The sequence below is a fragment of the Diabrotica undecimpunctata genome, chromosome 4, assembly GCF_040954645.1.
Source record: "Diabrotica undecimpunctata isolate CICGRU chromosome 4, icDiaUnde3, whole genome shotgun sequence".
Classification (NCBI taxonomy): domain Eukaryota; kingdom Metazoa; phylum Arthropoda; class Insecta; order Coleoptera; family Chrysomelidae; genus Diabrotica; species Diabrotica undecimpunctata.
The window spans coordinates 69,246,934-70,300,917 of record NC_092806.1 but is presented as its reverse complement, the minus strand read 5'-3'; the positions used below and the strand labels follow the sequence as shown (position 1 = coordinate 70,300,917).

Here is a 1,053,984-nt window from a genome sequence, read left to right as displayed (position 1 = left end):
TTTATAGAGCACCGGTCAAAATTTGGGAGAACATTAAGACCCTGAAGAAACGGGAAATATAAAAATAAAATATTTTTTGTTGTGCTTCTGCTTACCGTACCGTGTAGAATTCTTTAACTATTTCTAATATTTTCTGTACATCTGTTATACAATAATAGCAGTTACCGATGGCTACTATTATCCGCTCGTCACATTTACACTTTATACCATTATCATGTATATATTTAAGCTCTCTTAATCAAAATGAAAGTTTGTTACTGAAATCAAAAATAAAAGCAACCGAAGGAAAGTGTATTAATGTAAATTTAGCGACTAGAAAAGATTAGTGTTCTTTTGTATAAATAATGACCAATTATGTAAAGCCTCCGAAGGCACATATTGAAGTGTACGTTTCAACACGGGACTTATCTGTAAGATACACATATAAATCAAAAGAAAAATATATTGGCTTATTTGCCATTTATCAGAAGCAGGTTATTGATATAAATCACACTTAAGCCCACTTGGATGTACTAACTGGTAAGATGGGCAACTGCCTACCAGTCAAAAATTGAAATTGTTCAATATTCGTTCAACATTACTCGTGTTCCTAGAGGTAAGTTTTATAGAGTTTAAATTAATAATTTTAAAGCTTTTTTTAAAAATACAATAAATAACTTATAAGCGTATCGCGAGTGTCATAAATAAGAAAAAAAAATGGTGAAAAATAAAAAGTGACACACAGTGACTACAAGTGACGTTATAATAAGCGTCTCTTTGTAACAATGAAGCAATGAATAGCAAAGCATTAGTTACAAGATATGAAAAGAGAATTCAAAGGTCCGAAAGAAAAACGAAAAGATGAAATTTCGTAAAACTAGATATTCTTTGAGACTGTAGCTCGTATGTTGTAAATTTCAAAGGAGTCTCTTGACCTCGTAGACCTTGCCACATTAGTCTGAAAAATATTATATTATGCAGGTATATCGTCATTCTATGTTTCAGTCCAAGAAGCCTAGGCTTCTAAGCAAGGGTATTATTAATTTCGAAAGTACGTTTGTATCTGATCAGGTTCTAAAGGGCCAGAGCTGTTCCAGATATTTATGGCGTAGGCGAACAATTCTGCAGTTGCAGGAAATAATTATTTCGCCTCTTTCTTCTGCATTTTCTCAGAATCTATATGTTATTTGGGCCACTTTGTCAATTTTACATCTGAGTAAGCAGTGTTCATTGAGAGCATCTGTCATTACGCTATGTTCAGTTTTTTGAAGCTCTAAGTTTATTTTCAGTGACGAGGTTTTTACAAGCTTGGCTTTTGCGTTGAATATTTTCCTAGCAGGCTCTACTTCATTATTCTTCTACAGTCATTATTCTTCTTCGATACCGATATAGAACTATTGCTTCTCTAAGTTTTCAAGAAAATGCTAATTATTCAATATTTTAATTAAAAGAAATTTAAAATACATAAATACACTAAAATTCATAATATTAAATTAATTTAGCAATAATTACTTCTAAGAAAAGAAAGTAAATTTCCCTTTTATCGTATTAATGTATGTGTTCACGTTTTACTTTCTAATTGCATATAAATACCTGACGCAAACATCTGGCAACGTTGTCCGCAAATGCATCATAATTCCGACGTCACAAGAGTCTGGTGGATTCGGAGCATCCCTCAGATCGGTGACCGTTATCTAGAAACTGAATGAAAATCGAGGGAGCAAATTCAGAATGAAAAGGACAAAGGGAACCTGGAAGATTAAAGGGAAACGCATTAATAAAATTAGATGTCGTTTATTTTGTGTCTCGGGCGAATGAATAGTAAAAGTGAAGTAATAATCAGATATACGTAAAAAATATATTTTGGGCATTCTTTTTTCAATCTATTATTTAAATATTAGATAAGGTACCTAAATATATGGAAGATTCAATATGCGGTGCAGAAAATGTGGATAATTTATAGATGTTAGGAAATAATGATAAAAATTAAAAAAGAAATAGTACAATATTAGTCTACCGACAGGACAGAGAAAGGAGAGAGGATAAAGAAGAGATAATGCAAATAAACTAAGTATTTGAAAACAAAAATATTAAGCCAAAAAAAGTTATAAATCAAATGAATACAAAAATAAAGTAGGTAGTGGGAAATACAATTATCGACATTTACTCAAAAAACATATATTAATTGCAAAAAAGTATTATCACAATTATATTTCAATATATGGCATACCTCTACATATTGTAATAAGTAGACTTCGGCAAATATGCAAATAAAAATGTAGAAAATATGCGCATAAATATGCACGTGTTTACCCGAAAATATGCAAATATTTTACAAAATATGCATACAAATAAATAAAAAAATCGTAAAATAGTAACAATTTTATTTAAAAAAAAAAGTGTACATAACTAAATATTTCCTACTATTCATTAAGATTTACATTTATTTTAAGTAACTACATCATTTTTAAGTATGAATAAACTTATTTAGAATTATGGTAACAATAAATGACCAAGTGGTGTTCAAAATTTTCTAACAAAAACTTGTGGCTTCTGTCTGAGTACATATATTTATATATGGAAAAACTTCGTTCAACATCAACTGATGTAACGGGAGCATTTTTCAAACTAACCAAAACATTTGGTTCTAAATTAATTGTTTCCGAAATATTTCCAGCTAGAACACTGACTACTTCAGAAAGAATATGGTAACCTTTATTTTTTTCCATAGTAGCTTCAAATTTTTTTAAAATATCTTTTCCAATATTACCTCTAACGTTCCGACAACATGACGCAAATTCTTTTATTAATGCTGTACTTTCGAACAATGACAGTTTTGGTGATTCTAACTGAGTAATTGTTTTTTGAACAAAACTAAAATTTGATTTTATAAATAAAAGTTCTTGTTGAAGCAAGTTACTCTGAAAAGTTTGTTTAGAATCCAAAAGAGATTGGGAACTTTCATCTGTTAACGTATCAATTATGTTCTTTATTTTAACAAAATGATCTGCATAAAAATTAGCTGCTTCTAACCATGTTCCCCATCGCGTTAAAATAGGTTGTGGTGGAAGAGGAATGTTAGGTAGCATTTCTTTATAAAGTTGAATTCTTATAGGAGATTTAAGAAATACTTTTTTGACACTGGATATCATGGTATTTACAAGAGGAAACTTTTTTCGTATTTCCTCTGAAACTCTGTTTAATCCATGCGCTACACAAGTAACATGTATTAAATCTGGGAAAAATATTTTTAAATTTTGTCCTGCTTTCACCATATAAGGAGCAGCATCCGATAAAATAAGCAGTAATTTATTAGAAGGAATAGTTGTCGGAAGAAAAAAAGTTGCTAATGTTTCTTGTATAAAACGCGAAATTGTTAAAGCATTTGTTTTCTCAAGTTGCTGGCATGAAATAAGATGAGATTTTGGTAAGGTATCTTCTTTAAGAACACCAATCAATAAATGAGCAATATACTTTCCTGAGGAATCAGTGGTTTCGTCTACAGATATGTAAAAATAATTATCTGCAATTTCTTCCTTAATATTAATTAACACCGACGAGTATAGCCCGTTCACATTATTTCTTCTTAGAGACCGATCACTTGGAACATTAAGTTTGCAATATTTTTTTAGAAATGAACTAAAATTTACATTTGCTAATTTTGAAAGCGGTATGTTTGCAGACACTAATGCGCGACACAAGTCTTCATTAAAAGTTTCTTGCTCATCTAATTTTTTTGAAGTAGATTGGAAACATTTAGCCATTGAAGTTTGATGTTTTCCTCCTATTTTTCCTTTTTTTTGCAATGTGTGAAGCAGTTCTCACATGTTGGTCTATCTGAAATTTCTTCTCACATGCTATCTATAAATAAAAATAAAAACCTTTATTTTAACCCAACCTTTAAAATATAAAAATATACAAGGTGTTTTTGGTTAATCAAATAACTGGTTTGGAAAAAAAAAACACTCGCTAAGTGTTTTAAATGCAGTATTAATCCACAAATTAGTTTTTGTTACTAACCATTAGTACATCATATAACTTATTTTAAAATTCAACAAAAGTGTTTTTTTTGTTAATTCAATTACAATAAAAATAATTGTGTTTTAGAATAGCTGACTTCATAAAAAAAGTAAAGGTGAAAAATTTTTCTAAATACACAACATTGTATTGTACCATGGACAATTTTTTCTCACTAAAGGAAGCTATTTTTCATTTAAAAACAACCTACGAGTACTAAATTTCAAGTAAATACGTTTATTGGTTTTAAAGTTATTGTTGTTATTAACTAAAAGAATTTAATTTTTTTTTAATTTTAACACCCTGTATCTCGAAAAGTAAATAAGTTTGACCCCTCATTAACTATATCGTTTTGTTCAATTTTTCGAGAAGTATCTACAGTCAAACGTTGTAAGTGTCATTTGGAAACACCCTGTATGTATGAAATATTAGATATTTAATAGAAAATATTAGATACTTACAATTTTGCCACAGACTGAACAGCAGATTTTTCCCATATCCATAGACAGCTCTTTATAAGGTTTAATCCAAGTTGAAGCACTGGTTGTTTTAGGCATTATAAAATCACAATCTTCCTTTTTGTTACGCACAACGAGTGTTTACGCTTTGAATATCAAAACAAAAATGATTTACAAATCTGAGCATCAAATTAGAAATGTTTAGGTACCTAATTCAATAAACTGGGAGATTTTGGAAAATCCCTAAATTAGGAACAAAACTATTAGCCGTTTACCTGCTGTTAAGATACAATAAATTGTAGATAGATTTGGGGATTAGATCATAAAATGCAAATGAGCGAACCCTTAGCGATTATCCAATAACTGAATGCCTCAGTGACCGAGACTTTCTAAGAATGTTGAGGGCTACTTAAATTGATCTTCTTTGAAATTGTAAATGTTTTGTACCTGTAGAGATTACGTACTTAGATCATTTCTTGATTAAAATGACTACAAAATTTTATACAAGAATTGAAATAAATTCGTATGTTTAAAAAATTTTCAAATACAGTATAAAAATCTGAACTTTTATGCACTTTATGCAAACTTTTATACAAATATGCCAAAATATGAAATATTTGCATAAAATATGCACAATATGCAAAATATGCAATATGCATATTTGCCGAAGTCTAGTAATAAGGAACCCAGATGTGTTAAAATTGAAATTTGAGCTGAGTTGAGAGTCAAGAAGGTTGCGCCTTATCATTGCTATTATTTAATCTGTATTCGAAATTTATATTCACAAAAGTATTAGACGTGGTTCAAGGTGGAATCAAGATTAACGGAACCAGCATAGACAACATCAGGTAGGGTGATGATACCGTCCTAATAGCAAGCAACGCACAAGAACTACAAAATATAATAAATGCGGTAATTCGTCATAGCGAAATGTTCGGTTTACATATAAATGTTTCTTCTTGTTCCTTTCTGTATGTAGGCTTTAAAGCGTGTTTCTTCTTCAATATTAGCCTCCTAAATTGTTTCAATTAACGCACCATCTTTTTCTTGGTATATCAATACTTCTTCGTCCATTTGGTGACTTATCTTCGGTGACGTATTCGTACTATCCTATCCTCTGCCATGCTACTAATGTGTTTGTTCGACTCCTGTTTCCGTTTTGTAGGAACCACTCTCTCTATCCGACAGACTTTTCCCTGATATTCGTCGAAGTATTTTCATCTCTGTCGTTTCTAGTCGTCGTCTCGTTTTAGATGTGTCAGGTCTTGTCTCCGCCGTGTATGTTAATATAGGTCTAATTGCTGCTTTATAGATTCTTGTTTTTGTGTCTTGTCGTAGGTGTTTGTTCTTCCAAATTGTGTCATTAAGAGATCCCGCCGCTTTACTTGCTTTTAAGCTTTGTTATCGTACTTCTTCTTCAACATCTCCGTAACTAGTTATATCTATTCCCAGATATCTAAACCTTTCTTCCTGCTTAATTATTTTCCCATCAATTTTAATTTTACATCGTAGTGAGTATTTAGATTTTGTTATACATTTGGTTTTTTTTCTGCTGATATTATCATATTGTATTTCTTGGCTCTTGTATTGAAGATGTGTGTTAATCTTTGGAGCTCGTCTTCTATCTGGCGATTAATGCAGCATCGTCTGCATAATATAATATTTGGATTCCTTTGTTCCCCATTCTGTAAACATGACCTTCACGTACTGCTTGTATTATTTCGTTCATTATTATATTAAAGAGAAGTGGGCTTAACGAGTCACAATGTCTGACTCCGCTTTGTACCGGTATACACTGTGTTAGTTTTCCATTTATCTTTACCTGTATTCGATTATGGAAGTAGATGTTTTCGATGGTTTGTATAATATAGATTGGTATGTTTCTTTTATACAGTAGGCGTAAGACGTCTTCGACTTGAATGATCGAAAGCCATTTTCAGGTCTATAAAACATAGATATGCTGGTTTATTGTACTCAATGGCCTTTTCTGTGATTTGTCTTAGTAGTTCAGGATCTTACGGTTTTGAATCCTTGTTGTTCATCTGATAAAGTTGTCAGTTTATTGATTTTGTTGGTTAGGAGTTATGTGGTAAGGTTAAGTGCGGTGTTCAGTAGATTTATACCTCTATAATTGTTGGGGTCTTGTTTATTAGTTTTTGTATAAGTATCTAAAAAAAATGTTTCCAAAACTAAAATTCCAGTATTTTCAAAGATATCAAAAAACATACATTTGTATGCCAAGGGACAAATAATAGAACAGGTAACTTCCATTAAATATTTGGGAGCAAATATCAACAGCAAGTGGAATAAAAAAAAAAGAAATCCTATCAAGAATCGAAAAAGCGAGGAAAACACTCATGAACATGAAAATATTTTTTACAAGATCAGACCTTAGTCTAGAGCTCAGAATTCGAATGATCAGATGTTACGTGTTCTCTGTATGGCTGTGAAAGTTGGACAATGGACTCTGAAACAGAAAAAGGATAGATGCCTTTGAAATGCATATATTCAGACGGATGCTAAGAATTCCATGGAAACAAAAAGTTACCAAGGGTGAGGTACTTCGGCGCATGAGTAAACAAAAAGAATTACTCAGCATATTCAAAGAGAAAAAAATACAATACTTGGGTCATGTATTGAGAGGTGAAAGATACGAATTACTCCAAATCATATTGGAAGGTAAAGTTTTGGGCAAAAGATCAGTTGAAAGGCGCTGAAACTCGTGGCTGAAAGACCTGAGGAGCTGGTTTGGCCTCTTATCCACAGAAATCTTTCGTGCAGCAGTTTCTTAAGCTACAATTGCCATTGGGATCACCAACCTTCGAAAGGAGACGGTGCAATAAGAACAAGAAGATGTGTTAAACGTATCGGTAAGCACCTTTTAAAATAATGTGAGAAACCACTAAAAGAGGAACCAAAATGCATTCATGGCAGTGAAAACCATCCCGCAAACTACCGAGGATGTTATGTAGCAAAAAAACACAAAAGTTGAAAAATCAGAGGTCAAGTAAAGTTAGTGTTCCAAAAGCCCCATAAAGGGTTAATGAGAAGGAAAAACCAAAAGCACAAAAAGTGACTGAAAATAGAAAATATTGTGATGTAGTAAATAATGCAAAACAATCGTAACAATAATTGGAAACCGAAAAAACATTGAAAATTATATAAGAAAAACTCATCAAGACAGATGATAAAACAATAAATATACGTAAGAGAGACCAGATTGAAACGTAGCGCTAAATGAGCTATAACAAAAATTAGAAATGACTAAGCAACTACGAATCATGGAATGGGATGCCAATGCACTGCTACAACATCAAGATTGGTTGCAAGCAATCCTAGATATATAAGAAGTTACTTTGTGTCTAATATATGAAACTCATTTCACTAAACAATCTTTGTCACCAAACAAAGTTTAGAGGATACAGGATATGCCACACTATACATACTGAAAATGCAGTAAAAGGAAGCAGCGCGATAATAATTAAATATAATATTCAACGGCACAAGGAGCTAAAATACGAAACAGAATACATACAAACATCTACAGTATGTGCCAAACTCAAAACTAATTGCGAAATCAATATAAGCTTAATGTATAGCTTCCTAACTGTGCCATTAAACAAGAAGATTATGTCGAATATATGAAAAGTTTGGAACAATATATATCATTGGAGGTGACTTAAATGCAAAGCACACCCAATGGGGATCAAGATTAACAACTAAATTAAAAGAGTTACTGACAGTGATAAAAGAACAGAAATGTGAAGCAATATCAATAGGTAGACCGACTTATTAGCCAACAGAAACAAAATACCGGACTTAACTGATTTCTTCGTTATTAAAAATATTTACTCCAATTATATATATTATTGATGGTTGCGATATGAATTCAGATCATTCACCTATAATACTCACTGTGAGTGACATGATCATTAGAAAGGAGTATAACCGAAGACTAACAAAAAATAAACTAACAGGCTGGGAAAGTTTTAGATCAATGCTAGAAGAATAGAATTACATTAGCACTACTATTAAAAAAACCTGAACAATTAGATGAGAAAGTAGAGTTGTTTGTTCAAAATATACAAAAATCAGCATGTTAAAGTACTCTTACTCTAAGATCAAAAGTAAAAGGAAACAACCCTCCGAAAGAAATTAAAAAGTTAATTAATGAGAACAGAAAACTAAGAAGAAAGTGGCAATAAACCAGAGCTCCTCAAAATAAATCAAATTTGAACAATGCTAGTCAAAGAAAAAAATTCAAAAGATAAAATGTTCTTACCTAAAAGAGTTGACAAATGTAGCGGTACTGAGTACTCTCTATGGAAAGCAATAAAAAGGCTAAAAAGACCAGTAATCCATTCTCCTCCCAATAATCGAGAAGGCAATAGCTGGGCTAGAAGCAATAAGCAGAAGGCAGAGATATTTGCCACATATTTAGAAAATACATTGAAACCGTATGAAGACCAAATTAATGATCAAATATCGCTGGAGTCCAATCAGAGAGAAGAGAGAATCAGGCCAACATCCTCGAAGGAAGTAGTTAATGAAATAAAAGAGTAATTTTAGAAGAAAGAAGAAAGCACTATTACTAAAAAAAGAAGAACTACTAAAAAACCTGTCTCGTAAAGCCATAGTTAAATTGACCAACATAATATATGCTGCATTTAGATTAAATGAGATTCAGTGTCTAAAATTTATGGAAAATAACTGAGGTTATAATGATATCAAAATCAAGGAAATCGCCAAATGAAGTCTTTTCATATAGGCCAATATCACTTTTACCAGTGATGTCGAATGTTTGTGCGAAACTCCTGCTAAAAAGAATGAAACCGATAATAGAAGAAAAAAAAAGTGATTCCAAACCACCAATTTGGCTTTAAAATAAACATTCTACGATTAATCAGGTACAAAGACTTACCAACATAATTGAAAAATCTGCTCTGCAATATTTTTAGACGCTGCTAAGGCCTTCGACAAAGTATGGCATGAAGGTTTAATCTACAGATTCAAAATTCTTATCCTAAACAATATTTAAAAATTTTGCAGTCATACATATCTGACAGATATTTCAGAATTAAGCAAAAATACGTGTACACAGATTTAGAAGAAATCAAAGCAGGAGTCCCTCAAGCAACCGTATTAGGTCCGATCCTCTAACCTTTGCAGATGATACTGCTAGCCTATCAGTAGGCGATACCAGCGAAAAAGCAGCAGAAAAATTACGCTTGTCAATAAATAAAATCCGTATTTGGACTAAAAAATGGAAAATCAAACTAAATGAATCTAAATCAATTCACGTTAATTTTATAAATAAAAAAAAATCCAAAACAATCCAATTACAATAAATTATGTCCAAATACCGTATGCATTACCAATCATACCGTATACAAGTCTATATTGCAAAGAAAAGGGAACAACTATACCCGGTTCACAATTTGTTGATAGCTCACTACAAGTTTAACCCTAATTAGAAAACTGAAATACAGAGAGGATAAGTAATAGATATAATAGTAAAAACCAACCTAAAACTGACGGTTTAAGACGTTTTCGACTAACCCACCTTATATCTGAAGGAATACAATACCTTATAATCCTATTACGGAGGTATTTTGAATGGTTAGATATGAACGACCAGTGTCGTAGAGTATATGATTGAAACATTTATTTGAACTAAATAAATATATTTTTTAAATTGTACTTATGTAAATTGTATTTTTTAATAAAACTTATTAATTTTATTCAAAAATAAAAAGTTTCTTCCCATTTGTAAAAGATACATTTATTTAATTAAGGAAAAAGGCGCTAAATGTCGCCTGGCAAAATTTCCAATGTGTTTTAAATGTATCCATTATTTTCGAATCTGGAGAAAACTAATAAATATTTTTGAAAAATTTAAACGCAGAATGAAAGATTACATTATTACTTAAGGCAGAAAGTCCCTGAAAACTTCTACAGTGTTTATTTTAATATGTTATGTAACAGAGGTGAAAATAAAAGAGAAAATATAGTATAATTTTTAATTGAAAATATTGCATGCAAAAGTAACTTTTTATTTATTCTAAAAAATATTTCATTCTGCTTTTAAATTTTTCAAAAATGCTTTTTAGTTTTCTCAGGATTTGAAAAAAAAATGGATACATTTAAAACACACTGAACATTTTGACAGGCGACATTTTGTGCCTTTCCCCTTTAATACCTTACGATTACAACTACTATTACTTACCTTATACATATAATTACGATTAGAAAACTATTCAAATTCAAAATAAATAGGAACAACTTCGGAATCGGAGTCGTCTTGAGGGTTAATAATTAGGTTAATAATCTCTACGGTCGCATCAATTATGTTATCAAGATCCCACATTTTTTGTTCTTCTACTATTACATGTCTTACTGCATCTTTCCAGTTTTGTTTTGTAATATGTTATAAAGACTCGTATAACAATTCACGTACAACTTGTATTTTATATGACGTATGTTTTCTAGCCACATAACTTTTCATTTGTGCTCAAATGAGTTCAATTGGATTTATTGCGCAGTGGTAGAGTGGAAGGATAAAGACTGTGATGTTTCGCCTTTCCGCCATTTTGTCAACTACGTATTTCTTGAACTTAGATTTGTGTTGCCGGGCAATTTTTAAAAGTTCTGCTTTTACCATTCCATCTTCGTAAGGCAGATACTTATTCCGCAGCCAGTTAAGAATATCCTGTTTCTTTCACGCATTCGTTAGAAGTCTTTCTACTAGTCGTGAATGATAAGGTGCATTATCTAATACTATAATTGAATTTGGTGGTATGTGTCCAAGCATTTGCTCAAAATACTCTTCGAAAACATCAGCTGTCATCTCCTCGTGATAGTCTTTTGTGCTTTTGGAATGAAATTCCAACAAACCATGCTTAACAAATCCTTTTTCACTGCCAATGTGAGAAATTATTAATCTACTGCCTTTACCAGAAGGTGGGGAGATACCAGTAGACCAACCTTCCATAAAGGCTTGCCTGGAGCTTAATATATTTTTATCTGACCAAATTTTTTTTAGAGTATGACCTGAGTTTACCCACGTTTCATTCTGGTAGAAGATGGGCCTTTCTTCAGCCCGGAATTTTCGTATAAATCTTAGATAATTTCTTCTCCAACATCATCTTCTCCTCCCGGTCAATTAAAAGTGATTTTCGGTCTGATTTCTCCCACCGGAAATTTAATTCTTTTAAAACTTGCCACAATTTAGTTCGTCTGATATGAGGCAAATCCGGGTCGTCTCTAACTTCTTGTAAAATTTTGTTTAGGTTTGGTATTTCTTTTTTGAAAAAAAATCCGTGAATTTTCCTTCGAATACCATTTTTGGCAAATTCATCAATTTCAATAGGCTTTTTCCCTCTCTTTAAGTGTTCGTTTGTGTTTAGGTTAGCTATACCGTGTTTTTCCTTTCTGATAGGAACCTATATAAAGTTGACTATCCTACGCCAGTCATGTTGGCACAACTTTCGACTATGTTGCGAACAGTGTTTGTGGGATTCTGAGAAACCAGAGCATCGTGAACATTCAGGACAATAGTCTTCTCTCTTGGTGAATAGACAGACTTACTGACTGTACGCAACAGTACCGGTGTAAAACTTGATGATGAAGCCATCACAAACAATCCAACAAAACGAGCACGAGCGAAAGGTACGTATATGTTCGTAGGTATATGGAATAAAAAATCACTTACGCACTGCATATAATTCGCAAAAGAAATATTCGAGACGCTAATTACTGCTGTAGACGCGGAAACACCGACGAGCCGTAAATTACATGCGATCAAAAACGTACTAAACAAAAAAATTGTTTTCGTTCGTAATAACTTCACCCTTTCAAGTTAAGTTTCGAATATAATTATATTATTAAAAATCTGGGGAATTCCATCTTAATTATCTTGCAACGAATAGTACCTTCGGATATGAATTCCAGGTTTTCTAGTAAAGTGATTAAACGCGAAGATTAGTATTGAAATATCCAAAGAGATAAGGTATTCTTATTTACAAAATTGTTAATGGTTAAATTCTTATTTTTATTAATATACTATAATAACCAACATTAGTAACCAACAGTATTAAAACATTATATTATTATTTAATGAATAAACACCTTAGGAACGCCTATGATTTACGACCGTTTTATGAGTTTGAGGCATATTTCGTACTCTCAACAATTTGTGAACAGAGTATAGGTATCCGTAACAAGAAAATGTATTGGCTGATGGAAAAAACATCAGCATTGTCCATATATAACCAACAACTGCTATAAAAACAAATACTGAGGACAGTATGGACGTATGGTAGCCAACTCTGGGGCTGTGTCAATTTAAGTAATATTCAGATCATCCAGAGATTTCAGAATAAAATATTAAGGAACGTCGTTGATGCTCATTGGTATATCAGAAATGTCAACCTAAACAAGAACCTTGAGATGGAAGATGTAACTAAAGTTATTAATAAGATGGCAAGTAGTCACGAACAACGGCTCCATAGTCATGTAAACATCGAGGTCATCCAGCTCCTCGATAATACTGGGTTAGAAAGAAGATTGCAATGAAGTCAACCATTTGAGTTAGTGTAAAGTGTTAACTAGTGTAAAAGCAGAACATAGTGCTGTGTTGTATGTTAGCTATAGTGCGTAGTTGTTAGATAAAATAAGAGGATACCATAGGGTAAATCTCTTAGAATCATTGTCAAAACTAATATTCACTTTTTTTTTTAAATCTCCTCCGTCCTTTCGTCCTACTTTCGTTTTTGTTCTAGTTTATAATGATATGTCTACAATAATACCTATACCCTTATCTATATAATCTCAAATCAATTTGAAAACCTAGGAGTAACAGTAAAAAATAAGACTAATGAAGATATAAATTAGGAGAAAAGGGTTTCAAAAGAAATTACAGTCTTGGGAACGGCATCTAAGCTATAACATCTAAGAATCTAAGAATAACAAAGATAAGAATATACAGTTATAGAATATAAGTTGACACAAAAATTCGAGCTAGAATCTCAAATACTAAGAAGGACAGAAGCAACAACAAACACCCTAACACAATACTAAACACTTGAAAAGTTTTAAAACTAGATTGAAACGAAAAACATAATTAAATGAGCATTTAACAACTAGTGAATAGTGGGAATCGTGCAAGAACAATATTAAAGACGCAGAAAATAATATTCTATGACTTTAAAGACAACCACCTTGCAATGACTGGTTCTATACTGGGTGCAAGGACATTACTCGAAGAAAAAACCATGAATATGGAAAAAAACAATAAAATTATGAAGACCATAGAAGAGAAGAGAAGTACTTACACAGAAGCAAAAAAGTGAGTTTTTGAGAATATTGGAAGAACTTGAAACGTTAAAAAGGCAAAACCAAACCAGAAAATTCTATTAATCTATGAAAAATATAATTGGCATATCTCGTAGAGTGATCTCGCATCGCAGTGACATAAAAACCAAAAAAATAAATGCATGTGCGCTGATAGAACATGCATTAACATTAAAACATTTAATTTCAAGGATTCTTGTATTTTGGCAAAGGAAAAAAAACCATTTAAAACGTATTTTCTTGGAAATGTGTTTCATAAAATCCAATACGTCTTGTATAAATAAAAAGTCTGACATAGATAAACTGAGTAACATTTCAGTAACATAAACCACAGAGGAAATATTTTTAACAAATCCTCGCAAATTATGACCTAGGCAGATAATCTAGAACTAATTGCTTGTACAACAGGCAAGTTACAAGACATGTACACCACTTTTTCAAATGCCTTAAAAATATTGGCCTGCAAATAATTAAAGAAAAAACCAAAATGATCGCATTAACTTCTAACAACAGAGCCAGAAACAGAGATCTCCAATCACTGTTACTAACTCTAACTTTGAAGTGGTGGACAAATTCACATACTTAAGCTCCCTGATGACCAGTGGTAACTTCATAACGGAAGAAATCAAACAGATTAATTCTGGCAAACAAGTGCTACTTTGAGATATGAAATGTGAACAGATATTTGTGCCCGTAAAAATCATTGTTTTGACGATGAAAAGAAAAAAATGAAGCCTACAGAAAGATGCTTACCCGACTCACTATAATAACTGTAGAGAATTACCAGACAAAGAGAAGATAAGAAAAGAGGAAACACAAAAGAAAAAAACGAAATCACTTAAATAAGCAACTTAAATATATAGAAAACCTCAACAGAGAGAAATAATTCAGAGCATTCTATAAGAAAGTTAACATTAACAGAAAAGAATTCAAGGCAACCAAAAGACAATGCAGATGTCAGAATGGCGACCTATTCACAACAAGGAAAGATGTATTGAATAGATGGGTGGAATACTTTAACCAGGCACTTAATATAGAGGAGGAAGAAGAAAACCTGGAAGACGAAAGATATAAGGTAAGGGGAACAGACGAGAGGGAAGAGGAACCATCAAGATTATTGAAGTTAAATATACAGTTAAAAAACTAGCCAGAAACAAATCACCCAGAATAGATAATCTCCCAGCTAAACTATATAAAGAAAGTGGCCACAATACCATAATAGCATTACAGGAGCTTATAAAAGAAATATGGACACAGAAATCCCTCCCCAATGATTGGAGTATTGGAATACTTTGCACCATACACAAAAAAGAAGATATCTTTGAATGCTCTCATCACAGAGGAATTACGCTTCTAAATGCAGCCAATTAAATATTTTCCACAGTACTATGTCACCGTATGACAGAACGGATGCAGAACGGATCGTAGGAAAATACGAAGGCTGGTTTCAGAGGTGGTAAATCGACAATTCATCAGATTGCAACCCTGAAACAAATTTTAGAAAAAACACTGGAATATGGCATTGATACTCATCACATATTTATAGACTACAAAGTAGCCTACAACTCTGTGAATAGAAGAGAAATGTTCAAAGCAATGAAAGAGCTAGGAATACCAAATCAGTTGGTAGATTTAATAAAACTAACTCTTGGAAAAAGTTGAATGTAGAGTACGAACTCAGGGAGAACTGTGTGAACCTTTTAAAACAAATAAGGGGCTTCGCCAGGGAGACCCTCTCTCCTGTATACTGCCAAACTGGCTCTGGAAAAGTAATACGTATGTCACAAATCACAACCACTGGTATAATATATAATAAATCAGTGCAAATCCTTGCCTATGCTGATGATATCAATATTGTTGGGAAAACGGAGAACGATATACGAGAGGCATATGTAGCATCAAAAGAATCAGCTACAAAAATGGGTTAAATAATAAACACCAACCAAACGAAGTATATGAAAATAAGCACGCAATTACAAATCCTACTATCCCTTGTTATAGAAAACGACGTCATCAAAGCAGTGAACGAATTTGTATACGTGGGAACGCCCCTTAACACTGAAAATAATACTACCGCAGAGATAAACCGCAGAATTTGCACGGCCAGCAGCTACAGTCCGTCAAACTATAAATCCAGTTTAAAAACATATTAAGATAGGACGTCTGAGGTGGATGGGGCATGCAATGCGGGTTGAACAAAATGAATATGAGTTATGAGCTAGAAAAATGCTCCTTGATAGACCCATTGGTCAGAGAAGAAGAGCAAGACCTAGAACAAGGTTCCTTGATAACATCGATGAAGACATGAAAAATATGGGAATATGTGCTTGACGGAGGAAGGCGATGGATAGGGACGACTGGAGAGAAATCGTTGAGGAGGCTAGGACTCACTCTGGGTTGTAAAGAAAGAATGATGATGATGAAATATAAAAAGTAGAAGCCAGAAAACAAAAATGACAATATACAAAATCCCTTATACTGATACATATTTATCATCCAATCATTCATCAAATTGTACCATACTTTATCGAATACCAAAACCACGCCTAAAAATATTGTACGACTGATTCATTTTGTTAGTGAGTTTTTAATTAAACGAGCTACTTTCTATGTATTAGTTGTTATACTCTAATATAGAGCATTCGTCTGAAGTCAATCTTGCCAAATGCTTTTAAATCTATTTGTTTAATAATTGGCATATGCCGTTTTTGTTTTAATAGTACTGACAAAGGCTATATAGACGTTCACGACGAAACTTTATTTTTTGCTGATTTATCATGTTTAGTCATCATTAGATAACTTCCACAATAGGAAAATATTATACTTTAATCTAAATCCTTAAATTTGTAGATCCTCAAAGGCTTGTTAATTTGTATAATTTTTCTGAAAAGCACTGCACCGCATTTCTTTAGTTATTGACGCCGGAGATTTTTGGTATTTTGTTTTTTTATGCCTTTTACTTTGTTCTTTCTTAAAAAAAATCTTTATAAATTTCTGATCACAGTCAAATACAATCATCAGATACCTATTGATTTTTCGTCTTATATGCAGTTTGTCAGAAAATATGATTTTTATGAAGGGTAAAATAGTTTGTCAAGTTTGTATCTGTCAAAGAATTATTGGCTTGCCAGTGTATCCTAGATTAAATAATTATCGATGTATAGACAAATTATAAATTAATAGGAAATTGAAAGAAAAAAAAAATAAAAATAATTAACATGTTATCAATAATATAATTTAATATCTAATATTACTCCATAATTACTCAAAAAATTTCAACATTCAATTTAAAATAAGAAAGCTTAAAGCGATTTTCACTCGAACTCAAAGTAATAATTAATTAAAAAATATTGAATTAGAAGGTGGAGCATCTTTCACCTCCCCCTCCTGGCCTAAATGTTCAGAAATATATGACAATAAAATATTGAAAACTTCTAATTGAATTGTTGCGTGAATGATCCTATATTGTATAGTATCTGAAACAATTTAAACCGGAGAAACTCAAAATAAATAGAAATTTTTAAACAATACACTGGACAGGAAAAGGTGCCACTTCTAGAAACTGAAGTAATTATTAAATTGGTCTAATAATATAATTTTGATGTTTAATTGTTAAGACAATTTGTAAAACAAAATATGCCCAGAAAAAATTTAAATATTAAATTTGTTTTTATACCATAATGGTATATAATAATAGTTATTATAAAAATATATTTACTTATTTAGAAAATATAATTTAAGTTAGTTTTGCGGCTCACAGAAGAGCCTGTCTCCGCATCACGCTGTCCCGCGTGAAACCCTAAATTTAGTCTTCTTGATGTCATACCCGATAACAGTATCTACACTTCTGTGAATCCTATTCACAATTTCCCGAAAAGAAAGTCCTGCTTCTCTTATGCCAACTATCCGCCCCCTATCAAACTCGCTCAGTTCATGCAGATTTGCGCAAATTTTATTAAAATAATAATTTATTTGGTCTATTTCGATATTATTTTTGGACTGGAAATATATTCCGGTGACACTATATATTAAAGTCTCATCTGACTGTTCACTTTAATATGTTCGTAGTGCAATTTATAACTAATTTGTTCATAAGGACTTACCCGTTTTACCCGTTTTAAAATTCCCATTTTGCTATGGTTAGCTTGAATTTAAGAATTTAGACAATATTAATAATTTTAAATTTAATAAACATCCTTTGAGGACCACTTGTTCTATTAAATAGTTCTCTACTAACTTTTTTCTAACTATTCTGTTTAGACCCACTAATCGGCAAAAATGTTGTGCAGAGAACAACTAATTTTATAGTGTAATTTAATCTACTGACCTATACGCCACCATACGAATTGTAACGCACCAATAATCTTCTTAGTCCTATCTATTTCTTCATAGTAGGTAGTCTCTTATTTAATAACTGTAATATATGATTCAGTTGGTGACCTAATAACTGTTCATTGAAATAAATCCTTCTTGTCTTTAGCAATACATAAGGTATAATTATAGTAAAGTGTATAAGACTTCCGAGGTATTGTATTCAAAATTAAACCATGGCAAATTATCTTGGCGAATCGTTTTATTGTATTAAAGTTAACGACTTTCAGTGCATTTAAACATTAAGGAATGAATTGTTCAAATTTTGTTTTACGTTGAATAATTTGGTTTTAAGAAAATCAATGTTTTGACGACGTTTCGGCAAGGTTGCACTTGCTATTGTCAAGTCAGGTAGTAATGCTTCTTGTTGGTGCTTGAAGTAAGTTGGGTCTCGCAATCGAAGCGGTTACTTAAATTGTCGATCTTGGCATGCTTCTCTCGACCGGTCTTCGGCCTTCTTGTGATTGGTCCTATACGTGTATAGGTAGGTTGGTTGTTGGTAGCCATGTTGAAAGTCTTTGGACATCATCTCTTTGGTTTAGATTGTTGTGATTTTTTAAATTTCTATTGCCTCCCTGATTTTACGTGTTTTTTTAATTTTAATGTATGTCATGTATTTGAGACATGTTGGGCAAGGGACAATGTTGTTTTTATCGTCTAACATGGATTTGGGAAGGCCCCTTTCGTCTCTCTTTTTGAGAGTGGTATTAGGATGCTTGATCCCCATTCTTAAGGAACTCTGTTTTGTTCTATTATTTTTTGGATTAGTTTTAGTAGTTGTTTGGTCAGATCTGGTCCTCTGTACTTTAGGAGTTCGTTCAGTATTCTGTCCTCTCTTGGTGATTTTCTATTTTTTAATTTTCTTAATGCTTCCTTTATCTCTGTTTCCACAATATTTATTTCTTCGTTTAACGTCACCTCTGATGTTTGTGGTTCATTATCGTCACCGTTAGCAAATAGGGATCGAAAGTAGTCTGCCCATTTTTCCTTCTGAATATGTTTCGTTTTTATTAGTTCGCTCATCTCTTTTCTTTGTTTTTTGATCATTCTTCATATTTCATTTTGTGTTCCATAGAAGTTGTGTTCCCCCATGTTTTGAGAAGATCTGCCAGTGTTCCCTTTTTATTTGTCTAACTAAAGTATTCGTTTCATTTCTGACTCGTTTATAGTGGTTATATGCCTGCTGTGTTTGTTGTATTCTGTATTGTAAAAAGGCTTCCTGCTTTTCTTCACATTTTGTCTTCACTTCCTCTCTAAACATGGGGTTTTCTTTTTTGACACTTTCCTTTTGTTTTGTTTATTACTTTCCTTTCTCCAAGTGATTCTGTTACTGCGTTAATTATGCTATTTATGAATTTTGTCCAGCTTTTCTCGATATTATCGTTTTCTAATATTTCATTCCCAGCAGTCTTCTCTGATATTCTTTTTCGGTATAAGTATTCCGTGGATTCCGTATTTAGTCCTTCGACTCTGATTTTTGTTTGTGTTGGCGCTTTTTTCTTAGGTGTAAAGTATTTTATGATGATTCTTATTTAACATAATACTAGGCTATGGTCGCTACCTACATCTGCTGAGTTGAGGCATCTTATGTCGATTATTTTTGATGGATGTATATATCTGTTGGCTATAACGTAATCTATCATAGATCTTTGTTCACAAGTAATATTGAATGTATATTTGTGTTAGTCTTTGTGGTCAAAAAATGTTTTGTTTATTCTTTGATCTTCTGACTTGATCTAGTACTTGTAAAGTATTTATCATAAAACGTTTCCCTTGTTGTTTGAGGCTTTTATTGTTTGAGGAGTTTCTTGTTGTCTTAGGATTTTCTGGACCGTATACTCCGATGATGTTTAGGTCTTCCTTCTACATTCTTTGCTGTTACAATCTTAACATGCATTTACACTCTTTGATAATATTTTGGTACCTTTGGTGTATTAGTAAGGCTACATCTTTTTTGGTCCTGTTTTCTTTTGCTGCTCCACTTTAGATTAGTATGTATTTACCTAATTTTGATTGTCCTCTTCCTTTATTTTGGAAACTGATTACTGGAATAAGCAGTCCCTCACTTACTGGCCAACAGCTTTATGTTGATGAGCTGGTAAACGGCAAGACACTCTTTTGTTATGGAGTCAAGAAATTAAAATGGAGTAAACCACCATTAAAGATCCCTAATGGATATTCCTAGTTAGTCATTATGGCTAGTACAAGATGGTTAAAAGAATCTACTGATGATAATTTTCGATCAAGATCCGACAGGGGTAAACGAACGAAAGACTGTCAGCCCCTGGTCGTTAACCTGTGAAAACTCTACAAAAAGAATATAGGTACAAAGATCGTTACCCGGGATATTAAAATTATTTATGAAGCCTGAAAAATACACAACGTCATTCAAGCAATGTAACGTATGTCCATCAAAATATTGGGACCAAGTGAAAACAGATGGTCAAATTCAGAATAATTACATATTCTTTCGTCTCTTCGACAACCATTTTCCATTCACTCCTGAATGTAGGTCTTTTCAAATTCTTTTCTTCCATATGTCTCTATTTTGCGCCAATCTATAACACTGTATGCATACCACTGCTCTTATGGCAGCTACCCATTTCTTTTAAGGTCTTCTCATGCTTTCTGTCGTCCCCCTTGGTCTCCATTTTATTCTCCGTACCCGTATCATCATATCTGGCTATGTAACTGCTCCAGCGCCATTTCATTTTTGTAATTTCTTTCATGATGATATCCCTGATCTTCGTTCTGTGCCTTATCTCGGTATTTCGAATCTTGTATCTTAGTGATACTCCAAGCTTTTTTCGTTCCATTGCTCTTTGCATTGTTTCTAGTTTTTTAGCAGATTTCCTGATAGGGCCTACGGTGTGCCACCTTTATTTATAAACATGTGTTCCTAAACATGTACAAGTATGCATGTTTAATACAAGTTTATTGCAATGGAGGTGTTTTTAAGATATATGCTAATTTACCGAAAGCGGCTCATGCCAGTTCGTTTCTTCTTTTAATTTCAGCATCTTGATTTGGTTTTTCCAGTTTAATGACATGGCCTAGGTATATATAATACACCTAGGTATTTTTAACATTTTAATTTTTAAATTTAAATTTTTAATATATAATTTAACATTTTCTATGGTATGATTTTATATTGTTATATTTGTCTGGTCCTGGCTCATTATTTTTGTTTTACTGTAGTAAGGCTATCGCTCCGGAAACTTCATTTAATTGTTGTAACATTTTATTTTTCTCTTTGATATTTCTGCTATTAAAACTAATTATTAAAATATACTATTCGGGAATAATAATCCAAATCATCGAAATGGAGTAGCGATCATTTTTAATAAGAGCTTATGTCAGTTTGTAATCTCTTTCAGTTTTTTTTAGTCGTAACTCAGATAGAGTGGTCATGCTTCAATTTCCAATAAGACGGAAGATGAAATATAACCTTTTTATAACGAAGTACAACAAGCCTTGGATAATAAAAATGAAAGAGACATCACGATTATTATGGACGATTTTAACTCAAAAGTAGGAAAAATATAAATAGAAGATATTGTTGGGACATATGGGCTCGGATTAAGAAATGAGAGAGGAAATAAATCGCATAGCTTATGTTTTAATAATAAAAAGGCCATTAGAACCAACAGAAAAGGCATACCAACAGAAAAGGCCAATTTAATGCCATCAAATCGGTAAAAGCATACTCTAGGGCTGATTCAGTAACAGACGATAATTCAGTGGTTGTAAAATTTGATTTCCGATTCAAAAAGATAACTTCAAGTTGTAATAACAATCAAAAATGACTTTCATTCTTGAAAGACCAGTAGTTGTAAGAGCTCAGCTGTCCAAAAAATGAACAAAGATATAAAGAAAAATATCATTCATTTTTAAGGAAGACTTAAACCGAAAATGGGAAACATTTAAAAAGATAATACTAAATTCAACGAAGCAGATCGTAAAGAGAAAAAAGCACTAATACTGCAAAATCGTGGATGACTGTGGAGTTACTAAAATTAATGGAAAAAAGGGGATTATATAAGAACATAGACATTAAAAAGTACCAAGGCATAATTAATGTAATTAGAAGTAAAAAAATAATACGCAAATAAGTGTGACATAAAAGTACTACTGGAAGGACATGATAACTTCAATTTACGTAGGAAGGTGAAAGAACTGCATCATGGCATGCATCAGAAAAACAAATCACAGTAGTATCCTATTGAATAAAAAAGGTAAAATTATCTTTCACAACAACGGGAAAATAGAAAGATGGAAACAATTCATACAGAAATTATTTAAAGATGTGAGGCAAATAGGAAACATATACAACAATAGAGCAGATGGGCCAAGTATAACAAAAGAAGATGTAATGCATGCAGTAAAATTGGTAAAATATAACACAGCTACAGATTCTGACGTGATACCAACAGAAATCATTAAACTAATCACAAAAAATCAAATAGAGATACTAAAAGACCTTTACAACATTATATATAATACAGGTGACATTACAAAAGAATCGTCTAAGTTAAGTCGACGTTTGTAATTTTATATAAAGAAGCTAACGCTAGAGAATGTAGTGACCATTGCACCAATAGCTTAATCAGCCACACTATAAAGATATTCTTAAAAATCATGTATCAGAGGATTTTCAGAAAATTTGAGCAAGATATTGGTAACACTCAGTTTGACCTCAGAAAAGAAAAGGAATGCCCTTAAAGTGTTAACACAAAGATATATGGATGTTAACTATTCTCTATATGTCTATTTTCTTGACTATAAGGCATTTGACAAAGTTCAACATAACCACCTCCTACAACTACTTCGAAATAAAAATCTGAATATGAAAGGCTAGAATAATATCGAGTTTGAATTTTAATCAATTTACTTCATAGATGTTGGTACCGAACTGTCAGATAAAATAGTGATACAACGAGGGATAAAGCAGGGGTACATACTTTCTCCACTGCTCTTTAACCTGTACTCAAAAGAGATAGTTCGAGAAACATTAAATTAAACATAAATTAAAATTAAAGTCAACGGAGAATCTATCAATAATATAAGCCTTGCAGATTCTTAATGGATAAGATTGTAAATAGTAGCGAAGAGGACGGACTAATGTTAAATTCGTCAAACATCAAACGTTAACTGTAACTTCAAAAAAATGAAATTTATGACCAACAAATTGCAAATTGCAAAGACACAAGCAAGGTTATGGATTAAGGGCGAAACCGTTCAAAAAGTGGACAGATATACTTACTTGGGAACACTCGTAACGGAAAACAATGATTATACACAAGAAATCAAATCAAGAATAGAAACAGCATAATCAACATGTACGAAAAGTACTTTGCAGCTATAATTAGAGCCTGCAATTCAAAGTACGAATACTCAAATCTTATGTATTTTTGCTGTTAATGCATAGAATGAAGAAATGGATGCTAAAAAAGAACATTAGCAACAGAATAGAAGCGGATAGTATTTTATTGGGAATAAGCCACAATTAAAGGTTAAAATAAGTTTATTGACGTTTCAATTTTCACTTCAGAAATCGTTTTCAAAATATAAACATTAATAAATTAAACAAATTTTGTTTTTCGTTTTAAACTTATTTTAACCTTAACCTTAGCTTCAACCTTTTAAGCTTCAATTGTGGCTTATTCATAATAAAATACTATCTACTTTAAAATGCCACAAGAAAATAAATTTAGAACAATAGAATAGAAGCGTTTAAAATGTGAACTTTTTTTTTTCTTTCTAGGCCCGTCTGACCAATGAGATATCCACTACAGCTGTAGCTTATTGTGTTTTCTGTCCATTGTTGTTTCCTACAACCAGTCTAGAATTTTTGTATCCTGTAGAGGTTTGTAGAGTTCTTTAACTTGGTGTGTCTCCATTTTGCCTTTGGGAATGGTATCACACATTCCCAATAACTCGGCTCATAGGGCACAGAGCCACCTTCTCTGTCGCTCATATGAGTAATTCCTGTCTGGCGCGTCCACGTCGCGGGGGTGGGCATCTCTTGCTTCAGTAGACCGGAGCTAGTAGATGGCTAAGTTCAGATAGGGACCCAGTTCCGTGGGGTATAGCACGGCCCCCTTGCCCAGGGATACGGGTGAAGACCACAACGATGATGAAGGTGGAGAATATAGTATTCGGTTCAGTGAATTCAACGGAAGTGGCAACCCTGTTTCTAGGGATAGTATAGAATCAACCTGGTGAAGGGCAGCAGCGATCACCAGTACTAGAATTAGGCGTAAAGGAAATGATCCTAAACAGGCTTCTTACTAGAATACCGTAGGTGAGACTGAAACAGTTAGAGGGCTACGGTACTGCGATGCGGAAGGCAAGTAGGAAACTACCGCATTATATTCCTCAGGACATCCGTCCGTAGATTTTTTCTTGTCATGTTGGAAGAAACAAAACAAACGGCCCCTAGTCCCGGGCAGACCTTAAATGGCCAAGGGGTGCGAAGAATCTCCCGGTTTCAACTTGATAAGACAATCAAAATTGCTACGTGGAATGTTAGAAGCTTATTTGCAGCAGGCAAACTACAAAATCTAATTCAGGAAATGAACAGAATTAACATCGATATTCTCGGCATAAGCGAATTGCGATGGGAAGGCACAGGCATGATCAATACTACTGGTAAAACCCTTTACTACTCATGCAGTGATAGCACAGACCCTCACCACAGACATGGGGTGGGAGTTCTGATAAGCGAAAATTTGCGCGCCTCCGTGAAGAACTTTGTCCCGATCTCCGAAAGAGTCATACTTATTCAGTTGCATGGAAAAGGTAACATAAATATTATACAAGTCTACGCCCCTACAGCAGACAAGCCAGAAGAAGAACTAGAGCGATTTTATCAACAGCTAGACGAAGCCTTAAAGGTGACTAAGAATCACGAAATTAACATCGTCTTAGGAGACTTCAACGCAAAAGTTGGGGAAGGAGCTGTAGATCACGTAGTTGGAAAATATCGTCTTGGTCAGAGAAACGACAGAGGGGACAGATTGATACAGTACTGTCAAGACAAAGATCTAGTCATAACGAATACTTGGTATAAGTGACCACCCAGGAGGCTTTACACATGGAAGTCGCCTTTAGACGGACATCAGGGCATTATAAGGAACCAAATAGATTATGTGACAATTAATAGAAGGTACAGGAATGCTATTACTAAGGTATCTGCATTACCTGGAGCAGACATAGGATCCGACCACAATCCCTTAGTAGCAAATATCAAACTGAGGCTCGCTACAGCTAAAAGAAAACACCAGAAGACATCAGTAAACATTAGAAAACTCAAAAACAATGAAACAAATGAAGCGTACACAGAGGAAATAAACAATAGGTTCTCTAATATGGCAACTGAGAATGATGTTGAAAAGTCATGGACCACCATAAAAGAATCATTTGATGAGTTGAACAACACTTTTCTACTCGAGAGTAAAACAACTACCAAGAATGAGTGGATGACAGAAGAAATATTAGAGATGATGGAACAACGCAGGCAGTGTAAGATCAGGCAGGACGAAGTAGGGTACCGAAATATACACAGTCAAATTCGTAAAGAAATTATAGCGGCGAAGGAGATCTGGATGACTACACTTTGCGCCGAGGCTGAAAGCCTATATAAACTCGGCGACAGCTTCAATCTTCACAAGAAAATTAAGGAAATTGCTGGTGTCTTCAAGAAAAAACAAGTCACTGGTATACATAATGACCAAAATGAATTAATAACGGACCCTAGCGATATACTTAATACTTGGAAAATGTACACAGCCAATTTGTTCAATGATGACAGAACACAAAAACCACCACAACTGGGAGACCATTTGTATGGCCCAAGTATTTTGAAAGCTGAAATTGTACACGCTATCAAACTATTAAAAAGTAACAAAACCCCAGGACCAGATGATATGTACGCAGAAACAATCAAGTTACTTAATGAAGAAAACCTAGACATTATTGTCAAGCTCTTTAACGACATCTACGATACGGGCCAGATTCCAAAAGATTGGCTTCGATCTACATTTATCGCCCTACCAAAAACACCACGTGCGAACTTCTGCAAGGACCACCGACTAATAAGCCTAATGAGTCACTTTTTGAAACTTTTCCTGAGAATACTTCACACTAGATTGTTTAAGAAATGTGAAGAGGTCAGTGGATGGAGTCAGTTTGGTTTCAAAAATGGACTTGGCACGAGAGAGGCGATCTTTAGTATGCAAACATTGATACAGAATTGTTTAGATCAAAGAAAGGATGTTTTTATCTGTTTCATCGATTACGAGAAAGCATTCGATAATGTAAAACATGAATTGATGATAAAATACCTACAAGAGTTGGGATTGGATGCAAAGGATATAAGAATCATTGCCAATCTGTATTGGAATCAGACAGCAACAGTACGTCTTCAAAATTCCAACGAAACAGAAGATTTCTCCATTAAAAAAGGAGTAAGGCAAGGTTGTATACTGTCTCCAATACTGTTCAATTTATACGTAGAAAAAGGCTTCGCAGAAGCAGTGGAAGACTCTAATAAGGGTATTAAAGTTAACGGCATATTTATTAATAACATCAGGTATGCCGATGATACAGCCATAGTGGCAGATAACATCGAAGATCTTCAGTGCCTTTTGAATGATCTAACTCTTGCAAGTGAAGCTCGTGGTTTGAAAATAAATATCAAGAAGACAAAATCAATGATTATAAGTAGAAATGATTACCCCAACGCAAAGATATATGTCTCTGGAGAAGAAATCGAACAAGTCAGGCAATTCAAATACTTGGGATGTTTGCTGAATGAGGGTTGGGACCCCGAGAATGAAATAAAGAGCAGAGTTGAACAAGCCAGAAATGCTTTTTTGAGGCTTCGTAAGTTTCTGACTGATCGCAAATTGGACTTCAACCTCCGATACAAGATGCTTAAGTGTTACGTGTGGCCTGTTCTCCTGTACGGAATGGAAGCATGGACGTTAAAGGCCAGTTCCATTAACAAACTTGAAGTGTTCGAAATGTGGTGCCTGCGTCGAATGCTCAGAATATCATGGACGGACAGGGTCAGAAATGAGGAAGTACTCAGAAGAGCGGGCTTACAGGATAGGGAACTTTTTAATTATGTAAAAAGTAAGAAGACTGCATACTTGGGGCACATTATACGAGGAGAACGATACACTTTTCAGCAACTGATGCTCGAAGGGAAAATAGAGGGTAGGAGAGGTCTCGGACGTAAAAAAATGTCATGGCTGCGCAATATTCGACAATGGACAGGAATCCACAGCTATGAAATGCTTCGCAATGCTGCTAAAAACAGAATTATTTAATCCAGAATATTTAACATCTCACCTGACAAGACGATGTACGGTGGACGCCTACGCAGAAATGCATAGCACCTTAAGAAGAAGAAGAAGAAGTCTCCATTTTAAACGCTATTTTATTCAGGAATTCATTTACTGGTCCATGGCCGGCTAACATTCCTGTTACTATTTTCAGTTTGTTCCTACCCATATGAAGTAGTTCCTCTGTTCTTTTTCTACATGATCCACGCAAGTTGATCTGCTTTTTGTTGCCTTCGATGCCATGATGTCCTGGTACCCAGACAAGCTCAACCTTGTTTCGGTCTCCCAGTTCATTCAGTTCTTCGATGCAGACCCACATCAACCTGGACGTCACATCCTGACACGACAGTCCTTCAGTGCCGCTTGACTGTCAGAAAATATATGGATCTGCTCTTTTTCAAGAGCTCTCTTATTATTTTCTTTTGCACATTGCTGTATTGCATAAATCTCGGCTTAAAAAACGGTGCAGTTCCTTCCAAAGACAAAGCTTTTGCTAATTCTTGGATTATTGAAGTACATTCTTGCCCCCGTACCCTCTGTAGTTTTGGATCCATCTATACACCAGATCTTACCCCCTGTTGTTTATGGTACTCCTTGTTTTTTCATATATTCCTGTCTCAAATAGACACTTTATATTAAGAATTCTTAAAATTGTATTTTTTTGTCATATGATCTGGTTTCTCATTAAAAATGTTTTTCGTCAAAGACCTTTAAACTTAACAGAAATTTATAGAAAAAAAAAACATTTTGTGGACACCAAGCATCCCAGATATTAAAAATAAGGTGAAAGAAAAATGTACTTGAACAGATATTGCGAAAGAAATGAGTGTCTTGGTATATGAATATAAAAAACTCGGTATTATTGTATAGCCGGGCACGATGATTTATTAAAGTAGTTGGTACATATTTAAGAACATATCTGTTTTTGGGACAAAAATAAAGTGCATTATACAAAAAACAGTCTATACGACGTAGGATGGGCGTAGACTATAGACGTAGGATAGACGCAGCTAGGTAGAAGGATAGCGCACATGTCACCTGCCGTTCCCGCGCCTCACTTCGTTGGTCTTACTTAGTACACTTTTTTACTACTACTGCTACTACGACTACTACTACTACTATTACTACTTACTACTACTACTACTACCACTACTACTATATACTACTACTAGTACTACTTTTTTTTTTTAATACTACTGTTAACTGAGAACCAAGATTTTCTTGGGTAAATAAGTGTGTCAAAGACATTAAAACGGGCTATGGTAAATGGTGTAAACATATATTTATTGTAGCTTATAACTTTGCAAGTGCATTAAACCACCAAGCTGCGTTAAAAAACACAAAGTAGGCCATTCTTTATAACAAAAGATAGAGAGCAAAATGAAAATGTTAGTATTGCAGAATTAACTGAGGTTTACCATAGTATCAACATTTGCATTTCTTATGTGGCACAAAAGTTTCCAAAAATTTTTTGCTTAAAAGTATTAAAGCAATTAATTAACATTTAGATATAAGATTCTTCTCTTTATTCTTCCCCTTTATAAGCAATTCTGATTGTTCAATGGCGGACTGATATCTCTATAGAAGGTTTTCATCCCAACTTTTGCGCGGTCGTTCGACTTCTTCCTTCTTCTACCGATTGGTGATTTATCTCTTGCTATTTTGACCACATGGGTCTCCCCCATTCTGTTTATGTGGTTACTCCATTCTTTTTTTCTATTTAGTGTCCATTCGTTTCCGTTGCATTTACATTATAAGTTACATTTAGTGTACGTTATATTTTCTACTAATGGCTTGACTTCCCTTTCGATCTCTCAGTGTACTTTTTAGAATTAGTCAGTACTTTTATTCCTGCCGTTTCCAGTAGCCTTTGTATTGTGGCTTTGTCGGGACTTGTTTTTGATGCATATGTCATTATTGGTCTTACACTGGCGTTAGAAATTCTTGACTTCATCTCAGTGTTAATATGTCGGTTTCGCCATATAGCGTTATTAAGGCATTCTGCCAGTCTATTTTCTTTTAGTCAGTCTAAAGGTATTTTATTTCCATTACTTGTTCAATACTGATACCATCGATTTCTATTTTACATCTGATTTGTTCTTTTCTGACTATAATTGTTGTAGTTTTTTGAGTTGAGATTGTATTAAACTCTTTTGCTTCTATGTTAAATCTGTGGACTAGTTTTTGTAGACAATCTTCATCTTGGGCTATCAATATTGCGTTGTCTGCTTAACAGAATATTTTTACTTCTTTGATCCCCATTCTGTATTCTCCTCATTTTTTGACACTTTTAATTATTTCATCCATGAATAAATTAAAGTGATTAGGGCCTTAAATAGGGATAATAATCACTTTTTCTGGACTTTTCTGGAAAACCTTAAAAAGAGACAAAAGAAAAATATTGACTTAAAAGTCATACTGGAATAGTGCAAAATTGGAGTAAATGGAGTAAAATGGTTGAAATAACCAAATACGGTGGAACTATAAAGACGTACTAGGCTCAATGGGATTCTCTGTATGTTCGTATGAGATTCTTGAGTATCTTGTGTATCGGAAGAGGAAAAGTCATAGAGTACCTACAGTTCAACAAGTGGTACTGTCAAAATTGCAACACATTAAAAGTGTGTTGCAATAACGCCGTAGCAGCCTTTTTGGCAGACAGTGGAAATAAACATGCTGATGATAATTATAATATATTTGAATGGCTTACAATGCTAGCATATTTGGTTGATGCAGATCGTCAGTGCCCTGAAGTCTGATAACGAGCCGAACTTAAGTCTACAAGCAAGATATAACAATATCTTCCAAGAGAAAATATAAATTATGATAAAAAATGTGACCTTTGGACTAATCGTGAAATTAAAAAAACTATAATCATTTCCCTACAGTAGTAACGTTTACGAACCCTCTGGTGGGAAAATGTTGCCAACGCAAGTAAAAGAAGAAATGATAAAATACTTCCGAGGTTTGCAGTCTACTTTTCGGTGTTATTCTCCAGAACCTGACAGAAATGAAAACGGGATAGCTGACTCTTTCAATGCAGCTGTTTCAGATTTCATCGGCTTGACAACGATACCTAGAGGAAAATATCGTCATATCATGTTATTTACCTTTAAAACGTCATTTAAAAGAATCTTACTTATCAAGTGTTTGGGTGAATATAAAAAGAGTTTATAAAGAAATATGAGAAGAAGTACTAAAATATTTACTGCTTTTCTCATCCATATACCTCTGCGAAAAGGGATTTTCTGCTCTTGTACCTATATCTTAAAAACAATTACAGTTACAAACTACAATTGCAATTCGATTTTTGAGATTACAACTAAGTAAAAACATCAACCCTAATATAATAAATTTAGTAGCCAAAAGCAGTATGGTGAAAATGGTGATTTTATATTCACTTAAAAAGTTAATTACGTTATTATATTTCTTTTCAACTATTATTTCGCCAAGATATTTTTGACTTGACATAATAAATTATCGAATAATTTCTGTAAAAATACCTATATAAATTTTTATATATTATTTTTCAAAACTTAAAAATTATATCTTGGCGAGTCCTCTATTGACCAGTAGACGAACAAAAATGTGTAAGGCTTGATTCATCTTATTTTAATCGAGTTTTCTGTTTAGTTCGGACTAAGTTAAATGTGTTGCCTAATCTTAGGAGAGAAAATATATAGGTAGTCTGAGTATTCACAATGAAGTTAGTTTATTTTATGTGTCAAAAACTTATTATTTTATATTTTATGTATATTATTTACCGAAAAAGAAGGTAAACCTTCCACCGGTTTGGCGGAAGAAAATATTAATATTTTTCAGAAATTTTTATTTTTTTATATACAGAAGCATACACATGCTTATTGGCTAATGGAATTTGTGATGCTTAAGTCGAGTTCTTGAATATCAAATCTCAGTGTTGTCAAAGGAACCCTGAATCTATACAAAGGCATCGTTTTTTTTTAATTTCATTATACCTGTATCATCTGAAACCTAAAGCATCTTTTTTGCTTAAAAAGTTTTGCTTTCTTAAACGAGAGAGTCCGGTCAAATATACCAGATCAAATAAAACACAAAGTTCCTTAGTTATAAAGGGTTGTAAAAATCTTTTACCCGATATTTATTTTCTTCTGAATACGATGCCGTTTTTTCCCGAATTTCCAACAGTCCAAGGAACTTTTCGCTCTGCACACTACTTAGTAAATGAACAATTGTATTTTCAGCACAAGTTTTTAAATTTTTTCTTTATATGGCTGGTATTCTAGATCATTTTATACGTTTGTCTTTTCAGAATAATTAGTTTTTCTGGAATCAATGTTATCTTCTTCTAGGTGTTCTTCTTCACTGGTTGAAATTTTCCTGCACTGAGTGATCATTTATTGAGTCTTCTTCTTCATGCTGTGAACCGGACCTTATATCGGTCTGTACCTTAACATAAAAGGCTATTAACTTAGCCTGCTCCATTTCAAAATGACCCATCTTATATCTGTAAATAAAATATAATATAATATACACTAAAAGTTACACAGTAATCTTTAAATTGCTAAAATGGCTCCACAAATATAAGAAAACAATATGCAAAGCACAAGAGATCTGTACAATTACAGGATATTATACAGTTCTATATACACTACATTTACATAAATTATTACAGAAGACTCAAAAAATCAACTTACCATCGATTTAAAAATATCACTAATTTAGCCGGCTGGTAGTCCAAAGTATTAAAAAGTAAAATAAACTAACCAACCGGTGCCAACCGGGTACTGAAAATCGGCAGGTACAAGGCTGTGCTGTGTGAGAATTACGCGCGATATGAAGGTATATTAGCTACGCCCAAACCGTCGATCACCATAGCTTCTATTCGATTAGATCCTGATCGAGATACTCCAGACTTCTGATGCAATACCACTACGCGACCTTCGATCAATGGTACCTATTCTTCTCGAATATCGGCTTTATATATAATAAGCTGCGGCGACGATGAGTACTATGACATCTTCGAAGCAACTCTTGTCAAATATCGCAGATAAAGCTAATTCAGAGCCATTTCTAGTATGGCTGGTAACACCAGAGGTACCTTTTGCTCATGGCTTGGTTGACTAGTCCAAATTCTCCCTCATACCGCTCCTTTTTTAGATCACAGCCATCTAAGCCCCTGCTCTATAGCTCCTGCATACCACTCAAAAAACACACACTAGCAACAAACGTTGCTCGCCCCCCTCAAAAAAGGGAGCAGCCCCTCCTTGAGGGAGCGTAAGTTAAAACAAGGCACTAACGTTCAAATTCGATTCGATAAAGCACTATGTCAGTTTTTATTAAGTTACGATAAGTAGAAGTTCTATGTAAAATAGCAATATTTAAAAGGCAAAACGAGTGCGATGAAAAAAAGTAAAACGTACTATTTTAGTAATGACTGGGGAAAAAAAATGTTTGTTTGTTATGTTCAAGGATACGTAAGTTTTCCTCGTTTGTCGATCTTCAGTGGCACTACCCAAACGCAGGGACTTAGAAAGGCATTTTTAAACCCTGTATAAAAAGTTTGAAAATAATTATCCGCCAAAAAGTGAGAAGATCCAAATTACTAGATTTTAACCTTTAAAATTTCCTACATATTGGCACAGCACACAGCACACAGCACTTAGGCCACTCTTTTTAATCCAGTGGTTTTTTCGGTCCCTACTATCTCAGAGGCACAAGACACAAGCATATTTTGTGTATCCGCTTTGCTGCCCAAGACGAAAGTTTACCATTTTCAAGTCTACACAAATCACCCAGCGATATTCCTGGTATTTTATCTTCTGTAAAACTAAAGCTATTGTAGCATATTCTTCTTTCATCACGGTTAAATAAGCAATTATTGGTATTGAGCCAAACTTGTTTCCATTGTGAAGCAGAACATATTTCAAACTGCGCTTGGAGTTATCAATAAACAAACGCCATTCATTTGCATCATAGTGTGAAAGTCCCATTTTTTCCAAGAGTCCCTTAACGTCCAAACAAAAAGTAAGGTTTTTCTTCTTGGTTAAAGAACGGTAGCAGTTCCTTTTCCCTTGTTCTATAAAAAATAATTTTTGAGCCTTGTTCTAGTAAACTTTTATCATTTAATTTTGAAGCCAGAACCAGAAGTTCCGAAGCTTCCTTCGATAAGGCTAAATCTATCACGAGATCACTTAGTTCTTCTTGACTAAATAGTTGTGGGTTTACTGTTGCCCCGTCGTAATCACTATCATTGTCTTTATTGGAGTCAGAAATATGTTCAAAAATGTCAGGTAACTTTTGGAATACTGGGATCGATAATTCCTCTGAGTGGGCCACTGGGCGTCTGGCTGAAGGCAAATCAGGATATGACCACTTTTGGCGATTGTTTCTATTGATCCCTGAAACATTGACCAGGCAAAAATATAGTCAGCCACGTGGTTTGTAGGTTCATTCCATACCATGCCCAATGGCGGATCCAGAAATTTTTGTTAGGGGGGGCCATGGGTCTTGAGGGTGATTTTGATACAGGATTTAGATTTTGATATAGGATTTAGATTTTTGCATCTTTACGATTGATATGATTTGTGCCTCATGTAAGGGAACCATTTTCTCAATAATTATTTTAAGCGATATATTAAACCAACGAGAAGTTATTAAAACCCAAATACCCTACGGGTGCAAAGAAGGATACAATATTAAGGGGTCTTAAACTTAAACAAAAAAAAATAATTTAAACCCACACACTCTATGACAGTAAAATCAAGTGTACAAGACTATTAAACCAAATGAAAGTTATTAAAATATAAATACTGAAAAATCAAGGACTGTCAATTTAAGCTAGGTATTTTAAAGACAATTAATTTAAACCCACCTATCCTATAACTACAAAATCAAGAACAAACCAAGGATAAATAAGTACAAACCAAAGTTAAGTAATTTAAATGCATTAACTCAATGTAAGTGTAAACATTAATTAATGTATTTAACATTCCTAATAAACTCTATCTTATCGTTATATCTGATATCAATTTGTAAAAACAATCATTTATTCCTTATTGCTATACGAAGTGAAAACATGGACTCTCGGAATTACAAATATGAAGCGTATAGAAGCCTTTGAAATCTGTTTTTCGAAGAATGCTGAAGATTTCGTGGACAGAGCACGTGACCAATAACGAGGTACTGAGAAGAATGAGGACTGAGAGAGAACTCCTAAATATTGTAAACAGCAGAAAAACGAGTTATCTAGGACATATTTACAGAGAAGAAAAAAAATATAACTTTCTACGACTCATACTGGAAGAGAAAGTAGAAGGAAAAAGAGGTCCAGGAAGAAAAAAAAAATACTCCTGGCTGAAGAATGTAAGAGACTGGATAGGCATGGACACACATTCGATATTAAGAACAGCTCAAGATAGAGATCAATTTGCTGTAGTTATAGCCACCCTTCCGTAATGAAGAAGAAACCTCAAGAATAAGTGTAAACAGCATTTTAATTAAATTAATTTATTCAACATAAAACATAATTAAGGAATGGTTATTTCTATAATTAGGCATATTAGGCTATAAGTAAATGAAATATTTTTTTACTCGGTATTGAAATTTTTCTCACGAATTGTCAGCAACTGCCGGCAACGAGTGGCAAATAAAAGTTCGGTGATTAAAAATACTATAAGAATAAGATAAGTAAATATTATATAATTTTATAAAAGGAAAGACAGTTAAGATTTGATTTCACGTATAGTACGTCTGTGTATCCGCTTATACGTATTTCACCCTAAAAGGGATCTTCGGAGCGGCTATTCACAAACGCTCTGAACGTGAAAACAATATTTTCTGTTATAATAGAAGCAACACTAAAATGGCTTCCATCTGGACGCAATAGCGACATCTGATAAATAAATCCGTAAACTAATTTTCGAAACCAAATTCAGATTTCTGCTTTAGAAGGCACATATTACATAACGTATCAGACAGAGCTAATGCAACAAAAATATTCACTTTGATATTTATTATAGATAAATTATAAAATGTAGCACACAGTCTCAACAATTATAATACATATTCAGATTACAAACAACCAATTCGTAGAAAAAACTGAAGATAAGAAATACCTAATACAAAATAAAAAGGTGATGATTTCGTGCGAAAAGTCATGTCATGTACATTGAATTAGCAATAATGTGTGGGCGGTAATTCTATCTAATCGATAATCGAACGATTATCTGGCACTCAAATGACGAATTGACAAAATTTGAAAATCGGGTAACTCTGAATTCGTGGGAGTCTTAGTTGAGATATTACTGTATTAAGAATTGTTGATTTTTTTAAAGAGCAATTTAAAAAGGCTTGCGTATAATTCTACACTTACCCCTAGAATAAATGAGTCTGAATAATTTCAACTCTTGACTTCTTGCTTATAGGGTTGATGGGTTTTAAATTATGTTTTTTAGGATTATTTGATAGATATTTAATTTTGTTTTGACCCCCCCCCCTTGGATGCGCAACTGACCATGCCACTGCCGTAAGTGTCCTTTGCATGTTTTACATACAATATTCGGTGCCCATGTTTTATCTTGATCACCAAGCCGAACACCAAAATATCCAAGATATGCACGTTTTACAAAGTCAGTAATACTTATTTTCTTGTAATGTATACTCGCCACAAACATAACAAAACACATCAGGATGATTAACACAACTTCTGCGACTTGCACTACTCATTTTTGAGTGTCAAACCAATATAAACTAGGAAGAGATTTGATACAACACTTTGAACAACTTACAAAAATTGGAAGTTATATACATTTGTTAAAAATATCTAAACAGAACCGACTACAACAAAGGCAACAATATCAACAGTAAACATGAATGAGTAGGTAGCGGATTGAAATAATCAGATAGCAGCACTAATAGTGATTTTGAAGCACCTAATATTTTATTAGGTGCAGGTTGAATGAGTTTACAAGTGGTAAATGTATCATTTTAAAAGTTTAAAAATACTTTCCATGCTGTTTTATTTTCTTATAAAATAGTAATGTAACGACATTAAAGTATTATTTCTTGCATAAATAAGGCATAATGCCGTGAGAACAACAAATAGACTGAGGAAGAAGTTTAATTAACAATGTATATTCTTTTGAATAGTATATTCTTCATTATCTCAAATATTAAAACTACCAATTTCGGAATGTGCCATATCCATAAAACTAGAGCTGATACAAAAAAACGGAATCCATATTTCGATTTATCGCCCCGAATATAGTAAAAATTAGATTAAAGATTCACGGCACCAGAATAATTTTTTTTTCTGTAGTCCTGTGAATCAAAATGAAGTAATTAAACATGAACACAAAATAATAATGAAAATGTAAATGATGAATAAATTCTATATTACATTTAACAAATTTTGAAAATTACTAAAACCATTAAATAAAATTTTTAAATAAAATATTTTTTAAATTTTAAAGCACTTAAATGTGTATAGCATTCTTCGAACATTCTTATCAAGCGAACGTAAATTAATGAGTACTTAAATAGCGATTAGCAGAAAGTGTTAGGTTTTTGTGTATAGACAAATAATATTAATACACTATTTATTTGTTTTTTTTATTTATTTATGCCTCAACCTCATAGGGTCATTGGCGTTGTACAATTTAAAGTTATAACTCAAAAATTATAGTTTGTTGTAAACGGCGTTTAAAGTTTTAGCGGAAATACAATATTTGATTGCTCGGTAGCTGACTAACTTATTGAAGTATTTTCGATTTCATTCATCAAGGTAAGCTGTCACTTCACAGAATTCAATTGTTAGCTGCTGAAATTGGTATTTTTAACTATTTTTTTTGTAAGTTACGTCGTTAATGCATTAAAGTATGAGTAGGTTTTACAATTTTGTGAAGCACTAGTGACGTATTAATTTAGTAATTTGGAAGTATTTTATTAAAACCATGCTAAAATAACTTTGGTTACACAAAAATTATTCAAGTTATGTCGAAAGTTATAAATAAATCCAAGACATTTCATCTAATTTTTATTTAAAAACTGTGAGGTATACAAATTCAAAGCTTAAAACCAAAAATATCCGATAAATTTGAAATGAAAGAGAATTTATTTGCCACTCGTTGCCGGCAGTTGCTGACAATTCGTGAGAAAAATTTCAATACCGAGTAAAAAAATATTTCATTTACTTATAGCCTAATATGCCTAATTATAGAAATAACCATTCCTTAATTATGTTTTTTGTTGAATAAATTAATTTAATTAAAATGCTGTTTACACTTATTCTTGAGGTTTCTTCTTCATTACGGAAGGGTGGCTATAATGTGTGGCTGTTGAATAAATTAATTTAATTAAAATGCTGTTTACACTTATTCTTGAGGTTTCTTCTTCATTACGGAAGGGTGGCTATAACTATAGCAAATTGATCTCTATCTTGAGCTGTTCTTAATATCGAATGTGTGTCCATGCCTATCCAGTCTCTTACATTCTTCAGCCAGGAGTATTTTTTTTTCTTCCTGGACCTCTTTTTCCTTCTACTTTCTCTTCCAGTATGAGTCGTAGAAAGTTATATTTTTTTTCTTCTCTGTAAATATGTCCTAGATAACTCGTTTTTCTGCTGTTTACAATATTTAGGAGTTCTCTCTCAGTCCTCATTCTTCTCAGTACCTCGTTATTGGTCACGTGCTCTGTCCACGAAATCTTCAGCATTCTTCGAAAAACAGATTTCAAAGGTTTCTATACGCTTCATATTTGTAATTCCGAGAGTCCATGTTTTCACTCCGTATAGCAATAAGGAATAAATGATTGTTTTTACAAATTGATATCAGATATAACGATAAGATAGAGTTTATTAGGAATGTTAAATACATTAATTAATGTTTACACTTACATTGAGTTAATGCATTTAAATTACTTAACTTTGGTTTGTACTTATTTATCCTTGGTTTGTTCTTGATTTTGTAGTTATAGGATAGGTGGGTTTAAATTAATTGTCTTTAAAATACCTAGCTTAAATTGACAGTCCTTGATTTTTCAGTATTTATATTTTAATAAATTTCATTTGGTTTAATAGTCTTGTACACTTGATTTTACTGTCATAGAGTGTGTGGGTTTAAATTATTTTTTTTGTTTAAGTTTAAGACCCCTTAATATTGTATCCTTCTTTGCACCCGTAGGGTATTTGGGTTTTAATAACTTCTCGTTGGTTTAATATATCGCTTAAAATAATTATTGAGAAAATGGTTTCCTTACATGAGGCACAAATCATATCAATCGTAAAGATGCAAAAATCTAAATCCTATATCAAAATCTAAATCCTGTATCAAAATCACCCTCAAGACCCATGGCCCCCCCTAACAAAAATTTCTGGATCCGCCACTGGGCATGGTATGGAAAGAACCTACAAACCACGTGGCTGACTATATTTTTGCCTGGTCAATGTTTCAGGGATCAATAGAAACAATCGCCAAAAGTGACCATATCCTGATTTGCCTTCAGCCAGACGCCCAGTGGCCCACTCAGAGGAATTATCGATCCCAGTATTCCAAAAATTACCTGACATTTTTGAACATATTTCTGACTCCAATAAAGACAATGATAGTGATTACGACGGGGCAACAGTAAACCCACAACTATTTAGTCAAGAAGAACTAAGTGATCTCGTGATAGATTTAGCCTTATCGAAGGAAGCTTCGGAACTTCTGGTTCTGGCTTCAAAATTAAATGATAAAAGTTTACTAGAACAAGGCACAAAAATTATTTTTTATAGAACAAGGGAAAAGGAACTGCTACCGTTCTTTAACCAAGAAGAAAAAGGAAGAACATCATCGCTTGAGAATCTTTCAAAACTATTAACTAGAATATTGGCTATGCGTAGAGAGAAAGTGTATATTTTTTGTTTTTCTTCTAAGAAGTTAATGTGGTTTGGGGTATTTTTCCCGGATATCTTTCGTACCATTTGCCACACTTTGTTAATTGGTGTAGATGAATTTAATTCTGAAACAAACTTTTTTCATGATTTACGTTTACTTCTTTTAATAATGAATCTAGCTCGTGTTTTTAGTAGTTTGAATGCTAATTTATTTTCAAGTGTATTATATTTCCTGAATCGATTTAATGCTGTTTTTGAAAGTTTAATAGCTTCTTGACGTTCAAAATTCCATCAAGGGACTGAAGAATTTAATTGTTTGGAATTCATTTTACCAACGCTTTTTCGGCGGCATTTAATAATAAATTGGAAAACTCTTGAATTTGACTATCAATATTATTATTTGATTGTAAAATTTCATATAATGCGTTCATTTCATTTAAAAGTAGATTATAATACTCTCGCCAATTTGCATTTTTGATATTTCATTTTTCAACATTACGAGAGTATTGTATACTGTCAGGATTTGTTATTACAATCGAAAAGTGGTCAATATCATTTAAATCAGAAAGTACATCCCAAGATAAGGTAGCTAATAATGCTGGATCATATATTGAAAGGTCTATGGCAGAGGATTTACCAGTAGAAATGTCAAAATGAGTATTTCTTCCATCGTTTAGTAGGTTTAACTGAAAATTGTCCAACATTATTTCGATTCTACGACCTAATGGAGTAATTTTTTTTGATCCCATATGTAATTTTGTGCATTAAAATCTCCAACTATTAGACGAGGTGAAGGTATTTGTTTAATTAAATCTGAGATTTCATTATTGCTTGGGTTTTGTGTAGTTGGAATGTATATATTACATAAGTTCATTTTTAATGGCCCTTTGATAGTAATTGCGACCGCTTCAAGTTGTGTATTGCTTTGAAGAATTTCTACATCGATTGATGAATGAGTGTAAATTGCTACGCCACCACTAATATGGTCTACCCTTTCTCTATTTTTATATGTGCATGTAAAGTGTTTTAAATTATGAACTTTAGTATTTTTAAAATGAGTTTTCTGTAAACAAAGTATGGATGGAGTAAGTTTTTTAATCATTTGTTATATTATCTCAAAGCGAGTGTAATACCCTCGTAGGTTCCACTTGATAATTGAGAAAGCCATTATAATATCATCATCATCATCAGTGGCGCTACAACTCTTCGTGAGTCTTTGCCGCGTTTACTATTGCCTTCCATGTGTGTCGGTCCTGTGCCAGTAATTCCCATTGTCGCACTCCCATTTTCTCTAGATCTTCTTTGACTGCATCTTTCCACCTTTTTCTAGGCCGCCCCACAGACCTTCTTCCCTCTGGCCTTTCCCAGAACACATTGTTTATAAGGCGATTGTCGTTACTGCGTATCACATATATATCTTTTACAATTTCATTATCGGATTCGGTGTTAGTTTCTGATTGTATGGATTTAAGTATTTTGTTTCGAAATCTAGTGCATCTACTTTTTGATTTCCTATTTGATAAATTTTCATGTAGTTGATTTAAAAGTTTCAATAGGTTTTTTAGATCATGTGTATAAGTTTTTATTAAGCTTACTGGATTAGGGATCTACTAATGTTTCATAAGATATTGAATGGTTTACTGAAGTATCTTCATATATTCGTCTAGCTGAATTTTTTATATCGTCAATTACTTTAATGGTTCTATGTCTGTGATTGAAAACTTTGGCTTTATAAATTTAGAGTCTGGAAAGGGGTTATTTACTGGAGTATTATTTGGTGGAGGGGTTATAATTTCAGAGCGATTTCGTTTGTTTGAGGAAGGATCGTGGGACATTTGTTGAAAATCAGTGCTTTCTGTAACATGAGTAGATGGTAAAATATGGATATCCGGTTTAGTCGATAGTGTAGGAGCTACTACACTACAGGTGTTTTGCGTTAGGGGAATGTATTCATTGTCTATTGGAACAGTTGAAGTAGTTGGAGCAGCATTCTGTGTTCGAAATGTTTGAGTTTCCTTATTAGTTGGGCAATATTCAGCCGAATGTCCCGCTTGCCTGCAATTAGTACATAAATCCTTCCCCATTACAAGAAATATACGATATGATGTCATTTCGTAATTCACAATTATTGAGTCGGGTATTGATGAGACTGGGGAGAAATAAAAATATGCCTTCTGAAACTGAAAATGTGTTTGTAATTAGGATTTGATATACCAATTTTTTAAAAATTTATTGGAGTTACCAAAGTTATCCCAAATTAGAAAGTGCATTTTCAATAATTGAATATGGGATTGAAGGACAAACATTTAATATCGATTATCTTTCATTTGGTGACATTAATTTACGAGCCTGAAATTTTTGGTGGTTTATAGTTATTATCCCTTTGTTAATTTGTAGAAAATTGTTAACTAAAGTTTTGCTTGTTAGATAAACGCAAATTTAATCATTTGGCATTCTAAAGGAAAATAGAATATTTTTTGGATATATTAAATCACCAACTGCAAATAGATAGTCTTCCAACTTTGTATTTTCCAGCGCAGGAAAAACTATTGCTTGTGTTTTTTGGATGGAAATTAGGTACATTTTGATTTGTTACAGTTGCAAAAAAATTGTTTCATATTTGTATTTGATGAACGTTGCTCCAGTTCTTGTTCAGGGGCCCCAAGAGGCGGAATATTATCCATTTTTAATTATTATCATCGATAGCTCTCAAAAACCTAGTCCGGTCCTGTCCCCTCGATATCAGAATAATTGGTAAACAGTAAAATAGCAGTAAACAGTTGTTGCTTTATAACCAAAAATTGATTCTTGTTTACGTGGATTTAACTTAAATGGTAATTATTTAGATTAAATAAATATTTGTACTCACAGATTTTATACTTGTGGTGAGAAAAAGGTCGATCTATTTATTTGTTACGACTAACAATATAAACAATATTTGGTGAAAATTGATTTTCAGTATGTTGGTAGTGGTAGTGGAAAAGTATGAGTGAAAACATTCCCTCCATTAAAGGGGGACCCAAGGCATGGACACAGAAGGCAATAAAACTAATCAACAAGAAAAACCAATCAAGAGGTTCAATCTACAGAAAGGTCATCTATATGCAGAAAAGGTACCCATATGTATTTATTGAAAAAGCAAATGAAGAAAATATTGGTAAACTGCACCCGATGAAGGTAGATCGTATTTTACATGAAAAATTAGCTGAGTAATAGTAAGAGTAAGTAGTGAGAGTTCAAGTACAAAACACTATTAATGCAAAAAATTTAGTAATGAACGAAAATCTTAAAAAAGAGCATATATTCCAAATAACTTACTTCAAAGGAAAGGCGTAATTAGAAATGTAGAGACTTCTAGTGACGAATACCTATATATTTGATAACATAATCTCAAATATTACAGTAACAGAAGTTTACGGACTCAAAAGGAAAATTGTTACAAATTACGAAAAAGTTTATGTCCCACGACAAATGGTGCTACTTACTTCTAAAGGAAATATGTTACCCAGATCTGTATACATAAATAGCGGTGCATGTGTTATAGAACCTTATGCACACAAAGTTATCCAGTGTTTAGAATATGGAAACATATTGAATAATTGTAACAGTACAAAAACTAGATATATTAACCGTGACTAGGGAAAAAAACGATAAACACAACTGTCGAGATCCTCAAGACAATTTTTGCATTTACTGTAAAAATTTTGAGCACAAATCTATCTCCAAACAGTGTCCAAAATTTAAAGAACAGAACGAAATTAAAAGACACATAAAAAAATTTAACTTTTCTTGAAGCCAAGCAAGCCTCAAAAACTCTTCTGTTGTTACTACAACAATTAGATTTGAATTATTAGATACACTAAATAATGAAGCCATTCTATATCTAATAGGACACAAACAAACCTGAGCTACATTTAAACCATCCACGTCTAATATTTAACAACAATCACAGAAAGCAGGTTTAAGTCAACTTTACGTTTCTACGCAATTAAAAAAAAACTCAATCTCCTTTACTTGAATCCATGTTTCCTTTTGAATTTGGACCATAAAGAGATTTTCCTCCGAATATTCCATACAGTGCTGAGTCAAGTTCCAACACAGATGAATTTATAAATATATTTTTAAATTTACTGAAGTGTTCTTAAAGATTTCAATTCTTTTAGCGATTTAAAAAAATTAGACAAAGCGTATTGTAACGAAATAGCCCATCTTCGATACGTCATAATTCTTAGAAGGATAAATCTAGAAAACGTAAGAATTGGCATTTCAATAGCGCCCGTCTTTCGATGCGGTTTCGATGAGACGAATTAGAGGTGGGACTACCCCAGAAAATTCTCGAACATAATAATTTTGGTATATATATGTAACGATGTTAGGAGTAGAGTTTAGTTGATAAGAGAGTACCGAACTGTAAACTTATAAATAAATATGTTTATATAAATTCGAACCGCTCGTTTTATTTAATCTCGCTGCAGTTGGTGTCCGGTGAGCAGTGACTTTTGAAAAAGACTTTTGAACTTTTGAAAAGTATTATTCGTCGGGAACATCCGCGTAGTTCGGTAGTGATCTTTGTATGAAAGAACATTTAAAAAGTACGTGTGTGCCTGACCAAAGATGCTGCTAGTAGAACTTTCAGTAAAAAAGTTGCATGAGCAACTAGAAGAACGCGATGAAAACTGCAGCGGGTCCAAGAAGATACTCCTAGAACGACTGAAGATTGTGCTTAGCAAGAATGGAGACGACCCAGAGACATTCAAGTTTCAATCAGCAGAAGAAGCCGTTTTAACTAAAATAATTGATGGAAAATTCGAGAATGTTTCCAAAAGATTCGATGAAACGTCTCAAATGATTGAAGAAACTTCTAACAAAATTGAAGAATCTTCTCGAGAGAATGATGAAAGATTCGATGAAACGTCTCAAATTATTAAAGAAATAGCTAGACAAAATGACGAGAAATTTGAAAATGTGTCTAGAAGATTCGAAGAGACTCAAATAATTAAAGAAGTTTGTATTCAGAACAATGAGAAATTTGAAGAAGTCTCTAAACCATTCGATAAAGTAGAAGAGAAGATCAAACAGTTAGAGAGCATGATAACCAATACAAAAGTGCTAACACCAGTTAATACAGTAGCCTTAGATCCGGTAGTGAAAGAAGAATCACCTAGAGACGAAACGACACATCATATGCGATTCAAATTGCCACCATTTGATGGAAAGTCTTCTTGGTCCATATACCTTAAACAATTTGAAGCTATTGCGATAACCAATCATTGGACAGAACAAAGAAAAAGCTGTTTCCTTGACTGCTGCTTTACGAGGTGATGCTGCGGATATCCTAAGATCAATTCCTAAGGGCCAAGAAAAATGTTACCAGACCTTGTTCACTCGACTAGACAAACGGTACAAAGATGCCCATCTACAACAAGTCTACAAAGTACAAATAAGAAGTAGAATCCAACGAGCAAGTGAGAGTTTGCAAGAATTTGAAGCAGATGTTGCTCGTATAGCGCTGTTGGCCTATTCAGAGGCACCAGACAACATTTTGGAAGAAATTGCTGTAGATGCCTTCGTCAATGGGTTGAGAGACAGTGAACTACAGAAAGCTTTACGACTAGCAAGACCGAAAGTTTTAGATGAAGCGCTCGCTATTGCCTTGGAACATGAAACAGCTAGTCAAGCTTCACGGAGCTATCGAGTACGAACCTCTGAAGAGAGCGACGAACAAAGCAATAAACGTCTAGAGGAAATTGTACGGAAAGTAGTTCGTAACATGATGCGGAAGAGACACGAAACCAGATGTTCAAATGATGGCGACGTAGGTCATATTCGCCGTAGATTGCATGAAAATAATACAACAGTCAGAAAGCTAGAACAGATCGAACACTGGGCTGGAAAAAGGCATTCAAATGCTGAGGTTCAGTCAAGACGGCCATACAGTTTAAATCGTAATCATTGTCTTGAATTAGAAGAACGACTTTGCCCCGTGAGACGAACCACTGTCATTAATGATCAATGGCAGCCTCAACAGCTACAAGACGCTCAAGCAGATGATCCATGTATAAAAAGAGTATTGGATTGGATGCGTCAAAGTGAAAGACCTTCTTGGCAAGACATTAGTGCATGTAGTCCAGAAGTCAAGTGTTACTGGAGCCAATGGAATTGCCTAGTGCTAAAAGATGATCTTCTGTATAGAACCTAAAAGTAAAGTGTCAGAAGTATTGCGTCAGCTGCATGAGGGTGCATCAGGTGGACACTTTGGTATTACGAAGACTCTGCAAAAGGTTCGAGAACGGTTCTATTGGGTGAACTGTAAAGATGATGTAAGAAGATGGTGCCGGAAATGTGAACTGTGTGCAACCAGTAATGGTCCAGTTGGTAAAAAGAGGGCAAAGAGGGCATGCAACAGTACAATGTTGGTAGTCCTATGGACAGAGTAGCAATTGACATTGCAGTTTCACTTCCAGAGACGAATGATCGTCGAGAGGATGAACCGAACGATGGGTAAACACCTGTCCAAAGTTGTATCAGAACATCAAAGAGATTGGGACCAGCACATTCATTTATTCCTAATGTTTTACCGCTCGGCCGTGAATGAAACTACAGGCCAGACTCCAGCCTGCCTAATGTTAGGTCGTGAAGTTCGTTTGCCCTGCGACCTAGAGTTTGGCTGCAGACCTTCCGAAGAACATGTTGCAAGCGAAGATTATGTCGACCGCCTGAAGTTAAGAATGAATAACATTCATGAACTTGCCCGACAACACATCCAGTTAGCCAGTGACAGAATGAAAGATCAATATGATTCTCGATGCAAGAGTGAAAGCTATGAAGTAGGTGATCTTGTTTGGCTTTATAATCCACAACGTCGTCGAGGCTTGTCTCCCAAACTGCAAAGACAATGGGAAGGTCCGTATGAAATTAAAAAGAGAATAAATGACGTAATATACCGAATTAAGAAGTTGCCGAAAGGTAAATCAAAAGTAGTTCACATAAATCGTCTTGCACCATATACTGGCTCAAATGAAACAGAAGAAGCACGAACCCTTTAACATGAGATCAAAGATGACCGGCGACCAAGCTTTAATGAATTTATGTCAAATTACGCAGACAGAAAGAGTGCTAGATTCGGCGTGACGACAGAAGTTCAGCAGGATCTTTTTAGTGTTCCGCATAACGTCTCTCTAGCCCACTGTATTGCCCAAGATCTTGAGAGGACTAAAGGAATCTCATCTGTACTCTATAGGAAGTTCGGTCGTTTGGACGAGTTAAAAAACCAGCAGCCCAAAGTTGGAAGAGTACTGAGATTAAAAGATGGTCCTCGATCGTTGCTGTATATGGTGACCAGGAAGTTGTATACAGACAGGGCAAGCTACGAGGATATATGGCGTGCTCTAACTAATTTGAAGAAAATCGTGTGCAATTATGACATCAAGAATTTGGCCTTACCCAAGATAGGTCATGCACTAGACAATCTGGACTGGAAGATTGTCAGAAGCATGCTTTAAGTGATCTTCCGAGAAACCGGCGTACAAATTACTGTGTGTTTTATTAACCCGAAGAGATCGTGTCCTTCAAAGTCGGTAGACTGTTATTTCTTCTTGAGGGGTTCATGCAGAGCTGGAGAGCTTTGTAGATTTCGCCATCCTGGGCCTACATCTCGGGTTGCTGATCGGGACGCTTAGATCTAAGAGGGGAGCAGTGTAACGAAATAGCCCATCTCCGATACGTCATAATTCTTAGAAGGATAAATCTAGAAAACGTAAGAATTGGCATTTCAATAGCGCCCGTCTTTCGATGCGGTTTCGATGAGACGAATTAGAGGTGGGACTACCCCAGAATATTCTCGAACATAATACTTTTGGTATATATATGTAACGATGTTAGGAGTAGAGTTTAGTTGATAAGAGTGTACCGAACTGTAAACTTATAAATAAATATGTTTATATAAATTCGAACCTCTCGTTTATTTAATCTCGCTACAGTATATTTATGATAAAATTAGTAATTTTAATAATATGTATTTCTAAATAATGGCAAATAAAATAAGGATTTTACAGTGGAATGCACAATCCGCTGTAGCTAATAAACTGAGTCTACGTAAATGTTTGGATGAATATATAATTAATATTGCTTTAATTTCAGAGACCTGATTTAAACCGGATAAATAATGTAAATTTAAAGGTTATCAAATTATGCGTAAAGACAGACATGACTGTTTCACAGGAGTAACAATTCATGTCAGAAATGTGTTTCAGGTAAAAGAAATTTCAACTATACCAAATTTTAACAACAATATTTTAATGTGCGGAACACAAATACTAAAAAACAATGATCTAGTTTTAACATGCTTCTCACTCCACTGCCAACAGATATACAAACATCAACCGCTGATTGGTAGAGAATTTTCAACTACACAAAGTCAGGTATTATTGGAGATGATTTCAATGCGCATAACCAAACATGGGGCTATTTATATAAAAAACCAGCAGATATATATATATATATATATATATATATATATATATATATATATATATATATATATATATATATATATATATTTCCCACACCATAAAAAGAGATAAATTAAGGGAATTACTACATCAGCTAACGCCTCAATACCTACATACAAACCTTTTAATATGAGTAGTAGAACGCTGCTTCCATCTTGGTGGGATCAAAGCTACCATAAGGGTATTCAAGAAAGAAAAAAAAATGCTTAACATCTCTAAGAATCAAAGCACATTACCTACTCTAGACTGCTGACTTGCCAACATCACCTGCCACAACAACAACTACATTTGTAGATGATACGGCGATCTTATCCAACAAGAATCCACATATTGCATCAGAACTCCTGCAAAATATTATACATGAAATCGAAAAATGGTTGAAAAAATGGAGAGTTAAACCGAATGAGCAAAAGTCGATACACGTAATACGATACGATACGATAACCCGTAGAGGAACATGTCCACCTGTGCTATTAACCCGCAAACAAATACCACAGAAAAATAACTTAAAGTACCTTGGGATTCATCTGGATAAAAAATGACCTGAAAAAAACACATATTTTCGAAAAGTAAACAACTGGATCATCTAGTGAGAGACATATACTGGCTAATAGGAAAACAATCCTAGTTAACAACTCAAAGTAAATTACTCCGATACAAAGCGGCGTTGAAGCCAGTATGGACCTAGGGGATAGAACTGTGGGTAACAGCGGCAAATTCTAATATAGAAATTATACAAAGGTTTCAATCCAAAATACTAACGATGATTTTAAATATACCGTGGTATATCACCAACAACGCCGTACATCGAGATGCAGAAATAACTTATGTAGAGGAAAAAATTACATATCGAATAAAAAAATACAGGAACCGATTGCGGGAACACAAAAATCACCTAGCAAGGAGTTTGATGCAGATGCGTACAGTGCATAAAAAAAATTAAAACGTAAAGTGGTTAGTGATCTAGTGTGAGCAAACAAAAAGTGTAGTGCTAATCATATTTTTCCAAGAACCAGTAATAGTTTAATAGACTAACATTAAGGACGGCATATCAATAGATATGTTCGCCACATGTCAATAGTTTAACCGATATAAATATTACTTAATGCTTACTTTGTAAAAAATGCAGATTGTAATAACTTGGGATGTCAATACAAAAATATTATTATAAGTAGGTACTAGGTTTTTAGTAGCAAATGTATAAGATATTTTTACTGCAATTTTAAACCATGAACAATTATTTGTCATACTAATAACTCTATGTCTTTCTAAATTTATTTTTAAAATAAAAGAAAATTATCTAATTTTGGGAATTTTAAAACCTATCAATAATTGTATATAGTTCAATTTTATTATAGGATATAATTTTTCTTCAGTGATTTCAGTGATGACGTATGTAATTCGTAATTCAAACAGAAACTGGTAATTTCAGCTATTTTAAAATTGTATATTTTTGCAACTTTAAAATTCTAGCTAAAATAGAAAAATAAACAGTGGAAAGTATGTCAGACGTGTATGATACCATAGTTTAAAAAGAATGCAATACGATTCTAAAAAATATGAATCGATGGAACATTTGACGTTTATTTTAAATGAGGTCATCAAGACAAAACCTAAAAATAATAATGTATGTGATTTTTTCTCAAATTACCATTTTTTTTGTATTAGAAAAAAAGTCGCATCCACCAAAAAGTTATTAGCGACGGAACAAAATATAAATAACAAAAGTGAATAACTACAGATTACAAAAAATGTTTATAGATCTTAGATATTTAACTCCGTCTTCGGACTTCGGATTTAATATCCGAGGAGAAAACATCCTTAAAATTAGTGCTTAGATTTTGAAGTATGGATTTAATTCTTTCGTAATATGGTTTTTTAGTATAGCGAATATCTTGGAATTTGTTTACATATTCATTTGTAAAAGTATTTTAATATATTGGTTTTGAAATATTACAAGCGACTGAGGCTGCATGTGATAGGGCGAGGAACATACGGCGGTGATGTAGCGGTGGTTCTCCTAAAAGAGCGTAAATGTTGGTTACCGGAGAAGTTGGAAAAGTCCCTGTGATTAATCTGATTTTTTTTATGTATAATATCTAACGATTTAAGAAGAGCTTGATTAGCAGTGGAATAGGCAACTGCTTCATAATATAGCTTAGAACGTATTAAAGGTTTATACAGAAGCAGTAGATTGGATTGTTCTGAGCCCCAGTTTTTGTTACAAAGAGATTAACTTAACACATTTAATCTTTTATTACAGGAAAGGATGAGTTGTGAGATGTGATCTTTTGATGTTAGCTTTGAATCTAAGATTAAACCCAAGAATTTGTGATGATATCTAAACTTTAGCTGTTTCACATAGATTCTTAGGGTTGGGGGTTGTGGCAAGGATCGTGAAGCGAATACAACTCCTATTGATTTTTCTATTGAAAATTAAAAACCTGAGGGACCAATTTTCAAGAGTATCTAAAAAGTTTTGAAGAATTGAGGACATTAAGTAGATATCTTTACCTTTAATAGATACCACTAAAGTTTGTTCGCCTAACAGAAAAGTAGAATATAAACACTAGGAACGCGTGATCAATTCATTCACAATTTCTAGAGATGCTGAAGAGGTATCTACTCACTTATACTGTAACTGATTACATACAAAAGCGTATCAAAAGTAACAAGTAGAAACTCACAAGTAACGACAATCTACACCTCTAAACAAAGACCCTTAATTTGCAGTTTTAACAGATATGGATTCAGTAATCCTTACGAATCACATTTATGTCTGTTGAATTTAATTATATAAATATATTTTTTACTTTTAATAGCTCTATGTATGTGTGTGTTGGTATAATTATTATAGTGTTGGTTTATAATTTTAGTGTTATTTAAATAAACTTAGAACTGTGAAAATTTTTAAAGTGTTTGCTGTTTTCTATCAACTTAAGTAAGTAAATTTAATATTATTTTGACTATATTATAATAATTATCTATTATGATGATGAAAGGGTTGCAAGTGTAAGTCCATAATTGAACACATATATTAAAAAGGTCAATACTCACAATCTAATATTTACTTTCAAAGTGTTACAGAAGCGATCGGTTTCGAGGCTTACAATATTTGCCTCATCCTCAGGCCCAGCAAAGAGTTTGTTTTGTTAAAAAACAATAATATAGATATCGCCAATAAGAAGTTTTCCGCTTACATCCAGGGTACTGTCTGTCTTCATCTTTTCCTTATGACACTATCATTGTAGTGAGGTGATATGTTGATCATTATATATGTATGTATATGATTCTGCCGATGAACTCGTAAACATACCTTTAACTTCCCCCAAAAAGAGATCGAAAAAAGGACATTTAAGCGTAGACGTTAAAGAAATAATTGTATAAGCACGAGTTATAAGAAAATCCGGCGTTAATATTGTCCGCTGTTGAGAAAAGAGCAGCTGATAAAGTTGGAGTATCCGATAGTTCTGTGTTTAAAGTTATTAGAGAATATAAAACTACCCACACATTAGTTGCACCAAAAAAATGTATCACTCGTAAAGGCAAACTCGAATTTGTAGATGATACAAGGTAGCGATAAGAAGAATAGTGCATCAATTCTTTTTTAGAAATGAAATTCCCACGATAGATAGAATTCTAAAACGAGTCAACGACGACCCCAATCTACCTGATTTCAAACGTACTACTTTTTACAAATTTTTGAAAAAACTTCAATTCAAATTTGAAAAACGTGGCAGGAACAGTATGCTTACGAACAGTGATGACCTTGTAATCTGGAGAAGAGAACTTTTAAGGCAGATAAAAGATCATAGGAATGACAATCGTAAAATATATTATTTAGATGAGACTTGGATTAACGCCTCATCATACTAAATCAAAAACATGGATTGAAGCCAGTCACCTCATCAAGACAAGCATTTTTGGATGGACTCTCGACAGGTCTGAAAAATCCATCAGGTAATATTTTTTGTTGAACATTGAAATGGATAAATAATATTTGAATTGTTAGGTAAAGGAAAGCGACTGATTATTTGTCACATAGGCAGTGAAGACGGATTTGTTTCTGACGTTCTATGGAGTTTTGAATCAAAGAAAAGTGGATATTACCATGAGGAAATGGATGGAAAAGGTTTTGAGAGTTGGTTTGAAAAAACGTTACCCAAATTGGAAGCAAATTCTGTGATTGTAATGGACAATGCGTGCAACTTTTAGCACAATCAACATAAATTGTTAATCAACATAAAAAACAGTATGATAAATACATCATCGACGAAATGGCGAAAAGTCAAAATAAAATTGTTTTAAGATTGCCACCATATCACACTGAGTTGAATACCATAGAACTGATATGGGCAGATATAAAAAATTATGTAGCAGCTAATAATACAACTTTTAAGTTTGCCGACATGAAAAATTTATTTGATGAAGCTCTATGTACCATAACTCCGCAAAAATGGAAAAATTGTGTAAAGTATGTTAGCCAAAAGGTAGAACCAAAAATGTGGAAGTTAGATAATTTAGTACAAGCCAGAGTAGATTCAATTATAATAAACCCTGACGATGATAGTACATCTAGTTCCTCAGAATAATATTTTGCACTGAGTTTAAGTATTTGTGGATTAGCCTACCGGGGAAACCACATAAAAAAAAGCACAATTATCACTCTACCTCTATGGTGGTGTGGAAATGAGTTCTCTTCTTCTTGATGTGCCTATCCGTAACGAATGTTGGCTATCATCATTTCAATCTTCACCTTATCTCCCACAGCGCGGAAAAGCTGCATAGATGTTGTGTTGAACCAGGTTCTGAGGTTCTTCAACTAGGATGTTCTTCTTCCTGGACACCGTTTTCCAAATATTTTTCCTAGCAGGGTGGCTTGTAGAAGGGCATATCTGGATTCATTTCGCATAATGTGTCCAAAGTACTGCAACTTTCTAGATTTGATGGTGGTCAGTACCACTCGGTTCTTCTTCATTCTTCTGAGGACCTCCTCATTAGTGACTCGGTCAGTCCACGGGATTTTAAGTATTCTCCGATATAGCCACATCTCAAATGCTTCCAATTTTCTGCACATATCTTCGTTTAAGGTTTACGATTCAATACCATAAAAAGAACAGAGAAGACGTAGCATCACAGCATTCTTACTTTTATACCAAGAGAGAGGTTGTGGCTCTTGAAGAAGGTCCCCATCCAGTTGAAGGTGGATCTAGCTTTTGAGGTGAAAATGAGTAGCAATGATAAATAAAAGATACCAAATTAATTACATAAACAAAATGGAATATTTTAAAAATGAAAAACTGTAACCTATTTTACTCATTGTACCTATGTAGTTTTCCATTACTTAGTTTTCGTAATTCGATATTACTTATATGTAATAGTGAAAAGTTTTTTTCATCATTTTCAAAGAAAACCTTTCGTTTTTACATTCGCAAAGTATGTTCGTTTGTGCGTTGTCGCCTATGCCGATCTATCGAGGGATTCATATATAGTTTTGTCTCCTGAATCAAAATCTGAAAACGGCATTTTGATATCTCGAACCATCTTCGACATAACCGGCATCAAAGTCAAAAATGTTGACGTCACAATCCTTCTAAATATACATTCGTTTCTACTGACACAAATAAATGTTAAATCGAAATCGAAACGTCAACTAAATAAATTTTATTTAATAATGTTAATGTAATGTTAAATGTATAAGTCTATCTACCCAATAATATATGTATAAGTATTTTCCCTAACTTTTAGACAAGAAGAGGTCTCTTTTTATATCATTAATGATAATATTATTACTTATTTCCAAATATTGGTCTTAAAGCGTAAAATGTATAAAAACAACTTTCTATTTTTTGCCTTTTGATTAATACCACAATTAACTAATGATGTGTGAATGACAGTTTTCAAAAACTAATATGTAAGTATACTTCTCTGGAAGATTAATCATTGATTACTATTATTTTAACAGTAATCCTAAATATTATAAATTATCTCAATACAATCCTGTACGATTATATAAACATCAGGTTTCGCGTGTTCTGTGAAACTTAGTATAGTTAAATTAAATTAAATTTAGTATAGGTCGTCCACGTATAAACGAGCTTTTAAGGGTGCTTGAATATTTTTGATTATATCATTAATTGCCACTAGAAATTCCTTGGGATGTACCATTTTCCAAACGATAAACATTTGAAAAAATATTATTTATTTTCACTGGAAAAGATCTGTTGTTTAAAAAGTTTTGGATGAAGACGAGGCAGTGACCTTGAATATTTCAGTTGTGAAGTTGTCTTAAAATTTTGTACTTCCAAGCTTTATTAAATGCACGTTCTAAATAAAAAAATATAGCAACACTTTTTTGGTTTGTAGCAAGAGCTTCATGTATCTCACTTTCCAAGTCTAAAATGTTGTCTGTGACTGACCGATCTTTTCTAAAGCCATTTTGATCGGAGATTAAGAAATTTGAATTTTCTAAAACCCATAATAGTGAAATATTTTTATAAATTTAATTTAATGACTTTATTTATTATAAAATGTTCTACACTTTACAACACTTCATGGGTTTATTTACATACGTTTATTTATTTAATCTACATAGAAAACACTTAAATAATAATTTATTTACTTTTATATAATTTGTTTAAAACATTCACACCAATGTATTGACCAATGTATGTGGTGAATAATTTATAAAGAGTTGAAAGAAAAGTTGGGCGGTTCTTGGTTGGATCTTGGGTGTTATTTTGATCTTTGGGAATTAAATAAGTTGTTCCCTGGGTTAGGAAAGATGGTATTTCCTGCGGATTAGAAATAGTGCGATTAATTATTACTGATAAGCACTCATGAATACTCCAGAACTTTCTAAGCCAGAAGTTCTGAACGCCATCTGGTCCAGGTTATTTACGGTTATGAATCTCTTTGATAATATTTGAAACTTCTTCAGTAGTGAAGGGTTCGTAGGCAGTTGTGCATCGTATTCTTCGATCTATCCAGCATTAGTGTTAAGAGCAGCTGGTGTGGAAAGTTGATTTCCCCAAAACTCATGGATTTCTTCTCGGCTTGCGTAAGATTTATTGGCACTTTCTGCAGTAGAATTGAGTTTCCGAGAGAACGCCTTCTCGGCATTTTCAAAAAACGTATTGTCGGATTTTCGTTTGTTACTAATTTTGTATCTCCTTAGTCGGCTTGAGTAAACGGAAAATTTTTGTTTTAATGTATCCAGGCACTGTTGTGCTGTGTTGTTGTCTGGATTATATTGTAAGTGTCTTGCGGTGGTTAGCATTATTTCTTCAGCTCCTCTGATTACTCTTCGACTTGTTGTTCCTCAAACATATTCCGTGATTTGACCAATGTCCCTACGTAATGCATAACATTAGCAATTGCTGTTGCTGCACAGTAAATCAGGATAATTGGACAGGACTTCAGTGTTCACAATTTGTAATAGCACACCTAGTTCTTACAAGAGTTTACTCTTGGTGGCGGTGTTTTGCTAAGTGGGTTTGTCCGATTAAAATCTTGTACGGCGCGTGCCATTTCGTTAACTAGGCTATCATTACATATGTAAGATATGAGTAAGAGAGAGACAGAAGATATATTCTCTCTCTTTCTCTCTCGAGAATAAAAATGTTCCTTTTGTATATATATATATATATATATATATATATATATATATATATATATATATATATATATATATATTGATACGATTGGGGTTTATAGAAAATAATTTATAAGTTATATACTACATAATATTAGATATTAAAAGTATTTGGCTATTTTAATAAGTTATATACTAGAAAATTTTATAAAAATATATTTATGTCAGGGCATTTTTAATAAATTAGCATATAATAATTGTAAAAAGTTGTATTTTAATGTTGTAAATATATTTAAGTGAGCCATGTGCATAGGCAACCAACAATACATGTGAGTGATAGACAGATATACATACTCTCCAAGTGACATTTTAAATAATTAGGAATATAAAGTGGGGTTATAATAATAATGTTAGTTTAAAATGTTTAATTTATATATATTTACTGATTTAAGTGTTTATTCTGATCTGAAAAGCCTAAATGTCAACAAAATTATTAATAGAAAAGTATGGAATTCTCTAGATCACCGGAGATGGCCTTGTTTGCGAAATGGTTTGTTCCAGAAAATTCAGACATGTATTTAATAGAACAAATGGAACATGATTTATTGCCAGATGATTCTAGAACAGAAAAAAAAGATATAAATACCCGGTGATTTGGATTAGAATCGATCAGTTATGAGTTACAGTTACTATGAGTCCAGTTTATTATGAAAGTTAGTAGACACATTTAGTGAGTGAAGTAAATTGTTCAGAATTTTCAAGACAGTCAATCAGTTACAAATAGTCCAATTGTTTAATATAGTGAGTTAAATGAAGATTAAAAATTATGCATAGATTTTAATGCACATTTATAATTATACACAAATAATTATTGAAGATTAAAAAAGTCTATTAGAAGAATATTGGATGGATATTGGAAGAAATTAAAATTATATTATGATTGGAGATCAGTATAAATCAACTTATAATAATTGGATATTGGTATATTGAAAAGAAGAATAAATAGAAATGCTGTTTTTGCTGGTTTGCTTGGTGGTTTATAAATGCTGGTGAAGAAAAATATATCTTAAATTGGTAGAAGCTGATAATTGGAAAAAGTAATTTCACAAAAACAAGGATAACCGAAGTACGGAGACATTTAGTGGTGATTAGAATCTATATAGTGGAAAACAGTTCATTTAGGCATTCAGTGAAAGAAAGGTACAAAATTTTGTTAATATAATTTAGTTAGTGTCATAACAATTTCAATTTTGAAGATAGTTTGTTTAAATTTTACATTGTCTATAGAATTTCATTAGTTGTATAAGAATATCAATTTAAAGATAGTTTATTTTAAATTTACATTGGCTAGGTTAGATATATATGTGTGTTTCATAATAGTTATAATAAAGATAATTTAAAAAAGTACTTACAAACTAATTCTTTGAGAACCGCGATAAAAACCCTATATATTATATTATTAAAAATACTCATTGCTCATCATTCAAACAGACAACATACATCATAACAATATATATATATATATATATATATATATATATATATATATAATAATACAAAACATATTATTATTTATGTGATATGTTTTGTATTATTTATTAAAATCACTGTATGACCAAGAACTGTCAATTTTGAAATACGTTAGTGTCATGTCTAATTGGCAAATTTTTTACGTGTTTGGTTCATACGCTGGTATATGTGAGTTCAAATCCCAATATGAATTTTCTTTTTTATCTTATTAAATATATGTAATATATGCAAAAATGCTAAATTTTAAAATAAAATGAAAATTTACAACATAATCGGAGTTGTTGGTTTTTTATTTTTATCTTCCATAAACATTTTTTGAAGTTATACTTCTACATGCGCGTTCGACGTTGGAAATTTTTACGGGAGTGAATCGGCAAAATCATTATGTATGTAAGATATAAGTAAGAGAGAGACAGAAGATATATTTTCCCTCTCTTTCTCTCTCGAAAATAAAAATATTCCTTTTGTAAATATATTTAATATTTATTATTATTATTATTTTTTATTAATATTATTATCATGGTAAATTAAACATATGCGTAAGTAAGTTATGTATATTGTCATTTGTAAATACTTATGAATATTTTTTTGTATTGTATTATTATATTGAATTATGTTGCAGTGTATTGTATTGTATTTTTATATTATTAACAAAATAAACAATGAATTATACTGCAAAATATGTGTAAAAAAATTTTTTGCATTCAACTCCTTTTACACGTATATGAAAATAAAAATATATATATTTTCATTAAAATATTGATTCAATCCTTCATTTACTATACTCCTATTACAGGTCAAATGTTTATATACAGCAGACGATGCACCATATACCTATATACCTAATTCTTTTTCTCTTTCTGCTCTCTCTTACCTATAGCATTACATATGTAATGATTGTGCAGATTGACTCCCATATAAATTTGTAACGGCAAACGCGTGTATAGAAGTATAAGTTCTACCGGCAGTCCCACTGGACTGCCACACCCGTTTTTTTCTGATTATTACCCAGTATTGATCTGCTACTTGTTGTTCAGATACTTTCATTTCTGGGTACAGATTTTGTCGATAGCCGATCGTTTCTTGACCGAGGTTTGTCACCTTATAATAAAAGCGCAAAATATTTTCATTCATGGACACAGTCCATTTCATGCGCTGCCTCGGTCGTCCCGCTTGAGTGAGCGCCGGCTTATGTTCCAGCGCAGCACCTTCAGAGAGTGGAGCTCTTGTTGTTGTTTGGCTCGCTTGAGGTTGTTGTTCTTGTTGGACTGTAGCTGATTGTATGACAGGGGCCCGCCTCCTCAACCGACTGGCACCGACGTCCTATATGCTGTCACGTCCAGCGCCGGCTCCAGACGTGCCCTGGCGATCCCCAGGCAGCCACCTTAAACATAAACTATTATACTCCATTATCATGGGTGTGCATTTTATACCTACTGCTAGGTGTCTGCGCTACGAATACCCAGAGGGCATCCCCCATTCGCAGGGGCCCGCGCCCGATACAAGAACTGACAAAAAACTCCCATAGGTTATTATTATTATTATTATTAAATGTTTCTCGGTCGGCAGCTAGATGAAACAATTCCTCGACAACTAGAGGTGGTCCTTTATTATGAGAGGTAAAAGTAAATGGGTCGAATTTTCCCGATTAATTTCGTAATCCACAATGTTTAATGACTTCTAGATTCTATGTTGTAGGTGCCTCATAAATAGGGATAGTCGCAGAGTTTTTTACTTAAAAGCTCGTTCCATATTCCACATTGTAGACTCAGTATTACATAGTTCTTGTAGAAACAGTAAAATCAAATTTTATGTAATCCTTAGAATATTTTATTTATGTATACAACGACTAATTTATATACAATGAGCAAGCAACTGATAGCCAATAACGAGTTGAAAATGCTCCTACTGAAAGATTGACGACAGTTGCGTATAAATTGAAAGGAAATACTATGCGCAAAGTTGTTTATTGCAATTGCAATAATAAAGAGCTAACAGACTGCCTAATTCTGTTTAAAAAATAATAATACATTTGAAAAGACTAATATTTTTCTGTAAACACTTTTCCAACTTTTGATTTAATAATAATAATACATTTGTCTGATTAGGTCGCCTCTGTGCTTCCCCTTGGATAACATTAAGCCCCATCACCAGGGTCGCCCACCTAACCAATATATTAAATTGAATAAGTAAAAACGTAAACATATACGCCAAATAGGTAATATATTTGTAATAATTCATTATTTTGAATCACAGTAAACTAGTTCTTTTTTATTTGTTCATACACAACAGAGGCGATGAAATGGGAAATCAATAACTCATTTTCAAAAATTTAATAAATTGTTTTCTTAATCTCAATTTGTAGTGTAAAATATCTAAAGAGATAAAAACGTGATATATACGTAGTAAAGTACTTTCATCTATTATAACATAAAAAATCGTCGGTAAGTTAATCTCTGACAGTAGTTGGATCTAAAAAAGATTAAGTATGAGTTAAATAAGAAACAAATATCTAGACAATGATATAGAAACCAGACATCTGCGGTAGGTAGATTTATATAAAACTCACTGTTTATGTTCTATATATTTATATTTTCTATGGACAACAAACAATATCATTATCAGGTACAAAAATATTATTAGCAGCTCGGTATATACATATTATGTCCTATGTTTGTTTTATGGAATATTATATATTGGCTATACGTTCTAGGCTAAAAGGGGATCTAGTAATAATTTTACATATTAACAACCCTGCTATATAATATATATATATATATATATATATATATATATATATATATATATATATATATATATATATATATATAAATTCAAAGGAGGGAAATAATTGGATAATTGGGTAAACAGCTGACAGACAAGGTATACTCTTTTTTCCGTAGTTTTCCAATATATTTCGACTATTTTCATAGGCATCAAAAATAATACATGACTCCAATCCCGTATTATCCAAGCCAAGTGTTCTCGGGCAAAATTCAATCTGGTAATTCGGTGTTCACGGGAAAGCTGAGGTCTAGTCACTCTAGTTCGAGAAGATAAACCAGCAGCATAAAGTCGTCTTCTAACTCATCCAGTCGCTATCTATTCACTTATGTTTACATTTTATACTTCTTGCAGATGATTTGAAAGGAAAACTGCGTGGTCGAAACAGGTCTTTGAATAAGCAGATTGGTCTGTTCGTACCGTCGCCATACTCATTGTGTACTGGAGAGACTTATACCAACATTTCTCGTAGTTTCGCTCTGATCGTGGCAATCTTCTAACGTTGCCACAATTATTGCCGTAGCGACAGAACTTATGCTCATTGCAGTACACTGATAGTGACAACTCTACACAAACAATTTATAATTGAGGTTAAAATCACATAAACAAAAACTATGCTGATAATGGTTTTTAGAAATTAGGGTTAGAGGCCCTTTTTAATTCAAACACTTATCGAAACAGCAACAACAACTATTACAGAAATTAATATTAAACTCAATAGTCTTCCGGGTTATACCGCCGAGCTTTCGACATCTTCTTCGATGATCAGCGCTTCCGAGCTCTCCCGAGTCTCCCGAGCTTTCAGACACTACTACACGGACCATTAATCAATGCATTACTGCTGCTGGGAATAGAAGACGGTGGCTTGAAGCATTGAGCAATGCTTTGAGTTGCCAGCGCATTCCGCACAGTATGTGAGGATGCAAAATAGTCAGGATGCTAACTATTGGAATGCTAGCTGAAAAAAAAAGACTCTTTATCAACAAAGGAAGTCAATTACATTTATATTGTGCCGAGATAAACTTAACAGAAGAGAATGGCAAAACAGCATTGATGTATGGCAATTTCAGTGGGATTCTGCAACAATGGCTAGGTAAACGCATTGTCTTATACCACAGGTGAATGTTTGGCTGAACCGCAAACATGGCGAGGTCAACTACTATCTGACTCAGATGCTCTCAGAACACGGCTGTTTTCAAGCATATCTTTATCGCTTTATACATGACGATTTTCCAGAGTGCCCATCCTACCTCGGGTCAGTGAAGATGTGGAACACTTGTTCTTCGTGTATCCTCGTTTTAACTTGCTGCGCAATACTCTAGAAGTAGTTATCAAATAAAAATTTTGACCAGAGACCATAGTAGAAGAAATGCTTTCATCGAAGACAACTTGGGATGCAATCAGCACATTCGCGATGGAAGGATCTTTGCCGCATTAAAAAGAGATACGCTGAAAATAAAAGCGTTAAGGACGAGAGAAGCTATGACTTTAACATCATAAAGGAAGAGCAATAGCTAGATATTCCCCCCGTGACGTAATTTCTTACGATAGTACCGGGAAGGAAACAGTGGCAGAGAAGGGAGACGGCTTTTAGTCGGTATTGTATTTTAATATACTAGTCCGACATACCAAGCAGTACATCTATCCTGATGATACGTAAAAGTATTTCCAGCCCAAAAAACACGCACACACACACACACTAAGGAGAAGGAATGATCTGGGTTAAAGGTGGCCTTGTACGCTAAATCCAAAGATTTGCAGTCAATGGTATTGTCTAGTGTTATATTTCTAAGACGATTATTATGAATTGAAGATTTACTGGACATCCGAATTATTACAGAACTTTTGGATTTCCGTGATCCGGCAAATACTTTTAAGCTTTATACAATTATACTTATCAACTATACCACTATGTCAGTTACAATACACCCGTACGTGACCAGAATAAAAATAAATACATCAAGACATTTGTAACTCATAGCTATGTTCCAAAGTAGGCTGTGAACATATAGAACCACCTCTTATCCCTAGTATACTCCGTGTTTGCTATTTATCATATATGTATGAATTTGGCTATTCAAAATCTACACTGTCTTTAAATCAGCAAATAGATAAAACTCTAGAATAGATAAAATCATAGAAATAGATGAATAATTGTTTCTAGGTAATTATTCACACTCATTATAAATAATACAGCTACCTTCTGCTTACTTTCTTTCGTTGCTCCTTAATTTTAGTATCACCAAACTAAGAAATATACGGATTTTTTGGGGTACACGCAGTCTCATTACCAATTAGCATAAATGTACCCGTAGATAGTACAAACTCCGCAATAGAGAGATTTGTAAACTGATTACTGGCCTACCTGCACCTTGTGGTAGAGATGTAAAGATCTAAATATGCTTGAACCCCGCTAAGGCTTGATAATTTAAAAGAATAATTTAAGACTGGATGTATTTAATGCAAATGATGGCTGGTATTTGATTGGGAATTCCACTAAACTACATTGATAGGTATAGTTTGTTTCACGAAAAATGGTTGAGTGCTTAATGGTTACCTGAGTTGATCCTATTGTGTATACAAGAGTCTCTCAATAAACTACCGAAGTACACAGGGTCGCACTTCAGAAAGTTTGTTATTTAATATATTTCATTGGTAGCTGTGTAATACACGATTATAAAAATTTATTAAATTATTTCATATGGTATGTTCAGGTTGTTCAAGTGAATATACTTGATAATTGAACAATTTTTAACATAAAGAAAGTAGATTTTTTGTTCTACGTGAATAATTGTAGTATATGGATCTTGTATGTAGTATGTAGTATCTTCAGAAAGATACTTTCCTTCACACTTTTTACAGGCTTAGGACTGTCAGCAAAAAACTGGCGTGTTTAAAAGTTTTTGCTCTTCCTAATCGGATATCGTTAAAAATGTACAGTAATAATAGTTCTATTTACAGTATATACATACAAACGAATACATAATGTACAAAAAATAGATGAATTGAAAAAAAATATAGAAAAATATATACAAGTTAATATTTACAAAAAAAAAATACCCAAAATAACCAAAATATATTTATGAATTCCTAAATACCTAATTCTGTTTCGCTATCGCTATCCTCTTTAAGATTAATAACAATTGGTTTAATTATGTGATTCAAAGTAACATATGAATTTTCTACGTTCATTACATGGCGTACTGAATTTTTCCAACTTTCTGGGGAGATATCATCAACACATTTCCTTATTAATTCGACTACACTACCACTTAAAGTCGGAGAAACATTTTGTGACCTAACATTTGACTTTAGTTGGTGCCACATATGCTCTATGGGATTAAATAAACAATAGTAGGGCGGAAGCCGTAACACTGTATGCCCCATGTCCTCGGCCAAAACGTCACAAACATATACTTTTTTAATAGAAAATGATTTTAACACTTCTAACAGTTCATTTTTTAAATAACTTTCTTCAAAATATATATCGTTTTCTAACAGGTAGATTTGAATTTCAATTTTCGTATTTGCAGTATTTGCACTTAGAGACTTATGTAATTGACGACTGTGGTAACTTGCATTGTCCATTACTATCACACTATTTTGAGGAAGGTTAGGTATAAAACAATTCTTAAACCATTGCTCAAAAAGCTCTGCCATTGCATCCTCATGGTAGTCCACGCAGGAGTCTTTAATGTTCTTTACAGAAAGCCATAAGGCATTTGGGACCCAACCATTTTGTGATCCTACATGTAAAATTGTTATTCTTTTCCCTTTGTTTGATGGAGCTTTTGTTTGACACCTGTTGGAAGAATCGGACCATCCTTTGGATGGTGTTTCATGAGTGTCAAACCATGTCTCGTCCAGATAAATTATTGGTCGATCTTCTGTACGGTACTTTCTTATAGAAGTTATATATTCAGTACGCCACTTTTGTAAACGATGGGACTCCATAAGCACTTGCCTTTTGTCAATTGTACGATATCTGAAGCCCATTTTAGACAAAATCCTCCAAAGACTAATACGGCTACAGTTTATTTGTGTATCATCATTAGTAAGCCGTTGTTTTAAAGCATCAAATGTAAGTATTCGTTGCTCTTCGTACATTGTGTAAATTTTTCGTCTTATTAAGTCCTTATCACTTTCGTCAATACATTTGGTAAAACCGGCATCCTTACGCTTCCTTCTTGACTTAGTGGGATTTGATGTGATTATTTTCAGTGTGGTTAGGGGTATTTTCGTTAAATCAGATATTTCACTGGCAGCAGCATTAGCAGTAAGTCCTTTGGTAAGTAAAGAACTATATATTGTTTTTACGATTTCTCTAGCGTCAGCAGATAAATGCTTTTTCTTTGCTGGAACACTGGAAGAAGTACCATCAATGTTTTTCCACGGACGCCACATAATGCTGTTTTATAGGTATAAATAGGTATAACACTGGTAACACTTCTAACACTTTCAACTAAATGACACAAAATGTATATTTACAAACTTCTCATCGGTTTTATATACTTTTAAAAATTATACAGAATAGAGGGAACCTGTATAATTATTCCAGGAAATACTTAACGATCAACAAATTTATTGTGGTCATTAAAAGATCAACCATTGATAGTGAAACTTACAGTTAAAATGTTTACAATTTTATGAAATAAAATGTATTCTAATCGTTTTTATAATTTTATACGATTTTTTAATCGTTTTTATGCCAAGGGTAAACTAATAAACTATAAGCAACATAGAGTATATATAGAATGTGATCTAACATTAAAAGAGATAGAGATACAAAGAAATCTTAGGAAGATAGCAGCAGATGAAAAGACTAATGGGAAAAGGACAAAAATTGGATATGGTTTCATAGTTATTGAAGGCATTAAGTGGAAATGGAATCAAAAAATAAGCCAGATAGAAAAAATAACATACAATACAGAACCAACTAGTTCAAAAAACTAGCTGAAGAAAACACAATAACGGACCGAGAAACAAAACAGGCACAGAACAGGGACATGAGCAGATCTAAAGATAATAACACAAACGGGAGTAAAAACAAATTGAAGTACAACTTAAACACAGAAAAGAACAAAACAATTTGGAAAATGGCATCATGGAATGTGAGAGGTATAAATTGGAAGGAAATAGAACTGGGGGAAGAAATTAGAGATAAGAACATTGAAATAGTAGCTATAACAGAGACAAAGAAAAAAGGAAAAGGATCAATAATATTAGAAAACGGAATGTTACTAATATACAGTGGAGTGGAAGAAACGAAGAGAGCTCAGGCAGGAGTAGCGTGCATGATAAAGAAGGAGAGTATCAACAAAATAAAAAATTGGATATATTACAACGAACGTATACTAAGAGTAGACATAGATATGGATACAGAGGAAACCAATGCAAACCTAATCATATGTTATGGACCAGATGAAGACGCAACAAAAAACGAAAAGAATGAATTCTGGGACAAATTACAAGAAGTGATAAATGATTGTACAGAGAAAATTGTGATCACAGGAGACATGAACAGTAGAGAGGGGAAAGAAACAGAAAAATGGAACAATGTCATCGGACTTTATGGGGAGGACAAACTAAACAAAAATGGAAAATTACTACTCGAATTCTGTCTAGACAATAACCTGGTGCTTATGAACACACACTTCCAACATAAAAGGATACACAAGATCACAAGAGAAGTCAAATCAAGAGACGAACAATCAATTATAGACTATATTATAGTGCAAAAAACAGAGAAGAACTGGATAAGAGACGTAAGGGTAAAAAGGAGTTATGAAATTGGTAGTGACCACTATCTACTAGAAACCACATTCAAAAGCAAAAGAAAAGAAATAAAAATAAATGAGAACATAAATAGAAAACACAAAGAAATAATAAAAATTTATAAACTAAGGGAAGAAACAACGAGAATAAGATACTCAGAAGGACTAGAGAAAGAGATGGATAATGAACATGAAATAACAGAAACAATAAAAGAAGAATGGGGAAAATTTAAAAATGCGATGATAAAAACAGCTAAATCAATATATGGAACCACAAGAAATAACAACAGAGGGAAACGAACATCTTGGTGGAACGATGAAGTGAAAAGAGAAATAAAAGAAAAGAAGAAATTATGGAAAGAATACATCCAAGACAAAACACAACAAAAATATGAAAATTATAAGAGACAAAGAACAAAAGTTAAAGAGATAGTTAAGAAAGAGAAAAAGAAAAGTTGGGAAAAATTCGGGGAAAAAATGGAAGAAAACAGCACAGAAAACGTAAAATTATTTTACAGAACACTGAAAAACCTAAGAAGCAACAAAGAAACGAAACTGAAACAAATAATGAACAAGGAAGGAACAATAATAAACGACAATAAGACAATATTGGAAAGATGGAGGGAACATTTTCAGCTGATACTAAATGGAAATCAAGCGAATACAATGGAGAAGGAAAGCCACAACAAGAGAGTATCAATGAGAAACACGGAAAATCCAGAAACTATAGAAAAAGAAGAACTGGAAGAAGCAATAAGAAAGATAAAGATTGGAAAAGCAGCAGGAAGCGATGAAGTAGCACCAGAAATGATGAAATATATAGGAGTAAAAGCAAAAGAAAAATTGTTATACATATAACCTAATATGGAAGAGAAAAGTAATACCCAGAGAATGGACAAATGCAGTAATTATACCTATATACAAGAAAGGAAACACAAGAGACTGTAGGAACTATAGAGGTATATCACTACTATGTGTAGCAGCAAAAGTATACGAAACCATAATAGAAAGGAAAATTAGAAAAGAAATAGAACATAAATTAGAGGATGTACAAAGTGGATTCAGGAAAGGACACAATACACAAGACCATATATTCACCATGCAACAAGTAATAGAAAAAGCCTTAAAGAAAAATAAAGAAATACATCTGAGCTTTATAGACATGGAAAAAGCATTCGACTCAGTCAAAAGAAAAGATATATGGGAAAGCCTAAAGAAGAAACAAGTAAGTGAAGAACTGATAGAAGCAACAAAGAGTATATACAGGAAAACAACAAATACAGTTAGAATGTTAAATATACAGTCAGAACCATTTGAAACAACCCAAGGAGTTAGACAAGGGGGAAGTCTCAGCCCAGTACTATTCATAAATGTAATAGATGAGATAGTGAAAGAATGTAAGAAAACATTCAAGAAATACTGCATCGGTTGGAACAGAATGCAAATGATAAATGCTGAGATGTATATATTTGCAGACGACATAGTATTAATTGCGGAAACTGCAGAAAAACTGAAATACAACTTAGAGAAATGAAACCTAGAAGCAAACAAATACAACTTAAACGTAAACAAAGAGAAGACTCAAATAATGAAAATATCAAGGAAACAAGGAACGGAAGATCAAATAGAAGTAATGATAGACCAACAAAAAATAATACAGACAAATTCATACAAATACTTAGGAACAGTAATCAACAACAAAGGAGACATCGAGGATGATCTTAACAACAGAATGGGAAACACAGGAAAACTATTTCAAGCACTAAATAGAGGATTTCTTAATAACAAAGAAATATCAACAAAGACCAAGATGACAATATACAAAACAATATATAGACCTACAGTGACATATGGAGCAGAAAATTGGATATTAAACAAAAGACATCAGAGTAGAATTCAGGCAGCAGAGATGAAATACCTCAGAAGAACGATAGAAGTAAAAAGAACTGATAGAATCAGAAATGAAGAAATAAGAGAAAGACTCAAAATCAAACCGATACTCGAGTCAATCAAAGAGAAAAAATTGGCATGGTTCGGACATCTAACCCGGATGGACAATAATAGACAAGTTAAAAGAGTGTGGGACGCCAAACCAATAGGGAAGAACAGAAGAGGAAGACCCATTAAAGAATGGAACAGTGACATCTCGCAGATACTGCAGAGTAAGGGTAAGTTTTGGCAGGAAGCAACACAGATGGCATCCAATAGGAAGGAATGGAGAAAGTTCGTTAAGAGCTAGGACACCTCAGAAGACTGTCAAATATTGTAATGTAATGAATTGTATTTTAAACGGCCCAACACCGAAAGGTACAAATGGGTCTACCGATTAAGTAAGTAAAAGTTAATCGTTTTTATATTACCAGGAATTTATTATACAAACAAGATAACGACACTCCACAGTAGCTTCAATTTTACCTGAATACTTACCTGCTCAACTAATGTTGACTAAGCTGGGGTACTTGCAGTCAGGTTTTATTGCAATCATTAAGCACTCAACCATTTTTCGTGAAATAAACTATACCCAAAACTATGCGAAAAAAATCGCTCTTCATTTGTTCTTGTTTCTTCAACATAGATAGTGAATTGCTCATTAATTACCTCTAATACGTCTAATAGGCCACTCATTGTGGGAGATCCGATATAAATAAATATATCCATTAAATTTTAAAGCAATCTACTTAAAATAATTTCTAAATTTCATAGATTACCACGTAAACAAGATGTGTAATGATACACCTGATACCTGAGACACCTGAATTACCTGATAATATCAGGTAATTTTTCCTATTAGAAACCAGCGTCTTGGGGCAAAAACATTGATGAGTACCTATCTGCGGTGATGAGTTTAAGGATTTATATAGGATGCAAGTTATCAGTTTGTTAAATTTGGGAGGATCTAATAATTTCATGGGGAGCTATGCAGTGATGATTTCGTACACGTCCATTTTTTGGGATAAACAACGTATTTTTGCAGGTATTGACTGGTTCTAATTCGGCATATTTTCAATACATAGAAGGCCAAGTCAGACGACTAGGTTACCCCACTCACAAAATTCTTATTTAATACAGAAGTAAGTTAAATAGACAAGCATGAAATTTTAAGAAAAATCTGTTTTCTTAAAACATGTTGAGTTGGTTGTTAACGTTGGCTTGACCCAAACGTGGTGCCATTTTAGAGTAATTTCTTAGTTACCTTTTAGTTAAAAATCCACAATCGTCGACAATATGTCATTTAATTTTAAGTTCATTTAAACTTTTTCTATGTTTTGTAAGTGGCTTTTTGCAAATGTTTCAAGTATCTGATAGAATTAAACGGACATTTGTTCAACAAATTAGGATGGCAATATTGCTACTATTTAGAGCGTACTAAGTCTTGTAAGTACTTCCAATCCGAAGGACCACCCACTGGCGTGGGAAATACGAACACAAGCAGTTCAAACAATACGTAATTTAATAATTGAATGTTACTACAACAAGTTAATATCTAGCCAAAGTTTTAGCGCAAGTTCTTTATTGAAATAGCCCCGATCACTATCTATACACTGGTCCACGACACACTACAAACACAAGCACTGATACAGATTAAATATTACTACTAACTATCACTTCAACTAAGGACGTTTTCTTACATATGAATAAACTTGATAACTAATGAGCGTTCAGCTTTTAACTCTAAGCTATGTAACAATAACTACAATGCGCGAGATAAAACTCTAAAAACAAGAAGCGACCAGCACAGCTGGGATACAATTTGATACTGATTACGCGATAGTCTAAAAACTTTTAAACCAAAAATGCGTCGATATCGAATTCGAAACTAAAAACTAACTAATATGCGAGCGACCAGCTAAGCTGGGGTACAATATTATACTGACTTAAAATTCCGATTTTCAATACCTGACTATTGCAAGGGATTTTCGAGCGGCGGGGGACAACTTCGATATTTCTATACAGAGGTAGGTAAAAACCGACCTTTTGAATTCTTGTCTAACAGAGAAATTTTTGGAATTGGTCGGAGAAAGTTAATCTACGGGTAAACATATCTTTTAAATACATTTTCGACTTTCATGAGAATTTACCTAGGTAGAAGTTAAGAATTGTAAGTTAATTGCTATCAGTGGCGTAGCAATACTTGGATACATTTCTTACAGAAATTTATCCATACTGGGGAGCGCCCGGCTAGGTGAAGTATAACTTCAGCTAGAAATATTCTAAACTTACTTCTTAAGTACAACTACAGTGCTACTGAAGGCTATCGGCTTCAGACAATGGAAGAGGAATCAGCTTAGTGATAGGGTGAATATATTCTCCATCAGCAGTACGGACACGAACAATTCTAACTTTTTCATCTTTACTGCTAATTGATTCTATCACTCTTGCTAGGGGACACCTTAACGGAGGTGTATTTTCACTTGTGATTAGAACTAGATCATTTACTTTCATATCTGTGGTGGGAAAGAACAATTTTGGGCGATGTTGTAGGTTATTTAAACAGTCAACAGGATTTTCAAAAGGATTGCTGTATTTTCGAAATTTGTTTCCAGATAGAATGTCTGTTAACAGGCGTATTTGTAACACCAATCTTGTGTCTCTCCACAATATATTTTGTAAATAGCGGTGTTTGGGCGAAATTTCAATTTCTCTATACATCATCTTTATATCTGCAGTCAAAATAAATTTAAATGTCCTAAACCGGCAAAATATATCAAACAAATTATCCTCTACTTGATAACCCTTTAGTGTAAGATCATTCAGCGAATATCCCGAAGTAGATTTGGCAGAAAAGTCATATACGACGCGAAGTTTCGTGGATTTTGCCTGTTCTCTAATCACTGCACGATGTGGTATAAAGTATTTTATTTTATTAGTTTTGCAGTAAAACAGGAACTGCCTAATTTTTTATTTTCCAAGTGTCGAAGAGGCATTTCAACTTAATACCGCCCGGAATACAAAATCTGCGTGGTGGTTTGGAAAAGTGTCACTGCAATTTTTTCTTCATCAATATGAGACTTCCCAAAATTTTTCTAATATTGTGTCGATTCTTGCGTTATGTTCCTCTTTTTTATCTTCAATATAATGCGTATTTTCTCGAGATAAAGAGGAAAATTTTTGTGTTACAAAGGATGCGTTGGTATGACTTAGATATTTCTTTGATGTGAGTGGACCCGCAATAACATATCCTAATTGAGTATTCATTAGCGTAGGGCGATTAGCCTCTAGCGAGATTATTTCTCCTATTAAAAGTTGAAAATACAAATTCCCAGATTCCCAGTTCCCAGAAATAGGGATCTGCTAAATCGCCTTTTAATTCTAATGGGATTTGAAAGGACTGCAAATTTAACGGAATTTGTGGCAAATTTTGTGTGATTTTGTCAATGATTGAGCAATAAACATTAAATATTTTGAACGGGTGTACTTGCGAATGTATTTCTATATCAGTCATTTCACTACTTTTTGTTACAATATTATTTCCTAGACCAGAAATATTTAATTTTTGAAATCTTATGTCGTATTGTAATTTTTGGGCCAAACTTTTTGTTACAAAACTTTGCATACTGCCTGAGTCCAACAAAGCCTTAATTTTTAAAGGTTGGTTGTCTCGCGTGTAAATTTTAACTAGTGCAGTAGGCAGAAAAACATGATTATTATTGCGATTCACAACAGACAATGATGTAGAACTGGTTGGGTCCATCTAAAGATTAATAGGGGAATTTTCATTTAGAGTAATATTATTAGCCACAATATTATAATTAGAGCTATTAGGATTAGAATTATGCCTATTTGAGTTTTCACTTTGTTGATGAGAACTACGTGAAAAATTAGAGGAAGCGTGCGTTCGACCTTGCGATTGATACCGTTGCTGACCGTTATTGTCTAAATGGAGTAAAGAGTGATGATTTTTCGTGCATAATTGACACCTGGACAAAGATTTACAGGAAGACACGATATGCAAATTACTTAAACAATTGAAACACAACGATTTGGCTTTAACAAATTTATGTCTTTCCTGTGAAACTAAATTTAAAAATTGTTGACATTTATATATCTGATGCGTGCGCTCTTTGCAAAAATTACTTGATTTACTATCAAAATGTGTGTCACGACGATATTCCGCTGCGTTTGTATGTAATGATACTAGATGCGTTCTTTTCAAAATTACTATTATTGTGACTTCTAGGTTTAGCGTTAGATTCAAATATATTTAAATTATCTAATACATTATACCGTTATTGCAAAAATTCAAAAAGCCCATTAGTAGATGGCAGTTCGTTTGGACTGCGTTCGTTTTCAAAAGCGCGTCTAGTCTGATAATCTAGTTGCTTTTTTAAGATAAATACTAACAATGTGTCTAAATTGATTTCAGCCGTTAAGTTTAAGTTTCTAATTAAATTTAATGTTTTTTTTACATGTGATATGAAACGTCCTTAGTTCAAGAGAATTACATTTAGTCATAGTTTTTTGATTGAATAATGTACAATACAAAGAATTTAAAAGCTTATTTTTGTCTTCGTAATTAGTTTTAAGCGTTGATATAGCAATTTCTAAATTTTAATTAATCACAGATAAAGATTCAATTAATTGCAGCGGTAGACCTCTCAGAAGCGTTTTTAAATAATAAAATTTTTCGCTATCAGATCTTAATTTGGCATTATTTAACACAAGTGCTTGAAACAAATAAAAAAATAACTGCCAATCTTGAGCACTGCCAGAAAAAGGTTTAATATTAATATCTGGGAGTTTTACATTAGAAAAATGATTTTGAGAAACGTTTGAAACTCTATGATCATCAGCGTGATCAATTAAATTTAATAATTTAACCAAAATGATCTCAAAACGGTCGATAGTTTCCATTCCTTATGATACAATTTCCTTATGTGATGATTCAGTAGCATTAGTCGTTGTACCATCAGAACTTAACTCTTCCGCTTGATCTAATAAATCTTGTAATTTTTTATAAGTTCCAAATAAACTATTATACTTTAATTGTATTAGCTGTTTATTATTCAAATCATCTGAATTAGTATTCAAAAAGCTTTCAATATTGCTGTCTTAGCTGTCAATTGAGATTTAAAACCCCCAATTTGCTAGGTTAAATTCTGAGAAGTCATTTCAACAACTTTTACAAAACAGTACAATTGACAACAATAAGATGATTGAATCTTTTGAGTATAAAATTTTCTATGAAATATTTTAAATAATAAATTTAACAATACCTATAGCTAACAATGTCTGGTGACCTTCTTGAGAATTTTCAAATGAACAATACCTCACCGCTTCTTGCCGACCCAAAGGTGATTAGCTGGAAACAAGTAATCTGCCAGGCACAATTCTTCGATGGCTTAACTTGATGGCTCACATATATCACTCACGACGCGATTTAAGTTTATACAACGAAAAGTTCTGACATTAAATATGTATTTATCGCCGATAAACAACTTTGACTAGATTGGACTTAAATTTTATTTTTTGCGAAAGTTTTCTAATAAAAGCGAGATATCACTTGCAGATAATTTGGTACAACTGGTTCCTTATCCGGCTTGAAGGACCAACAAAAATGGTAGAATTAAACGGACATTTGTTCAACAAATTATGATGGCGAGATTGCTACCATTTAGAGCGTACTAAGTCTTGTAATTACTTCCAATCCGAAGGACCACTCACTGGCGTGGGAAATAAGAACACAAGCAGTTCAAACAATACGTAATTTATTAATTGAATGTTACTACAACTAAGTTAATATCTAGCCAAAGTTTTAGCGCAAGTTCTTTATTGAAATAGCCCCGATCACTGTCTATACACTGGTCCACGATACACTACAAACACAAGCACTGATACAGATTAAATATTACTACTAACTATCACTTCAACTAAGGACGTTTTCTTATATATGATAAACTTGATAACTAATGAGCGTTCAGCTTTTAACTCTAAGCTATGTAACGATAACTACAATGCGCGAGATAAAACTTTAAAAACAAGAAGCGACCAGCTCAGCTGGGATACAATTTGATACTGATTATGCGATAGTCTAAAAACTCTTAAACCAAAAATGCGTCGAATTATATCGAATTCGAAACTAAAAACTAACTAATATACTAAGCTGGAGTACAATATTATACTGACTTAAAATTCCGATTTTCAATACCTGACTATTGCAAGGGATTTTCGAGCAGCGGGGGACAACTTCGATATTTCTATACAGAGGTAGGTAAAAACCGACCTTTTGAATTCTTGTCTAACAGAGAAATTTTTGGAATTGGTCGGAGAAAGTAAATCTACGGGTAAACATATCTTTTAAATACATTTTCGACTTTCATGAGAATTTACCTAGGTAGAAGTTAAGAATTGTAAGTTAATTGCTACCAGTGGCGTAGCAATACTTGGATACATTTCTTACAGATATACAGATATGCAGTAATACAGAAATTTATCCAAGTATTACTGATGATGTTCCGATAGGGCCGAAAACGTTTTGTAATCGTTATTGATATTTTCATAATTTTATAATTTAATACCTATATACCAATTAAACTAGAAGTTTTACACTACATTGTAACTTTTTAAAAAATCTGGTTATTAAAGTATTTTTGGGAATTAGCTAAAACATTGATTAGTAAAAAAAATCAATGAAATTGTGCTACAAAATAGAACTTTGGGAAATTTGATTAAGCGAGGGTTATTACCAAATGCGTTCTTCACTAGTTCCACTTGACTTAATTTTTTTATAAATAATGACTATATGCTAATATTAATATTCTGAGAACTCGCCTAAATAGCTTTTTTACTCAATTGTACATCTGCACTAAATTTCTCCAAAATATCCTCGTTTAAAAATTTTCATTGCTGCCGTAAGAGCAGCCAGAGAGCACAAGAACTTCTCTTTTCACATTCTACCCAACCAGGGTAACAGAAACAGTTTGAAAGAAGTATAGCGAAAGGTCTGAAATCTATAGGCGGTATTTACTAATCCATCAAAACTATAAAAGAGCTTAAGTGGGAGGGTACAGTAAGTTAACATAGAGAGAGTTTTGACTAAAATTCCTAATTTAAAATGTCAATTTCGCTTCACGATATGATAGTGAGTCAATTATAAAAATATAAATATGATACTAATATAAAAAACATTTATAGTAAACAAATAAAAAAAAACATCATTATCACTACTCCTTTCACGTTTTAACTATATTATATCTAATATCACAATATCTAATTTTTATTTGTTCTATAGCGTAATACTCGGCATCTATTATTAGGTACTCTTATTAATATTAAATATTATTTTATATGGGATCAAACCACAATTGACTCTAATGAGAATTATATTTTACGTTTGATTGGAGGTTTCGATGTCCAATCCTGAATTCGTTATTTAAACGTTCTAAAATAAAATTATGAATGGTCCTAACTTGTTAATGTTTTCAGTTTGAATTTAGATTTATATAAAATAATATTTAATTCAATTTCAGAACCTTTTTAAATTAAAATGACATCATTTGTAACGTATGGGACATCTTCTTCTTCTTCAGGTTCCGCTCCTTTCGGAGATTGGAAATCATTCTGGCAATTATAATTTTGTTGGTTACGCGTCTGAATACTTCATTGAACTGAATCCAAATCATTCACGGAGATTGAGTAGCCACGGGATTTTACGTCTACCTACGCTTCTTCTGCCTTTGATTTTACCCTGCATTATATTCCTTAGTAGTTCGTATTTTTCACCTCTCATGATGTGCCCCAAGTATTCCAATTTCCTGATTTTTATGAAATTTAAAACTTCGCATTGTTTTCCTAGTTGTTCGAGAACTTGTTCGTTTGTTTTGCGATCCATCCATGATATTTCCAAAATACATATGGGACATACGGTTTAAAAAAGGTTAATGTCAAGAAAAAAAAAAAATTGTTAGATATGCTGCCAATAGATAATCTTCTCCGTCGTCGTGCAGCGAGCAGTCGTGCTCTTGTACGGTCGCGGCCGGGATAGCCGGGCTTCTTGAGAGGCGATCGCGGTGGGAAAAAACAAGGACTTTTAAGAGAGATAAGCGTGGTTTGGAACCGGAGTTGACGCGCCATGTCCCCACTTGCGGTTATCTACCATCAGTGAGGCAGCCCATTCCGGCTGCTCTGCCTTACCCTCTTCCCTTCACCATTCACTAACTAGTTGTAACACCTACCTAGAGAAATACATAGAAGAAACTGTGGTTTCCACCGTCACATATTCAGTCTACGGCATTATTCATATCGCCAACAAATAGTCAACTCGAATATCTAATAGATATATCTATCCTACACTCTGAGTAAAACCAAGAAAAGGTTATCCATCCTTCATCCTCCCTCCCACTATACCTACATCCCCAGGAGATAACCTGAATTTACCAAAAATTGATGGAAAAAACCAGAGCGTACATTGTACTTAGGAAAGATACTAACCATATCTTACTTTCAGGTTTCTGCACAGAAGACATGATTGCAGCGCAAATCACTCTATGGGAGAAAACGGGAAGACGGGATATAGTCGTATACTCTACATACTTCCCAAATGATAGAGCAGTAACAGATCCCCCTCTTATGGCGATTCGAAATGTAATCGAACACTGTAGAACGTATGACTATGTAAGGTAAGAACACTGAATATCACATGGTATGGGGAAGCAAGAAAGCTGATGAACAAGGTAAGTACCTTTTTAACCATATTCTAGGAGAGGGGCTCATATTGAATAATAAAGCGAATAAACCTGCCATTATTAAAAACATCGATTTGGGTGGAAGTCAGGACGATCTTGATATAGCTTTATGAACTGACGAAATTAGTAACAAAATTATTAATTGGCATGTGTTAAAAGAGATGTTGAGTTCAGATCAGCGATACATTAACTTTACCTAAGGTATATACAGGTAAACCACCTTTAATTAGCTACAGGGGTCCGATATGCACAAATTCTGAGTGATATTGAACCGATTTGGAACCAAAGATAACAAATACAGTTAGTAATATCAAAATATGTTAAGATATTAAAGAGGCGAATGATCGAATCAGGCAAGCAATTCTCACATCATACCGGGAGAACTGTCCAATCAAAGCTAAGATGAATAACAGTCAAACTCCTTGGTGGAGTAGAAAGCTGGAAAATCTAAGAAAATAAGTAATAAAGCTATCGACTAAAGCCAAAGAAAAAACAGAAAAACTTTAACTGAATACAAAAAAGAGATAAGAAGACTGAAAGGGATATCTTAGAGGTTCTGCCAAATTATTTTCGTTCCTTCCTGTTAATTGTTTTGCATATATACTAAAACCTGTATATTTTATGATCAATATCTTTATCTTTCCAGAATCTTTTGTAACACCCTTGATAATTGCAATAACTTACTTGTTCAAGTGGATGATCCTCAGGTACTATTTTTATACCTACTTATGTAATTACTTTTAACTTCCATTCTTTTTAGCGACATTTTTTCATATTAAAAATGTTTGATTGCGGTATTTGTCATTTTCAGAATTTTGGATTATCAGCTGATCGTCAGAAAATAGTATTATTTTTATTTTTTTATGTTGATGAATTCGTTTATCGGTCTGTATTGTTTTACACCACTTTTTTATGATGCTGCCAATATTTGTTTAAAGCAGCAACAGTCTACCGAATGATAACAATACCACATAATTACGAAGTATAAAAGGCAAATGGGAAAGTAACGTTGGAACCTTGGAAGTTTAGTTAATTAGTTATATCTTTTTTTGACTTAAAGTGTTTTTTTTGAAAGTTTTTAGGTGCATTGCTGGAACGACTTTACTAAAGAAATCTCATTTAATTACTTACAATTAACTTCTCCGGATAAGAAAAGACAGATTGTTGCGGGTCTGTGATTATACTATTCGGCTACATCCAACAGGAAAACTTTTCAGTTACTTTATCCCTTGAGTATATTAATTATTTAATAATTTTTGTAAAGATTTTAAAATAAACTAATCAAATTTTCAAATTAAAGAAAACCGAATTAATTATATTTTTATGTATGAATATATATCGAATATTATAATTACATAAATTATCTAACAATTATGCTATTTAACTCCTACTTAAAATTTTCCCCACTACATATTATATTAGAAAGCACGATTTTCAACCCCTATACAACGTTACCTCTGGCAACCTCTACGATCCTAATAGAAATCCTGGGGTGACGCAACAGAGGGTTGGCGCAGAAGGGATGTTTCGGAGTCGCACTCCGCCTACTACTGTCCTTAAATTACAACCCCTAAAATTGACATAAGATTTATCGCGTCCCTCTGCTTTATCTCATGTTACTGAATAAAGTGTTTTCAGGTGCAGCCAATGAAATGAAAAGTATTCTATTAAATAGGGGATGAAAAGGAGACAATGAAGGAAAATTAATTATATTTATTTTAAGAATTAGTTTTAGAAAATCAAGTTATTAATAAAAATATATTTTTTGAATGGTCTAGGTTTGTCAGTTATATGAATTACCATAACTTCGGTCTAGATAAAGGAAATATATATTTATTTTCTTCCAGCGTCTGGTCGAATAAAAATCAAGAATTGTCAAATTATTTAGATACATACATTAGCCTAAATAATAATAATAATGTTTTTTATTGATCCTGAAAGATCATTTACATGATGTAAGATAAGTCGAGTAAAAAATATAAATATTGGTAAAACATCACAATTTTAGAATTAAAAAATAAAAAGTACATCGGATTACTCACCCAGATAATCACTATTGTAGAAAAAATTTGGCAATAGAAAATATTTTAATTTATCTCGAAATTTATTTAAATTTGTCTCAGATTTAATACTGTTGGGAAGATGATTAAAAAGTCTTATACCCATATAATACTGGGATTTTTCAAATCGTTCTGTATTATGTTATTATTAATTAAAAATTAACCGAATTATTCTTTTCGGAGAGACAAACACTCTTGTAGCATTCACAGCACTACCCCCAAAGATTTATATTGAAGGCCAAGTGAGAATAAACAATTGCATAATAAACATTCAATAACTGTTCCAGTTTAAGAAAACTTTTTAATTGCAATATTGTATTATAAAAGTTTAGTGGAAGTTGTAGAATGAACCGGACTATCATTTACTCTTATAGGAAACTGGTAATTTGATTTTGATTTATAGTAGAATTGCATGCTTGTGGTTTTTTTGCAATAATCAAAGCATTTTTTTCACACCACTCTGTAAAATCTTCTGATATAACATTCAGTTGAACAGTTAATTCCTCGGCACTTAAAGCAGATATAGCAATAGTTGTGTCATCTGCATACATAAATATGTTATTTGAACTGACAATATCTGGGCATATCATTAACATAGCATAGCAATATTAATGGCCCCACTATTGAACCCCGAGGAAACCCAATATCAATATCACCATAATCTGATCGTGAGTCATTAAGTTTAACGAGGATCTTCCTAGAATGTAAATAAGATGACAGCCATAATGAGAACTGACCCCTAAAAATAAGATTTTTTAACTTTGCTATAGCAACACTTACGTTTATGGTATCAAATGCTTTTGGGAGATCAAAGAAAAGTGCCCCCACAAAATCTCCCCGATCCAGTGCGATGTGGATGAAACTAAATAATTCAGTGGCAGCACCCTCTGTTGATCTTCCAGGTAGAAATCCGTGTTGGTTGGAACATAATATATTGTATTTACTAAGGAAACTGTACATTGTTTTGTATACACATTTTTCATAAATTTTGCCCAAAATAGTAGGGAACGTAACTGACCTGTAATTATCTAAAATTGAATTATCTCAACTCTTTAATATTGGAGTTACAACTCCCACTTTCAAACTATGTGGAAAAATGCCCTGTTCCAATGATAAATTTATCTGTAAGGGGTCGCGCTATATATTCACTAATATACTTTATTAATTTAGTTGATATGCAATCAATACCTACTGAGGTAACATTTTTCAAGGAGCTAATAACCTCTCTGACATCATACTCATCTACAGAAAAAAAAAGGATTTATCTACATATTGTGTGGTATAATGATCAAAATTGGTATTATTAAAAATATTTATGATTTTATTTTTAGGGCAAGTAGTAAAATGCTCTACAAAAGCGTTTGCCATCTTATATTTATTAGTAATAATTGTATCTTCTTCTTCTTCTTCCTATGCCGTCCCCATTAACGGAGGTTGGCGACAACATTTCTAAAAGTTTCTCTGTCTTTTGCAACGTGAAATAATTCGTCTACAGTCATGTTTGTCCAGTCTCGAATATTTCGCAGCCATGACTTTCTCTTTCTACCCATTCCCTTTTTGCCATCGACTCTATCCTGCATGATGACCTACAGAAGACTATATTTTTATAATTTTATTAGCAAGTTGGATTTCATCACAATTATTACGTTTTACCCTCTTACCTATTTTTTTTATTTACCGTACGCCATATAAACTTCTGCTTTTGTTGTACAGTATTCTTACATTCTAAACTATTTTGAAAGAAACTCTTTTTGTTTCGTCGATTAGTTTGACATATTGCTTCTTTTTTTTATATTTTAAATGCATGTCTATATTTTCAAAATTATTTGATAGCCAAAAAAGACTTCATTTCTCAAATCTCAAATCATTTCCCTCGTGTATTATATCATTTGTTACGCAACTATTTTTAGATTTATTGCAAATTCTTTTTGTACTCATTGGACAAGATATGTCAATATGGTACGTAAGTACCTTCAAAAATGTTTCAAAGGCCAAATGACTTATTTTACCTTGTACTTTTTTTGATTTATCAACGCGATTAAAATAGCGAAGAGCCGCGATGTGCGCAGATGATAGAAAGAAAGTACATGTCGGACATGCACGTCGTTAGCAAATTCAGTACATTGTTGCAAAGTCTTGTCCGATAGTGGCAACCGTGCATTCGAGAAAGAAAGTCTTGTCATTAGTGTTTATTATGGACTTCTAACCTTCAATTAACAAAGTACGTTGAAGAAAAGAATGGAATCAAAGACAATTGAAAGTTGAAAAAAATTCGGTTTTTTACCGAGTTATCTTTTATTCCAATATTTATTTTACCTTACTGCTTTTCTGATGTAAATATCGTTAAAATTCACATTAAACAAAGTACCTCGAAAGAGAGGCAAAAAACATGGATTTACCAATCATGTGTACGCCGTAGAAAAAAATATTTTAAATAAAAAATGTAGCTCAGATAATTTTGAACAAAAATGTTTATTAGCACTTTTTCTGTAGAATGAACAATTCTACCAGAACAAATGCTTGAAACCGAAATCAATTTTTTGAAATCTTTTGAGAACGATTTTCGGAGTGGAAATCGAAGCGTCAAACATTAGTTAAAAAATAATGAGGTGTGGATTTTTATAAGTCGAAGCTGTTTAAGGTTATGTTATTTCAAACTTGACGGGATACTTACGTTGGTCGTTACGAGTTACGTCTGCGTCGGTAACTAAACATTTTTTTACTTTCTCCCTGGCCTAATCAGTTGGCTGGTCTATTAGTTGGACAAAGTTGTTCCCCCTTCCGAGCAGGGAAGATGTATGTTCCTTTCATGTTAAATCTTCGACCTAGTGTCAATAAAATATTAATAGAAAACATGAGTTTCATATAAGATAAGGGTTTCTACATCTGTTTACGTAGCCAGTTTCAACAACTTTTAATGCAAATATTTTCCACATGTTTTGTATTTCAACAGTCAAGGTTTTATTTTATGTTTTTTGGCATTTTAAAGTGGAAATATACTTTCAGGTTTTTTCACTGATGATGGTCCGACTGGAGCGAAAACGTTTTGAAGATTTGTAATATTTTCGGATAAATATTTAAATTATTTTTTTTATTTAAAATATACTATTATACACAAGAAGTTCTTACTTCTATGTAAGTTTTTTTTATTCCTTTTGTGTTTAAGTTCCTAACAATAACTTAAATACAGATTTTAAGCTTTTATCAGGAAACTATACCTGTGCATACCGTAAAAACCTTTAACACCGATGTAAATAGCGATGCTGTTGTAATAAATACTGTGATAATGCAAAATCCCAGTGCTATTTTATGTAATTAGATACATAGTCAGAAAATAAAATGTTCACGTATAATAAAGACAGAGATAGGCAATGCCTTGGCACACAACACCTTAATGCTATCTATGGCTAAATAATACGAATTTATTTGAATAAATTGAACATAAAATAGGTGATCTTATTATTTTTTAGCCAAATCCTTTTCTCGTGAATAAATATGGAGTCTCTATTTTATTGGGTCAGTAGCGTGCAACAAGGAAGTTAAATGTATTTTTTGCTTGCAACTTGAATACTTAAAATGTACTTGATATGTGAACAATTTTTCATGCTTTATATAATTTGATGTATTCAATGTAAGCTACTAAAGACAAGCGGCATAAGTTGTAATTACATGTATAACCGGAGACAAAAATCAAATAAAAGATTATGTAAATAATGATCCAAGATAGTTAATCGCATATAAAACTTAAGATTTTGTTAGTTAGTGATCTTTTCTCTCGTCTGTTTCTCTTCAATTTTGGTAATTTCATCTCAGGTTCATCCTATATGTTGAAGTTTGTACGAGGTGTACATAAAAAGTTTTGCACACATAATAGAAGGAAAACATGTATTTCCCTTTAAGTTCAATACTATACTTTTACATTCGAACAAACTAATGGTCAAAGCATTTATGCCAGTCAGAATTAGGTATCTCAGAAGATTCTTGTTAGCTTCTTGCTTCTTGTCTGGCGTTTTAAAACGTTTACGACATAGACTGATTTTTATTCTCGGTAACACAAAGCAATCCCACTATGCCAAGTCAGGACTATATGCAAAATAACCCACCAAATCTGTTTTTCGTCTTCAAAGACTCGGATGGTATAGAAGTAGTGTAAGAACTAACATTGCAAGAGTTTGCAATGATTATGATTTTTTTTGGTGAGATAATCAATCACTTCTGACAAACAAATAGTTGTATTGTAGGCTTCTTATTGTTAAGACTTTTTTTTAATTTGAATTTGAGGCTCTGTCAAGGTGTAATGACAGCTGATAGAAGATAGACAGATAGACATGAAGTAGGAATAAAGTTATGTTAACGACATTGTGTATTATTTTTTATTTCTTATAAAAATTGAAGACATCCTTCTACAGAATCAGGTGTGGAGTTATACGTACATTCCCTGTATTATTAAGAAAGAAGTAAATTATTGTTTTTTTGTGTCGTTATGGATAACCTCGAAAATAACTGCCGGGTATACTACCACCTGTTCTTTCACCCCAAAGGAATAGCAATAATGTGAATACGAATGATGATAATATGGCAAACTTTGTTAATCCATTACTTCAACAGAATGCACTACAAAATGCAGATGCTTCAGATTTTGCAACTACAAAATAACATACTAAACACAATGAGTAATTTTGTACCAAATTTTAATATAATTCCAGATTTATCTGAAGCCATTGAAAAATTTAATGGTGAAGGTGACTCTAGCCAAGCGTTAGTATGGTTAAAACAAATTGAGTCTACAGCGGTACTACACAATTGGCCAGAGGCATTTATATACCAAACAGCCAAAAACAATCTTGAAGGCGCTGCAAAGTTCTGGTTTATAGGCCGAAATGAAGAAATCACAGATTGGTCCAAATTCAAAACAGCTTTCCGGAAAACGTTTCTGTTTCACAAAATAAAACAGACTTATGAAGAAAGATGGAGTGTAGTCAAAATCCAATTGAGAATGAATTCATTTTCATATAAAAGTTTCTCTATGCAAATCACTTGAACTTTGAAGAAATAAAAGAACAAATTGCCATTGGTTTGTGGAATAACGAATTAAGTAATTTTATTATGTCAAAAGAGCATCATGATAGAGACATCCTGTATCAAGACATCGTGAGTTATAAAAGAATTGTTAGTGCCTGAAAAGGTAGAATAACCGATAGAAGAGGGAAACCTAATGCAAAGGAAAACTATAAAACAAAACGTGAACGTTCAAAATAGGACTTGCCAAGACCAACTACTTTTAAAAATAATCCAGCTATCTGAATAAAAGCTATTAGATGTTACAACTACAATGTACTAAACCAACTAGACAGAATGGTTAATGTTATATGTGTGGAGTAATAGATCAACAAAGAAATAATTGCCCCAAGAATGAGTTCAGGAGAAATTCACTTACGGTAGAAAGTAACACTGCACTTTTTGTGGAACAACATAATGCAAGTGGGTATATGTTGCCAATTTGTCTTTGGAAGGACAACATTTCTATTTATATTGATTGTATTGTATATTCGGTTAGTGCTATATCCTTAATAACTTTATATACTGTAAAAACTTTCAATTTTGAATTTTCTGATCTTCCTGAGAAAACTTTCCAGGACCAAAGTAGATTTTGGGTTCTATGTTGTTTAAAATAAAAGTTAATGACATACTTATTGATTTGCTCATTCATATTGTAGCAAATAAAACCATACCATATAAATGTCTGTTAGGTAGGGAATAAAGTAGAAATTTCTTCTAAAGAAATTGAAAATACAAATATCGACAATGATATTTTACATATTGACTATGTAGATAAAAATGAAATTAATATTGATATCAATCCTAATTTAAATAGTTTAGATCGACAAAAGTCGATATTTTTATGACTGATTATGTAAGTCCAGAAAGAAGTAATGAACCTATGACTAAATGTGAAATGAAAATTGTTGTAGATCCAAATCATGTTCCTTTTTTATTATAAAGAACGTAGGTTATCATATGCTGAAAAAATGCTGTACAAGAAATAATTAATGACTTAGATAAAAATATTGTCCATAAAAGTAATTCAGAGTATAGTTCACCAATAGTTTTAATTAAAAAGAAAACTAATAACTTCAGACTATGTATGGACTATCTTTCATTACACAAAATCACTTTACGGGATAATTTTCCAATCCCACTAATTAAAGATCAACTTTGTCAATTTAAAGATAAACATTATTTTTCGACTTTGGATCTTAAAAGTGCTTTTTATCATGTTAATGTAGAAGAATCTTCATTTAAATATACATCATTTGGAACTCCCAGCGCTCAATATGAATGTTTGAAAATGCCATTTGCCAATTAACCATCTGTTCGGACTTAATCCAAACTTGCAACAGCGCTCCTACGTCTTACCCCTCGCTGCAACATTGCGATGTCCAAAATTTGACTCTGCGAAAGATTGCACAAAAAAAATCTCTCTCTTAAGTTTGAACTGCCGACCGAAGCAGCCACACCGGACGTGAATCATCCGATCACGTATTAACAATAATTATTGTGTTATAATATTTCTTATACAAAAGCAGAGAGCAAATAAATGGTTATCTATCAAACAATTTAAAAGTATACTGTTTATAATTGCAATACATTTTACTGAGTAAAAAGTACTTTATTTAAATCCATTTAGTACCACGAAATGTTGCGCAGTACAATCATACAGTTTCATAGGCCTTACTTCATATTTTAGAAAATTTGTTCCTAACTTTTCAATAATTGCTGGACCACTTTATAATCTATTATAAAATAATGCTTCATTTGAATTTGAAAAAGAACAAATGCAAAGTTTTCGTAGTTTAAAACAAATTTTAATGTCCAAACCTGTTTTAGCTCTCTAGTCTCCTACAGCTAAAATCCAAATCCATTGTGATGCAGGCTCTACTGGTTATGGGGGGATATTACTACAAAAATAAGCAGGCCAAAAATTTCATCCAGTATTCTTTTACAGTCAGAGAACTACTTAAACAGAATCCAAAGAGCATAGTTTTATTTTGGAACTAAAAGCCGTTATCAACACACTTAATCGATTTAGAGTATAATATGGAATTAAATTTAAGATACTGAGACTGTAATAGTGTAACAACAGCTTTACAGAAGAAGGATGTTGGCTCTAAAATTATAATACAATTCCTGATCATTTTAATTAAACTATAGAACACAAATGTGTTCAGTGACAGTATGTCCCACGTCCCATAAAAGTATGAAGTATGTTGATGCTTTAAGTAGGTGCTTTGAAAGTATTTTAATAATTGAGGAAAACACTTTTGAACATAATTTAGCTATTAAACAAGGGCAAGATCATATTATGTAAATTAAAGGAGACTTACAATCCAGTGAGCATAAGTTCTTTGAAACGAATATGACTTACTTTATAAAAAAAAAATAATAATTTACTACTATTTTATGTACCTGAATCAATGGAAAACAATGTGATTCGGAGTTGCCATGATGAATTAGGACATGTGGGCTTAGATAAATGTTGTGAAGCCATAAAAGAATCTTACTGGTTTCCTAATATGAGACAAAAAAATTGCGACGGCGCTCTTGTCGGGTTGGACGAGTTGTAGGCTTCTTACATTTACTTTTTTTTATTTGAGTTTGACGCTCTGTCAAGGTGTAATGACAGCTGACAGAGAATAGACAGATGGACATGACGTAGGAATAAAGTTATGTGAACGACATTGTATATTATTTTTTAGTTCTAAAAAAAATGAAGACATCCTGCTACAGTATACTGTTTAACATTGAAATTTCTACAATCATCTAATAAAATTGTCGCAACATGTCCACTTTTGCTAAAAAACTCGCGCCTATTTCTTACAACTTGTGAGCGCGGGACACGTTTGTTGGCTTTGGCTCGTCAGCTTTATGAAACACCCATATGACTAATTGGTTTTTCATTTCGCGCTTACAGCAACTATTTAAAGTTAGAGGCTTTAGAAATGTGTCTGTATCGACGCATACTGAAAATACCTTGTACAGACAGAGTAACCAAGACAGAGGTATTGAGACGAATGAGTAAAGAGATTGAATTATTAATAACTGTTAAAAGGAACAAAGCGTCATACCTGGGCGCAGTGTTCTGTAATGATAAATATAGTCTGCTACAGCTTATAGTGAAAAGCAGGATTGAAGGTGGATGAGATTTGGGTAGAAAGAAAAAATCTTGTTGAGAAACTAAGAGAGAATGGTTTCAAATACCAGAAGCTGCAAACATAATACATGCGCACAAAATAGAGAAACCCATCGCTTGATGATCGCAAGCAAACTCATCTCCTAGAAACATACCTCCTTCTGTCTTTCACAAACTTCCCTCGTATTTTTTATAAATTAGAAAGTTATAGAATCTCAAACAAATCTACCTTCTGAGAAATTGTGAGTACAGCTAGAACTGCCCTTTTATTTAACAATCAGGTTCCTAATTCCTCATCTGTTGGTAATATCATGTATTAACTACTTAAGCATAGCCAAAAGATACGATTACTAAATCAAAACCTACCTCGAAAACTTTTAAACCGTAAAAACAAAGTTTTATTATACGGTATATTTTCTTTTTTCTCAAAATCACGTATCGTGCCCGTTCGTATTGTACCCGTTCAAAAATCATGGGCACTCTTGTTCGTGATCACAAACTTTGTTGTCTGATGTGATGCCGAATTTTGACCATAATGAACGGCAGGTGGAATGCAATTTTTAGATTCCCTTGCCGAGTAATTTATCAAGCTGTTTGCTTTGCAAGTTTTAGAAGGTACAGTGGTAAAAATTTGAAATCGGTTTCGCCAGGTAGAAATCGTTTGATTTCTCTTTTTGTTATTAGATGGCGTAGTTACGTCCGTAAATAGTTATTTTGATAACTATTGGTTTAGGACTGGATAGATTTTGTTTCGATTCAGAGCAGTGGCATATATCGCTCTGAAGAGACCTAAAGAGGTCGAAATACGTATAAGCGGCTTGCCGCTGCCCTGTATCGAAACAAAAATCTAAAACCGTCATTATGTTTTATTTCTTTACTTCGTTTGGAGTACCAGAAACTGAATTCACTACGAATTTTGACCATGATGAACGGCATGTGGCAGATGGAATGCAATTTTTAGATTCTCTCGCCGAGTAATTTATCAAGCTGTTTGCCTTGCAAGTTTTAGAAGGCACAGTGGTAAAAATTTAAATTCGGTTTCTCGAAAAATTAAAATTCGGTTTCTCGAAAAATTAAGGATCTCGTCTACCACCACATCGACTTCTTACCTTTGGATGGCCATCAAGCACGGCCAAATAGTTTGTTTCTATTATTAGTGTTTTGAGACGTTTAAACCGGGCGTGAAAAACATTAAGATTAGTTTGAATAATTATGTCTTCTTCCTTTTCTTCTTTTTATGTAGATATGACTCTGTTTTTCATTGTGCCTCCAGTAAGTTGTCGTTCCAGTCTTCCTACTGATCGTCTTCCTATTGGGGAACCTTTTTTTGCCGTCTTTACTACTCTATTTGTTGTTATGCGACTTATATGATCGTTCCATTCTACTCTTCTATTTCTTACCCAGTTTTTGATGTTCTCCACCTTGCATTTACATCATATATCTGTACTTTTACCTCTGTCCCATAGTGTCTTGCCATCAATTATTCTAAGTGTTTTCATCTCTGTTGTTTCTAACATCCTTTTTGTCCTCTCTGTGTCAGGTCGTGTTTCTGCCACGTATGTCATTATTGGTCTAACGACTGATTTGTAAATTCTGCCTTTCATTTTTTTCCCGATATTTTTATTTCTCCATATTGTTTCATTCAGGCAGCATGCGGTTCTGTTTGCTTTATTCACTTGATCCTCCACTTTAGTTTCGAGCTTGCCGAAGCTAGATAATGTGATGCCTAGATATTTAAACTCCATCACTATTGCCTGACCTTCCAGCTCCATTTTACATCTTAGTTAATTTGCTGTTGTATCTACGCATTTTGTATTTTTTTTGGGAAATTAACATGTTAAATTTTCTAGCCGTTACATTAAGTTGATGCAGCATACGTTGTAAATCGTCTTCACTTTGAGGGAGTAGTATTGCGTTGTCTGCGAACAGATAATTTTAAGTTGTTTTTCTTCCATTTACTATACTTTTTTAGTTTTTACTTTTTTATTATTTCATCCATAATCATGTTAAATAATAAAGGACTCAGGGAATCTCCCTGTCTTATCCCACTGCCAGCTTCAATAGGGTCGGTTAGTGATCATATTTATGATCGTTTTGATTATTGCGTACAATAAGTTGATAACTTTCTTTAACTTGACCCGACCAAATGCCTTCTTAAGGTCTACCAAACATAGATATGCCGGTTTGCTGTATTCTAATAATTTCTCTTGCACTTGCCTCGTTATAAAACCTTGTTGTTCTTCTGCTAGTGTTATAATTTCATTCACTTTATTTGTTATCACTTTGGTTGTTAATTTTAGTGTTGTGTTTAATAAATTAATGCCTCTATAATTATCTGGGTCCGATTTGTCTTCCTTTTTGAAGAGGGGTATAAGGATGCTTGATCTCCATTCTTGAGGAATTCTGTTTTGTTCTATTATTTTTTAGATTAGTTTCAATAGTTGTTTGGTCAGATCTGGTCCTCCGTACTTTAGGAGTTCGTTCGGTATTCTCTCTTTTCTGGTGATTTTCTATTTTTTAATTTCCTTAATACTTCCTTTACCTCTTCTTGCTCAATATTTATTTCTTCGTTTGTCGTCAACTCTGTTGTTGGTGGTTCATGATCGTCACCTTTAGCAAATAGAGATCGAAAGTAGTCTACCCATGTTTCCTTCTAAATGTGTGTCGTTTTTTTTAGTTCGTTCATCTCTTTTCTTTGTCCTCTGATCATTCTCCCTATTTCTTTTTGTGTTCCGTAGAAGTCGTGTTCCATCTGTTTTGAGAAGCTCTGCCAGTGTTCTCTTTTTATTTGTCTAACTAAAGTATTCGTTTCATTTCTGATTCATTTATAGTGGTTATATGCCTGTTGTGTTTGTTGTGTTCTCTATTGTAAAAAGGCTTTCTTCTTTTCTTCATATTTTGTCTTCACTTCTTCTCTAAACCACGGTGTTTTCTTTTTTGATATGTTATCGTTCGTTACTTTCCTCTCTCCAAGTGATTCTGTTGCTGCGTTAATTATGGTATTTTTGAGTTTTTCCAGCTTTCCTCTATGTTCTCGTTTTCTAATATTTAATACCTAGCTATCTTCTCTGATATTCTTTTTCTGTATAAGTATTCCGTGGATTTCGTATTTAGTCCTTCGACTTTGATTTTTGTTTGTGTTGGCGCCGCTCTCTTGGGTGTGAATAATAATTATAGTTTTTTATGTTTACTGGTTTAAGTTGAAGTTTTAATATTGTGATTTGTTCTGTATTACATCGGTATTCCCTGTTAATAATATGTAAATAAAGAACGGTTACTTGAATGTACATGATGTTAAACAAATATAACACTAATGTATTGTTAAAATTTGATTTAATGTTCGGAGCTATTAAGTGGACTCTTTTTTCATCCAAATATTTCAAAATTGGAAAATTCTAAATTTATGCAACATGATTTAGTAATCTAACGTACTACACTGGATGCATAAGAGTTTTTAATAGACCGTTTTATATCGAATAGATACGTTGTAACGCACCCACTTACGGTCACTATAAACTATTCATTAAATGAAAATACATAAATATGTCGTTCTGATGATTTTTATTCCCTGTGTGTCTGTTATATTTTAGACATGTTTAACGTCATTCAATACAATACTACTACAAGAATTTTTTTATTTAAGAATGTAGTTTGTATTGAGTATTCTTTTTAATCGTATTCATCTAAAAATAGTAAATTTTAGATTTAAAATGGAACCATATTGGTTTTTAATAATAAAAGAATAATCAACAAGAAAGAATAACACGCATAAATAATATGATTTTTAATACTTAAAAATCATATCAGAAGTTTGTAGACAGGTACTTAAATACTAAATACGTATAATGTTCACAAAAGAGGCAATAATAATACAAAAGAGTATGAGTTAAATTTTAAAATATTTTTATAATTTTTTTTAATGAGTATAGAATTTTTCATATAAAAATGATTGCACTTCATTCAAGATTTACGACGTCAGAACCTCACAGTGTTGGCAAAACATCAGAATAGTTAGTAAGTGAGGAATTTTTAAAATGTCAACTATTTATCAAACTGTTATATTAACAGTAAATACACTTAGTTCTAAGACTACTGCAACACACTAAAATACATTAGAAAACATTTTAATACAAAATTATATATTCTAAATTTTAAACTTACCTCTTTTAGAGCATTAATAGTGAACTGCGTTTATTATTAGTCTAATTTATTAACTTTATTTATTATAAAATTGTTCTAACACTTAGTTTATTAAAGTCTTTATTTATACAAATTATACTAATTAATTTTACACTATAATTATATAATTTATTTACATTTATTGCAATTTATATTCCTGACAATACGCGCGTTACATTTCAAAACTCGATTCGATATTATTATTCAGACTAACTTCAAAATGAAAAGATGCTCTATATATATATATATATATATATATATATATATATATATATATATATATATATATATATATATATATATATATATATATATATATATATATATATATTGTGACGATTGGGGTTTATAGAAAATAATTTATAAGTTATATCCTACATAATATTAGATATAAAAAAGTATTTGGATATTTTAAGAAGTTATATACTAGAGAATTTAATAAAAATTATTTATGTGAGGGCATTTTTAATAAATTAGCATATAATAATTGTAAAAAGTTGTATTTTAATGTTGTACATATATTTAAGTGAGCCATGTGCATAGGCAACCAACTATACAGTGAGTGATAGACAGATATACTTACTCTCCAAGTGACATTTTAGGAAATAATTGGGAATATAAAGTGGGGTTATAATAATATATTGTTTGAATTGTGTATTTTATTAAATTAGAGTGTTAGTTACTAATTTAAATGTTTATTCTGATCTGAAAAGCCTAAATGTCAACAAAATTATCAATGGAACATTAACGAATTCTCCAGAGTGCAGAGTGTGACCATTGTTTACGGTCGAACATTCTGGAATAATGATTATGTCGGTGGATGGAACAGATATTTTTTTCGAGAACATCCATATCGAAGAAATAGAACGAAATCGAACATGATTTCTTACCAGATGATTCTAGAATATCCAAAAACATATAAATACCCGTGATTTGGATTCAAGATGGCAGTTTTTAGTCAGAAGTCAGGCCAGTTTATTATGAAAGTTAGTAGAAGATAGACTCATTTAGTTAGTGAAGTCAATTGTTCAGAATTTTCAAGACATTCAATCAGTTACAAATAGTCCAATTGTTTAATATAGTGAGTTAAATGAAGATTAAAAATTATGCACATTTATAATTATACACAAATAATTATTGAAGATTATAAAAGTATATTAGTAGAATATTGGATGGATATTGGAAGGAATTTAAATTATATTATGATTGGAAATTAGTATAAATCAACTTATAATAATTGGATATTGGTATATTGAAAAGAAGAATAAATATAAATGCTGTTTGCTGGTTTGCTTGGTGGTTTATAAATGCTGGTGAAGAAAAATATATCTTAAATTGGTAGAAGCTGATAATTGGAAAAAGTAATTTCACAAAAACAAGGATAACCGAGGTACAAAGACATTCAGTGGTGATTAGAATCTATATAGTGGAAAACAGTTCATTTAGGCATTCAGTGAAAGAAAGGTACAAAATTTTGTTAATATAATTTAGTTAATGTCATAACAATTTCAATTTTGAAGATAGTTTGTTTAAATTTTACATTGTCTATAGAATTTAATTAGTTTTATAAGAGTATCAATTTAAAGATAGTTTATTTTAAATTTACATTGGCTAGGTTAGATATATATGTGTGTTTCATAATAGTTATAATAAAGATAATTTAAAAAAGTACTTACAAACTAATTCTTTGAGAACCGCGATAAAAACCCTATATTATTAAAATACTCATTGCTCATCATTCAAACAAACAAATACATCATAACAATATATATATATATATATATATATATATATATATATATATATATATATATATATATATATATATATCAAATAGCCGTTATTCTGGAATCCCTCGGCGACCTGTGTTGACCTTTTTCGAACAGAGGGGAGCGCCAGACAGGTTTCTAGTGTGTCAGAGAATCTATGAGAAAATTGTTGTTTAGAATAATAACATGTTTACAGGTTATATATGAGTCATATTATTGTCGTAACAATAGTAAAAAAGTCCCGCCACTATTTATTGTTCAATATAATATATCTTATATGATCAGCTTTCTACAGACTATTTAGTTATTTTTGCATAGCACAATCACAATACACAACAATAATTAGTTTTTAAAGCTTCTTCTTCCTATGCCGTCTCCATTAACGGAGGTTAGCGACCACATTTCTAAAAGTTTCTCTGTCTTTTGCAACGTGGAATAATTCGTCTACAGTCATGTTTGTCCAGTCTCGAATAATTCGCAGCCATGACTTCCTCTTTCTACCTATTCCCTTTTTGCCATCGACTCTACCCTGCATGATGACCTGAAGAAGACTATATTTATCATTTCTCAGTATGTGTCCAAGGTATGCAGTCTTGCGTAGTTTTATTGTTCTCAACAATTTTTTGTCTCGACCCATCCTTCTCAGCACTTCCTTATTGGTGACCCTGGCAGTCCATGGAATTCTCAACATTCTCAGGTATATCCAAAGTTCAAAAGCTTCAAGCTTCTTACCTATTTGCACTTTTAACGTCAATGTTTCTACCCCGTACAATAGTTGGGACCAGACGTAACATTTAACAAACCTCAGTCTCAGCGCAGTATTCAGATTTTTGTCACAGAACAATTTCTAGAATTTTAAGAACGCTACCCTTGCCAGTTCTATTCGTACCCTGATCTTTTCGTCTGCATCTAATTCTGTGTTGATGTAAGTTCCCAGATATTTATATTTTGTCACTCTCTCTATTTGCTGTCCACCAAGGGTTAGTTGTTCATTATTTATTGGATTCCTTGATACTATCATAAATTTGATCTTATCTGTGTTGATGTCAAGTCCCATTTGAATACATTCACTATTTATTGCATCTAGTAAAGTTTGTAGTTCTTCTATACTCTCAGCCATAATTACCGTGTCATCTGCAAATCTCATGGTGTACGATTTCTCCACCAATTCTTATTCCCTTGTTTCTTTCCCATAAGGCTTTTCTGAATATGACCTGTGAGTACACGTTGAAAAGCATCGGAGACAAGACGCATCCTTGCCTGACCCCTCTCGCAATCGGTATATTATTTGTTTCTATATCGTTCACCGTTACTACTGCTTTCTGGTTCCAGTATATAGCCTTAATAAACTCCATGTCTTTCTAAATTGATGTTTTTTAATTCATCTATTAACTTCATATGCTGCACTCGGTCAAAGGCCTTCCTAAAGTCTATGAAGCATACATATGCACTCTTGTTATATTCCCGACATTTCTGCAAGAGTATCGTCAACGCAAATAATGCCTCTCTTGTATCCATGCCTCCTCTGAAGCCAAACTGCATTTCATCTATCTGCTCCTCACATTTCTTATAAATTCGGTTTTGAACAATTTTCAAGAGAATGTTTAAAGGGTGGCACATTAGGCTTATCAATCTATAGTCATTACATGATTTGGGATTGTTTTTTTTGGTAGAGGTAAAAATATCTATTTAAGCCATTCCTCCGTGATGTTGCCGTCTACATATATGTGGTTGAGAATTCAGGTGAGTCTCTTTATATTACCGTCATCTAAGGCTTTTAACAGTTCCACTGGAATTTTATCAGGACCCGGTGCTTTTCCTTGTTTTGCATTCTGTAGGACATTCTTTACTTCTGAGGGTAAAATTTGTAGGTATTGTTCTTCTTCACCTATATCTTGTTCATTTTCCCTCTCGTCATGGAACAGATGGATTATATATTGTTCCCATATTTCCTTTATTTTGCTCTCTTCAGAAAGTATTCCTCCATTATTATCTCTTGTTAAGAGTGTTCTTCTTTGTCTGGTGTTGCCTGTAAGTTCTTTCATTTTTTATGTAAGTTTAAGGTGTCATGTTTGTTGTAGAGTTCTTCTCTTCCAGTTCCTGGCATTCCTTGTTCATCCATTACTCCTGAGCCTTTCTGATTTCTAATTTAATTTTATTCTTGATTGTTTTATATTTATTTTTATCTTTATTCTTGTATTTTCTTTTTTCAATTATTAGCTCAACTATTTCCGGTGTCATCCAGTCTTTTTTAGTGGTGTTCTCTTCTTCGCCTATGACCTCTTTTCCCGCTTTTAGTATGGCTTTTTTCATATCTGCCCATTCCTTTAGTTAATTTGTTTATCTCTGCGTTTAGTTGCTGTTGGCAGTTGTCGTGTTTTAGGTTTTTGACGTTTATTTTGGTGGTTTCAAGTTTTCTCTCCGGAGTTTAATGTTGACGTTTGCTAGTAATAGATTATGGTCCGTATCTGCATCTGCGCTTGGATAGGTTCTCGCACATTACGAAACCTTTTGTTAATCGTTATAAAATCTATTTGGTTTCTGATTATATTGTTGGTGTTATCTTTTGGAAAAGTCCACGTGTATAATCTTCGTGAGGGTAAGTCGTAGTATATATGATGCCAACCCTACAATAACAAAAGTGGTGAAAAGCTTAGAAGAGAATGGCTCGGACATTTAGAGAGAATGCAAGGTAATAGACTAGACAAGAATATTGTTTGGAAAGTACCTGAGGGCAAAAAAGAGAGGAAGACCAAGAAAGAAATGGAGAGATGTAGTGATGGAAGATGTCAGAGAGATGAAAATCAGAGATTGAAAGTTAATAGCTAAGAACAGAAAACGATGGAAATTATCCATCCAGCAATGGGCCTAAAAGGCCTGTTAACGCCGTACATACATACATGTGTTCCAGTAGTATTATTATGAGATAAAATACAATACAATTATTCAGATGGTTTAGTGTTAAAGATTCACTAGGCGGAATCACAGGAACTCTGTTCACTTGGACACTCAACATGTAACTATTGAGATAGGAGGTTATTTTGGCTGTTTTCACATGCAATGAGATAGAAGGTATTGTTTAAAAAAAAATATTTACTGTTAAGACTTTTTTCGACTTAGGGGACATTGCTGGGACATGCGCAATTAAACTTTAGAGAGAATCCACCTAATAACTCATTTTCGTGCAAAAGTGTAGATATGAGGTATTGTCACATCACAGCCGATATGGGGTTTTTGGATGTGCCCAATTACTTTAACATATTTAGAGCCTCCCACTACCTCTGGTTATACTAGAAGTTGACTAAAACTTCCTTATTTTAAATACAATCTCCCGTATGTTATTACGGATTTCAATAGAATAGCTGTTCCGGATTTCCTCAATATAAGAGTAATGCTTCCTCATAGTGAGTGTTGTACGAGATAGGACCAATTTAATTTTCAAACAATGCCCGATTTAACACCATGTATCTTTATAAATAAAAAATATCATGCAATAGGTGGTATAGTAGACTAACGCGAAGCTTAATACTATATTTTCTGTATTTTTAAAATTTAAAAAATTTGGATCATAAACAAGAAAAACAGCAGTAAGATAGAAGCAACAGAGATGGAATACCTGCGAATATGCTGCAGAGTAACACGAATGAATAGGAGAAGTAATGACGAAATAAAACAAAGAATATCAATAGAAACAGACATACTAACATATATAAAACAAAAAAGACTAAAGTGGTATGGACATGTAAGAAGAACTAGCGACAGCAGATGGATAAAGAGAATAACCAAACGGAGCCCCAAAGGAAGGAGGAAAAGAGGACGACCCCGAAAATCCTGGAGGAACGAAGTAGACGACGCCTTGAGTGAGAGAGGCCTAAACGATGGAGAATGGGACAACAGAGAAAGATGGAAACGGTTAAGCGAGGGAAGGCAGTGAATACTGTAGAATCCCTGAATATATATATATAAATTTAAATTACAGAAAAATTACTTTACAAAGTAATTTTATTATTTATTAGTTATTTAAATTATAAACAAACTCAACATTCAATAAATTATTATGTTTGCTGCTAACGCCACCTTCCAACGTATTAACAAAGCATAGCTGTTTACTTTTGACAGATCTGTCAATTTCAGAAGAAATATTAAATTAATAACAATATATAAATAAATATCATTTGATAGTTAATGTAATTATTATAATCTTAATTAATTTAATTATATCTTACATTATATCTAACTAAATAAGATATTTAAAAATTATAATTATTGTATTTATATTAATTTATTGTAAAACGAGAAGTGTAATAAAAATTTAAAAATGTATTGGCATTATTATTGGCATATCGCACATCAGCAACAACACTGCCAGAAGTCGAAATTCAGTATTTTTTTATTTTTATTGCATTAAATCGGTATTTTGTTTACTTTCGTCAGCATTACTGTCGAAAAGATATTTTGTCATATAAGCGCTAGATGGCGACTTATGTCTATTATAGCCATAACTATTTTTGTAGAACTCTGTAACTGTGCAACAACCATCGAGCAAAAAGACAAAAGAGGGAATCTAATCTTTATGAAAAGGAGACCAAAAAAGTGGCCTCTGATGGCGGACATATCCGGAAATGCGAATGCGCCAAATTTAAATTTCATGGCACTTCACAATAATCATACAGTGGTGTAGGGGTTCTAATTTATCTATTTATTTGTTATATTACATTTTTATTACATAATATTAATATTATATAATATTCATACATAATACACTTAAAATACTTTTTTTAACACTAGAACACAATAAAGTTTTAATTAAATAGTAACAATAATAGTCTAAAATGTGAAACAATTGTTAAAAAACTTCAATAGAAAATACAAATAATCTTTCACGTGACAGTTGGGACAAGCAATAACATCAACAATAACATAACCCAACTAAATTTGATTTCTTAAACAAGGAAAGATTTTCTCTTTCCTTGTTTAATGTGGCCTCTCAAGATGGCACTTCCTGTCTAACAATATTATTGCCCCCACTACCTTTACATTCCCTCTTTTGTCTTTTTGCTCGATGGCAACAACTCACTTATGACAGTGTTGCAGTAATATTTAGATATTGTTTTTTTTGCAAATTAAGTGTGCTATACTACTATTATTTAATAATGGCGGTAGGTCTTGACAACAACACTGTTACATTATTCTGAAGCCCCATTGTGGTGTGTTGTCTGTTTGTTAAAAATGTGTTATTCGTTAATTTGTCGTAGAAAAAGACTAATCGGTCAAAATACATCTATAGAAATAGCTGCCAGTAAATAGCTGACATCTATAGAGATTATAAAACAATTTGTATGGAGTCACCATGTTCTCACGAATTTTTAGGAACGATTTTAATATCTCATTTTTCCATCCTAAGAAAGATCAGTACGGTACGTGTAAAGAGTATAAAAATGCGAAGAGTTAGGTCCATTTACAGGAAAATTATGATCTTCATTTAAAGAAAAAAGATATGTTACGCTTAAAAAAGGTAAAAATAAACAAAGAAGCAAAGTACGTGAGTGCATTACTGTCTGTTATGATTTACACGCAGTTCTCCAGATACTTTGTGGGGACATTAACTTCTTTTACTATAAATCAAAGTTAAGTACGTATAGCTTTACTATATTTGACTTAGGATTATTGAATGGTTTTTGCTACGTTTGGCACGAAGGAGAAGGTAACCGTGGATCTAATGAGATATGATCATGTTTACACTCATTTCTTAAATATATGTAAATGCTCTAAAATACTTGCTGTGTGTTATACTGCGACAATTGCTATGGTCAAAACAAAAACAAAGTTATAACCCCGTTACTTCTTTATACAGTAAGCAAACTCGATATCCCTTCGATCACTTTAAAGTTTTTGTTGTTGGTCATAATTGGTCATTGTTGGTCAAAACGGAATGTTACTAATATACAGTGGAGTGGAAGAAATGAAGAGAGCTCAGGCAGAAGTAGCGTGCATGATAAAGAAGGAGAGTATCAACAAAATAAAAAATTAAATATATTACAACGAACGTATACTAAGAGTAGACATAGATATGGATACAGAGGAAACCAATACAAACCTAATCATATGCTATGGACCAGATGAAGACGCTACAAATAACGAAAAGAATGAGTTCTGGGACAAATTACAAGAGGTGATAAATGATTGTACAGAGAAAATTGTGATCACAGGAGACATGCACAGTAGAGTGGGGAAAGAAACAGAAAAATGGAACAATGTTATCGGACCTTATGGGGAGGAAAAACTAAACAAAAATGAAAAATTACTACTCGAATTCTGTCTAGACAATAACCTGGTGATTATGAACACACACTTCCAACATAAAAGGATACACACGATCACAAAAGAAGTCAAATCAAGAGACGAACAATCAATTATAGACTATACTATAGTGCAAAAAACAGAGAAGAACGGGATAAGAGACGTAAGGGTAAAAAGGAGTTATGAAATTTTTAGTGACTACTATCTACTAGAAACCACATTCAAAAGCAAAAGAAAAGAAATAAAAAGAAATGAGAACACAAACAGAAAACACAAAGAAATAATAAAAATTTATAAACTAAGGGAAGAAACAACGAAAATAAGATACTCAGAAGGACTAGAGAAAGAGATGGACAATGAACATGAAATAACAGTAACAATAGAAGAAGAATGGGGAAAATTTAAAAATGCGATGATAAAAACAGCTAGATCAATATGTGGAACTACAAGATATAACAACAGAGGGAAACGAACATCTTGGTGGAACGATGAAGTGAAAAGAGGAATAAAAGAAAAGAAGAAATTATGGAAAGAATACATAAAAGACAAAACACAACAAAAATATGAAAATTGTAAGAGACAAAGAACAAAAGTTAAAGAGATAGTTAAGAAAGAGAAAAAAAAAGTTATGGAACAAAACAGCACAGAAAACGTAAAATTATTTTACAGAACACTGAAAAACCTAAGAAGCAACAAAGAAACGAAACTGAAACAAATAATTAACAAGGAAGGAACAATAATAAACGACGATAAGACAATATTGGAAAGATGGAGGGAACATTTTCAGCTGATACTGAATGGAAATCAAGCGAATACAATGGAGAAGGAAAGCCACAACAAGAGAGTATCAATGAGAAACACGGAAAATCCAGAAACTATAGAAAAGAAGAACTGGAAGAAGCAATAAGAAAGATAAAGATTGGAAAAGCACCAGGAAGCGATGAAGCCCCATTAGAAATAATGAAATATATAGGAGTAAAAGCAAAAGAAAAATTGGTATACATATAACCTAATATGGAAGAGAAAAGTAATACCCAGAGAATGGACAAATGCAGTAATTATACCTATATACAAGAAAGGAAACACAAGAGACTGTAGGAACTATAGAGGTATATCACTACTATGTGTAGCAGCAAAAGTATACGAAACCATAATAGAAAGGAAAATTAGAAAAGAAATAGAACATAAATTAGAGGACGTATAAAGTGGATTTAGGAAAGGACAAAACACACAAGACCATATATTCACCATGCAACAAGTAATAGAAAAAGCCTTAAAGAAAAATAAAGAAATATATCTGAGCTTTATAGACCTGGAAAAAGCATTCGACTCAGTCAAAAGAAAAAAAATATGGGAAAGCCCAAAGAAGAAACAAGTAAGTGAAGAACTGATAGAAGCAACAAAGAGTATATACATGAAAACAACAAATACAGTAAGAATGTTAAATATACAGTCAGAACCATTTGAAACAACTCAAGGAGTTAGACAAGGGGGAAGTCTCAGTCCAGTGCTATTCATAAATGTAATAAATGAGATAGTGAACGAATGTAAGAAAACATTCAAGAAATACTGCATTGGTTGGAACAGAATGTAAATGATAAATGCTGAGATGTGTATATTTGCAGACGACATAGTATTAATTGCGGAAACTGCAAAAAAAATACAACTTAGAGAAATGGAACCTAGAAGCAAGCAAATACAACTTAAACGTAAACAAAGAGAAGACTCAGACAATCAAAATATCAAGGAAACAAGGGACGGAAGATCAAATAGAAGTAATGATAGACCAACAAGAAGTAATACAGACAAATTCATACAAATACTTAGGAACAGTAATCAACAACAAAGGAGACATCAAGGACGATCTTAACAACAGAATGGAAAACACAGGAAAACTATTCCAAGCACTAAATAGAGGATTCCTTAATAACAAAGAAATATCAACAAAGACCAAGATGACAATGTACAAAACAATATATAGACCTACAGTGACATATGGAGCAGAAAATTGGATATTAAACAAAAGATATCAGAGCAGAATTCAGGCAGCAGAGACGAAATACCTCATAAGAACGATAGGAGTAAAAAGAACTGATAGAATCAGAAATGAAGAAATAAGAGAAAGACTCAAAATCAAACCGATACTCAAGTCAATCAAGGAGCAAAAATTGGCATGGTTCGGACATCTAACCCGGATGGACAATAATAGACAAGTAAAAAGAGTGTGGGACGCCAAACCAATAGGGAAGAACAGAAGAGGAAGACCCATTAAATAATGGAACAGTGACACCTTGCAGATACTGCGAGAGTAAGGGTAAGACTTGGCAGGAAGCAACACAGATGGCATCCAATAGGAAGGAATGGAGAAAGTTCGTTAAGAGCTAGGACACCTCAGAAGACTGTCAAATATTGTAATTTAATGAATTGTATTTTAAACGGCCCAACACCGAAAGGTACAAATGAATCTACTGATTAAGTAAGTAAGTTAGTTGTTGGTCATACGCAAAATGAAGGGGACAACATGCATTCACTGATTGAAAAACAGAAGAAACATGTTCTAAGATCTGGTCCAATTTACACTACTTTGCAGTGGATTCCTGTAATTTCCAATGCAAAAAACTGGTACTCTATTTGATATTATAGAAATGAACTTTACAGATTTTTTGATATAAAACATTTACAGGAGAAAATGGGAACGAATTTTGTTTTAAATTCCGGTAGAGAAAAAATGTTGTGGTTCGATATTGTAACATTAAAAGTATTTAAAGATGAACTGTTTACCGTTTATTATAAACCTTCTTACAGTGATAGCAACAAAAATTTAATTCGGAAAGCAAACAGCAGAAATTCCATTTGCTTAACTTATGATAATATTGAATTAAAACAGCTCTATAATGCACAACTGAAACTTGCCCAAAATAAATAAGATGCCTTAAGCTTTTTATGCAACAAAAATTACATCCTTTTAAAATATCATGGTTTTTATCAATCCTTTGGATACAAAATAGACCCTCCTCTCAGTTTGTACAAGAACAACATGCAACAGTCATATAAGAAAGGCATTGAAAACCAGTAGTTACTTTAAAATTAATGTTAAAAATCTAAATAGGTAGATGTTTCTATTATTTTGTCATAGGTAATATTGAAATTACTTTATGTTCTTATGATATTACATTTGTGTAGTATTTTTTAAAATAAATGAATTAAAATATCTTAACAATTACTGTAACTTTTCAGAATTTTCACAATGAACCGCAATTTTTGTGCAATTTTTAACCACTATGATCAGCAACAGTGGCACATTTTTACAATAAACATTTGGGTTTTCAGCAACACAGACATATTTGTTATTAATTAATTTGTTAGTTTCAAATTTCTATCATACATAATACTAATTGATAAAACAACCTAAATTAATCTTAATGAAGTAAAATAACAACATTATCGTTCAATTTATAGAAATAATCGAATGTTAAATAGTAAGGATAATCTTCATACCCGATATTCTTTTAGTTTTTACTTCTCATTAATTTTTGTATTTTGTTAGTTATTTTTCATGGTTTTTAATTAAAACTTGCTTAGAATAAATTATATGATGACTAGAAACGAATTGATTGAGAGTAGTGAATCGATGTGAAAAAACGCTACTTCGTGACGTGAAGCTTCGCTTTTAAAAATTGCAAATATTTTGTTTATTGCAAGTTTTGACATGCTTCCCAGTGTGTCGTGTATAAATTTATTACTTGACTACCTCGACAAAAAATATTAGAAATTAATACTAATCAAAACAATGACGAGGAAATCAATTAGACAAACCCTTTTATAGCAGCTATAAATCTTATTATTAAATATTACAATGAAACAAATTATCCCAAAGTAATCGATCCCTGCCACAAATTGGAAGCTTTCGATTTAACCTTGAAACTAAAAACAGAGACAAAACTCAGAGAATTATATAAAAAATATGAAAAAAGAGCCTCAACATGGAAGCAACAAGGAAGTTGAATCTTCTTCTGGGTTCTCTAGTGGCGAGGACTGTCTCAAAATTTCGTCACTGTACAAGGGAAGGGTGAAAGACAACTAGCATAAATTTCCAACTATGGCCCGTTTAGCCAGGGATAACCTATCAATTCCAGTTACTTTCGTCCCAGCAAAAAGGCTCTTCTCCAGAGCCGGCTTGACCATGAGGAAACAAAAAATTGGACTTTTTTTTATTTTTAGTTTTATGAAAAAAGTTATTCTTTATAAAGTTCTGCAGGTTCTAAACCTAAAATACAATGATCAGATATTAATTTTTTTAACAACGACGATTCGACAGAATCTAATTCTGATACCGGTACGTTCTGATACCTGTGTTAAAAAGTGTATACTGACAAATTTTTCATCACGACTTAAATCTTTACTTTTACGTACCATTACGAGATACATGTTCATGGCCCCTTCAGCCCCATGCGGTCGGAACTAGGACTCTCTTAGACAGTAAATTTCTCTTTGTTTCACCATACACGTTTTGACTGCAGACTTTGTGGGTTCTTTTAATATAAATTGACTGGAGGGACAGTTTTTCAGCAAACAAGTTGATGAATTACGGACACTGCTCCACCTCCACTTCCATAAGCGGGCAGGTAGAATTGTTAAGGAAACCATAATCGGTTCCTCAAAAATAAAATGACAAAGCTTATATTTTCACTCCCATTTCCCAAACCAAACTCCAATTTCAATCCCAAACTGATGGTACTGGGACAATCCCAGTACGTGCGAAAACGCCAGGTCCTCTACCTGTTTAAGATCTTAACCGGGTATCATCATGAAAAAATTCGCCGCTGCGATGTTAATTCTACTCCCTTTGGATCTCAATCCGTATTCCCGCTATTACTTCGGTCGTCAGAGACGAAAATACCACTGAACCTTTAAAAATCATACGAACAGGCAGAATTTTCCCAAAAATGTTAATTTTGGGACGTTAAAAAAAAGAAAAAAAGTTTACCACTTTTACCTCCGGGCTTTCCTCTAAAACCCTCCACGTAGAGGGGGGAAAACGGAAAAAAATCGATTTACCAAGAATCTGTACGATATGGAAAAAAATGTTTCAAATAAAAAAAATGTAGCTAAGACAATTTTGAACAAAAATGTCTATTTGCATTTTTTGTGTAGAATAAACCGTTTTCTCAAAGACAACGATTGAAGCCGTCGGCGATTTTAAATGTCAGTTACGCGTGTGAAATCAATGCTTAATAAAATTTGAATCAGCTCGATGGTAAAAATTCAATATCTTTTGATTCGAGTATCCTATCGCCAAAAATCAAGATGCGTTTGAAAAGTGCAGCTTTCGTATGAAATTTTTGTGTCTTCCGCAAATGAACTCAGTTTTTATAAAGGTGTTAAATAAATAAACGTGGCGCCATTTTGGCCATTTTTTATGATTCTCATAAGATCCATACAATGTATCCCTTTCATTGACCGGCCACTATTGAGTTTCCATAACTAAAACCTAATCTTCAAAACTTATAGCATGAAATTTTAGTTTTGAGTTTTGGCAACAAATGTGAGGCATTTGAAATATGCTTAAACAACTTTCTGAAACTGAATTTAAACTTTCACATTAAAAACAATCTAAAACGTTTAAATCTTTTATCTTTTTTTTTTAATTATACTAGTACGTTTTTTAAAAGTACTTAACTTCTGCTATAAATTACACCAAAAACCGTATTCTTAAAGGCACTTCCGGTGACGTGCGATGATTTGTAATATAAAAGTTTAAATTCTGCGTTTTTAGTCATATTTCAAATTGCCTCATATTTGTTGCCAAAAATCAAAATCGAATTTTCATGTTATAGGTTTTGAAGACTGGTCTCTATCAATCTAAATTTCACTACGACCCGTCAATAAAAGTAATAAATTTTATTGACCTCAAGAGAATTGTAAAAAATGGCAAAAATCGCGCAAAGTTTATTTATTGAACAGCTTTATAGAAACTTACTTTGTTTGCGGCAAAATACAAAAATTGCATATGAAAGCTGCACTCCTCACTTTTAAAACGCATTTATATTTCGACAGGACACTCTGTCGAAAAAACTTTTAAAAAACATTTTTGTTCAAAATTATCTCAGCTACATTTTTTATTTAAAACATTTTTTCTACGGCTTACCGATTTTTGGTAAATCAATTTTTTTGCGCTTTTACCCCCCTACGAGGGGTGTTTTGGAGGGAAGCCCTGGGGTAAAAGTGGTAAAAAAGTGGTAAAACTACAATAGAAATCTCCTTATTTCTATTGTAGTTTACAGTTTCTAATACAAATAAATGATTAGATTTTATTTATTACCATCGACGCTTTTGAGAAGCAAAACAGAGAAAGAGATTTATCCAAAGTCATTTAAAAATAAAAATTTAAATTTTGTTTATTCTCATTCGAAAAGAGAAAGAAAATAAAAGTGTTTTTCTTCGAAGATTTTTTAAATAGCCAATTAAAACATCGGGATGGGAATGGGATTTAAAATATGTGAATATGTGTGTTTTAGTCCATATTCCAGATGGAATATGGATTAAAACTTTATACATAATGGAACAAAAAATGCTACAATAGAACAGTAAAAATTGCGAGTAATGAATCACTTATTAAAATATAATCTACAGGAATCTACTAAGCCGATGGTCAGACAATCTTTGAAACCAAGAAATAACTCAAAGAATGAATAGGAATTTATGCTTATGTTTCCAAAAAATAGGAAAAAGAAGAAGACTAATCAAATGTTATATTTATGTTACAATTTCTACGATAACTTATTAAACGTATTCGTTTTGGTTTTAAACATAAATAAATTGCACGAAATAGAGATTATAAGGTTATTACATATAAAATATTTAGATAAAATATTTTCCCAATTAATCATTTTAATTTATAATTTACACTTCTTGAATTTTTTTGGAATTACCTAACGTTCCATGAGCTTAGATTAAATAATATTTATTTCTGTTATCTATTTTTTGTGTTATATGATAAGTGATTAATGATGTCATATATATATAATTTCATTTTTATTATCAGTTGAAAAAATATGATCGATAAATTTTAGATATTTACAAGATATTTAGTTTACGCGAATTTTTGGTTATTCGTATTTTGTAAAAAAAGTGGTTTTTATATTGATTATTATATTACGTTTTGATGCGTGCCAAATTTACGTCATTATTTTTGCCATGAATAATTAAAAATTTTATTAGGTACAATTTGTGAATTATTTGGAACGTTTATACATCACATTACTTATTATTTATTATGTTGTTAAATCTATAATCTTAATTATTTATTTTTATTTGTTTATAGTAGGGTTTAACACGGGACAGCAAGACGCGCGACAGGCCCTTGCCCCGTGCCGTGTCCCGTACTTTTACATCTGTCCCATCCCGCGTCCCTTCCTGCAGATATTTTCGCTGTCCCGTCCCGCTGTCCCGCAAAGTTAACTTAAATTATATTTTTTAATTAAGTAAATAAATTTTTATAATATTGTTGTAAAGACAAATGTAATATTTTTTTGTAAAATGTAAAAAATGTAAAATGTAAAAACAAAATATGGTTAATATTTTGTTGTTACAAGTTGTCTTAACAATCAACATCAAAATTATGTTACTAGAACAATTTAATAATTACTTCAGTTTCTACTAGTGGCTCCCTATCCAGTACAATGTATTGTGTAAAAATATCTATTTGTTTCGAGTTTCTCCCGTTTAAATTTTTTCAGAAGCTTACTATACAGGATTATTCACACAACAATTCGATTAGAATTTTTCAATGTTTTATTGTCGTAAATTTTTGAAAATTTAGAACAGGAGGGGGAGGTAAAACATGCTCTACCTTCTAATTTAATATTGTTTTTATTAATTATTACTTTTGGTTAAACTGAAAACTAGTGTAAGCTTTCTTAATCAAATTTTTAACGATTGTCATATTTTTTGACAAACTGCGACTGAAAAAAATTAATATCTGATGATTTCGTTTTAGGTTTTAGAACATGTAGAACTGTATAAAGAATACTAAAAAAAGTCCCATATATAAAGTATATATATCTATATAGTATATATATATATATATATATATATATATATATATATATATATATATATATATATATACAGGGTGATCTTTAAGTAATTGTACAAACAGAAACCGTAGACTCTTCACTTTAAAATATTACGATGTAAGCCAACTTGCTTTAATAAAATGTTGATATTAAGAAACATACAGGGTATTAAAGTGGAAATTTAAAATTTTATTTTTCGATATAACTTTTACGTTTGTAAAAATTGTTGGACAAAAATTTAAAGTTGGAGGCTTTTGAGTAGGATAAATTATAATTTTATACATACTTTAATGTAACTAATAGAGGGCGCCACATATACCACATGTGTGGCAATAATTTGCGCCTAACGTTTTTGCTCTAAGTTAGCTCTATTTGTGTTAAAAATATTAAAGATACATTACTTTTACAAAGAAAAGGTATACTTGTTAGTAACCTGAAAATTCAACCTTTTTCGAGATAATCGCATTTTATAAGTCAGCTGCATAATAATTCTTAGTTTGATATTTGTGCGGTAAAGCACTGAATACCTGTAGATAAGCATAATTTATAGTTTATTCTAATTAAAACAACTCAAAGATGATAATGTAAAAGATTCATCATCTTCTTCTTTAGGTTCGTGTTAGCCGTGTCCGTATTCAGACGTTGGCCATCATCATGTTTACAATTTCCTTTTTCTGTCGCTTCTTAAGTTTCTATAATGGCGTTGTATTACGTTTTCTCTATTGTAAAATGCTGAAACTTCAAAATATGTGGTTTATGCAAGATGGTACACCACCACATTCTAGAGAGAAGGCAGTTAGAACATACTTAAATACAACTTTTCTGAACTTGGATTGATCGTGGTAGTCATATTCCTTGGCAGGGTTGTGAGATATTCATATAATTATTTAATTCATAAAAAATCCGAATAGAATAATTATTATTCATTACGTAAATTGTTTACCCATTTTTATTAGGACAAATAGAAACTAGAGCACAGATATTGAATAACACATATGTGTCTTGTTTCATAATACTTTTGCTACAAATCTAACCTTAAAGACTAGGCATTTTTACAAAAACATCATCGTTGGCCTAATAACCAATATTGTTTTAAATATAGTAAGTACACAGGCAATTTAGTTCAGCATAATATTAGTTCGTTAGTAAATCATAATAGTCCATTTGTTCGAGATGAAATTATAGTTACTCGTAAGCTGTAACGTAATCGTATAAATAAGTAATGTCATCGATAGGTTATTCCGTGGGTATATAAGTAACCAATAAACGAGATACATCGCAGTTTAATACATTATTTAACCTTTGCGACAAATAAGATTTAGTTCTATAATATACCATAAGATTTGGATATATATCCAAAAGAATATATTTATCCATTATACATTATAGCCACCACGTAGCCCATAATTTAATCCGCTTAATTTTGGTGTATTGAGAGCATTAAAACAACGTGTCTATAAGAATCGTATAAACATTCGCACCCAACTATGGGAAGAAATAAATACTGTAGCAGTTTTATTTAGAACCTATGATGCTATTTATTATGAGACGATCTTTTATGGAATATATTGACAAATGAATTAAAGAAAATGGTGGACATATCGAACACTTACTTTGACAAAAAGTTATGTTATTTAGTTTAACTATTTCTTAATTTGTTTTGTAAACAAAATGTTTTGGTTATATTGAAGTTATTAACAGGTATATCTTTTTTTGTTAAAATATTGTATCTGTAATATTTTTTCTCCCAAATACAGGTAACTTAAAGAGCAACAAAGTTAGGTGCAAATTTATACCACATATGTGGCATATGTGGCGCCCTTTGATCAGTTACATCAAAGTGTGTATCAGATTATAATTTCTCATATTTAAAAGTACCCAGTTGTAAATTTTTATACATAAATGTTTACTAACATGAAAGTTATAGCAAAAAATAAAATATTAAATTTTCACTTTAACACCCTGTATCTTTCTTAATATCAACATTTTAGAAAAGCAATTTGGTTTAAATCGTAATATTTTAAAGTGTAGAATCTACTGTTTCTTTTTGTACAATTACTTAAGGACCACCCTGTATATAATATGTTTGTTTCCTCATGATGAAGCCGGCTCCGGAGAAGAGTCTTTTTGCTGGAACAGACGTAGCTGGAATTGATAGAATAATACTGGCCAAACGAGCCATGGTAGAAAATTTACCAAGATAAGATGTCAACGTTTTTGTGTTCACGTTCTTCTGCTAGATATCGATCCAGTTCGTCGTCAAGGCACACACTTTTCTTGTACAGTGAAAAAATTTTGAGATCGTCCTCGCCACTAGAGAACCCAGAAGAAGACTCTTTGTTTATTGCTTACAGGTTGAGGCTCTTTTTTCATATTTTTTATATAATTCTCTGAGTTTTGTCTCTGTTTCTTCTTTCAAGGAACGATCCGATTCCGATAAATTGAAAGTTCCCTATTTGTAGCTAGGATCAATTACTAGAGAATTACAGTACATCCAATTTGTTTTATTGTAGTATTTGATAATCTTATTTCTTGCTGCTATAAAAGACATTTTCAAATTGAATTCATCGTCATTGTTTTGGTTAGTAATAATTTCTAATATGTTTTTTTTTCGAGAAAGTCGAGTATTAAATTTCTATGGATGACTACACTGGGAAGCGTGTAGTTCCCATCCTAGTAAGTCTGTAACTTTTTTGCAGTTTTTTAAAAAACCTATTGATTTTAGTAAATGCCATTCTGCTTCTTGGATTCTGAACGGTATTAATTTTAGATTACTATCGTAATCTCAATTGTTAAGATCTTTTTATTTTTTTTAACGGCTCTGATACTGATAATTTCTATAAATATTTTTACGTTGAAAATAGGCTACAGACGCTTAATTATCAGTATACGTAGTAGATGTAACTTTAATTACCAAATCATTCCGATAAAAATAATAGTTAGGTTTTTGGGGGACATACGCGACGTACCGCAGAAATATCGCTGCCTTGTCCCGTGGGACATGATGTCCCGCGTTCATTCCTAATTTATAGATGTTCGTGGGTCTTCTAGATTATCTTATACTTCTGTTTCTAATTAATTCTAAAGATAAATTAGATAGGCACTGAGCTACACCGAAGTGTAAGGCTCCATATCTTACCCTACTACTCCTGAACTCATACTACCTCTGAAAAACTGCTAGGTGTAGTTCGACTTAGTAGCCACTAGAATTACTCAAAACGATATGAATCCACAAGTACTCTGAGAGATTGAGGTGATATCTATCCATTACTTAACTGTAGAGCTCAATTAGAGCCCTGGCACCTCTCATAAAACCTCTCCATCCATTACTGGCTGTAGCTATTCTCTTCTACAATCGATTTCCAAGGATATTTGTGGCGTCCTTATCCAAATCATCCTCGTATCGCTTTCTAGGTCTTTCAATAGGTCTAGTCTTCTGTTTTTAGAGAGCCTCTTTTCTTCTATCTTAAATACATTGCCTGCTCATTAAAGACGCTGTAGGCGGACATACTGAGATAAAGGTGATTATTTATAACCCCGGTAAGTGCTGGATGGATTGAGTAGCTCAGTAACTACCAGTGTCGGTCCCAAGCCCAAGTAAAGGGGGAGAGTTGGATGACAGGCTAGGTTAGTAAACTATCCCTGGCAAAAAATCATTACTATGAACCCCAAAAAGAAACAAAAATAAAATAGACTTGCCGTTAGTTCGCTTTGATGAACCCAAGAGGTAGAAATACGCATAACAGCGTATGGTGGTACGCTGTAACGAAATCAAATCTAAACCGTCAATTTTATTTTTATTATTATATTCTAGTATGGAGTATTAGGAAATCGTTTTAACGAAGGAATTTCTGTCTAGAAAAATTGGCATGATGTGGATAAAATTATAAATAAATCTCCATGCCAGTGTATTTGTCGTCTGCTTGTTTTGCAATGTTTAGAAAGCACAGATTTAGGCTGAATTCTAAATTCGATTTTCGATTTATATTCCCAAAAAGAAGCCTCGGAATGGACGGAAGAACGGACTTAGAACGTTAGAACTTTAAATATACCCGGAGCGTTAAGCGCTTTGTTCAGTGAATTAAAAAGATACAAGATTGGTGTGGCAGCAATTCAGTATACAAGATAGCTAGAAAAGGATATACCGGACAAAAAAACAAACACCATCTTGTTAAGTGGCTTGACAAGATGGTGTTTACCGGATATATATATATATATATATATATATATATATATATATATATATATACATATACATATACATATAGACAATATACCGGACACAAAAACAAATACCATCTTGTCAAGCGGCTTAGATACAGGAAAGAAGTAATTTGGGGTGGCATTAATAGTCGATAATAAACTAAAACACCTCATAATAGATTTTCAAACAGTTAATAAACGAATAAAGACTCGCTTCTTTAACTTATCCATAATAAACGGTTACTGTCAACGAATCAACAAGATGATAACACCAAAGTAGCTTTTTACCAATTAGTAGAGCAAACATAAATATGACCTTTAACCAAAAAACGACATCAAAATAGTAATGAGTGACACAAACGCAAAGTTACGAACTGAAAAAAAAAACACATCGAAATAATTGGGAAGCATATCCTACATTGAGACACGAATGAAAACGGCCAATACAAAAAGGCACCTGAATATCCACTGAAGGAGATGTTGTTATCCAAACAGACCACGTCTTGATAGAAAAGCGATCAGAAGCAAGCATTCTGAAAGTAAAAAGTAAACGAGGTGCATGCTGCGGCTCCTACTAGACTGACATCAGCCAATAAAGGAAATTCTTAGAATAAAGTGCGGCTATATTAACGCCGCACTGTATTCTAAGTAGGTCGAACCTAAATTATGTCTAGGCATGATGGTCATTTAAAACTACATGCTATAATTACAATATACTGAGTTTAGATCAATATGACAGAAACTTTTTAACTGTTGTGCTTGAGAGGTAAAATATAATATAAGTACAAAGTAAGCGGTTATAATTGCATAATAAGCGGCAAACTTGTAATTTAATTATGTTTGATAAAGTTTAGAAATGGTTGGAAATCGTAAATAAACAAATTTAAATATTTCCCACAATTATTTTATTTTTAGTACAAGTATTGTCATTCAGAAATAAAAAGTTAAATATATTTACCAAAACCCTAACTTTAACCCGTAACCGCAGACGTCTCAAAAACGGTACACTCTGACAGACATATGGTCAATCTAGCCACCATTATTTAAATTTACAAAATGCTCCAGTTTACTCCGAAGTATTTTTTAACAAAAATTAAAAGTGATATTTTAGTACTTGTTATATCTACTTTAATATATATATATATATATATATATATATATATATATATATATATATATATATATATATATATCCTTGGCAAAATTATTAAACAAATAGGCGAAAGAAATTTACGTTAAATATCATTATGCAAGAATATTATTTATTGAAAAAAATGTAACAAAATATGCAAAACTATGAACAACGGGTTAATAACACATATATTTATTTTATACCTAAAATTTAGCAAAGTGTTAAACATTATGGAGAACACCAGTGCAGTTTACCGTGCTTTTTACTACAACGAAAGGTTTTCTGCTAATTCCGTTAATCGTTTAGAGGTGTAAGTTGGTTGAATGAACTGTACTTAGAAGCTCTAAGGTGGACTCTAGATAATATCTTCGAGGCATCACTTAAAGAAAAACGCGTTATAATCGTTGGTGATGTAAAGGCTAAATCTATTCTATGGGGTTCACCAAAAAATGACAACAAGGGGGAAATATGAAATAAATGGATTTCATATTATATCTCAAACGGGAGTGTGCTTTTAATGCGGTAAAAGTAGCATAGTAATTTATGTAGTTTTTATCTTATTGAAAAATTCATTCTAACAATATTTTTTAGTTTCTGCGAATAAATATCTTTAAAAAATTAAACAAAAATTTTCACAAAATTTTAATCATAAAATTTTACTAGCATTTCAATATGTTATAAGTATGCTAGATAAAAGGATTAAGTTAATAATAGAACGTCTATTCCTCTATGCATATTCCGCCAGTAATTGCCATTAGTGCCACACAATCACTTATTATCGCTTAAAACCTCTAAGCATCCCTAAAGATCCACCCACGACTTCGCTACCGTCCTTCTGTTATCCTGATTCTCAAAGCTTTCGAAAACCGCAAATCTACCGTCGTCCTTCAAGGAAGGGGCGCCAATTCACAGCCTCCTAGTCTCGTGTCAAAAAGCACAAAAGTGCATCCTAATAGGCCATGGAGTGCCAGTATCATCGCATTCGTCGGCCTGAGATCTAGACGACCGCGTGAGAGAAATAGAAGACAGTCGTCTGCATGCTTTGCGATCGCCGGTTAGATTGTTTCGCGATTTCGTTGATTAGGATAGGGTATATCGGTTATTTATGAATTAGAAGTGATATTATTGTGATTGATTTTTGTTGGATATAGTTTTTTTGATTAATAGGGTAAGTCATTTACAAGAATTTGATAAATATTAAAATAACACAGGCGTTAATAATAAGATTTATATATATATATATATATATATATATATATATATATATATATATATATATATATATATATATATATATATATAATTGTAGTGAAATATCAGGTATGCTGCCTGCTATTTGGAAATAAATTTTTTTTTCTTTATTTATCAATATTTCAATAATTATGTATTAGCATCCTCAGGAGAAAACTACAATATAATCATAATTTTGAATACAAATAAAAGACTATATTACAAATTCATATGACTTACAGATTTAAAGTAAACATTTGCGGGTTCCTTTAAAACAGTACTGACAGTATCACTTAGGTAGATACATAATTAGTGATTAAAAACTCAAAAAGCAAACATAAAAACAAGTAACACACAATAAAATTAAACAGTTTTATATACGTTAAAAACATACAGCATGATTAAAATTTTATTGTTTTAACAGAAAAATTATTTTAAAATATTTAGAATATTACAATAAAAACAGCTTAACTGTCCCGTGTCTGCTTTGTGAATTATAATTATTATTATAATTGTGATTTTTTATAATTACTTAGTTGTTCTAAAACTCTAACATTTGAATAGTCAAAACAGTGCTTAATTTTTATACAGTCATTTTTATGATGTGTTATGCTTTGTTTGAGCCATCGTGAAGTTTGACCGACATTACAACTCTGACAATTCGAACAAGGCAACTTGTAGATAACATTGGTTTTATATAGAGTTGGAATCTTGTTTTTCTAATATATTAATATTTAACAATTTTGATATAAGTAAATTATTTAAGTAATCTAGTCACCGAAGGGGTTAAATGCTTTATTAATAGCAGTTTTTATATTGAATTGGTTGTATTGCTCCGATATTAGTGAGACCGTCAAAAAAGTCCGAGTTAAATATCAATTTCTTAAGGATATGTTTTGAGTATACATTATTTTCAAAGGTGTTTAATAGTAACTTTAAGTTTCCGTTCACGATTTTTTCATCACTAATCTGCCTTACCCTATTTTAAAGCAATTACTGTTGAAAAATAGTTTAAATATCTTTCAGATTGGTTTTTGATACCAATCTATCACTATTTTGTTTTGTTCAGTTCTTGTTGAGTCCAAAAGTATTAAAAATTTAAAAATTTTAAAGTATTTTAAATTTGTGCAAAAGGAACAGCACAAATAAGACAGTCTACACATTTTTTAATGAAGGGCAAAGAGAAAGGTAATTGTGGAATTACGGTGTGCAAAATTATGGTTGTTGCTATTATTGGGCCAAGTGAACTGTCCATAGGTGCTCCAAATATTTGACGATAGAATTTCACATTAAAGCTAAAATAGGTGTTCAAAAATATATATGTTAGAAGTAGTAAAAAGCTATCCTTACAGGTTGTTGTATAATTCTGAACCAAATTATATCTTGATTATATTATATTAATGACCAGATCTATTTGTATAGTAGTAAATAACGATATAACTAACAATATTAATACATAATTTTTTGATAGAACCAACTCTCTGACGTCATGAACAAATGAAAATTTATCTCTTTAATTATAGTTGTTCACTTTGTCAAAAGCGTCTTTAAAAATGTTAAGCAAGAAATTTCGATGTCATATGCTATCGAATTTATAGAGCTTACAATGGGTAAACCAAATTAATAAGAACTAAAAAAAAACAAAATTAAGATATATTGGTGTCAAAAGTCATCACAATCTGGAAGATTTAAACTATTTTTCAAATCAGTTCTACTCACCAAAAGTTTAATACAGTAATCGCAAAGAAAAATAGGCAAATTAGTGATGAAAAGCTCGTGAACAGATACTTAAAGTTGCTATTACACATATAATCATAGATACCCAAAACATATTCTAAGAAATTAATATTTAACTCAGACCTTTGTGACGGTCCTCCTTTTATTGGAACTGTACAACCAATACAATATAAAAAACTGCCATTAATAAAGCATTTAATTCCTGTGATAAGATTATTTAAACATTTTACCAATATAAAAATTGTTAAATATTATGTGTTAGAAAACGGACAATTGTTTTCAAAAGTAAAAGACAAGACTCCAACTCTATAAAAGCAATTTTATCTTCAAGTTGCCTTGTTCGAATTGCCTTGTCAGAGTTATGTCGGTCAAACTTTACAATGACTTAAACAGAGAATAGCACAGCATAAAAGTGAATGTACAAAAAAGAAAAATACATGTACGGTAGTTGACCATTATTTAAATACTGTGTACCATGTTGCCTATTCAAATATTAGGGTTTTACAAAAAGTAATTATAAAAAAGATTGTTTTTGGAAATACGTCACATTGGTAAACAAAACGATGCACTAAATTATAAAGCAAACATGGAACAGATAAGCAATATCTACTGTAATATTCTAAATATTTTAAATTAACTTTTCTGTTTAAACAATTAAAATTTTAACCATCCTATATATTTTTAACGTATATAAAACTGACAAATATTATTGTGTGTTTTTACGTTTTTACTTTTTTAACCATTAATTATTTACCTAAGAGATATTGTTAGGTACTGTTTTGAACGAACATGTAAATGTTTAAAGACTTTTTACTCTAAATCTGTAAGTCATATGAATTTGTAACAGTCTTTTTATTTTTATTCAAAATTTTAATTATATTACAATTACTTGTTTACGATTCGATCGATAATCCTACCAGTTTTGCTATATATATATATATATATATATATATATATATATATATATATATAAACTGAATTTTTATAAAATTATAATAACCAAAACAGTATAAACACAAATAACAATAGTTGAAACGAGAATTTTAAACTGTCATGTCCATATATTTTCGAAAATATACATGTTGTGTTTTATCATTTGACGAATTTTTTTCATAAGACGTATTTTTTCTATATTTTTTATAACTATGAAGTTGAAAAATTTATTTGATTCAACATCATCAATTCATTTTCTGTAAACCTAGCATCTGATGATGTTTATGACTAGGAGACGAAATATAATGCATTGTTTAAATGAGAGCAGTCCAATAGTCTTCTTTTTTCCTTATCAAACCCCAGACCCGATTAAATTAACGATTTAGTGCTTAAATGGCCAGTTATAATATATATATATATATATATATATATATATATATATATATATATATATATATATAGAGAGAGAGGGAAGATGGTAATTGGTCCGTCCCCTTTCTCGACATAAGGATGATCAGGGAAACCAACAACATCAAAATAGATTGGTATCAAAAACCGACCCATTCTGGTAGATACCTTAACTACAACTCATACCATAACAATTCTACCAAAGTCAACTTAATCAAACAGATGAAAAATAGAGTAACAAAACTATCAGATCCTTCATTTCATACAAAAAACCTACAAATCCTACAAAAACTTTTTATTTCAAACGCTTATCCAACACCATCAGTTAATAAGATTTTGTTTAATACTATCCATGACGAAGATATTACACCTTCCTTCGCGACTAACAATGCTGATCCTGATGTCTTAAGTGGGAACCCAGTCTCGAATACTCCTATAAACAAATATTTTTCACTACCATATTTCAGAGATATCACTCCGGGGTTAACAAGGATTCTGAAAAGTGTTGAAAATAGCTTTGGCAATAATAATAACAACATTAAACTTAATGTGGCTTGTAGATCAGCCCTAACAATTAATAATCTTTATTCTAAGATAAAAGATAAGACTCCCATAGATAGGCTTAGTAATATTGTCTACAACATTCCATGTCTCTCTTGCAACAATTCCTACATCGGTCAAACATCTCAATTATTGAAATCACGTATTACACTACACAAAAGTGATTCTCGACTTCACCCTGACCGTTGTGCATTAGCCAAACATGTCCATTCCACTGGTCATCTCATGGACTATACTAACACCACAATTCTCCACCGTGAGAACAATAAATCTAAAAGAGAGTTCATTGAAATGTCTTATATTTTCCTTAACGATTTCTCCATTAATGTTAAGAGTGACATCAAGAATCTAAGCGATATATACCACTTGTTACTTAAATCAGATACCAAGAACAATACTATATCACAGATAACTAACTCGACTGATATATCCATTAACAACTAACATACCTTTATAATTAATTTTCATTAACACAAAAAAATGTATAACATTCCCTTGCTTTTCTTAGATTCATCTCAATAAGATGCAATAATACATGAACAATATAATATAATTAAATAAAGTAAATCAAAATAATATTTCCCTATACTGGGATTTAAATTCATTCGTTTTTTACCAATGAACCTTAACGACATAAAGATTCATAAGAACAATGAAGTTGTCAGCGCTTGCGTTCTGGCTAAAACAGAACCTCACTTTTAAACTATCTAAAAATCAAAAATTTAGTTATTGCCGACAATTCAAAGAATTACCTCCTTTTAAATGTAGTTACATTGGGTTTTTCGATTAACCTTGGGTAAGCCTTTACGTGTCAAGTTCAAAGCTACCATACATTTCAAACCTTACAAAAAACTTTTTTTGCACATAGTAACAAAAAACACCACTATGTTACTAGCAAAGTTTTTTAATATTTTAACTCTACAATTCTAAGTTACGGTAAGATCAATAATGTTTTAATAGATAATATATGGTAGCTAATTATAATTTATTCTCTTTCAGCCCTGAAGAAGCCAAATTAATTCTCTTTGGCGAAAACGTTCGGCGAAACAATTGATACACATTAGAGTCTTTCTTGCAGATTTCCCCAATATTTAAGAGTTTACTATATATATATATATATATATATATATATATATATATATATATATATATATATATATACAGACTAATGTTACTGATATTCCTTTCTGCTGTTATCCAACCAAACTCCCTTCTCCTTTTTTATATGTATCTGTTAAAAGTACCGATAGAAAAACATGAAAATCTAATAAATCCAAGAGCAAATACATAAACTATAATATTTTATTGTATAACTTTACTGTCTAAACATTATTGTTTTTTACGCTGCTGTGTTATTTATGTATCTCCTATCAATAATTATTGCGAGACTAGTATTGAGTATTCACTGTCTCCATAAAGTATGAATTATAACTATAATTTACAAACTATAACATTTAGCAATGACAATAATTCATAGTATCTTAGCGATATAGTTTTCACGAATCGACGTTTCTACATCTACAACTATGTATTCTGTGTACCTACTAGATTTTTAATTTTATTGTTCAAACTTCTTATACTATCGATTTGTTGCGTCTTTGTCATATTTTAACCTACTAACATATTATACATAAAATATGTTTCTGTATGCTTGTATTTTTGGTAAATTCTTTTCATTTTTACTACTTCTTTGTAATTTTCTCCAGGACAATTTTATGTAGGTATATCGTTTGAGAAGATTTTCTAATAAATTATATTCTTTGTAAATATTTTACAATATTATTTTGTGGATTATTGGTGGTTAAATGTAAATTTTAAAGTAAAAAAAATTATTTATTTATGGTACTAATTATTCACCTAAATTGAAACGGTAAAATAGTACTTTTTGTCATTTTTACAAAAATTAATATTAAACTCACTTGGCTTCCGGATTAAACTGCGACGACTTTCACTACACCAAGCAGGAGTGCAGTGACTAGTGAACAGTGCAGTGAAAAGATCGGAGGGCTCAGGAAATTGGAGTCCCGTAAACCCGGAAGAAGACATCAGAGATAATGTCGAAAGCTCGGTGTAGTGAAAATCAACGCGGTTTAAACCGAAAGACATGTGAGTTTGATATTAATTTTTGTAATATTTGTTTTGATAAATATTTGGATACAACGCGTTTATATTGACCACGATAGGATCGTACATTTCACGCACTGACATTTGTTAGTTGCAAAATGGTTAAATTGCTTTTACTCTTAAATGCCGATCGGCATTTAAGAGTAAAATTTACAACCTACTTAATAATTATGATTTTTTCGACGGCTTGCTAGTAGTGCCTATAGTTGATAGGTCCGATATTTTTGATACATATGTTGTTTTGCGTCATATGTCATCTAGTAGAATTTTGCGGGTTATCAAAAGTTGATGTTTTCTTCTGTGTTTTTTCTAAAATTTTGATTTTATGGTAATTTTCACATTTGAAATTGTATATGTATTTATCATGTATATAGTTGTTGTTATCGATTACTTCAATTAAACAGTATAATTCCTTTTTTTTTTGATATTCATAATATAATTTACCAAACACAGTTTTAGGAGAGACAAAAACGTCGCTTAAGTATTTGTCTGCAATAATATATAATTCAATATATTTTTGTAGTCACTCCAATAATTTCTGCTGGAATCAAGTTTAACTTCTTTTCGGCAGGTAAGCCTAGGATTTCTTTAGAACCGTTTCCAAAAAAAATTGCCATTTTAATTAAGAATAAGAAATGTTATATTGTTTGTAAGTAAACATAAAATTGTTACGGCACAGTTGTAAAAATCTAGTCTTAATATTAAGAGTAAATTGTAGTAATATTTGACATTGACATAGCAATTATTTATAGATACGGTCTTACGTAAAGATCCAAATATGCTAATACATTCTATATACCTACTAAGATTATGACGGTTTAATAAACTTGTCATTTAAAAACTTATACATTTATAAATAGATCTTTCACTCGCTTTAGTCTAAAAAAAACATTTGAACCGATATTCTTGACTAGTCATTTGCAACATTTTTAAAATGAATTAATAAATATATTTATACAAATTTTTATCTAGAAGTATTTATCTTATCTAGGTAATCTGATAATAAATATGTGACAACATAGTAAAGGTATTGAAAATAAATTTTGAAATTTTGAATGAGTATAAGTACTGGTTATAGATATTTTGATATGATATTTGGTAATATTCATTGGATTTTGTGAAAATGCTGAAACAGGTCGATTTTTATTCTAAAGAAGTCATCTCTTAACGATATAGATATTTGTCAATTGTCAACCCCCTCCCTTCAATACCCCACCACTTAAATTTTAAATAGGGAATATACGACGTGTGGCACATTATTAGAAAGGTATTTCGCTAGAGACTTCAGATATTCATATTTTTTTTCCATATTAACTCTGTTCTTGTAAAAAAAATATCAGTTTATTGAAAGTATTACACCTCTTAAAAACTAAACGTAACGCCTGTTTGGTAGTGTCAATTTTAGGTCATGTCAAAAACTATATTAAAACGAAATTTGCAACATTAATAGGAAACTTTAATAAATGCACTGTAAATAAAATGAACTAAATTTTAAATTAATAAATTCATAATTCAAAACAGTTTACTCATCAGCTATGACTATTTACTTAAATGTTCAAAATAATATTCAACAACATCCATACAATGATAAAGACGCTGTTTAAAATAACGAAGAACATTTTACTAGACTACATTCATGCACTATCATTGTCTTAGTTATTCCAATGATATTATAAATGAAAGCTGGAATGATATTATAAATCTTGCTTTAAAATAACCCGATATGAAGAAGTCTAGAAGAGTTAAATCAGTGACCTTGCTGTCCATTCAATAAAACACCGATGACTGAACATTCAAAATTAGTGTCACAGAGATAGTTGGCATACTCCTCCTAAAAGGCTTGACTGAGTTTTTATGAAATTTTAGATGTGTATTTGGTAGGTCTGAGAATAGGCCGTTATATACTTTTTATACACCTAAGGGGTAAAGGTGGTCCATCCCAAACATCCTTTTATTTTTTGATTTTTTTTTATTTTTATTTTTGTTATGATGTGACTTTAAAATACATACAGCACTTAATTTTCACCCTTCTATAACCAACCCCTATTTTTAATATCCATATTACGAGTTAGTTGCCAAACTTTTCCGAAACGGTTTACCTGATTTTATATGTATATTTGGTAGGTCCCAGAATAGGTCGCAATATAATTTTCATACCCCTAAGTGATACGGGTGGTCCACCCTAAACTTTTTTTTAGATTTTTTGGATAAAATTTTTTATTTTTATTTTTTTTATGATGTGGCATTAAACAGTACTCACAACCCTTCTATCACGAGCCCGTATTTTTCAATAGCCATAACATACATGAACTTAGTTTCCATACTCCTTTGAAATGACTTGACCGATTTTTATAAAATTTTATATGTAAATTTACCACTCTAAATTTTCTTCCGGGAAAGTTGTTTTTGTTCAATTAAGTTAACACAGTTATAAATCAGGATGACCTAGTCAACTATCTTGCAGAATTTTTAAATTCATTTGCCTGGACTCCCATCTAACAATTTACAATTAAAAGTAGGATCAATTGTCATTATGTTGAGTAACATTAATTAACATCGACTGTGCAATGGAATGAGACTGATTGGGTAAAGGCTAATGAATAATACCGTTAAGGTAACGATCATAAAGGAAAAATTCAAAGGAGATGATGTCTTGATCCCGCGTATACTAACTGTTGGAAGTTTGCGGAATGAACTTAGCAAGTTTGCGCATGGACAATTATTCGCGTATCGGAAAACCGTCATCGTTCTATATTTATGCAACGCAAAACAAAAACTTAAATATTTGTTTATTTAAGTGTGACTTGAGTGTTTTTTTGAGGTATTATTTTCTGTTAATTTTTACAAAAACATTATTTAATTCTGTGGTGGTATGAAGTTCGCCGAGTCTTCTAGTTGTTTATATAAATATATAATAATAATAATTATAAATAAATAAAATACATTTAATTCTAGTATTCAATTTTATAGTTTTTTTAACAAAATAATTAATTTTATTAAAATTTCTGAAGATAAGTAGCTAATAAGTATTTTAAATATAAAATAATGTTTTGTAGTTTACCCCTCCACTTTTCCGTGACGGTATTTTACGAATACGATCACTTTAACTGGTTATAACTGTTTACTCCTTCTCGGTATATCTTCTTCTAATGACGCGGCTACAACTCTTTGTTGGTCTTGGCCTGCTTCACAACGTTCTTCCATTCTTCCTGTCGGATACTTAACTTCGCCACTGCCTAATGTTCATGGTTTTAAGATCTTGCTCTACATCGTCTATCCACCCTTAAAGGGGTCTTTTTTGTCTTCTTTGCTTGGGGTTTCCATCTCTGGATTACTTTTACAGCTCGATTATCTGCAATTCTTTTTAAGTGGCAAAGCCAGTTTAGTCTTTGTGACTGATAATCTAATGATATCTGTCCTCATATGTCCTCTGCAGTAATTCATCCAGCTCATCGTTCAATTTTATTCTCTACGAACGATCGCTACAATGGGTTGGTCCAAATATATTTTTTAATATTTTGCGCTCAAATATTCTCAATTGATTTTCATCAGTGGTTGAAAGGGTCCACGTTTCACATCTATATGTGACCATTGATCTAATTACTGTTTTGTAGATTCTAATGACTGACGCTGTTGCTTTCATTTATTATTGAGCAGACGTAGGTAAAGGTGGAGGCATATTCGTAAGTATAGTTGTCTACCTTCAGATTCTCAAGTTAATTCGACTTTGTGCACTTCATATATTTTATTTTTCTTTTATTTATATTTAGAGCAAATGCAGCGGCATTTAGCATCTACTGTTTATAACAAATATGTTTAATTTTCAGCTCTTAATGTTAATAAACAACGAAAATATGAATTTATAAAAACAAAATGCTATCTTGCTTCTTATTGGTCATAGAAGGTTTTGTTGTGTTTTGGAAAGGGCTTTTCACCAGCTTCTTATTCAGCCAACTTACAAGCGTGTGACATAGAAAATGTCAGAGTTATTTCAAATGTTCTAAAAATACAAAGATTTTCAAACTGTATTTAAATAAAAAAACGTTATAATAAAATGTTGTAGTTTTTTATGATACCTTAAAAATGAACCCTTCTATAATCGATTTCATTTTATAAAATACCTCTAGACTAACTTTTTGGTCAAGAACAGTTGTTTAAATAATCGCTCTCCGGGATAAAAAAATTAAATAACTTATAAACTATTTAATAGATCTTTTTGAAATTTAATACACTTTAATAATTCATTAACGACTATAATTTTGAGTAGTTATGTTACATGTAATTATGCAAAAAGAAAGTGATTAAGATTTATAAATTACTGAAAAAATAAGGGTTTTTGCAGCAATCTTGGTGAACTGTTATAATATATATTTTAATTTAAAAAACTCGCATATTGAAGAACTTATACATAAAAAATGATTTTTAACACAAAAACAAAGTAAAATCAGCTGTATGTCTTCACGGATTTTTCACCAGCTACCCTTATATACCTTTTAGAAACTTTAAATGTCTGTATAAGATTTTTACGTGAAATCAATGGTTTTTTCCAGACACCAGGAGTATATGTACCCACTTAGCTATCTCCTGCAAATTTAAATTTGAGTGAGCAAATTTAAATCCATGCTGTGTAACGTTTCTCATTTTGATAATTTCTTTAATCTATTCAAGTTTTTATTTTAGTAATTTCGGTAATACATTCCTTTTTTCTACATTTATGCTTTATATGCAACATTTGAATATATTAATATTTACTTTTGTAAGTACCTACACTCATTAATTAGAAGTGTGGACACTCATGATCATAACATGTAACACTTGAAAATTCTCGTTTTATACATGATTGGTATCTTTTGTTTTCCAAAATGTTACGGAATCGTGCCAAAGCCAATCTCATTCGCCTTTGTATGTGTGGTTGATTTTATTTGTTATACCAGGGTAATTCATATATATATATATATATATATATATATATATATATATATATAATGAACATATATATATATATATATATATGTATATATAATGAACCAGAAGTATTTGCTGACAACATAAGGAAGTAAACGTTAAATATTGGGTTTGCAGCAATAAAAAATGAAACGTGTACTCTTGTAAATTTTTAATCCAAGCTCTCGGACATTGGTTATGTGCTTCATCAGGGAGCTACAAATGTGATGAATAGTTTGTTAACGTTGGTATAATTAATTAAAAAATTCATTACTTACAAACTTAATGAGTTTTTAAACTCTGTTCTTGTAAAAAAAATATCAGTTTATTGAAAGTATTACACCTCTTAAAAACTAAACGTAACGCCTGTTTGGTAGTGTCAATTTTAGGTCATGTCAAAAACTATATTAAAACGAAATTTGCAACATTAATAGGAAACTTTAATAAATGCACTGTAAATAAAATGAACTAAATTTTAAATTAATAAATTCATAATTCAAAACAGTTTACTCATCAGCTATGACTATTTACTTAAATGTTCAAAATAATATTCAACAACATCCATACAATGATAAAGACGCTGTTTAAAATAACGAAGAACATTTTACTAGACTACATTCATGCACTATCATTGTCTTAGTTATTCCAATGATATTATAAATGAAAGCTGGAATGATATTATAAATCTTGCTTTAAAATAACCCGATATGAAGAAGTCCAGAAGAGTTAAATCAGTGATCTTGCTGTCCATTCAATAAAACACCGATGACTGAACATTTAAAATTAGTGTCACAGAGATAGTTGGCATACTCCTCCTAAAAGGCTTGACCGAGTTTTTATGAAATTTTAGATGTGTATTTGGTAGGTCTGAGAATAGGCCGTTATATACTTTTTATACATCTAAGGGGTAAAGGTGGTCCATCCCAAACATCCTTTTATTTTTTGATTTTTTTTTTATTTTTATTTTTGTTATGATGTGACTTTAAAATACATACAGCACTTAATTTTCACCCTTCTATAACCAACCCCTATTTTTAATATCCATATTACGAGCACAGAGTCAGTTGCCAAACTTTTCCGAAACGGTTTACCTGATTTTATATGTATATTTGGTATGTCTCAGAATAGGTCGCAATATAATTTTCATACCCCTAAGTGATACGGGTGGTCCACCCTAAACTTTTTTTTAGATTTTTTGGATAAAATTTTTTATTTTTATTTTTTTTATGATGTGGCATTAAACAGTACTCACAACCCTTCTATCACCAGCCCGTATTTTTCAATAGCCACAACATACATAGACTTAGTTTCCATACTCGTTTGAAATGACTTGACCGATTTTTATAAAATTTTATATGTAAATTTACCTCTCTAAATTTTCTTCCTTGAAAGTTGTTTTTGTTCAATTCAGTTAACACAGTTATAAATCAGGATGACCTAGTCAACTATCTTGCAGAATTTTTAAATTCATTTGCCTGGACTCCCACCTAACAATTTACAATTAAAAGTAGGATCAATTGTCATTATGTTGAGTAACATTAATTAACATCGACTGTGCAATGGAATGATACTGATTGGGTAAAGGCTAATGAATAATACCGTTAATGTAACGATCATAAAGGAAAAATTCAAAGGAGAGGATGTCTTTATCGTATACTAACTGTTGGAAGTTTGCGGAATGAACTTAGCAAGTTTGCGCATGGACAATTATTCGCGTATCGTAAAACCGTCATCGTTGTATATTTATGCAATGCAAAACAAAAACTTAAATATTGTTTATTTGAGTGTGACTTGAGTGTCTTTTTGAGGTATTATTTTCTGTTAATTTTTTACAAAAACATTATTTAATTCTGTGGTGGTATGAAGTTCAGTCACCTAGTTGTTTATATAAATATATAATAATAATAATTATAAATAAATAAAATACATTTAATTCTAGTATTCAATTTTATAGTTTTTTTAACAAAATAATTAATTTTATTAAAATTTCTGAAGATAAGTAGCTAATAAGTACTTTAAATATAAAATAATGTTTTGTAGTTTAACTGGTTACAACTGTTTACTCCTTCTCGATATATCTTCTTCTAATGACGCGGCTACAACTCTTTGTTGGTCTTGGCCTGCTTCACAACGTTCTTCCATTCTGCCCTGTCGGATACTTAACTTCGCCACTGCCTAATGGTCATGGTTTTAAGATCTTGCTCTACATCGTCTATCCACCCTTAACGGGGACTTTTTTGTCCTATTTGCTTGGGGTTTCCATCTCTGGATTACTTTTACAGCTCGATTATCTGCCACTCTTTTTAAGTGGCAAAGCCAGTTTAGTCTTTGTGACTGATAATCTAACGAAATCTGTCCTCATATGTCCTCTGCATTGATTCATCCAGCTCATCGTTCAGTTTTATTCTCTACGAACGATCGCTACAATGGGTTGGTCCAAATATATTTTTTAATATTTTGCGTTCAAATATTCTCAATTGATTTTCATCAGTGGTTGAAAGGGTCCACGTTTCACATCTATATGTGACCATTGGTCTAATTACTGTTTTGTAGATTTTAATGACTGACGTTGTTGCTTTCATTTATTATTGAGCAGACGTAGGGAAAGGTGGAGGCATATTCATAGGTATCGTTGTCTACCTTCAGATTCTCATGTTAATTCGACTTTGTGCACTTCATATATTTTGGTTTTCTTTTATTTATATTTAGAGCAAATGCAGCGGCATTTAGCATCTACTGTGTTTATAATAAATGTGTTTAATTTTCAGCTCTTAATGTTAATAAACAACGAAAATATGAATTTATAAAAACAAAATGCTATCTTGCTTCTTATTGGTTATAGAAGGTTTTGTTGTGTTTTGGAAAGGGCTTTTCACCAGCTTTTTATTGAGCCAACTTACAAGCGTGTGACATAAAAAATGTCAAAGTTATTTAAAATGTTTGAAAGCTAAAAATACAAAGATTTTCAAACTGTATTTAGATAAAAAAAAGTTATAATAAAATGTTGTAGTTTTTTATGATATCTTAAAAATGAACCCTTATAGAATCGATTTCAGTTTACAGAATACCTCTAGACTAACTTTTTGGCCAAGAACAGTTGTTTAAATAATCGCTCTCCGAGATAAATAAATTAAATAACTTATAAACTTAGTAGATCTTTTTGAAATTTAATACACTTTAATAACTCATTAACGGTTATAATTTTGAGTAGTTATGTTACATATAATTATGCAAAAAGAAAGTAATTTGAGAGAAAGATTTATAAATTACTGAAAAAATAAGGGTTTTTTGCAGCAATCTTGATGAATTGTTTATATGTTTTAATTTAAAAAACTCGCATATTGAAGAACTTATACGTAAAAAATGATTTTTTTACTTTTTAAGATTGTTTAACTCGAAAACAAAGCAAAATCAGCTGTACGTCTTCACGGATTTTTCACCAGCTACCCTTATATACCTTTTAGAAACCTCAAATGTCTGTATAAGATTTTTATGTGAAATTAATGTTTTTTTCCCAGACACACTGGAGTGTATGTACCTACTTAGCCATCTCCTGCAAATTTAAATTTGAGTGAGCAAATTTAAATCACCCGCTAATAATTTCTTTTTTCTATTCATTTTTCCTTATATAAGTTTTTGTTTTAGTAATTTCTTTAATATATTCCCATTTTATGCTTTATATGCAACATTTGTTTATATTAATATTTAATTTTATAAGTGCCTACACTTATGAATCAGAAGTATGGACACTCATGATGATAACATGTAACACGTGAAAATTCTCGTTTTAATAAATTATTGGCTATCAAAACGGGCAATAGAATATGCAGTCCATTTAAGACGACAAAGGGACTACTACAGGGTTGCTCCACATCCCCCACCCTGTTCAAAATATTCCTGGAAAAAACCCTGAAACCATGGAAAAGAAAGTGCGAAGGAATGGGTATACCAGTAAGGAACGAATATCTATATACGCTAAGTTTTGCCGACGACCAAATAGTGATCGCACAAGACGAGGATAACCTCAGTTTTATGATGAGAAAACTGGAGCAGGAATATACAAAGAATGGGATGGAAATAAACCTAAAGAAAACTGAATACCTAACAACGGAGAATACAGAAATAAAACAGCTGGAAATAGACGAAGGTAAACAAATCAAAGGAACAGACAAGTATAAGTATTTAGGTTTCATAATATCAAACAAAGGAACAACGGAGGAAGATTTAAAAAATAGACTAGGACAAACAAGAGACTGCATACGAAAATTGAACCCGGTACTATGGGATAAGAACATCAGCATGAAAACAAAGAAAAAAATATATAATACCATGACAAGAAATATCCTCACTTATGGGTGTGAAAATTGGACAATAAATAAGAAAACCAAAAACAAAATAAGAGCAACAGAGATGGAATTCCTAAGGAGAAGCTGCAGAGTAACAAGAAGAGATAGAATAAATAACATGGAGATTAAGAGGAGAATGGGAATGAACTCCGACATAATAGACTACATCATGACATGTCAGTCAATAGACATGTCAGAAGAGCAGACCAAAATCGGTGGATAAATAGAATAACAGAGTGGAGCCCGATAGGAAGAAGAAAGAGAGGCAGACCCCGAAGATCTTTCAGAGTAGAAGAAAGCTACAGGAAGGGGACTGGCTAAACAGGAAAAATTGGAGAAATCGGTTAAGTGAAGGAATACAGTGAAAACTGTGGAAATCCTTGTATATATATAAATTATTGGTATCTTTTGTTTTCCAAAATGTCTAAGTTACCGCATCGTGCCAAAGCCAATCTCATTCGCCTCTTTATTTGTGGTTAATTTTATTTGTTATACCAAGGTAATATACATATACATATATATATATATATATATATATATATATATATATATATATATATATATATATATATATATATGTATGTATATAGTAAACTCTTAAATATTGGGGAAATCTGCAAGAAAGACTCTAATGAGTATCAATTGTTTCGCCGAACGTTTTCGCTAAAGAGAATTAATTTGGCTTGCAGATTTCCCCAATATTTAAGAGTTTACTATTTAACTTATCTGCAAAGATTAAATTTCTTTTCTATATATATATATATATATATATATATATATATATATATATATATATATATATATATATATATCAACAACATCAACAGCTATTCCATCCATCGTCCAGCTGGCGTGACCAGCCATTCGTTTGATGTCATCAGTCCATCTGGTTTGAGGTCTGCCTCTACTTCTCTTGTTTGCTGTTGGTCGCCATTTATTAATTCGCTTTGTCCAACGGTTGTCTTTCATTCCTCCTATGTGATCTGCCCAGTTCCATTTTAACATGGCCATCTTTTGTATTACATCTGTAACTTTTGTGTTCGTCTTCATATTTCTTAATATTTTTCAATGTCTTTCAAATTAAAAATATTTTTGGTAAAGGGGAGCGAGGCAGGCTAAAATTGTCTTATTCTTTAATCACATAAAAAGTTAAAATATGAGAACATTGGTTCAGGTTGCATCGATCCCAAAAAATATGATTAACCCCCCAAAATCCATTAAAAGCATTGGTAAAAACATTTTTTGGGGGTTTAAAGGTATTTCGCCCATATTTTTAAATACCCTAAGGCCTCATTTAGTTCAAAATATATATAACCTATAAAAAATCGTGATTTGATCTATTTTGAAGTCTTTAAAATTACCTAAAACCCATAAAAAACAGAATTTTTGAAGATGGCACACCATACGAAAAAATCTGAAAAAAATCAAAATAAAATAAAAATTATAAAAAATTTGACTTGCAGCTAATTCCAAGAAAAAGTTATACGCTTTTTTCGACAAAAAATGCATTTTTAGGTTATGTAAACTTGTTTACTAATATATGGCTCTATAACAAATTGACAAGTTTTATAAAAGCATCAACTATGACTGTGAATTTTTTGAAATTTTTAAATGGATTCAATCCCATCTAAACAAAATAAAAACGAAAAAATTAAGTTTTTAGGGGATGAGGGTGAGGGAGGTAAAGGTGGCGGTCTACAATTGTGCTGAGCCTTATTTTTTATTCACAAAGAATGTAAAAAAATTAAAAAAATTGAATTATAAGAGTCGGGACATTATGTCTATTTTAACGGAGGGTACCTTTAATTCTCTGACCTATTTTTTTGACCACGTAGTTCAATGCTTTTTAAGCGCATCAATTTGACGGGCGGACGTAATTTCGGCCGGAAAAAGAGCAGGTACTAAAAGCCGGTAGGTAAATTCGGCCGGAGGTTTTAAGTTGCTTCCTTATCTCATAGGTATTTTCGGCCGCAAATCAAATAAAATAACAGAATGCTTTATATTAAAATATTTCTTTATTTCAATAAAATTATTACATCAACTTATTTCTATAAATTAAGTAAACTATAAATTTTTAAAAAACGTTTTGATGTGATACAGATTTAACGAAATTAATTCTAGAAATATTGTCAGATCGAAGCATATTTACCATGTTTTCGATAAATTTTAGTTTGTTTTTTACTTGTTTGTCTTTAATTTTTGCTGGAATATTTAAATTTTTTATTTTTAAATATGCATCGATCTGACAATCTTTTAATTTTTCTATAAAAATAAATATAGAAGGGTGACTTGAATAAAAACTAGAATTAAAGTGCGAATGGAATGATTCGCAGGCATTTGTGGTTCTTTTAATTGATGGGTTTTCATATGCCCATATATTTGGTGGAAAATGAGATTCTGGCGCTATGTAGTCTTCTAATAAATAGTCTGCGTATTTATCTATAAGTTTATGGTCCGGTTTGTATGACATGAGATCAAATATGAAACAATCTTCAACTTCAGAGGGGTCTAAATAAGTTAGCCCAAAAGTATGAGTAAGCCATTTGCTTTCCTCGCAGTTTTTATCTTTATACATTTGGGTTAACCCTAATGATTGTATTTTCCTATACCACGCCTGGTGCAAGTGGAATCTACAACCATTTAGTTTGGTTTTGGGAAAGACAACTTTTAATGCGTTATGAATTGCGATTTCAAAATCCACAAATACCTCCTTCGGTTCAAAAACAATATTATAAAGTTCAAAAATTTTAGATTTTACCAACAGAAAAAGTCTCATATATGTGTCACTGGTCTTATTGGGCAACAGACAATACAAAAGAGGAACATAATGCCCATTTTCCAGTCCATGGATGGTAAATAACTGATAAAAATATTTTGTACAATAAGAAATTGTGCCATCCATGTAAAAATCTTTCATTTTACATAAACTTATTATATTTGTATGGCAAGAAAAAACAATGATATTATCAGCTGTGCTGTTAATAAACAAAAAATTTTCACCTGTTGTGGTTTTCGGTCCATAACTATCGAGTACAGAATGTACATCGTGAATATCCTTAGGCAGGGCTGGTAAGAGCTTACGGCGGCTGTTGTACAAATTTCTTCTTATTAGACTGACATCTATCGATGACAAATTCTCTGGCAAATGATTTGAAAGAACGCTTTTAATAATTTTTGAAGGTTTCTCCGATATGTCTTCCTCAGCTTTGCGCTTGCATGAAGTCGTCACTATTTTTCTCTCCAACGTAGTTTCATCGGACTCGTGGTTGTGGATTAATTCACTTCTAGTAACTGTGTATTCCGCACCAACAGTGTACAGTTTGGCTAAACATCTTAAATTTTTCTTTATACACCTCCAACGTACTTCACCACTTTTTAATACGTCCTGTTTACAAAACTGAAACTTTTCTACAACTAGTAAGTCACAACCGCGTGAACTCTTAATTACTGAAACAGATGCCATCGTATACAAATAATATATTTTATGCTTTCTATCGACTAGTAGCTTCAAGATAAGTTATAATACTGACTAGCTATAATAATTTTATACCTGTTATTTGTGAATTTTATACATTTAAAGGAATAATCTTAAGTAGGTACAACATAGTTATTAGAATAAAGAGATAAGTAAATTAAAGGTATTTCCGACAGGTACACAGGATTAGGTATTTCCAAATAAATACACAATTAATATTTTACAGAAACTATGAAGCGTAATTACCAATATTTTAATCTCATCGTAAACATCAACCCCTCGGCCGAAATTACCCCTGTCATAAATGGTACCCCTTGATTTATGCAGGTAGGCCAAGGGATTACCGGCCGAAATTACGCCCGCCGCAAACCCAGAGGTTTGGGTAATTATTGAATAAAATCAGCTGACTTTCATTTTCTTAATACACATAGTTTTCCTAAATTTGCAAAGATGGGACAAACATGAGATATCTAGAGACTCCGAAAGTAAATGTCGACATAAAAAATTTTAATTAACTCTCTTTAAAATAATGTTTAACTTTTAGTTTTTAAAGAAATCATAGAGTTTTTGGAAACCACGTATTTACTACTTAAAATATTATGAACTATATCCTATTTGTGGTGTAACCAAAAATTTCCAATTCGCTTCAGCTTATTATTGTTTGAAAAAAATCAAGGCTTCCATGAACGCATGTATGTAAACTAAACAATTTATATTACATTTTCTGTGTTCCGGTTGCCCGTTTGAGATGACGCGGCTTATCAAAATCTTGTCGACGTGTTGACAGAACTGTTACGCGTAACAAAAACTTTTCCAGAGAAAATCAAATAAACGTGCAATAAAAAATAAGCGTGTAATAACAACGTTTATTTTTTAGTACATCATAGTAACTTCATTTGGGTTTACAATTTATACAAACGCTAAGCAAAGATTTATACATGCTGATGTTTATAAATGTAATAAAAGTTATGGCAGATCATTATAGTTATGTAAATTTATATTGTGGTTGTTTTTTATTATTTTTTTTGTAATTTTGTAAAAAGAAATTTATTATTTATTCGTATGTAAAAATGTTTTTTACTTAATGTTTATGATTCGCTATACACTAATAAATATATATGCCCACACTTCTCTGCAAAAATTGTCACTGTTGGTATACTGCAGAAATTTCACGATCAGGTAACTTTCGAATAAAATGAGTAAATGAGTGATAAAGATAAATTAGAAAGCGATGCAACTACAACCAGGAGAAACCATTACGCCCCACTAGCGCTAAGTTTAGCAACCCAATGAACGTTTATTTATCTGAGAGGGGCAGAAAATTTTTCGATTTTTTCATTATAACATTATCTATTCTAACAATACTTCAATGGGGAGCTACATAACTTTCTTGAAAACGATTGTCTTTTAAATAATTATTTTTAAATAATGTATTAACTAAAAATGCTTTTCTAATTGCTTGACGAAAGTACAGTCTTCACTAGATACTTCTAAATACTAAAGAAGTGTTTAGACTTTGTTTGCTTTTGATTTTGGAAACTAAATTCGCTAAGCATGAGAGTTAGTTTTGAGACATTCTGTATAAGGGTGTTTCCATCGCAGCGACGATGTGATGGGCTAAGACACTTCAAACAGATGCAAAAGCCAAACTCAGCAAGGTGCAAAAACGCAAAGTGTATGGGGATAACTTATAGAGGCTGTACTAGGCCTGTTTTACTAGACTTTACTAGACTTACTGGCACTGGCTTGTTAGAAAGTGACGTCCACGCTGGTGTGAGACTGCATCAAAGAACTGAATGAACTGAGAGACCGGAACAAGGTTGAGCTTATCTGGGTACCAGGGCATCGGGACATCGAAGGCAACGAAAAAGCAGACCAACTTGTAAAAAGAGGATCGAACTGGCTATGACTCTGGAACTACCAAAGGCTGCAGTACTTAGTGCTGTTGGATACATGGAATAATCCCCTTTTTTGGACCATGTAGAAAAAGAACAAACTGCTCCATATGGACAGAAACAAACTGAGAACAGTAAGAGGAATGTTGACGGGGCATGTACCTGTAAGAGAATTCTTGTATCAAATAGGCATTTACAAAGGAGTTCTTAACTGCAGACTTTGTGATAAGGAACTAGAAACTGTACAACATGTATTATGCGATTGCGAGGCGCTAGACCGCAAAAGATAAGAACTATATAGGCGACCAAGAGCAGACCTTGTATTGAGGTCTGGACACCAAGCAAAAGACCTGTACAAACTTCTACAGGGTACAAAAATTCCAGATGACTGTAGAAAACAACTATGAGCAGCAAACAGAATAAGTTTTAACTGTAGTGAAAATGGAGATCTTTTCTAACAGACATACCACCGAGAAAAAATAGTGTGTTTCCAAACTAATCATGCTTATATGAACATGTGTAGTAAGTTTTGCGTTAAAAGTTTAAAACCGAAATTAAAAAATTATTTTGTCATACCAGTTCATTATTGTGGTTTTATTGTTTAGTTACCAACTATATAATAGTATACTTTATGCCTGTGCGGATCCACTTTAAAGCTCGCACAGGCACAAATACAAAACTCGATAACTTCCTAATAACATTTATTATTAAAGTTACAAAATATGGAATTCAATTATTACAACTATTTTTTAGTGACCCTCACATAAAACTAAAAATTCTGGAAAGATCCAGGAATAGATAAATTGCCAGCAGCAAATGTTGATTAATGTTTAATTTTGTGCATATTAAGCTTATGTAAGTAGAAGCCAGCTCCTGAAACCTCATTTTTCGAAGATATACTACCATTTATGTTTCCTTAAGCAACTGACGTAATCTTCCATTCACCATGCTGCTTTAACGTTGTCATACTAGCTCCAGCATCTGCCAGAAGAGTTGCTGATGTTTGACGCAGACAGTGACCTATATACTTTTCAGGATCGCTCAAACCCAGATATTTTGCAATGATGAAGGGGATTTTTCCAAATGTATTTTTTAACTGGTTATATAGTATAGTAACCTTGTTTATTGGTCAGACAAAATCTTTTTTATGAACAATCACGTGGCCGTAAAACATGTAATCTCTTATTAGCTTCAAATTATTAATTTTGTCTTTATCAATATTAGTAAAAACGCGCCTTTTGTCGGTTTTTGCCTCTGGTATGTTTACCACAAACATTGATTTTCTATCTTATTCTTCTTCTTCTTCATGTGCCTTGTCCGTTCCGAACGTTGGCAATCAACATGGCTATTCTGACTTTGTTTACGGCAGATCTGAATAGTTCAGCAGATGATAATCCGAACCATTGCCGCAAGTTTTGGAGCCACGAGTGTCTTCTCCTCCCTGGACCCCTTCTGCTGTCTATTTTCCCTTAAACGATCAGTTGTAGTACTCTATATTTATTATGTCTCATAACGTGACCCAAGTATTCCAACTTTCTTTTCTTTATACTTATTCCTACCTCTCTCTCTTTACCTATCCGGCGTAGTACCTCTTCGTTGGTCACGTGTTCAGTCCAGGATATACGTAATATACGTCAGTAAGCCCACATTTCGAAGGCCTCTACTTTTTTCATCAATGTTGCGGTCATTGTCCACGCCTCCATTCCATATAACAAAACCGGGAATACATAACATTTCAGAAGTCGAATTTTGAGAGGTAGGGTGAGGCTTTTAGAGGTGAAAATTTGCTTCATGCTAGTGAACGATGCTCTTGCCTTTTCTACTCTTATACGTATTTCCTTCGCTTGATCCCAATTTGAGTTAACTGTTGTTCCCAAGTAGATGTACGAATCCACGTGTTCAATTCTTTCATTGTCTAATATCAGTTGCTGTGGTGGTTGTTGGGTTTTGCTTACTAACATCCATTTGGTTTTTGTGATATTTAGTCTGAGTCCGTATTGTGCACTTGTTTTTTGTATCTTACTCATTAGGCAACTCAGTTCCTCCATGCTACTTGCTAGAATCACAGTGTCATCAGCATACCTTATGTTATTAATTATTTCTCCATTTATCTTTATGCCTTCTGTGCTTTCCTCCAGCGCTGTCTTAAATACTTCTTCTGAGTATATATTAAAGACTTCTTATATCTATCTTATACGTGAGTAATTAGCATATTCACTAGTTCTTGTCATGGACATCCTCCAAATATACCAAATATTAATGCAACATTTTTCAAACCTCTCATTCGGTGCTTCATAGATAAATTTTAAAACATCTTCTCTCGACAGAACATTAGACTTTTTGGCTGGTATTATTTTGACCCTTGTTTCAAATATTCGTTTAACTTATGATGATTAGCGATGCTAATATTCTTATTTCTACTTTGAAACTAGCTTGTTTCCTTGGTTGAAATTCAAAAAATTTTTGCCGCTAATCTGGTGGTTATTTCTCTGAGTAACTCTTATATCGGGGCAGCAGCTTATCAGGCCTGATTTATCATCTTTTTTCTCCTGCGTTATTTATTCTTGTAGAGCATGAATACATTAAGTACATGAGTACATTTTCATTTTCAGTTCTTCTTTAATGACTACAAATTGAAGTAAGTTGTGGCTTGTGTAACAACTTATATGGTATGGTCATGTTCAAAGAACGCCAGAAACAAGACTACCAAAAATCGCCATGAAATGGATACCACCAAATCGTAAGAAACGAGGAAGACCAAAAAGAACATGGAAGGAGGGAATAACAAAGGCAATGAGCTTGACCGAAGAACAATGGAATGATAGAAATTCGTGGAAATTAGGCATCGGACAACGACGCAAGACGTTTTAAAACCGATATATATATATATATATATATATATATATATATATATATATATATATATATACAACTGTGTGTAACAACTGGCTCTACGTTGAAATATATGCTTAACACATCAGATGTTACTACGATTTTCAAAAAAAATCAGCAATCAGCAGATGGAAAGAGCAATGGAAACATTACTGTTCTACAAACCATAAAAGGTATACCTCTTTACAACCAACTCTACCTCAAACAACCTGGTTTCAGAATTTCAAAGCTCCTCGCAAATATATTACTACTATAAATCGAATACGCTTTGGACATACATGCTACCCATGCCATTTATTTAAAATTAAAGTCATCGATGATGATAGTTGCAAACATTGCGGCAAGCTAGGTGACCTCGATCACATCTTCTTTGAATGTCCTAAATTTATTCAGCATTCAAACTCCCTGTATACAAAATTAACTAAATGCAATACATACGCTCCATATAATATACAGTCTTTGTTAGCCATAGGTTCTGTAACAATATATAATTTAATTATAGAATTTTTGTCAGACACATGCATAGCTTTATAAATCTGGTACTCGTTCATGAAAATTTTCATGAGCGTGTATAGGATTAGACTTGTACCCTTTGTTTATCCTATATGTAACAATACCTTATCCGTGGTCCAGTATTGTTTGTCTGTTAAAATAAATGTCTTGACGGACCCCTAGACGAGAAGCGAGTGTCCTTGTATTTTCCTTCGACGTGTTCTTCTATTAATTATTCGTCTATTTCGTTTTAGGGATATCGCTGTGCATTTGTCTGAGAGAAATAATCTGTACTTATCTGTGTATACTTTTTTAAGGAATATATTATAACCTTTCGAGACTGGCTGAATAACGAAAGTCAATGCCACAAAAAAAAAAAAATATATATATATATATATATATATACATATATATATATATATATATATATATATATATATATATATATATATATATATATATATATATATATATATAAATTGAAGTAAGACAGGAATAAGTTTGTGTTTTCAGAAAAGTAATATTATTAAAATGAAAAAGTATTAAGTAATAAAATCAATAGTAGAATTTTGTATATAAAAAACTAAATAAGTAATGCAGTTATGGCAAAAGCAGAAAAAGTAGGATATAAAATAATAACAAACATCTAGACGTTGGCACCAAGGCAGACATAATATTTATTTCAAATACTCAAAGTCTTTACGCAGATACATTTAGATGCTTTACTCGTTTTATTAACAAACCATGAGCATAATAGTTATAAACTTAAAATAATAATTACTAAACTTACATTGTTTAAAATCAACAATTGTACTGTTTATCATTAATTGAAATTTATAAAGCTTTTTGACTAACTTAAATTATTTATGGAGCAACCAAAAGGCTACTTAAAACTATAAATAAATCCTACTGTTCAGTGTAATTACTTTAAGCGTAATGATGAAATCACCCAAGCATGCTCCACCGTGCATCTACTAATGATTGATTGAAGTAGTTAAAGCTAATCGAAGGTATGTGGAAAGAAGTAACTTACAATTATATTTTCACCCAAGATGATATTAAAAATTATATTATATGCTAAAGAGATGTTTTTAGATACTTAGGATGACTTTGGTTATTGTAATAAAAACTATTGTAAATTCCATCAAATTTCGATTGTTTTGTATTATCGCTAGCAAGTCAGCAAAAACAATCGCTGAGGTGCTACTACTAGAAGCATATACTATCTTTGGTAAAGGCAATGTCAATGCAATGTCAATATCTCCATAGTACGACAATTAATAGAGAATATGATCTAGAAACCCATATTGCATTTATTGATCACGAAAAAGCCTTTAAATGGGTAAACACTTTGTGGGGAAATATGACCAGAGAAATTTATCAAAGACATCTGATAGAAGTGATAAAAGGGTATATTATGTGTATGTGTTAAGAAAGAGGGGATGGCATTGGGTATATTTATTTTAGAGTCTTTAAGGCACGGTATAAAAATATCATTAATAGTTTTTTGTTGAAGCACAGTACGTGTGAACTAATATTTAGCGGTAAACTTACAGTCTCTAAACTCCGCCTGCGGTGACAAATGGGTGTCAGGAGTCACCACTGCCGGTCCTAAGCCCGAGTAAAGGAGAAAGTTTGGGCAGTGGGCTGACAACGCACTCCCGGAAAAAACACACTGTTGCGAAACCTGAATATTTGCCTCGGAATACAGGACGGAACTTTCAGAAAGACCCAAACTACGAAACATGGACTATATATTTGGAAACTGGAATGTGAGGTTACTAAATAAACCAGGAGCTCAAACCGCACTTCTGCAAGAGCTAAAAAGATATAAGCTCATAATTACTGCTCTTCGCGAGACAAGATGGCTGGGAAAAAGTGTCAGGGACACTAAAACGTACACAATTTTATATAATGGGAAGGAACAAGAAAGCAAAGAACGTGGAGTTGCATTTGTGGTGGATAATGATTATAAGTCAAACATCATAGACTTCCAGGCAGTCAGTGAAAGGAGATGCAAGTTAAGAATTTGAAACCCACTTGTTCAACCTAACAATGATGAACATTCACTATCCAACAGAAGAACAAGAACAACATACAAAGAAAAGCTTCTACCAACAGCTGTAGATATTATATGAATGCGCCCAAAAATGACATTAAGATTATAATGGGTGATATGAATGCTACAATAGGCAAGAAACCGCAGTTCTATGGCACAACAGGAAAACACCCACTGAGTCATAAAACAAGCGACAATAGGGAGTTTTTAATAAATTTTGCTACCAGTAAAACATGGTTATAAGTTCCACATGCTTCCCACATAAAGACATACACAAAATGACATGGATTTCACCAGATGGAATCACAACCAACCAAATCGACCATATGCTAATAGACAAAAGGGCAGCCAGTAGTATCTCAGATGTGAGAACACGAATAGGAGCATGCTGTAGATCAGAACATCTTTTATTCCAAACCAAATTTAGATGCAGAGTTAACAAAAAAAGAAACGAAACACAACAAAGAAGAAACAAACTGGACCTGGAAAAACTGAAGATTCAGGAATGTTAAGAGAAGTTCGAAGAAGAAGTCGCAAATGAGTTAAGGACGCTAGAACTGAACTCTATAGAGAACAAATGGAATAATATCAAAACAGTAGTACTGACAGCTGCAGCGTCTACCCTGGGAAACAGAGAAGAGGAGCATGGTTCGATGACGAATGCAGACAAGCAATAGAGGAACGAAATGAAGCACACAAAATGTATATAACAAGAAGAACACGGGAAAGACGAACATAATTCAAAGTTACAAAACAGAAAACAGACAAAATATGTAGAAATAAACATAGAGTCTATGTAAAATGGACAAATAGAAAAATGGAAGAAAATTTCAAAAACAACAACGAAATTAGAGGGGCTTACGAATACCTAAAAAAGATTAAAACTGGATATGAATCTCAAACAACTCTATGTAAAGATGAAAGTGGGCAAATAATCAGTGACCAACAGAAAGTCACAGAAACCTGGAAGCATTATTTTCAGACCCTACTTGGTACACAAGTAGACATGGAAGATGAAATGGGTAGGAACTACGTAGAAGAGAACGAAGTAAAGAATGGAGTAAAAGCTCCAACCATAGAGGAAGTTCTCGAAGCTATTAAGGCCCAGAAAAACAGTAAAGCCCCGGTAGAGGACGAAATACCAGCAGAATTGTACAAAGTAGGTAGCGATCACCTAGCAAATCACATCCACGCGCTCATCAAAGATATATCGCAAGAAAAGAAAATACCCGACCATTGGAAGAAAAGTATAGTATGCCCGATCTATAAAAAAGGAGTCAAACTTCAGTGCAAAAACTACCGTGGAATTTGTCTACTATATACAGCATATAAAATCCTCACGTATATTATAAACCAGCGGCTCCAACTACTAGCAGAAAATATTATTGGAGAGTATTAGACGGGCTCTGATGGAAAAGATCGACACTGGATCAAATATTTTCAGTCAAACAGATCTTGAGTAAATCATGGGAACATGACACTGATGTTCACAATGTGTATGTAGACTTCAAACAGGCATACGACTCAGTCAAAAGGAACAAATTCTACAATATATTGGCTGAATTGGCAATACCACACAAGCTAATTAGACTCACTAAAGCCAAAATTGATGAAACTCAGACATGTGCACGAAAACAAAACCACCGAACATACTTTTTCAAAAATTCGCAGGGACTAAAGCAGGGAGATGGGATAGCCCCAACTTTGTTTAACCTGGCACTGGAGTATGCGTTTAGGCAAATGCACACTGGATGAGGAAACCTAATGACCAACTGAACGGTACAACTGGCGCTTATGCTAATGTTATTAATATTATAAGTAGAATATCAACAGGAGCACAGGAAACATAAGCAGAGTTAAAAACGCAAAAAATGCTTGGTCTGGAACTTAACACAAAAAAAAACAAAAATAATGATACAGACGAGAAGAAATATAGTTCCACAAAACATTATACATAAGGATAACATTGAAACGGCTGGAAAGTTTACATACCTGGGAGTAGAAATATATGCCGACGCGACGGATCAGAAGATGGAGAAATACGGAAGAGAATACCGCAGGCAAACAGAGCTTATTCTACCCACTCCCATATATTTCGATCTAAAAATGTCCACCGAAATACAAAGATGAGAATCTATAAAACCTTAATTCGACCAATACCATGCTACGGCAGTGAAGCATGGGACCTGAAAGAAACATCCAAAAGCAAACTCGACACATTCGAAAGGAAAGTACTGAGGAGAATACTAGGACCTGTGAGCGGAAACGGAATCTTCAGAAGTCAATACAACAACGAGCTTTATCAACTTTATAAGGAAGCACCACTGTTAGAATTCATTAAAATAGAATGTTTGCAGTGGGCCGGGCATATAATAAGAATGGGAAAGGATAGGCTACCAAAAATAATACCTAATGCTAGAATGCAGGGAAAGAGACCGGTTGGAAAGCCAAGAAAGCGCTGGGAAGACACAGTAAACAGCGACGCACAAGCCCTTTTAGGAGCCCGTTTATGGAGAAGTCAGTCACAGACAAGCAAGGGCGGAGGCAAAAAATAAAGGAGACCAAGGCTCAATTTCGGCTGTAGTGCACGAGGTTGTCTGGTGATTTTCCAATCGAAAATGATCTAATAAGATTGTATATCATGTTCAATTAACAAATCTACAGTAATTGACATCGCTGCTACCCCTATGTCAGGTTCTCAGTTGATCCAAGGTTATTTATGAAATTATAGGATTATGTACTAAAACGTCCTTATCATAAGCAGTGTTCAAGTATTTTTGAACTGCGTAATATTAACGCGATCTAGAACACTATCATTGCAAAATATGAACATACCTAAGTTTATAATGATTTGCTACTAGTTGTAATTTTAAAGGCTGTGGTTTTGTGTCTAGGAAAAATTGCAGAGATCTGTTTTAGATCCAGATAAATTAAGATTTAATTTAGTCCAATATTGTACTGCTAATACCGAAAATAACTAAATAAATATGAGATCAACACTGAACCAACGAAACATAACTGGTCAGTTTTTAAAAAGACAAAAACTGAAAATATTGAAAAAAATTATGCAGAATACAAACCTTGCCTAAAATCAAAGATTCCAAAAGATTACAAATTTGAAACTCATTATGTATATTACGTATATGTAAAATATTTAAAAAGGAATATGAGAAAGAGATTTCGAGAATAGGTTTCTTAATGGTCATTAAACAGATACTGTATAAAATATTGGACGAAAAGTGAATTTTTGTTAAAAGTGAAACAAAACGAATTTGGCAGGACGGGAGTATCAAATCTATAAAGTATACATATTCTAATTGTACATAACATCTTCTTAAATAATCTATTTAAATCACTTAAAACCGTATTTTCGCTTCTATTTGACAATGCTCTCATTATTGAGAGAATTTACTATAACAGCTTTCATCACAGTCAGTGGTTCATTAAAGATACAATACAAAACAGTCATAAATTATTGGAAAATATATTCTAAACTTAAAAACAACGTATTAACATTCCACATTTTATTTAAAAACAACACATTATTATGAAATTTCTCCTGATTTCCACCAATAGATTTATTATAGTTTTTAGGATAGAATTATCTGGATTCAATAAGTGATTTTTATCATTAATCATTGTATTATACTAATAAAAATGTTTCTTTTTTAATTGATTGTATATAATTATTATCAGAATATATATACTGGGTGTTTCATTGATATGACTTCCGTTTTCTCAAGGTTTATCAATTTTTTTGTTAAGATTCACGACTAACAAAGTAATATAGTAATAGCCATTTATCTCAAGGTTAAACTATTCTTTTACGGATCATCATCATCAGTGAAATTACAGCTCGTTATGAGCCAAAGCCTTCTTCAGAACAATCTTCCATTCGCCCCTGTCTCTGGCAACTCTTTTCCATGCTTTACCTCCGATGGATTTTAGATCATCGTTCTGTGTAAGTGACCACGTTTGTGACCCCTATGTTAACATTGGCCTTATTAGTGTTTTATATATGGTAACTTTAATTTTTCTTGGTAGTTTTGGGGCCATCTGGTTCCTCAAGCCATAATAGCACTCTTTAAAGGATAGATTGTTCGAAAACGTAGATAAACTCAGGAAAGCTGCTTGTGGATTTCCTATATTTATTTGCTTTTGAGAGGTATTCTCTCAATTCATACTTCTGTAATCTGTCTCAGTTTCCTTGATACCATTTCTTCATTAATTCTTTCTAAATATTCTGGCCATCTTAATCTTGATGTTTTTGCTAGTTGGTCTATTGCAGGTTCCCCATATAAATCCACTATCTTGGTGTTAGTAAGGTCTTTGACTCCTCCTGGCATTCTTTTTAAAATTGTTTAATTTTTTCTCTTTTCTTGACAAGTTTAAGTCTTATTTGCTTATAGCAACGATAGTTTTAGCACTGTCTTGTATATATATTAATATATATATATATATATATATATATATATATATATATATATACATAAACATTAATTAATAAGAAATGGAAGGATAGGATAGTCGACATAGCAAGCACCTCAGACAGAGTAGCTAGTCTAAGTCTAAGACTATCCAGAAGATACACCATCCAAATTGTGCAAGTATATGCACCAACCATATCCCACTCCGATGAGGAAATAGAGGAATTCTACAATGAAATAACTGAGGTGCTTAACAAGAACAAAAGCCAATTTAAGTATCTAGTCGGGGACTTTAATGCCAAAGTGGGTAAACAATCAAATCAAGAACAATGTGTCGGCAACTTTGGCATTGGAGAAAGAAATGAAAGGGGAGAGAGACTGGTTCAATACGCATATTACCAGAACCTCTCAATCGCCAATACCTATTTCAAGAAGAACCCCAATAGGAAATGGACATGGGTAGCTCCCAATGCAACTACCAAGAACGAAATAGATTTCATCCTAACTAATAAGCTGAAAACCATAAAGGATGTAAGTGTGCTCAACAAATTCCGAACAGGTAGTGATCACAGACTAATTAGATCTCGGGTCGTTCTAAACACTAAACTAGAAAGAATGAAATTACTCCAGAAACCAACTGCAGGGGTAAATATAACTAACCTAAGCAACAACTCGGAACGCTATCAAAATTTAATTCAAGAAAAATTACAAGACCCAACGAATAGCACACACTTAATGGAAACAATCTTAAATTGCGCCAAAGAAGTTGGAGGATCACAAGCACACAACAGCAATAGAAAACTTTCAGATAAAACAACAGCTCTCCTGAAACTACGAAGAGAAATGAAAATCAACTCCAATATTAATAGAATTGAATATACCGAACTGTGCAAAGCAATACGGAAAAGATCGCAGAAGATATAAAAACCTACAATGAACGACTTGTACAAAATACAATCGATAACCGTAAAAGCTATAGGAAAACCAAGAGTAAGTTGGCAATCGGTAGAAAGCAAATAATAGCATTGGGAAACAACAACGAGAGGATCACAAATAGGGATGAAATAATAGAACATGTAACCGAATTCTACGAGGGTCTATATAAAGCTCCGGAAGTACAAGAAATAGGCGAAGAAGAAATTGCGGTTCAAGAAGATGTACCAGATGTTCTCGTGGATGAGGTAGAGGCAGCTCTTAAGAGCATGAAGAACGGCAAGGCAGCCGGTAATGACGGTGTTACAGCCGAACTTCTAAAGATTGCTGGTAAAACAACTTGGACAATCCTAGCAAAAATATACACAGACTGCCTAAAATCGAGACATATTCCGAAAAAGTGGAATTCAGCCAACATAATCCTCATTCACAAGAAAGGTAGCAAGGAAGACATTAGAAATTATAGACCGATCAGCTTGCTGCCTGTGATATACAAGGTATTGACCAAAATCATTAACAATCGAATACAGAACACACTTGACGCTGCACAACCCCGAGAGCAAGCAGGCTTTAGAAGTGGCTTCAGCACAATGGATCGTATTCAAACATTAAGAGAAGTAATGAACAGAACAAAAGAATATGATCTACCACTGGCGCTAGCATTCATAGACTTCGAGAAGGCATTTGACTCCGTATACCCAAGAGCAGTCATAGAAGCTCTTGTTGACCAAGGAGTAGATAAACCATATGTCGAAACGCTAGCAAATATATACAAAGAGGCCACAGCTAGAGTAAGCATATATGAAAATACCCCAGAATTTCCCACTCAGAAAGAAGTCCGACAAGGACACACCATATCCCCTAAGCTCTTCACTGTGGCCTTAGAAAATATCTTCCGGAAATTAGACTGGAACAACCAAGGTCTATGTATAGATGGAGAATACCTAAACCATCTTAGATTCGCTGATGACATCATTCTAATTGCTAGAAGTCTTGAAGAATTACAACTACAAATTAATGACCTTAATACAGCCAGCAATGAGGTAGGCCTAAAAATGAACCTAGCAAAGACTAAAATAATGTGCAATGATCTGATCGCCAACGTGAAAATAAAAATTAATGAAACCTCGCTAGAAGTAGTAGACGAATACATATACCTGGGACAGCTCATACACAAATCGGGATAACTACTTTCGGAAATCAACAGACGAATAAAACAAGCGTGGTCAGCATTCGAACGAAATTTCATAGTCTTCAAGTCCAAAATGCCACTATACCTCAAGAAGAGAGTATTTGATCAATGCATATTAAACCGTCATATGGATGTGAAACTTGGATATTAAAGAGAGAAATAACGTCGAAACTCCAAGTAACTCAAAGAGCAATGGAAAGATGTATGCTAGGGATAACAAAGAGGGATCGTAAAAGAATTGAATGGATACGGAGGCAAACCCAGGTGACTGATGTAATCCAAAGAATAAAATTCCTAAAATGGCAATGGGCAGGACATATAGCAAAAAGAACAGACAACAGATGGACCACTAGAACAACTATGTGGTACCCCAGGAACGCTAAGAGACCAAAGAGGCGCCCGAATCTCAGATGGGATTATGATATAAGAAAATTAACCGGAACAACGTGGTCTCGAATAGCACAAGATAGAAAAATATGGGCGCAAATGAACGCAAGTTATAAGAACAACGAATAACTAAGACATCGTCGAATAATAATAAGAACATAAAATAACATTGAAATAAGGGAGGCTGCACCGTAATTGGAAACGGTTGATAAAGCTGCACATGATGATACATATATATATATATATATATATATATATATATATATATATATATATATATATATATATATATATATATATATATATATATATATATATATGTGTGTGTGTGTGTGTGTGTGTGCATTTTTTCTTTTCTTGATGCATTCTTTGATAGAAGTATCTTATTTAATATTCCCATACTCAAATAGATAATTAAAACGCCTGATACGTTTATATTGCAGTGGAATACCAACAGATATATAAGCAAATCATATTATTATGGAGTACCTATTATAGTAAACAGAATATCAAACTTTCCTGTTTATAATCTAAAAAGGTATTTAATCTAAATAAAAACGAAATTCTCTGTAACACTAGTTGCTAGCACTTCATGGGGAGTTATTTTTCTAAATGAAAGAAAAATATTTTAAACCGTTTACATATTATGTAATAGGTTTAGCAATCACACTCACTCTCAACAATAAGCAGAGATACTTAGCCAAAATCTCTAGATGATTTACGACAAAGAATAGAGGAAAAATGTCGACATTTAAATGCAGACGTGTTAAGCAATGTCAAAGAAGAATTTCAAAATATATTGTATTATTGTATGGAAGTAAATGGCAGTCATTTTAAACAATTATTGTAAACATTTTTGGTAGTGAAATGTTTATTCTAAATGTTTGTAATAAAATTGTTAAAAAAATATTTTTTTTTAATTCAGTTTTCTTGCTTTTGTATTCATTGTTCTCATAAACCAATCACTTCAAGCATCATGTGCTATACATTTCTAAAATCGGTACAAAGAGAAGAATACAAATATTAAATAAAAAAGGGGGAAGTAATTAACAAAAAAGGGATGATACGGAAGGTGAGAGGGTGCATTTCCCAGCAACTTTAAATATGATATGTTGTCTCCCTCTTCAAATATTAATTGACGTGTTTTTGAGTTTTTCCTAAAAATTACAGAACTGTCTTACCACAAAGTTAAGTTCTCGTCAGTCTAGATGTGGTCTCCCTGCTCAGTAATGTTTACTTAAATGCCGTTCTCCGATCTATTCATAAACACTGGAATAAAATTTCTGCAGTCTGTAGCATTTATTATGATATATTTGTTGAGATGATAGAGTTCTTGTTTAATTCCATTTGTTTTTCTTTTAAGAACAAATATTATAAACAAATTTTTGGCACTCCTATGGAAGCCAGTATCTTTCCAATTCTGGCTACATATGTAATGGACGATCTGTTGGATATTGTTCTCTAGGTTGTTCCTTTTAACGCTCCCTTTATTAGAAAGTATGTTGATGACATTATTATGTCGTGTCCACTAGGTTTAAAGACTGAGCTTTTAGACATTTTCAATAGCTATGACCCCGACATTCAATTTACTCTTGAAAAAGAGGATCAAAACCATTCTGTTCCTTTTCTTGACAAAACTGGATAACTGGATCTCAACTACCATTTTTACCACAAGTCAAGCATGAAAGGTAATCTAGTGAAACAAATGACCACAAGAGTTTGTAAACTAGCTGACCCTATTTTTAGAAAGAAGAATCTCAACGTCCTTTTACAATTGATTCTAGATAATTCTTTACCCGAATCCTTACTCAGGAAAATCGTCTTTAACACATCCTTTGTTATACTCAACACACAAGTGAACCCTCCCCAAAATACAGGTGCTATGAAAGTTAGCTCTGAAACCCATTCACTGACTCACAATATTCCTAAAATATCTTTTGTATCACTTCCATATATTAAGGATGTCTCTCCCAAATTGACCAGAATTATTGCTCAATACTTACCAAATGTAAAAATTGTTTATAAAAGCACTCTAGTTGTGGAATCTTTGTATAAGTCATTGAAACACAAAGTACCCAACTCAGATAAAAGTGATGTTGTATACAAACTTAGTTGTTTAGGCTGCGAAGGTTCTTATAATAGTTCACACCAAAAAGTTTCCAGCCGTTTAACTCTTCACAAGAGTGACATTAGGTTACACCCTGATAGATGTTCCCTAGCCACACATGCTAACACAACAGGGCACTCTTTCAATTTTCAAAATGTGAAAATCCTATCCACGGAGAGCAATTATTCAAAAAGTTGTTTCTCGAGATGGCTTTCATTTTTCAAGAAAAAGAAACCATTAATAAAAAGAGAGATACCAACAATTTAAGCAACTTATACTCATTATTGTTAACGTTAGATAACCACAAATCTACCAATAAAGGCAATTCATCGTCAACAATATAAGTTTCATTATATATGAGATATATAATATCTCTTCCTCTTCAAAATAAGTCTTTTTGCCTCATTTTTTCAGAAAATTCAGCGTCTATTAGGTATACTATAACCTTTACATTGTTATCATTTTAACATCATGTTACGTTTTAACATCATGTTATCTAACGTGCTGTCGTTTTAAGTTGATAGTAATGAATACACACCCAATTCTTTTGTTTCTAATAAGAATATTTATAACCTAAATTTTACATTATGACTACATGTTCTGTAATTGTTTTGTAACATAATTTTATCTAAATGTTTATGTATGTGTTTTTAAGTATTTTTAAATATATGTTTTGTAAAAGAACGTTTTTGGGACAGTTTTCGCCATCATTTATAGGAGTCAGATGAGTTGTCCATTTTATTTTATAAACCCCACGACAACTAACCTCAATTAGTGTAAACCGCAAAATAATTTTTATTCTGTAATTTGTACTAATTTTGTTTATTTTAGCACCCTGATGATGCAAATAAAGATTTGCTTAAGCTTATTAGACTAAAAAGAGTACTTCTTTGTGCTATCTTCGGCTGCATACCCCCAAATAGTTGTGTTTGTATATATATATATATACATATATATATATATATATATATATATATATATATATATATACATATATATATATATACATATATATATATATATATATACATATATATATATATATATATATATATATATATATATATATATATATATATAATAAATAAATAACAAAAAATAAAAATAACATTACTAAAAAAAACAAATAACACAAAAAAAAATATAAAAAAATTAGTAAACAAATATTGAAAAAAAATATAACCACTTGATGCGAAACTGGATAATACAGAAAAAATATAGCCACTTGATACTAAATTGAATAATATTAGAATACTGTATATGAAGAGTAATGTGTGGTTTTTAAATTTACCAATTGTATAAAGTAGAATTTTTTACCTTATTTATATGGTTTAAATTAATTTAATCTTTTTGCCATAATAATTATCGTCAAATATGATTAGGCGAATGAAACCAATGATTTCGCAGTCAATTATCTAACCACACACATATAATAAAATCTTATCTTATTACGGTTCTGTGTGTATAAACATACTCTGAACATATTTTTTATTCCGCCCCTTAGTTATCAATAGTTATCAATTATTGATACAGTTATAGTTTCTATATGAATGATTACCACAATGCACGATCCATTTTTATTTTAATTGGGAGATGATTGAAATAATTGATATTTTGTTTTACTTGTACTTTTATATCAATTAAATCTGTCTTTACCGTTTAATGAATTAGGTCACATTTAAGAATGTATTTTTGTGTATATATTAATTATGTTCAGTTATCTAACTAGCAATCAAAATTGATAACTGATTTGTAGATTTATACAAAGAAAAGACTGCATTGAATAGTGAAAATTTTAAATGTATATCAAAACATACATATATAGACCACATGCAAATTTAAAGGTAAGAATCAAATATTAATGCAAAATTGTGAAAGTTGGCCATCAGTGATACCAGTGCAAGTTGACCGATAGAGACAGGACTTTTAAATAAGCGAGGACACATGAGCGAAATCATATTTTACCTACGCCATATTGTTTCAACCATTTTTCACTAATTTATTACCACCCTAATAATTTTTCATCCCTAAACCACCCTGAATGGGAGAAATTCTGCTGACCTAAAGTTCAATCTAGCATAATTTAAAAAAGCATGTTCGCCTATGGCATATTTTTTCACCCATTTTTCACTAATGTATTACCAACCCAATAATGTTTTACCCTCAAACCTACCCCTAATGGCAGCGATTCCGCTAGCTTAATAACCAAAATAGCAGAATTCAAAAAAAAAAAAAAATATTTTTGATATACCACAAACTGGAAGTATCTTGTTCAGGATAGAGATCGATGGAAGGAGTTGGGAGAGGCCTATGTCAAAAAATGAAAAGGCTAAGAATAAGAAGAATAAGAAGAAGGCAGTAGATTTTTAAGAATTTATTACCACCCTAGTAATTTTTCATCCCTCAACTACCCCTTGTCGGAAGTCAAGTAGGTTGAATTTTGAGCTGACAAAATAAAATTAAAAAAGGTATTTTTGATCAGTTTTCTTTATTGTAGTTTTACTTTTTACAACCTTTTACTATTTTTTCTATTTTCATATTTTTCACCTTAGCACACCGGGAGTAAAGTCGATATACGAATTACGAATGAACTACTAAAATATGGAGGAAGAGCATTAACAGAAAATATTACGAAACTATTCCAAAAGATCCTTGAAATGAAATGCATACCAAAGGAATGGAAATCAAGTATAACGATCCCTTTACACAAAAAGGGGACATAAATGACACATCTAACTATCGAACTAATACGTTGCTTAACACCAGTTTGAAATTATTGACTAAGATACTTGCTGAGAAAATAATTGAAAAGTATCAAATATGCGAAGAGCAACAGGGTTCGGTATAACAGATCAACTATCGACGCCATATTTATAATAAGACAAATATGAGAGAAAGCAGTAGAATTTAATACACCTACATTCATGTGTTTTATTGACCTCACTAAAGCCTTTGATTGTACAAGATGTACACGATGTGATTGAACTTTTACACAGAGATACTACTCGTATAACAGCCATTATAACGTAGATAATAAAGGATATTAACTCTGACCACAAAACAAGAATAACAATAGGAACCGAGATAACGGAGAAAGTCAACATTCAATCAGGTAAAAGACAGGGTGATAGCTTAAGCCCGTTATTGTTTAACTTAATAATGGAGAAACTAATAGAGGATCTAAAAAAGTCAGGAACAGGGTACAAAATGGGCAACAGAGTAATAAAGATTCTGTGATATGCAGATGACGCAGTAATAATATCAAATAATAAAGATGACCTACAACGAATGCTCCACGCTTTGGAAGCTAACGCAAAAAAGTATAACATGAAAATATCAGCACTAAAAACAAAGCCCCTCGTTATTGTTAGGGAGCCAGTGATATGCAAAATTGTAAACGAATAAATAACCAGTATCGAAATTTAACTATTTGAGAACGAAAATATTGTATTATGGAAACATCTCCGTAGGAACCCGCATACAAGCTAATAAAGCAGCGTATGTGTCAGGATGCCTACGAGACGTGATGTGGAGAAATAAGAACATGAGGATATAAGGAAAAACACGCTTATATAAGACTTGTGTATGACCGATACTAACCTATGCTACAGAAACAAGAGCAGAAACAACAATTACAGAGGAAATCTTAAGAACAAAAGAGATGATAACACTGAGGGCGAAAGCAGGTAAAACTTAAAGAGACAAAATCCCTAATACACAAATCAGGACATGTGTAAAGTGCATGATATCTTTAGATGGAGACGCCAAAGAAGACAAGAATGGAACCAACACATTAACCTAATGGGAAGAGAGACTTACCCGAATAGTAAGAGATGGAAAACTAGAAGATAAAATATCACAAGGCAGACCCCCTAAAAGATGGAGAAATAGCGGCAGTCAACATCGCAACTACTCCTAAATTAGACAGGAAATAACATGCCTTAAGGCCTAACATACGAAGAACAAGAAGAATATTTTTCACCCTAGCACACCGGGCTTAAAGTCCTTACTTTACTCCAATTTGGGGGCCGTAAAGTCGCAATATTCAGACTATGCTTGTAGGTTCTGGACATTGCGAAAGGATTTCTTAACTCTGGACATGAGATCTATATAGACTACTTTTATAAGTTTTATGTTAGTGAACATCTCCTAGCACGTAAAATCGCTACGTGCAGAATCGCTACATGCCAAAAGGTAGTTTTTAGACATCATAATTACAAATAACGGTCTGATCATATATTATTAGACATTACTGGGTAGATATTGCTGTGTCAATAATTCGGCTAAATGCTGCACTAAGGTGAGTCTAATGATAATATTCTGTCACACATATTTGAATCTAACATTGCAATTTTGTCTTCACAATTGGTATCCACATTCAATTACTACCGTATTTATTTTGTGGTAAATTGGTTCAGTTTCTTCTTGTAAATGCTCCTAGACGTACATTTCAAAATTTCATTGTTGGACTTTGAGATACAATCCACACTGTATTGGAAGTTATTTAAAAAAAATGTCTTAAAGGTATTCAGTGCTTTATTACAGTCACTGATCATTGTAAAATAAGTCATTAACGTATGTTACAAAAGTAACTAAAATGGCTGGTTAACCTAACAGGTTAAGATCTGGTATACAGATGGATCCAAAACTACAGAGGGTGCAGGAATATACTCCAATAATCCAAGAATTGCCGTGACCTTTGCCTTGGAGAGAAACCGCACCGTCTTTCAAGTAGAGATTTATGCGATATTGCAATGGGCAAAAGAAAATAATGAGAAAGCTCTTGAAAAGAGCAGATCCATATATTGTCTGACAGTCAAGCACTAAGGGAACTGGCGTGTCAGGAAGTGACATCTAAGTTAATGTGGATCTCCATCAAAGAATTTAATGAACTGGGAGACCGGAACAAGGTTAAGCTTGTCTGGGTACTAGGACATCAGGGCATCAAAGACAACGAAAAGGCTACAGTTCCTAGGACTATAGAGGACTGGATCAGAGAGAGTCATGAGTGGTATTTGGAGAGAATTCCAAAAACAAACACATGGAAAAATCTTCATTGTTGGTCTATGTAGAAAAAAAAAACAGAGGAATTGCTTCATTTGGACAGGATCAAACTGAAAACAGTAACAGGAATATTGACTGGGTATGTAACAGTAAGAGAATTTCTGAACAAAATAGGCATTTACAATGGAAACCTTAAATTCACACTTTGTAATAAGTAACTAGAAACTGTAAAACATGTATTATGCGATTGCGAGGCGCTGTACTGTAATAGAAAACCTAGAGGATAACCTGGTATATTTAAGACACAATAAGCAAAAGACCTGTACAAACTTCTACAAAGTACAAACATTTTAGACTGGGTGTAGAAAACAACAATGGGCAGCAAATACAATAAGATTCAGTTTCAGTGATATCGGAGATCTTTCGGATCAGATAGGGCCAGGAAGAAATTAAAAAAACTAAAAGTGCTAAAACATCTTTTAGGTTATTTTATTTAGTTTGTGCAGTTTATTTTAGCAGCGAATGAAGTCGAAATAATTACTATCACTGAACGGCTAAGCAAAATAAGCGAAGAATTTGGATTTCAGATCAACACCGGAAAAACAAAAATAATGATCGTAGACAAAGCAAATAATAGTCTAGCGCATATACACCAAGTGGCGAATTTCGAAGTGGTAGACAGATTTGTATACTTGGGCTCCCTGATAACCAACAATGGCTTTTGCTCCTTAGAAATCAAGCGTAGACTAGCAATGGCCCAAACCGCAACAGCTAAACTGATAAAATATGGAAAGACCGAACAATAACAAGGAATACTAAGCTCAGGTTAGTCTATGCCCTTATTTTTGCCTTTACTACATACGCGGCTAAAACATGGATGCTCAAAAAATCGATAAGATAGAAGCCTTCGAAATGTGGGTCTATATGAGCATTCTAGGCATGTCCTGGAAAGAACATAGATCCAACCTGTCAATTCTGGAAGAGCTTCATATCAAAGACAGGCTATTAAAAAAAGTAAAACGAACATACCTAATTTACTTCGGCTACATAGCTAGAAGAACGCATGCCATGAAACTATTGGTAGTAGAAGAAAAGGTAGAAAGCTGAAGACCCAGAGGAAGATCTTTAACATGACCAGCAGACCAAACGAAAACTCTGGTGGAAAAATCCCTACATGAGGCCGTCCAAATGGCACAGGATCGCAGTCAATGAAGGTAGCAAGACAATAATATTTAGAGTGTCACCACGCCCTGACAAGGGCTCAAGGAATGAGGAGGAAGATTTAGTTTGTGTCTTAATATTTGTGTTTTAAAGAAAACAGAAAAATATAAATAACAAGTTATGATATATTCTTGTGTTGGAAAAACTAACTCATCAACCGCCAAAAGTTTTATTTCATAGCTAACCCTAACTATTTTTTTGTGATATCGTGATAGTGATGCATTTATGCATTAATGCATAAAATAAGGCACCTATTGATTCATTTATAACTTAACACATTATTGACATTATCATAAAAACTGACAGCTTTCAGCCATTTTGTATGATGAGTTGAAATATAATCATGTACCAAGTAATATCTCATTTGGAAGCTCATTTTTTTCTTGTCAATGGGTCCTACACAAGTATTAGTTTCTATGCACAGTTGCTTTACCTAATTTTTTTAACAATAAAACTTACATAATTCTTTGGTAACCAAACTAAGGTACTAATAGAAATTGAAATGATTTTTTGGGTAAATAAACTAAGGTACTAATAAAAATTGAAATGATTTTACGAAAGTAAAATAAAAATTACGAATAAGTATGTGCAGCGTTTCTTATTTATTATGAATATTACTTTCCTTACAGGCTTTCATAATGATATAATTATTTATACACCAGTTTTCTAGCGACTCAATAAAAATATTGAATGTATGTTACCGGTCAGTAGGACCCTATTCTCACTTACAACTCATACTTTGGTCGAATTAATTAACTCGAAAAATTACAATTACTGTTTTGCCTAAAATATTTTTCTAGATTTTAGGTCTGAGGCTGAGGCTTGAGGCAAAACCCGCTAAACTACTCATATTTAACTATTAAAGTACGTTTTCTAGATTTTAGGTACGTTTTCTTCCTTCTAATCTTTCCCAAGCAACTTTTCTAGCATTTTTTAAATTTAGCACCATCTTTTTTAATAATATTTTTTAATCTATCCGTAAACCCTTTTATTTTTCGCCAAAATTTTTATTGTTTTTCTGAATGGTAGTTTTTCATTAGATGAACTTGTTTTTGGTCGGTTTCTCCAATTCTCTAACTGTCCTTACACCAGCTTTTCTTTCTCGTCTTTGGAGAATACATTTTTTGTCGGAGAGTATTATTGTATATTTTTCTTTTTCGACTAGATATATAACAAAGAGTTAACTATAAATATTTTTTCACAGTATTTTCAAATATAGTTTTTTCAAATAATAATTTTTATATAGTCTCTAAAGATAGCTTTAAATTTGGATTATACATATAAACAAGTAGAACCAATAATTATTTAATATCAACTAACGATTGGTTTACTCAAAATGAAGAATAACATATTGACCACAACATAATATTTAAAATTTTTTCAGATGGAACTTCACCAGCCAACTTAACGTTTAGTTCTAATTCCCTAAAATCTCTCCCAGTGAATGAGGTGCGTTAAAAAAGGACGCCCCAGGTGTATTGGCCACCTCCTGGTGGCGATCGTTTGTGGTTTAACTCTGACGGGGGTTACTTGTTCGGTAGACGAAACATCGTCTCAGGAAATCACCGATTTTGTGTCGACGAATGTACTACCAGATGGTGAAGTCGAGACAAGAGTCTATTATAAAGGACTTAGTGCCAAGGAAACTAGGGTCGCAAGAGGGTGAGTAATTATTTCATTCCAAAGTTTGTTACAGTCGCAATAATTGCTGCAATTTGTAGGAATTGTATATGAAATGAGGGAGAATGAATTCCTTAAGTTTTATCCCAATATTTTAAGTTACCTATTTATGTGCATTTTCAAGTTTAAAAGGCATATTAAAAAACCTTTCTTAGTACAATTACATTATACACAGATTTATAAAATAATATCGTAAACAACCTATAGCCTAAAGTTTTAAGTCATTTTGATTTGTATAGACACCTAAACATTTACAATAATGTATAATTTTCTACTCAAGCAAGTAGAGTAATTTTAAATGCTAAAAAATACATATTAAAATTATTACATGCTAATTTTTCTTTTTGTATAATTTAATATCATCCACATTCAATCACTTCTCTATTAGAAACAGTAAACATGAAACCTCCAGCCTTCTCATAAGACAACACTTCAAAGAAATCATAAGCAAGAACCAATTCCAAAAAGTTCTGTATACAGATGCCTCCAAAAGCGATGTAGGTGTTCGATGTGCCGTTACCACGTATGATGAAATAATAAAATCTTTTTTACCGAATTTATGCAGCGTATACACTGGAGAACTTTATGCGATACTAGAAGCTTTTAAAATACTAAAAACAGATGATAAAAACCAAGCAATATGCACAGACTCCCTGTCGTCACTACAATCGATAAAAAGTCTATACTCTCAGCATCCCTTAGTTCAAGAAATCCATAGGACTTACAGTGCACTCGCTTTTCAAGCTGTAAATGTCACGATCATCTGGCCACCATCCCATATCAGTATCCCCGATAATGAAAAAGCAGACCAAACAGCCAAGCAAGCTTCTTGTGTAAACAGTCAATCCTCAAAAGCCCAACATATTCAAATCCATAATAATCTAAAGCAAATTTTCAAGCAACAACAGTATCATACCTGGCAAACCCACTGGAACACAATCAAGAGTGCATTACATGAGATCCGGCAGACTGTTGAAAAATTTGAACTTTTATCTCTAGAAACTAAAAAGCTGTCATTCGAAGATTAAGAATAGGACATACCCGATTCACACATGAATACTTTATGAAGTCCGAGCCGACGCCCAATTGCCAAATTTGCTCGAGTGCATTAACTGTGAAACACATCCTGATCGAGTGTCCCCAGCACGCAAAATACAGAGTGCAACATAAACTTAAGTCTAATATCAAAGATGTTTTAAACTTACGCGATCAAGTCTTTAACCTAATTGGTTTCTTGAAAGATATTCGGTTGTTCAACAGAATATGACCCCTTGTTTTTCATGTACTTTACTTATATTATATTATTTAGTCATAGGTTCTAAGCTTATAGATTAACTGTAGCAATTAGTTACATGTGCTTATTGTAATTATTGTACACAATATTGTTTGTGCTAATGGTCATTGCAGCCGAGACACATTAATTTAAATAAAAAAAAAATAAATAAAAAAAAAGTATTTTAGGTAAAATACAATATTTAGATTTTTCTAATAATCTAACTTTATCGATCGATTTTTTTTCTTTTTCTATTGCTATGTGTAGTTCATTTATTTAATATTTTGGATTTCAATTATAGATTGTTAATGAAATAAAAAGATATATAATAAATAGAAATATCTCATTAGTCCAGTCCTCAGAGACAAAAATGGCTGAATCTCTAAAAACCATACGAACAAGCTGAATTTTGCTGAGAGTTTTAGGACACCAAAAAGAAAAAAAGTTTGTCACTCCTACCTCTGGGCTTCCCCATAAAACCCCCCTCGTAGGAGAGGGGGAAACATCAATTTACCAAGAATCTGTACGCCGCCGTAGAAAAAATGTTTTAAACAAGAAATTAAGCTGAAATAATTTTGAACAAAAATGTTTATTACCACTTATTGTGTAGAATGAACCGTTCTTTCAGAAACAACGCTTGAAGCGATTTTGAATGTCAGTTACACGGGCGAAAGCAATTTTTTAAATGGTAAATGATAAATATCAAAATGCGTTTTAGATATAAGGAGGGCAGCTTTCATATGCTTATTTCGGCATTTTGTCACAAATGAAGTCAGTTTCTATAAAGCTGTTAACTGAATAAACGTTGCACGATTTTTGCCATTTTTTTTATTTGCTAATTGAAATTTGCTAATGAAAATTTATTATTGCTAGAGCTCTTCAAAACCTATAACATGAAATGTCGATTTTATGTTTTGACAACAATAGTGCACCGTGATTGTAAAAGTTAGGAAGTCTCTATAAAGCCCCAGATAAAAATGATAAGAAAAAATAAGCCAAAAAACTAAGTTGTAAAGTTTTTTTTTTAATTTTATCCTTATTTTCACGGTTTTTTTGACATTTCACATTTAAATTTATTTATTTTAAAAATTACCCATTATTGTGTGATTTATATCGTTTTTTAGTTAATGTTGACAATATGTTATCTAAATTCATACTTCAATTGTGTAATTTATCTTTCCACCTTAAATACACAGCCGCATTTTTTTTATATATTTGCTTACTCCATTTATTAAGTAAAATCTTGGTGACATACATCGCTAGCTATATTAGCCATATTTCAGAAAATTAAATTAACTGATTCCTAGAAAAGACTATTTATCAAAATTTTTGACAAATATCTCGACGTTAAAAATGAATTAGAAACAATAGATGATGCATTTGCTGTTGACAGGGCAGACGTAGAAGACAGATTTTTAACCTTAGAATTAGCCCTAAATAATAAAATTGATAAAATATCAATAAACTCTGTTGTGAGCACCACAGCTCAACAAAATTTTACAAATTCAAATAACCGTCATATACGCCTACCGGAAATAAAAATTTCACATTTCGATGGAATATATAGTAAATTGGCCTAGTTTTATCGAGACGTTTACAAAGCTTATCGTAAATGATTCGCATCTTTCAGGTATTGAAAAACTAATTTACGTAAAATCATTTCTAAAGAACGAGCCTCTACAACTAAAGATTTTAATATGAAACGAATGTAAGATATTGGAAAATTTGATCTTTGAAGGAAAAACAGTTCATAAATCAAAACCGTCTCTTCATACTTCTGCAAATAACAGAGATACACTTTTTAAATGTTTCGTATGCAATTCTAACTCACACAAAGTATACTTTGTGTATACTACTATTTGTCCATATACAAAAACTAAAAAAACAAAGTCTACAGGGAAACTAACTTCCTGTAGCTTTTTTTTTAATTGCCGTATTGCCAGATTCCAGTAAGAGCTTAAGAAGGTATCCATTGAATTCTGACAGGCAACGGTGGGGGAAATCTTTTTTGGACATCTACGTCACGGAAAAAGACACCCTGGCATCTTTCGGACGAGTAGGATACTAGGCCAGAAGACCCCAAGGTAGTGCCGGATTAACCGTGTTCCGGCTGAAACCTTAACCACCGTTCCAGAGAGAAGGTCTTGCCACTCAATGAACAACTAAAATAAAAAACTAAAAATTTATAAATAACCATATTTGTTACCGTAAATCAGAAAATGTTTCAGGTGTTAGGCCATAAACTAATAAATAATATTAACCATAAATTTCAGATCCCTTACTCAATTTCCTCCTCTGTCCTCCTGCTCCTTTTTCTTTGTCACCCCAGAAATCAGACAGAGTACTTCTCTTCATGCTTTCTTTCCTCTTAACAATATGTTTACAATATTTCTTATATCCAGCCCAAAACCCATTCGCCTCTCGAAATCTTCCCTCTCATTTGCCCATCTCTGGCAGTTAAAAATGTGGGCGGGAGCTTCCGGTACCCCACAAACAGTACAGTCTGCCGAGGCAGACTTGCCTATTCTATTTGTGAAGGTGCCAAAACTACCAAATGTTCGGTCAGAAACTGCGTCAGGAAGTAGTCTAGTTTCCTGAACTTACATTCCCACCACGGTGTCAGATCAGGAATAAGCTCCTTCGTCCACCTTGCCTTTCCACTATCATTCGCCCATTCTCTCTGCCACTCTACTATCATTCTTTCTCTCTCATTCTCATCTATATTTACATCAATCCTCCTCGCATACATTCCAATGACATATAGAGCCTCATTTGAAACTGTCCTATATGCGCTTGATACCCTGAGGAGCATTCGTCTTTGCGAAGTCTCCATCAGCTTAGCGTATTTCACAGTGTTTAGTACGCTACACCATACGGGGGCAGCGTAGCTGCCACCGTTACTGCTTACCACCGACTGGAAAACTCCATTTAGCACCTTTCTTTTGGTGCTACCTGGACCTCCAATGTTTGCATCAGCCGTATTAACGCCTCCAGATTTCGGTTCACTTTCTCTACTGACTTGTCTTCGGATGTGTACTCCGAACCTTAGTCCTTTCGACAACCAGACTCCCAGAAGATACTTAATTGATTTAACCGGTGCAACCTCCACGCCTTCCACTATAAAGAGAAGAGAGGATTTTTCCCGGGTCCCTTTGAGAACTAACACCTCAGTTTTCTGAGGCGCTAGCTGTAGATCGTTCTCTCTGATCTACCTACTAATGCGACGCAGGGCTGTGTTAGCCATATTAGCCATATCCGTTTTCTGACTCGCCTTCACAACTAGTGCGAGATAATCGGCATAAGCTACAAGAGCGCATCCCCTTGGCATCTGTAGCCTCAACACCCTGGACCAACTACCTACAGGACATTCCACCGGATGGGACCTAGTACTGAACCCTGCAGAACACCTGCGACAAACTAATGCTAGTATCTTTTTCTCTTATGGACCTTTCAGTAAAGTATCTGTCAATTACATTGACCAGGTACTCACTAACGCCCAATTCTCTTAGCCTTTACATGATTTTTTCCCATTAAGACCATATTGGCAGTCGCTCAGCGCATGCTTTTCTTCTAGCTCTCGCTCAAGGCGGCCTTTTAGAAGCTGTTTGTACAATTTAGCTATTGAACTAAGAAGGCAAATTGGCCGAAATCGCACCTCTTCTTCTTCACCTCTAACTTTTGGGATAAGGACAACCTTAGCTTCTTTCAACATTGTTGGAAACTGCTGTTGTTCAAGCAGTTTGTTTAGCAGTCTCAAAAAAAATGCTGGTATTTTATTGCAGCGAGTCTTACTGTCTCCGGTATGACTCCATCTAAGCCAGTTGCTTTTCGAATCTTCATCCGTCCAACAGCCGTTCCAACTCGGTGAAAGGTTCCGCATCTACGAAACCTATAACCCTTTCACGCCTATCCTGCACCTGAGGAAAGAGTTCCCGTATTAAGCGGAGTTTCTCCTTCTCAGGCAAAGAGTAGGGTGTTTCCCCTTCAATTCAGTACAGACAATCTTGAAGCCCTGCCCCCAGATATCCCTTTCGAGATCCTGAAGCAGGTTACTCCACCTTTCTTTCTTATATCTTCTTATCTCATTGCTGTATTCATTCTGCATTCGCTTATTCGCTTATTCCAAGTCTCCTGCTTGTACTCTTCTTAACCTCTTATATTCTCTTCTTGCTCTCTTGCAGTTTGTCTTCAGATTTTCAAGCTGCTCGTTCCACCAGTATGGTTGTTTTCTTTCATACCACCCATTTGATCTTACACAAGCCAACTCCTGTGCATAAATTAAGTTACAATAGGAATATATCACATGGCAACGTAAGACTACACTGGAGGTTGCTAGTCCTTAGACAAAGTGTTTACGAGGACATGTTGATAGTAACTGATAAGTTGAAAATATAAATTATTATTTTTATGTTTTGATTTATATTAACATGACAGACAAACAAAGATAGCTCAAAGTAAATATTGTCGTTTCACCTCTATTCACAGAGTGGTCCATACTTCACCTATACTGTAAAAATGTTTGTAGCAGATTTACTCTTCCCGTAAAGAAATTACCTTTATATGAATACGGTAATTTTATTGTATATCAGCAAAAATATTGTTAGTACTTAAATAATAAGGTGAAATACATTGCTAGCAAATGACCTAGAAAAAATGTAATTAAATTATAGTGAAGTAGATTTTGAAGAAAATTATAAATTCATAAACTTAAGACATAGTTTAACATAACATCTTCATATGACAAAGACATTACGACGCGATCAAATAAATAACCTCAAAATAGATTTATGTAGCTATTCCACATTTTCATTATTATCAAACCCACCCATCAATTGTATGTTTAAATCTTGAACTATAATCTGTTATTAAGTATTTCATACCAATTAAAGTAACCATTTAAATGCATATGTCAAATATGCAATTGCATTCTTCAATCACTCAATTGCTTTTCATAATAATAATTTATTCAATATTATATAAGTGATTTTCCAGCACTCCCTCTAACTACATCAGAAATCGTGACTATATAAAGTCTTCTTCCAATAAGTAAATAATTATGTTTAAAAATAGAATGATTGAAAAAAATTGCCGCATGTTTTGTTCAGCAATATAATCGTTTTGTGTTAACTTACTAATAACAATTAAGTTTTATTAGTTTATAAATATATTCTATCTTATCCATAGCCTGCAATTAAAAGTAGTAAAGTAGTCCAAAAAATGTACTAAAGATCTGAAAACTGCACACATCTAGGAAGAAAGGAATTTAATTTAACCCAGCCTGTGAGATTTGTACACCCCTTAAGAATGACACTCGGGTGTTGGAATTCATTGGAGCGAGTTGTATTAATTCGTCTTATCAGGAACCACTCCACCACGCTCCAATGCTCCAGGCCATTCCTTTCCCCCCTATAGCACTTTGATGCGCGATAGGGGACAACTATCAGCAAAATGATTGTCGTGTGGAAGTCCAGAGTACCAGAACTTCAACACGATATCCTATCCCGATCAAAGCAGGTTAGCGTAAGGCGCTCTTTTCCTGCTATCTCTGGTGACGTATCGAATCTGAAGTTGCTTGCTCGGGCCCCAAGTCTCCGCTCCGGGCTACGCACAGTTCGGCGACTTGGCGCTCGAAGATGTGGGCCTCTCGTGGCCGTGTTTAGGGTTTTTGTTAATTTTTTTGGTGGCTTTCAACTGTTTGTTAGTAGTTCTATAATTTTTTTTGGTGGCCGAAGCCGTTTTTTATGTTCTTTGTATTTTTTTTTGAGAGATGTCTTAAAAGTTATATTATTAGTCATTATAAAAATTGCAAGTGCTAGCTAGGCTGTCTTCTGTTGATAGAGCTACGATTTTCTAGACTTTATATGTTGGCTAGGATTTGCTGGTTTTGTCTTTTGTTCTTCCATCGATGGAACGCATCATATCTTATTGTCTCTCACAGTATCGGGCTTGGGTGGTTCGCTAGCTCAGCAAACTTTGTTCTGGCTTTTTCTTCCATCGTGTCTGTCACCCTTACTTGTTTTAGTTCTCTGTTTTATATTTACCGCTTCCCTGAGGCTGTTATTATGTGCGTTTGTATCCTCTTTTTGTTTGATTTACTTATGTTTACCTGTGCAAGAGATTCATATGTTATTATTGGAAGTATGATGCTGTTAATAACTCTTATTTTCGTTTTTAGTCTTAATTTCCTTTTTCTACCTATAAGTCCTCTTATTGCTGCTCTGGCTGTGGTTGTTTTTTTGGATGGTTTGGTCCATATGTTGCGTGAAGGTTAGTGCTTGATCCGTTGTGACTCCTAGCTATTTTGCTTCTCTTTTTTATTCGACCGGATTGTTTTGTACTGTAAGCTGTTCGTCGTGGGTTTCTCTTCTATATTTAAACATGACTGCTTGAGTTTTTTCTGTGTTGATGGCCGAGAATGATTTGGGAAGCAGATTACCTCTAGTTCTTATTAACGGAACTCTGATAGCTTGACGATATACGGGTGAAGTACTGCAACCGGTTTTACATTTTCATCCCTACCTACAAACCACTCCAAATTCGATCTTTCAACAGGATAACGCAAAACCACATATTGCCCGTGAAACTTTGGAGCGTCTATTAAGATCAGCTGATTTGTCACCCATCGAATATGTGTGGGATATGGTAGGTCGAAACCTAAATCGTTTGCGTCGTCTAGCAAACTTAGAAGATCTGTGGCATTCCATAAGAAAAATTTAGGTGAGTATTCCGCAATATGTTATAGACCACTTAATTCAATCAATGCCCCATAGAGCAACTGAGTGTAGAGAAAATCAAGGGAGGAGCCACTCATTATTAATTTTTTGACGAAAATGGCGTTGCAAGCTCGTTTATATTGTAATCAAATAATATGAATCTTATAATGTATACTTAAATAAATATTTAAAAAATATTTGTCCTTTTAGGTGTTGCATTTTTTTGTACATCAGTCATATGTCTTCGATAATGTTTAAACACAAGATAGTTCAAATCAAATAGTTCATTATTTCAAGATATTTATTTCGATTAAAAATCGATCAAACAATTTTGCTATACCAGTAATGATACCAGAATGGTATTACCTGGGGAAACTCTAATATTGAAACTCTTTATGCAATTGTAACTTCTGATCTACTTAAAATAAAAACCTGGTCCGACTCTAATTTACTTTTTTTTAACGTAGATAAAACAGTAGCATTATCCTATAAAGGAGCTCTTCAACCCTTGCTTCTTAATATTATTCTAAAGCTATTTTCTTGTGGTATGTTAAAGTAATTACTATTTTTCAATTTCCATTTCGGAAATTAGAACCATTTCCGAAGTGGAAATTGAAACGTCAATAAACGTACTTTAACCTTTAATTGTTTCTTATTCCTTGCTTCTTAATAACAGTCAGATCAGTATCGTTGATTCTGTAAAAATTCTTAGTATTTATATAGACAGCAACCCTAAATGGTCCCTTCATATTGATTTGGTAAGTAAGAAACTAGCCTCAACCTGCTATGTAATAAGATCTGTTTTGAAGGAAATCAATTTAGCGTCTACCAAAATAACATATTTCTCTTTGTTTGATTTTTATCTTCGATATGGCCTTCCTTTTTGTGTTTCTAGTACAGCTGTCCAGTCTGATGTTATTTTTAAATTACAAAAAAGAGCAATACGGTATCTTTTTGGCCTCAGTAGAATAACATATTGCAGAAGCTACTTTAAAAATCACGAGATTTTAACTCTTGCCTCTTTATATATTCTGGAAACTGTTTGCTTAATTCGTAAATACCTACATGTGTTTCCAGCAAGAACTAATCATGACTACTCCACCAGAAATTCAAGCTTTGATGTGTATTTACCGATCCCGTCCATTGAGTTAGTATAGAAATCTATATTATATTTGGCAAAAAAATTATACAACTATCTCCCTTTGCAACTTAAATCTACTTCTTTCCATAAGTTCCGTAAATTGACAAAAGCCTATCTATCCGAAAGACCATATTATTCGGTGGAAGAATTTCTTAACGAATAACTAAGAAATGACAGTACGTTTAGGTACAAGCAACTAAAGTATTTATATATATATATATATATATATATATATATATATATATATATAAATATATATATATATATATATATATATATATATATATATATATATATATATATATATATATATATATATATACTTGGGTATCACATACAGCAACTTAAACTTTGTAAACTAGTTCGTAAGGTTTTATTATGCAATTTGCAGATTTGTTAAATTTTGTAATTGATTGTATATTTTATTATCTTTTATTTTGTGATTCCGTGATATTGACGATTTATGTAAGTTTATTAAATTTTAATGTGTACCTATTATTATTATTTTTGACCTTCTGTAAGCTTTGTCCATAACATTGTACAATTTTCAGTGACAATAAAGCATGTTTCTATTCTATTATATTCTATTTATTTAAGTTTAACCATAATATGATTTCAAAAATTGTTGCCAGATAGTAGCACATTACTGTTTTTGTGTAAATTATAACCTTTGTATACGTTTTGGTTTATAACTTTTTTAATTATAATTTTTCCAATGACGGTTTAATGTTGAATGTTTTGTTAGTAGTCTTTATCACTGATAACCACTGTTAGCCAGTGTATTAGTATCGATGATCGGATGATAACGGTATAATTTTTAAAACGAAAGGAACGATACTTATATCCAGAAGAAAGTATATTATACTGACTCTGTAATTAATGGGTTAATATACTGTCCTCTAGTATACGGAGGAAGTAACATAACAATGTGCAAACAACAGCAGAGGTGATACCGTGATTATTCTAACATATTACAATGATGATGAGTGAAACTAATCAATAAATTAAACATATAAAGTGTAGAATATAATTTCACAATGCGTTCCAGAATTATTGGAAATATTAAAAAATATATAAATTGTTTTATGTCAAGTCAAGGTCATTAAAAGTTAAATACCTTTAGTCAGTTTTAAATATTTGTCTTGTTTAATTTATGTTGTTAACGATCTAGATGGAGCCTTCCTGTATTGTTGGAAAATACAACAAAATTAAGATTCAAAAATAATTCTTTAACACCTTTGACGTATGGCTTCAAGCAATGAAATCCATACAAAAAATGATTGGATACTCATTGACTGATTAATTACTGTTTTCATCAACATGTAGACATCAAAATATGAAGTTAAGTGTCTGGGTACCAACACGCCCGACAGTTAAAATGTCACTAGTATTTCATTGCGCATTAAGAGTAATTCATTTTACCATGTTAGGTTGGCAATAAAAGTTTACTTTATAATCCAAAATGAATGATCTCTTCAGGTACACTTTTAAAAGAAAATTATGACAGTAATAAAAAATTTAGTAAGTGGTACTAACACGAGATTTTACTATTTGGTCCGTTGAGCTGTCGCTGCGAAAGTAATTCGAATGATAAAAAGTTATACAGTGGGATTAACTTTAGCACTAGTGCGCATTAGGTAAATTGGTAGAAGCACTCTCCGCTATTGGTAAACCACTACATCTGTGTTGGTTTTGTGGTGGTACCTCTACCACAGTATATTGCTTAAAAAGAATCAGTAGGTTCACTCTCATATTTTCACGGTTCCAATTTTGAATCCACTCCTAGGTCCGTGCCGGTTCGTGCGCAATAGATTTGGTGAAAAATGCTGCTGTTGCAAGATTTAAAATATTCCATTAGTTTCAAAGAACATTCCAAAATTATAATAAAAAAATTATTATTATAGAAGTTCTTTGGAAAGTGGAAAATAAATTTCATAAATGGTAAAATTAGTCACATACCCACTATACACACTTCTAAAGTTTGAAAAATCATATTACCTAATTGACTTAATCTATTTAAATAATTAATCATAAGTATCTATCGTGTTTGTCAAAGTGAAATAGATTTGTACTAAGTAGTACTTGTAAAGAATTTCTACGTCCTTGGGGATCAGTATATCACTGTTCCAGAAGTATAAACACATAATTGTAAAATTTTGAAAAATGACTTTATTATGTTGGAGGGGTTAAAACTGCATTTTCTATATATTTTTAAACCACCATAACTGTACTTACGGAATCACCGGTCATGGCGAAATTCGTAAGTAAAATTACGACGATTTACAAATATGTTGAAAATGCAGTTTTGATCCCTCCGATACAATAAAGTCAGTTTTAAAAATTTTAGAGTTATGTCATTATACTTCCGGAACAGCGATATATGCTATCACTTTTCCATAGTTTTCTGGAAGTGGAATCTGATTTTATCTTTCAAAATTATGATTTGACTGTTACTGTTCCTGTCTGTGAATATCTTAGCTGGGTGTAACATATGTTCTATTATTTTATATTCTGCAAGAATTTGAGTATTAACTTATTTGCAGTAACTATTTAACAGGCCTCCCAAAACCCAGCTTTGGTTTGATTCGTCATGCTTTAGTCTCAAAAAAAACCTAAGCTATGTAAAAACATAATTTTCTTGAACCTTTTAAAAAAGAATATTAAATAGCTGAGAAGATATATCGCATGTCAGGATTCGATCAATTAATTTTGTACTCAGCTTGAAGCCTTTTTTAAGTCAATAAATCAAAATTTGTCTTAAGTAAAATCTATTTTTATCCATAGTGCCCTATCATATCTTGTATGTCGCTATACGTTCATTAATATTGAAGACACTGTGTATCTTCCCTATCTACCCTTTTAGTAGTCGCCTTGTTTATTTTTTCTATCTGAATATATTCGTTATATCCTCCCCTTTAATTTGCTATGTCGCATGTTAGGATTCAATCAGTTGTTTATTTTGTACTCAGCCTGAGGCATTTTTAAGTCAAAAAATCAAAATTTGTGTTATGGTAAATCTATTTTTATCCGTAGTGCCCTATCCTATCTCGTATGTCGCTATACGTTTATTAATATTGAAAATACTGTGTAGTGCCGCCCTTTTATTTAACGTATTTTTTCTGTCTCAACAGCATTTTTACAGCTTTTACTTAATTATATTTAATTTTGGTAGATGTTGGTAGTTCAGATTTCTTTCCTAGGTGGCGTAGTTACCTTACTGGACAAACAGTGTGACATCCTAGCCTTTTAGATCGATAGATCCAATTGTAAATGTATGTAAAAATTTGAGTTTAACTAACTACGTTGTGAACGTAGTGATCCCTACAGTGGGATTTTTAGGCTATATGACATTTTTTCATTTCATTATTTTGTTATTCATAAGTTGTGATTGTGGAAATATATATATATATATATATATATATATATATATATATATATATTCTAACTTGTATTCATAGTTCGCTACTTGCGTTTTTTATAATCTTGTTTTTATTATAACTGCTATCGTAAAATTGAAATCCTCAAAATATAATTTATAATTCGAATGTATTATTATTTTTTCATCTATAGAAATTGGTTTCCTCATTAGCTCTTCGTTTTATGAGATTTCTCACCAGTAATACAGCGTGATTTCCTAATGAATACAAAAAATTAAATATTCGATTAATCCAAACTGATGGATTCAACATAATACATTTTGAATCATCATTTTGACAATCAGTAATCATTATTTGGGAAACTATCGATAATTGTCGAAAACTTCAAATTAAGGAAAGTATTCATTATTCCGAAAATCTCATTAAATTTTAGGTCGCCACAAGTCATACTTTTCCTATTTATTTTCGAGCAGTGTATTAAAAATTATATTGAACAGTGTAACAAAAACTGGAATTTATCTGCGCGTGGAACTCATGCTCGTGAAAAAAATGGAACATGAAGAACAAAGGACTGGCGGCAGAGTGAACCTACTGATTCTTTTTAAGCAATATACTGTGCCTCTACACACAATATATTTTGACATTACCAATACAGTACATTTATTAAAAGTAAAAATACATAATAAAAGTAAAAAAAAATATAACCCAAACCTTTGTATTAACACATTTGTTGAATATTCTAAATAGTGCGTTCTCATTTTGGAGTACCTTCTGGAATCACTATCGATTTTTATCTTTTCGTTTGTCATTTTACTTTACTTTTTAGGTCCAGTATAATGTTAACCCATAGAGTCTTTACTTCGTTTTCAGACTTAATTTGCTATTTCTTCACATAAGAGCTTCTTGATATTTGTTTCTTAGTGATAGCATTATTAATATGTGGCGTGAATGTCATTCTTCTGTTTATATATATATATATATATATATATATATATATATATATATATATATATATATATATAGTAAACTCTTAAATATTGGGGAAATCTGCAAGAAAGACTCTAATGAGTATCAATTGTTTCGCCGAACGTTTTCGCCAAAGAGAATTTGGCTTCTTCAGGACTGAAAGAGAATAAATTATAATTAACTACCATATATTATCTATTAAAAACATTATTGATCTTACCATAACTTAGAATTGTAGAGTTAGAATATTAAAAAACTTTGCTAGTAACAGCATAATGGTGTTTTTTGTTACTATGTGCAAAAAACAGTTTTTTTAACGATGGAAATGTATGGTAGCTTTGAACTTAAAACGTAAAGGTTTACCCAAGGTTAATCGAAAAACCCAATGTATGATGTAGATTTCTAGTTCTCTTTGCTCTTATTCACATTCTATTTTTTGTCACTTATAAGTTCATTTAAGTCGTTGTTTATCTCCTAAAATCTTTCTTTTACAGTTAGTTTTTCTTACTGTGCTCCTTTCTCTTGCATTTAGGATACTCATTTTCAATTCTGCTAATTTCTCGTGTAGTACGTTGGCAGATTTGAGTATTATAATTACGCGAATTTTTACACTAACTCTCCATTTAAACTTTTGCCAGATTGTTTTCTTCTTCTGGTATGTGTGGAGTGGATTGTGTCCCCATTCCTCTATAGTTAATATTATTGGGTTGTGGTTTCCCGACGCAAGTGGTATTTCATGCGCTTTAAATTTCTTGAGACTGAGAAACTATTTTCATAAAATATCATGTCGATATCTAAATTTTATTTAACTTAGTTTTAGAATTTTAGAAATTAAACAATCTTGTAAATATTTGATATTTTAAGAAGTTCCCAATATTTATGGGTCTTTCATTATTTTTGGTTGATTATTCCACAAAATACGAAGATACTTTAATGACATTTAAAAGTCCCTTTACTTGCCAATATATTAAACTTTGAATAATTGCTTCTGCAGATTAGTTTCTTAACAATTTGAATTCAGATTTAACTATGAATATAGTTAATATGATAATTTTTTAATTTAGATACGCCGTATATTTGCGTAATTTACATTATCTTTGGGTATCTTTATTTCATGAAATTATTTTGTTATTGTTTTTCCTTCACTCTGTAGAATTTATCTTCAGCAATATTTTATCGTGTTTATTAGAGGTAATTATTGCAGCAGGATACAGTAACACAAACGGGAGAAATATTTAAATATTTATCAGATTTTACCACCAGGGTTCCACTCTATTTTAAATGAAACGGCCTTTACATAAATGAATCACAATTACATATATAAACATACATGTACCCCATGTCATATGCCACCCATTAGATACATCTTAAAATGTTTTTATATTTCCCATAGTTTGTTTCTTTAGAAAAACTAATTACTAACAAAATTCCTTTCTTTTGTCATTAAAAAATAAACAAAATACTTCTTTAAATTAATTAAAAGAATACGGGACAGCTATCACTTCGCCCCAAAACAAGTTCTAAGCCTCTTATCTGATATTCCATCTAGACGGCAGTGATTCACTATCAATAAAAAAATAGAGAAGGTCCGAACAAAAAGTTGAAAAGATTAAAGGTATTATAATCAAATAAGCCGTTCCTCTTTATCCTTTATTTAATACCCGACTATCAAATCGTCAAATCTCAAAATGGAGTGATTGATTACTGAAAGTTTAACATCCTAAAAATTATTTTTAAATCTTAGTTTGTTTAAACTTGTTTAGTATTATTAAGTATTCTTGTAATGTACAGCAGACAACTCTGTTATTATAAGTGTAGGTTAGTACTAAAAAATTGCTATTAGTGGGTTAGTACCCACCAATATCGTAACTGTATACTATCCTCACTGTAAAAAATTTTAAACAGTGAAAAATAATCGTACAGAATTTGTTTATCTACCAGGGTCTCTGAAAATTAATATTATTTTAGTATATATTGCTAATTTGAATTGAGGCGATACGGCGTCTGACTTTTATGCAGAGGGGGATCAACCTCCTGAGTCAGCAAAAACATCTAGATATTTTTTAAAATCTAAAGGCTCCATATCTACCCAGTCTTATTATAATTAGGCAAAACTAAGGGTAACTTAAGTGTTGTCATTCCCGAAGGTACTTTTTAAAAATGTATAGAAGATATAAACAGCGCAGAGAGACAAAAAGAAATTATAGAGAACTACCACTAAAGAACGACTAACCACAGAGGAATTAACGAAACCAAAGTTCAAATAAAAAAACGGTACTACTGGCTTACGCTAAAGATATGCATCGAAGAAGTTATCAACCTTTGTGATACGTGTCAAGTATGATAGAAATTCAATTAAGCCAAAATTTATGGTAATACCAACTTCAACAAAACCATTATCCAAAATCAATCATATTGACAAATTACAAACTAACGGACAAAAATTTCTTACAATAATTGATGGATTCTCGAAATATGACCAAGCATATCCCATAAAAGGATTTAACGCAATAAATGTCCTTAATGCCTTCATGCTCTTCATATCCTAGCATAGACTGCCACACATGATAATCGCAGATAGTAAAACCGAATTCAAGAACGGTGTTTTATAGGAATTTGTCGATGCATTCATTACACAACACCAGATAATCCATAATCGAACGGAATGATAGAATGTTTTCAGTCTACAATTTTGGAACAACTACAATTACTTAAACAAAAAAGAAAGATACTGAGTATTAAAGAATATAATTATGTTATAATAACGCTATTTTGGGATATAACAACTTTATTAATTCATCAGCTAAGCAAAAGCTAATCGAAATCTTCAATGGTCATATCGATCCTCAAGATCCACCTGACATCGATATTAATAAAACCCCAATAAGTAACTATACACAGAACCACATATTAAAGGCAAAAGAAATCTACAGTGAAATAAACAAGAAGCTACAAAAAACCAAATAGAAAAACATCGAGAAAATAAATAGCTTATAAACCCAGTCAAAAGTTTACACTAGAAAAACAGTAAAAAGAAACAAACTTCTTTAGAGATTTTCTTCTTGCATTATGAAAGATAACAATCCGTTGACAAAAGACACTCAAAATACGTCGATCCACAAAAAGAACATCAAATGCCAGCCAAAGCCTAACGTTAAAACTGCTTTACAGATGTACCTTAGTAGCAGCCCAACAAGTTCAAATTCAAAACCTGAAGGACAACTCAGGAATCCTCCCAGATAATTTTGGATAAGCGAAAATACAGACCGGAATTTATAACTTCATCTACTATTTCCATCTGAAACCCATAGCAGAAGAGATTAAATGCATAGAATCTCAGTACATTACTACCAACCGAGCAATAGAAAATGGACTTAGTCAACTATATTTTAACAGCCAACAAAAATTTGATAAAACTATACAGTACCTCCTCCAAATACAAAAAGAGAAACTAGTCACAACATATTTAATATCTAGAAGCAAAAGAGGACTTATAAATGGATTAAGAAGTGTGATACAACGCTGCCATTAAATCACTTGAAAATAACTAACAGAATATTATTACCAATATCAATAGGTAACTTAGTCTTAATAACAGAATAATGACCAATTTTAATCAAATAATTTCATTACTTACCCACAATCAAGAAATCATAGCTGAACGGACGAATAAAATTTACTTAGAGATGAACCAATTTGTTTTCGATTATATTCATTACATATATGCAAGTTCGAAATATCTTTGACCAGATAAATCTACATTTGCAAGCAATTATACAAATACTGGATGATCTACAAACAACAATTACATTTGCAAGAATCAAAACTTAATAAACGGTCTCATCAAGCCTGAAGAAATAAAATGGACCGTGCAAAAGATGCTTGAACACCACACTGCATCACAAATTCCCTATGTTTAAGAAGAAGACTTAACTAAATATTTATGGTTACTACACGAATCACACCCTTGTTTTTAATTTACATTTTTCTATCCTTAATTCCAAGTCGTTGACGTACTTCTAGTTATACTCACTCCCAACTAATGATCTTATTCCACCTGGTCCGTCCATACTTAGTCTACAACTTAAATCTTTTTTAATAGATGGATCTACCATATAAAAGCAGCGAATATAAATCATTTACCTGTCCTGAGAAATTGTCACAAGAGAACGACCAAACTCATCACTGGGTCATCCAAATTCTCCAGTTAATTAATAATGCTGTCCAATGCCAGAGTGTTCCTGTCACTGTCACTACAACGATCGATCAAAAAGTATCAGATGAGTACTACATTGCTGTTATTCTAAAGGCTACGAAAGTTTCTACCTATTGCATCCCCACATAAATAGAAGTGCTTTAAGAGGCCTGTCTAATTGAGCTACCGCCAGGATGATGAATAATGAAGTTTACATGAATTCCAAAACAACAATTACAGAAAAACCACTAACATTATCAAAAGTCAAGACTACCACTATTCCAAAGGAACACCTATAGTCAAGCCCCTAAAATTGGACAGAATTCCTTTAGACAAACCACACAAGTTAACACAGGAAGAAGAAAGATTTCAGTCCATCCTACCAATAAAAATGGATTACAGTTACATATGGACACCACCGATATATATCCTGGTAGCAGTCCTTTTAATTTTTGGTTTTCTCAAGCTACGTAAACTGAAAAAAGAAAAAGATGAGCAGAATACAACCACAAAAGAAGACATCCCTGACCAAAGCCAAGAGTTCTCAGAAATCGTACACAGAGTTTTGTTAATCCCTTACAAAACTTCCTTAGGGGATGGAGAAATTACGATACATTAACACCGGATATCAGCGGTATTGCAGTCCAATAGTCCAGCCGATCAGCAGTTACGACACAAATTGTAGACAGGTCGTCAACAACTAATTTCTTATAAATACTGTAAATTTCTGTTTTAAAGTTAGTTGTAATTTAATGACATAAAGTGCTGTTACTCTATTAGTTATATCTTTAAAAGGACGTTTATAAACAGTACCTTCGGGAGTGATAGTAATAACCCTTAAGTGGCGTAGTCAGTAGGATACGAACCTACGCTCCCAAAGGAAATCTGATTGGAAATTAGATTCCCTCTGGGAGCGTAGGTTCGTATCCTACCGACTGAGCCACTTAAGGGTTGCCACACCCTAAGGTACGTTCTAAAAAGTAAAGTGACAACGCTTAAGTGGTAATAATAGGTGGTTGATGGGTAGAACTGGCTCTGTTATCTTCAATAACCCATGACGCATACCGTAGGTCCAAAAGAGAGCAGAGTACAAAGTCGCACTAGCGGTATAAAAGGATACCATTTCCAATTTGCACACTATTTAGTTAAAAACTCATTCACAATGTTTTCCGACTATACTTTTCTTTTACATCTATATAGAAGTAATATTTGTTAATAATTGATGTGTTGAATACCAATTTTAAGTTATGGAAACAGAACAAACTAAAAAAATCTATAACTGAAGAAAGAAGACCAAGAATCTGGAAAGATAAACATAAAACAAGTAGAAGATGCGTTCAAAATAATTAAAACAAGAAATGCCTCCAGTGCTAATGTGATAGCACCAAAATGGTAAAATGGCTGGGGAAATATGGAAAAGAAGGGATGGTGGAATTAATTAGTGTCAATATAAAAATGACAGTCATATATTTATCTGCGGTGACATTTTAGACTTATGCAGACGACAGAAAATAAAGAAAAATATTCTGCTTTTATGAAAGGAGAACAAACAAATAATAACACACACGGGAGAATTTAGAAACGGGAGAAGAACTTAATCTAAATTTCATAGATTTCATAGATTTAAGAGCGGCTTTTAATACAGTAGACAAAAAAAATGATAGATACATGCTTAATAAACAAAGTATCCCGAAACATGTCTGAATGATACTATTAAAAAAAAACACGGAGAATACAATAATCAAAATAAAAAAAAAATAATTCGAAATAGTGGAAACATATAATTACCCAGTGACCATACCAATATATACCAAAAAGACAAAGTAAGGCAACTAACATCGCCGCTGCCGTGAAAGTGTACAAGAGACTCCGAGAGAGTTGATTTCATAGACCCACAACTTAACGAATTTTGGATTTTGGATTTAGACTTGGGTATACAAAATTTAACTGACTCAGAAGCTAAAGGTAAACGACGTGCGTTCGCTGAAATGGCTTTTGAGTAGTTCGAAACTGACCTCATTTCAACAATTGACAATTACATCAAAAAATCATCTTCAGCAATGAGCCCCATTTTTGGATAAATGAGTACGTAAATAAAAAAAAATTGGGACGATTCCAATCTAGATCAGATCCAAGAGCGTTTAATGCATCACTCCCATCAATGCCGTCATCGTCAATGAAGGATGCTGTAGGTCGATGATTACCAACTTTTTGACCTAAATTGGATGATACGGATACCAACGACATACGCTTGTAACGGGACTACGATACGTGCCACAGAGCTCATGACATGTTGGACATTATGCGATTTGAGGTCATGGTTATCTCAGGTAGAGGTAATATGAACTGGTCTTGCGATTTGACCCGTAGGTAGACCCGGTAGACTCTTTCCTGTAAAGTTTTGTTTAGTCGAAGGTCTATGCGAATAATAAGTCACAAACCACAGCGGCCCTCAAAGCCAACATAACTGATGCCATCAGTCAAATTCAGCGCACCACACAACCAAGCCCAGGTGACATATAAACGATGTTATATTCAATACACAATGGCATCGAGAGGCCTCTTAAACGAATAAAAAATTTCGATGATATTTCACACATACTTTGTTTTATTTAAATTTAAAGATATGATGCGCTTAATTAAAGACATATGTAAGCAAAGAGAACAAAGAAACTAAATAAAGGCAAACCAACTGAAAAGGGATAAGGTTTGAAGAATAAACGAAATTGAAAAAAAGAGGAAAGACCATTGAAGAAAATACAGCAGTGAGTTTAGACATAAAAAACTGGAAGAAATGGGTAAGTAGAAAACATTAAAATAAACAATCCGATGTTGAAAATCATGAAGATTCACGTGAAAAAGAAGCATACTATTTTATTTTGTTAGTTTTCTCATAACAGTTTTTGCATAGACATAGAATACAAATAGACTGAGCGATGCAATACAGTCACGTTCCTTAAGTACGACAGAGAAAACTAACGCAAAGTAGTTCCTGCATCTATTTCTATTGGACCGCATTTATCGACCACGTGACCTTCCCATTGGTCATTTAGATCACGTAATCGATAAATCTGGAACATTAGGCAAGGCGCTCACCAACGTGGCAACCAAATGGCATGGCAATGGCGAACAAGTGTTGTGGTGTCCCAGTGGCAGGTAAAATGTATAAACATATGTAGTCGCACGTGCGACCTTTCGATACGTGCGACTACATTATGTTTATAAAGGTTTAACAATTCTATCTGCCACTGGGACACCACAGCACTCGCTCGCCATTGCCACGCCATTTGGTTGCCACGTTAGTGAGCGCCTTGCTTTAGAAAGAGATGCAGGGTCTCCTTTGCATCAGTTTTCTTTTTCGCACTGGAGAAATGGGACTGTATTGCAGCACTCAGTCTATTAGTATTATCTGTCTATGAGTTTTTCATAAAATTATAGGCCTAACCAAACTTTATATTGACAATTTCAATCCAATATTGTCACATCATTCACGATGGCGACTTACTAACGAGCCTTAAAAGTAAGTGATTTCAAGACCTTAAATTACAATTTTTTTCGATTGCTTTATATAAATGTTTAGAAGTGTATGCTGAACGTAAGAGAAAAAGGCACGTAAAAAAAGATTCATTAAAACGGGTAAGTAGCTGAGGTACGTAAGTGGAATGTATGTAAGTTTGACTAAAATATGAGACAGATCGAACTTACCGTTCAAAAGTTATGACAAATAGAAATTTCAGTCAAAATTTACAACTTACCGTGTATATTATTAAACAATGGAGCAGACCATTTTAATGGTAATTTGTTATTCCGTATAGGGGCTCCATACGAGGTAGGAGTATGTACAGCTCCTCATTACTCACCCTATGTAAATAATTAACTATCGTTAAATATATTTGAGAACACAAAATATTAAACAACAATGTAAAATATGACTTTAAAGAAAAATATAAAGGTTCAAAAATTTTTATTTTAAGTTGTGGGTCTAAATCAAATCGATCGTTTGTAGCAAGGTGCATCGTAAGGATTTCACATTAAAGAAAACGGTGAGTCTCGACGCTTTAGGACAAAGTATCATAGCAATTCGGACTTTAGAGACGGCTGCTCCGAAAAGTTCAATTGATGTACATCCATACCATTCTCTCAGGTTGCGAAGCCAAGATATTCTATCTGCCTATGTTTCTTTTTCCTTAGATCCTTCCCTACATCATCAGTTGGAACAAGTTGCATCTCTTTCCACGTGTAATATGTCTGAGATATTCCAATTTTATTGTTTTAATTGTATTTAAAATTTCTATTTGTTTATTCATCCTTCTCAGAACCTTTTTGTTTGTGACGTGTTCTGTCCACAATATTTTCAAAATTCTTTTGTACACCTAAAACTCGAACGATTCCAATTTTTCATTGATGTCGTATTCAAATAAAAGGGAAAAAGATAGAAAAGACCGTAGAAATCTATAATAAGTAACATTTATATAACCAGGTTTGATACTTGTACCCAAGATATAGAATATCTTCGATCTACTCTTTGTATAAGTTCATTTGGTTGACACTATTTAATATTGTAATTTAATAATAATCCTACAATACGATTATACAAATCAGTTTAGTAAGTGCTTATTCTACCCGTATTCTTCTGAATGGACACAGCAAGCCGTTTCTTCGACATAAAATCATCCAATACAGTGTAAGATAGATTTAAAGAACAAATTTTTTTAGATGTAATGACATAATGATATCTTGCTCCTTATACGGTGGGCGATCATTTTAATGCATAATATTAAATTCGGTTTTTTTGGGCGGAACTGGTTCTCGAAACGGTGTGACCTGACGAATTGACAGGTGTTAACAAAATTAACATTCCAATTTTTTTTTATTTATTAAAGTTTCTCTTTGATTGGCAGGTTATTAGATATAATATGCGTGGGTTGAGTTATAGGTGAGTGCCAAAATACTAGGAGAATTGACAATAGTACATTGAAAAACGAAACAATTGATTTGTGAACATTTGTTCTCACGTAGCAATTAAGAACTTTATTGAAATATAAGTCATCTATTTTTTTATGTTCAACGGTAAATTCGCAAAAAATCATATTCTTTTCAATCACTAAGAGGTTATTCATTCCATTAGTAATATTTTAGACCATTCAGTTGAAGTTGAATTTTTTGTAACAAATATGTTGTTAATAGTAAGTTTGCGATCATCAAACTTACTGGTTAAAATTAAATCATTAAGATAATAAATAGATGGTTATAGTGTAGGTATTTCTCTCTTTCATGTGTATTATAATACAATATTAAAAATATTAATAATAATTGGCATATATATATATATATATATATATATATATATATATATATATATATATATATATATATATATATATATATATATAGTCATTCTTTCATTTTCAGATTTTCAAATTTATGTATGTTATTTTGTTTTATGTTATGAAATATTTTGTTGTAAGCTATTTTTTGTCTACGAAAAAATTCAGTTATAATATGTTGTGGTAATATATGTGCTGCAATTTATCTTTAATTTCTGACATATTTTTTTTCTAAAAAGTTTATGTCTGAAAATGTAGCTTTTATCTCTAAATTAATAACTTTAGTTGTTGTTGTTTTCCTGTTCTTCCTCCTCGATGGTCTAGTAGGTTGTTGGTATTAGCAATGCCATGTACGATGCTTTGGTGTCTTTTCTAACCCATCTGAATGGTATACATCCTAGTATCCAGTTAACGATCGAGATGGAAACTGATTCATCCCTACCGTTTCTCAATGTTTGCATAAAAAAAAACAATCCCAACTTTTTGTCAAAGTAAGTGTTTGATATGTCCACCATTTTATTTAATTCATTTGTCGGTATATTCCATAAAAGATCCTCTCATATTAACTAGCATCATTGGTTCTAAAGAAACTGCTGCAGTATTTATTTCTTCCCATAGTTGGTTGCGAATATATGGGATTCTTATAGACACGTTGTTTTAATGCGCCTTATACACCCAAATCAAGCGGATTAAATTCTGGGCTACTTGGTGGCTATAATGTATAATGTATGAATATATTATTTTGGATACATATCCAAAAATTATGGTATATTATGGAACTACATCTTATTTGTCGCAGAGGTTAAATAATGTATTAAACTGTGATGTATCTCGTCCGTTGGTTACTTATATACACACGGAATAACCTATTGACGACATTACTTATTTATATGATTATGTTACAGCATACGAGTAACTATAATTACATCTCGAAAAAATGGACTATTATTATTTACTAACGAACTAATATTATGCTAAACTAAATTGCCAGTGTGTTTACTATATTTATAAAAATATCGGTTATTAGGCCAACGATGATGTTTTTGTAAAAATGCTGAGTCTTTAAGGCTAGATTTGTAGCAAAAGTATAACGAAACAAGACACATATGTGTTATTCATTACCTGTGTTCTAATTTCTATTATTTCTCCTAATGAATAATAAATATTCTTTTCGGATTTTTTATGAATTAAATAATTATATCAATATCTCACCACATTGCCCAGGAATATGACTGCCACGAACAATCCAACGTTCAGAAAAGTTGTATTTAAGTATGCTCTAACTACCTTTTCTCTAGAATGTGGTGGTGTACCATTTTGCATAAACCACATATTTTGGGTTTTTAGCGTTTTACAATAGAGAAAAAGTAATACAACGCCAGTATAGAAACTTAAGAAGCGATAGAAAAGGGAAATTGTAAACATGATGACGGCCAACGTCTGAATACGGACACGGCACCTAAAGAAGAAGATGTATAACAAAGCATTTTGTAATGTTACATTATCATCTTTAAGTTGTTTTAATAAGAATAATCTATGAATTATGCTTATCTAGTGGTATTCAGTGCTTTACCGCACAAATATCAAACTAAGAATTATTATGCAGCTGTCCTATAAAATGCGATTATCTCCAAAACGGTTGAATTTTGAGGTTACTAACAAGTATCCCTTTTCTTTGTAAAAATAATGTATCTTTAATATTTTTTAACACAAATAGAGCTATCTTAAAGAATAAAAAAGTTGTGACATGTGGCATATGTGGCGCCCTCTATCAGTTACATTAAAGTATGTATAAAATTATAATTTATCCTACACAAAAGCATCCAATTGTGAATTTTTGTCCAAAAATATTTACAAACGTAAAAGTTATAGCAAAAAATAAAATTTTGAATTTCCACTTTAACACCCTGTATCTTTCTTAATATCAACATTTTATTAAAGCAAGTTGGCTTAAATCGTAATATTTTAAAGTGCAGAATCTACGGTTTCTGTTTGTACAATTACTTAAGGATCACCCTGTATAAAAATTATGTAAAAAAGCTTACGTAAAAAACATTAATTTGCAGAGAACCAACAAGATCATAAGATGCACTTCCAACAGTATATTATTAGTTAAATTTAATTTTAACTTTAGGTAACATTAATAAATTGATTAAGATTGAAATATAGTAATATTTAAAAATATAATGAGGTTACCACTCTTAGCTTCTTAGCTGCTGCCGGTTAAATGGAAGCATCAAGTAGAATCCATGCCAAACAACGAGAAAAGACAGTGTCCTTGAGATCAAAATATGACAGAACAGCAAGGCGAATTACCAACCTCTAGTGCAATAGAGCGGTAAATTTAAAGAATATGATAAATTTGGGTGACAAACCTGTCAGTAAAAACCAAAGACTGAAAGAAAAAGGTGGTTAAGATCACCATTTTTCGCTCAGTGATTGGTTAAGAGAGACAATGAACAAACAAGTGAGGTCAATCCAAAATATATATTAAAATAGTCTACGTTGTGGCTGGATAGCCAGCCACAGGTGAAGATTGATTCAACTTAAAACAGTCCAAGGTTCACAACATTTGGAACTGAGATTAATAAATATTCTATGAATCAATTTTAATTATAAAATTTTATTAAACTATTTGATCAGAAACAATTATTTCACATATGTAAATGTAACATTGACAAAATAAGCAATAAAATGTAAGTTGAATGAATCTAAGTTAAATAAAGTAAGAAAATATTATTTTATTTTATTTTTATTTGAAAATATTTAATATGAAAATATGATAAAACATACACCTTAGGGGACAATTTTAAAGTAAACAACATAGTAACCCTAATTCTGCAATATTAATGCATGATAAATTTGGCTCAAGTTACTAATGTCTGTTTTCTTATTAAGAGCGTTAGGGTGTTTAAGTATTGAACACATTTCCAAAAACTGTCTTTTAACGAGATTGCGTTCATTGCCAAGAATATTAACTTCATTAAAGTCCACTTTGTGTTTAGTGTTAATAGCAAGCCATAGTTAATACCTCATCATTATGGCGTGCTATGTTAGGGGTCAAACTAAATAAGATTTTGGTGACTAGGTGTTGTGGGTATGAATTGTCGATGAAAAGGTTAAAAAGGATTTTCAGATTCTTCTGATGGAAAGAAGGATTACTGATTGCTATGATTCTTGCTTTCATTTGTTTTAGCAAATTGATTTTAATTGAATGTCTATGATATGACCAATAGTTGAGGAAGCGTCCAGAACTATGAGGTTTTCTATGCCAGTCGATAATCAGGGAGTTGTTATGGGTTCTGATAAACCGGGTATCAAGAAAGGGGACTGAGCATAGATCGTCCTCATGTTCGATTGTGAACTGTAATAGAGGGTCATAACTATTGAATACATTCAAGATTTCTGTGGATCCATTGCTGGGGATAGCTAGGATTAAGTCATCCACATACTTTTTTACAAAGGGAATATGAAAGGACAATTCTGGAATCACCATATCTAGTAAATGATCCATCACATAACAGGCCAAAATGGGAGAGATGGTACCTCCCATAGGGGTTCCTTGTGTTTGTCTGAACACAGTATTGTTGAATGTGAAATAGATGTTGTTGAATAAAAAAGAGATAAGTTTTTTGAAGTATACTAAGTTGATATTGCAATGAGAACTAATAAAATTTCAATTGTTTTCAATCGCTGTTAAAGCTGCCTCTAGATGTACATTAGTGAATAATGAAACTACATCCAGACTGACAATCACATAGTTTTCAGGCAACTGATAGTTATTAAAGTTGTTAAAAACATCAAAAGAATTTTTTATGTAATATTCATTAGAAACATAAGCATTGGTTAAGATCTCTGTTAAAAAAGATGCTAGCAAATTAGTGGGAGCACCAATACATGCAACAATGGGACGAACCGCAAGCTGTGGTTTATGAATCTTAGGTAAGGCGTAAAATTTGGGTATAACACCCTTATAGCTAGTTAGTTTTTTCGTTGTAGCTTCATCTATTTGTCTTACGCCACATAATTCCTTAATGAGATTGTTGCATTTGGTTTGAACAGTGTTAGTTGGATCTCTGTTCAATCTCTCATATACGTTATCAGAATTAAGTAATTCAAGACATAGATCTAAATATCTTTGTTTTTCCAGAACTACAGTTACATTACATTTGTCTGAAGGCATGACAATGATGTTAGTGTTTTCACTAAGAAACTTACGAGTTTTTTGTAACATAGCTCTGAAAAAATTAAAGCTATTTTTTCCGTTGTTTTTATGTAAATAATCAGTAATTATGTATGTAGATCTAGCTATAAGTACGTCCCTCTGATGCACATCAGTGACATAATGCATAATTGTTTCAACGTCAGCCAACATATCCTTGATAGGGATATCTTTCCCTAAAATAGGTTCTATGCTGAACTTAGGACCCAAAGATAAAAATCTAGAGATATCATCTGGTAAAGTTACACTAGAAAGGTTCTTAATCCAGCCCGGCTTTGTCTTTAGTTTTAAGTTCAGCTCAAGATTGAATAGCCTATTATATTTGTTAGTGTTACTTAATTTGGTTTTGTGAAAAGTTCTATTATATAGAGTTCTAAAGTTCTAAAGTTCTAAAGTTCTATTATATAAAAACGTATTTTATATATATAATAGAACGTAAAGTTCTATTATATATGTATTTTTCCAATTGTATTTTACTTATTATGCTTGTATATAACTTCTTTTTTAATAATGTTTAAAAAGCCGCTCACATTTAAAAATATTCTTATAGTGCTTAAATGACATGAATACCTGCCTCAGTCAAGTTGTAAACACGAACAAGTTCTTGCTCCCCTTCATACGAATGCAGTGATTAGAACTGCTCTTCAGGGATTGTCGCAAAGCTATTTAAATAAATTGTAGCAACTACCCTTTTGAATTCAAGTTAAGATTGTTGAGGTGGTGCAGTTACAACATAATTGTACACTTTAAAGGGGTGCGTTAAAAAGTACGCTCTCTATTACCCTGTTAGTTGATACCCTTGTGAGTTGATTGTTCAGGCAAGGGTAAAGTGATATTTACATTTATCAATTGTGTGTCTCGTTTGAAGCTAAAAACAAATAAAAATTCGTATGGGAGCTTTGGTCAACTTTAGTTTTAGTTTAATTAAAGACATTTACACTCAAAATGCCACATCAAAACTAGTTTTACTTGTTCGTACTATTATACTCGTTAGAGACAAAATTGCCACTGAACCTCTAAAAATTATACGAACAAGTTCAATTTTGATGATAATGTCAATTTTGGGGCCCCAAAAAAGATGCAGAAAGTTTGCCACACCTACCACCGGGTTTCCAACTAAAATCCCCCCCCCTCGTAGGGAGACAGGCGGAAAACATAGATTTAATAAGATTTTTGTAAGCCGTAGAAAAAATAGTTTTAAGCCAAATTCAACTTTACATAAAATTCATTCTAGACTAGACTAGACAAAAAATAGAAGAGTGCAGTTTTTGCATAAAATTTTTGATTTCGTATAAAATTTTTCTGCTAAACCCAGAGAAAAATATCAATTAAATACAATCAGAAACCGGACCGGAGCGAAGCAATAATGAGGCCGAAATAAACGAACCATCAGATGAGGAGATAGAGGAAATAATATAGCAGCAGAAGAATAACAAGAGTCTAAGAGAAAACGGTATAACAGCAGAAATATACAAGGAAGTTGGACAGTTATTGCTTAAAGGAATAACCAACCTAATAGAATGAATTTGGAAAAATGTGAAATTACAACAAGACTGGAAAAATGCATCCATATGTCCAATCCACAAAACGGGAGATAAAAGTCTATGCCAAAATTATAGAGGAATTGCTTTATTGAATGTAGCATATAAGATGTGCTTTATTAATAAAAAATCTACTAACAAAATATAAAATATTAGGTGAATATCAGGGAGGGTTTAGAAGAGGAAGGTCTACAATTGGTCAGATTTTTACGATGAACCAAATATTGCACAACAGCTACGAACAATCACAAAAACTAGATTTGCACATCCTATTTATAGACTTTAAGTAAGCATACGATTGAATCAATAGAGAAAAAATATACAAAGCGATGGAACTGTTAAAAATACCTACCAAACTTATTAAATTAGTGGAAATGACCTTAAAAGAAGCATTCAATAAAGTGATCCTGGAAGGACGGTTATCGGACACTTTCACGGCAAGGAAGGAATTAAGGAAGGAGACCCATTATACACAACGTTATTTTACCTTATGAGAGAGACAGATGATATAGTATAGTACAAGAGACAATAAGTTATCGCTGTTAAGGCGATATTGCATTGATTACGAGATCAAAATCAAAACTCATAGGAATGTTCAAAAAAATGGAAACAATATTGAAAAAGTTTAGACTATGTATAAACGAAAATAAAACAAAATACTTTGAAATGAGAGCAGAGAAAATAGAGCCCGGAGATAATTGAGGAATAAGTAGCGAAAGTAGAGAATATTGTTTTGAAAAACTAAATGAAATCGAATACCTTGGAGTAACGATTACAAATAGAGCCGAAGAAGATAATGAAATAGAAAAAAAAATCACTAAAGGAAGTTAAACTGCAGGAGCACTAAGCATAATAACCAAATCTAAGTTGATATCCAGAAATACGAAAGTTAGGATTTACAAAACGATTGCGCAACCTTTGGTTATGTATGGCCGCGAAACCTGGGTGTTAAGCCAGAAAAATACACGGAAATTGGAACGACGGGAAAGAAAGATATTACTCAAGATATATGGAGGGACAAAGGACAATGACGGTTTATGGAAAAGAAGAACAAATAAGGAAGTAATGGAGCTCTACAACCAACCAAGCATCATACAAAACGTAAAAGCACAAAGAGCACGCTGGATGGGACATCCAACGTTTACAGGATCTCCACAAACAGACATACAAAAAAGTATTAACAGGAGTAGCGGGTGAAAAGCGCAGAGAAGAAAGACCAGAAAAGCAGTGGTTAGAAGATGTTAAAACCGATGTAAGAAAATTAAGAATACCGGACTGGGAGAAAAAGACAAAAAACAGAGATAAGTGGAAAAAATAGTGAAGAAAATAGAAGCCATGGGCAAATGACCTCCAGGCCTGAAAAGCTGTAATATATATATATATATATATATATATATATATATATATATATATATATATATATATACATATATATATATATACATATATATATATACATATATATATATATATACATATATATATATTTATATATACATATATATATATATATATATATATATATATATATATATATATATATATATATATATATATATATATATATATATATATATATATATATATATATATAAACGTTAAATAGTGGGTTTGCAGCAATAAAAAATGAAACGAGTACTCTTTTAAATTTTTATTCCAAGCTTTCGGACATTGGTTATGTCCTTCATCAGGGAGCTACAAATGTGGAGCTACAATTGTTGGCGTTGGTATAATTAATTAAAAAATGTTTCTACTTCCAAACTTAATGAGGTTGTATCAAGTTTGTAAGTAGAAACATTTTTTAATTAATTATACCAACGCCAACAATTTATTCATCACATTTGTAGCTTCCTGATGAAGGACATAACCAATGTCCGAAAGCTTGGAATAAAAATTTAAAAGAGTACTCGTTTCATTTTTTATTGCAGCAAACCCACTATTTAACGTTTACTTATTTACGTTGTCAGCAAATACTTCTGGTTCGTTATATATATATATATATATATATATATATATATATATATATATATATATATATATATATATATATATATATATATATATATATATATATATATTTATTTAGTGGATTTTCTTGGGCTTAGGCTCATAAAAAAAATTTTGATTTAACACTCAGTATCCAAAATCTATTTTTTCCGTTACCTACTCCTACCGAGGGGTAGAGGTGGCAAACTTTTTTGCATTTTTTTTAGGGTGCAAACATTGACATTCCCAGAAAAAAAATCAGCTTGTTCGTCTCATTTTCTAAGATCAAATCTCTGACGACCGGACTATAATGTATCAAATAAGTACTACATTTTGTATATTTACAAATTATATTTATTTAAATATTTTGTTTTTACCTTATCTGAAAAATAAAAAAATACTTTTCAGTAATAAAATTGTATATTTCTTGTTTAATTTTTTCAAAATCTATTTCGACAAGTAGAAAATATACAATCCGTATAAAGACATTTGTTACTGCCTGCTCTTTTCGATAGGTAAGTGGTAAGGAAGGATGCAGGAAACTGTCTTCCGTTCTTTCTCGTTTCGAGTGATCGAAAAGAGCTTTAAAAAGCTCTTTTAAGAGACTTACGCTTCCCCAAATCCTCTTTCCCTATTGTTTTTCGGATTACACACTATACTTAAAACTTAAATGTGAGTATGAAAGGTTTGAAGGCTACAGTAAAATTAGACGGGATAATAGTTTCTTTTTTACATGTGAGTTATGTATTGGAGTTTAACTGTTCATGATTTACATTTATTACACTACAAAAAGTAAGAGTACCGGAATTCCCTTTTAAAATTAAAATTTTTTTCATATCATAAGTATAATATAATTATACAGTAGAATAAAAATACCTGTATTTTACTACTAGTAGGTATCCCAGTGTCATCAAAAAAATTTCAAAAAATGTAAAAAAAAAAAATTCTTTCAGTTGTTGACACCTATGCATCTCAAGAAACGTCGATGTCTTTCACTCCTTTCTGGTCAATTCTTTCATTTCACTCATGGTTTTTCGTCTTTTTCTACATATTTCAAGTATTTTTTGGTAATATGTTTTCCTTGGTCTTCCTTTCTGCTTTCTGTTCTTCTTGCTTCTTATACCCTTTTGACTATCTTTTATTCTGAAAATGTGTCCATACCAACTTTATGGTTATTCTTCATAGTATTTATTATGGGTTCCCATTTCTATCAAATTTTATTATTAATATATCTCTTCTAAGGGATTTCATTTCTGTTGGGTTTACCTTACTGTCCTGGTTGAGTTGTCTTAGTTATGTTTCACATGCATAATATTACTGGTTTGACTATTGCTTTATACTATACACATGTAATTTAGTATTTCTTCATATCTCATTTTCCCTTAGTATAGTTTCATTTATGACACAATATATTTTGTTTGCTTTCTTTGTTGTATTTGCTGTCTCAACATTCATTTTTTCATAATTTTTTATCATAACTCCTAGGTATTCGAGTGTTGTCACTTTCTCTAGTTCTTTTGAAGTAAATTTTATTATTCTTATTTCCTTATGTTATTTTTTCGTTTATTATCAGTTTTTTGGTCTTCTTTTTATTAATTAACATATGCTAAGAGTTTTCTATAGTTCCTCTGCTGCATCTTCCATGAATATGATATCCATCTAATACTATGTTGAACAATGGAGGCCTAAGGCTATCTCTTTGTTTTAATCAGTTTTACACATGTAATTCATTTATTTACATATGAATTTTTCTCCATTCATTTGTATCCGTCCTGTTACTGCTACATAGATACTCTTGATTATTTGTATTATATGCCTTGTTACTTGCAGTTGTTCTTGGCAATTCCATATACTCTTTTTGTAAGGAATCAAAGGTTTCATCAAAATTTACAAATTTCAGCTATAGTTGTTTTCCTATTTCTATTTGTTTTTCTACGTTTCTTGTTTAAAAAATATTATCTTTTGTCCCTCTATATTTTCTGAAAGCTGCTTGTCCCTCTTCTATTCTGTTTACTATGTTTCTTAGTCTAATCTGTAAAATTCTAATATGTAACTTAAAAATAACAGATGATAGTCAAATAGCTCTAAAATTTTTGCATTCGGTTTTATCACCTTTTTTAAGGTTCGGAAGGAACGTATTATCCTTTATCCCTTGCTTCTTGTAGGATATTTATTAAACATTTCTTTTCTTCTAATCCCATGTACCTTACTTGCTCCGGATCAATATTTTCACTTCCGCATTTTTTTTATCTTTAGCTTCTTTATTGCTCTTTCCCATTCTTCCAGACTGATTGTTTCAGTTGTGTACACAACAATCTTTATGTACTAGTTTAAATGCTTCTTGTATTTTTTACTCTAGATCTATAGCTAATAACTATTCTTCTCTGTGTCTTCGCCTTTGGCATCTTCCATTCACACTTATTTTTAAAATTTTCCTTGGTAGCCCATAAGTTTATTCCGTTATTTCTTTGTTAAATATCCTTCTACACAAATTATTTCTATATATTTTTGATTTAAGTGTTCCGGAAGTTTATTCTGTTAAGTTCCTGTTTTCGTCATAATTATTATTTATAGGAACTCCTAAGTAAATATTACTTAATTTTATGATTACAATTTCCCGATTACACAATCATCATCATCTAATGCTGTTAGACCTTCTGAACTATTTCAATCGTTTGGGTTATGGATTTGGCGTCGCGATTCACTTAACCCTAACTCTTGTAGAATGTTACCTTCGCGGTTGGTTAGGCTTAGGACCTAAATATTGATTTCAGTAAAAAAATGAAGAAAACCAAAATTGTACAAAAATATAATTTTCTTCATTTTTAGGTACATTTATGTCGTAAAGTTAATAATAAACAAGATAATTCGATAATTATATTCCCCCTCCCCTTCTACTATTTTTCCCGAAAGAACTCGAAAAATATTGACAGCAAGAAAAAAATTGTAAAAAATAAATTAGTAATAGCATTTGCAACAATTTCAGTCTGATTGTTTTTGTAATGTGATTGTAATTACTATTTAGTAATTAAAGCCGCGAACCAAAACGGACTAAGGTATGACAACCTTAACAGAAAAGTCCCTGGCCCTCCAAGTTGGGGGTTGGGCTAGAGGCTAACAACCTCTTCCTGTAAAAAAACATATATTACGGAACCTCAGGAACTATTAGCTGGACGGAACTCTGCAAACGAAAAATGGAAGTGAGATTAGGAACACGGAATACCGAACAAAGTAAATATTTTAGCGCCGAGGAAGTGCGGTGGACAGGATCTGGCACTCTTGACAAGAGAACCCATTCCATATATTATAGCTGCAATGAAAGCCAACACATAGATGGGGTGGGATTTATTGTAAATCGAAGAACAGAAGCCTAGTTATTAACTTTAAAGCCTACAGTCAAAGAATGTGCTATTTGCGCTTGAAAGGAAAATTCTTTAATTATGGTTTGATCAATGCACATGCCCCAACTTATGATAAACTAGAGTAAATAAAAGAACAGTTCTTTGAAGACCTAAAACAAGCCTACAGGAGATGTCCCAGAAATGACATTAAGATTGTATTAGGTGACATGAATGCAAGAATAAGACGAGAGCAAGTTTTTATGCCCACGATAGGAAAACATAGCCTACATAATATCAGTAACGATAATGGATTACAACTGATAAACTTAGCAGCAGCAGCACTCAATATGACAGTCGCTAGCACCTATTTTAAACACAAGATCATACACTGATGGAAGAACAACGAGTCAGATTGATCACATCTTAATAGATTCAAGGCATGGAACAGACGTAATAAACTGCAGGAGTTATAGAGGCGCAAACATAGACCCAGATCACTGCCTAGTGATCTTAACATTGAGGGCTAGAATTTCACACACCAGTAAAGAAAATAAAATGGATACAAAAAAATGGAATGTGCAAAAGCTGAGAGATGCGACAATTGCAGAACGATACTCGGAAAACATTACTAATAGGCTAAGAAATCAAAATGTAAATGAAAAAGGCCAGACAGATATAGACTCCTACTGGACCAGAATAAAGAAGACATTGAAGCATCAGCTAAAGATGCAATGGGAACAGAAATGTGTGCCCCTTTTCTCTTCGAACTTTTCCCAATTGTCCCTACTTGCTGCTGTTACCAATATGTTTACCTTTTTTGTTTTATTTTTATGTTTATGGTACTTCTCATTTGTTTTCTTTTTCAGATATTGTTTCCATGCATTTTTCTTCACTTTTACATGCTTTTTTATTTCTTCGGACCACTATGCTGTCTGTTTCTTTGTTGAGTTTTTTTTACTTGCTCCGCATACTTCCTTAGCTGCATCCAGTAGCGAGTCCTTGTTGTTTCATATGTTGTTTATATCACTATTGTCGTCTGTGAATTAATAGTCATCCAACATTAAGGGATTTAATTAGATTTTATTCATATACGTCTGGAGCTGGTCTTTTTCATAGCAACTTTCGTATTTCTCAGTTTTTTTATCCTAATTTCTTTATGAATATATGTAGCACCAATTTTGTGATATGTTTGGTTTTAAAAATAATAATGAACATTTTATATACATATATTATATATATTTATCTATTATAATTGACTAAACGAAAAGATTTAAATCAAAGTTTTACGGAATTTAACTGTTGTATTAATAACATTTAAATAAAAAGGTGAACATATGGCTTCCCAATTAAAATATCAAAAAACATTAATTTTTTTAAACGAAATCGATACCAAGTAGCGATACCTGTCAACCAAATTGTTTAATTGAAAGAAAAGTTGACGAATTGGCCTGAATATCTCTTTCACACAGAATCTACTAGTTACTACATTTAAAATCAAATATTCAAATTGCTCATTAACAAAACTCTTCTCCGGAGCCTGTGGATCCAGCTAATTACCACTATTCCAACTAATTCTGATTCTTGTTAACTTCTACTCGACCGTCCTCTATTTCATCGAAACGATCTCATTCTTTTCAAAAAGCTTCCTTTCAGCTGTTTAACACAAGAGAGGTGATGCCGATGCCGCATGAATTTTTAGATTATTAAATAGATTCCACAAGCCTTTAAGTCGTACATATGACATTTGAATAACAATATGCTGTTGTTATAAATGGTGCATGTCAAACAAGTAAAATCAACTTTAATTGATTTACTTTGTACGGTCTTGTATGATACCCACCTATAAGGACATATTTTACTTGTATATATTGCTATACTTGAACTAAACGCCCTACACTGGCGCTCCCATAACTTCTTCAATGGGGTCTAATAAAGAAAAAAAAATGTAGTTTTATAAATAATGTTAAGTAACGAATTATTGTATGTATATTATATGTTTATGAATACACCAATTATTGAATCAAATGAATTGCATATTTTATATTATTACGATTAAAATCGTATATAATGACAACCTTCTAAAAAGCATATTTCTGCATACGTTTATAAGTTTCCATTAGAATGTAGTTGCATAGAACAGTTAAAAAGAAGTAGCAAAAGTAAATAACGAGATGTGAAAGAAAAAATCTGAACGGATAAACAAATAGATGGGTTTTACCAAAGTAGCAGCCTATAAAGTTGTTTTAAGAAAAGACACGAGCGATAAAAAAAGTATTTAATTAAAACATTAGAAGACATTACTACGGATAAAGCCTAAGAACGTAAAAAAAAAAATGAAAAAACACCTGACTCTGTAAATATTCCTATTCAACTTAAAAAATATCTATGAAGAAAGTTGTGTATCGTGTTTATCAAGCTAATTAATAAATTATTTAATACATATCTCCCAAAAAAGGGATACACAGTGGAACTGATCACATATATCGCACGATACATAAAAAATGTAACGAGAAAAATTGCCAAAACTGCCGAAGAATATAAATTATTATACTATAAAGGAAGGTATTTAAATGAAGAATAAAAAATAGTATGGAAGAAATTGGTAAATAGGACGGTTTCTTAGTTTTAAGATCTTCTTCTGACAATATATTCTCATTCTTTAACACAAAGAATTAAAAAGAAACTGCAAGGAATCGAAATATACACCTCATTTTTGTTAAATTAAAGAAAGCTTATAATAATGCCCTTACAAAATTTATATGAGTTGCTTATACAGGGCGTTTCATTAATAATTGGAAATAGTTGAACTGTAGGTTTCTAAGCTCAAAATATTAAGATTTAACCCAAATAACTTAAATAAAATATGGCTTTTTACTGAGTTACAGGGTGTTTTATTTAAACATTTAAAAACCATATGTACCCAGTAAGTATACGTTGAATAATAATTAATCAAAAATAATGACTTTAAAAATTAAGAGTATATTATTTACATGGAAAGTATTGGAAAATCGAAAAATTGTGCTAAAATAACAATTTAGCCAGCGGCGTAGAATTTGGGAGGACTCAACCTTTCTATGGGTATTTTTCTAATTATGGTACGTATTGTACGCAAGAGAAAATACCTTTAGGAATAATCAAAACAACATAATAAAAGTAACAGTAGAAGAAGAACTAACTGAACATATTGAAGCTGGCAATGGAACAAGACAGGGAGATTCCCTGAGTCCTCTATTGTTTAACCTGATTATGGATGAAACAATAAAAAAGTAAGAACTAAAAAACGACGCATTTGAGAAAAATAACTTCAAATAATCTGCTATGCAGAAGACGCAATACTACTGCAATTTGATTAACCCAGTCTGAGAGATATGCACACCCCTTAGAATGACATTCGGGTGTTAGAATTCATTGGAGCGAGTTGTATTAATTCGTCTTATCAGGAACCACTCCACCACGCTCCAATGCTCCAGGCCATTCCTTTCCCCCGTATAGCACTCTGATGCGCGATAGGTGCTCACCATTAGCCAAATGCTTCCTGGGTACAAGAACTCCAACACGATATCCTAACCCGATCAATGCAGGCTAGCTAATGATGTAACATCGAACTGAAATTGCTTGCTTGAGTTTTCGCTCTGGCCTGCGCCCAGTTCGGCGACTCGGTGCCCGAGGATGTGGGCCCTTCGTGCCCAGGTTTTGAGATTTTATTAATTTTTTTAGATGGCTGTCGCCTTTTTAATAGTATTTTTTGTTTTTTTTGGTAGCCAAAGCCTTTATTTGTTTGTTATTGTGTTGCCCCTGAGAAGCCCCTGCGTGATGGGGCTTCTTCTGTTGGTAGAGCTACGATCTAGATTTTATGTGTTTGTCAGGATTTTCTGTTTAAGTCTTTTATGCTTCTATCGATAGAACGCATCGTATCTTAATATCTTTCGCAGGATCGGGCTTGAGTGATTCTCTAATTCTGCAAACCTAATTCTAGCTTTTTCTGCCATTTTATCTATCACGCTTACTTGTTGCAGTCCTCTAAATAGAAAGCGTTTAGCGACGTATCTGGGTACATTTGTCGCTTCTATGAGGATGTTATTGTTGGCTGCTTGTATTTTCTTTTTATTTGAATTGCTTATATCTCCCCATGCGAGAGATGCATATGTGATTATTGGAAGTATGATGCTGTTAATATGTCTTATTTTCGTCTTTATGTGCAGTTTGCTTTTTCTATCTGTGAGTCCTCTTATTGCTGCTCTGGCTGTTGATTTTTTTCTGGATGGTTGTATCCACGTGTTGCGTGAAGGTTATGCCTTGGTTCTAGGTATTTTGCTTCCCTTTTCCATTCAATGGAATTATCTTGCACTAACAGCTTTTCTCAAAGTGAATATGATTAACAACGTATGCTGCACCAATTTAATACAACCGCCAGAAAATTTACCACGTTAATTTCCCCAAAAAAGACAAAATGCATAGTTATAACAGAAACTTTACTAAGATGTAAATTTGAGCTGGAAGCCCAGATAATAAAACAAGTAATGGAGTTTAAATGTCTAGGCATCACATTATCTAGCTACGGAAAGCTCGAAACTTAAGTAAAAGATCAAGTGAATAGAGCAAACAGAGCCGCAGGTTGCCTGGATGAAACAAGATGTAGAAATAAAAATGTCGGGAAAGAAATAAAAGGCAGAATTTACAAAACAGTCATCAGAATAATAATGACATACGCAGCAAAAACACGACCTAACACAAAGAGGACAACAAGGATGTTAGAAACAGCAGAGATAAAAACACTTTGAATACTTTTAGATTGAACACACAAAAAATTGATCGTAAAACACTATGGGACAGAGCTAGAAGTACCGATATACGACGTAGATGCAAGGTGGTGAACATCGAAGACTGGGTAAGAAATAGAAGAGTAGAATGGAACGATCATATACGCTAAATGGCAACAAATAGATTAGTAAAGACGATAAGAGATGGTTCCCCAATAGGAAGACGATCAGTAGAAAGTCCACGAAAACGATGGAACGACAACTTACTGGAGACACATTGAAAAACAGACAGTTTTTATACAGGGAATGTAATCTAACAGCGACCAATACCAACTTTCTTACTTCAAATACAACACCCTTTATATTAATTAACTTTTGGATAATATACATCATATATATATATATATATATATATATATATATATATATATATATATATATATATATATATATATATATAATATACATATACTATCTCATGTACAATGTTCTATACCTATCTTATATGGCTTAGGATATATTAAGTGTTTTCAGATTTATTGCAAAAAGTAACATTAAAAAAACAGAAAATATATCTGAATACAGGTTAGTTAAGTCGAGAGGTTTAGTCTTGTATACAACATTTTTGACATATCCACATAAGAAAAAGTCTAATGGCGTCAGATCAGGAGATCGTACTGGCCATTTCACCAACCCTTGCCTCCCTGTTCACTGATTTGGAAATATTCGGCACTGCTGAACATTTATTTGGTAATGGGGTGGTGCTTCATCTTGCTAAAAGCATCTTATATTCAAATCTCGAATATGTTGCATGTGTGAGTCCATGTCTCATCTCATATTTCTTGGAACTTGTGGGTTTACTGGATCAATATATTTATTTTATTATATAAGTTTAGATAACAAAATATAATAATTATATAAGTTTGTCAAATATTCTATACCTATACGTTATAGTTATAGCTATATATGTTATCAATATTGCAACCAACTGTGATATATTAATATCATCGGTATTTTGGAAATAAAATACTGAATTTTAAATATTGTATAGCTAGTCTCACCGCTATTAAATAGACAAATCGCTCGTCTCTCTTAATAAAATTACACATTTTAGCGGTAGCCTTTTATTAAGACTAAGGTAATAACATATGAGAGAAAAACTTTAGATGCAGAAAAAATTAAAAAGATCGTATCATCTACTATGGCGTAATATTAGCAGTAAATAATTAGCTTAACATATCCAAACTACGAAAAAATTGTAGGAATCTCAGGTACCAAACTGGTACGAAACAATATGGAAAGGCCAAGGGTATGAACTAGCAGACGGTCTTGAAAAATGGGCTCGAAAAAAACCTTTGAAGGTACATAACCATTTTTTTTTCAATCATGAAATGTGCTGTGAGATGAAATGATGGATGAGGGATGATGATGTAGGGATGAAAAAATGGGTCAAACATAAAGGTGCAAACCCGTGTGATGAGAATTACTGAAAAAATCTAGTCTAATGATTCTTAACAGAAAAAAGATAAAATTAGTAACACTATAAAATGAGGAAACATCTCTTTTAAATAAATACGGTGAATAAACCATGGTGCAAGTAATGCAAAAAGGGAACGAAACTGGCATCCATGTAAGAAAGTTTTAAAAATGTAAAAGCTTAGCGACACAACTAAAATAAGTATTACACCAGGAGAAATTCTTGCACTGCATATAAGAAAATTTTGATCAAACGGATTTTATCAAAAGCGCAGGACATCTTGATAAAGTTTAAATTAACTGTAGTATTTGATACAAAAGTTATCCAACCAAGTAATAGATTCATGTAAAATCTTGCCTAAATTAGGAAGCAAAGAAATAAAAAAATAGGAAGGAACAGCGTCAAACAGGAAAAGTACAACGAAGATTACCTTCGGATGGATAACAAGCAATTAAACATTGAACAAAATTGGATTTTTTCTACAGTGACTAACAACGTGTTTTAAAATAGTAATGAAATAATAATACAAAGAAAACCGTTTAACCTCATATATTTAACATTTTGCCACTACTTCCGTTCAATAGAAATACGAGCTAACTGTATAGATCTAATTCCATGAAACGTAAGATTTAACTCTTTAATTGCGACGGCAACTGCGATAGTAATATAGCCATTGTGATTAATTAACGATCAAAAAGTCGTTTATTGGTACTATAGTATGAAATACAGCAATTAAATATAGTAGTTATAAAACAAAAAAATTGATAACGATAAGAACAGAAAATGTGTGAACATGAGTATATACTAAAATTACAATAAATTGCATCGACATTGTTATTAGTGTAAACAGAAATACTTTGTGGGAAATAAACTACAAATTACAACATTCTGTATTTGACGTTCCGGCTTTCATATCATTTGATTTATTCTAACATTCAATGGTCTTGACGTTTGACCCAAATAAAAGTTGTCTCATTCATAAGGACTTATCAACACATTCCTTTGTTCTTTCTCGTGCATTACTAGGTTAAAAGTTATATTAACTAGCTGCCCAGCCACGCTTTGCTGTTGCTTGGATATTATACAACTAGTAGGTATTATGTTCAAATTATTTAACACAGTTAAGTAAATATCCTCAATCCACTAAAAAAATTTCATTTTTAACTTTATATATAAAATTTGTTATGGTTTACTTTTATATGAATTCACTTTCATAAGAGAGGTATGAAAAATTTTACTAAAAAAGCATTGTTTTTTTATTTCAAAAAATCTGAATAACTATTTTAAAAGCTAATTTTTTAAATTGGACTGTTTTATACCCACAATTTTGCCACATTAAACATTATATTATAAATGGTTAAAAACCAGTAGCTCCGTGGACGGAGACAGGTTTTATTTAGGTTGTAATCTATTGCAGATAAAACTAGTTTTCAACTGTTGTTGTAATAAAACAGTTTCGTCTTGGGTGCCGGATCATGGAGGCAGGCCGTCAAGTTCTTTCCTGTTATATCGATGATCCAAGATAGTATGAATTCAGCGATCTAATTCTGTCCTTAGAAGACAGTTGAAGCTAGCTGCCGCAGCGGTGACACGTAAAGCCATGTTAATATGAGTACCGTGATACTCAGATGTAAAGGGGAACCAGCAAACCGACAGTTTTTAGACGAGGCTCCTTTCACTCTGTCAGTAATACCCCAACCTCTGATTGCAGTGCTCTTTAGTACTGATTAGAATAATCTTAAAGGTCACACTAGAAACACAAAGATTTCTTACTTAGCGAAACTAAAATTCAGATAATCGCCTACTGCGCTTTCTATAAAATACACAGCAGACAGCTGATGGATTAGCCCACAAGTGGAATCTACAATTTGCATTCCACTATGTGTTGATCTACCACGGCAAAATCCTCTGCGAATTAGTTTCTAGTACCCACGAACTTAATAGATAAATAAAGCAAAAAGATGTTTGAGATTTAAGTCCAATGTAAAGCTCCTGCCATCCGCTCCTGCATCGCATTCTGGGTCTTGCAAGAATCTCACAATTAAACTTCTCCTACTAAACTGTGGGAGATGTTTCTTGGTGGTCAATATGCTTACTGGCCTACAATTATTTGAAGTAATAACATAAAAATGCTTAATGCGGAAATCAAGTTAACATATTATCTATTTGGTCGGACATCTTGTCTAATATCTTATACCACAGAACTTAGAGGCCACGAAAATATGTACAATTAAAAAGAGCTGTTAAGAATTGAATTATAAATAGACATAAAAAAGATAACATAATAACGAAAAAAGAATAATAGCAAATATAATCTTAAAGCACTGAAGAGCTTGTGCAAGATTGCAAGAGGAGCAAGTACGGAACTACGGAATTAGGGATCTAAACTGAGTAATTCTCAGTTTAACTTACAAATAAGAATCAGGATCCTAAAACGTTATGTGTATCCTGTATATCACTATATGGATGTGAAACCTGGAATATTAACCTCATGAAAGTTAATATAATGCACAAATTAGAAGCCTCGAGATGTGATAATATCGTAGAATGTTCAAAATGTCGTAGGTTCGATTCATCTTAAACAAAGAAGTCTTAAACATAATAGGTCAAGGCGAAGATGACTTGACGAAGATGATAAAAAAGAAAAAACTTGAATATTTCTGGCATATAACCAGAGGTAGCAGATACTGGATACTGCAGTTAATACTCAACGGAAAGACCAAAAGAAAAAGAGGAATTGCTAGGAAGAAATATTCATGGCTCCGAAACCTTTGTAAATGGACTATGATGACAACAGATGAATTGTTACATGCCGCGTAAGATCGAGAACAATATCGGCAAATAGTCATGAAAGCTACCCACACCTAATTTGGGCACGATACTCCAAGAAGGAAGACGAGCTTCACAAATCTAGGAGCCGTCTTAAATACACAGGGAATACACAAGGAGTAACATTTAAAAACAAAAACTAAATAATCAAAGCTTATATCTCGCTGACTCAGATATATTACCCTAAAACTGTTGTAAAAAAAAGCAACCACTGTGCAACAATAAAGCTACCACCTAATTCATAGAGTGCCAATTAATTAACAAAAAAATGACACCTCAGTCGTTTAACTATCAAACCATACTTAAGATTCCAATTTTGAAATTTGGTATGGAGAAATAAAAGATTATACTAACTAATCATATTTATTAAATATAAAAAAAATTTATTTAATAATACCAACGAAAAGCAAATTTTGCCTAAGCTTTACAATAAAATGAAATGTAAAATTATAATTTAATATTTTTATTGGCTATATACTACAATTTTACCTTAAAATAAGTTTATTTTGACGTTTTCGTTTTTCACTCGGAAAGCATTCTCAAAATACAAAACATACAATACAAACATTCAATAAAAAACATAAATACAATACAAACAAATAATAAACAATTTATTAATGTTTTGCATTTTGAGAATGATTTCCAAAGTGGAAATCGAAAACGTCAGGATACACTAATTTTAAAGTTAAATTGTAGCTATTTGTTAATAAAAATAGTAAATAATATATATATATATATATATATAAATATATACATATATATATATATATATATATATATATATATATATATATATATATATATATATATATATATATATATATATATATATAGTATTAAAATAGTAAGTAATAAAGGGAAAAAGACCGTTAAGATTTGATTTCACGTAAAGTGCGTCTGTGTATCCGCTTATACGTATTTCACCCTAACAGGGATCATCAGAGACGGATATTCACAGTCTCTCTGAAAGTGAAAATAAATCTTTTCTGTCGTAGCTAGAACTAGAATAGCCGTCTCTGATGATCCCTATTAGGGTGAAATAAGTATAAGCGGATACACAAACGCACTGTAAGTGAAATCAAATCTTAACTGTCTTTTTCCTTTTATTCCGATATACTCTGTACGAGTACTAGAAACCAAATTCGCCAAGGATTTTTGCTTAGTTGAGGAGACATGTCGTAGAATGCAATTTTTAGATTCCTCGTGTCTCTATTAACATCTTTATCAACGTCTGTTTTGCCTTGCAATTCTTAGAAGGCACAGATTAAAGCAAAAATCTGAATTAGTTTCGAAAATTAGTTTACGGATTTTAAGTAATAAAGCTTTAGACCAATACGTAAGTGTAGTTTTCACTGTATACATTTAGGTAGGCTTGTATGTTTGTTTGGAACTGTATATAGGGTTCGCATGGAGATATTGGACAATTGGGGTAGCCTATATATTGTGATAGATTGCAAACTTGCTACATTACTTCAATGATGATTTCTATTAATAATAAAAGGGTGATGACATAATCAACACCCTTGTCCAAGATCGGTCCAAGATCTAAACAAGACATTGGACCGGTCAACAAACATAGGATAGGAGATCAAGGCATTACTATGAAGTTAATATTAAGCTGCTCTAAGAAACACTTACCTGATGATTTGCTAGGCTTTAGAGACGGCAATGGATATGTAATGGACCCGCATAATTGGAACTTACACGGAATTTTTTATAAGATTCCTGAATGTATGTTACTATCATACAAGACTAGTACAGTAAAACCATAGAAAGTTGGTGCAATGAAAATGTATAGGAATGTAATAAGCAAATCACTTCTTGTCTAAAATTGTTCTTATCTGTGAGGATAAAAATATAGTTTTGGTATTATATGTGTTTCTACAAAAAGTTGATTTTAAGTACGTATTGCATTATGTTATATTAAAATACCAACACATAGTTTTCAAATTTTTGTTTCCTAATTATTTTAAGATATCATTTTATTACATATTGGCTTAATATATACAATCATCATCATATAACGGGGGTCCTACGGTGATTGCCGCTTCCCGCATTTCAGCCTCCATCTTTTCCTATCTCTCCAATTTCCCTCTTCTAAGCCTCTAGATTGCATTGTTTTTGTAATTTCTCTTCTCCAGGAATTTGGTGGTCTTCCCCTTTTCCTTCTTTCTGGTGGAACATACATTAAGGCTTTCTTTGGCCACTGCTCCTCCTCCATTCTTATCACGTGACCATACCATTGTAATTGCCTTCCTTGTATTCTATCTGAAAGAGTATCTCTAATTCCTGTACGGTTTCGTATTTCCTCATTCATGATTCTTTCCATTCTCGATACCCGACATGACCTTCTAAGATAATCCATTTCCACAACGTCTACTTTATCTCGTTCATTCTTTGTCATCGTCCAACATTCGGCACCATATGTGGTAATTGGTTCTACAATTGCTCTGTATACGCGAAGTTTGGTATGCATCTTTATTTTATTAGACCACAGTAATAAATTCAGTATTCGGATGCATTTTTTCCTTGGGTTATTCGGTTTTGTACATCTATCTTAACTCTGCCATCTGCTGATATGATGCTTCCTAGATATTTATACTGGTTGCAGCCTTTTATGACTGCGTTTTCAAGCCTCAGATCTGTGGTATTTCCTCCAATTTTTAAATATTCTGTTTTGCTTATGTTTACAGTAAGCCCCCATTTGGCATATTCCTTAAATAATTTTCGATTCATATAATTTATATCTTCCTCATCGGTTGCAACCACCACCTGATCATCTGCAAACAACAATGTATACAGAGTTTCTTATCCCACTTCGATGCCCATAAATCTACATTTATTTCTCCAATTCCTCAATGCTTCTTGGACGTATATTTTAAAGAGTGTCGGTGACAAACAGCATCCTTGGTTTAGGCCTTTAGTGACTTTAAATTCATTTGAGGTTCTGGTTCCAATTTTTACACAGCTAACTGCATTTTCGTACAATTTATATATCGCTCGGATATACGTCGAATCCAATCCGGACCTTTCGAGGACCTCAAACATTTTCTTTAACGGAACACTATCCCGGGACACTTATATATACAATACAATATTTAAATTTTTTATATATCAACATTTATTTGAAATGGTTGTGCTTATTTATTATATTTGGCAAATATTCTCGCATCATACAAGTATAAGCTCTTACTTATATTACTAATGTAAATTGCATTGTGTACTTGGAGTCTAAAAAATTAAAGAGATGAAGAAGTAACGGCAACGGCAAAGAAAACCTATAAAAATTAATTTTAAATAAATATTCATGCACGTACGTTGTAGAAATTGGTGTGTTAAGCGATTATAATTATCTCTCACAGAAGAACGTGTTCTGCGCAAAGAAGTTTACTGCAATATAACACTTAAATTTATTACTATCAACTAAATGATTTATAATAGGATTATTAAGCCTACCGTCGTTGGAGTTGTAAAGCTCTCGGATCTGATTGATGTTTGATAGATTCAGGTGAATTATTTATAACTATGACGACACCTTGTTTTTCAGAAGATCAATAATTAGCTTTATAATCGTTTAAGATCTTAGGTTGTACTCAAAATTTTTTGTCAAGGTTAAATCAGTTTATTTTGTAATTTTATATGGAGAAAGTTTTTGAACTTTCTCTACATAGGAGCATTTTTTTTACTGTAACTGCTTAATTTTAATGATATTAAGAAATTTACGATTTTACGAGAAAAAACTTCAATATTTACTTTATTTTATCAAACTATGGTATTCCTTAAAATGGTAAACTAAAAACTTGGAAGTCGAAAAATTGTTGTCGAGATAAGATTTAACATGTTATTTAATGTTATGCTTTCAAATGGGACATACAATAAATTTTACATCGCTAAACAGATCTGGGTTCGTTTCTTGTTTATTTTTCTCCCACGTCCATCCCAGAAAAGGATGGACTTGAGGTATTCTATGGTCCATCTAAAACCATGCCGTGTATCAGAATCTTTCTTATTATTTACAATGTTACAGTAACGTCTATACCATTTTTAAGACAACTGCTCTAACTAAAATCATCCCTCCCCTCAATTTTCCTTTATAGTATACTTAATTTCCCTTATCTTATCTAAACATGTTTTTCTTAGGTTATGGTTTGGACCTCTAGAGATCTTAGTCTCTTATCCAGTCTTTTTCCGTCTCATAATAATAATCAAACATTACAAATTAGAACTGTAACCAAACAAAGTTACCCTTTACCCATCAATTTTGTCGGCTTTTCATATTTTGTTAACATACATTTATATTTAATTAACTCTCTCCATCTACCTAACATTCATGAACTTATAACTTAGACACCTTATATTTCTCAGGTACCAAATGTTGTTTTTAACATATAGGGCTCTTTTCTACTTAAGTTATAAGTTAAGTAATATACAAGCAGTACATTACACCAATTATTCTGTTCACCTTCTATATCAAATACACACTCACATACATTAATTAACATTTGACTCTGTAATAATAAATTTAAAAAATCGAACTTTCTACGCATATCTGCTTTCCGTATTCCAGATACCAAATCTTGAAAAAGTATATAGGGCCTTTTATAAAAATCTTAAGTTCTCCACCATTGAATTCAGATATCTATATACCTACAGATGTATGCCTACCTACATTCATAATTTTTATCAACCTACAATTACAACCTTATTCACCTACAATAATACCTAATTTACAATTTTTCCAACAAACTTTCAGGGCAAATCATATTCTAAATTCTAACATATTGATGGTTGCTACTGTTATAATTAATTAAATTTTAACATATTTAATTATACATATTGCTGGCTACTGTCACATTTAGACAAATACCTCCGGTTACATTGACCGCTTTGTTCAGACTTCCATACTAATATGTCATTTTAATCATTTACTGTCAACAACTCCTCTCAGACTCTACGTCTAAGGACTAGCAACCCCTGTGGAGTACGTTTATTGACGTTTCAATTTCCACTTCGGAAATCGTTCTCAAAATACAAACATTAGTAAATTAAACAAATTTTGTTAAAAAAAAATTTGTTTAATTTACTAATCTTTGTATTTTGAGAACGATTTCCGAAGTAAAAATTGAAATGTCAATAAATGTATTTTAACCTTTAATTAACCTTAAGTGAAAAAGAGACTATCTCCAACAGACAATACGGATTTAGAAAAGCTAAATCAGCAATAGACGCGGTAAAAAATTTAACTGATATTGTAAAGAACACAAAGAAAATATGGGCCATACTCTCTCAACTCTGCCAATTGGGCACATATCATAACTGGAATCAGCACAAATGTCAGGATATCTCATCAATATCATTAAAGGGTATCTTATTAATATATACGTTACAGTGGCCAACAATACAGATACAGAAGTTAACAGCCGGCGTACCGCAAGGTTCCGTATTAGGTCCAACACTCTGGAATACATTATATAACGGGGCACTAGAAATCGACTATGGAGAGACACTCTAGCTATCGCATACGCAGATGACCTGGCGATACTAGTCACGACAGACATGAACTGGAACATCGAAGATAAAGTCAACACATGCTGCAGAAAAGTCAACAGCTGGATGGCTTGAAACGATCTCGAACTGACAGGAAGCAAAACGGAAGTGATCATACTAAAAGGACCACGACGAAGACCCGAGATGACTTTTCAAATTGGTAATACTAATATAATGCATAAAAACTATGCAAAATACCTAGGCAAATATATCGACAAAGGCCTAAGGTTCACGAAACACCCGATAAATGTAATCCAGAGGGCGAAAGAAAGCACAGCAGCCCTACAAAGGATGATGCCGAATATAGGAGGCCCAAGCATCCAAAAAAGAAGAATGTACCTGCAAGTGATACAGTCGACCCTCCTATCTGGAACCCCCATTTGGGCAAATGTACTAAATAACAAAAAGTACAGAGACATGATAACCAGAGCCCAGCGAAAGCCCCTATTAAAAGTGACAAGTGCGTACCAGACTATCGGGAGGCAAAGATAGACACGGCACAATGGACCAAAAAATTATTACCCAATGTGATAGAGTGGTACAAATTAAGTTCAATCAAGTAAATTTTTATTTTATGCAGTTCCTGACCGGACATGGATCCAGGAAAAACAAAAGATGATAATTTTGTCATATGTAACGTAGAAGGTGATGCGGAGCCTTGTATCTTCAGGTTCAAGGTGTTTGCGTCGGAACAACATATAATGCGAACAAAGCTAGGAGAGATATCCTCTCACAACTTAATACGTGTTGCTATGGAAGCAGAGAGAACTTTGAATTTCTTATAGACCAAGTAACAAAAATTATGAATAGAAAGTCCATGATAGAGAAAGAAACTGAGACAGGATGAAAGTGATCTGGGGCAATACGCCTCCATTCAAAATTAGTTATCATTATATATTATGTTTGAATATATAGATATGTGTATATGTGTGTATATGTGCATATGTGTGTGTATGTAAATGTGTACATGTGTATGTATGTAGGTATGTACTACACTTGTTTACAATACTTACTTATTGTCATCTAGTATTACCTATTACCTAGTATTCCTATACCTTATTGTTACCTAGTATACCTATAGATTCCATATACTTTCTCTCTGGTTCCTTACCGCTCTTAGGTAATACCATCGGCAAGGCCATGTCTCTATAATTACTTACATTTTCTTCTGGTTCCTTACCGCTCCTAGCTTAGAACCGGCAACAAGTCTTCATCAATGTAGGCAACGCAAGACACGTCTAAGTTTCGTTCACTAACTGAACACGTACGGGGGTATCTTGACAAAAAATGTGTGGTTTTAGTTGGAAGGCAGGGTAACAGGAAGGCATCCGTTTGCAGGACCTCTTCTACATAGGGGGAAATAGGCTCGGATGTTTTCCTCTGCCCTGCATCCAAACACACACTGATCAATGGTATGGTGTTTAGAATATTTCCACCCTCATCCAAAATGATCTCATACAAAAAGATCTGCTACTTTGACGCTAGTAAATCAGATCGATCTATGAATGAGTAGTACGGCAAGAGATGTAGGTTTGCGACTTGGTGTTGCATATAGCTCTACTGGACGAGCGTGTACACTTAAAAACCAAAATGGAGATAGATTAAAATGATTTATTGTATATTCCCTAAAAAAAACAGATGGCAAAAAGAGAAAAACTAAAGAAGCAGCCCTTATTTTGCTAAAAGAAAGCCACTTGCGTCCCAAGCTCTTAAGTAGACTATATTAGACTTGCTTACAATATTAAAAGAAAAAATCACTAAAAATAAACCATATCAAGGATATATCATTTATGCTTTAAAGTCATATACATATAAAATATAATACGAAGTTATCATGTCGGGATAGTATCATAAGGTTTTTTGCTAATGATTTAAAATGGGAAAACAAACGAGAGAGAGTTACTAGCGTGGTTGGATGTGGTTGCCTTTTTAAAGACAAATCACATGCTATAGTCGGTTCGCTATTCCTAGTCGGAACTGTCTAGTGAATTAAGTAATTATTTTTTTGCGAAGTTAGTTATTTTTTGACAGACTAGAAGTGGCTGGAAATTACTATACAACCAAGCACACGTACTTATAGTCAATATTATTAGTAAACAGGCTAATTAGTATATAAAATAGTACTTTACGAATTACCGACAATCAATATTTATTTATTTGCACCATATAATAAATAGTTATGTTCAATTATAACAACTAAAATACATCTTTTAAATATATACTACCCAAAATTTTATGGGTTAAGTATACACTTCCACTATTTATAATAATTCTTCTTTTTTCAATGAAAGAAGTCTGTTGAAGATGTCTGTAATAAAAGTTTATCTAAGCTGTTAATACTCTGAGCTAAGAACTTTTGTGTTGTAGGTTTCCAGCAATGAATCTGTCAAAATAAGCCCGAGTTAAGCGAATGGACCTTTTGAGTGAATATTTTTCATTAAAAATAGTAGATAACACAAAAAATGTCACAAAAAATTAGTTTTATAACGATAAAATGTGACTGAACGAAGAATAAATAGCGCTGATTATTGCCAACTTTCGATAGAAGAGGGTGCGCTAAGAAAAAGAAAAACTGTTGATGTTGATATTAACCAATACTTGCTGTAAGTTCGTGTCGTAGTATGACGCAAAGTGTAATGTAAAGAGTATAATTATTTAGTTATCTTTTCCTTTAAGTGCCGTCTCCCAATTGTGAGGTTGTATATCATCATCAATATCTTTACTCTAACTATGGCTGCTCTGAAGAGTTCTATTCAGCTGCATCTAAACTACTTCCTTAAAATATTGAACCATAACACTCGCCTTCTTCCTATACTCCTTCCCCCTCTCATTTTTCCCTGTATTAGCAATCTTAGCATTTCATATCGTTGTATTATAGCAACTTTCTTATTTTTATTGTGTTTATTATTTCGTATTCGTAATACGTATGTATTTGGTGTTCTTCCCTGTCCATGCTATTCCAAGCATCCTTCTTTAACACCACATTTCAAATAACTGTAGCATAGTTAGGTGTTCTTAATTCAGGGTACTTGCAGCAGTAAACTCTAAGGGTAGTTCTCGCCTATTTTTGCGGATAGTGCCTACAGCTGTCACTTTTTTTAATAAAGTTGTCTAAATACTGGCACGCTAGTGAACAAATTATCCATTGTGATATTTCTACTGGTTTCTTAAATTTCCTATGAGAGTCTCATGACAACATCTTGACTTCTGTTTGATAGTCTATAAGGTCCTTCTGGTTGAAGACTGGTATATTTTAGCGTTACACATTGCTAAAACTTTTATATTGTATTTGCTTGGTTTCGACGAGGTGTATTGATGGAAATTACATTTCCCACGAAATCCTAAAAGCATTTAATTAATTGTGAGAAATGCCGAGTTATGATATCTTTTATAACATCGTTTTATAAACAAATAAAAAATATGTTGAATGACAGCCAGTTTATCTTGTTTTAATCGATCCTGACGAGAAGATTTATGCTCAAAACGTAAAACTGGCATCAAAAACCTTAATCACTAAACGAAAAATTTCTATTTCAGATCAGTCAGCTTGCCATAAATCATCTAAATTAAGATTATTCGCCTTGTACTTTCCAGCTAAATACAAGTGCATTAATTTAATTTGTTAAATTTGCTGTCACCTGTCAAAATTTGCTTGAATATTCTCAATCATTTCGTTAGTATGTAAAACAATATTATAGTATGTATTAACAATTTCTTCTGAAAAGAAGTATTTCCAAATTTCTATGGGAGTCTTCAAGTTTTTCGTGTATGTACTTGGTCCTGGTAAAACCTTTATGATATTCTTAGATCTTGTTTTATTTATTTTTCGGTAAAGGCGATTTTGTTTGAAATATACGAAATTAGTTTCTTAGTCTGAGTCATAAGCTTTTAAAGGCTCCTTAATGCAATCTTCTTAATCACAGTCCGACTCGGAATCCAAATATTCTTCATCTTTGTCCACAATTTGGTTGGAAGAATAATTTGCTAACAAATATTGAAGTCGCTGTTGTTCATTTTCATAAGTATTAATCTACAAATTCCAAAATTATGAGATAACGGCATATAATTATGGTTATAATTTAATTACCTTGCTTGCGTTTAGTGTTTACGATAGTGCGTAAATAGTCGCGTCGATGCCTGAGACCGATATTAACTACTGACCAAACAATATTTCACCATTACACTAACTAACGGTGCCGCCGCCAGTCTCCATGAAACGTCAAATGAAGTGGGGGAATTCCTAGAGCGGCGGACTTTTGCAAGCATATTTGGTTTTTTATGGATATTTACAGTGTTTGTCGGTCTGTGGGACCGTTCGCGACTATTGGAGGGTAAAGGCGTTTAGCAAAGTCTGCCCATATCAGAAATATCGAGTCTATTATAGAGATTTACAGATCTTTCTAATGGGTAACATTTTTCTACTGTCTGCAAATGGTTGTTAAAATTCCAACAATTTTTTGTTGTTATATACAGTCCTAATTATAACATTTATAAATTTATTACTATACGTGTCTCTTGTGTTTATTTTCGAAGCAGAGCCATTTCATAATATAAATTTTCTTTCTGGCATGAACAATTTACGCAGTAAATAACCCCCGCTGACTAAACTATGCAAATAAGTATATTTAATAAAAATAACAACACTAAATAAGATAAATCTTATATTTTCTCGTTTTGTAACTGGCGTACATAATATATGTATTCCAGTAAATATATATTAAGAAAATTCTAGAAACAAATTTTATAATTTTTTTCTTTTTTTATGTAATTTCGTATTATTATTGCAACCTTTTTCATAATAAGGATGAAATTATATATGTCCAGTAACGTGCTGTTTAGTATATGTTTACAAGTTAACAGGGAAGGAAATAATTAAAATAGAAATTAAGCAATTTAAGCAATACAGATTTAATTTGTTTTAATTGAAACTAGCAGTCAGGTAAAATATTGCAGCAGAAAAATACCACTCCGTTCGGATTGCCAAGAAGAGGCAGCTAAAAGTAGGCCCATCACAAGATATCCACTCTTATATCGAGGTATTTTACAAGAGCGAAAAACAGGAACCATAGAAGGGCTACAAAACCTAATATACAAAATAACGGAAACAAGTAGAACATATGGACTGGATATAATGACCAGCAAAACCAAGCTAATGATCATCAGCAAGGAAAACATAACTAGAGCAAATCTGTATGTGAACCAAATGAGAATTGAACTTGTCTCACAGTACAACTACTTGGGAACTATAATCAATGAGTCATGGGACAACACCCTAGAGTATAAATGTCGCATCGGAAAGGCAAAAAGTGCATTCTTGACTATGAGCTCTGTGTTCAAGAGCCATGAACCACCCTAGAAACAAAAATAAGGCTCCTTAAATGTAACGTGTACTCAGTGCTTCCCCAGCTTACCCAGAATAATCGCCAACGTTCGGAACGGACAGGCACCCTAAGAAGAAGAATAGGAGCAGAAAAAACCAAAAATTCATCATTATCACTGGCTCGACAACCTTTTTTGGGCCTTGGCCTGTTCCAGGATTATTTTTAATCATGATCTGTTTCGATGACTAATACTTCTTCATTCACTTTTTTATGATGTTTCTGCACTCTTCTCACTCCTTATTTTTTATGTTTCCATGTTTAATTTTTTTTCTAGTTTGATGTTAATATTCTCTATTTTTGTTCATATTTTTGTGTTCTTTTACATTGTATCGTTAATGACCTTCATCCTTTTTTATGTTTAAAATTCTGGCCCCTACCCTACTTTCGACCAGGTAACTATCAGAGTCCACGTTTGTTCCTCTCTGGGTGTGGACGTTTATTATACTCGATTGATGTCTTGATTGTTAAGTCCATCTGATAATTTCCAGGTGCCAGGTGTGTATATCCTTTCGAGCGAAGTATGTGCCGGCAGTCATTCTGTTAAGTGATGTTGCTAGGTTTGTTAATCTATTAACGTTGCTATTTGATTGCTCATGGAGACTGCGTACCCATTGTGAGTTTAAATTTATGTTCCCTTTCAACTTTTGCGTTTAGGTCTCCATAGATTATCTTTTTGGGCATGACTGGTATTCGGACTCATTATACATTTTGGAGCTAATGTCTTTGAAATTTCTTATTTGAGGTTTTACTCTGTTGTTTACTATGAATCTAGTGCCCAAGTTGTGATCTTTAGGATCGCATTTGTAGAAAATTGTATGGTTCCTTTTTTGCATTATATTGTTTCCTATCCACCATATTTCTTGTATGGCAGTTATATCTATTTTGTATCTATCTAGTTCGTTAAGGAGATTTTGGAGAGCTCCTAATCTATACAGGATTCGAATATTCAATGTCGCAACCCTCAAATCGTGTTCCTTTTTCTCGCACAGTCGTCGTCGTGTAATCGTTTAATAAGATTAATCAGTTTAATTAGTTTAATAAAGTTTAATCAGTCCGGCTTTTCTTTCTTGAATATTCACAACTCATAGTTTTTCTAGGAGGAGGTCGTTAACCTTCAGCCCAACCCCTATTCTTCGGAGGACCATTTTTCTCGTTAGCCCTAAACCTGTTTCTTACTGGGGTTCGTTACCACAATCTTCCACAGGGTTGCTCAGGTTTACGGGGTTTCACCAAGTGGAAGTTAGAGTCGGAATTGAGTAAAAGAGCCTAGTGTCGCTAACTGGATTCAGCGTCATATTTGCGCATCACTATTCCATTTGAACACCGCAGTAAAAATGATGGAATATCTAAATATAAGATATAGCGAAACAAATATAGTATCGAGATCAACTCAAAAGTCTACAAGACGGCTATAAGATCTCTTATAATATATAATGGACAAGCTAGACCAAAATTATCAAAAACCACAAGAGCTCTAGAAGAAACACCAATATTGGAGAGACACTGTGAACAAAAAAGATACGACAGAATAGGACAAACATGCAAGGTGAAAAAAATTATTTTTTCTAACATCCCATTTATTTACACTCTGTAATAATGATTACAATATGTAAATTGTTTATATTAAATTACAAGAGACTTGCAGAAAACTGTCCAGTGACAATAACATATTAAATCAGAATTTTAGTAACAAAATTATTTGTGACTCTCTAACAAATGTGTATAACAAAAATGCAAAATTTTTAATTTAAAATTTAAAATCTTGTTGGTAGATCACTTAGAGTGTGGCGCTTTAGCCTTCTGTTTGATTAGGGCCTCATTAGGTTCTTCGCTAGCCTGATGTGGTGGTTTTGCAGTCGTCTGTCGTATTTTTTGGAGTAATTGACAGTTTTTAGGAGTCTCTATTTAAAGATTGCGATTAATGTATTCATTAGGCATGCACCAAGATGCATTTTTAATAATGAGGATGGTCTTCAACTCAAATCTCTCTGGGATGTCGATATTGGATATCGACGCAGATCCCACAGTTAGATTCCATCTCCATATTGTTGGCTTTATCACTGATTTGTATACTAGAATTTTATTGTACAAATTCAGTTGTGACCTTTCTCCCATTAGCCAGTACATTTTATTGAGTTTCAGATTTAACTGTTTTCTTTTCGTGAATATGTGCTTAATCCACGGTATTTTACATCATCCTTTTGTTGTAGTACTTGGTTATTTAATGAGACGATTTGATATGCATCTATTCGATTAGTGAACGTTATATGTAGTGACTTTCTTTTGTTTACTTTAATTTGTCATGGTTATAACCAAGTCTTTATTTTATCGAGGTTGGTCTGGAGCAGTTGCAAGGCGATGGATTTGAGTAAGCCGCAAGGATTGCTGTGTCGTGTGCATATGTGGCTGTAATGATGTTTTGACTCGCAGGAAGATTTGCTGTGTAGTGTAGGTAGAAAACAGGTCCAAGGACACTGCTCTGAGGTACTCTAGCTTTAATTGGACATAAGTTAGTGCACTGCTCATTTACTTTTACAAGGAAATGGTGGTCGGAAAGATAAGACTTAAGAATTAGAAAAAAGTTGAGAGAAAGGACTTATCTTATTTTGTATAGCAGGCCAGTGAGCCAGACTTTATCAAAAGCCTGCTAGACATCCAAAAAGGCTGCAGAACAGTATTTCTTTTCTTGTAATTTGGTTCAAGTTCGATTTAAAATCGTAAATTACAAACTAGTTTAGTGAGCTTCATTTTAAAAGCAGTAATTAACTGTAATACAATTTTGCAATTTTTGGTACTTCGTAAAATGATGAATTATGTAAGTTTTGCTTGATCCTTGTAATGAATATTATTTTTGTATTAGAAAATGTATTGATGCTCTATATTGTATCTATGGATTTAGTCTATTCATATATTTGCGATGTTCATATTCAACTATGTGATATAAACCACATATATACCACAGTATATAAGTTGTAAAGTATTTTTTCCAGTGTATTTGTAACGCTATTTGTTTGTATATAACATCAAATATTATTCAAGCCTAATAAAATAAATTGTCAAAGTATCCATTATTTTTCCCAAAAATCGAATTAGTACCGTGCCATTGCACCTCACACGAGCGGATGCCGTCTTAAATATATGGATTCCAAAAGAGGGTAGGGGTGTCATAGTCGAAAGATCAAAACGCTAAACCGAAGTGAGTCATTTCTACTGATTATTTGATTATATCCTGAAATCCGATACGATTTATGTCATACTTGTAGCACTAACCGAACAGGATCATTAAAATTAATTTTCTTGTTACATACTGATGAATAATGGGTTTCGTTACGAAACGAGGGATAGATGAATTTTATTGGTAAGGGACGGCTTAAGCTTAATGGTAATATTGCGATTCATAAAGTGTACACATGATTAAACCACAATAAAATAACTGAAAAACGATTAATTGAAGTAAAACAAATTTTCCAACAAATCTGAAGGTTCCACTTACCACATACCTAATGCCACATTTGGTTCTTACTTTAAAATTTTTAAACAGATGATGAATATAATACGAGGGAAATATTAAAAATAGGCAAATGAAACAATACATTTAGCAGTCACCATCCCAACCACTCACACACGGTATTACAAAAAGAAAATATTGTGTAATAGTTATAAGCTCTTAAATACAATTACAACGCAGTGGAATCAATAAATCTAATAAATCAATAAAATCTATAAATATAAAAATCTATAAATATCTATAAATCAATAAATCTATTCTAAAAGATAGAAGGAAATTTGGATATCGATTCCAATTGAATAAAAGTAACAGGAGTAAGAGGACAAATCCTAATTAAAAGCAAATACACAACAGTGTAGAATTAACCAGAATATAACTACAAAGTAGATTTTAAGAGATTCAGGTAGTGCCATCTACAAGGAAAACGATAAATTTACCTTATTTAAAAATTTTATTTAGTCAGCATCACTTCTGGAATAATAGTTGAAATAACATGCCACGTTCTAAATAATGAAGGAAAAAGTAAGTTAACGTGTGTGATATACAATAAACTCACATAAAATGAGATACTAAAGTACGAATTAACTGCCGTACAAAAGTAGAAAGATCTTCAGTACAAAAGTTATTATAATGCTTAAGTAATAGTACAAAAAGAAACAGTAGATTCTACACTTTAAAATATTACGATTTAAGCCAACTTGCTTTATTAAAATGTTATTAAAAAAGACACAAGGTATTGAAGTTGAAATTTAAAATTTTCTTTTCCTCTATAACTTTCATTTGGGCATTTATATATAAAAATTTATAACTATGGGCTTTTGAGTATAAGAACCTATAATTTGATGCTGACTTTGACGAAGCTGATAGAGGATGCCACATATGTGGCATATATTTGAGCTTAACTTTTTTGCTCTTCAAGTAAGCGCTATTTTCGTCAAAGAAATATTAAAGATAGATTATTAAAAAAATATATTCCCGTTAATATCTTAAAAACTCAACAGTTTTCGAGATAATCGCATTTTACAAATCAGCTGAATAATCTGACTTAACTTTGATAAAATAAAGGCAGATATCGAGCACAGTTGCCCTCGTGCCAGTTTCTTGGCTTATTTCAGATGCCCTCAGGGGCATCTGAAATAAGCCAAGAAACGTTTTTTTAAATGAAAAAATTGATTCCCCTCGATAAAAACTCGAAGTTAATGGATGATCATCCATTAACTTCCTCATCCATCATCCAAAAAAAAAATAATAGACAAAAGCATTAATACTACTGAATTTTGATATGAAATACCTTTAACTAAAGTTAATAGTTTTCGAATTATCAAAGAAAAAATAGTATACGCTAATATTTTTTTATTGGGTACGGCGGATTGGGGTTGTCTAATGATGACATAAAATTGAATTCAAAAAAAAATATTTAGCAGCCGTAACAGAGTTTTTGTGGTGATACTAACCGTCTTTGACATGATTTTGTAGGAATAAACTATTAATTATGCTTATATAGAATATGCTAAGAATTATTATGCAGCTGATTTGTAAAATGTGATTTTCTCGAAAAATGTTGGGTTTTGAAGTTATTAATAGGTTTTTCTTCTTGTAATAATAATTTTTAATATTTTTTGACATAAATTGCGCTAACTTAAAGAGAAAAAAGTTAAGAGCAAATGTATGCCACATATGTGGTATCCTCTAGCAGATACATCAAAGTATGCGTTAAATTATAATTTATCATACTCAAAAGTCCCCAATTATAAATTTTTATACACATATAAATATAAATTTTAATTTTAACATCGTATAACTTTCTTAATATCAACATTTTATTAAAGCAATTTGGCTGAAATCGTAATATTTTAAAGTGTAGGATCTTCTTTTTGTACAATGACTTAAGGACTACTGTGTATATCAGGGATTCTATATAAAAGAGAAAACGTGTTACTTTCATTATTTGATTCCGTATTATCCAAACTATACCTTTTAATGAAACTTATCTTAATATCTAATAATTCGCAAATTATAGATAAGTTCCAAAGATGTAGGTAATAACTTAATTACCTCTATTATGCAGAACTGAAATTTCCAAATATCCTTTTATATCTACCGCCTTGCTATGCTAAAATTCACGAATACCATGCGAGCGGAATTTCACATAATGATAGATTAATAAAAAGCCATGACCAATAACCCATATAATATATTCAGCGATCTCCAATACTTTCCCTAAAGAATCTCTTCACAGAACTAAATTAAAATGCATTCTTACCTGTAATTTTTCATGCTTCTGGCGCCGTTAGTGACCCTGTACAAAAATTTATTTTGTGATTAATCATATATTTTTTATTAATCTAAATGAAGTAAATGACCAAATGACCATACTTTTGTTAGGTATAAAACATAAGTTTTGAAAAAAGAAGTTTGTCTTTAAATTCCCAATATATCTGATCTAATGATCATGACAAGTTGCACATGGTTTGTCTTTACTCAAAACTGTTTAAAATTTAATATTTATCATACATAGTAGTTTAAACTTATTCAACAAATAAATAAAAGTCAATATGGTTTTGAAACTAGTATAATTATCCAAATGAAATGGTAATTTTTCCTATTTTTGTCGCATCATTGACAGTCATAATATGTATGTTATCTGTCATTAAAAAACAAATAAAAATATCTGCTGATACATCCCTTTAAACTATATATACTCCCCTAAATGTAAAAATCTTTCTCTCGCATTACACATTACGTATACCGCATCATTTAATCAGGTATTTACACATTATTTAAAAAAAAATTCTTCAAATGATTCTATTATAAATACAGTCCTGCATTTAGAACCTTAATAGATAGCTAAAATGAAGTGAAGTGAACAATACATAATGTGAAATGAAATGGAGTTCAGTATCAATACCAAGAAGAAAGAAAAGAAGTCGGAAGTGTCTGATAATGTTTCATTTGTGATTCTTGTAGCTTTAATTATATTTTTTTTTTTTAGAAATATAGGTCGAAAATAATTGAAAATAAAAATATTGCTTATACGTATTACACAAATATTTAAGTTACAATTTAAAAAATGTATGAAAATCTAAGCTTTAAACATATCCTATTATTGTTCTATTACATCATATTTTAATTCATTCTACTTCCCTTTATTCAGTTTAATTTAACTATTAGATCAACACACCTTTAATAAATGTATCGAGCCATCTAAAAGATATATAATTATAGAAGTCTATAGGAAAGCTACGTTCGGCCTGTATCTGAGCACTATATAAGTCATCCTAAGTTTTGTTCAGTTTTTCATAGTCTACAGTATTTCATTCTGTCCTTCCCTTATAATGATATACAGAGGAGGAAGGTATAGTGGGGCCTTCATAGCTGCTGTAGTGGTATCTCTCACACCCTCTTTAATTCCAAGGAAAGCAAGTCCTTCCACCTAGTTTAAGGATAAAATTTTCTTTACGCTTTTTACCACACTGTTATAAATCCAATATATTTCTGGTTTTAAACCCCACATTTTGTCATGAGTGCGTGTGGCTACTATTACCGTAGTCACCGCTCTCTTGGTTATTCGTCATATCTGTTAAATCCAAGTAGTCTCGAATCCACTTTACAATATGTTAAGTTTACTTCACTGACCAGATTTAGATTTATGTTATTTAGCCTTACAGGATCTATCTATCTATACAGCCCTTGCTGTCCAATTTTGGACATAGGCCTCCTCTTCCTTCTTCCACGTCTCTCTATTGTAAGCAGTTTGTATCCACTTCGGGCCTGCGTGTTTCTTCAAGTCATCTGACCATCTCATTTGTGGCCTTCCTCTTTTTCGTTTGTAACTATATGGTCTCCAGTGTATAATCATCTTATTCCATCTGTCGTCTTTCTGTCTTATGATATGTCCAGCGAACTTCCACTTAAGTTTTGCTATCTGCGTTAATACATCGGTCACTTTTGTTTTGTTGCGGATCCAAGTATTTCTTTTTTTGTCTGATAGTCTGATGTTCAGCTTTTGCCTTTCCATGGTTCTTTGGGTCTTTGCTATTTTTTCCATGTTTTCCTTTGTAAACGTCCAAGTTTGAGAACCGTAGGTGAGAACAGGAAGTAAACTTTGGTTGAAGACTTTTGTTTTTAAATATTGGGGGTATTTTCTATTTTTTAGTATATAGGAAAGTTTTCCGAAGGATACCCAAGCCAACCGTATCCTTCTCTTTATTTCTCCGGTCTGATTTTCTTTATTTAATTTAACTAGTTGTCCCAAATATACATATTCTTTAACTTGTTCTATAGTTGTTTATGCAATTGTAATTGTTAATTCTTCTGGTTGGTTGGTCATAATTTTCGTTTTATTATAAGTCATTTGTAGACCTATTTTTGTTGATTCGCTATTTAATTCATCCATCATATTTTGTAATTACAGGACCTAATCCCTCTAAATCTCCCTTCTGGTGAATTTTACAATTTTGAACTTATTTTTTCCCAAAATTTAAAGTCCATTTTGTAACTATAGTCAGAACCTTTTGCATTATATCTCTGAGTGTGCCATTCAGATTTGTTGTGGTATAGGATGGTCAGGTCATCCATATAACGCAGAATATGTGGTCTGTCGTTGCTGACTCTAGCTATCAGCCCACCTAACCTGTTTGATATATCTATTTGTGAAGTAGTTTCTCATCAATATATAGAGATAGATATAGAGAGATATATAGATAGATAAAGAGAGATATACAGATAGATATATTAAAATTACGAGGAATACCTCTGTGAAGACCACGGCGGGAATGCCGTAGGGCTTCGTCCTGGAACCATTGCTTTGGAATGTTCTGTACAATGAGGTTTTGGGGACTGGCATTGGTATACAGACAATAGCATATGCGCATGACCTGGTAGTGCTGATGGATCACAACGGAAACTCTTAAATAGTGCATAGAAGGAACCCAGCCCCGGTAACAAAGTGAAGACATAGATGGAAAGCAGATACCTCATGCTGGCGATCAAGTAGATTAAAGCTATGATCCTAAAGAGCCCGAGAGCCAGCGACTATATCGTTTTTTCCTGGAGGGAGAAAGGTTCTTACCTCCCACAAAAAAAGTACTTAGGAGTAGTCCTAGATACAAGCAGAGGAATAAAAAATTTTGGTGAGCACTTTATAGCAGAAAAGGGCACTGCGGATCTGACAAGAATTATTCTCAATGTGGTAGGATCAGGGACTGCTAAAAGGAGAAATTTAATGGAAGTGGTCCACTTCATTGTACTCTAGGCAACATCGGTATGGCAAGAAGTGTTTACCATGATAGTAATATATGCATACAGAACATCATCAACGGTGAATATACGGTGAACATAAGTGAATAAAAGGGCAGAAACCAACAGAAAGTATGAGCAGTGTAGTACTACAAGGGAAACTTAAAGGGAAGGCAAACTAGATCATCCTGCAGATGCACACAAATAAGTAACGTATCTTCGGTTGCTCTGTTCGAAAAATGGGGGATTCTTTAGAAAATATATTGACCAGAGGATAGCATAACGGAATTTCCAGATAAAAGAGATAAGTATATTGTTACAGTCTAAATTATTTAAATCGAGATAAGAAATGTAATAAAATGATTAAATAGAAAGATGTGAAAGATAATGAAATGATCTAAAATAAAAATTTGAAAGATGATGAAATGATTTAAATTAAAAATGACAATAAAATGATTAATAAAAATTAAAAAGATGATTTGGCGGTACTTAAAACGTATTTTCCAAAATGCACGACAAACGACCTGTTGCTTTCACTTTCACAAAACAAGTGAAAGAAATTTTTGGGAGGTAATCGAACGAACTTGATCACTCTTCGTGTTTCGGGGGTTGGGGGTTGCGCTGTAGCAATCATCAAAGCTTGAATTTCTAGTAAAGTAGTCATGACTAGGTTTTGTTGGAAAAACATGTAGGTGTTTACGAATTAAGCAAACAGTTTCTAGAATATATAGAGAGGAAAGAGTTAAAATTCCGTGATTTTTGAAGTAGCTTTTGCAATGTGTTATTGTACTGAGGCCAAAAAGATACCATGTTGCTGTTTTTTGTAATTTAAAAATAACATCAGATTGGGCAGCTGTACTAGAACTCCAAAAAGGAAGGCCATATCGAAGATGAGACTCGAATAAAGAAAAGTATGTTATTTTGGAAGATGCAATAAATGCAATAAAGCATGAAAAAAATTAAAAAAGAAAAGATACACCTACAAAAACTGCTGCTGAATAGAAATTTGATTAAAAATATGTAATTGTAAAGAGAATAGTAAAAACAGCAAATTTTGTTAAATAATATAAAGCTTCGCGCTAGTCTACAGTACCGCCTACCAAACCCTTTTTTATTTTTCTGCACCTACACATATGCTATTGACAATGTGTACGATTAATATTTAAATATAACTTGCAACTTTTGACGGAAACAAAACAGCAGATCATTGTACGAAGCCGGCAATTCTAATAGTAGCTATTACTGTTATTAAGATATCATCTTGTATGTGGTATATCTCTGTAAAGTCTTATAAAAAATGGCAAACCACTTTTTAATCAGTAACAACTGGTATATAATATATCATGTCGCAAAGCTAGAAATAAATAGCAATATTATCGATATGTATTGGTTACACGAAGTAAACCGCTACATAGGATGCGAAGAAATCTCGCGTGAATGAAATATTTATAAATTTCTGAGAAAAGTATAGTTTTCTTTTAAATAACATATAATTTTGCTATGCGGTCAAATGTTTCATGTCTGTTATGATTAGAATTCTGGTGTATCTATTTTAAGAACCGTTTGTATATATTTTTTTTTCTATTAAACTAAATCCGAATCATAAATTATGTTCCGATTTAAATTTCTAAATAATGGTGTCAGAAATTTTGGCTGGTAGAATGATATCATGACAAATAAAATATAATTCGCATTATATTCGTAACTTTGAAGGTCATGCATTTCATAAAACTCGAAAATTGTGTAATTTATGACTTCAGAAATTCTTGCGATAATCTATATTATTTTTCTCGTTATATAAGTTATTAATACATTGTTTTCGTTTTGCTTATTTATGATTCGCGGTTAACATAGCCGACTAATAATGCATGGTAGATATATTTTTTATTAAACCTTTTAAAGTTACTTTTATTTTAAGATGCTTATTGTTTATTTAAAGTTAACAAATTTTAATTCAAATTTCTATGAATTATTTGCGTTTCGGTTTTGTACTTACCTTATTTTTATGGTCATCTTCTTTCTGTGGGTATTCATCTCGACGTTTCGCTATAATTAAATGTAACTTATCCAAGAAAGAATGAATACGGAAACAGGTTTGACAGTTGAAATGTGTAGTATGAGTTATTACAAAAAGACTCTCATCTAGGGATTCATCAATTTTTAGTGGAACTATTTCTAATTAAACATTCAAAACGTCAAAATCATTATTTTGCTCACAGCTTAAAAACTTGTTTATTTAGAGATTTGACGTCAAAAGACAATTATTTTAGAACAGAAAAAAATACACAAAGTGAGATCTTATCATCATTATAAGTGGCTCGACAATCCGTTGTAGATCTTGGCCTGCTCACAAAGAAGTCGCCACTCCTGTCGATTCCTGCCAACTTCCCTCCATCTTCTGACCCTTGGAATCTGTAGGTCTTGTTCCACATCATCAATCCATCTCCTTCGTGGTCGTCCTCTACTTCTTGTGGCCTCTGGTTTTAACAATGTTAATCTCTTCGTGTATTCGTGATCTGACATCCTATCAATGTTTCCCATATCTAAGTTTCTGCACTTTAACGAATTTTACAATGTCTGGATCGGTGTATAACTGATATAGTTCAAAGTTGTATCTTCGACGCTGCGAAACGATGAGGAAGTCTTTCATCATTTTGAGGTAAGGTCCACGTTTCAGCCCCATATATCAAAACCGGTGTTATTAAGGTCTTGTATATATTGAGCTTTACTTAATATTGTTCTGAAGCTATTTTCTTGTGGCATTTTAAATTAATTACTATTTAAATGGGAATAAGCCACAATTAAAGGTTAAAATACGTTTATTATTTATTAAAATAAATATTTATTTATTTATTGGAAATTGAAACGTCAATAAACGTATTTTAACCTTTAATTGTGGCTTCTTCCCATTTAAATAGTAATTAATTGAGCTTTACTGCACGATTTATATTTTTATTTTTTAATTGTTTCTGGAGACCGTGAACAGTTCTGTTTGCTATTGCTATTCGTCTTTTTATTTCGTCGCTTGTCGTGTTTGTTGCGTCCTCGGACGACGATACGCTTGCTTTAGCCGCTTTTGTTTTTGTGAAAAAAAGAAAATCCCGAATAAAAAATCCTGCGGTGTGGTGTAAACAATGGTTGATGACAAAGGGAAAAACCTATTTTCACATTAGTTTACTAGACTTAGACTAGACTTACCAACTGCATCCTTGTCGACATTAACGTCAATTCTAGATTTTTCTAATAATATTTTCTGTGCTACATCTCTCTTTGCTTTGTTATGATAAGATTTAACTTGCCAAAGACATGGCCGATTTTGGTATTCTTGAATAAACTCTTCCAATAATTCACGGTTAACCTTTTTGAGATCACTAGCCATGACGAAAATTACTCAAATGCTACCTCACAAAGCAACACAACGGACGCCAACTTATTCAAGATTAAAAATCTTGGGTACACACGTACCGTTTTGCTTGCGCAAGCGCGCTTAATTCAAGCATGCATAATTAAGATCCTTTCAATCGTCAAGCCGCTTGTACAATCACAAAGCTTGCACCACATTGCCCTACAGACACTCAAGCATGCTTGTACAAAAAGATTGAACAAGCATGCTGGACAAGCTTGCATGTGTGTCTCTAGCCGCCTTTAGATACTTCGGGGGTTTTTAGAAACCAACATATATTTGTTTTTTTTTTCTCTTTTACCACAAGTCCTAATTCACTTGCCGCATCCGCAAGCCTTGTAAAACACTGAACCATGTCTCTCATACTTCTGCCCACTATAACAAAGGGAGATGTGCTAAATTGAAATCGGACGATAAACAAAAATGTTATTGCAAAATTAACAACAGTATCGCTGTTTTTAATATTGTTAATAACTCTTTTATTAAGTGATTAAGGGAACTCTTTTATAATTTATTCAAATTTGTTTAAATGTACCTGAACCTGAGGGTCTTATAGTGTTTGAATTGTGTACAAAAGATTGGATAGGTTAGTTGAATAGTTTTTGCGAAATTTAATTTGTGTATAAGATTTTTTGAAAATGAGCTAAACCCGGATCCAGATAATTTGACTGAATGGATCTCAATAGTCCGGGTCTTATTTTCTTCTTTAAGACGTATAGGTACTAATAACCTATGGATAAAAAGTTTAAAAAAACCACATTTATGTACACAAAATTATTTATTAATAAATAGTACTTTTTAAGCTTATAAAGATTTACAATAACTCCGTAGAATTTAGCTCAAATTAAATGACTAAAAGATATTTTCCCATCGTTTTATTGGAGCAGGTGACTGTAATGAAAAGCGTATTAGATGTGGTTCCAGATTGATTGCAAAAAGCGGATGAGAGCTTATCAAAAGCATAAATGACAATAACTTGACTTCACTTTCCATTGGACAACCAACACATTCGCTTGCGGATAGGAATAAAATACCTGATTTCATCGATTTTGCTATTGTCAAACAAATTATTAATAAACTTTTAAATATGAAATGTTCTTATAATGCAAATAAATAACCTACACTTTTCAATATTCTTTCTCTTCTTTTTTATTTAAGGATTTAGCTATTTGTTGCTTGTTCCGACAATAAACTTTACTTCATCTTTTTGCAATTTAGAATTTGTTTAATTAGTTGATTCTTATCAATTCTGTATATGTTATTTATTTATTTTCTCATTTATCAAGAACATAGTAAGTTCTTGTCTTTATTCTTAAATTCTTTGTTTATAAAATCTGGTAATGCCTTTCTCTTGTAATATCTGTAATAAATGCAAATTCATGCTAAGAAAGAGTAGTATTTGTATGGTTTTGAAACAAATAATTATGTGTACATATCTTTTGCATACAAAATAAAAAAAAAGATATTTTATAAAAAATTAACAATTTCTTTGCTAAAAAAATTCTTCATACATTTTTAGATATTTAAGCAACTTATTTTACACTTCATTAATCTATGACAAATTTTTGACAAAAAGTGCACAAAAATTATAAATTTGACGCTTCTGTGTCTTAAACAAAATCAAAAATATTCACATAGTAAGATCATATGGTGTTTATTACACCAATATTAAGCTATCTCTAAAGTTTTTTAGATTCAATTTAAATTATGCAGCTATGGTCAAAAGAGTGAAATACCATGATTTAGGACCATATTTAATAAATATAATATTAACAAGAACAATTATAAGATAATTTAATATTTTATTATTAGGAATATATGATTTAGCGTTAAACTAAAACTATACAGAATATCAATTAACATTTAAAATTATACATTGTTTTAATAATCTAAACTATTCGGACACAAAGTTGCTTTATAAGTAAGTTTTGAATACACTTATATGTCACTATAACCACGAAATCTATTTTCATACTTTATATCCACATCCAAATATAAAATGTACAAATTCGTACTGGCGTTAATGTTTGATAAACAGTTACTAAATTTTTTATGGCGGGAGTTTTTTGAGTATACTATTTTAAGGGAGTTTTATAATTACTTGCCATTAACATTTGTTGAGCGTGTTCTTGTAAATGTTGCTATACACGTATTTTAAAATTTCATTTTATATTTAAGATTTAATTTGAATGACTGGAACTCTCGATTCTAAAGTATTGAAACTCTCAATCCTAAAGTTGTTATTTTCTTTAAAATTGTTGTTTTAAAGTAATCAAATAATTGTGTTTATGAGTTATATATATATATATATATATATATATATATATATATATAATATATGTTATATATATATATATATATATATATATATGCTATATATATATATATATATATATATATATATATATATATATATATATATATATATATATATATATATATATATATATTACAGGATCCAACTTGTAAATACAATACATTTTGGAGACGGCTATTGCCGTATTCCCGTTCTCCTCCGCCAATCCTCCCGGTCCGAGGCATGCTCCTCCTTCAAACCTCTCGATTTCATCGCCCTTCTAATTCCTTCATTCCATGAGCGTCGAGGTCTACCTGTTTTTATTCTTCCAGGGGGCTTTCATTTATGAAGTTTTTGGGGCCAACGTTCGCCAGGAATTCTCAATAGGTGTCCAAACCATTTTAAACCTCTTCTTTCTATTCTTTTAATGACCGTGTCTGTAGCATTCGCGTTATTTCTTATAGATTCGTTGGTCTTCTTTTCCAACTTTGATGTTCTAGCACTTTTTCTCAAATAATCCATTTCAACTGCCAACAATCTTCTCATTAATTGTCCATAATTCAGAGCAATAACAAAGAACTGATTCAACCATGGTTTGCCCTATTCTTTTTTTGTTCCTTTTGGAAATGTTGCGATCCTACCACAAGGAGACATCCTACAATTTTACGTCCCTGATTAATTCGGTGTTTAATTTCGATTTCTCCTAAGCCGTTATTATTAATGAGTGAAATAAATATTTAAATTTTTTAAACTTGTTTGATTTCCACGTCCTCGTCTATCAACTCTTCAAACCTTGCATCTGAATTGATAACTAAATATTTTGTTTTCTTCATGCTGACTTGTAACCCCCTTTTTACATATTCTCTGTACAGACGGTTTATCATAAATTCTAGATCATAAGAATTTTGATCTAGGACGACTAGGTCATCCGCAAAGCTCAGGGAGAACAGTACGTCATTTCCTATGGGAATTCTCATTCCCTGGTAGTGGTTTTTCCAATTTTGGAGGGCTGCCTCAATATATAAATTAAACAGTAAGGGTGAAAGACTGCATCCTTGTCTTAGTCCTTTAGTTACTTTTATTGGCTCTGATAGTCTATTTCCGATTTTTAGGTAAGTAGTGTAATCCCTGTATACTTCTGTGATTATTCCTAAAAGGTATGAACTAATGCCGACTTGTTGTAAAGCTTGCCACAATTTAAGTCTTGGAACTGTATCATACGCCTTTTCTAGTTCGATGAAGGCTAGATTTTCTTCGGTATCAACCGCTATTCTTTTTTCTATTAATTGTTGGAGTATAAACAAGTTGTCAGTGCAAGATTTATCAGGCGTAAATCCACTTTGGTCTTCGCTAATTAGATGTCCTACATCATCTTGTATTTTTCCATGTATTATCTTTCCAAACAATCTCCCGAGAGTAGGTAGGACACTTAACTCTCTGTATCAGTTAGGTCTTTTTAGATTACCCTTTTTAAAGATGGACACTTGGTGAGCGGTTTTCCATTCATGTGGTACTTTAATTTGTTGGCAGCAGAGATTCATTAGAAAACTTATTCGTTCTATTAGAGGGTTTTCAGACGAGGATACTGTATGCGATATACTGTATGCGAGATACAGAATTTTCGATGGCGGCTGTATCGGATTCACGGGCATGCTAGTCAGTATGAAAATAGTAGCAGTGCAGTGCGGTTATATTTTTGGATTATGGATGTAGAAGAGTGTGTTATGCTGTGGTACATATTAAATAAAAAGAAACTGAAAAGACGACGTAATTTGTGGGTTCATCCTATTGTAGAATTAAGATGAACCAAGGGAACGTATAGTTTGCTGTATCAAGATTTATTGCAAGATCCATCGAAATTTTTAAATTATTTTCGAATGTCTGTGAAGTCGTTTGAAGAACTTCATAAAATTTTGGAAATTCAATTGAGTAAAAAAGACACAACTATGCGTAGAATTATTTCATCAAAAGAACGGCTTTCTATGACTTTTTAAAGTTAAAGTCTATGAGTTAAATTTAAAATAAATATGTGTACTTATCTCCAATTTGTAAATTGTTTACCTCGCCCTAAATAAAAAATGACCGTATTCCTTTCACAATAATGTAGTTTGATATTCGTTAAATAATCAAAATTCCAATTAGAAAACTTTTAAAACTAAACTGTATACGTATGAAACAAAATATTAAACTATTCTACTATGTATTTATAATAAAAACATGCTTATTTCTTATCATATTCATTTTGCTGTACTGCAGTCATGGCCTCAAAATTGTCGCTTAGAATTTTCGACCCAGCACTGCTGCTTTTTATTTCTATTGCAGTAATCTGGCGATGCTGTATCCCATAGACAGGAATTTGATTGATAAATATGTCATTATCAAATACAGCACGCTCCAATATTTAACTATATTCAGAAAACACCTTCTTTCTTTCGTTGCTCATTCACAATTATTCGACAGAAAATCGCGCGTCTATGGAATGTGGTGCAAAAGTATTCGTGTCTGAAAGCGTTCATTTAACGTAATGGTTCTTCTGTATCTGGCATACGCATTCAGTCGTCGGCGACAGGAAGGTCCGAGATACTGAATTCGGTATCTCGCATACTGTATCCCTCGCGCGTCCCGTCTGAAAAGCTCCATTTGAGTCTATGTAATATCTGCGTCTCGGATACGCGTATCTCGGATACAGTATCCTCGTCTGAAAGGGGGCTTAGGAGTGGATCTCCTGCTTTAAGTAACTCTACGGCTATATTGCCAGGTCCTGAAGATCGCCCGTTTTTCATTTTAATTAACGTAGTACAGACCTCGTTGTTAGTAGTATTAATGTTACTATTTGTTTGTGTCTCCATACTCTATTTCTCTCCCATGTATTCCAATTTTGACTTTTGGAGTAAATTTTTATAGTGATTTTTCCACTTTTCTATAGGAATTAAGTTGCTTAAGTTGTTATGGGGGTTTTTCTTTAGATTAGTGATAGTTCTCAATGGTTCCGTAGTCTGAGAACCACCAATTAAATTTTCAACTTGGACACATTTTTATTCCTAGAAATTGTTTTTTGCTTCCTTTATTTGATTGCGACGTTCTCCGTTTTTTCTTTGATATGTTACTCTATTGCCAGATGTTTTATTTGTTAGCCATTTCTTAATATATTTTGTTTTTTTTTTTAAGTTATACTTGAAGTACACTTTTGAAGTTAGGATTGAGGTGCGTTAAGAAAGAACGAACTATTGAAATTAGAAACAAATAACGTTCAAGACTTGGGGACAAAGTTTCTTGTCACAATAAAAATATCAAAAAAACACACCAATAAAATATTTACCATAGTAGATAACGAAGCAAATACCAATCTCAATGCGATCAAAAACTATATTTCTTTAAGACCGGCACGCACACCACATAAACGATTTTTCATTTTTTATAAAAATAATAAATGTTCCACACAGCCAGTTGGCATAAATACGATTTTCAAAATTCCTTCCGTTACTGCTAAATTCTTAAAATTAGAGCACCCGCATCTCTACACTGGGCATTGTTTTAGATGTTCCTCTGGCTCAATACTGTGTGACAGTGGTGCAGACTTTTCAGCTATTAAAAGACTAGGTGGTTGGAAATCGACTGCTGTAGCAGAAGGTTATATAGATAATTCTATGCAGAATAAACTTGAGACGGCTGAAAAACTCTTGGGACAAAATACCACTAAACCTTGTCAAAGTACTTACTTCAGCACCACCGCTTTTTCTTCTATCACAGAATTTACAGAGGTCCAAGAAGACTTAAATATAAATTTGTCAAAATGCTATACAGCAGATAATCATTTATCAATACCTTCCTTTAATTTCAGTAATTGTACTATTTCGAATATTAATGTTTACAATAATAAAACTACCACTAAGGAAAATTAAACTTTGAATAAAGTTAATGAAAGCTGAAATATCTCAATTGTTAATCGCCCTTATTAATACACATGTTGGTTAAATAACTATTAAAATGTTACAAATTAAACTTATTAATCCATGACTAAGTTATGAAAGTAGATATTATAAATACTATTAAAACGGTGCATTAATAGAAAGAAGTGATTTTCTGTGAGCAATTTAACAATAATTTAACGAGAATATTATATGTGTCAGGACTTCTTCTCATTTTGGCTAAGTTCAATACTTGTTGGAATTCATTTCTCGTGATTTATAAACCTTTATTACAATTGATGTCATGGCCTGTACTTCTTTAATGATTAAAAAATAAGTGTGACTGTTCCACCTTTTTTTGTGATATGTTGTTAAACAATCAAGAGCACCATCTGTTTAAGATTTTACTACCTGTACCTCTTCATAAATCGTGCATTCTGTATAATGTTTTCATTGCGGTACATTGTGCTAATAACCACTTTCTTTTAGGTGGTAGTCGCTTGATTAAAATGTTTATTAGGAATTTTGCATTTGTAAAAAAGTTGAGACGGACATTCTCTAATATTCTAATATCACCAATCTTGTGCCACAATACTTTCTCTTTTCCAGTCATTTCGTAGTAAATATAGTTGCAAGAACTTACTAAATTGTCATTTATTTTCTGTTTTTATTGTATAAATACTTTTTTTATTAAAAACATATCTCTTCTCATTGCTTTTTATTTCAAATTCATAGCAGCTGAATATTCTGTAAATCTTACATTTTTCAGACTTTTTGCTTCTCCTAATTCATTCATATTCATATTTGTTGTTTGTGGTTTATTCATATTTGTTATTAGACCAGTAAGAATCTGTAAAAAAACAACTACATTTAAATGTGAGAAGTTTCATTCTGATTTTTGCAAGAAAAGTTCGGAAATATTTATAAAAAAAATTAAAATATGTAATTTAAAAATTATTTAAAACATCGTGTCTTTCCTACTTTGATTGCTTATAACTTTAAAACGATTCATTTTGGAGCAAAGTTGTAATAAAATAAAATAGCGTTAATGGATAAAACCGCTAAGAAGTTCAAATTGTCTTGGGAAATTGCATTTCTTAAGTAGGTCCTTTACCTTTTTTAGTGTCGAAAGAGAGCGTTCGCAACTTGCACTTGCCGCCATTATGGAGAAAAAATATGCAATCAAATATTAACGTTTGGAAATGAAGATATTAATTTATTTCCATATAAAACCTGTACCAATTCTAAAGGAGTGTCTATTTTTAATTGGGGAAAGAATTTAACAAATGCTTCAAATAAACACATTCTCGGGGAAAATACTCGACCAAATCCTCCTTGTATTTTTGTTCGGTTGCCGATCTGAAAATATCTTCATCTTCCGTAGTTTTTAGTTTAAACAAAAATTAAAATGCTGTTGAACAAGATTTATAACTATCAGATCGGCAAATAATTTTCGACTTAAGATTGTCTATTATCAAAACATAACATTGTGTTTGCATTTTTTCTTTTTGGCTTAAACTTACCACCAAATTCTTTTCTCCTAATTGCATTATTTTTGATAATCCTCTTCTCAGCATAATTTTCGTTCTCGGTTAACAACATTCCTAAGGCCTCGTATTGATCAAAACAATCACGTAAGAAATCAAAGTAATCTGCTAAAGATGATAATAGATGAGTGGTTGTACTTAAATCCATATTTTGTACTGCTTAATTAACCTCATTAACCATTTGTAAAACGTCAAGCCAGAATGATAAAATTATTCCGTTTTCCAACAAATCTAGTTTTTCCGATAGAGAAGTTGCTTCAATTCTTACTACATTTTTCTCATTTATATCCGTTGATATTTGCCACTCATATTACTGGCATTGTCATAAGATTGGTCTCTACAGTTCTTAATATCTAATTTCAAAGACTCTAACATCCCAATAACTACTTTCTCAAGTTCTTGTGAGCTATGCCCAGTATTTTTATAGAATCCCACAAATCTTTCCACAGGATTCCCTATACATTTTAAAGTAGACGACTTTAAAATGATATTGCCAATATTTTTGAGCTGCGCTCCTGGGACGGCTTTACTTATAAGATAGTTTATCATAATATAATCATATAATCATATTTAGAAATCAACTTTAAATTGAGAATATCCATCAGAAAAGATCATAGCATGTAATTCGTCTTTAAAAAGACAAATACATGCCATAATGACAGTAAAACTCCTGTTAGTGATTCCATAGTAAATTATGAGGGAAAAACCAGGAAAAAACCTCATAATACTCTCCCGACATGGTAAGTATTTGGTGGTGCAAATTTGGTGGTCCTCCTTGGACGACTTTACTTATATGATAGTTCATTCGATTACATGAAATCAACTTTAACTTGAGAATTTTCATCAGAAAAGGTTATAGCATGTAATTCGTCTTTAAAAAGACAAATATATGCCATGATGATAGTAAAATTCTCCTGTTAGTGATTTCATAGTAAATTATGAGGGAAAAACCAGGAAAAAAACCTCATAATACTATCCCGACATGGTATTTGGTAGTGTATATGTTTGTTATTTAAAAAACATAAATGATGTATGCTCTATATGTTACCGACTTACTAATAATGGTATTTTCCTTTTAATAACTTCCTCTTTCAATACGGGTAACCAGATCCTACTACATTCTGCCGAGGAATTTGCGACACAATTGGTCTCATTTAGCATAATTAGAGCCGCTTCTTTGATTTTTCTCTTTTTACCATCCATTTCTTTTAGGACTAAATTTGAATCATTCCCTTGAATCCTATATTCATTATTCCATGCGTGTTTACATATTTGAGATCTATCAAATTCTCTATTTTTAATATAAGATTGATGTTCACTTATTCTAACATTTAATGGCCTTGATGTTTTACCTAAATAAAACTGATCGCATTCACAAGGTATTTTATAAATGCAATTCTTTGTCCTTTCTTGTTCATTGTTTGGTTTGGTTTTAGACAAAATAGATCGCAACGTGTTTGTTGTTTTAAATGTTGAAATTATTTCCTATCCTTTTAAGTTTTTCTGATAATCCTTTTATGTATGGTATTGTTATTTTCCTCGTATTATTCCTTGTGTATGCTGTAGGACATCGTTTTAAGTTGTTCTGTTCTATTCAATCGATTGTTGAAAACTCCTTATTTATAAATAATAAAGGATCATAATTTTTTAATAAAACAGATGTTAACAAATGTTTTTCCTCCAAGAACGAATTTTTGTTAGAACAAGTAATTTTAGCTCTATCGTATAAGAATTGAATGATTCCCTTTTTAATATTAATGTTGTCATTTGATTTTAAATTTAAATATCTGTTGGTGTGTGTTGGTTTTATATACACCTGAGTCTCATATCCAGTATCGTTCTTAGAGATTAAAACATCCAGGAAAGGTAGTCTGTTATTATATTCCTTTTCCACGGTAAATGTTATTTTCTCTTCTTTATCGTTTATATCATTTAGGAATGTGTCCAACAACTCTGATCCATGAGGCCATACTGAGAATACAACATCTACATATCTCCACCATACTGTGGGTTTTAAATTTTGTTTAGAAATAATATTTGTTTCAAAATCTTCCATAAATATATCGGCTAATAATGGAGATAAACTAGAGCCCATTGCTAGACCAAAATTTTGTTTATAGAATTCATTCCTTAGTTGAAAATATGTATTGTCAGTACATAATGTTAATAAGTCCATTATAGCCGATATGTTTAGTCTTGTTCTAGTTGCCAATGTATCATCATTCTCTAATTTTGTCTTGACTATATTTAAAGTCTTATCTATTGGCACATTCGTAAATAAACTATTTATGTCAAAACTTACCAAAGTATTATTTGAATTAAATTCAATATTTGATAATTTATTTAAAAAATGTTGTGTATTTTTTATAAATGTGTCATTTTTATTTGCAAATGGTTTTAAAATATTTAATAAAAATTTTGATAGTTCACTACAAGGAGAATTCATGGTACTACAAATGGGTCTAAGTAGTATATTCGTTTATTATGTTTTTTAAATAACAAACACATAAAGTCACAAGTTAGTAAAAAGAGAAATCAAACGATTTCTACTTAGCGAAACCGAATTCAAATCTTAACCACTGTGTTTCCTAAAATTTGCGAAACAAACAGCTGGATGAATTACTCGGCAAGGGAATCTAAAATTGCATTCCACAAGCCGTTCATCCTAGTCAAAATTCGTAGTGAATTCAGTTTCTCGTACTTCCAACGAAGTAAATAACAAAACAGAATGACGGTATTAGATTTTTGTTTTGATACAGTGCAGCAACAACCGTTGATACGTATTTCGACCTCCTTAAGTCTCTTCAGAACAGTATAGTCAGAGCAGTGACTATACCGTTAAACCTGGTTAAACCGGCGCTGGCTATGGTGTCAAAGGTAACACCAAAAGCGGACAGTAAACTCTTAGTCTCATTCTAAGTAATCTTTCATTAACTATTCTTCTGCAGACTACCCTTTCGTATCTGTATCTAAATAATTTCTTATTGGATGTACACTGTCCCGTCTATTTCTGAGAGCAGGAAGTCTAAGATAAAAATAAATTACCTCTTTTTAATGTTCTAGGACGTCTAGATCCTTCACGATGCCGATAAGTCCAATTATTGGACCACCTCCTCTAAACTCATTAACACCGTTGATGGATTAGCTTCAACTCTTCATGAAATTTCCCGTAAACCAAAACCTGTCTATTTCATGCCTACCATGGCCTTTTTCAAAGTATCTTAAATGATGAAATTGCCGACGGCCGAAAACTGGATAAATTAAAAAAATCCAAATTGACTAAAAATTACAAAGAAACTTAAGTTAAATACACAGAAATAAACTTTCTTATCTTATTTGATTTTGCGAAAAAAAAAGAAAAAAATTTAGTTAAAGAAACGATAGAGAGGTAAAAACTTTATCACATATATATACATATATATTTAGATAAGACTTACAAAGAAATACTTTTGATCCAAATAAATAACCGTATATAAAGTGTTGCATTTTTTTTTTTGGCCATCAGTATATTATCATAAAGATTAAAGTGTATTAACGTGAACATATAAACCCAAGTGATCGATCATAGTTACATAATTGGTAATCACACCATTGTACGAATAAACAATCACCATCCCAGTTGCGTTATGTATTATTTATTTCTGTGACAATCACAAACAATCAGCACTTGTTATCAGAATTAGAATATTCCCTATGACTTAAAAACTCACGCATAATAAATTCCTTGTTTGAATAATCAAATTGTCATTAGTAATGAGTTAAATGGATCAAACATGAAATGATGAATTGTCGGAACGATAAATAAAGAACTATTACGATAATATTTATTACTGTTGATGTATTTTTGTGTACCTATTAATTTATGGAGCCACTGATTTGTATTTGGCTTTGTTGAAAAGCGTGAGTTAGAAAGTCGGTTAATTGGAAACATAACTTGTTTCGAGAGAACACACAGAATACCGCAGAACGGTTAAAAATATGAATTGTATGTTTCTTTAACGAAGTAGATATTTATTTATATTTTGGTTCTCGTATACCCAATATAAAGAACATAATAGAAAATAAATGTACAGCTGGAACAATATTTTTTTTTTTTTTTTTTTTTTATTTACAAACTCGCATCAGCCTGTAAGGCTATTAGCGAAAAAAAAAAGAAAAAGTAATAACAATAATTGAACAGTGTAACAATTAAATTTTGTATAAATAGTTTATTGCTTTAAGATATTGGATAATCACTTTGGCACCGCACTTTAAGAATAGTTCTCTCAAATTCTCCGGGATTCCGAATTTACACCTTTCCGCACTGTGTAACGGGCACTCCACTAGAAGGTGTTTTATTGTTAGCGGGGTCTCGCAAGCATAACACTCCGGTTGTGGATCCCTTGTCATCAGATGTCCATGTGTGAGGCGACTATAACCAAGCCGCAGTCGTGTGATGATAACCTGAGAAAAACGATTGGTGGAACTATCAGACCATGGTTGAAATATTGGTTTTATCTCAAGTAGTTTTGCCTGTTTTTTACACCATCTGCTATTCCATATGTTGACTATTTTGCTGTGGAAATATGATTTGAGATCTGTCGCTGGAGTTTTTGGATAGAATTCAATAGTTGTTTCCTCTAAGGCTTCTCGTGCATATTTATCCGCCAAATCGTTTCCCGTGATTCCAACATGAGATGGCACCCACAGGAAAGCAATGTTTCTGTGGTTTAGATTATGCAATTCTTGTCTAATGAGTTTGGCCACAGGATGAGAAGAATAGATTTTTGAGATGATTTCTAGAGAACTTAATGAGTCAGTAATTATTAAGAAATTAGTTTCAGGACATTTTGTAACATGACATATGGCTTTATATATTGCAAAGAGTTCTCCTGTTAAAATAGTATTCGTCTCCGCTAGTTTATATTTCTTTATTTCATCATTTGTTACAAAGGCAGATGCTACACAACGCTCTGTTTTAGATCCATCTGTGAATAACTTTTTGAAGGAAGAAAATTGAGAAATTAACGTTTGATATTTAGAATTAATTAGATGACAATTGCTTTCTTTTTTATTTTCTGATAATAGATCCAAATTTATGTAAGGAGAAGACATTAGCCAAGGAGGGGAAGTTGGCATCTTGCTAGGATAGATTTCGGGGACTTTAATGTTTAATTCATTTATGATTCGTCTGCATCTTTCGTAAAAGGGAATGTGGGTTTTTGCGCGCTGGATATTCGAGCAGCGATTGGTTTGGTGATATTGTAAAGAGTACCGCTTCGATGCATAAGAGAGCATTAATTCCTGTCTTCGTAAATCTAATGGTAGTTCACCCAGTTCGGCCTGAAGACTTAAGATAGGGGTTGTTCTAAATGCGCCGCTTATTATTCTAAGAGCGTTATTTTGAATGGTGTCTAAAACTGTTAGAGTTGTTGTTGAAGCACACGAGTAAGCGTGGCAACCATAATCGATCTTTGAGCGGATCAAATTTTTATATAGTATGAGTAGAGTTCTACCGTCTGCTCCCCAGTTCGTACCAGAAAGACATTTCAAGAGGTTTAGTCTTTTTTGACATATAGCTGATATATATTTGATGTGGTCCTTCCAGGTTAGAGCTTGATCAAATATTAGACCTAGATATTTAATTGTGTTTACATATTCAAGTGTTTGACCACCAAGTTTTAAAGTAGGTATTTCTTTTATCTGTTTTGGTCTCTTAGAGAATATGATGCAGCGAGTTTTAGATGAAGCAAATTGAAAACCACTCCTTTTAGACCATGCTATAAATTTATCGAGTTGATCTTGTAATAATTTGGCCATACTCTGTATATTGTTTCCATTTAAGAATATTATAAGATCATCCGCGTACAATCTCGCTTGAATGGGTTTGTTCATTGATTTGATTATATCATTGATAGCTATAAGGAAAAGCGTCGGGCTGATTACCGAGCCTTGGGGTGTACCATTTGTTTGATATTTCACATTAGATAGAAGTCCGTTTACTTTTACCTTGAAATTTCTATTTAGGAGAAAATTTTTAATAAAAGCAAGTATATTTCCTTGATAGCCCCATGATTCCAGTGTTGAAATTATTTTGTGATGCCAAGCCATATCAAATGCTTTGTGCAAATCAAAATAAATTGCAATACATTTTTGGTTGTTGTAGAATGCGTTAATAATATGTGATTCTATATCTACTAAATTGTCGGTAGTCGATCTTAAAGGACGAAATCCAGATTGTTCATTAATCAGTTGGTTATTTTCTTCCAGACACCACAATAAACGTTTATTTATAATTTTTTCTAAAAGCTTACACATGACACAAGTTAGAGACACTGGACGATAAGAATCTGCTTTGTTTTGTGGCTTATTAGATTTTAAGATGGGAATAGTTATGGCTGTTTTCCATAAATTGGGAAATTCATGTTTGGTCCATATACGATTATATATTTTTAATAATATTTCTACTGCTTCGTCAGGAAGGTGTTTCAAAAAAGAAGCTGGGATGTCATCGGGGCCAGGGGATGTGTCTTTTAAAGAAACTACCATCTCTCTTAGTTCTCTGATTGAGATAAGTGCATTTATAGGTTCATTGTTGTTTACTACGTTAATAGGGATGGTTTCTTTTTGTTCTTTGTATGTTATGAAATCTTTATCATAGTTAGAATTTGTGGATGTTAACTTGAATGTTTCCGCTATTTTTTCTACGATTTCTGCATGGTTTGTTATTAATGATTTATTTTCTACTTCTAATGAATCGATTCCTTGATATGAGCTAGTGCCTGTTATATTTTTTATTTTCCTCCATATGTTTGTTAAGGATGTGTAATTATTGATCGTTTCTACATATTTTATCCAGGATTGTCTTTTAGATCTCGTGGTAATCAGTTTGGCTTTAGCCCTACATTCTTTAAGATTAATTAAGTTTTCTAGGCTTTTGTACCTTTTGTACTTTTGAAGAGCTTTCTTACTTTCCTTAATAGCTTCTTTACAATCTTCATTCCACCAGGGAGTTATTTTATCTCTTTTTATAAACTTTGTTTTACCTATCGCTTCTAGAGCTGCTTCCGTTATGAGTTTATTGAACTGTAGAATTATTTCGTCTATTGAATTTTCTAAACAAATTTTTGATGATCCGTTACGGATAATTTCTTGATAACTGCGCCAATCAGCTTTATCGAGCCTCCATTTCGGTTCAGGTGTAACTGGCGTAGGTTTCATCGAGTGTTTTTCTATTAAAATTGGGAAGTGATCACTCCCATGTAAATCTTTTTCTACATACCAATTGTGATTTAATTGAAGAGTTGGCGTACAGAGTGAGATATCTATAGAAGAAAATGTCCCTGTCGATAAATTTAAGTGTGTGCTGCTACCATCATTTATTATTGCAAGGTTTAATGTGTTTATGATCTTTTCAATCTTTTTTCCAGTGTGTGTAGTTTTAAAGGAACCCCAGTTAGTATTGTGTCCATTTAGATCTCCCAAAATGAATTTCGGATTAGGAACCTGATTTATTAAGTTTACAAGATCTTATTCTTCTAGGTTATAATTTGGAGGTATATATATATTACATATGTTGATCTTTTGTGTAGTGCCAATTTCTACAGCTACGGCTTCGAGATTTGTGATTAATGGAATTTCTTTGGATATTATTTGTTCCTTTACATATATTGCAACTCCACCTGATGCGTGCTTTGCATTATCTCTGTTTTTAAAATATGAATTGAAGGACTTTAGATTCATGCACGTGGAATGTTTAAAATTAGTTTCTTGAAGACAAATAATTTGTGGTGTGTATTGATTGATTAATAGTTGCAACATAGGTAAACGAGTTTGAAAGCTATTTATATTCCACTGTAAAATTTTATTATACATAAATTATTATATATCGATTAAGTGAAAGAAAAAAAAAACTACAGTATTAACAAGTGGATGTATCACTTTCAGTATCCAAAATGGCTAAATCAAGTTGTACCTCCAATTTTTTCCTCAATTTTGTGCAGCGATATTTTGTTGTTCTGTCTTCTAAATGGGGACGTATTTCTTCCAACATATTAATAAGAGCTACGGTGTCTGAAGTATATTCATTCGCAATCGTTAGTACATCAGAGCATCCATAGCAATTTTCAAGTAGACTTTCAATTTGCTGACTGTTAAGACAAAAGGAAGGAGAGTGTTTGTCTATAAATGTTTTAATATTGTCTGAAAACTTTATGTTTTGTTCCGGTTTTTTTTCTGTTTTGCTCATTTTTTTCTGTTTTAAAGTTGGAATTGCAAATTGGGCATCCTCAGAAGTAGGTGATGAAACAGCAGAAGCAGTACGTTTATGTGAAATATTTTGTGTAAAAGAAAGATCAGACTTTGTATTGTCAACCAAGGCGTTTTCCATTATCTCAGAATTCACAGGGGTATTGATAGGTTGAGATAGGGGTGGATTTGACAGTTCTGGATTTTGGGTCGAAGATGACTGTGAGCTGTTGGAAGAAGTTGTAGTGATTCCAGCAATAGGAGTTTGTGAAGTTTGGGCAAGAGATATGCTACCTGATTGAGTATTGCTTACTGTAGGTATTGTATTCAAAGTTGGTGAAACAGAAACAGTACATTGTGAAGCATTATGTCCTGCTTGCTTGCATTTGAAACAATTATGGCTGTCTAATGTTAAAAATAACCTGCTTACTACTCCATCTTGTTCAATTTCAATAAATTCAGGAATGTTAGTATTTATAGGAGGAGAAATGTAGATTTGTCTTCTAAAACTTAATATGTGGCTGTAAGCTGGATCAGTAGCTCCAATTCTCAGTGGAGTCATTGGCGATAACAGTGTTAAACCTAAGTTTTGTAAATGTCGTGTAATATCTTCATTAGGAATTGTCGGGCTTACATTAGATACTAGCAATCTTTCTGATGGAGTAATTAGTCGCCGAGCAACTAGACGAGTGTTGTTAATTGTGATGGCTTCATTATTTTTAAGAAGATCGTCGACAATTTTTTTATCTCTCAAATATATGCAAACTCGATTGTTAGATATACGTGAACAATATATTATATTTTGTGGGTTAACTATTGGTCCAATCTGTAAGAGATAGTCTTGAATTTTGCCACCTTCTATCGATGGGAAAACTATCGCTTGATCTCTATTTGGTAATGGAGTGGAATTTTTAACTAACGCTGCTGAGTATGATTTAACCGTGCTGTGGAAATTATTTGAAGTAGTATTGACATTTGAAGACTTTTGAGTAAGATTATCCATTTTTTGCTTTCTTTCGGAGTTTCTTCCAAAGCATTTAAGCTAAGTCCGCCTCTGGCGATGAAAAACCACAGACAATAATTTGAGAAAAAAAAAAAACAACCAGTTGGTAGATAAGCACTCACAACAGGTGAATGGAAAGATATTGATTTTTTGTGGATGTTGATAATATTATGAAGTAAATTAAATACTCACAAATGATGTGTGATGTACTATTTTAACACTTCACCACTTTTTTCTCAAAAATTTGTTTTAATATGATAGTTAAAAACTCATTAATATTAAAAATCAATTACTACGAAATGATAACGACGTGTTTACTCTTCCCTGGAACAATATTGTTACATTATAACTGGGCCCAAAATTATATTTGTCTAGAGTCTATTATTCTACAGGACAATCAAACATGAACCAGAAGGCCTATTTTAAAATAAGTATTTTACGAATTATATATTATATTATATTATTCAGTATAAATATAATATATGGAATCAACTGAGAGCCACGAATACACAAAAATCACAGCAGAACAATGGGAATAGTATTTCAAGCATTTCTAGAGTGAAAAAAAAACAGCACGATACCACAGGACATATACCAAGAGGACGAGAACCCCATTCAACATGAAAATTGGACCATTCCCTTAGAGACAGTAAAGCAAATGAAGAGGAAATTAAAGAACAGAAAGGTACCAAGCATCGATGAATTACTGAATAAGATGCTAAGATATGGGGGTGATACATTAACAGAACTCAGTATCCTCTTTGACAAAATAATTAAGTGAAAAAAATACCATCTGAGTTAGCGTTGCACAAGCTTGACTTAAATGTTTAAAATTAATTTACGTTTGACTTGAAGTTAAACCAAACTCAAGTCCTTCTGACAAATAATTCAAGTCATATCAAACTGAAAAATGGGTACAGATTTAAAAATTCAAACTAGTTTTACTTACTTACTTACTTACTTAGTCCTAAGCCTTTCTACCGTTAGGTGTAAGGCTGGTGGGGTTAAGATTTGCACTGTTGTCTGTATGCTATCCGGTCTTGTGTTAGATTTCGTGCACTTTCCCATGTCAATCCTTTCTTCTCAACTTCTTTTCTGATTTCGTCTACCCACCTAACTCTTGGTCTTCCTCGTTTGTTTTTTCCTTGCATTCTCGTTTCAAACACTCGTTTTGTTAATCTTTCATTTGACATTCTACACACGTGCCCGAACCATCTTAGTTGCCCCTCTACTATTTTTTCGTTTATTGGTTCTAGTTTTAGGTTTTGTCTGATTGTTTCGTTTCGTATTTTGTCTGTCCTCTTTCTGTTTGCTATTTTCCTCAGGAACCTCATTTCCATAGCATTGACTCGAGATTTTTGTCTCCCAGTCAATGTCCATGACTCGCTATTATAGATGATTGTAGGTCTAACTACTGATTTAACGACTGCCGTTTTTACCTTCTCCGGTATTTCTTTTTTCCCCAAAAATGTTGTTTTCATAGTGTTAAATAAGCTTCCTGTTCGTCCCATTCTCTCATTTATTTCCATGTCTTGTTTACCGTTTGATTCAATTATTGCTCCTAGGTATTTAAAATGTTCCACTTGTTCTAGTTGTTTTCAGTTTAATTGTATTGCGTGTGTCTTTCTCTTATTTGAAATTATCATTGTTTTTGTTTTCTCTGTATTTATTTTCATATTTATGTTTGACAGTTCTTCTTCTAGGATTTCAAGGTTGTTCTGTAGGTCTTCTCTGTTTTCTGCTATCAAAACCATGTCGTCTGCAAATAGAAGCTCTGATAGTTGAGTCTGTTTCATTTGCCAGTGTCCTAATGTTAGTTTTCTCATTTTTCTCTTGGCTTTCTTTATTGCTTCATCCAGTACCACTGAGAACAGCAGTGGGCTCAACACGCATCCCTGTTTGACGCCTTGACTTGTAGCAAATTCTTCGGATTCCGCGTTGTTGGTTCTCACCGTATTTGTATTATTAATGTACAATAACAATAATAATACAACTAGTTTAAAAGAGTTTCAAAAATAATTTATTTAGTACATATGCCTAAAATGGGTAAAATATTTACGTTAAATATAGTAAGTAGGCACAAAAAATTGTTTAAACATTTTTCTCAATTGAATTTGACTTGTTACATCAAAATCCTTTACAAAAAGAAATTCTTACAAATTAAGTGAATACAAATAATACTGACCTGTTACCACGATCCTTGTGCGATCTCTGTTAGTGATTTTTGTTAAAGACACGAACTTAAACACATTAAAGAGGCTCTCGAAAAATAGCTACTATACAGGCTGATGTTAGCATCAGTGATGCAGCTACATTTTAGTCGATTTCGCATCTCTATAAATTTCCGTTTCTATTTGTTTTTAAAGATGATTGGATAAATTCAAGCAAATTTAGATCAAAATCGAAAGCTTTATTAGACACACTAAGTGTACATTTAGTTTATGTTTGAGTTGACTCTTTCTCTTTGTCGGTGTAAAATGAAGGAGAATAATAATTTTTTTTATAAATGTCTTCAAATTTCTTAATGGCTTCATCTTTTAAGGTTTGTTCCTATGTCGCTAAAGAAAATGTTTTAATTTTATGACAAGGATATAAAATTAAAACGATAGAATACATCTAGTCATCTAGCTAGTTAGCAATTATTGTTACATCAAGATCGTCTCTAATTCTGTATTATTTTATTCAAGCGCCCATCATTGTAGTTTGTCGAGTAGCACATGGATCCCATTAACTATTATAGGAAGGGTAGAATATTTCTCTACTTCTCAAATTTCAATAAGATTCCATTCTTCACTAGATACTCGAAAATTTAAAAGAGTATCTGTATTGTCCCAGAGAATATTAATCTTTATTTTCTTTTTATGTTGACATGATTGTCTGTTTTTCAATGTGCATCCAGTTAGTTTTCGTTCCATTGTTTTCGTGGTCTTCTCACTGATCGTCTTCCTATTGGGGAACCGTCTCGTACCGTCTTTACTAACGTATTTGTTGTCATTCGGCTTATATAATCGTTCTATTCTATTCTTCCATTTCTTACCCAGCGTTTGATGTTCTCTACCTTGCTTATACGTCGTATATCTGTACTAGCTCTATCCCATAGTGTTTACCTTCAATTTTTTTGTATGTTATCTTCTCTCTTTTGTCCTCTCTGTGTCAGATCGTGTTTCTGCCGCATATGTCATTATTAGTCTGATGACTGTTTTGTACTCACTGTTTGCTCTATTCACTTGATTTTCCACTTGTGTTTCGAGCTTTTCGTAGCTAGATAACGTGATGCCTAGATATTTAACCTCCATCACTTATTCTATTATCTGACCTTTCAGCACCACTTTACATCTTAGTAAATTTGCTCTTATAACCATGTATTTAGTCTTTTTTGAGGAAATTAATATGCCACATTTTCTGGCGATTATATTAAAATCGTGCAACATACGTCGTAGGTCTATTATTTTTTGGAATAGTTTTAATAGTAGTTTGGTCAGATTTGGTTATCCATTCTGGATGCTACACATTACCTATGTAAAAATATGTTCCACAGAGGAATCGATAGGCCTAACCATCATTGAATGAAGGGGCTTATGAACAGCAATAATAACACCACAACCACGAGTCTTTGAACTAGTTTGAATATCCCTGTCATGTCTATACACAATAAATACCTTGTCACTCAATCCCAATTGAGCATCTAGGATTCTAGATGTAAGCCATGTTTATAAAAGAAAATAAGGCGGTGGAAGAACTCTACTGTTAAATAAGACTGTATACCTAATGCAGCACAAGATGCCCTAGGGTATAAGGAAAATGTGCTTAATAAATGTTTCGGGGTGGTGGTCACAAAAAATAAGAGAGTTGGTAGATACCAAAAAGAAAGTCTATCGAATCTGGCTACAAACACAAAATCCAGTAGACTGGAGAACAAATACTTACTGAAATAGGACAGTTAAGAAAACTGTGACCAAAAAAAAACGAAGGGTGGCAAGAAAAATATCTTTTAATTATATCAATTATAATGCTGATCTGTGCTCATGTACTATAAAACTAAGGAAATATGTTTTACACAATATTCGACAACACAAATTAATTTTATGGTTTTTAAAGCGTTTACGCCAAGTTAACCTACGCGACCTACATGTGTGTAAAGAATGATATTAATCCACCTCCGATTTGTAATAAATGATTTGTATTCTGTGCCTTTTACGACCTACCTATAAATTAGCTCCGGAAGTAATTAGCTTCTTGTTATTTATCTCCTTTTATACTTTTTTGAAATCGTAATATTTTAAACAAAACCATAAATAATGTCTCGTTAGCAATTGTTCTCTGTCATAATTAAGAAATTATAAATGAAGTAGTTAAAATTAAAAACTATATTTTAGGCTTTAAGCCCAAAAAGACGTAACATTTCCATAAAATTCACATTCAAGACTAAGCATTATTGTCACTTCTTTTAAACAGAAGTATAATTTATGTAAAAATACAATTTAGATAATTTCAGAAGATAAATTTTTTGAAAATGAATTTCAGAAGATAAATTTTAAGGTTTCTAATCTCCATTATATTTTATAGTAATTAAATACATTTATCACTTGCTAAAAGAAAACTTTCTTTAAAAAAAAAAATTACAAAGAAGTAAAAGCACTTTGGTACATAATGGTATATTTTATTAAAAATATTTAAAATTTTTCCAAAAGCTTTACAATTCTTCTACAATAATCAGTGAAATATTTTAAAAGTGGTTAAAACAAGCTACGAAAAAAGGTGTAAAAACCTTTGAATTCATGACAATAATGGTTAAATGCAACAATATAATGACACGAGGTCGATCTTGTTTGATCTCACATGAACGGAACAAACATCTTCCCTATTCGACAGAAGGACGACTTGCCCAATGGTTAGTGCCAGTCAACTTATCATTATCTGACCAAGAACAATCGATATAACAAAACATTACGTCATTGAAGATGAAGATGGTGCAAAGAAAATTGAATCGAGTTGTCCGATTCTTCTGAAATAGTGTCACTGCCTTATCCCAGAACTTTGATCAGCCATATCTAAAGTTTTATGTGTAATATAAGATGTGCCTTTGAATAGCTCGCTTGCAAGTTTTTGTTGCAAAAATAATTTTCGTTTCAAAGAGAAAGAGATGTTTTAAAAAACATATAATAAAAAATAGATTTTATTATGAAGAATTGTATGAAATAAAGTCACAATCAGATGAGTGTACCATACAAATATCAGAACTATGCCATTTTTTAATTAGGTTAGCACGATATATAAATAATAATACAGTTTATTAGATTAGATGCCAAGATTGGCAAGATGTTTATCATGCAACTGATGTTGAGAGTAAATATAATGCCTTTCATGATAAATTACAGTTCTATTTCAATATTAGTTGTCCTATTAGAAAAACCAAACATTACCAACGTATATTACGTATATCCTGGACTGAGCACGTGACCAACGAAGAGGTACTACGCCGGATAGGTAAAGAGAGAGAGGTAGGAATAAGTATAAAGAAAAGAAAGTTGGAATACTTGGGTCACGTTATGAGACATAATAAATATAGAGTACTACAACTGATCGTTCAAGGGAAAATAGACAGCAGAAGGGGTCCAGGGAGGAGAAGACACTCGTGGCTCCAAAACTTGCGGCAATGGTTCGGATTATCATCTGCTGAACTATTCAGATCTGCCGTAAACAAAGTCAGAAGAGCCATGTTGATTGCCAACGTTCGGAACGGACAAGGCACATGAAGAAGAAGAAACATTACCAAAACCAAATAAAAAAAACATGGGTCACACAAGAAGTAAAATCTTCTTCAGAAAGTCTGAAGGATTTGAGTAAGGCATACCCTGACCTAAAAACTCTATACAGGCAAAAAAAATATCAGCACAAAGTTCTTGTTGAGGCCACAAAGGGTCAGTTTTATTTTAACAAAATCTCTGAATCCTCTAATAAAAACAAAACCACATGGGCTGTTATAAATGAACTTAATGGAAAACAAAAAAATCACAAAAATATCTGTCTAAACATAGATGATACTAGGATTACAGATTCAGATATAATATGTAACAAATTTAATGATTACTTTATAGATGCACCAATAGATATAATTAGTAAAATAATTCAATCAGATTTAAATTTTCAGCATTCTAACGATTTTAATCAAAATAGTTTGTTCATATCCTATGTAACAGAGGAAGATATCTTAGACATAATAAAACATAAAATTAAAAACAAACCATCGTGTGGTTTTGATGAAATATCAGGTATAGTTATTAAGAAAATTGCGTCTCAGATTTTGACACCACTTGCTCACATTATAAATGCTTCTTTTAATGCTGGTGTTTTTCCCAGTTTGCTGAAAACTTCTATCATTTCACCGGTATTAAAACAAGGTGACCCTGAATTAATGTCAAATTTTCGACCATTGTCTGTTCCATCTGTGATATCTCAGATTATTGAATATGCAATGCTAAAACAACTTTTATTATTTTTAGATATCAACCAAATTATTACAAAGCATCAACATGGATTTCGAAATAAATTTTCTACTTCCACAGCCATTAACAGTTTCTATGAGGAAGTCTTAATCTCTATTCAAAACAGTGAAAATCCAACTGCCATTTTTTGTGACCTCAGTCGTGCTTTTGATTGTGTGCAACACGATGTACTCCTCGATAGATTGTACAGATATGGTGTTAGGGGAGTTGCCCATAGTTGGTTTGGTTCCTATCTGAAAGACCGGCATCAAATAGTTAGAGTGAAAAATAACTTCAAGATTTAAATGTCTGATCCGATTGTTAATAAAAATGGGGTACCACAAGGCTCCATATTGGGCCCGATATTATTTATTTTGTATATTAATGAACTACCAAATGTAATGTCTGATGCATTTGTATCAGTTTATGCTGATGACTCAACAATGCTATATCGCGATAAAGACATAAATTTTTTACAAGATAAAATAACAAACTCACTGAAGACCTTCTCTGATTGGTCCAGTAATCAGTCGCTCCTGTTTAATGTTCACAAAACTAAATTTTTATCATTTACATCTCGGTCAAATTCTACTAAACCAAATTTAAGTATTTCCATCAATGGTGAGGGTATTTTGAGTTGTAGTGATGTGAAGTTTTTAGGAGTGACTTTCGACTCTCATTTATCTGTTAAGACTCATTGTTGGAATGTATGTAAAAAACTCAATTCTAAATGTTATCAATTGAGAAATTTGGGTAGAATACTTAGTCTGCAACACCTTCGTCTTTTTTATTTTGCTGAGGTACAATCGACAATGAGTTACGGTATAACTGTCTGGGGTGGCTCTTCTAGTATAAAGGACGTTTTTAAGGCCCAAAAGCGTATTGTCAGATGTATTGCAGGTGTTCCGTATGGTTGGTCTTGTAAAAACCTATTTAGAGATTTAAATATATTAACAGTGTATGGAATTTACATTTTGGAATTATTGATACTAATTCATAAAAATAAAAGAACTTTTTTATGTAACAGTGATATTCACTCACACAACACAAGAAATAAGAGACAGTTTGTAGTACCCTATCGACATTTAGAAATAAGTAAGAAGTCATCTACTGTCTCTGGTTTACTACTGTATAATCAACTTCCTCAAAAATTTAAAAACATTCATTCAACTACAGCTTTTAAAAACCAAGTCAAAGAGTACCTAGTGACCATGTGTCCTTATACATTAGGTGAATATTACCAGAGTGTATCTGTGAATGCCCAAGCTGCAACATAACCAAATTTAATATTATTTTTATTATATTATGATGTCCATATTGTACGTTTTATATGTATTTTAATGTTTTAAATATTTTTGTGTATTGTTTTCATTTTTTTGTAATGACTTTATAGTGATTTATATTATACTTTGTAATTATTTAAAATTTATATTTATAACTTTACTTTTGACTTGCTGTAAACCTTGTTGTAACTTACAGTCAAATAAACTATCTATCTATTATTGCTGTATTTTTGAGATGTGTTACATCCCACATCACGGATTTTTTATTATTGAATACGGCCTGTAATTATTTTTTTATTTCTTTAAAATATACGATGACTTTTCTTTCGTTCCTTTGGAAGTCCAGTATCAGAGGAGTAAACCTGGGAGAAAATAATCCGCAACCACACGGTGTCAGGTGATCCGTGCCAAAGTGGTGAGTGGCCAAATAATAGATGTCTCGAACGGAGACTCCTATAACCCTTCCCGAGAGGATTTAGTCTTAGCGAGGTAAAGACGCACTACCCCACTGGTATGCTAAGTATATCTTGAGTAGTCACTGAGAAGCTTTCTTCCTTTGGTTTATTTCTTACGACATCTTGATGATGGATCTAACGCCGGAAACTGGCACATCAAAGATTTAAATTGTCTTGGGAAAACTTTATTCAAGTTTATTTATCAAGGTGATAATTCGATTAGAGATGGCAATATATTTGTTTGTTGTTACTTTTTTACGAGAGTAACTTAATTTTTTTAGTTGAGTTTTGCTGTCTCGTCGATTGTTGATTCTGATATTCCTTGTCAAGTGGTGTCGTTGGGAGCAGTATTCTGTTGATTTGAGTTAACTGTAACGAATTCAAATGAAATATTAGTGTGTATATTTATTCGATTATACAGTTAATTCCATTGAGATTGATTACTTGGCCATATTGTAACTTTATTTGATTTAGTGTTTTTTGGCCACTATGTTTATTTTAGTACCTGACAAATCCTTCGTCTTGTCCAGAAAAAGTAAATCAGGTAACCTCATACCACTAGCTATGTCTAGTGTGTGCGTCTTATTTTTTTGCCTGGATTCCAAAAGATTCCGTGGCGTCCTGGGGTCCTTAAGACTCCGTGACATTGTTTATTTTATTTTCGAGAACTGTTTAAGATATTCCTCGAACAAATATTAAAACCATGGAAAAGGAAATGTGAAGGGATGGGAATACCAATCTGGGACAAATTCTTGTACACATTAAGCTTTGCAGATGATCAAATGGTAACGGCTCAGGATGAAGAAGATCTCTGCTATATGCTCCGAAAATTAGAAAAGGAATACACAAAAAATGGACTGGAAATAAATCTAGAAAAGACCGAATATTTAACAACAGAGCAAGAACCAGTGAGAAACTTGGAAATGGGCGATAATAGGGAAATTAACGGCACTGACAAATTCAAATATTTAGGATTCATACTCTCCAAAAATGGAACCACCGAGCAAGAGATAACCAGCAGATTAGCACATACAAGAACATGTATTAAACAAATAAACGAGGTACTGTGGGATAGACAGATTACCAGAAATACAAAGAAGAGAATAATTTATAATACCTTGGTACGCAGTATAATGACCCATGGAGCAGAAAATCGGGTAACAAATAAACGAAACAGGTCCAAAATCACAGCAACTAAAATGGAGTTCATGAGAAGAAGCTGCAGAGTGACAAAAATGGATCGCATCAGAAATGAGGAGATTAAAGGAAGAATGGCAGTAGAACAAGACATACTCAGCTACATCGAAGAAAAACGTTTAATTTGGTATGGAAATTTGAGAAGAATAGATCATACTAGGTGGATAGCAAAGATTTCGGACTGGAGCCCAATAGGAAGGAGGAAAAGAGGTAGACCCCGAAGATCATGGAGGGATGAAGTGGACGATGCCATGGAAAGACGAGACCTTAGAGATGGAGAATGGCAGAACAGAAAGGACTGGAGACGTTGGCTGAAAGAAGAAAGGCGGCGATAGCTGTAAAAATCCTTGTATAGATAGATAGATTTTCGAGAATTTGGTCTTTGTGATCCAGAAGTTTCCTTCTTGTGCTTCATTGCGTATTTTTAAAAACTATAACAATTTTTTTTATAAAGTTTTCTTTTGTTGACTTTACCTCTTGTTAAGAGTTTTGGATCCAGAGAATACAAAGGCATTCCTGCTCTTTCTGACCGAGACAATAATGTGCCATCCAGATAAGTACCTATTAGTGTTATTTTATTAAAAATCCTCAGCATCAGCATCAAAGGAGAAGTGAACAAAATTCAATTATATTATTTTTCTGTGGTCTTAACTTGATAATAATTATTTCAACATGTTAAATGATATTGATTTCTTAACTTTTGTTTAGTTTTTTTTAAGTTTGGGTACAAATTATATACTTTATGAGAAAATATGTGAAGATTACTCTTTAAGATGCTAGCTTCTTAAGAAGAATTTATTTAAATTAACTTAACTTATAACATTATATCTCAATTTATAAAAGTAGGTCAGAAAGTATATTGATGAATAAAAAAAATATTTGTATTAGTTGTTTGTTTTCATTTGATTGAGAGTAGATTTAAAGTATTTTCAAAATTTGTTATACAGAATGTCTTAAAATTTTTATACTCAATTTTAGTAATGTTGAACTTGTCGTAAGTATAAATAAAAATTTAATTATTATTATATGTATAACATCTATATTTACATTATGTATGTATGTGTGTGTATATATTATATACAATTTTTATAATTTCGTTAAAATTTTGTTTTCTTTTTATCTTGTCTTCTTTTTTCCAATTTCCTAGAAGGTATAAAAAAATCGGTGACGTGCTTTCGGCAATAAGATTCTCACCTGTTTCTTTGTTCTGTTCATATAATATTTTTGGTTTAGCTTTATTAGCTATTATCTTTTATTCTTTTCTTTTCTTTCTCCTCAATTTTAGTTTAGTTTGTGTAACAAACGAAATATCCAAAGAACCATGCCCACATCTCTCCGATTCTGAGCAACGCGGTCTTGTTAATTTTGTGTGCCCCAAACACCTCCAAAGTTTGTGGTGCTATAGATATTTGTCGCCCAACGTGTTGGCATGACCTTTGTGTGCTACAAAATGCTGTACCTGTAATCGACGAAAACTGCGATCAAGAAAGACTAAGAAGTATGATTATATTAACATTTATTTTTCTTAAATTGATTATTGTTTTTTATTGTTGTATCCTTCCCAAAAATGTCAAAATGACAAATCCTCATTTTATACAAAAACATTGTAAATATTAAATTTAAATAGCAAACTAAAATTGTCCTGAGTCTTATTTTCTATTCACATAAAACGTAAAAAAATGATAAAAAATTGAATTCTGAGAGTAAGAGCATTTCGCCAATCTTAACAGGGAGTACACTTTATATATATTTTTTTTTTGTAAATGAAAGTTTTACAACTTCTTTTAATTGTGTTTTTCACTTTAATTAACATCATTTGTATTCTATTATTATTTAAATTTTTTCATGTTTATTGTAAACTTTAGTATTAAAAATGAACTCGTTTATATATCTGGCATTATTAATTTATATTTATATTTCGTTCCTGTATCTTATCCAGTTTGTTATTTTAATCGAAAATGGTTTACAATAAATATGGATAGTGAATCTATACATCTATGAAGAAAGAGGAATGATTCGAGATGACATCAAATGATGAGTAACTTGTAGGTAGATACATGATATTCGGTTATACGTATTTGCATAGCATAATCATAAGATCGGGAATTTTTTGTCTGTCTGTAGGTCAGTACTTAGGCCCTACAATAGAAAAATAAGTTAAATGATTCTTAATAATACTTTTTAACAATTACCGCTCATGTGAGTTTATGATTCTCTAAAGCTCCATTTATGATTTTTTGCGTCATAACATCCATCAAAAATAAAAAGGTATCTGAATATCTTACATTATTCAGTAAAGTGATCAGCCTAAATAATTTTATTTGTTGGAAAATAGACATCAGTCCAAATAATCGGGCCTTGTGAATTTTATCCCGTCAGTTATGTACTTTAAGTGCTAAACCTGCTGATTTTATTTATTTCATGATGTTTGATATTAACAATTATATTTGTCGCCCATATAAATGTATCTATGTATAATGTACAAATATTTGTTGCATTTCTGGAACCATTACTGTCGAATAAGCTCCAAAAGAAAAATAGGTTTTGAGACGGTAAAAATCTAACTGTAATGTAAAATATTCAAAATATCCAAATACTATTATTTCTCACTTCCATAAAATGTCAATTCCTCCCACATGATTTACTGCAAAAGAACATTAAGTAATCAACGCAGGTCTATTTACTATTTTGTTTATTATTTCGATTAAAATTAACGAAAAAGAAAAATATCCTAAAACACAACTCCATAATTTAAACGACACATAAAAGTGTTCATAAACGTCTGTTCGGACAAAGTGTTTATAGTTGGGATAGAAAGTGTAATGTTTTGTAAACCTATTTCGTGTCATATGTTGAAAGGAAATACAATTACGGATTAAAAAGTGAGTGAATGATAACTCGAAGGTATAAGTATAGTTATACTATTAAGTGCTATTATATGTTAGAAATCGTGAATAGGTTTTCCTATAAAATTTTGTAGATATTGGAAGTAATATATTATTACTGTCAATTTTTTTTCAATGCTCATTTAAACATTACTTCTTGGGTCATGTTTTATATGTACAGAAGGAGCTATTTAATATCCGAAAGATTACAAACAAAACAGAGTAAGTACTTTTAATTTTTCGTTCAGTAATATTTCATATTATCCACTATGGAGAAAATGAAAGCAATCAATTAATTATGTTAAAAATTGGAGACCGTAGAAAAATACATAATCCGTCCATTCATAGAACGTCATTATTATTTTTGAAGCGAAACTTTTATACTCACATAGTATTATTTTTTTGTATGGTAAAATGCTGAGGCTAACATCACGGAACTAGCGCTATGAGAAGGCGTCACGGGTAGCGTCACGAAATAACGGTTTTTCACATCACTTCAATAAAGCAATTACTATTTTAACGGGAATAAGCCACAATTAAAGTTTAAATAAGTGTATTGACATTTGAATTTCCGCTTCGGAAATCGTTCTCAATATACAAACATTAATAAATTAAACAAAATTTGTTTTGATTGAAAAAGGTTTATAAGTTTTGATGTTGCTAACAAGGTTTATTATTTTATTATTTTTTTATTGGTATATTAGTCCAGTCGTCAGAGATTAGACTCCTACAAATCATACGAACAAGCTGTATTTTGCCGAGAATATCAATTTTGGGACCCCAAAAAAAAAACAACCTTCGTAGAGGGGTAAAAATGCAAAAAATTGGATTTATTAAGAATCTGTAGGCTGTAGAAAAAAATGTTTAAAATAAAAAGTGTAGCTGAGATAATTTTGAACAAAAATATTAATTAGCACATTTTGCGTAAGATGAATTGTTCTCTCAGAAACAACGTTTTAAGCGACCGGCGATTTATATGTCAGTTTCGCGCGCGAAATCAATGTTAAATAAAATGTGTATCAAGTTGATGGTAAAAATCTGTATCTGTAAAATGTGTATAAAGTCGATATCTAGATCAAAGTTAAAGGTGAAGAGTGCAGATTTCGTATGCAATTTTTTATTTTACCGCAAATAAAGTCAGTTTCTATATAGCTGTTCAATAAGAAAATTTTGCGCGAGTTTTGCCTTTTTTTATGATTCTCGTGAGATCAATAAATTTATTACTTTCATTGACCGGTCTTGTGAAATTTCCATTGTTGGAGATCAGTCTTCAAAACCTATTACATAAAAATTCGATTTTGATTTTTGGCAACAAATACGAGGCATTTGATATATGACTAAAAACACAGAATTTAAACTTTTACATTACTAATGATCGCACGTCACGGAAAATGCTTTCAAGAAGACGGTTTGGGGTGTAATTTATAGCAGAAGTTAAGTACGTTACTAGTTCAATTAAAAAGAGTAGTTTTAAACGTTTTAGATCGTTTGTAATGTGAAAGTTTAAATTTAGCGTTTTTTAAGCATATTTTAAATGCTTCACATTAGTTGCCAAAACTCAAAACTAAAATTTCATGCTATATATATGTATATAAATATATATATATACATATATATATATATATATATACATATATATATATATATATATATATATATATATATATATATATATATATATATATATATATATATATATATATTTTTATATGGCTTCGGCAGTTTGCCATACAGCCAGTTACATGATCTTTTAATCTCATTAGGTACAGTAAAAAGTTTTTGAGTTATTTGCAATCGAATAGACTAAAATAGAGAAAAATATATAACATACACAGGAGAACTAGGCCACGGTAAATAGGATTAAACATATAAAGGAGAGAAAACAAAGGTAAAAAGTACATTTGGTCAAAAAATCGATTATGCATTTTGAGTCGCTAGGGCAGATGAAACGTTAAACGGAGATTTACCGGTAATACGAACTATATTATTATATAATAAGGTGGATTCCAAATTATATTTGGCACAACCAAAAATTACATGATCTAGGTCACCTTCTACTCCACATTCCACACAGTTTTTACTCTCGATCACATGAATCCTTGCAAGATGAGCAGGAAAACAAGCATGTCCAAATTTAAGCCTAGATATGGTTGTTATATAACGCCTAGGGACATTATAAGTTATGTGCCAATGTGCAACAGGGACAGTTGTGTGTAAAGATGTGTATCTATTTGGGTTGGTAAAACAAAACTCAGACCATAGGTCACTCCATTTATATTTTAAAACTGCCTTGCGTGAAGCAACCAAATCAGAAATACTGGGTAGAAATTCTGTGGTATCCACTGAATAAATACTTAATTTGGCTAGTTGGTCCACATGTTCATTATGTTTAATTCCATTGTGTGCTTTGGCCCATATAAATATCACATTTTTTTTATTTTCCTTAAAGTGTTTAACTAATTTTTTTATTAATATTATGTAGGGATTGGAGTATGTGGTTGGAACAAAAGGTTGGTTAATGGCTGTGAGAACTGACATGGAATCTGAAACAATAATAACGGAGGAATCTCTGTTAGAAACAAAAAGTAGGGCTTGGTATATGGCAATTGCTTCCGCACTAAATATGGAAATATTTGCTTTTAATTTGAACATTTTTTCTACCTTCTCCATGGGGATGTAAAAGGCACATCCTGTACCGTCTTCTGATTTGGAGGCATCCGTGTAGATAGTACTGTAGTAATCCCAATTGGATAAGATGCTTGTTATAATGTTGTTATTTGCTCTTCCAGTGTTAACATAATTTGGTTTAATAAATTTAACGCTATAAAAAAGAGCTTCAAAATCATTTATATCTGTGTGTGATTTTAAATTAATAGCTTCATCAGCACAAACTGTGTTTTCTCTAAGAGCTTCACATAGGGTTGGAGAATTTTTCTTAATCCAATATTTATTCGTTAAATCATAATTGTTTAAATTTGTTATTTCGGTATAAAGGAAAGTGTTCTGGTGTTTAATTTTCAGTAAAAATTTTTCGGCTTCTAAAAAAGAAATGTCTTCTAAGAGAAATTGGAGGCTCACGTGCTTCAACATAAAGGGGCTCAATAGGAGTTGTCTTCATGGCACCAATACAGATACGCAAACACTGGTTTATAAATATGTTTAATTTGTTTAGTAAGTTCTTGCTGGCAGATCCATATAACCAACATCCATAATCTATGATAGAGCGAATGTAAGTTCTATAAAAAAGTAAGGAAGTCTGAACATCTGTTCCCCACCAAGTTTTAGTTGTCATTTTCAGGAAGTTTAGGCCTTTTTCACATCTATTTAACATATATTCTATGTGAAATTTCCATGTGAGCTTGTGATCCAGTATAATGCCCAAATATTTAATTACCTTTTTAAAAGGAATTTCTCGCTGTTTTACTATAAATGTTTCGATATTGGGAATATTATGTCTACTGAAAATGGTCACTGCTGATTTTGTGGCCGACAGCTGAAGGTGATTTTCTTCCAACCATATTTCTACAACGTTGCAGGTATCCATTAAAAATCCAAAAGCTTCATCACTCTTCTTTGTTTTACAGTAAATGCAGAAGTCATCTGCATATTGGATGATCTTAAAAGGATATTTTTCCAACTTTAATTTATGTAGGTCAGCTGTGTATAAATTGAAAAGAAAAGGACTTAAGACAGCTCCTTGTGGAATTCCTGTAAAAACATATCTTGGGCCTAATAAATGGTTGTTAAAATCCCTGACATAAATATGTCTTTCTGAATATAATCCGATAATAGCATACACTATTGCCTTAGGAATGTTAAAATCAATAATCATTTTTTTACTCAAAATATTTAAGTTTAAGGTGTCATATGCTTTCTCAATATCAATGAAAATTGTTGGAAGAAAGTTATTTCTAGAGAAATTATTTTGCATATTTGTTACTAAGGTTGTAAGTGCATCTAGCGTACCCACTCCTCTTTTGTATGCAAATTGACAGGGCGTAAGCAGGTCTTTTTTATGTAGCCACCATTCCAGCCTATGTTTTATCATACGTTCGAAAGTTTATTTGCACACATGATAGCCACGAAATTGGTCTATAAGAATGGGCCAAGTTAGGGTCTTTACCTTGTTTAGGAATCGGTGTGATTATAATTTTCCTAAAATCTTCAATGCACTCACCTGCAAGCATCTCATCAAAAATTTGTAGAAGAAAACTTTTTGCTATAATTGGTAGGTTCTCTAACATCGGATACGTTATTTGATCAAAACCCGGAGCAGTACTTTTTTTATTTCTTAAAGCATAATTTAGTTCATTAATGTGAAAATTATTTGCCAAAAAATGTTTTTTATCTAAGATCGTATGTTCGACATTTACAGTGAAAGGAACAGTCTGGGGAGCTACATGATTAAAAAACTCATCTATTAAATCATCATTATGTGGCTTACCAATGTTTATTGTTTTACAATTCATTTTTTTTTGCTTGTTTCCATATCATGCTAGTTGGAGTATTTTTGTTGAGATTGGAACACCATTCAATCCAACTTTTTTTAGCTTTTTCTTTTAATGTTCGTTTAGTAAGTGCCATGTATTTTTGGTATGCAAGAAAATTATCTTTTGTGGGGTTTTCTTTGTATACTTGCAGTACATGTTTCCTTTCAGAAATTATGTTGTCACATTCTGCATCCCACCAAGGTGAAGGTGTTCGATTTTTGCACTTAAACGGTCTGTATTCTTTTAAAGTTCTTTGTGCCACATTATTTATACAATTGATTAAGAATGCATTTTTTTCTTTGGTGGTTGGATATTCTGCATCAGTAAAGTTATAAAAGTAGTCTTCCACAAACTCTTTATATTGTTCCCAATTAGCTCCTTTTAGGTTCCATCTATATCGCGGAATTGTGATGTCCTGCGGAATTTGCTGCATTGCAAGAGTTATTTTTATCATAAAATGATTCGATCCAAGTGTTTCAGAGTAAACTGCCCAATCTATATCACTAGCTACGTCCGAGGAGCAAAAGGTAACATCTATCATAGAATCATTGCATCCTGGCCGGGTAATACACGTGGGTTCGCCAGTATTCATAACTACAAAATCACAATTATTGCTTGCTTTAATGAGTTGTTTACCAATAGAATCGTTTTTATGGGATCCCCAAGTAGCATGATGCGCGTTAAAATCCCCACCAATAATGCATGGAGTTGAAAACTGCGAAAAAATATTTACCCAATCAGTTGTGTTGGTTTTAATATCCGGTGACCTATAAACGGAAATTATACTTAAAGTTTTATTGTTGAATTTGATATTAATACCACAAACAAGAAGATCGACATTAAAATTGGAAACTATGCTTAATTCTAGGTGTGAAATCGACTTTTTGACCAAAATGCAAATTCCTGAAAACCCATCTTGTCTATCTTTACGAATTACATTATAACCTACGAAACTATATACTTTTTTGGGATTAAACCATGTTTCACTTATTATTGCTACATCAATATTATTATTTACAAGATAATGCATTAGACTATTTTTATTCGAAACAGCAGAACGTGCATTCCACTGACAAATATTTAATGTCTTTGGTAATGGAGTGAAGGTTACTTTTTACATGTGTCCTCCAACACTTTATTTATTCCTGTTTGAATTAAATCATTATTCAAATTTTTGATATCTTCAATGGTATGAATACCTTTTAAAAATTCAACTATAAAATCTGCAATTGACTTTACAATGTTTTTGTTATTTAAATTTTGATAATTTGGTGGATTATTATTTCGAGGCAGTGGTTGATTAGGGCCAAACTGAAACGGAAACATCGGTTGTGGAGGAGGAGTGTCATTAGAAATTCGACGTTTTTTATTGCTATGGCCGGTAGGACTTCGTGTAGGATGGGTGGGCAAAACGTAATTGCTATTATTCTTAAAATTTGAGTGTAAAAGGGAGTTAGAATTTCCAGACTCAGATTCAATCGCTGGTGAAGGCGGAAAATTGGAGTTGGATAAAATAGAAAAACTATTGTTTACAGATATACCAGAATAAGACATTTCACAATATTCTTTTGCCTCAATAAAGGAAATATTTTGTTCAACCATAACTTTCTTAATTTTACGTTGTTTTTCATAATGAGGACATTTTCTTGAAATAGAAACGTGGTCATTTGTTTTACAATATAAACAGCGAATTTCTGAATCGTGACAAACATGATTTTCAGCTTTTACATTACTACACTTAATACATAACTCTTCAATATTTTTACATTGCCTAGAAATGTGACCATAGCGTAGACATCTGAAGCACTGTGTAACACTATTTATTGAAATATAATATATTTCAATATTTCAATATAGTATATTTCAAATAATATAATATAATTAGGTAAAGTGTTCCCTTCAAAAGTTACAATAATGGTTTTTTTGGGGACATACTGTATATCACCATCCTTTTCTATTCTACGATGTGTACGTTTAACATCAACTACTGTTAAAGGAGATTTTATGTTATCTAAAATATATTTTGTATTGAGTATGATATATGATAATTGAGTATCGATATCTTTTATCAAACCCTTAATTTCTAATAAATGATTTGGTATAAACGCTACAAGATCATTTTCTGATAAAAGAGGATTCTATTTTTTCCAACAGATCTAATTTGGTTAATATTGTTAATATTTAGTTTTTTGTGTAAGATATCTCCCACAAATAAGGGATGAAGACGGCCGGCATTTTCAATATTTTTTCGTTCGATAAAAACACAAATATTACTCAAATTATACTTATCTCCATTTCTTAGATTAAAAACTTTAGGTGTTTTATTTTGTTTATAAATATCCTTTTCGTTATCACTAATGACCTGACGACTGGTTTCAGCTATTGTCTCAGAACTTAAAGTGGTATCCATGTCTTGTACGGGGACCGATAAATAATTTTCTGACTCCGCATCACTTTTATTAGAGTTATTTGCACTCATTGTCTGGTTAATAGTTACACCTAACGGCCTCTTTCTTTTTAAAGCTTCCCCCATTTAGGGGGGAGCTATTTACACTCCGTACACGTTAACCACCGTACCACTCCGGCTACCTGAATGGGATTCTTGAATACTTATTAATTGTAATATAACTATTAAATACTGTTTAATATACACACAATTATTAAAAACTAATAGGAGAACTTTTAATTATCAAGTTTAATTTGTTATATATATATATATATATATATATATATATATATATATATATATATATATATATATATATATATATGGAAAAAAAAGAAGTCTTCGCTGACTACGTTAGAAAACGGAGCTTTGAGGATTATTGGGATACACAGCTGTGAAATAAGTGTACTCTTTTAACTGAGTTTCAAGCTTTCGAAAATGTTTATTTTCATCGTCAGGCAAAAACTGAAATAAAGTTTTTATTAAAAGATGTAAAAGTTGTTTTTTTACTTACGTTATTGAGATTAGTATTTCTTGGATGTTACACTAACATGTGACAATTTTACGCACCACTCATAAAATGAGTTAAAAATTAATATACATTGTGTAAAAAAATTTTTAAATTGACAAATTATATAAACTGACACATAAAAAAAAGACAAAATTTAAAAACTGTTTTAAAGGAGATGTTTTCTTTTTGCAGAACCATTTTCTATTCCAATGATGTCATTGTAATTTTTCAAATTTCATTCTTCTATCTTAAAAAAACTTTTTAGTTTACAATTTTGGTTTCAATTAACTTTCTGGTAAATTTTGATTTATATTCTATTAATAGTAATACTTCATAAGAATAAGAAAAAATAATAAAAGAAGAAGTTGTGTCATTTGCAATCTCCAAAATGACATTTTTTCTTAATCACAATTCACAGTTGGCTGGCACACTTCTCCTTTAAAACAGTTTTTTAATTTTGTCTTTCTATTATGTGTTAGTTTATATAATTTGTCAATTTAAAAATTTTTTTACACCATGTATTTTTTAATTTTTAACTGTTCAAAGTGTTCAAAATATGCTTTAAGTGTTCAAAATATGCTCCATGTACTTCCTGATAGTAATACATCCTATTACTAAACTCTTGTACCAACTTGTTCAAATGTGTGGTGGTAAATTGCCCTACATTTTTTAACAATACGTTGTTTCAAAATATCAATACCGTATGTAGCGTATATCTTAGATTTCAAGTACCACCACAGAAAAAATCTAATGGTGTGAGATCCGATGACCGAGCTGGCCATTCTATCGAACCCCATTGTCCAATCTATCTACAACATATTCCATATCTAGGTAACGTCTTACTGCACCATAATTGTTTAAACGGTATTTCCTAATGCGTTTTATTACATCTCCGATTCACCGATTAAGTTAGTAGGTATTGAGAAAAACAGACCCAACTATGTGGTTTCCCAAAATACCTGTCCAAACGTTTACTTTTTCTGGAAATTGAGTATGTTTTTCTCTTGTTTCGCTGCATGGAAATTGTTTTTACATTTACCGATTATTAAGACAGCTTCTACAAAACAAAAAGCAACCAAAACAACTACAGAATTGAAAAACGTCAACTTTTTGACAAATAATCAGAGGCGGACGTTTGAATCTTTATTAATTAAATGGGAAACTATAATTTAAGTTTTGATTATTTATTCATCGAATTTATTCATCAAAATCAGCTTAAACCCAAACAAAATTAGTATGATTATTTTCAAACCAAATATCACTTGCCATAAGGCCCCATTTAAAATAATCGGTTACAGTGGCTCTGTAACGTCATATATCACTATTACGTCACCTGTTATGACTAGTCCTGAAACCTACGACCGTTTGCCAAATGTCACTATTATAAGTATAACCGTCCAAAAGATATGAGGGGGAGGGACTTTTGGCTGGTAATGTATATAATATTTATATAATAATAATAATTTAAAATAAATCTAGATATCAGTTCGAATACCACCGGAGTGAAAATTTATTTAATTACCAAAATGCCAAAATACAGTTACGTTTTAAACCGAAAAAATATTTACTTTTTTGTAAATGTATGTAATTACAAATTAAGACATGGCTATTAGTTCTGATCAACTTTTTGATCTTGATATTGACAAAAATAAACGGGCTTTACTCCTTAAAAAATGTATACACACTTCGTAAGCGATTGACAAAAAATATACTTGATATAGCATTTTCTTAAGTTTTATAGCAGACATACTATATATTTATCTGTTATATCTGTTTTTTTAATGGGTCTGAATTATAGCCGCAGGGTCCTATTAATTCTTAATCTGTGTGTTTATACATTAAATCTAAATTAAAATCGCCAAATTGTTAATTAGAACGTGCGTAAAAATTACTGTAGAAATTTAAATTAATTGATCTACACAGATTTCCTCTCATATCCTTATATTTATGACACACCTAAAGTTTTTTACACTGATGAGATTCATAAAAAATAACTGTATGTATTGTTGGATATTAAAGATTGTAACTAACAATTTATTGTTTCTAATGGTATTTTTTTTTATTATTGTGGCACTCCTTACATCCATCAAAATAGAATTAATTATATATAAAAGCAAACGTTTCAAAATAGTAGTTTTGTTTTTATCATCTCATTACTTTATAAAAAATGCTCGTAATTTATAAAGAAATATTTCGCGAAGTATAAAGTTTATTAGTATATAATATAAAGAAGATATTTTTAAATAAAAAGTATTATTTGGATTGGATTTAACATTAGTAATAATTAAAACCTAAAAGGATTATTGATTCATAAAGCATAGTTCTTCTTCTTCACCATCCATCTCCCATCTCCTCTAAGAAGGTTGGCAACCATCATGGCAATTCGCACTTTCGATACCGCTGCTCTAAAGAGGTCAGCAGAAGTGCCGTTAAACCAAGCTCTCAAATTGTTTAACCAGGAGATGCGTCTTCTTCCGCGACTCCTTCTACCCTGTATAAATAAAGCATAGTTCATTCAGGATCAAATATCCAATTTTAAAATGACAGATAGGGCCTTTCTTAAGTTATAAGTTGAGTAGTATACTTACAACATACTACAAAACCATGCTTCAGCCATCAAATTCTGTTTATTTTAGATAATAGTTTAATGAACACCTTAAGACCTTCATATCCATTAAGAATTAAAAACAAATCACACAACTTAATTACCATTAAAACTGACCCCATAATTTTTGCTTTACTTAATTCTAACAGAGCCAACCCACAACCATTCCATTTTCACATATTGGCCAATTATACACCTGCAAATCATACAACTTGTAACTTATCCTTTTATAGTTCCCATGTACCTAGTGTTGCTTATGACAGATAGGACCTCTCTTAAGTTATAAGTTGAGTACTATTCTATTAACTTATTAAAAAACCATGTCCCAACCATCAATTTCTATTCATTTCACATAATAGATAAGAAAATAAAACTTCCATACCACTTAGTCTGTTAACACCCTATCAGATATTTAATTTCATGTACTTACAACTTAATTAGTTTTACATTTACCAGGTACCAAATGTTGTTTTTTGACATACAGGGCCTTCTATAATCGAGTTATAAGTTAAATTTCACATGACCATTATACTACAAAAGTTTTATCTCATTCATGTAAGAACACTTTCATATTTTAAATATATTCATTCATTTTCCACCAATATCAAACAAAATTTTTATAACTCAACCTTCTACATGTGTCTATTTTCTATTTTCCAAGTACCAAATGTTGAATAAACATAAAGGGCCTAAATATAAAAATCTCTTTCTCATTACACTACCACACACATGCATAGTTGGTTGCCTAACTATAACCACATTATCTTCTCTCCACATTTCATCTCATACACATAAAAATCAATTTTTAAAAAACAACAACATTGATGGTTGATACTGTTATATTATTTAATATCAAAAAATCTATTACTTTAACAATTTAATTAACGTTGGCTTTTGTCTTAAGTAGACACATACAGTTGTATTGACTACTCTGTTACTTGTTCCGTCCTAACTTGTCAACATTGTCATTTCAATCAGTTGCTTCCATTAAGTCCTCGTAGACACACCGTCTCAGGACTTGCAACTTCAACGTGGAGTCATATGTCGCCATGTTACCTAATCCAACGGTAACTTTAGCATCCTAGCAATTTATATAATATAATGTAAAACAAATGTAACTAAATTTTTGTTAACGGGTTTTTACCCATGTATTTAGTGGCTACATTCATGTACACCTAGTAAGTATTAACCACACTTTACATTAACCTTAGTCAAAATTTTAACTTCACGTTCTCTTTAATTAAGTGGTTATATATTTTATAGGACACTGATGATGGAATAATGGATTCCGAAAACGTTTTGTCTATAACAGCCCGTTTGGGTTTTTAAAAATATATACCTTTTACAAAGGATTTTTAATAAATTTTTTTTAATATATGGTATACAGCCAAATACAGGAACGTAGATTCCTTGTGGATTTATACGTATCTTGTTATTCTTCCCATGAAACATGATGCCTTTCAACGTCATCGAATGTTTATTTTAACGTTTGTTACTGATCCGTTTCTTCCAGTTTCTGGTCTGGATTTATTGCTGTCGTTTCTCCAATCTATGTTCCCTTTTTATCAAATTTCGTTTATTCTATATATTCACTTTTTCCTTGGTGCTTTTTCAATTTCCTCCTTTTTAATTTCATCCTTTCCTAAGTTAACATGACGACCAATACTTAGAAATACGTATATATGGTTGCCTTTTATCTTATATACATATTTTATCTCATAACTCTTCATCAGGAACACTTATGGAAGTTCACTCGTTGTGAAACTATGGAACTCATGTTCCCGATGAGGAGATGAATAACTCGAAATACGTGTAGAACAATGGTGGAATTCGAATTGAAATGAAATGCAATATTTTACTCGTTTACTATACGAGGCGAAAGCATACCTCGGCGTTATATAACTTTTGTTATTTGAGCAATTTCTTATCAACTCACTAAATTACAAGTGAATCGGTTCAGTCCGACAAAATTGGGAGATGAATAGCCCGAATGGTTGGAGTAATAAGAATACAACTTACTCACAATTAATTTATTCTACCACCAACGACCGGTTTTGCGTACTATTATTTGCTATACACCTTCAGGTTAACGGTACATGGTAAACTAAAAGCTAAAAATAAAATGTGTGCAATATATGTAATGTGCATTCCATTTAATGAAATGTCTTAATGAGTGAAAACATAATTAAATGAAAATTGAAAATTAAATAATCTTACATGCCGATACAATGATTATTTTTAAATATTTGAGATAACATAGTTTTAAAATCCGTTATGGTAAACGGGTGAAAGGTGATCATCTGTTTTACTGTTGCTATGTAACGAGTAACGAAAAAGCTCTTGAAGGGAAGAGTAATATTAACAACTAGGATAGAAATATAGTTATTAATGTAAATTTTTTGTTAAAAATTGTGTTGTTATATTATTTATTGAAGACATATATTTTGAAATGTGTGTTGTTTATAAAAATTATTAACCTTAAAACAAACAGCATTGTGACAAGGTAGAATAAGATAGATGATAGTTTTGGTGTGCAAATAATACAAATTATTTTTTTAAAGTAAATAAAGATCCAATCTTGGTATTTTTAGGCGAAAAGAAATTATTGTAATGTCATAAATTAAATTAGAAATAAATTTCAAAAAATTTAAAATTAAAAAGTATTTAGGACAAACAGGACGCATTCAAAAGACAAAACAGGCATTTAATTTAAAAAAGATGGCTGTGCACTAAATTACTTTTGTGATGGAGGAACTGGTTAAAAGGAATTGTTTTTTGTTGTTTAAGAAATTTTGAAAGGTAAAAATAATATATAGTTGATGTAGTTGCAGGTTAAAGTATGACAGTTCTTCTTCTTTTTACTAGTATTGTAAATATTGTCAACAAACTCTATGATGTGAAGTAAACATAAATGAATTCGATGTGTATTTGTCTTCAAATATGCTACGATTTGTCTTACGGATATTCTTAAGTTAAAGTTCATTCCATTGCATAAAATCACTATGTTCCAATAAAGTCATCCCAGTAACGCAACTCATAATATTGACAATATCATTTTAAAGTCATATATTTTAAAATGTATAATGAAAATTGTTGCTTATTCCCAACAAAAATTGTAAATTATCTTTAAAATTATTTTTAGGAGTGGCTAAAACTGAACAACGATTTTTTGCAGTGTTTCTTTTTCTAACTATTATTCATATTAGTATACTATAATACTAAGCAATATTGAAAAAATCAATTAACCAAAACAAGTTCATCGAGTAGTACAGTTTATCTGAGGGCAATAGGACTTAAGTAAATATTATTTTGCTCGCATACCAGGTCCAAGTAGTATGTTTACTGATCCTGTTAACGAAATATTTTCTTCTACTTTCTTTTCCACGAAGTTAAAAATTAATAGAACTGAAAATTACTGCTATAGATATAATAACTAATGCAATTTATAAGATTTTTCAGTTCTTTTATCTTTGATTTTTTAAATAAAGTTACAATTTTCAATTGTTTTAGTGTTTAAATAGAGTTATAGAAGAAAAAACGGAATTAGGGTAGAAACCCGTAGAAACTTATAGAATAATTACCTACTTATATAGTTACTTATTATTTTTATCGGTTCTTAAACAAGGCATTGGAAGCCTAAATAAAGCATTTACCTTAGAATTGTCTGTACTTTGGATATATCAAATTATTTAGTCAAAACCACTAAAACAATAATCATTTTTAAAGACGGCCTGGTACAACAAAACATTAATAGAGCAATAATTACACTACCCGATCTGTAACAAAATGTTTTAAAAATGCAAACTTGTCTTATTCATTTATTTCATTCAAGGTCGTTATCTTATTCAAGGTCGTTTATAAAGTTTTCTAAATTCTTGTTTAGAAAACAAAACTTTACCAAACAAAGTTTTCTTCTAAAGTCCAGGTCTTTCAAAAATATCAGGCATTTAGTAATATAACACCAATACAGTATTCATTATGATACTAAGTGCAGGGATTTATCTTGGTCAAAATGAATAAGTACCTATACAATCTGATGTATAGTTTTTTGAAAATTTAAATTAATTTTCACACGCTTAAACCATGTAAAATGTCTTTTTTTTCAATAAAATTTATAACGGTTTCAGATGCCCTTCTTAATTTGAAATGTGTTTTTTAATTGACTCTATTTTCTTATTCTCTAGTTTCAACCCCTTGGCAGAAATGTTTTTTTAAATAAAAAATTTCATTCTAAAAGACAACATATTTTTTGCATTTAACCTAAAATCTTCTTTATTTAGCTTTTTTCTTGAAAGCATATTGAATGGGTGCAGTCTTTCTAAAAATAGTAGAAACACTTTCGTTTAACCCTCCACTATACGCGCGGATTACATACGTAATCCATTGAATTTTATAATATGTCTATTCGGACTATACTGTATATAAAGCTGCCTATCCCCTTATACCTTCAGGGCAGTATAAGGAACTGTTTTAGTATGAATTTGTATAATTGTAGTTTTTGTATTTGTAATTTGTAAGTTTTAGTATAATTTTGAAAAAATACTGATGGAATAAAATAACGAAATAGAGAACGAACAAGAGCCAAATATAGATGGTAGTAACAACGAGAGCTGCTCAGATGACTATAATGTTAAGCAATATGTATCTGATGATGTTCTAGAACAAGAATATACCATGTCTGAACGAGAATTGGAACAAGACTGTGATGAAGAGGTTAAAGGGGAAGAAGATAAAGAAAAAATAATTTCAAAATACTATCTTGGCAAAGAAAAAATACCCGAAATAACCAAGTGGAGTAAGATGTGTCCTGCGCCTACTTCAAGAACTCATGCAATAAATATTGTTTTGAAGTTACCAGGACCAATAAGAGAAGCTAGAAACGCAAAAACACACAAAACACGCAAAACAGTTTGAATGCTTCAAATGTATGCTAGATGATAATATCGTCAAAGAAATTACGCGTTGTACCAACATCTATATTGAGAAGGAAAGAGATGCTAAAATGACCAACGTCGAAGAGATTTGGGGACTTATTGGTATACTCTTTTTAGCAGGTAGAAGACTAAATGTTTTGCAAATGTGGGATAATAAGAAAGATACTGGTGTTAAAGCTATTTACTTGACAATGACTTTTAAATCATTTCCGATTTCTATTGAGATGTTTGAGGTTTGACGACTTTAATTCTAGACAACAAAGGAGAGAGCTGGATAAACTTGCTCTTATACGAGAAATTTTTGGACTTTTTATTTAAAATTTTCAAAAAATTTTACGCCTTCAGAAAATTTAACAGTTGACGAGCAATTACTTATTTTTAGGGGAGCATGTCTATTTCGTCAATACATCGCCAGTAAACCATCCAAATCTGGAATAAAAATATTTGCGTTAGTAGATAGCAAATATGCATATACCTATAATATGGAGGTTTACTGTGGAATACAACCAACTGGTCCTTTTGAAACTGATTGGACGGATTAGCGCAGAGGTTGTTAAAAGAATGGTTAAACCCATAGAAGGAACGGGCAGAAATGTAACCATGGATAACTGGTTACCAGTATATCTTTGGCCATGGACTTGCTTCAAAGGCGATTAACTATTCTTAGTAAAATTCGTAAAAATAAGAGGGAGCTACCACAAAAATTTATAACGTCTAAAAACAGAGACATACATTTTTCACTATTGGGATTCCTCAAAAAAAAAATATCCTTGTGTAACGTACGTTCCAAAAAAAAATTAAGTCGTATTAGCTGTTTCAACCATGCACCATAATGACAGTATTACAACAAAACAAAATTCGGTCTGGATCTGGTTGACCAGTTGTGTGCACAAACTCTCGGCGTTGGCCACTCATCGTGTTCTTTGATTTATTAAATATATCAGGAATTAATGCATTTTCCCTCTATAGGTAAAGGCTAATAATGTCACTGCATCACTCCCAAGAAGCACTTTTCTTCAGGACATTTCCTTTGAGTTGATAAAACCACTGATGTTAAGGTGACTAGACAACACTCACACATATACAGAAACAAAAGAAAAAATTAAATTTCTTTTAAAAATAAATAAGGAAACTCTTAAAGAAGTTCCGACTCGATCTTCGGTCCTTGGGAGTTGTCATATTTGTGGACGAGCAAGGAATAAGAGCACAAAAAATGGTGCAGCAGCTGTGATCAGTGGACTTGCCCAGTACATTTAAAGCAAATATGTGAACATTGTGCTGAGATAAAACAGAACATGCAGTCTGAATCAGATTAAGATCTTATAGTTAGGATATTATAGAACCTAGTTTGGTTGTAACGTTTAGTTGTAGGTAACTTTGATTTATAGTATTTTTTTTTAATTTTCATTGTTTTTTTTAATTTAATGTACACTTTACTTATAAAATAGAGCCAATTATGGATTTCAGTGGTACTATTAAAACCTCATTAAAACAATACCGTAAACTGAGGTAACTTTGCTCCACTTTTAGGAGTTATTAAAGGAATTGCGAAAAAAAGTGTATAAAATTTCTACTAGTATTATGTTTTTTTTAATAACTGATGAAGAAGGTATACAATGTAATTATTGTATGGTATTTTTTATTCTAAAAATAATTAATTACATATTTTTTTTTTTAATAAAAAGTGGAGCAAAGTTACCTATAGTGTGGGGTAACTTTGCTCCACCTCATAAAAGCATGAAATTTTGTATAGTAACATATAGTTGGAGCAAAGCTAATGGGTTGCTTATATTAACCTTGCTCCAAAAATATTATTTGTGCAAAAAAAACTAAAAAAGAAGGCAGCGTATTCGGCTGAGTACTTCCTCAACATTCAGGGGAAATATTCCGCATTTTCGAAACACTTCCTCTAAATTAGATTTGATTTGTGGACCAAGCAAGTCCATCACCTTTGACAACAATGGAGGAAAGTGTTGCTTCTGTATATTAGTGTCGCGGATGCCATCTTCAGTACTTTTCCAAACCGACAAAATTTTTCGTTGAGCTATTTTTAGGGGCCGAAAGAAAGCCACGTCTAGAGGTTGCGTCAAATGTGTACTGCTTGGAGGCAGACAAATTAAATGATTGTTGTTTTCACGACAGAGTTGAAGTGTATGTACTGTAATATGTGAAGAGAGTTTGTCGCATAGTAATACCTTTTTACCCTTCAGCTTCCTATACATAGGTACCAACTGGAATTCAAGCCAATCTGCAAAAATATTTGCATCGAACCATCGAGAACTGCTAGCGTTGTAACGGCATCCTTTTGGCCCATTCTCAGCCCAAGTAGTTCACATTTTAGCAGCCAGGTAAACAACATAGGGCGGTAAAAGTTCACCTTCGCCGTTTCCACTGAATATATTGGACACAGAGGTCTTTGAAGCGTTTCTAACTAATTCTAGATACTTGCAACCTCTCTTGACAATGACTTTCTTTTTGCCGAGATCATCAGTGAGATTAGTTTCATCACAATTCCATATATTTAATGGAGGAACGCCGTCTAATTCGACTGCCAGATTTTCGAAAAAGCTTCTCAATATGTTTTCATCAACTCCTGCTGGTACACGTTTAATATTTTCTGAAAAACGTGGGGAAATTTCAGGATGTCTCACCATAAATTCTTTGATCCAATCCTCTCTAGGGAAGTTATCCTTGAAAATTTTGACATCTCTTCCACAACGGTTTAAATAATTGTTGATAATGTTTCTCAGTTCCCTTGCGTTAATAGGGAACCCATACTCTCTCATATAAATCAGGCAATTGACAAATTGGTTTTCTTCGCCGGGAGTAAATACGTTTTGCCTCCCTGGCGTTTTGGAATGTTTCCCTTTCAGTTTATTTAAAATGGTCCTTCTTGGAATCTTAAAATTTTCTTCTGCCCTTCTGTGTAGAGATTTCACCTATTCTTATTTCATTTATAGTCAGCATAGCGCCGTGATCCTAGTACTGTTTTGGGTATTCTAGGCATATCTGTAACAAAAATATATATTAAACATAATATATATTTCGGGGTAACTTTGCGCCACTTTTTTGGTGATAATTTGTAAAATTAGGTTATAAAAAGAAAAGTTTATCTTTTGTTCATTTATAAGTCACAATTGAGTAAAAAAGTTGATAAACAGTATACACTTAACGCATACACAAATACTTACTTGTCAGATAAGAGCAAAACTTTCTACACACACCAAATTTTATACGTAGCTTTTACCGAAGTTTTTACACCACTACCTTCTCGACTCGCTGTAGGCATGTAAATGGAAGAGCAAGTCGATGCTGCACATGGGGAGACTTTGTCAATAGGCAACCAGTAAAACGGCGACGCGCATTTTGTGAAGACGGTTTTTAATTCATAGGTAAATTAAAATGAAACTTTTTTTAGTAATGGAGCAAAGTTACCCTGGCAGGGGCAAAGTTACCCCGGTTTACGGTAACACTATTTTCAAATAATATGGCTTTACCAGAGCTCCAGTACGTATGGATTACTAATTTAATCCACTCGTGTAGTCACGTAAGAAAATAGAGCGCGTGTAATTTTATTCATTTTTTTTTTACTTTTATATATTTCCGACTTATTTGAAAAAAGAAACTAAGTTCCTGTAGCTGGCTGTATACCATGTATCACAAAATTTTTTTAAAATCCTTTATAAAAGGTATATAATTAAAAACCCAATCGGACTATGTCATGAAGACAAAACGTTTTCGGAATCCATATTCCATCATCAGTGTCCTAAAAGGTATATAACCACTTTAATTAAAAAGAACGTGAAGTTTAAATTTTGATCAAGGTTAATACAAAATGTGGTTAATACTTACTAGGTGTACATGTTTTGAGACACTAAATATCTGGGTAAAACCCGCTTAAAAGTATAGGTTACAATTTAGTTTACATTATTTGATCTTATATATTAGGATGTTAAAGTTACCAGTGGATTTGATAACATGGCAACGTACGACTCTACATGAAATTGCTGGTACTGAGACAAAGTGTCTACGAGGACTTGATGACAGCAACTGATTGAAATGACAATATTGACATGTTAGGACGGAAGTCCGAACACTAAGAACAAAGCAATCAGTGTAACTTAATGTCTGTGTCTGAATATGACAGAAGCCAGCAATAAATTAAAATTAAAATAATATAACAGTAGCAACCATCAATGTTATAGTTTTAAATTGTGAATTTGTCCTGAATTTATGTTAAGAACATGGAGAAAAGTGTTTTATTGATTAATGTATGTGGAATGAATTGTGGTGAAGAATTGTGTGGGTACTGGTAGGCAACCAACTATACATAGGTCTAAATAAAGTGGTATGAAATAAGGATTCTAATAAAAGGCCCTTTATGTTTTGCAACATTTGGTACCTGGAAAATGCAAAATAGACATATGTGGGAAGTTGGATTCCTGAAACTTTATTGTTGATGGGTGAAATAGGAAATAATATTTTTAAAAGTGCTATTAAGTAAATACAATAAAATACTTTTGTAATATAGTGTTCATGTAGTATTTAACTTATAATTTAAGCATAGAAGGCCCTGTATGTTAAAAACAACATTTGGTACCTGGTAAATATAAAAAAAAAATTAAATTACAAGTTCATGAACATCAATAATTGATTATGTGTTAACGAATAAAGTTGGTTAGTTGTTTTTGTATGTTAACAACTATATGAGAGGAACAGAAAATTGATGGTAGAAACGTGGTTTTGTAATATGTTGATCATACATTACTCAGCTTATAACTTAAGAAGAAAAGGCCCTATCTGTTATAAAGCAACACTAGGTACATGAGAAATATAAAAAGGATAAGTTATAAGTTCATGAGCAGCTTAAGGTGGGTAGATAAAGTTAATAAAGTATTGTTGTATATTGACAAGATATGTAAGAACTGCAAAAGTAGAATGGTTGTAGGTGGCTCTGTTAAATTTAAGTAAAACAGAAAATGTGTAGTTTTAAAAAGTTGTGAGAAGAATAAAGACTCTACAGGAGGCTGGGGTCTCCAGAGATCCAAAACAAAATCCTGAGGGAGCTATGTGGATAAGTAAAATAAGGTGAGGGATGAAAGAAATGAAAAGGTGATGATCTTGTTTAAACAGATAGGTGGGTGGTTTTGTAATATGTAGATCATACTTATCGACTGTAATATGTAGATCAACTTATAATTTAAGGAGAAAAGGCCCTATCGTTATAAAGCAACACTAGGTACAAGAGAAACATAAAAAGGATAAGTTATAAGTTCAGGAGCTTAAGGTGGGTAGAAAAAGTTAATAGACTATTGGTGTATATTGACCAGATATGTAAGAACTATTATATATTTTTTCCATTAATAACCACTCTCGCTTCTAATTCACTAAAAGAAAACACTGAAATTTCCAGTTGTATAGAGGCAAAGCCCTTTGGAAATAGACCATTGTCTGCCTGTGGCCTAGAATATGTTCTCAATAGTCTATACTATGCTTTTTTCCCCATTTTCGGATCCATATCTTTCACGATGCGGTTTTTTGAGCTATTGCAGAATTGTTGTGCTTCGATAAAAGTAATACTAGGTCCCTCTTTAGCAAGACTGTCAGCAGTCTTGTTCCGAGTAATTCCAAGTGCAAGTACAGCTTCTTAATGGACTGCTTGCAGTTTTAAGTTATTAAGAAATTCCAAATTGTGAATTTCGGAGTCTTTAGTATAGCTTGGCTTTATCTTGCTATTAGTTAGCTTGATAAGTATTTCATAGGATTAATAATAGTAATAGGTTACGTTTTATTTCCTTTTCTTCTTAGTTATACATATTAACAAGTATACATCTATTCAGTATTTCCCTATTTTGATTAGTAAATCTTGCGGATTGCTATTTCATTGTAAATGCAAATACATAATCAATTATCAATAATCAATTATTATGGAATACTTTTTTGTAACGTCACTGGTACGAAAGGATGCGGAAAAAATTGTAACTGTAATTTTAGAACGTGATCGAACATGATTTTGTATCCTCAGTTTGCATTATAAATTATAATTTTCAGAAACATTATGCTAATTTGTATACTTAATGGTATATAATGATCGAAAATCTAAACCAGAATAATTGACGATTTAATCATAATCATAGATTAAAGAAAATTCTACTCGACAAAGAAAATACTGATAGATTTAATATTTATGTAGATGCAAATTTGACAAATTTGCACTAAAATTAGGACAACATTATAATAGGTGCTGAAACTGTTTTCTTATGGCATATCTAAGTTTAGATATTATGGTTAAATGGGTTTAAGCCACAATTGAACGTATAGAAAATTACATTTTATAATTTGTAGCAAAAAGAGAAATCAAACGATTTGTACCTGGCGAAACCGAATTCAAATTTTTACCACTGTGCTTCCTAAAACTTGCAAAGCAAACAGCTTGATAAATTACTCGGCAAGGAAATCTATAATTGCATTCCACATGCCGTTCATCATGGTCAAAATTCGTAGTGAATTCAGTTTCTGGTACTCCAACCGAAGTAAAGTAATAAAACATAATGACGGTATTAGATTTTTGTTTTGATACAGGGCAGCGACAGCCGCTTATACGTATTTCGATCTCTTTAGGTCTCCTCAGAGCGGTATAGCCACTACTCTGAACCAAAACAAAAATCTTTCCCGTCCTAGACAATAGTTATCAAAATAACTATATACGGACGTAACTACGCCATCTAAAAACAAAAAGAGAAATCAAACGATTTCTACCTGGCGAAACCGAATTCAAATTTTTACCACTGTGCTTCCTAAAACTTGCGAAGCAAACAGCTTGATAAATTACTCAGCAAGGGAATCTAAAATTCCATTCCACATGCCGTTCATCATGGTCAAAATTCGTAGTAAATTCAGTTTCTGGTACTCTAACCGAAATACGTATAAGCGGCTGTCGCTGCCCTGTATCAAAACAAAAATCTAATACCGTCATTATGTTTTATAATTTGTATTTGACGTTTCGATTTACATTCCAAGAATCGTTTATAAAAAGTATTATTTTAAAGTAGTGTAATCTTTTTATTTGCCAGTTGTTTGGCAGTTTGACAAAGTTGTAACTACCAAACAGCTTGGTATAGCGGTTACAACTATTTTACACTATTATCACACTATTTTAAAATAATCTTTTTTGAAAACGATTTGCGGAGTGGAAATCAAAACGTCAAATAAAAATTATAAAATGTAATTTTCATTACACTTAATGTGGTTTAATCCCATATAAACATATTATTTAAAATATAAAATTCTTAATTTTAGTATGCTTTCTAACTAACAATAACATACACTTTTAAACACATTGATTATATCAATGATTTTATAAACTCAGATTAATGTGTCTGTCGTATGATTAGCACCTCATAGAGAAAATTAATAGAACAATAATTACACTACCTAATATGCAACAAAATGTTTCAAAAATGTAAACTTGTCTTATTAATTATATACGGTTTTAAAGGTCGTTTAAACATCTTACCACTTCAACTTAATAAAAATAAAAAAGCAATTATTACCTCAGTTAAAATAAATTTTCAACAACGTAACACGCTTGTGTTACGTTGTTGAAGTTATATTATATTATAAATAATATAATCGTTATTATTTTACCTACAAATGACTAATATAAGAAAAGTTTGATTTTGTCACGCACTAACTAAATACTAAAGTGATACGAAAATGACCTTCATTAATTATTATTAAAAAATACTTATCAGTGACTAACTAATGGAAGGATTGGTCACCAGTTTCAGTTTTTGCCTATGCAGATGATATAATTGTTATATTGACAGTTTAAAATTAAAATAATATATTTAGTCTAATAATCTCACGAAACTCGAAGAAATCAGACGTTTTTTAATGTTTTTACCTTTTGACTCCAAATTTGATACACTGTATATTTATGACATAAAGGAATATACACCAAGTGTTAACACTCTACGGGGTGTATTCTGTAACACGTCCGTTAAATTTTAGAGGCCTCTAAAATTTGAGCGTTCGTTAAAATTATTTTTGTAACTTATGCATCCGTTAAAATTATAACCTAAACCGTTAAAACTCCCGCTAAAACAGAATATTTTGGAGGATTTCAAAACTTGTCCTCTTATTTTTAGCAGTCTGTTAAATATCATTTGATTATTTTTGTTTGGTTAGGTTTATATGATTATTAGTGTGTTACTTATATATTATAGTGCAGATAAACAATTAAAAAAGACAAATGGCTTTGTAGGATATATTTGGCGAAACTTTAGTTGATAAAATAATAAATAATAATGAAAGGTAAGTCTCAGTTTGCTTTATAACCCATATGTTACACCTATAACAAAATTCAAATTTTTTATTCTTTTTGTAGAGCTGAATTCAGATTACATCAAAGAATAATCCGAGATATAAGCAATCCTTTCCAGCTACCCACTTCAACATTTAGAAAACTTTTTAGATTTAATACAGCTGTTGCAAGGATCATCATTGATATGATTAGTCCATATATGCAAGAAGGGCAAAGAATATCTGCAATTCCTAAAGAACTGAAGATTTTAGCAACTTTAAATTTTTATGGTACTGGGAGCTACCAATTATCCTGTGAACAGGGATACAATTTTACTTTAATAAGTCAACCAAGCATGACTCGTTGCATTGGTGAAGTGACAGAAATAATTTATTTATTTGAGATTTTGTGGTTCGTGGAGTACAAAATAGAATTTTATTAAAACGAAAATACAAATACAACACGAACACAAAGAAACTGAAATGAAAATGAAATATATTTTCAATAATAATAAAATAATAAGTCAGGCAAACTATCAATTTCTTCTTCTTTCTTAAGTTTTTGGCTTCCGACACTTAGTTTTTGATCAATTTCTACCTTACAAGTAGTTTAAACACGATCAACGTGCGACGTTGCCGTATCTGATTGAAAACCTTTTAGAGGATTCCTCTAAAAAAATATATTTTAGCGGTCCTCTATAATGTTTCTTTACAGAATGTCGATGTTACCTAAAACTTAAAGAGGACCGTTAAAAGTTAAATTTTAGAGGCCTCTTAAATTTAACGGAAATGTTACAGAATACACCCCTACGTCCCCTCTACCCAGAGTAAGTTGTGACTTCGGTGATTTTTGACCTATTGACTATAAATTCAATGTTTGTTGTTCGGAGCAAGAGGTACCTATATACCAAGTTTCAAGATTCAAAACTGTTTATAAAAAATATTAGTTACAAGAGACTTATTTGTCCTAACATTTTTTTAAAGCTAAGTATTTTGAGAAAGAGGGATATTTTAAGAAAAGATTTTTCATGATACATATCTACGAAGTTATTTAATGGTTTAATAAGAAACACATAAATTAAAAGGACACAAATATTTTTAAGCTTACTATCTTTTTGTACAGCACGATGAATCATCAATCTGTTTCGGCAGTCGTTTCTGTTCATTGCCAACTAGTCTTGGTCTACCTTTAGACCTATTTTCTACTGTTGCCGCTAATAGGGTTCGTCTGGGTAAATTATTTTCATTCTATCTTGACACATATCTAGCCCATCTAAGCCTACCTATTTTTATGAAAGATATTACATTTCTACCATTAATTATTTCTTTATACTCGTATAATTCTAAATTATATCACCTTCTCCAAATACCATTCTCACAGATTGAGCCGATTATTCTACGTAGTATCTTCCTTTCGAAGACGAGCAGTCTTGGAGATGGTCCATGTTTCTGACCAATATGTCTGCACTGGTAGGATCAGGGTTCTGTATATTGTTAATTTGGTTTTTTAAATAGTACCCTTCGTTATACTTCTTCAGATGTGTCATTATCGCTTGTTATGAGAGAACCCAGATAGGTAAACTTATTTACTACCTCAAAATTATAGTGATCTATGCTAAAGTTCTGTTCGGCGTTTCTAGCTCTATCTCTGTTATTTGGCATCGAAACCAATATTTTGGTTTTTTCCTCGTTTATTTTAAGGCCCATATTTTGTGCGGTCGTCAAGTAGTTGAACACCATCTCTTTAACTACTTGTGTGGGGGTGCGATGAAATCGAAATCGTTAGCATAAGCCATAATCTGCGTTGACTTATTAAAGATTGTTCTCCTGTTGTGTAACGGCGTGTCCATGCATCGCCCTGCCGTAACCTCGTATATGTTAAAAATGCTTGTGAAAGATTGCCTTGTATTTGCACTCTGCAGATCACTTTTCTCATAGTTGTTTTTACAAGTCGTAATAACTTATGGGGAATGTTAAGGCTGTTTTAGCAGTTCAAGTACACTGCGATTTGAAATGGGCGTATCACTTACTTCTCTACACTGCTTACGCGAGACCATCTTTACTCAGTGCCGCCGGCCGACGGGTAGTTTAATGACAACAAATACATTATTCTCCATTCAAATTAGTTTTAACACGAACTAATTGACCGTACGTTCATGAGATTTGACGTCACGAAGGCGATAACGATGAAACTAAGCGCCGATAATGAGTAACACGTTTCACTATTAGATTTCAGTATTTTTTAGCAATTTTCTTTAAAGTTGGAACACGCTTTTCTCGATTATTACTGGACACAGAAAGGTGAAACAAAAATCAACGATTACAGAAAAAAAAACTCTTTCGAGTGATGGGCGTAAAAGTTTGGTTATAATAGAACGTTAAACAGTATATTCCAATTTTTCAACAGAAGTTTCAAAAAAATAAAAAAAGTAAAACCATCAGTTTAAAGGCAACATAATTTCTAATAACGTGTCCAAATTTCAATACATTTTGTCGGTAAATAACAGAGAAAACACTGTCCCTAGATTTTGGTGCACCGATAAAACAGCCTTAAGTTCATTCATTGCATCGTGTGGTATACATCTTAGGATGTTATCGTACGCTGACTTAAAGTCCAGAAAGAAATGAAACTTATCGATGTTAAATTCATTGGTTTCTTCCAAGATTTAACGTAGTACAAAAATTTGGTCAATTGTTGATCTACCTGTCCTAAAACCGTTTAATATTCACCAAGGAATTCTTCCACATACGTGCTTAAACTGCTGTACAGGTTGTTGGATCATATTTTTGTGTATTGTATTTAGAAGAGTTATACCTTTCTAATTTTTATATTCCAACAAATCTCCCTTTTTCTACAGTGGACATATCATTATATCATTCCTCTGGTATTTGTTCTTCTTATCAGACTTTGCCTATTATGCTGTGAATTTGGTGCATATTGCTGTTAACTCCATGTTTGATGAGCTCTGCAGGAATAAAATTCACTCGTAGGGAGTGTAGGGACCTCTTTTCGGGGTGTGTCATTACGTCCCTCAACTTCCAATATTAAATGAGGTTCTACGTGGTTGTTATTTTTTACATTTGGAGTAACGCATCATTTTCCGCACCGTTTTCGGTACCAAGTAGGTTTATAAAGTGTACATCTACTTTGTAGTCCGTCACTGATGCAGGACGGTGAATATCTTAACTTAATACCTTTTTTTTGGTGAGACGTTTAAAAATTTGTTTGGTTTGACCAATCTAATATTGGTGACAAAATAGTTTCCAAATGAGGTAATAAATTATCCATAGTTTTGATGTTTTATGCCTTTCGTGTAATTTTCAATCATTCTAAAAATAATGCAAGGAATAATGTAGAAGAAGTATAGTAAGGTGAGAGACATCGACTTAAATTGAATTTAAAATTTGTTATTGTTGTGAAAAGTTTTTGTTAAATAAAATAATGTTTGTTGAACAAGTATTTATTAAAAGTAAATATTTTGGAGATATATTCTTACTGTGATCTCAGTCTTATTCTTACTATGACATTAGAATTTACTTTACACTATAGCAGAATGGACACAGCGTGAACCAATATATTTCAAGAAAGAACAGCTTATTGATTTTTTGATTGACCGAAAATTTACATATTTTTTAATAACAATGAACATCTCGAAGAAGCACCTGATTACTAATTTCAGAAGAAAAATATCTCTATTGTTCGGAGACTTTACGAGACTATTCAATGAAATCTATATATACTAAAGGCAAATGGGTGTCGGGTGACGGGAAGAGGTTGTGAGTGGCCGATTGAGGTTCATGAGATTATGAGATTTTACAACCGATTTTTATGTATTTTAACCTGCTGAATCCGAATCTTCAACATGATAATTCGAACTTTTGAGCAGAAATTTGTTATTACATTTGTTGTTAATAAATTAATAAACATATACCCCTGTTTCAAATGATGTTTTGTTTCCTTAAAAAAACCAAATAATCTTTGAAAAATTAAAATCGGTCCATGAGAAGCCGAGATATTGCAAATTTATTATTAAAAAATATCAAATTATCGACAATATTTGACATTTTTTATTACAACATTGCTTCTGTTCAACGTCTAAAGATTTAAAGCACCTCATTTTAAAACTATGATTATAAGCTTTAAAACGAATTTAAAAAAAAATATTTTATCAATTTTTGGGGAACTAATAAAGTTTAAAATATACAATTTAGGTGTAAAAAACAATCGAATTTGTTTATAACCTCGGTGAACCTTCAGTGAAACTATTTACCTGTCCTAGTTTATCTCGGAAAAATATGACAATCAACGGAGATTGCGTATAGGACATGGCTATCTGATGACATCATCTCCACAACCAAAATGTCAGCACTGTAATACGACTCTCCGAATCAGATATATTCCGATCGAATGTCCTTTTTACGCCAAAATACGTCAACAACTCGGTATTAGTCCTCGGTATCTTCAAAGAGGTCCTAAACAGCACAGACCAAATCAACGTGGTGATCAAATTCCTCGACAAAAATCAACTATTAAACAAAATATAAATAAAATGTTTCTTTATATGTAAACTAAAATATTAACTATATTATTTGTAATTTATACTATATTTCTATGTAAACCGTAAACTGTAACTCCTGCTAATGAGTATAGATGTCACATGCACGTTAATTTAAATAAAAAATAAAAACATTGATAAAAGAAAAAATACTAAATATAATTCAGATAGTACCTACTATTTAAATTAATTTCATTTGCAGTAATATTTTGAAACAAGTGGTAATTCACGTATAAAAAACAAATGACATTATTAAATAATATGTGAATTAATATTCTAGAAACAATTAATGAACAATTTGAGAATTACTATGAGCGTTCCACGTTAAGGCTATGACTCCACGAGCGACAGATTGTCGCTAGCAGTAGCAGTAAAATTACGGCGGCAGTAAAGCAGTAAAATCATGGTTCCACGAGCGACAGTTTACAGCGCGCATATCGCCGCGTTTTGGTCTTGTAGTGGCTCCATGAGCGTTAATATGACGCAGCTACAATCAGTGGTATCTTATCCGTTTATATAATGTCCGTGTATATAGCAGATAAAATAAATAAATAAATAAGTAAACTAAATTCACACCGATAATACAATAATATAGTATGGATAATTTATCATTTCAACAAAAAGTTGCTTTAATATTGGCATTGTGCCGTTGACGTAGGGTTAAAAAACAACGGAAATGGTGGATTCACCCTGTTCTAGTGCCTAGACAGACAGAGGGAAAATGTTTTCTTTTACACAACAAATTAAAAGAATATTCTGACAAGTTTTTTGAATATTACAGGATGTCAGTGTCTTCTTTTAATTTTTTATTATGTGAAATAGAAGATGTCATACGAAAACAGGATACATCAATGCGTGATAGCCTAAGCCCAGAAGAAAAATTAGCAATTACCAACCTTAAAGTAAGATTTCAAATTACATATTTTATAATCCTATACATGTATCTACCTAAAAATAATAAAAAAAACAAAATATTTAACTATTTAACTTTTTTTGTATTTCTGTAATTAGCTACTGAATTATCAAGTAGATCGACGGCTCCCGTATGTCGGTTATATTCATTTATCATATTGGGTTGATGTAATGAATCTTCCTTTTCCAATATCTAACATGCTTTTTTATGTTACAATAATTTAAAAAATTCTGATGCGACATAAAATCTGCTTCGTTGCATTCTTTTATTTATGAATCACGCCAAGCTATCGAAAACGAAACATTAGTCCTGAAGGATAATAAAATTTTACTATAAATAATAATTATTAAAATTTTATGTAAATGACATGATTAGACAACCACTTATATAAAAATGAATCACCAGTTCGAAGAAGGAAATCCAAAAAATAGATTTTCGGGAAATCAATAAAAACTGTTTATTCTCTCTATTCAACTTTTTCTTGTTTAATAATGGCATCTCTTATAAAGTATAGTTTGATATGGTTAATTGGGATTGAAAAAAAAACCATCCATTGATTTTTGTTATCTATAATACGGATAAAGAAAATATTGGATTTATTTCTTTCTTAGAACTTATAATTTTTTGTTACGATTTGAGACACAAAATTGTATGAAAAAACTTTAAAGTAGCTTATAAAAACAAAGAAACAACTTAACAAACACAGAGAAATAAACAAACAAGAACAAAAATATCCGATTAAATGGCAATTACAGCTACAAGCGACAAATTACTGCTAGTGGAGCCACAAACGCGCTGCAAATTACTGCTAAAAACGCGTCTCGGTCTCGAAACGAAGCGACAATCTACAGCGCGTGGAGCCACTCAGTATCACTGCTGTTGTTTTCATTTATCAAGCTACATTTTACTGCTACTGCTAGCGACAATCTGTCGCTCGTGGAGCCATAGCCTTAGAAAATAACATTGCGGAGATAGAACCATGTATTTCTTATGGACGATAGAAACGCAGCGATGAGAGGATGAACACAAGCCCGATTCAGGGTTGTATTATTTGTATTTTGGTTTCCACAGACATGAATTAAAATTAATGTTTTTTAACGTAATTGACCAAAAATGCCCATTCAAAAAAAGAGATGAAAAGTAGGGAAAATGATTTTAATTAAATAAATAGTATTTACAAAAGATAATTTTATTTTATATTATATTAATTATAGTAACGACAGTTTATTTATTTTTCGGTGAGAATACCCTATGCAATTAATCATGGAAATCAGTAGAAAATATTTCTTAGCTAAATCATGCATTTTGCCGGCAATTGAAAGATAAACAATTAAACGGACCGCTTTGCATATATCTAATTACTAATTGCAACTTAAAATAATACGGTGTGCGTATGCCAGCGATTTTATGTCGTTCTCTGACTCCATAATGATAATAACGCTTTGCGGTTCTTTAGTAGTTATTATGAGTTTACAATTAAATGTTAATTGAAAATGGAAATTCAAAAATTAAACCCAGGGAATATCTTGGACATCCGTGCAAAACAAATTGTTTTAAATGTATTTAATTATCATCTAAATTTAAGAAGTGGTAAAAGTGTTAGAAGTTTAACCGATAAAGTAAGTGCTATGACGGGATTAAGTTTTAGTACTATTTCTAAAATACGCAAAGAAACTGCGAAAGGAGGACAGGCCCATAGAAAACGTACCAGAAGTAGAGTGAACAGCAGAAAGTTCACTTACGATGCAGTAGTTCGTACGCAGCTACGTGCCATCGTGCATAGTTTTTTCTTTAAAAATTTACCGCCGAGATTGAACAAAGTTTTTGCACTGGTTAAAAAAGACATAAGATTTAGCAAACATGCCACGCACAACAATGTGGAGAATACTCCATGAAATGAACTTTAAACGGCCCGATATTTTAAAATGGAGGCATCAGTATTTGCGTGGGATAAAAAAATTTCGTTCTCAAGGATACACCGTCGTTTATTTGGACGAAACTTGAGTGAATGTTGGACATAGTGTTTACAAAGAATGGAAGAACCTCTCAGTGACTTCAACCAGGGATGCGTTTGTTAAGGGGTTGTCCACAAGCCTAAAACAGCCGACACAACGAGGCCCCCGATTTGTTATAGTGCATGCGGGTAGCGAATTCGGCTTTGTAGAAAGTGCTGCTTTTTGGGTTTTAGCTAAAAAAACTCAGCGGACTATCATGATGAGATGGATGGTCCTATATTTGAACAATGGTTTAAGGAAAAGCTGCTTCCTAATCTTCCAGAGAAAACTGTTGTAGTGATGGACAACGATTCGTACCATTCGAGGAGAGAAGAAATGATTCCGGCACAAGCCTTCAATAAAGATCAAATTAAGACATGTTTGCCAGAGAAAGATATTTTTTTAAAGAAGATTATTTAAAATCAGAGCTCATGGAAGTTGTAAACACATACAAAGAAAAATACATAAAAAGACATATTGCCTCACACAACAAAGAGTTTAAGACCGCCGCTATGGAACAATTAATAAGAAATGCAAACTATTGTAAACTTTATATTAAGGAAGAGTAAAAATTTTGGGTTATTGACGGGTTGATGGACGATATTGATCCTGTGGTAATAAATGTGACGGATGACAGTGACAGTAATGAAAGTGATAGCGATGATAGAGAAGATGAGAATGATGTTAATCTGCAGTGAGTAAATTATATGATAGTGTGCAAACCGGCGGACACAAAGTGCGAAATCCGAAGAATTTTTCACTAAATAACAGAAAAACAAAAATTTGTTTAATTTACTAATGTTTGTATTTAGAACGGTATCCGAAGTGGAAATTGAAACGTCAATAGACGTAATTGTGGCTTATTATCATTTAAATAGTAATTACTTTAAAATGCCACAAGAAAATAGCTTCAGAATCATAATATTTACTTTGGAAATGTAGAAGGTACATTTGTAAGTAAGAGATCATATTAGCAAGTTGCTGATTCAGATATAAAAAAAATCTAGATTTTGTTTAAGTAGTTTCAGAATAATTAGGTCGATTTCATAAATGGAAGATGTTATTGGCTGCACTTATTGGAAGATCAGTGAGATCAAAAGATTTAAAATCAGTAAGGATATTTTCAATATCAGATAAAATATTCTAATATTGAATTTTCTATAACAGTTAAGGGATGTATATGCTACCAAATTATAAGCCTTTTTTAAGAAAAGCCTACAATATTTTGTATAGAGTTTAGTCACAAAGTTTAATATAAAGAAGACAATAAGTATTAAGAACAGGTACTTTTTATATTTAACTTAAGACGGTCGTTGTAAAATGTGCAAGTATTTTTATGTACAAAATAAATTGCATTTTTTTTTATTTTACCTTAAAGACATATCATTTTCTAAGTTTACTTTTGTTTACACATATTTTGCTCGTATAATAATAATTTCGAACATATTTTATATCCAGCCATTTCGTTTGAATAATAGTCTGTCGGTGAATATATAGCAGTGTGAAAATTATGTTTCTTATTAACAAGTAACAACATTATGCTTTAATGTCTTTTGTGTAAGACATAATTCAAATTATTATTGGTAGTTGGTACCATTAACACTAAAGAAGCTAATGGATAGAGTGTCATTACATTTATTATAGGTGTAACAGTACTTACTCTCTAAATTTTATTTTCTAGTTCCCTGCATTACTAGTTGTATTTTGTATACGATAATTTTTAAAATAATAATATGTTTATTAACTAGGCATATTTCTTTATTAATATTTTCTCTTCAGTAAATATTTATTACTACTGTGCATAATATAATGCAGTATACTACTTTTATGTTAGATATATTTTCATAGTATTCCAATTATTTTTCATTTATTAAATCAATCCAGACTTTAACATACTTTACTAGGGATATGGACATTATGCGTGGTTCTTCGTATTCTTAGGTATAGCAGGAAAACTGTTATTACAACAACTAATTACAAAAATAAGAACTTGGTGTCTTCAGTTTTTAATGATCTCTGGTTAGGTTAGGTAGATTGGGGTAGAAGGGGTAATACTTGGAAATTGGGAACATAGAATATTAGAAGTGTTAACGAAATAGAAAAGACTGAAAAGAATGGAAAAGACACATTCCTGAATGATATAAACGATAAAGAATAGACAATAACATTTACCATGGAAAAGAAATATAATAGCACACTACATTTCCTGGATGTGTGAAACTCTAAGGACGATACTGAATATGAGACTCCGGTGTATAGAAAACCAACATACAGCGACAGATATCTAAATTAGAAATCAAATCACATCAATATTAAAAAGGGAATCATAAAATCCTTATACGATAGAGCCAAAATTACTTGTTCTAACGAAAATTAGTTCTTAGAGGAGAAACATTTGTTAACATCTGTTTTAATAAAAAATAATTATCCTTTATCATTTATAAATAAGGAATTTTTAACAATCGACAATAGAACAAAACAATTTACAACGAGATTCTTCAGCATACACAAGGAATAATACGAGGATAATAACAATACCATACATAAAAGGATTATCATGGCATGTGGTTGTCTTTTTAAAGACGAATCACATGCTATGATTTTTCTGACGGATATTCTCAAGTTAACGTTGATTTCATGTAATCGAATAAACTCTTGCAATAAAGTTGTTTCAGGAACGCAACTCAGCAATATTGGCAATATCATTTTAAAATCGTCTACTTTAAAATGTATAATATAATGTCTGAATTGCCAATATAAATGACTCAGATAAAACTAAATTATTAGAAGAATTTTTTTACCAAGTAACAAAAAACAAAATTTGTTTAATTTATTAATGTTTGTATTTTGAGAATATTTTCCGAAGTGGAATTTGAAACATCAATAAACTTATTTTAAACTTCAAAAAATGCCTACTTAATAATGCAAAAACCACCAACACGGTGATAGTAAGAGGTGAGGAAGGTCTTCTTATTTTTTTTTATTTGGTTTTCTGTCTTAGTTGTCCAAAATGGTTTTTTGTTTTATAATTTATCTCGTCATTTTCCCATGTATTGCCTTCTTCTGCGAGGTGTGTTTGAATTTTCAGGTTTTCATATAGTTCTTTATTTATTATTCCTTGTATATCTTTTGTTTAATTTGACTCATCGTTTAGTTTTTGTGTAGGGAAGCTTCTTTATTGTATGTTTTCACTCCCATTTAGTTTAATTTTTATTAGATTGTTGTAATCGTTATTTTCTATGTATATTCTTGATCTAACCAAATAGTGGTCTGATCCATAGGTAGCTTCTTTATATACTTTCGTTTCTCAACCTTGATCATTGACAATAAATAAAATCATCAAACAAGTAAATCAATATAAATAAGTGGAAGTCCCGATAGACAAAAATGGAGATCAAGAAACTGAAATAAATATGAAAATTGGAAACACAATAAAACTACACATATTAATCAATATAGTGATATAAGATAATGAAAATAAACGTATAAAAAGCAATCCAACACCCAACAATCACTTACGGATGCGAGACATGGATATTGTCCCAGGGGGAGAAAATGTCAATGACATAAATGACGTATTTAAGGCAAATCCGAGGTCTGAAAAAGGAGACCGATTACGATGTTCCCAAATTAGAAAAGATCTTACAGTTTGATCTATCTTAGAATTCATCCAGAAGAGACATCTGAACTGGTGGGGAATATAGTGAGGATGGAGACCCAAAGACAAATCGAAATAATAAAGGAAGCAAAAACGACAGGAAAAAGAAAGAGAGGAAGGCCAAGAGCAACTTAAAAAAACTAAATAACTAGAATATTGAATAACATTTTGCTTGGTATATAGAAAAATCTGCTTCGATGTCAAAACATCTGCTGTGATGTAGCAGTACTAATTACAAAAATTTAAAAAAGAGTTTTTTCCAGTAATTAAAAATCCGTATATATCTGAACCTTTTGAATATGTGCGATAGGAAACAAGTGAGATGTTATTGTAATAGCAAAATCAATCACAGGAGTCTTACTTACATCATATGCAACATTTTTATATTTTATGTGACCTCCACTGATATGTTTATGACCAAATATTCGTGCTTCGGGAACAAAAAAATATACAGATGGCGATTCATACTGATTTATTGAGTACTCTGTTTTATTATAGGAACTAGTACCTACAAACACACATACGAATGTTATGTTTTATCGATATATTTATGTCATATTAGACTATTTTAATTTAATTAACATTCTTATTACATATCTCAAGCTGGGTATACACCACATGAGGTGTTAATACGAAGGTTCAAAGTGTCAGGTTTAATATCAACGTAGTTTTATGGATTCTTTATAGCATAAGATACTCTTCTTTGTTCTTACGAGAAGGTAACAATAGATTGTGAGTCAAAAAAGTAGAAAAAGATTTGTGTTGCAGATAATGTTACGGGTTTTTAACAAATTTAAGTTTAAAATATATCAACTTACAAAAAAAATGTTAACTGAAGTATGAATTTTTTATTCATGTTTTAAAATGTGATCGATACTAACTCAGGTGAAATTCTTTTTACGTGATTTAGTAGAAAAACATGTTTATATGGTAAATCCAGGAGAGATGGTTCACATTTTTTTATTGTCTGAATTTTAGCACAAAAAAGTCTACACTTTAAAACATTTATATATTTATATAATTAAAACACTTTTTAGAAAAAAGTGTTTAGAGTTGGCTAAGCCAAATATTTACAGACAAAAACAGTAAACATCAAAATACAAACAACTGTAAAAGACCAACTCACCCGATGCGCCAGGGTGAGATAACTCGGACAATAAGAGTGATATGGTTTTATTTGGCACGTTTTTTTGCCAATACTTTGCCGCATATATCACATAAATTAACATATTTTGAGCAATTTTCATGAAACCAAGAATTGCAATGCACGCACTGAAACCAATTTTCTTGTTTCAATGTGGTTGGATATATTTCCCCACAGCCAGCACACTAACAATTTGCTTCATTTTGTGGATTACCACTAGAGTCTTTAGGTCTCATCTTCTTGCTAAGGATACGCCTTCTTCTTATACTCAAGTCAGTGTTTCTTCTTAAGAATAATTGTAACCATTCAATACCTGTAAGTTTGTTTTCCTTGTTGAAAGCAGTTTTAATATTTAATTCTTCCGCTAATCTAAAAGCCCCTTCTATAACTCCAGCTCTTGTAGGTGCAAAACCAGCTTTCTGCAACTTTAGAATATGTTTCTTTATTTTATTTTCATTTTCTTTACCGAGAACATATTTTCATTCTACTTTTTAATGTAGGTGCTGGCACTTTAAAATTCCTGGCGGCAGCATTGACCACCATTTCTCCATTTCTTATGGCATGTATGGCTGATTCTAGTCGATTTTTAGTCCATAAACCACGTTGACAATTTCCTTTTCTTTTATATTTCGTTGGCATGGCTAAAAATAAATTTATTTATTAAAAATATCCTTATATAAGTAACTAAAGAGCTAGGCCGTCTCTCTCTAACATTTGCGAGCCAACTCACTCTAATTGTCAGGGTGAGATGGCCACTTAATTTCCATGTGTTGGGAAAGTTTGAAAGAAATTATTCATATATAATCTCAATGATACACACAACATGCCATTAAAACGCGATTTCAATAAAATACTGACAAAAATAAGTGCACAATATTTTTGACGATTACCGCAAAAAGTTTTAAGAAGTTGTAAATAAGAATGTCTAAATACTTTACCTTTCAACGTTAGGAAATTCACGAAAACAACACACTCTTGTTAATACTTTACGCGCGCATCAAATAACGCAATGCAACTGACGCCAAATAGGATAAACCTGTGATATATTTGACTAAGTCATATCACCCGACGACCCATCTCTTCCGAACTTACCCTAAAAAAGATACGAAAATAGAAATTTTCAAATTTCTAAAAATAAAGTAAAAACTACGAAATATGTGGGTTAAAAATGTTTTCATTATGTATGAAATAGAGACAAAATCCTAAGTAAGCTTGGAAAAGCAGATAAATAAAAATTGTAAAGAAAACACCATTGGATTGTAATTATCTTCAACAGCAAAGCTAACATTGATGCCCCTTACTAAATGTTACGTAAATACACGTAGGACTGAGTTCTGCAAGATATCTATTTTGTTTAAAATCTGTGAACTAGTACACCCGTACAAGATACATCCATAATCCAATATGAACCTGATATAGGCACGATAGAATAGTAAGGCGGTTTCAACCCCAGCTCCCCACCAAGCCCTAGTAACAATTTTTAAAAAATTTAAACCCTTTATACATTGGTCTAACATGTAATTAATATGCATTTTCCATGTCAATTTCCTATCAAGTACCATGCCAAGATATTTGACGGAGTCTTTAATGGAAAAATTATATGAACCTAGGACAATGTGATTTAATTTAGGTATGTTGTGTCTACTGAAAACATAAACTTCAGACTTGGAGTAGGAAATCTGAAAACCATTTTAAATGTTAACCATTCATGAACAACACCAAAGATGTCTTTGAGAGAAGTCATAGTGATATTAAATTTCTTATTTTCAGTATATATGCAGAGGTCATCTGCATACTGTATTATTTTAAACGGAATGTGATTAAAACTTAATTGATGTAAATCAGCAGTATACAAATTAAAGAGAAAAGGGCTTAAAACTGAGCCTTGTAGAAGTCCGTTGTTGTTATTTCTTGGACCTACAATTGTGTTATAAAAATTTCTTAACAATTTTTCTATTAGTATAGAATTTAATAATCATGTTGACTAACTGATTTGGAATATGAAATAATTTCAAGATCTTATCTCTTAAAATGGGGAGACATACATTATCATACGCACTTTCTACGTCTATAAAAAGCGCAGAAAGGTAATTGTTTCTGCCAAAATTATTGTTTATATCTACCACAAGAGTACTAAGAGCATCTAGAGAACCAACGTCTTTTTTAAAAGAGAATAGATTTTGACAAGCTAATTTATTGTAAGGTATTCACCATTCTAGCCTTACTTTGATAATTCTTTCCGAAGTCTTCAAAACACACGACATCAAAGAAATTGGCCTATATGATTGTACCAAGTTAGAATCTTTATTTGGTTTAAGTATTAGTATGACAATAAAAGTTCTTAATATATCAATTTCTGCATCTTTAAGAACAATATCATTAAAAGTATCAAGTAATACGTTTTTCGCTATATTTGGAAGTTTTTTAAGTATATGATATTTAATATCATCGTAGCCCGGAGCGGTGTCAGCAGGAGAAGAATTGGCTATCCTCTTTTGATTAGAAACTGAGTAATTGTTCGAGTTTTTGGCGAAAAGTTGGATTAAAATTAGTACTCTGTACTAGCTGCATTAAAAGTAGATTGCGCAGATGATAGGGACATTTTATTTTGTGTAATATTAGGAAAATGTTTATCGTAGTTGGATAAAATTGAAAACTTATTTTGGCGTAGAGCCTCTGAATACGAGTTTTCATTAATTTCCTTGGCCTCTATAAAAGAAATTTTATTTTTAATCATAATATTTTTAATTTTTTGTTGTTTTTGGTAAGAAGGACAATTTTTTGAAACCGAAACATGTTCAGTACTCTTACAGTGAATACAACTAATGTTTGAATTTTCGCAAGAGTGATTTTCATCTTTATTCTCTCCACATCGAATATAAAGATTTTGAGAACTTCTACACTGTTTTGAAATGTGACCATATCTCAAACACCTATAACACTAAGTAGCCCTACCTAAAAATTGTTAGACTGGACAAAAAACTCGATTTATAATAACATACTGAGGCAGTATATTACCTTCAAAAGCTACATTAACAGTTCGTTTTGCAACATACTCAATTGTACCATTTTTTTCAACTTTTCTATGCATTGTTTTAATACTTAAGATACGTGAAGGAGATTCAATATTTTCCTGTAAATATACAGCATCAAATTGAGTGTCAATATCCCGAATTAAACCCTTGCTTTCTAATAAGTGACCCGAAATAAAGGCTTTTAAATTGTCTTCCTTTATTTTACCATTATTTATAAGACTATTTGCATCATGTATAGAAGCTACTACTACCTTATTTCTGTTCCTATCAATTCCCCTTACTTGAAGGATATTAGAAATTCCTAGTATTTTGTACAAAATATAACCTATTGTAATTGGATGTAAGCGACCAAAATCGTTGTTATCTATCCTTTCAATATAAACAAAAATATTTTCAAGATTATACTTATCTGAATTTATGTTAAATCCTCTATTTTTTAACGATACCACGTTTTCTTCAGGCTCCATTACTTCAGATGACCTAATAATATTATTAGAGGCACTTAAAAGTGTTCGAGTCAATGCCCATAGGGGAAAGTAATAAATTTTTAAGCATTATGCGAGTATGTTTTTATTAAACACTGCAATTAAAAAAAACTAGCCTAATAAAATTAATTTTAAATTACGCGGTATTGCTTTAAATCCAATGAAATAAACTTTAAAATGCGGAGAGTATTTAAAAATGCGTATCCACACTTTGTCAGTTATTTGACAATTGAAGCACATACCTTAAATTTGTAAAAAGAGCAAGGAAACTGACAGGCCAAAATACTAAGGACCTAACTCCTTCACAGAAAAATCCTCGCCCTGGGCAATAAGTTCAAGATTCAACTCTCTTTATATTTCCTTATAAAAACTATTAGATCTTATAGACAACTGCCCAACCGATTACTTAAAAGATCACCTAAAAAAAAACTCTCTTATTTCATGATTTCCAATATAACCCACACGTATGTCATCAAGCAAAAGATTTAGTTAAGATCAGCCAAAAACAAAAACAAGGACCGTTTAATTTTCTTGTAACTGCCATAAAATTTATAATAGGAAGCAAAGACGACTCTGAATTACATCTAGTAATGTAGAGTTATCAGTCGTCACGTCGTCAGTGACGAAAATGCCACTGAAACTCTAAAAATTCTACGAACAAGCCGAATTTTGTTAAGAATGTCAATTTTGGGACCCCAAAAAGATACAAAAAAATTTACTACTTTTATCCCCCAGCTTCACCCTAAAACATCCCTCCACAGAGGAGAAAAAACATTTTACCAAGAATTTCTATGCCACAAAAAAAAATGTTTCACATAAAAAATGTAGCTTAGATCATTTTGAACAAGAATGTTCATTAGCACCTTTTTCTGTAGAATGAACCGTTCTCTTAGAAACAAGAGAACTTGAACCTTTTGAATGTTTTCTTTTAAAGAAAATTTATATCAACTTGACTATAAAATTCGATATCTATTGATCAAAGTGTCCTATCAACAAAAATTAAAATGCGTTTTAACCCTCTACTGCATGAATTATGTTTTAGATCGAGAAAAATTTTTTTGCTAAATTTAAGATTTTGTTGTTATAAAGAAGTATATTTACCAAAGAATTTACAACAATTTTCTACTAATTAAGAAATTAAAAAAATAAGCCATATATGGCTTCCTATGCAATAAACCTAAAATGTACAAAAATAGACAGGTCCAAATATGGCTTCTTATGAACTTAAAATAATTATTGTTTTTAGGAGTGAAATTCTACGAAACAATTTCTATCTTTGTTTAAACATAAAAATACGTTACATTTAGTAAATCTAACAAAAGATCTAAATTTACAGTCATTATAGCACAACAATCTTGTATCGTTCCACTGGAGTGGAAAGCGTCCAATGGCGTCTATAAGAACTTCATTGCTTGGATAATCTTGACGCAAATTAAGCCGCTTTATGGATTTGGGAGTTTCTGCTTCAGTTATGGCACTGCTTGGTGAATTAACATTTGATAATGGTCGACCCTTTTCTTTGGCAAAATATTCTTGCCCACCTTGCATAAATTTTCTGCAATATATTATTTGAAATTAAATAATGGCATATAATTTACACTCTTTTGGCGCCACAGGATCCATGCATTCGCAATGCAGATGTCCAACAGGTGAAAAAATATTTTCTTGTACCATTTTTTTGAACATAACTGAATCCTATAGAGCCCTAGCATGGAATCCAATAGATCAACTCCCCCCATATGCTTGTTATAAATATCTATTGAGTTAGGACAAGGAATTTCACGATGTTCTTTGGCTTCTCGAAAATAGCGCTCTCTGGAAGTAATTGAAGAACTACCTACGTATGTTAAGAGCATGGTAACTAGTTTGTTGTCATACCAACAAATACAAGAGACTTCTACTCCATCTATAACAGCAGTTTTCTCTACCATAGTACCTCGACCATGCTTTTTTAACTCTTTTGGTGAAGGCATTTGGCAGTTTGCTACTCTGTTAATTCTAGCTGTCCCTAAGGGCAGCAAACCATTTTGTAAAAGATAAACTTGTAGGTAAGGGCTGTTGAACCAATTATCAAAACATACTTTATGATTATTGTGCCATGGGATTGTACTAGTTAGTTTTGTAACTATATTTCCACTTGCTCCAAGATCTGGTGCACCATCAGGTATAACATTACTTTGCTTTCCAGCAAATATATCAAAATCGTAGCTGAATCCTGAAACTCAACTAAGTACCAAATTTTTGAATCCCCATTTCTTGGGTTTCTTAGGATTGTATTGTTTTAGATTGTGTCTTGTTTTAGTAGGTATGATTTGTTCATCAATAGAGAGATACTCTTCTTTAGGAACTAATAATAATTGTTCACGTATGTTTTCTACGAGAGATCTTATTTTAAAAAGTTTATCGTGACCGAGTAAACCAGCTGGTATAAACTTATTGTTGTCATTGAAATGTAAACATTTTTTAAAGGTGAAGAGAACAGCTTTCGTAAGCAACTTTTGGATTTTGCCGCAATTAAGTCCGTTTCTATATTGAGATGTTAAATAAAGAAATGTTTAGCGACTTTTACCATTTTTTACGATTCTCATGATATCAATAATATTTATCACTTCCAAAAAACGCTAAATTTAAATTTTCACATTACAAACGATCTAAAAGGTTTAACACTGCTTCTCTTCCATTTAAAATTGCACCTAATACCCTTCTCGTAGAAGCATTTCCCGCGACGTTCAATCGTTTGTGACGTAAATGTTTAAATTCAGCAGTTGTACATATTTCCAATGCCTCACATTTGTTGCCAAAACTCAAAATCAAAATATGTATTATGTTGAAAAATATTATATATGAAAACTCCATAGTGATCGGTCAATGGAACTAATAAATATTACTGATCTCATAAGAATCGTAAAAAATGGTAAAAATCGCTAAACGCTGATTTTTTTAACACCTTTGTCGAAATTTACTTCATTTACGACAATCCCCAAAAATTTTATTTTATTGATTATTGTTTATAGGACAATCTCATTAAAATATATCGAATTTTCACCGTCGAGTTGAAATAAATTTTATTTAAAATTGATTTCGCGCCCGTATATTAAAAATCACCGGTCGCTTCAAGCGTTGTTTCTGAGAGAACGATTAATTCTACACAAAAAGTGCTAACAAACATTGTTGTTTAAAAATATCCCAGCTACATTTTTTTATTTAAAACATTTCTTTTTCTATGACCTATAGATTCTTAGTAAATTGATTTTTTGCGTTTTTACCTCCTTCGAGGGGGGTTTTAAGGGAAGCTCAAGGGTAAAATTGTTAAACTTTTTTGTATCTTTTTTGGGGTCCCAAAATTAATATTCGCGGGAAAATTCTGCTTGTTCTTATGATTTTTAGGGGTCAACCCTCTGACGACTGGACTAATAATGTGGTTCTGAAACTGTTTTCATGTTGCATGTTTAAGTAAATATTGTCTTATATGGGATTAAATCACTTTTGATTGTAATGAGAATTAGATTTTACATTTGTTTTGACCTTCCAATTTCCAGTCTGGAAATTATCTTCAAAATTTTTTTTATAAATTATTTTTAAGAAATTATTAGATTTAACCTGTAAACCAATTGTCGTTAATAATTATGCTTCAAACATAAATACTTTAAAAAAAATTGAAAAGGATTTTCATATTGTAAATCTAAATGTCAAAAACAATCTTAAATATAATTCCCATTACAACCCATTGTTGTTTATATTCATATAAAATACAACATCATGCATTAAAACATTATTAACAAACATAGAGCACTGAGGAAATCTCATAAACTCAACCACTACGAAACAATAAATTATTCATATTCAGTTCTGAATAGTTGTTCCTCTTGAGGCTGAAATCGTTTGTTATATTTTATACCCTAAAAATGCAAGAGTATCTTAATTGCAAAATCTGTAATAGTCCACCGTCTCCTTATTCGTTGGCTCTAATTAATTACGTTACCTCAATACCGGGTAGGTCAGTACTTACGAAAGGCGCGGAATTACTTAAACAAACTGGTCTTTTAATAGTACTTCACGGTGTTGCTTACTCACATAAGTCTTTCGCCTACATGGAATATGTAGTGTCCACTAAGCGTCAACAACGAACGGTACATTCCACAGATATTTGTATGCACTACTGTCTTCTATGTTTATTGTTATTTATCTGTTGTTTATTTATAAGTCTTAGAGAAGTAGGTATTGTCGCTTAATAAAGATATTTATATTCATATATTTATGCGGAATCAATCGAGATGGGATAGGTGCATAAATATAGAACGTATTGTTTGCTGTATCGTATTTTTGTTTCTTATTGGTCCTTCATTTTATGGGTTTTTCTAATAATTATGATATATATGCAGTATATTAAATATTTCATGGGTGGAGAGAATCACGAAGGCCGAGATGTTCAAATGGCCTCACATGAAAGAAGAAAAGGAACTAGTATTAAATTATTAAATATATTAAAAATTAATAGTAAAACAGTTATATGGTCTGACAAAGCAAAGTTTAGGTAAAGTGAATTATTTAATCGACGAAATCGCCCTTTATTGGTCTAACGAAAATCCACATGTTAGTAGAGAACGTTATTTCCAAGATAGTTAAAGTTTTAAACGTTCTTGAAGCAAAACTTCTATCGCCATGTTATCATATCCACTGGTAACTCTAACATCTTAAAATATAATACCAAATAATGTAAACCAAATTGTAACAGATAAATTTTAACGGGTTTTTACCCTGATATTTAGTGGCTCAAAACATGTACACCTAGTAAGTATTAACCACATTTTGTATTAACCTTGGTCCAAATTTTAACTTCATGTTCTTTTTAATTAAAGTGGTTATATACTTTTTAGGACACTGATGATGGAACACGTTTTCCGAAAACGTTTTGTCTTCATGACATAGCCCGTTTGGGTTTTTTAATTTATATACCTTTTCTAAAGGATTTTTACTTAAACATTTACCTTTTTATGAGGGGTCGGTTAGAGAAGTAAGATCTGTCTTGGACACTTTTTCGATCATACCAGTTTCTAGAAATTTCTTTTCAATCTTACTGAATTTGATTGCGTTTCAGATCTTTCTGGATATTTATTATTAAACAAATTACACATTTTCATTTCGAAATATAACCATTGCTTATAAGTATTTGATTTTCAAAGATATCTAAATCAACCATATCTAAATACAACTGTGATATTGTTTACTTAAAACCTCTGCCAGTTAATTTAAGACAAAAATTAATAAAAATAAATCACTAGTGGACAATGACATAAACGAAATTAATGTTTTGGGTTATTCTACGGCCTCTCCAAGTACCTCTATTAGGGATTGTGAGGGAGATCTTACTTTGTCGATAAAAATAATTATCGTATTAAAAAAAAACAAATTGAAACCATGTTCATATCATTTGGTGCAACATTTGCAATTGTGTGATCATCCTCCAAGGATATAATTATGTGAATGGTTTTTAATGAAGACTCAAGAGGATGGAAACTTCATAAAAAAGTCGTATAGTCTGACGAAGCAAAGTTTAGGAAAAATGGATTATTTAATCGACGTAAATCTCATTTTTGGCCTAATGAAAATCCATATGTTGGTAGGGAATGTTATTTCCAAGATAGTTAAAAGTTAAAGTGTTAACTTTTAACTATCTTGGTCGAGCGTCACGAAACTAGCGCCACAAGATGGCGTCATCACGAGTAGCGTCAGAGAATAGCGGTTCTTGACATCGATTCGTTACTCTCGATCAATTCGTTTCTAGTCATCATTATATTTACTCTAAGCAGGTTTAATTAAAAACTGCATGAAAATAACTAACAAAATATAGACATTTAATGAGAAGTAAACAGGAAAAGACAGTTAAGATTTTATTTCACGTATAGGGAGCTTGCGCATCCGTTTATACGTATTTCAGCCCAATAGGCATCATCAGAACGGCTTTCGCAAACGCTCTGAACGTGAAATAAATCTTTTCTGTCTTAGGAAGCAACTCTAACATGGCTTCGTATAGACGCAATGTAGCGACATCTAATAATCAAATCGTAGACTAATTTTCGAAACGAAAGATTTATTTCACGTTCAGAGCGTTTGCGTAAGCCGTTCTGATATTGGGCTGAAATACGTATAAACGGATGCGCAAGCTCCCTATACGTGAAATAAAATCTTAACTGTCTTTTCCTTTTTATTTCGATATACTCTATACGAGTACTAGAAACCAATTCGCTAAGAATTTTGCTTAGTTGAGGAGATATGTTGTGGAATGCAATTTTTAGATTCCCCATATCTCTCTTAACATCTTTATCAACGTCTGTTTTGCCTTGCAATTCTTAGAAGGCACAGATTAAAGCGGAATTCTTGAATTTGGTTTCGAAAATTAGTCTATGATTTGAGAAGTAAACAATTTATTAAAAGAATATCTGTGACTTAAAGATTCGATTCGTAACGATTGTCAAAATTTAATAGAAGTCAAAAACAATTTTGAATCATCTGTTTAAATTTTTATATTTCTCGTTTTAAAATAATTTCATATAAATACAATTATAATTTGTAAACATAATATTTAGTTTATATAATAATTAAATTTTTTATCAAATGATATTTATTTTTTTATATTTTAATATTATTATTTGGTCTGAATTTGACAGGTTTATCATAAGTAAACACGTATGCTTTGTTAATGCGTTAACAGGTGGCGTTAGGAGAAAATATAAAAATTTATTGAATTTGTTTAAAATATAAAAAAAAATAATAAAATGCAGAAAACATAACATGAAGCTCCGCGCTAGTCTACAGTACCGCGTACCATTCCACTTTTTTGTGCAATAAAAGACGATAAAATTTTATGGTGAAAATTTAAATGGTGACAGATATTGTCAGCTTTTAGAACCAGCCGTACGACCGGCGTCGGCGTTACATACTTTAAAAAATCGGGAGGCGGCTTTAACTTAGTATTTTCAAGATGGAGCATCTCCTCATAACTTTGGGCCCGTTGCTCGGTATATTTACATGTTTAACGATATATGGATTGCTAATTAGGGTGCGTTTCTTTGTCCAGCTCGCTCCCATGACTAGGTTCCTCTAGATTTTGGCATTTGGAGATGTATGATGAAGAGAGTCTTAGAGGGTTTTCAGACGAGGATACTGTATGCGAGATACTGTATGCGAGATACAGAATTTTCGATGGCGGCTGTATCGGATTCACGGGCTTGCTCGTCAGTATGAAAATAGTAGCAGTGCAGTGCGGTTATATTTTTGGATTATGGATGTAGAAGAGTGTGTTATGCTGTGGTACATATTAAATAAAAAAAACTGAAAACACGACGTAATTTGTGGTTTCATCCTATTGTAGAATTAAGAGAAACCAAGGGAACGTATAGTTTGCTGTATCAAGATTTATTGCAAGATCCATCGAAGTTTTATAATTATTTTCGAATGTCTGTGAAGTCGTTTGAAGAACTTCATAAAATTTTGGAAATTCAATTGAGTAAAAAAGACACAACTATGCGTAGAATTATTTCATCAAAAGAACGGCTTTCTATGACTTTTTAAAGTTAAAGTCTATGACTTCAATTTAAAATAATAATGTGTACTTATCTCCAATTTGTAAATTGTTTACCTCGCCCTAAATAAAAAATGACCGTATTCCTTTCACAATAATGTAGTTTGATATTCGTTAAATAATCAAAATTCCAATTAGCAAACTTTTAAAACTAAACTGTATACGTATGAAACAAAATATTAAACTATTCTACTATGTATTTATAATAAAAACATGTTTATTTCTTACCATATTCATTTTGCTGTACTGCAGTCATGGCCTCAAAATTGTCGCTTAGAATTTTCGACCCAGCACTGCTGCTTTTTATTTCTATTGCAGTAATCTGGCGATGCTGTATCCCATAGAGAGGGATTTGATTGTACCAAACAAATAAATTTGTCATTATCAAATACAGCACGCTCTATTATTTAACTATATTCAGAAAACACCTTCTTTCTTTCGTTGCTCATTCACAATTATTCGACAGAAAATCGCGCGTCTATGGAATGTGGTGCAAAAGTATTCGTGTCTGAAAGCGTTCATTTAACGTAATGGTTCTTCTGTATCTGGCATACGCATTCAGTCGTCGGCGACAGGAAGGTCCGAGATACTGAATTCGGTATCTCGCATACTGTATCCCTCGCGCGTCCCCTCTGAAAAGCTCCATTTGAGTCTATGTAATATCTGCGTCTCGGATACGCGTATCTCGGATACAGTATCCTCGTCTGAAAGAGGACTTACTTGCTTTGAATTTTATAACACCCGACCATATCTCCAGAATTACAAGACATAACTTAATAAAAAGGATTTATAAATGTTTAGAAGTAGATATCTTATCTTATGTGTACCTTGGCACCAACGTAAATGCAAAATGGGAACAGACCACAGAAATTAAGGCGAGAATAGAACGAGCTAGAGCAGAATTTAGCAATATGAAAAAGCTCCTCATAAGCAGGGATTTGTCTCTTCCCCTAAAACTACGTTTAGTTAAATGCTACATTTTTCCGATCTTACTGTATGGTGTGGAGGCCTGGACGCTGACGGAGACGCTCACGAGAAAACTAGAAGCATTCGAAATGTGGGTGTACCGACGCATTCTTCGTATATCCTGGACCGAACATGTCACCAACATAGAGGTAATCCAAAGAATCGGAAAGGAGAAAAAAATCGTGAATACAATTAAACAAAGAAAGCTTGAATATCTAGGCCACATATTGAGACACGATAAGTACCGTCTACTGCAATTGATTGTCCAGGGAAAAATAGACAGTAAGCGAGGGCCAGGCAGGAGAAGACACTCGTGGCTCCAAAATCTGAGGAAGTGGTTCGGGCTCACATCGGTCGAACTATTCAGAAGCGCCGCAAATAAGATCAGAATTGCCATGTTAATAGCCAACGTTCGCAACGGACAGGGCACTTGAAGAAGAAGAAGTAGATAGTGCTAATTTTAAACACTTACTATAAAACTTTGTTTAGTCATTTTAATTTGTTATTTAATAATAATAATAATACGTAAGTTATTTAATTAAATTCATACAAAATACCTAGTCAACGTTTTAAACGATATACACAATTAATAATCCTTTCATGCTATTGATTACTTTTCAGAATGAATAACTTATGAAAAAATAATAACAAATATTACCTTCAATAATGGAAATCATGAAATACATGAGTTACTAATGTTGAAATAATTAAGTGTTGTTATGTTTTAATTTAGATAATGAAATATGTCAAGAGTGGTAGGATTTAGGTATAGGGAATAACTATACCAAATAAATTTTCTTAAAAAAATACAGCGGAAAATGTAACAAAATACAGGGTGTTCTATTTAAAGTAAGCAACTTATAAATAGTTCAAATTGTGCATGTTTGCTGCTAAGTTTTAAACACCCTGTATGAAATATCAATGATTTAGATACATGAAGTTAATGAACGAGCACTTGTTGTTTATTAATATAATTTAACGTCACTAGCGTTATTATTCTGGAGATATCCTTATTAAATGTGGACTAGGATTTTTTTAAAATTTTGAAAAAAATCGAAATACTTCACATTGTGCATAAATTTTATGTGAATATAAAAATAAAATAAACAATTTTAGGTTTTATTTAAAATAATAAAGTTGACGTCTACTTCCGGTATAACCGGAAGTGCCACATTCAGCAAAGCATTATATTTCAACTCAGTGTCATCCAAAACCTACAGCTTCGTAATTTCAGATTTTAACATTACTGTATCTGCCAGTACTTATGATCAAAACTTGTCGCATCACACCCTGTGTAATTAAATACAAGGTATTCTATTTAACAAAATGTAAGATGACGTCATTACATTAGTATACCCTGTATAATTCCATAGTAAAAAATAAAAATCTATTTCAGTGATATGTTTAAATTGTTTTTGATCGTCTATTACCAAGTTATTATACATTATTTTAGTTTTTTTATAACTGGTCTGATAGCATCTACTGCGTAAATCCTTGTCGTACTTTTAGATTTATGGTGTCTTGACTTCTTTATACTTTTGTAACTCTCTGATCAAGCGGCTCCTCCGATGTTACAGTTACGCAATACAAAGGTATCTGAAAGTATCCAAACTTTTTATCTGGTGGCTAGAACACACACGTAGAAAAGATTTTAAAAAATCAATAACTGTATTTCCTTATCAATTATCAGGCGTATGTCGTGTAAAATATCATCTCTCAAAAGGCAATCAAAAAACCGGATTTCATTTATAAACGTAAAAACGGATAAATTTTGTTCGAGAAATCAATCGCTAGATGTCACGGTCACTCAACGCACTGTGATAATAAAATCGATAATAATTTAATTGTATGTATATGTACGTTATTTTTTGGTAGAGTATAATATTACTTTTTAAAAGTTCATTTTATAATACTTTAAATTCAATTTACTTTTAAATTCTTATAAAATTTACTTGTATTATCAGGTTATATAGTATATTTCACGAATTTGTGTTTATTTTGGATTAGGGATAAAAGCTTTGACTTAAACGGTCCGTTGTGCTGAGAAAGTTAACAACAAATTAGCCCAATATTTTAAGCACTGCCGAAGGCAACAAAAATACGGACTTAGCTGATAATATATTATTTTACATTAATTTAGAGGAATATAAAGTATTAATGCAACAATAGAAGAAAATTACACATTATATTATTTCTTAATTGTAGGGGAAAGTATTTACTGATAAAATAGTAACAATAACAGAATAACATAATAAAATGGTAACAATAACAATAACATTTAATGAGAAAATAAAAAAATATTACCTTACAGTGTAATCAAGAATTAGATCCATCTCATAATCAATGTCGTCGGCATTCTTATTTGGATTGTAAATGATTACTTGGATAAGTTCGATGCGATTTTCACGCATTTAACATTCTTCTATTAACTTCTTATTTCCGCACACTTTTTCCCAAATTGCAGGAGTAGTAGTTTCAATGCCTCTAGCCAATTTTTCAAAACTGCTGCGTTATTGTAACAGTTACGTCCAATATAGTTATCGTGGTAAATTTTGAATATTCTCCAAATATGTTCGATGGGATTAAATTCACAATTGTAATAGGGCCAATATAGTTAAATATGTATATAATCTCGTCACTATAAATATTTTTGGTTCTTCATTCCTTTTGGTTAACTGTAGTAATTCCGGCTTGAAAGAATCTCCTGGCGAAATAAAATATTTTCATTCGTTAATCATTCTTTTATTTTATGTATGAAATTTGTTGGTTGCTGATTTAAAATTTCCGAATGGTATGGGACATTATTTAAAACTATAAGGGACGGACGGTTCATGTAAACTTGGAAGCAGTTTTTCTTTCAACCATTTCACAAACATCTCCGTATTCATGTTATCATGATCATCATCAGATTTTGATTTTGACGAAAACATAAGATCCACTCAATCAATAAAACCATGTTTTCCAAACACATCCAATATAATATTATGTCTTTTTTCCTCAGTATCGGTGTGTTTTATGGATTGCATACATACTCCTGTCCTGCCAAATCCGTTTTATTTCACCTTTAGCAAAAGTTCACGTTTCGTTTAAATAATCAAATGAAGCGTGTTTTTTTTTTAATTATCTCTTACAGATATTAATTAAATAGTCTCTTACAAACCTGATTCTTTTGTGGACGGCATTAGCTCTTTCATATATATATATATATATATATATATATATATATATATATATATATATATATATATATATATATAAATATATATATATATATATAAGAAAAAGTAGTCCAAAATTTTTTGACTAGTTTGGTAAAAATATGTAAATACTTTTTTCTTTTTGGGTGTGGTAGTCAATAAAAAATAGAGCTTCGCTAAGGCGTACTATTTATTCTGAATCCAAGCTTTCGGTGGTTTTTTGCCACCTTTATCAAGATCTACAAAGAAAATTACTATGTTGTAACAATTTGAATGATGCAATAAAAAAGCTATAAAAAAAACTTACCCGAATGTGAGATTCGTGGCATAAACAACAACGTTAAATAACATGATATGTACTGCAATTGCAACTAACTTTAAAAATGTTACTGTTTAAAAGATACTTTGACAATTAATACATACGTTAAAAATTTAAAACACAAAATGAAAGACGACATGTTAAAACAGTCGTCGTTGCAAACTTGATTTCACTCACATTTCACGAGCAGAAAGAGAGAAAGTCGGAGGACAATTATTGTTTAAATAGTTTGAAGAAAATACAAAAAACAACTTTCAAACTAATGTCTAACAAAATGCTGTTTATGAATTTTGAGTACTACCAACTGTATTACCAACTTGAAATTGAGCGGGAACTTACAAATATTATTTACAACAATAAAAAGAAAAAAATAGTATTTAGTAAATAGGTTTAGAAAAAACAACCAAACAAAACTGAATTAATAACTGAAGTTTGATCAAAAAAAAATTCAATTAATAAAGAAATTTTAATCAAATCAGAAATAGAGATTCTAAATAATAATAAGATCACTGTTGACTTCATGTTTGTTCCATCACATTCAGGTATACAAGGAAATGAAGAAGCAGATGAACTAGCCCGCTTAGCATCCTTCAGCCAGGACTCCATTCTTATTAATGAGGTTTCTTCAGATGACTTCAAGTCAGAAATAAAATATAAAGTGTTAAGTGCGTGGCAAAATAAGTGGAGTGCATCACAAAATAAACTTAAGGAAATCAAACAATTAGTGAAACCGTGGCTCCAACCCACAGCGAATAGACACGACCAAGTGAGAATAACACGTTTGCGACTAGGATACAGTAACTTTACACATAAACAGCTCTTTACGCGAACTGTGCCGCCAATGTGTGAAAATTGTCAAGTAACAATCTCCGTGAAGTATATACTAACTCAGTGCAAAACATATGAAGTAGCAAGAAAGAAGCACACTATCCCAAATAATATGAAGGAAGCCCTAGGAAAAAACATGAACATTAAAAACACAATAAGTTATCTTAAAGAGTAGGACTGTATCAATTATTGTAATTTTTGTTTTTCAACTTTACCTGTATTATATTTTTTAGGTCGCTAATAACCCTAGTGGTTACAGCGTAAATAAATAAAAAAAAAAGAAATTTTAAAAAAGAGAAAAGAAAACTCTGAGATGCAAAATAGCTCAGTCAAAAGTCAATATAAAATTGTAAATTTTGCTAAGATTCTGGATCTCAGATCTTTTATTCAGATTGTTATTATCACTCTTGCTGATATGTACCATCTCTAAGAAAGTTCTCTTAAATTTATTTTTCTCTCTCTCTAATATTTTTACATTGTTGAAATCTATCTTATGGTCTAGATCGAGAGTATGCTCTGCCAAAGCACAAGTAGGTTTGTTTAATCTACAGTCACTCTTATGAGAAATGATACGACTAGACAGATTCCTTCCAGTTTCACCAATGTACGTGGATGGACATTCAGTACATTGAATGCAATAAACAACATCTGCAGTCTCTAAAGTAGTTAGGGGATATAAAGTATCTATTGCTACATATGGGTTTTCTATATCCTCACATCTATGCAATCTCATGTCAAGGAAAGGCAAAGATCCCTCCCGCTCCTCCTCGCACGTGAATTGCAAGTGTGGATTTCGTTGGTTGAAAACATTTAACGTAGATTGTATAGAGTCTGCAGGTACTGCCAAGATTAAGTCATCTACGTATCTCTTTATGAACGGTATTTCAAAATTAATTTGTTGCAAACAGCCTTTAATCAAGTCGTCCAAGACATAATTGCAAAGTATTGGTGAAATAGTGGAACCCATTGGAGTACCAAAGACTTGTTTGTAGTAACAATCATTAAAAATAAAAACATTAGAGTCAAAAATAAAAGAAATGAGTTTTTTGATATTAGCTAAGTTAAGGGTTGTGTGCATTGATATGTCATCCCAGTGTTTCTCAACACTAACCAAGATTGTGTGTAATGGTAAATGGCTTTGTCGATTTTGTCAGTGACACCTTTGATGTAAGGAAGAAAAGCTTTCGTATAATGAGGGTCTGAGTCTTTGGGTTGAGATTGAGTGGGAGATTGATCTCTGTGGATGCTTCCATTGATGCGATTTTTGCAGTAACCGTTTCGGATGAGGGTTTGTTTTAAACTACAGAGCTCAGCGGGTCTACTTGCATCATCGCAAAGGCGTATTGATCTAGAGATAAGCGTATTAATGAATGAATTAATTCGAGAAGGGGGATGATGTGAGTTGGCATGCACGTAACGATTGGTATGGGTGGGTTTTCGATAAAGAGGGTAAAAAAAACCTTGGGATTCGTTTTTATCTATAATAACGTCTAGAAACGGTAGGGATAAATCAGTTTCCACCTTCATCGTGAACTGGATACTGGAATGTATACCATTCAAACGGGTTTGAAAAGACTCCAAAGCATCCTTACCATGGGGCCAAATTACGAATGTATCGTCAACATATCATAGCTATGGGGGTTTGAGCATTGATGTGGATAGTGCTAGGGGCTCAAAGTCTTCCATTAAGATATTAGCAATTACTGGAGATAGTGGGGAGCCCATTGGGACACCATTTATTTGTTTGTAGATTTTGTCTATGAAATAAGATGAAATAAGTGTTGGACATACAATGTTTAATGAGAAATAAGTGGTCTTGCTGGATACTGTATTTAGTTTTAAGAATATTTAAAGTTTCGTCTATAGGAATGTTTGTAAAGAGTGAACGATATCGAAACTTACTACAATATCTGCCGGTGAGATAGGGTATTGTTTAAGAAGTCCAATGAAATAAAAAGAATTTTTGACGAAGGATGAAGCATTTTCGGCGAAACGTTGTAGAGTTTTGGCCAAGTACTTGGCCAATGGTTGTGTAGGACAGTTGTATGCACTGACAATGGGACGTAGAGGAATATCAGGTTTGTGAATTTTGGGTAGGCCATATATTCGAGGTGCTCTGGAAGACTTTTCACGAGGAATTAGAGATTGTTTTATATCAACTGGAAGAAAAGTTTTATTGATAATGGCTTCTGTTATTTTCTCCAGATAGGTTGTTGGATTATTAGGAATTGGTCTGTAGTCTGGAGTATTAATGAGATTTGATTTAAGAGTTTGTTAATATAAATAGAAGTATTTAGGATGACGGTGGCATTGCCTTTATCGACAGGAAGAATGACTAGATTTGGATTTACTGAAGTTCTTTAAGGGCTTTTTTCTCGGATGGGCTGGTGTTCGGAGTAGGAAGCTTTGAGTATCTAAAAACACTAGCGGTGTCTTGTCTAGTTATTTCACCATTATTGGAAGGTAAACTGGAGATGGCTTCTTCAGTTTGACAGATGATTGTTTCAATTGGAATTTGACTTGAGGTAATGAAGTAATTGAAACCTTTTGCTAAAGCTTGATTAGCAATAGTTGAAATTGGAGTATATACTTAATTCACGCATACTTGAATAAATGTGATTTTTGCATGATGGTGCTCGTATTCACCAAAATGCATTGATTAAAGGAGAACTTGACGATCAATTTCCGATAAATGACGATAAATTGGAAGAAATAAACCAGTAGCATGGCCACCTCAATCACCAGAATTTAATAAAATGGATTCTATTTTTGCGGTTACTTAAAAAATAAAAGATTATAAAATACCTCTAACAACAAGGGAGGGGATGAAAGATAGATTACGAAATGTTTTTCGAAGTGTTAATGTACAAATGCTCCGTAATGTGAGTCATACAATAACCGTTTTTAGGTGTGCATAAATGTTTTAGGTCATTTTTAACACCTTATATAATCAAATGTTAAAAATATTTTAATAAAAGTAGTTTTTAATTTTTCCATAAATTTTGTATTTTGTGTTTTTTTTTGTAAAATTTATTAGGTAATAATAAATTATTTTTATTTCTTTATTTGTTACATTAAAACATTGATTACCTTATTAATAATCAGCAATAGTAAACTGTCAGTTTTAGATAATTCAGTCATAGCTTACTAAGATTTATAAAACTTAATTTTAGACAGTCTCTGATGAATTTCTTATTTCAATATGAATTTTAGTTCATTAATTTTTTGATAATTTAAATAATCTGTATGATACATATAACTGCCACCTTCTTTGAAGAATCATTTAAACGGCCGGTAGTCCATTCTGCTCATTGTGTTTGCCGTCCCAACTTCAACCAAATGGTCGGGTCCTTATACATGTACCAAAAACAAATTTTTAATGGGTTTTTTATAGAGTCCAATGTTCTGTATTTTACGTGTTTTTTTCAAATAAATAAAAACCTTTACAGAGGAAATTTGTGGATTTTTCTTCCAAAATGAAATCTCTTTTAAGTAGTGGTGCTGTTTAAAACTTGACGTAAGTGAAAAATTGTAAACTTTAAATTATTTACTTGTATTAATATTCTATTGTAGCATAGCTCTGAGGATGACTTTGTCAGCAGAAAGCGCTGAGCTAGGAAATATATTTTACACACTTCAAACATACTTTTATTTTCCATTCTTTGATGATTATTTTGTTTTATATTTATTTGTGATTTTATTTTATATTTGAGAAAACACTTTATATGCACAGTTCAAACCATGAAATATAATTCAGATATTATTAAATTAAAAGGAAAACAGCTATGATTCTTATTTTTATTTATTTTTTGTAACATGACGCCAAAAAAATTTCTAAACATAAAAAGAACGTGTGCGTGTGCGCCACACAAGCAGTCGTTTAATTTCCAAAGAGTTAAAATAGTTCCTCTTTTCTACTTCATCCCAACCCGGCAAATCATTTATAACACTAGAGCGTGTTCTTTTATGTAAACAGCTTTAGAATCTATAAGTAAGAAGATTTATGTAAGTGGATTTATCAGGAGGGCATTAGGATTACAAAACGTTTAGATTGGGAGTTTAAAACTACTATTGCGGTGCCGGTGTTGGCCCTTCAATGGGATTTTCGTGTCCACTTTCCATTCAACTTTGATACTTTATCTCGGAACAAAGTGCGACGGTCAAAGTAGAAGAAATAATAAAAAGGATTGACAGATGACAGTCGGTTTTACAAGTCATTTTAAATAAACGGTACCTTGGTATATAAAAATGTTTATCGATAGTAAATAATAAAATCGACAAGCTCTTCATATTCTTAAGGTATTGTCTAGCTTGATATTAAAAAAATAATATGCAATTTTAATAATATCTTACAAAAGTTCTTTTAAGTATCTATTTATTCCATATTTAAATATTTTCGTCCCAATATTTCGTAACATTTTCGATTGCTTATTATATATTATGTATCTTAGATATTATTTTTTATTTATTTTGATCATTTATATTTATTTTGTAATATTTACCAAGTGTCTTTTGTTTGCAAAATGATGCATAGATGAAATATTAAGTATCGTTATCTATATCCATAACTTATTCGACCTAATTTTGTTCAAATTCCGTTTTCTTTTAACGTCCAAGTATTATCGATATGCAGAGTACATACGATGGTGTATATGATAAGAGTCCTTATGGATTAGCAGATATTGCCAAATCTTTTTAAGATTTAATTTGTTATCCTTTTCAGTAGCTTCATTTGTGTGGAAACTGAGCCTTGCATTATTCTTGTATGTTTATTTTAGTAGTATGTGCATTTACGTGTTTTAGTATAGTTTTTTAAGTAAAAAGAATGTTCCGCTTAATCTATCACTATTCATTGGTTATATTTGTCGATTTTGTTTTGTTTTTAAAGTTCCTATATTTTACCATTTGACTACCGACAACGACGATCTGAAAAGCCATCTCAAAAACTCACAACAAATTTTATTTATTAATTTTAAGAATATTGTAAAATTCACATTTAATTATATTCGAAATAAGGCTATATCTCCCTAGTATTCATTTAAACGTTTAATTCTTATGACAATAATTTTCTTTCGTATTTCAATAAGGATATTCTGATCTTTATTTTTGTTCACAAATACCATACATGAGAAGTCCTTTCAGAATTTATTCTAAACTGACAGTGATGACACAAACTTAAACAAGAGTGTTACCTGACTGCTTACTAGTCTATGTCAATATTTTAATGACAAGTGGGTCGACTTATGCTTCTCTCAGAAAAATGAACAAAAAACTTATTTATCTTTTGTTCTCTTCAAAATTCGTCTATTTTACACCGGTCGTACTGCAGCCAATTAGTTTAGTCTATATCTTACATTACCTTATTATTATACAGCTTTTTGAGACTTGCTGTATACATATATACACATATATATATATATATATATATATATATATATATATATATATATATATATATATATATATATATATATTGTTATGAAATTAAAGCTCCTAAACAGTTTTTTTTATATGAATAGTATGAACATAAAACAAAATGACAATATTGAATATACCACATATATTTAACTCAAACAATTGTATTATTGTTGTTAATTTAATAGTTGAAACTAGATTCAACAATAAGAAAGAAACTAAAAGCAAAAATAAGCAGAATTCACAGACATGTAACAAACCAATAACGACTATATTGTATCACCAGATTTAATTAATGTTTTCAAAATAATTTTATTATTATTATAATTAAAACCAGTTGGTTTATTATAAACAAATTTAGCATAATAGAAATAAGATTCTTTTAATACGTGAGTTATTATAGCCACTGAGTTATAGTTGGTTGATAAACACTTTTCAATTAAAAAAAAAAATATATAAAAAAAAATTAAACCAAAAACAATTGTTGATCATGAAATTGATTATGATTTAAACTTAAGTTATTGTTCGTTATATATATATTATATTATTTATGTAAGAGATACTTACAGAATAAGCCAATATAGCCACAACATAAAGATACAAAAAGCAAATATCAAACCACTTCGGATCGAGTGGAAATAAAAACCATAAATTTGTATTTATTAATTAATTACAATTTTTATTATAATCCAAATTCTAATATATACAAGTCAATAGAATCTTCAACAGTCCTAAAACAGATAAAATATTTAAGTCATTTATTCACAAAGTAAGAAGTTTCAATTTGTTAGTAAACATACAGTTAACATGGATAGAGCTCGGAAAATAAAACGTGTTAGGAGGTGAAATAGGATATATCTCATAAATAAGAGTTCAGAATGATATAATCTTTAATGGACAGGTAATCTGAAGACAATTCTCAGTGATTCAATATCAAAAATGCTTTCAGATAGCTTTAAAATTAAATAAAAGCAAAATAAAAGCAACTAATTCATGTTAAAATTGGTGTATGTCAAATTTGTTAGTAAAAATTTTAATATTTAAATTATCATTTGTTGTAGAAATTATATGTCAAAAGAATGCTTAAATTCTCTAGTATTTGTTTCAATTCATTTCAAAAGTCAATATAGTTCTCAAGATTTAACAATTTATGAAAATTTAAAATATTTTTTATTTTAATCATAAATGTCAAAAATATACAAAAATCCTGTCAGATCTTAAAAAACATTGTCAAAATGCTTGGAGATCTGGTAAGCAATGAAAAATAAAAGATAGAAAAATCAATAGTTACGAAGGGGCAGAAAATTTTTGATTTTTTTCAGCAGTCACAATTTTTCAAAAGTATTTTAAAAAACCTTAAAAAAGTCCTGAATTATAACAAAGTATATTCAAATTACCTTGCCGATAAGAAACCATCGTTTCTGATTAAATTTTAGCAAAGCCTGCAGATTAACAGTATATTTTCCGATAAGGGAATTGTTAGCAGTCATCATAAAGAGGTCCACAGCTACCAGAAAGGTGAGTTTTTCCACTCATTTGAATTCTCGCTGAATAAAGAGACCGTTTGGTGTTTATTTTTGACTGAAGATCATTTAAAATTCATTTTGGGTACTTATAAATATTTCTCAACCATTGGAGAGATAATTCTGATAGTTTTGCGGCCCTAATCCATTAGAAGACGTCACTGAAAGATGCAATCTTTGTTATTGAAGATTTCCATAAAATTTTTAGAGAAGGGATTATCTGAAAGACGAAAGTGAACTTTAATAAAGTTAAACGCAAGTTTTGAAATTTCATTAGAAATAATCTTACCTTTTTTTTAAACAGCCTATATCATTCTAAATCATCTTTGTGTTAAAAAACAAAATAATTTGAAGTCAAGTTCACAAAAATTTTATTATCGCTTTTGTAATATTAACCAAATATAATTCACCGTTTCTTTTGCTTACTAAAATCATTAAACAAAACAGTTAAACTAAAAAAATTGAAGGATTATAAACCTTTGTTTTCGCTCTAAAAAGATAGTAAGTGAGGTTATAAATACTTTGACAAACAAACACGTATTAGATCTTAGATCAAGTATTTCTTGTTGCAACTTCACAGAACACTAATTTCATATACTTACTTCAATATTGTATTACGTCATAAATCTAAATCCATTCATATTAGTATTAAACGGTTAAGTATTGGCTTATTTATTGGAAGAATCTTAAATAATTTTTTTTATATATTATACAAGATATCGTTGTGTAATATTTAATTGATCACTTGTGAATAATTGCACAGTACATTAAAAATAAAACTTCTTGTGTGGTAATTTTTGCTTTATATAATTTTATATAGCTTTATCAAGCAGTACAGGTCACAGAACTCGCTTGAGTTAAGAGTCTGCATGTTCTAAGACAAATAAGTAAAAAAAATTTAAATTCAAAATACAGATTTAGAGAATACAAGGTGAGTAGAATAAATGTTTGTCAAATTTTTTTTATTTTCAGGCGTTCAATAATTTTTATTAAAAGCATTTCTAAATTTAACAATATTACAAATTAATCAACTTAAAAAAAAAAAAAATTATTTTTATCTTCATAAAGCTAGCCGGTAAATAAGAGCAACTTGTAGTTTTCTTGCATCGAATTCACATATCATAACAATTTGGCGAGCCCAACGTGTGGCTGTGTATTTGGACGGTGACAGGTAGTGCATTATAACAAAGTATTAACCAGTGGTGTACCTTAAACATTTAATAACATAATATACAGGGTGTTAAGAGTATAATTTGTGTAGATAATAAGTTTATTGAGTGAATTGAAATTAAATAAAAATAAACATGGACAAAAGAAAGACTAGATCACATAAGAACGTAGAAGAAGAACAGGAAGTGACAGACAGAACCGAAGAACAAATTAAAGAGACTGAAGAAGTACAGGAGACAATGGAGGAGAAAAGACAGCCAGAAGAAGCACAAATGGAAAGGCAAATGGCAAGTGGAGACCAAGCTCAGCCCGTAAAGAAGGATGAATTGGACTTTCACAAGATGATGGCAATTTTGTTACAGGAAATAAAAAAAAACTGAGCAAAATATAAACCAGAAAGCAGAAGAAAATAAACAACATATGACAAAAGAACTTGAAGATACAAAAAAAGAAATAAAACGGGAAATAACACAAAATTTTGATGACAAAATACAACAGATGGCACAACAGGTTGAGGATAAGTTGGGAAAGAAGATAGAAGAAGTAAAAGAAGAGTTAACCCTAGAAATGGCCAAGATGGAAGAGCAGTGCAAAGAACAAATGGAAGTGTTATCGGCACAGCTGGAAAAGAATAATGAAACTCAAAATAAAAAGATTGAATTAATGGAACAAAATTTGAAGCTAGAACAACAAAATAACCAAAAAAAGTTCGAAGATATTGACGAACAAATGGGAGTGTTGGCAGTACAGCTGGAGCATCATATTGAGCAGAAGGAAGAGATATTTCGACGAGACATTAATGAACAGTGGAAGAAAAAAGAAGATGAAATAGATGAAAATATGAATAAGACCAAAGAGATAATGGAGAAAGAAATTGGGAGAGTACAAGAGTCTCTTAAAGAAGTGACACAGAAGGAATTGGATGCAAGGCCGGTTGTACAAACGGTCGAAAGAGATTGTAAAATCTATTTTAGTGGAAGAATAAAACAGCAGCATCCAGTACCTTTCATGAAATTCCTTAGGCACAGATATGCATCTTACAGAAATTTCGAAGACTTTAAAGAATTCATCAGAAACCAGATGACGGATGAGGCGTTACTATGGTTTTCGAACAAAGAAAATGAGTTGGTGGATCTGGAAGACTTTGCGACCAAATTCAGTGAATATTTCTGGGGTCAAGCACAACAGCGTTCAATCAAAAACGAGCTGTTAAGTGGCAAATACAACCCAAATCGTAGCATGTCATACCACCGGTACGCCATGCAAATTTACAGCACAGCTCAATACTTAGACTGTGGTTTTAACGAAGAATACATTGTGGGTTGTATCGTGCAACACTTTGATCGGACATTGGAAGATATCATGATGTTATACAACTTTAAAGAAATAGACAAACTGTGCCAATTTTTGATGATGCATGAGCAACGAAACCCCATGTATCAAAACAATGACCAAGCAAATAATAATAATAATAACAACTTCAATGGGAGCAATAACTACAGCAGAAACAATAATCAGAACGGCAATAATTTCAATAATCATCGTAATTTTAACAATAACTATAGACAAAATAATGGTAACAACAACTATAATAACTCGAACTTTAGGAATAATAATAATAACTACCGCAACCAAAATAATCAGAACTTTAATCGCCAAAACTATAATCGTAACAATCAAACTAACAACAATAACTATGGAAATAATGGACGGTATCAAAACGGTAATTACAATAATCAAAACAACGGAAATTTTAACAGAAATAATTACAATAATAACAACAGAAACTTTAACTCCAATGGCAATATGAATCATGCATTTTCAAACAGTGCCATTCAACAGAATCAGACAAACAATTCACAACAACAGTCAAATCAAAACTACACAAACAATCGAAACCATAACACTAGAAGTCTAGAAGATATAAATAGAAATAACAAAAAAAGACAAGTGAATTTTCTAAGTCACCATCAATCATACACCGACGTCAGTCAACAAGAGTCACCAATTGAAACACTCAACACATCATCACCATCACAACCCTTTGACACACAATACACAACAGATTCACAATCACCAAATTTTCAATAAAGCACCTGCTAAATGCGGCCGTATGTCACTATGAGCATCCAAGGGAGTTCATAACATTTGGGGAAGAAAAGAAAAATCAAAATTTGCAAGGGTTAATTTTAATTCAGGGTAAATTCTTTCAAAAACAAGTTAAAATTTTAATAGACACGGGTTCTGAAGTTTCACTAATTGACAATAAAGTTATTAATGAATTAAATTTTCAAAAATATTGTTATTCAATTCCAAAGGTTAATCTAGTGGGTGCAAACAACAAAAAACTATATGAAGCAAAGAAGGGAATAGTGGGAAAAGTATTATTTGATACAACCGAATATAGTATGCAATTCATAATAGTAGAAAACATGAGACATGATATTTTGATTGGGACAGACGAAATGGACAGAAATGGAATGGTCATCGATTATGTAAACAAAACTTTACAAATTCAAGAAGAAGTACTGAAATTTGGAAATACAGAAGACGAGGAATCAAAACAAGAGGAATTAAAGATAAAGGAAATTAACAATATTCAAAATCATACAAACTACAATTTTATAAATAATGAACCAGAAGAAAGTAAAATGGAATTGGAAGAAAATTTAGTATGTGCAGAAGAATGGAAAGAAGATGTAGGAAGATTGTTGCAAAAATATGATGGTTTGATAAAATCCGAAAACCGAGTGGCTGAAAAGTACATGCATAAAATTGAGGTAAAAGGAATAGAAAATTTTAAATCGAAGACATATCCAATTCCTTATAAATACCGGAAAGAAGTTTCAAAGGAGATAGAGAAGATGTTACAAAATGGAATAATTAATATTTAAATGGGAATAAGCCACAATTAAAGGTTAAAATACATTTATTGACGTTTCAATTTCCACTTCGGAAATCGTTCTCAAAATACAAACATTAGTAAATTAAACAAATTTTGTTTTTGTTACTTAGTGAAAAATTCTTCTAATAATTTAATTTTATCTGACTCATCTATATTGACAATTCAGACATACATTATACATTTTAAAGTAGAGGACTTTAAAATGATATTGCCAATATTGTTGAGTTGCGTTCCTGGGACGACTTTACTTATAAGATAGTTCATTCGATTACATGAAATCAACTTTAACGTGAGAATATCCGTCAGAAAATATCATAACATGTAATTCGTCTTTAAAAAGACAAATACATGCCATGATGACAGTAAAATTCTCCCGTTAGTGATTCCATAGTAAATTATGAGGGAAAAACCAGGAAAAAACCTCATAATACTATCCCGACATGGTAAGTATTTGATGCATTTAGTTTACCTTCAATAAATACCAAATTCCGATTTTATGTTTGTTATTTAAAAAATATAAATGATGTATTCTCTATATGTTACTGACTTACCAATACTGGTATTTTCCTTTTAATAACTTCCTCTTTCAATATGGGTAACCAGATCCTACTACATTCTGCCGAGGAATTCGCGACGCAATTGGTCTCATTTAGCATAATTAGAGCCGCTTCTTTGATTTTTCTCTTTTTACCATCAGTTTCTTTTAGGACTATATTTGAATCATTCCTCGAATGATTCAAATATATTCAAAATAAATGCGAATTCCTCGGCAGAATGTAGTAGGATCTGGTTACCCATATTGAAAGAGGAAGTTATTAAAAGGAAAATACCAGTATTGGTAAGTCAGTAACATATAGAGAATACATCATTTATATTTTTTAAATAACAAACATAAAATCGGAATTTGGTATTTATTGAAGGTAAACTAAATGCATCAAATACTTACCATGTCGGGATAGTATTATGAGGTTTTTTCCTGGTTTTTCCCTCATAATTTACTATGGAATCACTAACGGGAGAATTTTACTGTCATCATGGCATGTATTTGTCTTTTTAAAGACGAAATACATGTTATGATTTTTTCTGACGGATATTCTCACGTTAAAGTTGATTTCATGTAATCGAATGAACTATCTTATAAGTAAAGTCGTCCCAGGAACGCAACTCAACAATATTGGCAATATCATTTTAAAGTCCTCTACTTTAAAATGTATAATGTATGTCTGAATTGTCAATATAGATGAGTCAGATAAAATTAAATTATTAGAAGAATTTTTCACTAAGTAACAAAAACAAAATTTGTTTAATTTACTAATGTTTGTATTTTGAGAACGATTTCCGAAGTGGAAATTGAAACGTCAATAAATGTATTTTAACCTTTAATTGTGGCTTATTCCCATTTAAATATTAATTAATTTAAAATGCCACAAGAAAATAGCTTCAGAACAATACAAAACGGAATAATTGAAAACAGCAATTCAAAGTACATAAACCCTATAGTGGTAGTGAAGAAGAGCAATGGTGAGTTAAGATTATGCCTCGATGCCAGGAACATTAACAAATATTCAACACCACAATATGAAGCACCACAAAGTGTAGATGCAATCTTTGGAAAAATAACTAAATCAAATTATTTTACAAAAATTGACCTGAAGCATAGCTTTTGGTTGATACCATTGCATAAAGATAGTAGGGATTTTACAGCCTTTTCGATAGATGGGGTAATATATAGATTTAAAGTAGTTCCATACGGTTTGCAAAGTGCATGTTCAGCTCTTGTACGTGCTTTACATCAAATTTTGGATCAATACGAAGACTTTATTATACACTACATTGACGATATTCTCATTTATTCTCACACATCACACGAACATTTAACACACATAAATATTTTGTTGAATGCATTGAATGAAGCAGGATTAAAAATTAACTTAAACAAATGCCAGTTTTATCAACAAGAGGTCACGTATTTAGGATATAAATTAGACAGAAGTGGTATTTCTATGGACGAAGAAAGAATTGAGAAAATAATGAACTATCCAGCACCGAAAAATTTGAAAAATTTACGAGGATTTATAGGCCTAATCAACTACTTTAAACGATTAATTCCAGACTTGAGTGAGAAAGAATTACCATTAATTCAACTATTGAAGAAGGATCAAAAATGGAAATGGAAAGAAGAACAAAACCAGGCCTTTCAAAATTTAAAGGACATATTTCGGACTAATCTAAGAATTTATCACCCCAGGTACGATTTGCCATTCATTCTACAGACAGATGCTTCCATGCACAAATTTGCAGGAGTGTTGTTACAAGTCCAGGACAATGAAGAAGTTCCTATTTCATTTGTGTCACGTGTAACCAGAAATTACGAGAAGAGGTATAGTGTCACCGAATTGGAATTTGCTAGCATACTATTTTGTGTAACAAAATTTCGGTATTATTTATTAGGATCAAAATTTTATATTGAAACTGACCATTTATCGTTAATAAATATCATGAATAACAAATTGCTTAATAATAGAATACATCGTGGGACTTTACTACTTCAAGAATATAACTTCGAAATTAGACATATAAAAGGAAGAGATAATGTCATTGCAGATGCCTTGACAAGGAACGAAGAGGAAGGAACAAGAGAAGAGAGAAAAATTCAAATCGGATTAAATATATTAAAAGAACAGGAGGGAATGTACTCAAAACAAGCCATTAGAGAAGATCAGCAAAATTTAACACAGAAAGAAAAGGAAAGATGTATACTGAAAGATCAAATTTACATTAAAAGAATTGGAGAGCAAGAGTTATATTACATCAGCAAAAATTTAGCCGAAGAAATACTGAAGGATTTACATGAAAAGAATGGACACGCGGGTAGTAAGAAAATATGGTTAATGTTTCGAGAAAACTATATCACCAAGAAGGATACAAGCATAATCAAAAACTTGACTAGAAAATGTCATACTTGTCAAAGACAAAAATCGAAGAATTTTTCAAATTGGAATACTCCCAAAAATATAATAGCACAAGAGCCCTTAGATATAATAGCTATAGATTTTTTGAGTGACTTGATACAAACGGAAGGAAATGGACATAAACATATCATGGTAATCGTAGATTTATTTTCAAAATTCATCAAACTTTATTCCAGTAAAAATACAAAAGTCAACACTATCATAAATAATTTAAACAATTATTTTGAAGAAATAGGAAAACCTAAACAATGCATACTGGATAATGCCACATATTTCCAAAATGACCGATTCAAAAATTTTATGACAAGAAATGGAACCAAATTAAGTTTTACAAGCATCAGACATCCTCAATCAAATCCTTCGGAAAGATATATTCAAGAAGTGATAAAATTTTTAAGAATATCAATAGAAAACAAACACACTGTATGGGATCAACATTTATTAAGGATAGAACAATACATAAATCAGTTACCAAACACTGTGACTAATGAGATACCACTATTTCTAATGAAAAGGATAAGACCAGAAAGACCTTGGATTATAGAAATAGAACCTGAATATGACCAAATTTGTCAAGATGTAAAACTAAGAATCATCAAGAATGGAGAGAAATATTTGAAAAGACAAAACAAAAGGAAGATGAGAACAAACCAAAAATTTCAAAAAGGAGAACTAGTATTAATTAGAGCACATAGGGTAAGCAATTATAGAGATAACATTTGTAACAAACTTTTACCACCATTGGAGGGACCTTATGAAGTTGAAACAGAAGATGGAGAAAATAGTTATTTATTGAAATATCCTGAGAGTGGGTATCTTAGAGGAGTTTTTAACATAAAAGACATTTACAAATATGAACAATAAGTGAAGAAATAAGAAGACATTATTAATTTTAAGTTATATTTATAAAATGAAACAATTTTTTTTTTAAGTAAAGGACATGAATGGGAAACAGAAGATGGAATAATAATAATAATAATGCTGCTATTTATGAAAAATGATGAAATATGAATTATTGTGGATATTATGATTATGAATATGATATATAATATAATATGAATTATGATGAATTATGAAAGATTATAATGATATAATTATGCAGTATAATAATAAAACTTGGAATGGAATTACAGAAGAAGGATTGGAGAGGAAAAATTTGAAACGAAGATGGCAGAACTCTAAGAAACCAAGGAAGAAAAACAACTATAAAATGGATTCAAAAGTAGAATATAAACTCAACCCTCAACGAAAACTTATTAAAAATAACCGAATGATAATAAAGTCACATTCAAACTAGCTTACACTCTAACCACAAAATGCAGCTCACACGTGCTTAAATAAAACTTAAACTCTATATTTTTTTTATATATTCAAAATAAAACATGCATTAATAAAACAAACTAAAGCAACTTAAGCTTACATATGCAAAATTAAAAGAACAAAACTAATTATTATTTTTTTTTAAAGAGAGCATTCAAACTATCTGCAGCATAATTGTATACCATATATATGCAACTGAATCAAAAATTTAATTGTTTTCAACCATCACACATTCATAAAATCACTGAAATATACACTTGTGTCGACGTTCAGAGAAACAATCACACAACTTGCAAAAACCAGTCAAAGAAAAATGAATATTTGATATTTGCCAAGAAACTTGTCAAATATGAAATATTAATTTTTGGAGAATTGTTATGAAATTAAAGCTCCTAAACAGTTTTTTTTATATGAATAGTATGAACATAAAACAAAATGACAATATTGAATATACCACATATATTTAACTCAAACAATTGTATTATTGTTGTTAATTTAATAGTTGAAACTAGATTCAACAATAAGAAAGAAACTAAAAGCAAAAATAAGCAGAATTCACAGACATGTAACAAACCAATAACGACTATATTGTATCACCAGATTTAATTAATGTTTTCAAAATAATTTTATTATTATTATAATTAAAACCAGTTGGTTTATTATAAACAAATTTAGCATAATAGAAATAAGATTCTTTTAATACGTGAGTTATTATAGCCACTGAGTTATAGTTGGTTGATAAACACTTTTCAATTAAAAAAAAAAATATATAAAAAAAAATTAAACCAAAAACAATTGTTGATCATGAAATTGATTATGATTTAAACTTAAGTTATTGTTCGTTATATATATATTATATTATTTATGTAAGAGATACTTACAGAATAAGCCAATATAGCCACAACATAAAGATACAAAAAGCAAATATCAAACCACTTCGGATCGAGTGGAAATAAAAACCATAAATTTGTATTTATTAATTAATTACAATTTTTATTATAATCCAAATTCTAATATATACAAGTCAATAGAATCTTCAACAGTCCTAAAACAGATAAAATATTTAAGTCATTTATTCACAAAGTAAGAAGTTTCAATTTGTTAGTAAACATACAGTTAACATGGATAGAGCTCGGAAAATAAAACGTGTTAGGAGGTGAAATAGGATATATCTCATAAATAAGAGTTCAGAATGATATAATCTTTAATGGACAGGTAATCTGAAGACAATTCTCAGTGATTCAATATCAAAAATGCTTTCAGATAGCTTTAAAATTAAATAAAAGCAAAATAAAAGCAACTAATTCATGTTAAAATTGGTGTATGTCAAATTTGTTAGTAAAAATTTTAATATTTAAATTATCATTTGTTGTAGAAATTATATGTCAAAAGAATGCTTAAATTCTCTAGTATTTGTTTCAATTCATTTCAAAAGTCAATATAGTTCTCAAGATTTAACAATTTATGAAAATTTAAAATATTTTTTATTTTAATCATAAATGTCAAAAATATACAAAAATCCTGTCAGATCTTAAAAAACATTGTCAAAATGCTTGGAGATCTGGTAAGCAATGAAAAATAAAAGATAGAAAAATCAATAGTTACGAAGGGGCAGAAAATTTTTGATTTTTTTCAGCAGTCACAATTTTTCAAAAGTATTTTAAAAAACCTTAAAAAAGTCCTGAATTATAACAAAGTATATTCAAATTACCTTGCCGATAAGAAACCATCGTTTCTGATTAAATTTTAGCAAAGCCTGCAGATTAACAGTATATTTTCCGATAAGGGAATTGTTAGCAGTCATCATAAAGAGGTCCACAGCTACCAGAAAGGTGAGTTTTTCCACTCATTTGAATTCTCGCTGAATAAAGAGACCGTTTGGTGTTTATTTTTGACTGAAGATCATTTAAAATTCATTTTGGGTACTTATAAATATTTCTCAACCATTGGAGAGATAATTCTGATAGTTTTGCGGCCCTAATCCATTAGAAGACGTCACTGAAAGATGCAATCTTTGTTATTGAAGATTTCCATAAAATTTTTAGAGAAGGGATTATCTGAAAGACGAAAGTGAACTTTAATAAAGTTAAACGCAAGTTTTGAAATTTCATTAGAAATAATCTTACCTTTTTTTTAAACAGCCTATATCATTCTAAATCATCTTTGTGTTAAAAAACAAAATAATTTGAAGTCAAGTTCACAAAAATTTTATTATCGCTTTTGTAATATTAACCAAATATAATTCACCGTTTCTTTTGCTTACTAAAATCATTAAACAAAACAGTTAAACTAAAAAAATTGAAGGATTATAAACCTTTGTTTTCGCTCTAAAAAGATAGTAAGTGAGGTTATAAATACTTTGACAAACAAACACGTATTAGATCTTAGATCAAGTATTTCTTGTTGCAACTTCACAGAACACTAATTTCATATACTTACTTCAATATTGTATTACGTCATAAATCTAAATCCATTCATATTAGTATTAAACGGTTAAGTATTGGCTTATTTATTGGAAGAATCTTAAATAATTTTTTTTATATATTATACAAGATATCGTTGTGTAATATTTAATTGATCACTTGTGAATAATTGCACAGTACATTAAAAATAAAACTTCTTGTGTGGTAATTTTTGCTTTATATAATTTTATATAGCTTTATCAAGCAGTACAGGTCACAGAACTCGCTTGAGTTAAGAGTCTGCATGTTCTAAGACAAATAAGTAAAAAAAATTTAAATTCAAAATACAGATTTAGAGAATACAAGGTGAGTAGAATAAATGTTTGTCAAATTTTTTTTATTTTCAGGCGTTCAATAATTTTTATTAAAAGCATTTCTAAATTTAACAATATTACAAATTAATCAACTTAAAAAAAAAAAAATTATTTTTATCTTCATAAAGCTAGCCGGTAAATAAGAGCAACTTGTAGTTTTCTTGCATCGAATTCACATATCATAACAATTTGGCGAGCCCAACGTGTGGCTGTGTATTTGGACGGTGACAGGTAGTGCATTATAACAAAGTATTAACCAGTGGTGTACCTTAAACATTTAATAACATAATATACAGGGTGTTAAGAGTATAATTTGTGTAGATAATAAGTTTATTGAGTGAATTGAAATTAAATAAAAATAAACATGGACAAAAGAAAGACTAGATCACATAAGAACGTAGAAGAAGAACAGGAAGTGACAGACAGAACCGAAGAACAAATTAAAGAGACTGAAGAAGTACAGGAGACAATGGAGGAGAAAAGACAGCCAGAAGAAGCACAAATGGAAAGGCAAATGGCAAGTGGAGACCAAGCTCAGCCCGTAAAGAAGGATGAATTGGACTTTCACAAGATGATGGCAATTTTGTTACAGGAAATAAAAAAAACTGAGCAAAATATAAACCAGAAAGCAGAAGAAAATAAACAACATATGACAAAAGAACTTGAAGATACAAAAAAAGAAATAAAACGGGAAATAACACAAAATTTTGATGACAAAATACAACAGATGGCACAACAGGTTGAGGATAAGTTGGGAAAGAAGATAGAAGAAGTAAAAGAAGAGTTAACCCTAGAAATGGCCAAGATGGAAGAGCAGTGCAAAGAACAAATGGAAGTGTTATCGGCACAGCTGGAAAAGAATAATGAAACTCAAAATAAAAAGATTGAATTAATGGAACAAAATTTGAAGCTAGAACAACAAAATAACCAAAAAAAGTTCGAAGATATTGACGAACAAATGGGAGTGTTGGCAGTACAGCTGGAGCATCATATTGAGCAGAAGGAAGAGATATTTCGACGAGACATTAATGAACAGTGGAAGAAAAAAGAAGATGAAATAGATGAAAATATGAATAAGACCAAAGAGATAATGGAGAAAGAAATTGGGAGAGTACAAGAGTCTCTTAAAGAAGTGACACAGAAGGAATTGGATGCAAGGCCGGTTGTACAAACGGTCGAAAGAGATTGTAAAATCTATTTTAGTGGAAGAATAAAACAGCAGCATCCAGTACCTTTCATGAAATTCCTTAGGCACAGATATGCATCTTACAGAAATTTCGAAGACTTTAAAGAATTCATCAGAAACCAGATGACGGATGAGGCGTTACTATGGTTTTCGAACAAAGAAAATGAGTTGGTGGATCTGGAAGACTTTGCGACCAAATTCAGTGAATATTTCTGGGGTCAAGCACAACAGCGTTCAATCAAAAACGAGCTGTTAAGTGGCAAATACAACCCAAATCGTAGCATGTCATACCACCGGTACGCCATGCAAATTTACAGCACAGCTCAATACTTAGACTGTGGTTTTAACGAAGAATACATTGTGGGTTGTATCGTGCAACACTTTGATCGGACATTGGAAGATATCATGATGTTATACAACTTTAAAGAAATAGACAAACTGTGCCAATTTTTGATGATGCATGAGCAACGAAACCCCATGTATCAAAACAATGACCAAGCAAATAATAATAATAATAACAACTTCAATGGGAGCAATAACTACAGCAGAAACAATAATCAGAACGGCAATAATTTCAATAATCATCGTAATTTTAACAATAACTATAGACAAAATAATGGTAACAACAACTATAATAACTCGAACTTTAGGAATAATAATAATAACTACCGCAACCAAAATAATCAGAACTTTAATCGCCAAAACTATAATCGTAACAATCAAACTAACAACAATAACTATGGAAATAATGGACGGTATCAAAACGGTAATTACAATAATCAAAACAACGGAAATTTTAACAGAAATAATTACAATAATAACAACAGAAACTTTAACTCCAATGGCAATATGAATCATGCATTTTCAAACAGTGCCATTCAACAGAATCAGACAAACAATTCACAACAACAGTCAAATCAAAACTACACAAACAATCGAAACCATAACACTAGAAGTCTAGAAGATATAAATAGAAATAACAAAAAAAGACAAGTGAATTTTCTAAGTCACCATCAATCATACACCGACGTCAGTCAACAAGAGTCACCAATTGAAACACTCAACACATCATCACCATCACAACCCTTTGACACACAATACACAACAGATTCACAATCACCAAATTTTCAATAAAGCACCTGCTAAATGCGGCCGTATGTCACTATGAGCATCCAAGGGAGTTCATAACATTTGGGGAAGAAAAGAAAAATCAAAATTTGCAAGGGTTAATTTTAATTCAGGGTAAATTCTTTCAAAAACAAGTTAAAATTTTAATAGACACGGGTTCTGAAGTTTCACTAATTGACAATAAAGTTATTAATGAATTAAATTTTCAAAAATATTGTTATTCAATTCCAAAGGTTAATCTAGTGGGTGCAAACAACAAAAAACTATATGAAGCAAAGAAGGGAATAGTGGGAAAAGTATTATTTGATACAACCGAATATAGTATGCAATTCATAATAGTAGAAAACATGAGACATGATATTTTGATTGGGACAGACGAAATGGACAGAAATGGAATGGTCATCGATTATGTAAACAAAACTTTACAAATTCAAGAAGAAGTACTGAAATTTGGAAATACAGAAGACGAGGAATCAAAACAAGAGGAATTAAAGATAAAGGAAATTAACAATATTCAAAATCATACAAACTACAATTTTATAAATAATGAACCAGAAGAAAGTAAAATGGAATTGGAAGAAAATTTAGTATGTGCAGAAGAATGGAAAGAAGATGTAGGAAGATTGTTGCAAAAATATGATGGTTTGATAAAATCCGAAAACCGAGTGGCTGAAAAGTACATGCATAAAATTGAGGTAAAAGGAATAGAAAATTTTAAATCGAAGACATATCCAATTCCTTATAAATACCGGAAAGAAGTTTCAAAGGAGATAGAGAAGATGTTACAAAACGGAATAATTGAAAACAGCAATTCAAAGTACATAAACCCTATAGTGGTAGTGAAGAAGAGCAATGGTGAGTTAAGATTATGCCTCGATGCCAGGAACATTAACAAATATTCAACACCACAATATGAAGCACCACAAAGTGTAGATGCAATCTTTGGAAAAATAACTAAATCAAATTATTTTACAAAAATTGACCTGAAGCATAGCTTTTGGTTGATACCATTGCATAAAGATAGTAGGGATTTTACAGCCTTTTCGATAGATGGGGTAATATATAGATTTAAAGTAGTTCCATACGGTTTGCAAAGTGCATGTTCAGCTCTTGTACGTGCTTTACATCAAATTTTGGATCAATACGAAGACTTTATTATACACTACATTGACGATATTCTCATTTATTCTCACACATCACACGAACATTTAACACACATAAATATTTTGTTGAATGCATTGAATGAAGCAGGATTAAAAATTAACTTAAACAAATGCCAGTTTTATCAACAAGAGGTCACGTATTTAGGATATAAATTAGACAGAAGTGGTATTTCTATGGACGAAGAAAGAATTGAGAAAATAATGAACTATCCAGCACCGAAAAATTTGAAAAATTTACGAGGATTTATAGGCCTAATCAACTACTTTAAACGATTAATTCCAGACTTGAGTGAGAAAGAATTACCATTAATTCAACTATTGAAGAAGGATCAAAAATGGAAATGGAAAGAAGAACAAAACCAGGCCTTTCAAAATTTAAAGGACATATTTCGGACTAATCTAAGAATTTATCACCCCAGGTACGATTTGCCATTCATTCTACAGACAGATGCTTCCATGCACAAATTTGCAGGAGTGTTGTTACAAGTCCAGGACAATGAAGAAGTTCCTATTTCATTTGTGTCACGTGTAACCAGAAATTACGAGAAGAGGTATAGTGTCACCGAATTGGAATTTGCTAGCATACTATTTTGTGTAACAAAATTTCGGTATTATTTATTAGGATCAAAATTTTATATTGAAACTGACCATTTATCGTTAATAAATATCATGAATAACAAATTGCTTAATAATAGAATACATCGTGGGACTTTACTACTTCAAGAATATAACTTCGAAATTAGACATATAAAAGGAAGAGATAATGTCATTGCAGATGCCTTGACAAGGAACGAAGAGGAAGGAACAAGAGAAGAGAGAAAAATTCAAATCGGATTAAATATATTAAAAGAACAGGAGGGAATGTACTCAAAACAAGCCATTAGAGAAGATCAGCAAAATTTAACACAGAAAGAAAAGGAAAGATGTATACTGAAAGATCAAATTTACATTAAAAGAATTGGAGAGCAAGAGTTATATTACATCAGCAAAAATTTAGCCGAAGAAATACTGAAGGATTTACATGAAAAGAATGGACACGCGGGTAGTAAGAAAATATGGTTAATGTTTCGAGAAAACTATATCACCAAGAAGGATACAAGCATAATCAAAAACTTGACTAGAAAATGTCATACTTGTCAAAGACAAAAATCGAAGAATTTTTCAAATTGGAATACTCCCAAAAATATAATAGCACAAGAGCCCTTAGATATAATAGCTATAGATTTTTTGAGTGACTTGATACAAACGGAAGGAAATGGACATAAACATATCATGGTAATCGTAGATTTATTTTCAAAATTCATCAAACTTTATTCCAGTAAAAATACAAAAGTCAACACTATCATAAATAATTTAAACAATTATTTTGAAGAAATAGGAAAACCTAAACAATGCATACTGGATAATGCCACATATTTCCAAAATGACCGATTCAAAAATTTTATGACAAGAAATGGAACCAAATTAAGTTTTACAAGCATCAGACATCCTCAATCAAATCCTTCGGAAAGATATATTCAAGAAGTGATAAAATTTTTAAGAATATCAATAGAAAACAAACACACTGTATGGGATCAACATTTATTAAGGATAGAACAATACATAAATCAGTTACCAAACACTGTGACTAATGAGATACCACTATTTCTAATGAAAAGGATAAGACCAGAAAGACCTTGGATTATAGAAATAGAACCTGAATATGACCAAATTTGTCAAGATGTAAAACTAAGAATCATCAAGAATGGAGAGAAATATTTGAAAAGACAAAACAAAAGGAAGATGAGAACAAACCAAAAATTTCAAAAAGGAGAACTAGTATTAATTAGAGCACATAGGGTAAGCAATTATAGAGATAACATTTGTAACAAACTTTTACCACCATTGGAGGGACCTTATGAAGTTGAAACAGAAGATGGAGAAAATAGTTATTTATTGAAATATCCTGAGAGTGGGTATCTTAGAGGAGTTTTTAACATAAAAGACATTTACAAATATGAACAATAAGTGAAGAAATAAGAAGACATTATTAATTTTAAGTTATATTTATAAAATGAAACAATTTTTTTTTTAAGTAAAGGACATGAATGGGAAACAGAAGATGGAATAATAATAATAATAATGCTGCTATTTATGAAAAATGATGAAATATGAATTATTGTGGATATTATGATTATGAATATGATATATAATATAATATGAATTATGATGAATTATGAAAGATTATAATGATATAATTATGCAGTATAATAATAAAACTTGGAATGGAATTACAGAAGAAGGATTGGAGAGGAAAAATTTGAAACGAAGATGGCAGAACTCTAAGAAACCAAGGAAGAAAAACAACTATAAAATGGATTCAAAAGTAGAATATAAACTCAACCCTCAACGAAAACTTATTAAAAATAACCGAATGATAATAAAGTCACATTCAAACTAGCTTACACTCTAACCACAAAATGCAGCTCACACGTGCTTAAATAAAACTTAAACTCTATATTTTTTTTATATATTCAAAATAAAACATGCATTAATAAAACAAACTAAAGCAACTTAAGCTTACATATGCAAAATTAAAAGAACAAAACTAATTATTATTTTTTTTTAAAGAGAGCATTCAAACTATCTGCAGCATAATTGTATACCATATATATGCAACTGAATCAAAAATTTAATTGTTTTCAACCATCACACATTCATAAAATCACTGAAATATACACTTGTGTCGACGTTCAGAGAAACAATCACACAACTTGCAAAAACCAGTCAAAGAAAAATGAATATTTGATATTTGCCAAGAAACTTGTCAAATATGAAATATTAATTTTTGGAGAATTGTTATGAAATTAAAGCTCCTAAACAGTTTTTTTTATATGAATAGTATGAACATAAAACAAAATGACAATATTGAATATACCACATATATTTAACTCAAACAATTGTATTATTGTTGTTAATTTAATAGTTGAAACTAGATTCAACAATAAGAAAGAAACTAAAAGCAAAAATAAGCAGAATTCACAGACATGTAACAAACCAATAACGACTATATTGTATCACCAGATTTAATTAATGTTTTCAAAATAATTTTATTATTATTATAATTAAAACCAGTTGGTTTATTATAAACAAATTTAGCATAATAGAAATAAGATTCTTTTAATACGTGAGTTATTATAGCCACTGAGTTATAGTTGGTTGATAAACACTTTTCAATTAAAAAAAAAAATATATAAAAAAAAATTAAACCAAAAACAATTGTTGATCATGAAATTGATTATGATTTAAACTTAAGTTATTGTTCGTTATATATATATTATATTATTTATGTAAGAGATACTTACAGAATAAGCCAATATAGCCACAACATAAAGATACAAAAAGCAAATATCAAACCACTTCGGATCGAGTGGAAATAAAAACCATAAATTTGTATTTATTAATTAATTACAATTTTTATTATAATCCAAATTCTAATATATACAAGTCAATAGAATCTTCAACAGTCCTAAAACAGATAAAATATTTAAGTCATTTATTCACAAAGTAAGAAGTTTCAATTTGTTAGTAAACATACAGTTAACATGGATAGAGCTCGGAAAATAAAACGTGTTAGGAGGTGAAATAGGATATATCTCATAAATAAGAGTTCAGAATGATATAATCTTTAATGGACAGGTAATCTGAAGACAATTCTCAGTGATTCAATATCAAAAATGCTTTCAGATAGCTTTAAAATTAAATAAAAGCAAAATAAAAGCAACTAATTCATGTTAAAATTGGTGTATGTCAAATTTGTTAGTAAAAATTTTAATATTTAAATTATCATTTGTTGTAGAAATTATATGTCAAAAGAATGCTTAAATTCTCTAGTATTTGTTTCAATTCATTTCAAAAGTCAATATAGTTCTCAAGATTTAACAATTTATGAAAATTTAAAATATTTTTTATTTTAATCATAAATGTCAAAAATATACAAAAATCCTGTCAGATCTTAAAAAACATTGTCAAAATGCTTGGAGATCTGGTAAGCAATGAAAAATAAAAGATAGAAAAATCAATAGTTACGAAGGGGCAGAAAATTTTTGATTTTTTTCAGCAGTCACAATTTTTCAAAAGTATTTTAAAAAACCTTAAAAAAGTCCTGAATTATAACAAAGTATATTCAAATTACCTTGCCGATAAGAAACCATCGTTTCTGATTAAATTTTAGCAAAGCCTGCAGATTAACAGTATATTTTCCGATAAGGGAATTGTTAGCAGTCATCATAAAGAGGTCCACAGCTACCAGAAAGGTGAGTTTTTCCACTCATTTGAATTCTCGCTGAATAAAGAGACCGTTTGGTGTTTATTTTTGACTGAAGATCATTTAAAATTCATTTTGGGTACTTATAAATATTTCTCAACCATTGGAGAGATAATTCTGATAGTTTTGCGGCCCTAATCCATTAGAAGACGTCACTGAAAGATGCAATCTTTGTTATTGAAGATTTCCATAAAATTTTTAGAGAAGGGATTATCTGAAAGACGAAAGTGAACTTTAATAAAGTTAAACGCAAGTTTTGAAATTTCATTAGAAATAATCTTACCTTTTTTTTAAACAGCCTATATCATTCTAAATCATCTTTGTGTTAAAAAACAAAATAATTTGAAGTCAAGTTCACAAAAATTTTATTATCGCTTTTGTAATATTAACCAAATATAATTCACCGTTTCTTTTGCTTACTAAAATCATTAAACAAAACAGTTAAACTAAAAAAATTGAAGGATTATAAACCTTTGTTTTCGCTCTAAAAAGATAGTAAGTGAGGTTATAAATACTTTGACAAACAAACACGTATTAGATCTTAGATCAAGTATTTCTTGTTGCAACTTCACAGAACACTAATTTCATATACTTACTTCAATATTGTATTACGTCATAAATCTAAATCCATTCATATTAGTATTAAACGGTTAAGTATTGGCTTATTTATTGGAAGAATCTTAAATAATTTTTTTTATATATTATACAAGATATCGTTGTGTAATATTTAATTGATCACTTGTGAATAATTGCACAGTACATTAAAAATAAAACTTCTTGTGTGGTAATTTTTGCTTTATATAATTTTATATAGCTTTATCAAGCAGTACAGGTCACAGAACTCGCTTGAGTTAAGAGTCTGCATGTTCTAAGACAAATAAGTAAAAAAAATTTAAATTCAAAATACAGATTTAGAGAATACAAGGTGAGTAGAATAAATGTTTGTCAAATTTTTTTTATTTTCAGGCGTTCAATAATTTTTATTAAAAGCATTTCTAAATTTAACAATATTACAAATTAATCAACTTAAAAAAAAAAAAATTATTTTTATCTTCATAAAGCTAGCCGGTAAATAAGAGCAACTTGTAGTTTTCTTGCATCGAATTCACATATCATAACAACATATATATATATATATATATATATATATATATATATATATATATATATATATATATATATATATATATATATATATTAGAAGTGATTATTTCGACCAAAAAATAATTTATAAATACGTTCAAATTATCGGGTAAAGTGGTCTATAATAAAAATCTTTCTTTTTTCTAAATTACTCAATATTTCGCTATTTATTTAAAAGCTTCCTCAGGAGTAAACTAAAAACAATTTGAACATTACAAAAAATGGCGTACAAATACATTTTAAAAAACACTTACAGAATTTAAAAGATTTCGCAAATAAAAACTGACATTGAAGTATTTGAAATATTGAATGTCAAGATTAAATTGTCTTAAGCACGTTCGTTACAGCTATACGATAAAAAATTAAAATTATTTCAAATGTAAAAATAAAAATAACAATAAAAGAAAAGTTAGAAGAATAATATTTATTTGATGAATTATTAAGGTTAGTTGTTATTAAGATGAATGTTGGCTATTTTTAATATTTATAAATTTTGTTCAATATGTTACAATATATGTTACTTAACTGTCCAGTGTCCGTTTTATAATTTAAAGTGTTTTTATTTTTATTAATGTAATACATTTCAAGAAATAATCTACTTTTGTAGTTATCAGTCTGTGCCAAAATGTGAGCTTTGTTATAGTCTAGCATATGACCAGTGTTTTCATAGTGCTCAACCACTGCGCAAGTATTTTTTCTCAAGCGGCAATCACTTTTATGTTGTGTGATGCGTTGTTTTAGCCATTGTGATGTTTGACCAATATAGCTATTTTGACATCCTAAACACGTTATTTCATAAACGACATTACTTTTATATAAGGTTGGTACTGGGTCTTTGATTTTTGAAAATAGTTGTTTGCTGTTCATGGTATTATATTTAGCTATACTAATATTAGGAACATTTTTGAATATGGATATGACAGAATGAGTTAGACCATTAATAAAGGGAAGTTTTTTATATTTGATTGATTTGTTATTAGAATCATGGACGGGACCGTCATAGAAATTAGTGCTGTAAATCAGTTTTTTTAAAATTTGTTTAGGATATCCGTTGTTACGGAAAATTTTGTATATTATGTTCAGATTTTTTTGTAAAAAGTTGTCGTCAACAACGGACATTATCCTGTTTTTCATACCTAGTACGGTATTATATTTTTGACGGGTGGTATGGTTTGAATAGTAATTTATATACCTGCCTGATGCTGTCGGTTTTTGGTACCAATCCAATGTCAAAATATTGTCATTTGTTCTTATTACTCTTGTGTCTAAAAATGGTATACTAAAATACTTGCAACTATTGTAACTGATCATCTCTTAGATAATGTGATTACGCAATTACCTTTTGAATTACCGTTTATATATAAATATGTCGATGACATCATATGTGCAGTTCCATCTTATCACATCAATACCACACTAAACATTTTTAATTCATTTAATAAACATCTTCAGTTTACAATTGAAACTGAGACAGATTTTAGTATACCATTTTTAGACACAAGAGTAATAAGAACAAATGACAATATTTTGACATTGGATTGGTACCAAAAAACCGACAGCATCAGGCAGGTATGTAAATTACTATTCAAACCATACCACCCGTCAAAAATATAATACCGTACTAGGTATGAAAAACAGGATAATGTCCATTGTTGATGACAACTTTTTACAAAAAAATCTGAACATGATATAAAAAATTTTTTCGTAACAACGGATATCCTAAACAAATTTAAATAAAACTGATTTACAGCACTAATTTCTATGACGGTCCCGTCCATGATTCTAATAACAAATCAATCAAATATAAAAAACTTCCCTTTATTAATGGTCTAACTCATTCTGTCATATCCATATTCAAAAATGTTCCTAATATTAGTATAGCTAAATATAATACCATGAACAGCAAACAACTATTTTCAAAAATCAAAGACCCAGTACCAACCTTATATAAAAGTAATGTCGTTTATGAAATAACGTGTTTAGGATGTCAAAATAGCTATATTGGTCAAACATCACAATGGCTAAAACAACGCATCACACAACATAAAAGTGATTGCCGCTTGAGAAAAAATACTTGCGCAGTGGTTGAGCACTATGAAAACACTGGTCATATGCTAGACTATAACAAAGCTCACATTTTGGCACAGACTGATAACTACAAAAGTAGATTATTTCTTGAAATGTATTACATTAATAAAAATAAAAACACTTTAAATTATAAAACGGACACTGGACAGTTAAGTAACATATATTGTAACATATTGAACAAAATTTATAAATATTAAAAATAGCCAACATTCATCTTAATAACAACTAACCTTAATAATTCATCAAATAAATATTATTCTTCTAACTTTTCTTTTATTGTTATTTTTATTTTTACATTTGAAATAATTTTAATTTTTTATCGTATAGCTGTAACGAACGTGCTTACGACAATTTAATCTTGACATTCAATATTTCAAATACTTCAATGTCAGTTTTTATTTGCGAAATCTTTTAAATTCTGTAAGTATTTTTTAAAATGTATTTGTACGCCATTTTTTGTAATGTTCAAATTGTTTTTAGTTTACTCCTGAGGAAGCTTTTAAATAAATAGCGAAATATTGAGTAATTTAGAAAAAAGAAAGATTTTTATTATAGACCACTTTACCCGATAATTTGAACGTATTTATATATATATATATATATATATATATATATATATATATATATATATATATATATATATATATATATATTAGAGAGAGAGAGAGAGGGTGGTCCTTAAGTAATTGTACAATAAGAAACTGTAGATTCTATACTTTAAAATATTACGATTTATGCCAACTTACTTTAAGTGGAAATTTAAAATTTTATTTTTCGCTATAACTTTCATGTTTGTGAACATTTATGTATAAAAATTTACATCTGGGTGTTTTTAAGTATAAAAAATTATAATTTGATGAATACTGTGATGTAGCTAATAGAGGACGCCACATAGGCCATATATGTGCGCTTAACGTTTTTGCGTTTTAAGTTAGCGCTATTTTGTTTTTACATATTAAAGACTAATTATTTTAACAAAAAAAGCTATACGTGTTAATAACTTCAAAACTCAACAGTTTTTGAGATAATCGCATTTTACAAATCAGCTGCATAATTATGATTTAACGCAATTACTTCAGGTAATGAAGGAAAAATAGACAAAAACATCAATACTTTTCAATTTTGATATAAAATACCTTTAACTAAAGTTAATAGTTAACCGAATTAAAGAAAAAAAATACCAGTGGGATAATTAATAATAGGATTTTACATCCAAAATTTTACCGCCACCTGCTAACGTATCAACAAAGAATACGTTGTTAACTTCTGACAGACCCGTCAAAGTCAGACTAAATGTTAAATTATTAATAAAATATAAATTTAATACTTGATCATTAATTTGGTAATAAATTTAATTGTTGTACAAAATGAATAAGATGTTTAAAAATAAAATTTGATTATAGTTTAAAAGGAATTAATTAATAACTAACGTTAAAAAATATATATGATGACTATAAGCGAATTGATGGAGAGTAGTAAATCGTTGTGAAGACTGTTATTTTGTGACGCTACTCGTGACGCCGTCTCGTGGCGCTTCTTCAGTGACGCTCACCCCAGCATTTTGCTATAGGAAAAAAGTAATACAACGCCCGAACGCCAGTATAGAAACTTATAGAAGCGATAGAGAAAGGTTTCAGAAAATTGTAAACATGATGACGGATACAACGTCTGAATACGGACACAGCACCTAAAGAAGAACATAGAAGCGAAGCTTCGTGTTCATTAGCAAAATGCATAAAAAATCGTTTTGTGATGTTACGTTACCATCTTTGAGTTGTTTTTATAAGAATAAACTAATAATTATTATTATTCACAGGTATTCAGTGCTTTACCGCACAAATATCACAACTAAGAATTATTATGCAGCTGATTATGTAGAAAGAGATTATCATTACCTAGAAAACTGTCGAGTTTTAAAGTTATTAACAGGTATACCCTTTTTTGTTAAAATAATGTGTCTTAAATTTTTTTTGACAAAAATTGGGCTAACTTGAAGGACAAAAAAGTTAAGCGCAAACTTATGACACATACGTGGCATATGTAGCGCCATGTATCAGCCACATCAAAATGGGCATTAAATTATAATTTTTCATACTCAAGAGCACGCACTTGTAAATTTTTATACATAAATGTTTAAAAACATAAAAGTTATAGCGAAAAATAAAATTTTAAATTTCTACTTTAACACCCTGTATCTTTCTAGTTATCTAAGTCTATCGAATATAACAGAACCCTTGCTCTTATCTTTGTCGACTTCCACAAAGCATTTGACACAGTCGAAACAGTTGCTATCTTAAAAGCACTATCAGAATGCAGAATAGATCACTAGTCTTCTTCTTCTTCTCGTGCCACTCCTAGCGGAGATTGGAAATCATCATGGCCACTGCGACTTTGTTAGCAGCGCGCCTAAAAAGTTCAATCGAACTACACCCGAACCATTCACGTAAATTACGAAGCCACGATATTTTTCTTCTTCCCACACTTCTTTTGCCCTTAATTTTGCCCTGCATGATATTTCTTAAAAGTTCGTACTTTTCACCTCTCACAATGTGCCCTAAGTATTTCATCTTTCTAGTTTTTATCTCATTTAGAATTTCGCATCTTTTGTCTAAAGTTTGGAGTACTTGCGTGTTAGTGACGCGGTCCATCCATGATATTCTGAGAATGCGCCTATAGCACCACATCTCGAAAGCTTCGATGTTTTTTGTGGTCAACTGTTTTAGTGTCCAAGCCTCTACTCCATACAACAGGGTAGAAAAGACATAACACCGCAGCCTTCATATTCGTAACTTTATATTGATATCACGATTGCAAAAGAGTTTGCGCATTCTATTAAAGACTGATCTAGCGATTTCTATTCTAGATCACAAGTATGCAAATATTATTCGAAATATATACGAAAATGCGACAACAACCGTTAACCTCCATTGCATGACTGAGAAGATAAAAATTGGCAGAGGGGTGAAGCAGGGATATACCTTGTCGCCAAAAAAAAAAAAAAAAATATGTCAAATATTTTTACAAAAAAATTCAGAAGTTCCAGTTCAATTGGGATTTAATAAAATGGATAATTATCCACTTATGTAAAATCAGGAATTATAATGATTTTTGACGTAACAAACAATGAAAAATAGCCTCTTTATTCTTCTTAAAGATAAATTGGCATGTAAGCTCAGGGAATACATAAGAAACTTTACTTGTTAGTTATCCTATTTTTATTGTGCAAACATTATTTTTTTAATTGAGATGGACTTGTCGCAGAACTATGGTTGAGTCTAGGAAGTCACCCGATTTAAATCCATTTTTTTTCTACGAGATTACAAAAAACACAAGTTTATAATAACAGATGTTATGTTGTTTTCATCTTGAGACAAAATATCTTATTGAGAAATATCCATTTCTTAAGAGGCTAATATCTTACTAATATTTTCTAAAAGGAAAAATTAAGCTCTCCTATAAAATACCACAAACTACCCATATTATCATCCAAAAGTTCTAAATAAAATTGTACTGCAAAATCAGGCAACCAAATTTTGTCCCAAGCATCTATTTGTTAAAATAGAAAGTTGCTTAGTTCAGAGAAAATGAATTCTCGCCTTTTTCGTAAACATTTCGCATTCCATTACTACACATTTTTTGTATGTTTGTAAAAAGCCCAATATGTCCTACATACTTTTAAATATCAAACTTTTAAACATCTTATATGACACATAAATCAACTAATGTTCTTCCCTTCCCTACCTATAGGTATTGATCAGTTTTTAAATCCAAAGTTAAACATCGCCTCACTTTCACCCTTCCTATTTTACACAATCTCGGCAACAAAAAATACTGAAGTGTGTATTCTTCTCCCGTGTCCACCGATCGCTGGTGCAGAATTGATAGACCCATCCGTTTTATTACCCCATTTGAAACAATGCTTCTCAAGTGGAGTCATCAAAAGGGGGCCACCGCACTTACAATGGCTTTTACTAACAGTCAAAAGGCCCACGAACTCACTTATGCTCTTCTCCTGTATTATGTACAACGTCTTCCTAACCTAAATTATCCCTACGAGATATCCTGATGCTAAAAGGCTAGTAAAACAATAAAATACGAAAGATACAGTGTGTTCAATAAAGAGCACGGGTGAAATTCTTGATATAAATTTGTAGTTGTAGCAGTAGTAGGTTTTATTTTTTTTGCTCTGCGGTGAATAATATTCACATGTGTGTTCTATATAGGTAAAGGCGGTATGGATGTTAAGTTTAATATTTTTATTATACTCTTAATATTTATTTTATGTAAATAATTTGTACATCATGAATATGATTGTGGTGTTTGGATGATATGTGTAAAAAGATATTAGAAAGTAAGGAATATGAATTATTTGGTATAACATTAAAAACACTGAAAACATTTGTTTTCAAAACTTCGACAAAATTTATTATAATATCTTATCACTACAGCTCTTTCGGCATAGTGCCTTTCTCAAGTGATCTATTTTTGGCATGTGTTTACACTTTATAATAGTATTTAACTGAATATGTTGAGGAGGGAAGAATAGTTTGTCTTAAGTTGGAATAGTCATTCAGGATTATATCTGTATTTTTTAATTTGTTAATTTTCATAGATGTTAATAAAGATAGCTTAATTTTGAATGTGAAGAATGAATGTGTAGGATGGGATAATAAATTGTGTATAGTAGTATCAGTATGGGTAGGTTTATGAAATACGAAGAACTCATATTTGTTTTTAAGTCTGATAATGTTTAAATCTAGAAAATTTATGGATTGATTCTGTTCTGTTTCTACTGTAAATTAAATATGACAATGGTGTGAACTAATATATGATGACCTGACCAATTTTTATCCCCATTTTTTATCCCCCATTAAAGTATAAACGGTGTAAAAGCAAAAAAAAACTAAATTTTTGTATACCGTGAAAGCAGAAAAGCTAAATTTTAGTGGGAGGATTTACGGTAAATAGCCCGTGATTTGTAATAGCTGTTGGTGAGGTTTAAACTACCCATTTTAGCAGTCTATTTGGCTGACATATTTTAACGTATCTTTTGGTAGGCTAAAAACTACTCGTTTTCTTTAAGCTTTTAAGAGAATTTTTAAACTGATTAGAATAGTTAAAAAAGACAAATTTTTTTTTTAATTAATTAGAAGCACCTTTACCAAAACATTCTTCAGAACAATTTCAACTAAAATTCGTCCACGCTTATTTCGGTACCGATAACTTTTGGATAAATTTCCGAATTAACATTTTTTACGTAAAGTTGATCATTTTGTCACATCTTGCCTGTAGTATTAGAATTATCTTAGCAGTTCACTTCTTATAATTTAAAAAAATCAGTCTGTCGAAAAAGATGTGGTCGAAAAAGAATTTTTAAAAAGATTCCATGCCTCCCAAATACGAAATAAATAAAATATAGGCGTATCATCCAAACTGATTACAATTAAATAGAGGCGTGTTCGAAAAAACACTCACACGTGTCGAAAGACACATTGATTCGTACTTTTAGTTGCGCATATTCTTTAATAAAAACTTTTGTACATACAGGGTGTGACATAACAGTGTTTGATAACAACTTTCTTATTTTAAATGCAGTTTATCGCATATAAATGCACAAAATAACGATTATATAGGTGATTGGTTATGGAAATATATACACTAATAGAAGTTGCTCACTAAGTTCATAAAAAATTTCTTTCATCTAGTGTAGTTTTATTCGTAAGTTGGTCCACTGATTTGTTTCGCTTGATTTCAGGTGATAATACCCATAAAAGACTTGTTTTTTTTTACACATATTTTTTGATGATAGTAGTATGAGTTCATTTTTTTCTGTTGTATGTATGTATGTATGTATTTTTCATAATTAGTTTCGGTAAGAGTACGCCCATTTAATGTTAACTTAATATTCTTTAAATTTTTTCGTTTGCTGAATATTATTTACTGTGTTTTTTCAGAAGAAAAGTTTCACTCTAATTTTAAGTGACCATTTTTCCAGCGTATGTGAAAATTTGTGAATGACTTCAACAGCACATTCCACTTCTGCTTTTGTGATAGATAATTAAATAATCTATAGAGTATCTAGATATCTAGAGAATATAGATTGGATTTAATCGGTAATCTCATAATAATGTTGGGCTTAAAATGCAGACTTCAAGACCCCTTGGACTAGAATTATAACTATTTGCATTTATTTTCCATTTTTTCATGAGTTAAGAAATGTTATATAAAAGCTAGTGTGTGACCCTCAATATCCCATTTTTCTAATGTTTTTAAAATATCATATTTCCATGCAGTGTCGAAAGGTAATTCGCAAATCCCTTAAATATTTGGGCAGGCATATTAGGTAATATACTGCTCGACCAATATTTATGAATGGTAATTTAAATTGTTAGAGAAATATACGAGCAATATAGCGAACCAACTCTAGCACAATACACTTAACTGCAGAGATTACGGTGGACAGGGCACGTGGTCCGCATGCATGAGAATAGAATCCCCAGTAAATTACTAAATGCAAGAATGCAGGGAAAAAGACCTGTTGGAAGACCTAAAAAGAGATGGAAAGACGAAGTCGATGAGGATGCCAGGAACTGCCTGGGAACGCGTTCATGGAAAAGAACAGCGGTAAATCGAGATGATTGGAGAAGCCTGTTGAAGGAGGCCAAGGCCCGATTTAGCCTGTAGTGCCATTGGATGGATGGATGGAATTTAAATTGTGCAAGTTATCGAAATATGTTAGACAGAGAAAAAACTGGTAGTTAATGATATAATAATAAACAATCTGCAAGAATTTCGTCAAAACAAGTCATGTTCTCATTGTAATATAGACTGGCCTACTATGTATTACAAGTGTTAATGCATACATCGTTCGCCATGGATAATAATGAAAACGATTAATAATAGATACACCACTAACCTGAAACTCTAGTAATGGAAGATCACTCAGGTGAGATTATTTGTCACACCTGCTATCTGATTGTAAAAGACGGAGCCAAATAGAAAATATTAAAGCGACTTGCTGCACTGCTGCAAAAGTATCACTCTTTTGTCTTACTTGGACCGACACAAATCCCACTAATGGAAGAAAAACAGACAGAAAGTACATCAGACACTCTCAGAATTCCCCAGAATTAAATTTGAATTTTAGTTTTATCATGATTAAACTGAGAAATGTAAAAATAATACTAAGTTAAATATTACGCAAATCTATTAAATATTATTAAAGTAATTAAGTCCATTCTCGTAGTCAGCAATTTGATTTATTTTCTATTAACTAAAATAAAAAAGGTAGAAAGTGGATAATTACACCATAAATATTACTCAGTCTCAAACTGACAGAAGTCCACAGCTAGTTTATCAGTTTTAATCGAATTAGGGTTGTCTAAGTATACAGACAGTGTCGAATCACTAGGGATTGCAGTTGTGCCGAAAAATATTGTGGGCGATGAAGATTGGCAAAATACCAGTCGTAACTAAGACCTTATAAGTAGAAAGAATAAGATATCTGACAGGCGAAGAAACGAGAATTACAAAAATATAAAAGAGATATTTATGGTAATTGTAACATATATTATTAATTAAAGCGGTCATTCGATAAACAGAGGTGATGACAACGAACGAACGTTACATCTTCTTTGGCGGCAGACGGAAAGATAACTGGATTAGAAAAAATAAAGGGGTGCTCTGTGCAAACAACAAACGACATCTTACAGAAATCATTATGTATTAATCAAAACCAGAAAATCAAAATTTAGGAATCAAAATTTGCAAAGTGGCTATAAAAAAATATGAAAATAGACGGCAGAGAAAAATACAAAGACGATAAAAAGATTGAAACGGTTGAAATTGATCGGTTAAAGATTTTGTACACGTTTTACCTTCGAATAAGTTTTAGGTTTCAATTATTCTGCAATTTGTTTAAATTTAAGTATTTAATACTAGTTTAGGTTATGTGAAATTTGTTACGTATCTTCAGTCAATAATTTTGTTTTAATAATTTCGCGTTTAATTAAGTTTTTTACTCATTTATTTATAACAAAATCTTCTCTGCATACCATCTAATAAATTGACTTAGACAAATAAAATCCATTAAATTGTTTTTTCAATGACCATTTCTTACATAAAATGTTTGGTATAATTTATAAATTTTCGATCCAAAGTATTATACATTTTTAAAATCAGTATGTCAAAGGCATTTAAATGGGGGTCAAATGATACATTTTTATTAAAAAAATCAAAATTATAATTTTCACTTAAAGAAGGATCATGTTAATTTCGTTACTTTAAGGATATAGTATACTATAATAATTATTTTAGAAATCTGCTTATCCTAGCCTTTTGCTTATGTGCTAAAAAAAATTATTCATACCCCTCGGTATTGATTTGTACTACTATAAATAATTATTGATACCCATTTGGTTATATTTACGGACTTATATGAATTAAACTCTTTTCTATAATTTTATATTTTTCTAATATTAAAGTTATGATACAATATATATTTTTTTTTAGAGCTATATTAGTACAGTATTGCCCAAAATAAACAGTACTGAAACTGAAACATAGATGTCTCTTTGTGCGCGCTGTCATATTCAAATTAACTAGTAGAGACCTGTCAAGTAATCCTTAAACAATTAATTATTAAGGCCTAATTGTTAAAAATGGTGTTAAGTACAGAGGAGAAAGTGTTTCTTGTTTATTATTTTTTTATTTTCGCTCATACGGAATAGGCCGACGTAATAGTGCAAGTCTGCAATACGTGTGTGATCAATTTACACAACGGTTTAATAAACGTTCTCCAAGTAATGCTATAATTTTGAAGGTTGTTGAAAAGTTTAAAAATACGGGTAATGTATTGTGTCAACGAAAAGGAAACTCAGGGCGTCCCAGGACTGTTAACAACAATAACCATGAACGTTTTTTTGAGCGAATCTTGGAAAATCCGAAAGCCAGCCAGACAAGAACACCGTTGCATCCTGGCTTAAAACGAACTTCCTTGTAAAGAATCCTGAAGGAGCTGGGTGCATTTTCGTATGTGATTCAGGTACATCAACAATTACATCCCAGGAATTATCACAGTGGAGTGGAATATTGTGCCAGAATTCTTGCATTACAGTATAAAAATCCTGAATTTTTGAAAAATGTATGGTTTTCAGACGAAGCACATTTTCATTTGTCAGGCCATGTAAATCGTTGCACAAATCGATTTCTGGACTTTGCCACACCAGATGAAGTTCAAGAAGTTCCTTTAAATAGCGCAAAAGTGAGTGTCTGGTGTGCAGTTTTGGGACACGGAATCATTGGTCCATACTTTATCGAAGAAAATGGTAAGCAAGTCACACTTAATCAACAGAGGTAGATACAAATTTTAACACGCTTTATCCCTGATCTACGTCAATTTTGTCGTGTACGTAATTTGGCATTTCGAGACTAATTTTTCCAGCAGGATGGGGCAACTTGCCATACTGCTATCGCAGTTCGTCAATTTCTTCAGGGACATTTTCCAAACAAATTCATTTCACAATTTACTGACTTCCTCTATCCTGCACATTCCCTAGACTTAACATCTCTAGACGCATACATTTGGGGCATGGCTAAAACTTCCGTTTTTAAACGGGCACCACAAACCATCAAGGAGTTAAAGGATGCCGTTAGAGCCTTCTTCGCGGACTTGAGACAACCTTTATTCCATAACATTACGAGAAATCTGGAATATCGGTATGAAGTCTGTCTTGAGAGAGGAGGAGCTTATTTAGAACATGTTATAAAGTGTCCATAATATGTATTTTTTTAAACAATAAAATAATTACAAGTTCAGTACTGTTTATTTTGGGCTATACTGATTACATTATTATCATCAAAAATCAGCAATGAATATATACAAGTAAAATAAAATTTAAAATATATAAAATATTTTATAGCTATACGAAAAATTATTAAAAATAGTGTGTTGGAAAACCGACCTATGTCAATCAAATTCAACCTGATTCACTTGATACCAAACATATGTAGAATACGTATCCACGAGTTTGAAAATAACTAATTCAAATAAACACTTTTAAAAAAGTTACTCCAGTTTACTTTTACCAGGAAACGCACAATATTACTCGGATACATATATACAAACACTGAAGACTTTTATTTGCTGCTAAAATGTATACGGACTATCAAGCTTTAATGTTTGTAATAAATAACACGTGATCATGAACTTGGCTTTATAAAATACCGTAATGGTAAATAAAAAATATAATAAAAATGTAAATCTGTTCTTTGGGTAATCTCAAGACCGTTTCAGGATGTATGAAGTAGTAACACATTGAGGTTTGCGTTGTTCACGCAGTGTTACGTAAACATTTTTCGTGACGCCTGTAACTAACAGTAATCTGAAATTTTATCTTGAGGAAGGTCACAACCATTTGTATGTTTTAGTAAGATAGTAGTTTTAAAAAAAATTCATACAAAATTTTGCATTTGAAAATTTATATTGGGATTTACACATGATATTCTTTGTTTTCTATGGTTTGGTGGAATACAATGCATATAGTCACTGTGGGTAGTCTGTTTTCGCCTATTTTTTAAAATCTCCGTAGAGCATAAACTATTGGTTTTCCGGATCTGTTACTATTGTACTCCTAGATGCTGTCTTACGCCATTTATATTTATAATTTTTCTTCGTTTCTGTTAATTGCGTCTTTATAATTCTGAATATTCTCTAAGATCATCTAAACAAAAGTAGATTACTTTTGACAAAGGTGTCATAGATGTTATATTATCTTTGTTTTCCAAAGTCAGACCATCAAATTTTGTTTCAGCAGTCTATTGTTTTTTAAGCTTGTGTTATTTACTTTTGTCTTTACTTGTGTCTTTCCCTTTTATTTCTTTTCATATAAAGTTAACTCCTAGGCAAGGGCGGATCCAGAGAGGGTGACATGCCCCCCACCCGCCGAGAATTTAAAAAAATATAAATTTAAATATTTGCAGTTCAAACTTTTATAGTTTTCTCTACATTTGAGGTACATACACAATAACAACATTCGTGAAGACTTTATCAAGCTCATTGAAGCTTACGAAAATATAAAAATAATTGGGGAAAATCAAGTAAGAGTGGAAGAATAGCGCCTGACAGGAGATGCCTTGGGAAAAATAGTATTAAACCTGTTGAAAGAACTGCACTTGGATTCGAAGAAATGTGTAGGAATCAGTACTGACAGTTGAAGAGTAATGAGCTCTGAAGCAGTTGGTGCAGTAACAGAAATAAAAAAGGTCGCAACAAATGCAGTTAGATGTAATTTAAATATTTTAAACAAATCCTTTTCAACTTTTATTAATGAATAGTCTATCACAGTAGGGTTGAGCACCATGAAAGCGTAATCCAGTTCAGATCTGTCATTTTACATGTAATTGAAGTACTAACATCTATCTCAACATGGAAGGATCCCAAGACTGCTACACTTGCATCAACTTTGCTTAATTCTTTACGCATATCTGAGTTTCTAATGTAAATGATGTCACCGATTCACATACTAAAATTAACATTGCCACTAAGCCGGCTTCTACAATCAAAATCTCTTGATGCTAACCTGGCGACTAAGGCTGTTTTGAATGTCATATCGACTTTGAAAGATAGAAGATCTAACTTTAAAGAAAGTTTTAATAAGGTTGCATTATTTAACCATATTTTGATCAGTATTAATTTCATTTTTTTGTCGAGGTAGTCAAATAATAAATTTATTTACCCGCAGAAAAATCGCTCTCACATCCCGCCCCGCAACAAAAATTGCTATTATGTCCCGCGTCCCGTCCCTTCCCGCGGGATAAAATGCTGGACAATCGGCGGGACAGGATATTTACGGGACGGGACGGAAATATTATTCGCCTTTTTTATGCTATTTTAATTTTATAAACTAATCTACGTTTCTTTCTTTGCACTTGTTGAACTTTATAGGGTTTTAGGTTAAAATTTGCTGATTTTTCGTGGCAATAAAAATACTTTAATAACGATAAGTTTTGAATGTCTTTATGGCACTTAAAAGTGTGTGTAAAGTGCCTTAAACTCATTATTTTAACCCTAATTTTTAAAAAATTTAACCCCAGACCTCCAAAAAAAGTTCATGCCCCCGCTCCGAAACTCCTTCCTGAATCCGCCCTTGCTCCTAGGTAAGTATACTTAGGCACTACATTTCCTTATTTTTTCTGTATACCTATACCAGGATATTTTGCTAAGGTTCTGAGTGATATGGGTATATAGTTTTAGAAGAGCAATCTAATTTATTTCGTTTTTATTGTTTGAAGTTAGGTAAGCCATCTTCGACTCTTCCGGTACTAGTATATCATTTACATCAAGGGCGATATACTAAGTAACTGTGTTTGAAAAGTTTTTCTGACTTGTTTGAATAAACTTTACTGGAATTCACTTTGGACCTGCTACACATCCAGTTTTGAGGTGTTTCACTGCTTTCTTGATTATGTCATTGCTGATGTTTCGCTCTCAATTGATATTTCGATGGGTGAGATTATAAGATATAAGTTAAATTTTAGCAAAATTCTTCTATACTTTTGTTCCTTCAGATTTCATTGCTTTCGTTTTAACACCAATTGCATCTTTAGCCATCCTGTTTAAGATTTTTATCAATCCAAAAGTTTTTCACGTAGATTATGTGATAAAGTCGTTGTATACTTTCGTGAATTAAACTGTCCAAATTTTATTATTTATACTCTATCTTTTTAGTTTTTGGTGTCCTTGAACTATAGCATTCTTTCTTTGTTTAAATGTATATGGAAAAATTAGTTTTACTTTTATGTTCCTCTATTCCTCTATTTTTTATTCTGACATCGTCTGGTTGCATTATTTTCATTTGTTTTACAATTAAGAAATAATAATAAATATCAGATTTCTAGTGTGTGGTACCGTATGTATGAATATAATTGGGTCTATAAAAACCGTTAACTACCGTATAGTTTTGACATATTTTAATTAGTCTTTCCCCCATGTTATTCACATTTACTTCCCCATACGGACACGCCATACACTATCATTGATTTTTAGGCTAACCTCACAACAAAAATATAATATTCTTATTTCTCTCGTTTTTCCTACTTTTGTGACTTCTTCGTTGAGGTGTCCAAAAAATTATTCTTTTATTGCTACATATTTATTACCAACTATTACATATAATCTTAGAAGAGTTACTGGCTTGTGATGCATACTGACCCGAATTTTATTCCTATTTATGTTTTTAAAGTCATTTTATTCGATTGTGGTACTTTTCGTTCATCATTACGGATAATTTTTTCTTTTTAATGTTGTGGGACTCCAGTATATCTTTGTACCTACATATTTATCTATTTTTGTTGTTTATCTCTTTATATTCCAAGTGCCAATTTTTATTTTTTTCGTAACCATTGTCGTTTAAAATGTGATTATTCCAACATACCGAAACATTGTTTACACCTTTTGGAATGTACTTTTCTTTAGTTTTAACTAGGTCAGATAGCCAAGTCGGGGATATCTATTTTCGGGTCAGAAAGCCACTAGAAAGGGCTAATGAATTTCCCCTGATGGGAATGTTTCTCAGCAATTCTTGATGCCCATGTTACATGTAGGTTTCCAAAAGTGTTCTTTCGTAGTAGTTTTGTAGAACATTTCCGAAACGTCAAATGTTAGGTATTTTAGTTATAATCGTGGATTCATTCTCCGAACTATAGTAGTTTTAAATTCCACAAAATATAGGTCAATTTAGTGTTTCCACTTCTTTTTTGTATTTTTTTTTATTTTTATTTAATAAAGCCTATATATGTATGTGCGTGCATAAGTGGAGAACACGATTTTTGTAAAGAATGCTTGTTTTAAATTAAATTAAACACAAAATCAAAAGAGTATCACAGTGAAATGAATTATGAAAATTATAAAAAATGGCTTCAGGAAATGCTCATCTTTAATCTTTTTTGTGCAGCTGAAAAATGTCCTAATATAAGTGCAACAAAAAATATAATAAAAGACTGGCAACAACGAAATCTGTTTTTTTTTTTAGAAGATATGTCGATCTTTACAGCGTTGTACAAAGCCAAAAACCCACATCCAAGGTGTATGCAATTCAGAGAGTATTGGGTAATAGTGGTCATTCGGTGTTAAGGCTGGCTCCTTATCATCCAGATCTATATCCCATAGTATTATATCCCATAGTATTAGTGTATTTCTTAACAAATACGTAGCTGAGACAAACGTTAACTTTAAGTTTAGTTCTGTAGATCGTTTTTGCGATGAGTTTTTTGAAACATTTTCAAATGAAGAGTGGAAAAACGATGTCAAAACGCAAAACGTTTTAAAGAGATTTTATGGAAATGTGACCTGTTTTAGATTTAGTTTTTGATCAAATAATAACTAATCTTCAGGAAGATAGTATAAGTGATTTAAATGACGATAAGTCTGGTAGTTGAGTTTCTGTAAACATTTTACTCTTCTTAATTGCTATTTCTTATTCTCTATGTCTTTTTTCATATATTATTTGGCTTTGAAATTCACCATTAAAACAATTATAAAAGTAGCCAAATTTTTGTTTATTAAACTTAATAAAATTTTTGGGTTATTATTACTTTATTTTGATTTATTTGTTTATATTGTGTAATAGAATAATTTTTATTATTCCATTTAATTATATTATTTAGTAAAAGCTCATAAATACAAAATAAAGATATGATGTAATTTTTAACAAATGCCTTCATTCCTGTATCACTTACGATTCAAAGTACATAGAGACATTAAATCCAACAAAATATTTCTTGCTAGTAGCTCAATACTATTTGTATATTCAAATAGCAAAATAGACTAAACTTTTTTTAGGTTTGTATTTAAAAAAATGGGCCACCAATCACCAAAGACGAAATTGAGAAAGCGCTAAAACGTATAAAAAATGAGAAGGCGATGGGACCAGATGAAATACCTACAGAAATCTTAAGAATATTAACAAAAAATCATATGGACACACTAATAGAATTATTTCATGACATTTATTATACGGGAGAGATTCCGAAAGAATGGTTAATATCAATATTTATTCCAATACCCAAAAAATCAAACACAATGAAGTGTGAAGAGAAGAGGATAATTAGCTTAATGAACCATATTCTAAAAGTTTTCTTACGAGTGATACACGAACGTATCTATAAAAAGCTGGATGATAGAATAGCTGAAAACTAATTGGGATTCAGAAAAGGCTTTGGCACCAGAGAAGCATTATTTACTGTACAAATACTAATCGAACGATGTCGAGTTGTCAATTGCGACGTATTCATATTGTTCAATTTTTTCACATGCGAAAAATCATGTCATTTTTTCGCTGTATTACTAGCTACCATTCTACCACAATTTTACAATTATTTCCCGTTCTCCAACCCTTCCTACTCACATTTTAACCCTACTCCATTAGAAATACAGACAGTTGTAAAATAGCAAAGAAGAAAGGAACTCTCTTGCCTGTTGTCTCTCGATGATAACGGACACTCTCTCTTGACTGCTGACTGTTGCTAGAAACAGTTATCCTCTCTTTCGTCTGCTGAGTCCTACTAGGCAGACGTATAATCTCTCTATCGCTACCTATCGCTTGGTACAGACTTACCAAGCTTTTTCTCCACTCTAATTATCTCTTTCGCTTATAGTTACGCGAAAAATACCGCAAGTACTATTTTAAATCGTGTACAGACGCAAATGTGCTCTACATCGTGATCTAAGTGTTAATACCGCGAAACACGTGTTCAGAAACCGGTAACCGGACAGTTTCCCCGTATGAAGAACAACCGCGACTGAAAGCCTCTAAATACCGCGAGTGTGTGTATGTGCAGCAGAAGAATTGGTAAGACTTTGTATAAACTTAATTTGCTATAATCTGTATAACCTTTTACCACATATCCTAATTTATTTGAACCAGCCCTATGTAATACAGTCCTCATCAACTGAAATTATATTCATAATTTCACATATGTACACCCTTTTTGTACACATATGTCTAGTCGACTTCGAAAAAGCTTTTGACAAAGTACAACACCGAAGAATGGCAAAATACTGCAGAACACAGAATTAGATGACGAAGACGTGAGAATCATTGCCAATCTATACCGATATCAGAAAGCCATAATACGAATAGACCAATAAAAATCGAAAGAAATACCTATAAATCGTGAAGTAAGACAAAGATGTGTCCTTTCCCCTTTACTTTTTAATATGTATTCAAAAGAATTGTTTAAAGAGGCATTAGAAGACGTAAATGGAGCATTATTATTAACGGAGCACTTCTGAATAATCTTAGATACGCAGATGACACAATACTCCTTACGGACAGCAGAGAAGGACTACAGATCTTGGTTGATCGCATTACCCAATACTGCGAAAGGTACGGAATGGCACTGAATACAAATAAAACAAAAATCATGATGGTAAGCAAGAACAAGATTGAGGAAGACAGTGTTTATGCTAAAGGAAAACTTTTAGGCAGGGTGCACAGATATCAGTACATAGGTTGCGAACTAAATGAAAAATGGGATAGAAGTACGGAAACAAAACGGCGTATTGAGATAGCTAGAAGTGCTTTTAATAAGACGAAAGCAATATTATGCAATGGAAAACTAAACATCGAAATTAAAACTGGAGTATTGAGATGCTACGTGTTCTCTGCCCTGTTGTATGGAGTTGAGGCCAGGACAACTACAGAGGCGATAGAGGAAAAACTCATTAACTTTGAAATGTAGTGTTATCGAAGAATGTGGAAAATATCTTGGACACAACACATAACAAATGCGGAAACGCTACGAACAATGAAAAAAGATAAAGAACTGCTCAACACTATAAAGAAAAGAAAAATGAGCTACTTTGGTCACATACTAAGAAACGAGAAATACGAATTGATGCAACTGGTCATACAAGGGAAGGTGGAAGGCAAAAGAGGACCGGAGAGAATACGCAGGTCCTGGCTGAAGAATCTGAGACAATGGAGTGGGAGAACGTCAATAGAACTTTTCAGAACGGCTGCAGTTAGAGTCAAATGGGCCATGACGATCGCCAATGTTCTTTTGGATGGGGCACGTTAAGAAGAATATTAAAAATCCATTAAATTGATGACCTTTCAAAACTGAATTAAGATGTTATAATAAATTAAAACAAATTAAACTTTTGAGGAAGATTGTGCCGTTACCAAAGTCGAGTATCTGCGTCTCTCCGGATCTTCTCTTCTCAAGATTTCTAAAGTCGTTCCTAGATTTGACGAGTAATGTCCTTGCTATTTCCACCGTGATTGCAATTTAACATTATTCATTTCAAATTCACTTTATTTAAGCATCAGTAATGGGAAAGTTTAAAAAATTTAAAATAAATAATTTTGAAAAAATTATGGATAAAGTCAACAAAATATTTTTCATATTTTTAAAAATACCATATTTTTTTGTTAAAATTGAATTCTTAAAATTTGCTATATAACAAGAAATGTTTCTGTAAAAAATATTAACTTTTTGTTATAGAGCAAATTTTACGTATATTCCATATTTTTGTAATTATTAAAAAAATAATAAAAAAGGTATTTTTAAAAAGGTCAAAAATATTTCTTTTACTAGAATGATTTATTTTAAATTGTTCAAATTTTTAGATCCCATTTAAATTCAACAAAATGTTTCATTTAAATTGTAAATTGTAAAAATAGCAAGGGTAATAATTTTCTCTTTTTCTGACGAATAGACATTGACCTTATTTTTATATGGACCCCTCCCAAAACAAAAGCACAATTCAATATAGAATTGAATTTTCTTGTTGAGGTATTTTCTAGTTACTATTAAAATTTAAGGAAGATCTATGCATGTTGACAAAATTCGGAGTTAAAAGTCCACTGCATAAAAATTTATAAAATAAGGCAGATTTGAAATATCAGTATTATTGAATTTAGTATAATATTACAGTACAAAATATTATTATATTATATAAAATTATTATATATTACACATACAGAGGTCTTAAGCACAGCCAGTGGCGCACCCAGAATTTGTTTTAGGGGCGGGTTTTGAATTTTTTTATGCTACCTCTATTTTGAGTCTCTAAATTTTGAGTTTTAGTTTAATTTAAAGTACTAAATATAGCGGTGCCAAAGATTCAGGTATCTATTATCCTGCCTACCAACTAAAACCACCCTCTCTTACTTGTGCGCAGTTGACTGTCGCACGTACCGTACTCCGAAAGTGAGGTGGCCACTGTAAGGCTGACGACATTTTTGGAACACTCCCTTCTCGTATCTAGATCTTAACTATTTTTCTAAAGCTATTTTCTTGTAGCATTTTAAAATAATCACTATTTTAATGGGAATAAGCCACAGTTAAAGGTTAAAATAAGGTTATTGACGTTTGACATTAATCCAACTTGTAAATACAATACATTTTGGAGACGGCTATCACCGTATTCCCGTTCTCCTCCGCCAATCCTCCCGGTCCAAGTAATGCTTCTTCTCCAAACCTGTCGATTCCATCGCTCTTCTAATTCTTTCATTCCATGAGCGTCGAGGTCTACCTCTTTTTCTTCTTCCAGGGGGCTTCCATTTGTGAAGTTTTTGGGGCCAACGTTCGTCAGGCATTCTCAATAGATGCCCAAACCATTTTGAACCTCTTCTTTCTATTCTGTCAATGACCGTTTCTGTAGCATTCATGTTATTTATTATAGATTCGTTGGTCTTCCTTTCCTGCCTTGATGTTCTAGCACTTCTTCTCAAATAATCCATTTCAACTGCCAACAATCTTCTCTTCAGGTCGGCATTAATTGTCCATACTTCAGAGCCATAACAAAGAACTGATTCAACCATGGTTTGCCTTTTCTTTTTTTTTCCTTTTGGAAATGTTGTGATCCCACCATAAGGAGTTCAGACATCCTACAATTTTACTTCCCTGATTAATTCGTGTTTAATTTCGGTTTCTTCCAAGCCGTTCTTAGCAATCAGTGGACCTAAATATTTAAAATTTTCCACTTGTTTGATTTCCACGTCCTCGTCTATCAACACTTTCAACCTTGCATCTGAATTGATAGCAATTTAAGTAAAGTAAATATTTTGTTTTCTGCATGCTGACTTGTAACCCCCATTTTAAATATTCTCTCTATAGACGCTTTATCATAAACTCTAGATCATAAGAATCTTGAGCGAGGATGACTTGGTCATACGCAAAGTTCAGGGAGAACAGCACGTCATTTTCTATGGGAATTCCCATTCCCTGGCAGGGGTTTTTCCAATTTTCGAGGGCTGCCTCAATACCTCAAGGTATGGACTAATGTCGAGTTGTTGTTAAGCTTGCCACAATTTAAGTCTTGGAACTGTATCATACGCCTTTTCTAGGTCGATAAAGGCTAGATGTACTTCGGTACCAACCGCTATTCTTTTTTCTATTAATTGTTGGAGTATAAACAAATTGTAAGTGAAAGATCAAAGATCAAAAATTCAAACGTCAATAAACTTATTTTAACCTTTAATTGCGACTTATTCCCATTAAAATAGTAATTAGATCTTATCTCTGTCGTTAGCTCGGTTGGTGTTTCTCTTCTCCTTCTTTCTTTTTAATGACTGCTCCGATGTAATTGTGAACACTATTCCATCCCTCCGTATGTCCGTCATCTTCACGATTATCTCTCTTATAGTCACAGGGTTCATACCTATTTCTTTATACATTCTGTTTCTCTCCACTGTACATCTATTACACTCCAGCATTGTATGAGTAACAATGTCGGAATATTCGCAGTATAGGCATTTATCTGTATCTGTCTTTCTGAACCTATGAAGATACGCCCTAAAACAGACAATCTACCCAGTTCCTTAGGCTCGGGAACAGCATCTTTGTCCACTGAGCAACATCTTCCTTGTTGTTCCACTCTTCTTGCCATCTTTTCATTGACCTTTCCCTTTCTTCTATTTTTATAGATGTTGTCAAATGCTTCCTTTTCCCAGAGATGTCTCTTTTCTACTGCCAACACATGCAGAGGAACACAACCCGTGATAATCCACAAGACCGCCGCAGATACAGTCCTGTAGGCGCATGCTACTCGCAACAGACTCGTTCTGTCTACTTTTTCATAAGCCTAATATTAGGTATTGATATCTAAATATAATGAAAAATATTATTAATTATTGTGTATTTATACAATAATACAATAATTATTGTGTTCTACATATTTAAAGTGGTAATTTTTGTATTATGTGTGAAATATAAGTTACATTTTCCTACTATTCTTTATATATTGTTTACTTTATATGCCCTGGGGAAGGGGGGGTTTTAACCACCAACCCCTCTGGGTGCGCCACAGGGCACAGCTTACACAGCGAAAGGTCCCATATTTAGGTCATAATTATGTAGAGACAACAAATTTAATATTTTAAAAGCCAAGAAATGAATACTGTGACTATCAGGATACCTTGGCTAAAAACCTCAGAAACATTGAGAACATGCATATAATAGATAATTTTTTTTATAGTCGTTTTTTAACTCTACTAGTATATTTTACGAGCTCTGACATGAAAAATGCAAATTAAAATAAAACAGTTGCATATATAAAGTATTACCTTTAGAAAGCAACACATAAGAGAAATCGGTACATATATTGACTTCTGTTTTTTTTTTAAATAATTTAAAAAAAATGTCAAACAAGACTGCAAGTGGAGCCGACACAGCTTGTTTGTAGAAAATCTACTAACCTCTACGCGTACTTTACACTCATTAAATAACCAACCGGTTGAATGGGTGTAGAACATGCCCTAGGTTTACTCTAATAAGTATAACAACACCCAGTACAGGATCAGATTGGCCAGTTGCAACCAATTATTCTATATTATGATAGGCTTTCCACACGTAATATATAATTTGTTAATTGTACAGTATGTAGTGTAACGTTTATCTTTATATAAGCAATTAATCAATGAAGTAAATGTTAGCTGATGGATTTAATCAGTAATTTGTTTTGTTTATTAAATATTAAAAACTAATGTGTTCTTAATTTTTATTAAGTATATTTGTTTCTCGTCCTAAATATTTTAAAGATATTTGATTCTATCCTTCTACTACTTTTATAGGTTTCACATTGCCATTCATCTTCTGAAAAGTAAGAGTATGGCTCATATTTTGTAGATGTAAAATTATAAAACATATTTATACAGTGCGAGCGTAAATTATGGAAACATAAAGATATCTGTGACACCATATAGTATCAAAATAATGGTTATTTTAGAAATTATTATTCTATTTAAACTATTTTCGGTTATAACATATTTGACTAACAGATTGCTTAAAGAAAAAAGGTTTTTTCCTCCAAAATTTATTGAGAGTAATGAACAATTTTCCTTTCATATTATAAAAAAGGGACAATTTTAATTTGATGTGTTTTTCGAGAAATAAAAGAAATTTTAAAAGTTTCATTAGCATTTCCTCCTCTGGCAGTGATATTAACTTGCAAGCGACGGGGCATGCTATGGATCAGATTCTACAAAAGATTGTTCCATTCTTGCACCAATTGTCGCAAAGCTGTCTTGAATTTCTAGGGCCGGCAAATGACTCTGCAAATATCTCTTCATATCATCCCAAACATGTCCTACGGGATTGATATATGGATTACAAGCAGGTCAAACAAATCGTGTGATTTGGACCTCGTCAAGATACTCATTAACTATCAGAGCAGTGTGGGGCCATGCATTATCATGCATACATGTTGCATCTTGTCCAAGAATAACCATAAACAGCAAAACATAATCTTTTAGAACCTGTGTTAGGTACCTATGTGCAGTCAATGTCCTATTCTCGATAAAGACTATCTCTGTGCGTGCATCGAACGATATGCCTCCCTATGCCCTAATTGACCTTTCACCAAAAAGTCTCTCGGCAACACATGCTTAAGCAGATCTCCCGCTTCGACGTTGCCCGTTTGACGCTTTTACACGTTTTTCTGAGCCCGTAAGACAGAATCTCGATTCATTGGAAAACAATGATGACTCCAATCCTGTATTCTTTAAGCCAAGTGTTCTCGTGCAAAATTCAACCTAGCAATTCGGTGTTCACGGAAAAGCGGTGGTCCAGTTACTCTAGTTTTAAAAGATAAATCAACAGCATGAAGTCGCCTTCTAACTATCCATTGACTTAGATTTACATTTCTCACTTCTTGCTGATGATTTCGAAGGGACACTGCCGTGACCGTTCGATTTCTCAAATACTAGAAACGACAAAGCCGTCATATCTAGCTGTTGTAATTCTGCCTTGAAGTGAACCAGGTCTTCGAGTACGTAGACCTTTCTCTTCGTACCGTTGCCAAACTTATTGCACACTCGAGAGACTTACACCATCCTTTCTCACAGTCCGCGCTGACCGTGGCCATCAACTAACATACAACTCTGCTTAGGCTAGGGCTACAGACTTCATAAGTACACAATTTTTTTGTGTTTTTGATAGGCTTTATTTTTGTCAATTTTTTTTTTTTTCGATGAATACTTAATAATTTGTGAGAAACCGTCTGAAAACGTGGTTTTTATTTTGAAAAATGGACATTTTCACTCGCAAATAACTCAAAAAGTATTAACTTGGTGAAAAAACTTTATAGAATAAAAGTTATTTAGAATTAGTTAATTTATTAATTTCCAGGCTTACTTTAAACGTATATTTTTTCTTCCCCGAGAAGTATTTGCTAGCTTAAGTATTTTGATGGCGTATTTTACTACATCTATTGTAAATAAAGGTACAGTTTCCTATACGTTGTCTATTGTGTTGTCGATGTCATATAAAAAGATCGTCAAAACTTCCTTAAACAAACTTAGTGCAAATATCCTTCATCTACTCTATTTACAACACTAATTTTCCTTGTTGGTTTAGGTACTAATTTAACCATTCTTCTATAGATTGGTTTCATTATATTTTCCTGTTTTTGACTCATAGGACTATTTTTTTATACCACATCTTGTTCTGATTTCCCCACTTCTAATTCCGTCTTCCAGATGATATCTTTATTAATGTTTTCATTTGTGTTTTGGTTAAATCATCCTTTATTTTCGCATTATATATAATTATGACCGTACTGTACTTATTTAAATTCTACTTTTACGTAAGACCAAAATATAACACCCACTGGACGTTATACATCCAAACATCCAGTTGTCGTCACCAAAATAAAGTGCAAATCGTTAGACGTATATCGGGCATCCGATTGAAGTCCAATCTTTGTCAGCTTCTTCTCAATTTGATTCAAATTCTTACATCCATTGGACTTCCATTCGGAGTATTAAATGACGTCTTTTGGACTAGTTACATAATATCTATGTGACAGTTTTAAGACCTTTTAACCTATCTGGGTTGTTTTTATATAAACTGCTGACTTGTTTGCATTTTCTACATTTGTGCATTTCTCCCACTTTTCTGGGGATAGATAAATTTATTTTTTTTTTTATTTATACTATCAATATCATTTCAGCTTTTTTCTGTTGCAATTACAATTTTATATTACTTTACTTACTGTATACTAGAATTTTTTATCTCTAAATGTGATTTTTATTTACCACAATAACGTACTAGATTACTAGAGTACTAGAGTACTAAAGCACTAGAGTAGCTGAGTTTACTTTTTTTTTAAATACGGTTAAAAAAATGGTACACTTCTACAGTTTGATTATTATTCTTAAAAAATAATAAACAAGAATTTGTTAATATTTTTTAATACTAATTATTCTTAAATTTTATTTACTCAGTTCACACCTGTCTTACAATATTGGAAGACCTTTACTACATTTACATTTTTACCAAAAGAATCACAGCATGTCTCAATGTCATTCAGATTTTCTATGCTTCTAACTAATAACCAAACATACATAACCCTTGTCTACTTCTCAACCGTGTCCATGTTTTAAGTTGTAAGCTCTTCTGGAAGCCTGTTTCTCAGCCGAGGCGCGAAAGATGGGGTGATATATTATTAAGTTGTACAAGTCGGTTTTAATAATAACGTTTTGTAAAGGGTGTTTCGGGACCACCCCTTCATTTTTAATCCTTTTGAATGTTCTGTTTATGGTGGTTAGCCGAAATGTGATCAATACTATGTGAATTTTTGTTCGATTGTACGATATTAGGTTAAGCCTATAATTAAAATGATTTACAGACACTTTTAGATTAATTATCAAGAAAGCTTTTATAAAATTATAATTCTAATTTACATTTCTGATACTAAAAGTATTTTAGTTATTATTATTAAACAAATAATAAAAAGATATATATATATATATATATAAATATATATATATATATATATATATATATATATATATATATATATATATATATACAGTATACTCCCTCTATAACGAACACGGTTATTACGAGGTTTCGCTTATAACGAGGTACATTAGATGTCCCGTGAAATTTCTATTGAACTATAACCCTCTATAGCGAGGTAAATTTGCTTATAACGAGAGAAAATAAGATTGAAAAACGTGTTTTTTACGTTTTGGCCCGGCCGTAGCTATAAATAAATACCCTTTTTAACTGCGGGCCGCCCGCAATAAACTTCTTACAATTTATGATTCTTAGTCGGAAATGTAAAATTTATGATTCACAAGTGTCATTGTATTGGGTTGACCATTCACACCTAATAATATGGGCCCTAATAGGCAAGATGTGGAAAGTGTTTTAAAGGTTGTCAGAAACTTTATCCAATGACAAAACGCAAATGAAGAAGCATAAAACTGTTTCACATCTGTAGAAAATATGATAGATAGAATACTGGACAATTTAAAGCAGTCAAAAATGACAAAATAACTTTATACGCTTTATACATATTTACAGAATACAGATTTTTTGTTTTAACGTATATCATTGACAGTAAAAGTAAACAACTCTTTTTTGTTTTAATGCATTTCATTGACAATAAAAGTAAACAACTTTGTTTTAAAAACGCCATTCAAACAATATTTATTAGCATCTTATATTGCTCCGAATGGCTTCACTATAGAAAGTTAATGTTTTAGAAAACTACATATTCATATGTATGCACAGTATTATTGTTGTTGGATATAACGAGATCCGCTTATAACGAGGTAATTAGTCTGCCATTTTAGTTCTCGTTATAGAGGGAGTCTACTGTATATATAAGTATATATATATATATATATATATATATATATATATATATATATATATATATATAATATATATATATATATATGTATATATATATATATATATATATATATATATATATATATATATATATATATATATATATATATATATATATATATATATATATATATATATATATATATATATATATATATATATATATATATATATATATATAAGTTCTATTCGTTTGTCGTCCATCATTCTATCTTTTATTCTGTAAATATGCCAATTTATTTTTACAAAAGACCCAGTTAGTTATGTTTTTGACTCCGTACATGGATTTAATTAAATATTTTATTTATTATTTCTTGGCGATATTCCATAATACCTTGTTCTCATCAAAACCGATGACATCTTTCTTGGCCGTACTTGGAGTGTTCAATTATTTTTGTACCATCTTCAATTTTCTTTTTTCATTTCGATTTTTATCTGGGTTTAAACAAGACGGTAATCGTTCATTCTCATTTAAATAAGTACAGTGATATCTTGTTTAGTGATCCATTTGTTAGTAATATCAATCATTACCATCATCATCATCATCATCCAGCCTACTGTGACCAAAATTGAACATATGCCTCCCCTAATTTCTTCCAGTTCTGTCGGTCTTGAGCTTCCTGCAGCTAATTCGCAGTGATTATTCTTCTTCTTATTTCTTCATTTCTAACCTTGTCTCTGAGATTCAATCCAAGTAGCGAGAGTTCCATTATTTTTTCGGCTGCTTTGAGTTAGTTTGGTAGTTGTAGCCTGGGTTACGGAAAGTGTATCGGTGCCATTAAGGTTCGGTGTTCATGACTGGAAGCACACATTGGTCAAAAGTTTTTTTGTTTAAATTATTTGGCATGTTGCTCTTGAAGGTGTCTGATAGAGCTGCATATGCGGCTCATGTTAAAGTGATTTTTCTTTGCAGTTCATCAGTATAGTTGTCCTTGGCAACTTGGATTTCATTACTTAAGTATTTATATTTATAAACTAATCCTATTTCGTTGTAGTCGATCTTTGGATTTTCACATAGTATCAGATTTGTCATGTATTGTGTCTTTCCAAAATTTATGTTCAAACCAACTTTCTTGCAAGCAGCATCTAACTCGGTAGAGAGAACATTTCGCCGTCGACATTGATTGCTTTGGAGTCCCCCTTCAGTTTTTTGAAAACATTTTTCAGAACTGCCGTAACGAGTTTGGAAGACGTGTCTCCTTGCCTAATTTCACTTTTGATGTTTATACAGTTTGTATTTTTATTTAGTCTTACGGTCATGAATGTTTTATTGTATATATTCGCGATAAGTTTGAAATACTGATAATCTATGCGACTTTTTACTAACGCTCTAATTACGCTATTAATTTCTATCGTGTAATTCTTTGCGACAGTCTACGAAAGTCAGGACCAATCGTCGGTTGTATTCGATGGTTTTTTTTATAATCCCTTTTATGCAGTGGAGGTGATCGTTAGTGCCAAAGTTTTTCTTAAAACCTGCCTGTTTCCTAGGTTGGTAAAAATCTACTTTTATTTCTAGTCAATTTGTTATTATTCTGGTGAATAACTTATAGAGGTAGTTTATCAGGCTTCTGGTCGGTAATTCCCCAGGTGCCATCTTGTAGGTGTTTTACTTTGATGCAGACAAAAGTTAAACAATATTGCTGTATTCTCGAAAATCCTTTTTCAGCAATTTTTGCGGCTTCTATAACAATATGATCTTCTCCCAGAGGTTTACTTCTTTTCATTTTTTTAGTGCGTTTATTATTTCGTCTGTTGATATTGCAGACATTAATTGCGATCCGTGATTACCTAACCTTTGTTCTGAATTTGCTGAAAACTTTTCTGTTAGTTGCTCATTATGGTTTTGTTGATCTCTGAGCTCTGACACGTCCATATCCGATGTTCTTTTTTAAAGAAGAAACTGTTCATTTGGAACAGATTTTTTTCCACCCGGAAATTAATAAAGTTTCTTTCTTATCATTCACCACATATTATTGTAAAGTGTGCTTTTGTATCATTTAGCGCTAAAGTATGTCATCGTAGAATTCTTATTTTTCATAATCTGCATGACCACTTTTTGGAGCATATACTTGTACGATTTTTAAACTATATTACTTACTTTTAAGCTTGAAGAAGCTACTCTAGTAGATAATTTTTTTACTGATATAATGCTGTTTTCATGTTTTCTGTTTACGAAAAACCAACCCCTCCCGTTGTTTTAATTTAACTACGGACCTCATAAAACAAGTGACCCGATTTCCGCTTCCTCCTCGTTGTTTTACCTCGCTAACGCCTATCACATTCTATTTAATTTTCGATATTTCTACTTCCATCTCTATGATTGTTTCTTCTGTTACTAGGACTCTAGCATATGTAGCGACAGTGATTTTTAAGATTCTTCTAAGTTTGGAATATTTACTTGTCAGAATTTCGTCCCACCTAGAATCCGTGAAACAGGCTAGCAGTTTAGTGTGAGATTTTGAAAATCCTTTCCTACTCACCTGGGATAATACATTTTCATTTTTTAGGGGGTGTTTGGCGTTATTTTAAAACCTCCCACACTTACCAGGACGTGTTGGCTGACTTAGGTCAAGAATGTAGGTGAGAGTAGTTTAAAAAATACAGCAATGGGTATCAGAACCTGACTATTCCATAATAGGAAAGGCGGACGTTAGCGGCTAGCATAAAACAGGGTTACCAACCACTGTAGCAGCCTATCCTCTACCGGGATCGTAGAGGAGTGCTATCTTTTACCTTTACAATATTAGTCTAATTCTTGATATTCTATATGGCGAATGCTACGAAACAAAGATAATGAATTTGACTTTAAATATTAGTGCGCAACCCGCATTAGCGAGTTTATCAACACAAAAGAGCACTGAGGCTGTTTCCAGCAGCTACCTTAAGCAAGTCAGTTTAAATTCTCGCTTGGACAAGTACATAAGTGGGGAGTGAAAGTGATAACAATGTGCGAGATTTGTTCTTGCCCTTATTACTAGTTATTGTGTTTAATTGAAATAATAGTCGATAATATTGCATATAAAAAATTGTAAAAGATAGCAATAATTGGCTAGTGTGGCTGATGTGGCCTATTTACAAGTTCCAAGGTCGTGGTATGCTGCAGCCCAAAATAATCCTGTATGGGTCAGGAATTCGCTTAACCAGGAGTGTATATTCGCCGGTAGTGTGTGGAAAAGTGTATATGTAGCTTTAAGCAATTTCAAAGGTTTTAAATCAATAAAATTTAAATCTATTTCGTGAGTTAGTCTATTTTTTATAAAAGTAGTAATTGGGGATCTTTACTTAATATGTAAATTAATTTTCTTTTTTTTTGTGTATATGTTAGTTTGACGAATATAAGGTCAATTCTTACTTTTAATTCTCATTTATTAAGCATAATTTAACCTTTATTTGATAACTCGTTCTTTATTATTCTAATCTTTTGTTCATTGGGACCTCATTATCATCATTATTCTCAATTATTAATAGTCCTTCGTGGATCCTGGCCTACTCTGAGATTCTGTTCAGTTTCTGGCGTCGTGTTGCCATCTTCTGATTTTTAGTATAGCTAAGTCAGTCCGAACTCCATCTAACCACCAAATTCGCAGTTGGTCTCTACTTCTTCTTCCTATAGATTTTCCTGTCGTTAGCCTCGTTAGTTATTTCCTGACGTTTAGCAATCGTATTATCTGGCATTCGTATTATATGTCCAGACCATCTAAGTCGATGTGCTTTAATGAACATTACGACATCTAGTTCATTAAAGAGTTGGTAGTATTCGAAATTATATCTTTTGCATCACTGCCCTTGGTCGTTAATAGCTCTAAATATTTTGTGAAGTATTTTACACTCGAATATTTTTCGAAGTATTTCATCCTTCTACGTTAGAGTCCATGTTTCCGCGACATTTGGACCTCTGTTTAACTAAATTAGGTATGTAGCTCCTAATTTCTCTAGCGAATATGGAATGGAGTTTTAATGTCTATTCCGTATTTGTCTATTGATTTTTCTTTGCCCTTTGTTATTCCAATTGCCGTTGAATTTCTCTATTGGTGTTGAAGTTTCCTATAATCAATGAAGGTAATTTGATTCGAGTATTACTTTAAAAGTTTATCATAAAATTGATATATATCTTCTTCCGGATGAAATAATTTTAAAGCTTTGATATTTTATTACGTATTACCCCCTTAATTTAAATTAACTATTATTCTAGATAATCCTATCTGACATCTTAAAAATTAGCTTCAACTATTTGGCTCATTTATTGTTTAGGAGCATTTTTATGCCATACTTTAATTCTCATCTCGTCCTTTGTAATAAAAAAATAACCACGTTTTCGTATTGATCAATTCTTCTCTTTTTCTGCGTAATTTTGCCAAACCTATACTGTAGCGTTTAATGTCCTTGATTTCCTCTTCTACATGGGGTAATCTATGTTCTAAAAGCAGATTTCTGATAGAAGTAAAAAAAGGAATTTCTAAAATCATGAGATCTAGGTTTGCCGTTAAAAAAACGATTTAAACGTTCTGTCAGTGTAGAACGTTGTAAACCGAGTCGATTTTTAAATAATGATTTTTAACATTTTTGAGTTTTTCAGGTGTAATGTTTAAGGGAGTCTGGCTAGACAAAGTCAGTAAACTTATCTCTACAATTATAGGAGAAAATTTATTGCTGGATTTACATTGGATTTTTATTTACAGAAAAAATGGCGATAATATGCGATAATGGCCATTAATAAACAACTTCTTATTTTATATTTTATAATAATCTTTTTGAAAACGAAATCCAGAGTGGAAATCGAAACGTCAAAAACAAACGTTAAATTTAATTTTCATTGCAATTAATTGTGGTTTAATCTCATATTAATACAATATTTAAGTTGAACCTGCCACAAGAAAATAGTTTCAGAACCTCTATTTTAATAAAAGAATTCCTCAAAACAGAATTCAGTCAGTTTTCAGCCTTAATTTGATTAATATGAAATATTAATCTTATAATACTAAAATACTAATTATATATTTATTGAATGATTGTAAAAATTCAACAAACTGCTCAACTATATGATGAGTTTCTATGCAGCGGCCTCAAATAATAGAATAGAAGTAATTTCAACCCCTTTCGAGAGTCGATATCTAAAGAAAAAACTGTTGAAACTATTAAAAGTAATGTTTTGTTGTCGACTCGTTGATCTTAAAATTTGGTTATTCATTAATTTGTGTAGATAAGCGATATTTAAGCGACGTGTTTATTTTTTGCGGTATACTGTTTTTGGTTAGACGGTAAATGTGACATTTTTAACATTTTTTATTTTATCTAACATAATATCCACAGATTCACGCCTTAATATTTAAAGATCTATTCAAACATACCTCTCCTTCAAGGGTTGCATTTTTACCACCCTCTTATAATCCCAACCACGAAGAACTGTCAAGTTATGTAAACAACTCACTACTTCATCCCTGTAGACTGGCGGTGACTCTCACTTTTTTTTAGTCTATTAACATACAATAATGTTCCACATTTAAATTCTCGACACATATAGAAATAACTTAAACAGTGGCTTTTAGATAAAATTATGGAAATAGGGTTGTAAAAGCAGGTAAATTTTCAAAACATCGTTCACTAAAAGATTCCACCAAATAGGAGTACATGTTAATAGATGAGTATTCATCAAGTAAAGGAAGGAGTGTTTGGTTTTTTTTTGTAAACAGCTATGTGTATTTTTTTATTTGAAATAATTTACAAATACATATTATTACTGATCTACATAGTATTTATATTTTTTCTTAATATGTTACTTGATTGTTTCAAACTTCTTTTCTCCCGATTTCAATATATAAAAAGACACTTTATCTGGTTCTGTACCTACATGGTTTTCTTTATTTTAGAAATAGGTATCCTTACTTCACAGGTTCATTGATCAGAAATTGTTTCTGCAAAATATTTGATTAAAATATCTTTAAATTAATCTTAATAACAATAACTTGTTAATTCCATAAAGTTTGTATTAATTTTTTTTTCTCATTTGATGCTCCGTGTATCCTCTTCACTACTAGGTTGGCCCCCATCATAGTAAGTTTAACTCTCAAGGCTGCTGCTCGGAACAATTTGACAAAAGTGAAAACGAGTCATATGTTTCGCATCTAACACGACCTTCGCTTCCCTATCCTGAGCTTTTGACGAATTTTTCTATAATATAAGATAAACTGTAATAATTAACAATTATTTCTACGTGCAAAATGTCCCAGATACTGTAGATTCCTCATGTTAATTTTTAGTGCTATCAATTATTGTACCTTCATTCGTTGATTAAAAATTTGAAAAAAAAAAGAAAAGAACAAAAAAAGCAAATGTTTTTTCATGCTATTCGGAGACTACATAAAAATAATAATTCAACAGATATATACGAATAGCTATCACAGATAATACTGCACTGATTCAGATACACGGTCCTATCTTGAAAAGATTCAATTCTTTAGAGAAGTAAAAAAAGTGATAAAAAATCAGTTCATAGACATAGAGGGTAGGTATATTTGATAACACTTCATTGGTTTTACAATCACTGCTACAACAGGAAAAGGTATACTGTCCTTCCATCAGCCGACCATTGTAAGAGTCGTAAAAGGTTGACCTCAAGATACTGTTATTACAATGTAGTCGACAATGATCGGCGATATTTTAATAAATCTTAAAAAATAAGTTTGAGGTACGCATGACAGAATTATTACTTACCAAGCAACCAGCAACAGAGAATAGCCATATATATTCCCAGGAAAATCAAAGCCTCCCCATGGTGCAGTTTTGCACCTCAGACGTAACTGCGATTAAAGTAAAATTCCCATGAGTAAAGAGCAAAAATAGAAGGCTGATAAAAGCATCGGTATACCTACTCTTAGATGCAGCCACCCTACCACCAACAAGGGAGATGTAAGATCTAATAGACCATTATCTCAGTCAGAAGGCAAAACTCATTATCGGATTTGATTTGAACTCTTACCATATAGGCTGGGGCAACAGCGATAACAATGCTCCAGGTAAGTCTTTTTATGAATGTATTATTAGAAAAGATTAATATATCTTAAGTAAAGGCATGGAACCTACTTTTACCCAAATTGTTGTTTGTACCCAAATATTTATATGTCACGCCAGCAACAGCTGAAATATCGAATAAAATTCAGAACTGACTGGTATCGGAGGACATCTCTATGTCTAAATACCGCTGGCTGACATTTACTGTCTGGAAAAAAAGCCTTATCAAATATCGCGACGTTAGGAGGACCGATGCCGAACTCTACAACCGACCCTTAGAATGCGGAATGAAATAATTTTAACTTCGGGAACTAATGCAGAATTCGTAAGGTATACGGTATCTATCCACAACAAAATAAGCTATGTTTATAACCTTTTTCTTATTGCCGTATTGCCAGATTCTAGTAAGAGCCTAAGAAGGTATCCTATGAATTCTGACAGGCAACGGTGGGGGAAATCCTTTTTGGACATCTACGTCACGGAACAAGACACCCTGGCATCTTTCAGCCGAGTAGAATACTAGGCCAGAAGACCCCAGGGCAGTGCCGGATTAACCGTGTTCAGGCTAAAACCTTAACCACCGTTCCAGAGAGGTGATCTTGCCATGCTTATAACCTAGATGGATGGATTATACCCTACCAAAGGCTTTTCCGATCAATTAACCTAACATCGTTTCTCTTGAAAACGATGAAAAGTCTATGCGATAGGTACATAAGGGATAAAGTTCTGGTTCAGAACCCAGTCCACCCAAATCAAGATGCCTATACTTCGGAAATATCTACCGACTCTGCACTGCGTCAGGTAGTGGGAAGAATTGAAAGATCGCTGGATAATAAATTATCCACTCTAGGTATATTCATAGACATTGAGGGATAAAACCACGTTTGATAAAACCACATTCCCAACCATCACTTAACAGCTTAATGTCAGGACTGTCGCCCTGGCCGTAAGTGAATGGATATTTAGTATGCTCTCCAATAAAGCAATAAGCGCACATGTGGAAGACGTTTCGGTTATAGGCATGGTTACGAAGGGGTGTCCACAGGGAGGGGTGCCACTTTACCACTTTTCTGGAATATAGTTCTAGATACCCTGGTTGAGCAACTCAGCAACAACGATTTCTACACAATGGTCTATGCTGACGACATAGCTCTCCTGCAAAGCGGTAAGTGTAAGAACACACTATATGAGATATACTAAGTTGCTCCCAGACTAATACAAACATGGTGTCAGGAACACTCACTATCTATAAATCCTAAGAAGACAGAGATTGTTATCTTTACCAGAAAAAAATATCACGGCTTAATACTTTCAACGATTCGTAACTCCAGTTTAAACTTTTCTGAAAAGGTAAAATTCCATAATATAAGGAACTTCCACTTAGGTGATAGAGCATAGAAAAAAGCAAATATTTCCTATGAGCAGTGTCGACGAACGATTAAACGCACCTGGGGCCTTTCACCTAAAGTGATTACCTAGATCTATACTACTATTATTAAGCCAATGCTAATTTACGGCGCTATTGATTGCATACCAAAAGTGCTACAGGTAACGGTTATCAACAAACCAAACCATATTCAGCGGATGGCTCGCCTAAATATAACTGGCGCCATGGATTTTCTCATTGGCATCACCCCTCTAGACATACATGTCAAAAGAGTTTCCACTGGTGACAATGTTGCGATTGCGCTTAGCGGGTGCAAGACTTGATGTTAGTCTAAAGAAAGTGCTTTTAGACCAACAAGAGCTTATAAGCATTTAAATTCTACGAGTTAACTGGATATCTACAGATTTTAAGATTTAAGAACTAATCCATAAATATACCCACACATAAAGTTATAAATTATATATCTGCAAAACACATTTTCTAATTCACACTAAATATTATTATAAACGAATAAACACAAAACAAAATCGCAAAAATCACAAGACGTGCACTCACCTTTTATACTGAGGGGTCAAAAAAAGAGAAACTAGGCATAAATATTGCTGGTCCTAATACCAAACTGACAATACCCCTCGGAAAAACTTCTACAATATTTTAAACAGAAGTGCTAGTAATCTACTTTTGTGCTTAAGAAATCCCGAAAAACGCCTGACAAAATATTTATTACTTCAGATAGCTAAGCTGCACGGAAGGCTGTGAAGTCTACAACATATGAGCCGATAACAGCTTCAAACTACCAATAGTCCGTCATGTAAAGTAGAGTGCATAACAAGGCTTTGTTGTTGGTGCTAGTCATTTAAAACTTATTAATAATGAAATTGCTGATAGTCTTGCCATAAAAGGTGGTATACCTTAAAGCCGCATAGTAAAGGATCACTGAAAATTGGAAAATTAATTTACTGCAACCTACGGGAAAACCATTCCAAGACAAAGACAAGAAAAAAGGTTCTTACAGCTGTCTTCCCACTACGTACAAATACTCTTAGATCTTCAGAGCATTGAACTCTGGGTAATCAAAGGTGTTCTCACTGAGTACTGCTTACTCAAATATTACTAATGTATAAAATGGAACTATAAATACCTGGAACACCTCTTTTTTAAACCTAACAAGGTAAAAAATATCTCTTAGAATCATAGCTCTGTAGGGCTTGGACTAAACATAAATGTAGTACAAAAGATCTTTCAGGTCGCAGTGTGAAAAGGTCTACGACCTCAACCGATCCAGTTAAAATGTTCTTCTTTTTAGACTTGAATTTAGGTATTTGCACCCTGTTCCAGCATTAAATCTTTTCAAAAGGCATCCGACGCATGTATATTTGTGGATTTTGTGTATTGGTAAAAACTATTTAACGTGTATTTTTCCTCTAATATCAATTTATAAATATACAGTGAAACTATTCTTAAAAATGAAAAACAATCAATTTTAATATAACCCATTTTTTCATTACAACATTTTGTTAAGGAATATTTGGTCCGATGGCCAAATTTTGGTCGAAATATCCTGATTATACTTTATGTTTCAATAGTTATGACTTCCTGTATAAACATATGTGTAAAACACACTAGTAGTTGTCAGTAAATGACAATAACCAAACGAATTGCAAGAGTTTCGAAGCCTAGGTAGAAAGCACTAGTTTGAAAATTAAACAAATTCCTGTCTTTAATCTGTTCATTTCTTTGGCCTTTCGTTTTGGTTTCAGAGAGCACTTTGATGTCCATTTTTTACTCCGTCATTTCAGTTAAAATTTTAATTGTCTTGTAAGTCATGCCTTGAGTGTTTCAAGTACCAATTTTCAAAGTCCTTTTCTTTGCCAGGTGTCGTCGTCGTAAGTTTCCATCCATATTCCGAGGCTCGGCGTTAGAATTTTTAGTCAAAAGAGTTTTTTCCAGATGATGAGGGACTGGCCGATCGCTCCAACCCCCAAGCTTAACTAAAGGACTAAGACAAGGATGCAGTATATCGTCCTTACTGTTTAATTTATATATTGAGGCAGCCCTCCAAAATTGGAAAAACCACTGCCAGGGAATAGAAATCCCCATAGGAAATGACGTACTGTTCTTCCTGGACTTTGCAGATAACCCAGTCGTCCTAGCTCAAAAATCTTATGATCTAGAATTTATGATAAATCGTCTATACAGAGAATATGTAAAATGGGGGTTATAAATCAGCATGAAGAAAACAGAATATTTAGTTATCAATTCAGATGCAAGGTTTGAAGTGTTGATAGACGAGGACGTGGAAATCAAACAAGTGGAAAATTTCAATATTTAGGTGCACTCATTGATGAGAACGGCTTGGGAGAAACCGAAATTAAACACCGAATTAATCAGGGACGTAAAATTGTACGGTGTCTGAACTCCTTATGGTGGGATCAAAACATTTTCAAAAGGAACAAAAAAGAATAGGGCAAACCATGGTTGTATCAGTTCTTTGTTATGGCTCTGAAATATGGACAATTAATGCAGACCTGAAGAGAAGATTGTTGGCAGTTGAAATGGATTCTTTGAGAAGTCCTAGAACATCAAGGATGGAAAGGAAGACCAACGAATCTATCAGAAATAACATAAATGCTACAGAAACGGTCATTGACAGAATAGAAAGAAGAGGTTTAAAATGGTTTGGACACCTATTGAGAATGCCTGACGAACGTTGTCCCCAAAAACTTCACAAATGGAAGCCTTCCTGGAAGAAGAAAAAGAGGTAAACCTCGACGCTCATGGAATGAAGGAATTAGAAGAGCGGTAGAAAGATGGAATCGAGAGGTTTGGAGGAGGAGCATGCCTTGGACCGGGAGGATTGGTGAAGGAGACCGGGAATACAGCAATAGCCGTCTCCAAAATGTATTGTATTTACAAGTTGGATCCTTTAATATATATATATATATATATATATATATATATATATATATATATATATATATATACACAATTTCTGGTACTAGCTGGAGAGCTGGAGAAAAAAGTGGTCTTATCGGTTAACCGATGAGCCAATAATGCTTACTGACCGGTTTGGAATTGTTGTCTAGCGTTTAATTTTTTAGGATATCTGGTCTACCGCTCTCAGATAACCGTTCAACAACGTAGGTGATTTCTAACCACGCATGTTCAGAGAAGCTACCGAAATCAAAATCCACCAAAAACATTATTATTAAAGAAGAGAGTCTGCATTGGTATCAGCGTTAGGAAATACAGCATATATCATCAGATGCACCAAAAATTCTGAAACCGATGTAGACCAACCGGCAGATTCCGGTAGTCAACAAGCGTTATAAATATTGCAGTTATTCGAGGAAGATCATTAATAAGAAATAACCGGTTTTGTTTTCGCAACTCGTCTACAGACGAAACTTCAGGAAGAAATAATTCCAAACAACCATCTTTTGTCCTTTTTCCATAAATAAGTATGTATTGAGTCAAGTTCGTAAGAAGGCAAGTATGTACTTCAGAGTCGTAAGATGCAAGACCTTCCTTTTTGTAGTGTGGAATCGCTCCCAGATCACTAACATATCCGATTTGTTGGTGGTGGAATAAATTACTCCTTCTTCAAAAACTTAAATATTATATTTCAGGATATACTCGTGTGTTCTTCTTAAGATTTACTTAAATATAATAAACCTCTGATAGTTATCAACTGCATATATTCTTCTAAACTTCTAGATCTTTATATAGATAAAAGTAATTTAAAAAGATTTCTGTAAAAATAAGGTCTCCAGATTTATAATGAATTTGAATTGAAATATTATCTTATTCTTGTTCTGAAGCTATTTTCTTGTGGCATGTTAAAGTAATTACTATTTAAATGGGAATAAGCCACAATTAAAGGTTAAAGTACGTTTATTCACGTTTCAATTTCCACTTCGGAAATCGTTCTCAAAATACAAACATTAGTAAATTAAACAAATTTTGTTTTTTTGTTACTTGGTAAAAAATTCTTCTAATAATTTAATTTTATCTGACTCATTTATTTTGACAATTCAGACATACATTATACATTTTAAAGTAGACGACTTTAAAATGATATTGAAAATATTGTTGAGTTGCGTTCCTGGGACGACTTTACTTGTAAGATAGTTCATTCGATTACATGAAATCAACTTTAACTTGAGAATATCCGTCAGAAAAAATCATAGCATGTAATTCGTCTTTAAAAAGACAAACACATGCCATGATGATAGTAAAAATCTCCTGTTGGTGATTCCATAATAAATTATGAGGAAAAAACCAGGAATACTATCCCGACCTCATAATATTATCCTGACATGGTAAGTATTTGGTCGTGCATTTAGTTTACTCCAAACAAACACTAAACTCTGATTTTATATGTTTGTTATTTAAAAAACATAAATGATGTATCCTCTATATATTACCGACTTACTAATACTGGTATTTTCCTTTTAATAACTTCCTGTTTTAATATGGGTAACCAGATCCTACTACATTTTTGCCGAGGAATTTGCGAGCATTTAGCAAAATTAGAGCCGCTTCTTTGATTTTTCCTCTTTTTACCATCCGTTTCTTTTAGGACTATATTTGAATCATTCCATTGAACTCTATGTTTATTATCCCATGCGTGTTTACATATTTATAATACAATCGTATATTAAAAATAGATAATTTGATAGATCTCAAATATGTAAAAACTCTTCATCCCCTAAGTAAATGCAAAAAGTAGTGATACTGGTAATGGCGTACTATGCAACAGCTCAATGCATTTTTTGTTTGGCAATCTTTATAGTGAGTAGCTCCTCAGTTGTTACAGTTTCAGTGACATCTTTTAGTGAGAAAAGAATATAAATTTCATTGCTTTTTTGTCTATTGCCTTATTTTTTATTAATCATTTTTTATTTTAAGTTCTTAGTAGTCTCTATTTTTCTCTAGATATTTTTTTGTCTAATGCTAGCAACGTTTCACCATTTCGTTTTTTATTTTCTTCTAATAATTTTGTTTCCATAAGTTTTTGGCATACTGGTCCTTAAAGTTCAAGAAACATTTTTTAATATATAAAATTTGATTTACTGGTTTATGTTCCCCTGTTTCTATATTGCTTTATACTTTTTTGTTTTGCGTCCACACGAAGCCATTTTAGAGTTGCTTCCCAAGACAGGAAAGATTTATTTTCACGTTCAGAGCGTCTGTGAATATCCGTCTCTGATGATCCTTATTACGGGTGAAAAACGTATAAGCGGATATACAGATGCACCATACGTGAAATCAAATCTTAACTGTCTTTTTCCTTTTATTTTTTTTACTCTTTATAAGTACTAGAAACCAATTCGCTTAAGATTTTTGCTTAGATAATGATGAGATATATTGTCTAATACAATTTTAGATTCCCCATGTCTTTAATAACATCTTTATCAACGTCTGTTTTGCCTTGCAATTTTTAGAAGGCACAGATTAAAGCATAAATCTGAATTTGGTTTCGAAAAATTAGTTTAAGGATTTATTATCAGATGTCGCTATTTGTGTCCATACGAAGCCATGTTAGAGTTGCTTCCTAAGACAGGAAAGATTTATTTTCACTTTCACAGCGTCTGTGAATATCTGTCTCTGATGATCCCTATTAGGGTGAAATACGAACAAGCGGATATACAGACGCACTATACGTGAAATCAAATCTTAACTGCCTGTTTGCTTTTTTTGTTTTAATTTGTAGAGAAAAAAGTTCGTGTAGCCTTCTGGCTAAGGTCTAGGTCTAGGTGAAGCAAGCGCTAACATGACTTAACGACCACTTAAGTATCCTGGAACGATGGCTATACGTGCCCTTCAAAGAACGATGGTGGCTCAGTTAAATTAGAAATAAAAAAAATTGTCAGTGCAGGGAATCGAGCCCTCTCCCTCTAGCTTGTTAAGCCAGTAACATAGTCACTACGCTACAGCCGCCACAGAGAAGATTTTTTTCCTTTCTCCTTTGTAGAGGAGAAATGCTGATACGCATACCTGATGGCACGTATACTACAGGATCCCACTACAGGATCACTACGTTCATAACGTAAGTCGTCACAAAAAGTGGCCGCAAATATTTTTAATCCAACTAATAGTAATTAGTTTTTGACAAATATTTTATTTTGTTCGTATATTTTTTAAATAAAATAGGCTGCTAATAACGTATATGCATGTTTTTCATATCAAATCAAATCTATTCTTTTTTTAATAATATAAAGTTGCCTGAGAAAAAATGGTTGCAAATTATGTCCAAATGGCCAGCTGTTTAAAACGCGAGGTATTAAAGATAAAGTAAAATAGACGAGAAATGTATGGAAGTTGAAACACTTGAAACAGTTGAAACAACGCAAACATGACGATTTCCATATGCACAAAAAATTAAAGAGGTACAGAATACCAAAAAACAACGCAATAAAGGCATAGTTGTAGACATTGAAGGCCAAATTTTGACTACCATTAAAGATAAATTACGAAGATGGAAAGAGTATATGCAAGAATTATTCGAAGATGCAGCACGAAGTCCAACTAAAATAAACAATCCCTACGGCCCAGAAATAAGAAACGAAGAAGTAACTATGGCCATTAAGCGGATTAAAGATGGGAAATCACCAGGACCTGGTAAGGTGCATGGTGAAATTTTAAAACTATTAGAGGCACACCAAATCACAGCTCTTACGAATCTATTCAACATCTACGAGACTGGTTACTTACCAAAAGACTGGCTACTATCAATATTCATTCCACTTCCTAAAAAAGCCTACGCTAGAAAATGTGAAGAACATAGATTAATTCGTTTGATGAGCCATGTACTTAAAGTACTTCTTACTATCATTCACTCTCGCATATACACCATATTAGAAGAACACCTGAGTGAAGTTCAATGTAGATTCAGAGCAGGACTCGGAACGAGGGAAGCACTTTTTATTTTGCAAGTTCTAATACAGAGAGGTATGTCAATTGCGATGTGTATGCATGTTTCATTGATTTCGAGAAGGCATTTGATAAAGTCCCACATAAAAAAACAAATCGATATTCTAAAAACATCAGGACTCGATGATAAGGATACAAGACTGATCTCAAACTTATATCTCCAACAAAAAGCCACAGTACGATTGGAAAATGAACTGTCAGAGATCTTCACATTCTAAAAAGGTGTTAGACAGGGTTGCATATTGACGCCGGCATTATTTAACATATACTCTGAAAACATCTTTAGAGAGACCTTGGACGAATCAGAAGATGGGATTGCTGTAAATGGCCAACTTATAAACAACATTAGATATGCAGACGATACAGTGTTGCTGACAGATAGTACGTAGGGGCTCCAAAGGATGATGGATAACGTTGTAGAAGCATGTAACAAATACGGCCTAAAACTAAATTGCAAGAAGACAAAAATAATGATCATTAGTAAGAACACTGGCCCAAATTACAATAAACGCCCAAATTACAATTAACGATACACCGTTAGAAAGAGTGGAAAAAATATGCTATTTGGGCTGCAATATTAAGGATACTTGGGAACACAGCTACGAAATAAAAACTCGTATTGAAAAAGCCAGAAGCTCTTTCAACAGCCTTAGGAAGATTCTCTGCAACTTATCTTTAAGTATCAATATACGCATAAGAATTCTTAGATGTTACGTCTTTAGTAACCTCTGTAGAGTAGAGAGCTGGAGCCTTGCAGAAGATGCCATAAAAAGATTGGAGGCATTTGAAATGTGGTGCTACAGACGTATGTTGAGGATCTGACACAAGTAACATAACTATTCTCCAGAGGCTAAGAAAAGACAAAGAAATTATTTTCTTTCTCAAAGAGAACACCATAAAAAACAGAAAATTGGCTCACTTCGGCCACATCATGCGTAATGATAAATTCCGACTTCTAGAGTTGATTTTACAGGGGAAGATTAAGGGTAAGAGAGGCCCTGGTCGTAGAGGTATATGCTGGCTGGCCAATCTTAGGAAATGGACTTGTCCAACGTCAGCTGATCTATTTCGAGCGATTGTGAATAGAATAAGATGGGTGAATGTGGTCGCCAACATTTCTAAAAGATAGGCACATTTAGAAGAAGAAAATAGAGGTAGGGCGCAATGAAACTCATTTGACAAGTGATAATATGTATATCATTATATATCTATCGACGCATGCTTTAAAAACTCACGCTTAAACTCAAACAACTGTCACTTAAAACGTTAGCGTTGTGCGCTAGCTGTCTTTTATTTTATTTTTGATACCTCGCGCTTTAAACAGCTGGCAACAGAAATTTTCGACCATTTTTTCTCCAACAAAGTTATAATATTAAGAAAAAAATTAGCTCTACTTCGATATAAAAAATATGCATATACGTCATAAATAGCTTATTTTATTTAAAAAATAAGTAAACGAAAATTTTGTATCAAAAATTTATTACAATTAATTGAATTAAAAATATTTGCGGCCCCTTTTTGACTGGCAACCTGTTATGTATTTTTCCAATTTTAAATATATGTACAAATGTGAGTTTCATTAACTACGGTATGAACGTAGTGATTCTAGTAAACGCAGTGGAATCTTAGGCTAGTACTTAGGCTCCAGGCTTTAGGCTTCTGGAGTTAGTTCCTCTTCCAAGAGAATGTTGGCCTTCACCATGTTGGCAGATGTACAAATTTACCTCTAAAATCTAATAAATAACATAAAAAACTCATTGTCTCCAAGTAAGAGATGTAGTGCTTTCAAATCATCCCCCTTTTTTAAATTTAATGTCTGTTTCGTCTCCCCTTTTTTAAGTGTTTTCCATGTGTTTTCTGTGTGTATTAAATTGTCCTTAATTTTTAATTTTTTAACTTTAAATACTTGACTTTAAAACCATTTGCCACATATTACAACAGAACTTTATCAAAGAAATTTGATAATTCCAAGTTCATAGAATTGCACCCCCACACGATTTGTACATCTAATCTTATTCATTGTCTCAGAACTGTCACCTTCAAAAATAAAATCTCAATAAATAACACACATTTCATAAATATATCTCTAGAATAAATATAAATAACTTTTAAATAACTCAATGGTATGGAACATTACTTTCATCAAACAAACAATTACATTACACCTATCTCTACTTCATTGGATAAAATCTGTCGCCTCACGAACTTCCCCGTTTACTGTCAAACAATTAAAATAGCAGACTTAAGTTCTCCAATCAACAATACAGGATAGTTTGAACCATGTTCTTTCAACCATCAATTAATAGAGTACCGGCATGTAAGTAACGTTTTATTTATTTGTTCATTTATTAATTTATTACAGTTTAATAGACTATTTTACCAATTTGTGGATCTTACCTTGTCTGCTTAAACATTTTATTCATTTTGAAAAACCACAGACATGTAATATTGGCATAACTACTGTAATTTATATAATTTATATCAGCTATCTTTGTTTATCTTTATTAGACAACACCCTAATATGGGTTTATTATTTCAGCATTTATTTAACTTTGTATCGAGACCTGAAGATGCTTTGCATATTGTAGAAAGCGAAACCGGTCGTCTGGATAGTTAAATTAAATTGATTGTGAGTAAGTCTAATTTATCATTTCTTTTACCTTTTGAAATGGACTCACAGAAGCGACACATTCATGATTTAAATATTTTTGTACAATCTCGCATTTTAGTGTTTCATAATATTTCAAGTCTAGTGCACTGTGTAGGTATATCACGTGGTAGTTCCCTAACTTTTCTTTAGACTCCGAATAGAGGGCAGTCTGTATAATAAAAATGTACAACGCCATGCTTGGAGTGTCACAAGCTTAATACTTACTCTTGGTATGTCTTAGTTTTTGTGATATGAGTTGGTGTAATTAATTTATTGATTTAATATTCGAATTTCTCGGTAGCTTGTCAGAAAATTTTCCCAAATATCTTTCCTGACGATGTAAATACATACTATTATTTGATATTCCAGAGGTAAATATTACGCTTCTGAGCTGGAGTAGGTTTCCTATTGCTATTACATATTTTGTATCTTTATTTCCTCTACAGATGGAAATACAACTGCTTATCTTTTGGTTACACACATAGATACTGGTTGTTTGTAAAATACTGATAAGTACTATGTTGGTGGATTGTTCGTTAAATTAGCCATTGTGGAGTCCCTGCAATCAGAAACTCCTTTATATATTACTTGTGGTATTATTTAAACAAAAGATGGGGGAATTTTATTTCAAAATTGAATTTCAATATGTCAAAATTAGTTCCATGTGGCCATGTTACAGTAACATAACCTCGTAAGGATTACTCCTTAATCATAGGCTTTGTTTTATCGTAAGTTAATATTAAAAAAAAATGTTACTATTACATTTTACCATTAAATACCTTCAAAATATGATGACAAATATACTTACGTAGATTGCTAAAGTACTAAAAATAACTACTATTCACTAGGACGCAAGGCACAATAATTATTTTGCAGTAATTTATCATAAATTTGCAGAAACTTGTGAAGGCACTTTAAGTCGACTGACGTGTCAAATTTTCAGGGCCGAACTCTCAAGTAGAGGACTTTAAAATTGTATTGTTAGTATTTTTCAGAACTGTTCATTCGATTACATAAATTAAACTTTACCTTCAGTGCATCTAGCAGAAAAAATAATGACAGCATGTGATTGCATGCTGTTGGAACACCATGTGAACTTTAGTTCCATGACCGTTATCAATCATTGGATGTTGGCTACCATATTCGCTATCGTGACTTTGTTCACAGCAGATTAAAGTAACGATATAGTCGATTTTCCATACCATGGTCTTAGATTTTTCAACCATGAAGTTCTTCTTCTACCACGACCTTTTTTACTTCTCTAAATGACCAGATGTAAAAGTTCATATTTTGTAGAGAGTCTCATAATGTGACCGAAATATTGCAGCTTGCGTCTCTTTATGGAAAATATTACCATACCTAATCATGGCATTAAAATTCTATTTTTAGTAATTAAATTGAAAATTATGAGAAATAATCAGAAAAAACTCTTGATACTATGATCGTGACTTTTTCTTTTACTACTGGTAACTAAATCTTATTAAATTCTACTACATCTTATTTATTAAAATGACGGTAGCTACATTAAATTTAAATTTTTCTTATTTTTTATTCGTTTTACATTTTTGTACATTTACTTACAAACGACATTTTATACCTGCCACAGGTGTGGTTGACGGAACTGCAAAAAATTGTAAAATATCATATACTATTTGTCTCCGAATAACAGTTATGGTAAATACCATACCAGCTAGATATATGACCAGAAGGCGTAGTTATTTGTAAGTAAAATGGTGGAGGTTTACTTTTAAAACTATAATTTATAAATCAGTATTCCTAATTACGTAACGAAGTAATTGTTAAACGAAACAAATAACATACATGAATTGTGAACAAGAGTTACAAAATATTATGTAGGTATTTTCTACAAGAGTATAAGTCATTATATTCTTTTTCTGAAACTTAAATGCTTTTGCAAGAAATACATATAAGTATTTATTGTTATAATAATATGTTGTTATGTACCAACCCACCCAATATATATATATATATATATATATATATATATATATATATATATATATATATATATATATATATATATATATATATATAGGTATATATATATATAATTATAAAGGTTAATTAATGCATGTCCTAGTATAAAACAAGATAAAGAATAGTTAATGCAAAACTCGCAGCGAGAATAAAACGGAAAATAAGTAAAATAAGGTCGAACGCTAACGTAATTACGTATTTCTGATTATTTGGTCGTCATCAGTACGGTAAAGCTAAGTTATAATGGGAGAAAATTAACGTGATCCCTTCCAAAGTTAATTTTCTCCTATTCTAACTTATCTGCACCATACTGATAACGACCAAATAATCAGAAATACCTATTTATGCGTGCCTTCCCCATTTTTTTACCTATTTTTCTTTGTATTCTCGTTACTGTATCTGTTGTTTATTCTATTTTCGAAGTAACATCCAACAATGTACAAGCTTTTTTTTTAACTGTAATAGCCAATCTCCATCCTCGCAACACGGAAAAACAGTGGTATATAAGACGGAAGGCAAACGCAAATACGTATTTCTGACTATTGGGTCGATATCAGTACTGTGCAGTTAAGTAAAAATAGGAGAACATTAACTTTAGAATGGATCACTATAGGAGCAAAGCAACCAATGTGTGGCAATTGACACAAATTCCGGTCCGGTTTGGTGATCAATACCTAGCCACTGAGCTATGGCCGCCAGTTCTAAACTAAATAGTTTTTTATTTATTTAACACGTTTTGTACAATTTGTATATGCTTCAAAACTTTTAAAAATACTTAAAACATACCAAACACAAACATATCATATATTATAACATATATTATAGATTGTTAGTTAAGTTTCTTTACATCTGTGTTTTAAAGAAATCTTGAAAAATTGTCTTATAACCTTAAGAAAAAGAAAAGTTTATTTCTTGGCCTGCTCTAGTTACGATTTTTGCGACGTGTGTACTAAAGACAAGATTTAGTTAAAGATGGGAAAACAATTAGATCGTCGAATGTGCTGCGACGAATTTCTTCCTTATGCCAGTCGATAGAGGAATTGATTCTATTTTTAAAAATTGTGGCATAAATGCTACTGGTGCCCCAAAGGTGTTAATTATTATGACTCTAAACGTGTAATGTTACCAGGTTAGTGTCCCTCATTTTCTCCTTCATGCCACTTCAAAGTTTGTTAGTTTTTACAATAAGGAACTTGCAAATAAAAAGCACCCGGCAGGTCGTGGAAAAAAAAATTGGAAACCTTGGAAAAGTTGTGGAAAATAAGGAAAATTCAATTTTCAGAAAATTTAGTTGGTTAAACTTAAATTGCTTTTTCTTTTTGCTTATCTCTCACGTTTATCACATTTTCAGTCCACAAAAAGGTATAAGGCTCTCAGCGGATCTTGTAAAAGAGATCTTGTAAAAGTTTTTAATAGACTAAAAAGCCTATAAACTAGTCTACAAAAAAGTAAATGAGTAACAAATACCAAAAAATTTAAAACCAGAAACCATAAAAAATGTTAGTGCAATAAAATAAACTATATTATAGATCTTAGTTTTAAGAAACCTACCCATAATCTTCTAAAATAGCATGTATAACATTTGATAATTATGTATTCTAATTTATATTAGCAAATATTTTCTTTCAAATATACTAAAAATATATTTTTTTGTTACAGATCAAAATTCGGCCTCAAATTTCGACAGCTGACCCGAACCAATCACTTTATTCAGTTGATCTACGACGACGACGATCAACTAATAGACTGTGAGTTTGGTCATGACCAAAACCAAACCAAAACGTTCCTATCTAGTTTTAAACGTGATTTAAGTAATTTAATAACTACCTCAAATTTAACTGTTGAATCTCTAGACGGTAAGGAGTTACCTCCGGCGTTTCTCTGGATGAATTATACACATCTCAGGGATGAATGTAAATACAGGCATAGGGAACTTAGGCAGAACATAAAAAAGCAGCGCGTGTTCCTGGATAATCAAAGGTAAGTTAAAATCAAAATATTGAAAAATATATTTAGGTTAGTTAAAAACTATATTTTTTCTACACCAAATGTTTATCTTATATAAGTTTTTTCTTTGAGGCAATTTTTAATACTAAATTTCAACATGAAAATTATATTTATTTACTACTAACTCTCTTTTTCAGATTCTTGCCAAAATTGTGATATCACATAAAGAAATCCATAGGAAAAAAGTTAGTTTCCTATAGTCGGCTGTACATCATATATCAAAATTTTTTTTATTAAAAAGTCCTTTATAAAAGTTATATTTATTTAAAAGAATCCTTTCGCGCTAAATCACAAAAGATTTTCAGAATCAACATTCCATCTTCAGTGCTGACCACAATCTCCTGGTCCGGAGATGTATTCTCTAAATGGACTTTAGTTAGGCAAGTTACTACATTTGTGTATATGTGTGTGTTTTTTTTTGGGTAGAAAATACATTTACATATCATCAGCACTAGATGTACTGCCTGGTATGTCGGACACGTAGGGTACAATACCGACTAAAGCTCATTCTTTTCCTCTGCCTCTGTTTCTTCCGCAAAACTACTGTAAGGCATTACTTCACAGGAGGATCTAGCTATTGGTCTTCCTTCATGTTTCGAAGTCAGTGCTTCTTTCCTTTTAATCGCATCTATTTGTAGCTCTCCTCCTTTCAATGCGGCGAAGATCCTGGAGGGCTTTCATCGCGAATGTGCGGATTGCATCTCAAGCTGCCTCCGATGAAAGGACCGGAGACAGACCGGTCACTCTAGAGAATTGTCATGTTAAAAGCGTTAAAAATATGCTCGAAAGCAGCCATGTCCTGAGAGCATATGCGTCAGATAGGAGTTGACCTCACCCTGTTTGCCGTTCAACCAAACATTCACCTGTAGTATAAGACTTGCGTCCACCTGCTTGTTATTGCGGAATCCCACTGTAATTGCCATCGACGCATACTGTTTTGCCGTTCTCTTCTTCTAAGTTTATCTAGGCACAATGTATTTGTAGTTAACTATCTTTGCCGGTAAGGGGTCTTCCTTTCTTTACCTAGCACACCAATGGGTAGCATCCCGGCTTTGACGCATATTGCGTCCTCAGATACTGTGCGGAATGTGCTGTCAACTCTTAATGCGCTTAGACGATATATTGATGTGACCTTTCTCGGTGATTCCTGGGTTCCGTGGGTGTCAGTCCAAATTTATATTCCGTATGTTAATGTTGATGTCTATGATGATTACTGACGATAATAACGTCCTCCTGCTTTGTTTTGGGCCACCTGTATTTGGTATTAGCCGTGACAAGGCTGCTCTTACTACTGACCCTTTAGCACTGACATAATGTGCTGAACTGAATATTGGGTAATTAAAATAAAAAAGAAACAAAAAATGTGTGTGGTGAAAATGAAGATGACTGGATGGATGAGTGGAGTGACAAAAAAGGATAAAATTAAGAATAAATATTTAAGGGAAAGTCTAGGGGTTGCACCAATTGATGCAAAAATGGGAGAGCACAGGTTAAGATAGTTCGGGTTTGTTTAACATCGAGACACTAACGACCTAATACAAGGGAGAGAAAACACAAGAGAATCTGGGGGGAGACGCTTAGACAAGACATGTCGGGGATTGATATTGGTATGACCTAAGATAGAAACTTAAGGAGAAATGTAATTAGGGAAGCTGACATCGCATATAGATAAAGGCAAAGATAATATGATGATGAAGTTTATTTGTTTGAGCTTGTTGTTTTCAAACCAATTACCTCATTTTTTAATTTGTCTCAATAATATTTAAATTAATTGTAATAATTAAATAGTTTCTGAGATTATAGACTGCAGTGTAAAATTATTTTTTTCTAATGCTATTGTCTGGTGTCCCAATATCGTTCGCTATTGGGACACCAGTAACAAAGGTGATGTAAATTCCGAATTTCTCTTCCGCGTCGCTCGTGTATTCGGTAAAATGCTTTTTAGTTGCTTTATTACGTCTTATAATAGTGTCTATTCTCGTAGGAAAAATAAATAAAAGTCATATATAAATTTTTCCAAAAGTCTGTAAGCACGAAAACTCCTCAAGTGACAGAGTACATTCATTCAAAAAATGTAATTGCCCTAGTTTCGTAAGTAAAAATCGTAGAAAAAGTATAGTGTTAATGAACTGAATATTTATCATTTAAATTTATAAACTGTACTATATATTTTTATTTATGTATGTCCTGTTCTGCTTTTTTGTGTCGTGCAAATAACTCGAAATTAAGAGTAATTTTATATCGATTTAAACACACTAATACATATATAATAATTAATTACATGTATTATTATATATAAATTTAATAGCTCTTTAGTAGTATGTATTATGCGCCAGGAAATTCACAACTACAAGGTTGACTTCAACATGAAAATGTTGACGAAATGAAAAAAATGTATCTTAGTTCAGGTACATACACGCTATGATGATTGTATGGGTACTGGAACTGTAAATGAATCGGATCATGGTATTTTTCTTTAAAGACTAAATTTTATTCATTTAACTTTGAAATCAGGTAATAGTGACATTAGAGTGACAGATAAAGGCGCTATAAACTTATTCAATAGACACATAAGTGAAGAAAGATGTTTATCTACTTTGCCAAAAAAGAAAACAAAACTTTGGTTTACAAAAGAAATAAAATCAGTTTCGATTTCCTATATGCTTTATAAGCATTTCCAAGATTTAAATAATTCATAACTTGTACATAAACCATCATTTATATTTTTTAACTAAAATGAAATACAAAACTGTAGATCGCCAATTCGCTTAGTAGCATAGACATATAATAGAAATAGACTGATCGCTGCAATACATTACGGTTCCCCCAGTGCGACAGAGAAAACTAAAGCAAAGTAATCTCTACATATTTTTGTAATGGGCTTGGTTTATCGATCACGTGACCTTCCCATTGGTCATTAAGGTCACGTGGTCAAAAAATCCGGCCCATTAGAAAGAGATGCAGGGACTGCATTGCGTCAGTTTTCTCTGTCGCATTGGGGGAACGACACTGTATTGCAACGCTTAGTCTATTTGTATTATATGTTTTTGTTTAGCAGACGTTTAACCCTTCGAAGCCCGATTTTTATTAAATTAAAAAAAAACAGCATTTTTGTAAAATTTATTTATTTTAGTGTATTCTTAAAACAAATTCAGTCGAAATAAACAATGCTGATCCTAAAGTATATCCTGCAGGATGTGATATTCTCAAGATACCAGAAGGAACATTAAATGAGAAATAAAAACCAGGTAGCACTTCTTTCTTCCTATTGTTTTGCATGGAACGTTGCAAAACAATTTTTGTCTTGTTTAAGACAAAGTCCGACATTGCAAGATGAACATTTCCACTGTGTTCTGCTAATATTTGCTGTCGTGCTGCAGTTGGCACATCTCAAACAAGTAGTTCTTTGGGGCATATGAGAAGACTTTGAATGGCGCAGTTCCAAGGGAATATACCTTTTGAATTTACTTACTAGTTTTTCTGCTGATGGTCTTCCCCTTATTAATTTTTCACTATCCTCATTCTGGCTTTACAACCCTGCGTGGGTCCTAGTCTCCTCAAAAATGTCTCTTCAGTTGTCCCTATTCATCGCCTTTCTCCGCCAAGCACGTATTCTCGTATTTCTCATATCTTTATCGATGTTATCAAGAAATCTTATTCTGGATCTTCCTTTCCTTCTCTAACCAATCGGTCTATCAAGGAGCGTTTTTCTAGCTGGGTCATTTTGTTTCATCCGTATTACATGTCCTATCCACCTCAGACGTCCTATCTTAATATATTTTACGATGTTAGATTCCTGGTATATTCTATAAAGTTCAAAGTTGTATCGTCTTCTCCACACTTTATTGTCATTCACTGCTCTATAGATTCGCCTTAGTACTTTTCTTTCAAAACATCTAACATATTTTCATTATTTTTTGTTAGAGTCCAGGTCTCTCAACCATATGTTAGGACTGGGCGTATTATTGTTTAGTAGAGTTTTGTTTTTGTATTTCTCGATATAATTGTGGATTTAAGGGGGATATTGAGCCCAAAGTAGAATCTGTTATCTCTGCGGTAGTATTATTTTCAGTGTTAAGGAGCGCTGCAAGGTATACAAATTCGTTCACTGCTTAAATGACGTGGTTTTTTATAACGAGTGGTCGTAGGATTTGTGGTTGCGTACTTATTTACATATACTTCATTTTGTTGGTGTTTATTATTAAACCCATTTTTGTAGCTGATTCTTTTAATGCTACGTACGCCTCTTGTACAGCGTTTTTCGTTCTCCCAACAATATTGATATCATCAGCATAGGCCAAGATTTTCACTGATTTATTATATATTGAACCAGTGGTTGTAATTTGTGACATACGTATTACTTTTTCCAGAGCCAGATTGAACAGTATTCATGAGAGAGGGTCTCTCTGGCGCAGCACATTATTTGTTTTAAAAGGTTCAGACAGTTCCCCCTGAATTCGTACTCTACAATCAACTTTTTCAAGATTTAGTTTTGTTAAATTTACCAACTGATTTGGTATTCCTAGCTCTTTCATTGCTTTGAACATTTCTCTTCTATTTACAGAGTCATAGGCTGCTTTATAGTCTATAAAAGTGTGATGAGTATCAATGCCATATTCCAGCGTTTTTTTCCAAATTTGTTTCAGGGTTGCAATCTGATGAATTGTCGATTTACCACATCTGAAACCAGCCTGGTATTTTCTTACTATGCGTTCTGCATATGGTGTCATACGGTGACATAATACTGTGGAAAATATTTTATACGCTGCATTTAGAAGCGTAATTCCTCTGTGGATAGAGCATTCAAAGATATCTCCTTTATTGTGTATGGTACAAAGTATTCCAATATTCTTTTAATATTTCATTTAATTGTTCTGGAGCTCCAATAAGGTCTTTAATCACAGGGAGCCGGAATTCTTTCTAAGACATACTTTTGGATTAGCTTCTAAGTTGAAATAGAATAATTGCGTTTACGACGCAAGCATCCACAAAATAAAAAAATAGTTTATACCACCACTTGTGTGATTTAACGATTCACGACATAAAGACTTTTCAGCATGTCAACATATCCCATATGTGAGTTGTAGAGCACTAACATTTATGGACATGAAACCTTATTCATAGTAGCGTCCTTTTGTCTTCTCTTTATAACTTCGTTTGTTGCTGGATTTTGGTGATTTGCTAAAAGAGTCATACTTCTGCGATCTATCCACTTCAACACAGATAGCCCATATATTGAAATACGGTAATCTGAATCTCCTCGATTTATTTGTTTGTCAGTTTTGAACTCTGGTAAATCCATTCTTTTTTTTTATCGGTTTCACTTGCATAAATTCCGCAAGTGCATAAATCCTGTGCGTGGATTCCTCTTGAATCTGCTCTAACCCATACTTTGTAGCCACGTTTTATAGGTTTATTGGGCAAGTACCCTCGGATACTGCTTCGACCTTTAAATCGAATCATAGACTCATCAATCACTTGAAACTCATGTGGATTCAGTGCTGTAAGAAAAATTTCCGTGGGTTTGGCCAGTAGAGGTCGCACTTTATAAAGTTTGTCAAATCCGGGATCAGTTTTTTTGGATGCACTATATTATCAACCAGATGTAAATTGCTTAGTAACCAAGCGAATCTGTTACGTGACAGCCGAACTGATGAAAGGGTCTCGTAATTCATCACGCGATGACCAATAATCTCTGTAACTGGGCATGGCCTTTACACCCATTAATAAATTTACTCCAAGAAATGTTTTGACTTCGTCTTCTATGCTAGGTGTAAGTCCACTTCCTTTTCTGTGTTTTTGAACGTAATATAGATTTGTTTGAAATACAATTAGGTGAATTAGATCCTCAGGAAATAGTTCCAAAAACACATCTGTGGGGTCTGTAGTTTCAATAAATTGATTTGTTTGTTTTATATAACTTTTATTTTGGGTTTAAAATATAGAGTTATCTGGCTTTGCTAGCCATACTGTTAGCGGTATATGGTCTTCACTATCCGATTCCAATTCTTGATTATTTGGAGTATTGGTTGTTTCATCTTGATTGTTAATTTGGTCTTCAAACACTTGGCTCTATTTGAAGATTTATATTTCTAATGAGCTGCCAGTTGCAAACAAATATACTTTAAAATATATAGTACGCGATAAGCTTGAAAGAAGCAAATTAAGTTTTATAGTCTCAGATATGAAATCTAGATGAAGCCTATTTTCCACACTAAATAGTTGACATCTCGTGAGATAAGAAAATAATTTTTTAATTAACACTTTATACAATTTCTTTCAATATATCAATTAGAATAATTAATCTACCACAGAGTTTATCGACAAGTCTAATTAAAAATTAGAAATTATTGCAATGCTGATAACAGGAACATTGCTACTGTTACTAATCACTACTGATATAAATTATGTGGATATATGGCACATTTAATAACATCGACATACAATTTTAAAAGATTGGTTATTTTTCTTAGTCGTTGAGCATATCATACACATATCATAATTAGTAAATCAGTCCGATGTTCTTCCATTGTTTGTTACATATTCGGAATAGTGCGTTGATGACTGTAATTAGGAGGATCTCCTATTGTACCTTTGATTTTTCACCGTATACTATTCAGTGTGTCCAAAAGTGCCCAATATAATTGTATTGTTTCTATTGCGAGTATCTTCTATTTTGTTTATTTTAGCTGTTTAAATATTGACGTATTTGTCCTAATCTTGGGGAATTCCTCACAATTTATATCAAAAAAAAAATATAGGTGTCTAAAAAGTATGAAGGTACACTTTATCAAAACTAGGAATGACTTGGAAAATCCTAAAATCGCTGATCTGCGCATCAAGTGGGCTTGCCAAATGCATTTATCAAGAAAAATCCCTTCTTAGTGAAACAATACAGTCAATACACATATTTATAAGCTTTTCACAAAAATTGTCAAAAAAAGACTCGAGGCTAAGTAGACTTCTATCAGTCTTTAGATCGGGATACAGCATAAACGACCACTTACTAGTGATAAAGAACCTGATTGAAAAGTCTGCAGAATACAACAAATCATTGGCACTTTTAATTATATCATATGTACCAAATATATGTACCAAAATGCCAAGGCTAACATAAGACTGTCTGGACAAGAAACAAATAACTTCTGTATACAGCGAGGGGTACAGCAAGGAGACACCGACTCTCCAAAGCTATTCACGAGTCTTTTATAACATACTTGTAAGAAGCAGATCTGAACGAGTATAATATCAAAATAAATGAAGAGGAGCTCAGTCATTTAAGATTCGCAGATTGCATCGTCCTTATAACCGATCGTATGGATGAGACAATTAACATGAACAAGACGCAAATAATAAATAATCTGTTGCTAAATCGTAATATTGCTATTAGTGGAAGGGATATTGGGCAGACTGCATCGTATAAGTACTTACGATATGAAATAATTTATTAGGGCAGAAATATTCAGACATCTAAGCTCCCACGTCGCATAGAATTAGCCTGGGCAGCGTGTGGTAAATTAAACTATTTATTTAAATTGGATTTATCCATATGCCTCAAAAGGAAAATCGGCGACCAGTATATGTTACCTGTACTCACTTACGGCGTGGAAATATAAGCTCTCACAAAAAAGGTAGAGAACAAGATTCGCGAGAGTCAGACGGCTATGGAGCACCAGATGTGGGATGTATCTCTGAAAGACCGAATCTCAAATGAAGAAATACGACTTAGAACAAAAACAGTAGACGCTATCGAAAAAAACGCATTGCTAAAATGAAATTGGACAGGACACGTCGCAAGACTGTCAAACAGTCGATGGACACAACGTATAGTCGAGTGGAGCCCAAGACGCACTATGGAGCAAAGGATACCCACCAACCAGATGTACTGACGACCTGAAGTATGTTGGCATTAACTGAATGAAAGCCGCACAAGACAGAGAGATGGAAAGAGCTGAGGGAGACCAGCAGGTAACGCATACAAGTTTATGATGATGATGGTGAGTCAGACATTACCAATTATTTATCTTCTGAAAATAGTCCCATTCTCTGTATACTAGTGCATCTTTCAAAACTGTGTACAGAACAATCCTACAAACTAACGTAATCTTTTTGCAGCCTATGTTAATTATAAAAAAATATTTGATTCAACACTGCATGAATGGCTTATTCAACTGAGACTGAGACAAAAATTCACCTTCAATTTTCATTAGTTTATTCTTAAATATATTTATTTTGTTGGCTGTTCTTCCAATAGACATTCATCTGTTGGATAATTATTAGGTAACCTTATGTAGATATCCAGCTTAACAACTAACTAATTAGATTAAACTAAATAATTTATGACAAATTCCTTAAAACCTATAAAGCAGTATAATCTCTTATCTTTATGACTTTATAAATCCAAAAAATTATTAAATAATTTACGATTTTTTAAACTTGCACCAGACAAAATGCAATTTATGATATTATATGTCATTTTGCTAAAGATAGCCAATAATCATCATCATAAGTGGCTCGACAATCCGTTGTGGATCTTGGCCTGCTCACAAAGAAGTCGCCACTCCTGTCGATTCCTGGCAACTTCCCTCCATCTTCTAACCCTTAGAATATGTAGGTCTTCTTCTACATCATCAATCCATCTCATTCGTGGTCGTCCTCTGATTCTTGTGCTCTCTGGCTTTGAAAATGTTAATCTCTTCGTGTATTCGTGATCTGACATCCTGGCAATGTGTTCAGCCCATCTAAGTCTCTGCACTTTAACGAATTTCACAATATCTGGATCGGTGTATAACTGATATAGTTCAAAGTTGTATCTTCGACGCCATGGCCCATTTTCATTTACGGCCCCAAAAATCTTTCTAAGAATTTTTCTATCAAAAATACCAAGAAGTCTTTTATCATTTTGAGATAAGATCCACGTTTTAGCCCCGTATATCAAAACCGGTCTTATTAAGGTCCTGTATATATTAAGCTTTACTGCACGTTTTATGTTTCTGGAGGCCGTGAACATTTCTGTTTGCTATTGCTATGCGTCTTTTTATTTCGTCGCTTGTCGTGTTTGTTGCGTTTACTAGCGATCCAAGATATGTAAATTCTTTGACTTGCTCAAAGGTATGGTTGTTAATTTGAATTCTCTGTTGGATATTTCGAGGGTTTTTAGAAACCGACATATATTTGGTTTTTTCCTCGTTTACCACAAGTCCTAATTCACTTGCTGCGTCAGCAAGCCTTGTAAAACACTGCACCATGTCTCTCATACTTCTGCCTACTATAACTATATCATTAGGGAATGCGAGAATTTGCGTCGATCTATTAAAAATAGTTCCATTCATTCTAATATTTAATTGTCTAATTGCCTTTTCCAAGGCAATATTAAAGAGCAGACACGCCAACGGGTCCCCCTGTCTTAGCCCATTATTAATGTCAAAGAACGTAGAGTTTTCTCCTTCAATTCTAAAAGATAGCCAATAATAAATGATCAAATTATGCTGAAAAAATATTAGTGCCATCAAACATCATATCGCCACTTTTAGTATCAATACAAAAATCTGCATAGAAATTTAATATTAATAGTTTTATACTACAAATTGATTTAAAAATCTTCTATATTAGATAATTTTTTATTTGATATTCTGTAATCAATTAAATAAGGATAAGTAGACCTGGTTCGTGACAATTTTACATTGAAAATACAGATTATATTATGTATGTCATGGATAGCTAACGAATCGCCTTATATGTATAATGTTGCCTGTTGTTTTTTTTGTGCAATATGTATTGTCTCTAAATATTTAGTTACTGTATTTTTGATTTAACGTTTTTTCTGGTGAAATATCAAGATTGATATCAATTTTTCTCATATTTGTCAGGTTTCCAAAAAGATCCAAAAGATCAATATTTATTTTGCCGGGTACTAATTGGTGTGGCGACCGAAATCGAGCTCGAAAATATACAGACGTTGGCAGCATGATGCTAACAGACCGATGCTGCAGAAGACACGATTTTTGTAGGATGGACATTCCAGGAATGACAAAGAAATATAACTATTTTAATTATAGGCCGTTTACTTTGTCGCATTGTCGATGTGACCGAAGGTAACTAGAATTTTCATTTATATGAATTATGATGAATCAAAAATAATGCCATTATTATAAAAAAATATTAAAAACAAATGTTATGCGAACTACAATCTGAAATATAGTTTCTATCTCACCAACATCAACTTAATTTTTAAATAACAGCGTAGATTTATCAGTTAGATTTTATAAATCGTTTTTACCCAGTTTCTGATATTTTCAGGAGTTTAATGGAAAATCTTAAGAATTTGACATATCCAAATACAAAATTTGTGGACACTTAGGGTAATTAATCAACATCATTAATTACTTCTAACCCTTCGTGGGTCTTTGCCGCTTTATTTTTGTCTAATATTCATATCAGTCCTGTGCCACTATCTCCGATTGTTTGACTTTTATTTTCTCCAGATCTTCTCTGACTTCTCCTTGCCAACTTTTTCTAAGACATACAGATATATTGTCAACACTCTGTATCACATGTTTTGTCGATCTTAGCCTATCCGTCTTCATGTACCATTCTAGAGTACCACTTAAAATTAATTTATCAATAAACTTCTGAGACATGAGATTCTAAAATTGTCAAAGATTTTTTTATTTAATATTTCTATTTAAAATCTACATTATTTACAGAGTATTAAGTTTTTTTTGTAAATAAGTTACATGTTTTTTGGGCGTGGAGGAGGACATCCAATGATATTTCACCTTATTCTACTTGGGTTATTCCTTAAGTATATCTTGGGACCAGGTTCTGTCTAATCTTCTTGTGGCTATACCATTTTTGTATAGTCTAGTTCATTCAGTTAAACTACCAAGAAACAAAACATCCCGTATTATTGGACTAAAATCACATAATTTTATACATCTAAATTCGACTTAAATCACACAAAATGTTTATTTATATTCCAGATCGGTAACTTTACGAAAAATATTTGCAAAGTTTGAATAAAAAACTGAATTGTTGCCTTTCACAAGTTTTGATTTACCTATTTATTTCTTGCTAAACTATTTAATGTACCAGCGAAAAAACCGGGATAAATTAGCCAGGGCATGAATAGGTTTTCCTTAACGATTTATATCGTATATTTAAACTGCAGTAACTAATGCCCTATCGTACTAACTGTACTCCTTAGACAATTATGGGTAAGTATAGTATAACATAAATAGTATTAAGAACAGCATATCAATACAATATCCGTTCATAATTAGATATTATTTCCATTAAGATACCAATTTTCGTAATTGATGTATGTAAGAAATATTACCACAGTATAAAGTTTCTCTGAAAACTAGCTAACATTTAAGGAATTTCGGCAAGAAAATATAAGATCATGAGTAAATTCTTAAAGTATATACCCTACAAATATTCTAGAACAGCCAATGATTTATAGATTTTTCGTTGACACTAATATGATTGGATGAAACAAATCGGAGCAGATGTAGATACTTAACGGAAATTTTCTACTTAATATGGTCAAATAACGGAAATATCAACTTAACATATGTAAATGCCTTAATTACTACGAAGTGGAAAGCCAACTTTGTAAAGTTTCTTCATTTCTTGACTTGTTAACAATTATTAGGTTTAGTTTTATCTGATTATCACTATAGTATATGCAAATACCACAAAAATGCCATAAACACTCATGTTTATGCTGACGCGATCGTCTCTACTACCGTATTATTTTTTCGATAGATGTAAACGAAAATGTCACGCGTTTGACGTTTCTCAGTAATGTAAGAAGTATAATTTGATTTTTTTTTTTTCGTATTCAGCATGTTTTTGCTAGTCGATTTATTCAGTTTAATTAAAATAGCAATAATTGCAGCCAGTTTGTTAAATTAGTGTATTAATTTACTTTTAATGACTGCCTAAACAAGTTATTTGTAAGATAATAAAATATGTATTTTTATACTATTAGTCAATATGATTTATATATATATATATATATATATATATATATATATATATATATATATATATATAATATACATCGGTTTAGAACGTCTTTCGACGTTGTCCGATACCTAAACACCATCTCTTCCTATCTTCGCAGTCGTTTGTTGTTAAATTTCTTTCGCTCATGGACTTGTTTACGCCGTGTTGCCATTCTAATCTGGGTCTTCCTCTTTTCCGTCGACCTATCGGTTGCCATTCTATTACTTTTTTGGGGAGTCTTGATGCTGGCATCCGTTGAACTGTTGAACATGCCCATACCACCTTAATTGTTTCTTCTCTATATCTTGAGTTATATTTCCTTCTATTCCCATACGTTGTTTTATTACATCATTTATGATTCGGTCTCGTCTGGAAATACCTAAAGATCTTCTCATTGCATCCATCTCTACTGCTTCTATTCGCTTTTTGTTCTTTTCACTAATTCTCCATGTTTTAGCGCCATAAAGAAGAGTAGTTTTAATCATGGTCTCATATATATTAAATTTCCTTCCTTTCGTTATCTCTTTACTTCACAGTATACTATTGAGACATCCACAGTATACTTTCTTTGCTTGAGTGATTCGTTTTTCTATTTCCCGTGTATCAGTTCCTGTATTGTCAAAGGCAACACCCAAGTAGTCATAGCTCTGAGAGCAGGAAATATGTTGTCCGTTGTCGAGGTCTATGTTATCTGACTCGTTTCCAATACAAAGATATTTGGTTTTTGTTGTATTGACATTCATTCCCCAGTCGTTATATTCTTCTATCAGTTTTCTTAGCATGTACTGCATGTCTTCCCTGTCGGTCGCTAGCACTACCTGGTCATCAGCAAACTGGAGTGTATATATACATTCATTGCTAAGCTCTATACCCGTCCTATGTACCTTTCTTTTCCATCTTTCCAATGCCGCTGCAACATATATCTTGAATAAGGTTGGTGAGATACAGCATCCCTGTCGCAAGCCTTTTGTAACCAGGAATTCTTCCGTTAGATATTTTCCTGTTTTTATCTGTGCCTTAGAGTCTCTATATAGTTCTTGTACAGTATTTATCAATGTGTGGTTGATGTTAGATCTTTTCAACGTTGTCCACAGTTTTGTTAAGGGGATGTTGTCATATGCTTTTTGCAGGTCATCGGTGGTTATCGGTGCACGATCTTCCTGCACGGAACCCGCTTTGTTCTTCCTCTTCATTGTGTTTATTTTCTTCCTCGATCATATTTCTCAAAATTCGTCCATACAGTCTGCTCAGGGTGCTGGTTACCGATATGCCTCTATAATTATTACAATTCCTTTTGTCCCCCTTTTTGTGTATTGAGGACATGTATGCCGTTCTCCATTGTTCTGGTACTGGGTGTCCATTTAGACACCGATTGATCACATAAGTTAATATTTCAAATAGTTTATGAGTTCCATTCTTAAGCATTTCAGCATAGATTCCCTCAGGTCCAGCGGATTTACCATTCTTTAGGGTCATTACAGCCTTCCTTACTGTTTCGATGTCTACCCTCGCTTCCTCTCCTTGTATATGTACTGACTGTGTTGGGGAGTTCGCTAGGTATTCTTGTCTTGTCTTTGTCAGCAAGCTTTCATAGTGATCTTTCCATTGTCTTGGTTTTATGGTGTGTATGTGTGCTTTGTCTTTTGCTGTATTTTTTACTGATTGTATAAAATTCCATACCTCTGTACATTGCTTCCCTCCGATGTATGTATTGATCTCTTGACATTTCTGATCCCATGTTTTATTCTTTTCTTGTTTTATCATTTTTCGTAGTTGTCTATCGGCTTCTTTGTAAGCTTGATGGTCTTCAGTATTTTTTGTATTTAGCCATTTTAGATGCTGTTCTTTTTTCTGTTTTACCATATATTCGATTTCTTCGTTCCACCATATTTTGTTACTAATTTTGTTTTGCTGTGTCCCGAGTGTCTCCTTAGAGGCCTGGTGTAAGTTAGCAATAATATTCTCGTAAATATCTGAAAATGTTTGTCTCTCTATTTCTCGTAGTTTTTCATCCAGTCGTCGTTGGTATAGCTGTTTAGTACTATCATTTATAAAACTATTGAAGTTGTACTTCGGAGTATCTACTGTCTGCAAGTCTTGCTTGTCTTCTAGGTTTTGGTCTCCGTGTATTATCTTAAGTGGAAACAAAATTTTCGCTCTTACTAAGTAGTGATCGGATCCACATGTTATTCCTCGGAGAACTATTACATCATTCCACTGTAATACAGATTTTTGTTTACTAATATTATAATCGATGACTGATGATGATTTTAAGGAGTACAATAATAGATATTTGTCCAGTAACTCGGGCGGAGAATAGGACCTTACCTTCTAATTCTGTCGGACTCCATGGATTTAGTTGAAAGTTTGGGATGTAAGCTTGTCTCGCCCCCTTTGCAAAAGTTATATGAGGACGAAGTGTGCTTTTCATTTTTAAGGATTTAAAACTACCCTAAGTGGAATAATAGGAAAGCACGTATTTAGGCGTTTTATGCATTAAAATCTGATTGAATTAAATAAAATAAAAATATTCCATGATAATTAGTAGTTTACTAAAAATTTTCAACCCTTAGAAATCACCGTTTATGACGTAAATAACGTTAAAAAATAATTTATTACGATGTGAAATGCTTAATTTATAAATTAAAATCCATAACAATTTATTCGTCGCTTGTGAAATAATGATGGTTTATTGTTTTCAAGGTTTTAACTTCTAAAAAGCATCCCTTTACCTCTATTTCCTCTATCAACCCCCAGAAAAAGATACTTAAAAGCCTATTTATAGTTTAAAATCTTTTAATTTTCCATTTAGATAACTAAAAATTTATTCCTTGCTTATGAAACGATATTTCTTTAGTTTAAACTCCTCAACCCCTAAAATCACCCCAAAAGACGACTACAACGTTAAAAATAGTTTTGTCGCACATTAAAATTCTAAACTTACGTATTTAAATCAATAAAAAAATTCCTTGCTTATAAAACGTTTTTAATTCTTAGAAACTATCCCCTATGCTAGTAACAGTACGAAACACTCAACCTTATTTGTTGATGCCAAGATATTCATCTACAAAGCTATTATGTGTACTTGAGATATGTGAGAGCTCCACAATACGTATATTTTTTACGCTCCAAAATTATCTCCCAAAATATCATTGTTTTTCTTACCAACAATTTGAAAATAAATTTCAATGGCTACAAGGCTAGGTTCATTAAAAACCAAACTTCTATTTTAAAAAATTAAAGTTTGAAGCCCTCGAAACAGGGGGCGTTCAAAACAAGAAATACATTTCAATCAATAATATCTCCATTGGTTTTTAAGGTACAGGAATTTATAGAAATGGAAAATATTTATTGAAAACAGAGCCTTTTATACTGCTTAATTTTTTCCGTATATGCTATAATTTTTAAGATATTTTGAAAAAAAAAATTTTTGAAATTTTGAAAATAGACGATACACATTAATATAACTTTTTTTTAAAACAATAACAATTTTTTTGAACGGTCTTTTTATAGACTATAAAAAAACTGCTATATTTTATAGACTATAAATATCATTACCCCCGAAAAATCAACCCTGTTCTTACAATTTAATGTTGAATACATTAATCCAAATATTCGTAAAAAAATGTCTTCTTTCACCGACCATATCTCACATTGTATTGTATTTAGAATATCTTTTAAAAAATGTATCTTAATATTCCTTTATTAGCTTTATTTTTGTTCACATACTTTTTCGATCGAAGGCATATTTCTTAAGTTATTTATGAAAAACCGATGAACATTTTTCAATGAAGATTAGCTGTTTTTAACCATAAATATCTCAATCTGTATCGACTTTATAAAACTTTATAAAACAAAGGTTGCTTAGAACTTAATTTTCTATCGATTCCCGTGATTATTTTGAGCAAAAAATTTCCAGCCCCTAGAAGGAGTGGTAGCCACCCATGGGGCACACATCAGAGTTATATATCTTTTGTGATTTTAGAACTTTTCCATCAACTTATCAAATTTCAAGTGAATCGGTTTTAGTCCTACAAAATTAGGAGGTGAATAGCTCGAGTGACTGGAGTATATAAGAATATCTGCTTTGATATAATAATTATATCTTCTCTTTCTTTAGTACACGTAAAACAGACCTTTTAGAAAGGTCTGTATCAGCTGCAATTTGCCTTGAATTATTTTGACGATTCTCTGCCACAATGAATATTACATCAAAACAGTTTTTCTAAATGTTTTCTTAATTTTACTAAAAATGGACTGTGTAATTAGTAGGCGTATTAGAATATTTTATATTAAATAAATTACATACTTCTCGTTGTGTTCTGGTTTTATCCCCATATCCAACTATTAACTAAAGCTATTTTCCCTTTCCAGTTTTCTTTCATGGTTCGTACAGACAAGGTTTTCGCCTACTTTTTCATATTTTTAAACTTACCGCTTTACTGCATTAGCGGTTGGTAACTCGCCTTGTTGTTTGTCATGTTTTGACATCAAGGACACTGTCTTTTCACGTGGATCAAGTGGATCTAAAATGGGCTTCCATTTGCCGGGGGTCTCCTGAAAGTATTGGAAGCTTTTTGTGGTAACTTCATTACATCTTTTATAATATTACTATAATAAACTTTTAATCATTTCAATAATGTTACCTAAAATAAAAATAAAATTAAATTAAAATCATACTGTTGGAAGTATGATTTTATGATCTTGTTAGTTCTCGACAAATACTTATTTTTTACATAAGTTTTTACATACTTTTTTTTAATTACATGTACAAAAACCACATGGTCTTTTGCTATTCTGTTTGTATCAACTTGTAAACTATATTTAGTTTCAATTAATTGTTTATACAACCTAACCATTTAATGTCCAATATCTTATGCTTCTTTACATATTATACCATTGACTGCTACATGTCTTTTTGAGGTAACACATTTATATTGACTTTTCTATGGATGTTGGTTTTTCATATTGTTCTTTTTAGATGAACTGATAATGCGTTCTGATTAGAGAGCGAAACGTCGTCAAATACATAGATGAAGTAGCCAACTTCTTTGTCTTTTTTCTCCATCTTTTGACCGAAAAACCCACTACCCACCATAATTTAGTATTCAAGAGTAAAAATTACAATTGACAACTGATGACAATTCACAAAATCAAAACATTTACAACAATAAATATTACAGTAACTATGCCACTATCACTTGCTTGAATTAGCATTTGACAAAAAGTTTCAGTGTTTATGAGATAACTTTTTGTGTCCATTGTTATTTTTACTTATTTTTGCTTTTTTAAGTATTTACTTCAGAAAGTCATGGCAGGAACCGATGGATGGCATTTCCAACATTTAATTTAAAATAATTGTAATGCATAATTTGGTTACTTTAAAGTAACTTATGAATTAAATCATTAGTTGTAATTTAGTTGAATTTAAATAAAAAAAATTGTTTTTGTACCCTTAAAAAAATATTTTAGTTAAAAATGTAATGTCGTTAAATAGAGAAGAGAATTAAATTCTCCTTCAAATGAGGTGTCGCATTATACCAATTTCTATTTAAAAAAATTAACGGTTATGTCACTACACCCACACCGGTGACGTCATCCCTACTCAATGTACGTTATAAGATAGGTATTTTATAACAAAAATCGACCTGTTTCGGGATTTCCCTCAAAAATCGATGATTCTCGAAATAATGATAATGTTCCAAAACTGAGCCGTTCACTGTATATGGTGTTTAGTAACAATATGTTACACAGATATATGAGATTGTTAAATAACTCAGATATAGACCTATTTAATCCCAGTTTGATTCAACTTAAGAGGCCTCTTGTACTTTCACAAGTCTATTATTTCTGTATTATTATATTTTACTGTTATTGGAGTAATTCAGTTAATAAATAAATAAATAAATAAATAAACATTTGTCCCGTTGCAGGATATATCTGCGCTACCCATGATATCCATTTAGGATGGTTATGATATACATGAAAAAAATTATTAAAAATGAATAAATTAAAGAAAATAAAAGAACTCTGGACTTAGCAGTGATAAAAGTCTGTATGTTGATGGTTAACAATTGACAAGATAAATAGCATATAATAGAAATTTTTCAGTTCTTGTTACACCTATAATTGATCATAGATTTCCCATATTAGCAAGATAGTGTATTATTTCAATATTATTGATACCCGCAACACTATAATTAAGGTTATCTTAAGATTTAATACGTGGAACTAATATATAAGGTTGCGTGTTTAGTATTTTGTTGAATAATAATGAATAAAAAGCCGCATATATCCTTAGCAATGTGTTAATTTGGATCATGAGGCTATTAAAATATATTTGCATGACATTTTAACGCATTACTTTAAAAATGAAAGATTAAAGGCACTAAAAGCAGAACAAGGTATACATATGCATATGTTGCATATGTCGAACATTTATTTTTATTTCTTTTAAATTAGGTCAAAACGTAATGTTGACGATATTTTCCGAGTACCAGGAACCAAATGGTGCGGCAAAGGATATTCCGCCGATAAGTATACACGTCTGGGAGGCTTCTCCAGGACGGATCGGTGCTGTCGTAAACATGACCTCAGGTGCCCGTTCTGGATTAACGGGTTCGAGACCAAGTACGGGCTATTTAATTGGAGGTTAAATACGCTTATGCACTGCAACTGTGACGAACGGTTTGTTAATTTTTCTTTTCTGTTTTCAGTTATAACCTATTTAATCAATAACGTGTGTCTTCGATATAAAGCTTAAAAATGAACTTTATATTTTTTATATTATAATTCACACTTATATACACTTTCATGTTTTGAGAAGAAGTATAAATTTGATTTTGAAAACATCAAAATTTTAAAAACAGAACAAAATAAAAAGAAGAGGGAGATATACGAATCAATAGAAATAAAAAGAAATACCAACGCAATAAATGACAATAAAGATACACAAAACTTAAATAAAATATATTTCAATCTGATTTAAATAATAATAAATATAACACCATAAAAATCTCTTAAAGTCATAACATATCTCCACTTTACCTTTTTTGAAACCATCGATGATACGCTCATATAAAAATAATTATATACTAATGACAGTAAACCATGAGATATCAGATTTCAACTTTTATTTATTGTGTCAGTTCATTAATGTCTGTGTCCCGTTTTACGTTTTGGTAAGTCATATATATATATATATATATATATATATATATATATATATATATATATATATATATATATATATATATATATATATATATATATATATATATATATATTACAATAACTGTTTGTCTTATACATGTACAATTTTAGAATCTTGACAAAGGCAAGGGTTTCCTGTCGAAACGTTGATTGCAATGGAAATTAAAATCTAGTTCCACATGTAATATGTATTTTATTGAACCTAAACCCAAGAAATACTAAATTTATATTAAATATAGTCCGGTTCAAGAAACTCAAATCTATATATATATATATATATATATATATATATATATATACATATATACAAACGTTTTTCTATGTCTTCCAATAACTCAATTGCCATTTTTCTCGATCCATTTATATGTTTTTCTCTATTTCTCTATCTCTCATTTCCCGATTTATGCCGTCTCTCCAACCGACGCGAGGTCTTCCTCTTTTGATTCTACCATGTGGTTGTCATGTTAGAATTTGTTCTAGAAGTCGACCTTCAGGCATTCTTTAAACATGTCCATACCATGTTCGTTGTTGGGTACCAATATCTTCTACTACTGTATAATTTAATTCAATCTTTCTCTTATGTTATTGTTAGTAACAATAACATAAGAGATCTAATCTCCAATCTAAATTTCCCTGCCGAACGTCTCCAGAAATCCATTTCTATTGCCTCATGTTTTCTCTTGTATTGTTCCTATATCTACCATACTTCACTGCTGTAGGTGATTATACTTTTAATAATTGTGTGATATTCCTACGTTGATTACTGTTTGTTATTGATTGGTCCCAAAATATATAGTCCGTCTAGAAAGTATCCGGAATTTTATATGTTTCCCAATTTTAATAGATTTCTCTTTTGTAATATTTTAAGACAAAAGTAATGCATCAAGTAGGTTGTGCCGATAGTAGGTTATGGACAAAATCGCATGACAACACTATCTGTCAAATATTGTTGTTTGTAAACAGACTTAAGATTTGTGAAATAATGTCGCAAGTAGAAAAAAGAAAAGTGGTGGAATATTTGTATAGAAAGGGTGTCCGAAACGTTAAAAAATTAGTGCAATTGACCGAACTTGGAAAAAGTGCAGTGTATGAGAAAATAAAGAGCATAAAAAATGGCATAGATATGAGACACAGACCAGTTTCGGGTAGACCGCGTAAGATTCACGGAAACAATTTAAATGCTTTAGTGGCTTTAGGACGACAAAATCCACGCCTAGGGTTTCGAAAATTAGCGAACAGATTTTAAAATGAACGAAAAATAAAAGTTTACCTAGAAACTGTCCGCATGTAACTGAAAAAGCAAGGTTACATATCAAGTAATCCAAAAAAAGTCCCTACAATGACACCTCTGCAAAGGCAACGAAGAATAGATTTTTGTCAACGTTTTCGAGAAAATAATTTTAATAATGTCTTTATATCTGATGAAAGTAGTTTCCAGCTTGATGAAAATGATCTAAAAGTTCTATCAAAAGAAAATGTTACCGTTCAAATTTACAAATTTCCCACTAAAATAATGGTTTGGGGAGCAATATCTCAGCGTGGTGCTACACCTCTCTGTATATTTGATGGTACTGTTGATAGTGCGAAATATTGTGACATCCTAAATGGTTTTCTTTTGTAAACGGCTCATGTTTTATATCCAGAGGGGTGTCATTTTCAGCATCTCCAGATCTTAGCCCCATTGAAAACATAGGAGGACTGATGAAGATTGAAGTGGAACGAGCGCGCCAGGAGATAAAGAAGGTTTGATTCGGTCAATTTTACAGGCCTGGAACACCATTAATGAAAATTATGGCCTTGACCTAGTTTCGGGTGTACCTGGACGTTTAGTTAAGTGTTTAGATTTAAGGAGGTTGTATAAGTAAATGACAAGAATTACTTGTTGAAATTTTATATTTCAAGTGATAGAAATAAATACCGTAAAATTATAATTCTGCTTTTCTTTTTCCGGATACTTTCTAGACGGACTATACTATCTAGAAGGGATACTGCTTTTCTTTCCTGGTTGTTTACTTCTTTTATTATGTCGTATACATTTCTTTCTTTTGTATTGATTATACTCAGGTCCTGCTATATCCCATCGACACCGTCTTCTCTAGTACCATTTTTTATATTCCTCGAATAATTTGCTTGTCATAAGCAGCCTTGTTTACGACTGCTGTTTTGGAATCCATTGAATAGGCTGTTTCCAATTTTTACCCTTTCCTTAGAATTATCATACATTTGTTTCGTTGCTTGTTAAACTCATGTTTATATTTGATTTATCTAATGCTTCCCATAGTTAATTTTGTGGGATACTGTCATATGCCTTCGACGGTCTATATACAGTAAATGCACTTCCTAGTTTACGGCAATTTTCTTTACAATAATCTGTGTAAGGCCAACAGTTGATATACCTGCCCTGAATTCAGCTTGTTCTTCGGCTTCTATATCTTTGTATTTATTTTTTATTCTACCTTTAATCACTTTGTCGTATATTTCTACTGACTGAATTTGTTACAGCGATGTCTCTATAGTTGTGACTGTAGTACAGGGAGCTATAGTGCGTACTTGCATATATATATATATATATATATATATATATATATATATATATATATATATATATATATAATGTACTAAATTTTTGTATATTTATACTGAATCTAACAATTGATGTAAACTGTGTCCTTGTCAATAAGCCCAACTTTTCGAGATATGTAAATTGCAAATAAAAAAAATTGTCTTAAATAGAACAGTTTTCGTCCTTTCCTCCCTGTGACTTTTCTTCTCATTATCTCTTTTATTTTTGCTTGTTTTTAGTCATCGTAGGTATTTTACGGTCTATATAGGCAACAAATAGCTTAAACAATAAATTCTACACATTATCTTGCTCTGCTAGAGTGTTGATTTGCAGATTAGAGATAAATACGAGTATATCGTTTGATCTCTTTATTTTTGTCTCCTGAAAGAAGATTTTATATATACAGTACTTATATATTTATTTATATTTGTGGCTTAAGAATAGGTTCTAACCGCTGCAGTCGAGCTCCTTTTACGATAAAGCTTTGTTTTAATAGTGGTCTACCTCTACTCGTACGCTAAAGAAACAACGAAATATTTAGGAATTAAAACAGGGTAATATTATCAAAAAATTGTTTAAAAAGATTATGGAGTAGATCTTTTATATATTGTAGGTTATAGATAATCATGTAAAATATGCATTTTATGTGAGATAGCTTATTTGTAAAATTCCGGTACAAACAAGAAACCTCTATTTCACAATAATTTTATTTGCACTTCGAAAAGTAGGAACTTTTGTAGTGATAATGAGGTGTTAAAAAGAAACGAAAAATAATGAAAACTTGTTTGCGTATCCATTTAGCTCATCCAAACTAACTACTAAACAACCAAGCGTGATTGCTTTTAATGGACTTGTGTTTTGAAGTATTTAACGAAGTACTTGATAATGATTATTACACCGAAGTCGTCAATGGAGAAACGCAGAAACGCATAAGTGCGTTATCGATCATTTCTGTTTGTAACAACACCTAAATCAATATTTTTCATGGTATATCTCCGTTGGTTTTTTTTTGTAGCTGTACCTTTGCTTACATAAATGAACTTTACACATATGTATACATGTGAAAGGATGTGAAAAAGAAAATTGACTTAATAATTTAGTATCACACCATAGAATATACATGTGAAAGAATGTGAAAAAGAAAATTGACTTAATATTTTAGTGAAACTTAAAATCAACCCAATATCTAATGTTGTTAAATATTCGAATACTTGGTGGAATAGTAACGTGTTAAAAATATGATTACTTCAATACGTATAAAAATATAAACGAAGTTAAAATTGCAGAGAATTTTTTTTTCTTTACAACTTTAATTTTTCCATTTATAAAAAAATATTTTATAATATCCAAATTGTAACAGGCTCACGTAACATACAGCCAATGTTGAATAAATGTGTCATAAGACGAACCAGAAATGAATCATAGTTAAAAGAAACAGTATTAGATATACCTAGTATCAACAGAAGTAAAAAATAGGGATTCAAAATGTTGCCAGGAAAACTTGCAGGACAAGAAAAATTTTACGCTAAAATGCTAAAATTAACGACTAAGGACTATCTTGAACTTTTAAAAATACATTTCATAGGTATTTATGACGAAAATTAGTTTTAAGTGAAAGAAAAGTAAAACCAATTAATGCTCAAAATTTAGATTAACCAGATCAACTCCAAACTATGTATGTATAAAAAATACTCACGAAACAAAAGTTATAATCAAATTGGAACTCAAAAAGCCTATTTGGTCTTTAAGGACTATTTCAACAATGTCATGACCAGCAAAAAGACATATATCTATGCCTTATCAATTATGAAAAATATTTTTCCGAAAAACCCAAAGCTATGTTAGAAACGCTTGTGAGTTATGAGATTCACTATAAATGTAAATATTGCACTGAGAAAAAATCAAACAGAAAAGTTTTTAAAAATTTTGATCAGTGAATATGAACCAATATCTCACAATACCGATAAAGGCTCTTAAATACCAACCTATTTTGACCATGGATTCTAACAGTAAATAGTATGAGATGACTGTAAATCTTCGAAATGTAGCTATACTAAACAGTGTTTAAGATTTTATGAAGAGAACGCCAAACAAATGAAGATGTGTTGAATTATTAGATTGTGTAGGACACATTTTCCAAGGAAAGAAATGTATCAATTATTAATAACTCATGACATATCTTAATTAACAGATTGACTGCCACAGCGGTCATTATGCCCGCTCATAGTACTAGTAACTCACGCCATGGCGGTCATATTGTCCGCCGTGCATTGTTTAACAAAAATGTCTGTAAAGGGTATATGACCGCCGATTTCGTTAAAAATGCATAGGCAACATGACCGCCTGGCCTGTATGGATATGTGAGTAAATATATTTACTTACAGTTTGAAATTAAAACAAGGCAGACAAAAATGAGGATACCCCTGGCAGTCTGTGCAATATGTAGTAACTTTTTTTACTTTGTTTTTAGATATTTCTCCTGTAGTTTTTTTCTTGTAGCAACCTCTGCAGTATTTCCTTACAGAAGTAGCAATTCCATCTCTTTTTAGCAATGTATGATTTCGTAAAGTCTTTCTTGTAGTTGCTGGTGGCAGTGGTTCATCTTCAGCTTGTTCGACTTGATCATAAACGGGCCCACCTTTGACTAAGTCAGATACAATTTCTTCTCTGAATTTAGTAATCGTCATGTTTGAATTAGAAAGTGTCTTGAATACTATATAAGCGTTTACAATAGTTGTACCTAGCAGAAGTTCGATCGCGATTTTACGATACCATTTTAATGATCGACGCAAAGCGGAATTATAGCTGGACATCTGGTCTGACAAATCGATTGATGATTTCCCAGCATTGTAATCAATTATAGCATCCGGTTTTCTTATGGGTCCTGAATGGCGTTCAATAAGTTGGCAACTATCAGTGTGCTTAGTAGACAAAATAAGAACATCGCGTTTATCATGCCACTTTATCACACATACATCTCTTTGCAAAATGTTTCGACCTTCTTCAATGTCTTATCCAAAACCTCCTTTGGGTTACCTCTACGATTTGATCTCAAAGTTCCAATTAAATGTGTACGGTTGTCTAGTAGACGATTAGCTAGTTCAAGGCTGGTGTAATAATTATCGGTAATGGCAGTTCGACCTGCATTCAGGAGGTTTCTTGACAAATTCATCACGACTTTGGTGGGAACTGAAGCTCCTCTGTCTCTTTCTTTGCCAGCATAAATTTGTAAATTCCAAGTATAGCCTTTACCACAGCATAACTTAAATACTTTAACACCATATTTATGAGTTTTTTGAGGCATGTATTGCTTCATCACTAATCTTCCTTGAAAGGGAACAATACTTTCATCTATACAAAATACTTCTCCTGGAGTATATGTGTCTTGATATTTTCTTAAAAGTAGGTCGACAAGTGATTGAATTTTGTGCAGTCTATCTCCCTCTTTGCGTTCTTCATTATTTGAAAAGTACCACATTCTGAGCAACAGCTCAAAGCGATTTCGACTCATAGCAGTTGAAGCAATATCATTACGAAATAAGGGTTTTCTGCTCCAGTAATGTGATAGTGAAGGCATTTGAACTAATCCCATGTAACCCAGAAGACCGATGAATTGATACATCTCCTTTTTATTCGTTGGTTGCCAGGCGTGTAACCTCGAATTCAGTGAAACATCATTTCCTAACACTTGCTGTGTTGCATATAAATTGGTTTGATTGACTATCATATCCACTATTTCATTATCTAGAAATGCGTAAAAACAGGTTGACGGTGAAACTTGTTCTAAAGAAATAGCTGCTGCATAAATTGGGTTGAGCCCCCATGTCTCAGTAAAATCGAATTGTTGGTGATTACTAACAGGATTTGTCCATTCTGTTGGAACTGGGCTACTAATTGGTTAATCAATCACAAAATCGTCTCTATCAACCATTGGATCATTTCCAATCTCATTATTTTCTGGTAGTAACTCATCGTCGGACATATTGGTGACATCTCTAAGCGGCTCGGTTGTCAGTAGATTGATATTTACCCCATTACCAATACCTGATGGACCTGCTTGAGCTTCACAAGTATCAGTGGTTTTGTTTATATCAAACCGCATTTTCTTTTTATTTGGACTAATATTTTCATCATCGTCTGAATTAGATGATATGTCCATTTCTTCCGAACTTGAGGGTACATATAAATCTGTAGAATTAAATGAACCAAAGTCGTCATCTGTTTCTGACTCTTCTGAAATAAAACAATCTAACCTATATTTACAGAAAAACAATAAAATAATGCAGGTATTACCATCTGTTTGAGGCATTTCTCCAGCTAATTTCAATAGACGTAAAGTACGCCGATTTGTAAACATAATGTAGTTTTGCAATACAAGTACACACACAATAAAAAACAACGAGCCACACCCTTGCAATAATAGTCTACACTAACTAACTAGCTAAAACGCGCGAACTATTACCTTAGCATAAAGATAGAGGTGGCCGCTACAGCTGACCGCTCTGGCGTAGATAGGATATTTTGTCCGCCTACGCCAGAGCGGTCATTTTAGCCGATTTTAAATTTTGGCCGTAATTTTTTTCTTTTAATTTATAACAAAATTTAGTTTGTGCCGAACTGTGTTTTAATACACCTTTCTAGTATAAATTACTTTGGCGCAACAGGAAAAATTAGAATTTTCAGCTTAACAGTCAACCTGTTAAGGGAAATATTGAGAAAAAAAGTAGTCTGAAGAAAATTATCTTGACTAAAAACTGTTACAGATTGGACAGGAATGGATACACGTTCATTGCTAAGAACCTCAATAGATAGCGATTAATTTTCCGACGATGACCAACCTTCAGGAATGGAAAGGTCAACTAAATCTCAGGATTTCTATAAGGCAATATCATAACACCGTGAAAACGGATTCGTTTTCACGGAGATACTATGTGTTTATCAGTATCCCTTAAAAGTATGTGTTTTTTTTTTAATAGAAACCTAATAAAGAGATAAAGAAAACCTAAATACAATGGATAAAAATCGGAAAGTAATAGTCATTTTATAAGGTTTTATAACGTATTGAATACGATATAATAAAAATTTAAGTTTAAATTTTAGAATATTAAAATAATTTTTACGACCTTGAACCATTTGTCCAGCTGTAATGAAACGTTCTAATGTCACTCTATTTTGCCTTAGTAGGTAATGTAACGATTGTATTATCTTTATGTACAGTATTTTATTTTGTTATTAAAATATTCTAATACGTAGTTTATTAGAGTTTTTATTTATTTAATTTATATACAGTCTTACAATAATTTATTTTATACTAACACTATTTTAATTTATATAGTTTATTTACAGCATTAATTAGAATTTAAATTGCTGACAATACGCGCGTTACAAATCCATCCCGACCCGACACAATTATTCTTTTTAGACTGAAAACTAAATCTAAATTCGCTTATTTATATCATATTAACTCGTTCTGGAACTTAATTGAAGCCGGCTCTTGCTTCCAGAACTTTCTTCAGACATGATAGCGCCAGGTAAAGAAGTCTCGAAGCCTCAGTGTAAACACTGGCCGTAGAAGCCGGTTCATTTGGATGGTCAGGGGCTGCGTTACATTTCCCCTTCCTTAAGAGATTATTCCTCCTGGAACCTTGTCGGGTACCTTGACAACAACATCTAGTTGTTGTGTCAACTAGATGCTGGTATCGGCAACTGGGCCCTCTTTTACTTCCAGTTGTATAAAAGTGGACGGTTTTTTCTCGGCACCAGTAACTATGCATATTGCAACAGACTTGTACCTGTACTTCGCTGAATAGTTATCTGAAAGTATAAGTAGATCTTGCTTTTCTTCAGTTGGAACATCGTGTCTTGCTTTATCGGTACCTCCATATGCCTCCATGAATTTCTTAAACGTGACTTCAGATATTTTTTGCACTTCGTTTACTTCCACTTCTTCATCTACGTGGATTCCTTTAAATGGCGCCAGTTATGGTGTGATCTCATTGATTTTCTCCTCCGAATCTTGCTTATTCGGTAGATGACATCGTTAGTCTTTTTCATAATGAGGTAAAGAACTTACTAGAACTACTCCAACTTGGGAGAACAATCCTTTCACTTCTTTGGATTATAGAGCTTTGTTGTTTTTTCTAAAAAATCACTTTCCGGCATGGGTATATCGTCCGTTCTTCTTTGCAATTCTTTCACGTAATATTCTTCAGCTACATCTTCTCCAGGTCGAAATCTAAATTCTAAATCACAAGATAATCGTATATCGCGTCCGCGTAGTACTTTTGCTGGTGTTTGACCCGTTGATTCATTACCAGCAGATCTGTAGGCCATTGCAAAGAACGAAAGGTATTAGTCCCAGTCTCGCTGATGATTAGATACCATTTTTGTCAACTACTTTTCAACTGTCTTATTCATTCGCTCTACCATTCCATCTGATTGCGAATAATAGGCTGTAGTTATTGTTTTCTTCATGTCTAGTCTTAAAAAAAGAAATCTTAGAAATCTTAAAAAAAATAGTACAAAAAAACATAAAATAAAATTAGTTTTACTAAACTCACTTTACTTATTTGTATTGTTTCGTACTTTTTAACATTTTTATTAAAACATGCTTACAAACTGTTACTGAACAATTTTTATTTATATCTCTTACACCTTCAAATTGAAATGGAATAAATCTTCCGTTTATAAGACATGCATAAAAGGAAAACTACCTTGACTACGATAAGATCAAAATAATACAATTACGTCGTACTGCGATATCCCTGGGAACCAAATAAAAACACAGAATAAAAATCCGATTTAAAAATTAAGGACTTTCGACATGATCGTCATGAATGGGATGATAATCAACAATGCGGCCGATTCGCAGCATGAGATCCCATCAAGAATTGAATATTAATAATTAATTATGCAGATGAAAGAGAATTTAGGTATTAAGATCAACATTAAGTTGCTATAATTATTATATGTTGAAGTCTACATGAAATATTTCCATCGTATTGTAACGGAAAGGAATAAAGAAAAGTTTTGTTTACTATTTTTAGTAGGAATTAAACACATTTTAGTTTAAAATATATTTACTTTGGCATTTTGATTTCCACTTCGAAAATCTTTCTCAAATACAAATTAAACAAATCTTTTTTGTTACTTGGTAATAAAGAATTCTTCTAATAATTTAATTTTATCGGACTTTATATTGACAATTCAAACATAAATTATACAATTTTAAAGTAGATGACTTTAAAATGATGTCAATATTTTGAGTTGCGTTCCTAGGATGACTTCAATGGATTACATGAAATCAACTTGAGAATATCTTTAGAAAAATCATAGCATGTGATTCGTCTGTAAAAAACAACCACATGCCATGATGACAGTAAAATTCTCCTTTTAGTGATTTCATAGTAAATCACGAGGAAAAAACCTCATAATATTATCCTGACGTGGTAAATATTTGGTCTTATGTTTACTATCCTAAGTTTTTCTGATAATCCCTTTATGTATGCTATTGTTATTTTTCTCGTATCGTGTCTTGAGAATGTTATGGAACCCCGTTCTAAGTTGTTCTGTTTCATTCTATTTATCCTTAAAAATTCCTTATTTATAAACGACAAGGGCGCATTTTCTAAAAAAAATGTTTCATTTTTTAACAAATTGTTCTTCTCAAAAACGAATTTTTGTTAGAACAAGTAATTTTAGCTCTATCATATAAGGATTAAATGATATGATATAAGGATTTCCTTTGTAATATTATTGATGTGATTTTATTGGTAATTTAGATATTTGTTGGTGTGTGTTGATTTTCTGTACACCTGAGTCTCATATCCAGTATCCTTCTTTGAGATTAAAACATTCGTGTGTTGTTTAATTCCTTTTCCATGGTCAAAAATGGTCATGAAACGTCAAAAAAAATTATAAAATGTAATTTTCATTAGAATCAATTGTGGCTTAAACCCTTATAAACGTACAAATTTATAATCCACTTATAGTTGTTGATTCGTTGACTAAACTACCCACTTCTGAAGTAATTATCTAGTAAGAACTTCTGGTAATTTTTTGCTAAATTTTTTTTCCTCTCTCTGATGGTTGAATAGTTTTTTCTTTTTTTTGGCCTTATTGGTTGAAGTGTAAAATCCTATTTTGCTACTTTTCAGTATTTAATTGAATTTTATCATTATTGCATATGATTTTTAAATCTTCATGTATTGTTAAGTTGGAGATGAATCAAGGTGCGTTTATTATGGTACGTAGGGTTTTGGACTTAAATGTTTGTAGTATATTGGTATTGGATAGCTTGACGTATCCTCAAATATCAATATCGTATTTTCAAATCGGCTTTAAAATTGCCTTATATACAGTTATTTTGGTAGCAATTGACAATATTGTGACTAGTATCTTCCGATAAGCCCATTCATTTTTCTAGTCTTTAGGACCACTTGCTGCATTTCGCGCGTGCTCTCAGTTTTTCATCTAAGTGAATTTTAAGATATTTTACTTCTGGTTTTATTGAAATTTGTATATTGTTAAAGTTAAATTAACTTAAGAAAATTTGTTTCGCCTTGTATTATAAGTAATTTGAGTAGACTTGCTGCTGTTAACCTTTATTCGCCATTTTTTGTTAAACTATTCTTGTAATCGATCGAGGTGTCTTCTTTACAAGTCATCAGATAACAGAAGTGGGTTTAGCTTAGATATTAGCTGAGAGTATAGTGGTGTCATATACGAATGTTGCTATCAAACTATGGTTGATTTCAGGTAAGTCTGCAATATAAAGAAGATATAAATAAAGGCCCATAGCGCTGTCCTGTGAAACTCCTGCTTTTATTATTTTTTCATTTATCTTTTTTTTTTAGTTTTTCATTTTTCTATTTTTCTTTTTTTTATTTTTCTTTTTTCTAATGATACACCAGTATTGCCCGGAGGAACTCTAATACTGTAACTCTTCATGCAATTATAACTTCTGATCTACTTAAAATAAAAACCTGGTGCGACTCTAATTTACTCTATTTTAACGTGGATAAGACAGTAGCATTATCCTATAAAGGAGCTCTTCAACCCAGGCTTCTTAATAAATAACAGCCAGATCAGTATTGTTGATTCTGTAAAATTTCTTGGTATTTTTGTAGACAGCAACCTTAAATGGTCTCTTCATATCGATTTGTTAAGTAAGAATATGCAATAAGATCTGTTTCGAAGGAAATACATTTAGCATCTTTCAAAATAACATATTTTTCTTTGTTCGAGTCTCATCTTCGATATGGCCTTACTTTTTGGGGTTCTAGTGCAGCTGCCCAATCTGATGTTATTTTTAAATTACAAAAATGAGCAATACTGTATATTTTTGGCCTCAGTAGAATAACACATTGCAGAAGCTACTTCAAAAATCACGGGATTTTAACTCTTTCCTCCTTATATATTTTAGACACTGTTTGCTTAATTCGTAAACACTTACATGTTTTTTCAGCAAGACCTAATTATAACTACTCCACCAGAAATTCAAACTTTGATGTGTATTTACCGACTTCTTTCCATAAGTTCCGTAAATTGACAAAAATCTATCTATCTGAAAGACCATATTATTCAGTGGAAGAGTTTCTTAACGAATAACTAGAAAATTACAGTACGTTTAGATACAAGAAACTAAAGTATTTTACTTATAACTTAAACTTATTCGTAAACTACCTAGTTCGTAAGGTTTTATTATGCAACTTGCAATTTAGTTATATTTTGCAATGGATTGTATATTTTATTATCTTTTATTTTGTGATATTGACGATTTATTTAATTTTAGTAAATTTTTATTGTTATTGATATTTTTTTTTGACTATTTGTAACCTTTGTCCATAAAATTGTAGAATTTTCAGTGACAATAAAGCATATTTCTATTCTATTCTATAATTAGTTGATAACTAAGGATGGTATTATTAGGTTTGACTTCAAAAGACCTGTGTATTTAATAAGATTTTAGTAATATATACAATTGGGCGCATAGTTTTTTCTCCTCCATGCATGTCATAATTTAGTATACCAGCCTATAGCATTGTTGTGTCGTTGAGTGTCTTTCCCTTAACTTGAACGGGTGATCTGGAAAGACTTCTGAAATGGTTAAAGTTTTTATTTTGTTTTTTTTTAAAGTAACTTTTCAAGTAGTTTAGACATTGTGGCTACCAAGCTTATTGGTCAATATAATGCTGCTCCTGTTTCCTGGTTTATGAATCACCCCTATTATCTGACCGAGCCCAGCTATTGTCAGGTTTTCTTAGAGGTGAGACAGCCACTACTGATCCAAACAGATTTGGTGACTTTCCAGATTGAGTGGTCATCTGGAGATAAATTTATAATATACTGTTGTAGATTTGTAATGCGTTGGTGATCTTGTAAGTTAATTTGTTTAATATTGTTTTATTTGATAAGTATCTTGTTCTTTACCATCTTGCATGAGTTCTTTTTTTCCTGTAAAAGGTATTTTATGTATAGTGGTATATTTAAAGACTTTGGTTTATTTAGTCCATCAGGAGCAATTTACTAAACTACCTCTTTAATTAATGTTTTTATATTCTGTACTGCTGCTACTAGGTCGATGTCGTATTCTTATTACTTTTTGAAATTCATCCCAGTGATACTTCGTACTTGTGTACTTCGTACACAATTTGAGCACAGTTTTCTTTTATGTAGGGCTGGAACTTAATATACTTATAATGAGGCTGTGACCTGACCACCAGAACCTAATGAAGTGCATGGTGAAATTTTAAAACTTTTAGAGGCACACCAAATCACAGCTCTGACGAAGCTATTGAATATATGAGACTGATCAGTTATCAAAAGTCAAATAATGGAAAAGAAAAGTATTTTTGAAGTGTGTTAACATTTATTTTCTAGCTGAACACTTTCGTCTTAAAAAGCCATCTTCAGAGCTATACTACAATATAACAATAATATAAGTAACTAATTTAAAGCTTACAATGTGTTACTTACGACAAGTTTTTAAAAGAATCACTACTAGGAGAGATCTCATTTGATCTTGATTTGAAAAATACAGAAATTTTTCTTTAAGCTGGTGTTATATTAGAATGTTTCATTGAAAAAAACATAAAAATTCAGTCAATTCGCTGCTTTAAATTCAAGTCTAAAAAATCAAGTATTTTGTTTGGGTGTGTTGGCCAGTAAATCGGTTCACCTGTTGAAAGATAATTCACACTATATTGTTGTATGACTTTAAGAAGATTTCGCCCTTTAGGCGTTGTAAGTCTCTAACTCCAAACTATGTTTATAGAATTCCAATGCACTACCACTATAAATTTTTAGTAACGGCTTACCAAAGATGTTATGTAATTGTAAATATATCATCTTCCGTGAGGTCATCATCGCTGGTTCGAGCGTACGCATTAGAAGAGTGGATTTAATCTTCTTCGTTGGTTATAGGTTTGTTTTCAGTTGATAAAATTTCATCATGACTGGTCGGTTCTGAATTATTTAAATGCTGTTGGGTTGTAATCCTTTGGTTATAGTATATCTGCGTTGCTGGACTTATTATTGGCATCGGAATGGTCATATTGTTCATAATTGGTTGATTTGAGTAAATAAATGCTTGGTTTGGTTAGGCTTAATACATTTGTTGCATGTTATTTTGTGGTTGTAAATCAAAGTTGTACATACCAATTGCTTCTGGACCATTTGCACTTTTAAGTTTCATCGAATAATTAAATGTAGATGGCTTATAAAAACAAGTATGTAAAAGACTAATTAACTTATCGTTTTCTATATACTTTTTTGCAGACTATCGAAAAACACGTTCGTATACTATGATACCTTAGCATCGAATCGATTATTTTCTGAATTATAAAAATACTATCTAGTATTGACCTAACATAATACCGACTGAAAAGGTATGTTTTAATATCCTCTGTTCACCATGTTCTTCAGGTGCCTTTAAAAAAATTAAAACTCTTTTACATCTATTTGATACAAACTCAACGTGTAGTTTCTCAGTAGAGTCAGTTCACGATCAATAGTGTTTCCTACATATTATATAGATGTAGAAGAACCAAAATGATAGTCGTGAGATTAAGTTTGAACTTATTTTGTTTTAAAATATTCAGACTAAAGTAGATTTGCTTTTTACCATTTTAAACCCGTTTTGTTAGAATCAGTTATTGAAGCAGTCATAAACTCTTTCGAGAGTTTAAATAGTTATCGTATATTTTGGTTGATTAGTTTATAAAAAAATCGTCATTACTGTACTGTATCATCTTAAAATTAGAAATGGTAGGCAAGTGGTCACTAATCAATAATATGCATCTTTTATATCGAAACATATTTATAAGTAAATAAGTAATAAATATCTCCTACTAAAATAAAAATTTTATTAATCACGAGACTATTTTTTTACTCCTACTTTTTACAGAAATTAGTGAATTATTACAAAAAAATCAGATAGAAATGTCGAAACAAATCTAATTAGAGCAGACTGTAAAAAAAATGAGATAGTTTGAAGTTTAGGCTGTTTTACAAAATACTATACATAATCTAATTTGTTTAGAATTCGCTTAAAAATAATTAGATTTTTCTTGTTTTTAATATTTATAATAATAATGTCTGCTATAAATGTTGTGTACTGATTTGTTAAATAGTTGAATTGCCGATTAATGTCATTTATATGAAAAATTCACATACTACTCCAGTTTTTTATAATAAAATGATTTTTTAAAATGAACTATCTAGAAAATTTAGAAATCAATAATATAAATATGTAGGTAATCTAGTTAATTAACAAAGGGATATCATTAAATCATTCACCACTATTAATTTTTTTATAGTAATGAATATTATGGGTAGGTATTTCCATATTTTTACTCATACTCCGTTTATTATACAATCATAAAAATTTAGTACATACTAGTACTGTCAGATTATTAGTTAGTATAAACATCTTTAGAAGCCACAGAATTTATATGCAAAATCCATGCCCTCAAACGTAACCCTTTACTGCCCCTCATCAACCCCCAGTTTTTTAGCAACCAACTTTGAAGGTAATTTTTAATTTAACTAATTTTTTGGTTGAATATCAGTAATAACAAGAAAAACATAACATTTCACCAAATTAGCTAATTAAATGTTCTTAGTTACCTCCAATACAATAATTTAATCAACCTGCAAATCGATATCAAGAATTTTTTTTAATAATGAGTCCTAATTATCTTTTTTAGTGTTTAACAAGTTACCTTTGATTTGAGATTTGTCAACAACTAATTAATCAGAGATATTATTGTAGAGTTGCGAAAATGGGATATTTTAGTGAATAAAGAATATAATTAGTTAAGCTATATTATGAAAATAATCAGTGTGCTAAGGCAAAGGCAAGCATCTTTAATACGAACCACCTAGAAAAAAACGTAAGTCACCAATACGTTAAGCATTTAACTGATAAGTTTGAAGGTACAGGTGATGTTGCTAACACAAAGCACGAAGTAAATTTCGGTATTTACTTTAGTATATAAGTGACGGTATTGGGCATTTCCAAATGGATAATCGACAGTCTATCAGACAACTATTTCGTGCATCTGGTATATCAGCATCTAGTATTTATCGAATTATAAAATTCCATAAATTTCACCCTTACAAAATACGATTACTTCATTAATTAAACGAAGATGATCCTTATCGTCAGCTTCAATTTTGTGAAGAATTTAGTGAAATCATAAATAGTAACCAATATCAATTGTACAATATGTGTTTTTCTGACGATTGTACTTTTATGTTAAATGGCGAAATAAATAGACATAATTGTCGTTATTGGAGTAACAGTAATCCTCATTTATTCATTCAGACACATACACAAACACCTGAAATTAAATTATGGGTTGGCATTTTAGGAAATCACGTTATTGGACCATTATTTCTTGAAAACAGTCTCAACATAACAACTTATTTAAATTTGATAAAAGTTATTGATCCGCTCATCACAGATATATTGGAATCTGATAATAGAGGCCACAGGAGGTCATTTCGAACATTTAATTGGTTAATTTGATGAAATTTTTTGTTTTTTTTTTCATTACTGATGTTCAATTAATAAATTAGTTAAATTCAAAATTATCTGAAAAGTTATTATGTAAATGAAAAAAAACATAGTGTCGTGTAGAGAAAACAAATACCTTTCAAATTATGTGCCACTCGACCATTTGCTTTTAAAAAAAACTCTGGGTTGATGCATGGCAGTAGGGGATTACATTTGAGGGCATAAATTTTGCATGAAAATTCGTCCCCCCCCAATTTAAATTGACGTGTTTTTTTAGATTTTGAATAAACTCTTGGTATTGAGTTTCTGAGGAGTCAAATTTTCGTTGGAACACACTGTATAACACCAAAAGCTTATGTTTCTTCCAGATTTAAACTAATTAATTTCTAAATTAGTTCAAAATTAGAAGTGATATACAAAAGTAGTGCTACTATAATATTTGCGTTTTTACCTACACCTATTAATTTCATCCACCAAAATGTTAAACGTAAATGTGAAGGTTAAAAGCTTCTATCAGCGTTTAATATCCCCATTGACCGCTAGCCACTGAGAAGACCCTTAACCTGTGAATTATTACCCAGAGACACGCTGAAATAAAGTGTCCGATGAAAAAACTAATCGCATATTCGCGCATTGTGCTCTTTTATCACACACTTCCGCTCGAGCAGACCATTCCTGCAACCCTGACGCGGTTCCTTGGGGGTGGAATCAACCGCACTTTTGCCTATTATGATCTATATACTTGACAGGGGTGGTTTTCGAAAGTATAACAAAGAAAATTTATTCTTTCATATAAATTTCCACAATCATAACAAAAATTGTATTATGTTTAACTTTACTTTCAAATGTATTTGCTATTATTTTTTGGATAAACTATGCGTTAATATGGATAACGCTATTTTCTGCTCTAAAACTTTAGGAACTCTTCTAGAGTTTTTTGAAAAGAGAATTCTTAGATTTGTATTCAATATTGATAATCGACAATCATGTCGTAAATAGTTTTATGAACACAGACTGTTGACTTTCCATGCTTTATATATTTATAAGTGTATTATTCACGTCAAAACTAAATTTCAAAATTTTCCCCTTAACTTCGACTTTCATAATTACCCGACAAGACACGGGAGGTTGATAAGCGTGTGTAAACACTTCACAACTCTTTTTGAAACTAGTCCTGATTTTGCAGAATCTAAATTTTACAATTGTTTTCCACTTAATATGAGAAATGAAAATAATATTCAAAAATTCAAAAATAAATTAAAATTAAAATGAGAAATGAAAATAATTTTCAAAAATTCAAAAATAAATTAAAATCATGCTTGGTCCAATTATTCGTTTACAACCTAAATGATTATTTTGACTTAATAAAAGACTACAGGGAATGAGGACCGACGGGGTTTAGAGACCCTCTATATTGCATATTTTTTTTATATTAATCTATGTTTTGTTGATTATGTTTTATGTAACTATATGACTTGTTCTATATCACAATGTGATCTCATTGGATTAATAAAGAATATTCTATTCTATTCTATTCTATACAGTCTCATATTTATTTCTATTACTTGTCTTGTTTTGAAATAATTTTCTCACTGTACAATTTGTTTTTTGTTGTTATTTCCTTCTGTTTCTACAAGTTTCTTTTTTTTCTGCTGCACATTATTTGTATCTAAGATGATAAAATACTAAAAACACAAGCAAGGGGTGATTGCTAAAAAAAATTACAGAGATGTAAGATATGTAAAAGAAGACTTTTTTATGACTTAACTTTAAAATATATGAAATATAATTGAAAAAGTTATCTTGCCTTGTTTTCATATGTATAATCAATAATAAGCAAGAGCGGTGATGATGGACAAAACTGTTTATCCATAACTAGTGATTTTGCCCGTCACCATGCGACGAGGGTCCAATCAATTGACATTTACTGTCATTGCACTCACTTTTTTCTGTTTTCCTATTTAACGCTATGACAACAAAATGATATTTTAATCTGTTATACAACTTTTATATCAAATAAGTCACTTTTGGAGAATTGCTGTACTTTTTCGTAAAGTCTAGTTTGTTAAATTATGTGTTGTGAAAGCTCGAGTTTTGTATTATACTTTTTACCTATCACCAAATTCGCAGCCAATTTTTTAGGAACAATAAACTTTCAATAGAATTAAAAATTAAATTTTTAAAATAATAAACTTCTTGCATAAAAGGCTGGTATTTTCACCCCCAGATAAAGATTGTCCTATCTGACAGATAGTTATCTGAAGGATTAACATTTATTTATACAATATAATGTGCCTGTCTTTTCATTGTCATTTTCTGTAAGTTTAATGTAAAATTTATTTCGGAACCCACCAGTATTTAATTATTAGTCAAAGAAATCACACTAATGTTTTAATATCTCTTTTGATTACACAATTTGTGGTGGCAGGAATAAATTGAATTATGTAAGAAAAATTTATTATTGAATAAAAAATAATACATGTATATTAATGGTCCTTCTGAGGTTTCTCCATAACACTAAAATATTATATTAGCTGAAAGGTTAGCTGAAAGATCTTTAACTTTAGAAAGTTCAATAATGTCTTAATTTAACAATTCATCTTCAAAATGTCTTTATTTTGATCTCTCGCTAGGTTATACTCGTATAATGTTGCTGTAGATTAGAATGGTTAAATCTTTTTATCGTTACAGCTACTTCCATTGGATGAAATAATACTTAAACCTTCTCTTCCATACATAAAAAGTTCTGTTACATATCTAGTTTTAATATGGAATTTATTATAGAAATTTTTTTCATGGATTGTTTAGTGGACTCCGTAAAAATGGTTTAATTGTATAATTAGAATCTCCAAGTAACAACTCTTTTTTATTATCTACATTTAAACTTCTTATCAAGAATACATAATTATTTATACCTACCTGGTAGAAAAATTTCGTGCTACACTCTAGACAGACTAGATAGTCTTTCTTAGATGATTTAATTTATTTTATAATTATTAAAAGAATCTGACAACCTAGGTACTATGTGCATATTTTTGATTTTTGAATCTTATGCTGCTTTTATTTAATCAATAGCGCCAATATCTTTTTAAAAACGTTCACTAATCCATTTTTTTAATTATCAAGATTATGAAAACATTAAACGTCTGAACTAAGTTAAGAAAAAAAAGTATACCTTACTTTTATAATCTTTTATTAACAACTATTTATAATATTTTCTCAGAATATAGATCATCGTCGGTGTACTTCATCTAAACCTCATAAAAAGTCATTATCATAAAATTAAAACGTTCGATTCTGCTTCAAATAATATATTCTCGCACTAAGTTTATAAACAATAAACATCATACTGATCACACTCTTCGATTTTAGTAAATCTTCTAATACCGAATCCATGTCTCTCACCCACAATAAACAACAATATTTAGGTTATATTTTTGATTTAATTTATTTTATCTGTTACATGGTAGTTCAGCTTTGTTTTCTAGGTGGCGCTAGGTATTTAAATCCAAACTAACATAAAGCTTTAAATACTTTTGTTTATTAAATCTTATATTTATTATCTTGTTATTAAATTATTTCTATTTCCCTAAAATATTAATTTCTTTCGTTTTTGTACGACTATTTTAATTCTAACAAACATATTCAATAAAATAAGCAAACTTGACATTTGCCAAGTAAAACCTACAACATTAGTTACTATTTACATTTTTTTTTACTTCTAATAAATACATGTTCCATTATATAAAAGTTCTCTGAATGCACATAAAGATTTTCCAGATATGCGGAGGAATTCGGATTCTTCCGCATCCTTATATTTAATTCCCAATTCTTTCAACAAGATATTTTGCTAATTTATATATATATATATATATATATATATATATATATATATATATATATATATATATACATATATATATATATATAAGATATTTTGCTAATTTATATATATATATATATATATATATATATATATATATATATATATATATATATATATATATATACAAACAACACAGTTTATTAGGGTTGCAGTCAGAAAATTGGCCGGGATGTTAATGAAACACTCTTATGACTTTTTGTCTAGCTTTCGGAATAGTTTTATTCCTTTTTCAAGACACTGTAATAAGAAAAAAAATGTAAATATTTATAAAATATCACAGATCTTCAGTGCAACTTACTAGTCGTTAAGATTATTTGTAAAAGCATAGACACTCAACATTAATAACACACATATAAAATATAAAATAGTGGACAAAATACATTTTAAAATTTAGGTACAGATAGTAAAAATTTTAACTCTGACACATAGAGAACAAAAAGAAAAAACCCTATGATTAAAAAGTAATTAGGTGTACTTAATATTATATTTCTTTTTAAGAAATACTAGAGGCCCATCTTAGGTGATTTTAATTTTTAAACCTGTCTTAATGGTATGCAACATGTTATGCATATAAGTGTACAATTTGTGTGGGTACAGGTAGATATTAATTTTATTTTGGATGTTTTTCCAGTAAGTAACAATAAATGTTGCTCAGTTTATCTATGTCTGACTTTTTTATTTATGCAAGATGTTAAATCTAAATCTAAAATCTAAATTGAACGAGCATGTTCCAATATGGCTGAAGCTGGTTACTGGTTACTGTGAAAACAAGAAACAATCAGTTCAAAGTCATAATAGGCTTCCTTACTACACATGCACCAATCAAGAGATATCTAAATACAACGTGACTGTTTTATGGAAACTTAAGACTTTGTAGCAAGGGAATTCAAACAGTCAACCAAATCTTGCATGACTACGAGCCATTAAATCTTAGAGGGGCAACAGTTATTTATAGTGTCAAAGTCAACTGGCAGGTGCAAATACCATGTAATAAATATATTTAATATAATTCCGTTGAATACAGTTATAGTCAAAATCGAATATTGAAATGGCAAATTAGATGTTAAAGTATAACTTCTCGTTATACCTAATAAAAATGTACATCCTCCAAGAAATCTAATACATAGATTCAAGTTAGTTGTTATAATCACTATTTAAAAAATAATAACTTCCAGATGGTTTTAAAATTTAAATAATTGCCAAGAAACCAGTGGATGGACTTATATAATATAAGTAATAAATAAAAAATAATCTTATATAATATAAGTTGGTAAAATCAGATATACGTTTTATTTTTATACTTCTTTTAAGGTTATCTTTGTATTTCTCATTAGTTTACAGATAAGCAATTTAGTTTTCCTTACATTTTCCCTATTGGCTTCATTCAAAGAACTGGTCTATAATCAGTGACATTTCTAAAATTCTTGCACAACTTTAAACACAATTAAAATTAAAAAGACGAGTATGTGTATATTTAAATACTGCATTACTTATTCTTCCCACAAGGTTTAATTGGTATTGACTTTAGAGATCTGCCCCACAAACTAAACGAGAAGAATCCGAAGAATTCAATATTTGTTTATAAATCTTTAGTAATTTAGTCACAGAATCGGTGTTAGTATTAATTGGATACATCCACGACAGCTAAAAAAGGTCTATAACAAGATTTATTTAATTAACGAGCAATTATTTGAGCAATATTGACAACATTCCTTATTAATCCTATCCTGTACATGTCAGAAATCGACTTCTAAATCACCAATATCGTCACAGCATCTAAAAGATGTATGGTGCGTGTGACTATAAAAGAAAGTGAATGAAAATGCGTAAACTAACGACTTGTGTGTATGTTTTTCTCCAGGAAACATGTGTATTCGTTTAGAAGAACATGTTTTATGGATTCGAAGTGGAATAAAGGAAAAATAATCATTGTTCACAATGTGTTTTTTATTATTTTATTATGAAATCGTTGAATGTAAGTGTAAAAATAATATAAAATTATTTAAAAAAAATATTCTTTCTTTTAATTGATGTCAAATTTGAAATGAATGTGAACTTCTCTAATAGGCTACAATTCATGGAATATTTTTAAGGGGTGATTTGACCCAGTATGAATCACATATAGATTAATACTACAATATGTAATAACAACTTTAGAAACTCTGCCGATAATGTTTATCAATACAGGTGACTATACTGGTAAGTTAAACTTACCACTCAAGAGCAGGGCATTTTGGCCAAACATATTTTTTGGACGGCATTCATAACTTAGGTAGGTACTACAAAAATAATGACACGCGACCTAATGCCGTACAAAAATATTGGTACGTTGCTAAAATATCAGCAAACAACAGCAACGTAACCTACTTAACAATACTTAGCAGAACAAATATATCGTCCGATCTTTACAGAAACATTGTAATAAAAAAACTAGCATTTCCTGAGTGAATAAAACGTATTAGTCTTAATTTAGAATAGTTCAGTCTTACTATGCCTATTCATGTAAATTTTCCTCGTTGGATGATTAAACCTCCAAAAATAGAGACTAAAAGAACTCTCGAAACATTCCACACATCCTTTCTTTATACAGCAAGCTTATAAAAATGTAATATCCAAATACCCAACAACCCATCAAATCTTCACTGATGCTTCCAAATGTGATGAAGGACATGCTGCAGCCTTCATCTACGAAAACGTCAAGTATACCATACGAATCCCAACAAATTGTTGTATATATACCGGAGAACTTATGACAATTCACCAGGCCATGAAAAAATGTGGTTCTATCAATGAAAGCAAATTTGTTATCATCACCGATTCAATGAGCGCATTACTTGGAATAAAACAGCTATATACAACTCACGCCATACTTCTTAAGATCAAAGAAGAGTTATCTTATCTACAGACTCAACAAAAAGATATTTCCTTCATCTGGGTACCTTCCCATATGGCAATAAGTGGTAATGAGGAAGTGCACTCTCTGGCAAGCAATGCAACAACCGACCAAAGTATTGCTATCATAAATCAAATGCCTTGGACTGATCACAAAGTAAATATCAAAGCCCACATGTACAGAGCGTGGCAAACTACTTGGGATCACACTGCCAACAAACTCAAGGAATGTCTAAGTCAAGTAGGAACCAAACTTATCTTACCAAGTTATAGAAAAGACCAAGTCATCATGAACCGACTCCAAATAGGACATACTTTCCTTACCCACAAGCATATCTTCAACCAGGAGGCTGCTCCAATGTATACCAAGTGCAACACTCAGTTGTCAGTGAAACATATAATTGTCAAGTGTCCAGTGTACCAGAACAGAAGAATCGGGTGTGCCTTTAGTGACAATTTAAAAAGTGTACTAACGTCAAACTTACAGTCTTTATTAAGTTGTCTTAAAATGACTAAACTATATAAGTACCAGATTGTAAAAAAAATATTTTTCTTTTATCTAACAATATGTATCTTACTGTTTGTGTATGTCTCCCCGCTAATAACCCTTAGTGATTGATGCGGGTATATTTGTTTAATTAAAAAAAAATATTCGTACCAGTAGCAGGGACAATCTTTGATTTTCGGAAAATTTTGACCCAATTTTTAGTAATTTGATACAGTACGGCATTCATACACATAGTTTCGGATCTTTATTTAGATTACTTGTTTTGGAGTTCCGTACATATCGGCTGGTACAGGGGTGAGAAATCTAGGGCGCAACCCCTTATTTTTAAGTATTTGATCTAATATAAAACTCACTGATTTAAATTTAGTTGCACAAAATAATATCATTTTTGGACATGCCGTACATTTTTACGGTAAATTAATCTCCCTCTGATATTACGATCAAATAGTTTTGTACTGCATTGATATATTTTATTAATATTGATATCAATAATCAACAAGAACAAAATACCGTACAAAAAAATGGTTCTAAATGGCTTTAAAAGTTTTAGTCCAGGTTATGCGGTCCCTCCCCTAGGAAAAATGTTTCTGATTCGGTTTCTTTACGAATTACTGGTCAAAAATGTACCCTTTAAACAAATCAGAAGAGTGATGGCAAAATTTTTGGGCAGAAACTGTTTAAAAAATTGTTTAAACAATGTTTTTAAATAAATTTTTATAAATCACCGGTTTTTGCTGCGAGAAATATTTTTTTTAGGTTTTTTGCGCCATTTTAAACAAAAAAAGTCTGTTGTCATTGTTGTCTAAAGTTAATAGTTTTCAAGTTATAAACAATTTAAAATCTCAAAAAAGCGAAAATACGCACTTTCGAGGCTGGAAAACTTATTATTTTTTAGGTTACCAAGTTCCTACATTAATGAGCAGTTATGAGAAGGTCTATTAAGTTTGTTTTGTTCTTTTCATTACAAAGAAATTCATCTTAAGATAATTAAGAATAATGTGATGGCGGAAAGGATCCATAAGAAATTAATAATATTATAGAAACATTGTTTCACGAAAATGATTCTTTTAAAAACCCTCTATAATATTACTCCAATGTCATTTGATCGTAAAATAGAATTAAAGGCCCAAAAGAAATTTTTTTCTAAATTTTTTAGTTATTTTTGTTAATTTAATAACTTTTTTATTTTCCATTTTACACTAAAAAGTAATGACAATTTAATTTGCAACAAATAATATTTCATATAATTTTCTGTAGGATTGCTAGTTTACAAGATACGGCGCGAAAACCCTTTGCACCCTGTTTTCGAAGATGGCGGCCGCTGGACAAGAGTGGCGACTCCACAAACTTAAACTTAGGCTTATATTTACCTTCCCAACACCTCAAAAGGATGAAATTGCGTCCTCTAACAAATGCCCTTTTTGTAATTTATATTATAAGCTTGTAGTCTATAACTATAATATGCTATTCAGGACTAGTCTTAAGTTTGTTACAATTTTCTATTAATAACAGTTTAAACGATTTAGTTTTTTCATTTTTAATAACTAAAATATCGTTTATTTATTCTTCTTTAGGATCCTATATTAAAAATTCCATCCATGTTTCTTTTTTTATGCTATATACTTTTGCTATATTATTAATACATATTACTTAAAGTTGTTCAACAGCGTATATATAAAAAATGTGAAGAACAATTAGACAACACACAGTTTGGATTTAGAGGTGGAATGGGAACAAGAGAGGCATTGTGCGCAATAACGGTACTATTACAAACATGCAGGAAATATAATAAAAAGGTATTCATATGTTATATAGATTTTCAAAAAGCTTTTGACAGAGTTCAACATGGTAAACTCATAGATGCATTGAAGGATATTAATTTAATCAAAAATCTATACTACAATCAAACAGCGGTCGTAAGGGTTAAAGATAGTGAAAGAAACCAACTAGTATTCGAAGAGGAGTTACACAGGGATGTGTGCTGTCGCCACAATTATTTAATGTGTACTCCCAAATAATATTTCAGGATGCACTATGGGAAAGAACTGAAGGTGTAAGAATTTGAGGGAGCATCATTAATAACATAAGATTTGCAGACGATACCGCAATTATGGCAGAAATATAGAAGATTTACGATATTCTTATAGAAATCATTAACAAAGAAAGCAAAAAGATGGGACTAATAATGAATATAGATAAAACCAAATACATGGTGATCTCGAAAAGCCCTGTTGACAACATACCTACATCTGACATTGAAGGGTAAACCGTTAGAGAGGATCGAGAAGTATAAATACCTCGAAGCAATTATAAACTCACAGTTAGATTAAGATGAAGAGATAAACGTCCGAATTAAACTACCTCGAAAAGGATTTATAAAATACAAGTCAATGTTTACAAATAAGAAATTGAGTATGGTTATCAGATCGAGGTTCGTCGAATGTGATGAATGTAACTGCGATATGGGATAGAAGCTTGGACTCTGAAAGCTCAATCCGTAGAAAACTTAGAGGCATTTGAAATGTGGCTATATAGGCGTATTCTAAAAATTCCTTGGGCTGCAAAAGTCTCAAACGAAGAAGTGTTAAGACGAGTTGGCAGAAAGTTTCTGCCAAAAACGTCGTATCTATGCCACATATTTCGAAAAAATAAATACTCTATTCTGCACGTCATCATGCAAGGAAGAGAATAATGAAGAAAAGGCTTGAAAAGAAAGAAGAAATCTTGGCTGAGGAATATCAGGAATTGCACTAACCTCACTGTTGGACAGATATTTCACTTTACAAAAGATTTAGGGAAGCATTTAGAGAAGTGATCGCCAACCTTTGTTAGAAGATGGCACAATAAGAAGAAAATTATGTTGCTACATTATTGTTAAAGGTAGTTCATAACATTTATCATTAAACAACATGTACGCTTTCGTCGAAGATGTAGAAGTTTTCACTAAAAAATTTTATGTCGTAAGATGAGCATAGTCTATTTTTTCGTTTAAACTGATTTATATTTCTTCCTTTGAATCTCGTATATCTCATAGCCATTTTTTTTATCTTGTTACATATCCTTTCCATCCCATCTTCGTTCTTCACATTGCCCTTTTGCTACATAATATCCAATGATTTATTGCTGTATAATGAATAATCTGTTTCCTCAAATTTTCTGCGCATACCATGTTAGGGATATTTCAAAACTTCATGAACCTTCGAAATACGCATGCCCGAAAAAAATAAATCCTAAAAGCATAAACTATTTTAATTTCATACTGAATTTAATATAAACTATTTAAAAAAACGACTGTTAAAAGGAAAACAATAAACTTTGTAAGGCCAATACCCTAAGTATGTTGAATCTCATATATTATCTGCATTTTTCTCCACCTATCCTTTCCACCCCATCTCCAGTCTGCCAATTGTTCTCTTACCAAGTAATATCCAATCATTTATTGCTGTTTAATGATTTTTTTGCCTCCTCTTATTTTGTTCGCAGACCATGTTACTCTATCTAGGCACGTTCATTACTCTGACTATATTCCAATTTTTAATCTGTGAGTATTCGTGGATTTATTTTTTACTCGATGGAGGAGATGCAGACGGTCGGTTCTGGATCGGTGATGCCACATATCAATAAATTTACCTATTCTTAGTAATTTGATAATTAAGGTTTTACTATACCTACTAATTTGGTAATAGTAATTGGGTAATTAAGGTTTTACTTTATTAATCGTATCTCCTTAATTACGTCAATATGTTACAAATGTTATACCTGTTTCTAAAAGAATAATAATAATCCAACTGAATATTCTTCTTATGGTGTCCTATATAATTAGTGGATGTTGGCGACAATTCTGGCATACTCCTCTCGGTCTTATGTGGCTCTAAAGAGTGCATCGGCATCGAGGTTTGTCCAATTCCTTATGTTTTTAAGCCACGAGTATTTCTTTCTTCCGATGCCCCGTTTTCCTTCTATCTTCCCTTCCATAATAAGCTTTAAGAACTGGTACTTGGAATTTAGAAATATATGACCCAGATAAGCACTGGGTCAAATTAAATGTTTTGCAAGTGTATGCCTCAACCAGCGATAAACCAGAAAAAGGGGAAAGCGGTGAATTAATTGATGATTTTGGTCTAGGGAAAAGAAATGAAAGGGGAGAAAGATTAAAACTATTTGTAGAGGAAGAAGAATTTACAATACTAAATGCGTTTTTCAAACTACCACCAAGACGTTTCTATACTTGGGTCTCTCCGCAAGATCAACCAGAAAACATAATAAGGAATCAAATTGATTACATAATGATGAACAAGAGATTCCGTAATGGATGCCTATCAGTTAAAAGTTACCCCGATGCTCACGTATTGTCATATATTATTCCTATTATTGGTAAATTTAGGTTTAGATTTGAAAAGGTTACAAAAAAGAATATATATTGATATGAGAAGACTAAAAGACAAGAAAACAAAGGAGACAGTCACACGGATTCTTTCAGAAAAGCTTAGTAATATGAAGCAAGCATATGATTTAGAAGATTCACTTCAGAATATATGTAAAACCTTAAACAAGATCAGAGAAGAACATCTAATAAAAAATAGAGGGAAGAGGAAAAGTTAGATGAATGGCAATATACTGCAACTTATAGAATAAAGAAGAAAATCAAAGAATAACAAAAGAATGTATAAATAAGAACCGATATACGAAAAGCCAAGGAAAATTAGTTAAAAACACAGTATGAAGAGATAGATTCGTTATAACAGAAACACGATACATTTAATATGCATAAGAAGGTAAAACAAGCTGCTGCTCTTTAAAAATCCAACAGAACTAGCAAACTGCAAGATCAACAGAGGAACATCATCACAGATAGAAATCAAGAAATATTCTTATGGACCTAATACATACAAGAACTCTTTGATGATAATAGGTCCCAACAACCTCCTTCCTACATAATATGTAATAACCACTTACCACACACATCGGATGAAGTGAAAAAAATAATATCACACTTAAAGATGGCAAAGCTCCTGGACCTGACACTGCATATGCTGAACTCTTAAAGCAATTTAACACCGACGGTACTCAACAATTAACAAAAATATTCAATGGTATATATTTAAACAGAGTAATATCAAGATGGTGGCTGAAGTCAACGTTTATTGCTCTACCAAAGAAAACAAAATCCGTGTCCTGCAATGATTTCCGGGCCACTAGCTTAATGAGCCACATTTTAAAGTTATTTCTAAAAATCATACGTTAAAAGATATACTAGACTATGCGAAGAAAAAATCAGACTTACACAGTTTGGTTTTCAGAACGCAGTGGGTACGAAAGAGGCTCTCTTTAGCATACAAGTGCTATTTCAACGATGTAAGGATATGAATTGCGATATTTATGGATGCTTCATTGATTACCATAAAGCGTTCGATATATTAAAACAGGACAAGCTGATGGAGATATTAACAAATATTAGAATAAACACCTGTGATCTAAGAATTATTAGCAACCTTAACTGAAATAAAACATCGTTTATCTGTACAGAGCCAGGAGAATCCGATGATATTAAAATCAAACCTAGGTTCCGACAGGGATGTATACTATCACCCTAGCTGTTCAACATATACTCTGACGAAATCCTCTAAAGAAGCGCAGTAGAAGATGTTGAAGCCGGAATTCGAATTAACGGAGAATGTATCAATAACATCAGATACGCGGATAACACGGTAGTATTCGCTGACAGTTACGAAGCCCTCCATGAGTTAATGAATAGAATCACAGAAGTGAGTCAGAGATATGGACTTTCTCTGAACATTAAGAAAACAAAATGTATGAAAATCTCTAAGAAGGAATAGCAAATTGAAAGAATCATTGTGAATGGTCAATCAATAGAAAGAGTAAAAACATACACCTACCTTGGTACGAACGTCAATAAAAATTAAGACCATTCCTTAGAAATAAAATATAGGATAGAGAAAGCAAGATTTGCATTTCAAAAATTGGCTAAGTTCTTAAAATGCCATGATTTATCAGTACCCATAAAAATCAGGCTACTACGATCTGTTCTATACTGTTGTACCGAGTTGAGTCATGGACTCTCACAGACGCTATCTGCAAGAAAATTTAGACTTTTGAAATGTGGCTTTATAGTCGAATCAAGAAGATATCCTATACCGACCACATTACTAACCTGGACATTTTATTAAAACCGCAAAAATGAAAAGAGTTGTTAAACATAATAAAAACAGACAAAATCGAATACCTTGGTCATATCATGAGGAACAGCAAAAGATATAGGTTGCTGCAATTAATTCTACAAGAAAAAGTAGAAGGAAAACAAGGACCAGGAAGGCGAAGGATTTCTTGGCTGAAAAATCTACGTGCGTGGTTCAACACAATAACCACAAATCTTTTCACAGCAGCAGCTTGACAAAATACAGATTGCCATGATGGTCACCAATATCCGAAACGGATAGGCACTACACGAAGAAGAAGGTTTTACTGTAAGTTTAGCGTCAAAATACCCAAGGAACATTTTTATTGGATACATATTATTATTGTACGAGAAGGTCCATAAAAATAATTATGAAAAATTGTGTCGCAAATGTTAAAATGTTGAGAAACGCTGAAATAAATACTAAATATTAAAACAGGGCCAGACTAGCTTCAAATCACCTTGTAATTGCTTTAAATGATCAGAAGAGATAAATATGAAATTTTACCAATTTCCAAGAATTTTTCTCCTTTTCATCTTCAGATACTTCTGATACTTAACCTTTTATAATTTGGGAATTGTTAGTATGCTCAGTTATCGTTCTCTATTTTTTGTTTCTCTAGTCCCACTCTTTCAATGTATATACACGTTTCATTTCAGTTTTTGCACTTTAAGAATTCATTTTATTCCTTTTTTTTCTTGTTATTTATTATACTTTTTCACGACATAGAAGAAAAATATCCCCTAAAGTGACATAAAACTATATTATCAATTTTCTAAACCCATTTGATTTTGAAATTTGTTGTAAATACAAATTTTGAGAAACTGGAAGAAGAATGTGTAGATAATGAAATTAACTATACTATTAACATTCCAGCGCCTACTTAGTATTGTATAAAAATCACGATTTTACCGAAATGATAAGCGGTCAGTTCGTAAGACTTCAGAGAATTACTTAACTGATTTATATCCTGCAACGAGGAAGTTTAAGAGCAGGAGTATTTGTCATTCGCCTATCCCATGTTAAACGCTTTCTTTTTCACTTGTCTTGTAAATTTAAACTAGTGGACTTGAGCATATTACTTAAAACAAAATGAGTTGAAACTTATTATGTACAGGGTGTCGTTAATAAAGTGATAATACCAGAAAATCATTGCTTTCTTCCGTTTGATAAGGTTTGATGGATATTGGGTTTGTTTACTTTACTTTAATGTATATTAATGAATTTAAATTGTGGTATATTATTACGTATGGTATGAGTAAAATTAAACTAGTGTAAATGTCACAAGTGTCACTGGATCTACTAACCAGCCAGTCAGTCTATCGCGAAAAGTACTAGCGAAATAATACTAAAAATTTAACTACCTTTTTAAAAAGCGTTATTATTTTTTATTTCTGAAAAATAAATTAATAGAAGACCCACCATAAATAGAAATTAGGTACCAGAAAAATTCAGAGATATTACATATTTCAAATACTAAACATATTTTGCATCATTCCTTCTTTACTGATTTTATGACCCAAATAATTGACGTTACCTTGAAATAGCTGGCACTTCTTGAGGTTCAACATCAATTGGACAGCCTTAAGTCGATTAAAAACGTTTTCTAAATTCTTCAGATGGTCTTCAAATGTCTCCCCCAAGACGATTATGTCATCTAGATAAACCAGGCATGTTTTCCAAGATAATCCTCCCAACACATTTTCCATAAGCCTCTCAAATGTCGCAGGAGCATTACAGAGTCCAAATGGCATAACGTTGAATTGCCACAATCCAGATCCTGTGGTGAAGGCTGTCTTCTCTTTATCTACTGGGTAAATTTCTACCTGCCAGTATCCAGACTTCAAATCCAAAGTAGAAAACAATTTACTTCCAGCCAATGTGTTCAATTTATCGTCGATTCGAGGCAAACGGTAATCAACACAGAACTTCGTCGTTCCGTCTTTCTTCTTAACTAGGACCACCGGAGAGACCCATGGGCTCGTCTTTCTTAATTTCCTGAACAATCGTTTCAGCTTCCTCTCTTTTCGCCTGTGGTAATGGTCGAGCTGTTTGACGAATTGGCTTAGCATTACCAGTATCAACTTTATGCTTAACAACGGTAGTTCTTCCCGTCTTTCCTCCTTTCGGTACGAAAATATCACGATACTGCCGAAGAAATTTCCTTAATTTTCTTTTTTCCATCTGATTTAGAGACTGTCCAGCAACTGCAACCATTTGGTCGAATTTGTCGTTGGAATTATCAAATGTTGTCGTCTAACGGATTATGAATATCACGGGTACACAAGTTCTTACTTTTGTCTCTTTCTTGATCGTCACTGGGTAGGCATTGACATTGATAAGTCTCACATGTATTTCTTTAGCCGAAGTCACCAATTCCTTTCCAATTATGATTCCTCGGCCAACCTCGTCGTCATGGTTCCAAGGCTCCATCATAACAGGTGTCCCTTCGTCCACAATTTCCTGTAACCGCGCTACTACGATCGTTTCACTTCTCGCAGGCACGACTGTATCTTCTTTAACGGCTGCTTGCACAGTGTTGTCATCATGTGGATGAAGAAATACCTCCTCGTTATTAACTTTGATTACTTTATTCTTAAAATCCAATTGGAATCCATGCATATTCATTACGTCCATTCCTAATATAACATTCTCTTCGATGTTAGCAACTATAACAGTATGGACGAACTTCTGTGCTCCAATTCCTAATTGTACCTGTATTTCTTCATGAATGTTGGCATTTTCACCTGCAGCGGTCCGAAGTCGCAACCTCGTTGGTAACAGTTTCTTACAGCTGTTTATAACTGTCGGCCGTATAATGGTTCTGGTCGCTCCGGTATCCACCAACAACGTATGCCTTTTACCATTTATTTCTTCGTCTTAATATACACTATCTTCACGACATTTCAAAGAAGCTGTTAGTATGAGAGGGTCTTTTTAAAAGTTCCGGGCCAAAGCTGTCCCCCTAAGGCCGACCTGTTTTCTATAGTCTTCGTTTTCTTTTATGTAATACTTTTTATCATTAATTACCATTTAAATGGGAATAAGCCACATATATATATATATATATATATATATATATATATATATATATATATATATATATATATATATATATATATAGCTTCTGAACAATACTTTTCATCATATTAACAAGCTGGTTAAGTTTATCTTCATCTCCTTCTTCTTTTGCAGTCCTAACTTTACTGTTCCCGCCAGAGGCCTGCGTAGCTGAATCGTATTCGAGGGCGGCGGATAAGACATTAACCAGCGTCTTGTGACCAGCCAATCGCAGTGTTCTCTGTATTTCATGATCACGAAGACCATCAATAAATGTTTGAACGGCCAACTTTTCCATCATGTCTTCGGGAGCTGTTGGATAAGCATATCGTACTAATCTGGCAATATCTACCTCATATTCTTAAAGAGCCTCATCTCTTGTCTTGGATTTTTAAGCTGCGACTGATATACATGCTCCAAATGTTCGTGGCCATATCGCACATTTAACCTCTTCTTCAATTGTTCGAAATCATCTGTCTCCTCTACGGCTATGGTCTGAAGCACATCTAAGGCATCTCCTCGAAGAGCGATAATTAGGTTTACAGCATTTTCTTTTTCATACAGACATTCGCTCTTGCAGCTAATTCGAACTGTTTCATATAGTTGTTCCATGACGATTTTCCGTCGAAAGTTGGGACTTTAACATGAACAGAACCTCCACTTCCTTCAAATTTCGGCCGTGTTTTTAACTTACATTTCGTCTCGGCTTCTTTTGTCTCTACTGTAATTGGATTGTTTTCTCTCTCTGCTGTCCCTGTTTCCTCCAAAGCGTTCTTTAGTCGTTGGACTAAATCAGCGTTTTTTCCGGTAGAAGCTAGTTCTCTGTCCTCGAAATGTCTTCTTAAATTCGTAAGTGTGTAATAATAATGTTCGTAATAATATAATTTATTTACAACATTTATTACAATTTATATTCCTCACATTACGCGCATTACATTTCAAAACTCGACTCGATATTATTATTCAGACTAACTAACACAATGAAAATTCCTCTATATATATTTCTTAACCGTTGTTCTGGGGTCCCTTCGAAGCGGACGGATGTTGACCTCTGCTGACCCCTGAACTCTCTCGAACGGCATGAAAAGACGACCGGTTTTATGGTAGGGGAAGCTACTAGAAAATTATTATTAGAATAATAACATGTTTACAGATTCAATATGAGTCATATTTATCGTAACACATTATACGCGTAAGAATTCGACGAAGATGTACCATGAACTAAAGCTAAATATCCAGAAAATGTACCGATTATACAACGCGTATTAAGAACAAAATATTATCACTACGGTTGCCACGTCACGCCAGTATTGAGATATTTTCAATGAAACTGCTGAAAATGCAAAATTGCTCGAAAAATACTATATGAAAAACAAAGAAGTTATCAGAAACTTAAAAGACATAGACAAATAGCTTGTACTAAATGATAAGAGCTTATGTGTGGCTTGCTTTGACCTTCAAAGGGTTTTAGCTATCCTTTGTCTAACGTAAGTGATTTTTACAAAAGCAAATACTCTACATCAGTTTATGTTGTAAAAACTCTACATCAGTTCTCTAGATCAGAATGGATAAAACTACAGGAATAGTTTATGATTTACAGAAATGTCTCAAGATAATTTTTTTAACTTTAAACAACTGACTGATACAGAGAATTGGAAAATTGACAACGAAAAAAATCAATAAAAGATAGAAAAATACGGAAAATAAAATTTTCGCATGAACACCAAAATTCGATAATGTTTAAATATAAAATTAAATCGAAATTGTAGACGACAGCCTTAGACTACCATCAAATTTCCACCAAAACTGTATGATGCACTATTACCAATTGAAGAAAAAAAGCTAAAAGTATTACTGTGGCTCTGTAATACTAGCAAAATACCCATTTACAATGTGCCATGCGTTTTATAAAAATCTTATTTCAAAGAGTTATGTAGGTACCTCCTAAAGTCGAACTCGAAGTCGATTCAGTTGAGAGCGAAGAAGAGTCAAGAGGAGGAAAATTGAATTAAAATACAAAACTGCAAAATAGATCAGTAACTTCTTGAAAATGTAGTATTTTATACAAATAAACTTAAGAAATAAATATTTCTGCTATTTATTACTTTCAAATATCTCCATCGAAAACTATTTATAGTAACTCATTCAAAAGTTACTTAAAACCATTTCTTTCTTAATTTTTTTTACTCTTGTAAGATCATTATTAAAACTATCACACAATGATAGAAAAGCATCCATTTTATAGATTAATAAATTTCGGTAACGATGTAGATATATTTTTATAATTATCTCAATTACATAAAAAAATGAGTTACTACAGGCTTCGTAGGACCAGTCGATATGTAAAAAATAACGTTTTGTAAAATTAATTATGGGAAATTGGAAAACTCTTTAAAATATCTCATAATTTAAAACAAATAATTGAAACATATATTCAAAATAATGATGTTAAGAAAAAAATTGATACTTATTGTCCGTTTTTGCATAAAAATTTGGAATTCTGCTTTCCCTGGAAAGTTTTTAATTGACAGCGTGAAAATTTTTATTTAATAAATCACTAATTTGTTTGGTATAAACGAAGCCAATAAGCATTCAAACCCGTTTAGAACAACAAAAATCGGTTAATTAGGTGAGCCTGGGAAACTTTTAAAGTACCTACAAAAGTCATATTTTTCTTTATTTAATTTATTCTTACGATTAACATATTCATAGTTAAATGCGTATAACTGTTTAAAAACGATAATTTAAATTATAATTTTTCTGATACAATTATTGTTTGAATATTTTATTAACTTTAAAATTTTCTTTTTTTACAGAAAAACTTTATTGTCATCATTTATGATGAATATTTTGATCGTACAAATTCGAATAAAGAAAAATTCTTTTACTAAAAAGACTTTTACAGCCCTTTAAAACATTTTCCAGCCTTAATTAACCGATTTTAATTTTTCAAAATGGAATTGAATATTTGTTTGCTCTTGTATACATGAAAAAATTATCATCATCATCATCATGTTATTATAGCTGATAGAAGGCCTCGATCTTCTCGAACGTTCTTGCGCCATTATAATCTTTTCATTGCTTCCGCTTTCCAGTTCCATTGATCTTCTCAAAATCTTGTGTTGCTCTTTTTTTTTAAACCCATAATATTACCTATTGAAAGCAACCATTGTCCCCAGATATATAAACTCTCTGACCGCTTCGAAGTTTTGGTCATTGGCGATAACATATGTGTCAATATTTTCAGCTTTTGTGTTTGTCTTAGTCGGAAAAAAATTGATTTTATTTTGATTTATACAGTGTGAAAACCACTTATGGAATAAAATTGTTTCTGTCCTTGTTTTAAGAAACTATAAACAACGCGAGGGCCGTCAACTTTTAAATATAAATTTGAGCTTTTAAATCAAAAATTTAAATGTACAGGGTGACTCACAAAAGCCTAGCATAGTCCACAAGCTTTATTTTTTATAAAACTCCCTGTATATTTTTATATTTTTAGAAACTACTTAACAACCTTACCTCAAAAAAGTATATTACATGAGCTCTATTATGTATAATAAAAGGTGATATTTTTAAATTATACAAGACATTAAATATGAAAATTTCGAAATTAATAATTTATTACACTTTGAATAACGGTATTATTTTTAATTAGGCAAATACAGACAGTAATTTTCTAAACTAAGTATCAATATATTGGGTTTTGTATTTAATTTCTTGACGAAAATTATACATCATTTCAAAATTCCACGTCGTATTAGATATTTATAATAGACTATATAATACAATTTGTTGAGATCAGGTTGTTGAGCTTTTAAAAACATAAAAATATACAGGATGTTTCATTAAAAATAAGGATGATGAACTACACTAGACTTGCGTGAATCACTCTGTACGTTTAAATTTATGTTAAAAAAAACGAACATTTAAATTTAAAGGTTAACACTTCCCAAAATTTTTTATAATTTTTTAAAATAAAGACACAAAAATTTTTATTCCATAAGTGGTTTTCACAATGTATAATTTTAAAATGTTACTCTATATTATTTATAACAGACTCTATATGATGGTTTAGATCAGGTTGTTAAGTAGCTTATTAAGCAGCAGTTAAACATAAAAATAAACGGGGTGTTCCATTAAAAATAAAGATTATGGACTATGCTAGAACCTGTACACTTAAATTGATGTCTAAAAAGCGCATATTTATATTTAAAAGAGTCTCAGAAATTATAATTTTTTAAACTAGGATTATTCTACAGAACACTATCTGTCGTCCTATTCGTTCTACTGGTGCTGCAGGTCGCTAAAGATTTCAGTAGACCCTGCTCTCTTGTTATAATGTCGTCAGCGTATTCTGAAATTTGAACTGATATACTAAATATATTTTCTCCACAGTCTAAATTAGCTTTAAAATAACTTTTTCTATAGTAATTTTTCAAATGCAGTCCTGAGCCATTAGCGCGACCCCCTCTACGAAACCTGTATATGTTTTAAAAGGGGTTAATGTATCGTTCAAATACACTGACGGCAAAAAAAGTGACCACCCTATAAATTTTCGAAAATAAAAATTCGTTGGAAGTTTTATGTACTGTTTTCATATTGCGTTTCAATTTAAATATTTATTGCGATGGTATCAACATCACAAATTTGATTAAACTACTGGTATATTCACTATCTAAAAGTAAACATTTTTTTTAAAACTACTCGTATATTCACTATCTAAAAGTAAGCAATATTTTTTTTTTAAATAACTGTTATAAAAATGAAAAAAGCTTCTTATACAACTAACGCCATAGGAACTTGAGTCTTGGTTTTTAGCTGGTATAAACTATTCTATTGCAGTTTTATAAAAGGTGTTAACATAACATAAGTAGCGGGTATTATATTTTTTTCAATTAGCTAGCTCTTCAATATCTTTTTTTTTATTTTCGCCTAAAGACGGCTTTTGAGGATATGCTTTAATCAACATTGGAGAAAAATCTTGGTCTATGGACCGCCTTGAACGATTTCGTAGACAGACTTTATTAAATTCGGTATCTTTATACGATGTTTTGTAGAAGAAAGCTAGAGAATGTTGCTATTCAACGCGTATCTGTTTAATGTCATGCCATTTGACTTGAATATTGCTCTTATCTGTATTGATATTATTGCCCCAAGATTCTTGAAGAACTTTAAGCTCGTAAAAATCTTCGAATGTTAACTCTTTTTCCAGATAAGGCGTTCCTGTTTTTTTGGCACTGCTAATTAATGTAGCATATTGCTGTGGGCAATAAATAAGGCCAGACCTTAGTTATCTTTTTATCTGTTTTTCTATGACACTGTGAATATTATCCCCTTCATTTTGTGAGTGTTCGCGAAAATTTATGGGTTATAGAATTAACTCTTAGAATATGGACTGCATAAGCATAGACAGATAATAAGTATTTATTTTTTTATTGCCCGCAGCAATTATCACTGTAGAATACAATATCTACGTCAGTATTAGGAACACTCTTTTCAAGTACCATTTGCATGTAATTAAGAATGCAACTACCTATCTCTACATAACGCAATTACAACTGTTGTATGTTGTATAACATACAACATTCTCTACGTTTAAATTACTTACTGTAAAGTTAAGACAGTTGATCCTAGATTTATAAAAGAAAAGAGAAACTTGGGCTTTGTGAACCTGCATGACTGCCTGCAGGTCGTATACAGCTACGATGACGTCATTTCTGTTTTTGTCATCTTCTTTTTCTAATCTGGACAATTCTTTTTCTTTGAGATGGCTATTATAACTGTCCCACAATTTTCCCTTACCCTCACCATTGGCATTTCTATAGCTTTCACATAGGTCGCACTGATCTTTCTTGGGAATGTGAAAGGAAATATTAATGAACAAAAAGGAAAAATTATTGAAATTGAACTTAATTTTTGAGAAGTTATACTTTGGTTTAATGTCTTCTCTATGCCTGACTATGTATTCTCCTTACCTCTCTAAATTACCTAGCTGCCAAAACTGTTTGAAAATACTCTGTCTTAACGTCTCGTCTATTTTCGTTTTGAAATTTAACTTACACTTTAGCGTAAATGACGCTCAGCGATCATTTTTTCGATTTGTTAACGAAACATACGCCTTACCTATGTTCCGCAAAGTTTTGGCAATCTTGGACTTCCAGCCAGAAGGGTTTCGTTTTCTTTTTCTACATAATTTGGGTTTGCTAATTGGTGAAGCAGTTTCACTAGCAGATGTTGAAGGTATGGCTGCGTGAGTAGAATGAAAATTATCTTGACTGTTTGCTGAAGAAGGACCTGGTCTAGCAGATGTATTATCAGGTGAACTACTTGAGTTACTGGAACTTGACGAAGATGAGCTGGAGTCTGACGACGAACTCGAAGAAGAAGATAATCTTCTAGGGATTACAAGGGGCCGAGAAATATGCTTGACGGGCACAACAAAAGTGGAATCTGCATCCGAATCATCTATAAACTCTTCTTCATCGCTAGTTTGTGGTAAATAAGACTGGGCTACCTATTTATCTGATGATCCATGAGATAATACGGCTTCTGTTGTTGTCTTGTCGGTTAACGCTTTAACCTAAAAGTTCCCGGTATCCTCTTGAAAGCTGTTTTGTTGAACAGAAGGTGTACTATCTTTTGTTTCTGCTTCTCTAGCCTTTTCCAGCAGTAGAAGACCACGGCCTCTCATCATCTGCAAAATAACAATTATTAACTTAATTTATTGAACAATAGGGTATTATCTCAAAAAATAATAATTTACCTGAATGTTAATAGAAATTAATACTAATTCAGACAATATTTCTCTTATTTTATATAATAAGTATCTATACAGTGTATAAAGATATAATTTATTATAATTTTTGATTTTAATTAGGATGTTATTAAAATCGACCATTAATTAATTTCAACTATGTTTACTTTTTAAGAACAATACTGAATTATTTTAAAATAATACAAAAAAAAATCTTACCTTTGCCAACAATACAGCACTATTTCAAAATAGTATCAAACAAGCCTATACGTGGTATCAGCCTACTCGTGCCGTCACCAAGAACAGAGACTATATGCCCCATCTGTTGGATATGTTATTATTAGATATAAATACACCGGTATTTGTGGTATATGCGGCATTTTTTTAACTTGGCTGTTATCTGAAAAAGTCGTTTTTGCGATTTTTCGACATAATTCAGTGTTGTTCTGTGTGTACGATATTATGACGTTAAGTTATGATAATTTAAACATCATACTTAGTTTTTAAATATCAAAGATGTAATTCAAAGTTAATCAAACTACATTCAAAGGGTTTTTACCCACATATTTAATGGGTTCAAACAAGTACATCTAGGTGGCACTGATGATGGAATAGTTATTCCGAAAACTTTTTGTGATGCAGCCCGATAGGGTTTTTTATCAATATACTTTTTATAAAGGAAAATTTTTAAATAAAAATTTTTGTGATACGTGGTATACAGCCAACTACAGGAAGTTTATTTGTGAATTGTAATTTTTTTATATTAATTTTTGTAATAAGATCATAACTGGCTGCTTTTTTGTTTGTTGTTTGTTTGTTATTGTTTCACACAATAACTTCTGTGATTTCACACATTTTTTTTTTGATCGGTGGACTCATCTAATGTGGAGCGTCCAGTATATCTAAAATTGCTTTCTTCTTTCTGATGAAGTTGAAATACAGAGATATTTCGCAAAAGTGCTTGCTTTATCTTCATGACTACGAGCCCAGCTACCATCGTCTTTTCCAATAGGATTCTTAGTTGGCTGTTGGGATTTCAGTTTCCTTGACCGTTTCCATAGTGAGTAGTCTTTATCTTGAGCTGTTACTAGATTTGTTTTATCTATGAGGGCTCGAGTACTTTGCCATTTTTTTCTTCGTTTCCTTGTTTCAAGAATAATATTGTTTATATAGTCCAAATATGAGCCTGGTTTTTCTTTGTAGGAGCTTTCTAAAGTAGCAGCCCAGGCATCTTTTTTGATTGACGTTGTTTGGTGTTGTATCATTGTAACATCTTTTTTGAATTTAAGTGGCAAGTTCAAGTGGATTGACTCAGAGACCAATTCATTGAATATGTTCCAGTTTATCATTATGTTGGTTAATGTCGGCGGTCTGTTGATATTTCATACCTCTGTCTTCACACTTATTAAAAAAGGAGAGCGATCAGAAGACAAATCAAATGATGGTTCTATATTTAAGTGATTAGAAGCGATGCTTTTTATAACACAGAAGTCAATGAGATCCGGTATTTTTTGTCTGTCGGTTGGCCAGTAGGAGAAAAGACTTTTAAATAGCTATATTTTGATGCTGTCTCTCACCTTCTTGCTAATATCCAATCCATTATGGGACACCCAGTATAATTACCATTAAACATATTCGTTTGCATATCAATGAACCAATACTCGTTCCTATTAATGGTATTACAGATCTATCCAACATACAGAATTAAAGATAAAAGTTAAATCAAGTGTAAATGATTAGTCAATTAGATACTATTAGATACTAATTGACTAATCTAATAATAACGGGTCTGTATGCAGCTTTACGGCAATTTAAGAAACTATTAAACTTAGCTTAACGTTAACAAGCAGTTTAAATTACTTTGTGTGTTTACGTGTTACAATTAAAATTGACAAGAATTTTCTCAAGGATTTTGTTATAAACTTAAATTTGTTTTCATTTTCATTCGTTTTTGTATATTATATATTTTTTTATTTATTGAAACACAAAATTGTAATAAAATACCAGTAATTTATAATAAAGATTGGAGATTGCTCTGAAAAAGAAAATATTTCTCTTTCGTATGATCAACTCTTCTTCCTTTTGTAATAAGATCTTTTGTGTTTTGACTCAAATGACTTACTATTTGATTCATAATTGCCTACAGATCTATAAGTTTTAAATTTGAACCCTGTTTTTCAAAAATTCAGTGTATTTAGATGCGTTTTCAAGGAATTTTCGCTTCCTAAGCTTCTTGCTTATTACAAGTTGGGTTTTTTTCTCTTATATACTTTTACTCTCACAGCTCGAAACTTATTCAACACACTCACCTCTAGGACTATTCGTTTTGGATTATAAAATATGTAAATACTTTATTTTTATTGGCACTCAATCCAGACTTGTTCACTTGGTCACTTTCCACTCGGAGCTTTTGTGAACAAAGTATTCATTATGTAAAGCCCATATTTCAATACTTGCGCAGCTGTCAACTATTTTCGGATTAAAATTATCAACTGTATGTCTGCTTCTAGTTGGAGATATGAGTTATTGTAATATTATACCCCTTGTTCAGTTTTATAATAACACTACTTATTACCTTTAGCTTCTTCATAGTAAATCAAATGTTCTGAATTTAATGTAGGTTATTCTTTGCCTGTTCTTAAAGATATTCTTGGAGTTCCATAATTTTTTCTTCCGATGACGCAGTCCTGTTGTTATAAGTTATTTTATGCAATGGTTGACGTATTATGAAGTAACATGCTAAATCCTCAAAATAGGTATATCTTCTATTCGAATCACAAATGAATACCTACCCGCCACCCTTTTCAGTAATCCAGTATTGCCAGTATAAGTTAAACTTTACCATTTTTTATAATTAAAAATAAATTTTTGATTCGTTCTGGAAACTGTAGTGACCTAAGCAGGACCAGTTCTAGGGTTTTGCCCAGAGCAAAACCAAATTTGGTGTCCTTTGGTACAAAAATGTACAAATTTACTGTAAATTAAGAAAAAGTGGTACAGTAGGCGGTGCTGTAGACTAACGCGAAGCTTTATACTATGTTTTCTGTATATTTAACATTTAAATAATATTTTTTAAATTGAATAAAGTAATTTTATTATTTATTTATTTTTTTATAGATTTTTTATGTTGTATAACGAACTCTCACGTCGCATAAATGGACTCTTCCAACTGTTTACAACTGTTTAAAAAAAGGAATGTATATATATGAAAATCTCACTTTATGCAAAAACTTACCCTGGAGTAGATGTCGGTTCATATCATAACTCCATGGTAGACAGTACGAACCAAATTGAAGCTGATTAAAACACCCACACAAAGTAGAATTGATGTTAAGAGATTAAGGGAACCACACACAAAGGAACAAACCGTAAAAAAAATTATTTAAAAATTCCTTTATAAAATGTATAATATTAAAAACCCTATCGGGTTATATCACAGAACGTTTTCGGATTAAATATTCCATCATCAGTGCCATCGGGATGTACATATTTTAAGCCAATAAGTATATGGGTAAAAACCCTATAAACATGTTAAATTAACTTTGAGTTACATTATTTAACTTTATAAACTAAGAAGTTACAACGAGGAATAGATAACATGAAAACGTTAGACTCCACTAAAGGTTGCTAGTCCTGAGACAAAGTGTCTACGAGGACGTTGATAGCGGCTTAAAATATGTACATGCAGATAGCACTGATAATGGAATAGTAATTCCGAAAACGTTCTGTGATGTAGTTTGATAGGGTTTTTTTTTAATATTACACCTTTTATAAAGAAATTTTTAAATAAATTTTTTGTTATACATGGTATGACGCCAGCTACAGGAATTTAGTTTTCTTGTGGAAACCGTAAAAACTTTTATTACAAATTTAATGGGCAATGTCAAGAACTGGAAGAAATTGAAAAAAATATGACTTTTTTTACGTGCATACAAGACTTAGAGAACTAACATTAATGAGAAAACACTTTAAACTAGGCAATTAAGCGATGAAAGTGGTGATCTTATAATAGATGTAAACCAGAAAATGCAGAAATGGACACACAGTTTAAAAAAAAAAGAGAGAACAGAAGCACCAAAATAATTTAAAGATGATACTGGACTTGACATTATACTAGAAAAAATCAAATATGCAATGAAGTAAGCTAAAAGTTGTAAATCTTCCGGACCTAATGAAGTTCCCATCGAATTACTTAAAATTGTGGATACTGAATATATGGACCTTCTTTCGGATCTGTCCAATATAGAACAGGTAATATACCTAAAAAATAGTTCCAATAATATTTATACTGCTGCCCAAAACAGCCAATGCGAAGGAGTGCAATCGCACCATAGCCTTAATGAGTTATCTCTTGAAATTAGAAGTAATTCACAATAAAATACATAAGAATTTAGTTGAAGGCAAAAGTAATATACAAATGAGATTCAGGAAAGGTCTGGGAACATGGGATGCACTGTTTGTAGTGAGTGTTCTTTCGCAGATATGCCTAGATATGAATCAGGAAGTATACGCTTGTTTCATTGATTTTGAGAAGGCATTTGACATGAGTGTTGCATAAATTTAGGGTTCAAAGAAATTTTGTTGAATAAAAATGTAGACAGTAGAGACATTAGAATTATATATGTAACCTCTATTGGAATCCAACAGCGAAAGTGAAAGTTGAGAGTGAACTGACTAAACAAATCAAGGTTTGCCTTGGGGTGGGCCAGGGATGTATTTCACTATTGTTGCCAAATGTAAAATCAGGAAGTTGGAATACTTGGGGTACATCATGAGAGGTGAAAAATACGAGCTATTAAGGAATATAATGCAGAGCAAAATCAAAGGCAGAAGAATTGTAGGAAAGCGTAAAATCTTGTGGTTACTTAATCTTTGTGAATGGTTTGGATACAGTTTAATTGAACTATTCAGCCAACCAACGAAATTATAATTGACAGAATGATTTCCAATGTCCAAGATGAGCAGAACTTGAAAAAGAAAAACTGTTTACTGTGACTGCGAACCACGAACCGGTATTTTGTTTCGTGGCGGTACTTCCGTGATGCTCGCCTCAGCATTTCACTATAGAGAAAAATAATACACAACACAATAACATAATATAGAAATTTCGCCCAAAAAATAGTAAAAATTGTAAAAAATTAAAATTATACAATAAAGAACTGTATAAAAATTATTAATTTAAAAAACAATACAACAGTTACCTATTTACTTATAAGTGAGGCAACATATTTTATGGAATAGCATAACGAGCGCATTGAAGTTCTAGCAACGAAGAAGCGAGAACTTTAAAAAGTAAGTTATGCTATTCCTGTTGTAACATAGTTAATTTAATTAATTTTAGTAAAATTATTTAAATTAATTTTAGTTAAATTATTACTGTTTGTAATAATTGTTTTCAGGTAACTAGGTCTCGGTTTTTTCTTAATTTAATCTTAATATCTCGATTTAAAGAACCCAGTAATTGTTTTTCTCTTCTTTTTGTTGTTATTTTCTTTTAAGATTAAATATCCTGACAGTTTTTTTTTGGAATCATTAGCACGTTTAGCCTAAAATTATATTAATATTATGATTTTTTACCATAAATTTAATTATTAAGTTATATTATTATATTATTATATTATTTATTACGTGAATACGTACTTACCAAAAGTTATATAACGTAAACATAATACAAATTAATTAATTTCACAATAAATACGTATCAAAACTTATTTCATATTTCACTTTAAAGCACTCGCGGCAAGTGTTGTTAATGCAGTTTACTGAAAGGCAAAATTATTTAACCATCAAGGCTTATGACAGGCGCAAGTATCTAGTATTACTGACTATTCATCATTTCATTGATATTTGTATTAAGTAGATTGTTGCGATACGTGATACTCATTACATATTATCTTTTCAAAACAAAATTTTTTTCTTCTTCTTCTTCCTCTTTATAATCAATTCTGCTTATTCATTGGCGGATTAATACCTCTATGGCAGGTTATCACTATAAATTCTTGACTGTGTTAATGTGTCTGTTTCGCCATATAAAGTTATTAAGGCATCCTGCCAGTCTATTTGCTTTTTGTACTTGATCTCCTACTTCTTTGTCCAAGTCTCCATGGCTAGACAGTGTAATCATTTTCAGGTATTTTATTTCCATTACTTGTTCAATACCGATGCCATTAATTTCTATTTTACATCTGGTTGGTTCTTTGCTGACTACTATTGTTTTAGTTTTCGGAGATGAAATTGTCATATTAAATTTTTTTGCTCTTATGTTAAATCTGTGGACCAGTCTTTGCAGACTATTTTCATCTTACTCTATTAATATTGCGTCGTCTGCGTAACAGAGTATTTTGATTTCTTTTTTTCCCATTCTGTATCCTCTTACTTTGTTAACGGTTTTGATGATTTCATCCATGATCAAATTGAAGAGCATGGGGGTCAATGAAACACCTTGTCTTATTCCGCTGCCTAGTTATATAAATTCTGTAAGTTGTCCATCTATTCTGACTTTCATTTTGTTGTTTTAGTAGATGTTTTCGATAGTTTTTATAATATTAAGGGGAACTTCTCTATTATACAGAAGATGGATTACATCTTTGAGTCTTACTCTGTCAAACGCTTTCTGTAGGTCAATCAGTCACAGAAATACTGATCTATTATACTCTAGTAATTTATCAGTAATTTGGTAATTTGCTTTATAACGAATATTGCAAAACCCTGTTGTTCGTCTGCTAAACTTATCCTCTGATTTATTAGCACTTGTAAAATTTTAGTTGTCAGTTTTAGCGTAGTATTTAACAAGTTTATACGTCTGTAGTTTTCTGGCTGTTTTGTATTTCCTTTTTTGAATAGTAGAATTAGTTTGCTCGTTCTCCATTCTTTCGGTATTTTATTGTGTTTTATAATTTTATTAATTAATGTCGTGAATTGTTCTGTCATTGCTGCTCCTTATGTTCTTTAGGTTTTCAAGCTTTTCTGAACTACCTGTACATTTATATTAAGTTCTTTATTTGTGGTAATTTCTTGTGTTTCCGGTTCTAGCGTCGTTTGTTCTTCCTCTGCATATAGCTTTTTTAGGTAGTCAATCCACGTAACCTTGTCTATGTATTTGTTTCGGTTCTATTAGTTTCTTTACCTCCGTTCTTTGACCTCATCTGAAGCGCCATATTTTCTTTTGCAGACCGTAAAAATCATGTTCCATTTATTTTGAAAAGCGTTCCCAGTGATCATTTTTTATTTTTCTTCCAAATGCATATATTTCGTTTATAATTGTCTTGTAATTATGGTATGCCTCTTGTGTTTTGGTTGCCATGTATTTTCGATAAGGTTTTTTCTTTTTTTTTACATTTTTCCTTCACTTACGACTCAGCTCTCTCAGCTTTCTTCGACGCCATCACTTTCTCTGATATATGTGTTTCTGCTTTTTTCGGTTATTCTATTTTGGAGTAGGTATCTTCTGGAGTCATCCTGTAGGCTTTCGACTTTTATCTTTGTGGTGTATTCTGGTGTTTTATTATCACATATATGTGTTTTCATTCGGATTTTGCACAATACCACTTTATGATCGCTTTTTATTTTTGCTGATGTTAGTGATCTTACATTCAAGATTTGAGAGGGCTGTAACTCTCTACTCGACAGAATATAGTCTATCATAGATCCTTGTCCTGTACTGTTTTCAAAAGTAAATTTATATTGTTCTTTGTGAGGGAAAATGTATTATTAATATGTATTTCGTTTATGGTGCAGAGGTCCGTCAGAAGATCTCCGTTTTCATTTCTGATATTTTCATTATATGGCTGTTTTATTCCTGGAACTGTATATAACTCTTTTGTAATTTCCTGCTCTCTTGTGTTTAGAGACTTTGCGTTCCAAGTACCGATGCGAAGTATATTTCTCGTTTTCCATAAATTCGTTGTCTTCTTTCTCGCATTAGTCGTCGTAATGAAATCATTCCTGTTTAGAGGCATAATCCTGTTTCATAAACAAAATTTTAGAGATTAAAAATTCATAAAAATTCTTAGGTTCCATTATTTTTATTATTAAATTTTTGTGTTTGTTGATTAATCTTTTTTAGTCTATCATTTTGAATTTTGACTATTCAAATAGTTTTTTTATCAATAATATTACAATTCTTCAATTTGTATCTCATGAAAAATGATAAATTTTACTTTATAAAATCTAAGAAAATAATGAATGTAAAAAAAATTATTTATTTTATATATTAGCTCCTCAAAATTTGCCACCCGGGCAGTCGCCCGGCTTGCCCTTTCTTTCATCAGGCGCTGAACATAAGTACGCAAAAATGACTAAAAAGTATTTATATAATAAATAATATATTATTCTCAAGTACAATGAAGTAGGTAGAAAATCTGAAGAAACATCTTTACCCTGATATACACGTGCTCAAATATTCATTAAATCTTTTTATTTTGTTCCCATTTCACTAACACACGGCCTTCTAGTAATAACTATAATAACGAATAACCTTTTACCTACTATTGCAAACATGTAATTTAAACTAACACTCTTCACCTTAAGGCATTTTTAGAAATAAATGATTGATTTGTCTGCAAATGTAACATTCTAATTATACATTACGTTAGACGATTTAAATGTTTTTTGAACATCTAGTTATTAAGTAGGAGTAAGTTCATCTACATTTCTCATTTTAAGTAGAAAATGTAAATAGGTTAAATTATGTTTTGTTTTCGTTGTTGCCCAGGTTTACGGCACTTATAAAGATAATAATCATGTAGTCCAGTTCCACTGCTCCTACCGTTTCTAATTAAATGAGTTTCCTGTTTCTATCCGTCATATTTTTTGTTTATAATTATATAATTCCTTTCATTTCTAATATTTCTCAAAATTTTTAAGTAAGATAATATTGCTAGTCTCATTGCAGATGAGTTTACAGACTTTACCTTTTAGTTTCATCAGATTTTTTCTGAAATTTAACATCAGATTTATACTAAATCTATCTTCAACATAAATATTCTTAACATTATATTTTGTACTACAAATTAAAATTTTTTTCTTTAAAAAGCTAGCTCCTATGTTTATATGCTTTGCTTTAATTTACTTTAATAATTCTCTACTAACACCACAAGAGTACACATTAAGCGCAAATTCATGTTTCGTTACAACTTCCATGTTGTAGTGTTCTATATTAATAGAATAAATTAAGAGTTGATATATGAAATTTATTAGTTCCTCTTGCAAATATTCTAACACAAGTTATTATTTCATTAAATACCCATCTCACAATTTGACATATCAGCAACTACTTTCTTATTCAGTGCCTACCACTGAACCTCTTGAGTTACTGTATAATATGCCCTCTACTGTACGAGGTTGATCATGTATTGTGTTTTGAAAAAGTTTATTTTAAGACCAACTCGTGTACAGGAGTTCTAAAGGTCTTAAAAAAGCTGGCAGGCATGATCTACCCGATCTGAAATAAGGACTATGCCATATTGTACCCTCTTTGATGACAGATTAGAGGTTACACAAAGAACGGTACTAGGCTCGGGCTTCAGTCTGGTAGAGGTATCTTGGTCGGGGCTCTTATTACAGCTTAAATATAAAGAATCAGTTAGAGAAGTACTGACAATACAGAGACGAGAAGTTAGAAAAAAAGAGAAGGGAATTATTTGGGCACCACCCTATTTTTAGAGGAACAGGGAAACCTTAAGACATAATGAAGAAGATAACAAGAAAGGTAAGATACAGTTAAAATAATCACGCGAGAATAAAGTAAACCGTGAGAGAAAAGGTATTATGATTGTGCGGTATACACTTAATATTTCGACACATATACACTAATTATACGATAAAACAAATAATATAAATCAGTAAAAATGCCTAAAAGAGATACACCATGCACAATAATATATATTCATATCATAACAATAAAAAGCAAAAAGTTCGTCAACAAAATTATATTGAGGTATATTAAAAAAAATACACTATAACAATCTTTACGGCACAGTTAGATGACACAAGATAAGTGATTGATTAATTTATAATCGAATAAAAACAAAAAATATCTTTTTTGGAAAATAATTCTGCATAATGTAGTATTCTCAAGAATAGAAAAAACAAGGAACATTATAATAGTCAATATTCGTCAAACAAATTATTATTATGCCTTGAGAACACTTAAAAATTTAGCAAAAATTTTTTTATTGAATATGATCACCTCAAATCTATATATGAAATTTAACATAAATATACCCTACATTAATATAAAAGAAATGGTCCGTAATTTATACATATATTATATCGTAGGTTCAAGCTCATAATAGTTCGTTCCGTTTAACCATAAACAGCAAGGTCACTAAACTGAACGTTATAAATCAAATTCTTACGGTTTAGGTATCAAAGTTGAGCTTTAGTCAATAAAATTTACTACTCACAATTAATATGCCACAGGTGGATACAGATAGTGGCGTTAGGCCTTCAATAAAGTCACTTGACACTTGGTCCTGGCAACAGGTAGGTACAGCAACAAATTACGGTTTTCAATCCGTAATCCCTCGGTTTGATTTCGGCAGACGAGAAGGTAAACAGCCAAACAGGAACAGCACAGGTAGTAATCGGTAGTAGAGATGAATGATGAATAATGCACCATGAATAGTGAATAGTGAATATTGAATAATGGCTGATGGCTAATCGTTAATGGCTAATGGCTAATGGTTAATCGGCAAACAGAAGTGACCTCGTTCCTTTGAATTGGAACACATCTGTTGGACAAAAGAGAAAATAGTTAATATAGGACTCACTGTGTAAAAATATTTTATATAGATAAGGGTGAATTGAAAATACACTTACCGCCGTGTGATAGAGACAAACCGCTTGCTACTGGAACCAACTCGAAAATGAAAATGAATTCTGAACTTGAGCGAGCTAAAGATAAAAACGGGGTGGGAGTATTGCTACTGGGTGCCACGCGAAATTGATATTCAATAACAGGGCTACTATGATCATTTTTGTAACATAATCACTCTCTCCCGACAGGGATTATACTTTCTCCGAAAAACAACTCTTCTGTTTTTCTGAGAAGGTAGAACGGAGATTTCACAATAGGCACTGATTCCTTTGTTACTAGAAAAGATTTCTATTTAGCAAAGACTAGATAAAGAAAACAGGGAACATTTGGCAAAGGTATTTCCTTGTTAAAAAAAAGCGTAACAAATTGCTCGTTGATGTTGAGTTATTTTTAAAGCTTTTAACAAAATATATAGGCATAGGCGGCGTGAAAGTAATTTTCTAAGGGGAATAATTTAAAGAAATTTTAAACATGCTTCAATATATGCATTTCCAAAGGATCTTTCGATGGTGTCATGTGTTTCGAAGAAAAATAAAATGATTCACATTTTATCAAGTCATCATAATGACAAAAGTGTGTAAAAAGATGGGGAGAACCAGCCTCTTATGATATTAGATTATAACATAACTATTAACCATATAACAGATATTTGTACTTTGATTTCATTTGTCATATGGAATGAAAAAAATCCTAGCTGGAAAAAACAAATTCGTTCACGTCGACGAATGTTCTTGTTACAACTGGGAGATAAACTTGCTAGGAATAATATGAACAAGCGTGCCACATACAGCAATCTTCATTCATATGATAAAACAGCTCTGAGTAACTGCAGACACTTGTAAACATGACGGAGAAGGGATGCCAATTATCCACTTTTACTAGAAAACAACCTAGATGTTACCAGTGTCCGAGAAATATTGACTAAAAAGAAAAACAATTTTTGATTTGTGAAAAATTTCTGTGGAAAAGCGGTCAGACCATCTCCTCAGGTCTTTCAGCTACAAGTTCTGGCGTCTTCCAAATGACCTTTTGCCCTGCACTTTACCTTTCAATATGGTTTGGAGTAATTCATATCTTTCACCTCTCGATACATGACCCAAGTGTATTTTTCTCTCTTTGCTTATGCTGAGTAATTCTTTTTGTTTACTCATGCGCCGAAGTACCTCACCATTGGTAACTTTTTGTATCTATGGAATTCTCAGCATACGTCTGTATATATTTATTTCAAAGGCATCTATACTTTTTTCTCTTTCAGAGTTCATACAGCAAAACAAAGAAAACATAAGATCTGATCATTCGAATTCTGAGCTCTAGACTAAGGTCTGAACTTGTTAAAAATGTTTTCATGTTCATGAGTATTTTCCTTGCTTGTTCGATTTTTGATAAAATTTTTTTTTTGTTTACATTGGCTGTTGACATTTGCTCCTATTATTTGTCCCTTGGCATAAAAATGTATGCTACATTTCGCTATAACGAACTATAACTTCTTAACTAAATAAAATACATATGCTCCATATAATATACAGTCCTTGTTAGCCATAGGTTCTGTAACAATATATAATTTAATTATAGAATTTTTGTCAGACACATGCATAGCTTTATAAATCTAGTACTCGTTCATGAAAACTTTCATGAGTTTCATGAGCGTGTGTAGGGTTAGACTTGTATCCTTTGTTTATCCTATATGTAGCAATACCTTATCCATGGTCCAGTATTGTTTGTCTCTTAAAATAAATGTCTTGATGGACCCTTGGACGAGAAGCGAGTGTCCTTGTATTTTCCTTCGACGTGTTCTTCTATTAATTATTCGTCTATTTCGTTTTAGGGATATCGCTGTGCATTTGTCTGAGAGAAATAATCTGTACTTATGTGTATATACTTTCTTAAGGAATATATTATAACCTTTCGAGACTGGCTGAATGACAAAAGTCTATGCCACAAAAAAAAGAAAAAAAAAACTATAACTTCTAATACAACTATTTGGCTATAACATTTAATTTTTTTGATAATGTTATGAATGTTGATTTTAGCCAGTCTGATGGTATTTTACCTGTGTCATATATCTTATTGAATAGTGCTGTTATTACAACAATGTACTAAAAAGTTGATGTTTTACATAAAAATTAGTTAGCATTTAAGTAACATAAAAAATATCAGTGTAAATATAAAAATTTACATAAAAATTAGTTACCCCGCTTAGGCATTTCCCTTAATTTTAGTTGCTTGTGCACTCAAGGATAAAATAAGTAAGAGTGGAAAAAAGCCTTGTGCCTGAGTAAGAGTGGAAGAAAAGTTTTCTAGGATCAATTAGCACATAATTAAACATAGGTACTCTATTACAGGAGAGAGTCATCGTCTCCTTTTTCTTGTGCCACTCCTACAAGAGATTGGATATCCATATAGCTATTATAAATAGTCTAATTTTATTAACTATTCTAAAAAGTTTACTTGGATTGTAACTACACAATTCACGCAAGTTCCGTAGCCAGGATATTTTTTTTGCCTACATTCTCTTTTTCCTTTATTTTTCCTTGCGTGATATTTCTTAGCCATTAGTACTTTTCCCTCATGTATATTCCAAACACTGAAATGTTCTTGTTGGTATTACTACTTAGTAGCATCATAAAAATATGGTAGACAGTAATTGATCAGTTTGGATTTATGCTAGTCAAATCAGAAACAGATGCAATTTTCAATATAAGGCAACTGATAGAAACATATATAGTCATAAAGAAACAAACGTTCATTTTAAAATCATTGAGCTAAAGAAAGCATATGATATAGAGGAGTCCACGAGAAGAGACCAGGGTGAGTATGTGAAGATTGTGACAAATATGTATGAGGAAATAATAGCTAGTGTTAGGACAGATATGGGAGAGACTGATAAAAATGTGAAATTATTGCAGCAATACTTAGTGCTTAGTCCTGATTTACTCTCATTAGTCCTTAACCACATAGTCAGGGAAACTATATGGTAACATATTCTGGCATTTAATATATACGGGTGATGAATTGTTACTTACAAATACTGAAAGGAAGTTAGAGCAAAAACTGACACAGTAGATACAATCTCTCCTAGAAAAAAGTTTGAAACTTAGTAGGACAAAAACATAGTATATAAAATGTTTATTTAAAGACTGAGTTACTAGTATAAAAGGAATTATATGTATGGAAGGTAAAATAATTTTGAAAGCTAATAATTTTAAGTACCTAGGATCCACATCACAAACGATTGGTGTGTGTGTGTGTGCGACACAGACAGAGCCAAATGAAACTAAAAATAAAATGTCATAAAACTGCTACAAGACCGACTATAATGTATAAAACAGAATTTTGGATAGTAAGAAACAAAGAAAAATAACGAATACATGTAGCAAAAATATTAATGCCCAACTGAAAGAGCAAAGTAACAAGAGAGGAAAAAATTAATTAATTATGTCAAAATGCAATCGCAATGATATTCGACAACATATACTCGTACAACTCTGGAGAAATACCAACAGAATGGCTAAAAACTGAGTTTATTGCACTTTCAAAAAAACCAGGAGCCGAAGAGTGCGAGTATTACCGTACTATAAGCCTCATGAGTCATCTCCTAGGGTTGTTCCTAAAGATAATTCATAAGACAATCTACAAAGTGTGTGAAAGTCACATTTACCCTAACCAGTTCGGGTTCACAAATGCTGTTGGTACTAGAGAGGCTTTGTTCTTAGTACAATTCTTATTCCAGAGATGCAGAGACGTCAACTGCGACGTATACGCATGTCTGGTTGATTACGAGAAAGCGTTTGATCGAGTACGGTACGCCAAGATGATGCAAATACTAAAAGAAACAGGAATTAACAACCAAGATCTGAAAATAATTAGAAATCTTCACTGGAATCAGACAGCAAATCTCAGAGTTGAAGGTGAACACACTGCCTATGTGAAAATCATGCGTGGAGTGAGGCAAGGCTGTATTTTGTCTCCTCTAATCTTCAATCTGTACTTTGAAAGAATATTTATCGAAGCTTTGCACGAAACTGAAAAAGGTATTCTACTAAATGGTTACCGGCTAAACAACATCAGATATGCAGATGACACCATAGTATTTGCGGACAACTTAGAAGACCTACAAGTTCTTATGAACAAAATCACGTATTACAGTCAACAATATGGACTCAATATAAACGTTAAGAAGACAAAGCTTATGATAATTAGCAAGAAAAGGATAACAGAGAGTCAACTCTACGTCAACCAATCCCCTGTAGAAAGAGTGACGCACTACAACTACCTTGGCACCATAATAAATGAAGAATGAACCAACAACCAGGTGATTAGAGCACGCATCGGAAAAGCTAAATCCACCTTCAATCGGATGGGGGCCTTCTTCAAGAGTCACAACCTCTCTCTTGATACAAAAATAAGAATGCTGTGATGTTACGTCTTCTCTGTCCTTGTTTTATGATGTTGAATCGTGTACCTTGAACAAAGATATGTGCGGAATACTGAAAGCATTTAAGATGTGCCTATATTGGAGAATGCTTACGATCCCGTGGACTGACCGAGTCACAAATGAAGAGATCCTCAGAAGAATTAATAAGAACTGAGAGGTACTGACCACCATCAAATCTCGAAAGTTATAGTTCTTCGGACATATTATGCGAAATGAATCCAGATATGCTCTCCTTCAAGCCATTCTGCAAGGAAAAATATTTGGAAAACGACGTCCAGGAAAAATAAGAACATCTTGGTTAAAGAACCTCAGAATCTGGTTCAATGCAACATCTGTGCAGCTTTTCCGCGCTGCTGCAGATAAGATAAAGATTGCCATGATGATCGCCAACATTCGTAACGGATAAACACATCAAGAAGAAGAAGAATAATATCAAAATGGGAGAGCATAGGTTAAAATGGTAACGTTAAGGCGTATTGAACGTCAAAATGATAATCATCCAGTAAGAAGAATTGATGGGTTGACACTTTCTAGAAGCAGTATGAGAGGAAGGCTAAATAAGACTTAGTGGGAGACGCTTAAAAGAGCATATCTGTGAAGTTGATTGATATTGGTATGCCCCAAGATAAAAATTGATGGTGAGGCCGACGCGATATAGGGATAAGGACGAAGAAAATGTTGATCTGCTATAAACCATATTATTTTCCTTGTCTACTTTTTATTTTTATTTATTGTTTGTATTTCTAGAGCTTCTTGGGTATCTTCCATAATATTTTTCTCAAGTTTTCTTCAGCACGTTTTTACGCTACTTTTATTTTCAAAGTTTGCTACTTCTGTAGTCTGTCTTTTTTGAAAAAGATATTTTCTTAGGTCATCTCCTTCATTTTATATCTTTATTCTTTCTTATGCCCTTGTTTATATATTCCTTGCTTACCATCTTTCATTAGATATAATTTAGTACAAATAGTGATCGCTCACTATATGAGATGACTCGATACGGTTCAGATACAGTGTATATTTATGGTGTATCGCTCTTTTTGTGACTATAAAATTTTTGATCGATTTTTATCTTCTAGTATTTTTGAATGTGTATATATTGTGAATCTTACGATTTAAGAATATGTTGTTTATTCTTATTTCGTTTCCTTTATAGAAACCCACCATTCCCCAATCTCGTTACTGATTTTTTCGTTCTATTTTGGTTTTATTTCAAATATTCTTCTTCTATTATGTCATTAAAAATCTCGAATAATGTAAGGTATTCGTTTTTCTCAACTTATTTTTTTACTAGAAATAATCGAGAAATGTAAAATGAAATATGTGTATGATCATATTATTGAACAACATTAAAAGTATAAAAAATATATGGTTGAGCTGTGATTATTTAAAATAAATAGGTCAAATTAAAAAAAAAAAACAAAATATATAAGACTACGTAGATTTAGGACCAGTGTCACGTAATTAAATAAAATGAATTACTTATTACGTTATCACGTTAATAAAGTAACCCTGAAAAGATTGCTCATTTTAAAGAAGCTGCCTTCTAGTTAACTCCATGCTGTATTTTTAATTATACCGAAGATAAAGTTCGTGATTATTTTAATGAAATCGCTCGCTTTTATTTAATCAATAGATAATATTTTACTGCTGGGGATAGTTAGTAATAGCCACATAATCTCAAGGTATAAATTTAGCTGTAAACAGCACCGCTCTTAATGTGTCACAAAGCTAAAAAATTGTATAAAGATTATTAATGCTGTGGGTATTCCCGTTACATTTATGGGTAAGTCGATATAGTTGTTACGGATGAAACAATTTGTAGATACATATGAATTTAGTTTTAATACAAAAACGATCTTTAGAAAGATGAATCGTTATCGTAGAACTAATTTTAGACGTTAAAACTGATAATTAAAATGTTTCTTCGATCTTCTGCTATTTAAAGTAGGCGTGTTTTAGGAATATATATATATATATATATATATATATATATATATATATATATATATATATATATATATATATATATATATATATATATATATATATATATATATATCTTTAAGGAATATAACCGTTTAATTTAATATAAAAAAAATGTGCACTCGTAAGTGAATGGGATGTTTTCGGTCAATTTGGAGATAAAAAAGACAAGAGTTGTGCTACTTTATCTATTTATTGAAGACGTTTCGCCCATTATTCAATAAGCATCATCAGTTCATCTAAAAGAGTGTTATTAGCGATACATCTAATATGAAAAAACAATTAAGTAAATGATCTTACCTTTAAAAGATCTGTAGCATTAAAATGTTATTATTGCAAAGAAACATCAAAAATTAATATACTAAATATATCAGCAAAAACACAGAAACACAGAACGCCGGAAGATTCCCAATTTAACTAATTTGTTTTAAATTTCACTTTTGAAAACATTGATTGATTAAATCTATCAAAAAATATAATTGTCAATTTTGAATTGGTATATTAACAACGGCGCGGCTAGGGTTCTTGAATGTTATGATCATATCATGAAAATGAAGTATTTGAAAGCTCGACTGTCAGAAATGACAGTCGAGACATAAAAGAAGTTGAAGAAGAAACCAATAATTAATATTAGACCAAATTAACCGAAAACATCCCATTCACTTACGAGTGCACATTTTATATATATATATATATATATATATATATATATATATATATATATATATATATATATATATACATATATATATATATATATATATATATATATATATATATACATATATAATAAAAAAGCTGAAGCAATAGACCAAGCGTACAAGAAAATTAGCATGAACAGAAGCAAGAAGAACCTCCTGTTAGAATGCAGAAGGGCCAAAATTAATTACTAATAGTACTAATAACCTTTCATTTTCCACCTTGGGATCAACGATCAACTAGTGAGAAACTCCAACGAAGAAGTTTGTTACTAAGCTTATTCCTGCATTTCCTAGAAAAAAAATGATAGTTATCTTGTGTGATGGTTTGTTCTGCAACGGCTGATCAATTATTGCAGTGATCACGTTGACGGTTTATTGCGTTCAGTAGAACGCAATATTTTACACATTTTAAATATTATGGTTTGATGTTTAAGTTTACATTGAATGATACCTAATTTTATAAGGTGAGAAAGCTGAATTCACGCGACACGTGAATCTATTCACTTTTGATCGAATATTCCACGCGAAAACAAGCCGGCGAGTCCCAAATGATGTTAAGTAAGAAGATAAAGTTTTTTTTCAAAAAGTTTAGTTCAGTTGGAAGTTATTTATGGGTTTTTGTGTTTGTAATTTTTATTGTTCTTTGTTGTTAATTTTGGATTCCACCTTAATTGGGCTCAGTAAGTGGATTTTAAAATAAATATATGCAGTTCTTTTGACATTATGTAATGATTTATTGTCACATTTACTTCGTTTTTTATTAAGTAATATTTTATATCTTATAAAGATATTGAGAATAAACTATTCTCTACCAATTTTATTTCGAGTTTTGATTCAGAAACTCATATAATTGTTCTAAATGGCGGAAGTTCATTCCCAAGGTTTTTCATTAAGTAATATTTTATATGTTAGAAAGATATTGAGAATAAACTATTCTCTAGCAATTATATTTCGATTTTTGATTCAGAAAATCATGTAATTGTTCCAAATGACCTAAGGTCGTAGCAAAATTTCAGATCAAGTTTTTGTGAGTGCTAAACCAATTTTTTTTATAAATAACAGACATTTTGCTAAATAATAGTAACCGATTACTAATTTTAATTACCAATTGTCGACTTAATGATGAGTTCATCCTCTCTTTCATATCTCGTTTTGTTACGTTTTTGTGTACAGAAATAGTGATGAGAGTCTTATATATTGTTATCTGAACAAAATTTAGAATATCTAATAATTTGTTAGATCGAACGCTGAATTTCATTCTTTTTTTCATTCTTTTAATCACTACCATTTAAAGTTAGGGTATTATTAATATTGAAATTAAGTAGCGAATTAATTGGATTGTGTATACTATCTGTCTAGTACCTTTTTTGCTTCAGACACTGAAAAACTTTTACAGCAGTGTAATATACTTTGAGAGGTATTGGTTGATACTTTCTTGACGCCCATACATTCGTTCGAGCAACTTCCTGACTACATTTTTTATATTCTCGTTAATTGATACATTTTTATATATTCTACACCTTTCTTTTCATTTAACTGTCTCTGAAGTCATGCACATTGGCCGAATCCTTCCTTGAGTTTCAAGTGGTCATCCGCAAACATAGCCTGCTAGTCAACCTTCAATTTTGTTACATTTTTATATTCCTATTGTGTTATATTACACCTTTTATTACTTGCTCCATTCTAGTACCTTCATATTTGTCACTTCTTGTTACATTGGCGCTCGTTCAGAGTGGCACACTCACCAAACTTTTTGATACAGTATGACATCCTGTATTTTTTCAGTAAAATGTGTACAATTTTTAACGAAGTTTCAGAATTCCCAATCAATAGTTTAAAACATTGTCGTTACATATTTTGTGCCAGTGTATTGTAATGATTTAAAAAATATTATATTATTTCTTTTAAATTCTATAGATTCAGAAAGCAGTAACTTTGTTTTTAATTTTACGTCTTCCACTTATACACATATATTTGAACGTTACTTTATTTTAAACATTTGAATTTCGAACAAAGGGACGTATTACGAGTGTTTGTTTATAGTCTTAATTACTCCGAAAAAATCGCTTTTCTGTATATCTCATACGTTTCTCTCTAATATTTTAAGAATTTTAATTTAGCACTTCAAATACGAAACATGCTTTAAGTATTTGTTTACAGTAGGAACCGTGTGACGGAATTTTTCTTCCAAAAGTCACTTTTTGTCTGGAAAACGTCACTTTTCGTCTGGACAAATCAGGGAGCTATCTGCTGGTCGTTACTTTTCGCCGCATTGACGATTATTTTGTTCGAGTGTTTGAAAACAACTTTATCTTTGGGAGATCAAGTAATCTTTGGCAGTACTGTTGTTTGGTCATAGTAAGGAGTAAATGTAATATACGTAATACGAGGCAGTTAAATATTTACCGGCAAGTTATTCTTTAGAAATCTGAGTTAAATTAACGCTGATAAACAGTGTTTTTGCAGTCTATGAAGTTTTTGGTAAAAGCAGGACAAACTGCAAGTTATGTTTTTTTTTGTTCCGTTTTTCTTTTTGCGGAAACAAATTAACCATCATCATCATCATCATCCAGCCCCAAAAGTCTACTGCTGAACATAGGCCTCTTCTTTGTGTTTCCAACCCCACCTATCTTGCGCCACTCTCATCCAGTTTTTCTTTATCCTTATTAAGTCGTCAGCCCATCATGTAGGTGGTCGACCAACGCTTCTCTTGTCTTTTCTTAGTCTCCATTTCAATAACCTTTTTGTATATCGCCCATCCGTCATTCTAATTATGTGTCCTGCCCATCTTCATTGTAGTCTGACTATCCTTTCGATGATGTAAGTCACCTTGGTTCTTCTCCTGACCTTTTCGTTTTTATTTTGTCTCGCAGAGTTATTCTTAACATGGATCGCTCCATTCTTCTCTGTGTGACTTATAGTTTGGTAGCTAAGGCTTTTGTCAAAGTATTTCTGCTTCGTATGTCAATACTGGGAGGACGCATTGATCCAAAATACTTTTTTCTTCAGGCATGTGGGTAGCTCACTTTTCCATATGCTGTCCAACCTGGACCGATTCTTCTCTTCAGTTCATGGGTCTGATTAAACTGAAACAAATCTGAAACAAATTAATAGAAGCTGAATATTTTCGTATGCTGGTCAATATATAAAAAAAAGATACCTGTCTTTATTTTTACATTTTTATCTACACGTACCCAGTGCAGTGCGGTGTTACAGTGTTTTTTGAATGGGGTGTATACCTTTAATTTTTTGCATCTTTTGATCACTAATGTTTTCTTATACAATATCAAAATTGTATGTTAAGATAGTAATTAGAGAGAAATTTTCTACATACATATGATATGACAATGACCAAGGTAAATTATAATTTTTCAATTGTTTTGAACATTCAATATTAAGATCATGTTCAACTATTGTTACTAGGTCATGGAGAGAAATCTATTTTAAACTTTTTATAAAGATTTAAGAAGGTATTAATTAGTAATGACATTCCTGTTGTAAGATCTAAATCAATATGTCCTTCTTTTCTCTTGGACCACAAAGAAATAATTGCAAACAGGTTTGCTAAACGAACATACGAAGTAGATGTGATTGTTACTATTTATTTGTCTATATATGTATACCGGTTATTGTTTATTGTTATTTGTTTATATATGTATTTGGGTTTTAAGTTTTCTTTATTGCTCACAAAAAAGACAAAGTGGTGCCCTTTTTGGCAAATTATTCATGATTCATCTTCTTTTATTTTATTTATCCCATATTTTTGATTTAACTTTAGAAGTTATCATCTCCCTATTTTTTTTTTATTTTTAACTTTTCTTTTATTTATATGCCAGTAATATGATCCAGAAAGGAACTAAGTACACATCTCTCTCAATTTTGAGCAACGCGGCCTTGTTCATTTTGTGTGTCTCAAATACTGTCCACCGTTTGATGTGTTACAGTATGTAGGCACTGGCAATCGGTCTTACTTTCTTTATGAATTTTGGAAAGACGGTACTTTTGTAATTATAGTGTTTCTATCGTTCATAGATTTTTATTAATTTGTGGGCAATAGACCTAGGTCTTACATGTTTATTATGTTTTTATAAGAACGAACATATATCTTTGAACATGTGTGTTTTAAAACCGTTAAATTGCAAAATCTCAAGTCTTGTATGAGATGATTGATATTTATAGGCCGTTTAATTTCTCATATATTAATAAGCTTAAATTTACATAATTTAAGTAGTCCTAAAGTACTTTTAAGTAAAAATACTTAAAATTCACTCTCGCTTCATAGGAAAACACTTACTAGTATCGAGTACTCGATAATAATACTTCACATATGTGGTATGTAGGTAAGAGAGAATGTTTTTTTTTTGAACACGCTTTTTTCTTCAATTTTCTCACAATAAAATTTGAGAATTTACATGTATATACATAATTTATATTTTGCAATATGATTATACTTGACAAGCAAACAAACTACTTAAGTCCCGGCGTATAAATAACGTATTGAAGATGGTCAGTTTGCTAATTGCTCGGCGTGTATAAGTTTATTTTCTATCTAGGAACTGTTACCGTACCGCATATGTTAAATTATATAATTAATCAAAGAGACAAGCATAATAAATAAGGAGTGATATTTGATTTTTTCTTTATGTTAGTGTCAATTGTATATTTTAAAATAGAACGTAACTACAAGCTTACGTGACAATTCGTATAGTAGATAGAGTAAAATATATCTAATTGACTTTAAATTCTTATAATTCTATTCCTCCTAAATAGTCACCACAATAAACATCTCTAATGAATTTTGCACCATTTGAACGGTTTTATTCCAGTCGTCAGAGATTTGACCTCTAAAAATCATACGAACAAGCTAGGTATTTGTTGAGAATCTCAATTTTGGGACGCAGAAAAGATACAGAAAAGTTTGCCACTGCTACCCCCGGGCTTTCCCCTAAGACTCCCTCGTATGGGGGAAACGGAAAAATCGATTTCTCAAGAATCTGTACGTCGTAGAAAAAAATGTTTCAAACAAGAACCGTAGCTGAGATAATTTAATTTAATTAATAAGAACAACAATGTTAATTAGTAATTTTGTGTAGATTGAAAGAATTCTTGAGATGACCAGCGACTTAAATGTTAGTTACGCGATTTACTATTTTCGTTGGGAATAAGCCACAATTTTAGTTTAAAATTAATTTTATTAACGTTTTGATTTCCACTTCCGATATCGATATCAAAATACAAAACATTAATAAATTTAACAAATTTTGATTCTCTTATTAAATTTTTTTGTTTTGATTATTTCCAACAAAAATTGTAAATTGCATTTAGATACCACAAGAAAATAGCTTCAGAACAATGTCAGTTATGCGCACGAAATCGATTATTTAAATAAAATTTGTAATAACTTACCTATTAATTAACTTTTACTGTATGGTAAAAATTCGGGATCTTTTGATCACTGTAATTTATCGACAAATACTAAAATGGGTTTTAAATGTGATGAGTGCAGCTTTCGTATGCAATTAGTGCTTTTTGACGGAAATGAAATCTGCTTCTATAAAGCTGTTAAGATAAATAAACGTTGCGCGATTTTTTTACGATTCTCATGTGATCAATAAAATTTATCAATTCCATTGATCGGTCGCTGTAGAATTTCCATTATTAAAGCCTAAAATTCAAAAATTGTATCATAAAATTTAGATTTTAGTTTTGGCAACAAATATTAGTCATTTTAATTATGCCTAAAAAACGCTGAATTTAAACTTTCACATGAAAATGATCTCAACGTCACGGGCAATGTTTTCACGAAGACGGCATTAGATGGAATTTGTAGCCAAAGTAGTGTACTATTGAAAGGCGCACTTGTAATCAGAAAGAAGAAGTTGTAAACGTTTTAGATTTTTGTAATGTAAAAATTTAAATTAAACGTTTTTTGGGTATCCTTAAGTATGTAATGCCTCATATTCATTGCAAAAATTCAAAATCGATATTTCATGTTATGAGTTTAGATTAGGATCTATCAATGGAAATTCCATAGTGTCCAGTCAATGGAAGTTATTTTATAACGTATATTTAGCAATCTATTAGTTATAAACATTCTAATAATAAGCGTCTTTGGAGTTCGAAATAAAAATTGACTTTAAAGAGATCAGTCCAAGGACTGGACCTCTGGTATGGAACAAACATGGCATTCCAATAATCTTCTATATACATATAATTCACATTTTCAAACAGTATATTATATTATATTTAAAATATGTAGACAATTACGGTCAGTTATAAGACTTATTTGTAAATCAGGTCTAATAGATTTTTAGGTTTTAATCTTTGAGTTTTTTTACTGTTATAAAGCAAGTTTATTCTCAGGGCATTTAAATGGTTTTCTAGACGTTGTAGGTACTATCATACAATAAATATCTTTGTTTGACACGAACCATGGGATGTCTGGTACAGAGCGTAACACTTTTGATTGAAATCTTTAGACTATGGATAAGTTGAATTTTGCTGCCATAGCCCATAGCTGGATCCCGTAGGTATCTAATATCCAGTATCTAATAATGTTTACAAAATTTTAAAGTTCAACTGTTGGCACTTTTTTCATATATGAGTTCTTCATGTCAAAATTTTGTCCAGGTACATTCCAGGGTTTTAACCTTTTTAGGGCGGATAAAGGCAGATATCGAGCACAGTTTATTTATTAAATCTTGCCAAAGTACTCTTCAGCATCTTCAGGGCATCTTCAGGGACATTTCGTAAAATTTGGCGTATCCAACAGTCTATTATTATGTTATGTTTATGCTTATTATGTTTATGACATCCTCAATAGATTGTTGGATAGGCCAAATTTGACGAAATGCCCCTGAAGATTCTCTAGGAGCGGAAGTAATTGGCCAATAAACAGTGCTCGATATCTGCCTTTCTTTTGAATAAAGTATATTTTGTAAAGATGATATATTGTGATTTAGATTCATTGATCTTACTGCACTATCTCTTTGTCCACTTTTCAATGTCCCTAATATGCCTTTAAACAGATTAGTTAGCTGCTGTAGTATTATTATCTGTTAGCTATATCTATCTATGGTGTACAGATTCTTGGTAAATCGATGTTTTCCGTTTCTCCCTACGAAGTATAGAAAGAGTTAAAAGTCTTGAAGATGTAGTCCTTTAGCGGAATACATTTGAAATGTAGAAATATTAAATATAATGTATCAAGGCGAAGGTGAGAGATAGAGATAGAGATACAGATATAGATAGAGATAGCGATAGAGAATAGAGATAGAGATAGAGATAGAGATAGAGATAGAGATAGAGATAGAGATAGAGATAGAGATAGAGATAGAGATAGAGATAGAGATAGAGATAGAGATAGAGATAAAGATAGAGATAGAGATAGAGATAGAGATAGAGATAAGGATAGAGATAGAGATAGAGATAGATATAGAGATAGAGATAGAGATAGAGATAGAGATAGAGATAGAGATAGAGTTAGAGATAGAGATAGAGATAGAGGTAGAGATAGAGATAGAGATAGAGATAGAGATAGAAATAGAAATAGAAATAGAGATAGAGATAGAGATAGAGATAGAGATAGAGATAGAAATATAAATAGAAATAGAGATAGAGATAGAGATAGAGATAGAGATAGAGATAGAGATAGAGAGAGAGATAGAGATAGAGATAGAGTTAGAGATAGCGAATATTTTAATTTAATAATTCAATAATAGTATCTTCGGTTGTGAAAAAGCAACAATAAAGGAAGATAACTTTGGTTGGATAAAGGTTTCTTTACAATATCGTACGTTAATATATTTAACAACCTAAAATATAACTTAAAACGACCTTGACGAAACAGGTTTTTCTATTTCTCTCCTCTTTCAAGTGAAATTATCAGAAAATATTCTGATAATTGGTTTTACATTTTTATACATGAGACTTTTTAATTCATTTAATTCATTGCTTATATTTTCAACCTATTATTTGCATGCTTATATTATTTAAGAAAATCGTACCCATATCTAGATTATACAAGAACATCTGGATTAATAAGTAAGTTTGTCGTAAGAAAGACCGACAAGCTGTTTAAAATATCTTAAGGTCTTAACCAACGTTTCTTTAAATAAAAAATAACTAATCAATTTATGTCACTTTTTAGATTAAAAATTATATATCTTTGTTTCTGATTCAGACGGTACCATATTTTCAAAATAGTATCATTTAAACGATCTACCTTTAAAAAATAGTCCTTTCAGTACCTGTGGTGAATGTCCCGGCTCATATTTCAAGCGCAAGGGCGGCACATGATATGAAAAATTGAGGATGCACTTCTGTCATAAACTGACCTCATTTTATTGTATATGGAGAACAGAATGAGGAAGACTGCTACAGTAAACATAGTCATAAATATGTAGTAGTATATCGTTCATTACATATTAACTAGGCTAATGAGGAAAGTTCGGTTGAAGTTATAAATATGATTTATACGTGCCTTTCTAGAACACACCTCCTATGTTTGTATACAATAGAAAGCATTAAAAAATTATATTGATGTATTTTTTTTATTTAAAAATTTTAAATCTAATTCAAAGATAAATATATACAGCATGCCAACTGGAACTACTGATATCTCGAAATGTACCAAGGTATTTATAAGTAAAACCAAATAGATATATTTATAATAACATAACAAATCCTAGTAATAAACCGCTTTCAAAAAACTGCGAAGTAACAAAAGATAAAGAAACCGTTTGTACCCATTTGTACAAATAAATTGTGGTGCAAATATCTCTGTAGAATATAATAGAATTTGGTAATACTTTCTTATTAGTCGTTTAACTCACGTGGTCGATAAACCTGGCAAATTAGACAAAGATGGTAATCAGTAAAGAACCACTGAGATGCAAACTTAGTTGAAGTCGATGGAAGTAGCATAGAACAAGTAATGGAAATAAAGTAGCTAGCGAATAAAGATTAAATATATTAGCAGGATGTCTCAATACACTATATGGCGTAACCGACACATTAACTTAGAGATAAAATCAAGAATCTATAAGGCCAGTATAAGACCAATAATGACGTATGCATGAGAAACAAGACCTTAAACAGCCAAAACAAAGAGAATGCTGAAAACTGCAGAAATGAGAATACTCAGAAGAATTATAGGGAACACACTGAGAGACCGAATAAGGAGTGACGGGATCAGAAAAAAATGTAATGTACAGAGTCGTTAAAATAGCAAGGGACAAATCACCACGTGGTAGAACAAGTATCGACCGACCTCGTAGAGTTTTTTCAACTGGGTGCCGCTCGAATTTCGAAAATATTGCACCTACATATGAAGATCAACCAAACCTTTAAATATCTCTTTATGATCGGAACTACAATCAAAAATATTAATTGTTATTTATAAAAGTTATAAACAATTAAAAGTGCAAAGAAAGTACATCCTGTAATAAACAAACAGGTGTATAGTATTGTTACAAACATGCTCTCGGCATGGCCCAGGTAACGGTTGCATTGCATCTCTAATACCCTTCCAGAAGCTTCTCCGTGTATCGAGTACGAGAGAGAATAACCGGTCACGTAGGCGAACTAGAGGTGGGACAACGCCAGAATATTCTCGAACGTACTAACTGTAGTATATATATAGGTAACAATGTTAGAAGTAAGTTAGTGGATAAGAGAGTACCGAACTGTAAACTTATAAATAAATATAGTTATATAAATTCGAACCGCTCGTTTTATTTAATCTCGCTACAGTTGGTGTCAGGTGTGGGGTTTGCAAATAAATTCAGCAGTGATTTTTGAAAAAGACTTTTAAACTTTTGAAAAGTATTGTTCGTCGGGAAAATTCGCGTAGTTCGGTAGTGACCTTTGTACGAAAGAACATTTAAAAAAGTACGTGTGTGCCTGACCAAAGATGCTGCTAGTAGAACTTTCGGTAAAACAGTTGCGTGAGCAACTGGAAGAACGCGATGAAGACTGCAGCGGGTCCAAGAAGATACTCCAAGAACGACTGAAGACTGTTCTCAACAAGAATGGAGAAGACCCAGAGACATTCCAGTTCCAGTCAGCAGACGAAGCCGTTTTAACTAAAATAATTGATGGAAAATTCGAGAATGTTTCCAAAAGATTCGATGAAACGTCGCAAATGATAGAAGAAACTTCTAAAAAAACTGATGATAAATTCGAGACTGTTTCCAAAAGATTCGATGAAACGTCTCAAATGATAGAAGAAACTTCTAAAAAAATTGAAGAAACTTCTAAAAAAAATGATGATAAATTAGAGAACGTTTCCAAAAGATTCGATGAGAAATTCGAAAATGTATCTCGAAGATTCGACGAGAAATTTGAAAATGTTTCTCAAATGATGGAAGAAACTTCTAAAAAGAACAATGAAAAATTTGAAGAAGTTTCTAAAACATTTGATAAAATACAGAAAAATGTAAACGACAAGATAGAAGACGTAGAAGAGAAGATCAAGCAATTAGAGACCATGATAACTAACACAAAAGTACTACCACCAGTTAATACAATAGCCTTAGATCCGGTAGTGAAAGAAGAATTACCCAGAGACGAAACGACACATAATATGAGATTCAAATTGCCACCATTTGATGGAAAGTCTTCTTGGTCCATATACCTTAGACAATTTGAAGCTATTGCGACAGCCAATCATTGGACAGAACAAGAAAAAGCTGTTTCCTTGACTGCTGCTTTACGAGGTGATGCTGCAGATATCCTAAGATCGATTCCTAAGGGTCAAGAAAAATGTTACCAGACCTTGTTCACTCGACTAGACAAACGTTACGGAGATGCCCATCTACAACAAGTCTACAAGGCGCAACTAAGAAGTAGAATTCAACGAGCAAGTGAAAATTTGCAAGAGTTTGAAGCAGATGTTGCTCGTATAGTGCGGTTGGCTTATCCAGAGGTACCAGACAACATTTTAGAAGAAATTGCTGTAGATACCTTCGTCAATGGGTTAAAAGAAAGTGAATTACAGAAAGCTTTACGACTAGCAAGACCAAAAGTTCTAGATGAAGCGCTCGCTATTGCCTTGGAACATGAAACAGCCAGTCAAACTTCACGGAGTCATCGAGTAAGAACCATTGAAGAAGGCGACGAACCAAACGATGAACGTCTGGAAGAAATGGTACGAAAAGTAGTTCGTAACACGATGCCGAAGAGACGCGAGCCCAGATGTTGGAATTGCGGTGACGTAGGTCATATTCGCCGTAATTGCAAGAAAATGATACAACAGTCGGAAAACTAGAACGGGTCGACAACAAGGGGCAACTGCCGACCTCGAGAAACACAGCCCCCATAGTAACTGTGAACATTACGTCCTCAGGTGGAATTCATAGCTTGTACATAGAGGGTCGTATCAATAATAAATGTAGATCGTTTTTGGTAGATACAGGTGCAACGAGAACTATTGCACGGCCAGAAGTAGTACGAGGCCATCTTAAATTATTGCCTGCAACAGTAAAGCTTAGAACAGCAACTGGTGAGATAATTAATACATATGGCGAGGCTAATATGTCAGTATCCATTGGCCAGACCACAGTGAAACATACAGTATTAATTGCAGAGATCTCCGATGAGTTCATATTGGGGATGGATTTACTAAGGAAAGTTGGGGCTGTATTGAATGTCAAAGATGGAGTTCTCGAGATCAGTGGTGAAGAGTTGCCGTTTCATGAAGACAAAGAAGACGTTATCAGCTTAATAACTACTTGTGACGTAACAATACCCGGTAATAGTGAGAAAATTTTGATGACCAGACCTGATGGTAACTGCCGAGAGGGAAGTTTAAGGATGGTCGAAGATGTGAATAATGCCGAGTTCCTAACGGCAAAAGCTTTGGTGAGAATTCGAGATGTCGTCCCTGTAAGAGTTATGAATTTAAAGGGAAATGCTATTAAGTTAAGTAAAAGAACTTTGATCGGACAGTGTGTTCCCGTGGCTTCGATTTGTTCCATGAATACTAATGAGAAACCGTCGAAATCTAAGTATCCAAAGGAGCTTGTTGAGACGATGATTAAAACGTGCCAAGACCTTGATGATGAACGAACAAAAAAAGTGAAGTCTATGCTGATAGAATTTCAAGATGTTTTTGCCATGGATAAGAAGGATAATGGCAAAACAAGCATAGTAAAGCATAAAATTAATACCGGAGACGCTCAGCCAATCAGACAACAACCTAGACGACTTCCATTTGCGAAAAGAGATGAAGCCGAAGACATCATCAAAGATATGAACAAACAAGGGGTAATTGAACCATCAAATAGTCCATGGACATCACCAGTAGTGCTAGTAAAGAAGAAAGATGGTTCAACACGTTTTTGTATTGACTACCGACAGCTCAATGCAGTAACTAAAAAAGATAGTTATCCTTTGCCCCGAATAGACGATACTTTGGATACACTTTCTGGTTCTCGTTGGTTCTCCACACTCGATTTGAAAAGTGGATATTGGCAAGTACACATGGAGCCAGCTGATCGTGAAAAAACCGCATTCTCGATAGGATCAGGGCTTTGGCAGTTTACAGTTATGCCCTTTGGTTTATGTAATGCCCCGGCCACATTTGAAAGATTAATGGAGGCAGTTTTAAGAGGTCTAACATGGAAAACATGCCTGGTTTATTTGGATGATGTAATTGTGGTTGGAAGATCCTTCGATGAACATGCCAATAATCTGACAGAAGTCTTTCAACGATTGAGGGCAGCGAATTTAAAGTTAAGTCCTAAGAAATGTCACTTGTTTCGACGAGAAGTGAAGTACTTGGGACATATTGTAGCAAGTAATGGTGTAACAGCTGATCCTGAAAAACTTTCAGCAATTAAGGATTGGCCTGTACCAAGAGATAAACACGAAATTAGAAGTTTTCTTGGCCTATGTACATATTACCGACGTTTTGTTAAAGGATTTGCCAACATCTCCAAGCCATTAACAAAGTTGACAGAAGAAGGCAAAGAATATACATGGAGCGAAGAGTGTCAAAGAGCTTTCGAAAACTTACAAATGGCTCTAACCAGCGCACCGATTTTAAGCTACCCTAGACAGGCAGGAAAATTTGTGTTGGACACCGATGCAAGCAACAGTGCAATAGGAGCTGTTCTCTCACAAATCCAAGATGGACAGGAGAAAGTCATCGCTTACTTTAGCAAAGTCTTGTCAAAACCAGAAAGAAACTATTGCGTTACTAGGAGAGAATTGCTAGGCGTAGTAAAGGCTTGCGAGCATTTCCATAAATACTTGTATGGCAGAAAGTTTCTTCTTCGCACGGATCACGCTGCTCTAAAATGGCTTCTACAATTCCGTAATCCAGAGGGCCAGATGGCAAGATGGTTAGAACGATTGCAAGAATATGAGTACGAGATCGAACACAGGGCTGGCAGAGTTCATTCAAATGCTGATGCCCTTTCGAGACGGCCGTGCAGTGCAAACTGTAATCACTGTCTTAAATTAGAAGAACGACTTTGCCCCGTGAGACGAACCACCGTCATTAATGATCAATGGCAGCCTCAACAGCTACAAGACGCTCAAGCAGATGATCCATGTATAAAAAGAGTATTGGATTGGATGCGTCGAAGTGAAAGACCTTCTTGGCAAGACATTAGTGCATGTAGTCCAGAAGTCAAGTGTTACTGGAGCCAATGGAATTGTCTAGTGCTGAAAGATGATCTTCTGTATAGAACCTTTGAGAACGATGATGGTACAGAAACTAAGCTTCAGTTGATTGTACCTAAAAGTAAAGTGTCAGAAGTATTGCGTCAGTTGCATGACGGTGCATCAGGTGGACACTTTGGTATCACGAAGACTCTGCAAAAGGTTCGAGAACGGTTCTATTGGGTGAACTGTAAAGATGATGTAAGAAGATGGCGCCGGAAATGTGAACTGTGTGCAACCAGTAATGGGCCAGCTGGTAAAAAGAGGGCACCCATGAGACAGTACAATGTTGGTAGTCCTATGGAAAGAGTAGCAATCGACATTGCAGGTCCACTTCCAGAGACAAATGATGGAAATAAATATATCCTGGTAGCCATGGATTATTTTACGAAATGGACTGAGGCCTATGCGATACCAAATCAAGAAGCTGCTACCGTTGCAGAGGTACTTGTTAAAGAATTCTTTAGCCGATTTGGTGTTCCTTTGAAGATCCACTCCGACCAAGGGCGAAACTTTGAGTCAACCCTATTCCAAAACGTTTGTAAATTGATTGGTGTCAATAAGACCAGAACGACACCCCTGCATCCTCAATCAGATGGAATGGTCGAGAGAATGAACCGAACAATGGGTAAACACCTGTCCAAAGTTGTATCAGAACATCAAAGAGATTGGGACCAGCACATTCATTTATTCCTAATGGCCTACCGCTCGGCCGTGAATGAAACTACAGGCCAGACTCCAACCTGTCTGATGTTAGGTCGTGAAGTTCGTTTACCCTGCGACCTAGAGTTTGGCTGCAGACCTTCCGAAGAACATGTTGCAAGCGAAGATTATGTCGACCGCCTGAAGTTAAGAATGAACAACATTCATGAACTTGCCCGACAACACATCCAGATAGCCAGTGACAGAATGAAAGATCAATATGATTCTCGATGCAAGAGTGAAAGCTATGAAGTAGGTGATCTTGTTTGGCTTTATAATCCACAACGTCGTCGAGGCTTGTCTCCCAAACTGCAAAGACAATGGGAAGGTCCATATGAAATTAAAAAGAAAATAAATGACGTAATATACCGAATTAAGAAGTTGCCGAAAGGTAAACCAAAAGTAGTTCACATAAATCGTCTTGCACCATATGCTGGCTCAAATGAAACAGAAGAAGCACGAACCCTTCAACATGAGAGCAAAGATGACCGGCGACCAAGCTTTAATGAATTTATGTCAAATTACGCAGAGAGAAAGAGTGCTAGATTTGGCGTGACCACAGAAGTTCAGCAGGATCTTTTTAGTGTTCCGCATAACGTCTCTCTAGCCCACTGTGTTGCCCAAGATCTTGAGATGACTAAAGGAATCTCATCCGTATTTTATAAGAAATTCGGTCGTTTGGACGAGTTAAAAAACCAGCAGCCTAAAGTTGGAAGAGTACTGAGATTAGAAGATGGTTCTCGATCTTTGTTGTATATGGTGACTAGGAGGTCGTATACAGACAGGGCAAGCTACGAGGATATATGGCGTGCTCTAACTAATTTGAAGAAAATTGTGTGCAATTACGACATCAAGAATTTGGCCTTACCCAAGATAGGCCATGCACTAGATAATCTGGATTGGAAGATTGTCAGAAGCATGCTTGAAGTAATCTTCCGAGAAACCGGCGTACGAATTACTGTGTGTTGCATTAACCCGATGAGATCGTATCCTTCAAAGTCAGTAGACTGTTATTTCTTTCTAAAGGGTTCATGCAGAGCTGGAGAGTCCTGTAGATTCCGCCATCCTGTGCCTACATATAGAGTTGCTGATCGGGACGATCAGATTTAAGAGGGGAGCAGTGTTACAAACATGCTCTCGGCATGGCCCAGGTAACGGTTGCATTGCATCTCTAATACCCTTCCAGAAGCTTCTCCGTGTATCGAGTACGAGAGAGAATAACCGGTCACGTAGGCGAACTAGAGGTGGGACAACGCCAGAATATTCTCGAACGTAGTAACTGTAGTATATATATAGGTAACAATGTTAGAAGTAAGTTAGTGGATAAGAGAGTACCGAACTGTAAACTTATAAATAAATATAGTTATATAAATTCGAACCGCTCGTTTTATTTAATCTCGCTACAGTATGTTTGGTACTAGTCAACTAAGTAAATTCTTTCGACTAGAAAGAAATTGGGTTCCTGTGAGATAGTGTGTGCGAGAGACCTTGACAAGCAGAGGAGATAGCAGGCCTGTGTAGAGCAACTGAGAGTACGAGCAAAAGTTGGGCAGATCACAGTCGTAAGAAGAAAAGGAGCCAGTAGAGAATTCTTGAAATAAAAGGTTAGTTTGCCATATAGCCAACAAAGACGTTCATCAAACACGATCATAACTAGATCATAATTAATTTGTTTTTTTATTTTATTAGGTGATTTCATTTCAAATATAATTTTTTAATTCAGATATAAAAAAAATTAAAGAAGTAATATTTCTTAAATGAAAATTTTTTGCTTGATTTAATAAAAAAAAACACAAAGAGATCTTTCATTTGAATACAAGTCCAAACAATTATTGATAATTTGTAACTATAGGAATTTTACTTTTACTTTTACTTAATCAGTAGACCCATTTTTACCTTTCGGTGTTGGGCCGTTTAAAATACACTTCATTACATTACAAAATTCGACAGTCTTCTGAGGTGTCCTAGCTCTTAACGAACTTTCTCCATTCCTTCCTATTGGATGCCATCTGTGTTGCTTCCTGCCAAGTCTTACCCTTACTCTGCAGTATCTGCGAGATGTCACTGTTCCATTCTTTAATGGGTCTTCCTCTTCTGTTCTTCCCTATTGGTTTGGCGTCCCACACTCTTTTAACTTGTCTATTATTGTCCATCCGGGTTAGATGTCCGAACCATGCCAATTTTTTCTCTTTGATTGACTCGAGTATCGGTTTGATTTTGAGTCTTTCTCTTATTTCTTCATTTCTGATTCTATCAGTTCTTTTTACTCCTATCGTTCTTCTGAGGTATTTCATCTCTGCTGCCTGAATTCTGCTCTGATGTCTTTTGCTTAATATCCAATTTTCTGCTCCATATGTCACTGTAGGTCTATATATTGTTTTGTATATTGTCATCTTGGTCTTTGTTGATATTTCTTTGTTATTAAGGAATCCTCTATTTAGTGCTTGGAATAGTTTTCCTGTGTTTTCCATTCTGTTGTTAAGATCATCCTCGATGTCTCCTTTGTTGTTGATTACTGTTCCTAAGTATTTGTATGAATTTGTCTGTATTATTTTTTGTTGGTCTATCATTACTTCTATTTGATCTTCCATCCCTTGTTTCCTTGATATTTTCATTATTTGAGTCTTCTCTTTGTTTACGTTTAAGTTGTATTTGCTTGCTTCTAGGTTCCATTTCTCTAAGTTGTATTTAAGTTTTTCTGCAGTTTCCGCAATTAATACTATGTCGTCTGCAAATATACACATCTCAGCATTTATCATTTGCATTCTGTTCCAACCGATGCAGTATTTCTTGAACATTTATAAATAGTACTGGGCTGAGACTTCCCCCTTGTCTAACTCCTTGGGTTGTTTCAAATGGTTCTGACTGTATATTTAACATTCTTACTGTATTTGTTGTTTTCATGTATATACTCTTTGTTGCTTCTATCAGTTCTTCACTTACTTGTTTCTTCTTTAGGCTTTCCCATATATCTTTTCTTTTGACTGAGTCGAATGCTTTTGTATTGTTGAATATGTTGAAAGCTCAGATGTATTTCTTTATTTTTTTTAAGGCTTTTTCTATTACTTGTTGCATGGTGAATATATGGTCTTGTGTGTTGTGTCCTTTTCTGAATCCACTTTGTACATCCTCTAATTTATGTTCTATTTCTTTTCTAATTTTCCTTTCTATTATGGTTTCGTTTACTTTTGCTGCTACACATAGTAGTGATATACCTCTATAGTTCCTACAGTCTCTTGTGTTTCCTTTCTTGTATATAGGTATAATTACTGCATTTGTCCATTCTCTGGGTATTACTTTTCTCTTCCATATTAGGTTATATATGTATAACAATTTTTCTTTTGCTTTTACTCCTATATATTTTATCATTTCTGGTGCTACTTCATCGCTTCCTGCTGCTTTTCCAATCTTTATCTTTCTTATTGCTTCTTCCAGTTCTTCTTTTTCTATAGTTTCTGGATTTTCCGTGTTTCTCATGGATACTCTCCTGTTGTGGCTTTCCTTCTCCATTGTATTCACTTGATTTCCATTCAGTATCAGCTTAAAATGTTCCCTCCATCTTTCCATTATTGTCTTATCGTCGTTTATTATTGTTCCTTCCTTGTTCATTATTTGTTTCAGTTTCGTTTCTTTGTTGCTTCTTAGGTTTTTCAGTGTTCTGTAAAATAATTTTACGTTTTCTGTGCTGTTTTCTTCCATTTTTTCCCTGAATTTTTCCCAACTTTTCTTTTTCTCTTTCTTAACTATCTCTTTAACTTTTGTTCTTTGTCTCTTATAATTTTCATATTTTTGTTGTGTTTTGTCTTGGATGTATTCTTTCCATAATTTCTTCTTTTCTTTTATTTCTCTTTTTATAATTTCTATAGGAATTTTAATGAATTTGTAATTTTAATTATGCGGATTAGCGCATATGATATATGATTTTGATTAATTGTAAAATGGACTTTAATATATTTTTTTATTTGGTTTAGTTTATTTTCCTTTTATTCATCCTTTACTCACAGGCAACTGCTTAAAGAATACTTTGAAGCCACTTATTATATATAAGTATATATAAATATATATATATATATAATATATATATATATATATATATATACATGTATAAAATATATTATAGTAAAGGCACTTAAAGCCAGGTTTTTCCAAAAAGCGTGTTTATTTTTAATAAATTTTATTTCTAGTCCAAAAGACATTTGAAAATTAATTTTTTTACAGGTGAAAGTACATTCATTAAACTACTTGAAAAATATTTTTTATTGTAAACTAACTCAAACTTTACATATTATTTAATTTATATCTCCTCTTTAATGTAACGCCACTGAGGAGATATAGGTTTTTTTGAATAGTATTAAATCGTTATTTAATTAAGTTACAGCAAACCATAATAATTAATTTGATGGGGTGGAAAATAGAACATGGCATATTTTTAAAGATTTCGGTAATATAAACCAAAATTAAATTAAAAAAAGAAACAAGGGATAAAAGTTTTACATGTTTTAAGAAGGAAAGTCTTAAAGGTGATTTCTAAGAAAGCGTATATGTATTGAAAAAACGATAAGAAAATATATAAAACAAACTTAGAAAACACTTTGAGAATACTTTTAAAGTAATCTGATAATGCTAGATATTTCTATATGTACATGAGATTCAAGCCCATCAGGTATCAAATGATATCTAATTTATTTAATGGAAATTAACCACAATTTTAATATTTCTTGTACATTATATTGTTAACTAGCTGAAGCGCTGAACTTCGACTGCCTTCGAAATAATAAATGTTCCGTTAAATTATTAGCTGAGTTCTATCAATGTTTTTTATATAATTATAATTATAATTTTTTATATAATATTGAATTAGTTATGTTCAATAAAAGTTCATAAAAGAGCCCATCCACATAACAACAAAGTAACCATTAGCTGAATGGGTTGCACTCGTGTCGATTATTATCATTGAAGGACCTTCTGATATACTATATTTTTCGTTGTGTTGCCAGCCGTGAAAATGAACAAAGTGGATGCGTGGACTATCACTATTGAGTACAACGTATAATTTGGACTTCGAGAGAAACAAGGATTGGCCTTGACATTTGTTTATCGTCATGGCGAATGTAAAACGAATCGGATATTAAGTTCATTTAAATTCGAATGGCATATCGATTAGTATCATTGGATTTCTCGGAATGAGAACTTCCTCGTCCTTAAATTGTCCGTAAGTATCGTCGCGTGTATTATATTATGGCCTATGCGTTTTCACACCACCAAATGCGTCCTATTACATAGTTTTAATTGGTTCAGATTTCTAATTATGATGACGACCTGGCCAACCTTTAGTTGTAAATTGTACAGTGGTGAGCCAATTACACGTCTTTGTTTGCTACAGCAGTCAATAAATTTGCAAGAATGAGTGGACTAACGATTCTTTGCTGCTAAAATTGTTCTTTCAGCCAACTACTTGTAATTTTTGTGTTTAGCGATGATGTTCGGCATTAAAAAGGAATCGGAATCAAACCATTTCATTCGGCGACATGAATATGGTCATTACCGCTAGCCAGGCAATTGCTTGTAGAACTCTTTGACTGAAAGATCGTTTCGCAATGCAATTATCTCGTTTTTCGTCAATTAGTTTCATTAGCTTATCATATACTTTCTTATATTCTGGATTCAACATTAGGTACATTCGTTCGAACTAAATGGTTCAATGCATCTCAATCTTATTCACTTTTACGTTTCAATTCTTGATTTAAACCGTCGCTTAATTTACGATTTGAAAATGACATTTCTAACTTGACTAACAAAAACTTTAATCAAAAGCAAAGCCTGGTTATGTATCTCTTCAGTCATCTCTAGATTGAGATTTTTTGATTTGACACGAATCTGATGTAAAATGTTATTTGAGATGTCATGCTTGTACTTGTTCTACATTTCACGTGGATTTGACGGGACACATGCCGAAATAATGATCGTAAATAATGAAAGTATCTGACTTAAAGATGAAGAAATAATTACTTCAGCAATTGCCAAATCCCAATTATTATGGTTTTCAAGCAAATTGAGCTGTTGACATGCAGCACTAAATGATTAAAACACTATATCTTTGTAAGTTTAAAATAATAAAAATTTTCATTATACGAACATTCACCACCAACAATTGCATTCGTCACTTATCGAATGAACTGTGTAAATAGAACCAAGAGCATTAGTTGAACGTACATCTGGATGATAAGGAACCGCTTTGACTTGCTTCCTACGTTGGAATTTTCTCGATGATTAAGTGTAATTCAATTCCAAATGGGATTTCAGAGTAGAGTAAAATTCGTGCAAATGGAAAACTTTGGCAATGATGGATTAAAATAAACTCTTCATGCAAAATACGTTTGCTATGTTGTATTATTAGGTACAAATCGTCTCATTGTAGCTCACATATCGACCAACTTAATACTGCGTAATTTCATCATTGGTATCGAGATTTGTAACGCCAAAACCGCCGTATATATTGTTATATATTTGCAGATTTAATGGATTTCACTTAATTGCAAAGTTTCACATTGCAATGAATCTGTTTTGGATAAATGTAGCGAATACAGAGCAGTCTATGTAATGTCAACCACACAATTATTTCTTTTTAATTTCGTTGTTATGTAATATCTACTGTTATCATCCGGTATCGACGCTGATACACGGGCACGGGTTAACCACGGTTGTCAGTGATAAATACTATTAATAAAACATTCACCAATAAACCGCCATTTGAAAAAAATTAATTGAGAAAGTTATAAACACAAAGGTAGACACAGGTAAGAATTTAAACAAAAACTATAATGTGCTGTTATCTAGTAACAATTTTTAAAACCTTATTATGGTTAAACTAAAGTAAACAAATATCTTGGGATAATAATTAACTATGTATTTAATTTTAAATATTTTGTTTAAATGATCGAAGACATATATTCATGAGTTTATTAATAAAATGTTTAAATTATAATATTAACAATTTTATTAAAAAAAACTAGATTTTAAATAAATATAACTGGACTGTCTTTTATCTTCTTCCTATGATGGTTATCCGTGACGGATGTTGGATCGCAAAACGGTTATTTTGACTTTGTTGACTGCTGCCCTAAAAACCATTGATCAAGTTAAACCATTTTCGTAGGTTATGAAGACAGAATATTATTCTTCTTCCTAGACCTCTTTTTCTATGCACCTTACCTATCGTAACATACGTAACAATATGTATGCCCATTAGTTTAATATCTAACCCTCTCTCTGGGAACAAATCCACAGAAAACCAAAAATCATGAAAATCGGTCCAGCCGTACTTGAGTTATCAATGGTGAAACTAATACAATTCACGACTTAGGTTAACGATATTTTTCAAAAGCAAAAGAAAACAAATGACCGGCAAATCACAGGCTGTAATTAGATGGGAAATTAGGATTAATATTAATTAGATGGGGAAGATATACACTGGTTACTTATTTAATTTTGATTAATTTTTTAATTAATTGTAAAGTTTAAAATAATAAAAGAAAAAAAGTGACCACAATACTGATTTGAATATACCAAGAATTAATATTAGCAACATAATATTATGTTTGACGGATTTGAAAAATACCTTTGAGATAAAGATTAATTTTTTTCGTGAATTTTTACGATATTTAAACAGTTGTTTATATATACATATATATATATATGTATATATATATATATATACATATATATATATACATATATATATATATATATATATATATATATATATATATGTATATATATATATATATATATATTATATATATATACATATGTATATATATATATATATTATATATATATGTATATATATATATATACATATATAGCTAGGTATATAAAGTTCAATAATCCAGCTGTGTTAACTAAATACACTCTAATAATTAACAGTTGAGGCGACCAGTTAAAAGTCCACTCGTTTATATAGATACTTTGTTAACAGTTTGATACTTCGTAAATACACAGCTACTTATCTTAACAAGTGTTGTTTACATTGTTATTTTGCCATAAAGAGCTCGATCGATTTCAACTTAAAACTAAAATGGCTACTATTATCTGCAGTTTAAACACTTATTATGGGCATGTCTTCGCTTTTAAGAGAAATGCAATGTTTTCACCATAAATGTTCGGTATAACAATGGTTTTTGTAGTTAAAAAATGTTTCTTGGTGTTATTCATTATGAACATTATTGAGTTTAAGAGTAATTATACAAAAGCCTATCTTGATTGATTTTGTATACTGACTATAAGTTCTGAATAATGTGAGTTTGATATAAATATCTTGAAATATGTAAGATAACTCGCAAAGTTTTAATAAAGACCATCGTAAAACTGAAGATAGTTTTCAGACATTTAATATAAACTGTCTTTATTTTTAAAAAATATATTACAAAATAAATTTGGCAAGCCAAAGAAATAAAAAGCTCACGAGCACTTAACGTTTCCATAATTTTTCATGTATTTAAAATTACATAATGCTGAAGCACTCGGAATAGAACAGGAACTGTAATCGCTTGCCAAAAATGACGTCTATTTTTTGGTGTCTTGTACAAAGCCATGTAGGCGTTTGGAAAAATGATACGAACTTTAGCATGAAATTAAAAGTACTTGAAATACATTTCAGATCTTAATGTTGCAGAGTTATGAAATGTGCTCACATTTTGAGACATCAAAAATTTATAATGTGTCGAAATTCGTTGGATTTCTGCAACCTAAATCATCCTAATAGTCCAGGCGGTATCTATCGAAAAGCAGAACATAATGAACATTTTCCATAGGAGTCGATTTTTTGCTGGAATCTCTTCAGGATGTACCTTGTATTAATAATCACGATATGCGCCAGTCGCAAACCTTGTGCTTAATTTGTTATTTAATAAAATATGAAAAAAATCGAAAATTTTTGCTTTGTGTGGCCATATTTTCGCCTATAACTCGAGAGATATTGCTGGTACAAAAAAAAACTTATTGGAGGTAAAAGTTTCGTTTTTAAACTTTACATAATATAAGACCAGCTAGAAGATGTAACTTTGATATTAAAGGCCGGTTGTTCGAAAGCTGATAAAAACTTGATTGTAATCAAATATTTAATTAAAATTAAGTACGTCACATTTTGAGGTTATGTTGACTGATTTATTTTATTCAATTTTATTATTTTGTGTTTTAATTTAAAATATGACTGTAATTTTGACAGCTGCTGTGACGTATTTGCTTGTAATTAAATATTTGATTACAATCAAGTTTTTATTAGCGTTCGAACAACCGGCCCTTAGTGTTTTTTTAGTAAATTTTTTTTCTAGTTTTTTCTATAAATTTTTTCGACCCCTTAGACTTAGACATAATTTAGAACCTTCATATTCTGCCTAAAAAATTTATAAAATTATTGAAACGTGTGCTAAATTTCGTTAGGATCGGTTAAATAGTTTTTGCATAATAATTTTGCAATCAAGGGTCCGCAAAAAAAATTGTAAGTTTTCAAAATTATGCTGGGCCCAAACTAAGCACTATATGGTCGAAATTTTTTATACATCTAAAGAAAGGTTCTAGCTTATAAAAGCACTTTGGAAAATTAAAATCAGTTAACTAGGCGGACTTAGGAAATTTTTTAAGTGTATATTTTTTTTTTTCAAATTATACGTCATTTTCAAATAAAAATACATTTTTACCTTTCGTTGGGCGTAGCCGTTCCAGCAGTTACAGCAGTATTTCCTTTGCGTTGTGTGCGGCAATCTTTATAGTTACAATCTTCCACCTCTAGATAGCCTACGATTTTAATACTGTAATAATACTATTATATTACTAATAATACTACTATTATAGTAATTGATACAACTTGATACGTCCGAGACAGTTTGTGGCAAATGGTCGAATAAGCAGGTGGCAGATATTTTGATCTTTTAGATACACTACGCCCGATTATGTAATATTCTAGCAATTGCAAATATTGTGTTTTGTAGAAATTGTAAGTATTAAAATGTAGTTATCATTATGCATATTTACATATAAATTTAATGTATCTAATGTATATTTGGCTATATCTAAGCAGTATATCTGTTGGATACACTTTAGCCGAACAAGTTACCAGATGGTTTATTTTTATTTCCAGGCAGAACTGTAGCAAGTGGAAGAAAAACTTACATTTTACAGAATCAAGAACAGGTAGATGAGCTACTCAGATATATGAGACGATGATGATTCCGAAATTGAAGAAAATTTCGACGAGGATAGTGATAGTAATAGAGAAGACTGTGTAAAAACCGAGCAGAAGATTCTGAAACTCAACAAGAGGATAAAATGGATTAACTGGAAATGGAACCTAATAAAAATAATTTTTTTCTTGGAAAAGATAAAATGACAAAATGGCGTTTTATTTCTAAATCAAATAGAATTCGGGCTAGACTTCATAATCTCATTAGGCATCTGCCAGGCACCATAAAGCAATATCTCTTGAATGTTGGCATTGTCTTTTTACCATTGAGATATTAGAAACGATAGAATCGTAGCAGATAATTTTGAACAAAAAATTGACGCAAGGTCCAGTGACTTGATTGAATTGAAAGCATTTATAGGGCTTTTATTTCTAGCAGGGGTCTATAAACGCAATATACTGGGTTTGGAAGAACTATCGATGCTATCGAAATTGTAAAACGCCCTAACAGATTAAACACGCGCGATGACGCTAAAAGACTGCCGCCAATAAGGCGACCGCTGGTTCAGCAACCCCCCTTCCCAACCAATCCTTTTCCGCGCATACGGTTCTCGACAATACTGACAGTCTAAATGCATACACAGGGTAAAACTGGTCGTCACTCTGACACTGAGGAGTAGGCAGATTAAGACCACAGTGCCGTTTGACGGTTCTTGTACCGAACAAGATACTGGTACTTCACGAAAAAGGGGAGTAGATAGATTGAGACTCCGAACTCGAACAGAACCATATCTTTACTGATAATGGCTCCAAAAAGGGTGCAGAAACGTCGAGTATTAAATTGACAACGCGGTTCTTCCCGAGAACTTAGTAATTTTCATTTATTTGACCACGGAAATTGATCTGGACATATATATATATATATATATATATATATATATATATATATATATATATATATACATATATATATATAAATATATATATACATATATACCTATATATATATATATATATATATATATATATATATATATATATATATATACATATATACCTATATCATAAATATCTGCCAATGGTGCATTAAAAAAAGCTCAATTTATTAAATTATGATACATATTGGAAAAATCTTTGATATCAGTCTTATTATTGATAGAATTTTATGTCAATCATCTCCAATATGCATCTTTTGTTGCAGTTTTGTTCTTTTTAAAAATCTTTTTATCTTCAAAATCAAAAGAATGGCTATTTTCTCGAGAATTCTTGCATAAGGCTGTAGTATTTAATTTGTTGGTTAGAATACTATGTTTGAAAACTATTTTCTGAACAAAACAACAAATTAAATACTACAGCCTTAGCCAAGTATTCTCTAGAAAATAGCTATTTTGTTGATTTTGAAAATGTACAGATTTTGGAAAAAGAACAAAACTACAACAAAAGATGCATATTGGAGATGATTCACATAAAAGAAGATCAAAATATATTAATAATAAGACTGTTATCAAAGATCTTTCCAATATGTATTAGAATTTAATAAATTGAGTTGTTTTTTAAATGCACTATGGCAGATATTTAAGATACGACTCTGAACCACTCGTAGTTTGAAGTGCCTGCGATTTTAGAGTCAGACACTATTTTTTGCATTTCATGAAAAACAACCAAATAGTGTAGACATAAAATATAATTATGTAATGGTATATGTATATTAATAAAGTATATAAAGTATGTTATATGTATAAAGCAATCATCCGGTCCATCTTGACATACGAAATTAAACTGTGTAGAACTGCAGTAGATAGCAGCATAGCAAAACTATAGCGATTTAAATCCAAGGTTTTTCGTGCCATCATTTTGCTGCAAATTGCAATTGCAATTTTTTTTGTTTATCTATATAAGATTATAAAGTATATAAATTATACAAAATTTAATAAATTATTGTCATACCTTAATATATAATTACACTTGACATTTTATGTATAGTTGAAAAATAACATCGCAATTTATACTAATGTCTTCGTTTACCTTCGCAGTAGAAGCCTTTGGCATAAAGAATTTGATTTTCAGATTTATTATTACGGTATTATGAATACAGTGTTAGCCTAATCGCTTTTTAATTATTTAACAGCCGCAACATCAGCTAATAGTGGTATATTAAACACGTTTCTTGAAGTTTAAGAATACCGAAGAATGCAGAAGAGCATGAAGTCATATTTGCAAATGAATTATATTCAGGAAGTCAGCTTCTATCACTTACTATGTAAATATAGAAACAAATATACACGAATATATTATGAGCAATGTTGTCTATGCTTTCATAAAATCTTTATTTTGTCGGCTCTTCGCAAGTCTGTGAAAAATTAAATCCTATTCATGTTTTTTATTAGAATTTCTTGTGTCTTTCCTTTTATTACATTCTTATCAAAGGACGTTTTTATTTGATGAAATATCTCTAAATAAGCGTTTGTGGAGAAAGTACTGAAAGTACACATCATGATCTATATAAGGTAATAATGTTTTGTAATTACAATTAATGAAAATAAAGTTAAACTGTATTAAGAACGAAAATCAATTTTGCAAGCAAAGTAAAAGCTTTTGAGCTTTTAATGAAAAGATAAAAAATAAACTGAAAGTTAACAAAAATTTTCACAGGAGGAAAAAAAATGTATGACCGGAAATAAACCAAAACGTAGACGTGTTTCTAGACGTATTTTTGCACTGGTGTAAGTTGTTGGTGTAGTGAAATATTTTTTTTAATATCAGTTTTGAAAATATTTGTTAATATTATTAAGGTGGATACTAAAATATACTTACTTTGATATGTTTATATTAATAAAGACCATATTATTTCTTACTTGACATTTTTATTACAAATTTAACCCAAATGTGATACATCAATAAAAAACAAATAATTCTTTAATAACAAAATTAAATTCAAACTTTATATAATACTGCAAACATTTTAAAACATTTTGTCCACTCATAATTAAATACGCGGTAGCTCTTCTTTACAACAACCAAAAAAACACTTTATGCAACATGTTTTAAACTTTTTATAAAGGTCCATACACAAACATTGCATATGCTTAAAACTAGTTGAAAATGGGATTTTAATGTTCTTATTTCATTATTTTGTCATCAAAAAATTAATTTTGCTTATATTGTAATTATCCATCGTAAAGTTAATTTATAAGTGAACTAATTATCCCATTGTGATAGTGTTCAATAATAAAAGTGCGAAAATTGGTACGATCACCTACGTGAAAAAACGTGTCCAAACGTTTTTACGTTTTATTCTTTGAGTGTGTTGATTGATCAAGTTGCCAGGTCATTTTGATGGTTTTCTAGACGTTGTAGGTACCGAGCACTGCACTAAACTATAACTTCACTGATCGTAGATATTTCTAGATCACAATAAATTACTTCGTTTGACATGAACCATGAGGCATCTGTTATAGAGCGTAACACTTTGGATTGAAATCTTTCCATTATGGATAAGTTGGATTTTGCTGCTGTACCACATTGCTGGATTCCATAGGTCTAAACTGGTTTGATTACTGTATTTTTTACTAAAAGTTTGTTACGAATGGACAACTTCGATGTTCTGCCCAGTATCCAATGTTCTGTCCATGTTTACAAAATTTTAAGTTCAGCTGTTGGTACTTTTTCTATATATGGGTTCTCCATGTCAAAGTTTTGTCTAGGTGCATTCCAAAGTATTTAATGACTTCAGCTTGTGGAAGTGCTTTGTTATTTATTTCTATACTGGGCGATATTTTGCGACTTTTGTAAAGAGGATGTGTTGTGATTTAGATTCATTGATCTTTATGCGCCATCTCTTTGTCCACTTTTTAATGTCCCTAATATGAATTTGAAAAGATTCGATAGCTGTTGCAGGATGACTGTAACTGTAACTAACATAGCAGTATCGTGTGCGAATGTTGTAGTCGTTACATTTTCGTTTGTTAAAATGTCGTGCGTAAATATCAAATATAATATATGACCCAGAATACTAACTTGAAGGACTTCAGATCGTATAGGGTAGATTTTTGATGTTTCTGATTCATTCCTTCTAAATATGATTTTGGTAAAGTAAACGTGGACTCTGAAACGTTAATTTTTATTTTAAAGAGCAATCCTTCATGCCAGACTTTATCAAAGGCCTAAGTGAAGTCAAGAAAGAGAGTATTTTTTTCTAAAAAGTTTTAGTCACTAGTTTTTTAAACTGACACACATGCACATAAATAAACACAAAAAATGGACATAAAAATCCGTTCCATGTGATTTTGATACTATTGAGATTTGAGAAAATTTAAAAACAAATTTTAAAGGTGTTTTTAAGAATTTTTTGGGAATTTTTTAAAAATTTTGAGAAAATCTTTAGAAAAGAATAAGAGAAACATGTCATGTTTGGATTTTTTCGTTTTATTATAACGCAATATGCAATAACGCATACACACATATTTATTCATTTAGTCTGCACGTCTGAAACATATTATAAAGGTTAACTCTTTAATTACAACATTAAGAGAAGACATGTAATCACCATTCCTTTAAGAGAAGTCACTTTGATCAACCATAGCATAGTATGGCGTGAGCATAGACATGTCTATGAACGGGAGAAATGATCACATAACCTCCAAAACATGACAAATTAATATTGTTCTGAACTATTTTCTTGTGGCATTTTAAAGTAATTACTATTTAAATGGGAATATGCCACAATTAAAGATCAAACCGTTCTAACGATTTCCGAAGAGGAAATTAAAACGTCAATAAACTTACTTTATCCTCAAAATATGTTTTACTAGTTATTTTATCCTTATGGCCATAATCTCACGTTTATAAGTTTTAATATTAATTATTGATTAACATATAACTCATTTAAAAGCTTTTTGCTATCACTAGCTATAACTTAGCTGTAGCTTCCTCCTTGGTTATTGATAGTTGTTGCTCTGGAAACCATCAGTGTCTTCTACCTTTATTGCCACAAATTGGTTGCATTGCTCCTGTAGTGATCCTTAGCTAAGTTAACATTCTCCTTTTACAACTTGTCTGCACTGTACTGATGACGACCAAATAGTCAGAAATGCGTATTTACGGTTGCCTTCCATCGATATACCTATTTTGTTTTTTTGTTTTCCTGTTTGCCATTAAATTTATTTACATTTATTATTCACTTTATTAGAAATTTCAAGTTTGTATATATATATATATATATAACTATATAACTGTTTTGGATGGGTTGGAGTCAATAATAGGGCTATTGGTTAACTATTTTTTTATTCTCGAGCTTTCAATTGTGTTTACAATTATTATCAAGAGCTAAAAAAGACAAAATACTTACAAGGTTGAACTAAAAAGAAAAAACAATTTTTGTTAACTTACCAAATAAAAATTAGTTTGGTAAGTAAAAATCACTGCTTACATCTTCAAAATATTTAATACAAAAACGTTTTTATCTAATAAATGTTTCTCTGAAAAATTTTTATAATTTTGAAAACATTTTTTTAATATAAGAATAATTGAATTTATAAATAAGTTCAAATAGCAACCAATTACAAATAGCCTCAATGTCATAAATGCCAACATAAAATTTTTATTTTTGACAATTATATTGCCAAAAGTAAAATTTCGTTTAAACATTCTTTTTTGTTTAGTAACAAAAAGAAGAAGATTTATTCACCGTTGACAGATGTCTGAAAGAATGTGACAGATATATGGAGAATTAAATATGACATTTTACAAGTTTTATATATAAATCATAAAGAAAGAATATAATTATAAATTTTGCTTAAATTTTGAATTTCAGATCTTTTGTTCAAACTCTTATCATTTTTGCTAATACAAACCATTTCCAAAAAAAGTCCTTTTAAATTTATTACTTTCACTACATAAAATTTTAATGTTATCAAAATCCATAATATGGTCTTTATCGATTACATGTTCTGCCAAAGCACAAGATGGTTTTTTAATTCTGCAATCACTTTTGTGAGAAATAATGCGATTTGAAAGATTTCTTCCGGTCTCACCAACATATTCAGCCTCACACTGAGTACAACTAATGCTGTATACTAAATTCGTTTTTTCAAATTTGTCTATAGGATATTTAGTTTTAGAATATAAAAATGAAATAGTTTTGATGTTCTTTGTTGCTATTTTTATATTGTCAATAACCTTTAGTGTTTGTATTAATTTAGGTGTTAATGATGGTATAAAAGGTAGTGAATGATAATAGATGTTCTGATTGTTAGATACAATGTTTTGAGATTGAGCAAAAAATGGTGTTAAATTATTTATATTACCAATATTAGAAAAAAGCATCCTATGTAGCATATCTGGAGGATAAGAGTTTTCAATTAGAATATTTTTTAATAACTGAAGATCTTCCTGTAGATAATCTGGATGAGAAAGTTTTAAAACACGTTCTTTTAATCCTGTTATAAGGTTAATTTTCATCTTATTTGGATGGTGAGAGTAATAGCTTATAAATCTATTACTACATATGGGTTTTCTGAACCATCTGGTTTTCAACATATTGTCTGTATTTCTTACAATTCTCATGTCAAGGAATGGTAGAGAATTATCTACCTCTTCCTCAATTGTGAATTGTATATGTTGATTATGACTGTTGAAAATGTTGACTGTTTCATGAATTTTGTGTTTAGGAAGTGCCAAAACTAAATCATCTACATATCTCTTAATAAAAGGAATGAAAAAAGTGCAATTACTGATACAATCACTGATAACATCATCCATGACATAGCTACTTAGAATGGGTGAAAGAGTTTAAACAAAAGATCTGAAATTCAAAATTTAAGCAAAATTTATAATTATATTCTTTCTTTATGATTTATATATAAAACTTGTAAAATGTCATATTTAATTCTCCATATATCTGTCACATTCTTTCAGACATCTGTCAACGGTGAATAAATCTTCTTCTTTTTGTTACTAAACAAAAAAGAATGTTTAAACGAAATTTTACTTTTGGCAATATAATTGTCAAAAATAAAAATTTTATGTTGGCATTTATGACATTGAGGCTATTTGTAATTGGTTGCTATTTGAACTTATTTATAAATTCAATTATTCTTATATTAAAAAAATGTTTTCAAAATTATAAAAATTTTTCAGAGAAACATTTATTAGATAAAAACATTTTTGTATTAAATATTTTGAAGATGTAAGCAGTGATTTTTACTTACCAAACTAATTTTGATTTGGTAAGTTAACAAAAATTGTTTTTTCTTTTTAGTTCAACCTTGTAAGTATTTTGTCTTTTTTAGCTCTTGATAATAATTGTAAACACAATTGAAAGCTCTAGAATAAAAAAATAGATAACCAATAGCCCTATTATTGACTCCAACCCATCCAAAACAGTTATATATTTGTTCCAAACGAGTCACAAGTACTTCTTTTTTCTTATATATATATATATATATATATATATATATATATATATATATATATATACATATATATATATACATATATATATATATATATATATATATATATATATATATATATATATATATATATATATATATATATATATATATATGTAAATAATTATATATCTAAAACATAATTCTTGCATGACTACTCTCAAGTCGATAGTAGTCAACGAATCAGTAGAATAAATTTTAGGTTAAGGTAAGTGTAAAATTTACATAATATACAAATTAAGTTGAATGCCTTGCAATTTTATGAACATGTACTGTAAGTTGTAAAAATTATGTTCTAGAAAATTAATACAGTAGAATTGTATATAGTAAATTGTAAATCTCATAATCATGAGAAAATTAAGCATCACTTGCTTTTTAAAAAATTCGGAAATGGTAATAGCTTTTAATGTAATTACCTGTCTTTGAAGCTGGTTCAGATTTAATTTAAACACTGGTGAAATTAGTGAAGGAAACCCTACAGTTTTCATCTCTGTTGGATGGATTTTAATGCTATTTGCTTTATTTTGGAAGTCGTCTGTTGTATTTGTATTGTATACCTTTCAGTTATACATAATATCATTTTCAGATTCGAGGACCCCCTGTACCAGCTTAAGTCTCCATAATTCAATCCCACTGTTTGCAGGCCTCCCTTGACTGACACATGTCAAGTAAGGACGCCTGTTATGACTCTAAGTTAACCCCTCCTTGTTTTCCGCAATGCTTTAGCCCTATAAGCATATGTCTCCCATATATATTTTCCCATATACTTGACTAGGTATATTTTCCCATTGAGTTACGTTGCCTTCGAATCTAGACTTCCCGGTCGCAGATGATGTTCTTGGCACTCCTATGGACTAAATTTTTTTGTATTTTAGAAAGTTTAACAGCTCTTATATATTCCACTAGTTTTTTGAGTTTGTCTCCGCATTCCCTTTAGACTGCAGTCCGCCTTAGGTCTTAGTAGCAGCTCCCATGGCTGTTTGGTTCTCTGTGCATATTCTAATAAGATTCATTTCTAAGCCATTATGTTCATTTCTGTTATTTCTGTTGAATAGTGTAATAATGCAAAAATATTTGCCTAAAATATAGAGGTATATTCTCCTAGTGAAATAGAAATATTTATATTTCTACAACTACTAAATATTCCTGGTATAATAATAGGTATAATCCTGCGGTCTAGGTCGAGTGTTTTCTCTGCCTCATTCCTCTCGTAAACGAATGTCCACTTGGAAAGATGTTTTAGGGCTGTATCTGTGTACCACATGGTTAAAAATGATCATCAATTCAGTATCTGATTTAATGTATGATGTTAATATGTCTTGATATATTTATTACTTTGTTTAAGTTTTCTCGCATTGTCGCTTTTAACTATATGTAAAGAAGAGACGTGCAGTAGGGCGCTTACACCTGCCATTGGTATGTCATTTATAGCCTCTGTGATTCCAAGGCAAGGAAGCAACTTTTCTAGATTGAGGATGTTACTTTTTTGTTGCACTTTTGGCCACCATAGCATTGATACATATATAATTGTTGGTTTTACCACCATGTTATAAATGCAACATAACATGTCTAATTTTAAAACCCACATTTTTCCATTAGTGCGTCTGGCTAACATTAACATAGTTACTGCTGCCATTAACGTAGTTACCGCTCTTTAATAAATTCCATCCCTAAATTTCTCCTTCTAGTAAATGTTTGATTTTAGGGCTGATGTCAAGCCCTACATTTGAAGTCCACTCTGTAACTACAATCAGAGCCTGCTGTATGTTACCTCTGAATGTACCATTAACAGTGAGTTAAAATGGCCAGGTAATACGCATAGTCCAGTCCATGATTCCCGCTAGTGCTGAATCTATCTATCATCCTATCTATGACCAGATTCCACAAGAGCGGAGATAAAACTTTCCCTGACAATAGCCTCAGGACTCCTGAGTACGCATTTTTTTTATTTGCAGCTTGTTTTAACTATATCTTTAAGACGAACCGCTTTTATGATATTTTGTAGGAGGTGTTGTCTAATTCTCCGTCTATATCTAGAAATTCATCCAGCATCATCTCTTGGTTTTCCAAAAAGTACTTCACCCTATGTACGAGATGGTACAGTGCCGTTTCCGTAGAGTTTGCTCGATACTCATTTTGTACATGATGTATCGGAATTGTAACCAACTCATCGTCCCTAATATGCCCATCGAGCAGTTTTCTACAGTTTTTAGTACGAATGACATCAGGCACTTACCGACCTCAGGGTCTTAGTTTTTTTCTGTTCGGTTTTGTCACGTTTGGATATAGAAGCTACCCATGGTTTTAAAATGTACTCCAGTTCTAAGCTTGTAGTGTTGTACATAATTTTTTGAACAGGTCATTTATCTTCTTTAAAAAGTTTTGGATAAATCCCGTCTGAACCCGGTGATTTATATGACTCAAATGAGTTTTTGCCTACTTGATTTTGTATTAGTTTACCATCTCTTTTAAATTTTTACTTGATTCCTTTCGGAGTAAGGGAATTTTAATCTAAGGGTCCTTTGAGCGAGCTTTATGGAGCCTTGGCATTTCTGCAATCTGTTATATCTCCTTGAAATGCTTTCTTTAGAATTCTTGTATTTTTTTTCTTAATTCCTTATTATATTTAGTCAGACCTTGGCGATAATACTACACTCACCTGATCTTTTGACAAAATAAAATTTTGGTATGACTTCTGTTCTTTTAGGCGAGCGGTTTACCCCTATAAGCAGAGCATCAACCGACTAAAATTCTTTTTGCATTTCTAATGCACCAAACCTTTTTTATTCGATTCTATATATTTTTCCAAGATGAAATGTATTTTTTTTAAATTTTTACAAGTGGGCCGGCAATTGTTATTAACAAATAACTTATACAAAAAAGCAATTTCACCGAATTGCTTCGGAATAAATTTTTTTAGGTGTATCTCATCAAAATAAACACTTTTTCTCTCTTGATAATTTTTCAAAAAATGCTTCCTTTTCGAGTTATTTGCATTTTTTTTGTTGAAAAAATGCCTTAATTAGTGATTTTTGGGATTTTTTTTCTAAAAAACTACTAAATGAATTGCAATTCTACAAATAGCTTTATAATCTTTAAATCGTCGAGTACAAGTTAGAATATTTTGACAAGGATAAATGGTTTCTATCTCGCTAAAAACGTGGACCCAAATTTCTGGTGCTTTCGAACCTCGAAGTAAAGCATATGTGATAGAAAATAATCAGTATTATGATTCAAATTTAGAATGTAATCACTTAGAAGCAGATACTAGGGTTATTTTTCACGCTTTTAAATTACAACAGCAGCATTTGGATAAAAAAATTCAAATTATTGTTAAATCTCCAGACACAGATATATTTATTTTACTTTTATCTCATTATCATGATTTCACAAGTGAACCACTTTTATGGTTTCACACAGGAAATATTGTAAAAAATATGGATCGTTCTCGATATATACCTGTACATCAAATTGCAAAAGAAATTGGAAAAATAATGTGCAACAGTATCCTAATAATGCATTCTATAACAGGTTGTGATACCACAAGTTAATTTTATGATATGGGAAAAAAGAAGGCTATAAAGCTTTGCAGAAATTAACTGATAGTCAATTGGAAAAATTAAGAAATTTGCCTACTTTACCTTTAGATGAAGGACTTACAGTTTTGACTCTATTTTTATCTAAACTGTATGACCCTCAAAATAAGTTTAAAAAATATCATGAATCCATAAATGAATTAAGATATAACATTGCATTAAAAAAAATGCATCTAATGAAAAATGACCACCTTCGAAACCAGCATTATTACAACATTACTTAAGAGCAAAGTGGCAAATAAATAAATGGATTCAAGCAAAAAACAATATTATTTCATCTCTTGATCCATTAACCCATAGTTGGACAATGGAAAATAATTGTTTCGATTTTAATTATTTTGAAGGCGAAAGTAGTTTAGATATGTTACAAAAGTATTTCTGCTCATGTACCGGAAAATGTTCTACGAAAAATTGTAATTGTATTTCCTATAATTTAGAATGCTGCGCAGTATGTGCATGTAGACCAGAGAATTGTAAAAATGTTAAAGACAACTCTATTGAAGACAATGAAATCAGCTTATTAGATGGAAATCCTGTTGCTGTTGACGAAAATTTTCAAATTATTGACAATGAAAACGATGTATAATTAATATTATATTTTAATTTTATTATATTTTTCAATAAAAATTAATTATATATTGCTTAACTTAACTATATATTTCACTGTAATAAAACATTCAATAATATAGTCACCACGTATATTAAAAGAAAAATTACATTATTATAGCATTGTAAAAAATTAATTTTAATTGTTTTAATTATAATATGTCTATATAAAAATAATTAGAAATATCTTTTTTTTTAATAAATTGTACGTAATATTTGTATTGAATTAATTTTTTAAATTTAAACAAATATTTCTACGCGCCGCACGCCTGTATCGCCGCAACCGCTGTACACACTTAGCGGTAGACTGCTCGAAAGGCATATTCGAAATATTTGGGTCCACGTTTTTAGCAAGATAGAAAAAAATTATCCTTGTCAAAATATTCTAACTTGTACTCGACGGTTTAAAAATTATAAAGCTATTTGTAGAATTGCAATTCATTTAGTAGTTTTTTAGAAAAAAATCCCAAAAATCACTAATTAAGGCATTTTTTCAACAAAAAAATGCAAATAACTCGAAAAGGAAGTATTTTTCGAAAAATTATCAAGAGAGAAAAAGTGTTTATTTTGATGAGATACACCTAAAAAAATTAATTCCGAAGCAATTTGGTGAAATTGCTTTTTTGTATAAGTTATTTGTTAATAACAATTGCCGGCCCACTTGTAAAAATTAAAAAAAAATACATTTCATCTTGGAAAAATATATAGAATCGAATAAAAAAGGTTTGGTGCATTAGAAATGCAAGAAGAATTTTAGTCGGTATATTCTGTTTCTAAGCGTCTTTTGAGGGGTAAACCGCTCGCCTATTTGATTTGCAAGGTTGTCATGATACTGGGGTACTTTCCTGTTGGAATTTCTCACTATTTTTAAACAATTAACTTCGGAACGCCGAAATTACACCCTCTTGGGACCGTTCGGCGGCCATGTCTACGTTCAATGTATGCTTTTTGCGCTTTTAACCTTGCCTAAACAATATTCCAAGTCTGCTTGCTGTGCTTCCCAGTTTATTTTATGAGAACTACGAGATAAGTTTCCTTGATATACTAAGTACCTGTTATTTCAAAACAGATGTGTCAATAGTATAAAAACTATTTTAACGCATTAATTTTTATAAGACATGGCTAGTCGATTCTACTGTTATATCAATAATTAACTCCTTTCGTTTTAATTTTGTTTTCTTATTTTACTTGTTTCTCTGCCTATTTTATTACTAATTACTTTATTAAGTTTTAAAAATTTTATTTAAATTTTAAAAATTTCAAAAAAAAAACTTATTATAAGCCTTTGCAATAGTCTACAGTACCGCCTGCTATACCACTTTTTTTTATTTTTTTTTTAACTTTTGTTTCAAACTTTTATTAATTTGCACCAAAAAACATTAACATTTGAGCTTTCCTTTACTTTTTCGATTAACCCTACAAAAAGTTGTTTATGTTTAAGGCTAAGCCTCTTGGTAAATAATTGCCCTTACAAAAATAAATTATTATAGAATAAAATGAATAAATGACTTTTAAGTCGAGATATTAAAAAAAAAGGTATAAGTTCAAATATATGTTTTCAGGATATAATTATTAATTGATGGATTTGACGGAATGTTACTTGATGGAAATTCATTTTATGTAACAATAAAACACTGAAAACTTTGTTTTTAAAACCAGAGAAACAACCCAGTACTTTCTGCTAGATTACATATACAGCCAAAATATCAACAAATATAGCCAAACACATTAAAAAAAAAGGAATAGGACCAGCTTTTAGAACAAACAATAACATAGGAAAATATATTAAAAACAACAAGAGCCAAAATAAAACGCACTTACACAGTGGTGTATAAAAACTTAAATGTGGCGACTGCCCAAAAACTTGCATCTGTCAAACTGGTAGAAATTTTAATAAATGAATAGCCGAACATAAAAGGGCTTTCAATAATAGAAAAACAGATTCTACATACGCACTTCAGCTTCAAGATCATAATCATTCTTTTAATGGCGAATTTCAAATTCTTCACATTTAAAATAAAGGCCTTAAGCTATCTTTGTTAGAATCTATGGAAATTAACAAATTAAAAAACACAGACATAATTCTGAATGACCAACCTGAGACAAACAGTTTTCTCTCCTCAACCTATTTCGTTAAAGACTATAAAGTGTAAATTCATATCAAAAATAGATCACTTGAGAAAGGCACCCTGCCGAAACAGCTGTAGTGATAAGATTTTATAATAAATTTTGTGAAAGTATTAAAAACTAAGTTTTCAGTGTTTTATTGTTACATATAATTATTACACATGTGCTGGACAATTTAAAGGGCGACTTTGACATTTTCGCTCACGGAATGACAATTTTTAATCCAAATATTCGTACGATTCGACTGGCTAGTTATATAAGCAATTAAAAATCTGTATACAAATATGTTTTCTGAATACATATATGAATATATTTTAATGATGCAAACTGTTAATTTTCTTTGAGAAAAAAACACGGATATACATTTTTTTATCGCCATCTAGTATACTTATTAAAAAGAAACGAGACATTGAAAAAGGATGTGAGAAACCCCCTAGCAACATGTCGCTGGCTAAGGCCATGTTTAATTAAAACACTAGAGCAGCATTTCTCGGAATTGTATACATTATACTAATACCAATGTTACCAATGTTCACCAATGAGGAAGTGCTGAGAAGGATGGGTCGAGACAAAAAATTGTTAAGAACAATAAAAGTACGCAAGACTGCATACCTTGGACACATACTGAGGAATGATAAATATAGTCTTCTACAGGTCATCACGCAGGGTAGAGTCGATGGCAAAAAGGGAATGGGTAGAAAGAGGAAGTCATGGCTGCGAAATATTCGAGACTGGACAAACATGACTGTAGACGAATTATTCCACGTTGCAAAAGACAGAGAAACTTTTATAAATGTGGTCGCCAACCTCCGTTAATGGGGACGGCATAGGAAGAAGAAGATACTATCAACTCTTACTGTGATCAAAATGTCGCACGCCTAATACTTTCAATCTGTGAAATGTTGTTTTACACTAGTGACAACTTCAACTTATTATGCTTTATTTGTTGACATAACGATGCCTAGATGTAAACCAAGATACCATGCCTGTATGTTTTATGAATTACAACATCGACAAAGTGAGACATGAGCAATTAATATAACTTCTTAAAGACAAAATCATAGGTTCCAAATAAGGTTCTGAAACTGTGCCTCAGGCAGTGAACATAGGATGCATCAATATTCATGAAAGATGCATCAATAATCATGAAAGAAACAAATATGAAATAGAGGAGAATCGAAGAAGCAATCGTCATCCTACTCATTGAAGAAAAATGTGTAGCAAACCCATCAGCAAAATGTAGCAGGCTTTGGTTTCCAATACTAAAAGAAGAAGTCAACAACAAGAATATACCAACAATAGCGAAATAAAAATATCGAGACACGTCATCTTCAATACATAGAAAATACACATGCCACACAAAAGCATAATACACGAACGCTCACCCTCACACATACGTTCAATCACATACAAGGATTGCAAAAACTCACAATCAGAAGTTTGAAGTTCCATAGAGCATAAAAAATCACACATGGCTAGTACATGGTGGCACTGTTCTGTGCAGCTGTATCTTAGATCCAAATAGCAATAATGATATTCAAACTTCGAAACGAAGACGACACATAAAGATTATTTTGATTGCTACACGTACACGTACATTGTACTATAGGTAAAATTCGTATTCCTGATCATTTCATGCTTATGATAAAGTAAAATGAAATATCTATTACACATTTATTGATATGACGTATAATTTTTAAATAATAATAAATTTTAAAATTATCCGAAAGTGGTCCGATTTCTCTCCACGTAAGTGTATTTACAGAATGTTTTTGTTTAATGAGGCGTTTTATGATATTATCATTATTAATTAAGATTACTGCTTATGCTGTTTATACTGAATTGTCTTGGTACCGTGAAGGATAAATGTTTTATTTGTATTTAAAATTTCTTTATAGTTTCATTAGTATTTTACGTTCTTTTACGTTCTACAATGTTTTATTTAAGTTTTTTAAAGTGACAAGATTTAGCGATTGTTTTATATTTTGTTTTGTTTTAAAATATTTGTTTAAATTTTAGTCGATCCTCAAAATGGTCTATGTTTTCTGTGATGTCTAAACTCTGCTTGATACTTTTTAAGCTGTGTAGACAATATCTTTGCAAGATCAATTTTCATTATTATTGTTCGCTACAATCCACACCGACAATATTTAGGAAAAAATACAAACTACAATAAGTGGTATTCGTATTTTATTATAAGCTCTTCTTTTCCATTTACAATCAATGTTCTTGTCATTTGTAGACCATCCCATCCGATGTCCAATTTAAGTCTTTCGTGTAACGAATGGTCGGCCGGTTGCAGCAAGAGAGCAGTTCGAAATATTTTTAATTGGAATGGAAATTGGATCCTATTTTAGACGATTTATGTGGGATAATGAATTTTAAAGAGAGCAACGCGTGTAATAAAGAATGTCAATTGATATGAGAGGAGAGAGTGAGCGAAATTAATATCAATTTATTTTTATTGCGGTTTATCACTTCTTAAGGTATGTCGTTTGGAAACATTTATATCGATATTAAGTAATTATCTAGCCAAAACATGTCGTTTTATTCATTTTAATTATTGTATTATACTAAAATATGCTTTGGAAATGGATACACTTTGATATCGAAGTAATTTATAACGTTCTTCTATCTTTTTATGAGTTTCCAAAAAATATTTTTATAGCTTAATCTGTTTTAACATGTAAGTAGTAGCACGTATTTTAGAATTTTTAGGATCTTTTAGGTTTCAGGTCATAAAATATCCATTCTATTTTATATTATCAGCATATATATTTATATATATATATATATATATATATATATATATATATATATATATATATATATATATATATATATATATATATATAATGAAATAATTCACACTCAAAAGTTTTCAATAAACAAATCTCATATAAGGATTCTCAAAATTTTGTTCTCCGTACGTGAACAATCAAAATTAATGGTACAAACAATATTAATTGAAAACTCAAAATCCCAAACTATTCTAACTCTCCTAATCAAAATATTTATATCCTTTCTAAATTACGTGTAAAAATTGTGTTATCAATAAAAGAAAAAAAAAACTGCAGAAAACAAAAATATCTCTCTCTGATGATGAGTGGTCCAAATCCTTGTTCCTTGTAGACTGTATTATCTCCTCTCAACCGCTCCCTATGTAATCAGCAATCTTACAACAGATTGTTGCAAGTATATCGTCCTTAATGATCTCCTTCAAAAGCAACAATCATTCAAATTATGATAGCCTTTCTCCTCTCGATAAACTGAATCTCTCGTTGGCCCGAGTGAAAAATGACTCTTGGAATATCTTCTCTTTACGATAAACTGAATCTCTCGTTGGCCTGAACAGTGACTCTTGGAATATAAGTAGGAAAATATGACTTACAATATTTTGCTGCTTCAGCTTCTGTCAGATACACTAACTCCACAAAAACTCACTAACATTCAACACTACTGCTTGCTACTTCTTGGGAACCACCAGAGAACAATCCCTGTTCGTCTTACAGACTTGGAAAACCAACTGATTATCTTTTCTCTCTCCTCAATCTCGCTAAACTTTTTCCTACATACTTATCCCACCTTTTTCAATCTCCGCCAATCAAAACTCGTCACAATTCCCCCATTTTTTCATTTCGATAACAAACAAATTTTTACCTATAATTATAAAATTTCCTAAAACTTATTTACAAATAATATTTTCTATAATTCTTAAAAACTAACAAAAACCTCTTTCTAAAATCTCTTCTATTTGTCTCTAATCACTGCATTAATGTATTTTGGAAAACCCCGTTCAATTGTCTTTGGATTTCACTTAAAATTATGCGGGTCACTCAAGTATAACAAAGAAATAATTTATGCAAAGCTTACATTTTGTTTAGTACAGGTAATCCAAGAATTTAATAACTTTCCTTCTTCGAAATGTTTGTTGGATATTATCCTACTTATCTGAATTATTTTAATGTTTTTTAACTTTGAAATATTTTTAAACAAACCAATATTTTTCTCGATTTTACATATCATAACAAATCCCCGCCATTTGATCTGACGAAAACTCTTTGTTAAATTTTAAAAATGACAAAAATTTTCTAGGATCAAATTATTTCACTATGTTATTAAAATCTACTTATGATACTGATAAATGTCGTGAATGTTAAAATACCCCGTATATTGCCTGTCTTTATACGGGATTGGATATATTTTCGTTTTACATTTTTCCAAGTATTTTCCCTTAACAGAAAGTTCATAATTTTTAGCCACTCGGTTTACTTCATTAATAAGATCTCCATGGTTTCCTAAAATCTTCTCTATTTTCTTTCCCCTGTTTTCTCCACAATTTATTTTTCTTTCATCCTCCTTTTGTTCACATGTGTTCACTGTCCATAATACTTCTTCACAAACTTCTGGATTCTCGTCCATCAGTGCCATTTTTTTTTTCTGTTTTCTATCCTCTAATTCCCTTTGGTATTCCGAGCACCATGTTTCTATTCCTTTCATTTCTCTGATGATACTTTCTTTTTGTTCCTGCTTCCATTCTGTTTTATCGTCGGTTGCCAACAATTCTTCTGTACCTTCTATTTCCTGTTTTTCTCTGGTCTCCATCTTATTTTCCTGCTTTCTTTTCGAACTCTTCTTCTTTTTCTTCCTTCTCTTTTTCTCTTCTGTTAGATCTTGTTTTTGTACTTTCGGTTTATCCTCTACAGTCATATCGATTTCTTTGCGTTTTTCCTGTGCATTGATCCTTCCAGAATTTGTTTTCCTATCTGTTTGCTTTTCTTTTCCTGTGTTGTCTGGTTCTGCTCTGATTTCCAGTTTATTTTCCGAAAAATTTATGGTGATATCTTTTTTCCTCAATTCATCAATTCCCGCTATCATATCATGATTTAAATCTTCAATCACCACACATTTCATAATATGGAATTTGTTTCCCACTCTTATCTGTACTCCCAAACCTTCGTTTACTGTCGTCAAATTTTTATTGTTTGCACCCACTAAATCAACCCTAGGAATCTTATACACAAATCTGTCCAAATTTAATTCTTTTACTAGTTTTTTATTGATTAGCGATATCTCCGAGCCAGAATCAATCACAATTTTATTCGCTTTATGTTTTATAAATGCGTCTAAAAATATTAGATTAGAATTAGAAATTTGTCTTTCGTTTCCTGTTGCTACATGATTCATCTCCCTTCTATTTTGTTGTTGGAAGCTCTGGTTATTTCTATCGTCCCTTTGTTCGTTAGTATTCCTATTCGGAGGATTTTGTGCATCTCTATTCCTGTTGTGATTTTCATTTGTTCTATTTTGTGTATCATTCCGGTTATCGTAATTTTGTTGTCTATTGTAATTATTGTAATTTCTCGGCCTATATTCGTTTGTTGATCTGGGATGTCGGTTTCTCTGGTCATAATTTGATGAATACCTTCTTTCCGGTCCATTATATTGGTCATGTTGTCTTCTATTTCTCATTTCTTTTCTTTTCGCTTCTTTTAATTGAAGGAATTGGCACAAACTATCAATATCTTGATAGTTTCTCAAAATCACGTGATCTTCCAACGTTTCCTCAAAATGTCTGCTGATCATTTCTACCAGCTGTTCGGTAGAATATTTGTATTCTAGATATTTTGAATTGTTATATATCTGCAAAGCATATCTTTCTTCAGATATTCCCATTTTTTCGTGATATTTTCCATTCTGTAGCTCTTGGTTGATTTCTCTCTGTTTATTTTTCCCCCAGAAATAGTTGAGAAATTTATTTTCAAAATCTGTCCAATTTTCAAACTCATCTTCCTTGCTTTCATACCATAACGCTGCTCCTTCTTTTAAATGGTTTCTAATTGTTTCTTTGCACTCGTCAAAATATCTAATATGTTGTAATTTGGTTTTCAAATTTTTAACAAACGGTACTGGGTGTGTTTTCCGAATATCCCCGCCAAATTGTATTTTCGACTCGCTTGTTCCATGGATGATAACTTCTTTTCTCTCTATCCCTCTTAGTTCAATTTCTGCCATTTGTTTTTCATTTTGCTTTAATCTTCTTTCTACTTCCTTCCTGTCTTCTTGTAGCGCCATTTCAAATTTTTCTTCTAACTGTTCTAATTCTTTTTTCTGTACAGTCTTAATATCTTTCATTTTAGTTTCTATTTCTTCTCTCTGCATCTCTAGTTTCCTCTCTGTTTCTTCTCTGACTTTTTCTAAACAGACTTTTACCTCATTTTCATATTTGTCCAAACGCTTTTCCATTTTTCTATCATTTTCTTCTAATTTTTGTTCTATTGCTAGCCTTGTTTCCCGTTGGTTTTCTTCCATTGTCTGTTTTGTTTCTTGTTGATTTCTATCAATTTTCTTTGATGTTTCAATTTGGTTTTTCTCTATTGTTTGTCTCTGTATTTGCATCATTGCTAATAATTTTTCCAGCATCCCTGTTTCTTTTCTTTCCTCCATTATTGTAGCATTTCCTTCATTATCCGATCCTTCATCAATAATTGTTTCCTCTTCTCTGTTATCCTCCTTCCTTTCTTGCATTTTGCTTTGACTCCTTGTGGTCGACATGTTGTTTCTTTTTGTTACTGTTTTTGTCCCCGCCAAATGTGAAATTTTACAACACTCTATATGTTTCAGAACACGACAATATTTCTCCCCAAATGTATTAAATTTTCACGACAAATATCAAATACGCAATCAGTAAAATTCAAATAATTCAAAATAAATATCAAATGTACGATTGGTAAAGAAAATAAAATCAAATAATTCAATAGCAGTAAATATCCACTAACTACGATCAATCAATAAATCAAATTTATATTCCCTGGAAAAATTGTCAAAATACTTTCAAATTCAAATTCCCTCAATGTTATATGTTTTTATCTCTGGATCACCTGTACTTATTCCAGATATCTTTCCCTTCCTTCAAATGTAAAGCTGCGATATTTTCAAGCCCCACGTTTTGGAAGCCAGTTATTGTGATATTTAAAGTCTTGGTGCGCCAAGCAATAATTAGCTAATTAATTTTTTTGATTAATTAAAATTATTTAAATGATATGATTATGACTCTATCACAATTTTTAATTCTTTTATCTCAGGGTTAAATTCGTGCTTCAATATCTATGCTATTACATGTGAAAGGTAAGGTCCAGAGAATACCGGAATAATAAAAAACACATATGATCTAACACTATATATTGAAATAAAAATAATGAAATAATTCACACTCAAAAGTTTTCAATAAACAAATCTCATATAAGGATTCTCAAAATTTTGTTCTCCGTACGTGAACAATCAAAATTAATGGTACAAACAATATTAATTGAAAACTCAAAATCCCAAACTATTCTAACTCTCCTAATCAAAATATTTATATCCTTTCTAAATTACGTGTAAAAATTGTGTTATCAATAAAAGAAAAAAAAACTGCAGAAAACAAAAATATCTCTCTCTGATGATGAGTGGTCCAAATCCTTGTTCCTTGTAGACTGTATTATCTCCTCTCAACCGCTCCCTATGTAATCAGCAATCTTACAACAGATTGTTGCAAGTATATCGTCCTTAATGATCTCCTTCAAAAGCAACAATCATTCAAATTATGATAGCCTTTCTCCTCTCGATAAACTGAATCTCTCGTTGGCCCGAGTGAAAAATGACTCTTGGAATATCTTCTCTTTACGATAAACTGAATCTCTCGTTGGCCTGAACAGTGACTCTTGGAATATAAGTAGGAAAATATGACTTACAATATTTTGCTGCTTCAGCTTCTGTCAGATACACTAACTCCACAAAAACTCACTAACATTCAACGCTACTGCCTGCTACTTCTTGGGAACCACCAGAGAACAATCCCTGTTCGTCTTACAGACTTGGAAAACCAACTGATTATCTTTTCTCTCTCCTCAATCTCGCTAAACTTTTTCCTACATACTTATCCCACCTTTTTCAATCTCCGCCAATCAAAACTTGTCACAATTCCCCCATTTTTTCATTTCGATAACAAACAAATTTTTACCTATAATTATAAAATTTCCTAAAACTTATTTACAAATAATATTTTTTATAATTCTTAAAAACTAACAAAAACCTCTTTCTAAAATCTCTTCTATTTGTCTCTAATCACTGCATTAATGTATTTTGGAAAACCCCGTTCAATTGTCTTTGGATTTCACTTAAAATTATGCGGGTCACTCAAGTATAACAAAGAAATAATTTATGCAAAGCTTACATTTTGTTTAGTACAGGTAATCCAAGAATTTAATAACTTTCCTTCTTCGAAATGTTTGTTGGATATTATCCTACTTATCTGAATTATTTTAATGTTTTTGAACTTTGAAATATTTTTAAACAAACCAATATTTTTCTCGATTTTTCATATCATAACAATATATTAAACTTAAAATTTCCGCGGGAGTTATATGTGCTTTCTGTAGTTTAAAACCATTATTTTGACGACGTTTCGGCAAGGTCGCACTTGCCATTGTCAAGTCAAGTAGTAGCGCTTCTCGCCGATGCTTGAAGTTAACTGGCTTTATAAACTCTTGACTTCATCTCAGTGTTTATGTGTCTGTTCATGTGTGCTCACTTCTTTGTCCAGGTCTCCATGGTAATTCCCAGGTATTTTATTTCCATTACTTGTTTAATACTAATGCCATCAATTTTTATTTTACATCTGGTTGGTTCTTTCCTGACTATTGTTGTTCTAGTTTTCTGAGATAAGATTGTCATATTAAATTCTATTGCTCTTATGTTAAATCTGTGACTAGTCTTTGCAGACTATCTTCATCTTGGGATATAAATATTGCGTTGTTTGCCTAACAGAGTATTTTTACTTCTGTTTCCCATTCTGTATCCCCTTTCTTTGTTAACGCTTTTGGTGATTTCATTTATGATTTGAAAATATGAACCAAAGCTGTATTATTAAGAATGGTAAACTCACAGACCACTAATAACTAGACATTTCACGCAGGTAGCTCAAGGTCAAACTAAACTAAATGTCATTTGTAGTACCGATACAAATCTTAAGATGTCGCTATACTCTGTCTATAGTCTATACTCTGCAGTTTAGGTTTAGAACCAAACTAAAAATTATAACTGTCAATCGCAAATTGTCAGTAGTTGATTAGCGTCAATATAATCAGATTTCGGATGGTTATTATTCGTCTAAATTGTTTGATTTAATGGTTATTATTGCAAAAAAATCAAACTAAACTTGGTTTAATATCTCTGGGTTATTGTTAGCATCAACCTCAAATTAGTTTGTGTTTTAAATGTTCCTGGACTTCAAATAGTATTTTGCAGATCAATAATAATTAGTTAAATATAGTTTTTCACAATAAATGTTGTATCCTACAATGTATCAATGCGTCAACAATTAGACATGCCTTTCCAAATTCTGCTAAAGAGATTATACGATTTAGGAAGTGGCTTAGTGTTTTATATAATCCTAATTTTGATATGATGAATCCCACAATTCCACTACAGTTTTTGAAACAAAACGAATATGCCACAGCCACTTTGAAGATAAGTTTGCTTTTACAAGGAGTCATAGCTTGTACCAAAATGCAATTCCCGAGAACAAATAGCTGATTGATTTTAGATTCCTGCTCTAATCTACATCCCAGAAGTATTTCAATGTTGTACGCGGAAGCAAATGTAACAGAAAGTAAGTAACCCTGTAATTAATAAAAAGTATGTAAAAAGTAATTAATAAAAATTATTTTATTTGAAGTGAATCATGGTATAAATTATTATATTAACTTTTTATTTTAGTTAAAAGTTCTTCAACAAGTAGAGATGCACAATCTACAATCTATGTACAAGTAACTAAAGTATTTGTATAAATATATATTTCAGTATCACTAAAATGCAGCAACTAAAACTATGCAATTTGCAATTTATTTAAATTTTGCAATTTGTGTATTTTATTATCTTTTATTTTGTGATATTTACGATTTAAATTTTGTTGTTATTTTTCTGACTTTTTGTAAGCTTTGTCCATAAAATTGTACAATTCTCAGTAGTAATAAAGCATATTTCTATTGTATTCTAAATTTATGTATGTACAAAGTTGTTTTATATGTATTAAATAAATAAATAAATTATTTTTTGCCTTATTTTTTCGTAAATGGTATCGTGTATATTTTAATTTAAAAATAATTTGCACATTTTAAAATTTTAAATGCAATTTTTTTTTAAATACCAAGTTATATTTAAATATTTTAAGCTTTATATAAATTTTCCCACCAAAATTAAATTTTGAAATTCCCGCGTAATTTCCTGCTTGAATTAGTTCCGATACAAATCTCTTGGAGCGCTGAATTTCATATCTAACTAAAGTATTGTCGTGAAGCATCTAGAGGTAGGTGATCTGTGGGTAAACTCCATTCGCTTAGCTCGGGCATATTTTGACAGATTCATTGTCGGAAACCTACAACACAACAATTCCTACTTATCAGTATTAATAGCTCAAGTATCCTACTATTGCAGACTTCTTTCTTTAAAAAAAGAAGAATTATTCTAAATAATGGAAGTGTATACTAAACCCATCAAATTTTGTGTAGTATATATTTAAATAATATATTTTAGTTGTTACAATTTAACATAACTATTTATTATATGGTGTAAATAAATAAATATTGATTGTCGGTAATTGGCAAACTTGTATTTTATTTACTATTTAGTTTGTTTACTATTAATATTGGCTATGAGTACGTGTGCTTGGTTGTATAGTAATTTCCAGCCACTTTTAGTCTGTCAAAAACTTCGCAAAAACATAATTACTAAATTCACTAGACAGTTCGGACTGGGAATAGCGAACCGAGTATATAGATAAGTATATTATTATATAAGTTTGTAAGGGAAAATAAAACTGCTTTTACTATTTTCCTTACAATTTCATCATATTTTCTCGATTTTAAGCGAAACAAAAAGTAAATAGACTTGAAGTTTGTTAAACGTCACTTTATATTCAAATGAACTACAACTGTAAAGGTCTTCTTCTCATGTCGCCGTCTCCTTTCGAAGGTTGGCGATCCAAATGGCAATTGTAGTTTTGGAAACTGGCGCGCGAAAGATTTCTGTGGATGAGCGGTCGAACCATCTCCTCAGGTCTTTCAGCCACGAGTTCTGGCGTCTTCCAGCTGATCTTTTGCCCTGTACTTTTCCTTCCAGTATAACTTGAAGTAATTCGTATCTTTCGCCTCTCAACACATGACCCAAGTATTATATTTTCCTCTCTTTGATTATTTTTAGTAATTCTTTTTGTTTACATATGCGACGAAGTACCTCAACATTAGTAACTCTTTGTACCCATGGAATTCTCAATATTCGTCTGTATATATATATATATATATATATATATATATATATATATATATATATATATATATATATATATTCACAATACATACAAAGGCGTCTATTCTTTTTTCTATTTCAGAGTCCATTGTCCATCTTTCACAGCCATACAGTAAGACAGAAAAAACGTAACATCTGATCATTCGGATTTTAAGCTGCAGACTAAGGTCTGATCTTGTAAAAAATGTTTTCATGCTCATGAATACTTTCCTTGCTTATTCCATTCTTGATAGGATTTCTTTCTTTGGATAACACTGACTATTGATATTTGCTCCCAAATATTTTTTGGAATTTACTTGTTCTATTATTTGACCCCTGGCATACACATATACGTTTATTGTAGTCTTTGAAAATACTAAAGTTTTATTTTTGGAAACGTTTAGATGTAAACCAAACATTTCGCTGTGGTGAACTACCGCATTTATTATATTTTGTAGTTCTTGTGCGTTGCTTGTTAATAAGACGGTATCATCAGCATATCTGATGTTGTCTATGCTGATTCCGTTAATCTTAATTCCGCCTTGGACCTCGTCTAATGCTTCTCTGAATATAGACTCCGAATACAAATTAAGCAGTAGCGGTGATAAGACGCAACCCTGTCTCACTCCTCGTCGGATTTGTATATCTTCGGATGTTGTGTGCTCTATTTCAATTGTTGCCGTTTGGTGCCAGTATAGTTCTGAGATAATTCGCAAGTCTTGTTCGTCAACTCCAGTTGTTCTCAGAATTTCGATCACCTTTGGATAGTTAACGCAGTCAAATGCTTTTCGATAGTCAATAAAACATGCATATATATCTACATATATGTCTCTGCGTCGTTGCGTTAGCACATTTAAAGCAAAAAGAGCCTCTCGTGTTCTCAATCCGTTTCGAAATCTGAATTGAGTGTCACTCATCTGAAACTCGCACTTCTTGTAAATTCGTGTATGGATAATTCTGAGAAAAGTTTTAAGGACATGAGACATCAAGCTTAATACTCAATAATCATCGCATTGTGAGGAATTCTATTTTTTTGGTAATGCTACGTATGTTGATTTTAGCCAGTCTGTTGGTATTTTACCTGTGTCATATATCTTATTGAATAGTGCTATTATTAAGTCTAGGCTTTTACTTTCGTTATCTGCAATTAGTTTTAGTATTTCGACATTGATATTGTCTGGACCGGTGGCTTTTCCATTTTTCTGAGATTTTATTGCGTAGATCACTTCTTCTTTGGTTATTTCTTGGCCGTTTTTATTTATTCGATTATCTGTGGATGGTGGAGAACAAGATCTATCGTCGTCAAAGAGAGTTTGTATGTATTCTTTCCATCTCTCTAGTTTGTTTTTTGTACCCATAATTATTTCGTTATTATCATTTTTTTAATATTGTTGCTTGTCACTTTTTGTGTCTACCTATCATTTCTTTTATTTTTTTATGAATATTAAAGATGTATTTTTCCTGCAGTTGTTCGATCTCTAGGCATTTTTTGACATCCAGTTTTCTTTCGCCTGCCTGCACTTTTTTCTAATGATTTTGTTGATTCGTTGATTCTTGTGAAGGTGGAGTCGTGTAAAACGTTTTGTATAAAAGTACAGTGCAACTTTTTGTATGGGAAATAAATCCGTTACTTCTACTAGGTATTTTCTCATTTATTAGACCTTCCTAGGAGTTCAAATAAATATTTCAAAACCAAAATTAGCCAAATAGATTTAGTCGTTCTCAATTTATTATAAAAAAAGTTATAAAAACATAAAAGGATGTTTGTTAAACGTTATTTTATGATATTTTATAACTACATGTATTAAATGAACTAAAACTGTACAGGTGAAGTCGTAGAAATCATGTTAAATTTACAATTAAAAAAAAATAAGGGTTATTCATCAAGATAAAAAATATCCTATCTCTTAAGTTGGACCAATTAATAAATTTTTAAAAAATTTTATTGCAATTGTTTTAGTGGTTTTTAAATATTAGCTTGGACAAACACCATGATACGACATTTTTATATATAAAAATAATTTTTTCGCATCCCTTTCACAACTAGTTTAACTCGTCGGTGATAATACTTTTAATTTTTTAAAATTTGGACTAACTGGATCGTTGTTAACCTGAGTTTACTCACAGGTTTTTTTTTCTGGGTTAAAGTGTGTCTCTTAAGGTTTCATTAAGACATTCACATTGGATATAAATATTTTGCTTGACGATATATAACCGAAACTTTTTACATGTTTTAGTTTTTCAAATGTTGTCCATGTCTGATGTTATCGTAAGTACATTTCATAATATGGTTGTCGTTTAGGTTGAGTTTATGTGCCAATTATTTGTAAGTGTGTAGTAAATTCAAAACGAATATCGGTGCCTATCACATTTCACTTGTCTTCTTATTTCGAATGTGGCAGCACAAGCCAGTATTAATTAGATTTTATTATTTCACGTTACATATTACATTTTATTGAATTGTAATGATATGACATTATTTGATGTTATAATTTAAGTAATAATTACTTTTCATCCATTAGAAAGTAAAAAATGTTTATTGTCTTGACTGTATGTAATCTTGACTGTTAGTTATAGAGCCAATTACGGTCCTTGAATACATGATATATAATTTTGTGTAAATAAGGCGATAAGGTCCTTAGAGGAACTCATCTGTAGCTTTCTAGTTAATTCAATTTTATTTTAAGTAACGCTTTAACATCTTTTAAAGTAAAATGTAAAGTAGTAAAGTGTAAACCTACCTAAATTCATAAATACAAGCCACACATGTTGAAAACCGTTTAGTTTTTTTAATAAATCAACTTTAGATTTAAAATTTTTAGTTTTTGCATATATATGCTCATTTGTATAATGACGTTTAAAGTGAACATGCCTTCGGTATTTGTCCATGTAAGCCTTGCAACGTGCTGAAGCATTTTAAAAAATTGTTTTGATTAAAATTTGGTTCATAAAGTACAGTAAACTTAATAAACCTAGAGGAGGGCAATAACTTATGACAGAAGGTCAGAAAGCTAAAATTTATTATCAGGATAATAAAGTTTTTCCATTCCTTGTTTTAAAAAGACTAAACATTGACTTATTTCCTACCTAGTCAACTAGATACTGTTTGTCGGTCTTGAATTTCGTGTTGCCCTTAGTGATAGCGCTATTGACATGTGGTGTTTATGTTATTCTTTTGTCCATTAGCACTCCTAATAAGTAGTTTTGCTTGATTAGACTATCCAATCTATGTATTAAACATCGCTATTTGGAGGTGTGGACTTCCAAATCTTTTTTGAAACATGACTGCCTGTACTGTAACTTCTCTGGGTTTGAGCATCTTTTTGCTAGTTTTCGTTCCAGACTCCTTCTATTGCTGTGTCATCGGCATATAGATTGAGGGATAAGGGCTATATCCAATTTGGCTCATTTTGTGAATAAGCCCTTCGTACCACTCTGTCAAATGTCTAACTGACGTCTTATTATCTTGTCTTCTATACCGTCTATAAACTTATCATTTGGTGTGTTTATTTACTGGAAGAAAATAATATTCTGAGCTTCAGTTTACAATTATACTTTCTCATATTTTTTCTCGGATGAATTGTTGTCTGCTGCAAGAGAAATTACCATAGGGTCTATTCTGCTGTCAATAGTATGATTAAGTTCCCACATGTTCTTTTTAATTTCCATAACGTGAATAATACATTTTTTTCCAATTTTCTGTCGTTATTTCCGATATTGCTCTATGAAAAAGATAAATCAGATACTAGAAATTAAAATTTGTTTTATTTCGAGCAATGTTACCTCTAACTAACCATTCTATCGGATTTGGCTCACAATGATGAGGTGGTAAGCGAAGTATTTTACAATGTCTCATTTTTTGACTATCTCCTAAATATAGTTTATAATTTATTAAGGATCTGGAGTGGTAACTCGCATCGTTTATGACAAAAATCGGATGTTTAGGTATGAATGCAATCATTTGTTCAAAATATTCTTCGTTCACCTCTTCGTGATAATCACAGGTTTTCTTTGATTCGAAGAAAAGTAAACCCTACGGTAGAAACCCATTTACACTACCAATATGACTAACTATGAGTCATTAAACCTGACCAGTTGGTTCCTTTTGGCCTATTGAATATCCTTTGTAGAAATGCTTCTTGAGCTGTTTTTATCTTTCCAAATTCTTCCTACAAAATGCTCTTTAATAATCCACGTTTTAAACCCTTTGTGCGAAATCCATTTAGACTACCAATGTGGGTAACTATGAGTCATCGACCCTTACCAGTTGGTTTCTTTAGACCAATTAAATATTCTTTGTAGAAATGCTTCTTGAGCTGTTTTTATTTTTCCAAACTCTTCCTACAGAATGCCCTTCATTATTTCACTTTTCATGTAATTAATAAATATTCTTTTTTTCTGTCCTATGTTTTTTTTAAATTTTTCGCAGATAATCTCGCCTTTAATATAAAATTTCTTTAGATTCGAGAAGCATTGACTGCCTGCCAGATTTTTAAGTTTAGTTCCACGTATCGTCGGCAAATCAGGATTATTGGTAATAGCTTGTAAAAGTTTATCCAAAGTTGGCATTTGCTTGTTAAAAAAAATGTACTATCTTACGAATGGCATTAAAAAAAAATCATTTAGTTCGACTTTGAATAATATTGTTTTCCCTGGTCTCGGTTTGAGTGAAGTTACACCAGCTGATTTTTTTTTGCACTTTATATATAGTTGATTTTCTATATCCATTGCTGTACGACATTTTAATAGAATAGAATAAGAGAGAATAGAATCTAATAGAACATAATGGAATAGAAAAATGCTTTATTGTCACTGAAAATTGTACAGGTTTATAGACAAAGTTTACAAAAAATCAAAAAAATAACAATAACAATTTAAAATTTACTAAAATTACATGAATCGTAAATATCGCAAAATTAAAGATAATCCATTGTAAAATTAAAATAAATTGCAAATTGCATAATAAAACCTTAGGAATTAATAAGTTTAAGTTTAAATCTTAATTACGAACTAATTAAGTTTTAAGCTGCAAAGGTAGATAATTGTTTAAATTTTTTGCCGGATATAATACAGATTTCTTTACTAACTCAGTGGACGGGATCGGCAAATACACATCAAATGTTGAATTTCTGGTGGAGTAGTCATAATTAGGTCTTGCTGAAAAAAACATGTAGGTGTGCTATTCTACTGAGGCCAAAAATATACCGTATTGCTCTTTTTTGCTATTTAAATTTATTGAATTTAAAAATAACATCAGATTGGGCAGCTGTACTAGAACCCCAAAATGAAAGGCCATATCGAAGATGAGACTCGAACAAAGAAAAATATGTTATTTTGGAAGATACTTAATTGATTTCCTTCGAAACAGATCTTATTGCATAGCAGACTGAGGCTAGTTGCTTACTTAACAAATCGATATGAAGTAACCATTTAAGGTTGCTGTTTATAAAAATACCAAGAAATTTTACAGAATCAACGATACTGTTCTAGCTGTTATTAGAAGCAAGGGTTGAAGAGCTCCTTTATAGGATAATGCTACTGTTTTATCCACGTTAAAAGAGAGTAAATTAGAGTCTTGTTTTTGTTTGTGCAATTATATATATATATATATATATATATATATATATATATATATATATATATATATATATATATATATATATATATAAATATATATATATATATATATATATATATATATATATATATATAAATATATATATATATATATATATATATATATATATATATATAAATATATATATATATATATATATATATATATATATATATATATATACCTGGTATTTAGGCGGCACACGCCCTTCCGGTAGGGATCTATGGAGGAGTATCACCGAGCCGCAAGCCCTTATCTCTTGCCGTACTGCTCCACCATAGGCCGATCAGATACCAGCATATTCCAGACTAAGCCGCAGATTCATTTAGAATTTTAAACTGCTGCGTTAGCCTTTTTGTTTTCTGTTCACCGAGCTGGGGATTGAACTGACATCTCTCGCATTGAAGCGAAGGAGAAGCCAGCCGCCCAGCCCGCTTGGCTATCCGGTTTGTGCAATCATAACTGAGACAATTGATTTTTACAATTAAATTAAATGTTCAACTTCACCACCGTTATTCACTTCTTAACAATAACCGAGGCTATTTTGGAATTCTCGTACAATATTTTGTATGACCTCGGGGGTTATTTTGTTAATTTCTTCCGCTATCCTAACTTTTAAATCAGCAATATTGCCTGGTCTATTAAAATATACTTTAGAAATAATCAGGTATTTTCGTATCTGTTCTGTTAGGGAAAAAACTTGAAGATAATAAAATTTTAGTCAAAAAGCCAAATAAACAATTGATATGAATCTAGTAGGCTGCTGTCATTTAGGTATTTAAAGTTACTAAAAGACGTCAGTATAACATCTGTACGTGTCGGACCAGGTTTTTATTTTAAGTAGATCTGAACTAATAGTTGCACGAATAATTGCAATATTAGAGTTCCTCCAGATGACATTGGTATTATCAGCAAAAAGAAAAATTGTTCGATCGATTTTTAAGTTAGTGATGTCATTTATAAAGGGAAGGAAAAGTATAGGACCCAATACTGAACCTTGTGGTACTCCACATACAATGCTTTTGTGACTAGAGTCAGTATCATTTGCTCCAACTAGTTGTTTCCTATTCCTCAAGTAAGATTGATTAAGAAATTTAGTTTTTTTATCAAAATGTCGTCATTTACACAATCAAAAACAGTGGCAGTGTAAACATTATTGTTTAATGCTTGATAGACCTCATGCGTACAGAAAATATAGCACCACTGGTACATCTATTAGATAAACAGCCGAACTGGCTATGTGATAAAATGTTGCTTTCAACGAGAAAGGACATAAGTCGGACTTTTATAAGTCTCTCAATAACTTTGTATAGGACCGGTAGTAAGGCAATAGGTCTATATTTGCAGACATTCGATTTTTCACCACCCTTATGAAGAGGAATAATAATGGCTGTCTTTAGGCACTCTGCAAATATACCTCCTTCAAAGAAATCATTAATTAGTGAGACTAGGACTTCCAACACATTTTTGGGAGATTTAAGAAAATTTTTATGGATAGTCCATCAGTACTACAGGAAGATTTTCGTTTGATACTATTAGTTGTTTGAATCAGTTCAGATTTATCAACTGGTTTTATAAAGAATGAATTCGTGGCCTTTTTTGAATTGGGGAGATAGGAAATACGATCTTGTTGTGGCAAAATAGTTGATGTTATATTTTTACTCAAATTACCGAAGTATTTCTTTAGATTTTCAGGGTTTGGAAGAGAAAATGTTTGAGCTGTGTTAGTTTTATTTCGAAGATCGTTTATTATGGACCAAGTTTCTCCAACATTTTTAAAGCTTCCTAGAAGATTTTGATAAAATATTTTTTTAGCTGTTTTGATAAGTTTTAGATAGGTTCCTTTGTACTTGGAGATATATTCAGTGACAAAGACGTTGGCAGTAAATTTCTTGATGTACACTAGTGAACGCATATTCTTGGCTGATATGCGGATACCTTTGTAGTCCAGGGTTTGTGATGTTTTGATTTAATTGTAATTAAAGGAACTGCTATACTGAAAATACAGACAAGCCTTTCTAAAAAATCACTGAAATTATAGTCCACAGAGGAAAAGTGCCGCCCAGAAGTCAAGCTCAAATTTTGGAATTTACGACAGTTCTGAGCGGAAAAAATCCTACCTAAACATTAAATTTTCGAGGATGGTTTGTTAATTGTGTTAAACTTGGTATATACAGCTTCATGATCAGATAGTCTTGCGTTAATAATTGTAGAGCTTACATCAAGTGGTGAGAAATCTGAGACAATATAATCAATTATGGTAGATGTTGTTTTAGTAATTCTTATAATGGAATTAACGTGCATTGTAAAACCATACGATTCGAATATATTGACCAGGTGATCTATAAATGCAAAGAATATATAGATTAAGATTCTTGTTTTAAACCGATGAAAATTTAAAAAACGCATCATTTAACAGAAAGTCATATTTTGTTATAGGAGCGAAATCATTATTTTGTAGAAAGAATTAGGGTATCACCATGAGCTGATTTTATTTTAACTATAATCTCAACGGTATTAGAAAGATTTTGTTTCCAAAAATAATTGTAGACATTTAGGATAACAATCTTTTCGTTAAGTGATTAACGGTCGATCTATCATTTTTTGACTGGTCTATAATCACAAGTTGACTCCATATTCAATAAAATAACTCACTATTAACTATTATAAAAATCACACTATAATATGAACCCTAGCAAATTAATGTAATTCCTGGATGTACATATACGATTGCTGTCCTACCTATGTACTTACTTATCTATGTATGTACTACCTATGTACTTATATCATAGTCCATTCTTCTAGCAATAGCAGGTATTTTTTTAAAAGAACACTTTTACGGTATACGGGTGTTATGCGCAAATATTTATCTGAATAGATGACAAAATAGTAGTCTAAAGCTGAAATATTGCCATTGTAGGGCAAGCACAGGTACTAAAATATCCATACCAAATGAGTTTCTTTTCTTAGAAATTACTATATGTTACTCTTGAAATATAGTATAGTAAGGTTAATAATTAATTAAAACCCAATGGAGATATGCTAAGTATAACCATACCATGCAGTCCATATGTATGGAATAAATTCATTTCCAGCGTTATTATGTACTATATTAAAAAAATCTGAAACAGGCCGATTTTTATTCTTAAATTGACAATTTACAGTGTGAAAATATTATCCCCCACCAACACCCCGTTTGAATTATAAGCACCCCCTCGAAAATTGTAAATAATAAAGGAGGTCGTGTGGCACCTTGTTAGAAAGGGATTTTAGTCGTCTGTTCAGCAATATAAAGTTTTTTGAGTTTGTGCAATCATAACTGAGACAATTGATTTTTACAATTAAATTAAATGTTCAACTTCACCACCGTTATTAACTTCTTGACAATAACCGAGGCTAGTTTGGAATTCTCGTATAACATTTTGTATGACCTCGGGGGTTATTTTGTTAATTTCTTCCGCTATCCTAACTTTTAAATCAGCAATATTGCCTGGTCTATTAAAATATACTTTTTTCATATACTCTTTTACATATACTATTTTCGTATCTGTTCTGTTAGGGAAAAAACTTGAAGATAATAAAATATGAGTCAAAAAGCCAAATAAACAATTGATATGAATCTAGTAGATTGCTGTCATTTAGGTATTTAAAGTTACTAAAAGACGTCAGTATAACATCTGTACGCGTATTAAATTTAATTATGGCTCATTTTTCCGAGACTTAAAGAATAGATATTTTAATTATGATTGGTTGTGGTAATAAAACAAGAACTCAAAAGGGGGTTTTTGAAATGTTTAATAATAAATACCCTGGTCAATAAGTTTCGCAGTCTACAGTTAGCAAAATTGAAAAGAAGTTTTGTTATACTGGACATGAACATAATATTGAAAAATCAGGTAAAAAGTTTAAATTTACTGATGAAAAAAGTTATATGTACTTCTAGAGATTGAGGAAATCCGCATAAGATAACTCGAGAACTTGCCGCCGTCAATTATGTAAGTAAATCATTTATTTTGAGAGTTTTGCATAAAGAAAAATACCATCCTTACAAAGTTCAGTTGGTTCAGGAGTTAAATGAAGATGATCCTGATAGAAGGCAAGAATTTTGTGAAATGATGGTAGACAAAATGAACGCAGATTTGCAGTTCATAAACGAAATAGTTTTTTCTGATAAAGCGACGTTTCATTTAAACGCAACGGTTAACAAACAGAGCTGTAGATATTGGAGCAGAGAAAATCCTCACTTAGTGTATGAGACTCACACGCAATATCATAAAAAAGTTAACGTTTGGGCTGGTATCATTAACAATAAAATGATTGGTCCTTATTTGTTTGAAGGCACAGTTGATGGTGAGGTTTATCTAGATTTTTTGAATAACTTTTTAGTGCCTACATTACGAAGATTTTTTCCTGATGTCAATCATCCAAATAAGACAGATCGATCTATTTACTACCAACAAGACATATTTTTTCCGCATTTTGCACGTATAATTAGAAATTATTTAAACACGGTTTTTCCCAGTAGGTGGTTTGAAAAACGTGGAACGGTTGAATGGCCGGCTAAATTCTCCGATTTGACTCCTGTCGATTACTTCTTATGGAGCTATTTAAAATCTAAAGTATATGTTAATAGACCAAACAGTATTGCTGATTTAAAAGTTAAGATAACGAAAGAAATTAATAAAATAACCCCCGAGGTCGTACAAAATGTCCAAAATCCAAAATCGCCTCGGTTATTGTCAAGAAGTGAATGGTGGTCATTTTGAACATTTAATTTAATTGTAAAGTACATTCAAAAATACATTCTAAATATTATGTGACATTATTATTTTCATTCAACCTAAAGTTTTGTGATAGAGGCATTATCAAAATTTTACATCCTAAAAATCAATTTTCTCAGTTATAATTGCACCAAACTTAAAAAACTTTATAGAATAGAATAGAATATTCTTTATTAATCCCATCAGATCACATTGTGATATAGGACAAGTCCTATAATACATAAAGCATGATCAACAAGTTATATAGGACAATTACATAAAACAAAATCAATAAAACATAGATTAATATAAAAAAAAGGTATGCGATATAGAGCGTCTCTGAAACCATCGGTCCTCATTCCCTGTAGTCTTTTATTAAGTCAAAATAATCATTTAGGTTGTAAACGCATAATTGGATCAAGCATGCTTTAAATTTATTTTTGAATATTATTTTCATTTCTTATATTAAGTGGCAAACAATTGTAAAATTTAGATCCTGCAAAATCAGGGCTAGTTTCAAAGAGAGTTGTGGAGTGTTTACACGCGCTTATCAACCTCCCGTGTCTTGTCGGGTAATTATGAAAGTCAGAGTTGAGGGTAAAATTTTGAAATTTAGTTTTGACGTGAATAATACACTTATAAATATATAAAGCATGAAAAGTCAAAAGTCTGTGTTCAATAAAATATTTACGACATGATTGTCTATTATCAACATTGAATATCAATCTAAGAATTCTCTTTTGAGTTATAAAAACTCTAGAAGAGTTTCTAGAGTTTCCCCACAAGACAACATTATAGGCCATATATGAATAAACCAATGCATAATACACACTTATCAATTGATTGGTGTTAAATAGAGTTTTCAACTGAAGGATCGCATAGTAACCCTTATTCATTGTTTTGCAGACTTTAGTGACATTTTCATCCCATGTCATATTACTTTCTAGAATGCTACCAAGAAATAGTGTTGTATCACTAAAGGGTATTTCCTCAGAACTAACTGTGATTTTATAACCATGGGATGGCTTACAGCACGAGTAGAACTGCATACAAATAGTTTTCTTTGCATTTACCATTAAAGAGTTCCTTTTACACCAGGTTGTAAATTCCTGTGCTACTAAGTTCATTTTTGAAATGAGTTCGACTTCAGTTGACTCATCAACTACAATTGTTGAATCATCTGCATAAAGAACTGTATGGTCTGCAGTTAAAAAATTTATCAAATCATTGACATATAAAAGAAATATTAAGGGTCCCAATACGGAGCCTTGCGGTACAGCTTGATCAAGATTAAAAACAGATGACTTCTTATTATCGACTTTTACTAGGAATTTACGATGTTGTAAGTATGACCTTAACCAGTTCAAGAAATGACCCGGAAAACCAAGGGCTTCTAATTTATGCAGTATAATTTCAATGTCAATAGAGTCAAAAGCTTTAGTTAAGTCAAAAAAGAGTGCACCCACATACCTTTTTCGATCCAAAGCAGCGTGGATATACTTAAATAATGAAATAGAAGCACTCTCTGTAGATTTATTAGAAAGAAACCCATGCTGGCATTTATTTAAGGAATCATATTTATTCAGAAAATTTAACATTTTACTGTAAATACACTTTTCGATAATCTTAGAGAGTACACTTGTTACAGTGATTGGCCTGTAATTATCAACCAAACATGGATCTCCCTTTTTGAAAATTGGTCACTTTATTGGTTTTAAGGTCACTTGGAAACTTGCCTTCCTTGACAGATAGGTTGATGATGTGAGACAGAACAGGAGATATATATGAAGAAATGTATTTAATTATTTTAGTGGGGATTTGATCAATACCTACTGAGCTGGTATAGCTTAAGGAAGATATATATGATCAGAGGACTAAAATACCTTTCTAACAAGGTGAAATACGACCCACTTTGTTATTTAAAATTTTCGAGGGGGTACTTATAATTCAAAGGGAGTGCTTAAGGGGTACAATATTTTCATACTGTAAATTGTCAATTTAAGAATAAAAATCAGGTTTTTTTCACATATTGGATAATAACGCTAAAAATGAATTTATTCCATATGGACAGCATGGTATAATAAACGACTAAAAGAGAAATTACAAGACAATATCAATAAAAAATATACTATATAACATTTTGTCTAACTTTCTTCTGAAAGTGATACCGTCATGCCATTAAAAATATTAATAAGCTGTCACCTCATAAACAGTATAATTTGTAGTTTTATAACCTTTATTCTATAATCGTTTAATCATATCTTAAAGCCAGTTCAATTAACGGCTGATTAAGTATTTATCAGTCGCCAATTTTTCAAGACAGCGAGCGGCAGACGCGTTCCACGATTAACTTCCAAGAATAAGTGAGGTATAATGTGGAAGTTGTACATCTATAGAATATTCATTACTGTATGTTCTGCATATGCATAAAACCACTTGAAGAATGTTGTAGTGTCATTTTATTTATTGCTTTTCGAAGTTAAATACTAAGTTAATGATGTGTAATTGAGTAGGAAAATATAATTGACATTTTACTAATGCACATTAAAATTAAGATTTGTTTTAAATATTCATTACAAATAAATAAGATAGTTTATTTCTGAAATCAATGTCATCCTTAATTTAATTTGAAAATTATGAAGTGAATATTGTACAATATTGTGAAATTATGGAAATCTAAGATTTTTGTTACGAGAAGGATATTTTGAATTTATTCCGTATACTCTTCGATATCATTTCAATATTTCAATGATGAAAGAACTGGACGTAGAAGCTGGAAAGGTAGGCCTTAATATGAATTACAGCAAGACCAAAATCATAACAAATACAGATGAAGACATCACAATGAGGATCGGATAAGACGAAATAGAACAAGTTCAAGATTATATATATCTGGGTCAAACTATAGAACTTAACAAAGAAAACCAAACAGCAGAGATAAAAAGACAAGTTAGACTGGCATGGGCGGCATTTGCAAACTAAGCTACATTCTTAAAAACAAAAGATATCCACAGCATCTTAAGACCAAAGTATACAATCAATGCGTACTCCCTGTTCTCACTTATGGTTCCCAAACGTGGACATTTACAAAAGCAAACATGGACAAAATCATAAAAACCCAAAGAGCAATGGAAAGACAAATGTTGCACATAAGACTAATGGATAAAAAGAACAACGAGTGGATAAGAGAGAAAACAAAAGTGAGGGATGTTAGACAGGAAGTTGCAAAATTGAAATGGAGATTCGCCGGACACAATATAAGACGAAAAGACCGATGGAACAAAATTCTTATAAGTTGGAGAGCGTGGGAATATAAACGAAGCAGAGGAAGGCCCCAAATGAGATGGGTAGATGATATCAAGAAGCACGTGGGCTCTAGGTGGATGACTATAGCGACAGACAGAGAAGAATGGAAAAGGATTGGGGAGGCCTATGTCCAAAGATGGACCAAAGAAGGCTAATTAGATAGATAGACTCTTCGATACTCCACAAATAGAAAATAAGAAAGATTTTATAATTGTTTTGTAAATGATAAAATATAGAAATATATAAGTTGTTAATAAATTTATTTATAACGACGACGTGACGAGAATATTAAAGGAAACTAAATTTTAAGAGAAGATAATTTAACTTAAATGATAAATAAGACAAACAGTTCTCAATTTTTATTTTTTTTATAGCTCAGCTTGTATCAAATACCTCATTGGTAACAAGCCACAATTGTTATTTAACTAGTAAAATATAGAGATTAATTCCCACGACTACTTTATTTGGGTATATTACATTTGATTACACGTGTTCAGAAGAGCAGTGGAAACATAAAAATAAATTCAAATATCTTTCAAAACATAATAAAATAAGTAAAACGACTGCGTCGATTTTAACTGATGTACGTTCAGTTAAGAGCACGATTGCGCCGAACCAACTTCAGAATGTCCCTAATCCCTTGGTATGATTGCGCCGCATCGCCGTTGCGACGTAATATCTTAAAGTACCGACGTTATATCTCTGCAACCGCACCATAATGCATTATTAGACTTAGACACTTAGACTTACGGACTTATATTTATTAAGTATAAAACTTTTTTTTACTATTGCTTGAGATATGTACACCTTATTAATTAAACTAAAGCTGTAAGTACCTAATAGTTATCGTGCTGTAAGGAATAAATATGCTGTTGGAGCAATCGTACCTATATCTTAAAAGACCCTTTATCGAGACCGGATTATATCATTTATTCAACATCTAAGCTGTGTTTATACCATTAAAATCTGGTCACAGTTGACCATCAATTCTTCTTTTTAACTTAAATTACTAAATCATACATAAATTTTAAGAGCTTAATACTGTGGTGTTCTCTTATTTTATCTATACTATAGATACTAACAAGTACGCACTTTAGCTAACACACAACCTAGTACTAAGCTCTACTTTTACACTACACTTAACACTAACTCAAATGGTTGTCTTCGTTTAAGTCTTCTTTTTAACTCAGTATTATCGAGGAGCTGGATGGCTTTTCCCAATAGGTGGTTTGAAAGACGTGGAACGGTTGAATGGCCGGCTAAATTCTCCGATTTGACTCCTGTCGATTACTTCTTATGGAGTTATTTAAAATCTAAAGTATATGTTAATATACCAAACAGTATTGCTGATTTAAAAGTTAAGACAACGAAAGAAATTAATAAAATAACCCCCGAGGTCGTACAAAATGTTGTACGAGAATTCCAAAATCGCCTCGGTTATTGCCAAGAAGTGAATGGTGGTCATTTTGAACATTTAATTTAATTGTAAAGTACATTGAAAAATACATTCTAAATATTATGTGACATTATTATTTTCATTCAACCTAAAGTTTTGTGATAGAGACATTATCAAAATTTTACATCCTAAAAATCAACTTTCTCAGTTATAATTGCACCAAACTTAAAAAACTTTATAGAATAGAATAGAATAGAATATTCTTTATTAATCCCATCAGATCACATTGTGATATAGGACAAGTCATATTATAGTACATAAAGCATGATCAACAAGTTATATAGGACAATTACATAAAACAAAATCAATAAAACATAGATTAATATAAAAAAAAAAGATATGCGATATAGAGCGTCTCTGAAATCGTCGGTCCTCATTCCCTGTAGTTTTTTATTAAGTCAAAATAATCATTTAGGAATTGGATCAAGCATGTTTTTAATTTATTTTTGAATTTTTGAATATTATTTTCATTTCTTATATTAAGTGGCAAACAATTGTAAAATTTAGATCCTGCAAAATCAGGGCTAGTTTCAAAGAGAGTTGTGGAGTGTTTACACACGCTTATTAAGTCATTAAATAGTACATTAAATTCTTCTTTTTAACTTAAATTACTAAATCATACATAAATCATAAGAGCTTAACACTGTGGTGTTCTCTTATTTTATCTATACTATAGATACTAACAAGTACGCACTTTAGCTAACACACAACCTAGTACTAAGCTCTACTTTTACACTACACTTTACACTAACTCAAATGGTTGTCTTCGTTTAAGTCTTCTTTTTAACTCAGTATTATCGAGGGGGTACACGTAAACTCATCACCAATTACCATAAATACCCTCGTACATAGTACAAACTCATCACCGCTATAAAAGTAGTGTTTTCAAAATAGACCCTAAGAGATTGGTAAACTGATCACTGGCCTACCTGCACCCCGGATCAGGTATAGACCATAAAATCCCAGCAAACGGCTAGTTTTTGGTAATTTCACAGAATAATCCAAATCAAAATGTCTTAAATGCAACTGCAATTTATTGGTTTTTATTTGGGAATTTCACAAAATTCTATTGATAGCTACCTAAAATCATGGGAAAAGAAAAATTTCTCTTCCGATATTACATTTTGAGATTTCTAATTAAATTGTTAAAGTCACATTCTTATATATATATATATATATATATATATATATATATATATATATATATATATATATATATATATATATATATATATATATATATATATATATATATACAGGGTATCCAATTAAGTCGGCACCATATGTGAAACCTTTTTATTTTTAATTTTATGAATTTTGTTATATACAATAATTATGTTACATAAAAAGTTTTGAATGATCTAAAACCTAGAATACAATGATCAGATATATTAAATTTTTTTTAGTTGTATACGCGGTTTGTCAAAAAAAAATGAATTGTGGATATTCTCAAGTCTCAATGAAATTCATGTTGTTAAACGAACCGCGTAAATGACTGAAGAATACTAATATCTGATTCTGATGATTGAAGTTCTAGATCATTCAGAACTAGAGAATAAATTTTTTTTCATAAAACTTAAAATTAAAAAAAAATTTCATATGGTACCGACTTCGACTACAAAACACAACTACATATTTGGGTGTGCAGCCGAAGATAGGACAAAGAAGTACTCTTTTTAGTCTACCAAGCTTTCGCAAATCTTTATATGCATCATCAGGGTGCTACAATAAACAAAATTAGTACAAATTACACAATAAAAATTATTTTGTATCTTACACTTATTGAGGTTAGTTGTCATGATGTTTATAAAATGAAATGAACAACTCATCTGACTCCTACAAATAATGGCGAAAACTAACCAAAAAATGTAAAAAAATTGTTTTTAAAAGCACTCTAATTGTGGGATCTTTGTACAAGTCATTGAAAAATAAAGTACAGGAAACTGTACTTAAGCATTTTTATGCATTCTGTCTCAATAAATGAATTGCTGATTACTTTAAATTTAAAAATTTCCGCCAATGATGCCATAAAATGTAAAGCTTTGCACGTGTAAAAAATTAAGTTTCCTTCGATTTCAATGCACTAATAGCACACTCAAGTTTTTAGCTTTTCCTATTTTTTAGGTATTTTATATTTACTAACTGTCCAAAATCGTCTATTATTTTCAAGATAGTCAAATAACGCCAAAACGGTAAGACTTAGACCGAATGTATGCTTAACAAATTATCTCGAGAATTCAATGATAAATATAAAAATGCAATGAAAATCAAATAACGAAGTTGAGACTACTTCCGATATAAACAAAAATAGCACATATTGACAAATATTTTCATTTTAAAGTTCACTATCGAAATCCTATGCAACTAAATTTTTAGATCTCAAAACCATTTAGATTGGCAGATACGTCTAATAGGACACACCGTGAGACATATTATTATCTCAGTTAAATTTTAAAGCAACTTACTTAAAATAATTTCTGAATTTATTAAATTATCACATAAACGAGAAGTATAACAGGTAAGAGGCAATCTTTCGCATTAGAAACCAGGCAAAAATCCCGGTGATGAGTTTACCTATCTGCGGTGATGAGTTTACCAATCTCCAAAGGATGCCGGTGATCAGTTTACTATATCTCTGAGGGCCTAATAATTTTATGGGGGGCTATATAGTGATGAGTTCGTACACGTCCTATCGAGGAGCTGGATGGCCTCGATGTTTACATGACTATGGAGCCGTTGTTCGTACCTGCCATTTTCTTGATAACTTTATCTACATCTTCCATCTGAGGGCCATATGGAGGTCGGCATTTTTGTATATACCAAGGAGCATCAACGATGCTCCTTAACACTTTATTCTGGAGTCTGCGGATGATCTAGATATTACTTGAATTGTCACAGCTCCAGTTGGCAGCCATACGTCCATACTGTTCTCAGTATTTGTTTGTATAGCAGTTGTTTGTTATTTATGGGCAATGCTGTTTCTTTTAATCAGCTAATACATTATTTTGTAACGGATACCTGGTTCTTTCCTTTTCTTTTTAATATGGACTTTCCAGCGAAGTCTTGCATCAAATGTGATACCTAAGTATTTTGCGAAAGATGCATATGGTATTTGGGCATGATTTATTCTGATTGAAATGTTTTGAATTTTTTTATTTGTAAAATTAATGACAATTGATTAAGATTCATTTAGTTTGATTTTCCATTTTTTAGTCCAATTATGAATTTTATTTATTAACAATTTTTCTAATTCTTTTTCGCTGGTATCACCTATTGCTAGGATAGCAGTATCATCTGCAATGTGGCTATAGTATTATTTTCTAGTTCAGGTATGTCGTATGTGTATAACAGGTAAAAGACCGGACCTAATACCCTTCGTTGAGGGACTCCTACTTTGATTTCTTTTAGTTCTGTATACACGTCTTCTTGCTTAATTCTAAAATATCTGTCAGGTATGTATGACTGCAAAATTTCTGAATATTGTTTAAGCGTAAGAATTTTGAGTTTGTATATTAAACCATTATATCATTAATTAATATGATTAATTCAGAGATTGAAGAATAGACTTTCTTTTCTTTTAACGAGTTTTCGATTATGTTGGTAATTCTGTGTAGGTACATGATCAATCGTAGAATGTTGATTTCTAAAGCCAAATTAGTGGTTTGGAATCATTTTTTTCTCTTCTACTACTGGTTTTATTCTTATTAGCAGAAGTTTCTCAAAAGGCTTCGACATCACTGGTAAAAGTGATATTGGTCTATATGAGGAGACTTTATTTGGTGATTATTTCCCTAGTTTTGGTATTATTACAACCTTAGCCATTTTCCATAAATTTGGAACTTATATCAATTTAAATATAGCATTAACAATGTTAGTCGATTTGAATATGGCTTTACGGGGTAGGTTTTTTAGTAATTTTTCAGTAATTACATCATATCCTGGTGCTTTCTTAGGATATATGTTTTTTAATGCTTCGGAAATATTGGTATGATACTCTCTTCTGTTTTATTAGGCTTTAACGATATTTAACAATTTAATTTGGTCACCACAGGGTTTCAATGTATTTTGCCTTAACTTTTTAATATCTTACACAGATGTTACATCAGTAATCACTTCTCATAAAAACCCAGCCAGAGCATCACACAGAGTCCAAGCTAACCTAAATGCAATACAAACTTTATTCAAATTGTGGCATTTACAAGAAAACGAACGGCAAATTACAAGAGACGGGCCATTAAACAGTCATCCTTTGTCACAGAAAGATGACATAAAATACTTAGGAATGTATTTAGATCGAATGAGGCTCATATGGAGAAAACAAATCTTTACCCAGCGAAAACGGCTAGGTCTTAAACTCAGTAAATCATACTGGTTAATGAGCTGGAAGTCAAAACTGTCAATCGGCAAACAAAATTTGCCATATAAAATTATTCTAAAAACCATTTGGAGTTATGGAATTTAATTGAGCTGCTGGGGCAGTAACTAGATCCAATATCGACGTTCTTGAAAGACTCCAATCGAAAGTTTTCCGAATGATAACTAATGTTAATATTTCAAACAAGACGATTGCACGAGACCTCAAAATGACAACTTTCAACGAAGAAACCACCAAACTCTGTCAAAGATATGAACAGATCGCCCTTATAATGACACAAACAATCGCACCAAGTTTTAAACGAAAGACCCTAGCCGACCTAACTGTATCCAACCTAACCTTAAGTAAAAACTAGTCCCAGAAACCCAATAGAATTTAGAAGCAAAAGCCCAACCAAACCCTAAGACATATATGACGCTATGCCATTGCCAAGAAAATATAGGAAATTATCTATGGGCATTTTCTACAAGATATTTTTTTTAATATTGTTAAATATTGTTCAGACAATTTACTTATTGTAATTATATTACAGATTGTAAATATATTCGGATGTTAAATAAAACAAAATTATCAAAATAACCGCGTCTTTTGCAATGATATGGGGTTGGTTAACGCGTGTGTTTAACATTCCTCGGCGTGTTTTATTTAAATGTGAAGATCAATACCAGAATGAATATTGACTTCTCGGTTCAACTAAGTTATTATATTTAAGATTATATCATATTATATATTATAAGATTTTAGATAATAATTAAAAGTCAAGAGTAATTAATTTCAACATAGCATTTGGTTACAAAAATCTGAGGGTGGTGTTTTAACCTCGGGATATCGAATTTCGATTGTTTTGTGTGTGATTTTTTTTGTATTTTTGTTTTTGTATTGTGTGTTTCATATGTATTTTGTATAAGCTATAAATGGCATGTCCCCGATTTTCCATTAATCCGCTAATGTTAATATATTCTTGTTACTGACTTCTCTATACATTTTTCTTGATTAAGTGGGAGGTTAGCAGCATATAAAATGTAAAATAAATAGGTAAATTTTACATTTTATATACTCTCATACGTTTACTACAAACTATTTTGTTTATTTAACCCTACAGATGTTTGAAACGCCATTAGTTACTATTGAACATCGGGATATATAAACGACATTACAGAACTGCTAAATGGACAGTAGATAATCAAATTTTACTAAATAAAGAAATATGGCAAAGCGAAGAGCTTCATTTACTGATGGCTTTCTATACCTCTTCTATTTACAATAATTGGGGGTACGGAATTTTCGCAAATAAAAACATGAATTTCGCATTTACTTTTTTAAAATTACAAAATTTCGCATTTATTAGGCATTTATTTTTAACTACGAGTACTTAAAACAACAAAAAACATTAATTAAAAGCTAACATCGTTGTAATTTCGACATTAGACTCTTTAAGAGCTGTTCTTCGAACTGTCACTACAATATTATATTTGTTGAAGAATCGTTCTGCGTCTACGCTGTTCGTTGGACTCCAGATGCTCTGTAATGCTGCTTTAGCAAATGAGAGAAAACTGCACTGTGCAGCAAGCAAAATATCCTTCACATTGTGGGGATACAAAGTGAGTATATCCATATATGTACTCAAATTGTGTCATTGTTCTAAAAAAGGAATTTTAAAAAAGCGGGTAAAAAAAAAACTCGGGTTCACAGTAAAACTTGCAGCTATACATGGGTTAAATAACTGTCCAATGTGCAAGAAAGCCTCGTTTGTGTCTTTTAAAGTCATATGGAGAGTTAGTTTATTAAAGGCTTTGTCGTTTGATTTCATAAGCATTTCCTTCAGTGTAGCGTCAATTTCTTCGTTTTCAGTGAGCAATCGAGATGTTTTAACATCAAAATAACCTTGGCGATTGTGTTTAAGTGACGAGTTTAAGTCCTCTAATTTGTTCCATAAAAGATGGGCGAATGGATAACTGGCTCCTTAAAAATCGTCTATTAAATTCATTAATTTTGAACAGAACTCGGTGGTGAAGGTCATTTGAATTTCTAGTTTACGTCTGAAAGTTTCATCGGCATAATTGTTGTTTGAGAAATTTAATACCGGAATTTTCATTCTTCCACACATCGATTGAGATATTCACTTAGATACGACACTGCTGTGAACCAAGAGTTTCATCTAGTTACAACTGGTGCTGGATAAAGTTTTGCTGGGAGATTGGACACGTTTTCTTTCAAATAATTCAAGTAAGAGTTCTTCATTTTTCGTGAAAGACAAAAGGCTGACTTGACTTTTGTTGTAAACATGTTTAACTCCTTGAACTCTCCTACAAAAACATCACCAACAAGATTAACTTTATGAGCCCAACACTGGTAATGTAAGATATGTGGCCCTATTAGAATTTTTAATAATTTAAAGCAAGCAGACATGTATCTTGCTGAATCTGATACCAGGCCTTAACTTGTGAATAATCAATTTCAAAGTCTTTTAATGTATCTATAATTGCCCGTGAACACGTTGATGCATTGGCAGTATCAAGGAAATTGACACTTCCTAAAAAACATTCTTGATGTAGTACAGAATCTATAGTTCTCAAGACAATAGCAAAAACACATCTGCCTTGTCCATCCGAGGTTTTGTCTGCTACTATTACAATGGGCTTGTCTTTCAGCTGTTGCTTTGTATTGGCGTTTTCAGACAGCCCTAACCGTGGTACTACCTTTCTACTTAAAGTGTCCGCACATGGAAGAGCACCCGACCCCGGCACATATTTAGCAATATATTCACGCACAGCTAGATGATCCAATTTATGAAGTGGAATGTTAGCTTTCAGACACATACTAACTGTATCCTCCACAAAAGTATCATTTTCTTCTTTTGTTCGTTTCTGTCTTATAAAGCCACTAGCAGTTGACATTTGTCGCTTAGCTCCTGAAATAGATGTTAATGTGGTTAGTCGATTTCACATGTTTCTGCAGTGTGTCCTTTTTATCACCCAAACGAGTATTACAATACTTACACATCACAATAATTGTGTCACACAGATATAGGCCATCTGTTGCAAATTCTTTTACTCGATCACTCAAAATTGTTTTAGGGCGTCCCATTTTAGGGGATACTTTATGTAACTTTATTTTACTATGAAAACTTTTTTGATAGACTATGTTCTCACTCATTAAAAATTGACGGAATGAGCACTGATTGTCCTGGTTGACTAATTTATATGTTTAGAATATAAGAATTAGCCGACTTTTATCCCTACTTAGATTTTTACCAATACAAAAGACCGAAATGCAGATAACAACATTCGGCTTATTTATACTTCCCAAAGAATCAACATTGAAAAATATCAATTCCTTATCTTTATCTATTTAATGATGAACAATAAAAGATCATTCTGGTTTAACACATGTTACAACAATAAACAGTCCTTTCAAAAATTACAATAGAAAACTTTCGATAAAATCTTTCCATACCTACTTATTTAGTTGAGCACCTGCAGATATTTCGCTGAAATAAACAAAACCTCCATATTTCGCATTTATGTTCAAAATTTCGCTGAAATTCGCATCTATTTCGTAAAAACGAAAATTCCGTACCCCTAACAATAATTGATTTCAATACTCACAATTTTATTTAATTTAGTGTGTTATATACCTTCTACGATGCCTTCACTCCATTATCTTTTGTTTTATTAAACACCATAGTTTGCTGCTTGTCAAGTTGTTAATTGCTTCTGTTATCCATAAAGTTTTAATTCTAGTCCATTTGTATATAATTCACAACAGTCGTCTACTTTAATTTTTCTAATCAATTTATGGAAATTAGTTCCGTTCATTTTATATTTCTGGAATAGTACTGCCCATTTCTTTTTTAAATTGCGATTTAAAAACGCCTTTTTGTTCTCACTTTTAATTTAGTTTAATATTCACTACGTTAATTGATTTTAGAATTGTATATTTTTATTTTTCTTCGTTATGATTCAGAAAGCTTCCTGATCGGCCAATTTATTTTGTTACAGTAAAAAAGCAAATTATATTTTTAGTTACATATCCAAACGAGCGACTCTTGTCATACCTTACAACGGAAACTCAAAAAGGGAGAATTTAAGAGAGAAGTAAAACTTCATGGGGTGGAGCCGCTCCCGCTCCGCCCGGGGGCTGCAGCGACGGCGGTGTTGACAATCGTCGAAGGAGGCGGCAAAGAAATGACCCGTATACGCATATTATCTGATTGTCGAGTATCTTTACACTTGGGCGCGCCCTTTCTGCGCCTGTCAATTGTTTTCTCTGTTCTCGCTACCGCCACGGCCTACTGTCTCAAATATACATCGGGCCTTTTATGCCACGACCTCGCCAGTCAAATATTTCTTTGTTTCTTTCAATCACAGTTCTCTCAAAGGATCGGTGGGACTTTTTGATTTTACCTACACACAATCCGGTATTGTTCGATTCGGTAATAATTATCGAGATAAACCTGCTACGGATGAGAAATTATTCAAAAGGTGATTGCTGTTTCATCTTTAGAAAAAATATAAATAGTCATCGCTTTTAACAAATTGTCATAACAGTATCAGGTGATTACTTTCATCTGTAATGACATATTAACACGTGAACTGCATTGTCAAACTAAAAGTCAACAAACACAACATATAAATAAAACTCAATATTTTGACTCATTCTATTTAACATTTTTATGGAGTTTATTTAAAAATATTAACTTCCAAACATAAAGGAAATGAGTAGTATGTAACGAAAACAATGCAGTTACTGAAAAAAAAATAAAACTTGACCGCCATTTAGAGATAGCATTGAAACTGTCAAGAAGTATGTTGAAGTGCCTGAAACTAAATGACTACAGTTGTATCTTATTTTTAACATTTATAATATTTAGAGTAAATATTAAAAAAAAATTAAACATTGAAATTTTTGGAATAATAAAAAATAGCTTGAACCTTGAAGTAAGTATTACTTAATTATATGTCATATTTAAATGTTTTGTTGCTTGTAACCGTATAGGAATGATCTGAATTAAATTTTGAATATATGCTTTAGACATTGCATTTAATTCTTTTTTGCTGCAATCTTTAGCTCTCTTAGTATCATAGTAACAGGATTTCTTTTCCGAATGCAACGTTTTAAAATGTCTCACAAATGCTCGATCGGATTTCAATCTTTAATCCGGGCTATATGGTGGCCAATATAATCTTTCAAATTAAACCTCATCAAGGTTAGCGTTCACTATTTTAGCGACATGACGACGTGCGTTATCGTGTATTAGCATGAATATGTCATATCTGTGGCAGACAAATGGCAAAACATGATCTTCTAAAGTGTTTTCTATGTACATGCCAACTGTCATTCGCCTCAATTACGTCCACAAGTTCCCAAGTAAGATCATAACATAGCATTATGCTGCCACTACAAAAACTCGATTCAGATTACAACTGGCATACCGTTCGCCAACTCTTCTGTAGACGAAGATTCGTCCATAAGGCTAAATCCGTAACTGAATTCTGGTCCTATATGTAAATAAAACATTTTTCCACTGCTCGATAGTCCTATTACCATGTGCTGTAGCAAATTCTAATCGACACCTTTTGTTGGATTAAGAGAATTGTATTTGAAGGAGTCTTGGTTTTAGGTTGGCTCTTTTAACCTTCTTCTGGCTGTTTTAGTACTAACTATAACCTGTTTTGAATTTAACAACTCATTTTTAATAAGCGTAGATTGATGTCAATGGGCGATTCCGTAAACTTTGAAGAATTAAAAAGCGGTCGTCTGCAGTACTTTAACACTGTTTCCTTTCTCTGATCCAGTATTTTGTAATTTCCTGTTTCGCGATACTTTCTTAAAACTTTTGACATATCAGATTGGGTTATATGGAGGCGCCTTGCAATATCTTTCTGTATATACCCCTCATTAGCTAGTGTTACAATTTGTTTTACTTCAACTTCATTGCAGTGTCTGACTGGTGGCATAATATTGTTTTACAAAATGAAAAAAATACAAACAGAATTCTTCAAGATTTATGTTTTGTCAGCGTCCCTCGAAACTACTGAATTGCCAACAAATCTTACAAATTTAAGAAAGTATCTTTCAACATGACACTCAACTTGAAATAAATGTTATTAAAACTAAATCTCAAAATAAATCAAATGTCAAAATATTTGCACTACCTACTAAATAAATGATATCGGTGTAAGTAACAAGTTTTGCCAGATATTTCGTAACTATTTTAAGTTATGGTGTCATAACGTAAATAGGTATTCCATATTTTTGTTCATGAGTGTATACGTAGTAATATAAACGAGAAATATTAAAAAGAACTTTATTTAAATGGGTATCAGACAAAATAAGTGATGATATAAATAAGTAAAAATAAAGACTTACAATAATATATTACATCGACGCTAAAATGTGTAATAGTACTTTTATATCTATATATGATATATGCACATATACATACCATGCGTTCCATATCTATGGAATAAATTCATTTTTGGCGTTATTATGGACTATCTGAAAAAAACCTAAAACACGTCGATTTTTATTCTTAAATTATCCGCTTCCAGCACCCCCTTTGAATTATAAGCACCCCCTCGAAAATTTTAAACAACAAATAACAGAAATATAAAGTTTTTTAAGTTTGATGCAATCATAACTGAGAAAATTGATTTTGAAGATGTAAAATTTTGATAATGCCTCTTTCACAAAACTTTAGGTTGAATAAAGATAATAACGTCACATAATATTTAGAATGTATTTTTCAATGTAATTTTCAACCACATCCACTTCTTGAAAATAGCCGAGGCGATTTTGGAATTCTCGCATAACATTTTGTACGACCTCAGGGGTTATTTTGTTAATTTCTTTCGTTATCCTAACTTTTAAACCAGCAATACTGTTTGGTCTATTGAAATATACTTTAAGATTTTAAATAACCTTATAAGAAGTGATCGAGAGGAGTCAAATCTGGGATCTAGCCGGCCGTTCGATCGTTCCACGTCTTCCAATCTACCTATTGGGAAAAACCTCGTTTAAATAATTTCTTACTATACGTGCAAAATGCGGAAGAGCTCTGTCTTGTTGGTAGTAAATAGATCTTATTTGGATCTTATCTTATCTGTCTTATTTGGATGATTGACATCAGGAAAAAATCTTCGTAATGTACTCACTAAAAAGTTAATCAAAAAATCTAGGTAAACCTCACCATCAACTGTGCCCTAAAAAAATAAGGACCAATAATTTTATTGTTAATGATACCAGCCCGAGTGTTAATTTTCGTAGGATATTGCGTGAGTCTCACACACTCTGATTTTCTCTGAGTTTGTTAACCGTTCCGTTTAAATGAAACGTCGCTTCATTAGAAAAAACTATTTTGTTTATGAACTGCAAATCTGCGTTCATTCTGTCCATCATTATTTTACAGAACTCTTGTCTTCTATCGGGATAATCTTCATTTAACTCCAGAACCAACTGAACTTTGTACGGGTAGTATTTTTCTTTATGCCAAACTCTCAAAATAGATTATTTACTTACATCATTGACAGCGGCCAGTTTTCGAGTTTTCTTGTGTGGATTTTCCTCAATCTCTAGAAGTACATCTACCTCTTTTTCATCGGTAAATTTAACATTTCTACCTGGTTTTTCAATATTTTTTACATGTCCAGTATAACGAAACTTCTTTTCAATTTTTCTTACAGTAAACTGCGAAACTTGTTGACCATGGTATTTATTATTAAACATTTCACAAACCTCCTTTTGAGTTCTTGTTTTATTACCAAAACCAATCAAAATTAAAATGTCTATTCTTTGAGTCTCGGACAAATGAGCCATAATTAAATTTAATATGCGCACAAATATTATACTGACGTCTTTTAGTAACTTTAAATACCTAAATGACAGCAGCCTACTAGATTCATATCAATTGTTTATTTGGCTTTTTGACTAATATTATTATCTTCAAAGTTTTTTCCCTAATGTTTAGCAGAACAGATACGAAAATACCTGATTATTTCTAAAGTATATTTTAATAGACCAGGCAATATTGCTGATTTAAAAGTTAGGATAACGGAAGAAACTAACAAAATGACCCCCGAGGTCATACAATATGTTGTACGAGAATTCCAACATCACCTCGGTTATTGTCAAGAAGTGAATAATGGTGCTCAAGTTAAACATTTAATTTAATTGTAAAAATCAATTTTCTCCGTTATGATTGCACTCAACTCAAAAAACTTTATATTACTGAACAGAGGACTAAAATCCCTTTCTAACAATGTGATACACGACCCCCTTTGTCATTTAAAATTTTCGAGGGGGTGCTTATAATTCAAAGGGGGTGCTGAAAGGGGATAATATTTTCATACTGTAAATTGTCAATTTAAGAATAAAAATCGACTTGTTTCAGGTTTTTTTCAGATAGTACATAATAACGCTAAAAATGAATTTATTCCATAAATTACGATTTAAATAAAATGTACCCAAAACGGAAACAAAAAATGGTTAAAGCTGTAGTTTTCTTGTGATTCATATATACAGAAAAACATGTAAGCTAGAAAGTATGCAACTTTAACAAGGCACCTGAGTTATCACAAAAAAAAAACAGAATTAGGTACTTCCTTAAGATTTGTAGATAAGTTTACTATATTTTCCTATATTGACTCTCATGTAACACCTTTTATATATTTACTCTTACAATTTTACAGTTGCAACAATGCTGTCATAGTACCTTGGTCCTGGATTCACTATAACTACCTTCTTATTCGCTAGGCTCTGGAATTTCTTCTTCTATGCTCTCTTCATCGAAATTTGGCTTCTTGTTGCAGTATGGTAGTTCTAAACAAGCACATGATTTTTCTATGTTGATTGTTTGATATCGGAGTTTAATATCAAGTTTTTTGAACGATGATGTGTTATACGTTGGTTGACGAAGGGGAGATCGGAGTTATATCCTTTTTGTCATCTGCTTCTACTAAAGGAGAAAAATAGCTTATTATGATGGATTAGCTTCAACTTGTTTATTTCAACCGAATCTATGACAGCTTTTAATTTTTTTTTTTCGCCTACAGGAAAGCCCTACAGGGTACTGTGATTATTAAAGTCTCTGATAATAAGATGTTAAAGTTAAAGTTAAAGTTGTTGGGAAATTTTTTGGTCATGCAATCATTCAGCTTTAGGGTTCTCGCTTTTGTGTTATCCACATTCTGTATATTTATGGACTGGATATGTAGATTTGGTTTGGGAAATATTGTCCTGCCATATTATGTATGTAGCATTTCTGCCACTAGTTTCATGCCATCAATCTTAAGTATTTTCTCCATACTATCTTTGTGTAAATCTTGTATCTACTACCTATATACTGCAGGTTTATTTCTGACACAGCTCTTGTAATAGGACTTATTTATTGGTGGATAAGCCGTCAATGTTAATAGAGATAATTTTTATTTTTGGACCTGAAAAGATAATTTGATTGGTTGCCATTTAACGAGGGTTAATGGATGATGATGATTTAAAGTGGAATAATTTGTCGATATACAGCAGACGCCCAAACGTGCTAATATTATGTAATTTGATACGTTCCATGAGAAGCTTTCTTCCATTTCCTTTAACAACTTCTGATGATCTTGATGTGACTTGCATAAATTTGAACTATTTTTTGATATTTCTTTTTCTTCACGTATCCGTCTATCAAATCGCTGCCTTAGAACAGAACTAGTCTATGTCCAAAATTGGCTGTTTGCTGTTTTTTGACCAAAACTTTCCTTGTTACAGTGGGTACTTACTGCTGAAATATTATCCTTAAGTCCAGGTTCAAAATAATTTAAGCATTTCAAATAATGCAAAAGTAGTCGATGTCCATTATCTTAATTTTGTTGGTGCAGAAGTAGTGTATGTCAACATTTATTAGTTCTCTTCTCATCTGAGTTGATTTAAATCAAATATACTGAGTGCAGAACTAGCCTATCTGGAGATAGACTAGAGACTTCTGCACTTGCCAGATCGTGACAGCGCTAGTATGGTTTTTGTAAATATATTGCCAACAACGGTTCTATAATTACCATTTCCAGACCACAAACTGTGGTTGAAACTGAATTTGTAGAAGGACATGTTCATAACTTTCCAACTACATCTAATTTTGAAATAATAAAGTCCAGAAAGAAAAGAAGGTCCGAAGAATAATGGCGCAGGAATGAGATTAAAAGTAAGAGGAATAGGGAAAAAGAGTATATGAACTGGAGAGGCAACAGAGTGCAAGCAAGAGCAAAGAAAGCCTCGTGCAATAATTGTAGGTTTAGTTGTGTTTCGAAATTTATAGAAGAAGAACATACTATGACATTGGATACTTTCTGGAACCTAGGCAACATTAACCGTCAGAGGGATTTTATTATAAATAATGTAAAGGAATAATAAAACTGATGACTGCACTAATGATGTTGACGATAAGGATGATAAAGAAACGTCGACAGGTAGTAGTAGAAAACAGTCACGTAGGTCTATGTCTTATTTCTATTATCTTTGTACTTCTGAAAAGAAGGAAAGAGTTTGTAAAATGTTTTTCCCGAATACATTGTGTCTTTCATATCAAATGGTAAAAACTGCATTTTCCAAAAGAGATAAAATACTGAATACATTTGGCGAAGATCAAAGAGGAAAAAATGTCTGTGCTACAAAATTATATGACAAAATAAAACAGTTGCATAGAGACAATATTTAGATTCAAATCTAAATATAAAAAAAATATTCAACAATTCGCTAAGTTTTCAGGTATAGATCTTTATTCAACACAAATTTTAACCTTGGATTCTTCTAACAAAAAAACGATTTGTGTGACCTACGCGAAAAACATAAAAACAGCAATGATGAAATGAAAGATCCAATTGAAAACCATTTAAAGAACAAGATTCTTGTAAAAAAAACAAAAGAAAAATCAAAGAAAGATGTGAAAATGATGATATCTATTTTGCAGCAGCTTTTGATATGCAACAAGTTCTTCAAACGCCACATTTAAATGTATCTCAGTTGTATTATCGTAGAATGCTTTCTGTTTACAGTCTGAGTATTTATGATCTTGATAAAAAAAAAGGTTATTGCTACATATGGGATAAGACAAAAGGACAGAGAGGATCCAATAAAGTAGCTTCCTGTGTTTAAAAATTAACAGAAGAAAAGGCTCTGAAAGGAAAACAATAAATGTGTTTTTTTCTGACAACTGTGGGGGACAAAATCTCAACAGAAATATTGTTGTAATGTATAAAGATCTAGCTTCTAAATATAAGATTAAAATTTCCCACTTTTCTTGTAAAACGGACATACCCAAAACGAAGGTGATAGTGTACATGGTAATATTGAGAGGGCTTCAAAAAATGTTGCTATATACGTGCCAAGTCAGTGGTACCTTATTGCACGAACAGCATGTAGAAAGATTCCATACAATGTAACCGAAATGAATGAATTTTACGATTTTGTTCAGAATTCAGAAAACATACTTGTACCGAAATGGATAAAAATGAAAATGGAGACAAGGTCAAGTGGCAGAAGGTATGTGTCATTTTTTTTTTTTGGCATAGACTTTTAGTCATTCAGCCAGACTCCACTTGGTATGAAAAAGATTGTCTGAGTTTATATTAAAATAAATATACAAAACAGTAAACAGGTAAACAGGGTCACTCTCTTGTCGCCTAGGGGCCCATCAAGGCATTTTTTTTACATATAACACTAGGCCACAGTAAGAAAGGAATTTAAACAATTGAGTTAGAGACAAAGGTTACGTTATTAACTAATGTATAATTATTTACATGGTTATGTTACTATCTTTTAAAAACATAACTAATAAATCATACACTGCTCTCGAGTCTAATGATAATAGGTACTGAAAGTTCCAAGGGGCTAATATATTGTGTTTATGTAAATTATTTATTAATCTGGATGAAATTATAGTATTTCTGGGGCAACTGAAAAATATATGATCTAGGTTTCCCTCTTCTGTACAAAATTCACATTGATCACTATCTAAAACCTTAAGTTTAAATAAATGTTTGGGGTAACAAGCGTGCCCAAATCTCAGTCTTATGATCGTGGTAACATATTTTCTAGGTACATTAAAAAACTTATACCAAGGAGTTTTAGGAATATCTGTTTGAAGAGAAGTGTATCTATTTGGGCTAACAATGGAATATTCCTTCCATATATTATCCCACCTTTGGTATAATCTTAATTTTAAGGAAGCCAGAAAGTCACAAGCCGTGATTTTATACGAAGTTTCTCTACCAGACATAATACTTTCTCTTGCTAATTGGTCTACATGTTCGTTATTTTCCAAACCTATATGTGCTTTAATCCAAACAAAAAGTACATTTTTGCCTTTTGTTACTAACTTTTGTTTCATATCCTTGTATGTGTCCTAATGGTTTTGGTGTGTGATGTGAATTTTATTAGAATTAATACTGAGCGTAGGACAAGAAGAAAAACTTTGTCAGTACATAATGACCTGCAATTGTTGAATGCTGAAAGTTTACCTATTAGTACAAAGAAATTAGAGGATTTGAAATATCTATGTAAATCATTGGTCATTTCGACCGTGTACTATGACTTCTATTTGAATTTAAAGTCCCAATGGAACTTAATTTAAGAAATTACTGTTTTTATAATTTATTTTGTAATCAGCGACATATTAATAAAATATTTGTACTTTTATGAATAGTAGTAATTTATTTAATTATTCTGTCATTCGGCTTCACTTAAATAGCAACTGCGTGTTTTTGTAAAAATGAAAAATATTGTTAGTGTAGAACTAGCATAAGTCCCGATAAACTACTTCTGCACTAATATTTCTGATGCAGCACTAGTCTACGTCCACCTATTTTTTTTATTAAAACAATGAAACAAAAAAAATAGTTTTATAGTACTGTAAAAGTTTCTGAATGAATTGAAAAGTATGCACAAAGAAAACGTTGAAAAACAAAATAATGGAAAATTAAACTTCTGAAAAACTTCAAATTGCTCTCCTGAAAAGTTGTGACTTCGGACATAGACTAGTTCTACTCTAAAGCAGCGAAATACTCTCTCCCATATTTTTATAGTCACTTCGTAAACGTCGCCTTTGTTTTTGTAAACAGCATAAAAAACTATAAAACTGCTAAAATAACATATGTTTTAGCGGTTATTTTGGTAGTAACGATAATGTCTTCTTCTTCTTAAAGTGCCCTCTCCTCAATGGAGGTTGGCTACTACAATTTTAAAATCTTCTCTATCTTCAGCTGTTCTTATTAGCTGTTCAAAATTTAGCCCTCTCCATTGTCGGATGTTTCTGAGCCACGATAGTCTTTTCCTTCCTAGGCCTCTCTTTCCCTCGATTGTTCCTTTCACTATAAGTTGGGCATATTGGTACTTATTATTTCTCAGTATGTGGCCTAGGTATGATGTTTTTCTAACTTTTACTGTGTTAAAAAGTTCTCTTTCCTTGCCTATTCTATGCAGCACTTCTTCGTTTGAGGTATGCGATGTCCATGAAATTTTGAGCATTCTTCGGTAGATCCACATTTCAAAGGCCTCCAATTTATTTACGGTTGATGTTTTTAGGGTCCACGTTTCAACTGCATATAGAAGAGTCGACCAGACGTAGCATTTTGATAAACGTAGTCGAATTTCGAGTTTTATTCGAGAATCACAAACGATAATGTAGCTTTCCTTATATTATCACATTGTTAATTTAGTTTATTTGTGTATAAATATCATCCTCGTAAACTATTCAGTATTATTAATTTTATTACTGCATATTAAACGAAAATATAAAGGTGCCATTTTAGCAGCTGTACCTTCAATTCACCGTTTAGTCAATTATTCAAGGATCATTTCGTAGAATCACTGACCAATTCATCTACTAATAAAATTAGGCCCATTGTCAACCCCCTTTAACGTTTGACCATGGGCGGTCCTCCCGAAAATTTACAGAAGAGCCTTAAAAGTGCCGCTAAGATTTATGTTCTTAGGGACAGATGATGTCACACGGTTTTGGAGTACTGTGTTTGTTACCTACTAAAAAATGTTATTCTAGGTATTTGGATTTGTAGATACATTGTCGATGTGGTGCGGTGCCAGGTCAGTGCGATAAATAAAATTATTCATGGGAGGGAGCAATATAATATGTAAAAAACATTGTAAATATATCCATATTGCAAATAAAATAGCTTATGAGCACAGTTTATCTGTGGGATCTGAGTTTTTTGGAGTTAATACATTAATACAGAATAAATAAATGAGAAAAATTAAAATTTTATTGCCATTTCAAGGAAAAAATCTCATAGTGCTCCACCCACAAGATTTTTTTTAGGTAACTATTTGAGATTTGTAACTTTATAGTATCCCCTTATAATAACTTATCTTCTCCAGTATTCCACTAACACAGAAACAACTTATGAAACTACACTTCACTATTAAAAATCGTACTTTATTGAATACGGGGATCTATAATAAAGAATTTTTTAGGAATCAATGTTGTGGTAAGATACAAGACTATACAAAGGTTTATATAATTCTTTTAAGAAGAATAATCAATGAAGTTGTTTTTCCTGCTCAGATCATAATTTTGTTTGTATTAATATGTATTAATCTGTATTCTTATTGGCTTTATTAATTTCACACCATGGACTATAAGCTCGAAAACAATTATATCTATATTAAAAAATACACTTCAAATAAAGTTAGAATGTATCTTGGAATCATAACATATCAGACTTCTTAAGCCTTAAGTCCGTGTCAGACGGTCAAATATTTGATCAAACTAGTTTGACCAAACCAAAAAATTGACAGCACATGACGTCACATCCTGAGTTTGATCAAATCCTCTAAAAATAGATGATCTTCTAGTTTTCAAGGTCAGTTTGATCAAACTTTAATTTTGATTGGTCAAAAAATATTTGATTTAAAAAGACAAATGACAATCAACAGTTAGACATAACTTAGATATAACGTGATGAAATTCATTTTCATATTTTTTTGGTTGACAGTGGGTGGTTTATTTGTCTTCCTATTTTGTTTAAAAATAAAAAAAGTTATTATTAAAAATGAAAGTTTAAAATATCTTGGAGTCAGGAACAAGTTTTTACATAATTAATTTATATCGAGAAATCAGCGGTTTATATAATGTGAAGGATCCATATTATTATGAAAAATCCTTTCAGCCTTTTTATTTTCATTGTGGATAAGAAAAATTTTAATCGTAAATAAAGCACATGCAACTGATAAATAAGCAAAAAAGACAATTAATTTCATTGACATATGTCAATTTGATCAAATTTGAATGATCATGTGGCAGGTAGATTTTTAAAATTTGAACAAACTGTAATTATGACATCATTGCGTCAGTTTGCTCAAACTAGTTTGATCAAATATGTGACCGTCTGGAACGGACTTTAAAATATAAAAAGCAACAAGGTGACTGCCATGCTTCAATATAATATTATTACCTGAAATTATTTAATTTATATAGGGTATATACAAATATAAAAATGTTATATACCTGACGCATACTACAGCCTTTCTAAAGAATGGTAATACCACATAAGTAAGGTTATTTGCAGAGGATATAGTTATTCTTGCTAGAGACTAAGAAGCTAAGAGACCTTAAGAATCCAAATCAAACTCTTTCACTAACACAAAAACTCTTCAAATTAATTGGACCCAGTAAAGAACAGTTCCTAATTGTGAATAAACAATACATTATTATTTCGATCTAACTAATCTTAGATAATTGAAAGAAATCAGTTCGTACTAGAAAATTATAAAAATTAAAGTACTAAAATAAATAAAAAAATAAAACTGCTTATAGCTCGTAATTACTATATTATGTGGATTAATAAAATTTTATGTCCGCTTATTATTGAATTGGTAATATTTTTTATAATAACTCCACACATTTAAGTTCTTTAAAATTTTTAAAATCCTAACTTTTTCTTTAAAAAACTTGTTTAATGATTTTAGTAATTTTCAAAATTTGTTACATATCGATACCTTTTTGCCATAACATCGTAAGTGACAAAATTAGGGAAAACAGTTTTATTGAAGAATCGTATCTATCAAGCCGCCAGGCACCTCCCAGCAAAATTATCGTAAGGTATAATAGCATAGTCTTGGAGAAAAAACCGAATTTGCTGTAACGTAAGTCACATAAAAATGTGAACAAATCTATTTTGTAGTTGTGAAAACATCGCATGGTCAATTAATACAAAAATTGCTACTTACGATGCGAATATTTTACGAAGTGCGTTACGATCTATAAGTGCACTGTGTATAGCCGCAGAATCAGAACGTAAGTACTACAAAATAATTTTTTCGGTAATTATTTATGGTTTTTACTTTTGCTTTAGGCATAAAAGATAATAAAACGTCGAAAACAAGAGGCTGGAAGAAGCAGAAGACAATGTTCGTACAAGTATATAATTAGGTGGAATGATGTGGAACACGAGGTGTGCCAACAATTTTTATTGAAAACCTCGGATATTTCACAAATGACTTTGAGATATACGAAAGAAAACTCTACGTCAGCCTCATTTTCCAAAATAGATCCGAGAGGTAAGCATGTTCCACATAACAAGACTGGGAAAGAGCAGAAGCAGAATGTTTTAGATTTTATCACGTTGCTACCCGCTGTTCCACCTCATTATTGCAGAAATAAAACATCGAGAAGACACTTACCCACTGAATTTCGTAATGTATCATTCTTATACGAACTTTTTAAGAAGAAACAGTTAGAAAATGGCATAACTAATAACGATATCGTTTCCCTGTAAGTGTTCTGAAAGATTTTTAAGGCAGAATTTAATATCGGATTTCACTTGCCGAAAAAAGATAAGTGCAAAGTATGTGAAGTGAGAAAAGACAAAGATTTTAAGGAAACAGAAGAAAGAAAGCAATTGTATGAAAAACATTTGGAAAACAAAAAAAAATGCAAAGACTCATTTCTAGCTGATCAAAAAAAAACTATCTTAGATTCAAAATTTTTATGAGCTAATTTCGACGTACAGAAGGTGTTAAACACACCACATGGAGACAATTTGCTCTTGTACTACACCAGAAAGTATGCTTATTACAATCTTATAGTTTACGAAAGTGGAACCCAAAATGGGTTTTGTTATTTGTGGGAGAATGTGACGGAGGACGTGGTAGTAACGAAATATCTACCATAATCTACAAATATTTGCAAGAAGTTGCATCTAATGATCCCGACTTTTCTTAGGGATTCTGTTAATATAACATCAATCAGTGTGCGATACTTACAACCAGGCCATACTTATATGCCTGTCGACTCAGTTCCGCAACAATTGAGCGGTTTATCAAAAAACGCGTATTATGGGCTCCATCAGAATGGTGTACATTGATATCCAACTCTCGTACCAAACCTAAACCATTTGAAACAATAAAAATTGATTTCAGCGACTTCTTAGAATGGAAAAAAAAATATCTGATGATGTACTAAAACCGAGTAAATTCAAATGTAAGAACGGAAAACCTATAAAAATCAGTGAAATTAAAAATGTAAAATTTGAAAAAGGTAACCCAGATATTATTATAGAGGTTGAATATTTAAATAATGGCCAGAACTGCATCAATTTCACGATGGAATTAAAAGGAAAAAAAAAACCAAAACGGCTTTAGTCTCAAAAATTGTCTATTTCCGTTGCAAAGAAAAAAGACTTAATTGATCTCTGCGACTACAATATAATTCCTCTCAGGTTTCAAAAGAATAAAGAATATAGGCTAATGAAAACGTCAGCTACGCCAGATAAGCTAGCAGAATCCGATGAGGAAGACGAAAGCGATGAAGGGCCCCAAGATTAGATTTCTGCTGACTAGCTATGATTCACATTTATTATATCACATGCAATAACATTAGATATTATGACTATTTGTAAGTTTATGAGTAAAGCGATTTGTTGTTCAATTAAATGCCTATTGTACTTTTTACTTTTCACAAATAAATTACCTTAAATAAATGATTTTTGGTATTCTTTTATATATATTTATGTTACTTTATGAGGCTGTGTCTAAACATACTTTTTATCGTAAGTGCTGAGCTTACGATAACAATCATAATGTGAAATTATTTCTGAATTTACCAAAATTATCGTAAGTGTTGGACTTGTATAAAACTACAGTAGCAAAATTATTTTTAATGCTTCCAAAGTAACGTAAGTCCAACTACAAAAAAACTGAAACTATTTTGAAGAAAAATCATTACTTTACTTCAAACACTCATCATAATACGTCCGGATGCCAATTTTCACTTCAATTGGACATTTCTAAACATGTTTATTGAAAAAACTGCCGTACTGTAAAATTTACTAAACGAGACTTACGATGTTATGGCAAAAAGGTATCGATATAAAAGAGAATTTATTCATTATTTGCATTTTCATTATTATCTTGTATTTATGCTTAATTACTTCATTTTGATTATCAATATATTTCACTATAATGAACTAAAAAAAAACAAAAAACATCTCCTCGGCTGGTAATCGAACAGTTATTCGAGTAAAAAAAGTAAAAAAAAGTAAATAGACGTGAAGACAGCCACGGTTTTAGTGATGGCAATCCAAAAGAGTATATTTAATATTTAACTATGTGTATGTGAAAATAAAATTGTTGTTTTTACTATTCTTCTTAATATTTCATCATATTTTTTTATCTTCTAAAACTTCCTTGGACTTTTACAAACAATTTTATTTTTATAATAAATGTAAGTACCCTCTACATCTAAGACGACATCTACTTAGTTTAAATTATGCAGCAAGAATATCTTCCAATAAAAAGCACACATTATATTCTGAGATTATTAACGCACCTATATCCAATTTGTATAGAAAAAAAACAATATAAAGACAAACCCTTTAGGGAAAGAATCAATCAAAAATGATTCAATTTTGCAATGAATTCAAATTATCCATAACCACAAAATTAGTATTCCCTCCATGGCTTACCCCCTTACCTATTACCGATTTAACTTTAACACAGTACCCAAAAAATACCACAAATCCTTACCTTATCATTAATGCATTTAAAGAAATTAAGGAGAAGTATCCAAGTCACCACATAATATACACAGATGCATCAAAAACTGAAAATGGCCATGCCGCAGCCTTCACACATAAATATTACAAATATGCCATTAGAATTCCACAGCAATGCAGCATTTACACCGGGGAAACCACAGCGATATTAGAAGCTATAAAAAACTCCACTTCAACGACTGAAAATATTATTTTAATCATCACAGATTCACTCAGCGCAATTCATGGAATTAATCAACTTTTCCCTAGTCATCCTATTGCACAAAATATAAGAAATAAACTTACTGCACTACACCATATAAATAAAAAGGTTACATTTATCTGGATACCTTCACACATTGGCATTAAAGGCAACGAGGAAGTTGATCAATAGGCATTAAAATCCATCAGAAATGAAAATGTTCCAGAAATTACTAAATACCCCCACACCGACCATAAACGACAGGCCATGAATCATATAATAAATTTATGGCAAGCAACCTGGGACGCAACAGACTCTAAATTGAAAACAATAAAGCCTCGAGTAGACGCCAGCCTACCACAACAAGGAAAAAGAAGAGATCAAGTAATCGTAAATCGTCTTCGAATCGGCCACATAATACTAACACACCAACACCTTCTAAATAAAGAACCAGCTCCGATTTGTACCCACTGCTCTACTCAACTCACCGTGAAGCATCTGATAATCGACTGTGCGCAGTTCCAACTTCAGAGAACATGCCGAGGAATTAGTGGAAACCTGAGAAGTGCGCTTACGACAAATATCTCGGATTTATTGCAGTTTCTAAAAGACATAAACATTTATAATAAACTTTAATTTATCAAACTGTACTACTCTGTATGTCCCCCCACTAATAACCCGTGGTGGTTGATGTGGCTTCTCTATGTTTAAATAAATAAAAAAAAATGTAAGTATATTATGTATGTATATTATGTCTATTATTGTATACCTCAAGGTTACTACACGCTTCTCAATATTTCGCGTCACGGTAAACATGATTTCGAGCCCGTGCAAAAACATCATTCCGAGCGATAAAAGTATTCACTTCGACAAGAAAAAAAAGTCCAAACTACTGAGAATAATATCTAATTCGCCCTGAGAAAACGCAACTGGAGAGAACAAAGTTAAAGAAATTATGGCTAAATAACCTATTTAATGGATGAAAATTGTATGTTTGGCCATTTCAGTTCTAAGCATTTTAGTGTATCCAACAAAATGTTATAATAACCTTAACCTTAAACCCTAAATAACCTTTGCTTTGACTTAGGATATTTTCGCTGTAAGGTAGTTGTAAACTATAGAATCTTCAATGTAGCTTCTATTCTGCAGCTTCTGAAAAATCTATTGCTTCCAATTCTGCTTAATATCCTAGAAGTATTTCCGAGTGCTATAGATAATCTTATCTTAATATCTATTCATACTCCTTCATTTGTTTTTGAGAGTTCAGTATAATAAGTGACACGCACCTCTCATGATTTAAACAATTTCGTTTTGTGGTAACTCACACATGTTTAATATAAATGGTTTTTCTTACATTAATTTATATAGGAGCAGGAGGAGAAAAAGTCTTACAGATCTATTACCCTGCTCCCTATTATGTCTAAAATATTGGAAAAACTGCTGTTATGCAGAACAGAACCAATTTTAATTGACAAAAAATAAAATCTCATCACCACTCTGGCTTTAGGCCACAGCACGCTACCACTGAACAAATTCAACGGGGTTACCAACAAATACGCTAATCACTGGAAAACAAAATATTGCTCCGGAATCTTCTTAGTCATCTCCCAGGGATTTGACAAAGTCTGGCATACTGGCCTTTTATACAAAATCAAAAAATCCCTTTCCAAAAATTACTTCCAAATCCCAAGGTCATATCTACAAGACCGCCATTACCTTGTTAAATATCACAATGAGTATACCAGACTTTACCTAATTATAACTGGAGTCCCTCAAGGCAGTGTTCTCGGACTAGTCCTGCTCCTGATATTCACAGCAGTAACCTCTTCTCATGAAGACCCAGCCGTAGCATCACACAGAGTACAGGGTAACCTAAATTTAATACAAACTTGTGGGTAAAAATGTCTACGAGCCAAACAGACAAAACTGCACAGGTAACATTTACAAACCGCGAGGGAAACGTCCCGAGCCAAAGAGACAAAACTGCACAGGTAACATTTACAAACCGTGAGGGAAACTTCTCTCCGGTATCGTTAAACGGTCAAGCTTGTAGCGGTTATTTTGCCTACCACATTGAGTATTACTTATAAGGGTTTTAAAATTGGGGACAGAAATTACTGCGCTAGGGATAGGGTAAGCAAAACAAACCGGAAAGTTTACGAACGGCTACTCTTTTTTTGATTGGAGAGCTGGGTCGTGAGTAAATGAATAAAAAAGGGGGACTGAAAAAAAGTAACTACAAAAAGAAAAATCAAAAAGTATTTACATGGATTTCCTGGACAACACAACACAAGGAGGTTCCTAAACTATTTAATTTTGGACGCCGTTTACAAGAATCTTCCTGCTGGATTGAAAGAAAGGCTTTTCTTTCCTAAAAAATACATCAAAAGGGTTAGAATCTTTTTAAAGAAAATAATACTACGCTTGGTTTAGAAGGTAACATTACATATTTATTATTATTTCAGCATGAACAGTTACAAATACAAATAATAATAACAAAATACAACGGTGCTTGTGGTTTACAACAAACTTTAGACCTTGGGGACACTACAAGAATTTAAATTATTAATAAATTGAAATCATCAAGTTCTTTCAATGGAGCTTACATTAAGATCAACCTTTTTAAAACAGAACAAAACAAATTCAAAATTTATGGTTAAGTATGTACTAAATTATTGAAGAAAATAATGCTAAGTGCCATATGTCAAAATTAAATATTAAAACTTTTAATTAAACTTTTAAAATTATTTGTATTTAAGAATATGACAGTAAGCGTCTACATAAAATTTATAATTTTATTTATTACAATTTTTCAACTTGTCATGAAAGCAATTATTAATGAAAAATGTCTATTTTTACTTTGAAAAATTTTAACAAAAAAAAGTACCTGATATCACTGACTAGTGTATGTGACCTTTAAAAGTGTTTGGAATTGGAACTGGATCCAAAACACTGCAAAATGACACAAATGCGCCTCACAAGCTACAAAATGGTCTGAACTGACCAGGGATAACAAATAGACGATGGAGGTTGGGCACTGGATTATCTTGTTGCAATCTTCAAAGCTTGGCTTTTCAAAAACTCAATTTCTTGCTTGAAACCATGTGACCATCTTTTAAATTGTTTGAAACGCCGTCTTACAAATTCCTCAGGTAAAACACAGCACGAACAAATCGGTGATTAACTCAGACAAAAACTGACACATTACATTTGAGTATAAAATTCACATTTCCACAAACAAGATCTGCCGGCTTTTTGAAGATTACACGCCGAGTTCTTTTCTCTTCAAGATCTTAATCCCACCTTCACTTCAACTGCTTTATGCTACCAAACTTCACTATTTTCGATAACAAAAAACCAATAACGAAAAAACATTACAAATTTGATGAAAATTCGGACTAAACACCGAAACCAACTGCCTTTGACAACGGTTCCACCGATAGTGATCTCATAATCATTATAAATCGTTCACCCAACTCGGTGTAAACAAAAGCATAAACGGAAAAATTCCTGTTTATTTGACGTGCAAAATATCCTAAATCGGCTCTCGATCAAAGAAATACCAAAGAAATACGCATCTGTGTAAAAATACATATTTGCCAAGCGAAAACAGCTGGACTCTAAACTCCGCACACTATATTGGTTAATGGGTCGGTCAAAAGTAAAAACTGTTAATCGACAAGAAAATTTAAACATAAAAAGTTATTTTAACTGGAGCTATGAAATCCAGCTGTTGGGAAACTTAACTAGATAGAGTAATGATATTCTTTAAAGATTCCAATGGAATGTCCTCCGAATCATAACTAATGCTCCATGGTACGTTCCAAACAAGGCGATCGCATGAGACGTCAAAATGATAACTGTCAAAGAAACAAAATTTAATGATACCAATAGTCGGACGAAAGCTCAAACGAAAGACTCCATCCGACATGTTAACTATAAACTAGTCGCACAAGCCCAATAGAATCTAGAAGCAGAAGCCCAAGCAAATCCTAAGACATGCGTGACACTACTCCAGAGTCAAGAATACATAGGAAATTATATTACAGATTGTAAATATATTGGGATGATAAATAAAAAAAATTGTAGAGGATAAAGGCCTATCTATCATTACCTTAGACTGCTGTGATTACCTATCTCGTTATACGCATGATTTTTACACAAGCGAATTTTAGTACTTTATGTAATTATATTACTGCATATTATTATATTTTTTGCTGCTTTTTTTTTGTATGGCCAGACCAGCGCAGTATAAGAAATTATGGATCTTATAACCGTTATACATAACAAATAGATTATTAAGATTTCATGTAGGTACTATGTTTTACACAAAACCTGCGACACGTGAATAGAGCTCACATTGCTTTAGTGGTAATATTTGCGACATGCGCATTCCATGTAAGTCTCCTATCAAGAGTACCTCCGAGATACTTAACATCTTCAAAGAATAATAGTATCGTTACATTCAAGATCGGAGAATTATTCATTTCCTCTTGTTAGTGAATAAAAGACTCTTGTTTTATTAGAAGTTACTTTAGTCCTTTTTTCATATCAAAACAATAATATAATAAAAATATAACCGTTACATTATAACTTACTGAATATTTAGCAAGTTTTACTGAATAATAGGAAGAAATTCTCAATAATGAAGAATAATAAAGTTCTTCTGTACAGGTTTGTATTAAAATCAATATGGATATCCGGGATCTAATTGTGGGGTACGTCCGGCAATTAAAATACCATTCCCTGGTATACATAAAATGTTACAAATAAACAGCTATGGAAGGATTTAGAAAGTGCTTAGAGCGAAAGAGGAATAAAGTATAATACATTCTTAAAAATCCAGGCTATACCTTAATCACCTGAACAGCAAGTCAATGGGTGAAACTACGTAACTAGAGCATTTAAATCATTTTAACCATGGACAAGGATTGTAGAAATCATATACAGTGTGGAAACCACTTATGGAATAAAATTGTTTGTATCCTTATTTTAGAAAATAGTAAAAACCGTTGAGACACCTTAACTTTTAAATTTAAATGTGCGCTTTTTAAACATAAAGTTGAATGTACAGGGTGATCCACGCAAGTCTAGTATAGTCCATAATCTGCATTTTAAATGAAACACCCTGTATACATATTTTTATGTTTTTAAAAGCTCCATAACAACCTAATATCAACGAACTATATCATGTAGGGTCTATTATGAATAATACAAGGTGAAATTTTAAAATTAAGTATAATTTTCTTCAAGACAATTAATTCAAATAATACCCGAGGGTAATTGATTGGATTACATTAAAATAAATGTTCAAAATTTTCTCCACCTTGTTCGTTGGCAATAACAGTCTCCTATAAAACTCGTCCCGAACTTTGTTTAAAGTTTGAGGTGAAATATTCCGTATTTCTGTAGTTATCCTTTCTTTGAGGTCTTCAATGCTAGTTGGTTGTGTTGCGTATACTTTGTTCTTGAGATAACTCCCCAGAAAAAAACCAAAGGTGTAAGATTTGGCGACTTAGCTGGCCACTCAATAGTACCCCTTCGTACAATCCATTTATTGAAGAAGATTTCATTCAAGTAATTTCTCACCATTAAAGCATAATGGGATGTTGCACCTTCCTGCTGGAACCAGACAGTTTCATGTGGAAGGGTCGGAGCTATTGGATAGGGATATAAGTTAGCCAACTGAGGAAGAACATCGTCTCTTAGCATGCTTAAAAATTTTTCCGCTGTCAAATTACCATCTACAAATATAGGACCAATAATATGATCTCCTATAATACCTGCCCAAACATTTAACTTTTGAGGATACTAAGTGTGTGTCTCACGCATACCATGAGGATTCTCCGCTGGCCAATATCTACAGTTTTGTTGGTTTACCTCTCCGTTCAATGTAAATGTTGATTCATCAGAAATAAGAATTGTGCCAAGAGCTATTTTATTTGTGTTAATTTTATCCATCATTATTTCGCAAAAATTCATTCTACGATCTGGATCGTCTTCTGTTAGCTCCTGCACAAAAGTCAATTTATATGGATGAAGTTTTTCTTCATGGAGACACCTTAGGACAGTTGTATGACTCACATTATTTTGACGTGCAATTTGACGTGAACTTGACGTTGGATTCTCTGCGACACTTAACAAAATATCCACTTTCACCTCATCTTCAATGAAGTTCGGTTTTCTTTTTAATGGTTTTACATGTCCAAGTTCTTTGAATTGTACATAAATTTTAGACACAGTACCTTGTGCAATATTTGCACATTTAAATTTATGTTTAAAAAGCGCACATTTAGATTTAACAGTTAACGTGTCGCAGAGTTTTTTATTATTTTCTATAATAAGAACACAAACAATTTTATTCCATAAGTGGTTTCCACACTGTATAATATTGAGTGTATAATAGGAAGATTGATAGTAATTGAATTGATAGTAATTGATAGTAATTGATTGAATAATAATTTAGTTAAAAATTTGGCGTAAAAAATTTTTACGCCAAATTTGTCTCTGGGCTTTTCTGCAGGTGTCACAAGCCATGACAAGAAATAATTGGTGCCTGAAAAAAAAATATCTGACTGAATGTTCCCTCTAATAGCTTACAAAACTTGTTAGGGTCATTTTGTTTAAATATTAAAAACTCTTCTAAGAATAGAGCTGCTATCCGTATAAACTGATATGTGTAATAATTCTCACCTTAAAGTCGTAAAACTAAGACCTAATCTTTCGAACAATAATTTATCAATATTTTATTACTCTCAAAGACGACCGAATATACTTACATCAAATTTTATTCATAATTGATTTATTGATGCAGGTTCGTTAAAGACTTTGTTGAATGCGATTTTATAGTTTATGGTTTTAATTTATTAGTGTCGACCTGATTTTATTATTTATTAAGAATCCGAATTAATCAACTGTTCGAGCTATATTGATTATCGAATTCCACGTATTACATCCGAAAACTTATTATGCAATCAAAATTTTAGAGCTCATAAATAAGAATATTGGGCCAAACATCTGCGTGATGAGTTAATGAGGAGCGCGAATAGATCGAATTATATTCGACATTCATATATATATTAAGATCGATGAGAAAATTCCAGAAGCCAAATGGATTTAAATCGACGCAGACATCATTAAAAAGCAATATCGCAACAGTTTTTTATTTTTTACATTACAAAAAGCAATTTTAAACTCATGAATATTTTGTTTTTATTAAAATAATTGCTTTCTTGGATACATTTAAAAAATATATTATTCCGAACCATAAACCAGTTCTTACATACAAACGTTGAAAAGAAGTAGGAACAATATCATTCGGATTCAGAAAGAATAGGAGCAACGGATCAATTGTATGTCATGAAAGAGTAACAGATATATTGCAATATACAAAATTATAGAGTATACGCTTATGTATTTACAGGTATAGAAAGGAAAAAAGGTCTAAGGGATCAAGGCGTTTTAGTCTTCCTCTCCTCGGTCGCTCAACATAATTGGGCACATACCACGGTGCATTGTAATATATTTTAAAACTTTAGATTGGAAACGCTGAAGTTTCAGTAAGTGAGAATTAGTATCTGTATATCGTAAGTCCAAACTGGCTTTATAATGCATTTATACATTAATAATGTATTATGTAGACTTAATTTGGATTTTTGGTTTATGAACCAATACATTTTTCTGTATATTAATCCTAGTTGCAGTCGCTTTGTCCAGATGTGCTTTCCCCAATTTAGTTGGCTATCAAAATGTACTGCCAAGTATTTAACAGTTTTTTTTTTGGTATTATGGTATTGTTTATATAGACAGATGGTATACTCTCCCTGCGTAAAGTAAATGATATGTGCTGATTTGCTACCATTTACCTTAACTCGCCACAGTTTTAACCATTTCTCTAGATTATTTAAATAAATTTGTAAATTTTGACAGGCTGTAACAGGAACTGAGGTGGAAGCCATTATTACAGTATCATCTGCATAGGTAGCAATTGTGTTGTTTACTCTTGTGGGAATATCTGCGTATAGAGTAAGTATAAAGTTAGTCCCAATATACTACTCTGAAGTACTCTTGATAGAATTGGAGATATGTTTGATACTACTTAATTTCATTTGACCTGGAAGTATCGATTGGTAAGATAGCAACTAAGAAGTGCATACAAAGAATAAGGAAAGGGAGTTTTAATTTTAGATAGCAGCTCCTCATGCCATACTTTAACAAATGCTTGTGAGACAGTATTCTTTCTGCTACAGTTGTGTGCAGTATTCTTTCTTTTTAATTGAATCTCTTACTACTTTGGCAACCCTACGTACCTGCTTAATCGTTCCATGTTGCCTAAATCCATACTGTTAATCCGGTATTAATTTTTTTCTTTCATCAGTCGTCTTAATCACCATCTTTATTTCTAATAAGACCATCATGCTTAATCGGATGTTTAAGTTTCTTAGAGAGTTTCTAAATAGAGTAATTTTTCGTTGATTAGGATTTTTATATGATGTGGATATGATGCACAGTTATTACTCTGATTTAGATCTGGAGTTGCTCTCCAAGCTGCCTGTTGAATAATTGTTGTAAGGTGAAGGACTGCTTCCTCAATATTTTCATTTGTTTCAAGAGGAAGATTTATATTAATTGCATTTTGAATATTAACTCTGAACAGACTATAATTTGTTTTAGGATTTGAAAACGTGGGATAGATATTTGTATTATATACATGTTTCATTACATCAATGAATGTGGGAGAGTAGTCCGACGAAATGTCAAAGGAAGGTTCAATATTTCAAAAATTTGTTACTAATTCCTTTTATGATTGCAAAATGGATGAGATCGGATATTTCATTTCTATCTGTAGGCCAGTAGGTTGTTTGTCCAGTAGTCCAAATTATATTCGTCTAAACTTTTAATAAGTTCTCTTCCGCGTGTTGTTATCAATCTTGAACCATATCTTGTATGTTTTGCATTAAAATCACCTACTGCAATAAAGTATGCCAGATTTCTGCACCTATGTCACACCACACCCAATGCTAAAAGATCATAGTGAAACTGCGTTAATTATTAGAAGTAACATAAAACATCACGAGGCTTGGTCATCACCAATTACGAAGAAGAATGGACGATGTACATGAGTTAGTCCGTTCCCACCTTCAGATCGCTAGCGACCGAATGAAGAAACGGTACGATACACAAGCCGAAAAGGGTTGCTTTAAGAAGAACGACAAAGTATGGCTGTATAATCCCAAGAAGCGAAAAGGTTGTTCTCCCAAATTGCAGCAGTTTTGGGAAGGTCCATACCTCATTATGGAGAAGATCAACGATGTCATCTACCGAATAAGCAAGATTCCGAAGGGAAAGCCGATGATAGTACACCATAACCGGCTGGCGTCTTTCGAAGGTGACCACGACGTAGATGAAGAAGTGGAAGTAAACCAAGTCCAAGACGTGTCTGACCTCACGTTTGAGGAATTCATGGGTGCCTATGGAGGTACCGGTAAAGCAAGACATGGTGTTACCACTGAAGAAAAGCAAGATCTACTCGCGCTCCCCGATGACTACTCGCTGGCCCTTACCATCCCGGCCAGTATCAAAGACGCACCAGGGTTGGCATCCGTCTTTCGAAGGAAGTTTGGTCGAGTTGCAGAACTTCAATGCCAAGTGCCAGCTCCCGGTAAAACCTTGAAACTCCAAGATGCATCACGTTACCTTTTCTACCTGGTAACAAAAGACACTGCCCGTGACCAACCTACCTACCGAGATGTATGGGAAGCCTTACTTCAATTGAGAGGGCACGTACTAGAGTCCGACGTGCAAAAGTTAGCCATGCCAAAGTTGGAGTGCCGCCAATTAGATTGGAGGGTTATCCGAAATATGGTGGAGGAGATCTTTAAAGACACCGAAGTCCAGGTGTTAGTCTGTTGCAATCCGCATAGTTACTGGTGCGGAGAGAAAACCGTCCCTTGTCATTTTTATACAACTGGAAGTTGTAAAAGAGGGTCCAGTTGCCGATACCAGCATACCGTTCCAGTTCTAGTCCCAACAAGGTTCCAGGAGGAACCATCTTTTGAGAGGGGGGCAATGTTACGTAAAAATATGAGTCATAGTTTTAACCTTTAAAACATGTTTTTATTCTAATATGTTGTAGAGTTTACGAGAGGTCTCGATTGACCTGAGCGACCTTCCAGAACCGATGCGAGGGAAATCCAGTTTGCCTTTACCGTTTCGCCATCGAAGGTTTTAGATTTTTCGAGATAACGGCACTGGTATATAATAACGGAACTTTATTTGGAAGGGACAGTTAATTCTGAACCCGCGCTCGCGAATTTGTTACGTACGGATATAATAAATTATTGTCAGATAAGTTAATATAAATAAAGAAATAAATTAAATCCGTAAGTGTTATAAATATTGAACCTTTTAATAAATTCACAACAGTATTATCGATATAGTCCTAACTGATTAACTGCTTTGATTGAGATTTCGCCCATGTATAGGTTTCTCCAACCATATGCGCATCTTTTCTTCCTTAGATAGACGATTTGAGGGCGTTTTTATTTTCTCAATTTAAGCGATATTGTGTCATCTACTGCGCAAATCTCGCTATGTAATGTAGATGTCTCAGACTACTTCTAAAAATGTTTTTAATTTAGCAACCTGTTTTTCTAATTTCTCACCTATATACAGACATGCTCTCCCTCCTAAATAGCGCGGTAATGTTCTTTTTACTAATTTACAAGGATGACATTTCTGTTCCTATAGGTGATCTTCCTTTTTGGTGAAAATTTTCTATATCCGTTATAGTATACTAACATAATATACTAAATATGGAGTCTATAAATATATCGTTTCTCTACTGATTTATAATATTATTTTTCTTCTATATAATGTGCTTTAAATATTTTTTCCCGAGTGGAAACATTAAAATAACATTAACAGAACCAACTTGTTTTATTACGACTTTATTTAAGTCGTCGTTAACGTTAACTCGTAAGAATTAAATTTATATTATACGATTTACACAAATCAAAATTTTTAAAAAATAAGCTGTAATTAACATCACGAAGTGAATAATACCTTATGTTTGAGAATTTGTCATCTCTAGACGGATTACAATTCTACAAATATTTGCGATTGCCATTACTATCAAGCAATCTTGAATGTGCCTTACCTACGTAATTTTCAATATTTTAATGTACATATGAGACTATAGCTAGTATATAAAATCTGAAGTACCGGGTACATAATTCACGGCTTATGATATATCGTACAACGCGGTGGTACTTAAATGTTCAACTCGACAACTGGTACTAATCTGAATTTGTCACGTGGAGAAATACAAACGATTTCTATGACTTGCCGCGCCTTCGCCATTATGTTAAGTACTTCTATGTATGTGGTTGAACTGACGAAGATTTAGTTTGCTATTATCTTCTAGAGATGTAATGTTGATATGCGGTGGATCTAGTTTGTTATTAAAGCTGTAAATAGTCGGGTGATATATTTAAAAGAGGAACTTTTATCGTGACGTAGGTACCAGAGATTAACCGAACATTTATTTTTTAAATTTTCTTTGAAGAACATTAGAATCAATTGTTTTTTAATAAACAAATGATAAAAGATCTACTATAATTGCAAACAATGAAAAAATTATTAAAAAGCTTTAAGTTACGTATCGATCTTATATCAAGAATATTTAACTTTATAAATGACTTAATCTCCTTACTATAGTTTATGAAGCCGTTTGCTTTCCAACATCCAATGTTAATTTTGTGGTTGAGCATTTGATAGCATCATTATGAGAAAGTCGAACATTTTATCCGTTCTCTCCATAAGTTTATATACCATTAATGCTAAATTGTTACTTGTTTATATTATTTTCAGTTTTTCCTGTGTAGTATTTGAGACAGATGCGGTGGTATGATTTTGTCCCTTCACAGCGTTTGCACATGTAACAGATGGGCGACTAGTATTTGAGGAACTTGGGGGGTAATGAGATTGTATTTTCTCCCTCAAGTTTGTAAATTGTTTCCTTTGGAGCTCTTGGTAGATCAAGCAGTCTCTGTAGTTGGCAGGATGATTATCTTGATAATTTGTACACTTCACATCTTTAATTCGTGTTGGTTTTGGACAATCGGATGACAAGTGATTGGCTGTACATTTTACGCATCGTGGCATTATGTTGCAATATTTGTGTGTGTCCGAAATGTTGACACCTGAGGCATTGCGGAATCGCTCTTTTGGGGTGTGGTGATTTAACTTCAACTATTGAATTAAGTAAATTCTTGGCTTTATATAAATGTCTTAATAATTTGTATTAGCAACCAATTCTACGTGGAAAAGTGGTAGTTGCTTTTTATTGTCTTTTCGTTTTATTTTTGAGATATTTTTGACTGAATGTCCTAGTTCTTCGATTGTCCTTTTAATATCATTAATTTCTGGTGAGGGGTGAATATTGCAGATAACCACTCGAAATCCATGGTCCTGTTTTATCTGATATGTGTGAAACTGCGTTTATTTTTTTCTGTTACACTTTTAACAATATCCGAATAGTTTTCAGGTGAATCCACTTGGAGTGTAATTTGGTTATCCCTAAAACATCAAATGGTATATAGATTTGGTATTTTTTCATCAAGCAGTTTGCGTAGCGGTGTCATATATTCGACATTTGGAGATTTTTTGGATTTGGATTTTTATTTTCTTTTTGTATATCATCAGTAGCTAAGATGCCATTTCTATTGGTCGTTGACGTAGGTTTCTACAATCAATAATCCTGAATAGTAGTCTGCTTTTTAATTCTATTCGGAAGGCTATCTTCTGATCGCAGAAAACATCTTAACAGTATTTGAAACTGGCCACAAAGCAAGGTCTTATATTCCTTAGATTGTACATTAAAATATTAAATGTAAAATTATGTGAGACGAGGTCGGCGTTAAAGAATTTTACTAAGGGATCTTACAGACCCCTTCTCGAAACAAGGACATTAGAGCTCTGCACTGATACCAGTTCAGTCAACTGAACTGGTATCAGTGTAATGTCTTTCATCCTTCTGAAAAATCTTATTAAGATTCTACTTTTATATCTTTGCGTGATTACCCATATTTCATATACATATAAGAGAGTAGATGTAGTAATTTCCCTATAAAGTCTTATCAGGGTATCATTTCTTGCCCTATTCTCTAATAAACCAAGGAAGATACTCTTTGGTACAGGTATCTAACAACTGCTTTAATCAATAATGTAATAGTTATTGCAAAATTGAAATTGCTTATCCCAGAAAGCTTTTATATACAACGTTGTTATGTGTAAACTATTGAGTTTTGGTTAATTCTGAAAGCACCAAATTAAAGAAATAGGCTTTGATTATCAAATTAAATCATTTACCGATTAAAAAGTTTATGTTAAATATTGTGAAATAGCTTAACAAAATTTGATTTTAAGAGTATAAATATTTAACAAATTGAGTATGGTTATCACATTAAGGTTCGTCGAAGGTTATGTATGGTGGCAATCGCTATATGGGGTAGAATATTGGACTCTGAAATCCCAATCCTTTAAAATTTGGAGTCATTCGAAATGTAGCTATAAAGGAGTAAAAGCCTCAAACGAAGAAGTGTTAAGACGAATTGGACATGGCAGAAAGCTTATGAACACTTATGTTCACTTATGTGCACAGCTTATGATAAAAGTAAAAGAAAAGAGTATCTGGGCCACATATTTCTAAACGATAAATACTCTCTTCTACACGTCATCATGCAATCTTGTCTAAAGAATATCAGAGATTGGACTAACCTTAGTGTTGAACAAATATTTCACGTTGCAAAGGATAGGAAAGCGTTTCAAAAAGTGATCGCCAACCTTCATTAGAAGACAGCACAATAAAAACAATAAGAAGAAATATTTAAAATAACACAGACGCATCAACATGTAAGGAGCTAATTTTTCTATTCGAAATGTTGGCATTTTTATACGAATTTAAAAAATGCAGTGTCCTACGACGCTCAGAACCCAAGTAAGGCCTTTTTTCAAAAATTCACCGGGGCTTTGTTTATAAACATTAAAAATTTAAAAAGTACCATTGTTTTACAAAAAAAAATTAAATTATATTTAATAAATATTTAAATATTATTTAAATTTAAAACGATTCCTTAAAAATGAGCCATCTATGATATGCCAAAGATAAAGGGTTTAAAAGTCAAGCGATTTTACTATTTCAAAAACTGAATTCATAACTTCAAATTCATATAAGTCAAAATATGTTTGGTTCTAATTAACAAAAATTAATGCTTTTTTTTTAATTTGGAGTAACTCGTTACATAGAACATAAAAATTTATCTAGTTAATTTGTAAATTGTTTATTTAACCGAGTAACTTGTTAAACATACAATAAAATATTTATTTTGCAAAATTTTGCATTTCTCTTCTCAAAAGTTTGCATTAGTACAAAAGATTATGAAATGATAAGCAACTTAAATATATATGTATTATAGTTATAAATAATACCTTTTAACAGTAAACTTTACAAAAAAACTATTTTTTTATTTCAGAATCAAATCTAGACGTGTTAATTTTTCTTGAATTATGCTTATTGTTTTTACAATTACTTTTTCTTAAAAACATAACAAATATATTTTAAACAAATTATTTGTTATTAACTTTGTATAATTATAAGTAAAAATTATGGAATTAATCTGTAAATTTAATTAACATATTAAAATTTAAATACCAAATATTACTATTTTTATTTATAATTATTCAAAGTTTATAACAATTAATGTGTTTAAAATTCATTTGTAATATTTTTCTGTAAATAAAAGTAATTGTAGAAATAATAAGCGTAATTCAATAAAAACGGGTGTGGCAGTCCAGTGGGATTGCCGGTAGAAGTTATACTTCTATACACGCGTTCGCCGTTACAAATTTATATGTGATTCAATCTGCACAATCATTACATATTTAATGCTATAGGTAAGAGAGAGCAGAAAGGGAAAAAGAATTAGGTATATAGGTATATGGTGCATCGTTTGCTGTATATAAACATTTGACCTGTAATAGGAGTATAGTAAATGAAGGATTGTATCAAGATTTTAATGAAAATATATATTTTTATTTTTATATATGTATAAAAGGAGTTGAATGCAAAAAAAATTTTACACATACTCTGCAGTAAAATTCATTGTTTATTTTGTTATTAATATAAAAATTACAATACAATACACTGCAACATAATTCAATATAATAATACAATACAAATTAAAATGCAATATTCATAAGTATTTAAAACTGCCAAAATACATAACTTACTTTACGAAGATAAAAATAAAAAACCAACAACTCGGATTATGTTGTAAATTTTCATTTTATTTTAAAATTTAGAATTTTTGCGTATATTACATATATTTAATAACATTAACGTGAGGTTTTTAAATATTTCAAAAATAAGAAAGGAAATTCATATTGGGATTCGAACTCACGTACACCAGCGTATGAACCAAACACGTAAAAGATTTGCCAATTAGACATGATACTAACGGATTTCAAAATTGACAGTTGTCTGTCATACAGTGATTATTTTGAAATACAAAAGTCTAAAATAATTATGAACATTTAATAAATAATACAAAACATATCACATAAATAATAATATTAATATATATTATATTATATAAGTATATAATATTATATATAATATAATATATTTATATTATTAAATATATATACAAAAGGAACATTTTTATTCTCGAGAGAGGAAGAGAGAGAAAATATATCTTATGTATCTCTTTTACTCATTATCTTACATATGTAATGGTTTCACAGATTCACTCCCGTGCAAATTTCCAACGCCGACCGTGCGTATAGAAGTATAACTTCAAAAATTTATTGTTGAAAGGTATGATTTATAACTATAATACATAAATGTATAAGTTACCTATTATTTTATAAACTTTTCTACTAATAATATTTAGACAAAAGTAAAATTTTGCAAAATAATATTTATTTTGCAAAATTTTGCATTTCTCTTCTCAAAATTTTGCATTAGTAGAAAAGATTATGAAATGATAAGCCACTTCAACAGATCCAGATGACATTAAAAAAGCGTTGCTAGCGCACGGACATACAGCACTGAACATCTCCAATATTAAGCAAAGAGGCACAAAGAAAGATCTGCCACTATTTAATATAGAACTGGCTATCCAAAGTAACAATATAGATATATATATATATATATATATATATATATATAAATATATATATATATATATATATAATATTACAAAATTACTAAACTCTATTGTCACAGTTGAGCCACCGCATCCGAAAAGGGAACTACCCCAATGCCAAAGATGTCAAAATTTTGGCCACACCCACAATTATTGCCACAGGAGTCCGCGCTGTGTAAAATGTGTGGGCGATCACCTATCATCTTAATGCCCAAAACCAAAAAATATAAAAGATGTTCAATATGTAAATTGTCTAGAAAATCATCCTGCCAGTTATAAGGGATGCTCAATATACAAAGAGCTACAGAAAAAAAAATTTCCAACACTTAGAGATAAAAACGCAAGTCAACCACCTCGTGCAGAATATCCTTCAAGAACTCAACCAACTACAAGCTATGCGAAAATTGTTGTAGGAAGAGATAATAGAAATACATCTACCATAGATGAGACTTCTCATATAATAGAAACAACAACTCCTCAACATATACAAAATAATCTAGAACTACTAGTACATAAGTTAATGGAAAAAATGGATAAGATGTTTGATCTCATAATGTCTCTGATATCTAAGCTTAACCTTCAACACTAAATTAAAGATGTGCTGTTGGAATGCCAATGGAATAACCACTCATTTAGTGGCTATAACAATTATTGTGTTTAAAACAAAAATTATTGTGAACAAAAATTTATTGTTGAAAGGTATTATTTATAACTATAATACATAAATGGTTAAGTTACCCATTATTTTATATCCTTTTCTACTATTAATATTAAGAGGAAAGTACAATTTTGCAAAATAATATATATTTTAAATTGTTTAAACAAATTACTTATAAACAATTCACTTCTTCTTCTTCCTTCTTGTATGTAGGCTTTAAAGCCTGTTTATTCTTCAATATTAGCCTCCTAAATTGTTTAAATTATCGCACCATCTTTTTCTTGGTCTGCCAATACTCCTTCGTCGATTTGGTGACTTATCTCGTGATATTTGTACTATCCTATCCTCTGCCATTCTACTAATGTGTTCGTTCCACTCCTGTTTCTGTTTTGTCACCCATCCATTTATGTCTTCTATATTGCATGCTCTTCTTATGTTTTATATTTTTGCTTCTCTCCCTATCCAACAGACTTTTCCCTGATATTTGTAGCAGTATTTTCATCTCTGTTGTTTCTAGTAGTCGTCTCGTTTTAGATGTACCAGGTCTTGTCTCCGCCGTGTATGTTAATATAGGTATGTCAATCCATAAATTAACCAATTAAATTTTTGTAATCTATACAAAGATATACCTCAAATTAAAAAAAACGCAATTTTCGTTGAAAAATGAAAAAAAAAACATTTCGATTAAAAAAAAATTAACCTACATGTTGATGCGTCCGAGTTATTTTAAATGTTTACAATTACAGTACTTTTGTTAACCTATTTTACAATATTTAACATAAATTTTTAATTGTTAAGTGCTTTAATTTGATAAAATAAGCCTTTCTCTTTAATTTGGTGCTTCTGGTGCTTTCATAATTCCTGTAGACCTAGTAGTTTACGCATAATAACGTTGTAGATAATGGCTTTCTGGGATAAACAGTTTCAATTTTGTAATAACTGTAAAGTGAGACATCTTGTAATTTTTATAGCTAGATTCATGATTATCTTTCTATTATTACGTGAAATTAAAATTTTTTGTGCAGTTTTAGAAAAGTTATTAATCATTTTCAAAAAATCGACTTTTGAAGCTATTTTTGCAATTTTGCCGCAAATTAACAAAAAATAACTTTACAAACTCTCATTTTAAATGATGTTCTATGCTTTTTCAGTAAAATTGTGTAACTTTTCCATATAATTTATCGGTCTTCACTTTCAGAATTTAAAATCACATAGCGATCTTACATTGCTTATATATTGTTTATAATGTAATAGTAAAAAATGACGTTTAATATTTTGCATATTTTGTTTTTTACATATCGTTATCACCAAATTTATCAAAAGCAGGTATTAGATACCTGTATCAAAGAGTGTCACAAAACATGTTTTTTATTTGCTAATTTTTCTTGTCTATAATGTTATTTACATTTTTCGTATATATACTGAGAGACCTGTCAGTTCTTTTATCAACGTCTCACCTTTTTTTCTTTTTGAAACATCTTCACCTGCTACATCTTCTCCAGGTCGACATCCAAACTCGAGATCACAAGGTAGTCGCATTTCGCGTCCGAATAGGACTTTGGCTGGTGTCTGGCCTGTTGATTCGTTAACAGCAGATCTGTAGGCCATTGTGAAGAACGGAAGGTATTGGTCCCAGTCTCGCTGATGATCGGACACCATCTTTGTCAAATACTTGCCAACTGTCCTATTCATTCGTTCTACCATACCATCCGATTGCGGATGATACGCGGTAGTTCTTGTTTTCTTCATGCCTAGTCTATCACATATTCCTTGGAATAGATCACTTTCGAAGTTCCTGCCTTGGTCACTATGTATCTCCAAAGGCACTCCAAATCGGCTGATATATTCTTGGATCAACTTATCTGCAACGGTGGCGGCCTTCTGGTCGGGAAGTGCGTAAATCTCGACCCACTTAGTAAAGTAATCCATTACTACCAGCATGTACTTGCCTCCATTTTCACTTTCTGGAAATGGCCCAGCGATGTCCAAAGCTATTCTTTCAAACGGGCTTCCAACATTATATTGTCTCATAGGAGCTCTCCTTTTTCGGTGAGGCCCGTTACTCGTAGCACAAATAGTACATTTCTTACACCAGTCTTTTACGTCGTCGGAACTGTTCATCCAATAAAACCGTTCCCGAATTCGCTGAAGGGTTTTCCTTACACCAAAATGCCCTCCCGATGGACTGTCGTGTAACTGACGAAGTACTTCGGCTATTCTGCTCTTTGGGATCACCAACTGTCTTCTCTTCTCTGAACCGTCATCATTTTCCAGGACTCGTTTAAGCAAGCCATCTTCGATGATAAATGAGTCCCACTGGGCCCAGTACGTCTTAACTACTGAGCATAGGTTTGATACTTCCTGCCAAGGTGGTCGACGGTTTTCCTCTTTCCATTTTCGGATTTTTTGTATAACTGGATCTCTCTCTTGTTCTTCCCTGATCTTAGTAGGCGTCCAGTCGTTGTTGACAATCGTCGTTCTTAGCACTGCTGCTTCCTTGGATTCCGTTTTGTTGCAGTGGGAACACTCTGCTGAGCATGGCCTTCTGGAAAGAGAATCAGCGTTTCTGTGGCTAACTCCGGCCCGGTGCTCAATCTTAAAATCGTATTCTTGGAGTCGTTCGATCCACCTGGCTATCTGACCCTCTGGATTCTTAAACTGCATCAACCACTTAAGGGCGGCATGGTCGGTTCGGATTAGAAACTTTCTGCCATAGATGTATTGATAGAAGTGCTCTACTGATTTAACTACTGCTAGAAGTTCTCTTCTCGTGACGCAATAATTCCGCTCAGGTTTTGAAAGAACTTTACTAAAATATCCGAGGACTCGTTCCTGTCCTCCTTGAATCTGAGACAGCACTCCTCCAATTCCCACATTACTTGCATCCGTATCTAAGATGAACTCTCCTTCTGGCAGTGGATACTTCAAAATTGGTGCTGTTATTAAATGCTTTTTCAGCGTTTCAAAGGCATTTTGGCAGTCTATATCCCAGCGGTATTCTCTTGCTTCCTCTGTAAGTCGCGTTAATGGCTTAGCGATATCTGCAAACTTCTTAATAAACCTCCGGTAGTAAGTACATAGTCCAAGAAAACTTCTCACTTGATGTTTGTCAGTTGGTTTTGGCCATTCCTTAATGGAATCGATTTTTCCCTTATCCACGGCCACTCCTTCTTTACTGACTATATGACCCAGATAATTGACTTTACCTTGAAATAGCTGGCACTTCTTGGGGTTTAGCATCAATTGGGCAGCTTTAAGTCGATTAAAAACGTTTTCTAAATTCCTCAAATGATCTTCGAATGTCTCCCCCAAGACGATTATGTCATCTAAATAAACCAGGCATGTTTTCCAAGATAACCCTCTCAACACATTTTCCATAAGCCTCTCAAATGTCGCAGGAGCATTACAAAGTCCAAATGGCATAACGTTGAATTGCCACAATCCAGATCCTGTGGTGAAGGCTGTCTTTTCTTTATCGACTGGGTCCATTTCTACCTGCCAGTATCCAGACTTCAAATCTAAAGTAGAAAACAATTTACTTCCAGCCAATGTGTCCAATGTGTCATCGATCCGAGGCAGAGGATAACTATCTTTCTTGGTAACGTTGTTCAGCAAACGGTAATCCACACAGAACCTCGTCGTTCCGTCTTTCTTCTTAACCAGGACCACCGGAGAGACCCATGGACTCGTAGAAGGTTCTATCACCCCGTCTTTCTTCATCTCCTGAACAATCGTTTCAGCTTCCTCTCTCTTCGCCTGTGGTAATCGTCGAGCTGTTTGACGAATTGGCTTAGCATTACCAGTATCAATTTTATGCTTAACAACGGTAATTCTTCCCGTCTTTCCTCCTTTCGGTACGAAAATATTATCACGATACTGCCGAAGAAATTCCCTTAATTTCCTTTTCTCCATCTGATTTAGAGACTGTCCTGCAACTGCAACCATTTGGTCGAATTTGTCGTTGGAATTATCAGATGTTGTCGCCTGACGAATTATGGATGTCACAGGTACACAAGTTCCTACTTTTGTCTCTTTCTTTATGGTCACTGGGTAGTCGTTGACATTGATAAGTCTCACAGGAATTTCTTTAGCCGAAGTCACCAATTCCTTTCCAATTATGATTCCACGGCCAACCTCATCGTCGTGGTTCCAAGGCTCCATCATAACAGGTCTCCCTTCGTCTACAATTCCCTGTAGTCGCGCTACTATGATCGTTTCGCTTCTCGCAGGCACGACTGTATCTTCTGTAATGGCTGCTTGCACAGTGTTGTCATTATGTGGATGGAGAAATACCTCCTCGTTGCCAACTTTGATTACCTTATTCTTAAAATCCAATTGGAATCCATGCATATTCATTACGTCCATTCCTAATATAACATCCTCTTCGATGTCAGCAACTATAACAGTATGGACAAACTTTTCTGCCCCAATTCCCAATTGTACCTGGATTTCTCCATGAATGTTGGCATTTTCACCTGTAGCGGTCCGAAGTCGTAACCTCGTTGGTAACAGTTTCTTTCGGCTGTTTATAACTGTCGGGCGTATAATGGTTCTGGTCGCTCCGGTATCCACCAACAACGTATGCTTTTTACCATTTATGTCTCCATCTACATATACACTATCTTCACGACATTTCAAAGAAGCTATTAGTATGAGAGGGTCTTTGGAAAAGTTCTGGGTCGAAGCTGCCCCCCTAAGGCTGACCCGTTCTAGTTTTCCTGATGGTGAGTTTCTTGATTTGCGTCGTACCTAGGGTGCTTAAAGGAGCTTCGTACGTGTCCTATTTCGCCACAATTCCAGCATCTGAAGGTCTTCGTTTTCTTGTATGTCATGCTTTTCATCATATTAACGAGCTGGTCAAGTTTATCTTCATCTCCTTCCTCTTTTACAGTCCTAACTTTACTGTACCCGCCAGAGGCCTGCGTAGCTGACTCGTATTCGAGGGCGGCGGATAGGACATCAACCAGCGTCTTGTGATGAGCTAATCGCAGTGTTCTCTGCATTTCATGATCACGAAGACCATCAATAAACGTTTGAACGGCCAATTTTTCCATCATGTCTTCGGGAGCTGTTGGATAAGCATATCGTACTAATCTGGCAATATCTACCTCATATTCTTGAAGAGCCTCATCTTTCTTCTGTCTACGATTTTTAAGCTGTGACTGATATACATGCTCCAAATGTTCGTGGCCATATCGCATATTTAACCTCTTCTTCAGTTGTTCGAAATCATCGGTCTCCTCTACGGCTATTGTCTGAAGCACATCTAAGGCATCTCCTCGAAGGGCGATAGTCAGGTTTACAGCCTTTTCTTTTTCAGACCATCCATTTGCTCTTGCGGCTGATTCGAACTGTTTCATGTAGTTGTTTCATGATGATTTTCCGTCGAAAGTTGGGACTTTAACATGAATAGAACCTCCACTTCCTTCAAATTTCGGCCGTGTCTCCAACTTAAATTTCGTCTCTTCTTCTTTTATCTCCACTGTAATCGGATTGTTACCTCTCTCTGCTGTCCCTGTTTCCTCCATCTTCTTTTCCATCTCTTTCCATATCTTTTCTTCGAAGGCTAACATATCGGCAGCAACTTGGTTTTTTAATGAAGATATTCTATCGTCCAGGGCAGACATCTCAGAAGTGACTTTAGAGATTTCCGAAGAGATGTTAGCAGAGACTTTGCTGTCCAGCGAAGAAATCTCGTTAGAAACTTTGTCTTCCAACGAAGCGATGTCGCCGGAAACTTTGGCTACATCACCAGAAACTTTGGCTACATCACCAGAAACTTTGGCTACATCAGAAGAAACTTTCGAAATATCGTCAGAAACTTTGTTCTCTAATGATGCGATGTCACCAGAAATTTTCGAAATCGACGAGAGGACAGCATCATGTTTGTCTTCAAATATATAAGTCTCTGGATCTAGTCCTTCTTCTAGCAAAGCGTTCTTTAGTCGTTGGACTAACTCAGCCTTTTTTCCGGTAGAAGCTAATTCTCTGTCTTCAAGATGTCTTCTTAAATTAGTCACTGTCAGCTCATAAATCGTAGCCATTTTCACAATTTATTTTATATTCACTTGTATTATTATTATAAGTCTAATTTATGTTCGATCTCACTCTGACACCATTTGTTGTGAATTTATTAAAAGGTTCAATATTTATAACACTTACGGATTTAATTTATTTCTTTATTTATATTAACTTATCTGACAATAATTTATTATATCCGTACGTAACAAATTCGCGAGCGCGGGTTCAGAATTAACTGTCCCTTCCCAATAAAGTTCCGTTATTATATACCAGTGCCGTTATCTCGAAAAATCTAAAACCTTCGATAGCGAAACGGTAAAGGCAAACTGGATTTCCCTCGCATCGGTTCTGGAAGGTCGCTCAGGTCAATCGAGGCCTCTCGTAAACTCTACAACATATTAGAATAAAAACATGTTTTAAAGGTTAAAACTATGACTCATATTTTTACGTAACAATACAGTGTCAAGCTATTAAAGGGTTTCCTGCTTTCCATTCATGATGAGGTAATTCCAACCAAAAACTACCTAAAACGTTTAAATGGAGAAATAAGTGGTGTAGATCAGTCATTTAAGGTGTCGGAAACGCATCAACACACAGCATGCAACTTAGTAGATTTATTCGAGATAGATAAGTCCGTTAGACTTACTGGTAAAGCGTGATCTGTAGACCGTGTTAAGTGTACCGATTATACTTAAGTCAGTAGCTTGTCCATCGGTAATCACAGGCTGTGGGATCGTTGTGCAGTACAAGGACTAAGAGGAAGGTCATCTGAAGTAGTAGCATAACTTCTGCCTAGAAATAATAGTCATGTTGGTACGAAAGTTTTAACATCCCACCGCCAGCCTTTGCCCTTATGGTTGGTTGTGAGGTAACTTACTACTGACACTTCCCACAAGTCTGCCAATATATTACCAGTAGTCGACAGGCACTTGTTAAAATTGATGATAAAGATCGACATAACTCAGTAGGAAAGATACTTCATCAAGAACTAATTAACAAACTGAGACTTCTCCCGCCATCCATCTATCTTATTATTGGTAAGTCTCTGATAAAATGCTAGAAAATTACACAACTTTAAACTATTTTGTCCTCACAGATACACCAATGACACATATTAGACCAGATATCATACTATTTAATGAATTAAATCTTTAAAAGAACATGCAAACCAGCAGTACCGCCCGCGATGTCCAGACGCGCACGAATTTTTTTTGGAGATACTAAAGATATTATTTAAGAACATATTACATACATTTTTACATATACATTTTTATCTTCTCAGTTTTACAGCACTTGTGTCACTAATTTTAGTAGCTTTGTGCCAAGTTCTTTCAATTATAAACACTGATTTTCTATTATTATTATTATTATATCGATACCTCAGTTCCATACGCGTTTGGGGTTAATTATAAGGAAGTGTTTATTAAGTCATTATCTATAAAATATAGAAAAAAGTCAAAAATATTTGAGTTTTCATTAAAATAATTGGATATTTCCTTATGATGAAATGTGAATTTCGGTACTTTACTAGATTCATACAGCAACAATTGTTATAGTTTCTTTATGAACGATAGAGTTGTAGTTAAAGACTACAATTTCATATAAAAACATTTTCAGTTGTTTCTGCATTATACTACACTATTCTAGACAGATGTCCCGGAAAACATTCCTGGGTCAGTGTTTAGGCATTCTAACGCACTGGCTATCGTAAGAATCACTATAAATTTTAACAATTCGCAGCAGTTTGCAGTTTAATATTATCTTGAAAAACGATTTCTCAAAAAATGTCTCGTTTTTATGTTCGTTTGAGGCGGTTAGTGTGTGGGGTATTTAAAAGTTTTTGTGAATTATCATTAATAGTAAGTAACATATTAGACTAAATACTTGGATCAATGATCAATATGGATTCACCTGCATCTTAGAAACGTGGTAAAAAAGGAGTCTATTTATGTAACGTTTAGCTTAAAATGAAGATAATGTATCTAAATGAGGTAAAGTTAAATTTAACAAAGATTTCAACATTGGATTTTTTACTAAAATAAAAGCAAATCGTATAAAGTCACACCACATCAAAAAAAAATTGTTAAAAGAAAATTAGTATCAGATGCACATCAAAGAAAAAGAAATGTACCGAGAAGAAAAACAGCTTGACATTCTTGATTTCAGATTAATTGCAGATTTTGAATTACAGAGTGTAATGTACCTTCATTATGGAGAGATAAGTGCATTCTTCTATAAAAGACGCTTGTCTAGTTACAATTTTACCAACCACACAATTTGCGAAAATGAAGGTTATTCTTATGTATGGCATGAAGGCCAAGCAAAAAGAGGAGTTAACAAAATCGGCAGCTATTTTTGCTACACTACCTTCAGCACCATGTAACTGCTAAAAGAATTACCTTTTACAGTAATTATTGTGAAGGACAAAATAAAAATAAGTTTGTCGTATTTTACGTGGCGTTTTATTAATTGAGGAAATTGAAGGAATAGCTCTTAAGTTGTTGGTTGTGGTTTACAGGCAAAATGAAAGTGATAAAATAAATGCTTTAATTGAAAAGGAAAGTAAGAGTTGCCTTAAAAGTAGGCCACTGTATATTCCTGCACAGTTAATTCAGTAACAAAACTAACTAAAAAAAGAGGAAACCCTAACAAAGTTCATAAACAACACTTGATAGTTTCTCTGATCTAAAAGTTTTACAAGTAGAGTTAGGCAAGAATTTTACAATAAACACAGACCATAATAAAGTATTTTAAAACTAAGCTTGTATAGTCAAAGTAACTAAAGCTGAACCGTCTACTGTTTTTCATAATATAACTCATACCCTGATAAAAGAATTTATGGAGATTCATATCAGGAACAAAACTAGAGGTCTTTACAATTGGTCGTCAAGTAAAAAAACATTCACCATCTGCTCAAAGATATCTAGTAAAAAAAGTTTGGTAGATTTATATGTCACTAATGCAATTCTTCAAAAATACTGGTCTTTTTTAATAACCTTGCATCAACAAGTACACACGACATATTGATTCTGAATGAAGTTTTAATAAATTTTAGTTTCCTTATGTTTCCTTTTAATATTAGTAAAATATTTGTAATAAATACATTTATATCCAACTAGTGAGACTTTAACACAGAATTAAATCAAAACATATGTAATACCTTACCATATTACAATATCCATAAACAACAACGGGAAATACGAGAGTTGTCTTTTTAGTTTTGCATAAAGCCATAAAGACAAAGAATATATAGACGTAAAGTACTTTATTGCTATTTAAAATATGTTTCATCAAGATCGATACACTTTTGCATACGTCCAAACCAATTGGGAAAACAGTTATTCCAGTCTTTAGTTTATTCCTGCAAAATCGCTGTTTTAAAGGCATCGGTGGTTTCTTCTGGCGACTGGAATCGCTGCCCACGCATTGAATTCTTAATCTTTGAAAACGTGAAGAAGTCGCTGGGACTTAGGTCGGGGCGATACGGTGGATGGTTTGACAATTCGATGTGTTAAAGTTCCAAAAACTCTATTATCTTTTGGGTAGTATGAGAACTTTCAATGTCCTGATGTAGGATGATTCGCCATTGTGTGTTGCTTTCTTGAAGTTTCGTGATAACTTTTGATAAACAAACGGTTGTATACCGATTAGAAGTAACCGTTCTTCGATCTTTTAAAGCAATGGTTGCCACATGACCAGATTTTGACGCTACCATTTTCTTTGACACACTTCGAGAACGAGAACATCACTTTTGTTGGTTTTCCCCATCGTGAAACACCCACACAGCGGATTGGTGTTTATTTTCCGGTTCCTAGCAGTAAATCCCATATTCATCGCCACTAACAATACTATAAAGATTCTTTAAGCTTCCTTTGTTGAACCGTTCCAATGTTTTTCGACACCCATTGACGGGAACCGTTTTTTGCTCTTCTGTACACAAATGAAGGATCCAACGAAAAACCAACTTCGTTACACCCAGTTCTTCATGTAGAATCTTTTAAATAAGGTCTTACAATGCCTAAAGATGCGTCTAACTCCCAATGTGTTACACGGCGATTATCCTTAATTAGCTGACGAACCGCATCAAAGTTTTGCTGTGTGACTGTTTTCTTTTGTGGACCTGGCCTGGATTCGTCGCTGAGGCTGAAGTGATCACGTTGAAATTCACAATACCAGCGGGAAATAGTTTACTGGTGTGATGCTTCATTCCCAAATACAGAAACCATTCCAGCGAGACATTTCTGTTGGGGTAATCCTCTCCGAAAATTGTAAAAAAATATTGCTCGAAATTGTTCTCGGCTAAAATCCATTTTCGACCGACTTGATAATTTTAAAAATTTACTGTATCTACATGACTTGTTGTATTGCAATGAAACTGTCGATTTATGTCAACAAAAGATTGAGAATATTTGTGTTGGAAGGTTTTATTGGTGGCGCCCTCTAAGCGGCTATATGTAAAACTAAAAAGTATGTTATTGCATAAATCTATAATGTATAATGTTACAATGGTATGGTAAAAAATAAAAATTTTGATTATTGAAATCTGATTTTTAACACGCATATGAAATCTTATATTGCGATTTTCTCAAAACTCTAAATTTTTGACTTATTTCCTTTGGAACTGATATTAAATAACCTCAAATTATATGCCTATTAATTCCATTTAGGTCGTATTAACTCGCGATTAAATCATAATATTTTTACGGTGATTTTCATGTTTGCACACTTTTGTATAATGCACAATTATATCTTTACCTCCATATTCCATTATTATTTTTGTCTTCAATATTTAAACTATTTGTCACACCAACCGACAAATTTTATATAATGCAAGCGATATATTTAACTGATAAAGTAGCTAAAATGGCACATTATAAAATGCTGAAGTGAAAACAATATTCCGTAAAATGTGATAACGATCTCTAGAAGATTTTCAAAGCCGTAAAGAGTGACCATGGGGCTCTTGAGACAATGGCCACTCGAAGATCTATGTTTTCGATGTATTTATTGTGGTGAGTTATGATCATCGAATGATGCGATGAGGCTATGGGAATAATAAAATCGAGGTAAAAAGGTCTTAAAATACTTTAAAGTATATTCAACTTTAAAGACTATTTAAAAGCTGTGCTCGCAAAAAGCTAGTTACTCTACACTTTATTTGATTTAAAAGTAATTAAACTGAAAAAATATTTTATATAATTATTACGAATTATAAAGAATTAAGAACAAATAAAAACTGTTTATAACTGATTCAATTATAGAAGGACAATATATTAAGAGTAATTATGAAAAACATATAAATTTTCTACGATAATCAAGATCAAGATGACTGCTTGTAATAAATTTTTTTGCCGTTTTATTAACATTGATTTATGTATTCATTAAAATATTTTAAATAATATCAAATATAGAGAAGTATTAAATATTTAGTACTTACAATTTTACAATACCACAAACCGAACAATAAACTTTGTCAATATCTATAGCTTTGTAGGGTTTAATACAAGTAGCGACAAGAGAGAGTTATTTTTGGCATTTTAAAATCAAAATAGTTAACAAATTAAACAAGCTCGACTGACGATACTTAAGTTTTCACTTTCACTTTTGAATACAAAATGATTTGCAAAAAGACAATTCTATTCATACCCCTCGCAATAAACTTTTGCAACAACCTTTTTTTATGGAAATGACGTAAAAGAACGTCATTGGTGGCGAAAGTGAGACTTACAAAATACTTATATCGGTGATAGTTTTACATTGTCATCGTCTTCCAATATTAAGCCTAATGCTGTTGAAATTATCATTGCGGAACTGTAAGCTATACTTACGAGTTATATTAAATTGTAAAGACATTCTGCACATATCAACTATATAATCCCAATCGTAGCATTGCAGCTGTAGTAAATCGAAGATAATATAAAGTAATCCTGGTTTACGCGACTTGTATTCACTGGTCTTTTATGGAGTGCAAGTTATAAAAGTTGATTGGATATCATTATTGAAAAAGGCGGTTTGTGATTTCATATAAAATTTCCAATATAAATAGCTGCTTTTGAAGTTTAGTAATCTCAGTAAAACTTTCTTGTGTCATAAATTATATTAAACAAGATATTCATATGCAGATACTAAGAAATATTTATATGTTTAAAATCGTATTCTCAAATTCATTAACTGTTCTACAGCTCTTGCTTATTCTTATCTTATGTTTTAATAAATTACTTTGTTTATTTTTACACATACACACATTTACTCTATATTATTATAAATCTAAATTTGTATTGTAGCAGCAGGTTGTTATGAGGATTGTTTGACTGTATGTCCTTATTGGTTTTTAGTAGGAATATTGTAAGAATATTAGGGTGATGGATTCGACCGTTACTTGATAATGGGTAATCCTCTAAGCCCAATACCTATCAGATATTTTTATGAATCATCTAGAAACAAAGATTTCAAAACATCTCGTATTCCAACAGATTTTGTATTGATGAAGATACGTCGATGATGTACTGGTATGTCTTACAGAAACTAACAAGCAACTTTAACAATTTTTATCGTATACTAATTCACTCCATAGTAATATTGAATTTACAATAGAAACAGAACAAAATCGATCCATAAATTTTCTAGATTTAAAAATTATCAGACTTAAAAACAAACAATATCTCAGTATGTATTTCATAAACCTATCCATACTGACACGACTATACACAATTCATCATCCCATCCTACACATTAATTGGCAGTCTACCATAGCATGTTACATAGATTAATAGAAGTTCCGATGTTAAAAAACAACTTTGACATAGAATTAGATATCATTAATTAAATAGCGGTAAACAATGGGTACGACGAACAAACACTAAATAAAATTTTAAATCAAAAACTACATAATAAAGCTCTGATATTAGTCTTTCCACCACCAAAGAAAATACCCAGTACCTTCTGCTCGATTATATATACAGGCAAGACATCAACGACAAAAATAGCTAAGCACTTACATAGTGGTGTATACAAACTTAAATGTGGCGACTGCTCAAAAACTTACATCGGTCAAACAGGTAGAACTTTTAACAAATCTCTATCAGCACATAAAAGGTATTTTAAGGACAATAATAATATATAAGAAGATTCTAAAAACGATGGCCAAGGTTTTTTACCATCAATATTAAATTCTATACAAACCATAAACAAAAATGCGTGTATTAATTAATATTAGTCCTAAATTTTTCTAAATCAAAGATGTAAAAGGTAACCATGACTGAGTACCGCATTACAGAAATCGTTATGATTGTGTGTTGAAACGGATAGATACATGCCTATACGTATAAAATACATACAATTATCTGACATTCGTAGCTCAGCTACCAAGATTCTGGCCTTCTAAGCCAAAACGTACGAGTTCGATTGTCGGCACCAAAGACAATTTCATTTCTGAAAATGATACGAGCAGTCACTGCGCTTCGGAGGGCACCTTAAGTGGTCGGTTCCCCTGATCTGGTATGCATTAATACCTGATTTACCTGAATGCTCCTGTACAAGCATTTAACAAGTTAATTATTGGATTTATGCTGTACTAGAAGTTATTTCCGTAAATTCATTTTCAAAGGTAGTCTCTGCTTTACCGCAGAAAGCAATGGAATGGCTGAATTTCTCGATTTTAAAGTAGTTAAATTCTTGTGTTAACATATTTTGCACGATTTTCATATGCTTTAAAAATTTTTATAGTGCTTATGAAAATACATAAAATAGACAACACGCTGGCAAGTAAGATTTAACTTTGAATGGCCTTAATTATGAGTTTTATTACATTCTTGACAAATATATTTCATGTATTATTTAAAAAAAATAACAAAACAGCTTTAACATGTCTTAGACTACCTTATTTTCTTTAAAATTGTATTTTAAAGAAATGAGACCCTTGTGTGCACAAGTTAGGCTATTCATATATATTTAGAGTTTTTTCTGTGGGAGTGACTAAGCATCAAAAAGAAGGAAGGCTTATTCCATGACATAAAAAAAATTTCGATGGCTCCTTACTAAGTACAATAAATTGTGCCAAAAATGAGACTGTTTATTTTAAACACTTTAACAAATAGTATGGTAAAGTACTCGTACAAATAAATAAGTTAAAATGTATGAGACTTTAAGAAGAAGGTAAACATCGCTATGTTAAAAGATTTAATTTATCAAATCATTCCTTGAATGGAAGGATATTGTCTTAATAAACTAAAAACATTTACTTTAAAAAAGAAGAAATACACTTAATTATTAGATAATCTAATCACTAATTTTCTGTGACATTTGTCAAAATGTTAGTGTCACTATTTTTATTAACGCTTTACTTACATGTTTTTTGCTTAAATTTAAAAGCGGCAATATTAGATCCTGCCGCAGATTTAAAACAAATTGTTTCTGAAGAAAAAATATACGAGGACAATTATGATCCCCTTAACGACGTTCTATATATTGATGACATTTCTCTAAAGAATTTAAGATCAAAGAAAGATGCTAAAGTTTGGGATCATTGGGGAAAATGGTCTGCTTGTAGTGTCACTTGCGGTGTAGGAAAAATAACAAGATGGCGGCATTGCATTTCAAAAGAATGTGCCCCTGGAGAGAAAGAAGCACAGATTAAAACATGTACCTTAAAACCTTGTTGATAAAATAATTTACATTTACATAGTGTACTTTACATATATTTAAATTAGCTTTATTAGTCAAATAAACGTGTTAAATTGATTAACATATTATTTATTATTAACCAGTTTGTTTTATAATGATGTCTACGTTTACTTCATGACTTTTCTAAATTTTGGTAAATTTAATCATTGCATGTTCTGTACCTGTATGTGTAGAATAGGGAGAGCGAGTCAAGTCCCACATTGTCCTTCCTGCCATTTTCAGGAAGGTGGACAAGACACCAGGGGACATCTCCCTTATGTGCGCAGGTGTAGGCCACGGCTCGCTGAATGCGTACTCTTATATTGACGATAACTCAGGCCATTCACATAAAACATGCTTGACAGTTTGATCTTCTCATTTACACTTCCTGCATAGAGATGTGTCTACTAGCTCCAGTGTGTGGATGTGTTTGCTTAAATAACAAGAACCAGTTAAAAAACCAATTGTTAAACATGTTTTTCCTGGTTGTATATAAGTACTTCTTCAACGCTGACTTTTCAAGGTTCCTTAGTGTTACCCTGGCAAGTTTATATCCTTGCCTTTCTTCCGATCTTTTTACGATTTGCGTGATAGAGTCACATTTGTCAATTTCCGCGATTGTTGTAATTAATCAACTATAAAATGTCACCAGGTCCTAAGAGTCGTAGGGCTGCCGACTTTCTAGCTAGTTGGTAAGCAATGCGATTGCCTTTATTCCCATTATGTCCTTTAAATCGCCTTAGGATGATGGTATTAGTATCCGAAGCTTGAGCACTCATACCACTCCATTGCGAATCCTGATGTATGATTTTCTCAGCGCTATCTTTTCGGGTTATCTCTTTTGCGGCTATGAAGATACCAGCTAGTTCTGTCTGAACTACGCTGGCATTTTTGCCCATACTTCAATTTATTCTTGGGTTCGGTAATCTAAGCCTTCTTCCATTTTGGAGCCATCGGCGTATAGTATATGCAATACACATTTGCCACGTTGCACCCGCTGAGCGTAATTGCATCATTGTCACCAGCGCCACCTATTTGACATATATGTCTGGAGGGGTGATGCCAATGAGCAACTTAATTGCAGAAGTTAGTGTTGTTTTCATGGCACCTGTTATATTTAGGCAAGCCATCCGCTGTATATGGTTTAGTTCGTTGATGTTGATGTTGATCGCTGTTGCCTGTTGCCATTTTGGAACCCAAGCAATAACTCCGTAAGTTAGCATTTTTAGTTAGCTCTGTTAGCTCTATTATCCAAGTGGGAGTTCCATGCTAACTCCCTGTCAAGAGTAATACCAAGGTATTTCACCTCTTCAAAAAAGTTTAGACTGCAGTTTAGAATCCTTAAGGGTATAAAGCCCGTTATTTTTTTTTTAGTGAAGAGGACCATCTCTGTCTTCTTAGGATTTATAGATAGTGAGTGTTCCTTACAACATGTTTTGATTAGTCTAAGAGCAACTTGTAATCTCTCACATAGTGTGTTGTCAAACTTACCGCTGCTACTGAGATGGTCAACCAGGGTATCTAGAACTATGTTCCAGAGAAGTAGTGATAGCATTCCTCCCTGAGGACACCACCTCGTATCCATGCCTCTAACCGAAACGTCTTCTACATGTATAAGTATTATACTATTGGAGAGCATACTGAATATCCATTCGCATACGGCCAGGTGAACATTCTTGACATTAAACTGTTGCTCCACCGTGGGATCGCTTAGTCAATGTCTATGAATATACCTAGGGTGGATTCTTTATTATCCAGCGATCTTTAAATTCTTCCCACTACTTGATGCAGTGCAGAATCGGTAAATATTCTCGAAGTATATGCACGTTGATTTGTGTGAAGTGGGTTGTGAACTAGAACTTCATCCCTTACGTACCTCTCATATAGTCTTTCCATCGATTTTAAGAGAAACGATGTTTGGATAATTGGTCAAAAAGCCTTTGGTAGGATGTAATACATCCTACCTGGTTTTCAGATTTTCACACGTACATCTTTTCACTTCTTCTTAAGAATATATTTTAGAGCCAAAGAGGCTCTGAATATTCCCAAAAAGTGCGGCAGAAGGACATTGAGTCCCCACCGTAGTAGGGCTGGATATAGGCCATCAGGCCCTGGTGACTTGAAAGGGTGAAGCACGATATAGCCCATCTTACCTTTTCCTCACTAATCATTCTGGCGAGATGCCAGTCATTCAGTGAGGGTATGATTGTTTTTTTCGACCAGTTAGGTGCTATTGAGGCGCTAGAACCGGGAAAGTGTGCTTTCATCAGGATTTTAGCAAGTTCGCAAAGGTTGGATGATTTGCTTCCATTTTCCTTTGTTAATATCTTGCAAATGTGCACGTGACCTGTATCTGGGCACTGTATGGTCAAAAATCATTCATCACTATGGAATCCCTGATTGAATTTATAATAATACTATGTCCTGATCTAATCATTACGTTGTTCAGGTTTTCTCGCATAATATCCCATTTTCGCTCTCCCCTCTAGTAGTAATTTGAAAAAGAGGCAGATTTAGTAAGGCCTTCATAGATGCTTTTAATATACCCCACAGAGCTCCTGTTATTCCAAGCAATACAAGAAAGTATTTAGACCTTTCTTAGTTTGAGCAACATTACTCACTACTTTTAATAATCTTCCTACTTCCAACATATCAAACATTGATATAATTGATAAATTGCGTTAGGCTTTCACGGCCATCGTCTAACTTATTAAACTGTTTATTCGGGCTGTTGGGCCGTTGTCTTCTGTTGAGATTTGTTCTCGACGTTTCGCCAACACTAGGGGTTGGCATCTTCTGGAGATGTTGATGCTTCGCTTGTAAGCAGAAACTGACGACGCGTTGTACTACGGAGGCAATATTTATAATTCCCACTCGCCTCCCCTCCACTGGTTTCGGCTTGAGGGGGCGTGTCGTTGTTTATAGTAGCTTTTCTATCTCCGTGTTTGGCGGGAAGGGCGTTTGTGGATTTTAATACTGGTATCCATGTTTTGTTGATTTTTTCAAAAATCAACAAAACAGGTCAAACAGATCAACAAAACAGGTCAAAAATCAACAAAACATGGATACCAGTATTAAAATCCACAAACGCCCTTCCCGCCAAAACACGGAGATAGAAAAGCTACTATAAACAACGACACGCCCCCTCAAGCCGAAACCAGTGGAGGGGAGGCGAGTGGGAATTATAAATATTGCCTCCGTAGTACAACGCGTCGTCAGTTTCTGCTTACAAGCGAAGCATCAACATCTCCAGAAGATGCCAACCCCTAGTGTTGGCGAAACGTCGAGAACAAATCTCAACAGAAGACAACGGCCCAACAGCCCGAATAAACAGTTTAATAAGATTGATATAATTATTGTAAACTGATGCTTATTTTATTAGTAAGACGCGTGGGCATCTAAAAGTTTAAACAAATTCTAAAATTAAAACTTCTTTGATTACAAAATATGAATTGTTATAACAAAATTGTATTTTCCAAATCGACGGATACGTGAGGAAACCGAAATGTCCTAAAATGGATTTGGATTTATAAAAACAATCCATCCATTTATACCAGATTTAATTTACTTTATAAGGCAGCTGATGGAAAAGTAAAGGATAAAGAAGCAAATGCTCATATGATAATTATTGCTCTTCAGAAAGTGTATTATAGGATATTTCGAGACGTTCCATGGTGAGTACTCAATAAGTAATGAGTTCCCGGTGAATATGTAAACAACGTGGTAGATTAGTATGATGATCTATCAACTAGTCTTAAAAAATATGTGGAAGAGACATAAATTTCGTGTAAAAATAGGATTACATAGTCCCTAGAATGTTTATTTAAAGAGGAAGTTACTACTCACTGCGAATAAGATGATCACTTTGGATTGTAAAATGATTGTCAAAAGTAATAGTTTTAGAGGAACACAAAATAAGTCGTGATTAGATACACACTTAGGCAAGATAATATATATGTGTAAAGAGGATTAATAGGGTTCATAATTAATAATTATTAACCGAAACAAAAACTTATGCAGATATGTAATCAGTAGTGGATTCCGCTTATGCATAAAGGCAAAGAGTTATATTTAACTAATATTATAATATTCCTTATACTTATTCAACTATCGAGGAACCAGTATTTCCATTTTTTCTTCTCCATTCCTTTTATTCCCATAAAAGAATGCGACTAAGAATCATTGATAGGATAGTACTCGTATATCATCAAGCGAAAGACAAAAAATTGATGACTGACTGTCGCCGTTAAAAAAGAAATGTATCTTTAATTTTAATAATGAAAAGACATTGTTGCGTCTAATTTACTTTTTATGTTTTTTTCTATTAAATTTTTATTGTACAGTATGTTTTCTAATTCACTAGATTTTCAATTTGTGATAGAAAATATTTAACGTTTTATGAACTACAAATTATTTAGGAGGTGACTTCTTTAAAAAAAGAAGTAAAAAATAAAAAGTTTAAAAACTGCTACCGTTATCCTGTCTCATTATCGCTGGCCACCGAATTTTCCAAGTAAAAAGAAAAAATCCCGTAAGCCACACATTCTACTAATGACTGTTCGGAACTTTTCTCAGAAATCCACGCTAATCGTTCTCTCAAACCGACACGAGACACGGGATTGAGCCAATCGAGAAAAAAACACACAAAAGCAATTGTTATAAGAAATAAAGTTGGTACTAATTGACAGTGATCGTGCTAAGTCGACCAGAAATGGTGTAACAAGGCTCACTGCGATACTACACCAATTTATTTGACAACGTACAAGAGGACTACTCGTTAATTAAACCGGTGGTCAGTAACTTTGAAGTCGTAGAAAAATTTTAAGAACTGGACCGACTTCTTACGATACCGAGCTTTCTAAAGATTCTATAGTGTGGAAGATTGTTTCTGTAAAGTTATTAAAATTTTTAATTTTTAATGTTTTAGTAGATACTAGCAGATAAAAATCAATTATTGTTTGTACTAGAACCTAAGTCTGTTTCTACCCTCTGATAACCAAAATTTATAAACGATAACACACATTCTAATTACTCTAGAATGAATAATAATATATTTATTAAACTGTGGCACAAACAAGCAGTAGGTTCCAGTAGTTTATCAATGGAACAATAAAACTCCATATCTCAGTATGATTTATAAAAGAGAAAAGAAAAATTAATGCAATAATTACAGACAAATTGCAACCCGTGATTAAATCTTAGGAGTATGCCTGATTTTTAAGTGAACAAAATTGTACCACTTCTTTGAGTACTCCAGAAAAGCATGTATAAAAACATGTATTAAAATAAACTTTGTACCCTTAATACCATTGGTCAAGAAGAACTAAATAATCTTGAATTATTAAATAAATTGTCTATTCAATTTATATAAAAAGGGGATTACAGGGTATGTCTCTAGAGTTAAGAATCTTAGTAAAACAGTATATCTCTCTTTTGGTTAAAAAGACATTGTAACTATTTCAAGGGTTTCAAGCAGGCTGGTATACCCACAAGCAGACGATCTTACAAAGTGCGATTTTCTGTCCTGAGGAAAGTCACTCGAAAGGATACATAATAGTAATAAAAAAAGGTGGTTACGAACGTTTATGTTATTGCAACCCCAATATACATTTAAAAAAATTTAAAAAATTTAAATTGATTTTAGTACTAAAAGACATTAATAAATAAATAAGACATTAATAAAAACAATACAACGTTTGCTACATAAAAGTCAAGAAAAGTCTATGGAAGAAAAATAAAGATGAAAATAATTAGTAAACTGGATGATTCAAAAACGTGCTGTCTGGAAACTTGATACGTAGACTGTGTCTGTAATTATGAGAATTAATATGGCAATGCGAATATTAAGCAGTACGCGAATTTTCTTTAATGTTTATTTTTCAGATTTTTTAATATATACAGGATGTCCCGGAAAATAGTGGGTTCCTTAAAGGTATGGGCTGAGTGTAGCATTTAAAACAAAAAAGTCTTACTTATAACATTTTTTTATAAATTCAACCGTTTTCAAAAAAATATATATTAAATTTAATCCATTTGATTAGTGTCCACAGAAAAGCAAATACATCCGGCAACGTTGTGCTCCAAAAGGTATGGGCAGAATGCGATAGTTTAATTTATTTTTATACAAAAAAGGTACATTATTTGTAAACAGTTGTAATTACCCGTAGCTCAAGAATAAATAGTATTGTCATGTTTTCGATTCGCGAGTATCACGATATGTTAATTACGTACGGTGAAGCCCACTGTGACAGTAATAGGGCTGTTAGACTTTATGTTGAACGCTATCCCGAATGACGACATCCTAATGCCCGAAGTTTTGTGATCGTGTCCCAAAGGTTATTAGAGACGGGTTGTGTGATACCTAAAAAAACTAGCGGTAGAACACGAAGTAACCGTAGACTAAATGCAGAAGATGTGATTTTGGATGTAGTCAGTAATAATCCAAGAGTAAGTACTCGATCTGTGGCTAGAATGGTTGGCATTTCAAAAAACATTGTTCACAAGACATTTACGGAACAATTGTTATCATTACCATTACCAACGAGTGCAAGATTTACACCAAGGCGATTTACCTCGAAGATTAAGATTTTGTAGATGGTTTCAAAACAAAATCGCCAGAGAACCCAAATTTTCGTGCAAAGTGTTGTGTGCAGATGAAGCTTGTTTTACGAGAAATGGTGTGTTTAATTTTCACAATTGTCACGTTTAGAGTGATGAAAACCCGTATGCTATACGTAGGACAAATTTTCGAAAACAATTTAGTAGAAATTTATGGGCTGGGATTATTGGTAATCGTCTGATTGGACCGTACGAACTTCCCAAAAGATTGAATTTCCCACTTTTCCTCGTCGTTGGAGCGGTAGAAATGGACACGTTCTGTGACCACCCAGAACACCAGAATGCAATGTTATGGACTTTTATTTTTGGGAACATCTAAAATCATTAGTATACGACAACCAGGATAAAATTAAAACAGATCCTCAATTGCGACAACGAATTTTTGATGCTGCTGAAATAATCAGACATAATTTACATACTTATAATAATAAGAATAATTGGATTCGTCGAATAAACGCGTGTATCTGTGCAAATGGTGGCCATTTCGAACATTTATTGTAATAATAATTTTCCGTGTAAGTAAAAACAGTATTCAAACTTTAATTATTAAATATTTAATAAAAACAAATACATGCTTTTTCTCTATCACTTTTATCAGTATCAATACATACTATGCCTAACGATCGACGATTCATGATAGCTGATTTACAGTAATTAACGAAGAATAACAAGGAACGCAACGTTGCCGGCTGTATTTCCTTTTCTGCGAATAATAATCAAATGGATTAAAATTAATAATTTTTTTTTGAAAACGGTTAACTTCATAAAAAATGTTATAAGACTTTTTTGTTTTAAATGCTGCAATCTGCACATATCGTTAAGGAACGCACTATTTTCCGGGACACCCTGTATATTAAGTATGAGATGGAAACGTACGAGATCGAAATTTTAGCCTTACAAGAAAATAGAAAGATCAAGAAGACATATTAAAAAAGAAAGAGGTACACAATGTTTTACTCTGGAGAAACCAAATAGGGTCATATTGGTAAAGCTTTTCTAATTAGCAGTAAACTAAGGTACAAGGTGATAAATTTTAAAGCTGTGGAAGACTATCTTATGTCAGAATAAAAAATAAGCAATGTAATTAAACTTTTCTTAATGCATATGTTCCGACTGGGAATCCGAAAGAGGAAGGTAAACACTATTTTTTTCATTTGAAAATATACCCAAGAATGACATACTAATTTCACTAGGCGATTTCAATGCATTAATAGAAAATAAAGACATAAACAAAAACGTAGTTGGAATGGAAACTGTCCACAAAATTACAAATAATAATGGAAGAATGCTTTGTAACCTAGCAGTAGCAACGTACACATTTATAACACACACTTCATAAATACAAATACACGTAATTAAATAGATCATATTTAAATTTCAAAAAAGTGGAGAAAAATAATTTAAGATGATAGGTCTTATAGGCGTGTAAATGCAGATTCTGTCAACTTCCTATTAATAGGAAATATGAAAATAAAAGTAATTTAAAGACACAAAGAAATACACAAAAAGTAAAAAATATAATTTAGGGAAACTAAAGTCGGATATTATTCAGAAAGATTATTCTAAAAAGTTGAAAGCAAATTTCTCAAACCCTAACAATATATAAAGAAATAAAGAGGAAAAACGAATGGTTGACGGAGACGACGAAACAGCAACCAGGGAAAAAATCTAGCACGAACGAAATATTTAAACCCAGGTAGAGAAGAAGACTTAAAAGAGTATAGGAGAAGAAAGACTCAGACAAATGCTGTACTAACAAAGAAAAAGAGATGGATTGATGAACTTATAGAAGAGTTGGAAGTAAATAGCAAGAATAATGTAAAGCTATATAAATATATAAAATCACAAAACAAGAAAAAACCAACAGTTAAGATTGATGCCAAAATATGGGAGAAACATTAAGAACAGTTATTTAAGGTCAGCGAAAGCACTCACGAATACACATAAGAAAGAAACATACATTAATTGTAAAAACAAAATTGAAAATGTGATGAGAAATCTAAAGCAAAAGAAAGCAGCAGACCCAGACGAAATCCCACACGAGCTAATAAAGCGAGGAGAAGAAGAACTGCAACGAAAAATATACGACCTAATAATAAGAAATTGGAAAGAAGAAAAAATGTCCGAAGAATAGAAAACAGGGTGGATATTTCCTATTCTAAAGGAACCTAAACAGTTTAAATGAAGAATTAGCGAAGGTGTACAAGAAGGCATCCAAGAAAGATTTAAATCAAAATAAAACAAAATACCTAAAATGCTCAAGAAATAATACAATTAATGTGACAAGGTTAAATATTGGCGAATATGAGTTTGAAAAGGTAAAACACTTTAATTATCTTGGGGTCTCAGTTAATGGAACTAATGAAGAACTAATCTCAGAAGCCTAGTAATCAATGAAATAATTCTGACAGAAAACAGAGCTTACTGTAAATACTTACAACAACTTTCTCAAAAATAATAAGCTTACTCCGAATACTAAACTGAAAATTTACACAGCAGCAATTAGACCTGTGATCACATATGGTCCTGACGTAATGAGGCTGAGAAAGAAAGATTGAGGATCCTAAAAAGAAAATACATTCGGAAAATAGCAGGCTCTAAATTTCGGTAATATTGAATTTATATAACTGATGAACTACGAAGTAAGGGATCTTTTGAAAAAGACATCGTTAGATTTATCTTGACACAGAGACTTAAATGGGTGGGACATCTAAAAAGAAGAAATCCAGAATCAGTTATCTAGAAAATCACCAAATGGAGAATTATAAAATGAGATGAAGAACTAGATAACTGGGGAGCTTAAGAAGATGTGAGTTACAGAATATAGACCCATAAGCAAAAACAGGAAAAAATAGAAAAATATTATAGAAGAGGTTGTCTCACAACCAATTGTAAAACCAAAATATTAATGGGGACTCTTCTAGGCGACAAATGAACCAGAAAAACTTAAAGAGAGCGGCAATCAATCCGCTGGTAGTGTAGATACCATGATGATGAGGACAGTGCCGATATTAATTGGCATATACTGCTGCTATTAATTGGTATGCACTGCGGATATTAATAGATAGGTATGTTTACAAATACTTACAAATCAGATCCTGATACACTTTTAATATCGTCCTCCACTGTGCATAAATATCTACTTGTATATAACGTTTATGTTTAAATAATGTTAAATATGTATTTACATAATACTTGATTTCATCTTTTGTATAAAATGTATAAAGTAATTTGCGTTGAGTATAAAATACACTTTATGCCAGCATGGGCGTAAACTACACTATTGTGTTGTTAGTAACTAAGCAATAAAAACAAAGCACTGAACTAGTATGACATAAAATAAATTATAGGAAGCCGTGTAAGTAGCAAATATTAGGGCTACATCTATTTTAACTACAAAAAAATTAAACTTTTTATGCGATGGGCGGTTACTTGTTTAAAATTCATGTTTAATAATGTTACATAATACAAAATACTGTTTTTTATTTCCACATTTCTATAAATTTTAAGGAATTCATTTTTCTTCTTCTTCTTCTTTATAAGCAATTCTGCTTGTTCATTGGCGGATTAATACCTCTACGGAAGGTTGTCACTCCATCTTTTGAGCGATCGTCCAATATTTCTTCTGCCAATTGGTATCTTATCTCTTGCTATTTTGACGGGTCTCCTCCATTCTGCTTATGTGGTTATTCCATTCTTTTTTTCTATTTAGTGTCCAATTGTTTATACACTGTACGCTACATTTTCTTCGAATGTCTTAACTTCTCTTTCGGTCTCTCAGCGTATTTTCTGTAAGTTTTCTCCGTACTCTCATCTCTGTTGTTTTCAGTAGCCTTCGTGTTGTGGCTGTGTCGGCTCTTGATTCTCAGGCATATGTCATTATTGGTTTTACAATGGTTTTTTAAATTCTTGACTTTTTCTGTTCTAAATTCTTGATTTGCTGTTTGTACTTGATCTCTCACTTCTTTATCCAGGTCTCCATAGCTGGACAGTGTAATTCCAAAGTATTTTATTTCCATTACTTGTTCAATACTAATGCCATCAGTTTCTATTTTACATCTTTGCTGATTACTATTGTTTTAGTTTTATGAGATAAGATTGACACATTAAATTCTTTTGCTCTTATGTTAAATACCTTCAGTACCGTACCGACAGTACGTCTTCAGTACCTATTATCATTAGACTCGAGAGCAGTGTATGATTTACTAGTTATGTTTTTAAAAGATAGTAAAATAACCATGTAAATAATTATACATTAGTTAATAATGTAACCTTTGTCTCTAACCCAATTGTTTAAATTCCTTTCTTACCGTGGCCTAGTGTTGTATGTTAAAAAAATGCCTTGATGGGCCCCTAGGCGAGAAGACAGTGACCCTGTTTACCTGTTAACTGTGTTGTATATTTATTTTAATATAAACTCAGACAACCTTTTCTACCATGTTGAGTCTGGTTGAAAGACTAAAAGTCTATGCCAAAAAAAAAATTTTAATCCGTGGATCAGTCTTTGCAGACTATCTTCGTCTTGGGCTATTAATATTACGTCGTTTGCGTAACACAGTGTTTTTACTTTTTGTTTCCCATTCCGTATCCGCTTGCTTTGTTAACGCTTTTAATAATATAATTTATGATTAAATTAAAGAGCAAAGGACTCAATAAGTCTTATTCCGATGCGTATTTTTATAGGTTCTGTATGTTGTCCATCTATTCTGACTTCCATTTTGTTGTTTTGGCAGATGTTTTCAATAGTTTTTATAACATTTAGGGTAACTTCTCTATTATACAGAAGATATATTACATTTTTAAGTCTTACTCTGTCAAATGCTTTCTTTAAGTCAATCAGACACAGAAATGATGGTCTATTATATTCTCATTAATTACGATCTTCCACTACGAAAACCCTGTTGTTCGTCTGCTGAACTTATCCTCTGATTCATTTTTCTTGTAAAATTTTACGTTGCTTTTAAGTTTTTAAGTTTTAGGGTAGTATTTAACAAAGTTATACCTCTGTAGATATCAGGCTGCTTGTTATCTCCTTTTTTTAATAGTAGAATTAGTTCGCTCGTCCTCCATCATTACGGTATTTTATTGTGTTTTATAATTTTATTAATTAATGTTTTTATGAATAAATTTTTGCTATATTGAAAACAGATTCTTAGTCATCGTCTTAAAGGTGTTGCAAAGTCCTGTTCAGTCACTATTTGTTCTTTAATGTGCGTCGGTATTCGTTGCTAGCTGGTTTCTATTCCTTCATGTCTTTGGCCTAATTTTTATTTATGATTTAGATACTCTTGGATAAATCGATGACAAGAACTATGGGAGAGAGCTAGAAGTACATATATATGACATAAATGCAAGATGAAAAGCATCAGGGACTGAGTAAGAAATAGAAGAGTATAATGGCACGATGATATAAGCCAAATGACAAAAAAGTATAGTAGTTAAGACGACAAGAGACTGTTGCCCAATAGGAAGACGATAATTTACTAGAGGCAATTTAAAAAACACACAAACTTATGTATATACAAAAAAAACAAGAAAATTTTGATTTTACTTACTATGTGAAGAATGTCTGCAACAGAAACAGAGTAATCAAATTGAATATACATTATAAAAATTGGAACAATATGAAAAAAAAAACTAAGTGATGTGATTGTAGATCTGTTATCCATGAGTACTATTTAAATACAAATAAATATTTTTTAATAGTTTAAATATCTACAGTACTTACTATATATTTTATAGTATAATTTGAGTTTCCCGTGATTAACAATGTTATTTCTAAGAAGAGAATTATGATATCGTCATTTTATTAATACTTGTCGAACAGAGGCTCGTGTGATGAAGTTTATTTTCTCTGTAAACAGTATCTTTTACACCAGTGATACCGCAGCCAACTATCTTATTAGACGGCTTCTATTAACTATAATATAAGTCCTCGAGGCTTCGACAGATGTTCTGTGTACAAGCTCTTAGCCTATATCAGTTAGACCTTTTCTTTGGACCTGGTATACCTGGAGGCCTTATATAAAGGTGACATTAAATCTTTTTATAGCAACAGTAAGCTTTACTAAAAGTGCCTTACTGTGCTGGAGGTTTATTCTGTAGGACCCTAATTGTGTCATTGAGACCTATTTGGGACAGAACCGGAGTCTGCGAACACGGTTAACTCTCTGCTCGTTTTATACTATATTTTTATTTGTAGACTTAATGGAGTTGGCAATGCTTAGGCAAAGCTTTTTTTCCTATACCGGGTCCCCCTCGGTATTGGAGAGTACTCGCTGCTCAAATCTCACCATATGATGAGCTAGTTGTGATGCGTCGTGTCCTACCACAAAAATACTGACAATATGATTTTAAGGATATATAGTGTACAGCACACATTGAAATATTTGTTTAAGGATAAAAGTAACAGATAAGGAAAAAAATAATAGTTATTTATGTACCAAGTTGGTAAAGTAAACTTATATAAAACTAGTCTTATATTACGACCGGAGCTAGACGAGTATCAAACGAGTTTGATAAAGAGTATTTACTGACTTGGTGCATACAAAATTGAATCATTAACCATAAAAAATATTAACAAACACAAGAAATTTTAATTTTAGACAAAATAAAAATTTTATGATCACAGATCACTTTTGTATGATGGCTGCTTTCGATTTTTAATCGATAGTTATCAATACTGAATAATTACTAAATAGGTAAATTAAATTTAAGTTTTGATTTATTTTATATGAATATAATTACAAAATACTATAGAATTTTAGTTTTAACATAAATTTAATTAATAATAACGTTATTGTTGTACAATGTTTTTAATAATTAGGATAAGATAAAATTTAAGTTTATTCAAATAAATAATAGATTACTGACATCGACCACTACTATTCAATTTTAATCAACTTGATTTATGTTTGCGGTTTTCTCTCAGTATAATAATATAGTTCGTCCCAAACCCTTCTTTCAGTGCGTCATATCGAATTCTCTCTAACACATTAAGCTAGAAGTAACAGAAAAAAACGTGAGTCTGTGATTATTATACATAGAACTTAGAAAATTATTTATCGTAAAGCTAATTCTACTTACGTATGTATAATTGGTTGGAGTTTAGAATAGGCTAAATAGATATCCAATCAATGATGCGCATAAATATAATTTGACGCAGATTGTCTCGATTGTGACAGTACTTTCACAATGTCAACTGATAAATGTCATTCCAGGTTAGTATTATCAGACATTTTACAGTGAAAATTTAATTTTGTATTTATTGTCATAAAAATATTTTAAATAAATTTGCCGAGATATATCGAGAAAGAACAAAGACTAATATTAAAATTATTAAATTATTTTTAATTATAAAAAAACAGATTACCATCCTGCAACTATCAAATTTAACTAAAATGTCATGCAATAATGCTCGACATTCTTAAAATCCTATATGACGTCAAAATTAGTGACGCACTGAAAGAAGGGTTTGGGACAGACTGTATGTTACTTTATTGCCGCAAATAAACACAATAATGAATGACTTTAATGACGGTTGGCGATAAATTGTTTTTATTTTCAAGCTAATGAAATAAGATTTAAATAACATTTTAAGGTTTTTTTAATTAAAAAATTGTAGTTTGAAAACCGCTTCCCATCCGGAATCCAAAATGCCAAAAAACAGTGTACTGTCAGTTTGACTTTCCAAACAAACCTTGTTTAGTGTGGATAATTTGTATTTTTCGTTGTTTTTTAATTTTTTACAGAATCTTTCTGCTTTTTGCAATATCTAAGTATTCTAATAGTTACTACAACGATTTTACAAAGTTGTGTAAATAATAAAGCATTGTTTTATCAAAATAGCAATAAAATGCATGTATCAATAAAGTAAGGTTAGAATGTCTTTAATTTAAACTTTTAAACTATATTTCATAGAAATAGAACACTGAATTATGATGGTATTATCGTAAAAAACACTATACTTTAAAGAAAAAGCAGCAGAGGAAGCAAAATGTTAGCTTTATAAAAATTAAAAAGTCTTGAGATTGGGCATTTCAACTTTTGTTTGGAAAGTAATAATAGCAATATGACAGCTGTGAGGTCACACTTCGGCTGTCCATTATAAAAAAAAAATCAACATATGTTGACATAAGTAAATGCATAGCCAGGATTTAGTGAATTTTTTAATGTTGAAAATAAATGAAAAACGATAACGGTAATGTTTTTAATAAATATTAATAAAAATACCATATTAATTAATTTGGGAACTTATAAAAACATGCAGAGTATTATTTGTTTATGTTAATCTACTTAAACTGCAAATTAAACAGGTGGGCCAGCTGATATGGGAAGGGGCTCTTAAATCCTTCTCGCAACATACTACAATTACAGAATATTTGGCATTTACTGTACGACTAGAAAACACGTTTTTTTATATAAATTATTCAAATTTTTACGATTTTATTACAATATTCTTCGCACTCTTTAAATTATGTTTTTTTCTGCTTATGATTTCTTATATACTTTATAATTAAGAATTTTTAGGAATAAAAAGGTCCTAAAATTGTTTTAATGTGGCATGTCTAAGTTAAATATAATGTTTATATGTGATTGAGCTACAATTAATTATAATGAAAATATCATTGTTAACTATTATTTGATGTTTCGATTTCAAATCCGGAAATCATTTTTAAAAAAGATTATTTAAAAATTATGCAAAAAAAAGCATAACCAACAAGTTGTTAAAAGGGTTGTTATCAAAACAAACAATACATTGAGATCTATCCTATCCAAAACCAAACTTAACAAGATACAAGAGAGATCAAAGAACTGCATATATAAAATATCTTGTGAATACAGTAATTTCTGTGTAGGTGAAACCGCCAGACAACTAAGTGTCAGAATAAACGAGCATGAAACGTACATCAAAAACAGAAAGTTTGACAAATCACAGACATGCAAACATGCCTGGGATAATGAGCACTGAGTACAATGGAAAGATGCATCAGTAGTCATGAAAAAAACAGACATGAAAAAGAGAAAAATAAAAGAAGCAGCTTCTATCCTAAAAAAAAACGTGTAGCAAACCTATCAGCAGAATGTAGCAGGCTTTGGTTGTCAACACTAAAAGAAGAAGTCAACAACAAGAATATACCAACAATAGCAGATTAAGAAAGTCGGAGACATATCATCTACAATTATACATAATATATATGCAACACACAATACGCAAACAAATAATGCAGAAACTCACAAAATAATCAGAATTTCATATCCTAAGGCACAAACTCCACCTTCAGATTTTTTCAACTAAAAGCATGATTATTGCCTACTAGATCGAGACCGAGTAGGTCAACAGACATAAACATAACCCTTAACAACTTGTTGGATATTCTGTTTTCGCACAATTTTTAAATAATCCTTTTTGAAAAAGATTTTCGGAGTGGAAATCGAAAAGTCAAATGTTAGTTAGAAATTTAATTTTCATTACAATCAAATTATTACTCAATCCCATATAAATGTAATGTTTCATTTTTAAGCTATTTACTTTTTATTTAAACCTCTTTTTTGTTTTACTGTTAGTTATTCTGCTTTATCAGATTAGATCTGGCGTATATTTTTTATGCGCCTTAAGTTAATCGTATTAAACGATCTATTATATTTATTTTACGATTCATATGAAACTTTTTCAACTAAAATTCTTATTTATTTCGATCTAGAACATATTATGAGCCAACAATCTGCAAATCATGGAGTCGATATATGACTACGAAGATTAAAATTGCATAAGCAAATGGTTAAAAGTTCGGTAGACCAACGAAATGACTAATAAACTATATACAACTAAGTATTTATAAACATACAGTTTGAGTATTTTTGTTTATTTGTCATAAAAAATCCGTCAGATAAATAAAAAATCACTCTTAATTGTAATGCATTTTTATATTTATTTAATTATAAAAAAGAAATTAAAATATTTGTTTTTTAGTTTCAGGGCCTGTCTTAAGAGAGTCAGAACAAGCGACGCTAACTTGGTAGGCAAACTGTTCTTCAATGTTGTCCAAACAAAATGCTTCGTCCTCAAACCCAAGAAAAATTGTGTCAAATACTCCTGGTGGGGGAAATGTGAAAAAATCAAAATAGTCAAACAAGCAATATTAAGAGATAATTTATCTTATTAACCTTAGACAAAATTATAGACTAATAATTAAACCATTGACAGCAGGTTTTGAAGTTTACAAAAGACGTTTTTATTGTGTAAAAATAAAATTCCACCCAATCAAAACTAATAAATTTTAAAAAGTTCAGGAACGATGTTGATTTTTTCTCCAGTACTTATTTATAATTTAAAAAACTGTGGATACTTCAAATATAAATCATGTGTAAATTTAATATTATTTCTATCTGAATATATTACATATGTTTTACCAGTAGATAGTATCACAAGAATAGTTAAGTACTATTTTAACTAGTAAAGAGTATTTACGCGGCAAATGTAGTTGCGTAAAAACTAAAAAATAGATATGCTTCAGAATAAAAAAAGAAGAATATGACATAAGTTATGTCAAAATTTTCAAACTGACTGTTGCCGAGAACTTTATAGACCAGAGAACTAACATGGAACTAACGACTCTTACATGACTCTCCCTGATACAGGTATCTAACAACTTAAAATACATGTGGTTTTACGATAGAAAGAAGTTTTGACACATCTATCTTTTAATATAGCAGTGGTGAAGACTGTAAAGGGTACTTAGCTTTGAAATAAGAAAACTATTTTCTATTATTTCTTTTCTAATCATGTCTTCCATGAAGTTCAAGACTCGGTGTGGATCTAGATTAAAATTATCCTTTTTTGCTCTAGACGTCTGATTCCTGACAGAACGTCATGACAGAATTCACGTAGATGCTAAATCGAGTAGAGTATTTTTGAATGATTTCACAATCCACAGTGCCGACTAATTATTTGTATTTTATGAACCAGTAGGCGGTTTAATTAAAAGATATTCACCTTTTCATGTTTTATTATAGCTTCTCTCAAGCGATTCTTGCTTTTGATACGTCTCTTGTACTAATTAACTATGAATTATGCTATTACCAATTTTCAAAAGTGTCCCAAATTAAAGATCGCTTTTTGCAGTTAACCTTGTAATTCATCTCATTCGTCTAAGCCTTGATCAAGAATACTATATTATGGCGTTGGAGAACAAATTAGTCAAACCTTTTGCGTTTGAATCGGTATCAATAAAACGATATAACTGTTATTTCGGTGTAGTTGCCACCTCCTCAGTCGACTCGGGCTGATGCAAGTTTAAACTCGGAATGTTCACCTTTAGGTCTCCAAAATACGCGAGTATTGTACGCAAGTGTTGTGCCGTCTAAACTGCTACTCGCTTCTCAACTCCCCTTATTTTTGGCCATGTCAGTCATCTTCACCAATACTTCTTTGACATCTTTTTCCGGCTTCCGGGTGGCCAATCTCTTTTTTTTTTTTTTTTTTTTTGCTGGGACCCAAATCAATATTTTTTTGCCATCTAGTGTCATGCATTTGTTCTAAATGGCCATACCACATTAGTCTTTTCTTTTTATTGTTTCTATTATAATACCATCTACATTTATAATTCTTCTAATGTCATCATTTCTGACATGGACTAGCCTTGAAATCATTGCGCTATATCTCCAGTACTTCATTTATAGGGAAACCAATCTGTCTGTATCTTTCTTTCAATCGTCCATTATTTCTGACCCATATGTATATATCCTTTCAACAATGGTTTATAAATAGACAATAGACATTTTTGTTTTATTTGTTACTTTATGGCTTCAGAGGATTAAATTGATTTGGCAAATAGTAGGTCTTCCTTGTTCAATTTTGTTTTAATATCTTACTAGCTCTTTCCTTTAGATGATAATATTACACCCAAGTATTTGGAGGATGAGCACTACTTAATTTTTCTGTAACGAGATCTTGCTTGCTTTTATCGATAATTATCATATTAATTTAAAGCCCAAAAATCAGTGTTATTAATATTTGATATGACACATTTTCTTTAGTAACCAAATAGTAACTAAAAAGTCAGTTTATGATTTTTTCATATGGCCTTTTAAATGTTGGATGCAAAATTCATCTATAAGATGCCAATTTCTTCTCATTATTTAGAGTCACATAACACTTCATGATGTCTTTTTTTAACATCGAGTTAGAATCTATGGAGAAGCTATGAGCATATTAACGTGTGTATTTAAAATGGCGTAGGTAGGCGTGGCTAACGATGATACCAATATGGCGGTGGGATCATGGCCGGACTCAATAATATTAAAACTACTTTAAAAATAACACAAATAAAAAAACACGATATATTATACATAAAGATCAATTAATACAGTCAAATACTATTAATTTATTCTCTGAAGTACGGGCCATTAATTTGTTTACATATTTGTATACTAACCTGTAGAACGTTATTCCTGAAGATGTTTTATTAACATTGCTTCTGCTACTGCAACTATGTTGAGAACAAAAAACCATTATTATGCACTATCAGAATATATTATTACAGTTTCTATAAAAGTATTATAAAACTAAAAATAGTCGAAAAACAACAAACGTAAAGAAACATATACGATCTGTCAAAAGTGTCAAAACAATCTTAACGATATGGCCGAAGTGAGGTCGTTTTAAGTCACGTGATGACCTCTCCATAGATTCTAACTCGATATTTTTTAACCTAACCTAACCACATTTTTTAATCAAATTGTTTGCACAAGTTACCTTGACAGATTTAAAAAATTGCTTTCTGGGATATTATGTCATTCACTTTCTGTTTATTATATTGGCAGTGTTTTTTTTTAACAAATACTGTTTAATTAAAATTTATAGAAGCTTAAATGCTGACTGGTCTTGTGATATGTAACTAAGTTAAAGATTATTTGAAGTATGCATTAGTTCCAAAAATTATATTTTTTAAATGAATCTGAGGAACACAAAAAGACTGTAATCAATTGAATTAAACAAATTACATCTTTATGCAAAACCTCTTATTTTATTTTGTAGTTATATTTTATTTGTTTTAGTCGAGCAGACAATTTAGAGAGTTTTACTCCGTTTTCATCAAAAACGTAAAACAATGAAAATCAATAGTTTTTATTATTATAAACAATGCACAAAACTAGGCAAGAATATATATATATATATATATATATATATATATATATATATATATATATATATATATATATATATATACACCTACTACTGACAATATTATTAAAACAATAATATGAAACTCGATGTCTGAGTTAATTTAAGATAATAATCAAAATATTAACAAATAAAATTAATTTCTTTGTGGCAAAAGAATAGGCAGGTTTCATATCAAGATACAGAACGAACCTTTCAGTAACAAAAAATCTGATCGGGAAATACATTGAATATAACAAACCTCTTATATTTCTAAAAAGGCACTCGGCTTAGTAAATCAACGAAAACTCTTAGATTCCTTAACCAAATGTAGACTAGGTCATAGATACTTAACAACAATCAAATATACTTACGAGAACGCAATATCAAACGTTAAAATGCCAAACAACCAATACACAAACAAATTCCACATAGACAGAGGGGCAAGATAGAATGATACACGCTCACTAAAAATATAAGAGTCAAAGAAGTATAGGTCTTACCTGCGCAGTATTTGGAATATTGTACATATTGTACTGTGATACTTCCACGTATCTGAAATGAAAAAGTTTCAATAAATGTGAACCTCCTGTTCCAACCTATGATACTCAAACACTCATTATGATAAAAAAGAATATACAAAAATACTTATAAAATGTAATTGAAAGAAAGATGGAAAAAACAATGCTGGGAATAAGTTAAAAGGATCGAGTTCCAAATCATCTGGTCAGGACTAAGACAGGGGTGCGGGAAACTGTTGAGGCAATTTTACATCTAAAATGGAATTTGATCTGACATGTTGGTAGAATGACGGATGAGCGGTGAACAAGAAAAATAGCGGAATGGCGCCCGGGATACGACGCGTATAGAAGTAGAGGCAGACCACAAAGCATATGTACCGAAAACATAAAGAGAATTATTAGAAATTAGATAAGGTGGACACAAGATTGAGAATAGTGGCAAAAATTTAGAGAGACCTACGTTCATAAGTGTACAATTTAGACTTTTTAGATAGATAGATATAGATGTGAAAGATGTGAAACGAATTCTAAATATTACGGAGTACCAGAAAAATACAATGATGAATGTTTAAAACCGAGAAAAAGGGAGCTTTCATAAAAAAAGGTGAAGAAAGCAATGGGCGGGAGCATGAAAAAAAGTCTAAGTATAATTTGGAGAAATATGGCTAGTAGTATTAGAAATGGTGTAATCTAAGTACTTGGAAACTGGTAAGAAAACAAATTTTAGAGTAATAAAACTTGATGGAATTCAAACCAAGTCCAAGAAAAAATAAAAAAACAGAAACAGAAACAGAAAAATAGAAGAAAACAGAAAACTGGTAAAAAATACCATGAAAATAAATCCAATATGGATCTTTAAAATTAGAATATGGACAAAAAGGAAGTCAAAGCAGCTATAGAGAAATCTTAGAATGTTAAGTTCATCTATACGATGAACAAATATTAAGCAAAGGAAATAAAATATCAGACTAAATTCAGATTAGATGTATCCAACACGAAACTAATAAAATACTTGTCCATGAAAAGAACAATGGAAAAAATACTTTGACAGTTTAATAAATGAACAGTTTGACATTTAAGTAAAATAAAAGGGAAGTAATAACAATGGTGGATGCACTAAAAAAACCAAAGGAAGATAAAGCAGTTAGATCTAGAAATATAAATATCGTTAGAATCAAAAAGAACAAGTCAACTAACATATTTGTAATATCATTATGGAAGTGGGACAAATGCCAGATAAATTAAGAAGTGTACATAACAAAATAAAGTATGAGACCTTCATGTAAAAGTAGGATTTCATCCAAGTTTATCAGTCCTTAGTTATTCTCATTAGTAATATTAGTGATGGATCACATAATATCACGATTTAAGTTAGGAATAATATAAATCTTCCAATAACGCTTTATTTTTAGTTGGTCTATATGAACATTACTTAGATCAATTACGTGTTATGATCGTTACAGTCTTTTTGCAATCTTCATACAATTTAGATTTGTTTAGCAATCAAATATGTAATTCTATAAACGAAATAAAAATAGACATAATGGTTATTTATTTATATTACAAAACAAATGTGATTTATGTTTAATCTAGTTATGTTTTTACTTTGTATAATTATATAGATAAATTTTATTTTTATATGTATATATGTACATTGTGGTATAAAATACTTAAAAGCAATAATTCATAGTACGAGAATTAAAAATATAACTTTTCTAAATATACAGGTGTTACAGAATGGAAATTTCTCTATTAGTCTACCTGCTTTTCTGCTGTATCCTTTTTCTATGTCTCTGACCTGAATTTCACAAAAAATTAACCTAGAATTATGCAGTGGCATCGAATAAAACACATTTATGAAATCTGATTCTTCCACTTAGAATAAGATAAAAAGGGAAAAAGATATTAATGATAAAACTGGTTAGATAGTATAGGAATTCTGCTGGTAAAATCTATATATTATATATATATATATATATATATATATATATATATATATATATATATATATATATAGATATATATTATCTATATATATATATATATATATATATATATATATATATATATATATATATATGTGTGTGTGTGTGTGTGTGTATAGTCCGTCTAGAAAGTATCCGGAATTTTATATTTTTCCTAATTTTAATAGATTCCCTTTTTGTAACATTTTAAGACAAAAGTAATACATCAAGTAGGTTGTGCTTAAAGTAGGTTATGGACAAAATCGCATGACAACACCATCTGTCAAATATTGTTGTTGGTAAACAGACTTTTATTTGTGAAATAATGTGAACTCGGAAAAAGTGCAGTGTATGAGACAATAAAGAGGATAAAAAATGGGATAGATATGAGACATAGACCAGTTTCGGGTAGACCGCGTAAGATTCGCGGAAACAATTTAAATGCTTTAGTGGCTTTAGGACGCCTAGGGTTTCGAAAAGTAGCGAACAGATTTGAAAATCAACGAAGAATAAAAGTGTGTCCAGAAACTGTCCCCATGTCACTGAAAAAACAAGGCTACATATCAAGGAATCCAAAAAAAAATCCCTACAATGACACCTGTGCAAAGGCAACGAACAATAGATTTTTGTCAACGTTTTCGAGAAGATAATTTTAATGATGTCTTTATATCTGATGAAAGTTGTTTCCAGCTTGGTGCAAATCATCTAAAAGTCCTATCAAGAGAAAATGTTACCGTTCAAGTTTCCAAATTTCCCACTAAAATAATGGTTTGGGGAGCAATATCTCAGCGTTGTGCTACACCTCTCTGTATAGTTAATGGTAGGCTGTTGATAGTGCGAAATATTGTGACATCCTAAATGGTTTTCTTCTTTAAACGGCTCATGTTTTATATCCAGAGGGGTGGCGTTTTCAGCAAGATAATGCAAGATGCCGTACTTCTGCTTATACTCAAGCTTGGATGAAGAACACGAATTGGCAACAATTCCGGGGCCAGCAGCATCTCCAGATCTTAGCCCCATTAAAAACATATTGGAACTGATGAAGATTGAAGTGGAATGAGAAGCGTCACGAGATAAAAAACTTTTGATTCAATCAGTTTTACAGGCCTGGAACACCATTACCGAAAATTATGGCCTTGACCTAGTTTCGGGTGTACCTGGACATTTAGTTAAGTGTTTAGATTTAAATGGAGGTTGTGTAAGTAAATGAGATGAATTATTTGTTGAAATTTTATATTTCAAGTGATAGATTCTGCTTTCTTTTTTCCGGATACTTTCTAGACGGACTATGTATATATATATATATATATATATATATATATATATATATATATATATATATATATATATATGATCTACCTATAATCTACATTTATTTTAATTAACTTCCTTTAACTTTCCTAATGAAATCAAATATCGAAAGTTTTAGGGCATACCTATAGTATATCTAACGAGGTTTTAAAATACGGATAAAATAACTAGCTGAAAAACTAACCATACTCTTCAACAAAATCTTAAAGTCGACCTAATCTCTGACAACTGGCATAAAAGTAATAAAACTGGATAAAAAACAAATTCCGAAAACTATAGAGCTAAAACTTATATACCATAGAGATTATGTTTACTTTTAAAACTGTTGAAAGTCTAAATGCAAAAATGAATTGCAAATATAAATTAACAATAGGGCTTCCGAAGAAATGGACCTACAACAGACACCATTTTTGTAATTAGATAACCTAAAGAGGAATTCAACAATAACAACAATATTTAATCTAATGCCCTTCTTACTCCAGTCACTACGGCTATTCACCTACCAATTTTGTCCTACTGAACCGAATTACTTGAAATTTGGTGAGTTGGTGGGTAAGTGGTCAAATAACAAAAGTTTTATAACGCTGATATGTGCTTACGGCCCGGGGTGGTTGCCACCCTTTCTCGGGGGTAGAAATTCGTTTGCTCTAAATTATCAAAGGAATCGTAAGAGCATTCAATTCTAAGCAACTTTTGTTTTATAGAGATTTAGAAATTCAATACTGTTTGAGCTATTAATGGACGAAAACTGCGAATTTTTATTAAAAAAATTCACGTTTTTTAACAGTTTTTCATGAATAACTCGAAAAATTTCTCAGTATGTAGGTACTTGTTCTTCTTTCCATGCCAAATTGAATAATTCCAGTAGTTTGTGTTTTCCTTAATCACCCATACTTTCAATTATTTTCGCCGCTATTTTATCATGTCCAGGTGCCTCTCCATTTTTTAGTATTCTTATTGCATTTATTAATTCCTCATATGTAATGTTTTCTGTAATTTCATTTTCTTCATTATTGCTTTTTTCTGTTTGCGGATCTGTAGTTTTTTGTTTCCGCCTGTAAAAGTTTTTGGAAATATTTTTCCATCTCTTCATTACTCTCTCTTCTTTTATCAATAGGTCCCTAGGTCCCCGTTCTTGTTCTATTTTGACATCACTTTTTTGTTTTTATTGCCTCTTAGACCGTTTATAACTTAAAAGAATGGTTTGTCGTCTTCTAATTCGTCTTCAAAATCTTTCCAGGATCGTTGTTTTGCTTTGAAAATTACATTTATTTTCTGTCAGTATATAGTCTATTATGGTCTTTTCTGCTTTACTATGCTATTAACTTGATACTTTTGTATATCTTTGTGCTCGTAGAAGGTATTGTTGACTCTCCGTGTTTTCCTATTACTGATGTAAACTGGTGATCTCTTTTTTCTACTCTGCCATTAAGATCTATTACAACATACATTGTCCGTTGCTAGCTTTAGTTACTTGTGATAATTCTTTTCAGAAACATTCATTTCGTTGTGCTTCTATGGTAAATGTACTGTATGATGAAAACCAATCTAGAAATGAATCTACAGAAGAGATGTGTTGACATAAAGACAATGGTTACATTATGGTTGCGTACATAGAATAAAAAGGGATTTAAAAATGAATTATTTCTTTAAAACCTGAGGAAATTTAAATAAAATACATAGTTGTCTAAAAGTATAGATATTCTGCATCACCTGTATATATTATTTTCTATCAGAATGACTGCTAACAAATAAATAGTTTTACATAGTCATCCCAACATATTTCTTAATGTTCTCAATTTATTATGATAACAATTGTTAAATGCATATTAGTTGACTTAGATAAATCCAGCAAATAATGATTTAAAAATTTAAAATCTGGATTTTAAAGTAATATTTTTTTCCTATCCAAAAATTATAATAATGAAATTTCTAAAATTGAAATATTTAAAAATTTTAAAATAAACACAGTTCAAATATTTTAAACAGCTTTTAATAAAATGAAAACGGAGACCTTCTATATTCTATATTCTGTCGAATAGACAGTTACACCCCTCTCAAATCAAAAGATAAAAGTCAAAAGCTTGTAGGATGACTCCCCAAGATATCCATTCCAAAAAAGGATAACCGAAAAAAGCAGAAACACATATATCACAGAAAGTGATGGAATCGAAGAAAGCTGGTCTTAGCCTCGACTAAGGAAGTTCTTGGTGAACGAAATATAAATAAAAATAAATCGTTCCCGAGGCGAACAACTCCATGGTTGTGTATAGAAGGGAAGGAAAAATGCGAAGAAAAAAAAGCTTTCCTTAAATACATGTCAACCAAAACACAAGAATACCATAATTACAAGACAATAAGAAACGAAACACATGCACTTGTGAGAAAAATAATAAATCATTACTGTGAACACTTTTCGAAATTAATGGAACATGATTTTGATGGTCTGCAATAGAAAATATGGCGCTTCATAATAGGTCAAAGAACGGAGGTCAATGAACTAATGGAACCAAAATACATAGAAAAGGATATATGGATTAACTAGCTAAAAAAGCTCTATGCAGAGGAAGAACGACACTAGAACCAAATTAACATAAATGAAGAACTTAATATAAATATATAAGAACGTGATTTTTATGGTCTGTAATAGAAAATATGGCGCTTTATAAGAGGTCAAAGAACGGAGGTCAATGAACTAATGGAACCAAAACACATAGAAAAGGATATATGGATTAACTAGCTAAAAAGCTCTATGCAGAGGAAGAACGACACTAGAACCAAATTACCACAAATTAAGAACTTAATATAAATATATAGGAAGTTCCTAAAATACTTGAAAAGCTGAAGAACAGAAAAGCAGTAGGTAAATACAGGATACCAAACGAATTACTGAAATATTGTGGAGCAGCAATGACAAAACAATTAACAACATTATTTAATAAAAATATAAAACACAATAATGGTGGTAAATCCTATGGTGGAGTACGGCAAGAGATAAGGGCTTGCGGCTCGGTGATACTCCTCCATTCCTCCATAGATCCCTACCGGAAGGGCGTGGCACCTAAATACCGGTGCATATATATATATATATATATATATATATATATATATATATATATATATATATATATATATATATATATATATATATATATATATATATATATACCAGAAGAATAGAGAACGGGCAAACTTGCGGCACTTGCTTGCGGCTCGGTGATACTCCTCCATTCCTCCATAGATCCCTACCGGAAGGGCGTGGCACCTAAATACCGGTGCATATATATATATATATATATATATATATATATATATATATATATATATATATATATACCAGAAGAATAGAGAACGGGCAAACTAATTCTACTCTTTATAAAAGAGATCAAGAACAGTCAGAAAACTACAGAGATGTAAACTTGTTAAATACTACCATAAAACTTAAATTAGTTCTTGTAAAACTAAAATTTTACAAGAACTAATGAATCAGATGATAAGTTTAGCAAATGAACAACAGGGTTTTCGCAGTAAAAGATCGTATACAGATGCAAAATTCGTCATAAAGTAAATTACTTAGAAATCACTAGAGTGTAATCGACCAGCATTTCTGTTTCTGATTGATTTAAAGAAAGCATTTGACAGAAGTAACACTCAAAGATGTAATCCATCTTCTGTATAATTGGAAAGTTCCCCTAAATATTATAAAAACTATCGAAAACAGCTACCAAAACAACAAAATGAAAGTCAAAATATATGGACAACTTACGGAACATATAGAAATAGGCAGCAAAATGAGACTCGTTAAGCCATATGCTATTCAATTTAATCATGAATGAAATCATCAAAAGCGTTAATAAAGGAAGAGGATACAGAATGGAAAACAGAGAAATAAAAATACTCTGTTATGCAGACGACGCAATATTGATAGCTCAAGACGACGATAGTCTGCAAAGAATGGTCCACAGTTTTAAGATAAGAGCAAAAAAATTTAATATGATATGTGAGAGATCAAGTACAAAAAGCAAATAGACTGGCAGGGTGCCTACATAACACTATATGGCGAAACAAACACATTAACACTGAGATGAAGTAAAGAATTTATAAAGCCAGTGTAAGACCAATAATGACATATACCTCAGAAACAAGACCCGACACAGCCACAACACAAACAAGGATACTGGAAACGGCAGAGATGAGAGTACTGAGAAGAATTACAGGAAATACGCTGAGAGATCGAAAGAGAAGTGAAGATATTAGAAGAAAATGTAACGTAAAGTGTATAAATGAATGGACACTAAATAGAAAAAAAGAATAGAATAACCACATAATCAGAATGGGGGAGAGAATAGCAAGACACTAATCGGCAGAAGAAGTATCGGACGACCGCGCAAAAGATGGAGTGACAACTTTCCATACAGTTATTAATCCGCCAATGAACAACCAGAATTACTTATAAAGAGGATGAAGAAGAATAAGTAAATTAAATAGATTAAGATTACTTATGTTTTTAAGTAAAAAACTACTTAAACCAACTATAAAGGGAAGGTCGTTGCTATAATAGAAAATTATCACCTCTCTTCTGCAATAGCTGTTGATTAGGTTTTAACAAATAGAACCAAAAGGTAAAGCTTTCTCTTGGTGTATATTAAAAATACGACAGATCGAATTAGCAAAACCTTAACAAAATATGATGTCAAGTTTATTTTCACAAACAAAACTCAACAAAATATGAAGATGCATTATCACACAAAACAATTGCCAAAATTTGTATGTATCAATAAAGAGGCAGATATAAGTGCTCGTGATGCAGCAACAAGTGATCTTTTTTTTTTAAACAAAAAGTGATTGTTTAGTGGCAGTACGAATGGTTTCTGTCGCAATCTAAACTAACATCGCTAAAACAAGATACACGACAGCGGAAAACTAGTGCTAGTATAATTCAAACGGTTCTAACGCGCCTACGTGTAGAACACACTAAAATCACTCGCTCATATCTACTTTCAAGCAGAGAACGCTGCTTGTGTAACCTATGTTCTATACCTCTTACCATCATCCATTTGTTATAAATAATTGAGTGTTCAAAATACCAAAGATAACTCTCAATAAACAATCTACCAAACACTCTACCAGCTCTATTAGGAGAAAACGGTCCAGTAAAAAACTTATTAAATTACTTAAGATTAATCAAAATTTTTTACCAAATCTAAACTTATTGTTAAGCTTGTTTACTGAGTAACGCCGCTAATACCTTATTTGTGGGTGCGGCAACTTTGCTTAAAAAAAGTACCAAGAAACTCCGGTGCTCAGACGAATAGTAGAATATCATATTAATAGTCACAGATACTCAGAGAGTCCATCATGATTTGTCAAGTCTGCTGCAGTTAGAAGCGAAACGTCAAGAAGAAATAATTTCACGCCAGAGTCTATAAAGAAATCGAAAACAATGTACCATTACAAGTATTTTTTAATAAATTTATAACTAAATCAACAATAGTGTAATTCGAATACTACACATAAAAATAAATGTAGTTTAAACAAGATTAGGTACATTATCATGTATTATATAAAAATCTAAAACGGGTCTACAATGAATGCAGTAATAATATCACCTGCGGTTTAAATAAATGGACATATTGAACGGAAACAGATTTATAGTCAAAATAATTTATGAAGTGATATTTAATACATGTAACAGGCAAACGAAAACAATAAAACATATGCATTGGATATACGGAAATTTGGTAATCACCTCGCAAGGAAAGCACAATGCAGTGATCAGAGATCGCATAACCGAGGCCCTAACACTAGTGAGACAATGGACTTATAGAGAGGGGCTAAATATAAGTCCCCACAAATCCACCATAGTCGCCTTCACACACAGACGTAAAATAGAGGGATTGGGTCCACTAAAACAGCAGTGACAAGTATTTCAGCCAAAAGAAGAGGTAAAGTATCTCGGGGTTATACTAGACTCAAAAGTAACAAGCAGTGCAGTTCACTTATGAGGGTCAGGCATATGTATCGGAAGAAATGGGGATTAAAACCGGACATGGTGCATTGGGTATACACCATGGTAATCAAATCCTCAATTACCTATGCAGAGACGATATGTTGGACTAAGACACTTCAAACAGCTGCAAAAGCCAAACTCAGCAAGGTGCAAAGACTTGCGTGTATGAGGATAACTGATGCCATGCGTACTACTTCAACAGCAGCTATGGAGGCTCTACTAGGCCTACCTCCCTTGCATTTTATAATACAAAAAGCAAGATTAAAAGCCTATAGAATAACACAATCACTGAAACTTTGCACTGAAGGGACAGGGCATATAAGTAACAAGTTTATGTAGGGTGTCTTTTCCAGACAGGAATTTATGAAGAAACAAGGAGTACCATAACCAACAGTGTAAGATCTGATATACAGATGGATTTAAAACTAAGAGGATGTGGGAGCAAGAATATACTCCAATATTCCAAGAATTAGCGATAGCTTTAGTTTGAAGAGGAACTGCACGGTTTTTTAAGCGGAGAGCCCTTGAAAAAGAGTAGATAAATATATTGTCTGACAGTTACGCGGCACTAGGGTGTCAAGAAGTTACGTCTAGGTTTATGTGGGAGTGCATCAAATAACTGAATGAACTGGGATACCGTAACAAGGTTGAGCTTGTCTGGGTACCAGGACATCAGGGCATCGAAGGCAACGAAAAACCAGATCAACTTGCGAAAAGAGAATCGAACGAATCAAACGAACCGGCTGTAACTCTGGAAATACCAGAGGCTGCAGTTCGTAGGGATGTCAAGGATTGGACTAGAAAAAGTCATGAGCGACATTGGGAGGGAATTCCAAAACAAGCACATGGAAAATCTTCATTGGTGGACCATGTCGAAAAAGAACAGGGGAACTGTTTTATATGAGCAGGAACAAACTATGAACAGTAAAAGGAATGTTGCACCAGTAAAATAATTCCTTAATAAAATGAAGACCTTAACTGCAGACTCTGTGATAAAAACACTATTCTAGATACAACAATGGACAGTAAACACAATAAGCTTTAGCTTCAGTGATAACGGATATCTTTTTGATCAGACCGGCCCAGGGAGAAAAAAGGAAACATATAAATTAAGAAAGAAGGTGTAACATGAAAAGTATGTAAAGGAAAATATTTACATACTTACCTAAAACGTGTATAAAGAATACGAAAGCACGTGGTCCAGTCACATCTTTAAGAATAAATAAAATTTAATATATATTCTATTCTATTATGATATACATATATTCTTAATTTTGACAGTATAATTAGAAGGTCATAATTATAAGCAACTAAGCTTGAACAGTTATAGTGTTCTGTATCCTTTAAATTACAATATTTTTTAGTAACAATAGATTTTTGACAAGTTTCTGTAAAAATTTGGTATAATAAACTTATATAGAACAGGATGAATTATAAGAAAGGAATAGTGCTGAAAGACTTATTGTGATATCTTGGTGAGTTTAAAATTTTTCAATACTTTATTTTTATTCAAGCAAAGCATTTTTTAATAAAAAAGGACAACAGTATTGCCTTGTTAAGATTAAAAATAGTTTATCATAAACTATTACCTATTGTAAACAGATTTATGATAAACAATTGCATATTGATGAAAATGTTTAAGTTAATGTGTCAACTCTACAACTAAAATGGGCATAATGTTGGTCTATTATATCTAAAATTATGGAAATATTTTAATATTTAGCAGTCATCCTTTATTTAAAAAGTATAGGTACTAATCTCAGTCTCTTATCTGTGCCAAATTACCAACTTTTGTACTTAAGACAATATCATTGTGACTGAAAATCTTTATTGATAGTCGACTGTTTAGGGAATATATACTGATAGAGTCTAAGACGTATGCATAAAATTGTATCTAAGTTACTATATTCTTGTGATCATAGAGTGTAAAAATTTTAGAAACCTATACAACTTTAACATTTGAATGACAAGTCCTTCCAGTATAATAACATTATAGATTATTAAAAATAAAATCCTGTTTATCACTTTTAGAATTTTCCACATTTACTGCCATCAGGTCTTACGAACTTACAGTAAATTATTTGCACATGTTAGTACATTTACAAATTGGTTAATAAAAAGAAAAGAAACTTTCTCAAAATCATTTTAATAGTAACTTGAGCGATCGGTTTCAAGCACTAGAGTTTTCTGCTCATCGTCAGGTCCCCGATAAGATTAATTAACCTATAGTAGTAAAAGAAATATGATCTTTGTTAAGTATACTATACTCTTAATTAGGCCAAGAAACATTTTCTTGGTCTAATACGTATATTATGCTTACATCGACCACATCCATTGTCAGTGCCGGATTTAGTTCATGGACAGTCGGGGGTTAAGTCATACTATACCGCCACTCTCCAGTAGATATAGATGCGTCTTAGGTTAACAATTCATTAAAACTATTTTAATATTATTAGGTAATTTATTACAAATATTTAAAAAAAAAACCACAAAGACACAAACTCACAACTTATAAAGTAAATTCACATAATTATTTACAAATAAATCTTCCTGGACTTCCTACTTGCAAACAGATCGATGATTTTATTAAAATCTAATTTTGTAAGCAGATCATTATTATTATTTAAAACAGCAAACGAATTTAATGTTTCTTCCGTCATCGTATTTCTCAAATAATTTTTGATCCGTTTTAAAGTGGAAAATGATCTTTCACCAGTTGCGTTAGTAACCATCAACGATAAGAAGGTTCTCAGTGCTATTTCTACGTTTGGGAAGGTTGCAATTACATTATTTTTATGCAAAAGCTCTATCAAAAAAGTAGCACTGTGAGTTGTTGAATTTTTATTCAATTTAAAGTATTCAACAATTAAAGTATTCATATTTTTTACAGTCTACATTTAATATTTCAAGAATGTCTTCCATTCGTTCATTACTTATTAACAGTAAATACATTTCATATAGTATTTTAACTGAAACTGAAGTAAACATCTATTTTTTTTTGTAATAAATTTTTTATTTCTCATTAATCTTGTAAATTTTATAATTATTTTGTAATTAGCAAAGGATATTTTTTTTGTTCTGTTTTTGTTTTAATATCGAAGTGATTATTTATAACTAATTTGTATTTGATGTGTAAGATGTCTTACGATTTTCTATTTCTTTCATAAATACAATGGTGGCAGAAAATGTTTTTTATATAGCTTGTTTATTAATAGTTAATAGGAGTAAATTATAAAATACCTAAGGTATTACTGAAAATTTCCACAGACCTTCTTTAATATTAGAATTATCTCACATTTACATATCGATGAGAAATATACATGCAAACAAATCAATTTATCGAAAATAATGACATTCTCATACTTGTAGACACTTTTTTCAAGAGTAGATTCTGTTCTACTTTTTATAGAAGCTACGCGGAATGATAAATGACAGTAACAGTAATTACCATTTAATAGGGAACTTGCACATTTTTGTTTTATTTTATAATAATGTTTAGTTTCGCTTAAAAATAAGATTTCTAAAATTTCACGCCTCAAAAACTCATAATAATTTAGAAATCTAAATTTAAAATCTTCTGTGTATTTAATCATTTCAAATAATCGAAAAAGCGCGCGAATACTTGTGACGTCATAAGGTATGTTTCTTAAATGATAGTTCTCCTGTCTCGTATAAAAGTATAAACCATTTTGTTTATACTGGTGTTTGATACAGTTTTTGAAGATATAGTATTGCATTGTGTATGTGTTTTATATATATATATATATATATATAAATATATATATATATATATATATATATATATATATATATATATATAAATAAATACTATTAGTATTCTTTAGTACCATTGTGTAAAACTACAACCATTAAAACCCCCAATAAAATATTTATTAGATAATCAGTGGATAAGGAACTGCGTTTAAAGTGGTTACGTGCATGTCGAAAGGACATTAAAAACGTTTTTGTTTATTCTCAAGCTCTTCATGTATCTGAAGATCATTTTAATCTATCTATCTATATAAAGATTTTTACAGCTGTCGCCGCCTTCCTTCTTTCAGTCAACGTCTCCAGTCCTTTCTGTTCTGTCATTCTCCATCTCTAAGGTCTCGTCTTTCCATGGCCTCGTCCACTTCATCCCTCCGTGATTTTTGGGGTCTACCTCTTTTCCTCCTTCCTATTGGGCTCCAATCCGAAATCCTTGCTATCCACCTGGTATGATCCATTCTTCTCACATGTCCATACCAAATTAAACGTTTTTCTTCGATGTATGTCTTGTTCTACTACCATTCTTCGTTTTATCTCCTCATTTCTGATGCGATCCATTTTTGTCACTCTGCAGCTTCTTCTCATGAACTCCATTTCAGTTGCTATGATTTTGGACCTGTTTCGTTTCATTTTGTCATCATTTTAATGTAAATATTTAATATCTTCTGTCTACTTAATAGCTTTTTTTTTATAAATCAAGTGTATTCTAAACAAAAAATAGAACTTTTGGTCTATTTGACAGATATACATTACAGAATGAGTGATATTTATCTATAGTATTTTTCATATAAAAATGCGTGCACGTCATTCAAGATTTACGACGTCAGAACCCCACAGCGTTGCCAAAACATCAGAATAGTTAGTAAGTGAGGAATTTTTAAAATGTCAACTATTTGTCAAACTACTATATTAACAGTAAATACACTTAGTTTTAAGATTACGGCAATACACTAAAATACATAAGAAAACATTTTAATACAAAATTATATATTCTAAATTTTAAACTTACCTCTTTCAGAGCATTAATAATAAAAACGTCCCACCATTATTTCTTGTTTAAAATAATCTATCTTATATGAGAGCTTATCAACTTTCTACAGACTATTTAGTTGTTTTGGCATAGCACCATCACAATACACAACAATAATTACTTTTTAAAGCTATTAATCTAAATTTAATATGTATTTATAAATACAATTTATTATGATCAAATTGTGTAAGAAACAAAATTATTGCTCTAAAAAAGCGTCAACACTTAAAACAATTTTGCCACACGCTGAACTGTCAAAAAATTTGAAGGATTACCTTTATCAGTTGCGTACAATTGTCTAATATATTTAATTAAAATTATTATTTTGTGGAATATTAGACTTAAACAGTTATTTCATAAAATTTATATTATCAATAATAACAAATGTTTTTGGTTATTTAATCAATATTATTCTAAAATTTCCACTATAGTATTTTTCATATAAAAATGCGTGCACGTCACAATTTATATAAACTGACGTCACTTATATTTAAAATTTCCAGAATGTCAACCTTAGAGTTTAAATTTTCCTAACACAGCTAATAATACGAAACCCATACTTAACTGCTCAATCTTCCATAGGCGTCAACATGGTGTAATAATCAGAAAAATGTAATCATCATTATATTGGAAATTTTAGAATTATATTGAATAAATAACCAAAAACGTTTGTTATTATTAATAATATAAATTTTATGAAATAACTCTGTAAGTCTAATATTCCACAAAATAATAATTTTAATTAAATAGATTAGACAATTGTACGCAACTGATAAGGAAATACTTCAAATTTTATTGACAGTTCAGCGTGTGGTAAAAGTGTATAAAGTGTTGCCGCTTTTTTAGAGTAAGAATTTTGTTTATATTTTGATTTCGATCATTATATATTATATATTAATAAATTGTATTTATAAATACATATTAAATTTAGATTAATAGCTTTAAAAACTAATTATTGTTGTGTATTGTAATTGTGTTATGCCAAAACAACTAAATAGTAAGTAGAAAGCTGACAAGCTTTCATATAAGCTAGATTATTTTGAACAAGAAATAATAGCGGGACGTTTTTACTATTATAGCTCTAAAAGAGGTAAGTTTAAAATTTAGAATATATAATTTTGTATTAAAATGTTTTCTTATGTATTTTAGTGTGTTGCAGTAATATTAAAAAATTCCTTACTTACTAACTATTCTGATGTTTTGGCAACGCTGTGGGGTTCTGACGTCGTAAATCTTGAATGACGTGCACGCATTTTTATATGAAAAATACTATATAATGATGATTACATTTTTCTGATTATTATACCATGTTGACGCCTATGAAAGATCGAGAAGTTCCGTATGGGTTTCGTATTATTAACTGTGTTAGGAAAATTTGAACTCTAAGGTTGACGTTCTGGAAATTTTAAATATAAGTGACGTCACTTTATATAAATTGTGACGTGCACGCATTTTTATATGAAAAATACTATATACAATATTTTTCTAGAACTATTTTTACTGTTAAATTAAAATAAACTAATCATAATAATAAAGTTTTATGTTACATAACCTAAAATAAATACCTAACGTATAAAAATAGGTATTTGAAAATCGAAAATCATATGAACCATTCAAATTCTTTCTCTCCTGTCATCTATCTTCTAATCTCCCAGATCTAAAAGAAAACGATAAATAAGTAAATTTGATTCAATTTCAGTAAAATAGCAAAAAAATATAATATTGACGCTAGGCTTAGTATAAAGTACTAAGTTTTATAAGAATAACAATGAGAATAAAATTAATATAATAGGAATATATTATGTACTTACTTATCTACTTCAACTCCCCGAACTTCTCCCAGGGAAAAATTTTCACCATTTTGAAAATATGTGACCACCATAAACAATGGAAATTGAAACGCCAATAAACTTATTTTAACCTTTAATTGTGGCTTATTCACATTAAAATAGTATCTACCATTCTACAGCATTCTGTAAATATCTTAAAATATATTTACAAAATGACTGTAATCCTTTTGGAATACGGAAAATTTGTAATCCTTTTGGATTAATTTTAATTATTTTTGAATAAAATAATATTCCATTATACAGCCAAATACTGGGATTTTCCCCCTTTACTTAGAAATGTTTAAATTTCCACCATTACTGAATATTCCTGCACCCGACGATTATGTCTTTTATTCCAGGATAACCCTGCAGACTAAGTCGAGTGTTTTATCTATCCCATCTATCTCGTGAACGTATAAATTCTGTATTCCTGATTTTATGATGTTACTATGCCCTGATCTAATTATTACGTTGCTCATGTTTTATTCTTGCAACCTATAATACTCCATTCTTGCATTACCATTTATAACGATATGCGAAGGAGGGAGGTACAGCAAATTATCCCGTAATGGCATTAGTAGTTGATGCTTACAATTAAAATAAAAAATGAAACTTAATTAAAATTAATACCTATATATACTATATTCGATAGTAACTTTTTTAAATATTATATCAAACCATTTTGTGCAATTTTGGATATTTACAGAAATAAACTCGGTGTAAATTTTATTGCTATTCTCAATTAATAAACAAGCCATATTCATAAATTACAACTTTACTTATATAATTTCAGTTGCAATGAACACATCTCAAATGAAAACGAAGTAGATATGTTCTAAATCTTCTATAAGTGGAAAATTATTTGTATGAACGTTTGTAAATGTTAGAAAATAAAAAGTCTATTGTATATGTAAGTTTTTAATTCATCTTGCAAATAAAATACACATGTTTATAAAAAATGGTAGATTAATAGTTTTAACACTGTAATTAAATCCTGGGTGATGATTCACCCTAAGCGTACAAGGAGATCCAGATTCGAATATCGCTAGCTGAAAATTTTAAAATTTAATTAATAAATAAGATTGCAAATGGACACAGTATGTGAAAGCAATAGTGTCTCATAAAACCAATATAATTGTGAATAAAAATCTCTAAATTCAAGTAAAAGCAATACTAGAGAAATGTCAAAATACTCAAAAATTAATTGCAGACAACTAAAGTAAAAGTCTCGACTTAATAATAGCACTATTCAATAAGATATATGACACAGGTAAGATACCATCAGACTGGCTAAAATCAACATTCGTAACATTAGAAAAAAAAATTCAATGCCTCATACTGCGATGACTATCGAATATTAAGCATGATGTCTCATGTCCTTAAAACTTTTCTCAGAATCATTCATACACGAATTTAAAAGAAGTGTGAGTTTCAGATGAGTGACATTCAATTCGGATTTGAAATGGATTGGGAACACCAGAAGCTCTTTTTCCTTAAATGTGTTAACAAAACGATGCAGAGACATGAATGTAGATGTATATGCATTGTTCTGAAGCTATTTTCTTGTGGCATTTTAAAGTAATTACTATTTAAATGGGAATAAGCCACAATTAAAGGTTAAATTACGTTTATTGACGTTTCAATTTCCACTTCGGAATTTGTTCTCAAAATAAAAACCTGTTTTTATTTTGAGAACGATTTCCGGAGTGGACATTGAAGCGTCAATAAACATAATTTAACCTTTAATTGTGGTGTATATGCATGTTTTATTAACTATTGATAAGCATTTGACTGCGTTAACTATCAAAAGAGGATCGAAATTTTGAGAACAACTGGAATTAAAGACCAAGACTTGCGAATTATCTTATTATTGAGAATACACAAGATCCGAAGATATACGAATCCGACGAGGAGTGCGACAAGGTTGCGTCTTATCATCACTATTATTTAATCTGTATTCGGAATCTAAATATAAACTAAATATAGTAAAGCATTAGACGCGGTTCAAGGTGGAATCAATATTAACGTCCTAATAGCAAGCCACGCACAAGAACTACAAAATAGATTAAATGCGGTAGTTCGTCATAGATAAATGTTTGGTTTACATCTAAATGTTTCCAAAACTAAAATTTTAGTATATTTAAAGATATCAACAAACGTATATTTGTACGCCAAAGGACAAACAATAGAACAGGTAACTTCCATAAAATATTTGGGAGCAAATATCAACAGCCAGTGTAACCCAAAAAAAGAAATACTGTCAAGAATCGAACAAGCGAGGAAAACACTTATGAACATGAAAACATTTTTTACAAAATCAGACCTTAGTCGAGAGCTCAAAATTCGAATGATCAGATGTTACGTTTTCTCTGTTTTGCTGTATGGCTGTGAAAGTTGGACTCTGAAACAGAAAAAAGAATAGATGCCTTTGAAATGTATATAAAGACGGATGCCAAGAATTCCATGGATACAAAAAGTTACCAATGGTGAGGTACTTCGGCGCATGAGTAAACAAAAGGAGTTACTCAGCATAATCAAAGAGAGAAATATACAATACTTTTGAGAGGTAAAAGATATGAATTACTCCAAATCACATTGAAAGGTAAAGTGCAGGGCAAAAGATCAGTTGGAAGGCGCCAGGAACTCGTGGCAGAAAGACCTGAGGAGATAGTTTGACTGCTTATCCACAGAAATCTTTCGTGCAGCAGTTTCCAAAGCTACAATTGCCATTTGGATCCCCAACCTTCGAAAGAAGACGGCGCAATAAGAAGAAGAAGAAGAGTTGAAAATGAAACTTATAGTAGAATTTATCTAGAACTAATATATAATGTAAATATTATACGTGTAGTTTTTGCAATATTGGTGCATTTTTATTTTCCATTTCGAATATCGTAAATGTTTTGAGAGTTTTTTATACTTATATCTTAGGATATAAGTTTTTTCATGATTCAATATAAGCCTCTCGTGAGCATTCGATTGTGATATGTTTTGAGTTGACATTTTTGTGGTCTTTTAATATAGTTCATTAAACCAAATATTCGGGTTATGCGGAAAAAGGAATGTAAAGGCGTAGATATATGTTTGAATTGCAGACTATCTACACGCATAAGTCTGGTGGAGAAGATATTACCACAATATTCAAGCGAAACCATTTGCAGTGGGCAAAACATGTAGCTTGGGCATCGGAATCGAACATGATAAAAAATATTCTAACCGTGCAACTGGTGGGAATGGAAGACCGGATAGACCAAAGATAAGGTAGATACACATGGTAGCATATGATTATTAGAAGATCGATGTTGCCAACTGGAAAATCCAAGCAAGGAATCGAGCATAATGCGCAGAAAGCTTAAGAAGGTCGAGGTCCTTTAACGGCTGTAGCACCGTGATTATGATGATTATGATGATTTGTGTTCATGATATGGTGTAAGTGAAAGTTAAAAGACCTGCCGCCATCTGTTGTAATTTATTTCCCTACTCTAGTTTTTAGGAACTGTGAAATTTTAGAAAATTATTTTATGTATATCGACTTTTAGGCCACGTTTTTTGAACAACTTCTGTTGTTTGTTCTGTTGACAGTTCTGGTACCGTTAAATGACCTAGTAAGGATTCAAAGTTATTCAAAGTTATTTTGACTCCTTTGGCGTGTTTCTAAAGAATAGTGAATATTTCTGTATGATTTCTATAACAACCATTTTAAATTCAATTATCGTCCGTAAAATGATGAGGTCAATTTCTTAATAGTACCTTATTTCCTTTTCAAAGTATGCTTTGATCTTATTAGTTGTCACGAGATGAATTATTAAGATTCGTCCGCCAGATGACCTGTTGAGTTTTTAAGGAAGCTTTTAATAAATATACATATTAGTTTTCTAGTTCTCCTCTTTTATATATTTTTTATGCTTGAGTATTGTATTGACTTAATTTGACTTACCAATTTTGTCTCTAAATTATTTTAGGAGCATGATACGCGTAGTTATCAAACCTTCAACAACTTAGCTAATCTATCACTCATTTTCGTCACTCTTCTTGCCATTAATATTGAGATTTGTTGTACCATATTGGATCGGTTACGTGTTAAAAAATATTTTACTGTTTAACTTCTACTGTTTCTACAGATGGAACACGACTTCTACGAAATACAAAGAGATATGGAGAATGATTAGAGGGCAAAGAAAAAAGATGAATGAACTAATAAAAACGAAACACATTCAGAAGGAAACTTATGCAGACTACTTTCAATCCCTATTTGCTAAAGTTGACGATAATGAACCAACAACACCAGAACAGACGACAAACGAAGAAATAAATATTAAGGAGGAAGAGGTAAAGGAAGCATTAAGGAAATTAAAAAACAGAAAATCACCAGGAGGACAGAATACTGTAACGAAATATTTTGCCTACCACATAGGGTATAATTATAGGGGTTTGAAAATTGGGACAGAAGTTACTGGGGTGGAGATAGGGTAAGCAAAATAAACGATACTGTGCGAATGGTACTCAGGGCTTATTTGGAGAGCTGGGTTGTAGATAAGTGAATGGCAAAGGGTCGGATTGGGGCAACTACAAAAAAAAATGAAACAAATGGATATTTACATAAATGTCCTGGACAAAAGGGCAAATAAAAACAACAAGAAAGATCTCTAGCTATTTGAAATAAGGACGCCGCTTCGAAGAATCCTAATCTTGCTGAATAAAGGAAAGAAGAGAAAATAAAGAACACAAACAGGGGTTAGGAGACTTTTCTAAAATAAATAAAATGGTTCAGAGAGATAAATTAAACATTTATTGTTGTGTCACCATAAACAGTTACAAAAATACAGATGGCACAAAAATTACTATATTAGTAGTTACAGAGATTTATACCAAAAATAACCAAAGACAACTTACATGTGTTCTATTCATTTACCAACTCGGGAGATGCTACAAAAACTTACAAATGTTACTGAGTTATAAACTATGGTAAATAAAAAAATTATTGCAAATAAAAAATTATCTTTTTAAATAATAAAAGCAATTATTATTATTTTTTTAAATGTCTATCTTGACTTTAAAATTTAACACAAAACGTTACTTAAATTTCACTAAATTTCACTCTGCATGTCTGGGGTCGGGAACTGGATCTATTAAAAACTTTGGGGGGCAGAAACGGGATTGGAAATCTCTGAACAGGAACAAATTCATCTCAAACTGCCAAAAAGCCTGGGATGACAACCAGGGAAAACTAAACGAGGATGGAAACAACGATTCTTGTTTCTCACCTTCTGGAACCTCACTTAAACTGCAACTATTGACTGCTCAATACTACACATTTAACTGCTACTGTCACTTTATACTATATTTTCATGACAAAAAAAATGAAAACGAAAAGATTACGAATTTGAAGGCTTCGATCAAAGAAGAGGCGACGTAAAAAAAACGAAATACTATTTGGGTTTTAACTCGTACGATAGGAACAGAGAAACATGACAAACATTATTCCATTTTTTTAATACATATATAAGGGGATTTCAATTTAATACATATACGACGGGATTTCAAAATATATATCCAGGAAAATGCAAATGCTACAATACCAAACGAACTTCTAAAAGTACTGAGATCCAGATCTGACTAAACAACTACTTAAACTAATCCAAAAAAATTATTGAACAAAACCAAATTCCTCAAGAGTAAAGATCAAGCATTCTAATACCACTCTTCAAAAAGGGAGACAAATCGGACCCGAAAAATTACAAAGGAATTAATTTAAGTTGTGACTTAATATGCTGCACCAATTCAATATAACCACCAGAAAATTTAACATGTTAATTTTTCCAAAAAAGACAAAATGCGTGGTTATAACAGCAAATTTACTAAGATGTAAATTGGAGGTGGAATATGTAGGATTCACATTTTTATCCACGGAAAGCTCAAAACAGAAGTGGAAGATGAAGTGAATAGAATAAACATAGCCGCAGGTTGCCTGAATGAAACAATATGGAGAAATAAAACTATCGGGAAAGAAATGAAAGGCAGAATATACAAAATAGTCATCAGAACAGTAATGACATATGCGGCAAAAACCCGACCTGACACAGAGACTAGAGACTTCGTCGAGCTAGAAGCACCCCTAATATTTTCTCTCCAGAAATTTCAACACTGGACTGTTTCACTTTTTGATTAGGCTAGAGTTATTTTTATAAAAATCTATTACGGGTCGTCATGACTATGAACCAACGAACCGTACCTAGTATTGACTCTTTAAGTCGATCATCCAGTTTAGCTTTGTGTTATGAATCACTTTCGTGTGTTTACTCTCATAGGTTTAAAGAACTAGAATATCAAAGTGTTTACAATTTGTAACAACATACCTAGTTTATTGGAAGAATTTATTTTTTGTAGCGTGGTTCCGCTAAGTGGGTTTGTTCAGTACAAACTCTTGTATGACACATGTCATTTCGTTTACTAGGCTATCTCGCAAGTAGTTGTTGTCCTGCTGTGTGTTATCACGTCGAGTTTCTTGTATGGCAAGCTCAGGAATCTGCTCAAGTATTTCGTTAGGAACTTAATTATAAATCTCCCGTTCGACTTTGCTTGCGCCTTGATGGTATCGCGTCTAGCCTCGGGAATAAGATTATTTCTTATAGTTATCAGGTATTGATCTGCTACTCTTTGTTCAGATACTTAAATATCTGGATACTTCCTGCAAAATTCGGCGTACAGCTGTTGTCGGTAGCCGGTAGTCGCTAGTAGTTATTATTATTATAATTTTTATTATTATTTTTTACCAGGTCATTGAGATATACATATAAAGTTAAAATGTTTTAAAAGTATCATTTTGTAGTGGACATTTCTGTTTGTGTAAAGTGTAATTGAATATGTCCAGTTAGTTACCATACTGATCCAGCAATAAACATAGCTAGTAGATACCCACTTTGCATTATTTTTATCTCCCTACTAATCTTACCTTCTTTTTTTAATAAGTTTTCTTATAACTATTCTAATAATTTTTAATAAAGTTCAAATAAGGTAAGTATGATTGTTCCTTTTTGTCTTGAACATATTAGGAAAATATTAAACTTAGGTATTTATTCTATTGTTTTTATATTTTTGTTATTTGTTTATGAATTCTCTGACATATAGAATTAAAAATTTTCCTTGGGAATTATAACTATCATTATTGCCTCGTGCTATAATTTACTATTATGATAAATTAAACATACCTACTTAATTGAAATAAAATTAAAGTAAATTACAATAAAAACTTACAAATTGTATATATACTAGCAGAGTATGCGAGACTTGGGCGTGGCAAAATTTTAACAGAGTGGGAAAATAAAAAAATATAATAAAAATGTGCATATCCGCTGAATAAAATTGATAATATTAAGCTTTATTTAGAACTTTGGATTAAATGCTGAAATTTATGTTACATAGCGAATAGCGAATTAGTGCATTACCCTTCGAACTAAATGCATGTTACAAGGTACACTTTAAAAGTTTAACCCTACACGTTATGTTTTCTATTGTTTTTACTTCTTTTTTTTTTCAAAATACATGCTTTCTCTCCAATAGAAAGAATCTTAGAATGGTATTGTTGGTTTCTTGTAATGATAGGCTCTGGATATAACCGAAGAATTTGAGTCTTGGTCGTATATCTTATCTGCGAAATCTCTCTCATCTGTACGTTTAATGTTCCTTTGACAATTCCAATATGTATAAGTTTTCTGTGATACCCTTCCACCTTTCTTTTGATGCCCCGTGAGTCTCAATTGGACCAATAGATGCGAAGATTTGGCAATGTTGTCATGTTAAATTTTTCTATGACCTTCCACCTTTTATTTGATTCTTCGGAAGTCTCGGGCCAAATAAAAATATGTCTCGTTGTCCAGTCTTGTCATAACCTACTTGTATACTTATAAATAATAATATTACCTAATCTCTACGCCGTTCTGTGTTTATGGCATATTGTCTTTATATTCTATACGTAACACTACGGTTGTTCCCGTTATGGGAGCGTGTGGGAGGATACGTAAGTGTGATGTCCATCATCTTGCGGAACACGAAAAAGAAGAAGTGTGAAAAGAAGAGGAATTGACGCAATTTTTACGTTTGAGAGATGACAGACGAAGAAGAAGAATTGACGTAATCTTCTCGTTTGAAAGTTGACAGGTGACATGACAGTTGACAGCTATCGACCGCCATCTTTTGACGTCACACGTCAAAATTTTCCCCCGCTGTCAAAATTTTCCCACGCCCAAGGCTCGCATACTCTGTTTATACTATTTTAGAAAAAAGTAGATAAAACGTTACCATTAACAAAATTACATTCCTAATAAGAAATGGGCATAAAAGCAATAATCAAAATTAGATGTTTAAAAAATCAGAAACCATAAGATTAATGAATCCAATGTGACGTTAGTACTTTGTGAGTTCTTTACTATAAATTATCTCATTCATAAGCACTGAGTATCTAGCATATTAGTTTTCAATAGTATTTTTCTTCAATTACTACCTCTTGAGGTAGTAATTGATGAAATCAATTACTACCTCAAGATGAATTACTAAATAAGATGAATTTATACACGTTGAATAGAGCTGAGATCAGAACTATAAGGTAGCCGTTACACGCAGAAAAAAAAATTAACAAAATAAAAATAGCCAATAGCTAATAGCCAACTTTGTGATGATCCGATTGCCCTAAACATATAAAAGATTCAGTCTAAAAATTGAACAAATAGCATAAGTTGCTCTAGTGCTAGGTTTTACAGGTAGTAATCTTTGAAATAATCTGGCAATAAATCTTTAAACTAAATCTGTACTCTGTAGCAAGTAAATCATTTTATTGGTTTTTTATACTTCTTTGGCTTAACTTAAACCCTTTTCTGATTTTCTAGATTATAATCTATTAGGAATCATTAATAATCGTGAACGGCTTACGATCATGCCTTTCAGTAGTATATCGTTTTCATTCTTGACGTGTTGTTCTAACGTGATATCCTATTGGAGAGAAGCTTCTATAATAGCGTTGTATTACTTTTTTCTCTACAGTAAAATGCTGAGGCGAGCGTCACGGAACTAGTGCCACGAAATGGCATCGTCACCGGGTAGCATCATATAATAGCGGTTCTTGACATCGATTCACTACTCTCGATCAATTTGTTTCTAGTCATCATATATTTACTCTAAGCAGGTTTAAATTAAAATCTGCATGAATATAACTAACAAAATATTGACATTTAATGAGAAGTAAAAAATTAAAGAAATATCTGTCACTAAAAGATTCGTAACAATTGTCAAAATTTAATACAAGTCATTAATAATTCTCGTTTTAATATACTTAATTTCATATAAATACAAATATTATTTTTAAACGTATTATTTAGTTTATATAATAATTAAATTTACTATCAATATGGTGCCAAATGAGGGCTTATAACGCAAATATGGTATTAAAAGTAAGAAACTTGACCTTAGACTTACGGTTACAGAATTGCAAGCAGAAGTATTTTTTAAAGTCGCATAAATAACACAAGAGATATATTATTTGATGCGCCTTAGCAAGACGAGAATAAATATATTCTTCCGGTTTTTATTTCACTCCCGCATAAACAAGCAACTGGAAATTTGGCAAAATGACTTAGAACTAGTGAAATTGTAATGAAAAGTAGTGACTAAATAGTCCAAACAAAAAAATTACAAAATATTTTATACTTATTATGACCGTTTTTTGTCGATTTATTTGTATTTTGCAATTTATTATGAATAAATTTATAATATGTACAATTAGGCATTTTAAAGTAATTGAAATATTTATCAACTTTTAATTTATTTATATTACAATATTTAGCTTTATTTCCTGCAAAAGAATATTAAAAGTCCCTTGTGACATTCTTTGCTTAAATATTTCACGAAATCAATATCAATATCTTTGCCGATTTGTACGGTTTGGATTTTTTTACGAAAGCAAGAAGAAGCAGACATAATAATAGCGTTTTATTAACCTCACGAACAACTTCGATGAAACTTCATGTTTCAATGAATTGAATGCACAGATGTTAAACTATTGAAATACAATGAGGTTACAAAACATCCGTTTTATCGGAAAAAAATTAAAATAATTTCGAAAGAGTAATTAAAAATTTCGGATGAGTAAATTCGGGGAGAAAATATTCTGATTGGATTCGAACCAATGAGAGTAGTATCGGATCATCGTATCGTCGGAAATCGGATACATGGGACTCCACCTTAATATTAAAACACCACACTAATATAGTTTATATTAGTAAGAGCTGTATTTTTTTATTGGGTTCTATTTATAAATTTGTAGATGGTGTCAGCCGTATTAATTTCCGATGATGTGAATCATGTGTAAGCTGAAAGAGCTCCACGTAATAAATATATTGATAGTGGATGAATACTCGCTAGTTCGCTGTCATTTGTAATATTGACATTTAATACACACGTTTGACATTTGACTGAATACAGTGTGGGAGAAGAAATAGAATAGATTGAAAATAAACAAATATAAAAAAATAACCAGTACAAAACTAAATGGCAAATATTACAATAGAAAAAACAAAATATGAATGTGCTCCAGTCTCAAAACGTTGCCAGAGAGATGATGTTTTACGTAAAACTGGTCTGACAGTTGGAAAAGTAGATTTATATTATGGAAGAGGCGTCCGAAATGATGGATCTCTTGTACCTCCGATTAGACAAACTGCCAGTATTTTTAAACAACCCGTAACTGTGTATAAACTGCAAGAGAGTAAAGTAAAAAATGATTATAAAAACGGAAATCAAGAGAAACCAAAGCAACTAATTTGGGAGAAAAGACTGGAAGGTTTAAGGGCTTGTGATATGGATGGTTTTGAGTTCGAAGCTATGGAACTGCCAAAAGGTTAGTGAAACTGGAATGCAGTAAATATTCACAATCATAATAATAATATATTTGAGGCTACTTACACTTTTTTGTATTTCTCGTCAATACAAATGTCTTTCTTTTCTTGTTCTATTGTAATAGGTTAATGTTCATCAATATTTGATGTTAGTTTCTTTAGTGTGTGAGCTATTGTTGATATTTTCATTTTGTACTTATAATTTCTCTAATAATTTGTACTAATAAGTATCTCCTTTTTAACAATGATTTTAAATAATTATCACTAATGATTATGTTAAACAAAAATATTCTGCAAGAGTTATACTCTTCTATAGTTAACTTCTGATTGTTGAACGTCATTTTGTGAATTACCTCCCAAGAAAATTTTTTGTACAATTTATATTTTGTGTAAATAAAGTAAATGAATTACTGCTTTCTTGAATTTTTTTTTCAATAATTGTCAATATGATGATTACTACAGTTCCTTCAAATTAAAAGCTTACACTATAGCAACTCTTGAATAAAATAGAAATATAGTGCACTATTCTAACATGCACATGCACAGAAGTACTATGTTCTGCTTTTAAGTATCACTCAAACTAGTTCTAAAGGCTTTGTTCTCTTCAATTGTCTAGGTTGTCCAGTAGTATTGAGGAGCTAGGTTGCCTGTATATTCTTGTGCATATGAAGTCATTGCTTGTGACTTCCCGTCATCTTTTTGATGATTACATCCACAGTTTCCATTCCATTCCTAGGTCCTTATAGAGGTCACTGTTTGCCAAGTACCAAGGAGCATGTTCAATGTTTCTCAGTATTTTGTTCTGGAATATTTGTATTATTGTTATATTGCATGGTCTAGCACACCTCCAGAGTGAGCATCCATAGGTCCATACAGGTCTTGATTTTTGTTGTAAAGTGGTTATTTATTATGGATCTACAGAGTGAAGTTTTGTTTAACTAGCCAATACACTTTTTTTACTTTATATTTAGTTCTTCCCTTTTTTTCTTGGCATGAGCCTTCCATTATAGTTTAGTATTTTTTTTTTGTTTCTTTATGGATATATATATATATATATATATATATATATATATATATATATATATATATATATATATATATATATATATGTATATATATTTTATATATAGCACCATATCCCAACATGCTGGAACATCTGCTCTAATTTCGTTTAAATCTGAAAAACAGTCTTCCTGCTTAATTCTAAAATGCCATTTATTTATGTACAACAGTAAAAATTGTGAGTACTGTTTGAACAAAAAAGTTTTTAATTTATGTATTATCATTGTTTAAATAGGACTAGTTAGACAATCCTTATGGAACAAACGTTTGACTTTTCTTCTGCCGTCATATGGCGGCCTCTAGTACTAAATTTAAAAAACTATTAACAGAAACTTAATTCTCAGCAGGATTCTATACGAGTATATTTCTACCAGTCTGGTAACTAATGCAAACCCGTACACGGGTGCCAGATTGTGAAGAAAATATAAGACTTTAATAAAATGCTTATTGTTATTATCGTTGTATGCGTCTTGTGAAAGATAACTTGACTATTTCGAGCGAATATTTCAAATTGTTTTTCTACTTTGAGACTTGATAAATCTAAACCGGTTAGTAATCTATTTAAATGAAGCAGTTAAATGCTGCCTTTTTTTTAAGTTTTATTAGTTTACCAGATATTTAATTTGGTTATATGATTTGTTAGAAAAGGATTAAATATTTAATTGAAATAGACTCGACTGCTATCGTCTTAGAACACTCATGCGGAGGTTTATTTTTTTAGTCAAGACTTGAGTTTTATCATTGTTTAAAAAAAATTCTTTTTAAACAATGGTTTTATGTATGTTTTGAGAAAATTAAATTTTCAATCTTTTAATATTTAAAATGACGTTTGAAAATATAGTAAATTTTTGGGTATGGTTTTTTGATAATGGTTTTGAAACAAATAAACAGATCGATATGCCACAACAAGAGGCACCACATATTTAGGGACAAATTAATCTATGTGTTGGGATAAAAGGAATAATAATTAACAAAACTTTAATAAATAGTACCCTTTATTTTATTTATTTATGTATTTTATAATATACACACCATGTTTGTATTTCTGTTTACATAAATGAAAATGTTTTTTTCAATCAACTCGCACGATCTGACTGTTTATGCAAAAATTAAATTCGCGTTATTTTAATAGTTAGATAACACTTATCAAAATTCTGATATCTACACCATAGACAATATTAACAAAATAATAATTCAAGGTAAAAAAACAAAACAAAATTGTTTACATTAAAACATTTACATTGTTTAAAGTGTGTGATAATTATGAAATCTTTTTGTCTTGGCCAATGGTGATAACGGCATATCTAAAAAGCTCATCAACAAAATCGTCAAGTTCAGAATTATCACTGTGCGAAACAGTATTGGCACTGGTTGATGGTTGTTTTTCTAATGAATACGTATGAAAAACGCGTGGTGTCGTTAACGAACCTTCCTCTTCTACCTCACTATATTTTTTTGGTATAGCAGTACTGGGTAAATATTTTGCATTGCGTCAAAATGCTTACTGCATAGATTTTTTTTTTAAATCGGGTAGCTCCAGACTTTCCAATGCAGCATTACCTACAACAATATTATTATTAACACAACTGAAAAAAAGCAACTTTCTGCACAATACATTAAATTAAATTATATATATATATATATATATATATATATATATATATATATATATATATATATATATATATTAATTATAATTAAATTAAATATATATATATATATATATATATATTATATAAGAGTAAGAAAAAAAATTTTTAGATAGGAAAAAAAAGAAATTAATTACTATTTAAATGGGAATAAGCCACAATTAAAGGTTAAAATACGTTTATTGACGTTTTAATTTCCACTTCGGAAATCGTTCTCAAACATGTTTGTTTTTTAGAACGATTTCCGAAGTGGAAATTGAAACGTCAATAAACGTATTTTAACCTTTAATTGTGGCTTATTCCCATTTAAATAGTAATTAATTTAAAATGAAACAAGAAAATAGCTTCAGAACAATATTAGGAAAAAAAAAAGATCCCATATCACTACCAAAAACAAATTTTTGATAGTCCTATAGAATCTAGTCATGGATGATGTTATCAGTGATTGTATCAACAATTACACTTTTTTCATTCCTTTTAGTAAAAGATATGTAGATGATTTAGTTTTGGCACTTCCTAAACATAAAATTAATGAAATAGTCAACATTTTCAACAATCATAATCAACATATACAATTTACAGTTGAGGAAGAGGTAGATGATTCTCTAGTTCCTTAGACAAGGTTTCAAGTCCAGTGCTTTATACAGGTTGGTGAATTGTTTGCAGTCGGTAAGTTTGGTATGGTTGATTCGTAGTCTTCTAATAGTCGATGCTTCTCTTCTAGTTATGAAGTCTAGGGAGAGATGACCAATAAAAGATTGAAGTTTATGAAAAGTTGTTTTGCTCTTTTGCTATAAGTTTTGTCAAGTATCCTCTACTGACTTTTTAAAAAAGAATTTCGAGATTCGTTAGCTAGTTGAATTGGGGTGACTTCAGTCACCCCATGGTTGGTAGCTTCTTTGGCAAAATTATCTGCTGTTTTATTACCAGTAGTTCCGGTGTGAGAAGGCAGCCATATGAGAGAGACTTATATCGTAAGCAAAGAGATGTTGGTATATGTTATGAATGTTTTGAACTAATAGGTGGTCAGTGAAAATTGTATTGACTAAACGGATATATGAAAGTTAATCTGAACAAATGGGCAATATGTCTGTTTTGATGGGAGATGCATTTAAAAGCCAACAGAATACTATATAGTTCACCTGTGCAAACGTTGCATATTACGGGTAACCGAGATGATCTTACAAGTTCATGTTTAGTGGTTACTGCGCAACCAATACCAGTGGTAGTTTTAGAAGCATCTGTATAGAGAATTAAATTCTAAAAATGCTTTCTTTATAAGAAGGTTACAAGATTCAAGTTTGTTAAAAATGGTGAGTGAGGTATATATTGAGGGGAGATCTTTAGCCCAGAGGGGAAGTAAAGTTAGAGGAAATGAACTAGTCTGAAAAAGGTCAATATTTTTAAGTAGTGGACAAATTAATTGAGGTATAGGTTTTATGATAAGGTGTTGGTTATTGTTAATGGAAGAAAACGCCATTGTGGCAATTAGGGAATGAACGGGATTAAATGGATTTGCGGATGTTGATGCAGCATACGAAAGTAGAAGTGATTATCGTCTTAGGGTAGGAGAAAGTTCATTAGATTCACGGTATACACTCTCAATAGGACTAAAGCGAAAAGCGCTCAGACCTAGAAGTATTTTTATCGGCACCCCATTAAAACTAAATACATGGTGACCAGTAAAGTGAATATCGACGCAACCCAACTGATATTAAACCAACAACCGCTGCAGAGAGTTCAGAGATTCAAATACCTTGGATGTTGGATTACCCAAAATCTAGATCTATCCTTCGAAATTCGATGTAGAATTGAACAGGCAAGAAACTCATTTCAAAAATTCAAGCCTCTATTATCCAATAACTCATTAAATTTGGAAATCCGTGAAAAGTTTACAAGATGCTACGTGTGGTCTGTACTTTTGTATGGATGTGAAACTTGGACTTTAAACGCCGATATCATGAATAAAATCGAGGCGTTTGAGATGTGGTTGTATCGAAGGATACTAAAAATTCCATGGACTAGCAGAACCAGAAACGAAGAAGTTCTTCGAAGAATGGGACATCAACGAACTCTATTAAATATTATTAAGAGGCGTAAACTAGAATATCTTGGACATATAATCAGAGGACCAAGATATGAGTTCCTTCGGCTAATTCTCAACGGTAAAATCGAAGGAAAGAAATGGATAGGACGGAAGAAACTCTCTTGGTTGAGGAATTTGCGGCAGTGGACAGGTTTGACAGCGGACCAATTGCTACACGTAGCGCAAGACCGAGATCAGTATAAAAATATTGTAGATAGATCTCTAAAAAGAAGAAGAAACAACAGAAAGTAGAGAATTGTTAATAAAATTTTGGTTAAGGGAGTGAAAATTCTTCTGGAAAATTTTACTAATTTGGTTTTGTTCTCAGTAAGTGATAATCCTAGTTCGTTAGATCTATCTTGAAGTAGATTTACTACACTTTGTATAAGTTTATATGAGGTTGGGACCTCACCAGGGTTGAGTTACCAGTGGATATGATAACATTTGCCATGTTATTATATCCACTGGTAGCTTTAACATCCTAATATATAAGACTAAATAATGTAAACTAAATTGTAACGTATAACTTTTAACGGGTTTTTACCCAGATATTTAGCGGCTTAAAACATGTTCACCTAGACACTGATGATGGAATATAGATTCCGAAAACCTTTATTCTTCATGACATAGCCCATTTGGGTTTTTTAATTTATATACCTTTTATAATGGATTTTAACAAAAATTTTTTTTTGTAATGATTTTTTTTTATATTAGTATAGATTAGGGCAAGATCTTTCATTAACGATTGTCAGCGGTATGTCAGTGATAAATTTACTGGCTTCATTTAGAGGGTCGTTGGTGCCTAAGGAATTTTCGAGAAATTTTTCAAGATAATTATAGAAAATCCTAATTTTTGTGTTTTTATAGGATTTGAGTGCAGCTTTTAGTCCGAAATAGTTTATAGAAGAGTTCGGATAATTGGTATCTTGTGAAACTAAGGATGAATAAGGAAAGGGTGAAGGAAGAAAAGAGTATATATGGTTAGGTCCAGATTTGTTCCAAAACTTTTATTTTATCAAGTATAACCTTTTGATTAAAAAAGGGATTGGATATTTTAAGGTTATTTTTTCTTCTTCTTCTTCAAGTGCCCTGTCCGTTGCGAACGTTGGCTATTAACATGGCAATTCTGATCTTATTTGCGGCGCTTCTGAATAGTTCGACCGATGTGAGCCCGAACCACTTCCTCAGATTTTGGAGCCACGAGTGTCTTCTCCTGCCTGGCCCTCGCTTACTGTCTATTTTTCCTGGTCCTGGTCTATTTTACTGGTTATTTTTTATTTTTTATTTTTTATTTTTTATTTTTAACTTTTTTTTTCAAACTAGACTTGGGCTAGTATCTGAAGTACATAAAGTTTTCTTACTTAATTAAATATTGTGTCTAAATTTGGCAAAAGATGAAGTAAAAATATACATATAGCAGGAAACTCATGATATATGCCTATTGATCATCTGATGTTCCGTATTTCTTAGGGACTGTTCGATTAGTGAATGCGGGATGGAAGGAGATACATTTGAAATAAGGATTCTTTTGGTCGCAGAAAGAAGCCTGCAGATCAAGATGACGGTGAAATTAATTATGACGTTCGGTGTATTAGTTGATCAACGATGTCGGTAGAAGTGAGGAAAATGTAGATTCGATTATTCGAAATGCGAGATTTAAAAGTAATATTTTTTGGATAAACTATTTTATCAATTTCTTTAATATATTCAAATAAAACAGTATTCAAAATGGAGTGCATGACAATAACTTGTCCCCTTTTAGAAAACGAACGGGAAGGAGGGCTAGAGACTGCGGCAACGACATATGATTTTGGGTTGAAACTGGAGTTGTTTTGTGTAAATGTAAATATTTAATTGCTGTTCATGATGTGTAGTTCTGGTTACCCAGACCGTAACACAATACCTAAACGTGAGTACCTAAAGGACCCTCTCCCAAACTGGAAAGAAAGAAACAAAGGATCTCACCTATTTCTTGGGATTTTCACTGGTTTTCTTTAATTAAACCAATATAGCCACAATTAAATTCGACTATTGAAATATAAAACCAAATTTGATACTCGTTTTCTTATCACATTGTGATTAAAGAACTTCGCTTCGTATTGTTAACTCGTCGATGAATTAATTTATCTGTTTAACACTGTTTAAATCTTTAAAATCCATTAGGAACTTTAAAAAGGGTGTTTAACCTTTGACAGTTATTTGATGTTTTTTGAATCGATTATTTGAAGCTTTATTTATAAACTTCAACATTTTATTAAACTTATTATAAAAAAAAACGGTTTGCAAAAGTGCTTTTTAGCTTCTAAACATTTATACTACTTTTAATATTTTTCATGTCATACGGCTGTACGTAGGCTCAATGAAAAGCTGGCGTAAAAGCACAATTAAAAAAAAAAAACAGAACTTTCTATAACCACTAACAAGAAACAAGCTGAGATATTGCAGCGGACAGATCTCCCTTGCATTTTTCTGTGGCGATATTTTACGAGTACCATTATTTTAATGTTTCAAAATAATTTACTTCTTCACTGTGTATGCTATTGATAAATCGAATTATAAAAATTAGATATTCTTTTACAATGTTCAATTTTCAGCTCTTTATGTTAATAAACAATGAAAATATTTGCAATTTCTTAAACAAGAAAAAAAATGCTATTTGATTTCCTCTGGGCCATAGAAGGTTTTGGTTTTTTTTAATGTTTTTTTTATTAGCTTTATATTGAGCCTACATACAAGTGTGACATAAAAAAGTCAAAGTTATTAAAAATTTTTATATGCTAAAAATTTGTTACTCTTCAAACTGATTTTTAAAAACAAATTTATTATATTCTTGATGTTTTTTTTTTAATAATTTAAAACGAAGCCATAAAAAATCGATTGCTATTTACAAAATATCCCTAGAGTGACTGTTTGGACAGGTACAGTTGTTTAAATAATCGGTCTCCTGGATAAACAAATTGAATAACTCATAAACTGTATGGTCGTTCTGTATGACATTTAGCACACTTTAAAAACTCATTAACTACCATAATTTTAAATAGTTGTATTACATATCGTTATGCAAAAAGAAAGTTATTAACATTTATAAATGATACTTTAAAAATAAGGGTTTTTAAATTATCTCGGTCAATTCTTTATGTATTTTAATTATAAAAATATCAATATTAGAGAACATTTTATGATCTATAACTTTTATTTTAACGTTTTATGCGCATAAACTTTTTTCACTTTTTACGATTGTTTAAAAAAAGCAAAGCAAAATTAGCTAAATTTTTCACATAATTGTCATCAGCTACCCCTCATATACCTTTTAGAGACTTTAAATATCTGTTTAAGATTTTTTCAGCTTTTTTTAGAGTTGTAGATCATAAAAAGTAATGTAACTTTTGAGAGTATCCAAATTAAAATACAAGAAACTATTAATCGAAATAGTTGCAAAAAACCTTGTTTTTGTAGTTATTTATAAATTAAAATAACTCTTTTTTGTGCAAAAACATATAACATAGCTCCTTGAAATTATGGAAATTAATAAGTTATTACAGTGCGCTAAATATCAATCAGAGCAAATAGTTTATAGGTTATTTAATCTGTTTATAAACATTTATATCTTTGATATCGTTTATGGCACAAACTTATATAGAGGCTAACGAAAAACTGATGAAAAACACACTTTCTAAAAAAAAAGAATCTTCTATGACCATTACGAGCCAAGAGAGCATTTTATATTTAAAACCAAAGCATTTTATTCTTAAAATCATACTTCCATTGTCTATTAACAGTAAGAGCTGAAAATTAAAGGGACTCTAAATGAAGATCTGAATTGTGCGATCCAGCTTACAGATGGCATATGCGGTAAAGAAGTAAAAATTTATAACCCGTTAAAATGATGGTATTCGTAAAATACCTCTTCGGAAAAGTAGAATGGAGAACCATCTGAGCTCCGTTTTTTTTTAGATTTGAAATTTTTTTAAATAAATCACGCTTGTAAAATTTGCAATATCTTGGCTTCTGTGGCATGTAAAACATAATTTTTTTTTAACTGGGGTAGCTCAACAAAAAGTTGTTTAAATAATCGCTTTCCATGATAAACAAATCGTCACTATTTTTATTAGTTACATTACGTACCATTATGCAAAAACAAAGTTATTAAAATTTATAAATTTCTGCAAAATCAAGGGTTTTTTGCAACTATTTTGGTGAATTCTTTATATATTTTAATTTAGAAACTCACAAAAGGAAGAACTTTTTGAGATCTACAATTTTTATTTTAACTATTTTTCTCTAAACTGGATAAAAAACGTTTTATAAGCAAAATAATGACCTCTCACTTTTTAAAATTGTTTAAACAAAAACAAACCAAAATACCTGTATGTCTTCACAGACTTATTATTAACTAACCCTCGTATATCTTTTAGAACCTTCAAATATCTTTATAAGATTTTTACGTGTAATCAATGATTTTTTTACAGATAGACTGGTGTATAAATTAGTTCTCCGATAAAGATGAACTTATTTCTACTTTTCAATACAATAACTAAAAATAGGTAGTTAAAGAAATACATATTTAAATATCTAATACTTTGTTTATGTTTATTCACTAATTTGTTTTTCCGAAGCTTATTATATCATAATTATAATACCAACGAAAACGTAAAATTCAAATGATGAATGAAAAAAAAAATAAACATTTTTTTAAGTTAATTACGTAACGGAAACGGTGTAAAATAAAAGAATATAAAAAAGTTTCTATTTACTTACCAGAGTGTAATATCCATGTTTGACAAGCCGAAAGATTTTTTGTCGGAAATCTGAACATTCTTAAACCATGAATTTTGTATGGTGATAAACCACATTGTAATAACAACAAATATTTCCAGCCATCTGTAAAAAACCATTTGTTTATTATGGAAGTAACATTATTTTAATTTAAAATCACTTTTTTCAAATATTATCGAATGTATGTATTATCCGCTAAAATTTATTTCTAAATACCTAATTTGTTCATTTCTCATACAAATGTTTTTTGTTTTAAACACATACAATTAAAATGTTTTACTTACCTCGGACCAAATTTTTGTAATACACTTCCAAATAAAATAAAATATTTAAATTCTTTAAACTTATTTAGATATAGGAAGATTTAGAAGCCACAGTACGTTTATGTACAATTTTAGTTGACACGATATTTACTAGTTGATAGTAATGACTCTATTTAAAACAAAATCTTAACTGATTCATGGTCTGTTTTTTGTAAAATTTTTATTTGTAAGCAAACCTGTTGCTACTATGTCAGTGAAATATTGCAACGCTGGTGAATTTAATTCAGGGGATCAAAAATGGACGTTTAGTTTAATCTTTAACTTTTTCACATAGCACCATCTAGTATAACGTATATCAAACAAACAATGGTATATTAAAATCTATTGAGACAGAAAGAGTGGTGACATCTAGTGACTGTCTCAATTAGAATCAAACAAATTTATACATTGCGTTGGCTAACTAGTTCTATTTAAACAATGGTATTATACCTTCCTGTCAAATTTGTGATTCTGTGCACCTGGTTGATTGCTGTAATCAGATTTCTTGCTTCAAGAACTGGTTTAATCTCTTGAAAATTTTCTCAAAATATTACAGGGAGCAGAGATGTCTATCTTTATGATACAACCACATGTACTGGTTTTCCTCGTTTAGAAATCAATTCAACACCTTACCAATCAACAACCTCAGCCATTTTCCATATGTTAATCTGAATGCAGCATTAATTAGGTTTGTTAGTTTTAAATCAGCTCTTTAAGAAGATTTTTCAGCAATTCTCCTGTAATTAAATCATAGCCTGGAACTTTCTTTGGGTTAATATTTTCCTTTATTTATGCAAGCACTTCTTTTAGGTAGTTAGTCGAATTTCTTCCTCTATAATTGAATTGAACAGGTTCCTCCCATCTTTCTTCATCATCTTGACATGAATTTGGTGTGAATGTATTTTCAAGATATGTCATAAATAGTTCTGCCTTTTGTGCACTAATTAATAGGCAGAGAGTGGTAATAGGTCTTTTTAGTCTTTTAGTAGCTTTCCATAAAGAATAATTAGTACTACTCTCATCTTTCAACTCATGTAAGTACGAATTAATTGAATCATTCTTTAGTTGTAGGATAGTGCTTTTGAGTTGTTCCTTTACACAATTTAGTTTAGTATTATCTTAAGGATATTGTTTGTTGCCAAATTCTTCACAGCTTTCTTTTCGCAATTATTATGTTACTTACTTCCTTTGGATAATTGTTTCCTTGCAACCTAGGTGTCAGTAGAGGAGTGTTTTTCCAAGCTGCTTGCTGGATTTTGTTCACCAACAATTCTACTTTTTTATCTAGTTGCTCTGCCCTTCGTAATGAAACCCTTAGATTTATTTTCTCTTCGAGGCTCAGCTTGAAACTTGCCCAATCTATCAATTTGTTTGTTAATGTAAGGTTACTTTCTTTTTTAATAATCTTGTCCCTCATGGTTAGTACTATGGGCGAATGATCAGATTTAAACCCCAACAGTCAGTCATCTATATGTAAGAAATTAGCCGAAAATTTCTTAATGATAAAGAAGTCTATTAGACTACTGTCATGTTCTTGTCTGTAGGCAAATAGGTTGATCTGTTAGTCAATAGTGATTTACATCTATGTTCTTTAATAGCTAATAAAGGCGCTTTAGCCTTAGTGGTAGTTATTCTAGAGCCCCAGTGTGTTCTTCGCATTAAAGGCTTTTCCAATAATAAACCTTTATGTTATTATATTATGTGGGCAATAGATTGAACTGAAATTATTTTCAAGTTTTATTTTCCTTTCTTGAATGATTCAATATGATGTAAAGAGCTACAAAAAAAGATAAGGTAAGGTTCATATGCTAAACAATAAATAAAAAAATGTTATATGGTTCATTGGATTGCTCTTGTTCAGACAACCATTTGCAACCGTTTTCAAGCTATCAAAACAGTAAGTAGTGATTTTATAAACATGGACAAAGTTTTTTGTTGATCTCTAAATAATTGTGTCAATTCTTTTCATAACTATTATTAAGTAAATTAAGTGAGTGATATCCAATACCAGAATACATGACTAATGTTCATGATACCAGAATACATGACTGATTTTGTGTTGTTATTTTGAGAGATTGATAGTGTCCATGCAATATTTTTTTCATGACTTTTTTCACTTAATTTATTATCTATTTATCTATTTCACTTATCTAAATATTTAATTTTAGACAATAACTACTGTAAATTTAAATTTAATTTAATGACCTTTTTTAAATTGTAGAGTTGAATGCAAATGAAATGTGGTTTTTGTTGTTGCAATATAATTTCAAAATGGTATAAACTTTTCTAGCGTTCTAGCTCCACAATTTATTTTGTGAAAGATATATTAGAATTAGAATAAGTGAGCTAATTATAAATAGTTATAGTAAAATTCCACTATTTGGAAGAGTGATTTCATGGTTTAAACGCCGAATGTCCTTAAATTTAAATGTACTTAGCGGCCACCGAAAACTAGCCGTTTAGTTTGCGTTTTCTCATCAGAAATCATAGAATGTATAATTAGTACATTTATTTGTGCTTCTCTATAGCAGACGTAACCACAAGATGCCGTACAGTGTAGCCGATTCTTGTTCACAAGTAACAGTTATGGTTATACAAACCTAAATTCTTCGACGCAGCGATTATTACTGACATAAAAATTCCAAAAAAATGAGTTTTTTCAATAGTAAAAATTGAGCACAAAATTGTATTGAAATAAATTTTATTTACATGTTCAGTTTTGTTACATATTTAAGTTTATAAAATAAAAATTGATATTTTACATTTCATTCCCATTCCGTTTCAAAAACTTGGCAACTTGGGAATTTGTAAAGCATCGTAGCGGTAATATCACCGCACCTGCCGAAGCAAGAAACGTTCATTTACATAGGCGGTGCTGGCGGGAGTGCTTCTGTTGCCTTTTGTGATTATATTTTTTGCGGTTAAAGTTTGTGGTGATAATCCTAGTGTTATTGGAGTTTGTCGTTTTATAGCAAATGTTTAATTATATTCTGTGATTATTAAAATATAATGCACGAACAACCGAGTTGTTCCAAGAGAAGACAGCAAAATGTTAACGTCAGAAAAGAAGGTAGTGATACGATATGAACGAATTGAATTGCATGATGCAGAAAAATGGCATCAAATATTAGCCAAGCGGTCAATATTTGTAGCAGTTTAACAAAAGTATCCATTAGCTGTATTTATCATGTGCCTAAAAATACATCGGAAAATAAAAAGCAAGTAAAACGTAAAACTAGAGGTAGAAAAAACATTGTTTTGGATGACGAGACAAGACATTTTATTTTCGGAGTAAAATTCCAACACTGAAAAAATTTCTCAAGGGCTCGAAAACAATTACTCTTTACCCAAGATATCTCGTAGAGTATTAATCAGAACTATGCGCAAAATGAACTTTCGATATGTAAAAACAGAAAAAGTGAGTTATTAAAAAAAAAAGAAATTATTGTGTGGAGAAGAAAATATTTTAGAGAAATACGCACACTTCGCAGCATTGAATGCAAAAAATTATTATTTGGATGAAACCTGGATTAACGAAGGTCATACAGTTGGAAAAGATTTGCAAGATTTTAATGTCAAAAGTAAACGCGAAACATTTATAGAAGGCTGCTTTACAGGATTAAAAGCTCCATCAGGAAAGGGACGACGTTTAATCATTATCCATATAGGAAGTGATACAGGGTTCCTTGATGATGGTTTGCTTCAATATGAGTCAAGAAAAAAAGGAGATTATCATGAAGAAATGACTTCCGAAGTATTTGAGCGTTTAAGAGAATCTTAACAAAATTAGAACCTGGTCAGGTCACGGCAATAGACGTTTTAGCGTAACTTCCGCGACAGCCGGGTAGCATCAATAAGCTTTCTGCAAATTTATGTGTTTTTTATAGCTTTTTGTAAGAATAAAACACTGAAAACTTTGTTTTCGAAACTTCCACAAAATTTATTATAAAATCTTATCACTACAGCTGTTTCGGCAGAGTACCTTTCTCAAGTGATCTATTTTTGGTATGCATTTACACATTATAGTCTTTAACCAAATAGGTTGAGGAGGGGAGAACTGTTTGTTTTAAGTTGGTTAAAGACTATAAAGTGGTTTCGTTAAAGACCATAAAGTGTAAATGCATACCAAAAATTGATCACTTGAGAAAGGCACCCTGCCGAAACAGCTGTAGTGATAAGATTTTATAATAAATTGTGTGGAAGTTTCGATAACAAAGTTTTCAGTGTTTTATTGTTACATAAAATGAATTTCCATCAAGTAACGGTCAAATCCATTAATTATAGCTTTTTGCTTATGGCATTCTGTATTTTTAAGGGAATGTAGGGAATAAGCCACAAAATATATTCAAATGTTTTATTTACTAACGTTACGATCTCTATAAAAAGATCGTTTTTAAATGTATAAATGATAGATATATTTATTTTTTATAGCTTTTTGCTTGTGGAATTCTGTATTTTTAGAGGGAATTTTGAAAATAAGCCACAATATATCTATTTACATGGTTAATTTACTGACGTTTCGATCTCTATTCTAGAGACCGTTTTTAAAGTTAGAAAAAAAAAAAGAAAATAAATAATATAACATTATATAAATAATATTATATAAATATATACAATATAATAATAAACAAATAAAATAAATGTAACTATCGTGTATATCTTTGAAAACGGTCTTTGGATATAGAGAGCGAAACGTCAGTAAAACCTGTAAATAAATTTATATTGTGGCCTATTTCGAACAAATAATATTTAAAAAATATAATATAATTAACGTTGAAATAAAAGTGAGTGTACGCCACTGGATTTTTATACATCTTTCCCAACTTCTCTGCCTTCAAACGATGAAATCACTCTTCCAAATAGTGGAATTATAGTATAGTGTTTTCCTGATTCTAAAGTACCTATCTATCAATAATATTGATAATATCAATCTAACTATTAATAATGTATTATAAAATGGTCTTGATATATTACATAACAGTTAGTGTAAAGATGAGTTTATGTATGTATAGACAAATAAAAAACAATTTAAAACATATAATATATTTAGATTTAAAATGACAAAAAACCTGTTTTAAGGCCTTTCCGTACAAAATTATCTTTTACACAAACCTTCCTCTGATAATAACAACAACACCAAAAAAAGAATTATCCAATTTGGTGCAGTCCTTCTGCTGATATATGAAGGAGTATCACTGACATGCAAGCTCTCATCCCTTGCTGTACTGCTCATCTATAGGTCAATTAAATACACCAGCATATTTCGGGCTAAGTAACAGATTTGTTTAGAATTTTAAACTACTACGTTAGCCTTTTTGTTTTTCTGTCCCAGGCCAGGGCCCAAAGCTAAAGCATTTAGACAGTGATGCGAATGCAACTCGGCGGCCTGCCATGCTTAGCTATTTGAGCGACAGTTTTTTTCTTACTCATATTGTTAGATATAATAAATAATTCTTATTTTCCAATAGCAGTTTTGTCCTCCGTAATTAGTACTTGACAATATCACATTTTCACCTACACGCCTATATATTGTTTTAATTACTTATCACTAATTTATCTTTTACTGAAAATTCCCAGCATCACACTACTCAGCCGCTTCAACTGCTCATAGATCGTAGCACTGCTTACTTGTGTTGGTTATTCTTATATCTTTTTGAAAAATTCTCGATCAAATTCACAATCTTTTATATATGTTGAATTAATTCTCACACTCAATAATTCGCCAGAGAGATAGTTTGTGGAAAAATCAACTTGATACTGCCGGAAACTTTGAAGTGAAAGATCGGATCAGTTTTACACCTTTATCATGTTAGCGTACCAGTGACAGAGTCCAATAAGCTTGTTAAACAATATCTTCTAGAGTTAAAGGGTGTGTTTGTAGCATCAAAATTTTTATTATTACAAATAGAAGTACTTAACAGACAGTTAAATCGTACGCTCTTTGTTTAACGACGAAAATGAAGATATAGAAATACATTATCTAAATAATCACGGACAAAGTGTGAAAAATGTGTTGTGGATCAATTATGCTCTAGTATGATTCGTCACTATATAACAGTAATTCGTTATGATTTAAGTATGACTCTCTAAGATAATATAAAAAATAAAGACTTCAATAACTTTATCGGTTAAAATGTCACACTGAACATATCTAAACTACATTCAAAGTGCAATGTTTTGTATTTAATAAAAATTTTCTATTAACCAATAAAAATTTCGTGTTAACCAATAATACATATTTTGCTAATTTGCTTTGTAGCCTATAGTACGTTGTTTAAAAAGTTTCACATATCCCTTAAAGCAATTACAATAATTGAATCTAAGATCGATCATCCGACAAAATTGAATCTGTTATTATTTTCATGGTATGCTTTATAATTTCTATAACATTAAAAATCATTGCTTCAAATTTATTGGATATATTTATTTGTAGAGTGATCTAAAAGCCCAAACAAAAAATTTCAGTATAATTTGGTAAAATAATAAATCTATCTTTAACACGGCCGAACAAGTAAGATTTATTATTACTAAGTAGGGAGTTATCTGCAAATATAAAAGGTAAAAACAAATTCGCATTTTGATTTTCGTCAGTTCGTTTCATAAGATTATTGACTAACATCTTAATTTTTAAAATAGATATAAACGAAACATCTGCTTTATTACTGTTGATATTATATGAGAGCTCAATTATTATTAAATGGAAATTTTTCTAATATCATCAAAACCAATACAGATTTCAATACACAGTTTTCACTGTCATTTTAAGCTATTTTATGTCTTCAAAAGTAATGATATAACCCTTTTTAATTTTTGGAAATGTACGCATTTATATTTAAATCTACAAAAAAAATGGAGAGAACTTCACTGATTTGATAAAAAATTTGAATAAATAGCAATTTTAACATTTTCCTCTACACTTCTTTGGAACTCCATAGTTTCTATAAAGTTTTTTAGTCGAGTTAGTTATGATTTTTTTCAGAACTCTAGATGTTGTAGTTCCAAAGGTATAGCTGATTGCCAACCTTTTTGGAACAACCTTTATACAGTATCTATTGACATTATGTTATTTAATTTTGTTTTTTAAATTGTAGGTTTAAAACCAGTTGGACCTAATGTAACTGAAGACACCATTATCCAGAGTGTTGCTACAGCACTCCATGTTTCTTCTCAACCTGTAACAGGCCAGACAAGTACAAAAACACTGCTTGAAAAAAATCCAGGAGTATTTCTCGATCCCAAACAACCATTAGTACATGCTGTTAATATATCAGAGGATGATATCAAACGGCAAGAGGAGAGAGTTGCATTAGCGAGGAAGAAATTACAAGAGGCGCTAAAGGGCAATTTATAAGATATAAGTATTTTGAGTAATTTTTATATGTACAGTTCATAATTGTATTGTAAGCTACAAATTAAATCGTTCCAATTCTGTAAATTATAACAAATTGGTAAATAGAATAAGTTTCTTCAGTCATATACAAAAATGATACTTTTTAATAATATGAATATCAAAGACTGTATATGTGTGAACATTTTATAATAAATTTATTTATTTGGATTATAAAATTATTTGTAAAAAAACTTTTCTCAAGGTTTTTTATCAATTTTTATTTTTTAAATCCTTATTTTCAGAAGCCATATATTATAAATCGGTTGTACTGCGACCAATTGGCTTATTGTAAATCTTCCATTCGTTCATGATACCCATTCTAGAATTCTGAAAACATTAGGGAAACCATTACTGTCCAGTAAGGAAACCTGTTATGACTCTGAGTTAATTCCTGCTTCTCAGCCATATTAGCACTTGTCCGTTCAATACACGTTGTGCCATGTGCTTCACCGGGTATATTTTCCCAGTAAGAATTATGTTGTGTTCGGATTTCGGCGTTTTTCTGGTCGTAGCCAGTGCTTTTCGACTGTGGGCCCTAAGTCTTATGTTTCGTCAGTGTGTCGAGTTCTAAGAATTTCCACACCAGCTTAGAGTCCATATTAGGGATTCTAAGAGTCTCTATAGCTGCTTAACTGCATATATTAATTCGAAAGGCCTTAAGTTAATTTCTTTTTTACAATGCAAAATTGCACAAATCTCTGCCTGGAATACAGAGGTATATTCTTATACTGAAATAGAAATGTTTTTCCATTTCCACCACCGCTGAATATTCCTACAGCCGACCCTTCCGTGTATCATGTATAACTTTGCAGCCTGGGTTATGTATTTCCTCTGCATTTCGCGTGCATGTGTCCAGTTGGAGAGGTACTTTATTCCTATAACTGGGTGTCATATGGTCAGAAGTTATCATCCATTCAGTATCCCTGATTTCATTTATGATGTTGCTGTGTCCTTGTCCCTTGTACCAGTAGGGCCTTCATAGCTGCTATTAGTATGCCCATCAAAGCCCTTGTGATTCCAAGGCAACATGTGTTCGCACCTTGCTTAATTTGAGGATGGTACATTTTTGCTGCACCTTTGGTCATCCCACTAATGCATAATATAATTGTTTGTTTTTATACCGTGTTATGTTATCCAATATAACATGTGTGGTTTTAAAACACAGATTTTTCTATTAATGCTGGCTACCATTAAAAAAAGCACCTCTTTCTTAGTTATTCATTCTAAGTATTGATTCTAAGTAAGCCTTACGTCTTATACTACTGTAAGGTATTTTACTTCACTAACCAGATTTACATTTGTATCAGTTAGGCTTAAAGGAACAAATTACTTCTTCTTCAAGTACCATGTTCACGACGAACGTTGACTATCATCAGCGCAATCTGTACTTTGTCAATAGCTTCTCTAAAGAGACTCGTGCTGACTCCATACCATTATCTAAGGTTCTTTAGCCAGGAAGTACGCCTACGACCAGGAGCTCTCTTTCCTTCTATTATTAGTTTTAGAAATTCGTATTTGTCATTTCTTAAAATATGTCCTAAATATTAGAACTTATGTTTTTTGTAATAAAAATAAAACTGCATGTTGCTTATCCAATCTTAGAATTATTTCTTCCTTATGCTCTTTATCGATCCATGATATTCCAAGCATCCTACGCTAGCATCTCAAAGGCTACCTGTTTTTTTACACATGAAGCTTCTAAGAGTCGAAGCTTCCACGTCATAATACAAAGCAACTAAGCACCCGAGTTAGTAGCGTAGTGCTAAGGTCGTGAGTATACAGAACTGGTTTCGTTTTAATAAATGATGCTCCAGTCTGTCTTATTTTTGCATGAACCTCTTGAATATTATCCCAGTTTTCGTTAACTGGCAGCCTCTACTTGTTTTTTGTTTTTGAGACCATCAACTACATAGTGTTTTGTACATTGAGGTTAAGTCCGAAATCAAAACTTTTGGCTGCAACTCGATCAAGCAACTCTTCTAAAACTTCCAGAGTATCTGCATTTACAACGATATCGTCGGCATACCTTTAGTAGTTTATTTTTATATCATTTATGGTCAGACCTTCTTCGCAGTAATTATAGAGTGATCTGGTCTCTGTTTAATTGTTGAACGTTGTAAACATTTAATAAATATTAACTGTAATAAAATAGGTAACCAGTACCTACACGGTGGATGTAATATTTACATAAATCACGATTGTTATATTAAGTACCTAGTGTCATCGAGTGCCATAGTCTGTGTACTAGTACGCACTCCGATGCGCATCGCCCTGCCTCGAATTTTCCCATTGGCTCTTGACCTGGAAATCCCTATTTATCACTCGAACAGCTCATATAAATATTGGCGATTTTCAGGTCAGCCAAGTCACCCTCACGGGCTCTCCGAGAGCTTAGTGCTCTTGGAGCGCTGCTTCCTGCATTTTTCCATACTATGTGGCTGAGAGTTATTTTTCAACTTTAACTTGGTGTTTTTATTTCGACGAAGAATTTGTCAAGTAAGAAATATCTTGCATTTTTCAAGGCAAGACACTGAAGACAGAAATATTTACGAGTCCATAACCTGGAAATGGACCTAAGTAGAGGAGCTCTCGACGTTTATTCCGAAGCCCTCTACAGAGCATCCGGGGATATCAGAATGTGTTTAGACCCTTATTTACCTCCCCGAGATGAGACTATTAACAAACTTTAAAGTCTATTATGACATTATTTATATTTAAATCAATTTAGCGCAATAAAATAAAATAGTAGTAGGTATTCTAAAAATCAACAAAATTACAAAGTATACTCTTTCAACAAGTAACCCATATAAGGGCTGCTGTATTAGCTAATGTACTGTTGCCCTAGTGGCGGGATACGGACAATAGTATCAGATATAAGACGGTGCGGGTAATTCTACATTTTGATTGCATTGGTGGTGTGCTGGCCAAATCGCAATTGATAATGCTTAGGTATATAAAAGTCATTTAGGCATCAAGTGTCAGAAACATTTTTTAGGCCATAATAATGAAAAGACCTCAAATATAACAAAAATTATACTGAAATAATGGCATCTCCTGAAGTAAAGTGTTTCGAAAGCAGATACTTAATTCGTTCTAACATAAGGTACCATCAGTATTATAACGTCTTGGAATCTTGAAAGTCTACAGGTAAGTAAGTATTCAAAGCAAGTATGAGGCGGTGAATTAAATACTAAAATTTTTATGTGTGTTTGCCGTGTTTAAAATTAGAGTTTGATATTAGTATTAGACACTCGAAATATAGGATCAATGTCAAACTTTTGTTAAAGCAATCAATAGAATAAAAGCGTTTTGTCCCCGACACAACGCGTGCCAAATAATAATTATTTATTGATTGAACATAAGACACACACAGATAAATACATGGGTGCACGAAAATACAAAATAAACTTTTACACCATGCTCAATCAGCACATAAGCAGACAACTGACTCACCCTTGGTCAGATTTATGCTGTGTATACTCAGCCCCCCAATTCCGATGTATAATACCATGGGTTGCATGCCCCAGAGAGCTGACGAACTCTGGGGAATTATACCATTGGCACAGTATGGACGCACTGCCCATACCATGTACCGACATGTGGGAATAAAATAGACACAAAACAAAAAGATGGTGAACAGAAGGGAACTCTGAAATGAGTGAGCTTTGCTCTGGGCTCATTTCTGACCCAATTAGGACTTACAGGAGAAGCAGGCAGCGAACTTGTTGGTATGGGAGTGTTTGATGTCGCCTTACATCGAACAAGAACCCTAATTGTATCAGGGCCAAATAATAGATCCATTGTGTACTGGTGCAGAGCTTATTATAAACAGATCTACCGAAGTTCCTATGATGTGTATAGTAGGTAATGAAAGATTAGGAGCACGATCGAAATATAACAGACGACTTCAAGAGAGGAAAAAAAATAAACCATCATAAAATTATCTTTTTAGTCTAAAAGATCTATAAATAGAAGAACTGACTCATACCATGATAAAACAAAGACATTTTGTAGTACAGGCTTATTAAGGATTAATAGTTCATTATTTAAATCATGTTGTACGTCGTCGGTTTCTATGCAATAATTTTTGAAGGAATGTCCTACAGTTTTCAAACTTTTGGTACATACCTACATAGGTTTTTCTTGATGCAAGAAAGAATCCTATCGAATTTGAGTCAATGGTTCAAAGGTCACCAAATTTACGTATAACTCCGGATAGTAAGGATGTAGCGTCTTGAACCTTAGTATATAGGTCCTTTAGAACATAAAAGCACGGTGTGTCAATTTTGTTTGATAAGACTGTCCCAACGTTCAAGAAATCTGTTGGGCTTTTCGATACTACATTGTATCGGTTTATTGAATATATAATCTGTTTCTGTATAACGAATATTTTGTGATCTTTATTGGAGCTTTTCAAATAATTTTTAAATCAACAGGATGATAAACATTGAAGTATTGAAATCAAGCTAAATTACTCAGATCAAAAGAAAACTGATAACACACTGCAAAGTACTGGTTTTATAGTGAAACATTTAAAATATATTACTTAAAAGGTATTAACAAAATAGTAATATAAATAATATCAAGGGTTGAAGTTCAATTAACTATTCATATAGGTTATTTTAATACATACCTAATCATATTAACAACAATTATTAAATGTAGTCAGATGGCGCTTGAAGGTTAAATAAAGAAACTGTGATGAACACGGGATATTAGGACAAATAAAATATATAATGAATATAAAAAAATATAAGCTAAAATATTAAGTTTAATTAAAAATTCATAAAGATATTAATATCTACATATCAAGTAAAGGTTTAATAGCAAAAACAGAATTTAGTAAATAAGAAGTTGAATTCGCCAAAATAAAGACTGAAATTAAACATTGATTTATTACAAAAAAAATTATTTAAAAATTCCTGTACAAAAGGTATATTATTAAAAACCCTATCGGGCTACATCACAGAACGTTTTCTGAATTAATATTCCATCACCAGTGCTATCTGGATATACATGTTTGAACCCACTAAATGCATGGGTAAAAACCCTTTAAATGTTATTAAATTAACTTTAAGTTACTTTATAAACTAGGATGTTTAAGTTACAACAGGATAGATAACATGGCAACGTAAAACTCCACTGGAGGTTACTAGTCCTGAGACAAAGTGTCTACGAGGACTTGATAGCAACTGAATGATACATTAGTTGTTATTAACAAGTCCTTTTGTTTGCAACGTTTAGTATTTGTCCAATTTGAATGCGATAAGGATAATAACCTAGAGATTTGAAAAGTCGACGTGAGGATGTTTCACTAATATTTAGTTTATATGCAGTATGTCGAAGGCTTCGTTTTGAAGACTGTAAGATCTGATCGAGAACGTGTCCTTGATTATTGTTGGTACGGCCGGAAAAGCCCTTGCACTGACACACACGCTACCAATGTCACGAAATTTCTTAACGATTGTCTAACATTACAGTTTTACTTGGGGTCGCCTTGTTAAACACATGTCGATATTTTTCACACTTGTTTCAAACTGGGACCATTATTCCGCCCCATGCGAGCGGAAATAATGCTCTACTATAAACACTTTCTTATTATTTAAGAGAACCATTTTCACGGCGGTTAATGGCATATAAGTCCAATTAAATAAATACGTATTGCATGTGCAATTTCACAGCGGTTTAAATTTCGGTACTATTTAGTTTGGCTAATACCCTATTACATTGTTTAAGAAGATATTCTAATATGATAATTCACAGGTTTAGTACACGACCTTCTTTGCAAATTCTTTGAACATTTTGCACATTTATTCTTTATCATAAAAAGTACTCCTGATCAATTAAGGACCTTGCCTTAGGTATACTTAATCCAAGTAATATTTTCACTATATCCAAAGTGCATTCACCTCAAAGTACATATTTGAACACTTTGAGTCTATAAAAACATTTACACTAGATAGCTCATCTTTATCCACAGCAATATAAAAACAATGTCTGCTGCCAATACTTTCCGCTTTTTGAAAAAGGTCACGTTCCTAACTTGGTATGTAATTAATGAATATTAACCGCCCACTGAACAAGTACTGATTAAAAATAATAAATGATATTTCTCGTTAAATTGTTTGTAATAGCAGAAACTATTAATCGCTGTCTTGGCCACTGTTTAATATATTACAGTCATTACACGTCCACGTCAAGGGTGTTAAGTGTAGATTTAATATAATTCAGATAATTCCCTTTAAGGAAGAATCATTTTGATCAAAAGCTTGTCAATCGATTGAATCAAGCGTGATTGACCGTTTACAAACCCGTTTGACGATTGAATCAATGACTGACAGTGATTGATAGAAAGTTTCAATGACTCAAGCGGTTGTAGAGCGCTTGATCGTCTAGAGCAATTTTCGTCAAGCATTGCGTGAATCGTCAGTCACTCGATTGAAACCATGGCGTCCACTACTACCAAGTTTCCCGAAAACTCGGAGAGAGAGTTTGTCAGTTTATTAATTGATTTATACCGCGATTGTCCGGAATTATGGAAAGTGGAGAGCAAAGAGTATTTCAATAGAAATAAAAAAAAGTGCGGGCGTTAAAGTAAATCGAGAAGGCGTTGAAAACTGATTTTACTGTGAAGCTATTGAAAGCAAAAATTAATGTTCTCGGAACAAACCTCAACAGCGAGTTCAAGGCCATCGAGAAAAAAAGTATCCGGGACGTCTACAGATGGCATCCCTGAACCTTCGCTGTGGTATTACAAGAACGAAACAGAAGCACAGAACCAATGTAACGTGTAAACTGTACGTCGATTACTGATGAGTGGGTTTTTATAAGAAGATTGAAGAGTTCATTATGGTTGATTAAAACGCGTGGCAATCGTTTGATCAAGCATATTGATCGTCTAGGGCATCCTTTAATCGACTGACAGATTAAACTACTAGTAAATGCAAAAGGTAATTCAATAAAATTCACTGACGTAGGCAGGCGATTCGGCTGTGATTCCCTTTAAGGGAATTCCCGTTAAGGGGAGATCCTGACAAACCAAACTATAAACAGTGGCACAATTTTGAAAGAGAAAATTTTGGCTATTCCCCAAATGATTGATAATATATGCCAATTTGTGTCAAGTGATGTTTGACTTGATCAATGAAAGAAGACACATTTCGCACATATAAATGGAGAAAAAATATCTGATGATACTTCTGGTGCAACAGACTTCAAGACCAAGTTTGGTGAAATGCCTAAAACAGAGGTTATCTCTTTACAATAAATTTATAATATAGACGAGACAGCGCTGATCATTAAAATGTTACCCAAAACAACTTTTCTATGCAATCACGAACAGATTGTTTGCCTCTTGCCTTAGAAAGAACAATTAATGTATTATAGAATTTGTTCCAAAAGTTACAAAACATTTAAAAAGTATAAACTTGCTGATCAAAGTAGTTCTAGTGTTAAATATAGACATAAACTTGTTTCTGAAATGTTGCAACATTCAGAGAATGAATATAAAGGTATTTTGGAAGTCATCAAAAACATCAATATAAAGGATGATATCTATATGTTAGCTACAGTGTTTCAAGTAGTTGTGATTCCGAATATCGCAATAACTGAAGAATAAAGCAAATCAAATCAAGAAAATGGGTGGATAAAGCATTCAGAACTTTGCTATAATAATATAAATATAATAAATTTATTAAAATTTGTATTTTGAGAACAATTTCCGAAGTGGAAATTGAAACATCAATAAACTTATTTTAAACTTCAATTGTGACTTATTCCCAATTAAAATAGTAAGTGTAAGTTACTACTGGAAAGTTAATATATTGATACCCAAACATCAAATTACAATTTAATATTCATATTTCTAATAACTCTTTAAATCCAATAGAAATTGCATATTTTCTAGTGCATTATCATACCAAATTCTTATGTATGACATAATTATGTTTAATATAATCTAATTATGCAATAATTTTTAAATATACTCTTACTTTTTAAAACATGTTACAGTAGAGTATTATGTTTGTGTACAAATAAAAATAATTTAAAAATAAAATGTTTGATTATTAAATAGGCTTTTAGTTAAAAATGCAAAACGTTTGCTATAATTTTAAGACATTATGAATGAATAGAAACGATCTGAGGATGATCATAGGTCTCCTAATAAGACACTGTCCCTTCAAGGGGCACATAAGTAAACAAAATCAGACTGACAGGTAGTGTGAATTGTAGATTCTATCAAACTGATAATAAAACCGTAGGGCTCATTCTGTCCATCTTCCCAGGGTTGGATAGGATAAGGCTTAATACATTTGAGCATTATCAACAAGTGCTACAACTAGAAGTATGGGCTGAAGCAACAATTTTAACCTAGGGATGAGCCACAATAGACCTCATAGGTCAAGTGAAGGGGTGGTTAAGTGTCCATTCATATTGAACTAAACTAAGACATTGTGAACACAAATATGTTTATTTTCAAACTATATTCATTGACTGGAAACTACTATGAATACTTTTTTTCTAAAAATTTTACTTACTTTCCTGCCTCAACACATATTTTAACTCAACAATAGCAAATACAAAGTGATACTATTTATTTTACTCACTATTGGTTTTTGAGACACTCTCATTTAGTTAAATAGATACACAATGAAAGTATCTGATTTTTTAACTTAATTTTCTTGAAATAAAAATGGACATTGTAGTACTGATATATCAATATATTATTTTACTTTCAGCAGCCACTGGATCAGTTACCAGAAACCTTATATACAAACTGACAGAATATATCTCCTTTTTTATAACCATTGTTATATAATATACAATTGTTTTATTTCATTCCAAACCAAAGTTAAATTATACATTAACCATTTTCAAGAAATATGTCTGACCAATCACAACTATCAGTGTTAGTTTTTGATGTAAAATACTGTCCAGCTGTGTTTTCTGAATTATATAAGCTAAATTCTTCATTTGTAGCCAAATTAGCTGGCTTTAAATCTTGATATAATAATTCCCTACCTGAATAATCTACATTAAAATTTGTGTATTGTAAATATTTGTCAAGTTCAAATAATCTAGGTTTTAAATGAAAATAATCATCTAAAAATTCTAAAGCACTTTTAAAAGTCTTTAAATTATTGAAGTATCTTTTCTGCTTCCTTGGCAATATCCTCTCCAACATAAACACTAAATGGTGATGAAAGCACTGATATATTAAATTATATGGCTTTTCTTGAATCATTTCACTAGGCTTGTTGCTTTCCTTAAGATATTGATCCATCGTCAAAGTACTATTATAACAAATATCTAACCAGTTTTGTATACAATCTAGAGTTGTTTCTAAGTTTCCAGCAAAGATTGTAGGATTAGTCAGGATACCATTTGCAACCATTACACCCTTACATCCTGTATAATCTTGTAATTTATAACAATCATCTAATGTTGTCACACCTCCATTAGCTATCACAGGTAAAGAACAAGTATCATTTATTAACTTTAAAGTGTCCTTATTAATATCTCCTACATTTTGGTAAGGAGTACGAGCATGAATAGTTAAAAAACTAATACCACACATTTCTAATTGTTTACAAATATTAACAGTTTGTTTTTCATCATATAGCAGTCGCATTTTTACACTTACAGTGAAAGGTTTCAAAATATGATTTCTGCATTGGCGAACCATATCATAAATTAATTCTGGATTCTTTAACATTTCACAGCCCAATTCCTGCTCTCTTGCCCATTTCTGTGGACAACCACAATTCAAATCTACTCCGTTACAATGTGGTGATGCTAAATATGCTGCACCTACAAAATCATACACAGTATTTGATGCAAATTGTATAACAACAGGAGTGTCTAAAGAATTTGTGGTAAATTCATTACGCCTGGCTTTTGCACTCTGACAAAAAGAATCTGCTAAAATCATAGGAGTAAATGTTAAATCACAGTTATACAGTTTAACAAGGTTTCTAAACTGTAATTTGCTGTATCGTACCATGGGCGCGCATATTTTCACTAACTTTTTATCTCGAAATAAATCGAGAATGTCTGTATGTATGTCATTCTTGCTGCCCATTGTATAGAATAGGATTTAATTCATATTATGTAAAACATAAACATGTAAATTATTAATAACGAATATAACCTAAAAATTTTTCACTTCTTCTTATTTTAAGACCTAAACATTCCCCTTACAGAGTACCTAAGTAGTTTAGGATACTCGGCCAATTAATTTTATATAAATTATTTTTTATCTTGTATACTACGCCTAATATTAACATTAAAAAAGATTTTTTTAATTGCAAAGATTTTGTGTGGATGATGTATCTCTGACTTGTAATGGATTAATAGAAGCTCAGAGACACATCATCAAGCTTACGAAGTCGATGGCCTGCGTTAACGACAACGAAAGGGCAGTTGCAGCTCTGCGCGGGTTGATATCGTAATCTTTCGAATTTCTTATAATTGTATTTTCACTTATTAAGGTGTTGTAATTACGAGAATTGAGTTGATTGTGCTGGCCCAGAGATGCATGGATATGAATCAGGACATGTACTTGTAGATATAAAAAAAAAGCAAAAGTGTAGATATATAAAAGCTTGTAGATTATATTAAAAAGCAAAAATATTGACAGTCGTGATATGAAAATTATATCTAATCTATATTGGAATCAAACTTCCAAAGTAAGAGTTATCAACCAGAACACCCGAGATATCAAAATACAGAGAGGAGTCCGCCAAGGTTGCGTAGTTTGCTTTGAATTTTGGTACCTATTACAGAAAGATTCTCGAATATCATGGACTCAAAGAATACCAAACGAAGAAGTTATTAGAAGAATAGCAAATGAAGCTGAAATAATATTGACTATCAAAAGAAGAAAACTTGAGTACTTAGGCCATGTCGTTATGACAGGGCAAAGATACTCATTATTGTAGCTTATCATGCAAGGCAAAAATTTAAGGAAAGCGAAATGTGGAAAGACGAAGAATATCGTGGCTTAAGAACTTGAGGGAATGGTTTAAATGCAGTAGTGCAGAACTATTTAGAGCGGCAGTCAACAAGGTCCGCATAGCCATGATTTCCAATCTTCTATAAAAGATGAAACTTAAAGAAGCAGAATTACGAGAAAACTCTTGTTGTAAGATAGTACTGGTAACAAAACTTGGAACTATGAATGCTTGGAGGTCTAAAAAGCTGTCTTCGCGGTCCGTGGTTATTCTTGTTCATTCCTTCCAGATGTCCTCTGATTACTGGCCGTTTTGCGAAACGTAGCTACCATTCTGGATATTGCGAATTTGTAACTCTAATGTGTTGTGCTACTTCAATTTAAGTCAACCATTACTCTATTAGAGTTATACCTAGCAGAAGCACGTTTCTCGGATGTAAGATGTCTTATTTATCTTCCCTGGTTGTTCATGTTGAAACAAGTGCAATTAATAAAATTTTTAAATGCATAGTATACAGCATAAAAAATAACAAATCTAAACATGCTCTTGCTATGCCAGTGCCCTCAAAACTGCCTCCATTAGTTTCTTCAATCTAGCGGTAGTTTTCCATAGATTAAAAGGCAGAAAATGTAAACTACCAAAGACCTAATTCTATCAAAAATGTGGTTTTCTCTCGATCAGCTACATCTATTTCTACTTTCTAGTATCCTCTTTTTGGGCCCAGCGTTGTAAGCAAATGAGATCCAAAGAAAGTATCCAATGTATCATGTATTCTTGGCAAGGAGTAACTATATTCTTTGCTACTGCATTGAGTTGGCGATAGTCAATAAAAAACATGTAGATTTATCATTCAGGTCCGCGATGGTTTAATGACCACTTGCTTGTTATCTCTAAGCCCCAGTATACGTGGGCGGAATGTTGCCGTTAGGCCGTCAAGAAAGTTTCCCTGTAATAGTTGTTGTGATGTTATGGCTGGAAGTTCTAATCGGGAGGTATACACATGAGACGGAAATTCTGCGACCGTGGAACGTTTCGTAATCCAGCCGCAGCGCGCATAGGAAACCGTCCTCCGTCGTATTGCTGCAAGGTCTTGTAATATCAACTGAGACCTCAAGATAAACATTCATAGTTCTATGAAACACTTTCCACTTGCTGAACAAAATACCAAAAGTACATTATATGTACTTCATAGCCCTAGGCAAACCGTAGTTGAAAATTTTCTTTTTAGAAGACAACATTTTAGCTCCATAAGATTGCAGTACATATTCTGATATACGGAAAGCTTCGTTACCTTCAAAAGCATAAGAGGCAATAATACCATGCGTACTGGGTAAAATTAAAGGCTCAGGTATATTGAGTGTGTTTTCATTTAGATACGTCCATAGCTGTGAATTTTGAAAAATAGTACTGTCAGAATCCAAATGAGCTAATATCAAAAAATCGAATACTGAATTGAAAAAAAGCTTTTATAGTTGTAATAGAAAGAGCCACTCATTTCTGGTTTCAACAACAGACGGATTGTTGTGAAACATTCTTCCAGAGTTTTTTTTTGTTGGAAGCGGCATACATGGGCCCTATATATATATATATATATATATATATATATATATATATATATATATATATATATATATATATATATATATATATATATAAGGTAAAAGAAATAATAAATTAGACTTACTCACAATCGATTTAATTTAACTATCCAGACGACCGGTTTCGCTTTCTACAATATGCAAAGCATCTTCAGGTCTCGATACAAAGTTAAATAAATGCTGAAATAATAAACCCATATTAGGGTGTTGTCTAATAAGATAAACAAAGATAGATGATACAAATTACAGTAATTATGCCAATATTACATGTCACGAATTGGTAAAATAGTCTATTAAATTGTAATAAATTAATAAATGAACAAATAAATAAAACATTACTTACATGCCGGTACTCTATTAATTGATGGTTGAAAGAACATGGTTCAAACTATCCTGTATTGTTGATTGGAGAACTTAAGTCTGCTATTGTAATTGTTACACAGTAAACGGGAAAGTTCTTGAGGAGACAGATTTTATCCAATTAAGTAGAGATAGGTGTAATGTGATTGTTTGTTTGATGAAAGTAATGTTCTATACCATTGAGTTATTTAAAAGTTATTTATATTTATTCTAGAGATATATTTATGAAATGTGTGATATTTATTGAGATTTTATTTTATGCAGGTGACAGTTGTAAGACAATGAATGAGATTAGATGTACAAATTGTGTGGGTGTGCAATTCTTTCAACTTGTAATTATCAAATTTCTTTGATAAAGTTCTATTGAAATATATGGCAAATGATTGTAAAGTCAAGTAATTTAAAGTTAAAAATTAAGGACAATTTAAGACACACAGAAAACACACAGAAAACACTTAAAAGGGGGACGAAACAAACATTAAATTTAAAAGGGGGAAGGAATTGAATGCACTACATCTCTTACTTGGAGACAATGAGTTTTTATGTTATCTATTAGATTTTAGAAGAAGAACTGTCACACTTTAACCTACATTTGTCAAATTTACCTCTAATCAAACAAGCAACACATTCATGAGATATATATATATATATATATATATATATATATATATATATATATATATATATATATATATATATATCTATATATATTTATATACATGTAATATATTTTTATATACATGTACTATTGCCACATGTCTTGAGCTAATTTGTAAACTGTATTCAGTTCAATTAATTGCCTATACAACATAATATTTAATGTCCATTATCATAAGCTTCTTTACACATTTTATATCTTTGACTGCTACATATCTTTTTAAGGTAACCCACTTATAATAACTTTTCCATAGATGTTTGGTTTTTCATATTGTTCTTTTTAGATGAACTGATGATGCTTCTTAATTAAGAAGCGAAACGTCTTCAATAAATAGATGAAGTAGCCACCTTCTTTGTCTTATATATATATATATATATATATATATATATATATATATATATATATATATATATATATATATATATATATATATATATATATATGTATATATATGCTTTCTGTAGTTTTCCGGGTTTGACTGAGCGGTGAATAATTTTGGTCTTGATAAAAAACCATTATTTTGACGACGTTTCGGCAAGGTCGCACTTGCCAATGTCAAGTCAGGTAGCAGCTCTTCTCGCTGATGTTTGAAGTTAACTGAGCAGTTATGTAATAGATGAGATAGTCAAAGAATGTAAGAAAGCCTTTAAAAAATACTGCATAGGATGGAATAGAATGCAACCGATAAATGCAGAGATATGCGTATTTGTAGATGACATAGTATTATTCGCCGAAACAGAAGGAAAACTGAAGCACAATTAAGAAAAATAGAACTCAAAAGAATGACCAAATCGAAATGGTGAGAGATCAATAAAAAATAAAGTAAACAAATATATACAAATACCTGATAACAGTAATAAATAAGAGATGAAGCATCTAGGACGATCTCACTACAGACTAGAGAAATTTTCCAACAACAAATAAATACCAAGGAAAACGAAGATGATAATATGAGACAATATAAAGGCCAATGCTGACATACGGAGTATAAAATTGGATTTTTAACAGGAGACATTAGAGTAGGATACAAGCAGCAGAGATGAAATACCTTAGAAGAACGATAGGGACAAGAAAAACAGACAGACTCAAAAATGAAGAAATTAGAAACAGACTCAAAATTAAACCGTTACTTAATAAAATAAAGGAAAAAAAATTAGCATGGTTCGGTCATATAACACGAATGGATAATACAAGACAAGTGAAAAGAGTATCGGAAGCTAAATAAACAGGGAAAAACGGAAGAGGCAGGCCAATAAAAGAGTGGAACAGCGACTTAGCAGAGATATTACAAAATAGAGCAAATTGTGACACAAATGGAAAAAAAACAGAAAAGAATACAGAAAATTCATCAAAAGCTAGAATCATCTCCCTCGACACTTAACGGTAGAAAAGGAAAGATTATGTATGTATGTATGTAATTACGGCATAAAAATCATTGTCCAGAGAACCGAGTATATGGCCTTAGTAAGAACACGACACAGCCAACGCAAATTAATATAAACGGCACTTAAATTGAGAAAGGATCAAATTACAAGTACTTCGGAACTTTAATAATTAAAACTGAAGACCAAAACAGTGAAATAAAAAAAAATTGCAAAGGTTACTTTCATCAAGATGAAAAAATTGTTCTGCAATAGGGATGTAAGTACTCGTATTCCTCTGCGGGAATAATTAAGAATGGTGAGAGTCTATGCTCTATACATTTAATATTTAATACTCTATTATACGGAGTAGCCGTCTGGACAACAGAAAAACATAAAAAATATTGACAGCTTCGAGATGTCGTACTACTGTCAAATACTACAGATAAAATAAGAAAAGAGTCAGAGATTATCTATCTATATAATAGGCTAGAACGATAAGACACACTGTTTGTCTGGTAGGATAACTCTTGGCACCACCTAGGAAAGAAATTTCAACTACCAACATCTGACGTTTTAATCTATTGAGTCAATCATATTTTGTTCTTGAAACGATACGCTTAATTAATAATATTAATTACATATTTGTGACACACTGTTTGTCTGGTAGGATAACTCTTGGCACCACCTAGGAAAGAAATTTCAACTACCAACATCTGACGTTTTAATCTATTGAGTCAATCATATTTTGTTCTTGAAACGATACGCTTAATTAATAATATTAATTACATATTAATATAATTAATAATACTATTAGTATTTTCGCAAAATTGCCCAAAATATTAGTTGCATAAGATAATATTTAATAACAAAATAATTTAAAGCTTTTTGTTAGTTTAGATTTAAACACCTAGCGCCACATAGGAAAGAAATCTGAATTATCAACTGACATATATAAACTTATTTGACAGATAAAATATAAAATATTTATTTGCCAAAGACCGAATAAGAAGTAATTTGGAAGATAAATTGTATCTATTCTTCTTCTTCCTCTTCTTCTTTTTATGTAGACACGACTGTTTGTTTTTCAATATGCCTCCAGTAAGTTGTCGTTCCATCGTTATCGTGGTCTTCCTACTGATCGTCTTCCTATTGGGAAACCGTGTCTTGCAGTCTTTACTACTCTATTTGTTGTCATTCGGCTTATATGATCGTTCCATTCTACTCTTCTAGTAGTGTTTTCATCTCTACTGTTTCTAACATCCTTTTGTCCTCTCTTTCAGGTCGTGTTTCTGCCGCATATGTCATTATTGGCCTGATTACTGTTTTGTAAATTCTGCCTTTCATTTCTTTCCCGATATTTTTATTTCTCCATATTGTTTCATTCAGGCAACCTGCGGCTCTGTTTGCTTTATTCGCTTGATCTTTCACTTCTGTTTCGAGCTTTCTGACCTTCCAGCTCAAATTTACATCTTAGTAAATTTTCTGTTATAACCATACATTTTGCCTTTTTTGGGGAAATTGACATATTAAATTTTCTGGCGGTTATATTAAATTGGTGCAGCATACGTTGTAAATCATCTTCACTTCGAGAGAGTAGTATTGCGTCGTCTGCATAGCAGATTATTTTATGTTGTTTTTTTCTCATTTGGTATCCTGTTTTAGTTCTTACTTTTAGTTGTGTTTATTGTAGTATGCTATTATCTTGTAGGTTATCGCGAAATCAAAAACATAACCTATATATTGTTATGAGAGACATTAATCCGGTACTAGAAGATTTAATAAAATCGAAGAGTTTGATGTTTAATGTTGATAAACTTGCGAGAATATAATATTTGAGACGAATCGACCATTTTAATGTTTGTAATGATAGAAACTTGTTAAGAGTTTTAGATTTAGTAAACCGACAGTGATCTAAATTCTGAGAATATATTGTAAATAGTTGTTAATAAAAGATTATAAAGGTAGGAATTCTACCTCTTTTTTTTTACTTAGTTTAGCCATTCAATGTTTTAATAATCATGATAATTAAAAAAAAGTTTAAATTTTAGTTGGTTGTTACTTGGATATTCTGATTATAAAGTGAAGCTATTTTTAAGGAGTCCACTAAAGAATCTAAACAATTCATGAAGATAATTTCTATAATGAATTCCATATTAAAACCAGATATGTAGCAGAACTTTTTATATTTAGGGTTTAGATACTATTTTATCCAATTGAAGTGGTTGTAAGGTTGAAAAGATTTAATCGTTCTAATCTACAGACATTCTATAACCTAGCGATTGATAAACATGAAGACAATTTTGAAGATAAATTGCTAAATAAAGACATTATTAAACTTTCTGAAGTTGAAGATATTTCAGCTAACCTTATATAATATTTTGGTGTTATTTTTAGAAATCTCAGAAGAATCATTAATATACATACATTGTTCTTTATCCGTTAATAAATTTTTCTTTACATAATTTAATTTATTCCTGCCAATTCATGTTGTATAATCAAAAGAGATATTAAAACATTAATGTGATTTCTTTGACAATTAATTAAATATTGGTGTGTTCCGAAATAAATTTTACGTTTATCTTACAGATAGGTAACCGCAACATAATTTGAAGTAAAAAGATGAGCACATTTTATTCTATGGATAAATGTCTATCCTCCAGATAACTATCAGTCAGATAGGGCAATATATATCTGGAGGTGAAAAGACAGGCCCTTTCATGCAATAAGTTTATTATTTTAAAAGTTTAATTTAAAATAAAAGTTTGTTGCTTCTAAAAAAATATTGGCTGCGAATTTGGAGATCGGTAAAAATATAATACAAAACTCGACAAATGAATTACCAAACTAGAATTACGCTGGCTTTTGTATGTAGATCGATTTCATAAGACGACTTTACGCAAAAGTTCAGCGATTCTCCAAAAGTGACTTATTTGTAATGAAAATTGTATAACACACCAAAATATCATTTTGTTTACGTCCTAGCCTTATATAGGAGGAAGTCACAAACAATGAGTAAAGTGACTGTTGATGGCTATTGATTGGATTCCCCGTCTCATGGTGACGTCAACATTACTAGTGTTAACTATAAAGCGAAAAAAACTTAATATTTGCCACATAATGCAAGGAAAAATATAAAGCAAAAAAAAAAATAAAAGGCAAAATTAATCCAGGTTTAGAAGAATGTAATGGTTGCGAAATTTGAAAGAGTGGTTTAGCTGCACCACGAATGAGATCTTTAGATCAGCTGCAAATAAGATCAGATTGGCCTTGATAATTTCCAGTCTTCGATTGATAGAAGTAGGACAAGAAGATATAAGCAAATGTATCTTTAATGTATAGAATACGAGATCATTAAGTATCAACGTTTTACTGATTAGATCGACATAGACATAGACATTATTAAATAGATATTTTGTGATAAAAATCAAATTATTGAGAATTTTATCAAAATAGTATAAAAGGATTGTATACAACTTTTATCACACATAAACTATTACAATATCAAGATGTACTTTTTGCTTGCAGTATTGCTTCTTGTAGTTTCTAGTTCCTTAGCATTTCCTGCAAAGGTAAATTAAAATATGTTTTATATTTTTTATTATTGAGTGTTTTCTGTTATTTATCACCCTTGAGTATAGTGCTCAAGAAAAAACTAGTTTAATGTAGTGAAAATGGCTGACATCATTTTGTATTTTTAAAGTTATTTTTTTTTATTTTGATACGTTGTTCGATAGCTGCTGTTATCAAATCTTTAAGAGTAGATATAAATGGCGTTCAGAGGAAACCATACCTCCCGGATATTAATATAGTTCGTGAGTGTGGTAATATATTTATGAGATACCTGATAATTATTTAATAAATAATAATAGTTTAATCTAATCAAACGGTTTATTATGTATCATTGAAAAAAACAAAAAAGTTGTTATTAATACTTAAAATACTGTTTTATAGTTCTTAAACGTCTTTGGGTAGGGATCAATTTGTGAGTGACCCCGAGTTGTTAATTACGATTTCTTACGGCAATTACTGATCCATCGGCTAACCCGAACCACTCGGTTATCTCAATCCGAAGTCGAGATGTTCAACAGGTTGTTATTGGTAATTATTGGTAATTATCCATTTTGTAAGTCAACCAATTGTTAATAACTCTCATAAACAGTGTGAATACTTGACTGAACAACGAAATAGGTCTATAATTCTTTAGGTTACATTTGTCCTCTTTTTTATGTAAGAGTATTTTAGACTCTCGTTCCAGTCTTAAGAGATTTCATATAGGGATTGTTACTGTCTTACTTATTTTCATATGCTCAACAATTATACCGTCATATCCTGGAGCTTCATTATTTTTAGCTCTCTCTATTTGGAATCCCTATATATTTGGTAGTATCTCTGATCCCACGTTTTTTATTTTTCTTTTGACGTTCTCCTTTGTTGACTCATTAGTCTGGCTTTACAAGTTCTATAAAGTTTTGTAGAATTCTTCGACTATCTATGTTATTTTATATTTGTCCTGCCCTTTCTTATTATTGGTGTGTTTAATTTTGATAATTTTTTGAACACCCTATGTTACTCTTAGACAGACAGTTGGGGCCTCTGTTGTTTTAAATTACTAGCTCTATTAAGTTCTCGTTTCATTTTTTATGTCGCGTTTTAGTTCTTTTCTAAATGCTTTATGAAGTTCTACGTATATTTGAGTATGGCGAGTGTTTCTCGCTAGTAGTTGTCTTCTTTACTTCATTAGTTGTTTAGTTTCAGTTTCAGCAACTTTTACAGTTGCTATCAACAAGTCCTCACAGACATTTCGTCTAAGGACTAGCAAACCTAGTGGAGTCTTACATTGCAATGTGGGTAATTCCTTTTGTAACTTAAACATCATAAAATTTAAGTATCAAAGATGTAACTCAAAGTTTAAAAAACTACACTTAAAAGGGTTTTTACCCACATATTTTGTGGCTTTAAATATGTACATCCAGATAGCACTGATGAAGGAAACGAAAACGTTCTGTGATGTATCCCGATAGGCTTTTTATTATTACACCTTTTATAAAGGAGTTTTTTAAATATATTTTTTAGAAAATAGTATATTTTATTTCTGGCAGTTCCATTAGCTGGTATCCATGTCCATTTTATGTTGTGTTTCTTTCGGTAAAACGTATTCATAGCATACATATTTTCTTATTCCAGGAATTCCATAAGCTTTTCTCCTTTTGTGTTTCTTGTACCGAATCCAAAATTTTCAATCTTGTTTTTAGCGTATTTAATCTTTCTTTCAATTTTTATGTTAAAATCCCCCATCATTATTATTTTATATTCTTTGTTGTTGTCTGAACAATTTTTTTGAGGTCATCGTAAAAAGTATTTCGTCATCATCAGTTGCTTTTTCAGTTGGAGCTTAAACCAGCACAATCTTTAATTTGGTTTGTGAATTTAGTTTTAAGATCATATATGTAACCCTGTCCGAGATGCTATGAATTATCTGAAGTTGTGTTTTTCTCTTCTTCTTCATTAAGAGACCATTCCACCGCATGTATAGTCTTCCTTGTTTTTGTAGTAGAGCCTGTTGCCTGAATATAAGTCCACATATCTTTCACCTCTTTTTTTATTTTCGTATAGTCCCATTATCCCAAAATAATGCTCCCCAATAATTCATCTTCTAGTTTGTAGAGTCTTTCATGTCTTATCATGGAATGTACGTTGCATGCTTGTATATTGCTATTTGGAGTTGTTTGTTTTTCTTCTTCTTCTTCAATATAAGTTATTTTTTATAAAAAGTTCTGCGTTTATAAAACCTAAAACATAATCATCAAATATGAAATTTTTCATTCCAAATTATCTACCTTTTTTTTAAGTATGTGCAGGTTGCTTTAAAGTATATAAAGCATCCATAATCTAAACTGATATAATAAATGACCTATATAATAACATTTGATTATTTGTAAAAAGTTACTACATATATTATTAAAAATATAATTATTTCACAAAAAAAAACACTAAACATGTATGTATGTATCTGTTAAAATTGGTACGATGACTAAAAGCTTAAATAACCTATTTTTCAATAGAATTATTTTGTAAATCTTTGTATATTTGAAATTATGTGGAAAATGTAGGTACCTATACAATATTTTAAATATGAATATGATATGACAATAATGTCATTATCCATACTATAATTAATTATAATTTAACTTTTAATTACTCGTACCGATGAAATACCAGCAGAATTCTTAAAATATGGGGGAAAATAACTGCATCGTCAAATATACCAGCTGACATGACAAGAAAAAAAAATACTAATAAGATGAGAGGAAAACACCATTGTGCCCATTCACAAAAAAGGGACAAAACAAAATGTGTTAAACAAAGAGAAATATCACTTAACAATTAACAACGCATATAAAATTCTCTCAGATATCCTGCTTAGTAGACTATTTGAATTAACTATTCATTAACAAACTATACAGCTTCTAGATGGAATTTTAAAAAACTCATACCTATTTATAGACTTTGAAAGTAGAACGAAATGAAGTATGAAATGAGATGACCGAGCTTCAAATAAAAAATAAACTTATTGTTGATGACCAAATAATGTATGGATGATGAAGTATATAAAATATGTGTGAACAATAAAGTATCCAGCAGTTTTAAAATAAACAGTAGTCTGAAGCAGGGTGACGCTTTATCACCACTTATTTTTAATATTGTATTAGAAAAGGTTGTGAAACCAGTCGAAATAAAAACCAATAGTTCTGTTATTACGGCTCAAAGTTCCAAACATCTGTTAGGATATTCATATGACATAGATCTGATATGAAACTCTATGTTATCGGTAAAAGACATTTTCAATAAGGTTGAGAGAGCAACGGAAAAAGTTAGACTCTCGGTCAATGAATAGAAAACCAAATGCATATGAATAAACAAAACATCCCAGTAAACACCTATAGTTTCGAAAGAGTTAAACATTTCAAATATTTTGGAGTAATAATTAGGGCCATAATTTTTAAATAATAATTTTGGAATAATAATTCCAAAGCAGATGAAAATCTCCTGCTTATATTTGAACGAAGGATCCTGAGAAGGATATTCGGTGGCATCTGTGAAAATGGTGTTTGGAGAAGGAGGTACAACTACGAGATATATCACAGGTATAAACATATATTTAGTGGTAAAGACGTAGTATCCTTTATAAAAATAGGAAGACTAAGATGGGCAGGACATCTGGCAAGATCACAGCAGAACAACCCTCCTAGAAGAATCCTTATGTCGCAACCTGTGGGAAGTAGAAGTAGGGGTAGGCCAAAACTCAGATGGAGGGATGGTGTAGATGAGGATGATAGACAAATAGGCGCAGCAAACTGGCAACAGTTGGCAATGGATAAAACTGACTGGCGTAGTAGACTTGGGAAGGTCGAAGCTCTTTTATAGGGCTGCAGCACCAATGATGATGATGAATAATTAGGGCCGGTAATGATGCCACAAGAAATAAAAAAGCAGAATCAAGGAATAAAATCAAAAAACCTGACACGGGGATCAAAAGTCAAGTTCTATAAGTCCATTGTCAGACCTCTACAAACATATGAATGCGAGGCATGTACAATGAACCAAAGCAAATGAAGAAAAATTCATTTTTAATTTTTTCATTTTGATTTAAAAGTAAAATAATAAAAGATGGCACTGCATTGATTTATTTGACAGTTCTATCAGTACGCGTTAGTCAGAAATGAATGTGAAACTGATAAAATGATTAACAATTCAACAAAGATCAACAAGTTCAATCAATTGAAGTAATTAAAAGAAGATATCTTTGAATGCTCTAACCACAGAGGAATTACGCTTCTAAATGCAGCGTATAAGATATTTTCCACAGTATTATGTCACCGTATGCCACCATATGCAGAAAGGATAGTAGGAGAACACCAGGCTGGTTTAAGGGGTGGTAAATCGATAATTCATCAGATTGCAACCCTGAAACAAACTTTGGAATAAACACTGGAATATGTCATTGATACTCATCATATATTTATAGACTACAAAGCAGCCTACGACTCTGTAAATAGAAGAGAAATGTTCAATGCAATGAAAGAGCTGGGAATACCAAATCAGTTGGCAAATTTGACAAAACTAATTCTTGAAAAAGTTGAATGTAGAGTACGAATTCAGAGGAAACTGTCTGAACCTTTTGAAACAAATAACGGGCTACGCCGGGGAGACCGTCTCTCCTGTATACTGTTCAATCTGGCTCTGGAAAAAGTAATACGTATGTCACAAATCACAACCAATGGTTCAATATATAATAAATTAGTGCAAATCCTGGCCTAGGCTGATAAAATCAATATTGTTGGGAGAACGAAAAACGCTGTACGAGAGGCGTATGTAGCATTAAAAGAATCAGCTACCAAAATGGGTTTAATAATAAGCACCAACAAAACGAAGTATATGAAAATAAGCACGCAACCACAAATCCTACGACTACTTGTTATAGAAAAGGACGTCATCGAAGCAGTAAACGAATTTGTATACCTGGGAGCGATCCTTAACATTGAAAATAATACTACCGCAGAGATAAACCGCAGAATTTGCACGGCCAACAGATGCTATTTTGAGCTTAATCTCCTCCTTAAATCCACAATTATATCGAGAAATACAAAAATAAAACTCTACAAAACAATAATATGCCCAGTCCTAACATATGGTTCAGAGACCTGGACACTAACAAAAAATAATGAAAACATGTTAGGATGTTTCAAAAGAGAAGTACTAAGGCAAATCTATGAAGCAGTGAATGACAATGGAGTGTGGAGAAGACGATACAACTTCGAACTTTATAGAATACACCAGGAACCTGATATTAAAATAGGACGTCTGAGGTGGATAGGGCATGTTATGCAGATGGAACAAAATGACCCAACTAGCAAAAACGCTCCTTGATAGATTCATTGGCCAGAGAAGAAGAGAAATACCCAGAACAAGGTTCTCTGATAACATCGATGAAGACATGAGAAATATGGGAACACGGGCTTAGCGGCCTCTGATAACGGTTCTCTGATAACATCGATGAAGACATGAGAAATATGGGAATAACATCGATGAAGGCATGAGAAATATGGGAATTGCCATGCTAGTAGGCAACATTCGTAACGGATAGGCACCACAAGAAGAAGAAAAAGTTCTTGGCGGAGGAAGGCGATGGATAGGGACGACTGAAGAGAAATTTTTGAGGAGGCTAGGACCCACGCATTTGCATTATAGTTTGTTCATATTTATAAGATTGTTTATGTAGACATTATAAATATGAGTGAATCCAAACGGAATCATTGGGCCATTGTGCGGGTCTCCAAATGGCATCATTGTGAAGTCGTGTGAATTTTGTTTCTGTAAATAAAATACAATAGTGCAATATATTTGTTTATTTCAGATGAATCGTGTGTTCAAAAATAAGAAAACCAAATTTTCTTTTCGAGAATTGGAGAATCTATTCCAGGAAGAGATTTTCTTGACGACACTGATCTTGAATGAAAAGACGATTTGATTGATGTAAACACAGAATACAGTGGTGATTTTTCGGTTGATTAAAATATTTATACGTCTTTCCAATACTTTAAAATTATTTGTGACAATGAGATCATTCAAAATTTTGCTGAGTAGATAAACTTGTAATCTATATAAAAAGACACTAAAAATATTGATACTAATGCAGAAGAGATATCGTAGTTCTTAGGCATACATGTATTGAGTGAAATTATTCACTCGAAGAAACACGATATAATACCATAGCTTACATCAGGTCACGCAATCGTTTTGATAAAATGCGAACATATTTGCACATCAACGATTCTTTGAAAGTCTCGTCTAGCAACCATGGCAAATTATATAAAGTAAAACTTGAATATGTTGCCCAAGTCTATTTCAAATGAGTAAAAAAAAATAAGAATAAGACCTACAACCAATTTATTTTACCACCAACGATCGGTTTCGCATACTATAATTTGCTATGCATCTTCAGGTTAACGGTACATGGTTAACTAAATGCTAAAAATATAATAACCCATATTAGGATACTGTCTGGTAAAGAATATATAGCAATTATGCCAATATTACATGTGTGTGATTATTAAATATGACTTTAAAATTGATTAAATTAACAAAATTAAACTTAAGTGAAAAAACAATCTAGTAAAATTGAAATTAAATAAATAAATAACTAATAAATATAAGTTAAATGCCGATATTAAGGATTATTATTGAATGTTTGAGAAACCATAGTTATGGTAAACTAGTGACAGGTGATCCTCGGTTTTACTGCAACTATTTAACAAATAAAGGGAAAGTTCTTGAGGGGAAAAGATTATACTAACAACTAGACTAGGAATGTAAGTATTTTGTAAATTGTTTGTTGAAATTGAATGTGGTGTGTTATATTATTTAAAAGTTATTCATATTTATTCTAGATGTGTATTTTGGAAATGCGTGTAAATTTATTGAAATTATTTATTAAGAACAGACAGCACTGTGTTAATATAGAAAAAGATAGATGTTCTATTTTTGATATAAGTTTGGGTGTGCAATAACTCCAACTTGTAATTATCGAATTATGATGAACCGATTTTGGTCTGTATTTGGGCAGAAATTATTGTGATGTCAATTAAATTAAAATTAAAAAACACTTAAGGACAAGAAGATGCATAGCAAATTATAGTATGCGAAACCGGTCGTTGGTGGTAGACTAAATTGATTGGGTGTAAGTCTTATTCTTTTTCTTTTTATCTATAAAGTAAAACCTTTCATTGAAAAAGTTCAGCAAAATTTGAATAAGATAGAACCTGAGAAATTCAAAAACGTCGATGAGTTCATTATAAAATTCAAACGATACAGGTAGCAGTCTAAAGCAATATATAAAAAATAAACCTCATAAAAGGAGTATAAAAGTTTTTTCAAGAGCAGGTCGCAGCGGTCTACTATACGATTTTGAGATATATGGGGGGAAAAGAACAGTGCAAGATGAATCAGGTCTTGGAATTAGTTGGAAAACTAGTCAGAAATCTGCCAAACCACACGAATTTCAAGATTTTCACGGATAATTGGTTCACATCTTATAATTTACTTGTTACTCTGAAAGAAAGAGGCTTCCCTGCTGCGGGACTATAAGAAGTAGGCGACTGGCAGGTTATCGTTTTTAGAAGACAAAGTTCTAATGGCAAAAGGCTGTGGATACTCTAATGTAAAAATAGACAGCAAAAAACTATTGCTGCTTTCAAATGGTATGACAATAAGTCCGTCACATTAGCATCGAACTATATAGAAAAATATCCTCTTGATAAATTGGAGAGATGGTACAACAAGTGAAAAACCTATGTAGAAATCACCTATGCCATCAATTGTCAAAGAATATTACATTTCGATGGAGAGTGTTGATTTGCATGGCATGCTTGTGGAATTATATAGTATCAAAATAAGCCAAAAAGATTCTGTATAATATTTCATCTTATTAATACATGTATTGTCAACTCCTGGCTGCTGTACCAAAGACCCTGCAAACAAAAACAAGTAAGACATAATTCAAATTTCAAGTTGGACATGCGTTACTTAAAGCTGGAAAGTCCGACACAAGTAAGAAACGAGGACGTCTTTCTCAAGAAAATACACCAAAGAAGAGACAAGTATTGCATCCTGCACCAATGCAAGATGTTCGATTTGATGGCGTACCTAGGACATAGGCATAGGTTTGTATGTATTTTATAAATAGTGTGTTTAGATAGTATGTTTTTTTATGCATAAACAATAGTAAAAATTGTTTTTATAGTTTCCATGTAAAAAATTAAATTGTTCATAAGATACGTGCAGTAAGATACGTGCTATAATAAACTTTTTTTCATCAATTTTTTTTTAGTTTTTTTTTTGAAAAACCTATCAACAATTATTTTACTCGTATCGTTTTCTATAACATAATTTTTTCAACAATATGTATTGAAAAAAATAATTCGGGCTTAAAATGGTAGGCAGGGTACGTATATATACTTGTAAAACTCGTTTGGTATTCGGTTCCTACAGGAAAAATGAATCTTATGCAAATAATTAGAACACAATGGAGAGACAACGTACAATCAGATCTCAAAAAATGAACATTTTACTGGATTACTGATTCATTGAAGACCAAGCCAATTGGAAAAAGTTGTACAGTCAGCCATAACCCGCCTAGGTGTGTAGCGCTACACAATGATGATAATGATGATACTAATTATCAAAATATTACAATCTATGTTTAATAAAAAAGCAGCCCTTCAAGAAATCTAGGTTTTTACGGCCGATGTTCAGTTATGATACGTTGTGTCTGGCGGCTTATATGCCGTGGTCTGAAATTGCATGTCACGAACGTTGTGTTCGGCAAGACTATCGAACACAATTTATAAGCAGACGTATTTTTTAAAATTAATTAAATAAAAGTCCAATTTAAAAGAAATTATTGCTGGAATGAAGCAAATTCATATTTTTTATGTGTTTTTATAGCATTATATTTTGTTTCAGGAAGAAGAACTTTCAACAAAATATAGGTACATAAATTACTTTTTTAAAGAAGTATTGTAAAAAAAAATTGTACTTTGTCCATTGGATTGCAAGAAATCAAGTTTAATATATTACTTAGATCCCATCACAAAATAATGACACGTATTGATGATAAGATGAGAATGAGATGATGAGAACATGATATCATTTTTAAGTTAAAATATTATATTCATTATCTATGATTAAGAGTATATTGTTGATAATAAACTTCATAAACTTGTTGACAGAATACTTAATATATCTTAAGCTTTAAGATAAATCATAATACGTGTGAATTGTCAGTATGAGTTAGGCAGATAAAATTAACCGTTAGAAGAATTTAATTTTCAAGTAACAAAAATAAAATAATTCATTTATTTTTCAAAATTTTATATTATGGAAACGATTTATAAATCTGAAGTCTAAATGTCAAATATAATATTATGTCTAGTTATACTTGTGGTTCCCAAACAATATACGATAGGAGAACCACCGTAAAAAGTCATCAAAAAACTAGAAATTAGAAAATAAATCTCAAACACAAATAAGTAAAAATAAATCAAGTAATTAAAGATACTTAAATCACAATGTACAAATAAAAACTTAGTTCTTACTGCTTTCTTATAAAATTAATTATATAAAAACCAAAGAATATTTCTATTTTATATCTTGTTATAATAGAAACTGTCTATTAAATTGCAAAACCTGTAATAACGAAAAGCTGAAGCAGGTAGTAAACGTTAATAAGCATATTTAATTATATCTGGACATTTTATATTATCAAACTTTTGAAATGGCATCAATTTTTGAAAATATCGATAATTTATATTATATATAAAAATAAAAACAAGTATGTCTTATGTTTCAGCAATATAAGATTTTATGAGGCAGCCAACAAGTCTCCTTTTTCGACAGACAACATTACGATCGATTACAGCACTAATGAAGAATTTGGCCTGAACATTACAGCTATTTCTCCAGTTAACAATTATGAGGATTTTCTGGTTCTTTTTAACAACCTAACACACAACGTTTCAATACTGAACCTTGGTGAAATTTCATTCGAACTTTCTAACAAGGATAAATTGAATCCATTTGAAAAGACAATTTATGGTTTCAAGCGAGGTATGGAAACTACCGGTATTTTTTACGCAGGTGATTTGGTTGTTAACTTAACTGTATTCACTTTTCAGTCTTTGAAACCTGAAATAGATTTTACAGATCTTTCAAAACGATCAAGAATTGAATATAACGTAACTGTTGTATCAGGAGTCAATTTAACTTGGATTACCGATTCTGGACCATTAACTAAAAAAGGAACCAATCTACCCTCATATAAAAATGATCCACAGCCTGATCCTACTCCAAATTTCACTGCTTTAGTTCCGTTAGTCAATGGAACATTCTATGATAAATCTTCATGTCGAAACGAAATATGCAAATCTACTTTGAAACCAAGCTACAATGTAGGATCGTACTACGTGTTTGATGATGTTACTGTAACATATGAAAGATACATTAGTAAAACAAATATAACCAATATTAGATTTGTAAGTGGAAGTAACACTACATACACAGTCATTTCTACGACCGATATTAAAACTGTGATTGTGATAGGCGAACACAGATGTTAAATGAAATAATATGTAAACAATAGCTTATAATATATACATGTGTAATACAATAAATAAAATATATTGAAATATTATTATATTATAGACCTTTTTTTTTACTTTATCATTATAGTTAAGTAGTTATCTTGACCCACGATTAGTTTACCGTGAGATATATTTGCTATAAAATATTATTTTATTAAATTAAAATAATATACGACGACAATTTTCATAGAAATATTTATTGCTTACTATACATGTTTACATAAAATTTACTTACAAAAAATACATTACAAAATGCCTAACAGAAACCCCTAGTAGAGGGTAGGGAGTTACTAAGAACCATATAATTTTACCTTGGGGTAAGAACGTAAATTACAAAGTCATTCATATTGTCCTTACTAGAACCATCTACAGACGCAGCAAATGCAACAACAATAACCAACGGATTTGCCGGGTACATACCTTTCTAAAGAGAGGGATTATAATGGACCCAGAAATATGTAAAACTAATAAATATTTTAATCTTTTAATAGATTTCTGGAAACTAAAATTTACTTAAAACTTTAAAAATTATAACTATGAATCTAAATAAAATAAAATCGAAAATAATATGAACTAAATTATAAGACGCAACATGCCGTCCGCCTTGAACTACTGAAGTTCAAAATGAAGTTGTCGGTTGACGTCGAAAATCTAGCTGATCGAAAGTGGACACAACTTCTCCACGCAGGGTTTATACTCTTCAAATTTGGTTTTCAGAGTTACCACTCTGACAATGCCGTCCTTTTCGGGGTGCACCGACGTGATGCGTCCAACTGCCCATTGTAATAGTGGCAAATTGTCTTCAAGAATTAACACCAAAGCATCGACCACTATTCCATTATCGGTAGCATTAACATTATTGCTGCTGATCAATTGATGAAAATATTCTTTATACCATCGTTTCCAGAAGTGTTGCTTCAATTGCTGAGCGTGCTGCCAAGCTGATAATTTATTGGAGGACATATCCAAAAAGTCAGTCTCCGGATAGCTCGTCATCGAACCACCAACTAAAAAATGTCCAGGGGTAAGGGGAAGAAGGTCATTTGGGTTAGACGACATAGGAGAAATAGGACGAGAATTTTATATTGCTTCTATTTCAATAATGTAAGTTTCTAATTGTTCATATGTTAACTAAGTATCACCTACAGTGCGAATTAAATGATTCTTAAAGGACTTTACCGCGGCTTCCCAAATTCCTTCAAAGTGTGAGCCTTTCAACATCCGAATATTTTTTAATGGCATTTTAATAATCTGACGAGTTTAATAATTCGAACAACTTGCGACTTGCTCCAACGAAATTGGTAGCGTTATCCGAATATATTTCTGCACATTTTCCTCTTCCAGCACAAAAACGGCGGAACCCAGCTAAAAAGGCTTCGGTAGTTAAGTCGCTTACCAGTTCTAAATAAACGGCCCGTGTAGATATGCATACATACACTGCGACGTATACCTTTAATAGTCTACGATTGCCGAACCTTTTCTCCTTGATAAACAAAGGACCGCAATACTCAACTCCAGTTTTAAGAAAAGGTCAAGAAGGAGATACCCGGTATTAGGGAAGAATACCCATTTTATGATTAGCCGGACGAGGTTTTACGCGAAAACAAAGGATGCATCAATGTAAAATTTTTCGAGTTACATTACGTCTGTCTAACGGCCAATAAATTTGGCGCACGGAGTACAAGGTGATTTGGGGACCAGCATGTTTTAATTTTATGTGTTCTTTACGTATAATTAATCGAGTAATGTAGTGATAATTTTGCTGGCAGCAAAATTGGATGTTTTTGCGATTCAGATAACGAGGATCGATTAAGCCTACCACCAACTCTAAGATCTATCCGTTGTTGTTGTTATCTAGGAATGGATTCAAAGGCACCAATTTACCTTTACCAATAACGAAATCCTTGTTTTTTAAAGAATTAATTTCTTTTGAAAATTCCGAGAATTGTGTCATCTTAATTATTAAAGATTGCGAATCAACCAACTCTTGAGCATTTAGCTCATTTAAATTGCGCTTATCTTTTCCCTTCAATTTGGCGTTAAAAATAAATCGACGAACATATCCAATACCGCGAATTAAATTATGCATCGAGCTATATTTTTCTAAAATATTATTATTATTCAACAAAACTTGCATACAATTTATTGATTGAGGCCTTACCATTTTTAATTCGGGAATTTCGATCAAATCCAAAATCCCGTTTGGCCATGAAGACTGGGTTCAAGATATCCAAGACGGACCAATTTGCCAATATTTTCTAAAAATTCTGAGGAAAGCTGACCGCGTGATAAAAAATCTGACGGGTTATCTAACGAGGAAACATGTTGCCAATGACACTGACTAGTCAATCTTTGTATTTCCCCAATGTGCGAAGAAGATACGGCTGGGTGTTTATCCAGTGAAGAGTGATTATCGAGTCCGGCCAAAAATAAGTACCGTTGATCTCCAGTAAAAGAAAATGCTGAAGCGTCGCATAGAGCCGAGCTAGAAGTAAAGCGTCGCATAACTCCAATCGCGGTAACGATATTGAGCTGATGGGGGCTACTCGAGATTTTGCACAAATCAATCGCACAAAAATATTTTCCTCAGCATCAACAGAACGACAATAAAGACAAGCGCCGTAATCCTTTTCGCTGGCATCGCAAAATCCATGAATTTGGATATCGACGGGATTTGGTATTATAATACAACGAGAAAATTTTAAATGTTTGATAAGTTTTAATTGAGCCTGAAATGACAACCATAAATCGCGAATTTCGAGTGGAAGTAATTCATCCCAGGTTACTCCTGATTTCCAGCAGATTTGCATAATTATTTTTGCGTATACGATAACTGAGCCCAACAATTTCAGTGGATCAAACAATTTTGCGATTTGCGACAACATAGAGCGTTTCGTTAGAGTGTCGATACTTGAAATGCCCGAGCTATAAAACAGAGTATTTTCGCGAGAATTTCATTGAATTTCTAATGCCTTGATGGTGGCATCAGGATCTAGAGACATGTGAGTACTCTCAGCGTGTTTATTTTGATTGACTATTAAAGAGCTATTATTTGATGCCCATTTTCGAAAAAGAAAACCGCCCTTTTTTAACAATGCGATAAGATCTTCTCGCAAGGCGGATGCTTCTGCGCGAGTCTTTGCACCAGTAAGAAAATCATCGACGTAAAAGTTTCTGTTTAATGCGATAGCTGCGAGAGGATGCAAAAACCATCTTGAGCTAATTGCTTAAAAGTCCGAGTTGACAAATATGATGCTGGAGCGGTACCGTACGTGACGGTATTAAGAATGTACGTTTTAATTGGCTCTTGTAGATTTTTACGAAACAAAATATTTTGATAAACTGGGTCATCGGGACGTACGAGAATTTGGCGATACATTTTTTCTGCGTCGCGTCGGCTGCCAATACGAATATATGTGGACGATAACGAAGAAGAATGACAAATAGGTCATCCTGCAGCTTGCGACCGACCATTAATGTATCATTGAGCGATAATCCCGTTGACGTTTTTGCCGAACCGTCAAAAACTACGCAAGTTTTAGTTGTGAGACTATCTTGTTTTAATACCGCTTCATGAGGAAGATACAATCCAATTTCTTGGTCATTTACGTCATTTGTATACGACATGAGAGTTAATTTCTCATACCCAATCAAAAAAGCAGAATCGTCCAATTGCAAAAGAGGATCTTTGCGAAAACGATTTTCTAGCGAATAAAAACGCTTTAACGCGCTATTGTATGAATCACCTAATTTCGATTTTTTGTCATTAAATGGCAACCTAACGATGTATCTACCATTAACATCCCGAGTAGTGTGACACTCGTAATGCTCTTCGCATGCTTTTTTCTCCGGTGACAAAAATTTAAAAATTTGATGCTTGGAATTTCTTCCATTTCCCAGAAGCGAGTTAAATTGAGGTCCGGCATTGGACTATTTAATGAAAGATGACACGAAATATTTTGCAATCGAGACTAATTATTTATTTTACCTGCAACAAATAAAACCCAGTTGAGTTTTTTGGAAAACAGCATTAGGCTGATGTTTCAACAATATTTGACCTACACTGAGAAGTTTGTAAAATAATTGTACTCCCAACTTTTGCGGGTTTGCAAAATTCAGGATCAGCTAACACGATCTTTTTTGGTATTTCGAGTTGAGTAGGATTTATTTGAATCGACGTCATTGTTTTGCTGATTTGTGGTAAAATTAAAAATTTAACAGTTTTTTGAAATTTGCTAAAAAGCGATTTGATTGTGGCATGCACAGAATTTGTTATTTTAGTCGATAAATCATCTACCCCAGAAACTGTGATATTAACGGGCTTTTGATCTAGATTCAAAAATTGAGCCATGGATTCGGTAATAAAATGTGCTTGAGAACCAGCATCCAAAAACACTCGACAAGTTTTGGCTTTTCCGCGACTGTGTACGATATCTACCACTGCGGTAGCTAATAGTATTTCCGTGGATACATGAGCATGCAAATTTAAGCTAGCACTAGGTGTATCCGTGTTTGTATTTTAATTGTTATTCGAAGCTTTTTTTGGTTTATCGAAATGTAACAGACTATTATGTTTTTGATGACAAGTGCGACAGTTAAACGCGGTGATTTTTGCGTAAGCAATTAATACACCATCCAACTTTTTTAGCAACTTCATAACTTTCAACAGGCGATAACGATGTGAATTCACGGCAGGAATTTACATAATGCTTACCCTCACAAAAAATATAACTATTTTGTAAAGCGGTTGCGGTATAAGTTAGTTGATTTCGCGAATGCAGAGCCATATTCGACGATTTTGATTTATTTGGTGGAGGATTTCTGATAATAGATCTCGTGTTTTCGAGTTAAGATTTTCTATTTAAAAACGACATCATTTGTTTCATTGTTGGATTACACGATTCGTTAGTACTATGTTCTCATCGTTCGCGGAGACTATAATTGAATTTGTCTTTGAATAAAATGACGAGAAAAGAATCCCACGAGTCGATGGGTTCACCAAGATTTTTTAACGCTCTTAAATATTTTTGAATATGATTCATGAATGCGCAAGTTGAAAATTCTTTTGACATGCACGGCGTGTCAATTAGCGCTTTGATATAACTATCTCGAATGAATTTTCGATCGTCATAGCGTTCTTGTAACAAATTCCACGGGACATAAAAGCCTAACTTAAAGCCTAAGCTTAAAAAATCTGTTTTTAAGCATAAGCTTAAAAAATCTGTTTCAGGATTGTATTTATTTAAAAAATTTTCATATGTTGTTAAAGATCGCCTGGCATTTACGCGTTTGACATTAAGGGCTTTAACTGCCTTTTATTTCAGTCATTTAAAATTTTTATAATATATATAAATAAAAAATAAAAATAAAACCCAACAAACAAAAAACCAAAATTTGTCCCGACAAAACGGTAATAAACAATTTAAATTATACGATCAGTTTATCAAATTCCTACTAATTAATTTTGAGTAAACTCGAAATAGAGAGCGTATTAATTTTTATGAGTGAAAGAATAGATCAATTGAGTGGTTCGAATAACTTACTTTGAACTGGTGATTTTCGATACTTCTGTTGTTGCCGACTACGATTTGATTTGATGCTAGACCGTTGTTGGTGATGGCATAGGAATATGACGACGATATGTGATGAATCCTTGAGAATTCAGACAAAAATGGCGATCAATTATTCTTGAGACACTTCACTCACGGTCACTTTACTTTGATTTAAAGCGATAAATCACAATACAATAAAAAGTTCTATTTTTTCGACAACAACTAAGCTCAGTTCTTCAAATATGACACGAAAATCACTAGTTATTTTCGGCTCGATGAAGGACCATGTGTTGACCCACGATTAGTTTACCGTAAGCTATATGTGCTATAAAATACTATTTTATTAAATTAACATAATTTATAATGTTAATTTAATATATATATATATATATATATATATAATATTATAATATTATATATTATATTATAATTATATTACATTATAATATATAATATTATAATTAATAATTAATTAATTATAATGCGATAAATGTGACTCATACCCTAAGCTGTAAACATATTTGTTTTTAACATGACATTAGACACTAGTTAGACATTTTTAACATTGTCAAAAACACGGTTATTGTTTGTAAAAACTGATAGATTTAATAAATAATTGTATGTAAATAAACTTAAAAAGTGTAGAACATTTTATAATAAATAAAGTCAATAAATTAGATTTATAAAAACAGTTCAGTGGTGTCAGAAGTGGGATATATTTTAAATAAATTGTAAAAACGACTACGATTTATGAGCTCACAGTTACGAATTTAAAAAGACATCTCGACGACAGAGAATAAGCTTCTACCGGAAAAAGGCTGATTTAGTTCAACGACTAAAGAACGCTTTGGAGGTTTTGGATACGGAAATTTATATATTTGAAAACAAACATGTTTTCTGCTGTCATCTCCTCAATTTCGAAAGTTTCTTCTGAGGTGGCCAAAATTTCTGGTGATGTGGCCAAAGTTCCTGGTGATGTGGCCAAAGTTTCTGGTGATGTGGCCAAAGTTTCTGGTGATGTGGACAATTCTGCTGACATCGCATCATTAGAAAACAAAGTTTCTGGCGATATTTTGAAAGTTTCCGGCGACATCGCTTCTTTAGAAAACAGTTTCGAACGAGATTTCTTCTCTGGAAAGTAAAGTTTCTGCTAACATCTCTTTGGAAATCTCTAAAGTCACTTCTGAGAGGTCTGCCCTAAACGATAGAATATCTTCGTTAAAAAACCAAGTTGCTGCTGATATGTTGGCTTTGAAGAAAAGATGAAAGAGATGGAAAGGAAGATGGAGGAAACAGGGACAGCAGAGAGAGGAAACAATCCAATTACAGTAGAGACAAAAGAAGACGAGACGAAATGTAAGTTGGAAACACGGCTGGAATTTTAAGGAAGTGGAGGTTCTGTTCATGTTAAACTCCCAACTTTCAACGGAAAATCGTCATGGAACAACAACATGAAACAGTTCGAATCAGCTGCAAGAGCGAATGGATGGTCTGAAAAAGAAAAGGCTGTAAACCTGGATCTTCGAAAAGATGCCTTAGATGTGCTTCAGACCATAGCCGTAGAGGAGACGGGTGATTTCGAACAACTTAAAGAAGAGGTTAAATATGCGATATGGCCACGAATATTTGGAGCATGTATATCAGTCGCAGCTTAAAAATCGAAGACAAAAGAGAGATGAGGTTCTTCAAGAATATAAAGTAGATATTGCCAGATTAGTACGATATGCTAATCCAACAGCTCCCGAAGACATGATGGAAAAGTTGGCCGTTCAAACATTTATTGATGGTCTTCCCGATCATGTAATGCAGAGAACACTGAGATTAGCTCGTCACAAGACGCCGTCGAAATAGGACACGTACGAAGTTTATGTAAGCACCCTAGGTACGACGCAAATCAAGAAACTCACCATCAGAAAAACTAGAACGGGTCGGCCTTAGGGAGGCAGCTTCGACCCGGAACTTTTTTAAAGACCCTCTCATACTAATAGCTTCTTTGAAATGTCGTGAAGATAGTGTATATGTAGATGGAGAAATAAATGGTAAAAGGCATACGTTGTTGGTGGATACCGAAGCGACCAGAACCATTATACGCCCGACAGTTATAAACAGCCGTAAGAAACTGTTACCAACGAGATTGCGACTTCGGACCACTACAGGTGAAAATGCCAACATTCATGGAGAAATCCAGGTACAATTAGGAATTGGAGCAGAAAAGTTCGTTCATACTGTTATAGTTACTGACATCGAAGAGGATGTTGTATTAAAAATGGACGTAATGAATATGCATGGATTCCAATTGGATTTTAAGAATAAGGTAATCAAATTTGGTAACTAGAAGGTATTTTTTCATCCACATGATGATAACACTGTACAAGCAGCTGTTAAAGAAGATACAGTCGTGCCTGCTAGAAGTAAAACGATCATAGTAGCGCGGTTACAGGGAATTGTGGACTAAGGGACACCTGTTATGATGGAGCCTTGGAACCATGACGACGAGGTTGGCCGAGGAATCATAATTGGAAAGGAATTGGTGACACTTATCAATGTCAATGACTACCCAGTGACCATCAAGAAAAAGACAAAAGTAGGAACTTGTGTACCTGTGACATCCATAATCCGTCAGACGACAACATCCGATAATTCCAACGACAAATTCGACCAAATGGTTGCAGTTGCTGGACAGTCTCTAAATGAGAAAAAAGTTGGAATGATAGAGTCACAAACGAATAATTTAAAGCTTTCTGTTAGTTTAGATTTAAACACCTAGCACTGCCTAGGAAAGAAGTCTGAATTAGACTTCATGACAGGAAGGAACTTATCTGACAGATAAAATATAAAATATTTATTTGCCAAAGTACCGAATAAGAAGTTATTTGGAAGATATATTGTGTTTATTCTTCTTTTTCTTCTTCTTTTTATGTAGACATGATTCTGTTTGTTTTTCAATGTGCCTCCAGTAAGTTGTCGTTCCATCGTTTTCATGGTATTTCTACTGATCGTCTTCCTATTGCGCAACCGTCTCTGGCAGTCTTTACTACTCTATTTGTTGTCATTCAACTTATATGATCGTTCCACTCTACTCTTCTAGTAGTGTGTTTTCATCTCTGTTGTTTCTAACATTCTTTTGTCCTCTCTGTCAGGTCGTGTTTCTGCCGCGTATGTCATTATTGGTCTGATGAATGTTTTGTAAATTCTGCCTTTCATTTCTTTCCCGATATTTTTATTTCTTCATATTGTTTCATTCAGGCAACCTGCGGCTCTGTTTGCTTTATTCACTTGATCTTTCACTTCTGTTTCGAGCTTTCTGGTCTTTCAGCTCCAATTTACATCTTAGTAAATTTGCTGTTATAAAAATGCTTTTGTCTTTTTTGGGGAAATGAACATGTTAAATTTTCTGTCGGTTATATTAAATTGGTGCAGCATACGTTGTAAATCATCTTCACTTTGAGAGAGTAGTATTGCGTCGTCTGCATAGCAGATTATTTTAAGTTGTTTTTCTCCCATTTGGTATTCTGTTTTAGTTCTTTCTTTTAGTTATGTTTATTGTAGTCTGTTATTATGTTGTAGGTTATCGCGAAATCAAAAACATAACCTATATATTGTTATGAGAGACATTAATCCGGTATTGGAAGCTTAGTGCGAGAATATAATATTTGAGAGAGAATCGACCATTTTAATTTTTGTAATGATAGAGACTTTTTTAAGAGGTTTAGATTAAGTAAACCGACAGTGATCTATATTCTGAGAATATATTGTAAATAGTTGATAACAAAAAATTATAACAGTAGGTATTCTACCTCTTTTTCTTCACTTAGTTTAGGCATTCAATGTCTTTATAATCTTGATAATTAAAAAAAGTTTAAATGGAGATAATAGAAATGGGTTGTTACTTGGAGATTCTGATTATAAAGTGAAGCGATTTTTAATGAGTACACTAAATAATCTAAACAATCCATGAAGATAATTTCTATAATGAATTCCATATTGAAACCAGATATGTAGCAGAACTTTTTATATTTAGGGTTTAGGTACTATTTTATCCAATTGAAGTGGTTGTAAGATTGAAAAGGTTCAATCGTTCTAATCTACAGTGACATTCTATACCCTAGTAAGAGATTAAAATGAAGACAATGTTGAAGATGAAATGCTAAATGAAGACATTATGGAACTTTCTGAGGTTGAAGATATTTGAGCTAACCTTGTATAATATTTTGGTGTTATTTTTAGAAACCCAGAAGAATCATTAATGTAGGTACATAATTTAATTTATTCCTGCCAATCAAATCGTATAATCAAAAGAGATATTAAAACATTAGTGTGATTTCTTTGACAATTAATTAAATATTGGTGTGTTCTGAAATAAATTTTAAGTTTATCTTATAGATAAGTAACCGCATCATAATTTGAAGTGAAAAGAAGAGCACATTCTTCTTCTTCATCTTTTTATATAGACATGACTCTGTCTGTTTTTCAATGTGCCTCCAGTAAGTTGTCGTTCCATCGTGTTCGTAGTCTTCCTACTGATCGTCTTCCTATTGTATATATATATATACATATATATATATATATATATATATATATATATATATATATATATATATATATATATATATATTAATATATATGTATATATATATATATATACATTTTATTCTATGAATAAATGTCTATCCTCCAGATAACCATCTGTCAGATAGGACAATATTTATCTGGAGGTGAAAAGACCGGGCCTTTCATGCAATAAGTTTATTATTTTAAAAATTTAATTCTTAACTCTTTTGAAAGTTTGTTGACTCTAAAAAAATTTGTCTGCGAATTTGATGGTCGGTAAAAAATATAATACAAAACTTGACAAATGAATTGCCAAACTAGAATTACTCTGGCTTTTGTATGTAGATCGATTTCATAAGACGACTTTACGCAAAAGTTCAGCGATTCTCCAAAAGTGACTTATTTGTAATGAAAGTTGTACAACAGATTAAAATATCATTTTGTTTACGTCCTAGCCTTAAATTGGAGGAAGTCACAAACAATGAGTAAAGTGACTGTAGGTGGCAATTGATTGGATCCCCCGTCTCATGGTGACGTCAACATCACTAGTGTTAACTATAAAGCGAAAAAAACTTAATATTTGCCACATAATGCAAGGACAAAAATTACTTCAAAATATAAAGCAAAAAAAATAGAAGGCCAAATCAATCCAGGTCTCAGAAGAATGTCATGGTTGCGAAATTTGAAAGAGTGGTTTAGCTGCACCACGAATGAGATCTTTGGATCAGCTGTAAATAAGATCAGATTAGCCTTGATAGTTTCCAATCTTCGATTGATAGAAGTAGGACAAGAAGATATAAGCAAATGTATTGTTGTGAATTTATTAAAAGGTTCAATATTTATAACACTTACGGATTTAATTTATTTCTTTATTTATATTAACTTATCTGACAATTTATTATATCCGTACGTAACAAATTCGCGAGCGCGGGTGTTGAGAATTAACTGTCCTTCCATATAAAAATGTTTTATTTTTATACATAAATCGCCGTTATCTCGAAAAGTCCAAATCATTCTTGAGTAGACGGCGAAACGGTAAAGGCAAACTGGATTTCCCTCGCATCGGTTCGACCTTTTTCTGAAAGGTCGTTCAGGTAAATAGATGCCTCTCGTAAACTCTACAACATATTAGAATAAAAACATGTTACAGGTTAAAACTATGACTCATATTTTTACGTAACATTGCCCCCCTCTCAAAAGATGGTTCCTCCTGGAACCTTGTCGGGGCTAGAACTGGAACGGTATGCTGGTATCGGCAACTGGACCCTCTTTTACAACTTCCAGTTGTATAAAAATGACAAGGGACGGTTTTCTCTCCGCACCAGTAACTATGCGGATTGCAACAGACTAACACCTGGACTTCGGTGTCTTTAAAGATCTCCTCCACCATATTTCGGATAACCCTCCAATCTAATTGGCGGCACTCCAACTTTGGCATGGCTAACTTTTGCACGTCGGACTCTAGTACGTGCTCTCTTAATTGAAGTAAGGCTTCCCATACATCTCGGTAGGTAGGTTGGTCACGGGCAGTGTCTTTTGTTACCAGGTAGAAAAGGTAACGTGATGCATCTTGGAGTTTCAAGGTTTTACCGGGAGCTGGCACTTGGCATTGAAGTTCTGCAACTCGACCAAACTTCCTTCGAAAGACGGATGCCAACCCTGGTGCGTCTTTGATACTGGCCGGGATGGTAAGGGCCAGCGAGTAGTCATCGGGGAGCGCGAGTAGATCTTGCTTTTCTTCAGTGGTAACACCATGTCTCGCTTTACCGGTACCTCCATAGGCACCCATGAATTCCTCAAACGTGAGGTCAAACACATCTTGGACTTGGTTTACTTCCACTTCTTCATCTACGTCGTGGTCACCTTCGAAAGATGCCAACCGGTTATGGTGTACTATCATCGGCTTTCCCCTCGGAATCTTGCTTATTCGGTAGATGACATCGTTGATCTTCTCCATAATGAGGTATGGACCTTCCCAAAACTGCTGCAATTTGGGAGAACAACCTTTTCGCTTCTTGGGATTATACAGCCATACTTTGTCGTTCTTCTTAAAGCAACCCTTTTCGGCTTGTGTATCGTACCGTTTCTTCATTCGGTCGCTAGCGATCTGAAGGTGGGAACGGACTAACTCATGTACATCGTCCATTCTTCTTCGTAATTCGATCACATAATCTTCACCTGCTACATCTTCTCCAGGTCGACATCCAAACTCGAGATCACAAGGTAGTCGCATTTCGCGTCCGAATAGGACTTTGGCTGGTGTCTGGCCTGTTGATTCGTTAACAGCAGATCTGTAGGCCATTGTGAAGAACGGAAGGTATTGGTCCCAGTCTCGCTGATGATCGGACACCATCTTTGTCAAATACTTGCCAACTGTCCTATTCATTCGTTCTACCATACCATCCGATTGCGGATGATACGCGGTAGTTCTTGTTTTCTTCATGCCTAGTCTATCACATATTCCTTGGAATAGATCGCTTTCGAAGTTCCTGCCTTGGTCACTATGGATCTCCAAAGGCACTCCAAATCGGCTGATATATTCTTGGATCAACTTATCTGCAACGGTGGCGGCCTTCTGGTCTGGAAGTACGTAAATCTCGACCCACTTAGTGAAGTAATCCATTACTACCAGCATGTACTTGCCCCCATTTTCACTTTCTGGAAATGGCCCTGCAATGTCCAAAGCTATTCTTTCAAACGGGCTTTCAACATTATATTGTCTCATAGGAGCTCTCCTTTTCCGGTGAGGCCCGTTACTCGTAGCACAAATAGTACATTTCTTACACCAGTCTTTTACGTCGTCGGAACTGTTCATCCAATAAAACCGTTCCCGAATTCGTTGAAGGGTTTTCCTTACACCAAAATGCCCTCCCGATGGACTGTCGTGTAACTGACGAAGTACTTCGGCTATTCTGCTCTTTGGGATCACCAACTGTCTTCTCTTCTCTGAACCGTCATCATTTTCCAGGACTCGTTTAAGCAAGCCATCTTCGATGATAAATGAGTCCCACTGGGCCCAATACGTCTTAACTACTAAGCATAGGTTTGATATTTCCTGCCAAGGTGGTCGACGGTTTTCCTCTTTCCATTTTCGGATTTTCTGTATAACTGGATCTCTCTCTTGTTCTTCCCTTATCTTAGTAGGCGTCCAGTCGTCGTTGACAATCGTCGTTCTTAGCACTGCTGCTTCCTTGGATTCCGTTTTGTTGCAGTGGGGACACTCTGCTGGGCATGGCCTTATGGAAAGAGAATCAGCGTTTCTGTGGCTAACTCCGGCTCGGTGCTCAATCTTAAAATCGTATTCTTGGAGTCGTTCGATCCACCTGGCTTTCTGACCCTCTGGATTCTTAAACTGCATCAACCACTTAAGGGCGGCATGGTCGGTTCGGATTAAAAACTTCCTTCCATAGAGGTATTGATAGAAGTGCTCTACTGATTTCACTACTGCCAGAAGTTCTCTTCTCGTGACGCAATAATTCCGTTCAGGTTTTGAAAGAACTTTACTAAAATATCCGAGGACTTGTTCCTGTCCTCCTTGAATCTGAGACAGCACTCCTCCAATTCCCACATTACTTGCATCCGTATCTAAGATGAACTCTCCTTCTGGCAGTGGATACCCTAAAATTGGTGCTGTTATTAAATGCTTTTTCAACGTTTCAAAGGCATTTTGGCAGTCTATATCCCAGCGGTATTCTCTTGCTTCCTCTGTAAGTCGCGTTAATGGCTTAGCGATATCTGCAAACTTCTTAATAAACCTCCGGTAGTAAGTACATAGTCCAAGAAAACTTCTCACTTGATGTTTGTCAGTTGGTTTTGGCCATTCCTTACTGGAATCGATTTTTCCCTTATCCACGGCCACTCCTTCTTTACTGACTATATGACCCAGATAATTGACTTTACCTTGAAATAGCTGGCACTTCTTGGGGTTTAGCATCAATTGGGCAGCTTTAAGTCGATTAAAAACGTTTTCTAAATTCCTCAAATGATCTTCGAATGTCTCCCCCAAGACGATTATGTCATCTAAATAAACCAGGCATGTTTTCCAAGATAACCCTCTCAACACATTTTCCATAAGCCTCTCAAATGTCGCAGGAGCATTACAAAGTCCAAATGGCATAACGTTGAATTGCCACAATCCAGATCCTGTGGTGAAGGCTGTCTTTTCTTTATCGACTGGGTCCATTTCTACCTGCCAGTATCCAGACTTCAAATCTAAAGTAGAAAACAATGTACTTCCAGCCAATGTGTCCAATGTGTCATCGATCCGAGGCAGAGGATAACTATCTTTCTTGGTAACGTTGTTCAGCAAACGGTAATCCACACAGAACCTCGTCGTTCCGTCTTTCTTCTTAACCAGGACCACCGGAGAGACCCATGGACTCGTAGAAGGTTCTATCACCCCGTCTTTCTTCATTTCCTGAACAATCGTTTCAGCTTCCTCTCTCTTCGCCTGTGGTAATCGTCGAGCTGTTTGACGAATTGGCTTAGCATTACCAGTATCAATTTTATGCTTAACAACCGTAGTTCTTCCCGTCTTTCCTCCTTTCGGTACGAAAATATCACGATACTGCCGAAGAAATTCCCTTAATTTCCTTTTCTCCATCTGATTTAGAGACTGTCCTGCAACTGCAACCATTTGGTCGAATTTATCGATGGAATTATCAGATGTTGTCGCCTGACGGATTATGGATGTCACAGGTACACAAGTTCCTACTTTTGTCTCTTTTTTTATGGTCACTGGGTAGTCGTTGACATTGATAAGTCTCACAGGAATTTCTTTAGCCGAAGTCACCAATTCCTTTCCAATTATGATTCCACGGCCAACCTCATCGTCGTGGTTCCAAGGCTCCATCATAACAGGTCTCCCTTCGTCTACAATTCCCTGTAGTCGCGCTACTATGATCGTTTCGCTTCTCGCAGGCACGACTGTATCTTCTGTAATGGCTGCTTGCACAGTGTTGTCATTATGTGGATGAAGAAATACCTCCTCGTTGCCAACTTTGATTACCTTATTCTTAAAATCCAATTGGAATCCATGCATATTCATTACGTCCATTCCTAATATAACATCCTCTTCGATGTCAGCAACTATAACAGTATGGACGAACTTTTCTGCTCCAATTCCCAATTGTACCTGGATTTCTCCATGAATGTTGGCATTTTCACCTGTAGCGGTCCAAAGTCGCAACCTCGTTGGTAACAGTTTCTTACGGCTGTTTATAACTGTTGGACGTATAATGGTTCTGGTCGCTCCGGTATCCACCAACAACGTATGTCTTTTACCATTTATTTCTCCATCTACATATACACTATCTTCACGACATTTCAAAGAAGCTATTAGTATGAGAGGGTCTTTGGAAAAGTTCTGGGTCGAAGCTGCCCCCCTAAGGCTGACCCGTTCTAGTTTTCCTGATGGTGAGTTTCTTGATTTGCGTCGTACCTAGGGTGCTTACAGGAGCTTCGTACGTGTCCTATTTCGCCACAATTCCAGCATCTGATGGTCTTCGTTTTCTTGTATGTCATGCTTTTTATCATATTAACGAGCTGGTCAAGTTTATCTTCATCTCCTTCCTCTTTTACAGTTCTAACTTTACTGTACCCGCCAGAGGCCTGCGTAGCTGACTCGTATTCGAGGGCGGCGGATAAGACATCAACCAGCGTTTTGTGACGAGCTAATCGCAGTGTTCTCTGCATTTCATGATCACGAAGACCATCAATAAACGTTTGAACGGCCAATTTTTCCATCATGTCTTCGGGAGCTGTTGGATAAGCATATCGTACTAATCTGGCAATATCTACCTCATATTCTTGAAGAGCCTCATCTTTCTTCTGTCTACGATTTTTAAGCTGTGACTGATATACATGCTCCAAATGTTCGTGGCCATATCGCATATTTAACCTCTTCTTTAAGTTGTTCGAAATCACCCGTCTCCTCTACGGCTATGGTCTGAAGCACATCTAAGGCATCTTTTCGAAGATCCAGGTTTACAGCCTTTTCTTTTTCAGACCATCCATTTGCTCTTGCGGCTGATTCGAACTGTTTCATGTAGTTGTTCCATGATGATTTTCCGTCGAAAGTTGGGACTTTCACATGGACAGTACCTCCACTTCCTTCAAATTTCGGTCGTGTTTCCAACTTACATTTCGTCTCGTCTTCTTTTGTCTCCACTGTAATTGGATTGTTTCCTCTCTCTGCTGTCCCGGTTTCCTCCATCTTCCTTTCTATCTCTTTAATCTTTTCTTCGAAGGCCGACATATCGGCAGCAACTTGGTTTTTTAGCGAAGACATTCTATTGTCGAGGGCAGACATCTCAGAAGTTACTTTAGAGATTTCCAAAGAGATATTAGCAGAGACTTTGCTTTCCAGCGAAGAAATCTCGTTAGAAACTTTGTCTTCCAAAGAAGCGATGTCGCCGGAAACTTTGTTCTCTAATGATGCGATGTCACCAGAAACTTTGTTCTCTAATTTCGAAATCGACGAGATGACAGCATCTTCAAATATATAAGTCTCTGGATCTAGTCCTTCTTCTAGCAAAGCGTTCTTTAGTCGTTGGACTAACTCAGCCTTTTTTCCGGTAGAAGCTAATTCTCTGTCTTCAAGATGTCTTCTTAAATTAGTCACTGTCAGCTCATAAATCGTCGTCATTTTCACAATTTACAAATATTCACTTGTATTATTATTATAAGTCTAATTTATGTTCGATCTCACTTCTGCCACCATTTGTTGTGAATTTATTAAAAGGTTCAATATTTATAACACTTACGGATTTAATTTATTTCTTTATTTATATTAACTTATCTGACAATTTATTATATCCGTACGTAACAAATTCGCGAGCGCGGGTGTTGAGAATTAACTGTCCTTCCATATAAAAATGTTTTATTTTTATACATAAATCGCCGTTATCTCGAAAAGTCCAAATCATTCTTGAGTAGACGGCGAAACGGTAAAGGCAAACTGGATTTCCCTCGCATCGGTTCGACCTTTTTCTGAAAGGTCGTTCAGGTAAATAGATGCCTCTCGTAAACTCTACAACATATTAGAATAAAAACATGTTACAGGTTAAAACTATGACTCATATTTTTACGTAACAGTATATTTAATGTATAGAATACGAGATCATTAAGTATCAACGTTTTACTAATTAGATCGAGACATTAATAAATATAGATCAGTTACTGAGGGTTTTTACCTCCGAATTCTTTATAACTGAATCGATTCGATTGAAATTTTGTGTGTTGGTAAATAATTACTCAAGGAACAAAAGTTATATCGTGTCGATGTGCGCTTCCGCCCTGGGGGCATTTGCCACCCCTTTTCGAGGGTGGAAATTTTTTCACTCAAAATAACCAAGCTATTCGATAGAAGGGCAAATTTCAAACAAAAAATGTAGTAAACATTTTCGCTAGATCAATACTTTTTGAGTTATTTGCTGTTGAAAAGTGTCATTTTTCGTTAAAAAAAACATGTTTTTCAAAGGTTTTTTAAGAATAGCTCTGAAATTAGGAGTTTTATCAAAAAAAATGTAATGACTAAAATTAAAGCTTATAAAAAAACAAAAAGATTGGCTTTTTAATGAATATTTTCAGTTCAATATTAACTGAGTTATGGCTGTTCAAAGAAGGTTTGTTTTTGTTTTTGTCTTTCAATACGAGTATTTAACGTTAAATAACGGAGAACAGGTACATTTTTCGACAAAAACTCATATATTTTTAAAAGAGCTTGAAAAGACCTTTAAAATGAGTGGTGGTAAAAGTCCTTTGCACCAACTGTACGTGAGATAAGATCAGAAAAACGATGGGTTTCTCAAATTTTTGTAAAAAAAACGCAATAAAACTAACGTCATGTTCACTACGATTGAAATAAATTGTTTTCCTTATAGAATTCACTTTATTTTAGTGTTTTTTGTATGATACAAAAGTTTAGCCACTTTAGAATACCCAGTTTTTGAAACAAGTATGATTACATTTTTTTTGTAAATATTAAAAAAAAATCTTTTTTTTATAATAACTTCAAAACTATAAAAGATACGTAAAAGATGACACAATACAAAAAAATAGGTTTTTTTTTTCAACAACAATTTTCATTTTTTTTGTAGCTTAAAAAATAACGGAGATATAGTTGGTTGAAGTTTGCTTTATAGCGCATGAACCACTGGTCTCCGACCCTTTGACCCTTCACCCTTTAAACATGAAGGACTTTAGAATGTTTTAACATTCCTATACTTATAGCCCGTTAAATTACCTGTAAAATCGTTTTTTATGCATGTTGTAGCATCAAAATTAACCGAGTTCTTGTAAAAAAACCAATAGTACTTTTTAGAATAAATTTTGGAGCATGGAAAAATTTTATAATTTGGAGCATTGGAGCATTTCGATGGAACTAATAGACGTTTAATATATATATATATATATATATATATATATATATATATATATATATATATATATATATATATATATATATATATATATATATATATACATATGATCAGCTTCCCAACCATATCCAGATATGGTTGGGAAATAACAGCTTAAATATTTTGGATTGGGGTTGGTCTAAAAGTGGAGATTCTTTGGGACCAATTAAAATGCAAAGTTTACCAGCTCCAGAAGAACTAATGAAAATGATTTTTTGCAATTGTACAAAAGGTTGCGGATCAGCGTGTGGCTGTCGGAGGCTGGGATTATTTTGCAATGCAACATGCGGAACATGCTGTGGTGACAATTGCCAAAATAGGCCAGGGAAATAAGCAAAAAAAGTACCCTGTTTTTGACACTCGTCCGGCCAGGCAAACGACAGTTGTTTTTAGTAGTATGGACCTCTGTAACAAAAACCTATATGTTTCCTGCAGTCGATTTTTTGGACTTAATTAGTTATTAACAAATTAAGGTCAAAAAACGGAAAAATTTTGCTTTTTTCGTCTATCGGCAAAAAGTGAAGCATTTTAAACAAATTTTACAAGACAAGAAACTTTTAAGTCATATAAAAACCTTCAAAATGGCGTTTACCAAATGTTTCTATCCTGATTTGTTGCTTAGGAAATTGCAAAATAGGTCAAAAATTTGGGTTTTTTATAAATGTTAATAACTTTTTTGAAAATAAACTTATAACATTTATATTTCATAGAATGCTGTGTCTATGAGTGCTTAAAATATGCACATCGGTCAAATAGTTTAAGAGTTATTTTATTTGTTTATCCCAAATTAATTTTTTTTGCAACAATAAAAGTCAGAAAATTATATAGTTTTAGTAATTGTAATGATAGTTTTTTGAAGAAGAAAACTAGTTCTATTATTAACATTAAAAAAAATTAAGAAAATTAATTTTAAATATTGCAAAATAATTTTGCAAAAACATGTCGATTTTTAGCTTATAAACAATTAGAATAACTTTTTAGCCATTGCCTGTAAGAACATTATTTTTTTATATTTAAAAAGCCTAAATATTTTTACAAATTTAAAAGAAAAAACATTTGGCCTAAAATAATTTGGGACAAAGTTAGCCTCTTTTTTTATTTAATTCATAGCAGCTTTGTTTATAACAATTAAGAAATCTCAGTAGATCTGTTATAGTAAGAATTACAAAAAAAAGTTGTTGACAAAAATTGTAGGCAGCTTTAAACTCCACATTTTAAAATTAGTTACAATCTTACAGGGTGTTCCATAAGATAATGGCAGACCAAACTTATGTTTTTTTAAATGAAACACCCTGTATTTTATTTTAAATTTGAAATCTGCTTTACTTCCACATCACAACTATGTAAAGTTTTATTATGTTATACCAGGTATTTAAAAAGTTATAACCAATATTATCTGAAAATCGTATCAAGTTTAACTCCCTGTATAATTACAAAGAAGTGTAGGAACATTAATCTATTCCAACCATAGTTTTTTAATAATTGTTAAAACTTATAAAACATATTCGTTTTCATAATATTCGTTAAATCAAATACAGGGTAAGTCAAAATGCAAGTACATTATTTTCTTGGTAATTTTAAATAGAACATCCTGTATTTTATATCACTATCGAAAAGTACTAATATCGTACTTCAAATTTTATGAAGTACTCCCTATACCTAAAGTTATCAGTTTTCTAGATATTTTTATTTTTCTATCAAAGTATTAGTTTGGTAGATATTTTAACGTTTACCAATAATAATTATCAAATATAATTATTAATTCAGTAACGAAATAGCGACACATAAAAGAAAACAATTTATTTGAAATAAAATTTAAAAAAATAACAGACGAAAAATTAAAAAAAACAATAACAACACATAGAAAAATAAAAAACAACAGTAATTTTAACTTATCTTACTTAATGTGTTCAAAATGACCTCCCAAAACATCTGTGCATACTTGAAAGCGGTCATTGAAAGAGTTGCTTACATTACCTACTAAGCATTTGGAAAGAAATATTTTAAAATGCAATTCGGATTCTATTTTTCATAATCCCTTCTTGTTGGTGGTATTTTATATACTTCTTTCTTAACGTAACCCCCGAAAAATGAGTCCATTTTATTGAATTCCGGTGACCTTGGGACCACCTTACCAGTGCGGTTAAATCGTTCTTTCAATTTATCAAATGTAGGTATCTTCTCTAGGTTGCTGCCTATCTAAAAACCATTCTTGATAAGTTCTAGCTGATAGTAATGAATTTTTATTGCATTCCCCCAATATCCAGATCATATCTACCATTTCATCAGTAATAAAATTCATTATTGCTAATTTAATTTGAATTAATTACTGAATTACTAAATAATAATTGTTATAAACAATAATGTCAAACTGTCAATTTCTGACAAATCAATCATGACCGACTCAAAATAATTATTGGTAAACGTTAAAATATCTAGCAAATTAATACTTTGATAGAAAAATAAAAATATCTAGAAAACTGATAACTTTACGTATAGGGAGTACTTTATAAAATTTTAAGTACGATATTAGTACTTTTTGATAGTGATATAAAATACAGGGTGTTCTATTTAAAATTACCAAGAAAATAATGTACTTGCATTTTGATTTACCCTGTATTTGATTTAACGAATATTATAAAAACGAATATGTTTTATAATTTTTATATTATAAAAATATAAAAACTATGGTTGCAATATATCAATGTTCCTATACTCCTTTTTAATTATACAGGGAGTTAAACTTGATACGATTTTCAGGTAATATTGGTTAGAACTTTTTAAATCCCCGGTATAATATAATAAAACTTTACATTGTTGTGATGTGGAAGTGAAGCAGAAAAAAACAAAAGTTTGGTCTGCCACCATCTTATGGAACAGCCTGTAAGATTGTAACTAATTTTAAAACTAATCCTTACACTAATCAATCACCCTGTATATATATATATATATATATATATATATATAACATATATTTTAAAGTAGATGACTTTAAAATTATATTGCCAATATTACTGAGTTGCATTCTTGGGACGACGACTTTATTGTAGGATAGTTCATTCGATAACATGAAATTAATTCTAACTTAAAAAGAATAATAATAAAATAATAAAGAATAGACATTAGAAAAATTATTAATTAATATTATTTATTAATCATTTTAATTAATATTTCCAAAGCAATACTATTTTTAGAAACAATTGAATAGGACAATTTGTTGTTTTCATAAAATCTATTATAAATAAATTATTTCCAATTTTATTAAAGAGGTATAAATTAATTATAAATATTTATGTTTTTAAATAAAAATTATCTCAAATATTATAATAAAAATTGAAGCAAATTAGATAGTTTATTTAACAATTTATTGAAATAATGCATATTCGTAATGTACGCAAACAGTACATACAATTTAAAAAAGGAACGTTGAAACCCATAAATAAGAACCAGAGATACAGCTAACAGCTCCTTCCCCCTCCCTTCGGCTTCCGTGAGTTTAGAAGCCAGCAGATTTTAAGGACCACATTTTGAAGCTTTGTGGACGATTTCGTTGAAGGGCAATCTTTTTAGAATTTGGTACGTTAAAACTATAAAGTATTTTTTTTTAAATAACGCTAATCAGATTTATTAATTAATATAAACAAAGCTACTATGAATAAAATAAAAAAAGGGGCTAACTTTGTCCCAAATTATTTTAGGACAATTTTTTTTCTTTTAAATTTGTAAAAAAATTCAGGCTTCTTAAATATAAAAAAATAATATTCTTGCAGGCAATGGTTAAAAAGTTATTCTAATTGTTTATAAGCCAAAAAGCGACATGTTTTTGCAAAATTATTTTGCAATATTTAAAATTAATTTTCTTAATTTTTTTTTAATGTTACTAATAGAACAAGTCTTCTTCTTCCAGAAACTACCCTTATAATTACTAAAACTATATAATTTTCTGACTTATATTGTTGCAAAAAAAATTTGGGATAAACAAATAAAATAACTTTTAAACTATTTGACTGATCACTTTGAAATTTTAACCATATTTTAACATGAAATATAAATGTTATAAGTTTATTTTCAAAAAAGTTATTAACATTTATAAAAAACCGAAATTTTTAACTTATTTTGCAACTTTCCAAGCAACAAATAAGGATAGAAACATTTAGAAAACGCCATTTTAAAGGTTTTTATATGACTTATAAGTTTCTTCTCTTCATATAGGTTTTTGTTACAGAGGACCATACTACTCAAAACAACTGTCGTTTGCCTGGCCGGACGAGTGTCATGAAAAAATGCTTATTTCCCTGGGCTAAAATTGTCCTCCTGTAAACGAAGACCAATTGAACGGTGAAAATTATGATTCCGATGATGAATAGATATTCATTTATTTTATACCTCGTTTTATATAAATAATATTTATTTTTAGTTTTTTAAGATATATATAATATATTTTTTAAATATATTATAAACTCAATTTTTTCCTTTTTATGTCCATGTCTAAGTTAAGGATTTAAGGATTTTATTTTCATCAAAAGGGGTGCTTGTAAGGGTTGAAAAAAGTAGGCTCATTTTATAAGTAAAAAATTAATTTTTATCTACAAACAATGCACTCTAAAAATGTTTCAAATCGTTAAAAATATTTTTTTATTGATTTTTGACAAAGGAGGTGGTTGTGAGGGTTGAAATGTTAAAATTATAATAAAATGTTATTATATAAGCAAGAAATTAATTTTTGTTTAATAAAATGCACTCAAGAAGTGTTTCAGACCAATAAAAATATATTAAATTAATTTTTTAAAAAAGGGGTTGGTTGTGAGGGTTGAAATGTTGAAATTATAATAAGTTATTTTATATGCAAAAAATTAATTTTCGTTAAATAAAATGCACTCAAGAAATGTTTCAAACCGATAAAAATATTTTTTAATTCATTTTTAATTCATTTTTGTCATAAGGGTGGTTGTAATAGATGAAAATTTTAAATAAATAAAATATTTTTGTATAGCTAGGGTATTAATTTTTATTTGTATTTAAATACATAATTGAAATGTCTCAAGCTGCTACGACTTACTTTTTATTAGCTTTTAAGGGTTTTTAAAGGGTTTTAAGGGTTGCAAATTGTGAATAATTAATTTTCATATTAGAGAACACATTACAATATTTACCTTATGCGAACAAACAAGATTTAAGTGCATAAAATAATTAAATCCGTGTTTTTCCCAGTTTCTTCAATAAGGGGTGGTTTTCACCCCTTAAAAACAAAAAGCGCACCTAGAGCGTATATAACTTTTGAAGTGGAGGGTAAGATAAGCTTAATTTGAAATTTTCAAAGAAATCGATGCAGTTATAAAAGATTCGGAGGTATTACCATATTTTAAGCCTCAGTAACTGGACTAATAGATATTTTGTGATAAAAATCAAATTATTGAGAATTTTATCAAAACGGTATAAAAGGATTATTTACGTCTTTTATCTTACATAAACTATTACTACATCAAGATGTATTATTTGCTTACAGTATTGCTTGTAGTTTCTAGTTCTTTAGCATTTCCTGCAAAGGTAAATTAAAATTTTTTATATATATTTTTTTATATTTTTATATATTTTTTGTTTGATTGATTAACTTCTTATCTGCGGGGAATTTTAGTCACATTGTTTGACTTAAATAATGAGATATGGTACGTAAAAATAAGCAGTATGGACAACCAATTGTGAATCATTGAAGAAAACAAAAAAGTTGTTATTTATACTTATATTACTGTTTTATAGTTTCTAAGCGTCTTCGGGTAGGGATCAATTGGTGAGTGACCCCGAGTTGTTAATTCAATTCCGATTTCTTACAGCAATTACTGATCCATCGGCTAACCTGAACCACTCGGCTATCTCAATTCGAAGTCGGGATGTTTAACAGGTTATTATTGGTAATTATTATTAATTATACATTTTGTAAGTTAACCGATTGTTAATAACTCTCATAAACAGTGTAAATACTTGACTGAACAACGATATAAGTCTACAATTCTTTAGGTTACATTTGTCCCCTTTTTTATGTAAGAGTATCTTAGACTCTCGTTCCAGTCTAAGGGATTTTATATAGGGATTGATACTGTCTTGCTTGTTTTCATAAGCTCAACAATTATACCGTCATATTCTGGAGCTTCATTATTTTTTAGCTCTTTCTATTTGGAATCCCTATATATTTGGTAGTATCTCTGATCCCACGTTTTTTATTTTTCTTTTGACGTTCTCCTTTGTTGGCTCATTAGTTTGGCTTTACAAGTTTTATAAAGTTTTGTAGAAGTCTTCGACTATCTATGGTATTTTATATTTGCCCTGCTCTTTCTTATTATTGGTGTCTTTAGTTTTGATAATTTTTTAAACACACTGTTTTAGTCTTCGATGTTATGTTTGAATATAGCGATTATTTCCCGCTAGTAGTTGTCTTCTTTCCTTCATTAGTTGTTTAGTTGCAGTTTCAGCAACTTTTACAGTTGCTATCAACAAGTCCTCATAGACATTTCGTCCAAGGACTAGCAAACCTAGTGAAGTCTTACATTGCAATGTGGGTAATTCTTTTTGTAACTTAATCATCATATAAATTAATTATCCAATATGTAACTCAAAGTTAATCAAACTATATTTAAAGGGTTTTTATCCACATATTTAGTGGCTTTAAATATGTACATCCAGATAGCACTGATGAAGGAATAGTTATTCCGAAAACGTTCTGTGATGTAGCCCGATAGGGTTTTTATTATTATACCTATTATAAAGGAGTTTTGTAAATATAATTTTTAGAAAATAGTATATTTTATTTGTGGTAGTTCCGTTAGCTGGTATCCATGTTCACTTTATACTGTGTTTCTTTCTGTAAAACGTTTTCATAGCATACACATTTTCTTGTTGCAGGAATTACATAAGTTTTTCTCCTCTTGTTTTTCTTCCCCCCCATTCCCCAAAATCCCCCATTATTATTATTTTAGATTCTTTGTTGTTGTCTATAGCTTTTTTTGAGGTCATTGTAAAACGTATTTTGTCATCATCAGTTGCTTTTTCAGTTGGAGCATAGACCTACACAATCTTTATTTTGGTTTGTGAATTTAGTTTTAATATCATATATGTAACCGTGTCTAAAATGGTATGAATTATCTGAAGTTGTGATTTTCTCTTCTTGTTCATTAAGAGAGCACTCCACCGTATGTGTAGTCTTCCTTGTCTTTGTAGTAAAGCCTGTTCCCTGAATATAAGTCCACATATCCACTGCCTACTCCCCACAGGTTTGTAGCGCTACACAATGATGATAATGATGATACTAATTACCAAACTATTACAATCTAAGTTTCATAAAAAGCACCCCTTCAAGAAATCTAGGCTTTTACGGCCGGTGTTTGGTTATGATACGTTGTTTCTGGCGGCATATTAGATACCGTGGTCTACAATTGAATGTTACGAACGTTTTATTCGCAAGTGTGGCAAGACTATCGGAGGCGATTCATTAGCAGACGTATTTTTTAAACTTTCTTAAATAAAAGTCTAATTTAAAAAAAATTATTGCTGGAATGAAGCAAATTAATAGTTTTTATGTGTTTTTATAGCATTATATTTTGTTTCAGGAAGAAGAACTTTCAACAAAAAATAGGTACGTAAATCACTTTTTTGAAGAAGTATTGTAAATAAAAAACTGTAAATTGCAAGAAATCAAGTTTAATATATTACTACTTTGTTCCCATCAGAAAATAATGACACGTATTGATGATAAGATGAGAATGAGATGATTAGAACATGATATCATTTTTAAGTTAAAATATTATATTCATCATCTTATTGAGAGTATATTGTTGATATTAAACTACATAAATGTGTTAATAGAATATTTAGTATGTCTTGTGCTTTAAGATATATGATAATACGTGTGAATTGTAAGTATGAGTTAGGCAGATAAAATTAACTCGTTAGAAGAATTTAATTTTCAAGTAACAAAAATAAAATAATTTATTTTTCAAAAGATTATATTTTGGAAACGGTTTATAAATTTGAAGTCTAAATGTCAAATAGAATATATCTAGTTATACTTGTGGTTCCCAAACAATATACGATAGGAGAACTACCGTAAAAAGTCGTCAAAAAACTAGAAATTAGAAAATGAATCTCAAACACAAATAAGTAAAAACAAGTCAAATAATTAAAGATAAATCACAATGTACACATAAAAATATAATTCCTACTGCTTTCTTATAAAATATAACTATAAAAATCAAAGAATATTTCTATTTTATGATATCTTGTTATAATAGAAACTGTCTATTAAATTGCAAAACCTGTAATAACGAAAAGCTGAAGCAGGTAGTAGACGTTAATAAGCATATTTAATTACATCTGGACATTTTATATTATCAAACTATTGAAATGGCATCAGTTTTTGAAAATATCGATAAATTATTTGTCTTTAAAATCACTTAAATAATTTGAAGCTTTCATTATCATACTAGATAATTTATAATATAAAAATAAAACAACTATGTCTTATGTTTCAGCAACATAAGATTTTATGAGGCAGCCAACAAGTCTCCTTTTTCGACAGACAACATTACGATCGATTATAGCACCATTGAAGAATTTGGTCTGAACATTACAGCTATTTCTCCAGTTAACAATCATGAGGATTTTCTGGTTCTTTTTAACAACCTAACACACAACGTTTCAATACTGAACCTTGGTCAATTTGAATTTGAATTTTCTTCAAAGGATAAAGTGAATCCATTTAAAAAAACGATTTATGGTTTCGAGCGAATTATCGAATATAACGGTACTTTTTACGCAGGTGATTTGTTTTTTAACTTAACTGCATCCTGTGTTCAGTCTTTGAAACCTGAAATCGATTTTTCAGATCTTTCAAAACGATCAAGAATTGAATATAACGTAACTGTTGTATCAGGAGTCAATTTAACTTGGATTACCGATTCTGGACCATTAACTAAAAAATTAACTAATATACCATCATATATAAGTGATCCACAGCCCTATCATACTATGAATTTCACTGCTTTGGTTCCGTTAGTCAATGGAACATTCTATGATGAATCTTCATGTCGAAACGAAATATGCAAATCTACTTTGAAACCAAGCTACAATGTAGGATCGTACTACGTATTTGATGATATTACTGTAACATATGAAACATACATTAGTAAAACAAATATAACCAGTACTAGATTTGTAAGTGGAAGTAACACTACATATGAAGTAATTTCTACTACCGATATTAAAAATGTGATTGTGATAGGCGAGCACAGATGTTAAATGCAATAATGTATAAGCAATAGCTTATAATATATTATACATGTGTAATATAATGAATAAAATATATTGAAATATTATTATTTTATGAACCTTTTTTTATTTTATTTTTTTATTACATTTTTTTTTTAATTTGTAATCTTTGTAATATTTTTATCTGGAAATACAGCTTCGTGATTATATTTCTAACTATAATATTTAAACTGATTTTCAGTCCGGGTTTAAGCTATTTCACAAGTGTGAAACAGCACTTCTTAAAATAAGTGATGGCATTTTGGGAGATAGATATGTGGGAAGGTTACTATTTTAGTTTTGATCGATTTCTCTAAGGCGTTCAACGCTCTCAATAATTCTCTACTCTGCGCAATTTTGAAGTCGGTCGGCTTTTATAGGGATACATTGAAAATTGTTGAGTCTTACTTGCGCCATAGAAAACAGAGCGCCAAAGTAGACGAAAGGAGCTCTGATTTTCTAAACATTTTGTCAGTGCTGCCTCAGGGCTCAATGTTAGGTCCAATCGTATTTACTTTATACTCAAACAATATTGGTACTTCCTTAAATATGTCAATTAAGATATTAAATTATTAGTTGATTAGACAAGAAATTATGCATTAAATACAAACTCTAAAAAACTAATCTGCTGTTTTTGGTCCAAACGGGGTGTGTTTGGAAATGAGTAACACCATTGAATTAGCTGTTGATAATACAAAACATATTTACACCTGTGTGAGTAAAACATTTCTTAGTTTAAGAAAAAATTATCATAATTGCCGCTGTATGTCATACAAAGTAAAAAGAATACTGTGCGAAAACTTGGTCTTATCAAAATTTAACTGTAGTAATATTATGTATGGACTTTGTATTAGTTCAGATGATAGGAGAAGAATTCAGGTGGTTCAAAATTTTTGTCATGTAAAATGGTTGAGCGTGGAAAAGAAAAGATTTCTACATGTTGCTTGTTTGTTCCACAAAATTATCAAAAACTCATTACCAGCATATTATCTAATACTCTAATAGATGTGCTGGTAATGAGTTATATTATATAGAACGAACATACATAATGTCAATAAAAGATACAAAAATACAATTATTACAGTTCCGCTACAGCGTACAGAACAATTAAAAACTCATTTACATGTGAAGTATCAGAAGTATATAATGGATTTGATAAAGAATTAAAATTAAAATCGATTGTATCTTTTAAGAAATCTCTTAAATTTTAATTTCTAACTGAGTAACACATGTGCTGGTTAATCACCTGTTATGAAGCATGTATAAATTATGTGATAGTTTTTTGACATTTAATTACAAAATGTATGCAAAACAGAATATACAAAAATATATTTTTTTCTCTTGCTAAAGATGAAAAGCAGAGGTACTGATTTCTTAAAATCAGTATCAAATGATACTGGAGTATATCAAAAAATTTTCGTACACATCTGGACGTTGAGAGTAGTACACCTTCCTGCATGGTCTTGTAGAAATGTTCGTTCAGACCTAGCTTTTTTATGTTTTCTAGGAGGTTCTTCGGAATGACTCCATTAGTAGAGAGGATAGTAGGTATTGTCTGGGTACTTTCCAGTCTCCAATGTCTTCTGATTTGAATTTCCAGTTCCCTGTACTTGGCGATCTTTTCGTTCTCTTTAACACGAAGATTATTGTTGTTGAGTATCGTTACATTAATTCGTGTTGTTTGTCTCTTTAGTTTATTAACTAGTATGAGATCTGGTCTATTACGTACCACTGTTTGGTGTGAGAGCACAGTGCGGTCCCAGTATAGCTTGTAGTTGTCATTCTCAAGTATACTCTCAGGAACGTATTGATAATATGGGAGATGGTTTGTTTGGAGAAGTCTTAGTTTGATGGCTATCTCTTGATGAAATATCATTCCTACTCCTTATATTCAGTTGCAGCAAATGCCTGGCAGCCTCCGGTAAGATGTTGGATGGTTTCTTGAGCTTGACATCCATATCGGCATTTGTCATTTTGGACATGAGGGTCTTTAACAATATATTTCAGGTAATTTTTGGTTGTTATGATCCTGATCCTGATCCTGAATGGTAAGTAATGAATCTTCTGTTTCAGGAAACATCTGTCCTGATGTCAGCTAATAGTTTGACGCTATATTGTCGACATGGTCTTGGCAGACCTCATTGAGATATCGCCCGTGTAAAGATTTACCCATTCAGGTGCGCATTTTTTCGTCTCTAGAAAGGTGGTTTATTTTCATTTCTGGTTCCCTCAGTTTAAACGGTGTTGTGTCATCTACTGTGAAAATCGCGCATCTTAGTTATCTGTTTATTAGTTAAATGTACAATTAGGTATCTGTTTTTCTAATTGCTCACTTACATCCATAAGTCCTTTTGCTCTTAAATACCGCGGTAATGTCGTTCTTTCTATAGCACTACGAGGATGGTGTTTTTGTGCCTTTGTGAGGTGTGTTCGTACTTTTCGTTGAAGATTTTCTATATCCGTCCACTTAATAATACCAAATGAATAGCTAAGCGCAGAACATTCTTCTTCTGCTCGTGCCACTCCTAGCGGAGATTGGAAATCATCATGGCCACTGCGACTTTGTTAGCAGCGCGCCTAAAAAGTTCAATCGAACTACACCCGAACCATTCACGTAGATTACGAAGCCACGATATTTTTCTTCTTCCCACACTTCTTTTGCCCTTAATTTTGCCCTGCATGATATTTCTTAAAAGTTCGTACTTTTCACCTCTCACAATGTGCCCCAAGTATTCCGTCTTTCTAGTTTTTATCTCATTTAGAATTTCGCATCTTTTGTCTAAAGTTTGGAGTACTTGCGTGTTAGTGACGCGGTCCATCCATGATATTCTGAGAATGCGCCTATAGCACCACATCTCGAAAGCTTCGATGTTTTTTGTGGTCAACTGTTTTAGTGTCCAAGCCTCTACTCCATACAACAGGGTAGAAAAGACATAACACCGCAGCATTCGTATTCGTAACTTTATATTGATATCACGATTGCAAAAGAGTTTGCGCATTCTATTAAAGACTGATCTAGCGATTTCTATTCTACATCTAATCTCTTTTGTTTGATCAGTATCGTCTGTGATCCAAGCACCTAGATATTTATAACAGGACACACGCTCAATCGTTGTATTGTCTATTACAAGATTAGCTCTGATGTTCTTTGATTTTGTGATTACCATAAATTTAGTTTTTTTCAAATTAATTTTCAAGCCGTAACTGTTACAGTATATATTGAGACTTTGAACGAGATGTTGTAGTTCTACTAGCGTTCCCGTTAGGAGATCCGTATCGTCAGCATACCTTATATTGTTGATCGTCTCACCATTTATTATCAGACCAAGATCTTCTTCCTCGAGTGCTTGTTCACAAATAGCTTCACTATACAGATTAAATAAAAGTGGCGACAAGATGCATCCCTGCCGGACTCCTCGACGGATTTGAATTTCTTCTGCAGAACATGCGTAGGTATTTAATGCCTTAAACAAATTTTTACTGTTAAAATGTATGAACTCTGAAGTTAATTCGATTTTCATTTGTTTATGGTCAATTTTCCGCGCTAGGTTTACTCCGAGATATTTATACAGTCATTTTCATCCATAGCCCCGATATTTAGGCCATTTTGCATACTAAATCCTCCAGAATGTCCCTTTCTTCGGACTATATTCAAAACACGTCGCTTATCTAGACCAAAGTGCATACTAACATCATCACAGAAAGTTTCTACAGTTTTTAGCATCTGATCTAGTTGGTTACAAGTAGAAGCCATTAGTTTCAAATCATCCATATACAACGATGATTTAGCTTGTTTTTGATGCTAAAACCTGAGTCAGTGGAGTTCAATAACTGGGATAGGGGGTTTATCGCTAGATGGAACAACAATGGACTCAACGAGTCTCCTTGCAACAGACCGTGATTGATTGCGATATTTTTCGTTTGGATAGTGTTTTCACCAGGTATTTGTAGGTAAAGTTTAGTCTTCTAAATAAAGACCTTTATTAATATTAATATTTAAAATAAACAAGGTGAAAATCTCGTCTTCGTTGGAAAAATTATTTCAGAGGTTTTTTAGCTTAATAAAATTATTGAGGCTTCCTAGACCTAAGAGCTTATCTATATATAATAATACCAAATCGTTTTGTTATTATTAGAGATACTGCTATTGAAATACTTGGAAAAACGTCAGAAAACAAGTTTGAGAATAAGAAGACCTGGTGGTGGTTTAACGAAGTTCAAGAAAAAACAAGAGAGAAGCGAGAAGAGAGAAGATTATATAAACAGTCGCAAGAAAATAGGTCAGACACAGATCTTCATAACTGTACGGTCACCAAAAAGGAAGCAAAAGTGGCAGTAGCAAAAGCTCCATTCAAGGAAATGTAGAATTAAAAGCTTCATCAAGAAGATCCTCAACAAGATGAATCGACCAAATTACAGGAATATGCAAAAGATCCATGCACGAGTTAAAAGAAATAACTAGAGACAGAGATCTTTGGAAACGGACCGTACATGACATCACGATGACCATACACTCCCTCCGAGGTGTCAGGACTGAAGAGAGAGTGAGAAACCAAATTAATAAATAGTTATTTAATTAAAAATCTGTAATATTAAAATTAGAGAAGGTGTCAAGGTGATAAGTGTAACCAATCTCAGCTTTGTTTAAAAATCATTCCAGAGACTTTTTGGCATAATCACGTTCGTGGCGCGCCCCAGACTAGCAATCAAATTTTCGTCACGGAAAAAGTAGTAACTTTTTTTATATAAATTGCAAAAATCAACTTTGTTTTCCCGAACAAGATCCCAGAAAGTGAGAAAAGAATTTTTTTATTTCAATAATATCTCAAGGGTAGAAAAGTTAGACTATACCAAACTGGGATCTGACCAATAGTACTGGGTGATATTAAATGTTAGGTGATGAACAAAAAAGGTGAAAATGCTTAAAATGTCTTGGAGCGAGGTGTACTGAGAAATATATACAGTAGGTATTAATAATTGAACAACTTAAAGTGAAAGAAATCAAGTGAAGAAGACGAACGAACATCGAAAGTAAGGAGTTGTATAGAAAGCCAGAAATAAGTAAGATTGCTCAAACAAAAAGACTCCAATGATTGACAAAAGTAATAGATAGAATATAGACAACAACTAAGTTTCTCATAGTTAAAGGAATAAACAGATCAGAACGACTTAATTATATATATATATATATATATATATATATATATATATATATATATATATATAAATATATATATATATATATATATATATAAATATATATATATATATATATATATATATATGTAGATATATATATGTATATATATATATATATATATATATATATATATATATATATATATATACAGGGTGGTCCTTAAGTAATTGTACAAAAAGAAACAGTAGATTCTACACTTTAAAATATTACGATTTAAGCCAAATTGCTTTAATAAAATGTTGATATTAAGAAAGATACAGGGTGTTAAAGTGCAAATTTCAAATTTTATTTTTCGTCATAACTTTTATGTTTGCAAACATTTATGTATAAAAATTTACAACTGGGTACTTTTAAATGTGAGAAATTATAATTTGATGCATACTTTGATGTAACTGATAGAGGGCGCCACGTATGCCACATATGTGGTATAAATTTGCACCTAACTTTTTTGCTCTGTAAGTTACCTGTATTTGGGACAAAAAATATTAAAGATACATTATTTTAACAAAAAAAAAAAGATATACCTGTTAATAACTTCAAAACTCAACAGTTTTCAAGATAATCGCATTGTACAAATCAGCTACATAATTCTGATTTAAGGCAATTACTCCAGGCAACGAAGAAAAAATAGATAAAAACATTAATACTTCTGAATTTTGGTCTAAAATACCTTTAACTAAAGTTAATAGTTAACGAAATATTAAATAAAATAAATATATCAGCAGAATAATTAATAATAGGATTTGACAAAATAATAGAATCGAAGGATTTTACATCAAACATTTTATGTTTTATGTTAAATTAAAGTCATAATCAAAACATTTTGTTTACAAACCAAATTAAGAAATAGTTAAACTAAATAACATAACTTTTTGTCAAAGTAAGTGTTCGATATGTCCACCATTTTCTTTAATTCATTTGTCAATATATTACATAAAAGATCCTCCCATATTAAATAGCATCATAGGTTCTAAAGAAACTGCTGCAGTGTTTATTTCTTCCCATAGTTGGTTGCGAATGTTTATGGAATTCTTATAGACACGTTATTTTGTTGCTCCCTATATATACTGTATTCTGTAGGTCTGAAAATAGTTCGTTATCTATTTTTTATACCCGCAAGGGTTAAGAGTGGTTCACCCCAAACATTTTTTTTATTTTGTTGAACAAATTTTTTATTTTTACTTTTTATTGATGTGGCATTAAGAGATATAATAAATAGACTTTAATTTTCACCCTTCTATTATTAACCCTTATTTTTTAATAGCTATATTATTGTTACAGAGTTAGTTGCCATACTCCTCTGAAACCTCTTCACCGATTTTGATGAAATTTTATATTTATGTTCGGTAGTTATAGAAATCGGTCGTGATCCATTTTTCATACCCCTAAGGGTGGTTCATCACAAACACTTTTTTTTTATTTTTTAGACAACATTTTTATTTTTATTTTTTATGACGTGGCATTAAACGTTACATATAACCCTTAATTTTCACCTTTCTATTACTAACAGTAAAAAAAAAACCCTATTTTTTAATAGCGAAATTAGTGTCACAGAGTTAGTTGCCACACTCCTTCGAAACGGCTTAACCGATTTTTATAAAATTTTATATGTATATTTTATTGAATACACTACTCCGAAGATTTTTCCAGGAAAATTGTTTTCATTCTAATCAGTTGACACAGTTATAAATACCGTAATCAACTATTATAGAGAGTTTTTGAATGCATTGGAATTGCCTGGAATTGGAATTGCCCACTCAACAACTTACAATTAAAAGTAGGATTAGTTGTCATTGTGCTGAGTAACATTAATTAACCTCGACTGTGCAATGAAATGAGACTGACTGTAAAAAGTCTAATGAATAACGTCATTGGAACAACGATCAGCAAGGAAAAATACAAAGGAGAGAATGTCTTGATCCTGCGTATATTGATGATTTCAACGAAATTACCATTTAGTTGTAAACGTTTACAATTTCTCGTACTTTTGGCTTCTGCAATGACAATAAACAAATCAAAAAGCTAACCGTTGGAAGTTTACGGAATTAACTTAGAGTTTTCATGTTTCGCACATGGGCAATTATTCGCTTGTCGGAAAACCTTCATCGTTGTATATTTATTTAACGCAATAAAATACTAATATTTTTATCAGAAAGCATTAAATTATTTCAACTTTGTTCCTGCATAATATGTTTGAGAGTTATTATTTGGTTTTATTTTCTGTTAGAGGGAATAATTTGGGGGCACGACGCTCACGCTTCTCATAATCCTTTTTCTTGATTTAAGACTGTTGGTTCCTGGCAGTTTCTCGTACTCGTATAATTGTTGGCTTTCATCAAAAGTTTGCCTGAAGTTCTCCACATATTGAGAGGCACGTTTACGGTTTTCTCGTAATACGAAACCAGCTGCCCCGCACAGTAGGGTTAGATGGGTAAGTTGATATAACTGATAGTTACTTTACATGTTTCGTCTAGTGCAGTGGTGACTTATAGGGCGTGCCTAGATTTACTCCACACGGCCTCGGCTGTTGACTTTAGGATCTAAGAATTTGCACCCCATTTGTTTCCTACAAGTTTCGGAGAAGGTTGTTTCTCATAGTAACCTTTTATCTTCTACTTTGACAGTTGTATTTACCTATATCTTAGTGAAAAGTATAATAAGACTTTAAGTTATCTGGGTCTGTTAGTATATTTAAAGTGTTGTCCCTCCCAGAATACGTGGGTAAAGGTTTTACATACGCCAGATGAGTTTTGAGATAGAATGCACATGCACACACTTGGCTTTTATCGCGGTTTATTTTTAGTGAGTTTTGTTTGTAATAGGTTGACATCATGTTTAAAGCCTTTTCCACTGTGGACTCTATCTGTGCGACGGTTTTCCCTTTTACAGCGATACCAAGATCGTCGGTGCAAACAAATTTATTAGATTGGGGGTATACTGAACTTTATTTTAACTTAAATAGTCTTAAAAATCTGTAAACCGTATCGACATCTTGGAAAATAAGGTACTGAGACGAATAATAGGCCGTATAAATGAGAACAACAGGTGATGAGTCAGATGAAGTTATGAATATATATATATATATATATATATATATATATATATATATATATATATATATATATATATATATATTATATATATATATAATATATATATATATACATAGGTATATATATATATATATACCTATATATATATATATATATATATATATATATATATATATATATATATATATATATATATATATACAGTCCATCTAATTTACTTACCGTTGCACGTCATTATGATTGACAGAGATCGAAGTTGACATAGTTGCCAAAGTATAAAAAAAATCCTGAATCCATTTTAAATCAAATAGGTCACATAATTATTGCAAAAGTGGATTATACAACAAAACAAATTAATATATAATGTAAATAAATAGAAACAAAACAAAAGTAAAAAAATAATCTGGTTAAAAACAATTTGAGCCGCTTGTATGCGTCGTATAAAAATGTAAAATGGAATACTAAAACAATAACAACACTTTTTTCATTACTTATTAACATTATTCAACACCGCAACTGTCAAATAAGTGTAACCAATTTATGCCAAAATATCACCTTCGTTCGATTACAGTTACAGTGTGTTCCGAACAAATGTTCGTTTCTGCATAAAAACGCTTTATAATGCATTTACGCAAATTAAATGAAACATATTATGGTGTATTTCTTTAAGTTAACATTAATAGAAATCTTTAAATATTATTTCTACGCATATATAATAAAATGTAGTGTACAAATAGATTTAAAAACACTCACAGAAATTAAAAGATTTCACAAATAAAAACTGACATTGAAGTATGAATATTGACATTGAAGTATGAAGTATGTATTTGAATGTCAAGATTAAACCAAAGAATATAGACGCATAAACTGTCTTAAGCATTACAATATATGTTACTTAACTGTCCAGTGTCCGTTTTATAATTTAAAGTGTTTTTATTTTTGTTAATGTGATACATCTCAAGAAATAATCTACTTTTGTAGTTATCAGTCTGTGCCAAAATGTGAGTTTTGTTATAGTCTAGCATATGACCGGTGTTTTCATAGTGCTCAAATACTGCACATATATTTTTTTCAAGCGGGAATCACTTTTATGTTGTGTGATGCGTTGTTTTAACCATTGTAATGTTTGGCCAATGTAGCTATTTTATAAACAACATTACTTTTATATAAAAGTTGTTTTATATAATCTCGTCTATCAACACTTCAAACCTTGCATCTGAATTGATAACTAAATATTCTGTTTTCTTCATGCTGACTTGTAACTCACATTTTACATATTCTCTGTATAGACGCTTTATCATAAATTCCAAATCATAAGAATCTTGAGCTAGGACGACTTGGTCATCCGCAAAGTTCGAGAAGAACAGTTTTTTTATTTCCTATGGGGATTCCCATTCCCTGGCAGTGGTTTTTCGGGCTGCTTCAATATATAAATTAATCAGTAAGGGTGACATACTGCATCCTTGTCTTAGTCCTTGAGATACTTTTATTGGCTCTGATAGTCTATTTCCGATTTTTAGGTAAGTAGTGTATATCCTGTATACTTCTGTATACTTCTTATCCCTGTATACTTCTGTGATTATTCCTAAAAGGTATGGACTAATGCCGAGTTGTTGTATTGCCACAATTTAAGTCTTGGAATTGTACCATACGCCTTTTCTAGGGCGATGAAGGCTAGATGTACTTCGGTCCCAACCGCTATTCTTTTACCATTAATTGTTGGAGTATAAACAAGTTATCAGTGCAAGATCTACCAGGCGTAAATCCACTCTGGTCTTGGCTAATTAGATGTCCTACATCATCGTGTATTTTTCTATTTATTATCTTTCCAAACAATCTCCCGAAAGTAAGTAGGACACTTAATCCTTTGTAGCAGTTAGGATCTTTTCGATTAGCCTTTTTAAAGATCGACACTTGGTGAGCGGTTTTCCACTCAGATGGTACTTTAATTTGTTGGCAATATTGATTCATTAGAAAAGTTATTCGTTCTATTAGGAGTTGACCTCCTGCGTTAAGTAACTCTACGGCTATATTGCCAGGTCCTGGAGATCGCCCGTTTTTTATTTTAATTAACGCAGTACGGACCTCGTTGTTAGTAGTATTAATGTTAATATTTGTTTGTCTCTTCATACTGTATTCCTCTCCTATATATTCCAATCTGGATTCTTGGAGTAAATTTTTATAGTGATTTTCCCACTTTTCTATAGGAATTAAGTTGCTTAAGGAGTTATGTGTGTTTTTCTTTAGATTAGTGATAGTTCTCCATGCTTCCGTAGTCTGAGAATCACAAATTAAATTTTCAACTTGGACAAATTTTTGTTCTCAGAAATTGTTTTTTGCTTCGTTTATTTGTTAGTCATTTCTGATATATTGATATCTGATATCTGATAAAAAATGTCCAGGGGTAAGGGGAAGAAGGTCATTTGGGTTAGACGACATAGGAGAAATAGGACGAGAATTTTATATTGCTTCTATTTCAATAATGTAAGTTTCTAATTGTTCATATGTTAACTAAGTATCACCTACAGTGCGAATTAAATGATTCTTAAAGGACTTTACCGCGGCTTCCCAAATTCCTTCAAAGTGCGAGCCTTTCAACATCCGAATATTTTTTAATGGCATTTTAATAATCTGACGAGTTTAATAATTCGTACAACTTGCGACTTGCTCCAACGAAATTGGTAGCGTTATCCGAATATATTTCTGCACATTTTCCTCTTCCACCACAAAAACGGCGGAACCCAGCTAAAAAGGCTTCGGTAGTTAAGTCGCTTACCAGTTCTAAATAAACGGCCCGTGTAGATATGCATACATACACTGCGACGTATACCTTTAATAGTCTACGATTGCCGAACCTTTTCTCCTTGATAAACAAAGGACCGCAATACTCAACTCCAGTTTTAAGAAAAGGTCAAGAAGGAGATACCCGGTATTAGGGAAGAATACCCATTTTATGATTAGCCGGACGAGGTTTTACGCGAAAACAAGGGATGCATCAATGTAAAATTTTTCGAGTTACATTACGTCCGTCTAACGGCCAATGAATTTGGCGCACGGAGTACAAGGTGATTTGGGGACCAGCATGTTTTAATTTTATGTGTTCTTTACGTATAATTAATCGAGTAATGTAGTGATAATTTTGCTGGCAGCAAAATTGGGTGTTTTTGCGACTCAGATAACGAGGATCGATTAAGCCTACCACCAACTCTAAGATCTATCCGTTGTTGTTGTTATCTAGGAATGGATTCAAAGGCACCAATTTACCTTTACCAATAACGAAATCCTTGTTTTTTAAAGAATTAATTTCTTTTGAAAATTTCGAGAATTGTGTCATCTTAAGTAATTAAGTATCTTAAGTAAGTATTAAAGATTGCGAATCAACCAACTCTTGAGCATTTAGCTCATTTAAATTGCGCTTATCTTTTCCCTTCAATTTGGCGTTAAAAATAAATCGACGAACATATCCAATACCGCGAATTAAATTATGCATCGAGCTATATTTTTCTAAAATATTATTATTATTCAACCAAACTTGCATACAATTTATTGATTGAGGCCTTACCATTTTTAATTCGGGAATTTCGATCAAATCCAAAATCCCGTTTGGCCATGAAGACTGGGTTTAAGATATCCAAGACGGACCAATTTGCCAATATTTTCTAAAAATTCTGAGGGAAGCTGACCGCGTGATAAAAAATCTGACGGGTTATCTAACGAGGAAACATGTTGCCAATGACACTGACTAGTCAATCTTTGTATTTCCCCAACCCGGTTGACGACAAATGTGCGAAGAAGATACGGCTGGGTGTTTATCCAGTGAAGAGTGATTATCGAGTCCGGCCAAAAATAAGTACCGTTGATCTCCAGTAAAAGAAAATGCTGAAGCGTCGCATAGAGCCGAGCTAGAAGTAAAGCGTCGCATAACTCCAATCGCGGTAACGATATTGAGCTGATGGGGGCTACTCGAGATTTTGCACAAATCAATCGCACAAAAATATTTTCCTCAGCATCAACAGAACGACAATAAAGACAAGCGCCGTAATCCTTTTCGCTGGCATCGCAAAATCCATGAATTTGGATATCGACGGGATTTGGTATTATAATACAACGAGAAAATTTTAAATGTTTGATAAGTTTTAATTGAGCCTGAAATGACAACCATAAATCGCGAATTTCGAGTGGAAGTAATTCATCCCAGGTTACTCCTGATTTCCAGCAGATTTGCATAATTATTTTTGCGTATACGATAACTGAGCCCAACAATTTCAGTGGATCAAACAATTTTGTGATTTGCGACAACATAGAGCGATTCGTTAGAGTGTCGATACTTGAAATGCCCGAGCTATAAAACAGAGTATTTTCGCGAGAATTCCATTGAATTCCTAATGCCTTGATGGTGGCATCAGGATCTAGAGACATGTGAGTACTCTCAGCGTGTTTATTTTGATTGACTATTAAAGAGCTATTATTTGATGCCCATTTTCGAAAAACAAAACCGCCCTTTTTTAACAATGCGATAAGATCTTCTCGCAAGGCGGATGCTTCTGCGCGAGTCTTTGCACCAGTAAGAAGATCATCGACGTAAAAGTTTCTGTTTAATGCGATAGCTGCGAGAGGATGCAAAAACCATCTTGAGCTAATTGCTTAAAAGTCCGAGTTGACAAATATGATGTTGGAGCGGTACCGTAGGTGACGGTATTAAGAATGTACGTTTTAATTGGCTCTTGTAGATTTTTACGAAACAAAATATTTTGATAAACTGGGTCATCGGGACGTACGAGAATTTGGCGATACATTTTTTCTGCGTCGCGTCTGCTGCCAATACGAATATATGTGGACGATAACGAAGAAGAATGACAAATAGGTCATCCTGCAGCTTGGGACCGACCATTAAGGTATCATTGAGCGATAATCCCGTTGACGTTTTTGCCGAGCCGTCAAAAACTACGCGAGTTTTAGTTGTGAAACTATCTTGTTTTAATACCGCTTCATGAGGAAGATACAATCCAATTTCTTGGTCATTTACGTCATTTGTATACGACATGAGAGTTAATTTCTCATACCCAATGAAAAAAGCAGAATCGTCCAGTTGCAAAAGAGGATCTTTGCGAAAACGATTTTCTAGCGAATAAAAACGCTTTAACGCGCTATTGTATGAATCACCTAATTTCGATTTTTTTGTCATTAAATGGCAACCTAACGATGTATCTACCATTAACATCCCGAGTAGTGTGACACTCGTAATGCTCTTCGCATGCTTTTTTCTCCGGTGACAAAAATTTAATGCTTGGAATTTCTTCCATTTCACAGAAGCGAGTTAAATTGAGGTCCGGCATTGGACTATTTAATGAAAGATGACACGAAATATTTTGCAATCGAGACTAATTATTTATTTTACCTGCAACAAATAAAACCCAGTTGAGTTTTTTGGAAAAAAGCATTAGGCTGATGTTTCAACAATATTTGACCTACACTGAGAAGTTTGTAAAATAATTGTACTCCCAAAAGAGCATCTACTTTTGCGGGTTTGCAAAATTCAGGATCAGCTAACACGATCTTTTTTGGTATTTCGAGTTGAGTAGGATTTATTTGAATCGACGGCATTGTTTTGCTGATTTGTGGTAAAATCAAAAATTTAACAGTTTTTTGAAATTTGCTAAAAAGCGATTTGATTGTGGCATGCACAGAATTTGTTATTTTAGTCGATAAATCATCTACCCCAGAAACTGTAATATTAACGGGCTTTTGATCTAGATTCAAAAATTGAGCCATGGATTCGGTAATAAAATGTGCTTGAGAACCAGCATCCAAAAACACTCGACAAGTTTTGGCTTTTCCGCGACTGTTTACGATATCTACCACTGCGGTAGCTAATAGTATTTCCGTGGATACATGAGCATGCAAATTTAAGCTAGCACTAGCACGAGAAAAGAATCCCACGAGTCGATGGGTTCACCAAGATTTTTTAACGCTCTTAAATATTTTTGAATATGATCCATGAATGCACAAGTTGAAAATTCTTTTGACATGCACGGCGTGTCAATTAGCGCTTTGATATAACTATCTCGAATGAATTTTCGATCGTCATAGCGTTCTTGTAACAAATTCCACGGGACATAAAAGCCTAACTTAAAGCCTAAGCTTAAAAAATCTGTTTTTAAGCATAAGCTTAAAAAATCTGTTTCAGGATTGTATTTATTTAAAAAATTTTCATATGTTGTTAAAGATCGCCTGGCATTACCGCGTTTGACATTAAGGGCTTTAACTGCCTTTTATTTCAGTCATTTAAAATTTTTATAATATATATAAATGAAAAATAAAAATAAAACCAAACAAACAAAAAACCAAAATTTGTCCCGACAAAACGGTAATAAACAATTTAAATTATACGATCAGTTTATCAAATTCCTACTAATTAATTTTGAGTAAACTCGAAATAGAGAGCGTATTAATTTTTATGAGTGAAAGAATGGATCAATTGAGTGGTTCGAATAACTTACTTTGAACTGGTGATTTTCGATACTTCTGTTGTTGCCGACTACGATTTGATTTGATGCTAGACCGTTGTTGGTGATGGCATAGGAATATGACGACGATATGTGATAAATCCTTGAGAATTCAGACAAAAATGGCGATCAATTATTCTTGAGACACTTCACTCACGGTCACTTTACTTTGATTTAAAGCGATAAATCACAATACAATAAAAAGTTCTATTTTTTCGACAACAACTAAGCTCAGTTCTTCAAATATGACACGAAAATCACTAGTTATTTTCGGCTGGATGAAGGACCATGTGTTGACCCACGATTAGTTTACCGTGAGCTATATGTGCTATAAAATACTATTTTATTAAATTAACATAATTTATAATGTTATTTTAATATATCTATATATATATATAATATTATAATATTATATATTATATTATAATTATATTACATTATAATATATAATATTATAATTAATAATTAATTAATTATAATGCGATAAATGTGACTCATACCCTAAGCTGTAAACATATTTGTTTTTAACATGACATTAGACACTAGTTAGACATTTTTAACATTGTCAAAAACACGGTTATTGTTTGTAAAAACTGATAGATTTAATAAATAAATGTATGTAAATAAACTTAAAAAGTGTAGAACATTTTATAATAAATAAAGTCAATAAATTAGATTTATAAAAACAGTTCAGTGGTGTCAGAAGTGGGATATATTTTAAATAAATTGTAAAAACGACTACGATTTATGAGCTCACAGTTACGAATTTAAAAAGACATCTCGACGACAGAGAATAAGCTTCTACCGGAAAAAGGCTGATTTAGTTCAACGACTAAAGAACGCTTTGGAGGTTTTGGATACGGAAATTTATATATTTGAAAACAAACATGTTTTCTGCTGTCATCTCCTCAATTTCGAAAGTTTCTTCTGAGGTGGCCAAAATTTCTGGTGATGTGGCCAAAGTTCCTGGTGATGTGGCCAAAGTTTCTGGTGATGTGGCCAACGTTTCTGGTGATGTGGCCAAAGTTTCTGCTGACATCGCATCATTAGAAAACAAAGTTTCTGGCGATATTTTGAAAGTTTCCGGCGACATCGCTTCTTTAGAAAACAGTTTCTAACGAGATTTCTTCTCTAGAAAGTAAAGTTTCTGCTAACATCTCTTTGGAAATCTCTAAAGTCACTTCTGAGAGGTCTGCCCTAAACGATAGAATATCTTCGTTAAAAAATCAAGTTGCTGCTGATATGTTGGCTTTGAAGAAAAGATGAAAGAGATGGAAAGGAAGATGGAGGAAACAGGGACAGCAGAGAGAGGAAACAATCCAATTACAGTAGAGACAAAAGAAGACGAGACGAAATGTAAGTTGGAAACACGGCTGGAATTTTAAGGAAGTGGATGTTCTGTTCATGTTAAACTCCCAACTTTCAACGGAAAATCGTCATGGAACAACAACATGAAACAGTTCGAATCAGCTGCAAGAGCGAATGGATGGTCTGAAAAAGAAAATCTGGATCTTCGAAAAGATGCCTTAGATGTGCTTCAGACCATAGTCGTAGAGGAGACGGGTGATTTCGAACAACTTAAGGTTAAGTTAAGATTTCGAAGAGGTTAAATATGCGATATGGCCACGAATATTTGGAGCATGTATATCAGTCGCAGCTTAAAAATCGAAGACAAAAGAGAGATGGGGCTCTTCAAGAATATAAAGTAGATATTGCCAGATTAGTACGATATGCTTATCCAACAGCTCCCGAAGACATGATGGAAAAGTTGGCCGTTCAAACATTTATTGATGGTCTTCCCCATCATGTAATGCAGAGAACACTGAGATTAGCTCGTCACAAGACGCCGTCGAAATAGGACAGGTACGAAGTTTATGTAAGCACCCTAGGTACGACGCAAATCAAGAAACTCACCATCAGAAAAACTAGAACGGGTCGGCCTTAGGGAGGCAGCTTCGACCCGGAACTTTTCCAAAGACCCTCTCATACTAATAGCTTCTTTGAAATGTCGTGAAGATAGTGTATATGTAGATGGAGAAATAAATGGTAAAAGGCATACGTTGTTGGTGGATACCGAAGCGACCAGAACCATTATACGCCCGACAGTTATAAACAGCCGTAAGAAACTGTTACCAACAAGATTGCGACTTCGGACCACTACAGGTGAAAATGCCAACATTCATGGAGAAATCCAGGAACAATTAGGAATTGGAGCAGAAAAGTTCGTTCATACTGTTATAGTTATACAGTCGTGCCTGCTAGAAGTAAAACGATTATAGTAGCGCGGTTACAGGGAATTGTGGACGAAGGGACACCTGTTATGATGGAGCCTTGGAACCATGACGACGAGGTTGGCCGAGGAATCATAATTGGAAAGGAATTGGTGACACTTATCAATGTCAATGACTACCCAATGACCATCAAGAAAAAGACAAAAGTAGGAACTTGTGTACCTGTGACATCCATAATCCGTCAGACGACAACATCCGATAATTCCAACGACAAATTCGACCAAATGGTTGCAGTTGCTTAACAGTCTCTAAATGAGAAAAAAGTTGGAATGATAGAGTCACAAACGAATAATTTAAAGCTTTCTGTTAGTTTAGATTTAAACACCTAGCACTGCCTAGGAAAGAAGTCTGATTTAGACTTCATGACAGGAAGGAACTTATCTGACAGATAAAATATAAAATATTTATTTGCCAAAGTACCGAATAAGAAGTTATTTGGAAGATATATTGTGTTTATTCTTCTTTTTCTTCTTCTTTTTATGTAGACATGATTCTGTTTGTTTTTCAATGTGCCTCCAGTAAGTTGTCGTTCCATCGTTTTCATGGTATTTCTACTGATCGTCTTCCTATTGCGCAACCGTCTCTGGCAGTCTTTACTACACTATTTGTTGTCATTCAACTTATATGATCGTTCCATTCTACTCTTCTAGTAGTGTGTTTTCATCTCTGTTGTTTCTAACATTCTTTTGTCCTCTCTGTCAGGTCGTGTTTCTGCCGCGTATGTCATTATTGGTCTGATGAATGTTTTGTAAATTCTGCCTTTCATTTCTTTCCCGATATTTTTATTTCTTCATATTGTTTCATTCAGGCAACCTGCGGCTCTGTTTGCTTTATTCACTTGATCTTTCACTTCTGTTTCGAGCTTTCTGGTCTTTCAGCTCCAATTTACATCTTAGTAAATTTGCTGTTATAAAAATGCTTTTGTCTTTTATGGGGAAATGAACATGTTAAATTTTCTGTCGGTTATATTAAATTGGTGCAGCATACGTTGTAAATCATCTTCACTTTGAGAGAGTAGTATTGCGTCGTCTGCATAGCAGATTATTTTAAGTTGTTTTTCTCCCATTTGGTATTCTGTTTTAGTTCTTTCTTTTAGTTATGTTTATTGTAGTCTGTTATTATGTTGTAGGTTATCGCGAAATCAAAAACATAACCTATATATTGTTATGAGAGACATTAATCCGGTATTGGAAGCTTAGTGCGAGAATATAATATTTGAGAGAGAATCGACCATTTTAATTTTTGTAATGATAGAGACTTTTTTAAGAGGTTTCGATTAAGTAAACCGACAGTGATCTATATTCTGAGAATATATTGTAAATAGTTGATAACAAAAAATTATAACAGTAGGTATTCTACCTCTTTTTCTTCACTTAGTTTAGGCATTCAATGTCTTTATAATCTTGATAATTAAAAAAAGTTTAAATGGAGATAATAGAAATGGGTTGTTACTTGGAGATTCTGATTATAAAGTGAAGCGATTTTTAAGGAGTACACTAAATAATCTAAACAATCCATGAAGATAATTTCTATAATGAATTCCATATTGAAACCAGATATGTAGCAGAACTTTTTATATTTAGGGTTTAGGTACTATTTTATCCAATTGAAGTGGTTGTAAGATTGAAAAGGTTCAATCGTTCTAATCTACAGTGACATTCTATATCCTAGTAAGAGATTAAAATGAAGACAATTTTGAAGATGAATTGCTAAATGAAGACATTATGGAACTTTCTGAGGTTGAAGATATTTGAGCTAACCTTATATAATATTTTGGCTTTCAGGTTTGTTTTTAGAAACCCAGAAGAATCATTAATGTAGGTATATAATTTAATTTATTCCTGCCAATCAAATTGTATAATCAAAAGAGATATTAAAACATTAGTGTGATTTCTTTGACAATTAATTAAATATTGGTATGTTCTGAAATAAATTTTAAGTTTATCTTATAGATAAGTAACCGCATCATAATTTGAAGTGAAAAGAAGAGCACATTCTTCTTCTTCATCTTTTTATATAGACATGACTCTGTCTGTTTTTCAATGTGCCTCCAGTAAGTTGTCGTTCCATCGTGTTCGTAGTCTTCCTACTGATCGTCTTCCTATTGTATGTATATATATATATATATATATATATATATATATATATATATATATATATATATATATATATATATATATATTAATATATATATATATATATATATATATATATATATATACATTTTATTCTATGAATAAATGTCTATCCTCCAGATAACCATCTGTCAGATAGGACAATATTTATCTGGAGGTGAAAAGACCGGGCCTTTCATGCAATAAGTTTATTATTTTAAAAATTTAATTCTTAACTCTTTTGAAAGTTTGTTGACTCTAAAAAAATTTGTCTGCGAATTTGATGGTCGGTAAAAAATATAATACAAAACTTGACAAATGAATTGCCAAACTAGAATTACTCTGGCTTTTGTATGTAGATCGATTTCATAAGAAGACTTTACGCAAAAGTTTAGCGATTCTCCAAAAGTAACTTATTTGTAATGAAAGTTGTACAACAGACTAAAATATCATTTTGTTTACGTCCTAGCCTTAAATTGGAGGAAGTCACAAACAATGAGTAAAGTGACTGTAGGTGGCAATTGATTGGATCCCCCGTCTCATGGTGACGTCAACATCACTAGTGTTAACTATAAAGCAAAAAAAACTTAATATTTGCCACATAATGCAAGGACAAAAATTACTTCAAAATATAAAGCAAAAAAAATAGAAGGCCAAATCAATCCAGGTCTCAGAAGAATGTCATGGTTGCGAAATTTGAAAGAGTGGTTTAGCTGCACCACGAATGAGATCTTTGGATCAGCTGTAAATAAGATCAGATTAGCCTTGATAGTTTCCAATCTTCGATTGATAGAAGTAGGACAAGAAGATATAAGCAAATGTATATTTAATGTATAGAATACGAGATCATTAAGTATCAACGTTTTACTAATTAGATCGAGACATTAATAAATATAGATCAGTTACTGAGGGTTTTTACCTCCGAATTCTTTATAACTGAATCGATTCGATTGAAATTTTGTGTGTTGGTAAATAATTACTCAAGGAACAAAAGTTATATCGTGCCGATGTGCGCTTCCGCCCTGGGGGCATTTGCCACCCCTTTTCGAGGGTGGAAATTTTTTCACTCAAAATAACCAAGCTATTCGATAGAAGGGCAAATTTCAAACAAAAAATGTAGTAAACATTTTCGCTAGATCAATACTTTTTGAGTTATTCGCTGTTGAAAAGTGTCATTTTTCGTTAAAAAAAACATGTTTTTCAAAGGTTTTTTAAGAATAGCTCTGAAATTAAGAGTTTTATCAAAAAAAATGTAATGACTAAAATTAAAGCTTATAAAAAACAAAAAGATTGGCTTTTTAATGAATATTTTCAGTTCAATATTAACTGAGTTATGGCTGTTCAAAGAAGGTTTGTTTTTGTTTTTGTCTTTCAATACGAGTATTTAACGTTAAATAACGGAGAACAGGTACATTTTTCGACAAAAACTCATATATTTTTAAAAGAGCTTGAAAAGACCTTTAAAATGAGTGGTGGTAAAAGTCCTTTGCACCAACTGTACGTGAGATAAGATCAGAAAAACGATGGGTTTCTCAAATTTTTGTAAAAAAAAACGCAATAAAACTAACGTCATGTTCACTACGATTGAAATAAATTGTTTTCCTTATAGAATTCACTGTATTTTAGTGTTTTTTGTATGATACAAAAGTTTAGCCACTTTAGAATACAAGTATGATTACATTTTTTTTGTAAATATTAAAAAAAAATCTTTTTTTTATAATAACTTCAAAACTATAAAAGATACGTAAAAGATGACACAATACAAAAAAATAGGTTTTTTTTTTCAACAACAATTTTCATTTTTTTTGTAGCTTAAAAAATAACGGAGATATAGTTGGTTGAAGTTTGCTTTATAGCGCATGAACCACTGGTCTCCGACCCTTTGACCCTTCACCCTTTAAACATGAAGGACTTTAGAATGTTTTAACATTCCTATACTTATAGCCCGTTAAATTACCTGTAAAATCGTTTTTTATGCATGTTGTAGCATCAAAATTAACCGAGTTCTTGTAAAAAAACCAATAGTACTTTTTAGAATAAATTTTGGAGCATGGAAAAATTTTATAATTTGGAGCATTGGAGCATTTCGATGGAACTAATAGACATTAATATATATATATATATATATATATATATATATATATATATATATATATATATATATATATATATATACATATGATCAGCTTCCCAACCATATCCAGATATGGTTGGGAAATAACAGCTTAAATATTTTGGATTGGGGTTGGTCTAAAAGTGGAGATTCTTTGGGACCAATTAAAATGCAAAGTTTACCAGCTCCAGAAGAACTACTGAAAATGATTTTTTGCAATTGTACAAAAGGTTGCGGAGCAGCGTGTGGCTGTCGGAGGCTGGGATTATTTTGCAATGCAACATGCGGAACATGCTGTGGTGACAATTGCCAAAATAGGCCAGGGAAATAGCAAAAAAAGTACCCTGTTTTTGACACTCGTCCGGCCAGGCAAACGACAGTTGTTTTTAGTAGTATGGACCTCTGTAACAAAAACCTATATGTTTCCTGCAGTCGATTTTTTGGACTTAATTAGTTATTAACAAATTAAGGTCAAAAAACGGAAAAATTTTGCTTTTTTCGTCTATCGGCAAAAAGTGAAGCATTTTAAACAAATTTTACAAGACAAGAAACTTTTAAGTCATATAAAAACCTTCAAAATGGCGTTTACTAAATGTTTATATCCTGATTTGTTGCTTAGGAAATTGCAAAATAGGTCAAAAATTTGGGTTTTTTATAAATGTTAATAACTTTTTTGAAAATAAACTTATAACATTTATATTTCATAGAATGCTGTGTCTATGAGTGCTTAAAATATTCACATCGGTCAAATAGTTTAAGAGTTATTTTATTTGTTTATCCCAAATTATTTTTTTTTTGCAACAATATAAGTCAGAAAATTATATAGTTTTAGTAATTGTAATGATAGTTTCTTGAAGAAGAAAACTAGTTCTATTATTAACATTAAAAAAAATTAAGAAAATTAATTTTAAATATTGCAAAATAATTTTGCAAAAACATGTCGATTTTTAGCTTATAAACAATTAGAATAACTTTTTAGCCATTGCCTGTAAGAACATTATTTTTTTATATTTAAAAAGCCTAAATATTTTTACAAATTTAAAAGAAAAAACATTTGGCCTAAAATAATTTGGGAGAAAGTTAGCCTCTTTTTTTATTTAATTCATAGCAGCTTTGTTTATAACAATTAAGAAATCTCAGTAGATCTGTTATAGTAAGAATTACAAAAAAAAGTTGTTGACAAAAATTGTAGGCAGCTTTAAACTCCACATTTTAAAATTAGTTACAATCTTACAGGGTGTTCCATAAGATGGTGGCAGACCAAAATTATGTTTTTTTAAATGAAACACCCTGTATTTTATTTTAAATTTGAAATCTGCTTTACTTCCACATCACAACTATGTAAAGTTTTATTATGTTATACCAGGTATTTAAAAAGTTATAACCAATATTATCTGAAAATCGTATCAAGTTTAACTCCCTGTATAATTACAAAGAAGTGTAGGAACATTAATCTATTCCAACCATAGTTTTTTAATAATTGTTAAAACTTATAAAACATATTCGTTTTTATAATATTCGTTAAATCAAATACAGGGTAAGTCAAAATGCAAGTACATTATTTTCTTGGTAATTTTAAATAGAACATCCTGTATTTTATATCACTATCGAAAAGCACTAATATCGTACTTCAAATTTTATGAAGTACTCCCTATACCTAAAGTTATCAGTTTTCTAGATATTTTTATTTTTCTATCAAAGTATTAGTTTGGTAGATATTTTAACGTTTACCAATAATAATTATCAAATATAATTATTAATTCAGTAACGAAATAGCGACACATAAAAGAAAACAATTTATTTGAAATAAAATTTAAAAAAATAACAGACGGAAAATTAAAAAAAAAAACAATAACAACACATAGAAAAATAAAAAACAACAGTAATTTTAACTTATCTTACTTAATGTGTTCAAAATGACCTCCCAAAACATCTGTGCATACTTGAAAGCGGTCATTGAAAGAGTTGCTTACATTACCTACTAAGCATTTGTAAAGAAATATTTTAAAATGCAATTCGGATTCTATTTTTCATAATCCCTTCTTGTTGGTGGTATTTTATATACTTCGTTCTTAACGTAACCCCCGAAAAATGAGTCCATTTTATTGAATTTCGGTAACCTTGGGACCACCTTACCAGTGCGGTTAAATCGATCTTTCAATTTTTCGTATTTTCTCTAGGTTGCTGCCTATCTAAAAACCATTCTTGATAAGTTCTAGCTGATAGTAATGAATTTTTATTGCATTCCTCCAATATCCAGATCATATCTACCATTTCATCAGTAATAAAATTCATTATTGCTAATTTAATTTGAATTAATTACTGAATTACTAAATAATAATTGTTGCTAATTTACGGGGTATCCCAATACTGAATTAATAAACAATAATGTCAAACTGTCAATTTCTGACAAATCAATCATGGCCGACTCAAAATAATTATTGGTAAACGTTAAAATATCTAGCAAATTAATACTTTGATAGAAAAATAAAAATATCTAGAAAACTGATAACTTTAGGTATAGGGAGTACTTTATAAAATTTTAAGTACGATATTAGTACTTTTTGATAGTGATATAAAATACAGGGTGTTCTATTTAAAATTACCAAGAAAATAATGTACTTGCATTTTGACTTACCCTGTATTTGATTTAACGAATATTATAAAAACGAATATGTTTTATAATTTTTAACAATTATTAAAAAACTATGGTTGCAATATATCAATGTTCCTATACTCCTTTTTAATTATACAGGGAGTTAAACTTGATACGATTTTCAGGTAATATTGGTTAGAACTTTTTAAATCCCCGGTATAATATAATAAAACTTTACATTGTTGTGATGTGGAAGTGAAGCAGAAAAAAACAAAAGTTTGGTCTGCCACCATTTTATGGAATAGCCTGTAAGATTGTAACTAATTTTAAAACTAATCCTTACACTAATCAATCACCCTGTATATATATATATATATATATATATATATATATATATATATATATATATAACATATATTTTAAAGTAGATGACTTTAAAATTATATTGCCAATATTACTGAGTTGCATTCTTAGGACGACTTTATTGTAGGATAGTTCATTCGATAACATGAAATTAATTCTAACTTAAAAAGAATAATAATAAAATAATAAAGAATAGACATTAGAAAAATTATTAATTAATATTATTTATTAATCATTTTAATTAATATTTCCAAAGCAATACTATTTTTAGAAACGATTGAATAGGACAATTTGTTGTTTTCATAAAATCTATTATAAATAAATTATTTCCAATTTTATTAAAGAGGTATAAATTAATTATAAATATTTATGTTTTTAAATAAAAATTATCTCAAATATTATAATAAAAATTGAAGCAAATTAGTTAGTTTATTTAACAATTTATTGAAATAATGCATATTCGTAATGTACGCAAACAGTACATACAATTTAAAAAAGGAACGTTGAAACCCATAAATAACAACCAGAGATACAGCTAACAGCTCTTTCCCCCTCCCTTCGGCTTCCGTGAGTTTCGAAGCCAGCCGATTTTAAGGACCACATTTTGAAGCTTTGTGGACGATTTCGTTGAAGGGAAATCTTTTTAGAATTTGTTACGTTAAAACTATAAAGTATTTTTTTTAAATAACGCTAATCAGATTTATTAATTATTATAAACAAAGCTACTATGAATAAAATAAAAAAAAGAGGCTAACTTTGTCCCAAATTATTTTAGGACAAATTTTTTTTCTTTTAAATTTGTGAAAAAATTCAGGCTTCTTAAATATAAAAAAAAATATTCTTGCAGGCAATGGTTAAAAAGTTATTCTAATTGTTTATAAGCCAAAAAGCGACATGTTTTTGCAAAATTATTTTGCAATATTTAAAATTAATTTTCTTAATTTTTTTTTAATGTTAATAATAGAACAAGTCTTCTTCATCCAGAAACTACCCTTATAATTACTAAAACTATATAATTTTCTGTCTTATATTGTTGCAAAAAAAATTAATTTGGGATAAACAAATAAAATAACTTTTAAACTATTTGACTGATCACTTTGAAATTTTAACCATATTTTAATCACTACAAGGCACAGCATTCCATGAAATATAAATGTTATAAGTTTATTTTCAAAAAAGTTATTAACATTTATAAAAAACCGAAATTTTTAACTTATTTTGCAACTTTCCAAGCAACAAATAAGGATAGAAACATTTAGAAAACGCCATTTTAAAGGTTTTTATATGACTTATAAGTTTCTTCTCTTCATATAGGTTTTTGTTACAGAGGACCATACTACTCAAAACAACTGTCGTTTGCCTGGCCGGACGAGTGTCATGAAAAAATGCTTATTTCCCTGGGCTAAAATTGTCCTCCTGTAAACAAAGACCAATTGAACGGTAAAAATTATGATTCCGATGATGAATAGATATTCATTTATTTTATACCTCGTTTTATATAAATATTATTTATTTTTAGTTTTTTAAGATATATATAATATATTTTTTAAATATATTAAAAACTTAATTTTTTCCTTTTTATGTCCATGTCTAAGTTAAGGATTTAAGGATTTTATTTTCATCAAAGGGGGTGGTTGTGAGGGTTGAAATGTTAAAATTATAATAAAATGTTATTTTATAAGCAAGAAATTAATTTTTGTTTAATAAAATGCACTCAAGAAGTGTTTCAGACCAATAAAAATATATTAAATTAATTTTTTAAAAAAAGGGTTGGTTGTGAGGGTTGAAATGTTGAAATTATAATACGTTATTTTATATGCAAAAAATTAATTTTCGTTAAATAAAATGCACTCAAGAAATGTTTCAAACCGATAAAAATATTTTTTAATTCATTTTTAATTCATTTTTGTCATAAGGGTGGTTGTAAGGGTTGAAAATTTTAAATAAATAAAATATTATTGTATAGCTAGGTTATTAATTTTTATTTGTATTTAAATACATAATTGAAATGTCTCAAGCTGCTACGACTTACTTTTTATTAGCTTTTAAGGGTTTTTAAAGGGTTTTAAGGGTTGCAAATTGTGAATAATTAATTTTCATATTAGAAAACACATTACAATATTTACCTTATGCGAACAAACAAGATTTAAGTGCATAAAATAATTAAATCAGTGTTTTTCCCAGTTTGTTCAATAAGGGGTAGTTTTCATCCCTTAAAAACAAAAAGCGCACCTAGAGCGTATATAACTTTTGAAGTGGAGGGTAAGATAAGCTTAATTTGAAATTTTCAAAGAAATCGATGCAGTTATAAAAAATTCGAAGGTATTACCATATTTTAAGCCTCAGTAACTGGACTAATAGATATTTTGTGATAAAAATCAAATTATTGAAAATTTTATCAAAAAGATATAAAAGGATTATTTACGTCTTTTATCTTACATAAACTATTAGTACATCAAGATGTATTATTTGCTTACAGTATTGCTTGTAGTTTCTAGTTCTTTAGCATTTCCTGCAAAGGTAAATTAAAAATTTTTATATATTTTTTTTATAACTTTTATATATTTTTTGTTTGATTGATTAACTTCTTATCTGCGGGGAATTTTAGTCACATTGTTTGACTTAAATAATGAGATATGGTACGTAAAAATAAACAGTATGGACAACCAATTGTGAATCATTGAAGAAAACAAAAAAGTTGTTATTTATACTTATATTACTGTTTTATAGTTTCTAAGCGTCTTCTGGTATGGATCAATTTGTGAGTGACCCCGAGTTGTTAATTCAATTCCGATTTCTTACGGCAATTACTGATCCATCGGCTAACCTGAACCACTCGGCTATCTCAATTCGAAGTCGGGATGTTTAACAGGTTATTATTGGTAATTATTATTAATTATACATTTTGTAAGTTAACCGATTGTTAATAACTCTCATAAACAGTGTGAATACTTGACTGAACAACGATATAAGTCTACAATTCTTTAGGTTACATTTCCCCTTACATGTCTCCTTTTTTATGTAAGAGTATCTTAGACTCTCGTTCCAGTCTAAGGGATTTTATATAGGGATTCATACTGTCTTGCTTGTTTTCATAAGCTCAACAATTATACTGTCATATTCTGGAGCTTCATTATTTTTTAGCTCTTTCTATTTGGAATCCCTATATATTTGGTAGTATCTCTGATCCAATATTTTTTATTTTTCTTTTGACGTTCTCCTTTGTTGGCTCATTAGTTTGGCTTTACAAGTTTTATAAAGTTTTGTAGAAGTCTTCGACTATCTATGTTATTTTATATTTGCCCTGCTCTTTCTTATTATTGGTGTCTTTAATTTTGATAATTTTTTAAACACCCTGTTTTAGTCTTAGATAGACAGTTTTGGGCCCCTGTTGTTCTAAATTACTGGCTCGATTAAGTTCTCGTTTCATTTTTTATGTCGCGTTTTAGATCTTTTCAAATTTTTTTATGAAGTTCTACGTATGTTTGACTATGGCGATTATTTCCCGCTAGTAGTTGTCTTCTTTCCTTCATTACTTGTTTAGTTGCAGTTTCAGCAACTTTTACAGTTGCTATCAACAAGTCCTCACAGACATTTCGTCCAAGGACTAGCAAACCTAGTGAAGTCTTACATTGCAATGTGGGTAATTCTTTTTGTAACTTAATCATCATAAAATTTAATTATCCAAGATGTAACTCAAAGTTAATCAAACTACATTTAAAGGGTTTTTATCCACATATTTAGTGGCTTTAAATATGTACATCCAGATAGCACTGAAAATCGACTATTAATTCCGAAAACGTTCTGTGATGTAGCCCGATAGGGTTTTTATTATTATACCTATTATAAAGGAGTTTTGTAAATATAATTTTTAGAAAATAGTATATTTTATTTGTGGTAGTTCCGTTAGCTGGTATCCATGTTCACTTTATACTGTGTTTCTTTCTGTAAAACGTTTTCATAGCATACACATTTTCTTGTTGCAGGAATTACATAAGTTTTTCTCCGCTTGTTTTTCTTCCCCCCCCCCATCCCCCAAAATCGCCCATTATTATTATTTTAGATTCTTTGTTGTTGCCTATAGCTTTTTTTTTGAGGTTATCGTAAAACGTATTTCGTCATCATCAGTTGCTTTTTCAGTTGGAGCATAAACCTACACAATCTTTATTTTGGTTTGTAAATTTAGTTTTAATATCATATATGTAACCGTGTCTAAAATGCTATGAATTATCTGAAGTTGTGATTTTCTCTTCTTGCTCATTAAGAGAGCACTCCACCGTATGTGTAGTCTTCCTTGTCTTTGTAGTAAAGCCTGTTGCCTGAATATAAGTCCACATATCCTTCATCTCTTCTTTTATTTTCTTATAGTCCCATTATATCCCAAAATAATGCTCCCCAATAATTCCTCTTCTAGTTTATAGAGTTTTTCATGTCTTATCATGGAATGTACGTTGCATGCTTGTATGTTGCTATTCGGAGTTGTTTGTTATTCATCTTCTTCTTCAATATAAAAAAGTTATTTTTTATAAAAAGTTCTGCATGTTATAAAACCTAAAATATAATCATAAAATATTAAATTTTTGATTTCAAATTATCTACCTTTTTTTAAGTATGTGCAGGTTGCTCTATAGTATATAAAGCATCCATAATCTAAACTGATATAATAAATCACCTATATAATAACATTAATGATTATTTATTAAAGGTTAATATTATAGGCCATTTAATGAAAAATATAATTATTTCACAAAAAAAAACACTAAACATTATAAAAATAATATTAAGTATGTATCTATGTGATAATTGGTACGATGACTAAAAGCTCAAGTAACCTATTTTTCAATAGAATTATTTTGTAAATTTTTGTATATTTGAAATTATGTGGAAAATGTAGGTACCTACACATTATTTTAAATATGAATATGATATGACAATAATGTCATTATCCATACTATAATTAATTATAATTTAACTTTTAATTACTCGTACCGATGAAATACCAGCAGAATTCTTAAAATATGGGGGAAAATAACTGCATCGTCAAATATACCAGCTGACATGACAAGAAGCAAAAATACTAATAAGATGAGAGGAAAACACCATTGTGCCCATTCACAAAAAAGGGACAAAACAAAATGTGTTAAACAAAGAGAAATATCACTTAACAATTAACAGCGCATATAAAATTCCATTTTAAATTTTTTAATTCCAAAAATTAATAAACCCATACATAACCTATTTATAGAGTTTAAAAGTAGAAAGAAATGAAGTGTAAAATGAGATGTCAGAGATTCAAATAAAAAATAAACTTATTCCGGTAACCAAAAATAATGTACGGATGATGAAGTATATAAAATATTCAAATCTTAAATATGTTGCCTGTGTGAGTCCATTTCAAATGGGTAAAAAGAAATAAGAATAAGACTTACTCACAAACTATTTATTCTACCACTAACGACTAGTTTCGCATATTATAATTTGCTATGCATCTTCAGGTTAACGGTACATGGTTAACTAAATATCCTCTTGATAAAGTGAAGAGATGGTAGAACAAGAGAAAACCTTTAACTAAATATCCTCTTAATAAAGTGAAGAGATGGTAGAACAAGAGAAAACCTATGTACTCGTAGAAATCGAAAGGCTAGCGATTGTTAAAGAATATAATATTTCGATGGGGGGTGTTGATTTGTATGGCTTGCTTGTAGAACTATATAGTTTCAAAATCAAGCTAAAAAGATTATATTTAAAAATAATATTTCATCTTATTAAAACATATATTGTCAACTCCTGGTTGGTATACGGAAGACACTGCAAACAAAAACAAGTAGGACACATCACTCTTCTCCAATTCAAATCTCACAAATCTGTATACAAGCTGTATACAATAATTTAATGTATCTATAGACAAATTAGATAAAACAAATGTAGTACCTATACAGCTTTAGTTGTACTCAGTGTGAAGCTGAGTATGTTGGTGAGACCGGAAGAAATCTTTCAAATCGCATTATTTCTCACAAAAGTGATTGCAGAATTAAAAAACCATCTTGTGCTTTGGCAGAGCATGTAATCGATAAAGACCATATTATGGATTTTGATAACATTAAAATTTTGTGTAGTGAAAGTAATAAATACAAAAGGACTTTTTTGGAAATGGTTTGTATTAGCAAAAGTGATAATAATTTAAACAAAAGATCAGAAATTCAAAATCTAAGTAAAATTTATAATTACATTATTTCTTTGTAGTTTATATATGAAACCAGTAAAATATCACATTTTGATTTAATTTTCCATATATTTATTACATTTTTTCAGACATATATCAATGGTGAATAAATCTTCTTCTTTTTTGTTACAAAACAAAAAAAACTTTTAAACAAAATTTTATTTTTGGCAATATAATTGTCAAAAATAAAAATTTTAAGTTGGCATTTATGACATTGAGGCTTAATTGTAATTGGTCGCTATTCTAACTTATTTATAAATTCAATTGTTTTTGTATTAAGAAACTTTTTCAAAATTATATTAAAATTTCAGAGGAACGTTTATTAGATAAGAACATTTTTATATTAATTCTTTTTGAAATATGTAAGCAGCAATTTTATTAACTAAACTAATTTTATTTGGTAAGTTAACAAAAAAAATTTTTTTTTCTAGTTCCTCTTTGTAAGATATTTTGTATTTTTTGCAGCTCTTGATAATAATTGTAAACACAATTGAAAGCTCGAGATAAAAAATAGTTAACCAATAGCCCTTTTATTGACTCCAACCCATCCAAAACATTTATATATATCTATATATATATATATATATATATATATATATATATATATATATATATATTAATGCGATATTAAAAGTCAGAGGTGCGCCAAGCAATTAATTAGCTAATAAATTAATTAATTAAACTTATTTAAATGATGCAAGTATGATTTTATCACACTATTTAATTCTCTTATCTCAGGATTATATTCGTGCTTCAATATCTATGCTTTACATATGATAGGTAAGGTCTAAGGAATACCGGAATAATAGTCATATATGATACAAAATTATATATTGAAATAAAATTCACACTCAAATATCTTAAACAAAAAATATCTCATACAATGATTATCAAAATTTTGTTCTACGTACGTGAACCTTCAAAAATTAATGTTATATACTATATAAATTAAAATTTCAAATCAAAATTGTTGTTCTATATCTCCTGATAAATATTTCTACCTTTTCTAAAGCAATTAAAAGAAAAAAAACTTTGTTGATAAAAAAAAACTGACGAATGGTAACAAAAAAAACTATCTCTCTGAAGATGAGTTGTCCAAATCCTTGTTCCTTGTAGTCTACACTATCTATTCTTAGCAGTTCCCTAGGTAATCAGCAATCTTACAACAAATTATTGCGAGCCTTTTGTCTTCAATGATCTCCTTCAGATGCACGTATCGTTCAAAAGATGCTATGCAAATTATGCTCGTCCATAATTGCCATTTCTTCTTTGTCCTCATCCTTTATTTCTTCTTCTGGTTTTTCTCTATCTTCAATTTCCATTTGGTATTCCGAGCACCACGTTTCTACTCCTTTCGTTTCTCTTATGATCACTTCCTTTTCTTCCTGCTTCCTTTCTGTTTTATCGTCGGTTGCCACCAATTCTTCTGTACCCTCTATTTCCTGTTTTTCTCTTGTCTCCACCTTGTTTTCCTGCCTTCTTTTCGAACTCTTCTTCTTTTTCTTCCTTCTCTTTTTCTCTTCTGATTAATTTTTTTCTTGTCCTTTCGGTTTATCCTCTACGGTCATATTGATTTCTTTATGTTTTTCCTGTTCGTTTATTCTTTCAAAAATGTTTGTCCTATCTGTTCCCTTTTCTTCTTCTGTGTTGTCTGGTTCTGCTCTGATTTCCAGTTTATTTTCCGAAAAATTAATGGTGATATGTTTTTCACTTAATTCATCAATTCCGGCAATCATATCATGATTTAAATCTTTGATCACCACACATTGCATAATATGGAATTGGTCTCCCACTCTAATCCGTACTTCCAAACCTTCGTTTACTGACGTCAATTTTTTATTGTTTGCACCCACTAAAACAGCCCTAGGAATCTTATACACAAATCTCTCCAAATTTAATTCTTTTACTAGTTTTTTATAACGATATCTCCGATCCAGAATCAATCAAAATTTTAATCGCTTTATGTTTTATAAATGCATTTAAAAATATTAGATTGGAATTAGAATTTTGTTTTGCGTTTCCCGCCAACTGTATAAACTCTCTCGGGCGACAAAATATACCAGAGAGTTTTTTACTTTTGTTTAGTGGATCCTGTCTGGATTCGTTGCATACATCTTCTTCCTCGTTTTTTATTGCTACATGATTTATCTCCCTTCTATTTTGTCGTTGAAAGCTCTGATTATTTCTACCGTCCCTTTGTTCGTTCGTATTCCTATTCGGAGGATTTTGTGCAGCTCTGTTCCTTTTGTGAGTTTCATATGTTCTATTTTGTGTGTCATTCCTATTATCATAATTTTGTTGTCTAGTGTAATTGTGGTATTCTCTTGGCCTATATTCATTTGTTGACCGGGGATGTCGGTTTCTCTGGTCATAATTTGATTGATACCTTCTTTCCGGTCCATTATATTGGTCATGTTGTCTTCTGTTTCTCATTTTTCTTCTTTTCGCTTCTTTTAATTGAAGGAATTGGCACAAACTATCAATATCTTGATAGTTTCTCAAAATCACGTGATCCTCCAACGTTTCTTCGAAATGTCTGCTTATCATTTCTACCAGTTGTTCGGTAGAGTATTTGTAATCTAGATATTTTGAATTGTTATATATCTGCAAAGCATATCTTTCTTCAGATATTCCCATTTTCTCGTGATATTTTCCATTCTGTAGCTCTTGGTTGATTTCCCTTTGTTTATTTTTCCCCCAGAAATAATTGAGAAATTTATTTTCGAAATCTGTCCAATTTTCAAACTCATCTTCTTTGCTTTCATACCATAACGCTGCTTCTTCTTTCAGATGGTTTCTAATTGTTTTTTTACAATCGTCAAAATATCTAACATGTTGCAATTTAGTTTTTAAATTTTTAACAAACGGTACTGGGTGTGTTTTTCTATTATCCCCGCCAAATTGTATTTTCGCCTCGCTTGTTCCATGGATAACCATTTCCCTTCTTTCCCCGGAATTTTGTTCCTTCTTGTTTTCCTCCATTTTTCTTTCTATTTCTCGCATATCTTCTTGTAACGCGTTTTCAAATTTTGTTTCTAATTTCTCTAGTTCCTTTTTCTGGAAATTTCGTATCTCCTTCATTGTATTTTGGATATCTTTAATCTCTGTCTCTTGTTTTGCATTCTTTAGGGTTATTTCTTCTATCTGTTGTACCAGTTCTTTCTTTATCCCCTCAACATCCTTTAATTTCCTGTTCATAGTTTTCCAGACGCTGCTCTATATTCCTGTTGTTTAGTTCTATTGCTTGCCTTGTTTCCCGTTTGGTTTTCTTCCATTGTTTGTTTTGTATCTTGTTGATTTCTATCCATTTTATCCATTTTCTTTGATGTTTCATTTATTGTTTGTGTCTGTATTTGCATCATTGCTAATAATTTTTCTAACATCCCTGTTTCTTTTCTTTCCTCCATTATTGTAGCATTTCCTTCATTATCCGATCCTTCTTCAACAATTGTTTCCTCTTCTCTGTTATCCTCCTTCCTTTCTTGCATTTTGCTTTGACTCCTTGTGGTCGACATATTATTTCTTTTCGTTACTGTTTTTGTCCCCGCCAAAAGTGAAATTTTGCCACACTCTATATGTTGCAGGACACGACAAATATTTCTCCCTAAATTTAATAAATTTTCTCAACAAATATCAAATACGCAATCAGTAAAATTCAAATAATTCAAAATAAATTTCAAATGTACGATTAGAAAAGAAAATAAAAAACAAATAATTCAATTGCAGTAAATATCAACTAATTCAACTAACTACGATCAATCAATAATTAAAATTTTTATCCACTGGAAAAATTGTCAAAATACTTTCAAATTCGAATTCCCTCAATGTTATTTTTTTATCTCTGGATTTCCTGTACTTATTCCGGATCTCTCTCCCTATCATCATACGTAAAGCTGCGATATTTTCAAGCCTCACAGTTTGGAAGCCAGTTAATGCGATATTAAAAGTCAGAGGTGCGCCAAGCAATTAATTAGCTAATAAATTAATTAATTAAACTTATTTAAATAATGCAATTATGATTTTATCACACTATTTAATTCTCTTATCTCAGGGTTATATTCGTGCTTCAAAATCTATGCTTTACATATGATAGGTAAGGTCTAAGGAATACCGGAATAATAGTCATATATGATACAAAATTATATATTGAAATAAAATTCACACTCAAATATCTTAAACAAAAAATATCTTATACAATGATTATCAAAATTTTGTTCTACGTACGTGAATCTTCAAAAATTATTGTTATATACTATATAAATTAAAATTTCAAATCAAAATTGTTGTTCTATATCTTCTGATAAATATTTCTACCTTTTCTAAAGCAATTAAAAGAAAAAAACTTTGTTGATAAAAAAAAAACTGACGAATGGTAACAAAAAAAACTATCTCTCTGAAGATGAGTTGTCCAAATCCTTGTTCCTTGTAGTCTACACTATCTATTCTTAGCAGTTCCCTAGGTAATCAGCAATCTTACAACAAATTATTGCGAGCCTTTCGTCTTCAATGATCTCCTTCAGATGCACGTATCGTTCAAAAGATGCTAGCCTCTTCTCCTCTCGATAAACTGAATCTCTCGTTCCGGCCTGAACAGTGACTCTTGGAATATATAAGTAGAAAAGTATGACTTACAATATTTTACTGGATCAGCTTCCGTCAGGATACACTTAGTCCACGAAAACTCACAAACATTCACTTCTAATGCTTACTATCACTTGGGAACCGCCAAAGAACAACGACTGTTCGCCTTGCACCCTTGGAAAAAACCTCATGATCTTTCTTCCCTCTAAAATCTAGCTAAACTCTCCTTCCTACATAAATCTCCCACTTTTTCCACTCTTTGCCAATCAAAGTTCGTCATACGTATTCCCATCTACCATTTAGATAACAAACAAAAAATTTTACCTACAATTATAAATTTCCTAAAAATATTAACATGCTAATCGGTTCTACAACTTCTTAAAAACTAACGGAGAATTATACATTTTAAATATTTCGATTCTATTGTCTTATTCACCGTATCGGCGTACAAGTCTATTTGGAAAATCCACTTTCATTGTTCCATTATTTTACTTAAGCTACCTCACGTCACTCGAATATATATTTTACAAAGAAAATAATTTATGCATATCTTAAAATTTGTTTACTACAGGTAATCCAAAGATAATGGACTTTCATTTCTTCGAAATATCTTTTATAGTTTATTAGGTGAATTATTTGACTTATAATATTGTATACTTTGAAATATTAAGAGCAAACCAATATTGTTTTGTATTTTTACATAGCATAACAACTCTCCAGGATATCTTGAAAATTTATTTAGATGGTCTATTTAGTAATTTTAATTTTATCTTTGGCGGATAAAATGAATCATAACAATATATATATATATATATATATATATATATATATATATATATATATATATATATATATATATATATATATATATATATATATATATATATATATATATATATATATATATATATATTATATATGATCAAAAACCCACAAGGTGCAAATTATGTATAATGTTTTACTCTATTTTGGATGTATTATATATACATTATATATACTCTATATATATATATATATATATATATATATATATATATATATATATATATATATATATAATATATATGATCAAAAACCCACAAGGTGCAAATTATGTATAATGTTTTACTCTATTTTGGATGTATTTTATATATAGTACATATACCATATATAGTATGTTTTTTATGTATAAACAATAATAAAAATTGTTTTTATAGTTTCCATGTACAAAATAAATTGTTAATAAAACTAGTGCAATTTTTAAAAAAATGTATATTGAAAAAAAAATATTTTGGGCTGGAAATGGTAGGCAGGGTACGTTTATAGACTACATAACGAGAAACATAGTTTGGTATTCGGTTCCTGCAGGAAAATGCCTCTTATGCAGATTCCCAGAATACAATAGAAAGACAACATACAATCAGATCTTAAAAAATGAACATTCCACTGGATTACTGAGTCATTGAGGACCAAGCCAATTGTAAAAAGTTGTACAGTCAGCCATAACCCGCCTAGGTGTGTAGCACTACACAATGATGATAATGATGATACTAATTACCAAACTATTACAATCTAAGTTTCATAAAAAGCACCCCTTCAAGAAATCTAGGCTTTTACGGCCGGTGTTTGGTTATGATACGTTGTTTCTGGCGGCATATTAGATACCGTGGTCTACAATTGAATGTTACGAACGTTTTATTCGCAAGTGTGGCAAGACTATCGAAGGCGATTCATTAGCAGACGTATTTTTTAAACTTTCTTAAATAAAAGTCTAATTTAAAAAAAATTATTGCTGGAATGAAGCAAATTAATAGTTTTTATGTGTTTTTATATCATTATATTTTGTTTCAGGAAGAAGAACTTTCAACAAAAAATAGGTACGTAAATCACTTTTTTGAAGAAGTATTGTAAATAAAAAACTGTAAATTGCAAGAAATCAAGTTTAATATATTACTACTTTGTTCCCATCACAAAATAATGACACGTATTGATGATAAGATGAGAATGAGATGATTAGAACATGATATCATTTTTAAGTTAAAATATTATATTCATCATCTTATTGAGAGTATATTGTTGATATTAAACTACATAAATGTGTTAATAGAATATTTAGTATGTCTTGTGTTTTAAGATATATGATAATACGTGTGAATTGTAAGTATGAGTTAGGCAGATAAAATTAACTCGTTAAAAGAATTTAATTTTCAAGTAACAAAAATAAAATAATTTATTTTTCAAAAGATTATATTTTGGAAACGATTTATAAATTTGAAGTCTAAATGTCAAATAGAATATGTCTAGTTATACTTGTAGTTCCCAAACAATATACGATAGGAGAACCACCGTAAAAAGTCATCAAAAAACTAGAAATTAGAAAATGAATCTCAAACACAAATAAGTAAAAACAAGTCAAATAATTAAAGATAAATCACAATGTACACATAAAAATATAATTCCTACTGCTTTCTTATAAAATATAACTATAAAAATCAAAGAATATTTCTATTTTATGATATCTTGTTATAATAGAAACTGTCTATTAAATTGCAAAACCTGTAATAACTAAAAGCTGTAACAGGTAGTAAACGTAATAACCATATTAAATTATATCTGGACATTTTATATTATCAAACTATTGAAATGGCATCAGTTTTTGAAAATATCGATAAATTATTTGTCTTTAAAATCACTTAAATAATTTGAAGCTTTCATTATCATACTAGATAATTTATAATATAAAAATAAAAAAACTATGTCTTATGTTTCAGCAACATAAGATTTTATGAGGCAGCCAACAAGTCTCCTTTTCCGACAGACAACATTACGATCGATTATAGCACCAATGAAGAATTTGGTCTGAACATTACAGCTATTTCTCCAGTTAACAATAATGAGGATTTTCTGGCTCTTTTTAACAACCTAACACACAACGTTTCAATACTGAACCTTGGTCAATTTGAATTTGAATTTTATTCAAAGGGTAAAGTGAATCCATTTAAAAAAACGATTTATGGTTTCGAGCAAACTACCGAATATAACGGTACTTTTTACGCAGGTGATTTGTTTGTTAACTTAACTGCATCCTGTGTTCAGTCTTTGAAACCTGAAATCGATTTTTCAGATCTTTCAAAACGATCAAGAATTGAATATAACGTAACTTTTGTATCAGGAGTCAATTTAACTTGGATTACCGATTCTGGACCATTAACTAAAAAATTAACTAATATACCATCATTTATAAGTGATCCACAGCCCTATCATACTATGAATTTCACTGCTTTGGTTCCGTTAGTCAATGGAACATTCTATGATGAATCTTCATGTCGAAACGAAATATGCAAATCTACTTTGAAACCAAGCTACAATGTAGGATCGTACTACGTATTTGATGATATTACTGTAACATATGAAACATACATTAGTAAAACAAATATAACCAGTACTAGATTTGTAAGTGGAAGTAACACTACATATGCAGTAATTTCTACTACCGATATTAAAAATGTGATTGTGATAGGCGAGCACAGATGTTAAATGCAATAATGTATAAGCAATAGCTTATAATATATTATACATGTGTAATATAATGAATAAAATATATTGAAATATTATTATTTTATGAACCTTTTTTTATTTTATTTTTTTATTACATTTTTTTTTAATTTGTAATCTTTGTAATATTTTTATCTGGAAATACAGCTTCGTGATTATATTTCTAACTATAATATTTAAACTGATTTTCAGTCCGGGTTTAAGCTATTTCACAACTGTGAAACAGCACTTCTTAAAATAAGTGATGGCATTTTGGGAGATAGATATGTGGGAAGGTTACTATTTTAGTTTTGATCGATTTCTCTAAGGCGTTCAACGCTCTCAATAATTCTCTACTCTGCGCAATTTTGAAGTCAGTCGGCTTTTATAGGGATACATTGAAAATTGTTGAGTCTTGTGTAGGAGAAGAATTCAGGTGGTTCAAAATTTTTGTCATGTAAAATGGTTGAGCGTGGAAAAGAAAAGATTTCTACATGTTGCTTGTCTGTTCCACAAAATTATCAAAAACTCATTACCAGCATATTATCTAATACTCTAATAGATGTGCTGGTAATGAGTTATATTATATAGAACGAACATACATAATGTCAATAAAAGATACAAAAATACAATTATTACAGTTCCGCTACAGCGTACAGAACAATTAAAAACTCATTTACATGTGAAGTATCAGAAGTATATAATGGATTTGATAAAGAATTAAAATTAAAATCGATTGTATCTTTTAAGAAATCTCTTAAATTTTAATTTCTAACTGAGTAACACATGTGCTGGTTAATCACCTGTTATGAAGCATGTATAAATTATGTGATAGTTTTTTGACATTTAATTACAAAATGTATGCAAAACAGAACATGCAAAAAAATATATTTTTTTCTCTTGCTAAAGATGAAAAGCAGAGGTACTGATTTCTTAAAATCAGTATCAAATGATACTGGAGTATATCCCAAAAATTTTCGTACACATCTGGACGTTGAGAGTAGTACACCTTCCTGCATGGTCTTGTAGAAATGTTCGTTCAGACCTAGCTTTTTTATGTTTTCTAGGAGGTTCTTCGGAACGACTCCATTAGTAGAGAGGATAGTAGGTATTGTCTGGGTACTTTCCAGTCTCCAATGTCTTCTAATTTGAATTTCCAGTTCCCTGTACTTGGCGATCTTGTCGTTCTCTTTAACACGAAGATTATTGTTGTTGAGTATCGTTACATTAATTCGTGTTGTTTGTCTCTTTAGTTTATTAACTAGTATGAGATCTGGTCTATTACGTACCACTGTTTGGTGTGAGAGCACAGTGCGGTCCCAGTATAGCTTGTAGTTGTCATTCTCAAGTATACTCTCAGGAACGTATTGATAATATGGGAGATGGTTTGTTTGGAGAAGTCTTAGTTTGATGGCTATATCTTGATGAAATATCATTCCTACTCCTTATATTCAGTTGCAGCAAATGCCTGGCAGCCTCCGGTAAGATGTTGGATGGTTTCTTGAGCTTGACATCCATATCGGCATTTGTCATTTTGGACATGAGGGTCTTTAACAATATATTTCAGGTAATTTTTGGTTGTTATAATCCTGATCCTGATCCTGAATGGTAAGTAATGAATCTTCTGTTTCAGGAAACATCTGTCCTGATGTCAGCTAATAGTTTGACGCTATATTGTCGACATGGTCTTGGCAGACCTCATTGAGATATCGCCCGTGTAAAGATTTACCCATTCAGGTGCGCATTTTTTCGTCTCTAGAAAGGTGGTTTATTTTCATTTCTGGTTCCCTCAGTTTAAACGGTGTTGTGTCATCTACTGTGAAAATCGCGCATCTTAGTTATCTGTTTATTAGTTAAATGTAAAATTAGTTATCCGTTTTTCTAATTGCTCACTTACATCCATAAGTCCTTTTGCTCTTAAATACCGCGGTAATGTCGTTCTTTCTATAGCACTACGAGGATGGTGTTTTTGTGCCTTTGTGAGGTGTGTTCGTACTTTTCGTTGAAGATTTTCTATATCCGTCCACTTAATAATACCAAATGAATAGCTAAGCGCAGAACATTCTTCTTCTTCTCGTGCCACTCCTAGCGGAGATTGGAAATCATCATGGCCACTGCGACTTTGTTAGCAGCGCGCCTAAAAAGTTCAATCGAACTACACCCGAACCATTCACGTAGATTACGAAGCCACGATATTTTTCTTCTTCCCACACTTCTTTTGCCCTTAATTTTGCCCTGCATGATATTTCTTAAAAGTTCGTACTTTTCACCTCTCACAATGTGCCCCAAGTATTCCATCTTTCTAGTTTTTATCTCATTTAGAATTTCGCATCTTTTGTCTAAAGTTTGGAGTACTTGCGTGTTAGTGACGCGGTCCATCCATGATATTCTGAGAATGCGCCTATAGCACCACATCTCGAAAGCTTCGATGTTTTTTGTGGTCAACTGTTTTAGTGTCCAAGCCTCTACTCCATACAACAGGGTAGAAAAGACATAACACCGCAGCATTCGTATTCGTAACTTTATATTGATATCACGATTGCAAAAGAGTTTGCGCATTCTATTAAAGACTGATCTAGCGATTTCTATTCTACATCTAATCTCTTTTGTTTGATCAGTATCGTCTGTGATCCAAGCACCTAGATATTTATAACAGGACACACGCTCAATCGTTGTATTATCTATTACAAGATTAGCTCTGATGTTCTTTGATTTTGTGATTACCATAAATTTAGTTTTTTTCAAATTAATTTTCAAGCCGTAACTGTTACAGTATATATTGAGACTTTGAACGAGATGTTGTAGTTCTACTAGCGTTCCCGTTAGGAGATCCGTATCGTCAGCATACCTTATATTGTTGATCGTCTCACCATTTATTATCAGACCAAGATCTTCTTCCTCGAGTGCTTGTTCACAAATAGCTTCACTATACAGATTAAATAAAAGTGGCGACAAGATGCATCCCTGCCGGACTCCTCGACGGATTTGAATTTCTTCTGCAGAACATGCGTAGGTATTTAATGCCTTAAACAAATTTTTACTGTTAAAATGTATGAACTCTGAAGTTAATTCGATTTTCATTTGTTTATGGTCAATTTTCCGCGCTAGGTTTACTCCGAGATATTTATACAGTCATTTTCATCCATAGCCCCGATATTTAGGCCATTTTGCATACTAAATCCTTCGGAATGTCCCTTTCTTCGGACTATATTCAAAACACGGCGCTTATCTAGACCAAAGTGCATACTAATATCATCACAGAAAGTTTCTACAGTTTTTAGCATCTGATCTAGTTGGTTACACGTAGAAGCCATTAGTTTCAAATCATCCATATACAACGATGATTTAGCTTGTTTTTAATGCTAAAACCTGAGTCAGTGGAGTTCAATAACTGGGATAGGGGGTTTATCGCTAGATGGAACAACATTGGACTCAACGAGTCTCCTTGCAACAGACCGCGATTGATTGCGATATTTTTCACCAGGTATTTGTAGGTGAAGTTTAGTCTTCTAAATAAAGATCTTTATTAATATTAATATTTAAAATAAACAAGGTGAAAATCTCGTCTTCGTTGGAAAAATTATTTCAGAGGTTTTTTAGCTTAATAAAATTATTGAGGCTTCCTAGACCTAAGAGCTTATCTATATATAATAATACCAAATCGTTTTGTTATTATTAGAGATACTGCTATTGAAATACTTGGAAAAACGTCAGAAAACAAGTTTGAGAATAAGAAGACCTGGTGGTGGTTTAACGAAGTTCAAGAAAAAACAAGAGAGAAGCGAGAAGAGAGAAGATTATATAAATAGTCGCAAGAAAATAGGTCAGACACAGATCTTCATAACTGTACGGTCACCAAAAAGGAAGCAAAAGTGGCAGTAGCAAAAGCTCCATTCAAGGAAATGTAGAATTAAAAGCTTCATCAAGAAGATCCTCAACAAGATGAATCGACCAAATTACAGGAATATGCAAAAGATCCATGCACGAGTTAAAAGAAATAACTAGAGACAGAGATCTTTGGAAACGGACCGTACATGACATCACGATGACCATACACTCCCTCCGAGGTGTCAGGACTGAAGAGAGAGTGAGAAACCAAATTAATAAATAGTTATTTAATTAAAAATCTGTAATATTAAAATTAGAGAAGGTGTCAAGGTGATAAGTGTAACCAATCTCAGCTTTGTTTAAAAATCATTCCAGAGACTTTTTGGCATAATCACGTTCGTGGCGCGCCCCAGACTAGCAATCAAATTTTCGTCACGGAAAAAGTAGTAACTTTTTTTATATAAATTGCAAAAATCAACTATGTTTTCCCGAACAAGATCCCAGAAAGTGAGAAAAGATTTTTTTTATTTCAATAATATCTCAAGGGTAGAAAAGTTAGACTATACCAAACTGGGATCTGACCAATAGTACTGGGTGATATTAAATGTTAGGTGATGAACAAAAAAGGTGAAAATGCTTAAAATGTCTTGGAGCGAGGTGTACTGAGAAATATATACAGTAGGTATTAATAATTGAACAACTTAAAGTGAAAGAAATCAAGTGAAGAAGACGAACGAACATCGAAAGTAAGGAGTTGTATAGAAAGCCAGAAATAAGTAAGATTGCTCAAACAAAAAGACTCCAATGATTGACAAAAGTAATAGATAGAATATAGACAACAACTAAGTTTCTCATAGTTAAAGGAATAAACAGATGAGAACGACCATAAAAAAGTCTGGTTATTGGCATGTAAAATGATCTATAAAGAGCAGGTATTGCAAATTGGAGAACGACTGCTGTAAATAGCCAAAAAGCGGAAAACTAGTGATCAACTGCATGAGCCCTGAGAACTGCAATATAAATAATATAATTATATATATATATATATATATATATATATATATATATATATTTATATAATATATATATTTATATATATATATATATATATATATATATATATATATATATATATATATATATATATATATATATATATATATATATATATATATATATAAATAAATATATATATATATATATATATATGTATATATATATATATATATATGTATATATATATATATTTATATATATATATATCTATATATATATATATATATATATATATATATATATATATATATATATATATATATATATATACAGGGTGGTCCTTAAGTAATTGTACAAAAAGAAACAGTAGATTCTACACTTTAAAATATTACGATTTAAGCCAAATTGCTTTAATAAAATGTTGATATTAAGAAAGATACAGGGTGTTAAAGTGCAAATTTCAAATTTTATTTTTCGTCATAACTTTTATGTTTGCAAACATTTATGTATAAAAATTTACAACTGGGTACTTTTAAATGTGAGAAATTATAATTTGATGCATACTTTGATGTAACTGATAGAGGGCGCCACGTATGCCACATATGTGGTATAAATTTGCACCTAACTTTTTTGCTCTGTAAGTTACCTGTATTTGGGACAAAAAATATTAAAGATACATTATTTTAACAAAAAAAAAAAGATATACCTGTTAATAACTTCAAAACTCAACAGTTTTCAAGATAATCGCATTGTACAAATCAGCTACATAATTCTGATTTAAGGCAATTACTCCAGGCAACGAAGAAAAAATAGATAAAAACATTAATACTTCTGAATTTTGGTCTAAAATACCTTTAACTAAAGTTAATAGTTAACGAAATATTAAATAAAATAAATATATCAGCAGAATAATTAATAATAGGATTTGACAAAATAATAGAATCGAAGGATTTTACATCAAACATTTTATGTTTTATGTTAAATTAAAGTCATAATCAAAACATTTTGTTTACAAACCAAATTAAGAAATAGTTAAACTAAATAACATAACTTTTTGTCAAAGTAAGTGTTCGATATGTCCACCATTTTCTTTAATTCATTTGTCAATATATTACATAAAAGATCCTCCCATATTAAATAGCATCATAGGTTCTAAAGAAACTGCTGCAGTGTTTATTTCTTCCCATAGTTGGTTGCGAATGTTTATGGAATTCTTATAGACACGTTATTTTGTTGCTCCCTATATATACTGTATTCTGTAGGTCTGAAAATAGTTCGTTATCTATTTTTTATACCCGCAAGGGGTAAGAGTGGTTCACCCCAAACATTTTTTTTATTTTGTTTAACAAATTTTTTATTTTTACTTTTTATTGATGTGGCATTAAGAGATATAATAAATAGCCTTTAATTTTCACCCTTCTATTATTAACCCTTATTTTTTAATAGCTATATTATTGTTACAGAGTTAGTTGCCATACTCCTCTGAAACCTCTTCACCGATTTTGATGAAATTTTATATTTATGTTCGGTAGTTATAGAAATCGGTCGTGATCCATTTTTCATACCCCTAAGGGTGGTTCATCACAAACACTTTTTTTTTATTTTTTGGACAAAATTTTTATTTTTATTTTTTATGACGTGGCACTAAACGTTACATATAACCCTTAATTTTCACCTTTCTATTACTAACAGTAAAAAAAACCCTATTTTTTAATAGCGAAATTAGTGTCACAGAGTTAGTTGCCACACTCCTTCGAAACGGCTTAACCGATTTTTATAAAATTTTATATGTATATTTTATTGAATACACTACTCCGAAGATTTTTCCAGGAAAATTGTTTTCATTCTAATCAGTTGACACAGTTATAAATACCGTAATCAACTATTATAGAGAGTTTTTGAATGCATTGGAATTGCCCGGAATTGGAATTGCCCACTCAACAACTTACAATTAAAAGTAGGATTAGTTGTCATTGTGCTGAGTAACATTAATTAACCTCGACTGTGCAATGAAATGAGACTGACTGTGAAAAGTCTAATGAATAACGTCATTGGAACAACGATCAGCAAGGAAAAATACAAAGGAGAGAATGTCTTGATCCTGCGTATATTGATGATTTCAACGAAATTACCATTTAGTTGTAAACGTTTACAATTTCTCGTACTTTTGGCTTCTGCAATGACAATAAACAAATCAAAAAGCCAACCGTTGGAAGTTTACGGAATTAACTTAGAGTTTTCATGTTTCGCACATGGGCAATTATTCGCTTGTCGGAAAACCTTCATCGTTGTATATTTATTTAACGCAATAAAATACTAATATTTTTATCAGAAAGCATTAAATTATTTCAACTTTGTTACTGCATAATATGTTTGAGAGTTATTATTTGGTTTTATTTTCTGTTAGAGGGAATAATTTGGGGGCACGACGCTCACGCTTCTCATAATCCTTTTTCTTGATTTAAGACTGTTGGTTCCTGGCAGTTTCTCGTACTCGTATAATTGTTGGCTTTCATCAAAAGTTTGCCTGAAGTTCTCCACATATTGAGAGGCACGTTTACGGTTTTCTCGTAATACGAAACCAGCTGCCCCGCACAGTAGGGTTAGATGGATAAGTTGATATAACTGATAGTTACTTGGATGGATAAGTTGATATAACTGATAGTTACTTTACATGTTTCGTCTAGTGCAGTGGTGACCTATAGGGCGTGCCTAGATTTACTCCACACGGCCTCGGCTGTTGACTTTAGGATCTAAGAATTTGCACCCCATTTGTTTCCTACAAGTTTCGGAGAAGGTTGTTTCTCATAGTAACCTTTTATCTTCTACTTTGACAGTTGTATTTACCTATATCTTAGTGAAAAGTATAATAAGACTTTAAGTTATCTGGGTCTGTTAGTATATTTAAAGTGTTGTCCCTCCCAGAATACGTGGGTAAAGGTTTTACATACGCCAGATGAGTTTTGAGATTGAATACACATGCACACACTTGGCTTTTATCGCGGTTTATTTTTAGTGAGTTTTGTTTGTAATAGGTTGACATCATGTTTAAAGCCTTTTCCACTGTGGACTCTATCTGTGCGACGGTTTTCCCTTTTACAGCGATACCAAGATCGTCGGTGCAAACAAATTTATTAGATTGGGGGTATACTGAACTTTATTTTAACTTAAATAGACTTAAAAATCTGTAAACCGTATCGACATCTTGGAAAATAAGGTACTGAGACGAATAATAGGCCGTTTAAATGAGAACAACAGGTGATGAGTCAGATGAAGTTATGAAATAAATATATATATATATATATATATGTAGGAATATTTCTTAGAATAAGTATTTAGCATAGTTTTATTCATTAGTTACGCCACTGCAAGAAACCACTTAAATAATATGCTTAAGTCGCTATAAGACAGACGGAATTTAGGGGTGAAGGGGACAGGAGATATGTAGACGAGATAACACATTCCTCCTGAGCCAAAACGGGCATTCGATTTTTGTCGCTCGAACTGAGTATACTTAAATTATCGTGCACGCCGAAAAAGACGAAAGACGAAACCAATTAACGACGGGGGTGTTCGATATTTTAATTCGCAGGTCGCAGACAATGAAATTATCTTGTGTATTGTGTACATGTAAATAACATCATTACAGTGTATTCTATTATAATAAAGACTTCTCGCATAGATCGCGGACTTTTAATATAACGTTAACCTCTTCAAATAATAAAAGAACTTTAATTAGACCTACATTTTGGGGGCTCAACCGAGATTATTTCGAAAGAGACAATAACGTTTATTTGTGCCGCTAATTATGGAAGCAAGATTATAAAAGATGCAGTTTGTGAAAATCGAATCAACGACGAAGTGACTGTTGTAACATAATATGCCAAGTGTAAATAAGAGGCTGAAGTGGCGAGGCGATTGACGACGAAGCAGACGACAAGTGCCTGTTTGCAGACGACGATAAGATTAATTTATGGTTTATGGATGTTTGGTTTGGACCCACTGGATGATGACAAATGATCAGGTGACTTTGTTCCTTTAATAGATCGTGCGAAGATTATTTTTTTTATCATGAACTGTGAACATTAAGAAAAGAACTTTTAAACAAACAAAAGTATTTGTAATTATTTGTTGATTTAACTTTACTCTGTTGATGTGAGGACTTATATTTGGATAATGATAGTTGATACTTGACTATAATAATATTTTAAATTGAATGTTAAAATCAAAATCTTTTGATATTGTTGTAATATAAAGAGATAAGATTTGCGAATTAAAAGCGACCACAACCTCGTTCACAGTAATACTAATTTAGACTACACTCAGGAAAATAATCTATAAGTTTTTAAATTTTTAATTCTTTTTATAAATTTTTAAATTTTTTATTTTTTTTTTAAATAACTTTGATATCAATTTTTAAAATGCAGTCTAAACAAACGACTTACCGATTTTCAAAAAATTAGTTATAATATTAAAAATTCGGCATATAAAGCTGTTAAGGCGTTGCATATTATAGCATATGGTGATGAAGGGGTGCCGCGACAAACAAGAAGAAACTTGCGAAATTTTTCAGGCTTTGCGTGGGATAAAAATGCCAGCGAATATGCTGATAAGATAAACGACGTAAAACAGAAATTAGATATGCCAGACTTAGTTGCAGTCTGTAACGTATTGGATCTGGATTATTCGGGTGCAAATGACGACGTAATTGAACGTATTTGTTCGTTTTTGAATGAATTAAATGTAGATGACAAGAATGACGAAGATGACGATGACGACAACGACGCGGACGACGATAAAGAAGCTTATGACGAAGATAAAGACGTTTATGACGATAAAGACGATTTCGACGATGAAGACGATAATGAATACGAGGACGAAATTGAAAGTAGGCCAACGATGGCTTTAAAGACGAAGAAAAAAACAAAATCAGGTAGAATGACGGCCGGTAAAGTAAATGATTCTTTTGCTTTGACTTTTAAAGACGTAGAAGACAGCATAAGACCCTTCGACGGAAAAGACGATTATCCGGTGAGAAAATGGATTACTGACTTCGAAGAAATTTCTGAATTAATGGGATGGAATGATTTGCAAATGCTAATTTTTGCAAAACGATCCCTAAAAGGAATTGCGAAACTGTATATTCAGTCAGAAAAAGGAATTAATAGCTGGAAACTATTGAAGAAAAAGCTTATTTCGGAATTCGAAAATAAAATAAGTAGTGCTGAAATACATAAAATGCTGATGCGTAGAAAGAAGAAACATGATGAAAGTGTACAGGAGTATGTACTGACGATGAGGGAAATTGGTAGCAGAGGTAACATAGAAGACGAGGTTACAATACAATATACAATAGAAGGCATTCAAGACGACCCTGTTAACAAAGTTGTACTTTATGGCGCAAACAACTTCAGAGACTTCAAGGAAAAAATTAAATTGTATGAACTCATTAAAAAACAGACGGCACACAAATCCTCTACAACTGAAACGCATAGAAAGAAGTGGACAAACAATGAAGCACGACGAGATGGCAGAAACAATGAAATACGACGAGATTATAGAAACAACGAAGCTAGAGGAGATGACAGAAGAATGTCGGAAAACAGAATTAAGAAAGAAGAACAATGTTATAATTGTTGAAATCGAGGGCACAGATCGAGAGATTGTCCTGATAAAGCCAAGGGAACGAAATGCTTCAAATGCAACCAATTTGGACACGTTTCTTCTCGATGCAATGTTAAAGAAGATAGACCTTCGACTTCTGGTCAGGTAAATGTCATTGACGTAGTATATAAAAACTCAGTGACCTTAAAATTTGGAAAAATATCGTTACGTGCATTGTTTGATACAGGAAGTGACATAAGTGCAATGAGACAAGATATTTTTGAAAAGCACTTTGATGACGTCATTCTTATGAAGAATATAGTAGAGTTAAATGGATTAGGAGGTATTAAGGTTAAGACTTTAGGTTCTTTTAACATAATAGTGGAAATTCAAGGCGAAGATTTCCATATTTTATTTCATGTAATCCCAAAAGGAGCATTAGACGTCGAAGTTATTCTTGGAAACAATATACTAAAACAAGCCGAGGTTACCATAACCGATGATGGAATTATTGTATGCAAAAAAGAAATAGACAATATGATAATGAGGATTGCAGTTGACGAGGCAACACACGATGATAATCTACAACTGGAACATATAAAAGACCCAAATATTAAGATGGAGATAAAAGAATTAGTGGAAAATTATGAACCGCGACAGACCAAGACTACAGATATAAAAATGAAAATAATTCTAAGTAGCGAAGAACCGATACACCAAAACCCAAGAAGGCTATCAATACCAGAAAAGCAAGAAGTAGGTAAGCAAATTGAGGAATGGATAGAGAAAAAAATAATTCGACCTAGTACATCCGATTTTGCAAGTCCAATTGTACTCGTCAAAAAGAAAGACGGACAGATCAGAGTTTGCGGTGATTACCGAAAACTTAATCGAAACACAATAAAAGATAGGTTTCCATTACCTCTAATAGAAGATGTATTGGATCGGTTACAAGGTGCAGAATATTTTAGAACAATAGACCTCAAGAATGGATTCTTCCATGTACCAATAGAGGAAGATAGCATTAAATACACGGGATTCGTCACCCCAGACGGACAATACGAATTTTTAAGGTGTCCGTTCGGATTGTGTAATAGACCTGCAGTGTTTCAAAGATTTATTAGCCACATATTTAGAGAGCTGACATCCAAAAACATAGCAATTTACTATATGGATGACATAATAGTTTTAAGTAAATATGACGAAGGTAAGGAATTGTTAGTCATTCCGAAACGAATGCAAACAGAAGTAATTAAACTGTTACACGACGTAGGACACTTTGCTGTAACAAAAACACAGGAGTTAATTCAAAGGGAATGTTATATTCCTAATCTTAGAGAAAAAGTCGAGCATTGTGTAAGAAATTGTATTAAGTGTATACTTGGAAGTAGAAAAGAAGGCAAAAAAGAGGGTTGGTTACATCCGATACTAAAAATCGATGGACCGTTACAAACATTTCATGTTGATCATTTAGGACCGTTAGCTACAACCAACAAGAACTATAATCACATTTTGGTGATCATCGACGATTTTTCTAAATTTGCATGGTTTTATCCTACAAAATCAACGGCGGCAAAAGAAGTCATAGAGTGTATGAAGAGGCAACAGAAGGATTTCGGAAATCCTCTCCGAATAATATCCGATAGAGGTACCGCATTTACAGCGAACGAGTTCGAAGAGTATTGCCAAAGTGAAGAAATTAAGCACATTAAGATTACGACAGGTGTACCAAGAGGCAATGGACAAGTAGAACGTGTCAATAGAACGTTAATCCCAGTATTAACCAAATTGAGTATAGAGGAACCGACGAAGTGGTATAAGCATATTTATAAGTTGCAACAGTTTTTTAATTGCACTTATCAAAGAAGCATTGATGCTACGCCATTCGAAGTACTTTTTGGGACAAAGATGAAGAATAAGGAGGATCTAAGGATGAAAGAAATAATAGAGCAGGAAATGATCAAACAATATGATGAAGGTAGAGACATGTTAAGAAACGAGAGTAGACGTCAGTTAATTAAGGTCCAGGAGGACAATAAGCGCAGGTATGACTTACGAAGGAAGAAGCCGAGAATGTATAGAAAAGGGGACCTAGTGGCAATTAAGAGAACGCAGTTTGGTGGTGGAGTCAAACTGAGGAAGAAATATCTTGGACCATATGTGGTAGTAGATGTTAAGCCCAATGATAGATATGATGTGAAAAAGTCAGGATATCATGAAGGCCCCCTGAGCACATCAACGTGCGCTGAATATATGAAGGCATGGGTAGAGAACCAATCAGAATCCGAGTCGGATTCCTAGCAGGATGGCCGAATGTAGGAATATTTCTTAGAATAAGTATTTAGCATAGTTTTATTCATTAGTTACGCCACTGCAAGAAACCACTTAAATAATATGCTTAAGTCGCTATAAGACAGACGGGATTTAGGGGTGAAGGGGCAGGAGATATGTAGACGAGATAACACATTCCTCCTGAGCCAAAACGGGCATTCGATTTTTGTCGCTCGAACTGAGTATACTTAAATTATCGTGCACGCCGAAAAAGACGAAAGACGAAACCAATTAACGACGGGGGTGTTCGATATTTTAATTCGCAGGTCGCAGACAATGAAATTATCTTGTGTATTGTGTACATGTAAATAACATCATTACAGTGTATTCTATTATAATAAAGACTTCTCGCATAGATCGCGGACTTTTAATATAACGTTAACCTCTTCAAATAATAAAAGAACTTTAATTAGACCTACATATATATATATATATATATATATATATATATATATATATATATATATATATATATATATATTATATATATATATATAATATATATATATATACCTATATATATATATATATATATATATATATATATATAGGTATATATATATATATATATATATATATATATATATATATATATACAGTCCATCTAATTTACTTACCGTTGCACGTCATTATGATTGACAGAGATCGAAGTTGACATAGTTGCCAAAGTATAAAAAAAATCCTGAATCCATTTTAAATCAAATAGGTCACATAATTATTGCAAAAGTGGATTATACAACAAAACAAATTAATATATAATGTAAATAAATAGAAACAAAACAAAAGTAAAAAAATAATCTGGTTAAAAACAATTTGAGCCGCTTGTATGCGTCGTATAAAAATGTAAAATGGAATACTAAAACAATAACAACACTTTTTTCATTACTTATTAACATTATTCAACACCGCAACTGTCAAATAAGTGTAACCAATTTATGCCAAAATATCACCTTCGTTCGATTACAGTTACAGTGTGTTCCGAACAAATGTTCGTTTCTGCATAAAAACGCTTTATAATGCATTTACGCAAATTAAATGAAACATATTATGGTGCATTTCTTTAAGTGAACATTAATAGAAATCTTTAAATATTATTTCTACGCATATATAATAAAATGTAGTGTACAAATAGATTTAAAAACACTCACAGAAATTAAAAGATTTCACAAATAAAAACTGACATTGAAGTATGAATATTGACATTGAAGTATGAAGTATGTATTTGAATGTCAAGATTAAACCAAAGAATATAGACGCATAAACTGTCTTAAGCATTACAATATATGTTACTTAACTGTCCAGTGTCCGTTTTATAATTTAAAGTGTTTTTATTTTTGTTAATGTGATACATCTCAAGAAATAATCTACTTTTGTAGTTATCAGTCTGTGCCAAAATGTGAGTTTTGTTATAGTCTAGCATATGACCGGTGTTTTCATAGTGCTTAACTACTGCACATATATTTTTTTCAAGCGGCAATCACTTTTATGTTGTGTGATGCGTTGTTTTAACCATTGTAATGTTTGGCCAATGTAGCTATTTTATAAACAACATTACTTTTATATAAAAGTTGTTTTATATAATCTCGTCTATCAACACTTCAAACCTTGCATCTGAATTGATAAATAAATATTCTGTTTTCTTCATGCTGACTTGTAACTCACATTTTACATATTCTCTGTATAGACGCTTTATCATAAATTCCAAATCATAAGAATCTTGAGCTAGGACGACTTGGTCATCCGCAAAGTTCGAGAAGAACAGTTTTTTTATTTCCTATGGGGATTCCCATTCCCTGGCCGTGGTTTTTCGGGCTGCTTCAATATATAAATTAAACAGTAAGGGTGACATACTGCATCCTTGTCTTAGTCCTTTAGATACTTTTATTGGCTCTGATAGTCTATTTCCGAGTTTTAGGTAAGTAGTGTATATCCTGTATACTTCTGTATACTTCTTATCCCTGTATACTTCTGTGATTATTCCTAAAAGGTATGGACTAATGCCGAGTTGTTGTATTGCCACAATTTAAGTCTTGGAACTGTACCATACGCCTTTTCTAGGGCGATGAAGGCTAGATGTACTTCGGTCCCAACCGCTATTCTTTTACCATTAATTGTTGGAGTATAAACAAGTTATCAGTGCAAGATCTACCAGGCGTAAATCCACTCTGGTCTTGGCTAATTAGATGTCCTACATCATCGTGTATTTTTCTATTTATTATCTTTCCAAACAATCTCCCGAAAGTAAGTAGGACACTTAATCCTTTGTAGCAGTTAGGATCTTTTCGATTAGCCTTTTTAAAGATCGACACTTGGTGAGCGGTTTTCCATTCAGATGGTACTTTAATTTGTTGGCAGTATTGATTCATTAGAAAAGTTATTCGTTCTATTAGGAGTTGACCTCCTGCGTTAAGTAACTCTACAGCTATATTGCCAGGTCCTGGAGATCGCCCGTTTTTTATTTTAATTAACGCAGTACGGACCTCGTTGTTAGTAGTATTAATGTTAATATTTGTTTGTCTCTCCATACTGTATTCCTCTCCTATATATTCCAATCTGGATTCTTGGAGTAAATTTTTATAGTGATTTTCCCACTTTTCTATAGGAATTAAGTTGCTTAAGGAGTTATGTGTGTTTTTCTTTAGATTAGTGATAGTTCTTCATGCTTCCGTAGTCTGAGAATCACCAATTAAATTTTCAACTTGGACAAATTTTTGTTATCAAAAATTGTTTTTTGCTTCTTTTATTTGTTTGCCATTTCTGATATATTTATTTTGTTTTTTTTTCTTGTATCATTTCTTTTACGTTTTCTGTCATCCATAGTGGTTCGTAGTGTTTTTTGTTTTGTTCCCTGTTTCTAACATTTTATAAGCAAGTTTTTTTTATTATCGTTTTGGGGTTGTTGTATTCTTGTTCTACATCCATATTTCTTTCAATCTCAGTTAGTTCCTTTTCTAATCTAGATTGAAAAAGATGTTTAATCTTCGATGGAATAAAAGGTGCAATTTATATCTCCCCGTTTTGTATTTTTACAAATAAAACAAAATTTATAAATATTCAAAATAGCCAACATTCACCTTAATAACAACTAACCTTAATAATTCATCAAAGATATATCATTCTTCTAACGTTTCTTTTATTGTTATGTTTATTTTTACATTTGATATGTAATTTTAATTTTTTTATCGTATTGTTGTTTGTAACGAACGTTTAATCTTGACATTCAATATTCATACATCAATGTGAGTTTTTATTTGTGAAATATTTTAATTTCTGTGCGTGTTTTTTAATTTACTTGTACATCAGTATTTTTGTAATGTTCAAATTGTTTTACATTGTTCTCCTGATGAAACTATCAAATAAATAACGAAATATTGAGTTTAGAAAAAAAAAAAAAAAGTTTTTTATTAGAGACCGCTGTACCTCTTGATAATTCCTATATATATATATATATATATATATATATATATATATATATATATATATATATATATATATATATATATATATATATATATATATATATATATATTTATATACGTATATATAATCAAAATTATATATACGTATAATACCTTAATATTTGTAAACCTACCTTAACATGAGTGACAGGTGAAGGAGATGGACAGCGGACAGGAGGGAAAAAGATGGCTCGTTAGATATAATCATGTATTAAGTCTAGTTGGTCTTTAATAAAAGATATTAAAAAGAAACTGGTCGTCAATATTATTAAAAGCCCACAGAGACAACGTAACATGGTGTCAGAAGTAAAAATTCAGGTCAGATTATAGCAACGAGTAATATAATAGTCATACAAATGTCGAAACATGGTCTAACAGCACGTGGTGGTCTGGTTGGTTTTAAAAGAAATTTATTTAAAAACGGTCAAAAGATAAAGTTCAACCATTGTCAATGCAAGGAAATTTGGCACACAACTGGGGAGAGTGGAGCATAAATTTCAAAATATTTTTGAGGGCCACAGGTTTAGAGGAAGAAAACGATGCGAGAAAAGTAGCTTTATTATTGCATTATATTGGTACAGATGCAAGAAATATTTACAAGTCATTTGAGGTTAACATGGATACTGTAACATTTAAAGAAGTTGTAGGGAAATTTGAAAAATACTGTAACCCGAAGAAAAATTTAACAGTAGAAAGACATTATTTTCTTACTAGAGTACAGAAAGATGGTGAAACCATTGAAGATTTCATGACTAGTCTAAAGAATTTGAGTTTAACATGTGAATTAAGAATTTTAAAAGAAAGTTTGGTGTGTGACATGTTCATTATTGGTTTAAATCCTAAATACCATTCAATTAAGCAAAAACTATTGCAAGAGTAGATCTGAAGACAGAAAAGGTATGACAAACTGCTCAAAATATAATTACAACTCAAATGCAAGCACAACAGTTAAATAAAAATTCAGAAGCAGTGGTATACAAAGTAGAGAAGAATAAAGATGTTCCAGGTCCGAATTTTTACCAAAATAGTAGTTACAAGAGTCACAATTCAAATCATTCAAGGTATAGAAATGAAGTCCCAGGTCCAAATTGGAGAAATGATGATAGTCAAAGGTACAACATAGATGGTACGAACACAAACAGTCAAAGTCAGTTAACGAGTCAGAATTTTAAATCAAGATATAATGGATATGCAAATCAGAGTAAGAATAGTGAAAATAATCAAGTGGTAAGAAAAGTTTGTCAAAGATGTGGTGAAAACCATAGAAATAAATGTCCAGCATTAGTAGCTATTTGTCATTATTGTAAAAAACAAGGTCATTATGCAAAATGTTGTCAAACTAAAAGAGTAAATAAAATAAATTTAAGAGAAAGTACAGTACAATCATCTAATAATAGAAATGATCCATGTTTTGTTATTAAAACTATTAGTCAGAATAGTATTAATCAGAATTGGTCAATTGTAGTCAGAATCAATAAAATAAATGTAGTATGTTATTTAGATACAGGTGCACAAGCTAATGTGATGTCAATAAAAATTTTTAATGGGTTAATGTATAAAAGTTAGAATTGGTACCTACCTGTATAAATTTAAAGTCTTTTTCAAATGATGTCATACCTATAGTAGGAAAAGTAAATTTGTTATGTGAAATTGAGAATAGGTTAGAAAGTATTGAGTTCATTATTGTGAATTTGGAGTGTCAAACAATTTTGGGTCTAGATACTTGTCATAAATTTAAATTAATTAAAAGAGTTGGTCTAGTAAGTCATGAGTCTATAATAGAAAAAAATTAACAAGTTTTTACTGGTCTAGGTTGTCTACCTAATGTATGTCACTTAGAAATTGATAGAAATATTAAACCTATAATAGAACCGCCAAGAAGAATACCTTTTTCTTTACATGATAAATTAAAAGAAGAATTAAACAGAATGTTGTCTACGGGAGTAATTGAAAAAGTCAATGAAGCAAGTGAATGGGTAAATTCAATAGTCTTAGTCGAAAAAAGTAATAACAGTTTGAGAGTTTGTCTGGATCCCCGTAATTTAAACAAAGCTATAAAAAGATGTCATTATCCTATACGAACATTTAATGAGATTAGGTCAAAATTAGCAAAAGCAAAATATTTTTCAATACTAGATGCACAGTCAGGGTTTTGGATGATACCATTAGATTTAGAGAGTTCTAAGCTATACACATTTAATACACCCTTTGGAAGGTTTAGATTTACAAGATTACCTTACGGTATAAGCTGCGCTCCTGAGATTTTTCATAAAGTAATGAATGAAATAGTAGGAGACATAGAAGGAGTTTGTTTATATATAGATGATATTTTAATTTATAGTGAAACTTTGGAAGGTCACAATAAAATACTAGAACTAGTACTAGAAAGGGCAAAACAATTCAATTTAAAATTCAATATGGACAAATGCAAATTTCTATTATCAGATATAAAATATTTGGGTCATATTTTTAGTGCAGAAGGCATATGTCCAGATTCTAGTAAAGTAAGTGCAATTTGTCAAATGTCTATTCCTAACAGTGTAGCTGATATTAGAAGATTTTTGGGAATGATTAATTATTTAGGTGAGTACATAGATAGAAAAAATTTAAGGTTGTTATTGAAAAAAAATATTAGTTTTCATTGGACAGAAGAGCATGGAAGAGAATTTAAGTCGCTTAAAGAAATGATTAGTCAAACGCCAGTACTAGCATATTTTGATAACAATTTACCTTTAACATTATCAGTTGATAGTTCACAATTTGCAGTTGGTGCAGTGATTTTACAAAACAAAAAACCTATAGCATATGCATCTAAGTCTTTGTCACAGGCTCAGTCAAATTATGCACAAATAGAGAAAGAGTTATATGCAATCCAGTTCGGATGTACTAGATTTAAACAATACATTTATGGTAGAAAAGTTCAAGTTGAAACAGATCATAAACCATTAGTCAGTCTTTTTAAAAAACCATTATCTGAGGTTCCAGCACGTTTGCAAAGGATGATGCTAAACTTACAGCTTTATGATTTAGAAGTTAGCTATACTCCAGGAAAATTTCTTTTCATCGCAGATACATTAAGTAGGGTACCAGTAGAAGGTCCAGATAATACTGATAGTGATGAAGAGTTACGTATACATGAAAGTTTATTAGTTAACAATTTAGCTGTGTCTTCAAAGAAATTAATGGAAATACAGGCAGCAACCAAAACTGATAGAGTTTTACAGTCAATAATAAGATATTATAATGAAGGTTGGCCAAGTTCGAAAAATAAATTGGAAACGGAGGTTAAACCGTATTACAATTTAAATCATGAAATACATGTTGTGGATGGATTAGTCTTTAGAGGAAATCAAATAATAATTCCTGAGTCATTGCGTCAAGTTATATTAGAAATAATTCATGAAGGTCATTTAGGATATGAAAAATGTATTCGACAAGCACGTACAGTAGTTTTTTGGTCAGGCATGACAGTAGATATAAAGAATAAAGTTGAACAGTGTCCAGTATGTATTAAATATCGTAGATCAAATAGTCCAGAACAACTATTGCCACATGAAATACCAACTTTGCCTTGGCAGAAAATTGGTGTTGATTTTTTTTATTATAGTAAAGTCACATAATATATATATATTATTAGTAGATTATTATTCTAAATACTTTGAAATAGCGCCTTTAAATAATACTTCAGCAAAAGAGGTAATTAGTACAATGAAGTCTATATTTGCGAGACATGGAATACCATTGATCTTAATGTCTGATAATGGTCCCCCATTCTCATCAAAAGAGTTTCAGTCATTTTTAGTAGATTGGGACATTACTTATCAAAGTTCTAGTCCTTATTATCCAAAAAGTAATGGTTTGGTAGAGAGGATAGTTCAAACTGTAAATAATATTTTTAATAAGTGTATAGAGTCAGGCTCTGATCCATATCAGGGAATGTTGCAATACAGAAATACAACGTTAGAATGTGGTTATTCTCCAGCTCAGTTATTAATGTCACGTAATTTAAGAATGAAATTACCTGTTAGTGAAAAAATACTCATACCAAAAACAATTGATAGGGACGAATATAACAAATTTATTAAGGAAAAAGAACAGAAAGTAAAATAATATCATGATAGGTCAGCTAGAAACTTACCGAATCTGTTTGTTGGAGAAAATGTATTTTATAAAAAGGTTCCATCATCACCGTGGTTACCAGCTACTGTGATAGGAATAGGTCCTTTTCCAAGATCATATGTCGTCAGAACACCTAAAGGTGTACATTATCGAAGGAACAGACAACACATATTAAAGCCTGCCAGTACAATTAATAGACAAAATAGTGAGGTGATAGTTAAGCATGAAAATAGTACAGCATCTAGTTCCAATTTGTATGAGGCTCCAAATATGAACAACGATACATCAATTTCAAATCAAAGTTATGACAATTTAAATGTTAGCTTAAATAGGTCACATAGACTAAATGTAAGTAATTAATTTTGTACCAGGAGTGGTCGAATTGTAAATAGACCAAAAAGGTTTTCATTTTCAGAAGAGTAATGCGGCAGTGTAGTGTTGCTGGTAGATTTAGGTTGTTGGGATAGTTTAGTTTTTTTTTTGTAAAAAAAAGGGGCATGAATATGTTATGAGAACCTACCTTAATATTTGTAAACCTACCTTAACATGAGTGACAGGTGAAGGAGATGGACAGCGGACAGGAGGGAAAAAGATGGCTCGTTAGATATAATCATGTATTAAGTTTAGTTGGTCATTAATAAAAGATATTAAAAAGAAACTGGTCGTCAATATTATTAAAAGCCCACAGAGGCAACGTAACAATCCCGGAGAGAATAGTTACAGACCGTAACGAATACAGAGGTTTGCTGAGGAAGGCCAGTGCTCAAATTGGGCTGTAGAGTCATAGGATGGATGAATGATGGAATTGGTGAAGATTTACACTGGGTGATGGTGATGATAATAGATAGTTAAATTTGTTGTATGTATCTCTAATCTTTTTGTTGATCTTCATATCATTATTATAATTCTTCTCTCTATCGAAATTAAATTATCCCCTAAACAAAAGAACACGAGTCCAAGTTTTGTCGAAATCAAATAGTCTAAGCTCCTATGTCCTCCGAAAATGACTAAATATCTCTTGTTTAATATTTTCATTGATGTACTCACCAACATACAAATTCAAATAGGCTATTCTTATTCTTATTTTAAAAGCTGGCAAAGATCCAGATTTGTACAGTTTATTATTAGGAATATATTATGATAAAATACAGACTTAAAAAGTAGTTACAGAAAAACAATTTACTTTTGAATTCGTAATTTGGATACAGAAAACCCGATTTAATATATCGACAGGTGAATCATCAGTTCTTGAACTTTCTTTATGTGATAGTAACTTAACCATAGTTTTAGACCGGGAGTATTGTCTTATACCTATGAAAGTGATCATTTACCCATAGTTATTACGAATCTCAACTATACGCAGAAACATTCAAGATTTAACTCTAAAATAGAAAGCAAACAACGCAGATTGTTATTAATTTTCTCAATATATCGATAATCGCATATCTAGCATTAAAGCACTAAATGAAATAATTTTAGAAAGTGCTATAGGGGAGAGTAACATAAGATGGGACACTTTTTTTGTTCCAACGAATTTTAAACAATCATTAAGGCAAATGAAAAAACAAAATATGGAAACAGAAACTTTATAACATTGACAAGAAACATTTTCATAGATAATATGTAAAAAAACAAAACTTTTTTTTCTAATTTAAAATGCAAAAAACTTTGCAAATGTCCCATTTTAGGCAACCTATATCCTAAAATGGGACATGGGGTTACTCAAAAAGGGACACTAAGTACAACAGTTGATACATGTGAAATAAAGTTCATCTAAAATTCCACAAGTTTCATTTGCCCAAAGGCAACAGTTTTTGCACTGATACCAGTCCTCTTTGCTAGATGCGTAAATACATTTACACACTGCACACAACTCCTTTTCTTCGCGCTCTTTTTTTTGTTCTGAGTCTAGCTTTCTTTTGCCTTTTCCACTTTTATTTTTTGTATTTTCATTCGCTTCAAGTTCATTTTTATACGGAGACTCAGTAAGAATGGTTGATGGTAGGGACCTATTAGAATTCATTTTCTTTTTTCTGCTCCGGGCTACTGGAACAGGACTTATCTGCAATATGCTGATATGCTTTTTCTGAGATTTTTCACTTTCGTCCTGGATTTTTGATGTTGAAGGTTGTGGATTATTTAAGATTCCGGCGTTTTCCTTTGATTTTTTCTTATTCGGGATATTTAGTGACTGATCTTTACCCAGAATGGACACTTCATTGGTGTTACTTTCAATAACTAGAGGGGGAGGGGCTTCAGTTCTGTCGTTTTCTTCCAAAGGTAATTCTGTCGTTTTACTTGGGGCAAATTCGTATTCCTGAAATATGTCGGGGTTGTATGGCCATATGCCAGCTGCTCTAAAACCATTCATAGCAGTTTTAACAGAGGCTGCCTGTGAAAAAGCATCAGTTACCGCTGCAGCAACCTGATATATGCCAAAAGTACGTCCAGGGTGGTTTTTCATCCATCTATTTAGCCCAGCGTCGTAGAATGTCATAAAAGGTTTAAAAAATGACACATCTAATGGCTGCATTTTGTGCGTGCAATGAGGAGGCAAGCTTAAAAGGATAAGATGGTTTTCTCTTGCAAAATTGATTACGTCTAAGCTTTTGGTGTGCGAGACATGACCGTCTAATATTAATAGGACTGGTTTTTCGGCAGTAGGTCTTACATTATCCACAAAATATTTCAAATATTTCAAAAAAACGTCGCGGTCCATTTAGCCCTTATCTTGAGCAAATGCTACACTTCCATTGGGAGCATTATCCATAAGCTCAGGTTTTATCCTCTTACGAGCAAAAATAAATGCTGGTGCTAGAAAATTTCCCGTCGCACTCATTGCACAGACGAGTGTGGTGTTCACTCCTCGTTCGGCACTTGTTAGCCCTCCTACCTGTCGTTTACCTTTCTGAGCTAGTACTTTAGACAGCTTTTGTACTGTTGTTACTCCTGTCTCATCCACATTCCATATTCGATCAGGAGACAAATCATACTTGGCAAAGATGGCTTCTAAATTTTTGAAAAATGTCGAGACAGCATTTTTGTTGAAGCCCGTCGCCCTTGCGTAGGACGTTGCTTCTGGTTTTCTAAGAGAAATGTTCGAATGACGGGACAGGAAACAATAGAGCCATTTTTTGGAAGCCATTCTTGTCACTTGGTTGAAGTTGTTGGGGATGCCGTTAATTGCAGCGAAATCGAAGGCTAATCGACGAAGTTCTTTATAGGAAACTCCAAAGAATCTTGATTCCATTTCCAAAACGTATGCTATAATTTCCTGTTCTTGCTGTTCATTGAAAACGCTACGAAATCTGCCCAGATGTTTTTCGCTGTTCTGTACCGTTTTATTTTTATTTCCCGTTCTTCTTGCGAGGGTACTTTTTGGCACATTGTAACGTTCTGCCGCGTCTCTGATGGAAAGCTCTCCTTTATGGACCTTGACAATCGCCTGCGACATATCTGTTTGAGACCACTTGCCGCGATTGGTTTTTCTAACATATTTGTATTTTTCTAAGTTGGGCATCTAGAAACAAGAAAAAATGCTGTTTACTATTCACATAGTAACTCTTTAAATAACCCTACTAACCGATAACACTTTATAAAAATATGTTTTATTTTTATTGTAATGCATACCAAATATAAGAGAAGAAAATAGAATAAGTTACCTAAGATGGGACGTCTCGACTTAGGAAACTTCTTTCTGTCCCATCTTAGGAATAATGAATATACAAAAAAATTTCATAACCCTACTTATCAGCAGTCGAAAATAAAATCATGCAACCATAGCAATATGTACAGTATAAAGTACCTAATGTTATGCCAAATAAAGAAATAAAACGCACTTACATTTTCCGAGTAAAAACACGCCTCGAATAAACCAGAATATTTTAAGGTTGATCTGCACCCCCCAAAAGACAAACTCCAAATTCAAAAAATTTGAAAAAATTTGAGAAGGTATATGTGATGACTAGAAGTATTTTGACAACTTTTAAGCAAACTTCATGTTTCCGTTTTTGAAAAAACTCAAAAAAACTACTTTTTTCCAAGTATAAAGCGGGAAAACCAAACATAGGTTTTTGTTAATTTTTTTACAGCATCAAGATATAATTATAAGAAATACTTATGAATTTTTTGAAAATTTTTGAATTTACAGTTTTGTCCCAATAGGAAAAAATAATATGTTTCGGCTTATAATAAAGTTACCGGTAAGAAACCGAAAATTTTTTTAATAAAAACATATATAAAACTGTAAAAGTGGAAAATATTTGCAATAACACGTTAAATATTTTTTCCTAAACATATGAAAAATCTCGTTAAACAAGAATTATGTCTTGAACTGCCGCCTTCAAATTGTAATGTAGGGAGATGGCTCCATCTGAAACAATGGTAGTATTTATCATCGATAGATAGCACTACGTTCGGCTTCGAAACGCTTCAAACGAAACGTCATACTAACAGGGTTGCCATATCAATTACTTTGTACAACAGTTTGGCAGATTATAACAAAATTTAATATAAATGTTATCGGTTTGAATTTTGAACCGGTCATGCTGAAACTTACAGAGTTACACAATAGTAGATACTGCAACTTTTATTTTGATAGTACGATATTATAAAATTTACACTCTATAAGTAATATATCTATAAAAAACCTATTTAGTTTTACAAAACTATTTAGGCGTTTTTAGTTAATTATTTTAGTATTTATAAACAATAGTGCTCCTTGCATAACCAGTGGCGTACTCACAATTTTTCTGGGGGTTGGGTTTTGAAATTTTTTTATGCTACCTCCATTGTGAGTACCTAAAATTTGGGTTTTAGTTTAATTTAAAGTACTAAAGATAGCAGTGCCAAAGATTCAGGTATTTATTATCCTGCCTACCAACTAAAACCACCCTCTCTTACTTGTGTGCATTTGACTGTCGCACGTACCGTAAAGGGGTGTGGAGGCACGTACCGTACTCCGAATGAGGTGGGGAGGTCACTGTAAGACTGACGACACTCACTTTTTGGAACACTCCCTTTTCTTATCTAAATCTTATCTATTGTTCTGAAGCTATTTTCTTGTGGCATTTTAAAATAATTACTATTTTAATGGGAATAAGCCACAATTGAAGGTTAAAATAAGTTTATTAACGTTTGACATTAATCCATCTTTTAAATACAATACATTTTGGAGACGGCTATCGCCGTATTCCCGTTCTTCTCCGCCAATCCTGCCGGTTTAAGACATGCTCCTCCTCCAAACCTTTTGATTCCATCGTTCTTCTAATTCCTTCATTCCATGAGCGTCAAGTTCTATCTCTTTTTCTTCTTCCAGGGGGCTTTAATTTGTGAAGTTTTTGGGGCCAACGTTCGTTAGGCCTTCTCAATAGGTGTCAAAACCATTTTGAACCTCTTTTTTCTATCCTGTCAATGACCGTTTCTGTAGCATTCATCTTATTTCTTATATATTCGTTGGTCTTCCTTTCCTGCCTTGATGTTCTAGCACTTCTTCTCAAATAATCCATTTCAACTGCTAACAATCAATTCTCTTCAGGTCTGCATTAATTGTCCATACTTCAGAGCCATAACAAAGAACTGATTCAACCATGGTTTGCCCTATTTTTTTTTGTTCCTTTTCTAAATGTTGCGATCCCACCATAAGGAGTTCAGACATCCTACAATTTTACGTCCCTGATAAATTCGGTGTTTAATTTCGGTTTGTCCCAAGCCGTTCTTAGCAATGAGTGCACTTAAATATTTAAATTTTTCCACTTGTTTGATTTCCACGTCCTCGTCGATCAATACTTCAAACCTTGCATCCGAATTGATAACTATATTCTTTTTTCTTTATGCTGACTTGTAACTCCCATTTTACATATTCTCTGTATAGACGCTTCATCATAAATTCTAGATCATAAGAATCTTGAGCTAGGACGACTTGGTCATCCGCAAAGTTCAGGGAGAACACTACGTCATTATTGTCCATAAATTATCCATTTATTGTTATGGAATCTAGGTATATCTTTAAAATACAAAATCTTATTTTAATAGTAATAAGTGACATAAATATCTGTAGAGCAAAAATAAGTTCGGGTAATGGATTAGTCCACAGTCAGGAAATTCAATGACACACACACACACACAACACTACGTCATTTCCTATGTGGATTCCCATTCTCTGGCAGTGGTTTTTCCAATTTTGGAGGACTGCCTCAATATATAAATTAAACAGTAATGGTGACATACTTCATCCTTGTTTTAGTCCTTTAGTTACTTTTATTGGCTCTGATAGTCTATTTCCGATTTTTAGGTAAGTAGTGTTATCCCTGTATACTTCTGTGGTTATTCCTAAAAGGTATGGACTAATGTCCAGTTGTTGTAAAGCTTGCCACAATTTAAGTCTTGGAACTGTATTATACGCCTTTTCTAGGTCGATGAAGGCTAGATGTACTTTGGTACCAACTACTATTCTTTTTTCTATTAATTGTTGGAGTATAAACAAGTTACCAGTGCAACATCAAAGATCAAAGATTTAAACGTCAATAAACTTATTTTAACCTTCAATTGCGGCTTATTTCCATTAACATAGTAATCAGATCTTATCTATGTCGTTGGCCCGGTTGGTGTTTCCTTTCTTTTTAAAGACTGCTCGGATGTAATTGTGAACACTGTACATTTACACTGTTTACACTGTTTATCTCCACTGTACATCTAATATACTCCAGCATTGTGTGAGTAACAATGTCGGAATATTCGCAGTATAGGCATTTATCTGTATCTGTCTTTCTGAACCTGTGAAGATATGCCCTAAAACAGACAATCTAACCAGTCTCCTTAGGCTCGGGATCAGCATCTTGGTCCACTGGGCAACATCTGCCTTGTTGTTCTCCTCTTCTTGCCATCTTTCCATTGATCTTTCCCTTTCTTCTTTTTTTTGTAGCTGTTGTCAAATGCTTTCTTTTCTCATAGAGATTTGTCTTTTCTACTGCTAGCACATGCAGAGAAACACAACCCGTGATAGTCCACAATGTCTACCACCTGTCTACTTTTGTATATATATTTAGGGATTCTACAGTATTCACTGACTTCCCTCGCTCAACCGTTTCCATCTCTCTCTGTTGTTCCATTCTCCATCGTTTATTCCTCTCTTACTCATGGCGTCGTCTACTTCGTTCCTCCAGGATTTTCGGGGTCGTCCTCTTTTCCTCCTTCCTATGGGGCTCCATTCGGTTATTCTTTTTATCCATCTGCTGTCGCTAGCTCTTCTTACATGTCCATACCACTTTAGTCTTTTTTGTTCTATATATGTTAGTATGTCTGTTTCTATTGATGTTCTTTGCTTTATTTCGTCATTACTTCTCCTATCCATTCTTGTTACTCTGCAGCATCTTCGCAGGCATTCCATCTCTGTTGCTATTATCTTACTGCTGTTTTTCTTGTTTATGATCCAATTTTCTGCCTCATATGTCATAATACTTCGCACTAATGTTTTATAAATCTGCGTTTTTGTCTTCATATTTAGGTGTCTATCCCACCATACTGAGTTAAGTTGTCGGATTGCTGTTCTTGTTTGTCCTAATCTTTGTGTAATTTCTTCCTCTGTTGTTGCCTTTTTCGTGATTATAAACCCCAGGTATTTGAATTTATCCTTTCCTTTGATTGTTACGTTGTCATCAATCTGTAGATCTTCTATGTCTTCTTCACTTGTAGATAGGTACTCTGTTTTCGCGAGGTTAATATCTAGGCCAGCCTTGGTATATTCTTCTTGTAGTTTCTTCATCATGTAGCTGAGGTCGTCTTGGTCTTGTGCAATCACTACTTGATCGTCTGCAAAACTTAACGTATATAGGTATTCGTTCCGTACCGGTACTCCCATGCCTTCGCATTTTCTTTTCCATGTAGTCAAGGCTTTCTCTAAGTATATTTTGAATAGGGTTGGAGATGTGGAACAACCCTGCAGGAGCCCTTTTGTTGTGGTGAAGTCTCCTATGATTCTTGTTCCCATTTTAATGGACACTTTATTTTCTTTATACAGAGCTTTTGTAGCTTCTATGAGTTCCATCTGTATTTCTAATTTGTACATTGCCTCCCATAGTTCTGACCTTGGTACAGAGTCATACGCCTTTCTCAGATCCACAAATGCCAAGTGTATATCTCTATTTTTTGCTTTTTTCTTTTCCAACAGTTGTTACAGTGTGTATATGTGGTCTATGCATGATCTTCCTGCCGTGAAGCCTGCCTGATCCTCCCCGATTTTGCCTTTTATCGCTTGCTCTATCTTTTCTCGCAGTATCTTCCCATATAATCTTTTTATTGATGATATTACGCTTATTCCTCTGTAGTTTTCGCATCGTTTTCTATCTCCTTTCTTAAATATAGATGTCATATATGCCGCCGTCCATTCCTTTGGGAGCTGTTCTCCATTTATGGCTTTCTGAAATATCCATTGTATCATCCGGTGTAATTTTTTTGATCCGTATTTTATAAGCTCAGGTGACTACTTTTGTCATAAGCCTAATATTAGGTATCTATATCTAAATATAACGAATAATATTATTAATTATTGTGTATTTATACAATAATTATTATGTTCTACATATTGAACGTGGTAATTTAATTATTCAATTAGCGTTTTGGATTTTTTGTATTATGTGTGAAAGACAAGTTACATTTTCCTACTTTTACTTTACTTTTTACTTTATATACCATGGGGAAGGGGGGTGTAACCCCCAAAACCCCCTGGGTACGCCACAGTGCATAACGTATTAGTGGTAATTTTTATATTAGTATTAGAATTAGGCTTAGTATTCGGACAACATGTCTTTTAAAAAGAATAGTAGGAGAGGATTACATTTAGTTAAACGGTAAGTAAATCTATTAATCTTTTGTTTATTCCTGACCGACCGTCTAATAGTTGATCTACCACGTAAAACCAAAATCTTGAAAATTTAAAACTTGATATTTTGTATATTTTGTATTGTGTTGTATGTATTGTATATTACAATATACTCGCTATATATCGCTACTTCAATACAAAAGAGCCACAAACCGGTAATTGTAAAATTAAGTACATTTACTTTCTAAATATAATAAACACTAGAGACCTCGCCCTGTGCAGAAGGCATTACAGCCTGTAAGTCATATACTGCAACTATAAATATCTCAGTAACTTTTTGTTTGTCTTTTTCTTTTTCTGATCTTGAAAGAATTTTCTCTTTCATCTGGTTTTTGTTTCGCTTGTAAACTTGGTTTATCGTCAGCATTATTAGAGAATGTACATTCTTCACACTGGTCTTTCTTGGGCTAACAGGAGATATTAAAGTCTATCACAAAAATGTGATCATGCGTTTGGTGTGGAATATATTGTTTATTCTCAGAAACACATTTATTAACATAATTTCGGTGTAAAGCAGCAATGTTAAGACCGCCTTCTATATATTCGCGTTTAGAACGAGATCTACAATAATGGCTCTCGATTCTCGGAATGGAGTTAATATGATTCCTGACGTCATCGTAGAGATGGATTAATCTGGTGACGATTATTGTGTCTTCCTGTAAGATCTTCATCCTGAATGCCTTTGACAGTACAGTTGTTGTTCTTTTTCACAACAGTTCTGATGGTTTTCTCGGAAATATCTAGGGTATTCATGAAGAATATTTTGCATACTCTCTTACGTTCAGTACCTAAAGGCAAATGTATGCGTTGTTAAAATTTTTGCGTGTACTGTCATCGCGTATAATATAACGATACTTTGGTACAATATAGACTTTTTATTAGATATCAGAGCTGGGAACAAATTAATTACAACTAAAAATTGAGTATGCACTTTACTCAAAAGTAAATGTAATTAATTTCCCTCTGTAGCTGTCATGTGATCGTTATATTTTCTTTTTCGAGATAAAAATGTGATAACTTTTCACTATGGTATTAAGAAACCTAAACAAAATTAAAATAAAAATACAATCAGTCCCATTAAAAATAACTGATACGAAAAGCGAATCAAAAAGGATTTTTTGTTTACGGACTGTAAATTCAAGTAAATAATTCATTGTAAAATTCAAGTAAAATTGCTTGCTATTTCTATTATGAACTAATTTGATGAAGAGGAAGACATAGTAAAATGTATTAATCCATAAAGACTGAGATAGTATAAATATTACATAATACCGGATCATTTAATTTTTAACTATCAACAAAAATGTAATATAATATGATGTACCAATTTAATGGTAATATGATATTCACAGAGATAGCCGCAATAATTTCTTTGTCGATAAAATTGTTTAGATAATTATTATATTCCAACTGACACAGCAGAGCAGTAAAGTATTATACATAAAGATGGTGTTAAAGATATCTTTGCTTACTTGGTCTACTAGTATTATAAGTTATAGCGTTGGTATTTGATAAAATTACTGTTTACACAACTTGGCAACTCAGCCAATTGATATAATGATAGAAAACTGCAATTTATGTTAGGGTTTGAAAATATTACAGAGTCGTCATGTAGAAATCTACGATTAAGTTAAAAAAATTACCACAGTAGTATGCCGCAGTAGAGCCATCTCTATGATCAGAAACAAATTAATCGAGGGTGAAGATCAACCTTAACGAATGGCACGATAACAAGCAACGGCTTCTCACAGGACACTGCGAGATCGATGATGGCCGATATTCGTAAAACTTGTTCATACTGAAGGAAGGTTTCCGCACGGGACGGTAGATGTCAGTAGCCTCACAGAATAGACGGGCAAATTACGTGTCTCATCTTAGGTTACCGTCCCGTTTTAGGTTACTCTCCCCTATTATACATTGGTAAAACAAATCAAAAACAGGAACGTACACCAATACCGTGGTAGTTTAAAGAATACGAAGACGTCATAAAAAACAGTAAATCTGCCTTTAATAATTATAAAAAGTTTGTATCGGAAATAAACAACACAAGTAACTCCAAGAAAGTCTGGCAAAAAATCAGAAAAATTTTTGGTACTTCACACAGAACTTTTATCAAACACGTAAAAGAACAAAATAAAATAATATTTACAAATGAAGATATTGCAAATGCTCTACTCAGAGTCTTCACACTTATTGTCTGAAACCTATACTCTTCTTAATAAAAATAAAAAATAAAAATCCTAATGTAGCAATTAATAGTCGCCATAAATTTCAAGAACTTAATACAGCACTTTCAAACCTTAAAGATTCTTTTTCTTAACACGATGATATCTCAACCATATTTCTAAAACATCTTCCGGAATCAAACAAATATAATGATAATTGTTATATTTTATTTCATATGGATGTAACAGGCTTTCCTTTAATATGGACTAATTTCTACGAGTGATTTGTTGTCATTTAAAAACGATATACTGTAAAAGAATACAGGTCAATCTCAGTTACTTGTTCCATGTGCAGACTTATTAAAAAAATCATTAATAATAGATTGATGTAGACTTTGGTGGACGAGTGGGGTGAGGCAAGGGTGTATTTTATTGCCTCTAGTTTTTAATTTCTAGTTCGAATTTATCTTCAAAGAAGTCTTAGATGAAGAGGCAGGTATTTAAATCAACAGAATTAATGTTAACAATCTCATATATGCAGGCGACACGGTACTGATTGCTTTCAACGAAAAAGAGGTGCAACGACTTATAAAGAGGGCGACCGAAACAGTGATGAAACTTGGTTTCATCACAAAAAATCATTGTTAGCAAAACGGAATTAGAACCAATGAACATCAGAGCGTATGGAGTAAAGTTAGAAAGAGAACAATATCACCTATTTTGAGGGCCAACGTTAACAACTGGGGTTTAAACAAAGAAATAAGAAGACGCGTTACAAAGCCTAAGCCGCCTTCTATAAATTAAAGAAAATTCTCATTAATAGATATGCTGCTACATGTTTTCCACATTGCTGTATGGCATGGAGTGCTGGACGCTTACAGACACACTAATGAAAAAATTAGAGGCCTTTTAGATGTGGATCTACCGATGAATATTACGGATAACTTGGGTTGATCGAATGAGAAATAAAATAGTAAAAAGTAAAAAAAAATTACCGCTATATTTTTTGTCTTAAAAAATGGCTACCAGAAAGTACATCATTCTAAAAAGTATGAGTGGAATATCCGGGGAAACTGATTATTGTTCATCAACGATTTTTTAACCAATAGAACTTTTCGGGTAGGAATTTCGAATTATTGTTCGAAAAATGACTACTTAACAAATGGAGTAGCTCAATGGTCTGTTATTAGCTTAACACTCTTCCTCGTAGCGTATGTTTTCAAAATATCATAAACGGTATTTTGAAAAACCTTTAAAAGCACGGATTTATGCTGACGAATTAGTGGTATTTACAAAGGGAAATAATATAGATGATATGACAAAACGTTTACACAGCTTTATAAACAAACTGGAAACACAGTCTCGGAATACTGGCTTTGAATTTTCAACTACAAAAACATCCATAGAAAACTTCCGGATTCCGAAAACGGATTTCTGGAGTGGAAATGGAAACGTCAAACATTAGTTAGATAAAAATGTAATTTCCATTACAATCAATTGTGGCTTAATCCTATATAAACATATGTTTATCTTAGATATAGGTATATTAAATTTTTTTATTTCAGCTTCAAATTTTGTGCCCTAAATTCTGTGATGTTTTATTATCATCTAAGTATATAAATCTGTAAGATGTATTTTGTTTCTGATGTTTTAAATTATCAAAAACCTTACGAAAGTAATCTCTAGGTATTATACGTAGGTACCCACTTAAGAAACTACATAGGTTATTTATTTTTTAATATTAAAAAAAAAATAGGGAATAAAATAGGTATAATAATTTAAATAAAATGGTCATTGATGCCATATCTACCAATATACTAATATATAGCTATTTTACCTGCTTATTTTAATATTTTTTATGCACACAAATGTAACTTTATATTATTAATAGTCTATTTATGGTTTGTTTTGGGAATGAGTAAGTAGTTTTCGTGAATAAACAATAACAACAAGACTATTGTAAGGAACTAAAATAAATTCAAAGCAAACTTAACGTTCACAAGAATGAATACCATTTATATCTTCCCTACCTTTGTCAAGGAATAATCGTTAAAATTGAATGCTAGTAATTGATCGATGCCATAATTCAAAGACGTAACTAATAACAAGATCTTAAAGAAAACAATAAACAACAAGTAATATTACAGTTAAAAATCATAATTTTTTACACCGTTGTAGAATTAAATTTACATTTGTATATATCTTACTTAACACATTAGAGAGAGTAATTAAAATAAAACTTTACTTTTACATTGTAAATTAAAAATAAAACCTCATCTAAAATGTAAGTGTATTGATGGTGGTATAGCTCAAGGCTGCGTATTAAATCTAAATTCTATTTATTTGGTATTGTAATATTTTGTATACAAGATAGGTCTAATAATTTTCGATTATGTTTTAGTTCAGGTATGTAAAGAAGTAAAAACTATAAACAAGTAAAAAGTTCAGATTACATAATAATATTATAATAATTTTAAATATTGTCTGCACATGTGCTCGCTAAAACAATATTGGCTGACTTTCAACGACAATTAGGCGATTCGTTTTTGTTTTTAAATTTGATCCCGCCATAATCATTACGTTAGCGAATTTAGTAAATGTACAGCAGTTAATTTCTACGTTTTCGTTTTTAGCTACATAACAAATTATTAGTAAATTCTTCGTTGAATAGTGAATGTGTCAGTAATATCTAGTGATTAATCATGTTTTACGATATTATATTATTAAATTCTCAACACAAGGCCCAGTTTTCTAAAGCTTGGATTGCCGGAACGAGAGGAATAAAATTTATTAAAGAAACCGAAATTAAAGCGATGGACATTCGTAAACTGTGGTAAGTTTTAAGCAATATTTTTCAACATACATTCAATTGTTTAACAATTTAACATGTTTGGTAAATTGTTTTTTATTTGGAACTATTCATATTAGTTGGCTGGCATGTCCATCCCGTACATTTTTTATCCATCAGCACTGGCTTTTATCTAAAACAAATAACTGAGCTCGTACAATTAGTTTTATAAAGATATACACATAAAAATATTTTGTATGTTTTTGTTTTCTTGGCTATTATGATCAATTTACACATCACAAGTTTTTCTGTTCCATTCTACAGACACACCTCAGATAGGTACCTACTTAAATCTACTTGTGACTTACCTATATTGTATATTGCAAGGTGCCAAGCTTTCATTAAGTACAATAAAATATAAAAATATAAATTTTGTTAAACCAATAGCCCGAGAAAAACTTCATATTTTCATTTTTCTACTTTACTTATGATGCATTGATGTATGAATATTTTTTAGTTATTTACTTTGATTGGGTACTTTTAAAAATTTAGTTGACATGATTTCCATACATAAACATATTTTTAAAAAGGCTATTTACTTGCTGTAACCTGAGAAATTATTTATGAAAATTGATAAATTTAATGGATCTTGCTAACTATTGCTTATACTGTTTGGGTTCTTTAATTAAAGACGATAGGAGACAGTACCTACCATTAATGATTTTTGATAAATAGGTTAGAAAAACTATCTCTTCTTATTTTGTTTAAATTAATATTGGATTAAAAAAATAACTCTACCTTTGAAATAAATCCATACAAACAGAAGAATTATTAGTCAAGAGACTACAAAAAAATTTATTCTTTTTTCTATATTTTTGTTAGTGTCAACCATATTTTTTATAATTTTGATGAATGATGTGCCTTTTGAGAATGCATAAAAAAATGCACTTTACTGTGATCCAGCCCAGGGCAACCAGAATTGGACATTTATATGTTAATAATTTAGTGAAGTAAGTATATTTGAGAAATATTATATATATATATATATAAACTCCTGGACAAAATTAACGCACCACTCATGTTTTTCTCAATAATCTTTATTTATTGATAATTTACTGTACGACAAGTTGCCTATGGACCTTGTTTGACAGTAACAGTTGTTATGTAAGCTAATAATAGTCTTGTTTTAACAATAATTTGTATTAAACTTCGTTTTAGACTAAAAGTGAGGTAAACTTTTCATAAAAAGTGCCAATTAAATCAAAGTGCTTGTGAGAAACAAGCTTTTTATTGAGATATTTTCATCACATACATGTTTGCAAGTTCATTTACATAGAAATCAAATAAAAAAATGAACCACCAAAGAAATTTGTCAATGGAGGAGGCAGTGCGAGCATCGACCCTCCTAGAAGAAAGATATTCAATGCGATACGTTGCAGGTTTGTTAGGAAGACACCCTTCCAGCATCAGTCGGAAGGTAAGGCTATATAATGAAACAGGGTCGTACCATCGAAGACCAGGGCAAGGGAAAAACGTTGCACTAATCAAATTGATGATCGTTTTTGAGACAACGTGCTCTCAGAGATAGGAGAGTCACCCGAAATTTTCTAAAAAATGAACTAGCAGATGTTCAAAATGTCGCAATATCGTCTCGAATAGTTAGAAGACGTTTACATGAAACAGAATTGAGCAACAGGAAACCGGCCAAAAGAACCTTGCTGACCAGAGAACACAGGGTTCAGAGATTTAATTTTGCAAGATTGCATCAAAATTGGACCATCGATGATTGGAAACGAGTTCTTTTCTCCGATGAGACTAGAGTAAGCCTAAAAGCTCTAGATGGTCGTGAGCGTGTCTGGCGAAGGCAAGGAGAAAGGTTTGGCAGCTGCAATATCTCTCCTAAAGTACCTTTTGGTGGTGGCTCTAAAATGTTTTGGGGAGGAGTTTGTTTTGAAGTTCGTACGGAGTTGGTCCCCATACATACGAGGTCTATGAATGCCCATTATTACTTAGACAACATTATTGTCGAACATGTAATACCTTTTGCTCCGTTTCTTGGACCTAATTTTTTATTCATGCAAGACAACGCTCGTGCTCATGTAGCTCGACATGTTATTGGCTACCTAAATGATGTTGACATTCCATTATTAGAGTGGCCACCTAACAGTCCGGACATGAATTCTATAGAACATCTATGGGACTATCTCAAAAAAAAAAGATTCGAAGTCGTAGACCCCCTATTGCTAATCACAACCAACTCATTGACGCCGTTATTGAAGAATGGGAGATTATTCCGCAAGCTTTTGTTGAACATTTGATATCAAGCATGCCTCGACGCATAAATGCAGTCATAAGAAGTAGAGGAGGTCCTACACGGTATTAGTGTTGACCCAGATGCATGTTATTGTGTTATTTTACTGATTTTTTTCTTTTTGCAATTTGGAGTTATGCTAGCTTATTTACGCATTTCCGGCAAAAACAGATTTTTAAAGAAACAATAAGGCAAATTAAGGTCATGATAAAGTCATGCTGGACTTATTTGTAGGTGTTTATTATTATTTCAATGTAACTTAGTTTTATTTTGTGTTCATATTGTAAATATTTAGATTAATTAAAGTGGTGCGTTAATTTTGTCCAGGAGTTTATATATATATATATATATATATATATATATATATATATATATGTATATATATATATTATATATATATATATATATATATATATATATATATATATATTATATATATATATATGTATATATATATTATATATATATATATATATATATTATATATATATATATATATATATATATATATATATATATATATATTATATATATATATATATATATATATATATATATTATATATATATATATATATATATATTATATATATATATATATATATATATATATATATATATATATATATATATATGTAATATGAGAAATATTTATTCTTTTCGACCACTTTTGAGGGGGGAGGGGAGATTTTTACCAAATTTTAGTGTAGTATCACTGCACTTTAAAAAGATAGCCTGTAGCTATTTTTTAAATTTTTTAGCCCTCTAGGTGCCTCTGGACCTGAGATATACCCCTCGAAAAAGTCAAAACAACCCTTTTTACCCTATATTTGAAAAGCCGTATCTCTGAGCCCAGTGGACTGATTTTAACTCACAATATTTCAATTTTTTTATTATAGTGTCAACTTTTTGATGAGATAATTTACAAAACCGCGTAAGAAAAATTTTATTTTATATGACAGGAACAATGAAAAGAAAACATAAAAAAATTTAATGATTTTCAATTAATTGTCTAAGTTTAACTAAACGAAGAAAAAATTCTATAAACAGCTATATTAAAGGATTTTTAAATACCTGTCAAACCAGCATTGGTACATTAGAATCCATTTAGTAGATTTGAAGATACAATCTATTAAAAATAGCAAGTTGTTTTTTTCTAAAATTGCATTTTTTATCATATTTTATGTAAACTCATAGTACTTTTTCCTGACAATCCCAAATTGCATAAAAATGTAGGTGAAAGTAGTTTGATACTTATGCAATAATGTCTATTTATACTCTATTCCACGAATATACGACTGTTTTAAATTCGCTTTAAGGTATCGATTTAAATGGTCCAATGTGCTGAATTGTACAATAGTAAATTCTCCCCATTTTTAAAATACTGTTATGACAAATTTAAACCTTAGATTTAAATATGAAGTTATGATATAAATATAGAGTTAATGGTTTATAGAACAGTAATTCAGATTTTGAAGTATATAATTACTATCATTGAGTTTAGTATTGTAAACAAGTTGGTTTTTGAATTAAGTTATTTAAACGAAGTGTAACAATACTTAAGTGATCAAATAGTGTAATTTATTTAGTCGAATATTCAATTAGTATTAAAAAAAACAAAAAAACTTACTTATTCTCTTAATCTCCTAATCTAAAACTATCATCAACGATCAGATTCACAGCCATAATCAGTCGGCGATATAAATATGAAACTGTATATATATTTTCGTTACTTTTTAATATCTGTAACGACTTGTTACTTTAACTATCAACAGCCGGTATGTTATACCCGTTACTTTCGGAACATTTAAAAGTACATCCACTGAAAGCAAAAAAATATTTAAAACTAACAAAGTGAAATATTAGATTCTTTTTCTGGTTTCTGAACCATTGATCTGCCAATTTCTTTTCATTTATATTAAAAAAGTATATTTCTTTTTATTACAGTTGTAGTAGTTGTAGTACCTAATAAAGTAATAAAATAGTGTAATATCAAAGAAACTCGGCACGCCTATTTGGTGTTTACATTTCACGGAAAGCTTACCCAAATGTCTGTCATATTTATTTATGGTAGCGTTTGTGTAAAAATTTTTGTTATTTTCGGATTAAATTTCACAATAAATTTTGCGTCTATCTGAATATATATTAACTGAAATAATTTTAGTTTAGATGTCATACTAGTAGATCCTTTTTATTGGAATAATGATAAGACCAATTTACCTTCATACTTCTACTTGCACAGTAAAATATTCGTTGTCGAAGTAATCCAAAACAGCCGTATATTCGTGGAATAACCTATACCAAATTTCTTAGCTTGGGATTTGAAGAGCTATATACCTATCTGAGAGCAGTGGACCGATTTTAACTCACAGGTTTCATTTTTTAATCGAAGCTATGATGGCGTTGTATTACTTTTTTTCTTTACAGTAAAATGCTGAGGCGAGCGTCACGGAACATGCGCCATGAACAGGCGTTGTCACTGGTAACGTCATAGAATAGCAGATCTTGACATTGATTCACTACTCTTGATCAATTAGTTTCTAGTCATCATATATTTACTCTAAGCAGATATTGTTGAAATGTTGAATTTATTTCCTATTGTTATGAGTTTTTTTGATAATCCTTTGTATCGTATTGTTATTGTCTTGTTATTTTCCTTGTATTATTTCTTGTGGAAGCTGTACGATCTCGTTCTAAGCTGTTTTGTTCTTTCTAAAGGGGAAATCGAAACGTCAAAAATAAACTTATTTTAACTTATATTGTCGCTTATTCCCAACGAAAATAGTAATTAGATTTAAAATCGTTTTGATGTTGTACCTACTATTTTATTATATATGTCATTTTGTCGTAGGTATAAATTTATTTTCTAAATCGATTTTTATATTGTTCTGTTGTTCTTCTAATTTATATATTCTATTGGTAATTTGACTTACCTTTAACTTAAAATTTTCGTGAATCTGAATAAACTATTAATGATTTTTATTTCTACCTCGACTTTTCTAGGCTTCTCCTTTTCCTCTTTTTCTTCTTGCCTACGCTTCCCTTCCTGTTTTGTCTGTGCTTCTTCTTCACCTCCCTACGCTTTTCCTGATCCTATTTCTCTTCTTGTCTAAGTTTCTCTTCATATTCCTTTATTTTTAAAAACCATGCGGGGAGTTCAGGCATATCCATTTCTTTATTAAATTCCGTAGATCCTGTATTAACCATTAACAACAATTGTTTAAATATCTCTTCAATCCCACCGCTGTCACCAATTGTACATTTCTTTAAAATAACCTTATTCAAACACCAACAATATTACAATAAAAAGGAAAAGACAGTTAAGATTTTATTTCACTTACAGGGAGCTTGCGCATCCTCATAACGGCCTCATCAGAACGGCTTTCGCAAACGCTCTGAACGTGAAATAAATCTATTCTGTCTTAGGAAGCAACTCTAACATGGCTTCGTATAGACGCAATGTAGCGACATCTGATAATAAAATCGTAGACTAATTTTCGAAACCAAAACTTGTTTACAACTTTTACAAAATGACAACTATTCAAAATACTCAATTACTACTGTTATTTAAACTGTCAAGTTCCTGTGATTATATACATTTTTGACGTTCCAGCAAAGTTCCAGACTTGCTAGATATTTCGGTATTTTTCGTTGACATCTTGAATATTCTAGAATTTGAATACTTCTTCTTTTTCGTCAAGGGACTTTTTCTATATGGAATAAATCTCACGGAACTGTCGTAACGATATTATTTTAAGATATGTATCTTTGCAATAAAGAATAGTATAATTTTTTTTTCGATCTGAATAGTTATTTTCTTTTATAAACCATCCTTCATGCACATTTTCTATATAAAATTGATTCGAAGATACATATTTTTTTGAATTGAGCCTTCTGAATTATTATTTGAAAGTTATAAAAACGTTTTTTGTATAATGCATAAAAACATTATTATTTTATTTAACTTTCTAGAATGTAGAAAAGAGTTTAAAGCTAATATTGTATTAAAAAGTTTAAACAATTTTTTGAATTACATATTTAAGTATTTGCACCAAAACGCTTAATTCATCAAATTGTATAATTAATAATTTAGCCTACACTGATACTGAATGATAGATATTTGAATTCCTATACTCTGTAATCTATCTACGGGCGAAGATATCAAAAGATTTCCCAAATTTAATAACTAAGATTTCTTAAATGCTTTAACTATTACGCGCGCTCACACACACACACACACACACACACACACACACACACACACACACACACACACAAACACACACGCATATGCACACCCGCACGCACACCCTCACGACACCCACACGCGCACAACAAAGTAAATCTCTTCTATACCTCCACCCCTACCCCATCGCAGACGTAAGCGCCTTTCTCCTTGATTTACCTTTCTCTATATGAAACCTCTAAAATTGCCTCTTCTGCAAATGTGTGCCCATCCAGCAAGTGAGTGATCTTTGTTTTTTGGCCTTGGTCACTGGCTCTCCAGACTGGAGTTTTGTGTGTGAAGGACGGTTGGGTGCCAGTCGGCAAACGGTGTTTGCTTAGCTAGCCAGCCGACCATCCGGAGGGTCTGGATACTAAGCTCGTGACTAACAGTGCGCAACCTGTGCAATACAGTGCATATCAAAAAATCGCAACAGACCCAACAACATATCTGGAGAAAACAACGAAAGCTAAAATACAAGCGTCAAACATCAAGAAAGAACAACAGTTCCAGCTGATTCCACGAGAAAAGTCGTCAAGATGTCCAAAACTGTACGGTTTACCTAAAGTACATAAGGCAGAGCTACCATTACGACCAATAGTCAGCTCTATCGGATCACCGTTACAATCACTGGCAAAATTTCTGGCTGACCAGCTACAACAATATGCGGAGGAAGCGGATTCTTACGTCAAGAACGCAAGCCACTTTATCGACCGTATCAAGGACGTTATTCTGGAACCTGAACACTTATTAGTGAGCTTTGATGTAATCTCATTATTCACCAATGTCCCAGTAGAAAAATCATTAGAAATTATAAGTAGAAAATATCCAATACCACAGGATACACTAAACTTGACGAGGCATTGCTTAAACAACACCTACTTCATCTACAAGGACCAGAGGTACAAACAAGTCGAAGGAGCACCGATGGGTTCACCACTGTCACCTGTAATTTTCAACCTTTTTATGCAAGATATGGAATCAAAAGCAATAGAAACAGCAGAGCATAAACCCAAACTGTGGCTTAGGTATGTTGACGACACATTTATTATCTGGACACATGGAGAAGAGAAACTTAATGAATTTCTACAACACATTAATAATATCCATCCAAAAATACAGTTTACCATGGAACGGGAGAATAACCAACAACTTCCATTCCTAGATGTGTTAGATATTAAGAAAGAAGACGGAAGCATAGGACATAGAGTATACCGAAAACCAACCCATACTGACAGGTACTTACACGCAGACTCACGCCATCATCCTGCACAATTAAATTTGGTAATAAAAACCTTAATAACAAGATCTGAGAAACTGGCAGATGAGGACCATAAGAACGAAGAAATGCACAAAGTCAAAACAGCTCTAAGAAAAAATGGTTTCTCCATGTCCACGATTGAAAAAGCACAGAAATCCCGAATCAACAGCAAAGATCCAGAAAAAGAAGAAAAACCAGTCGGAAAAACTATCCTGCCCTATATAAAGGATACGACAGACAAAATCAGCAGAGTTCAAAGAAAAAACAAAATAAAAACTATTTTTAACACCTACAGAAAAATCGCAACCATATTACCATCACCAAAAACAAAAGTTGCATTGGAAAATTAAGGCGTCTACAGAATACCGTGTGAAGACTGAGATAAATCGTACATCGGACAAACAAATCGAAGGATACAGGTTAGACGCGAAGAACATCGAAACGCCATATATATGAAGAAGTAATTGAAATACCAAAAAAAAATTGAAGAAGAAAAAACCTAGAAATTCATGGAATACAGGAAGAATTTTAGAAACATTAATGCAAAAAATAAGAATTCATACAAACCCAGAAGAAGAAATACTACTGACAGAAATAAAGAGTGGGAGTAACAGAACAGACATTACTCTTTACTTTACAGACTTTACTCCTTACGAATAGAAAACATGTCGCATTCCTTAATCCTGTTAAAATCTAGTTACCCTTTTCCTATCCCTTTCTGATGAAGGGTAACAGCAATCATCAATATAATCTCAAGGCCAAGAGGAAGTGATCCTGGATCGGCTTGAAACTGGACTACCTCAAGCATGACTGAAGCAGTTTAAAATGTTGTGGTACTGCCTTAGGAAAGGCAACAGGAAACCACCCCATTATTATTCTCTAATTCATTCATAATGGCACTGACATATGATAAAAAAAAGGTATACTGATCATGGTCCTCGGACACCAAAGTACGGCAGGAGAAAAGAAGGCTTCCCAGGCCGTTATCCAGCGAAATCCATGTGACAATAAAAAAGAAATAATAAGGATACAATCAGACATGAGAACTTTATTTATTCCGTTTTATATATTTATATTTACTTTCTTCCGCTCCGCTCTTATCTCTGTCCTTTTCCATTTCATTCCGTTTCGCGATATTGTGGGGATTTATGTAATCATGAGGAAGACATACTAGTGATCTGGCTTATCGGGTGAGTTTTGGAGTAATAATTGATCCAAATTAGAAAAATAGATAATAATAAATAAATAAAATAGAAAATAATAAAGATAGGAACAAACTTATGAACGATTCAGGTTTGGAATATAAATATTATCCGTTTTGAAGATATTCAATAAAATTTTAATTTATTGGGCCTCCAGGCACGCAATTGTCGGAATAATAATTAATTCACTCTTATAAAAAATCTTATTCAATTAGCACAGACAAATTAATGCTATTTAGGAAGTTTTATTACTTATACTTTTTTTTTTCAGTGATAATATAATACAGTATGTTATAACTACTTCCACTGCACCGAAAAAGAGATTTTCGCTTAGACTTTCCACAATCTTGACATATGGAGCTATTAAAATTTACAGAGAACAAGTCATTATACTTCAAGGTATGTTCATTTGAATTTTTTTATTTTATGAAAAGGTCTTTTTTCTGTATTAATAATTAAATATTTTTTATTGTATTAATTATTTGTTACATGTAGATTGTAGGTTATAGATTTTTAAAGAGGTTGTTTGTACTTATACATAAATCTTTTGACACTGAGACCTAAAAGATCTTTTGTAGAGACTGCATATTGGAGTTACATGTTTTTATTTGATTCTAAAAAGATCTGTTCCATCTATTCATAGGGTTGGCGAACGACTACACAGGCCGACATGATTTTTGGTGTTTTGAATTTGATAAGTATCCTTAGTTAATAGGGATACGTGATGGATTGGACCGTTACTTGATAAAAGTTTATTTTATCAAGTAATAAAACACTGAAAACTTTTGTTTTCAACACTTCCATAAATTTTATCACAATTTATTATCACGACAGCAGTTTCGGCAGAGCGTCAAACATTTTATAGTATTTTACCCATTAATGCCCAAAATTAATTTTTTATCAAAACAAAATCAAAACTTGAGAATTATATATTCGTTCATTCATTATATATTTTAAAATTTTTACAACGTGTGATATTTAACAAAACATTGCTCGGGATGAAGTCCTACATTACATTTAATGCATTGATATTTGGTACATTTGCCACATTTGCCGCACCTTCGTTGTTTTTCAAAATTTTCCACCAAATGACCTACATTATCCAAACGAATTTCGTCAGCAACATGTTTTGAAAATTTTGGACGTACTTCACGTGGCGTTGGAATATCTGGAGCTGTCAGCAGGGCCTTCACAATTCGGCTGTAAAATTCTAATAAAGAAATTGCCTCAATGTTGCAGTAAAGAAAACACATGTTGACTATTGCCCCATTCAAGCAAAATCTAAACATTGCTCAATACCATTTTTTTAGATCAAATTCTAATCCTTTATATTTCTTAGCTTATCGAATAAGTCTACATCACCCATTCCCTTGTTACACATTTGCACAATGTTTTTTAAGGGACAGCTATAATTTTTTTGACTTTTCTGGACCATATGTTACAATTTCCTATAGTAAATATTTCTGGGCTTGAAATATTAGTTGCTATAATGACTTCATTATTGTCAGTTGAACTTCGTTGAACTTCGTTATTCTAGCGAACAAGAGTGAGCTGATGTTCTTCGCTATGTAGAACGTGGAAAGTTCCACGAATTTATTTTTTTTATTTTTTTGAGCTCTGGGTACTTTCAATCCTGTCTTTTCTAATTGTGCCAATACAGTGTATCTTTTGATCTCTCAACCTTGTCAGTAAAGGTAAAGATACAAAAAAAATTATCAATATAGATAACATATTCTTGTGGTAAAAATCCTGTACACAGCTTTTCGGTTACAGAACTTCCTAACGAGTTACCTTGTAATTTATCTTCACTTTCAGCATAGGGATATAATTTTGAAAGGTAACCTTTATTGGTCGCAACGTACCAGAATTTATATTCGTAACGGATGGGTTTTCCTCAATTAAACTGCTTCATTGAATGATGCCCATAATACGACTCCATGGCTTCGTCCACTGAGAAACTTCCGTTCACTGGCTGAAGGTAATGATGAAAACGTTTATTTAGACGGTCAATTGGGGATTAAACTGTGAACGCTATATTGGTTGTACAACGTATTATCGTTAAAGTGTAAAAATCAATGAATCCGTTCAAATCTGTTACGACTCATGATATTACTAATTACATGAGAGTGAGAGTCTCCTCGACATTCCAAATACATACTCCTAGAAGGCAATGGGTGGTATCCAGAGAGAATAAGTATGCCAAAGTATTTATATAAATAATCAACGGACAAAGGGAAAGGGCAGGATTTTTGTAAAACGTACTTTACCGTTTCTTTACAAAGATAGTCCATGAATTTTTCATCAAAAAATAATTTAAACACATCGATTGGCTTCAAATTTTGTTGTTTCCATTCATTAAGTATCTGGGGTTCCATATTGTTTTTGAAAATATTATTTACGGCTCTTTTTTCCACTTAAGATCGATTCTTTTCATAGATTTTATTCTGTTTTCAGAATCTTGTGAAATTTCTGTAACCTCCCTTTTTCTTTTGTTATCTGATTCGTGAGTTTCAGTCCCAGTTGTATTTGACAGCACTGTTTTCTGAATTGCTGTGTTTTTTCGAGAAACAGCTGTAATATCCATGCTTTGAGATAGTGTACCTTGGCCAATACTTTGAAAAGTGTAATTAAACTGGTCTTCCTCATTACTTCCAGCATCATCTCTGTCCAGAATCATTTCCGTCATTTGGATAATGCAACGTGAGTTGAACTTCGTTACACTGGTCAATTTCCTGAGTCAAAGTTTCGTCATCTTCTAAACTCTGATATATTTTTAACAATTCCTCTGCATCTTTGGGATTATTAGGATTACATTTTTTCTTCATTTTTTCTAAAACAGGAAGAATATTGATTAGTTACCACAATTGCCCAGCGTATTATATATCATACACAAGAATCAAAGACCTTCAAAATACTCACTATTTATAGTATAAATTTCAATATTATTTATATCACTATTTGATATTTAGAAGCCTTACTAGTAGAACACTACAAAAGATTCTTCAAAATAAGTCAAACAAATCCTACAAACTCTCCTAAAATGCAACCGGCGAACTATCATATAACCTAAGAAAACTTTACCGCCAAGCGCTTATAAATTTCTAATGTGATGATAAACAGTTACCTTCTAACATCTACTATGTAACCTATAATGGAAAAAACTCAGTACTTTCTGCTCGATTACATATACAGGCAAGATATCATCAAAAATAGCCAAACACAGAAAAAAGAAAGGAATAACGGCAGCTTTCAGAACAAACAAAAACTTAAGCAAATATATTAAGAACAACAAGAACAAAAAGAAAAAGCACTTACACAATGGTGTATACAAACTTACATGTGACGACTGCCCAAAAACTACATCGGTCAAACTGGTAGAATCTTCACCAAACGGATAGCAGAACACAAAAGGCTTTCAATAATAGTAAAACAGATTCTACGTACGCACTTCACCTTCTAGATCATAATCATTATTTTAATAACCAATTTCAAACCCTTCCTATTCAAAATAAAGGCCTTAAGCTATCATTATTCAATACCCTTTGTACTTACCTTTGGTCTGGAATAATTTCCTAGTAAGCTATACAAAGTTTTTTATGCATTTTTGGATAGCGGAGAATAGTTGCCGTTCAATAAAAGGAGTACTATAGCTTCTTCTTTAGTAAAACTATCAACAAATCCGTTACCAATAATTAATTTATACCCGGAAATCCATAATAAAGTTATGTGTTTGTACTTCGACGGTTACTTAAGGGATTGTTTGCAGTTCCAGCCACTAATGACTTGCAAGTTGTTGTGTAGTCTTAGAAGTATTTACTGCAACTTGGTTATCGAATGCAATAAATACTTGAAAAATTATTATATAACACTTTTTCGAGGACTCTGGATTGAAAAAATATTGCCAGTATTTAAGCTAAAGAAATTACTTGTTAGTACTTACCCAGGGAGGGGGGATTGAGTATGCACTTTTTTGTCTCCTCGGTACCTCGACGTTTTTTATGTTTTTGTTGCATAGATTCGCTTTTCCAGGGTGCCAGGCTGAGAACCCGGGAGATAATTTGTTATTACCAATTAAATTGTTTAAATTATTGTATCTTCTAAACTATTAGAGATATTTAATTTTACCACAATGAAAGTAGTTCATTTAAAAAAAAATTAACAAAATGGCGTTTCGTAAACTTTGATTAGATTGTTAGAACCGGAGGTATAACACATTTTGTGAAAAACAATTGCAAAGTTGGCATTCGATGGGGTTTTTCCAAGTATAACTTAGCTTTCATAAGTGCGATTACCTTTCAAAACACCCTCATTTTAAAGGTAATTATTTCAGCTTTAAAAAAACTTTGCAAAGTTAGTTTATCTGTATTAAACAAAAGTTATAACACTTAAACATTAAAAATTTCACTAAAAAGTTGCGAAATTATATGTTTATTAGAGATTTAAACAAAATGAAGGGATAAACTTTGAAAATCTGGCTAATGGAAGTTATAGAACAACTCAAAACGAACATTTTAATCTTTAGTAAATGTTTCTATGTTAATTTTAGACCAAGGTATGGAACTTTTAATAATGCTCTCTGAGGCGAGCGTCTGCGATAGGAACATTTACCAAAGCTTAAAATGTTCATCAATCAATCTTTTAAATTAAATTAAATTATTTTAAATTAACCAAACTGCCAACACTTACGGCTCAATTTTGTTTAAAACTCTTATAAACAAATTAATTCACCACTTTTTAAAGAAAATTTTAACTATAAACTGCTATAACTTTTTTTAAGCTTTCGTAAATGTTAATTTTTTGCGGAGATATAAAAAAAAAATAGTTTACGCGCATGGTTTATGCACGCCCGCAGTCGCTGCGAGAAACATTTACCAAAAATTAAAATGTTAGTTTTGTGTTGTTCTATAACTTTGATTAGCCAGATTGTCAAAGTTTATATAATAATTTTGTTTAAATCTCTTGTAAACAAATTAATTCACAACTTTTTAGTGAAATTTTTTAAGTTTAACTTTTTTATTAATAAAGATATGGAAAGTGTAAGGATGCAATCCTCAAGTGGAGAAAGAAGTCCTCTTCTTATTGCCATTGAACGACGCTTACTTAACCCTTTAATCGGCAAAATAGAAATCGGGGGTTTAACTTTCTGAAAATTTTGGTTTCGGGGTAATTTTGGTACGCGAAATACGAATGAAAAGTCAATTTCTCGATATCTTTATTGAGTTAGCCACAAAGTGAAAAAGAAGAATGCCGCCCATATGGCCGGTATATCGTTCTAAACATTTAAATTTTTATTGATATAAACTTGGTAAAAAAATTAATAGATAATAACTAATAAATGAAATACACATTAACGACGGACGTGGTAGTCTTTCCAACAATTTTTGGCACCGGAATAACATAAATGCAGTTGATATTTCGGGCAGAAAGTGTGTATCTCCGACTTCTTGCAGTATTTGCAGGACTTTTTAAGGCCTGGAATCCATTCAGAAACATGATCTACTCCATCGTGCCGTACGTCTTCAACAGGATGCGCCGCCTTTGTACCAGCATTAGTAATATTAGTAGGGAACGGTGAGTTTGAAGGTGGACCAATATGTCTTTTCTGAACATAAGAGCACAGACCTTTAGCAATTTTCACACGAAATTGGAATAGTCTCATATTTTTTTCTTGTGAAGCTTCTTCTTCTTCTCTGAAATCTGTTTTCATGGCATCTTCATTATATGATCTGCGATACAAAATGAACGCATTTGTGACAGCCATATCCAGAAGATGGTAAAAGATGCGTGTCATTGCATCCATTGTTTTAATGCGCAGTCCACTTCGTCCCATATGAGAGTCCATGAGGTCAACTCCACCCATATGCGAATTGTACTTACGAATTATTTGGGGGTAGTCAACATTAATGTATTCTTTCTTTTTTTTTGTCGTAACGAGTCGTTTTTGCTATCTGTTTGTCTGAATTCAATTTCCGAAACGGTTTGACCCCAACGTAAGTTGAACAAAATTTTACGTTCTTGGTGTCTTTCCAGAGGACAGTGGTAAGATCCACACCATATGCACAACCCATATACTCCACTGGATAACCTCGTTCCGCGTCTTTGATTTCTCTATCTGTATCAAGCGGAAGTTTACAATTGCGAATTCGATTTGCACGTATTGTCCCCAAACCAATAATTCCACGAGCTCGTAAATAAACTAGAAGAGGCAAGGATGTGTAAAAATTGTCACAATATACAATATGGTTTTTGAAATTTGGAATTGTTTGTGACAACCGAATAACAACGTTGCTGGTAGCTCCGAGGTCTGGTGTTCCTGGCACGATGATGTTATCTCCAGCACCATTATATATCTCAAATTGGTACGAATATCCTGTGGTATCGCACAGTACAAACAACTTAATTTACCATTTATGGGGTTTGTTCGGCATGTACTGGCGTAAATGGTGCGCAATTTTTGTCGAACACATTTGCTCGTCAACACATAACCGCGCATTCTTTGGAACTGAATTGAAGCGTGCATTTAAAATATTAACAACTTTCCTGATTCTAAAAAGCGAATCATATCCAGGTTGTCCTTTTTGGATACGTTCTGCTTCATTAGCAAAACAAACATATTTTTTTATCCGCTCAAACTTCTTCAGTGGCATACACCAGGAATTGCATAAATCCGAATTGTCCTCAGTGTGACTCCATATTGGGATACCGAAAAATGGACATGTACAATAGAATTCCGACGTCTCGTCGAATCTGCACTGCATCAACGTTGAATTGTGTGTTTATGTCTTTCAAACGTGCGTTCCGATTGGTTTCACAAACAACCAGGTCGATCAGTTTATCCGTAAAAAAAATAACAAAAATACTCCATTGGTGTCTTTAGCTTTTTTACAGTAAAGGGCAATGTAGTGTTTCCTCGAAATGCGACTTCATTGACATGCAATTGCATTGACTTTTTTCGCCATACAATTTTCGTAAACTCAGCTGAATTTTTGTCGATCGCATCCAAGCCTGAAAACAGAAAGAGAAAAAATTAGTATTGCATTGACTTTCCGTGTTTTATTAGCATACCTGTGCCAGTAAAGCCACCCGCTGATGGTACTATTTGCGGTCCCGTAGCTTCTACAGTTGGTAACGGGGATCTGGGTCTTTTCTTTGGTTTAAACTTAGTGGTTGTTGCTAGTTGTGTGGAAGTTGGTGCAATTGGTTCTTTTGATATTAACGGTACGGGAGATACTGAAACGTCTATTTGATTATCCGGATCAGTTGTTGAAACTTCTGGTGTTGTAGTTTCTGGTGTTATAAGTTTCGGAAAAGTTAATGTTGCTATTTCAGAAGTAGATATATTTACATGTGGTTCTGAAACGCCCACTAAACATTCACTAACATTAGTGAGATTACTTAGTTTCAACGAAAGGTTCATGGAGAGATCCAAATCCATGATATTTTCACGTAAACAAGGAGCAATCATCTCATCGTTCTCGGCTGTGAGCACATCCGCCTTGTAGTCATAATCCGGATCGGCTATGCTATCATCATCATCTTCGTAAACTGACTCGTCATCTGAAGCAAGATTAGAGTTCAAGATCTCGTCGATTTGTTCATCGGTTAATGTGGAAAGATCGTATTTTGTTCTTTTTTCCGCTTCTGTCAGCTCGTGATACCTTTTCGCACCATACTTTCTTCGTGTTTGAGATCTATTCTTTTCCATGGTTTACGATAGAAAGAAAAAAATGTATAAATAATACAAATATGTAGTTTTATTCAAATACGCGAAGCAATTATTTTTACCGTACACCGACAAGCCGGCCAAAAGGCGGGTATCACTCAACACTCCAAAAGTAGCACTAATTTTGCATTTCTCATCAAACACGCTAGTAAACTATCAAACAAATACTATAAGTACTTACCAAAAAAAATATAAAATCAATTGGACAACTAGAACTATTTTATTTTACGGTTCGATTCCACGTGTTCCAGAGCAATAATTTGTATGTACGATTTACTTGTTTGTTTCTACGTAACTGGCTATATCCTTATCTATGGCTATATCTCTCAAGTAACTGAACCTACAACTTTTAAACCGTTACCGTTGGTCGACTCTATTCTTGCCCAAAAGCGGTGTAGTCGATGTGAGAGCAAATAAATCTTACATTTTAAAATAATTCGGTTATTTTACTTTACTTTACTTTACTTAATCAGTAGACCCATTTGTCCTTTCGGTGTTGGGCCGTTTAAAATACAATTCATTACATTACACTATTTGACGGTCTTCTGAGGTGTCCTAGCTCTTAACGAACTTTCTCCATTCCTTCCTATTGGATGCCATCTGTGTTGCTTCCTGCCAAGTCTTACCCTTACTCTGTAGTATCTGCGAGATGTCACTGTTCCATTCTTTAATGGGTCTTCCTCTTCTGTTCTTCCCTATTGGTTTGGCGTCCCACACTCTTTTAACTTGTCTATTATTGTCCATCCGGGTTAGATGTCCGAACCATGCCAATTTTTTCTCTTTGATTGACTCGAGTATCGGTTTGATTTTGAGTCTTTCTCTTATTTCTTCATTTCTGATTCTATCAGTTCTTTTTACTCCTATCGTTCTTCTGAGGTATTTCATCTCTGCTGCCTGAATTCTGCTCTGATGTCTTTTGTTTAATATCCAATTTTCTGCTCCATATGTCACTGTAGGTCTATATATTGTTTTGTATATTGTCATCTTGGTCTTTGTTGATATTTCTTTGTTATTAAGGAATCCTCTATTTAGTGCTTGGAATAGTTTTCCTGTGTTTTCCATTCTGTTGTTAAGGTCATCCTCGATGTCTCCTTTGTTGTTGATTACTGTTCCTAAGTATTTGTATAAATTTGTCTGTATTATTTTTTGTTGGTCTATCATTACTTCTATTTGATCTTCCGTCCCTTGTTTCCTTGATATTTTCATTATTTGAGTCTTCTCTTTGTTTACGTTTAGGTTGTATTTGCTTGCTTCTAGGTTCCATTTCTCTAAGTTGTATTTCAGTTTTTCTGCAGTTTCCGCAATTAATACTATGTCGTCTGCAAATATACACATCTCAGCATTTATCATTTGCATTCTGTTCCAACCGACGCAGTATTTCTTGAATGTTTTCTTACATTCTTTCACTATCTCATCTATTACATTTATGAATAGTACTGGGCTGAGACTTCCCCCTTGTCTAACTCCTTGGGTTGTTTCAAATGGTTCTGACTGTATATTTAACATTCTTACTGTATTTGTTGTTTTCATGTATATACTCTTTGTTGCTTCTATCAGTTCTTCACTTACTTGTTTCTTTCGGTTATTTTAATGCCGGCCTTATGACGGGATTACCGATTAAAGAGTTAACTGCCCATCATCGAGCCATGTACTTGTTACTAGAGGAAAGTAAGGGAATTCCTGACTGCATTATGTTGTGCTTTTATTGTAATATATATTTCTATATTGTGGTGTAATCTTACACCATAGGTACGCTAAATAAAACGAATAAATAATAGATGTTCTGATGGTATTATATAGAAAAAATGAAATAGGAACAAGAATAAAAAATATTCAGCTACCCTACTATACTCCCAAAGCCGCGAAGCGGTATAAAACGGGAGACTATTATTATATAAAAAATATTTAAATTGTTACGATTAAAATCTACACATTATGTTGTTTCAGGCCAGTGCTCAAAAGCAATTCAATTTGTTAACATCCCTATAGGAATTAGGTAAGTGTAAATAGTTTATATGTGCCACACAGTTTTCTCATTTACTCATCTCATCTTAAAAACTACTAAACAGTTTTAAACAAAAATTGAAAATCTTAATAATCTTATTTCAAATTCAACGGTATACTACAGAGAGAGTAATCATAGAAAGAAAAAAATTAATAAACATAAAAATTAATAAACACAAACATAAAAGAAGTTAAAAAGACGAGATGACAAGACAAGACAAGATTTAGGGAGTGAATTATTTTATATCGACAAACGAAAGTCACATTTGTACTATCAAGTTATTAATTAAACCTAAATTATATACCGATTTTTAATTCGTATTTAGAAAGTGCAGGATATTATTTAATTTAAGTCAATTAACAGCTTAACACCTTGACTGCGTCAAGTATCCCCAGGGGCATGTGCGTAATTTTTCAAGTGTGCTGAAGTAAAATTGGTCAAACCGTCGCATCTTGAGGTAGCGATAAAAATGGTATTTGTACGTCGTTTTAAGTGTAACGCCGTTTCAACTTGTTGGTGCTTGTCGCTGTATATATTCAATTTCAGTTTATTGTAGTTCATTGAAGTGTGAGCAGTACTTGTTAAAATGTCGAAAAGGGTAAGATATATGATTGCTATAGTGAAACAAAAGTTGATAGAAGTTGCAAATGAGCAAACAATCAGTGATAATAAAAACTTTGGAGAGAGTTCTGAAGCAAATACTATTTTAAATGAATTACATGATAATACAGGATTGATTGAAAGTCATGAAAATTTTAATAATTAAAACGAACAACAGTTTATACGAACAGAAGTAGAACACGAAATGGATAACGAACAGGCTGATGAACTCGATATGGAGAATGAGCGGACAGCAACTCAATCTTCATCTGATCCGACACTATCGAAGATCCCTTTGACAGTGACAATTCATTGCTAGATAAAATTTATTTTCCTTTATCTTCTTCATCCCCCGATTTAGATTCTTCTATTGATAGTGATGACGAAATTATTACTACACCATATCAGCAAGTTCCATCAGATCATAATGAACAGAATGCTGAGAATAGTGATAGTGATGAATGGTGTGATTTAGAAGAAGATGTAGATGGTGACGATTTTGTACTAAGAAAGAATACATTAGTTGGTATTGAACCACATGCGGTACAGAAACCAATAGACTTTTTTAGTCATTTCGTATTTGATGAAATATTGGATATTATTGTTAATGAAACTAACATTTCTGCTGTTCAACAATTAAATATGCGACACTCAAGAAAATCCAGGTTAAATTTATGGACAGACACAAACAAAACTGGAATAAGAGCCTTCCTAGGGGTAATAATTGCAATGGATCTCACTCAGGTACCACAGTTTATATTGGTTTATATTGGTCTAAAGCTGATATATTTTATAATAAATTTGTCGCAAAAGGTTTAACTCGAGACCGCTTTTTGCTTTTATTGAAACTTCTTCATTTTGAAAATAATGAGACATCTAATACCACTAATAGATTATGCAAAATAGAAAATTTAGTTACGAAGTTGATTCAAAATTTTCAAAGAATAATGGAGCCTGGCAACATTCTCGTTATAGATTAATCTATGGTACCTTTCAGAGGGAGACTCCATTTTCGTCAGTACATCCCCAACAAGACTCATAAATATGGAGTAAAACTATACAAACTTTGTTCTCCTGAAGGCTATACTTTCAATGTAAGTATTTAAACAGGAAAAAATGAACAACAACCAGTTAATGTAGCACATTCTGAAGCAGTTGTTCTAAAATTACTTTGGTGTATCACAGATAAAGCTGGCAAAATATTATTAGCTGATAACTTTTATTCAGGAATACCTCTCATTCAAAGATTGTTAGCAGAAAATATGACGTACTGTGGGACTCTAAGAGGAAACAGAAAGGGAATACCACCTATTTTTAACTAGTCCAAGAAGATAAAGCCAACAGAGGTCATTAGAAAAAAAAAGATGGACTAAGAATTATTAAGTGGATGGATAGGAGACCTGTGTTAATGATTTCAAGTGTCCCAGCCCATACTAAATAGTTGATTCCAACAGGAATGCAGAATAGGTAAAAAGAGGATATTGTGAAACCGAAATGTATAATTGATTACAACTCTGCAAAGAAAGGCGCAGACTATTCTGACCAGATACCTCATCTTACCATACAGTGCTACGTCGAAGCTTGAACTGGTACCGGTAAGAAAAAAAATAAGTTAAAAAAAAATAATTTTAATATCTCTTTCTTATTAACTTTATTTTTAGGAAAGTAGTATTTGAGATGATACTCGAAACAGCTATTGTTAATAGTTTAATTATATTCAATATGTGCTCTGAAACAAAAATGAGCATTACCGAATTTAGACGTCAGTTAGCTTATAATTTAATACAATCACCTGAAGAAAAACCACTTCCAAAAAAAAGAGTGCATACTTTTACCAAACCTGAAGGACCTGAAAGGAAACGACGAAAGATATGTAGAGGCTGTCGTCAGGTATTAAAATCTTCAGGTTTAAGTTACCGTGAAGTGGATAAAAAAAGTTCGTAGGATTATAACTTTTTGTTCCGATTGCTCTGCTCAACCTGGATACTGTTTCCCTTGTTTTAATAAGGCACATAATTAATAAGAAGAAGCGGAAATTACCAATCAATTTTAAAATGCGTTTGTTCTGCTTATTTTAATATAAAGTATTTTGTTTTTTAAACATCTTTAATTTTATCTGTAGCTGTAGCTGTTTGTGCTACACCGGATGTTGGCGGCATGTCCTGTTTGAAAGGAAAGTAGATTAATACTTCCAAAATAGTTTTCTGTATGTAACATATGCAAACGTTATACTTCTGTGTACTATAGGGCATGAAGTACTTAGGCCATAGGGGGTATGCCTTATATTAAGTATTTAACCGCCGCAGTCAAGATGTTAATCTCTAGATTTATAAAAATTTTTGACTTTCCTCTTTTAAATTTTAAACACATGCATGTTCTGTTTGTGAAAATTTTTACTACTGAATATCATTAACGTTTCCATCGAAATTTACCTGTGACCGAACATGTCCGAGAGTTCAAATAGAAAACTCGACTAAATTGTCAATGACTGAATGCAGATGAGAAAGTAATCTTTAGTGCCTAATTTTCAAAAGATATATCCATGTCCAAAAAAACAAATACTTTTAAAAACATAGTTTATATATTTTATTTTTCTCTTTCAGCATCCGTTTCGATGAAATTGGTGGTGAGTGATCTTTGAAATTTTTTATTTGGAATATTTACATCTTTTGTATCATAAACCGTCATTTTATATATCTATATTAATTAGTTACAGATGTTATTAGCTCTTTATCGCCTGTTGCAAAAGTAGTACGTAAAAAGCGGACCAAAAAGAGCAAAATAATAGAAACGCCTGATGTCTTACAAGCAATGGAGCAAGCTCTATTGGACGAGCAGACTCCAATTCATCTAGAACCTGCAGCCGAAGCAGGTTTTTCAAATAAAATTATCTCAATTATAGAAGAGGTGAAGGAAACAGCAGTAAGTATTGTTAATATTGTTACTTTGTATACTTTAATTTTCAGTCATATCAAGGTGTTTGTTTTTCTCTATTATGTCACTTAAGAAACCTGCAACTTTATTAATTTTTGTAGCCTGGCTACTTACTTTATTTTTCGTATTTCTTGAGTTGGATATCTATTCGTATATTCTCAGATAATTAAAATTCATTGTTTATTATATTACTTTACCGTCAGCTTCTAATTTGCATCATATCGGTTTTTTGAAGTTGTCATACATTTTATTTTTTCAGTTGCTATCACCGTAACTGTTACTTATTCAAAATAATAATATTTAGTTAATTTAGAAAACGTATATTTGAGACAGCTTAAGATTTTGGACGGATCCCGGAACATACAAAGAAATTTCGAAATAAAAGAGGAGCACGCCAAGTAGAAACTATCTCCCCTAAATTATTTACCACAATACTCGAATATACATATATGCCAACAGAAAAGTTGGAATTACTTATAATGACTTATTGGTATAAATGTCTATGGCAAAATGCTAAGGAATTTGAGATTCGCCAATGACATCATTCTTCTAATAGCAGACTATACGATAATCTCAAGAAAATGCTGGAGAACGAAACTTCGCGACAAACAGGCCTAAAAATAAATTTCTCAAAAACACAACTAATGAAAAACTTGGTTCTCAGCCAAAGTATTGACATTGATGGATAATGAGGACTGCTGCGTCTAAATGTAATATGTCGCAGGCAATAGGTGTAACACGTCATTCCGTGAAAAGCCTAGTCATTACACGTATTGCCGGCAAACGCTGTATTACTTTCATTATTACTTTGTTTAACTGAAATTATGTGCCATTTCAGGGACTGCCGTCCCTGGCAGACGGCAAACGGTGATACCGGCCGAATGATTGAACGTTACAGCCTCTGACGGTTGTATGTTTAGTCAATTCAGTCGTCGAATTAAGATTTTACCACATATCTCGTTGCAAGTGTTTATTACTATATAAATATGGATATCCACAAGGGTGCATTTTATGAAAAAGTAAACCAATACTATCAAGTGAAGAAAGACGCCAAAAAGCCGTGGAATTATGATGAAATTAATGATTTAAAAACAACTTAAACCTAACCTTAAATCATTCGGACTGTAACACCGTTCACCTAAAGCGTAGACAGCAGTTCGCAGTCAAACAAAGTAATAATGATTGTAATAAAGCGTTTGCCGGCAATACCTGTAATGACTAGGCTTTTCACGGAGTGACGTGTTACACAGATTGCCTACGACATATACATTACACGGACTGACATAGGCTGCCTTTGGTCATCTGCGAGACACATTAAAATCATTGAAATGTCTTAAAGGAAATGCTTAATTTATTAATATATTCTTTCTATCCTCACTTACAATAAAAAAACCCTAACTTTGACAAAAAGAACATTTAATAAAATACGAACCACACAATATGCAATGGAACGATCAATGTTCGGAGATCGGATCAACTTATTTCCCAGAGACCGGATTTCAAACATACTCGTAGAAATCCGAAGAAGAACCAGAATACAAGATGTTTTAGAAAAAATAACAACCCTAAAATGGAATTGGGAAGGACATGTCACGAAAATGGACGATAATAGGTGGATTAGAAAAAGGATCAGAAAATCACAGAAACCTGAAAGCATTATTTTCAGATCCTACTTGGTACACAAGTAGACATGGAAGATGAAACGGGTACGAACTACGTAGAAGAGAATAAAGTAGAGAATGGAGTAGAAGCTCCAATCATAGAGGAAGTTCTCGAAGCTATTAAGGCCCAGAAAAACAATAAAGCCCCGGGATTTGACGAAATACCAGCAGAATGATATAAGGTAGGTGGTGACCACCTATCAAGTCACATCCATGCACTTATCAGGGATATACGGCAAGAGGAGAAAATACCCGACGACTGGAAGAAGCGTATAGTATGCCCGATCTATAAAAGAGGAGACAAACTCCAGTACAAAAACTACCATGGAATTTCTCTACTATGTACAGCATATAAAGTCCTCGCGTATATTATAAACCAGTGGCTCCAACCAATAGCAGAAAATATTATTGGAGAGTATCAGACAGGCTTCCGACGGGGAAGATCGACACTGGATCAAATATTTACAGTCAAACAGATCTTGAGTAAATCATGGGAACATGACATTGATGTTCACAACGTGTTTGTAGACTTCAAACAAACAGGCATACGATTCAGTCAAAAGGAATAAACTCTACAATATATTGGCTGAATTGGCAATACCACACAAGCTTATTAGACTCATTAAAGCTACAATGGATGAAACTCAGGCATGCGTATGAATACAAAACCACCGGACAGACTTTTTCAAAATTTGACAGGGACTAAAGCAGGGAGATGGGCTGGCCCCAACTTTGTTTAACCTGGCACTGGAGTATACGGTTAGGCAAATGCAAACTGGACGAGGAAATCTACTGATCAACCGAACGGTTCAATTGGCCGCTTATACCGATGATATTAATAATATGAGTAGAACATCAACAGGAGCACAGGAAACATATGCAGAGTTAAAAACGTAAACAAAAAGGCTAGGTCTGAAAATTAACACAGAAAAAAACAAAAATAATGATACAGACGAGAAGAAATATAGTCCCACAAAATATTATACATGAAGATGACATTAAAACGGTTGGAAAATTTACATACCTGGGAGTAGAAATATATGCCGACGGATCAGAAGATAGAAAAATACGGAAGAGAATAACGCAGGCAAAAACAGAGCTTATTTTGCCCTCTCCCATATATTTCGGTCTAAAAATGTCCACCGAAATACAAAGATTAGAATCTATAAAACCTTAATTCGACCAATGGCAGTGGCCACAAAGTACTGAGGAGAATACTAGGACCTGTGAGGGAAAACGGAATCTTCAGAAGTCGATACAACAACGAGCTTTATCAACTTTATAAGCACCACGTGCTGGGAAGACACAGTAAACAACTGATCAGTTGTTATCAACAGGTCCTCGAAGACACTTTGTCTCAGGACCAAGTAACCGATGTAGAGCCATACGTTGCCATGTTACCAATTCCAACGGTAACTTAAACATCCTAATTTTTAATAACATATAATGTAACATATTTATAAATTTTTAACATTTAAAGGGTTTTCACCCATATATTTTAGTGGCTCATAGCATGTACACTTTGTTACACTGATGATGGAATTTATATTCCGAAAACGTTCTGTATTTGTGATATAGCCCGTTTGGGTATTTTATTTATACCTTTTACTAATAATTTTTTTTTTTTAATATTTTCACCTATATTTTTTAAAATTGTCTATTAGCTCTCGATCTATAACCTGTAATTGATATTTAGAGTATTCAACATTTGCTACGTCGCAAGAAACGTATTTGCTCTAAACGCATCTCTTGGACTTTCAAGCGTATATATTTAACATACAACTTAACATAGGAAGAACCTGTTCTCATTTAATTATTTCTTTATGTGTTTTTAGAGACAACAACCCGATGAAGAATTTTTATCTTTAGGACCTGCGTTAAATGTAGATGACATATTATTAGAAACTGGATAGTAAGTGTTATTTTTTAAAATAAGTATAATATTCTGATGTAGCTGAATTTTGGTTACGGTATAATAGATTTTTTAATTTTCTGAGTTCTGAAAGAATAGTAACTTTTATGAAATTAAGCTTTATATAATCAGATAGCCATTCTTATTGGGATGAACATTGTATTGGTTTTTTTATGCATTATTTTAGTTACTTATTCTATCTTAGGGTGAGGTTTACACTTTTGATCCATTAATTTCTCAATTTTGCGATCTTCTAGTTTCTTGTTCTGTCTCAGAATATTCGCATCTATTTCTAATAATAATAGTCTCGTTTTATGCCGCTAACGCGGCTTTGGGATTATAGCGGGATAGTCTGCTATCTCTCGAGCCTACAGTATACAAGGAAGGTAACAGGGCCACTGCTACGCTTTAACCGCCTATTATTAGCCCAGATTCTTCTTCTTAGGGTGCCTGTCCGTTCCGAACGTTGGCGATCATTCTGGCTATGATAACTTTGTTGGTTGCTATACGGAATAGCTGTGTTGAGGTCTTTCTATACCATGCCCTCAGGTTAGCAAGCCAGGATATTCTTCGTCCTGGGGCCCTTTTTCCTTCAATTTTACCTAAAATGCATTGGAGTAGCTCGTATCTGCCTTGATTTCTCATTATATGTGCCAAGTACTGCAGCTTACGGCCCTTCGCGATGTTGACCAAATCCGCGGTTGTGTTCATCCTTCGCAGTACTTCTTCATTGGTGACTTTGTCTGTAAATGGTATCTTCAGGATCCTTCTGTTTAACCATATACAGCCCATATATAGCCCAGATACTCATTTTATTCGGGCTGAATCGACCTAGTGCCTGTAGATATTTGAAAAATATCTAGATGTTTTCGCCGGCGCTGAGAATCAATCTCCTCCTTCTACGTGAAAGTCAGACACTATATCGCCTGAGCTATGGGTCGCCTCTATTTCTAATTGTACCTAATAAATAACTAAAAAGTCACCCCACTTTAAGCATATCGCCTTTTTTTTTTGGAGCCTTATGAATCTTTAGTGTATCATCACTGAATCTGAAACCATCGTTTAAACTAAAAAACTCTAATTACTACAAGTAAATAAAAAAAAAGTTATCTGTTATGAACTATAGCCCGGATAGTTACTTGACCAGTTACTAGTTTAGGAGTAACCTAGACTTTTCCTGTAGTAAATTCTTCTTCCTTAGTTGCCGTTCCTAATCGAGGCTGGCGATGACTTCTACAAATTCATCTCTATACTGTGATTTTACTATTAGGGTTTGGATATCTAATCCTGTCCAATCATTGATTTTATGCAGCCAGGTCTTTTGCCATCTGCTAGGACCGTGCTTTCCTTTTACTTTACCTTCCATTCTTAGTTGAAGGAAGTTATATGTAGTGAATTAGACAGATAATTTTCTTCTTTTTGATGTGCCTATTGGTGACGAATGTTGGAGATTACCATGGTAATCTTTATCTTGTCTGCAGCAATGCAGAAAAGCTGCACAGATGTTGTGTTGAACTAGGATGTTCTTACTGGACCTCGCGTTTCAAATATGTTGCCTTGTAGGAGGGCATATCTGAATTCATTTCGCATAATGTGTCCGCATACTGTAGCTTTCGAGATTTGATAGTGGTCAGTAACTCTCTAAAATAGAATATCAGCATTCTTACTTTTAAACTAAGTGAGAAATTGTGGCTTTTGAAGTAGTCCTTAGTTGTTACTCCATTCTTTATTTATTATGCTGCCAAGATAGTTGTAGTACTTCACTCTTTCTACTGGGTTTTGGTTGACAGAGTTGACTTTCTGTTATCTTTTTCTTGGTAATTAGCACGAGCTTTGTCTTCTTTACATGTATATTGAGTACATATTGATGACTGTAATACGTGATTTTGTTTAAAAGGACGTGTAGGTCTTCTAGGTTGTCCACAATACAATGGTGTTATCTGCATATCTGATGTTGTTCAACTGGTACCCATTTAGTAGAATGCTTTTTACAATTTCATGTAAAGGTACGCTAAATATTCCTTTAGAGTATTCGGTGTGTCCATTTTCAATTCTGAGATTTGCGGTTTGATTCCAGTAGAGGTTACCAATTATTCTACGAACTTTGTTGTCAATTCATGTTTCTTTTAAAATTTATAGTATCACTTGATTAAACGCTTTCTCGTAATCAACCAGACATGCGTACCTATACGTCGCAGTTGAGGCATCTTTGGAATTAAACGGGAAAAAATTATTCACGGGAAATTTAACTCTCACACAGCTTGTAAATTCTCTTACAGATTGTCTTTAGTAACAGTTTTAGGAGATGACTCATAAGGTTGATAGTACGGTATTCTTCGCATTTGTTGGCTTTTTTCGGAAGTGCAACAAACTTGGACTTCAGCCATTCTGTTGCTATTTCTTCAGAGTTGTATATGTCGTTGAGTTTCTTTGTGATTATTTAGAGACTTCATCAGGAACTCACTACAAAATTAAGTAAAAATTAAACATAAAGCGGCCACTACACTACTCGTGAAGTTGATCGAACTACAGCGGGTACAAGAGTGTAGACAGGTACTTCATGCGACTTCGCTTCGCCTCGTTCTATTTCCGTTCTGTTCGCATCCAAGTCAAAGGGACGGAAGTTCGAATACGAAGTGTCACACTACATTACTCGACTTCACGAGTATGTAGAGTCACCTCGCCTCGATTCACTTCACTTCGACACTTCGTCCGAAGAACTTCGATCGAGAGTGTAGACGACGTTTAACATCCACAATATTTTAACTTACGAAATGTTGTACGTATTTTATTTTATGAAACAAATTACATTAGGGTGACAGATGGTTTTTTACAAACGAGCAGAAAGGAACTGATTTAGGTTTTTTTTCACATGAACTGATTTAGGTGTTATTGAGTCCAACGAGTTTTATTATCGAACCCGATATATATATATATATATATATATATATATATATATATATATATATATATATATATATATATATATATATATATATATATATATATATATACACTCGCGATCATAAAATCCGGGTCACCTTGAAAATCACCTATATTTCATTTTTAACGAGCTTTATCGTAAATAATAATAACACAAATACAAACTAATGCATGTTTCTGAGAATTGTTGCGGTTTCCTTTGTAACAAAGAATTCCAATAGTGCCGATTTCGCGGTAAAGTGCACACTTCCCAAAATGAACGCTACCTGTAACTCCGCTTGTTTTAAATGTCTCGTTTGTACTTCGACTTTCTGTTCAAACGCAACGGACAAACGTTTATTATTGCCACGATTAGTATTTATTAGTGCCATTATTAGTGTTTATTTTTTGACAAAAATGCCTTTGACTGTTGTTAAAACGGCACAAATTGTTGCACTTGAGGAAGACGGTCACACTCAACGGCAAGTCGCAAGAACTGTTGGCGTAAGCCTTTCTACGGTTCAACGAGTGCTTCAACGCTTTCAGGTTTGCTAACCAGGCGACCTGGCTCTGGACGAAGAAGAACGACCAAGGCACTAGATGACCGTTTCTTTGTGTTTCAGGCTTTACGAAACCGGACCTCAACTGCGGTTATGCATCAAAATCGTCTAGAGGAAGTACGAAATCGCAATTATAGTGTTGCAACAGTCAGAAGAAGACTTCGTTCTTCTTGACTATCTTCTCGGGTAATGGCTAGAGGACCGCCACTTCGCCGGGTGCCTCGAGTTGCACGACTAGCGTTTACTCGACAATACGCGCATTGGGGAATTAACGATTGTAGCAAAGTGTTATTCTCAGATGAATCCCGTTTCTACCTAACTGGATCCAATGGACGTGTAAGAGTTTGGAGGAGAACCGGTGAACGATTTTCACAAGCTTGCATTGCTCCAAGAATGCCATTTGGTGGAGGCTCGGTCATGGCTTGGGGAGGTATATCTTCCGACTTCCACACAGAATTACCCTTCATCGAAAATGGGTCCCTAACTGCACGAAGGTACATTACGGAGATTCCGGAAGAACATGTTATGCCCAAAATGGCAGGCCTTGCAGAAAACACCGTTTTTATGCAGGACAACGTGCGACCGCACGTTGCCAGGATCAGTATGTAATACTTGGACGAAGTTGGAATTACGAGGGTACCCTGGCTAGCTGGGTCTCCGGACCTGAATCCCATCGAACATCTCTAGGACGATTTGAAAAAACGTATTCAAACCCATACACTTTATCCTAACAACGCACAGGAGCTTAAGGATCTGTTAGTGAGAAAGTGGAATAACATACCACAACATGTAATCCGGAGAAAAATTGAGAGTATGCCCCGTCGTCTGCAAGAGGTTATTAGAGCAAGGGGAGGCAATACACGAAATTGGTCATTGAAATTTCACTGATTTTTTACCACGTTTTGTATTTTTCAATTTTTTTCGTATGTCTGTTTTATCAACAATTTGATTTGTTTTCTGTTTTTTTTCAATAAAAGCAATAAAAAACCATTTTTTTTTCAAAACAAACATTGATGACAAATGAAAAATACATTAGCCAAAAAAAAAAAGGTTATTACTGCACCAGAGGCAAAAATATTTAAAAAACTTGAAATTTTCAAGATGACCCGGATTTTATGATCGCGAGTGTATATATATTATTGTGATATTTAAAGTCTTGGTGCGCCAAGCAATAATTAGCTAATTAATTTTTTTGATTAATTAAAATTATTTAAATGATATGATTATGACTCTATCACAATTTTTAATTCTTTTATCTCAGGGTTAAATTCGTGCTTCAATATATATGCTATTACATGTGAAAGGTAAGGTCCAGAGAATACCGGAATAATAAAAAACACATATGATCTAACACTATATATTGAAATAAAAATAATGAAATAATTCACACTCAAAAGTTTTCAATAAACAAATCTCATATAAGGATTCTCAAAATTTTGTTCTCCGTACGTGAACAATCAAAATTTATGGTACAAACAATATTAATTGAAAACTCAAAATCCCAAACTATTCTAACTCTCCTAATCAAAATATTTATATCCTTTCTCAATTACGTGTAAAATTTTGTTATCAATAAAAGAAAAAAACTGCAGAAACAAAAATATCTCTCTCTGATGATGAGTGGTCCAAATCCTTGTTCCTTGTAGACTATATTATCTCCTCTCAACCGCTCCCTATGTAAACAGCAATCTTACACAGATTGTTGCAAGTATATCGTCCTTAATGATCTCCTTCAAAAGGACAAATCATTCAAATTATGATAGCCTTTCTCCTCTCGATAAACTGAATCTCTCGTTGGCTCGAGTGAAAAATGACTCTTGGAATATCTTCTCTTTACGATAAACTGAATCTCTCGTTGGCCTGAACAGTGACTCTTGGAATATAAGTAGAGAAATATGACTTACAATATTTTGCTGCTTCAGCTTCTGTCAGATACACTAACTCCACAAAAACTCACTAACATTCCACTACTGCTTGCTACATTTCAGGAACCGCCAGAGAACAATCACCGTTCCTCTCCCAGACTTGGAAACCAACTGATCTCTTCCCTCTCCTCAATCTCGCTAAACTTTTTCCTACATACTTATCCCACCTTTTTCAATCTCCGCCAATCCAAAACTCGTCACAATTCCCCCATTTTTTCATTTCGATAACAAACAAATTTTTATCTATAATTATAAAATTTCCTAAAACTTATTTACAAATAATATTTTCTATAATTCTTAAAAACTAACAAAAACCTCTTTCTAAAATCTCTTCTATTTGTCTCTAATCACTGCATTAATGTATTTTGGAAAACCCCGTTCAATTGTCTTTTTGTTTTCACTTAAAATTATGCGGGTCACTCAAGTATAACAAAGAAATAATTTATGCAAAGCTTACCTTTTGTTTAGTACAGGTAATTCAAGAAATTAATAACTCTCCTTCTTCGAAATGTTTGTTGGATATTATCCTACTTATCTGAATTATTTTAATGTTATTGAATTTTGAAATATTTTAACCAAACCAATATTTTTCTCGATTTTACATATCATAACAATATATATATATATATATATATATATATATATATATATATATATATACATATATAATAAAATGAAAAATAATTGACAAAATTAATAATTAGAAAAAAAAAACATCAACAATAATGGATTTGGGTGTTTCGTTTAAATGCCTGACCGACAATATTTTACTAATGCGTTTTAAGTATAAACGCATTAGTAAACCCTAATGTCCAATCAATTATAGTACATAGTATATTATGTAGTATTAGTAGCACTATAATAATCTAGGTATTGAATATTTTGTTATTAGAATTAAGCATTTCTTAAAATTTTTATCCTTTCTTTTCCAGTCCTAAACCACGAGCTGGATCATCGTCGTCAATTCCGATCGGTACAGTTGGTCCTCAAATTACAGTTGTTGCTGACGTTCATGTGAGCCGAGGTAATGTTAATCGAATCCTGTATAATTATTACTTTAGTTTAGTAATTAACAAAATTACAATATAAAAATAAGTGCAAATATAAATACATAAGCGTGTATGACTAACGGCATTTATATATAAATAGCGGTTTACAACGTTCTATGTTTTCCAATTCCCAGTCTCCACTGTCTTCTACCACTAATGCAGCATCTACATTTGAAAAGTTGAAGTTTGTAATGTACTAGAAGAAACCTTCGTCTTTATAAAGGACAGTAGGTACAAATGGGTTAAAAAGTGTTCAAAGTGACCTCCACCTTCCTGTATACAGGCTCAGCAATGCATACCACCTATTTTGAAAAATCAAATATCTGTCGAAATACACTAGCAGCTTCTAAAATTCAGTTTATTGTTAAATTAAAATTGTTATGCTGCCAGTTTAGAAAAACTATAATTGTTAATTTTAATTTAAACAAAACTTTTATCCACAATAACAGTCAAATCACTATCAAGATAGAGAACACAACAACAATTTGCCTACTCGAATAATAAACTTGATATCTGTATAATAAATATAGCTTGACAGTTAAAAAAGTGGCTGTATCTTCTAAATTATTGATTTTACAAACAAATGCCAAAGGACAAAAAAGTTGTAAAAATAGATATTTCCTTCTATTGACGTCCCGTTTTTAATCCAATATTATACTCCAGAAAATTTGGTGGGAGGAAAGGTTTCGAGACCCCCTAAAACCTAGAAAAATTGGGAAAAACAATTTTGGCTACTTCGGTTTTATTAGCTATGGCATGCTAGATTAGATTAGATTAGATTATGTGAGGTCATTAAGGCCATGCGGCCTCACCGCACTTCGACCTATAGAGATCTTTTGTGCATACCTTAATCTAGTTAAACTCTAGAATGCCAATACTTCTGATGAAGTTGATTAGCTTCCTAGGTGACTTGTTTCCTATGTCAGAGGACGCCAGACTGACCTCTCCTAGGAATTTTAGTCTTTTGTAGAACGGTGCTACGCAGTTGCATAGTATATGTTCTGCCGTTTCTTTTTCATTGTGACAGAAACGACAGTTCTCACTATCTGATTTGCCCATCTTCTTGAGATGATATCTCAGAGGGCAGTGACCAGTAAGAAGGCCAGTGACCATTTTGATATCTTTTTCACTCATTTCGAGAAGGCGGTTTGTTGCAGTAGGCAACGCTTTTATGAGCCTTTTTGCTTGCCTTTGTCCTGGTGTGTTAGACCAATATGATCTTAGTTGATTGAGTTCCCAGGTACGGAGTTCCTCTCTGATGTGGCTTTTCGATAGTCCACAGAAGGGTTCCGGACCCTGGAATGGGGTATTAGCTCCTTCTTTTGCGAGGCTGTCAGCTTCCTTATTTCCTGCAATTCCCTTGTGACCTGGCACCCACATCACAGTTACATTGTTGCGTTCCGCCAGCTTCTTGAGAGATTGTTTACAGTCCCAAACCAACTTTGACTCACATGTAAATGACTTTAGAGCCTTTAAGGCGGCTTGGCTGTCTGATAAAATAAAGACTTTTGCCCTACGGGTGTCTCGGTTGAGACATTCTTGGGCACTTATGTCTATAGCATGTATTTCTGCCTGGAAGATAGTTGGGGCGTTTCCAAGAGATTTAGATGGGCCTGAAATTGGGCCCAGTAACTCCCACTCATGCCCTTTCATCTATCTTAGATCCATCCGTATACCATACGAGTGAATCTTCTTCCACTTTTGGTTCAATTTCTTCACCCATTTGGTGGTTTTTTATGACCACTTCAAAGGGTGTTTCAAAGTCAAATTTGACTGGCATAGCATCTGTCGGCATGTCCTTAGAATCCAATGGAATTTCTTCTAAGATTTTCAGGTGGTCAACTAGATCTCCAGGTTTCATTATTTGTGTCTGTCGCAGTTTTAAGGCGGTAGTTACTGCCTCCCTCCTTATGCAGAACTGCAAGGGAGGAAGGTTCAGCATCGCCTCTAGAGCTGCAGTGGGACATGTTGACATTGCCCCTGTGATTCCCAGACAAGCTAGCCGCTACACTTTTTGCAGCTTGGCGTTAGCTGTTGTTTGTTGTGTTTTTGGCCGCCATACGAATGATGCGTATGTGACCATGGGCCTAATTATTGTTTTCTATGACCAGAGAGTCATTTTCGGTTGTAGGCCCCAAGTCTTTCCAAACGTCTTGCGGCAGGTCCAACTTGGCACCAAAGCTCTGGATATAATTTTTTCAATATGACTATTCCAGGTGAGTTTTTGATCTAGGGTTACCCCCAGATATTTTACTTCCTTGGAATAGTCTAATGTGATGCCATTCATAGTTGGAGCCTGTAAATTGTATTTACGTCTCCTTGTGAAAGGTATCAAAGTCGTTTTACTGGGGTTGACATTTAAGCCCTCTTTCGAGCACCAACTTTTAATTTCGTTAAGAGCAGTTTGCATGAGACTAGATATAGTCTGGTCATGCTTGCCTCTAATTGTAACAACTAGGTTATCAGCGTAACCTTGGGTTATAAAACCAGAATCATGCAACTTAGTGAGAAGGTCATCCACAACCAAAGACCACAGCAGAGGCGATAATACTTCCCCTTGAGGGCACAGTCACAGATTCTCCTCCAATACTAGCAGTGATGATTCTCGGCATGGCATGCTAACATATAATTGAAATATTCATCAAACAATTTTAAACCGTTTTGGAGCAATATTAAAGAATTCGGTTTTATTTTATAAATTTAACTTTAGGCCAAATCGAGCTATTTTCATCCACAAAAATCGTGGTATAATTTATGACCAATCTTTTTGTGACGACACACTGTATATAATATATATATATATATATATATATATATATATATATATATATATATATATATATATATATAGGTATAGAATTCTTATAATCAGTATCGTACAGTTTTAAATTAATTTACATATTATTTAATACTATAATATTTAACTACCATTTTTATTACTATTTAAATACTAGTCATTTTTATTTCAACCTACTAGTAAGTCCAGTACCCGATACTACCCCATCTACTAAGGTAGATCATGTCGAAAAAAGACACACAGTAATCGAAGATATTATTACGGAAGCTGAAATGCCTCTTGCTACTGAGATCCCCCCAATAGCAGCTAGTACACCAAATGGAGAAACAGCTGCAGCTGCTAAAAGGGCTGTTCCTCCTGGTGTGTTAAAGGAAATTCAAGTGGTGGAACAAATCCAGGAAGATAGAGCTGAAAAAAGGACTGAGTTTAAAAAACCTGTTGAAGAACGGCGAGTTGTTTCAAAAAAGGTAAGATAGTGTCGATGCACTAAATAAAAATATCTATATATTTTTATTATTTATTTATTATATATTTTCAGAAAGGACTTCCGATAGAGGAACAAAAGAGGATATTTTTAACAACGTCATCAGCTCGTTTTATTCGTATTAATCGTTGTATTGATGTAAGTATAAATATGTAGTTAGGAAATGTTTTTAAAGAGTTAGTTTTAGGAAATATTTTTATTATATTAGTAAGTTTTGAAAATGCTCTGAAAAAATTACAAATATTAATTTGATAAAACAGAAAAAAAACAACAGCGCAAAATAAATGCACAATAAAACGTTACCCGAACTGAGAAACGAAGTTCAATGAGATTGAAATATTTGAATTAAATATTTTATACCTCATGATCAATGTTTCCTAAAACTTTCTGAAGACGATGCTTGTTCCTGCTAATCATAACTACATCCTGCATATTGAACTGGATTTATAAATTTAATTTATTGACTTTATTTATTATAAAATGTTCTACACTTTACAACACTTTATGAGTTTATTTACATACATTTATTTATTGAATCTACATAGAAAACACTTAAATATTAATTAATTTACACTTATATAATTTATTTTAAACATTCACACTGGTTACAATTTAAATAGCCGCGCGAACAATATATTAATCGACACTTGTTTTCGACGATCTTTTCAAATCTCAAATCGTCCATTTTATACCCGATTTGTTTGTCCCTGAATTTCTGCCGGCTTCGATCGGATCGCTGGTGTACCTATTATTCGATCTTCATCTCGAAAGTTCCAATAGCAGGTATAAGCGACGACCCGGTATGACTCACATTTATCGTAACAATATTATACTGTAATTTGTTTAATACAATGGCTTTTCATATGTTCGTATTCTGAGAACTAGTTTGAACAACATAGTTAACAGTGCACTTTCCTGTTTCACTCTCACGTTAATTTGAAATGCGTTTATTGGTTCAATGTCATATTCGAAGGCTTTTTCTTGAATCTGTCTTGATATGTCTACCTAGATTATATTTATAAAATGTGTCTAAATGTTTAGTTCTCCGTAATTAAGGTCTTCGTTGGCTTTGATAACTATTATATATTTGTAGTCAATACCAATTTAAAATATGTTTTAATAGAATTTCTGAAATTTTCAGCTAAATGAAGAGATATTTGTTATGGAATACACTCCTTCCCCCATAGAATGTTCCAAAAAAGATCTTATATATTTATACCAGCCTGAAGAAGGACATAGCCAAACAGATTTGGAACAAGCCCTACTAACAGTGTAAGTTATTACATATATGAATGTTTGATGATTCTTTTACATAAAGTGATTATAATTTCTTGCCTAGACTTACCCGGCTCATTCATGTGTAGTCATGTCCCATATTTACTTCTCAAGACTAACATATCGCAAGTTGCTTCCTTCCGGCCAGGATCTACTCCAGTTTCGTATGTTTTTTATTGATAATCTTTTAGGTCTACCTAGTCTATATGCCTATTTAGGCCAACTTTATTTGTCTTAAGCACAAATTAATGTAACGAGAAAAGTGGATTTATATCCACTATAATAAAGCAGAAGTAAGTAACAATCCAAATTATGCATTCTTACGCTTGATTTCGTAATAAGTTTGAAGTGAACATTAAATTAAAGTTAACTTTAAGTGTAAATTTCAATATTATAAAGTTCACTTTAAAATGTAAATTTCAATAATAATCATGTTGGTTTAAGTTTGTTCAATTTAGTCTAAAATGAACATTAGTTAAAGTGTACTTTAGGTTGTCATTATGAAATCGGGCGTTAATGTTGCTCCAAACTATTGATATGATATGCAATTATTAATTGTATTTTACAGTGGATTATGATAGTTGGCTGAAAAGGTATTTTATGATTTATTTTCCGGAACCCAGTTTTTATTATTGCATCCATATTAATACTAATACTGCAATTTAATAATTAATTTTATTTACTACATACAATGTTTACCTTTTAATAACCTCATAACCAGAATCTTCTATGTCAAATAATAAAATTTAAACGTAAAAAATATACTTACGAATTTTTACAGGTAAAAATCAATTCAAAATTTTTTAAAAAGTTAATTCTTGATATATGTATATTACAATAATTATTGTATTAAATAAACAAGTCTAAGTAACTTTATTTGCAGCTAATATAAGACCAAAGAATATAGATACAACTAAAATATTATTAGTGCTAACACCTTCGCTGATTTATGCCACTAGATGTCGCTCTTCGAAACTTGCACATAGCGAATACGTCTTAGTGCGATCCTCCTGTTTTTGTTGGAACTGTTCCTATTTTTTGCTTTTTCCGAAGATTTTATCTTCTTTTCTTTCGTCTTTTCCTTTTCGCTTCCTCATCTGTGCTGTAACCGTCAATATAAATTTATTTGTGTCTTTCCCTAGTAAGTTATTTTATAACATTTTCGGATGGCGTAAGGAGTAAAGCCCACCTCAAGAATTCAAAAGCTTTAAACCCTTATTTGTCCTATAATAAACAGATTTTTAAATTGACAACTGTTTAGTACTTTATAGATTATTTTAAAAAATATTTCGTACTTACAGTTAAGTTGGTTTGTTATTTTATATTCTTCTCTTAAATTGTATTAGACCCATCACTTTTATGCTACCTTTAGTCTGAAAAAAAGTTCGTGTAGAAGTCCAATATTAGAAAATTCCACGGAACGTTTTCAAACGCGTTTTACTACCCGCATCCATAGAGGTGTATGATCTCTAAGTTATATTTAAGCAATTTGTTCTCCAAATTACTGTTGAAGAAGAATTTAAAGTCTCAATCACACATTCCTGATTTTATTATTTATAATAAATTTATGTTTACTTGTACCGAACAATTATGTGTCCTTCTTCGTTCTTTTTCAATTTTCACACATTTCTTTTATTTATTGCTTGTTTACATTCTTCATCAAACCAAAGCTCTTTTCTGTTTTATGTTTTTTTTTAATTTATATCATTCTTTTAGCCGCTTCCCAAGTTAACGTCTTACTCTTATTCCATTCTTGTTGTATTGTTTTCTTCCTATGTTCTAAGAGTTCTCTTTTCAATTCTTCTCCTAATTGCTTTTCTATTTCTGAATTTTTCAGATTGTCCAGGTTTATTATATTTTGATTATATAAATATTTATTTATATATTATTTATATAATAAAGCTGCCTATTTATATTCCGGTTTATGACTTGAACTCTACTTTATTATAAAATATATTTTTTTTTTTCAGAAGCTCATCACTTGAAAGAACAGACAGAGCAAGAGGAACCTTATCTCTGCCAAGTATAACTGAAGAACTAATTGTACCAAGGTAAGGAGAGTTTTAATTTTTATTGGAATTATTTTTTATATATAATATATAAATTTACATATTTTATATATAATAATTTTATTCCCAGAACAACTTTAGAAGAGCAACCTAAACTCAGCGTCACCTCATCACCCAAAGGCAAAGATCGGTAAGTACCTATCAATTTGTAATAATACAATACGTATCATTTTGGAACAGCAAAATAGAAATAAAAAAGTCAATTATGTATTTTTGTGCGGTCCGTCTGTCCGACCGGAGACTAGTGAAACTAAAACTGTATCAGATACAAATAACTTCACTTTCAGTAATTGACGGAAATGTCCGAGGATCTGGTACATTCGTTCAGCAAATTCCCAACAATAAACAAACGCGCGTGTTGATATTTGCCTTCTCATTCGTCAAGAGGCTATTAAATATAATTGATTGCCTAAGCCAGACGGATTCTCATTTTACAGGTCCAAACTTGCCATTTGTTTAAATTCAAATTGTATTTTTAGTGTTGATTTTTAGGTTAATATATCGTTTGTTATATTTTATAGTTATTGTTAAGTTATTTACTGGTCGTATTATTTTTTAGAGTTTAGTTTAAGTGTTTAGTATTAAGTTTTATAGTGTGTAGTGAACTTTTAGTATCCAAAAACAAAGTATTTGTTAATCATAAGTAAAAATAGCTTGCAGTAATCACTTTAATAAAGGTAAGAGAAACCAATATTTTAATTTATTAATGTTTCGAAAAGTTTTATTCCCTTTTTAGTCCATTTATTCATGGCTTTTGCTATAAATATTAAAAACCGCTTGGATTGACATGAAATTTGGCATATACATAGCTAAATTATCCTGCAGGTAAATGTTTATGTGCTTTTTCACTTTAAGAAAATTTTAAAATAATAAATTTTTCAGGAAAAGGAAAAAGACTAATAATCTGTCACATTCGCAGTGAAGAGTGGGTTCGCAGTGGGTGTTTGAATAAAAAAAAAGTGGGGACTACCATGAAGAGATGGACGGGAAATCTTTCGAAAATTGGTTCAAAAATATACTGCCCCGATTAGAAGACAACTCCATCATCGTATTGGACAACGCGTCTTATCATTATAGAAAATTGGAAAAAATTCCAACTACTTCTTCTAGAAAAGCTGACATCCAAGCGTGGCTGAAATAAAAAAATATACGGTTTGTGGACTCCATGTTAAAAGTGCAACTGCTGGCTATCGTTAAGGAACATAAGGGACAATATAATAAATATATCATTGATGAGATGGCAAAAAGTCAAAACAAAGTAATGTTAAGGCTGCCCCCATACCATTGTGAGCTCAATCAGATTGAGCTCATCTGGACAGAAGTAAAAAATTATGTAGCAGCCAAAAACACTACTTTTAAATTTACAGATATGAAAAATATTTTTTATGATACAATACATAATATTAGTCCAACTACGTGGCAGAAATGTGTGCAACACGTTCAACAAAAAGTCGAGTCCAAAATGTGGAAGTTGGACAATATAATAGAGAACTATATCGAACCCATAATAATAAATCCAGACGAAGAAAGCAGCACATGTAGCTCCTCAGACTTTAAATGGTATATTTTTATGCTTTGATAAACTTATGACAATACATGACAATACTGCTTTATTCAAAATGTTCACCTTGCTATGTATCTCTCAGTTAATGAATATTTTATTTCAGCACATTTTTCATTAATGGAACATTAAATTTGGCTCACAATGATTAAATTTTAAGAAATTCTTACACTAATAGTTTCAAAAGTAAATATTTTTAAAAATCATATACACCTCAATACGACCCTGTTTGGCTTTCACGTGCGTTTGTTGACAGTTGGGAATTTGTAAAATGAATGTAGTTTAGTTATATATATATATATATATATATATATATATATATATATATATATATATATATATATATATACATATATATGTCATCTAGTATCAAAATCGTCAATACGCTACTTTTTCATGTTTTGAGTTATGTACATCTCTAGATTCGTCTCATTAATACCTATTGACTGGAAGTAACGTTCGGTAATAAAAGAGCCAAAATTTTCCTAAAAAAACATCAAAAATTATTCTTCAGGTTTTAAAGTAACCTGTGCATTAGACATGTTCCGTATCAAAACATCCAATTTTTAAAATAGCCAATCAGAAGACTTTCTTTCATTAATGTGATCTTATCATTGTAAACAAGCAACATGGCTGACTCATTTTGATCAGTGTTTGGTTATATATACATTTTTAGTATTTAATAGCACTTTAATCAAAATTTAACCATTTTATAAATAACTTTTTTTTAACTAGTTAATTAATACATAATGAATATTTAATCTATATAAGTAAGACCGACTAAAAGCCAAGAAAGAATCAGATTAAGCAGCAAGAATTGCAAGAAGAATGAGATGAGCAAAAACGACGTACATATGTCTTATTAATTTAACTGATAATAAGGTTATAAATGTCTGTCTAAAGGCATATTTGAACATATTTCGCATTACGCGGTAAGATTTAGAAGAATCATTGAAATGTAGCATTTTTTGTCCACTTTATATCATGAAAATTTCATAGGTTTTTTGCTTAACACTTAGAACTGCGTTTTATTTTAGAACTAGAATAAGCATAATCTAAATGATTATTTTCACTACCAAATTGCAGTGTAAATTGCAAATCTTTTTTTATTTCAATTTTCTCTCTCTCTTAATCCCACATGAATTTTAAAATATCTGAATTAAACAACCAGAAAAGGCAAAAAGAAAGATCCAGACTCCAAGTCTTTGTGCTTTAGATAAATAGCTGTCAGGTTTCATAGAAAAATATTGAACGTTAAGATAATTTGCTTTGCAGCTAGAGAAAAAATGTCTTTATTTTCGTTTTGATCCTCGCGAAAGAAATAAAAGAAGTGGAGAAACCATATTATTGCTTTCTTAGTTTCTGGATTATCTCTTGTTATCAAGATGATGAAACATGTCCAGCTGTTTCCTTACAGGAGTAGAGCTAACACAATGTACCTCGGTTCAATGGTTTTCTATGGCAACTTGAGTCCAGGCTTGGTAGCATGGTTATTCACTGAAAGTCGTTTTTATTATTTTTGTTTTTCTGCTAAAAAAAATTAATAAAAGCTGAAATGTATTTGTCAAAATAACCACTGTAGAAGTGAAGTGATAAAAAGATCATCAGTCTATTTAGGACGGGGCATATTGTTTTTATTTTCTTGTACGTCTAGCCATTTGATAATCAAAGCATAACCATAAGTCATCTAGAAAAATAATAATTATTTTTTTATAAAATATATGTTTTAAAAATGTAATTTTTTATATGGACATTTTTATTTCTAGTCAAGTCGTTAGAGATTTGACCTCTTAAGGCCAAAAAAATGAAAAAACCGGGGGAAACATAAAACATTGACTTACAAAGAATCTGTCCGCCATAGAAAAAAATGTCTCAAACACAAAATGTAGCTGAGATAATTTTGACCAAAAATGTTAATAAGCATGTCAGTTACGCGCGCGAAATCAATTTTTTAAATAAAATTTGTAACAACTCGACGGTAAAAATTCGATATCTTTTGATTAGAATATCCTATCAACAAAAATTAAAATGGGTTTTAAAGGCGAAGAGTGCACCTTTTGTATGCAATTTTTGCATTTTGTTGCAAATGAAATCAGTTTCTATAAAGCTGTTAAATAAATAGACGTTGCGTGATTTTTGCCATTTTTTACGATTCTCATGAGATCAAAATAAAAGATAAAATTTCTCACTTTCATTGATCGCTGTGGAATGTCTAATATTTAAAACTTATAACATACAATTTCGATTTTAAGTTTTGGCAACAAATATGAGGCAATTGAAATATGTCTAAAAAACGCTAAGTTTAAACTTTCACTTTACAAACAATTTCACGTCACGGGAAATGCTTTCAAGAAGACGGCAATAAATGGAATTTGAAGGTGAAGATGTGTAGGTTTTAAAAACATACTTGTGCAATTGAAAAGGAGTTTATCGTTGTTAATGTGAAAGTTAAAATTCAGTGTTTTTAGGCATATTTGAAATGCCTTCTATTTCTTCCCAAAACCTAAAATCGAATTTTTATGTTATAAGTTTTGATTTTTAGGCTCTAACAATGGAAATTCCATAGTGCAACGTTTATTTATTTATTAGCTTTATAGAAACTTACTTTATTTGCTGCAAAATTCAAAAATTTAGTACGAAAGCTGCACTCATTACTAGGGATGGGAAAAACCTACCGGTTTTAACCGAAAACCGGTTTTTTACTTCGCAATAACCGGTTTTATCGGTTGTTTTTTTGTCCCGGTTATAACCGGTTTTTATTTTTAAAGTAAAAACCGGTTATTAGGTTTTTACGGTGATTGGGATTAGGTTAGGTATTATCTTGGAGAAGTATCGCAAACTAAAGTGCATTGTAAATGTAATTTTGTAACCTACTGGATTAAAAGAACCGAAAACCGGTTTTTGGAAAAACCGGTTTTTTTGGACGGTTATAACCGCCAGGTTAAACCGTAAGCAAAAAAAACCGGTATAACCGAAAACAGGTGTTTTGTCAAAAACCGCCATCCCTACTCATTACAGACCAGGGTCGATAATTTTTGGAACCAAAAAAAATTATAGTAGAATTAAAAATATTGGAAAAGAAAAAAAATATGCTAAAAATGGAAGAAAAAATAAATTCCACTCCATCCGAGGTCGGGAAGTGGAAGGGGGTGAGTTTTTAAGGGTAAAAATCGGTTTATCGCGATTTTTGGTGAAACTATAAGTTCTGTGGAAAAAAGTTAAATAGCAAAGTTGTAGGTAATAAAAAGGATCTACAACTTTTGTATTAACACTTTTTTCACATAACCTCAAAATTTTTGTGAAAAATTCAAAAAACTAAGTTTTTGGTTTTTTATTTTTATCTTTTACAAAAATTTTTTTTTTTACCAAATTTGGTGAAAACTTGTCTTAGTATATACCAAATACACTGAATTTTTTTGGAATTGAAAAATTTATTTTTTTACCTGATATTGATTTAATATCGAAAAAGCACCCTAATTTTCAATCGAAAATTCACGCGTCAAAATATCAGCTTTTTTAAAAAAGTCGGTGGTCTTTTTGTTTGTTGAAATCTCTACTTTCCGATAGTGTAATAAAAATATACATTACTATGGCAAATGTTTTCAAAAAACGCAAAAAACAAAAAAAACTTAAATCGAAAAAAAATTTTTTTCATTATGTACAATTTTGAGATATTTCTTATAATTAATACTGTAATTAGTCATGTAGCTTAAGATTTCATGATACATTGATAAACAAAAAAATTATAAATCCTCAATACATTAAGATTGCAAAAAAACATGTGGAACTAACTGTTAAAAATATTCAAGATAGGATTTAAAGGGAATTTCATCAAAAAAATGTGACTGCTATACGATTTTTTTTACAATTAAAAAGCTGGTTTTTTTAATTACATTTTTGTCATGGGCAATCTTACAATATATATATTTATGATGTATATATTTATCATAATATTTTTTAGGGCAAGACCATCACCGTCTTCATCTCCAATATTGTTTCCTGTCTGCGTTACTTCTTCATCCACAATTTCATCAGAATCATTATCATTAATTTCTTGTGCATTTGTGCATTTCAAACCATGTTTTCGGCAACCACATTTTAAATTGTTACATCCAGTTTCACAGCTGCAGCAAATAGTTTTGAGCAGTATTTCCGGGATCAATTCCTTTTCTGTAAATTTGGGCATAATGCCTCGTTGATGTTGTTTCCAGCCCCAATCTGTTGCTGTCAGTTCTTTGCCCAGACATGTTTGAAGCTGATAATATGCCCTGTAATAATGTTGTTCTGCTGCACCATTCAGCGTTAGCTAATCTTTTTTGCACGTATAAATAGATTTGATTAAGTGTAATCCATTTTTTGCGATATCTTGTTTATTTGCATCTTTTTCATAAAAAATGTTAGCCAAACTTGACAAATTTTTAGCGTCTAATAATGAATTTAGGATAGTTTTCTTTCCTTTCCCGGCAAATCCAGATGTTGTATCGCAACCTGAAAAACAATGCAGAAATGCAATGATATTTTTGCAAGATGCATATTTGAAACTATTCGAAATGAAAAATTGATCTTTTACAGTTCCAGAACCTGGTTTAAGAAAATAAATGTCATTATTATTTTCATTTAATTGAATCAAAAGGACGAAAAGATCAATATCTTGACCCACAACAATGACAGTTTTATTTGTAACTCTGGCAATTTCTATTGAAGGCTTAGTTATATCAGCATCAGCATCTTCTTCTGCTTGTTTACAGAAAAACCCTTGTGACTATAATATTCTTCGTTTTTTGCGTTTTTTTGAGAACATTTCCCATAGTAATGTATATATTTATTTACACTATCGGAAAGTAGAGATTTCAACGAACAAAAAGCCCACCGACTTTTTTAAAAAAGCTGATATTTTGACGCGTGAATTTTCGATTGAAAATGATAGTGCTTTTTTGATAATAAATCAATATCAGGTAAAAAAATAAATTTTTCACATCAAATTTCGTAAAAAAAATTTTTTTTGTAAAAGATAAAAATAAAAAATCAAAAACTTAGTTTTTTGAATTTTCCACAAAAATTTTGAGGTTATGTGAAAAAAGTGTAAATACAAAAGTTGTAGATCTTTTCGTTACCTACAACTTTGCCATTAAACTTTTTTCCATAGCACTTGTAGTTTCGCCGAAAATCGCGATAAACCGATTTTTACCCTTAAAAACTCACCCCCTCCCACTTCCCGATCTCGGATGGAGTGGAATTTATTTTTTCTTCCATTTTTAGCATATTCTCTTCCTTTTCTAATAGGTTACATTCTACTATAATTTTTTTTTTACTTTTTACCTTTTTTAAAGGCTTTGACACTGGTCTATTAGCTTTAAAACACATTTTGATTTTGTCGATAGGACACTCCGATCAAAAGATATCGAATTTTTACCGTAAGTTGATACAAATTTTATTTAAAAATTTGATTTTACACGCCTAAGTGACATTCAATGACATTCGCACGTCGCTTTTGTGCTCATGAAAATGTGCGGAAAATAAACATCTTTGTTCAAAATTTTATCAGCTACATGTCTTGTTTGAAACATTTTTTACTACGACATACAATTCTTGTTAAATCGATGTTTTCCGTTTTCCCCCCTACTGGCGGGGTTTTAGGAGAAATCCTGGACTTAGGAGTAGCAAACTTTTTGCATCTTTTTTGGGGTTCCAAAATTGAAATTCTCAGCAAAATTCAGCTCGTTCGTATGATATTTAGAGGTTTAGTGGCATTTTCGTCTCTGGTGACTGGAGTATTCTGTAAAATGTAATTTAAGATCTGTAAAATTTGTTATTAAACGGATAGTACAAGATCCCACTGCAGGATCACTACGTTCCTATCATAGCTAATCAAACTCACATTTTTACGTACATTTCAAATTAGGAGAACACATTGTAGTGATCCTGCAGTGGGATCTACCCCAGTTACTGAAGAAAAAAAAACCGTACACAAATATATGAAGGTTCTAAAAGGTATATGAGGCTTAGCTGATGAAAAATCCGTGAAGTCGTACAGCTAATTTTGTTTTGTTTTCTTTAAACAATCTTAAAAAGGGGAAAACATAGTTTTTGCCAATAAAAAGATTATTATACATTCTAGAGAAAAATGTTTCAAATACAAGTTGTAGATCATAAAAAGTTCTTTATTGTAAGAGTCTTTAAAGTAACATACATAAACAGTTGGCCGAGATATTTATAAAAAACACTTATTTTTGTAGTTATTTATAAATGATAATAACTTTGTTTTTTGCATAAACACATATAATATAACTACCTTAAATTGTGGTAGTTAATAAATTATTAAATTAATAAAAATTTCAAACAGATCGGCCAAATAGTTTATAAGTTATTTAATTTGTTTATCCCGGAGAGTGATTATTTAAACAACTGTGCTTGCCCAAACAGTCACTCTAGAGGTATTTTATAAATCGCAATCAATTCTTGATATGTTTTTGTCATACGGTTGTAAATTGGCTTAAAGAAAAGATGGTGAAAAAGTACACTTTCCAAAAGAAAACAGAACCTTCTATGACCAATAACAAGAAACAAGCTGAGATATTGCATCGTACAGTTCTCCTCTCCACTTATCGGGTTATAACTTTTTACTTCTTCACTGTGTATGCCTAAAACTTAAGTCCAGAAATGGACTAAGACGTGGAAGATAAAACACAATGAATCTAAATCAAGTCACGTAGTATTTACTAAATGCCATAGCGATTCACCTCAAATATTACTCAACAATGCTCCCCTTCCAACGGTAGATACTGTAAAGTACTTAGGCTTACATATGGGCAAGAGACCTGGAAAACTCATATATGGAAAAAAGAAAACATCTTGATAACACATATAGAAAATATTATTGGTTACTCGGAAGAGAGTTCCAGTTGACGTTGCGAAACAAACTACTAGCGTACAATGCCATACTGAAGCCAATTTAAACGTACGGAATAGAGGTGAGGTGTGGTGCACTGCTTCAAAATCCATCCTAGCAATCATGGACCAATTTCAAAACAAGGCATTACGAGCAATAACTAATGCGCCTTGTGTGAGCGAAGTGCCAACTGTAAGTAAAGTGATAATGTAACAGAGTCATAAATATTTACAACAATTAAAGAACCACCTAAATATGTTAGCGTCAAACTTATTGGATTATAGCCAACAAACGAGACGCCTGAAGCAAAAATTACCATTAGATTTACCATTCTTGAGTTAAGAATCGATAGTTGTAATATTAACTCTTGTAGTGTAAATATTTATTGAAATATTTTTCTTCCCGCCAATGATGTAAAGTCAACAAATGTGTTTATGGTTTCTTTTTGACTGATTGCACAGTAAACGAACAAAAAAACTGTGTATGGCATCTATCATTTGTATCAGAAAATTCAGATCTTCTTTTACAATGTGTTTAAGTTTCAGCTCTTAATGTTAATAAACAATGGAAATATGGTATTAAGAAAAAAAATGCTATCTGGTTTCAGGTCATTAATACCTTTGTTTTTTGCCTAGCGACATGTAATATAGCTACTTGAAATTATAGCAATTAATGACTTATTAGAGTGTGCTAAGTATCACCCAGATAGAGCAAATATTTTATAAGTTATTTAATTTGTTTATCCCGGAGAGCGCTTATTTAAAGAACTGTATTTACCCAAACAGTGACTCTACAGCTATTTTCAACATTATATCAACATTTTATTAAATTTTTTATTAAAAAACAGTTTGAAAAAATGCTGACTTTTTAGCTTATAAACATTTATAATAACTTTGCTATTGTTTATGCTACACGCTTATGTCTGCTCAATCAAAAGCTGGTGAAAAAACACACTTTCCAAAAAAACAGAACCTTCTATGACCAATAGGAACCAAGATAGCATTTTATTCTTAAAATCATAGCGTTTTATTCTTACATAAAATCATACTTCCATTGTTTATTAACATTAAGAGCTAAAAATTGAAACGATTCTAAATGACGATCTAAATTTTGTGATCCAACTTATTGATGGCATATACAGTGAAAGAGTGAAAAGTTATAACCCGTTAAAATGGTGGTACTAGCAAAATACCACTACGGAAAAGTGGAGGGGAGAACTGTCCAGCTTGGTTTTTTATATTGGAACTTCAAATTGAAGTAAAACCTTTATATTTTTTTCTGGGGTAGCTCAATAAAATAATAAGAAATGTGCTATTTTCACCTGTCGGAAAATCCCGGAAAAATAAATTAATTAAATTCGTTGATAAAAAAGTTATTGAATTTTACCATTATTTTGTAAGAAATATTTAATTTTGATTGATAAATGTATATTATGTATATAAATATATAATAATAATAATTATAATTATTTATTAAAATACATTTATTTCTTTTATTTAATTTGAGGTTTTTCTTTCAGCAACATATTTCATTTTATTATAATTGCATTTAACGAAGATAAGTATTTAATAAGTATAATATTTTTGTAGTTTACCATTTCATTTTTCCGTGGCGGTATTTTACGAGTATCGTCATTTTAACTTGTTATAACTTTTTACTTCTTCTCGTTATATACCATCTATACCTAAAATGGATAATAAAATTTATGACTTTTATAATGGCGCTCAAATGTATTGAGTCACATTGTTGTAGCAAATCCGAACGGAAATATTTCTCTGAAGACTTAAACATTACTAAGTTCTGCCGTTTTTACCCAAGTGATCCGTTGAATAAACTTATTGGGAATGAAATTTAGGATTGAGATATCACTACAGATTACAGATATATGTTCTACATGTTAATCACACGAGGAAAAATGTAGGTATGTGAAGGAGGTGATAAAGTTAATTTAATGTATCAAAAATAATCTACAAGCTCCGACCCAGGACATTCTATAATGGAAGGAACGGTAGGCAGAAAATACCAACATGATCACTTTCTCCTTCTACCTTCAGAAAAATCTGCCTGTTAAAACGGGCAGCTTTGTTTACATAATCTTAAGGTCGTACTTATGGGTACTTAAAGGCTGCGCTTATTATGTGCTTGCTATGGTTATCACAGTGAGTTCCAATGAATATAAAGACAATGGAGTTATTATTCCCTGTTGAAGAGCACTTATTTATACCCAAGCTGATATATTCATTAAAGGAACAAGACGGTGGCAGTTTGAACGTACTAAATGTAAATGACTTTGGTGAAGGGTGATCCAAATTTTAACGTTTTAGCTGGAGTGTTTCGAATCTATATATAGTATCGGTCGGGAAAAAATAAAAGACGTCAAAAATTTGCTTGAAATTTATTTTGAAGATCCTTAGCACCAACGCTCAAAGTTGGAATACTACAGAGCACCTTTACAGAACATGGATCTACTTAACGTACTACTAATAAAGCGTACCTAACCACGAACACTGTCAGTTTAATTTCATTAAAATAAAATTAATTTTTACAAGAATGACTTTTGATTTAACTAGGCCCATTTTAAATGACTTGGAGGTAGCGAAATTTTTATCGAATTAACCGAAGCTACAATATTAGTATCATAATCGCGAATGTTCATTAGTCTTTTTAAATTTTCTCAGTAGAATTTTGACAGATTATTCAAAAGTGTGTGTTAAACAAAAGCTCATTACGTATTTACAACAAATTATAAAAATTAGACAAATCGTAACCGAAATAAAGGTATATCACAAATTATCGCGATTCCTGTAAAATTGATCAAGGTGGCGATTGACGACTCATATACAGACGATATAAAATTAATATGTACAAATAATGGGATTTTCCTGTGATACATATCATACAATATTCAGAATTCAACATCTTATTTTGTTTTGCTGTGACTTCATATATTTGAAATTTTATATATTTTATAAAATATAAAATGTAATTTAATTATATATTTGAATTATCTCTAGACCCACTTCTTTGGAACCAGAATATAAGCAAAGTATTACCACAACACCTAAGGGCAGACATCGGTAAGTACCAGTTTGATCTAATAAAATACGTATAATTTTTAATCTTCTTCTTGCATAGTTATTCTAACTTTATAGATTGCTGGCCTCAAAAGTTCTGTAGTCGTTAAGTTGTACGCCTTCCTGGGCCTCCCTTGCCTTGGACCTTACGCTACAGAATATTTTAGAGCAGGTGATATCGATGTTCGTTACGTATTGTATGGGCAATACATTCTAGTTTGCGTTGTTTTCTAACTTTGCTTATTTTGAGGTTCTTCCTCATTCTTTGTAAGTATTATTAGTAACTCTCCATCCAAAGCGATTTTCAGTATGCGCCTATAGCACCACATTTCAAATGCTTCAAGGCGCTTCACAGATGTCTCGGATAAAATCCTTCTTTCCACTTCGTACAAAAGAACGAAGAAAACATAGTATCTCAGCAAGCAGACCATTTCTATTGGTTGTTGGTTGACTAACAGTTGTATAGGTGTATTTTTGTTTTTAACCGATGACCACATACTTGTTCTTTTTAATCTTCCACTTTACTCTGCTATTCTTGTAAAAAAAATAGCAAGAAAAATACGATTGGTAAAAATAAAACAATTATCTGTAATATAGATCTAAAATTAGAATTGAGAACCTCTGAGATGTTATGTCTTTTGTACACTACAATCAATGATGAAATTGAAAACTAGACAAAAGGATGCTTAGAATAGCATGGACGCAGAAGACAACAAACAAGTATTGCGAGAACTGGGCAAAAAATATTAAATAACATAATAAAAATAAGAAAGTCACAATATCTGGGACACGTAATGAGGAGACAGCGATATGAAAGGTTTAGATTGATAATACAGGAAAAGATAAAAGAAAGAAGGAGAGTGTTATGTTTTAAAAATATAAGGGAATGGTTTAAAGGTGGTTCAATAGAACTTTTCCGAGCAGCGGTAGATAGAGTTAAAATAGTGAAGCTGATATCCAAACTCAAAATTAGCTCTTTTTTCCAATAAAGAAAAAATAGTACTGGATAGCTAAAACGATAGAACTTTAGACCTAAGATATTTTGCTGACACCGGTAAAATATCGACATATTTATAAAAATATCCAAAAGTTCCAGCTCGACTAGGCCTAAATAAAATATTATTATGTATCTTGGGTAACCAGAGGTATTAACAGCCAATTGAAGCATATCACTGCTCTTTTTTAAAGATTATTAAAAAATATGTTTATATTGGAAAAAAATTATTGCCTGGTGACTTATTATTATTAACAAAATATTTAACAAAAATATAAATTTAAATATTAATATTTAACAAAATTAATTATTCTTTTTTAGAGGCCCTTCTGAAGAACTCATGATGATTGATGCTTCTCCAAGAAAGAAAGCAAGGTCAGTACTATCATATTTTATAAATAATGTCAGTATATTATGTCAGCGAGAGATGGAAATTAAATATCACGAATAAAATAGTCAGACGCACAAAACCAAGGTCTTTAACAAGATTGTAGTATGTCATCATCATCATCATCATCATCATCATCATCATCATCATCATCATCATATATATATATATATATATATATATATATATATATATATATATATATATATATATATATATATATAATAGTTTTGAGTTTCTTGAACCGTATATATATATATATATATATATATATATATATATATATATATACTCATGGACAAAAATATCGAATATTTTGGAATTTTCTAATTTTTGTTTTTTCAAAAGATATTCTGGTCAATCAAGTCGTTTATTTTAAAATACAGTTTATTTTAACAATGTTTAATGAACAATTTTAAGTTTTTATGCAGAGAAAATTGCGAAAAAAATAAATGTTTAATATTAGGTTAGGTTAAAATTAAGGTTATTTTACTCTAAACTTAAATGATAATTTAAATTGCTTAAACAAGTCGTTTTAACTGAAAGAAGTGCATGATCAGTAACAAGTATTTCCCCCTCTAGCTCTTATTACTGCTTGCATTTTTCTCAGCATGCTTGCAAGTAAATTTTGGACATATCCTTGGGAAATTGCATTCCATTCATCCTGTGCAGCAAGCCGAAGCTGCTCTATCGTATTTGGAACGGGATTTCTTTGTCGTATGCTGCGTATTTAGGTGATCCCACATGTGCTCTATTGGATTTAAATCCGGACTAAACGGTGGCCAATCCAATCTTTGAATTTGAAACTCATCAAGATAATTACTCGAGCATTATCGTGCATTAACGTGAATCTTTCATATCCAATGTAACCAACATATGACAAAATATGATCTTGCAGGATGTTTTAAACGTAAGAATCACCAGTCATCCGTCCAATAACTTTCACAAGTGCGGTACGTACCTCCCAACTAATACCTTCCCAAAGAATTCTGCCATCAACTCCAAAACTATGAAAATAATGTTTTTCCAGTTGTCGATATTCCACTAAATATGTGTTCTTGCAAATTCCAAACGACGAGCTTTATGATTTTGAAGGAGACGTGGAACTTTGGCGGGCCGTCTGGGCTATAAGTTTGCTTCTTTTGATCTTCGCCTAACAGTTTGTGAACTCACATTAACTTGTCTAACATTTAATAGCTCATTTCTGAGGTGCATCGATGTCAATGAACGATTTCGTGTAGAATTAAGAACCAAAAAACGGTCATGAATTGCGGTTGTGCACCTTGGGCGTCCTTGACCAGGCCTTCGTACAAAATTTCCTGTTTCGCGCTTCGCGGTACCTTTTTAGAGTATTCGAAACTATAGATTCAGTTCTGCTGAGACGTCGTGCGAGACCTTTTTGTGCATATCCTTCCTCGTACAAAATTAAAATATGTGCTACTTGGGCTTCATCGCAGTGTCGAATTGATGCGATACTTGTTTTAAACTTAGTTAAATCAAGACAATATTTAATTAAACTTAATAAATTAAACTAAAAATAACCGAATTAGTATGATTTTTCCTTTACGTGAAGAAGGTTTTTTTTTATGATGAAATGTACGAATGACACTAACCACTGAATAAACGTCAAAATAAACATCAAAGTATCTCAAACCAGTTGAGTACATCAGCCTACTATATGAGTATTATCAGTAATCTAAAATTATTTTGAAATAATAGTGACTACAAAAAAAATTGGAAAATTCCAAAATATTCGATATTTTTGTCCATGAGTGTATAATATATATATATATATATATATATATATATATATATATATATATATAATGTATTACTATTGTAACTGATCATCTCTTAGATAATGTGATGACGCAATTACCTTTTGAATTACCGTTTATATATAAATATCTCGATGACATCATATGTGCAGTTCCATCGTATCACATCAATACCACACTAAACATTTTTAATTCATTTAATAAACATCTTCAGTTTATAATTGAAACTGAGTCAGATTTTAGTATACCATTTTTAGACACAAGGGTAATAAGAACAAATGACAATTTTTTGAAATTGGATTCGTACCAAAAGCCGACAGCATCAGGCAGGTATATAATCACTATTCGAATCATACCACCCGTCAAAAATATAATACCGTACTAGGTATGAAAAACAGGATAATGTCCATTGTTGATGACAACTTTTTACAAAAAAATCTGGACATATACAAAATTTTTCGTAACAACGGATATCCTAAACAAATTTAAAAAAAAAAACTGATTTACAGCAGTAATTTCTATGACGGCCCCGTCCATGATTCAACAAATCAATCAAATATCAAAAAATTCCCCTTTATTAATGGTTAAACTCATTCTTTCGTATTCATATTTAAAAATATTCCTAATATTAGTATAGCTAAACCAGTCGTAATAAACTTGTTGGCATGTATATCACATTTGTAAACAAATTGTGGGTTACACCATTGTTGCAGAACAGGGTCCATATAATACCATGAACAGCAAACAACTATTTTCAAAAATCCAAGAACCAGTACCAAGCTTATGTAAAAGTAATGTTTTTTATGAAATACCGGGTCTATGATGTCAAAATAGCTACATTTGCCAAACATCACAATGGCTAAAACAACGCTTCACACAAGATAAAAGTGATTGCCGCTTGGGAAAAAATACTTGCGCAGTAGTTGAGCACTATGAAAACACCGGTTATATGCTAGACTATAACAAAGCTCACATTTTGCCACAGACTGATAACTACAAAAGTAGATTATTTCTTCAGATGTATCACGTTAACAAAAATAAAAACACTTAAAATTATAAAACGGATACTGAACACTTTGACAGTTAAGTAACATAATATATTGTAATATATTGAACAAAATTTATAAATATTTAAAATAGCCAACATTCACCTTAATAACAACTAACCTTAATAATTCATCAAAGGAATATTCTTCTAACGTTTCTTTTATTGTTATTTTTATTCTTACATTTGAAGTAATTGTAATTTTTTTATCATATTGCTGTAACGAACGTGTTTAAGACAATTTAATCTTGACATTCAATATTTTACATACTTCAATGTCAGTTTTTATTTGTGAAATCTTTTAATTTCTGTGAGTGTTTTTAAATGTATTTGTACGCCATTTTTTGTAATGTTCAAATTGTTTTACAGTGTACTCCTGATGAACCTGTCAAATAAATAGCGAAATATTGAGTTTCTTAGAAAAAACAAAGATTTTTATTAGAGACAACTTTACTTGATAATGCCTACGTATTTATAAATTATTTTTTGGTCGAAATAATCATTTTTAATATATATATATATATATATATATATATATATATATATATATATATATATATATATATATATATATATATATATGTACATATATAAATCTCGTATCCGAAACCAATGAATCGATTCCAATGAAATTAATTGGATATTTTTATCTCGACGAATGGCCCTTATTTTTAATTGTAAATTCAAAAATTTGTATAAAACTTCACCTTTACAGTTACAGGTAATTTAATCTATACATAAAAATTAAATGTTGCTTAACAAACATTATTTTATTTTTTTAAAACTTTTTTAAAACATCTCGTGGATGACTGTAGTCATCTACGATTTGTCTATCTATCTAATTTTGATTTTGAAATATTTGTAGAAGTCCAAGGTTCAAAAATTGAGAAATGATGAAATTGTAATGAAAATAGTAAAAACAATAATTTTATTTTCCTTACAAACTGCTACATATTTTCCTTTGGATTAAGGTCACTAAACCGTGGTTATATTCACTTCTATTTACTTTTTTTTACACGCTAAGCACCTTGGGTTCCGAGGCCCGGGGTACCAATAGTTCCCCGTCGAAGAGAAACTGTTTGTTTGTTTTAATTCGTTAACTTTATCTTGTATTAAAGTGAATACTTCTAATCGCTCGGTATGCCTTTATGTTTGATACGGATGTAATGTACATACATATATACATATTACTCTGGTAATCGACTTTTATAGGCGTGTTACCAACAGTGAGACGTTATTTTTTGGAACTGGCATTACTTTTTTTCTATGTTTTAAAAGCGACTAGTTTTTAGGCATATTGAACCTATAACTTCTGTTCTGTTGTTGAACTATTGTTCTAGTGTGTCCACAGAGAATTGAAGGGAGCATCATAAATTTAATATCTTTTATAGAAACAACAGCTTAGTCAGGTATTTCGGGGAATATAAATTTGTTCGAGCCCTGTTTTTGATGTTTTAAAAATGTAACTTCACATTCGATATTTAATTCGTTTTTTTAGACTTTTTCAACGAAATAAATCTTTCTTTTCTCCTTTTTACCAGTGAATTCTACTAAGACAAAATCTCCTTCAGTCGGGTTCCTATGCCAATTCAAAAAAACACTTGGTTTCATTTTAATAAACGACTCATCCCCTGATGATGAATCTAGTAGTGGTACTTCTTCGGAGGTTTCAGCAAATACTTTCTTCTCAATTTTTTGTACTTCCTGTATCTTAGATCTCCCCTTGTCCTTTTTGCATTTGCCTTATACCTTTCTTCTATTGGCTATTTCTCTGTAGTGTCTGTAGCAATTATACTCTTTTCCTTTCTTTTATATTTTTGGCTTTCCGTGGTTCTTCTTTTGGAAATCCTCGAAAGTCTTCAGAACTTTTAAAGGCGCATATTTTTTACTTGGCATATATTTTGGTTTCCGTTTCCTGATTGTGTTATATTGGAGTTTTCGTCATTTGCTGTGCTAAGATTGTCATTACTTCTTGGTTGTGTTGAGTTAGAAGAATTTAACTCAACACAACCAAGAATTTATAAGAAACAATTTATTATTTGCAGCACTTGGTAAGAAATCTATATCGCTAAATACACTTACATCATATGAATAAATTCTACACTTCCTGAATGCCTTTATTATATCACTTGATGTAAGTGCATTTTCATGAGATATGCCAACGCAGACTGCCACTTTATATATGGATAGCGGTTTACGTGGGTGACGCAGCATCCAGCTATCCACCGAAGCAGTATATGCTGTCGAAAATGCCTTATAAACCCCTACATCAATGGATTCTAATGTATTCAAAGAATATGGTGGAATCGTTAAAATTTTTACCCCATTCTCTTTTGCTAGGTTAAGAACAGCAATGTTAAGATGACTTTTGTAGTTATCCTACAATAAAAGGGTCCGGTTTTCTTTGGAGCTATTCGAATATTTAATAAAATGCGCCATTAATTCACAAAGTAAATCTGCATTCATCCATCCACTAGGTGCAGCAAGGTCCAAGTTACCAGGTGGGGCATATGTTCCTTAAAATGGGTTTTGGGAAACATCATTGCTGGAGGAGAATACTGGTCTGTAGCACTGCAGGCCAGTATTACAACCTGCTTAACTCCCTTAACAGCAACAACTTTTTGTGGTTTCTGTAGTGTCATAGTCTTTCGGCTAGATTTAATATTTTTCGTTTGTTGGCAAATGCCGAAGTTCTTGAATAAATGGACTGTAGATTTACAAAGAAAAATCTCCAATATGTCTATTAAGAGAGGTAGCGATAGACAAGCTACAGCCTCCTGATGTTCTTAATTAGAATTGTTTATGCCAGTTGCGAAATCCCCGAAATCATTTGAATCCTGCCTTCTCTTGGTTGTGCCATTTTTCGGGTAATTTCTTTTTATTGTGAACAGCCATTTCGTAAGTTTAAGATAATCGGTCACAGACAACCCATAAAACATTCAGGAACCATCTATTATATATTTTTCTAGGGAATCTTCCGCTTTTGTTGTAAAAACCTTGTTTACGGAGTAGTTAGGTGACATATGAATATTTCTAAGATTATCAACTTATTTAGCTTTCTTTGTGTATCTTGCCAAAGTTTGAAAAACAATACATTTTGTAGCAGCAACTTTACTGATACTTCCACCATTCAGCACAAGATTCAGTGTGCTTATTTGCCTATTTTTTTTTGGTTCCATATTTGATCTGAAACGCAAATCAATAAAATACCTATTCATAATTATTGTCAAAGTCCAACAGTGAGATAGTGTCAGTATTGGACCTAATTTTATGTCTCAGGGATAGGTGTGGATCGACCGCTGCTGCAGAGATACTTACAATACTTTACGAATCTTCTTGCCACGTATAAAGGGATGTTTGTTGTTTATCGTAGTATTGCGTTGTCTTTACCTTAGATCTTTTTTCTATTCTTCTTTTTAGAAACCCAATCGTGAAATTATCCTGCCCATCTGCAGTAGAATGATTAAATTATGGCCTTATATTTTGTGTAATCTTCGAGAAGCATATCCGTACGAAAACCAATTTTTAACACGCTATAATATGTTATAAACTGCTTATTTTCGATAATTTTGTACAGCATGTTCACATAAATGTCCTGCTCGAAGTCATTTTGTATACATCGTTGTTTTGTTGGGCTTGCAGAATTATTTACGAATTTTAGGTTAAATAATAATTTTAATACAATTACTCATAAGCATTTTTTATTGTTATAGAAAACAATTAATACCCGATGAATCACGTCCTAGCGATAAAACACAGGAGGCTCCCAGGTATGGTATAAATTTATTAATAATATTAACCAGAATAATAGGGTAGGTACGTTTATTTAACTTAAAAAATGTAACTTTGCAGTATTGTTTTACCAACCCGATTTAACCCCAATTTATTACGTTAGGTACCATGCTAATAATCAGCTTATCTTTCAATGTCTTAGTTATTGGTTGTTTTTTTAGTTAATGGTTCTCCTAATTTCGTATTGGATTATTTTACTCATTGTTTTACTCACTTTTTCTAATACTTCTATTTTCAATTTTACTAATTTTATTTTTAAGTCGTACATAGATATTTTTTACGCCTACCTATATATTACTAGTGGTACTGTTACAGCATTGTTTTCTTTCTATTTAGTAGTTTGTCTGTTTTTTTCTTTCCTTGTTACTGAGCAAGAAGTTCGTAATGCAAATGTCAATTCCACTTTCATACTGAACTATTAGACACAAATGAACATAACTACATAAAAGTGATTTCAAATTATTGTTTAGTGATATGTGTGCTGATTATATTCATATACTAGGCAATTATGTTCACTTAATTGAACATTTATAGGCCACCAACTGGCCTTCTGCCATGGGGTCTTTCCGAAAATGTTGTATCGAGGAGTCTTTTATCATTTGATCTTAATGCATGTTCCGCCCCTTCTAATCGGATTGCCTTAATGTAGCGTACTATGTTTTCATCTCCGTAGAGTATCTGAAGTTCCTGATTATGTCTTCTTTTCTATTCCCTGTTGTCCCGTTCCTATAATCCCCAAAGATAGTCAGTATCAGTGGTTCAGCTTCCATGTCTCGCTTCAGTACGTTATTTTGAGGCGAATTATGGTTGTATATTCTTTTATTTTTGCTGCTTTTGAGAGTATTCTTGATTTTTGTTAGGAAATAATATAATTTATTTTTTGAAATGACTCTAGTTTCCATGTTATTTTTCTAGCTGTTTTCGGGTGATGTGATCCCTCCCAGGTATTTGAGTTCTTTAACGGCTTTGAAGTTGTATTCATTTTTAAATACATTTTGCCTAACTCTTCTTCTTGGGTTCTTTGTAACCATCATGGCCTTGGTCTAATCCGCGTTGACCTTAAAACGTTGATCTATTCGTTGTTCTGTTCAGATCGGGTGAAGGCTTCTTTTGTGGCTCTGGTGGATTGTGCAATTGTATCCACATCGTCAGCAACAGCCAGTAGTATGTAATTATTTTTTATTCAAATTATTTAATCAAATCTTACTAAATCCTCCAAGATGAAGTTAAAATTAACCAAGATCATTTACTCAAGCCCAATGTCATTAAGAAATTCTTGTGATAAGGTCCAATCCTGATCCATGATGATGAGTTCTACCGTGCACCTGTGCTAATCGTGCCAGCTTCTAGAGACTCTTATTTGTACCATAGCTTTCCACAATACATTACTGCTGACAGAATCGTAAGCTTGTTTAAAATCTATAAATATTTGATGTGCTTCTCGGTTGTATTCCCAGTTTTTTAATCTGGCGTAGGATAAAGACCTGGTCTATGATTAATTTTCCAGGTCTAAAACAACACTGGCAATCGCCTATTTTATTTTCTGCGTAGGAAATTAATATTTTTAGTAGTTATTATGGAGATTATTTTTTATATGTTATATTAACTAAAGAAATTTATATAAAATTCCACATGTGTATTAATCTTCCCTTCTGTAGATAAGTACTATATGGCTTTCATGCCACTGGTTCGGTATTTTCTCTCTACGCCAGACCTCTTTTGTGAGACGATATATTTATAAATTTGTAATTTGTCTACACGTTTTTGATGTAATTCCGCCTGAATGCCGTCGAGATCAGAATCTTTATGATTTTTTGAAGACAACTTTGCTGTATTTGCTTCGTTTAATTCACTGGTAGTATTTTCGTTTACATGTCATTGTTTGCATCTCGGTTTTTAATAGATGTTTGAAGTATTCTATCTATTGATGACTTATCTCTCATTATCCGTAAGCAGTTGTCCTGTCTCATCTTTTACAAATACCGCGACTAATCTTACCGAAGATGAAATTTTAGACGTAAAATGTATATTTGAAATTTAGCACTTCTTCTTGCATTCAGAGCTGATAACGGCCGATATCGCAAAATTACCCACTTTGTATCCTGATGGCTAGCGTACGCCAGCAGACGAGATATGGACTTTTTGAATAATGTAGTAATAAGAATAAATAATTGACACGGACGACTAAACAGTGGCAGATGGCAGACACTAAGAAAAATTGGCAGACTAAAAGAAGACCACTAAGAAGTGACGGACAACAGACAATAAAGAAGAAGATAACGACACGTAAAAACGATTTGATGAACGCAAAATGACAAAAGACATTACAAAAGAAAAGGTGACGATTTGACTGTTGTAAGAAGTGACGGGGCATTTCATAGGTAGCGCCATTTTTAATCTACAAAAATTAAAGAAATCAACGAAAATAGAATAATACGGTCGCCATTTTTAGTCCCAAATTACAATATTATAGTAGCTACTACGCATAAGGAGGGGCGTGGCTTACAATGCTCACGAGATAGAACATTTTCCCAGGCTCAACCCACGCAACCTTTGCTTTACTCTGCTCTGATTTACTGTATAAATGATTATGGCGTTTTCAGATATCTGTGTCTCAGTATAAAAAAACATATTGCCCAATTTTACTTTAGGTTTCGCTTAGACAAGGAAAGAGAGCGGACGCGTAATCGTATGAGATTGCCTGAAGCCAAATCAACACCATAAAGGTTGCCAGGCCATATTTTATTTCTTCAGCAGATTGAGAATAATGGATTTATATCAATGAATAGATTTTTTCAAAATTTATAATTGAACACTGACATAAATGGATCACTTTCTGAATATGATTTTATGATTACATATTTTTTAGTAAATCAATATAGTGTTTCAGTAAATCAATAAGTTGAAGTTGAAACCAGTAGATCTACTGAAAAATCAGTAGACCTGGTAACCCCGCGAGAGGTAGTAATTGGCAACGTACAGGCACCAAAGCATGGCGGTCACATCGAAACTGGCTTCACTTTTCGAAGGTTTATTAATTGAGAGTTACATGTCCTCTTTCTTTCCTTGTCTAAGAGGTTTCGACTACACTGCATTTACATTTGTTTTATGCTTATTCTTTTTTTTTATTGCGTTACTAGTTCTTGTTCAAACTTTTTGTAGTTGAGTAGGTTGATATACTTAATTTATTTCTTTATAATTTCCATTAACTTTGTTTTCTATGTATTCAGTGACACTATTGTTTTCTTATTTGTTTCTATTACTTTACGTCGTCAACCTGGAACTCATGAACTCTATGACCCTCATACTTGTATATGATGTGATAATATTTTTTAGCGCTATGGAAATTGAGTTACCCGAAGTTATTCCAAGTCAAAGATCTGAGTTTTTGACTCCTATCCTTGAAGAAAGAGAAGTGCTTCCTTCTTCGCCGTTCAAATCGTTAAAATTATCTCCCCAAACGACTGCTGATTACAAGAAACGGTAAGTAGAAAAACCATAGTTATCATTTCTAATGAATTAATGAATAATTGAAGAACTAAATGGCGTTTGAAGCATAAAAATTTTAAAAATTGACAAATGCCGATATACAAAGTAACAAAGTTGAAAACTTACGACTTTAAGGGCTCAGATATACAAACGCTAATGTCGTCGCGTTAGCAGCGCCGCGTTAACGTCGGTATAACTGAACAATTATACGAACGACAATGTCCGGTTGGGCCAACGCTAGCGCAGTGCTGCTAACGCGACGACATTATCGCTCATATAACTAAAGCCCTAAAGAAGTCGTTATTGGCAAAATATATTAAGTAATAGCTTAGAAATAATATACTTATAATATAAATAAACTGCTCTTATTATGTAAAGAAAGTGTATATTTATTAAAAAAGCAATAATTTAATATTGATTTCAAGATAATAAACATTATTATCTTTCATTAGCACTCTTTCTTACTATATTTCATCTTTGTTTTGAGTATGTGCGATTAGTATTGTTTAACTGGAAAAATAATAAACGATATACTTTAAATACTTCAAACCAGTGATGTATTTTATTTTTTAGTCAACAAAGAATTGTGGACCTTGTTACAAAATTTAATTTTGACGAAGGTTTTCCAACTATTGAAGACTTAAGTGAAAAACCTCTTAATAAATTCCATGTTGCTCGTTGCTTTCATGATTTGTTGGGTAAGTTTACATTAATTTCATTTAGCTAATATGCCGCATTTCTAAATATATTGCACTAGAAAATAATTTAAATTAAAAAACATAAAAAACACGTTATTAATATGTAATTGCAAAAACAAATAATATATTTAGGACTTTGGTGCTAATTATTACGGCTGACACTCCCTCTAAGGGGAAATTTACTCATTCCAGATACTTACGGTATCAAAAGGATTGAGCTCTGGTGAGACTCTTTCCACGTTATCAAGCCCTAGGTGACTTGACATGCTGGGGTATCTCCCAAAAATTTTCGTACACGTCTAGACGTCGTGAGGAGTACAGCTTTCTGCATGGTCTTATAGAGATGTTCATTAAAACCCAGCTGTTTTGATGTTCTCTGGGAGGTTTTTTCGGAATACCAGATAGAATAATACGTACTGCTTAGGTACTTTCCATTAAGATGTCTCCCAAGCAGAGGTTTACTCATCCAGGTGCACATTTTTTCTTGCTTAGTCAGGTGGTTTATGCGCATTTCTTATTCCCTCAGTTTAAGCGGCGTTATATCATCTACTGCGTAAATTGCTCAATGTAAAGTAGACGTCTTAGCCTGCGCCTGAAAATAGGTTCTTAAATTAGCAACCTATTTATCCAGTTGCTTATCTATGTCCATAAGTCTTCTTCCCCTTTAATATCGCTGTAATGTTCTTTCTACTGTAGTGCGTGGATGGTATTTTGAACCTTTGTGAGAAGTGTTCTTACTTTCCGCTGAAAACTTTCTATATCTGTTTTTGACCACTTTATAATATCAAATTAGTAGCTAAGCGTAGAAGGGCGTACTTATTTAATGCCTTGAACAGCTTTTACTATTAATGTATGGCTTATTAAGCTGTCTTACTCTTCGCATAAACTTAGAAGTTCGGTTTTCATTTGTTTATGGTCAATTTTCCTCGCTAGCTTTATTCCGAGATGTTTATACATATTATTTTCACCCATTGCCTCGATGTTTTGACCATCTTGCATATCGAAACCTCCGGGCTGAACCTTTTCTCTGATTTTATTTAGAACACAGCACTTGTTCAATCCAAAGTGCATACTGATGTCATTTGAGAATGTTTTCACAGTTTTTAGCATCTGGTTCAAGTGATTTCGAGTGGAAGCCATTAATTTGATTAAGCTTCGCCACAACAGTATTGTTATTTTTGATGCTAAAACCTGAGTCAGTGAAGTTCAGTAGCTGAGATAGTGGGTTCATCGCTAGGCAGAACCAAAATGGACTCAACGAATCCACCTGGAAAAGGCCCCGATTAATTGGGATATCTTCAGTTTCGATGTTGTTTTCACCAGGTATTTGAAGGTGAATTTTAGTCTTCTACTCCGTCATTATATGCTTTAAAAAGGTTTCTTTATATTATCCTCAACTTTATTTTCAATATATCTATAAGCCATTCATGCGATAGTGAATAAAATGCCTTCTTATAGTCAATTAAGGTAGTAGAATGGGTCGATTATAAGTTGTTTTTTGGAAGCCTTAGCGCATTGTTTCTGTTGAGGCTCTATGATATTGTTTTGAGAACAGTGTTCATAGATACTCTGGGCTACACAGGATGTGACCAATTTGTACAAAGTCGGAAGACAAGTAATTTGCGCTGTACTTGACTGGATCTTGGTGTTATTTTGATCCTTCGGTATTAGATAAGTGGTTCTCTGAGTAAGAAATGGTGGTATTTCCTGAGGATTAGAAATAACATGATTAATTAATATTGTTAAAAGCTCATGAACACTCCAAAACTTCTTTAGCCAGAAGTTTTGAACTTCAGTCCAGGAGATTTCAAGTTATGAAGCTCTTTGATAATGTTCAAGACTTCTTCAGTGGTGAAATTTTCATATAAGGAATATTACTGTAGTGTTGACAGTTAATCGTAGTTGCTTCAATCCATCCAGCATTGTTGTTATTAGTAGCTGGTGTCGAAAGTTAGTTTCCACAGAACTCATGAATTTCTTCTTAGCTCGGATAGGATTTATTTTCATTACCTACAGTAGAATTCAGTTTCCCATAGAAAGCCTTTTCTGCGTGCTTAAAAAATATATTGTCGCATTTCCGGTTGTTACTAACTTTTTATCTCCTTAGGTGACCTGAATATACGGAAAGTTTTTGTTTTAATGTGTCCAGGCAGTGTTGAGCTGTGTTGTTTTCTGGATCATATTTTGAGTGTCTTGGAGTGTTCAGAATTATTTCTTCAGCTCTTTTAATTACTTTTCTACTTCTTGCTTCTCGGATGTATTCCGTAATTTGTCCAATATTCCTACGTAATAATTAAATTTTCCTCAGCAGTCGTTTTTCCTAGGGTGCAATTTTGTTTTCACTTCTTCCGATATTATTACCTCGTCGTGATCTGATCTTAATGCCTATTACATTAGCAATTGCTGTTGCTGCACAGTAAATCAGCATATGCAAATATTCTAATAAGTGAGCTTTTACGATATAATTGGGTAGGACTTCAGTGTTCACAATTTGTAACAGCGCACCTAGTTTCTTACAAGAGTTTATTTTTGATAGCGTTGGTCTGCTAAATAGGTTTGTCCCATTAAGCCCTCGTAGGGCACGTGCCATTTCACTTACCAGGCTATCGTGCAACTCGTTGTTCTGCTGTGTGTTAACAGGTTGAGTTTCTTGTATGAAAAGCTCAGGAATCTGCCCATTAGGGACTTTATCTACAACTAACTCTTGTTTATGCATCTCCCGCTCGACTTCGCTTCTGATAGTATCGCGTCTAGTCTCTGGGATAAGATTATTTGTTACAATTACACAATATTGATCTGCTATTCGCTGTTCAGATACTTAATCTATGGGTACTCCCTGCAAAATTCGGCACACAGATGTTGTCGATAGCCGATAGTTTATCACCGAGGGTTGTCATCTTGTAATAGAAGCGCAAAGTGTGTTCGTTCATAAATATAGTCCATTTCGTGCACTGTCTCAGTCGTTCCGTTTGAGCAAGCGCCGGCTGATGTTCCAGCGCAGCACCTACAGCGAGTGGATTATTACAGTTGTTTGCTAGGATTATTCTTCGCTTAATTTCTTCCGTCATGACGTTCTCCTTGGTGATCAGGGAGCCTAAATATGTGAATTTGTCCACCACTTCAAAGGTAGAATTATCAACCGTGAATTGGTGGCCGATGTTTCTGGCTCTATTGTTGGGTGTTGATGCCATTATCTTAGTTTTATCTTCATTTACTTGCAGGCCCACATTTTTTGAGGCGTTTGACAAGGTGGTATACATTTCTTCTAGCTTGCGTGTTGTGCGGGCAACTAGGTCGACATCATCTGCATATGCCAAAATGTGGGATGAGTTATTAAAAATGTTTCCTCTGTTGTCTATTTGGGCATCCCTGATCGCCTTTTCCAGAGCTATGTTGAAAAGGAGACACGCCAGCGCATCTCCCTGTCGCAGCCCAACATGCGTTTCAAATGCCTGTGATTGTTCGCCCTGTATTTCGACTTTGCAAACAACTTTACGCATTGTAGCCTTAACCAATCTTATCAGTTTATCGGGGATGTGGAATTCATCCATGGCTTCATACAATTTATTTCTTAGGACACTATCATAGGCCGATTTGAAGTCTACGAAAAGATGGTATGCGTCGATATTAAATTGCGACCATGTAAAACACTCGAAAATATTTTGTATGCTGTATTAAGGAGGGTTATTCCCCTATGGTTTATGCATTCTAATTCATCTCCCTTTTTGGGTAGCGGGCAAACGATCCCAATGCACTACTCTTCTGGGATTTGTTCCTCATTTCAGGCTCTTAGTATGATTTTATATATATGATTAGTCAGAGTAGCACCTCCACATTTAATAAGTTCCGCGGGTATACCATCACTTCCTGGAGATTTATTATTTTTTAGGTGTTTTATTTCATCCCATACTTCCTGAATTGATGGAGGCTCCAATGGTGTATTGTTGTTTGCTTCTGGAGGTGGTTGATTTGGATCTTCTACTTCGATAGTAAGTAGTTCTTTATAGTGTTTCACCCACCTTTTCAATACTTCTTCTTTTGTATTGAGTATATGCCCCTCCTTATCCTTACATAGTCCGATCCTTGGTTTAAATTCTTTTTTTTTTGCTTTATTTAGATTTTTATAGAATTTTCTTGTTTGATTTTCCTTTTTTAATGCCTCAAGTTCTTCCAATATTCTATTTTCATAAGTTCGCTTTTTTCTTCGATGGATGTACTTCTCTTCTCTTCTGAGATCTTTATATTTTTGTTCTTTTTCTCGGGTTCTTCTTTGCTGCATCAGTTTATATACATTGTTCTTTCTTCTTGTAATGTCCTCGGCACTCAGCATCGAACCACTCGTGGTGGTGGTCTTTGCGGCCCTAGAATGTTATTTGCTGCGTCTTTAATGTTTTTTTATACACTTTCCATTGTTAACTAATTGTTAGATTCTCTTTAGTTATGTATTTAGTTTCGATATAGTTTTGAAACCTTTCTACCATTTGCGGGTTTTTGAGGAGTTCAATATTAAGGCGCCTTGTTTTGGTACTTCTCTCCTTCTTCGCATTTGAGATTCTAGCCCGAATTCTTGTGCCAACTAGAAAATGATCTGAATCAATATTGGCGCCTCGATAGGTGCGGACATCTATAAGGTTAGAGAAGTGTCTAGCATCTATGATCACATGATCAATTTGGTTGTTCGTTAATTCATCAGGCGAGGTCCAAGTTCCCATATGTATTTTTTTGTGTAGAAAACATGTGCTTCCTACGATCATGTTCTTTGAGGCTGCGAAGGTGACTGCTCGGTGTCTATTCGAATTAGTATTATTATTATGGAGACTATATTTACCAATGTGCGGTAGATATATTTCATTATGTATGTATGTATACACATGGCATGTACATTAATAAGGCTAATATTAAAAAACTTGCCCCTGCTCCTTAAGCAGCTCATTCGACTTCTTATTCGCACTTATCGACTTAAAATCTATAATCAAGTGCTTGACTTTATTATTGACTATAAAGGCTGTCCCAAATTCATGTCTGGTTCTATGGCAACTATAGTATATATTGTAGTTTGCTTTTTGGATTATGCCATGGCCTGTGCATTGTACTTCTTGTATTGCAGTAATATCAGCATTATATTGTGCTAATATGTCACACAGTTTGCAGATGTTTCCAGGTTCGTTAAGTGTGCGAACGTTCCAGGTAAATACATTAAGATCATTATTTCCATTATTCATGTCCTTATTTCGTTGCATAGGTCGTCGTCGAGATTTCCGTCCGGCATTTTTGACTTTCGATTTCGTAACTATGGGGTTTTACCGGGTTGGGTAGTTAACCCAATGCAAAAGCCCCTTTTCGAAGGGCCATTTCACCGGCTCTCGTCAGTTCCTGACCCAACTTTCCACCCGGGTTGGATACCAGATCTCCAGCTGGGTTGCTCGGTTAACAGGGGACACCAGCGTGAAGGTGAGAGTCGGATTTGAGTAGAAGAGGCTAGTTGGAGTAAACTGGAATCAACTTCATGTATTCGCATTCTACCCCTTTATCCCCCAATTTAAGCTTATAAACATTTAAAATAACTCAGACCTTAGATTAGTCCTATGATTCTTAGAGCCCGAGTTAGCCGTTTTTTTTTCAAAAATTCACCGTTTTGTTTATAAACATTAAGAAAAAAACACCATTTAAGGTCAAGTTTTAACAAAACAATTCCTTTAAAATAAGCCCTCCATAATACGCCAAAGATAAAGAGTTTAAAAGCGAATCGATTTTACTATTTTAAAAACTGAATTCATAAATTCAAATTTATAAAATTCGCAATATCTCTGGTTCTAATCAACGAAAATTAATGCTTTCTTTAATTTGGGGTACCTACCTCGTGGCATAGATCGTAAAAATGTATTTAGGTAATTTGTAAATTGTTTATTTAACCGAGTAATTTCTTCAAACAGTTTAACATAAATATTTATTTGGAAAATTTCACTTTTCTATTATTATTAGTCGAAAAGGTTATGGAATAATAAGCTTAAATATTTATGTATTATAGTTATAAATAATACCTTTTAACAATATTTATTTTACAATAATTAATTTTCTATTTGAGAATCAAATCTATACTTATTATTTTTAAAATTACTTTTCTTCAAAAAAATTACAAAAATATATTATAAACAAATTAATTGTTATAAACTTTTTATAATTATAAATAAAAATTATGGAATTAATCTGTTTATATAATATATAACTAATAAATTTCAATTTAAATACTTAATTTTACTATTTTTATTTAGAATTATACAAAAAACACAGTACTTTTATCACATTATCACAGTACTTTTGAAAATCTATTTTACAATATGTAACATAAACTTTTTAACTATTAAACAATTTAATTTGATAATAAGTAAACGTTACTTGCTCTTCAATTTCGTGCTTTCAGAATTTGTGTAGACCTAATATTTTACGCATAATAACGTTGTAGATAAAAGCTTCCTGGGATAAAAAATTTCAATTTTGCAATAACTACTAAGTGAAACTTCTTGAAGCTGAATAGACGTGATATTATCACGCGAAATTAAAGTTTTTGTCATTTTTAGGAAAAGTTATTAACTATTTTTGAAAAATCGACTTTTGAAGCTATTTCTGTAACAATTCAGTAAAAACATAAGAAAATAACTTTTCAAATTCTCACTTTAAAGGATTTCCTATGAATTTTCCAAAAAATTGTGTCACTTTTCCATATAATTTACCGGTCTTCACCTTGAGTATTTGAAACGAAATACAGATCTTACATTGTTTACATGTTATTTATAAGTATAAAATGACGCTTAATCTTGCATATTTTGTTTATTATATATTGTTATCACCAAATTTATTAAAAACAGTTGTTAGATACTTTCTTTTTTTAGCTTTTAGCTTATTATTGATGTAGAATATTCAAGTACCAGTAATTTAGTATTATTTTCTTCTTTTTTAGTCTTGTGTGCTACCAAGTATCTAATCTTAGTTCCTGAGGATGATTGCATCGAACTTAAATATATTAAGAAAGGTCCAAAATTTATAAATTAAATAGATTTATGTAGTTCAATATATAAGTTTAAAGTGTTGTTTTTGTTAAAAAATATATTTATGTACTAAAAATATTTCAACCAATGAACAATTGAATACAATTGAAAAAAATTACATAAAAATTATTTATTGAGTCCATTATCAAAATATGCTTCCATAAGGATACAATATCAAATTTTTCCTTGTATCTAGTCATAAAATTAAAACGAAGTAGATACTTATAGCCTATTTTATTTTATTTATAACGCAATTCCATTATTAATTGACTATGTAAGTCTGACTTCACACGAATGATATTCATAAGAGATATTTTATAGACATTAATTTTTATAAACCGGAATCCATTTTTGTATAAAAGGGAACATAATGAAGCAGTTACCTAAACTTCCAACTTATTAGTGCAAAGATAAATCCAAATTTATTGTTTTTCTTCCTCACTATTATTTATGTTAGGACTATTGCCTATTTTATCTGCATAAAGCTGCCTCCTCCGTGCTTGTTCCACTGATGATTTATTTAGATGATTCATTACACTCTTTTTTTACAGTCATTTCTAAATTTCTTATATTAATACTCCTCTGTTGTGTCTTTAGATTTCGCTTCTTTCTCTCTTTAGGAATGTCTACACCTTTTCACAGAATATCTTGATTTTGTTGTTTCTAGTAGACTTTCGGTTTCTAATTGTTTTGGTTTGGTTGCATTATATCATAGTAGGCCTTATCTTCCTCTTTTTGATTTGCTATATCTCATTTTCATTTTCCAATTTCTCATTTGTCATAATCTAATTTGTGTCCTAGATTTAGGTTTTACTTTAATTCTTAAGATTTAAAATGGTTTATTTCGATTTTGGTGTGATAAAAGCTTTTAATAGCTTGTCTTGAAACTTCCTTGGATCACCAAATTTCTTGATAATAATCCGTCAACTCAAACAGTCAATAATTGCCTTATACTTATTAAAATGTTAAGATAACTAATAACAATTTATTTTTATCCCTTTTAAATTTCACAAAAAATACTTAATACAGACCCTTATATATATATACATATATATGTATATACATAAGGATGATTCTTTGGAAGTTCTAATTAGACCTTCTATAGAAACTTAACACAATTAGTATCATATAGGATGATCCATTTTGATCCATTTAAGATAGTTAAAAAATTTGTAAGTAGGTACGCGTTTTGAATCACCTTGCTCCTGAAATGCTCAAGAGGCGTTTTATCGAAGTGCGTAATAACATACAGGATAACATATTTAAAAGAAGGAAATTTTAGTCAGTTTGCTGTGTAACCAGAAGTAGTAGTAGGCATTAAATATTTTATCTAAAGCGTCTGATTGAAACTTTCAAATAATATATATATATATATATATATATATATATATATATATATATATATATATATATATATATATATAATTATTGATATATTTAAAAATAGTCGTTAACTTCATTCATCTCGTGTGACGTCAGGACTTCTAAACTAGTATAAGTGTTCTTTTGTTATAGTAAATAAGATTATTTATTAAATAAATTATATGTAATATGAAATATATATATTTACGTTAAAGCATCAGAGTCTAAAAGGCTTGTTATAGTCTAGCAAACAAAAAATGAAATTAGTCATCCAAAATCATTCGTCGTAAGTGGTCAATATTAGCCGAAATCACGTATCAATTATATATTCTCGAAAATTTTCAATCCGATCATTGGCGGCCAGTAAGAAAATATGTTTCCTTTAGATCTAGTGTATAAAATAAGTTTTCAATCACGTTAATAATGTGTCGACTAAGTGGGAGTCGGCCTAAAGATGTAAAATACTTCAATTCTTTTTTTTATTTGAGAAGGATATTTAATTATCTAGTCTATCAATAGAAAAAGAAGTAGCAACCGCAGGTGCTTTTTTGGTCTGTATATACATAATGTCTTCTAAAAACATGCCAAAACGTGTTACTTAGACGAAGTTATACATCGGGTCATGCATTTCATTAATTACATTGTTATAAATACAATCTTCTCCGCAATTGATTATACGTTTTCGGCAGTAAACAGAACAAAACACGATTATCAAGATTCGAAGTTTATTTCTGAGAAAAATTTAATTCTCTTGAGTGTCAAAATAACCGAGTTAGTATATTTAATAGCGGAATTATGCAATGCCCTAACATTAGGTCAAAATTTGTTTACAAGTAAAATAAATATACCAGAGATGAATCAACAGCTGAATCAGCAGCTAAATCAACGATTGCTGCAACGAAGCGTCAATAAAAAACTGAAAATTACGCCAAACTGGAATACAAAGTAAACGTTCGTTTAATTTGCATGGTATGGAACAAAAATGATAATACAGCCCAACAAAATAAAAAAAATTGGTGCTTGAGACATACCGAATTTTAAATCGATTCTGATTACCACCGGGTCGAAAGTAGGTTAAGGACAAGAATTTTAAACATAAAAATGGTAATATGTTCTAAATATGAACGGTAGAATGTAGAAGGATTCAAAGATACGAACAAAAATAGAGAATATAAACAAAATATAAACATCAAACTAGAAAACAGACTAAAACATGACAACCTCTGCAGAAGAGGGGGAAGGGTACAGAAACATCCTGAAAAAATGCAGTTAAAGATTTACTAGACATGAAAGGTAAACAAAGAACAAGGACGAATAAACTGGTTTGACGAAGAGATTTTCAAATTATAACGGAAAGAAAGAGCACAGAATCCGACAAGCGGAGAAGGAAAATAAATAACTAAGTCAAGGAGAAAAAAGATCCACCTCAGAAAGTGAGCCAACAGAAGCAAGAAATTTTTTCCAGAAATTAAACAAAAGCAGAAAATAATTTAAACGTAAGATGTGAAGAGATAAGAAGCGTAATATATTGACAAAACAAAAAGAAAAACTACGAAGATTAACAAAACAAAACAATTAAGGAAAACATCGAGGAAGGCAAACCCTGATATGAGACACTATGCTTTTAGCTTCAAGTTCTGACTGTTTACGAGACCTTTTCACATTTATACTCTTCCTGCTTGTACTAGCTTCTTCCATTTTTATTGAATTAAACAATATTTAACAAGAGCAATATATCGTTAAATACAAAGGCACCTGTATACTTTTAACACACAATGTACTTATAACTCTGAGAAAACTAAATATATACTGATCATAAACGCATCCTTTCTCGGCTACTGACATGGTTCTTGGTAAAACTCATAGCGACAGCTAAACGATACGATAAGCCTAAGTGATCACGCGCATGACTAATTTCATTTTTTATTTGCTGAACTATAATTTATTAATATTAATTTCTAATTTATTTTTAAGATGCATATTGGTTATGAAAAATGATTTTGAACGCACACATCAGTAGCACTATGTTGTTAACAATTTCTGGTCACTACAAACTACCAAGAAGATTTAACAATCGAATCAATCCAGAAACAAATCGAATAATTTTAATTATATTTAATATACGATTCCTAAATATTCACAAATGTGTGTGGAATATCCAACAGTCAAGTGTAAGATTAGACTGAGACAGTTTTAAAACAAAAATATCATTTTTAACCGATTTTATTTCTAGTTTAGTAAACACGACAAATATAATCTCTTCTTTTTCATTTTTATATTATTATTTATATTTTACAAATAATTCCCTTTTTCAATAAATTCAATCGTATTCGTCAGGAATAAAATAATCAAACAAAGAATGCCAAGTAATCGTGCACACTATCGATATAAATCTGAACTCTTTTCGGTAAAATATTTTTGATATGTACACACATCCAAGTAGAATTAGAGCGAGGACATTTATTGTGACTAGATCATAGATAAGAAAGTTTGGTTAGGTTAGGTCTAGATTCATTTGTTTCTCATGTAAAAATACTTAACTGGAGCGAGGGTACATCGAGAGCAGAGGATATTAGGAATAGACCCTACTACAGCTGTAGTATTTGTATGTCTATTTCCTATCAATATATGACTCAAAAGGGACATTTTCTTTTTGTGTTTAAAATACTCAACGCTAAAATACGAATAAATCATTACAATAATAATTAAATAATTACATATTACGTAAGACGTTTGACCATTTAAGTGTTCCTAGTTAATCTTTACCTCTTTGAAGAAATTGATGCGTTAAAATCCTACACTGTCTTCTATCCATTGATTTTGCTCTCAAGTTCCTGATTCCTGTAGATTCTATATCTTCCTGTTACTTCTCATCTTGATCTTATTCGTCACCTTTTTCCAACTGACCTCCTTTGTAGTACTTTCTTTGGCATATTTTCCATATCCATTCGTTTAACAATCCTACTCACCTTAATCTTTGTGCTGTCGCAAATCTTGTTAGATTTGGCTCCTTGTTAAGCGTCTTTAATTCGTAATTAGTTTTGCTTTGCTAGCATCTGCCAAAACCATAGATTCTGGTTTTGGTTTTTTTTTTTTCAACACATAATTTGATTTTAATAAGTTTCTTAAACTGTCCCCCTTTTAATTCCCTTTTGCTATTCTAAATTTTAGTTCACTTTGCTCGTGCCCTTTCTATTACATCACCATCACCAGATATGTAAAATTCACAACTCTTTTATATTCATATTTATATGAATGTATTCATATTCATATTCATACTCATCTAACGCTGGTAACCTTAGTGTCTGTTCCGGTTCGCTTTCTGTGTTTCCTAGTACCGTATATTTGGCATTCTTCTAATTTATTTCTATGCCGAATTTCTTGCCTCTCTTTCTACTGATTTTGTAATTTTTCTCAATTATTGTTTTGTTTCTGCTAGTAGCGTCAGACGGCGAAAGCAATGCAGTAATGTTCGTTGCTATAGTTTTTATTCTGCTGTTTCTTATAATTGTTTCCAAGTCGAGACTATGCAATACTGTCGATAATTTTTATGTAACTGGTTTTATTTCGGTATCCTTTTTCTAGGTGTTTAACCTCCTGGCAGAATAATCTGACTTTTTTGTTTTTGAATTTTTCTTCTATTCCTTCAATCTTTGTTTATTCGGCTCTCTGTTTTTTCTGTAAAATTTCTTCCTTCTCTGTTTTTATTATTAGTATATGTCATTATACGTATTCTTACGTTGCACTTACCATTGTTATTATTTTTTTCATTGCAAATCATATTACTCTCTTTCCATTATCATTTTGTTATCATGCTGTAGATATCCACTTTTCCCACTTTTGCATTTAAATCTCCCATCAGAATTTTAACGTCGTGTTTAAGTATTCTTTCTCTTCAAGTACAAGCTATATCTCTTTTTCCTTTTAGCCTTATATAACACATCCTATTAGATGTGGGATTAAAACTCATAACCTTTTTTTTTATTTATTTTCTTATAATAACGCCAGTTCCCAGCATCATATCTACTCCACTGTTTTTGAAGAAAACCACATTTTCACAGTTTATTTATTTCTATCTCTTTTATTAACTCCTTTATAGCTCCTGCCTAAAAAGTATCTTGAACTTTCCATTTATGTCTGCTGCTTCATTACCTGCTATTCCAACATGTAATGGGACCCAGAGAAACTTAATGATTCAGTATCTTTAGTATAGAATTTATTTAGTTCTTCCTTTATTAGTAAAGCTAATGGATGCTGGGTGTATAATTTCTTGATTATGTGTAGTGATGACTAGAATCGTTTCATCTTATTTGAATTTGTGTGCAGTATTGCTTGGTAAATTGCATAGAGTTCTCCTGTTAATATAGTTGCAGTATCTGGAATTCTATGTTTGAGAATCTCTGTCTTGTTAATTATTGCCACTACCACTCCATTTTTAGTTTTAAACGCGTTTGTTTTACTATACTGTGTACTAGGAATAGGGGTTAATTAGATCTCTGAAGTGTTGTATGATAAGATTATGATTGGTGCTATTTTTTTGGAATTGCATTTCCTCAACGGTAAGATTTACTTTGTGTAACTTCTCCTTTCATGAAGAAAATCACATTACCTGTTACTTCCCTCGTTTGATTGGACCATCCTTTGCCAATTAATTTTGATTTAAACTCCGTTACCGTTATACATACTTAACACTTTTTCTCTACATAGAACGTACTAATGCCGTCCGGTTGCCAAATCGAAATTGTCAAACTTATTCCTATATTTGACAAACTGTATAATTAAATTGATACATTCCTGATAATATAACTGAAATTTTTTTGTATAATATATTTACCAGCTACAAAAATATATTTAAAATATAATTTATAAATACTCGGATTAAAACATTCCAGTGATAGGCTTGTTTAATAGAATGTGAAAACACTGGTTTGTCTTTACTTCTTCGCTGGTTCACTGGTAAATAGAATTGAATTGAAACGCTGTGGACTGTAATTACGTTTAATTGTAAATAGAATAGATATTACACGTCTATATTTACTCTTACTTCTTACTTAATTCTAAAATGGAATGAATGCGCATAACCAAACGCGTTGTTGACATGGTTGCCATTTAAAAAATATCAAAAAATCCGAACAAGGCTATCGTACTGCCTCTTACCGACTGTAGATTTCTAAAAACCATTTTTGACTTTTAATTTTAGTTAATCTTTTAATTATCAGTTGCATTAATTTTACATTACATAATTTGCAATGTTATGTTTTATAACATAGAATGAAAGTGACTAGCACGATAAATAAGACTTAATAATTTTTTTGTAACCAATTTGCATTTTCTATTTCGAAATAGTTTAAGGATTCAATACTAATAAAGTATTAATTGTAGGATTTTTAAGTACCAAAAATCTGTTTTTAAATTTGTACCTGTTCTTATCTTACTCGTCAGTACTTTTATTAAATAAACGTTAATGTAAAATTATTTATTTTTAATGAATATTTCATTTAACCAAAGCTGAAGAAAAAAATATAAACTCTACGCATCATTTGAGTTTATATTAAACCAAATAATTAACAACGATAAATTTACAATTGGCATAGGAATATATCTGTGTGAAATTAAGTTATAATAAACATAACATGTAAAAAATATCTCATATTAAAGTACGTGCCTTCTAGTGTACGTTTCCTGTAGGGCAGTCCTTACAAGAACGTAGGGATCCTGGCCTGTGCAGAATAATATAAGCAGGTGTGGGGTAATACTGCACTTTGGTTGCATTGGTGGTGTGTTGGCTAAATCGTGTAGGAAGATTTTGATGTAATAGTTAGTGAATCTGTGAGCCAACCACATAAGTTGCGTGCGCTGGACATCGAAGCAAAAAGCGAAATGAAACTAAAATGTCAGAGGTCTATTCAGGGCAAAAGAAAAGAAATAGTATCCTAATATAATTTGTAGGATTATGTCGGCCAGTTATTAGAGATACTGCTATTAAAATTATTTAAATTCAAATATGGTTGTGTAAATTAATCGATGCAATTTTTCCTACCCGTTTGACGCATCTTATAGAATCGGTAAAAAAACTGGATTTTTGAGATCGAGAGCAAGAAAGTCGTTAAAATGCACCAGACTTGAGTACAAATTCGATCATTGGTTGTTGTAAAATAGTGCTAAAACAGCATTGTCCAGTAAGTCCAGGTAAGTCTAATACAATTTTTATCTTTAACCTACACAATGCTTTGATTCTTTATTGCAACTATTTATGATTTGATTATTGTTTGCACCTATAAAGGAAAGTTCATTTATCTCACCAGGGTTATCGAAGGAAATATAGTCGATATTAATTTAATTATTATTAATTATCTTGTAATACACCATTGCTTGTTTAATTCGCTACATTGATCCTTCGGGCCGGATGTGAACTCATTTGCTGAAAAAATATTGTATTTAAATTTAAATGGTTGGTTATAGTCGTAAAAATAGTTTCTCGTTTTTATTGTTTGTGTAAAGATTAATAAAACCGGTTTATTTTTTCCTTTACATTTAGTTTCTTTTTCACTATTTTTTATTCAAAAAGTAGTTGGCGCCCTCTGTCTTTCTTTTCTTTCTCTTTCTCTCCGGTAGAATAAATATTTGGCTTCTCTCTCTCTGTCTGGTAGACTAAGTATTGTGTTCTATGTTGACAGAAAAGCTAATTCCATCATATAGGAACATCCTATGACATCTGTAACTTCAGTTTAGTCTCCCTACTTTCTGTCAATCAACTTTTCTAACGTAGTGGGAATATAATTTTTTGCCTGTTTTTTAAATTTATAAAAGAATGCAAAAATTATTATAAGCTTCATTTTATGGTCTGTAACATTCTCTTGGCGTGAGTACTTTTACTGTAATCTTTATTCTATAATTCCGACAGCATTTTCAATATTCGTAACCTCACTTCTTTTGAACGCACGTTTTTTCAATTATATGCATGTAGGACTCGTTAACAGAATTTAACTAAGTAATGATAATTATATTTCATTTTATCCTTGCCATCCGCTATTTGTTTAATTGTAATTTTGTAAAATGGCAAGGAAATTAAACCCTTTATGATGTATTTTTAATACGAGCTGTTTCTTGTATTGTAGTTTATTGGCTGAATTAATTAACCATATTCACGGTTTATTGGCTCTATTCCAGACTTTATTGGCCGTATTATAAAAATTTATTGACCATTGGAGGATCTAACCACTTAATTGGGAGTCACTCACATGGTATAACTGCAGCTCATAGGAGGACCTAACCGTCTAATTAGGAGGACACACAAGCAGCCCATTGATGCCATCGTTGCCTTAAGTATAACCCTCACTTATCTATTGTTAAGCATTGGCAGGATTGATTGTTTCCTGTTTTTAATAAATATGATAAGTTAAAATTTGTTTTATTTGCTATCAGCTAAGGGTTCATGTTTAGTTCCTAGTTTAAGACAAGACGAACTCACACTTGAGATACTGAGCTAGGCGAAGCATTGACGATAAGCTCCCATGGTTGATTGAGGTATTATTTTTATAATAGTATTTTAATTCTCTTTGGTAGTCTTATCGTTACACGATATACCTAACACGTTTTTGTGCATTAGGGGGAGTCGTCATTTTGACAAAGTATCAAATATCACTTTTGTTTGCGTTAAAATCCAACTTGTTGATTTTGCTGTTATAAGCACATTTCTTGTACATTTTGTGGGTGTAATGGGGAATTTGTTCCAAATCCAAATTTGTTCCACAAAAACTTAAAGTTTTGAAAAAGACAGGTATGAATTCATATATACGAGGTTTATTTAAAATTAGAGTACAAGAATTAGATGTAATGCAGAAAGAACTTTAAAAACATCACACAAATATTATTAGTAATATTCTATCAGTACCTAACGCGGATAAGAGTGCTGAAGAAAATGTTACGGAATTATTTGTTGAACAATTTTTTTAAATAAAATTGTTTAGTGCGGAATTATTTAAGTCGCAATTTGAAACTCCAGGATCGTCGTGAAGTTAGATGCTAGTTCAACAACGTTCGCTTGCCTGAAATAGAGCTGCCTAAATTTAAAGGTGATTTTAAGGAGTTTGTTTCATTTTAGACTTTTAGACTTTAGCTCGGTACCATTTTGGTTCATGTGATTGATAGTAAGGAATGTAAACAGCCCTTGAGATGTCTTCTAGATTCGTGTTCGATAAGTTCGTTTAGTAGTCAAAAAGCTGCCAGTAGAACTCCTTGTTCATTTGAAGTTAACGGACTTAATTGGATACAAACGAAACTTAATCAAGGTGAAATAAGTTTTTCTATCTAACCTTGTCATCAGGAGTTACCAGGTGTTACCACCATCAGGTGTTTCATTTGGAGGCTATTATCACAGATCAAGTTTGCTCGAATTTAATTATCACTAAAATTAACATATCGAATTATATTACAAATTTGAAGTTAGCTGATCTCGAATTTAACTGTAGTCAATCTATAGATTTGTTAATTGGTTGTAGTTAATTTTCGAAGGTGTTGAAGGTAAAGCGGAACAACCAGATGCCCTAAATACCGTTTTTTGATATATTTTGTTAGGACCAACTAGCACACCTAACCGTTCGTCGACTTCGCTTGTTTGTGTTTCAAATATTGAAAACAAACTAGATTTTTCGTTCACGAAATTTTGGGAACTGGAAAACATGCCGGAAGAGCCAGTTTTAGAACTGAAAGACGCTCTGTGCGAGACCATTAATCGGGAAACGCATAATCGAGACGACCCGGGTAACTATGTTGTGCTTTTGCCTTTTCTTGAAGAATCACCGCCTTGTTTGCAAGATAGTTATGATATTGCTTTAAACATATTGCTTTCATTAGAACGGCGCTCATTTCGTCAACCTAGCTTGCAAAGGGAATATTCTTTACATACATATACAGGATTATCTTGATTTAAGTCATATGCAGTTAGTCCCTAATGCCGAAAAGAAAAAGGAAAATTATTATATTCCACACCATTGCGTTGTGAAATTAGATAATGTTTTAAGAAAAATTCGAGTTGTGTATAATGCGCCATAGAAAAGTCCCACTCTTGGCAAATCTTTGAACGACTATTTACTGCTCGGTCCTAAGCTACAACAGAACATAGTCTCGCTTTTGTTGAATTTTCGACTTAATCGTTTTGCGCTGTGTGCGGACATTCGTGAGATTATCGTAATATATTAGTAGCGTCTGAGCAAAAAGATTATCAACGTGTGTTATGGAGATTTTCTAGCCTTGAGAAAATTCAGGAATATCGTTTGTTAATTGTTACGTTTGGAATAGTATCCTCGCCATATCTCGCTTTAAGAACCCTTGAACAATTAGTATTACGAAGGCTCTCGTTTTCCTGATGTCTTGCTTCTTCATAATGCTTCATGTATTGATAATTTTTTTTTGTTGCTCCGACTCTAGAAGAAGCACAAACTTTAGTTGCAGAAATAATCGTTTTGTTAAAGTTATTGTAAATTTAAGCAAATTTGACCAAGAATCAAATGGCCCTTCATTAAAAATCCTTGGTTTGAACTGGATTGTACAGTCCATGTCTTTCAATTTTCAGTCAAATTTCAGGACGTCCCTTGTACCCAAAGACCATATTTATTTGAATTAGCTCGAATTTATGACCCTTGTGGTTACTTAACACCTATTACCTTTTTCATTAAACATTTAATCTAACAACTTTGGGTAACAGGTCTTAAATGGGATGATCGCCCTCCATCGGAAATAATCCTCGTTTTATAATCCAGTTTAAAATTCCTCGTTTTTTGAATATTTCTTCATGTCCCATCTTAGAGAGTGTCGTTTATATTCGTTGTATTGATACTCATAACATAGTTGAAGTTAACTTACTTTGTGCCAAATCAAAAATAGCTCCTATAAAATAGATTACTATCCCTCGATTGAAATTGTTAGCTGCTGTTCATTTGGTAAAACTTATGTCGTTTTATGTTACAGTCGTGGAAGCACATAATCTTTCAAAATGTGTATGTGTATGCTTGGTTGAACTCTTAAATCGTATTGCACTGGATTAAAAGTTCACCTTCCAGGTTCAAAACTTTCGTCTCAGATCGTATTTCGTATATCCAGACCCATAGTCAAAATTATTCTTGGACTTATTGAATATCCGCTATTGAAAGCTACCGGCCGCTTTTGTATTAAAATTAGACTGATTAACAGATCCTTCGTTTTTGCATAATATTCCATTAATTTTTCCACAGGTTCCTCCTTCATTGCAAGAAAAATCGTCTTTGGAATGGGTAAAAAAAACTTTGGTGTTTGTTTCCACTCGTTTCCGCAACTCTCGTTATTAGTCGAAATAATCAGGACCCTTAGCTTCGGTAGAATTGGAAGGCTCCTTGATTATTCTTGTCAGATTTACACAGGAAAAGTATTTTGAGGAACATTTTCAGTCAAACTCGTTTCCAAAACCATTTCGTAAGTTGGGAGTATTTTTAGATGATAATACTCAGTATCTAAGAGTAGGTGGTCGTCTATCTCAGTCTTCCCTGTCGTATAAAGCAAAACATCATTTTGTGTTACCAAAAAAATCTCCTTAATACTTTCCTAGTTCGTCATTATCACGATGTATTTACATGTTGGATTTAAGAGTACTCAGTTTTTGGTTAGTCAATTTTTTTGACTAATACTGGTTTTGAATACTGTCTTTTAAACAAGCCGTTAATTAAGTACTGTCCAAATGTATTAGATGTTGGAAACAATCTTCCAAAACCTTAACCTCATATAGATAATTTTCCTAAGTTTCGTTTGGGTGCCATTAAATCTTTTCTATTTGTGGGTTAAATTATGGTGGACCATTTTCGATAACTATGTCTCGCTATAGATCAGTTAAAACTCAACAGGCATATTTGTGTCCATTTGTATGTTGCGCCACAAAGTCTTTACATCTCGAATTAGCTAGTGATTGCCGGCTTTATAACATTTTATCGCTTGGAGAGGTCGAGTATCTCAAGTATTTTGTGATAATGGTACTTACTTTCATAGCGCTTATCGACAATTAAGTAGCTTTATGGAGAATGCTCTCGATAAAGAAAATATTAAATTTTCATTTTCTCCTCCTGCTGCTCTACATTTCGGCGGTATTTATGAACGCGGAATTCGTTCTGTATATTCTGTAATATTCATAGTCGGTACTCAACCTTGTCTTCCATATCTTTTGCAATGTGAAATATTTGTCCAAAACTAAGGTTAGTCCAATTTCTGATATTCCTCAACCACGATTTCTTCTTTCTACCCAAGCCTTTTCTTCCCTCTACTCCTGCTTCCTTGCATGATGACTTGTAGAGGAGAGTGTTTATCGTTTCGAAGTATGTGGCCCAGATACAATGTTTTTCTTATTTTAATGGACAGAAAGAGCACACACACCTTATTACACCACTATAAACAAATCTATTTTACTGTCAAAACAATATTTTTGAACTCTACAAAGTTATTATAAAAGTTAATTATCTCTTAGAACGTAATATAAATAGAATATGTTCAAACTGTGCCGAGGAAAAATTATTTAAACAATTGAACTAGTAAAAATTTATGCTTCGATAATGCCAGCAAGATAACAAAAATTGTGTACTTTGGTTAATCATATTGATATCTTTAAGATGAAATTTGAAAACAAAAATTCATAGAGTACATATAATTAAGTACATACAAATTGAGATAGTGCAGACCAAATTATTTTCGTATCACAAAGTGTAGAAAACTTTTAATGACAAATATTTAATTTAATAATCAGAGAGAGCTCTTACCGCAAACTTTGGGAAAGATCTAAAATCAACCGTATTGGCGGTCTCAAGTAAGCCGGATTATTTCAAGGTGTTTTCTAATGATCTAAAGTTTTAATACTTTGGATACTGATTAACAAATTTTTTATTTGTAATATATAAAAAGTATGTATGCATTGGTTTTAAAAAGGTTTTTGTCGCCTATTTATACCAAATTGCCACTATCGTCTATTTATCTACCAGTATTCCCCCTTTCATAAACATTTTTCTTGATCGTCACCATCAACTGTATAAATTGACCTTACTTAGTTCCAAGCAGCATGTTCAGTCGCAACATTGGACGGTAACACACTGTCTCTTCCAGCTGGTTCAAACTTCTCTTAAGGTGTAAAGTCAGTTAGAAGGCGAATAGGCGTGGCCTACAGAATAGTTGGCAGCCGACTATAAGATACACACAAGAACGAACGTTCGAGTACAGAACTGTTCCAACGATGGTATATTGTAAAACTACATAATAACTTGATATAGGTCGTACCGCTATGAATGAACGGCGCAGGATACCACAAAATCAACCACGCGTAGGGCACCCACTCCAGTTAGCAGTTCTTTCGACACATGTAGTATATTTTAAGAGCACTAAAGGTGTAGATAGTATGTCAATGCTTGGCACTGAACAGGGCTTCCCCTATCTTAAGAAACCTATATCAAGAGTAGTAAAAAGGAATCACCGAAACACCGCGTAGGACATCAAGTCCGATTATTATTTCTTTTGAGGTCTGAACTGTATTTTAAGAGCAGCGAAGGTGTACAAAATCTGTCAACACTTGGTGTTGTCAACACCGAAAACCTCGAAAAGACACCCAACTGGAGAGGTCCCCAGACAACTCACGAGTCATTAAATTAGCAGAAGACAGCTAGTTAAGAGGCTCGTTAGAGCAATCCAATCCATTGAATATGCCTCGTACGTTGTCTCGCCGCTTTGATGAGGTTTGATAATGCAAACAACCCGAAAACTTACACACAGATTTCCAGCTACTCAGTTCATGTGAAGACATCATCTCAAACAACCCCCAACCGCACAGCTCCCCTTTTTAACTATCCCTATACAGACACTACGTATCTACCTTATTAGCCTCAGTCAAATTCCGACACTGAAACTTCAGTCAAACTCAGCTATTTCCAATAGCACCACGTTGCTCATGATACCGACAGCCACGCCACATATTCACGCTCCTCTCGTGTGTCCATCATCATCGACAGCCGCGAGGTCCAAACCTCCATGAATCTCAAGGAAGTAATGGGGAATATAAAGGATAACTATGGACATCTCGTAGACTTAGACGAACTGAACAGCATCTAGAAATACGAAAATTCCAAATACATCATTAACCACATCTCCAAAATATTTTGTCTCGAAGACCCACTTATGGTAGATATAAATATGGTTGCATTCGCCTACACCAACCAAACTGAGAAAATCACTTGTTCATAAATTTAGTTGTAAGGCAACAACTAAATAAACAGTAATTTTTTTTTGTATTACCAAGTAGCAAAACAAAATAATTTATTTAATTTGTAGTTTCAGAACTATTTCCGATGTAGAAATCGAACCGTCAAATGAAACGTTTTTTTGAATGAAACTGTAGTTTATTCCCATTAAAAATAGTAATCATCATCATCATCCAGTCTTAATTTATCACGTCCACTGCTGGACATAGGCCTCCCTTAAACTCCTCCATTTTTTGCGATTTTGTGCTGTTTGTTGCCAATTTTTGGTGATACGCCTGATGTCGTCAGCCGAACGTATAGGTGGTCTTCCTCCACTACGTTTGTCTGCTCTTGGTCTTCAATGTGTAATTTGCCATAATTGTCAATGTGTAATTTGCAATAATGCAGGCCATGTAGCGAGAAAGATACTAAACAGGTATTTATTTTTTTTTTTAATAATTATATTTATAATAATTTATTTTTAATTAGGATTTTCGTTGTGACTAAACATTGAATTTTTCAATATAATTGTTAAATATTGTAATCTAATTTGTATCAAGTAAGTAAATTTATTAACATTAAAATATGCTTATTTGCCATATTTTGAAAATTTTTGACTTGTTAGTGACAATTTTTGTCCAAAATGGGCTATTTATTTCGTAATGTTTAGAAAAGTTAATATTTCGCCTCTTTTAATTTGAATAGGTCTGCTTGACTATATGTTTTAAATAAAAAATAAAACACTTATCTATAAAAAAACAGACAGATTAGACAAACGGTGAACGATAAGGATTTGTATTAATAAATAAATCTACGATATTCGTCTAAATAATATGTCAATCTACTCTTTAGAAACAAAAATGGTTACTCTGAGAAATATTATTCTATTTTTGTGTTTTGTAGGGCTACTTGCTAAGGTAAGTTTTTGGTTGTTTTTCTTTTTTTTACAAATAAAAGACAGAATAATATGTACGAATATTGTTTAGTGCTAGCGTTACTGCTGAAACAAAACATTTGGTTTTTTTATTAGACACTCATTTGTCTAAACTACCGTTTTTATACTGCATGTCGATTACAAATAGACATCGTTGATCAAAAACCTGTTCAAAAAATACGTATTCGCTTTTTGGTTAGAACGTATAATCGGCGAATAAAAATTTACCTATTTTCTTCTTATATCCTATCTACTCTTATGTGCGATACGGCTTCAAATCATCCGAAAACCTTGATTTTTACTCCATTACTTATAATAACTTCTTTGCTTCCGAATGTTTCCCAAAATCGCCTCAGACTTTTTGCGTCAGTTTTTTCGGCTCCTATGTTATACAAATATTAAACTTTGTACGTTAAATTCTTTCCGTCATTCTTATAACACAGTAGTGAAAATTTTCTACTGTAAATAAATCACATCCGAATACAAAGTCGACCGATTTCTTATCTAGAAAATTTCTAGTTAAAATCGAGCGATTATCTAAAAACAATAGAAAGAAAAAATCATATCGTTTTGAAGCATGTTTTGAGACAAAATTGCAAAAAAATTTCTTGTAAGCCATGGATAACGCCTCTGTTCTATTTAGGTTTTAATTTTATTTTAATATCACGATGTAGCCTACAGAAAAGTGTTGTTATTAATAGTAGGGGATATGAAAAAATCCACAACTAAAAAACAGCATATCGGAGAAAACACAAAGAAAATTTCTTGGGGAAATATCTTGAGACTTGTTGATTCGCATTCTTCGCTGTCGCATCGTGAGAAATACTGATAAGCGCCTTTATTAATTTATTAAGATAAAAGTATAATTATTTATATACCTACACCCAAGAATGAAAGAAATTACAAGACATGATAGACAGAGAAGTGTAGGATGCCCCATGAAAAGATGTAGCGAAGTGTGATGCTGAAAGAAGCAACGAATGTCCAGTCCTTAGAATAAAGAATAAAAAGGATAAGCTGAAGGATTGGGATTAACTAAAAACACTATACAAAGGTTTTTGAATCAACACAAGTAATATCCTTTTGAATTAGATTTCGAATTATGAAAACCAATAATGTTAGAGTCATAAAAGTCCCTTGTATAATAACAGCATAGTGAATACAAACAATACTCGAGTGGTTGAAAATCCACAGTTAGTTTAACAAATTAATTTTTAAACAGTCTGATATATCAACATGTGATCTGGGATATTCAGTGTTTATTTGATTGGCCCGTACTTCTACATATGAAGATATACTGATTGGATTTATGTACTTAAATTTTCTAAAGAATATTTTATTAGATCTTTTGGAAGACCATTTGGAAGATAATAATCAATAATGTGGCAAGATCGTGCTCCACCTTACATACAATGCACGCACTACTGATGAATATGTAAATCACGTGTTTCCAAACAGATAGATTATAGGACTTGATTTCTTTTCGTCAGATACGTAAAGAAATTATTATTTAAATGGGAATAAGCCACAATTAAAGGTTAAAGTAAGTTTATTGACGGTTCAATTTCCACTCGTTCTCAAAATATGTACAAACATTGGTAAATTTATAAAATGTATTTTAAGAACGATTTCCGAAGTGGAAATTGAAATGTCAATAAACTTACTTTAAACTTTAATTGTGACTTATTCCCATTTAAATAGTAATTACTTTAACATGCCACAAGAAAATATCTTCAGAACAATATTAAGATACGTAAAGAATTGTAAACAGTCTTAACCTGCAGATTTAAAAAGCCAATTAGATATATGTACTGTACATGTCGATTCATGCAGTTCATACAACCGCAAGAATCTATAGGAAATACTATTGGACACATTTTTATTCACATTAATAAATAAGGACGTTATATATTTTTAATAATTTAATAATTAATCTTTTCTACTATTTAAGAAGGTATTTCCTATTAAAAAACAAACCTTTTTTTATATTATCTAATAGTTAATATATATATATATATATATATATATATATATATATATATATATATATATATATATATATATAGAGAGAGAGAGAGAGAGAGAGAAAAGAAATTTATTCTTTGCAGATAAGTTAAATAGTAAACTCTTATTATCTAATAGTTAATATATATATATATATATATATATATATATATATATATATATATATATATATATATAGAGAGAGAGAGAGAGAGAGAGAGAGAAAAGAAATTTATTCTTTGCAGATAAGTTAAATAGTAAACTCTTAAATATTGGGAAAATCTGCAAAAAAAGACTCTAATGAGTATCAATTGTTTCGCCGAACGTTTTCGTCAAAGAGAATTAATTTGGCTTCTTCGGGGCTGAAAGAGAATAAATTATAATTAGCTACCATATATTATCTATTAAAAGCATTATTGATCTTACCGTAACTTAGAATTGTAGAGTTAGAATATTAAAAAACTTTGCTAGTAACAACATAATGGTGTTTTTTGTTACTATGTGCAAAAAACAGTTTTTTTAACGTTGGAAATGTATGGTAGCCTTGAACTTAAAACGTAAAGGTTTACCCAAGGTTAATCGAAAAACCCAATGTAACTACATTTAAAAGGAGGTAATTATTTGAATTGTCGGCAATAACTAAATTTTTGATTGTTAGAAAGTTTAAATGTGAGGTTCTGTTTATGTGTACAAATTGAATTTGTCAGCAAAGCACAAAGAACTAATTGAATTTGTCAGCACATGCGTTCTCTCTAAAACAGAACCTCACATTTAAACTTTCTAACAATCAAAAATTTAGTTATTGCCGACAATTCAAATAATTACCTCCTTTTAAATGTAGTTATATTGGGTTTTTCGATTAACCTTGGGTAAACCTTTACGTTTTAAGTTCAAAGCTACCATACATTTCCAACGTTAAAAAAAACTGTTTTTTGCACATAGTAACAAAAAACACCATTATGTTGTTACTAGCAAAGTTTTTTAACAATTCTAAGTTACGGTAAGATCAATAATGTTTTTAATAGATAATATATGGTAGCTAATTATAATTTATTCTCTTTCAGCCCTGAAGAAGCCAAATTAATTATCTTTGGCGAAAACGTTCGGCGAAACAATTGATACTCTATTAGAGTCTTTTTTGCAGATTTCCCCAATATTTAAGAGTTTACTATATATATATATATATATATATATATATATATATATATATATATATATATATATATATATATATATATATAGTAAACTCTTAAATATATATATATATATATATATATATATATATATATATATATATATATATATATATATATATATTTCTAAAACTTATTTATATTTTCAGGAGGGTCCAGAAAATTATAGTCCATCGAAATGGGGGTAAGTTGCTAAACACGATGTGGATATTTAGCTCTTCAATTAACTAAAAGCTGTCACTTCAATTAACTAATTAAATATAAAGCAATATTTAATAATTTAAATTATTAAATCTTCATTTAGATTTTATTAGATAATTAAAGTGACGGCTTGTACGAATAATATACCTAAAAAAATTTCATTAAAAAATTTTTATACGTTCATGCAAAAACCAAAATGAATTTATTTAAAATGAAAACATAATTAAAATACATAATCGGTTAACTAAAATGTAAAAATTGGTCTGAGTAGCAAATACCAGAGAAATAGAGCCTAGGCTTAATATGGATGTATCGAATAGAGTGAAACCAACTCATCATCATCATCATCACTGGCTCGACAACCCTTTTTGGGTCTTGGCCTGTTTTAGGATTCTTCTCCATTCCGATCTGTTTCGTGCTTTTTTTCTCCAGTTTTTTATTTTTAAGGTTGTTATATCATTTTCTAAGTGTCTCAGTTTCGGTCTTCCTCTTGTTCTTTTTCCTACTGGCATCTGTTTGAATATTTTGTTTGGTATTTCGCCTTCTTCCATTCTTTCTACATGTCCTATCCAACGCAGCCGTCCTATTTTGATGAATGTTATAATATCCGGACCCTGGTATATTTTGTATAGTTCAGAGTTGTATCGTCTTCGCCATATTCCGTTTTCTTTTGTGCCCTTATATATGTGTCGCAAGATTTTTCTTTCGAAGGTGGCTAACAACTTTTCCTCTCTTTTAGTAAGTGTCCAGGTTTCTGAGCCATATGTGAGTACCGGTCTTATTAGGGTTTTATATATTTGGCATTTTGTCTTTCTTGCGACGTTATCTGATCTTAGGTGTCTAATTAAGCCATGGTAACATTTATTTGCAATAAATATTCGCCTCTTCACTTCCTCCGTAACGTTATTATCAGACGTGACTAGGGATCCCAAGTATATAAAGTTTTTTACCTCCTCTATGTTGTATTCTCCTATTGTTATATTTTGTGGCTGCCTTATTTCTGCGTTTTTTCTTACCTGCATATATTTTGTTTTGGTCTGATTGATTTTAAGACCACTATTTTGTGCAGCTCGTTCTATTTGGTCGTATGCCTCTATCATTTCTCTTCTTGATCTTGCGATTATGTCAACATCATCTGCAAATGCTAGTATTTGCACGCTTTTATTAATGATTGTTCCTCGTGTATTGACTGTTGTTGTGTCCCTCAGTATTTTCTCGAGCACGATGTTGAACAAGATGCATGATAGAGCGTCTCCCTGGCGTAGTCCCTTTTTCACATCTATTGTTTCCGTTAATTCATTTTGTATCCGGATTCTACTTTCTACTTTTAGAGATTCTTTTATCAGTTCTATTAGTTGTGTTGGTATATTAAATTCTTTCATTGCTTTTATTAAGAATTCTCGGTTTATATTGTCATATGCGCTTTCAAAGTCTATGAAGAGATGATGGGTGTCGATGTTATATTCACTTGTTTTTTCGAGGATCTGTCGTAGAACAAATATCTGGTCTATTGTTGACTTCTGTCTACAGAAGCCACTTTGGTATTTGCCAACTATTTTTTCAGCGTGTGGTCTAAGTCTTTCATAAATGACATTGGACATTATTTTGTATGCTGCATTCAGCAGCGTGATTCCACGGTAGTTTCCACATTCTAACTGATTTCCTTTTTTATGTAGTGGTACAATAATACCGCTATTCCACTCCGTTGGTATCTGTTTATTCGACCATATCTTTGTTATCAATTCATGTATTGTTTTTTGTAGTGCGTCTCCTCCTTCCTTTAGTAACTCCGATGCTATTTGATCCGATCCCGGTGCTTTATTGTTCTTTAATTTTTCTACTGCTGCTCTAATCTCGGCTATTGTTGGTGGAGTCTTTTCCCTGTTGTCTGCTTGGTCTAATGGTATGTCAGGGGTCGTCTCTCTCCGATCTCCTTCAAACTTTTCCGTAAAATGTTCTGTCCATCTACTTAGTATCTCTTGCTATTCTGTCAATATATTACCTTCCTTATCTCTACACATCGTTGTTCTCGGTTTGAAGTCTTTTCTGCTTTTGTTTAGTCTCTGATAAAATTTTCTTGTCTCTGTTGATTTACTTAGTTCTTGTAGTTCTTGAAGTTCTTTGTTCATATATTCTCTCTTTTTTCTTCGGTGAGTTTTCTTTTCTTCTTTGCGTAGTCGTTTATATTCTTCCTCTGCTTGTCGGGTTCTGTGCCCCTGTTGCATCAGTAAATATGCTCTGTTTTTTTTGTCTGTGATGATCTGACATTCTTCGTCAAACCAGTCATTCGTTCTTGTTTTTCTTTCTCTACCTTTTATGCCTAGTACTTCTTTAGCTGCCTCTTTTATGATGTCTCTGCATTCTTCCCACTCTTTATTTAGGTTTTCATGTGTTATTCTGTTTTCTAGTTTGTTGTTTATCTTTTCTTTATACTCTTTATTTTTGTTTGTTTCTTTGAGTCTTTCTACCTTGTATCGTTCATGTATCGTCTTTCCTTTTTGATGTTTGAAATTCTAGCCCTTACCCTACTTTCGACCAGGTAGTGATCAGTTATTATATTCGATTGGTGTCTCGAGTCTACAATAACATGATCTATCATATTTACTGTAAGTCCATCCGGGGATTTCCAGGTACCTTTGTGTATATCTTTGCGAGCGAAGTATGTGCTGGCAATCACCATGTTAAGTGATCTTGCTAGGTTTATTAACCTATTGCCATTGTCATTTGATTGCTCATGGAGACTGTGCCTACCTATTGTGGGTTGGAATTGCTGTTCTTTTCCAACTTTGGCGTTTAGGTCTCCATAGATTATTTTTATATCATTTTTTGGGCATAACTGATATGCGGACTCTAATTCGTCATAAAATTCTTCTTTAATTTCCTCTTCTTTTTCTTCTGTCGGGGCATGCGCATTAATTAGACTGTAGTTAAAGAAACGACCTTTAACTCTTAAAATGCACAGTCTTGGACTAATGGCTCTGAAATCTCTTATAGTATGCTTTACTCTCTTGTTTACTATGAATCCTGTGCCCAAGACGTGATCTTTAGGATCGCAGCTGTAGAAAATCGTATGGCTTCTTTTTTCCATTATATTGTTTCCAATCCACCTCATTTCTTGTATGGCAGTTATGTCTATTTTGTATCTGTCTAGTTCATTTAGGAGATTTTGGAGAGCTCCCAATCTATATAAGGTACGAATATTCCATGTCGCAACCCTCAAATCGTGTTCCTTTTTCTCGCACAGTCGTCGTCGTTTGATCAGTCCGGCTTTTCTTCCTTGAACGTTCATAACTCATGGTTTTTCTAGGAGAAGGTAGTTAACCTTCCGTCCAACCCCCTATTCGTCGGAGGACCAAGACTCCCTTTTTCGTCAGTCCTGACCCTACCTTCCACTGGGGGTTGGTTACCCAATCTCCAGTGGGGTTGCTCAGGTTACCGGCGTGTACCGCCTTGGAGGTAAAGATAGGAATTGAGAGTGAAACCAACTAGAATTCAATAATTCCCTCGGAAGGAGTTGACATTGAAAAGGTGGTAAGCGACAAATTTTCAAAACGTCTTTTTTGCTTCTCCTGTAAAATTTAGTTTTTGGCACTTACCTCCTTTTCATTGCCAATGCCTTATTTCTGGTAAATATCGCATACAATATTATATTGTCAAATATATTGCATAAGAAGAATATCAGACAGGTTTCAGGCTTGGATATTAAACTCTTAACAATATCTTCACAGTACATATAATTTTCGAAAAAGCCAAACGTTTAATATAGATATCTACCATCTACATATGTGTCAATGTTAAAGCGGTATATGACAGTGCCATAAATCTGTACAACGCTATGAATGAATTAGGGATTCCAAAAAAACTGATATGCATGATAAATTTGATGATGACCAATGTGTTGTCAGCAGTAAAAAGTCAGAACGACACTTCAACTCCTTTTGTCGTTTGGCGTGTCAGCTTTTTAACATAGCCTTAGAAAAACTAACTCGAGAGGCTAATTTGGACAGCAGGTGAACTGACCACGTGGACATTATAACAATGGCGAGAACCATGGAAATTCTAACCAGCCTAGTACCATCAGCAGAACGAATGGGATTAAATCAAAATAAAACCAAAGTTATGCCGACTAACGCAAACACGAGAGTTGGAAATGTTGAAGCAGATCTAATTGCCAGTGACCAAAACTTCAAAGCGGTCAAAGAGTTCATATATCTAGGGACATCGGTTGAGTCAAATAATAACATATCAGTGAAAATAAAAAGGCAAAGGATTATAATTTCAAATAGGTATTATCAGAGTCTATCACAGTATTTAGCTAACAAAGGTGTCTCAAAAACTCGTATAAGGCTGTATAGACCGCTGATAGTGTCCGTGCTCACTTAGATTGGCCATCATCGATCCCAGATCATCTCAATGGATCAGAGGCATTGACCCTCACCAAAACCGACGACTCCACTCTACATTGAAGGAAAGGTATTACTCAAAATAAACGAAGCGGTCTGTGAAAGCTGAATAGGGATTGGTAGATATAACCTTGAACTATAGAATATCTACGAGCAAACGAAGTTTGGTTAAAAAGATATTACCACCATAATCAAGTGAAACCGTCAGCAATGGGTAGGACATTTAGTCCGGCCGCAGAATCGAACATAATACAAAACATTTTAAAAGCGTAGCCGGTAGGAATAAAACACAGGGCAGATCAAAGCTAAGGTGGATAAATGGCGTAACAAAAGATGCTGAGAAGATCTCAGCAAGGGAAAAGTGCTATTAATTGAGAAACCCAAGCAAGGGATAGAGCAGAATAGCATAGAAAGCTTAAGAAGGTCCGGGCCATTAAGTGTTGTACCACCGTATGATGATGATGAAGATGATCAGTTTACTAAAAAATTGTTTAAAATATAAAAGCATTGGATATAAAAGAATTTGATTTCATTAGTTAACGAAGATAATAAGATAGATAATATTTTCTTCACTAGACATGTAGATGTAGATTATGTGAGGTCGTTAAGGCCACGTAGCCTCACGCACTTCGACCTTTAGAGATCTTTGGATTTTTTGTGCATACCTTAATGTAGTTGAACTCTAGAATGCCAATACTTCCGATGAAGTGGATTGGCTTCCTAGGTGACATGTTTCCTATGTCATAAGGCTCTACACTGACCTCTTCTAGGAATTTTAGTCGTTTGCAGAATATTTCTACGCAGTTGTATAGTGTACGTTCTGCCGTTTCTTTTTTGTTGTCACAGAAACGACAGTTCTCAATATCTGATTTGCCCATTTTTTTAAGATGACATCTTAGAGGACAGTGACTAGTGAGAAAACCAGTGGCCATTTTGATTTTTTTTACTCATTTTAGCCCTATTAGCCCCTTCTTTTGCGAGGCTGTCAGCTTCTTCATTTCCTGCAATTTCCTTGTGACCTGGCAGCCACATCAAAGTTACTTTGTTGCGTTCTGCCAACTTCTTGAGGGATTGTTTACAGTTCCAAACCAACTTTGACTCACAAGTAGATGATTTTAAACCCTTTAAGGTGGCTTGGCCATCTACTAAAATAAAGGCTTACCCTATGAGTGTCTCGGTTAAGACAGTATTGGGCACCAATGTATATAGCATGTATTTTTGTCAAAGATAATTGGATGGTTTGTAAGAGATTTAAATAGCCTGAAATTGGGCATTGTAACTCCCACTCCTGCTTTTTCGTCTATCTTAGATCCATTCATATACCATACGGGTAAACCTTCTTCCAGAATCGGTTCAACTTTTTCACCCATTTGGTGGTTTTTATGACTACTTCAAAGGGTGTTTAGAAGTCGAATTTGACTAGATATAGTCTGGTAATGTTTACCTCTAATTTTAATAACTAGGTCATCAGCGTAATCTTGGGTTGTGAAATTAGAATCATACAACTTGTTAAGGATGTCATCCACGACCAGAGATCACAGCAGGGGCGATAGTACTTCCCTTTAGGGTACCCTTTTACTGCTGTCACAGTCACAGATTCTCCCCCAATACTAGCGGTGGTGATTCTAGTTTTTAGCATTGGAGTAGCTTTTTGGAGTAATGCATGAAAAATTCCGTCCTTACTAGGGGATTTAAAAGGTGTGAAGCTTTTAACGGCCCATTCGATTTTGTTTTTTGTAAAAATGTTTCCGTAAGTTTCCTGCTGGATCTCTTTAAGCCTCTTGGAGCATCTGCCAGCTGGATGCTTTGAGGTTGATCTTTTAGTATTTGTTGAGAGCAAGGCAAATGAGTCTTTAAAAGCTTTTTAATAGTTTCCGTTAGGCTTTTAGTATAGTCACTATTCGGCTTTGATCAGTCCGATTTAATGTATGTAATATTTTGAGAGAACCTTTTAGAGTCGTTGTGCAGGGGCTAATTCTGTTATCACTTTGCACCGTTTCCTCCAAGAGTTCCTCTCTGATTTTCTGAGTTGTTCTGATGTTCTAAGTGAAAAATGTTCCCAGCTACCTACCTGTACATTTTGCCCCATTAAAGTGTTCTCTAACCTTTTTCCTTTTAGTTTAGAAGAAGTTTAGCCAATCCTTTGTCCTACTAGGGAACATCCCTAGTGGTTGTTTTACGTTTCAATGAACAACTTTATTGATATGCCTTTATTATGTTATTTGGAAATTGTCATGAGGCTCTATCTAGATTTTCCTCTGTGTTGAGTTCCTCCATTTCGCTTCCGAGACACTCTGGTTTTTCTTCAGAGCTAATAAATCTTTCGTTAGACATGTAACTCTATCTTGAAATAAGAACTGGCAAAATAGTTTGTACAGGTTGCTGATAATCTTTGACTAATTACAAATAAATTTTGATCGAATGATATCGAGTACAGTTTTATTAATTAAATCTTGCCCAAGTACTTTCGCTTCCTAGAGTATCTTCAGGGGCATTTCGTCAATTTTGGCCTATCCAACAATCACAGAATGTCATAAACATAAAATTGTACATTACACTACACTACACAAGGACAAACAGTTTAAAATTATTTAAAATAAACGAAGCTACATTATGGTCGGCAACAAGAGAGAGAATGATTCTCCAATCTCCATGCCGACCGTAATGTAGCTTCGCCTACTTCAAATAATTTTAAACTGTTTATCCTTGTGTAGTGTAGTGTTATGTACAATTTTATGTTTAGACATTCTGTGATTGTACTGGGGCAGGATTTAATTAATAAAACTGTGCTCGATATCTGCCTTTCATTTGATCAAAGTTCATTTATTCGAGCATTCAACCTTATTTCAATTACAAATAAGACAACATATTAAGGATCATGCATTTATAAATTAATTTAATGAGGTAAAAATTTTTTTGAATTTACGTAGGTAAACTTAATTTTACTTATATTTATTTTTGTATATTTCAGGAACATAATTAATGATGAATTTAATCCAGATAATATATCAGTTTCCGTATCAACCGATTATGTTAGTGATATAGATCTCAGTGCCATCTCATACACCAACAGCCCAGATGAATATCTTCAACTGTATTTTAAAATAGCACAAAATGTTAATATTGCCGGTTTACCAACACCGGAAGGTTTGAACCTAGAAATTACGAAAAGAGAAAATCCCTACGATCAGACACCTTTTACTAATAGAAATTTTACCAGTGTTCAGTCTACCGGATCTGAATCAGTAAGCATAACTCTAAACGTTTATGAATCATTGAACAGAAACGTAGATTTTTCGGATCTTAGTATTAGTTCAACAATTGAATACAACGTAACTATTTTAACAGAGACAGTAATCTCCTGGAATGAGGATTTCCATTTTAAGAATGCAACTCTAGTAAATGAAGACTTCAGAATTCCTTTACAAAATGAAGCTATGATAAACTTAGCATCTCATGAAGGTCAAGATACCAGTCAGTGCGACAATGAACGTTGTTCCTCTAACACTTTCGATAGTAAAGTTATGGACGGTTTTGATTTAAACGATGGTATTGAAGTGTTTAGGATTACAGCAGTATCTCCGAAAATATTTAGTGAAAGGAAAACCATAGATAAAAATAACACTTATCACATGGTAAATTCTGTATTAATTTCTTATTTTATACAAATTGGCAAAGTATTTTAATGAACATGATTTTATATTAACAATGAAAATGTTTTTAGAATAAATAATTATATTTTTGTATCAAAGTTTTTTATTGTAAAACTTAATTTTGTTACACAAAGAACCGAGCCCTTGATCCAACACTCACCCACCTTCAATAAATTGGCAAATACCTCATGTTCATTTTTCAACATAATCTATATTAAGATTAATAGATTTTTTCCATATATTTTCTATCATTTGTAATACTTTTCGAGAGAAAGGTTGTTCGACCTCCAAAGCACTGGTTTACTGCACTGAAGAAAATCGTTTATCACACAAATGTTTTTTAACTATTGAAAATAGTCGATAATTGCTACGGGAAAATTACGGATGACGAACCGAAGCCTGCTTCAGCAGTTCAGGAAAACACTTGTCCAATTTCTTGCGTCACTAATCTTACAAAAAAAAATATTTGTCTTGTTTATACAACGTTAAAAGACAGCTGTATTTATTTGAATCTTATTTGAATCTTTTAACATTCATGGTAGATATTTTGCAGATAATTTTTCTTATTAATTTGAGTAGTAAATGTATATTATATACTCCTTGATATAAGTTCAATTATGTGATTATCTTCAACATTAATGGAATAATGGTGATCACCTTTAATTACCCCGTAGTAATGGCTACTATAACCTCAACAAACGCATCGCGTTAAAATAATATAGGTACTCTCATGTTTGGTGTGGCTTATGCCTATGCTTATGCTGTCATGTTTTGTGATGACCCCGCATACCACCATTCCATAGGTTAACCTTACCTAACTAAATACAATATAATCGAATGCTAAGGGAAAATGTAGAGAAACCATAAATAAACAGTGTGGAAGCATCTAATAGTAATGAATATTCAGACAAATAAGCATAATAAATTTAAAAAACCAAAAGGAAATATTGTGTGTGTGTGTGTTTTATTGGCACTGGTTTTGACAACCAACTGGCCAGTCAATTTGTTTTGAGTTCTCTCTTTACACAAGATATTGTTAGTATTTAAATTTAAAACTATTGTATTGAGAGTTAAGACATGGAATGTTAGAAACTTACTTACTAGTTTACTCTGTTTTTGCTGTTTTATTTTTTGTATCTTTTTTTTTTATTTGTTTTTTACTTTTTTTTACTTTTTTTTTATTTTTTTCTCCATTTTTTTTATTCTTTATTTTTTTTTATTGTTTTTTTTTGTCAGAGCTTTAATTTTAAGCAATTAATATGGCCATATAAAATTTTATATACATCTAGATTCTTTGACTCTAAAAGATGTGTTAGATTAGAAGGTAATTGAACATTAAGTTGAACTAGCTTGGTAAAAAAATTTGATATTTCAATAAAATGTAAAGGACATTCTAACAGCATATGTTGTAGATCAGCTAGCTCCTCACATATACATTCATTATTATTTGTCAGTCCTATTTTTCTTTTGTATACTGGAGTCATACAATAATTGCTTCTTATTCTACAAATAGTTTTGATGAAGCCTCTGTTGGAAACTTGTTTAAACCATGTCTTGACGGAAATTGTGAGTTGGATTCTTTTATAAAATTTGCCTTTGTCTGAATTGTTGTAGTGTCCCTGCCATTTTGTGCGTTTAAGAGATCTGATTACAGATATTAAATCACCCATAGTTGGCTGAAAAAAAATTAGTACGTTTATTAAACGTGAAGCATAACTAAAATAAATAAATAATTACTGTGATAAATGATGATAACGGTGCTTAAAAGTGGATAAAAAGCGATTACTGCTGCCCATGCCGTAATAAAACCTCGAATAATGTCTATATTTCAATAAATAATTCAGAGTTTCTAGAAATAGCTCAGCTCTGCCAGCAGATCCTACTCTTACGAAGTCTTTATGTCATAACCACTGAATACATGGTGAAGTGTGGCTGTATGTTATGTAACAAAGAAGAGATGATGAAAGAAGTTATAACAAAACGTAGCCCCAGCACTTCTGCTTTCCGAAAAAGCTATTAATAATACTAAAGTACCTAGTAAGGGGTTGAAACCGATCATAAATAACAAATAACTTGGCAAACGAAAAATTATTACAAATTTTGGTACCTGAGCTGTCAAAAGCCTACATAGAAAAGAAGAGGAGATTCTAGATGAATGAAACATTTTTAAATTGACATAAGTAGTGGTTCTGGTTGAAATAAAAAAAAGGGTAATGAAAGCTAACAGAAAAATAAATATATAAATTTATATAGGAAACTATAATATAAAAATTATTATAAAAGCAAGTTAAAACCCGCGAAAGTATTAAATTTAGATAAACTTAGCTTAAATGAAATCAATGAAGTCATAACAAAAGAACTATTAAATGCAAGCTCAGAAGTGGCAACCGCTAACAGAAATCGAAAATCCAAAATAAGTGTAGAATCACAAAACATGCTGAAACAAAGAAAATAATAAATAAATAAATAATTTAAAGAACTTAATCGAGTAAACAGAAAACAGATAAAAGAAGACATTAAAAACATTAAGAAGACCGTATAGAACAAGTCATATAGAAAAACCGAAGTCTCAAATGTACCAAACCGAAACTAGGAAAGAAAAATATAATAACCATTAAAAATGAACAAGGACAACTAGAAAAAAGTAAATCTGATATAGCAAACTCAATTGAAAAGTTCTACGCCGATCTGTATCGTTCCAAAAACGATCTCCCTAACCCCTCAAAGCAGAACTTAAAAAGGCAGATAACAAATGTCAACTCAAAAGTGATGCCCGAAATAAGCCACGAAGAAATAGAGCAGTAAAAGAAATAAAAAGGAATAAAGCTCCTGGAAGCGATGGAATCCTAGCAGAAATGCTAAAGGAAGGCGGAGAAGAAGCCATCACATATCTAAAAATACTATTTAATAAATGTCTATTCGAGGGCAACATACCCGAACAATGGAATACTGCTAAAACAATATTAATACACAAAAAGGGAGACACCACAGACCTGAAAAATTATCAACCAATTTCACTTTTTTCACAACTTTACAAAACCTTTACAAAGATTATTACAAACAGATTAACAATTAAATTTGACCGATATCAACCAGTAGAACAAGCCGGATTTAGAAAAGAGTACAGTACCTGTGACCATCTGGAGACTTTGAAAATATTAATAGAAAAGACTAACGAATACAATCTCCCATTATGTCTGGCTTTTATAGATTATGAAAAAGCTTTTGATAGCGTAGAACTTTGGGCAATAGAAGAAGCATTAGTCAACAACTGGATCGACCCCAGGTACAGAATATTAATACATAATATTTACGAACAAGCTGAAATGATAGTGACGTTGGACAATGGAATCGAAAAAGACCAGTAAAAATCAATAGACTGGGAAAATAGGGGAATCCCTATTAACGGAAGATACTTGAACCATCTTAGATACGCAGATGATGTAGTACTAATAGCCGACACATGGAATGCACTGAATACGATAATTGGGGAGTTACACACAGAATCCCTAAAAAAAGGACTGAAAATGAATTTCAGCAAAACTAAACTAATGTCAAAGAGGTTTGACAAAACAGAAGAAACAACAAGTAAAAGATGTTGTCGAACAGGCAGCTAAACTGAAGTGGAAATGGGCTGGACATAACGAACGTCTTAAGGATGGCCGATAGAATAAAGAAATCGGAAATTGGCGGCCATATAAAGCCAAAAGACCACGAGGAAAACCGCAAATGCATTGGAGCGACGATATTAAAAGAACTGCAGGGCCAATATGGAAACGTCTTACAAACAACAGAGACGAATAGAGAGAAGGGTTATAATATATATATATATATATATATATATATATATATATATATATATATATATATATATATATATATATATATATATATATATATATATATATATATAGTACCTATTATCGTATATAAATTCGTGACGTATAAAGAGAAAATTGCCAAAAGTATCAAATATTGTGATTCAGTTAATAAACGTATAATCCAAGTCGAACTGAAAATAAAAGGCTATAGAATGGAAATAATAAAAGTGTATGCTCAATACAACGACGATATGGATGTTGCTAAAGATAACCATGATGGAAAATTGAGTAATCTGTTGGATACGATCAACATTAGAAAGGAGATAATTCTACAAGGATATTTCAATGAGCACATAAGATCTTAAATTCCAGATCTTAAGAATTTCCATATTTCCAACAGTGTATGTTTCCTTTATTAATTAATAGTTTTTTAGATTTACAGCAATTAACAGTTCCTTTCTGGGAAACTTGATATGACGTTGCTTTTTATATTTTTTCAATAAAACTAACTTGTGTACTATTATTTTCATTTTGAAGACTTTTCTGGGTAGATATTTGATTTTTACACTCTATGATAAATCCTATATGCTGTTCTTTATATTCTTTAGATTGTGATATTCTATGCTTTACACATACTCTACCTAGATTTGCAGCTTCTCTATTGGTTTTCTGCTTTATGATTCTGTTCCACACGGCGACTATACGTCTATTTTGAAATATATTTGAATCATTTATTTAATAGTCTACTAATATTTGTAATTCATTTATTTGTTCCAACTGCTGCATTTTCTATCAAAGTATTTTTTTCTTCTGATTGAGAACCATTTAAAAATTGAATCTAAAGAACATAAAGAAGCATACTTTCCAAAGAAAATCAGTTATTGATTATATTATAACGAGACAGGCTTTATTTAGTTAAGTCAAAACTAGTATGTGTTGTAATTGTAATTGTGACAACAATATTTTTGCCAATTAACATTGTAGATCATTAAGCATAAATAATCTAGAAACGCGCTTTTTTAAATATAACCTAGGTAGTCTCAAAGTTGAGTAGTTAACATAATCTCTACAAAACAAACTTAGTAATATTCATACATATTACACTCGTACCCAAATAAAATAGATACAATTATAATAGAAGCGACAATACAAACCTTATGAAAAAAGAACTCGGGGCAAAAAAATGAAATATGGAATAGTCAATGCAAACAAATATCATCAAAATATAGATACTTTAGAACAAGTAGAAGAGATAGGGGAAATGGGAAACACCTTAGAAAATATTTTTTTTAAACCTACTATTAGCCATTAAACAAATTTAAATATTAATATAGGAAGGATTTATTGCATATTTTTGTTACATGTGACATTTATTAAATAAAACTATTTATAATAGAATTTATTAATAAAAAAAGAATTTGACTTCCATTAGCCCACCATACGTTTAATGGGAGCCACCAGTTGTAATATGAGTGTTATGAGTGGTAATGTTTATATCTGCGTAACTAGTTACTGAACCTATTCTTTTTTGTCCTTTTTTGCTAAAATAGTTCCCTGTTCTAGAAGGATTGCTGTTATGCCGATCTCATCCATATGATATATATATATATATATATATATATATATATATATATATATATATATATATATATATATATATATATATATATATCATATGGATGAGATCGGCATAACCTCTACAATATATATATATATATATATATATATATATATATATATATATATATATATATATATATATATGAATTATCAGGTAGTGGTCTCTAAAAAAATTTTTGATTTTTTTAAGAACTCAATATTTTACTATTTATAGCTTTTCATGTATAGCTTCCTCAAGTGTACATTGTAATACAATTTTAGCCTTACAAACAAATGACGTACAAATAGATTTAAAACCAGAGATTTCACAAATAAAAACTAACATTAAAGTATGTAAAATATTGCATGTTAAGATTAAACTGTCTTGGGCACGTTCGTTACAGTAATAAGATAAAACAAGTAAAATCACTCCAAATGTAAAAAATAACAATAAAAGAAACGTTAGAAAAATTATATTTCTTTGATTAATTTTATTAACGTTAGTTGTTATTAATGTGAGTGTTAGCTATTTTTAATATTAGTAAATTGCGTTCAATATATTATAATATATGCTACTTAACTGTATATATATATATATATATATATATATATATATATATATATATATATATATATATATATATTAGAAGTAATTATTTCGACCAAAAAATAATTTATAAATCTGTAGGAAATATCAGGTATAGTGGTCTATAATAAAAATCTTTGTTTTTCCTAAGACTCAATATTTCGCCATTTTTTTATAGCTTCATCAGGAGCAGGAGTAAACTGTAAAACAATTAGAACATTACAAACAAATAATGTACAAATAGATTTAAAAAACACTCACAGAAATTAAAAGATTTCACAAATAAAACTAACATTGAAATATGTAAACTTTTGAATATCAAGATTAAACTGTGCTAAGCACATCCCCCACAGCAATAAGATAAAAAAATTAAAATTACTTCAAATGTACAAATAAAAACAACAATAAAATAAAAGGGAAATGTTAGAAGAATGATATTTCGTTGATGAATTATTAAGGTGAATGTTAGCTATTTTGAATATTTATAAATTTTGTTCAATACATTACAATATATGTTACTTAACTGTCCAGTGTCTGTTTTATGATTTAAAGTGTTTTTATTTTTGTTTATTTGATACATCTCAAAAAATAATCTACTTTTGTAGTTATCAGTCTGTGCCAAAATGTGAGCTTTGTTATAGTCATGCATATGACCGGTATTTTCATAGTGCTCACCTTCTGCACAAGTATTTTTTCCCTAGCGGCAATCATTTTTATGTTGTGTGATGAGTTGTTTTAGCCATTGCGATGTTTGGCCAAGGTAGCTATTTTGACATCCTAGACAAGGTATTTCATAAACAACATTACTTTTACATAGGGTTGGTACTGGGTCTTTGATTTTTGAAAATAGTTGTTTGCTGTTCATGGTATTATATTTAGCTATACTAATATTAGGAACATTTTTGAATATGGATATGACAGAATGAGTTAGACCATTAATAAAGGGGAGTTTTTTATATTTGATTGATTTGTTGTTAGAATCATGGATGGGACCATCATAGAAATTACTGCTGTAAATCAGTTTTTTTTAATTTGCTTAGGATAGCCGTTATTACGAAAAATTTTGTATAATATGTCCAGATTTTTTTGTAAAAAGTTGTCATCAACAATGGACAGTATCCTGTTTTTCATAACTAGTACGGTATTATATTTTTGACGGGTGATATGATTTGAATAGTAATTTATATACCTGCCTGATGTTGTCGACTTTTGGTACCAATCCAATGTCAAAATATTGTCATTTCTTCTTATTACCTTTGTGTATAAAAATGGTATACCTACTAAGATTTGTCTCAGTTTTAATTGTAAACTGAAGATGTTTATTAAATGAACAAAATGTTCAGTGTATTATTGATGTGATACGATGGAACTGCACATATGATGTCATCGATATATTTATATAGATGGTAATTCAAAAGGTAATTGTGTAATCACATTATCTAAGAGATGATCAGTTACACTAGTTGCAAGGATTGGACTAATCGGGTAACCCATCGGTGTTACAAAAATTTGAGAGTAAAATTTACCATTGAAACTAAAGTGTTTTTAAAAATGAACCTAGAGATTTGAAGAAAATTGTCTTTTGATAATGTCGTGTAGTCTTTTATAAGGTTCCAATTTGATTCTATAATGTCCGTGACCATATTTAGTGGAATGTTTGTAAATAACGACACCACATCTAAAGAAATTAAAACATAATCATTTGGTAACTGCATTCCCCTAACAGCATTGACAAAAGTAAATGTGTCCTTAGAATTATAATTATTGTGATATTCAAAGGCATCATTTAATGTATCAGCAAGAAATTTAGAAATGTTGTAAGTATTGGATTTTAAAAACTTACAATAGGCCTGAGAGGAATGTCTAATTTATGGATTTTAGGCAAACAATAAAGTTTAGGGAAACATGAGTCATGTCATAAATAATTATCAACTTTTTTGCAACTAGTTCAGTAAGTTGATGTTGGGTTTTTAAGATTTTTATTAAGTCATTATTGGAACGGGCTGGGTTCCTCTGCACCGTCCAAGTGGGCCGAATAAATACTTCGGCTGGGTACAAGTAACTAATTATAAAATATAATTACTTCGGATTAGCCTTCGATTTGGTATATTTCCATTAAGCGGTGGTTCTTTTTGTTACATGGATTTAATTAAAACTACTCTTGCTCAGTAGAAATGTATTTTGATTATCAATAGTATACCCTTAATTGTTTGATGAACAATATACTAATTACTATTTATTTGCTCATTGCTTGTGTAATGAATATTAACACTTACGGTTATTATTGTTAACACGTGATCGGATGGTTCAGAGCGATGTGTCTTCTCGGAGAGTTGAACGTACAAGAGAGAGAATTGTGTGCAATCTTTCGTATCGTCAAATTTTTGGTCTGTAACAAAGGGTGGTTGGGGGTAGGACGCGAGGGCGCTGTTGCCAGTTTGGATCAAATCCGAACAATTATAGTTTTTTTGTATTACTGACGTAGGATCTTTGTCCAAAGCCCTATATGTCGATTTGTCGTTTAATAACGTTAAGGTTTTGTCGATATACTTCTGTTTGTTCATAGCTAGTAATTAAAAATATATTCAAATAGAACATTTTCAATCGTTTGTTGTAAATTGTCAAAGTATTTTTTAATCAGGTTCGGAGATACTTCTGCTCGGCTTTTTTTTAATATTAGTTGCTAATCGTTTACCAGCAATACCTCCGTGTCTCTTTAACAAGCTATTTACCCAGTCAATTCTAGGAATATTCTTCTTAAATCCAGATACACTTCTACCAGTTTTGTCCAAAAAACTTTTCACGATCATTCTCAAATCCATTGCATTTAGAGGATATCCCCAATCTACACACGTTAAAATGCTATTTATAATGGCTATATACTTCTTCCTCATATATGAATACAGATTATACACATGTTTTCTTAATCTTTCTTCCATGGTATTTGTTATTTAAAGTTCCGTAGGACAATTTGAATTTTTTTCGGCTTTTCTTAGCGATAATCCATTTTCCAATACATCGTGCAACCCCTGATTAACTTGTTCTTCATTAAAGTTGCCATACGTTCTACTGCCTAATTGCTCTTTGTACGTTCTTCCCATTTTGATTGATATTCTTAAATCTGTAACAAAAATTATAAATTAATTTCTGGAACGTACGTAACGTGGGGTTAGATTGATCACTTGATCAATGTCACCCCATTCAATATTATCCGTCATCTTAAAAAAGCTGGCGTTAGTTAAAATGCTAGATACTTAACATTATTATTACAGAACCATACAAAATAATTTTATAACACTAGAAATAGCAAACTTACCTCTGTTCTTTATCTACCATCAAAAGTACACAAACTATAAAAATAGGCCAAAAATTATGGTTAATTTCAAAGCCACATAACTTCTTCCCAATGCCAATTGCAAACTAACAACGACGTGAACTGATCATAATCAAGATCCAAGAAATGAATAGTGCCACGTCCTGAAACAATTTTACATTGTTGCCGGTTGTATCTACATATATGTGATACAACGACAAATGATCAATGTCACCCCGAGAGATCAATCTCACCCCATTTTACGGTATTGAAAAGGGTATTATCATTATTTGTTTTCTGAAGATCGACTAAAATTTCTTTTAGACAATGTTGAGGACATATTTAATTGAAACATAACTTTTATAGAAGAAAATTCTATAAAACCTACAAAAGTAATTAAAATTATTGTTCCAGCTATTTGCGTTTGTTTTTAATTGTATCCTGAGGGACGAAGAATCACCATCTAAATCAAAAACAAAATTTTATTTGTGTATGAAGATCATATTTTGATAGCCTCTTCTACTTGAAAGAGCTAATAACAGCAAGAAATCTGAAAGCGTATCTATTTATTAACCTGAAAAAAGCTCATAAAAGCACACAAAAAATAATAGATCGATAATAGAATTCTATTCGTAACGATTGTCGAACGGGCAAAATTTAAAAGTCGTCAATGTCAATATATTAATAACAATATTGAATCATGTGTTTAAATTTCTGGGTTAATTAAATTAAAATAATTAAAAGATTGGTTAATCTTTGGGTTTATGGTTTAGAATAATTGTATAAAGATGGTTCGATCATGCAGTGCTGCAATCAATCATTGGGTTTTTTTTTCTACTAATAAATTTCTACTAATAATTTTAAATAAAACAATAATATAAAAAAATACGTTAGTACGACCCTGTAAGAACAATTTCATCAGAATGACAGGCACCAAACGTACAATCTTTTGCTTGGAACTAGTTAAAACTCATTCTCTCTCTTTTTTTCTAATTAAAAGTATACTCGTATTCTTTCTAAACACCTAATCCGAATTGAACCAATATGTGAATACCTTTAATATGTCAAAAATTAACCTAGTTGTTATTTGCATTTTTAATCTTTTAGGGCAGTTTTAAATAACGGCCTTATTTTGGTGCACAATGTACCAAAATGCTTGTGGAGCCGCAGCTGCCAGTGCCGGGGGTTGTGTAGAAACTGATAGAGAATGCCATAGCTTAATATCCAAGGAACCTACAATACCAGCAGTGGAACATGACTATAGTGGTTTTGATATTGTTAAAGCTACACAGGTATTTATTCAAATACATAAAATTAAATCTACATATCTTTGAGTCTATATAGGCTAACCGCCTCCCCGTCTTTGTATCTAGCTTTGTCTTTCCAGTTATTTATTCTGATTATAATGTTTACTTGTTACCATTTCTAAATCAATTATTCTTAGACTTCTTCCTATTAGATTCGCTTTTCTAATCAATTGAATATGTTTTATCAGATTTTTTAATTTTTATAAATTTCTGCAGTACTTTTATTTCTTTGTTGTTCTTCAACTTAATTCTTTGATATTTTTCTTTAACTTGTTTAAGCCTTTCCTACTATCTACAGAAAATTTTACTATTGATCTGATTTTTAGTATGGAGCTCTTGCCAGGGTAAAAGAGCTGATAGAAGCTGGATATGATGTCAATGAAAGAGACCCAGAAAATGTTACATTATTACATTGGGCTTCAATTAACAACAGAAAAGAGATTATGTCTTTATTTATTGATAAAGGGGCTGAAGTAGATGCTATTGGTGGTGAATTACAAGCTACACCTTTACATTGGGCTACACGCCAAGGCCATCTAGATGCTGCTGTCTTATTAATGAATGCTGGAGCAGATCCGACGTTAAGAGATGCAGAAGGATGTTCTTGTATACATTTAGCGGCACAATTTGGACATACAGCATTGGTAAGTTTGAAACCAAAGAACAGGTATGCAATTTAGGTTTATTGTATCAACTTTTTTCCCAACAATTGATATGTCAAATATTTATGTTTAATATTAGACATATCAACTGAACAAAGGTTTCTGATGTAACAGTTCAAAACTTCCATAAAAAATGTATTTTTTAAAAGAAATTGAAAAACTGAAGTGACACTAATAAACAACTTTTGAACAATATTTCAAAAATATTTAGTATTAATCCTCAAAGACATTTCTATATTCCTCAAGTAATAAAACAAGTAGTATATCATAATATCAGCTTAAGAGAAATATTATTTTGTCTTTAGCAATCCCTCTTAACCATTTAGCATGCAAGTTGAACATTATTCAAGAAAATTTAATTAGCAATACAACATGACGCTAAGATAGGTTCAGTAATCATTATTTTTGGGAAACACTTGCATCAATAAAGTGTTTCTTGGCAGCATAAAACTTGCAATAAATTAGCAATTAATTCATAGAGGTTCACTTTTCTGGTTTCAACATTTTTGGGCGATATCTCGATTTTTCCAAGGATTAGTTTTGCGCTAGGGGGATGATGGGGTAGTTTTTGGGGGATTGGTCAATGTACCAATCAATAGCAATAAAATATGCCACCAAGATGGGCCTTGTAACCCTTTTCATTGTCAAAATATAGCTATGGTAGGCTAGCTTTACTGTAAAGTTAGTATAGCCATTGTTTCTCGAAAACAGTTGCAGCAATAAATTATTTCTTGGCATAAAACTGCGGAAATAAAATAGCAATCAGTTACTTGCGGTTCACTTTTTGGCTGATATCTTGGTTTTCTGGGGATGAGTTCACTGTTTCTCGTAAAAAGCTAGAGTAATAAATTTTTTCTTTCTGTAATCAATTAGCAATAAATTATAGTGTTGGTCTGAATTCTGCCAATATTTACTGCAGATATCCCACAAACTGACTATTATAATGGATACATTTGCAGACGATACTGAAATACTAGATGTGAATCCAAGTAGAACATATCTAAAACAGTAATACCATCTGTATATATTTGTTAGAACAGAAATGGAAGATAATACCTCTATAAAAATTAAGATAAATGTTAATACTAATAAATCAGTCCAAATAACATTTACCACAAAAAGTAGCAGAATCTATCAGGTTACCATAAATAAAAACTCAACGATGTAATGTACTAAGGATGGAACCTATGAATAAATATTTGTTTACAAAGTAGCTGAGAACAATGGCTGACTCTTGTTTTCATAATGTCAGTGGTTTACGAAAAAAATTCTTTTGGTATATATATATATATATATATATATATATATATATATATATATATATATATATATATATATATATATATATGTACAATAATTATTTATTTTCGTTTTTATTTATATTTGAATAAAAGATATAATGATGTGTAACATTGTAAAATTAAAAAAAAATATTATTTTTATAACATAAAAATATATATATTTTACAGATACATAGGTGCGCATCGCATGACACGGATTTGAGTGGGTCCAAAATATTAAGAATTTAACAAATTTATTGATTTACCAAAAAGAATACATTAAATTATTGACTTAACATATAATGTTACCTGTTTTACAGTAAAATATCGGGGATAACTGTATTCAAATGAATCACCTGTCAAATTCACATCGGACAGTGCAGCCGATAATGTGACATAAGTTCTGTCGTTGATCAGCTACATGTAAAAATATCAACATGTTCCATCCTTAATATATTATATCGTTGTAAAAACCCTATTAGTGCAAGATCCCACTGCAGGATCACTATGTTCATAACTTAATTCATCAAACTCACATTTTTATATACATATATAATTAGGAGAATAGATTGATAATATATTGCCAGTAAAAAGTGGCCGCAAATATTTTTAATTCAATTAAGTCATAGTAATTAGTTTTAGTCAAATATTTTATTTATATTTTTTTATTTATATCAAATTAAAGCTAATTTTTTTCTTAATATAATGATATAAGGTTCCTGAGAAAGAATGGTCGCAAATTAAGGTTGTCAACTGTTAAAAACGCGAGATATCAAAGATAAAGTAGAGTTAAAGCGCAATGACACAGGTTTGACAGGTGATACTATGTATATTATTATATATCTATCGACGCATGCTTTAAAAATACACGCAAGTGACACTTCAAACTAGTAGTGTTGCGCGCTAGCTGTCTTTTATTTTATCTTTGATACCTCACGTTTTTAATAGGTGGCAACCCTAATTTTCGACAATTTTTTCTCATGCAAACTTATATCATCATATTAACAAAAAACTTAGCTTTAATTTGATATAAAAAACATGCACATATGTCATGAACAGTGTATTTTATTAAAAAGATAAATGAATGAAATAAAATTTTTATCAAAAATTAATTAGTATTAATTGAATTAAAAATATTTGTGGCCTCTTTTTAACTGGCAACCTATTATCAATGTATTCTACTAATTTTAAATTTATGGTAAAATGAGAGTTTGATTAACTACATTATGAACATAGTGATCCTGCAGTGGGATCTTAGGCTACATACTTATCTGAAAACTGAGGTTAAATATCTTGGACTTTACTTTTACTAAAAAATATGTACTGGTTATTGAATAAAAAGGCCAAATTATATTTTGAAAACAAACTGATCACCTGTAAATATATACTGAATTTTGACATATTATGATATATTACTTATCATATTTTGGAACTATGGTAAGCTATCCAATACCAAAACACTGGAGTCATTTCGTTCCTAAGACACAACATATAATATCTAGAACACCTTGGTATGTAACAAACCAAACCTTACATGAGGATATGAAAATCTCATTAATAAAAGATGTAATAACTCCTAGACCAAATAAATACAAAGACTGACAAAACAACAAGAAAACCTATTCTTACAAGACCTATTCATTCAATCTTTGAAGGAGGAAGACTGAGATGATTTTGACCAGAAGAGCTTATTGATAATGAGTGACTGCATGAAAAACTATTTACTTATTACTCTTATATTGATTAACTTTAAATTTTGTTTAATTAAAAATAAAAAAAATTATTGTTATAAAGATGAAATGATATTTTTTTGTGAATAAAAGATAATTTAATGACTTTGGTTTCTTCTATTTTATCTACAAATAACCAAACATTTTTCATGAACAATGTTTCACATAAATACTAGCAATATCCTAAGCTTTTGATGAGTAATTTATTCATATTTCAGGTTGCATATTTTGTCGCCAGAGGAGTTAGCCCTGATCTAGTGGACAGAGTTGGTATGACACCTTTAATGTGGGCAGTTTGGAAAATCTGTAGTTTAGATCCCACAAGGTTGTTATTGACATTAGGAGCTTCAACTAATTTAACTGATCAACAAGGCAATACTGCACTACATTGGGCAATTTTAGCTAGAAATACAACAGCAATATCTACATTAATTCTACAGGTAAATAATATTATTTCTTTCTTCTAAGTTATCTAATAAAACAATTTATAGTTCTTTTATTGTTCATTTGTTGGTGTTATTCATTGCAACCTATCATGATATGTGTTTCTGAATTCATGCACGACATGATAGGTTGTAACAATGAATAGATTAATAATAGTACTTCTATACTCATCTAGGAGAAATTTAAGTAATATACAGGTGGCTTCTAAACAACAAAATAAATTGGAAGTATTTAGATTTAAAATGGAAATCTTAAGCAATAAGACCATAACACTGTGGCTCTTATTAAAAACCTCGATTGGGATCAAATGGTGTTGATCAAAATAGAAGACAGCCTGACAACAAAAATGTCACTGGGGAAGGAGATACTTTAGGGCTGAAAATAAACACAAATAAAACAAAAGTAATGGTTGTTACACATACACCAAATGCCGATATTAATATTCATAGAACATAGAACCCATAAGATTTCATAACCAAGAGGTTACTGAATAACAAATGATCTTGACCACAAGATCGAAATATGAGCTCACGTAGAGTATGGTAGGTCCGCTTTTCAAAGAAAGAAAAAAGTTCTAATAAACTCTACCTTATCGTTGGATATCCGATACTGATTTGTAAAGATATTTATTTATTCCATAAATAAGCCTTTGAGATCTAGGTTTTTTGAAGGATGCTGAAGATCTTTTGGACAGAGCTTGTGCTGTAATTATTAATTATATTACAGCAAATAGAGAGCAATTTGCTGTAATTATCGATAACCTTCAGTAATGGAGAATGTACCTTAAAAGAAGAAGTAACAATAAGGAAATTAATTTGGGGAAATTACCAAATACTTTAAAATGAAAATGTACACTATACTTAATTTGTTACTTCTGCGAATAAGTAATTAAATAACTTTGTAGGAGGTGACTTCTCAGTTTTAAAAACCGTGTTAAAAACTGAGAGAGAGAGAGAGAGAGAGAGAGAGAGAGAGAACCATACTTCATTGATACTATGTACCTAAAGGCCTTTGATCGAAGTCTTTCAGCCAACTAAGAATTGATTTTTCATTTTGTGACTATAAGAAGGATTAGGATGATATGATATAATTTATTCACTGTCGACTTACCTCTATAGAAGTGGTTCCTTCCATATTAGTGCATGTTACTAATTTTGGCTTGTAAAATTTAGGGCTGTTTTTATCTCCTTTTTTGAATAGTAGAGTAGTTCGCTCGTTCTCCATTCTTCCGGTATTTTATTGTGTTTTATAATTTTATTAATTAATGTTGTTAATAATTGTTCTGTCATTGCTGCTCCACAATATTTCAGTAACTCGTTTGATATCCCTTTTTCACCTGCTGCTTTACTGTTCTTCAGGTTTTCAAGTATTTTCCGAACTTCCTGTACATTTATATTAAGTTCCTCATTTGTGGTAATTTCTGGTGTTTTCGGTTTTAGCGTCGTTTGTTCTTCCTCTGCATATAGCTTTTTTAGGTAGTCATTCTATGTATCCTTTTGTATGTGTTTTGGTTCTATTACATAGTTCCTTTACCTCCGTTCTTTGACCTCTTATGAAGCGCCATATTTCCTTATGTAGACCATAAAAATCATGTTCCATTTCTTTCGAAAAGCGTTTCCAGTGATCATTTTTTATTTTTCTTACAAGTGCATGTGTTTCGTTTCTAATTGTCTTGTAATGATGTTATGGCTATTTTGTTTTGGTTGACATGTATTTCAGGTAAGCTTTTTTCTTTTCTTTACATTTTTCCTTCACTTCTGTACAAAACCATGGAGTTCTTCGCCTTGGAAACGATTTATTTTTATTCATATTTCTTTCATCAAGAACTTCCTTGGCCGAGGCTAAGATATTAGACTTAATTTTTGCCCAGGTTTTTTCGACTCGCATCACTTTTTGTAATATATATATTTCTGCATTTTTCGGTTATTCTTTTTTGGAATAGATATCTTGTGGAGTCATCCTGTAAGCTAACAGGGTTTTCGTAGTGGAAGATCGTGTACAGATGCAATATTCGTTATAAAGCAAATTACTGAGAAATCACTAGAGTATAATAGACCAGCATTTCTGTGTCTGATCTGATAATGAAAGCGTTTGACAGAGTAAGACTCAAAGATGTAATCCATCTTTGTATAATAGAGAAGCTCCCCTAAATATTATAAAAACTATCCAAAAACATCTACCAAAACAACAAAATGGAAGTCAGAATATATGGACAACTTACAGAACTTATTCCGCTGCCTATAGAAATAGGCAGCGGAATAAGACAAGGGGATTCATTGAGCCCCATGCTCTTCAATTTGATCATGGATGAAACCATCAAAAGCGTTAACAAAGGAAGAGGATACAGAATGGGAAACAAAGAAATCAAATACTGTTACGCAGACGACGCAATATTGATAGTCCAAGATGAAGATAGTCTGCAAAGACTGGTCCACAGATTTAACATAAGAGCAAAAGAATTTAATATGACATTCTCAGAAAACTAAAACAATAGTAGTCAGCAAAGAACCAACCGGGTGTAAAATAGAAATTGATGGCATCAGTATTGAACAAGTAATTCAAATAAAATACCTGGGAATTACACTGTCTGGCTTTGGAGACCTGGACAAAGAAGTGAGAAATCAAGTACAAAAAGCAAATCGACTGGCAGGAATGCCTTAATAACACTATATGGCGAAACAGACACATTAACACTGAGATGAAGTCAAGAATTTATAAAGCCAGTAAGACCAATAATGACATATGACTCAGAAACAAGACCCGACACAGCTACAACGCAAAGGCTACTGGAAACGGCTGAGAGGATAGTACTGAGAAGAATTACAGGAAATACGCTGAGGGATCGAAAGAGAAGTGAAGACATTAGAAGAAAATGTAACGTACAGTGTATAAATGAATGGATACAAAATAGAAAAAAATAATGGAATAACCACATAAGCAGAATGGAGGAGACCCTTGTCGTCAAAATAGCAAGAGATGTCACCAATCGGCAGAAGAAGTATCGGACGATCGTGCAAAAGATGGAGTGACAACTTTCCATAGAGGTATTAATCCGCCAATGAACAAGCAGAATTGCTTATAAAGAGGAAGAAGAAGACTAATTTTGGCTAAAAACCAATTTAACAATTATTCACCAAAGCAACAGAATAATTGTTCTTGTCACAAGATATCAGGTATATGGATTATTAAACTCAACTCCAGATCGCCCATCGAAACTGTAGTATCTCTTTTTAGTGATAATTTAATTTTTTTCGGACTAAAGGAGGCACTTGTTTGAAATTAATAATATCGGCATATATATTTGAAGTCGAATATATAATATCAAGTCAAGAAGTAATCATTGCACTGAATTTACTAATAATGAATATAGAAATAAAAGATTATGAATTTTTTTTTGGTAACTGTCTAATAATTAAATAATATAAACTATATAATTAAACTGTTAATAATTTTCCAAGCTTTGAATCTGTGCGGATTATAATTGAACAAAATCAGCTAAATTAATTGAAATTTAAGGTATCCGATCAATTTTGTAAGTAATCAACAATGATAAGATGTTCAAATGAAAAAAAAAAAATATCAACAAAATTATGTTTTAATATCTATGTTTTTTTTGTAGGGTCATGCCAGCTTGTATACACCCAATAATAGAGGAGAGACCCCTCTGTCAATGCTACAGTCGCAAGTTGGCAGTATTTGGGTCAGTCCAAAAGTCACAGAGGTCATTAAAGAACATTCACATATTTCTAAGTCACCAAACTTTTTGTATAAAATTACGAAAGATAAAGTAAGTACATATCCACAAACATTATATGTGTTTAATTTGTTTAAATATAAGCAATGCATGATAAAGATCATGCATTGTTTAAAATTATGATGATAGTTGTATAATATTGAATCTTTGTTGGGACACCCCGTATATGGACACCCCTTTGTAGGTGATTATCCATATCTTAATACAGTGATAAAACCGGACTGTTAGAGTGATGGAAAAAAATTTCATAACTAAGTCAACAGAGAAAAATTTATACAAAAATTTTTAAGTTCAAAATATGACTGTTAGGGGGCGTGGTGTCAAGGTAAACAATATAAATAAATTTTTTGTAAATATATATGGAAATTACGTATTTTAAAAGCTTAATGTTATTGATGCACAGATTTATATTGTGATGGATCTATGTACTGCTGCTTCAGCTTCTATAATTCGTAAGCTAGATGTAGCTCTTTTAATTCGTTTAACATCTTCAGTTAGAAGACGTATTTGAAACATCAAATTTTTTATTCTTACATACAAATAGAAATTTAGTACAGTTAAATCTAGGTGTCTGCTTCACAATGGAAGTAAATATCCTCTTCTGGTCCATCGTAAGGAAACACATTATCTAAGATTAGGTGATAGCGGCAATATATGAAAAATAGGGCATCCATTATGCTGGGATCTCATTTTTTGTTTCCAACAAAAAACTTTTTTAAAAGTATTGGTAATTCGTTGCTTAAGAAATTGAAGTATGAGTCTCCATTTAAAGTGATACCAGAAATAAACGGTCCAATAACTTCCACTGCTCATATTTCCACACCAAAAATCATGTATTTTGATGATCGACGTTTCGTATCTAGTGAGAGTTTTCTGTTGACGAATAATACAATGTGTACATTTTCTTACCCTTTGCTGAAAAATGTAGCTTCGTCCGTCCATAGTATGTTTTTGAGAAAGTTACGGTTTTTACGGCACATGTCCCTTAATCAATTAGAAGAAAATATAAGATCGTCTAACAAAATTTGATCTTTTATTGTTTTAATGGCACGCTTAATTAACAATAAGTTCTATAACGTTAAAAATCACTGCTTAAAAAGAATTGTAGAAATAATGTATTTGCAGAATGATCGAAACAAAATAAATAGAAAAACAAAAGAAGACTATTAGTCTTTAGTAAAACAAGTAATATTTATTATTAAGGGGCTAATTTACCACGTGTCTCGAAATCAACATTTTCTCTTGTCTCTCTTCTGAGGATGGGTAGGCGGAACCACAAAATATAACAAGAAATGAGGTAGGTACACATGACTATTTTTATAAGCAGTACCTAGAATCCACTGGTTGTTATATCATTCTATAGAGTATGGCGATGAATCGTATTTTCAAAAAAGACTTGTTTGTTTTAATATGGTGCAAATTTTTGTAATATAAAATATATCTGGAATTATCCCAAAAATTTGCTTGATGTTATCAAATCTTTCTGAAAGCCCAAATAACAATTTTATTTCTAAAAGTTTTTATTGTATATTTTTATATAACATAGTATATAGTAATTAAATTATAGTAAGTATTAACATATTTACCCAAAAATTCATCTATATTGTTTACCCTGTACGCTGCGACTCCTAAAGCTGATATTTGGAAGTACAAAAGTTTTTCCTATCACTATCTGTTGCAGTTTACAATTTTAATTTGACATTTAAAGTAATGATAGCGAAAAGAGAGAAAGGCTGACAAATCACAGATAAAAACAATAGGAACATACCAGTATCACTTTAGACAAGAAATTCGACTATTTAACGCCTCGACAACTATATATCTCGCTATCCCCGGTATTACATTCTCATTTGGGATCCCGCATGCTCTGTCTCTCCTCTGGCGTGGCTCATGTCCTTTGATGATATGTCTCTTGGTTTAGCAATGCTGTATAACCTTTTCATCCCCTCGGGTGTTTCCAACTCTTTATACAGCTATGCAGACCATCTTTCCTTATCGTTCCATCACCAAGTTTATTTGTCTCTAGGAGGACCTTTACCAGATGTTTTTCCTAACACTTCCTCTTCCACTGGCACCTCAACTTTACTGTTGGCTTCCCACTAGTCATTTACCATATCTTTTTCCTCAAGCTCTTCCAGCACTCTTAAAGACCACTGCCAAATACTTATCCTTTAACTTATAACACTTTACTTTCTAGTGTCCTACTTGCTTTTCTTTCCGCGTCACCTTTACCTCCATATACACTATCACCGATCGGTGTTGAGTAACTACACATTAACTCTTTATCACTTTACAGGCGGTAACTTCTTTTAGCTAACTTCGTCTACGCAGCACAAAATCCATCGTGACTTTCCCTTCCCCCGCTACTATAGGTAGCATACTGGTCTTCAATCTTCATAAAGAATGTATTAATGACAGCTAAATCCAAAAATACCAATATGTCCATTCAAATCACCTTCAATGAAACACTTTTCGTCTACAGGAATCTCGCAATCAAGGGTCCTGCAAAATTCTTACTTTTCCTGTTCTTCACAACTTACTGTGGGGCAAAGACACATATGATGTTCACGTTGGTATTGCCTGTATTCAGTTGGACACTCATGCTTGATTGCATTACTGTATCAAATAGTAAATAAAATTGTCTATGTCAGAAAAGATCTATAAGAATGTCATAAAAATAATAAAGTTGGTATAATAAGTAAATACAATTTTATAGCAGTAGTAAATAAATAGCAATAGCAAATTATAAGCAAATATATATAATATAATGTTGTAATGTATGCTTTAATGACTCACTATGCCTACAATAAATGAGAAGTTATTGTAATTATATAGTCAAAGTCATTAGTACATAGTCAGAGTACTGGAAGCATAAAGAATAAGAGAGCATAAGCACGGTTTGGCAAAAGAAAAGACAAAATCCTTAAGAATAATGACGAACCGGATGCCATCACAAAAAGATATAAGAATATTAGAGATAAACGTTAGAAATAGTAAAAGATTAGAATGGGCTGATTTCCTATATAAACGGTATCATCAAGTGAAAACAACTACAGCTCTCACGAGAAACAGAAGCACTCATTGGATCATATTTTTGTTGCTATTATTATCATTTATAAATTTAATATCGTACATAATTACTTATTCTGAATAATTGTGCAAATAACAACCTGATATTTATTTGGGGTTGGATTTGAACAATCTGAATTAAAAAAATATTGTACATCAGTCGAACTTCAAAAAAATGATAACGTCATAATTTTTTCAGAGAATGAAATGGTGGTGTATGGTGGGGACTCCTTTTATGGCATTCTACATTGCCGGTGCCATTTTGGGGACAAACTTAATTATCTTAATAAAAGTATTTCTTTTAGTGTGTTTGTATATAGTGATACACTATGTTGCGCAAGTGTTGTACGACGATAGACTTATGGCATTACTACCTCTCAGTATTTATCTATCAACGAAAGCTTGGTTTTATTTCACTTGGTTGATATATATTACTCCAGTGACGCACATTTTACTGACGGTCGTCTTCCTGTCCAGTTCGGGCCTGCTCTGGTATTGTTTTTTGAAGTCTTGGCTTGGAGATGCTGGAGTTGTCAATACTTCGCAACAGTTACAGTTCAGAGTAAGTTTGAATTAATATAAATTACAAATTTTGACTGTTGTTACCCATGTGTATCTAAATGTTCTTTAAAATAGTAAAACAAATATTAATAAGCAAATTGTACAGCCATATGTATCTTATTGTTAGAAAGTGGTCAGTAAGCTATTAGTTGAATATCTATACCTCTTATTGTAAATGAAATTACTATCTCTAACATATATTTTTATTAATTTTCTCTATCTATGTAGTTATTTATATTTTACTTTAAACATTATGTGTTTTTTATTTCATGTGCTTATTTTCTATGTTTACTCTTTCTTTTTATCTATTACTAGTTAGATTACATCTTTTAATTCCGTAAAGTTATTTTAAATATTACTATGAAAATATTCCTTTCATAAAATTAAAAGTGTACTACTCCGGGATTTGAATCTGGAACCTCTTGTACTCAAAGCGAGAATCATGGCCCTTGAGCGGCCATACTTAGTAAAGAAAAAGTTGTATATTTAATTTTTTTTAGGCCAGTGAACTCAGAGATTTTTGCCAATTATGTCGGAAACCGCTCACTATCAAAATTTTTAGACACAAAGAAATGAATCCTCTAATTGAGGGCTTTTATTTGACACATACCTTGACATTGATGATGTTTATTTTAGTACTAATTTATTTTATTTTAATTTGATATAAGGTTGAATGCTCGAATGAATGAACTTTGAAAATTAAAGGCAAATATCGAGCACAATTTTAATAATCAAATCTTGCCCAAGTACTTTCGCTTTCTACAGTATCATCAGGGGCATTTCGTCAAATTTGGGCTATCTAGTGTCATCAGGTGCCACCAATCACGCACCTCGATGTGCATCGCCCTTCCTTCTGGAACTTATAATTAAATTTAATTTGTTGAGAAATGAAAAGGTTTCATATAAAAGTTAATTTATCTTTAAATATGGGACCTTTTCGGATCTCAAGTCAGTAGTGTCTAGTACATGGTTTACCCGTGTAGGGTAGCTCCCTAGAGCACTTTGCTCGAAGGGCTCTGCAAACTTTCTAAGACTCTGAAGCTGAGTTTTTTTCTTCTTAGAAAGACTGTGTTTTATTTCCACCACCAATAAAATCATAAAGGCATTGGCTCTTCAAGACAATGCCACAATAAGAGCGTACCAGCTAACTACGCAATATTACACCATATTGCGCAATAGTTAGAACAATTAATAAACATGGAAACTTGCACCAAGTTGCCACTTGGCCGTATGAAAACACATTTTCATACGTTTATTAATTACACCGGAGACGACATGGCGCCCAACCTTTTAACGAACTCTACCACGACTCCGAGATGTCAGAGTTCTCATGCTCCGCGATCGAAAATCGCAAAAGTTCCAACACGACGCCTGCATCAAAACCACTCAAGAAAACAGCGGGGAGAAGCATCGGATGTTAGTACACCAAACTAACAGGCCGATATCCACCTTCTGCAGCCCTGAAACCGTCGATGTGCCATATCTCCGACGAGCCAGCCTACTTGATGCTAAGTACCTGATGCGATGGATGTCTTTGAAACTTTGAAAAAAACATCTATCAACAAACTTGAAGCATTTGAAATGTGGTAATTAAGAAGAATGATGCGCATACCTTGGGTGGATAGAGTTCGAAACGATGACGTCCTTAAGAGAGCCGGCGTGGAAAGAGAACTCTTTAAATTAATTAAAAAACGCAAGATTGGTTACCTTGGGTACATATTGAGAGGAGCAAAATATGAAATACCACAGTTAATCCTACAAGGGAAGATCGAAGGTAGGAGAGGAGCCGGCCGCAAACAATTATCCTGGTTAAGGAATATTAAAGAATGGACAGGAATACACAATACAGGCGAGCTGTGTCACGCCGCCAAAAACAGAATTCTACTAATGAGATAGTCGCCTACGCACTTTGGTGTATGGCATGTTAAGAAGAAGTGAAAGTTTAGATCTGCATCATTCGTTTATCCTAAATGTTTTAAGACCTTATCCGTGGTTCAGTTTTGCTGTCTACTATAAAATGTCTATATATAAATGTCTACTATAAATGTCTTATAAAAATGTCTTGATGCCCCCTAGACGAGAAGCAAGTGACCCCGTATGCTTCCTAATCATATCTTCTTCTATTAATTATTCGTTAATTTTTTATTAGGGATAGGATTGTGTATTTGTCTAATTTTTTGTATTCAGATTCAAGATTTTTTACAATCTGTTTCACCATAAAAACAATAGGTAAAATTGTTTGTCTTTACAATGTCAGAGAGATGTAAGGTACAGTGACCAAAGCATCAGAACACAAATATTCGCTTGTTTGCCGGTGGGATGCGCACCTACACAGATACGCGAACACGAATACTAAAAGCGGCACAGATCACAACTGCCAGACGCTGTTTTCACTGAACTTATTTAACTCGTGATGTTTGATATTTGATTTGATAATGATAGCTGTGCCACTGTATATTTGTCTGATTAGAGAATCTCTTGCAACTTGGCGAATGACTAATGTCTATGCCAATTAAAAAATTAATTTTATTTCATTTTTTTTTTTAGTTTATATAGTTTTTAAATATTATTAAGAAACACACATGGGACTGCTCCACGTATTGTGTGGTCGCGCGGAAAACTGTGCTTCTAAAGAGGCATAGGGCAAATGGTAGCCCTCAATTAGTGGATCAGTGTAGGTGAATCATTCAATTTTAGTCGAGAGCAGTCTCCAAGATAATAAAAAAAAAACACTTATGTACTAACTTAAAAAAATAATATGCGTATACGTTTGCAGCCACTTAATATTTATTTGCCAATTCGTTATAGTCCAGTCGTCAGAGAGTTGACCTCTAAAAATCATACGAACAAGCTGAATTTTGCCGAGGATATACATTTTGGGACCCCAAAAAAGATGTAAAAAACTTTACCACTTTTACCCCCGGGCTTCCCCTAAAACCGCTCTCGTAGGGGGGTAAAAGCACAAAAAAATCGATTTTCCAAGAATCTGTACGCCGTAGAAAAAAATGTTTCAAATAAAAAATGAAGCTGAGAAAATGTTAAACAAAAATGGTTATTAGCACCTTTTGTGTAGAATGAACCGTTCTCTCAGAAACAACACTTGAAGCGACCGTTGATTTTGAATGTCTCAACGCGCGCGAAATCAATGTTCAATACAATTTATGTCAGTTTTACGGTAAAAATTCGATATATTCTGATCCAAGTATCCAATCGACAAAAATCAAGATGCCTTTTAAAGGTAAAGAATGCAGCTTTCGTCTGCAGTTTTTGTATTTTGTCGCAAATAAACTCAGATTTTATAAAGGTGTTAAATAAATAAACATGGCGCGATTTTTGCCATTTTTTACGATTCTCGTGAGATAAATAAAATTGATCACTTTCATTGACCAATCGTAGTAAAACTTTCATTTTTAGTGATCAATCTTTAAAACCTATGACATGAAATTTCAATTTTAAGTTGTGGCGCAACAAATATGAGGCATTTGAAATATGAATAAAAAACGCAGAATTTTATGTTTTACATTACAAACGATCGCACGTCACGGGAAATGCTTCCAAGAAGACGGTTTTTGGATGTAGTTTATAGCAGAAATTTGGTTCTTTTGAAAAACATACTAGTATGATTGGAAAAAAAAAGTTTTAAACGTTTTAGATCGTTTGTTATGTGAAAGTTTAAATCCAGCGCTTTTTAAGCATAGTTGGCAATCAATGAAAGGTATAGATTGTATTGACCTTAAAAAAGTCATAAAAAAATTGCATACGAAAGCTGAACTCTTTACCTTTAAAACGAATCTTAATTTTTGTCGTTAGGACACTTGAATCAAAAGATATCGAATTTTTATCGTCGAGTTGATACAAATTTTATTGAACATTGATTTCGCGCGCGTAACTGACATTCAAAATTGACGGTCGCTTCATGCGTTGTTTCTGAGAGAACGGTTTATTCTACACAAAAAGTGCTAATAACCATTTTTGTTTAAAATTTTCTCAGCTACATTTTTTATTTGAAACATTTTTTTCTACGCCGTTCAAATTCTTGGTAAATCAATTTTTTTGCGTTTTTAACCCACTACGAGGAGGGTTTTAGGGGGAAGTCCGGGGGTAAAAGTATTAAACTTTGTTTGGGTCCCAAAATTAATATTCTCGGCAAAATTCAGCTTGTTTGTATGATTTTTAGAGGTTCAGTTGCATTTTCGTCTCTGACGACTGGGGTATTGATGAGGATGTTCTATTCGAACCAATGTTATCTAAGTTTTAGTAAAAACGATACGGCAAAGGTCGGAGTGTAGTTTTGAATGGATCGTTGTTAAGTAACGAATCATTTATAACTCATTATAATTTCGGACCACGCCTATCAGTCCCAAAACCAATTCTATTTTTGTTTTTTATGTTTACATTTGCTCTCTTTTATTAAGTTCCACTTACTTAATTGGCCATCATTGTACGTATTTTTTGTTGGTTGTAATCATTTTGCTATTCATATTAAGTTTGAAATAATGAAAGTTTTTGTATTATAATGTAAGACATGTTGAATGATTACTTACAAATACTTGGTGTTGTGGAAACTGCTTTAATAATAGCTCAGATTTTTATTTATTGTGTTCTTAAATATCTTCCTTGCTTTTTTTGTATGCTTAATAATTTAAATTATTTTGATAATTTTTAGACAATAATTGAGTTAGCTGAACGAGGGCCTGGAGGTTTTGAACCATCCTCATTTTGTTCAGCGTGCCTAGTAAGAAGGCCTTTAAGATCAAAACATTGTGCTGTATGTAACCATTGCGTTGCCAGATTCGATCACCATTGTCCGTGGGTAGCCAACTGCATAGGTAATATTTTTAATTATCAGTAATGTATTTTGCAGGTTTTAAAATAAACCACTGTTTATTAAATAAAATAAAGTCCACTATTTTATACATTTTAATCATTTTTGGTCAAAAAAATTTTATTTACAAAGAATTTTATTTCCTGCCTTTCCCAAGCCTTCACTCGAGAAAGGCACTTTTGTCGAAACAGCTATAATGATAATAAATTTATAATACATTTTGTGGAAGTGTTGAAAACAAAAGTTTTCAGTGTTTTATTGCTTGATAAAATGAACTTTCCTCAAGTAACGGTCGAATCGATCACTAATATACATAAATTTTATTTTTTTAAATAAATATTACATTATGCGATAGTTTTTTGAATTCCTCTTTTATTAGTACGCGCTAAAATTATATTTTTATTAAAATCTTTTATACGAAAGTAATATGCGACCGAAAAAATACTTCCTTAGCATGTTGAGGACAATCAATATTAACACTTGCGGGTAACAGACTTGAAATATATTGTTTGCCAGTAAATATGGTATCTCCAAGAAAAATTTATTTAGTTTTTCCAAATCAGCCATAAATTCTTTAGAAGGTTTACATATTCCATCTTATGTCAAATGATTGGTTCAGATGTAAAAAAGAGAATCTTAGTGCAGGAATACCACCCGACACTACGGCAGAAGTGATTAAGAAAGCAGTAGAGGAAGCTGCAGGCAAACAGCAGGCCTGTGACGTAGTCAAAGTCTGGACAGAAGGACGAGGCGACGCGGAAAGTATGGAGAGCGCTATAATAGATGTTGACGAAGACGCTGTTGAAAAAGTTCTTAATATGAAAACAATACGAGTGGACTTTACATCTTGTCGGGTGGTGGAAGCAAGGGCAGAGATACCCAGATGCAGGAGATGCCTTGCCTTCGGACACAGACAATGGAACTGCAAGGGACAAAACAGAAGAGGGTGCTGCTTCCGATGTGACAACGAAGGTCATTTGGCTGCTGAATGCAAGAAAGAAACAATATGTTGTCATAGGTTCAACCGTTTGGTTGAGGATAGGCAGAGTAGACTAATATATAAAAACCGAAAAACAGTCGAGTCCAAGGTCCGAGGTAAAAAGATGGGAAACACAAGTCGGGAGTTGAGGATACTCCAAATTAATATGGGAACGGCTAGATTGTCCCATCATCTGGCCGAGGCTGCTGCAACGGAAAAGAACATAAACATACTGGTTACGGTTGAGCCAAACCCTACAGCGGTTAAGAGGAGAGGCTGGTTTGTGGATGCGACTGGAAGAGTCGATGTATAAATCTGTAACAGGAAGCTGCGAGTATTTGAAATAAAAGCAAATTAAGGGTATATGATTGTCCGGATGGAGGAATTGCAGCTGGTGTGCTGCTATCTCTCTCCTAATATAACGGTGGGTGATTATGAGAGGAAGAAATAGGATAAGATCATGGAGGAGGTGATGAGTGTGAGAGGAGAATTCGTAGTGCTAGGAGATTTCAACGCAAAAGCGGCGGAGTGGAGGTCCCCCATCACTGATACTCACGGTAGAATATTTTCTGATTGGGTGGGTACTTTGGATTTGGTGGTACTGAACACTGGTCTGGAACCCACATTCGCGAGTAGAGGTACAGGTATGTACATCGATGTTACCATGGCTATACAGGGAGTAGCAGCAAAAACAAAAGATTGGTCAGTCTTGCCAGATTGTACTGGAACGGAAAATCGATACATCGGATTCTTGATAACCGGAGCAGGAACTGAGGATGTCCAGAGTCGGATGCGGCGATGGGTACGACTAGAAGACATACGAGGAACTCATTAAATTGAGAGTAAGTATGATACAGGGTCAAATGCCAACGTTGGAAAACCTGAAACGAGTCATGAAAGAAGCTGTAGAAGGCAGTAGAATAGGTGGTCGAGGGGTTAGCAGGATGCCATACTGGTGGAGTGCGGACATCGAAGAGCTCAGAGATGATTGCATAGCTGAGGAGAAGGATAACAAGGGCAAGAGGCAGAGCAGGGATAAACTCTGTTGTCGTCGAGCAAATCCAGCTAATCGAAATAGAATACCGCGCACGAAAAAGAGAACTCTACAGAAACATTCGTGCAGAAAAACGAAGGCATTGGAGAGAACTGTGTGACAAGTTGGATGAGGACATCTTTGGTCAGGGATATAAGATCGCAATGAAAAAGTTCCATGCGTATCCCTCATACGAAATGCCACTAGACAAAAAGCTTAAGGTAATACGAGAGCTGTTTCCGTGCGGCAGATGGCATAGTGTATGGAGGAACTAGGGAGCTGAGCGGGCCACACCCTTTACCATAGATGAATTGGTCGAGACATTGTATGCACTCAATACACGTAAGTCCCCCGGACTTACGTGTATTGTAAGGGTCTAGGATACGCGGAACCTGGGTGGCTTTTGGAGCACATGAATGCATTGCTTGAAGCACAGTCATTTTCTGAAGCTTGAAGGAATCAATGTTGGTACTGCTTCCCAAAACTGGGGAGAAATATCGCCCCATATGCCTCCTCCCATGCATTGGAAAGTTGTATGAGAGGATGCTGCGAGGATGGATCGACGACAAGATTGAGAGATCAGGATTTCCGAGACAATTCGGATTTTGTAAAGGGAAGAGCACAGTTGACGCAATTTTGAGTATAATCGAGGCATTGCACGACATTGAGGACGAACAGTGCTGGGCGGCTCTGCTGCTCTTCTATGTTAGAAATGCATTCAAAACTCTGCAGTGGAAAGAGGTGATGCGGGCATTGGAAGAGAGGGAGTGTCCTAACTGTCTGATGAATGTGATGGCGGATTATCTTTCTGAGAGAAAGATCATGGTTGAGGGCACGCTCGTTGACATAACGGCTGGAGTCCCACAGGGATCGGTCTTGGGTCCGACGCTATGGAACCTGGCATATGACGGTGTCATGAACTGCGAATATAGAGAAGGTATAACCCCCTTCGCTTTTGCAGATAATTTCGCTGTGCTGGTAGTAGCGCGGGGCGAGCCGGATCTCCGATTTAGGGTAAGACATACGGGCAACGTCGTGAAAGACTGGATGACAGATCACGGACTAGAACTCGCAGCAGAGAAGACCGAAGCCATTATCATAAAAGGGAAACGGAAAAGACAAGGGATGGAACTCCAATGTGTAGGGGTACAACTAACACCAAAGAAAAGCGTCAAATATCTGGGAGTGATACTACACCAATATGGCTGATGGGGGGAACATACACGGGTGGTACCTCGGAAGGCAGCTAAGAGTGCGGCTGCGATGGGGAGAGTGATGCCTAACATTGAAGGACCCAAATCAGAAAGGAGGAGGGCCTTATACGGTGTTGTGCAATCAATCATCTTTTAAGCGGCACCAGTCTTCAGTGAGGCGATAGAGATACCGACCTACAAAGAGCTGATGATACGAGTAGACAGAACAAGTCTGTTGCGAGTAGCATCCGCCTACAGGACTGTATCTGCGGCGGCCCTGTGGACTATCACGGGTTGTGTTCCTCTGCATGTGTTAGCAGTAGAAAAGAGACATCTATATGAGAGAAGAGAATATTTGACAGCAGCCATAAAAAAAGAAGAAAGAGAAAGATCAATAGAAATATGGCAAGAAGAGTGGAACAACACGGAAGATGTTGCTCAGTGGACCAAGATGCTGATACCGAGCCTAAGGGAGTGGTTGGACTGTGGTCACAGGTTAGTGGATTACTTGTTGACGCAAGTACTCACAGGGCATGGGTGTTTTAGGACATATCTTCATAAATTCAGAAAGACAGATACAGATAAATGCCTATACTGTGAATATTCTGACACTGTTACACAATGTTGGAGTGTAATAGATGGACAGTGGAGAGAAACAGAATGTGTAGAGGAATAGGTATGAACCCTGTAACTGTGAGAGAGATGATCGTGAAGATAACGGGAAGTAAGGAGGGATAGAATATTGTACATAATTACATTCGAACAGTAATTAAAAAGAGAGAAGAAGAAGAGAAACACCAACCGGACCAACGACAGAGATAAGATATAGATAAGAGAAGGTAGTGCTCCGAAAGTGTCGTCAGCCTTACAGCGGCCAACCCACTTTCGAAGTACGGTACGCGCGACATTAAACTGCGCACAAGTAGGAGAAGGTGGTTTTAGTTGGTAGTCAGGATAACAGGAAGGCATATGTTTGCAGGATCTCCTTCTTCTAACGGGAAATGGGCTCGGATGTACTCTTCTACTCTCCTCTAGAGATAGAGAGAAAAAACGCCGAACTTTGGTTAGTAAGTCAATTGTAGTTTTTGAAAAAAGCTTTTCTACCATACTACCGCTCATAGTTAATGTAGGAGTACCATCGTCTTCTACGTTATAGTAACCAGAAAAAGAAAGTAGCAGCAAAGAAGTTGGATGATCGTTTAAATCACCTTTCGTTCTTATGACCCCAAAAAATTATCCAAGGGATCTTGGTTTTTTGCGCCTCGTCAAAAGGTAGTTCATATTAAATCGATTGTCTGCATCTTCAAGCAGCCATTGCAGATCCTTATGTGATACAAGAATACTTACGATATTTTGTAATATATTATAAGTGTGTTTTTACTTTGATTCTTTACTTTACTATACTTTACTTTGATGAACATCTTACTGAAACTTTGATGAAACAAGTACGGTTTATATGTATCTGGGTATACTGTTTTATTATGTCAAATATTTTTTGCTATTTTAGGAGCCAAAAACCATAAACACTTTATCGGGTTTTTGGCAAGTTTGGTTATAATGTGTCTTCAATTATTATATGGATCAGTTAAATATTGGCAGAATGCTCCAGATTGCAATATAACTTCAACCAGTGATAGTTTTTGGAAATCAGTAGTAACAATAGGACAATGCAATACTTGGGTTGCATGGGTGGCTGTAAACGCCTTGTTCCACTCCATCTGGGTTTTTATGTTATTTGTTTGTCAGATGTATCAGGTAAGAGTACGAGTGAATTTAATTATTGTTCCTGTTAAGAGTTAATTGTACAGACGAAATATAAGTAAAAGTTAAACTAAAAACGAAACGGAAATATTTATATGTAGATTTTCTATACTGTATATTAGTATCATACAGTGTAGATATTACTTATGGCATAAAATTATTTTTGGTGATATTTTAGAAACTTATTTAATAAAGTTCGGATTTTCCGAAGATAGTAAAATTTTTGATCATTTGATGTAAATGATATAAAATACTTACACTTACTTAATTAATAAAAATAATGTGCTAATCTTGTCTTGGACATTCGATCATAAAACGTTTCAAACATACCAAACCCTGTTGTTCCCGCCCTACAGTCCGGGCCTAGCACTAAGTGTTTATCACTTATTCCCAAAATTAAAGGAACACTTGGGTGGGTTACGCTTCAGTTCAGTGATGAAGTCAAGGAAGAGGTTACTCGATTCCTCAAAGGATTGGCGGTAGAATTCTATAACATGGGAATAGAAAAGTTAGAGCATTGTCTGCAAGTGTTTGGACAGAAATATATTTTTGTCAACAAAAATTATTTTTTTATTAAGGTAAAAGTTCGATAGGAAATTTAATTTTGAACAACTCTCGAAACAAAATGCCCGAGCTACTTCTTCTTTAAGTTCCATCTTCTATCGAAGGTTGGAAATCATCATGGCTATGCGGACTCTGTTGGCTGTCGCTCTAAAAAGTTCTGCACTACTGCATTCAAACCATTCCCTTAAGTTCTTAAGCCAGGATATTCTTCGTCTTCCCACATTTCGCTTTCCTCGGATTTTGCCTTGCATAAGTTGTAATAATGCGTATTTTTTGCTCTCTCATCACATGTCCTAAGTACTCAAGTTTTCGTCTTTTGATAGGTAATATTATTTCCGCCTCATTTCCTAACCTTCTAGTTACTTCCACGTTTGACATTCTTTGAATCCATGATATTCGTAGGATTCTTCTGTAACACCAAAATTCAAAGGCGACAACTAAGGCGCCCGAGCTACAGCTATCCGTTTCTATAGACCAAGAATTATCCAACCCCAAAATATCACTAATTCTTTGTGGTTCACACATAGGTCAAAATTTGATTTCTCACTAAAAATTACTCGGAGCTAATCTTCTAGCGACCAAGAAAATTTAGATTGTGCCCAAATGAGCCTGGTTTGCTTTTGTTTTGCTGTTAACAGTGATTTTTTCTTTGGTTAGAAGAAAATATGTTAAAATATATTACACTACGAGTACACTTTTAAGTTGTTACCTGTAATTCAACCTTCTTCTTCAGCCTTCATTAATCCAACTTTGAACATAGGCCTCCCCCAAATCAATCCAGTGTATTCTATTTTGCGCCACTTGCTTCCAGTTGTGTCCAGTTGTGTCCTCCGATCTTCTTAATATCATCAATCAAATTCAACCTTATAAAACTTTAATCCAGATTTGTTTCCACTTGCGACAGCATTACCTTCACAGATCTAATCCAGTTTCTTGATTTCATTCAGCTGTAACTTTCCTTAACGTACGGACTTACCGAAGATACATGGATGTGCGCGGTGGAGATCGCGGTCGAGGTTTACATCGATGACATACCGAAGATACCTTCCTTTCAGTGTTCTTTGCTGTTACTGAGGTGACTAACATGTGTTCCGCGAAAGTTAGCTTTTTTACATTATAAAATTATGCACATGAGCAACAGTAGTGACGACAGTGAATGCCTGTCTTATGTGAAAAGTAGTGAATCATTTGTAATTCTTTGAATCGTCAGCTTTGGGCCCATTCTATACATAAAAAAAGGCAGTATCTAGGAGAATATCATCACCTATTTAAAGAGCTCAACACCACTCAGACAGATTTTATGCTTATATGAGAATGAGTCTGGATACATTTCAGTATACCATACCATCCGTATCTCCGGCGAATGTCACGTGGTTTGAAAACCACCAATAAACTTGTAATTTATCACGCGATCAACAGCTCGATCGCGATGTAAAACGAACTATTTTGTTTTGTCATGGACATCGCTGCAAACCGCGATAATAGGTCGCGAGGGTGAACAGGTGAAACTACCTGGGTATATGCGATCTCATAAGAAAATGAAGGTTTGTTTTCACATCGATGTATCGAGCGCGATCGCGTCCTCTATCCGCGACCACATCCATGTATCTTCGGTATGCCCGTACCCTTAGAGTATTTCTTCGATCTTCTTTGCAAACTTTTACTAACATTCTCCTATTCCTATCAGAAACTAGTTTTGGACGACCTGGGCTTTTACCTTTTTTATTTAAGATACTTCATGTTTCCTTAATTCTTAATTATATTCCAGACTGTAGTTTGGAAGGATTGGTTTATTGTGGCAATAATTTTTAATCATCAACTCACGAATTTTTGAAATTATAGAGATACTAGGCATCATTTTATTGAAATAATACAGCGATTCACTCAATTTAACAAGAAATTAATGGTAGAATCTAGTTTGACATTTGTTAGAGTATCCAGCTGTTCTGTTTTCGTAGCCTAATTGTGTCATCTTTTATGGTTGTTAGCAATTACTTCATACTATCTCATTATTTAGTTTTCACTAATTTTTACATATTTTGATGATCCTTATGACATTAATATGTTATGTGGATTGTATAAAACAGTATTAATTACTTTTTGTGATTAGTTATCATTTAAAATATTACTTATTTAGCATTATTATCATAGCTATTAAGAAAAATAATAAATTACTAGTCAAACGTCTGAATTTGTCATACATATATTTTAATTTGCCCCATTATTTAGTTGTTGGGGCTCGTACGTATTATATAGGATGTCAGTAATGATAGTAATATATGTTTTAGATAACATGTCTCGGTATGACTACAAACGAGAGAATGAACCGAGGACGATACGCACATTTCATATCAAACGGAGGAAAAAGTCCTTTTACGAAGGGACCCCTCATGAATCTTATTGAGTTTTTCGAATGTTCTTGTTTTGGCATTGCGAAACCAGAACAGAAAGATTGGCTGACGAGTTTCAGTTTGGATAAAAACATAGAACAACAACCTCTTCTTAGACATAAAGACACTTTTCAATATGTATAATACATGTGATTTTACTTTATTCCAAAGAATCGACTGAGTTAGGAAAACGACAGGTTAAGTGTAAGTAATGTTTCATTTATGTAATTTTAAATGATCATACGTAAGGTAAGCACGTTTAATACATTTTCACTGTTTACTTACTTTTGTACCTTTTTTAATATATGGTAGACTAACCAAAGTATTTATTATTTTTTTTATTATAATTTGTATTTATATGCAATTTGCAAACTCATAAGCTTCATCTAGATAGAGTTTCAAGGTCCTACTCAGAGAACAAACACATACGAGTGTAAAATAAGCTCATTACGTCAATTTACAAAATATAGGAGGAAGAAAAATAAGAACAAACACAAACGTACTCGGGCAATATTATATCCAATCATTATCCTAATGTGCAGATGACAGAAAGGAAAGAATATCATGTGAAACATATGTAATAAGTAAACGTGATAATATCAGTCGTTCTACAGAGCCTGAGGAAATGTACAGTAAAGAAAAATGGTTATTATCATCGGTTTTTACAAAGGATGTGATCCACAACCATTAGAAAAAAGATATTAACGAGTAATCGTAATAAGACGTACGTCCTAAAACTGTCCACAGTTCGTTCATAACTTTGAAATGCGTTATTCTTCATCATCCACCTCGTGATATTTTTCAAAGTAATTCCTAACACCTTCCCGCTGGTGCTTTAAGTCATTAAATTTTAAATGTTTTAAAATTCGGTTTTGTACTGGCTTTTAGGGTCATCATCGCATTCGTTTGAATCATTTCCATGTCCTTTATAGAAACAATTAGGCCGCATATTCAGTTCTACAACACGAAAAAGTCTCACTGCGTCGCGCAATCTGAGAGTTTGAACGTAAAATTGATTGTTGAGTTTCTGACATCCTAGACCTTATTCATATTGGATGGTGGTGAAAGCTTTTATTGTGAAGACTGTTGTTTTATTTTGGTTTCATCCGTAAACTCACTATCACCGATAATGATCTCTTTAGGCATATTTTAATTGTTACTGAACCCATTTTTTAGGTTATCCAGAGCGACTTCTAAGCGGATTTTTTTCTGCTATACCGTAAACAGGCTAGAACAGGAAATCTAACTGTGTTAGAATTATCGAAACACAAGTTTTCGGAATTCTAAGATAACTTTCTAGTTCGCTGGCAGTCAAACAACTGTGCTTTTCAATCTGTTGTTATCCCTGAAGGTCAACTTGTTCTCACTATCAACAGACGTGATTTTTAAACCGATCGAATCATTCTTTTAACTGTGTTGTTCTGATACATTTATCTCCATACGACTTTTGCATCATTCGAATAGTTTCCTCACATTCGTCAAATTTAACCCTTTCAGTGAATTTGTCCCCCAGAGTGAAATTACGATAGTACCCCTAAAGTATACATCCGTCATTTTTTGACAAAAAAATGTGTTATTTATTTTACTTACTTGTCACAATTCTAAGATTATTATTCGTAAAAGTACCATTTTCATAATCTTCAGTAGTTTTCTGAAGGGACATTGTGTCTTGGTGAATAAAAATAATACAAAACTTTATTCACGCTAGAAATATTTATTCACATAAAAATAATAAAACAAACATTATTTTGATTGAAATTTTGAGAAACAGTTCCTTCCCTTCATAAGACACAGATGAACTATACATTTGGAACAAAATATATGAGTCCTATTTTTGCACCCCTCCAATTTGTATCTAGAATTATCTTTTTTTTCGTCCATATTGGGAGTATGATTGTAGGCGTCATATCTCATTTCTACAAAAGCTCTTGCTTCACACTTTTTTTGCTTGAACTTGCGAATCTGTGTCACTTGGTCTTCCTCTCTTAGGAGGATTTTTAAATAGTATTAGATGCTCGTCTACACTTTCGCGAAATGTCAGATCAATTATCTTATTTTTGTTGATTGCTAATGCAAGAGTTTGGTGTTTGTATTCTAGCCACGAATTCACTTGAGCCAGATCAATTGCGTGAAATATCATCCTAATAGTCCATGAAAAAAAAAAACAATAGGAGGAGGTATTTCATAAACAGGATCTGGAATATATTTATACCACTTAATATGTCTTGTTTCATATGTAACATTATTCATCCATTTAATTTTAGATTTTTCAGTTCAGTGAGGCCATATGTTTTGTGAAAGTGTTCTATTTCCTGTTTTAGATCATCATTTTCTTCTAGTTCCGTTTCGTTTTTATTTGGTCCTTCTGAGCACGTTTTGTCTAGTTCTCTATTTTCTGCATAATTTGCAACCAACTATTAAGAAATGTTATCTTTGACAGTTGTGTCTTCTTCATGGTCAGACTCTTCGTCAGACAACAACGGAACATCCGAGTCGTCATCATTTTCTAAATAGTACAAAAGTTCCTGTTTAGTAGGGGTCTTTTTGTTTTTCCACATTTTCTGAAATAAAAAAGATACTATAACTAGTAACGAGTATCTAAGTCAAAAGGTCTAAATCATAAAAATGCATACAATTTTTATTAACTTAATAAAAAGTATATCACTGATGCATTATTTATTTAAGCATAAAGTTCGTCTGTCCCTGCACAGCGACATAACAAAAATACCCCCTCTATAAACACCATACTATCTTTCAATGCAAAACTGTTGACAAGTTTAGCAAAGCTAACTCTTATACTTACCAACTTGACGATATTACAGTTTTTATTTATCAAAAAACCAGACTTCTACGTAATTATTTATACACAAGTTTCACAGAATAGCAAATATATACAAAACAGCTGACTTATGTCAATCGGAAATCGTTTGAACTACATCCATAGGCGTACGCGGTCGTTTAATGGCTTTAGAAAGGTTGTCTGTTGCAAGGTACAATGTGTTTTCAGCGCTCAAAAAAACACAATCCGTTCATTTAATATTATAGAAAAAGTTGTCCCTGTGGAGAGACAAATATACTACGTGGGTTCTTTTTTTTTAATATAAGTGAAACTGAAAGGGTTAATGCAAAATTGTTGAACGCATTGTCATTTTCAGCTACAATAAAATGCAACGAAATAAAAAGAGGGTACTATTACGAACTAGACCATTCCCGTTGGTAATTGCATTGGTATGGTTGGTATGGCAGGTTACTGATTACGTTCCGTAGAAGTTGGTGGTCCAGTGGTAGAGCTCGGTGAAATGTTTTGGCTCGAAGTTATGAAGGAGATCCGAATATTTTTCGACAGAAATATATAAAAATGAATAATACTTATGTTAACGTTACTGAAATGTATATCTTTAGACAATCTTCGAAGCCAATAGATCGAAGCTACTTAAATTCATGAAGGAAACATGAAACCAGTTCATTTTTTACATCATTATTTCAAATTATTTGTATGCTTGATATTATTAGTCATTTTTAAACAAAATAGTTTGGTAATATCTTAAAAACATGTATTCTTTGGATAGTCTACTTATATTTAGTATATACGTTATTAGTATTTACTAGACATAGTTGTGAAAGACATTTAAAAAAGCAGGATACGGCAATTATATATTAATTTGCAAAATTGGCTATTTGATACTTTATTTTGAAGTAGACATTTTAACTTTTTTATTTTGGTCAATGCTGCTACATGTGACTTAATATATTAATTTATAAAACTATCTTCATTTCTATGGGGTACATTCTTCTTAGTTTCTATCTCTAAATTCATCTACTTTGACAGAAAATTTGCGTTGAAAATTGTATTAGACTATAAATCCAATAATTAAGTATTGTAACTTACATAATTTTATTGTTGTCGTCATTCAAATATATTTACTTTTTTTTTTGAACAAGCAATAAAGGATAAAGTTTATTATTTAAAAATGTTCAAAAATTGGCGTCTCCTGTTTTTAAAAGAACAACCGGTCTTACTCTGTATTTATGCAAATTAATTTATACTTAAATTTAATATAGTAGGTACACAGTTGAAATCACTAAGTAAAAACAATATCGTATATTGATCTTATGACAAAATCTTTTTTACAAGATGATTTTTCTCCACCTAGAGTTACTAGATATACGATCGATTCTTAAATATTTGAAGTAGATCTTGTTAATAGAATATGGTTTTCCAAACATGGTATTTCAGAATTACAGAGTTACAGAGTCCAATCGTAACTTTCGGCATATTGCAAGAGCTCTGCTCAATTTGATTCACTAGTCCAGTCTACACACAACCAAACTTATATCGAATCATCTGATATTTACAAAGTAAAAGGGGAACATCCCAGTGGTTGGCTGTATACCATAGTTTAAAAAACTTACATAGAAGTAAGAACTTGTTGTGTATAATGGTATGTTATTTATTAAAAATAATTTTTAAAATTTTTATCAAAATGGATTACAAATCTTTAAAACGTTTTCGGTCCAGTCAGACCATCATCAGTGAAAAAAACCTGAAAGTATATTTCCACTTTAAAATGACAAAAAACGTAAGGTAAAATGTTGACTGATAAGTTACAAAACATGTGGAAAATCTTCTTCTTCGTCACAACCCTTTGTGACTCTTGGCCTGCTTTACAATGTTCTTCCATTCTGCCCTGTTGGATACTTTCCTTCGCCACTGCCTGATGTTCATGGTTTTAAGATCCCTCTCTACGTCGCCTTTCCATCTTTTACGGGGCCTTCCTCTTGTTCTGTTTCCTTGGTGCTTCCATCTCTGGACTACTTTTACAGCTCGGCATTTATTCTAGGTGACCAAGCCAATGACATGTGGAAAATACTTACATTAAAATTATTTGAAACTACCTACCTACGTAAACAGATGTAGAAACCGTTTTCTTACATGAAAATCATTGTGAATTATAACATAATATTGGCACTATGTCGATGTTATAAGATTTAATATGAAGGGAACATACATCTTCCCTGCTCGAAAGGGTGGACAACTTAGTCCAACTAATGGTAACAGCCGACTGATTAGGCCTGGTAGTAAGTAAATCTGGTATTCCTTATTATAAGTGAATTAAAAAAAAACAACATATGAAGTCAAAGAATATTTATTTTAAAACAATTTAATCACCAATACACAAAAATTAAAGAAAATAGTAAACTTTTGAAATAATAAATTGAAACCACTTGTTATAAAGTCAATAACATAAAAAATTTTAATGTAGAACGACTCATGTTTAAACTGTTTTTATTTTTTTGTTTTTTTAGTAGTCAGTGTAACCAGCCCTAGCCCTTATGCAAGTTTCAATTCGCATGGGCATGCTCCTAAACAAATTGTCAATATTTTGTTGTGGCAAGTTGTTCCATTTCCAAGCAGCAAGAGCTGCTTGTACTAGCTGTCTAGTGTATTATGGATTCTCCCGGCGAGCTCTAATTCTTCTTTTAAGCATATCCCACAATTGCTTTATAGGGTTAAGGTCGGGTGAGCAAGCAGGCCACTCGAGAACAGTGATATCTTCTGCTTCAAGGAAGTCTGCTGGTATGTGGAGGCGTATTATCATGCATGAAAATTAAATTGTCTTCAATTGCACCTCTCCAGAGCCTTACTACAGGTTCTAGAACCAAATCAAAACACCTATGAGCTGTTAAAGTTGAATGGATAAAAATTAAAGGAGTTTTTTACCGCTTATAATGCCTTCTTAGAACGTGACATTTCTTCCTTTATATTTGTAAACAGATCTGGCAATTTCCGTTTTTGCTTGTCTTCATCACTCTCTAAATACACGAATTCGTCTCTCATCTGGTTTTTCACAAATCCTGGTTTCGTCTGAAAATAGCACATTTTGCAAATTTCCAATATTCCAGTTTTGGTGTGAAGACACCCAATTTAGGCGATCAATATTGAACTGCTTGAATAACTCGGGAAATCGTAACTTTCTACTGATATATAGTCTTTGGGTACGAAATCTTGTTCTTATCGTTTCAACTGAAATACTTAAACTTGCAGCTTCCAAAAATTGTCTGTGGTGAGAAATTGTTGGGTCTCTTCTAGATATTTGGAGAATGAAACGATCGTGGCGAGCCATTGTTACTTTTTGGCGACTTTGTCTCAGTCTATTCTTAAGCGTTTCTAATTCCTGATGCCTAGTATAAGTTTTTGACAGAATCGCCCTGTGTTTACATACAGTATCCTGCATTAAGGGTATGCAGAATAAGTAAGTAGCAATCTGGAGCTAATATAAGATTATAAATAATAATAATAATAATAATAAAAGAACATCAACTACATCGCGCGATTTGTGCAGTAGATGATACAACACCGATCAAACTGAGGGAGCCAGAAATGCGCATAAACCATCTTACTAAGGACGAAAAAATGCGCACCTGGATGGGTAAACCTCTGCACGGGCGACATCCCAATGAGATCAGTCAAGACCATGTCGACAATATAGCGTCGAACTATTGGCTGGCATCAGGAAAGATGTTCCCTGAAACAGAAGGTTCACTACTGGCCATTCAGGATCAGGTTATAACAACCAAAAATTACCTGAAATATATCGTCAAAGACCCTCAGGTCCTAAATGACAAATGCCGATATGGATGTCAAGCTCAGGAAACCATCCAACATCTTACCGGGGGCTGTCAGGCATTTGCTGCAACTGAATATAAGGAACGGCACGACTCAGTAGGAAAGATCATTCATCAAGAGATAGCTATCAAACTGGGACTTCTTCAAACAAACCATCTTCCATATTATCAATACGTTCCTGAGAGTATACTTGAGAATGACAACTACAAGCTATACTGGAACCGCACTGTGCTTACAGATCAAACAGTGGCACATAATAGACCAGATCTCATACTTGTTAATAAACTAAAGAGACAAACAACATTAATTGATGTGGCGATACCCAACAACAATAATCTTCGTGTTAAACAGAACGAAAAAATCGCCAAATACAGGGATCTGGAAATTCAAATACGAAGACAGTGGAGAATGGAAAGTACCCAGACAATACCTATTATTCTCTCTACTACTGGAGTCATTCCAAAGAACCTAATAGAAAACATACTAGGTCTGAATGAACATCTCTACAAGACCACGCAGAAAGCTGTACTACTCTCAACGTCCAGATGTGTACGAAAATTTCTGGGAGATACTCCAGCATACCAAATCACCTAGGGCTCGATAACACGGAAAGAGTCCCACCAGAGCTCAATCCTTTTGATACCGTAGGTATCTGGGATGAGTGAATTTTTCCCTGAGAGGGAGTGTGAGCCGTATGGCTCAATTTGGTTAAAAGAAAAAGATTAGTCGTTGTTTATTATTGATTTCTTGAATTAAGTGAGGTAGAAAGAAAAACTGGTTAACTTTTATACCAAACATAAGGAAAATTTGAACTCTTCTAGTTGTTTATGACAACAAAAACCATTTTTCTTTGATTAATTTCAAGTTCCGTTGTCGATCAACCATGTTACCAAACAAAATATACGCACCGGAAAGTGATAATGATTTATAATTTTTCTAAAACTGTTTCTTTGTGGCATCTTATTAATAGGGATAATTATAATAGGCATTAATAGGGAGATCGGCTGCTGCACTGACTCTTATGTAGAATTTAGTTAAGTGCTGTGTATCCATAGTTCTGGTAAATGCGACTATTTGCACTTTTGGAATTTCAAATAAATTCCAAATAACTTCATTCCAATTTCCCTGTTCCTAACATATGGGTCTTGTTCTCAAAAAGTCCAGAATCAATCACCCTCTAAGTCTAAGTATTGCCAAAGAAAGACGTGTTTTGGTGTGAAACTTGTATCCCTCTCTCTCGTTCTGTCTTTCTCTATTTTGCTCATTCACTGGCTGTATTTCTCACTTATATACACTAGAACTATTTAACAAAATTCCTACAATATTGTCATTTTGATAATTGGCAATCTCGTCCATTGCAAGTCCATTGTATTATATGCTACGTATGGTAGGTATCAGAATAGATGGTATTGTTATGGTATTGTAAATGATGGTATGTACAGATTTGTGTTGAACAATTTGTTTCCCATTATTAAATGTGTAGGTTGATCGTGTGGATAATATTTGGTCGATCCTGTTCTTATTTGTTTAAGTACTCCTCTTTAGATAAGATAGGTTCCCATTGAAGATAGAACATAACTACAGTCCACTGCGAACCCCACTAATGTTAATAAGATCCATTTTGTAAAATAATTTTACAGGGGATCGTATGACAAGTAATACCTTATTTGAAAGCTTTCAAATTCTTCTCAACGAAACCCATATAATTATGAGTTCCAACCTCAAAATTCATTCTTTTAACGGGTACGCATTCAAAGTCTCCCCTTTTAACCGACAGGAGCTATTTTGTAAGACAGTGTTAAATGGGATCAAACATTTTTAATTGTGTAGGTCTCGTTAAACAGAACTGGAAATGGGATTACGTCACTGGAACTTTACAAGAAAAAATTTTACAAAATGGCGCCCGTTTATAATTTTTAATATTTCACTGAAAGAGACATTGACGATAATACGAAAACATAGTGTGGAAAAGAAAGTAAAAAATTACATTTTATCCGATATTTAGTAGTAGATATTAATAATCTTTTGTGTCTTGAATTTTAAATTTTTTTTTTTCATTATTTTTTGTAATACATATATAGTGATTTTTGTGTCATTTATGATTTAAGAAAACAGAGTATGGTCGATTGTTTTTTTACTCATATTTAACAAATATGTTAAAAATCAAAGACATCATATCACCATTTAATGTTCTTATTTGCTTCATAGCCAATTTCTTGTCACTACAATTTATTTCACTAAAAACGGCTTATCATAATGACATACAATTTTGGCTTCACACTGTACCATAAATATGTTAGATGCAATTAAAACCCAATAAAGGTAATATCAAGTGTATAGGTAAATCAATCGCCTTTGTCAATGTTACATGGATGTTAAAATTATATTTGTGTATAGAATTTTAATGGCTGGTCTCATAAACCTCCGTTAATTTTATCCATATTCAACCTATTGTTTACGATAAATAATAATCAACTAATAAATAACGTCGACAGATATTGGTTTAACCGGCGATTTGCTTTTTTAAGATTTAATTTATATAATCCTTTAACTCAGCTTGGGAACATTTTGACAAATTCATTAACGGAAACACAACACAAAAATGTCTACCTTCCACTATTAATAACTCAAATAAACTTATTGTTGCAGACTTGTTCTATTGCAAAAAGAAGAATAATCGGGAACAGTGGGAGTGTATATTCATTAATTTTCATTAAACGTTTTCATTTATTAATATTAATCTACACTAGAGTGCAAAATTAACCGGACACTCAGATTCTATTCTATAACAGTTCTACACAAACTTTTTGTTATTAATGTGAAATAGTGTCTTAAATTAAACAGCATTATTTTAAGTTTATTTTGGTATTTTAATTGTTTACAAGTTTGGCTTTAGCGTTTTTTTATTTTTTTCTTTTCAAAAATTGAAATAACAAAATGATGACACCAGAAAAAAATAGCACAAGTTGCTGCTTTACAGGATGATGGGCGAGCATTCGTTACATCGCAAATGCTTTAGGAATTTTTCGAAGTATAGTATTTGATGCAATACAAAGATTTCGGATACACCGGGAAGCCAGATCAAAGTACACAAACAACCACAAGTCAAGTTGAAGATCGCTTTATTAGATTGCAAGCGTTCGCACTATCGCACATTATCAGCACCAGTACTTGTTTAACGATTAAATGACTGATGTCCATAGAAACACAGTTACCGTTCGAAGATGCTTAAATGAATATGGTCCAAAATATCTGTCAAGGGCCCTCTATGAACAATGGATCATCGGAATGAACAGTAGATCATCGGAGCCAACGTTTACACTTTGCTCGCATATCTCTTAATTGGGGTGTTAAAGAAGGGACTGCGGTACTCTTTCATCATCCACCAATCAAGAACATTCATCAGATGGGCGGCCTAGGATTTGGAGGAGAGCTGGTGAACGTTATGGGCAATGTTATTTTACTCCCAGAGTTCAATTTGGTGAAGGTGGTATGTTGTGAGCAGTTATTTCCATAGAACCTCATACGGGACTCGTTACAATTCAACGGGATAATTTAAGTGCTGAAAGGTTTAAACAATATTTGGAAGATCATGTAGTGCCATTTGCCCCATTTGTTAAAGAAAACTTTCCTCTTATGCAAGATAATGCTCGTTCCCACATTGCAAGTATAAGATGGGATTACTTGGATGAAATTTGGATTCTTTTATTACCATTTCCCTCAAGGATTTCTGACTTAAATCCAATTAATCCCAGAATATCCCATGAATGGGATATTCTGAAACGACGTATTTGACGTAAACATGTTGAGTTTCAAATCAATAAGAACTTGCAGCATGGAGTTCGTGACGAAGTGGAAAAAATCCCTAAGAAAGAATTTACTGCATTAATCCGAAGTATCCCTGACCGAATGAGAGGTGAATTAGGACTTGTGAGGGTAATACACCCTAATAAATATCGTTTTTATTAAAAAATGATTAAAATTAAAAAAATGAATTTTTGTTTCTTTGCAACTTTGAATTTTTTTCTTTGTTTAATTCTTGATTTGTCATAAATTTTACTTACAAATTTTGTTTATTGTTAAATACTCATTTGGGAATATCTTAAACTTTTTAAACATCAGTTTTTAGGAAAATTCTGAGTGTCCGGTTAATTTTGCACTCCAGTGTAGAAACGAGTATAAAATTTCAAAAATAAACATTTACACCTTTGTTTTAATTCCTGCAGTTTTCTTTCTATAATAAACGGTACGACAATAATTTGTTATTTTTAAGTTAAAATTAATATTGGCTACGTAGCAAAAAAATAATTATTAAATTTGCTAGACAATTGAGACTGGGATCAGCGCATCGAGTATATGTATGTTTTTCTATACGAAATATGTATGTTTGGTTGCACATATTTCGACGGTCGACAGTAAAATACCTAGAATTACCAATATCGAGCCATTAGTTGAATATGGAATTAACGGAATTTTCTGAAAATAGCTATCAATATCTAAACATTTTATATTTTATAAGCTTTATATTTCTGTAGTACTGCGATACTTTTGTCGGTTTGTATTGTTATACTTTTTCTGATTTATTTTTAACCTGCTTTACTCTTACGGACAAAACGTAGTAATATATTATTTATAAGTATATTTTTAAATTTTATTGCTTTTTTATTGCCGTACATAACAAATTTCTATAGAACAAGAATTTTTCAACAAAGAAATTCTTATTAATTCTAATCCAACCTATGAGTTAAGCAAGGAAGCTAGATAAAACACATTGAAATAATATATACAAAAACTTCTTTACAATATTGCAAGCAATTTAGTAATTATTAATTTGGAAACATACTGCAACCAATATTCATTTTTAGGTGTTCTTAATAGGATAAAAAATCTTTCAATAAAACTATATTCAATACAACTCTGGATAAAATACCCAAAAAATTAAGTAATAAATATTCCAAAACTGATGGAAATCATAAAAATGACGTAATGTAAAAGACTTAATAATTTTAGAAATTATATATATATATTCATTTTTAGGTGTTCTTAATAGGATAAAAAATCTTTCAATAAAACTATATTCAATACAACTCTGGATAAAATACCCAAAAAATTAAGTAATAAATATTCCAAAACTGATGGAAATCATAAAAATGACGTAATGTAAAAGACTTAATAATTTTAGAAATTATATATATATATATATATATATATATATATAGGTATATTAGCCGTCACGCCCTTCCGGTGGGGATCTATGGAGGAGTATCACCGAGCCGCAAGCTCTTATCCCTTGCGATACTTCTCTACCATAGGCTGATCAGACACCAGCTTATTATAGTCTAAGCAGCAGATTCGTTTTAAAATTTTAAACTATTGCGTTAGCCTTTTAATTTTCTAGGCAATTAGTTAGGCATGCAATAACACTCCTAAAAGACTGAAATTGGAAGATAGATAAGTTAAGAAGGAACGAAGCACGTTCCCGTGCTATACGATCTACTTCTTACTTAACTTTCCGTGTGCGGATCACTTCTTTTAATTTCATACTGCCAATGTTTCATCATTTGGCCAAATTGAGGGTATGCCTGGGCCAAGTCTGTAAAAACCAATATATTTTCAGGTTTTTGCATTTCGCCACAATCACACTTGTCATCTTCTGTATAGTTGACCTACACCGTGACGTGCCTGGTCTAGTCTGTTTAGAGACCTCCATTCCATCGCCTATTTAGAGACCACTGACGCTTATCTCCAAAACTGTAGGCGACGTCATTCAACAGTGGTTTGGATTGGTGCCGTAGTACCTATGAAGCTCCTACGGGATTTCAACCTTGAACACAAAAGGAGCGTCTCCGTAGATTGGTTTAGAGTTCTTCCCTTAAAGTAACCGGGACCTGTAAACGATGTAACTGGGCTAATCCCTTAACCACTTTTTTTACATCTTTAAAGAGAAGAAGAAAAATCTGCATACAGACACCTGTGACCCACACAGGTAGTGTTGGGTTCCTAATACCCTAGCGAAGCCGTGCCAGGCGAGATGCCCAAGGAATTTAGACCTTTGACAGCTCGTCCCCTCACCACTCCGAGACGGTCGGCGTTCAACTAAAAACCTCTCCTCTGTCACACCAGACATCGGGATGGAAGGGTCGGTTAAGGCAAACATCTCTCCTGATGCCCTGCTATCGCCCGATTCCCATTTTTTCTCCTACACATTCATCGAGAAAACTACACCCACACTAACCACCAAGGACTTTCAATCCTCTGCCTTAGCGAGGCTGTCATCTCTTTCGCGTCGTCTCTCTCACATTTACTCTTATTTCGGCCTGCGACAGCCCGAACCCCACCATGGTGCTACTCGCTTGTTTTAAAATTCTGTTTCGAGTGCCCTCTCCTCTCGTTCTTTTGAAGAGAGCAGCTCCCTGGTAAATTTGTGGATCCGTGACCACCACCACTCATCCCTCATCATTTTCTCCACCAGTTCTCTCACGGAATCAAACATTCTGCAGTTACACTCTCTTACAAACTTCTCTCGTTCATCCGCCCAACGCTCACACTCCAACATCGTGTGTGTAATCCTTTAACCACTGGATCACTACAGAACGATCTACTATGGATCAAATATGCACCATTAGAATTATCTTAGGCAATATAACGAATGGTAGCAAGATATAACTGTGACTATTACCAACCTTAAAAATCGTTCTCTCGGATCAATAGGGAACAAATGTTGAAAGTTTAGGGACAATATGGGCTACAGGACTGGAACACGTAGCAGAGATCACAGAAGTATAACGATAGAAACCGGAACAAAACAGGATTCTCTCCTGTCTCCTACACAGGTCCAATCTCGAATTTGCTTACTTATGTCTTCTAAATTAATACCGAATACTCTGACATGATTGGTGATGTCGAAATTGCCCCGAATTTGTAATCTTCAAAACCTACAAACGATGCAAAAGATCGATGACGAATAGAGGAAACTTCAACAATACCGGAATATTCCAATAGAAAACGAAAGTATGGATGGATTGTATTTTAAAATGGGTTAAAAGTTTTTTTTATTTGCTAATTTGAGTGGCTTTTAAATTCAAATGTAAGTTGTGAAAAACAATTTTCAAAAGTAAATTTAATAAAGACGAAATTCCGGAACCTCCTGGTAACAGACATTTTATATGGCGTTATTCATTCATGCGAATCAGTTCATCTTCGCAATGGTTGTGTCAACTTTAAACCGTCAGAAATACTGGTTAAAACTATAAATACAAATAATTTATACTAAAAAGATGATGATAAACTGCAAGACTTTGAGTTCACATTAACTGGGTAGTGATGAACATTGTTTACTTTAAATTTTTTTCTTTTAAATAATTTGCTTGTTTGTCTTCGTTTGTTTCTTAAAAAAAAATAAATATATTTTTTTGTATACTTTGTTAATGTCTTGTTCAATAGAATATAAGTAGGTACGATAATCCGTACTATACGATAATTTGAACAACGGCATACGATTTTCTGACTTCAATGACCTGGCAACGGTGCTTCTTACAGAAAGCACCAGAAAGTTCACGTACAGGGCGCTTGCGCATCCGTGCATTGCGTGAAATCAAATCTTAACTGTCTTTTCCTTTTTATTTCGATATACTCTGTACGAGTACTAGAAACCTATTCGCTAAGAATTTTGCTTAGTTGAGGAGATATGTTGTGGAATGCAATTTTTAGATTCCCCATGTCTCTCATAACATCTTTATCAACGTCTGTTTTGCCTTGCAAATCTTAGAGGGCACAGATTAAAGCGAAATTCTGAATTTGGTTTCGAAAATTAGTTTACGATATACGCTCCACCCGCCAATCAAAATCATACTGTCAGAAATGTTCGCGCTAATCCCCACGTTAATCTCCACCCAAACCACGTCACCATCGATGATATAAATGAACCGTCTTCTGTTCCCAGTAGTAGTAATGCATTGGTTAGTTATCAGTGTAGTGTCTGGGGGTGCGGCAAATTGAGACCTCGGAAGCCCTGAAGAAGACATCAAAAAGAATGTCGAAAGCTCGTCGCAATAATAATCGACGCTCCTCAACCCGGAAGACTGTTGAGTTTGATATTAATTCTTGTAATAGTATTAATCTTAACTCTAGGTTTAATTGTACTAATCGAGGAATCTTTCGGAACATATATATATATATATATATATATATATATATATATATATATATATATATATATATATATATATATATATATATATATATATATATATATATATCTGTACCGTAGAGGTAAATGGTAGTATGTCCATCTACTGAAGTTTTGAGATAATGAGTAAATAAGATGAATTCCAGAAAATTATTGCAATCATTCTAAATATGAAATTATGTATTTATATAATTGTAAAATTGTATATTAATTAAGCAATCCTAGCGTAACACAAAATACAACCAATAATAATTCCTATACCATCTTTTGATACAAATAAAATTTGAAGATGGTAAGCTTAGCAAAAGTATTAAGTCCAAATTAAAAAAAAAAAATGGAGTTGCTAACTGTTACCTCTAAAGTATTTTATATATAAAATATAAAAAAAAAACAACACTCTTTTCGCTTTTCTTTAATTTAAGTAATTTAGATTTTAACAGTGGTTACGCCACTGTCAAATTTTTTTAAAAAACTTTTTTCTTTTTTTTTATTACATAATATCTTTAGCATAGCCAATTAGACAGCCAAAACTGTCAACAAATCTCTCTGAGATAGAATTAAATGAAACCCAAAAAACTATACGACCATTAATAAAAATAAAGTTAATATTAAATGACACGTTAGAAATCGATGGAATATATGACTCGGGAGCAAATGTGTCATTGGTCAATGCAAAACTATTACAGATAAAAGACCAGAAAAAGATGACCTTCAAATAGTAAACCTGAAGGACAATTATTAATGATGTGAAGAAAAAAAAACAAATGATATAGTAACGCTGAAGATAAAAATCTATGAGATTGAAAATAAATGGATGTATTTATTTACAAAATAATTCCTGTAATTTGCAGTGTCATACGCGAATACCAGTTATGGACACCTCGTATTTTATAAAATTTAAAAGTATTATTATTATTATTTTAATAACGTAATTTATAGACCACTGGTGATTTTGGTTTGTTATGTAATTCAAAAATAAATACACTACTTCACTAGTTTTGTCCGGAAAGAAAATAATATTGTGGAATTATTTCTATGTGTGTAGAAACTTGTAAATAAATAACTATATTTTTGATGGCATTTTGTGATATTGTTTAGGCGCCATCAGTTTTATGTAATTCGATTGATTTTAAAGAAGCAATTTAATAACGAAATTTTATTTCATACATAAAGTGTGTGTGAACTGTTTTGGGAAATCAGTCTCAACACATTGATAAAATTTAATCAATAGAATGATAGTTCATCATTTAAGGCTATATGAAATTAATAATAAAATCTAAGAGTAAAATAGAAATTTCATTCATTGAAAATATTATAAATTTTATTATAATGATTATAAATTTTATTTGATTCAATTTTAAAAGCTATATGTATATGTCATTGTGTATTTCTAAATTCCTTTAATATACGAAAAGCTTACGTCAGATCATGTGTACTATCGAAATGTTACCTTTCATAACTTTCATAACATATCATTGTTATTTTAAAACCGAACATTGGAACAGACATTAAAAAGTTGTCAGACATGAATACCTACATGAAACTGAAACACAACTGTACTGTTTCACAATATCTACCACAACCACTGACGAAACGTCAGAAAAAAATAATTTCAGACCACGCCTCACAAGCCCAACTGCGATTTCTCTAAGATTGTATAAGGACATAATTATATCAAAAATAAAACTTTGGATATAACAGACTAGTATATATATATATATATATATATATATATATATATATATATATATATATATATATATTTAAGCCAATAATAATAGTATAAGTAATACTGTCTTAGTATTAATAATACTAAGACAGTATTTTTAGGATACAAATTGGGAATTTTATTTATTTGCTTACGATAGCGCTATTGTACTGTACATAAAAAATATATTTGCAATAAGAAAACAGTAGAACTATGTATAGGCAAAATTATAACACGAAATAACATCGACACATTGTTGCAAAATGTAGTAGGTCAGATTGACTTAATTTGAAATTCCTCCAAACTATTTAAAAAATTCCTGTAATAATTTTATCAGCTTAATTCATTCTGCCATAATATGCATTTGAAAAGTTTTTGTTAAGGTGCTCTCGATAAAGTAAATTTACTTATAAAGTTTTTTTAATTTAATTGTATTCCTTTTTGGTGTATTGTTGGCTGCTTTTTCGGCAAAGAAAAGTGTTTGCAATAACAAAGAATATATAGGTAATTATTAGGGAAAAGACAGTCCGAAACACACGAATTAGAGACGGCGGTACTATTTAAAATAGATTGATACAAATCTTAGCATAGGTCTCGCGTAGCAAAACGAAGACAAAATCAAGTACATGTTGGTTACTAAGGATCCTATAGCAAACGTGGAACGGGAAAAAATTTTTGGAAGTCACGTCTTTGAACGTGTTGACAGCTTCACATACCTTGGCTCGCTGGTGACTACTACCAACAAAACAAGCGAAGAAATTAAAGTACGAATAAACCGTACAAATAGGGCATACTATGGACTCCAAAAACACTCAAGAAATATCCAAAGAAAACCCAAACTTATTATATACAAAACACTGCTGAGGCCGGTTCTCACATATGGGGCGGAAACATGGACTCTAAAGCAGAAGAATGAAATACTTCTGAGAATATTCGTGCGTAAGATACTCCGCAAAATATTTGGAGCTATAAACGATCAAGGGCATTGGCGCAAAAGATATAATTTCGAGTTATACTCGTACCAACTCTTTAATGAACTTTAATAAGATGTCGTAACGTCATTAAAAAACAGCGACTGAGATGGGCTGGACACATAATACAAATGCCTGACAATATGTTTGCAAAAAAGCTAACGACAGGAACACCTATAGGACGAAGCAGAGGCCAACCGCGAACTAGATGGTTAGATGAAGTTGAGACCGACTAAGGGATACTAGAGATCAGAAGATGGCAACACGTTGTCAGAAACCGAACAGAATGGCAACGAATCTTAGAGCAGGCCAGGATCCACAGAGGATTGTCGAGCCAAAGATGATGATGAGTATATAATGAGGCCAGATCAAGTAGCGCAAGCCGTTGGTCTGCTTAATAATGGGCGTTCCAATCGGTATATCGAAGAAATGCTTGGCGTTCCGCGAAGTACAATATCTGATGCTTTACCAAGATTTCATGAAGCTGCTTCTTAATCAAGAAGACCTGGTCACGGAAGATTAAGTGCAACAAACGCCGTGGAAGATCGGTTTCTTAGACTGCAAGTGCTTCTAGAGCGGACACTTTATGCTACAACTTTGATTAGGAGACTGGCAGATGTTTATGGTATCATAGTTTAGAAGTATTTCTTGAAAAACATCCGCAAATACAATACCTACACGAAAGACAGTTTAATACACAAACAATTGATGAAGTGACGATCGTGATAGATGGCGAAGAATTCGAATCGCGCGACATTATTCTTTATCGCAGGAGTGGTAACATTCAGCGAGTCTCCGAAACTCATCGCTCATACGACGGATTGCAGTATCTGATTCTGTTTTAGCGAGGAGAAGATGGATATCATTTAAACATAAAAATGAGAAATTAAAAAAAAAAGAGGAAACTAATTAGAAAGTCAGTACTATGAACGCTGAGCATCTAGTTGCTGAGAAACACATTCTGAAATGCCAACCATTGTTCCATTAATACATCGTCGACATGTACGCGAAGATCGAAACCGAACGACTCCTATATATTCGATTGAATTCAACTAAGTTGGGTTCTAAATCGTACATCAATTTATGAGACACAATCGTTAATGATGGTAAGGTGAATCCAAACGAATTCGGGTAGTCCACGGCACATGCATGAATACGCACAAAATGCATGAAATACGTTCGTGCATATGGTCGTCCAGATATATTCATCACATTTACATGCAATCCAACATTGGATGAAATTAAAGAACTTCTGGTAGCTTTACAATCATTTTCGGACCGCCATGACATTACCGCACGCGTATTTAAACAAAAACTGAAATCTTTGTTGGATTTTATTCTCAAGCATCACGTTTTTGAAGAGACAAGCTGTTTTATGTGTTCCATTGAATGGCAGAAGATAGCATTGCCACGTGCACACATTTTGGTTTGGTTAATCAACAAAATTACGGCAGATCAAATTAACCAAATCATCTGAGCAGAAATGTTTAGAAATGAATAAAATTATTAAAATGAATTGAATATTTTTGTAATGTCTTTCCTTTAAAATTATTTTAGTTGGTGGTGTAGCAGCACGCACAGGGTACAGCTAGTAGACATTTAATACCTAGACTGCAATCTAAACCTGTTCCCCAAGTGCGACAGGGAAAAAATATACGAGAAGTTCTTGCATCTCTTTCTAATGGCCGAGGTTTATCGACCACGTGTTCTTCCCATTAGCAAATAATCTCCAGTGGGAAGGTCACGTGGTCGATAATTCCGGTCCATTGAAAAAGATGCAAATACTGCTGGCACCTTTTTTTTCTCTGTCTCACTTAGGGAACGTATTTAGATGGCAGCGCGCAGTCTAGGTATTATATGTCTATGTATTTTCATAACCATAATTCTTTTGACAATGTGCTTCATAATTCATTCATTTAACAAATTTGTCTACAATTATTCTTCACTTTGCGTCCATATTTGAAATTTTAACTCTATCTCTATATCTCCTCCTTTCTAGTAATTTACATTTTCTCATTATGGTTTTTAGCTTATGGTTTTAGCCTATTCAATTGTTTTTGTATTTGTGTCTGTTCATTCCACTGATTAGTAGAATATTTTCTTTAGGTATGTTATTAACTTATAACGATATCGATTATTTCTAATTACGTGGACGAAGCATATTTCTTTCCTTTATTGATCGCGTTTTAAAGTTTTTAGTTAAAAAGGGAAGGCAATTGTTTTTTATAAATAAGTAATTATATAAGTAGTAGTACATTATTAAACAAAATTGACATTATTACAAAAAACATTAAGGCAAAATTGGAAAACTTTCTTCTTCTAAATGTGCCTATCTTATAGAGATGTTGGCGACCACATTGACCCATCTTATTCTATTCACAGCAGCTCGAAATAGATCAGTTGACGTTAGACCAGTCCACTTCCTAAGATTGGCCAGCCAGGATATACGTCTACGTCCAGGGCCCTCAATCTTGACTTGTAGAATCAACTGTCTGATCATTATTTTTGTCTTCTTACAATTTAGTTTTAAGCCGTATTTGTTACATGCTTCTACAATATTATCAATCATCCTTTGGAGCCCCTGCGCACTATCTGCCAGCAACACTGTATCGTCTGCGTATTTAATATTGTTTATAAGATGGCCATTTACAGCAATCCCATCTTATGTTTCGTCCAAGGCCTCTCTAAAGGTGTTGTCAGAGTATATGTTAAATAATGCCGGTGACAATATGCAACCCTGTCTAACTCATTTTTCAACTGTGAAGATCTCGGATAGTAGTTCATTTTCTAATCGTACTGTTGCTTTTTAAAAGTTAAAACTTTCTTACAATATTTGAAAAGAACAAAGATGTTTATGCTGATGGTTGTGCAAATTTAAAATCAAAATTTTAAAAATAACCATAATATATAAAAGGATAGTCAGCGCAGTAATGAGATTAAATTTCAAAAGTTTATATTTTATCTAATATGGGATTTTTTGATATCTAGCCTAATCTTCGACATCATATAAAAATGGAAAAAACATATTGAAAGACTCAAAAAAATGTATTTACATTAGCACCTAGACATACAGGGTGCTTAAGTGTAATAAATTTAATAAAAATGTAATAAATTTTTTCTTGTACATTGCCAGAAATACGTAGATTTTTATTTAAAGTTTGACACAGTTGAGTCAACTTTTTTATGCCAAACTTTTACTTTGATTCATTTAAATGATTTAGTTGGCTCTACTTTGATGGAAAATTGTAATCCACTATATTTCAACACAATGCTTTGGCGATGACTTTTCACAAGTGATTGATATATTGAAATTATTATAATCAACATAAATAATAACGAAAGCAATAAGTCATATCAGAATATTTAACGGTTAAGTAACTAAAGAGGGCGATGGTCATATGGAACGTATTCTTTGCGGGCAGATATATCACAGGCTTGAAGTTCTTTACACAATGAATTAATAATTATTCATGTAAGACAAAATAAGTTATCTGCTGTCTCCTACAAATGACCGGAAAATATGTATATTATTAATTTATATAATTGGCTCTAAAAAAGGATAGAATAGTGATATTTTAAAATTGTTGTGGCCTATGTATTATAACATTTAAGCTATCAATGTTAAAAATTCATTTTGATTGTTTCTTTAAAATCGACAGATTACTATAAACATTATGCCGTACAGTTAAGTTGTTCCATTTTTTCTTGATTATGTTTTAGATTAAGTTTTGTTTTATTTTTGTATATGATACGTATGCTTTTCCAAGTAATGTGGTTTTTATAATATAAATAAAAGTTGCTTTACATTGATGAATCTAGTCAAATAAAATAATAAAAATTGTCATTACTTTTATTGATCTGGAACAAATCCCCATATTTTGAACGACACGCGACGGCAACATCACAACTACAAAATTGCCAATATTTTTTTGTCCGTTTGATATGCTGTCTAATGTCTTGGGTTACAAAAAATGATCTTACCAATATGTTACGCAATAATAATGGGATTGACTGTGAATAGGGAAGTTACTAAGTAAGCTGTTTTAGAATTAAACTACACAAAAAAAATAACACTCAACCTTCTTCTAAAGGTGCCTATCTTCTAGTGATTTTGGCGACCACATTGACCCATCTTATTATAATCACAGCAGCTCGAAATAGATCAGTGGGCGTTAGACCTGTTCATTTCCTAAGATTGATTAGCCAGGATATACGTTTGCGCCCCGGGCTTGCCTTGTAGATTTACTATTTTTGTTGGGAATAGGTCACAATTTTACTTTAAAATACTCGTTATTTGGGGGGTTTGGGGGTCCCGGAATACTAATAGTATGTTGGCTATGGTCTTTGAGGTACCTGGTGCACACGACAGGCCTCTTCTTTAGTTTTATGGAAATTCGATATAAAATTCAGTGCACCTTCGTTACTCGGGGGGTTTGGGAATATCATGACGGTGATGGTCTCCAATGCCCCTGGTGCTCAGGACGGGCTTTATCTCCTGGAGTTTTGTGGAAATTTGATACAAAATCAGTGCAAACTCGTTACTTGGGGGGTTATTGGGATCGTTGAACACTAATATCATATCAGCGATGATATGCGAGGCACCTGGTGCCAGGACAGGCCTCGTTTAATAGAGTTATGTGGAAATTGGTGTTCTGCAACCCCAAAAATCCCTGAGTAATGATAATAAGACGCCAGAAAGCAGGTCAAAAGGATACACCCAGAGTTGGAAATGGTACCAGATCACTCTATTATCTTCCAAGCTGAAATCTATAAAAATTATATCTGATAGCCAGGCGGCATTAAAAGTACTGGAATCGAATCGGACTCGTAAGTTAGTTTGAAACTATCTTCAGAAACCGAGAATTGCAGATTCTGTCAGGCTGATGACGAGACGCCGGAACACCTTCGGTGCAAGAGCATTATTAACTAGAGTCCTACGACTTCTAAGGCCATAATAGACTTTGTCAAAAAGGTTGGGCTAAAGGGATAACTAAAGCCTAGGAATGAGTCACAATAGACCTCTTACGTCAACTAGAAGGGTGGTTAAGCGTCCAATCATTTGAATCAATTGAACCTACCATATATAACCGAAATTTGGGTATACAGAAGAATTCTACGCGTTCTGGACAGAACACAGAACCACCTGCCAATTCTGGAAGAGCTTCATATAAAAAACAGGCTATTAAAAAAGTAATCCGAGCCTTATAGCCAAAAGAACGGAATGAATAATGGAACAATTGGTAGTAGAAGGCCGAGGAACAAGATGTCCAACACGACAGGCAGACCAAATCAAGACTCTGGTGTGAAAACCCTACATGAAGCCGTCCATCTGGCACAGGATCGCAGCCAATGGAGACAGCAAACTAACAATAGAGTGATATGACAATATATATATATATATATATATATATATATATATATATATATATATATATATATATATATATATATAATTCCGAAGTGGAAATTGAAACGTCAATAAATATAAATATATATATATAATATATATATATATATATATATATATATATATATATATATATATATATATATATATATATATAGAACTTAAATATTTTGACAGACGTGCCACGGTTATACCGGAAGTGAACATAAACTTAAAGTTGTAAGATATTTTAAATGGAACAACCTGTATATTATTGCATTTTTAGATTCTGCGTAAAATTCTAGATACAATTTGTAATAGGTACCATAGGTCAAAACTTCATATTTTTGAGTTTTCGTCTTTTTTCAAAAATTTTGACAGATAGAGACAAACTTTTCAAAGTTAATAGTTCATCCGTTTATAAACATATTGTCTTGAAACCTTTTGCACACCAAGAATAGATAACGTTCTTTCAGTAATTTACTTCTAAATCGAATTTCATTTCTTTAAACTTTAAACTACAATAAGTCAATAATTTTAAATGAAACCCCCCTGTATTTTATAATTTTAATGAAAAAAGAAATCAGTTGTCTTTCAAATAGTATTTGGGTACTCTATACCAGAAGTTAATATTTTTGGAGATAATTGTGGTTTAATTTTAAATATGAAAATTTATTGTTTTATTCTAGTAGGCCGTGCATGAATATGTCATAATTGTTATTATTTGTAGTCATTGGCTCTTTTGCAAGATTTAAATAATGAGGAGTGCGTAAATTTTCTTTTAGTGCATGGAAAATGTGACAGTATTATTACTAGAACATATGCTTTATTTGCTAAAGATATCCAGACCGACCACGAACTACCTGTGACACTGTGAAGAAATTACTTAAAACTTAACACATTTTGGTTGTTTTTAACAAAAAGTTAACAAAGCGAAGCCTATTGTTGGTAATAATAATAATACAATTATTAATGTCCTTGGTTATAATACTGCTTATCCATAAGCGTCATTACGTTGTTCAGCGAATTAAAAAAAAAAACAAAAATTTCATCCATATTCTGTTCAAAGTTTACAGGAAATAGACTATAATAAACAAATAGAATCTGTAACGATAACATGTCAAGAAGATAATGAACTTTTGAAGAATATTATATGGTATGACGAATCAAAATTTACAAAAAACGGAATGTTTAATAGGCGCAATTCGCATTACTGGAGTGAAGTAAATAAACATTTAACAAAGGTACGTGATTTTCAGGAGCGATGGGAGTTTAATGTCTTTTGTGCGATCAGAGACAACCAGGTTGTAGCTCTCCACTTTTATGATAGTCATTTATACTACTTTTTTAAAAGAGCCATTTCTATCACTTTGGAAAAGTGCCAATAATCCTAAATAATAACAATTATGACATCTTGATACACAGCCTGCTAAAATAAAACAATAAATATCGTATCTTTAACATTAAATCACAATTATTTCCAAAAGTATTTACTTAAGGTATAGGGAACACTAATACTATTTAAAAGACAATTTATCTGTTTTTTATTAAAATAATAAAATACATGGTGTTTCATTTAAAAATATTGATTTACTGTAGTTTGAAGTTTAAAGAAATGGCGTATCATTTGTACCCTGTATTGAGAAATTAGGGGAGACGATAGTTATAATAGGAGTATATGCTCCTAGTGACGACTCTGATACAAAAGTTAAGGACGAATTCTATGACAAATTGCTTGACGTGTTGACCCATGTAAACCGATCCAAAGAAATATGCCTATTAGGAGATTTCAATGCTCGGGTAGGCAAAAAATTACAAGACAATGTGGTAGGAAGATATGGTGAAGACAAAATAAACAACAACGGAGAGCGACTCATTGATCTTTGTGAAACATTACAGCTTAAAATAATGAATGGATTTTATCAGCACAAAGATATACATAAATTTACCTGGGAACAACCAAAGAAAAAGATAAAATCTATAATCGACTATCTCATCCAACCAGAAAACAAAAGGCTCCAAACAAATGACGTAAGGGTGTATCGTGGTGCCGAATGCGGATCTGACCACTATATGGTGGTCGCAAAAATTACCATACACTACAGGAAAGTAAACAAGAACAAAATTGAACAGGAGAAGGTAGCAACTTCCACAAAGATAAGATATAATATTGATAGCCTCAAACAAGAATCAGTACAATTCCTCTACAAACTTAGACTAGCCTCAAAACTAACTCACTTAACTCGAAGAGAAACAGCCGAAAAAGAATATCAAGATATAAAAAATTGCATTCATCAGGCGGCCAAAGAGGCATTGGGGTACGAAGAAGCTGACAAAAGAAAAAATCCTGAGTGGTGGAACGAAGAAGTAGGAAAATTAATTAAAGACAAAAAAAAAGCTTATCAAACATGGCTATCCACGAAAGACTCAGAAGACCGCAGGATTTACAGCAGACTCAACAGGGAAGCAAAGAAGGAAGTCACTAAAAGAAAAAACGAAATGTGGGAAGAGAAATGCGAAGAGATGGACCGATGCTTAGGAGGAACCAAAGTGACACAAGCTTGGAAATTCATAAAAAGTATTAGAAAAGAAAGAAAAGATGAGGGAAATATAAACCTGATTCAAAATAAAAAGTGGGAAAAATATTACGAAACGCTATTAACAGAAAGTAGGCACGAATTTATGGAAAGACCTGACCATATTTCAATGACAGAAAACTCAGAGGTGCATAAGATAAACAAAGAAGAACTGAGAAAAGAATTGAAACAAATGAAAAATGGAAAAGCACCCGGGCCTGGAGACATTCCCATCGAGTTGGTGAAACATGGACCGGATGCTCTTTTGGAAAGCATAGTGAATATTTTTAATAAATGCTTAATTGAAGGCCAAACGATTCCAGACGACTGGAATTTGGCCCACATTAGCCCCATTTATAAAAAGGGAGACAGAAAAGAATGCGGAAATTATAGAGGCATTAGCGTAACTAGCTCGCTGGGAAGGTTATATGGTCGTATATTGAAAAGAAGAATAGAAGAGGAGTATAAAGAAATTGAAGAACAAAGCGGCTTCAGAGCAGGAAGATCGTGCGTGGACAACACATTTACCCTTCAACAAGTAATTGAAAAACGAACAGCTCGAAACCTCCCTACGCATCTGGTATTTATAGATCTGGAGAAGGCTTATGATACAGTCCCTTTAAAACTCTTATTTAGTGTCTTGACGAAAACGGACCTTAGTAAAACATATCTAAAAGCAATACTGAACATCTATAAATGTCCTCAAAGCACTGTAAAAACAGGAAATACTTTCTCAAGGGTATTTACAGTAACGAAAGGCTTGAGACAAGGGTGTTGTCTTTCCCCCACCCTATTCAAAATATATATCCAAGAAGCACTGCACCAGTGGAGACAAAAATGTGCGGGAATGGGGTTGAAGCTTAACAACCATTATCTGACAACGCTGTTCTTTGCAGATGATCAAGTACTAATTGCAAGCTGTGAAGAAGATGCAGATTATATGCTTAGAAAGCTGAAAGATGAATACGAAAAATGGGGGATGAGTATGAATATGTCTAAAACAGAATATATGCGAATAGGCAGTGAAGACGAAGACCCGGATTTGGAAATTAGACAAATGAAAAGGTGCTACGAATACAAATATTTGGGAAGTATTATCTGCAGTAAAGGAACAACGGAACGAGATATAGACTATAGAGTGCAACAAGGCAGGAAGAGTGTTCAAATTCTGAATTCGATACTTTGGTCCAACAAAGCTACTATGAGAACTAAAATGACTATCTACAAAGTAATTGTAGAGCCCATTCTTACATATGGAGCAGAATGTTGGCAAATGACAGTAAAAGGAAAGAAAAAAGTTGACACGGTTGAAATGGACTACCTAAGAAGAGCTTGCCGTATATCAAGAGTAGAACGTATACCTAATTCTGAAATTAGAAGAAAAACAGATAGAGTACATACAACTTCTGAAAGAATAGAAACTAGACAGTTAATATGGTATGGACACGTACAGAGGATGGACGACAACAGATGGCCAAAAAGAGCTATGGAATACAATCCAAGTAATAGAAGGAAACGAGGAAGACCAGCCAAGTCTTGGATACAAGGTGTTATGGAAACCATGAAAGATAGAGCTATTGATGAAGACACCTGGAGAGATAGAAAAAGATGGCGATCGAAATGCGGGAAGCGGCAGAAGCTGTAGGATCCCCGCTTATATATATATATATTGAGAAATTAGATTTCGATGTAAATTCCTGAAAGAACGTTACCTACTCTTTGTATGCAAAGGTTTTCAAGACGTGGTTGTAAATGGATGAGATGTTAACTTGAAAAGTTTGTCTCTATTTGTCAAAATTTTTGAAAAAAGATATGAAGTTTAGACCTATGGTATCTAATACAAATTGTATCTAGAATCTTACAGTTTGTCAAAATATATTCTTTAAGTTCATCATAACTCCATAATCCGTAATCCCCATAAACCAATTTACATATAACCTACATAGATTAGGTGAGGACAAATTTGTAATGGTATAAAATAAAGGTCACCCCACATTTTTAACATTTATTTTCAAGCAAAAACCTTTTTAGTGTGTGCTAAAAGTGCACCGAATGGACAAATACAATGTTAGATAATATTATTTTGATTTTCAGATATCTTTTTTAATTCTAAAATCAGATTTTAATTATATATCAGTATAAATACTACTCCTGTTAAATATAATGATTAAAGCACAAAATAAAAGCAAATTCAAAGGTAACAACATTAACTTTTACAAAACTTTATGGATCAAAGTAAGTAGCTTGTCTAACAGAGACTCTTAATAAAGAATCTTAATAACTTTCATCTTATGAAGTAAAATATTACATATCATTAAATGCTTTTTTCATTTAATGAGAATCTCTTATCAAAATTGTTGTAATTATCATAGTTTATTTAAGTTTATATAAAAATAAAAAGAAAAAAAATATTACGTATTGAATTGATTGACTGAATTACGCTATGGAAAGGATTCGAACCGGTGTGTGCAAGGTCCAACTGATTTTAAGGTCACTTTTTCACCATTTTCAAATTCTTTTTTCTAATTTTCTCGGAACCGTAAGTAAAAACTTTCTGTGAATAATGTTGTCTGAATCAAAATTCCTAATAAGTTTTTCTGTATCTGTTGTCTTGGACGCACTAACCATCGGACGGACAAACGGGTCACAAAAACTACATCAAATATTTAATTCGATATGATAGATCAGGGTTTCTTAATCTTTTTGATAAATGGAACCCTTTTTAGTAGTCACTTTTATTGTGGAACCCCTGGTTTGTCTCGATCTCTCTTCAATCCAATCCTGACCCACCGGAGGGAGTGTAGTGGTTGACGTGATGTTGTGTATTGTCCTTCTCCAAAGATCTCTGTATCTGGTCATTTCTTTTAACTCATGCATAGTGCCTTTTGAATATCCTTGTAATTTGATCGATCCATCTTGTTGGGGTCTTTCTAGCTATTTGGGCGTTCCATCTTTCCTTGCATAATGAGTCTTTCCATATTTTCTGTGTTTGCTCTCAAACATGTCCAAAGTACTTTACTGGAAAGTCGTTGGCTAACTTATAGCTCTCTTAAAATTGAGTTCTACGGTCGGTCCACTCCAAGAAATTCGTAATATTCGTCTCCCTCGGAACATTTCAGTAGCGTCTATCTTTCTTCTTTACGATTGTCTCAGGGTCCAGGATTCACATCTGTAGGTCAGTATTGGGAATATTAACCTCAACCTCACCTGTAGATTAATTATATGCAGCAAAAATGACAATTATTTAAAAAAATATTCATTTTCTTAAAAAAGTAATTAATTAACATAAAATTTCTTAAAAGAACTTAAATTTACATTTACAGGGCTTTTAAATTTAATTTTAATGTGATAAGTGATATTGCTTTTTATTACCACAAATATACTTAATATTAGGCTTAATTGATGAAAGTTGAATTCTCATGTCAGGTTCGGCATCAAGTCTGTTCCGGTATTTAGTTTTTGTCAACAAATAAGCTGAGAACCCCGTATGAATCAGAAATCAGTCATTTCAATAAAAGTTTCGTATTCTCCCGTTGACATGGTGAAAGGTCGTGCATTAAAAATAAATGGGTTGCTTATCCACAATTCAGTTTAATGTTTAATCTGCTGTTCTTTTGGAAAATACTTATTAAAAGCTTCACTCAATCCTTTCAGATGTTGAATAATTTCTTCAATAAATGCCCCCGACATTGCAACCCCCTCTTCTTCTAAAAAGTGTTGGGAAACAATCGAACTCGTTGGAGCGTATACATATTGTCCAAAAGTAAATTTTTTCGTGGGCAATAAATAAATTTACTTGTTTGCCCTGGATGGTTAAATTAAGTTTGGTATTGATGGTGCCGTACAATTCGCGACGTCAGACTATCGCATTTGCACCAAATGAGAATATCCAGAATAGTAAGTGAAATTTAGTTGTGTCGTTAAATTTTTATTACTTTTTTATGGTATATACTTCCTTGAATGTTATTAAAAAAGCACGTAACTCGTAGCGGAATCCCTGAATTATCCCCAAGGAACCCTGGGGTTCCGCGGAACACAGTTTAAGAAACGCTGCGATAGATAAAGGGAGTATAATGTTTTATGTCAAAGTTGTATTTTAACAGAATATTTGCTTTTACTTTGTGTCAACTCACATGTGGTTTACGGTAACAATAACAGTGGCATCAATGTTCCTCAATAATTATTTTAAAATAGTGTATCATCAATTATCGAATAACAATAGTCAAATCTACTCAATTTGGTACACGAAAGTAACTTAACTGGCGTTAAGCCAAAAACAAAATTATGGATTTGGTTCTCTAGATTTAGCGATTATTTAAACTATCCACTGAACAACAAATTGAACGTATCCAAAATTTAATTTAATAACAAAGCATTTGCGAACAATCGTGATAATCTATTCAACAATAGCATACGCTGCCGACAGATTTTTGAACACTGGGGAAATTATGACTTCACATTTTTTGAAATTAATAAATATTTGTAAAAAAATAATAACGTTGTCAATAGGCTATAAAATTAAGTATTACAAAAAAAACAAGTAAATTAACAAAATGTATCAACTTATGAGATTCTAAACTAACACTAGTAACACAGAAATGCTAAAATAATAATTAAAATGTAAAACTGTTGTAGCAACATGTAAATTTCAATAGTAGATTTATTAGCTCAAACCATATTAGGATAATTAAATTGGTTAACATTTCAGCCGGCAATTTAAACGGTGTATGACTAAATATTGTCAAGTTTCAATACGGGTTACCTTTGTAGAAAATTTTATTTTAAATAAAAATAATTTAGGTTATACTTGCCGCTTTTTGTACATAATATTCGAAAGTCTGAATGAGCAATGGCTTATGGAAAGAGGTACTGTGTAGAATAACTCATGGCTAACCGTTTGCCAGAAGAAATTATTAGACAAAAAAATTGGATCAGACAAAAATATTTCTGGTCTTCCCTGTAGCTCCGTAAGAAAGAAATCTTAAACCTTAAGAAAGTTTTGGATGCTGTGTATGAGTACGTAAACGAGAAGACAAATTTTATGGTTATAATTAATACATTTAAAAAGTTAACGCAACTTATGAAAGGTTCTGACTGTTACCCGATAACATTCATGGAATAGGTAAATAAGATTATTACGTTCTCATTTTAAATATAAAGATAACAAATAGAAAAAGTACAATAACCGCCAATTATGATGAGGTTGCAACCGTTTGCGCCAATGGCGTATTTTTGCCTTACGTCACCTGACTCATACCACCGTCGAAACGATTAGATACTCGACATTCATTCAGTAGCGCTTCTGCGAAGTTAGTGCATTCTCATATTCTGACAGATTTTGCAACTGTTTCATTACCAAGATTTACTTAACCGATGTCTCCACATGGATCTTATTAAAACTTGCGTGACTAATTTTCACCATAATTGTCTTCTCTGTAACACCTCTCTTCTCATAATAATCAACAAGAGAATCTCAACTTGGGCTTCATAAAAACAGCAACCTTAAAATGTGAACAAATTTTGATCTTATTAAATAACTTTTTTGTTTACAGCCTAATTCGGATAGTTTTTCTACAAGTAAAGGGAAAATTATCCCAGATTAATGCATATCATTCAGGTTTTCTGATACCATTGATTCATACATAGCATACGAGGAATCAAAAAATCTAGGCTTCAGCCTGTGGAAAAATACAGCTTTTGGGTGTCACTGCAAACTTGGTTCATTCCCCTATATGTATATTATTTTTTATGTATTTTAATATCTCTACTTGTCTTAAACCTTATGAATTATTGAATAAAGCTTGTTCGTTAATTTTATCAAATGCAACTATCAATATTGCCATACATATTGCTTTAATTTATTCGTTTGACAGTTGTCTTTTTGTCATCACGTCCGTTTAAGAAAATTTTTATTCATTTTCCAAATGGTTTTGAATAATTAAGACTTAGCTCTTATAGAAAAGGAACGAAATTATCAATATGTCGCGAAAATATTAACAACAGATCTTAATTATTTAAATGATGGCCAGTGGCAAAACACTATATTTTGTACTTTAGGTTTTCAGCGTCATCACATTGTGTTTTTAGATATCGATTAGGAATATAGGATGGAAGAAATAATTCCTAATATGGAGGTTTTACAGAGAAAATTATTTAAGCCTTTCAAAAAGGAAAGTCACGGCAATTTGGCTATGGCAAGATTAGATGTGTGTCTTTGTGTGATTTTGATTTTATTAAATAACTTTTTTGTTTACAGCCTAATTCGGATAGTTTTTCTACAAGTAAAAGGAAAATTATCCCAGATTAATTCACATCATTCAGGTTTTCTGATACCATTGATTCATACATAGCATACGAGGAATCAAAAAATCTAGGCTTCAGCCTGTGGAAAAATACAGCTTTTCGGTGCCACTGCAAACTTGGTTCATTCCTCTATATGTATATTATTTTTTATGTATTTTGATATCTCTACTTGTCTTAAACCTTATGAATTATTGAATAAAGCTTGTTCGTTAATTTTATCAAATGCAACTATCAATATTGCCAAACATATTACTTTAATTTATTCGTTTGACAGTTGTCTTATTGTCATCACGTCCGTTTAAGAAAATTTTTATTCATTTTCCAAATGGTTTTGAATAATTAAGACTTAGCTCTTATAGAAAAGGAACGAAATTATCAATATGTCGCGAAAATATTAACAACAGTCGTTCTATTAGAATCTGTTAGAATTAGAAGGTCTGGAAGTGGTCGAAAGATAAATGCATAGTAGTGGTCCAAAAGTGCTTATCCGTCATCGGGTGGCAAGATTGGCGTTTGCTGGTCAATATATTAATTATTTAAATGATGGCCAGTGGCAAAACACTATATTTTGTACTTTAGGTTTTCAGCGTCATCACATTGTGTTTTTAGAGATCGATTAGGAATACAGGATGGAAGAAATAATTCCTAATATGGAGGTTTTACAGAGAAAATTATTTAAAGCCTTTCAAAAAAGAAAGTCACGGCAATTTGGCTATGACAAGACTAGATGTGTGTCACAAAAAAGAATTTCTTTAAGGATGAATTCCAAGGAGGTATAAAAATAATATAGATAGAACCTCCCTTACTATAAAAATTACAAGCGATTTCATGCAATGAACTGTCTATCCTCAAATAAAATCAGCCCAGAATTGTACCCCAAAAATACTGAAAATACGTTTTTTAAGTTTTTTTCTTTAAAATATTTAAGTGAAGCATATAAAATTAAATTATAAGAAAAATTTTGATTCAAACTTAACAAAACAAGATAAGTTTGTTCAGTATTTTAAATTATATTTTGAAAACAGCTTTCAATTTGCAGAGCGAAATTTCAAAATAGTTCAACCTTATATTATTTGTAATTAATTCTCATTCTATAGTAGTTAGAAAACAGGTTTCTTGGTTAAAAAACACTTGTGAATGGACTCAGATATCCAATGTAGGACAATTATTCCTTGTGGCAGAAGATCGAGAAGCCTTCGCATTGGTGATCTCCAACGTTGGATAATTCTGATATGGCATGCGAAGAAGTAGTTAGAAAATTAAGCTTGTATCAAGTTATCTCGAAGGACCGTTCTTTGATTTTTGAACGTATGCTGTAATATGCAATAATATACCTATAATATACAACACCTATACAAAATAGGTAAGGTGAATGAACCATGGTGCAGAAAATGCGAAATGGAAGTAGAGACTGCCATACACACCGTATGCCATTGCAATGTGTTAAGTGATATGAGCCAGAAATTCACTGGTCAATGGAGAATTAAACGGAAGAGATCCTAAAACTACTAACGAGGAAACTGTTGGCCTTCGTTGAGGCCACAGGACTTATTGGAGTTTAATGGAAAAAAACATTAAACAGAGATAAACGTGTCTCCCTAGAGTTAAGAAGATCCAATAATATCGATTGTATTAAAAATACAATACAATTTAAAACAATATAATTTGAGCTAATTATGTACTATAAAATGGTTCACCTTGTATATTTTATATTATATAGAGACACACAACTCTAGATTCAAATTATTTACAATTTTAGAAATCAATTTAAAATATTAAAGAGTAATTGTATAAATCAAAACGATAGTATCTTTGTACATGATATAAAAGCCTCAAATTGCAGATCAACTTAACAGTTTGCTAGCAGTCAAACTAAATACTATATTTTGTGAATAGGACTATATGAAAACTAGTAATTCTAAAAGGTGTATTTTGTGCCACTCGTTTGTGTTGTGATAACATATGTAATGTTTAAAGATAATTCTTAAACTGAAGAAAGCTTATATGATATTTTTATATAATTCATTTACGCAGTTTGTTTTGGTCAGAATTATATATCATGGTATTAGTCAGTACCACAGTAATGTAACAGTTCACTTCAATTTGAGGTTAAATTGTTATACTAATAAATATAGAATATGAGGAGGGTCCATTCCATGCCCTTGAGCTAGAGCACAGGTGAAAAAGTATGTAGAAATTTCTGATATATTTGATTTAAAAGTAACTAGACGCAGAACTTTCCAAAAAGTAATGATGGGTAGTTTCTTATTTTTCAATGGCAGTGTTTACAATTCTGCACGTCTATTACATTATGGAAGATCTTTTATAAAAACCAAACTGATATGTAGGTATTACAGTACATAAATTGATAACTACTTTTTACTTTTAGTCTAGTCGCGATGTCACTAATGAGCTACCCTAAATTTTATTGTCATAACATTTAGGAGTGATCAATAGTAGTGTAAATGTAAAATCGCAACGGAATCCAACCGTTGCGTTGGCCGCTATTGAATTTAAAAAAGAACCGTTTTTTCTCAATATCTCCGCATTTTCAACTTTTCGACAAAAATGTAATAAACTGAAATTATTGCAAATGCGATTTCCTAAAATTTCTTTTTTGCAAATTTTTTCGTGCGGTCAATATGTTCTGAGTTAAGGGGAAAAATAGTGCAAGGGGAAGGGAAGTATAATTATTGAATTATCTAGTTCATTATTAAACAATAAGGTCGTCCCAAGAACGCAACTCAACAATATTGGCAATATCATTTTAAGGCCATCTACTTTAAAATGTATAATATATGTCTGAATTGTCAATATGAATGAGTCAGGTAAAATTAAATTATTAGAAGAATTTTTCACCAAGTAACAAAAAACAAAATTTGTTTAATAATTTATTAATGCTTTGTATTTTGAGACCGATTTCCGAAGTGGAAATCGAAACGTCAAAATAAACTTATTTTAAACTTAAATGTGGCTTATTCCCAACAAAAACAGTAATTGCATGAATGTACGTAAACAAAAATGAAGAGAATTATATTGTATACAATATTGATCTCTTTAATTTTTTATCCTAAAATCAATATTTAACGTTTTAGGTTCATTTCTGTTTATAGCTTGATGGTGATGACGACAAGGGTTCGTTAATCGCTTGTGTCTCGTTAGGATTGTCATAGGCGTAAGACCTTAAATGTCGATTGTAGCACAAAAAATCAAAGGAATCAAAATTATATAAAATATAATTCTCTCCATTTTTGTTAATGAACATTTATGACGTTAAGATAATAATAAACGAGATAATAATAATAATAATCATTATGCTTCTCCCTCCTCTCCCACTATTCCAAAAATTGTAAAAAGAAATTATAGGAAATCGCAAAAGTTGAAAATAGCGGCGATATTGAGCAAAAATAGTTCTCTTTAAATTCAAGATGGCAGCTAACGTATCGGTGAAATTCAGTGGCTATTTTAAATTTACACTACTATTGACCCCCTCCTCATAAAGGTTATCGAATAATAAAATTTAGGGTAGCTCGCCATGTAAGGTTTTTTTCGTCTAACCCTACTGGACTATTGATGAAATAGTTACTTTTCTAATATTTTATACATTATGCAAAGGCTTCTTGGGCTACATTATCATTTATGCAAACTTTTATATTTAACATAATTCAATCAATCTCTAGGTTGACATACAGATGGAATCACTAATAATATACTTAAAAAAAAGTCAGAATATAACGTATTTTTAATTAAAATTGTTGTTTATTCCCATTAAATAAAGGAGAAAATTATTAACGACTACTTTTGGTATCGTCCTTCAATACCGTGGGGCAAATGTGTTTACAAATTCCAGTCTTATGCAGGATTTCTAAGTTGCTGCGGTTTGAGTACTCTGTGCTGGTCGCGTTCTAGAAGGTGCTTTGGACGCAGAGCTCTATAGATAACAATACTTCCGAAATTGCATAATTATATAAAACCTATTATCAACACACCGATATGTTTGAGATGTCTCAAAGATCTTTCCAGTGGACGATTTTAGTAATTTCTGATATTAATGATAACAGATGGAAGACCTAAATGAACAATGACACAACTAAATGTCATTTTTAGATATATTCGGAAAACAATTGTTTAACGGAAGATGAGATAAACCTTAATCAAATTAGTTTTTACGTTGCGAAAGGGATTCTGAGTGGCGATAATTCCATCGGGCAATCTTATCTTCAAGTTTAAATTGGACATTTACATGGAGTGGTGTCAATGGTAAGTTCGATGATAGGTTCATCCAACTCAGGATGCTTCGTCAGTCAGTGCCCTTAGTATTATTAGGTTTCTAATAAAATTTTATTATTTATTTGATGAAGATTTTATTATTTATTTCGAAAATGTTTTTTTTTTGCTCTGAGAGGACACTAAAAAATAAAAAACAGTATGTACTTTGTTCAGTAGTACTCTAATATAGATAATTGGAAAAACATTTAACAATTGGTTGTGTGTATTTAACTGTTACATACCAATGTCACTGACATACATACTCGTGAAGTGGCTAGCGTGAAAAATTGGATGTTACCCAAAGAGATAAATGGTAAGCATAGATAAAATAAAATATATTGGCAACTATCTAACAGAACGACATTGAGATTTGGGGAATATTATTTAAATGCAGACAAAAACATTGTACAGATTTCCAAAAGTTATAATGATTCGTATGGTATTATTGGTTGCTTATTGTGACAACGTTATTTACTTCAAACATAATATAAATTTAGTCTTCAGCTACTTCAATTTAAGAATATCTTTTTAACTAGTTGGGTGTTTCAGGTTCGATAAACAAAATATTGTTTAACATAAATAGGTTTGACTTATAAACCAAAATACTGCACCATTCCTAAAATATGAAACTGCAATTTCAATCATGGTACATTAGTGCTTGTCTATAAATTATTTCAAATAGGTTTAATTAACTACTGAGTATATTGCTCGATATTCTCACTATTACCAACGACTATAAATTTACATTATACGACCGGGCGACCAATCTATAAATGAACTTACACATAAAAATATTCCTCATAACTGTGATTATCGATATTCTCAAATATTGCTAGACTACATATGATTTTATATCACTATAAATATTCTAACACATTAATACCAAACAAAATAATCGTAAAGATTCAAAATGGATTCAAAAACGATCAAATGTTAATCACAAAATAGGAATTATTTTACGGATATTAAGAAATTAAAATTGCACTAGAATCTAATATGTATTATTTAATTTAAAAAGTGACCATAGAAATATCAGAGCAACAAGATTTAAGATAATGCCATCAAATCGTATGATAAATAAAAATACAAGGTGCCAAACATACTATAATCCCGAGACTACTTTGAAAAGTTTTAATGGACATATCTCAAAGTTAGAATAATTGGAAGTATTTTTCTGAGAAGTGGTTTTTGGCTTGATCTCAGATTGTGAGTAATGTTCACATTTATTTGCCCATTACTAAATATAAAGATGGAAGATCTAATACTACGAGGAAGATCCCCAACAAGATAAAGACCACTACATTCAAGTGATCGGGATCAAGACTGAAGAGAGACATATATAGGTATACTCAGCCTCTCTATGAACCTGTTCACTACACCTATATATATATATATATATATATATATATATATATATATATATATATATATATATATATATATATGTATATATATATATATATATATATATATATATATATATATATATATATATATATATATATATATATAATCGGCAATATTAAATTGACGGAACAGGAAATGAACGAAATTAAAACTAAAAGAACAATGCGTATACACCAGACATAGGTAAAGTACCGCCCGCGGGCCAAGTGCTGCCCTTTCGGCTATTCAATCAGGCCCGCGACACATGATTTTCATGTGTTGCCTCTTCGACCGCTTGCGTTCCCGCACCGCCACAGTACCCTTACCACGCACCTCATGGTAACAGACGATGTTGAGTTTAATGTGTGTGTTGTTCAGCTAAGTTCGGAACGTATCGGGCGCTACCCCTATAGTTTCGCCTTTTTTTCAAGGTCAGTTCTGTTTATTTGATCAGTCAAACAGTCATGTAGACATGACATCCATTTCGGAGGCTGTGCTCTTGCATAATTTTCTGTGAAAACTGTTTCTATAGTTTTGCTTTGTTTGTAGTGTTTTGTGACATTTTTATTGTTAAAATGATAACTAAAAAAGTAAAGTCGAATCAGAATGCCGTGTTTTTAAAGATGACTGGATTTGTAAATACTTTTTCACGGATATTAAGGATAAATTTGTGTGCCTACCAACATCTCTTAACACTTCTGGACAAAACATAACAATACCACCTATGAAGCTAAGACCGAAGAAGAACGAAAGCAAAAAAGCAGGAGCTCTACTTAAAAAACTATCAGGTCAGCAAAATATTTTTAAAACACCTGCCAATTGCGTTGTAGCATATAATATTCCAAAACGTAAAAAAGTATCGTGTGATGGTGAATTTGCAAAAACTTGTATGCTCCAAGTATGTGAAGTATTGTGTCCTGACAAAAGAATGAATTTGAGGCAGTAAGTTTGTCCCGAAAAACAATTACTTCTAGAATTGAAGTAATCGATAGGCAGCTTGTCTCATAACTGGAGTCAAAAGATAAAAGAGTTTAAATTCTGTTCTTTTGCGTTGGATGAACGTACAGGCATAACTCAAACGGCTCAATTACTGATATTTTAAGAGGTATTTTTTGTGTTACGGAAGAATTAGCTTGTATGCGTCAAATGAAGGGAACGACAAAAGAATCAGATATTTTTCATGAATTGAAATAAACTATCACATCTTTGAAAGTACTTGTGAGCAATATTTGTAACATTACTACTGATGGAGCACCAAATATGACAGGGGCAAAATCTGGTTTCCTTGGCATGTTTAAGGAATCATTTCCTGGGATCGAAGTAGTATTTCTTCATTGTGTCATTGTAACGAGTCCGTTACTTAAAGAACCATTTACCTTTTTGTCACTGGAATCCTTTAATTTAATTATAAATTAAATTCATTTTTGAAATATTCTTAAACCAAATATTTAAATAACTCCCAGTGAATATTATTTTCTGAGGTTGGCATTAAACTGCGCCCTCAGCGGTGAAATTCTGAAAATACATTCAACCGACAGCTTGTGAAATCACTTGTTGCTGGGGTCTCGTGGAGTGAACATCGTTTGTTCAAGGCGGCTGTAGGTGCCATTTTCATGAATTGGGTTTAAGTTTATTTTTTATTTTTTTTTGTGGAAAAGCTGTTGTGTTGGAAGAAGCCATTTGTTATTTAGTTTTTTTGGGAAAGTACTTTAATTTTGGACCACCTCAGCCGGTAAGTTTAAAGTTATAAATAAATTATGTGTAAAAACATGTCATATCATCCGCCATTGTTAGTGAAATTCAAATCTATTTTAATCCGCTCTCGATATATATTCTTAGCTATCTAGCTATCTATTCTATCTTATATATGTCCTATTTCACTTATTTCATTAATACCTAAATATATTACAAGTATTAGATTTTATCATTATCTCAAACTTTAGTTCTTTCCAAAGATGAAAACCAACAATTATCTATTTCAATTCCATACCGTTAAACCGGCTAATATTTCCTTTTTTTTCTATTCTATAATATATATAGACCATGCTTTCTGAAAACCTATCTATTTAATATATCCTATAAAACATTGTCATACCATCCCAAGGTTATTTTTTACAGAAAAACAATATAGTTTTTATTTTAATTTAAAGCAACCTGTTGACCTTCTTGGTTTTTCTTTACTTTCTTGTATGAACAAAGGACTTGGAGTAACACAACTGTTTTTTTAGCCTACTTACGGATTCCAGTGCAAGTCAGGGAAGAATAATTATTTTTTTGTATGGAAAATTTATTAAGATAAGGGGAAGAAGAATTTTAAGTTTATGGTTTTTTTTTTTAAGAAGAATTTAATGGACTTGGTTTAAAGTACCTCCTTTTTTTATATGGAACCCAGGTTTGGAGTAAATTTACCCACCTGCAGCTAGTTCTTCACCAGAGGACCTTCCAGGGAAACCTACGGAAACTGGCCGGAAGAACTTAGTTTTATCTTTTTGTTTCTTATTTAAATATCTTTAATAACATTACGTCCTCTTCAAGGTTTTAACTTTTACATCATTAATAATAATTACATTCAATTTTCCTAAAACAATAGTACAATTTAATTAAATTATTTATTGTCTACCAAGGGATGAGATTTTGACTCTCCCTTGAATCTCTCTTCATCAGGTTATCGTGTGCACACTTATCCTGAGAGGTTCATTTCATTTCAAACTTAAACATTTATTAAACGAAAACTAAACTATTATATTAGTGAGTAGTATTTTATATTTATATTATCTTATATTTTATTTTATATTATTTATACATTATTATTGGATCTAACTTTTGTCACAATTTGAAATTTTTAAGGGGTATATCAGGGGTAAATTGTTTTATAATTATTCAGGGATTTTACTGTAAATATAGCTAAGTTAATTGTACATAAGAGGTGGTGGTTTAGAATAAGCATTTAAAATAGTTTGTACCTAAGTTTGGTAATTATTAAAGGTGTGGTTAAAATTTAATATTTCAATTAGTACCTACCTTTCTTATTTTCAGCAATACAAGATATCTCGGAAGAAAACATTTAACTTCCTGGCGCCCAAGCATTCATTAGAGCAACTTTTATGTTTCATCTGTTTATTTCTTGGTGGTTTTCTTGTCATTAGTTCTTATATCTTACGGTCTCTGTAGGGCATGCAAATTGGCCGAATCCTTCTTTGAGTGTCAAGTGGTCATTCTCCTGCATAGTCGCTAGCCAACACTTAATTCTGTTATATTTTAAAATTCATATTTACTTCATAAAATTCATATTTATTTCTTTTACATAATTTATTTCTATCTAATCCCTTCCATCTTCCGTTATTCCCCATATTAGTTCGTTGGTGTATCAAGGTGCATTTTAGAGTTCACCCTTTTGCTACACTGCACATTTTTGCCCCACATTCCTCAATTTTGTTACATCATACATCAAGAAGCATTCGTTCACGAGCTCTCAATCATAGACAATTTCAAGAGTTTCTTGATTCATTGCAGTCTGAATGTTCCGATGTACTTACTATACTAAAGTAAAATGAGTAAGTGCAGGTCGGGTTTTTGATCTTTTGAATCTTAAAGACGAAATAATCTCTTTTATAGAAGAAAAAGGAATGGATGAGGGTGAACATTTGAGAGATATTTTATGGCTTTCGGACTTTGCATTTTTTGAGAGAAAAAGCGTGAAATGTCATAATTACGAGTTTAAGCGAAGTTTTCAGCATGCCGTTTAACGTGGACTGTGAATCAGTACAACAGCTCGAACTTATTGAGTTACAATGTAACACTGAATTGAAGCAATTATTTCTCAATGTTTCTAAAACTGAGTGCTACAAGGCTCTGTCAACATTAAGTTTCCCAAACCTGAAATTTCATGCTCAGATAATTGCGATGTTTGAATCTTCCTGCATCTGTGAACAGGTGTTTTCTACTATGAAGCTTCGCAAAAAAAGTATTAGAAACAGCTGGACTGACCAGCACTTAGCTTCACTAATGCGTATCAGCTCATCCCAGTGAACAAATTTTAGAAGCTGTTTCATATGTCACATACACTTTCATACTCTGCTAAAAAATAATCTATTTATGTAACTTTTTCAACGTTTTTTACCATTTATGCACCATGTTATGTGACACTCCGCTTAAATAGTTTGCCCATGTCTGGTGTACACCATGTATTTAATATAAGAAAATACTCATTTGGAAGGAGAAAACTATGATGGATGGCTTATCAATGAGGTCAGCCAAAACTTTGTCGACAATACAACGTCTGTCTTTCATCAGGAGGTTTCCCGTAACAGGAGGTTTCCTTGCCATTCAGAAGCAGGTAATCCCAATAAAACATATTAATATCTCCTATCGAAGGCTGGAAATCATCACGAATATGTGTATTTCTTGACCGTCACTGCAACCGCTGTTTTCTTCTTTTGACGGTAAATATTCAATATTACTTATGGTTCATTTTCTATCCACCTTATTACTTCCCTGCTGGACACTTTCTCCATACACGTAATTCGTGTACCACCAAAATGCAAAGACTATCAATGTATTTAGATGTATTTGTTTAGTGTCCACTACTTAACTCCACAAAGAAGAGTAGATAATAGGTAGCACAAGTATCTAGAATGAGTGAATTGTCCTGTTCAAGGAAGCGGGAGCAGCCTGGCTTAATTCTAGATAATGATATTAATAAATTTTTTCACTTCTGCATTATTGACGTTTCTAAAACATTCAACGAAGTACAATAATCCAGTAACTGCATTGGGCGCCAGTACATAAAACCAAAATGTCAGTATGCTAGTCAACACGATAGTCGTTAGTGTAGAAGAACGAGCGAAAAAAATAATAAGATGAATATCAACAGAACAGTTGAGCCTGAAGTTTCTTAAGAAAAATGCGAAAAAATACGAGAGTATTTTAAAATGTATTGCTATGGATAAGAGAATGAACAATATAATAACGTTTTAGATAAGACCTTGATGTCATGTATTTCTGCTCGAACAAACTAGTTTCTGAACAGTCACGCTACTGCTTATTATTAGATTTTCAATAACTAGAATGTAATATAAAATATCTATTTTAAATTTTGTTAGCAGATAATATTCATAGACAACATATATGGTGAAACTGCAGTTTCATTTTAAATTGTTTTAAACAGTTTATAACGTCCATGCACAATTTTGCTAATTAAAAGCAAGCCTCACATATGTGCATGTTTTAATATGCACTAATAATGAAATTCTTATTTACATAGTATGAGCTTGAAAAGTTTAAATCACAGCAGATTGCAAATACAGTCTTTGGTAACGTCTTACAATTGTTGATAATAATTGAACAAGGCTTTATAACCACGGGAGCTTTAATAACATGTATATTTATATATATTAAATTTACGGTTAGATTCATGGTCAATTCCAACTTTAAATTAAAACATAAATTTCTTCAACAAAATATACATTTTATAGTACCTTGAAATCTAAACTCCTGACACAAATTTTTTATCTTGTACAAAATCGACTTTAGGTAAAAGATAACCTATTTTTTGATTCCAATTAGTAAAAAGGGATTTATAGATTGTTTATTAAATTATAACTTTATTACCACTTTGTGGAATTGAGTCGATGTCGCGTTTGGTCCATTACATTTCAATTTATCTAGTTATGACGAGACATTTTTTATCAAAAGAGAACTGATTTTAAAATTTCAACTTAAATAGACCAAACAAAATTTTCAAGTTTTCTATTACCCTCGATAAAGTTTGATGGAAGTTAGATCTAAAACAAACGTTAATACTTTATACACTAAACTGAACGATAATGAAAATAATTTAGTTTAAGAATCATGAAAAGAATATAATTTAGCATTGTGTAACACAGGTATTATTTTAAAATATTATATGCGAGACGTATCTAAGAGATTAAAATTGAAACTAACAAGAGAGTACGAATTTAAAACGTAGGTCATATTAAAATTTTAAGTGATACGCAACATATTTCCAGCTGCACTGTTCTAATAACTTTATAATTAGAAAATTTCTATAGACCTTCCACAAGGACAAGTAAATAAATTCTTTTGGCTATTGGATTCACCTTTGTTATAGGTAGGTCAATCAAATAAAGGTAGGTAGGTAAAACCGTTTACCGATGAAGCATGAATCTTTACGTAACTGGACGGTGTTCGTCAAATTTTACATTATAACTGACATAGGTACTAGAAGTTACGCCTCTTTACCCATTAATCATTTCTATAATAGTTCCATTACATCGATATTTTCGCGGTATATTGGTATTTTCAAGATATACAGCAAACGTCATTTAGGATGAAGTGAGCGAAATAACGTATTTATTCTTAGCTCGAAATACCGGACTCCTTTGCAAGATACAGCTAAATGTTATTTGTCAGATTTGAGCCTATTATTGTTTCATATCCACGATTTATTTAACTAATACAGTTAAAATGGATCCTTTTAAAATCTACGGGCCAAAAGTTACACCATAAGTGGCGTTTGCTGTATATATACTGACCGTATTAACTGGATTTATACAGAACAACATGGCTCTAGTATATGGTAATATTTAAGTAACGATAATACTGATGAAGGTATAAAGGTATAAATGAAAGTATAAAAAAGATTATCCGTAAGAGTATAAGAGAGATAATGTACTACCGAGAAAATTATCAGAAGTTACTTAAGTAATTTGATGACGAAAGGGAAAATTTAAATAAAAAATAGGCACAACAGTGAATTAACATTTGGACATATATATATATATATATATATATATATATATATATATATATATATATATATATATATATATATATATATATAATGTAGGCATTAGTTGGACAATCCAGTCTAGATTTCTCGTAGTTTTATTTACTAGAAATACTTAGAAAACGAGGTACGTTCAATAAATATATTTATAATTGAAACAAATTATTTTAAGATAATTTATCAATAGTTTGTAATTAGATATTATAATTAAAAAAAAACAGATCAAATTAAAGCTTATACTAATGTTTTCATATGAGATTATCTGAAAATTTTAAAACATCCTTTCTTTAATCTAATATATTACCACCAGATCGCCCGTTTTTGCCTATCAAAAGACAACAGCTTCCAACAACCAAATAATCTGTTCGCAATCTTTATTTCAAGCTCACTATATGTTCAATTTCCTTACATTAAATATCTTCTTCGCGATTATCGTCCATGTAATCGCCGATTTTTTCAGTATCGGTAACTGTAATTTCTGTATTAGAACCCAGACTATCAGCATTACTTTCCGAAACGGTTCTTATAACGCCATCTACAAGAGTTCTTGCATATTGCGTTAATTCTGATGGAACTCCCGAGGAGTTGTTGCTATTACCATTATTTTGATGTACTTCTTTTTTCCTTTGATAAACCGGAAGTGGCAGAGAAGAAGGTCTGGACTGATTGGAATGCTTTTGAAAAGGAAACGACTTAGCTGCATCGCCCTAAAAATAATACAAAAACATTAAATAGAAAATCACGACAATATTAACTTTTATAAAAGCTTATCGATCGAAATAAGTAGCACGCTGAACATAGAGCTATTTCTTAAGGATTTATTTTTATCTTCTGAAGTAAAATATTAGTTTTGTTCATTTCTTTATGTAGATGATGAATCCGTTTTCAAAATGGATCTAGATGTTATATTTTTGTTAAGTTAATTTTATACAGGGTGTCCAGAAATTCTCCTCACAAACGAAGATCAGAGATTCCTCAGATAATTTTAAGACAATTTAACCCAATTCACCTAGTCCGAAAAGGCTTACTAAGGCAACTCGTTTTCATCTTTCTTGGCGTGTGCCTGAAATAAGCTACTACGGAATTTTTAATATTCGTCTCTCTCTGATACACAGATGCGTAATTCAATTGTGCGAGTCACGTTCGTCATGGTAAAGTGCGATGAGAAGGGAATGAAGAGACCACTCACGTCTCCCAGTATTGTAGCAATAACACCGATGCGTTTGACCGATACGGTGTCGGTGATAAGTTCGGCCTCATTACGAATACAGATAGCTGGCAGTTACGTGTTTTTTTTTTAACATGTTACCCTGATCTGTGCAGGTTTGAAGTAGCTGATGAAATAGTTTTTATAAGTAAACAGTTTTTAATTAATTAATAGTTTGAGCTCTTACTGTGTGGAATTCCATTACATAAAATAATACTCTCGACACCTTAAAAATTCCAGTTTATTATAAATTAACTCTCTCTCTTCCGATACCCATTGCAATAATGACTTGTGGCATTGTTCTTGAATGAGCTGGCTAATAGGTTTTTAATTGTAGCAATTACCATTGATATTTTATGTTGTTTTAGTCGATTTTAGTCAGTCATTGTTGGAATTTGTTCCGAACAGTTTTACTTATTATTTTTTGTTGTGGATAACTAACTGTTCTATTTAATAAAAAAAATGCCGGGAAAAACGATAACAGGAGAAATGCGACAATGTGTAGTTCATTTATTGGAGTATTTTAAAAAAGGAAAAGAAAACAACGGACCTTTGCTTTCGTTATCATCGGTACATGAACGAGTAGCGGACGCTTTGAAAATCAGTCTTCGCACAGTGGCAAGAGTAAAGAGTGAATACAAGACAGGGGCAGGCAGCTCTTACTACACCAGGAGAGTCACGTAATGTACAAAAAAAAGACTAATGATGTCAGCGATACTATAAAAGGAGAGATTAGAAATGTACTGTATGGCATGAAAGCAAAAGGAGAGCACGTTACAATTAAAGTTCTAAATACACAATTAAGAAACAAGCATCTCTATGAAGGTTCTGATACAAGTTTGTGGCGTCTTATGAAAAATTGTGGGTTTTCATACAAACTAGAAAATAGTAGACGAGTGCTATGTGAGAAACCATGTATTGTCTCCAAACGACTGTATTTTTTGAGGCATTATATGAGAAATTTTTTAAGTCCAAGCCCACTTCAGTTCGTTTTTTTAGATGAAACATGGATATTCCTAAAAGGGGCATATAAACGTACTTGGCAAGATGAATGTGTGAAAAGCATCAGAAAAGGACACGAAAATACAGGTAAACGCTTTGTTGTTTTACATGCCGGAAGTAGGCAAGGATTTGTTAAAGATGCCGGATTACTGTTTTCTACGAAATCGAAGAGTGCAGACTATCATGATTCTATGGATAAAGAGTCTTTTAAAAAGTGGGTCTCCGAAAAGCTGATACCAATGTTGGAGGAACCATCTCTAATTATTATGGATAATGCCTCATACCATAGCCCTTTAATAGAAAAGTTACCGAATGCCAGTTGGAAAAAATCGGACTTACAAGAATGGTTACGAGCGAAAAAAATAATTTTTGACGACGATTCGGGCAATACAGAACTATTGAGTCTTTGTCGCCAGAATAAACCACAAAATACCAGGTACGTTATAGACGAGCTACTCCAAGAACATGGGCATCAGGTTTTGAGATTGCCTCCATATCACTGTCAATATAATCCGATTGAGTTGGTCTGGGGCATTTCTAAACAATACTATGATCGTCATATTGGAGAACATGGACGTGGAGATGAAACAGTGAAAAAAGTTTGGGGCGATGCATTAGCTGAGGCAACACCTGCAGTGTGGAAGAGTTGTGTTAACCATACTGAAAAATTAATTCACGACGACTGGGCAAAAATGGTCACATATGATGAAAATGAAAGTAGGATTATCATCGATTTGGCGGAAGATTCCAATGATGAAGACAGTTCCAGTGAAGACGCTGACTGATTAGCTAATTAATCAAGGTCAGTACGCTGTAACAGTTCAGAATTCGCTACAGTGCTTAAAACTTAAAAAATCTGTATCATTTTTTAATTAAAGTGGGTTAAATAATTAACACTTTTTTGGGTATATTTCAAAATCCTTTTAAAATGTACTTTTCGTTATATCCTGTCCTATTGTACTGCAAGCTAGAAAAATACTTCTTCGCAATTTATACGTATATTCCGTTATTAGAAATTTAATGAAAAATAATTTATAATTTTCTTTTATAACTATTATTTCGTTTGACATGCTACATTTTGCTCCGCCACTGGAGATAAACGAATCGAGCTTAGACAAGAAAAGACAGATGAAACAACTTATTGCAAGTGTTTTTACACGCACACGTCAAGAACGATGAAAACGATTATAGAGCTCTTTGAAGATGGCGCCTTGTAATTAGTTTTTGTTAAATACCTCTAGAACGCCTTCATTTAGAAAAACGAAAACTGGTACGATTATTTATCCTCCAGAGTTGAATCGATTTCATTAATTGCAAATTTCTAGTACCGACCATAGGTGTCCGTTTTGGGTAGGTCAACGGTTATTTTAACGCATATCCTTTTTGTCTTTACCTTTTAAGCATTCGTAATACTAGATTATTAAATTTTCAGGTATTTTAGTACTAAAAGGTATTCTTGCTCTAAGTCAATAGGATACCCCGTTTTCTAGAAAAATTGATTTGAAAATTGTTCGTTTTTTTGTCATGAAAGTTAAATTAATATTTTTTGCACTAGTTGGCTGTGGACCTGCCAACAGAAGTATAACCTATGTTTTTCATTGTCAAATTGTGTTCAGTTCGCGAAGTTTATCTTTTAGTTTGTTACTTTGTAGCATTCAAATATTACAATTTCAATTCAAAAAAAATTTGCTTGGCCAGCAAGGTCGCCGGATTTTATTCCTTGCGATTATTGTGTTTATTCAGTTCCGATACAAAATCGTGCACAACTCTGGCTAAGGATCCAAGATGCTTGTAACAAATTTAGAAATAACTTTGGAATTTTTGCAAGAATTCCGCGTTCTCTAAGCAGGAGGGCAAATTTATGCATAGAGACTAATGGTCATCAACATCAAGCATCTTTTGTAACTATCTACTTTTGATACTTGTTCTTTTGTATTAGTTTCGTTTCATCGTAAGAAATACTTTGTTTTTAAAACCCTTTGATTAAAGTTTTTTTTTATTTGATTTTCTTCCTTTACCCAAACTTTTTTTACGAATTGTCTACTGCACTTATTGAAACAAAAGATAATTTAATAAATTAATTAAGGCACCTATTAATTTAACTTTCATGACGAAAAAACGAAAAATTTTCAAATCGATTTTTCTAGAAAACGGTGTATCTTATCGACTTAGAGTAAGAATACCTTTTAGTACTAAAATACCTAAAAATTTAATAATCTAGTATCATGTATGCTTAAAAGGCAAAGACAAAAAAGTTATGCGTTAAAATAACCGTTGACCTACCCAAAACGGACGCCTATGATCGGTACTAGAAATTCGCAATTTATGAAATCGATTCAACTCTGGAGGATAAATAATCGTACCAGTTTTCGTTTTTCTAAATAGAAGCGTTCTGGAGGTATTAAACAAAAACTAATTACAAAGCGCCATCTTGAAAGAGCTCTAGCTCCTTTAGGAAGCATTTTCGGACTAAGTGAATTGGGTTAAATTGTCATAAATTATCTGAGGAATGTCTGGTCTTCGTTTGTCAGGAGAGTTTCTGGACACCCTGTACAAAAACAACAAATATTCCACCATGAACGCGATTCGAACCAGTGAAGGCAGAGTCCAATTGATTTCAAGTAATTCTCCTAACTCACTTGGATACTGCAACTTGAAGTAAGATAGTTTATAACACACAATACTCAGATATCACAGTTTAACATTTAGTAAATGTGTTTTTTCTAATTTTTTAAAACTTTTTTCGTAATTTTCCTCATATTCGGATGTACTAAACATCGGCCTCAAAAAACTAATCCATTGATTTAAAAAATATACATATTTCGATCCAACTAAAAACAGATACGCATTCTTAATATTGTTTAGAAGCTATTCTCTTGTGAAATTTTTCTTTTATTAACTGTATGTTATGACCCAGAAGTCAAAACTGTCTGTTTCATAATTTTCCGCACATAACTTTTAACGATGGATCTGAATCCCTATTGGTTTATGGATAGATGCTAGTAAAGGATAGACTTTTTTTTTAATTTTTAGTTCGATCCTTGCAACAAATTTCTTATCTATGCTCATTAAAGCTTTAAAAAAATATCTGTATTTTAAAAATTGTTAGAGCACCCATAGATAATTAGACCACGGAACTAACGATTTTCCTATGACACTCGTTGATACAGGTATCTAACAACTGTTGTTGATACATTTTGTGATAACAATATGTAATAAATAAAATATGCAAAAGATGAACGTCATTTTTTACTTATAAACAATATAAGCTCACTATTTGATTTTAAATCATTCCATTCACTAATGGTGAAGACCGGTAAATTATATGGAAAAGTGACACAATTTTACTGAAAAAATATAAAAAATCCTTTAAAATGAGAGTTCGTAAAGTTATTTTTGTTAATTGGATCCTCAATTATTTTAAAAATAGCTTCAAAAATGGATTTTTTGAAAATTATTAAAAACTTTTCTGCACAAATGCACAAAAAAACCTTGATTTCGCATGAGAATAAGGACAATATCACAAATATTTAACTTTAAAAATTTCAAGAAGTTTCATTTAATATTCGCAAATAATAATCGCAAAATTAAAATTGTTTATCCCGAAACGCTTTTATCTTCAACGTTATTCTGCGTAAAGTATTGGGTCTACATGAATTCTGAAAGCACCAAATTGTAGAAAAAGGCTTATTTTATCAAATTAAATTATATAACGATTAAAAAGTTTACGTTAAATATTGTAAAATATGTTTGCAAAAGTACTGTGATTTTAAGCTTCCAAACAATTAAAATAGCTCGGATGCAATAACATGTTATAGGAAGTCAATTGTTTTTATTCGCCATGTTGGCATTTTTACACGAATTTTTTGTTATTAGTCATTTATATTTAGTCTCTGGTGACCCTAGCGCTACGCGCATTTTGAAGTGACGTAATAACTTGGCGACAAAATTTATTTGAATCCATGAAGCTTTTTCTCCCGCATTCAAAATTAAATAATATAAAATGCTATACCACTTACTCACTCTACTACAGCAATGTACAAACATAAACTTTAAACATTACAAAATCATAGTGGTCAAAAATGTTTGTTTATAAATTAGAGAAAACTTTTCTAAAGATATTTGTGTATAGCATTTTTCATATAAAAATGCTTGCACGTCACAATTTATATAAAGTGACGTCACTTATATTTAAAATTTCCAGAACGTCAACTTTAGAGTTCAAATTTTCCTAACACAGCTAATAATACGAAACCCCTACGGAACTGCCCGAACTTTCATAGGCGTCAACATGGTGTAATAATCAGAAAAATGTAATCATCATTATATTAGAAATTTTAGAATTATATTGATTAAATAACCAAAAACATTTGTTATTATTAATAATATAAATTTTATGAAATTTAGTCTGTAAGTCTAATATTCCACAAAATAATAATTTTAATTAAATATATTAGACAATTGTACGTAACTGATACGGGAATACTTTGACAGTTGAATTTTATTGACAGTTCAGTGGCAATTCAGTGCAAACAATGTGGCAAAATTGTTTGAAGTGTTGCCGCTTTTTTAGAGTAAGAATTTTGTTTATGTTTTGATTTATTACACAATTTGATCATAATATAATATATATATTAATAAATTGTATTTATAAATACATATTAAATTTAGATTCTTCTTCTTTCAGTGCCTATTCGTTCCGAATATTGGCAATCATTCTGGCTATAATTATTTTATTGACTGATGCTTTAAATAGATTCGTTGTTGTTGTGGAGAACCATTTCCTCCGGTTCTTCAACCATGATATTCTCCTTCTCCCAATTCCTCGTTTTCCGAATACTTTACCCTGTAGGATTTAGATTAATAGCTTTAAAAACTGATTATTGTTGTGTATTGTGATTGTGCTATGCCAAAACAAATAAATAGTCTGTAGAAAGCTGATAAGCTTTCATATAAGATAGATTATTTTGAACAAGAAATAATGGCGGGACTTTTTTACTATTAAAGCCTTAAAAAGGGTAAGTTTAAAATTTAGAATATATAATTTTGTATTAAAATGTTTTCTTATGTATTTTAGTGTGTTGCAGTAGTCTTAAAACTAAGTGTATTTACTGTTAATATAATATCTCGACAAATAGTTGACATTTTAAAAATTCCACACTTACTAACTATTCTGATGTTTTGGCAACGCTGTGGGGTTCTGACGTCGTAAATCTTGAATGACGTGCAACCTAAAGGTTAAATGAAATTATTTAAATACCTGTGGTGTATGAACAGCAATGATTTCCGTTTGAGTAGCAATACCATCTTTTAGCTGTTGATTTATACCTGCAGTCTGACTAAAAGCTGTCATAACTTTCACGATATCTTGCATTGATGTCTGTAACTGTTGAATCTACAAAATTAAATAACACATGCAAAAATTCGATTTATTTTATTTTAGTTTATTTTATTAAAAAACACGCATGGGACTACGTTTGCTACTCGTTAGCTTGGGGTCTATCTGTTTTGTTTTTATTTTTTCAAATCTTTGCGCGATTCATTGCATCAAAGCTATGCTTCAAATAATTCAAGACTACGGCCTATAAATCCCGAAAACTTACAAAATACCGAACGCGAAAACCTAAAACGTTAATATATTTTCGAGTAACTCATATTCGACAGGACAACTAAACTGAAAAAGTACACAACGCCTTAAAAAATACAATATATGGATACAAAAATACTAACTGACCCAACAGTAAAAAAAAAACTGAAGTACAAGTAGAATTAAATTCAAGATTGAACAAGCATTAAGAAAATAATAACTGAAAAAAGAATTGAAGATACGTGGAGACAGATCAAAAGTCCGTTGTGGAGAATAGTTAAAAGAGATAAGACCACACACAAAGGCTGGAAAACCGACGACACCTTAAAATTAATGGATCTTTGTAGATTCTATAAAAATATCAGGAAAATCTTATTCTAAAGTTATTTTCTTGTGGTATCGTAATAGAATTTTTTTGTAGGCAACAAGGGTACCTCAGATAACATGACTGCATGAGACGGCACGGATATCACCAAGGAAGAACTTGATAACGCCATAGCAAGTATTAAAGATGAAAAGGTTTCGTGTCTAAGTGTTGATTAGTTACTTCCTTCTCCTTGCCGGACCGAGTGTTGATCGATCCGTCCACCTCTAACCTGTCCTTCCTTTTTTTTAACGTGTGTGTACTAACACACCGTATTTGTGATTTCAATTTTATGACATTAATCATATTTTATTTTTTGCAGGTATTAAACAGTGGATCATCGAGCCGATAAAATGGGATTTACATTCAAATTCTGTACCTATTATCTCGGATATAATCTCATTTTGTTTTTTATTTGTTTAAAATATATTTTTATTTTAATTAAACCTTAGTTTTACTGATTCTGATACAAAAATAAAAATGCCGCAAGAAATGTCAATTATCATAACACAATTACAAGACCTAACAATACCGAGACAAATGTTGCAAGCAGAGTTATTAAACCAAGTACGGAAGTGGAACTCGTACTTCCTTATAAAAACATTCGAACGCAATAAACTTTATAGAAAGGATACACGAATTAAACCTAGCCTACGAGATCGATAAACAAGATCTTCTATAAGAGCGTTGGAGACCATGCGATGCTTTGGTACCGAAAAAACAGCAAAAATTGGAAATCGTGGACAGACTTCACCGATTTCACAGACTTCACTTCAGACGATTTTAAGAAAGGTTTCTATCCCAGAGATTAATTGTTGAAACTGGAGGATCAGAAATATAAAGTAAAGGCAAAACGAGTCAGTTCAAAACAGACATTCAAACATTAATTAGGCGAGAAGCATTTTTCCAAAAATCAAGAACTGGAACGAATATATAGGAATATGCTACAGGAATATATGCTTTATATTAGCAGCCGAGACTTTTTTTAACTGAATTACAAGACTTAGCCCATAAACATGAAACCATAGAAGACGAAAATATCCGAGCAAATCAAAATCTTTGAACACACCATGAATGTACAACCCCAAGAGAATACGATGCCAAAGGCACGTGATTTATATGCAAGATGCCAGATCATATGCGTAAAAATTGCAAAAACCCATAGAGAAAATTCGGTTCACGTTGCGACAAAGACGAAGTTTACAGCTGCGACTGCTGTATCAGGCGGCAGGCAAACGAATAACAGACTGAAGAAATAAGGAGTCGTCCTAGTCTGTGGAACAAGATTCCATTCGTTCTCACCGTTACACAATCAGCAAACAACGACTTTCGACTTTTTGCATCATTAACAATAGGTATAAAACATATAAAACGCTAATTGATACACGAACTATTAAAAATTATGCCTGAGACAAAATTGCATAGGCATACAAGGACTCTCTAAAACTTGCGAACGGTTCATCGAAGGAACTAAATAAGAAATTATATATTTTACAGACAAGATAATTTACAGACCTGAGAAACACTCATAATAATGCCCGAATGCTATACTCGGAGTCAAATTTCTTAACAAAAATTATATGTTCGATTGAGATATGACTACAAAACATACACATTCTAGAAGAAACCTGTAACACTTTGAAGGGCATTACCAAAAGTACAGAGTTAGAAAGATTGTTAAGAAAAGAACTAAGGGAATTCGAGAAAGTAACAGAACCCATCAACTTAATAAAACATGAGATAAAGTTGAAAAAGAGATGCGACCCCATCAAGCAGCCGTATAGACAGCACAACCCCGCAATGTTACAAATCATGAACCAAGAAGTGGACAAGATGTTAAAAGAAGGAACTATCTAACTAACTAAGGTAGGAGTTCACTGATTGTACTAGTTAGAAAAAAAGACAACTCGTGCAGATCTTGTATCGACTTTCGAAAAGTCAACGAGTTATCAGGTAAGGACGCATATCCATTACCCATAATATCGGAACTTCTGGATAGACTAAAAGAGGCAAATTTTATTTCAACCCTCGATTTAAAACAAGGTTATTTCCAAATACTTCTGGAAGAGACAAACCGCCCAATAACAAGCATTTAACGTACCCGTAAACAGTCACTTTCAATTTTGAACTACTCCATTTGGCCTGCACTCAGCTGAAGCAATGTTCCAACGCCTACTGGATAAAGTAATATCTCCCGATATAGAGTTCGCATTCGCGTACTTAGATATCGTGGTAATATAGAAGATACTCCAAGATCATTTAAATCGCCTACAAGAAGTCTTTTGAAGACTGAGAGAAGCTGGATTACTTATTAGAGGTTACCATTAAAAGAAGAACATTGGAGTACTTTACCCACGTGATGAGAAATCCGAAATATGAACTACTTCATGTAATTGTTCAGGGGAAAATAGAAAGGAAACATGCTACTCGACGACGAAGTACAATCTCCGCCAACGGTATAGGGTCAGCAGAACGACACTATTTAGGTCCGCTGAGAAAAAAGTAAAGATATTCGAATATCTTGCCAATGTTGTTGGAGGACACGGCACTTAAATAAGAAGAAAAGTTAAAGCTGACTTTGCTCTGTCTATGCGTTGTCTTATCTAAACTTAGTCATCGTGTACATTATTCAGTTAAAATAATTACAAATAATTAAACTGTTAATTTAATTCTAATTTATACAAATAACAGCTGTTAATTAAACTTACCTGCGATTGTAACATCGTACATGTTTGTGCTAATTCTTTCACCACCTCTGAATTATTTAACGATAAATTTGTCATGTTGAGATTTACATTAGATGTTCCCTCGCCATCTGCTGTAGGTTGCAAGTTCGATATTTTCTTCCACAAAGCACTAATAGCTTCTGTCTGTAACATTTGGATTTTACGTTCACTTTCCAACGCTGCTTTGGTAGTTTCCATATCAGTAGCTAGTTTTCTAAAATTAATTTAACCCAGTTGTAAATCACCGGTGATTCTTGTAGTTTTTAATATACTTGATACGTAAAACAACTTACTGAATATACTGATTAGCCCTCTGATTCTGCAATTCCTTAAACATTTCTTGAACTTCCTTATTTTTGTTTCTAGTGTAGTATCCTCTCCATATCCGCTGAATACACACGGCCGCTTGTTCCACCTTATCTTCACTACTGCAATTACTATTTACTTCTTCTTTTTGCAACCTCCGTTCTTCTGCTTTCATTTGAATTGTCTGTAACTTAGAATCGCAAATTTCTGATTCCTCGTCACTACTGGCCGATCTGTTCACAAGGATTGATGCTTTCTTATTGGACTCTGTCTTACTAAAAATCATTTAAAAAATAAAAATCTGAACAAAAATATTAACAAACATAAAAACCTAATAACAAATAACCAAATACAGAAATGATTTCAATATTCTTCGCTATCATGATTCTATTAATATTCCAACTATAACGTTAAAACGTTCAATCTAACTTCTCATACGTTACCGCATATTTTCTCTTCATCCTCAATTATCCATTCCTTTTTGTATTTATAACCGAAGGCTTTTATAACTTTTAACTTGCCAATTATTCCCTTATTTTCGTTTTAAGTGAATTCTCCTGGCCAATTTTAACAATTTCTGGCCAACACAGGCCTACCATAATTTAAGCCAAAAATACATTGATCTGGATCGTTTTCAATTCACTACTTTAACATCAAAATGTAGCAGCTACCAATGGCCTGGCAATTCCGATACCGGAGCGGTGAATGACAAAGTTGAGGAGTTTTAGGAGGTAGGCATTCGGCGTAGACTCGGCGACGAGAGGGCGTTTTAAAGTACTTCTGGAATTATCACCGCAACTACGAAAACCGAATCCTGTACTAGGATTAGTCATAGGATAGGTCAGTCAGGCAGCTACCAATAGCCTTCATTCAATCGCGAGCCTGCATTGTCCGCCTCTAAATCCATGTTCAAATTCCTGGTAGTTTTTTTTGATTTTTAATTTTTACATTTAGTTTATTTTATCTATCTTTATATTTTATGGTCAAAAAACAGTTAACAATTATATTTAATAAATACATAAGATTAGGAGGAATGGAGAACCGGTATTATGATCACACTGTCTAAGACAGGCAAAAAACCCGACTCCAGCAATCATAGAGCAATAAACCCTTTTAGCTCCATTCTGAAACTCCTAAAATAATAGGCGTGTCGACGACATTGGAAAACATATTAAAGAAAGCTCGGAATTTGAAAACCGATTTCAAGGTTTTAAAAAGATTCGTGTGCTTTTTGCTGCATTTGCAACACGTTAACACTCCGTAGACGTCAATTCATTGCCAGGGATTTTACAGATGAAACATTGTGAAATGTGCTGTGATACCTAGTTAAAGGAGAAAATTAATCAGGTTGGTTTGAAAGAGTTTTATAAAACATATTTGGACACGGAGAAATATCCTGCATTTTAAAAACTTGGTTTGTCGATGATTTTGCTATTTTTAGCATTGGCAAAACTGTTTGCGAGTAGTAAAATACGTCGTTTCGCTAAAATTTATCATATTTTTTATTATTATTTTTTGTATGCAACTCTAATCTAATAAATATGTTTGATACTCATTTTGTCATATCTTATGTTTGGTTTGAATAATCAAAAAAATTGTACGGCCCGCTAGCAAATCTCATCTCTAATATTTGGCCACCTGCTGAAAATGTTGGTCATCCACGATCTAGTCGAAGCTAAGAACTGCTTAACTCCGGGTATTAGGCGATCACTCCCTAGTTTCTCCTGGCACAAGAATGAGCCAGAAATACACAAAATAAACAAGGAAGATGCCGCCCTTATCGCAGCCACTGTCATCCGGAGAGTAGGGAACTGATGCCGTTACAGGCTCCACTTTCGAAATGAAAAGTATATACTAAAAAGTAGTGAGAAAAACCGTGATGATGCTCAGCAACGACCAAGAAAAGGGTTAAGCAGTCATTGCAGCAAGGGCTCAACAGCAGACGCTAAAGCCTATCAACAAAACAGAAACATAATATAGGGTATATACAAAAGATCTTTCACGTCGCAGTGCAGAAAAGTTTAAGAGATCAAACGACCCCTTTATCTACAATCTACCACGTAGTGCTCCTCCCTACACACATATGAATAAAAACACAAAACATTTATCTTTTTAGGAAATAAAAAACATCTTACTTCGATGTCGGTGTCTTTGTATTCATCCTATTTTGCCTTACTGGAGAAGGAGAACCAACTTTTCTTAAATTGTCTGTTCTGGCTCTATTTGGAATAGCCCTATTAAATTTAGGTGATTTAGAAGTATGCGTAGTTTGAGCTGAATGAACTCTGGCTACGTTATTGGGTTGCGGTGATATATTTTGAGCGTTCTTCGTACCCATTAACGATGACGGATGATAATCGGGACTCATCAAAGATTCTGGAACCGGTACATTTTTCGACAAAGCCTGCAGTGGGCTATTGATTGGTTCCGAATCTAGAAAGTAACAGTAAAAAATTATAAGCGTTATTCGAACATAACTATATACCAGCTAACTATAACAATTTAAGTCTTATGTCTAAATAGTTGGACATTCTTCTTCTCAGGGTGCCTATCTAGATTCTGTATGTTGAAGAACATGATAGCGTTTGAAATACTATTTTAATATTGTATGGAGTAGGATCACGGGTATCCTATAATATAAAGTACGTGTCTCCTAGTGACGGGATATGGGCAACAAAACAATAGCTGACAGGGCAGTCCTTGTAGTACGGATCCTGGCCTTTAAGCGAAAATGTCGGCAGGTGTAGGGTAGTAATGCACTCTGGTTGCATTGGTAGTATGTTAGTCAAATCGAACATCGAAAAGACATTCAGACATGAAATATAGAATATCTTTTCTAGCCATAATAACGAAAAAATATTATCCGACACAACAAAAATTCTGGCGTATCTCGAGATAAAACGCCCCGTAAGTAAACTGACTACTAATTCTGGTTTTGGAAGTCTTATCGGTAAGAGTATGGAGGTAATAGATGCGTTTAAAAAAAAAGGAGAGTAAACATTGTTTGCTTTCAAGAGTAGAGTAGGAAAGTGGAGAAATGCGAAATAATAGTAGGAATGGTGTTGGTATACTAAAAGTTGTAATAACGAGCAATGGAATAATGCTAACATATTTTTCCCAAACAAAGAAAGTCAAGATATCACATACAAAAGTTTACAAAATCATTCTCAAATAGATTATTTATTGACAAGAAAAGAAGATATACGTGAATCTAAGGACTGTAAGGTGATAGTAAAGGTAAAAGATAAGTCAATGAGACTTTAAGCCAACAAAATAACTTGCTTATGCTGGATATTTGAGTAAGAAGCGAAACGAAACCAAGATATCGAATAAGACCACAAAAACTCAAATCATGGTTGTTAAAAGATTAGAAAGAAGGTTTAATCGGGGTACTAAAAAATGAGCTGGAACATAAAAGAAAGTCATATTACCATTTAAATGGGAATAAGCCACAATTAAAGGTTAAAATAAGTTTATTGACGTTTCAATTTTCACTTCGGAAATCGTTCTCAAAATTGTGGCTTATTCCTATTTAAATAGTAATACTATAAAATGCCACAAGAAAATAGCTACAAAGTCATATTGTTGTGAAGCTATTTTTTTGTGGCGCCTTAATAAAATTTACTATTTTATTGGGTACAAGCCAGAATTTTACTTTAAAATAAGTTCATATTGACTTTTATTCTTAACAAAAATTAACAATAAGATCACGCGGCAGGTATCTTCTTCTTTCGGTGTTTCCCCATGGTCCTCGGCTAACCGAATTGTTTGTTCGGCACTGCGTATTCCTATGAAATCGCGAATGTTTTGAGCCATGTCATCTTCCTTTCAATTCATACGAAACTTGATTTTACCTTTAATGACAAGCTGAAGAATTATATACCGGTCTTCTCGAATAACATGCCCTAGGAATGAAATATTTCTAATTATAATACTTTCTAATAAGTTACGAGCGGTATTTGTTCTATTTAAGATAGCTTCGTTGATCTGCATCGCTGTCTAATGTATTCGGGGCATTCTTCTATGAAATGACATCCTAATCGCCTGTAGGCGATTGATCGTATCAGCCTTCGATGATATGTAACAACGCTGACCAAATATAGCATTTGACCATTCTTTGACGTAATTTTATGTTGTGGTGAGAAAAAAATAATTATATTTTTCGAAACGTTGTACGAGCTACTTTAATTCTACACTTGATCTCTCTACTTAGATCTAGTTGGTCTGTAATGTAGCATTATAAATATTTAAAGTGAGTAACTCTCTCAATGTTTTGTTATTATATCTGTAGGGAAACATTTTTAGACCCATTTCTCTTCCTGTCGTGTTTACGCAATGCCCTGGAGACTATCGCATAAGATAACAGTATGGTCTGCGTATATAAGATTATTAATCAGTTCACCACTGATTTTCACTCCCAATTATATTCGAATAGATATTAAATAACAGAGGTGATATAATGGATTCCTATCTGACCCTTTTTTAATGTAATATTTGTTGGTTAATCTCCCATCGACTGGTACGATTGCTTCCAATATATAAGTTTTCTATGATATTGCTTTACCCTATCGGAATCCGTTTGGACACTAACATGGCTATTCTGACTTTGTTGGCTGCTCCATGAAAAGTCCGGTAGTGGTTAAGTTAAACCCATTTTCGCAGGTTATGCAGCCAAGATATTCTTCTTCGTCCTTGACCTTTTTTCCCATGCACTTTACCTTGAAGTATGGTCCGAAGTAGGTCATATCGTTGTTCATTGCGCATTATATGGCCCAGGTATTCTAGTTTGCGACGTTTTATGGTTACGACTAGTTCGCGCTCTTTACCCATTCTATGTAGTACTTCTTCGTTGGTAACTCTGTCTATCCAGAAAATCCTCAACATGCGTCTATAGCACCACATCTCAAATGCTTAGAGTCTTTTCAGTGATGCGTCAGTTAAGGTCCATGATTCCAGGCCATATAAAAGAACGGAGAATACGGAGCATTGTAGTAAACGAACTTTTATTTCCAACTTTATATCGTGGCTGTTAAAGATTTTTTTCATTTTGACGAAAGCTGATCTTGCCTTCTCGATCCTTATCTTAATTTCCGTCGATTGGTCCCACTGTTCCGTGCCGGTCTTAGCTTCTGTAGAGGAGGGACGCTGAACTGAGTAGGGGTCCTTCAGTACTTTGTGCAAGACAGACTGGGCGGGGAAGTCCTCAACCCCGACACGGCGCGTCCCAATGTAGATATGCAGGACAGGTATGAATAAGGCTTCGCCAAATAAGTACCCGCGGATCAACGGAGGACATGACACAGGTCAGCAGCTGTGGCATTAGTGGCCCGTGGCTAAGGAATATAATTCCTGACAGGTGCGGTACCACAAAGTCGCAGGCGAAAATCAAATACTGATTTAACCGGCTGTGATACTGCGAACACTCACCAACCCGTCCGCCAAGCGTGGTGTTTTAATGCCATTATACCCCTCAAAACACAACATGTTGAACTTGAAACAAAATGGGACGATACCCCAGGTGGGTAGAGCTAGCAGCTCAGAATCCCACACCGAAAAACCGGTCAGCCTCACGGATTCTGGGGGAGGCACAAGCTCAACAAAACGCGCCAAAATAGATACGAACAAACAAAAACAGTTACTACTAGCCACATACAACAGCCAATCTATGGCTAAAGATGAAAAGGTCTACGAATTAGAAGAAGAACTATCCAAGATAAAGTGGGATATTGTAGGACTGTCAGAAGTGAAAAGAAGAGGCGAACAATGCATCCATTTAAACTCTGGAAATCGCTTACATTATACAGAGAAAATAGACGAAACATATGGTGGAGTAGGATTACTTGTCAAAAAGTATCTCACACCATACATTTCTACATATATAAGTGTTTCTGATAGAGTAGCTTATATTATAATAGACCTAGATAATAACACCAAGATCAAGGTTATACAAGTGTATGCTCCCACAACAACACATCAGGAAGAGGCAGTTGAAATGTTCTACGAAGATTTGATAACTGCATTAGAAGAAAATGATACAAAATATAGCATCATTATGGGAGATTTCAACGCAAAATTAGGTAAAAAAGAAGAAAATACTGAAACCAAAATAGGGATGCATGGTTATGGCACACAAAATGAAAGAGGAGAAAAATTATATAACTTCTTAGAACAACAAAATTTATATGCCATGAATACACACTTCAAGAAACCAGAAAACCGAAAATGGACGTGGATATCTCCCGATAAAAAGACAAAAAACGAGATCGATTACTTTTTGTGTGGGAACAAAGACATTTTTGAAGATATAACTGGTCTTAATCGATTTACAACTGGCAGCGATCATCGCCTTTTGAGAGCAAGGATTCTTATTAAACAGACGAAAACCAGTAGAAACAGGCCACATAATTATTGTAATGAGATAGATCAAACTAAAATACGACAGAAGGGAGATGAGTACAGAGAAGTCTTAAGAAAAGAATTTGTAGAACATTATCAACAAGAATATTCCGACATGAACACAATTAATAAAGAAATTCAACGAAAGCTCTTGAAAGCAGGACTGACTATTGCAAAGAAAACGAAAAATAAAGAAGACCGAATAAGTGAAGGAACAAAACGGTTGATGGAAAAGAGACACATTTCTAAGCGAAGGAAAGCGAAACACCGATGGTTTCAAAGAATTGAATAAACAAATAAAGAAGGGAGTAAAGGAAGATGTATAGATGCATGTAGATATAATGAAAACAAGGTAGAAAAAATAATAGAAAAGAACCGAGGCATGAAATGCTTAAGATCAAACTTAGGAAAGCATATAATAATCTCATTGAAGGATAAAGATGGAAAAGAAATAAGAGAAAAGAACGAAATCCTAAAAGTTACTCAGACATTTTACCGTGATTTATATTCCTCAATCAACTCATATAACACTGCAAAGAAAGACCTTAAGAGAAAGATAACGAATGTCAACTTAGAAATACTCCCTAACATAGAATCCTTCTAAATAAAACAAGCTATAGCACAACTAAAGAACAATAAGGCTTCGGATCCAGATGAAATACTTGTAGAAATGTTGAAGGAGAGGAATGGAATTATTCTCGAAGAATTGAAAAAACTTTTCAACGAATGTCTTCACAGAGGAGAAGTCCCAGATGATTGGAATGAAAGTTTGACAATACTTCTCTTCAAAACGGGAGACAGGGGAGATCTCAAGAACTATAGACCAATTTCCCTGCTGTCCCAAATGTACAAATTGTTTATGAGAGTAATAACTAACACGTTAACGTCGAAACTCGATAGCTATCAACCGGTAGAGCGGGCAGGATTCCGAAAAGGTTACAGTACAGCGGATCATCTTCTTACAGTCAGAACTCTAATAGAGAAAGCCAATGAATATCACTTGAACTTATATATTGGCTTCGTTGATTATGAAAAGGCATGCGACTCCATAGAACTTTGGGCAATAGAGAGAGCTATGAACAACTGCAGGATAGACTCCCGATACAGAATGCTCATACACAATATTTACAAGAAAGCTACAATGAAAATACAAATTGATGCTAAAACCAAAGCTATACCAATCAACAGAGGACTTGGCCAGGGAGATGTTATCTCACCAAAGCTATTCACACTTGGACTTGAAGACGTGTTCAAAGACATTAACTGGGCAGATAAGGGAGTAAATGTTAATGGAAGAAAACTGAGTCATTTAAGATACGCTAATGACATTGTAATATTCGCTACAAGTTTCGAAGAACTACAGACCATAATGACGCAACTATTTCAAGCTTCGGCAAAAGTAGGTCTTTCAAAGTAGATGAACTTGGAAAAAACAAAAATAATGACAAATACACCGAACATTCCAGAAATAATATTGAACGACATAAATTTAGAAACAGTAAGCGAATACATCTACCTGGGACAGATAATGAAAATTAACAAAGAAAATCAAACTGCTGAAATTACCAGAAGAATAAGGTTAGCGTGGGCAGGATTTGGAAAACTGAGTTAAATCTTGAAAAGCACTAAAATAGAACAGTATTTGAAAACCAGAATTTACGATCAGTGTATCCTCCCTATACTCACGTATGGTTCACAGGCGTGGACACCCACCAAGTCCAATATGGATAAAATAGTAAAAACACAAAGAGCGATGGAAAAATCAATGCTCGGGGTAAGACTTATAGACAAAAAAACAAACAAATGGATTAGAAGCAAAACCAAAGTAAAAGACGCAGGAGAACATGCTGCCAAATTAAAATGGAGCTTCGCAGGACACAATGCCCGACTGAAGGATAAGAGATGGAACCACGAAATACAACAGTGGAGGCCATGGTTAGGAAAGAGAAGCAGAGGAAGACCACAAATGAGATGGGCTGATGACATTAAGAAGATCGGAGGACACAACTGGAAGCAAGTGGCGCAAAATAGAAGAAACTGGATTGATTTGGGGGAGGCCTATGTCCAAAGTTGTATTACTTAAGGCTGAAGAAGAAGGAGAGTCCCACTGTTCATTTAAGGCTCCGTTCGGCTCGCGGAGATAAGAATACGGCCGAGGTCAGAAGGCCCTGCCTGTCGTAAGAGGCGACTAATGGGTAGGAATCGAGAGGTGGAGAGCCGTCGCTTGAGGTGTCGGGTTTGTAGAAACGCACACGGTCGCTTAGGTGACACGGTCACCGGTCTACACTCCTAGTATCCGAGACGAGACTCTCGTGGGACGACTCTACTCTCATTCCAAGAGAACCTGACGAGATTGAACGAGCTGGGCCCGTACACACCTCTCTTGGCCTTGTGTCAAGCGTGGTATTGATGCCCCGTACCCGTCAGGAGATTCAAGAGTGGTAGAGGAGAGATCCTCGGCGGCGACCTGTATACGTGCGAGGTGGAAATTCCTCTGCCTGCTTCGCCTATTCGTCCGTGGGTGGGATAACGGGTAGGTGCGGTAATCGCAACACAGGTACTACAGGGAAGGTGAAGCCCCATGAAACGTTTCTGGTATACGTGGCGTGGCACCTTCATTTTGGTGTCATACTCGTCGGGCAGTGGATTCGTTAACGGTTGTAAAGCCGAAAGGCCAGGTAGACCAGGGTCCTGCCAGTTTCTTAAATTGGAAGGCACACACGCTTTGCAATGTTCATTTAAGGTTGCACCCAGATAACAAAAGTTGGTGATTTGTGTTATAGGTTGTTGGTTAACTAGTAATTGACCAGGTGGTATCCTATTTTTGCTTATAACCATGTATTTGGTTTTTTGATGTGAAAATCAAGCCCAAACCTGCTATTTACTTCTGCCACCCTGGAGACAAGTGTAGGCAGACCTTCAAGACTGTCTGCAAAAATGACAGTATCATCAGCGTATCTTATGTTGTTCAATCGTTCTCCGTTTATAAGTATTCCCTCGTCTATGTCCGTTAACGCTAGGTTCATAATATGCTCTGAATATGTATTGAACAATAATGGGGACAATATACATCCCTGTCGCACACCTCTTTTTATCTTTATCGTCTGTTAACTGATCCCCAACTATAACAGCTGCAGTTTGTTCGTAATATATATTGTTTATTATACGGCGATCTCTGCTGTCTAGACCAATTGAATTTAATATTTTCATCAGTTCATGTTTTATTCTATCGAACGCTTTCTGGTAATCAACAAAACACACATATATATTACAATTCATATCTCTACATCTTTGAAAGAGAACTTGTATTGCAAAAAGTGCCTCTAGAGTACCCAATGCATCCCTGAAACAGAATTGTGTATTTGTCATGTGTTCTTCACATTTTTTATATATTCTTTTATGTATAATTTTTAAAAAAGTTTTCAGGAGATGGCTCATAAGACTTATTATTCGATAATCTTCACATTTTTTTGGCATTGGGTTTTTTAGGGATTGTTATAAAAGTTGATCTATCTTTACTTTGGTTGCGGTATTTTTGGAGAATTACCTTAAGTTTTCAATGTGTGACTCATCGGACTAATTAATTTGTATTCGTCGTATCTTTTTGCCCGCTGTTTTTTTCGGAATTGCTATAAAAACAGACTTCAGTCATTCCTCAGGTATTTCACCAGTAGTATATACATCATTAAAAAGCTAAGCTAGAGCACTGATGTGACCTCTTGTATCATGTTTAAGAGTTCATCAGGGATAGCAAGGTTGTGAAACTACTTTCTTGTATTCTGATTATTTTGTGTTTTTTTTGTGTTATTTGTCTGTAGATATTGTCTGGTTTAATATATTATTATTCCTGAACAAGCAGGGTTTAGACCCGGAAAATGCTGCTGCAGTCAAACTCCTAATCTCACCCAACATATTGAAGATGGGTTTGAATGGAAAGAAATAACAGGAGTAGCGTTCATAGACCCGACTACAGCTTATGACAAAGTTAACCATCAACGGCTGCTGGTAAAACTCTACGAAATTACAAAGGATTTACGACTAATAAGGTTAATGAAATGCCTTCTCCAGAATAGACGCTGCTACGTAACGCTCCAGTCCAAGAACAGTCGGTGGAGGGATCAAAAAAATGGACTCCCACAGGGAAGTGTGGGAGCGTCCTCGCGCCATTACTATACAACATTTACACCAACGACCAACCCAAAAACCAACAAACAAGACAGTTTATTTACGCGGATAATACAGCTGTGGCAGCTCAGGGAAGTACCTTCAATGAAGTCCAAGTAAAACTGACAGATGCCCTAGAAGACTTCTTACAAAAACCCAGGTGTGTGCTTTCCACCTTAGAAACAAGCTTGCCCGAAGGACACTGGAGATAAAATGGCATGGTCAGATGCTGGAACACAATGAGACGCCTAAATACCTCGGTGTACGTCTGAATAGAACTCTTTCTTATCGATATCACTGTCAAGATATCAAGAAAAAAGTAAGCGTCAGAAATAATATCATCCGCACACTAACAAACACAAAATGGGGAGCACAACCACACACTCTCCGTACTTCTGCCTTAGCATTATGTTTTTCTGCTACCGAGTTTGGAGCACCAGTGTGGGAAAACTCTGTCTATCACACAGAAAACACCTATCAAAGAGGTTTACCCTATAGTTGGAATCACTCCACCTGCTATCAGAAGACAGGGCACATCAAAGATAGAACGAAAGAAGCAGGAGACGGATCGAAGACACCCCTTGTAATGACCAAGTTCAGCCAAGTAGATTAAGATCTCGGAAAAGCTTTCTGAAAAAATCACGATCCCTTCCCGAAGAGCCAAAGACGCGCCGAGTACACGTATGGCAAGCGTCAGCTACAACACATTTTGTTCCATCAGAGGAAATGGCCGCTGGACACAATTTGCCGTATCCCACATGGAAAGTGCTAAACAGACTAAGAACTGGCGTTTCACGTTGTACTAGTAACCTGAAGAAATGGGGATACCAGGAGGACGATACATGCGACTGTGGCGCGGTTCAAAATAGTCACCATTTACTATCATGCACAGAGATGAGAGAGACCTGCACAAAATAATACCTATTCTTAGCGAATGACAGGGCCATCTATGTGGCCAACCATTGAAAACACAAAATTTAAAGCGTTGGTGTTCCGGACACGGAAAGTGAGTAAGTAAGTCTGGTTCAGCTGCTTTCTTGGTTTTGGCTAATTTTATTACATTAAGAACTTCATATTTTAACACTTCAGGGCGTTATCATGCCATCTTGAAATCATTCAGTTACATAGTTACTTTCTGTTTGAAATATTTCTCGTTCATCAATGATAATTTTTCCTGCATTATCTACTAGAGTATTAGTGTTTTTCTTATTATACAGGCCAACCACTTCACGAACTTTCTTGTGCTGTAAATTAAATATGTCATGCTTCTTTTCTAATTTTTCAATTTCTGAACATCTATCCGCTATCCAGTTTTCTTTAGCTGCTATGTGCAGGTATGTAAAAAACAATTCAATTGGAGTTACTACTGCTCTGTCCATGGGTTCATCAGCCACTCAGATTCTTTCAATACTTCTTTAGGGCGTCCGGCAACATTTCGTTAAGCTGTTTAATATTGGCTTCATCTTGCACGTCTTTCTGTAGGTTGATCCCTATTTCTTCCTGGTATGCCTTCGTGTTAGTAATCGCAGTGAATGTGACATTTTTAGTCCTTGTTACCATATTACTTCTCTCCTTCTTTACGTTCAAGACTATCTTCGCTCTAACCATTCTATGGTCACTTCTAGTTGTAAATTGATTTAATATAAATACGTCTTGAACAGTGTCTTTTTTGTTAGTAAATATAAAGTCTTCGTTCTTGTTTAAGCCCATTTGGTGATTGTTAAGTCCACTTTCTTTGTGGGCTTTTTTTTAAATAAGTAAATAAAATATTTATGGCACATAGCCTGTGTTGCATATGCAATTCTATAAGAGTTTGGCCCCGTTTGACTGCTTGTGGCCTATTTTGACGTTTAGGTCTTCCATCAGTATAATACAGTTGGTGTTAACGTCATCGTAGAACCAAAATATTGATTAAAAATTCCAACAAAATGTATTATTTACAAAATTTAATAATCAAATAATCGTTTACCACAAAGGAATGTCAAATTCCATTAAACTATCGATCTTTACCTAAGAAAATCAAATGAAATTATCTAGGTTAACTACTAATTGGAAGCACTCTCAATTACTCGTACGTTTGAACCAGATTTGTATATGGACCTAGCAACGTACCGGTCCACATGTGCGTTTTTAAATTATACTTCTTCTTCTAATGGCGCTACAACCCTTTGTGAGTCTTGGCCTGCTTAACAATGTTCTTCCATTCTGCCCTGTCGGGTACTTTCCTTCGCCACTGCCTGATGTTCGTGGTTTTATGATCCCTCTTTACGTCGTCTATCCATCTTTTACGGGGCCTTCCTCTTGTTCTGTTAAATTATACTAACATTACAAAATAAAACTAGCCACCAAAACTAGGAATTCATCTACAAAATATACAAGCAAACCTAAATCTGAGACTGAAGGTCAAAAATCTAGAAGTTAATCAAAGATAATCAAAATGTGTCATCATCAAACAACCTTAACAATGAAACTTGACAGCATAAATTTACTTATAACTAGTAAAATTCTAAAAAAAAACTTTTGCCTCATGTGTCAAAATGTAAATTTTAAGTTTACTTCCACATTTACAAAGGGCTTCCACGAAGCAGTAAAAATGTCTTGAAGAATCCAAGCCTGAGCTATCCATAAAACACTTATGGCAGTAACCACTATAACCACAAGATTCAGCTTATTCAAGCCCCCCATAAACCACAACTACTCATTCGGCTCATTCAGAAATGCAAAATAAAAATGCAACTGATCATTCAATGCAACTTTGCAAATTTTAGAAAACAATGAAATTGTGTCGTGGGAAAATGTGAGACGTTTTCCAAATTTCCGAATAACTAAAACCATTATTTTTTTGACTGCCAATTATACGAAGATATCAAGGAGTGCACGCGACCAACCTCCTGGGAGGGAGGGAAGTGGATTTAAACTATATAGGTTATGCGCAATTCCCCAAAATTATTTGGGGAATCAAATAAACCTATAACTCGCAAAAATCAATCATATATTCGATAATAAGTGTCGAAATTATACCACCAGTATTATACACCAATTAACATTAAAACTTTATTTTACTTTACAATTAAGTAAAACAAAAATAATTAAAACAACGTAAAATTATAACGTATCAAGTAGTCGTTAAAAAAAAAGAAAAGGAAATTTTGTTTATACCATCTTCTGGCTATAAAAATTGTTTTGACAATTGGTTTAGTCATATATGCAAAAGTGTATAAAATGTAACTTTAAATATTTTGTTTTCTTCTATCCCGAAATTAAAGTCGCAACCCTACAATAGTAATAATCAATTAAGATATTAAACAGCATCTTAAAAATAGCAATATTTACCTAAACACATTTCGGGTATAATACTGTTTGAATCGTTCGATACTGGACGTGATACTACGCTCATTCGTAACAGCAATGGGTCTAAACTTTGAGTCATTATATTCGAATTATTGGAATCGTTAAAAGGGCTGTAACAACTGGAGGTCATTCTGTCAGGTGATTTACTTCTATTGTTAGTTCCTTTTGAACCTGAAATCATGGAAAAAATAGGCATGTAATGAATTGGCACGGTATCCTTTTTTTAAAATTATATTGTTATCTCATCAAAAGTTTCAATGTATATCAATGTATGTGTAACAAACGCCAATTATGGCGACGTTCCGAAAAACGACATATTTTCGCCTGTAATACCGTAATCTGCCGACTTGCAAACCGATCGGAAGGTCAGAATTTGGCTCGGCATCGCAAGAAGTGTATATGCGAGCTGTTAATTATAATAATAGTTTAACATCGAATCTGACACAATTTAGAACAGGTGTACCTTCTTGAAGCTTTTTTTATGCGTCACCGATGGCTGGTGAATTTCTCGTCTCGTTGCTATATCCATAAGACAACTTGGAGATAACAGAATGGGAACAACGCAAACCAAATAGATCATGTTCTAATAGACCGAAGACACTTTATAAAGTTAAAGGCACAAAAACCGATTCAGACCACTTCATGGTAGGTGTTAAGTTTTGACACAGATTTTTTTAGGCCAAAAAAGAAGGGGCCACTAGGCAACTAAAATATAAACTATATTTGTTAAAAAACGAAAATAAAGAGAAACAGTCCGGTCACACATAAGAGAAACTCTAGAACAAACCTAGACCGTTGGACAGTTGAGTACGAAACTGTGGAACAACTGCAAAGAGGTTATGAAATCCGCAGGCAAAAACACATTGGGTATGTCAATAAGCCAATCGAGAAACTATTGTCTTGATCATATGAGTGTAAGAAAATAACAGATCAGAAGAACAAGGCATGCAACCATGCAACATTGAAGAACTATGGCAACAATAGATAAATACAAAAATTAGCTAGAGAGGAGAAAAGCCTATACCGAAAAAAGACAGGAGAATCAGAAAATGACACATTACAACGGTCCAAAAGACATATGAGTGAGAGAAAAACAAAAAAGTTATATAGCCAGATAAACATTATAAAAATGAATTTAAACAAGAACCAACAAATTATGTAATGATAAGGATAGCAACTTACTTGTATATGACTGTATAGTTATATAGTTACTACTTTTCTAGACTAGTTGGACTGGTATCAGTGATCCGCGTATATTAAGATATGCTCCATTCTTCTGAAATTGGTCCCACTTCCATAATTACTTTAACCAAACCTGTTAGCCAACTTGTTCCTTTCTCTCTCTCACTACCTCTATCTCTCTTTCTCCCTCCCTCTCTCTCTCTATGTCTAGTAACACTGTCCACATTTCTCCAAAAAATCTGGTTTAACTGCTTTACTTTTTTTTAATTTCTTTTTGTATTGCTTGATCAGCTTCCTCGTATGCTCTTTTGGTCACCATTGCTATTACCGTATTCGTCAGTTCTACTGCTTTTCTGTTAAATTCCTTGTTAAATAAATTTTTAAATATTTTTTTGGTCGCCAAAAGAACAAAATATTTTTCTCTTTTTCACACTTAAGAAATCAAAAAGCGGATTTAGAAAAGGTAGAAGCTTTTCCCATGATCATATATTTACCGTCAAACAAATAATATAAAATATCAGCAACAGGAAAAAATATGTATCTAGCGTATATAGACCTTGAAAAGGCTTTTGACACGGTCTATCTATCTATCTAATTAGCCTTCTTCGGTCCATCTTTGGACATAGGCCTTCCCAATCCTTTTCCATTCTTCTCTGTCTGTCGCTATAGTCATCCACTTAGAGCCCACGTGCTTCTTGATATCATCTGCCCATCTCATTTGGGGCCTTCCTCTGCTTCGTTTATATTCCCACGGTCTCCAACTTGAATGTTCCATATGTTCCATCGGTCTTCTTTTTGTCTTATATTGTGTCCTGCAAATCTCCATTTCAATTTTGCAACTTCTTGTCTAACATCCCCCACTTTTGTTTTCTCTCTTATCCACTCGTTTCTATTTTTATCCATTAGTCTTATGTGCAACATTTGTCTTTCCATTGCTCTTTGGGATTTTATGATTTTGTCCATGTTTGCTTTTGTAAATGTCCACGTTTGGGAACCATAAGTGAGAACAGGGAGTACGCATTGATTGTATACTTTGGTCTTAAGATGCTGTGGATATCTTTTGTTTTTAAGAATGTAGCTTAGTTTGCCAAATACCGCCCATGCCAGTCTAACTCGTCTTTTTATCTCTGCTGTTAGGTTTTCTTTGTTAAATTTTATAGTTTGGCCCAGATATATATAATCCTGAACTTGTTCTATTTCATCTTGTCCGATCCTCATTGTGATGTCTTCATCTGTATTTGTTATGATTTTGATCTTGCTGTAATTCATATTAAGGCCTATCTTTCCAGCTTCTACGTCCAGTTCTTTCATCATTTCAAATAATTCTTCTTTTTTATCGGTTATCAATGCGATGTCATCAGCGTACCTTAGATGGATCAAGCGTTGTCCACAAATTTTTATACCTTTTTCTTCTCATTCTAATCTTTTAAAAATATCTTCCAGAGCCTGATTGAAAAGTTTCGGTGATATTGTGTCACCCTGTCTCACGCCTCTATTTATTTGTATTGATTTTGTTCCTTCATATACTTTAATTGTTGTTTTGGCTTCCTTATATATATTGGCTATTAGTTCCGTATATCTGTGGTCAATTCTGCTGTTAATCAAAGATCTTTTCACTGCCCAATGTTCGACACTGTCGAAAGCCTTTTCGAAATCTATGAACGCTATATATAGAGGAATGTGGTATTCATTTGTTCGTTCTATAAGTATTTTCATACTTAGTAAATTTTCACTTGTGCTGAATCCTTTTCTAAAACCAGCTTGTTCTTTCGACTGGTATCCGTCGAATTTTGTCGTCAATCTATTGGTTAAAATTTTTGTTAGGAGTTTATACATTACATTGAGGAGTGTTATAGGACGGTAGTTTTATCTGCTTTATCCCCTTTCTTGTGTAGGATAATGGTTACGGATTCCTTCCAGTTGTTTGGGATTCTTTTTTCTTTTAATATCTTGTTAAAAAGGGAATGTAGAGTATTAATTACCACTTTTCCACCATATTTCAGCATCTCTGCAGTTATTCCATCGTACGTTTGACACGGTACGAAGGCAAAAATTATGGGAAATATTAGAGAAGGGAGGTATTAGTAACAAAATGATAAGGGTAATTAATAGACTTCGGCAAATATGCATATTGCATATTTTGCATATTGTGCATATTTTATGCAAATATTTCATATTTTGGCATATTTGTATAAAAGTTTGCATAAAGTGCATAAAAGTTCAGATTTTTATACTGTATTTGAAAATTTTTAAACATACCAATTATTTATTTCAATTCTTGTATAAAATTTTGTAGTCATTTTAATCAAGAAATGATCTAAGTACGTAATCTCTACAGGTACAAAACATTTACAATTTCAAAGAAGATCAATTTAAGTAGCCCTCAACATTCTTAGAAAATCTCGGTCACTGAGGCACTGAGTTATTGGTTAATCGCTAAGGGTTCGCTCATTTGCATTTTATGATCTAATCCCCAAATCTATCTACAATTTATTGTATCTTAACAGCAGGTAAACGGCTAATAGTTTTGTTCCTAATTTAGGGATTTTCCAAAATCTCCCAGTTTAATGAATTAGGTACCTAAACATTTCTAATTTGATGCTCAGATTTGTAAATCATTTTTGTTTTGATATTCAAAGCGTAAACACTCGTTGTGCGTAACAAAAAGGAAGATTGTGATTTTATAATGCTTAAAACAACCAGTGCTTCAACTTGGATTAAACCTTATAAAGAGCTGTCTATGGATATGGGAAAAATCTACTGTTCAGTCTGTGGCAAAATTGTAAGTATCTAATATTTTTTATTAAATATCTAATATTTCATACATACAGGGTGTTTCCAAATGACACTTACAACGTTTGACTGTAGATACTTCTCGAAAAATTGAACAAAACGATATAGTTAATGAGGGGTCAAACTTATTTACTTTTCGAGATACAGGGTGTTAAAATTAAAAAAAATTAAATTCTTTTAGTTAATAACAACAATAACTTTAAAACCAATAAACGTATTTACTTGAAATTTAGTACTCGTAGGTTGTTTTTAAATGAAAAATAGCTTCCTTTAGTGAGAAAAAATTGTCCATGGTACAATACAATGGTGTGTATTTAGAAAAATTTTTCACCTTTACTTTTTTTTATGAAGTCAGCTATTCTAAAACACAATTATTTTTATTGTAATTGAATTAACAAAAAAAAAACTTTTGTTGAATTTTAAAATAAGTTATATGATGTACTAATGGTTAGTAACAAAAACTAATTTGTGGATTAATACTGCATTTAAAACACTTAGCGAGTGTTTTTTTTTCCAAACCAGTTATTTGATTAACCAAAAACACCTTGTATATTTTTATATTTTAAAGGTTGGGTTAAAATAAAGGTTTTTATTTTTATTTATAGATAGCATGTGAGAAGAAATTTCAGATAGACCAACATGTGAGAACTGCTTCACACATTGCAAAAAAAGGAAAAATAGGAGGAAAACATCAAACTTCAATGGCTAAATGTTTCCAATCTACTTCAAAAAAATTAGATGAGCAAGAAACTTTTAATGAAGACTTGTGTCGCGCATTAGTGTCTGCAAACATACCGCTTTCAAAATTAGCAAATGTAAATTTTAGTTCGTTTCTAAAAAAATATTGCAAACTTAATGTTCCAAGTGATCGGTCTCTAAGAAGAAATAATGTGAACGGGCTATACTCGTCGGTGTTAATTAATATTAAGGAAGAAATTGCAGATAATTATTTTTACATATCTGTAGACGAAACCACTGATTCCTCAGGAAAGAATATTGCTCATTTATTGATTGGTGTTCTTAAAGAAGATACCTTACCAAAATCTCATCTTATTTCATGCCAGCAACTTGAGAAAACAAATGCTTTAACAATTTCGCGTTTTATACAAGAAACATTAGCAACTTTTTTTCTTCCGACAACTATTCCTTCTAATAAATTACTGCTTATTTTATCGGATGCTGCTCCTTATATGGTGAAAGCAGGACAAAATTTAAAAATATTTTTCCCAGATTTAATACATGTTACTTGTGTAGCGCATGGATTAAACAGAGTTGCAGAGGAAATACGAAAAAAGTTTCCTCTTGTAAATACCATGATATCCAGTGTCAAAAAAGTATTTCTTATATCTCCTATAAGAATTCAACTTTATAAAGAAATGCTACCTAACATTCCTCTTCCACCACAACCTATTTTAACGCGATGGGGAACATGGTTAGAAGCAGCTAATTTTTATGCACATCATTTTGTTAAAATAAAGAACATAATTGATACGTTAACAGATGAAAGTTCCCAATCTCTTTTGGATTCTAAACAAACTTTTCAGAGTAACTTGCTTCAACAAGAACTTTCATTTATAAAATCAAATTTTAGTTTTGTTCAAAAAACAATTACTCAGTTAGAATCACCAAAACTGTCATTGTTCGAAAGTACAGCATTAATAAAAGAATTTGCGTCATGTTGTCGGAACGTTAGAGGTAATATTGGAAAAGATATTTTAAAAAAATTTGAAGCTACTATGGAAAAAAATAAAGGTTACCATATTCTTTCTGAAGTAGTCAGTGTTCTAGCTGGAAATATTTCGGAAACAATTAATTTAGAACCAAATGTTTTGGTTAGTTTGAAAAATGCTCCCGTTACATCAGTTGATGTTGAACGAAGTTTTTCCATATATAAATATATGTACTCAGACAGAAGCCACAAGTTTTTGTTAGAAAATTTTGAACACCACTTGGTCATTTATTGTTACCATAATTCTAAATAAGTTTATTCATACTTAAAAATGATGTAGTTACTTAAAATAAATGTAAATCTTAATGAATAGTAGGAAATATTTAGTTATGTACACTTTTTTTTTAAATAAAATTGTTACTATTTTACGATTTTTTTATTTATTTGTATGCATATTTTGTAAAATATTTGCATATTTTCGGGTAAACACGTGCATATTTATGCGCATATTTTCTACATTTTTATTTGCATATTTGCCGAAGTCTAGTAATTAAGAACATTTACAACAGCAATATGAATTATGTCATTAGTCAAAAAATAACATTAAAATTGTTTACTACAAACGAGGGTCCGAGACAAGGAGGAGGAGGATTAAGTCGTTATTTATAATATAAATAGATGAGATAATTAAAGAATGTAACGTAAAAGTAAAAAAATGCATGTAGGTTAATTTTAAATGCACAGAAATTTAAGGAGAGCAGAAGGGGCGTTCGCCGACAACGTCACCATATTGGCCGAAAATGAGAAACAACTACAAAGAAATATAGAAACATGGAACGAAGTACCTACTAAAAAATATGGAATGACAATTAATAAAATTAAAACAAAAGTTATATTCATAATTAATAATAATTGAAGAATTCAAATAATTAGTATCAATGCACATCAATTAAATTGTTAAGAGCAGTGAGTTCAAAAATAAACATAACCATTATGATTGCCAACCTCCGTAGGGTGACGGCATTAGAGAAAGAAGAAATAAAAGCGGAATAGGAACTGAAAACAAATTTTAAAAAAGAATTGGGGCAAAATACAGAAGCCCACGCTGTTTTACTTTTTGCTGAATGACTTAAACGGTCGCGGTGGCGCTTATTTTTGGTATGAAATTATACATAAAACTTTTTGTTCACTTACCACCTGAAAATCTTGGAGATTGCCTGTTTGCCCCCATTAATTTTTTTCTCGTCATAGGACTTGGATTTGGTGTAACTAAAAATATTGACATGATCTCAAAATAGGTATATAAACAGATAAAATATTTATCAGAAAAATGAGACTAAGAAATAGGATAATAAAGTTGGTAACATACGAAAATTTAAATGAACCGATAAACTAAAACATGTCCAATTAGCAAATTATGAAGTATTTATAGAATAACACTTAGCTTATAACCCATATATTACAGAAAATATATACATATATATATATATATATATATATATATATATATATATATATATATATATATATATATATATATATATATATATATATATATATATATATGTATATATATAATCGGGCGCAATGGAAATCAACGCTTCAACCCGGAAGACTGGTGAGTTTAATATTAATTTTTATAATAGTATTAATCTTAGCTCTAGGTTTAATACATATATATATATATATATATATATATATATATATATACATATATATATATATATATATATATATATATATATACATATATATATATATATATATATATATATATATATATATATATATATATATATTTATGTAATATATAGAGGTGTTTCCACATTTCGACCGATATCGCTTTATACACAGAGTTCTCTCTAATTGATGAATTTTGATTTAGGAAGATGAACTTTTAAAGAACTTAGTTGTTAAGGGATTACGGGTTTAAAGTTTAAAATTAAAATAAATTTGTTATAATCAAAGACGCTAATGAATATTTTCTCGAAATTTGGCGAACAATATATGCTCTTTAAGAAAGTAATTCTTTGAAATCAACAAAATTTAAGAAAATTTAACCAGTTGCATGCTATGCTATCAGAGTTAGTGACAATGACCCCCTCCCTATTTTTTACTGCACTGAAGCATTTTTTATATTTTGTAAATTATCTGTTAATTTTTGAATAAAGAAGTAAATCTACAAGTTATTAGGTAATTTTTGACTAATCAATTTTTCTACATTCTAATCTAATGTGGACGTATACGTTTTTAATAGGTAGTTCCTGTATTCGGGATGACTTACTTAATTAAAAAAGATAGTTCCAAACTAGTTCCTAAATCCATTTTGTTATCAAAAATAAATTTTTATCTTGTTGGATTTACCTACATGTTAATTAATACCAACAGTAATTCCACAATTGACGTATTCTACATCATTATATTTTTGCAAATATTGCAGAATTATTGACGTAAACCTATTAATGTGAGAAAAATCATGAAATTTTTTTATATATTTGAACTCTGGGCGTTATTCAAAAGAGGGCTATTCTACTCTTTGGAAAGTTTGAAAACAACAAATATTCCATTCTTATAAAATAGTATGTGTTCAAGTATTACAACTCAGGTATTTTAAAGTATGTATGAAATTTTTGAATGTATGTACAAAAGTGTCACGAAAAAAGATTTTTTTGAAATATGTATTGTGTACAGGCCAAATTTACTGGAGAACTATATTTTAATTGCCAGAAACGGTCATGGTTGCGATGAGGAAAATCTGTGCTCTGTTCGTGAACTTGAATTTCATCAAAAAGTTCACTGAATATGTAGGTAGTTGCTGTTGTAGGTTATTTAATTAAATTGAATGTTTATTATATAAGAAATTGTCCTATCAAATATTATGATAACACGTACCGTTGAAGCACGATGGGACATCTGTGCATTATGCTGCAGAGGACAGAGATTTCATTTGGCAGACATTTTAGAAAAAAACGAATGGGTCGACTTGGACGCCAATTTAATGATTGGCAATTAGTAATATACAAGCTAATTAATAGTACAGATCAGCGTAAAGGCTTTTTTAGCAAAAGTCCAACGGGCAAAAAACATTACGAAATATAATTTTTAAATTATCTGAGTATGTGCTGACTTTTGTTTAGCAGCAAATTTCTACAACACTCTTCATTTTAGCTCTATAAAAGGTTTTTTTTTGATCAAGAAATGAGCGAAGCGTTTAGAAAATATTAAAAAAAATTTGCACCATTAGCGTAAAATTGCCACCAACCTTAGTAGACCACCTATTATATCTTACAGAAGTTCATTAATTTCAAAGAATTACTTTCTTAAAGAGGATATTGTTTACCAAATAAAAAGATATCCACAACCATTTTTGATCTCGAATAAATTTTTAATTTTTATATTAAACTTTTAATCAACAACTAAGTTCTTTTTCCCATACACAAATTTATCAAATACCGAGAACTATCTACGGTGGTGTATTGTCGGGCGAATATAGACACACCCTGTATAAGCAGTAGTATACTCACCATTATTTGATGATTGCTCTCTTAGTTGTTGTTGATGATGCTGTGCCTTACTTAATATAAGTCGTAATTTCCTATCTTCTTCAGTTTCCAATGTTTCTCCAGTAAGAGGACAAACAGTCGCAAGGTATTGAACAAGTTCTTTTTGATCGCCCACTCTATAATGTCTTCCTCTACCTTGAGAATATAACCATTCCGCTCTTAAACTATAATGAAACAAAAAGAATATTATACATATATATATATATATATATATATATATATATATATATATATATATATATATATATATATATATATAATATAAAATTAGTTTTTCTTGGGTTTAGGTTCAAATAAATTATATTACATGTGGAACTAGATTTTATTTTCCATAGAAATCAACGTTTCGCCAGGAAACCCTTGCCTTTGTCAAGTGCGAATTGTTGTTTATTCAGAATTCTAAGTACTTAGAATGGTTAACTTTTAAAATGGGCTCATTGCTGAAATTAGTTGTATAGGACCAACATATTGTTGGAAGCACATATTTCATATCGCGGGCTACAGACAGCAGTGGATCGCGTAGAGGTATGACAAAATAATAGTAATTAGAGCGTTGGAGGAAAGTCACATAAGACTTCACAAAGATACAAACTGTATAAAAATCAAAAGAGGAATCAGACAAGGAGACACGTTATCTCCCAAACTATTTACGGCACAGTTCTGGAACGTCGACTGCAACGAAAGATTAGTTCATAAATATAAAGACCTAGGTCATGAAATTCAAATTGACAGACAGAACCAAACTACTGAACTGCAAAGAAGAATCACTTTAGACCAATCCGTGCTTCCATGACTTACGGCGCCGAAACACTTTCCTTAACCCAGACCACAGCAACCAAACTCAGAGGAGCCCAAAGAAGAATGAAACGCTCGCTACTTGGACTGACTCTCAGAGACAGAGTTAGAAACGAAGAAATAAAAAGTACAGGTGTCATATATGTCATACAGCGCATTGGATGGCTGAAGTGGAACTGGGCGAACCATGTGGCCAGAATGAATGAGGGCGGTGGACCCAAACAATTACAGTGTGGAGATCACGATCAGACAGAAGAAGTAGAGATAGACCACCTACACGATCGACAGACGACATCAAAAGAATCACTGGGAATTGGCTGCAGGAAGCTAAAGACAGACAGAAATAGAAACAATTAGGGGAGGCCTATGTTAAACTTTGGGTGCAGAAGGCTGGATGATGATGATGAGCTATTGTTAGCATGGCGGAAATTGCAATATCCAGTTTTTTTGCTTGTTCAGATCTTTCCAGTTATTTTTTAAGCTCATAATTTACCTTACTTCCAAAAACATTTGCTATTACGGAGTTTTTAGTAGACTATTATTAGGTTTCTTCTGATGGTCAGACATTTAATTTTTTTAGTTTGAATTACAGTATAAAGTAAATATCATTAAATCTCACATTATTTATTGAAACTGAATCTAACCATAAATATTTATCTCAATATTTAAACTAACCAGGAGGATGTTCAGAAGAATATGTATTTCTTGCAGACACTTATATTCCAAAGATATATTGTTATTTTTGTGCTAGACTAGGTATATCTATTACCCAATTTTAGTATTCATCTATTGTATAAGTATTCAGTGAACTAAAGTGTTTCGGTTTTTACAGTATGGAAATATTTATCTTGTGATATTACTCAAAATCCAGGAAGTAATTAAAAATGTATGTGAATGAATAATTTGGAAGATATTTTCTTCTTTTTGGAAAATTGTGTTTGCAAAAAGCACAAAACGTGTGATTTGCACAATTCTACATTAATAATTTATACATATAACTGGTAATTTGTACACTACTTACGTGAACAATAATAATTTTTGAATGCCCAATTAAACGAAAAAAATATTTCATAAACTGAATACAATTTGATTGAATTGATAACCGCAAGATAACTGCTTACAAATTATAATTACCTTTCAATAGCGTCAACAACATAATCATCGATGACGTTGACATTTAAACACCAGTTTACAATAAAAGGACGGTAATCAAAACCTCTGTGTATGAAATAAGGAAATATTAAACATTATTAGCTTGTCTAAACAGAAATTGTATGAGTACAGTACAGAATTCAAAATAATTATCAAAACCTTATCTTTCCAGTTCATCTTTTTTCTTCCTTATATTAATTAGGAGTATCCGAAACAGCATATGTCATTATAAAAGAATAAATTTTCTTGAAAACACTCTGAAAGGTCCCTAAATTGACAGAATCCGTATGCAAAATTGTTTAATCGGCAAGAAGGTTGCTTTTTTATCTATATAAAATCTGAATTGTTCTATAACTACTCGGCCTAATAGAGATAAAACAAATTCAGAGGAACATTCTTAACCATTCTGTAATAATCGTCTTACTCAATAGGTCAGTATGAATTTCTTCTAAATGTGCCTATCCTTTTATGATGACGACCACATTGATCCATCTTATTTTATTCACTGCAGCTCGAAATAGATCAGTTGACGTTAGGCTAATTCATTTCCAACTAGTCCATTAAGAGACCCCCAATCTTGCCTTGTAGAATTGACTGTACTACTCCATATTTATTATTACGCATAATGTGGCCGAAGTAAGCTCATTTTCTGTTCTTTGACATAGGTCGGTAGGACCACATTTCGAATGACTAACCGTTTTATGGCATTTTCTGTGAGACTCCAGCTTTCTACTTCGTAGAAAAGTGCACCAAAGACGTATCAGTATGACAGAACAGAATGATATCTCAATAAATTTGTATTTAACGATATGAAAAAAAAGTGAACGTTTTGTGTGATCTTGAAATAATTAAAGACATTAACTTGAAGACAGCGATAATATACTTCCATTTGTAGGGCTTAACGCTACAAGAAATCAAAGTTAGATTCACCATTATTGAAATGCTCTACGTCGTTTTTAATTCAATTCAATTAAAAACTGAATTAGTGGACGTTTAAAAACTGCTGTTGTTCCGGATGTGATTGGAAAACCAACGTAACAAATCTAGATGAACGTGGAATAAAAGTACGCGAGATAGAAGATATAGTTGACATCTCAAATGACAGTGTGCACTCGATTTTAACAGAAATGGAAATAAAAAAGTACTTGATGCGTCGCGTACTACTATTGTTCACGTTAGAGTAAAAATTCTATGAAGACATTGTGGAACCTTTTCGACACAATCCGAAGGATTTTCGCCGTTTCATAACCATGGACAGGCTGGACGGAAGAAAGCCAAAAACTATATGACGAATTTTTGAAATCAGAAGATCCAGAAATTGGTGACAACTTACTGAAGTCACTGGACTCAACAAGACTTAATAAATGGAAGTCTACCGTAGAACATATTGATTTCTCACGTTTCAGTCGAAAGGCATGGGGACTGATCCGCAAACTGGGCGAAGCAAGCAGAGCGCAACACTTAAAAAAATCAACAATTGAGCCAAACAAAATAGCCAATAGAATAATTGAGAACTCCCGAGCTCCATCTGAGAAAACTCATACATCTACCGTAAAAAGAGCTCTTAAACAACTTAAAGCAAATACTCCCGCAACATCAGAATACTCACGTGCCTTCTCATTGAATGAAATAAACGAAGCGCTTAACCAAACTAAAACAGGAAAAGCAGCAGGCTTCGATGGAATGTATCCTGAGTTTATAGTCCACACTGGTACAAAAACACGACAGTGGCTCAAAAAATTCTTTAGCGACATTGTGAATACAGCTGTGCTACCCCCAGAATTCAAAAGAACAAAAATTATCGCAATCCAGAAGCCTGGCAAAGACAACAAGCTGCCTGAAAGTTACCGGCCTAATGCCTTAGTTGCTGTTATAAATTACTAGAACGACTTTTATATAACCGAATATGTAACACCATTGAGGATGCTGTACCAATTGAACAAGCTGGATTTAGAAGAGGACGAAGTTGCTGTGATCAAGTGCTGTCCTTAACTACATTTATTGAAGCTGGCTTTGAAAGACGCGAAAAGTCTGCCATAACATTTATAGATCTCACGGCTGCCTATGACACTGTGTGTCATAGGCAGCCGTGTGTGTAAAGAAGCAGGAGAACGAGCTCTAAACGAGGACTTAACTACACTAAGTAAATATTTTAAGAACTGGCGCTTACGTCCTAACACAAGCAAAACTGAAACCTGTCTCTTTCACCTGTCGAATCAACTTGCGGGCGATACTCTCAATGTAACTCTAAATGATACAGCTATCAAACATAACAACAGCCCCAAATATCTAGGCGTCACACTTGATAGAACACTCACCTTCAAAAGTCATCTTACAAACGCAGCCGGTAAACTAAGAACAAGAAATAACTTAATATCAAAACTTGCTGGAACAACTTGGGGTGCTTCTGCAGATACTCTTCGGACCTCTGCTCTAGCTTTGGTTTTTTCAGTGGCAGAATATTGTGCACCAGTATGGCTAAATAGTGCACATACAAGCAAAATCGATTTCCAACTTAACCAAACCATGAGAATAATCACTGGAACAATAAAACCAACGCCAGTGAGATGGCTGCCTACTCTGATCAATATTGCTTCAACAGATCTACGCCGTACAGCAGCATTAGTGAGAGAGTACCAGAAAATTGTAGCCAACGTACAATTACCAATACATCAAGATATCCCAGACATCTCAAAAGAGCACCAGCGACTGAGATCTAGAAATCCTCCAATACGATCTGCCCGAAAAATTGGTAATTCCTATGATATACATAGGCAATGGACAACAAGATGGATGCCAACAGTAGAATCGGACTATATTAAGATATCCACCCCAACTCAGGGATTCATCGGATCAAATCTGCCCAGGTCCACTTTGACAAGACTTAATCGTATACGTACCGGATATGGTAAATGTGCTGATTCGCTGTTCAGGTGGGGTCGTGCAGAAAGTCCACAGTGCGATTGCGGACAATCTAGACAGACCATAAGCCATTGTGTTTCAGACTGCTTGAATCGTGCCTACCGTGGAAACCTCCAGGACTTTGCGGAATGTTCCCCAGAAGCAATTGAATGGCTATGTAAATTGGACATTAATATTTAGTGTCATTCATTCTATCTTTAGTGTTTAAATAATATATTTAATATATATGTATATATTATTGTATTTGTATATTTATCGTACTGTGAAAGTCCATACGCTAAATAAATAAACCATGGATAAAACAAGGATCTACCACTATACCATTTGAACTAAAGAACAGTTCAAAGATTCTCCAACTGGTTCAAGTGTTCCAATGGACACACAAAGATTCTCCAGCACAAAACAAGACAAAAACGAGTATTAATTGCAATTTGTTGCAACACCGTTGCGACAGAATCAAAGAGATCTTATATGCTAAAGAAAGAAGGATGACGAACGAAATCTCCAACTGAAATGGTTAACGGTGCTTCCTTCGACATTTTCGTTAGATTTGGTTATTAGGAATTAGACTGCCGTCTAATTTCTACGTATTCATTGCTATATTTCGAAAACTTGGATGCATCAACCTCCAATAAACGCATTACTAATTAATATCATGTTAATAAGACTTATTAAAAACACTTTTTTATTTTTAGCGAAAAGGCAATAAATTAAAAAATAAAATGTTTTTGTCGAAAAAACTTCTCAAATAGTTGTTATCCAACAATAAAAACTTCAGTAAACGTTTGAGGTGCGCGAAATAAAGTATTTTCACCTCGAGTTACCAGATTCCTCTGACAGGCGATATTGGAAGGGACCGTTTAGCCAGTACTCACTCACTTGCGTATCTACGGGGTACTAGATACTGCTAAAGTGTTAGTGTTATCTGCCTTTCAGATAGATAAGGCATGCCTCTGTTTGACTGCGGCTATAATGGATGATTTTAAAATCTTTGACTACCATCTTATCTAACGCTCGTTATCAACGATATCAAGAAGACCAAAAAGAAAATTGTACTTTTAAAACATATTCCTATATATTAGTTACATGTGAAAGAAAAATCCATATTTATAATAAATTATTTACATTCAAAGTCAAAGTGTTTCCAGTAACAAAATATTGTTGCTTTAATTTGTTTAATAAGCCATAATTTATATAAATTAGACATCTAGTAAAGTCTACATGCGTTAATTATGTAACATTTTATTGTATTTTTTATTCTAACAACATTTGAACATACGAGCCCTTTCCCATATCAGTTGGCCCATCTATGAAATTTGCTGTTTAAGTCGATTACCATAAACAAATTATACTCTGCATGTTTTTATAAGTTCCCATATTAATTAATATGACATTTTTATTAATATTTATTCAAAACATTACCCTTATGGTATTTTTATTTGTTTTCAACAATAAAAAAAAAATTCACTAAGCCCTGGCTATGCATTCACTTATGTCAACATACGTTGATTTTTTCATAATTACGTTAAATCCAGAGGTAGCTATGGAAAAATGACATCAAAACAATAATATTGTCAGTTAATGTCAAATGCATTTTGTAGTATTGCCGTTTGTGGATTGTACAATGGGTCGAGGTAAAGTTATCGATGAGAAAATTTGTTCAATCATTATTAGATTTTTTAATTCTGGAAAATCCAATTAGGAAATCGCAAATATGTTGCAATTGTCACGGTATAGTGTAAGAAATATAGTCAGAAGGTACAAAACTACAGGTTCGGTCATCACAAAACCTAGAAATTTACGAAAAAGTAAAATAACCGAAGCAAATCGAAGGGCATTATGATGCATCATAGTGAAAAATCGACGAGCAAATTATATGGAGTTAAGCGTTTTATGGAGTGAAGTTATAAGAAGACACGTTTCTAGATCAACATGTCACCGAGAGGTCCACAAATTAGGATTTGGTACTTACAAATTAAGTTTTATAGTTGAAAAACTTAGTACAAATTGTTTTTAATAAATTAACAAACAGGACGGCGCAGGTTGCCTTACCTCAAAAAAGAGTTTAAAATGGATTGAAGACCATGACATAGCACTTCTGGAATGGGTTTCTAACAGTCCCGACTTGTCACGGATAGAGACGTTGTGGCGCGAAATGAAAAGAGCTTTGAGAAAACATCCTGCCAGGTCCGTCAACGAATTGAAGGAAAAATTGCAAGAAATATGGGATTCGTTTACATTAGAGTTTTGTCAGAACTTGATAAAAACTATGCCTGGAAGAATGGTGGTTGTCATTAAAAATAAAGGGGTTGTAACTCAGTGGTAAACTTTCACATTTTTTGTTAATATTACATATTCTATGCGTTTTTTAAAATTTATTATTATTCTGTTTAATCAATAGTTTTCATTACGTTATAAAATATTTTCTATAATTAGGAAACTCAAAAATGTTGTTTGATGCATTAAAACTTTGTTGTTGTTTGATGCGCTTTTATTTCTGTTCTCTAAAATTTAATTTTCTTATCAATATATATGGGCCAACTGATATGTTAAGGGGCTCGTATTTGTTTCTTATAAGGGACCGAAAGAGCGATGAATAATTCATTAGAAGGCGTGAATACTCTGTCGTTTTTTTCTACAGTTATGTACTTCGGCCGCACTATGAAATATATCGCCCTGTACTGGGACTTATCAGATAGTACATAGTAGGTCGATGACAAACTCGGGAAAGGCAGGACTTTTAACCAAATTTGCCACTACGAAGTGGACACGATTACTTAAGATTACCTTAGATAGCAAAAAAAGAAAGACGCAGCTGTGAATCTACGAACTACATAGCAACCGCTAACATGTTTGAAATACCTCTACCAGCAACAAAAGACTGTAATTCGTTATATAGTAAGCGGCGTATTATGAACTAGAAGGCATGATTGTTCTGTTCTTTCTCTCAACAATTTTGTACTCCCGCCACACTGTTTTTGTGACATCAAACATGTCATAGTCAGTCAGCTTTCATTCGTCGTGGTAGTTAGACGTGCGTAAGAAAGAAGCTTGTTTTTAAAACCGGTGTTTATAAATTAGCTATATAAATAAATATTTCGTGAACTTTAAAAGTAAATTAATTACACCAAATAAAAAAGCGAAATTCGGAAAGACATTAAAAACTTATGAGTGCAGTTAGCGGAGGCGATGCCTCCGATAACAATGTTTTAGAAACCCAAATGGATACAGAACATGCATCATCTTCAAACGAGGAGCTGTTAGGATTTCAAAATCTGGTTCCGGTTATACAGATAAGTACCACAAAACTTGTTAATAATAAACCCATTATCGATAATGACTTTGCTAATGTACACACTTCAATAACAAATACCATAAACAAAGAAGTAGGAACAAAAAGGGAGGAATTTCTTTACCGACAAAACGACTTGGGACCTCATTACGTGTATTTGGAAAATAATTCACCCGATTTTAAAGGCAGGTTAAACGCTTTAAGGATGGGTGACATTATTATCACGAATTTTAAAGAAATTGATGAAAAAATTGTGAGCATTGACGCAGTAGGGAGAAATAAAATACGTATAAAATTTAAAGATTATAAATCGGCCAACTATATCATATCTAAAAAAAATGAAGCAATATTTACAAAAAATAATTTAGACATATACATTCCTAAGTTTCTTGTAGTTAGACAGGGCGTAATAAGAGATATTTCCACAGAATTTTCAGTAGAGTATGTTAAAGACAGAATCAAAATGTACGATTTACACTGTAAATTTGAAGTCATTCAAGTCAAAAGATTAAATAGGAGGCAAGTAGATGAAAAAGGTACCCAATATATTCCAACAAAAACATGTGTAGTTAGTTTTAGGTCACAGGTACTACCAAAATATGTAACAATCAACAAGGTACTAAAGGAAGTCGAGCCATATAAACAGAAGGTGCTATTATGCTTTAATTGTCTAAGATTTGGACATACAGGGGGACAATGTAAGAGCAGGGCTAGGTGCGAAAAATGTCAGGAATCACACAACACAAAAGAGTGTAAAACGACTGATATAACTCCAAAATGTTTTAGTTGTTCGGGGAATCATTTTACTACAAATTTGAGCGCGTGTCAGGAATTTCAACGTCAAAAACTTGTAAAAGACGCTATGTCTTCCAGTAATATTAGTTATCAAGACGCCAACAGACAGTTTCCCAGGAACTCCTATGCAAAAGCAACAACCATTAATACGGAACAAACTACAAACATTTCCTGCCCCAAAACTTTCCCTCCATTAAATCCCAATAATTATACACCCACCCAGCTCCCATCAAATTCAACTAACCAAATGTCAACAAATAACATATTTTACAATAATTCAAATAATACAAATTCTAGAACATTTAAAAGACAGAGACCAAATAGTCCAGATCCAACATTAATTTTGCATAATGAAATTATAGCTTCCCCTAGATCTCAATTACCTAAGGGAGGAATATTAGACAGTATTAACTATAAAGGAAATATTAATAATAATTCAGTTGCATCTCCTTCAGACCTAAGCATGATAAATTCAATATTAGAATTAGTTATAGAAATTGTCACAAAAGTTTTAGTAACAAAAAGTATAAATATAAATAAGGAAGAACTCGAAAACTTAGTCAAATTAACTATAAATGGAAACACGTCATCACATTCTCAGACCTCAACCATTCAATAAATATTCTTCAATGGAACTGCCGTTCAGCAGTTTCTAATAAAACTAACCTAGAATATCTACTAGATAGGGGCAACTACTCCGTTGCACTTCTATCGGAAACATGGTTTAAAGCAGGAAAATATTATAATTTTAAAGGCCTCAACAATATTCGCTGTGACCGGGACGACGGGTACGGCGGCTCAGCCATTTTATTAAAATCAGACTTAATATACCAAGAAGTCTCAATTCCAACTACAATAAACTTTGAGCATACTTGTATCTCGGTTAATTTTCCATTTATACAAAAAAAAATTTACTTCGTTTCAGTATACTTTAAACCGAGAACTAGAATATCATTACAACAGTGGATCAACTTTTTGGAACAAATTCCAAAACCATTCATAATTGGGGGCGACTTTAACGCACATAGTTTGGCTTGGAATGATGGATATGACGATATCTATGGCAAGACTCTTTTGGAAGCTATCGAACAATGCAACCTAGTAATTTTGAACGACGGATCACCTACATTAGCAAACAATAAGAAGTCAGCTGTAGACTTGACCCTCTGTACACAGGATCTGACGCACCTAATTACGTGGTCTACTTTAGAAGAACCTTATGGCTCTAACCACTTACCAATACACATACAATTTGGAAGGAATAGCCCGCTTGCGCAAATTAAACAGACAAAACATAACATATGGAGACTCAAGGCTGCTAATTGGGATGTATACAACGCTACACTTGAAGCTACAGAACCAAAATCATCACTAATGGGCATTATCGACAATATTAACAAAGCTGCCAACAAAGCAATTCCCTTACAAAAATCAAACACACAAAATAGAAATCATTGTTCGAAGGACTGGTGGAATGAAACCTGTAACATAGCTGCTAAAGCAAGAAAACAAGCTTACTTAACCTACACACATGCTCCAAATCTTAATAATCTAACAGAATATAAAAGACTTGATGCAGTAGCTAAAAAAACTTTCAAAGAAACTAAGAAAAAAAGCTGGATTAATTATTGCCAAAATCTAAATCAAAATACACCAATTAAAGAAGTGTGGAACAAAGTAAACCGATATAAAAACCGAAAACAAGTAAATAAACCCCCAATAAACCCCAAAGAAGACTGGATAAATGAATTCCACACAAAAATCTCACCCCCATGGGTTGAAAACAACATTACTCAACAAATAGCTACTGTAAATAGAAACACTTCTTTTCTACAATCACTATTTCAATTATGGGAACTCGAACAATGCATTAAATCAACAAATAATAAATCTCCCGGGGCGGATAACATTTCATACAATATGTTGCATAAAATGCCCTTAGGCCATAAGAAAGCCCTGTTAGAATTGTTCAATTCGATTTGGATAAAAAAGATTCCTTTTCCACCAATGTGGAAAGAATACATCGTAGTACCTATCAAAAAACCTGGAAAACAGAACGGAAATGCAGATTCATATAGACCCATAGCTTTATCATGGTGTATATTTAAAACCATGGAAAGAATGATAAAGAACAGGCTTGAATATTGGCTAGAAAATGAAAAAATATTACCTGACTCACAATATGCTTTTAGAAAGGGAAGATCTTCCTTAGAACCCCTAACGATACTAGTAAATGACATCTATCTAGGATTCACACACAAATACAACACTTTGGCTACATTTTTGGATATCACTTCAGCATATGATAATGTTCAAATAAATATACTAGAAGAGAAACTTATCAATATTGGTCTACCAACCTCCTTTGCCAACTTCATAAAATCAGCTTACTCTAGTCGATCAGTTTCCTTAAAGATAAATAAAGAAGTTTCGGAATCAAGAATATGTAGATCTGGATTACCACAAGGTAGTATCTTGAGCCCAATCCTCTACAGCCTGTACACAATGGACATAGAAAATGTTATATCACGTAAGTCCAAAATTATTCAATACGCCGATGATGTTGTTATTTACACCAGTAACAAATCAGAGGACAAATGTATAGAAAATATCAACACTGAATTTATAGAAATCCAAAAATGCCTAGACAACATGGGACTTTCCATATCCGAGTCCAAAACCAATATATGTATTTTCTCTAGAAATAGAAACAACTATCAAAGACCATTAACAATAGGAAAATATAAACTCCGTATTAGCAACTCTGTAAAATATCTTGGCCTACATCTAGATAGAAAACTATTATGGAAGGACTGTATCCACCAAATCATCAAAAAAACAAGTAATTCTATAAATATTTTAAGAGCGTTTTGTAGGGCAAAGTGGGGAGCAGATCCAAATACGGCTTTACTTTTCTACAAAACAATGGTACGATCAATAATGGATTATGGAAGTCAACTCTATGGAACAGCAGCAGATACACATCTAAATAAAATCGAGATACAACAAAATAAATGCTTAAGAGTTTGCCTGGGATATCTTAAGTCAACACCCATAAATATTATGCAAGCTGAAGCTGTGGAACCTCCTCTTAAACTAAGAAGACAACTATTGAGCAGAAAATTTGTGATAAAAACCATTTCCAAAAAAACTTCTTACCTCAATAGTATACAATCACTAACAGTTCAAGTTTTGACCCATAGATACTGGCACTTCAAGAAAACCCCCCTCATAGTAGAAACTTTCTCAGAAATACTTGACATTACAGATATACTTTATTCCAACCAACTCCCCCCGGTTCTAATTTACTCGCCAGAACAAATTTTTTCACGGGAAATTAGAACCTACTATTTTGAAAGTCAAGAAGTAGCAAGTTTCAATCAATCAAAGTTTAACGAAACAAAAAACAAATACTGGCCAAACTATGATTCTATATTCACTGATGGATCAAAGTCAAAAGAATATACCAGCTGTGCCTTTTACCATATGGAAGAAAATACTGACAAAAAATTTATTCTGCCAAAGGAAGCTTCCATATACACTGCAGAATTAACAGCAATTGTGCAAGCTATGAAATACATACTCGGCTCTAACCACGACAAATTCATAATATGTACGGACAGCAAAAGTGCAGTAGATAAACTTAAAAAAGTAAACATAAATAGATCAGTTAATCATATTGAAGCAAATATCCTGTATTTACATAATGAGATACACATCCAGAATAAAGTCGTCATATATCTATGGGTAAAGGGACACGCAGGTATAACAGGTAATGAAATAGTAGATACCTTAGCAAAAACAGCCCCAACATCAGGAGAAGAACTAAATCTTAAACTACCCCCGTCCGACCTATTCTTAAACCAAAGAAACAAAATAAATGAGATGTGGCAAAACCTACACAACGCTTCAACAACCGGAACAAACTTTTGTAAACACCAGCAAAGAATTCCCAGAAAACCATGGTTTCACAAAATACCAAACAGAAACTTTGTTGCCACAATAAATCGAGTACGTGCTAATCATGCACTAACACCTTATTATAAGCACAAAATGAAAATTACAGACGATCCACTGTGTAGTTGTGGTAAAATGGGTACATTAGTACATGTTTTACTTGAATGTCCAATAAATAATGTAAACATTAATCAACTATACAAAAACTTAATTTACTACAAGATAAACCTTCCAATAGACCTAAATTGTATTATTTTTTCAGGAAATAATGATATCCTTTATGTACTTCATCAACACATCATAAACTGTAAACTAAAACTGTAAAATTACTAACCAATTTTGTATACAATTCTGCGAAAGAAACTAAACGTAAAGCACACAAAGAGGGCTGAAACCTCCGAGGGGATGAACCGGGTTGACGCCCTAGCGCGGAAAAAAAAATAAAAAAAAAAATTAAAAAAAAAATAAAAAAAAATAAAAAAAAAAATAAAATAAAAAAAAAAAATAAAAAAAAATTAAAAAAAATTAAAAAAAAAAAAAATAATAATAAAAAAAAATATATATATATATATAAACACCTTACACATTTTATATATTACTAACAAAACAAATGAATACATCATGCTCAGGTCTGATACTATGAAACATTTTACACAAATGAATGATTCAATCTAACATAGTCTGGCTAATTGGTTCTCGCCAAAGCCATAAATTCCACGGAAAAAAAAAAAAAAAAAAACATGTCATAGTATGAACGGGACACCAACATTTAGAGAGGAAGGAGGGAACTGAAGCCTGCTAGTGTGTAATCCTACTCGTAAGAAAGTTAAGAATTAAACTAAAGAAGCTTGCAGCTAAAACTAATTTAGACAAAATATAAGTATCTTGTTTTATAGACCCAACAACAAAAAAGCATGTCACACAGACAATTGCAAAAAAACAAGAAATGGTACATGTTAAAAGATGCTCTTATGGGCACATGTGAGATAACACTAATATCGAAGCAAACTAGAAGTAAAAATGAATGGATGAACGAGGAGATTCTGGACATTATGAAATAAAGGAGATTTTCTAAAATTATAGACACAAACATGTATAACATTAAACATACAGTAATAAGAAGAAAGACCAGAGAGGCAAAGGAAAGATGGATTTAGATTTTGAAATGCACTGGGAATGAGAGAAGCCCTGTTCGCCGTAAATTTACTTGCGCAGAGGTGCATGGATATTAATCAGTCAGTGTACGTATGTTATTTTGATTAAAACAAAACCTTCGATAAGATCGCCTTACCAAATTACTTAAAAAGAAAAATTTAAACATGAGAGACATCAGGATCATTAGCGCTCTCTATTGTAATCAGATAGCTGTGGTAAAAGAAAACAACCTTTTTTTCAGAAGAAAAACAGATGTCAGGCAGTGATGTCTCTTGTCTCCTACTCTGTTCAATTTATACTCGGAGGAAATAATTCAGAAAGCACTAGAAGAACTAACTACGGGAATAAAAGTAAATGATCGACCAATCAATAACATACGGTTCGCAAAACAAATGGCGCCATGAAAGCCTAACAATACATGCGATAGAAATTAAAAAAAGTTCAAAAATATAAATATCTTGGAAAAATAATTCTTCTTTTAGTATCCTGTCCGATTATTGAACGTTGGCGATCGTATTGGCAATAATATCTTTGTTTACGGCAACTCGAAACAGCTTAGCGGATGTCTATTAATACCACTCTCGAAGATTTCGGAGCCAGGATGTTCTTCTTCGACCTGGGCCTCTTCTTCCACAGATCTTGCCCTGTATTAAGAGGTGTAAAAGGTAATACCTCCCTGGATGTTTCATCACATGGCCGAAATATTGTAACTTTCAAATTTTTATTGTTGTTATTTCTGTGCTCTTTTTCATTCAGTGCAAAACTATTTCATTTGTTATTCGATCAATCCAACTTATCCGCAATATTCTCTAAATCCACATCTCAAAGTGGATAATTAAATGATCAATTAATAATAAAAACATTTGATGAAAATAATGAGTAAACAGAAGTGATTAAAGCAATAATAGGAAAGGTAAGAAATGTTTTCAACAGACTGAAAAAAGTATTACGTATTAGAGACATTAAAATTCCTTTAAAGACAAGAATTCTAAAATACTACATGTTCTCCGTATCATTTTATGAGTTGTAGGCCTATACATTAAAGAAAGACGTTTTAGACAGATTGGAAGCCTTCGAATTATGGACCTAGAAAAGAATATTACGAATAAGTTGGGTGGATAGAGTCAAGAATGTCGGAGATGTTGAGAAGAATGAGAAAATATAGAGGTTTTAAATACTACTCAAATTAGAAAATTGTAAACAATGACTGGGATACGTCATGAATGGTGAGAGTTATAACTTGCTGCAATTAATAACACAAGGAAGAATACATGGTAGACGGAGTCGTGCAAGAAGAAGCATCTCCCGATTAAACAAATTTGAGAGCTTGGTTTAACTTCATTTCTGCTGATCTTTTTAGAGCAACGGTATCTAGAAGTGCGAACTGATGATTGACCACCTTCTTAGAGGATATGGCACGTGAAGAGCAGCCATGCAGTTGTCTCTATACTCTGACATTCAAGGTAGACATCTCTTACGTAATGTGTCCACTCCGTAGCAGAAAATTTGGTTAACATCTTGCCTTCCCTTTCTGAGTTTGTCTTTACAAATTCCTAATGAGTCCAAGTATATGGCGACACTTGTCATAGTACGGAAGAAGCAAAAAGGAGAGGATCTTCTGTCTTCTAGCACATAATTCGCCGCCCTCTATAAAAGAAATGCATGTTAAAATATTGTTGGAAAGAAAAGTTCAAGAAAATGTTTGTCTCTTTTAAAGAGAAACATCCATACCTTCTAGTACACGTAATACACTGACCTATATAAAATTAATTGAAGAAACTCATTTGTAGAAGATGTATTTCACATCCTATTCAATATGAAACAAAACTCAAAATATCTTTTTTAAATAAAATACATTTTTTACTTATTGTACTATGTTCATACTTTGAAAATGGTACAGCATACATATACCAAATATTATATTGTTATGGCTGTTATTAAACAAATTGTTTCACAACGATTAAAGCAGTACCTACACCAACAAAAAATATTACAAAAGCATAATTGTTACATTTACTTTAATTATAAGTGGAATAAAATGCTGATTATCATCGCTTATTAAACAGCTTAAAAATAGTGATGCTTATATAACGTATATCAATTTAGTAGGATGATCAATTCACTCAATTATAAAACACCTCTACAACATAGGTAGGATGAATAAACAATGGTATAGAAAATAAGATATGGAGGAAAAAAACTGTCACACAGATTGTTTGTAAATGTGAAATGCTTATAGCTACACTGGCAAAGCAAGCTTTGAGCCAGAAGAAAATTGCTAGCTGTTATCTCAAGAATACAGGACTTCTTGATGGAATTTAATGATACGACAGTGTTTGTTACAAAGGTCCTATGACCACGTGCCAAAGACAAGAAGTATCCCCCCTGATTTTAGAAGTCACTAAATTCAAACCCCTATAGATTAGACTAGAGATCTAAACTAGAAAATTGACTTGCTTAGTCACAAGCAAAAATTATATACAACAAAAAAACATGAATTATTAATAGGATAATTGTTATTATTACAATTGGCTTGAAAAATATCAGAAGGTTGTAAAAAAGGCAAAGAACTAGGTAGAAGTGGTAATAGAAAGTAATAAAAGATCTACGACTAGATAAATTAAAAGTAAGAGCAAAAGACAAAAACTATGGCGGGTATCACAAACATGAGCCTAAAAGCCTAATAAAACTTTGATCCTTTATTTGGTATAATGGGTATCTTTATTATTCCACTTATAATAGAACCAGTCTCATGAGAATAAGAATAACAAAATAATTATTGTTGTTAAAAAAGGATACACGTTATTGCCTGTCATATTTACACACGGATTGTTAACCATGGATATTTTAGTCAAATTCACCAAATTGACAAGCCTAGACACTTCATTTAGGTCTTGTATATTGTTATTAGCAAGTGTTAGTACTGTTAAGCTTGTTGGTAAAAACCTATCACACTGACTTAAGTGATTAATCTTATTTTTATGTAAAAACAATTCCTGCAAAAAAATTTACTTAGCAAAAAGGTAAAACTTTAGTCCTATTGATAATGTCAATCACTATGATGATTGTGATAAACAATAAATTTCTGTCTAGTTTACAAATGGTTTTTATGAAAACTTAAAAAGAGATTAAGCTAAACTAGATTTCTAGCAGCCCAAGAAATGGGCAGTTCAAAAAGGGATGTTCACCAAAGTATAATGATAAGTTATAGATTCCTAGAATTAATCTAAAAAGACTAAAAGAAGCTGATCTGTGCCACAAGATCAAAGAACAAATACACAAGGAAGTCCAAGAAGTAAAAAGTCAAGAAAAATTTAAGGCTACAGAAAAATGGAGAGAGTTAGAGAAGATCCTGAGAAACATCATACAACAACTGAAAGGCGATAATTTCCTAAAAGTAAACTATGGACAACACAAGAAATGAAGTCATTGATATAGGAAAGGAGAAAATACAAGAATAAAAACGAACAACAATAGAAAAACCTAAATAAAAGAATCAAACAAAAAATCAAAGAAGGGAAAAAAATATGCAGAAATAGAAAGATTAGAAAAACAACATGACAGCTTTAACATTTACAGAAAAATTAAAGAAACAGCTGGCATATACAAAAAAACGAGGTATTGGAAACATAATGGACAAAACAATAATTGAAAGTGCAGAGAAAATAAATAGATGGAAAGAATATATAAAAGAGCTATTTGAAGACGACGAAAGAATGGAGACAATAGAACTAAGAGGTAAAAATGGACCTACAATTACCAAAGAAGAAACTGAAAAAGCACTTAAACGTATAAAAAATGATAAATACCCCGGATGAAATACCTACAGAAATCTTGAGACTACTAACAGAGAATCATATTGATATACTAGTAGAATTATTTAATGAAATTTACTATACCGGAGAAATTCCGAAAGAATGGCTAATATCTGGGTTCATCCCAATACCCAAAAAAACCAACGCAACCCAATGAAATGTGAAGAATATAGAGCAATCAGCTTGATAAACCATGTTTTAAAAGTCTTCTTGCGAGTGATACATGAACGTGTCTACAAAAAACTAGATGATATAATATCCAACTGGGATTTAGAAAAGGCTCTGGCACTAGAGAGGCATTATTTACTATACAAACACTTATAGAACGGTGTCGAGATGTCAACTGTGACGTATTCATACGTCTAGTTGAGTTTGAGAAAGTCTTTGACAAAATACAACACATAAGGCTGACAAACATATTATGGAACACAGAAATAGATGATCAGGATGTGAGAATCATTACAAATTCGACCAACAAAAGTAGACCAACAAAAATCTAAATAGATATCGATAGGAAGACGAGTACAACAAGGATGTGTACTATCCTCTCTACTTTTTAATATGTGCTCAGAAGATACGTTTAAAGAGACACTAGAACACATCAATGAAGGCATATCAATTAACGGAACACTAGTGAATAATTTCAGTTATGCAGACGATACAATACTCCTTGCGGACAGCAGAGAAGGGCTGCAAATTTTGGTTGATCCCACTACGCAGTACTGTAAGAGGTATGGAATGGCACCGAACACAAAAAAATAAAACCCATGATTGCCAGTAAGAACAAGATTGAAGACGAAACAATCTACGTTAAATGAAAAGCTTTAGAGAAAGTGCCCAGATACAATTACTTGTGATGTGAGCTAAACGAACAATGGAACCGCAGGTTTGAAATAAAACGACGCATTGAGATAGCTAGAAGCGCTTTCAATAAGATGAAAGCAGTATTATGCAATGGAAAACTGGGGAATAGAAATTAGAACTAGATTCTGTGGACACAGAACATGATAGGGACAGAGAAGACTTTGTGACTTCAGACAACATTCAGACTGGCGCTATCACATTAACCATATAAAAAGAGTGTACAAGAATATATTTGCATGGTTAGTATTTAAAGCTAAACTCCCGACTATTAGAAGCAGTCCCAATACGTTGGCAATCTATGTCACAATCCTAACAAACGACATTATAGCATCACCCATTTTAAAAAAGTTATCCCGCTATACTGAAACGCCATACTACACTCTCGTCATTACTTGAATTTAACGTCAAGGAAAAACAACAAATAGAATCACAAGAAACTGTGTTAATGAACTAATAGATAATTCGAATAGTCAATCAAGTTACAGTTGTATGTAAATGCTTCTCTGCTAGAAGCTAATATGCTTAGGTTAACTTCATAAATAATTTTAAATTTATAAGGTAGATGAAAAGTGAACAATAAGAACTTCTTTTTTTCATGTAACTATTATTATTATATCTATTATTGTGGTATCTATTATATCTATTATATTTTGGTCTTACCAGACAATCATTAGTGATACTTACACATTTGCAAAAAGCCACTTACAATTGGGTTTAAAAACCTTTAGTTTACATGCAAAATGTTATTTAAACTTTAATGACATAATGTCGATGATTATTCTGTTAAAAAAACACCGAATTGTAAGTGACTTTTTGCAAATATTCAAGTATCACTGATGATAATGGTCATAAGACCTAAAACGTTTTAAAATTTTTGTATAATCCTTTTGGATAATTTTATTATAAATTAAACATACCAATTACACGAAAAGTGTTATACTTATAATCTATACAGCCAACCATTGGAAATTTTCCCTTTTTAAGTAAAATGAAAATATGATAAATTGCGTTAGGCTTTCACGGCCATCGTCTAACTTATTAAACTGTTTATTCGGGCTGTTGGGCCGTTGTCTTCTGTTGAGATTTGTTCTCGACGTTTCGCCAACACTAGGGGTTGGCATCTTCTGGAGATGTTGATGCTTCGCTTGTAAGCAGAAACTGACGACGCGTTGTACTACGGAGGCAATATTTATAATTCCCACTCGCCTCCCCTCCACTGGTTTCGGCTTGAGGGGGCGTGTCGTTGTTTATAGTAGCTTTTCTATCTCCGTGTTTGGCGGGAAGGGCGTTTGTGGATTTTAATACTGGTATCCATGTTTTGTTGATTTTTAGTCCTTCTTCTATCCTATTGAAATTGTTTGGGTGCTTGTATATTTCCACCGCTTCCCGATATAACCGTGGGTAGTACTGTGAAGTTTTGTCCAGCATCTGTGTTTCTTCAAATAGTATTCGATGTTCTCCGCTTCCCAAAGCGTGTTCGGCAACGGCAGATTTGTCGATATGTCCTAAACGACAATGGCTTTTATGTTCATTTATCCTGGTGTTGGTGTGTCTTTTTGTGGTTCCCACATATACCATTCCACATGTGCATGGTATTCGGTATACTCCGGCCGTTGCTAATGGGTCGCGTTTGTCTTTTACCGATCTTAAACAATCCTTGATCTTCTTTGTAGGTCTGACCATAAAGACCATCTTCAGACCTACAAAGAAGATCAAGGATTGTTTAAGATCGGTAAAAGACAAACGCGACCCATTAGCAACGGCCGGAGTATACCGAATACCATGCACATGTGGAATGGTATATGTGGGAACCACAAAAAGACACACCAACACCAGGATAAATGAACATAAAAGCCATTGTCGTTTAGGACATATCGACAAATCTGCCGTTGCCGAACACGCTTTGGGAAGCGGAGAACATCGAATACTATTTGAAGAAACACAGATGCTGGACAAAACTTCACAGTACTACCCACGGTTATATCGGGAAGCGGTGGAAATATACAAGCACCCAAACAATTTCAATAGGATAGAAGAAGGACTAAAAATCAACAAAACATGGATACCAGTATTAAAATCCACAAACGCCCTTCCCGCCAAACACGGAGATAGAAAAGCTACTATAAACAACGACACGCCCCCTCAAGCCGAAACCAGTGGAGGGGAGGCGAGTGGGAATTATAAATATTGCCTCCGTAGTACAACGCGTCGTCAGTTTCTGCTTACAAGCGAAGCATCAACATCTCCAGAAGATGCCAACCCCTAGTGTTGGCGAAACGTCGAGAACAAATCTCAACAGAAGACAACGGCCCAACAGCCCGAATAAACAGTTTAATAAGTTAAAATGAAAATATGTTTAGTAATTAAAAATTGATGTAGAAATGGACAGACAGAACTTTACTGTAAATCAAATATGAGTATAATAAAACTAATTGTTTCACCTTAAGATTTTTTAAAAAAGATAAATCTGTTATATGTGTTATACTATTTTCTGATAAATCCAAATATTCTAAATTAACATTTGTTTGAAGATGTTCGATGGTCTAAAATATAAAATTTTATTAGTTATTAACAACATAAACAATATGTCATATAGTAGCTATATTTAAAAAAGTAACATTAGAAGTAAACCAACATAACTAAGTGTAAAATATTATAATATTTCCAGGAACAAAACCACAGTAATAAAAAAAATAAATATTGATATATTATTTCGACTTTTAAATAGAATATCATTTGAAATATTAAAAATGTAAAGTCCAACAGAAAATGTTAAACAAAAATTATATTTTGGCAATGGCTTGTAATCTTGGAAAAACCAACCAATTTAAAGAAATCATATGGATTAGATGCATAAAATATTGAACAAATTAGAAATCCTAGATGAAAATTAATTTAATGGATTTTGTAAAAACTATTCTTATATTTTTCTGTGTGCATACACAACCACAAGATCTACATTTTAACTCATGATATTGTTTTCAGTATCAATGTATCTTTTCCAAAAAAAAAAGTGTATAACACTTTTCTGAACCCATTTTATTGTGGCATCTTAAAGCAATTACTATTTAAATTGAAAATAAGCCACAATTTACGTTTAAAATAAGTTTATTGACATTTCAATTTCCACTTCGGAAATCTTTCTCAAAATACAAAACGTTAATAAATTAAACAAATTTTGTTTTTTGTTAGTTGGTGAAAAATTCTTCTAATAATTTAATTTCATCTGACTCATTCATATTGACAATTCAGACATATATTATACATTTTAAAGTAGATGACTTTAAAATGATATTGCCAATATTGCCCAGTAGCGTTCCTGAGACGACTTTATTGTAAGATAGTTCATTAGATTATATGAAATTAACTTTAACTTGAGAATGTCTGTCAGAAAAATCATAGCATATGATTCGTCTTAAAAAAAACAACCACCTGCCATGATGACAGTAAAATTCTTCTGTTAGTAATTCCATGGTAAATCATGAGGAAAAAAAAGAGTAAAAAACCTCATAATGCTATCCTGACATGGTAAGTATTTGATCTTCCATATAGTTTACTCTCAATAAACACCAATCTCTGATTTTATATGTATGTCATTTAAAAACATAAATGATGTATACTCGATATGTTACTGACTTACTAATAGTGGTATTTTCCTTTTATTAACTTCATCTTTTAATATGGGTAACCAGATCCTACTGCATTCTGCCGAGCAATTTTCGATACAATTGGTCTCATTTAGCATAATTAGAGCCGCCTTTGATTTATCTCCTTTTACCATCTGTTTCTTTCAGGACTATACTTAAATCGTTCCATTGAACTCTATGTTCATTTTCACATGCGTGTTTACATATTTGAGATCCATCAAATTCTCTATTTTTAATATAAGGTTGATGTTCACTTATTCTAACATTTAATGGTCTTGGTGTCACACCTAAATAAAAATGATCGCATTCACAAGGTATTTTATAAATAGAATTCTTTGTTCTTTCTTATTCATTGTTAGGTTTAGTTTTAGATAAAATATATCTCAATGTTCTTGTTGTTCTAAAGGTTGTTGACATTTTGAATTTATTTCCTATCTTTTAAGTTTTTCTGATAATCCTTTTATTGATGGTATTGTTATTTTCCTCGTATTATTCCTTGTGTATGCTGTAGGATCTCGTTTTAAGTTGTTCTGTTTCATTTGGTCGATTGTTGAAAATTTCTTATTTAAAAACGATAAAGATAAACGATAAAACGATTTAATAAAACATATTATGTTAACAAATGTTTCTCCTCTAAGAACGAATTTTCGTTAGAACAAGTAATTTTGGCTGTATCATATAAGGATTTAATGATTATCTTTTTAATATTGATGTGATTTTGATTTGAAATTTAGATATTTGTGGGTTTTCTATACACCTGAGTCTCCTATCCAGTATCATTCTTAGAGAATAAAACATCCTGGAAAGGTAGTGTATTATTATATTCCTTTTCCATGATAAATGTTATTGTCTCTTATATCATTCAGGAATGTGTCCAACATTTAGAAATAATATTTGTTTCAAAATCCATATTCCATAAATATATCAGCTACTAATGGATAATTTATTTAAAAAATGTTATGTATTTTCTATAAATGCGTAATTTTTATTTGACATTTCACTACAAGGAGAATTCATGGTACTACACAAAGTCTAAGTGGTGTATTCTTAAATAAAATGTATAATATATGAAAGAGTCAGATAAAATTATTAAAAGAATTTTTACCAACAAAAAAAAATAAAAATTTGTTTAAAAAAATAGTAATTGCATTAAAATGTCACAAGTAATATGTTTATGTATATGTTTATGTATATGTTATATATATATATATATATATATATATATATATATATATATATATATATATATATATATATATATATATAGTTTCACTATTTTTTAGATACCTAATTCATTTGGTTTAGTTATAATATATCTTAGGCTCTATAATACAGTCTGCTTCTAATGGGCAAGAAATTGCTAATTTGTTCTCAAGGACTTTTTTCAAACTGTCTATACCCCTTAGGTTAATAACCTTCAGATTCCCAATATCTCTGATCACTCTCATTGATATTGTTGATTGCATCAGTTCTCTTCCAAATAAGATGACCTCTGGACCTTACATACTTTATTCAATAACCTATTACAGTCATCTTTATTTCCTGATGTTTGGAAGGAGTTTTGTTGTACCGATATTCAAATGTGGTCAGAAAGAAAACATTGAAAATTATTAAAGTACATGCATTCAGTCTGCAATATCTAAATTATTTGTTAGTTTGATAGCTAAACAACCATCTTGGATGTGCAGTGGACTCATCTCAGAGTCTCAGCATGGTTTTTGTACAAAAAATTTACAGCTACTAATTTATCAGTCTGAGCTTATGAAGCAAATCGAGGGACGAAAACAGGTGATTTCATGTTCAGTTTGTTGAATGGATCAAAAATTCGTTGTCTGGTCGTAGTCAAAGAGTTGTTGCTGGTAATATTTCAGAGTCAATAATGGCCACTTCAGGTGTTCGGCAGGGAGGACACACATCACCTATTTTTTTGAACATATTTGTTAATGATATTGTGAGCTTTTTTTTAACAGTCATTGTTTAATGTTTGCTGGTGACTTGATGTTCTGCAGGGTTATAGAAGATTTTAGAGATCATTTGTCTTTACAAAGCTGAGTTTGATCATTTATAAAATTTGAATAGTAGGAATGGTCTTCACTTAAATGTTAATAAGTGTTGTTTTATCAGTTTCACCCGAAAGGTGAACAGGATTGGTATAACTTATTTCATTGATGGGCAACCTCTTAAGTATGTCTCTACCATTAAAGACTTAGGAGATACTTTAGATGAAAGGCTTTCCTTGGTGAAGCATATCAACTTATTATTCATAAAGGCTTCTAAGTTACTTTGATTTGTCATAAGAAATTATAAGGATTTTTCTATAAATGCAACTAGGTTAGTTTATTGTTGCCTTGTAACATCTATCTTGAAATATTGTTGTTTAGTTTGGTCACCCTACTTTCAATGTCATATTGACACATTAGCAGCTGTTCAAAATAGGTTCTTCGGATACTGCATTCAGAACTGATAATACTGTTGTTAATTATGATTATACTAATATCGAGCAACTACTAGGATTACTACCATTTAGTATTAGGTGGGATATTTCATGAGCTGCTTTTATTTTTTCAAATTATAGTCATATTGATTGCCCTTACCTGCTGAATGAAATCAGACTTAATGCTCCATATTTAGGTTTGCGCCATTTAACTACATACTTTTAATATCCCCCTTCATTGAACATTATATGGATTAACAATATGTTACACAAATATGTGAGATTGTTGAATAATTCAGATGTAGACCTATTTAACACCAGTTTGAGTCAACTTAAGAGGTCCTTTGTACTTTCATAAGTTTATTATTTCTGTATTATTGTATTTTTACTGTTATTGGGGTTATCCCGTTAATAAATAAATAAATAAATTATATCATACCAATCTAGCCAACAGCAGAAGACATTTAAAAAATGAAAAAAATTAAACTTTGTTACATGATATCATGTAATATTAATAATAACAGTAAAACAGAGAGAAAAAACAAAGCATACCAAAATAGACCACGAAGTGATAGGGACTTCCAGAAAGAAGCATTTGCAGACATACATTTATATAGCAAACTGTTATTATTTTTTCATGCAGAATCACTCCTTAAAGTTTGTTGTACTTATTTACTAAAAACCCTATATATTATACAAATATGTATTATTCAAATGGGCTAAAAACAGACACTTTGAACCTCTGTAGCTCAAAAAAATTGATTTCTGAGTCTTGGGGCAATGAGAACTTGTGATCAGCATGACCAAAGCTATCTCCCTCTAATTTAACTGAAACCGCTTTTACATAAGAAAAGTACAAGAGTCCTTTATATTTAAAGTATGTGATAACAGATTACCTCAAAAAGTGTTCTACCAATAGCAATTTTGTTATTCATGGCAGTAGAAGTACCATATTTAAACCAAATAAATGCTGATGACACAAAAATTAAAGTTCAATACTTTTGATTAAAAACTTTTCCATGTGTATACACTAATCTATAAGCAACTATAAAATTTCAAAAATAAACATTTAAGTATAGCTTTGTTTTATTATTAATTTCAGCTTTATTTTACTAATAAACTGCATCTGAATATGCTTTTACTCTTAAGTTACAATTAATATTGGCTATGATCATGCACACTTGGCCTGACAGTAACTTCCAGTCAATGTCCAAATTTGATCAAATTAAAAATTTACTAGTCAATTAGGATACAGTTCAGTGAATAGAGTATACGTTTTTATGATTTATAGTGTTTTGAGTTTAAAAAAATAATCTGTTTTAGAAAGTTTTACTTCAATGTTACTTTTTTATATATAAATGTAAATGTAATTATTGCTCCCACCTTAATACTGTTCCCAGCTAAACACAACCTCGTTAAGCTTGTAAGCTCCTTTAGCCCCTCAATAGTAAGTATACCATTATAAGATAAGTTTAGAGTATGAAGAAAATGAAGGCGACAAACACCATACATTCGCAATAGTTGATTACGGGTAGCAGAAAGCTAAAATAAACTTATTCTATTATACTATTATTTACTTTTATTGCCTCTAAACAATGGCCCATCATCAATAAAATCATGGATGGCTTTTTATTACCACCAAAAAAATTAACAAAACTGCAACCTTTTGGGATCTATGAACAAGAACTGAGAGAACAAAGTATAATAAATTGATTTTCCGTCTTTGACCAAACATAGAGTGCCGCTACTGATAAAGGAGCTATCCTAATGACCAATATAGTGGGCTATTGTAAAGAGGAGCTATTACACTAATTATACCTTCTGTAATTTAGTAAATGAATCTATATTATCTAACCGTTGTAATTCATTATCATCTAGAATAAGGGTTGTGACTTGCGACTCTGTAGCAGTAGGCTTATTTAGCTTCTTCAATTTCTTATTTGATAAATCTAAAATTTCTTGTGTGCCCTCTAAAAAAGTTTCATTATTAAAAGGAATAATAACATGTTGAATTGAGCTTTACCCATTTGACATTAATAATACATTTTTATATGTTAATAAATCCTTATTTACTAATAGAAAATATTTGTAAAATTCATAAAATTTGAAAGAAAGAAATGTTGATTTAATTTTAATAACTGTGTTTATTAACTATGTTCGTTTGTACAAATGTCAAATATTATTTTGACGTTTGACGAACTTATGTCAAATATTCATAGAATTGACAATTGTGTTGGGTAACCCCAGGCGTTTATTTTTATTTTAGTTCATGTCCTGTGATTTGTTTGCTACATATTTTTTGGATTTAGAATTTAGAATATAAATATATTATTTTTTAAAGATATCGCTACACATGATTCGATTTGAAATATTTAAATCATATTTACTTAGGGAGTGTCCCACAAATTTATGTTTTGGCATATATTTAATACGAAAATAATATTTCTCATTACATAAATTCGTTAATTTATAACTTTTATATGTTACTAAATAAAATAAATATTCACATTGTACATTGTCACAGAATAAACAAAAATTGATTTATTATTCTGTGACAATGTTAGGATCACAGAATGTGGATGATCTGTACTTGCCAAAAATGAACTTGACAGTATAGCGGTGTTGCCATATAAATTTATGTTCATGTAATTAATCTTGCTATCGATGATTTATTCAACATAAAAATTAAATATTGATTGTATAAATATTTTAAAATAGTATATTACTTTGTATATTTTGACTTTAATTAAATTAATTAAATAAATCACAACAATAACACAGAAGTCAAAGGTTAGCGATGACAACAGTGCTATTATTAATAAATATGGAGTTTACTTGCAAAATCGTGATTTCAGTTTGTTAAATTAGGAATAAATATCTAAATAATGAAGAATTAGAACTTGCATTCAAGTGTGATAGTGTATTTATAGTAATTCTAAGTGTTTTTAGAAGTCATTTTTAAATTTGTTGTGCAATATACATCAATTCTGTGCTTGGCGATTTTGAAGTTTTGGACATCAGCTGAGAGACATTTCATAATTTGTAGACAGCAATTTCTTATTTGTAAAAACTTAAAAACTACAACAAACTGGAGCGACTACCAGAGTACCTCCGCGACACCGTGGATTGGTTTATAGGGTATGTGATTTTATCTACCCTTTGTTTCTTTTAAAAACACATGTATTTTATTAAGACTGAATATTTCCCAATATTCAATTTATAAAATATTTTAAACTAAACGGAACACTTTACTTATAGATCTAGGTAGTAAACGTCCTATAACTACTATGAAATATTCTACACTCAGCAGTTCTTTTATTTATCCAGTGATTTCCATCTTCTCAGTAACTTCCCTATATTTCTTTCACTAAATCCCTCATCTCTCCATGATAATTTTTTCTCTCCGATCTTTTTTCTCTTTGACCCCCTATGAATTAATATTATATTTCCATATATTTCTACTCTTTTAGAATATCTTTAAGTAAGTACTACATGTATCACCTATTTATCCTGTGTTCTCTTATATCTGACAAATATTAATTATTGTTCTGATATCTTTTTTTAGTCCCAATTTTTTTCATTATATACCACTCTCCTTAATTTTTTTTTGGTATTTTTCTTTTGTTCTATTGTTTTGTTGTATTTATCAGCAATAATCTTGGATTGAGACTTTGTACTATAAAATGGATTACCATTTGCTTTGTTTTAATTATGAAGTTATTGTTATAAATTATAGAGTATTCCTCATTTACTCCCCACTGCTAACATAAACTGTAAATGCTGTTCAGAGCCATTTTTTCATAAAAGACTAATTTTTAAATATATTTTTCTGTCTTATGTGCTCTGCAGTTCCTTAGAGCACAGCAATTTTGAGAGTATAATATGTGTAAAAGTTTCATCCTCAATCTTACAGTATCTGCCACTTGTTAATGTTTTCATGTGCCTCTTAGTCAATGGCCTATACATATTCCTGTTGAAATATGTAGTTTTTTATTTAAACTAATGCAATCTTTATATCTCCTATGGTTACAATTCACTAGAAGTATTTTTGATTATATTATTTCTTATAATTCTTTCCAATTTCCACTCTATTAAGATATATATTCCAAAATATATATCTTTCAATTTTTTCCAGCATTAAACTGTTACTAATTCCCCAAAAGGGTTTTAGGTCCATTTGTTTTTTCACCTATTTTTGGCTAATTTGTGGTCAGCTCATTTCCCTCTATTCTGACACTTCCTGGAATCAATACTGTTCTGTGTCAGTAGAAGGGTAACTAAATTCTCCTTTTTTTAGAAGTTATCTGTTATGAATTGGTTGTACTGCAGCTAATTGGCTTATTGTTTATCTTCATTATATTCATCCATGATACCCATTCCAGAATTCTGAAACCCTGTACCAAGTTATACAGGTCTAGTGGATAGGTACCATATCTTTTTAAAATCATTTGGTACTCTCCAAAAAGTGTTAGTACCTGAGATCTAATGACTTCGATGAGTCATGCAAGATGTGGTTTATTGTTTCAGGTTCTTTGTTATAGAGTCTGTAGCTTAGGTCTTCATGAAACAGCCCCATTGTATAAAAGTGTCCCTTGACTGGTGCATGTCCAGTAAGGAAGCCTCTTAAAACTCTGAGCTGGTTCCTACTTGATTTCCACAGTACTTCAGCCCTATTACCACATGTCTGTTTACTGTACCTTTTGCCATATGCTTGACTGAGTACTTTTTCACTAAAAGTTATGTTGTGTTTGGATCTATTTTTTTTTCTGGTCAAGGATGGTGCTTTCTTCTTCTTTACGTGCCATCTCCGCGACGGAGGTTGGCAATCATCATGGCTATTCTGATTTTAGATGCTGCTGCTCTGAATAGTTCAATTGATGTGCATCCGTACCATTCCCTCAAGTTACGCAACCATGAGATTCTTCTTCTTCCTACACTTCTCTTGCCCTGGATTTTCCCTTGTATAATCAATTGAAGTAGGTTGTATCTCTCATTACGCATAACATGCCCCAGGTATTGCAGCTTTCGTGTCTTGATGGTTTCCAAGACTTCCATTCTTTTGTTGATTCTTCTCATGACTTCGTTGTTTGTTACATGCTTGGTCCATGATATCTTCAGGATTCTTCTATACACCCACAGTTCAAATGCTTCCAACTTTTTAGCAGTCGACGCGTTAAGTGTCCATGCTTCTATCCCATAAAGCATAAAGCAGAGTCAAGAAAATATAGCACCTTGCCAGCCTAACTCTCAAGTCCAATTTTAGTTCTCTTGGTGCTTTATGGCACTCCTATGACCAGCTCTGGATCAATGTAGTTTTGTAGCTGATCATCTTCTAATAAGTTCATCAGCTCTGTTATGTTCTTCTAGTCTGTGTTATATATATATATATATATATATATATATATATATATATATATATATATATATATATATATATATATATATATATATATAACACAGACTAGAAGAACATAATTATTTATAAACATAATCTCAGATGGGATTATGATATTAGAAAATTAACAGGAACAACGTGGTCTCGAATAGCACAAGATAGAAAAATATGGGCGCAAATGAGCGCAAATTATTAGAACAACGTATAACTAAGACATCGTCGAATATAGAATAACATTGAAATAAGGGAGGCTGCACCGTAATTGGAAACGGTTGATAAAGCTGCACATGATGATGATGATATATATATTCATATATATATATATATATATATATATATATATATATATATATATATATATATATATTTTGTTAATACACTAGTCATATCCTCATAACACTAAGTAGGTTTACTTAATTCAGAATGTTCATACTTAATTGTTTTTGGTAGTTCAATTCTTAAATCTTAACCCAATTAAGTACCTTATCTTCTAAAACTAAGTATGATTGTTTAATCCACATTCATATAAATCCGCTGAGTGAATGAGATATGACAGACTAGAAAAAAAGTGAAATTTCACATAATATGCAAGAGGGAATAGAGCTTTATCAAACAGCAAAGTTACCCATTATATTTAATATTTTTTTAGTCTTTAAAGTAATGTTTTAGTATGATCTTGGAAAAGAAAAAAACTGTTTGACATAATATATTGTTTTATTTTATTCTTTTGTCATTACTTAAATAATATTAATTAAATGTTCAAAAAAATATAATCTCTAAAAAGTTATAATTTTATAAATAAATATGCATATCAAAATTCTTACAAAATATTTCCAGATATTGCTAATGTGTGTATTTATTAAACTTAATAAAAATTCTCAAATTACAGATCTAGATAATAACATATACCCAATTAATTAATTAATTCTGAGGACTGGGTATTTTTTAATTACTTAATAACCTTTTTAGTTAATTTAGACTCTGATCTGTCCTAGAGAATATAATTTCCTAACACATTTAACCACACTAACTTAATTAAGAGGGACTGAATTTATTAGGTTTTAAATGATAAAAATCTAATAAAGGTTGACTTTTATTAGCTCTTACAGGTTTCAAACCTTAATTAACATTGATCCTGTTAGTTGTGTCAGAATTAGAACCATTAAATGATGTGATTGATACAGTAGACAATTCATTATGTGGTTGAGTAGAACTATTTCTAAGGTTAAAATAGATAATAGTGCCAAAATTATTGTTTTTGATGAACAAAGTATTACTAACTGTTTCTGTAGGTAATATATATATTTTATAGTAGCCATAAAAAGTTCAAATCAATTTTAAAAGTCTCAAACTTGGTTGATATTTTTAATATAGATAATATTGTATTGGTGTAATAAGTATGTAACTAAAAGATGAAAAATATAAACAGAATTTCACAAATTGATGTCATTTCCTATTATTTGGAAGCAATTACCTAAGAGGTTAATATTTAATTTTTGTTGTACTTAATTGCATCACTCATTAACCAGTCAATTAAATAAAACAATAAGTTCTTAATAAACATAATACTAAAATATGCCGTTTTGCAATGTTATATAAACTGAATAATCTATTTTAATTATCCTAAATGAACTATTTAACATAGGTATTGTAATTTTTGATAAGATTATATACAAAGGAACAACAAATGAAGTGGAACCAGAAATTACTATAAATCAAGAAGGTTACATAAGCAAGCATGAAGTATAAAAACACTTGAAAAACTAAAGAACAGAAAAGGAAAAAACTCAAACAGAAAACTAGAGCAATACTTAATCAGCAAAGAACCAATAAGTAAATTGGAAGTTAATGGAGTTAGCATTGAACAAGTAATGGAAATAAACTACCTAGGGATTACACTGTCCTGTTATGGGGACATTGAAAAACAAGGTAAGAGATCAAATACAAAGAGCAAATAGATTAGCAGGATGCCTTACTATATGGTGTAGATGACACATAACTGTGAGATAACATCAAGAATCTATAAGGACAGTATAAGACCAATAATGACATATGTATCAGAAACAGGAGTTTCTGAATACTGCCAAAACACAGAGAATGCTGGAAATATTAGAAATGAGAATACTCAGAGAATTACAGGCAACATGCTGAGATACCAAATAAAGAATGAAAAAATCAGAACAAAATGTAATGTATAGAGTATAAATGAGTGGACACTAAATAGAAAAAAAATGGAACAATCACATCAGTAGAATGAGGGACACTAGAATTGTTAGAATAGCAAGGGACAAATCACAATGTGGTAGAAGAAGTATTGGCCATATGTGCAATATGTAATAATATTGTGCAATGTATAATATAAATATAATATTTGGGTCACTATTGATGAGACAGTTGTTACAGCAGTAGGGTAAAAAAATTGGTCTATTCAGTGATATGTTCGTTAATAAAGAAAATATTTTAAAGTACAGGGTTACTCAAAAAAGGGTGGAATATCAAAACTTCTTTTTTCTTAAGGAACACCCTGTATTAGGCATTCTAACATGACTCTTCTGACTTTAGCTCTATTTATGCAAGACAAATTAATGTGACAGCTTTTGAACTTAAGTGGATAAATATATACACAGATAGTTAAGGTAGTCTCTAGCTAATGTCGGAAGGCTGAGAACTTAATAGATTGGAGGAAGCTAATAGTGTCAAAATGGTGTGGGTACTATATCATCAGAGAATAAACAACCATGAAAGATCTGTTGACTTGCTAAAAGAGAATAAACTACAAAATACTTCAATCTGGAGCCAGCCTTGGGGGTTCCTAACAGCACTGCCAGGTTCCTGGAGAAAGCTTGTAACCAAAAACAAGATTTCTCCCCCATTAGGAGAGTATAATAAGTCAAGTACATGGGAAAATGTATATTGGGCAGACATGCCCTATAGAAACCAAGCAGAGATCAAGTAAGAATTATAGCAGGTTTCCTTACTGTACATGCTTTAGTCAAGGAACTCCTGCGTATAGTGGGACTGCTTCATGGAGACTTAAGCTGCAGACTCTGTGGCATCTGAAACAATCAACCATATGTTGCATGACTGTAAGGAGCAAAATTACACAGCAAATACTTTTTAGAGACTACTTAGTGATTATAAAAACATATAATACACATTAAATAGACATGCACAAGCTGATACAAGGTTCCATAATTCTGAAATGGGTATCATGAATAAATGGAAGATGTACAATAAGCCAATTGACTTCAGTAACCAGGATATTCTTCTTTCTAGACCTCTTCCATAAAACTTGTCCTATAGTAGTTTGATTTGAAGCAGTTTATATATTTGTTCATTGTATATTATATGGTCTAGTTATTCCAGTTTGCATTGTTTTATGGTTTTTATGTTCTTGCAATCATCCCTATTCTTTCTAGAACCTGTTCATTTATAACGCTGTTCTTTCAAAAGATCCTTAATATGCTTCTATAGCAGCACTTCGCAAATGCTTCAGGTTTTTTCATTGATATCTCAGTTAGATTCCAATCCATATTTAAGAAGAGTGGAGCAGTACCTCAGCAAGTCAATTTTAATTTTCAGTTCTATGTTGTGACTTCCAGATTTTTTTCATTTTGGTGACTGCTCCTAGCTTCTTAATCTTTATTTCAGTTTAATATTCCCAATGATCATTTAATTCATACTGAAATGGCAATAGTGGGTGGTCTGTGCTATTGATTGTTGTTTGACTAATAGTTAGTTTCTAGATGTTGTCTTGTTTTTACTTATAACCATAACCATATATTTTGTTTTTTTTTTGTATTAAATTGCAAGCACATGTAGTGTATCTTTTGTTATATAGTTGTTCTCTATTTACAAGTATTCCTTCATCAATATTTCTTACAGCTAGATTCATAGTGTGCTCTGAACATACGCCTCTTTTTATTTGTATATTTTCTGTTCATTGATCCCCCATCTACAGTTGCAATTTGTTCTTAATAAATATTGTTTATTATATGGCAGTCTCTACTACCTAGACCCAGTGACTAATATTTAATTAGTTCATCGTGGTTTATTATATCAAACATCTTTTAAGAATGAACTAAGCACACTTATATATGGCAGTTAATCTCTCAATTATCTTATCTCTCAATAGTCTAATCAACCCTGTTTGTCGTTCTTCCTTAGTCTCCAGATCTAGATGTTGACAAAGCTACACCAAGTTACCCTTCCTTTTACTGGTGGCTTCGTCTGGAGATTCTTGACATTGGCGTACCTGCAAAAGTACTGTACCATATAATGAGACTGGTTACTTACCAAAAGACTGGCTACTATCAATATTCATTCCACTTCCCAAAAAAGCAACGCTAAGAAATGTGAATAGATGAATTAGTTTGATGAGCCATGTACTTAAAGTACTTCTTACTATCATTCATTCGTGCATATACACTAAATTAGAAGAACACCTTAGAAGATTAGAAGAAGTGAAGTTCAATTTGGATTCAGTGCAGGACTCTGAGTGAGGGAAGCACTTTTCAGTTTCCAAGTTGTAATACAGAGAGCCAGGAATGTCAACTGTGATGAGTATGCATGTTTTATCGATTTCGAGAAGGCATTTGACAAAGTACCACATGGGAAATTAATTGATATTCTAAAAACATCAGGACTCGATGGTAAGGATATAACACTAATCTCAGACTTATATCTCCAACAAAAAGCAACAGTAAGATTCGAAAATGAACTGTCAAGAGCATTATTTAACATATACTCTAAAAAAATCTTTGTGTTCCATCTGAAACTGTCTGAAGATGGTAGTACAGTAAAGGGCTAACTTATAAACAATATTATATATGCAGACTATACTGTGTTTCTGGCAGATCGTGTGCAGAGGCTCCAAAGGATGATGGATACTGTTGTAGAAATATATTACAAATACAGTCTAAAATTGTAAGAAAACAAAAAAATAATTATTAATAAGAACACCAACATAAACGCCAAAATTACAATAAACGTTAGAAAGAGTGGAGAAAATATGCTATCTGGGCTGCAATATTAATACCTGGAATCATAGCCACGAAATAAAAACTTGCATTAAAAAAGCCAGAGCTTGTTTATCGGTCTTAGGAAGATCATCTGCAACTTATCTTTAAGTATCAATATACACATAAGAATTCTTAGATGTGACATACTCAGTGTCCTCTACAGAGTAGAAAGGAGTCTTACGGAAGAAGCCATAAAACGGTTAGAGGCATTTGAAATGTTGTGCTTCCGAATGTTAAGGGTCTAATTATATACACAACACAACTAACATAACTATTCTCCAGAGGCTAAGAAAAGACAAAGAAATTATTTACACCGTAAAGAACAAAATTCGGGGCTTACTACAGCCACATTATGTGTAATAATAAATACCGACTTTTACAGTTGATTTTACAAGGCAATACTGAGGGCAAGAGGGGCCCTGGATGCAGACATATATCCTGACTGGTCGATCATAGGAAATGGACTAGTCTAAAGTCAACTGACTTATTTCGAGCTGCTGTGAATAGAATAAGATGGGTCAATGTGGTCGCTAGCATCACTAGACGATAGACACCGATAGACGCATGGACGATAGACGATTTAGGAGAAGATTCAAATTCACCACAGTATATAAAGCTGTAACACACAAAATAAAAATAATTTTTTTCAGATTTATGATTAAATTATATATGTATAATTATAGTATGTATAATAAGATCTAGAATATAATTTTTTAATGTTGGTATATTAAAAAAGTTGTTTGTTCACAGAAAAGCACGACGTAAAGAGAAGGAAGGAAGTGAATCAACATCATCAAATGACTCAAAATTGTATTTAGAGGCCACTGTTTTAGAACGAAAATTACCAGAAATGGATATGCGACTATTAGTAGATTTACCACCTGGTCTTGACTATAATGAATGGCTAGCATCACATAGTAAGTAGAAACATTTTTCTTAACGTCCACAAGTAATCTAAGTTCCTGTAGTTGGCTGTATACCATATATCACAAAAAAATTTATACCTTTAAAACCTTTATAAAAGGTATATAAGTTAAAAACCCAATCGGCTATATCACAAAACGTTTTCAGAATCCATAGTCCATCATCAGTGTCTAGGTATACATGTATTGAGCCACTAAATATGTGGGTAAAAACCTGTTAAAAATTGTTTAAATTTAGTTTACATTATATGGTATTAAATATTATGGTAACTTTATTATCATAATATTTAATACCATATAATGTAAACTAAATTTAAACAAACAATTTTTAACGGGTTTTTACCCACATATTTAGTGGCTCAATACTTGTATACCTAGACACTGATGATGGAATATGGATTCCGAAAACGTTTTGTGATATAGCCCGATTGGATTTTTAAATTATATATCTTTTATAAAGGATTTTTAATAAAAAATTTTCTTAACGGTGAAGGTTATTATCAACATTGTAAGTTACAGTAAAAAGTGATTTCAGTATATATCATCTTCTCATTTTATCTCCTTGTAGGTGGACCTGTGCTTCTTTTTCAGCTGCCCTACTCCTAGTTTCCACATACCTTGATACTTTGGTTAACATATCCACTTGATGACTGTATGAAGGGATTGCTTATATGTACTTGATGACTGTATAAATCATTTTTTATGTAGTGTGTGTATAAATCATTTGTTCTTCGTTCCGGATTTTAGTATTTGTTTTGCAGATTTGATTTATAAGAATTTTACCTGTTCTTAAAGAGCTCTACGGTAATGTCTTCGTTTTTTGGTGACATGTTCTTGAGATGTTTACCTGCTTTCCTAACCTCAAACATTAAAGGAGGTATGGGGGTGTTGTGTATCACATTCCACTTCAGTGGAGAGTAATTATTTGAAGTACTCAACCCATCTGTTTACTTACTTACTTACTCTTACCCTTTAGCGGTAAAAGTTCTTCCATAATCCGATTTTAATCCGTTTTTTCTCTATATGTACTTGTTTATCTTCTCTCCTTATTTCCTTACAGGCTTGGTCCGTAGCCCAAGAGTTCTACTTCGCTGCAAAGTTTATATGCATTATTTTTTTGTGATATTATCGCTTTCATTATTGAAGAATCCGTTGTGTGGTGTGGGATATTCTGTTTCGAGCAAATGATCTGTAGCTTGCTTAATAATTGTTGTTTTACGTATGCCCCATTGCTCACTGGATGTTAAGGTCCGTGTTATCATTTTCGATATAATTTTGTTATTTTTCTATTATCATTATTTTATTATATTTTATTTTTCTAGGGTCAAGTGGGGCAATTATTAAACATTATTTAAAAGCGTAAAACATTTTTATGTGCAGAAATATATACAGAACCTTCTCATATGGTCAATTTGCCAATAAATTATCAACTTTTTTAAAAATATGAGATTTATATGTCTCATTTTTCACCCCTCATAATGTACAATTATGAGGCAACCTCTGGGCAAATTTGAGACATATTTAAAAACTGTGTTTAAGTCAGTAAAATTGGGTTTGGAAGAAAGTGAAATGGCATGGTACAAAAATGATACACAAGCTATATTAGAAAATACTTTTTTTATATAAAAGAAAGAAATTAAAAGGTAGATATAGTAAATGAAACATTATTCTAATGGAGATGTAGATTAACAAAAATTTAAGGTTTATTGAACATTGTAAGAAGAAAAATCTAATTTAAATATTAGTGACTTCTTCATGCGTTCTGTCCCACTATGGGAAGTCGGATTAGGAAGCTTTATTATTACGTCTATACGATCGATCTCGTACGTTTCTGGATTGGAAGGATATATAAATGAATTGCCCTTACGCCGTAGGTAAGATAATATATGGGAACCATTATCTACCGATTCAGCACGAGTAACGTAATATACAATCTTTTTTTTCGTATGAAATTGTACGAGTATGTAGCCATACTCTTTCATCGGATATATATCGAGATCTTGATTGCCATAGCCATACTCTTCGCTGTCACTTAATACTGCATTCTTCTTATTGTTTGTTTTTTTATGTGTCTTTCCTATTTCAGTTTTAGAAATAATTTCTTGCATGTATTCGAAACTAGTCAATACTAGAAGATCCATCTATTAAGCGCCTTTTTGCGGATTTGGAGTCGTTCTTTTAACCTTCGCGAGTAGAAGTGACTCGAAAGAGATAAGAATTTTATTATTGTCGACTCTACCATCACTTGTGCTGGGAACGGCTGGAGAAACACTGGATGTATATTCTGACGCAGAGAATGAATTGTTTTTTAGAGTGTTACTAAGAACACTTCGAGTTTGAAATAAAGTAGATTTAGTAATATTTGTACAATTAAGGGACTGCTGGTCAAAAACTTGTTCCCCAGAAATTTCTAATTGGTCGACTGTACTTTCTGCATTATAGTACTTATTCAGTTTGTCATGATCCAAACGGTCTATGGGTTACTTTGTTCTGTCACAGGGAAAGACTCCAATAATAGAGAAGGAAGAAATGATTGTTTCCTTATGTATTCCTTCATTCCATAATTCATATAAGTCCGAAAATTCAGATTTCGATAACTTTGATTTTCACGTTGCTAGTTAATTAATTTTTCATTCCAACGGAGCTTTAGTGGTCCAAAGCAGCATTTGTCCAAAGGTTTTAAAAGGTCCGTGGTGTGTGCTGGAAGTTTCAGTAAAGTTATATTTTCTGCGATTGTCGGTTCAATTAGACTTTTGTCGAAATGGGTAATGTGACCATCGAGAATTATAATTAATGGTCTTTTAATTATAATTAATGGCACTATTGCACAAAATTTTATAAACTACTGCTGGAAAATATTGGTAGTCATCCAACCTTTTTCCGAGCATACATACAAAGTGTTTAATATGTCATGTTATCCCTTCCAGCTAGACCATAAGTTGGCTCCTTGAAAAATAATTAGGGGTGGTAGTAATCTGTCGGAAGCTGAAATATATGCTATGACAGAGGTATTTTATTTTCCTGACCCCGGTATATTCCTATAAACTTTCCAGCCATACCCTTAATATGAGAAGGATCGGAATAAAAACTGGTTTCATCTATGTTCCAAATAAGCTTACGTGAGTTACTTACTGGTGAGTGAGGTTTAATTTATTGATTTGATGGTTTCCTGTACGCGGTCGTGAAATCCATAAACTAGAAATGGATCGCTGGTTGCCGTAGGTATACGTAATTCTAATTGCTTCATCTTCTTCTGGCTTAACTTTTGTTGCCTTTTACAAAAAGCACGAAACCAGTCGTGCCCAGGTTTGTTGTTTTTAAATTGAGTTGTAATGTTATTCTCATCTACACAGGATTGGACCGTTTCTAAGATTTCTTGTTTTGTCATGGTCCCATTTGGCCAAAATTCTAATTTTTTCCACCAGGTTATGCTCCATTTCGGGTCTAAGATCGGTTTTTCGACCTTGTATTTTGTTGTGTTTTTCATGAACCCGTCTACTTAACGTGGATTTATCTATTTTAAAGCGTTTGGATGCCATTCTTAAACTAATCTTAACTTTTTTGATATGATTTAGTGCTGCATGAACTGAAGGTCTTCATCGTTTTATGATGATTTTAGCTTTTTATATATTTTCTTGGAATTGTGCTAAAAAATATATAATTAGCCTCGTTTTTTACCTAACCTTGTCTCATATTTACCCTAGAAAATGTCCCACTTTTGCACCTACTAAACAATTCGACGTAACTTAATTATGATTCAAGATAGACTGCCGCGACTATGGAAGTATTCTCGGTATATCGACGGGTTTACCGTTTTAAACCGAGTCAAATAGTTGGGAAACGAAATTTAATTTTTTTTTTTTCATTTGTAAATGCATAAATTAATTTTGCGCTTAATGAATATTAAGTTTATATTTTAATTGCCCACTAAGGTATTTTAAAGTTTTGGCTCTCGTTGACCATATATTAGTACCAAAATTCTGTTTTTTTTTTCTTTAAAAATATTAACTGTCACATTTTTGCATCACTTTTTTCAGTGTATAACATTTCTACCACATGACCTTACCCCTTTTCTTTTTCGCATTTGGAATTCTGGCTTTTTTCTGTTTACAATATTTTTTTACTTTTTATTTATGGATTTATTTTATCCATATAAGGTGTATATTTTATTTATTTTATCCGTATAAGGTGTATATACTGGTAAATTTGTCTATAAACCACTGCACTGATATAATCTTTCAGGTAAAACCAAATTGTAGTATAAAGTAAGACATCACAACTCAAACATTTTTAATTTATTTGGTTAACCCTGTTACAAGGGAATTGTGTCACAGTTATTTTATTATAAATGGTTCATATTCGCCTATATAGCGAAGAAACATTCACAAAATTGATTGAAACCTATTTGGTTTTCATTCGAGGTTAGTATTTACATTATCTATATTACATTGCAGCGTGATGTCATGGGTTTATTATAGAATAGCAGTCCAATAAGCGACAATAATCGTGAAAGATTTTTCTATTTATGGAATATGCAGTTACTTGAGGGAAATTCATATTCAGAAACATTACATAAAATATAAAATACAACACTGTTTTTAATTTTTACAGAATAAAGTGAACTTAACAAATTTCGCTGAAACATCAGCTTCTTCCGAAGAATTATAATTTAAAACTAAATTTACAACAATAATGTTGCCCATTGCTCTTCGTAACCTGTTTCTGTCTTGGGTCATTAGAAAATCTTTTTTAAATCCATCGATAACGATTACTTTAATTTGTCCAGTGTATATGGAATCTAAATTATTTGTCTTAATATTTGTTTTTACAAAAAGTTTAGCTTGGATTTGAATGGTTTATCTTCGTCGGAAGTCTTATATTTTCTGTAATTAATTCGCCAGCAACGTCTTGATATTTTAGAAAAAGTATATCAAAAGTTTTTTTAGTTATTTAATGCAGTGGTAAATACAAATATAAATAATAGTTGTACTTTTTCTTACTTGTACCGATTAAAAGTAATATCCACAGATCGACAAAAATATGGTGTATCAACTTAAAACAATATTATACACTCGTTTTCTTATCGCAGGGGAGCACTACTCGTCTCTGGCACTTGGTCGTAAGAATACTTCTCTCCAAGAAGTCTGGTGCTGTAGGTAAAAACCGTCAACTACATAGGTCATATAACCAATATATACAGTGCCTAATTTTAGTATCTTGTATAGGAACCCATAATTAACTCACTTGCTCTAAAATTGAGTCCCTAAATCTTCTGAATGTTAAGGTTATTGTGGCTATAACGTTTCTTTTATCTGCATGTATTCGACCCTGAGACTTGCGTGTAGTCCTCCATTGGTTTGGAGCTTTGTATTGCCTAGAGTCGTTTATTATTTTATTTTCAAAGAGTGGTTAATATTACTTTCAGATCTAAACTTTTGGTTTCTGAACGGTTGCCAGAACACGTTTGGATTTAGGGAGTTAGTTAACCCTAATAACTTGCCACCATGTTTTTCTTTCAAGAAGGTTCTTTGTGATATAAAAGAACTCTTCCTCGACACTTATATAAATTTTAAATTACCCGGCCCTGAAACGATTTCCATCACATGGAAGTTCATCCATGCTTTATTAAGGCATCCGATTTGGATCGTATTTCATGCTCGGGCACTATCTTGTCCGAGAAAGTCTTAAGGATCACTTCTGTCTAGGTATACAATAAAGCAGTTTTTTAATCCCCACCACCACAATCTTTTTTTGAAGAAGGTTGCGGCTTTGTTCATTTTAATATTTTTCGTTGAAAGTACTTCCAGTTGATGCAGTCCGCTTAGCAGAATGTGTTACATCAGTTCTCCCTCAAGAAATAGTTGCAGGTTTCCTTGGTAATATGACGGACGTCTTTAGTGTCAGCACCTTGATCTCTCATGTTCTTGACTTTCTTTTTGGAGGTCCTTTTGTTAGTTTTTGGGCCCTTCTTAGTCTCCTAGTCTCCTTAGTCCTCTAAAGTCTTAAGGTCCTCTGTTTTTTACTGTTATTAATTTAGTATATTCTGGCCATATAGGACCAAATATGAGAGGATATGTAGATTGTTTTTAGACAGGCAACTGCCACGCAGGTTTTTCCACGATACCATTTCTATCCTTTATCTTGCACGTTGCTATTCTCTTGAATTATTTAATGCTGTTGCTTTTAAGTTCATATTCTAAATTATTAATCTTAAAAGATTATTCTAAAATATTTTGATGTACTCGTCTACTGACATAGACAGTAGAATTTAGTGTTAAGATTTAATGTGCCGTTTTTCCAGGATCCTAAGTGTTTTTTGAAATGGTTAACTTTTTAATGGACTCATTGTTGAAAATTAGTTGCATAGGGTCAACGTCTTATTTATTTACTATAAGTAGCTTGGTATTTGATGTATTTATGCCAAGTCCATTCTTGGAGAATTTTCTGGTGGCTCGGTGTATAAGGAATTAAAAATCTTCGATACTTTCAGCCATGATCGATATGTCATACCGCATATCTGATGTTGTTAACAGCCCCCCCCCCCCCAATTAGAACTCCACATTCTCTTTCTAAGGCTTTTTTTTTTTAAATATTATTTCCGAGTATACGTCAAACGAAGTTAGGATAAAACCTTGTCTGAGTCCTCTTTCAGTGAAAATTTTTTCTGTCTCGTTATCGCCTACCAGAATAGAGGTTTTTTGTTTCAAATATAAATTGTGTACAAGCCTTAGACCTCTATCATATATTCCCATCATCTCTAGATATTCAAACAGCCTATCGTGTTGGACTCTATCATCAAACGCCTTTTCAAAAAGCAGGCGTAAATTGGTTTCTGCATTTCCCATGATCTTTGGAGTAATGTTAACATTGAAAACAATGCCTCTCTTGTTCCTAATTCTACTCTGAAATCGACTTGTTTGTTTCCCATTGTTTTTCCAATTACTGTTTAATTCTATTGAGACTTATTGTGACAAGCAGTTTAACAGAGTGACTCATGAGACTAAAGTCTTAAGTCATGACGATGTATTAGGTTTCTTTGGAAGTGGGACAAGGTATGATATTGCGCATGACATTTGACAGCTGACCTAGGCGTGTGACGTAGTCAAGAACGCTCGAACCCATGGTACAACGAACACAATGAATACAACAAGAGAACCAGTTCCATTAATTGAATATTCTGAAGATAGTATTGATGAAAGATGTCATTTAAAACATTGTGCAATATTGTGTGACCTCACTACACTCATATTCGATGGCCAGCTAGCTCATCCGATCTAAATAAAGTTGACTTAAACATTATTTATTTTGATTTTGTGTTTAGTTCAGTATATACGTACAAATTTTGTGTACCTACATTACAAAGCGATCATTAACAAATTAAGAAGTGGGAATACCTTGTATATTTGAAAATAATTTTAAAATTTTTAGCTGTACTCGACCCATTTTTATGTAGATACCACATATTATTTCTGATTAAATATTATAATAACACAATTTTATCATCTCTTTATAATTACTATAATTAAATGAGCCAAATTATATAAAAAACTTAAAATTAAAAGTCTTTCCTATACAATTACATTCAAATGTTGCGTGAAGAAGCGTTCTTAACTACGTCATGCGCGAAGCGAACCGATTTTGCAACATTATGTATCATACCTTGTGTTTATTGTACCATGGGGATAAATATACAAGCCATGTCTGTGGAATTATTCCAGTTGCACAAATGTAGTTATTTCTTACCTCTGAGATATTCTCGTCATTTACAAGTTTGAGTCAGTCTGATGGTATTTGGTCATGGCTTTTCTACGTCTGCTTTTAAAATCTTAGGACCGGTATATAGCTTTTGCTCTATAAATTCTCAAGAATATTTTGACGCACTCCCACATGCTTAAAGCTTTTTATTATATTCATTACTAACAATCTTCTACTGTATTTGTAGGTTTGTGTAATCAACAGGAGCAAATCTGTATGATATTACTTTTGAAAATATAGACTACCTTATCTGTATTTTTAGTTTCTTTTTAAGACACGTTAGTGGACCCTCATCCATTTAGCATGATATTTGATAACATCAAAAGATAAATAAAATTTATATTTAAGCACCATCAGAGAAGATCGATTTTTCATAAACATTTAGGTGTGAGAAAAATATGTTCCAGATAGATTTCGTATAATTTGATCGTAGTGCAAAAAAGATTCATGTTGATGTTTATCAACGACTGCTAAAAAAATTCTACCGAAGACGTACAAAATCCATATACAACATTGTTGTAGGAGACGAAACATGAATATGGTCGTATGAACTTGAAGGCGAACAACAGTCTACTGTTTAAGTATTTGACAATGAACCGAGTCCCACTAAAGTTGTTCGTTCACGAAGCACTTCTGTTTCACCACTGTCACTGTCACCACTGTTTTCAGAATGGGATTGATGCAAACGTATGCAAAAATGTATAAATTTTAAATACGAACATTTAGAAAACCAATAAAACACTTTGGTTTCGAAGTTTTTCATTTCTTTTTCACCTTTTATATAAACGTACCAGATAACTCTCGCTTTAGTATTTGAATGTAGCCTAAATATACGAAGCTTTAATAAGAAACTTTATTTGTAGCTATGGCCCTATTTGACCATGTAAATCTAGTATATGGTGCAATTAGTGAATTTTGTACTCCATCTGGTTGCCCAGACATGACAGGTCCAGGTCAAAGGTAAGTTAAAACTATTTGTATAATATTACAGCATTCTTAGATTTTTATTCAATATTTTGTCAATTTAAAGACAATATGTCAAATTCTGTTTTTGGAAAATTCGAAAAAATTATATACAACAACTTTTATCTCTAAATTATATTATACTTAGCAATTTAAATGTATTATAATATATAAGTATCGCTACCACAACGTAGATATATTTATCAACAATAATAAAAAGTATGAATAATACATATATTTCAGAAATAATTTTTAAATCAGTTGAGGTTTTTACAAGCATATATTATTGGACATTTTTAACACATTATGCCAATAGTACTTTATTGTCATGTAACATTATGTTTTGTGTACTTTCCTTTCTCCTATTGTTGACGTTGTTTTGATATTCCAAGCGGCTGTTTTCTTTTGCTAATTTTTTTGTTTTACTATTTCTTTGTTTATTTCTGATTTATTTCTTTCGGTTTCCCTTTGCGACTTTGCCTTATTGTGATCTGTTTTTCCTACTTTTCCGCTCCAACCGCTGCCATTTTCATTTGCTAGGTCGTTATTTATGTACTGCTTCCTTCCTTATATTGTTTTTTGCTGTCTATTTTTCCTTTTCTATTTTAGCAAATTTCCTAACTTGTTTTTGAATTTTTCCTTCTTGTTCCATTCAATCATTATTTAAAAATATTCTCTCGTTTGTAATATATTTTGATTTGTTTTTCCTTTTCAAGATTTTCTTGCTTTCCTCTCTATTTTTCCTCATGATTCGATAATACACTCGATGTATGTATGTTGGTACGTGTATTGTTATAAAATAATATACGCTTGTAAAATACACACAAATACACGCAAAATGTAAAACATTTGGGGAAGCATACACTCAACAATTTAGAATTTTCTATTTCGGTTTGTATGGTGCTGATGACGGTTCACCACGCATATCATTACAGTTACAGGAGCTAGTTCAAATAAAAGTCCTAAGACTCAGTCGAGTCCATTTTTTTAATCCGTACGAATCTGTCAAACTGAAAGGTTTTTAGTGTAATGTGTAAACTAATTGTTGTTTTGCATATGGGTAATACGAAACAATAATATAGACAAATAGAGGCAAAGTTAGGCCGAACTAACATAAGTCCGCCTTATCTTCCTGATAGTCTGATCAACACATCATTCAAGATTCTTGAAGACACAGAATGATGGCCTCGATACTCAAAATGGCAGAACTTTAAAACGAGTCGACAAAGGTCCTACGATAGAATTTACCTCCTTATCTAGAGAGTTTTTAAGGAAATATCTATTTCTATCTATTTAAAATGACAAAAACCACCAGAAAAGAAACATTTGTGTCAATTTTTACAGTTACTGCTTGCCATTTTCCCCGCCAGAGAAAGTTTACCACCTTATCAGCTGGTGCAAGAGAAAGAACAGAACTTACTATTGAACGTGACTCAAATTGTCGCAATACTGTATTGAGTAGTACAGACACAAAAAAATAAGGTGAGCACCCATTAAAACCTTTTTGTAAAATAGACATTAAGAAAGGTAACAAACCTATATTTATCACTGCAACTAGGAAAGAGCTACTGGATATCACTCTAACTACAATAGTTGTTTACTCCAAACATAATTCAGAACTGGCATGTCTATGATGAGGACTCAAAGTAGTCACAGAAATCCTGCGTTTCGACGTTAATTCGGAGCGTGAGCAAGTCCTGTCCTGTGGTATACCGAAACAGACTGGTGTTTATACAAGAATAAACTAAAGCCCGCCACTCACGTTCCAACGCCGCAGTACGATTTTGTCGAATGCTACAAAATTGAATGTAATTTGATCGTGTATTTGCATCATTCGACCAAATCGGCGCGATTTGACGCAGACAAACAAGTCAGTCTGCAGCAGTTGGTTGCGTCGTAAATTTGATCGTGTATATTGTGACAACGACAATATTGTACGACTGCAAAAAAAATCATTTGTTGGTAAATTTTGAAAACGGCTTATAGCTAGAGGTTTTTAAGAGATTTCTTTGACATATTCACAAAGATATTCACAAAGAATAGAATCGGAAGGAGATAAGTCTTATGGAGAGGGCGGTTTCTTTCTAGCTCTGCTATAGCAGGGAATGGATATCCAATTGCCGCACCTACTAAAAATATTCAAGATGAGTTTCATATTAGGCTATATTCGTAAAGGATGGGGCCAGGTTAGGGTCTGCTTCTTTCCTAATCGAGCCTTGGCCTCCTCCAAACGCTCATAGTTCTGTTTGATATCTTGTTATCTTAATATTTGTATATCTAGTTGTTCTGTTGTTTGTTCCTGCCTGTCCCTACTGTTTCTCTGAATTCTACATCTGTATTTTATCTATATTAGGAGATGGTCAGCAGCATGTTCCTCTTCGGCTCTTCACATGTTTACTCGTTGCGGCCCTTTTGTCTATAAAGACATGAACAATTTGGTTAGCGGTTGACATAATCCATGCCGCTTTATGTATGTTGCGGTGTGCGAAAAAAGTCGAGCTTATGATATGTTTTTTCTACTGGCGAAGTATAAGTAAATCTCTATTTTCATTGGTGTTTTGATGGAGTGAATGTTTACCAATGGTTCCTAAGAAAAGTTCTTCTTTGTCTATTTGAGAATTCATATCTCCTAGTACGATCTTGATGTCAATGAATGATGTAAAGAATTTTGTTTTTATTTTTAGTTGAAGTACATATTAGTTTTACATAGTTTATATTACCCCTCAGTGGAGTCTATTACCATTGCCGCAGCGGAAAAGGTATATTACAACCTAAAAGGTTAAGTATCTCGGAGTTATCCTAGATAGAAACCGTACGTGAAATACTCACCTCGCAAATATTTTGCCACCAACAAGAGCTGTTTGGACGTGTCGTAGAGTTTGTGGCAAAACATTGGGTCTAAAATAATGGACTCTCAAAAAGTGCAAATACTCGCTTGTGTAGGAATCACGGTTGCATGGCTATCTGGCCACACTGCAATCTTAGAGGTAATGCAGGGCCTTCCTCCTCTGCACTTACATCTAAGGAGAATCGCTCTAGAAAGTTCATTTATGCTAACACTGCCTCGGGATCTAAAACCCGGCGACCTGACTAGGCACCTAGAGATGCTAAAGATTGAAACAAAGCAATCCGCGAAGTTGCACAACGACATTATGTCTGCAAAACAAGATTTCAAACTCAATCAAATGTTAAGCATTAGTGCTTAACAAACAAAATTGGAACCAATGAAGAATAATTTCATTATATCTATTTTCCCTGAACAGTCACTTAAAAATAAATTTACTTCTTGTTTGTAGGACTTACTTATGGTTTGACGAAAAGGGGAAAAAGACAAAGGTTGCAGCACCCCAATATATAGACTATGTGATGACATTTATCCAGAAAACTATTAGTGATGAGACTATTTTTCCTACAAAATATGGTAAGTTATCGTTTAAACAGGTAGAGCTTTCCGAATGTTTCAATTGCACATATGAAAATATTTCGGTATATGTAATATAGGGAATATGGGGAAAATCTTCGGAGCATTGAAAATTATAAACACCCAGGTTGGTAAGTGGATGTGATAGCAGACGAAAAAAGTATCTTTCATAATGTCGCGTGGTTTTTTGTATTGTTAAACAAGGTAATTATTTCAATTGATTGAAGATTTTTGGTCAATTTCAAAAGAGATATTGTAACTGTTACTATTTTAAAAGTAATGATGTACTGATGATTTGTCGATTTTTCTTTAATAATCATATCAAACATATTTGGGAGTAAATATGAGTTTAAGTATTTAACCTTTCTAGAAAATAACGTTTTTGCCATTTCACCGTAGTAAGGCGGAATTTGGCTTCTACAGAGAACCTCATTATATGTTACCGTACTTAGATCGCTTTCTACCAAAGGTAGATTTTTAAGGTAGAGTTCTCTATTACCTATCAGTGAGCTCTAAAACTGATAGCTTATGAAGATCTTGAAAGTATTTACAATTTTTGGACATAATTCGGGTTGTAAATTTGTCGCTAAGGAATTGGCGGCGTAAATGCAATATAGGTTCCACCGCTTCATTTTCCATTATTTGGACTGTAGTGGATTGTAAATAACCTAGGCATAATCTCAGACATTTATTTTTTTGAACTTCAAGTTTATTTAGATGTGTATTGGCCGCTGATCCAATTTGTTTTACAGAAAGCTCTTAAAATGTTTATTGAGTTTTCTGATTTTTTAACAATTTAATGAATGTGATCTTTCCATAACAATTTTCTGTCTAGATAGGTGCCAAGATACTTAACACAGTTTTTAATAGGGAAATTGAATTTTCCCACATTAAGGTTGCCTTGTGGAACTCTATGTTTTTGTAAAAAGTTTTTGTGTCAGCTATTTCTTCATACCACTGATTTACGATTTCTAATGCGACTTTGAAATTATCCTCACAGGTACTTAACAATTTTCCTGCTGTATATAAAACAACATCATTAGCATATTGAAGAATTTTTGTATGGTTAAGTATACTAACTTATGTTGATACTAAGATCTATTTTGTACAGGATATATAAAATCGGGCTTAAAATACTCCCCTGTGTCAATCCAATATTAGTTAGTCGGGGGTATGAAAATTCTTCATTATTAGAATTAAATTAAAATATAAAGATTTTAAAAAGCGAGCAAATGAACTAGGTATTCCAATATACAACTTTTTTTTGAAATGTCTTAATTGACATTATCGAAAATTTAATATTATAGAAAAGCAATATACCAATTCCTTTGCATTTATGTGTATTTTTAATAATATTTCAAAGTTTTTGTGTAAGATGAAGAAACCTAAAATATTGTGAATATGCAATTATCTATTGAATTTCTATAAACAAAATGCAAACTCTTGAGTTGAATTAAAAACAACTCAATAAGTATCATGTACCTCTGACCAGATAAATTAATAATAAAAAGCTTAACCTTACATTGTCATGTTCCTTTGACAAAATGATAATGTCAAAATTGGATAACGTACAATAGATTTATGAGCAGATATCTAATAGATATATATCCGCAGTAAGAATCTGTATCTACTACTAGTTTCATTTTAAATTATATTTCTATTTTATTTATTTATTTACATATTTTTATTTTAAACGTAATGATTTTTAATTGATGTACTTAACTTGAGATTTCACCTTTAACATTTTTTTATAATTTTAGCAAATGAATTTCCTTCATCCTTTGAGTCAATAGTGAGAAAGATAGTTAGGCTGTTGTTCCACGTGATGGCGCATCTGTACGCCGCTCATTTTAAAGAAGTGGTAATGTTGGGTCTTCACGCCCACCTTAATCTGACTTTCGCCCATCTGACGGCCCTCCACCATCGGTTCTCTTTGATTGAATTGAAAGAAACAGAAATTTTAAGAGATCTTGAAGTTGCTCTCAGGCTGACAGAGGATAGTACGCAAGAGGGCGGTAATAATAATGACAAGTCCGAATCGTCGGACGTAGACTCGAAATCTAATTTAACTGAAGGAAGCTGTAAGTATAAGTAATTCTTTTATTCCCAAATATGAATAGAATTAATGATAGTTTATTTATTTTTTACATATGGATCTGTATTGTTTGTTCTTTTACTTTATTTTAACTCTTCTTCTCATGACGCCCTCTCCTTTCGAAGGTTGGAGATTCAAATGGCAATTGTAGTTTTGGAAACTGCTGCGCGAAAGATTTCTGCGGATGAGCGGTCGAACCATCTCCTCATGTCTTTCAGCCACGAGTTCTGGCGTCTTCCTACTGATCTTTTGCTCTGTACTTTTCCTTCCAGTATAACTTGAAGTAATTCATATCTTTCGCCTCTCAACACATGACCCAAGTATTGCATTTTCCTCTCTTTGATTGTTCTTAATAATTCTTTTTGTTTACACATGCGACGAAGTACCTCAACATTAGTAACTCTTTGTACCCATGGAATTCTCAGCATTCGTCTGTATATATATACATCTCAAAGGCATCTATTCTTTTTTCTATTTCAGAGTCCATTGTCCAACTTTCACAGCCATACAGTAAGACAGAAAAAACGTAACATCTGATCATTCGGATTCGAAGCTGCAAACTAAGGTCTGATCTTGTAAAAAATGTTTTCATACTCATGAATGCGTTCCTTGCTTGTTCGATTCTTGATAGAATTTCTTTTTTTGGATTACACTGACTATTGATAGTTGCTCCCAAATATTTTATCGAATTTACTTGTTCTATTATTTGACCCTTGGCATACACATGTACGTTTATTGGTGTCTTTGAAAATACTAAAGTTTTAGTTTTGGAAACGTTTAGATGTAAACCGAACATTTCGCTGTGGTGAACTACCGCATTTATTATATTTTGTAGTTCTTGTGTGTTGCTTGCTATTAAGACGGTATCATAAGCATATCTGATTTTGTCTATGCTGATTCCGTTAATCTTAATTCCGCCTTGGACTCTTAAGACTTAAGACGCAACCCTGTCTCACTCCTCGTCGGATTTGCATATCTTCGGATGTTGTATGCTCTATTTCAATTATTGCCGTTTGGTGCCAGTATAGTTCTGAGATAATTCGCAAGTCTTGTCCGTCAACTCTAGTTGTTCTCAGAATTTCATTATTTTTTTTTCATTTCATTATTTTTTTCATTATACTCAGAATATTTTAACATCGTGAACATATTTTCAAGGGTACTTTTACTTTCTACATCGGGAAAAAGACAATTTTTAAATATTAAAAACAAAAAAAAATCGATTACATTTATTGTTAAAAATTTTTCTATTCATTCTCAAGAGGGTTTTGAGGTATATAAATTTCTTTTACACCTTTAGTTATTTTTCACAACTGCAGAGGGCGTCTTCCAAAAGATGCATTTTAATTTGGGAGATATTTTTCGAAAGTTTGAAGAAACTTCTGTTTTTGGAGTGAATTTACCCATGTATTAAAAATGTGGGGTTGTTTTTTTAACTTTTTAGAGGTTTATTTAGTAGTCGTATATATACTGGGGTGCAAAATTAACCGGACACTCAATTTTTTTTGTTTTTTGTTGGTGTTTAGATCGAAACTTGTTTAATTTCTTGAAATTATATTTTATGCCTTATTAGCGACAAGTTTTTTTCTTGTTTGAACCTGTTTAGATTTTTTTTGCGAACAAAAACACTTTTACACATACGTCTTGTTATTAATGTGAAATATTGGCTTAGTATTAATTTAAGTTTATTGTGGTATTGTACCTGATTATAAGTTCGGCTGTAGGTTTTTGATTGTCTCCTGTTTAAAACTTGCATTAAAAAAATTATGACACCAGAAGAAGTAGCACAAGCTATTGCTTTACAGGATGATGGGCGGAGCATTCGTTACATCGCAAATGCTTTAGGAATTTCTCGAAGTACAGTGTTTGATGCAATACAAAGATTTCGGGAAACAGGACAATACACAAGGAGAACAGGTCAAGGTAGACAAAGAACCACAAGTCAAGTTGAAGATCGCTTTCGTAGGTTACAAGCATTACGCCATCGTACATTATCAGCACCAGTACTTGTTCAACGATTAAATGATGTCTATAGAAACACAGTTTCCGTTTATACCGTTCGAAGACGCTTAAACGAATATGGATTAAGGTCCAGAATACCTGTCACGGGACCTCTATTAACAGCAGATCATCGGAGGCAACGCTTACACTTCTCTCGCGAACATCTTAATTGGAGTGTTGACGATTGGAGTGCTGGGCTTTTCACGGATAAATCAAGATTTAACAGATACTCATCGGATGGACGGCATAGAATATGGAGAAGAACTGGTGAACGTTATCAGCACTGTTGTTTTGCTCCGAGAGTTCAATTTGGTGGAGGTGGTATAATGGTGTGGGCAGGCATTTCCCTAGAGGCTCATACAGAACTTGTTACAATTCAGGGGGGCAGTTTGGACGCTCAACGGTATATTCAGCAATGTTTGGAAGATCATGTAGTGCCATTTGCCCCATTTATTGGAGAAAACTTTCGTCTAATGCAAGATAATGTTCGTCCGCACATCGCAAGAATAACACGGGATTACTTGGATGAAGTTGGAATTCGTTTATTACCATGGCCGCCAAGAAGTGCAAACTTAAATCCAATAGCGCGTGCATGGGATATTCTGGAACGACGTATTCGACGTAACCATGGTGAGTTTGAAACCATGAATGATTTGGAGCAATCACTTCGTGACGAATGGGAGCAAATCCCTCAAGCAGACTTTGCTACCTTGATCCGAAGTATGCCTGATCGAATAAGAGCCGTAATTAGGGCTCGTGGAGGTAATACACTCTTTTAATCATTGTTTTCCATAAAAATTGTTTATATTAAAATAAAAAATAATATTTTTTTCTTTGCGGATTTTAAAATTTTTTGAATTGTTTATTGTTTTTTCTGAGTAACATTCTTGAGTTGTAATAAATTTGACTTTTAAATTTTGTCTATTATTAAATACTTAATTGGGAACATCTTAAACTCTTTTAAACTCCAGTTTTTAGGAAAAATCATAAGTGTCCGGTTAATTTTGCACCCCAGTGTATATAAAGTATCAAAAAAAAATGGTTTACTGAAATTGATGTAGTAAATTTTGAGAAAAAGGTCTCCCAGTTTTGAAAAACGTGTTTAAATTTTTACTCTAATTTTATAGATTAATATAGCCATATTCATTTTTTACTTCTAATCAGCGATTCCTGGTGCATATTGAGTGAACAAACTGTCCATAGCTTTTTTTTGCCCTCTGCCCTCTTTTGATATCCCGTTGCACTTTCTATTGGCTTGAACAATACGAGCTTGGACGATATTTTCCGGACAACTCATTGCTATCTCTCCAATTTTTATCCCCAATTTTGCCGAGGAACTAAGTAATTCAGAATTGTTCTCTGTAGTAAACTGATACCTTTGAATATCTTTTCTTATTTTCTTTTCTTTTCATATTGTGCTTATTTCAATGCGTCCCCTTACTTGGGCGTAAATGACCACCAGATTCAGTGATTTTTCCGATTTTCGAAATAATAATTTTCGATAAATGTCAATAATGTAAAACACGTGCTCGCTTTATAAGTTTTCGAAAGAAACTGTCGAGTTGCAGGTGTAGCTCAGGTTCGTACCGTTATAAATACAGCTATAACTTCGTTTCTATTTCGAATTTCTTAATAAAATCTTAACAAAAGTCGATTTTGTGAAAATTTAGAAAGTAAAAGTCCCCTTAATATATTTTTTGTTTCTTATTTAGTGACATCAGTCGTTTCTAAAACATGTTTTCCTATGGTTTTTAAGGCAAAGGCGATTTTTATAATAATTATTAGGTATTATAAAAATGTACTTTGTGATTTTTTGTTTTATACAATATTCTTTATATTGAATATAACACTAAAAAAATAAATTAAAACTGCGCCGGAGAAAATTTTTCAGAGTTTGTTGAGCGGCGAATTGGACCGAGAACCAGTATAGACTATAATGACGTTCAATTAACAGACGAGAGAGTTGCACATACTCTACCCAAAAAAAGTTCATCATTAGGACCAAAAATCATTGAAAATCTATTTAGAGTATTGTGAGGAATAAAAATAGAGCTTTATCAATGAGTGTAGGCTTGCACAAGTGTTTTGTAAAGGTGTTATTATCGGAGTTTGTATGCCGTGTTCGTTCCGATTGCAACTGCTGCAGATATTATCAAAGATGACTCGGACATCCTTCGTAGACGTGACCTTGTATTGTTCCTTTCAGCCACTGATGATCTTACTGTACTATCTGCGCTGTATCCAACTTCCGTGTACCTGGGGAGAATTTGACTGTAAAATATTATGTTTAAAGCCAGACATATTGGATTTATAACATAGTGGTAAAACCAACAATAACATATTTATCAATGGTATGGTGGCCAAAGATGCAACAGAAAAGTGACATAATCAAATTTAGCAAGGAGCAAAAACTTGCTAAACTCCATTCGCTTAGCTCGGACACATTTTGACAGATTCATTGTCGGAAACCTACAACACAACAATTCCTACTTCTCATTATTAATAGCTCAAGTATGCTACTATTGCAGACTTCTTTCTTAAAAAAAAAAGAAGAATTATTCTTAATAGTGGAAGTGTATACTAAACCCATCATATTTTGGGTAGTATATATTTAAAAAATATATTTTAGTTGTTATAATTTAACACAACTATTTATTATATGGTGCAGATAAATAAATATTGATTGTCGGTAATTACCAAAGTTCTATTTTATTTACTATTTAGTTTGTTTACTATTAATATTGGCTATGAGTACGTGTGCTTGGTTGTATAGTAATTTCCAGCCACTTTTAGTCTGTCAAAAAGTAACTAACTTCGCAAAAAAATAATTACTAAATTCACTAGACAGTTCGGACTTGGAATAGCGAACCGAGTTTAGCGTTGGAATTAACGGACTCTGGCGGGCACACTAAAAGCAGACGTGGAAGCCTTATTGGACCTCCCTTATCTGCACAGCATGATAAGGTTAAGGTAAGAATAGAAAACTGAAAAATAGACTGAGTGAAAACCTGAGTATCATAATGTTTAGATCAGGACATTGCAATACCACAAACGTAATTAGGGATTACTCTATGGGTGAGAACTTTTGACAATACGGTACCCAAATATAGTCCCAAAGTACCTTTCTAAGTGGACGTCCACCCACGATAGGGATGGGATGAAGGGAGAAGACAACTCAGGCTGCATAGTAACACCGATACACGATACTAAAACTGCAGTAAGGTCAGGTGCAAGAATTTTTAGTAGTGGTGGAAATAGAGCGCTGGAAATATTTTATTCATATTCTGCTATTCCAATCGTATAATATGAATAGTAATTTTGTATTGTGAAAGAGAAATTAACATGAGAGAGATTTTGAAGTTAAGTGGTCCAATATATGAACCACTAAGTCAGTCTCTAGGCAAGTGTGAAAATGTCGAAAACAACTCAATAAAACGGCGGAACATAATAGTGTCACACTGGTATGAGTATCAAATCATCGGGTAAGTCACGGCATAGAAAGAGCTGAGGAGCTTGTTAAAAGAGTATCAACAGCAAAATACTTTAATCAAGTCCGGAAACAACATAGCTTTCACTGAGAAAGTATACACGGTCATGCCAAAGTGTATATTGAACGTATATGTTTTAATGTACGAAGTACTAAGTACTAGTTAAATCAGCTCAGAGTCATAACATGGTTCCTTACTGGACATGTACCGTTCAAGGGACGGCTGCACACAATGAGATTGTTTCATAGAGACTTAAGCTGCAGGCTCTGTGGTATAGAACCTGAAACAGTCACCTATATTTCACATGTCTGCGAGGAACTAGATTTTAGGCGGCAAACAGTAGGAGACTACCAAGTGACTTCATAAGCTTATTGACCCATTCACGATACCTGTACAAGCTGGTACAGGGTTGCAGAATTCTGTATTGTCTATCGTAAATAAATAGAAGTTTTCATACTATTTACTATGTTCGATGTAATTCAGTGTATTTTGAAACAACAAAACGTGGTGTAAATACTAATTTTATTGAAGAAGGAACTGTTTACTTGTTCACTGCGAAAATCAGCAGTTTTCAATAGGTTTAAAATTAATTAATGTGGCTTTCAACACTAGGAAATACAAAAATTCCCCCCAGGCGCTTTAAAGATTTCAATGTCAATTTAGATCAACAGACAGACACCAGGAGATACACGGCGACTATACACGGTGTATACTCTTGAACAAGATATTCGGTAGTTCAATGGAACGAGGTCCACGTCTGCTTCTGCACCTTTGATAATGTATGCCGAAATTTCAGATAAAATGTCAGGAACAAGCAATTCTGGAACAGGGCTTAGACACCCTGATAACTGTGTATGCCTTTACAAATAGCACTTTGTTTAATAAAATGGCACCTACGTACTTATTTACTTATCCCGAGAAAAGTATAGATGTAGTATAATTAAATGATTTCGTATAATCTCATATAATAGACACAATTAAGATTGTAAAAAAAATAAGAATTTAATTGTGGCACCTATAGATGTCAAAATAAGAGAGCGTATGGCATCGTACGAATTTATATGAATTTCTTCATATTGGGTGATTTATGTAATACTTTCTCATAAAATGTATCACTTTCTCCTACAGCTTTGCTAAATATAGTTATATTCATCATGTACAACGTGTTTCACGTAAACTGCACATTAGACTTATCTAAATATTATCGGATTTGTAGTCTGAAAATTTCATTCATTTCCGCATAACGCCTCGTTCACAGCACAGCGTATTTTATTGTATCGAATCTTAATAAATAATGGTGAATTATAAAAAAAACCATTCTCACAAGTTCTTACTACAAAACAGACGAACTCAGTAATTTCAGTGTTGACTGTTGAATACAAATGTACTGATTCGATTTTTTTTTTCTCTCGAGATTTTAGATCTAATTACATTTTATGGGACATTTTGGTAAATTGGATGCTTTTCAAAATAGTGAATGTAGCTATATTTAAACGTTTTAAAGCTGTATATTGTATATTTTTTTAAATTTTATTTTTTACTTCTGAAAGATTCATTCGTTAGCTTCAACAAAAATTAGATGTACTTTATTTAGTATTTAATTTATTTAGTTTATTTTCATTTATTACTATAGAACATTAAAATATACATACTCGTAATACATGTGAGAGAAAACTAAAAAATAAGTTTATGGCAGAATTGTGTAACCTACCCTCTAGTTAATTTTAACCCAAAATTTATAGAGGACAACTTTATCTAAAAAGACATAAGGAATACAAATATATACAGATAAGGAGTTAGAAGATATTTACATAGAAGGTGTACAAAAAAGCATGTACAAAATTGTGAAATTATTAATATAATTTCAGAGTGTGAGAACTGTCTTAAATAGGGCTGGCTTAAAATAGTTAGGAGAGAGTAATTAAAGACAATAGCCAAATCAAGTTTATAAAAAAGCTTACCAATATCAGTGTTACACACATTCGCTGTACTCAGATAAGCAGGTTTCCATTCGCGGTATTCATACGCGGTATTCATACGCGGTTGTTTCTCGTACGCGGGGAGCTGTGTTTAAGTGGATTAGCGGGTTTTAGCTCGTGCCACGTGGTATTTTATCGCGTAGTAATTAGTGGTTATCAATAAGAAAGAAAAACCCGTCTTTTGTGTTTTCGGAACCAATATCACAGAGAAGTGTCACGTCCGTTGTAGATGAACACAAATAGGGAAGATACGGTTTATTTTTCATTTTCTAAGGTCTGTCATTTTCATGTCTGTATTTGTTGAGGATGGGGTTAGAGTGGAAGTAGGAATTATTATTAAGGCTTATATTAAGGTAATGATTTTTATTATTCTTCTTCTTCCTCCTCTTTATAAGCAATTCTGCTTCTTCATTGGCGGAATAATACCTCTGTGGAAGGTTGTTACTCCATCTTTTGCGCGGTCGTCCGATACTTCTTTTGCGGATTGGTGACTTATCTCTTGCTATTTTGACGCTCCGTTCGGCTCGCTGAGATAAGAATACGGCCGAGGTCAGAAGGCCCTGCCTGTCGTAAGAGGCGACTAATGGGTAGGAATTGAGAGGTGGAGAGCCGTCGCTTGAGGTGTCGGGTTTGTAGAAACGCACACGAACGCTTAGGCGTCACGGTCACCGGTCTACACTCGTAGTATCCGAGACGAGACTCTCGTGGGACCACTCTACTCTCATTCTAAGAGAACCAGGCGAGGTTGAACGAGCTGGGCCCGTACACACCTCTCTTGGCCTTGCGTCAAGCGTGATGTTGGTGCCCCGGCACGTACCCGCCAGGAGATTTAAGAGTGGTAGAGAAGAGATCCGGCGGCGACCCGTCTACGTGCGAGGTGGAAATTCCTCTGCCTGCGTCACCTATCCGTCTGTGGGAGGGGATAACGGGTAGGTGAGGTAATCGCAACACAGGTACTACGGGGAAGGTGGAGCCCCACGAAACGTGCCTGGCGTACGTGGCGTGGCACCTTCATTTTGGTGTCGGACTCGTAGGGGCAGTGGATTCGTTAACGGTCGTATAGCCGAAAGGCCAGGTAGACCAGGGTCCTGCACTAATGTCTAGAGCCTGACCCACTACTCTGAGCCGCGTAATGTGGGTTGTCTATTATGAATTTGAATCGGGGAAATTATTGACAGACTTGCGCATGACGTCCGACATCGGATAATCATTTTTTACTAAAATAGATGTTATAATAATTATTTTTCTTCCAAAAACGAATTGTTATTAGAACAGGCAATTTTAGTTCTATCATATAATGATTTAATGACTCCCTTTTTAACATTTATGTTGTGATTTGATTTATAATTTAGATATATGTTGATAAATAATTTTTATATGACTGTGCTGAATAATGTATTTCGAAACGGGGAAATTATTCATTTATAGATATTACAAAGAAAAGGTCTCTACAACGTTTTTGAGCAAGCCAAAAAAATCACATTATAAGGCATGACTGAATCAAATATGTAGCACTTTTTTGTAGATGTATTATTCAAAAACAAACTGAAAAGTTATTACTATAAACAGGGATCTGTATAGCTGTGGCTATGCTTGACTTAAATAAAACAACGATTAGATAAAAAAAATCAAAAATTTCATTAAAATTATCTATATGTTTTAAATGTTAATATAATTTGGTACATTGATTTGTATATGTAATATTTTCCAAGTAAGTTTTTATATAAATAAATAGTCTATATATAAATGTACCATTAGATAAAACTTTGAAAACAATTAGGACCAAATTACAAAATGATAGATTAACAACTAGAACCAAATTAAATGTATCAGCTATAACGGAACTGTTGACATTATCTACTGACAACACTTATTTTCATCTAAACAAAGATTTCTATAAACAAAATTTTTGGGCTGTGCTTTAAATCCATTATTAGCTAATATATCGATGGAAGACTTCAAAACAAATATTCCTAATCAAAATTTAAAGCCCACAATACGTTGGAAATATGTAGATGATCTGTTGGACACACTTCTTATTAATATAAATAAAAGATAAAAAGGAGGAGTCAATAAAACTTACAATGGAAAAGAAATAAAATAAATCGTTGCCTTTTCTGGATGTTTTAATCTCAAAGGAAAATAGTGAATATGGGACTATGTATACAAAAAACCAACACATATATGAACATATATCCAAATTATAAATCAAATCACAACATAAATGTTAAAAAGGGAGTCATTAAATCATTGTATAATAGAACTAAAATTGCTTGTTCTAATGACAATTCGTTTTGGAAGAAAAATAATTATTAACATCTATTTTAGTCAAAAATGATTATCCGATGTCGGACGTCATGCGCAAGTCTGTCAGTAATTTCCACGATTTAAATTCATAATTGGCAACCTACATTACGCGGCTCAGAGTAGTGGGTCAGGCTCTAGACATTAGTGGGTCCTGCCAGTTTTTCAAAATTGGAGGGCACAAAGCTTTGCAATGCTATTTTGACGACACGGGTCTCCTCCATTCTGCTTATGTGGTTATTCTATTTTTTTCTATTTCTATTCCATTTTTAATATTGAAGTTGTGAATTATATTAATTGATACAGCGAAAAATGTAATTGAACAGCAGGATTAGAAGATTTTTCAAAAAGTATAAGCAAAAGCGATTCAATTAACATTTATTGAGTATTTGTAAAACAAAATAACCTTTTTTTATAGGACCAAGGACATTAAGATAATTTTAAAAACTTAAAATACACATAAAATCCACACGTTATTACACAAACACAGTATAAAGTTTCCTTGTCCTTTAACGTTCACTGTGTAACTAAAGAGAACCCCATTTTACGTATTTTAATTACTGGCAAATCTTTAAATCGAGAAAAATGTTTTAACATCGTGTACGGGGATTTTACGGACGGATTAGACAGCCTTTAAGGGGGTGAATTGCCCGTTATGTGCCTATAGTGCACCAAGTTCCTCCGACTTAATGTCCCTCGATTATATTAGATATGTTGAAAATTAAATTTTCAGATTTCAAATCCGATTTTCCGATTTTCCAGAGCTAAGTCTAGTGTGAGAACCCTGTATTATAATTTCAAATATATTATAATTTTAGCACACTTACCGGAAACTTCTTTCTTATTCAGTGCCCATCACCGAAACTCGAAATGTCTCTGTCAAATGCTTTCTTAAGATCAATGAATACTATAGGAATGTTTGTTTTTTTAGTTTTATATTTTCCGCTAGCAGTCTTATAAACGAAAATTGCATCTGTTGATTTGCAGTGCATGTATTGAAACTAATTTTTTAATATATCTTTGTTTAGTATTTGTCCTTCAATTATTAATATCTTCCATATTTCCATGACGTGGCTAAGAAGTTTTATGGTCCAAAACTATTGCATTTTTGTATATTCCTTTGTACATTAATCTAGTATTTTTTGTCTTTTTCAATAATTCTATTAAACGAGACTGCTAAGCATTTTTTTGTTTCTCAAAATGCTGACTATACATCTTTTCCGTGGATTTTATCTGGTCTAACAGTTTTGTTTTTTTTTTTTCTTCTTTATTTTATGAAGTGCTTGAGTAACGTCATTTGTTATTTTCTACTGATTTTCTGTTAAACTCTTTGTTATATATGCTATCAAAGTATTTCTTCCAGCGCAGTTTACCATTCTTTTTCTGCAGTAACATTTTGTTATTTTGTTCTCAGATACTTCTAACATAGAAGTGGAAACCGAAACATGAAAATAAACGTATTTTCAACTGAAATTGTGATTAATTCCCATTAGAGATAGTAAATACATCTAACTTGATTAAAAAATCTTGATTTCTTTGTTCTGAACGAAACTCTGTTCTGATTTGAACAAAAATGAACTGATATTTTTTTCTATATTATACCTTATGTTTTTAGGTTCCATTTTATAACAGCTACCACTTCCAATGATAGATTTAACGAGAGATTAAAATTCCACAGAGAACTGATCTCTTTTTTATTTGAATTTTTTATTTTTACTCTAAACTAAAGTCTCTGTGGGTAGGTAAAATTTACATACGTAAAATTCTCTCATAACAATATTTCTTTGTCCTTGAACATCTTCATCTGTATGTAGTCACTTTCAGTCTTTAAAATTAATTTTTTGTCTAGGAAATTCTAAAAACTACTTTTTTCAAAATTTAATACACGAATTCGCGAGTTATTTAAAATGGGCATGTTGTTAGTCAACCGAGGTTAAATTTGGTTAGTAAGAATTATGATAAGGATTTGTGCACTTGATTTCGGAATGTCTGGATCACCCCTATATTCAAGAAGACAATGAACTGGTATTTTAAACTGATATTAGCAAAAAGAACTGTATTAGGAGTTTATAAAGGGGACTTCCAATGGTATAAACCGCAAATTGATACCAATGGAACTAGAGCGCAGTTAGATGAATACAAATTTTACAAAAACTCTAACGAAATAAACGCCGCTGAATTGAGTAACAATGAAAATAGCTACCACGGTTGGGCTGGGGAGAACTGTGTCTAATGGAAGATAGAAAATGCTCTGATCATTGGCAACACGGCTACACAAATAAGGATACTGCGGTCCGGGCTTAAGTCTGGTAGAGTTGTTTGGTCGGGTTTCGACAGAACTAGACTGCAAAGAGATTCGCGAGTGAGGTAAACAAGGAAATACGCAAGAGAAGAAAATCTTGGGTATCAATCTATTTATGAAGGAATGGGGAAACCTAGTAAATACGAGAATGGAAAGCAAATAAGATAAGAACGATAACGGAAAGAAAATAAGACAAAAACAATACGAGAAAGAATACGACATATACAATACACATATGCAGACAAATTAATAAAGTTACTAATATAATAAATAACTAATCAACTGTCTATGACTTGAAATAAAAGAATAAATATTTACTCTAGCAGTGTTATATTGATAACTCAAGAATGATAAAGTTGAACAAAGTTAAAATAATTATAAATTATATGTTTTATACCTACAAGAAGTAAAATACGTAAATAGATATATGTATAACAAAATTTATGATATAACTGCGAAATATAACTGTAACTATAATATCCTCAAGAGATTGAAAACCAATGTTTGAAAATTGAGTGAATGATCACTTTAAAAATTATTCCGAAAACTCTGAATTACTAATAAGATAATTATTTAAAAATTGATGCACCTTGAGGACAATAAAATTTGGTGATCACCATATATTTTTTTTTAAACACTAGACGCTAATGGTATTTAAATACAGGTAAATAAAACGGATATATATATATATATATATATATATATATATATATATATATATATACTTATAAATTATTCAGAAGTATTTTGACTGTACTTATAATTTGAATTGTCCTTTGTGACAAAGAATTTAAAACATTGTATCGTCATAAATCACTCTGGTTGTAAAACGTCAAAGCGTACTTACAGTTTCACCGTCAACACCTGTCAGAGAGGTGTGTAGAGGTAGAAATGCGACAGTCGTAATGTTGAGGACTGACCAAGAACCAAATGGAGGTCATATTAACCTTAACACGCAGCGTGGTTCAAAGGTAATACAGCTACAGAATATAACTAATCAGTGGCAGAATGTAATTAGTTATAGAGAGTATTGAATATACGGCACTAATTGAATACAACTAATCAGCGGCAGAATGTAATTAGTTGTAGGCAGTATAGAATATACGGCAGTAGGATGCAACTAATCATCGGCAGAATGTAGGATGCGAGATGCAATGGCAAACAGAAGTGACATCCAAGTCTATAATTGATAATAAAGAGTCGGAATTAGCGGGAAGGTTACAACAAATGATCTGAATAAACGACTTATTGCCAAGTTGATCTGCTTCAATAAATGGCTCTTACACAATGTGCTTATACTTTAGGAGAGAGAACCGTTTCGGGTAAAAAGTACTTTTTTTTTAGGAATTCGGTATATGAGCTATAAAAAGCGGCATATTAATGGGCTTAGAAAATGTGTTCCTAAATTAACGAAAGGTTCTTAGAAACGAAGTGTTGGCAAGTCGACAAAACACACAAGCTATTGAGTTGTTTTTTAGAAGAAACGGCTCGTATGAAGACAATGACTTGTCCTCTACATATATGCCAATTAGAAAGTGTAGTATCAACCATCTAAGGATTTGTTAGCCATGGTCATAGCTAAAAGAAATTTATGAGAGGAAAAAAATGGGAGAATTTGCATGATGATTGAACGTGCTTCAAAACATATTATTGGAGACAAAAAAATGTTAAAAATGTTATTGTGCCCGACAAGTATATTACTAAAATATCATGAAACAAGCAAAAGAGTCTTGTTACCTTCTTTTGAATTTTGGATTATAGCGGAGTAGAGAATAGTATTGGTGTTACAGGAGAATGTGGAAAATACCATGGACAGAAAGAGTAACAAATCAAGATGTTCTGCTGAAGATGGGGAAGGAATGCGAAGTCATAAAAACCATACAAACGAAAAAACTGTAATATCTGGGCCACATAATGAGAGGAGAAAAGTACTCTCTGCTTAGACTCATAATCCAAGGAAAAATCTCGGGAAAGAGAAATGTGGGACGTAGGATGATTTCCTGGTTGCGAAATTTAAGGGGGTGGTATGGGTGCAGTTCAATACAGTTGTTCAGAGCTGCAGCCAATAAAGTAAAGATTGCTGTGATGGTAGCCAACCTCCGATAGGAGACGGTACTGCAAGAAGAAGAAGACAATGCTAATAGCAACGATAAGCTAACAAAAAAAGCAGTCCGGGTACCAGGGCATATAGGTATTCGAGGGAGTCTCTGGCAAAGTAAGGCTCTAGAAGAATCTTTAAGCGTTCAAAAATTAAATTCAAACATGACTGGAAAATAATCATAAAAACAAATGGAGAGATCTTCACGGGCAAATCTATATGAAGAATTATAACATTGACATGCTATTGGCAGTCATGTCCTCTGTGAATTTGAAACGGTGCGAGTATACATCGGCAAAGCAAGTATAGAACCAGGAAAAATATTTAAACTACCCATAAGACAGTTGCTAGCTTTTATCAAGAGTTAATACTTTTTCAAAGAGGTTTGAAACAAAGGTGTCATGACAAAGTTCTAGAGACAAGTAATATCCGGCTGACTCAAGTAGAAATTATACCGTTACACAGACACATAAATCGTGATCCTTAAAAAAGTAGTTTTTAGTGTTTTATCTACAAAGATTTAATTAAACGAATGATTTTAATTTCAATTGAATCTTCAACAGATATATTTTCGTACTACATATTATGTGAGTATGTTCACACCAACTAACACCTTTAATTCGGGGAATATTTATGTATGTGTGTGCTAGTTATTTTTTGTTGATCTATATATCGTGACAAAACATAATTCGTAAATTTCTATTCAGATTTCTATTCAGTTTTTATTATAACCAGTTTGCAAAGGTAAAGATAAACTGCAAAAGTAACAATATTAAAAAGCAATTATCCAAAAACATAATAAAGGTATGAAAAAATTTGGATATAGGTAATTGAGGATATCTACAATCACATGTACTAAAACGTACCCTGGAGCTGATAGTGGTTCCGATCATACTCCGGTAGTCTTTGGGATAGAAATTGTCCAAAGAAAATAAGAAAACTAACCATGTCATCATTACCCTTGACCAAGATTAAGTGAACACCTACGATACGTACAAGAAGTAAATAATAATCTCGGTGGAGCGGAAACCCAAATTCACAATTGTTGTGCAGGCAATATAGATGAAAATCTTTTTTTTTTATAGCCCTTTTTCTATCCGAATTGTCGAATAAAGGCCTCTCCCATTTCTCGCCATTCATTCCTGTTGTGTGCTAGGCGTTTCCACATTGGTCCTGCGACTCTTTTGATATCGTCGCTCCAGCGCATTTGAGGTCTTCCTCTTGGTCTCTTCGCATCGTACGGTCGCCATTTTCCGACTTCTTTGTTCCATCTACCATCTTCGAGACGTTTTGTTGATTTTTGTTTTGTTCCGGATTGCTTCGTTCGTTTGCCGATCTATTAGTGAGATACCAAGCATCTGTGGTTCCATGGCTCGCTGAGTTTTTCGAATCTTGTCCATGTTCTTTTTTGTGAATGTCCAGGTTTGAGCTCCGTAAGTGAGAACGGGAAGGATACAAGAATCGAACACTTTGTTTCGAAGGTTTTGGGGTATCTTTTTGTCTCTCAGTATGTATGAGAGTTTTCCAAATACGGCCCATCCCATTCTTACTCGTCTGCTTATTTTGGTAGTTTGGTTTTCTTTGTTTACCTTGATATTCTGACCCAGATATATGTATTCTTCTACATGTTCCACTTTTGTTCCTTGGATGGTTATCGTCGGTTGATCATCTTTATTCGACATTAGCTTAGTTTTACTCAGATTCATTTTCAGTCCTTTTTTTATGGATTCCGTATGAAGCTCATCGATCATCGTCTTCAGTTCTTTCCAGCTGTCGGCTATTAGTACTACGTCATCTGCATATCTTAGATGGTTTAAATACTTTCCGTTTATCGATAGTCCCTTCGTTTCCCAATTTAGTGATTTAAAGATGTCTTAAAGTGCGGCAGTAAATAGTTTTGGAGATATGGTGTCTCCCTGTCTTACTCCTCGGTTGATTTTTATTGGCCTCGTTTTCATTCCGTTGTCCATCGTGACTACCATTTCAGCTTGTTGATATATATTATGTATTAATATCCTATATCTAGAATCTATTCTGCTATTGACCAGTGCTTCCTCAATAGCCCATAATTCTATTCTGTCAAAAGCTTTCTCGTAGTCTATAAATGCTAAACAGATTGGTAAATTGTATTCGTTAACTTTTTCTATTAGGACCTTTAGTGTGTGAAGATGGTCACATGTACTGAACTTTTTTCTAAATCCGGCTTGCTCTACTGGTTGATATACATCGAACTTTGTTGTCAATCTATTTGTAATTATTTTTGTGAATGTTTTATAAAGTTGTGATAGTAGTGATATTGGACGATAATTTTTCAGATCTGTATTGTCCCCTTTTTTGTGTATTAATATTGTGTTAGCAGTATTCCATTCCTTTGGTATGTTTCCTTCAAATAGGCATTTATTAAAAAGTATTTTTAGGTACCTGATGACTTCTTCTCCGCCTTCTTTCAACATTTCTGGGGGAATTCAATCACTACCCGGTGCTTTATTTCTTTTCAATTCTTTAATTGCATTTTCTATTTCTACTTCGCTTATTTCGGGCATTACTTCAGAATTTACGTTTGTTATTTGTCTTTTCAGATTTTGCTTTGAAGAGTCGGAGGGGTTCGTTTCTTGAGCGGTATAACTCAGTATAGAAGTTTTCAACTATGTTTGATATCTGAGCTTTGCTTGTTTCTAGTTGGTCTTGTTGATTTTTCATAGTTATAATATTTTTCTTTCCTAATTTCGGTTTGGTATATTTCAGACTTCGATTCTTCTGTATCACTCTTTCTACATGTTCTTGTTGATGTTTTTTAATATCGTCTTTTATCTGTTTTCGTATGGCTCGATTAAGTTCTTTGTATTCTGTGGTATTTCTTTTGTTTAGTGACAGGAGCTCTTTTCTTTGTTTCAGCATATTCTTCGATTCTACATTTATTTTGGATTTTTTGTTGTTATGGCGGGTTGCTACTTCTGAGCTAGCATTCAATAGTTCTTTTGTTATAACTGAGTTAATTTTATTAACGCTGAGTTGTTCTAGATTCAGTGCTTGGGCGGTTTTTAATTTGCTAGCATATTTTTCTTTATCGACTTTTAGCTTTTCTGTGTCTATTTGTATCGTGTTATTAAAGTTAATTCTATGTTTGCTATACTTAATCCTTAGTTTAGCTCTAACCATTCTGTGATCACTACCCAGAGAGACATTATTTATTACTGTTACATCTTCTACGATACCTTTCTTGTTACACATGATGTAATCGATTTCGTTCCTTGTTTTTCCGTCTGGTGATAACCACGTCCACTTTCTTTGCGGTTTTTCTTATAAAATGTGTTCATTACGAAATATTTGTTGCTATGTAGGAAGTTAACCAGGGTTTCTCCTCTCTCATTTCTAACACCATAGCCGAATTCACCAATATAGTTTTCGCTTTCTTCTAGTCGTTGTCCAATCTTAGCGTTGAAATCTCCTATTATAAATGTGTAAGTGCTGTGATAGTTCGTGTTGGTTTCTATTATTTTCTCGTAGAACTCATCTATCTCTTCATCGGGGTGTGTTGAAGTTGGGGCGTACACTTGAATGATTTTTAGGGTGATTTTCTCGTTTATATTCATCACAATTATTGCAATTCTTTCTGAGATTCCCACATATTGTTCTATTTTATTAGCATGTTTCTTAGAAACCAGAAATCCTACGCCGTTTAGACTTTGTTCTTTGTGCCCTTTGTAATACAAGATGTTACCTGATTGCAATGTTATGCGCTCTTCACCTTTCCTTTTTACCTTTGCGAGACCAATTATGTCCCACTTTAGGTCCTTTATTTCTTCTTCTAGCTCATAGATTTTTTCATCTCTGTTTAAGGACCTTACATTGAGTGTTGCTATATTCAAGTTTGTTGTTTTTAGCGATTTCTTGCTTCCCCCAGATTCCATGAAGCTGTCCTTTTTTATAAAGGAGTGGGACTTGCCAACACTGTATGATCTACCCACCTGGGGACTTACTCCTATCGTTTTAGAATTCGCCATCATTTTGGGGAGGTTATTAGCCTTAAAACACCGCGCTGGCCAGACGTGTTTGTGAGCGTGTATTCAGCCGTCCATTCTGGATCAGACGCTGTTCGTAGCCGTCCACTCTGGATCAGACGCTACAGTTTGTGATCTTATACTATCCCTAAAATCAAGGGTTGCCAGCTCCGCCATCTTCGCCGTATCGAAAGTATTCGTCGTCGCCTTGGATGCCGTTCTGGACTTCATCCGTGACCCTGGACAAGGGACCCTTAGCAGGTGCTAGCTTCCCGGGTCAAGAAGCTCTTGAAATCTAAATATAATCTAAATTATATAAATACATCAATAGGAACAAAGGGAAAGAAACATCAGACCAAGATTACAAAGAAATTTAAAGTCTGGATGATACAGACAGAAAAATATAGAAAAATCGATAAAAAAAAATAAAACAAAAGAATTATGAATTAAAGAAAACTGTGTAGAAATGAAAAACTATGAGAGGAAGTATGATTCATTTAATATACTCAAAAAGTTAAAAAAATTACAGGCACCCAAAAGACATCAAATAGGATTGCTTGAAAACAAGGAACGCGGGATTATAATAGATTTATCAAAGAAAATTAAATACCGGAGATTCCTCAGATAATTTTAAGACAATTTAGTACAATTTATTTAGTCCGACAATGCTTCCTAGTGGAGCTAGAGCTTTTTGAAGATGGCACCTTCTAATTAGTTTTTTTAAATACCTCCAGAACGCTTCTATTTAGAAAAACGAAACATGGTACGATTATTTATCCTCCAGAGTTAAATCGATTCCATCAATTGCCAATTTCTAGTCTCGGTCATAGGCGTCCGTTTTGGGTAGGTCAACGGTTATTTTAACGCATTCTTCTTCTTCTTCTTCACGTGCCATCTCCGCGACGGAGGTTGGCAATCATCATGGCTATTCTGATCTTAGGAATAAGTTTTGCCGAATATTCAAAGACACATCATATAACAAATCAGATAAGTTATTTTGCAGAAAATGTAAGTAATCAGCACCATTTAAACGAGCAAGCAATTCCACAGGTCCAAGTAGACTACTCATATCCAGACGTTTATGCTAAATCTATGTTAATGCTTACATTATTGAACAACGTGAGTATTTCCAAATACAAACAACGTACAAATAATAATGTGCATTATGTACATTAAAAATTTCATTTTTACAAGAACTCCTTGTAGTAGTGCTTGTACCTTTGTAAAATGAAAAAGATATAAATTTTCCGATAAATTTGTGTAAGATGGTTCCTACGGAAATTTTGAAATTGTGGGATACATGGCAGATAGTCTTTGAACGCAAATTTTTTGATTTCCCTCAGCTTAGTAGATAGTCTTTGAACGCTAATTTTTTGATTTCCCTCAGCTTACATTAAAATATCATCTTCATGTGCTGCTGTTACATCAGTATGTCGCCCTGTTTCAATATTTTTTGCGACCACTGAACCTTAATCGTTGATAAAGAGCTGTAAATATTGAGTGAGTGGGATGCTTACGGCTGGGAAATTTTTCAGCGTATCTACTTCGAGCGTTATACCTCAATTCGCCATAAACTAAATGCTCATTTCGTCATAAACTAAATGCATTACTGTGTTTCTCATTAGTAAAATCCATTTTTGTTGAATTGAAATTGTTTGTGTTTGAATGCTACAAAGTAAAAAACTAAAAGATAAACTTCGTGAAACTGACAAAAATTTGATAATAAAAAATATAGGTTATACTTCTGTTGACCAAAGCCAACTACTGCAAAAAATATTAATTTAACTTTTATGACGAAAAAACTTCAAAATTTCAAATAGATTTTTCTAGAAAACGGCGTATCCTACCGACTTAAAGTAAGAGTATCTTTTAGTACTAGAATACCTGAAAATTTAATAACCTAGTATCACGCATGCTTCAAAATTAAAAAAATTTTAAAATTTAAAAAAAAAAAAAAAATTATTGAGTTAAAATAACCGTTGACCTACCCAAAACGGACGCCTATGACCGGTACTAGAAATTCATAATTGATGGAATCGATTCAACTCTGGAGGATAAATATTTCGTTTTTCTAAATAGAAGGAGTCTGGAGATATGAAAAAAAAACTAATTACAAGGCGCCATCTTCAAAGAGTTATAGTTCCGTCAGAAAGCATTTTCGGACTAGTTCAATTAATTTAAATTGTTTTTTTTTATTTTTGTGGAATTTTTACTTTATTTTACATTTGCTTTATTGCCTTCAATCAGTTTTTACTTTACGTGGAATTTAAAAAATGTTAAGGTTCGACGTCATACGTATTATGACTGAAGTCAACTAGCTCATAAGCTAACGTCGAAAGGTGGGAAACTATCGATAGTGGTAATCTAATGTAAATTGTAGGTTTCTATCGTTTTCTATCTTTTGTGTTATTTTGTCGGTTCTCAAGGCACTCATCACTGTATACCCGTCGTTCAGATAGTCAAGTGGCCGGCGCCCGGCGGCCTAATCGCATTCACTTCACGGATAAGAAAAAGGTTAAAGTATTAGTTTAAAATTCAAAGTGTATCGGATCGACCTATGGATGAACAGTACGGCAAGAGATGATGGCTTGCATCTCGGTGTTACTCCTTCATAGATCTCGCGTAAAAACCAAAATATAGATATATGTAAATAGGAATATATACCACGAAAAATCCCTAATAATTAAAGCTTGTACTAATTGCGCACGTACAATTATCAATTTTATTTTAAAAAAGTATGATCCAAAAATACGAAATTTTAAAGAAAAGGTCTAGAATTCTAATTTTCGAATTGTTTGTCCGTAAGAATGATAGATATATGAGCTGTTAATTTATTCTCGTTGTTTAGGAACTGACGATCCTGGGGATGCCGGCAGGATTTATTTTGTTTGTTCCCTTTTTACAATGTCTTTTTTTCTTTTTGTTAAACTGAAATTGACCCGTATGTACTTATTATTTTATATAATTTAATATAATTAGGAAAAAATATAATAATAATATATTTATTTTTCAGGTGGTGACAATAAATCCTAGTTTTGCTGGGGACACGAAAAAATATGTATATTTTATGTAATGCAATTTTTTGTCTCTCCAAGTACACTAACCACTTGGCTATTAGAGCATGTGATTTAAGACACAATAGTGACTTTTAATTTTTTAGTGGTACTTTTTATTTATTGTTTTAACATGTTTTATTTATATTTAGCCGACGTTGTTATAAAATTAATGCAGATAAAGAAAAAGGAACTTACGAGTCTTAGAAAGATACTTTTATACAGAAAAGTTCAAAAATATATAAATATTTATTATTTTGTTGTTGAGTACGGATTTTTCAAATGTGTATTTAGGTTACATTCATATAAATTATGTTATGTCCTTTTATGCCTTTTTATTTCATCTAAACTCTACATACATAACTACATATTTACATGTTGTTATATACTTTTCAGTGCTTTAAACATATACACAATAAACTGCTAAATCATATTCACTTCTGATTATTCAAAAATTACATGACTAAAATCAGGGTTATGTGTTGGACAAACAAATTGGTTGCTTTGATCATTTATTAATTTCAAATAGATAAGCAAATTAGCCAATGAAAACTGCCTTTTTTAAGAACTAATTTTGTTATCCTTGATTATTTGTGTTGCTCTCTACTGCTGTCTTTTATTAGGATTTTTACTTAGATTTACGAATTACGGTTATTCCTTTATTAATAACTAGAAAAGTTGAACTGGCTTTTTCTAATCTTAAGTCATAGTTCTTTAGTATTTCCGAATGTTGCCGAGAAGCTGTTTATGGCTGACATTTCTAACGGTTTAGTGTTATTGGTGGGGTAAGAAAATGAGGACTGCACTGGTTCTTCTTAGCTGGTGGATAATATAGCTAAATTAGCAGAATTTATTTTAAATTAATTTTAACATATATTTAATTTTAAATTTTAAATATCTCTCTGTCATTTTTGTATTGTCCTTTGTATTATTTCTTTGATTTTTGACATGAATATTTGCATTTGAACTTTTCTGTATACACACAGGGTCTGACATTTTAGCAATAATATATATATATATATATATATATATATATATATATATATATATATATATATATAGATTTGGGAATTCACATGATAATTAGGTTTATTACTGCAAGTCAAGATTAGAATTGTGGTTTTATCAAATGAGTTGAATTAATTTTAAGCAATCTTAAATATACAATTGTATCACCTCTTGTGCTGAAATTTGCTGTGTGAACTTTCTACTACTATAAAACAAAAAACTGTAAATAACATAAAATATAAACAATGCCAAAGGATTTTTAAAACTGCTAAATTCTTACTAAAGTGAATTCTAATTGGAACAACTAGTACATGAAATCAGTTTTAACAAGAATTTCTTTTTAATATTTTTAAAAATGTCTGGC

At 32.2% G+C, this 1,053,984-nt stretch overlaps 14 protein-coding genes across 20 annotated transcripts; 10 read left to right on the top strand and 4 right to left on the bottom strand.

Moving 5' to 3' along the window:
• Nucleotides 1-113,147: 113,147 nt before the first annotated feature.
• Nucleotides 113,148-597,342, top strand: LOC140439656 (uncharacterized). Of its 3 annotated transcripts, XM_072529697.1 has the most exons (6): nt 113,148-113,334; nt 155,918-156,195; nt 379,576-379,896; nt 389,793-390,017; nt 398,398-398,622; nt 593,504-597,342. In XM_072529697.1, the coding sequence occupies exons 2-6, from the start codon at nt 155,978-155,980 to the stop codon at nt 593,694-593,696; spliced, it is 1,182 nt and encodes a 393-aa protein (XP_072385798.1). In that variant the 5' UTR covers nt 113,148-113,334; nt 155,918-155,977; the 3' UTR covers nt 593,697-597,342. The 3 variants fall into 3 exon arrangements, with proteins under 3 accessions (XP_072385798.1, XP_072385797.1, XP_072385796.1); XM_072529696.1 differs by lacking the exon at nt 389,793-390,017; XM_072529695.1 differs by lacking the exon at nt 398,398-398,622.
• Nucleotides 597,343-623,587: 26,245 nt separating this feature from the next.
• MBD-like (methyl-CpG-binding domain protein 2) lies at nt 623,588-641,444 on the top strand. Its single transcript, XM_072529694.1, has 2 exons — nt 623,588-624,013; nt 640,978-641,444. Exons 1-2 carry the CDS (start codon nt 623,665-623,667, stop codon nt 641,235-641,237), a joined length of 609 nt encoding a protein of 202 aa, XP_072385795.1. The 5' UTR covers nt 623,588-623,664; the 3' UTR covers nt 641,238-641,444.
• Nucleotides 641,445-644,895: 3,451 nt separating this feature from the next.
• Dus4 (Dihydrouridine synthase 4) lies at nt 644,896-651,430 on the bottom strand. Its single transcript, XM_072529693.1, has one exon. It carries the CDS (start codon nt 651,355-651,357, stop codon nt 650,140-650,142), a length of 1,218 nt encoding a protein of 405 aa, XP_072385794.1. The 5' UTR covers nt 651,358-651,430; the 3' UTR covers nt 644,896-650,139.
• An 8,265-nt stretch (nt 651,431-659,695) lies between these two features.
• Nucleotides 659,696-670,456, top strand: LOC140438270 (uncharacterized). The gene is made up of 3 exons (XM_072527963.1): nt 659,696-659,777; nt 668,731-668,756; nt 669,617-670,456. The coding sequence occupies exons 1-3, from the start codon at nt 659,715-659,717 to the stop codon at nt 670,380-670,382; spliced, it is 855 nt and encodes a 284-aa protein (XP_072384064.1). The 5' UTR covers nt 659,696-659,714; the 3' UTR covers nt 670,383-670,456.
• A 23,916-nt stretch (nt 670,457-694,372) lies between these two features.
• Nucleotides 694,373-698,302, top strand: LOC140439652 (uncharacterized). The gene is made up of 3 exons (XM_072529692.1): nt 694,373-694,476; nt 696,531-696,556; nt 697,452-698,302. Exons 1-3 carry the CDS (start codon nt 694,417-694,419, stop codon nt 698,215-698,217), a joined length of 852 nt encoding a protein of 283 aa, XP_072385793.1. The 5' UTR covers nt 694,373-694,416; the 3' UTR covers nt 698,218-698,302.
• Nucleotides 698,303-710,064: 11,762 nt separating this feature from the next.
• Nucleotides 710,065-710,898, bottom strand: LOC140438708 (uncharacterized). Its single transcript, XM_072528353.1, has one exon. It carries the CDS (start codon nt 710,896-710,898, stop codon nt 710,065-710,067), a length of 834 nt encoding a protein of 277 aa, XP_072384454.1.
• Nucleotides 710,899-724,876: 13,978 nt separating this feature from the next.
• On the top strand, nt 724,877-736,867 carry LOC140439651 (uncharacterized). The gene is made up of 3 exons (XM_072529691.1): nt 724,877-724,982; nt 735,097-735,122; nt 736,017-736,867. Exons 1-3 carry the CDS (start codon nt 724,923-724,925, stop codon nt 736,780-736,782), a joined length of 852 nt encoding a protein of 283 aa, XP_072385792.1. The 5' UTR covers nt 724,877-724,922; the 3' UTR covers nt 736,783-736,867.
• A 16,580-nt stretch (nt 736,868-753,447) lies between these two features.
• Nucleotides 753,448-753,876, top strand: LOC140438707 (uncharacterized). The gene has a single exon (XM_072528352.1). The coding sequence runs from the start codon at nt 753,448-753,450 to the stop codon at nt 753,874-753,876; it is 429 nt and encodes a 142-aa protein (XP_072384453.1).
• A 5,958-nt stretch (nt 753,877-759,834) lies between these two features.
• Nucleotides 759,835-760,635, bottom strand: LOC140438706 (uncharacterized). The gene has a single exon (XM_072528351.1). The coding sequence runs from the start codon at nt 760,633-760,635 to the stop codon at nt 759,835-759,837; it is 801 nt and encodes a 266-aa protein (XP_072384452.1).
• Nucleotides 760,636-770,779: 10,144 nt separating this feature from the next.
• Nucleotides 770,780-840,618, top strand: LOC140438705 (uncharacterized). The gene is made up of 19 exons (XM_072528349.1): nt 770,780-770,991; nt 780,216-780,343; nt 789,615-789,663; nt 790,650-790,937; nt 792,876-792,898; nt 792,983-793,194; nt 796,703-796,779; nt 803,119-803,210; nt 806,213-806,499; nt 806,571-806,654; nt 807,658-807,788; nt 809,762-809,842; nt 809,931-809,990; nt 821,325-821,387; nt 822,700-822,753; nt 829,303-829,359; nt 832,718-832,864; nt 833,444-833,568; nt 840,527-840,618. Exons 1-19 carry the CDS (start codon nt 770,861-770,863, stop codon nt 840,616-840,618), a joined length of 2,181 nt encoding a protein of 726 aa, XP_072384450.1. The 5' UTR covers nt 770,780-770,860.
• Nucleotides 840,619-855,979: 15,361 nt separating this feature from the next.
• Nucleotides 855,980-867,703, top strand: LOC140438269 (uncharacterized). Its single transcript, XM_072527962.1, has 3 exons — nt 855,980-856,134; nt 859,498-859,532; nt 866,924-867,703. The coding sequence occupies exons 1-3, from the start codon at nt 856,051-856,053 to the stop codon at nt 867,636-867,638; spliced, it is 834 nt and encodes a 277-aa protein (XP_072384063.1). The 5' UTR covers nt 855,980-856,050; the 3' UTR covers nt 867,639-867,703.
• A 10,268-nt stretch (nt 867,704-877,971) lies between these two features.
• On the top strand, nt 877,972-955,284 carry Hip14 (palmitoyltransferase Hip14). 4 transcript variants are annotated; one of them, XR_011950675.1, is made up of 9 exons: nt 877,972-878,216; nt 878,558-878,875; nt 882,122-882,343; nt 885,967-886,134; nt 889,370-889,732; nt 894,398-894,560; nt 899,269-899,516; nt 902,375-902,680; nt 955,161-955,284. XR_011950675.1 is itself a non-coding variant. In XM_072529689.1 (8 exons), exons 1-8 carry the CDS (start codon nt 878,067-878,069, stop codon nt 902,618-902,620), a joined length of 1,878 nt encoding a protein of 625 aa, XP_072385790.1. In that variant the 5' UTR covers nt 877,972-878,066; the 3' UTR covers nt 902,621-911,764. The 4 variants fall into 4 exon arrangements, 2 of the variants coding, with proteins under 2 accessions (XP_072385790.1, XP_072385791.1); XR_011950676.1 differs by lacking the exon at nt 955,161-955,284 and adding an exon at nt 911,754-923,812; XM_072529689.1 differs by lacking the exon at nt 955,161-955,284 and having other exon boundaries at nt 902,375-911,764.
• Nucleotides 944,024-1,007,978, bottom strand: Cep97 (centrosomal protein 97kDa). The gene is made up of 14 exons (XM_072529688.1): nt 1,007,840-1,007,978; nt 1,007,635-1,007,786; nt 1,007,200-1,007,358; nt 1,002,177-1,002,278; nt 997,856-998,052; nt 982,918-983,001; nt 980,950-981,152; nt 978,620-978,694; nt 971,764-971,952; nt 960,006-960,303; nt 957,858-958,145; nt 957,547-957,778; nt 954,148-954,282; nt 944,024-947,385 (listed from the first exon to the last, which is right to left on the bottom strand). Exons 1-14 carry the CDS (start codon nt 1,007,841-1,007,843, stop codon nt 947,089-947,091), a joined length of 2,415 nt encoding a protein of 804 aa, XP_072385789.1. The 5' UTR covers nt 1,007,844-1,007,978; the 3' UTR covers nt 944,024-947,088.
• Nucleotides 1,007,979-1,008,456: 478 nt separating this feature from the next.
• On the top strand, nt 1,008,457-1,052,936 carry Mob2 (MOB kinase activator 2). 2 transcript variants are annotated; one of them, XR_011950674.1, is made up of 7 exons: nt 1,008,457-1,008,954; nt 1,016,983-1,017,149; nt 1,025,774-1,025,870; nt 1,029,170-1,029,294; nt 1,031,055-1,031,375; nt 1,042,774-1,042,896; nt 1,052,573-1,052,936. XR_011950674.1 is itself a non-coding variant. In XM_072529687.1 (6 exons), the coding sequence occupies exons 2-6, from the start codon at nt 1,017,083-1,017,085 to the stop codon at nt 1,052,590-1,052,592; spliced, it is 630 nt and encodes a 209-aa protein (XP_072385788.1). In that variant the 5' UTR covers nt 1,008,463-1,008,954; nt 1,016,983-1,017,082; the 3' UTR covers nt 1,052,593-1,052,936. The 2 variants fall into 2 exon arrangements, 1 of the variants encoding a protein (XP_072385788.1); XM_072529687.1 differs by lacking the exon at nt 1,042,774-1,042,896 and having other exon boundaries at nt 1,008,463-1,008,954.
• The last annotated feature ends 1,048 nt before the right edge of the window (nt 1,052,937-1,053,984 follow it).

Coding starts and splice junctions, on each gene's coding strand:
- LOC140439656 (XM_072529697.1), top strand. CDS start 155,978: ATGAGGTGCGTTAAAAAAGGACGCCCCAGGTGTATTGGCCACCTCCTG. Junction 156,196..379,575: donor GAAACTAGGGTCGCAAGAGG/GTGAGTAATTAT, acceptor TTTTTGTTACAG/ATCAAAATTCGGCCTCAAAT. Junction 398,623..593,503: donor CACTGCAACTGTGACGAACG/GTTTGTTAATTT, acceptor TTTGTTTTTTAG/TTTCAGGGCCTGTCTTAAGA.
- MBD-like (XM_072529694.1), top strand. CDS start 623,665: ATGGCAAATATTACAATAGAAAAAACAAAATATGAATGTGCTCCAGTC. Junction 624,014..640,977: donor AGCTATGGAACTGCCAAAAG/GTTAGTGAAACT, acceptor TTTAAATTGTAG/GTTTAAAACCAGTTGGACCT.
- Dus4 (XM_072529693.1), bottom strand. CDS start 651,357: ATGGGCAGCAAGAATGACATACATACAGACATTCTCGATTTATTTCGA.
- LOC140438270 (XM_072527963.1), top strand. CDS start 659,715: ATGTACTTTTTGCTTGCAGTATTGCTTCTTGTAGTTTCTAGTTCCTTA. Junction 659,778..668,730: donor CCTTAGCATTTCCTGCAAAG/GTAAATTAAAAT, acceptor ATTTTGTTTCAG/GAAGAAGAACTTTCAACAAA. Junction 668,757..669,616: donor GAACTTTCAACAAAATATAG/GTACATAAATTA, acceptor CTTATGTTTCAG/CAATATAAGATTTTATGAGG.
- LOC140439652 (XM_072529692.1), top strand. CDS start 694,417: ATGTATTATTTGCTTACAGTATTGCTTGTAGTTTCTAGTTCTTTAGCA. Junction 694,477..696,530: donor CTTTAGCATTTCCTGCAAAG/GTAAATTAAAAT, acceptor ATTTTGTTTCAG/GAAGAAGAACTTTCAACAAA. Junction 696,557..697,451: donor GAACTTTCAACAAAAAATAG/GTACGTAAATCA, acceptor CTTATGTTTCAG/CAACATAAGATTTTATGAGG.
- LOC140438708 (XM_072528353.1), bottom strand. CDS start 710,898: ATGTCTCTAGATCCTGATGCCACCATCAAGGCATTAGGAATTCAATGG.
- LOC140439651 (XM_072529691.1), top strand. CDS start 724,923: ATGTATTATTTGCTTACAGTATTGCTTGTAGTTTCTAGTTCTTTAGCA. Junction 724,983..735,096: donor CTTTAGCATTTCCTGCAAAG/GTAAATTAAAAA, acceptor ATTTTGTTTCAG/GAAGAAGAACTTTCAACAAA. Junction 735,123..736,016: donor GAACTTTCAACAAAAAATAG/GTACGTAAATCA, acceptor CTTATGTTTCAG/CAACATAAGATTTTATGAGG.
- LOC140438707 (XM_072528352.1), top strand. CDS start 753,448: ATGCAAGGAAATTTGGCACACAACTGGGGAGAGTGGAGCATAAATTTC.
- LOC140438706 (XM_072528351.1), bottom strand. CDS start 760,635: ATGCCCAACTTAGAAAAATACAAATATGTTAGAAAAACCAATCGCGGC.
- LOC140438705 (XM_072528349.1), top strand. CDS start 770,861: ATGTTTTACGATATTATATTATTAAATTCTCAACACAAGGCCCAGTTT. Junction 780,344..789,614: donor ACAAGTCATTATACTTCAAG/GTATGTTCATTT, acceptor ATGTTGTTTCAG/GCCAGTGCTCAAAAGCAATT. Junction 832,865..833,443: donor ACTGCTGATTACAAGAAACG/GTAAGTAGAAAA, acceptor TTTATTTTTTAG/TCAACAAAGAATTGTGGACC.
- LOC140438269 (XM_072527962.1), top strand. CDS start 856,051: ATGTCAATCTACTCTTTAGAAACAAAAATGGTTACTCTGAGAAATATT. Junction 856,135..859,497: donor TTGTAGGGCTACTTGCTAAG/GTAAGTTTTTGG, acceptor TTATATTTTCAG/GAGGGTCCAGAAAATTATAG. Junction 859,533..866,923: donor TATAGTCCATCGAAATGGGG/GTAAGTTGCTAA, acceptor TGTATATTTCAG/GAACATAATTAATGATGAAT.
- Hip14 (XM_072529689.1), top strand. CDS start 878,067: ATGTACCAAAATGCTTGTGGAGCCGCAGCTGCCAGTGCCGGGGGTTGT. Junction 882,344..885,966: donor TATCTACATTAATTCTACAG/GTAAATAATATT, acceptor TTTTTTTTGTAG/GGTCATGCCAGCTTGTATAC. Junction 889,733..894,397: donor CGCAACAGTTACAGTTCAGA/GTAAGTTTGAAT, acceptor GATAATTTTTAG/ACAATAATTGAGTTAGCTGA.
- Cep97 (XM_072529688.1), bottom strand. Junction 983,002..997,855: donor AATATGACAGGCAATAACGT/GTATCCTTTTTT, acceptor TTTCATACACAG/AGGTTTTGATTACCGTCCTT. Junction 954,283..957,546: donor GTACGATGTTACAATCGCAG/GTAAGTTTAATT, acceptor TTAATTTTGTAG/ATTCAACAGTTACAGACATC.
- Mob2 (XM_072529687.1), top strand. CDS start 1,017,083: ATGGATATGCGACTATTAGTAGATTTACCACCTGGTCTTGACTATAAT. Junction 1,017,150..1,025,773: donor TGAATGGCTAGCATCACATA/GTAAGTAGAAAC, acceptor CTTTATTTGTAG/CTATGGCCCTATTTGACCAT. Junction 1,029,295..1,031,054: donor TATTTTTCCTACAAAATATG/GTAAGTTATCGT, acceptor TTATAATTTTAG/CAAATGAATTTCCTTCATCC.